This window comes from Polypterus senegalus, chromosome 3, assembly GCF_016835505.1.
Source record: "Polypterus senegalus isolate Bchr_013 chromosome 3, ASM1683550v1, whole genome shotgun sequence".
NCBI classification, from domain to species: domain Eukaryota; kingdom Metazoa; phylum Chordata; class Cladistia; order Polypteriformes; family Polypteridae; genus Polypterus; species Polypterus senegalus.
Genome location: NC_053156.1, coordinates 96218227 through 97371659, shown reverse-complemented (window position 1 = coordinate 97371659; position 1153433 = coordinate 96218227). Strand labels below are relative to the sequence as shown.

General features: G+C 38.9%; 4 protein-coding genes across 14 annotated transcripts in view; all 4 read left to right on the top strand.

Annotated features, from left to right (window-relative positions):
- The window catches only part of man1a1 (mannosidase, alpha, class 1A, member 1), a 458739-nt gene extending 347687 nt beyond the window's left edge, over positions 1–111052 (top strand). Inside the window, exons 7-12 of the mRNA XM_039747655.1 lie at positions 4402–4495; positions 43948–44063; positions 80846–81065; positions 86503–86675; positions 90247–90362; positions 108768–111052. Coding sequence (XP_039603589.1) covers positions 4402–4495; positions 43948–44063; positions 80846–81065; positions 86503–86675; positions 90247–90362; positions 108768–108876 — 828 coding nt within the window. The 3' untranslated portion in view covers positions 108877–111052. The remainder of the gene's footprint in view (positions 1–4401; positions 4496–43947; positions 44064–80845; positions 81066–86502; positions 86676–90246; positions 90363–108767) is intronic.
- A 49827-nt stretch (positions 111053–160879) lies between these two features.
- LOC120526804 (probable ribosome biogenesis protein RLP24) lies at positions 160880–161641 on the top strand. Its single transcript, XM_039749947.1, has one exon. It carries the CDS (start codon positions 160925–160927, stop codon positions 161414–161416), a length of 492 nt encoding a protein of 163 aa, XP_039605881.1. The 5' UTR covers positions 160880–160924; the 3' UTR covers positions 161417–161641.
- A 233280-nt stretch (positions 161642–394921) lies between these two features.
- fam184ab (family with sequence similarity 184 member Ab) lies at positions 394922–1046180 on the top strand. 6 transcript variants are annotated; one of them, XM_039747649.1, is made up of 19 exons: positions 394922–395694; positions 676312–677166; positions 730125–730260; positions 763419–763600; positions 793360–793545; positions 820795–820917; positions 824804–824965; positions 845079–845200; positions 886875–887025; positions 895707–895748; positions 898943–899155; positions 906347–906500; positions 908462–908589; positions 936900–937084; positions 937498–937644; positions 974500–974617; positions 992780–992884; positions 993549–993754; positions 1045523–1046180. In XM_039747649.1, exons 1-19 carry the CDS (start codon positions 395518–395520, stop codon positions 1045590–1045592), a joined length of 3462 nt encoding a protein of 1153 aa, XP_039603583.1. In that variant the 5' UTR covers positions 394922–395517; the 3' UTR covers positions 1045593–1046180. The 6 variants fall into 6 exon arrangements, with proteins under 6 accessions (XP_039603583.1, XP_039603585.1, XP_039603587.1 ...); XM_039747648.1 differs by lacking the exon at positions 1045523–1046180 and adding an exon at positions 1043142–1043798 and having other exon boundaries at positions 394923–395694; XM_039747651.1 differs by lacking the exons at positions 993549–993754; positions 1045523–1046180 and adding an exon at positions 1043142–1043798.
- Positions 1046181–1070411: 24231 nt separating this feature from the next.
- mcm9 (minichromosome maintenance 9 homologous recombination repair factor) lies at positions 1070412–1137521 on the top strand. Of its 6 annotated transcripts, none has more exons than XM_039747643.1 (14): positions 1070412–1070584; positions 1082171–1082277; positions 1084795–1085111; positions 1109064–1109380; positions 1111897–1111978; positions 1115381–1115581; positions 1122019–1122144; positions 1125186–1125305; positions 1126158–1126332; positions 1131032–1131234; positions 1131512–1131715; positions 1133175–1133257; positions 1134303–1134448; positions 1135922–1137521. In XM_039747643.1, exons 2-14 carry the CDS (start codon positions 1082246–1082248, stop codon positions 1137330–1137332), a joined length of 3417 nt encoding a protein of 1138 aa, XP_039603577.1. In that variant the 5' UTR covers positions 1070412–1070584; positions 1082171–1082245; the 3' UTR covers positions 1137333–1137521. The 6 variants fall into 6 exon arrangements, with proteins under 6 accessions (XP_039603577.1, XP_039603576.1, XP_039603580.1 ...); XM_039747642.1 differs by lacking the exon at positions 1070412–1070584 and adding an exon at positions 1070787–1070930; XM_039747645.1 differs by lacking the exon at positions 1070412–1070584 and adding an exon at positions 1071653–1071683.
- The last annotated feature ends 15912 nt before the right edge of the window (positions 1137522–1153433 follow it).

Sequence of the window (1153433 nt, the reverse complement as noted above, 5' to 3'; positions counted from 1 at the left end):
AAGATATTTCAGATTTCATTCTTAATCCAAATTATGTGGGAAAAAAATTAAGAAACGGTGTTGTGAGAAGTAAATACCACAACTTTTCCTTCATTTTATTTACATATCAGGTTATAACTAATATTTACCTAGCCCCTAAGCAAGTCCTAAGGTTAGATAATTCTTATGTGCTTTTATGTGCTGTTTTTTTTTCTTTAAAAAATGTGTCATTATGCAGAAGCCATGTATGAGAAAGTAAGTTCACTCTATGAGTCTAGCTTATAAAACAGTGTTTAGCAGCATTACCTTGAAGTAAATTTTTATGATTTGGTCATATTTTAGCTGTCAGACAGATGGCTTCCAATTATCCTCTAGTACAGCAGTTCTCAAATGGACCACTTTTTAGCGCTACTACCATATAATAGTATAATATAAAAGGGAATGAAGGCTAGACTGAGAGAGGGGCATTATCATTTTTTAGTTGCAAAAACCCTAAATCAACAGCTCTCTGTAGTTGTTTCTGATGGTTGCTTATAGTAATGTATTATGTTTGGTTTAATTGGCTCAAAAATTTCACTTTGTCCACAACTTCCTAAATAATATTTTTTTTATGAGAACTGCATTGCAAACCTAAGTCATGCTTCAGTGTTCTTTTGGGAGTCAAATGGATTTTTCCCATGTATCCTTTAGTGAAAGCCATAGTTGTTCAGTTTTTTCTAATAGTAGTTGTCATATACTATAACATTTATCCAGAGTTTATTATTAAAACTTCACAAGTAAAATGTTGATAAATGTCTGTCTATCTGTCTATCTTGAAAAAGAACATTGATTCAGTAATGTTAATCAAGTGTATTTTGAGAGAGTATGGCTCAATACTTTGTGCAGATTCCAATGATTGTATAAAAAGTGCAACAGGGTTCCTATCTTGTCTTTAATTTCCTCTGCTATCCTAAGCTATGTGCTTAGCTATTTAAATAAAACCATTCCAAAGACTCTTCAAGGCCTGAATTATGTCTGTAAATAGAATCCCCTGGTCATGACTGAGGAAGTTTTGTTACCATGACCTGTTAAGGCAGAAAATATTTTTTGGTCTAGTGATATGCTCGGTTGCTTCTTATTTTCAAAACTGGTTTATCCCTTGGCATAACTATAAATGTGTTTTAACAATTATTTTCTAAATTAATGTAAATTAACTTATTGATCATTTATTTTTTTAATAGGAGGTTAGAAGTATATATTCATGCTTCATACTAAAAGTCCCATTCCAAGGCCAGTAGGTGTTGTGTTTTAAATTTTTTATTTTTCACATCAGTATGCATGTCATGCTCGTTTCTTTCCTTGCTAAGATCTTCACCTTCTCATGCAAGGAATAAAAAGAATAATTGCTTGTCCACCCTGTTGTTACCACCAGCAATCACCAGTTTAGTGCAAAAGTAAGCCTTGACACTTGTGATTAAACAGCTTTTTACAAGGTAACACTAATCCAGAAGCAAAACATGTCTTTCACTGGTTAAGCTACCTTTTAATTATAATGGGTCAGAAATGTGAATACCTTTGATGTGAAAATAAAATTGAAAATGTTTAGTGTCTGTAGTTTTTATGAACCCTTTTTTATGAACCCTTATGAACCCTTTTTGACTAGATGGAAGTTGCTAGGCGTTGAGTAATGTGCTACTGTAGCTAATAAGATCAATACACAAACTTATTCCAATACTGTAGAATTTATCTATTTGCTCCTTCTGTCTTTCTTCAGTTCTAGTTTAATTTCAGCAAATGGGACAATGTGTAAACGTACCTAGTAGTTATATAAATGAAAACTTTGTTTAACTAAGCAGCATGTTCCCCACTCTGCAGCAAGGGTCTTTGTACTTCCATCCATCAATTCATTATCAAACCCGCTATATCCTATAACTACAGGGTCACGGGGGTCTGCTGGAGCCAATCCCAGCCAACACAGGGCGCAAGGCAGGAACAAATCCCGTGCAGGGCGCCAGCCCACCACAGGGCACACACACACACACACACACCCCCCAAACCCAAACTAGGGACAATTTAGGATTACCAGTGCACTGAACCTGGATGTCTTTGGACTGTGGGAGGAAACCGGAGCACATGGAGGAAACCCACACAGACATCGGGAGAACATGCAAACTCCACACAGGGAGGACTCGGGAAGCGAACCCAGGTCTCCTTACTGTGAGGCAGCAGCACTACCACTGCGCCACCGTGCTGCCCGTCTTTGTACTTAATAGCGTTATTTTACATTTTCTGAATGTGCCCCAGATATCATGTTTTCCAAAGTTTCACCATAGCAACAGTCCACATATGTTCACCTTTCTGTCTGTCCACTTTTGTCTCATCTTTGATCTTTTGAGGTTTATTGTGTATTCTATATGTGTTCTATAGTATATGCACTCTACTTTGTACTAGTGAGGTTAAGCAATGAGTCAAAATTTTGTGAGCTTTGTTCTTGGACATATCAGTGTTGGAGTTTTAGTGATATAAAATAACTGCTTGTTTATCTCAATTTTGAGAAAAAAGTATAACCTAAGTTTTCACATTTCTATCAAAGTAAAGTTGTAACTGCTCCATTCTTGAATATAGTTGTCATATCCTGGGTGTGAAAAGTTGTTCATATGAAGAAAAGGAATGAAATGAAAAAGGAATCTTATCCGGTCAGGTGGGGAGCATGCTCTGGTACTGCGGGATAGTCCCATCCTCTGGAAATGACCATCTATCTGCCACAGCCAGGTGTTAACGTGGGTGGTCCCTTGGCCTAGTCCTGCCACATGGGTCCTCAACAATGAGGATCTTATGAGCCAGATCTCCTTCGGGGAATCGTGTCAAATGGCTGTAGTGCCGTAACTGACACTCACACAATACAGGTAATGTGCCTCATTCGGGATACCGTGAGCAACCAATCATTCAACACAAAGTCAAGCCAGCGGTACCCAAGGATTCTCCAAAAAGACACAGTAACAAAGGAGTCCAGTCTTCGTCTCAGGTCACTGGATAGTGTACATGTCTCGCGACCATATAGCAAGACAGGAAGTACCAGGACTCTAAAGACCTTCGTCCTTTTGCATAGATATCAGGAGCACCACAAACCCCTTTCCAGCGACCTCATGATCCTTCATACTCTCCCAATCCGTCTACTGACTTCATAGGAAGGGTCACCAGAGACATGAATGTCACTGCCTAGGTAAGTAAATCTCTCAACAAGGTCAACACTCTCTCCGCAGACAGACACACTGCTGTTGGCTGTGCCCAGGAGGTCATTAAAGGCCTGGATCATGGTTTTTATCCAGGATGCTCGCAAGCCCAGACACTCAGACTCCTCACTCAGTCCCTCAAGAGCCCCGATCAGAGCCTCCATTGACTCAGTCCTGAGTATGATGTTAAAGTGCATCCGGCCCTCCAACTTACAGGGAAATCAGGGTTTGGTGGCAGGATTGGGAAGTCCAGCCACTATAAAAAAAAAAAAACTTCATGCAGCTCTGAGACAACAGATGAGACTCCTTTCTGCTCTCCGTGGAAGTAGCTTTGCAGCAGCCTTCTATAGGGAGTTTTGCTCTTTTCTGTATCAGCATCCCATATGAAGGCAGCTTGCATTATGAAAGGGATGGGGGAAAGCCCTCAGAAGTCAAAACTGTCAGAGAGCCAGTGGGGTCAGGCCTGTCAGGGATCAGAACTGGTGTGGTGCTGAAGCATCGGCTACTGCACAGCAGCACTTGGGTCCCAATTTGAGCCCATCCAGGTAGGCGTGTGGAACGTCTTGTCTCTCTGGCATGAAAGTATACTTGCTTAAAAATTATTTTTTTTTTAAATATGAAAGGACAAACACTTTTTTGGCATCTGTTAACTCTCCCAGCTTCCCAGCAATTGGGTACACAAAAACATTGTAAGTGATGAGGGAGATGTCTTTATAGATATATATATATATATATATATATATATATATATATATATATACAGTATATACAGTATAATTATATACTGTGTATATATATATATATATATATATATATATATATATATATATATAATTTATAGATATAGCTTCATATAACACAAATTTTAAGTCAAATCAATGCACCCTAGGAGGTTTATGGAAAAAATTGACTTTACAAATGCTAATTTATTCTTGGAAGCTAACAATATTGTGTTTATTGTGAACATTCAAGCAAGATGCCCTTGTAAATAGTGGTGTACTTTGTTTTACATTAAATTCTCCCAATATAATGAGACACGTTCTTGATGATACATTTATTTCACATTCAGTTATAATATTATTATTTTTTAAAGTATTTTTATATTGTATTTTCCAAATTACTTTTGACTTTGTTCTTTTTATTGATTTGGTTGACTTTGAATGCCAAATACTTGCTTATTGATTGTCTCTGGCTGTTCCTTTTTTTGTAGGTCATGAATATCCGAAAGGTTTTGAACCGACTGGATAAACCACAGGGCCTTTATCCAAACTATTTAAATCCAAACAGTGGACAATGGGGACAGCGTAAGTAAATACTGATTATTTATCCAGATACTTTTCCTCTAGGAACAAATAAACGTCTGTCTGTCTCACTGCCTGCCTATCATTAAAACCTTGTTAACACTTGCATCCAAAATCAATTAAGTAAAAAAAAATAAAATATGAATTCCTCATTTTTCTCCAAAATTAGGATTTTTATACATGAACACTATAGGAGTTAAAATGTATGCATTACACATTTACAGATAATGTTTTTTATCTGAAAATCTGTTGTTTTGTTGAAATTTTTAATGTGCTTTTTATTAAACATTATAAGGCATTAAACTCTTAAAAATAGATGCAGAATTTTTAGGATAAAATGTGATAATTATATGCTTTTACAACAAAAGATGCTGAATTAGACCTTAAATGGCTGTTAAACAACAAGGTGGTTAATGTATTATTACACTGTTAAACACAAATGCAAAATTTTTTCTTTAGATGTCTTCTTTCCAAATAACAGAACAACAAGATGAATACTATTTCATCAATAGGAAAGTGTGATAGGAATTAGTTAATAGGATAGAGGATTTAATAGAGTTTTTTTGTTTGCCATAATATAAATTGTGTATAATGTCTGTACTATTAAACACATACATAGCTATACAGAGAAAATATTTTTAATTCAAGAGTTTTGCTCTTTTCTGTATCAAGTTACACCAGAATTTAAAGCTTTTAAGAACAAATCTGCCAAACATTTCTTCTTTAGCCTTTACTCAATACTTGCAACAGACATTAAAGTGTTAGATTGACTATTGCTAATGCAAGAAATTAATCAAATGCTAAAGTCTTCAATTGTTTCATTATATTATATTTAATTAAAATTATTGCAAAAAACAAACTGCACATTTTTCCTTATTTCTCTGAAGAAACTGAATTACACAAGAAAGTATATCTCTATATAAAATCCAATGTCTGTCCTTCTGTATGTCAGTCCAATTTTTATGAGAGAACTACTTAACGGATTTAGATCAGGTTTTTTTTTTCTATAATTTGTTTGAACATTCTCATCGCACTGAGTATCATAGTTTGCTTGAAGGAGCAATTTATTTGTGCTAATCTGAGACAGAGGCTTCAGGCCGAGGAGAGGGAGAGACGGGACCACAGGAGTAGGGAGCCAGGAAGGGCCATCCTCACTCACACGCCATCCTCCGCTCAAGTTGGTCTACCTGTCACCACGTTTTGGAGCGTACCTTGCCTCCGCTTAGCTAATGATACCTGTTTGTTTATTGATTTTTAAGTCCTATTTCACTACTACACAGGTGGAGCCAGGGGGGGCAGCTAGTCACTAATAAAGACTAGAGTGCTGTATTTCTCAGTTCACAAATATTAATTAAAATTACTGCATGCTTATGTATAGTGCATAGGTTAAATAGTTCACTTCTGAAAGTACTACATGACGAGGTGCAGTTTTTTGATCACTAGGCATTATTCACTCTAAGATGAAAAGAGAAATCAGTTAATTATGTTTATTTTTTACAATAATTACATTTTATTTTAAACTTTTTTGCAAAATGTGTAGGTAAATGATTTATAGTTGATGTCTAAAACATATTAAAAAATAACAATTGCTGTCTATTTTATCTACATTATATGCAACAAAAGAGCCATAATGTGGTGCCTGCACTGCTTCTGAATCAACTTAGTCAGATACCAATAGTGGACTGGCAATGAACAGTAAAAAAGTGAAATTGCAGGTGTGTAGGGTTAATTCTAGGAAAACATCTGATAAAAGTGAAAGAATAGTGGCTAATCATTTTCATAATATGTCTATGTATTTCATGATAAGTTTTTTCATAAATTATGTGTAATTTTGTCCCATGTGTGCCAGTATGAGAAATATAGGAAATATCAATGCAGTTAGTATGCGATTTAAAACGTTAGAATATACGATGTGCCTGCATAAAGTAAATCGCTGGGAACTTCTGGAATAGGCAACATCAGAGGTTGGTTGAAGTAGACAAGTACAGTATATTATATGAAAGTGTCCTGAATCATATAGGTTTTTTTTTTTTGTTTTTTTTTTTGGATGTTGTGTCTGCTGTTTATGGTAGAGGTTCTAAATCAATTAGGCATCAAGCACTTCAAAACAAAGACTGGAACAAATAGTGAATGGAAAAGTGTTAATAGCATCCAGTCATGATGTCTGCATTGCAATAATATTTTAGATAAACATCTTGCAGATGTGTTGAAATATGAAAAGCCAAATATGAAAATAGTCATTTTAAATACTTTTTCTTTTGTCTTTATTCACATTTTGAGGCTGGTTTGGCTTTACTTGTAGTAATGGTTTAAGCATGGTCTTTTTAAACCCCCAAGTTGTCTGCTTCAGCACCCACATCAGGATCACTACCTGCTTGAGCAGGATACATTGCCTTTGCTGCAGCTGTATAAAATGTTAACAGTTGTTCTGTATTCTAATTCTGTAAGTCTTAGAAAACGATGTCAGACAGATATACTTGTATATATTAATTAATAACAGGTAGATGAATCACTCTGAAATCTGGATATCCTGAAGATAATTTGATTTAATTTTCATATCCTGATTCAGAAACATCAGACAGGAAATTTGGGTCACACACATGTCATTAACCCCAAATGTTTAGAAGATGTATTGTTTATCATGTCAAGTCCCTACAAATGTGCTGTTCTTTCGATTCAAACCTAATACCACTTCTAGTGGTTCCAGATCCATAACAGACCCTTTCCCATATGAAATGGCAACTAAGCTGGAATGTTGCAAAATGGAGGAAAAAGATTAAATCTCTGGTCACTACACAGATAACAACACTTAGCTAATGATGAAGAAGTTAACTTGCTACATGCTGTCACAATTTTAATAAGTTGAGAAGCATTAGAAGTGATCAGCAATAAGAGATGGTTAAAGCCATATGCATTTAAAATAAGTGATATCACTATTATTTACAGTGGTCTGGGGCCTTTTGACAAGATCTGGTGTACGGTAACCTTGAGTACCACACCTTGAAAAAATAATTTTTTGCTATTTAGATTCAAACTATTATTAAAATGAGACCAAATCCTGCTGGACTGAGCATAAGTTTAGCTCATGGCCAAATAAATAAAAGTAAAGTCATGGTGAAAATATTAAATTAAACCGATTGTTTTATGGTTGCTGGCATGGCCTGCAAAAGCAATGTTTTCAGCTATGCCCTTTGACTTTGTAGTGAATTTTGTCATCTTCCACAGGCTAGACAGATAAACGTAAAGAACAAACATACATACTTTATTTGCCCCAAGGGTAAAGGTAGCTTTGACAGAAGCTCAAGGTGTAAATAAATTTATAATTCACAACAACTAGCCTCTTCAAACAGATATGAATTACTAAAAGGTAAAAAAAAAAAAAGCTTATGACTTGGATAATTGCGATAATTATAAAAGAGCAGCCACAGTGAGGCATTATAAAGGTGTGCTACTGTGGGTAAGAAGCAACTCCAAAACTTGACGCACTTCTGCTAAGTAATTCATTGCTTGCAAGTACTGCTTGTGTGCCATAGAGAAGGTGTGCAGCATTACTCATAATGGCCAACAGTTTTGTCATCATTTTCTTTTCTGCTACTTCCCCCCAAGTGGGTCGAAAGTGTATCCCATAACTGAGCCTGCCTTCTTAATCAGCTTGTTCATTTGGTAGACTTTCCCTCTTGAAGTAATGTTCACAACCCAGCTTGCTGCCTTGTAGAAAATCACACTGACCATCACTGAGTTGTAGATCATGTAAAGGATGACACTACCCATGATAAAGGAATGCAGTCTTCTAAGAATAAAGACTCCTTTCTGCAATTTCTTAAAGAGTTCATCTGCATTATTTGACAAGTCCAGCCAGTTACTAATGTAGGCCTCTCAAGTGTCTGTACCAGTACATCAACCAGGCATTAACTCCCTGAATAATGACAAAATGTAGAGGCTAGTTGGTAGGTGAAAGTCAATAACCAGATTATTGATTTTCTTGTTGTTGAGTAGCAGGCAGTTATTTTTTCATCAACTAAGAAAATCTTTCACCTAATTCCTTTACTTTGTTTCACACACCTTGTCAATATGCTTTTACCTGCACATAATGAGTAGATAAGCTGCCTCTTGCACAAAACTTGATGTTTTTGTTTGATAGATACTGTACATGTGTTTTGGGGGTATTTATAATCCTGACAAAATCTAATTTCTGCAATTTTGCTCTTACCAAGTTCTCTAAAAGTCATGCCCATAGTTTTCCAAACTGTGTCCCAAGTACCCAAGTCTAAACACAAGGCAGGAAAATCTCAGCACTTTCCAGAAAAGAGGATACTCTTACCAATTTGAATAAAATAAATGTGAAGTCTTGATTACTCGTTACCACAGTCCAATATCCTCAAGGCCTCAAACTAGCCTGATGCAGAGGTAATGTGAGATTGGCCAAATTACGTACTTCTGCGGAACAGATTAAACCATTGTTGTCAAGTATTTCCAATGCACTTTGTGTCAACACAAAAAATAAAGGCATATACTGTACTTTAACACTAGAATTACCAAAGCCTATGAAAAAACTCATAATCCCGGCCCACCTTAAATCCCTTCACACCTCTCCATCAGCATCTTTTGTGTTGAAAATGTGTCGATCAAGACAAGCAGCCTACTATCCCATCACCCCACTCATCGCCGCAGTTCAGTTCACAAAGAAGGGTCTTAGTGCTCAGTGTTATGTTGGAGTTAATTGCCTGGAGTTGTATAGGGTAAATAATATTTCGTCATTTGGAATACATTCATTTCATGTGTGTTCCTTGTCTACAACAATCCATGTAAAGACATTGTTAACCAGCTTCAGTTTGTGCTTCAGTGTTCCTGTTAAAGAATTCAGTGGAAAATGACAAGTGGAAAGTTCCCTGAGTAACCACATAAACTTAAATCCCTCCTGTTCAGCAGAAAAGCAATAAACCAGACAAGACTCCTAGAACCTGATAGAAATCTGCGCACCTGTCCTTTTAATAATATAAATCCTGTATTTTACTATAAGTCACTCCTTTATGGGGGGAAACAGACAAACCAGAATGCACTGATGGTAGATATATTCCAGGAATTGGAGAACCATAAATTTATTAGTAATGTAGTAGTACTTTCAAGCAGTGTGTCACACAGGATCCAAGGATAAAACAGGCTTATCTAATTTGGTTTAACCAATACCTTTTTGCTATTGCAGTATTTTTTATTTCAACACATAGTCAATACACTAAGGGCACTCATCCAGATATTGATTTATTTACTTGGCGTGTTTTGTGGCATTTATAATATAATAAGTTACATGTTTCCTCAGGATGCTATAGGACAGATGCTAGTGAGTGCTAGGGATATCTGAACCTCCATGGAAAGACAAGTTAAGTCACAAAGTGTTTGCAGGGGGTTGGAACACCTTCTGGTTGATGGGAAGCAGCATATGCTCCTAGGTAATGAGAAATTTAATATAATTAATGTTTTTGAAATATCATTTCCTCTTTTGCACCAGTATACTTATATAGCCGACATGATATATGATTTTCCATTAAAAAAAGAATAGTTAAAAGTTGTGTTTAATGTGTATTTTTATTAAAGGGGGTTTTCTTCTGCTGTAGTTATGAATCTAACAGTAGAGGTCATTACTGATAAGTAAACCACTTTAAACATTATTTTTACTTTGAAGAAATGAGCTGTGTTTACATCCTTTCTGGCGCCAAATGTGTTGTTCAGAATCAGATACTGCAAGAACTTCAGAGGCTATTTTCTTCCCATCTTTTTAAAACTACTCAGATAAGGTCATTCATTAGCTTAGAATATGCTTGTTAAAATATGGAAAATCTTTCATTGGTTTTCAAAATATTCTTCTTTGCTTGCTGTTTTTTGTTGTAGTTTTAAAGTTAACGTTTTATAAATATTTGACAATAAAAACTAGGAAGGCTGGTGTGGTTTAATCCCTTGAAAGTCATTCAGAGGATCAGGAGGCATCCAGTGGCAATAAGTAAAATGTTCAAAATTTACAAAACAAAGCCCACTGAGGGAAAATAAACCCTACCTGTAATATGTACTGGTTGTTCCTGAAGGACCATTACCAGGGTCAAGAGTATATGAGAAACATGAAGCTTAAATGGAAAACTGTGGTGCTTCCACACAATGCTATAGTGGAGATGACCTAGCAGGTTCTGGACATGTCTGACTCTCTATCAAACAGAAAAGTGAATTCATAAAGAATTGGAACACCATCTGACTGATAGATACCAGCACATGTTCACAGGGAAGGGAAAGTAAGACCATGTTTCCCTTTAAAGGTGGAGGTTGATAAGTGCCCATTTATAAACCTCCAGATCATAGGTGAGTGGACCATGTTTCCATTTTTACATAAGGCAGTCCTGAGGGCTCCTTAGATATTCAGACCTTTAAGGTGTTTTGTGGGACATGGGATGTTGAGCTATATGTATATCATAGGTTATTACAGCGAGTTATAGCCTAGCATCCCTGTAGCATACTGTTTGTAGGGTCACCCAAACCCCAGAAGTGATTCAGGGGGTTAAGGCTGCCTCAAGTCTAAAACAATGTTGCTTGTGGATTTGGGTTTAGAGATTAGCTAAAAACTTGTGGGCAGAAGGAAGAGCATTGGGTCTTAATCAGAGAGGGAGAAAGGAAATAAGCTGAAAACTCAGAAAGAGGAAGCTGAGCCAGCCTTCCGGACACAATGAAGTTCAAGACCCTTCGAAGTAGCCCCTCAGAGGGAACATGTTTTTTTTATTATTTTCATTATATTGTAATAGGGCTGCAATGATTAGTCGATGTAATCGACGATGTCGACTACAAAAAATCGTCAACATGGATTTTTTATTGTCGACGCGTCATAAACAGAACCTTCCATAGAGGCTCCAGTCACAAAGAACCACATTGTTTTTTGTAACTGCAATGCACTACATGAACGTCTGGGGGCAGTATCATTTGTTATTGTTTGCCAAGAATGCACACAGTCCTACCAATGCAAGCATCCTGGAGCTGTGATGCCGCTGCCGTCTCTCGAGAGGTAAATTTTAGCGAGTAAAGTTAGGTCACGTGCTAACGTTGATGTTTGTACTATAAGGTACATCAAGGTTTTGACAATGATAGTTAAACCTTAAATCGACACATACTTGGGGTTTAATGCACCCCTGGATGGCAAAAACTTTTTAGCTGCACTTTTTAAGTAAACGTCACAATTCACAAAGAAAATGTGAAATTTTAATGGAACACATTTTTTTCCATGCAAAGAGCATCACAATTACTGCAACACTGATCATTTTACACACTGCAAATGAACTGTAAAAACTATTAAAAAAAAAAAAAAACTACTGCAACAATCTATTATCTATAATTAAACATGTTCAAGGTGCAACTGACACATTTACTTTTTAAACAAAATAGATAACTTTAGTATTTTTTCTGCACAAAAAAAATCCCATTATGATTTAAAGATCAGTCTTCATGCAGTCATGCCCTCTACTAGACCCAACAACAGAGGGTGTCTTCATTTAGAGTAAAATTGCCTTCTATTTTATTATAAATGTATGACAGCTTTATGACGAAAATAGCACTTTGCCTGTTACATACAGTATTTGTTTTGAATGTTGATGTGTGGGAAGATAAAGTAAAAATACATTTGTCACTGCTGATAAATTAATTTCAAATAAATTAGTTCTTTCCTTACTGTTCAATGTAAGTGTAAATGTTTCAGCTGTTGTATTGAATAAATCCTATTTGTAGTGAAAATATATTACTGTTCCTAACAATTTTATGTATCTAGTTTTTAAAAAATGCATATAAGAATACTATTGCAAGGTTCTTTTTATATTAATGTAACAAAGACTTATTGTGACGAAATCTAAACATGTCATATTGTGTCACTGTACAGTCCAGTATCATTGTTTAGCATTAAGAAAAGACAAACAAGCCCCATATTTAGTTGAGATTTTACCAACAAGCTCTAGTTATTCTTATATTTGGCTGTTTGCCTTCTGTTGTCTGTTCTGCTTTTGACAAAACCAACAATACAAACTACTGCCTAAAGGCTCTTTGAATGCATCCCGTTTTCCTCATTCGTATTTTGCAACACCTAGCAAAACACATTTTCATTATTAGTGATTGCTTTTGTGGAAATCACAGACTTTTTATAAAAAAAGAGTTGGAAGCACATTAGTGATGATGAGTTCAGCTCCAGGATTTATTGCATTTTCTCTGTGAAATAATTTGTAGTAGCTCTGTTCAGTAAATGGTGATATATTCAGTAGATTTAGACTGCTTAGTTGGTAATTTTTTTAATTCAGTGAAGCATATTTTTTTGAATATGGATAATCTGATTTTAACCCAGTCTTCTGCATTTATGTATCAGGCAGTAGAGCTTACTGTTGTGCCACCTTTCAGATTAGATGTTACATACAATTTATGAATACTTGAGATCATTGCATGGATTATGTGTTTCAGTAGTAATGAGTGAGGATGTATTAACTTTGACCATGGTTATTCTTGCTCAGATTATCCATCAGTTAATTTTTTGCATGTGTCTTTGCTGATTTAAAAAAAAATCATTGATTATTATTAATTCACAAATATTTTCAGAACTTTGATTAGTGATTTGAATTGTTTGTACTTTGCTTTTAAAATGGTATATGCTCCATTTGAACAAATGTGATTCTTATATGAAAGAAGATTGTATGTACAGTATGTGCAAAATGTACCGACCATTTCTAGTCATGCATGTGAATGATGCATTAGTAACATGAAAACATATTTACCTAATTCACAGTATTACTCCTTTTTAGACAAATAACTTAGACAGATCTTTTTGGGTTCTGGAAAAGTATGTAGTGGAGGGAAGACCTTGCATTAAATGTTAAGGGTGGTTTGCTTTGTTTAGTATAAAAGGAATAAAATGTGAAATCCTCACAACTGAAAATGTTACTTTTGGCCCTATCCATTAGAATAGAGTTGTAAGCTCACTGCTTCTTGAGGCACAATTATGTTACAATCGTAAACAATAATTGAAAACCTGAAGATAAAAAAAAATAAATTGTGGATTATGTCTGTCAGCTGTGAAATGGTTACAAAGTAATCTGTAGTTTGCGTTGGCTTCAATATACTATAAAATTGTCAGTATTGTTAAGCTCAGGTTTGCCAGGATACATTTCATGATCATTTGTAGTGCTTGAACGGTGTTCTATGATGAAAGGAATCAAACATAGAATTTCTTTGCACACACTGGTCCCATTGTGTCAGGCAGAAAGGTAACATTGCATTCTGCATTTAGAACCTTATGCCTTCAGTCAATCAGGGTGATGGTGGTGTACTAGTTTAGGGATGCCAAAAGATTCTTTAGAACAGTATTGGGTAATGTGAACTAAAACTGAAATTACCTTGAGTTATGCAGCAGTACAATAACCCAAAACAGTTAAGCATATATAGAACAGAATGGCTACAGGAAAGGAAATTTTAGATTGTACCACTGAGATGTTATGGAATGAATTGTGTACTATATGCAGTCCACAGTATTTTGATAAGATCATAGGTATTTACCGGAAGGGCCTGTTTTATTTATGTCTGTTAAAGTTGATATTGCCATGTACAAGGAGACTTTGACAGTGAATTTAACTATTGCTTCATTCAGGATTGGATCCTGTCTTCTACCAAAATGCTTCCAGGATTGTGTTTTGCTTCCCTGCGATACTGACCTGGATATGCAGCTTATAAATTAGATGCTACAAAATGAATGTGCTATCTGTTCATTCATTTATTCACTCATCTAATACTTAGATTAGGCTGAATATTTGATAGCATTCGTTTTGAAAAATATGTAATACTACAAAAAATAAGACACTGTGATTACTTTTATACAGAAATGTTACGCAAGACTGACCAAGAATTATTTTTAAAGAATAACCCATCTGCCCATTTTTTCGGCCTTCCATCAGGTATCTAAGTTTTGCATCACTTTATTTTGTGCCTTTCATTCTGAAGAAAAACTTGTCTTTTTGCTGTCCACAGCTCATCAGTTTTTACCATTAAATGATATTTTCTGTTCACAAGTGAATAAAACGCAGTTTCACTTTCTCAGTATACCTTTTTCCTCTCCTCATATGTGGTTTTCATGAACTACTTGAGATTCCTCCTTTATTTCAAAGATTTGCAACTAAGGTTAATAGCCAGTTCAATTTACCCCAGACTATGATGCTCCTGAAATGGTTTGCTGCAGATTTAGTTTCTGTATTCCTGTATTGAAATGAGTAGGTATAAAATGAGTGGACGAGCTTTTAGTAGTTAAAATAAAATGTCAAGATAAAAAATATACATTTAGAGTTGAGATACATTCAGGGACTTCATTATCTGTTTTAAAAATTGGAGCTCTTTAAGTTGAGTTTATTTTCTTCATAATAGACAGAGATATCACTTTTGCTTATTAAATATATTTGCATTTAAAAATAACAGTAGTAACACAGTAGAATATAAAAATGGTGTTATGTTTTGTGATAATAAATATGAGTAGCAATTTACAATATCATGTAGTTAAAAATCAAGCCCAAATATGTTAGTGGTGACAGACATAGCTTTCACATCAAACCAAGTGAAAAATTAGATTCATGAACCTCCTGTTCTTAATTGTCTATGGCTAATTATAGTTCATATTTATACACATAAAAAGAAACATCTGATGTAGAGTTAAAATCTACAGCATGCAGGACACGTAAAAAGTAAAATATACAAGCTGAAATAACCTCTCTCAAGGTAAATTTAAAACTTTATCAGGAATTGAGGTAGCATGGAATGTTTTTCTTTTTGAACACGAACAAGAGAGTATTTGAAAATGCAAAAATGTATATAAAGAGCCATGGTCAATTAAAGATATCTCAACAAAACGGAACTTTACCAGCAAATGTCCTTGAAAAATAAGTGTGATTAATTTAAAGTAAATCACTCTACTGGGAAACCGAGTTGTTTCATATGGAGAGACACTGAGAAGATAATAAGTGCTTTTGAATTTTATGCAAAGACCTCATAAAAATTATACCCCTCTTTCATGTCTTGCTTATTTGTCTGATATTCAAACGACGGACCATATCTAAATAAAACCAAAAAAATTGTTGGATTATGCAACAGGTACAATTATAGAAGGATTCTTGTAATTTAATTTTCTTTTTGAACTACTTAACTGTAAAAGAAGGGAAATGGAGCAAGGGCACAACAACTCTTCTGCAGAGGACAATCAACCTAAAAGACTGCTAATGTGCAGTGGTTAGTACTCATACCACACAAATATAATGTGCTACTCCCAGTATGCAGAGTTTGCACATTCTATCCATGGCTGTGTTGTTTTTTTTTTCAGAGAGATATACAAAGAAAAGTAAAGCTCATGAAGGGCATTTTTAAGTTGATTATCTATTCCAAATTGGTGCACTGTGAGTGAGTTTGGTTGTGTGTATGCACTTGAGGGTGCCCTGTGATGGACTGGTGCCCTGTCCAGGGATGGTACTTGAATTTGCACATTGCTGCCAGGATAAGCTCCAGCATTCTTCTTCTTATTATTATTATTATTATTATTATCCATCCATTATCCAACCCGCTATATCCTAACTGCAGGGTCACGGAGGGTCTGCTGGAGCCAATCCCAGCCAACACAGGGCACAAGGCAGGAAACAAACCCAGGGCAGGGTGCCAGCCCACCGTAAGGCATGCACACACATACACACCAAGCACACACTAGGGACAATTTAGGATCGCCAGTACACCTAGCCAGCATGTCTTTGAACTGTGGGAGGAAACTGGAGTACCCAGTACTCGTGATTCATTTATTTGTGGTACTGATTTTTTTAACAGCAAAAACAAATGCATTAAAGATAATGTCATTATCCAAAGAGAAAAAAATTATAAGCAGTAATATCAGCAGTTATACCAAGAGGTGTAATATGTAGAACTTAAACTGAAATGAGTCTAGAAGGAAATTCTATCCCCAATTTACTTTCTGATGTATAGTTTTTATTAAGCATTCTAAATAAAGCAAGCAGTGGCAACACAGAGCATGCAAAACACCTCACACTTCCTAGGTAAAAGTATCCTATCAGCTATACAATGGTAGCAAATTCTGACAAGAGAGTCAAACTTAGAGAATAATAATAAAAGGGTAAACATTAAAAATAATCAGTCTGACCTTCAGTTTTTTTTCAGCTATTAGATGGCTGTATCCTGAAAAGGTATGGATTGCTAAAATGTATTATGAACTGAAGCGGAGAATGTTATTAAGTAATTTTAATTAAAAAAATAAGATTATTGCAGGCTGTTTTTCCAAAATAGCTGTAGTGCAAATGCACATAGATTTGGGTAAAATTCTGGATTAGGGATTAAAGATGTGTTCAGATTTAAGTGAATTAATTAAGTGTAACTAAGGAAGAAATGCATCCTTGCATAAGTTTTCCATTAAGGTCTATGACAGATGGTAATCTAAAATGACTTTTTTCAGATTTTGAGCATTATACTGTATTTATGTTCGAGAACTTTCATTGTACAGCTCTGGTTATCTGTATTTTCTTTTACTTCATGTAAATCCCATTTTTCTAATTCACATTCATTGCAGGGATCTGCAAAAGCTGGCTTATAACATGCTGTTTTCCCTTCTAATTTAGTTCTAGAGTACTGTCAGTTTGTAAAAGTGATTTGTATTGTTTTACTGCCGAGTTTCCAGATGGCAGTAGACAACATGCGCTGGCTGTGCAACTATTGGTTTATTGAGGAATTTTGTAAATTACCCATTACATGTAATGGAACTGTAAAACAAAAGCTGGCCTATCTGTCAGGCAGCACATGCTATTTTTGTAAATGGATTTCTGGGGATTTAATCACTGTAAAATTGTTGTCTTATGTTCCTTAACTGTTTAAGGGAACATGAAAGGTTTTAAATTATAATACTGATTTTTCAAGTTTTCTCACCTTTTTTTTAATATATAAACAAGCACTAATGATCCTTATATTACCCCCATGTTTGTCTTTTCATTATCAGGACTGGATAAACTGTTGTTTTAATGTCAGTACTTAACAGTAATCATTTCATTCAAGAGTTTGTTGTATACTTTTGGAATGAACAAAAAATGTTCTCTTCTCTTATTCTACACATCATTGCAGTATTTCTTGAGAACACCATTATAGTATTTTAGAATGTACCAATTGCCTGAAATGTATTTGCCATAGAACTAATAGGAGCATTTTTAAGCAGTTGTCATCATTTTATATTCACAGTGCAAAACTGCACAAAAACTGGACTACGGTGTAGTTTTCTTTCAATTTTTCATCAGTTTACTTCACCATGGTAAAATGTTATATAAAACCAAACTTGTTGCCATTTTGTGTTCTTTTAATTCATAACTTAGTTCTTGAGTAGTGGGTTCTTGGTTATTCTGGAAATGACAGAAGGCAATCATAATGCCAGAAAGGAATAAGTATGGAGCAGAATTTTGACTTTTATACAATTTTACATCTATTGGATGCAGTTGGCAAAATAAGAGTAAGGTCTATTGTTTTGTTTTGAACATTCTGAACAGATAGAAAGGGATACTTACAAAGAGGGAGAGTCTCTGAGATGGTTCACAGTGGAGACACATTGCTTGGTAATACACCTTGTTAACTTCAGCAACTGGATTTCAGTGAATTCTTTTATTGAAAGCCTTATTTAATGTGATGCGCATTTGAAAAGTACAATACCTGGTTTGTTTGCATTTTATATTCCTTTAAATTATGTGCATAAATTTTATTAACAAATTTTTAAGTGATTTTCACCAATACAAATAACTGGTGGAAGCTGAAATCGAAACATTCTTACTGCTCCCAGTTCTTACACTCTTTTAAATTGTTTTATACTTTGAAAATTCTTCTTCAACTTTTCTTTACTACTTCTCATCTTTATTTTAAATTATTAATTTTAAAAAAAAATCATTGTTGTTGCTGGTAAGTAATATAGGATCAAGCATTGTTCATGGGTAAGTCCAAAAAAGGTTTGTTTTAAAAACGTTTAGTGAAAATTCAAATCAAACAGTCCACGTTAGAATAGTGAAAAGTTTTTATACACATAGAATAAAGGGCAAAACTTCAATTGTTTCTGTACCTAAGGATGAGTTATTTCTCTATGCATTACTTTGCATTCAGTATGTCGTAAACATACAGCTCTGCACATACAACTGAGCACATTAAGGCACAGTTTGAAACCGTGTGCCTTCTGCCTTACCTACAGCAAGCTAGGTCACTAACTGAGACTAATCTGTAATCAGAGGGACAAGAAATAGGTAAAATATTCAATTCAATTATAAGAACCTCCCATCTACTATGCACTAATTTATAGGCAAACATTTAATAGAAATAAAATACTTCTATCAACTTAACATGACCTAAATAACTGACAAATGGCTCTTAGAATCATGAAAACAGACATTACAGATTAAAGAAAAAATTACCCTTTCTGTAGGTTTAGCTGTAACATGTGATCCATCATTCCATTTGGTTTGACAGCTACAGCTAAGTTGATATTTTTTTCCTGTTGCTTTCCACCAGTCAGTTATTTCTCATGTTATGGCTGGTTTTCATGTACTGAAACTAAGCATTTTTATATTTAGATTCAAATGCAAGCATTCCCATTTCTAGGCATAGTAATTTGAGTCTGACTGCCCCAAATCATCATTACAGAAGTGCATAATAAATTACTGTGTTAAAAGTAAATTTAGATCTTGCACACTATGATATTATATCACTTTAATTTTTATTTTATTCTTTGACTTATGCATTCAGTTCACAAAAAAGTTTTGATGGAGCCCACAATGAGAACTGCACTTGAGTGAGATTAATCTCCAAGCTTCTAATTCAACTGTGGGACTCATCATGAAATCCGTTTGTAGCCAGTTTTAATTTAAGATTAAATACCGTAGTCTTTCATGCCTTATTCTGAATATATTTATTTTTCTAATTACAAATAAATGTGTTGACATGTTTTCATTATTGTGAAAAAAAATTCAGTATCAAGCAAATGTAATAAATCTATAGACTTGAAATCTGATGAACAATCTGAAGGAATTTACTGTATAATATTTACACTGTTTAGCAGGACTTAAAAGGCTCATCAATTTAACCATTTCACAGCAGTAGCAATGAGTCCCCTGGGTATTTTCAAGAAGACAATATGACTTTTTTTTTCCTCCAATTTTTGAACCTCCTAAAAACACAGAGATACAACATAATAAAATTCAGCTTCAAAGTGAATACTTACTGGGACTCCAAGGGAAGAAACATTTTTCATAACTAAACTTCTGTTTGAGTTGATTTTTTGCTTATCACTCTAGAATCACTATGTCTTAACAAGTGATAATTGTTTTGTCAGTAATACAGACTCACGACATTTGTCAGTTCTTTATTCTAATACTAGCTGAAATACCCAGCGTTGCCCGGAAGGAAAATAGATTGTTTTTTTTTTTAATTGTTTAAGAAAAACATAATTAAAAACACAACTTTAAAAATAAATTAACAAACAATTAAGACCCACTAATGTACTTGTTATGTGGTCTTGTATGTATGTTATCATCCAGTTGATGCTCGGAACTGGCTAACTTTATTTAATATGAAAAGCAACTGGGGCGTGGTGGTGTTTAAACATAAAAAATGCTGGCATTCGCCTGCTTTATACTAACTGTGTAAGCCTGTGCTGTTAAAAGCACGGGATCCTAGAAAGTATTGAAATCGTCAGAACTACTCTGGGCATCTCTCTTCTAGGAGGTTTTGTGTTGCGGACGTGCTCGCATCGTTTGTGCATTAGCAGCTAAGCGACTGTCTTTCTTAGGAGGTTTCCTTTTGCCGGTGTGCTGGCCTTGCTTGCATATCCTCGGAGCTGGAACCCTCACCCCGACTCTGCATCTCACTTTCGGGCCAGACAGACACATACACTTGCATATATAGAACTCTATTTAATTTCAAAAGCGACAGAGGCACGGTGGTGCTCAAACATAAAGAATGCTGGCAGGCACCTACTGTTCGACCTCTGGTGGTTGTTCGCAGTGTCAACTGGATGATAACATACAGAAGGGGGTGGGTTAGAGCTGATTTCATCCTACAGTATTTTTAGTCAACCAATGAGAAACATGTGTACCAAGTTTCATGAAAATCGTTCTAGCCGTTCGGATGTGATGCTGGAACATACATACATACACACATTGACTTTTATATATATATACTGCTCAAAAGAATTAAAGGAACACTTTTTAATCAGAGTATAAGAGTATAGCATAAAGTCAATGAAACTTATGGGATATTAATCTGGTCAGTTAAGTAGCAGAGAGGGGTTGTTAATCAGTTTCAGCTTCTGTGGTATTAATGAAATTAACAACAGATGCACTAGAGGGGCAACAATGAGATGACCCCCAAAACAGGAATGGTTTAACAGGTGGAGGCCACTGACATTTTTCCCTCCTCATCTTTTCTGACTGTTTCTTCACTAGTTGTGCATTTGGCTACAGTCAGTGTCACTACTGGTAGCATGAGGCGATACCTGGACCCTACAGAGGTTGCACAGGTAGTCCAACTTCTCCAGGATGGCACATCAATACGTGTCATTGCCAGAAGGTTTGCTGTGTCTCCCTGCACGGTCTCAAGGGCATGGAGGAGATTCTAGGAGACAAGCAGTTACTCTAGGAGAGCTGAAGAGGGCCATAGAAGGTCCATAACCCATTAGCAGGACCAGTATCTGCTCCCTTGTGCAAGGAGGAACAGGATGAGCACTGCTAGAGCCCTACAAAATGACCTCCAGCAGGCCACTGGTGTGAATGTCTCTGACCAAACAACCAGAAAGACTTCATGAGGGTGACCCAAGGGCCCCATGTCCTCTAATGGGCCCTGAGCTCACTGCCCAGCAGCATGCAGCTCGATTGGCATTCGCCATAGAATACCAGAATTGGCAGATGCACCACTGGTGCCCTGTGCTTTTTACAGATGAGAGCAGGTTCACCCTGAGCACGTGACAGAAGTGAAAGGGTCTGGAGAAGCCATGGAGAACATTATGCTGCCTGTAACATCATTCAGCATGAGCAGTTTGGTGGTGGGTTAATGATTGACTGGGGAGGCATATCCATGGAGGGTCACACAGACCGCTACAGGCTTGACAAAGGCACCTTGGCTGCCATTAGGTATCAGGATGAAATCCTTGGACCCATTGTCAGACCCTATGCTGGTACAGTGGCTCCTGGTGCACGACGATTCCTGGCCTCATGTGGTGAGAGTATGCAGGCAGTTCCTGGAGGATGAAGGAATTGATACCATTGACTGGCCACCACACTTTCCTGACCTAAATCCAATAGAACACCTCTGGGACATTATGTTTTGGTCCATCCAATGCCACCAGGTTGCACCTCAGACTGTCCAGGAGCTCAGTGATGCCCTGGTCCAGATCTGGGAGGAGATCCCCCACAACACCATCTGTCATCTCATTAGAAGCATGCACCGATGTTGTCAGGCATGTATACAAGAACACAGGGGCCATACAAAGTGCTGTGTACAATTTTGAGTTGCTGCGATTAAATTTTGGCAAAATGGACTAGCCTGCCACATAATTTTTTCACTCTGATTTTTGGGGCGTCTTTGAATTCAGGGCTCTGTAGGTTGATCATTTTCATTTCCATCAAACGATGTGGCATCCTTTCGTTCCTAACACATTACCCAGTCTATATCAGTATAGATATCCAGGAGGATTTCTTTTTCCCATTGAGATCTGATGTGTTTTCAAAGTGTACCTTTAATTTTTTTGAGCAGTTTATATATATATATACAGTATATAGTAACCTGAAGTCTATACAATTAAAATCTTAGCACTTGACAGATCAGTAATGCTGCATTTGGCCAGATACTAATTACTGTCATAAGGAAGACATTTTTACAGATAGGATCATGAGCCTATAATGTTGCCAGTTTTAAGATTCAGACTACAGAATACAATCACACTTGGCAGTGATCTCATCAAACCTTCTTCTAAAGCAAGGAATCTTGATGTCATTTTTGACTCCTCCTTTTCTTATTCTGCCCACATAAACCACATTAAGCAACTTTCCTACTTTCACCTCCATAATATCCCGTGTTTGCTCATTCCTCTCCTTTTGTAATACTGAGAAACTTGTCCATGCTTTTATTACATCTCTCAATTATTGTAACTCTCTACTGGCACATGACACTTCTAATCTTATGTACTGTATATCACAGCTGTAATTGATTCAAACCTCTGCTGCAGGAGTCCTAACACTGACCAGCAACAGCAAGCACATAACACCCATCGTGCTTTGCCTCCACTGGTTCCCTGTGTCCTACAGAACTGAATATAAAATTCTATTATTAATCTACAAAGCTTTAAATGGCCTTGCATCAGACTAAATCAGTGACCTTCTTCATCACTATGCTCCTGTTCACCCACTAAGGTCCTCTGATTCTGGCAATCCTGTTGTGCCCCTTACTAACCTGCACACTATAAAGAAAAGTGAGAAGGCAAGGATAAAGGCAAATGAGAAACTGAGACAGGAGTTGCAACAGGCAAATGAAAGGCTGCGACTGGAGCTGCAACAGGCAAATGAAAGGCTGCAACTGGAGCTGCGACAGGTGCTGGGTAAAATTGAAGAGCACATTCAGGAAAACTCGGTTAAACTGAGCACACTTACTGATTAACTGGAGGATCTCAAGGAGACATTCACGACTTGGAGTGAAATAGTCGAAAATTTAGCTGCCATTGCCAAAGAAAAAGCAGTAAATGTCAGCTCCGAATGCAAAAAGCTCAGAGACAGACTGGCTGCTTTGGAAAATAGAAGCCGAAGGAATAATGTCAGAATTGAAGGTCTCCCAGAGAATCGAGAAAGTCCAAACCCAGTGAAATTCGCAGCTGAACTTTTTTCTAAAATAATCGGGGAGGACTTTAGATAGATAGATAGATAGATAGATAGATACTTTATTAATCCCAAGGGGAAATTCACATAATCCAGCAGCAGTATACTGATACAAAAAACAATATTAAATTAAATAGTAATAAAAATGCATGTAAAAGCAAAATATATATATTGCAAAATACCCGCGCTTCGCAGCGATGTTGTGTGTTAAAGAAGTTATGAAAAAGAAAAGGAAACATTTTAAAAATAATGTGACATGATTGTTAAAGTAATTGTTTTGTGTATTTGGCGCAGCGCCACAAAGTTGTTTTCATCTGCATCAGAAAATGTACCTACGCCTGACACGCCTCCTTTTACTGTTTTCTCACAGCTTGGATTGCTGCTGTCATAATGGGTTTGAGTCTACACATATATATATATATAATATATATATACATATAACATGTATACATACATATATATATAACATACATATATACATACATATATATATATACACATACATATATACATACTGTACATATATATACACATAAATATCTTCATATCTATATACATATCTACATATACACATATATATATATACATACCTATCTACATCATATATATACACACACATACATACACACACACACACAAATTATATATGTGTGTGTGTGTATGTATATGTTTGTGTGTATATATATATATACAATGTAGATAGGTGTGTGTGTGTGTGTATGTATATATATATATACATATATACAAACCGGATTCCAAAAAAGTTGGGACACTATACAAATCGTGAATAAAAACTGAATGCAATGATGTGGAGGTGCCAACTTCTAATATTTTATTCAGAATAGAACATAAATCACAGAACAAAAGTTTAAACTGACAAAATGTATCATTTTAAGGGAAAAATATGTTGATTCAGAATTTCATGGTGTCAACAAATCCCAAAAAAGTTGGGACAAGGCCATTTTCACCACTGTGTGGCACCTCCCCTTCTTCTTACAACACTCAACAGACGTCTGGGGACCGAGGAGACCAGTTTCTCAAGTTTAGAAATAGGAATGCTCTCCCATTCTTGTCTAATACAGGCCTCTAACTGTTCAATCGTCTTGGGCCTTCTTTGTCGCACCTTCCTCTTTATGATGCGCCAAATGTTCTTTATAGGTGAAAGATCTGGACTGCAGACTGGCCATTTCAGTACCCGGATCCTTCTCCTACGCAGCCATGATGTTGTGATTGATGCAGAATGTGGTCTGGCATTTTCTTGTTGAAAAATGCAGGGTCTTCCCTGAAAGAGATGACGTCTGGATGGGAGCATATGTTGTTCTAGAACCTGAATATATTTTTCTGCATTGATGGTGCCTTTCTAGACATCCAAGCTGCCCATGCCACACGCACTCATGCAACCCCATACCATCAGAGATGCAGGCTTCTGAACTGAGCGTTGATAACAACTTGGGTTGTCCTTGTCCTCTTTGGTCCGGATGACATGGCATCCCAGATTTCCAAAAAGAACTTGAATCGTGACTCGTCTGACCACAGAACAGTCTTCCATTTTGCCACACTCCATTTTAAATGATCCCTGGCCCAGTGAAAACACCTGAGCTTGTGGATCTTGCTTAGAAATGGCTTCTTCTTTGCACTGTAGAGTTTCAGCTGGCAACGGCGGATGGCACGGTGGATTGTGTTCACTGACAATGGTTTCTGGAAGTATTCCTGAGCCCATTCTGTGATTTCCTTTACAGTAGCATTCCTGGTTGTGGTGCAGTGTCGTTTAAGGGCCCGGAGATCACGGGCATCTAGTATAGTTTTACGGCCTTGACCCTTACACACAGAGATTGTTCCAGATTCTCTGAATCTTCGGATGATGTTATGCACAGTTGATGATGATAGATGCAAAGTCTTTGCAATTTTTTGCTGGGTAACACCTTTCTGATATTGCTCCACTATCTTTCTGCAACATTGTGGGAATTGGTGATCCTCTACCCATCTTGGCTTCTGAAAGACACTGCCACTCTGAGAAGCTCTTTTTATACCCAATCATGTTGCCAATTGACCTAATTAGTGTTAATTGGTCTTCTAGCTCTTCGTTATGCTCAGATTTACTTTTTCCAGCCTCTTATTGCTACTTGTCCCAACTTTTTTGGGATTTGTTGACACCATGAAATTTTGAATCAACATATTTTTCCTTTAAAATGATACATTTACTCGGATTAAACGTTTGATCTGTCATCTACGTTCTATTACAAATAAAATATTGACATTTGCCATCTCCACATCATTGCATTCAGTTTTTATTCTCAATTTGTTTAGTGTACCAACTTTTTTGGAATCCGGTTTGTGTATATATATATATATATATATATATATATATATATATATATATATATATATATATATATATATATATACACACATACACAAAGGTATATATATGTATGTGTCTATATGTGTGTGTATAGCTTTGGTCACTGAGCGCAAGGGAAAAATAATAAAATGTAGGAGTGGCTGCGTGTAAACTACATTTTAAAGACGGTGTAACAGAACAGGTAAGGGCTCATTTATACTTCACGCTCAGAACGCGTACGCGCCGCATCATGCTGCCACGCGCTCCCAGCGCTCATTTCACAGCTGAGCAGGTCCTCAGAAATTAACGCTGACGCGCATGCGCGAAGTTGCAGTACCAGCAAAAAGTCGGAGGGCGCAGTGTGCTAAAAGTCGGAACGTGACGTCAGGGTCTCTGTTTACTATCTACATGTGACAGCAAGCCTCTATGGAGATCCTTCGGGATCGATGTGCGCACTTTGCTGTTTGGTGAATGGCTCAAATACAGCGCACTACATTATGTAGCCGATGTGAAGTTGCAAATAAAAAAAGAGACGGCACAAAAGACTTTTAAAATGTATCGTGTCATTTATATATGTCTTTTTTATTTTTTAATTTTTGCAACTTAACAGCAACATAATGTATAGCGTTTTATTTGAGCCACTGAGAAAAAAATAAAGGACACGGTGAAAACGTGTATTTTGTGATTAAAGTGGAAATTTCGGCTTTAATCTTGAAATGTCCACTTTAACCTCGTAGTTTACTTTATCATTAAAGCAGATGGTCGTAAACGTCATCCCAGTTTTATCGCTACGAGCTTCTTGAACCTGACAACAGGTAAAGTAAAACAATAAAAAATAGATGGCACAAAAGATGGTATGTGAGACTTTTAAAATGTATCGTGTCATTACGATCGGGAATATGCGACGCTTGAATATAAAAGCACCACGAATGCATCTGTATGTCGGCATTTTGCTTCAGCAGCGGAAAGCAGCAATAGATCGCCAAACAGAACAAATTAAATGTATGATATTCCAACTCTCTGCACATTTAGAATCTTTAGATTTATACTTGATATCACTTTCATGATGAAATGCATTAAAATGTGTATGTCACATTTTACATATAATTTTGTTTAAATAATGAATACTGTTAATAAATACACACATGGTGGGTGTCACGGTGGCGGAGCGATAGCACTGCTGTCTCGCAGGGAGTTATGTTGCTGGTATTTCCTGCTTGTATTCCACACTGTGCTCCGGTTTCCTTCCAAAGATATGCAGATTTGGGGATTTGGTGCTGCTAAAATGACGTATATGTGTGCTTGTATTCACCTTGTGATGAGCTGAGGCCTCGTCAAGGGACTGTTTCTCACTCGTGCCCAATGCTTCCTGGAATGGACACATTCATCCCTGGATTTATGGATTTAATCAGTAAACATCCTTTTCAGAGATATTGCGGTAAGGTGTTATTGGAATTTAATAGGTGTTTTAGGCAATTCACAACACAGAGAAGCCGAACATGGTCTCACCGCGATAATATCTCACACTGCCACCTGGTGGATTCCTCCAGATTTACGTAAAGTACGCGCGCAAGTATAAACACTACAACGCTTGCGTAGCAGGAGCGTCCGCTGCAGCATGCGTCGCGTCGCATGAAGTATAACTCCGGCCTTAGTAGTACTAACAGCAGCTAAAATGTATATGGATCATCTCTCGGTAGTTGATCCCTTTTGAAAGGCGCTTACGCGACGGCTGTGGTATAGAAATGACATTTTCTATGTGAACGTCCAAATTTCTGCCTCTGGTAGTGTGCCTTACCAACATTACCAGCAATTAAAGAAAATTAGTTTTGTGTCCTCTGCAGTGTTAAGAGAGAAAGGCTTCGGTTTGGGATAAAAGGAAAAAAGGTGTAAAGGAAGGAAACTTGCCTTTTTGTTTTATATAGTGTAGAGAGACGTCTTCACTGACGATATGAGCGCCTTTTGGGGACCGTCGCGGTGGGTCTCATGTAGACTGGTGAGATGTCCCTGCCATTAACCGGCCGGGATGGCAATGTTGGTCCTCCACTCCTGTGCGTGTCTTCCGCGACCTCATAATCGTATACGTGCAAAGAAAGTGCGAAGTGCCTTAATATTAGTTTATCGCGGTCTAGAAATGGGATCCCGTGTTTGAGTTGTCTGGGCTATAGCTCAGGGGAAGGAGGAAAAAATTAAAAGTGTTTACTTTCACTTAAGGCAGAAGCGCAGTCAGCGTCTCAAAGGCCGACACAGCTACGCGCGCCGGCTGCCCGACTTTTATAGTATTTTTGCAGTGCAGGAAACGCCACTTTTTGCAGACACGTTCACGTGATCAAAAGTCTCCATGCTCTTTAGAGGTCTTGCTTGTTCTCTGCGTACTGCATTCATAGTCAGTTCACATGAGCTGCTCGGAGTACATGCATCGAAGCTTCTGAGCTGTGCCTGTGCTATCTCGTGCGATCTCGCACTGTCCACGGCTTTATTTAATGTTAGCTAAGACCCGGCACTTAAAAGTTTCTCTCTCAGTTTCGCTGAGTTTGTGTCAAACACCACCCTGACCATCTCATCTTCGTCTGAATATTTAGTGACAGAGTGTTTCTATTGGATTGCCGCTGAGAGACGGCCTTATATGGGCAGGCACTCAATTACGTGGGAGGCATGATGATGCGAGACGCAACTCCGTCTCACACGGCGACCGAGCTACCCGCTATGGCCGTATACTGTATACGAAAGTAGGTTCCAGTTATGACCGTTATGCGAAATGAAACCTGCCTAACTTTTGTAAGTAAGCTGTAAGGAATGAGCCTGCCAAATTTCAGCCTAAAACCTACACGGGAAGTTGGAGAATTAGTGATAAGTCAGTCAGTCAGTCAGTCAGGGCTTTGCCTTTTATTAGTATGGATACACTAAGATTGCTGAAGATTATATATATTTTAAGTGCACAATTTTTTAGACTATATTGGTAATAGATATCTCTATTTTTATCCCTAAAACGCCACTGCGTGGGGGCTTGTTTTGCTTTGGACGTGCTCTGTCTCTGGGTATGTCAGAGGACCGGGACTGTGTGAAGTGGGTTCTAGCCTCACGTGGGGAGGCAAAAAGGAAGGGTAGGGGGTTAAGGGGGGGAGAGAAAGAGAGCAAGTTTGATCTATACCTAATCGTAATCTTTATAACTACCATTGTAATAATAAGCTGCATGGCAATAACTCTAGGGGAAATAGGAAATTAAGGCCGAAGCTGTCTCACTTCCAGTTAAGACTATAAAATGACATCAAAAACTCAGAATCAGTGTCTCCATGATGGGACAGTTAACTTTGTGAGCTGGAATGTTAAAGGCCTGAATCACGAATTAAAGAGAAAGAAAGTACTTTCTCACCTAACAGGTCTAAATGCTAAAATAGTATTTTTACAGGAGACCCACTTACTAAGCAAGGATCAGTGTCGGCTGCAAAAAGCCTGGACTGGCCAAATGTTCCATTCTAGTTTTACAAAGAAAACTAGAGGTGTGGGAATTCTCATACATAGAACAGTACCATTTGTAGCATCAGATGTAGTATTGGATCCTGAAGGGAGATATGTAATGGTCATGGGAGACTTATCTAACTGTAAAATGATTTTGATAAATGTTTATGCACCTAATGTTGATGATAAGGAATTTATACAAAATTTATTTGCATCCATTCCCAATCTGAACACTCATAAAATTATAATGGCTGGGGACTTTAATTGTGTTTAAATCCACTTTTAGATAGGACTTCTCCACAGGGGAACGCATCTAACACGCAAAGATAATTACAAAGTTTATAACTGATCACAACTTATCAGACCCTGGAGGTTTTAAACCCAAATTCAAGAACATATTCTTTCTACTCACCAGTACATCATTGCTACTCAAGGATTGATTACTTCTTTATAGACAATAACTTCTTGCCTATGATTAAATCTTGCAACATGCTATTGTTATTTCTGACCATGCACCTATGATCTTGGAGCTAAAATTACTAAGCCCCATACACTCACCCCAGATGGCTCAACGCTTCTATTAGCTGACAGAATTGTACAGAATTTATATCCAAACAAATCAAATTCTTTCTAGAGACAAATACATCCCCCAGGATCTCTGCAGGAATACTCTGGGAAACTCTTAAGGCCTTCTTAAGAGGACAGATTATCTCATATCTTTCCCACAGAAATAAATTAGAAGCCAAGAAAGTAGCAGAGATAAAAAGCGAAATTACTAAAATAGATGAAGAACATGCCAGACTACCAAGCAGACTCTACATAGGAAAAGGCAGGCTCTACATTCAGAATTAAACCTCTTGACAACTAAAGAAACTGAACAACTAATTTATAAATCCAGACATCATTACTATGAACATGGAGAGAAAGCTAATAAGCTTTTAGCTCAACAAATTCACAAGCAAGAAGTGCATAGCGCAATCTCAGTAATCACCAACTAACGGAGATAAAATCGAACACAAAAATATAATGCACACTTTCAGAGACTACTATAAATCCCTATATACTACTGAGTTTAAAGAAGACAATACACAATCTAATGCATTTCTGGATACATTACAGATACCACAAATAGACACTTTTAGTGTGGAGGAACTTGATAAACCTCTGGCATTATCAGAATTACTAGATGCTATAAAGTCACTCCAAGGTGGAAAGCAGCAGGCCCTGATGGCTACCCTGCAGAATTTTACAAGAAATTCTCTGCTCAGCTAGCTCCCCTCCTATTAGCAACATTTACAGAAGCCAGAGATAACCAAACTCTTCCTCAAACTTTTCGCCAAGCACTAATCACCTTTTTCCAAAACAAAATAAGGACTTATTACAATGTGCATCATACAGACCAATTTCACTTCTGAATAATGACGTTAAAATACTCTCTAAAATCATAGCTAGAAGGATGGAGAAAGTGCTCCCCTCTGTAATATCACAAGATCAAACTGGATTTATTAGGGGCCGACACTTATCCTCAAATCTTCGACACCTGTTTAATGTAATATACTCACCAACTAAATCAAACACCCCAGAAATATTATTATCATTGGATGCAGAAAAAGCATTTGACATGATTGAATGGAAATACCTTTTACTACATTGGAGAAGTTTGGGTTTGGCCCGAACATTTGTGCATGGATTAAATTACTGTATACTAACCCAGAAGCTTCAGTTTGCATCAACAACATTTGCTCAGACTACTTTAAACTAGAACGTGGCACTAGACAAGGATGCCCCTTGTCACTGCTATTGTTTGCAATTGCCATTGAACCACTGGCAATACATTGTCGAAATACTGATCAGATAAAGGGAATTAGCAGAGAAGGACTGGAACAGAAAATTTCATTATATGCAGATGATATGGTACTGTATATATCGGACCCAGAAAATTCTGTGCCTGCAGTCTTAACAGCACTCACAGAATTTCAAAAGATCTCTGGTCTCAGAATTAATCTGAAAAAAAGTGTACTCTTTCCAGTGAATTCTCAAGCATATAATATTAGATCAAATACTCAGTTAGAGGATCCGTACAGACTTTTTTCAAAACATGGCAGGATCTAATCAGTTATATTTTAAAATAAGCTCATAAAGCACAGCGAATTTATTAATTTAGGTGTGTTTACAAGCCTTAAATTTCACGCCGTTTGCCTTGCGCTCTCTCTCTCTCAGGGGTGGGGATAGATTTGTCCTTAACTCAATTTTTCTTTTTGTAAAAACTTGATTGATTTGTATGGATTGCAATAAAATGAATAAAAAAAAATTAAATAAATAAGAATGTATTATTATAAAAGCTACCTTTATATTTATTGTAGTTGGGTGCTTCCTATCATTCACTTTTTTGAAGCAGATGGCGCTATGTCTACCCAATATGATGTAACCTCATTTTGCACTCTGTGGGATTCTTTTCCAGCAGCAAACATCAGTAATGTGTGATCGGCTTCCTAAGAAGATTCTCACTGAAATACCCTAAACTGATCCCGATCCAACTAGCAGCAGGATTTGAAATCCACTAATGAATCTCATTACTGTACTATGATATCAGTACCATCAGGGAACCCTTGTATCTGTCTTATTTTAATTGAATGCCTTTTTTATATTTCACCATTACTGGTTGTTACTGGGGAAAATGAGCATTATCCACCCATGCCTCCTGAGGTCTTTGTAGCATTGTTATTGATACACTACTTAGTTATCAATTTGCTCTTGCCATATGTTTTTCCAAGCATCACAAGGCAAGGGAAAACCTTTGAAGTCTGTATTTGAATATCAAGCTGTATTCATGTCTACTGTAGTGACCTTCATTGTTTATTTAAAGACAGTACAGCTTTAATTTTTTAGCAGATTTCTTGCATGTTTTAATGTATTTCTTCATTTGAAAGGGTGGTGGAACTTTTTCATTTTTATTGAATTTCATGTAATTTATTCTTATTGCTAATTTATTTGGTTGTGTTGAGGAAGGTCATTCATTATCTGTTGTCCACTGTGGAGTTCTTAGGGTGGTTTGATAAATGATTTCTTCTTTGTTAAAGTATTCCCTGAAGTTGTTGGGTGCACTTTGAGTCTTCCCTGTGTGCAGAAGTAAGTGTACCTTTCCGTTTACCAAAGCAGAAGCACTTCCTATTGTAGTTGAATGTTTCCTGTAGTCCCTCATATCTGCATTAAGGAATAGTTGCTTGTTCAATTTCAAGGCCATATCACATTACATGACTTTTCCTGTGATTTTCAGTCTCTGACTTCATTTACATAATCTTAGAGTCGAAGGCAGTCCCGTAGTCTGACATACCCAGTGAATCAATACAACCAGTCTGCTTGCTTGGGAGTTGACAACTAATGAGCCTCGTCAATAAAGAACAATGCATGTAATGCAGCTAAAATGAAAACGAGCATTCTCTGGCCAATGTTGCGTGTTTTACATATCACAAAAAATGGAAAAAAGGAAGTGACTGCCACAGAACTTGCCATACCTGTAAACCCTTTGCAAAGGTACCAAAACGTTTGCAACCATTTACATTTTGTTTTTATTGATAATTATTATTTCTATATATATATATATTTTAATGTTTTCATGACAAAAATTCAGAATACTTTGCCATTTCTGTAAATTAGGTAAATCACAACAATATGAGCTAGCATTGGAGGCACCCATGGGTAGGCATAGTTGGGGTCCCCCTTGGAAAAGGTCATGATTTTGGTGTTTACAGTTACATTTTTTGTGGGTTAATATATATACACAGTATATTTTACATAGTGCTATCTGAATAGTTTAAAATATATTTTTAATAACATCAGTAATAAATAAATAACAAACACAAAAAGTTTTCAGTTAAAAAAGTAGTTCCTCTGAATAAATAAAGAATAATTTGAATATGACCCTTACAGTTGAGCAAATATAATATATGGTACTATGTATATGGTAATATATGGAACTTATTCTACTTTGAGGTACATAAACGGCCATTGTGTTGTTGTTTATAGCCCAATGACAGGCTTTTCTGTTTCATGGGAAATGCTTACTTGCATTTTCAAATTGTCATGTAGGAACTTTTATTGCTAAGGTGTTATTACGCCTTATCATGGTGGAGGGGTTTGCGTGTCCCAATGATCCTAGGAGTTATGTTGTCCGGGGCTTTATGCCCCTGGTAGGGCCACCCAAGGCAAACTGGTCCTAGGTGAGGGATGAGACAAAGAGCAGTTCAATAAACCTCCGATGAAGAATAAAACTTGGACGACGTTTTCCCTTGCCGGACGCTGGTCACGGGCCCCCTCTGGAGCCAGGCCTGGAGGTGGGGCTCGATGGCGAGCGCCTGGTGGCCAGGTCTGCACCCATGGGGCTCGGCCTGGGCACAGCCCGAAGAGGTAACGTGGGTCCTCCTCCCCATGGGCTCACCACCTATGGGAGGGGCCAAGGAGGTTGGGTGCAGTGTGAGTTGGGTGGTGGCGAGGCGGGACCTTGGCGGTCTGATCCTCAGCTACAGAAACTGGCTCTTGGGACGTGGAATGTCACCTCTCTGAAGGGAAGGAGCCTGAGCTAGTGCGCGAGGTCGAGAGGTTCCGGCTAGATATAGTCGGACTCACCTCGACGCACAGCTTGGACTCTGGAACCAATCTCCTTGAGAGGGGCTGGACTCTCTACCACTCTGGAGTTGCCCCGGTGAGAGGCGCCGAGCAGGTGTGGGCATACTTATTGCCCCCACTGGAGCCTGTGCATTGGGGTTTACCCCGTGGGCGAGAGGGTGGCCTCCCTCCGCCGGGTGGGGAAGGGTCCTGACTGTTGTTTGTGCGTATGCGCGAACAGCAGTTTGGAGTATCCACCCTTTTTGGAGTCTCTAGAGGGTTGCTAGAGGGCATACCTTCTGGGGATTCCCTCGTTTTGCTGGGAGACTTCAATGCTCACGTGGGCAATGACAGTGAGACCTGGAAGGGCGTGATTGGGAGGAATGGCCCCCCCGATCTGAACCCGAGCGGTGTTTTGTTATTGGACTTCTGTGCTCGTCATGGATTGTCCATAACGAACACCATGTTCAAGCATAAGGGTGTTCATATGTGCACTTGGCACCAGGACACCCTAGGCCTCAGGTCGATGATCGACTTTGTGGTCGTGTCGTCGGACTTGCGCCATATGTCTTGGACACTCGGGTGAAGAGAGGGGCGGAGCTGTCAACTGATCACCACCTGGTGGTGAGTTGGCTTCGATGGTGGTAGGCCCAAAACGTGTTGTGAGGGTCTGCTGGGAACGGCTGGCAGAGTCCCCTGTCAGAAGTAGCTTCAACTCCCACCTCCGCAGAACTTCAACCACGCCCCGAGGGAGGTGGGGACATTGAGTCGAATGGGCCATGTTCCGTGCCTCTATTGTTGAGGCGGCTGACGGAGCTGTGGCCGCAAGGTGGTCGGTGCCTGTCGGGCGGCAATCCCGAACCCGTTGGTGGACACCGCGTGAGGGATGCCGTCAAGCTGAAGAAGGAGTCCTATAGGACTTTTTTGTCCTGTGGGTCTCTGGAGGCAGCTGATAGGTACCGGCAGGCCAAGCGGAACGCGGCTTCGGTTGTTGCTGAGGCAAAACTCGGGCATGGGAGGAGTTTGAGAGGCCATGGAGAGCGACTTTTGGACGGCTTCGAGGAGATTCTGGTCCACCGTCCGGCGTCTCAGGAGGGGGAAGCAGTGCAGTGTCAACACCGTATATGGTGGGGATGGTGCGCTGCTGACCTCAATTCGGGACGTTGTGGGTCGGTGGGAGGAGTACTTCGAAGACCTCCTCAATCCCACTAACATGCCTTCCAATGAGGAAGCAGAGCCTGGGGACTCTGAGGTGGGCTCTCCCATCTCTGGGACTGAAGTCACCGAGGTGGTCAAAAACTCCTTGGTGGCAGGGCCCGGGGTGGATGAGATCGCCGAGTTCCTTAAGGCTCTGGATGTTGTAGGACTGTCTTGGTTGACACGTCTCTGCAACATCGCATGGACATCGGGACAGTGCCTCTGGATTGGCAGACGGGGTGGTGGTCCCCCTCTTTAAAAAGGGGGACCGGAGGGTGTGTTCCAACTATAGAGGGATCACACTCCTCAGCCTCCCTGAAAAAGTCTATTCGGGGTTCTGGAGAGGAGGGTCCGCCGGATAGTGAACCTCGGATTCAGGAGGAACAGTGTGGTTTTCGTCCTGGTCGGGGAACAGTGGACCAGCTCTTCACCCTTAGCAGAGTCCTGGAGGGTGCATGGGAGTTTGCCCGACCGGTCTACATGTGTTTTGTGGACTTGGAAAAGGCATTCGACCGTGTCCCTCGGGAATCCTGTGGGGGGTGCTCCGGGAGTATGGGGTACCGGACCCCCTGATAAGAGCTGTTCGGTCTCTGTACAACCGTGTCAGAGCTTGGTCCGCATTGCGGCAGTAAGTCGAGCCCGTTTCCAGTGAGAGTTGGACTCCGCCAGGGCTGCCCTTTGTCACCGATTCTGTTCATAACTTTTATGGACAGAATTTCTAAGCGCAGCCAGGGTGTTGAAGGGGTCCGTTTGGTGGACTCAGGATTGGGTCACTGCTTTTGCAGATGATGTTGTCCTGTTTGCTTCATCAGGCCGTGATCTTCAGCTCTCTGGATCGGTTCGCAGCTGAGTGTGAAGCGGCTGGGATGAGAATCAGCACCTCCAAATCCGAGAGCATGGTCCTCAGCCGAAAAGGGTGGAGTGCCCTCTCAGGGTTGGGGAGAGATCCTGCCCCAAGTGGAGGAGTTCAAGTATCTCGGGTCTTGTTCACGAGTGAGGGAAGAATGGAGCGTGAGATCGACAGGCGGATCGGTGCGGCATCCGCAGTGATGCAGGCTCTGCATCGGTCTGTCGTGGTGAAGAAGGAGCTGAGCCGTAAGGCAAAGCTCTCAATTTACCAGTCGATCTACGCACCTACCCTCACCTATGGTCATGAGCTATGGGTAGTGACCGAAAGAACGAGATCGCGAATACAAGCGGCTGAAATGAGTTTCCTCCACAGGGTGTCTGGGCTTTCCCTTAAAGATAGGGTGAGAAGCTCAGTCATCCGGGAGGGGCTCAGAGTAGAGCCGCTGCTCCTCCGCATCGAGAGGAGTCAGATGAGGTGGCTCAGGCATCTGATCAGGATGCCTCCTGGGCCTCCCTGGTGAGGTGTTCCGGCACGCCCAACCGGAGGAGGCCCCGGGAAGACCCAGGACACGCTGGAGGGACTATGTCTCCGGCTGGCCTGGGAACGCCTTTGGGATTCTCCCGAAGAGCTGGAAGAAGTGGCCGGGAGAGGGAAGTCTGGGCCTCTGCTTAAGCTGCTGCCCCCGCGACCCGACCTCGGATAAGCGGAAGAGGATGGATGGATGGATGTTATTACATGAATTCCATAATTTTATCTGTCACAAAGCATTTTAAAATTTTAGCCATGATGATGCACATTAAACAAGTAACAGAACTAATTGCAGCTGAATATTCAATAGGCATTCTTTGTAAGTGAGTAGGTTTGCAAACCCGACTTTTACTTTTTAAACTGTGACTTTAATTAAACCAGTTTTTGGTGCACATATGGTATGGACAAATTGTGTCTGCTAATGGCACATCATATTGATTTGTATTTATTTATTTAAAGAACTTCTGTAAATAGCCAAATTCCCCCCTAGGGGCAAAATAAAGTTATATCAATCTGTCTAGCTAAGGGGAAGTAAGCTAAGCTGCCAGTTTAATAAGATACCCTGGATATGAATCGCATTGTCTTTTTTCCCCCCAAATACACATCATGTACAAAAAATATATTCCCACAAGGCCAATAAAATAAAGTTACAATGTTATTATTTTAAAAATGAATAGCTGTAAATTATTCATAGATAAAATGTGACACCTATGACCTTTGGCGTTGTTGAAGGGGAGCTTCCAAATACTTTAGCCCCTGATTATCCTCCTGTTCTGCTTTCTGACTGATGACTGCAAGAACACTTGGGAACCATTCACACCCCTCTGCTCTGTGACTGTGTGAAAACCCATGGCAGAAATCCGCTCTTTAAATATGTGAAACAGCATAGTGAAAAATGCAGACACACCCTCAAACCCAAAACTGTCTTTCTGTGTGTGAGACTCTATAAAGAAAAAGCTCTTTGACACTGTAACAAAACCAATGGGGGAAACCCCCCAAGCACTCTTTGACTGGATTCCCCACCACACCTCAGCCCTGCTTTCCCATCTGACATAATTGTATGACTAAATTATCAGGAGGGGGCTAAAGCAAGCAATGTCACTGCCTACAACTTATAATTGTACAGCTGTAGGTTTTGAACTGCCTGAATGAAACTGAATACCATGGCATAGCTTAGTTTGTCTCTCTATTTGACCACCAAGCTAGAATGCAGTTTAAATACCTGCAAGCCAATATAAAGCAAAAAAAAAATGTTGACAGTCCTTATTGAAAAGTATATAATATTTGATATAAAATTTCACTACATGAATTTAGAAACATTCTTGGTTTTTAATTTTTTTGTGCCAGCAGCAGTGGCAGAAAATTTTGCAGTGGGAGCCAGCTACTAAATTTTCTAATTAAAGGAAACACGAACAGAAAACTGAACAGCATACTTTATAACTTGCAAATTTCCTTTTCATATCATTAACTGAATTCTAGTGGTAGACAAAAAAGAGGAATAAATGAAATAGAATAATGTTAGTTTATTATTTATAGAAATTTTCATTTTCATAAAGTGGTATTTGTTTCAGCTAATGTTAATGTGAATGGCTTATTCTGTTAGAAGAATTTCATATTTATTAAAGATTCACAATGCATCAACTGTTCAAATAAGTTTTGGCTAGTAAAACATTAAAAATACAAAATCACAGATGTTTTTATAGTGGTAGGTGCATGACGCATTAAAAAAGTTAGAAAGTTAATATTGTAATGTTAATAATGTTGAATCTGTACAAAATAAATCACAGTGACAAAGTAATAGCTATTGTTAAAATATGTGGTCCTCGACTTTCACCTGGAGACAATTTTAGATAAAAGTGCAAACAATAAAATTTATGTTCTGAATTTGTGGTGAATTCAACAAATATTACTCTGTGTATATAGTAGTTCTGAGTATTGTATTAAGTAAAAGTTCTAAACTAAACCATTGAATAAAAACATCATTCTGAGCCATTTTAAATGTGGTCAAAATCACCACCTGTTGAAATCTAATCCAAGCCCCTTCACTGTACTGCTGCAATCCACAATCCATAAGAGAAAGATTAATATTTCTCAAAAAATAAATTAAGCAATTTACAAGAGAGCTGATGAACACATAGCAAGATTGCTTTTACAGTGATTAACTAATCACTACCAGTGACAACACAGCAAATATAAATATATATCTATTGAAGAAATGCACACAAAGTAGATTCAAAGAAACTATTTACAATAAAATTTGGCAAGAAAGCTCTAAAACAAATCAAACATTAAGCACCATTACATGCCTTTAGGTGTAGACCTCACAGAAGGCCACGTTTCAAGAAATTCTTAAATGTGTTTGTGGAACATTAATAAACACTTCTTGTTCATGCTTACAAAAGTTACACAGATATCTGTGCCTTGGTGCAACACAGTGAATGTAGTGTTGTTTTTGCAGCTTCTTGTATAGTCCTGGGGACAAAGCTGATGTTCTCTGGGATTTCAGTCTGTACTAGAAGATAATAAACCCTTCCTGTTTTATGCTGTACAAGCTGGATGTGGGCTTCGGCACAAAATACAACACAAAGACTCCCTAGAAGTTTTACTATACTCATGAACTTGGAGAAGTGTCGGCTAACTCTTAATAATTGCAGAGTACAGAGGAAGTGGACCCACCTGTGCTTGGTGCCCCATTGGCTTTTGTAATAAGAGATTGGCAATACCATATCTTAGCCATATCGCAGGTTTATCAGTCCTACTAATCTTTGTCTCAAGATTATACATCCGGATAGACAATGTATTTAGTAAAAACTTCAAGCCTTGAAGTTTGTTGCTGAGGTCTTTCACTTGCACATTGTTGAACTGTGCCATTTGTTTACTTTCAATGTTATGACTCTTCATCTGTATCATTAGCATGAAATCGTTCTTGCGCAGTGGCATTTGCTGCACGCAGGTCTTTCATAGTGAGAAGTGAGGTACATGAAAGCGGCAAAAAATTTAAAAGAGCATGCATGCGCCATCTAGTGGCTGTGGTTGAGCACGAGCAGAGCAGACTATTGCATACACACACAGGTCTTTCGTTTATACAGTGTATATCTAATGTTAATCCTCAGTTTTTCCATAAATGATATATTCTATTGTTGTTGTAATCTATTGTTGGTATTTGTCCCTGGAAGTACAGTATGTGCCAAAACTGACTCACTTTTGCAAAATAAATATATAAATTTGGTTAATTATTGGTTAATGTATTTATATGTGCCTAGCTTTGCTTACCATACAATGCCTGTAGTTTTTATTGGTCAAAAACATCCCAAAATGTTTGTTTTCGTTTAAAAGTTGCTTTTCTTTCATTATTTCTTTTATAATTTTTGAAATTATTAAATAAGAAAATTTTTATAACCTGCAAATACTTTTATGTGTATGTAAAGTAATTATCTTCCTTCACTTGAAGAACATATTGATTTTCAAGCTGTGAAACATAACCTCTTTTATAACATAGTAAATGACACTGCAAATTCTCGTTGTTTGTGTTTGCTGTAGTCTGATAAACCTGATAAATTTGCTTTTGCACACTAATTATACAAGTTGTCATTTTCTAACCTGCTTAATCCAAACCATGGTAATTTTAGTAGCCAGAGCCTATCCCAGCTAGTATAGGGCACAAGGCAGGAACAAACCCTGCAGAGGGTGCCAGATATTTTTTAGTTTGTATACTAAGTATATACTATTTATAAGTCATAATCCATCTTAGTGTTAAGAACTTTGTAATTTCATGTAAGATAATGATTATTAAAAATTAATTGACAACATCAAATAGAACAGAAAGTAGAAACAAAAATTAGATAAGTGTATATGTGTATTAAATTTTTAAGAAAGTGCAAACTGGAGCACAGCCCTTTTCTTAAGTGTAACATCAACTATGGGTGAATTTATATTCTAAAAATTCATTTGTAATATAGCACATTGTTTCATTTTTTTGTATATTTTGTATATAGTGCATTTGTCTTTTTGGTGTAAGTTTTTTCTTCTTCTTTTTCTACTTGATGACCTTAGATGATTAACTTACTCCATTGCAATTTTTCTTTTAATGCCAGTGTGTTGCGTGATTAGTTTTAACCTGTCCCCAGCACCTCCTCCATCATAGGTCACATATAGTTTTTGATTCTGATATGTTTACTCGTAAATTAATGCAGAGTGACAGTGACTTCCGATCCACAAGTAGATATTTCAATAACTTTCCATTTTATTTTCTTTACATGTTTTATGTTTTGTTAAAACTTGTGCTTTTAAATTATTGCAAAAAGCTTTTAAGTCACATAAACATCTTTTTTAAGGAAGCAACAGGTTTCCTCAAGGGTTAGGAATTGCAGTAATTAAATTACTGTCCAAAGCTAAGGTAAAATTGTTGATATTGTCACTTTCATGCATTTTGCCAGCTTGAGCAATCCATAAAACCATCTGTGGTTCCTTCCTTCTAAAACTAAACACAGTGTTTTTCGAAGCAGCATAATTATACTTAAAGAACCGCTAGCCAAACAACGTGTTGGTGGCAAGTACAGCTTTTCTGTAACTAATACTTTGTGTAATTAGATGCTATGGCATAGATGAAGCTACTGAAAATGGTAGATCTTGTAATTCCAGGACTAAAATTATCAGCCAAAATGTGTAAATTTAGCAGTGGTGCACATGTGCAAATGCAGTACAGTGCACTTTTTCAGTAATTGTTATTTTACTACTAGTTAAATACGCATATATTCAAACATTCCATTTTCTGCTGTACAGGTGGTTTCTTTATATAAGTAATTTCACTTCTTATAATGTCACTAGTTACTTTGAGGAGCTTCACAAGCAGCACTTATGAAGTGGTAGATCCTCTAAATGATATGTCAGGTGTTTTTGATTAGTCACAATTATCTGAAGTTTTAAACTGTTTACTGTTGTATGTGTATGGTTTCCTTAATGTGTAGCCTTCCGTAAAATGGCATAAATTAAATATTTAGCCTCAGTACTACATTGCATCGTTTTGAGCTTTGGGAGAAGTTTTTGGCTTTTAAGTGAGAAAATATTGCTCCCTGTACTTCCAAATATGCTTCAGGCAAATGCTTTCACCTCATTGTAGCTTTACAGTTTTTTAGACCTGGGTGCTTAAGAGAATTATGTTTTTGATATTAATAAATTAGGAACATGTTCCTAATTTGAACACATGAAGAAAAATTTATGTAAAATGTTACACAGCTTGCAAAAATTCAACTCTGTCAGCGAGTGAATGTACAACTACAGAAAAATATGAGTATGTGAAAACGACTCAGCTCTTTTTCATCTTACTATAATCAGTCAGAAGAAAGACTCATCAAAAAGTTGCATTTACTGTTCATTGAAATTACTGAGAATTGTACATTGAGCAATTAGCACTCCTGACTGTGGTACATTAACACGTCAGAGAAAAACTTAAATGATTAAAAAATGGATTGATGCATCAAAATGCAAGGCATTTTAGTGCTGTGGATTTTTAACTTGAGATGTCTAAGGGAATTTCTTCTTTTCTGTGTCTTTTTTTTTCATTTGTACTGTATATCAAACACTAGATTTGATATTATTTCACTGACCACAGTGTGTTGGTCTGGAAAACGATTACATGCATACATGTACTGTTCCTTCATTTTCTTGCTTTTACAGATCAGTTTCATTGGAGCTAAAGCTCCATCATTATCATTGCAAGCAGAATGGAAATATTGCCCATGATGGATACTGTTCCATCAAAGGGTGCATTTATATTTTCAGTTTTATTTATATACTATGAAGGCTTGGTTATACAATATCTTTTTATGATATAACATTCTTGTTTGTTTTAATGTATTTAAGTCTTTATCATTTAACAGTTAATTTAGCAGTTCACTTATTCATTTTAGTATTTTCAGAATTAACTGCAGGCTAAACTTTAATCTTTTTCTTTTCCAACCATGTTTTTACTGCCATGTTGAAGTCTACAGACTTTGCAGTCTGACCAGCGTTTAGAGCAGATGGAGACATTGACTAGTTTTGAGATTCTCTTGTTGTCTGTCTGTGCTGCTTCAGCTGTTACAGTAATTTCCATTTAATCAGGCTGCTTACTGAGTATTACAAAAAATCTTTTAAAGTCAAAAATATACACAGATGTGAGTATACATGTTAGATTCCAGTCCACTTTTAAAAACGTGCTTAATCATGTTCAAATTTAATACACACAAGGATGAAAAGTGTAATTGATGTCTTTCTTTGATTTTTTTTTTTTTAATTTATATACACTTTTGTCCTTTTAATCTCTTCTGCTTTTCGAAAGTGAGCATACCCAGAATTAAAAAAAAAAAAAACTTACAGCAATTTCTTCCTTCCGTTTTAATTTTGAGAACAAAACAAAGTGACAGGGAGAAAGGTCTGGTGAATATGGGGGTGCAATGTAATTGTTTTAAAAAAAAAAATAAAAACTTTGATTGACAGTGCAGTATATGTAGGTGTGCTGCCATGGTGCAAAATGCAGTTTTGGGTGCACCGTTTCTCCAAACCTTTTTTTTTTTTTATATATGATTTTCCATAGACACATCAGCACTTTAATGTAATGTCACTTATTAACAGTCTGTCCATGGACACCAAGCTGTTTACAAACAAGTCTGTCACTGTCAGAAAACTGAATCATCTTTTTCTCTTGGAGAAAAAAATAATTATAGAATAAACTAGCAGAAATATACACTAAATTAATTAGGCATAGAGCCACTTGGCAGATTGGTTAACCAGACTTTTAGGCAACCATAACTAGTTCCATATTCAAAAACTGTTTCAGTTAATCACTTGGGTTCAACCTGCACATTATGTCATTGATTATTAGCACCTTTTTGTTATATTTGCTTAATCAGGCACTGCATATACAGTATGCCTACAACATTCTCACATTTTCTAGCTGGAAAGTGGCCTATTACTGTGTTAGTTTCATTCTCTTAAGGATTTTCAAATATCCTTTTTTTAACACTTCACTTTTTGAAAAAATAATGTTTGGAACTCTAAAATATGCTATTTCCTATTGGCACTCTAATCCAGAAGACATAGTCATCTAAGAGAAATATTTTTATGACTGTAATACACCTAAAACTCTTGCACAGACTGTAAATGGGAGAGTCACATCTTGCAACTACTTGACAAGCAAGGTTTCTGACCACTTAATGTTTTTGAGTTTTGCCCAAACTGTGGTTAAGATTTTTTTTCTTATTGACTAATGGATTTTACAGTGTCTTTGTGTATCTGTTCTACACAGTGTTTTGAGGATTGTTGTTGTCTGATATGTTTGTCATTTTATTGTAATCCAAATTATTTTTTAATCAATAAGTTTATCATCTTTACCCTTCTCAATATGCTTATGTCCACTATCAGTATGCAAGTAGTCTTCAAACTGGGGACTCATAACTAGGCCTATTACTTCCAAAGGTCCAGTAAGCTAGCTACCCTAAGAAACTGCATTTTCCTAACTAAATTAGTAATTGCAAAATTACTAACCTGTTAAATTTTCATTGTGTTACAGATCATGTATCCGTTGGAGGCCTAGGAGACAGTTTTTATGAATATTTGCTTAAGGCATGGCTAATGTCAGACAAGAAAGACGAAGAAGGCAAAAAAATGTATTATGATTCCATTCAGGTAAATACAATGACCAAGTATTTTTCCATAAACACATTAATAATAAGTAACATAAATGAATGTGATACCTATATGGGGTCATATTTTGTAGTGACTTCTGTTTAATGGCTGCTCCAATTGACTAACTGTTGGGCATCGAGGCAAGGGAGCTATTATGGGTTTATTACCAAATATGAAGTCAGTGGGTAGTGTAGAGATCATAAATAAAGGCTAGAGTGTAGTGTGGTTATGGTCTGCAACAATACAAGCTCTTCTGCTCCTCTAGGCAAAATTGTTCCATACCCCATTAGTTTGCAGGATCGGTGCCAGTAACACATACAGTACAAGCCATATGTAATCCAGTATCTTCCCTTTCATACACAGAGAAAATATTGTAGTGCTACGGCACTCCCACGTTCATCACTTTACAACACACAACATATGCAGCTTGAGATCTGCTAGGTGCTGAGTCTATAGTAATTGATTAATAAACCCATCTGCATTAATGCAAATCCCATGGTACTGCACCTTCTCTCATTCCCTGTCATGTTTGTCAATAGATATAAAACTGGGCATCTGTGGGGAAAGCAATCACTCAAAAAACTGACTGGCAATGTACTTAAACAATGTGCTGTGGAAATTATAGCCAGTCCTTTAACACTGTTCTATGTCATTGTCCTTCTGGTAGCATTCAAAATTTCCTCGTCTTTTAGAAAAACTACTGGGCCATCTCTGTTTTGTAAGAAAACACAAAAGAGGCTATTACCACTCTCCACAGAAGCAGAACCCTCTATATCTGCTGCTGCTTGCACCAAAGCAAAGTTCCTAGTAGACTCAGTGACTTGATTATGATGGCAAATTGTCTTTCTTGGTAAATGAGTCTGTGACAATGTATTTTAAAAGTAAGCATCTGTGTTTTTAGAGTACCTGCTGTTTTAACGGCTTCCCCTGTGTGCATTCGTACCCTTTGTTTTAATATGCTGCGCTTCTTGGTCAATCAACAATTTCTCACCCCAGAAGTAGAACATCCAAGTAAATATTTTTATATAAAAAGGTGATTGTGCTAATTACTACAGGCTAGTACGAGTAATACACACTAGAGGCAAATTAAATATATACAATTTTGTGAAAACTTAGTAAGAGATATATATTCAGCATGAATTTATTCTCTGAGCCTTCTCAAATTCAAGAAGGATAACAGGGTAAAAGACAATTGCAAGATCCACCATCAGTTACCCTTTGCAGTGACAATTATGTTACTGTGTTATGTAACAAATAACATTAAGCCCATAGACTAAGCAACCACTATTTCACTTTTAAAAATAAACAACAAAAACAAACATATATAAAAGTCACTATGAATTCAGCAACAGAAAACACAAAACTAGAGTTGTAAATGCATTAGAATTATATTACTTAAGTATGAAGAGACTGCTGCATTTTTTAGGCTGTCTCGATAGTCCATTTTTGTTCAGTATTCTTCCTAATTGACATATAATGAGTCCACATAGTTTTTTGGGACATTGCTATTCACATGTATTTCTTAATAATTATTAGTTTAAAAAGGGTTTTTTCCAAGGCCACTGCCACTGTTAGTGATATCTTTTATGTATTCTCAGTGTTAGGAAACATTTCTTGGAAGTTCCAAGGTTGTTTCTGAAGGAACTCTTTTGCATCAGATTGTGGAGTAATTCTAAGAGAACTGTGAGAATTTCCTTTTTTTAGTACCTTGGTTAGTATCACACAATATTTAATTCCCTATAATTTATATTTTCACCACAGCAAAGAAAAATCAAGTCTTTCCCAGTATTACTGCACAGCTAGTAGTACATTTTTCAGGACCAAACTCATTGTCACTCACGTAAACAACTCAATCCCCGATTCTCTCATCCACCGGTAACAAACATCAACTGTATTGCATTCATATAAGGAATCTTCTCACTGCTACCTACGTCCTCTCCTTTGGGGTTACTGAAGAGCAAGAGAGAGGCTTTTTTAATAAAGAAGTGCATAACCTAGCTATACATACACATCTAAGCTCTGGCTCATTTTCCATTAATGAAGTTAGTTTTCACCCATCCTAAGCCAGTTTCCACTGCTGAAGTATAGTTGTCTCAGACCGTCACACACATGCCCATCATTTTATTTATTCTATAAGGTAATGTAATGGTCTCGGTTGGCTCCATATCCTTTGGCAGCTTGAACCCAGAGCTGTCAAAAACATAACCAAGGATGAGCTGGGCAAATGAGAACTCGCACAGTCAAAAGGTAGGTGTAAAGTACATTAGTGTTTTTATTTGGAAAGCAAAAAGAAGTCAACATCATGTGCATTATAGTGCAGTGTTCCTGCTTCTGCTAAATAAACAAATAAATAATCCAAAAAACCAGTGCCTGTCCATGAGCTAAACATCAATTCATAATTAATTCATGACTAAACCCAGAACAAAACCATACAGTAATCAGATACTTTTTGCTGTCTCACTCTCTCTGTCTCTCTTTGAGCCTAGCACATATTCCATTCATTGTCTCCCAGTTCACCACACAGTCTTCTCAGCTGGCAGAGACATCAGCAGCTGTGGTTCCCACATCTTTCTCTTGTGCCGACTGCCTCATTCAGCATCTGTCAGAACACTGTTAGCTGGCTGGGCCCTCTGTCTTCCACTACACACCACTCAGTGTCTTTGGGATCCCTAGGAGGACACCACCATTGTCCTCCACTACTCCAAACGTAATCAGCAGGAGAAATTTTGGGAATGCTGTTTCTCTCACTATCCACTATCACAGACCACCTGCCTTCTCAAACCAGCTCAGACATCTGATACTGCTTTCTCACGCATAATTCTTTTCCTGTTCTGCTTCTCCCTATTTCCCTTTGCAGGGTCTTTTTTTTTTAAGCTGCCTGTAGGTGCAGGTGCTATAAACATCACCTGTGAGGCATGCAGAAACCACTTGAATGACCCACTCAAATCTGTATGTGAATGCATAATCAGCCAAGCAGCCCAATCAACCCCAGAGCAGCTTGTGCACATTTCCACATGCACCTGTGACCACCTGGAGCTTGCATACCTCGTATTATTTATTTAACTTTAAAAATGCACGGAGCCATGATCCTCTCTCATCAAAAATAGGAGACTGTGATTTACAAAGCCAATGCTAATAGTTTAATCTGCTTAAAAATAAGTATTCCCTTAAGGACAAACTCAGCACATGAATTACATTGTTTTAGCTTCAGTATTTTAATGGTATGCTGTAGGGTTATGACAAATGTGTTCTGAGACATTTTAGGCAGGGAAGACAAGTTTGAGGTAAGATGCTCTAGTTATTTAATCAAAGTAAGACTCAAGGTAGGGTAGGTATATTCATCTAAGCATGGTGACAAAGGTTAGACACGTTGCATGTCAATTAGCACATGCAAGTAACAATTTCACTATACTTTGTACATGTGGCAGTAATGACCATATTAATCTTTAATGAAAGTTAAGGTAAATTGCCGAGTTGTTTGCTGAGAGCAGAAGGGTTAATGTAGTTTGATGGAAGTTATGTAACGTGTAGTAACGGTTAGCAAAGAATTGTATTTCTAAGGTTAATGGAAATTAGTTGAAAATGAATGTACAGTAACAGTATAAAAGGTGTTCTTATGCAATTGATTATTTTGATATGAAAGGACTTTTATAAAAGTATAAAATGTTTAGCACAGCCTTTTGGAATTTGACTCTCACCCATGTTTGCCTAGACAAAAGACATCCCCTGCTGACCGTGCCTAAGAAAATGCCTTTCGCTCCTCTGAAGATGAACTTGCAGTTGCTGCGAAAGCCACTGACTAATTGTAAAAAAAATGTAATATTCTGTTTGCTTCCGTCACCTGTTTGTAAATAGAGTAGAAAGCCACACTTCTTAGCAAGTTAAATATACCCTTTATATTTAGCACCATGTTTCCTTATCTTAATATCTCTGACATGGTTGCTGAGGAAGGGTAAAAGAATACATTCTCAGAGAGCATGCATCCCATGTGTGTAAAATGGAACTACTATTAATCAATTAGCCTACCCATGTCTTGCCTAAAGCAATGTGTTTTTGCTTCAAATAAAAGCAAAGCCTATCGGATGGAATATCCAGTCAGATTGAATCCCAATCCAGTTTTTCTTTTTCTATATGATTCTTATGAGCCATGTTATTCATACGTTTGGGATAACTAGTCTCTTTTGACAAACACATGTGGAAACTTAGTGGCTATCCCAAAAATGAGTTTACCATACAGTGCTGCTTTCACTAGTCCATCTATAAAACTAATTACATTTAGAAAAGATAATATGTTGCCAACAGCATCCCTGAGCACAACATTTTTTTTGTCCACAACTTCCAGTAATTGGCAAAATATTGGTTTGTTAAGAGTAGATGTTATTTACTTCTGCCTTGAATAAAAAAGGTCTAAGCTTGTAATGTCAGTAGCAGTAAAGATTAAACTATCAAGGTGTGATTGAGATGGCTGAATTAAAAGTAATCAGATGGACTGTCCATGTTACTTTTCAAAATCTGCTAACTTTGCTTGAGGATAATTACACTTGCCTAGAGCAATTTTTCACCATTGTGTCTTAAAAGAAAAGCATGCAATGATGCATTGTTCCTGAAAGGGAAAAAACATTTGCACTGATTAAATTTCTGCTACATGTTTCTCATTACCATTAGTTCTTCCAGCAGAGGATGTTGCCACTTTAGATAATGGCCTTTTCTGAGTAAAGACCTCTCTTACTGAGATCCACTCTTAGAAAATTACTTTGCTTATCATTGGTTGCTTATCGTTCTAAGGGTACAATATATTTAAGTTTCAAGAATGTAACTGAATTGCAAATAAAAAATGCACCAGTCAATGCTTTAGATGAGTGGTTTTAAATCATTTTGTTTCATGTACATCTTGAATTCATTTGGGCTACACAACTGGTATAAGTGCTGGTTTGACATACACCAAGTACGCTCGAAGAACATGACTGTTCAGCTGTAAATTTACTAAAGGGGCTTTATGGTATGTATAAAAAAGAAAAGCTTATTACCAACAGTACTAAAACTGTACTGGTTTAAAAAAAAAAAAAGAAAAAGTGCCTCTCACTCATTCGAGAAGCCATCCCTTTTAAGGAGGGATTCCCAAAAATATATGCCCACCTGTTTACTCTGTGAAAATCGTCTTGGTGGAGTTCCTTAGATCATGCTGTGCCCTTTTCTCCATCCTCCATGCTGGAAAATGCAGTATTATTCCTAAGGCTGTGTATTACACACTAATGTAATATATAATTATACTCCCAATGAGTCCGATGTTAGAGGGAAAAATGCAAAATGGCAGCTCTATGTGTATTTAAAGTTAAGTTCTATAGTGACCTTGCTTTACACTAGAATTACCACAAGCCTACGAAAAACTTTGTAGATCCGTCCCACCTTAAATCACTTCTTAAAATCATTCACAGCTCTCCACCAGCGTCTTTTGTCATCTAAATGCGCTGATAAAATCAGGCTGCAAGCAGCCGGCTATTCCATCCCCCCACCGACTTAGAACGTGCACAAACTTCTCCCAGCTCATGCCTTGATTGATTTTCTGTTTTAGAGTGGAAATAATAGATCCTTATTTGGAACATACGCATTTCATGTGTGTTTCGTTTCTACAGTAATCTGTGTAAACACATTTATAAAACAGAATCATTTTTCATATTTTAGTAGTAAATGACAAAATGTAGACATAAATTATATAATGTATGAAGCATGAAGTCAAGATATCAAAGAAACACTTTCACAAAAGGTACAAATATAACAGAACAAATGCGCTTTTATTCTAAAGTGTAACTGCAGAAAAAAAAAAGCCGCCTTATCAGGCCATTCTGACGCATGTTCTCTACAACTGGCACGGTGGCGTAATGGTATCAGTTGCCGACTGGGAATCTAAAGGTCATGAGTTCGATCCCTCATGACTCCGTTTTGAGAAGTGAACTGATCTTATTCTTACTATTTTAGAATAAAAACATACATTTGATTTCAGTCTGTAACAGCCGGTGTAATTTATGATACTTGTAAAGGTTAGCTTTGTGTTTTTTTATTCACTTTTCATTCTGTCAGTCGCGTTCAGGATCCTTCCCTAAGCCCCATATCTGACACTGCTGTTTGCACATAAAGACGCGCTATAGCTCTGCAGTGTATCACGATACATTCTCTTACCAATGCTAGCGAGTGAAGTGTCTGCATGCACTTTTTGTGGCATTACACGTGTATTTTTTGAGAATGTCCATGCCAAATAAATAACATTCGAGCTATAGCGTGTCTTTATGTGATCCAAATAAATAACATTCGAGCTATAGAGCGCCTTTATGTGAAAAATTGGATCACATAAAGATGCGCTATAGCTCGAATGTTATTTATTTGGAGATGCACTATAGTGCGAATGTTATTTATTTGGCACGGACATGCTCAAAAAATACATGTGTAATGCCACAAAAAGTGCATGCATACACTTCATTTTGCTACCATTGGTAAGAGAATGTATTGTGATACACTGCAGATCTAGCGTCGGAGCAAGAATGCACATCGCACTTTTGCCATCGCTGTACTTTGTATATGTATATGGGAAGCTCTGCATTTTACATGTGCCTTTACACTGTAGGAAGTGAGTAAATAAATAAAGGTAACTAAAGGTAAATGAAGAACTGAAGCTTGTTGATGCTGCATCATCTTTTCTTTTTCCATCGCCTTTTCCTGTAAGAAGCGTTGTACACACTTCACTCTGTGCTGTGGTTTCTATTACACACCTGAAAGAAAGAGACAATATATGTGAAAACATCATCGCACAAATGCAATATTATTTGAAAACGAACCGCGTCAGATCGGGTTTTAATTTATGCTGGCGCTATTACTTAGAGTCAGATCAGGAGCTTATTCAGTGCACGCAAGAACATGCAGGTGGGCAGTTGCTGTGTGCTACATACAACATGCTGGCTGTGATCAACGCACATTTGAAAAAAAGCTTGTGATAGTACAAGCAACCGGCCACCTGCGTGCTCCTGCCACACTGAATAAGCTCACGCCTTCTGGTGCACAATGTCAGCGCAGCAGCGGAATAAAAAGAAGGAGACAAATGCATGTGACATTTTGAAGAAATCATTTTATGACCTGAATAGTAGCAATCAGAAAACATTGTTGCACTAATGCAATATTATTTGAAAACGAACATTGACAGATCAGCTGTAAAAGTATGGCATTTCTAAATGTTTGCTTTTTTTCAGTCTGATTCTCTCAATCAGACTGTATATTTGTCTCTTATTCAGTGCGCTTACTCAGTGCACGCAAGAATATGCAGGTGGCCAGATGCTGTGTGGTACAACATGCTGGCGGTGATCAACACACATTTTAAAAAAAGAAAGGGACAAATATATGTGACGTTTTGAAGAAATCATTTTATGACACGATTTACCTTTATTTATTTACTTCCTAAAGCCTAAAGTCACAAGTAGTGTGCAGAGGGCATGCTCAAAAATGTGTGTAATGCCACAAAAAGGGCCTGCTGACACTTTAGTATGCAAGCAATGGTATGTGCATTCTTGCTCCGATGTAGAAGGGAGCTGAGTTTACCTCTGTTACAGCCCGCCTATGTGAAAACAGTAGTGTCAGATGCGGGGGTGGGGTGTGTTTGAGCTCGTGAATGCGGCTGAGATAATAAAACTGACTAAAAAAAAAAAAACAAACAAAGCTAACCTTTACAAGTATCATAAATTACACCGGCTGTTACAGACTGAAATCAAATGTATGTTTTTATTCTAAAATAGTAAGACTAAGAGCAGTTTACTTCTTAAAATGGAGTGGTGCAGGATCGAACTTGCGACCTTTTGATTCCCAGTCAGCAGTTGATTCCATTACGCCACGGAGGCAGTCATAATGAACATCTGTCAATGTCGCATGTTAAGGCGGCTTTTTGTTTCTGCAGTTATATTTTTGAATAAAAACGCAATTGTTGTGTTAGATTTGTACCTTTTATGAAAGTGTTTCTTTGATATTTGGACTTCAGGCTTCATACATTATATAGTTTATGCCTACATTTTGTCATCTACTACTAGAATATAAAAAACGTTTCTGTTTTAACAATGTGTTTACACAGATTACTGTAGAAACGGAACAGATATGAAATGTGTGTTCCAAACAATGATCTATTATTTCCACTCTAAAACTCCACTACACTCCCAGACAATCAATCAAGGCATGAGCTGGGAGAAGTTTGTGCACATTCTATGTTGGTGGGGGGATGGAATAGTTGACTGCTTGCAGCCTGAGTTTATCAGCACATTTAAAGGACAAAGGACGCTGACGGAGAAGTGTGAAGGGATTTAAGAAGCGATTTAAGGTGGGACGGATCTACAAGTTTTTTCGTAGGCTCTGGTAATTCTAGTGTTAAACTCCTGGTTCATGTGAGAAGAAGTTATCTCATAAAAATAAACAAATTAGTTAATTTTCTCTATGGTTCAAGAAGTACAGAACACTAAACATTTTATGTATTTAGTTATATAGATAAATACTGCGTGCCGTGGTGCTTGCCCATGCTAAGTTTCCAGTGGATTCTTCATTCTTTACATTGCTCTTTTATGCAGCTTACTATACTTAGGAGAACCACTTTGTGTTGCCACACTAGTTAAAATTCTTATGCAACTTTGGCAGGCTTGTTGTTTTAATATGCTCCCCTGTAGCTTACAATTCACATGATGGAATGCCAGCTCATACTTTTAGAGACTTTTCCCCAGGCTGGTGCAACTTGTCAGTCCCTAGCAACCACTTCCATCTACTTGCAGCTGTGCACAAACTACTTGAAACAGCAGAGTGGTCCTCATTTCCGCTGTTGTCATTTTACTTTGTGTTGTTATTGGTAGGTGCAGTACATTTTTATTTCTTAGTTATTTTTTTTTTATTTTGCAAAATAAAGCTATTTTTAATATAAATTAATTAGATCGGTTGACTCAAATAATTCTTTTAAAGATAAACTTAAAATCTCATTTATTCAGGAAAGCATTTAATTTAGCCTGACATCCTGACCCTTCTTTCAGTTTACCTTGCGGTCCAGGTACTCAGGATGATTTTCATTTGTATCACAAATTATGTTATTTGTTCAGGGTTTTCTTGTAGCAGTTGTATTATTCATTTTATTGTGATTTATTGCCTGTTCTTCTCATTCAAAGCTTTGCGTTTCCTGTATTTATGTGGTCTTTTATGCTGATATTATTTTGTATCCAATGCTATTTATTTGATCTTTTTTCTTATTTTTCCCAGTTCTTCATTCTGAAATTCTGAGCATGGAAAAGGTGCTATTTAAATGTATTATCATTACTTCAGTTGATTAAAATGGTCCTTATGAAAAGAAAAATCACAATAGAATTTGCCAGTGTAAACCTTTAAAATTGGGGCAACAGAAGCACCTAAACTGTATTCAGTCTGAAAAGTATAAAAGTATACACACATAGATAATAACATGATATTTGCCATAACTGTGATAATTTTAATTTGTTTCGTGATATTAACGTCTACCCCTAGTGCAGGGTGCCGAGTGGATTCTTGTCTTTACATCCATCTTTTAGGAGCTCATTTTTCTGTAAAGGGCGGCTCACTGTTGCTGCAGTAGTTTGAATTCTGATGTGACTTTTAAGGCCTGCGTTTTTTTATAGGCTCCCCTGCAGCTAGCTCTGATGCGGCACATTTGCATGACAGAATGCCAGCTCATACTGCCTGTGGCTCATCCCCAGGCAGAAGCAACTTGTCAATACTACTACAATTGTCTCCTCCATCAACTGCATACTTTTCAAAAAGCCTACTGCTATAGCCATATGCTAGACAGTTTTCTGAACTAGTTTTTTGGCACTTAGGTGGGTTTTCATTTTCAATTCTCAGTATTGTTTTTAAGAGTTGTGAAGCTGTTGCATCCTGATTCTGGCTTATTAACACTAAAACTCCTGAAGCCTATGAAAAAACTTGTAATCCCAGCCCATCTTAAATCCCTTTGCACCTCTCCATCAGTGTCTTTTTTTTTTTGTGTGTGTGTGTCGATCAGCGCAAGCAGCCTGCTGTCCAATCCCCTGCCTTGGTGGAACTCAACTCGGGCAAAAACTTCTCCCAGCTCAAGCCAAGGCTCCTTATCTGCATGTGAAGTTCTTGGAGTTGTATAGGGTAAACAATACAGTGTTTCATTATTTGGAATACATGCATTTCATTTGTGTTCTGTGTCTACAAAGATCTGGGTAAGTGTAGGATGAAAGGAAATGAGAGAAATGCAAGACATGCTGAACACATACCTAAAGCAGAAACTTTTTCCATGTTATACTAATAATGACATGGAGTGTATAATGTGTGTAGACTTTAGTCCAAATATTAAATAAACACATGGCTTTTTTCAAGAATATAACCAAAGAAGAAAAAAAAGCATTCAATTTGCATGTGGCTGTGAATGAGTTAAAAACTCAAGCTCAAATGTCAGACAACAGGGAGTTTACATGTATTCTTGAATAGTGCAGAGATAAGAACTGCTGCCTTATAACCCGAAAGTCCTAGGTTCAAGACCGAGTGCTCCACTTTTTCAGTAGTGAGCTGCTATTGTTATTATTATTATTATTATTATTATTATTATTTCTACAATATAATGAAAACATACATTTGATTTAAGCCTGTAACAACTGGTGTAAATTTTGGCTACTTGTATAAGTTAGCGCTTTTTTATTATTCATTTTTATTCTCTCAGTGACGTTCACGTGGTACAACGAACTTGCCTCCCCTGAGTTGATGGCATTTATCTCCATTCTTTTCACAAGAGCAGCACTGTGGCTGATGCCTGCTCAGAACTATTTTGTCATACCGGCAATCAAAGTTGCGATGTCACGTGACCACTATCAGACTGGACAAAGGCAGGACTGTAGCAACAGACAGCTTCTTCATAATAATTATAATAGCAGCTCACTACTGAAAATGTGGAGTGCTTGGTCTCAAACCCGGGACCTTTGGGTTATAAGGCAGCAGTTCTTACCTCTGCACCATTCAGGAATACTTGTAAACTCCCTGTCGATTGGCAGAGAGGATTTGGCAGAGGGGAGCAAACTGCCATCAACAGGACAGTAGTCCATCTTTGGGCCCATTCATGCATATTTTTCCCAAAATAGCTGGGCCAGTTTAGATTTGCTAGTCAACCTATCTTGTATGTGATATATGAGTGATACAGATTATTAAATATATCAAAAATACCCATTTGACACCCTGGTTGTGTCTTTATTTCAAGTTATGTTTTCTGTTAGTCTTTCAAAAGGAAAGTACAGTAAATGATTATTAAATTTTTTTTTTTTCATCTGATACTGACACTTTGATATGTGATATGGCTGAAGAAAACCTCACTTTAAGTGTTTCTCAGACACTAAGTGAGTTTGTCTTACACAGCAGCTTTTGTCTATATGCTATGCAAGTGCCATGGAAAACACTCAAATTTAATAATTCAAGCAGTAATCATGTTTGTTTTCTTTAAATTATAATGTAAACCTGCAGCATTTTAAACCCTACCAGTGAATCATATTTTACCCTTAAACATTAAAGATACAGACAGCATGTTAACAGAAAAGAAGAGAATAACTATTCAGAAAGAACCATCCAAGCATGTAAAAAGTAAGAAGCCTAACAGACACTGAGCCAAAAAACATGAAGAAAATTAGTGAGGTGAAAGGGACATGCAGTGTTATTGTTTAATGTTGCTCCCAGAATTTAAAAGTTAAGCTATCAGTCGGATACCTTTATATGAGAGAAAAATAAATGAGTAATACAGAAATGTAACATGCTCATCTTAGAAAACATATTTTATTATTTTGTAATGGATTACTATACATATAAAAAGAGTTCAGAATCCACTTACATGTTAGTGTTGAGGAATTTACTTCAAATACAGTAGTTAACACCTAAATAATATACAGTACCACACTGAACTGTTGTATTTGTATTACTTGCTTATTCACAATATATAAAATGATAATCAAGTAAGATAGTAAAAACAGGTATGGTAAGTAAAGTCATGAGGACACTAAGTATTCCTAATCACCTGACAAAGTTGTGGTATACCTTCTTAGTCATCTACTGTCATTGTTTTAATTAAGAGTACAAAGTAGAACTACCTTACTTGGAAACTTCCATTTTCCTTACCTGAAATACATATCTTACCACAACATTTCTGATTTACTTACCTAAAAAATATGAGATGAGCATAAGGGTACAGCCATGGCTGCCATCTGGCACTTTTGACCTTGAGTTCATTAAATTGTGCTTGAGGTAGGGATTTGTTTGCATATGGGAGTTATATGGTTTAGATGTGTGTGGTAATCTGTCTGCTAGGCATTACCAGTTTAAATGAAAGTTGACTTTCACATAGTAAAAAGAAAAAGCACTTACCTGTTTTAATTGTCAGACTGTGGGGGTGCGTTTCCACCAGGATGTTAACTTTGCCTTCAGCAGTTAAGCATGATTCAGTGCTTTCGGCAGGTCAGGCCAGATGGAGGACGCTGCGTGTACCCTGTCATAAAGACGAGTGTCTCCCTAGCCCCTGCTGTGGATAAAGAGAAAAGTGCAGGTCATTTTAGTTTAATTAATTTTGTGCATGTAAGTGTTAGTCTTAGAAGGGTTCAGAGAACGTACCTGTTTGTCCAAAGGGAGCGCGTCAGGATGCACTCAGACTAGCACTGCTGCTAGCCTGTTTAATACCTGCCTTGCAAGGGTTGAGTGTAGCACCTATGCAGAATGCACCTGCGTCAGTCGCAATTGACATGAGGGAGCAGCATGTCACAGGATTGACTGTAAGATTTGTTCCTGCCTCTATGGGTGGTCTTTAGACTCAATGCTGTGGATATTGTGGTGGTATAGTGATTTCTTTTAGTATACCAACCAGCGGCTTGTGCCTTACTTGTATATATTCTATTCTAGATATCTCCTAGTTATTGTATTGTTTTGGTGGAGGTATTTTGTAGATTTGGGGTTTGCGGTGCACTTTTTGTTGCATATACACTGTATTTTCTTCTTGTGAATATTTTTGAAATTGTTTGGACTTCGTTGTGTGTAGTTTCTTCCTAATTGTTTTTTTTTTTTCTCTTTAGGAAGACTACCATTTTGTGTATATACATTTTTGTCTTCATGTTTCACTTTAGGGCTAGCAAATTCACTATAAATATTATTCATATTTTTGATTGTGACATTTTTGTGTTTTTGCGCACCTGTAAATAAAATACACTTTTGTTTGTGGAAAATAACACTTTTTGTGTCTGTGTCTCCATATCTGATATCCACTGTGTAGTCTGGTGCCAACCTTGTCACTTCATGGGGTGTCACATTTGGTAATGATGTGATTGTTCAAAATCATGTAACTGCTAGCCATTTCTAAACCAAGCCCCATTGTCATAAAGGTGAGTTTCACCTCCTCCCCTTTTACTAAGTCAACAAACTATTTTGTTTATTTTTTCCTGATATTCAGGGAGAGATTGTTATCATGGCACCACATTACCATGTCCTTCACTTCTTACATTTAGACTGTCCTAGCATTCCTGGTAGTCAGGCCTGCTAGTGAAGAGCAAGTCCTACAGAGTTTAAGAGTTCTGTGAAATCACGGAAATGTTCGAAAACTTCACTGAACTCTACAAAATGTACTGAAGTTTTAAGTGGATTATAAAGGTGAAATTGGGATTGGGATTGAAATCAGTAATGCTAGAGTATTGATGACAGCAATAATCTTACAATAGACCTGAGTGGTAGTTCTACATAGGACTGATGCAGCTCTGTGATGTCACGTTGGCCTCACAAAGAATCGTGAGGTGCTGGGGACAAAAATGTTTACCTAGCTGGCCCAGGTTGAATTTACAGGAAATAAAGTGACAGATTAACACAGGATATTGCTTTGAAAAACACTTTGGGAAAGTTTGCAAATTAACAGTAGTTATCAGCTTAAAGATAAAATTAAGATACAGTACAATCCAGTCACACCGATAATATAGCAAGGTGCTGAACACACAGTTCAGGCAGGCTTTTGTGTTCTGGGTCAACATACAGGCAACATTGCTGCCCTAGGTATTTCTGAAAGTGTGCAGAGTAAAAAGAATTACATTATTTGTGGGCCCCTTAAAGTGATGCATAAATGACATTTGGTCTAGGGCTGTCAGAATAAACATCATTATTTGAATATAGTTCTAATCTATTTGAAAAAAAATGTTATTCAATGGCAAATGCTGACATTCATTTGTAAAAAAACAACCCTTTTTATTTAAATAACTTTAATAACACTAATTTCAGCATTGTGTTACTCCAGACACACTATGCTGCATTACTTCTGTATTCTGCATGTTTTGCATATCACTTTCATGATCAGAGTTGTAGAATTGAGGTCGTGTCCAGCCATTAGATTTTATCAAGTTAACTGAAGCACACTCGTTTTATGAAATAGAATTATGAAATGTATTGATAAACACAAGGATTATAAAACCTCAAATCAGAAAAAGTTGCATTTGTATGTAAAATGCAAATTAAAAAAAATGCAGCAATACTTAAATTTACTTGAACTTTTATTTCATTGCAGACAGTATGAACTGTATTTCATGTTTTGTCTGTTCAGCACACATCCATTCCTGCATTTCAGGCATGTGACACATTACAAAAATAATTGGGACAGGGTCAAATCATTAATGAGGTAAACTAAATAAATAACAATACAATTTCAAACAGGTGATGTCAATAGGTTATTGAAATCATGATTGGGTACAAAAGCAGTAAAGGCTGAGGAACAAAGATGTTCAGAGGATGTCCAGTTGGTCAACAAATGCTTGAGAAAATTATTGAAATGTTTAAAAACAATGTTCCTCAAAGAAAGATTGGAAGGAATATGGATACTTCTTCCTTTAGAGTACGCAATATCATTAAACAATTCAAGGAATCTAGAGAAATTTCAGTGCATAAATGGCAATCGCGCAAGCCTAAGCTGAAATCACCCATGATCTCTGATCCCTCAGACAGTGCTGAATTAAGTACCATTACTCTTCAATGGCTGATACTACCACATGGCCAAGGTATTACTTTGGCAAACATTTTTCAACCACTATAATATGGAGTTACATTTACAAATGCCACCTAAAACTTTACTATGTAAAACAATATTCTGCACATATTACAAAGGCATGGCTGCAGAACAAGATGGTAGAGATAATGGACTGGCCTGCCTGCGGCCCTGACCAGTCCCCAATAGAGAATGTGTGGAGAATTTTGAAGCGAAAAATCCAAAGATGACGATGATCCTGTACTATTGCACACCTTAAGATGTGAAGAATGGGACAGAAATAACATCTGAAATACTTCATCACTTGGTATACTTCGTGCCAAAACATCTTTTAAGTGTTCTGACAGGAATAGCGACATTAAAAAGTGATGACACTTTACAATCCCAAATTTTTTAGTAGTATGTTGCAGGCCTGAAATGTAGGAATGGATATATATTAAGAAATGAAATGAAGTTTACTAGAAAAAACATTAAATAAAAGTAAATTTAAGAATCAGTCAGTCATCGTTCAACCCGCTATATCCTAACGCAGGGTCACGGGGGTCTGCTAGAGCCAATCCCAGCCAGCACAGGGTTTTAGAAATATGATGACTACATATACAATCACTGGCCACTTTGTTAGGTACACCTATTCAACTGCTTGTTAACACAAATATCTAATCAGCCAATGAAACGGCTGCAACTCAATGCATTTAGGCATGTAGACATTATCAAGGCAACCAGCATCAGAATGGAGAAGAAAGGTGATTTAAGTGACTTTGAACATGTTGGTTGTTCGTTCCAGTATTTCAGAAAGTTGATCTACTGGGAAGATATCTAATGAGTGGGTATTCTCTGGGCGAAAATGCCTTGTTGATGTCAGAGGAGAGTGGCCAGACAGGTCTGAGCTGATAGAAAGGCAACAGTAACTCAAATAATCACTCATTACAACTGAGGTATGCAGAAGAACATCTCTGAACGCACAACATGTTGAACCTTGAAGCAAATGGTCTACAGCAGCAGGAGACCACACTGAGTGTCACTTCTGTTATTTAAGAACAGGCAACCGAGGCTACAGTTTGCACAGGCTCACCAAAATTTGACAACAGAAGTTTGGAAAAATGTTGCCTGGCCTGATGAGTCTCGATTTATGCTGTGTCATCTGGATGGTGGGGTCAGAATTTGGCATCAACAACATTGAAGTATGGATCCTGCCTTCGATCAATGGTACAGTCTAGTTTTGGTGATGGTGTAATGGTTGTGGGGGATATGTTTTGGCACACTTTTGGCCCCTTAGTACCAATTGATTGAGTATTGCTTAAATGCCAGCCTACTTTAGTATTGTTACTGACCACGTCCATCCCTTTTTGACCGCAGTGTACCTATTTTCTGATGGCTGTTCATGTCACAAAGCTAAAATCATCTCAAACTGGTTTCTTGAACATGACAATGAGTTCATTTTACTCAGATGGCCTCCACAGTTACCAGCTCTCAATCCTATAAGGCACCTTTGGCATGTGATGGAATGAGAGATTCACATCATGAATGTGCAACTAACAAATCTGCAGCAACTTCATGTTGCAATCATGTCAATGTGGACCGAAATCCCTGAGGAATGTTTCCAGCACCTTGTTGAATCTATGCCACAAAGAATTACAGCAGATCTGAAGGCAAAAGGGGATCCAACCCGGTACTAGAAAGGTGTACTTAATAAAGTGTCCGGTAATTGTATATCGATGTCCAGTATACTGAAGTATTAGAACATTGTGTATCTGTAGTAACGAAGCTGAATTTGGAATGAGGTAAATAAAGGACCATTCTTTTACAATAGAATGTCAGCTTTTCCCAACAAATAAGATTTTTTTATATGGATTTGAATTATGTTCAAGTAGTGATACTTAGTCAGACAGCCCTAGTTGAGCTCCTTGCTGTGTACTCTGTGACTTCATAGGAAAAGCACTTCTCTTTCTGACTCAATAGTTTAGACCCTGAAGTTCCTTTCTTGAAATAATTCTGTTTTCTCAGTCTTCCCGGATAAGGCTCTATCATTTAATCACAATTTGTCCTACAGCATTTTAGTAATTTTCAGTTGCTGGCTTGTATCTTCATTTGTAAAATGGATAGATTTTTCTAGCACACTACTGTACTTTTTGTTTGTAATAACCACAGATTTTAATAATGATTTTAATAATATTAAAAATAATGAGGCTTACAAATGCACGTTAAAACATCTATGTAGCAGTGCTTAGAACTTTTAAACTACATTCGAATATTAACTTGTTTTTAATGTAAACATTCAAACCCTAATGTTTGCATAACTCAAACAGAGTTGTTGATCAAACAGAAACAACAAAGATACTTGTGTTAGTGGGTGCCACTTCTCAAAGCACTTCATTACATTTGGGCAACAGTTTTTGGGTAGGTCATCTTGTTTTTCTTTGGCACAGCGATATTATTAATTTTGTTATACAATTGAAATGGTGAAAGGGTAGAGAAAAATGTGAAGACAGCAGCCAGCACTTCAGTCCAGACTGTCAGCTTAAAGTAGCTCTCTTGTCAGCCACAGTGATGAAGAACAAGGTGACTGGTTTGCCAAATCTGTGTTTGAAACTTAAAATATTTTTAAAATGTTTGTTTACCAGGGAGAGTTCTATGGGTGGCAGTAGTCACTACTGTACAACATTCTGATTTGTGTCATTGCAAGTAAATCTCCCTGGCAGTTGTGCTCTTGAACTGCTGTATAACAAATGCCTCCACTAGAATACTCATCTCTGCAATATGAAAAAGTCTGTTATAATTAATTGATTTTCCACAAATGATGACTATAATCATCTTGGCTTTGTGCTAAGTAGACCTGTCATGTCATTTTCTAACCCACTTAATTCAGACTAGGCTTGTGAGAAGTGCTGGAGCCTATTCTAGCTAGCCTAAGGGCACAAGGTCATCACATGGCGAACGCACACTAGGGCCAATTCACAAAACCTGCATGTCTTTGGACTGTGGGAGGAAACCAATGTAGACACAGGGAGAACATGTAAACTCCATACAGGGATGACTAGGCATGCAAACTCAGGTCTCCTTACTGCAAGGCAGCAGTGCTTCCAATACCCCACCGTGTTGCGCTATAAGTAGACATGAAGACAGTAATGCTAGGTAAAGTAAGCTGTCAGAGTATCTCCCCCTTGTGCAAACTGGATTTCATGTTATGGAAAGCAGATACTTATTCTATATTTCTCACTACTGCAGCATAGTGTATCATTTTGTAATTCATTCCCATGAATCATCTTGAAAGAGAACTGTCATCATGTCTTGCAAATATTCATTTGGTCAACTTTTTCAAAAAGAATGAAGGAATGATATTTATTTATTTACCAGACTAAAGAGTCAATTAGACCATTCTTCTCTTCTTTTATTTACTTGACTTTTTTTGTTCTTCTATCCAACTTTCCCATTTGTTAATGAAAATCTTAAAGCAATTTAGATGTTTTGTAACAGAGACTAGAAAGTAATCACAGTGGGATTAGAAATAATCCCTCGAGATGTGCTACACCAGCCTAATCTATATGAAAAGATCCTATTGCTTATATATAAAAAGTGGTGGCGTATGATTAAAAGTACTGTATTCATTTTATAGTGAGGTATTGCAGTGTTTTCAATCACTCTTTTCAAGTTTAGGGTAACATGAGGAATTAGTTTACGTGTGATCTATTTGGATATTACTGCTAATATTGTGGACATCTTATGTAATTTTTGTAAGGTTCTTGAATGACAAGCTATGAAGATAATTATCATGACTTTTTACTACAGCTGTACAGTGAAGATGTACTGCACAGAGGGGACTATAAATCTCAGCTCAGAGGCTACATAGAAAGCAATGAGCAGTTGTTCAAAATAACTATTGTTATAAAAGAAGACATCTATCATACTGTGTTTTTTCCTTACGTTTATTATCACTTAGTGAGTTTCAACATATAAATCCTGTCAACCAGAAGTTACTATGTATGGAGGCTTCACTAAAAGGCTGATTTTATTTCATTATTGAATAGTTTAAATGTGTAGTGTAGTGTGCAGAGATTATTACTTGTAAAGTTTTCAAAAGTATGTCATCTCTGCATTCCTCAAACTTCACAGCAATGGGTTATGTTCTATGGCTAGCTCACCATTTTCTTTCTGGTTAGCTCAATAATTGCTAGGTGGCACGATTCAAACCACATATTTACATTATTCTTTGTTTTACTGCAATAAGCAAATGATTGTATTGTGTCATTAACCAATATCTTAGTTTTCAAATGAGCCTATAGGTAATGTATTCCCTGAACATCTAAGATTTTTTTTCATTTATTCTGTTTGTTTCTTTCATTTTGCTTGAAGCATAATTCCTAGATCACATTCCCAAGTTAGATCAGGTTTTAAATAGCTTTCTGATATAACTGACAAGCCTGTCCGCTTTACCATACAGTCTTTAGCCTGCCTTACTATGTAGAAATTAATTGAACATTCCGTATAACAGACTGTGAAATATGAGACCTTTAGAAGCAAAATTACCCATTTATATAAGATAGCTGATAATGATTTTAGTAAGTTTTTAGGCAGTATGAAAGAAACTGTCTGTGATCCTGCTGCAAAATGTACATGCAAACTTTAACCCAGTACTACTGAAGTAGACACCAATTATTTATGACCCTGAACTAGATGTGCACAACAGAAAATACACAGCATGTATCTTCTTAAAGTTGTGTTACAGATCTTTGAATGGGATTCACTATGAACACACATCAAAAGGATGTTTATTTGATTTTTCACTGTTCAATTGTTCCTTAAAAGCTAACCTGTTATTTAATTCATCAAGTTGGAAAAAAAATGTAGTGTGTTTCTTTCTTTCTTGTATATCTTCATTTTTTACCAGGAATTTAAATACACAGCTAATTCAGTATGTGCAGGTATGTGACTCACATATTTATTCCTAGTTTGAGACCTTCCCTCCTTCTTCTTATCACTAGAACTTGATTTATATGTGTTTACATTCTTGTGGTGCTAACTAAAATATATTACTACCTGTATGTTTGATAACTGGGGAATACCAATATTATGTTTTATTTTAATTTGACAGTTGTCATCATCATTATATGTACCATGAAAAGGCTTGCATGTGTAAAGCACTGCTCACAAAATATCTGACTTGCTAAGTAATTTGCGCACATATAATTTTTGGCCTCAATCATGGGTATAAAACTCAAGGCCCATTACAGATCCATCTCTTGGACCTTTATAAAGCGACCTGCTTCATTATTATTCAAAACTTGTCATAAATGAACTGCAATGACTGTTAGTTTTCTCAAAGATCCCCATTAATATACATTTCATATAGAGATTGTATCCATATATAATTTTGTCAAATTACATTTAAACCTGGCATTAAATTACATCTCCAGTGTCCAGCACACCACACCTACTATTCCTATAGTCAGAATGGAACCTGGCAGTTGGTTTTGACCCAGTAGGAAAAGTGAAAAGAAGATGACATGCCACACAAAACATTTGTGTTTAACAAAAATGCCAAGATGTGACAGTCTTTCGCAGGAGATAGTGCATCAACTTCATGCTAACTGCTATAGCCACTGTGCTCACTTTTTAAAGTCGCACAGGTGCCAGGACTGGCTGCTTTACCACAGCTCCCACATCCTTCTTTTGCATTTTCTGCTGACTTGATTGTTGTCTCTGGATAAAAAAAACACATTCTTAGTCCTTTTATATGTATATAATATCTGTCTTTGTTTTGTTATATATTTGTAATTAATGTAGATCACTTTTCAAAGATCCGTTTTCACTGTGACATAAGAGTGTTTTTCTGTTTATCAATTTCAATCAAATCCATTGTGATTCAATACTGTATAACAATAAAATGTGAGCACTTCCAAGAGGTGAATACTTTTTGTAGGCACGGTATATATAATGTATACATACTGTTCATACTTTGTAGTATGTATATATGTGAGTATGTGTGTGTATATCTAAATAACCCTCTCCCTGTATCTTTTGGGCATGGAGCCCACATACCAGTATCCATATTCTGGGAGAGTTCTCTTTCTTTTTGTGAGAATTATTGATTTGTAAGAGAGGTGAAGTTTTAGATCATAGTTTGTGTCTTTTAACCACTTAAACCAATTTGTCAAGGTTACCTTTGCTGTTAACACAAGGCTACTGACATCTTAGGTCTATGGCTCACTGAGGCACACATGATCCTCCTTCTTCTTGCCCAGGAGAGCTTGCTCTTCCCATCTTTGCATATGTCCTTTGCAGCTCAAATGGATGATGGGTAAATACATTTGTATTCAAATGCATTCTGCTCTAGTGTTGCAAGTATTATAAGCAGCACATTATAACCTTATGTTTTCTTATGGTCTCTAACTTCCATTGGTGCTCAAGAGGTATATGGTATACCAGGTCCACAACTTATCAATAGGTGGCCAATTTTAAATAAATAATCGGGCCCCAAGAAGGTGCAGAAACCAAACAGGTGTGTCAGTGCGTTTCGCTGTCAGGTTAATTGGGGAAATGGCGGGAAAGTGCTGGTGCGAGTGAGCAAGAGAGGTGACACAGGTAGCCGTGAAGAGAGCCCTCATGGGAGCATGTGGCCTACACTCAGGGTCTGCTGAAGTGACTCACTCTGGCTGAGCTGTTGAGGGAGCCTGAGTAATGCAGTGCTGGATGGTGTGACTCACTGCTTAAGTTGGGTAGGCAGTGGGAGTTGGCGTGGCTCTGATCGGGAGCCCTTTTGGAACCATAGACAGTAGGGACCTGAACCTGGGTTCGGATTGGGAGCCATGGGACAACAAGGACCTGCACCCGTGGAAGAAGGTTAGCTGCGCCTGTTGGTTTGACGTCTCTCCATGCTGCAAGACATCCATTTTAAAAGGGAAGCAACAGGGACTGTGATTTTAAGTAGAATACTCCTACCTAGGATTTCAACCTTGTTTTAACAGATTTTGTTTTTTTTTAACTTCCACTATCACTGACTTTTTATGGATTATTTATTTATAATGGATGGATCACTGCACTGTTTTATTTGGGCACTTTGTTTTGTTGGTTTTTAATAAAAGCACTAATCACTTTCACACCTACCCTTTGCTGCTGCATGTGTGCCCTTATCTACTGGGCTTATCCCTTGGGTACATTATCAGCAGTGGTGGGTCCAAGAGCTCAGCAGTGTGGAGCAACCACGCCATCACAAGATAGTTAAACAATATGTATTTGAAAATAGCTGTGATAAATATAAAGGGATTTAAAATTGATTTGTATCATCCCTATAGCCTTAGTTAGAAAGCCTAGTATAATTTCAAGATGACAGCTTTGAATAATTTGTTAGCAGGTGCTGTAATATTTGTTAGCAACAAAATAACACCCTCAGGCTGTGCCATTTGTAAGGGGGCAGGCAGGGCCTAAGGCAAATTAGACACTGCTAGTACTAGTTGGCATGTCACATTCTTTGATTATGGGAGTATAATAAACAATTTATATAATCAGAAGTGCACAGCTGCCACCGGCATCACTGATGCCATGAAATCAAAGCCCAGCACTGTCCAATCGAGAGGACCCATATCATTTGTCTATGCTATCCATAAGCTTCTGCCCTGCAGGAGGAAAGTGAGCATTTTCATTTAGTTCTAATTACTATAATCAAACTAGCAAATTGATTGCAAATTTGTCTGAGGGTCAGGTCAAGATCACAGTTTATATAAAGTACATATAAATAATATGTAAAAAACACATTGATACACCATGTTTCAAACTCAGTTTTCCTATAGCAAGGTGATTAGGCTGTTCTGCTATGATTCTCTAGCTTTATACAACCCATTTTGTATTTGCATTTAGTGCTTTTACACTCAATATGTAAGGCTTTACATTTATTTACATTACATTTATCCAGCACATACAATATGTGCCCATTTATAAATTTTATTGAGGTACTCGTGTTGTGAATTTCCTAACTTTATATTGTGTATATTCAACTAGATTTATATCATCAGTGATTTCTATCTTCATTATTCTTCATCATGTTTTTTTTGTGTGTGTGCAATGATGCAGATTACAAAAAAGCAATTATTCATTTTTTTTTTGTAATTTGAATTGCATTTAATATTTCTTTAAATTACCAGCTGACACCAGCATGTTAAACAGTATCAGCTGCTACAGGACCCCACTTTGGAAGATGTTCTTTGCTCTGTAACCCTTTATTCTCTTTACTCAAGCTAATTCCCTGAATCCTGTCCTCTTGTGGTCAAGTAACTAGACTGTCTGGTTAACCTTATCAAATGGTTTTTGAAGCCTGTAATAAATAATGTCATGTGCCCCTTATTTATCAACTAGATTTACTGACTTCATAAAAAACTTTGCTACCCTAGTGACGCATAACCTTTAGTGTCTGAACTAGCCAATATCACAAATGTCCTGCATAGCTGATTCACATCTTGTGTTTTTTAATTGACTCGATTCATTTGCTTGTAATGAAAAAGTTAGCAAGGATAGTTTGGCCATCTTTCTTTTTGTAAATGGACATTATTTCTCCTTCCACTTTGCAGGAATTTACCCAATATGTGGCAATTTCTGAGAAATCAATGTTAAGTACTTATTTTATTTAATCACTAGCTTCTCTGGGCATCCTTGATACATGTTGTCAGACTTACTGTAAGTGATTTATTTATTTTTATACAGCATTTTGTGTTTTGTAATCTGCATTGCATTTAATACTTCCTTAAAATTACCAGCTGACACTTGCATGTTACTGATCTCTTCACAAGTGACACCTTCAAAAAATTCTAGAATATTTACTGTTTTCTGTAAATTTAATTTCACTGCTGGCCTTAAATAGTGACAAGTCCATTTCAGATTGTGTTTTATGTGATTAGTAATGTTTTTCTGTATGTTTGTTTTGACATTCCTAATTTTATGTTTAATTGGTGCTTAAAACTCCAAAGACAAGGGTTTAAATCCTTTAAAGCCTTTGGTGTGGAATAGTTTCATCTTGTGTATCCCTTTTCCCAAGGTTCTTTGGTTTCATATTCCAAAGACATGCAGGTGAGGTCGATTTGGCCCTAAGAAAGTAAGTGTGGATTTGTAGAAATAAGTCCTTTGCAATGTGCACTATATGACCAAAAGTATGAGGACACCCCTTCAAGTTATTGAGTTCAGGTGTTTCAGTTGCCCCCATTGGTAATAAGTGCATACATCTCCATTGATAGATTGGGTCAAACTGAAGAGCTCAGTGACTTTAAATGTGGCACTGTCATAGAATGCCACCTTTGGCACAGGTCAGTATGTGAAATTTCTGCACTGCTGGATCTGTCTCACCCACTGTAAGTGATCTTATTGGGATGTGGGAGCATCTAGAAGCAACAACAAAAAATCTCCTACCCTTTGTTGCATCACTCACAACAGAGTTCCAAACTGTGGAAGCAACATCAGCACAAGAACTGTGCACAAGTAGCTTCATGAAATGGGTTTCTATGACAGAGCAGCTGCATGTAAGCCTAAAATTGTATGCAATGCCAGGCTTTGACTGGACTGGTGTAAAGCTTCTTGCTATTGGATTCTGCAGTAGTGGAAATGTGTTCTCTAGAATAATGAATCACACTTCAGTATCTTGTACTGTGATAAACGAATGCCTGGAGAATGCTACCTTCTGGTGGAGGAGAATAAGGATCTGGGGTTGTCTTTCAGTGTTTGGGCTAGATATCTTGGTTTCGGTGAAGGGTACACTTAATGCTACAGCATACAAAGACATTTTAGACAATTGTGCACTTCTGACTCTGTAGCAACAGTTTCAGGAAGACCCTATTCTGTTCCAGCTTGACTGTGCCCCTTTGTTCAAATCCAGTTTATTAAGATATGATTTGACAAGTTTGGAGTGGAGGAAATCAAGTGGAGTGTATACATCCCTGACCTCGACCCAGCTGATCACCTTTGTAATAAACTGGAGCGCCAATTGTGATACCTGACCTCATAAGTGCAGTTTTGGCTGAATAGGCACAAATTCTTGGAGACTCACTACAAAATCAAAAGCTGTTCCTGGAGAGTGGAGACTGTTATAGCCGTAACAGGGTTTTGGGGGTAGAGGGCAGCTCTTTATTGTTTAACACTGATGCAATTTTCTGATATGGCTTATACAACTGGCATTTCTTGGGTCATTTCTTATATTATTTTTCATTCATAGAGGACTTTTGTTTGTTCACAGTACCTTTTGCTTCAATATTTCCTACTTTAAAAGTTTTTAGAGTCTGTTCTGCCAGCTTAGAGAAAAATATGTATATATGGGACATCAGTTCATGTCAGGAGAATACTTTAAAAAAACATTGTCATGCCATCTTGTTTGAACTTCTGCCTCCTAGAACTTGATCACTGATGATGAATTGTTATTCGTATATAATGACCCACATTCAAAAGTATAAGAAACTGCACAGATCTCGGGGAGTCTGTAAGCACACTCCAGAAAATCTAGCAACAGTCGGGTGGTGTCCGTATTCAGCTAAGTCAGTCCATAAGGTGGAACTGTAGGAATGCATATAGTTTTTGGCTGCTAGTTATTCTAGTATAGTCATTCAGACTGACAGTAGAATTCAGCATGAAAACTTGTACCATTAATGACCAATGACCTGGTAATGGTGATCAGCGGATAGGCAACTGAAAAGGCTGCATTAGTCACGTATGTAGGTTATTGCAAATGTAACATACAGTACAGTATATGCACTAATTTTACATAATCTAATAAAGTATGAAACTAGTGAAAAACAGTAGCTGTTCAGACCTGTTGTTGAAATGACAACCAGTCAGGATTCTAGACAGACAGCACGCATCACCCTTGATTTTCGGCCCCCTTTGCAGTAAGACAACCAGTCAGTACTGTAGGTGAATGATGTATTTATGATTGACACTTTTTAAGTTGCTAATCAATAGTTTGCAGTCTTTTTTGAATTTAAAAGTTATCAGAAAGACATTAAGATTTTATAAGTGAGTTAAATGGTAAAGTGATAGCCAGCTTGTGTCACAATAAATATGATCCTACTAAGGTCTGGTTAATGCTTATCACCTCCAGTCCCTCAGCTGGTGAAGAATCCCAACTCTTGTGTTTACAGCGTTACATTTAAAGTCTGATGGAGGAATTCAAAAGACACAAAACATGTTTTAATGAGCTCTATAGAAATAGTGAATTTAAGGGATCTGGACAAAAAGTTAAATCACAGATAAAATAACATTTGAAGAGAACTGATTTGTCAGGGTTGCTTGTTTAATATATCGACGAAATTTGCAAACCTGATAATCAGTAGAACTCATTTGGTTGTGTTTGTGTGTTTAGAGAGAAATGCTTTTAAGAGTAATTTTACCTGATTTAAATTTAAAATTTTCCTTTTTTCATGTTAAAGTCTTTGACCCCAGTCAGATTTGTTTTGTAAATTGCTGACTCTTTTTCTGTCTGTGTTATAAGACTCCAACAGTTGCCTGTTTGTTTCCTACTGTTTTCATAGAATAAAGATTTCATTAAAGGATGTGCCTCACTTAACACACTTTTAAAATAAGTGCCACTCTAAATAGGTTAGTAGGTTTCATGGCAAAGATAACATTGGAGATTAACCTACTCTCTATTAGGCTTATAAAACTCACAGCTCAAAATCAGACCTTAAAGTTATTAATTGTATGGTATATTTCAGTAACTTGATCCAAATGCATTGACCTTGCATTTAAAATCTTAGTTTTTACAGCAAAAATGTACAATATAAAAGAAGTAGATAAAAATATGCATTTAAATAATTTTTTATATACAGTATGTGTAAAGATATGATTATACATTTACAACAACATATTTTCTCTAATCCCCAGAAGGGTAAGTAAATTCTAAAACTTCCATGTCTATCAAGTATTTTTAATGGAATGTAGCTTGTAATATCCGCTACAGAGATTTGACCTTCTGACAAGATATCACCAAAGGCAAAATTGCCACCAAGACAGTATTTCAAATGACGCCTCACTCAGCAAACCGCAGTCAGTCTCAATGAGAACTTATCATGCCAGCGCAGGCAAATGAGGATCACTAGAGCACAGTTAATTCTCTAAATACAGTATAAGGTGTGCTTAGGATTAACTTACAGTGGGAGAGTGAGAAGTGAATTGCTGCTCTGGGACAAAGCCTGTCACATTCTTCAAGGATACCAGGAGGCCGATAATCCAGCATAAACTAAAGGTGTGGATCTTTGTGACTTTCAGGAGGCCAGCGTATTATGATGGGCTTTGTGGGACTCATCAAGTTCATTATGGGTTGACCTACTCTCACACATTATGCTTAAAACACACACACACACACACACACAGAGACCCTATCTACTTACGTGCTGATTATGAGTGATGCCTGCACAACTTATAGCTACTCATTACTCTACATAGGGGCTTACTAGCTTTGGCATGAAAAGTCACTAAAGCCTCATATTCCTTGGTCTCCAAGAATAACTTAAGCATGTGGAGGTTGATGCACCTTGTTTAATGCCACTTGCCAAAGAATGATGCATTACTCACATCCATGCTGCTCTCTGCTAGAGGACTCCCCACTCTGCCTGCTAATCACGTGAAAAAGAAAGTGTCAATCTGTCCACAACAAATTTGCTGTATTTACTGTATTATTTCTATCACTCATGGTATACAACGTATAGAAATTTAAAAGCCAAGCAGTATTTACTGTATTAAAATGGAATAATAGCAAATTAACTAAACAAAGTAAAAATAAGCCGATACTAGAGCTATCATATAGAACATCGCTATTCTTATATAATTCAAATTTATTTTTAAAAGGACTTATTCAAAGGCAATAGCTGACATTCAATTGTAAAAATACGATTGTTTGTTTTACCCTCACCAGTTTTGGGATTGAGTTACTCCAGACACGGTGTGCACAGTGGCAGTATTTTTTAGATCTGTTTTTGCATTTCACTTTCAAAATCAGCCATTTCATAGTATTGAATGGTTAGCTTGTTATCTCTATTAGTAAAATTTACAGCTAGACCCCTTTACAATGTAGGTTTGTTTTTTTTTTTCTACCTAACCCCACAAGTGTACATGGTGCTGTTTTTCTAAGTGCATTTACTGGTGCACTGAAATTATCGTTTTGAATCTGATTCTGTCCCATTCACTCTTAAAACTGAGATCCCTGACTGTTGTTTAATGTTAAGACATTCTCATAGATAGATAGATAGATACAGTGGGTACGGAAAGTATTCAGACCCCCTTCAATTTTTCACTCTTTGTTATATTGCAGCCATTTGCTAAAATCATTTAAATTAATTTTTTCCCTCATTAATGTACACACAGCACCCCATATTAACAGACAAAAAAAAGAATTTTTGAAATTGTTGCATATTTATTAAAAAAGAAAAACTGAAATACCACATGGTCCTATGTATTCAGACCCTTTGCTCAGTATTTAGTAGAAGCACCCTTTTGAGCTAATACAGCCATGAGTCTTCTTGGGAAAGATGCAACAAGTTTTTCACACCTGGATTTGAGGATCCTCTCTAGTTCTGTCAGGTTGGATGGTAAACATTGGTGGACAGCCATTTTTAGGTCTCTCCGGAGATGCTCAATTGGGTTTAAGTCAGGGCTCTGGCTGGGCCAAGTACAGGGATATCCTGGACAAAAACCTTCTCCAAAGTGCTAAGGACCTCAGACTGGGCCGAAGGTTTACCTTCCAACAAGACAATGACCCTAAGCACACAGCTAAAATAACGAAGGAGTGGCTTCACAACAACTCTGTGACTGTTCTTGAATGGCCCAGCCAGAGCCCTGACTTAAACCTATCTTGACTTAAAACCTTATCCTGACTTAAACCCTGACTTAAACTTATTTTGTCTTGAGTGCTTGTGTGTTATCTCTAATTTCCGTGGGAGAGGGTGGGATTTATTCCTGTCTAGAGCTTGGGTTATAGACATCATTCTTTACTAAATTTATTATGTGAATTATAACATAAAATAGTAAAATAAACAAAATACATAGGATTAAAATAATGCCTCACAGCATTGTTCTGTATGGAACATCTGTGAGTAAATCTCCAAAGTTTAAATATTGTTCATTCCAGCTCCTCTGAGTACAACTTAAGTAGTCTACTGTGGTCTTTCATGCTAACATTATCTTCCATATACGATCTGTTATTGCTTAGATTTTAAGGAGCTTCCCTTCTGCCTTCATGTAACATAAATGTCTAACAGACCAGGTCATCTAATCACAGCCATCCTGCCCCAAAAAGTGCAAAACTATAAAGGCCAGTATTCTTTAGTGTAGTAGGATGAGGTAAAGCAAGAGATTGCATCAAAAACATTACCAAAATTACTTACTTTTAAAGCAATACTTTCTAAACAGGAGGTTACAGGCACTAACATGGAATGTCACTTTGAAGGTAAAAGTCTCAAAGTGTTCCCACCTTATCTCTGGTGCACAGTGTTCATTTCATATCTACCCTGAGCTACATCATGATATTCCCGAGATTGAAATGCATATGCACATACAAGATGAAATTGCTAAATGAGGCTGAGCCCATCCAAACCCAGCCCAGGAGAATGGTGTGCAGACATTCAATTTAGAGTCTTGTAGAGAAGCAACATGGAGCAGGTCAAATAATCAGTATAGCTTGGCAAAAAGGAAATTAGTAGATTAAAGTGACTCTGAAAACAAAAGAAAAAGCATCATTGCTAATTTAATTTCCTTTACAGTAGTATAAAATTTAACAGCCTTCTTTGACATTTAATTATGCTATAAAATGAAGTTATTGAGGTATCTGTGTAATTGATCGATCTAAATAAATTTCCAATTTGACAGTGAAAAAACCTACACATCTAAATTGCTAATACATTTAAAAAATAAAATGAATGATTTCTTAAGTATTCACTCCTTTGCCTTTAACACTCCTGGTTTTGGATTTACATAACACAACATTCTTAACCTGCTCAATCCAGGAATCAGCCCTCCACGTGGTGCCAGTTACACTCACACACACCTGTTTATCAATTTACAGTTTTTGGAAATTACATATTTAATTGAGTATAATCTACCTGTGTGAATAACTCATTTTATTAATTTAGAGTACACAAACTTGCATCTGTGAATGCTGTGAGTGGCCTGTAATTTTGGAGAAGATTAAACTTCTCACAGAATAAAATACTTAATATACTGTAGATGATAACTCTTACACTGTATTGCATTTTAAAAAATAACTAGCCTAAAGTTTATACTTTTTGTTTTTCATTTAGTTTTTTGCCTGTTTTTTTTTTAACTCTTAAAAGATCATGAAACATCAGCTAATCATATTGTTAGTTCAAAAATTGGAACATTTATTCTTAAACATTCCTTGTGCATAGTAAAAACTAATATCTCCTAATTGTTATTCAGTGATAAGAATTGTCAATCAGCAGCAATACCATCAATAGAAATAAGACTTCTTTTATAGAGATTAAATTGTTTTTTCTTTTTTTTTTTTTTTTGTCTTGTGCGATTCAGCTTAAAGAAGACATGAGACCACTTTTGAGGATTATTTATTTAATCACAAATTTCAGCTTTCATTTAATTATTAATTATGCAATGAAAAAGTATTATGTGTCTGTGGTGGCCTGGCAGCCTGCTCAGGGTCATGTTTTAAAATCGGTGCTATCTGTGACCCTATACTAGGAAAACTGATTTCAGGAAATGAAACAGAAAAGATTCATGAATTCTGTATTATTTTTGTAATTAAAACAGCACATATCTTCATTTTTGTATCTGAACCAATTAAAATTAATTCAGCATCTCCTGTAAATTGCATGGAGCTGTTCAGTGAAATTTTGAAACAGTTCACTAAATAAGTGTGTAAATATGTTAAAACCATGGTCTACATATTCACATTTTAATCTCCTGTATCCCTTTGGAGAAGTCTTATTTGAGTGAAATTTTTGTTTTCTCTTCTGTAATACCAAAGTCATTACTTTGCTGTAATTGTTTATTGTGTTATATGTTAGGTAGATTGCCCAGAGGGGACTGGGCGGTCTCATGGTCTGGAATCCCTGCAGATTTTATTTTTTCTCCAGCCGTCTGGAGTTTTTTTTTGTTTTTTCTGTCCACCCTGGCCATTGGACCTTACTTATTCTATGTTAATTAATGTTGACTTATTTTATTTTCTTACTGTGTCTTTTTTATTTTTCTATTCTTCATTTTGTAAAGCACTTTGAGCTACATTTTTTGTATGGAAATGTGCTATATAAATAAATGTTGTTGTAATCTGAGCAATACAACAACAGCAGCATTGGGGAGCTTAATGTTCTCCAAGCCCAGATTAGTTATCATTTTTCAAATAAACTTTTAATTTGATGCAAATATTAACTAGCAAGTATTTTTTCAGTAATGTATATTGTTATGGCAGTATTTTTAAAAAGTATATGAATATTCAAATTTAGCTATAATCCAATTTTTTTTATTTCATCCATTTAACTAAAACTCCCATTTTAGAGTTTTGGTGGGTAACTTAGGAAGTCAACTATGCATTGAAGACCACTCTGTTTCAGAGTACAATAATGCACACTCACACTGGGCTATTTTAAAGTCAACAGCAAACCTTATTGCATAATGTTCAATTGCTGGATCAAACCAGAGTTCCAGTGTAAATTCATGCAGACAACGAAAAAGCATCCAAAGTAAACACAGAAGACCGGGTTGCTACCTCCTGACCTGGGCTTGTCTGTGCTTTATGTAGTACCACAACTTACTGTGCCTTTGTTTTATTGGCTTTTTTAAATTTATGTTTGTGTGGCAAAAATTATAATAAGTCATGGATAGAATGCTTGAATAATTAAATACGCACAGTGTAAAAAAAGATTGCTATTTATAATAACCACATGGAGATATATTAGACTTGATTACATCTCAGCTAGGCTTGTAGTCCAAAGGAAAGTAATAACTAGATGATTTAGAATCGATATAAGATGTATTGATTTCACCAAATCTGTACATTTTTATTTGGTACTCAGTTAATGAATCATCAGCTATAAAATTTACAAAAAAACTAATTTCTCCAAACGAGTTATTTGTTGTTTAACTGGAATTTATTTACTATCTAGTCATCACTACTTATTGAAATAGACCACTGGGTTTAAATTGGACCACAAGCAAGTCGTTCAATTTGTTCTTCAATTATTGGCAAAAATGAACAGTTGATGTGTGGATTTTTATTCTAAAGCACTTTGAGCATAGAATTGGTGGTTTTATACAAAAATATGTAACTATAAGGTATTAAAGTCTGTGAAATCCGAACATCTTGGGAAGTTTAAAAACTTCACGATCTTGGGGACTTTGAAATTACAAGATAGGATATCAGTCAGCTGTATATGTGTAATTATTATTAAAATAAATTGCAAATAACACACAGTTGCAAGTTGTATGCAATTAATATTAGACTACTATAACAACTCACTTTGATATTTGTTGCATGTTGTGTGCAGCGAAGTGCTCTCCAGTAACAGTATGAAGCCATCACAAATAAATGGACGCCTAGAAACAAGACATCTACAGCATAAGGATTAACCACTGATTTTTTTTTAAAAAGTATCATCTGAGCTTTTGCTGAGCAAATCAATGTTTCATACTCTAAGACATTAACCAAAAGGCCCTCAAAGCATCATACCTGGTTAGTTTTTGAGTGGCAAAATCTGGTAAGCCTCATAACATAGCTGAGAAATTAATAATTCAGTCTGATGCAAACATGGCTGATTTAATGTTTGGAGAAAATACGATAAGAGCAATACAAATGGTGCCATTATCAAACATTACAGTCTTGCGACACATCAATGACATGGCAGATGACGTTCTAGCACAGTTAGTGCAGAACATTTAGAACAGTGATTATTTTGCTTCAGTAAGAAATGAGTCTACTGACACAGAGAACTTGCCCCGACTCCTTTTATATATCCAGTACTGTTATGAAGGTACAATTAAAGAGGATTTTCTGTTTTGCCAGCTTTGCCCAACTCAAATACAGAAGATATTTTAGATAAGCTTGACACCTTTGTTAATGTGTATGGACCTACCTGGGGCAAATGTGTTTGTATTTATACTAATTGTATGAAATCCAGTTCTGGAAGCCACAGTTGTGCAGTAACTCGTATTTGGGTAAGTTACTCCTGATGCAACTTAGACCCTCTATAGCATACACAGAGAGGCACTCGCTATAAAGCACATGCTGGCTTGTCTAAGAGGTGTTGAACTTTAATTAATTTTATTTTATTTTATTAAAGCAATGCCACTGAATTTTAGAATATTTTCAGCTATGTACAACAAAGTGGGAAGTGATTATGTAAGTTTGCTACTTCACACTGAAGTGTTATTTCAAATTACGAGAGCAGGTTAAGTTACTCCTTTATGATCTTCCATTCCTCCTTTCATACATAACACCCATTGACTCTCACAGTTTAACTGCTAATATGTTTAATGTGGATGGTAACTTTGGTTTTTATGTGTCAATGTCTAAAGGAGAACAATGCGCAGGTTTTTCCTTCACTGAACAAATTATTATCTGCCTTCCAACTTGACCTGGTGTACTGTGTCAAACAAGACATCAATGAGCATCTCACACATTTGGGTGTACAGTTTCTCGAGTACATTCCTGCAATTGATGCTGCACAATATTGGATTTGCACTCCTTTCAACTGTTCCACCAAGGGCCCCACTCTTCATCTCCCACCAAGTCAGCAAGAGAACTTTATTGAGATTTCCACAACTGGTGTCTTAAAAGAATGCATATCAACACAAACCACTAGCCAAGGTTTGGGTAATATCTAGAGCATTCAAACATAGTTGTTTGGTTCTTACAGCCATTCCCAATCACTGCCTCTGTGAGAGTACTTACACCACTAAAATCAAAGTACAGACATATTGTGCACAGTCTATTGAGAACAGCTTAAGACTAAAAACTGTCATGAATTTCACCAAAACCTACAGAAGCTGTCTCCAAGAAGCAAGCTCACCCATCACATTAATGGTGAGTAAAATAAAATATTAAAAAAAAAAGTAAAGATCTGTATACTGCGTACCAATCATTGGTAGTAGTATGAATAAGGCATTCATAATGCAGTACAAGGAAGCTATGAAGCTGAAAAGGGATACCAAGCCTGGAAAAGTTTGGGAACAAATGTTATATACCCCCCATACTTGCACTATATTTATTACTTGGAGTAATTTAGATTTATCATTTAAAATGCACATCACTGGGATGTAGTTAGAAAACCCACACACTCTACTCAGACAGAAACCCAGCATTCTGGACCTATGAGGTAGCAGTGGTAACCAATCTTAATATATTTTTGTAATTATTTTCATACACTATAATACACTGTTTTGCCTTTATCTAACACAAACTTAAATCTTTGATTTTAATAGTAATACATCATTGACTGCACTGAACAAACTGCTTTTGGCAATTTATTTCTTTTACCTGCAATAGCTCAAGAACATGAGGTAGGTAGAGCTGATGACATCCACTTTTTTATTTAAGCAGCACTTAACACTGCTAAGTTACTCCATGATTAAAAAAAAGAAAAATTAGATCTTTTTTATTGAAATTACAATCTCTACATCAATATGCATATTCTGCCTCAAGTATTCATCTAATAGGGTTGTGTAAAAACCATAGTTCAATTCTAAAGCGCACTTCGTTTGTCATCAATGTATCTTTTCACATCTGTTCAGTACATTACAGAAACTATAAAGCTATCCAAGATTGAAAGAGATGTTAAAAATACACCTGTCAGAGCTTTACTTTCAATTGTATACATTTCTAAAAAATGTTAGTAATTAATTGCTGATTGAATTCATAAAACATATTTCATAAGAAATATCCCCCATGCCCTAAACTACTTGGAGTTTGTGTTAATCACCAAATGTATTGCTGCAAAAAATATATATGTGCAAATAATTAAATAAATATAAATCCATCCATCCATTATCCAACCTGCTATATCCTAACTAGAGAGTCACGGGGGGTCTGCTGGAGCCAATCCCAGCCAACACAGGGCACAAGGCAAGAAACAAAGCCCGGGCAGGGTGCCAGCAACCGCAGGACACACACACACACACACAAACCAAGCACACACTAGGGACAATTTAGGATCGTGAGTGCACCTAACCTGCATGTCCGTGGACTGTGGGAGGAAACCAGAGTACCTGGAGGAAACCCACACAGACACGAGGGAGAACATGCAAACTCCACGCAGGGTGGACCCGGCAAACGAATCCAGGTCTCCTAACTGCGATGCAGCAGCAGCGCTACCACTGCACCACCGTGCCGCCCTAAATACACTAAATACAAATCATTTAAGTAAATTCTGTTCCTCAAGGACAGATGCCCTTAATGGACAGTGTATGTAAAATCCCCCGATGTGAGACGGAATACATGCAGAGATAAGTATGATTATTTGTTTTCTCTTCCTCATTTGCATTCAAAGCACAGGCAATTTCCACAATTCAGTGAAGATTGTTTTGGCCATATTTGTTCAGTGTTTTTTTTTGTGAAATTTAAATTGTAGTCAGAGTACAGTTTTTAATTTTCAAAGAGAATATCATGGTAGCTAGCATTAATTAATCCAGCTAGTTACCAGATTTAGAGCTTTAGCTGTAAATACTATACATTTCCATCCATTCATCCATATTTCAGCAGCATCACATTCAGTGATGGGTACGCATACACAGGCAAGAAAGGAGTATGCAATAAGAGCACTAGAGTCATTCTGTGCTTATATAAATTATGGTAAATGAAAAGGATTAATCACCATAATTCACTCAATATATAATATAGCATAGAATACATTCATTGTGGCCTTTAAGCCATTCTTTGATATTACATAATTACGTTTAAACCATACTATAGGTCACATGAACTTTTTCAATTCATAATATATTCAGATAACATAGCCTGTCACTATTATGACATTTACACAATTTATTAAATTTCAGTTTGTCTCTAACACATACATTTCCTGTACTTCAAAACAGTTCCTTAAAACTAAATGTCTGTACATACATTTTGCAGTTCACCCAGATGGCAGGTTCCCTTGTGTTGTGGTATGTTATGTACTTTGTTTTAAGATGGTTGTGTTACTTTGCTATTTATTGCAGTTTGATTTCAAAGCATTAATGATTTCAAGATTCCTTAACTTTTATATAGTGCCTTTCTTTGGTGAACACCGTCGCAAAGCACAACTGCAGAGACGCAGCTGTCGTCATGTATATTTTGGAGCTGGAGCACAAACCTTAAGTGACTTGCTTGGGGTCACACAGTAGGCTGAGGAGAGAATTGACCCAATAAAATCATTGTATTTTAGAGTCCAGTTTAAGGTGCAGTTCATGTGTCCACTTCCATGCCAACATAGGGATTTCTAGATTCTTTCAGTATGAAAATAACATTAAATTAAATAATTTTGCCTTGAAAGGGATGTTTTCGTCATCGTCATGGCCAAAATTAACTTCCTTTTATGTGTTACATTTTCTCTTTTTGTACATTACCTGTCTTTTAAACTCTTGTCATTTTATATCAAAATGTAAAACTCATTTTTATATTGATATGGATAGATGAATGGATCTTTAGTAATCTTTGCCAATTCTCTTTGAATGTTTTGACTGTTTAGTAATACTTTTTGGAGATTTACATAGAAAATATTTTCACTTTCAATACAAAGAATCACAATGACTGTAATCTGTTCTACAGGCTATTGAAACACATCTCATCAGAAAATCAAGTGGTGGCCTCACATACATCGCAGAATGGAAAGGAGGCTTACTGGAGCACAAAATGGGTCACTTGACATGTTTTGCTGGAGGCATGTTTGCTCTTGGGGCTGATGGTGCACCAGATGATAAGACTGGACACCAAATGGAACTAGCTGCTGAAATTGCTCGCACCTGCCATGAGTCATATACACGGACCAGTAAGTGCAAGTCCACAGTTTTTCAATTCAAATATCCTCTGCTTTTATAATTGCCTGTTTGAATGATCATTGTCCAAACGTTAAATCTCTAGTTATTGTGGAGCATATTAAGAAGACGGAAACTATGCCTAATCATGGGTTATCTATAAACATTTTGTTCTGCCAAAGATTTTTTTATTTGTATATACAGCAATGCCGTGAGTGCATCTGAATATTGTAACATTTTAAAGATTTTTGCAGTTCCATCAGGATGTAATAAAAGAAGCATATACTGTATTTCTGTATTCAATACATTGCCATGTTATCAACTAGAATTGCTAAAATACATTTTCTGATGAAGCACTTAAAAAAAGTAAGCCTTTATAAAGCAGGACTGTTTCAAATTAATCTATAGTACCTCTTTAAAAGTTAAAATAAAAAAACAGGAAATGTCTTTACTAAAGCTGTAGCCTTATGTAATGTAACCTCCTTTATCCAGCCATCCATTTACTGAAAACTCCAATAACCCATTACTTTAGGGCCACACAAAAAGCCTGAACCTATCCCCCTGATGTCTTTGACAGGTCCATTGCACATTTGTGCTCACTCATACCAGGCCTGTTTAGAGTTGACAGCTAACATTTGTGAAACCTCGAAGTCTAAATATCTGTATAAAGTATAGTGACTTACAAAATATGTGGATGTTTTGAAAGTTTACTCTATTACCTGTAAAAATGAAACTTTCATGTTTTATATCAGTATGCCTTTTTATTGTAAATGCACATATTTAGTAAGGAAAAGCTTTAACGATAAAATTACTTATTTATTAGTTATCCAAGTCAGAAATTGGTCTTGGTTTTGCACATATGAACAAATTTGGCCCGTCTGTGCATCATCAAACGACTATTATATTTCCTAGACTAAAAGCTAATCTTTTTAAACAAATACTTATTTTGTTGTTCTTTTTGTATTTTTTAAATTATAAATATAATAGTGATTTGACTTTAAATTGTTCAGCTAAGTACATGTAGCACTAGACTCTTAATATTATACATATTATTCATTCATCTGTTTCTTCACTTGCACTTGTTGATATTCCTTACTTCGTTTAAATATCCATTATCAGACCAATATGATCCATTTAATCTCTACAGGGGTCACTATCTATCAAGGCCACATTGGGTAATAGGCAGAAGCTAATACATTTCAGGGTATAGTCATTCACACCAAGCTGGTCATCAGTTATTGTTCCTTGCAAACCTATAGATTTAATACCATTTATGGATTTTATTTTTTTTTTTGCCTTCTTACAAATTTACTACCATATATAAATATTATGCAGTAAGGGAAAGAATTACCAGGAATCCCACTTAGGTGACAGTATGATAATGTTTTAATTTATGTTTCAATATGTTAAGTATTTGTTTCAGTTCAGTTCTGCGGTATTTTGTAATAATTTATCTTATACTTTTATATGAAGTTATATTTGAAATAGTTTCCCTGTAAATAAAAATGTTTCTATTACACTTAACAAGAAAAACCCTTGACTCATTCCATCCGACTTAAACCTTTTTAATTGATGAAATGTATTTCAAGATTTTCTCCCCTGTAAAACAATAAATTCCTAGTTGGTAGTACATACCATACATCATTATATACAGTAATCTGATTCATCTCTAGGTGAATCCCTGTGAGATGAGCTATTATGTTTATACCAGAGTTGTCAGCCAGTTTTAAAACATTCAGTTTTGTATTTTAAATATTGTTTGAACATATACAGACATGTAAAGTTCTTGAGAGTACATATTGGTGCATTGTTATGAGGTATATATAGGCCATTTAACTTCTGTTTTCTCAGAAAGTTATTAAATTTTCATGCACACACAAAACATTTTGAACACTGTTCAGTTCTTTTATGCTGATAAAAAAAAATCCTTACTGATTGGCCATGGAGGAAAAAAAATCCTTAACAATTTCAGACTGCAGTCACTTTTCTGCAGAGCATACTTCGGTTAAATAAGGCATCTGTCAAAAATATCTATTGCATACAACACACAACTAATTAAAATGCATCAGATGTTCAGTTTTTATGGAAGAGAAATGGAAGTTAAGTGGATTCCTTTATGCCAGTAGACCAATTTGATCTTTTTCTGCTCTCTGTCTGTTTACCTTGAAGAAAAAAATGTACAGCCACCTTTCTAAATTCTGCAATCACCATGCCTGCAGCAGGCCCATTATCAATGCCCATCTAAATGGTGCTTGTCAAGTAATCCTTATGTTGCTGGCTTTGTTTTCAACCTCTTGTTTTTAATTGCACTTCCAATTAAATAGATTGCTCACTTTCTGATGTTGCCCACTTTTTATTTCACACAAACAAATTTTGCACACATTAAACTATGTCCATTTTTCTCAGTTTACTTCTTCCCTGTCAAAACTGATGGCACATTTTTTTGCTTGTTTGCTTTTTTCTTTTCGGTCTGATACTACACGTATGGATAATTTCCCAGCTCTGTCAGATGAGTATCAAAAATTTACTTGAGAGTTTAAAGCAGTTCTATGTGATGATTTCCTCGATTCAGTAAATAACTAGTGGCTGAAAAAACAAATAAATGTGGCTGTGCTTGCCCTGTACGTGTGTGCATGTGTTCATATATACTGTAAAATATGCATCTATCCTTTAATTTTCAGAAGCTGCATTCTAGATTTAGAGGGTTCAAACCACTGTATGGCCTGGAAAAAGGAAAACATTTTCTTTAACATTTTAAGGTTTAATATATTTATAGATTTTCATTTTCACCTTCTGCCTATCACCAAATTACAGAATAAATTTGCTATTTTAAAAGTTAGCATGTAACAAATTCCCATTATCCATTCAAGTAAAAAAGCTAGTATTCAGTGTCATTAAGAGAAAATATAACTGCAATCTTAAATCATCTTTATTAACAGGGTAAAAATTTGGGAGGCTATTCCACACATGTACAATTACAAATTCTGTGAATTCTAACAAGTTAAAAATATTCCTGCTTATCAGGAAGGGCTACAAAGCATTGCCACATAAAATGAATCCATTATTATTATGAAATCCATTATTCCTTTGCAAGAAAATAAATCTACAAATGCCCTGCTCTCGATGTGAAAGGAATGCTAGTCTGTCGAACTTCTCCAAGTAAAATGTAACAGAATGGCTTTAGATTTATTGGCAGAACTTCCAAACACTGTGCTCTGCATCACAAATAAAATCATTTGTCTATAACACACAACCTTATTTTAAGTTATATGATGTCCCAGGACCTGGCCACCTTGCTGACATGTTTTAGTTCCATGAATTCCACAATATACGAGGGTGTGCTAGAGGAACATATGAGACCATCTGTATGAAACCATGTAGACGTCAGCTATTTTCTGACTGATTAATCAGAATGTCCATGTGTTACTGGCCACACACCCACTGTAAGCCAATTTAGAGCCACCAAAATGTCACCAAATGTACATCTTTGTCAAATAGAAAAAAGCTACATTACCTAGAAAAGACTCATATAGGCAGAGAGAGAATGTACAGAATCCCTACAGACAATAGACTACACTAAGCATCCAACAATGGACCCTTTTTTAAAGTTTTCGAAGTACACATTTTCATGTATAAACATTTTTAACAACTTACACGAGAAAAAATGTGATTAGTAGTGTCATAAAAATATTTTATGCTAAGGGTTTAGTGAATATTGCTGGCATCTACCTTTCAAACCATTTATGATGCTAGCAGGAGGTTCAAATGCACTGACGTTAAAGAACACAAGGGCACTCACAATGCTACAATCATTAAGTGAATCCTTATTTTATATAGTGCAGAAAAGTGGATGAATAGCCTGGTATAATCCTGATTTGGAAAACTGTTACAGAAGATTAAGAATCAAGTTGACTGAATATCTAAGAGGGAAGAATTGAGTCTTTAAGAGATTTCTGAATGAAGCCACCAATGCAACTTCACAGATAGTCCCAGGGAGAGTGTCCCAGAGAGTAAGAGCCACAAAGGTGAATGAGCAAAATATGTCTTTAGAATTGTGGGAAGACCTGCACCTGTGGATCTACAGAGTTAATAAGATCCAAAATTAAAAGTAAAGATTATGCGCCAGCATACAGTCAGTGTAGTTGAACTAGATGAACTGGGTATTGCTCTATAATTTATAAGAACTGTACCTACAACATTTTGAACTTTTTGTAGTTGGTTGACGTATGAATTGACGTAAGAAGTAGGAAAAGCATGTAAAATTGCAGTAATCTCATGATAAAGGCATAACAGCAGTGGGGAGAAAGGGTCTGATTACAGTAGTGTTGCACTTATGGTAAGAAGATATATTGATGGCTACAGGAAAGCGGTTTTCAAAACTCAGAAAGTTGTTAAAATAAAAAGTGGCAGGAATTGAGGTCCATTGAAAAAAAATTAAGATTTTTCATTTGAACTTTAGATAATGCAAAAAGTACTTTAATTTTGCATGATTGCAGGTTTAGGTAGTTAGTAAACATTCATGTGCGTATGTTGGTTAGATTGAGAAGGAGCTTGTCTAAGTCTATTGTGAAAGCCAGTACTACTACTACTGGATATCGTTGGTAAAGAAATGAAATATCTCACCCTGCTGGGGAATCTGGCAGCCCAGAGACAAAATATAGATATTAAGCAGAAGTAAACCAAGCAGCTAGCTGTCTATGATTCTAATTGTTTATTCTGCTCTGCAACAAAAGAGTGATGCTTGTAAATTACATTTTTAAAAAGTGTTATTGTTTGTATTCCAAACGTTTATTTTAATTTTCAAAGATGGTTTCCAAGTTTGTTTCTCCTCTTATTACAATGAATGGATGTGAAAAGGTGGTTTTTCAAAATCTCAACTGTCTAAGCTCCCTTTAAACTTATGAATCACAGCACAATTGTGTTTGTACTAGATTCTATTATTTGCCATCATCTACGGATGCCAAGACATTTTGTATTACTTTAAGAGGTTAAGTAAAGCTGTGGTTGTAATATGTTGAAATAAGTTTCTTTCATTACTTGCTTAACATTCAGTATTTAAAACACCTAACAGATGAAGATTGCATAAAAGCGCAAAAGATGCTAAAATATACAGCTTCATATAAAAGGCAACTATCTCATTAGTGATTGGCTGATTAGAAAATACAGTGCTGCTCTGTTGTACAACCAATGAAACATCAGCATTAGAATTGTTAGAAAATAAGGTGTATATTAAGCATTCCCAGGTCAATAAAAGCAAAAATTAGAAACAAGAAATTTGAACACTAATGGTAAGGATATTCATTATTCATAAATCTAAAATGAAAGTCAGCAGCATTAGTGAGAAGCACTGTTTTATTATATCACTCACGTGTCTTTGGGGGTGTCCTGTGCTATCTAATCTATCTGTATTGTTTAAGGAAATCTCACTGCTTTTCTTATGTTACACTTTAGATCTAAAGCTGGGTCCTGAAGCTTTCAGATTTGATGGTGGTGTAGAAGCCATTGCAACAAGACAAAATGAGAAATACTTCATTCTGCGGCCAGAGGTTATTGAGACTTACATGTACATGTGGAGATATACACATGACCCCAAATATCGGCAGTGGGGCTGGGAGGCACTACAGGTGAGTGGCAGCCAGTGGAAATCCTGATGTGCCAACTATAAGGCAGCAGAAGAGCATGCCACATGTTCCATTCAAACTTTTTATCTTTTAATTTTTGTTTCTTCTTTGGAGTGAAGTGAGACTTGTATATTCTTGAACAATTAGAAGAGAAAATTTAGTAATAGGCAAAAACTTTTACATAAACTTTTTTTGCCCTCAGATTATATTATGTCTAAAAGACTTATGTAAATTCTGCTTCCTTGAATTTTCAGTTCCTTAAAGGTGGAATATGTCTATAGTTATGGATGACTGCACATTTGCCCCCTGTGCAAGTGTATATATTAGTAGGCCCTTCGATGGCCAGGCACCTTGTCTGAGGATGTTCCTGTTTTGTGCGCAGTGCTGACAGAATTGGCTCCCACACACCACAATCCTGAATTGGATTAGGCAGTTTAGAGCATATAATGTCATTGCCTGAAGGGTAGAACCCCCGCTTGTTCTAAGCTCACTTTTTCTTTACTTTTATCATGCATCTCTTCAGACCATATATTCTGTTCCTTGCATAAAATATAATTTCCGGCTATCTTTCCTTGGAATGCAGTTTGTTACTGTGACTGATTCTGTAGAGTGCCATTTGGCTGCTCACTAACTTATTAATGCACAGTAGTTTCCGGAGCTTTTGATGGTATTTATTTAGGTACTTTTATATAAAAATAGCTTTATGAGGCAGTGGCAGGAACACTGTACTACTTGTACTTTTCATTCATAAATAATGTCATAAAGTGATGCAAGTGCACAGTCATGTGAAATCCTAAAAGTGTAGTATGAAGTTAGTGATAGGTATTGTGAAGTGACCTAAATAACCTGAAGAAAAAATATCTGTAGTGTTTGAGACACTGCACCTGAAATGCCAGGTAAACAGTACAATGATTATAAGGACTTCAAAAATACAACATGAATTCATTCTGTGAGTTGACCAAACACTTTATTGAATTGATGTGAACAGATAAATGCAATGGATTTATAAAAGTCTGCAACAAAAATAAGAATGTAGAGGATCTGAGTTCTGTGTGAAATCTGCTTGCAGGCTCTAAAGTTCTAATGAGAGATGGGTGCTTGAAGAATATTGTGTTCTGAGGCCAACTACATTATAGAAAACCAGAAAAAAAAGTTGTTTTTTTTGTGTTGATTGTGATGAGTGATGCTTGTTCCACTGGAATGAGCATCACAAGCAAGTCAGTTAGCACTTTTGCTAGGCTCATTTACCTTGTGTATTTAAGCCAGGCAGGATGCAGAAGAAGTGTTATTGGGAATTAGATACTTTAAAAAATCAAAAAAGGAAAAAAAAAGTTGAATATAGCATTCTGAGCGTAGCAGTCAATATGTTTTACGTTTTAAAGTCAAGTTATACCTATAGGAAAATACATATTTAATCAATAAAAGAACACAGGGAGGAGACAATTATAATTGTGTAAAATAATTGATGTTATGAATTAAATACATTTGACACACATCAGTTTGAACCTTAAAACAAGTAAACACTAACAAATTGTCTACTTGTGATAAATATATTTTATCATTTGTGATAATACTTTTGGGTGTGTGCAACTTTCATATTATTTTAACCAGAAAACCAAATAGTCATAGGACTCTTTCTTTTCTGTTGGTTAGGATGTGATGCAGTAGTTTATTTTAGAGCACTTTCAGTGAAGTGCGATAATACTGACATCTCATTTGTTAATTATTTCTAGATTACATATTAACTTATAAGTAAGTCTTTATTGTCCTATTACTAATTTTAAACTGTATGTAAGGGTTAAAGACTAGAAAATAGCATTTACTATATAGTTACAGTGGTGTGAAAAACTATTTGCCCCCTTCCTGATTTCTTATTCTTTTGCATGTTTGCCACACAAAATGTTTCTGATCATCAAACACATTTAACCATTAGTCAAATATAACACAAGTAAACACAAAATGCATTTTTTAAATGATGGTTTTTATTATTTAGGGAGAAAAAATCCAAACCTACATGGCCCTGTGTGAAAAAGTAATTGCCCCTTGTTAAAAATAACCTAACTGTGGTGTATCACACCTGAGTTCAATTTCCGTAGCCACCCCCAGGCCTGATTACTGCCACACCTGTTTCAATCAAGAAATCATTTAAATAGGAGCTGCCTGACACAGAGAAGTAGACCAAAAGCACCTCAAAAGCTAGACATCATGCCAAGATCCAAAGAAATTCAGGAACAAATGAGAACAGAAGTAACTGAGATCTATCAGTCTGGTAAAGGTTATAAAGCCATTTCTAAAGCTTTGGGACTCCAGTGAACCACAGTGAGAGCCATTATCCAGAAATGGCAAAAACATAGAACAGTGGTGAACCTTCCCAGGAGTGGCCGGCCGACCAAAATTACCCCAAGAGTGCAGAGACGACTCATCCGAGAGGTCACAAAAGACCCCAGGACAACGTCTAAAGAACTGTAGGCCTCACTTGCCTCAATTAAGGTCAGTGTTCACAACTCCACCATAAGAAAGAGACTGGGCAAAAACGGCCTGCATGGCAGATTTCCAAGACGCAAACCACTGTTAAGCAAAAAGAACATTAGGACTCGTCACAATTTTGCTAAGAAACATCTCAATGATTGCCAAGACTTTTGGGAAAATACCTTGTGGACTGATGAGACAAAAGTTTAACTTTTTGGAAGGCAAATGTCCCGTTACATCTGGCGTTAAAGGAACATAGCATTTCAGAAAAAGAACATCATACCAAAAGTAAAATATGGTGGTGGTAGTGTGATGGTCTGGGGTTGTTTTGCTGCTTCAGGACCTGGAAGACTTGCTGTGATAGATGGAACCATGAATTCTACTGTCTACCAAAAATCCTGAAGGAGAATGTCCGGCCATCTGTTCGTCAACTCAAGCTGAAGCGATCTTGGGTGCTGCAACAGGACAATGACCCAAAACACACCAGCAAATCCACCTCTGAATGGCTGATGAAAACAAAATGAAGACATTGGAGTCGCCTAGTCAAAGTCCTGACCTGAATCCAATTGAGGTGCTATGGCATGACCTTAAAAAGGCGGTTCATGCTAGAAAACCCTCAAATAAAGCTGAATTACAACAATTCTGCAAAGATGAGTGGGCCAAAATTCCTCCAGAGCGCTGTAAAAGACTCATTGCAAGTTATCACAAACACTTGATTGCAGTTATTGCTGCTAAGGGTGGCCCAACCAGTTATTAGGTTCAGGCGGCAATTACTTTCTCACACAGGGCCATGTAGGTTTGGATTTTTTTTTCTCCCTAAATAATAAAAACCATCATTTAAAAACTGCATTTTGTGTTTACTTGTGTTATATTTGACTGATGGTTAAATGTGTTTGATGATCAGAAACATTTTGTGTGACAAACATGCAAAAGAATAAGAAATCAGGAAGGGGGCAAATAGTTTTTCACACCACTGTATGTTTAAGATAACACATTAAAATTTACCTTGCTTTTATTTATTATTTAAAGAGCATTTATCAGAATAATAACACAATTGTCTGTCAAGCTTTTTTCCAAGTTTCATTCAATTTTCCTGTCAACACAGGCACTGGAGCAACACTGCAGAGTCGAAGGAGGATATAGTGGAATTAGAGATGTTTACGCAAGCCACCCAAACCTTGATGATGTGCAGCAGAGCTTCTTTCTAGCAGAGACACTCAAGTAAGTAGTCAAAGTCAACAAATACTAAGACTGTTGTTTCATGGTTTCATTGTCTTTGCTTTTTTCTGCATTCATACATTACCCATTATCCATGATAACAGATGAGTAATGCAACTATGTCCACTAAATAATAGTAGTGTGCGCTTCTTTCATTCTTCCCAATGAATAATACATTAATGAGTAGCAAGCCCTACAATACTGCAAAAATGAAAATGAGTTTTATACCAAACTTTACTGTGTACAGTTTCTGAGAGGCCAGCTCAAACAGGCCTCAGATGTATTAGTTGCCTGTTCAATTTTGTAAATTTAACAAGGATGAGCAACTCCTATAGACCTCATGGAAACGTAAGAACTACAGTATATCTTTCATAACTATATAGCCTATAAAATATCCTCAAAAATTAGTTCTTCCATAATCAGACCTGTGGCTATGGACATTCAGGATTTTGGGGTTGTTGCTTTTCTGCTGTCACTTTAGATCCCACAAACTTCATTCCTTCTAGAGACAGAGTTGGTTTATGGGCATGGCAGTTTAAGAATCCAGCAATGACATATTGGATTCTTCATTCTTGAAGTGTAGACATTATCAGTTCAATTTACAGCTGCAACTAAATAAAAAGCTGAAATAGTATCATAGAGTAGAAACTTCAAAGATTTATCTCACAAGGTATGACAAAAACAAGAACATTTTCTGTCCAGTGATGTACTCCAGTATTTGATAAGGTAAGTGTATTTAACCACCACTAAAACCTATCATAGGTTTTTTTACATTTTATTGACACTTGGGATGCATCATTTATTATTTGTGGTGTGGACATACTTCTTTTTGCATTCAAAGAAAAAGTCAATTCTTCATAACTAATGATTCAATAAAAGTTTAAGTGGGCTGCATCAGGAGTGGGCAGGAGGAGGAGTATAGGAACCTAATCAAGAAATTTGTTAAATGGTGCGACTCAAACCACCTACAACTGAACACCAGCAAAACCAAGGAGCTGGTGGTGGATTTTAGGAGACCCAGGCTCCTCCCGGACCCTGTGATTATCAAAGGTGACTGTGTGCAGAGGGTGCAGAACTATAAATACCTGGACTGCCAATACTGATGCTCTGTGCAAGAGAAGACAGAGCCGACTATACTTCCTTAGAAGGCTGGCATCCTTCAACATCTGCAGTAAGATGCTGTAGATGTTCTATCAGAGGGTTGTGGCAAGCGCCCTCTTCTACGCGGTGGTGTGCTGGGGTGGCAGCATAAAGAAGTGGGACACCTCACGCCTGGACAAACTGGTGAGGAACGCAGGCTCTATTGTAGGCACGTAGCCGAACAGTTTGACATCTGTGGCGGAGCGACGGGCATTTGGCAAACTCCTGTACACTGCATCCGCCGAACAATATCTATCTATCTATCTATCTCTTTACTGTAGCAAAGAACTACAAATCAGTTTTTAACAATGCATTCATCTTCTTAAGTTGAAAATTGTACACATTTGGCAGTTTTGCTTCACTATGTTAAATAAGGTCCATTCCCAATATAAACAACCTTTCTGTAATATCTGCCACAATGGTTCTAGCTTCATGCTATGGAACTCTTCCTTAAGGAACGCTTTTTAGGAATTAAACAAAAATGGAAAGTTCAAAGTATAGGCTAATATTATAGTAAAGCCTGTTTCAGTACACTAAAGACTTGAAGCAAGACTCTCAGAGCTTACCACAGAGTGTCATAAGAATTTAAAAGTAAAAGCTTTTGAGTCGTCTACCAAAATCTTTGACTTGAATCCTCTTTGTAGAAATTATTTTCAACTTCTGTATACATTTGTATTTCCTAGACAACTTCTAGACAGATGCCTATCTGACAAGACAAAATATTCTTAAATGTTGAAATTCAGGCAGAAAACCTGTGGCATAAAATGCTTTTACAAAAAGAAAATGTGTAGAATTTTCATTAACAGTTCATTAACATTTTGAAATGTACTGGGTTTATATAGTACTATAAGAAAGCCTAGACACAATTTTTTGAAATATCTCTACATTTTAAAATGTTACCCTCATTTCAGCACTATTAATGCACAAATCAATTCCAAAAAAAGGTGGCTCAATTTGAAAAAAAATGTTAATAAAAATAGAAAGCAGTGATTTTTTTAAATCTTGTTTGAAATGTATTTATGTAACTTTTTTTCCCCTTTTCTAGTAAATACATACCCAATTTGAATTTTGAAAAACCTTTTTAAAAAGTTAGGTCAAGAGTAACATAAGATTATGAACACTGCTGAATGTTCTTGAATTGATATAAAAGTAGTGTTCACCAAAGGGGCTCTGTTATCTTCAATCAAGGACTGGTTATGGTTCACTAGCTTGTGAAAACTGCATTATTGAAAAATATAACAGTGTAAAGACAATGTTTCTCAACTTATAATTATTACTAGTTTAGGATTTTCATATTATGGTTAATAATATTATTAATGTATACTGGGAAATCAAGAGAAATGCCTGTGATCTTAAATTCTTCACACAATATTACAGAAAATCCAATATACTGTTGTGGTGGGTTTAACCACATGGACCCAGGAATACATTAGAAAACTGTTGTCCGTAAACATTGTTTGCAGTTGCATGTTTAAATGTTAAGATTGAACATATCTAACAAGTGAACGTTCAACAGTTCACCCCATAGTTGGCTAATAAAATCCACTAATAATCCAAGTTTATGTTATATGTGCCATGTTTAGGCAGTGCATTGGTGTTTTTTCAAGAACAAAGAAGAAAAGATTTAATTTTAAAAAATGCATATATAAATTATGTAGTGACATTAAATCACTGCAGTATATAAAAATAGGCAATGTGTAGTGTAACAAACTATGAAACTTGATATTTCGGTTGTTAAAGAAGAGTGTCCTCGGTCAGAGGTCCTGTAAATAACTGGAAATTATTTTGACACTAGGTACACCTTCATATTACTTTCATATCTGTTCCGAGTTGTCAGCAGAGGTTACTTGACACATTAAGTTCAGTTTTAGCTTTATAAATTGATTTAACCTTGTTTTATGTTGGTAGAGTAATATATATATATATATTGCTCTACTTTCCCCTATTGTATTATTAATACAGTATGTAGCCTTAGAATGCCTAATCCCACAGACTTACCACTGTTTATAAGGTGTTATTCTATATAACTTATCCCCACCGTCCCTTCTATATCTATAACCTCATGCAATTTGATGTAGTAAAAAGACAAGCAGGAGTTAAGTAATATTTATAAATAATAACAGTATGCAAAGTACATTTGAATATTGGCAACCATACAACCTGATAAAATGGTGATGTGTAACTCAGGTGGCACACAGACTTGTAGTTACTTAAAATGTCTCTAGTTAAGGCATCATTGGTGCTCAGCTTTCTTCAGAACAGGCCTCAAGCCTGTTTCAATATGGCTGAAGCTGTGCTCTTCATTGTGCTGTTCTTGTCAGTTCATGGTGTGATGGTCTTCATCAGTTGTTAACTAGAGAAAGATACTTCTACATCATTACAGGTTAGCAAGAGAGAGAATGTGAGGTTAAGCATGTACATTTATAAATGTTCTACTCACCAAACTGGTTTAAGACACATCCTCTCCCAACTCTGTCGTAAAATTCAAAAAGACTCAGTCGAAAGGAGGGGGGTAAACACTAAATTACATTGCTTTCCCTAAATTATAAATAAAGATGTACAAAATATTTATCAAGTTAAATGCAAAATCTCACATCACAACAAACCTCCTCAGATGATTAAGTATACATTACCTACACTGGCTGAAAGCAGATGCAGACATGCACAGCAGCACTTCTAACATGTAATGTGTATTCAAAGGCCAGTGGAGTGCAGCCCCGTTTATTCTAAACAACCTAATCCCAAAAAATAAAACCTTTGGTTTGACAAGCATAGAAATCCACTCAAGGTTTAATGAGTTGAGTGCTGGGTAGAAGAAGAGACGGAGCTATCACTCAACAAAGAAAAAAGGATAGGAAAGATAGAAAAAAGGCAAGGAGAAGAAGAGGAGAAGTGATATTTTCCATTCCCACCTGTACCTACTCCTAATATGAATAGCTTATTGCCTGATTCTTCCTTGAGGCATCAGTATCTGTATGGAAGGCAGAGTTTAGGATTTTCACTGAAAATGTTTTATCCTAAGGAAAATAACAAGGATGATGGAAGTGGCACAAAAAGCCATATAAAAGACATAGTCTGTCTTTATACCATATACAATAATTAGACATCAAAAAACATATCATCTAAAAATACTTTTAGCACTTATAGTCAGAAAATTCTGTACATTTCTTCCTAATTTGCAAGAAATAAACAATGTAAAATACTGATGTTATGTTTATAGAATCTACATGCTATTTTCTCTATATGACTGACAATTTTTAATCACTTCAGCACAAACAAATCAAATACTCCCATGATGCCAGACCCAAGTCTAGATTACAGCACATCTTTTTTTGTAACTCTCAAATGATTAGTGTCCCTGAGTCATGGCTGACAGAGTGAAACTTATGAATTGCTCAAGATCAACTTCTAAAATAAAAATAAATTATATTTCTCACTACAACATTTTGTTCAAAACAAAATAGCACTGAAAAAGACACAGATGCCATTGTGTTTTAACTGAGAACTGTTTTGGAATTTATGAAAGATGCAGTATGCATCACTACTGAATGGTTCTATATGCATAAATTAATTAAAAGTTAATAGCTATTTGTTTATTTAAGAAAATATAACATGTTTTTGCTGCTTGGTAGACTTCTGTTTACTGTTCTGTAAACTAAAGTAACCTACTAGTAAGCACTGCAAAAGTCTTGTCCTTTCTGCAACTATAAAAGGGATGCTGTCATTACCAGCACATATAATGCCTTACAAGACAGTTGGAGCACTTAACAGGATGAAAGCAAGCCATGTTTCAAACCTTGAAAAAATTAAAGGTAAATTTGCAATTTGGTGGACGTATGATACTTAGTTACTGAATAGCACATTCTGGATGGTGTTCAATAATGTTTTAGTCACCATGCATTTTGTAGTTATCTATACTAATAAAAGGCAAAGCCCTCACTGACTGACTCGCTCACTCACTCACTCATCACCACTAATTCTCCAACTTCCCGTGTAGGTAGAAGGCTGAAATTTGGCGGGCTCATTCCTTACAGCTTACTTACAAAAGTTAATCAGGTTTCATTTCAAAATTCTACGCATAACGGTCATAACTGGAACCTACTTGCATACATATATACGGCCATAGCCTGCAGCTCGGTCGCTGTGTGAGGCGGAGTTGCGTCCCGCATCATCACGCCTCCCACGTAATTAAGTGCCTGCCCATATAAGGCCGTCCGTCAGCAGCAATAGACACGCTGCCGCTAAATATTCGCAGGTGAAGGACTGTGCTTATGCAAACAAAGCACAAACTTGGCGAAAGTGCGAGAGAAACTTTTAAGTGCCGGGTCTTAGCTAACATTAAATAAAGCCGTGGACATCACAAGCATAGCTGAGAACCTTCAATGCATGTACTCCGAGTGGCTCACATGAACTGACTGTGAACGCAGTACACAGAGAACAAGCAAGAGCTCCAAAGAGCGCTGAACAAAAAACGCATCACACAATTGAGAAGGCAGCAAAAGAATATGAAGCAAGTGACGCATACAAGCATATTCATAAGTGCAGCTACTGCGGAAACAAAGCACACGATGGAAAAAGTCAATGGCCAGCTAAAGGAAGACTGTGTAAAAAATGTGGTAAATTGAACCAATTCGCTATAGTTTGCAGGACTGAGAAAGGTAAACCCGTGCATGCAGTGTGTGATGTCTCAGATAAAGAGGAAAACGAGCTGTTTATTGATGCAGTAAGAAAGGAACAACCATCTGAAGCTGAACAAGCCTTTGAGGACATATCAATAGGAAAGCACGGTGTAAAACTTAAGTTTAAATTAAGTTCATAGACACGCTGCCGCTGGCGTTTGTCATGCCTAAGATGAATATGATATTCGCGAGATACAAGTTTAGTGAGAGGACGCAGGGTATAAACGAGACTTTTGATCACTTTGTAACAGAGTTAAAATTGCTGGTGAAGGACTGTGCTTATGCAAAAGAAGATGAGATGGTCAGGTATATAATAGTGTTTGGCACAAACTCAGCAAAAGTGCAAGAGAAACTTTTATGTGCTGGGTCTGAGCTAACATTAAATAAAGCCGTGGACATCGCAAGATCACACGAGATAGCACAAGCACAGCTGAGAACCTTCGATGCATGTACTCCGAGCGGCTCACGTGATCTGACTTTGAACGCAGAACGCAGACAGCACGCAAGAGCTCCAAAGAGCGCTGAACAAAAGACACATTACACAATTGAGACAGCAGCAAAAGAATATGAAGCGAGTGACGCATACAAGCATATTCATGTGCAGCTACTGCGGAAAGAAAGCACACGGGGGAAAAAGTCAATGTGGTAAAGAAACGGAAAGAATATCTTATTTATAAATGGCGCAAATATATTCACATGTACTTAACCTATATTACACATATAAATTAGACACCCAGACACATACAATCCCCACACGTTCCCCAGTCCTTTATCTGAACTTTTGATTTATATAAAGGAGAGTTGGGATCCGAGAGGCTGTGTTTGTGGAGGGATTGAGATTAAGGCGGGTGGGGGAGTCACGTCATCATCTCCCCTCCCATTCACCTCATTTCATTCACTTCATTTCGCTCCGAGCTGAGCTCCGCAGCTAATGCGGTCTTGCGGAAACAACTTTGTGATGCTGTCACCAAATACTCACAAAAAATCCACAAGTTAATAGACACGCTGTCACTAGAGTTTCTCCACACTCTGAATCCTCCAGGCACTCCTGAGCATAATCTAATTTTGAAGGTTGGGGCACCAATAATGTTACTGGAAAACACAGCCACTGAAACTTTGTAACAGCACGAGACTTCAGATCACATGTCTGCAAAAGAACCTAATTGAGGCAACTATTTTTACTGGCAGTTGCTCAGGGGAGACAGTTTTTATTCCTCGCATCCCTGTTATACCCTCTGATCTCCCATTTCAATTCAAATGCCTCCAATTTCCAGTAAGGCTCTGCTTCGCAATGACAATTAATAAGTCTCAGGGACAGACCCTACAAAAGGTTGCCATTGATTTGAGGCAAGATTTCTTTTTACATGGCCAACTATACATTGCATGCTCAAGAATAAGCTAGCACAGCTTGGTCATATTACAACCACAGTGCCGAACTGACAACGTCGTATACAAAGAGATCCTTAACAAATAATTATTGGTATATTTTCCCTCAGTTTAAAAAGGTTTACTTTTCTTCTTAATAAAAATTTAAAAGCAGTACTTCACCGCTGCAAAGCGTGAGTATTTTGCTAGTCTATACTAATAAACGGCAAAGTCCTCACTGACTGACTCATCACTGATTATGGTTATAATTATCAGGTTTCATGTCGAAATTCTACGCGTAGCGGTCATAACGGTCGACAACATCCGCAATGTTAAACTTTCATATTTATGGCCCCATCTTCACGAAATTTGGTAGGCAGCTTCCCTGCGCTAACCGAAACCGATGTACATACTTAATTCAGTGGTATGACGCCACTGTCGGCCGCCATATTGAACTTTCCAATGGTCTTTATTACCTATGGGCCCATCTTCAAGAAATTTGGTACGCGGGTTCCCATCGCTAACTGAATCCTACTTGCGTACATATATACATCCTTAGCCTGCAGCTCGGGCGCCATGTGAGGCGGCGTTGGGACCTCCATCCCCATGCCTCCCACGTTGTTGGCTACCTGCCTATATAAGGCCGTCTGTCGCTCCGGTCTCTCCATTCCCTTCCTTGCTTTGCCAAGGTATTCACGTCTCCCTGCTTATAACTGTAGCCTTTTTATTTAATCCACGGCTTCTCTGCTGTTTTATTGTTTGTTTATTACAATTATAGTTATTGTGTAGGTATTTTAGACTTACTTTACATTGTTCAGGTACCCATTTCCTTTATCGTTCCAACCATACCCCCATTAGCATGTCTATCGAGGTGATCACCATCGATCAAAGAACTGTCACTTACCGAGTGGTTTCCATGCCTGGAGATGGCGCCTGCCTTTTCCATTCTCTTTGTTACATATTGCACGGCCATATCAGGCTCACTCTTCATATCCGGAGGAACATTGTGTCTTATGTATTGAATGACTGGGACAGGTTCAAGGTGTGGGCTGTGGACAGGAGATAATTATACTACACAGGAGCACTATAAGAATGAAATTCTTAAGCCCTTCACCTATGTTTCTGCATGTGAGTTGATGGCTGCCGCTGAATTGTTCGCTTGTCTCTTTCAAGTGTAACGAAATGACCAAATATTTTACACCTTTGTACAACCGCCAATGCCTCTTAAACATCTTAGATTCACAGGCGATGATTTGAGTAGTGGACACTTTGATGTTTATGAATGTTTAAACTCTCAAAAGCTGGATGTGATTTTATCGCTGAAACCGGTTGTATGCTTACAACGCTTGACAGATGCCGAATGTCACTTCAACACAACAAGTCCAGCATTTACTAACGTAATTGAAACAAACCATGAAATTCAAACCAATTATGACAGCAGCAATTCAAGCTGTGAGATTTGAGGCAGGATTGCTTTTCACAAGGCCAACTGTACGTTGCATGCTCAAGAGTAAGCTCAGCGCACAGCTTGGTCATATTACAACCGGAGGGCCAAACTGACAATGTGGCATACAAAGAGATCCTTAACAAATAATTATTGGTATATTTTCTCTCAGTTTAAAAAGGTTTACTTTTCTTCTTAATAAAAATTTTAAGGCAGTACTTTGCCGCTGCGAAGCGCAGGTATTTTGCTAGTATGTAATATTACGTATTAAGCAAGCTTATTATTTTGCACAATGTCACAGTTTCCCCACCATTTCCAGAATAATATTGAGAGCAAAAGGCACATGGCAATAACAATATGTATTGAAAAAATCAATCATTCTACCATTGAGGGGTTATTTGACAAATAGCACAGCTCCTTTCTGGAGCAATCTGATAATTAAAGTCTTCTGTATTTTTTTTTATTTTTATTAAAGTAATAAGTATTAAGTTATTTTTTTATTAGGCTTCATCTTTAAACATGATTTTTAACTCTCAGAAAGAGATACATTTCAGACTAATACAGTGATGAGGATAATATATTTAAAATAGGCTCATAAAAATGCTACATTGAAGCGTGAAGCTTGATTTTTTGAAGAATGGTTTGTACTAGTTCACCTAATAAATACTTAGTGCCCCTTTAATGATATTAGTTTTATGGGGTTTTTTTCTTATTCCTGAGGATAATAGAAGTTGCTTTTTTGAATGCCTTCTCTCCTTTTTGAATGAATTGTTAATTTCATGAGGCAGTAAGTGCTCTGGTATGTGGAGTATATGCCAGCTGCATAAAATAATAAAGTGTCAGGCTTTCACCTTTTCTGTCAACAAATGTGATTTACAAAGCCTTTAATTTTTTTCCTAAAACTTAGTTGGAATACTGCTGTCCTTTATTATTTTATGCAAATTTTCTAAGCTACTGAGCAGAAAATGATAACTTTTCATGTTGTCTATAAGTTTGATTGAAATAGTACGTTAACCCCAAGACAATATGTGTGGTCTTTAACGTATCTATTCAGTCTTCATTTCCTCAATTATCATAGATAACGGTGATGTGATTTAGCAAATGATAATGATACATATTTTTGCAATAAGATATTCAAATAAAAATGTTTTCTATTGTCCAGTAGCAATAAAACCAGTACACCACTAACTTCAAAGATAGTGTTGCCCCCTTTACCATGTATAACCTCTTGCAGGCATTTCTTATCATTTTCTGTCAGTCTTCTGTATCATCTTGAGGTAATTTCTTGTAGTTCTGCAATTCGATGATGTTTGAGGTACTGCTCACATCAAATCCTCCTACAACATTTTTGTGGGATAAAGCCATTCCGTCTATTTCATCTTTCTGAGACATTGTTTATGAATTTGCTTGTGTGTTTTGGGGCACTGTCGTCTTAACAGGTTCTCTTGCAGGTCAGCTTCAACTTTTCGAAAAGTGGTGTCACGTTCTCCTTTTTGTGATCTCTGGCACAGTGTAATATGGTTAACTCTGTTATGGCAAGCTGGCTAAATTCTAAGGCATAAAACCATAATATTTTCACAACCATGTTTTACAATTGATATGAGGTTATTTTGATCAAATTTGTTTTTGACCAATTATGATGTCTAGCTTTGCATACAATTAGATCTTCCATTGTCTCCTAGGTGCATTACTCTAATAGTTATATTTCACGCCTAAGCATTGTTTAAGAAACTTCGGCTATATATCTGTGTTCTTGTGAAGAGAGGTGTCTTCCTTTTGTGCAGCCTCATGGTGTTATCCTGGGGTTCTTGGAAGCCTCCCACAGTATCTTTCAGTCAGCTCCTTTGCCAAGTTTTGGTGGGCTGACCTTGCTGGGGTAAATCGTCAGTGCATTGAAATAATCTCAAATTGTAAATAATCTTTTGGACAAATGAGTTCATATCTCCAAATTCTCTGATGGCTTTAAAAGCACTTCTTGTACTCGTAGGCATCAACAATCTTTCTTCCTAGGACTTCAGAGAGCTATTTTAGGTTTTATAATGATGTGGCTACACATGTTGATTGCTAAGATAAATCACACCACAGGTCTCTGATGTTTACATATGATCTATTCATTTCCATTTTTTGTGTAAGTGCACCAGATTCTCCTCCTTAATTTAATTAATCAGGTTTTAAAATGTTACATTATAATTCGCAACATTCTGAATTTGCCCCAAACATTATGTGATTTTTTTTTTTTAACTATTCATGTTTTACATGCATAACAACAGCTGTAACAATGCAGTAAAAAATTACACAAAATTCATGTTTGTATGATATTCTTTATTATAATGTAGCTTGCAGCTCATACCCTCTTGTCTGCAGTTTACCAAATTTTCTTTTTCCTCTCATAGTTTTAAAAAGCACCATCAATACAAAACCTGCTTTGTAAGTCTGAAATGGTACTAATTGGCAAAATCAGAAATTCTTCATCAAAGAAAGTAAAATAATTTAGCAGAAATTTGTTGGAAATTAAGAATCCCTCTTGGATGTGTCTGTGCGATGACTCACCCAAAACAACAAGTGTTGTTTATACGAACATCCTACACACAGACTAGATAACTGCATTAATGGATCTGAACAGAGAATCGTTTAAGTGCTTGCTTAAAGAAACAAAAAACAAACCCTGTAACATTATAGTCAATGAGGAGACATTCAGTCAAATATTAAGCTTATGGACTTGAGGTTTTAGCAAGTTCCAAGAAGATGAGCAGTCTTTTCATTCTGGAGTCTTTCATATGAAGATGGCTTTGAGTGCTACGTTTGAGGAATTTTTGCCTAGTGATAATGTAGTACATTCATTTAATACTGTATGTGTGCCACTTGAGCACCACTACTTGATAAAATAACTTACAAAGTACATTGAATACTTACTTGAATGTTATGTCAGTTTTAGAATTCACAGGAGATAAATTAATCTGCATCTATAGACTAAACTGCCAGGAATCCTCTGTAAGCGAACACTTGCTTTTCAAAAGTATACATGATCTCTGATGGCAGAGAAGCCCGAAATATGCTTGTAAGTCACATGTTTTGGTTTTCTTCTCTCCTCTTCCACTGTTATATTTTGCCCCCATTTCATTTGTGGACCTCTTTTGTGGATTCCAAAAAAGTTGGGACACTAAACAAATTGTGAATAAAAACTGAATGCAATGATGTGGAGATGGCAAATGTCAATATTTTATTTGTAATAGAATGTAGATGACAGATCAAACGTTTAATCCGAGTGAATGTATCATTTTAAAGGAAAAATATGTTGATTCAAAATTTCACGGTGTCAACAAATCCCAAAAAAGTTGGGACAAGTAGCAATAAGAGGCTGGAAAAAGTAAATTTGAGCATAACGAAGTGCTGGAAGACCAATTAACACTAATTAGGTCAATTGGCAACATGATTGGGTATAAAAAGAGCTTCTCAGAGTGGCAGTGTCTCTCAGAAGCCAAGATGGGTAGAGGATCACCAATTCCCACAATGTTCCGCAGAAAGATAGTGGAGCAATATCAGAAAGGTGTTACCCAGCGAAAAATTGCAAAGACTTTGCATCTATCATCATCAACTGTGCATAACATCATCCGAAGATTCAGAGAATCTGGAACAATCTCTGTGCGTAAGGGTCAAGGCCGTAAAACTATACTGGATGCCCGTGATCTCCGGGCCCTTAAACGACACTGCACCACAAACAGGAATGCTACTGTAAAGGAAATTACAGAATGGGCTCAGGAATACTTCCAGAAACCATTGTCAGTGAACACAATCCATCGTGCCATCCGCTGTTGCCAGCTGAAACTCTACAGTGCAAAGAAGAAGCCATTTCTAAGCAAGATCCACAAGCTCAGGCGTTTTCACTGGGCCAGGGATCATTTAAAATGGAGTGTGGCAAAATGGAAGACTGTTCTGTGGTCAGACGAGTCACGATTCGAAGTTCTTTTTGGAAATCTGGGACGCCATGTCATCCGGACCAAAGAGGACAAGGACAACCCAAGTTGTAATCAACGCTCAGTTCAGAAGCCTGCATCTCTGATGGTATGGGGTTGCATGAGTGCGTGTGGCATGGGCAGCTTGCATGTCTGGAAAGGCACCATCAATGCAGAAAAATATATTCAGGTTCTAGAACAACATATGCTTCCATCCAGACGTCATCTCTTTAAGGGAAGACCCTGCATTTTTCAACAAGATAATGCCAGACCACATTCTGCATTAATCACAACATCATGGCTGCGTAGGAGAAGGATCCGGGTACTGAAATGGCCAGTCTGCAGTCCAGATCTTTCACCTATAGAGAACATTTGGCGCATCATAAAGAGGAAGGTGCGACAAAGAAGGCCCAAGACGATTGAACAGTTAGCGGCCTGTATTAGACAAGAATGGGAGAGCATTCCTATTTCTAAACTTGAGAAACTGGTCTCCTCGGTACCCAGACGTCTGTTGAGTGTTGTAAGAAGAAGGGGAGATGCCACACAGTGGTGAAAATGGCCTTGTCCCAACTTTTTTGGGATTTGTTGAAATTCTGAATCAACACATTTTTCCCTTAAAATTATACATTTTCTCAGTTTAAACTTTTGTTCCGTGATTTATGTTCTATTCTGAATAAAATATTAGAAGTTGGCACCTCCACATCATTGCATTCAGTTTTTATTCACGATTTGTATAGTGTCCCAACTTTTTTGAAATCCGGTTTGTAGATAACATTATATTCCCAATCCCACGTAATCCTTTTTAGAGTCTTGCAGGATTTAAGCTCATTCTCGATACATAGAGTATAAGGCAGTAAAGAAGACTGGTCAGTGCACCAAACACAGGTTTATAATGTATATAGACCAAATGCCTAACAAGATATATATTAGTTAATCTGTCTTAGTATAGTGCCATCAGCAGTATGAACCATCACAAAGTTCTTCACATAATAAACAGAGTTAATTACATTACTCAAAGTGAGCATTCAGTGAAAACAAAAACACAGCACTAGCCCCTGCTAGATTTCAGAAGTTTTAGGAAGTGTACGTGACATATTGTAGATGTCAGGTGTCAGAAGGGAGCAGTTTAAAAAAAAACACAACTGTAGTTTAACACTGTAAGGAAACTACTGTATATTGAAACTGTGAGGTTGCCATATGCAGCAATGAAGAAAAACCAATCCAGGCAAAAAGGATCCATGTCAGCAGTCTGTAAAGCCTTATCATGATGCCAACAACTACATTATATCCGGAGCTCAACCAGAGCAGAAGCCCAGTCCTGAATAAATCGAAGAGATAATCCAGCAATTAGGTAACACTTTGTAATCCAAGATTAAATTGATATATAGTCAAATTAGGTAGTTTTCGGTTCCATATAAAAAAGAACAATTAAAAAATGATACAAACTATACTAGAGAGCAGCGGCAGTTAGACGCACCAGCGGTCACTACTTGTGCTGCCCATATCTGGACCTTTTTTTTTATTTTATATTTTGAATCTTAATTCAATTTTTTTCCTCAAATGTTTTGTATTTTAACAAAAAAAATATAGCAAATGTTGCCTATCCAAGCTCTTTTTGTTTATGAAAACAGCTGATATCTCAAACTGGACAGCAAGCAGTTTTGAAATATCTACAAACACATTTGAATTATATATTTCATTGTATTTTAGATATGTTCAAATCATTTTCAGATATTTTTAATAACTTCCTCTATTTAAAATTTATCTTACAATGTATTCAGATATCTTAAGATCAAATTTGAAACATTTTGGAATACATTTTAAGAGATCTTACTGTACATCTCCTTTTCTTCATAGTTCTCTTTTCCACTTGAAAATATGTTTTCTAATATATATAGTGATTTGGTTTAGTGCATAGTCTCTGAAATATTCTTAAATAAGTAAAATATGTGACTAGTTGTTTTTACAAAAAAGATACTTTAATATGCAGCATTTATTATGAGTCCAGTCTTTAATTACCTGCACTTTAAAATCATGTTTTAACTATGCCCGTATCACAGTAAAATGTGTCTCATTTAAATAAGTGGTTTATTAAGGAGATTTTATTTTTAAAGTCAACACTTTTATTATCTGAAATAGCTGAGACAATGTTATATCTTGTAACAGCTTAAAGTGTCATACTAATATATGCAGTACATGGACAAAGCGAAAGAGAACAGAATCCACCATAATATTAAAAAAAAACTGCAGAGCCAAGGTTAGTCAGGTTGCTTTTTCAAGGAACAATTGAATTAAATGCTGGCTGCCATTTCAGTTGTAAAAAGATCATGCAGATCACCACTTAAGTATCTGCTTTTGTGCTTTATATTACATAAACAATTCTTATAATGCTTAAGAACATGAAGATCTATTGTTTTAATTTAAAATGAAATATTTGAATGAAAGTAGGCAAGTTATGTTCTCACAAATTACAGATTAGGATAATCACAAAGCAAAATAGAGCAATTAAAAATTAAGTAACAAACGAATCCTTCATACAAGTTCATAAAACTATAGTTCAGATAGGGGCAGCTGACAACAGAGAAGAGGAAAGGAAAACTCCAGTCGGCTGCATTCTAGGAGAAAAAAATAAATTCACAATTATCATCATTTCTGCATATAAAATGTATGCAACAATTATACATTAAATTGAAATAGTGCAATCTTTTTATTTTAAGCAAATGAAGATTAAGAGATGACATGAGGATTGTTCGAAATGAGTTTATTCGATCCCTACTATTACTTTGAAATGACAGCAAGAACACTGGGACACTGGTAAAAACTTACTAAGGGTAACTTTTAAATGCATGTTTCAAAGTTTTCTTTACACAAAGAACCATATATGGGATAAATTACCAAGCAGTTGAGTAGAGAAAAGGACTTTGGGTACCTTCAGAATTCAATTAAGAAATTAAGTGAATGGGATTGATGAGGTTTGTTTATCTGAATTCTCATCTAAATAGTTGTGATCATCAATAGATGCCATAAATGGAGTCAGTTTTCATTTATTTAACCTCGGGTTACTTGCATAAGTGTTTTTCATAGTTTGGCATCCTGTACTGCCACCTGAAGGTTTGCTGGAGAAGGACCAGAATTTTCTGAAAAGAAAAGGAGTTAATGTTTAAAAAGATACTTTATTCTACAAAAATGCTTTATTCCTTTCTATACTCTTACTCTCACCACATCATGTTATTACAAACCTTGATCAAGCTTCTGAGGAGATCCTGTGACGCACATGTTTATCCTGTTTGCGTGAATTATGAGGTTACATCTTGATGGAAAGTTTGATTTTGTTTAAAATATCATCAGGTTTCTCTTTTTAATGTACAGTGGTACCTTGAGATACGAGTTTAATTTGTTCCGTGACCGAGCTTGTAAGTCAAAATGCTTGTATCTCAAATCAATTTTCCCCATTGAAATTAATTGAAATGAGATTAATTCGTGCCAGCCCCCAAAAAACTACCCCAATTTTTTGTTAAATGTTTTCAAAATAAGACAAAATGTATAATGAACAAATATTGCATACAAACAAAATTAAACCTAATACATAAAACAGAATCTAAAGAAATAAACAGATTTTGGCGAAGCCGATTAGCGTATTGTAATGTTTTTTCTTTCACTTCACTTTTGCTTAACTTAATTTTCTTCTTCACTAGTTTTTTTTCTTTTTGCCACACTTTTGTCACTTTCATTCTCAAGGCGTTTCAATAGAAAACCTGTCCAAGGAGCTTTGTTTGGTCCTTCACTTTAGAATGTTTCTGAAATTAGCTAGGCAAGTGTCATTAAACAGCACCGCTGCACGATCAGTTGTAAATTTTTCAGGGTGTTTCTTTTCAATAAAATGAAGTGTTATGCAAGTGTCATTAAAAAGCGCCGCCACACGATCAGTAGTAACTTTTTCAGGGTTTCTTTTCAATAAAGTCAAGTGTTAGGCAAGTGTCATTACATAGCGCCGCTGCACGACCAGTTGTAACTTTTTCAGGGTGTTTCTTTTCCTTAAAGTTCGAAACATTTTCCCACATTGCAAACACTTCCTTTATCTCACTTTAAGAGACAACCTCTTCCGCGATAGCAATCTCCTGCAGACCTTCCATATGTTGCCGCATCTGTAGATCCGGCAACTCCTCTGTCGTCAGTTCCTTGGAATGTGCGGCGACAAGCTCTTTGATGGCTCGTATTTACAATTTTGGCTCGTAACTCAAGGCAAAAAATCAACCTAGTGACGGCTCGAATCTCAAAAAACTTGTATATTGGGGCACACGTATCTCAAGGTACCACTGTATTTGGATTGCTTGATCCAAGTTTGATTTTGCAGGTTTGGCGAAATATTTTTTTTTTAAGTGCTCCCACTAGTGTGGTACAATACAACATTAACTGCTGAAATATGATAATACCTTATTTATACTATAACAAATAAAAACACGTATCTGTTCAAAATAAGTATGCAACTATAAAGTATTATAGTCCACGTTAAGTGTCTTTGTAAAGTTTTTAATCCATGTGTGGGAGTGCACGAAGAAAAAGTTAACACAAGCACAGGGAAAACATGCAAACGGTAGAGGCAGTGATCAGACCTAAGGTTCAAAACCAAGACTTTCATCATAAATGTATCTTTTTTTCATAAAGTTTTGATTTGTATTGGTCTTTTGCTATGGGGTAGTAACATTATTTAAAATATTTAGCTGTGTGACAGGCGACCGGGTCCCATGCCCAGCTGGGACGCCCCTGCTACATATGTTCCGGGGGAGCAACCATGGGCAGCTCAATACCTTCCCTGGGACACTTGGTGGCAGCCTCCCTGGCTGACGGTGATTCCCCAACCTCCCGCATGGCTCCATGGTAGATGGAGTCCTCCATAGCCTGGTTGGGAGCTGGATGGGCGGCTAGGGGGTGCTGCGTGGATTCCACAGCCTGGCTGGACAAGTCTTCAGCCCCACCTGGAAGTGTTCCAGGTTCTATAAAAGGGGCCAGCCACCACCACTCAGTGGCCAGAGTCAGGAGGAACAGGACGAGGTTGCCTGGGAGGAGTGGTGGTGCCAGAAGGGCATGTTACATTGTGTGTTTTGTGCTTAACTTTGTGCTTATGGGACTGTGTATTGCCTGTGGGGTTCATGGGGAAGACGTGCCCCATAGGTGAAGAAAATAAAAGTTTTGTGCCATTTTACATGTGCCTCTGGAGTGAGTCTGTGCTGGGTTGGGTGCTATACAGCGTCCTTATCACAGCTGTTAAAATAAGACATGTGCAGGTATGTTTGTGCAGAAAAAATATAAAAGTAAAATAGGTAAAAGGTAATTAATTCAGTTTAAATTTGACAGTAATAGATCAATTGCAAGGAGAGTTGGGTCTGCAGTGCCCTTGATGAGCAAAAAATATCCTAATGATCCATCTCATTTTTTAGCAAAGCTTTGAGTCAGTTCAAAATGACAGATGATCCATTTTTAACCAATTATAGTTTGAACATCTTAGAAATGCAGTTCTGAAAGTGTTAGGTTCATGTTACTGAAATCATAGAGAAAGCATGAGAGTTACGTTTTTGAAGAACTCGGTGTTCAGCTGTTGTTGCAAACAGATGACGCATGAAGTATCCTATGGTATAAGAGATCTAATGACTATGGCACAGATCTAAACGTGGGGGCTATCACCAGGTTGTGAACTGCATGGTATTGGCAATCAGTTACTCTTTATCTGCAGAGTCCTTGATCAAATGTACTAGCAACTTTTTTTCCCTGCCTGTTTGTCATTAATCACTAAAAGAAACTGAATGTTCACTTTGTTTGCTCTTTGCAGGTACCTGTATTTGCTGTTTTCTGACGACGACTCGCTCCCTTTTGAGCACTGGGTTTTCAATACAGAAGCACATCCGCTGCCAGTCATCAAGAAAAGAACTGATAAATAGGTGAAGACATTGCAGTTAGATGGCTGATCCCTCCGAAGCTTGTGGCAACTCTGTTCTTGCAGATGACCAACTTCTCCACACACTGTTGTCATTTCTATTTTGTTTTCATCCAGCAATATTTAGAACTGCCTATCAGGTCCATTTAAACATGGGGAAAAAAAACTGTTTAAATGACCAGTCCATCGATCGGTTAATAAGGAATCAATAAATAGTACTGTCAGGAAAAAAATGGTTATTTAAAATACAATATTCTGGTTAAATATATAATATTTGGGAATCATATTTTACTATTATTTATCTAAAACAAAAATGCTTTCAGCAATTATGTGCATGTTCCCTTTTTGTAAAGTATGTCTTATCTGCAGAGAGACAGCAAGATTCTTTCCTCCTCCATGAGGAGACGGAGGCCGCTTTCAGCTGTAATTTTTGCTCTGTTGCATAAAAGCCATATTGAATTTGATAAAGAGAGCTTTATTATTCACAAAGAAATTTGTGGGAAGGGAAGTGGCGCTAATTTATGTTATGGTTTAAGACGATCATCAAAGTCTCTAAAATTGTGTCTTTGTGACACGTTTTCTTCATGCGGGTTTCTGTTTTTTTTGTTTTGTTTTTTTTTTTTGTCTGTTTTCAAAGCGGATCAACATTGCTGAATTAGACCCAGTGCTGACATTTTAAGCATACATTTTAAAGTAATGACCCTTTGGTCAGACTGGTGCACTTTGCTCCCTTAGGCCTGTGTTTTTGAGTGGAGACGCTCTCATGCACATTTAATCGGAAGCCAGGATGGTCCAACAGTGCCCTCTGCTGGACCAAGAGAACAGTGACATTGTTTCCTAGTGGGTCTCTTCTGCAAGCTAAAGAGTATCACTATTATGGTAAAGCCAAAATCTGAGTAAAAATAACTTAAAAATAATTTGATTCTGTTGATGCTATGATTTTAAGGGTTATTAAATTTGTGGCTTTACAAACCTAATTATTTTGATGTTTGTTTTTTTTTTTTGGATGGCGCCTTGGAATTGTTTTTGAAGTATTTTCACAATGGACATTTACGTGGCATTCTTTTGGAAAAGGAGCAAGACAACAGTAAGGGGTAAATTATGTATCAGGAAGTACACATATTCAGATTTATGCCTTCCAACTTTTTTGTAATTTTTGTCATTTATTGTGTGTAATCAAAAAAGCACAATTTTTTTGCTTAGTAATAAAAAAGCTCCATGAAGCCTGAAGCCAATCAAGTTCATGTGAAAGAAGCACAAGTAGCAAAACTGAACATTACACGCAGCAGCATCTGTTTTACACTGGATTGTTAGTCATTACACATAGCCATGTTTACTGTGTGCACGTACATGTGGGTAATGCCTGTTCTGATGCATGGGCCCATTGTGGCAGTTTGACACCCTCTTCAGCCCTTTTCACTTGATTGTTAAAGGGGGACACATAGGATGCAGTTTGCCATTTACTGAAGACAGGCAGTCGGACAGTTACTGTATGTAGTAGTATCGCTTAAATGTCGTCATTTGATTGCTATATGTTGTCCTCCTTGGTGACCCTCTGAAGTCCACCGAATGATCTAGTGAAAATGTGGCTTGGACACCAGTGAACGTTCAGGCTTAGTTTGATATGCCTTTTACTGTTTTACACTTATAGATTTTGCTATGTTGCAGTGTTTTCTTTGTGAAGTTGTTAATTACGTGTAGTCCATTACCTCCCCATGACAGTATGTTGATTATTCTATTCTGTTTTGTGGAAAAATAATGAAAGGATGTGGGATGAATATGTTATTGGTCTGCATACTCTGGAAAAATGAATGTGTAAATTTTTTTTCTATTACTTTTATCTTTGAAATTTTTGTTTGCTAATTGTTTCATAAATTATTTTGGGTAATCCCAGTGTTGTAAAGGGAGAGGAATTTGTACCACATGTTCAGACTTACAGTTTCTGTGCTCAGTAACGTTTGCTGTTTGTAATTTTTAAAAGAAAAAAACAACACCTTATGTGAGCATAGAATTTGCACATGAACATGACGTGACTTGTCTTTGAGACCCCTGCTCGTGTCACATTGCTCACGTAGAAGTTTAGTCAGTATGTGATCTCCATACTCTAGATTGTGTGTTTAAACTGGATTACTACATATCAGCTAACTGCTCAATAATACCTGGACGAGTGAGAGCCTGCAGTCTGCTAAAATGAGCCAACGGTATGTTTTGAGTTGCAAATCCTACCTTATGTATCTGTAATAACCATGATGCCATCACATGTTCTTCTTGCTAAATGTAAAAAAGATGAAAGTACATGAGTGCTGAATAATCATTCCTTTGCACAAATCATTTTTGTCTTCATTTATATGCAATTAGTTATTGGTGATTTTTTTTTTTATGTTAATGTTCATGTAAATATTCCATTTTGGCAAGCAATGCCTTTTCACCTTTTTAAAGTAAATATAAAACATAATGGAATATATATATATATATATAAAATTAAACTGCAATTTTTTAATAATTATATTTGTAACATTTCTCTATTGTGAATAAAATCTTTTAATAAATTTTCTGTTGCAAATTTTGTTTTACAAGAGTCTTTTTGACTTTTTTTCATTACAGAATATTTTTTAACTCATCGGATAATTAAGAGTTTGTCTTACTGCATGAACAAGTTGGAGGTAAAGATGTTTTTAGAATGACACAATTGAGAAAAGAAAGAAAGACTAGGATTGTTTAGAACAAGCTAGAAAATGAAACATCAAACAGGTGGGTTTCTGTATCAGTGATCCTTATACCTTCCATTATCAAAATGCATTTTTATTTACCACCATTTGTGAAAAGCCCTGCCCTAGATATGAAGGTTATACAGAAGTTACATAAGCAAAAACCAGTCAGTGTATGGAGATCAGTCAAAATGCAATAAGTAAATACACAAACAAATAAATGTATTGTGAAATGTGCTAATCTATCTCCTATATTATAAGACACTTAAGTCAGGGTGCCCAGTGCCTTGGAGCAATCAGATTGGTCAGTTTGGCTTTGGGGATGAGATGAAAGAGGAAGTGTAAGGGGCATATGCACGCGGAGGAGTAAAGGTGCATGAGGCATGCAGAGAGAATCCCCTTCAAAGATAGCAAGTATAAAAGCGATAGGATGTGAGAAAGCCTCCCTAAAAATACTGACAAGAGTCTGAGAAGCCGACTTTACGATAACACACTCGAGAGAGGGAGTGCCAGTGAAGAGATATTCACACAAACACAGATACAGAGGAAAGTAGGTAAAAAGTAGGGAAAGACTATTTTTAAATTATTCTTCAACAGGTATCATGGCAAATAAATAAATTACAACACAATATTTTATGAGCATAAACTATTAAATGTGCCACTTAATATTTTTGTTACTTATTCCTTTACACATTTCCTTTCATTATTTCTTCATTTGTTTATATTAGTAACATTGCACGCAACATTGAATACAAACCAGTCATTTTTACCCAACATAGTTGAAAGGGTGGGCTCTAGCGAGTACTCTGCTTTGAGTGTTGAATTGTCACGGGAGGGGATATAAAACCTCAGCCACCAAGGGCCACATTTACAGCAGATACTTCAGATGCAGAACCCTAATAATGAATTTTTGAATTAAAGCAGCTTCTTCAAGTAGGAATTCTGAGCAACGTTTCCTTGTACTCATCTCCAGAGTGAGCACATGCAATCACAACCTTGAATACCAGCAGTTCACCAATCAGAACACAGTCCACCCTGTCAACTGTGACAAGCTTCATTAGATTGCACAGTTCATGTTACTGTGTTATTAAAGTAAATAAATGACAAAATAAGTAAATTCATAAAGAAATGAGCAAAAAAATTACATTTAATTATTTATGCTTCCCTCCTCAAATGCACTCAGAAAATAATGACTTACTCAAAAAGAACCAAACTTTCCTGTTATTTGAAGAGCTTTACCATAAATGTTTGTTTAAAATTCTCTCCAGTCTAAATGCACACAGCCATCTTGGCCATTAGCTCTGAGGAGATTGTGGGTCCTCATGCAGTGGTAGCTTTTACTATGTGTCTCCCTCTGAATGTTCAGGAAAAGGATGGATGCCAAAGGTTTGGGATGTGGAAAAAATACACAGAAGGTGCCCATTGTTAAATAAACTGAGAAAATCTGAAAAGATGTTATTGAAGAACCTTCACCAAGTTACAGCACAACTACAAAAGTTGTGTTTTTAATTTGCTAAATCCATTCTTGATGGATTTGATCTGAGCTGTGTAACCTCCAGCTAGCATTGCTGGCAAGCTCATTCATTTGTTCCATATAACAGCAGCCAATTACGAGTTAAAAATGGTGTCGCACACGTGCACCTTGGTGACAGGTTAAAGGCTCTGGTGGTGGTAATTCAATGCCAGTCCACAAGGTGGCAGTGTATGCTAATGCCTGTTCTCTTCCTCCCACCACAGTCCGGATGATTGGGCCTGACCACCTCTGACGTCACTTCCAGTGACTGTCCTCCTTGACCCACCTCTTTCCTGCCTGGCCTGCACATAACAGGAAGTTTGTGCCATCTGTGCTTTTAGACTCATGTCCTGACAGACATCCTTTTTTTTTTTTTCCTGAAAAGCCTTTAAACTTTGTCTTTATGGTGTACAGGGTCGCGGTGTCGTCCCAAATCTTTTTCATTTGTCTTTTCTGTTTTTACAATGGTACACATCGTTTTGATTTGCTTTTTTGTCTTTTCAAATCGCAGTTCTTGTGGATTGCTGTTAGCAGATGAATTAAATGTCTTGTGCTGTAGTTGGTCAGACTTTGTGGTGTCTGCACTGTCATTTGTGGTGGGCACATTCACTACCAATTGAGGAATCACTCAGAAGTTGAATGTGGAGATAGGCTCACTGTACACAGACACACACATCTATGTAAAATGTGGGTGTCACTACATTTAGTCACCTTTGTGTTGTGTCTAACTACAAGTAGATATAATAATTGGATGGTATTCTGATGAATTTTGCATTATTTTAACAAAACATGAGATATTTTTAAGTAGAGCAAGCATCTTGGAATAAGAGATGTCTGAACCCTCCAGGACAGTCACCCTATCGAGTGTCATGTTACAGTCTAGTGGCTGCCTTCATTGCACTGTCCTACTTGTTTGGATGACTTAAAAGGCACTTGAGCGAGTCATTTCTGCCTCTGACCCAAAGGGGTACACGTTAACTAATTTCATTGTGTACCTTGTCACAAGAACGAGACATGGACAGATAAAGAGTTGGGGCAGCCACCCGTATATTGTGGTATCCTGGCTGCAAAGTCGTTTTTCTTGTAGAAATACAGAGCACTGAAGTGCATACAACCGAGTCCAAAACAAGACTGAGGAAACAAAGGAAAGGGGGCAGGTTTTAAAGGGGGAGACAGGAAGTGAGGTCGTATGGATCTGGCACGTGGTCTTCCACCATTGGCTCGTAGCCGGAGGTGACATCAGAGGGACTGGAGCTGGTGTGGCCGAGTTCCATTGGCTCAGTCCCGGAAGTGATGTCAGGAGATCCAGGTGAAATCCCCGGGATGGTCTACAGGCAAGGAGAAAAGAGTCAGTGCACTCTGCCACACCCCGGCATGCCTCCGAACTGCCTTCACTCAAGCCCTTTAGCTGCCTCCCATGCGCACGTGTGTGACAAGGCCCCCCCCTTAGCCCAGACCCGATGGGTCGGGCGACCCTAACCGAGAGGTCGTGAACCCGAGAAAGGGCATCAGCGTTGGCGTGGAGAGCGCCCCGCGATGAAGCGAAAACTTGTACGGCTGCAGGTCAAGAAACCACCGGGGGACCCGCGGATTCGACTCCTTGTGGAGGGCCATCCACTGTAGGGTGCATGGTCCGTGACAAGGGTGAATTCCGCCCAACAGGTAGTACCTCAGCTGAGTAATCGCCCATTTAATCGCCAGAGCCTCCCTCTCCACCGCAGCATACCTGGTCTCCCCGTCCAACAGTTTCCGCTCAGGAACATGATGGGGTGCTCCACACCATCGACGCTTTGGCTCAGCACGGCGCCCAGGCCTGTGTCCGAAGCGTCCGTCTGGAGGATGAAAGGCAAAGAAAAGTTAGGTGCCATCAAAACAGGTGTGGACGTAAGGGCCTGCTTTAAGTCACCAAATGCAGCCTGTTTTTCAGTCCATACCACAATGTTCGGGCCCTCTTCTTTGTTAAATCAGTCAAGGGCCGCTCTCCAAAACCGAGGTACAAACCGGCGGTAGTACCCGCTAAGCCGAAAGGCTTGGACCTGCCGCTTGGTTCATGGACGGGCCATTTCAGAATGGCATCAATTTTGGAGCACTGTGGCCTTACGGTACCCGACCCACCAGGTAGCCTAAATATTTGGCCTCGCTTAATCCAAGAAGCATTTCTGGGATTAATCCGAGCCCGCCTCACCAAGTGTCCGTAATACCGCTTGGACATGCTGTAGGTGTTCCTTCCATGTGCTGGAATAGATGACCACGCCATCCAGGTAGGCAGCACTGTATGAGTTATGAGGCAAGCACTTTGTCCACCAGACGCTGAAAGGTTGCTGGAGCCCCGTAACCCAAATGGAAGGACACGATACTGCCAGTGTCCGCTAGGGGTACTAAACGCGTTTTTACCTTCGGAGTCCGTTAAAGGAACCTGCCAGTACCCTTTCGTCATGTCAAGTGTGGTCAGGTATTGAGCCTGTCCAAGCCTCTCGAGGAGGTCGCCCACGCGTGGCATTGGATAAGCATCAAATTGGGAGACTTGATTGCCGACGGAAGTCATTGCAGAACCTCCAACTTCCGCCAGGCTTACCGACGAGCACAATGGGGCTGGACCAGGGACTATAACTTTCCTCAATCACACCTAGCTCCAGCATGCGCTTGATCTCAAGCTCCACTTCAGCCTTTTTTGCCTCGGGAAGACGATACGGGCGTTCTCGGACAACAACCCCGGGCTCTGTCACGATGTTGTGCTCAATCAGAGAGGTCCTTCCAGGGTTCTCACTGACTACCTCCCGAACGGTCCGGATAACTGTTTCCAGCTCCTGCCGCTGTCTGGGACTTAAGTCCGTGCCGGTTAAGGTCGTGTGTGTGGCGAAGAGTGAGCGGGCTGGCCGGAGGAGGGATCGGGTCCCTGTCCTTCCACGGTTTCAGCAGGTTCACATGATAAACCCGCTCCTTTGGCCGACGCATTGGGTTGACTCACCAAATAGTCGACCAGTCCCTTCCTCTCCTTAACTTCAGAGGGGCCCTGCCAGTGGGCAAGCAATTTAGAGTGGGAGGTAGGCACTAGGACCATGACCCGATCTCCTGGGCGGAACTCCCAAGAGACGTGCCGGTTGTAGTACCGGCCTGTGCTGCTTGAGCCTCCTCCATGTGACTTTTAAGGACAGGCGAATCTTTCCAAATCTATCGCAGAACGCGCGATATACTCCAGTATGTTTGTGGAGGGAAGAGCCTCTTCTTCCCAGCCTTCTTTCAAAATATCTAATATGCCCCGAGGTTGTCGCCCGTACAGTAGTTCAAAAGGGGAGAACCCCGTGGAGGCTTGTGGGACTTCCCGATAGGCAAAAAGGACGAGGGGGAGGAGCTGATCCCAGTTCCTTCCATCCTCGCTGACCACCTTACGCAGCATTTGCTTGAGAGTTTGATTAAACCTCTCTACTAATCCGTCGGTTTGAGGATGATACACCGAGGTCTTTAAATGCTTTATTTTCAGTAATCTGGCAGTCTCCTTGAACGTTTCCGAGGTGAAGGGGGTCCCCTGGTCTGTCAAGACTTCTTTGGGGATCCCCACGCGCCAATACCCCTAGTAATTCCCGTGCGATGGCTTTAGAGGTAGCTGAGCGCAACGGAACAGCTTCGGGGTATCGTGTAGCGTAATCCACGAGGACTAAAATGTACTTGTGTCCTCGGGCTGAGGGCTCCAGGGTCCCACCAGGTCGACCCGATTCTGTGGAAGGGAACGCCAATCAGTGGAATAGGAACAGAGGAGCACGTCCCTCCTAGGAATTTGTCGCAGTTGACACTCCGGGCAGGAAGCGCAAAAGCGCTAACCTCCTCATTAATTCCTGGCCAGTAGAAACGGAGCTTGATCCGCTCCAGAGTTTTTTCGGTGCCCAGGTGGCCACCTAGGAGGTGGGCGTGTGCTAGCTCGCAGACCTGCCGCCGGAAGGTACGCGGCACCAGCAGCAGCCTCGTCTCCTGCCCGTCATGCATTGCTACACGGTAAAGGAGGTCATTATCTAGCACAAAGTAGGGGCCCTGTGGCATCGACTGATTAGTGCGCTGGCCATTGACAAGGACCACTGCATTTTTTACAAACTTCAGGGAGTCATCATTCCATTGCTCCCTTCTAAAAGAAGCCGGCGCTTTTAAATTGGAACCGCAACACGGAGAGAGGGTCAGCGCCACCTCAATGGGCGTGGTTTCTTCCGCCCGCCCGCGCTGGTGGATGACGTGTTAGCCCGCGACGCCCGGAGTTGCCACGCCAGTCAGGGCGACGCTTCGCTCTCTCTGCCGGCTGATTACACGGCGTGGAGGCAGCTTGAGACGGGTTATCTCCGCCCATAACGAGGCCCAAATTAACCCCGGAGTGGTATGTGTCTCACCGCTTTTGATTTTAGACCAGTCCGCCCTAGTATCACCGGGTGTGGAGGATCAGGTAGGACGCTACGGTGAGTTTCTGAACTGACCCTCCGTAACTGATGACACATGCGGCGGACCTGTACCAGCGGATGTCTCCGTGGACACAGGTTATACCGGTCTTAAATTTTAGCCACTGTTGCGGTTGCACAAAGCGGCGGGCAACAATGGAAATGTTGCTGCCGGAGTCGAACAAACCTGTGGTCTTGTGTCCGTTGACGATCACCACGCCAGTATGTGGGACCGCCAACGGATTAGCGAGAGCACACCAACCCTCCTCGCCTCCACCTGCATTCCTCCTTGCCCCAAGCGGTTTGCGCCCGCGGCACCGGACGCCGCACGAGCTCCGGATTGTACAGGGAGGGGCTAGGTCTTGGAACGCACCCGCTGGTTTGACATGAGGACGGTTCTGCTCCCCCAGAGTGTGAGGCCGCCCTCTGCGTCTCCATAAGCTCTATGAGCTCAGACATGTTCTTAAACTGCTCGCCCCAAACCGCTGGGTGAAGCCACGGGGAAGCGCTTCCAGGAGCAGATAGCAAGCTACCTGCTCTATTATTTGGTAGGGCGTGTTTTCAAATGGCCGTAGCCAATGCCCTACCATTGCCCATAAGGACCAGGCTTGTTGTTGGTCGGCCGCTCAGGGTCCAACCTCCATTTTTATTTTATTCACCTGCCAGTCTGGGGCACCCCTAGGTGGTAAATGGGGCTTTGGTTTCGCAGGGAGGCAGGCACTCTCCCCCAGAGAGCATACTGAGTCCCTTTTGCCTCCCCCCTCCAGGGCAGCCCAATTCTGTGAGCCCCACCCGCACACTCCCTGGCCTCTCCAGATGGCCTAGTTATGAGTGCTGGGAGCGGAGCCCGCACCGGGTCACGCCGGACCGCGGGGCACCCTCCCGCCTGAAGACTCGCCCCGCACGCTCCCACCTGGGTATATTGCAGGTCCTGTCCCCTTCTCTTCTGGGACTTCTCCATCCTGCCGGCTACGCCACTGTCACAAGAACGAGACATGGACAGATAAAGAGTTGGGGCAGCCACCCGTATATTGTGGTATCCTGGCTGCAAAGTCGTTTTCTTGTAGAAATACAGAGCACTGAAGTGCATACAACCGAGTCCAAAACAAGACTGAGGAAACAAAGGAAAGGGGGCAGGTTTTAAAGGGGGAGACAGGAAGTGAGGTCGTATGGATCTGGCACGTGGTCTTCCACCATTGGCTCGTAGCCGGAGGTGACATCAGAGGGACTGGAGCTGGTGTGGCCGAGTTCCATTGGCTCAGTCCCGGAAGTGATGTCAGGAGATCCAGGTGAAATCCCCCGGGGATGGTCTACAGGCAAGGAGAAAAGAGTCAGTGCACTCTGCCACACCCCGGCATGCCTCCGAACTGCCTTCACTCAAGCCCTTTAGCTGCCTCCCATGCGCACGTGTGTGACAACCTGTACAATGACCGTGCCATTATGATTATCATTAAATAAAACACTGTGCATGGGAATTAGAACTTCTGCTGCAGCCTAAAATCAGACATACTGATGTGCCTTACACAAAAAAAGGACACCCTTAAGTAGACACGCATTTATAGATTTGGAAAGGAAACATCAAATATTAGGAAAACATTTCACAAAGACTCCATTATGCCCATGGGCTCTGGAATAACTGAGAAGTTACCTTTTAAGTTGTGGCAGGCCTGCTCCAGACCTAAAATCTGAAGTTTCTGGTGAGTACAGCCCCTCTCACTTAGTCCAAGTGTTCTTCGCCACTCATTTCCCTTTCCCTATAGAGCATTTCATGTATTTTCTAAGTCAGAGTTATTTTTTCTCGCCTTACACCTAATGCCTCAGTGGTACACTTAAGTGCCCTGCAGTGGCCGTGAGAAAACACAGAATCCTGGCTGCACAGGACTTTTCTCGAGAAACTTAATGCTGCCCAGTTTCGGTGGTTGGATGCACACTACAGTAGAGGAGGCCAGGTTGTGCCATGGTGTTGTCCTCGGTTGCTTTCATTTGCACGCTCTGATGAGTCCAGACTTAACTGTATGTCTCTCACAGTCCAGGAACCCTGGGAGGAAGTTTGCATGATACTGTATATAGCAAACTTTTAAATTTGATACATCATCTTTAGCAAGATTAATACGTGAATTTTGACATTGTGAGTAGAGGCAGCTTCTTTATTTATTAATTCACCAAGTGCTGTATTTTCAAAAGGATAAATCTCTAGCATTACTCGCCATGCATCATTTTTATTGAAACGAATCTAGAAAGGATGCCCATGCAATCACAAGGTTAAGGCCATAACTATATATATATTTTTTTATGTAGCCATTTTCGGATGCTCAACAAATGGTAGCTCATGAGTCCAGCACGTGGCGTTTCATTTTAAACAGTGAATTTCATATAACTGGTACCAGCTTAAGTATTTCATATAAACCAGCGTGTTACTGCAGTCTCTCCACCCAGCAGACGTTCTGAGTTTTGTTTCCTTTGGCGTTTTTTAGGTTGTGGTACATAGAGACTCGTGTTAAAATGTGACTAAATAGCACCCGTCATTTACCATGTCCTTGCAAAAGAAAGGATAACTCATTAGTTACATTGTCTAAATGTCAGCAGAATGACTTTTGACACCCTTCTGATTATAAAAATACAGTCTGGTGTAATAGAGAAGGTCAAGGGACACACATGCCAGCTGTGTTGGTCAGTTGGTCTTGAGGCCATAATGAAAGGACAGGGGGAGCCTGTCTCCTGGCACCTGGTGTTCCTCCAGTACGCTGGGTGGCAAAATGTCTCTGGTATGGCTCCCATTTGGACAGCCAGTGGGCCATCTGGGAATTGGAGTTCTGAATGAACTAAAGGCAACGCAACTTCAGAAAAATAAGGTGGTGACGTATCTCGTACTCAGGGCATTGAATCACTTCTGTAAACCTTCACTGTTTTAATCTTTTTGATAAATAAAACACAATGGCGTCTTTTGTAGCCCGCTAAATACAGACCTGTCTTATAGCGTGAATGAGTAATTAATGGTCATTATGTCACAGACCCACTGCACTATGGGGTTAAAATCTCAAACGAATGCATAAATGTTTATGTGCAGTGCTGCATCTGTTTCATGAGACACTTTTTTGCTAAGCATCATCACTACTGAAAACAAAATGGTTCCAAATTACGCACAATTCTTGTCATTTTGTGACTTAAATGCTTAAAAAGTGTTGGGTGATTTAGGTTTGACATTAATGATACTTCTCAGTTTTTATGAAGCACGCTGCAAATAGAAAGCAAAGATATTCACACTTTTAAAGAGCCGTTAGTGACCAAACTCCTCAAAACACATTTAACACGGTTGAATGTGATGAAAGTACCAGTGATTTGCCAAGAACGGGAGATTTACAAAACAGCACAGGTTCAGAAAAGGGAGGTCGTGTTTTATTAATCTGCTGGAATTCTATGAGGAAGCAACAAAAGGATACGATCAAAGTGCAGCATATGATATTATTTATCTTGACTTTCAAAAAGCATTTGATAAGGTGCAACATGACATGTTGGGCATCAAATTAAAAGAACTGGGAGTTCAGGGTGTTGTGCGTAGATGAGTGCAGAATTGGCTCAGACACAGGAAGCAGATTGTAATGGTGCGAGGAACCTCATCAGAACTGGCCGATGTTAAGAGTGGTGTGTTCCACAGGGGTCAGTGCTAGGGCCGCTGCTATTTTAATATATATAAATGATTTAGATAGGAATATAAGTAACAAGCTGGTTAAATTTGCAGATGATGCCAAGATAGGTGGATTAGCAGATAATATGGAATCCGTTAAATCATTGCAGAAGGACTTGTACAGAATACAGGCTTGGCTAGATGAAATATAATGTCAGTAAATATAAAGTATTACACATAGGATGTAAAAATGTTAGGTTTGAATACACAATGGGAGGTCTGAAAATCAAAAGTACACCTTATGAGAAGGATTTAGGAGTCATAGTGGACTCTAAGCTATCAACTTCCCAACAGTGTTCAGAAGCCATTAAGAAGGCTAACAGAATGTTAGGTTATATAGCACGATCTGTGGAGTACAAGTCCAAGGAGGTTATGCTCAACCTTTATAATGCACTGGTGAGGCCTCATCTTGAGTACTGTGTGCAGTTTTGGTCTCCAAGCTAAAAAAAGGACATAGCAGCGCTAGAAAAGGTCCAGAGAAGAGTGACTAGGCTGATTCCAGGGCTACAGGGATTGAATTATAAGGAAAGATTAAAAGAGCTGAGCCTTTACAGTTTAAGCAAAAGATGATTAAGAGCAGACATGATTGAAGTGTTTAAAATTATGAAGGGAATTAGTACAATGGATCGAGACTTTTATTTTAAAATGAGTTCATCAAGAACACGGAGACACAGAAACTTGTTAAAGGTTAATTTCACACAAACATTAGGACATTTTTCTTTATACAGAGAGCCATAGACACTAGGAATAAGCTACCAAGTACAGACAGTAAGACTTTAGGGACTTTCAAAACTCGACTTGGAAGAATTAAGTGGCTAGGATTGGCGAGCTTGTTGGGCTAAATGACCGGTTCTCATGATTAAGCTATTAATACCTACTGCATATTATTATTCTTAATATTTGCTCCTGTCAAGGTTTTTTTTTTTTTTAGCAATGTCTAAAGGAATATGTGAAGCTTTTACAAAGGTTTGGCCAACACCTGAAACCTCCTTGCACATCTGCTGAACTCCAAGAAGAACGTGCATTTGCGTTTTGCCTGTCTACAGCTCTTGTGAGTATTTATTTCTTTTCAGTTCTGTCTTTTACACAGCAGATGACTTTACACCCCCTAAACATCTGCCACGTATATTCTTTCTGTTACGTGATTAGATGCACTTTGTTAAAACAGCCCAGCATGAGTGACAGCTAGCATCCCATCCAGGTTTGGTTCCTGCCTTGCGTCAGAGGTTGAGGGAAAATCAGCTTTAACTCCCCACGTCCTTAACCTTTTCCATTTTACAACCTGGAAGGATGAATGCTGTCATTCTGAATTGTAATGAATTCTTTTACCCTGAATTTCATTTTTTTAATGTTGGTTTAACTTGGCTTTCTTTAATATAAAACTGTATTTCCCTTCATCACATCCTTGATATCCTCCAGAGTATTTCTGAATTTCTCTTTCAATTTTAATTTAAATGATGACAAGCCGACAGAGACTTGTAAGGTGTAGAGATGCACTTTGCAAGTAATTTCTTTCTTGAATTTCATTCAGTGCTGTGTCAGTTGAGGGCTGGATGCGATTGTAAAAATAGATGGATCGTGTATTACCATTAAAGCTGGAATGGCAATAGAAAAAAGCAGAAGGCAAAGCCGTGTTCTGTGAGTGGACGTTTTGATGGAATTCTCTCTGTCGCGCTCGCTCTCATGCGGAAGGCAGACATCACTTATCAAATCTCCATTCCGCAGTCAGCAAGTATTCTCTTTTGAAGCCTTGAGTTCATTTCATTTCGGTGTAAGGGATGCCTGCAGCAAGAACTGACTGCCAATCAGGACTGGGTGCTGGGCGTGAGCAGCAGGCCCCTTGTATCGCTGGCACTTGCTTCAAGTAACAATGCCCGCTCCGCACTGAGTGGCGTCATCTTGTGTGAGCTATCCAGTGATTAAGGAGGACTGGTGGGGCTTGAGCTTGGGGCGCCTCTGACAAGGCCTCGATAGCTGTGCCAACAAATGATTTCTGAATAATTAAATGTAATAAAATAAAATCCGCTCCATTTATCATCTTTACTACTAAAATGAAGGCTTTACTTCTTTGCAAGCAATGCTGCCAGGATAGTCTCTGGCCCCCCTGTAAAGAATTTAGCTTTGAGAGTGCCATGCTATGCCACTAAGGCTTTCTTTGTCATGTCCTCACTTTACTTCAGCCCTCTTTCAAGAAGAATTAAATATCAAATTTGGACTGAACATTTTCTGTAAATGAAATGAAATAAAAACACTGTAGTGAAGCTGTGGCTGCAAAGTGTGTAATAAGCCATCATTGATCAGATTTGTTTTGTCTTTTTCAATATTCCTGCATTGACGTGAATGCCACCCATTCATATCACAAAGCTAGAGTGGCACTGCCATCCGGTTACTCGCCGTTTCAGCCTTCGTGTCACATATCACTGCCATGATGGCCCTGCTTCTACTCACAACTCATTGCCACAACAGAACTGGACTCTCTTATGTTATATTCTGCTCATATTTTCCTTTTTTTGAGCTGGTGCCTAAGCTTAGCAGTTAATTTAATTTTGTGTTAGACTATTAAGTGCTTTGGCTTCCCTGGGCCTTTTACTTCCCAACCCACTAGAAGGTGCTGCATTTCCATATTTCTCCAGTAGATGCTGCTTTACAAACACCTACAGTGAGCAGGAATGAGAAACAGTGTGTCTTTATATTCAATAACCAAATGATTGCGTACTTTTAAGGGCCAAAGCAGATCCATGTGGAGATCCACCGTACAATTCAGTACTCTTTGAGAAAAGATGTAAAACATGAAGGCATCCCGAGTGGCGAGCCATCCATCTGCTGCTGTTGCTTGCACTGATAGTGGCCAGTGATCTCCTAGTTTAGTGAGAGGTGCCAGAATGTTATACTTTTAGAATTATCTCTTCAACGTCAGAAACAAGCTAGGTCAGACAAGCTTAGGTATTTCGTCTGCTCTTCTAGTTTTAGTAAAGACAATGAGAACAGAATTCGCAAGAAGTAAATAAAAAATCTCCTTCTGTTTGATAATGTAATGTTGACATATTTACTGATACCAGATATCGATGTTGTTTTCATGTCACGTCTGTTCACACACTATCTGATGTGCCAAAGTAATGTAGTCAATATGCAACAAATCATTTTTTATATTTCACAATTGGAAGCAAAACTTAACAGTAAAATTCAGCAAGATGTAAGATTTTGTGAAGCAACTCCATGCCCACCTCTCTTTTGTATGAGATGCCAAACCGAGTGTCCCAATTCTTCTTTGATGCTCGGGTACACGGCGTCTAAATGGATGTGACATTCCGGGTACCCACAGCCCTGTTCTTGGGACATCGATAGTCATGACTGGGACGGACTGGTGCAGTGCGGACACAAAAAAAAAAACCAAAAAGAGCCTTGTGTGATTTACTCAGACCAATCAGCGTCCAATAAAGAGTGCAGTGTAATCATTAAATAAATAAGCTGTGGTAAAAACAAGTGCTCTTTTTGGGGGAGATCAACGCAATAAATCCAAAAAATATGCTTAAAATTCAAGAATAAAATCATAACGTTAAAATCCCGTCTTTTCTGTACTTTTCCTAGTGCATCTCTCTCTATCCTGTTTCTCCCACTCACCCGCGGGGTCTTCTCAGCCAGGCCAGTTTTGTTGTTGTTGTTGTTGCAGTCAACTATTAAGCAACAGGTAACCATCACAAATGCCCAACTCCTTCATCCCACCACCTTCTCTTGGCATCCGTAGGCAAAGCCACCGGTCACTCCTGCTCCCTTTGTGCTCAACAGGTGCAGCCTACCCCCAGTGCATCATTCTTCCTGACCAAAACACCTGCTCGCTTTCCCATACTTGCTCTGTGTTTCTCCTCAAACGTCCTTCACTTTCTCGATCCTTTCTTGAATTCTGCTCTGCCCTACTCAGACTCTTTATACCCTTGTGGGTACAGCGGCTTTGCTTAACGACATGTGGCCTCTCAAAGAGGACAACAGCTGATCATTGTGTTTGCACTTGAATACGCAATCAGCCAGTTTTCCCAGCGTACACCCCACCTGGGTTCTCACCTGCATGCACCCACAACCGTCAAGTCTGCTTTTATTAAAAAAAAAAAGTCCACAGACGCCTAACTTACTTCACCACAACAGAATACAGAACACAGTGGTCTCACACAACAGAGAACTGTGGGTATTAAAACAGGTCACATTTTGGACTGCAGTGTGGCCTACACTTGATTTTAACCAAGTTAATTATGCTACATTTCCATGTCAGTACAACAACTGAAGGGAAAAGTTAGAAAATATTTAGACTAGAATTGAGGCTAAGCCCCAGTTGGCTTACTGGGGTAAAGCAAAGGTGCAGATTAGCGTCTTATTGGGTAGTTTATGGTATGGTGTGAGAAGATCATTGCTGGCAAGCAAGGAACAAGAAAAATGCTCAACGAGCACATTTTATAGAATAACCACAGCTGTAAAATTGCTGATTCATATCGCTCACTAAAGTGATAAAAGTATTCACCAGTTCATGAATGGAAATGCAGTTTAGGTTGGCAAAAGGGCTTTTCATCCATACCTTCGTTTTCTCATAGAAGACTTCTTTCTAACCTGAGCAATACGCCAGCAAAGTTTATGCAAAATCTGTTCAGGTCAAAAAGGAAAAAAAAGGAGCCTATAAGCACAGCCAGGCTGTCCTGTTAGCTATGACCATCCAGTGAAGTCAGATTGACTGCCCGGCAGCAGAACAGTTAACTTGCACACTGTGTAGCGGTGCCACATACGGGATTTCATTTGTTTATAAGTAAGTCCTGTTTGTTGTTACTCACTGACTAAACAGAGGTGGGTTAGGTTTCTTTCATTTGAGAAAGATAAGTCTAGTTCAAGTTCAAAGTTTATTGTCTTGTGCACAGTAAGGAAACACATTTCCCTGTACAATGGAATTCTTTCTTTGCTGTCCACACCAAATGACAAAACCAACATATAAAGATAAGCATAAATAATAAGTAGCAGACAGATAATAAGTAATAGAGGTAGCATAAAGTATAAAAACAGAATAGAAGTAAATAGAATGAGGTGAACCATGGTTATAAACTCCAGTCAGTTATTTAGGAGTCTAATGGCCTTGCGAAAGAAAGAGTTCTTTAGCCTGGAAGTCCTGCATTTCATACTTCTATACCTCCTGCCTGAGGGTAGAAGTGTGAATAGTTTGTGTTGGGGGTGTGTGGGTCCCTGGTGGGGTTCCTGAGGATCAAGGCAGTCCTCCTGCGGACACTGCAGTTGAAGATGCTCTGCAGAGAGGGCAGTGGGGTCCTGGTGATCTTCACAGCAGTCTTTACCACTCGCTGCAGGCTTTTGTGGTCCATGGCAGTAGTGTTTCCGTACCACACGGTGATGCAGCTGGTCAAGATGCTCTCAACAATACAGCTGTAAAAATTATGCTGAGGATCAACGTGCCAATAGTGTAAGTGTAGTAAAGGTAATTACAGTTTGTTTGTCCTTCTCCACTTTAAGACCATCTGTAAGTACACCAAACAGCTGTTAGTGGATTAGGAGGGATTGTGACACCAAGGCTGCCTGAAAGGCATTTAAAGATTTTTGTCCAGAATGATGTTCATTTGGTACAAGACCAAAACATGTGGCCTATTGAGGCTGGAGCTCAATTGCAACATTCACAGGTTAGATCTTGCCCTGAGAACATTTTGAACAATTTCAAACGAAATAGATGTGCTTGATAAAAGATTTTAAACTGAATAATTGAATGTTTTGCGCACATGGAGCTAGAGTGAATTCTGTGCATGGCTGCCTTCCAGTCCATTTCTGAAATGGGACATTCGGGGTGGAGAAGGATTTTGCATGGCCACAGAGCCATCTTAACAGTAATATAGGCCACCGGGCAAAGTAGTGCATTGGGGCCCCAGAAATCTACATTAGCATACGAAACATCATGGGCCCCCAGCCAGTGCCTTAAGCGTTAAGACGGCCCTGCACAGCCACCAGATTTAGGAACAGTGGTGAGTTCTTTTTAACCCAATCCAGTCCACCGATGCTTTTTGTGAAGACCATTTATCTTCTGGACTCTGGTGCTAGAACTGTGTTCTCTCTCCATGTTCCGGGAAGCACTTTACTAAAGGGAAGTATTGCGCCACATCTTTCCATCTGTTAACTGGTAAAGACGTAGACATTTTCTAGGACTGTAAATATCGTCTGAGGGTTTGTACTTTAGTTATCACCTTTCTTTGTCATGTTTGTAATTAGTATAGTAAATATGGAGTATATATATTTGTTGCTGAATATACTTAATCTATTTGGACATTTTTTTCTTGTGTGTTGTTAATATTCATGTCAGGGCTTGGGTGATGGCCCAATTCTATCTGTCCTTTATTTTAAAAGCATAGCTTGCTTTATCGCTTCGCAGATCTGGTGGTAACCTCCACACTCTCGGGGGATCACCAAACCTGTAAAATACTGAACTGTGCTAAAATACAAAAAGCAAATTCATTGTATCCAAGATAATGTGGACCCATGAAAGACGACAACTGGAACAGCATACAAGGAAAAGTCATTGGGAAATGCACTAAATAAAAAGAAACAATCTAAAAGAGGGCAACCTTAGCAGGGCCCACAGTAGGAAAATACAGAGTCTGAAAAGAGAGAGAAAAAGGGGAGAATAGCAAGGGCCCAGGCAAATAGATTTAATAAAGCAAAAAGCATCTCATATTTTAACAGTTGATTAGAGAACATGAAATGAAAGGACATCATAATTTAAGGGGGATGCTGCCTGTGGTAAATCAACAAGATAAACTACAGGAAAAAGATGATGTAGCAGAAACCAAAATGCTAATGGCTTTTGAACAAGAAAAGCAACAGAACACCTGGGAATAGCAAGAGGAATGCTAAGAGGACGGCAGGTGCTGACCGGATTACAAAAGCTCTGGATGGCCTGTGTGATAAAACTGAGCACGCAGTGGAGCTGACGGGAAGTGTTCTTGTAATTAGACCAGAATACAAAACGAGGCTAGGGCAGGGGAGGGCTGGACGCGGTTTCAAGCCTGTGACAGGAGATACAAATGCAGGGTCTGCTGATTTGATGGAAATCATTGTATGCCTCATATTTAGAACATTTCCTCTCTCTCTCAAAAGTAGAAAATGTCATTCTTAAGTCCTGTCTGTAGGATTCACAACCAAGTCCAAAAATATTTTGATGGATGATCCAGTTATCAAGGCATGTTTGGGCACATCACTGGCTTAGATGGGAGCAGAGAGGAGGAATCTTTGGATGCAAGAGACAACACTTGTGGTCATGGCAGAGCAGACGGAAGGCCCCTGTGATATCCCGTGTAGTGGGAAGTAGCCCCAGCCTACACTCTGGACATCTGATAGTTCATGAACCGAACGGGATCAATGGAGAGAAGAGACACAGACAAAAATTGAAGGGTGAATGGTGCAAGTTTATTTACAAGAGTGCTGTACACAAAAAAAATGCAGTAGTGTCAGGTGGGCTTTGAGACACAGTCCTTTAACCCTGACACTTCAAAAAGAAAATAAAAACAAACAAAAAGGAAAAATATGGTGTATTTACAAAAACAGTGCACTCCTACAAAAACTACATACACACGTTCCAATAATGAAGGTTGTCTTCTCTTATCCCGAGTTCAAGACGTTCCTCCAGCAGGAAAGAAAAATGCACAAAAACAAGTGTGCGTATATACAAAAATAAAACAATTGCACCAAACCCAAAATCAAAAACTATCCCAGCACCAAATAAGTATATATACCACCACCAAAAATAATCACTAGGAGATATATAACTCTATATACAAAAAGAATATATACAAAAGCCGCCAAAATTACAACTGCTCCTATAACTCAGCCGTGCTTATTCCTACCTCGGTCTTAGGTCCACTGACGACCCCTGTTGGCCGGTAACTCTTTAAATATAACCGGCAAGATTGTCCAGCCAATCTGCCAACACGTCTACCTCATGCACCTATCCCGGTAGACGGTAGCGCATTCACGCCACACGCCCCGAGCAACTATGTAGTTAAAACCAAACTCCTGCGGGTCACGCGCGCGTATAAGTCCTCCGGGAAAGCCAACGGCTATGCTGAGCCCAAGCACGACCGTGGTTGACTCACCAGTAAGTAAAATCATTTCTCTAACATTATGGGATCCCCATCTCTGACTCAATCAATCAAATGCCGGCTTTCTTTTAGGCGCGCCGCACTTTAAACCGCCTGCACTAGGCAGGCTGCGAGGACACCGGAGTGTAAAAATGAACACATGCGGCGGAGCCCGTACTGGCCATTATACCGGCCCCACGTTTGTCCAACACCCCACGCCTCACAGCGCTCACCCGCTAGACGGCCCCGCGTTCCCGTGACAGCGCCCTGAACACACCAACGGTAAGTGCACTTTCTTATAGCGATATACATGCTGCTACTTACTTAAATTTGGTAAGACGCGACCCGCGCATTACCACAGCTCCCAGCCGGCGGTAAGAACTAAACCAGCATAAAGGAGTTAGGGATGGCTGTGCTTGATGGCACGTAAGAGAAACCGAAATTAAGTTAATGCTAATAGCGCTTAAACCCTACTTTTTTAGAATGGTTGAGGTAATGGGGACAGTAGAAAGGCTAAAAAACCTCCACAGACTCAGAGAAAGCAGCACATGGTCTTAGACTGGAAGAGCAGAGGTCGGGTCACCCCTTTAAGAAGAATAAGCAGTAGGAGAGCTCGCTTGGAGAAGTGAAAGGCTACTAAAGGCACAAGGGTCCAGTAAATGGATTTCTAGCCTGGTGTATCCTATTTTGACCATGGAGGTGTTTCAGGGTGTAGATAGAAGTGACTCCCAGATAGTGGCTAAAGCCACCTCAAGCTGAGCAGTCCATGGTTTCCAGAAGATAAGTTAAGGCAAGGACTGAAACATTCTTTGTCATCCTTCATTTTGACCTCTCTATACACTGGAACCGTGTGGCACAATCTTAGTCTCAGTTCTTAATAAAGAGTGGCTTTGCTATTGGCAACTAAGCTTGGATTTTACTGCCGGGCAATGTAGATGCTACAACCACAGACTTAACAAAAGTAAATCCAATTGTCAACACAACATACAAAGTAGCACTTGGACAAAGCCAGCCACCATAGTCAAGATAATGTCCTTTGACTTTGAAGTTCAAGGCTTTAGATCTTGATGCCCCTACATTCTTCTGGATCATGGACTACCTAACCAACAGAGAGCAGTTTTTGAGGATAAGGGACTGTGTGTCAGAAATAGTGATGTGTAATACTGAAGCACCTCAGGGAACTGTCCTGTCTCCCTTCCTGTTCATCCTCTACACAACAGATTTCCAGCACTTGCCATTTATAGAAGTTTTCAGCTCCACGGCATGCTCAGTTTCATCCATAATAATGGAGGTGAGTCAGAGTACAGAAAGGTTGTGGAGCACTATGTCTTGAGGTACAAGGACAACAACTTGCAACTCAACATCAGCAAGACAAAAGAGCTGGTGGTGGACTTCAGGCGCTCCAAGTAGCCTCTGAGACCAGTCACTGTCCACTGGGAGGATGTGGAAGTGGTGCAGAGGTACAAGTACCTGGTGGTACATATAAAGAACAAACTGAACTGGTCTTCCAAAACAGTGGAGCAGTACAAGAAGGGCTAGATCAGACTGTACTTGCTAAGGAGACTCAGGTCTTTTTATGTGTGAGCAAGCTGCTGGGAATGTTCTACCAGTCTATAGTAGCCAGTGTGGTATTTTACACTGCAGTCTCCAGGGGAAGCAACCTGAGCTCAAAAGAAGCACAATTCCTGAACAAACTTAACCGGAAAGCCTAGTCCATCACTGGGTGAATCCTGGAAACACTTGAAGTGGTTGTAGAAAAGAAGATGGTGGTAAAATTGGATGCCATCATGAAAAATTCTCTCTAGATAGCACTGTCTTAGAGCACTTTTAGCCACAGGCACATTCCACCATGATGTGCTAAGAAGCTGTTCTGGGGGTCTTTTCTGCCCACTGCTACCAGGCAATTCAATACTTCCACCTGATGTACTTGCTACGTTTTTTTAACATTTCTACACCATATGCATCTATTGATTTATTTATGTATTTATCAGTCAAATGAGTGACTGTATTATTTGTCCTTTGAGTTTGTGTCCTTGTTTTTTTTTTTGCATCTGCTGCTGTATGCATATAAATATTCCCCTGGGAATTAATAAAGTTTATCTAATCTATTCTAATGACACCATCACCACGTTATTTACAGCAGTCGGGAATGAGAGAGTACAAGAACAGAAATGTATAACACAATTTGGCAATGCAGAAATGCACTCAGGCTCAGTAATACATGCAATAAATGTTTATAAAGAAACCCTAGTTTAGTTTGAATGGGGTGTTTAAAGGTCCTGATGTGAAGCAGACAATTTAACTGGAGTGATGAAAAGACCTGGTCCAAGTGGGTGAATTCTTCAGGGAGCAGCTTGGGAGTGCAGATTAAGCCTATTCTGAGAAACTGGCTAAGAGACGAACACATTTCGTACATTTTGAACCATACTGTGATGGCCAACTGGAAGTCCTCTGAAGAAGCTCCTAGTTTGCCTATATACAGTACCTATGAATCTATACACTCACCTACTATCATAAGCTGTAACCGAATGAAAGAAGATTGTGGGTAATAGTGACAGTAATTGAGTTTTCCTGAAGGATTGCTTCACTTATCTCATGCAATGAAGTATGACGTTTAGTAATCCAAGAGGGCCGTAGAGTGGAGCTACTGTTGCTCCTGTTTGAAAGGAACCATTTGATTTATTTAATAAGAATGGCCAACATCTCTTACCTGACCATAGCAGTTCCCCAGGATAAAGTGGAATGGGGATGGTACGAAAAGAAGATAAGAACAAAGTTAAGACTAAGAAAGCAAAAAGAAATGTGAGCCTCCACTAGTCAGGAGGACTGCTTGTGCATGAGGTGTATTCCTCAAATGTCGGCACGTCCTTGTTGTTAAAATACTCCTTGTATCCCCTGCAATTGATCATCCCCATGGTCAAGACTATAATGAAATTAGGCTAGTGACCTCACCGTGACACTGGCCACCACAAAAGCCAACATCTCAGAGTAACAACTTAAAGGCTGCTCTTTGAATGACACCCCAATAAAGTGGGGCAGTGGATTGGCATGGTGGCACACTGTAGGTCAGCTATGATGTCCCCAACTGCCTTTGGGGCTGAAATGAACCAGGACAAGTGAGGAGACCGGCAAGACTTTTTAGTCAAAAATGTGCAGAGGTTTATTATTATATTACTTATTAAAGTGTCCAGAAGTGCCATTGTGCATGTACATTACACAGGCCAAGTTTTTTTTCCTTCCAAAAGTTTTGATTCCTGAAAATGTTTTACTGATTATGATAGCTAAACACAAATATAATTTCAAATTGGCTCTAGCATATAGGAATTTGCATAAACATGAAATAAACTTATTGAATGTGAAATGTGTGTGGTGCAAATGAGGGAGAGTAGGACCAAAGAAAAGTTAGGGTGCCAACCGAGCCACCCTTTTTTCTGCCAAAGCCCAAAACAATGAACAAAATGAGAGTGAAGTGGTGCAAAAGAAATAACGCATAACATGATCATCTCTTTCTCGAGTGGGTCTGGGTTGGGGAGATCCATCATGTGGGACCGAGGAGCCCTCGAGTTTATATTGTCCTGACCAGAAGAGGTGTGGTTTAGTTGAAAGGGGGCGTGGACGGGTTGCACTCACTGGGCGGCTTCTCATAGCTACAGAGGAGAATAGAGACGGCATTGTTAGCACTGGCTGTCCCTCCTGCCCCAGCAGAGTATTGCATAGGTTGTGTGAGCCTGGGAGGTGATCCTCAGGCCTCCATGCGTGACTCAGGTTTGATTATTTTGACACATTGCATCTCCTCAACACCCAGATATTTAAAGCTGTTCATCTTCTCAACTGCGATCCTGTTTTGAAGTTGAGGGAGGTGTAAGACCACTGCTGTCTTCTACTGAAGTCCACCACCAGCTCCTTGGTTTTGCTGACATTCAGTTGAAAACTGTTCTCCTGACACCATGATAATAATATTTTAGCAAAGAAATGCACACTTTTTGCATATTTCAATCATTCAACTGGACAGTGGACATATGGATTGTACAACACGAGAATTTTTTCTTTTTTGCACATCGGTGCTGTTGACTGGCATTGGTGGTGACCATCATTTTTAATTTTTTCTCTCTTTCTGCATGAAGACATGAGATTGAAAATGTTCTTGGCCTTTACTACAAACCACGAGGAGTAACTGACGTTTAAACCAAGTACTGATTTTGGGTAGAGTACAGTAATCAGTAATACAGTATATCGTGCTTCGACTTTCGTGGCTTCACTCTATCGTGGATTTTATATGTAAGCATATCTAAATATATAACTTGGATTTTCCGCTGCTTTGCGGGTTTCTGCGGACAATTGGTCTTTTTACTTCTGGTACATGCTTCCTCAGTTGGTTTGCCCAGTTGATTTCATACAAGGGACGCTATTGGCGGATGGCTGAGAAGCTACCCAATCACAGCACACAGTTAAGTTCCTGTGTGCTGATTGACTCAGTGACGGAGCGCCGAATTCGATTCCGCTGCGTTAACCAGGAAGTCTCGTCTCGCTCATTCACCATCAACATGTTTCGCTGTGTAAAGAGTTAACTTTTGTGCTCTTTTGTGTTTATCTTTGTGCGTAGTCAAGCCCTTCGTTATGGCTCCAAAACGATCTCCTCCTGCTGCTGCTTCAGGGACCGTGCCCAAGCACCAACAGAAGATGCTAACGATTGCCGAAAAGGTAAAAGTTTTGGATATGTTGAAGGAAGGGAACAGCTACACCGCTGCAGGACGCCATTACGGCACCAATGAGTCCATGATTCTTTTTATTTAAAAAGGAAGAAAATCATATAAGATCTACGGCCGCAGTGTCCTTCTAACCAGGGTGCAAAACAAGTTGTAAGTGGATGTAATAAGGCAGTAGTCTGGATGGAATCTGCTTTAGGGATTTGGATTGAAGACTGCTGGAAGAAGAACAACGGTGGTGCTAGACAGTCGCCTGAAGAGGCTCCTTTAAATGAGCTGTAATGCTCTCCTTTGTTGTGCAGTAAAATTAAATTCATCGTTATCGGACAAGTCATCGTGTCATTGTTGGTGAGCAACTATAATTAATTTTCTACATACGGTACTTATTATATGTACATATAGTATGTTTAGTGTCGCTGTACACACATTTTACTGTATAAATTTTTCTTGCATTGTACGTATTTATTGCTGGTGGCCTGTCTATCGTAATGGCTGTAACATATGTAATATTGGAGACGCTCAATATCTTTAAAATAATATTTAGATTTTACTGTATATAAACAATGTGTTTACATACATAATTTCAATGAATCTTACCTAATATCTAAGAGAATACAAAGGGTTTATGCTGTATAACTGTGTGGGAAATGTTTATAAGAGTGTGGGAGAGTTTACAAGGGCTTCAAATATATAAAAATAACCATATGAACATACGGTTTTTACTTTGCAGATTTTCACCTTTCACCGATCAAGGAGGGATCACTGCATTCCATTGAGTACATTAGAAGTTGCATAGGTGGCATTAAATACGGTCTGCACTGGATCCTTTATCTCACCGTACGTTTTCCTGGCTATTACTCAAATGCTTTTATTTGATCATCTGTACAAAGCTTGAATACAACTTACTGTGAAGGGTGCTTTAAAAAATTCAAACAAATGGATGCTTTTTGTTCCTTTCATAAATCCAACATTAGCCGTAAATGCAGGTCTGTCCTACATTCAAATTCTGGAATGGCTAAGCTCCATTATTTGTTGTTGTTGTTTTTATTTTTTTTAACCAAGAGCCATTGCTCTTCAAATCCAGTGTGAGGCTGCCATATTTTACAGCAAAGTGGATTCCTCAGTGGGTGGCACAGCGGTTAGCCCGCCACCTCCCGGCCTCAGGAGGCACATCTCGGTAAAGTCCCATTCTGTAAGACGTTGCATGCCCTTCTGATGTCCATGTGGCACCAGGAGCTCTGCTTTCCTCACATGTAATTAAAGTGTGGAGTGTGCGGTGAGTGACTGGCATGCCTTATCAGGGTTGATGGCTTCTATACTTAATGTATAATTAAAATAAGCAGGTTAACAAAATGGACAGATTTACAGTTTCTTTCACATTAAAAAGATGGCAGTGTTTCATTCAAAGTGACGAGCACTGTGACCAAAATATTGTTTTTCAAAAGATGTGTTTTAGAGGAAAAAAAAAAAAAAATTCCAATTTTTGGATCATTTTCTTTTTGCTGTAGGGAGTTGTGGTGCAGTTTCAGTACGATTGATTGTTTAATAATCTGAACTCCAAAGTTCCAAGGGAAACGTGCTGAGAATGTCAGAAAAGTGAAAAAGAGCGAGGCAGCCTTCAAACGCAGGTTTTGTGCTTCCACTTGTTGCATGTCTTCTACAGGAAACATGAGCTCTTTTAATTTCATACATTTTTTGCATTTCATCATTTAGCTGTCAGCATTTAGCAAACTGATGTTTAATGCATGTGGGCTTCATTGAGGATTTCTCATTGTCTTTGACTTCTCTGGAGAGATGCAGGCTGCTAAGGCATAGCTTATTCACTCAATAAATTGCAGGCAGGATCCATGCAAAAAAAAAAAAGATTTGCCATTCCTACCCTCATCAAGCTGACAGCTGATATTCAGTCGACATCTTTTTAGGGGAAATGTACGCTCTGTTCTTTAAACTGTCGATTGTGTGCGTACAAGGGAGGGAGTATAGAAGGGTCTGAGTGCCCTTTCACGTTAACAATCTGCTGAAGAAAACCAAAAACTGGAGGAGACTCACAGGGGGGCAGCCGAGTTTATGTGGAAAAAGTTAAGGGAAGGCCTGAGAGGTTAACATTTGATCCAGGGTTTGCATGCTTTGGGTTGAATTGGCTTGGATGCACGGTGTCAACTGTGGACCTTCTATAGACAGGTGTGAGATTTCTTAATCGTGTGCAATCAGACTTATGTGGCCGTAAGTCTACGTCACTATTACTTGCCCAGAGAGTTTGGACACGTTATTGTTGTTATTATTTACATCCCTCCTCGGGCGGACATGGAAGATAGCAGGTGACATCATCCACGCCACTGTTGCTAAACTACAAACGCAGCACCTCGAGGAGCTTGTGCTAATCTCTGGAGACTTTAACCATGTGACGCTGGACACAACATTACCTGCCTTCTCCCAGTATGTGGATTGTAACACCCAGGGAAATAGGATTATTGACCTATTGTATGCAAACATTAAGGAGTCATACAGCGCCACCCCGCCGCCTGCACTTGGGAAAGCAGATCATAACCTGGTTGTGCTTCAGCCTCACTACAAACCAAGAGTGAGGGAACTACCTACAACCACACGCTCATTCAGAAAGTGGTCCCATGAGGCAGTGCAGGCTCTGAGAGACTGCTTTGGAACTACGGACTGGGATATCCTGCAGGGATCACATAGTGAGAACATTGAGGAGGTTGTTGACTGCACTACTGACTACATCAACTTCTGTATGGACATTGTAGTTCCAGTATGAACAGTACGCTGCTATGCTAACAACAAGCCATGGATTACAAGTGGCATCAAGGGCCTTTTGAACCAGAAGAAAAGGGCTTTTAAAGATGGTGATCAGCATGAGCTCAAGCACGTGGGGAAGGAACTCCGAGTCCAGCTCAGGGCAGCGAAGGAGCATTACAGGAGAAAGCTGGAGCAGAAGTTGCAGAATAACAGCAGGAAGGAAGTGTGGGATGGGATGAAGATCATCACTAGCTGCAGCTCGAACTGGGGTGCCACCATCAAGAGAGACATGGAGAGAGCAAACCAAATGAACAACTTCTTTAACAGGTTTGACCACCCTAACCCACTCTCACCTCTGAGTACTGCACCCTCCACCCATCCTTCTGCTGATACCAGCATAGGAGAGAGTTTCCCCCCACCCACAATTACAGCAGCCCAGGTAAGCAGAGAGCTGAGGAGACTTCTGCCAGCAAAGCAGTGGGTGCAGATGGAGTATCGCCACGACTGCTGAAGGCCTGTACATTGGAGCTGGGGAGTCCTCAACAGCGCATCTTGAACCTGAGCCTGGAACAGGGGAGAGTCCCAAGGCTTTGGAAAACATCTTGTATCACCCCAGTCCCAAAGGTATCATGTCCTAGTGAGCTGAATGACTTCCGGCCTGACGCTCTGACATCACATGTGATGAAGACCATGGAGCGGCTGCTACTTCGCCACCTGAGGCCACAGGTCCACCTCACGCCCTCGACCCTCTGCAGTTTGCATACCAGGAGAAGGTGGGAGCGGAGGATGCCATCATCTATATGCTGCACCGATCCCTCTCCCACTTGGACAGAGGCAGTGGTGCTGTAAGAATTATGTTTCTGGACTTCTCTAGTGCCTTCAACACCATCCAACCTTTGCTCCTTAGGGACAAGTTGGCAGAGATGAGAGTAGATTCATACCTGGTGGCATGGATCGTGGACTATCTTGCAGACAGACCTCAGTATGTGCGTCTCGGGAACTGCAGGTCTGACATTGTGGTCAGCAACACAGGATCGGCGCAGGGTACTATGCTTTCTCCGGTCCTGTTCAGCCTATATACATCAGACTTCCAATACAACTCGGAGTCCTACCACGTACAAAAGTTCGCTGACGACACTGCTATCGTGGTCTGCATCAGGAGTGAGCAGGAGGAGGAGTACAAGAAGCTAATCAATGACTTTGTTAAATGGTGCAACTCAAAACACCTACAGCTGAACACCAGCAAAACCAAGGAGCTGGTGGTGGATTTTAAGAGGACCAGGCCCCTCATGGACCCCGTGATCATCAGAGGTGACTGTGTCCAGAGGGTGAAGACCTATAAATACCTGGGAGTGCAGCTAGATGATAAATTGGACTGGACTGCCAATATTGATGCTCTGTGCAAGCGAAGACAGAGCCGACTATACTTCCTTAGAAGACTGGCATCCTTCAACATCTGCAATAAGATGCTGCAGATGTTCTACCAGACGGTTGTGGCGAGTGTTCTCTTCTTCGTGGTGGTGTGCTGGGAAGACAGCATAAAGAAGGACACCTCACGCCTGGACAAACTGGTGAGGAAGGCTGGCTCTATTATAGGCACAGAGCTGAACAGTTTGACATTTGTGGCAGAGAGATGGGTGCTGAGCAGGCTTCTGTCAATCATGGAGAATCCACTGCATTAAACTGAACAGTATCATCTCCAGACAGAGGAGCAGCTTCAGTGACAGACTGCTGTCACTGTCCTGCTTCACTGACAGACAGAGGAGATCGTTTCTCCCCCACACTATGCGACTCTTCAATTCCACCCTGGGGGTAAACGTTAACATTATACAAAGTTATTGTCTGTTTTACCTGCATTTTTATCACTCTTTAATTTAATATTTTTTTTATCCGTATGCTGCTGCTGGAGTATGTGAATTTCCCCTTGGGATTAATAAAGTATCTATCTATCGATCGATCGATCGAATTGACCACAGTGGACTCCAAAAAAGGTATAGAGCCAGTGGCAATAGGTATAGAGAAATGACGGCAATAGAATGGGTCAGGTTTCATGTGTCACAGCTCAGGGTCTGAATGCTTGTGTCAGTGGGATATTATTAATAAATCTACCAAAGGGTATGAAGTATTACTTGATGTGGAGAAAAAAATGAACGTAAATGATTTGAGTATAAGGCTGTGACATAATAAAAACGTAAAAAAGTGATGGGATCTGAATCCTAAAGGGCAAGTTTGAATTTTAGTTTTTAGTTTAATGGTAATCATCAGGTTTCAGCAACATGACAGTTACTAAATGTGTGACGTTTATTGTGTTCTGAAAATATTAATTAAAGCGTATCTATAAATATTAGAAGAGGTTCTTTCTTTATTTTCTTCTTCTTTATTTTTATTTTTTTCATTTTACTACAGAAAAAAGTCAGGTCTTAGTAAAAAATAACCCTCTTTCTCAAAATGTCTGTGAATAGAACTATACGTAAATCCTGACAGCCTCAGGTGAAGGATTATTTATAATCCTCAGTTTGTTAATCAATTAAAAGCCCTCGGGGACGGCCTCATGTTCACAGAGATGCTTAGTGAAGGTGACGCCGGCTCAACTCGCTCACAGGGCACAAAAATCTGCCTTCACAGCTGACCAGCTTGCTTCATTACGGCTGGGGTCCCTGCTGTCAAGGCACGGTGACAAATTCAACCTGTGCCGCAGGCTGCCATCCTCTCTGATAAGTCCGGGGTCAATTAGGGACTCCGAAATTGGATGAATATTGATTCACCTTCTCATCTGGGGGGTCTGGACTGACGCCTTACACAGCAGCAGCCTTCTTCCCTAGCTTTTAGATTTGTTGGGCTGGATCTGAACGGACGAAGCTCTCAGTCGGCAAACTGTGAGGAATGTAAAGTGCAACTGCCCTGCAGGCCCCATCTTACCTTCAGAAGACCAACAGCAAAGCACATTCCTAAATTCCAACACTTTTCTTTTCCCTAATTAAGATAATTAAATACTGGCAGCTGCATGACAGCTACCCTGGATAAACCTGGAAAATGGCCACTATGGCAGTGAGGAAGATGATGATGACGTGGTACGATAGAATGTATATATACTGTACATTGCATTTCTATAATGATTTCAGTGTATAATTGGCACCTAAAGGGCTCAGCAGCATAACATCACAATGTCACACCCACGTAATCCAATTCAGGGTCACTGGGCTGGTGGCCTAGTCCAACAGCTTCATGTGCAAGGTAGAAACTGTCTTTGCCTGGGGTACCAAGTCCATCGCAGTGCCCACTCACACAACCACACTCACCATTGCTTAGAAAACACACACATCTTTAGGATGTGAGAGGAAAACCAGAGTACAGACAGAAAAAAATCCACACAGATAGAGGGTGAACGGGAGGACCCCACACAAACAGTGACCTGTGAGGACTCCATGAGGCGGCAGCAGCACTATAGAGAATCATTCATTCATTCATTCATTCACGCCTTTCAGACATTTTGGATGCTGGACTCCTAACTGTGGCACAAGCTCTGCTGCCAACGTTTCAGTCTCATAGTGTCTCTCCCGAGGCGCCGTCTGTCCCAATGTTCAAACTGACACCTCTCGTATGCTAGCCTTGACACAACCATTCCACCGTCTAACTCGCTTTTAAAAGCACTAAAACTTCAGAAATAGAACTTTATTTCATAGTCAGTTTATTGCCTTGGTTCTGTCTGTTGTCACCAGCCGTCTGTTATGTTTCAGTCTGCACAACTCCACTGGCTGGGGTTCAAAGTGTCAGTTCTTGTTCGTCTTTCATTATTTTATGCAATTTATACCTTGTGGAAAGCATACTCCCAGACACAGACAGACCGACACCAGAATGTCCAAAACACACTTCTTTTATTTTAAATCTTTCTGCACCACAATGTCCTCAAGCACCAACTCTCTCCACTGTCGTCGTCGTTGTCTTCTTTCTCTTTCTCTTTTCCTCTCTTTTGACCTCCTCTCTCCTCCTCACAAGCTTCGTCTCCTTCCTCCCAACTCTGGCTCGTCTACTGGAAGGAGGCAGCCCCTTTTATTATGACCCGGATGAGCCCCAGGTGCTCCCCCTGACGTCACCTCCTGGTGTGGCAGAAGTGTCAGGAAAGCACCTGGAAGCGTTCCGGGTCTTCTTGGAATTACCTGGTGTGGCGGAAGTGCTGCCATCCAGGATTCCCTAACTGTCCGGGCGCCCCCTGGCGGAGGCCATCTCCTCTCACGACTGTCCCAGTTTCGTCCTTGTGGCCCCCAAATAGACCCAGGCGGCTTGTCCAACTCGGGGACTGTCGAGGCATCCCGGCCGGGCAGTGTTCCCGCTCATCTGTGACAACCTATTAATGTTTATTTCATTTATTATGCACATCTTTCTAATTGGATGTTGGAAAAGAGGGAAGGGCTTTAGTCATGTCCCTTGTGCTTTATGGGTGGTACCACAAGGGGTGGGGCCACCTTCCCATCACTGTCAGGAAAGCCCCTCCACCCTATTTTAGGCAAGGCCTTTCCATGATTCCTCGCGGCTCATTGAAAACGCTAGGGGTGGAGAGATATTGTGAGTTTGCTGTGCTTGTTATTGCTTTTCGATTTTCTGGTATTCTGAACCCCTTCTCTATTTTTGATTTTGTTTCTTTAGATTTCACATTTGGGCTGAGTTGATTGATATTTTTTGAACCTCTTTTCTGTTTTCAACCTCCATTTTTTAATTCTGTTTTGGATCTTTGCTTACTGTGTACCGCCTTGCCTTTATCCGGCATCTTCTTTATGCTTTTCAGCATTTTGGGGCTTGCATAGCCTTTTGGTAAAAATAAAAGCCTTAAAAAAGAAGTGCCTAGGTGGAGTTACTTCACATACTACCTGACAATCAATGGCAGCTATTCAACGATTGTTTGGAAGGCGTGTCATTTCACGCAACAGTGACATTCCATGGCCTTCGAGATCCCCAGATCTCACTGTTTGTGATTTTTTTTCTGTGGGGACATCTTAAAAGCCAAGTGTACCTCACAAGTCCTGTAACCACTGCTGAACTAAAAAGGAGGATTGCAGTGGAAATCACTGACATTCCTCTTGACATGGAGAATTTCCACAACAGGCTGTCAGAATGTGTATGGAGAAATGGACAACACTTTCATGATTACCATCATTAATTGCATATCCTGCTCAATACAATTCATCATTAAATGTATTTTGTAATGTGTTTATTTGTGCATTGAGCGTCAATTGAAAATTTCCTGTGCCACCCCTGTACTGCTGTCTTTGATAGCGACTCACAGCATGCCTCCTATGCCTTTAATCTCAATCCCTTCTGCCCGGCACTTCCTCTTTTGATCGCATTACCCAAGCCATACTGACCAACCAAACCAAAGCCAAACTGATGAATCAAACTGCTCGGAGGGACCAGGCACACACACAAACGCACACACACACACCTGGACTGTAGGTTGTATTTGCTTTGTAAAGGACCTTGTGACAATGCCTGCTGTGAATGGTGCCCTTGAAAATGTTGATTTACACACTCATTTTTAATATTGATGGATGAGCACAGACTTTTCCTCTTGCTTTTTTCATGCATTTTCATCTTGAAAGTAGGATGCTGTCTGTGTTGGAGGTTCCCCACCATCCATACATGGTGCAAGTTCTGGTCACCCATCAGGTAGGGTCAGTCATTGAAACATGCAGACAAATGAGACGACCTACTAACTTCTTTACATATACATTTTGGCTGAATGTTTTTTTTTTCTTTTTTGCACAGTGAATTATCTCTTTTGTGATGAGTCAAGCATTGCTGTAGAGTGAGCAGTGAGTGGGAAGAGAAGAACACGGTTAGAAAGCTGATGCCATGTCATTTCTCGCACTCTACAAATAGTGCAGATTAATATTCCTTCTCAAATGTAAATTCTTTTCAATTTTGGAAGGGAAAAATCAGAAATTCTTATATACAGAGAATGACACATCTGTGAAGACCTGACTTATGCACCATGGATCTTTTGGGAGTTTTCACCTAAAAAAAAAAGTCGGAATATATCTCTCCACTAATGGAGTTTCTCCGGAGTGGGGTACAAAGTGTTCGGCGTATTTCAGTGGCTACACAACAGCAGCTGGGCCCACTGAGTAGTGAATGTCCACAAGGACTTGAATGCATGGAAGGCTGTATGCTGATAGACTGGCCCCATGTCACAGGCATTAGCGCCAGTACCCCACAGCTTTAATGCACTCAGCAGAGTTTGCAAGTCCTCCTCTTGTCTGTGGGGGGCTGTGGTGGAGAGAAGAAAACTGGTAATATCTAATGTTATACGTATTTTTGTAAAATTGTCTTTATACATTTAGGTTTCTGTTAAAGCCAGTCCATTTATCCGATTAACACTAGAATCCCTGAAGCCTACGAAAACACTCGTGTAATTCCTTCCCACCTTAAATCCCTTTGCACCTCTACCATCAGAGTCTTTGTTTTGTAAATGTGTCAATCAGCACAAGCAGCTAGCAGACTCCCATCACATCATCTCCCCCACCCCAGACCCCCCACACACCACTGGAGCTCATCTCGGGCAAAAACCTCTCATCACAAAGACCAGCATAAAACATAATCATAAACAGAACTTTGCACGATACCTTTCAAGCTCAGCATTCCTTGCTCATTATCGTCTGAGTTCACCTCTGTTATAGCACATCTTTATTTGAAAACAGCAGTGTCAGATCGGGGCGAGCGTGAACACAAGTGAGAGAATAAAACTAAATTAAAAAAAAAAAAAAACTAACCTTTACAAGCACCATAAATTTACACCACCTGTTGCAGACTCAAATCAAATGTATGTTTTTATTGTATAATAGTATCAATAAGAGCAGCTCACTATTCAAAAAGCTAATTCTGAGAAGCAGCTAGGATCAAACCCGTGACCTCTTGATTAAGAGTCAGTAGTTCTTATCGCTGTACTACCAAATCGGCTGTGTCAATTATCTACCCTAAACCAGTTTCTTTTTCTTCGGTTATATTCTTGCATAAAAGCACACTTGTTTTGTTATACGTGTACTTTTTGTTGAAAGTGTTTATTTGATATTTGGACTCAGTCTTCACCCATTATACACTTCATGTCCAAATTTTGTCATTAGTACTAAAACATGAAAAACGTTTCTGTTTTAGGTATTTGTTCAACATTTCTTGCATTTCTAAACTTAAATAGATTATTGTAGACACGGAACACACATGAAATTCATGTGTTCCGAATAACGATATATTATTTACCTTATACAACTCCAGGCACATCACACCGAGATAAACAAGGCTTGAGCTGGGAGAGCTTTTTGCTCAAGATGAGCTCCGGCAGTGTTGGGGGATGAGACGGCATTCTGCTTGCTGCTTGTGCTGATCAACACATTTACAAAACAAAAGACGCTATGGTAGAGGTGTGAAGGGATTTAAGGTGGGCCAGGATTATGAGATTTTATTGTAGGCTTCAGGGATTCCAGTGTTATAGGGTTTTATATGCAAAGCACCAGTTGACTTGCCAGTTAGCCTGGGGGAATACAGGTGGGCTGAGAAGAAAGGGTAATCTGGCTGGGAAGGAATGGGCCTGAGGTATGCTGAAACAGGATTCGTCCTGCACTATGATGTCCCATTGGTCCTGTAGGTACATCTAGGAATCTGGGCAAAGATAAAGACAAAGTTGACAAAGAAACACTCCCCCTCTCTCTCAGCTGCCATATTCAGCTTGGCCATGCTGTTTGTTTAAGCCATCCCATCCATGGGTCATGCCGGGCCATGGAGAACCAGAGACTAATCAAGACATTTAGAGAGAAAAGTCACATGGTAGCTTAAGCAAGATGAACTGATGATTACCCAGGTATGGCGTATTGCTGCACCTACCACATGATAAAACAGCTCGGGATCTTGGTTGGCAATCCCCAAGGCTGGTGTTACATGGGCGTCCACTTCGCCTGATCTAGCCGCTCAGTTCCTCAACAATGAGGATCCTGTGAGGCGGATCACCCTTGAGGAATTGCGACACGTGGCACAATTTTTTTTTTATTTTTATTTTATTTTGCCAAAACTCATTTGAACTCTTCTTATATTTTGGGCATATTATCTATAATGCATAAAGAAATGTGTACCTTTTTCTCATCCCTCTTCTCATTGCCTGGTGCAGCGATATAAAAGGTAAAATAACGTGACGGCTACAGGAGAGATCTGGGGACATTATGTTGAGGTCTACATAATAAAGCGTATCAAGGAGAGCATAGGGTCACCCTAGGAGCCTAACACAAAAAAACAGTGGCACTCCAGTTCTCTTTGTACATCCCAAAACTGTGTGTGAGACAGTAAATGCCTCATCTTCAGTGAGTGCGTTTGTGTGTGTGTACTCCATTCTGGGCTGGTTTACACTCAGTGTTCAGAGATGCTTGCTTTTGCCCAATAAGCCCATCACTATAGCAGAAGACAAGCTAATTAAATTTTTTATTTGCTGCCTGTTAGTTCAGGTAGACTGATGTACTTCAGAACAAGACGTTGCTTCGCTATTTGAAATATCTTTCTGCTTTATCTTATCCTGCTACATTATGACAAATATATTGTGAGATTTGTCAGGTAAGGATGACAGAAGTTTCAAGGTAAGACAGTTTTATACTCACTACGTGTTGCATGTTGCTTGGCATATTCAAGTAAAGATTTCTCTGAACTCGCAAGGATAATAAATCCATAAACAAGTTAGCAGTCAGATCCTGTGCTGGCTCAGTGGAGCTCTCTGTTTAGCTCAGTAGTAGAACCTTCTGCTTGTATTTCAGTGTCCTGAGTTCACATTCGAGCCATGTCATCTCTGCCACTAGAAGAGACAGTGACACCCTCAGTGACTCCTCAGCCGAGACGCTCCTCCTGATGAAATTGAATACTTTGTGAAATGTGTGTTTGTAAATAACTTATTAGTACACAGATCTTAAAATACACTGCTACCACGACCCTCAGCTACTTAGAAGAATAATGAATAGATGGAAGGATGAATGACTTTGTTCTCACTGGCATCCCACCCAGGACTGGTTTCTCGATGTTGCACAACTAGACACCCCTGCACTGATAAGAGGGGTACCAAAAAGAAATGGACTGACACAGGGACCTCCTAATTTTACTGGACTTTAAACACCATGGCCGTCAGTTCCATCCCAACCTCTGACTCTCTGTGTGACAAAAACCCAGAGGTTGTTAATAAGCCAATGCACTCAAGAGTTGTTGTGTGCTGGAGGTTTAATATTGCTGTGTCTTTGTAATTGTCAGTACTACATAAAATAACCTATTTTATGAAAGAGTCCTATGATTTAACATTATTTATAATAACTTACATACCTGTATATGTTAAAACTGCAGGATAACACATATACAGTATTAACTGTTAACCTAAGATACTGACTATGTAAGTAAGCATTGCACTGCTGGCTCATGGTGTCATGATTTGGTATGATTTTGGGCCCTCAAAGGCTGCCAATTCTTTTTCTGTCATTAGGTCGGTTTTCAGTGTTGCTAGGGGTGTGGCCTCTGAGGTCAGGACCCATGTGTAATCAACACAATGGGATAAAAGAACGCCTATGGGTGCAAATTCTTCTCTGCTCTGTGGATATCAAATCTCCGAAATAAAAAAAGTTTATATTTGTACACTTTTCTCGTGTGCACTTTCGGTGTAGACCCCCTTGCTCTCTCTTCTATTTGGCTTTGGTTTTGTTTGGCTTCATATTTTTGCTTTATTTGGTATGCACATGTCCCAGTTTTAGCTCAATGGTTTAACTGCCAGTTTGCTGAGAAACATATGGATTGAGCATCTTTAGTTGGAATCTAGGAGTTGGTGCTGTCCCCTTTCGAGTCTGCCTGTTCTCCCTGCAACTGTATGGCTTTTCTCCGGAGCCGTCAGATCTCTTCTCACAGCCCTAACTAACTGATGAGTCCAGATTGGCTGTGTGCGAGTGACTGGGCCTGTGATGGACTGGCACCCCATCCTGGGCCTCACCTTGTGAACCAGAATTAGATCAGGTGGGACTGAGAAGGTAATGTTATGTTGTTATATGTAAATTGTGAAAATGAATGCATTTTTTTGTATTGAAATGTATTTTTAATATAGTTTCTCAGTATATTCATATTGTGGATAGGAAAGCCTTGTTGAAATGTCAGCTTTTGTTAATGCAAAGGTTAAAACTTTGACAAATTATGTCAGGAGTTTTCAACCTTGACGAAGATCCTGAAACTAATAAGTGAAATGGTTCATTCCAGCTAGAGGATGATATGGTTTAAAATATGTAACACATTTAGTATTCTCAATACAAAACTGTCTCGAGCACAACAGAGGACAGACATGAGCTCCTTGGGTCAAGTGTAACACTTAAATTCCCGTCATGGGACACATATGGGGTTAACTTTTTACTTTCTCATATTCGAAGTACAGGGAAAGTACTGTAATCAACCAAAGATTCAATGTCGAGATTTTGATGAAGCTCTACGTTTTAGACCTCCCTGACTTTCTCGTAAAGGAAGTACAGGGAAAGTATTGGAGTCCTCCAAATATTCAGTTTCGAGATTTTGATGAATCTTGATGTTTTAGACTTTCCTGAGTCTGAAAATACCAATTTTGGAATTATGTCTGTGTGTCTATCTGTATGTGTGTGTGTAAACATGATAACTTGAGTACACTTTCATTTAGGTCAACCAAATTTTGCATACAAGATTTCCATTAACTTTTGGGCTATTTCCATTAACTGGAAGTGGTACTTTAAGATATGGAAGAAGATGATCCGCTGTGGCAACCCCTAACGGGAGCAGCCGAAAGAAGAAGAAGGTAGTGGTATTTTACCTTTTATTCATGAAGCTGCAGAATCCGATTTATTCAACTTTACTTTTATAATAATTGGTAATATATTATTAATTTGATTTGTTATTGATGGTTCTTTAATGTACATAATATAAAAATAGAATCATTGTCTTGCGGTTTTTACTCCTCAAATTTCCATCCCCATATCTGAGTATTCGAGAAAGTCTAGAGGAGACCACTCCCGATTTTTTATCATAATCTTAAACCAGGATAGATATTTAATTGAAATTCAAAACAGAGCTCAGTAAATCTGACACCCGAGATGTGTCGCATTTGCTTGCATGTTTTGACAGTTCATTGACATATAACACACAAAAAATAAAATAATAAAAGTTTATTCCCTCGTATAGAAAGACAAAAAGTAGGCTCTCCAAGGTGTACTGATTAAAAGGTATTATTCATTTTATTTGAAGTATATTTAAAAGAAATCTATTAAAAAGTAATTTAATTTTGTAAGGTATCAACTGACTGTTTAACTTGTTTTTCTGCAGCATGTTTCATTTCCTTATGGGCTTGGCTCTCCAAAACTCTAAATTGAATCAAACATTTAAATAAGATCAAGAATTGAAGGAGCTCAGAGGAAGTACAGAAGAAAGAGCAGAGCAAACTATTCCTCACTTCAGGTGGGTTGTAACATCCATCCATCATCCAACCCGCTATATCCTAACTATAGGGTCACAGGGGTCTGCTGGAGCCAATCCCAGCCAACACACGGCACAAGGCAGGAAACAAACCCCGGGCAGGGTGCCAGCCCACCACAAGGCACACACACACACACACCAAGCACACATTAGGGACAATTTAGAATCACCAATGCACCTAACCTGCATGTCTTTGGACTGTGGGAGGAAGCTAGCGTACCCGGAGGAAACCCATGCAGACACAGGGAGAACATGCAAACTCCAAGCCAAGCAGGAAGGACCCGGGAATCGAACCCAGGTCTCCTAACTGCGAGGCAGCAGCGCTACCCACTGTGCCACCGTGCCACTCAAGGGTTGTAACATCTGTCAGGAAAAATATCCAGTAAAGAAAGAAATGGCTTGAATCACCTTTCAAAAATAAAGCCCAAAAATGGACATCTTTGTTACGTCAAGCTTGAAGGAATTATACAAGGGCACTAAAATGGTCGCTAAGGATCTAACAGATGATAAATTAATTTACATATCATTTAACTTATTTCAGTTTAAACCAATCAGCATCCAGGTAAATGGTATATCCTAATGCCATTCCTATATTTTAATGTTATTTAAAGCACCCAAAATACCTAACATGTTAAAATCTTTGACACATACGTGTCCTTAAGGAGAAACTTCTTATTTAAAAAATAATATATATTCACTTGTAATCCTATTGTCATTCCTATGGTTATTTGTTCAGGGCACAATGCACACAGAATATCTTTGGTTTCACGCACCCAGAACACTCCGAAATTCACACAGAAATAATAAAATGCACGCACAGGGATAGATTTGTGTCTTCTTTTTCTGCTTTACGTCCTTCACACGTTTGGTAGATCTGGGATGGCCAGTGGGAGTTTCTACGCTGTGCTCTGCTGGGCTGGTAACATCCCTTCCAAAGAAGCCCACTAGGTCAGCGTTCGTCCTGTACTAACCACTTCCCTGCTGTTTCTTAGTGCTGCCTAACTAAATTAGCTTGAAAAAAAAACATGGAGAACCCAAGAACAAATAAAGACAACTGACTACAGTGACAAGATGAACAGAAGAGTGAGGATGTAATAAGACCCCTTTTTTAAAAACTAGAGTGACGAAAAGGACACAAATAGTAACGTCAACGACAATGCTAGTGAGACACGTGAGGGTACTGATGGCATTAGTGACAACTGTGCAGGCCACTTAGGTTGCTGTTTTATCAGCTCAGGTCTTTTTTTTGTTATGCAACCGCTCTACACAAGACTGAGCTTCACTCGGCCCTCTCTTGCTCCTCGCTACTTCCTAAATCCACAGTGATTCATGTCCAGTAGGTAAACTCCAGAACATGTATTTGTAGGGACAGGCTGTTGATTTAAGTGATTTTGACTTTAAGGAATGTTGTGCTGATCGTGTGTTTCATTATATTGTGTTTTCCTTATTGCAATGTAATCTTTAAGATGAATAACACCCAATGGAATAAACCAAATTTTTTAGTCCCCAGTGACACAAGAGGGTTCAGACAGACGGGTGCCAAGTTTATAAATCCAGTGTTAAACACTGCTGCTGCCAACCTGTTGTCCTCTATGCTCAAAGTAGAGCGTAGAAAATACGTCTGGTGATTTAGTGTGTATAAATCAAGCGACTACGAGACGGAGCAATATAAAGAAGCATATGCATTCAGCAGTGTAGTTTACAGAATGATTTATTATGTCATAACCTTCAAATTGATGTAAATTACTTTTCACCTACATTATCTTACAGGAAAATAAGTTGCAGTCAATAAATGAATGTCCTCATAATTCCCAGCTATAACTGATATTTAGTTCCTGCACTTTTTATTATCTGTACAGTGTGGCAAGGAAAAGAAGAAGGAAGAAAAATAAAGAAGCCTTCAAAAGCTGGAGGAACGAGAGAATGAATTGCAGACAAGTCCTAGGGATGGAACCCTGAGTGTGTGAGAGCTGAAAAGCAACACATGCCCACCCAGGGTGCAATGCATACAATGGCAACAAACAGAGAAGAGCTCGAGAAAACCTCCAAAAAAAAATACGCACAGACAAGAAATGGCAGCCTCCGGACAAAAGGAAGCATGTTTCAATAGCTGACATCTTGTCTTTGTACTATTTTCAATTTAATGTAGGGTTTACAACATTTTGTTGTCTCGTGTCCATATAATGGACAGTTAAAGAGCTCAGTTTATTGTAATCCTCCTCCGGGAAGCCAGAGGGCACTGTTGACCAATGCCTTTTCTCTTATTCTCTCTGCAGACCTAAAGATTGACAACCATGACACCTCTGACACCACTTCTGGTTTCTGCCTGCCTGGCCCCGCCTCTTCCTGCCAAGAACCTTTAACACTGGAAGCAACACCATCATAGTCAGTTTATCTTGGAGACTTGTATCGTCACGACATTTCTTTTTCTTTATCAATGCGCTACACCTTACCTTGTATTTGAATGTTAGCCTTTATGGAGCCCCAAAGATTTATCATTTCATTTTTGTCTTTTTATTACACTATTTTAATATACATTTTACACAGCATCCCAACTTTTTCGGAAATGGGGTTACAAAAAAAAGTCTTTGGGCGATAAAATGAAGGGCCTGCATTTGTCCTTTCATCTTTGGTGCAGCCTAAGCAGTTAAATGAGGAACACCCCCATGAAACCAAGGGCTCAACCATCCCCCCCAGTGTCCCTAACTAACAAGGGGAGACGGAGGACTATAAAGGCATCTGGAGACATAATCCTTCAACTTTTGCATCCTACCAAAGCAGTTAAACTCCCCCATGATTACACTTTTACCAATGTTCAACCAGACAATTTGGCTGCTGACAGCTCAAGAACTGAAGAGGATTTCAGGCCTTGTACAGGCCTTTAAGCCTTTATTGGGAGTGGAGTTTTAAAATCAAATAGCTTTACATTGAAGGCCACCAAAGGCCCACCCCCAAGATAAAATTAAAAGAATTAAGCAAAAGTGTATAAGATGCTTCTTCTTCTTTTCCCTCTTCTATATGGTATCAATATGTTTGATCTGTTACTCCTCCACATCGAGAGGAGTCAGATGAGGTGGCTCGGGCATCTGATCAGGATGCCTCCTAGACGCCTCCCTGGTGAGGTGTTCCAGGCACGTCTAATCGGGAGGAAGCCCCGGGGAAGACCCAGGACATGCTGGAGGGACTATGTCTCCTGGCTAGCCTGGGAGCGCCTTGGGATTCTCCCAGAAGAGCTAGAAGAAGTGGCCGGGGAGAGGGAAGTCTGGGCCTTTCAGCTCAAGCTGCTGCCCCCGCAACCCGACCTCGGATAAGCGGAAGAGGATGGAGGGATGGATGGATGTTTGATCTGCCCTTTCCTTAGAGCTCGGTCCTGCACCTCCTCCCCAGTCGGACCTTTTTTCCATTAAATCTTTTACTCTGTCCATCCATGTCCACTTTGGCCTCGCTCACCTTCTCTTCCTCTGTATGTCTATTACAATCACTCTTTTGCCCACCTATTCATTGCCTCTCCTCACCTCACATTTGTAACACTTCACCTTGCTTTCCTCCTCAGTTAGTATGATTTGAGTAACAATGACTTTCTCCGACATGTTGAATTTAACAGCCTTTTTGATCAAATTTATATTAAGAACGGAGTATAAAGTGACCAAGGGTAGTTTTTTTAATGGTGTTTGATGGAATGATGACTCCCTTTCGTGCTCCCTCCACCCAAAGCCCTTTGTAAAAGGTAAAAGGCACAGAAACCAAAGTAGTAAAGGGAGTGCAACACAAAATGGAGGACCAGAGCCCACCGGAGTTAAAGACACACCGTATCTTGGTAGTGCTCAATGGTGGCACCTGATAACGAGTGACACTGAGGGTATGAGTAGTGCAAGATGGGGAAAATTCAATTTCCATAAGAAATTGTCAGATTCAGGTGATTTGTAGCAAGAGGCTAGTGGCTTTGTTTTCGCTAAAGCGCCTTATTGTCATGATTCTTGGGTATTTAGAATTAATAACATGTATTTTTATTAACAGTCTTGATTTCATTGCTTTGACATTCTGTGTTTGGCAGGCACTGCCATTTTGTGTTTGGACCCATGGTGGCCATTTTGTTTACTGTTGCCGTGGATGTTGCCAATCATGTGGCTTAGGTAGTCATGTGACATATTCTTTCAGCACCTCATAGTAGACAATGGTGCAGTACTGCCTGCATCCTGCTTTTGTGATATTCAAAACAAATCTCTGCTTGCATTTAGTTTGGCTTGGTAGTGACTTTTGGCTTAGCACTCTTGATTTCCATTTCGTTCATTTTGGTTTTCATAATGTTCTCGCTTGCTTTGCTAGTAACAAACCTCTGCCAGTCTCTTTTTGAGATTCATTTGCTTAAAATGCCAAAAACACTGTAGTCACACCCTCTGTCTGTCATCCTGCTCATCCATCTGTCCACATAAAACAACTGAGCTCCTAGTGAACCGATTTTGAAATTTGGGACATTTATTCCTCCAAGAAATGTGTTGGGAAAGCCGAGCTCTCATTTAGTTATCTTGAATAGAATGCACTTCACACATTTTTGAAATATCAAAATCTCCCATTGAAAATCTTAAAGCAGGGAAACCTTCACTTACAGGTTAGTATACTACTAATTTACTTTGATAGGGGAAACCTCATCTGGTATATTTGGTATATTTTCCTCTTTTATTTATCTGACAGATGCTTCTGACAGCAAAACGGATCCCCGATATTAGTGAGTCAAATGCTGGGAAACCCCGTCCACAAGCCTCTCGGACACCAGCTTGCTTCATCTGCTGCTTGAGGTGAGAGAACCATAAAAGTAAAGAAAGCAAAAAAAAGTCGTAGAAATGAAAGTAAGAAGAAAGGAATTGTGTGTCACTCTGTAAATGGAGATTAAACCAATCTGTACTCAGTATTGACATTACACTTTAAACAACTTCGCTACTGCACATTATAATGATCCAGTATTTCTGTGACACTGTAATGTACAAGCAAAGCTCCAAATTTCCTTGCCACCCTGGTCCGAAGCAAAAAAAAAAAAATAGGCTTGAGACTTCAACAGAGATTTTTAACTCTTCATCAGGTACTTCTTTCAAAAATGTTATGTTTTAAGGACGTCAAACTAAAGGTAATCACAGACTCTCCACAACCAACAACTAGCATTAGCACATCACATCTCATGAAAAAGAATTTACTGCCTACGAGAGCTATTGAGCCACCACAAGCCTATTTGTGCCACTTTTTTAACAACATGACATTGTAAAGTGCTCTTAAAAAGCGTGTCTTTAATGGTGTCTACAAAGACATGTAATTGTGATGTGATAACTAACTCTTTGATGAAGTAGTTAAAAATGTAAAACAGTCCAGGGGGCTCAAATCCCAGCCTGGTCACCATTTGTGGGGGGATTGCCTGTTCTCCCGATGACTGCAGGTATCCTGGCTTCCAAAAAGCCAAATGAGTGTTCACAGAGAAGTGAAAAATGAGGCTTTAGGAAGGAGAGAAGGCTGGTGTCATGTTTCAGCTAGGGATCCGATTCGTTTTAGGTCTCTTTTAATTCTCATTTATGTGGTTTATTCCTGGCATGCGTCATGTCCCATGTGCATTGTGGGTGATCCCCCAAGAGGCAGGGCCACCTGCCAATCAGTGCCAAGAATTTCCCTCCATCCCATAAATCCAGAGGGTTGCCCACAGTTCCTGACGGTTTATTGTGAATGCACCTTCTGCTTTTTCCTGTGCTTTTGTGAATTATTGGATTTTTTAACTTGCCTTCTCTAGATTCACGTATTGGGACCTTGAGCGCCTGGATTGCCTTTTGTTTTACGCAACTCCATTTTGCCTTTTGTGCTCTACAGCACTTGCTTTTGTTTTAGGCATTTTATTTTAGAAAGTTATGTGTTTGCCCTTATTACTAGCTGGGTTTGACAGTTGTCTCCTCTAGTGGGCATTTTTTTGGGAACCTCTTAAGTCATGACAGCTTATGTCAGAGACTAGTAAGAATGGTTTAAGTAACGACGTTTAATCAATGTTGGGGAAATAATAAATAACAGCCAAGATCACCATTGTAATATTTTCAAGATGGGCATCATTTATTATAAGAAGCCTGAGGGAGCCCCATCATGTGCACAGCTCACTTCATGAAGACAAGTCTGTCAAAATATGGGAGCGCTGTTGATTATCAAAGGTACGACAGAGGAAGCCAAGATGAGAGTCGGAAGGGAGGACTGCAGCTGCTGTTGTCTATGCTAGCTAAGGTGAGGCAGGAGAATGGAAGTTGCGCTGGGCTCAGATATCAGTTGAAAGAAGAGTTAGGACTCGATGACTGTGTTGTTTGTATTAGTTTTATCTTCAGGTTATTTGAATTTGAACTCATGGATTTTTCACCTGATTTTATGGATTATTTATTTATGGAAGAACTTTTGCACTGCACTTTGGAAATGTCATTGTTCGGTTTTTCATAGGCCTGGGAAAGTTAACACATTAATTTTTGAAATTAATGTGGCCTGTTTAATGCGTTAAAAAAATATTGTCACCTCCAGGGCAGGCAACGAGGCAAACGCCTCAGGCAGTGCTTTGGTCAAGGCAGCATTTTCGATAAACATTACAAAACAGTGATACAAAAAAGTTAACTGGGTACCTAAAGAATTACATACACATCCAGTGCAGTATTTATATACTACCGTTAAAAAAAAGGTTTAACATTTCGTATTATGCCATTCACAACAATACGGCACATGTCAATATGTAGCACTGGCGTTCATCTTCTTGACACTGACATAGGTGCAGTGGCATGGAAAAGTCCTGGTGCAGTAGAGAAAGGTTACAAAGGTAAAAATTTCACTTTTTTATTTATTTTTTTTATTTCACATTTCTGTAAGAAGATTGAATCAATCTCATATCATATACACGTTAAATAAGTTATCTTTGAGTTGCACTAAAATCAAAACAGGTCTCTAGTGCCTCTGAGTTTAACTTGCAATTCAAACTTGCTGACAGTGCTTACTATCCTAATAAAATTACAAAATTCTGTGAAATGGAAGTGTATTGATTACACTTAGTACACTTAGTACCAATCTGAGGAGCATGTCTTTGTCAGGTAAGGATCCAGGGGCACCACACTGTTATTTCCACGGCACACACTTGATAGATAGATAGATAGATAGATAGATAGATAGATAGTGTGAACGCAGCCCGGACACAGACAGGCAGACATGTTGTATATCACCACTACACGTTTATTTTACAGAACTATACAATATTTACAAGTGTACACACGAACCCCAAACACAGTCCTGGCCACACAATGCCTTTCTTCGGGCCACCTCCACTCTCTCTTCTCTTGCCTTGTCCTCCAGCCACTGAATGAAGGGAGGCAGCCCCTTATATAGGAACCTGGATGGGCTCCAGCTGCTTCCCGGCATTCCTCCGCAGACACGCCCCAGTGTGGCGGAAGTGCCGGCAGCGCACCCGGAAGCCCTCCGGGTGTCCCCTGTCTTCTTTCCCCCAGCACTTCCTGGTGTGGCGGAAGTGCTGGGCTCCAGGTTTCTTCAGGCACCGGGGCGCCGCCTGGCGGTTGCCACGGGCCCCTACAGGGTTGGGCTTCCAAGCCCTCTACCCATGTCCCCCAATACAACCAGGGCGGTCGCCCCCTCGCGGTCTGGAGGAGGTACAAGCCCTCCTCCGGTCCTCCTGGGCGTCCCGGTTAGACTCCACCCACAGCTGCATGCGACAATAAATAGATACTTTATTAATCCCAAGGGGAAATCACATACTCCAGCAGCAGCATACTGATAAAGAACAATATTAAATTAAAGAGTGATAAAAATGCAGGTAAAAAAGACAATAACTTTGTATAATGTTAACGTTTACCCCTCAGGGGAATTGAAGAGTCGCAAAGTGTGGGGAGGAACGATCTCCTCAATCTGTCAGTGGAGCAGGACAGTGACAGCAGTCTGTCGCTGAAGCTGCTCCTCTGTCTGGAGATGATACTGTTCAGTGGATGCAGTGGATTCTCCATGATTGACAGGAGCCTGCTCAGTGCCCGTCGCTCTTTTGTATTAGTTCATTTTTTTTTATTGATTATCAGGTCGTTGATAGTGATGAACAATTGCAGATAGTATTTGAGGAGTTTTAACATGAGTTTTAATGTATGCCCATTTAAGAGATGCTTATTCTTTCAATTAAATTAGTCTTCAGCAGTGCATTCAAAGTCTACGGTCGTTTCGATCGTTTTTTCCTTTGACACCTCTGTCTCTCATATGCTATGCCTATTTGAGAATTGGCCACATTTTCTTTTTACCTTCTTTTCAATTTGCCTGTCAGGAAGGCACTCAAATTCAGGTTGTACTTGCTCAAGTAGTATTTTGTTAAAAGTTCAGGTTTAAGGTTATTGTTTAAGTTTTAAATCATGTGATTAATTTTTTTTTTTATTCCTTTTTTACTGATTCTACTTTAAATTTGTGATTCAGTCTGTATTTACTTGATTGATTTATTTATTCATTTTATAATTACCTTTTAATGTTAGATGCAATTAATCACAGTTAATTATATGCATTTATACGATTAATTAGTTGGTTTTTTTTTTATTGATCCTTAACAGAGACTTTCATAAAAGCACTTGATCTCTTTGAAGCCACCCTTTGCTGACTGTGTATGTCCTCATTTACTTGGCTTATCCTCAGGTAAGTTATCAGCAGTTCCAGGTTCAAAAGGCTCCCAGAAGCACCCAGGAACAGTGGAGCTGACCTGGACCGTCACACTTACATATAATACTACAGTTAATAAGTTAAAATGTCCCATATGATCTCACCATAAATGTGCCGGAAAAGACATGGGTACAGAATGTCTTAGCTGCACAAGACAGGCTCAGTCAAAAACACTCACAAATTCAAACAGAAATCTCCCGCTGACACTCCCATATCCCAGGTTTGTTCGGTGCATGTTAGTGTGCCCTGTGATGGACTGGCTTCTCGTCTAGGACTGATGCTGTAGTGCCCGCATAAACTTTGTAAGATAATAAGAGGGGCTTATAAAAGTTAATGGGCTTATTGGATATCAGTTTTGTCTTGCACAACCTTCAGTCAGAATATGCTCCAGCACTGCGAATTGGATATTATACAGTATTGAGCATGTGTTATTTAAAGAGTTCAAATACAGCATGGCAGAACACTGTTCCATCTGTACGTCAGCTTAATTGTCAGTGGAGAATGAAACAAAACAAAGCCATCCTTCCATCTATCCATCCACCCACTCATTTTTCAGGCAGCTGTAAGAAAAGACTTTTAAAAAAACACTTACATTTTCTCTCTCTCTTCTACTTTCTATCTTTAAAACTGGCTGCTGACACATTAAAACAAGACAATGGGAGTATTTTTCTTAAAGTTAAATTGAATCTGTCAATTAACATATTGTAAATTGCTAGGAAATAAGTGCATTCACAGAAAGAATAAAATAAGCGGGTAACAATTTGAAGCTCTTTTCCTAGAGGGTCACATAGAAGCCCGTGGACTCTAATGCACCACAACAAACAGCCCGAGTTGAACTCTCATGTCCCCTTCTGCAATAAATAATGCCGGTATACGTTAATTAGCAGGACGTTTTAGAGGGTTTTTCAACAGAGCCTCACTAAAACTACTGAACAGAAACGCGCAACTGTGTTTTTCTTAGTCTTTCAATATAACAGAGTCCATTCAGATATTAAATACATCCGTAAATACGTTGCACATCAGAGTTCCTATGCAGCTTATTCCTCCAACATGACAGTTGAAACCCAAGGCCAAAGTGAACAAAAATAGCACACTTCATGGCAGTCCTGCTGCGTCAGATCATCCGTGCCAGACCTACACACTGTAAACACAGAAATATTCCAAGACATTTTCAGTTTCTGAAATGAACACGCTTTCCAGTTTATAGAGATACAGAGTACTTCCATCAGCTATTAAACCTTTAGTTTGCAACTCTTCACTCCACAGACTACACCTCCAAGAAATGACGGCCCTGCAGCCCTCCACTAGAATCTGTTTGGCCAATTAAGAGTAATGGCTCAAATTGTGAACACAGGAGATATCTAAAGCAAATGAGGGTGCATGGGGATTCCCACTACTTCTGGTGAAGTTTAGGTACAAGAAGACTACCCGCCAACATTAGAAAGCAAGTTGGCTGAAGTAGAGGATCACAAAGCACAATCTTTCATCCAACCACATGATTCATCTCCCAATGGCCTGTTTTAGGAGGTGTAGGCCTAGGTCTGAGCCTCACTCTGGAGAAGTTACCAGTCAACACTATTTTGCTTTTATCCATCCTCAACCTTCTGTACCGTTGGGCCACCTTATGTGTAGTTCACAGATTTCTAAAGGCCCTACCTGAAAACATGAATAGTGGTAGTTCACTTAATGAATACAGACACAGATGACAGTCTCAGCCCCTTTTCTGGTGGAACAGTGGAATGGAGAGCATAGATTTGAATCTTTCTTGCCAAGCCATCAGCCTAAAGAGAGAGGGTAGCGATTTCAGTTGTTCGCACATCTGTTGATAACAGACCTCCGACATCGCTTGGCATGGATCATTTCTACCAAGGCACCCACACTCAGTGCTGGAGGTAGCACTCTGGTCTGGCATGAAACTCAGCCAGTTCATTGAATTAGCCTGTTGTCTCAAAGACCAATCAAGTCTCACTTTGTGGGAAGGTTTGCTGCTGCAAGGAGGCCTGAGATCAGCCAGCAGATTTTTTCTAAACAGTTCAGGCATCAAAGCAATGGACATGTTTCTTGGTCTGCTGCCTAGCACCTATCCAGAATTCTGGACATGAAAGTTTTCTACTTTTGCTGGCCAATGGGCAGCCAACAATACCTTCTCACTTAGGTCTAAACCAAAAACCAATTGAGAGAAGAGTTTTAGAAGAGCTTGGTGGTCTTGTTATTCTGTGCCTGGGAGCATGTGCTACCTTCTCTTGAGGTCCCCACTAGGCCTCACTTCAGAAGGAGAATCAGACCCCCTTTTGTAGCTCCCGGTTCCTTCTAGTGCTCTACCTGGTTGCTTTTTTTCTCTGCTACCCTGGTGCATCTGTCAATTTCTATACCATTGAGCTATTAGCACACATGTTGGGCACACCAGCTCCTACAGGTGCCCCTCTTCTTGCACAGAAATGACAAAATGCCTGTTTTGCTGTCCTTCTCTGGCTTTGTTGTGTACTGTTGCTGCCCTGTGCTCTGCTTTTCTCCCTAAAATCCCCTTTGCTCAGTGAGTAGCTCGTCTCAGTGCTCTGACTGCAAAAGCTTTATGTGGCTCAAGTTTAAATTAAGCCATATATCATTATTTCGGGAGTAATTTAATCATCTGGCACCTTAGGTAAGTAAGAACAATGTATCATTATCAATATGCCCTGTGGCAGCTTGGCATACCAGAGACCGTTATACTTATATGACGGATAAAACCATTCCTCCAAAGAAATAAAAAAGGTTATTATAGTATGAGCCTTAATAAAGAACAGAATAAATGATGAAAGACAGTTTTCATTTAGCTAATATGTACAGCATTTGTAGGCAAAAAAAAGTACAAATCTTATAAGTGCCACTGTGCCCAGTCTAGATACTACATACGGTGGTGAACTAGGTGTCCCAAAGACACTTTCAAAAATGTCCACTAGAGTCGGGTATCAATCTCCAGTTGGTAATACGGGCAAACACAGGATCTTTAAAAATAAAAGGAATATTTCTCAAAAAGCATACAATAGCAATTCCAAAAGCAACCAAGTCCCAAAACTGAATCTAAGTAAATTTAGAAAACAGTGCAAACAAAGATGAGAATCCAGAAAAAAATATCACAAAAAAACACAGAACAACACTCACCAAATCTCTAGCACATTGGAAATAAATTGGCCGAAACTGTGGGTGGCCATCTGGGTTTATAGGGCAGATGGCGGTTCTTGGCAGTGATTGGCAAGTGGCTACCCACATAACACATGGAACATACCACAGGCAACGAAAATACAGCAGAAAATAAACATAATAACATTAATATAAATAAATGGCTCAATGATGAACAATTAGGACACCACACATGAATTTGTACCCCAGTCAGGGAAGGAACTGTGGCTGAAATATATATAAATTTTACATATTATGTATATAGCCACACACACATGCCTGGGAGGCAGCAGCAGGGCTTGCCAACTTGTAATTCCACTCAAAGTTAAGGGTTGGCGCTGTCTTAAAACACCTTTCTTCTCTTTCCCATTGCAGGTGAGAAAAGCTACATACCAAGGGCACATGACCCCTTCCACTTATTTGCCTTCATAATTGGCATCACGGCAAACTTTCTTCAGTCTAATCGTATACCAGCACTTTACAGGAAGTGTGCCCCAAGCCTTTATCTTTGTTTTGTGCTTCATTTACACTATCTACATCTCAACAGAGAGAGAGAGATTGGACTTTAGGGTTTATTATATGATAATTCCACCCCAAGTCAGGAGGTGGCACTGTAACTTACTGCCTCTACTTACCCTCAGATCAGAAGATTGACAGCATGAGGACTCCTAATGTCACTTCCGGTCCTGGTGACCTTGAACACGCCCCTTCCTGTAGGGCAATCTTAAATAGGTCGTCACCAGCATAACTCCTCAGTCTCGATTTGGAATTGCACGGGCTTGTTTCGATGGGGATTTAAAGAGCACATTTGATAATAATGCGTATTGATAAGTGCTATTTTTGTTCCGGCCCAATTTATCCCGGCCATGGGATGATGTTCGTTCGCAACGATTGTAAGATATTCAGATTTTGCAAATCAAAATGTCACAAGAACTTTAAGAAGAAGCGCAATCCAAGAAAGGTCAGATGGACAAAGGCTTTCCGTAAATCAGCAGGCAAAGAATTAACAGTAGATAATTCACTCGAATTTGAGAAACGCAGAAATGTGCCTGTCAAATACCAGAGGGAATTGTGGAATAAGACAGTAATTGCAATGAAGAAAGTTGAAGAAATCAAGCGGAAGCGGCAAGCTAGGTTCATTATGAACAGGCTAAAGAAAGGAAAGCAGCTGGAGAAAGAAGAGGACATCATAGAAGTCAAAAAGAACATTCATCTTATCAGGGCTCCACATGCAGGAAAAGCAAAACAGCTGGAAGACAAAATGGTGCAGAAATTACAAGAAGATGTGGATATGGGAGAAGAATCTTAGCCGTGGAAGCATTTTACACTTTTTTGGAGGATTTGGTTATTGTGAGGATTGTGGTACAGGATTTCATAGTTGTCATTTATTTGTGCAACTTATTTTTCAGAGAACCATTATTTGTTAGATTAGTTTGCGACATTCCTTTTCATTTATTTAAAGGGAAAAGTACCTTTCTAACATGATTTGGAGTTGGCTTGCAATCTATATTAATAAACACATTTATATTTTTTAAAAAAAAAAGGTATTGCATCTAAAGAGACGTCACCAGACAGCGCTCTCCGTTATTATTTTTGCCAACCTTATTTTTCAACTTTATTATATGGAGTTGACAATTCGGTGCTCCAACCATTCATCTTGTCTGCCTTTTTGTATTTACAATATATATACTTTGTCACGCACAAGCACATAGGGAGCAGCTTAAGGACCCAATGCGCACTGCAAAAAGTCATGCCAGGGGACAACGACGGGGTACTAGCCTCTCTTTCTTTATTCCCTCAGAAAATATGAAGCACCGTCGCCGTGACTTTACCTGGACACCTAAGGAAACCAGCCACTTCCGGGCCCCTTTCTACCCTCTGGTCCCTTCCTGATAATGTAATTTTCCCATCCACCACCACGATTTTCCCATCATCTCATCGCTTCATTTCCGGTCCCCCGCTTATAAATTGTCCGTCTGCCAACCATCATGTGTCTGTTGTATTTTGATGCTATTTTTTGCTTTACATACTTGGCCAAAAACCCCAAACCTTTACGATTGTCGTTTTTTACAACGTATATTTTTTTAGGTTGCTTTAGGGACTGGGGGGCTGCAGAACACCATGCGGTTTCTTGCGACTTACCAATAACCTCTGAAAAGGCAACTATTGCAGAAACTTGTGTGCCATCTACTGGGTTTTCAGACCGGATGGAAATTCATACCATATTTAAAAAGCTTATGACCAATTAGTTCATATTTTAAAAGTTTTGCTGTGAAACTCTGTTGTCCCTACCTGCTTCAGAAGAATGATTACCCATGTGACCAAAGAAACAAAACTGGACTGTCTGAAAGACTACCGACCAGTGGCCATCACTTCAATCATGATGAAAGGCATTGAGAGAATGCTGTGGAAACACATTAAAAGCATGCATATCACCAGAGGCCATCTTCAGAGGATGGCATATCCCTTACTCTTTATACCATCCTGGCACATCTAGATTATACAAACTGCAATGCCTGAGTCCTGTTTATAGATTACAGCTCAGCATTTGACAGTGTTGTACCATCAAAGCTGACCACTAAAGTCCATTTAGGACTGTTGTAAAATGAGATGGAACTTATTAGGAGATATAACACAAGACAGAGACGTAATGAGGGACAGACTGAAGTCGCAACCAAAACATTGTCAGATTAAGCAAACAAAACATGAGGGCAGACCAAGAACTGAAGAAACTAAAAGAAGAGTTCAAATACCAGAACAACGCCTATCACTTGTCCTGCCTGAGTTTTAAACAATTATTGTAGTGTTTTTTGTAAAGTTTATCCACTGAGAGATAGGGCCTCATGGCACTGCTACAGCATTTATAATGGCAGTTCTGCTGACATTATAGTCGTGTCTCAAATGTTAATGGTCTAGGCATTTGCAAAAACAAATGAAAAAATAAATACAAAAGTTTTGCGAAACTAAAAAGTGAATGCTACTTTGTAAATAAATAAGATTGACCCCAAAAGATGAATAATTAACACTGTTATCACAAGGGCTCAGTGCCATCCTTTGCAGTTTGATTTTCAGACTTGCTAGCCAAAACAGACCACAGCATGTGCAGACTGGCAGCACCACATCCTCCATGCTGACCCTCAACACAGGCACTTGACAGCTCAGTATGCTGAGCCCCCTTCTGACTTTATGGTCAGACACCATTCCAACTCCATCTTTAATTTTCCTGATGGCAGCACAATCATAGGCCCACTCACCAACAGTGATATTTGTGGGCTGAGGTGTCTCTCCCACTTGCCCACCCCACAGGTCTCACACACACAGCTTGCTTCTCTTTTCTCTCTCTAATGATTTTTTTTCCCTACCTCAGTCACATCCCCCCTCTAATTCCGGACTCCAAGTAGCTCTGGTTTGGTACTGTCTCCGGAAGGTATTTCAGTGGCATGAATGAGTGAGTGGCGGGGAGAGTATGAGCATTTCTGTTAGGATCTCATTTTTGTTGTTCAGTCTTTCTAATTTTTCTCTTTTCTATAGTTATACCATACTTTCTTGTTTGGTCTTTCTTTACAGTTTTTTGTATTTTGTCTTTTTTTCCTTAGCCTCCATCCATCCGTTATCCAACCCGCTATATCCTAACTACAGGGTCACGGGGGTCTGCTGGAGCCAATCCCAGACAACACAGGGCACAAGGTAGGAAACAAACCCCAGGCAGGGCGCCAGCCCACCGCAGTTTCCTTAGCCTTTTCTTCATTATTATGTGCATTTGTATTAGGAGCTGAGGCATTAGCGTCCACCTGCTCTTGTTTGGGTGTCCTTTTTTCCTGTAACATCATTGTCATGGTCAAAATTTTTTTAAATGTGTTAGTGTTCTACATGGCACATCCTTACGGTCCTTTCAGGGTTTTTCAAGACAAAGAATCTAATTTTGAAGTCAGTTGATTGTCTTATGGCTTACTTTTTGTGTTGTGAATTATTTTGCGCCATCTTTGCCGCTATTTTGTTTTCATACTGACAGTGCCATTTGTTTCTCCTGTCATTAGGTCAGCAATTAGAGGTGTGTCCTCGAAGGTCATCCTTTTGAGCCCTTGTGGATACCAAACCTAATTTTTCTAAAATAAGTTAACACTGAAACCTGTAACTCAATAGTCTTCTTTTTCTTTGGTGCTGACCCTTGTTATTATTACTTTCTTCAACTTCATGTTTTGCCTGTCGTTTCCATTCTTTCGTGTGATTTCTCGATCTCTTGCTTTTGACCCCTTTTTCCTTCTGGCTCCTTCTGGTTGCTACACCTCACTAGCCTAACTGTCATTGTCTTTTCTACCATACAGTATATATTTGGATCTTTTGGTTTTGGAATTTTATTTTTATCTTTTTTTCTGGCTTTGATTTTCAGATTTTGACCTTAATTTGAATTGCCTTCTGCTAATTTAGTGTTTAGATCTGTTATTTTGTTTTCTTGTATTTATGCTTTGTTTCTGGACATTGTGTGATAATCTTGAATTTTTTAAGTTTTCAGTTTGCTTTGGGACTTTCACATATTTAAGTCAAATTAAATTTAAATTTAAAGTTTTCATTTAATCGAGCCTGGGGGTTTGTGGATTTTAGAATTAAAATCATAACATTTTCCCACAGTAATCCCATTTCGGGTTGACTTCTTCCTTGCATCCAATGCTGACAGCTCCGTGTGACTGTGTGGTGGAAGAATCAATCTGAGATAATCCATCACTCTATCTTTCCTTTTAATTTTTGTGATCAACTGACCCCATGCCAAGATATGGGGGGGAGCACTCAAATCCAGTAAAAACAGAGACATCAGCTGCCATGCAGGTTTTTAAGTTGCACACAGAGACAGAACAACGAGACATGGGGAGGACACACAAGCTCCATGGAGTTCAGAGGCTGCTAAGTTAACCCTGGTCCCTGGATGTTTGAGGCCATAGTGGACATTGTGCTACCCAACTACTCCGTCATCAGTTAATTTTCTATGACTGGCTAGTTATAACATAGAAGTGGAAGTGAAAATATTTTGAATGCATGACTGTTGCAGGGGTCTCCTGGGTTGAGATATTCAACAGCATCTGAAGGGTGGTGGGGAGCTGCCAACAATATTCTGTCACTTTTTAAAATACGTAAGAGCTCAGGCCTATAATTCAGACATGCCTCAATGACAGGTTGAGCTCTAGAGAAAACATGGTTACTACTTGGCTGCCATCAGTTCATCTCTCTGCTTTGACGGATGTACGCAGTTAGATTCCACTGATAGTCGTAATCTTTCCGCAATGAGGACTCACCTGTCACCCTCAAGACACCTCGGCGCTTGTGTGCCAGTACCTTGCCTTCTCTGGTATTCTGCTTCATCAACAATTTTTCTTTGCTGCTCACTTTACTCTTTTATTAGAGTGATGGGATTTTTCAGACTATGGGGACTTCCTGCTCTTGTCACCTTTGAAGTAATAAACCTTGATTCATCCTAATTAGTCACAAGAGAAATCCCCAAACTCTCATTGATTGCAGCAATGCACGCTTTTCTTCATCCACAATGTGTGATTGACTGTTACAGCCACCATCTCCTGGCACTAATATATCACATCTGCTTCTGGCCAGGCAGCGCAACAAAATGCACATCATGTCTAAACAGAAACAATCCACAACGAACAGTGCCCAATTTTTCAACTCTTAATCATAGGGCATCACAATTAATATGAGCGGGCAAAGCAGAATACACGTCGAATAAACCAGCTTTGAACAGGGCATTCATTTTACACTTGTACGGAGGGCAGCAAAGACGCCAGAAGTAGAGGTGATGTATTAGAGCCAGGAGTTACACAGGGCATCTGACAATATGCTTGTATTGCTCATTCTGAGTACCGTATCCTAATAATATTTTATCTGGACCCCATGTTTGTTTATGTCAATTCAGTGTCATCAATATTCCAGAAGAAAGCAGCCCTGGATTGAACACCAGTCACAGTGCCCACTCACATATAAACCCACCTACGCAGGCACTAACAATTTAACACTAGAATCCCTGAAGCCTACGAAAAAACTTGTAATCCTGGGCCACCTTAAATTCCTTTGCACCTCTCCATTAGCGTCTTTTGTTTTGTAAATGTGTCGTTCAGCACAAGCAGCTTGCTGTCCCATGCCTCCCACCGCCGGAGCTCATCTCGGGCAAAAAGTTCTCCAAGCCCAACTCTTCTTTATCTGCGTATGAGGTCCTTGAGTTGCATAGGGTAAATAATATATCGGTATTTGGAGCACATGCATTTCATCTGTGTTCCTTGTCTACAATGATCGGATGACATGAAATGCGAGAAACACAAGAAATATTAAACAAATCCCTAAAATAGAAACTATTTTCATGTTATAGTACTAACGACAAAATTTTGACATGGAATGTATAACGTGTAAAGACTGAAGTCCAAATAACAAATAAACACTTTCATAAACAAAACAGTAATGTACACCTTTGTGAAGTATACAACGGAAACTAGAGGACCTGAGGAAACAGGACAACACATGGACAACAGCTAAGCACAGGATTCGAACTGAAGATGGTGGAGCTGCTACCTACTGTGGCACTGTGTGCTTAAGCCGAGCAGGTGAAATTAACAGATGATTCCAAATTGGCAAGGCAAAGTACAGGTGATTGTGCCCTGTGATGGACTGGCATCTCCTCAAGGGTTGGTTTTGGAGCCTTCCTTGACAACAGTGCCACCTTGCAATCCTATAATGGAGAAAACTGGTTTAGAAAATAGAGTGATTGATGGATCATTTGCTTTCCCCAATATACACAGCATCAAATAAGAAGTTTATCTTTGCAAACAAATCTAATAATCTATTTTAAAGTAATATTCATCCATCCACCCATTTAATTTTCTGGGTTGCTTAATCCAGTTTAGACTTTCTGGGGGAGTTGTAACCTGTCCCAGCTGGATCAAGGCAGCAGCCAAATCTGCAAATACATCTTAAGGCCCACTCTCTCAATCACACCCACACACACCCCTTCAGTGGGCCTGCAGAGAGTTGTTAATCAACCTGTCAACTAACAAAGGTTGGCTTATTAGAGTCCTGATGCCCTGGTTTTATTTGCTGTGAGGTGAATATGCCAAGGCAACAGCCGTCTGCCCAATGTACAACAAATGGGAGATAAACGACTTGGCTAACCAGTTGTTTCTGATCAACTGGTGAGTTTCACGGTAGCTCCCTCTCATGGGCGATTTCAACTTTTCCATGCAACTCCCCAAGCAGAGAATTTTTCTTCCCCTTTGCCTCTCTGTCACAATTAATCAGTCAGGGTATACTATAGCTCTACAAGCTGGCATGGGCAGCATGACATTTTCGGAGTTTCATCAATCACATTTTACATTGTGCAATAAGCTTGCCATGAGAAATCCTGAAATAGAGGAGAATGTTTTGCAGAGAAGTACATCTGAGCTGTGTTCGATTCTGCTGTTTTCACGCATCTACAATGTAATTAATGTTTTTGTGGCCTAATGATAGTTGTAGTCTCAAGATGGGCATGGTATGTATGTTAATTGCAGGACTCCCTGCCAGATCATTAGAAGTGTCTAACCGTTATCATGTCCTGGCGGAGCTGGACGGTGACTCTGATAATTCTGAGGTGGTAGGCAGGGTTGAGGAGCCCCAACGGGCCACCTCAAAACCAGTTCCCAAAAAGAGAGAGGTAGTGATAGTTGGGGACTCAATCATTAGGGGGATTGAAGCGCAGGTGTGCTCCAGAGAGAGAGTCTCGTACGGTGTGTTGCCTTCCGGGAGCACAGGTGGGAGACCTCCCTAGAAGGGTGGATAGGCTCTTGGCCAGAGTGGGGGTGGATCCAGTTGTCATTGTCCACGTTGGAACAAATGACATACATAAGGGTAGTCTGTCAGTTCTGCGATCCAAATTCAAAGAGTTAGGTACCAAGCTGAGGAGCAGAACTGACAAGGTAGTCTTCTCCGAAGTTCTGCCTGTGCCACGCGCCAGTCCAGGTAAGATTGAGGAGATTAGAAGGCTTAACGCGTGGCTCAAATCTTGGTGCAGGGTAGAAGGGTATAGGTTTATGGGGCATTGGGACTCCTTTTGGAACAGATGGGACCTGTTCCGCCGTGACGGGTTACATCTGAACCGGAGGGGCACCAATGTATTGGGGAGGCGTATGTGTAGGCTAGTCGAGGATTGTTTAAACTAGGGAATGGGGGGGCAGGGAGTTTAGGACAGGCCAGATTTAGATCTATACATGGAAGAACAAACAATGGTGTAGAAATAAAAATGCATAGTAATGTAAATTTTAAGCAAACACGTAAAGATAGAAGGATTAACACATTAAAAATAGCTTGCCTTAATGCTAGAAGTATCAAAAATAAGGTAAGTGAGTTGGAGTTGTATGTAGCAGAGCACAATTATGATATTATAGCAATAACGGAAACCTGGCTAAATAACAAAGATGGGGATGAGTGTAACATAGAGGGATACACATTTTTAGGAAGGATAGACAGAACAGAAAAGGAGGTGGGGTTGCTGTTTATGCCAAACAGGAATTAAATGTAAGTCATCTTCAGTTGGATGATGAGCCCCATCTTAGTGAGGACATGTGGCTTCGCCTGGAAAATATTAGGGAAAAGGTCTCATTTTAGGAGTGTGTTATAGACCACCCAATTCAGACAGTAATTTCAACACACATCTTTTAGTAATATCAAAAGGCAAGTTTACAGGGGATATTATAGTCATGGGGACTTTAATTATCCAAATATTAACTGGGATAACCTTACAGATGGAGGAGCACAAGAGCAGGAGTTTTAGAAGTAATCAGCGACTGTTTTTAACACAGCATGTTAAAGCACCAACAAGGGGTGAAGCCTATCTGGATTTAGTATTCTGTAATAATCAGGATAGAATTGAGGGTGTAGAGGTGATTGAACCACTAGGGTCAAGTGACCATAATGTAATACAATTCTCAGTATTTTGTAAGAGTACAGATGCAAAGACTAAAATTGTTAAGTTGAACTTTAGTAGGGCTAATTTTGAGCAGATGCGACAAAGTCTAAGTAGGATAGACTGGGATAAGCTTTTAAATGTGGAGACAGTCGAGGAGCAGTGGAACAGGTTTAAAAATGTTTTACATGTAATGCAGGACAGATACATACCTAAATTTGGAAGTAATAGGAAACTAAAAAAATCTCCACGATGGATTAATAAAGATTTAAAAAGAAGTTGCAAAGGAAAAACTGCTGTATAAGGCATATAAGACTAATGACTGCAAAGAGAACCGTAGCGTATGAGAAAATGAGGGCAACCATTAAGAAGGATATCAGAGAGGCTAAAAGACAGTTGGAGAGGAATATAGCAGATAAGGCGAAAGAAGACCCCAAGAGATTCTTTCAGTATTTTAGTAGTAAAAGAACAGTTAAGGAGGAGGTCAAGTTCATCAGGAATAGTAAAGGGAATTAAAAGATACAGACAATGAAATAGCAGATGCCCTAAACTTACATTTTTCTGAGGTGTTTACAAGTGAGCAAGTGGATAACCTGCCAGAGGTAAACACAACTACTAAGGAGGTACTGAGGGATTTGGAAATTGTAGAGGGAGAAGTGCTGCTCAGATTAAATAAGATGAAATCAAACAAATCACCAGGCCCAGATAATATTTATCCTCGTGTTCTTAAGGAGGCTAGTGAGTACATATATAAACCCTTGACACATATTTTTAGGAAGTCACTGTGCACTGGAGAGATTCCAAAGGACTGGAAAATGGCAAATATCATCCCATTATATAAAAAGGGTGACAGGGCAGATCCAAGCAACTATAGGCCAGTAAGCTTAACAAGCATCACAGGAAAATTAATGGAAGGAATTATTAAGGATAAGATTGAGCAACACATGACAAGGACAGGAGTTATTCTGAACAGTCAGCATGGGTTCAGAAGGGGGAGGTCGTGTTTTACTAACATGTTGGAATTCTATGAGGAGGCAACAAAAGGATACGATCAAAGTGGAGCTTATGATATTATTTATCTGGACTTTCAGAAAGCATTTGATAAGGTGCCACATGAGAGGTTGGGCATCAAGTTAAAAGAAGTGGGAGTTCAGGGTGATGTTTTTAGATGGGTGCAGAATTGGCTCAGACACAGGAAGCAGAGGGTGATGGTGCGAGGAACCTCATCAGAACTGGCGATGTTAAGAGTGGTGTTCCACAGGGGTCAGTGCTAGGGCGCTGCTATTTTTAATATATATAAATGATTTAGATAGGAATATAAGTAACAAGCTGGTTAAGTTTGCAGATGATACCAAGATAGGTGGATTAGCAGATAATTTGGAATCCGTTATATCATTACAGAAGGACTTGGATAGCATACAGGCTTGGGCAGATTTGTGGCAGATGAAATTTAATGTCAGTAAATGTAAAGTATTACACATAGGAAGTAAAAATATTAGGTTTGAATACACAATGGGCGGTCGAAAAATCGAGAGTACACCTTATGAGAAGGATTTAGGAGTCATAGTGGACTCCAAGCTATCAACTTCCAAACAGTGTTCAGAAGCCATTAAGAAGGCTAACAGAATGTTAGGTTATATAGCACGATCTGTGGAGTACAAGTCCAAGGAGGTTATGCTCAACCTTTATAATGCACTGGTGAGGCCTCATCTTGAGTACTGTGTGCAGTTTTGGTCTCCAGGCTACAAAAAGGACATAGCAGCACTAGAAAAGGTCCAGAGAAGAGCGACTAGGCTGATTCCAGGTCTACAGGGGTTGAATTATGAGGAAAGATTAAAAGAGCTGAGCCTTTACAGTTTAAGCAAAAGAAGATTAAGAGGTGACATGATTGAAGTGTTTAAAATTATGAAGGGAATTAGTACAGTGGATCGAGACTTGTATTTTAAAATGAGCTCATCAAGAACACGGGGACACAGTTGGAAACTTGTTAAGGGTAAATTTCGCACAAACATTAGGAAGTTTTTCTTTACACAAAGAACGATAGACACTTGGAATAAGTTACCAAGTAGTGTGGTAGACAGTAAGACGTTAGGGACTTTCAAAACTCGACTTGATGTTTTCTTGGAGGAAGCAAGTGGATAGGACTGGCGAGCTTTGTTGGGCTGAATGGCCTGTTCTCGTCTAGATTGTTCTAATTCTAATTCTAATTCTAATCATTGGGTCAAGAAGGATGGCTTCCAACCCACACCTGACATTGCCACGCACTTTAAAGATTTCTCCTCATTTCAATCGCAACTCCACTTTCCAGGCCCAATTTGTATCATTGTAGGGCAGCAGGGAGCCAAAGCCTGTCCTGGTGACACTAGGCACAAAGCAGGAACTCATCTAGTAATGAGAAATATTTAAGCTGCTTTCTTTGAGTTCTGCTGATTCACTGCAAAGTTCATGTTCATTTCGATCATATCTATCTATCTATCTATCACCTTTCATATCTATCTATCTATCTATCTATCTATCTGTCTGTCTGTCTGTCTGTCTGTCTGTCTGTCTGTCTGTCTGTCTGTCTGTCTGTCTATCTATCTAGTGAAAGAGGACAGTGAGGAGGGCCCCTCTCCCAGCTTCCTACTCCTGACATCACACTTCCTCCTCCCCTCAGCCCGTAGCCTCTGTCTTGGATTAGCAGAATTTTATCGCTCCTACAAACAATGATTCTTAGCGCGATGAGAGAAGTCCCAAAATCAACCGAAATGTTCAAGCAAATTATAGAAAAAACCGGATCTAAATCTGTTACGTAGTTCTTTCGTCAAAAGTGGACATACAGACAGACATTGGATTTTATATCTATAGAGATTTAGATTCTTTGTTGAGTGTTCAGTCAGCTGAATCACTGTTCATATTCCTCTGTAGTGAGGCCATTTTCACCTTCTTTATAGCATACTGCACTTCAGTGGATGCTCTGTGGTAGGCTGCCACCCACTGTAACCACTGCAGGAGTGATCTTAACAGTTACTTAAAAGACAATCCCCTAACAGTGGAAACAAAGAAAATAAGATTATATGGTGTGGGGATTGTATTGCTAATACTATAATATGGGATTTTTGTTGCACAGATATGGGGTCTGCAGTGGAAAAAAATCTGGAAGAGAAATGTCTTGTATGCTTAAATGATGGCAGCTGTACAAGAGTAAATCTAAATATTAATACTGTTTCAGCTATAGACCTTACACTGGTGTCTGAAGATCCAGCACGAGGATGTGAATGGGAAGTGAAGAACAGTAAGAAACAGGGGTATTGCTAGCTTTAGCACTTACTAGGGGCTTACAAATCTTCATGCAGTTGACAAGCATTTTCAGAAAACAGAAAGCGAGGAAGAAGGACTGAGCCCTCAAAGATCAAGCCCTGGAAACACCACCACCAAAAAACGACACCACTGCTAAGAAGTGCTCATTTATCTGTTTTTTCTACAAAAGAAATAGAACTGCATTGAGGAAAAAGTGTTCATATGTCTACATGAAGTTTAAAAAAATGGAAATTATTTGTAGACTTCTATGAAAGCAGATTTAAGATAATTTGGTTTTGGGTGTTATTGACAATATTATGTACAATGAACACAACATGATAGGTAAAGTAGCAATTAACAAATCGAAGGGTGTCAGTAGAAGAAAAGTAACTTGTTAGTAGTAAATGAGTGCAAAAGAGCTGTGACGGAGCAAAATGAGGCTTTTCGAAAAGTAAGGCAGTGTCATTCCTAGTCATCTTTTTACAGTATACTAGGAAAGAGCAGAAGCAATAGTAAGAAAAGAAATGAGAAGGGCAAAGACAATATATTGGAGAACATGCTGTCATATTATTGGGAAAGAGATTCAGGCAAAGGAACGATGGGGTGGGATACAGAAAAATGAGTGGGTGTTTGGGTGTGTAGGTAGGTGGGAAGGAAGGAAGGAAGAAATATTTATCCCCAGGGGAAAAATTTGGCTTTTTACAGAAACTCTTTAATTAAATAAATACATATACTGTGTGGAAGTTGACCCGGACACAGACAGGCAGACACATTCATGTCACCCACAAACACGTTTTATTTACAATATTTACAACAATTGGTCACTCAAACCCAGTCCAAATAGTGCACACAAACCCCAAAGTCACAGTCCTGACCACAATGCCTTTCTTCCGGCTGCCTCCACAGCTCTCCTGAGCTTCGTCCTTCCTCCTTCCGACTCCAGCCTTGAATGAAGGGAGACGGCCCCTTTTATACATGACCCGGATGAGCTCCAGGTGCTTCCGACACTCCAACGTTGGCCAGGCCCCAGCGTGGCGGAAGTGTCAGCTGTTCTCCCGGCAGCTCTCCGGGTTTCTTCCAAAGTCTTCCCCCCAGCACTTCCTGGTGTGGCGGAAGTGCTGGGGTAACAGGTCCCCAAGGCATTGGGGCGTCTCCTGACGGTGACCACGGGCCCCTACAGGGTGGAGCTTCCATGCCATGTACCCGTGGCCCCCAGAGCAACCATGAAGGTGACCCCCACGTGATCCAGGGTGGGCGCAGACCCACATCCGGTCCCTCATGACGCTCCGGCCGGGTCATGGCCCCTGGCATCCCTGACAACTGGTAGATAGATAAATAAGTATACACACTCACACTATAGTCTGAACACACAGCAGAATGACTAAAAATAAGAACAAAGAAAAGAAAGAAAACTTCTGACATGGCAGTCCCAGTACCAGTCCCAGTATGCAGACATATTGCTGTTGGTATAAAGGAGCCCCAGTAGCGTTTCTTCACTCACTTCTGCTGAATGATTCATTGGCTGATAGTCCTCAGTGTTTGTGTGTCACAGAGAAATTATGTGCAGCATTGTTCATAATGGCACTCAGTTTTGTTTTAATTCCATCCTTTCCTACGAATGGGCCCCATAAATGAGTGGATTAGTCTTTAAATAAAAACAGTGCCACTCTGTGGGTGCGGGTGCAGCTGTGGAGCTTGTTTGCCATGATGTGTCCAGTGTGGAGGAGCACAAACAGCTAAATCGAAGAGCTGTTCCACACACTGGACAGCGATATGGATGCCACACTCACAGGAGTATAAAAGAGCCTGAGGGTAGAAAGTGAGAGGAAAAGAGCATAAAGTAATCCAAGGAAGAGACAAGAAGAAAAAGAGCAGAACTGCGTTGGGAGCCCATGCAAAGAGAAAGTGGTGAAGTGGTCAGTGGAAAAACCGCAGTTGAGCTGCTTTAGAGTTGCTCCTGGGGTGGACAGAATCGCTCCTTCTGCTGCATCGTAGTAGTGACCAGGGCTCCTAGGGGTCCTACAGACGCTGATGGCAGCATAGGGAAGGCAGAGCTGGGATCAGTTGAGGAGGGGCACCTCGGGATCCAGTAGAAGACATCATGTTGGGAAGATGGAATAGCGCACAGTGCGCAAGTTACATATCTTTTTAATTAACTGAGATCTTTGAGACAGGAGACATTTACCATAAAAAAGTTTTTTACGACAGTCTTGTCAATGTACTGTATCTAAGTGTAAATTTGAGTTTTTGAAAAGCATTGGAGTGTTTGATATTATCTGAGTTTTGAAAGGTAAGAAAACTTCTTGAGTGTTTGCTTCACACTCCAGTAATGCACATTATGTTCGACAGTGTCAGGAATCTAGACCACCATGGCCCACTAGTGAAAGCCTTGACCTAAGAACCGGATTGGGCCAGAGATGGACTGCAGAGACTCAAATAAACAAATCCTAAGATTGGCTTGTGATGATTTAACTGTCAACTTGAGAAATCAAAAATTTAGTAATGTTCTGAAAACTGAGGGTTTTCATGTCAGGTAAAGGCCACAGTTCTTTGTGAACTAAAGTACAATGAACTGAACTTTTGAACTTTTATATTTTTGAGTAACAGACTGAAGGGAAGTGGCACACCACCTCAGAAAGGGAAGTCCAGCGTGGGACAAAAATGAATCAATGAATGGGATGGGCACAAAATATTTCTTATATGAGCAGAATACGATTTGTGGATCTGCATCTGTGTCATCACTGCTAAGCTGCTGTAAGAATATGTTTGTATTATTTACATTTTGCATTCAGTCTAATTTTGTATTTTATTCATGTGGTTTAATAAATACGTTCAACACTTTTAATACTAATTGGGTCTAGATGCTTATGTCATTCTGGGTTCAGGTGGTGGGGGTGTCAGCTTAGGGGTTACATTGAAGGGCTAAGCAGGATTAGGGATGTTACATAGGTGTCTGTGAGACAAATGGCCTGCGACAGGTAACCCCACATGTCAAAGCCTCAAAACAAGACATCTGAAACTTAAGGGGGAACCTTAAAGAGCCCTGTGTACACTATTGCTTCCACATCTCTAATCCCTTAGCTAGAGAAAGAGAGATAGATAACCTGGGTATGCCTACAGGACTGCTTCTGGGCAACTGCTAACTGCCAGTAACAATTAGTAAAAGAAGATGAAGGTTCTCCATCCATCCATCCATCCATTGTCTAACCCGCTGAATCCGAATAGGGTCACGGGGGTCTGCTGGAGCCAATCCCAGCCAACTCAGGGCACAAGGCAGGAAACAATCCTGGGCAGGGTGCCAACCCACCGCAGGACACACACAAACACACCCACACACCAAGCACACACTAGGGCCAATTTAGAATCACCAATCCACCTAACCTGCCTGTCTTTGGATTGTGGGAGGAAACCCACGCAGACACGGGGAGAACATGCAAACTCCACGCAGGGAGTCCATTACAACGTTAAAAAATTTGCCTTGTGAGTATCATCTTTGGGAGTTTTTGGACTTCTTGGTTTTTCAATCTTCTTGATTGCATTTCGCGGATTTTGATTAATAGCTCTCTGACTGCTTTGATGGACTGGCATCCTGTCCAGTGGTTGTTCCTGCCTTGTGCCTAATGCTTGCTGGGATTGACTCCAGCTTCCTCACAACCCTGCTCAGGATAGGATGGGTTTAGACAAAAGATGGATGGACGTTTTCTGACTCTTTTTTTTTGCTCTGGGTTATCCTTTTAGGTGTACCCTTTTCTATTTCATTTGGAATTTTGAAATTATGTTTTGTTTACAAAAATTAAACAGTTTGGTTTATTTTTGCTTTGGTGGGCTTGCACCCTGCCTGGGGTTTGTTCCTGCCTTGCATCCTGTGTTGGCTGGGATTGGCTCCAGCAGACCGCCCTGACCCTGTAGTTAGGATATAGCAGGTTGGATAATGGATGGATGAATTATTTTTGGACAATTTCCTCTAATTATTTTGAATATTACTTGGAGATTATTAAGGATTGCTGGACTTTTCCCTTTTTGTGTCTTATAGTTTTGGGAAAGTCCTATCTAGAGAAGATATAACATAAGAACATAAGAAATTTGACATATAAGAGGAGACTATTTAGTTAATCAACCCCATTTGTTTAGCTAATAGCTAAGCTGTCCCAATATCTCATCCAGATTCTTCTTAAATGTTGTCAAAGTTTCTGCTTCAGCTACATGTCTCAGTAGTTTGTTCCAGAGTCTCACGACTCTTTGCATAAAGAAGTGCTTCCTAGCTTCAGTTTTAAATGCACTTCAACCTTAATTTCCACTGATGTCCCCAAGTATGTAATTTACCTTTAAACTAAAAGAATGTTCCTGGATCTGTTGCTGGCCTCAGAGAAGCCTGGGGTTAGATTTGACACATTTTGGCATTGAGTTTGGGGCCTGCAGGTAGATAGCCTGAAACTCCATTTCAGAGGTTTAAGAATCATTTTGCATTTGTGTATATCTTGTTGTATTGTAAAGGCAGGAAAATCATATCCCAGAGCATTTGAGTCGATGCTGAAATGCAGGGGAGGGTAACATCTAGGAGGAATTTGCTAATCCTCCATATCGTCGTGAATTTATTTGGGAACATAAACCTTGTGGAGGTATTTTTTGACATCCTCATGGAAGGTAAGTTCTTATGTCACTCCTGTTGAAGCACTTTTAAATAAATGTTTTATTTTTTTAAATTGTATTTTCCTTCTAGAATATTCCATCCATCCATCCTTTTCCGCTTATCTGGGGTCGGGTCGCGGGGGCAGCAGCTTAAGCAGAGAGGCCCAGACTTCCCTCTCCCCGGCCACTTCTTCCAGCTCTTCTGGGATAATCCCAAGGCGTTCCCAGGCCAGCCGGGAGACATAGTCCCTCCAGCGTGTCCTGGGTCTTTCCCGGGGCCTCCTCCCGGTTGGACGTGCCTGGAAAACCTCACCAGGGAGGCGTCCATGAGGCATCCTGATCAGACGCCCGAGCCACCTCATCTGACTCCTCTCGATGTGGAGGAGCAGCGGCTCTACTCTGAGCCCCTCCCGGATGACTGAGCTTCTCACCCTATCTTTAAGGGAAAGCCCAGACACCCTGCGGAGGAAACTCATTTCAGCCGCTTGTATTCGCGATCTCGTTCTTTCGGTCACTACCCATAGCTCATGATCATAGGTGAGGGTAGGAGCGTAGATCGACTGGTAAATTGACCGACCGATGCAGAGCCCGCATCACTGTGGACACCGCACCGATCCGCCTGTTGATCTCACGCTCCATTCTTCCCTCACTCGTGAACAAGACCCCGAGATACTTGAACTCCTCCACTTGGGGCAGGATCTCACTCCCAACCCTGAGAGGGCACTCCACTCTTTTCCGGCTGAGGACCATGCTCTCAGATTTGGAGGTGCTGATTCTCATCCCAGCCACTTCACACTTAGCTGCGAACCGATCCAGAGAGAGATGAAGATCACGGCCTGATGAAGCAATTCCTTCTAGAATATTGATTTTCAATTTTAAATCTATTTTAACATGTAATTCACTGCTGCTTGCTAGAATCCGATTTGCACGTGGTAGCTCCAGGCCCCCTCTTGTCTGTTTTCAAGGCTTACACCGGTGTCTGTCTTACGTGAGTCAATTTCGAAATCATCTTTCTTTGAGAAGATCTGGCATGGATCAGTAAGCAGAGCCCTGCTGCCCCACGTGATCGATTAGTCTTGGTGTACTTATCGGCTTGCGATTTTCTCTTCAAGATACTTCGTGGCCTTGACGTACCTGCTTTATCACGGCCACAAGAGCCTTCCAGATTATTTACTCTGCTTCGTTTACCTTGTTTGTTTTAACTGTGTCTTCAGGGCAAATCACTGGGTTATTTAAAAATGGTTCATTTGCAGACAAAGTGTAAAGGGAGTAAGGGTAATGGGTGCACTGATTGTGCTTTTATTGCATTTTAATAGCTTGTTTAATTCTTGTTAATTCAAGTGAGAAATAACCATCCGTCATTGATTTTGAATGTTTTGTACCATGGGCTTTGTTGGTGAATTATTTATTTATTTTGTGAAATAAATATGTGTAATTTGGGGCCTCATTACTGATCTCTTACATTTTTTATTACTTAGTGAGATGCAGTTGAGGCAGATCAACTGTTATAAACATTTGAAATCCTTGCTAATTGCAGGAGTAGCTTTTTACTCTGAGATGTTTTTTGGTTGCACTTGCCAGCCCTTTTTTCATTTCACTTAACAGACTGCATGCCATTTTATATGCCACTTTCTCCTTTAGTTCACTTTTCAGTCTGTCGCTCTTCGTTTTCCAACATACATTACTGAGCCCCGGATGTTGCCCTGGGCCAGCCTTGGGAATTCTTAAATGTGGATCGGGACTAAGATTAGAATTTTTAACTTGCCTTAGGGCCATAAAACCAAAGTCTGACTCATGTTTTGAATTTGTTTGTGGTTAACATCATCACAAAGCATTTTTCTTAAAGTGGCCTCTTACTATATTTCTGATAATAATACATTTTATTTGATTTATTTGTAGGCGCCTTTCTAAACACTCAAGGATACCGAACAATAGATAAAACACAGATTATTAACAAAAGTAAAATACAAAAGTTAAAATCAGACAGAGCAATTGTAATCAAAGAGAAAAAGCAGCCTTAAACAAATGAGTTTTAAGTTTTGATTTGAATAGTGAAAATGATTCAATATTTCTAAGCTCAGGTGGTAGTGAGTTCCAAAGCTGTGTCTATACCTACTGTATGTCTTTTTCTCTGATGTCTACCAGTAGGCCAAAGTGGGCCATTGTTATGGCCACAAATGAATCGGGGCTTCGAAATAGAGATAAATGCAAAGGAGAAACAAACGCCTAAGCTCTTGGGATCAGTAAGGGGTGCTATTTGGGCATTTTGAGCCCAGAGTTAAGCCAAGATGTCCAAAATATTCATTAAGAAGGCCTTTTGTAAACAATTAAAACACAAAGGGAGCTATAAACAAAGGGGAATTTCACAAAAACAAACTCCAACATAAGACCCTGTAGCCTCCATCGGTCTACCCCTATGGTCTTTGGGCTTCTACCTCTCGGTGGGGTGGCTTGCCCTTCCTTCATTGTCATGAGCACAGCAGTCCATCTCTCTCATTCTTTGTCTCCGTCTCTAGAACTCTGCTACCACATCCTCCCGCCAGCTGAGCGTTTTTATTTATAGGTATAAAATCCATGATGTAAATATGTAAAAAATACACATTAGATTTAACAAACAGTACATCAGAGCAATTTCAAATCCACTAACATAAACGGACAGTAACAATATAATTCCATTTATATCTAAGATATGGGCAGTTGACAGCAGAGGTGAGCAAAGTATAAACTCGAGTCAGCAGCATCGCTGAGGAAAAAAACCTCTGGGGTGTCCAGGGTGGGTTGTACCAGACACGGCCATGGGCACTAAGACTGACTGGTGTTGGCTGCTGCTAAAACTGGCAGTCAGGCAGTCTACTTTGCATACTGTGTACTGTACTGGTGTACTGAATAGTCCTGCCTCATTCACAATTTACCACGGGCATCCCAAACCGATTTTATTCTAGGCCACCTAATAAGTGGCTACCCACTTTTTCCCTGTTCAACTCCATATTGAACTGTTATGGAAAGTACTCTGTAAATAAGGAAGAGTCCTGAGTGGAGCCATGGCATGTGAACAGCATGACTGGTTAGTCTAGAGAACAGCTCCTTTTATCATTTAGGTGCATAACATTTAAACATATTTTAATTTATTGCAATCAGCACACAGATAAATGGTATATTCTAGTAACAGCCTACAGTAGTGGTCAAAAGTTTTGGCAGTGACACAGATGTTGTGTTTTTGCAAAATTTGCAGCTTCAGTTTTTGTGGTAGCAATTTGCATTGTTTTTATATTACCGTGCACAGTGTTAATTCATTGCAAAGAGCTTTATTAGTATAAAAAGGTAACTATCACAAAAAAACATTTTCTCTTATTTTGGCCCTGACACAAAATGATCAGCTAAAAGTCTCCAGCAAGCACCAGAGCCGTCTCCTCAATGCTCAGTATTGGCAGCAGGCGGATGTGAGTGCCTTTTGGACAACAGCCTTGTTTTAAGAAGGGCAGCAAAGAAGCCACTTCTTCCAAACATCAGGGACAGGCTGCAATTCTGCAGGAATGGACAGCAGAAGACTGGTGCAAAGATTTGTTTTCAGATGAATCCTCCTTCCGACTGTTTAGGACATCTGGAAAATGAATTATCCCATGAAGAGAACTGTGAATGCTACCATGAGTCGTGCCGACAGTGAATTATCCTGACACAATCCATGTGGGGGGTTGCTTCTCATCCAAGGGCGTGGGCCCATTCAAAATTCTGCCCAAGAACAAGAATGGTATCAAAACGTCCTCCAAGAACAACGTTTTCCAACAATTCAGGCGCATTTTGGCGATGGTCTGTGTATTCTCCTGCATGATGGAGCACCACAAGGCAAAAGTGATAATGAAGTGGCTCAGAGATCATAACATTGAAAGTTTGGACCCGTGGCCAGGAAAACTCCCCAGAACTTAATCCCAATGTGGTCAATTCTCCAAAAGCAGGCGAACAAGCAGAAGCCCACAACTTGTGATCAACTCCAAGCACTAAAAAGGCACAAATGGATCACGTCAGGATTAGCCAGGATTTGGCCGAGAAGCTGATATCCAGCATGCCAGAGTGAAGTTATTAAGTAGATGGGTCAACACTGTAAATATTGACTCTTTACATAAATTTGATGTATTTGTCAATAAAAGCGTTTGAAATTTACGAAATGTTTATCATTTTTCTTCAGTATATCATAGAAACATGTAAAAACAATGCTGAAGCAGCAAGGTTGGCAAAACACAACATCTGTGTCACTGCCAAAACTTTTGGCCACTTCTGTATATGTCAGGGGTAGCCTTCACTGATCCAGGAGAGCCACAGTGGTTACAGGTTTATTTTAATTGGTGACTAGTTGTTGCTACTAATTAATTGAATTTATTTGCTATTTAAAATTCAGAGCCTTGTATGCCATGAAGTATTATGTAAAGTCCCAAATTAGTTAAATATATTAAGAGTCCTGGATAGATATCTGGTTCATAGAAATAGGACTTCTTATATAGAAACTATTATCAGAGAATTCAATATAAAGTTAAAAGTAATAAATGACCTCATTTTCTAATTGAATTGAAATGCGCTGGTACAAATGAAGTCAGGATGTCCTAGTTAAACAGGCAGGCAGTTTCAAGTACATCCCACATGGCCCGTAACATTTCAATGACAAGAATGGCTGATTCTCTGGACTCACTAGCTCGTGTCATTTGAACGTAACTTCATGACATGTGACACGGAAGAGAAAAGCAGAAATCACGACTGCTAGGCTGTCTTGAGACCGTATGTGCTTAAGTGTTTATGTATACTTCATGTCTTAGCAGCTCTCGTCACTGCTTAATGAATGCACAATACACAGCAGCACAGAGCTTGTTGTACACATCTGGGCTGCACAAACTCACTGGGTGCAAAATCATTGGAATTCACGGCACACTCAAGTAACGATGCTTCTTAAAGGGAGTTGGAATTTCCAGATTTGGAACTTAAGTTAAGGCAGCTCATAAGTCAAAGAAATATTATGAAAATAAGAATTACTTGAAAACATAAGGCTTCTAAGCTAAGAATGTACACTTTTCCATCCATTCTCCAAACCGTTGAATCCGAACACAGGGTCACGGGGGGTCTGCTGGAGCCAATCCCAGCCAACACAGGGCAGGAACCAATCCCGGGCAGGGTGCCAACCCACCGCAGATGTACTGTACACTTTTAAAAATGCATTATTTAAAATAGATTTAAAAAATACTTCAAAATCAATGAATCACTCCTATCTTTACACAGTGATCTTCTGAATATGGCACCAGAAGCTTTTCAGTGACATTAGAGTGTGAAAGTAAAAAGCAGATGAGCATAGTAAAATAATAAAATGAAAACACCAATACAAGTCAAAAAAGACCACCATATTGATAAGATTCCACAAAGAACTTGACGCAGGTATCATCAGATTGATTCAAAACTGCACAGGGAAAAAACAGCAACAAACGTGAACCTACAAAAGATTCAGCCCAGTACATTATTATAGGTCAGAGAGTTAACACACAAGGGCTAGAAAGCAAGAGCTAGGTCTCTGCCTTCATTCAAATCTAATGAACTCTCATGCCCACATAGAATCTGATGGCAATTCATTTTTGCCATCTCATTAGCCATACAATTTTTTAAACTTTGAGAGAACACAGAGTTTTGTGGCCATATATGACAAAAGAAGTGTTTATTTCAAACAGCTCTGGCATATGGCTATTCGAATTAGCCTTAAAATCCAAAAAAGATAATGTTTAAAATATTCCATTAGGCTGTGGAAGTGGCTGCTGTTGATGATTTCAAACTTTTTGCTGTCACGTCTCTCCTCCACTGTAGGTCGACAGAACGCACATGGCCTCAAACCAAAAGAATGAGAACTGTCCGGACACAATTAGTAGCTTAGAAAACCCCACTTGTATTTGTGATCGCACGGAAGAATGGAAGCTGGCATTTGCAAGCCCATCTAGTATAACCGTTCAGGGAAGACAACTCTTAAATCCTTCAACAGAATGACTTAAGGGAGTAGAGAGGAGTGCAGTACAACTACAAACTTTAAAAAGAACTTGTAGCTGTACGAGAAGTCAGACTCCTACAGTTTGTTTTACATTCTACGAGATAACACAGAACATGCACATCATTCTGTTTTAAGAATCGGGACACTGGATATACGTATCGTATATGTCTTTGTTTTTGGATACTTCATCCTCCATTCCCTCCCCTACATACAGCAAGTCCGTTTCCCTTTTCATGTGTGCCTTATGGGATTTTCCTTTTCAGATTATGTCCCGGGAGTCAGACAACTATTGGAATACTTTGGCCCAGTATGGCACCGTCTAGAGTGTTAAAAGGGAAAGGACAGAGTTCCCATTTGTAGGACTCTGTTTGTTTTTGTTAATTACCATGACCGTAGTGATTTGGATTTTTTTCCTTTTTTAACATTTGACAAGGACATGAATAAATCAAATCTTGGTGAGAAAATAGCTAAAGGTTAATGCTAATTAACAAAATTGTGTGACAATTTATAACAAGCATACTCAAAGAACATTATATATACAAATCTGCCAATGAAACTTTCAACTAACAGTACATTTTTAGAGGTGCTCAATCCTACCAATATTAACACCATCCATCCATCCATCCATTATCCACCCACTATATCCCAACTACAGGGTCACGGGGGTCTGCTGGAGCCAATCCCAGCCAACACAGGGCGCAAGGCAGGGAACAAACCCTGGGCAGGGCGCCAGCCCACCGCAGGGCACAAACACACAAACCCCGGGCAGGGCGCCAGCCCACCGCAGGGTACAAACACACAAAACCACACACCAAGCACACACTAAATTCACATTAAAAAGGCAGCGTTCTACATTATTTGTGAATTAAGTGCTTTCTGTTCTTTGCGGTTACAAGACTGACATCAAAGCAGCCATATTGCCCTAGCACTTGCTTGTCATTGCCTGGCGACAGTAATTACTTCTATATCACCTGTGATGAGCCTTCCTTCTATTATTTCATGAGCCTACGAGCCTGTAGTCGGTGCTCTATCGCAGGCCATTTTTCGACTGACCTTTAGCCCTTTCTCTTTACTTTCCAACTTCTGGAGGCCTAGGGTCCGATCATTAGATGAGTAGGCACACCAACGTATTGAACAGGATTCAGTTATAATCCATACTGTATGGATATGTTTTAAAGGTGAATTAGCTTTCAGTTTGCTTCTGGAATAATTCCACAAGATTCCAGTCTTGGTTAAATATAAAGAATGTCATATTAGCAAATTGAAACGTCTCATGCACCCACTATGCTAACATCAAAGCCAAAAAAAATGTAAATGACATCATTTTGATCCCACAAGAACTGAAATTTGATCACTCTCTACATTAAAGTGCATTTGCTTTTATTAATCTCAAGTTTCCATTTATTTTAATTCATCTTAGTATTTCACTATGTCATTATATAATTTTAACCAACTGTTAATGATCAAATGAAAAGATGCATTTTTGTGGCTCCATTTTCAATATTTTGCCCTAATCGATCAGAAATACCAGTCTCTACTACATATCCATCCATCCATTATCCAACCCACTGAATCCAAGCACAGGGTCACGGGGGTCTGCTGGAGCCAATCCCAGCCAACACAGGGCACAAGGCAGGAACCAATCCCGGGCAGGGTGCCAACAACAACAACAACAACAACATTTATTTATATAGCACATTTTCATACAAAAAAAATGTAGCTCAAAGTGCTTTACATAATGAAGAATAGAAAAATAAGAGACACAGTAAGAAAATAAAATAAGTCAACATTAATTAACATAGAATAAGAGTAAGGTCCAATGGCCAGGGGGGACAGAAAAAACAAAAAACTCCAGACGGCCTGGAGAAAAAAAATAAAATCTGCAGGGATAAGCTTGGCTCGAGGGCTGACTTTCAATAGATCGCAGCGAGGGAGCTGCTCTGCTACGTACGACACCCCGACCCAGAATCAGGTCGTCTACGAATGATTTAGCACCGGGTTCCCCACGAACGTGCGGTGCGAAAGAGGAAGAGGGAGCGGCTACTCATCCGGGCCGCTCCCCGGCCCCGTCTCGAATGGCCCTCCGCGCCGGTCCGCCCCCACGGGGAGGGCGGCCTCCGGCTATCCCTGGCCCACCGAGGCTCCGCGGCGCTAGGGTATCGTCACGTTTAGGAGGGATTCTGACTTAGAGGCGTTTAGTCATAATCCCGCAGATGGTAGCTTCGCACCATTGGCTCCTCAGCCAAGCACATGCCAACCCACCGAAGTCTACTACATATCAGGAAGTTAAAAATGTAACCATTACAAAGGTGTTACAACATGTTCAGATGCTGCCCTGCGACAGACTGGCGCCCCTTCCAGCATTGCCTTTTGCTTTACATCCAACGCTGCAGAGATAGGCTTTAGAACCCCAAGACCCTGCACTGGACTACTGGGGTAAAAAATAAAAAATGGATAGGTTGACATTTAGACAAATGTAACTTCTTCCAGTTCTGATACAAGATTATATCATTTGAAAAACACCATAAAAATGGTTATATACTGTACAAATCAGAACTGTAATACAACAAGCATGTTTACTTTTACGTATCTTTTTCCATTAAAATCCATAATCCCAAATAACACGCTTGCAAAATTCTAGTTTATCAGCCTTTCACAATTAAACCTGATACAAATAAAATAAAAAAGATCAACATGTAAACATCAAAATCTTCAGCAAACAAGTGCCCAGACTAGGATGGGTCTCGTACTCTCCAGATCAGGTCCCATTTGACTATGCTGAGTCATTTGCAATGAAACATATCCAATCCAAATACCACAGAGACATGTGGAGCTCTTTCACAAAATTGCTGCAGGGGATGAACAAATGCCTGGAAGGCGTGCATGGAGGAGAGTGTTACTCACAACAGAGCTTACTGTGAAGTCGACAACCTGCAGATACAATAATTGCACTGATGAGGTATTTTCCATCATTATTTTAATGGCAACAGTCGTTGCTAAAACCATTATGTGTGCTATATTCTAAATTAGTATCTCATGTGAGATGATAGAACTAAACCTTTTTATGGTAAAATATATGTCAATTTTTATTTGTTGAATGGAAAGTTGATTATTTCTGTTATATTTTTGTACAATGATGCTTTATTTACCAGTAGTGCTTGTTGACGATTAGGTGAGAGTCAAATATGCTTGAAGCGCCTCTATGTCTTGTGACTTTTCACAGAGTGAATGTAGAGGTGGTTCACTCCTACAAGTACTTGGGGGTCCACATTAATGACAGGCTGGACTGGTCTCAAAAACACAAAGGAACTGTATATACTGTAGATAATGTGCTCCTTAGGAGACTTTGTTCCTTTAATGTGGGTATTGACATTCTTCACATCTTTTATAAATCTGTGGTGGTCAGTGCGATTTTCTGTGGAGTCTTGGGCTGGGCTGGTAACATCACTTCAGCAGAGGCCCACCAAATTAACAAGCTGATTAAAAGGGCAGGTTCAGTTATTTGACACACTTTGGTCCCCCTATTGGTCATAGCAAAGGAGAGAATTACAATACAACTGAGTGCCATTCTGAACAATGCTGCACATCATCTCTCTGACACACTAACACTGAGGACTTTCAGCCAACAAATTATTCAGCAGAAGTGTGTGAAGAAACGCAACTTGGGCTCCTTTATACCAACAGCAGTACGTTTACATAATGCCTCTGTGACAGTCAAGTAAGACGTTTTCTTTCTTTTTAATGTTCTTCTTTTATAGTCATTCCGGTGTATTTATTTAGTTATTGACTTACTTATCTACCTATTTATGTATTCATTTATTTAAAAAGCAAAATATCCACCTGGGGACAAATATATTTCTATCTAATCTAATATATCTGCAGTGGGCTGGCGCCCTGCCCGGGGTTTGTTTCCTGCCTTGCGCCCTGTGTTGGCTGGGATTGGCTCCAGCAGACCCCCGTGAACCTGTAGTTAGGATTAGCGGGTTGGATAATGGATGGATGGATAATCGAATATATACAACACCAAATTTTTCACAATGTAAAACCATTCAAATATATGAACATACAATCTTGCATTGAAGTCCAAATGGACAAACTTCAGTCCATTGAAGTAAAGTGTGAAGGCCTGAATGACCTCTTTCACGATCAAGCTTGTGTTCTTAGCCATTTTGTGACTGCTGACATATTGCACAAAAACTACAGTGAACTGATTTTTACTGGAGATTTGCTCAGATGGGCTCAGTGGGCTGAGGTTGAACTGTGAACTGCTTATCTACACATGTGAACCTCTACTCACATACGTCTCATTTCCAAGGGACTCTGTATTATACTTTGATGCATTATACGGTATATGCATTCATGGGCAGATTTATGGCTGACCAAGTTGGGGCTATTCATACTTACAGCCGAGGGCCATAGGAAAAGAATAGAATAAGAATGTTCCAGAAATTGCCCTTTAAGATTTGTTTGATTGGCACTACTCCTTGCGGCCAATTCTTGTGTATTCGCCCAACACCACCTTCTTAACACTGATGTTTCTCAACCTTTATAGTCCTACACCCCAGTTTTGCCTTTTTCAATTTATTGCTGACCCACTAGCAGCAAATGCAAACTGTCCCCTGAACAGGACTGCTGATCAGTTTGGCAACCCACTCGCAAACCAACAACAGCACCCACGGCCCACCTAGTAGATGAGAAACACCAGCTTAGGTGATTTGCAGAGACCCACCAGCGACGCAATCTAGTGGTTAAGAAATACTTGCTCTACACAGACCCACGGTGTGGTCAAATGTACTGACAGATAAAGTATGCACAGCAGTGACCCTCGCCAGACTCACAGAGCCTCAGTTGCAATGGCCTATACGCTTCGTGACTGATGTATGGCCAAATGGCTGCTCCCCAATGGAGACTCATGTCATTGCATGACTATTTACACATGTTTTGATCTCAGTGAATAACTCAAATTCTAACCTGCGATTATAATATAAGTTTATACTTCAAAGGCCAGCTGTGATGAACCCATGCTTAGGGAATGGGATACAGAGCAGACAAGCACTTCTGACAAGGTGAGGTTTTTAAAATGATTCAAACTTTTTGTTCAAGCTGTTCATCATCACTGCAGTGCCTGGGGTTTGTTTCCTGCCTTGCGCCCTGTGTTGGTTGGGATTGGCTCCAGCAGACCCCCGTGACCCTGTAGTTAAGATATAGCGTGTTGGATAATGGGTGGATGGATGGATGTTCATCATCAGAGAAGCCAGCCAAGTCTCTGAGGTTAACAAAAAGAAAAGAGCTCATCCATCTGGATGTTACCCACGCCTTCCATGTACCAAATCAAGACCACCCCCCTAAAGATGTTCGCACTCCCTTTCTACCATGTAGTGTACCAATTATGGACACCTCTCATCAGCTTTCATACCCTTCTTGAAGATGGAAAGCTTTTAGGCTTTGAGATAAGGATGTTCTTTAATTAGGGATTTTCACTGAGACTTTTCCTATTATTCACTTATTTTTTTCCTGCTATTAATTATTCAATTTGCTAATAAATGTACCTCCAATACTTTGTCTACGCATTTTGAGTAATTAAGGAAATAAAATAAATGCAGGTCCCCTTCTCTGAGTAGATTGTCAACTTCATCCCCGAGAGTTAGAGAGCTGAGGAAGGACGCCTCCAATAGTGAACAGCAAGGGGAGGAGAAACATACAGTTGTTAAGTGACAGTAAAGGAAAAGGCGGCCTAGCCTCCATTGTCCGTTTAATTCTAGAAGTGTGCTGGGCTGTGCAGATATCGCTCTTGGTTTTGTTCTGATATATTTTATTAATCCCTAAGGGGAAATTGTCTTTTCTTGTGATCTTTGGGGATCAGAGCAAAGGGTCAGCCATTCAGGGTCAGGGTACAGCACAACTGGAGCAATTTTCAGGTTAAGGTCTTTGCTCAAGGACCCAACTGGAGTAAGTAACAGGATTTGAACTGGCAACCTTCCACATACAGTACCTTAGTGTGTATGGTAAGTGAGTGTGTTTGTCTATAGTTTAGGCTGAGTGGGAGTAGGCCAACCAACAACTAGCCAAGATAAACCCCATGACAATACACAGTCTAATAAATGTTTTGTTTAGCATCAAGAATAAAAAGTTTGCAAGTGGATATTAGAGTTCACAACCAGTTAGTTCAAATTACAAATTATAACTAAGCATGAAAAAAGTGGATTTTCATTGTCTACATTAGTGTTTCTCAAATCTGTGGCTCGCTGGCTGGCAGACATGGGTCATCACCTTAAGTTTAAAAAAATAATATAATTAATCCAAATATCAATTAGATGTTTTAGGAGGTTACTGATTGAAAAGATACCAATACTGCGCTCAGTCTGTATACTGAAGAACCGAACTGATTGACATAAGTGCACTGCACACTTCAATAAGAAAGCCAACGGACATGGGCACATTTTTCAAATGTCCCGTCACATCACCTACTCCAATCTCTTCCAATTCCGTATCACCCTCACAAAATTCATCCCAAAAACCTGAACCAAGTAGCAATGTTGAAAGAACGTACAACCCCAATTCACCGTGAAGCGTGGCGTGTAACAGCCGTTATCTGCAGGGTGGGGCTACCAAGTGAAAGCAGAAAGCCATCCAAACTGTAAAGATATTTGGAAACAAAGCTTGCTATATACAGAAGTAAATGATTCAACTTTTTTTAAATGAAAATCTTGAGGCTTCACAAAAAACATTTTAGTGTGTTTGTACAAAATGCCAGCAGGAACCCCAGCCATCATGTCACTGCACATCAAATTGCCAAATGTAAGAAAACTAACACGATACAGAAGAGCTCGTCTCATCTTTTGCAATAGATGAGTGCACCAAAATTCTGCCCGAAAACAAAGAGATTCCTCGGTGCACTCTCTTCAGATTTCAACACACCTACCCAAATTACCAGTTAGAAAGACAAATGGAAACCTAGTTTGATTCAGTATTAAATGCCAGTGTGTCGTGATTTTCCCAGATGAGAACTGTAGGCATTTCATCTGTTATGTACACTGTTTTTAAATGTTGAATATGTATTTACTGTTATTCGTTATTGTGTGCCATTCAGGGGAGAATACTGGCTAGTTTACATTAAAATTAATGCAAAAATAGTCATCACTGATATACAAAAACTACTGAGAACTACTGCCTACACCATCCTGTCAGACAGTGACGCAATTCAATGGAATGACTAAAGCTGTACACTTAGGTCATTCCATCCATTATCCAACCCAGTATATTCTAACTACAGGGTCACGGGGCTCTGCTGGAGCCAATCCCAGCCAACACAGGGTGCAAGGCAGGAAACAAACCCCGGGCAGGGCGCCAGCCCACCTCAGACTCAGGTCTTTTGTGTGTCCATTTCAAGGTAGGAATTAGACTGTAGGTGGGAACTGAGGTACGTAACTGATGCTAGACATGAGCTCTTCCCAGTTACAATGACGTCAAAGGAGAGAAGGATTAGTGTTTGAATACAGTGAAAGGTTTCACAAACTATTCTATACTCTACTTTTATCTTGTTGTCAGGTCACCATAGCGGTAAAGCAACTTCAAACTTGAATATAAACTCCTACCACAGACCAATGTCTCTTATGAATAGCAATAACAACAACAATGGTTTTGGAAAGTGTTTCCTGACTCAATCTGATGACATCCCTCACAACAACAGTGTCAGAAATGGATATACCCGTGGATTTAAACAGCAGGGAATATTCCACTCTTAACATGTTAGTTATGATACAACATCATCACCATAGAGCTGAAGACAATGAAGGGCAACGTAGGCTCATCTTCCTCTAGGGTGATCAAGCTAGTGGAGTGTCTGGCCCAAGGCAGAGCTATTAAGGGCTCAGGTTTGATCCCAGGTTACAAGGGCTAAAGGGAAACCTAACGATAGTTGCAGCATTAATAGGCAGATCTGCAAAGTTAGGTTACGCAAGAACAACCCAGAAGTAACCTGCAAAATAAATCTGTTTCATTTTATCATTTTTCTCAGACATTCAGTAAATTCAAATGTTGAAACAGAGTGCGTGAAATGAGGAAAGAAATTCCGTAAACAAAAAAGTAATAAAGTGAGTGAGTGAGTACACAAGCACATACTTAAGAATTATTTAGTAAGATGCTGAACAAATGTCCTGTTTTTCCTGGGATAGTCCCTCATTTCTCCCATTGTGTCCCATTTTATCCTAAGTGTTCCAGAATGGAACAAAATGTCCTGTTTGTCCCAGAATTGATAGCCGGTCAAAATGCGAAGGGTGGCAGCTCTTTGATTTAATGTACATTTTTACAAAGCACATAAAACTCCATGGAGTAATGCTTCTCGATTTAAATTGTGCCATTCAGCACACTCGCTGGAAAAGTGAATGGTGTCCCGTTTTGGAGCCACGATTATTCGGTCAGCCTATGTAGTCATCATCATTTTTTGACAGGAATGAAGAACACAAGACTTCTTCTGCAGTGTTTGAAAAAAATGGCATGTTGTTGGATCATTTCACATGACCACATGGTGTTTTTAGTGTACTGAAAACACAATGAAAGTAGCATTTTTTCATAATAATAAAAATTTCTTCGGATGCAAAGAGAACTGTAGTTTCTATTATTTGGTTGCATTAGACTTGAACTTAATGTCTGATTCTTCACACCCTGCTGAGCAGATTGTTGTCACTCTGACAGTTGACTTCATCCCTCGGTTTATTTTCTTCTTTGGCTCCTATTTTATTAACTCTTGGAGTTTTGCACCATTCCTGGTTTTATTAAAATCTTTGTTTTTGTTTTTTTTATTCCAGTTAAACAATTATGTTATGTTCTGTATGGTATCCTATTAAAAAGAGCTTTAAAAAGCTGGCTGTGTCTTCATTCATGAAGTAATAAATTTCATGCATTTCATTTTGGTCAGGAAAATTAAAAGGTCTGGAGTCAAATGAAGTTCGTACTCGTATGGCTTATGTCCTTTGTTATCTGTCTACATCAAGAGCTCATTGGTCGTACTTTTGATGGGTGGTCTGAGGCTCAAAGCTGGTTTTTCTATGCTGACCAAAGAATGGCCAACCTCAAGCCCCTTAAATATGGCAGAGTGACAACCAAATGTGTCAAACCTCAGCTGTTTCACCTCCATTCTGTTTTAAATGTTTAAAAACCTGAAATTAAACCAGACCTCAAAGAAGCCGCCAGCTTGGTCCTGGGTTGGTTTTTCCTTTTTTCCAATACTACCAGCATAGGCCTTAAACTGGAAGACACAGGCTTGACTGGGGGGAGATGGACAGGTAATCTGCTAAAGAGTCATCAAACTCACTTTGCAGCACTGTAGTGGAGGTCCTTTTCAGTAATCTGTCTTCGCTTTTGAAGGGCCATTGTTCAAAAACATTAGAAATCAGGAGGTCTTTCAAACAGGGTTGCAGATATTTGTAATTAGCCTTTATGTTACTTATTTCACTTGCTGCTTCACAGGTTCAATTCCGAGTGTATGCTGTGCTATTTCTGTTGTTGTGCCTGAAGTATACAGTAATCCCTCGCTATATCGCGCTTCGACTTTCACGGCTTCACTCTATCGCGGATTTTAAGTGTAAGCACATCTAAATATATATCACGGATTTTTCGCTGGTTCGCGGATTTCTGCGGACAATGGGTCTTTTAATTTATGGTACACGCTTCCTCAGTTTGTTTGCCCAGTTGATTTCATACAAGGGACGCTATTGGCGGATGGCTTAGAAGCTACCCAATCAGAGCACGTATTACGTATTAAATAAAACTCCTGAATGATATACGATGTGCTTCCAGATCGGTGCTTGATTGTTTGCTTTTCTCTGTCTCTCTCACTCTCTGTGCCTGACGGAGGGGGTGTGAGCAGAGGGGCTGTTTGTTTAGAAGATACGGAGGCTACTCTAAAAAATGCTAAAAGACTACCTTCACATTGCTCCTTTCTTTGCGGCTGCTTTATCGCGGTGCTCATACTTAAAAGCCCAACAGCACGTATTGATTTTTTGATTGTTTGCTTTTCTGTCACGCTCTCTCTATCTTTCTGACATTCTCTGCTCCTGACACGCATTCTTTAAAGAGGAAGATATATTTGCATTCTTTTAATTGTGAGAAAGAACTGTCATCTCTGTCTTGTCATGGAGCACAGTTTAAACTTTTGACTAAAGGGTGTTATTTCATGTCTAGAGGGCTCTAATAATGTTAACAGTGTGGGAGAGTTTCTAAGGGCTTAAAATATATAAAAATAACCATACAAACATATGGTTTCTACTTCGCGGATTTTCATCCGCGATCGAGGAGGGATTACTGTATATACAGAGAATGAAATACCAGGAGATGAATATGTCAAAAGGAATGAGCAGTGGTTTACAATGAAAAAGCAAAGGCCAGTCATAAAAACTCAATACACAAAGAAGAAAATTAGAAAAATGTCTTCTTAGTAGTACATTTTTACTGCCTTCTACGCTAAACAAGAGAGATTTGAGAGCAAAAAAATCAAGACAAAGTAAGGACACTAAGCTATGTGCACCATCAACTTGGGAACCACTTGGAAGCCCAGGTCCCACTGCAGAGGATTCTGCCACCTCTTTCATTTCCTAACGCTGTGTATGACTGTCATTTGTACTTGAAGTGTATGACCTATGATGAAAATGACTAGTTGGCCTGTGCAATGTACTTCACAGTCAGCAGATGTCACAGCAATTCTTTTCCTGTCAGCCATGCTGTGTGTTTGCACTGCTGTTCTTCTTCTGTCAGCTGTGCCACTGCTTGTCATGAGAAGGACTCGACTACGTGGTGGAGATAGTCTGCGCCACCAATTCTTTGGTAATGTAGGGTTTTCTTTTGAGCGCAGAGTGTATGACTTACATGAAAATGATCAGTCGGTCTGTGCAATGTGCTTCACTGTCAATAGATATCGCTGTTTTTTTTCCTGTCAACAATGTGGCCAAAAAAGCCGGCACCTCCATTTCGTGGGTCGCAAATTTTTTCTATATATACAGTCAAAGTAAAAAGTATGTGAACCCCTAGGAATCATCTATGTTTATGTCTAATTCCCATATAAAACATGGTCGTATCTTCATGTCAGTCCCAATAATGAACAAACACAGTCTCCTATAACTAAAGATACACCAATTTTTCACCATATTGAATAAATCATTCAAACTGTAAAATGGAAGGTTGGAAAAAGTAAGTGAACCCTAAGGTAATGACATTTTAAAAAGCTCACTGCAGTCAGAATTTAGCACACCTGGAGTCCATTTAATGAAACGAGTTCAGAGGTGTGGCCTAGAATTACTCTGATTGATAAAAAACACTAAAGTTTGAGTTTGAGCTTTTGACAAGAAGCATATCCAGATGGGAATCATGCCTCGCACAAAAGAGCTGTCTGAAGAGCTACGATCGAGAATTGTTCATCTACATAAGGCTGGAAAGGGTTTACAAAGTCATCTCAAAGATTTGAGATATTCATCAGTCTACTGTTAGGCAAGTTGTCTATAAATGGAGACAATTTGGTATTGTGGCTGCTCTGCCTAGAAGTGGGTGCCCTGCCAAGATGACCCCAAGAGCACAATGCAAAGTCAGCAATAAAGTAAAGAAGAACCCTAGAGTGACAGCAAAGAACTTGACGAAGTCATTAGAACTGGCTAACATCTCTGTTAATGAGTCAGCTATACTCAAAATATTGAACAAGAAAGGAGTCCATGGCAGGACACCAAGAAGGAAGTGACTGCTGTCAAAAAAGAACATTGCTGAACGCCTGAAGTTTGCGAAAGAGTCATTGGACATTCCACAACGGTACTGGGAAAATGTTTTGTGGAGTTAATGAAACCAAAATTGAACTATTTGGGAGGAACAAGCAGAATTTCATTTGGCGTAAAAAGGGCACTGCATATCAACATCAAGTCATCATCCCTACAAGTAAAGTATGGTGGAGGGAACATCAGGATTTGGGCCTGCTTTGCTGCATCAGGGCCTGGACAGCTTGCCATCATTAAGGGGAAAATGAATTCACAAGTTTATCCTGGAGAATCTGTTGATAATGTGAGGGTGCCTGTCTGTCAACTTAAGCTCAGAAGAGGCAGGGTGATGCAACAGGACAATGACCCCAAACATCGCAGAAAATCCACAGCACAATGGCTTCAGAAGAACAAACTCCGCCTTTTGGAGTGGTCCAGTCAAGCCCAGATCTCAATCCTATTGAGATGCTGTGGAATGACTTGAAGAGAGAGAGCCATACACAGAGGACAACCAAAGAATATGGAAGAGTTAAGGCAGTTCTGCAGGGAAGAATGGGCTAAAATTCCCCCCAGCACGATGTGCAGGTCTGATCTGTAGTTACAGGAAGAGCCTGGTTGAGGTCATTGCTGCCAAAGGAGGGTCAACCAGTTATTAAATTCCAAGGTTCACTTACTTTTTCCACTACCACCGTGAACGTTGAATGTGTTTGTAAAATAAAACCATGAAAGACTAGAATTGTTTGTGTGTCATTGGCTTAAGCTCATTGCGTATATCAGCACCTGTGACTTAGGTGAAGATCAGATCACTTTTTATAACCAATTCAAGCAGTAAACCAGATCACTCCAAAGGGTTCGCATACTTTTTACTTTGACTGTATATTGTCACGGGCGGCTGGATGCCATACCCAGCCGGGACGCCTAGAAGGACTGGGAGAGGGATTATACCTCCCCCAGGCCATGAGAGGACAGCCACCCTGGTTGCTACAGAGGTCAGGGGAACCGAGCTGGGAAGCTCAACCCTATAGGGGCCCATGAAGTGCCGGCGGAGGTTCATTAAGGGGCACCTGGAGCATATCTGGGGGAGCATAAAAAGGGCCGCCTTCCAACAGTCGAGGAGCAGGAGTCAGGAGGAAGCAGACAGGACTTCGGAAAGTGGAGAGAAGGCGGCCTGAAGAGGACCGATGAGAGGCCCAAGGAAAGGGTGTTCGGTGCTGGAGCACTGCGTTCTGTGCGGGACTGTGTTAGACCTTGTAAATAAAACGTGTGTGGTGGACTTAAGAACGGTGTCTGTCTGTCTGTGGTCGGCTGGCTCTCACAATATATATAGAGAGAGATATAGATGGTACCCAAAAATAACAGGAATTGGAAAATAATTGTTTTAATTTTTTAGTTTTATTTCCTGAAACTTTAGTCTCCTTCAAAGTACTCTCCACGTAAATGAATGCATTTGTCCTAACGGTTTTCCCACTGGTAGAAACATTCTTGAAATTGCGGAAGTGGAACGTTGTCCAATGTCTGCAGCGATTTTTCTTTGACTTCCTCTACAGTACAAACACGCTTTCTTTTGAATTCTTTTTTCATATGCGGGAACAACAAAAAGTCGCATGGAGGAAAATCAAGTGACATCTCCCCTCATTTGAAATATGAAAACCACTCGTAGACCTGTGTTTTACTTAAAGCTCCCTCCTTAAAAGCAGTTTCAAGCATCACTCCAGTTTCAGTAGCAGTTTTCTCTAAAAGAAAACAAAATTTCACACAGACTCGCTGTTCATTGTGATGGGTGATCATAAAGAACAGCGAGTCTGCGTTAAATTTTGATTTCTCTTAGAGGAAATCTCACTTGGTCTTGCTCCGACACACACACACACACACATTTATACATATATACACACAGTACACACACACTTTATTATATATATTTTATATATATAGTAAGTACGCTAGGGGTCGCTATCGCCCCTTAAACCCAACAGACAGATACACAGGACAAAGGGCACTTGACGAGGGGCACTCAGAAGTATTTTAACATTTTTCTTCTTTAAATAGTACATCCTTATCACCACAACCACCATAACACAATCAAATAACCAATAAATCAATGCAATTCTCTCCTTCACACCTCCCAGCAAGCTCCGTCTTCTACCTCCAAGCTCCGGCTTGCTTGCTGGGTTCCTGTCAGTCCTTTAAGTAGTCCTTCACCCAGAAGTGCTTCTGTCTTTCCGACCATGTGACTGGCTAGCACTTCCAGGTCTAATGAAGAACTGGCTTTTTCCTCAGCCAGGAAGTACTTCAGGCTTCTGTCCTCGTGACTACCTCATACTTCCAGGCTATAGGTCCTTCGACAGCTGTCCCTGGCAGCAACCAACAGGGCTGAGAAACCGAACTCTAAGTCCCAGGATGCCCTGCGGGAATCTAGGGCACCGCTAAACTCCAGGGGAGTTGCCATCTAGCATTTTGGGTGAGGCAGTGTCGGCAAGTAGCTGCCTTCCCCCATCCTTACATTTCAGGGGCACCCCGGCCGGGTAGAGCTGCCAGCTGTCCATCACTACATCTATATACCGTATACAGTATGTAGAGAGAGAGAGAGATGCATGTATACAGACAGATAGATAGATAGATAAACAGGAACCAATGACAACTTATGTATCATAGCTAGCAATAGATGATGTAGCTATAAATAATAAGGCTTCCAGCATAAAAAAGAAATACAAAATGGTGACAACCCTAACAATAAAGCTTCTTCTTTTGGATAGGCACATCTGCATGTTTGTATCTGCTCTAATACTTGTCTATATCACATAAATTATGTGGTCACACATAACTAAATAACTGGCACCCTGTCCAAGATTGGTTCCTGCCTTGCACCTGATGCTACCGGGAAGGCTCTGAGTGGATTTGGTACATGATAGTCACAAAACAACATACCCTCATCTGTGTCAGTAGACTGGCACTACCATGGAGACCATGGACCTAAATGAGGAGCCAATGAATGAAGGAATCCTTGAAAAACATATTTATCAATGATGGCATTTGATGGTTTATACTGTATGTCTGTGTTAAAGCAGAACTACAGTTGATGCCAGATAGATGTTCAATCTTCTGTTAGGATCTAACTCAGCAAGGTTTATTCACGTCAATTTCATTTACAAAATCCATCTTTTGGCCGATATTAATGAGGGTGAACACAGAAGAATCAGAATGTATACAATACAGGCAAGCTGGACTGATGCTAGCAACATGAAAGTATAGCAACTTAAAGCACCATTTCAAGCTTTCATTCACATTATCAGCTAAACTAATTCTGCGTTTACGCAAAGATTAAAGTTTGATTTTGACTTTGTTTCATCTCATGAATGGGGTGCCTGATATGTGAGACAAATAAAATCAGCAGTACAGGAGTGAGTTGAAGCAACACGATAAGCAAGCGGCGGAATGAAAGGAGAACCGCAATTGAGGTGTATGAAACAGCAGGTTTTGTCCATTTCTGATTTTTGTTATTCTCATCTAATAAAATAAGTTTTTCCTTTGTTTTACAAGTTTTACTGAACTTTTAGAATTTTTCAGAAAACTGCTTTTTAAAAGTGTTTGTGGCCAATTATTAGAAATAAAGAAGTACAGCATAAATATTTGATGTCATCTGCATTTGTAATTGCCGTTCTTTATTGAAGTAATAATTGGACTTTTTACAACATTAAAAACTGTTCTCGCTGTGCTTATCTTTAGAGAGTCTGAAAGAGCAGATGTGATCATTAGCATCTCCTCAAGTACGGGAGCAGAGGATGAGGCTGAGCAGCACTGCCATCTTGCTGACACGCAGGAGATGAGCAGTAAGATGTGACTGAGTGATGGCAATATCAGTGGGGGAAAATGGACAAAAGCAGGGGGTGGTTTATTTGTTCAGCTTTAAATTTATATCACCTGTCAACTGATAGTACATCCGATTGTGTGCTGCGCGCCCTAAAATAATCTGCTGTCTTGTGCCTTATTACTGCTCAGTTGTCTGCCGTGCTCCGTACTGCACTTGCGTGATGTTACAATGAGCACCCCAGGCATTAAAAGATTTTGGAACTGATCAGCGGTGTAAAGCACTCGAAATCTGGTCAGGGGACAATTGTTTAGTTTTAAATATTTTTATTTTACCACACACATATAATTTATACTATATACCCATTGTTACTCTTCTTCTTATTTTTAATGGCAGTTGTAGTGTTAGTGATATCCATTACTTTTTGTATTATTACTATTGACAGTAGCACGAGTAGTAGTATTTTAGTAGTATTAGTATTTTATGACAATTAATTCTTAGCAGTACTAGTAATAGTTATTGTAGTATTAGTTGTAATAATATAAGTGATTAGTACTAGTAATAATATTCATAGTCTACATAACATGACATACAATTTTTAAATCTGATGCAGCAATGGATACAATGCAGGAAGTAACTCTTGACAGGGGACTTCACTCGTTTGCAGAGATGGTACCTGGGCAGAATAACCTGTGCTAGACAGAAGAGAAGAGCGGTCCAGAGGAATGAATATACGAGGCAAACAGGGGATATTAACTCTTTGAGGGATGAATATTTTTCCCAAAAGACAGTTTCTGAAAAGCGATGGTTTCACACAGAAATCATCATAAAACATCTATTACTTCATGCTGTGGCTGCCAATTTGCGTGGCTGTGGCAGCAGCAGCAATGATCACGGTCGCAGAGCATTGTAATCTGGTTTCTACCTCTTATTATTGTTAAGTGGCAGTCCTCCCTGGTGAACATTGTCAGTACCACAATTAACTGGGGACCAGTCAGCTTGAAGCTGGAACCTCACATTCGTTTTCGATCACTTGTATCAAAATCGGAGTCCGACAAGTCAAAGTCCAGTTCAGAGAGAACAGGCAAAACGTCGCCCGTGGAGTATTTTGCTTTACACAATTGCTTTGATCTCTCACCAGATGTCAGTCCCATTTTTGCTGTTGTTTGTGCCTTGCTATTCATGCAAGCCCAGGAAATCTCGGTCAAACCAATGAATCTAACTTTCCTTTTAGCAATGAGAGTCCAACTAAAACATAATAGTTGGTTTTGTTACAGTTGACAGTCGATTACCATCGTCAACTCTTCCTTTTGACAAAAGTCGACATCAGCCCTGAAAGAGTTAAAAATGAAATGTTGGATAGGCACTTAGAAACATTTATTCAAAAAGCAGAAACTGGGGGACCCTCCCTAATCACAAGGAGAAAAGTGAACAGGGCATTTTAAGGACACAAGTGACAGATGGGATCAGCTGCTAAATGCACTACATAAAGCCTATGAGAGGTGAGGTACAGGTAATGTACGAATTTAATTGCATATTTAGATAATTTGAGTTTGTAGAGGATGCCAAGGTACTGTTAACAATAGCTTTTTATGACATGGATGCAGAGAGAGCAGAGTTCACACAGCCTGATTGAAAATAAGGGTAGATGTCTAGCAGACACCTTTCACAGACTTGCACATAGAGATGATACTGGCTTAAAGTTTGGTAATAATAAGTAAGAAAAGTGATAAAGAGTGTGTGGTGCTCCTGATATCTATGCAAAAGGACGAAGGTGCTTCCTGTCTTGCTATATAGTTGTGAGACATGGACGCTATCCAGTGACCTGAGATGAAGACTGGACTCCTTTTGGTACTGCGTCTCTTTGGAGAATCCTTGAGTACTGCTGGTTTGACTTTGTGTCGAATGAGGCACACTATCGACATTGTGAGGGAGCCTCACTTACAGTACTATGGCCAAGTGGCACATTGGCACGCGGGTGATTATGTTATATGCATTGGCGATCCTAAATTGCCCCTAGTGTGTGCTTTGTGTGTAGGTGAGTGTGTGTGTGCCCTGCGGTGGGCTGGCACCCTGCCCAGGGTTTTGTTCCTGTTTTGCGCCCTGTGCTTGCTGGGATTGACTCCAGCAGACCCCGGTGACCCTGTGATAGGATATAGCGGGTTGCAAAATGACTGACTGACTGACTTTACAGCATCCTCATTGTTGTGGACCCGAGTGGCTGGACCATGCCAAGTAGATGCCCACGTAACACCTGGCTGCGGCAGATAAAGGGTAATTTCTGGAGGGTGGGACTGGACCGTGTGTCTGCCTAGGGGGTTGCCAACTGGGATCCTGAGCTGTTCCGTCGTGTGGTAACACGCTGTACCAGTGCATGCTCCCCAACCTAACCTGATGGACCAATGGAATTCTCCATTTTGATGCCTTGATACTGAACATTTCTTGTTCCTGCTGAGTAGTGGCAGAACTTACTACACACATTCAAACAGGTCAATTTATAGTTAACCTGACAACTTTGGGAAGTGGCAGAGAACTGGAGTGCTTAGAGCAAATCTCATACAGACATGGAAGGAGCACACAAAGTCCGCACATATAATGACTAAGCAGGAATTTAAATATACAGTGTTATTGTATGTTAATGGAAAGGGTTTGAGGCTTTTAACTATAAGTAATGGTCTTTTTATTTATCTTCCCATAAATCTACCAATAAAAGCTCTCATTTCTGCCATTCAGTCTGCCAGCGCCTACAGACAAAACACTCTCCAAGAATATTAATAGGATCCTGAGGGTGAACACCTGAATGTCAGCAATATGTCCCCAGATTTTCAATTTAGCATTGGCATCCGGCCTAAATAAGGCATAGTCAGAGCTCTAAAGATTAAATCCTCTGTGCTTTATGAGGGAGAAAAAAGAGCAGTGAGGGATGAGGAGGAGAGAGAAAACCCAGTGAGAAATGATCACATTTTGAAATTCCTACGCAGACAGTGTGGGGTCGCTTCTGCACGGAGATAGTGTGCCACTGCAGAGCAGCACAAAGCGTAGTTAATTTAGGCATTGCCAAATATATATCAACGTGCTCATGATAGCTGCGTCTTATGAACAACTATTCATCCATCTGTTACCTTCTTTGTTCCGTTCAGCGTTGTAGGGAGCCTCAGCCTACTCAGGAAGCATTAAGTACAAGGCAGGAACTGACAATGGATGGGGTGAAAGGACATCACAGGTCTCTGGCACACACACACGCACATAAACTTATACCGGACCAAACCAGAATTGCCTATTAGTTGGATGGTCAAGAGCAACCGTAAAGTTGAAATAAAGGCGAAGATAATGGAGGGTGCACTTCTGAGATCTGTGATCGCAGGCCAGGGGGAAGGTTAGAACAAACATCCCCATGATTTTTAGAATGACTGGCAGTGTACTTCCTGCCTTGTGCCACACCCAGCCATCTAATGACAGCAGAAAGATGCATGGCCATGTTACCCAATGTCTGGTGTTTGTTTTCTATTTTGTTTTCTCTTTTCTGTACCAATCATTCTCAGTTCTTACAGTGGACTTTCTCTATATTTTAGCAAAGCAAAAGTGTTATTCACCAGCAACCCAAGCAGAACAAATCTGTAAAAGGCGTTCATCTCAGTCTTTCAGTGGCTCTCCAAGCCTTCTTTTTTATAATCTCTTCAGAGGTTTAGCAGGAAGCAGCAGCTCCTAAATGGGGTGTTCTGCAGGAAGAGAGACGTGACAATGGGCCCGGCCGTCGCGACTCACTCATGTTATCCATTTGACACAAGAAGTACATTTAGCAGCACTGTGGCTGAAGTCAGCTGTAACTAAGCCTACATCACAAATGGTTTTGTATCTTTTTTTTGATGATAGTGGATAAAAGTACAGAGGAGAGTAACTGCTTTGTACATGAGAGTCATTTGAGAGATTGAGCTGAACTGCAGCAGACTGCAGCCCACCAGATAACAGTGTCAAGGTCAAGTTGAAGATGAAGCTGCCTGTTATATTTAGTTCAGCCTGTGCCTTCAGGGCTATGCTGCTTTGGAAGATAGTTGGCTTTACCTATCTCCTATCAGGGAAATTTGGACAAAATCAATTTGCTTCTTTCTAGTATCCCATACAAGATTGGGGCACTGCCAGGATATGCGGAGACGCTTGCAACCGCATGGAATATTAATGGACAGACAGATAGACGTACAGATGGTTTAGTTCTGATTGGCATGCCTTCCAGAGATGCTACCTTAATGCATGGATGACTGGATGGGTAAACCAGACTAAGAGTTCATGACTGTCTGACCCTGAACAAGACGCTTAAACTGTCTGTCTGCCGTTTTTAGAAAATCCACATACTCCAGGGTTTGTTTGTGCTGCAAGTGTGATTAATGCCAGTGCTTTGTATTTGTCAAGCACTTTTGGGCAGAGTTGGCCTTATATAAAGTAATGGCTGTTAGATGTTCACAAGTTGTACACATTTTCAGAATGCAAAGTAAAACAGATAAAATCTATTAAGGTACCAACTAATTAAAGAAATGTCACAATGCTGCCAACACCCTGGGTGTAAATTCTGCTACTGTGTGCTCGTTCACCCGGCTACTCCAGTTCTCTTTTCACATATCCGAAGTGTGTGTGTGTGTGTGTGTGTGTGTGTGTGTGTGTGTGTGTGTGTGTGTGCGTGCGTGGTGTGTTAGCATATCTGCTCATTCAAACTTAGCCCAGACTAAATGTGGCTGTGTGCCGGAATGGAGCTCTCCATGTTTGCTCCTGCCTCACAAATGAAGACTTGGATTAAACAGGTTTGAAAATGTTCTATTACTTACCAAAAAAAATATGGACAGTTTCCTGCAGTACTAAATACGTATGCTCATAATATGGGTTTTATTTTGGAATTAATTATTTTTGTGTCATTATGTAAACTGTTTTCTTTTCAATTGTTCACCATTGTTTTCTGTTCCTGTGGTCGTGTGCTTGCTTGGGATGTCAGGTGATATCATTAGTCCGACAATGTAGAAAATGGCAGCAAGAAGCATTCATCGTCTGGGTATTGATGTTTACTGACCAATTTTCCAAGTGTTTCAAGTTTTGAACTAAAGCTATGATTTAAGAACAGTCCTTACCGACTATGATTTCATTTTGTATTCCAGTTTAGACAAAAGATAGCACTGATTTCTCAGGTTTTCAACTTTAGTATATTCTTGGCTTTGTTTCTTTCTTCTAACCTGTCTATCATTGTCCTTGTGGTCTGCACCTAATGCGTCATGGCAGTACAACCAAGAGATGGAATCATCCATCCATCCATTCATCCATTATCCAACCCACTATAGCCTAACTACAGTGTCACGGGGGTCTGCTAGAGCCAATCCCAGCCAACAAAGGGTGCAAAGCAGGAAACAAACCCCGGGCAGGGTGCCAATCTTAGAAACCAAACCCAAAACAAAGAAAGCATGTGCAATTTTTTTTTATTATGCTCAATCTTGGACCACCTGGGAATGCACAACATTGACCAAACAAAACTTAACAAGGTGGCAGTGTCGATGTAAATTAAAAAAAAAACAGTTTGTAAAAATAGAAATATAATGCACATTATTTATAACCAAGTCAAAAGTATGGCAGAGAGTAGGCCTTTAGGGACCCTAATATCTAAACAAGATCTTATTTTGGACAGTCTAGATTGGGGTCTCTAACTCCAGTCCTAGAGAGCTACTGTGGCGGCTGCAGGTTTTCATTCTAACTCTTCTTAATTAGTGACCAGTTTTCGCTGCTAATTAACTATTTCCCTTCGTTTTAATTGACTTTTCTTGAGACTCTGACCGCTGAATTCATTCTTTTTTTCCTTAAATGTCACCTAAACATAAATTTGATGTGAAGTGAGCCAATAGATTACCAACTAAGCTGGGGCCTCAAACTCCAACCAACTTCACTTCATTCAGTTTCTTAACTTGAAGCCAATTCTCATTGCTAATTAAACCCGTTATTTAATTCCATGGCACTCATTCTGCCATGGCAGGCATTTCCAAAACTGTTGATTTTCTTTTTTAAGAGAGCTGTCAAAATGTTTTGTGCACCTGAGCAGATCAACGTTACTCAGGCCTTCACAGTTTATTATTTTTAGTTATCGTGTGATGGACGCAGGTTATTTATCTGTTGGTACATTTTGTGTCTTAATATTGTTTGGTTGCTAATTAAGGTAAAATGAAATAATTAAGGGGCCGGAGTCTTAAGTTGTGCATCAATTAAAATTAAGGCAAAGAGTTAATTAGCAGCAAAATCTGCTCACTAATTAAGAAAAGGGTTAGAATGAAAACCTGCAGCCACAGTAGCTCTCCAGGACTGGAGTTGGAGACCCCTGATCTAGATGAATAGGATGGACAAGCTTGATGGGTTGAATGGCCTGTTCTTGTCGTGGCAAAAAATTGTCACCAAAAGGCTTTTGCCTGAAATGAAGGCTATTAGGACTCGGGATAGGCAAACAGAGTTTATGGCTTTATTGCAACAAAACAATAACACAGACTCATTTCTGCCAAATCAGATTGAGCCCCGAACACTTCAGAACTCAAAACTTATATAGTCATTTCTTATCACTTCGACCTCGCTCAGATTAGCTCATTTGCGTTTTTTTCTGACTCCCTTCTGCACCTGTCCAGCCGATACCTCGAGTTCTCATGGGAATCATTATTATCTCTTGACTTCCCCCTGCAGCTGGCATTTTTACTGTCTATTGTCCATCTTTAGTTTCTGTTTTGCTTATTATGATTGGCCTAGGCTGAGCAGATGTTCTCTTCTTCCATTTTTGGGCATTCTCTTATCCTTTCCACTTTCTTGGTTTTCAAGCTATTTCATATTTGGTGGCTGAACTAAGCTTTAATTAAAAAGAAATATGGCACGTACCTTTATTTAATCATTTGCTTGGCATGCCTGACTTGCCTTAATTTCTGTACTAAGGTTAACGCTAATATATTTTTCTATATTTATTTATGCTAGTGTATTTTTTATTCTTCATACATTACATCATCTTGACCTTGTTAGTAACAATGCCTTTTGCTGTCTCTGCTGATTCACTATTCCAGCTGGCTTCCCCCATGCCTACCAGGACCATTTATCTGTATTATGTCATTGGTATCGTTCCTTTAGCTTCCTAACCTTCGAACAACAGGTGTCCATGTTCCCCCTTCTTCTGTCCTCAATAGTTTCTGTGCGTCATTCTCTTTCTATTCTGTTCTTCCTTTCCCAAATTGGTAATTCTGCTTCAAGCCTAACTAAAAAATGCAATATGACTAATATTTTTTATTTAACTATTTGCTTGACTTATCTTATTTGCTTAATATGTCTATTTTATGCTAAATCTAATGTTTCAGAAGCTCTTCCATATTCTCATCACAATTGTTCTGATATTTAAAAAAACAAATTAAAAATCGGAATTAAATTCTACATGGGACTAAACCTTTAATTACACCACAAATGTGTTTCTAAATTTGAAATTAAAAATGAAATAAAACCTGTTTTCAGTTATAACAGTTTTGATTATTCTTTTTTCTTATTTTAACTTGTTGTCAATACAGATACAATTATATGTCATTTTGTGTATATTTTAAGTAGCAAATGCCACAGTTTTGATGCTTGCTTGTCATGTGACAAGTCTTGTGACATGTGACTACACCACACCTCACCGATTTAAGATGGTGGCACACAGTATTCTGTATCCAAGCTTTGGATTTGCTTCAATTACAATTTTTGTTTTTTTATGGGTGATTAATAGAGCAGTAGGATCAAAAAAGGCAGGTGCAAGGGAAACAAAAAAGTGACACAAACTGCCTGTCTGTTAAACTAGGACATCATGACTTCATTTGTACCGTTACATTTTAGATTATAAAATGATTTCATATATAACATTCAACTTTGCGCCTTGTTCTATGATAACACTTTACATACGAGATATTCTGTTTCTTATACCTTAGATTCCTTTAGTCTGCCGTGATGCTTTGAAGGTGGTACATGGGGGCACCACCTCTAGGTGCCAATGAAGAATGGCCATGTTTGAACATCACACATAACAAAGGCTCAAGAACTGATTTAGTATTTTCTGCAGCACTTAAATGAACAGTTAAAACTGTGAACCTGGAGATCAAAGGGAAGGTAACAAAAGTATAGTCAATAAAGTCTATAAAGGGTGGTCAGCCAATCAAACTAAAAACTTACAAGACTCAAACAAAACCCCAAGAGTCATCAGGAAATAATGGGTGAGGACACTACTGAAAAGGTCAAAAAGACAATGAGAAAATAAATTGCAATGCAAATTTTTGTAGTCTATTTAAATACATTGATGTCAGCTGAGATGCATCTATACTAATAAAAGGCAAAGCCCTCACTGACTCACTGACTCATCACTAATTCTCCAACTTCCCGTGTAGGTAGAAGGCTGAAATTTGGCAGGCTTATTCCTTACAGCTTACTTACAAAAGTTAAGCAGGTTTCATTTAGAAATTCTACACGTAACGGTCGATAACGGTCAGCAAAGTCCGCCATGTTGAACTTTCTTATCATGGCCCTATCTTCACGAAATTTGGTAGGTGGCTTCCCTGCGCTAACCAAAACTGATGTACGTACTTATTTCGGTGGCATGACGCCACTGTCGGCCGCCATATTGAATTTTCCAAACGTCACTAATTCTCCAACTTCCCGTGTAGGTAGAAGGCTGAAACTTGGCAGGCTCATTCCTTACAGCTTTCTTACAAATGTTAAACGGGTTTCATTTCGAAATTCTATGCATAACGGTCATAACGGTCAACAACGTCCGCCATGTTGAACTTTCTTATCATGGCCCTATCTTCACGAAATTTGGTAGGCGGCTTCCCTGTGCTAACCGAAATCGATGTATGTACTTATTTCGATGGTATGATGCCATTGTCAGCCGCCATATTGAACTTTCCAACGTCACTAATTCTCCAAATTCCCGTGTAGGTAGAAGGCTGAAATTTGATACTTATTTCGGTGGTATGATGCCACTGTCGGCCGCCATATTGAACTTTTCCACAGTCTTTGTTACTTATGGACCCATCTTCAAGAAATTTGGTACGCGGGTTCCCAACGCTAACTGAATCCTACTTACATACATATATATGTCCATAGCCTGCAGCTTGGTCACCGTGTGAGGCGGCGTTGGGTCCCCCATTCCAACGCCTCCCACATTGTTGGCTGCCTGCCTATATAAGGCCGTCCGTCGCTCCAGTCTCTACATTCCCTTCCTTGCTTCGCCACGGGATTCACGTCTCCCTGCTGATAACTGTAGCCTTTTTATTTAATCCACGGCTTCTCTGTTGTTTTATTGTTCATTTATTACGATTATAGTTATTGTGTAGGTATTTTAGACTTACTTTACATTGTTCAGGTACCCATTTCCTTTATCATTCCAACCGTACCTGCATTAACATGTCTATCGAGGTGATCACCATTGATCAAAGAACTGTCACTTACCGAGTGGTTTCCATTCCCAGAGATGGCACCTACCTTTTCCATTCTGTTTGTTACATATTGCACGGCCATATCAGGCTCACTCTTGATATCCGGAGGAACATTGTGTCTTATGTATTGAATGACTGGGACAGGTTCAAAGTGTGGACTGATGACAGTACAGGAGATAATTATACTACACAGGAGCACTATAAGAGTGAAATGCTTAAGCCCTTCACCTATGGATCTGCATGTGAGTTGATGGCTGCCGCTGAATAGTTCGGTTGTCGCTTTCAAGTGTACCAAAATGGCCAAATATTTTACACCTTTGGCAACCGCCAATGCATCTTAAACATCTTAGATTCACAGGTGACGATTTCAGTAGTGGACACTTCGATGTTTATGAATGTTTAAACTCTCAAAAGCTGGATGTGAAGTTATCGATGAAACCGGTTTACTTACAATGCTTGACAGATGCCGAATGTCTCTTCAACACATGTCCTACAAATGCTGTCGTAATTGAAACAAACCATGAAACTCAAACCGATTATGACAGCAGCAATTGAAGCTGTAAGATTTGAAACAAGATTACTGTTCACATGGCTAACTGTACGTTGCATGCTCAAGAGTAAGCTCAGCGCACAGCTTGGTCATATTACAACCGGAGGGCCGAACTCACAATGTGGTATACAAAGAGATCCTTAACAAATAATTATTGGTATATTTTCCCTCAGTTTAAAAAGGTTTAATTTTCTTCTTAATAAAAATTTTAAGGCAGTTCTTCGCCGCTGCGAAGCGCGGGTATTTTACTATATATATATATAGATATACAATAGATATAGTATGTGTGTGTGTGTGTATGTATGTACAGTATGTATGTGTATATATATATATAGAGAGAGATATAGATATACTGTAGATATTGATATATATATAGATATTAGATATATATATAGATATATATACTGTATATACAATGTGTGTGTGTATGTATGTATGTGTATATATATATATATATATATATATATATATACAGTATATGACAGCAACACTCATAACAGTTACAAAACAACTACATTGATGATCATGTTACGTTATTTTCAAAATGTTTCCTTTTCTTTTTCATTACTTCTTTAACACACTACTTCTCCGCTGCGAAGCGCAGGTATTTTGCTAGTGTTTTATATGAGGCAGCTGATGAGCAGAACAACAGTAAAAAAAGTGAAAAAAGTGGTGGTGTTCTGGAAATTCAAAATGATTTGCAATAAATATGAAAATGAATTCTGAATAGAACAAATATATGAATACATATAATAAAATTAAAAAAAAACAAACTTATGGCATTGTACTTTTTGACTGGACTATGAGGAACCAGTTCTGTTTTTGACATTCACGTTGTCACTATTTCTCCAGGTTTTCTGGCTAAGATTTTACATCTCCTGGGTCAAGTTCTCTAAGGTTTTTATCATCAGACACCAGAAACTTTTAATCCTCTTAGTATGCACTACAGATAACAGCTCAAAATATAGAAATGTCCAAGGAAACGTAGAAGGTACTATGAGGAGATGTCCCAGTATTCTTCAGGGAGTTCTTTCACATTCTCAATACTGAGTCAGCAGGGGTCAGTGTTGGCTCCAAACAATGTCATGACTTACACCCAATGTTCTTAGATATGTTTTAACTCCCAGCAATTGTGTAAACAGGCTTACAGAGTTGATGGACTGGTAGGTGCTTCATAATAAATGCTCTTAAAAAATTCAACTAAAATACCCGCAGCAAGAAATGGCCCATAGTGGCACTCCATTTGTAGTATCCTACCAGCATAGCGTAAACTTGTCAAAACTGATGGGGTTATTTTTTCTAACATACTACTGTACATCTCATTAAAGAAACCCACAACAATATTAACACCATCAATTACAAAATAACATTAGAGCAGATTTTAAATAAGTAAATAACACAGTTGTCAGGAACCAACAAAACAAGCAGTACACTTCAGCTATACAGCTTTCAATAATGATCCCACAGGTTTCTCAATACCATTTCGAGGACATAACAGTACAAGATGGTCTTCCAAATATATAAACATAAAATATGAAGCAAAATTTTAACAGGGAACAGAATATGAACAAATGTTCAAACAGAAATAACCAATTACGTCTTTGGCGAAAATGTTTCAGAATTTGCTTTCCTTCTTTAGAGTCAGGTAGACAAACATCTTTTAAAGACAATAAATAATGTAACCAAATTTTTGACATTTATCTACAAAATGTAAATTATGGTACATAAGTTTCCTGAGTAATCAAAGTAGCAAAACAATAATTCAACACATTGTGTTACCTTCAGTCCTAAACTGCCTAATAAGAATTTTGGCTTTGGTACTATGTATTCACAATCCTCACTTAAGATCAGTTAAATAGCTTAAGGCATGTAAGGCCTTTAATACCAATTAAGGTAATAATATTCCAATTGAACCAAATTAAAACAGCCAGTGACAACTCAAACAAAAATCTCCTGTCCAGATTGCTTTATCAAATCCCAATTAGCTTCAATAGGAAAAATTAAACAATGGATAGTGGCATAGTAATGTTGTTCAGCTGTTTCCATTTCATTAAACTCATTAGCACTTATGATAAGGGGGCCTCAAGCACTTCTTGTTCCCCTTAGACTTCTTGTTTACTGAGTATCTTTTGGGCGATTCACACACTTGCCATATTTTTCTATTTTTCTCTCCTCAATCTGGCCACCAACCATTCCGCCATTGCTCAGCTTACCTCGCAGCTCACTTTATTCTGAGGAGAAGTGCCCTTCAGACCTCATCCCATGGATTGTTTTCCACACAGTTAAACACTGGAATCTGTGTACTGGGTCAACAGTAGTCTAAAAGGGCAAATGGCGACATCTCTTTGATGGTAGGCTTACATCGGTAATATTTGGCTCCTGTCAGCCTTCAACAACCTCACTTTCTGTCTGTTGCCCTGAGACGTTTGTCTATGAGGGCACCACTCACAGTGTCAGCACATACTGCCCACGACACGACACTAGCACCTCCTGTGCGACCACACTTGGATGGTGTAGGAGGTGGAGTGGTTTCTCTCTCTCTCTGTTTCAGGAAAGTCCCTGGTAGGAAGATCCCTAGTAATGTGCCATCTTGATGGTATCTTTTCTTTTGACAATCCTTTGTCAGGAAAGTAGCACCTGACCATGCATTACAAAATTAAATATATATTTAATGATATTAATGATAAATAGATAGATAGATTATACTTTAATTATGGTTATACAAATTAGGTGAACGTTGGAAAGTAAACCGATAACTTTAAAAGTATTATATTTTCATTTACATGTATTCATTTTGCAGACATTAAATGAGTTATATTCATGCATTCCTAAACATCTCAATCCTTACACAACAACTCCTTATTTATACTCTTTTAGCCTTTCATAATGATAACATAATTCTTTGTATAATACACTCCTATTAATTGCCTTTAAGTTTCTGGACAGTATTTCTGTGAAATATAAGATTACATCTGAAGAATAAGAGACTCAAATATACCATCCAATCAGCAGCTATGTAATTTTGATCCATCAAAGGCAGAGAGTGTATCCAAGCCAACAGTCATATGGTTATTGACCATCTTCTGCCACTGTAGGGCCCTCTGGTGGTCCATGGTGAACCTGAGCCATGTTGCTCTTAGTGGGACCAATTCTGTAAGAGAGTTCACTTTCTTTAGAGGTTAACATGGGCTCACAAAGCCTAGTGCTACTTCCTTGTGGACTGGAGGAGCGGAATCAAACTCCATGTTGTCACCCTTACAGGAGTGTCCAACTACAATCCTGAAAGGCTACCTTAGCTGCAGGTTTTCATTCTAACCCTTCTCTTAATTAGTGACCAGTTTTTGCTGCTAGTTAACTTCTATTGTCTTGACTTTAATTAACTTGCTACTTAAGACTCAGACCCTTCAATGGTTTCCATCCATCCATTATCCAACCCGCTATTTCCTAACACAGGGTCACGGGGGTCTGCTGGATCCAATCCCAGCTAACACAGGGCGCATGGCAGGAAGAAATCCCAGGCAGGGTGCCAGCCCTCTGCAGGGCACACGCATACACACACCCACACACCAAGTACCCACTTAGGACAATTTAAGATCGCCAGTGCACCTAACCTGCATGTCTTTGGACTGTGGGAGGAAACCGGAGCACCAGGAGGAAACCCACGCAGACACAAGGAGAACATGCAAACTCCACGCAGGGAAGCGAACCCGGGTCTCCAAACTGCGAGATAGCAGTGCAACCACCGTGCCGCCCTCAGTTATTTCTTTTTTCCTTAATTAGCAGCCAAACAATAATGACATATTAAACAATCTAACTAACATATGGCCAGCTAACCTGTGTCCATCATAGAAAATCTGAAAATAAAGAAATGATAAAGCTCTTAGTAATGTCGGTTTGCTCAGGTCCGCAAAATATTTTAAATGTGTTCTTAGAAAACAGAAAATCTGGTGTGGCAGAATGGGAGTAGGGACAGCAACAAGCCATGGGATTAAATAAACAGTTTGATTAACAAGAAGAATCGGTTTCTGATTAAGAAGATGGTTGGAGTAAAACTGGTTAGAGTTTGAGACCCCAACTTAGCATGTCATCTGCTGGCTCAGATCACATCTCATTTTTACTTGGGTGCCTTGTAAGGCAAAAAGAAGTAATTCATAGGACCAAGTCTTAAAACACAAGACAATTAAAATGAAGAGAAATGAAGTCAATTAACAGCTGAAATGGGTCACTGATGGAGAAAGTGGCAGGAAGGAAAACCAGCAGCTACTACGCCCCTCCAGGATCAGATCTGGCCACCCCTGCCCTATAAGAATAAGTATAGTGGCACTTGTTTACTGCCCCTTAGTGATCACTGTTTGCCCCTACCGATGAACGGTGAAGTTGGTCTTTCTCTGTGGGCTTTGGTAGATCTTTCTCGCCCTCCGGTGCCAATTTAAACCCTGACAGCTCCTTGCTAAGTAGAGAACCTCTTTACTTGCCAATGCAGGAAATGTTATGTAGTATGTAAAGTGTGTTTTTCTTCAAGCAGAGCTTTTTTCACATTTTCTAATCTTTATTAATTTAAAAAAGTGGTATGGCTTAGATTGTAATCCTCTGTGTGCCCCAACTCCAGAGTTATTGGCTCTCATTTATTAAACAATCAAAGGCACAGCAGTAAAGCTGGGCACCAGCCAAGACTGGCCTTAGTGAATTCAATAGCTGTTTTCAGCAATTACATTTCTTAATGAATCTTTCCAGTTAATAATTTCACACCATCGAAACAGTCAACCCCATGCATACCATTTTTTATTCCTGATAAAATTAAAAGTGTTTTCTTAATGTTAATATCAGCAATAATGACACATGCCATTATGTAGGAATCAAATATGAAAAGTCTTTTGTCTTCAGCGCCTAGCGAGTGGGCTGAGGACACCGTCGTCTTATTTCTGAACTGCTTAAGCTTTTGATGCTGCCTTTTCTTCTACAAGAGCACTTCTCTGTAATTGACTCCCACTCACACTGCTGACTTTAGTAAATAAAGCTCATTCGTTTCTGATACGATGATGTGACAGAGGATTTGTCAAGCCACCAAAGTCAATAATAGTTGGCACGCTGGATTCTGACTTCTTCTATTAGCTCCACACATGTGCTCTAAGTTGTGCACTCTGTAATGCCAACCTTGATAAAATGCTTCTTGCCCGAGATTCACTTTGGCATTGCAGCTACTGACTCTCTGTAATGGATTTTCAAATGCCAGCACTCAAGATGCTTGGCAGCCATGTACAGCATTAATTGCTCTTTGCTGCCAAGTAAGAGTATGGCACATTACTGAATAGCTGACAGCTTCAGGGGCTTTCCTGATGAAACTGATGCACATCATTTATGATTTGCAAAGGGTGATTCATACCTTTGATTTAGCAGAAAAGAAATAACGGGCTAAGGAATAGGGTGGCATGGCGGCACAGTGGTTAGCAGTGCACTCTTATCGCTCAATGAAACTCAAAATCATCAGAGTTTATGTTTTTGCATGTGTGATTTTTATCCTCTGAATACTCTGATTTTTCTTGACATATGCTGTAGGTTTTAAATTGACCTGACTTGAGTAGGTCTGTGAGTAAACTAGTGGCCAAAAGTCTCAGAACACCCCCATTGTTCCAGTTTATACTGAAAATTAAGCAGTTGAAGTCCAATGATTCACCTGAAATGGTATAAAGAAAATCATAAAAAAATGTAGCTTACCAAAAACTGAAAAATAATTTAATATTCATAATTATGCAGGTTCAGTAAACAAGTAATGGGTTAACAACTTATAACTCTTCTGCGGCAATGGAAGTGAATTACGCCTTGAAAGTTCATTCAAACAATTCCTACAGGTGACCCAACTTTTGATGATTACTTACAAACCCTTTGTGTGTATAAAATGGAGTTCACTGTGTTTTCTTTTGCTATCATAAGGGCGAGAAAAAGGCAGTTTAAAAAGGAGGACAGGCAGACCATTACACACCTTTTAAAGTGTAGGTCTTTTGTTGAGAAAAATTGCAAAGAAAGCCAAGATGTCAGTGAGTTCAGTTTCCTACACCATGAAAAGGAACTTGAAAATTGGAGTGTCAAGGGGTTGGGGCTCAGCCACCTAATGTCCACGATATGCATTTTATTGTGAACACAAGGGGGCACCAGAGCGCCCCAAACCACAGACACAGATTAAGAATCAAATAGAATAAAATTAAGGATATTTATTTACTCCAAAGCACTTTCCAGAAATCATCCAGTCAGTCAGTCATAATTCAACCCGCCATATCCTAACACAGGGTCACGGGGGTCTGCTGGAGCCAATCCCAGCCAACACAGGGCACAAGGCAGGAAACAAACCCCGGGCAGGGCGCCAGCCCACTGCAGGACAGAAATCAGCCAAAATACACAATGACTATACAATTCTTCCTCCTTTCTCCTCCAGTTGAGTGTTGCCCGCTCCCTTCTGACTCTGACTCATTGATGTGACGCCCTTTTAGGCTGAACCCGGGAATGAGTCTGATGCTATACTGTGTCTCCCTGGAAGCACTTCCAAGCTGTAAAGAAGGTAGGAAGGTCTCCCCTGATAGCCCCCTCTGTCAACACCCAGGGACCCTGACAGGGCTCCACTTCCTGACTCCAACTCCCAAGCACCCCTGTGGATGTCCTGACTGGGCTGCCACACAAGGACCACTGCCACCTGCCATATGGGGGAATGGAACTTTTCCCAAGTTCTCACTTCTGCTGGTACACCCATTATTTTATACTGGCTGGGCACAATGTTATCGTTTCGTCCGGCTAGCTAATCCATCCTTCGTTCCACTCGGCCTCCCATCCTGGTAATAAACCATGCTCCTCCTCCTGGCTGGGATGAATGTTCTTATCCTATATATATGAACCTCATGTGGGGACCAGTTTCATAAGTGCACAACAAAAGGGACTGAATGTGGTACAATAACTTTTTTCCAAATCTATGGTTTTAACCTCGAGGAACTCACCCTGAAGGAAGACCAGAGACATCACTTCTACTTTGCTTCTAACTCTTCGTCTTCTGGCGCCATCATTTGAAAAGTAAGAAAACAGAAAGTCTGCCTCAGTCACTTGACCAGCACATAGGATGACACACTGGTGCCATCCATCTTTCCAAGAGTTTTTTTTTTCTATTGTGCCTATGCCAATTAAATTGAGTTTTCGTTTTATGACTCCTGCCCTTTCTGAGTTTCTTGTTTATAAAATGATGCCTGAAGCTTTCTTTCTTGTTAGTTTTCTTCCTTTTTAGTCTTTTTCATTGAAGACTTTTTTGTTTGTCTGCGGTGGGTTGGCACCCTGCCCAGGATTAGATCCTGCCTTGTGCCCTGTGTTGGCTGGGATTGGCTCCAGCAGACCCCCGTGACCCTGTGTTCGGATTCAGCGGGTTAGACAATGGATGGATGGACTTTTTTGTTTGTCATAATATAGTGTCACACACGTGCACTTAGGAGGCAGTCAGCAAGCTCTAAAGTGAGTGAGATGAATGTTTGATTTATGGTACTAACACCTCTCTCTCTCTTTTCATCAGACCAAAAGAAGAAAAATAATTCCACGTACTCCCCACACAAACTTCTGGATTCCCAAGATGGCCGCCCAACATCACTTCCACCTCCGATCTCCCACTGATGACATCACTTTCGGTCTCCAGTCCGGTCTCTGGTCTTAAATGTTCACATTGTGACATCGCCATTTGAAAGCATTGCCAATGTATAATACTATTGTCTGGGGTGGGTGTGTGGAAAGTTTGAGAGATATTTGACTTTTAGGAGTGAATAGCTGCTCTGCTCATGTACTGCAGAAAGCAACTACACTGGGTGATGGAAGGGGTGGTTTGTGGGCATTTTAGCACAGGAGGTAGTAGTTTTGTTGTCTCAAAGACTGTTGCAACTCAGCACACGTAGCGGTATTCAGCGATGTTAGGTGATTCGTTACAAGTTCATTGAAAATTGCTACAAATCACAATGCCGTATTAGCATAAAAAAGATCTGCCTCATCATAAAATGGATTTGAATAAACAATCTACCAAACAGTAAACTAGAAGTTACTAATTACTTTTACTCATTTAAACATGGTGTCCTCAGTTGTTCTTTTTCTACCATTGGCATCTGTTAATAAAAAAAAAACTATCATACTTTGTTGAGTTTCTTCGTGGCTTGGCTATAGCACATATTTTGCCTTTCCCATCATGCCTGCAAACGATATGACAATGTACGATGTGTACGCAAGAGAACAATGGCACTGGCTTTTAAAAAACATGTAAGGCACTGCTTTGATATACTGTATAGTGTAATCCATTTTATTATCTTGTGCACACATACACCTAACATATATACTCACATGTAAGTCGGTTCTTGAAACCCGAAAAATCGATCATAAAATCAGACCCCGACTTATACGCCCGTTCAAAAATGCAACACTTTTTTTACATCTTCTTGCCTCCTCCAATCTCACATCAGTTTCTCACACATTGAATTTTGTTGCAGCAGCGCAGTTACCAATTTCTTTCGCTGCTTCAACGACGTTTAATTTAAAACCAGTTTCATATTTTCTTCTGATCGAACGCTCCATCGTGGTTAAGGGATGCTCTTATGAATAAGGTGTATGAGGGTGTGAGATACAAAAAACACAAATCAACATAAACGTCGCTTCAGAATAGTTCAGGTATTACCGTGTGGTCATGTAGGCACAATACATAGAAAAAACAGGGAGCGTCCTCCGTGGTTATTGTCTCACGTGAGCGTTAGCATATCATAATCTTTTGGACTAATAGCGTGAGTTTTCCGCATTTGACTTATACGAATGACATTATAAAATACCAGAAATTATACAGTAAAATCAAGCCCTGACGTATCCACCAGAGAACTTATCCGCGAGTATATACGGTACACATTTGCCCAGCAGTGCTTGAGGTGGAATCAAATTACCGACAGCTCCTCCTCCCAATTTCTTATTACTTTTAAACAACAACCTAGGGGGCTCCCCCTTGGACACTACAGGTTGCAGTGCATGTCTGTATTAGTACAGTATATGATATTGAAGATGGGTGAGTCCTCCTGAATCTACAAGTGCTACAATATAGCTCTTGAAGCATTGCTGGTAAGACCAAATAAGCACTACCACACTTCCATTTTCCTTGTCTGGTGCCTAAATTTTACTGTGTAGGTTATTTAAAATATAAAACCACAAGGATAAACTCAAATTGCCCCTCCACCCTGCTCAGCATAGGCAGGTTAGGAAAACGCATGGTGAATGAAAGAATATTGTAAGTAGGCTGGCAAGTTCCATTAACCTGGAGATCAGTCACCCACTGTTTGAGTTGACATTCCATCACGCAGATGAGTGACATCAGGGAATCTATAAAAGGAGCAAACCTGCCAAAGTAGCAAATGCTTTCCAACTTTTGTGGCCATGCTGAGTGGTCGTTTACGGGATAGTGAGGTACCTAAAACATCGAGAAACCATGGACGCTCAGAGTCGGCAAGCACTGCAGCAGCGTGTTGCACAACTATACCAGCGCTCATCCTACCCAATCTTTGTGTGTAACACACTGAACAGGCTGCCTTCCCTCAGCTACAGCATACCCCTGCTAAACTCTCTTAGCACAGGAATCTCACACCTCTCCTGCTGTAAATGCACGTGCCTGACAGCTTTCTTGAGTGGCACACAAGATTAATTAAAATAAAAAAGTGATGGCTGCAGTTTCGCACGTTGAGGAAATGTATGCGAATGTGTGCAGCCAATCAATGGCATTTTTTTTATGTCAACGATATGTCCAGTTAATTGACAATGGATGGTATCGCTGACCTTTGACTTACCCTCATGCATAAGTCTAGACTTTTCCATGAGTGGTCCCTAAGACAGACTGGAGCTGTTCCCTGGGCTCCTTCCTCATTAGTGACAAGTACTGCCATAATAGGCTGTGGTCCTAACTGTAACCCCCAATTGGATTAAGTGGGTTTGAGAATATACTAGTTACCAATCATTCCTGACTGAAGCCACCCAAACCTAACACGTGTCCCACCAACCTCACCTCTCACTGTCTGAATGAACTTGTGCTTTGGATGCATTTCATGCCACAATCAAAACGAATTCCTGAAAACTTCTGGCAAGAAATTGTTGCAGTTTTTACAAATTCATCTTTTAAGCAGTAGGACTTCAAACATCCATCTATCCATCCATCCATCCATCCATTATCCAACCCGTTATATCCTAACTACAGGGTCATGGGGGCTGCTGGAGCCAATCCCAGCCAACACAGGGTGCAAGGCAGGAAACAAACCCCAGCCAGGGTGCCAGCCCACCGCAGGGACTTCAAACATTCCAGCGGTAAATGCTTGGGATAAAAAGTATTTTTTTTCTGATATACTAAAATCTTTACAAAAGCAAGCCATAAAATGTTTTTTTTTGAGTCATAATGAGCACCTAGGGCATTGCAGGCTGATCTCTCTATACATCCATCCATTCATCCATATGTCCATCCATTTATGTTCACATGCAATTATGTTTTTTATGTCATGTCATTGTTCAAGACACTACAAACAGAAACACAATGGGCATGAAAGGGTTCCATAGTACATCCCACAACTCATTAGTAAGAAATACAATAAGAAAATGAAATTAGTGCTCACCACAAGTTGATTAAAGTACACCTGGACTTCTGTGAAGAAACATTAAAAGCTGCCTTCCATTTAAGAATTTTGCATCTGCACTCAAGCATGATACTGGTCGTGTCATGGTTTGAGGTAACTATGCTGAATCTAGAACTGAACAACTTCCCATCATTTTAGAAACCATAATGTGTAGCTTTAATGAATTCTTCATTAAAGCTGAAGCTTTGATGAGTCATGAAAATGAGAAAATCATTAAAATAGACAAGTGAGTCTATGCAAGAAAATTAAATGTCATCTAGTTAAAAGTCTGGACAGATACCATTAAGTTCATGTAGTCCTGCAACAAATAGTGAGTCCAGATTTCTCCACATCGCTGCAAGAAACTCTCCAACACAGAAAATACACTGTCAAAAATGTCAGTAAATGTAACGGTAAAAATACTGTCAATGGTGAAAGTAAAATACCTTTTCTCAAAAAGCCAAGTTCTGTAAAATCAATATTTTTCAACCTTCAAGATATGCTGCATACCATTTACTGATACCTTACAGTTACAGTGATGCTGCTAATTTTATAGCGAAGGTAAACAACTGTCAACTGTAAAACGGTAAAGCGCTCTTTCAGTAACGCTGACGTTAAGATATTTGCATAAGGACACGCCCCCTTTTCCCATATGAACCACATACCTGAGCACAGTAGGGAAAAAAACTTAAACAAAGTTAGCAGACTTATTTTTCCCTGCGTGCTGAAGGTTTTTTGAGGTTATGGAAGCTGATTTATGGTGGGTTGTATTCAATAAGCTGACACACCTGAAGGACACCATACACCACAAAAGCAAACTTTACTTCTCTATCAGGCAATGCGCCAGAACTTCCTTTAACATTGGATTCTTTTCAATACATAGAATTAAATGATTCATATTTGCATGGATTTCAGGTTATGGGTAAACATTCACTTCTATTGGAATGTGTTGTAAAAAAAAATATATATATATTGTTACCTTATTTTTCATGGTAAAATTCTAGAAACTAAAGTTGCCAGTTTTTTATTGTAAATACTGTATAACTTTTTTTTTTAAAGTGTACTGCAGACCTAAAAATATTGTCGACTTCTTTTTTTACAGTAAAATTATTTTTTACAGTGTATGACATTAATTTCCTCTAAAAATGGTATAAGCAGTTTGTTAGTCCAAGAGAGCAATTACATTTCATATATTGTGTTTGATATTGCTTAACCATTAAAAATACAAGACATAGGCATCATAATTGTATGTTTGTTCATTTTATCTACTATTAGGGTTTATTTATTGAACTCCTAATGTTCACTGTGAAAACGTTTTCAGTTATTAGTCTCACATATATGCATCATATTCATGTATGTGTGTGTGAGGTGTGTGTACAGCTCATCTCTTATGATTCTTTAAAGCTCAAAGCTGTTTCTGTTCATTGTCACAAATCAGTATAAGGTGATCAGCTTGGGTATACAACATTTTCCTCCTCATTTCATGTTTTCCTTAATGTTGCCTTTTTCCCCATTCCCTAAATTTGTTTCCCCATTTGTCTCTCTTGATCCATCCTGAAGCTCTTTCTGTGGTTTCTGTGATGGTTTCTGATTGCTCTCCTTTTTCGACCCCTGTCATGCCTAGCAGAGTGCAGGATCTACAGACTGAGTGTCTGGCAAAACCCCTACAACCCACGTCCAGTGGTAGGCAACAAACTTGCCTTCTTGTCTATGACAATTCTCCAGAAGGTCCTTGTACTTTGCATACTTCCTCTCATATGACTCCTCCATATGATCCTCCCGGAGCACAGTGAGTTCTATGATTACTAGTTGTTTCATGACTTCTGACAGCACAACTATGTCTAGTCATTGCGATGTTATTGCGATGTGTGCCAGGAACTTAAGTTGTTTATTTAAGTCTACCATTATCTGCCAGTCTTGCAGAAAATGAAGTAGGCCTACCTGTGATTTGGATTGTAAATGGAGCTGTTCACCTGCCCTAGCAGCTGGTCATGTAGCAACTGTATCTCTGGGCTTTTGGGCAGCTGCTGAGGATGTGCCCTAATGACCCCCTTCTGAAAAATATGGGACAAGTCGGTATCTCACACTTGCCCCAGGTTTGAAGATTTGCTGGACTTGATAAGACATTATATGCTGCCTGGATCAGGAATTTTATGTTCTGGGATTCTGCCCACCAGATACCAGACCGGGTGACCTTCTGCTCCAATGCACTCTTCCACCTTGTCCAGGCCCACTGTTTCTCATCCCTACCATTCTACTCATGCGTGAATTCTCCACGCCTGCTCTCCCTTCCTCCTGAATGAGCTGTTGTCTTTCTTTGCCTTCAGTCTCCTCATACTGAGGCCTTGAGGAACTGCCCAGCCCTGCACGCCCAGCTGCCAATGTTACCCTATGCCTCAACTGAGTCTCAATTAAATTCTAGTTCTTTGTGGGTCTTCCATTTCCTGATGGTCTTGCCCTCTGTGCCTGCTTTTGAAACCTTGGGATCTGTGAAGTTCTTGTACTTCAGTACTTCCCTTGTGCAAGAGACAATGAACTAACTCCTCAGAGATGAAACTGAGTGGCAGCTACAGCATGTTATTCCTCTCATAAAAGGCTACATAGCTCAGACAGCATGGTAGTGGTAACTATCCACACAGGAAACTTCTGATCCTCCACTCCAAAGTTTCAATTATGAATGGCACCCCACCAAAAGAGGCCACACGATTCAGGACAGGAGGCCATGCTGATGTATCCGGGCTTTAAATCTAACCGACTTCTCCAACTTTGTCAGCCAGGCCTCGAGTTCCCTAATGGTTGTCTTGATAGCAGTTGTGTCTTTGAGACTACAGTCAAAGTGTTTTGCTAGGCTCTTGACTGGCTCCTCAGTGACTGATGGAATTGTAATGCCATCTAAGACAAAGAGAAACTTATCCATAACTCTTCTTCAGGACGTGACAAGAGGACTTGGTTGGCCTGAAGCTCATCCTTGCATATTTCAGGGCCCTTCACGATCCACCTGCAGACACATTTCTCTTGATATGACATATTTAGTGTAAGACCTGTGAATCCTTCGTATTAGCAAGTAATTTTACCATCATGTCTATTTGCCATACTGCACAGAGATGAATAGCCCATCTAGTGATGTTTTATAAGTGAACACAAGAACCTTTTGTTAACGTCTTGTTACATAGTTACAGCTGTTACACAGTTGTGAGTAAATGAGCAATAGATGATTTTGTGCAGCATGTAAATCGTGTGTTACCACTATATTTAATTTAACAATTTTTTTTTTTGTTGCACTTTGTGTTTTGGGGAGGAATATTGTGATTTTGGCTCATTCCACTTAAAACAAGGCTCACTATAAAGTCTTTTCAGAAATGAAGAAACATACCAGTTATTCTTCCTGGTTGAATGACACCACACACTCATTGGCTAAAGACAATGTGCTAGAGACTAGACAGAAAACCTGTAAAATTAAATTCAGAGTTCTTCCTCAGTACTTGAAAAGCTGGAACTTAAAATTACAAGCATAACCTTCTGTTGCCCTACTGCAGCAATTAAAAGCTACAAAAAGCTAATGAAAAACATTTGAATGTGACTAGTAACACTATTTGCCAACTTATAAGTTTATGGACTGATTTAAAAATGACAGTATAAAGTAATTAACCGCATTCTTAAAAGTAAATGTGAGCAAGACTCAGGAGCCAGAGGCATTTCCATAGGCACTCTGCCCAGTGTGGCGTTTGCCTTTTAACAGCTGCCATCATGTTTAAGGTGACTGCTGTGTTCGATGCTAAGAGAAGCTAAGCAGACTTTCATTCTCTAATTAACAACTTATTTGCAGACTTATTAGTTCTACAGTCCCTTTTGACACATCTTCATTTCTCTATTTCTCTCCAGAATAAAAAACTACTTAGAGCCAACATGGATGGCAGGCATATATCATTACTCTACAGAGTTACAGATGCTCATGACCCTTCACCTCCTTACTACAGTACAGTAAATCAGTAGCTATGATCAGCAGTATGCCGAATAAATCTGAAATTTGAATTACCTCTGTGGCAGAATGGAAGTACTTCAATCAGGAGCTCACAGTTTCCTAACTATGTATTGATTACCACTGAGACAATCATTATAACAGAAATAAAAAGAACAATTTCTAGCATCAAACTAGGTCAGAGTTGTGAGGACAACTGTCATTTATAAGTCAGCCGAAACTGTTAACAAATGCTGAGGGAATTCAAGCGGATGTTAGTTGCTTGTCCAATTTCAGATAGCACATCCGGGCCTTAGAGCCTGAAGCTTAGCATTATCTTGGCAGGAGTCTTGTGGGAGCCAATTGAATAGGACAGAATTAGATTAAGTTACGTTCAATGGTGCAGCACTACAATTTGTGTTCATTGTTATGAATCTAAGTCTTCTGGTACTCATGAACAGTTTAATGGTGACATAAAGAAGGGTCAAATCCTAATAAGTAGCCCTGTTCTCAGCAGTAAGGTTTCTTTCACATCTGTGATAAGTGTGTGTGGTGCTCATGGATCTACATTTAGAGATGATCACCCATATAGATGTTCCACTGTCATCAGCCATAGGAGAAGTGTCAAGATAGATGGCATAGTATGTGGGTTTAGTTTCTAGATTGATAGCCTTCTATTTACAGGTTGGAAATTTTGGACATATTAACATGGATTTCCTTAGGAGACCTGAGATTTTTTGGCAGGGCCCAAAGATTGTAAACTTTCACACTGCTAGTGTGTTGGCCACTTGTATTAATCTGATTTTTACCTCGTATGGTTTACTGTCTGTTTGTGTCTCCCTATAACCACCACAAGAATGAAGCAGGTCTGAGAAATAAAGGGTGCTGGCTCCCAAGGCAGTTCCATGTTTAGAATGGGCTGGAGACCAGCTGTTGACTAGATACGAAAGGAGACAATCCATACTTTACTGAAGGAAACTTCAATTGTGCAAATGTAGATAAGTAGCTACTAGGGGACATTGTACCTCAAAGACTTAACAACAGAGTTCCTGTAAGCATAATGAACCATTAAAGGGTGATGCATCATTTCACTTTAGAAACTTTCCTGGATGTATCCTGATTACTTTGAGTACACTAAGGCAGCACAGAAACTACAGGGCTGGCAGAAACCTTAAAAAGCTAGCAGAAATCGCTTAGAGGTAACACAGGGAGCCTCACATGGTACAGATGGAACTCTTTGCCCTTACATGAGTGTATATGGTGTGGGCCCAGCAGGGTAGGAAGACCTACTGGAGAATTTTAGAGTTTAGAGTCTGGTGGTGAGTTTAGGGCAAAGCAATTAAGAAAGTGGTAATGCAACCAGTGACTGAGATCAGAGCGCGAGAGTGCTTGGCAGTATGTCAGAGAATGTGTTTCATACTTTGGGTACTGTATCTGACCAGTGAGCAAGTTACAGAGTCAACTAAACTTGTAGACTTGTATATTATCCTGTTAGTAGCCTTCTTGTTCAAAGCATCAGCAGGTTACAACCCTCTTGAAATGCTGCTGCCAGAACGTTGACCTAAGCAAAATGTTGAACCATTATAATCCATCAATATACTCATCCACGCTGGCTTCCTAACAAATATTGCTTAAATTTCAGAATCTTATCTCTGTTTAAAAAAAGTGTTTGGCTGAATATTCAAAAGTAGTCTACACCAGTGTGCGACAACCTTTCAGTGGTGTCGTGCCGAACCTATGTTACAATGTTATTCCGCGTGCTGACATAATTTTACCAATTTTGTTATATAAAGTATCAAAATTGGTCTAGTTATAATGGGCTTCAAAAGTATATACTTTTGAAGCCCATTATAACCGGATCTTAAATTATTGGTCATTCAATATTTTAAAATACATAGGATCATATGTGAAAAGAATGTTTTGTCAATTTTTTTATAACTACTTTTGGTGGCTTTATGTTTGGTTCCAATTATTTGACTAAAATAAGAAGTTTCTTTCTTAAAGCCAGAAACAGCCCTTTTTATAGCTTCATCCTCATCAGAGTATTCAAATATGGAATGATGTTTAGTTTGATAATGTCTTTGTACATTTGACATACGACACACGACACTTTCAGAGCATAATGCACACACAGCACAATTCTTTTGTTGTACAAATCCATATTCATTCATCAAAGAGTCTCTTGAAAAGTGTGAACATCATGTTTTTGTCTTTAATTAGTGTGAACACTACGGGTCGTTGTTGCCCCGTTAGACCCAACAGACAGATGCTGACACCGGGTAAAAGCACTAAGAAGTATTCTTTTTATTATTTTTTCCCTCTGTAGTGCCTCCAAAGCACCCTAGCCACAGCAAATACAAATAAATCAAAACAGAAGCACAATACTCCTCTCCTCCCAGCAGCTTTGTCACACTCCCTCCCAACTCCGGCTCACCTGCTGGGTTCCCGTCCGTCCTTTAAATAGTCTTTGACCCGGAAGTGCTTCTGTCCTTCTGTCCATGTGATTCATCAGCACTTCCGGGTCAGATGGAGACTTGTATTTCATTCAGCCCGGAAGTACTTCTGTCCTTCCGTCCCCATAACTTAGGAGTACTTCCAGGCTATATTGGAAATGGAAATCCCCGTCCCTCCCTGCTGCATCCCCTGGCGGCACCCACGGTACCCAGCAGGACAGTGAAGCTGAACTCCACCTCCCATAGTGCCCTGCGGGAATCTGGGGCACCGCTAAGCTGCAGGGAAGTCGCCGTTTAGCGTTCTGGGGGTTTCGTCCGGGTTGAGCTGCCATCACATTAGTAATTTTAGGGCAGTATACTACTTAATAATAATGATGTTTGTTTTAACATACCACGGCCTGCACTGAACACATGTTTTCCCTTTACATATGAGTCGCATGCACAAAATGTAGGTGGGAACATGGTGCGCGAACGCATGCCCTGTACTTAAAATATATTTTTTTACTATATTTCAAATCATTTGAGTGCCATTGAAAATCGTTTCATGTGCTGTAGGTTGCTGACCCCTGGTCTACACTATTTACACAACATAAAGCTGCCAGACTACTGAGATCCTCTGTTGCTAGCTTCCTTACATATTGCTTGGCCAACTGTCATTCAGCTTTGTGGCTCCCGTTTTCTCAAACTCCTTTCCTAGGCCTGCTCCAGGGTCTTCATCTCACTCACAATTACAGTAAGAGAAGACTCAGATGTTCATTTGGCTTTTGAATTGCTGTCATCTATGAGTTTCAGGATCACTGCTGTTTTGTGTGAGCTGGCTGTCAGTCCTTTAGTGGTCTACTATCCTTGAATTTACTATTTTCTGTCATTTTGTGCCCATTTCTGTAGTTTTATTTTGCATTGCTCCTTTGTGTCACTTTCCTGCCAACAGATATCATGTCTAGTGATGAGTGAACTCCACAGTGCTTGCTTCTCCTCAATTGCGTAGAAATCAGGGAAGTGTTTGCGAATATCGCTGAACTCGGTGAAATGCATTGAAGTCAATGGGGAAGGGCTAACTAAATGAGATTTGACTGGATTATAATGGTGCAATCATCTCTAAAATGTCCCTAAGGGCTAGGGAAACGTTTGTCAACTATCCTAGACCAATTATTGTGGCCAAAAAGGTAACCTGAGCTGAGCAGTAGAAGTGTTAACCTCTGCACCACCATGCCCTTGTGATATCAAAGAAGAAAGAACACAGTCAGAGTCGCACAATCATATATCTCGTGTGAAATGATGAGACTCGAGGTTTGGGGCAGCTACCCGTACAATTTCCCTGGCTGCAATAGGTTTGAATATAAAGACATATGTCTTTGATGGAGTCCAAAACAAGACTGAAGATTGTTGGAAAAATTGCAGCTTTAAATGCCAAAATCGGAGGTGACGTATTGGGCCCAGAAGTGACATGCTTCTAGCTCTGGAACTGGAAGTCGCATCTTCAGGGTTGAATCAGATAAGTTTTCCCGTTTTTTGTCTACAGAGACAACAGAAGAAGGTTTAGCGCACCCCGCACACCCCCTGGCCTGGCATGGAATTACCTTCATTTGGTCCATACAGCTCCCTCCTATTCGCACATGTGTGACACTCATCAAAACAAAGTGAAAATGCCAAAATCGTAGTCAAAAGTCAGAAAAAAATACATAGGTTTTTTAAAGGCAGAAAATTCAAAGTGACATGTCATGATTGAAGTCAATGGCTCTGCGCTGAAGGCTCTCCAAACTATCTGCGTTGCTGCATTGTACTTTTTCTTCTATCAAAAAGATTGAAACATCTTGTAAATAGTAATAAATCTTTTGTTATTATTATTATTATTATTTTATAGTCGCCTGGTTTTTTTGTCTGGATAATTATGCATGCATAGAGCACATGCCTCCTTCTCTTATACTGATGTGGAATTCGAAGATCAACCTGCACATTTGGCGACAAGCAGAGATAACTTGTTACTTACTGTGTTTCAGTAAAAATAAAATTTTGAGAACCTGCATTATTTACTTATTTGTTCTACCACTAAGTCACACAGAGTCCGTAATGCAAATGATCAGCATTATATACCCAGTGGACGGTCCCATTCAATGATGGCTGTTTCAGCTCTGAGGGATTTTGCAAAGCATTAAGGGGCAATGGGGAAAATGTTCTCCTAAACCAGTCGATTTATCAGTAAATAATTCAACACACAAGGGCAAATGTCCATCCATCCATCCATCCATTATCCAACCCGCTATATCCTAACTACAGGGTCACGGGGGTCTGCTGGAGCCAATCCCAGCCAACACAGGGCGCAAGGCAGGAAACAAACCCCAGGCAGGGCACCAGCCCACCGCAGAGGGCAAATGTGAATGCAGCAAATTTGCTACAAATAAGGATTTGGTGAAATTCGCTGATCAACACTAATCATGTCATGTTTCTATGAAAGATCCAGTAAGCTGTTTTCTTTTCTCTCTGTTGTTCTTTCTTTTGCCTCATCTGCCCACATCTTCACTGGCTCTGCTGATGATGTCTGCCACTTAAGTGCATTGCAAGAGAATGCTGGACAATCCAATCATACGGTGTGTTGATTTATAATTGGTGGGTGCAGACCTGTTGAAGGATAAATTGCTTTATGTTTGTGTCTTTCCTTGTCATTTTTCAGCTTTTTTATTAAATATTCACCCTGCTTCTCTGCCTTAACCAAGACTCTGTATGTAATGATATTCAGGCTATAAATGTATCAAAAAACAGCTATTTTAAATCATCGTATGTGTTAGGTGATTATACAACAGGATTGTTGCAAACTGTATTTCTTCAAAACATTAGCCTGCAGCCATTATAATTAACTTGATGCAATCATTGTGAGCAGTAATTTGTTATTGACAGTGTAAGAGACGGCCGGCAGCTCAACCCAGCCAGGACACTCCTGAGATGGAAGGATGAAGAAGGCAGCTACTTGTGGACACTGCCTCTCCCAAAACGCTGGATGGCAGCTCCCTTGGGGTGTAGCGGTAACCCTGATTCCCACAGGGCATCCTGAGACTTGGAGTTCAGCTTCTCAGCCCTGTTGGGTGACGTGGGTGCCATCAGTGGGTGTTGTGAAAGGACCTGGGGAGTCATGCATCCCTTATAACCGAAAATACTAGGAAGTCACAAGGACGGAAGCCCCGAGTACTTCCTGGCTGATTAAAGAACTTTAATTCACCGTCTGACCCAGAAGTGCTGGCAAGTCAAGTGGACGGAAGAGCAGAAGCACTTCTGGGTCAAGGACTATTTAACACTAGAATTACCAGAGCCTACGAAAAAACTCGTAATTCCGTCCCACCTTAAATCGCTTCTTAAAATCGTTCACAGCTCTCCACCAGCGTCTTTTGTCATCTAAATGTGCTGATAAAAATCAGGCTGCAAGCAGCCGGCTATTCCATCCCCCCACCGACTTAGAACGTGCACAAACTTCTCCCAGCTCATGCCTTGATTGATTATCTGGGAGTGAAATGGAGTTTTAGAGTGGAAAGAATAGATCATTATTTGGAATACACGCATTTCACGTGTGTTCCGTTTCTACAGTAATCCGTGTAAACACATTTTAAAACAGAAACGTTTTTCATATTGTAGTAGTAAATAACAAAATGTAAGCATAAACTATATAATGTATGAAGCCTGAAGTCCAAATATCAAACACTTCCAAAAAAGGTACACATATAATAGAACAGGTATACTTTTATTCAAAAATATAACTGCAGAAAAAAGCTACCTTAGCATGCCACATTTACACATGCTTACTACACGATAGCATAATGGTATCAGCAACGGACTAGTATCCAAAAGGTCATGAGTTCGATCCCACATGGTTCAGTTTTGAGAAGTAAACTGCTCTTATTCTTACTATTTTAGAATAAAAAACGCATTTGATTTCAGTGTGTAACAGCCAATGTAATTTATGATACTTGTAAAGGTTAGGTTTTTTTTATTCACTTTTCATACTCTCAGTCGTGTTCAGGATCATTCCCTACCCCCATCTGAGAATGCTGTTTTCACATAAAGATGCTCTACAGCTCTGCAGCGTACTTGTGACTGCATTCTCGTACCAATGCTTGCGAACTGAAGTGCCTGCGTGCACTTTTGTGGCATTACACGTCTATTTTTTTGAGCATGCCCGTGTCGCTCAAACACAGGAACATATGTTGGTGTACAAGAATAAAAAACAAATGCACTTTTATTCTAGACTATAAGTGAGGAAAAAATAAAGCAAGTTACAGTAGGCGGTTGATACGACAGCTTGCGTGGTGCAATACTAAGAACTGCTGATTTCCGATCCGTGCTATATAAAATCATCACATTCAAATATTAACAATTTCCACACACCCTTCCTACATTCACGACATGTGTACTTGTTGCAGTGTACACAGCTCTCTGTGCTATGGTTCCTATTACACTGAATGAGCACCTGACATTGTACTTTCTTCCCTATATAAATAACATTCGAGTATAGCGCTCCAAATAAATCACATTTGAGTTATAGCGCTTCTTTATGTGAAAACAGCATTGCCAGATTGATGATGGGGGGGAATCGTGAACGCGACTGAGAGAATGGAACTGAATAAAAAAAAAAGACTGAAATCAAATGTATGTTTTTATTCTAAAATAGTTAAGTACATGCAATATTATTTGAAAACGAACAGCGTCAGATCGGGTTTGAATATGCGCCCTATCTGACGCTGTTCGTTTTCAAATAATATTGCATGTACTGTGCGTTGAAACTGCTGCACTGAATAAGCTGACGCCTTCTGTAATAGCGTTAGCGTGTATTCAAACTCGATCTGACGCTGTTCGTTTTCAAATAATATTGCATTAGTGCGATGATGTTTTTACATATATTGTCTCTTTCATTCATCTTGCGGTTTGTAATCAGTGACCGCGTTTTTCCCCGATCTTGCCAGTTCGCACATGTTGCTGTATGGTGCTGTTTCTTTTGTACTCCAGGACATGCAGAGGACAGAATAGTACAGAGCAGTAAGTTCAGCTATATGCAATCAGACAGACAAACAGGCAGAGAAGGCACTAGATATATAAATAAACAGGGAAGGCACTGTATAATAGATATAAAAAAAACAGCTAAGGGGATAAATATATAGATAGGTAGGAAGGAAAGGCACTATATGATAGGCAGACAGGGAAGCTACTATATAATAATAAAATTACTGTTATTACTATGTAGATAGACAGGGAGTTCAGCGTCAGCGTGTATTCAAACCCGATCTGACGCTGTTCGTTTTCAAATAATATTGCATGTACTTAACTATTTTAGAATAAAAAACATACGATCCCCCAAATCTGACAATGCTGTTTTCAAATAAAGACGCGCTATAACTCAAATGTGATTTATTTGGAGACGCGCTATACTCGAATGTGATTTATATAGGGAAGAAAGTACAATGTCAGGTGCTCATTCAGTGTAATAGGAACCATAGCACAGAGAGATGTGTACACTGCAACTAGTACACATGTCGTGAATGTAGGAAGGGTGTGTGGAAATTGTTAATATTTGAATGTGATGATTTTATATAGCACGGATCGGAAATCAGCAGTTCTTAGCATTGCACCACGCAAGCTGTCGTATCAACCGCCTACTGTAACTTGCTTTATTTTTTTCTTCACTTATAGTCTAGAATAAAAGTGCATTTGTTTTTTATTCTTGTACACCAACATATGTTTCTGTGTTTGAGCGACACGGGCATGCTCAAAAATAGACGTGTAATGCCACGAAAAGTGCACGCAGGCACTTCAGTTCGCAAGCATTGATACGAGAATGCCAATGTCACAAGTTCGCTGCAGAGCTATAGAGCATCTTTATGTGAAAAGATCATTCTCAGATGGGGGGTAGGGAAGGATCCTGAACACGACTGAGACTGAGAATGAAAAGTGAATAAAAAAAACCAAACTAACCTTTACAAGTATCATAAATTACATTGGCTGTTACACACTGAAATCAAATGCGTGTTTTTATTCTAAAATAGTAAGAATAAGAGCAGTTTACTTCTCAAAACTGAACCATGTGGGATCGAACTCATGACCTTTTGGATACTAGTCCGTTGCTGATACCATTATGCTATCGTGTAGTAAGTATGTGTAAATGTGGCATGCTAAGGTAGCTTTTTTCTGCAGTTATATTTTTGAATAAAAGCATACTTGTTCTATTATATGTGTACCTTTTTGGAAGTGTTTGATATTTGGACTTCAGGCTTCATACATTATATAGTTTATGCTTACATTTTGTCATTTACTACTACAATATGAAAATTTTTTTAAAAATGTGTTTACACGGATTACTGTAGAAACGGAACACACGTGAAATGCGTGTATTCCAAATAATGATCTATTCTTTCCACTCTAAAACTCCATTTCACTCCCTGATAATCAATCAAGGCATGAGCTGGGAGAAGTTTGTGCACGTTCTAAGTCGGTGGGGGGATGGAATAGCCGGCTGCTTGCAGCCTGATTTTTATCAGCACATTTAGATGACAAAAGACGCTGGTGGAAAGCTGTGAACGATTTTAAGAAGCGATTTAAGGTGGGACGGAATTACGAGTTTTTTCGTAGGCTCTGGTAATTCTAGTGTTAAATGACTGCTGAAGCGAGCCAAAGTTGGGTGGAGATGGACAAAACTTGCTGGGAAGTGTGGAGGAGAGAATTGTGTTTATAATTATTGTGATTTGTGATGTACTTGCATGTTTAATGTGGCTGTGGTGCTTTGAGGGCACTATTTGAAGAAGAAACTAAATAAATATCTTCTTGGTGCTTTTAACTGGTGTCCTAAGTGCCTGTCTGTAGGGTTTAAAGGGGAAACAGTGCCACCTAGCGTCCACAACAGTTTAGTTTTGAGTGTTTGGATTTTAACCACCTTATGTGAAGCTCCTGACCTTTCCTGGAAATGCCATTTTCATTTAATGTTATCACTTCCTTTTCAAAACAAAAAAAAGATAAAGATGAAAACTTAGTGGGAGCACACTTCCAGTTTTTAAGACTTGATGAAGTAATGCTCCAAGGTCAATGCTGGCTAACAAACTGAGAGATTATAGAAATGGCCACAAATGAGAATAATTTATCCCTTGGTGCCTATAAAGCAACAATGAGAAGTGTCACTCATGCAAGTAGGAGGAACACCTTCCCAGCTGATCACAGGTACACAATACCATTCTCTTTGCTCTCCTTTGCAGCAATTAACCCTGCCTCTTCTGGCAGAAGAGCTATAAAAATCCTACACCTCCAAATGTCAGCATCTCATCTGGACCCGGATGTTGTAAAAGACGGAGTTCCCCATGACTGACCTGCTCTCAAGAGCCACCAATTTTGAAGAGATAAGAAGGCTGCATTATTCCTATTTCTGTTTTGTACCCTCGCTCACCTATTTTAATTTATGACAGTTTGGAATTAAAAGTGGCAACAATGCTGGCACCCCAGTTCTTTTTGGGACTGTATCCTGTATTCATTCATCTGTCCACAGAAGCTACAAGAACACCAAGGCACACACATCAGAAACTTAGTTCAACTCCATCAACTTACCAGTATTCTTGGTTGTTTATTGTTAGTTTTTGTATAAGTTATGGATTTTTCAAATGTTCATTTTTTTCCCTGTGCTTAAACCTCATTAAAAAGTGTTTACAGCAGAGCGGTTAAGTAAGGCTATAGCGTGAACTCTTGCAAGGTTAGTTTTCTCTGTTCAAGGTTTTCTCAGTGTTATTCAATGTTTTTTACATTTAGTTTACTATTATGCTGTGCATTCTATGGTATAATTAACTATCCATCCATCCATTTTCCAACCCTCTGAATCCGAACACAGGGTCACGGGGGTCTGCTGGAGCCAATCCCAGCGAACACAGGGCACAAGGCAGGAACCAATCCTGGGCAGGGTGCCAACCCACCGCAGATAATTAACTATTTTTGTGCTTAACAATCTTTAAAAAATATATTTACATACAACTCGTATGGTCTGGAACGGATTAATTGTATTTACATACAAACCTATGGGGGAAATTACTTTAAGGTAAAACTGTACATTGTGGTACCCCGGCCGGGACACCCAGACCGCAAGGGGGCGTCTGCCCTGCTTATGTTGGGGGCCTCGGGTGAAGGGCTTGGAAGCCCAGCCCTGTAGGGACCCCTGGCCACCGCCAGGTGGCGCCCCAGTGCCTGAATATCCCGGGAGCCCAACACTGTGAGTGCGCGAACATTGTAAATATTGTAAATAAATGGGTGTGTTGGGTGAGAAACCGTTGTCCATCTGTCTGTGTCCAGGCCAACGTCCACAACGTGCTTTTTGATCAAAACCAAAGTCTTTTTTGCATTTTCTTTTGTCCAATGGACATTATACAGGGACGGTCCCCAAATCTTTTCTTTTTGTGGAATTATTACATGTATTAAATGGAGAAAGATGGGTAAGAGCACTACCTGGAAAAGAAAATCCTCATGGTGTTCACACTACAAAATAAAAAATGTAATTGTGCTTTCATTTTAATTAATACTTTCAGGAAGTATTAAACTATAAACCTGAAGTTTGAAATTTTAAGCAATATCAATAAGTCAAAATATGTCCCTGAGAATGTCACTTTGCCTTTTTGTGTGCTGGTTGAGGAAGCAATTATGCATATAAGTATTTATTATCCAAAAAACAGTCATACTTGAAAATATATGGTGCACTGTAACCTTGTGCTGTGTTTAGCACATCCAAAATTGAATGAAACAGTAGTCCTTTGCTTCATTAGTGTTATTATTGCACATGCTTAGATGTACATCCACCTCAATGTTCATTTCTGTACTGAAAATGATGACAATTAGATGAGTTGAGCTAAAAAACTGCTCTTCTAATTTCTGATCAACATCCATCTACAATCCCTTTATATGTTACGACTGTACAGAATGGTAGCAACTAAATATCCCCCCATCCATCCATTTTCCAACCCGCTGTAACCGAACACAGGGTCATGGGGGTCTGCTGGAGCCAATCCCAGCCAACACAGGGCACAAGGCAGGAACCAATCCTGGGCAGGGTGCCAACCCACCGCAGGACAGCAACTAAATATTTTAATTGGTAAATCGCATGTACCAACAATATCTTTAAATAAACAAAATTGTGACGTGATAAAAGAGTGAGCCTAGAGTAAGCTTTAATAGTTCAGGAATTTAACAATGAAACATTCGAGTCAACAGAGCGACTGCTTTGAATTTAGCTGGCCTGACTCGCACAGCTGTGGGCTACAATTTCCATATTTTTAAATGACAAAATAGTTTCAATTTCTTCCAACCTGACACACTGAAAAATAAGTGATGCAGACCTGCATCATCCAAACCCCCCTTGTCTGCCCCCAATTTCTATACAATTTTAAACTCTTCCCACTCTTTATAAAATTAAAAAGCCTTGCAGGTGTATTTTTAATTTAATCAGAAGCAGTACGACAACCAATAGTGACAATTATTTGCAGCGGGTTAGGCTGAATGGAATTAAGGTCTCACTTATTATTTGATCAAATATGCATGAAAATGTATACTGTATAATTCAGGCACACGAATGGAGAGATCTTTTAAAAGAAGGAGGGGTGAAGTGAATGGGACTGATTTCAGCACACAAACTGCCACCCTAGTATCACACACACCAGACTAACACAAATGTGGGGATCTGTGGACAGTACCACTTGTCACTTTTAATGCTTGTGTTCAGTGAGCACCTGCACCTCTCCATTCTTCTGCATGTACAGTAGGTCCGTTTTTCCGAGATCCAGCTGCAGACAAATCATTTTCATATGAGCCTGGATAAGGACTGAGAAAGTGTGAGAAATGCCACTTTGCTGGACAGCAGTGGCCTTCTGTCTGGGTTGAATGGGCAGCCAATAATATGAGGATCAGGTTCAGAACTTAAATACTAGTGTGGTGATTTTGAGGTTGTAAGGTGTGCTGTTTTCACATTTGCATTTGTTTTTTGATATTTTGTACATGTTGACATTATAAAGGCTTCATTTCTGTTGTTACTTTGTGCATATTAAACAAGTAGGAATATTATCTTCCTGCTTGTTTATAATGGGGAGCACAATTATGATCAAATAACTAATTGATGATTATTGTATTTAAAATTATAGTTGCAATTATTCATGTCATTGAAAAGCAGAGAAAGAAATCTGCACTTTGTCTTGCCAGCTGCACACACCGTATTCTGCATACATACAGTGCAGTGGAATCTCCATTTTAACAGCTAACCACTTAGAAAACTGTGAATGCGAAATTGTTAAATAGTGGACTAGTTGAAAAATAGCCTACAGCACAATACTAGCATGTCAACTGGAAGAATCCCGACCCATCTTTCATAAACCAGTGGGTAACGAAGTTCTTAATTATTTAAAATTAGAAAAAATCTAATTCTTACTTAGAAGATCTATCTAAAACTTTTTTTTTTTTTAATAATGCAAGACCAGATCAAATAAACAGAATACATATTCATTTAGAGAAAAAAAGGATGTCTTCCCATTTTTTAATTTTAATTTTAATTAATTTTTTTCCCTATGCTTTTGGCTCTCCTCTTGTTCTCTTAGGTGGGGTTGAATTCTGTTTTGTAAGGTTTTGAAGTTATTTGTTGTATACATTCTGTAACTTTTATTAGCTTGATTGTATACTATGGTACTTTCTGGAAATTAAATTGCTAATTAAAAAAAGAACATTTTGTGTTTAATATTTTCTTTTATAGTTTTTAAAAAAAGATACAGTACACTTATCTTTCTATATAATACGCTACCGTGGCTTTTCATTTGTCTGTCCAGGATTTTAAATCACCTCTAGCTTGCAAACCTTTTGACGTATTGACCTGATATTTGGTACACAAATACTATGTGACTCTACTATCCACTTTCGGGGTGATGATTCCTCTTTTTGTTTTTATTTTTATTTTATTGTAGAATCAACTCTTGGCAGCAGGGCTGCTGTGTGACACATGTGTACGGGTGCCGTTCTCATTCCCTACCACCTTCACCGTCACTTCCCCTACCTCTTCATAGCTTAAATCTTTCTTGAGGCAGATTGAAGACTTAAGTGCCAGCTTAAGTGAAAAATTAAGGAAAACGTACTAAGTAATTGCAACACAAACACTGACTTAATCAGTTTTAATGTGAAAAGATGCCGACGAATGAAGTGAAGAAGCGGGCTGCTAGGGTGGAGAGAACAAGAGCTACTCAGGAAGCAGCAAGTGCATCAGCCTCTGAGCAAATGAATGCTAAATGTACAGAGAAAAAATATGAAAACTATGGATGCTCAAGTCAAGTGTATTCACTGCACGTTATTGTGCTGTGCGCCATTGTTATACTACATTTTTCTTTAATATTAGTGGCACTGTCTCTATGATGGATTTATTCACATGTGTATGTTAAATTTGGCACACAGGGGCTCAGCAGTTAGAATTGCTAGCCAAGCATTGGATTAGATAGCCAAAGACAACTGGAGGATTGTATAGTCAGCTTAAACACAGGATAGTGTATTTCTGTCCTCTGTCAGCACAAAATCTTCATTCCTTATTGGAAAAATGAGAACCGGCATGTAAGCACTATGATATTTCTGTATTTTGTGGAGGAGGAATTCAGCCCTTGTTTGGAGACAGAAAGGACCAGTAAGTTGAAGAAGAACAGTATAAAAGGCTTGGACAGCAGCCAGACCCTTCGAGGCTGTGTCGACAAAGTTTCGAAAAACCTCCCAGCGTGGGGACGAGAAATGGCAGCCTGTGTTGATCCAGAGTCCCACCTGGATAAAAAGTCTGCCCATTTGCCTCCCGTCTGTAACCGCATTGACCGTCAGTAAATGTAAGCTAAAAGATATTTTTTCTCATGTGATTCTTGTACCGCCGTAATCACGATGGGAGGGATATCGCCTTTTATGGTATATTACTATATTGTTAGTTACTTAATATGCCGCAATTTCAAAAGAACACATTTCCAAGAGAGCTAATGCCTCTTCAGGAAACATAATTGGCGTAGTCGGCAGGATTGTGGCTACATTAATAACTATTCCAAGAGAGCTAATGCCTCTTCAGGAAACAGCCATTAGTAGTTTAAAAATATTTTGACATTGTTTTTGTAATATGGTAAATAGAGCAAATTACTGATATTCAAATTATTACAAAATAACTAGCTACGTATGGTCTTCAGGACAAAAAACAACCCAAAGACTCCCTAGTAGTCTTACTATATTGGTGAACTTGCAGAGGCCTCAGCCAAGTGGGCAGGGACAGGTTGTGTAGTCGAGTACAGCTGTGACACAAATCGAGTGGGACACGCTGGAAGCTGCCTCAGGCAAACATATGGTAGCTCGTTGAGTGAACGTACAACATGCATTTACCACAAAACTGAGTTTCTCTGCTTGGGCTAAATGATAAGTGAGATGCATGCAAGCACAGAAAAACTTGCATGCATACGCCATCTTGCCAAGCGAAAGTCACACTCGTATAAGCTTCTGCATCTTCCATAGAATTCATACCAACACCCGTGGCCATGGTTGAGTGTGAGCAGAGCGGACTGCTCCAAACACTCACACACGTCTATCATAGAGAGAACTTACTGTAGGTGCATGCAAGTGCTGAAAAAATTAAAAAGTGCCTGCATGCGCCATCTAGTGGCTGTCGTTGAGTATGAGTAGAACAGACTGCTCCATACACACACAGACAGCTCTTTCATTTATATATGCCTAAAATTTAAGCCTAATTCAAATATTCCCTCTATTTTAAACAAATGCTATTTCTGAAAAACTGGCCATAGTCCACACTTCCCATGTAAAAATGACAAATATGTGAACATCTGAAACATAAGATTGTGAAATTGGGGTTTTGCAGTACAGTATCAAGAATACAAAAATTGAATGAATATATAATAATCAAAGTCAGTCAGTCATTTTCTAACCTGCTTAGTTCTGCACAGGGTGGCATCTCGGGGCATTTGAGCTTTTCCCAGCTAGCATAGGGCACAAGGCAGAAACAAACTGTGGACAGGGCGTCAGTTCATAACAGGCTGTAAAAATCAAAGTACATAATAAAATCCGAAACAGCATTAATATAAACACAACTTGATAGGTCTGTTGCACCAGTATTTGAATGCAATAAATGTAACAACATTAATATATAGCGAGCTCAAGACGTACCACATTGTGACAAGCTGCTGCCAAAGCTCTGGTGTCTGCTCCAGATTCAGTCTTTGAGCAGTTGTGTTCCAGTTCTTGTGTAACGTATTTATAATGAAATTAAAGATGCAGCATCTGCTTTTTAGCATAAACTCCCATCAATATAATGAACTATTATTTTCATGCATGCTTCCATAGTTTTCCTTAAGCACAAATCAGTTATGGTTGCATAAAGTGCCACTTGTTTCAGATCCATTTTAATTGCTGTAGAATATCTGACATAAAGTAATGGTAACATAATTTCGTGAAAATAATTACAGGAGGTGGAGACTTATCTCTCACTCTGGGTATTCGCTGTGCGCAGTTTTAATCACAGCCTTGTCTTTTGATAAATAAAATGCAATGGCTTCTTTTGTAGCCCACTGGATACAGACATGCCATAGCGTGAACAGGTAAAGAATTGTTATTGTCTCGCAGACCCATTGCACTATGGGGTTGAATTTTTTAAATGGTTGTAGAAGTGTTTGCGTATGCTTTCACGGAATACTTTTTTGACAAACATGATCACTATTGGAAACAAAATGGTTCCTCATTATGAATAATTCTCATAATTTTGTTACTTAAATGGCTAAAAAGTGTCAGGTGATCTAGGTTCAATATTAATGATATTTTTCAGACTTCATGAAAGCTGTTGCAAACAGAAAGCAGAGATATTCACACCTTTAAAAAGATGCTGATTTTGACCAATGGAGTATATCGAGGCAACTGTAATCTTTACATTTCATTTTGAGAAAATTTTATTTTTAATTTCCCACCTCATCCTTTGTGACCATGATTGTCTTTCTGGTTACGTCATAGGATGCGACAGTATAAGTATGGCGGTCATTTCAACATGTCAAATACTTCAACTAGGTACAATTTTATTAAAAAAACAACTTATAGTGTTAGTTAGCTTTCAAACAAGTAGGCCCTGGCGTCAGGTTTCATTCATTTATTGAACTCCTTTCTGCCTTCAACGTTTCTTCTTGTGTTGCCCTCGTGTTTTGTTTATCTGATTGTTTTGCCTCTTTCAGTACTGACCTGTTTGATCCTTTTTAAACATTTCTAAGCTCACATCTTCATCTCCTGGTTGTGTTTCCCCTTCTTACAATAGTCCTTGGATGTGTAGTCTAACAGCAGTCCTGATTAATATACAATTAATTGTGTAGTCCTAGTTCATAGCATTTTTGTCATTGTTCTACATAAGTCCTTTTGAGCTTCTTTTCTTTTTGCTTCTATAATAGTAAACAATTGTACAAAAGTGCAAAGCTGTAGTTGTTGCAAAAGAGGCTTCTACAAAGTACCAAAAAAAGGGTCTAAATATTTATATGAATGACAGAATGCTATTTTTGAGCTTTAATAAATTAAACCTTTCTGAAAACACGTTCTCACTTTGTTATTATGTGTTATTGAGTGTAGATAGATAGATAGATAGATAGATAGATAGATAGATAGATAGATAGATAGATAGATAGATAGATAGATAGATAGATAGATAGATAGATAGATAGAACAATATTAAATTAAAGAGTAATAAAAATGCATGTAAAAACAGACAATAACTTTGAGTAATGTTAGCATTTACTCCCCCGGGTAGAATTGAAGAGTTGCATAGTGACAGGAGTTTGCTTAGTGCCCGTCGCTCTGCCACAGATGTTAAACTGTCCAACTTTACTCCTACAATAGAGCCTGCCTTCTTAACAAGTTTGTCCAGGCGTGAGGCGTCTTTCATCTTTATGCTGCCTCCCCAGCACACTACCGCGTAGAAGTTGGCACTTGCAACAACCGTCTGGTAGAACATCTGCAGCATCTAATTGCAGATGTAGAAGGACGCCAACCTTCTAAGAAAGTATAGTCTGCTCTGAGCTTTCTTACATAGAGCATCAGTATTGGCAGTCCAGTCCAATTTGTCATCTAGCTGCACTTCCAGATATTTATAGGTCTGCACCGTCTGCACACAGTCTCCTCTGATGATCACAGGGTCCATGAGGGGCCTGGGCCTCCTAAAATCCACCACCAGCTCCTTGGTCTTGCTGGTGTTCAGGTGTAAGTGGTTTGAGTCTCACCATTTAACAAAGTCTTTGATTAGCTTCCTGTATTCCTCCTCCTGCCCACTCCTGATGCAGCCCACAATAGCAGTGTCATCAGCGAACTTTTGCATGTGGCAGGACTCCGAGTCATATTGGAAGTCTGATGTATATACTGTAGATTGAACAGGACCGGAGAAGGTAAAGTCCCCTGCGGCGCCCCTGTGTTGCTGACCACAATGTCAGACCTGCAGTTCCCAAGACGCACATATTGAGGTCTGTCTGTAAGATAGTCCACGATCCATGCCACCAGGTGTGAGTCTACTCCCATCTCAGTCATCTTGTCTCTAAGGAGCAGAGGTTGAATGGTGTTGAAGGTGCTAGAGAAGTCCAAAAACATAATTCTTACAGCACCACTGCCTCTGACCAAGTGGGAGAGGGATCGGTGTAGCATATAGATGATGGCATCCTCCGCTCCCACCTTCTCCTGGTATGCGAACTGCAGAGGGTCGAGGGCGTGGCGGACCTGTGACCTCAGGTGGTGAAGCAGCAGCCGCTCCATGGTCTTCATCAGATGTGACGTCAGAGCAACAGGCCGGAAGTCATTCAGCTCACTAGGACGTAATATCTTTGGGACTGGGGTGATACAAGATGTTTTCCAAAGCCTTGGGACTCTCCCCTGTTCCAGGCTCAGGTTCAAGATGCGCTGTAGAGGACTCCCCAGTTCCAACGCACAGGCCTTCAGCAGTCGTGGTGATACACCATCTGGACCCGCTGCTTTGCTGGCACGAAGTCTCCTCAGTTCTCTGCTCATCTGTGCTGCTGTAATTGTGGGTGGGGATGTCTCACCTATGCTGGTATCAGCAGAAGGAAGGTTGGAGGATGCAGTACTCCGAGGTGAGAGTAGATTAGGGTGATCAAACCTATTAAAGAAGTTGTTCATTTGGTTTGCTCTCTCCAGATCTGTCTCGATGGTGGCACCCGCTTCGAGCTGAAGCCAGTGATAATCTTCATCCCATCCCACACTTCCTTCATGCTGTTGTTCTGCAACTTCTGCTCCAGCTTTCTCCTGTACAGCTCTTCTGCACTGCTGGACTCAGAGTTCCTTCTGCATGTGCTTGAGCTCATGCCGATCACCGCCTTTAAAAGCCCTTTTCTTCTGATTCAAAAGGCATTTGATGTCACTTGTAATCCATGGCTTGTTGTTAGCATAGCAGCGTACTGTTCTTACTGGAACTACAATGTCCATACAGAAGTTGATGTAATCAGTTGTGCATTCAACAGAGTTTCAATGTTCTCAAATAAATGTAAATAATAATAAATGTATCCATATAAATTAAATCTGCAACACAATAAAGAGTGCAGAAAGTGAAAGAATCTGAATGGAATGGTATGGTATGTTGAAATGTAATCAGGATATTTTAAAATGTATTTCAGGTATTTTCATATTGACTCACATTTTTGGCATCTCCAATTCTTTTCATGATAAGTTAAATTTAGGTCTCTGATCTATTTCAATATTATTCAAAGACAAATACATTGCCTGTAAAGACACTAACTTAATTTCAAGATATTTGAATATCATTTTCAGATCTGAAAACGGTATGCAATGGGGTACACAGTACCAGTATCTTTTTGTTGTACAATAGTAATAATAAATAAACTTCTTAATAAATTTGCCACTAGATGTCACTTTTCTGCAAATTAATGTGTAACATTGCCATTTCCGATTTCTTTTATTTAGGTTGGTACTATTGGTTCACTCTCGTTTTCGAAATATCTTCCATCGTCGATATAGATCAGGGGTCAGCCAACTGTGGCCCGGCCTGCAGGCTACTCGTAGAAGTGTCACATATTCAGGCCATCGTGAGGTTCTCTAAGCAAGATGCTGCTGCAGTTGGCAGTTGCAGGCATAGCAGCCGGCAAGTTTGCTGTCCTGCACACACGCAACCGAGCCCCCTGCACTTCAACAACCGGTGCTGCTTAAAGAAAAAAAGTGCACCCGTTCTGGTTGGCACCCCTCTTTTTATCTCCAATTCCCCCATCTCAGCATCCCAATTATTGCTTTGCATTGAGTGCGGGCAGAGTGAAACTCTCTGTGCTCACCCCGCCACAGTGCTCTGAGCAGCCCTTACTTGCACAACTCTTTCCAGCTACACATAAGGCACCCTGCTTTGTGGAGGTAGATGCTTACAATGTTAACAATCTATGCAGAAGCAAACAGTTTTATGTTTTTGACCAGAACAATGTCAAACCAAAATGCCTTTGCTTTAAAACTAGTCTCTTATCAGTGTTTGCATTAAAAGCTATTAAGATCAGTGCTCAATGTTATGTAATTAAGCCATTTCTTGTTGCAATCATTTCAAAAGCTAAAGTGTGACATTAACACACGTGTTAATGACAATTATATCGATTCTTGCCTATGAACTCACGCCTAGACTTTATGCAGCCTGCTATATGAGTCATTATTGAAAATTCGGCCACCCACCAAAAAAAGTTTGCTGACACCTGATATAGATCAATTCTGAATGATGGTCAAAGGGAAATACTCTAAATGTCTTTCCGTTTTCTTTTCTTTATGTTGCCACTTTTGGTTCAATTCCGCCTCGGAAATATATTCACTTTCATTTCCACTTTGTAGCAGCAACCAGCTTAGTGCACGTGCCATGTGAGTTGTTTTTAATCACAAAGTAATCTACCAGTTTTCTGTGATGAATATAATGAGTAGTAATTTTGTGAGAAAACGCGAAGATGCAGAATCATCATCTGTTCCTGCAAAAAATCAAGAAAGTGAAACCAACATTTCCAGTACTGGTAGCATAGATAAAGTGGAACACAGTTCTGGTAATGATGGGCCTGATTGTTGGACAGAAACTCAGAAAAATTATTTCTTCCAGAGGACTGAGTGGATTTACACAAAGGATAAAATGTTAGGTTAACACACACCTTAAACACCATTGCTATATCACCAACTGAATGTGAAAGAGGATTTTCTCAGATGAATCTGATAGTCACCCCTTCGAGATGAATGCAAACAACCCCTGAAATGATGTTCCTGAAAATCTTAAGTTCAACCCAGATAGATATGTGGACCTATGGCTGTTGCGAGGACATCACTCTGCAGTAGATACTAAGAGCAAGCAGCAATCAAGAGAAGCAGAAGGAAGAAAAGTTGAAAGTATGGAAGTTCCTGTAAAATGCCATTTATCGAAAGTTCATGTGACTACCCCCACCTTTTTTCTTAGAATGAAAGCACTTTATATGAACAATTCAATTCAAGAGATCTCAAATACTTTTTCCGAAATCTTACAATAGCCTCCTGTCTGTTTTCATGTATTTGAAATGAATTTCAAGATAACTCAACTGCATTTCAAAATATTTTTCAATATGAAGGAAGTCCCTTTGAAAGAGCAGAACATTTTACAGGAAGTGTTTTTAAGAGGAAGGCCTAAGCGAAGGTTTATGGATGTGATGAGAGAGGACATGCAGGTGATGGTGTAACAGAACAAGATGCAGAGGACAGAAAGATATGGAAGAAGATGATCCGCTGTGGCAACCCCTAACGGGAGCAACCAAAAGAAGAAGAAGAAGTTTTTAAGATACCTCAAAATAAATTTCAGATACTTAGAAATGTATGCAAGGTCAATTTGAGATATCTTGCAATTCTTTTGAGACATCTTGAAGAAAATGTTGCAGATATGTATCTTAAAATGTAAACAATTATATTTTTGAGATAACTGAGATTTTTTGGTATCTTAAAAAATGAAGTGCATTTTTGGAGTTCTGAAATTCATTTTAAGATATTTCTAAATGTTAATTCGGCCCAAAACAACATACAAAGTGAGAATAATGTAGTAATTAGAATACTAAATCATTTGCATAAGTAAAGGGTCAAAGCTCCAAAATATGTCACAAAAAAGTCCCTAAAAATGTCACGATATCTTAAAATAACTTTTATTCAATTTTCAGATACCTTAAAATAATGTCCTGTGCACTTGGAAATATCTCAAAAAGACTTCCTGTAAAAACGTCGATTTTTTAATAGGACGACATGTAATTTGAGAAACTTTTGCATTGCACAACATCTTATTTCAAAATATCGTAGTTGAAAAGCAAATTCAGCATGCCAGCGGTGACATTTCTGTTCCCATCCATTGCTGAAACATGGATGATGATTTTTGTAGCCACACAGAGCAGCAGTGGGAGCCGAGATTTGCAAGAATCCATTTTTTGCGACGCTCTGCTACTAATTCACTCTGCCCATCTGTTCGGCCTTAAGGTCAACAATAACTCACTTGTGGCATTCTTTGGGTCACTGTGGAACAGATGCAGGAAAAACACTTGGCTGACTTTCCGTGATGTGCTTACAGCTGCATTCCCTCAGAGTTTTATTAGAATGCTCGTTCCTCCACTCCCCCACACCATTGTTGCTTTCCCACCCGGTAAATAATAAATAAACAAAGGAACAAAGCTTTAATCTGAAATAACAGACGTTGATCACAAGCACAATTTCCATCTGTTAGTTTCATTTAAGAAAATCGTAGGTGGAGAGTAAGTGTGTCCTGCTGAGGACTGGCACCTCATTGAGAGTTAATTCCTGCCTTGCAGCCATTGCTTCCAGGATAGGCTTTGAGCCTGGATTGGGATTGGAGTAAGATGGTCCTCAAAAGTGAAAAGCTCCTGCATAGCAGTTAGATGAAAACTCTTAAATGAAAACCATTATAATGAGAATAGTTCTGCCTGCTGTTAGACATTTCACAGTTACAGTATTTTTACCTTCTGCCTCTCAAAGGACATTGTGTCAAGCAGGGCATGTTAGCTCCATAGATGGGTCAGATTCAGAGTCTAGTGTGGAAAGATTAGTACACCTGCAGTGCCACTTCAAAGCCACAATAGTGCCAAAATGTTTACAATAACAACACAAATAATACGTTTATACTCATCTTGTATTAATGAATATTTTAGCAGACACATCCACAGTGAAGCTCTCTCAAGAGTAGCTCGATAAAAGTCGACAAAGATGAATGCAGCAGTTAGCTGAGGTGCTGTTTCCTGCAGAGGCATTAGCTCTCTTGGAAATGTGTTCTTTTAATATTGTGGCTTATTAAATAATTAAACAATATCATAATATACCAGAAAAGGCGATATCCCTCCCATAGTGATTACGGCGGTACAAGAATCACATGAGACAAAATATCTTTTAGCTTACATTTACTGACGTTTTACGCAGTTACAGACGGGAGGCATATGGACAGACTTTATCCAGGTGGGAATCTGGATCAACACAGTCAGCCATTTTTTCCGTCCCTACGCTGGGAGGGTTTCCAACACCTATTGTTGGCACAGCCTCAAGGGTCTGGCCACTGTCCAGACCTTTTATATGGTTCTTGCTTCATTTGCTGGTCTTCTCGTTTCCAAACAAGGGCTGAATTCCTCTCCCACAAAATACAGAAATATCATAGTGCTTACATGTCGATTCTCATTCTCCCAAGAAGGAAAGAAGGTTTGTGCTGATAGAGGACAGAAATACCTAACCTGTGTTTAAGCTGACTATACAAGCCTCCAGTTGTCTTTGGCTATCTAATCCAATGCTTGGTCAGCAATTCTAACTGCTGAGCCTCTGTGTGCCACAGTTAACATGCACATGTGAATAAAACTCATAACAGTATTGTCCAGATACAGTGACATAAAGAAAAATGTAGTATTACAAGCCACCCTTTGTCACTGGATCTGTGACAAAAAACAATATTTGAAAGTCATATCCACAAAACAAAAGGTACTTGATCCCCATCACAGTGTCAATATTTCAAGTCATTTTGGACATGTGAGATGTAGTATCACTATAGCTTCTGTACCATTCATCTAAAACCAGCGTAAACATGGACAAACAGTTACATTTAACATGCTGTTATCAAGTAGTGATATCTCATCAATGGTGTTAGTGGAGATTTTTGCCCTGTTATTTCTTACATAGTCTGTGTTGTGTCTACATATTACTGAATTCATGCAGTGGGTGTCATAGCATCAGATTATATTACAATCCTATATAGCATCTTGATGGATTACACTATTCTTTGGCACTTCTATCATTTCTAGCTTCAATATGTTGCTAGATGTGCCCACCCTTTGATGTCTGATCCCTTTATGAGTTACAATAGTTGTAACATAACTCAGATGCTATTCTAGCTTCATTGCTATGATTATTAATTGTTCTTAACTAGTATTATTGCATAATTGTTCATTCACTATCTGTTATCCTCCCCAACTTCACTATCAGATGTTCTATTCCAAGTTACCAATTTACAAGTTCACATCATTGATAAATCATGCATATCCTCATACCTTTGAGCCCTTCTTATAATAGTTTCAAGTATATTCCTAGACTTGCTATATATATGCCTTGTCCAACTCAGTGGTTTGTTAACAAAGTCTCTTTCTTGGTGGCTTTGCAGATTGGTAACTTTGCAGATCCGTCTGAACAAAGTGTGACTGCTTCAAGGCACTAAAGTTTGTTGTTACTGGAACAGAAAGTAAACAGTCCTTTTATCATTAGGGAGCTCATAAGATGAACACATGGTGACTGTCCCTTTTAGCAGAGGTGCACTTCCCTCTAGCTTGCACTGTATTCAGTGGTCATTCATGGGAGCCTTCAACAGCTGTCACATCACCTCAGTGGCCACAGCCTGTCCCTGCCACAGTCCATAAAACTTGTCTTAGTTCATGGCATCAAATCTGAGTAGCTGGACTTGCAATCTTTCTTTAGTTCTTTACTCCGTTCCCTCTGGAAAGCAAGTGTTTCTTCACCAGCTATTCTCAGGTATGTGCAACAGATTAAAAGTCATTAGCGCAGTACAGTCTCTGTAAATCTTCGTTTGTATATACACCACCTGTTACTTCATTCATAAAACTTTACCACTGAATGGAGAGGCTTTAACCACTAAATTTAATGGCTAAACTTAATTAAGCTACTTGCGATGCTAAACTAGCGAAGGGTGGAAGGTAGAGCAAATACATAACATAAAGCAATTATTTCCCAATCATATGTATCATACAAATGCAGCATTATAAATGACAATTCTAGACCCGCAGTTCAGTCTCATAAAATAACAGCAAGAAATAGAGTAATACATTTAAACTATGCTAGTGACAATGTTTCTTACACAAAATTAACACATTGCCTCAGTTATCCAAGTGTCTTAACTTATAACAGGATGTTATATACAATGGTTCTAATGTATAACTGAATAATCCATTTTGCTATGTGCATTATCACTGAGCATTAACCTAATACATTGATGCAATAACAACTCTTCCTAAAATTAATCACTTACAGAGACAAATCAATAAATGTATTTCAATTCTAATACAGTCTGTAATTACTGAAGTGATAATAATAATAATCATTTGTCATACATCAAAATATGTAAACCCTCTATACTGTTCTTTCAAAGAATGAAATCAGTCTAGTGTTCATTTGTTTGCATATTGTCATTAAAACATTTAATACTTGCACTAAATCAGCATGCAAGAAAATTATTCTAATAGCTGCTATTCATTAATTTATGATTGATAAATATTCACTATCCTACGATTAGATTATTTCTAATTGCTATGCCCAAACTTGCTATTAAGCTATTTTTTTTGCAACTTGTATAAAAACATAGTTTGTTTTCCATCCGTTGGTCACTGGATTTGCTGAATCTGGAGAACAAGAACATCTATAGATTTTAAATGCAACTTTTATGCTTATAACACTTTTCATGAAATTCAGATTTGAAAATTCTTCTCTTTAACTGACCATGTTACAAGCTATTCTGAGATTCGTCGAGGTCAATAAGTCATGGCGTTATTTAAACTCTGCATCTGTTTGCAGGCTTCAAAACACAGACCAGGCACAGATTGTGTTATCAATCACCAGTCATGATCACTATTGATATTCACATGTATTACATTTAACTTTGAATATTATTATATGGGACGTCTCCCATTTCTACAGTTTAACATTCTTAGTCAGCTGACGAACATAGAAAGACAGACGTACAAATGACATAAACACGCATCTGCCACCCCAGACTCTGAATAAAAATAATTTATTCGTCTTTTATTTTCTTTTCTAGATTCTAAACTCTGCTTCATGTCCAAGTAGAATTACTTAGCTAAAGCAGAAATTCGTTCACTAGAGAACAGACAATCAACCTTCACTCGTTTCAGTCATTTCTACACACAGTAGTTGGCAATTGCTTCATTCTTTCACATATATTCACATACTCACGTTCTCTTTACAACAATACTTCATTCACAGAATAAAGTTCTCGATTTCTAGCACACGTGCTATAAACTCACTCGAGGTTGTGCTTTTTTGTTTATCTATAGGGTTTCACCATGCAACATACTTAAGCACGTCTTTTCCTTCATGCTTATTATTAATCAAACAACATCTCAGGCCGCAAGCTGATATTACTGAAAATATTAGGAATGCTTCTTACCTCAGTTTCATACGCTATTTTCCAGATCATGGAATTTTCGTGGCGAACATACGACTCAGCGTCAAACGAGGGTAACGTATTACCCGTGGCGATCCGTAAATTCTGCGACAACAAGAAAATCCACGCGCGAGGAAATCACGCAGCACAATTCCACAACAAGAAAGTGTTCCCAGAAAAGTTATGCGGTCACAAAGAATATTCTGACTTAACAAGGAAAACATACATGCTTGAACCTTTATCTCATATCACCGGGCAAGTGTGCTAACCACTGCGCCACCATACATTCCCTTAAGAGTTCCCAAAATACATAACCTCCATTCATGCACAATCGGGCACATGCTACATATCCGTGAGAACTTGTCTCCCTTATTATTTAGTATTATTAAAGAGTATTTTTCCTTTAAACTTGATCAGGGTTTAAAAGAAAAAATGTTTTGCACGTTTATAAGTTTTAAACAAAAGTGGAGACATTCTTTTTGATTTGCTTTAAACCAATTGTTCTTATTGTAAGTTTTAACCCCAAATGTATTTAATCTTTTTCCACTTTGTTGTTCGAGCTCTTTTGCATTTTAGCTATATGTGTACACCGTTTTACAAATTCTTTTTAAACATTAGCTTATAAAGTATGTTCGTTATTTAAGCTATATTTAAAAGGTAATTTAATTATTTCTGTGTGTTTAAACACACGGCAATTTCTTAAAAGTACCAAAATAGGTGGGGTTTTGCCAAAACCTTTAACCTTTACCCTTGTAGGTAGACTGATAGAAACAGCTGGCGTCTTTTAGACTGCTTGTAACACGTGGACGAAGCTTGTATTTTTGCATCGAGCTGCTTGGATGCCATTAAAGATTTCTACAAATTATTTTAGCGATCGTGATTGAGACGTTATGGATTCTATCGCTGTTGCTTTGATTTCATCTTTAAGTTTTTTCAGCTCCGCTGAATTACCACGCAAACGGCAAGGTGAGTGCAATGCCTGCATGTCTTGTCTGCCTGCCGCAACTAATATACAATAACGCGCCGTTCTTTATAGCCTTCAATATTGTTTTCTAAAGGCTAGCGATGTAATTTATTGTAAATACGTGTTTCCCAACACGGCATTTACTTTTCTAGGTAGATTTTGGGCTTCGACGGCCATTAATTAATCTGTGCTGCCCCTGTGAGTGCCGTTTCATTTTACTGGACAGCCAGTCTCGTGCCATCAGTTTCAATCTTGTTGTATTCCATTTATTTTGTCCAATTTTAGTCCCACTTATACGTTAAACTTAAAAGTCCAACCTTAAAGTTCACTCTCATACCGTAGGTAGCAGACGCTACGATTCGCCGACAGATGTCGGGCTTTCTTTCCAGCCTCATGCACTGTGCCGAGTTTGACAAGTCCGCCTCTTGTCTTTTGATGGGATAAATTAATCAGGCCAGGCATGTTAAGGCAGTTTTTAATTCTCGGCCGGAGTCCATGACCGTCGCGCAACCAATCGAAATATATATATCAAATATTATTACCGAGCCTCCCATTCATCAGTGTAAGCATATGTTTAATATATATATAAAATATTATAATTAATATATAATAATATAATTATTAATGTAGCCACAATCCTGCCGACTACGCCATTATGTTTCCTGCAGAGGCATTAGCTCTCTTGGAAATGTGTTCTTTTAATATTGTGGCTTATTAAATAATTAAACAATATCATAATATACCAGAAAAGGCGATATCCCTCCCATAGTGATTACGGTACAAGAATCACATGAGACAAAATATCTTTTAGCTTACATTTACTGACGTTTTACGCAGTTACAGACGGGGAGGCATATGGACAGACTTTATCCAGGTGGGAATCTGGATCAACACAGTCAGCCATTTTTTCCGTCCCTACGCTGGGAGGGTTTCCAACACCTATTGTTGGCACAGCCTCAAGGGTCTGGCCACTGTCCAGACCTTTTATATGGTTCTTGCTTCATTTGCTGGTCTTCTCGTTTCCAAACAAGGGCTGAATTCCTCTCCCACAAAATACAGAAATATCATAGTGCTTACATGTCGATTCTCATTCTCCCAAGAAGGAAAGAAGGTTTGTGCTGATAGAGGACAGAAATACCCTAACCTGTGTTTAAGCTGACTATACAAGCCTCCAGTTGTCTTTGGCTATCTAATCCAATGCTTGGTCAGCAATTCTAACTGCTGAGCCTCTGTGTGCCACAGTTAACATGCACATGTGAATAAAACTCATAACAGTATTGTCCAGATACAGTGACATAAAGAAAAATGTAGTATTACAGGTGCTCCAGCTGTTATCTTCTCCAAATGCTGTCAGAGCTGGCAGATGTGTGTAGAATTAAATGTTATGGAAGGCCACAACTGCAAAGTCCCAGGGTGCAGTAGATCAGCAGATATGGTGCTCCAAATTGTCTGGGGTCCAGCAATTGTGGGATTTTAATATGTGTGTGTGTGAGTCAATTCTTTTTACACTTTAGTGTAATATTATTTTGGTACATTACAGCAGTGTCAAACTAGAGCTTTCACCACCCATTTTCTAGAAATCTCTGCAGAGCAAAGGACTTTGAATGTTTCTCGCAGATTGATATAACACAATAATGAAAACAAAAGGCAATCAATACATAATAAAAAGGAAAAGCAGACACTGGAACAAAGTAATAATAGTAATAAGCAGAAATAAAAATATACTATACATTGTACATGAGTTCAATGCTTACAGGCCACAGTGATGAAATGAAAATTACTGACTTTCACTGCTACCTTTGACAGAAGGGGCTCAGTTTCAAACACGTGCAAAATATTTCCTGAACACATAACAGTACAATTTGCCAAGTGAATATTGACTCTACAGTGTCATATTTAGTGTCCAAGAAAAAATTATGCGCCTCATATTTAACACAAGATAATCATTACAGTTGTGCTTGAAAGTTTGTATATTTCTGCATAAAAATGACCTAATACATCATCAGATTTTCACTCAAGTCCTAAAAGTAGATAAAGAGAAGCCAGTTAAACAAATGAGACAAAAATATTATGCTTGGTCATTTCTATTCATATTCATGCAGAAATATAGAAAATTCTAAAGGGTTCACAAACTTTCAAGAACAACTGTAGTTCTGCTACCACAAGGGTCAATGTTTCAGTTTTGCACCTGGTTGTTTTCTCTTTGTGTCTTTGTGCATGTTCTGTGTGTGTGTGTTTCCCGACAAACCTAAACTGGATAACGCAGATCCAAGAATGTTATGTCACAAGAGATGGTCATTTAAACTCAACCACCCAGAATTGCACTTGGTAGGATTAGAAAATGGGTAGCTGAAGTACATTATACTTCCAGTCCAGGGGCCTCATTTATAACGCCGTGTGTAGAACTCGCACTATAACATGGCGTAAGCACAAAAGCCGAAATGTGCTTACACACAGAAAAATCCAGATGCAGGAATCTGTGCGCATCTAACTTGCACGTTCTTCCGCTACATAAATCCCGATCAGCGTGAATAGTAACGCTCGTGCACGTGCTTTATGTAACGTCCCAACTCCTCCCAGAATTACGCCTCTTTGAATATGCAAATCAATATAAATCGCCCTTAAGCTCAGCCTTCTGTGAAAAGACAATGAGAAAAGCACGGGGGAAAATATAAGAATTTCAGCGAATACCAAGTGGGGGCAAAGGAAAAACACTATTTGTTCAAATAAACCGTGGTATAATCAACAAAATGAAGTTGATCGAGTGACATAGCGTGTTGGAGAAACTTGAAAGCTCACATTCACAAAATCGCACAGTGCCGGAAATAAAAAAGAAGTCACATATCAAAGTCGCCGTGAAAAGGCGAGTTGTAGCCCACTGTCTGAGTGTCATATGAAAGCTTATTAGGGTACAGAGAAAAAAAAGGCACACAGTGGGGGAAAAAGCACGAAAAGTCAACTTCAATCTCGACATTTCCACTTTAATCACGTAGTTTATTTTGTCATTAAAATAGAACATCATAAACTTCATCTTAAAATCGTTTAATTAACCAGTTTCTCAAATCACATCGTAATTAAAGTAGCACGTTAAATGCTTTGTTTTGTATTTGATCTTCTATGTGCTCTATGTGTGTGAATCACTACTTGCTTTTAAACCGCTCTCTTCCTCCAACTGGACACAGAATCCATGACATTCGTGATATTACAGCTCTCTGAATAACTAAAATACTGAGATGTATACGTGATATCATTTTTATGATGATAGGAGTTACAGTAAAGCACGTTATTAAACATGGGTTTCATTTCGATGAAATAATTTATTGCAGCAGTACTCAGGGCGGCTCTAGGCTTGTGGTGGCACTGGGCAGAGGAAGAATCGGTGGCTCCTTCATCCGTCAATGTCAGTAAGGCAGCTTATGCACGGTGGATGGCCACGTCCGTTGCAAACACTGCATAGCCGCCTTGTGCTCATGACACAAGCATTTAACTTTTGCCGAAATTTGTCGCATGCTTTTAGCTGTGTTGTTATTTTCTCTTTCTGTGTTATATTCAGTATATATTGGCGTAGCCGCCACTGCAGTCCTTGCTTTTCTTTCCCCAAGTAACCGATCGCCACACAATCAGCTCTGTAATAGAAGTTAAACCATCTGTAAGCTTAGCGCCGATTCTTCAAAACGTTTAAGGAACATTGAAATATCTTCGTAGTACATGTTTAATTATTCTATCCTTAACGACACTCCCAGTGAAGAATATAGATTATTTAAATGAAGTTAAAGTTTTATCTGTATAATTTAACAAACATATTTTGCTGCATTTCACCTTAAAAATGATATTGTCATCATATGTAAATACGCTTTATAAAGTGGCTCAGGTTGTGCGATATTATAATTAGTGCAAGTTTACAGTGGGGTGATTGTACTTATAAGTACAAACAGTTCTACAAGGAGCAATTGATTGAGTGCATTTAAAGTTCTTGGGATGAAACTGTTTCTGAACCGCGAGGTCTGTACAGGAAAGGCTTTAAAACATTTTGCAGTGGCTGAGACAGCGTGTCCATGAAACTGTATACTGATAATTCTGTTTTCGATCAGCTGCTGCTGTGATTCATACTCAGATACAGTGATATAAATACTCCGCGTGGTGCAGTGAGCGTAATATGAAAAAAGATGATCCGCTGTGGCAACTCCTAACGGGAGGAGCTGAAAGAAGAAGAAGAAGAAGAAGAAGAAGGAGAAGTGAGAGTAACAATACTAAAGCAGTTATGGTATTTGGAATACTATGGCTGTTCCCTGGACCATTATATTGTTACAAGTTAATTACAATCAGATGCGTTACACTAATAAACAATATGCGATTAGTTTCAGTGTATTTATAAAGCCGCGTCAGGAAAATAATGAGTAACCACACAGGAACAGTACCATTGCTTTGACGCTGGGTGCCGCCAGTCTGCAAAACCGAGCGGAGAACTTGCGTACGACAAGGCATGATGAAGTACCGTGGAAAAGTGCGTGGCTTTACGCCAAGTATAGGTTTTATACATCGCGATTTGAATGTGGAAAAGTTCTTACACAACATTTCTGTGCGTACGCACTGTTTATACATGAGGCCCCAGGTGATTCCAAATGCATCCCAGTCACTCTGTGTTGGAAGAAACATGCTTACAAAATGAATGGATGGCTGGATAATAAGGTATACTGCTTGCTTCTCTCACTAACCCCTCCCCCCTCCGCCAGCACTATGCGCTGTTGTGAAGTGTTGGGCACCTAAAAGACGTGCAGTCGCTCCACCGAAACCGCTCTTAAATGGTGATACAATGAGAAACACATACATTTTTTTAACTACTCTTTGCTTGATCAGCTCCTGCTTTGCTGCTGCTGCCATGCCGTGTGATTTGTACTTCACTTGCCTATCCCCAACACACCAGCGCTACACGCCGTTGTGAAGGGGGAGGCTGAACGCACACCAAGGAGACGCGGTCATTCCCCCGAAACCCCTCTTAAACGGTTATACATTTTCCAACTTCCATTATCTCTAACCTGCTCTGCATGTGGATCACGGGCCTTGCTTCCAAAGGTTGTAAGCATGACGTGACTTGTCCGTCTCACAAGAAGTGAAAGTGTCTCTCTGTCTCTCTTCAAAAGGTCTCTCTGCAAAAGATCACATCTCATTGCCAGAAGTGTCTCGTCGCAAGATTTTTTTATTTAATAGAGAGATGATTACATTTTTTATTTTATTTCAGCCATTAGCACACAGTTGTGTTTATGTTAGAAGAGCAACTTCTGAGTTGATTCTGTATGTTTCCCCATGTTATTGTGGATTTTCTCAAGAAGTCCAAAACCAAGCCATCGTGTTTACTGATATTGTTAAATTGTTTCTGATTGAAAGTGTAAATAAGTCCTGTGGTAGGCTCTGTGGTAAAGCATGTTTTGGGGTCTGTGGCAGTGTCCCCACACTCTGTGGGTGTGTGTAGTCATTGCAGCCTTGGGTTTTTAGTGGAGAGACTGGACTGATCACACTTGCATATGAATGTGTGATCAGCCAATGACCTCATTGACGCTCTGCAGGTTGTAATGAAGTCACGTGTACCCATGGATGATATTACAGTAAAAGCCTGAGTAGAAATGAAAGAGATGAACAATAATTGAGGAAGATGGAGGAGAAGTAAGAGAAGGTAATCTTTTGGGAGCCAGTGCAGGTTGAAGGTTACCGAAGTGTTCGAGGAAGTCTTGTGGAGGAGCATGTGAGAGGTGCTCCTATTTTGGATTGGATTGGTCCTGCTCTCTACTGATCAGTAGGAGAAATCCAGTAACCTGAGGAGAGCCTAGGGATCCTGTGGAAACCTAGGAAGGCAGATGAAAGATGCATTACCCAGCAGGAGCTGACGGAAAGGTGGCTGGGACGGGAGTCATTTGGGGGCTGTTGTTGCTGGATTCTCTCTTCTGCCGATTATACCTGAGAGCTGGGTATGTGGAGCGAAAGGGGAGGGAAATATGAGTGAGAGAAAGGAGAGTAGCACTGGGAAGGGTATTTTTAAAGACCAATTGTGCTTTGATTTTCCCCTTGATTTTGGCAGAATAATTATAATCATTATTTATTGGATTTTTTGATACATTTCAGTCGGGTTTTAGAACAAATCACAGCACAGAAACTGCAGTAAAGTAGTAAATGATTTGCGGGTGAATGCAGACAGAGGCCATTTATCTATTCTCATCCTCTTAGATCTGAGTGCTACATTTGACACCATTTGATCATAATATTCTTAGAAATCGCCTTAGTCAATGGGTGGGCCTCTCTGGCAGTGTCTTAAATTGGTTTGAATCCTACCTGACAGGGAGAAAATTCTTTGTTAGTTGTGGTAATTACAACTCAAAGACACATGATATCCAATATGGTGTTGCACAAGGCTCTATCCTGGGTCCGCTGCTCTTTTCAATCTACATGCTTCCATTAGGTCAGATTATCTCGGGGCACAACGTGAGCTACCACAGCTATGCTGATGGCACACAGCTGTACTTATCAATAGCACCTGATGACCCCGATTCTCTTAAATCACTAACACAATGTCTCACTTGTATCTCAGAATGGATGAATAGTAACTTTCTCAAGTTAAATAAAGAGACAACTGAAATCTTAGTGATTGGCAATAATGGATACAATGAGGCTGTTAGAAATAAACTGGATACATTAGAATTAAAAGTCAAGACGGAGGTAAAAAGCTTAGGGGTAATTGTTGACCGTAATCTGAATTTTAAAGCACATATTAATCAGATCACTAGGACAGCATTTTTTTACTTAAGAAACATAGCTAAAGTTAGACCGCTTATATCACTGAAAGATGCTGAGAAATTAGTGCATGCGTTTATTTTAAGTCGACTAGATTACTGTAACGCACTCCTCTCAGGACTACCCAAAAAAGACATCAATCGTTTGCAACGAGTGCAGAGTGCAGCTGCTATAATCCTAACTAGAAAAAGAAAATCTGAGCACATCTCTCCAGTTTTGATGTCACTACACTGGTTACCTGTGTCATTTAGGATTGACTTTAAAAATCTGCTTATGGTTTATAAAGCCTTAAATAATCTCGCTCCATCTTATATATCGGAATGTCTGACACCTTATATTCCAAATTGTAACCTCAGATTCTCAAATGAGTGTCTCCTTAGAATTCCAAGGACAAAACTTAAAAGAAGTGGTGAGGCGGCCTTCTGCTGCTATGCACCTAAAATCTGGAATAGCCTGCCAATAGGAATTCACGAGGCTGATACGGTAGAGCACTTTAAAACACTGCTGAAAACACATTACTTTAACATGGCCTTTTAATAACTTCATTTTAACTTAATCCTGGTACTCTGTATGTTCAATTCATCATAATAACTATTCATGGTGGCTCTAAAATCCGTACTGACTCCTACTCTCTCTTCAATTTTTTTTCCGGTTTCTTTGTGGTGGCGGCCTGCACCACCACCACCTACTCAAAGCATCATGATGCTCCAACAATGATGGACGGATTAAAAGGCAGAAGTCTACGTGACCATCATCATCAAGTCCTTCCGTGAGAACTCTAAATCCAAAGAGGACTGTTTCATGTATGTTAGGTAGAATGCCCAGAGGGGACTGGGCAGTCTAATGGTCTGGAATCCCTACAGATTTTATTTTTTCTCCAGCCATCTGGAGTTTTTTTTTGTTTTTTCTGTCCACCCTGGCCATCGGACCTTACTCTTATTCTATCTTAATTAATGTTGACTTATTTTATTTTCTTACTGTGTCTTTTATTTTTCTATTCTTCATTATGTAAAGCACTTTGAGCTACTTTTTGTATGAAAATGTGCTATATAAATAAATGTTGTTGTTGTTGATTTTACCTTCTTCATGAATGTACTGGGTTTTTATTGTATCATTTATTTATCAAGATCTTGCACTGCATTATATGTACTGTGTGATGGACAGCCAGAGAAGGAAAAGATGGGGGAACGCAGCTTTTCTAGGACACTGCCTTCCCCAAGATGGTAGATACCAGCTCCCCTGGACTGCAGCGGTGTCCCAGGTTCCCTCAAGGCAGTATGGGACATGGAGTTCAGAAACAAAGCCCTGCTGGGTACCATTGGTGCTGCCAGGGGATGCTATGGGAAGATGGTGGGAGTCTAAGTGCTCACCTTGCCCGGAAATACTAGCAGATCAAGTGGGCAGAAACCCAGAAGTACTTTTCGGGCTGACAAGAAAACTAAAATTCTCCACCAGACCCAGAAGTTCTGGCAAGTCACGAGGATGGAAGAAAGGAAGCACTTCCGGGTCAAGGGTTATATAAAGAACTGATGGAGACCCAGTATGGGAGCCTGAGTCGGGAGGAGGTGGATAATGTTTGCTGAGAGGTGTGGAGGAGAAAACTATTAGGAATTATTAGTGCTTTATTGTTGTGTTTATTGCAGCTGTGGTGCTTCGGATGCACTATACAAAGAAGAAATTAAAAACTTTCTTTGTACTTTTAACCTGTGCCCAGCATCTGTCTGTTGGGAAAAAGGTGAGCAACAGTGCCACCTAGTGACCATTCATTTACAACTGTTTGGACACTGTACATAAAAGCACAAAGTACATTTTCCACCTACCACTCTTATTATGTTTCCTCATTGTCCCAGTCCTTCTCACTTTCATGATTATCGATGTCCCAAGTTCAAGGGGGAGTGTGCCAGCTGAGGACAACCTGGGCATCACATGCTCCACAGCTACCAGGATAGGCTCTGAATTGCTGCTGGTGCTTCTCCTTCCCATCTGTTGTTTTTCACTTGCTTTAGCTAGAGAGCATCTCTGGTACTGTTTACGCTGCAGGCCTTTGTTTCATTTGAATGAGGGTGTCACCCAGAGGCGACTATTAATTACAAAGATACTTCGATAACAGACAGCGGTCGGCTCATGAGCATATTGTGACAGTCAGTGGAGAGCCAGCGTGGTGGGCCAGTTGTGGTAAGATGTTAAAGCAAGTCATCTGATGACCTGGAGCAGGCAGCATCAGACGCTACTCATGGCAAGTGGGATTTAATTAGCAGTGCTGTAGATACTAGAAAATGAGCAATATCCTCTAGTTAAAAACAGGACTTTTAATGGATGCTTTCCTTTATTTTGCTATCAATAAGAAGTATATAATTTCCTAAACTTAGAGAGTATGTTTCTCTATTCAACCCTTTTCCAAACCCACTCTCTAATTTTTAGTGTTCAATTTTGAAATATATATTGTAGTACTGTATATCACTGACACTCACAATTTGCTCAAATATTTAACATGCAAGCAGCCTCCATAATGAAAAAATGAGTGTTCATTTGTTCTTCTTCAGATGTAATAATGGAGGTTCACACTGCACTTAAACAATCACCTATTCTTTTTTCTAATTTGCATTTCTTACTCTTCAGAACAACATTCTTCTGAATGTTCTTTAGAAAGGGCCACTGGACCCAGAACTACTATTAAAGAATTAAGTAATGGCTAACATGCCAGGCTACATCCTCCATTAATGCTCAGAGAGTCCTTTGATTCATGTAGACTGATGCGATAAGACGCTATACATCTGTGAAAAGAGTTTGAAAGTCTGCATGTGTACAGTATATCCTGCCATGTCTGGCATCCAGTCCAGGGATGATCCTACAGTGCTCCAAATCCTTTTGGTGTAAGTTTTGGCCCATAGGCCTCTAAATAGCTGAGGTAGGTTCTGGAAGTGATGGTTGGCCTAAACTGGTACTGTAGGGATGATAATGGAGTTTAAATCTTTACTTAAACAGAGTCACAGAATTGATGGTTTTATTTACACATGAAGCTCCTGTCAGGGATGCCAGGGGCCATGACCCGGCTGGGACGCCAGGAGGGACCGGAAGAGGGTCAGAGCCCTGCCTGGATCACGTGGGGTTTGCCTTCCGGGTTGCTTTGGGGGCCACGGGTCAAGGGCATGGAAGCCTTTCCCTGCAGGGGCCCGTGGTCACCGCCAGGAGGCACCCCAGTGCCTTGGGGACCTGTTACCCCAGCACTTCCGCCACACCAGGAAGTGCTGGGGGGAAGATTTATGACGGCGCCCGGAGAGCAGCCAGGAGGACAGCCGGCACTTCCGCCACGCTGGGGCGTGGCCAGAAGAGGATTGCCGGGAACACCTGGGGCTCATCCGGGTCCTCTATAAAAGGGGCCGTCTCCATTCATTCGAGGCTAGAGTCGGGTGGAAGGAGGACGAAGCAGAAGAGAGTGGAGGCGGCCCGAAGAAAGGCATTGTGGCCAGGACTTTGTATTTGGGGTTTGTGCACATGACTGGGTCTGTGTGACCATTGAACTGGGTCTTTGTGACCATAATTATTCTTGTAAATATTGTAAATAAACGTGTGGTGGTTGAAGAACAACATGTCCGCCTGTCTGTGTCCGGGTCAAGTTCACACTCCATACATCAAATAAAACCTTTTTTTTTCCCTCTGATGTTATGACAGAGCACTCTGTTTGAACTCCTCAAAAATACAGGGAGCTCAGGAAACAGATTGGGACTTGAACACAGGGCCCTGTGAGGTGGCAACATAAACTGCTTCACGATCCTGAGTACAAATGAACCTCTGTAAAACTGGCAGGGCTCTTCTAAATATCAGCAGTTTCCAGAGCAGCCCCAGCAAAGATGTTGGATATTAGATGCGACAGCATCTCTGCATCATCTACCAGATCTGACTGTTCTCTGCTTAAATCCCAGGCCCCATATATTTTGTTTTTGGGGCCTGAAGTTGGTCATTTAAAAGAGTAATGGCCAAGCCAAATTGGCCCATTCCCTGATTTCATCTCATCCATTGTGGAAAGCATACCCACAGATACAGACAGACAGACAGCAGAATGTCCAAAACACACTCCTTTATTTCTTTCGAGCAACACAATGCCTTTCTCCAACAAGTCTCTTTCATTCTCTTTCTCTTTATCTTTCTCTTCTTCTTCTTCTGACCTCCACTCCCCTCCTCCCAACTCCGGTTCGTCTACTGGAGGGAGGCAGCCCCTTTTATCATGACCCGGATGAGCCCCAGGTACTCCACCTGATGACACTTCCTGGTGTGGCGGAAGTGTCAGGAGAGCACCTGGAAGCACTCTGGGTGCCCCCTGGGATTACTTCCGGCAGCACTTCCTGGTGTGGTGGAAGTGCTGCCATCCAGGATTCCCTAACCGTCCGGGCGCCACATTGCAGTGGCCATGTCCTCCCATAGGGGTGAGTGTCCCAGATCCGTTCCCGTGGCCTCCAAGCCGGGCGGCTGCCCTCTCGTGGCCCAGGGGAGGTATCATCCATCTCGAGGACCGTCCAAGTGTCCCGGCTGGGTAGAGTCCCCAGTCATCTGGTACGCCAGGCATGTCTGTGAAAAAGAGTACCTCTAAATTAGGGCACTAATGTGACTCTCCTAGGGTCTCCAAGCACTCCATAGGGCTCCTAATGACACTGGCTGAGCCGAGCCGCCTCTCTAACCTGATACATCGAAGAAGTTTGGTTTTTGGTATCACAGGGAGTAGATACTGCTTATTTTGTACTATATATAACACCAAGCATTTGATAAGATGGCACATGAGAGGTTGGGCATCAAACTAAAAGAAGTGGGAGTTCAGGTTGTTGCAGATGGGTGCAAAGTTGGCTCAGACACAGGAAGCAGACGGATATGGAGCAAGAAATCTTTATCAGAATTGGCTAACGTTACAAGTGGTGTTCCACAGGGGTCAGTGCTAGGGCCGCTGCTCTTTTTAATATATATTAATGATTTTGATAGCAATATAAGTAACAAGCTGGTTATGTGGATGATGGCATGGTTTGGGATTTTTACTGTAGTTAATAAGTTTGGTAATAATGTGTAAGCAACTGAGAAAAACTGTATTTGCCACATAAAACTCGACTCCAAAGTGAAGCATTTTTTATAATTTCTAGAAAATACTTGGCTTTGTCTTCCATTTTAAAATGGAGGTGGTGGGGCTAGGGATTGTGAAAAGCAAAGCCTTAAAACTTATCAAAAACATCCACTCCGAAGCAGGAAAAGATTCATTTTATGAAGCATTTCTTTAGCATCTCAAAGGCATGCTTGTGCTAACAAAAGTAGATTCAAAGTAATACGTTTTATCACACATTCTTGGCACCATTTTCTTGAGACAATGATGCAGTTATTGTTCACTTGTCAACTTGCAGAGGCTGTCATGGGTGAGATTTTGACTTTTACCTTGGATGGGGATCAGATTTCTGTAGTTTCATGTTCCATTATTATCATATGTTTGTCCCTGCAGTTCTATTTCTTCAACAGTTGTTTTTTACCATGGCTTGTAGCAAATGATGCTCTGCACAAAGGATTTGTTTACTGCCTGCTAGAGCGGCAGAGCTGTTAGTATTCCCTGAAATCATCTGAGTGTTGTATGAGTCTGCCATGATTCACAACATGTACCAGCGCCGGTGGCACATGCATAGACAAATCATATTATTTTCTTGTACCATATGTACTCAAATCATAATTTTTATAGGCAGTGCTGGCAAATGTATCACATAACAACAGATGATTCAAATCATATGATGACTTTTCTTTCCCAACTATGCCTACTTTTCTCTTGTGTTGTTATTTTACATAGCCTATGGAGTAAGAGTCATGCCAAGTGGCAGTGTGATGCATGCTTGTGAAGGGTGTATGTAAGGTTAATATTAAAACTCAGACAAGTGTTTGCTTAGTTTGAACAGAATAGATGTTTCACGTAGTTACTCAGATTACAGTATAACCTTTTACCACCTTTAACATAACATGTAACAGAACATTCTTAGTTATATCAGTTATAACAGAGTATTAATTATTATAATTATATTATTTAATTTATTATTTAATTATAATTAAATATTATTATAACTAAGAGTATTCATGATCTAGTTAGGATATAGTGTCGCTCTGTTAGAAGCCAGTGTTACTTTCATTAACAAAAACTAAAATGAAATATGTCGTTAACAAAAAATAACTACACTCTTGATTTTCCTGCAGCACTTCCTGGTGTGGCAGAAGTGCTGGAGTCCATGGCTCCAGGACTATCCTGGTGCCCCAGGGCAGTGGTCACAGGCCCCCACAGGGTTGAGCTTTCAAGCTCTGTTCCCATGGCCCCAACACCCACCGGGGCGGCTGCCTTCTTGTGTTCCGGGGGATGTTCTGCTCCTCTCCCGGTCCTTCCACTCTCCGGACGTTCCGACTGGGTCTGAAACCCAGATGTCCTCCGCAAAGGCTGGTGGACTTTCTTTATATAAGGAGCCACTTCATTCTATTCACGGAGCCAGAGTCGGGAGAAAGGGAGACTAAGCTTGCTGGGAGGAGTGGAGGCAGGAGGAGAGTGAGAGAGAGAAAAAGAAAGAGAAGAAGAGAGAAGGCACAGAAGGAGAGTGTGTGAGAGAGAGAGAGAGAAAGAGTAGAAGAGAGAAGGCAAAGGCAAAGTACTGTATTTGTTTTATTTTTGGTGCTTGCTGTACTGTGCTGATCAGGTAGGAAATGAGTGAAAGCATTTCACACAAAAAATTAAAAATGTGTGTGCTGGACTTACTCCTCCATCTGTCTGTGTCAGGTTAGGTAAGCTGTATGCCCCTGTAGGCCACTCTATATACGTTGTCAAATGTGTGAGTAGGAGGCAGCTGAAGGGCTTGGAGAAATATGGTAATACATCTGCCCCATGCACTAACGCTCTTTCTGAGTTACCTGCAGACCTTTCCCTTGGAATCCCACCAGGATCCACTGTCTTGACTCAAGACATGCCACTTCCGGTCCCGGCCCCGAGGACGACATCACTTTCCCCAGACTTCCTATAAAGACTCACTCCTTTCCCCTGGAATTCAGTTCTGCTTTGGACTCTGTCTTGTAAACTTGACTTACATTCAAACTTTTACTTTTTGCAGCCTGGAAACAGATTATATGGGTGGCTGCCCCAAACCTTTGCAATGTCTCATGTCTCTTCTTGTCACAACGTATATAGGTATTAGTATACAGTATGTATATGTGCATATATGCTTCTCCAAAAAATTAAGAGAACACTTAATCATCACAGTCTAATACCAAGTCAATTAAGCTTCAGGGATATCACTCTGTCCAGTTAGGAAGCAAACAGGTGCACTGGAGAGTCAACAGCAAGGCAAAAGGGAATGGTTTTGGAGGTGGTAGCCACAGACAATTGCTCTCTCCTTATCCTTCCTGACTTATTTTTCTCTAGTTTTGCATTACTGGTAGCATGAGGCGGTACCTGCAGACAATTCAGGTTGCGCAGGTTGTCCAGCTCTTCCAGGATGGCAGGAAGTTTTGCTCTATCTCCAGGAGACGAGCTGCCACCACATGAGGAGAGATGGACAGAGCCATAGAAGTGAATCAACCTGGCAGCAGGACCGGTATCTGTTCCTTTGTGCAAGGAGGAACAGGAGGAGCACTGACAAAGCCCAACAAAATGACCTCCAGCTAGCTACTGTGTCATGTTTATGACCACACTGTCAGAAACAGACTCCAGGAGGTTGGCATGAGGGCCAGGAAAAAAAAATCATCATGGTTTGAATCATCCTCTTGTGGTAATTGTGCTCAGAGTCCATCACCATGCAGCTTGATTGGCATTCGCCAAAGAATTCCACAATCGGCAGCTTCGCCACTGATGCCTAGTTTTCTTCTTCACAGATGACAGTAGGTTCACACTAAGCACACGTGACAGATGTGAAAGGGTCTTGAGATGTCACGGTGAATATTATGTAGCCTGCAACATCATGCAGCATGACCGGCTGGGTGGTGGGTCAGTGATGGTCTAGGGAGACTTATCCTTGGAAGGTCACAGAGACCTCCATGTACTAGGCAATGGTACCCTGACTGCCCTTAAGTATCGGGATGAAATCCTTGGACCCATTGTCAGACCCTGTGTTGGTACAGTGGGACCTGAGTTCCTCCTGGTGCAGGACAATGCCCAGCCTCATGTGGCCAGAGTGTGTAGGCAGTTCCTGGATGACAAAGGCATTAATGCCATTGAATTGCCCACACGTTGCCCAGATCTGAATCCACCTGAGAACCTTTGGGATGCTACATAGCGGTGCATCTGACGCTGCCAAGTATTGCCATAGATTGTCCAGGAGCTTAGTGATCCCCTGATCCAGGTCTGGGAGGAGATCTCCCAGGACACCATCCAACATCTCATCAGGAGGTTGCATAATTGTTTTTGGGAGTGCATACAAGCACGTGAGGGCCATACACACTACTGAGTTTCATTATGGGCTAGCATGATGAAATTCAAGCAAGCTGGATTAGCATGTGAGTTCAATTTCTTATTTTGATATTCAGTGTGATGTTGAATCCAACACTCAATGGGATTGTGATTCTGGTTTCCATTGACCATCATTACTAATTACATAGTATTACTCAATAAAGATTTTCTACTTGAATATTTTAATCATCAAGATCTGATGGGCGATTTAAGTGTTCCCTTAATTTTTCTGAGCAGTTATATTGTAGTATTCACAAAAGTTCAGGGTGGTTGTTGAAGTAATTATAGTTCAGGGTGTAGCAGCTGGAGGCACCGTGCCACTGTAAGGGTATAATTTACATGCTCTACTGTGTAGGAGGAGGTGGAATGGGGTAATGAGTTGAGATGAAACAGCTGTATATAATGTTTTGAGTTAAGTTCAGTAAAGTTCGGTAATATTTTGCCTGCATCAAGAACACATTGCCTGGTGTGTTTTCTTCCCAAGCAGGGCGCTACAAGGGTCATTTGTACTGGTGATGCACTGATCCTGGTTGCCATATGCAACAGAAGTGAGGGTTAGTTGATCGCTCATAGGCTTGGTGTGTGGATGCACGCTAACAGCGCTCTATACTCTGAGCCAGAGCAATAACCTGTTAAGCAGCATCTATTTCAGCAATTTCAATGTATTCCTGAATACTTCTGGATGCTTAGCAGTTAATTATTAAAGGATTCCTGACAGATATCGTTGTTGTGGACCAGTTTTTGTACACGACAATATCCCTATTACTGAATATCGTGCAGTCGTAAATTTAGTTAAGAATGAGCATTAATTTGTGCGCATGTACAAGTATCCCTTGCTGGTGGTATCTGAACCTGTTGATTTCATTGGTCCCTTTACCCATCAATCAATTTTCCCTTTTAAAACTGAGAGCGAATACCAAAGGCACATCATTGTCAATGACTTATTCTGTAAATTTCATTGGCCATAGCCAACCATAAGTCACAGATACCCCACTAACAGGGAATGGAATGCACTTTTTACTAAACTTAAATGAATAGGTGTTTAAATTAAACCGTGCCACAGGTTACTTTGAAGGATATAACCAAATAGTTTGAAAATTAGAGCCATGGAGGATTTGTCAAGATAGCCACCCCACGCTTCAAATTCAGTCAGTGTTTAAAATGGAAAAAAGTGTTACCTTTGTACGTCAAAAAGGTAGGAATTTCAGGTATTTAAACTTAATCCCCACTGATAGTGCTTGTTTATTGATGGTACCTTTTCAGTGACAGATTAAGCAGAAGCGTAGCAAGCAGTCAGTGTTATGAACCAAGCCGATGTCATTTTTACTTTTAATCAGATTATTAGTACTGATATTTCAACGTGAGTAGGCGCAGTGTCTCAGAACACATTCCTGTCATACTATCATGATGAACGTCTCTATGTTAAATGGTTCTTTGATAGCAAATGGAGGGGCTGCAGTGATCTTAATATTCTTAGAACGAAGCAGTATTGGAAACTTTTTAACAGGGGATCTCCGTCAGAGTGTCAGAGATCTAACAAACGAATAGCCATTGAATGGTCAATGTCCCTCCAGTATATGGCTGTAAAACTGATCATGAAACCCACTCTTATCGAATTCATTGTTCCTTATGCTATTGTTGAGTTTGACTATAACATCAACATTTATATTTCTGCTAAGCATATAACAATTGTGTTATTTGTTCAAGGCCTTCTTTTTTCCTGCTTGTTTCTTAATCTAATTCAAAATTTTGACATTCAAATATTTGTTTAATATTAGTTTATATCCTGTGTTATTAATGTCACTTGTGATTTCATTTCTGTTGTATTCCTTTGACAATTTATGCAGTGCTTTGAACATGCTACATACATAAATGGCATTATTATTATGATTACGCAATGTCATGAGTTCAGGTTTGATTGCTAGCCTAGTCATGAAGTTTACATGTTCTCTTTATGTGTATGTGGACTGACTATGCATACCTACAAATATTATTTTACAGCTGGAAATTAGAAGTGTGTCATTAAGCACTCTCATTTGCTATAATAGGTTTATTTCTTCATGTGTTTTTAAATGACATCCTCCCAGTATGAGGTTACAAGGAGCTCCCCAGATTCTGAATGTTGCATATTAAGTGAATAATCTGAGATATTGCGATAACAGATGTTCTGCATTCCATTTAAATTGTATGCTGGTAGAACTTCAGGATATACTGTAAAATTAAAAAAAAACTTTAATCTCTGTACCTGCTTTTATTATTATTAACACAGTTTAAGTAGTGAATTTGACAATACTATATTTACACGTGTACCACGCACACATTTTTTCCCGAAAATTAGCATTAGAAAATCAGGCACGTGTAATACACGAGGAAATGTGATTATGTAATGTTTACTTCTTCATCATACACGGGGCAAAACGATTTTCGCTATTTTCTGTGTAAAAATTACGGTTCACTTTTTTTTTAAAAAAAAAAGCAAAGTAATAATTCTCTGGAAAAAAATACACTCTCAAAGATTGAATATGGGTAGATGACATATAGTCTGCAACAGGAGATATCAAAAGTAAATCTAAAATAAGAATATACTAGCTCAGTGGTTCCCAAACTCGATCCTGGGGACCCACTGTGGCTGCAGGTTTTTGTTTCAACCAAATTCTGTTTTTTATTGGACTCTTAGCCTAATTAAGTGAGTTACTAGTTCCCAGTTTCTGTATTTTTGAGTCAATCTAGATATTACAAACTAAGTTTGGTACATTTTTATTAAAATGTAATAAGCAGTTATATGCGGAATATATATATATATATTGTTACAAGAATGACAAAAAGACATTGAAAAGGTTTGGGGCAGCCACCCATATAATATTTCCTGGGTACAAAAATGATTAGCACAAACAGACATGATCACACAACTGAGTCCAAAACAGAACTGATATACTGGAAGCAAGATGGTGGCTTTAAAGGCCAATAAAGGAAATGATGTCATCAGGTCCGGAACCAGAAGTGACATCATTGGCTGTCCCAAAAACAGGCGGGATTTCCCGAGAATGGTATGCAAGGGATTGAGAGAGAGAATTACTACACTTCGCCACCCCCTGGCCAAGCATAGAATTACATCTATTCAAGCCCTTTAGTTGTCTCCTATACACGCGTGTATGACAAAATATATATAACCAAGATTCAGCCAGCTCTCTTGCACTTTTAGTACTGGCCTTAAATCTTACTTGTACATTGCCCCAGTTAAATGTATGTCCTGTTGATTTAGTATGCATATAGATCAGTGATTCCTTTCTTCTGACGGCATTGCGATGTTCTTGTATACGTGTTGTGATTCTTTTTGAAGTTTGTCCTATGTATACCACTGGGCAAGAACTGCATGGAATGCTGTACACTGCGTTGAGTGTTTCTGCTGTCGATTTTTGTTTGTGTGTTTGTGTGCTATTCTGACACCTGACTTGGCCAGGATGCGCCACCTTGTGGTGATAAGGGAGTGAGTGCCAGGTGTGGTGGGGGTTCTGATTTAAGTCAATTGTTTGCTGAGTTTTTTGGTGTCTTCTGTGTAGGCTTCAATTAATTAATGTTTTTCAGTATCCGTTTGAAGTGAAAAGATGGAAGAAATAATGTCATTCATTTTTGTTTCCTTCGTATTACAATGGGTGTGGACTCTTCTGAATAGAGTTTTAACACAGCTCTGTTTATGAGATACCGGGTGGTTGCTGATGAAGTGTAATATCTTGTCTGAGTAACAATCTTTACGCTAAACACTAGCAGTCAGGGTGGCGTCATTATTTCTTTCGATGTAGATGACCAGGAAGCTGAGGTGTCGGTTAATTTCGTTTTCCATTGTGAATTAGATTGCAGGGAATATTGTGTTGATGTGGTTGTAGAATTCATTCAGCTGATCATTTTTTAGTATGACAAATGTGTCATCTATGTAGCGTATCCAAATTTTGGGTGTAAACTGGGATAGAGCCACGTTTTCAAATCGCTGCTTTACCAGTTTCGCTAGAAGTCCTGATAACGGCGATCCCATTGGCATGCCTTCTTTCGGAGTGTAGTATTTGCCGTTGAAATGAAAGTGAGTTTTTTGGCAAAGTGATATTAGGTGCATTATGTCTTTAATGGACAGTTTGGTTCTTGTCTCTATGGTGGGGTCGCTTTCCAGTCTCATTAATAGCGTTTCAGTGGCCAGATGAATCGGTATCTTGGTGTATAGCGACACAACGTCAAACGAGACCATGATCTTGTCCTCGCCAATGTATACTTCTTTCAAGCGCTGTATGTATATATATATATATATATATATATATATATATATATATATATATATATACTGTATATATATATATATATATACTGTATGTATATATATATATATATACATTAGAACCTCGGTTTACGACCATAATTCGTTCCAAAACTCTGGTCGTAAACCGATTTGGTCGTGAACCGAAGCAATTTTCCCCATAGGATTGTATAGGTATAGTTAATTAAACCATAGAATGCACAGAGTAATAGTAAACTAAATGTAAAAACATTGAATAACACTGAGAAGACCTTGAACAACAGAGAAAACTAACACTGCAATAGTTTGCGCTATAGTGCTACCAACCACTGGCTAAAAGCACTTTTTTTAATGAGTTTTAAGCACAGGGAAAAAAATGAACATTTGAAAAAATCCGTAATTTAATAAACCACCAAGAAAAATAACATTGCAACAATGCACGCTACAAACAGATCACTGGAAACAGAAGTGAAAACAAAATCAAGCCCAGTGCATTCTTTAACTGCCTTCCTACCTTAATGCGTGAAGCTCTCTCGCGCTGCCTGTGTGTCTGCATCTCGGGCTGGCACTGTGTGTGTGTCTGTGTATGTGTGTGTCTGCATCTCGGGCTTGCACTGTGTGTGTGTCTGTGTGTGTGTGTGTGTGTCGTGCTCTCTCTCGTGCTGCCTGTGTGTGTGCGTGTGTGTGTGTGTGTGTGTCGCGTTCTATCTCTCTTGCTCGCTCGCTGCACAGGAAATGCACAGGGAAAGACTGAACATGTACAAACTGAAAGAGAATTTGGCTTGTTCGTATACCAAGTGTGTAGTCGTGACTGTAGTCACTGCTCAAAATCCACTAAGGCATTCATGCAGAGGAACAAGTACAACGTTCTGGAATGGCCAACTCAGTCCCCAGACCTGAATATAATTGAAAATCTGTGGTGTGAGTTAAAGAGAGCTGTCCATACTCGGAAGCCATCAAACCTGAATGAACTAGAGATGTTTTGTAAAGAGGAATGGTCCAAAATACCTTCAACCACAATCCAGACTCTCATTGGAACCTACAGGAAGCGTTTAGAGGCTGTAATTTCTGCAAAAGCCGGATCTACTAAATATTGATTTCATTTCTTTTTTGTGGTGCCCAAATTTATGCACCTGCCTGATTTTGTTTGACCAATTATTGCAAATGGATTTCTGTAAATCCAATAAACTTCATTTTACTTCTCAAATATCACTGTGTGTGTCTCCTATATGATATATTTAACTGACATTTTTTATCGTAACAACCAACGATTTATACAGGAAAATAAATAATAAATGACTATTAACAAGGTTGCCCAAACTTTTGCATCCCACTGTATATATCTATCTATCTATATAATCCATATATCTAGATCTATCTATGTATATATCTATATATATATCTATATATGTATATCTATATCTATCTATCTATCTATCTATCTATCTATCTATCTATCTATCTATCTATATATATCTCCTTTGGGGTGCGAGCAGCAGTTGCTGGGGGTGCCAGAATCCATTGAGGAAGAAAAATTAAAAACATTATTTGTACAAAATCTTAATTTATCTATCCATTCCTAAATAATTAAATGGGCAGGCTATTTCATATCAGTGCAATACGCTGCTTGTTAAAACAGATGACTCCTAATCTTACGTGCACTTAGTGCTGCGTGGGTATTATGAACTATCGTATTTGTTCAAGTTCTATTTAAATTTTAAATATAAGTAATTTTTATTTGGTAGACAGAAATATGTTTAGTAGGAATGAAAGTTAAATTTAGTCATCATTGCATAAATTTTTCTTCACCAGAGAAATTTAAAGACTAAATCCAACTTCCATTCCTACCAAAGATATTTCTGGCAACTAAATAGAACCTACTTATATCCAAATTCGAGCTATTGAGCTGTCGCCTGCCTGCCTGAATAAGTCACCCTTGCTTTGCTCTTACTTTTTTACCATTTATTTAAACATGGGTAGTTGCGGAAAAATTATAACATGGAAGGAGGATTACACTGAGTATGGCTTTATATAAACAATTATTGATGGCGAATAAAGTATCTATTATTCATAAAGCTTCAATTGGTGTTTTTCTGCGTTAACCTCATATTTTTTCATACTTCTTCCCAAACCAAGGGGGTGCGAGGGTAAAATGAATTGGGAAGCGCTGATATATATATATTGAATATATTGAAATAGTTTTACTATCAAATAATGCAAACAGTACATGGCACGTGCTTCACCCTAATTCTGGGCTCATCAAATAGTACACAGTCACTGCACCCCCTCTCGGGAATCGAACCTCAGACGTCAGCGCTAAAGGCAAAGCCTCTCATGTTGCGCTAGGGTGTGTGGTTCGTTTATTTGACAGTATGTAGATCGGGGTGTGTATATTATAATATATATATATATATATATATATATATATATATATTACTTTTGAGAATGCAACATATAGTTTTGTCCAGGAGGAAAGCAATGTTGCCTCAAATCAATGGCAACCTTTTGTAGGGTGTGTCCCTGAGACTTATTAATTGTCATCGCGAAGCAGAGCCTTACTGGAAATTTGAGGCACTTCAATTGAAATGGGAGATCAGAGGGTATAACGGTGATGCCAGGAATACATTCAGAGTGTGGCGCTCTGCTGTTTTTTTGTGTAGCTGCCTTCACACAGCCTCTCTGCTGCTTTATAAACGAACGCAATATAAAGCCATCACGTGTCAAATGTGTAATGCATTTTTTGAACAGGTTTCATGCATGGAAGTGATCACTCGTACTGCGTTCAGTAAGTTTTAACGTTATGGAGCACATGCATCGAAGCTTCTCAGCTGTGCTTGTGCTAAGAAAAGGAAACATTTTAAAAATAACGTAACACGATTGTCAATGTAACCTTTTGTAAGTAGTGCCTGGAGGATTCAGTGTGGAGAAACTCTAGAGACAGCGTGTGTATTAACTTGTGGATTTTTCTGTGAGTATTTGGTGGCAGCATCACAAAGTTGGTTCCTCAAGACGGCGTTAGCTGCAGAGCTCAGCTCACAGCGAAATGAGGTGAATGGGAGGGGAGATGATGACGTGACTCCCCCACCCGCCTTAACTGTCAATCCCCCACAAATACAGTTTCTCGGATTTTGCATAAGCACAGCCCTTGACCTGCAATTTTAACTTAGTTACAAAGTGATGAAAACTCTCGTTTATATCCTGCGTCCTCTCATTAAACTTGTATCCCGCATTACCCGTGGGCATGACAAACGCCAGCGGCAGCCTGTCTATGAACTTAATTTTAAACTTTAGGTTTACACCGTGCTTTGTTTCCGAAGTAGCAGCGCTCATGAATATGGTTGTATATGTCAGTCACTCGCTTCTTATTGTTTCGCTGCCTTCTCAATTGTGGGTTGCGTGATGATGTCAGACGAAACTCCACCCCCCACGGCTTTCGAGCTCAACTCCATTACAGTATATGGAGAAAAATAGCTTCCAGTTATGACCATTACGCGTAGAATTTCAGCCTTCCACCCACACAGGAAGTTGGAGAATTAGTGATGAGTCAGTGAGTGAGTGAGTCAGTGAGGTCTTTGCCTTTTATTAGTATAGATATATATATATACACACACACATTTTTTTATTATTTTTTTAAGTCGTTAACAGCATTTTCAACCTAATTTTCATTCTGTTTTTCCAGGTGTTCTGGTTATTTAATTGATTATTTACTAATTAGCAGGTCTGACACTGAAGTCATTGCTGTTTTCGTCATCCCAGTTATCTGCTGTGTTGGTTGTTAATTGTCACTATTAGGGATAAATGAAGGGAGAAAACTACACAGGAACATGGAAAATAATAGGAAAGCAACAAAAGAGAGTTATTTCTACTTATTTATTTTATCAAGATGCTGATCAATATGGATGCATTCAGTAAGTATTAATGCTTGCCCGCAAAACCTCTGCTTTAAAATATAAGGGGTAGACTAGTGATTTTTAAAAACTAAAATTAAATAAAAATGCTCCACTTTAGAATACAGTTTCACGTAACAAATTAATATATATCATGATTGTGACCAAATAACTTTGAATTGAAAAATACAAAACGTATCCTTTAATGGCTTAAATGATTACAAATGTTCAGTTTAACTGAGAAACATTGAACACAAATTATGTATTCTAATCAACTTTTCATTATTCATATCAGATATTCATTTTTGTAAATTATTACAATCCATTTACTTGGGAAATGAAATGCTCTTGCCATAGTTATGCACTTGTCTTTTGTTTTTAAAGCTGTCTAGTTAAAAGGCACCTGCAATGGTGTCTCTTGCTCACAAGATGGCACTCTTGATTCAACCAAAGCACTCTGTAGCCTCACTTGCTTGTCGGGTTGTTTTCATTTTAGTAAACACTATTAAGAGGCCTGCTCCTGCTGCTTTGTCAGTGTAGTTGGTGTGTCCATCTGAATTAAAGGAAAAGTATTGTTCATCCCTGACTGCCAAATATTTTATGAACGTTCTTGCCAACCTCCCCGGCAACTACAATAGTATAAAAGCACACTGTTAGAGTAGTCAGGCCTGCTTGTAATGAAGACTGACTACTAATAACAACTATAAGAAGGATAGGAAACAAATCAAATTTATATATTCTAGAAACATATCACAAAAAATACGAAATCTTTATATATAGTATTTATTTATTTATTTGTATATATTTTATATAAAAAGCAAAAGGGGACAGGGGGGCGCTGTGCCAATGCCCTATCCAGACGTTTATCAAGACCTTATTGGGACAGTGCCTCCACCTGTGGCCAACTGTGTGGCACTTGTAAGTGCCACTCCCCACCTTGTGTCCGTGCCCCCTGGACATGAAAACTTTGTGGAAACCCTCGCCCTGCCTTATGCTTATCTGAGGTTGGGCCGTCCCTCCGCGTCCAAGAAGTGCAGTCCTCCTTCACATGTGAGCCCATGAGCAGTGTTCGGAGACCTGGCCTCTTTCTGGGTCTTTTTTTTAATCTGGGGTGCAGTGACAGTCTATGGTGTATGGAAAGACCTCGTGCTGTCTGCAACCCTGTGGACCTGAAGGTGACCATCGCCGGCTTCAAGGGTGGGGTGCCCTGGACGCCAACACAGACAAGCCAGCACCTTATGCGCACCTTGGCTCTTTCCGGCCCTACTGGACAATCCGGTCATTGTCCCCACGTCCACTGTTGGACCTCTGGCTACTCACTTTCCCACACTTTTAAGTTCAGGAGGCAATTTGCTCAGATGTTCATTTTTTTTCATGGTACATGAACCACTCATCTGTACTGCTGACTCTGTGTGGTTAGAGAGTCCCTCGCCAAGCTTCTTCAGATATTCCTGCATCATCGCCAGGGGCACTTCAGCCATTCTCTTCAGCCTTTCCACTGCTTGCATCAATAGCCTGTTTGCCTTCAACAGAGACTGTACAGGCTGGAGAACTTTCTCCCACTCCCGTACAGTCAACAACAGATCAGTTAATTCAGCCGGCGGTGGACTCGGATTTTGCCCGTCCTTACCTGCCAGCTGAGGGTGTTTCACACAGCCTGTGCTCACATTTAAAAACCATAAATGAGAATTGCACTTCAGTCTTGATGGTATGATGGTTAGTGCTGCTCACTCACAGATCCAGAATCCTGGGTTTGAACCTCCTAGAATATCCCTGTTAAGGTTGTATTCTGGTTTTTCTCACACATTGGCAAAGTTCTTCAGGTTAGTTTAATTGATGATTGCAAATTTGCCTTGTTATGAATCTGAGAGTCTTTGTAATGAACTGATGGCTTTTCTCAGCCTTGTGCCCAGGGCTTCCATAAAGGGCTGTGGCCCCTGGAATTAGATGTATGAAAAGATTATGTAGTGTTTGAGTCTAATTTTTACTTCATTCCAGGCATCTTATTACAAATAAAGATTTGTAACACAATGCAAACATGTTTAACTTCCCAGGCACTTCAGTTCATTTTTTGTTTTATGACAGCATTGTAAGTAAAGCCAACTCAAATCCTTTTATAAAAAATGTTTCCTTCACCACACGAGGGCACTCCAAAATAGCAGATATTTCTTATATTGGCAGTTCTGGTGTTTTCAAGTGATTTCAAATTTAAGATGTGTTTAGGTTTTGAAATAACACTTGGAGTGCAACTTATGAGTCAAATGATAAATTCCATGTCAGATTATTAATCGACTTTATAGCAATACAATGATTATACAATTTTGTTATTTGCTACTCTTTACCTGTGTAGCTTATTACTTCTGTAATGTCACACACAGCTATTAATAATAATGAGAATGTTGCAGTAAAAGTAAATAGGAATATTTAAATGCTTTTTTCTTCTTTTTCCAAGCTGTAGGGATGATGGAGCCTAGCCTTCCAGCATACACCCTGGTGAGACATAGTCCATCACAGGCTACAGGTACAGGAACATACACTGCAACAATAAAGTCACCATAACCAGGCATGAAACCATGGGGTCAATGACAGGAGTCCCTGTGTCTCTAACCACTTTACCACACTATGTAATGTAACAGAAAACAGATGTCAAACATTGTCGACAGGCTCACTTCATATGACTTGCACTCTTAAGTGACCAGCGACTTGACAAGCAGGCTGCAATTGATAAGACTGGATAATAAATTTAATTTAGTGAATCAAGTAGCGTGAGCAATTGTTCAAACAAGTGGTTCAAATCTCCATCAATGTCTGCCATTTGGAGCACAGTGAAGAGTGACTCGATGTCATATTACATAATTCTTAAGTAAAAACCCAAAATTAATTTCCAAATAATTAAAATCAATAGCCACTCAGCATAACCATAACATCCTTAAGCCCAATCTCTCAGAGGTATAGCACGAGCCTGAGCCCATCCCAGCATGAATCCACCATCAATCACAAGCCTCACTGCACACAATTTGGAATTGCCAATTAAACTAACCAGCATGCCTTTGAGGGGGAAATCCAGGTGGGCATGGTAAGAATGTGCAAACTCCATACAAACCTCTCAGTCAGAATCTGTGAGGTGTCCACACAGTCAGAATTAACAGTTTGGTCAAATATTTGACACAATAGTTGTAATAAAATTGTAATCAATGAACCAATGAATCAGTCTTTTGATTTCATTTGGTCCCTTTTAAGGTCACAAGAGGAGCGCAGACCTGAAGATCTCCACTGACCCATATTTTAACTGAAATGCTGAGCTGCATCACCAAAGAGAACTGCTTCTGTTTCAGACAGTAAGTGGCCATAATGTCTTTTGCAAAGAAGTGCAATCACATTCCCGTGGGTGCTACTGTGACCCTGGCTATTTCTCATGTCAGCGAGGAGTCATGTCTACGGCATGAACGTAAGAAACTCATTTATACTTGGGCAGCTTTAATCTCTTCTGGTGCCCTTTGCTGACAAAATAAAAAGGTGCATTCAAGTGCAGCGCATATCACGAGGCTGTCATCTATAGGAACAATGGGTGAAACATCTGACGCAGTTGGGAGAAAGCCTATAAAAAGTACTAAGACGAACACATCATTTAACACCAACAAGTTGGCTTTCAAACAACTTTGTTGTCCTTAGATTCTCATCCCATAATGCAATTGACTTGTGTAAAGTTTTTACAGGTTTTACAGTTTGCTACAGAGGCATTGTGGGATGTGTAGGGGGCAGCTTTTCTCAATCTGAAAACCAGAACATGTGAAGAAGTAAACACAGTTTTGTAGTGTGGCCACTCACTTACCGTATATACTCGAATATAAGCGAAGTTTTTCAGCACCCAAAATGTGCTGAAAAATATCACCCTCGGCTTATATTCGAGTCAGGTCCTGCTGCCCCCGCCAACCCGCACATGTTCAGTCACTCCCTGTGCATTTCCTGTGCAGAGAGAGAGAGAGATAGAGAGGGCTTGTTACATAAGGCCGAGAAGGCAGTTAAAGAATGCACTGGGCTTGTTTTTAAAGATACAGATTCAAGCATTGTTTTAACCTCGTGGTATTTAATTCTTTTCTATTCTAACTTTTTCTATTGGATTTTAACCTCCACTTCACTTCTGTTTACAGCGATCGGTTTGTAGTGTGCATTGTTGCAATGTTACTTTTCTTGGTGGTTTATTAAATTACGGATTTTTCAAATGTTCATTTTTTCCCCTGTGCTTAAAACTCATTAAAAAAAAGTGTTTTTAGCGAGCGGTTCGTAGCGCTAAAGCGTGAACTTTTGCAGTGTTAGTTTTCTCAATTGTTCAATGTTTTTACATTTAGTTTACTATTACGATGTGCGTTTTATGGTGTAATTAACTATATTTGTGCTTAAAAATCTTTAAAAAAATATATTTACATGCAGTTCATACGGCCTGGAATGGATTAATTGTATTTACATACAGTCCATTGGGGGAAATTACTTCTGGTCACGACCAAATCGGGTTATGACAGAGCCGGCCTTAGGGTGAAGCGAACAAAGCGATCGCTTCGGGCCCACAGCACCCAAGGTTTTTTTTTTTTCCTGTGATGCGACGCTGCTGCGGAGGGCCCAATGGAGCAACAGACTCCCCTTATGGGTCCCTCGGTATCAGTTTGCTTCGGGCCTGAAATTGTCTAGGGCCGGCTCTGGTTACGACCAGAGTTTTGGAATGAATTACGGTCATGACCCGAGGTTCCACTGTACCTGGTTTGGTCTACAGGCGGTAGAAGAACTGCTGCGGGCTCTGTGTGGTGCTGTGCAGCCTCTGTGAGACTCATTCCAGCTGTGTGCTCAGTTAATGAGCTGATGCCTCAATTAATGTACGGTAATTTTATTGGTATTTATTTTGATTATTGAAACTTACCAGTAGCTGCTGCATTTCCCACCCTAGGCTTATACTCGAGTCAATAAGTTTGTCCAGTTTTTGTAGGTAAAATTAGGTACCTTGGCTTATATTTGGGTTGGCTTATACGCGAGTATATACAGTACTTGCACTGTACATCATTTCAGGCCAGGATATGTGTGGTTCCCTGAATGAAATTATAAATCAAATAGAAGTTCATGACTTAGACAAACAAGAAAACTAAAGCAGTGTCAACTGAGAAGAACAACCTGACCAACACAAAGACACCAGACTATGAAGAAATATCAGTGCTGAGTTCATCTGCGTCTGTTCACTGTGGAGAGTTGGGGCCTAACTTGGGCAGCAACAAGCCTAGTCATATTGTTACCAAACACCATGATATGAAACTTTAATGCCAGGAGAAAATGTACTTGAATGTTTCAGTTCTACACAAAAGATATCTCAGCTGAAAACTGAAATGGAGGTGGCATCTCTGTGATGTCCTGCACAAACACATGATCTGCCTCTGGTTTTTAGATTTAGGTGGACTTTCTCTGTTTATACATAGATCACATTTTCCTCTTTTCACTTTTTTTGTGCATTGTATCATAATTTTTTCCATTATTGATTCACTGACTAGAGGAAGAAATACATCCACTTGGACGGTAACATCATCCGTGAGAAAGCGCGGAAAGTTTTCTACAGGAGACAATGAGAAGGTACCAAAGAACCACATCCAGGACAGCACCAGAGCCTGGAGATTTTCAAGCCAGTAAGGGATGGTTTGATTATTTTCAGAAGCGATTTACAAGGGGTGATTGAAGCATGGGATCCCTATATGGTTCGGGCTTTCACAGTTAATGATGCCATTGATGCTGCCATTCAGACATATAAAATGCTCCTCTCCACCATGAAGAAACAGCGACAGCAATTTCTCATCACAATGTTCCTGAAACCTATAAAGAAAAGCCAGCATGAAACCCCACCAGAAGAAGAACCGTCCAAAGATATGACTTCTCCTGAAGCGCCTGAAGAAGAGGTGCCACCTGAGGAGTTTTAAATCCTCTGCATCGTACTACACATCTTCTTCATCATCAAGATCATTCATCATTGGTGAGTACCCGTACATTTTACTGTATTTTAATTAAATGAAGTTATTATGTATTTACTCTGCTTATAACAAAGAAAACGACAGCACATACCAAAGAAAACACGCTTGCCTGAATTATAGTACATATAGCGGTAACATCTGTATTTTACATTCTAGCACCGTGGGAGACATAGCAGTACAGTACTGTACAGTATACGGGTTTACCTTTACATTCAGTTTTTAGGTAATGTATTAAGGTAATTTTTTTAGGTAATGTATTAATATATTAAGCTGAGTTTGCAACAAAAATAAAGTGCTTTGGGGGCATACTGTATGTAGGGTTTAAAGTATAAAAATAGGCATTTAAAAGGCATTTTTTAACCACATCCAAAGTCACAGTTTTTCACAATTCATGGGTGCTATAGGAACGTAACCCCCGCAAATTTTGGGGGTGTACTGTACTGATATATACATTAGCTGTCCACCCGCAGCTTCACCCACATAGCAGTGAAACAGGGCAAACTTTAAAAGTCAATTAAAAAAATGTAATTCTGGCCAAGCGGGAGGTAGGTATGCTCTAATGTCAAACGTTAGCACTCTATCTGATCGTGTTCTGAAGGCAGAGCGTTCCCCGCATAGGGAGAAAAGCATGGGACTACGATATCTCAGTCAATCAGCAGCTACCCTCTAAAGCATATGTAGCTCTGATCTCTCTCTCAAAAATATCAAATGTTACTCCCCTAATAATCTCTAGATGATAATGTCTGTTGTACAATCAAAGGTACTGCTAGCTAAGCAGAGGCAAGGAATGCTCTTAACACATGGCGAGACCAAACAGAAAGGAGGCTGGCGTGTGAGTGAGGAGGGCCCCCCTACCCGGCTCCCAACTCTTGAGGTCCCGCTTCCCCCTCCCCTCGACCTGCAGCCTCTCTCAGATTCTCACAAATAAATTGCTGCCGCAAGCGATCTATGATACTTAGTGCGATGAGAGAAACAGACACAATCAGACACTGAGACAAACATCCCAAAAACACACTCTTTTATTTTGTTGTTTTCTGCAGACAGCACAGTGCCCCCTTGCCATAGCGCAGCACTTCCTGGTGTGGGGGAAGTGCTGCAGTCCAGGGCTCCGGGATTATCCATGTGCCCCCTGGCAGTAGCCATGGCCCCCAACAGGGCTGAGCTTCCAAGCTCCAAGTTTGTGGCCCTGATACAATCCAGGAGGGGCTGCCCTCTTGCGTCCCAGGGGAGATATTGCCCTTCTAATGGTCCTCCCCTTCTCCAGGTATCCTGGTGGGGCAAGGTTCCCGGTCATCTATCACAAATATATATATTATAAGAGAGTGGATGCTAGGTGGCACTGTTGCCCCTTATTTACCAAGCAGAAAGAAGCTTTAGATACAGGTTAAATCACCAAGAAGTTGTTTAATTTTCTTCTTCTTTCTTCTACAGTGCCCAAAGCACCTCTACCACAATAAACAGGCAACAAATGCACTAAACATTCTCAATAATAATAATACAATAATCAACAACAATTCTCTCCTCTACATCTCCCAGCAAGTTCTGTCCTACTCCTCCCAACTTCTGCTCACTTGCAGGGTCTCCAACAGTCCTCAGATAGAGAATTTATTTTTCTGTCCCGGCGACTTTAGAGTATTTCTGGGCTATGTGTACAGTAGGGACTCCCCAGTCTCCCTGCAGCATCTCCTGGTGGCACCCATGGCATCCAGCAGGGAAGTTGCGAACTAGCATCCTGGGAGAGGCAGTGTTGTGAATGGCTGGAGACAAAACAAAGATTTGTATATTTGCCCCGTATATCGTAGGCAAATAGTCAATAGCAACTGATACCGGTCTTTTCTGCAAAATAACAAAAGACAAATGAGTATTGTAAACAGGTTGGCTTTATACAGAAATGGCAGGAAATGAAAATGATGGCATTGGTATGAAAAGGAAGTGAGGTCATTAGGATGGGACGGTAGTGAGGTCATCTGCAAAGGAAGGGAAGTGATGAGTTTTGGCTTTCGTGGTTCTGAAAGAGGAAAGAGTAAAGGCATTAATGCTCATTACCAACCCTTTTCCTGGTGACTTTTACACCCCGTTTTGGACCCTTTGGCTCTCCCCTAAGCATGCGTGTGACAATGTATGTATGTGTGAGCGTATAGATGTGTGTGTGTGTGTGTGTGTATATATATACTGTATATACTGTATATACCTCCCCTGGGCCACGAGAAGGCAGCCACCCTTGTCTGCATGGTGGCCACAGGACCAGAGCATAGAAGCTCAACCCAGCTAATGGACCCAAGGCATGGGCTGGCATTCTGGCTGGGTTGGTTCAAGGATCCTTAACTAGCCAGTTTAACAGGACAACGGGGGAGACTAATCACATGGACTATTTGCTCTGCCGATACAGTTGGTGTCAGTCTTTCTGGGCTACTGTGCCTGCATGGACACCTGCAGGGCAGTCTGGGAATTGCAGTTCCATTGGACAGCCCTGTTGTGGTCCATAGCTGCTGCCACACGGAGCTGCAGCCACAGACTGTCCCTACTTTAAAGAACATCCATCTGACCCGGAAGTGCTCCCAGTGTGCAATGCAGCGGTACCAGAATTACTCACGGGTCCGGCATAAAAGAAGCAGTGTTTCCTGCATGAGAGTCAAAGTCGGGAGGAGAGTGGATGAGACTACATGGGAGAAGGAGATGAAAAGATTTTATATGTGTGGAAGGAGACCAGAAGATTTTGTGTTGTAGTATTGTGGAAAGGATTTGGAGGAATTGTAAAGTTAAAAAAAATAATAATCTTCTGTGTTATCCCACTATTCTGTTGTTGTGTTGGGTCGCTGTTAATCACCCCAACCCCCCAGCCCTGAAATGGTCACAATACATATACATATATTGTTACACGTGTGCATCCAAAAAACTGCCAGGCCTTGTATTCTTAATTCTCTTGTAGGAGACTCCATCACAATAAGACCAGGAGTGTCACACAGACACTAAGCACTCTTCTGTTTCAACCTCTAGGAAGGAGTAACATCAAGAGCAAGACCTCTGACGTGATAGGGACAGCTGAAGGGCTCTGGAGATGGCAATTCCTCTCCAAACCAGGGGGTTGCTCAATGTCTTTTCTTCTTTTCCTTCTGACATCTGTACCACCTGTGACGTGACATCTGTTGTGTGTCCTTCTGGACCCATCTCTTCCAACCTGCATCCTATTTAACCAGCTCTTATATCACCTCACCTCAGTATTGTCTTGGACTCCAGTCTGACACGACCTAAAACATATTTTGTGTACACTTTTTGTTGCATTCGACTTTATACAGGGATCACATATGACCCCCAACCCTTTGTGGCCCATCTCATTCTTACTACATACTGTGTACATTAGATATTTGTATATGTAACACATGAGCTTTGAGAGTGTCTAACAGGTTTTTGTAGTGGGGAAAAATAGGGGGAAGACTAAGATTGTGACACAGGCACTAACCACTCTTCTGTTTCCATCTCTAGAATGGAGTGAAATCTGGAGGAAGATCTAAGACGTCACGTTCAGCAGAATGACTGAGGCTCTGTCTCTTCCTTCCTCTCTGACATATTAGTGAGAACTTCACCATTTAAGCTGCCATTCAGTGTGAACCTATCTACCAAAAGGGATGGATCTTTAAGACAGCTATGCTAAACCTGGTAATTTTTGCCTATTTTTTTCTGTGATTATGATACTTTTGCATCCTGTTTGCTAACATTTCTTTTTCTAGACATTAAATGGGGCATCTTAAGGGATCCCATCTCCTCACAGGAATGTAGGTCTCCATGATCAACCCAAAACCGAAATGACTTCACAGCAAATGACTTGCTGAAATATCAGAGGGGTTTACTCATTAACTAAATAAACCCTACACTTATCTTTTCGTCAGCAATGGGCTTATTGATTTTTTTCTAGCGTGGTGTGTATGCTTGCTGATACGTACTATATGGACACCTCTAACATACCATTAAACCCTGTGTGACACCCTCCTTTTCAGATGTGCCATATTACTGACTTAGTCACTCTTTTTGTTGACCCGATTACTCAGCTTCTTTCTTTATCTTCCACCCTTTCACTTCTAGCTACTCCATCCATGTCATTTCTCCTCACCTTATGGTCTCCTTCACATCGACTTCTCGCATGCCCTCTCCCTCTCTTTTCATTGAAACTTCCCTTTCTTCTTGCATCTATTACATGTCCCTAAATATGCAGCACCCTGTTCAGGGAAGTTGCTTGCCTAAATTAAATGCAAATCTTAAATGCCAGATAGCTACCAGAAAAGATTGGGTCACCTCTTCATGTCCTGCTCTAACGTATTTTGCAAACAAACATTCTAAAACGAACATTATTTAAAACGTTTTCTATTGAGCTTCCAAAAAAAGTGATGCATGTAAGCAAAAGGAGCATTAACTATAAATACAAGATGGGGAACACAATTTTACATGAATCAACCTCTGAAGAAGATGCAGGTGTTTATGTAGAATCAACATTCTCATCAGGTAAACAATTTTTAGAAGCAATTAAAATGCAAATAAAATTTTAGGTTATATTGTAAAAACAGTTTAATATAAATCAGGAGGCGTTATGCTTAGCCTACATAATGCACTAGTCAGGCCACATGTGGAGTTATCTTCACACTACAAAATAGACCAACCAAGTACATCCCAGGACTAAAGGACATGTCTTACTCTGATAGGTTCAGGGAATCAAATCTGTTCATTCTTGAGAAGAGAGGGCTGAGTGGGGACCTTATCCATGGATTACCAGTATCGATGCCATGTGCTTGAGGTGTCGACTCTCAGGTGGCATTTAGAGGCATGTTTGAGCACCTGGCAGCAACACTCTTTACTATGTATTCTCCAGGTACATTCATCTAGCTTTAATAGGAACAGAGACTTCCACACCTTCCCATAAAACCGAAGGACTTCATTCATGCATGTCACCCCTGAGCATGGCCTTTTTTTTTAAATTGGACTCCCATGCCCCCAGGGGGATTCGGAGAAACCCAGAAATGTCTGTTATGGGCTACACTGCCATATAATATATATGCGTAACTCCCTGCTTGGGTGTCACCACATTTTGTTTGACCACTGAGTATTTTGTCCAAAGGAAAAATGCTCAACACATAGCAGATGGTGTGCATGAAAGTCAACTTCCAAATGTAAACTTACATCCAGGGAAATGATGAGTTAAATTGTATTCTTTTTGCAAAAGTTACTTTTCCTTCAGGCTCTCTCAGTAGCACATTTGGATCTTGTTACATTTTGTGCCGGGGATTTCTTATTTTAATTCCCAATACGTCCAGGCCCTTCATGTAACATTCATTTTCCACTTTCAGCATATTTTTTGAGTTTAATGGCACATAATGGGTTTCCAGATTTTACAAAATACAAAGCCAACTGGAGGTTCAAAGTGAATTACGTAAGCAGATAAACACCCTGCATCTAATTGTCATTAAATAAAATACAATCTGTAAACAAGTTTTAATTTGCTTATAACTATAAAAAAGTGTTCAGAAAAAGTGCTGCCAAGGGAGATTTTTTTTCCCAGCCTGAAGCATATAAATGCATGAACCAACTGTGCCTGTACCCAGTTTAAACTGAATAATTTAACAGCCAACCGATTTATGTTTTATTAGAAATGTCACAAGAAACCACAGCTTGAAACTCACCAAAGTGCGCTGTCTTGAAGACATTCTATCTATCTATCTATCTATCTATCTATCTATCTATCTATCTATCTATCTATCTATCTATCTATCTATCTATCTATCTATCTATCTATCTATCTATCTATCACCTTCATGACTGCTTTTAAGGATTTAATGTCTGTATTCTCATTCCATTCTTTGGTAACAGTATCTCTATTACTTATTATATAAAGCAGTCTCAGTCATTCATGCTCTTTGCAGCACTGTTTCATTTACTGTTTATTTTGAAAGGTATTGTTATTTGCCATGTGATAGTTCATTTGACAAATGGTGCTATAGAAAATAAATACTGACAAGCAAGACGAGAAGAATACTGATTGGAACACCAACTAGTAGGGTTTTTAATCACATCCATAGGTCTTTGATTAAACCGGAACTTCATTGGTAAAAAAGAAACAAGAAATCCAAATTTAAATGGTTTGTGAATTTGTGAGCTATGTTTATGAGCACATACAGCAACTTAAACCAACTCTCTGTTTGTAATAGACACATTTCTCACCTGACCTGAGCTACATTTTATTACAAAATATACAAGGTTGTGGAATTAAAAGCTTCAGACTTCAAATTAAGAGCTTCAGACTTCAACTCTGGCTTTAGAAAACTTAATGCGTACAACTTCAATATTGACTCCAAGTTCATTATATTCAAATTTTCTACACATAGCTTAAGTTAGAGACATTACTATTCTAACTGGTTGGTAATTATTAAATTCATAGTATTGGAATTACATTCTCAGCCTCATCTCACACACTATATGACCAATGAGAGTGCTAGCAAAGGATGATGTAAATCTGCACTGGGAACTTATGATATTTGGAGTTGGTACTCATAAGTTGTGAGTGTGGGGTCTTTTCCCTATATGTGAGTAATAACTGGCAGTCAAGCGGCGTCAACAGTACTTGCAGCAAATGTGATTTTGTTAATAAATGTAAGTTCATAAACAAGCACCTTTGTCAAGACAGCAGTGAAAGTACAATAAGCGAAATATCATGTAGGGGGACCCTAATATATTCACGTAATTCACTGGGATTACCTTGGTAGGAATAAAGCTAGAGATGTACTGTAATTGAGTGAGTCTTCAGTCGGGATTTAAAAGCTGAGACTTCAGGGGCGTCTCTTATAGTAGCAGGCAGACCATTCATTCCACAGCTTCATGGCACCATAACTAAAAGCTCAGTCTCCCACTTTTATTTTATTAATCCTTGGAAGCATAAGCAGGCCACCATCATGAGATCCTAATGTGCACTCTGGTTTGTAAGTAATACGTTCAGATAAGTAAGCAGAGCCTTGGCTGTTTAAGGCTTCATATGTTAAAAGGAGGATTTTGAAATCAGCCCTAAACTTAACCAGAAGCCAGTGTAAGGACTAGAGAACTAAATGTTCAATGTGGTTGTGCTTGATAGTTCTTTAAATGATTCTTGCAGCAACATTTTGAAGTAACTGAAAGATGTATAAATAACAATTAGAACTGCCAATGAGCACTGCATTGGAGTAGTCAATCCTACCAGAAATAAATGCATGAATTAATTTCAAACATATTTAGAAAACCTCTTAATTTTCCAACATTTTTTTGCAAGTATATCTTCATGGTTGAGATGTCCTTCTTAAAAGATCATCACAATATCTAACATTCTCACATGTGATAATCCAATTTAGGTTTGAGAGTGACACTGGGCACAAGGCAGGAATTAGGCCTGGACAGGGCAGTGGTCCACTTGCACACTCAGCATCACTACACCAATTTAGAAACAAAAGAATCTACGAACTGCATTCAAATACAGATGGACATTATGCTGGATCAGTTGAGCAGCAATGCTAATCATAGAATCTTTAAAAGAAAAGCACATCATAACTGTTACATGCTGATAAGAAAATTAAATGGAGATTTACTGGTACATTTTCATTCCAGGCTTTTTTTCATTTATTGAAAAGCATGAAAAAAATTATAAAATACAAGCACCTTAATCGAACAAATCAATGCCTCCATTTTATATAAAGGATATTTTATTTTTATCAGCCTAAGACTTTAGAGGCTTTTAATGTAGCCCTAGCTCCATAAACTATGCCAGTGTGGGCAATGACAAGTTCAATCCTGAAGAGCTACAGAGGTTTAAAGTACTCATGCCAGCCAATCTGACTGCCAGAAGCTAAGTGACACCGTCGATGAGTCTCATACTCAATAAGACATCTTGCCTTGTGTATATTTTGTTTTTTGTCTCTGATTTATCTTTAGCACATTTTTGGTTAGCTGTTGAAATGACTGCTCAATTTTTGTCTCCACAGTTTACGTTGCACCATATCTTGTCTAAAAGGTTCCTAGAAAGCAGTGAATGTCTGATGAGCACTGGCTGGCCTGAATGGTGAATTATTCATTTCTACCTGACATTTATACTGGCATTCATTTACCAGAAGTAACCTGGCTTAGTGATCTGGATGAAATCAAGCAAATATAGACCATTGTTGTCAATAACACTACAAATGTCCGTAGAGTGCTGAAATGCACATTCTTAAATGACCCTTCGGGGATGCATGTGATATTAGTGAATAATGAACAAGCCAACAGTTATGCTTTTCTGATTTGCCACTGGACTTGGGAGTTTTTTAAAGAGAGCATACCCACTGTCACCCAAGAGCCCTGGAAAACAGATCACTCTTTTTCATTTTGCACACTTTAGGGTTTGTTTAGACAAAGTCATCAGTCATACTTCTAGGTAAAGTAAATGTAAAGTATTACATGTAGGAAGTAAAAATGTGAGGTTTGAATACACAATGGGCGGTCGGAAAATTGAGACTACACTTTATGAGAAGGATTTAGGAGTCATAGTGGACTCGAAGCCTAACAGAATGTTAAACTATATAGCACAATGTACAGAGTTATAAGTTCAAGGAGGTTCTGCTCAAGCTTTATAATGCACTGTTGAGGCCTCATCTGGAGTACTGTGTGCAGTTTTGGTCTCCAGGCTACGAAAAGGACATAGCAGCGCTAGAAAAAGTCCAAAGAAGAGCGACTAGGCTGATTCCAGGGCTACAGGGTGGAATTATGAGGAAAGATGAAAAGAGTTGAGCCTTTTTAGTTTAAGCAAAAGAATATGAAGAGAATAAATTATTAAAAGTGTTTAAAATTATGAAGAGAATTAGTACAGTGAATCGAGAAAAATTAGTTCTCGAAAATGGGGACACTGCTGGAAACTTGTTAACAGTACATTTTGCACAAACATTAACACTTGGAATAAGCTACCAAGTAGTGTGGTAGACAGTAAAATTTTAGGGACTTTCAAAAACTCAACTTGATGTCATGTTAGAAGAATTAGGTGCGGGACTAACGAGCTTTGTTGTGTGGAATTGTCTGTTCTTGTGTAAATTGTTCAGATGTTCTAATGCTCCTATAACCTAGGCATATTGCATTGTTGTCCCAGTTTGTTCAGATACTTCTGTTAGTGTAGTTACTAAATGCTACACAGATTTGGATGCAGCAGACCTGCCCAACCCATGGGCATCAGCAGTGGTCTGTGATAATCCATCAACAGCTTACATTTGAAACATTGTTGTGAGCAGCAAGGTTGGACTAAGGGCAAAATTTATGAAGGCCCCCTCTTGCCAACTCCTTCAACATCCAAACCGTTTAGGATCATCATTTCACCACTTGGGAGTCTATATTTCTCTATTATTATATCGTTGCTTAGATGGCCGAAGGCAGTGGTTTTCAAGTTCAGTCCTGAGGGATGAAGAAAAGGAAAAAACACCTAGACAGAAATGCATGCTGGCAAAGGAGAACTTAGGAAAATGACATCACCAATATGTTTACTGAGAGGTTTTATTTTTTCAGGCTGAAAATTCCACTTTCGTTCTATTGTCAAAATGGAAGATTTCAGCTGTCTATATGTGAGCTACCTTTATTTTAGCATCATATGCCCGCATGTTTCATTAGTATACTATAACATTGCTTATTTGCATAAAAGAGCTGTGCAGACCTTTGGGCTGAGTGCTAAAGGATGACATCACAGATAATAAGAATATAATGCTGACAATGTTCACACTCCTGGTGGGATGAAGAGTATGCTCAGTAATTTTCTCTCTGTGTGGGACCCAATTCCTTTCTGTCTTTGTATTTACTTTGCCTTGCTAGGGATATGGAGTACTAAAGGAACTTGGTTGCTTAGTCTCCATCCAAACTGCTTTTTTTTTTATTATATTTTTGTGCAACTTGCATATTTTATATGCGTTTAATACATTTTTGTATATGGTATTAGTAGGTGTTACAGCTGAGGTATACTGGAGCACTGGAGAATAATAGTAGTAATAATATTAATTTTTCTGTAGAGTTTGAGTCAAATAATAATCAGACACCAGTAATAATCCATTATCATATTATGTTGTCTTGTCATACTATGTTGGTTTGATTAGTGTATAATAGTGCACTATAAGCCGATTTATGAAAAATAACCCCCAGCTTACTGTAAATATGAAGTGGTCCTTACAGCTGTTCACTTGGGGATTTAACACAGCTAACTGGAAAAAAAATTACATGGTACATACAGAAAAATACATTGATAAATATTCTGTCAGTCCTTATTCATTCCTTCCATCTCCTGGTCTTTTCTCTTTCTCTTTGTTCTTCTAAACACCTGCTCCTTACCCAGTGAATTATAACACATGAAATGGCTTCCCATTTTTCCATTTTCTTTGTATATTTTCCTTCCATCTTTGTCTATTGAACATGCTTTTTATTTCACTTTTCTGTCTTTTTTGGCAGCTTAATAGCTCTTCAGCTTTTTTGCCAGAAAAGTCACTCCCAGTACTGTCATTAAATGTTATTAGGGTTTCTGTAAGGCTGCAAAGTTAGAAACAACTTCATTATCTGAGAGGCCTCTAAAGTACAGTATAGGATTAGCAAGGTCTGTCTACATCTTACTCAAGTGATACTGACTTTAGTATAAGTTGTGGAATTTCTACTTCTTGCAGAGGAAGGTCATGTACCGTGAGTACTTTATTAATCACTCATTCGTTATTTTTTACATTTTCAAATAAGAATAGAGATGTTATACATTTTTGAAGTATTTCATAAAATAATTTAAAACGGTGATGTCTGAAACTTATCGGAACTTCCAGTCTAATACATACATCAAGCTCAAGCTGTGTCGCACACTACTATTCATTGGGCCATTGCTGATGTTTCATTTCATGTCTTCAGGCGGCAATCATAATACAGTAGAGTCCCAACAACAGCATTTATTTATATAGCACATTTTCATACAAACAATGTAGATCAAAGTGCTTTACATGATGAAGAAAGAGAAAAAACACAAAATAAATAATTAAAATTAGGGAACACTAATTAACATAGAATAAAAGTAATGTCTGATGGCCAGGGAGGACAGAAAAAACAAAACAAAACAAAAAACAAAAAAAAACTCCAGACTGCTGGGCAAAAAAAAAATAAAATCTGCATGGGTTCCAGGCCATGAGACCACCAAGCCCCCTCTAGGCATTCTACCTAACATAAATGACCCCAATCAGTTCCAGTTTAAAAAAAAAATCAAAACCAAAACATTGAAATTATTCAGCCTTAGTTCTGAAAGTCAATTTAAACCCTTTTTCTGTCTTAACTATTATGTATTACTCATCTGTTCTCTATGCTGCCACCAATGAAGAAGCAGCCCCTTGGCCTAAGTGTGGAGCAGAGAAGCTCATCCAGCAAGGTTCAAGTCATCTGTTCACATTCAATTTCCCCCAAACATCTAAAATATGATTTAACTAATCTTCTTCAGGAGTGAGGTGATTTATTAGCGGTGCTGCTTTCACTATTAATCAGTATAAATGTGAATACATTTTCCAAATTCCTTTGACTATTTCGACAAATCATCTATTTTTTTCCAAACATTTCATAATTCATTTTTCATAGGAACAAAAGGACTTATCTTAAAATCTACTGTTTTGTGCTTTCATGGATTTAACTTAACATCTAATTGAACCAGCAGGCATTGTTAATTTTAGGAGAACGAATTTGCAGTTTTGTCTTAATGTGTATTGACATCTAATATTAACAATAACATACCAAGTATCAAACCTGGTTACAATTTTACAGATATGTGCTCTACAATGTATTTCTTTAAGAAAAACAAATAAACATTTCCAGGATAATCTAAGAAATTTTAAACATATTTGGTTAATGCTGCTTCTAATCCCCAGTAGACAGCAGTGCCAACAAAAAAGAAATGCAAATCCACTGGAGGTTGTGGTTTAATCTGAATAATGCTAGCAAGCCTCCGCTGGATATGGAAGGATTGTTCTGGTATTACTGAGATTAATGTGCAATCGTGGAAGCACAAAAGCATCAGGGTATACATTTTTCTGAGTCCCGTTCCCATGTTGCTAACCAGGGCTTTTGTAATTAGTTGTTTATAACATATGGCAAAATATACCGCTTTAGGATTCATCATTCAAATAAAAAACGCAAGAAGGATAAAAAAACCTTAAATTTATGATCCATGCTCCCTGCGCACAGTTCCTAGGAGAAATGCAGCAACAACATTCAAGTCATTGTGATTTATTGGGCTGAAACTTCTGTAGTGTGTCTTTATCTGAACATTTTATTTCCGGAATAGTAATAGGTTTTTTGGACTTTGTGTTTGTATTTCTACCATATATGTCAGATGTGATACAACACCTCATTGTGTATTGTGTTCAACTACTTCTACTTTTGTGCTGATAATGCATCAAAATTATTGCTTCATCACATGTATGCCATTGTTTTTTCAGCAAGGCTAAGTAAAGTTTTCAGGTATTAAAAAAGACAGAAAAAAACTAAGGCAAGTACAAAAAGCTACATTTATCTTCATTCTCTCTTACGTCTGGAGGCACTGATACACAGAGTTTGGCTACAGTTTCAGTCATAGCCCTGGAAAGCCAGCATTTTTCACCATTTCACAGCCCAAGTTGCAGTTGTAGTTGTTACTTGCCGCTAGATGCGGTTTAAACAACTGCTCAATGCTACTGCTCATAACCTGACCTTAATTTTAGCCATTTCTAGGTGCCTAAGCAGTTTCATTCATTCATTCATTCATTTCTGTATCTGTTTTAACTTTCACTTGTTACTGGATGTGTATTTGTCTTTTAATTGGTGCACAGTTAGCCATTTTCCAAACTGCATCTAACTTAAATGGTCCAGTTTCAATAAACGTTCAGAACCGCTCACAGCTTATGTTACCTCACTTTAAAGAAGCTATGATGTTGTTTTCTTTTACAACAACTGTATACTGACATATTTGGTTCTGGTTGTAGTAAGACAGAAAACATAATATAATACAATACAATCTACATTTTGTATAGCATTCTTCACTGAGTACAGGTACACAGCTCTGGTAACAATTCCTCCAAAAAAAAAATACGTAGTGTATTTTTTGCTAATTACTAAACACAGAACTTGTCCACATTTAAAGTACAGATTTATTAAAAGACACAGAGAGCAAGGTAGAAACTGTTTAAACATAAATGGAGTCATATCTGTCCATTAATTAATTGTTAAGCAATTAATGGACAGTTGACAATGGAGAAGATTACAATTTATAAAAGTGAAAGTTAAAAACCAAGTCACAGCCCTGGAAACCTTGGTCAAATGGCTGTTGACCACTCCTGGCTTTTCTATAGTGGAGACTGTGCTAGCCATCCAAGCTGATGAGAGAATCTTTCCATCTGATGATTTCAATGCTTCTTTATCTGAGATGACTTTTCCATTCACAGTAGCCTGGCAGTAGAGAAGAGAAGAAGAGACGGGTTAGTAATTGTTTAAAAATATTGTGATATTTAGGTTTCTGGTACAAATGACTAACAAACAGAAATATAGCATGTACAATTAATCAGCATCTCTAGTCAGGGTATGCTAGATTAAAGTAACCAGTCTTCACACTATATTGAAAAGCTGAGACTGAAGGGGCATATCTTATCCACAGCTCTGGGGCCTTGAAAATCTCACCTTCCCACTGTTATTTTATTAATCCTTTGTCACACATGCACACTTAGGAGGCAGTCAACAAGCCTGGAGGTGAGTGAAATATCGTGAGACAAGGGGTTGATACACGGTAATAACGCCTCTCTCTCTCATCAGAAGAAAAAAGAAATATAAAATAACTTCGGTACTTCTGGGTTCCCAAGATGGCGACCGATCGTCACATCCTCCTCTGACTCTCAAAGACATTGTCAGTTCTAGTGCCCTCATCACATCACCTCTGGTTCCACCCCGATGACATCACTTCTGACTCCACATCACTTCCGTCTGACAGCCATGACGTCATCTCCTGCCAACTCACTTCACTTTTTTCCTGTATAAAAACGTTATCCTTTCCCATGTACTTTGTCAATTGCTATACAGTATTTTGATCCCAATTTCTGGTCTTTTTATTGTCCTTTGGACATATGGGGACGGTCCTCAACTCTTTTTTTGTTGTGTTGGAGTCATATATTTCATTACACCTTGAAATCTTAAGCAGGTTGGTATCTTGAGATCTCAATGTACGCTCTGGTTTGTAGACTGACAGTCTTATAACAGATTATAACATTTTTCAAGCCACTAATTCAGGGACTTACATTGCCAGAGTATATTGTGGGAAATTTAGAGGCAAGATAGGAACACACTGTGAAAAATAGTCACAATCCACTTATACACATACCTATATCAGACCAATTTAGAGTGAACAGTTAACCTAATATGCACTTATTTTGGGTTTGGCAATGTGATATCGTATTACTAGCCACGGTACTTGTTGAAGACAGCAAATATTTTTTTAATCATTTTATTACCTACCTCTTGTACCTTCAGCACTTTTCCTCTGCATTTGCATGTGTAAATGTCTCTTAACCGATGCTCTGTCTGTTGAATGCATTCTTGTAAAGCTTGTTTCTCAGACTCTGTCATTATTTCTGAGGTGCCTTTCTCACCTACTGTTCTGCTTTATACTTGCCACTTTTGAAGACAGCCCTGTCTCAGCATGTCCCCTGACTCCGGAAAACTGGAGAGCTGAATTTGAGAGTAAACCTGGAAAAGCGGTAAAAGGCCAAAACAAAAGAAAATAAAAGTAAACTATAGCAACCATAACCCAGAGAAAGAGAGAGAGAAAACTCTTCAAAAATGTCTGTTTTTGTAAAAAGGCATTCACTTTCTCCCTCCCTACTTGCCCAAACAACCTGTCTTACTTTAACATCCCTGCTGCCAGGTGCACTAGCGTTTCACAGTTAACCAAAACACATTGAAAGTATGTACAGAAATGGTTACTGGACCATTATCACTACAATAAAAACAAATAAAACTCAATGTTATTTTCCGTAGAACTTGAAGCCAACAAAACAAATCCACCTTAGTAAAAAGATGTTTTTGTGTGTTTCTCTGCTTAGTCCAGTTGCTATGTTTCTGTCATTCCTATATATGGAGCATCACAATCATTTTTTAGTAATAAAATGCATTGCATTTGTCATTTCAATAGATTGTGCATCACAAACACTGCTTTTACAAATTCTATACCAAAATGCATATTCCAGAGACCTATACATTGTATGGTGCACTTCAAACATGAACTCTGAGGTCTACGTTGATTATTTAGATTTCAACCCAACCAGCCATACTCTCTTGTCATACATACTTAATTATTCCACCATTTAATTTCTTCTGGCTTTGTTCCTCTCACTTCCTCATTCCTCTCTTGGATAAAAATCAGTTGACAGCTCAGCAGCCTAAATGTTGCACTTCTAACTTTCATTTTTATTTCTCTATTTTGGAGATATCCTGTTAAAGTATAGCAGACTTAAACCTGAAACTCACTCATCCTTTCATCTGTGTTTGTGGCTGCCCAGGTGTCATGCTAGCTTTCAGTTTAAAACATGCAATGCTCTTCATGTGCTTAGTATTGCTTTTCCCATAATTTCAGATTTTGCTTTAAAATAAGGTGGCATATTCAGGATTTTCACCCATATCCTTGAGAATTTTGGTTCAGGCAAAAGTACAGTGCCCCCAGCCTTGTGCATGTTTACATTTTAGTGAACCAAGACTCTGCTGCCTACAAGCATTAATCATCTGATGTTTCTTAAGGGAAGACTCTTTTACAGTTTGTGAACTGCATTATCAGAAATGAACAATGACTTACTAGCAGGCCTGTCAAACTCGTAAGAGTCAGGCAGTGAAATATGATTGTGGGCAGCCTAGAGTTTTGCCCTTTTTGATCAAGTCAAACCTGGCAGATGCATACACTGTGAACAGGGAAATAAAATTATCTAACTGAATACAGAAATCTCCTTTATATATTATGCCATATATAAGTAAAATGCAATTGTTATAAGCAGGCATCCACCCCATGACGCATTTGAGATTTTCACTGTATTTATTTTAATATACTTTATTAATCCTCAAGAGGAAATTGTTTTTCACATGATCTTTAGGGGTCAGAGTGCAGGGTCAGCCATTGTACAGCAACCCTGGAGCAATTTTCACGTTAAGGGCCTGTCTTAAGGGCCCAAAGGAGTAGGATTCCTTCCGGCAGTAACAGGATTAGAAGAGGCAACCTTTCAGATACTAGCGTAGATCCTTAGCCTGAGCCACCACTCCACCCTTTTAAATTCTTAATTAATGAAGCCACATTCATATGTCGCCCTGTGGTGGGCTGGCGTCCTGCCCAGGGTTTGTTTCCTGCCTTGCGCCCTGTGTTGGCTGGGATTGGCTCCAGCAGACCCCTGTGACCCTGTAGTTAGGATATAGCGGGTTGTATAATGGATGGATGGACATTCATTCATGGGGTGGCACAGTGGTTAGTGCTGTTTCTTCACAGATCTGGCGTACTGGGTTCAAAACATGTGCAGGTGTTGTTTGTGTGAGTGATCCCGGCAGTGGTCCAGCTATTGTGTGCCCAGTGCTAGATTTTGTGGGTCTCAGAATGTTACGTTTTGTTGCATACACATGTATTGGTCTTGGCAGGTGTTTGCATCTTTATATAGTAAATAGAGGTGGGAAGCATGGATATGCAGTGATTACTGTTCCAATAAACAGAATAAACACTGACTGTGTATAGCTTGCACATTCACCCCATGCTGACGTCACACCTCAAGGAAGTATATGCTAGGTTGATTCATGTGAATGTGTGCATGAGTGTGCTATATCAGGGCCTGGCACTCTCTGTAGGGTATCCTAGCCTTGCCCCAAATGCTGGTGGTATAGATTCCAGAATCGTCATGACCCAGAAATGGATTAATCAGGTATGAATTGGCAGATAGCTTTGTGGACTGAGATTTAATTATAATTGGTTGGCATCTACTTTGCTGCTCTGTTGGTTGAGTTTGCTATCAATGACTCAGCTTCTCACCCTCTGGAAATGACCATCATATCTACCACAGCTAGGTATTGCGTGACCTGGTCCAGCTGCTCTGGTCCTCAGCAATGAGGATCCTGTGAGCCAGATCATCCTCAGGGAATTGTGCCACATGGCCATTGTGCTGTAACTGATGCTCCCTAACAAAGAAGGTAAAGTGCCTCATTCCGGATTCTGTTAGCTATCGCTTATTCAATATAAAGTCAAACCAGCAATACAAAAGGATTCTTCAAAGAGACACAGCACTGAAGGAGTCCAGTCTTTGTCTCAGGTAACTGGATAGCTTCCATGTCTCAGAACCATATAGCAAGATAGGGAACACCAGGACTCTAAAGACTTTTGCAGAGATATCAGGAGCGTCACACACCCCTTTTCAGCATCTTCCCACCCAACCCTGTCAGTGCCAGTGGTCACACTGAAGTTACCCATGACCAGAGGAGTGTCACCTCGCAGGCAACCAGGCAACCACCGTTGCAAATAAAATGTCTTCCTCACCGGGACATTACTCACCGTGGTCAGAGCATACAGTGAGACAACAGACAAGGTACCCAGAGAGTGCCCTAATCTGAGTTTCATAATATGCTCGTTGAAAGGAGTGACATCGGACAGCATTGGAAGGAACCAATCCGCCACAGCAACAGCTACTCCCTGAGTATGTCTGCCATTAGAGTGCCCAGACAAATAAATGGTGTAGCCACTTACAGTCCCAGGTCTGCGCACCTCAGAGAGTGTGGAGTCTGCGAATCTCCTCCAACAGCAGAGGAAAATGATCATCATGCCAGAGAGACAAGACATTCCATGCACCTACCTGGATGGGCCACCTTAAATTGGGAATCAAGTGCTGCCGTGCAATGGATGACATCTCAGCACCACACCAGTTCCAATCCCCAATAGGCCTGACCTCACTGGCTCTCCATTGGTTTCGACTCTTCCAGGGATGAGGCTTCTGAGGGCTTTCCCCCATCCCTTTCATATTGCAAGTAGCTTTCCTGTAAGTGGCTGCAGCATAGCTACTCCCACAGGGAGCAGAAAGGAGTCTTGTCTGCTCTTTTGGAGCTGCATGAAGTTTTTTACAGTAGCTGGATTATTATTATTATCCATAATAAATAATCCATTAATAACAAGGCTAAAATTCCACAGCAGGAAACCTTTCTTAAAATCACAGTCCCTGGTGCATCCGTTTAATATCGATGTCTTTTCTTTTCCCACACACTGGGCCTTGCAGTAGAGGAGACACCCAACTGATAGGCATGGCCAACATTCATTTCCTGGCCCATGTCCCAGCTGTCCATGGGCTCCCAGCAGGGCTCCCAAACTAAGCCTCACATCACTCCTTCTTTCTCCCATTGTCTCTCCACAGACTTAAGCGAAAGTGAGCTCCAGGTCACTCCAGCTATACAAGCCACTCAGCTGGAGTGGCCCTCTTCAACCCCTGATTGTCAGACTCTTGCTCCCCTAGGGGCTTTTCTCCCAGCTGTGTGCCTCCTCTCTTCTGCACCGGCTCTCTCCTGTTTCTGCCTTTCTCGCCATCCTTAACCCCTGCCTTTTCTTTTCTTATTTACCCTCTTCCTGCCGTGCAGGCTCCTCTTATACTCAGCCTGTCTAATTAGGCGCAGGTGTGATGCATCACTCTCTCTGAGGCAATAATGAGGCACCTGACTGATGTCTGCATTCACACCTGCATATGCAATCAGCCAGGCACCCCAACTGTCCTTGGAATGAAGTGCGTTCTTGCACACCAGCACCCAATTGGAGCCTTCACTTCCCGGGGTAGGATTATTTATTTAAAATCTGCACAGTGCCATGGACTCCTTTCATGCTAAGAGCTTCAAGTTCCACATTAATGAGGACATTTTCACCTTAGATTCTCCCTCTTTACTAATAACATAAATTCTATTAATAATAATTATTTCCATGCTTTCTTCTAACTTTCATCTGCTTCACATTGTAACAGATCTACTGAAATTTCTGCAAATATCATAATTTCTGAATCTCACACCCAATGACTTGAAAATTCAGTCCAACATACTGTATATACTCACGTATACGCCGGGTCTTGAAACCCGAAAAATCGATCATAAAATCAAAACCTGACTTAAACAAATGTTGTTGCCTCCAATCTCGCTTCAGTTTCTCAAACACATCAAATTTTGTTGCAGCAGGGCACTTACCATTTTCTTTTGCAACTTCAATGACTTTTAATTTAAAACAAGTTTCATATTTTCTTCTGATTGCGTGCTCCATTGTAGATAAGGGATGCTCTTACGATAAAGGTGTATGAGGGTGTGAGATATAAAAAACACAAATCTGTGCAAACGTTGCTTCGGAATAGTTCAGATATTACCGTGTGGTCATGTAGGCACAATGCATAGAAAAAAAGGCAGTGTGCTCCGTGGTGACTCTGTCTGATGGGTGTTAACATATCATAATCTCTTGGACCAATAGCATGAGTTTTCCACATTCGACTTATACGACCGACACTATAAAATTCCAGAAATTATACAGTGAAATCAAGCCCCGACTTATCTATGGGAGAACTTATCCGCGAGTATATATGGTAACTTGTGAAGACCGCCGTTGATTCAGTTGTAATATTAATTTACTTATCCACAATGTCTGCAGTCTCCTACTAGTATATCACTGTACCACCAGCGATCAATCTGTTGCATCATCCTTTTCCTTCACCCTCAGTGATCTGAGGTGGGGTCTCCAGTCTGTTTCCGTTAAGCTTCTCCATGCCATTTTTTCATTCCCAATCCACTGTCCCTCTCTCTGATACCATCTGTCATTCCACTTGTTTAAGCTGTGCATCTTGTTCTTGTTGTAATATAGCCTAATGTGGTGTTGTTATTAGGTCAAATGACCAGTCATTTATGAGAAATTTAACTCAGGCCTCAAGGCTTGTGCTTAAGTTCATGGCCTTGAATTTTTGAAGGGCTAGAACCATGGCATACTGGTTAGTACCACTGCCTTAGAAATCCAGAATATTGGATGTAAAAACTGTTCTGGTCAAAATATGTGTGGACTTTGCTAATTCTCCTCAAGTTGATTTCCTCTACATCACAAAGTGGTATCTATAAAATGGTTCCAGCGATAGTAAGAGGGTCTTTTGTGATGGACTAGTACCCTGTCCAGATTTGTTTCTGCCTTCTGCAGTGCTGCTGGAGTAAAGGCTGCCCATCCCCAACCCTGAATTTAGATTGAAGAAATGAATAGATGAGTAAATTGTAAGCATAAGGTTTCATAGTTAAAAAGGTGCACACGTGATTCTGCAGCATCTCCTATTTATCATTCATCTTTGGTCCATCTTGTTTTGTGTGGTAATCTTTTAAAGAGGTTTTAAAGTCATTTAAAAAAAAAACAATCAAAAGCCTTTTAGTAGATCAGGGACCCTGAAACTCATAAACATTCCATCGGTTCACATACTGGTGAGCACTGGCAGCAAGTTCAGAAATGCTGTGATGAGTCCTGGCATCCAGAGAACACTTAACTGTGCCCAGTACTTTAAAGGCGAACGGTGAAGATCATGGTTGTAATTTGGAAAGTGGTTGTAGCCTGGAGCCTTCAGTAAGCACACACAGTTGGGAGGTTTGTGACACAACAGTTTGGCCTTAATGAAGAATGGGGTGACACTGATTGCATCTTGTGTCATTGTGTTTAATGCTACCTACTCCCCTGGGGCCTCATGTATAAACGGTGCGTACGCACAGAAATGTTGCGTAAGAACTTTTCCACATTCAAATCGCGATGTATAAAACCTACACTTGGCGTAAAGCCACGCACTTTTCCATGGTACCTCATACCTTGTCGTACGCAAGTTCTCCGCTCGGTTTTGCAGACTGGCGGCACCCAGCGTCAAAGCAATGCTACTGTTCCTGTGTGGTTACTCCTTATTTTCCTGACGCGGCTTTATAAATACACTGAAACTAACTGCATATTGGTTATTAGTGTAACACATCTGATTGCAATTAACTTGTAACAATATAATGGTCCAGGGAATAGCCATAGTATTCCAGATACCATAACTGGTTTAGCGTTGTTACTCACACTGCACCTTCTTCTTCTTCTTTCAGCTCCTCCCGTTAGGAGTTGCCACAGCGGATCATCTTTTTCCATATTACTCTCACTGCACGACTCAGAGTATTTATATCACTGTATCTGAGTGTGAATCACAGCAGCAGCTGATCGGAAAGAGAATTATCGGTATACAGCTTCAAGGACATGCTGTCTCAGCCACGGCAAAATGTTTCAAAGCCTTTCCTGACCTCGCGGTTCAGAAACAGTTTCATCCCAAGAACTATAAACGCACTCAATCAATTGCACCCTGTAGAACTGTTTGTACTTATAAGTACAATCACTTCACTGTAAACTTACACTACAGTTATAATATCGCACAACCTGAGCCACTTTATAAAGCGCGTATTTACATATGATGACGATATCATTTTTAAGGTGAAATGCAGCAAAATATGTTTATTATATTATACAGATAAAACTTTAACTTCATTTAAATAATCTATATTCTTCACTGGGACTGGCGTGAAGGATAGAATAATTAAACATGTACTACGAAGATATTTCAATGTTCTTAAACGTTTTGAAGAATCGGCTAAGCTTACAGATGACTTAACTTCTATTACAGAGCTGATTGTGTGGTGATTGGGTATTTGGGGAAAGAAAAGCAAGGACTGCAGTGGCAGCTACGCCAATATATATTGAATATAAAACAGAAAGAGAAAATAACAACACAGCTAAAAACGCAGCGACACATTTTGGCAAAAGTTAAATGCTTGTGTCATGAGCAAGCGGCTAAGCAGTGACTACAACAGACGTGGCCATTCACTGCATAAGCTACCTTACTGACATTGGTGGGCGAAGGAGCCACCGATTCTTCCTCTGCCCAGTGCCACCATAAGCCTAGAGCGCCCCTGAGTACTGCTGCAATAAATTATTTCATCAAGTGAAACACATGTTTAATAACGTGCTTTAACTCCTATCATCATAAAAATGATATCACGTATACATCTCAGTATTTTAGTTATTCAGAGAGCTGTAATATCACGAATGTAATGGACTCTGTGTCCAGTTGGAGGAAGAGAGCCGGTTTAAGAAGCAAGTAGTGATTCACACACATAGAGCACATAGAAGATCAAATACAAAACAAAGCATTTAACGTGCTACTTTAATTACGATGGGATTTGAGAAACTGGTTAATTAAACGATTTTAAGATGAAGTTTATGATGTTCTACTTTAATGACAAAATAAACTACGTGATTAAAGTGGAAATGTCGAGATTGAAGTTGACATTTCGTGCTTTTTCCCCACTGTGTGCCTTTTTTCTCTGTACCCTAATAAGCTTTCATATGACACTCAGACAGTGGGCTACAACTCGCCTTTTCACAGCGACTTTGATATGTGACTTCTTTTTTATTTCCAACACTGTGCGATTTTGTGAACATGAGCTTTCAAGTTTCTCCAACATGCTATGTCACTCGATCAACTTCCTTTTGTTGATTATACCACGGTTTATTTGAACAAATAGTATGTTTTTCCTTTGCCTCCACTTGGTATTCGCTGAAATTCTTATATTTTCCCCGTGCTTTTCCCATTGTCTTTTCACAGAAGGCTGAGCTTAAGGACGATTTATATTGATTTGCATATTCAAAGAGGTGTAATTCTGGGAGGATTTGGGGCGTTACATAATGCGCTGCACGAGCGTTAGTTTTCACGCTGATCGGGATTTATGTAGCGGAAGAACGTGCAAGTTGGAGTACGCACAGATTCCTGCATCTGGATTTTTCTGTGTGTAAGCACATTTCGGCTTTTGTGCTTACGCCATGTTATAGTGCGAGTTCTACGCACGGCGTTATACATGAGGCCCCAGCTCTCAGGGACCTTGGATTGGATGAAGAAGGCTCAGAAAATGATTAAAATTTTCTTAGGAAAGACAACTAAAAGCTTCACCTAAAGGTTATGTAGATAAGATGTTATTGTTCTATATTTGTAGTGGCAAGGTGCCACTGTCTGACAGCTTCCTGGTGCTGAGTTTGATAACCAGTTGGATAAGTCACTGTGTGCACTTTGTATATCAGCCCCGGTTTCTGCATGAATTTTCTCCAGATATCCCAATGTCACATGCATTTAACGGGATACACTAAATTCATGCAGAATGAGTGGGTATACCAGGTAATGCAGTGGAATTCAGATTGGGTACTGCCATGTGCCTAGCACTCAATGATGATTTAATAGAGTAAGTATTTTTCAAAAAATCGGTGTGTGTATTTCCAACATGAAATTGGTCATTGTATTAAAAACATGTAAAATAAGGAGACAGTGTTTCTCTGTAAATATTTCATTATTTGTTTTGGGATGTAGAAGGGTTTACATGACCTCCAGACTGTAAATAAAGGCAATCGTTGAGGGGTCAGCATTCAAAACAATCAGTCATTGTCCAACCTGCTATATCCTAACACAAGGTCACGGGGGTCTGCTGGAGCCAATCCCAGCCAACACATGGCAGGAACAAATCCTGGGCAGGGCGCCAGCCCACCACAGGGCACACACACACACACACAATAGGGACAATTTAGAATTGCCAATGCACCTAACCTGCATGTCTTTGGACTGTGGGATGAAACCGGAGCACCTGGAGAAAACCCACGCAAACACGGGGAGAACATGCAAACTCCATGCTGGGAGAACCAGTGAAGCGAACCCGGGTCTTCTAACTGTGAGGCAGCAGCGCTACCACTACGCCACCGTGCCGCCTGCATTCAAAACATCCTTGTCTAAATTGTTATTATACCCATAAGTTAAAGAACTCTTACTGTAGTGCTTAGTTTGGGCAACACACACCACAATGGGGTTCTGTGCAATTGGATCAGAGGCATGTTTTATTGAAATAATCACTAAAAGGGACTGAAGGTGACAGATGAACATGGCTTATATACATTCCAAGCAGCTTTCACCAGGCTCTGGAAGTTTAGAGCTGCAAATGATCAGCACTTGTAAACCATAGCAGGTGGAAGATTTGTTGGATAAATCGAATGCACATAATGAGATCTGGGGTGATGGTAAGCAAACATCTGTTTATTCTAATGCAGTAGTTCCCATTTGCAGCAAGAAGCTATTTCAAATGTGGAAAGGATTGCGTCTGCCTTCTAGGAAAGAGTTTGTCAAAGTTCTTCATGAATTCTGCATCAAAATGAATATGGATCTATTGATCTGCTTTGTAATTACCCTTTGGGGCTGATTTATATATAATTATAATTTTGCAGATGTTTGATCTAAATATAGCACTCGTGCACATCTATGGCTTTGCTTCCTAGTAGGCAGAGATAACTAGCTGCTTTCAAACCTCCTGACATTCGACATTTTTATAATTTATAGGGAAAGAGCTAAAATGAGGGAATTAGAATGTGTCACATCAGATTAGCTGAGAAGTAAAGTGATTTAATGCCTAGCATACATTGCCTTCATTGGTATTTTTTCTTTTTTATTTTTGTAACACCCTAGACATTAATAAACAGAGATATATGAATAGTTTTTGCATAAAACAAATTAAATATTTTTGTTGGGACCAAAAACATAAGAAGTAGCCTGTTGGAAATGTTATTGGTGGTTCAAAAGGAAATGTAGCTGATATACAATGAATTCAGAATTGTTAAGATCCCTTTACTTTCTGCACACTTTATTGTGTTGTTGTTTTGATTTAAATAGGTACATTTGAAAATTTTTTCCATCAATCTACACTTAATCATTCACAATTACAAAATGAAAACATGTTTTCAGAAAGTTTTGCAAATTTATTAGAAATCAAAAACTGAAATCATTTAAGTTTTGAGACTCTTAATTCATTATATTGTAGAAGCCTCTTTGGCAACTTTATGTGTGTATATATATATATAAATATATATATATATATATATATATATATATATATATATATAAACTGCTCAAAAAATTAAAGGAACACTTTGAAAACACATCAGATCTCAATGGGAAAAAGAAATCCTCCAGGATATCTATACTGATATAGACTGGGTAATGTGTTAGGAACGAAAGGATGCCACATCGTTTGATGGAAATGAAAATGATCAACCTACAGAGCCCTCAATTCAAAGACGCCCCAAAAATCAGAGTGAAAAAATTATGTGGCAGGCTAGTCCAATTTGCCAAAATTTAATTGCAGCAACTCAAAATTGTACGCAGCACTTTGAATGGCCCCTGTGTTCTTGTATACATGCCTGACAACATCGGTGCATGCTTCTAATGAGATGACAGATGGTGTTGTGGGGGATCTCCTCCCAGATCTGGACCAGGGCATCACTGAGCTCCTGGACAGTCTGAGGTGCAACCTGGTGGCATTGGATGGACCAAAACATAATGTCCCAGAGGTGTTCTATTGGATTTAGGTCAGGAAAGTGTGGTGGCCAGTCAATGGTATCAATTCCTTCATCCTCCAGGAACTGCCTGCATACTCTCACCACATGAGGCCGGAATTGTCGTGCACCAGGAGCCACTGTACCAGCATAGGGTCTGACAATGGGTCCAAGGATTTCATCCTGATACCTAATGGCAGCCAAGGTGCCTTTGTCAAGCCTGTAGCGGTCTGTGTGACCCTCCATGGATATGCCTCCCCAGACAATCATTAACCCACCACCAAACTGCTCATGCTGAATGATGTTACAGGCAGCATAATGTTCTCCATGGCTTCTCCAGACCCTTTCACTTCTGTCACGTGCTCAGGGTGAACCTGCTCTCATCTGTAAAGCACAGGGCACCAGTGGTGCATCTGCCAATTCTGGTATTCTATGGCGAATGCCAATCGAGCTGCATGCTGCTGGGCAGTGAGCTCAGGGCCCATTAGAGGACATGGGGCCCTTGGGTCACCCTCATGAAGTCTTTCTGGTTGTTTGGTCAGAGACATTCACACCAGTGGCCTGCTGGAGGTCATTTTGTAGGGCTCTGGCAGTGCTCATCCTGTTCCTCCTTGCCCAAAGGAGCAGATACTGGTCCTGCTGATGGGTTATGGACCTTCTATGGCCCTCTCCAGCTCTCCTAGAGTAACTGCTTGTCTCCTAGAATCTCCTCCATGCCCTTGAGACTGTGCAGGAGACACAGCAAACCTTCTGGCAATGACATGTATTGATGTGCCATCCTGGAGAAGTTGGACTACCTGTGCAACCTCTGTAGGGTCCAGGTATCACCTCATGCTACCAGTAGTGACACTGACTGTAGCCAAATGCAAAACTAGTGAAGAAACAGTCAGAAAAGATGAGGAGGGAAAATGTCAGTGGCCTCCACCTGTTAAACCATTCCTGTTTTGGGGTCATCTCATTGTTGCCCCTCTAGTGCATCTGTTGTTAATTTCATTAACACCACAGCAGCTGAAACTGATTAACAACCCCTCTGCTACTTAACTGACCAGATTAATATCCCATAAGTTTCATTGACTTTATGCTATACTCTGATTAAAAAGTGTTCCTTTAATTCTTTTGAGCAGTATATATATATATATATATATATATATATATATATATATATATATATATATATATATATATATATATATATATATATCCACCATCCATTTTCAAACTTGCTGAATCCAAACACAGGGTCATGGGGGTCTGCTGGAGCCAATCCCAGCCAACACAGGAATCCAGTCCAAACACACCCACACACCCTTGGGCCAATTTAGAATCGCCAGTCCACCTAACCTGCATGTCTTTGGACTGTGGGAGGAAACCGGAGCGCCCAGAGGAAGCCCTTGCAGACACGGGGAGAACATGTAACCTCCACGCAGGGAGGACCCGAGAAGCGAACATATATATATACACTCACCTAAAGGATTATTAGGAACACCTGTTCAATTTCTCATTAATGCAATTATCTAATCAACCAATCACATGGCAGTTTCTTCAATGCATTTAGGAGTGTGGTCCTGGTAAAGGCAAACTCCTGAACTCCAAACTGAATGTCAGAATGGGAAAGAAAGGTGATTTAAGCAATTTTGAGCGTGGCATGGTTGTTGGTGCCAGACGGGCTGGTCTGAGTATTTCACAATCTGCTCAGTTACTGGGATTTTCACGCACAACCATTTCTAGGGTTTACAAAGAATGGTGTGAAAAGGGAAAAACATCCAGTATGCAGCAGTCCTGTGGGCGAAAATGCCTTGTTGATGCTAGAGGTCAGAGGAGAATGGGCCAACTGATTCAAGCTGATAGAAGACCAACTTTGACTGAAATAACCACTCGTTACAACCGAGGTATGCAGCAAAGCATTTGTGAAGCCACAACACACTCAACCTTGAGGCGGATGGGCTACAACAGCAGAAGACCCCACCGGGTTCCATTCATCTCCAGTACAAATAGGAAAAAGAGGCCACAATTTGCACGAGCTCACCAAAATTGGACAGTTGAAGACTAGAAAAATGTTGCCTGGTCTGATGAGTCTCGATTTCTGTTGAGACATTCAAATGGTAGAGTCAGAATTTGGCGTAAACAGAATGAGAACATGGATCCATCATGCCTTGTTACCACTGTGCAGGCTGGTGGTAGTGGTGTAATGGTGTGGGGGATGTTTTCTTGGCACACTTTAGGCCCCTTAGTGCCAATTGGGCATCGTTTAAATGCCACAGGCTACCTGAGCATTGTTTCTGACCATGTCCATCCCTTCATGACCACCATGTACCCATCCTCTGATGGCTACTTCCAGCAGGATAATGCACCATGTCACAAAGCTCGAATCATTTCAAATTGGTTTCTTGAACATGACAATGAGTTCACTGTACTAAAATGGCCCCACAGTTACCAGATCTCAACCCAATAGAGCATCTTTGGGATGTGGTGGAACGGGAGCTTCGTGCCCTGGATGTGCATCCCACAAATCTCCATCAACTGCAAGATGATATCCTATCAATATGGGCCAACATTTCTAAAGAATGCTTTCAGCACCTTGTTGAATAAATGCCACGTAGAATTAAGGCAGTTCTGAAGGCGAAAGGGGGTCAAACACCGTATTAGTATGGTGTTCCTAATAATCCTTTAGGTGAGTGTATATATGTATATATAATTCACTACTGTGACTGTTTGTTTGTCTGTCCAGGATTTTAAATCACCTGTAGCTCGCAAACCGTTTGACCTATTGACCTGAAATTTGGTTCACACATACTACGTGACGTCTACTATCCACTTTCAGGGTGATGTTTGAGCTCCCCTACAACTTTATACTTTAAATCATTTTTGAGGCAGATTGAAGACTTAAGTGCCAGCTTAAGTGAAAAATTAAAGAAAACGTATTTAGTAATGCAAAACAAACACTGACTTAATCATTTCTAACGTGAAAAGATGCCAACGAAAGAAGACAAGAAGCGGGCTGCTACAGTGGAGAAAAGAAGAGCTTGATTAGCATCCAGCAGCACTTCTGGATGTGGCGGAAGTGATGCATGCCGATTCAGCTCCTCTTCTGACAGCACTTTCTATTGTGGCAGAAGTGCTATCGACCACCATTCTGGAGCTGTCCAGGCGCCCCCTGGCGATGGCCACGTCCTCCCACAGGGTTGAGCATCCTGGCTCCGTGGCCCCCATGCAAACCAGGAAGGCTGCCCTCTTATGTTCCAGGAAAAATATTGCCCCTCTCCTGGTCCTTCCTGGTCTCCCAGACATCGGTAATACTATATCATAGAAAAAAAATTAAAGGTTATTTCTATGCTGTGAAGTATAGAAGGATAAAGACACAATATTTTTACTGTATATGCTTCATCAGGTGGGCCAAAATGTTGTAATAATAGTAATAATAATACATTTTATTTATATAGCACCTTTCCCATGCTCAAGGCACTTCACAGAGTTTAAGAAAGAATGGGAGAGTATACAGTATATAGCATTGTACTAAACCAAATAAAAAAATAAAGAAGAGTAAGATAGTACATTCAGAGAAAATCTTAACAGACAACATAATTGATGGTCTAGCACACACATACAGGTTACATGAGCATCTTGACAGAGAGGTAAACTCAGAGAAGGGTAGAGTCAGGCAGAGCTAAAAGCCTTCCTGAACAGATGTGTTTTGAGTTATTTTTTAAAAGAATTCATGGAGTCAGATGACCTGATTCATTTCGGTAGGTCATTCCAGAGTCTGGGCGCTATACAGCTGAAGGCCCTGTCACCCATGGAGTGTAGATTAGTGTGGGGTACAACAAGATTGCCAGAATCAGAGGACCTTAGTGGGCGGACAGGCACATAGTGAAGGAGGAGGTCACTGATGTAGTTTGGTGCAAGGTTGTTGTGTCTTTAACCCTTTCTTTTCAGCCTGGAAGGAACCTTTAATGTTTTTTCCTTTGCAGATGCATGCTGTTACAGCCCTACACTAACTATCTACTTTTTTTTTTACTTTCAACTTTATTTTTAATAGTGTTAACAATTTATAATGTTATATTTTTATTTTTCTGATCCACCAGTATAAAAGTCATCAACACAATCCTTTCATTGTCCAAGGTTATGCATTGAGTTGTGGTGTGCGATATACTAGTATTGCTACATTTAGTGTTGAGAATTTGATGCCAGATTATTCATATTATACACTCCAGTCTGATTTTGGCCTGCTTTGTGATGGTGGAAGGAACACTTTCAGGAGCTCCTGAATACAATGGACATGCCCACTGTTAAGGGGGTTTAGTCAGAAGCTGATGGGGGATTAATGCTCATTTCCCTGGGGGAGGTCACAGAGGTAGTTAAGCAACTCAGTGTCAAGGTCCTTGGGAAGGATGAGATCCACCCAGAAATGCTGAAGGCTCTGGACATTGTTTCACTGGTGCATGGTTGTTGGGAGCAGTGCCCCTATAGTGGCAGACAAGGGTGGTGGTCCCTATTTTTTATAAAAGTGGACAGGAGGATGTGCTTCAACTATTGGGTGATCATACTCCTCAGCCTCCTTGGGAAAAGCTTACACCAGGTTACTAGAAAGGAGAATCCACCCAGTTGGCTTGGCCATGGAACAGTGGACCACCTCTTTACCTTCCTATTATGGATGGGGCATGATAGTATGCCCAACTAGTCTACATGTTTTTGTGGGCTTAGAGAAGGAATATGACTTTGTTCTTCGAGGGACTCTGTGGAAGGTGCTGGGAGAGTGCAGGGTTCCAGGGCCCTTAATAAGGGCAATTCGATTTGTGTATAATAAAAGTAAGAGCTGTGTCTGCATACTTGGAAAACTATCAGCCCCATTCTCAGTGGGTGCAGGACTCTACCAGGGATGTGTTTTGTCTCCAATCCTGTTTGTGATTTTCATTTACAGGATATCAAGGCATCATTGGGGAGGGGAGGGTGTCCAGTTTGTTGGCCTTAGAATCATGTCACTGGTTTTTGCAGATGACGTGGTCCTATTGGCTTCATCAGGTCATCAAGCTGTAAACTCCAGCACGCATTGGAATGGCTTGCGATCGAATGTGAAGCATCAGGAATGAGGATCAGCACCTCACAATCTGAGACCATAGTGCTCAGTAGAAAAAAGATAGACACTCCTCTCAGAATCAGAGGCGAGTTATTGTCTCAAGTGTAGGTCTTGTTCACGAGTGAGGGGAAAGGGATAATGAGATCAGCTGACAGATAGAGGCAGTGAGTGCCGTTATGTGGTCGCTATACTGATCCGCAGTGCTGAAGAAGGAGCTGAGCCAGAAGGCAAAGCTTCGATTTACCAGTCAGTCTATGTCCCTATTGTCACTTATGGTCATAAGCTTTGGGTAACGAACAAAAGGTCAAGTTTATAGGTATAAACGGCTGCAATGAGCTTTTTCCACAGAGTGGCTGAGCTCTCCCTGTAAGAAGCACAGACATCTGCAAGAGGCGAGAAGTAGAACACTGGCCCTCTGTATTGAGAGAAGCCAACTGAGGTGGTTCGAGCACTGAATACATATGCCTTTCAGTGAAGGTTATATGGGTACAATCAGCTGGAGGAGACCCTGGGATAGTGCAAGGACTCACTGGGAGGATTATATCTCTCGCAGTCTTGTGGATGTCTTGGGATTCCACAGTAGGAGTTGTGTCTAGGGAATGGGACATAAGGGCCACACTGCTAAGACTGTTGCATCTGTAATTCATTCCTGGATAAGTGGTGGAAAATGAAGAAAAGAATGAAAAGGAAAAATTTTTTCTCACTGCTATAGTTTTTTATGTATCTGGGCTGGGAGCCTTCTGTGGAGCTGCAAGGCTAAGATTTTCCTTTTTCTTGAAGTTTTGATGTAGCATGGGATTTACTTTAAAGATGCTAACAGCTTTCCTCATATTTATATAGAAAAGTGGATGTGATAATACTTCAAAGAAGGTGACCTCACAAAGTCAACAATGTAAGACACTCAAATTCCCAAAAGTTAAGTGAATTTGAAACTGCTGCCAAATCAAAGGCAAGAAGAAATTATTGAAACTTATTTTTCCCCTCCATTAGAATGGTGTGAGCCTAACACGCACAATCCAAAGATTACAAAGAGCAAATTATTGTTTGTCCTGATGCAATATTCAGCTAATGGAGATGCCAGTGCTTTTCTCCTCTATCTTTAACAACTTTTTGACAGGACACTTTAACATAGTGTTATCTCTGCAGGATTTGTTTAGCTTTTGGGAAAAATGCAAACAAGCGATAGAAAAAAATAATGCTCTTATAATAAAGGTGGCCATTATTTATTAAAGGCAATGACTGGCTCCAGTCCCCAAAGAGCTTTTCTAATTGTGTCTAAAATGAGGGATATTGATCTCAGTCTGGTTTATCCAGTGAAAGAGGAATGCAGTGACCTTTAGATGATGCCAGAGTAGTCCCTAGATCTCCATAATTTTAGTTTTACAACATTTGAAGACAGGAGCAGCATCCATGTAAACAGAAAATATTGGATATGCCTTCTCTCAGCAGCAGAACTCTCAGCTGTTCTCATCTAACAGTTATCAGTGATTATGTATCCCCAATGGCAGCCATATGTCTGGTATCAGCAGCAGTGAGATTCCATTAAATAAAGGTTGGACATCTTCACAGTTTCACATGCCAGGCCTGAAATGTACTCTGCAGTATTATTTCACTGACCATGTCTTTTTCTTTTTGCTACTAGGCCAAATATCTTTAGAATCTCCCTTTGCATTCTATGTTACACTGGCATCCTAGCATCCATGGAGTTTTCCAGCAGCTGAATTACCATTCCTTCACATTATGCACATCTGCTTTTCCATTTTAAACAGGCAGCTTTTAATATCTCTGTAAAAATAAAACTTGGGGGTGGGGATGCTGTATTTACTTAGTTTAAAATTAATTGGATCAATTTATTTTTGAAATAAACTTCCATAATCTTGGGTTTTAATTTTGACTTCAGTGGAATCTGCATTTTTTACTCTTATCTGTTTGGGTATGCCTCATTTTTTTTTCTTCCACATCCCAAAAATGTGTGTGTTAATTTGGTTGGCCTTTTTGAATTAGCCCAGTGTGGGTGTAGGAGTGTGATGTCCTGCAACGTATTGGCCCCTAGGCCAGGGCTGGTTTCTGTCTTATGTGCACCACCAAGAAAGATTAGCTTCCCTATGGCCCTGGACTGAAAGTCCAAACACAGTCCAGTAAAACAGGTGCAGATGAAGATGTGTGGAGTGAAAACCCCTGTGAGCAGCCCTCTGAATGAAATGTAAAGTTTTGTCCTACCAGGTTCCAGTTGTTGCGTGAAGATTTGGCATGACTGGGAGTGCTCCCCAGACAAAGACATTTCCAGCCATGATGAAATCGCACAGACAAGCAGACACTGGGCAAACACATACATCCAGGTAGAAACACTAATCCACAATGGTTGTATTTAGAGTGTGAAGCATTGAAACAAATAAACAGTTAATCATACTCCACTTGGCATCTTTTTAGCTCTTTTTTAAAGTGAGCACCTAATTATCTTTTCCCAGGAACTCCTGCTTTGAACCTACCCAATGGTGTAATACTACATGGGATGCTGGAAGTTGTAGGCCATTTAAGTAGCACTGCTGCAGGCTTACAGCTAATATATATTGTGAAAGCTGGCCCGGACACACACAGAGGGACAACATATTGTTCATCACCACACACTGTTTATTTACAATATCTACAAGTTTTCCTCACATGCAACCCCAGTGCCTCTTGCACCGATTCCCCCAAAGTCCAGGGCTCACAGTCTTTGTGCCTTTCCTCTGGCCGCCTCCTGTCCTCTCTCTAGCTCTGCCAACTACCTCCCGACATCCACCAATGACTGGAGGGAGGCGGCCCCTCTTATAGGAACCCGGATGGGCTCCAGCTGCTTCCCGGCAATTCGACTTGGCCACACCCCTGTGTGGCAGAAGTGCCGGCTGCACACCCGGAAGCCGTCCGGGTGTCCCCTGTCGTCTTCCCCCCGGCACTTCCTGGTGTGGCGGAAGTGCCGGGCTCCCAGAAAAAATAGGCACTGGGGCGCCGCCTGGCGGTGACCACGGGCCCCTACAGGGTAGGGCTTCCATGCCCTGTACCCGTGGCCCCCAAAGCAACCTGGAAGGCAACCCCCACGTGACCCAGGGTGGGTGCAGACCCACATCCGGTCCTTCCTGTCGTCCCGGCCGGGTCATGGCCCCTGGCATCCCTGACAATATATATACGTTTATATAAGAGAGAATCTTTCACAAATACAGCATTGCAGTATCAAATGGTCACGTGTGTTATTTTTTTGAATGAAAAGTGAAAGTGACCTGGGGTCTCATGCATAATGCCATGTGTAGAATTCACACTATAACATGGCGTAAGCACAAAAATCAGAAATGTGGTTACGCACAAAAACATCCAGATGCATAAATCTGTGTGAACACCAACTTCCATGTTCTTCCACTACATAAATCCCAGTCAGCGTGAAAAGTAACGCACCTGCATGCGCCTGCTGTTCCGCCCAATCTCCTCCCAGAATTACGCCTCTTTGAAAATACAAATCAATATAAATATCCCTTAAGCTCAGCGTTCTGTAAAAAAGGCAATGGCAAAAGCACAAGGGGAATTAGAAGAAGTTCAGTGAATACCAAGTGGAGGCAAGAAAAAACGTACTATTTGTTGGTTTAAATAGTGGTATAAACAACAAAAGGAAGTTGATCAAGTGACATAGAGTGTCGGAGAAACTCGAAAGCTCAAGTTCACAAAGTTGCACAGTGCCCGAAATAAAAAAGAAGTTGTCAGATATCAAAGTCGCCGTGAAAAGGCGAGTCGTAGCCCACCGGCTGAGTTTCATATGAAAGCTTATTAGGGTACAGAGAAAAAAAAATAGGCACACAGTGGGGAAAAAAGCATGAAATGTCAACTTTAATCTTGAAATTTCCACTTTAATCACGTAGTTTATTTTGTCATTAAAGTAGAACATCATAAACTTCATCTTAAAATTGTTTAATTTACTAGTTTCTCAAATCCTATCATAACTAAAGTAGCACGTTAAATGCTTTGCGGGCGGCACGGTGGCGCAGTGGTAGCGCTGCTGCCTCGCAGTTAGGAGACCTGGGTTCGCTTCCCGGGTCCTCCCTGCGTGGAGTTTGCATGTTCTCCCGTGTCTGCGTGGGTTTCCTCTGGGCACTCCGGTTTCCTCCCACAATCCAAAGACATGCAGGTTAGGTGGATTGGCGATTCTGAATTGGCCCTAGTGTGTGGGTGTGTTTGTGCGTGTCCTGTGGTGGGTTGGCACCCTGCTCAGGATTGGTTCCTGGGATTGGCTCCAGCAGACCCCCGTGACCCTGTATTCGGATTCAGCGGGTTAGAAAATGGATGGATGGATGCTTTGCTTTGTATTTAATCTTCTATGTGTGTGAATCACTACGTGTTTCCAGGCTTTCTCTTCCTCCGACAGGACACAGAATCCATTACACTGGTAATATTGCAGCTCTCTGAATAATTAAAATGCTGAGATGTATACTTGATATCATTTTCATGATGATAGGAGTTAAAGCATGTTATTAAACATGGGATCACGGTGGCACAGTGATTTTGCACGACCTTCGATGAAATAATTTGTTGCAGCAGTACTGTCTCTTTCAAGCATACTAACCCCCAATTCCTGTCCTTACTTTTCTTTCTCCAAATACCCAATCGCCACACAATCAGCTCTGTAATAAACATTAAGCCATCTGTAAGCTAAGAACGCCGATTCTTCAAAATTTTTAAGGAACATTGAAATATCTTTGTAGTACATGTTAAATTATTCTATCCTTCCAGTGTCACGCCAGTCCCAGCAAGCATACAGCGCAAGGCAGGAACAATCCGTGAACGGAGCACCAGATCCTTGCTAGCGCAGCGACACTGTGTCCTCACATGTTTAATTATTAACAATATAGATTATTTAAATGAAGTTAAAAGTTTTATCTGTATAATATAATAAACATATTTTGCTGCATTTCATCTTAAAAATGATATTGTCATAATATGTAAATATGCGCTTTATAAAGTGGCTCAGGTTGTGCGATATTATAACTGTAGTGCAAGTTTACAGTGAAGTAATTGTACTTATAAGTTCTAACAGGAGCAGCTGAAAAAAGAAAAAGAAGGTGCATTGAGAGTAACAACCCTAAAGCAGCTATTGTATTTAGAATAGTTTGACCATTCCCTGGACCATTATATTGTTACAGGTTAATTACAATCAGATGCCTTAAACTAATAAACAATATGCAGTTAATTTCAGTGTATTTATAAAGCAGCATCAGGCATGTGGACCTAAAAAAGAAAGGCAAACCACACTGGAACAGTAGCACTGATTTGAAACTGGGTGCCGCCAGTCTGCAAAACCGAACGCAGAACTTGTGTACACCAGGGTGAGCAACCGTGGAAATGTATGTGTCTTTACGCCAAGTTTAAGTTTTATACATCGCGATTTGAACATGGAAACAGGCTTACGCAATATTTTTGCGCGTACGCATCATTGGTCATGATGGTCAGTGGCAAACAGAGATTCATAGCTGGGTGTTAAAGTGGCAGCTTTAGGGTTTATAGTCCAGCACTTTAGCACTTGTGCAATACTGTAAATACTGTTTTGACTAATAAAAAACTGGCAGCCAGGTGGCCCAGAGGATAGCACTGCTGTCTCAATGCTTTGGGGAGTCTAGATTCAAATTTCTGTCTTGTGACAGGCATGTCCTTTCCGTCTCTGTATGGACTTTTGTTGCGCAACATTCCCAATATTCCAAAGATATACACATTAAGTTGATTCCATCTGCCCCCATTTTATGAACTCCTTTTAATGCTTTCTAGATTTCATTGGGTCCAGAGTCTACTAGGATAATGTTTGACACAAAGATTAAACCAACCCTGATTGGTCTGATTTTTAGGTTAATTGGCAGTTCTCAGTTTAAATGGTATGATTGAAATTGGTGTGGGTATGAACTGATGATCTGTGCAAGGTTAGGTCCTGTCTTCTACCTGGTACTGTCAGCATAGTTTCGGTCCAAAACCAACACACACACACCTCTGACTTGGGTCACATTTACATTTATTTGCTTAGCAGATGCTCTTAGCCAACGCGACTTATAAAGGAGATCAACATAACTTAGTGACAACTGTTTAGGGACGGGTTTAAACAAGTGTGTCAGGAGAAGTTAACAAAGTGAATCACCATAAGTGAAGATGTATAAAGCTAGCATAAGAAACAAATGATCAGTTTAGCAATATGACAGATATCAAGAAAGCAAAAACGTTCCTTAACAAACTGCAGAGTTTTTAATTGTTTCTTAAATAGACTGAGGGAGCCAGCCATTTGAATGGCGGTGGGCAGCTTATTCCACTGACTGGAAGCTAAATACTGTATAAAAGGAATCTGGAATGAGATTTGATTCCACGCAGTCGTGGCGTCACAAGATGTTGTTCATTAACAGACCTGAGTGGACAAGGAGCATAAAACCTCACCAGTGCCCCCATATACACAGGTGCTGACTCATTGACTACTCTGTAGGCAAGCATCAAGGATTTGAACTTAATGTGTGCTGCTGCAGGGATCCAATGAAGTGACCTGAAGAGAGGAAGTGACATGCACCCATCTTGGCTGGTTCAACATAAAGTGGGTCGCTGCATTTTGGACCACCTGTAGTGGCTTGATGGCACATCTGGGTCCATTTTAGACCACTTGCAGTAGCTTGATGTGACAAGTGAGTCTACATGCTAGTAGTGAGTTGCTGTAATCCAGACATGGAAAGACTAATGCCTGGACAAGAAGTTGTGTTTCATGTACAATCAGGTAAGGTCTGATTTTGCAGATGTTATTCATAGCGAATCTGCATGAAAGAGAGACAGTTAAAATGATAGGTGTTCATCAATTACAACCCCATATTGCTTTGTAAGGTGTTAATGACAATGAGGCAAGTTGTTTTGAGATGGTGAGTTGAACAGACTGACTGGCTGAGATGACAAGAGACTCCTTTTTGTCATGTTGAGCTGTTAAGGTTGATACTTTATCCAGGTTAAAATTGTAATAATTCATGCAGACACTCCAACCAATACCATGTTGTCCACAGGAAAGAACAACAGGTAGCGATTAGGTGGGTTTTGATTTTAGTCCAGCAAGACATTTCCCATCAAATGGCTACTTCTAAAGTGGGGCTGATGTTAAGAGGCTTACTGAGCCTCAGAAGGTAGTTTATTGACTTCTGTTAGAATTATTGCTTGTCCTTGTCATTTACGCTAAGCCATTTTGTGGTCACATTGATTATAGTAGGTGATCTAATCAATTATTTCTCAAAAGGCTGAGTTATAGTTTGTGAGCTGTTGACCTCACGATGCTGCATGTTCATCTGCTACTTGAACAAATATTGTGAGGATACTTGTACACATATTTCTCAGTAGTAAAATACCTTGTTGTAAAAAGTCAGACATTAATAAAAGCAATAAGAGTGTAGAGCAGAATAAAAGTGGCAGCTTCTTCATTTCAACATGATGACAAGGAACCAGGATGCATGTCCAAAAAAATCCAATTTTGCAAAAGGGTTCTATAAAATGTTCTTTCCTCCCAGAGTGATGCAATCACTGAAAGCTTTTAGAAGCCTAGTGCTCAAATTATCTGCAATGGGCACTAATGCATCCTTTTAACTGCTTTTATCTTGAATAAACTCACAGAGAAACACTTTCCACTCAAACTCAATTTAAATTTTATTAAGATTTTCCATTTTAAATATTTGGATGTCCTAATTAATAATTTTTCCAATTATGGAGATTTGGGCAACAGAGCATCTCTTTGAGCTTTGCTGTCGCGGGCTTGTTACTTTTTCATCCATTGAATGATGTGCATGTCATACTGTCTGACACCATTTCTAGTTTTCTTGTAAGTCTCTTGTTCTTTTTTTAAATGTACTTTCAATTTTTTTAATTGTGTAAAGTTTTTCACTACAAGAAACAAAATACTGTAACTTCAATCTGAAGTTTTGATGGCTCCTATTTCCATGGCTTTGTACAGTTTATGAAAATTTACTTTCCTAATTCTGACTTCTTTTAATGGAGAAATGTTGTGATCGTTTGTAACTGAAGTTACAGTATATTTGCTGTATTTTTGCTGCATGCTTGTAGGCTGTGCATGTGCTTTTGCACATTATTTGTTTCGAGGCCACTTTCAAGTTTTAGTGTTCATGTCTGTTTGATTCTCTTTTGCCGTTTCCTTTTTAATTCTGTAGTGGTGTGTTCTGCACTGATATATAGACTTCCTTTAATGCAGAAATATCTTCTTGTAATCTGGAGATTGTACAAACTCTCACAGCTGGGTCTCACATGTACTGTACATCATAAGAATTAAATCTAATTTATCTATAGGGTATGAGATAAAATCTAAAATCTTTTTGCTGTTTTATTGGCACCTCATGGTTATAGAATTCTAAACTCTGACTAATATGTTGTAATAAAACATCCTTTGATGCTTACCTACAATCTTAAAAATCATGATTCTTTAATGGCATTATATGGTTCTTTACTGGGTTGTGTGGTTTCTCATAGAGCCATTGCTTGACAAAGAATCATTTCACTCAGAATGTTTTTTTGCATATGAAATTGGTTCTTTATGCTTTGAAAAACTTCCTAATATGAAAAAATAGAAAAAATCAAAAACAAGACATACTGAGATTAAAAAAGAATCACTCCCCAAAGTCGTTGTTGTTGAACCATCTTTTGCTTTAATGGCAGCCTTGAGTCTATTGGGATACTTCTCTATCAGCTTTGCACATCTAGATTGAGCAATATTTGCCCACTGTTCTTTACAGTTCTGTTCAAGATCGGTCAAATTGAATGGTACACGTTGGTGGACTGCTATCTTCAAATCTTTCCACAGATTTTCAGTGAGATTTAGGTCTGGGCTCTGACTGGGCCACACAAGGACATTCACTTTTTTCTCCTTCAGCCACTGTGTGGTCAATTTTGCTGTGTGCTTCAGGTCGTTGTCGTGTTGAAAGGTGAACATTGTGCCCATCTTCAACTTTCTGGCAGAGGGTAGCAGGTTTTCCTCAAGAATTTGAAGATATTTTGCCCCTTCTACCCTAACGAGAGCCCTAAGCACTGCGGCAGAGCAACAGCAAAACAACAGGATGCTGCCACCTCCATGCTTTACTGTAGGTATGGTGTGTTATGGATGGTGAGCTGCATTGGATTTCCACCAGGTGTACTGTTTGGTATTGAGGCCAAATAGTTTGATTTTGGTCTCATCTGACCATAAGACCTTTTTCCACTTGGCATCAGAATCTTCAAGGTGCATTCTCAAATGAGCCTTAATGTGGCCTTTCTTGAGAAGTGGCTTTTTCCTTGCAGCCCACCTGAACAAGCTACAATTATGGAGTGCTTGTAAAATTGTTGTCACATGCACACAATGACCACTTTTTGACATAAAATCCTGTAACTCATTGGCCTTTTGGTAGCCCCTCTTACCAGTTTCAATTTTGCTCTTCCATCCAGTTTGGAGAGACGGCCGGATCCAGGGAGGGTCCTAGTAGTACCAAACTTCTTTATTATGGACTACTGTGCTCCTTGGGATTGATAAAGCCTTTGAGATCCGTTTGTATCCATCTCCTGCCTCATATCTGTCCACAACTATGTCCCTGAGATCTTTTGAAAGTGGCTTGCCACCCAGAGTCAGTTGTTTGCTGCCAGCTGCACTACCAAGGATGGAAATACTCCAGGAACAGCTGTTTTTATGCTTCACTAATCACACTGATTACAATTGATCACAGGTAGAAGCCAGTAACCATGGTCTGCAATGGAAATGATGGTTACTTACACGTGATTGAGTTTACAGATATTGTTTAGGAAGGGAGTGATCCTTTATTAATCTCAGTATGTATTGTTTTTATTTTTTAACATTCTTCTGTAGTATAGCTGTGATATCTTTCACTTGGATGTTATAGATTGCATTGTGTAAGTAAAGCAGGAAAATAATATTAGATTGGTGTCTTCATTTAAGGCTGTAAAGCAAAACAAATGGGAATATTTTGAAGGGGATGATTCTTTCCTATACCCACTGTACTCATGGTTATTTACTGTATCTTGTTACAGATCTAAATAAATAAAGGTTCTTTCTAGAACGTTCATGTGAATATGTCTTTTGGGAACCAAAAATGGTTCCTTTATGGCATCACTCTGAAGAACCACTCTGGCATCTTTATTTTTTAGAGTGTATGGCACTTGTCAGTAATATACTAGGGTTCTTAGGAGTTTTGGGTCTGTCTGTGTTATATGTTCTTGCCCTGGTGATCCTCCAGAGGTTATCAAGCCTTAACTTGTGTCTTAGCATCAGCAGCTTCTTAGTGATCTACTGTCTTAATCCCGTGTTATCTAGATGGTGTCTGTGCAGCACCTGTGTGGTTGTATATGGCCTTTCTCTTCCTCTTGCCAGTAATGCCAAGTGCAGTATAGACCATGCAGAGTGTGTGTTCTACAAAGCCTCTGCATCCTACCTCCATTGGCAGACCCTCGAGCCCTCCAGCCTTGTCTCTGAGAGTCACTAACCCGACTTCTCTCTCTTCTGCTTGAAGATCTCCTCCATGCACTCATTCCAAGGCATGGTATGTTTCAGTACAACAACAGCTCTTGCTTATTCTGACATAATTATATCAGCTCTAAGCATGATCTGTACATCAGCCATGGCTTTTTTATTATTTTGTTTGGATTACTGTATCTTCAGTTGTGATGAAGGTTAAAGGCAGCTTTATGAGTTATCAAATTGTTAACATCCATAAGCAAATTCCAAAGCTAGCTTATCCCAGAGCAGATGTTCGGCACAACAATAAAAGTAACAATAATTAGTTAAAAAAAAGTTAGACACAATATTTTAATAATAAAATATTAAAGCCAATTTTATTAGTAAAAGGTAACACACCCAAAGTACAGTCATGTACACACAAAAACGCTCTTGTACTGGGACAACTTATAGATTCCAGTTAAGTGGCATTATGTTTCTGGTTTGTGGAGAGATCATACAAACTTCACATGGAAAAATCTACTGCAACCTTTAATACACATCCACATAATAACTTAAAAAAGGCGATTCATCTTTCTACATAAAGCTTGTTCAAAATAAAGGAAAAAATGCAACTGAAGTTATGCAAACAAATAGTGAATACATTAAATATAGTTGTCAAAGACCATAATTTGTGTTTTCTTTCTGTGAATACATTTTTAATTTAATGCATGCACCATCACAAGATACGTTACAGACCAATCAAGATTTAAATACTGTGTCAAGTAAAATCATAACAATGCAAACCAAACTAAGCAGCAAATGCAAATAAAAACAAGATAAGACACCATAGATACGTTAGATACCATGAGGAGGCATAGCCTGTACCTGTAACAGCTGGTAAAGCTTTATTAAATAATACGAGTTACAATATAAAGATGCAAAAATGGCAAAAGAAAAACAAAATTCACTTTTGCACAATGCTTAGATCAGGGGTGTCAAACTCCAGGCCTGGAGGGCCGCAGTGGCTGCTGGTTTTCATTCAGACCTTTTTCATAATAAGTGATCAGTTTTCACTGCTAGTTAACTTCTTTTCTTTAGCCCTGTTTTTATGGATTCAGTCCCCTGAATTGATTTTTTTCTTCATTAAATGATAGCCAAACAGAAATGAGATGTGAAACGAGCCAACAGATTATCAATTGAACTGGGGATTCAAACTCCTACCAAGTTCACTCCAACCAGTTTCTTAATGAGAAGCTGATTCTTGCTGTTAATTGAACCCATCATTTAATTCCATGGCTTGTTGCTGCTCACATTCTGCCACAGCAGACATTTCCAAAACTTTTGATTTTCTGTTTTACTCAGACTTTCACCTTTCTTTATTTTCAGATATTGTGTGATGGGAACAGTTTAGCTGTGGCTGCTTGTTTTGTGTCTCGTTATTGTTTGGCTGCTAATTAAGGACAAAGAAACATCCAATAACGGGTCTGAGTCACGTCAATTAAAACAAAGGCAAAAGAAGTTAATTAGCAACAAAAACTGATCATTAATTAAGGAGGTGGTTAGAATGAAAACCTGCACCAGGACCAGAGTTAGACACCCCTGGCTTAGATGATAAAGATATTGTGTCAACATAAACCCCTAAATTATTCTCAGAGGTTGCTTCCTGTGTGACAGTCTCTCCCATCTTATATTTATAATTGATTCTGCTTTTGCCCACATGTAGAAGTTTGCACTTTTCGACATTAAACTGCGTTTTCCAAGTGTTCGCCCAGTTTTAAAGAATGTCCATGCCTTTTAGAATTCCTTTTGCTGCCTCCTTAGTGTCTGCCATTCCAAATTTAGTATCATCTTTGAATTTCACAAGTTTACTAACTGCATTGGAATCAATGCCATTAATATTAATTAGAAACAATTAATGGTCCAAAGTAAGACCCCTGTGGGACTGATGACCTCAGTCCATGTGAAGCATTCTCTTCTGTCAGATAAACAGCTTGAGATCCAGTTTTGCAGGATGCCTACATCTTCTGGTGCCAGAATGAATATTTTGGTATGGGACTGCATCAGAGGCTTCTTGAAAGTCTAAGTACACTATGTTGTGCACTTTGTTTTTGAAACTACACCACTTTATCCTGTTCTTAAAAATCTAAAAGATTGATATGGCAAGATCTTCCTCTCATAAACAGAACAAAAAAGTAAGATTGTACCAAGGAATTAAGTCTTAAACACTTACTTAAGAACACTAACCCAAACACCAAAGCAAAATTGCTAGTCAAAATTCATTGCTCAGGCAAAGATTTACGTACACTCGAGGACTAAAAATTTGTAGACAATATGAGTACTACTCCACCATCTTTGAATAGTCTTTGGAATCAGATATCATGTGCTGCTGACTCTACACTCACACGACTTTAATGCTGCATTGTTGCTAACTGCAAAAACAGCTGCTGTCTTCACAAGAAAAATAAAATGGCATTGAGTGCAATCAAAACATTTTCACAGCAATAAAACAGAGATCAAAATAACAACATAAAGCAGAATGTAATTCAACTCAATTTAAAAAGGTAAACACAAGTTTCTTTGATTTATATATATTATTATTATTTGTATCTTCACCATGCCAGTATTTTGTAGTCATTTTCTTCATAGGCTTCGCCACTTTGCATGCTGATTTCATGAGTGCCACCATATTAATATTGATTACAATGTTCAAGTGATATGTAACACATAGCATCATCACCCAGTTATTTGAAAAGATGGAGGCCCATGCAGTCAGGTGTCTAAGCTTTGGACTAAGACAACATAAAGCAATGAAAATTAGGATGGAAAGGGAAAGGATATTAGCCAGTTTTAGGAACTTTTCTTTTGTTTTTTGTTTTTTTAATTTAATAGGAAGAGTAGTAAAAACGTGGCAGAGAGCGAACTTGTTTCATTGCAACAATTAGTCAGATGTAGCAGAGATCATACAAAGAAAGACTGATCAGCAAAATAATCAAAAGGACTGATCAAAACCTCTGATCACTAAAAGATAAAAAGTCCAAAAACAAAGCCTAAAACTATAAATTGACTTATTAGAGAAATTAGCCTTTTCTAGCAGATGAGTCTTTACTTACCATAAGGTGAGAGAACATGGTGGTACATTGGTTTGAGCTAATTCTTCACAGCTCCAATGACCAGGGCTTGTTTAGCAACCATATCACTTTCAGGGTAAAATGCGCACATTCTACCTTTCTAAGTGGGATTTCTTGCAACACCGCTGTCTTCTCCACATTTTAAAGTGCATGTTAAGTTTATAGATAATGCGTGTGAGGGAGTACAGGTGTGTATCTGTATATCCTGCCATAGACAGACATCTTGTTTAGTGTTGTTTCCTGCTTTGCATCTGTTGGTGTCAGAAAGTTTTCCAGACTTTATGAGCCTAAATCAAATTCATCTAATAAAAGTACAAAATGAATGAGACATGAACTCACCTTCATGAAGCTAATCCATTTCCTTGGCTCCGAGATATCCATGACCAGAAGGACTCCAAGCAACAATGAGGACATGCTTTCATATACTTATCTATAAAAGGGCTGTGAGTGTTATTCTAGAGGATGCAACTGAGGTGACATTCTCCTTGCAGAGAGGGGATGACTCAATTTATGACGATGACTGCAAAAATTGCTTTTACAATTATGAGAGACAAAGGAAGCCCTAAAATGTAATGTGGTTTTCGTGTAAGGGACAAGTCATTTCAGAACTGTGTTAAATCTTAAGTTAATCACACCCAAACTGAGCGAGATAAACTTCGTGGGGGCTACATATGAAAAATCATCAGAAATCTCTAACGAAAGCATCCATTGAATACTTCAAATATCGATTAAAAAGTAATTGTTAATTTAAATATACCTCCATTACAAATAAAAACCAAAAGATGCCTTTTTTAAGGTCTTGCTACTTAAAGTAAATGAGTAATAGATACACTTCTTCAGTACCTAAACCAAAGTGTTACCAATATAAAGTATTATAGAGGAAGGCAAATGTGCAATGACCTCATTCCGTTTTCTGGATCTGTAAAGGGCACAACAGAGGAACTAAGCCAGGACAGGATTCAAACCCAAACCCATGACCTGTGGAGTTACTTCACCAATAGTGCTCTAGCATGCCATACTTTTTTTGTTACATCCTTAATACCATTCACTCAACTCAACATAACTGACTTCAGGGTTGCAATGGGAAAGAACATGTCTGAGTAAATTCTTAAATACTGATCCGTATGCGTTGGTTTACGGTACACATTAACTTTCAAATGTCCCCCATTGATGATGGAAATTTCACAATCTAAGAAAGCTAGCCTGTCATGTTTTATGTCCTCCCTGGTGAACTGGATGTGTTTGTCCACTGAGTTGATGTGGTCAGTGAATTGTGGTACCTCCTGAGATTTGATTTTCACCCAGGTGTCGTCCACACACCTGAACCAATGGCTTGGTGGTGTTCCAGGATAGGATAATAGCTCCTTCTTTTCCACTTCTTCCATATACAGATTGGCCACAATAGGTGAAACTGAGGAACCCATGGAGCATCCATGTTTCTGCCTGAAGTACTGGCCTTTGTATATGAAATATGTGGATTGAAGACACAGTTCCAAGAGCAAACACACTTGGTTGGTGTTGAGAGTGGTCCTTTTTCTGAGTGTGGCGTCATCCTGTAATCTCTTATGGACCACCTTCACTGCTTCCGTAACTGGAATGCAAGTTAATAGAGATGTAACATCATACGAGACCATAGTGTCATCTGCCTCCATAATGACATCTCTCACCTTCTCCAGAAAATCCAAAGTGTTCTGAATATGGTGTTTTGAGCTGCCAACCAACAGGTTGAGGACAGCGGGCAGGAACTTTGAGATGTTATATGTAACAGAATTGATCATGCAGACAATGGGTCTTAACGGTGCATCCTGCTTATGTATCTTCAGTAAACCATACAGACTTGGTGTAGCTTCCCCTGGGTGTAATCTGTGGTATGAGTTCCGGTCAATAGCGTTGTCATGCAATAACTGTTTGAGACAATCTATCACTTTTTTCCTGTAATCACTACCTGGATCTCGTTTTAGGAGTTCGTAAGCGTTGTTGTCACTAAGCAGAGACAAAATTTTCTCATGATAGTCCATCTGGTTTAGAACTACTGTGTACCTCCCCTTGTCTGCAGGAAGGATGAAAGAACTATGTCCAGATGAACAGAATCAACTTTCTAGAATTTCCTTATCTGGATTATTGAGCATGCATCAAGGCATGTCTGAGTAAAACCTGACAAAAGACAAAAAACAGCTCCTTACTGGGGTGCTAATATATCACAGGCCACACTCAGGCATAGGGTAAGCATTCAGCTTAAAGGGCTGGGTCCCAGCTTGTAAGCCTCTTTTAATGCATGTTGGAAAAAAAAATAATGAAAAAATGTTCTGGCTGTATTGCAGTCTTCAAAGGATCAATGCACTCAAAGACTTATGGGGTCCAAAGACTGAAACTGACATTTTGCTGGCTGGCTGACCAGTGCTTTTATATTGGTGATGAGGCGATTCCCACTTTCTCTGAGAAGCCAGTTAAGAGTCTAGGGCATTGATACAGTGAATCGCTTAAGGACAGGGACCAGATAGAACTGGTCAGGAAGGATGCTATCTGTGGCCTGGAGACCATCGACAAAACTTCTTTCCCTGGCAAATCAAAGCTCTGGTGCTTGCAGTTTGGCTTCCTTCCACTTCTCATGTGGCTGCTAACCCTGTATGAGGTTGCAGTCGCGAAGGTGGAAGAGCTGGAGCGGCTGCTTAGCTCTTACATGAAGAAGTGGCTGTGGTATCCCAGCAGGCCTTAGCAGCATTGGGCTCAATGGCAAAGGCATACTAGAACTACCCATCTCCAGTCTCACAGAGGAGTACAAGTGCACCAAGGTGAGGCTAGAGATGATGCTAAAAGAGTCAGCCATCCTGTTGTGGCCCAAGTTGCCCCAAATTTAGATACCGGTAGGAGGTGGTCACCAGCAGAAAGCTTGCAAAGGCAGCACTCATGCACAGGGACATTTAGGGTCAGGTCCAGCAAGGAAGGGGTGGTCTTGGACTTGAGGCCAGTACACAATCCTGAAACAAGGCCACGCTGTCTCAGAGGCGCAGACTTGTGGTGCAGGAGATTCGCCAGCAGGAGGAGACAACACGGCAAAGGCCGTTCCACAAGTTAAGCAAGGTCTATGTCTAAGAAGGGAGGGATTAGAGAAGAGGAACCTCTCTTGGAAAGATCTGTGGGAGATGGAGGCATTTAGAGCAAGCTTCACCATCAAGGCTGCCTATGATGTCCTGCCGTCTCCAAAAAATCTAAGCCATTGGCATGGAGCAGATCCCACATGCTCGCTTTGCCCGTCACCAGCAACATTAAAACACATCTTGGTGGGTGCCAAACCGGCCTCTCTCAAGGCTGCTATACCTGGTGGCACAACCAGGTTCTACAGTGCTTGGCAGGAATGCTGGAGAAACAACGAGCAAGTGTTAACACCCTCCCTCCCCCTTTATTCCATCGACCTACAATAACATTTGTCCAGGAAGGAGAGGGTTGAGACGGACATTCCAGGACCAGACTCCAGGCAGCTGGGTGGTGCTTGAGATTGGAAGTTGTTGGTGGACCTAAGTCAAAAACTCTGCTTCCCAGCTGAGACTGCATCAACCAACCTTAGACATGCCCTTGTGCTATAGCTGGAATCACTCCAGCTCATCTATATCATTGAGCTAACTGTACCATGGGAGGATGCAGTGGAGGAGGCCTATGGGCGTAAAAAGCTGAGATACACCAATCTCACAACTGATGTGCAACAACGTGGCTGGAAAGCTAAGGTCCAACCAGTCGAGGTAGGCTATAGAGGGTTTATTGCCACCTCAACATCAAGGCTACTCCCGGATTCGGGAATGTGGGGACCGGCTGTGGTGTTAAGGGTCCACAGCTCACTGAGCACAGGCCATTTTTAATAAATAATCGATGTGCTCGCGGCTTAGCGAGGGGACGTTGGGCCATAGTGGGCCGCGGGACGATCCGTAGGGTGTGGGCGTTTCTCACCTAGTGCACAGGTGAGGAACTGCCCACATTCATGATTGTCCCGTGGCTAATGCTGCAGCTGCTGTGGCCCTCGTCATTTTAAAAAGAAGCGCGAGTCGGTTTTAGGGGGGTGTAAAAAGGAGATGAGGAAAGAGGACGGAGGTTACAGGGAGCGAGGAAGCATGTGGTGCAAGAGAGACGGACAGGCGGTGTGTGCGTCTGGTGAGCGCGCGATCGAGCGCTCGTGGGCAGCTGTATGGAAGCTGGGTGTTAGGCCAAACACCTAGACGTTTGAGTTGAGGTTGCTCCCGCTGAGTGAGCAGGTAGCGGGAGTGCCTAGAGGAAAGCGACGAGCCGCAGAAGGCCGTGGAAAGGCAGCGGAAGTCGGGAGGCTTGGTGGTGGAGTCCCCAATGTGAGCGTCCTGGCTATTGGGGTAGTCAAGTCTCGGGGACTGGGATGAGTGCCAGACCGAAGCCAGGGATCGGGAGGTCTCCAGTCTCGGGTGTGTTGTAGGAGGGCAGCTGCAGAGAGCGTCTTGCCTGCTGCTTGGCCCAAACGGGATTAGCAGGTGAGACGCTAACAGAAGAGCACCGGATTTGTTGTTGGTTTTTAAGACTGCTTCCTAAAAGAAGATTTTAACCTCTCGTTTTTAAGGATGTGTTTGTTTTTCTATTTATTGATTTTTAACCTCCACGTGTTCTTTTTATGGATTATTTATTTAATGAACATTGAAACTGCACTATTTATTTGAACACTGTTTTTGTTTTGATGGATAGTTTTAAATAAAAGCACTTTTGCACTTTCTACCTTCCCCTTGCTCAGTAATTTGCCTCCATTGACTAGCTCACTCGGTTTCATTATCGACGGTGTGAGGTTCGAGTGCTTCCAATAGCAATGGGAGTGTGGAGCCAGAACCCACATCGTCACACTGGCTCACCGGCAGGCATTGAAGGACCTCTCCAGAGTTACTGAAAAGGACAGTCAGTGGCTCTAGCACAAGAGGCAAGAGGAAGAACTCCAGCTGGGCCTCTGCTGGGTAGATGGCATCTTGGGGATTAGCCTGGGACACTGGGATTCACTGCTGAACCCTCTGGAAATGCTGTGGGCCTATCACCGAAATGTTGAGGAAGGGGGACGCCCACTTGATAACCCAGAAAGGCACCATCACTCATTTGACAATTCCACAGAATCTAAGATGAAGGTCTCATGTATGCAATTAGGGATGAAAACACCTAGTCCTATGAAACAGAACTTGGGAGGGCCTCATCAATTCTAGGAAAGTTAGTGAAAGACAGGTAAGTGCTTGTGTTACACTCATTCTGTTCTCTCCATACATTCTTATATCAGTCCTCATAAGATACTCACCAAGTTCATGTGCTTGAAAAAGAGGTAGTATTCGGTATGTACTAAGTGCTTAAAGTGTAAACTGCTTTTTAAGAACTTCTGTTTTTGTGTTAAAATAGCTGTATGACTTATTAGCCGTAAGATGACTTATGCTACAAAGAGGATCTACTCCTTAAGAAGTAAACAAGCTCACAATATAAGGAGCTGTTTGGAGGCTGTAAGGGGGGCTTCTCTTCGGCTTGCAAGCAGAGAACTCACCTGTTGCTAATAAAAATTACTGAGTGATTGATGAAGCTCATGTCTTCCTCGGTTTATTCTTCCACCGTTTTTGGCACCCAAACAGGAATGAGTGGCGGCTGAATGCTCTGAATCTGAGTCCAAGAGAGGGATTCATGCAGGACCAGAAAATTAGTTATGAATGGTGAGACCAACTCCGGAAAAGGTCAGGACTGGCTCGTCCCCAGAAAAGGGCTGGAAGGCGTGAGCCTCAGGCCCCATTTCGACAAGAAGAAACCGAGAGAAGTTGTTATTGCAGACAGGAGGTAAGGCTAACTGGTGAGTAACAGGGGACCGATTCGATGGTGCGAACAGTGTTGCACTTGCAACGTCTGGTCATATCCTAAACTCAACGGGTCATGTGAGAGGTTGACTGTTTCATCAGCAGTAACCAGCAGCAAATATTTGCTTGACTGTCAGTCAGCTATCAAAACAGGTCTCTCTCAGTGGAATGGGCTGAGGGAAGGAAGCAGTGAGTAGGGGGGCTACTTACAATACCTGATAAGTAAGAGAAGCAGGGCACACTTCGGAATAGATTGACAAGTGAAACTCGGAAAATAAAAGGCAAGGTGCTGGAAAGAAAAGTGTAATTGAGAAAGCAGATCGGGTGCTGTACTGGACAGTGGGACTAATGATTGGCAATGAGGGGTCGAAAGGTCCATCTAAGAAAGGCCAGGCACAGTCTCTGTTAGGAGGATTATTTTTGGGAGACCTTAGTGTAGCAAATGGGAAGATCACCCCGAAAATATATACTGTAGAGCAGAAGACTGGAGTAGATTTTAAAACTGAATGCAAAAAATGGAATAAGTAAAGTAATGGCCGATGGCCCGTAGAAGGTTCAGGAGATTTAAATGAAATACAAGAAGTAAGGAAAATATTATGTAGTAATACGCAAAGATGGCGTTCGAGTGGTCCGTACTGAATGGACATGTTTGATAAATGGGAATCAGTTATAAGAGACAGGGCACTGGAAGCAATGCAGAAGAGTAATGGGGGACTGACCAGTCAGGTGAATGTGATGGAGGAAAAAGTTATTCCCAGTAATGAAAAAAACTGCCACTACTCCTAAGGCAGGAAAAGGCAAAAATAAAGTAAAAGAGACCGTGAAGACCCCCCAAAAAAAGACTGTATCCTTATTTAGCTGATATCCCACCACTAACCTCGCCTAATCCCCCATGACCACACCAATTACTCCCTTTAGTGTCTCTTTCTACACCGCTTCACTCGCATTCATAGTTGGATGTGAGAGAAATCCAGGGAGATGATTTTTATGATGAGCAATATTAAAGGGAGACCAAAGAGGAGGACCCTGATAACTAAGATGATGACAGTGATGATGTTAATGCAGCAACATGGAAAGTTTTTTGGTCTGGAGCAACTTGGGGTGGTGCCCCCAGGTACACCCCAGGAAAAGGGAAAAAGGCGAAAGGTCTAGTGATGCAAGCTCCATTAATAGAAGTCCCAAATCACCGTTATGACCCGAACCAACCACTGTCAGAGCAGAATCGCACAGCCATGAGGGTTCACAGAACCTGGGATCTTCAGGAACTAAGGGAGATGGTCCAAGAACTTCCAAACCCTAGGGAAGTCGGGGAAGAGGGGACTACCAGTCTACTGTGAGTCACAATCCAGCTCAGAATTTCGACAAGTCATATATATGTTATGCGTGCGGAGAGCCAAGACATTTCAGACAAAACTTCCCTCTCAAGACTGCCCCACCTCCACCTCCACTAGAGGCTCCTTGCCCCCCTGCTCCCAGCCAGAATGAAAACTGGCAACCCTAGGAATTAATGGGGATGGAGGAGAACCCATTAGGTCAGTTCTCCCTCCTTACTCGGCACCATGAATAAGACCCAATGATTACACTGTTAGTGTCAGGACAAATGACTCGATTCCTGGTGGACGCTGGGGCTATGTGCTCCACTTTACAAATGGTGCCAGGGATCCCCACCTCAAATGAAACAGTAACTGTGTTAATAACTTCTGGACAACCTCATGCCCTTCATGTGTCTTCGCTATTGCCAGTACAAGCTGATTTTATTTCTCCAGTTATAAATCATCATTTCCTCCTAAGCCTGTTGTGCCCAGTCAATCTACTTGGCCGTGATTTATTGGCCCGATTGGCTGTAAACATTACCATTTCTCACAAGGGCTTTGAGCTCACTTCCTCTTTGATGGCTCTTCAGTCATTAAGCCAACCTTTATTTGCTATTGTACATTCTTGCTCAACAGTCCAGCATATGACAGGTCATATGTTAACCCTTGAAAGTATGGGGGATATGTAATTTTTATTCCACAAGAGAAACTGAAAAAAACTGTGTGGAGTTCGCCCCCAATTACAGAGATGAGTGAGTTTTGGCATTGGCAGAGATCTGGCTCAATGGAAACAGTTCGGATGACTACTTGATGATTGATGGATTTGGCGCACCAATTTGTTTGAAAAGAGACTCAGCCATCAAATCCACACTGGAGTTGTCTACCTTTGTATAAATATAAAATGATGGTGGTTAGGAAAAAACTGTGAATGAAAAATGTAACACTTCTGTCTGTCTCTCTGTGCCCCATTTATCTGCCAAGATAATTTACACTGATTTTCCTCATGATCATGTATATTCACCCGAGGGCCGTTAACACCATCTCCAGTGTGATACAGAGGCTTGAATTGATGTTTTCTGACTCTCCAAACTTTATTTTGGGAGACTTTAACCGGTGTGCACTGAACAAAACACTTTGCAGTTTTTACTAATATGTCACTTGCCCAGCTCATCACAACTGACTGCTAGATAAGTGTTATAGGAACATCAAAGGTGCTTATGAATCAAAAGCAAAACTGCTACTGGGTACATCAGATCATTATTGTGTCCAGCTTATTCCAATCTATAAATCCATCTTTAAGAGAGGATCCTTTCGAGTACTTACATGGCTGTTTTAAATGCATTGACTAGTCAGTGTTGGAAAAATCCTGTGCTGACACTAACAAACTGACAGACACTGTTAGCTGTTACATACAGTTTTGCAAGGACTCCATACTGCTCATGAAATCAGTCAAAATATAGCCTAACAACAGAGTGTGGATGATCAGTGATCTGAAAGAACCGATAACCCAAAAAATAGGGCATTTCAACATGGAACATTAAGCGAACAGAAGGAATTACAGAAGGAGGTGAAACGTGAAATAAAGCAGGCAAAGCTGAAGTATGACCGTTTGAGAATGAACTGTAGACTGATAACTAGGGCTCATTATGGAATGGCACAAAGACGATAGCCAGCATTTATATAACAAGCAATAATCGAGTTGAACTGGCAGGGGTCAAATCTGACTTTTAGTTGGCACAAAACTTATGAGTTCTATTCAAGATTTGAAACACAGGATTTTGCATCAGAAGTAAGTCAGCAAAATAACCAACTGAGGACTGGAGCCAGATGTCAGCCCTTCTTTGACTAGAATTATGTCACAAAGGTCCTTAAATAAGTAAATATCAATAAAAGCTTGGGTCCAAACAGAATAAGTGGCCGTCTGCTTCACTACTAAGCAGAGGACCTCTCTCCAACATTCCAATTCATATATGAAATGTCCATGGATTTACAGCAAGTGCCCTGCCTATGGAAACAAGCGAATGTTATTCCATTGGCAAAAACTCCACACCCCAATGCATTAAGTGAATCTGACCAGTGGCATTAACGTCTCATATCATGAAATCCATTGACACGTTATTTTAAAACAGGTTCTCCTGGAGCCCTACCAGTTTGCATACGGAGCAAAGAGGGATGTGGAGGATGCCACAGCAACACTTTTGAATTTATTGTATGACTACTTGGAAGGATCAAAAAAACATGCAAGATTGCTGTTTGTACACAAAGTGAGTGTCAGTGTCTCTTTCTCTGATAGCCTAAATACATCTCAGGCATTGACAAGGTTGTTTCTCTTATCACCACTTTTGTTTATCCTGCACACAATTGACTGCAGGAGTTCACACAAGAGTTGAAACATCCTGAAATTTGTAGATGACTCTTTCATTGTGAGTCTTTTACAAAATAAGGAATGTAGAGAAAATCCAAACAAAATGACATCTTTTATTTTAAGGGCTTGAGTTGCCTCGAAAGCTTGCATATTGTAATCTTTTTAGTTAGCCAATAAAACATGTCATTTTGCTTGGCTTTTCTCTACACTCATAATGGCTAACACGGTACAACACCCTAGTACTACAAGATAAGGAAGACAGCCATGGACCTGTTGTTCATGTGTTTATGCAATGGTGTGATCACTCTAATTTATGACTTAATATTTCTAAGAGAAAATATATGGTTGTAGATTTCTCCAACATCTACTGTCTCTACTTCAATTAAAGTGGAGACAGTTGAGATAGTAGACAATACAAATATCTGGGAACAATCCTTGATAACAAACCAAACTTTCATCTTAACACACCACAAATCTGTAAAAAAAGATCAGTCACAACTTTTCTTTCTTTGGAAACTCAACTGTTTTAAAATGGACAAAACCGTAATGACACTTTCTTATAAGTATTTATTGAATCAACTGTTACAGTTGCTTTTGTCTGTAGGTTTGGCATACTCAGCAATAAGAATATAAACCATCTTAATAACATTATAAAAATTAGCAGTAAAATTAATGGTTCACAGCAAACCTCTATCACTGAAATGCATTGCAAACAGGCTAGAAAGAAACCCATCTCAATTCTGTTAGACAGTAACCATCCTCATTGCTCTAAATTCCAGCTATTGCTATTTAGCTGCAGATTTGGGTTTTCAAAGGTGGTAAGGGGGGAGAGTTAGCAGATATGATGGAGAGAGGGAAGGTTGATATGTTGTGCATGCAAGAGGCAAAATGGAAGGGAAGTCAGGCCAGGTGGATTGGAGGTGGATTCAAATTGTTCTATCATGGTGTGGATGGGAGGAGAAATGGAGTAGGGGTTATTCTGAAGGAACAGTATGTCAAGAGTGTTTTGGAGGTGAAAAGAGTGTCTGGAGGAAACTGGAGGTGTGATGATGAATGTTGTTAGTGCATATGCCCCGTAAGTTGGGTGTGCAATGGGTGAGAAACAAGATTTTTGGAGAGAGTTGGATGAAGTGATGAACAGTGTACCCAAGGGACAGAAAGTGGTGATTGGAGCAGATTTCAATGGACATGTTGGTGAAGGGAACAAAGGAGACAAGGAGGTGATGGGTAGGTATGGTGTTAAGGAGAGGAATGAAGAAGGTCAGAGGATAGTGGATTTTGCCAAAAGGATGGACATGGCTGTGGTGAATACGTATTTTAAGAAGAGGGAGGAACATAGGGTTACATACAGGAGTGGAGGAAGATGCACACAAGTAGATTACATCCTATGCAGAAGAGTTGATCTGAAGGAGATTGAAGACTGCAAAGTGGTGGCAGGGAAAAGTGTAGTTAAGCAGCATAGGATGGTGGTCTGTAGGATGACATTGGAGATCAAGAAGATCTAAGGATCAAATGGTGGAATTTGAAAAAGGAAGACTGCAAGGTTGAGTTTAGGGAGAAGGTGAGACAGGCACTGGGTGGTAGTGAAGAATTACCAGACAGTTGGGAAACAAGAGCAGATGTAGTAAGGGTGACAGGAAGAAAGGTGCTTGGCGTGACATCTGGACAGAGGAAAGAGGAAAAGGAAACCTGGTGGTCGAATGGGGAAATACAGGTGAATATACAGAGGAAGAGGATGGCAAAGAAGAAGTAGGATAGTCAGAGAGATGCAGAAAGTAGACAAGAGTACAAGGAGATAAGGCACAAGGAGAAGAGAGAGGTGGTGAAGGCTAAAGAAAAGGTGTATGATGAGTTTTATGAGAGGTTGGACACTAAGGAGGGAGAAAAGGACCTGTACCGATTGGCTAGACAGAGGGACCGAGCTGGGAAAGATATGCAGCAGGTTAAGGTAATAAAGGATAAAGATGGAAACAAGGAGAGTATGTCGAGCAGATGGAAAGAGTACTTTGAGAGGCTTATGAATGAAGAGAACGAGAGAGAGAAGAGTTTGGATGATGTGGAGATAGTGAATCAGGAAGTGCAACGGATTACCAAGGAGGAAGTAAGGACAGCTATAAAGAGGATGAAGAATGGAAAAGCCGTTGGTCCAGATGACATACATGTGGAAGCATGAAGGTGTTTAGGAGAAATGGCAGTGGAGTTTTTAACCAGATTGTTTAATGGAATCTTGGAAAGTAAGAGGATGCCTGAGGAGTCGACAAGAAGTGTACTGGTGCCGATATTTAAGAATAAGGGGGATGTTCAGGACTATAGTAACTACGGGGGGATAAAATTGATGAGCCACAGCATGAAGTTATGGGAAAGAGTAGTGGAAGCTAGGTTAAGAAGTGAGGTAATGATTAGTGAGCAGCAGTATGGTTTCATGCCAAGAAAGAGCACCACAGATGCAATGTTTGCTCTGAGGATGTTGATGGAGAATTTTAGAGAAGGCCAGAAGGAGTTGCATTGCGTCTTTGTGGACCTGGAGAAAGCACATGACAGGGTGCCTCGAGAGGAGTTGTGGTATTGTATGAGGAAGTCGGGAGTGGCAGAGAAGTACGTAAGAGTTGTACAGGATATGTGTGAGGGAAGTGTGACAGTGGTGAGGTCTGCAGATGGAGTGACTGATGCATTCAAGGTGGAGGTGGGATTACATCAGGGATCTTATTTGCAATGGTGATGGACAGGTTGACAGATGAGATTACACAGGAGTCCTCGTGGACTATGATGTTTGCTGATGACATTGTGATCTGTAGTGATAGTAGGGAGCAGGTTGAGGAGACCTTGGATGGAGATATGCTCTAGTGAGGAGAGGAATGAAGGTCAGTAGGAACAAGACAGAATACATGTCTGTAAATGAGAGGGAGGTCAGTGGAATGGTGAGGACGCAGGGAGTAGAGTTGGCGAAGGTGGATGAGTTCAAATACTTGGGATCAACAGTACAGAGTAATGGGGATTGTGGAAGAGAGGTGAAAAAGAGCGTGCAGAGTGGAATGGGTGGAGAAGAGTGTCAGGAGTGATTTCTGACAGACGGATATCAGAGAGAGTGAAAGGGAAGGTCTACAGGACGGTAGTGAGACCAGCTATGTTATATGGGTTGGAGACGGTGGCACTGACCAGAAAGCAGGAGACAGAGCTGGAGGTGGCAGAGTTAAAGATGCTAAGATTTGCATTGGAAAACAAGGATGGATAGGATTACAAATGAGTACATTAGAGGATCGGCTCCAGTTATATGGTTGGGAGACAAAGTCAGAGAGGTGAGATTGCGTTGGTTTGGACATGTGCAGAGAGGAGATGCTGAGTATATTGAGAGAAGGATGCTATGGGTAGAGCTGCCAGGGAAGAGGAAAAGAGGAAGGCCTACGAAAAGGTTTATGGATGTGGTGAGAGAGGGCATGCAGGTGATGGGTATAGCAGAACAAGATGCAGAGGACAGAAAGATATGGAAGAAGATAATCCACTGTGGCGACCCCTAATGGGAGCAGCCAAAAGAAGAAGAAGATTTAGGTTTCCAAAGGTAAAGAGCAACAGATTTAAGTTTTCTTTTATTCCTAGAGCTACAGTGGCGCTTGAAAGTTTCTGAACCCTTTAGAATTTTCTATATTTCTGCATAAATATGACCTAAAACATCATCAGATTTTCACTCAAGTCCTAAAAGTAGATAAAGAGAAACCAGTTAAACAATGAGACAAAAATATTATACTTGGTCATTTATTTATTGAGGAAAATGATCGAATATTACATATTTGTGAGTGGCAAAAGTATGTGAACCTCTAGGATTAGCAGTTAGTTTGAAGGTTTGAAGGTGAAATTAGAGTCAGGTGTTTTCAATCAATGGGATGACAATCAGGTATGATTGGGCACCCTGTGTTATTTAAAAAACAGGGATCTATCAAAGTCTGCTCTTCACATTTCCTGCTGTAAACAAATTTCCATCTGGGATAATAAAGTCTACCTAAACCTAAATCTAAATACAAACTTATTCACTCACACTAGGCCTATTCAGAATGGCCAGAGCACCTAACCTGCATGTCTTGGAAATGTGAAAAATGAGCTGAGTACTCAACTAAAACTCATTCAGACACAGGTTAGAGTAAGTTGCGGACACAGAATGACAAGAAATCAAACCCAGGTCAACAGAAATGTAATTGACTATATCTAAAGCATTACTCTGGTGTTCTGTCAGATTTAATGATGTGTTTGCATCCTTAGGTCCTTAACATTTCTAAGCCTTGGGCACAGTCTTTCGAGCATTTATTAAATGAGACACTTCAAGTGTTTGAGTGTCACAGGCAGTTCGGTTCTCATCCTGCTAGCCTCTGCTAATATAGTAGTCATGATTGATCAACACTGAAGCACCGTGAAAGGTTATGATGACCTTATGGTTTTTCTTCACCCACTAAATGATGACTAGAAGCCCAGAAATCTTTCCAAGGAAGGGTTTAATTAATCCATTCAAAAGACAACGAACTGTCAAAAGCAAAATTATAGCTACCTCAAGGCTGTGGAACTTACTTCTTTTAGCTGAGAAAGCCCTGTCAGTATTAGGAAAGCAATGAAACTTCTCATCTATCTCTCTTTCACACCTGTTTTTCATCTCTCTTGTCTTTTTTTTATTGTTAGTAGACCTTGGCCTGCAACGCCTTCCTAAATTCAGATTTTTTAGTGCTTTTTATCTCCTAATGCAAAATTTGTGGAGTGAAGGGCCTATTTTTATTTTTGGCCGCAAGGACATGAGTCCGGATCTCACTCACTCCTCTTTTAACCCACTCTCTTCTACATCAGGGACCATATGTTGCTATTCAAGCAAGAGTACTAACTTTTCACTGTCCTCACATTTAAGTGGGCAACTTGGTCACAGTTTCAACAGAAGGACTTTTTACAATGCAGTAGTCACAAAAAAAAACATACACAGACCATGTTGCTGAGGCAACCAACGTTTTTAATGCAATTGAGAGACTAAAACAAATGTCAGGAGATAAAGTAAAAATTGTGTCACACACATGCGCTTAGGAGGCAGTCAACAAGCCCAGTGAGTGATATATTGTCCGATGGGGAGTTGAATTGTGGTACTGATGTCTCTCTCTCTACCTTTACAGAACCAAAGAGGACAAAAAATAACGCACAATCACCATCAACAATAGCAATACTCGAAAAGGGCTCCGCCACAACAACTCCTTCAGATTCATTATCACTTCCGTCTCCTACTTTCCGGTCCCTCGGCGATGATGTCACTTTCCGGCCAATACCGATGATGTCACTTCCGGTCTAGTAATAATTACGTCACGTCCGACAATTCCGATGACATAACTTCCGGCCCTGCCATAATGATGTCACGTCCGGTCTCGGCTAACTTCCTGCCACATCATTTCCTTCAGCCATTTTGTCCTCTGTATAAAAACAAGCCTCAAACCATGGTTGAGGTCGAATGTTTGAAGCATTTTTTTCATTGCAATTTGACCAATTTGGATACCTGAGATTATATGGAGCAAAACACCAAACCTTTGCAACGTGTTATCAACATTTATTACAATTGTTAACAGGGTCAGCTGTCATTCTGAAAAAAAGGAGATGTACTTTACTTGCTTTACTTATCTGTTCCCATGGATAGATATAATTATATGTATTGTAAAATTAGCTGCTAGTGAGCTAATTACGACCATTCCAAAAAAAAAACAATGTAGATAAAGAAATAAACCAAAACAAGGGCTGTATAAAATGTATTCAGAAAATAATTGGAAACAGCAAGCAAAATGCACTGAAACACATAAATAACACACATAACATTCTCAAACTTTCTTAATCCAGTTTCTAAAGAATGCAGTTCAAGTTAGTCAGAAATTTAAAAATGGTTGTTGTGAATGTAAGTGTGTATACTGTGAACAGATTCTTTCAAAAATAAACTTTTGTTCCTGTTTTTTTTTTTTTGTTTTGGTTGAATTCATTTTTTCACTCTTACTTTTGTCATTTGTTTGTGACATTATCATATGTCACTATTCAGGAACAAGTTGATAAGATGCCATATCATTGGGGATCATGGCATAACACGGGTGTAGTCATATGGTGATGTGGCCATCATTCTTTGTTTTCAAATAGCACATTGCTTTCTTTAGTTGTTTTTTTGAAAGATTTTTAATTTTGACATTAGCTTTATTTTTGTCTAGTATTTTGATTGGTGGACAGATTTCAGCGCTTTTGATAATGATCCTATCCTGACTTTGACTAGTTGCCCTTTGAATTAAATTAGTTAAGCAGGAATACACTACAAAGGACTGCAGTGGCAGATTTACTATATAATTACCAGAATAAGTTATCTTTCTTACATCAACATGCTAATAGTTTTAGCTAACATGCTTATATATATATATACATATATACATATATTGCCACGCACGAGCGCATGGGGAGCAGTTTAAGGACTCAGACCACATCGTGACAACCCATGCCGAGGGACAGAGGTGGCGCACTAACCTTTCTCTTCTTATCTCATCAGCCAGAACGAGGACTTGCCACTGTAAGAAAGCCTGGGGTAAACAAAAAGAAGCCATACTTCCGGGTTCCCGTCTTCCCTCCAATCACAAGATGATGACGTTGTTATCCCAGCATACATCTCAGTTTTCCCAGAATCCCTGATTCAATTTCCTGTCCCTCTGTATAAATGTTCCCCCGTTTGCTTTATAGTTTGTCTGATGTGACCATTTGCCTTGTATTGTGGAGACTGTACTCAATTCATGTTTCAGTAAACCCCAAAAGTTTATACTGTGTGACTTTGTTTCTTCACTATATATATATATATATATATATATATATATATATATATATATATATGGACTCCTGTCAGGAAGAGGTGGGTCCAGGCAGGTGAACACCAGAAGTGACATCAGAGATGTTGTGGTCGTCAATCTTCAAGTCTGCAGAGAGAGGAAGAGAAAAACATCAATCAACAGCTCCCTCTGGCGATCTGGTGGAAAATTACAATTATCCGAGCCATTAAGCTGTCCCCCAATTGCACGTATGTGACTCTATATAGGCTATAGAGTATATACAGTTAGGTCCATAAGTATTTGGGCAGTGATACAATTTTCATAATTTTATCTCTGTGCGCCACCACCAGTGGATCTGAAATGAAGCAATCTGGATGTGATTGAACTGTAGACTTCTAGTTTTAATTTAAGGCATTTAACAAAAACATTGTATGAGCCATTTATATACATTATCCCCCTGTTTTCAGGGGCTCAAAAGTATTTGGACAAACTAACATAATCATGAATATATGATAATTTTCAACACTTAGTTGAAAGTCCTTTCCAGTCAACGACTGGTCTCTAACCTTCTCCAAGTGCTGGGTTTCCACCCTAGTGATGCTTTGCCAGGCCTTTGTTGCGCTGTCTTCAGTTGCTGCTTGTTCGTTGGATGTCCAGTGAAATGCATGTCATATTGGGTTGAGGTCAGTTGGTTGACTTGGCCAGTGAAGAATATTCCACTTCTTTGCCTTGAAAAGAAGTTGGTTTGTTGTCACAATTTGTTTTCACTCATTGTCCATCTGTACCAGGTGAAGGTGAAGCTCATATACACACGCGTGACAGCTGCAAAAACACATCTGATCAATGGAGGCCCCACCACAAAACTTACAGTACTTAAAGGATCTGCTGCTAACATCTTAGTGCCAAATACCACAGGACACCTTCAGAGGTCTTGTGGTGTCCATACCTCAATGGGTCAGAGCTGCTTTGGCACCCTGGGGAGGCAAATGCAAAATTAAGCAGGTTGTTTTAATATAATATATATACACATTATTTCATATTTAATATAATTTTAATATGTATATATATGTGTGTGCTAATATTTGTACATCTGTTCTTTAAACAAAAAAGCAGGCTCTTAAATGCTGCCACAAAAATGCACAGATGTCTTTGACTGTGTATGCAATATTCAAATTTGATCAGTGCTGATTCCAAAAAAAAAAGTCTTTGCTTGAAATATCCCAATATAGCATTCGTGACATCAAATAAATTCTGTACTTCATTACAAAATTGTGCATAAACTGATATAATGCAGGGCTTGCAGGACTCCACTAACTTGACTGATATAATTACCACTGAAAACAAAAGCTTTCCCTAAAGAAATCAGCAAGGAGTCACATCAGTTTACAGAAGTCTTTCATCACTCCAGAGAAGTGATAATGGGCTTGGGTCAGCAGCTACCTGCAATTCAATAATAAAGCCTCCATCACACTTAGAATTCCTGCAGTGTCCAGCAGGTAGAGAAAAAATTCAAATTATGAGTAAACTTCGATTTTAAACTGAAAAAAGGTGTCTGTATATAAATAAAGTACTTTAGAGTAGTTGAGCCTTATGATTTATTTACAGTATACATCTGAAATAACATGCTTGGTATTGTTCTCTTTTATTTTTGTACAAATAAAGACAATTAATTGTGACATCTCTTTCAGCTAACAGATTGAAAGGACATTATCATGGACCTTTTATCTGTGACAATAAACAAAAAATAAATTTCCATTTTCCAAAATCACTAATTCCATTACTAGGTTGTTGGGTGGCAGAGCTTATCCCAGTATCATTGGGCATAAACCAGGAATGCACCCTGGACATTATGCATGTCCATCATAGGTTCTAGTCAGCAAAAGCAGACAAGTTTTGATTTGACACTTAATTTAAAACCACAAACCTTTAGGATGTAAGAAGTCAGAAGACAACCAAAAGGGAATCCACACCTGGCCAGGAACGAAATGTGGCACTAATCACTGTGCCGCTCTAGCCCTCAATATTTATTTCATAAAGTGATTTTCTTTCCGCCCTGCCCAGGTTTTGTTTCCTGCCTTGTGCCCTGTGTTGGCTGGGATTGGCTCCAGCAGACCACCGTGACCCTGTATTCGGATTCAGCGGGTTAGAAAATGGATGGATGGATGGATAGATTTTCTTTCCATAATTTGGAACCATAGAATCTTAAAATGCACCTCAAGTCATCAAAATAATGTTAAGTTAAGTGAAGTGGCCATCTCAGTAATAGGGGAGCCCACAGTTCTTGTTGGTGCTCATTCCAAGACCTTATTAATAAATAACTGCTGTGATAATTAATATGATTTGAAGTTTTTAATTACATTATTCTGTTTACCCTTCAGCTGAAATACATTCAGTGTCATATTTTAAAATACTTTCTGTGGAGGCAATACTGTTACAGATCTCTGAGACAAAATTTGCTGTTGCTGTGTAACCAACAAGCCTGTCAGTCTGCTGATGTTGACTCCAAATCATCTGATTAAAAATGACAGGATATTACTGGACTAGCAACAAACCAAATTAACTAAGGTGATGGAATGGTGGACTCTTATTCATTGTTTCCTTATGTTGTTGATGCTGGGGCGCGTAAGGACTGAGTTTTTGGATATTTAAGTGCATTTGTTATTATTGGTGTTATCTGTCAGCCATACTGTTTTGTTTCTTTGGTAGTTATGCTTAATCATGGAGATTGAATACTTAGGTAGTGTGTTGATGTGCCTGCCTTCTAAAACCAGAACCACAGACTTCCAACACACTACTACAAATATTTTACTCTCAGACAACACATTTGCGCGCCCTTTTATTTTCATTTCAGACTTGAAAACAATCTAAGGTCAACTCCTAATTCAAAAGATTTTTAATTTCCCAGGACACAAATGCTTTCATAAGATTTTCCTTCTTTTTATCCCTTCCAAATTCAAAAGAACTCAGTTTTTAATTTTTTTTTCCTAAACTAGAGCTTTTCCTCAAAGAAATGCTGCATGAACTCAGATTATTTCCCACTAGACACTAAATTGTTCTTTATTCTTTTCCTTTTATAAACTCTGGTATTTTCCTTTATTTTTTTGTTTCTTTTATAGCAAAATATTTCAGTGATTTTAAGAATTATATCACACTAAATAAATTGCAGGTTAGTAAACATACAACATTACATTCTGTTCAAAGCAGTTTAAATGTGCCCTCCTCTCCCAGACAGAGAAAGAACACTTTGAAAGATCCGAAAGGTTCGTAACAGCATTAATAAAAAGCTGCCATATTCCTAAGAATATTCGTGTGATCAGTTGTTTATGATCATTTATCAAAAATAAAAAAATGAAACCATAAACAGTTGTAAGCCACTAGGGGGCGTACTGCCACCCTAACCCCTAGACACAGACAGGCAGGACACAGCTTCAACTCACCACCCGTGTTTATTTACAGTTTGTACACATATTATCAACACCACAATATACCAATATACAGTCCATTTCCTTCATTGCTGCCTTCACTCTTCCACAGGCATTGTCCACTTTTTCCTCCCAACTCTGGCCCCTCAATGGAGTGGATCCTCTTATTCAGGTCCTGGGAGTGTTCCAGGTGGCTCATCACTATTACCTAGAATCACTCTCAGGTGCGCTGGAGGTCCTCTATGGGGCTCTGCAGCTCCCCCTGGTGGCCCCCACAGAACCCAACAGGGCTTCACCAAACTCCAGTTCCCATGGTACCACAGCTGCCCAGGAGGGCTGCCCTCTAGTGTCCCAGAGGAGGAATTGCCTCATCAATGGTCCTTCCACCCTGCTGGCATTCGGGCCAGGTAGTGGCTGTGGCCGTCCATCACACAGTACAGTATGGTACAAATGTAACAACTTTCTACACCCATGGTATTCACCTACAGTGAAGATTCCAATCACCTTATTTAACTGATCCTCATTTTTTATTGTTGCTTTTTTATTGCAAGAAGATTACAATACAAACAGAGGAGAACCTGGATGCAATTTCTTTTTATATTATTGATAAAACAGTTTAATTAAGGAGTAAGGATATAACTGAAAGCCTGCCCACCCAATTATGGAGTACCAAGGTAAAAGAAACAAAGAAAGAAAAAGGAAGGTTTGAAATTAAATGGTGCCAGTGTTTGCTTTCAGAAAGCTTTTCACTATCTATCTCATGGAAACATTTCAAGACATCTCATGGAAGCATTGTTAATCCTGGCCGAGGTTACCTCTAAATTAATTCATTCATAAAATCTGATGAACACATTATCTGGAGACTTCCATCAAAAAGCAATACGAAGTATGCAAGCAACATTACCTAGTAAAATAATCTGCTTTTGGAGGTTGTCAGTTGCTAGTGCTGATAAGGAGTGCAGGAAAGATTATGATTAATTATATTAGAGAGTTAGTCTTGGCAATAGGCTTCCAAAAGGACAGTACCGGAGGGCAAAACCGGATGTCAAAGTCAGATCATGAAGCCAGTCCATGATGAAAAGAATGCCTTTATCAACATATACGTGGAGCCACTCATTACATGGAAAGATATGACTGACTTACAGTTGCTAATAACATTTCTTAAATACTTGTCAGTTACAGAAGCATGTGAATAGTGTCAAATCTCATGTTCTTGTTAGTTACTAATGAACAAGACCCTATGAATCTGGATTCTGCTATACCAGATTGTCATGGTTTTCTTATCAATGCTTGTCCTTGTGTTAGAGTAGCATAGCAGCAGGACTGGGTCACAGATCAAGAGGCTTGAATTAAAATGTTTTCTAAGAGTAAGGAGGGCAGAAGCACAAAGTTAACAAGGAAACAAGTCATTCATAATAATCAATATGTAATCAATTTGTTAAAATCTTACTTATCAGTAATAGTCAACTGCTACACAGAACATATACAAACAGATCTGCGTTTGTCCATTGGAATAAAGATGGCAAGTATGATCAGTGAGGGAATGTGTTAATCAGCAAGCCTAACATCCAGATCATTCCGAAGGTAGTAGTAATTTGAGGGGCCAGGAGATCATTTTTCTTTTTGTTTTTTAAGTCAGTCATTGGTTGATTCATACTCATGTTATGTTCTTAGTAAAGCTGAAATAAGCACTGTATAAGTTAATTTAATAACAGGCAAATTTTGGAGCATTCAAGCCTCGTGTGTCACTGCTGTAAACTGGGAAAAGGAACTGAAAAACAGGGTTTCTGGCCCTGGAGCTTTGCATGACTGAAGGAAAAGTCCCACTATGTCATCCCCACCACGGTTCAAAGACAGGCAAGAAAGGTAACATTTGGGACAACTTCATATAAAATCTTTTTCATTAAGTAATATATGACCTATGTAAGCACTGAAGTTGTGTATACTGGTAGACAGGATTTTTTGAACACAGATTCACTTTTTAAATATAGTATTCCAGTAGTAATAGTGACAAGTATTTAAGGTACAGAGACAAATCCATACAGGAAGAATCAATAACCATTGAATATGGAAAGGAAACTAGCCCTTTCCTTTGGAGAAAATGAAATAGAAAAAACACGAAACAGGGGATGAACAGTTAGTGATGAATTAAGTGTTATGCCACATGATTGTTGGACAGATTGTAATTGCAGGAAAATGAAAAAGGAGGTAAATGAGATATTATAAAAATGTTGCATCTCATGGAACATGTGCAATCCAGCACCCACATATCGCTCAGTTTATCAATACGTCTTTTTGACCAGTAGACACAGATATAACTGACCTCTGACCAACAGAAATGAGTTGTGATAAATTAGAGTAAAAGAATTGTATTTCCATGTATATTGGGATGTTTTGAAATGAAAAAAGGAGTTTAGGAAGAATATTCATCTTAACAGTGTTAATTCTTCCAGCTAGAGTGAGATGAAGAGTTGACCATCTATGCAAGTCTTTTTTAATTTTTTCCATGCAGACGGCGAAATTTTGTTGATATAGAGCTTTATGTTTACTTGTAATGTTTACCCCTAGGTATTTAAACTGTTCTGCAATGATAAAAGGTAGGGTATCTAATCTAATATTATATGCTTGAGAGTTCACTGGAAAGAGTACACTTTTATTCAGATTAATTCTGAGACCAGAGATCTTTTGAAATTCTGTGAGTGCTGCTAAGACTGCAGGCACAGAATTTTCTGGGTCTGGTATATACAGTACCATATCATCTGCATATAATGAGATTTTCTGTTCCAGTCCTTCTCTGCTAATCCCCTTTATCTGATCAGTATTTCAACAATGAATTGCCAGTGGTTCAATGGCAATCGCAAACAGCAGCAGTGACAAGGGGCATCCTTGTCTAGTACCACATTCTAGTTTAAAGTAGTCTGAGCAATTGTTGTTGATGCAAACTGAAGCTTCTGGGTTAGTATACAGTAATTTAATCCATGCACAAATGTTTGGTCCAAACCCAAACTTCTCCAATGTAGTAAAAAGGTATTTCCATTCAATCATGTCAATGCTTTTCTGCATCCAATGATAATAATATTTCTGGGGTGTTTGATTTAGTTGGTGAGTATATTACATTAAACAGGCGTCGAAGATTTGAAGATAAGTGTCGGCCCCTAATAAATCCAGTTTGGTCTTGTGATATTACTGAGGGGCGCACTTTCTCCATCGTTCTGGCTAAGATTTTAGAGAGTATTTTAACGTCGTTATTCAGAAGTGAAATTGGTCTGTATGATGCACATTGTAATAACTGTAAATGTTGCTAATAGGAGGGGAGCTAGCTGAGCGGAGAATTTCTTGTAAAATTCTGCAGGGTAGCCATCAGGGCCTGCTGCTTTCCCGCCTTGGAGTGACTTTATAGCATCTAGCAATTCTGATAACGCCAGAGGTTTATCAAGTTCCTCCAAACTAGAAGTGTCTATTTGTGGTATCTGTAATGTATCCAGAAATGCATTAGATGGTGTATTGTCTTCCTTAAACTCAGTAGTATATAGGGATTTATAGTAGTCTCTGAATGTGTGCATTATATTTTTGTGTTCGACAATTTTATCTCCGTTCGTGTTAGTGATTACCGAAATTGCATTACGCACTTCTTGCTTGTGAATTTGTTGAGCTAAAAGCTTATTAGCTTTCTCCCCATGTTCATAGTAATGATGTCTGGATTTGTAGATTAGTTGTTCAGTTTCTTTAGTTGTCAAGAGGTTTAATTCCGAATGTAGAGCCTGCCTTCTCCTATGTAGAATCTCGCTTGGTAGTCTGGCGTGTTCTTCATCTATTTTAATAATTTTGCTTTTTATCTCTGCTACTTTCTTGGCCTCAGATTTATTTCTGTGGGAAAGATATGAGATAAACTGTCCTCTTAAGAAGTCCTTAAGAGTTTCCCAGAGTATTCCTGCAGAGATCTCGGGGGATGTATTTGTCTCTAGAAAGAATTTGATTTTTTTGGATATAAATTCAGTACAATTCAAGTACGCCATCTGCGGGGTGAGTGTATGGGGCTTAGTAATTTTAGCTCCAAGATCATAGGTGCATGGTCAGAAATAACAATATCATCGTATTTGAAAGATTTAATCTTAGGCAAGAAGTTATTGTCTATAAAGAAGTAATTAGTCCTTGAGTAGCAATGATGTACTGGTGAATAGAAAGAATATGTTCTTGAATTTGGGTTTAAAAACCTCCAGGGGTCTGATAAGTTGTGATCAGTTATAAACTTTGTAATTATCTTTGCGGTGTTAGATGCCGTTCCCCCTGTGGAGGAAGTCCTATCTAAAAGTGGATTTAGAACACAATTAAAGTCCCCAGCCATTATAACTTCATGAGTGTTCAGATTGGGAATGGATGCAAATAAATTTTGTATAAATTCCTTATCATCAACATTAGGTGCATAAACATTTATCAAAATCATTTTACAGTTAGATAAGTCTCCCATGACCATTACATATCTCCCTTCATGATCCAATACTACATCTGATGCTACAAGTGGTACAGTTCTATGTATGAGAATTCCCACACCTCTAGTCATTATTTAGGCAATTAGATTCAACAATAACCTCATTTATTTGGAATTCAAAACATCCACGCATCAAAAGAGCGACCCTACAAAGACAAAAGGCAGAAGGCAGCATGGCTCTACCTAACTTCCAGTTTTATTACTGGGCAGCAAATATACAGGCGATAAGAACCTGGATACAAATAAAAGAACATACACAGGCTTGGACCGCAATAGAAGTAAAATCCTGCAGTACTTCTTTGTATTCCTTGCTCTGTGCTCCAATAAACACACGCTATCGGCAATATACAAATAACCCAATTGTGCTCCACTCACTTAGAATCTGGAACCAATGTAGAAAGCATTTTAAGACGGAGAAGCTTCTATCTGTGGCACCTCTGCAAGAGAACCACCTCTTTCAACCTTCACAAACATATGCAGTTTTTAATATCTGGAAAAAATTTGGAATTAACTTGCTTAGAGATCTTTATATAGACAACATCTTTGCATCATATGAACAATTACATTCCAAATTTAACATTCCAGCTACACATTTCTTTCACTATCTTCAAATCAGAAACTTTGTTAAACAGAACCTTCCAGATTTTCCTCATCTTGCACCCTCATCCACGCGGAAAAATATTGCTCAATTTCAAGGAGTTAGACTCCATCTCTACAATATATAAAATCATTTTACAATCCCTCCCTTTCAAAGATCCAAGAGGACACTGGGAAAAAGATCTCTCAATTAATATATCAGAAAAGGAGTGGAAAGTAGCAATGCAGAGAATTCACTCAAGCTCCATATGCGCAAAGCATACAATTATACAAATTAAAATTATATATCGAGCACATCTGTCTCGACTAAAACTCTCCAAAATGTTTCCAGGACATGATCCAACCTGCGAACGTTGCAACCAAGTCCCAGCCTCACAAGGTCACATGTTCTGGGCCTGCACCAAATTTAACATTATTCTGGACAAAAATTTTTAATTACCTTTCAGACAGCCTTGGACTCACAATCCCTCCTAACCCATTAACAGCTGTGCTTGGTGTTCTTCCAGAGGGGCTTAAAGTGGAGAAAGACAAACAAATTGTGATTGCATTCACTACACTTTTGGCATGCAGACTTATTCTGATAAACTGGAAGAACCCAAACTCTCCTCTTTTAAGTCAGTGGAAAACCGACGTGTTATATTATTGGAAGTTGGAAAAAATAAAATACTCAGTTAGAGGATCCGTACAGACTTTTTTCAAAACATGGCAGGATCTAATCAGTAATATTTTAAAATAAGTTTATAAAGCACAGAGAATTTATTAATTTAGGTATGTTTACAAGCCTTAAATTTAACGCCGTTAAATATGAGGTTAACACAGAAAAACAGATCACCAATTCAAGCTTTATGAATAATCGATTCGCCATCCATAATTGTTTTGGTAAAGCCATCCTCCTTCCATTTTATAAGTTTTCCGCCACTAGCCATGATTAAATGAACGGTAAAAAAGTAAGAGCGAAGCGAGGGTGACTTATTTTGGCAGGCATATATATGACAGCAACACTCATGACAATGTCAATCATGTTACGTCATTATTAAAAGGTTTCCTTTTCTTTTTCATTACTTCTTTAACACACTACTTCTCCGCTGCGAGGCGCGGGTATTTTGCTATATATATAATATATGATTTACCTCCAAAGAGCGCTGAGACGTTTGATATCATGAACGTGTGTACAAAAGGGGTCTCCTGCCCAGCAAAAGTCGAGCAGCCAGCGCGCGTGCATAGCTGTGCCGGCCTTTGAGACGCTGACTGCGCTTCTGCCTTAAGTCAAAGTAAGTTTCTTCCTCCCCCTGCGCTATAGCCCAGACAAGTGCAAACACGGGACCCCTTTTCTACACCACGGCAAAATAATATTAAGGCGATTCACACTTTCTTTTGCACGTATACGATTATGAGGTCCTCAACTCGGATTATGAAGCTACGCACAGGAGTGCAGGACTGACAGTGCCATCACAGCCGATTAATGGCGGGGACGTCTCACCAGTCTACACAAGACCCACTGCGACTGTCCCCAAAAGGAGATCATAACGTCAGCGAACACCTCTCTCTATACTATATAAAAGAAAAAGGCAACTTTCCTTTCTTTACACCTTTTTTCCTTTTATCCCAAACCAAAGCCTTTCTCTCTTAACATTGCAAAGGACACAAAAATAATTTTCTTTAATTGCCGGTAAGGCACATTACCAGAGGCACACATTTGAACGTTCACATAGAAAATGTAATTTCTATACCACAGCCGTCGTGTAGCGCCTTTCAAAAGTGATCTACTACCGAGAGATGATCCATATACATTTTAGCTGCTGTTAGTTACTTACCTGTTGTGTTACACAGTCTTTAAAATGTAGTTTACCCGCAACCACTCCAGTAGTGCTCAATGTACCTGTACTTCTTAAAACGTTAATGTTTTACTGTTTAATAACTTATAGACTATATTTTATTATTTTTCCCTTGCACTCAGTGACCAAAGCTATACACACACATATAGACACATACAAACATACACACAAGTATATGTATGTGTATATATATGTGTGTATGTATGTGTATATATATATATATATATACACACACACACATACATACATACATACACACATATATATAATTTGTGTGTGTGTATGTATGTATGTGTGTGTATATATGATGTAGATAGGTATGTATATATATATGTGTGTATGTATGTATGTGTGTGTGTGTGTGTGTGTGTGTGTGTGTGTATATGACAGCAGCAATCCAAGCTGTGAGAAAACAGTAAAAAGGAGGCGTGTCAGATGTCATGGTACATTTTCTGATGCAGCTAGACGAAAATAACTTTGTGACGCTGCCACCAAATACACAAAACAATTACTTTGACAATCATGTTAAATTATTTTTAAAATGTTTCCTTTTCTTTTTCATAACTTCTTTAACACATGACATCGCTAAGCTGCTATTTTGCTATATATATATATCACAGTGACACTCATAACAGTGACAAAACAATTACATTGACAATCATGTTACGTTATTTTCAAAATGTTTCCTTTTCGTTCTCTTTCCTTCTTTAACACACTACTTCTCCGCTGCCAAGCGCGGGTATTTTGCTATATATATATATATATAGATAGATAGATAGATAGAGATATATATATATATATATAGATAGATATGAGAACAGCATATATATATATATAGATAGATAGATAGATAGATAGATAGATAGATAGATAGACTGAGATATATATATATAGATAGATATGAGAACAACACTCATATCAATGACAAAACAATTACATTAACAATCATGTTACGTTATTTTTAAAATTTTTCCTTTTCTTTTTCGTACCTTCTTTAACACTACTACACACTGCGCGGGTATTCTGCTAGTCTATACTAATAAAAGGCAAAGCCCTCACTCACTCACTCACTCACTGACTCATCACTAATTCTCCAACTTCCCGTGTAGGTGGAAGGCTGAAATTTGGCAGGCTCATTCCTTACAGCTTCCTTACAAAAGTTGGGCCGGTTTCATTTTGAAATTCTATGCGTAATGGTCATAACTGTAAGCTATTTTTCTCCATATACTGTAATGGAGTTGAGCTCAAAAGCCGTGGGGGGCGGAGTTTCATGTGACATCATCACACCTCCCACGTAATCACGTGAACTGACTGTCAACACAGTACGTAGAAAACCAGGAAGAGCTCCAAAAAGCGCTGAAGAGAACATGCATTATATAATTGAGAAGGCAGCGAAACAATAAGAAGCGAGCGAGTGACATATACAACCATATTCATGAGTGCTGTTACTTCGGAAACAAAGCACGGTGTAAACCTAAAGTTTAAATTAAGTTCATAGACAGGCTGCTGCTGGCGTTTGTTATGCCCACGGGTAATGCGGGATACAAGTTTAATGAGAGGACGCAGGATATAAACGAGAGTTTTGATCACTTTGTAACTAAGTTAAAATTGCACGTGAAAGGCTGTGCTTATGCAAATTCCGAGAGACTGTGTTTGTGGGGGATTGACAGTTAAGGCGGGTGGGGGAGTCACGTCATCATCTCCACTCCCATTTACCTCATTTCGCTCTGAGCTGAGCTCCACAGCTAACGCTGTGTTACGGAACCGACTTTGTGACGCTGCCACCAAATACTCACAGAAAAATCCACAAGTTAATACACACGCTGTCTCTAGAGATTCTCCACACTGAATCCTCCAGGCACTACTTACAAAAGGTTACACTGACAATCGTATTACGTTATTTTTAAAATGTTTCCTTTTCTTAGCACAAGTACAGCTGAGAAACTTCGATGCATGTGCTCCATAACGCGTTAAAAATCACGCATTTAATCACACTTTGCATTACAAACAAAGGGGAACTTCTGTCAATGCATGATTTCCTGGTACACCGTTTATATTGATCAGCGCTTCCCGATTCATTTTACCCTCGCACCCCTTTGGTTTGAGAAGAAGTATGAAAAAATATGAGGTTAACACAGAAAAACAGATCACCAATTGAAGCTTTATGAATAATCGATTCGCCATCAATAATTGTTTTGGTAAAGCCATACTCAGTGTAATCCTCCTTCCATTTTATAATTTTTCCGCCACTAGCCATGATTAAATGAACAGTAAAAAAGTAAGAGCGAAGCGAGGGTGACTTATTCAGGCAGGCAGGCGACAGCTCAATAGCTCGAATTTGGATATAAGTAGGTTCTATTTAGTCGACAGAAATATCTTTGTTAGGAATGGAAGTTGAATTTAGTCTTTAAATTTCTATGGTAAAAAAAAAGTTATGCAATGATGACTAAATTTAACTATATAAAGTCAAAACTTGATTATATAAAGTCACTGGCGGTATATATAAAGTCAAAACTTGTTTCTGAATATATAAAGTCAAAACTTGAATATATAAAGTCAGCGTCGGAATATATAAAGTAAACGTTGGAATATATAAAGTCAAAACTTCAATATATAAAGTCAGCGTCGGAATATACAAAGTTAGTGCTGGAATGTCCATCCATTTCCCAACCCGTTGAATCCAACCACAGGGTCACGGGGGTCTGCTGGAGCCAATCCCAGCCAACACTGGGCGCAAGGCAGGAACCAATCCTGGGCAGGGCACATGCATCATTTTCAAAATATTAACCGTTTTTTTTTTTTTATTTATTTTTCTGAATACGTTTTTGTTAACTTAGTTCAGTCCAGAGTCGTTTCAATCAATAGATTTTGACTTTCACTTTATATACTCAGGAGTGAGTTTATATATTCCGATGTTGACTTTATATAATTAGGAATGACTTTATAAATTCCGACGCTGACTTTATATATTCAGGTTTTGACTTTATACATTCCAGCACTGACTTTATATATTCCAGCGATGACTTTATATATTCAACTTTTGACTTTATATATTCAGAAACAAGTTTGACTTTATATATACCAACGCTGACTTTATATATTCAAGTTTTGACTTTATATATTCTGACAGTGACTTTATATATTCAAGTTTTGACTTTTTATATATTCAGGAATGACTTTATATATTCACAAAATCAATGTATTTGCCTGTTTGGCACCCTATAGTATATGTGTGTGTGTATATATGTACACGTATATATATATATATATATTTGCCAGTAACACTCATGACAATGACAAAACAATTACATTGTCAATCATGTTACGTTATTATTTAAATGCTGCCAAGTGTGGTATTTTGCTATATATACATATATATATATATATATATATATATATAGATATGACAACAACACTCATATCAATGACAAAACAATTACATTAACAATCACGTTATGTTATTTTTTTAATTTTTCCTTTTCCTTTTCATAACTTCTTTAACACACTACTTCTCCGCTGCGAAGCGCGGGTATTCTGCTAGTAAAATTAATAAAAAAACATAAATAAAATAATAAAAAATAAAGAATTGTATTTCCAGTTACAGTCAATCTTTTTTAATTCAGTAAACTAAACATTAAAAAGTGAGAAGAAAGTGGAAAATATATCAACAAGATATTCAATGCCAGGCACTCAGTGACAATTCAGACAGAGAATTAGACTGCGGCTTGACTTGAAAATACACCAAGATTTCATTTTGTTGTTTTTTCTTTAATACTATTTGTAAAGACCTTTCAAAACAACTCTTTTTGCAACTGCGCTTCCATCTTTGACAACTGTTATTTCAGCTTCAGCATTTGGTCTCAAGGCATGTCACAAACTGTGGTGTGTGGTGCAGTTTAAAAGACAGTGTTTCTTTAGAGCCTTGCACTATGCCCATTTGTTTATAGCAGATACAATGGGAGAGGAAATCATCTCTAGTCAAATCTGCTTGAAACTTTTCATCTCCTACTGATTCAGCTTATTATTCTCAGACAGCATCTGCCAAAAATAATTGTTAATCTTTTCCAAGTTAAGAACACATAAACTTGCCTTTGGAGAAGCGCGGTTGCTAACAGCCCCTTCTGCTGTATTTTGCTTGCAGCCAAGAGGATGAAGCCCATTGACACTGCTTAGCCCGGATGGTCCCACCAGAAATTGGCATTTACTTGAGAACCTGAGACCAGTGGTCAAGGAGCTCCCTGAAAAAAACATATTTATTAGGCCTAAGAAAGGAGATACCAGAGGATGACTAACGACTACACTTTTAATTTTAATATTTTTCTTTATTTTTTCCTTTGACAAATGAAATTAACAGGATACCAGCTGGTCCCCAACACTTTGTTATATCCCTCTTGTCTATTCTTCTGTAACACCATGCACAAAGGAAAAACAGAAAGTTGAAAATGTAATCCGTAAGAACTCCTTATCCTGTGTATGTCTTGTAATTTAATACAAAAGATAACATGATAAAGCTTACGTTGCCATTTAATACCAGTGTTTTCATTTGGTGATAGAACATACATTTCTTACTTCATTACTTCTGCCAGACAGTATGATCTATTAAGTCTTCTGGTAAGTGTATTTCTTCACCTGGTTGGGTTTACAGACAATACATGAAAAATTGCATATGAAGGCATGGAGTCAAGTCAGGGATAGAGTCCATCTTCTGGGTTAGTGATATACAGGGTATAGCTAAGGAGAGAAACAAACACATAATATTTTGTCACCCATTATTGTGCTTATACTGTTTTGGAGCCTTTACATGCAGAAGAAAGATTATACTTTTAACACTCTAGAATTGTAATGTTATGTGAATGGAGTGTTATGAGTGCTAATCTTGCCATTTTCCTTTAAAATAACTGATGCAGCTGACAATTTATTGTAACATCAGTTCTTAAGAAGATTCTTTCTATTTCTGTCTTAAAGAAACTGTGTCATATTTTTTACGTTCACTGCCAGCTTTCTGCCTGTGTCATTACTGAATGTTTCTCATGCTCCAGTGCACTCCTCTATGTGTTTGTCATGCCTCAAATTGTGTCTCTTAGCATTCATTTTACATTCCACTCCCTCTTCTTTACCAGTGGCATTCTTCTCATTAATCATTTTCCCACGTGGTCGTTCGTCCCACAACCATGACAGACTTTTGTCTTGTACAAGCATTTGTAAAATGTTTTACTTGTAGAAAATTTACCTTCAGGGGTCTACTAAGCTGCTACGATTCTTGCACTACAGTTTCCATGGAAATGTCAACTTCAAGTGCTCTTTTTTAAGTGAATGCAGCAGTGGTCAGTGATCGTCACTTTTATATTTCTACATCCTGTAATTAAATGAAATAATTTTACAATTACCCATCTGTGCTTGAAGGTTTCAGTAAGCTCAAAAACTTTTTAATACAATCAGATAAAGTGTCTGGCTTAATATTTCCTTTTAAGAAGAAAATTGGCTATAATGCTTTTTTTATATAGAGTAAATGGATCTTGTTATTTTTCATATTCTGAAAGGAGCTAGTGAGCAAAGTTTGAGCATACAACTACTGTGAATTTAATGTAAACTAAGCTGTGTTAATCAGGTTTACCTAGGAAATTTCCCAAGACAGTGGGCCTTGGTTAAATTGTCATTGGTTCATTAGATGTATCAAAAGTACTATGTAACTAATTGAGTACATTTTTCTGTATACATTATTTATGTATGTATGTATTTATTTATTTATTATACCAGTGGCTAATATTATTAGTTCACTGGAGCTCCTTACTCTGTAATACACTAGATACAATTATCCATGAGTGAAACATTCCTGCTTTTCCTTGTGACTTGGCGTTTATTGATAGCAATTGTAAAAGACATTTTTTTTTACAGGAAACTGTATTCTTTTGAGTTGAAACAGGCTATTATTCATAATAATGTGAATTTTGGTTAAAAATATAATTTTCTGCTGTAGCACATTCTGTAAAAATAAAAATGATAGTTTCAATCAGATTTCAATATAATACTTGGATCTGTAGTCTTGTACGGTTACAAAGTTTTGGAGGGTTTAGATCAAAAGCAATATAAACAGAATTACAGTCTCCTTTTACTAATTACATACAGCATTGACATTTACAGTGTGCACATTTACATGATGCATGCAAAGAACTGAATGTTTTAATACAGGTGCATGATTGTAACAAAACTAATAATTGACAATTATTGCCTTTGATATTATAAGTGCAATTATTAATTTCAATAATCAGCACAATGAAAATGCATGTTGTCTTGCCATATCTTGTATTCTCTTTACACACAGTATAATACAACTATCACTGTGCAGGGAACCACTTAAAAATGAATGTGAATTTGTTAAATGCTGGATTAGTTGAAAAATGTAGTATTTTAAAATATTTCTTTAGTATTCATTACAATAAAGATACAGCACACTTATAGAGTATGTATCACTGATTTTTAATGCAGTAAATACAGTAAATTGCTGAAATGCAATTGTTTACTTAATAAAATTTAAGTTAAATACTAACATTACTCCTTTTTCTAAAATTAATATTCCTTTTGAAAAAACAGCTATCACCATCACTCACCATTCAAAAATGTAAAATGTGGGAAAACTTTTAATCGTGGGAATGATAACTTAATAACTGCTATATTAAGAAAACAAATGTTGTATTTGTATGTAAAAATTAAAGTACATCATAAAATCCTAAATGACAATAACATAAGATTAAGAAGTTAATTAAACACAGCCTGACAGTTCTAGTTTACTGGTATATAAAAGCATTAAATGTCACATTTAATATTCTAAAATTCCACTGGGCAGCCATCTGAGCATGCAGCTTTCCCACTTTGGAGTGTGTTTCTGGCGTCCAATAATTCAAAAAGTATCATAGGTTTATCAAGTTGTTTCATACTAAGAATATCTAGCTGTAGTAGATGTAAGCACCAGAGTAGAGCGTGTTTGGTGATGACAATAGAGTCATACTTAGAAGATTTGATAGTGGACAGGAGATTATTATTAATGAGGATATAATCAATTCTTGAGTAACTATAATGAACTGGCAAGAAAAAGAAATTGAATTTGGATATAAAAATGCCCATGGGTCTAATAGATTGTGGTCCACAATGAGTACTGAAATTATGTTTGCAGTTTTCGATGTTATAGTTGCTATAGACAAGGCCCTATACAAGTCTGAATTTAAAACACAAATAAATTCTTTAGCCATTGTAATTTTATAAATATTCATGTTTGGAACCAAGGCAAATTACATTTTGCATAAATTCTCTATCATCCACATTAGGTGCATACATGTGTACCAGAATTACTTTAGATTTACATAAATTCCCAAACACTATGACATAACACTGTTCAGTATCAGATGCTATATCTGTTGCCAAAAATGGATTAAAATTCCCACACCTTTGGTTTTCTTATGATAGCTGGAATTAAAGATTTGGTCCTTACTTATTAGGTGAGTCTACTGTAAAAATACTTCTTCTTCTTCTTTGTTCTTTTCATCTTTTCACACTTCTATGTGGGGTTGCTGTGCATGATCAATCTTCATCAAACAGCTTGGTCCTGCACCTCCTTTACAGTCATAACTTGTTCCTTCAGATCTTCTTTTACTTTATCCATTCACCTCTGCTTTAGCTTTCCTCACTTTTTCTTCCCCTGTACTTCCATTCCCATCACTCTTTTGCCCACATATTCATTGTCTCTTCTCACCACATGTCCATACCACTTCAACCTACTTTCCTGTACTTTCGTAGATACCCCACCCCCACACATACACACTTTTCTTGTAACTCCACACGTCTATCACAACATTCTCATTTCTGCCACATCTAACTTCTTATCTTGTACCCTCTTTTACTGCTTATATCTCAGCTTCATGCATTATTGTTGGTCTTACCACTGTTCTAAAAACATTACATTTACTACCTTGACTTTAAGCATGTGAGATGGAAGGATACTTTTTTATCTTTAGGTCACAATTGAGACCTTTGACATTCCAGTTTAAAAAGTACACATCTAGACTCTTTTATATGAGGCCAGTTTACAATTATTTTTATATCCTAATCAAATTCCTTAAGCCTTGTACCTCCTCTTGATTATTTATACATATATATGGTGAATATCAAAAGTATACAAACCCTTCTTAAAATTTCAGATTTTGTTGATGCAACGCCTGAAAACAATACTAATTTTATAGGATCTTTTCTTTTTTTAATAAGATGTGGTAACCAATAATTTGTTTGTTAAGTTCATTTTAGCAGTATAACTCAAAATAATAAAAAAAAAAAACGGTAATGTCCCAGTTGCTCAGTATCTGCACTGAACTTTATAAATTTTGACTTTTTATTAACCAGAAGACATTTCAGTTGATGTTGCCTGATCTCACTGTATTACTTTTAACACAATATAGACTCATAGTTACATTCATCCATTAACATTCTTTCTTAATTTCTTATAATGTAGCACTGCATATTGAAGATATTGAACCCTCTAGAGCATCAGCTGTCATGTTTTTTTTATTTCTCGTTTATCTTTCCTGCCATTCTACCTTTTTCATTTCAAATATAACTACAATAGACATCACAGCGCTGAATCTGTATATACTTTACCTTATATACTGTACTCCTTCTGAAATTAAAATGTGATTTAAAACTTCCAAAAGTATCATTCCTTTAATGGAATTAAGCAAATACCTCTTGAAGTGGTATGTCTTTCCATGCATTTATTTGATTTTGATTGGTGTGTTGCAGTCGTGCTAAGCCTCAACAGCAAGTTATGCTATCATGGGATTCTCCCTGCTCCTTATTAACAGAGAAAGCAAATATCTGTTGTGCTTAAGTTGTCCATAAGTTTAATTATTGTCTGTTGTTATATAGAGCATTGTTTAACACATACACAATGCATCATTAGCAAGTTGCAACATTATCTGAATCCATATTTGAGAAGAACAAAATAACACAAATCAATTAATTTGTTTATTGCCTGTTGTCAACTTTCAGGTTTGCCATAAGTTTCATTGCTTTATTAATGTTTTCCCAATTATTTGTAGTAAACATTTTACCTAATTTTGATTCACCCAATTACATTTAACTGCTTGCAGGTAACACACAATTTTTAGACATTTATTGGGGTGTAAAGGCTCATTAGTCCACATCTTATTAATTTCTGACAGTTTTTTTTTTCTTCAAAAATATCACTCCTCCAGAAACATTTATGCAGCAGTTGGAAATGCTTATATTTGATTTTCTACAAGCTGTGTCTCTTTAGTCACAGCTAAAAACCAATACAGGATTTTTCACTACATTACCTTGCTTAGAAATCAATTTTCTGATCTCCTAGGATGTCATTTGCAAATGCAACTTTTTAATAGTCTTATATTTTGCAAGCAAAAAGTAAAAATGTAGATGGTTATCTCCAGGATTAATTTAAAGTCAGTCTGATGAAAAACAAATTAGCTTTGCTTTTTAAACTTTGGTTGTATTTTGAACAAGGTTAAATAAATTACAGATAAAATGACTAAAATGTCATTTAATATAATACAATCTTGTTTATAGTGATGATATTTATATTCTTTATCTAGTAGTTTAGACTCAACAAAACAGTGGTTCTCAAGTTCAGCCCTGGAGGGACCCTGTGGCTGCAGGTTTTCATCTCAACTACTTTCTTCGTTTAATTGGATTCTTACATTAATTAAGCAAGTTGTTTCTTCACAAGTTGTGTGTGTGTGTACCTCTGTCAATGTGTTTGTTTGCTTTTTCAACCCAGAAATTACAAACTGGTTATATTAAATTGTTACTGAATAAGTAGGAATTTAGATGCATAAGAATTCTTTTTTGCTTTCCAGTATTTTGTTCTTTTTAATTTTTTGGTTACTTATGCTATTGAGTACTAATAAGCACACAAGTGGTAACACAAAAAATGTTGTCTTTTAGCAGTTAGTGTCTCTTGCCCTGGGTTCTGTTTCAGAACACAAGATTAATATGAAATCATGTTAAAGTAAGTTAGGAATGATGGAAATTGGGCTAATTCCATCCAGTAAACCTGGATTAAGCCAAACCTTCATTTCTGGAACATATTATGCCATAATTATGTGATCCATGAGGCCAAAGATGTGATTATTCACTAATCCTGCTTTTTGGAATGGAATCAATATTTCCTTGTTCCAGAAAGAAAGATTTGAATAAATCTGTCTAATTTATTGGGGTAACCAATGCTCTGAAGCTAACCTGCAAAGAGCAATTTAACGTGGAGGACCAGTCGCAATAATTAAAGAGCAGAGCATCCAGTCATAAGATCAAAAGTCATAAATGTCCTGTCAGAAATGTGGATCTCAGTTGCATTATTTAAGAAGCAGGAAAAGCAGACAAAATGTGAAAATCTCATCTCCTTCCTGAACAAGCAATCACACAGAAGCAAAACTGTCCATAAAGTTATCAGACCGTAATCAACAACAACAACAACATTTATTTATATAGCACATTTTCATACAAACAGCAGCTCAAAGTGCTTTACATAATAAAGAATAGAAAAATAAAAGACACACAATAAGAAAAGAAAATAAGTCAACATTAATTAACATAAAATAAGAGTAAGGTCCACTGGCCAGGGTGAGCAGAAAAAACAAAAAAAACTCCACAGACGGCTGGAGAAAAAAATAAAATCTGTAGGGATTCCAGACCATGAGACCGCCCAGTCCCCTCTGGGCATTCTACCTAACATACATGAAACAGTCCTCTTTGGATTTAGGGTTCTCACGGAAGGACTTGATGATGATGGTCACGTAGACTTCTGCCTTTTAATCCATCCATCATTGTTGGAGCATCGTGATGCTTTGAGTAGGTGGAGGTGGCGCAGGCCGCCTCCACAAAGAAACAGGAAAAAGAAACAGAAGAGAGAGTAGGGGTCAGTACGGATTTTAGCGCCACCATGAATACTTATTATGATGAATTGAACATACCGAGTATCAAGATTAAGTTAAATTGAAGTTATAAAAAGGCCATGTTAAAGTAATATGTTTTCAGCAGTGTTTTAAAGTGCTCCACTGTATTAGCCTGGCGAATTCCTATTGGCAGGCTATTCCAGATTTTAGGTGCATAGCAGCAGAAGGCCGCCTCACCACTTCTTTTTAGTTTAGCTTTTGGAATTGTAAGGAGACACTCATTTGAGGATCTAAGGTTACGATTTGTAATATAAGGTGTCAGACATTTCAATATATAAGATGGAGCGAGATTATTTAAGGCGTTATAAACCATAAGCAGAATTTTAAAGTAAATTCTGAAAGACACAGGTAACCAGTGTAGTGACATCAAAACTGGAGAAATGTGTTCGGGTTTTCTTTTCCTAGTTAGGATTCTAGCAGCTGCATTCTGCACTCGTTGCAAATGATTTATGTCTTTTAAGGGTAGTCCTGACAGGAGTGCGTTACAGTGATCAGACATAGTGACAAATCCAAGGAAGACTCTACATGAATGTTATTGTTCTACATTTGAAACATTAAAATATATAAGTAGTGTTGATCAGTAAAAGTTTCCAAATAGTTTCTCACATATTTTTCCCAGCATCCCATGATGCTTTGAGAGGCCTGTGTGACATCACAGAGTTGTAGTAGCTACGTGTAAAACTTTCATGCATGCCCACTGTAAAATTGTGTGGATCTGCTTCACTCATGAACCATATACTGTACTCTAATTGGATTTGCCATTTTCATTAACAAAATTACAATATTTTCATTTGAGGGCACATTAGCTGACCATAATGATGGCTACCTTCTCAGTATATAGCACTGATCCCTGTGGATGTGTTGCATGGCTTATTTGCATGTATAATTACTCATGTGCCCAGCTACAATCTCAAAACAAGCCTTAAAGGAGCTCTCCCCTTGTCAGAAAACAGAGGAGATGCTGTTTAACAATAATAATGAAAGATTTACTAGTATTTATAAGATGCTTCTTTTTCTTGATGGAGGAAAAAAGTATGAAACACCTGCACAGATACATAAAAACAGAAAAGATGCTCCCGCTGCACCCATAGCTGCAAAAACAAAGGAATGAACCAGTTCAGCCCTGCAGCTACAATACACAGCCAATGAGTGCCCCAAGGTCTGGACTATGTGAGCACAGTGATCTACAGTATATTGTTTTGGTAACACTTTAGTTTAGGCACTGCAAAAATGCATCTGTTTGAATCTTCATAACACTTGCAAAACAACAGTAAAGTGTTTATTCATATCTGAAATGTGGCCTACTAACAAAACTTCACTTTGGAGTGGTCTGAGGTGGTGTAACTGAGACACATTTATCTTGCTATTACATATTTAGTATAAGACTTGTGAATCCTTCATATTAACAAGTAATTTTACCCTCATATCAACATGCCACACTGTGCAGTATTGAATAGCCCATCTACTGATGCTTTAGAAGTGTTATGAAGACCAAAAGATGCCTTTGTTAAGGTCTTGTTACATAAGAGTAAATGAGTAATACATCCATTTCTGCAGTACGTAAACTAAAGTGTTACTATTTTTATTCATTTATTTATTGCTAGTTTGAGGCCATTTGCAGTATTTTGTTTGTGGTATTTGTTTTACTGTTTGAGGCAGGGTGCTAATGGTTACCACAGCTCAGGTCACAATTTTAGCCACAATAGTTGGTTTAGTATAGTTGGCAGATGCTCCCCTAGTCTAAAAAACTAGTTCAGTTCCTCTTTCCCCATTAATTTCTATACATTACGCAGAGTTCAGCTAAGTTTCTGAACATTTCTGTGATTTTGCCAAACTCATGGGTTAGCTCATCACCATATATGAACAACCGTCTAAAACATGGCATGTTCAATGTCACATATCATCACAATTTATCTCATAATAATGTATATCATGGGCCATTCCTTTGAAGCGGCATCTGCTTACACACACACATGCACATTCCTGGGCTTTCTTCCCAAGACAAAAAATAATATACAGTAAACCTTCAAAGAGGACTTCCACAAAGTTGGGAGCATGGCAATAAAAGTTTAACAATTGCAACAGTTTTGAGCAATAATATACTGTATTTCCTGTCCACATTCATCCCCTCTGCTAAGTCCCTTGCCTTTTAAAGAAATGCCTCTGAAGATTATATGGAGCAATTCTATTGCCTGTAACTAGCATTTTGTAAATGTAGTGAACTGCATAATTCATCTTATGTTGGAATTTGCCTAATTACTTTTTAAAATGCAGTGTGCACCCAATGAAGAGAGTGAGAGAGGTTAGGAGCACCAATGATACAGTGCAGTGCCGCACCCACCACATGACAAACCAACTGAGAACCCCAGGTTAGGACCCGAGTGCAGCCATGCAACGGGTGACACCTCAGCACCACACTAGTTCAGATGGAATTGAATCAGTGTGAGGTTTTTTTATAGTGGCTGGAATGCCAATTCTGCCACCGACCCCCAGGTTTTTCCCTGTAGGTTGGAGGGCCTACCTAAAGGGCTGGATACCGATTAACATCATACCCAGGACGGACCCAATGAAACAGCATTTTAAAATCAAGATTTATTAATGTACTAACTCATCAATATTTCTGAAATTTACCTTATATATGTAAACTTCTAAGCCTAAAAGTGCAACGGTGACGTTTTTATGTCATGTTTTTGTCACGCTTTAAATCAGGCTTATTTTAAAACCTATATATATATGTTTGATATCATTCTATTCAGAATTTATCAAACTTTAATGTGTTGTTGTTAGATTTTCAGATTCTTGTTCCATTTTTAAATTATAAACTAGAAAATATCAAGAACTCTTGTCCCGTGAGATGAGAATTTGTGCCAAGAGATTTAACCACACCCAAGGCTGGAAATAAAAGACAAAGAGCAGGACAGCTGCTGTACAGGCTTTTAAATGTTTGAAGTGCCATGCGAGATGCAGATCACGTGGCACAGCAGCAGCAATCCAGCAGCCGATCAATCTAAAAGGACGTAAAAAAAATCTGTATTTGTTTCCCATTGTATCAGTGTTTAAGAGGGGGTTTCGGAGGAGCAACTTCATCTCCTTGGGGTGCGTTCAGCCCCCACTCTTCACAATGCAAGCGGCTGGAGCATAGCGCAGGCCAGGGGGTTGGTAACCGAAGCGAGCAGGGGGGATCCCCCTTGTCTAATATACAATCCCTTAGTAATGACATTATAAAGAACAGTACAAACAGAATTAAATATGTGGGGACCGAAGACTAGCCTTTCAACAGTGGACTCAGAAAGTACTTAGACCCCTTCACTTTCTACCCATTTTATTGTGTTGTAGATTTCATCTTAAATGGATAAATTTGCCATTTGTGCCCATTAATCTAATCTCAATAGCCCATAATGACAAAATGAAAACATGTTTTCAGGTAGATTTATTAAAATTCAAAAACTGAAATCTGTCATTCAGTTCAACCCTAAGCAGTGACCAAGCTGGGATTTGAACTCTGTATCTTAGACTGAAACAGGTTAAAAAAAAGAAGATTGACAAATAATATTCGTTGAGTAAATAAAGAACAGAACTAGAAATGTAAACAAACTATTTTTAATTGTGTAAAACATGAGATTTAGCATGACTGATTTTATATTCATACAAAAATGTAATAAATAAATAAATAAATAATACATTTTAAAATGGGAAATATTTTTCTGAATTGTTCTGTTATAAATGTCACTTTAGGGCCACTAATTCCTTGTCTTAAAATCAATTATCTGAACAATGGAGAACAAATTCAAATGAAAAAGAACTTAAAAAGTTCTTAATGATGAAATTGTTTTCTTATTACTTTGTATAATCCCTGATCAAAATTATGAAAGGGACTAAAGGTTTACCACAAGTAATGATTCATATTTTACTTGCTGTTCAGAGTCATGGGGCCAAAGCCTTAAGGAACTAATCCTAGATGGGCTGCAAGGTAATATATATCTTCTTTGTTGTTTAAACAAACATCAGGGCTGACAGCCATGTTATGTATTAGCATAGTGGCGCCATAACTGAAATAATTTGAGAACACAATAATAGTAAGCAGCATGTACTCACCCATGTGAATCATGCTGCACCTTCTTATGGACATAAATTGACACATTTTCTGCCTTCATCCTCTCATTAGTGGGTCTGAGGTCTCTGGCTGTGAAAGCAGTCTTCCCTGTCTCTGTTAGTAAGTGTTTTATGCAATTTGTATTCATAAGGTTAATTTGTGAAAACTGCACTTCACTTCTGCAAAGCTAATGTGTGCTTTGAAAATCTACAACAGGTAAGGAAGCTTGGCTTTTTGATTTATGAGGGTAAATGTTAAAAAATCAGCTGATATTACTGACTTAATTGACAAATTTATCTTAAATGGTTTGAATTTACATTCCACAAGCTTCATTTACAATGTGACTGTCGCTCACAAGTTCAGAAAAGTAAACATAAAGACACACAATCCTCCCTGACCTTGAATTACTTGTAAATCATGGTTCAGTTTTTTTTTTTTTTACCATGTAGACCTAAACGAGCTTCCTGATACATTTTTTATTTTTCATTTATATAAAACTGCAGTCCAGCATACTGGACAATGAACTGAGTGCCCTCCGTTTGATTTAAATACCTTTTATGTATGTGAAAGTACTGTTTGTGGCTCTTTGAGAATGCTTTCATCTTCTACATCAAAGTCAAGAAATGTGGTTTTTATGTTAACAAAACCATTGGGTAAATGACTTACAAGATGAGAGTTGTAGCCATTTCACATAATAATATCTGAATAATTGTACCTGTAAAGTTTGTTAAACTGTACAGCCACAAATAACACTTTGGTCAAGCAAGCAAATAAGAGTTTTATGGTTCCCATGCAGAAGCAGGGAGCACATGCAAACTGTTGGACACTTGAGCAATGCCCTTAAGGTCAAAATTGCACCAGGGCTGCTGTACAATGGCTGACCGTGCACTCTGACTGCCAAAGGTCATATGAAAATCCCTTCTGGAATTATCAAAGTACAGTGGAACCTCGGTTTGCGAGCATAAATCGTTCCGGAAACGTGCTTGCAGTCCAAAGCACTCGTATATCAAAGTGAATTTCCCATAAGAAATAATGGAAACTCAGATGATTTGTTCCACAACCCAAAACTATTCATATAAAAATGACTAGCAAAATACCCGCGCTTCGCAGCGGAGAAGTAGTGTGTTAAAGAAGCAATGAAAAAGAAAAGGAAACATTTTGAAAATAACGTAACATGATTGTCAATGTAATTGTTTTGTCACTGTTGTGAGTGATGAGTATTGCTGTCATATATATTTACACACACACACAAACATATATATATACATATATATACATATACATACACACTACATATATACACACACAGCTATTTCGTATCAGTGCAATACGCTGCTTGTTAAAACGGATGACTCCCGCTCTTACGTGCAAGTCTGCGTGGATATTATGAACTATCGTATTTGTTCAAGTTCTATTTAAATTTTAAATAGAAGGAATTTTTATTTAGTCGACAGAAATATCTTTGGTAGGAATGGTAAAAACAGACAGGAATATTATTCGTGAATAAATCAACTCAAACCTTAAACAACTTATAATATTTTGCTCTCCATAAAAATATATCCTGTCTAAATTATACAAGTTAGAAATAAAGTAAACATTAAAAGAACAAACATTCAAATTTCTTTACTCTCATGTAATTTTATATAAAAAATAAACTTAGATTTTAAATATCCCAAAAGATTTTGCTCTCCATAAAAATATATCCTGTCAAAATTATACAAATTCAAATATGAACATGCTGCATAACAAAACCTGGAAATATAAATAAAATGTGTTCCTTTCAGCAATAACAAATCAAATCATTCAGTTGTCTTTGCTCATATGTCATTTTAGAGCTGGACGCCTGGCATCTTTTTTGGCACAAGTTCGTTTCTGTTTGGTGTGAGGTTCTGTGTTGTGGAGATTCTCAGGATGGATTGCAGGTGCTCATCAGTGAGGCGACTCCTGTGTGCTGTTTTGTTAGTCTTTATCACTGAGAAGAGCTTCTCACACAGATATGTGCTACCAAACATGCACAAGGTTCGAGCCGCATGTAGACGGACTTTTTTTGTTCTTCAAAGTCACCAAAGCGCCGTGTAAACTCAGTGCGCTCAGTTTATCAGCAAAGTGCGTATTTGGGAACACCGTAGTGACGACTTGGTTTAACATTACTTGGCAACAGGGAAAGTGGGGCAAGTTGCACTGGTGCATTTGTGTCTCCCATAAAAGCAGCTTCACTTGAAATCACTTTGTGATTGTGCACGGTAAAACGTCCGCTGAAGTGTCAGATTCTTATTTAATTCTTCTGCTTTCTGTATCTTCTGCATTGCATTCAGGTCTTTCAGGTTACCCTGATGTTTTGTGTCATAGTGCCGTCTTAGATTAAATTCTGTAATTACAGCCACATTAGCTCCACAAATGAGACACACGGGTTCAGTAAACATATACTCAGCCTCCCATCGGTTTTTAAAGGCTCTATTTTCAGAATCAACTTTTCTCTTCAGCATCGTGTGAGCTAGCTTCGCAATAACTTGCAGCATCATAAGCTAGACTTGATTAACGCGTAAGTGTTCGCAAGGCAGCTGAAGCGCTGCATTATGGGATCTGTAGTTTATTGTGTTACCAGCGCTTCATATACCCGGCCATTAATAACAATAATACAGTATATAAAATGATCTCGGGGCGGATATAATTACGCCGGGCGGATGTGGCCCGCTGCCCTTGAGTTTGACACATATGGACTAAATAGAACTTGAAAATATATATTTTTTTAAATGTGATCGCAATTCAGATAGAGTTGACGCGCACTACAGCCTGCATGCCTCAATAAGTCATCCTCCCCTCGCTCTTACTTTTTTACCGTTCATCTAATGAATACACTGAGTATGGCTTTACCAAAACAATCATTGATGGCGAATAAAGTATCCATTATTCGAGTATGTAGATCGGGATATATATATATATATATATATATATACCCGTGTATCGCAGCGGAGAAGTAGTGTGTTAAAAAGCTAGAAAAAGAAAAGGGAACATTTTAAAAATAACGTAACATGACTGTCAATATACAGTATTTGTTTTTTTGTGAGTGTTGCTGTCATCAAGGATTTGATTATCATTATTTCTTTCAATCAGGTTCATATTTGTAGGATGTGTTGTGTTCAAGTTACATTCCGTGTTTGTCAATCGTTGTAAAGATGACAGGTTTCATTCATCGATTCGTTTCTTACTGCATCAATAAACAGCTCGTCTTCTTCTTTATCTGAGACCTGACACACTGCATGCACGGGTTTTTTACACTGTCTTCCTTTAGCGGACATTGACTTTTTCCACCGTGTGCTTTGTTTCCGCAGTAGCTGGATTTATGAATATGCTTGTATGTATCAGGCGCTTCATATTTTTGCTGCCTTTTCAATTGTGTAATTCGGTTTTGTTCAGCTCTTTGGAACTGTTGCTTTTATCTGTGCACGCGTCAGTTCACGTGAGCAGCTCGGTGTACATGCATCGAAGGTTCCCAGCTGTGCTGGTGCCATCTCGTGCTATGTCCATGGCTGTATTTAATGTTACCTTAGTCCTGGCACTTAAAACTTTCTCTCGCAGTTTCGCTGAGTTTGTACCAAACACCACCCTGACCATCTCATCTTCCTCTGCATAAGCACAGTCCTTCACCCGTGAATATTTAGTGGGAGTTTGCTATTGGATTGCCGCTGACGGACGGCCTTATATGGGCAGGCACTAAATTACAAACGCCAGCGCAGCCTGTCTATGAACTTAATTTAAAGTGTAGGTTTACATCGTGCTTTGTTTCCGAAGTAGCAGAACTCATGAAGTATGGTTGTATATGTCACTCGCCGCTTCTTATTGTTTAGCTGCCTTCTCAATTATATAATGCATGTTTTCTTCAGCGCTTTTTGGAGGTCTTCCTGGTTTTCTATGTACTGCGTGATTACGTGAAGGCGTGATGATGTCACACGAAACTCCGCCCCCACGGCATTCAAGCTCATCTCCATTACAGTAAATGGAGAAAAACAGCTTCCAGTTATGACCATTACGCGTAGAATTTCGATATAAAACCTGCCCAACTTTTGTAAGGAAGCTGTAAGGAATGAACCTGCCAAATTTCAGCCTTCCACCCACACGGGAAGTTGGAGAATTAGTGATGAGTCAGTGAGTGAGTGAGTGAGGGCTTTGCCTTTTATTAGTATAGATTAATACAACATCTAAAGTAAAAATACATAAAACAAATTAACCTGCTCTTTATCTTTGAAAAGAATCATGGCTGATGTGTGTGAGTTTATAAACTCTTGTGGGATTCCACTCAATGTGACGACACGCGGAAGAACATCCCAAAATAATCGCTGTCTCCCAGCTCTGTAGCAGTTCATCGTAAAAGCGAATTCGAAAAGATCGCTGACATGCTATAAGCTCCTGCCATCGATGGGTGATACAAGGAACAAGGAACATTATAAATGCACAGGGCACAGTACTGCTTGTCCATGACCCTAACTGACTGCTGTGTCTGTGTATTGGAGTGTGGCAGATCCCGCTACAATAAATAACCGCACTATTGCTGTTTCAAGCTGAATAAAGCTGGTGTTGTTAAAGTACTGAGACTCAGCTTTGTGTTTTGGGGCACAAGATGGGGACTCGCACGTCACAGCGCACACGCATACACATACACACACACACACACACAGAGTCACAATGCTTTAGTAAACAGTATACGCTCGTACAGATGTTGACTATATGAGTGAGGCACACAGACTCAGAGAATAGGAGACGATTGCCCACGAGAGAGAGAGAGAGAGAGAGAGAGACACACATACACACGCTCCCGTGAGAGAGAGAGACACACACACACACGCACGCGAGTAGAACCATCAGCCTAGTTGTGATCACATGACACTCAGCAGACAAAGCGTATCCATACTACTCTTATTGCAAGACCTCGCTCGTTTGTCAAGTCAAAATTTATTAAAAATTTTAGCTTGTCTTGCAAAACACTCGTAAACGAAGTTACTTGCAAACCAAGGTTCCACTGTATATATAAAAAAAACACTCAACATAGATGAGGACAAACTGGGAACTAAACTTTTTTCCCTTTAGTTATGAAGTATCAGTTCAAATGCTCCACCACTGTAAAGACTGCCACAAAAATTGTTATATGATAATGACGCAATAACACATTTAACAGGAACAGGACAATTGGCTAACATAACTTATTTATTTCTAGGAAAACATTAATATGTACAAATGTACAGCAAAGGCTTAGTGGCAACAAACAAAAGCAAAATGAGCTTAGGATGACACTGTTCTGACTGCTTCACAGTTGTTTGCCTAAAAAGGATGTTTGGTGGATATGCAATCGTCTCTGCACAGATTAACAAGCTAATGACTATGGTGGGACTGTTATTTAACTGAACAGGTCCAAATCTGGGATCAGCTGTAATGTCAGATTTTCAGTGTGGGAAATGCTGTTAAGAATAGTCAAAGGCTGAAACAATGCCAAAGAGTGTGAACATGAACTAGATACAGTGACATAGATAAATAGATTGATTAGGCTCTATATGATAGATAGATAGATAGATAGATAGATAGATAGATAGATAGATAGATAGATAGATAGATAGATAGATAGATAGATAGATAGATAGAACTCTATTTGTCTCCATGGTGAAATTTGCCTTTTTTACAGAAACTTAATAAATAAATATTATAACTATATTATGACAAGCAACAAACAGCTCTGAAATTTATATCACAATAACTAAAAAGAAAGAAAACCTCTGACTTGGCAGTCGCAGTCCCAGTGAGTACGAATTGCTGTTTGTATAAAGGAGACCCACTAGTATTTCTTGACACACTTCTGCTGAGTAATTTGTTGGCTGAAAGTCCTCAGTGTTAGTGTGTCAGAGAAAGGATGGGCAGCATTGTATATATTGGCACTCAGCTTTGTTTTAATTCTGTCCTTTGCTACACCCCTCAAGTGGATCCAGAGTGCATCCCATAAGTGAGCCTGACCTTGTTACTTCAGTGGGACTCTCTTGAAGAGATATTACTGGCCTAGTACACCACAGCGTAGAAAATCACACTGACCATCACAGAGTTATCGCAGATGTGAAGGATGTCACTTTCCACATTAATGGAGCACAGTCTCCTAAAGAAGAAGAGCCTGTCCTTTCTTCTATAGTTCCTCTGTGCTCTGAGACCAGTCCAAGCTGTCATTAATGTGGACCCCCAAGTACTTGTAGGACTACACCACCTCTCCTTGAATAGTGACTGGACGTAGAGACTCTTTAATGTGGCAAAAGGTGATACCTATTTCCTCCTACAATATACCCTGTAAGTGCAGAATCATCTAATAATTGCTGCAAGTTACATGACCTGATGTTATATTGATAGTTTTGGGTGTACAGAGTGAAGAGAAAATGAGGCAGGACTGTTTCTTGTTTTGCTCCAGTGTTGCTCACATCCATATCAGAGATTTCTCCTTACCCCTTAACAGAGAAGACTGGATAGTGTTGATGGCAGTAGAGAATTAAAAAAAATATAATCCTCCCAAAGCTGTCAGCTTTGTCCAGATGAGAATAAGCCTTGTGGAGCAAATACATAATTGCATCCTCTACTTCAATATTTGTCCATTAGGCAAACTGCAGTGGGTCCAGGTGGTCTACCACAAGAAGACTCATATAGTCCAAAACCAGTCCAGAACCAATGTGAGAAATAAGTGCCACTGGTCTGTAGTCATTAGGTGAAGAGGCAAAAAATTAAGTTAGACTAGATTATTAAATTAGATAGATATAAATATACAACACCAAATAAATACATAGATACTATATATGCCATGCATTTAATTTTCCTTACATTTGATTTGCATAGAAATAGCAGACTTCCAGTGCAGTCATTTCACCTTTAGAGGCATATTTATTAAATTACCTGAAAAGCCATTCACTACTTTTATATTAAAATATTAGAACAATTTTGACATGAATAGCAAATTCAGGCCAATGAGGTTTACCAGTCTTATTCAAATGTATTCTCCAAAATAACATTGAGTCAAGATTTGAAGGTCTCAAAAGTTCTGCTGTCTACCAAATGACCTGGAAATTTATTCCATAATTCTATGGATATTAAAATTAAGTAATAAGCTTTCATAACTAGAAAAAAAGATTTATTGACTTTTTTTTGATTAAGCAGTTCCTTGGATGTCATTCATGCTCATTAAAAAAAAGCAATCTCAAACATGTATTTTTAAAAATAACATACCGTGTAGTTAATACTTATATATGTATTAGTCTGGTAAAGTGGGTCTTTCTCTGGTAGAATATTGTTATTGTAATTAGCTAAATTGACGTTTATTTATCCTGTAAATTTTTTATATTGGGCTGTTATGGTGGAAAGTAGATGGCCCAGCACAGAGTTTACTTTATAATGCCCAGGGTGGGGTGGGCAGCCAGTTGGCCGAGGTCTCCAGGATTGTGACTCTGTCTGACTTTGACTTCTTCTGTTATAATTAATCATGGATCCCCAGAGATTTACTTTCTTAAGGGGTGTTGCTGACTGTAGTTTTTGCTTTTTTGCTTCCTCTTCCACTTTGTCACCTGGCCATATTTCACCAATTAATTAATGGATAGATTATGCTGGGCACCATTTACTGTAAATTAATCAAATTCAATCTACTGTACTTTGTTTTCTTATCTGTCTAAATGAGAAGTCAAGCAAAATGACACCTTTTATTGGCTAACTGAACAGATTATAATTTGCAACCTTTCAAACCAGCTTGGGCTCCCAATTTGCCTGAATAAAGGGCCTGAGTTGCCTTGAGAGCTTACATATTGTAATCTTTTTAGTTAGCCTATAAAATGTGTCTTTCCACTTGACTTCTCATTGTATCCATAGTGGTTAACACAGTACAACACCATGCTACTACTGTCTTTCTAAATAAATAAGTCTTTATGTGTACCCATTATGTAATTAGTAATTTGTAAATTAGTATCTATCTACCTGTGAACGTGTCACAGTGCTCTTCATCCAGACTCAGTGAAGAGTGCTATACAAAAATAAACTGAATTGATTAGAGTTGTGGTGGTGAAGTGGTTAGTGTTGCTGCCTCACAGAATCATCATCCAGACTCAAATCCCATGTCCAGTTTTTTCCACATTTTTCACATGTCGGTACGGGTTTTCCACCCAGAACCTCAGAGACTCAAATACCTTAAATGGCAATTCTAAATTGAACATGGCTGTGTGTGAGTGAATTCTGTAATGAACCGCCCAGGGCTGCTCCTGGCATTGCAGCCCTGAAATGGAATAAGCAAACTTGACCATATGTTATTTTGCATTGAACTCCGAGATTGCAATATTGATTACTAGCTGTACAACCCATCTAAGATGAGTTGACTAGACATCAGCATTAATGTTTGCAGTGCACCATGCATTACATATGTCTCACTGTTGTGTACCATTTGATATGTGATTCATAAAAGTAGTGTTAACGTTTGTGAGGTGCCATCTGTTGGAATGACAAATGCAATGCATTTTATTACTAAAAATTTTTGCGATACCCCATCTTTTGAAATGACAGAGGCAGAGCAACTGGACAGACACACAATCACATATCTCTTTATTAAGGTAAAACAGATATTATACCTTTACTGTGCAATGTACGAAAAAACAAAGTGAAACCAGGTTAGACACATAGGGGAATTATTGTCTTTATTTACAGTCATAATCTTACCGGAAAAAATTACATCTTCAAGATTAACAATGATGCTATGTAATCATGTGTTTATACAAGGGAGGAGCAAAGGTTATCTTCACGATGAAAAGTAAATATAAGGACCGTTATAAACACATGGAGAAGTGCCATCTTCAGATGATTTGAAAAATGAGGAAATAATAGGAGATCTAAAGATAAATATAGCAGAGGGAGAGCTAATGGGTATGACAGAAAATTGCAGTATAAAGAAATGTTGCCAAAAAAAATTTAGTCCTGACAGAAGGTGATTGTCAAATGTACAGAGTACAGTGAAATTCTAAAATTCTTTCTTGCACATCTGACCTATATGTAAAATGTTACCACTGTCTTGAGGCAATGACCTTCCATTACCAAAAATTAACCTAGAAAGGGGTGAACTGGTAAGTCTGAATTGCCCAGTGTGAGAGGGCCTTTTGTTAAGCTCGTTTCAGCTCTTCACCCAGTTCTGCAGAGATTGGCTCCGGACCCCTTGTAGCCCTCATTTGGATTCATTGGTATAATACTAAATCTGGATATCACTCATGTGGTTTGTTTATCTGCTAAGATTAATCACATTATGTAGGATCTCTTGATATAGGAACCCAGAATTGCTCACGTAAACTCTTTTGTGATGCAAGAACATGTTTTCACAAGTTCTCTAAACTGTTCAAATGTCTGTGCTTGCCTTGAAGGTGTAAACCAAGTGTGAACATTTCCCTCACTTGCTGCAAAAGCAAGACTGTTGTGTTTATGACTTTCGACCTGCACTTGCAAGCCCTTTCTACTTTTGATTATGAAGATTAGTTGTATTGTAAGAATATCGCTATTCATTTTTAAGTTAAGCATTTACAGTTTTGATTGAAGAGAACAAAAATAATAATAATATTTTTTATTTATGTAGCGCCTTTCATACACTCAAGGACACTTTACAATTCAATAAACACATTAATAAGGCAGTAGAAATTACATACACGAAAATTAATAATACTCATTGAAGAGATGTATTTTTAGCAGGAGTTTGAAATTAATAATAGATTTTTCCTTGCAAAGGCTATCACACTGAAAACTGTGCCACCCAAAGTTACTAACCTGTATTTAGGCACAATATGTAAGTTAATGTCCAACGATCTTAATGCACGATCAGGAGTATAAGGAAGCAGCAGCTCAGACAGTTAATGAGGGTCTAAACCAGGGGTGTCCAACTCTGGTCCTGGTGAGGTGCAGTGGCTGCAGATTTTCATTCTAACCATCTTCTTAATTAGTGAGCCATTTTTGCTGCTGATTAACTTGTTTTGCCTTAGTTTTAATTGACGTGACTCAGACCCCATTAATTTTTTCTTTTATCTTAATGAGCAGTCAAACAATAATGAGATGCAAAACAAGCCACCACATGGACCAGCTAACCTGAAAATAAAGAAAGGTGAAGGTCACGTTGGTCTGCTCAGGTCACCAAAATGTTGGTGGTCTTAGGAAAAACAGAAAATCAACAGTCTGCTGTGGCAGTATAAGAGCAGCAACTAGTCATGATATATTCAATAATGGCTTTAATTAACAGCAAGAATTGGCTTCTCATTAAGAAACCGGTTGGAGTGAAATTGGCTGAAGTTTGACGTTCCAAATTAGCTGGTCAGCTGTTGGCTCGTTTCACATCTCATTTCTGTTTGGCTGCCATTTAATGAAGAAATGAATCAATTCAGAGGACTGAATCCTTAAAAACAGGGCTAATAAAATGAAGGGAAAATGAGTTAATTAGCAGTGAACACTACTCACTGATTAGGAAAAGAGTTAGAAGGAAAACCTGCAGCCCACCAGGACCAGAATTGGGTACCCCTGGTCTAAACCATGAAGTGCTTTAAAGGTGAGAAGAATAATTTTATATTTGATTCTTGAAGAAACTGGTAACCAGTGCAAATCATAGAGGACAGCAGTGATGTGAGTGGATTTTTAGTGTGTGTAAGTAGACGAGCAGCAGAATTCTGAATATATTGTTATCTATTGATATATTTAGTCGGGAGGCCATAAAACTGCTCTTAAAGCGTGAATGAGTGTTTCAGTATCTTTCACACTGAGGAAAATGGGGGCTCTCCTTGGCTTGCTTGTGAAAAGTTTAGATGTCATCTAGAAATCTTTCATTTTTAAAACAATATTTTGTCAGATTATGATAATAAATTACATTTACACTCAATTTCATGTACTTCTATATATTAATTAACATTTTATTTAATTCAATATATTCCTATTAAATGTACTTCCACTTGAAAGCCCAACAGGCCATATAGTAAGTAAAAGTATGGTATGAATAAAAGAAGTAAAGCATAAACAAAAACAATATTTTGAAACATATCACAAACAAAGAAACATAATGTGATACACTATATGGCCAAAATTATGTGGACACTCCCCCACTTTATTAATTTCTGGTGTTTCAGACACACTCATTGATAACAGGTTTATAAGCACATAGTCGTTCAATCCTCATTGACAAACATGGGCAGTAGAATGTGACATACTAAAGAGCTAAGTGACTTTAAATGTGGTACTGTCAGGATGTGAAATTTCTGCTCTACTAGAACTGCCTTGGTCAACTGCAAGTGCTATAGAAACAACAACACCTCAACCTTGAAGTGGTAGACCATGCAAATTCACAGAGCAAGGCTGCCAATTACTGAAGTATATAGCACTTAAAAATGGCCTATTCTCTGTTGCAACTCTCGCAGCTGAGTTCCAACATACCCTTGGAAGCAATATCAGCACAAGAACAGTGCATTGGGAGCATCATGGAATGGGTTTCCATGGCCAAGCACCTGCATACAAGCCTAAGATCATTATGCACAATGTTGAACATTGGCTGAGGTGGTGTAAAGCATGTTGCCATTGGACTCTGGAGTGATGGATGACACTTCACTATCTGTTACATTGTTGGTTTAATATGAGTCTTGGTGAATGACAGGAGAATGCTGCCTTCCATAGTGCATAGTTCCTTCTGTAAAGTTTGGTGGAGGAGGGAGGGATAACAGTCAGGGGCTATTTTTCAGGTTTTGGGGTTGGCCCCTTGGATCCAGTAAAGGGTACTGTTAATGCCACAACTTACAAAGACATTTTAGACAATTGTGTGCTTCCAACTTCATGGCAACAGATTGGGGAAGCCCTTTTGTGTTCCAGCATGACTATGCTTGTGTGCACCAAGCCAGGTCCATAAAGACATGGTTTATGAGTTTTGTATGGAGGAACTTGAGTGGCTTGCACAATGCAATGACATTGACCCTACTAAACACCTTTGGGTCTTGTTGTCCAACATCAGTACCTGATCTCACAAATGCTGTTTTGGCTCCATTGGCACAAATTCCCACAGATACTTCAAAATCTTCTGCAAAGCCTTCCAAGAAGGGTGGGCTCGGGATTTAAAATCCATATTAATGCCCATGATTTTGGAATAGGATGTTCAACAAGGTTATATACTGTAGTTGTGATGTTCAGGTATACACAAACTTTTGGTCATATAGTGTACATACAAAAATGTACCTAGATATATAAGGAGTTTCAAAAATAAGAGTAAAAGCATTTGTTTTGCATGGTCAGCTATTTGAACTTCAGAAACACTTAACATAAGGGAATCACTTTCCATGTGAGCTGCTTTATATTTGACTGTTCGTTTTTCATTTTCTCAAGTGTGGTTTTGTTTATGTTATAAAAGTCAAATAGTCCTTGAACAGTTGGGGTTACACATGGGAACTTCCCTGTTTAATTCATGTTTGGCAAAAGATGGTGTTTCTCAAATTGTTCAGAACATATAGTTGATCCCATCAACATGCTTTCATGAGGTTTTGTCTGACAAGTGATGGCAACTTCATGTTTCTCTGCTGTTTTAAAGTTGGCCATAGAAATGGAGTGGGCGATTAGGCCAAAACAACATTTTATGCAACCTCTTTTAAATTCTGTGCCATACTAGCTGTGAATGTTATCGACACTGGAAACTGAAAAGTCTGAAGAAAAGGATATCACTAAAATCCCTGGATGGTTAACTTAGCATGGCAGATGCCGCAATAGACATGAAGAAAATGAGGTATTCCACTTTTATTCATTCATAACATTTTGAATCCACAGCAGTGAATAAATAAATAAATAAATAAAAGATTATGCACTAGAGCAACAACAGCACAACCAGAAGGAGGTTGGTTGGAGTTTTTCATCCTAATAATAAATACAGAGCTGTAAAGCCATTTGTCATATTAGGCGATGCCTTTATGGTTTATAACCATTTTAACTTAAGGCTCTATTGCCTGCTGTAATTCTGTGTTTTCTGTAGATTACAAGACAACCCACATTTTTCAGGTGCTAAGTACACTCTAATTTATGAGCATTAACAAGTTCAGTAAAAGGCAGATAAACCATTCACAGCTTTATGGATAAGAAGGAGGATTTGGAAATTGGTCCCAAACTTGATAAGAAACCACTGATGAGACTTAGGAACAAGAGTAGCCAGTGTTAAATGTGTATAAAACAGAGTGTGTTCAGAACTTACAAAATGCTTGCTATTTTATAATTGCGAGTTTATCAAAGATAATCTTAAATACAAATATTCAAGGAGTGGACTTGTCCAAATAAAAACCATGTGGACATTCAGAAAGCTTGCATGTTTCGGTGACTTGGCTGTAAAACTATGTGGGATTTGGGCACCATAACTGAATCGTATTGATTTGTATATTTAACCTGGGAGAAAATAGAAATACCTCTGCTACTGGATTTTTACATTTATCAGAAAAATGTGATTGACGTTGACAATGCTGTTTTTGTATTCCTGTAACTGCAAATCTTGTAGGCCTGCCAGCCTTTGGTTTGATATTAGAAAGCTAAAGTCATGTCGAAACTTAACTAATTTTAAGGAAAGCTTATCTGTATGGGATTGTGTATTCTGTAATAAGCCCTTGTTTCAGCAATTGCAAAAATCACTTAGGTCAGTGTTAGGCTAGAGTGTTCCAGTAAATGGGTCGAAGTAATATCTTGCGATCTACTAAATTAATTAGGGGAAGTTAGCTTTTGTTTTTTAATTTCAACACATTTTATTATAAAATACTTGATGTTCAATCAATTGGAATTGCTGTCATGACTGCCATAGAGTCTGATGCTCTTCTCCAATAAGCCTGTTCATTGATCAAGTCGACTTTATCTTTTCTCCTTCACACCATCCACCAAAAAATGCTGACAGTCCAACCTAATTATGACCCTTTTTAATAAATTTCTCTCATTAATTTTGAAAAAGACAGCACTGCAGTCTGCAAGTTTAGTATACAGTGCATCCGGAAAGTATTCACAGCTCATCACTTTTTCCACATTTTGTTATGTTACAGCCTTAATCCAAAATGGATTAAATTCATTTTTCTCCTCAGAATTCTACACACAACACCCCATAATGACAACGTGAAAAAAGTTTACTTGAGGTTTTTGCAAATTTATTAAAAATAAAAAAACTGAGAATCACATCTACATAAGTATTCACAGCCTTTACTCAATACTTTGTCGATGCACCTTTGGCAGCAATTACAGCCTCAAGTCTTTTTGAATATGACGCCACAAGCTTGGCCAGTTTCGCCCATTCCTCTTTGCAGCACCTCTCAAGCTCCATTAGGTTGGATGGGAAGCATGGTGCACAGCCATTTTAAGATCTCTCCAGAGATGTTCAATCGGATTCAAGTCTGAGCTCTGGCTGGGCCACTCAAGGACATTCACAGAATTGTCCTGAAGCCACTCCTTTGTGTGCTTAGGGTTGTTGTCCTGCTGAAAGATGAAGCGTCGCCCCAGTCTGAGGTCAAGAGCGCTGTGGAGCAGGTTTTCATCCAGGATGTCTCTGTACATTGCTGCAGTCATCTTTTCCTTTATCCTGACTAGTCTCCCAGTTCCTGCCATTGAAAAATATCCCCACAGCATGATGCTGCCACCACCATGCTTCACTGTAGGGATGGTATTAGCCTGGTGATGAGCGGTGCCTGGTTTCCTCCAAACGTGACGCCTGGCATTCACACCATCAGACCAGAGAATTTTGTTTCTCATGGACTGAGAGTCCTTCAGGTGCCTTTTGGCAAACTCCAGGCAGGCTGCCTTGTGCCTTTTACTAACGAGTGGCTTCCGTCTGGCCACTCTACCATACAGGCCTGATTGGTGGATTGCTGCAGAGATGGTTGTCCTTCTGGAAGGTTCTCCTCTCTCCACAGAGGACCTCTGTAGCTCTGACAGAGTGACCATCGGGTTCTTGGTCACCTCCCTGACTAAGGCCCTTCTCCCCTGATCGCTCAGTTTAGATGGCCGGCCAGCTCTAGGAAGAGTCCTGGTGGTTTCGAACTTCTTCCACTTACGGATGTTGTTCTCCTAGTGTGCTCATTGGGACCTTCAAAGCAGCAGAAATTTTTCTGTAACCTTCCCCAGATTTGTGCCTTGAGACAATTCCTTTGACTTCATGCTTGGTTTGTGCTCTAACATGAACTGTCAATTGTGGGACCTTATATAGACAGGTGTGTGCCTTTCCAAATCATGTCCAATCAACTGAATTTACCACAGGTGGACTGCAATTAAGCTGCAGAAACATCTCAAGGATGATCGGAGAAACAGGATGCACCTAACCTCAATTTTGAGCATCATGGCAAAGGCTGTGAATACTTATGTACATGTGATTTCTCAGTTTTTTTATTTTTAATAAATTTGCAGAAATCTCAAGTGAACTTTTTTTATGTTGTCATTATGGGGTGTTGTGTGTAGAATTCTGAGGAAAAAAATGAATTTAATCCATTTTGGAATAAGGCTGTAACATAACAAAATGTGGAAAAAGTGATGCGCTGTGAATACTTTCCAGATGCACTGTAAATCTGGCGTCTCCTTCATTTTATGATGTTAATGTGTACATTATTGCTATCAGTTTCAATGAAAGGCAGAGATCTCCGTGATTGTACACCTTTCCAGGACTGTTTCATGCAGGTGGTGATAGCATTGATTTTGTTACCTTTTACACTATAAACAACTCTGTCAGAAAAGTGGTTCTTTATATTTCTTTAGTCAGCACATTATGATCAACAACTCAGTTTTTACCAAAACAAAAGTTATAGGATTTGGTAAATCGCAAGTATAGTAATTACTGCTCAATAAGATTCTCTTACTCCAGGATGCCCTTACTTTTATCAATTTCCTAAGTTTCACTTTCAAAGCCTTTAGTCTCTGCTTCCATCAGTCCCAACCTAGTCACAAGAGTTACTGTCTTGTTTATTTTTGAATCTGTCCATCAGAGTTACAACCCTGTTCTTTTCCTATGAAATACTTTTTCCTTTTCTACATGGTGGTTGTCTAAGCTTCAGGTGATTATTATTTATGAATTGAATTCACCAGCATTCTACTCGTTCGTTATTTTTAGCAGGGACTGTTGATCTGTCCCTCAGTACAAACACATTCCGTTATCAAAACTGATTTGGCATAATGTTACTGAGTGTGTCGTGTAACAGACAATTATCCCATTCAGAGTCACCCACTATGGCAATTTCCAACAATCCTACACTTTCAGAAATGTGCTCAGAAAAGGGACAGATGAATAAAAGGGTACAGCAGCCAAAACTTTCCTCTATAACAATCTTCTTGTAATAAATTTGAAAAAAAAGTCAAAATTGCATAACATCTGAGATTCACCACCTGCACTGGCTTTCTATTAGATAATCCATCCATCCTTCCATTATCCAACCTGCTATAACCTAACTACAGGGTCATGGGGGTCTGCTGGAGCCAATCCCAGCCAGCAAGGCAGGAAACAAACCTCGGGCAGAGCACCAGCCCACCGCAGCAAAAAACAAATAGATAAACAAATAAAAAAAAAATCTATAAAACTCTACTATAGTACAAATATTGTATATAAAAACGTACATAGTAGGTTAAGTATTTATGTTGTATACCCTAAATAAATTAGTGCAGCTATCACTTTTTTGGCACCAGGCTTCCAAAGCCTTGCTGCACAACTATCTTGAAATGTTCAGTAAATTACATGGCTCCCTGGGGTTCTCCAACAAAAAATCTTTTGAAGTTTCATGAATTTCAGTAGATTCCTCAAAGTTAAATAGACACCTTTTCACTCTAGCTTCTGGAAGTGTTCTTGTAGCATGCATTCTTTGAAATTGATTCTACTGTGTTTTAATACGTTACGGCTTCAGTTTATTGCTCTCTAGTTTGTAGCTTTGATGGCTGGTGTTTCTCCATGTCCTCTAAATGTTTGTTAATTCAATGCTGAGTTCTACTTTCAACTTAAGTTATAATTTTAGCAAAAGAAGTATGTAAAATGTAGGCCTTCTGTTGGTTTAGCAAGGGATTTTCTTCTGCCATCTTTAATTGTTAACTGTGATAAGCTTTTTGCCGATTTGGATTTTCCAGTTAATTAGACTCGGCTTGTAACTCTAACAATTATGCAAATCATTTTCTGCACATCCCATCCAGGGTTGGTTGATAGCCTTCGGCCTCTTCCAAACCTGAATTGGATTAAGCAAGTCAGAGAATATTATGTTATTTTCTCAGAAATCCAGTTCACCACTTTTTTAGTTTCCATATAAACATGTGGGCTTAGCTATAGTACTACTGAAAACTAAGGATTTACCTTTTTGCCCATATTATATCTATTTGGCCTTTTTGCAGCTATCACACACAGATAAATAACACTACAGCCTATATCTCCATGTACTTTTTCTTTGCAATAGTCAATGTGAATTCCTGCATTGTGAGTTGCCAGATACATTAAAGTTCAGCAAGTGTGCTGTATGTGGCAGATAAGCTTTCTCTTCAGTGGTTGTATAAGACTCTGACTTCATTAAGGAACCTATTTTATCACTTTATTGCTGATTATGACAAAAGATAGTTCAAGTGATCACTACTTCTGGAATTAAGAAAAAATAAATTTTACACACTTGTCAAAACAGGGCAATGATGTGAACAAGAAACAAGTGATAAACATTTAGCTGTCAGATGGATTATTATTTGGCAGGCAAAGCCTGAATGAAGACAACTGCTGAGGCGTTGAGTGGTGTGGCTGCTGCTCATTTCCAGATGAGAGCAGCATACAAGCAAGATGGGCATCTCAATGGGCTATGTTAATCTACAGCCCTCTTAACACAAAAGATCGATACTTTTTGTTGTTTTAAAAATAATTTCAAAGAAGTGTATTTTACAGCACAAAGGTAAGATTGGTTTTGACATATTTTATAGTTTAATCCATTAGTGAATTAAAGTTTCAGTCAGGGTCCATGCCAGTTCATCTCATCCATTAATCTGGTAATTTTTAAACCTTATTTTTAAAGTATGGGGTGATAAGAAACTCCATACTACAAGAAAATTTGCACAAAAAAGTCTCGGGTCCCTTATTCCTCTCGATGCAGAATTCAGCATTTGTTATTTATCTACTTCACTTATACTAACCTGTCATCAAGGAAATCTTCAGCATTTAAAAAATGCATTATAAGGATTTTTCTGCTTCAAGTCTGCTTTCTTGTCTGTACATAAAGTATGAAGAAAACGCTGGCTTATATTTTATCTGTGTATCACCAGAGTAGCTTACTTTTGGCATTCAAAGCCTAATGCCAGATAGCACTTGACATGAAGAACACAATGTTGAATTATGTATCATATGAATTATAGTTTTACATTAAAATATATCTTATTTTCTTTCAGTGAGAAAACGGGGATGATGCAGAAATATCTTTGCAGTGAATACGGTATAAAATCCAAGTGCTATATGGTTTTAAGCTTGTATTTCTTACTGAATACTTAATATTACAACTCTCTTTAATATTTTTCTCACATACTGTATATGTAACAAGGCTCAAATGAAATGAAACAATTACAAATTGCAATTCATTGTTAAAAGCAAAAAATACAACTAATGAGTGAAAAATAAATAAAGTAAAAGTAAGAAACTACCCTTAGTTCCACTGGCTAAGAGTTTACTTTCACATTCCTGAATTAAACCCAGAAAAAATGATTTGGCGTGGGAGCATCGGTGCATGTGTGCTAACAGCAAGGCAGAGAGAGTACCTAAGGTTTGACCCTCTTAAATGCACAGTTTGAAGTCTTAGCCTTTATTCAGGTCTGTATTCAATATTAAAATCTATTACTGTATTAGACCTAGGATTTGAGTAAATTTTTGACCTGAAAAAGTTTCCCCACTAAAGTTTGTGTTTTTTTTTGGTCACGGCACATCACTAGGTTAACCCCTGCCTGTTAAGTACCCTTTAAGCTACTGGTTTTCCTTTCAACCAAATTTATCTATCAGAGGCAGACTGCTGCAGTTAATTGTACTCCTGGGTAATTCATTGGCATCATTTCACGTTTAGTCTGGAAGGGATGCACTTTAAAGCATCTTCTGAATGTAGCAAGTTATTTATTATATTTGTTTAGTCATTCATTTTTATACCAAATATTTCATTTACATGCGGTGGGCTGGCACTCTGCCCTGGGTTTGTTCCTGCGGTGTGGCCTGTGTTGGCTGGGATTGGCTCCAGCAGACCCCAGTGACCCTGTGTTAGGATATAGCAGGTTGGATAATGGATGGATGAATATTTCATTTACACAGATGAATTACATTCTCTCACAAAAATAAAATGCACCATAAAAAAATGGGCATGAAAACTGAAATGGGAGATCAGAATTTCCTGCCATGCAGATGATTAGAGGTGCATGTCTGTTTTGCTCATGACTATCATTTAATGTCCATGTATTCTGCTCATCATAACAAAGTCATTATCAGATCAAAATCACTAAGTATGTCTTGATAACGTCTTTGTCAGTTATATAAACAATCAAGTGAACCCAACAGTGGACAAATCACTAAGTTTTATGCAGTTGGGTGATTAGCATCAGTGTACAGTATTACCACTCTGGATGTGGCAAGAGAAACATGTTGTAGAACATGTCCACGGAGTACAGCATGTGTCAACAGCTTGTAGATGTGGGGCTACATTTACAGTATACAGTACTCTCTGCCAGCCTCAAGAGTATGTAGACTGACGTCCAGCTTTAGAATGTTCAAAGAAATGGACTAGCGTTGGGTAATCTTAAGTGAAAAAACACACCAGATTCTGACATGGAAACAGTGTGATAGCTGCTCACCTCTGCTACATGCTATGGAATATGGAAAACTATGATGATACATTTAGCAGATCCTGCATGACTTTTGTTATGATTCATAGCCACTTGTACTGCCATGTATTGAATATTTACAACAAGCATGTGATCCCTGTTCCAGATCATATTGTGGTTTTAAAATGATTTCTTACTGAAATGCCACTTATTCTTTACCATCTGTCATGCAAATTTAAACACTGCTTTTGAGTACAATTATTTTTTTGTGACAAAGTACAGTAAGTAGTTTTATAAAACTGCGATCAACCTTCTATTTTTCTCTTATTTATTTATTTACTAACCATATGCGCCCAGCTACGTTGCGTGTTAAAGTTGTCTGTGAAGGGCTCCCTGTTTTAACGTGACTGCCAGTCGTGAACTCGGCCCTTTGTCGCACAGCATTATCATTTTTTATAAGGAAAACAAAATTACAAAAGAAAACCCTTGGACATTGATTCGATAGGAACGGCCTACTCGGAATCACTGTCCGAATCGTAATTATGTGGTGGTGTAGGAGCATTTCTGTTTCTGTCCGCTCACAGTCCGTTTCGTTTTCAGGACGCTGTCGTTTCCTCTCACGATGTCTTCTCAACCTTTCTCCAATTTCGCAGGTTGCTTTTGGCAATCCAAAGAGTAAGGCAATATACACGGAGCAATGCTTCTAATTCATTCGCGGACAAACAAAGATCAAGACCCAAATGAAGATTATATATAGAGATTTATTCATTCAGCCACCTATAAAGCATCAGTTAGACAAGTTAGGCAATTGACAGTCAGGCAATGCTTTGGGAAAAATCACGTAATTTCTGGGAAAGTATTGGGAGCCAGAATATTCATGTGCCACATAATAGACTCCTTCCTGAACAAGCAGTGCTTAAATTATGTTGATCTGTTCCTACTGGGTTATGAGTGATCTACACAGTGATCACCCATGTGCTTTTTAATGTACCACTAGCTGCACCCCAAAAGAACGAATCTGAGAAAATATGTTGGTGTACAATACTGGTGATGTGTAGTGGCTACGTTTAGGCCAACAATACTTTTTTTTAGAGAAACAACACTTTATAAAGGATTCACTTCCAAAATGGCAGAGGAGATTTATAGAGAACAGTCTAGTGCTGCTTCAGACAGACAGTTTGTGAAGGGTAAGTGATCAAGTAAAGTTCAGAAAATACTCTCCCACATGAAATACACAACACTAGGAATTCTTCCACTACCGGAAGATCACAATTTGCAAAATTTAAATATTTGTCTGTTTTGAAGCTATTATTGCTTAGCTTTTAATAATAAGAAAAATTGACTATTCAACCATATTAAAATGTTCTATAAGTCAGTCCTTTTCCAACCCACTATATCCTAACACAGGGTCATGCTGGAGCCAATCCCAGCCTGCACAGGGCAGGAACAAACCCTGGGCAAGGCGCCAGCCTACCACAGGGCAAACACACACACTAGGGACAATTTAGGATCGCCAATGCACCTAACCGGCATGTCTTTGGACTATGGGAGGAAACCCATGCAGACATAGGGAGAACATGCAAACTCCATGCAGGGAGGACCCGAGAAGCGAACCCAGGTCTCCTTACTGCGAGGCAGCAGCGCCATCCTGTTCTATAAGAAAAGAAGCTATTTTTTCTTTTATATTTTATTTTTTCCAAAAATACTAATTACAAAAAAAAAAATTATGACAAACATAAATTTACATGAAAGGAAATTAAGGCATTTAATTGCCCATTCATTCAGACATACAATCAACCCATATGTCACAGAAACAATTAAGATTTGTAATCATAAACCACACTAAAACCTCATCCTCACCTCAGAAGCTAGTCTTAACTACTCTCTAATTATCAGAGCTGCATACTGAATCTAACCCACATCTAAAAGGCCACTCAGTTAATAGAAATTTGGCCTTGATCAAAGTATATTGAATGCAATACAAAAAAAAAATTCATTAATGAATAAAAATAATATACAAGGGTCATGGCAAAGGAATGAGCATGTAAATTTCATGACTTAACAAATAAATTAAAAGAAAAATACTATATGAAAGTGAAATGTACACACCTATTTAATATATCCCCACAAATTCCCCATCCTGATTGGGTCATCTTTGTCTGAGTGTGTCCTTGCAGTAGAGTTTCTTTCCACTGATGTTTCTCCAGTTCATGTGGTGATTATCTCTGATGAGCTTGAAGATGTTTTACCGCGGCTCTCAGTAGAAGGAGTTTGCAAGTGACTACTATGGTGATGATGGGCAATGTCTGTCTTCCTGTGTTTCAAGTGTTTAATTCAGTTGACACTGCTAGTATCCATGCGTCTGATTCCGTATGCACATACAGTATGGATATCAGCTGGAGGAACTGCCTTTTTTTTATAGCAAATTTTATGACTATACTTTGACAAAACAATGTTTCTGTCAGACATTCTTGTACTGAACTATGCACAGATACTGAAAGAGTTATTTAAATACTAGCACTTTATTTACATATTATTCAGAAGAGAGACAAATGCCAAGATATAGTTTGAAATAATGCATTAGAGATTACTGGAATTAAATCTTAGATTTAAATTTAAACTACTCAAGGCAACAATTTTCATGTGTAAACAAAAGTTGAAAAATATGCCCCAAATTGATTCTACGTATAATTAATTTTATTGTTGACCACCTTTCTATGACACCTGCGGCCTCATTTATAAAGCCTGCATACACACAAAATGAAGCTCTAATTGTGCTTGTGCAACTTCCCATGTAACTGTCAGGATTTATAAAAGAAACCCCAACTGGGGAACGTGAGTATGTTTATGGTGACTAATGTGTAGGGAAATTGAGGGAAACCATCTAAATGATGACTTTCATGCATAATAATTAATATCATCGAGCTGTTATCATAATGTCCATTGACATGACTAACATTAAAGCTCAAATGTGATGAATATGATGCACAGACTGTATTTTAATTCCCTTTTAAAAGTACCAATGCTGTGGAATTTCACTAAAGAAGTTTTTGTTTTTTGTCAGTTTAGACTACCTGATGTAGCTTTTCAGGGAATTGACCAACAAGTCAGGAATATCACAGCCAAGTTTCTCTTTGTAATTCCAGCTGGGCTGGAAGCCAATAATTGACCGATGAAGTGCTGCATCCAGTTTTCTTATGGCGTGGATGCATATACATGTAAAATAACATGGGACCAGCATAAAAAGGCAAATTGCATGGAAATGCGCATACACCAGGTTTTCTAAATCTGATTCTGCGTTTTCTTGTTTGTGGCCGTGCATGTATTTTGACAATCAAAATCATGTAAAGCTTTATAAATGAGGAGGCCCCAACTCTGCACTGTGTACTGTACCTACAGTATCTATTGGTTTATGTATAATTGTACTTACAGTTTGTGACTATTTTTGTCAGCTCTTATGTTATTTATTGTATTTATTTATCTTCTGCTACTCTTCTTATATATTGTATTTTTTTATACATCACTACAATTGTGGCACAAGAATTTCACCATGCTCTCTAAGTGTATGTGACAATAAAGATCTTTAATTTTATACTCACCGAGTTACCCAGTGATGCCTGGGCAACAAAGTGGAAATGTAAAAAGCCAATTACAAACTGTATTTTACAATCTTTATTACCCTTTCATACCATTGCATTTAGTACATAACTATTTTTAGTATTGGAAAGAATCTTTGTACATAATATTCTTGGTTTTTCCTCCTGTTGCAAAGAACCACTAATTGCAATAAAAATACGACTTGAAGCTGTGACAAAACAGTAAGACTGCTGTTTGATTAAACAAGCAGTTAAATGTAAATGTCAAGAATCAAGCCCAGATATCTTGCTTAAAATAATAATAATAATAATACAGTTTATTTATATAGCACCTTTTCCATGCTCAAGGCACTTACAGAATATAAGAAAGAACGGCAGGGTATACAGTATATAGCATTGTACAAACCAAATAAATAAATAAATAAAGAAGATTAAGACAGTAAATTCAGAGAAAGCCTAACAGACAACATAATTGATGGTCTAGCACAGACACATACAGGATACACGAGCATCTTGACAGAGAGGTAAACTGACAGAAGGGTAATAAAGTCAAGTACAGCTAAAAAGCCTTCCTGAACAGATGAGTTTTGAGTTGTTTTTTAAAGGAATTCATTGAGTCATCTGATCTAATTAATTTTGGTAGGTCATTCCAGAGTTTGGGCGCTATACAGCTGAAGGCCCTGTCACCCATGGAGTGAAGATTAGTGTGGGGCACAAGATTGCCAGAATCAGAGGACCTTACTGGGCGGGCAGGCACATAGTGATGGAGAAGGTCACTGATGTAGTTTGGCGCAAGGTTATTTAAGGCTTTGTAGGTTATTAGTAGGATTTTATATTCGATTTTGTAAGACACAGGATGGGTGTTATGCTCGCTGCTGCTGGTTTGAGTAAGGACTCTTGCAGCTGAGTTTTGAAAAGGGAAACATGTTATATCACACCACTGTCACAACTAGTGCAGCTCTCTTTCTATCATTTACCTGGATATTTATGAGATTTTAATTAATAACAGATGTGGATTATGCAATACAATTAATTTAAGTTTTTTTTTTTTATTGATGTTTTAATTTTGTTTTCTATTCTTCAGCACTGGCATCCGCTAGCCAACACTGAAGCCTGCTGTATCATAAACTTTGTGATCTCCATTACCCATTAAAACATTAGAGAAACATTTGTTAGCCATCACTACACACAGCATGTGGTAAGTAACAGGTATCATCCTCTTTAATAAAACCTTTGTGTGCGTCCAGTGTCCGTGTGTGTGTCTTCTGGTGAAGTGCGCATGCGCGGGGCCACAGCACGTGTTCAGTCTCTTCTTGTGCATTCCCTGTGCAGAGAGATGCACACACACAGGCGCGCGAGTCACGCACACACACAGGCGCGCGAGTCACGCACACACACACACAGGCGCGCAGTGTCCGTGTGTGTGTCTTCTGGAGAAGTGCATGCTGGGCCACACAGCACGTGTTCAGTCTCTTCCTGTGCATTCCCTGTGCAGAGAGAGACAGACACACACACACGCGAGTCACACACAGGCGCGCGTGAGTCTCACACACACGCACACGCGAGACAAACAGGCACGCGTGACAGACACACAGGCGAGAGACAGACAGACAGACAGACACACAGACACAGAGGCGTGCGCTTAAGAGACACACGCGAGAGACACACACAAAGGCGCATAAGAGAGACACACACACAGGCCCGCGCGTGCATTGTTGCAATGTTACTTTTCTTGGTTGTTTATTAAATTAAAGATTTTTCAAATGTTAATTTTTTCCCCTGTGCTTAAAACTCATTAAAAAAAGTTTTTAGCGAGCGGGTCATAAGGCTATAGCGCAAATTCTTGCAGTGTTAGTTTTCTCTGTTGTTCAAGGTTTTCTTAGTGTTAGTCAATATTTTTACATTTAGTTTACTATTACGTTGTGCTTTCTATGGTATAGTTAACTATATTTGTGCTTAAAAACTTAAAAAAATATATATTTACATACAGTTCATACGGTCTGGAACGGATTATGGTCGTGAACCGAGGTTCCACTGTATTACTGTCAGACAAAATTACAGGCATTTCACAGAAATACAAACCAGTATTACTGAGAGAGAAAATTAAAGGCACACAATACAGTGACACATATTACAGCCACATACAAGGTCCCTTGCCATTTAATATAGACTGTTCATACAAATGTTTATGCACTACTGTTCTAGCGCCCGTTATTTTAACGGGCTTAATGTCTAGTATAATATAATTTTGTGGTAGAGTATTCCTTTAAAACGACACAAGCAATTTGTAAGCATGATCGTATTAAAATCAAGCACTCTGGCATACTGCAACCTAAGAATGTCTTTACAACTCCAGGTACGAGTGTTTGCAGACTGATAATATGTTTCTCTATTATAAAAGGAAATCTTTGGATGAGACTTTCTTGGAGATAATTTCAAGTCCCACGAGACGTTTGGCTTTAAACTTTAAGTCGGAGATTTGTAGATCATCTAATTTGTGTTTCCATCAGGTAAAAGTAGTGTTTCTTCCCAATGAAGAGGCCTATCCGCGAGAATTAAAAGATTTGTTGTTTGGTGAAAGTGAAATCCACATACGCGAGCGACAGAGACGCAAAGTGGTTGGCATGTAGCGCAGGTCGGGGAGTTGGTGAGCGAAGTAAAGTAATCCAAAAGAATCCAAGACACAAAGTAAAGTAATCCAGAAGTAGGTCAATAAGCAAGAAACCTTGGGTGAAATTGCTCATCAATTTTGGCTGCTTGGTGTTCCTGCTCGGGCTGCCACTCCATTTACTACCATCTTGATTGGCCAAATTTAATTTCCATATGCCTCGTACAAACAATTCACCATCAGCAAAAGAAGAAAGCCTAATATCCTAAAAATAGACATTGTGAGAAGGTACCATTAAAACAAAGTTTTGTTTTGGTTTTTTTTATAACTAAAAGTGAATATTGTTCAACGTGTTTAGCCAGTACATGAAAGATTAATCATTTATTGTGAAAACATCATGGTACTGGTCTGCATGTATCTTATACAGTAATAATGGATATTTTTTGTAGCACAGAAATTACAAACTAGACTTAAATACAGTCAAATGACATTTTAAATATGAAACAAGAAATTTTAGTAATTGGCTAACGCTCCTACACAATAATTCACAAAGAGCTATAAAATGTACCAGTGTGTGTGTGTGTGTGTGTGTGTCTGTTTGTTATGTACCATCAATTAGTATTCTTAGTTTTTCTATGAACACTGTTGCGATATTTGAAATCTATTACTAAAAAAATCGATAAGCAATGGTCAATACAGTAGTTCCATGTAAATATCACTTTAGTGATGTCATAGGAAATCAGACAACAAAAGATTTTACAATATAATACAATTGTACTGTGCAGTAACATACAATAAAGTACATTAACTTATATAATACGTATTATGTACATAAATAAATGTAAAGTAAAAAGAATAGGAAATGAAGTGAATCCTTCAAACTAAACACATTGGGTCAAATGAAGTACACAAAATGGATAAACTGATTGATACAATGGTGGCTTAATATCTCTGTGAATGTTGACCTTTACAGATCTAGGAGTGTGTGTTCATTTCTTTCTTTTCCTTGTCCAGCATATCCTCTGATAGGGTAAACAGTCAGCTATCTTAACATATAAATTTATTTGAGTGTGTAAGTGCCTGTGAGCATTCCTCTGTGTGTGTACATGAATATTTAAATAAATTATGTAAAATTATTCGGGCAAAAACTTTGCAAATCAGGTCAGGTCCCGTGATTAAATTGAGCAGATTTCAAAGCTCCTGGTTATATTAAATAGCTTTTGAAGGATATGGGGGTAAGTGTTGGACCAAAAACAGCAGACCTGAAGCCAATATCAAGTGCAACACAATGCAATTTGTCTGAAGAAAAATTAGTGAATTTATTTTTAAGTTATTGACAGAGGACAGGAAGATATTGAAAAAAATGATCTGCTGTGGCAACCCCTAATGGGAGCAGCCGAAGGGAGAAGAACTTGTATGCAGCAGGTCTGGGTGATCAGGTTGGATATCTCGGAAATTGTTTGTTGTAAACTTTTGTATCTTTGATGAGATATAGTTATCCCGGAGTTGTACCAAATGCAAAAAACGCACAACTTTCAAATGAAAAATGTACTTTAAGATGTGAAAATATCAATTTGCCACAAACACCATTCAACTTTTCTTTATGTTTTGAACAACACAGAATCAGAATCTAATCTTAAACTTGATAGTTAATTTTTAACCGCATCACCAAACTTTAATTTACATGGAAGTAAAAAGATTTAAGTGGGACAAACTTAGTAAAGGATAACATAAAAAATCAAAATATGGGTGGCACGGTGGCGCAGTGGTAGCACTGCTGCCTTGCAATTAGGAGGCCCTGGTTTGCTTCCCAGGTCCTCCCTGCGTGGAGTTTGCATGTTCTCCCCGTGTCTGCGTGAGTTTCCTCCGGGCACTCCGGTTTCCTCCCACAGTCCAAAGACATGCAGGCTTGGTGGTTTGGCGATTCTAAATTGGCCCTAGTGTGTGGGTGTGTTTAAAAAAAATCAAAATATTCCTGCATCATGACCTCAGTATTAGAATAATACTGTATTGTGAGATCACTGGCAAGTTCTGTTTCTAGCCTAATGCATCTTCTAGGATCGAACATGAGACATGTTTTTTAAACAGAAAATCTTCACCAGGCCTTGCACTAGACTACCTTCTGCATCAATGGACTGCAGTCTGCCAGCTCCACTAAAGATGGGACTTGTGTCACATACCCAACTGACATATCTTTCTTTGGTGATAGACCCTTCAGGTTTTATTGGCTCTAAAATGGAATGCATAATACAATTAAATCTGCAAATGTCCTTTGTACATTTAAAATACAACATAAAACCCATAATTTTAGAAGGAAATTAACGTGTGGTAACAACTTTGACCTCTTCCAATACCCAATATTAATTTTACTAACCAGGCCCTTATTCTGTTACTCAATGGGTAGAACTTTTGAGTTTTCTAACAATTGACAGAATAGTACTGCCTCACAATTCCACAGTTGTAATCCTTGGTGGTGAGCTGTGTGTAAAGTCTGTATGTTCTCCCTAAATCAGTGTGGATGCTGATCCCAAATCCCAGAGATATGCATGGTACATAATGGTGACTCGAAATTAACCTGGTGCATCCCCTGGGGTTGGCTCTTGCATTATACCATTACATCCAGCGTAAATTCAGGACTAGAGAGCATGAACTATAATATGGTAACCATGGAATTTTTTGTGTTGTGTATTTTTACGCACAATTATTCTATTTGGCTGAACCGTAGTTTATTTATGTATGTACTGTATTTGCCAACCAGACGTCTACTCTTAGTTGGTATATAGTACAGTTCTGTTTACTTTGAACGTCGCATTTCTACTTTTATTCGATTCTGAATATGCACCAAGCGCACTGTCAATTTAAATGGCAACTGTACAGTATATAAGTAAACTATATTGTGATATATTTTCTCACTCTCCGGAAAAAATAACATTCCCGGAACAGTACAAGGTTTTCATTCATCTGCGCGGAGAATATCCTTTTAGCTATTCATCCTGCGAGTATCGCTGAAGGTTGAACTCCATGCGCATAATACGCCAGTACAGAAAATGAGTGCGCTACATGAAAAAGTAACAAAGTTTCAATTTCTGTCTTTGAAAATTCTTGCATATATGTAAAATAATGTTGTGCCATTTGTTATGGTTTTTATATCAGCGTGGTAAGATACTTGAGCAAGTGCTCGGTCTTAGATTATTCTGACGCGGTACAATCTAGGCACTTTTTAAAATTTTCATTTCTGGATTGTCACTTTTTCAAAGATAATCAATTCCAGTTAATAAATGCACATATATGAGAAGTCTGGGACACCTTGAAGAAGAGGCGCGCACGCTCAGGTGTTTTGCTGCTTCCTGATGCCGACTGCCTGTATGCCCAAGTAGTCGCGCAGGTGCTTCGCTTCCAAAACAGCACTCCGACGGGAGCGGAAGTGACGTCACTGACATTAAAGAATGTAAACTGTTGGAGTGATCCATGGCAACAGCGGAGTCTTGAGCAGTGCAGCGAACTGACAGTCTCTCGTTCACACAGTTCTTTCACCGAAACGGCTCATTCAGTTTTCTCTGAAAACGCGTCTTCTCCTTCGCCTCTCACCAAAGGCTAGTCCACGATTTTCGAGGACTTTGAGCAGAGAAGTGGCTGAGAAGAGTTATTAACAGAGTAAGTCAGAGTACTGAGGAATGCGAAGAGCTCTCGTTAGTGAAACGGCTGAGACACACAGATCACTGCACCTCCACCACCATCAGCTGTTGTAGCGCCGATGCTCCGTGCGCTGTATTTTGCCGGGTGATGGAAAGCACACCACTGCTCTTTGACATTGCAAGGCTTCTTTTCCTGATGTATGCTGGCGTAAGACTAAATACATTGATCACCACATCGATCTTCAAATAGATCGATGTACACCGATGCTCTTTGTATGTGAGAACTTTACCTGCAGCGTTAGCGAAGACAGTCAGCAGAGGAAGCATCCACGCTGCTGCCAACCGCCGGTTCGCCCAGGTGTCTTGGTGGAGGGCAGCCGCATTTACGCATACTTTATTTCCTAATAAAAAAATAACACGCTTCTGTAAATCCCGTGAAGATGGCGACTGGGACGGGTTGGCAGCAGTATTACAGCACGGCCAGCGGCTCTTCCACAGGAGCGGGGAAATATAATTCCGGAGCCACATCTGCCATGTCTTTCCAACCGGCATTGAGCTTGGAGTACAGCCAAGATCTGCACCTCAAAATGAGCAAGAAGATCGCGCAGCTGACCAAGGTATGCTGAGCGAGCAGACGCGGTGACTACCTGTGCTTGTGTGTAGCTGCGGCTGCTATGAACGGAGCGTGGGTGAGCTGCCCGGGTGATGCGTTGCTGACACCCGCTTGGCTCGGGGCACCGCTGTCACTCGCTGACGAGCTGGTTTCGTTTATTAAGTTGATTTATATTTCCTGCTATTTTTGATCTTGTTTGATTTGAAGATGTCACAGTTCAGTGTACAGGAAGACAAAAGGTTTGAAAGTTGGAAAGAAGAGTATGAATAGTTTATTTTGTATTGTTATGTAGTTGTTTTCTGTAAGGAGAATACGAACGTAATCATTCTAATATTTAATCTTTCAAACTACATCGCATTAAAGCAAATCCTATTATTTAAGAGCCGAGTCAAGTTGTGCGTAGTGCTGCACTGGACGGGTTTCTTGACTTTGAAGTGGATGGAGCAGGCTGACAGTTTTAGGTTCGTTTTTATGTTAATACAGCTGAACCTTAGTGTATATCTCTGTGTGTTTGCGTCTATCAGTGAACAGCAATGTCTTGTAAAATCAATGAACAGTGCATAATAAAATACAGATTTATTAATTTCGGGAAGGTCTGAATTTAAACATGTGAGCTCTTGCCTAGTTATTATTTTCGGCTACATCCTGCCACACAATGGACTAACACAACATATATGAAAAAAAGACTGCAAATTTCTTCCCAAGATTATAGAAAATTGGGAGTTAGTGTTTCTTATTTTAACGGAAAAGGTGCAACTCCATAATTGATTTTTGCTGAACGGTGGACCACCTCAATTTCTATCCTATTATTTTTGTATTTGTTAATTCATAAAGCATACTGTTTTTACTGTTCCATGCAATACAATGCAGTGTAATATAAGCTATAAGAAAAATGTGTTAATAACAATTAATCGTGGTTGGTAAAAAAAAACTTTCATGTTTTTAGTACTAAATCTTAATTTTGGATTAAAAAGAAAAAACATAGGAAGCACAGTCTTTAGAAAGTTCTCAGCCAAACATACAAAGGGGGTTGGAGGGGTGGGTGATGATCTATAACAAACTACCAAGTCATTAAAATAGAAGCACAAACCCAGACAACTTTAAAAATATCTCCATTAGATAGTGAAACAACCTAGCTAACTTCTAAACAGGGAATCTCAATAGACTGAATATTTTTCTACTAATTTGTAAAATTTCCATCGTAATTATTTTTACTGTAGGACATACTTAACTGGTTTGGATTTTCTTAGCCTTCTTTATTTTATATTACAGTATATGCACTGAAGATTGTGGCTGAGGTTATTAATTTTTTTAATTGTGGGTTCTAACACTTTTTAAGAAAAATCTCATAAACTGATGCTGACCACTGGCAGTGTATCTTTATAAATCAAGGATTCTGCAAACATAAACTTGAGCTGCTGTTGAGAAGTAGTGCTGTCTTGGCCAATGGGCTTTCGAGTGATCAGGATAAATAGAATTTAATGTCTCCTATATTTCTGTTCAAGACGTTGATGTATAGGTGTTAGACATATGGAATAGTTAAAGTATATGTGTAAGGACTAAGAAATTTTTCTAAATGGTTCATAATATGGTACCATATGATTAGAAGATGCACATTTCTTCAGTGAGCATACAGAATGCCAACTGCTTTGGAAATGTTTACATTTACAGGAAAATTCCTTGCCTTACATTTACAGGAAAATTCCTTGCCATAATTTTTAATCTGAAAGTAATGGTAAGAAGATTTCAAAGTGATAAAGCTTATAAGAAACTGCCTCAGGTAGAAGAATTATTTTAATGATAAATTAGCACCCTCCTAGATCATGGGTTACTTGACGCAGAGGTCAACTTTTGGAAGATGAGTTGTTGAATAGTTTAATGTCTGTCAGATTAGCCTTATCGCAGTGTGATGTTATATACACTATTTACAACTAAACTCAGTGAATATGTGGTTATAATTGTACATCACACTTCTACAGGGAGGGGCAGCATGGTGGCGCAGTGGTAGCACTGCTGCCTCACAGTAAGGAGACCACAGTTTGCATTCCAGCTCCTCCCTGCATGGAGTTTGCATGTTGTCCCTGTATCTGCATGGGTTTCCTCCGGGTGCCTAGGTTTCCTCTCACAGTCCAAAGATATGCAAGCTAGGTAGATTGGCCCTAGTGTGTGGTTAGGTGTGTGTGCATGTGTGTTCACTCTGTGATGGACTGGTGCCCTGTCTAGATTTTGCTCATGCCTTGTGCCCTATGCTGGCCCCAGCACACCAGGACAAAGCGGGTTAGAAAATGACTGACTGATAACTTCTACAAGGATCTTTCCAGTCACCAAATATACCGTAACTGCTTGTAGTGTAAGGTAGAAGAAAATTATTATTTATCTATTTCTTGACCATGTAGAATCTTCCACTCCCCGAGATAAGTAATGAAGAAACTGAGTTTAGAAAAGAGGTAATTAATGAACAATCTGACTTATAGTATCTGCTGTAAATATTATTACCATTACCTATGTTATTTATATAGAAACACTAGGGGGCTTTGCTCGCCAACCCCTCTACCCTCCATCCCCCTCTCCAAGAGCTATGCGCTGTTGTGAAGAGGGGGGCTGAACGCACCTCAAGGAGATGCAGCCACTCCTCCGAAACTCCTATTAAACGGTGATACAATGGGAAACAAATTTTTTATTTTTTTTAACCTCCTCTTTGCTTGATCAGCTGCTAGCTTGCTGCTTCTGCCATGCTGCGTGATCTGCACTTTGCTTGCCTACCCCTTCTCCCCCTCCCCCACCAGCTCTATGCATTGTTGTGAAGAGGGGGGCTGAACAGACCCCATGGAGACGTGTTCGCTTCTTCGAAATCCTTCTTTAACGGTGGAATCAAATAACAGTTATTTTTTTTTTTTGTAACCTCCTTTTTGCTCGATCAGCTGCTTGCTTGCCAGTACTTCCTGTGCGACATGATCTTCATTTTGTGTGGCGCTTGGAATGTTTTAGAGTCACTGCCTTGTCTCTGTTCTCCCCCAGACATCCTCAAACACAATTCAATCTCTTTTCACTATTTCACCGATTAATATTTTCCGTTTGCGCTAATGCGATCTTTACTCTACGACTACGCACCGTTGTGAAGAGGGGGGCTGAACGCACTCCAAGGAGCCACAGTTGCTCCTCCGAAACCTCTCTTAAATGGTGATACAATGGGGAAACAAAAGAGTTGTTTTTAACCTCCTCTTTGCTTGATCAGCTGCTAGCTTGCTGCTTCTGCCATGCTGCGTGATCTGCACTTTGCTTGCCTACCCCTTCTCCCCCTCCCCCACCAGCTCTATGCATTGTTGTGAAGAGGGGGGCTGAACAGACCCCATGGAGACGTGTTCGCTTCTTCGAAATCCTTCTTTAACGGTGGAATCAAATAACAGTTATTTTTTTTTTTTGTAACCTCCTTTTTGCTCGATCAGCTGCTTGCTTGCCAGTACTTCCTGTGCGACATGATCTTCATTTTGTGTGGCGCTTGGAATGTTTTAGAGTCACTGCCTTGTCTCTGTTCTCCCCCAGACATCCTCAAACACAATTCAATCTCTTTTCACTATTTCACCGATTAATATTTTCCGTTTGCGCTAATGCGATCTTTACTCTACGACTACGCACCGTTGTGAAGAGGGGGGCTGAACGCACTCCAAGGAGCCACAGTTGCTCCTCCGAAACCTCTCTTAAATGGTGATACAATGGGGAAACAAAAGAGTTGTTTTTTTTACCTCCTCTTTGCTCGATCAGATGCTGGCTTGCTGCTGCTCCCATACCGCGTGATCTGCATTTAGCCAGCAGTCAAACCATTGTGCTAAGGCAGCAGTTCTAACTAAGCAGTGGGCCTTGTTTCTGGTATGGTTGTTATAATTTTTATTATTAGATGGAATATTGATGTGGGTGTGTATGTGAGACTGCCTCATGAAGAACAGGCACCCTGCCCTGGCTCAGTTTATGTCTTAGTACTAAGTTCCATCTGACCGGACTCTAAATTACTGGATAATGTGTGTTCAATAATAGATTCACACATGGACTATTGTTAGACAAACTTTATGAGGACAGCAGTCTTCTAGCTATTCTGGATTTGAAGATTAATTTAAAGTCAAATAGCTTTTGCAGCTTGAATCTCATGGACATACTATATATGAGTCAAAGACTAAAGTCATACTAAACCCATTTCTGTCAATTTTAGAAGTATCTGGTAGTGTAACATCCGATTCTTTCAGGCTTTGTGTGCTTTGCATGTCTGCAAGTGACAGCGGCAGATAAGTCACTAAGCTTCTTCCTTCCATTGAAGGAAAACATTTCAGCTTCTGTCATCAGACATGGCATTCCTATCATTTTTTGTCCATGCATTTGGATACTCTGCCTGTTAAGAAAAATCAGGTGACTGAATTGCTAACCTTTCAAGGTAAATGAAGATCTTGTGTCATATTTGTTCTTTTTAGAGGTACTATTTAAACTTGTGTGTTTCTATAAGTTTTTATAGAATACATTTTAAAAATGTTAGGCATGACTCCAAAAAAATGATATGCTTAAAGGGTTTTTGGAGTCTTATGCTATTAAGGATCCAAATTTAAAGAAAGCATTTACCATCTGGATGCTGATGAATTCTTATATCGGTTCCATGGGTTTAATAATTCTGTGGTAGAATGTACTGTCTTATCTTTGAGTAGCATGCTTAATTATTTGCTCACATTATTTTTTTGAGGATGGCGGTGGGGGTTTGCAGGTTTATGAGCCCTCCATATTCAGCAGCTGACTCATTCAGTTGCATCAACACTGAGATGTTGTGAATCTAGATATTATAGAAGGTATGACACCACAGAGTGCAAAGAAACTTGAAGAATGAATGTGAGAATAAGCCCAGATGTTCTTTTTTTATATTGTGTGTTTTTTGTTTTTTTTACTCTGAAACTCTCTTTAAGCCCTTAATATGTGAAGCAGTAACTGAATTTAGGGTCGCAAGATAATGGAGTCGAGCCTAGCAGCACTGAATACAAGGCGAGGAACAACTCCAGACAGGACATCAGCCCACCACAGTGCATGCATCCTTAATCTCACACTGGAGCCATTTCAGAGTTGTTTATTAACCTGATCTGCATGTCTTTGGGGATTTAAAAGAAAAACCTTTCATACCAGGAGAAAACAAAATGGTGCAGGCACAAGTAGAGTATGCAATCCTCTTACAGGCTGTGGGATTTAAACTCATGTTGTGGGGTCTATGACACAGCAGAGTCAACTACTGCAACAGCTCCAACCCCATTGGTTAACACATATTATAAGATAGTTTATGTACTTTTCAATGGACCAGTCTCATATTCAGGGCTAGTCTCCATCTTGTGTCTGATCCTGCAAAGCTCCTATGACCCTCAACTAGATTATTTGAGGTCAATAATAAATAAATTGGTATTTGTCTGTGAGTCAATGGCAGTGATTGTAGAGGTACTTGCTGTTTATCGTCTTTGCAGTTTTTAATCATGTGCCAATATTTGTCAACCCAAATACGGGATGAACAAATTCCAGTTGTTTTACCGATGTGGCTGATTACAGCATGTTGGAGTTGTGCTTCACATTGGTCTGACACAATTCTCTGGTTTGAATCCTGCCCTGTCCACTCACTTTGTAAAGTTTGGAAGTTATGTCTGTGAAGGTTTTCTTCCTCTCGTATCCCAAAGATATCAGATTTATTGATGACCCGGACAAGCCCCATATAGGTGAATGTGATTGAGTGTGTGTGTGAATGTGTCCTGCTGACCTGATGTTGCTGGGATATGCTCTGCAATAATACGCCAATTTGCCTTTTATATGGTACTAGCCGATGCCCGCTGTATCATACGGCGGTGTAGGAATAGGAACAGAAAACGGTGAGAAAGGAATTCAGAAATCAAGAAGAAAGAAATACTTCTTGAAAGACACAGTTGTGAATAGGTGTTTTGCGGGAGACGACAGGTAATGAGTCAAAAGATCTAATCTCAGAAAGAGCTTGGATTTCAGCTTCACCACCATAAACTCCAGATGTTGCCATGTATTGATAGTACTCCTGACTTGTTGTGATAACTCGACTTGCGTTGGAAAGAACAACAGGAAGAACGTCTCCAAATCTGTCCCAATATGATGCAACGAAATCTACTGCTGTATGTCGTAGTGAGAGTGCCTTGCCTTCGTCAACCGTTTGTGTCTAGAAATAACCCACTGATAGGAACAGGCAGTTGCTGGATCCCGGAATACAGATGACGTTGTACAAAAACCCGTCGACAGAGAAGATACTGTCGTTCATTTTATAACAAAGGCTTAGGAAACAACCGTCGCAGTATAACGAAAATAGCAAGGAGTGAAACTAATGCCAATGGTCGAAAGAGTACCTACCTGTAGCAGTCTACGGAAAAGACTCCCAGGTGCAGACATGGCAGAAGTGAAAGGTCACGTGGTCAGGCCAGGTATCCATAGACATATATAGATAGACGCTGCATTCACTGTGTTGCCTAGTCGACACGATATGTCAATGTGTCTGCCCTATTGCGACTATTTAAACTAATACAGGTAGACGTGGAAACCGGGTTTTTTGATAAAAAAAAAAAATAACGTTTAAAACAATATCGCTTACATACAACAGATTTTGGCAAATTGTTTACATGCAATTATTTATATCCATTTATACACTAATAATGTCAATTATTAAATAATTATTATTAAATAATTCCTCCCATATACAGTAAGTAACATTTCTCGGACTGCCTTCTTCCGTCTCCGAAACATTTCTAGACTTCATCCTGTTCTTACGCAACATAATACTGAAGTTTTGGTTAATGCCCAAGTCACCTCACATATTACTGTAATGCTATTCTATTTGGCATCCCACAAAAACGTATCCATCACTTACAACTTCTTCAAAATTCTGCTGCCAGGATAATAACCTGTTCTAAATCCACTGAACATATTACACCTATTATCTCTCAACGTCACTGGTTCCCTGTTAACTACAGAATACAATGCAAAATACTGCTCTGAACATTTAAAGCTCTCAACAAACTCCCTGTTCTCCTCCAGACTGACACTCCCTCTCACTCACTCAGATCCTCATCTGCAGCTCTACTTTCTGTACCACACATCAGACTTTGTTCTATGGGAGCTCGAGCGTCTCTCATAGTGCTCGTCAACTTTCCTCTCATATACGTCGGCTCGATTCTTCTTCTAATTCATTCGCGGACAAAGATCAAGATCCAAATGAAGATTATATATAGAGATAAATGGATGAATTGGTGCAGATTCCTTGGCTTTTAGGAAAAGATGGTGTTATTAAATGTCAGTGTCACATGTCCAGTCTATATTTCTCTTATGACAATTCACTATAAGTAAAAGCTTTCTGTATAAGTCATCTAATAACACTAATTTTCCAATATAGTGCTAGTGTAGGCTAAATGATATGGGTGTTTTTTTAGTTTTATGTTTTCAGGTCATTATTGTCACATCTTCAGAGTACAGTGAAAGTCCTACTTGCATGTGCTAATCTTGAGCACCTCTAACCCCTTACTTAACAAAATTAATAAAGTGAAACAAATATTAAAAAAAGAAAAGGAAATAATATCTTTGGCATTATATGGGCAGACTGGAATAACCAAAATAAAGTACAGTTTGATTGTGTTATCCACCTTATACAAACTGAGCTGTTATACAATCATTCCACCTTTTAGATTTATGAAGGTGTTATTAGTCCTTAGTGTGTTTTAATATGAAATTAGGATAGTTTTTGGAGCAAGCTCCAAACACTCCACACCTCCACCTCTCTTTTGGGAATTTACCTGTAATACCTGATTCAGAGACTTCCTCCAGGCAGTGGTTAGCCCCATAGCAACTTTTGGCTTTAACAGTATGAAAATGGCCGTACAAAAAAAAACACACGAATGGTGGCTTAGAGCCTTGATGGTCATGTGGATGAGATTGCCAATTTGTTTATAAATATTTGTTACTTCCTGTTGTGCATATTGACTTCTTCTCTTGAGTAAAGCTTCAGCCTTCATTCTTTATATAAAGAGTGCAGTCACCAAGAACCACTTTTAAAAGAGACAAAGGGGTCACTGAGAATCTGAGGGCAGACTCATGTTCTACTCACTCCTCATGCTCAGAAGATTGTAAAGGGTCTAGACGAGTATAGCACACTCTGGAGTCATTATTTTCTTAAAAACAAAAGTGGAAGTATTGATACGCTTAATTTTTATATTGTCTTTCTTTAGTAGTAGTAGTATCATTGGGACCTGTGCAGAATACAATGAACACATATCAAGGTGCATTGCAAGCACTTAGCTATAATATAACTGTTTACATATATTTTACAGTTGTAGCACAGGCAGGTTATGTTCAGGGTCATACAGTCATTGGTGACGATTAAATCAACATCTTTATGGTTTGCAGTCCTGTGTCTCACCTACTAAGCTGCAATACCTGCTAATGCACTGAATTTTTATAACTGTCAGGAAACGAAATAGTGCAGTAGATGAGGTTCATCAAAATAATAACTAAGTCAGGGACGTACTTGCTTAATCCATGTCATAGTTGTGTTGAGTCCAAAGCCTATCCCAGCTGAAGTGAACAAGAGGTAAGAAATAGCACTGGGTGGGGTTTCAGTTCACTACAGGGCCTACTCACACACATTGGTACCATTTTGGAGTTGCTGATTAACGTAACCTGCATGTTTTTAATAAAAATAAAAAATAAAATTTATATAGATCTTTTCTATCTACTCAAAGCTCTTTATGTAGACAGTGAGGAAACTACCTCAAGCACCATTAATGTGTAGCATCCACCTGGATGATGCAATAGTAGCCATTCATGCACCAGTATGCTCACTACATATTAGCCATTCGGTGGTGAGGGGGTAAGAGAGATAGTTAGCCAATAAGGTGCAGGGGATGACTGAGAGCCAGAATGACCAGGCCAAGGTGGTCAATTAGACAATGCATTGGGAAACAGCCTAATCCTTTCAAAACATACTCGGGAATCTTTTATGACCAAAGAGAGTCAAAATCTTGGATTTACATCTCATCTGAAAAATGGCTATGTGGAATTAACACAAGTGCTCTGAGGAAACTCAAAGGACAAGGGAAGGACATGCTAACTCCACAAATGGAGGGGATTTTAATCCAGGACATTGGATCTGTGAAGTAGCAATGCTAACCACTTAGCTACAATGCCCCTTGTAGATCATACATGCAATTAATAAATATAATAGTTGAAGTAGTGAAAAAAATAAACTAAAAAATAATTGACTCATATATTTTGTTTTGGTAACACATTTGCTATAAATGTGTGTCATGAATTCTGAATTTTGTGTTTGTTGTAAATGTCTTGTCTGGATTTACTGTTAAAGTAAATTGTTGCTTTTTTATGTCTGAAATATTGTAGTCATAAAATGCATTTTCTCTGAAGCTTCATAAAAACGGGTATAAATGACAGCACTTTCTTATTTATGGTAGCACATATGTTTGTTCTTTGTTTCTGATGATGTCTTCTTTGAATGCAAACTTAATATATTACTTATTGAATAGGATACCCATCTGTTAACTGTCATTCTTGAGAAATGGATACAGGGATAATGGTATATCCATCTGTGTGTTTTTGAACTTGTTTCCCTGTTTCCAGAGTTGCAGGGAGTTAGAGTCACAGTTATTAAATAGTTTAGAATGCTAATTGAAATGGACTTCTTCGTAATGTTAAAGCAAGGAACAGGCTGTCACAAAGAAATTATGCAAAGCCCAGATAGATGAATATTTGCTATGCTGGGCAATGAACTCAGGATCTCAGGATTGCAAGGCAGCCGAAGGAGCTAGTGCACCACCACAGTGCCCAGGATATATTCCATATTCTAAAATTAATATTCTTAATTTTGTTTAAGACATATTACCAGCATAAAGGGATGAGTATAATGAAATCTACAGCATTTCTTGTTTATTTGCACCCTAATAATGATAAGCAACCTTTTTCTCACTTAGACATTCCATTTTTCAAGAGAGGTTAAACTATCTTGAACTGTCTTTGCTTAGTTTGCAGGATTTTCTCATGTCTCTTTGGGGTTTTCTCTATGTTTAAAGAGGTGCATATGAGGTGAAGTGCCCTACTTTGACCTGATTCCAACTTTGTGTTCATTATGGTCTTTGTGATTTTGAGCTGGATTAAGGAAGACAATAGTGGATGTACCGATGAATGGACAATTCTTCTTGTTAGTGACCAGCTCACATTGCATTTTGGACATATTTTCAATTACTATGAATCTTTTTGCTCCTGCTTCTGTGCAAGGTGTGTACTTTTAGCACTGTGAGGCAAATTTAAGAGAAACAGCCATTTGAATGGAAAAGAACTGAAATTATACTGAAAGCCAAATCTAGAATTTTATCCTTAAATTCTAAAATTGTTTTGACACTTATTTTTAGGCAGTCTGTTCCAACCTTATTCCAATGTAGGATAAAGCCTATAGCAATAACAGGCATAAGGCACTAATTACTACAAGATGGAATGTCTGTCCATCACAGAGCACACTCACACAGACTTCCAGTCTTACTCAATCATTTTGTCAAGTTAATGATAGTAATTAGCATGGAACAATTGTCTAACAGACATGAGAAGAAAACCATGAAAAAACTTGTGAGTTTATGTAAACTTCAGAAAATCAGTGACCTGGATATAATTCACAATTCAAGATGTGAGAAACGCCATGCAGTTTTGTTCAGTTGTACAATATTTTTACAGTACTTTCTGCACTGTTAGAACCTGGAATCTATTCACCCATTCACGCATCTATCCATTTTCTTTGTCTAATGGATCTTTGTTCTGTTCAGTGCTGGTTCCAGTGCCCAACTTAGAATCCCTAAATTGTAACCTCAATATCTGAACAAAATGGTATTCAAATCATATATGTTAGTCTACGGTTTATTTATAGCAATCAGGCTACTTTCTGACACTTATTCATCTAAATGAACCTTCTCACTGTGAAGGCCATGTGAAAAGACTGTAAACCACTACTGCTATACCATTCAATTTTCTTTTTATTTCTATTCCTGTCCTTTTGACTCCACTACTTTTTGCCTGTGGCAGTCATTCCCTTCCTTTCTCTTTCAGTATTCTTCAGTCTCACAGTCCCTCTCTCATTCAATACATTTTTGTTTTTGCTGTTATGAATATTTGGCTTGCAGAACTTTAAAAAAAGGCTATAGCTTCTAATCTAGGCCTCAGGATTTGAGTGTTTTTGCAAGTAGACGCGTAACTGGAATAAGGAAAGTAAATCGATTAAGGCAGAAACCAGGTTTTTGCAATATCTGTGTTTACTTCTGGAGGTCTCCTTTGACAAAACAATCTGACTTGTGGAAGTGTTAAACATTGCCATTAGCCACTATGAATCTGAAAACAAGAACGAAAAGCAGTTTTGTAACATCTTCAATACATTAAAGCAAACTCCTGACTCTTCCCGTCCTGATAATCACTTTAAGACGTACAACAAACTTCATAAATGTTGTCTGTGCTCCATACACCTTGTGTTTCTTTTGCTTTTCCATACAGAATACGGAACAAACTTATTGTCTGTACAGTCTCAACTAATTACATTCAATTATTATGCAAATAGTAATCATTAGTGACATTGTTTTCACTAGATTACTTGATACGCTTTCTGGTTTCATTACAAAAGTAGTGAAAAGCACTTGGTCAGCAAATAATGAAAAGAAGAGTTCTGACATTTTATACCACTTTTATTGATCCAAGAAATGAGATGGATTTTTACCACAAATATAGGGCCACTTTTAATGCTTCAGAGATGGGGAACCCCAGTCTGGATCTCTGATAGACTCACAAGAGCTTCATCTGAAATGGCAATTTTACATCATTTGGCATCAAGATAATAAATATTGACATGCCTGTTCATAGCTGCCATAAAATCTGATTTAATATCGGGCCACACAAATGGCTAAACCTGGAATTCTATGCATACACTGCACATTTTCACATATAACCTGCTTATATGGAAAATGAATCTTACCTGTTCTGAGAAGATGCTATTTTGAGTACCTTCCATTCACAATTTTTTCTGTTTTCTGACTGTTTTAGCAGATTCCTCCTGAGACACTGCCGGTTGTTTTTCTTGATCCAAGCCATACTGTTATCAACAGTAAAGTGGCACAGTATGAGAGAGTAGCAGAAAGAGTTTCAAGAGCTGAGTCCCAAAACATTCAACAATGTTCTGGTAAAAGCGTTCTTAGAAATTGGGTGGGTGTTGTGGTTGGTTTATTGTTTTAAACATTCATCTACTAGAGCTTTCACTTTTAATATTTAATATGTTAGTAAGGTCTCCCAGTTGTCTTCTGCCATAATAGTCAGGTCTTTAGTTCTCATTGAACCACAAAATGATGAAATTAATGGTGGGATAACAGAGTGGCAGGGACCTTCATTTGGAGGCCACAAGCTACAAATCAAAGCAGTAAGTGTTCAGCACTGCAATGTGTGGTCACCATTTTAAACTGCTTCATCCTTTTTTGCAAATGTGGCATGTTAATTTAGCTTTTAGATTTCCATGTGCAATTCTTGGAGACAAGAGCAAAACCATGTTTTAGTTCCGTTTGCATATTATTCATCCATTCTTCCATTAATGTGGTAAAAGACTACATCTTGGTCAGGATAACCGGTGTTACAATACTACATTGTTATTGCTATTTATAATTTATAGTGTTGTAAAAATATTCCGAAACATTTTAAGAGAAATCTTAATTAGAATATGTGTGCCTTAATTTTTGTTTTGCTGGATTCACCTAATTTCATTTGTAGGCAGGGCTGTAATACTGGAGTGTATGGTTTAAATTGTATTTTCCATGTAATCTGCACTTTCATTGCACATTGATGTCTTTAATTTGGACAAATTCAAGCAGCTAAATCAATAAACACAATAAATGGGATGTCTGAAAGTAGAATTAAAAATACTAAAGGAGGCAGGTGCAGGGCTCCCAGACTAAGCAATATTTTTAATTCATATATTTAAAAGCGTTAGAAAGCTATTGATGGTTTTGTTTAGTTAAAATGTTAATGTACTGCTGAGCAGTGCCTTTGTTAATGACCACAGGCACAATAAATGTATTGTTTTGAATCTCCTTCTATGTGCTTGATTGCTGAGAATCTTTTTAACAATGTGCTTTAGCTTGCAGAAATGATTTTTGTGACTGGTTATTATGAGATTAATACTGGAGTAGCATCTATTTAAAAAAAAAAAAAAAGATATAGTCCCAGATAATAAGACCGATTATTTTAGGAAAGTAGTAGAAAAAAAGCCTGTAATCTGCTGATTTGGGGTGCAATGCAGGCTGGAACTTCAAGAGGGCAGTACTGAATCAGCATCTCGTGTTTAGTTCTTCTTACCGGTCATTTGTAAACCTTTATACTGCCATGTGCAAAAGTTTGCTGACGACACTGCTATCGTGGGCTGCATCAGGAGTGGGTAGGAGGAGAGTATAGGAAGCTAATCAAAGACTTTGTTAAATACACCTGAACACCAGCAAAACCAAGGAACTGGTGGTAGATTTTAGGAGGCCCAGTTCCCTCCTGGACCCCGTGATTATCAGAGGCGACTGTGTGCAGAGGGTACAGACCTATAAATACCTGGGAGAGCAGCTGGATGATAAATTGGACTGGACTGCCAATACTGATGCTCTGTGTAAAAAAAGGTCAGAGCCGACTATACTTCCTTAGAAGGCTGGCGTCTTTCAACATCTGCAATAAGATGCTGCAGATGTTCTATCAGACGGTTGTGGTGAGTGCCCTCTTCTATGCGGTGGTGTGCTGGGGAGGCAGCATAAAGAGGGACGCCTCACACCTGGACAAACTTGTGAGGAAGGCAGGCTCTATTGTAGGAATGAAGCTGGACAGTTTAACATCTGTGGCAGAGCGGCGGGCTGAGTAAGCTCCTGTTAATCATGGAGAATCCACTGCATCCACTGAACAGTGTCATCTCCAGGCAGAGGAGTAGCTTCAGTGACAGACTGGTGTCACTGTTCTGCCCCACTGACAGACTGAGGAGATCATTCCTCCCCCACACTATTAGACTCTTGAATTCCACCCGGGGAGGTAAATGTTAACATTATTCAAAGTTATTGTCTGTTTTTACCTGCATTTTTATTTCTCTTTAATTTAATATTGTTTTTTGTATCAGTATGCTGCTGCAGGATTATGTGAATTTCCCCTTGGAGATTAATAAAGTATCTATCTATCTATCTATCTATCTATCTATCTATCTATCTATCTATCTATCTATCTATCTATCTATCTATCTATTCAATTGAATTCATTCAGATGAATTGAATTCATTCTCATTAACTGGACATTAAATTTTGAGTCCAGCACACTACTACTACTTCTACTACTACTGTTACTACTATACAGTAGTATGAAATAAAAAAAATTCCATCATGACTTGGTTAACATTGTTGTGCTTTAACAATGGAACTTCCGTAGAGATACAGTGAATGAAATTGAATAGCGTCAAAACACTGTCTTAAGTGGCCATATTACATTAATAACAATAATAATACTATATTATTATTATTGCTGTAGTTCAATAATCATTAATAATTTATGTGATGTATGTATTATGCTAATGTTAGGTTAGCTTAGGTTATGTTACATCAGATCAGGTGTTTACTTGATGCATCATTTTGCCGTAAGTGGCACAAAGGCGCTTCCATGCTTGCTACTGACACAGAATGTAGCAATGCAGAGGCAGCATCTTGTTTTCAAAGTCAGTGTGCCGAAACTTATATCAGACATAGAAGCACACCCCTGTCCCATTAATGTAGGTCTACTCACTTAACAACAAAATCGACTGGTTTGAACCATATACGGTCATCAAGCGAGACACGACTGTAGTGTCATACATTGCAGGACATTACTAATTTAATGTTGTTGTGTTGTAGAGGGGACTGGGTTGTCTCTTGGTCTGGTATCCCTACAGATTTTATTTTTTTTTCTCCAGCCTCTGGAGTTTTTTTTTTGTTTTTTCTGTCCACCCTGGCCATCGGACCTTACTTATTCTATGTTAATTAATGTTGACTTATTTTTATTTTTTATTGTGTCTTCTATTTTTCTATTCTTCATTTTGTAAAGCACTTTGAGCTACATTTTTTTTTGTATGAAAATGTGCTGTATAAATAAATGTTGTTGTTGTTAATTTTATTGTATTCTACTTTGGTTTTCCCATGGGTTGCCGCCAATTATTGTTTTTATGAGAATGGCCATCTTTTCTGTTATTGGCCACTACTACAACATGATGGTGGTAATGTTGCCATTGTGCCACTGTGTAAGATGGTGGTGCACGGTTCACATTGCCCAGGTTTTTTGTGTCTCTTTTTGTTATTAGGGCTCCTTCCTGTTACTTATGATTTAGATTTTTGGTCTCTTGATTTTCACTTTTTGACTTTCTGAAGTAGTTTCCTGCTTCTTGGTTTTTATTATTTTAATATTTCAATCCCATGCTTGTCTTTTTGGCTTCTCTTTTGGCTCATTTTCTCACAATCATTTTTTCAACTTCCCTTTTAAGGACAAAGACTTTTTTAAAATCTTGGCAACAGATAAATAAATTATGAATACAAATTAAAAATGCTCCAAAGAATAACGTCCAGAAGGGCCTTGCAAAGAAAGCCAATAAGGTTAAACAAGGTTGAGTAAGCACAAAGCTCCCTAAGCTCACTGCCTCTCCTCCCTTCGATTGTTTCTAATTCACTAATAAATTAGAGGTGTTCACAAAAAAACACTCTTCTTAGTTTCCATAAGGCACTCCCTTCAATGATAAACTGCTGGGTTTCACTGACCAGTCCCTTGAAATGCATTTGAGAGTTCATTCCGTGCTTGTTGATGTAGCTATGCCAGCCATGCTACACCCTTGTTCCAACAGAATCTCACCATTTTCAAACATCATGCATGAACATGAGGCCATACTGTGTGCTGCTACTACTGCAGCTCTCTACTCTTTGGGGCACTTCTCTGCAAATTTGGCGGCAAACTTACACACTTCCAGATCCATTGACAGTGGACTACTGCCAGGATGCCAATCTCGTATTTGCAAGCACATGTCTGTTTCTAGGCCACTGGACAGGATGCTTGCTTCAGGACAAACTGCTTGCAAAGCACTTCTGAATGCCTTCATGGAGTCAGTTTCTTTGAGGAGCATTGCACTGCACCCACATTATTTCTGAGGAAAGATAAATACACTTTTCAATATTTATAAAGTGTTTGAGTTATAGACCGTTAAATATGTGTAAGCTGTATGAAAGCCATTAACCCTGTATCACCCTTTCACAAAATACAGAGAAAATGTTGAATAAAGGTTCCTTTTCATAGCTAACCTGCACTATTGTTTAATTATGAACCCCTAGATAGCTAGGGGTTCAATAGCAATAGCAAAAAGCATTGGTGATAATGGAAACCCTTGTCTGGTTCTATGCTCTAATTTACATAGTCTGATTTTATATTATTTGTACAGACCAAGGTGTTTGGAATAGCATGAAATATTTTAATCTATGCAGATATGAATTGGGGTCAAATTCAGATTTGTGTAACATGGTAAATAGATATTCCCATTTAATTCTATTTCTGCATCCAAAAACAGTAAAATCTTTGGAGATTTGTAAGGGAGTTAAAAAAAAAAAGTGCACAAGATTAGATATTAATAATCTGTCTTGAATACAGCCATCTTGCTATATTTAAGACTGAAGCATTTTCTCTGTTCTTTAACTTAAAATGTTTTCTAAACTTGACAATCTTGATGTGGTTCTGTAGGAACTACAGAAACCTGATAATATATTCACAATATTAAAATGTCCTCTGTCCTAGTTCTGTATATGGTGGTCTGAAGAAATAACTAAAGTATGTGCATCATGTTGAAGAAAGTAACTGTTAGGAACTGTTGTATGTTAGTTTACTCTGATAATGGTGAACACTACCTCTTTGTCATAGTTGGATCTCTTACTGGACAGACACAAAAACAAAAATATTATGTTATTGATTAATGGAAGTGGGGGCATGAATCAATGAGGAGTTTTTTAAAAATCTTATTATGTGACATTACAGTAACACATTTATTTGACAGAGAACCATTTATAACGGAACTGATAAACTAGCAATTGGTGGAGAGGATGACGTTTATGCAGCCATCTTCAGTACCATTTGGTCATATTGTAAAAGCTTCACATACCTTATTTTTTTGTGACACATTAATTATGAAAATTTGGGGAGGTTACATTTATTTGTTTGTTAATTGAGCTCTGTAAAGGAACTATTTTTGAAAATTGCCAAACTAAAAAATATAAAATCCAAACCCCCAAATGCAGCAGAATTTAAACCAAATCAATCAGATTACGTGTGAAAGCCACTAATAGGTTAAGGAAGGTTGCTTGCATTGCCCCCTTCCCCAGCCCTAGCCACTGCTTACAGGATTACAGCAGGATTCATTCTGAAATCATAATATTTCAAGATCCAGCTGCAATGAATTGTAAGTTCAAATTAGTGTGTAAATATAAACATTTTTAGTCAAAGTGAATTAAATGTGTTAGCCACTTAAGTAGACAGATGTTTGACAAATTGAGTTTGGCTCAGCAGATCATCAGTGTTTATCCTTAGCCAATGAGCCAGATTTCCTCCTATAAAATATTTACTTATAAATTTCTGGTCCTACCCAACCTTTATCTTGTATTATGCATAAAGTGCAATTTCATCAATATTTTATTATAACTCTTAATAAAATACACAATTTTAAAACATAGATAATAATTTCTGTGAGTGATACCAGACTTCACAGTATTCTTATTAATTAATTGATTGTTTGATTAAATTCCATACTGATTTTTTTTTTTACATTTTTAAATTTTTACTTTTTCATAGAAAAAAATTCTAATACTGTGAAAATGTACGTGTATATTTACTAGTTCAACCTGGGTATCTTTGTAAGCCAAATACAGTTTTATATTTCTTCATTTATATTACACCAAATGTAATAATGTACTGCTTGAAATCTTTTTCAGAAGTAATATTGTGTAGTTCACTGACACCAAATATTACCTTTTGCACCCTGAACTAGTGCTTGTGCAGTTAGCTGTTGATAATTGTTGGTTGAAGCCATGAGTTTGTTCTACTAAAATGTCTGATAAAAAAGTGAGTCTAAAATCAAAGCTAAATGTAACTTCTAAGAAAACCAGCCAGACGCCATGAGTGTGAAAAAGTTAATTTTACAGTTTTCAGATTTTCAAAATACTGCTCTGTCATCACAGCTGCACATCTCACATGAAGTTAATGTGAGGTGATACAGTACCTTCCTGAATAACTGGTAGACACTGCTGTAATTTTACTGACTCCTATTTCCAAGTGAAAAACTGAGAAATTTGGAATATTTCTGATTCAGAAATGCAAATCATGTATGCATTGACAACAAGGTTAGCAAACAATAGCTAAAATTAACAGTTTCAAGTTGATTAACACTTCTTAACTGAAGAAACATGATCTCTTCTGCAGAAACATGCTTTGCTAATTTGCAAGTTATTCTACTGCTAAGTTTAGACGATTTTTTATGACAAAATGCAAAGTAAGGAGAGAATGTTGGGAGAGCAAGAAATATAAAACCAATTACAAATTAGGGGTAAGGTTACAAAATATTTTCAATTTATGAGGACTTCCCGTGCCCAGTTTTGATCCTAAAGTCAGTGTGTTCCTGACAGAAGGCAGCCTTGAAACCTTTCCCAAAATTCAGTACAGTATTAGGTAATCTCTGAAGTCATTTCTGGTGTCAGTAGTGAATCTATAAAGTCTTTGGGTCACCTTGCCACAACATAGCCCCTGAAGACTTTGTACTGCCAAAGTTTGCCCTGCTATTAAAGGTATAGACCAGCATGATAGCTTTTGGGCTGCCTAATCTCAGTATTAGGAAGCAGGACCTGTCCAAATAGAGATATCCCTTGCTGCCATCTGCAGACTCTGAGAAATTTTGTGGTCTTCCATCAGTCCCCTGGATATTCCATATTTTCAACTATGACCTGTTTCAAATGTGAGCCTTGTGCTTTTCCTGATGACCTAGAAGTCTACCAGTGATAATCTTCATGGCTGATCTCATGCTTTGATACCCCCAGAGAAGTTGCTACTGGGACACTTAATGTGTAGTACTCACAGGGCTTTTTGCTTCCAGGTAGATTATTTGTCTCACATTGCCATGAAGAGGAGTTCTCTGCTTGCCAGTGTTGGTTTCTTTCTCTTTGTGTAAGGCTCTGCTCTACTCCCATGGTGATACATTACACTTCTATTTAGTAGTTGTAAAATAGATTTCTTACTTAGAAATGTAAGCAGTGTATTTGGCATATAAATCTCAAACATTTCAATGGAAAGCTATTTATTAATTATTTTTCTATAATGTTCAGCATGAAATTTTAAACGAGGGAGTATAATAGTGAAACGCAAAGAATTATTCCATATTTGCCACCCAAGCATGTGAATATAAATTTCAGTGAATGCAGAATTACTATTCAAACTGAATTTGCATGTATTTTAAACACTTAAGATTAAACATCATTGGTCCTAAAGAGGAGTTGTAATAATCATGTCACCACCAGCAGTGCCCTTGTGCTTGTCAGGTCATTTGCAGATATGAGTGTACCTAAACATTACTAAAATTTGTGAAAGTTACTCAGAGAAACAAATCAGGATGTCCTCATTCTTCTGGGGTGTTCCCACTTTGCTTATATCTGTCTGTCCTGCTTTGCATTTCTGTTTCTTTATGTTAATTGTCCATAATAAATTTGTTTATATAAATGGCCTGTTCTTGTTATAATTGTTCTGAAATCCACATTTTTAGTAAATCTAGTAACTTATTAAAGCAGTTGTGAAGATTGATTAAAGAGTAGTCAATGAGTCAGCTTCCATGTACTGTTCGTCTATATAGAGGCACTCATGAGGTACTGTGCTCCTTCTTGCCAACTTAGGTCTGCTAGTGAACAGCGTCTGGTGATGCCACCTTTCCATGGGATCAAATCTCAATTCAGACTGTTTTCATGTGTAGCACCTAGCAAGTGGATCAAGCTGCCCACCTCAGTCAGAAGTGCTAACTTCCTAGGAGTCCCAAGACATACAAGTCCCAAAAAGATGTAAAAGCACTTCGAATAATGCCCATTAGAGGGGGATATAGTGCTAAACCCTGACCAGATAAATGGACAAACACAAAATCTTTATAACTATAAAAAGATGTATTCCTTACAAAAAATCTTCCAATCAGTATGAAGCTCTGTGGGGAACAAAGGCAAAATTGGAATTGTCTAAAACAATAAGGCATTCCAAAGCAAGCAAGATCCCAATACAGATATGAAAGCGTGGTTAAAAGAAAAATATCCAAGTAATAAAAAGCACAAGTAATGGCATAATCACAGTAACACTCGCCAGCTCCCTACTGCATTTGAATTGAACCACTAGGAACTATAGGAGACCCTCCGAATGTACAGTATCGGCTGGAGGGCAGTTCCTGGTGGCAATTGGCTGGTGGTTCTGCATCATGGGGATGGATCCACAAAACACATGAAGCATAACACAGGCATTGGCAACAAAGGATTTAATAAAATAAGTAAAATTAACATAGATAAATGATTCAGATATGCAGAAAAAGGACATAAAACATAGATTTGAACCCCAGGCAGAGTTCACGACACTTAATGTGTTTCACATGTTTGAAGACTCTCTCCTGTTCTGTGAATATCTATCTAATTGATAATGGCTTTCATAGGTTCTTGTACCTAGAGAAAGATTAGCCAGTCTGGCATTGTTCTGTCTTTAGTTATGATGGTCCATTTTGTAACACAGTCCTGCAGTACTTGTTCCTAAGCAGTCTTCAGACTGATGTTTGCTCATTTTGTAAGATGCTTTGGATAAAAGAATCTGTGAAGTGAATAAATCTAAAAGCATTTTTGAATTCTGCAGTACAAATTAAAATGGGGATGAAAAGAATCTTTATATTTTCAATAGCCTGACACCTTCTCATGTGTTGGTTCCTGTCTTGCACCTGCTGCCCATGACCCTTGCATATGATTAACTAGGTTCAGGAAATGTGCTGGCGAAATAGAAGAATAAGCAAATTTACTTTGAACCAACTTCCATCTGTGCTGCAGTGTTCTTGTTAAAGGACTGATACTAAAGTAACAAGTGGCACCTGCATACTCCCTTTACAATTCTAAACATGCCAGCTTTGACAGCTGATCTAATATGGCACATTTTTGGGGTCTGGGAGAAAAACTGAATCACAAAGAAACAGGAGTAACTGGTAAACTTTGCACAGGATTTGACCCAAAGACTCTGGACTTGTAAGACGTCATTGGTAACCACTGAGTCGTTTTGCTATCCATCAGACCAACCCAAAACTCCATTTATGCTAAAACATCTTAATAAAAGCAAACCTAAGGTGCTTGCCAGTTTTAAGTATTATTATTGTCTCACATTAGATGTTTTCCCCTTCCCTGTAAAGCTGACACAAACTACAACAGTCTTATTCGGACCTCCTACAGAACAGCCTGCTACTTTGAGTTGAATGTAGTGGACTTGACATTGGGTGCATGAGTGAACTTGGTTGATCAGGACTGTACAATATAATTCTATCTGTGTTAATCCTAAACTGTTGTCATGTAGAAATCGTGGAGACTACTGTGTAAGTCTGAATTTGAAATTTTTGTACTGGAAAGTAAATGAATAACATAACGTAAGTAACATTTTCAAACCCACTTAATCCAATTTAAGTGTGTGGGTGGCAAACTAAATTAGTGATTCATAATATTTTTACACTTGATTTTATAGTCACACATTGAGGACACTCGTCTCCTCCCTGCTGAAAAAGACATTCTTTCTGCACATATTGCATTTTGTGGTCCTCTTTTTTTTTAATTTGTGTATATCTGTTATATTTCACATACTGTTAGGAATGCATATTAATGCCTTTAAACAAAGTCAGGTCTCAGGTGGGAGCCTGCTGTGAGCCTCTTTGTTACTATGTTAAAAATGCAAAATCAGCCCTTAGGGTTTGTTACATCAAGCTCAAGTGACTCCTTGTCTATTGGTTGTAACGTGAACGCGAAGCATAATAGCTGAGAATTCACAGGAAACCCTCTAACCCAAAGTGTGCTTTTACACAGAAAATGGATTGGTGCTTCAGGTGAATTTACATGAGGGATACAATACTCCAAGCATTGGATGTTACCTGAAAATCTTTAACAAGGAAATTATAGGATTCTGTAAGAAAGAATAATGGATGCAAGAGCATCAGGGTTAGGCACCAGATCAATTATGAGACTCCAAAGAAGCTGACAGGGTGGGTGCATGCAGCAATTCCCAGGACTCTATGTGGCATGTTGTGCTTAAGCCTCTTTCTATCAAGATTTTGAGGCCAAGAAGCAAATTCCAAATGTAACAACATCTCCTGGCAGCTAGAAGACACACCACCCCTGAAAGCATCTTATGAGACGATTTTGTACCTCCAAAAGATTGTGTAGCAGAGACGATGACTAGGCAATGTCACTTTAGGGCAACTAAAGGGCTCAGCGGTACAGAGACACTAAGAGGTCTTTGAGGAGGTTAACTCGAAGCTACCTCATAGTCAAGTGGCTGATTGTGTCTGGTGTTGGGAGGAGATTCTGTGGACAGGCTCATCTGGTGGGATAAAGAAAGTCCAGAGAGAGGAAGAGAGGGAAAGAGAGACAAATGGAGTTAGAAATAAGCTGTAGCAAAGGGACTTCTTGGTGTCTACCTCATCTTCCAGGCAGGATTCAATGGCCTCTTAGGCAGGGACAGATATGGAATTGGTTTGTTTTATACTATGTATATTAGGATCCTAACGCCTCCTTTGTCTTAACTTAGTTAATGTTGTTTAGTCAGTTTTTTTTTGTTTTGTCCTCAGGTGTGCTTTTTTTGGTGCAAAAGACCGTTAGAAGGACGTCAACATAATACAGGAACATTTCTCTGTTACTAGTCAACCTAACCTGCACATCTTGGGAGTATTTAGAAAAAGCCCACATGAACAGATTCAGACTCTATAGAGATATGCTTGTCGATATTTACCCCTAGATACTCCCATGGTAGCTCATAACAACAACATTTGAGTCTGGGGTGTGGGTTTGAGTAGAATGGGAGAAAAAAATTATTCCAGCAGTTTACTTCTTCTATTGGGTGCTCAAAGGATTTTAACCTGGGCAGTGTATTTTCATCCTGTGGCTGTTTCTTTTCTATTACATGTCCAACAAAACAGTTTGTGCAGACCTTTGGCCTTTGATAACGCTTGTAATAAACTGATAGCATGAAGACCATGTTTCTCATTTTAAACTATAACACAGACTTTTGTTGTACAAAGAGAAATCCTAGTTATGGGCAATGCCTTTAACAATATTATTATCAGATCAGTTTGCAAGCTTTATTAAAAGTTGCATCTTATTCCCATGCTAAACAGTGTACATAATGCCTAAGGGATGGGATCTACCAGAGTACTACCGGGAAACTAGGCATCAGATAATGGATTTTTAATGTGTAACAACAGATATTATACCAAAAATCACACAGTAACAGGCAGTACTGAGTGCACAAAACTATAAATGGAAACTAGTAAAAGATCTTGCTAGGCTGTGCCTTAAGATATATTTCTTTTGGCACTCAGAAGTAGATGTTTCTTGTAGAAAAAGAAAATGTATTTTATTAATAGTTTATAATATGCTGAAATTGTTACAAAACACATTAGCCGGCATACAATAAGTAATAAATCAGGTAAAGCATTACATTTTTATGGGAGGGGTTTTAAATACTTTATCTTGGTTTGTCAGGAGATACACACTTGCCCACTTTTATATTTATTTATATATTAGAGTTATATACTGTGTATATCAAAGTGTACATCGTTGAAATTTCAACTTTTGTTGGTGTAAAGGCTGAAATCAAGAGAAATTATTTAGGACCTTTATCTCCTTCAATAAGATCTTGTGAGCATCAATATTTAACTGAGAAACAAGTGGATAATTAAAAAAAAAAAAATGAAAAAAACAAAATAAAAAAAGATAAATATTCAGTGCCTTGGCTGCACATGTGTGCACATCTTTTATGTAACTAGGGGGCTTGGCCCCCTGCTCGCTTTGCTCGCCAACCTCTGTGTTTGGTTTTCCGGATACGCACTTTTAATATTTTTTTTTCTTTGCATTGTTGCTATTTCATTAGTTTTACTTTAATTTCAGAACTTCTGTAAAAACAATATTTGGAATCTTTCGAGTCCCAAAATGCTGAATCTTTTAAATGAGGTCAGTGAGGCATGCGTTTAATGACTTTGTACCATAATTCATGATAAGTTTCTCTGTTTGGAATTTAAGCACAGACAAAGCGATCTTCATCATCAGCAGTTAAGAATTTTTTTTGCAAAGTAACCAATAAATGCATGTGAGGTAAACCACATTTTTAAAATTCTCTGACTTAAACTTCAAAGCCTTACAATATTTACATACTTCTGACATATCACCTGTGTCCATATATTCGATCTCTATTCGCCTTTTCGTTATTTCTCCGAGTAATTTCTCTTTGTTTGCGCTAATGCAATGTTTACTTTCTTTTTTTGACACAGTCGTTTTTTTCTGCTTTCATATTCTGTATCTTGCTCTGCATGTGTTTCACATCTACGTTTTTTTTTTGAATTCCAGTTTTCATTATCTCTAACCTGCTCAGCATGTGTTTGGCTCCCTTGTTTTTTAACCTCTTTATGATGTTTCCTATATTTCCTATACTTCCTAATGATGGTCTGTGCAGTGTTGTCAGTTTTTTTACTAACCCTATCCAGATCAGTGCCCTTCAGCAATATGATCCTTCAGATGTTTTGTTAGCTTCCTATGAACAATGGTTTACGTTCCACTAAGTAGTCGAAAAGCCTTAAGGAAAATTCCATGGGAACATCTAATTTTCATTAGGAATGTAACTCGTTAGATCTGTACACAGTTACAGCCTCATTTATTAAGGGAGTGTACACTCACTCAACCAAGGCATTGAAAGTACATATTTTTAATTATTTTTCTTAAAAATTAACCATTCGTTTATAAATTAAGTATCGCTGGTTATAAACCCTTATTAAAGGTGGAAAGAATTGGGGCATGATTTGTCTTCTTTACAACCTAAATAAAAGCAAAAGGTAAAATTTTAGAAAGGGTGATATCCACTGTATCAGTTTTCTTGCTTGCAAATGGATGCCATACCTCAGATAAAGAGTTTTGGCCCCTAAGTCTTCAGAGGTGACTTCTTATGGAGCCCAGCTATTAGTATATTAAGTTGAGAGGCTGGCCTGAGACATTAGCAGAAGTTCCTTCCTTCCTAACACTTGCAGAGCTTTATGGTTGTACTGAACTGTAAGGGGCACTTATTTTGAAGAACTGAAATTAAGAGTTGAGGTAAACAAGCCAGGGTCATGACAGGGAGTTAAAGAGTCCGATAACACACCATAAGACACAAAACAGTAATCATGAACAAGACATGGAGTCAGAGGGTCAGAAACTGAAAGTTGACATAACCAGACTCAAGACACAAGACCAAATACATACTAAAACATAAAAAAGGAATTCATAAGATGAGATTCTTTTAACAAACAATTATGCTAGGGTATTAGGTTGAATCCACAAACTTGGACAATCAGGAAGTGAATAACATTGATCTTTATACCTTTGAACTGGTACACTTCCAGTTGACCTAGCCTCGCAATTTCTTAGCAGCCATTAGCAAAAAGTACCAAAATGGGGGCATGTATAAGAACCAAGAAAAATGGTACAGCAAGAGAATGCAAATAATTACCAAGATAAGGTAAAACTTGTTAAAACTCTCCAAACCTCCCTAAATGATGTATGAATTATTTTTACAGCCTCAGGAACCATTTAGAAGATTTAAAGAAAAAAGTCACATTATAAGAATGGTGAGATGTTCATTTCATGAAGTTGGAACTACAAAGGCAGAACTCGTGTTGTATCTTGCAGTTCGATACAAAGCAATGACAACAGGTAGTCTGGGGTGTTGTTACGTTTCTATTTCTAGGTCACTATTAGAATTTAGAAGATAAACGTAGAGAGGATGATAGGAAGTATGTTCATTGTATTTGGTCCAGCTTGGGATTCCAGTAGCAGTATTTTAAACTTGGTGTAATCTCTGAAGACTTTGTGCAATTAGAAAGTAAAATGTAAGGAATCTGGGCAACCGGTAACAAAGAATTGTGTGCGTAATTTACCATTTTGGAACAGGAAAGTATGGTGGGAGATTGGCAGTGTTTTTTAGATAAAAGAACACAATTTTGATTAAAGCAGAGGTTTAGTATTTAAAGTTCAGAATGCTAATGGGTTTGACTAAAAGCCATCTGACAGAGAACAGTGGGATAAATTTGCAGAAGGTGAAATTTAGCTTTAACGAGTCTGGCTTCTTTAGTTGAGCTTATGATCCCAGAAGAAGCAGTTCCGGTTCACTAGTGTCCAAGTGTAGAGTGTCATCTATGCAGCTGCAGTGCTATTATTTAGATGGGCAGGGAGCTAATGTATGGTCTTGGTCTTTCTGTTAATCATTATTTGGTAAAGCTGTATTTCCTTAACATATCTGTGGTGCATGAGGTCATGCTGTAACATGTACTATAGATATTATGCTGAACTGAATCCAGCACCAAACCTTTAAAGATGCTGCACTGAGCCAAATTCAACTCCAAAGCCAACTGACAGCAAATTCAAGCACATCACATTCCTGTTAAGTCCAACATAGGTTTATAGAAAAGAGAGTGGGCACAAAAAGGATGTTGAAACCCGAGGAGAATTAAGGATTATACCATGAAGAACAGAATGGTACATGTTGTTTAGTCAAGCCCTAGCTAGAGCTGTAATACTTTACTTTATCTTACATCCTGTTTTCTTCTTTATCTGTAAGCTGCATTATTTCATCTCTTGTGTGGTGCCAGGTGTGGCTTATGAGCCAGGAAGTTGTCACATGTATGAATTAAGGCAATGTTCTAAACCTATGGTATGTTAATATTATGAACCTCAACAACTTACTGAAAACCCTCACGTTTTCTCTTTTGTGAGAAAAAAACTGAGATTTTAAAATGTATCTCACATCACTCTTTGTTCAAACAGATTGTAATATATCATGTTATCCCTTGTGTCATAAGTTCCCATTGCCTTGAGTCAACACTATAATTATGTTTGACTTGTACCTGATTGCAGTTTTCAAAGTCATTGTCAAAAGATGACCATGCATGAAAACTCAATCTATTTTTTTTTTCTCAGTAACTCAGGAACTGTGTTAGCTTACTCATTTGAATGGAACTCATCTATTGTAATCAGTAAGTAAACCATAAGAAGAAAAATGGAGCACAAGCAGGCATCAGGTCATTTTATGGCTATGTACAGCGTGGGAGCTGTTAGCTAAGGGTTCTAGAAATTTCATCAACATATGCTGTTTACCGCACAAGTCTTATAGTAATTGCTACTTTGAAATATTTTGTTGATTTTACTGCTCGTCAATGCATGAAATAATCTAATCACTTGATTGACATTTTATTTTCAAAGCAAAAACGGGAACTTTGTGCTCTTTACTGCTTGTTTGTATTCAATTAGTATTTAAATGTTCTCTGATGTAACAAATGGTACACCCAACAGGTCAGTGGAATATTTACTGGTGTAAAGGCAAACCATTCCCTGTTGTTAAACAGGTCAGGCTACATCTCAAACTATTAATTAAAACCATGTGGGTCTAAAATACAAGGATTTTCAGATGTGAATTCAGAGACAGAGTAGACAGGGAGTTCCATTAAAAGATAAGTTTGGTATTTTTCAAGTCAGTTATTCTTTCGCAATCTTGGTATATATTAGTCTGCCACATGAAAGTGTATTCTAAAGTTTGATATATGTTTGTCATTCCAAGATGCAGATCAATACTTGGCTTCAAAATTGCACATACAAAGGGACCCCGGTACCCTTTGATTCCGTTATAAAATGCAAAAGTGGGCTCCTTATTTTTAAATTTTAAAAAAATGTGCTTCATTTTAGAATTCAGTTTCATGTTGCTAACTAATGTATACTGTACCTTGATTTTGAGGAAATACCGTTGACTTGTAAAATACCACACTTGACCTTTAAGTAGGAGTATCACAAGATAAATGAGCTCTCCATTGTGCAACATGAAACTCTGCATTTGGAGTTTTTGGAATGTATGTGGTAAGAGTTTTGAAGAAGCTTTCAAATTAGCTGGAAACTAGTGTCATTAAAGAAGTTGAGACATCTTTATATAAAGAGAAGGGAATCTTGTACAACTACACCATTCAGAGCAAAGCATTTTCTCATTGACATAATGAATGCTGTGTTAATTTTATTGATGGCTACAGGTGCAGTCCAACAATATAATAATCAGAGTCCATTCCAAGCAGTAATTAGAAACTGTATAACTCATTTATAGAATTTTTGTGAAGTTATAATACTTTGGGGAAAAAAAAAAAAGGATTTTAAGTAATCTCTCAACAAGGACAATTTTTATGCAATGTGATACACAATAACATCATTTCAAATTTATACCATTCAAGAACTAATCATTATTTTATTTATAGCAGGTTTCATCTTTGAATCCCTGGTAATTAAAGTAATTCAGTGCTGCCTAACTTGGCGGTCAAGTGCCAAAGAAAGATCCAGGCTTAGTGGCAAAGCAAATTCTTAAAAGGATATTAATGTTAAGCACTTGTCAGTTGTGATAATCTATGATTTTATATATTAACGTATAAATTAGTAAGCACAGGCAACAAATACAAATAAATATATAACACTATCTATCCATTGATCGATTTTCTACATTCACTTATCCAGAGCAGAGTCACAGGGAAGAAGGAGCCTGTTCTATGAAGCACCAGGTTGTAAGGTAAGAACATTCCTTGGATAGGGTGCCAGCCCATTGCAAGGTGAACACACACATCAGGGGCCACATTAGCATCATCAGTCCACCTAATCTGCATGTCTTTGGACTGGGGTTGGAAACTGGAAAACCCAGAGGAAACTCACATGGACACTGGGAGAACATGCAAACTCTATTCAGGGAGCACCTGGGTTTCCATGTTACAAGGCAGCAGCACTAACACTGCACCACTGTGCCGCCTTATACAACAGAGTCTAGTAAAAGATAAATCTCAGGATTAAGCACGCCGAATTTAAAAGAAAGAAAAAGGAACAACCAGACAGGCACTCTGCTTCTCTCTCAGATTAATAAATGAATCCTGCTTCCTGCTGCCTCTGAAAATTGTTTTGTACATAAATGGTAAATGCAGTGTCTTTCCAATAAAGAGTCAACCTTAGCTACATATGTTTTCTCTTTTCAAATAATAATAACAAGGTTTCTATCTGAATCTGAATATTCCTTTTTTCGCCATTCTGAATATTTTGAGAGCACTTACCTCAGGCCACTTCGCCACAAACATCACCTTTTCCATCCTATGAATCCACCAGTTGTAAAACTGCTTGTGACAAGGTAAGATGCATCACGCTACTCCAAAAGTTATAACCTGCTTATTTTTGGCATGTATGTATGCTCTAATTTTATATGCAGTATTAGGTATACTGTTTATTCACCTTGCTGTTATGTCTTTAAATGTTTAGATTATGGCCAAAGCCCTCTAAAAGGCATAGAGTGAAAGTTGCAAATGTGTAATCCAACCAGCAATTGCGTAATGTGTTTAGGATGATTTGCAAATGGGTAAAGTAAAAGTCAAAATGGAACACTTAAACATATATACAGTAATACAGTGTATATATATATATATATATATATAAAATTTGATCCAAAAATCACAAAGACCCACTGAGAAACCTGATAAAAGTGTGTCATTTGCTTAAGTTGCTTTTGTAGTTCCTGAACGAAGATTAATATATATGGTAAGATTCATGAAGTACTATCTCTGTGTATTAAACTATTTACTAAAGGTCATTTTTACTTAATTTTTTGCTGTCTAAATATGCCAATTTTAAACATATGTGTATATGTACTTGTGCATAAAAATATAAAGAATTCTTGGATGAATCCACACCCTATACATTAGCCATTTTTCTCATATTGTTGTGACCAGTCGAGAAATGTTTTGAGCACAGCAAAGAGATACAAGCATATATTCTATTGTAAGGAAAGGAGGAGTCAATAATCAGACAGGGGTATAGGACATTGCACTAAAAGTTTTGTAAGTACTTTTTGTCTTTAGCTTCGGTGTTCGTTTTGATTGCTGAATTACAGTCTTTGTTTGTTTACTTTTAGGTTTGCCTTTAAGACTAACCTTTCTTGACTCCATTGCACATATTTGTGTTCTTGTTTGTTGATTTTTGATTAATAAACCTTTAAGTATAAAGGAACTTTTGTTTGTCAGGGGCCAGGGGTTTTTGATGTCTCCCTTCTGAGATTTAGTGGCCTTTACCTCTGTTTGAGCCTGGGTATCCCAAAATACCTACTTTTCGAATATGGGCTAAGGATTTTTTGATTTGAGCCCTCACATCTTTTTTCACTGAAGCCCTATTTTGAGTTTTTGAGGGCACTGTAATTTGTAGCAGTCATCAAATAGCAATAAGCTAATAACTTTCAGAAAAGAAACAAAATAAATTAAACAGATAGCAAACTTGTTCTTGATACCTGTACCTTTATGCTCTAAACATTATATATAAAGTTCTTGAATATAACATTTTGCAAAAATAATCACTCAAATATATAGATAACACAAAATTGTTATGTACAGTATATGTTACATTTGTGACTGAATTTCAACCAGAATTGATTAGCACTGATTAGTGCAAGTGTTGCTAATGTGTTTTGTTTCGCAAACAGGCCATTGTGTCGAGTTTTACAGGGCTACTGATTTTACTGCCAGTCATTGTTCCCTTGTCTGAGGTTGCACTCCACTTCACATGATGATACACATTTTTTTATTCTTTATTTAAATTGTTTTCCATTTGTCATAGATTGACAGCACAATCCTGGAAATAAATTGGAATGTCCTGTGCAAATTTTGTTTTAAAATGCTAAGTTTCCTTTAAACTACACCTGCTTTTAGCACAAAAACTTCTGACATGCTAACAGCTGCCCGGGCTTTGTAATTAGCCTAGCTGTCTACAATTTCCAGTGCTCAGTTTTGAAGCTTTGCAGACTGAAGAACTCAAGATTCCTTTTGTAAACTATCTTGTTCTTCACTTCTTTACCTAATCTGTAATAATAATTTTAATTTATTAGTTACTTCTTTGTTGTTCCTAGTATTGTCATCAACTTGCTAAGTCTACAGTCACCTCCCTTAATTGTAATGGATGGCATGCAGGGACTGGCATATCTGCCAGGATGAACTCCGTTTCCTTACCAGGCCAGGAGGCCCTGGTGGCTAGTAGGCAAAAAGATTGTTTGAGTGTTCCATACTTTAGCCAGGAGGCTGACAGAAGATGCCAGTACTGAAGTGGGTATGCTGGTGTCCTGGCTGGGATGAGGCAAGGAGTATTACCTGGCCGGGAGGCCAGTGTTATGGAAGAAAAGGGGGAGATGTCCTGTCAGGGTTACATTAGAACAGTCTAGACGAGAGCAGGCCATTCAGCCCAACAAAGTTAACCAGTCCTATCCACCCACTTATTTCTTCCAAAAAACATCAAGTCGAGTTTTGAAAGTTCCTAAAGTCTTACTTTCTACCACACTACTTGGTAGCTTATTCCAAGTGTCTATCGTTGTTTGTGTAAAGAAAAACTTCATAATGTTTGTGCGAAATTTACCCTTATCAAGTTTCCAACAGTGTCCCTGTGTTCTTGATAAACTCATTTTAAAATAACAGTCTTGATCGACTGTACTTATACCATTCATAATTTTAAACACTTCAGTCATGTCACCTCTTAATCTTCTTTAGCTTAAACTGAAAAGGCTCAGCTCTTTTAATCTTTCCTCATAATTCAACCCCTGTAGCCCTGGAATCAGCCTAGTTGCTCTTCTCTGGTTTGGTGGCAGCATCCCTGTGCAACACTACCAGTACAGACACCTCAATACATGCTTGGAAGCTGGAGTCTCATGGGGCAGCCTTATTGGGTTTCATGGGTGATGCCAGGGTATACAGGTCACACAGTGCACCACATTAATTCTGAAGTGTGCACAGTAGCCATAATTAATATACTTTACCGAACTCTGTGTATGTGACAATGATGACCCTATAAACCTATAATTCATTTGAACGCATGTTAGGAGTGTTATACTACAGAGCAGTGATCTTCAAACTCAGTCATGAGGACCCGATGTGGCTGCAGGTTGTTACGTCACATCAGCGAGTCATATTCCCTGTAATTGATCTAATTTCATTAGCTGGCCTTTTTTTCTATTATTTTACATTTGGAAAGCATAACAATGTGATTTCTATATATCTTATATATAAACATCTATGCGTAGAAGTGTGTGTGTCTGTCTGTCCGGCCCGGAAGTGAGAGGTGGAGTCGGGGTAAACTTTCTTAGCTGCTAATAACACAAGCGGAGGCAGCACGTCAGCAAAATGAAACCTCATTGGTTAAGACAAAGTCACTTAACATCGGCAAAACGGTAATACTTTTACTCCCACCGCTAATGCAGAAGCGATGTGAGCACAAATTCTCCTAGGAGAGAGATGCCCAGACCTGACCTCTCTACATTTCAGTTTTTTTCTGACGATTTTAATAGTTTCTAGGACCCCAGGCTTTTTACAGCATGGACTTAAACAACTAGTATTAGATATTTAGAAATGTTTTTGTTATATCTTTAAATCCTTGACTCTCTTTTGTTTTTTTTCCTATGAAATTACCTTTATACTGTGTGGTTTGCTTCCTTCATTATATTGTTATAATGACAATTAATGAGCTGTGGGAGACACCCAGGAAAACCGCACTGAATGCTGAAACTACTTCAACGTCAGACCCACTATGGTGCAAATTAGTAAGTAATGGATTAAATAAACAGAACATCTGAAAATCATGATGATGATGATGATGAAAATCTTAAAAAAAAAACAAGCTAAAAACAGTGAATTATCTCCACATATCATAACATAAATGCTTAGTATGTTCTAATTAAAATGTATCCAAATTAGTTTTGTAATTTCTGCATTGTACCAAAACATAGAAACTGGGAAATAACAGCTTACTTAATTAGGATAGGAGTCCACTTAAAAATGAAGTTAGAAGAAAAACCTACAGCTATATAGAGAAAAGTAAAACCTCTACAGATGTGAACAGACTGGAGTGCTAACTGAAAAGGCGATGGCTTATCATTTGGGCCTTGCCCATTCTCTAAACCTGGGTGAACCCCTTTACATTGCATGTGCCACGTCACGGAGTGTGGGCTCTGGTATTTTAGTGTTAAATATCACTGGGGTGAAGATAAAATTAAATGCTTATACAGTATTGCAGAAGCAAAACCTAGTGACAGTACTGAGCTATCGTACTTTTAACCTGAGAGTATTGTATGTGTCAAGAGTTTAGTAAAGTCTGTGGTCAACAGGAGGAAGTTCAAAAAGTTGCTTTTGGCTACTTGTATATAATGCTCTCAGGGAGGCCAACTAAACTTAATGTACGAAGAGCAACGGGAGTGCATCCAAACTAGAAAGTGGAAAGACCCTTAGGGTTACAGTATGTGTGATTCAGAAGTGGAAAATGTATCTTTATGGAGAGAGAAAAAAAAATAAAATGGGTCCTTCCATCATATGAAAAGAAACAGCATTTGTTTGTGTGTGTCTGGTAGATCAACTACAATTTTATTTGCTGCCATTGCTCTTTCTACAGCCCCCCCTTACTTTGATCATACAGTGCTCAGGTGTACATGACATTTATTTAGTCACTTTCTGTCTGACCTTTTGTTGTGAAGGTCTGGCAAAGCTGCTGCTATACTGTAGCAAAACACTGTTCCATTTTCTTCCCTTCAAGTGTAATTATAAATAATTGTGGGTGACATGGGTGGCACAGCATATTGTGATGCAGGTCTTCAGTTCATTTCTGAACTCCGCGGTCTGTGAACTGTATTGCCATGCCTATCGGTTCTATCACTTATAATTTATGGTATATAATGTTACAGGGAGCAGCAGGGAGGTATAGATGTTAGCATTGCTGTCCAACAGCTTCGGGTATCAGGGTCCAGTTCCTAGTCTTCAGTTCATATCTGTGTAGGACTTACAGATATACTCTTCCAAATTTCAAAAGTATGCAGTTAGGTTGATTGCAGATATGTGTGAGTGTGTGTGTGTGTGCTGCGTGTGTGTGTGTGTTTAGATGTGTGAATGTCTCTGGCAATTGACTCAGAAGAGCCCTCACTCCGATCCCTAATTAAACAGAGTACATAAGATAAGTGGATGGGTTAAGGAGTAGGTGAGTGTTTGTGAGAGTACCTTGCATATGACCAAGGGGCCATTCCCGGACTTGTTCAAGTCTTGAGCCTGCTCCTGCTATAATTGTCTGCTTGAGTTTTGTAATGTAAAATTGTGTATCTCAAAAATCAAACTGTGTTCTGGGCAAATTGTTACAGTGAAAGTAAAAAGTATGCAATCCTGTGTAAGTTTTCATTTTTTATTGTTATGCAACATTGAACCACAGTAGATTCAATTGGGCCTTTTTGACAATGATTGACAAAAAAAGATCCCATAATGTCAAAGTGAAAATGTGCCTCTGCAAAATGATCTAAATGAATTACAAATGTAAAGCAAAAGTCATGGATTGGATACAAGAAAATATTCCTTAGAGTCAATCATTAAGAAATGGAAAGAGTATGGCACAGTTGTAAATCCGCATAGAGCAGACCATCCACAGAAAATAACTTCGTGATCATACAAGAAGAAGATTAGTGAGGGAGACTACCAAGAGACCTATGAGAACTCTAGAGGTGTTACAAGCTACAGAGCTAAGATTAGAAAGACCTATGCAGTCAAGTGCTGCCCGAGTGATTTACTAGTTGCAGCGTTATGGGAGAGTAGCAAAAAGAAAGTCACAGTTTAAAGTTTGCCACAAGGCATATAGATGACTCTGAAGTCACCTAGAAGGAGGTTTTATTGTCTGATGAGACCAAAATTGTGCTTTTTGGCCATCCGACTAAACTCTGGTTTTGAACACTGCACATGTTAAAAAACACACCATTGCAGCCATGAAGCATAATGGTGGCAGCATCATACTGTGGAGGTGGTTCTGTGCAGCAGGCCCTGGAAGGCTTGTGAGGTGGGAGGGTAACATGAATGCAGCGACGTACAGGGAATTCCTGGAAGAAAACCTGATGCAGTCTACAAGAAACCTGACACTTTGGGAGAAGATTTGTTTTCTAATAAGGCAATGACCCCAAACATAAAGCAAAAGCTACACAGAAATGGTCATGTGGAGTGGAGGAGTCAAATTCCAGATCTCAGTCCAATTGACTTAACTTAAATGGACTTAAAAAAGGCTGCACACTCATGATCCCCACTCATGCAACCTGGCAGAGCTAGAGCAGTTTTGTACAGAAGAATGGGAATAAAATGACAATGTCTAGATGTACTTAACTGATTCAGAGAGAGACCTCTGCACACAAACTCATGGCTGTCACGGCAGCCAAAGGTGCATCGGTTACTTTAAAGTACTGAATACTTTTGTAATCAACTATTTTGTGTTTTAGATTTGTAATTAGTTTAGACTGCTTTGGAGAGATCTACTTTCACTTTGACAATTAAGAGTCTTTTTCTGTTGATCAAAAAAGACAAATTGAAAGTTGTATGACAATAAAATGTAAAAACTTTCAAAGGAGTGAATACTTTCTATTGGCATTGTACTTTGCATTATATATCATTTAACATTCTATAAGTATGAACTTGCCCTGCGGTGGGCTAGCGCCCTGCCTAGGGTTTGTTTCCTGCCTTGCGCCCTGTGTTGGCTGGGATTGGCTCCAGTAGACCCCCGTGACCCTGTAGTTAGGATATAGTGGGTTGGATGATGGATGGATGGATCAGTATGAACTTCATTACAAATAGTCTCTTCTTTGGACAAATGTACTGTATATGTCCAAAATTTAAAATGCCAGCTAATTTATTACTAGTGTGATATCTTAGATACTTGAGGGAGTAACTTGCATCACTAATTTTACAAAACCTTGTAAAATGCTAATCAGAGTCATCGTTAAAACCTCATTCTTAAGTTAAAGCCAAAAAAAAATTGTCAAGAATAATCCTGAAGTACTAAACGCTCTACAGGCTGTTATTCAGGTGTCTTTTGCTGCTTTGTGAATTTCCATTCCTGTGTGCTCAAACATGCAGTGTTGTGCTAGGCCATCCTGATGATATTTGCACTCACTTCATTTTACTTGCAATTTCTATGTATATTGATGATTTTGGTAGACTATCACAGCTCTGAACCTTGAAGTAATGTGAAGAGTTAAAGGTAATTTTATTTGCTATTGTTTTTATTAATGACAAATGCATGCAATTTAAGAATGCAGTTGAAGTTAAAAATAAAATGTTGTTAGTATTTCCAGTGATTTTTAAAGAACTAGAAGGTATTGACTAGATTATGTGCAATACGATGGTAAAGCACTGAATAAATGATCATGCGTTAAAATTCATTGATAAATGAACAAGCATTGCTGATGTGGGAAATAACACATAACGTATGAATTCTCTCCACAAGTATGTAGTGTGGAAAACACAGACACAGTGCTGACTGAGATGCAAGTGGATTAAAATAATAAGTAAAGTCTTCTTAAAATACTTTGTGTGGCAGTTTCAGTTGTAACTAAGCCTTATGGGATAATATAAATGAAAGGAATGAAATGATCAGGCATTCAGGCATTCTTCTCCAACTATGAATACAAGATGTAAAAACCATCCTGCTTTTCACACAGTTTCATGAAGCCCACTGTTCATTGGACAGCATTGGACAGCAGGAACCAGTCCTAAAAGTATCCAGGTTAGCATGGAGCAACCTCACACTCCCTGGAACCAATCCTAAATAAGGTGGCACACACACAAGCTCTAACACAGAGAACATTAGAGCAATCTTTATGAGAACAGGCCATTCAGCCCAATAAAACTTTGCCAGTCCTATCCACTGTGGAATAAACAGAGAGAACAACTGTGAAGAGTTGGGGTATACCACCACGGTAACCTTGTATACTTGAAAATAAGTTGAAAATAAACAGCAAATTAGGTCTTTACTGACAGAGATCATGAAATACATAGTACACAAATGGTGGTTAAATAGATGGGAAAGGGGTGGGGTTTAAAGGAACCACAGCCTGCGGAGGGAATAAAGGGGAAAGTAACAGATGACAGTGCCAATCCCTGGTCTGATGAACAATTACAGATATTCAAGCCCTTAAGCTGCACACATGTGTGACACAACTTAATTATTCCAAAGTAACATCAAGTCGAGTTTTGAAAATCCCTTAAAATCTTACTGTCTACCACACTACTTGGTAGCTTATTCCAAGTATCTATGGTTCTCTGTGTAAAGAAAAACTTCCTAATGTTTGTGCCCATAACAAGTTTCCAACTGTGTCCCTGTGTTCTTGATGAACTCATTTTAAAATAATAGTTTTGATCCACTGTACTAATTCCCTTTATAATTTTAAATATAAAATTTTAAATTTAACTTTTAAATATATATATATATATATATATATATATATATGTATATATATGTGTATATATATATATATATATATATATATATATATATATATATGTATGTATATGTATATATATGTGTATATATATGTATGTATGTATGTATGTATGTGTATATATATATATATATATATATATACAGTACAGGCCAAAAGTTTGGACACACCTCCTCATTCAATGTGTTTTCTTTATTTTCATGACCATTTAAATTGGTAGATTCTCACTGAAGGCATCAAAACTATGAATGAACACATGTGGAGTTATGTACTTAACAAAAAAGGTGAAATAACTGAAAACATGTTTTATATTCTAGTTTCTTCAAAATAGCCACCCTTTGCTCTGATTACTGCTTTGCACACTATTGGCATTCTCTCGATGAGCTTCAACAGGTAGTCACCTGAAATGGTTTTCACTTCACAGGTGTGCCTTATCAGGGTTATTTAGTGGAATTTCTTGCTTTATCAATGGGGTTGGGACCAGCAGTTGTGTTGTGCAGAAGTCAGGTTAGTTGGACGATCATTGATTTTTCAACAGGACAATGACCCTAAACACACCTCCAGGCTGTGTAAGGGCTATTTGACCAAGAAGGAGAGTGATGGAGTGCTGTAAATGGTCATGAAAATAAAGAAAACACATTGAATGAGGAGGTGTGTCCAAACTTTTGGCCTGTACTGTATATACTGTGTGTATTATATATATATTTATATACAGTATATATTTATATTAAAATAGATGCCCTAGCACTGACCACTCTTAACATCAGCCCATATTTTGATAATATTCCTCTGCCTGAGCCAATTTTGCACCCATTTATGCACAAAACCCTGAACCCCCACTAGAGTTGCTCATTAATCTAACCTGCATGTCTTTGGAATCTAAGAGGATGACTAGTAGTCATTCTGGGAAGATGCATACATTGCATCTGAGTGAGATTTGAACTCGGTTTTATGAAACATCAGTGTTGACCAACAGTGCAAATTTGCTTTCCAGTGCTATAGAAATCTTCACACATGCTCTATGGCAACCTTTTGTTCTTCCTCCTGGTGATCATAGTCATTACTAATCTCTTGTCACATCCTTGATCCCACTTGTTGTATTTCGGGATCTAGAATAAGACGTTGTTCCAGCATTGCTGCTGTATTTAAGGCAGGGAACAACACTGGACAGGATGCCAGTCTATTGCATCATATACACTCACCCAAACTGGGGCCAGTTTATATTCACCAGTCAACCTGAACCTGCATATCTTTAAAAGTATGGGCAGGAAAATGGATTACCTGGTGCAATTCAACACACTCAAAAAGTGAACATGCCAAGACCACACAGATAATGACCGGACACAAGAATTAAACCTACTATGCTGTATTTGTCAGGCAGCGGTGCTAACCACTATGCCATCCATTAAAATTCCCCATTTAGGATTAAACTAATTCATTTGTATGCTGCATTTCCTTCTTGAGTGCTAGTAAGAAAATATTTCAAATGGGTGATCCAATTAAATGTATTTTCTGTGTTTTTTTATTTAACACATTTATATGCTTGCTGTCTTCAGATGCCTGCTCATTAATTTAGTTAATTTGTTCTCTGCAAGCAGTATCACATTCAAGAGGCTGCAACTACAGTAAATAAATTAGACAAATAAGAAAATGAAGGTTAGCAGTCTCAAAGCCATAATTAAGAGTTTCTTTGAAGTTTATTCATTTTAAACATAACTTAATATTTTGGTCATAATAATCACAAGAGATGTATGGCTTCAAGTTGCAACTCTATAGAATAAAAGACGAAGGAGACCGATTGCCGTGAAGGACTGAATGGCTTTAATCTGACAAGCATCCCAAAATAGCATCAGAATTATGGTGTCGGATGTCACATCACACTTTTTCATACTCTAATCCTTGCTCTCTCTTTTTTGACTCATTTTGACTCATCTTGTGTTTGCTGAATTTCTTAAAATTTGGCTTGCTTCTGGGGATGTCTCTACTAACCTAGTGAGCATCTTATACTTTGTTGTAGACTTAATCTGTGATGCAGTGTGTGTTCTGCTCAGTGTGTTTGATGGTTTTAATCTGTAGAGAGGGAAAGAGATACATATAGGTGCACTGGGTGTTGGGTCTATATTAGCAGCAGGCCATTTAGGTTTCTTTTTGCCTTTTTTGGTCAAACATGCATAGGAAATCTTGCTGTTCATTAACTGATTTATAGAAAAACAGATTTCTTCAATAATAACAATTTAATATATTACAGTGTTGTTACCTTAGAAATTAAAGCAGAATTCTTTCATACATAGTACTCTTTTGACATACTGTGACATGGAGCACTTCAGCGGGCCAACAACATTCAGAAAAATAATATCAAAATAAAGTTCTATATCAGAATTATAGGCTTATTATTCAAAATAAAGCCTCCTGTGATGGGCTGGTGCCCTATCCAGGGTTTGTTTCTGACTTGCGCACATTGTTAACTGGGATAGGTGACCCTGGTCTGGATTAAGCAGGTTAGAAAATGACATGACATTACAAACCTGTCCCAACTTCTCTAGGCCTCACTTCACAGACCATTTAGCCCCTTTCTTTCCAGGTGTAACTGACCCATTTACTTGCTATCTGTAGTGATGGCCAGTGAGGCAGAAAGAGGACGGTTTCCACTGCACATTTTGACACAATTGGATATACAGTGTAGAGTAGAAGTCAAGAGTTTTCTTCTGCCTTGGGTAAGGGAGAGTTCCTTTTGTCCAAGCTGGGCATGAAAGTACTTTCTGACTCAAGAGGCCAAAGGTTCATGTTCAACCACTCTATGTAAGACAGAGAGACAGAGGGGGAAAGAGAACTGAGTGATCTAAAATACAGTATATTGCCACCAGCACCCAAACCAAAGGCCCTGCTGTCTCTTGAAATTATAACCAACTACCAGTTTGAGCCCTTGTCCAACTACGCCCAATCCAAAGTTTAGTGAGCCACATGCATAGACTGACGTTTAACTCTCACCCCGGGAACATTTCCAGGAGAATCTTAGAACAAGTGCTGAAGTCAGGAACACCCTCATCAAGTCTTGAGATCTGCCCTGTGGAACTGCATATAGATCTGGTTATCCCCAAGTCTTTCTGCATTCCTGAGCCTCAGCATTCAGTAATGTTTAGTATTTCTGGCATTGATCTATTTTAATTAACACATCACAGGGCTGCACCCTTCCCGTTGCAGTAGAAGGCATTCAAGTGTCTTTACCTTAGAAATTAAAGTAGAATTCTTTCTTACACAGTACTCTTTTGAAATAGTGTGATATGGAGCACTTCAGTGGGAATTAAACAGATACCAAGAAGAATATGTACAGTTGTTCTTCCAGAGTGCTATAGTACAGAAGACTGACCAGGAGCTAGGAATATCTGACTGGGAGCGAGACCAGGGAGTCTCACAAGAAACCTTTTTGTACACACGTAACAGCACATAGTCACTACCTGGAAAAGCTGGGCTCAGGTTGCTTGTTCAGGTAATTGGTAATAGTGGAATGAGAGGACATCAGTACTTTGCCATCTCTCAGTTAGAGTGCAGCACATGGGTGATCCCTTAAGCAAATGAGCTGTCTGTGAGACCTGCTGTAGGTCTTCAAGGGGTACTGAAGGCACAGGGACACATGAGATCACTAGATGAAGTTTTGTAACAGAAATGGGACTGTCCTGAACCTTGGAATCAATTCCAGTGCTTTACCAGAAATGATACTGACAAGTGGTTAAAAATCTTCATGAGGCATAATGCCTTTCAGTCTGTAACTGGGCTTTGCAGTTGGAAGTTGTTTCTGAGATGCTACAACCACAATATCTGGTTCCAACAAGTCATATCATAGAGAAGTGAGTGGTATGGCAAAAAATCCATATCACAGTTTAATTGAAAATTCTGATGATTTTAGTAGATAACCTTTATTGTTGTGCTACACACTCTAGCAAGGAGTATTTTATGATCAGGAAAAAAGAAGTAGTCAAAAACTTAAAAAAAATAGTTGAAACTGTGAAGTCAGTTAATATGATAACCAAAGGCAAAATGAGAGGCGAGAATCAAATTCACAACTAAGCACAAGTCAATGGCAGAAAACCTATTTAAAAAGAGTTTAGAAAAGAGTCAGAAAGGACATTTGAAGAAGTGGTTTGCTATCTACGAATTTGGATAGGAAATGCTTCTTTCTATGAACTTTTTTACCTGTTGCATCATCAATAAAGTGTCACCACCTCTGAGGACCCACCCCTAACAATGAGGACAGCCATCCTAATGACGGAGAAGATGAAATAGTGGCATGCAAAACTGCAGTGAAAATGGCCCAAATAAAATTGCAAAACTAAAGTAAACATAATTAGAAAAAAGTGATTACAGTTTAAGATTCCAGGCCCATGAAAACCCCTCAAAAATGTAAGAACACCAAATTTGTGCAAAATGAAGACACAGTAAATTTCTGAAACAGACATTCCTAACAAGTATAATGTATTTGTACTGTGTATACTATTCTGCATGGCACAGTGGTAACGCTGCTGCCTCGCAGTTAGGAGACCTGGGTTCGCTTCCTGGGTCTTTCCTGCGTGGAGTTTGCATATTCTCCTCGTATCTGAGTGGATTTCCTCCGGGTGCTCCGATTTCCTCCCACAGTCCAAAGACATGCTGGTTAGGTGTATTGGCGATTCAACATTGTCCCTAGTGTGTGTGTGTGTGTGTCATGCGGTGGGCTGGCACCCTGCCTGGGATTTGTTCCCTGCCTTGTGCCCTGTGTTGGCTGGGATTGGCTCCAGCAGACCCCTGTGACGCTGTGTTAGATATAGCAGGTTGGATAATGGAAGGATGGATATACAGTACTATTCTGACTGTAGTGTACCTTTTTAAGCACATAGACTCGCCACACATTTGTCAAAATGCTTACTAATGCTTTGCTGTTCAAATAAATTTGATTGCAGGTATTCACCTCAATTGAGCTGGTAAAAGTACAGCTTCTCTTGCTCACTCTGCTTCTGTCAAGCAAACATAGCACAAGACATGTTTTCTTCCCGATTAATCTTCCTGAATGAATTGACACAACAATTAGGCTGAAGCACACTGCATTCTGGGTAAGATTCTTAAAAGGGTTATACTCATTTATGACTTATAGTTCACATACAAGACTACGTGCAAAGACTTTTTATTATTATTGTGACACTAATACACCAATGAAAAGTCACATCTCCTCTTTTCTTTTGCACACATATATTTACACATGTTGTGTTCACTGGTTTTCCATATATTTTTAACATATTGATAAAATGGATTTTTTTAATCGATACCAGAAAAGTAATTTCATTCAGTATATCACCCACAACTAATCCCCTGGTCAAAGAACAGTGCCTTATCTAATTGATAACCAATTAGTTTCTTTTATTGCAGTAAAGCAACAAAATGGAATCGTTTTTGAAAACATTGTATATGTGGCAGGCATTACATATGGTTGTTTTCAGGGTTACAGAGGCCAATAGCTGGTAATATCTTCTGTTTCTTTTGGGGTGGTCTCTAACACCTGTCAAGTGATAACAGTGACACATGATTAGCTACAGAATATAACTGGAAGGAATAGTGCAGGGGGCTAGAATAGGATATGAATAATAAGTTACAGTATGTTTAAAAAACCTGAACCGTCCCAGCTTCCTGCGTGTGAATATGTGACAGGTGTCATAACTGCCAAAGGCACCCCATGACATCTGCTTGCCTACAAAGGCTCAAGGATAATTGCCAGAGGGACATGACATCTTTGCTGTGTAGTGTTATATGATTGTTTTCATGGAAACAGCAGTAGACATTGCGTCTGCCCGTTGTGTTTCAGTGTGTGAAATGCATCCCGCTGGCTCACACACTTTTTGAAAAGCACTAGAGTCATTGCTATAGCCTCAGAGCCATACAAGAAAAATATAAGAAAAATGCTTTAAACATCCAGGCAATTGTGTGGCTCTTTTCCCTGGGAATGCTTGATTAAAAGTATTGAGGTGCTTGTGGATTTCAGAGTGGAAAAGTATTTAATGATTTTTGCAAAACATGCTTTCTTAATGTCACAGGGGCATTCAACTCATTTCCTAAAAGACTGCTATATCTGTAGGTTTTCATTCAAGCATCACACATAGGAAGCTGTTTTTGTCTTCAACTGAAAAGTTTTGTCTAATTAGACTTTTCATTTACTGTTTCTTTGAGATAATTATATGATGTAGTATACCTGTGAGTTTTCTAATTTGAGTACTTTTTTGTTCATGCTCAAACAGGGGACTATATACAGTCTCTTGAGGATGATCAGACAAAAAACTGCTTCCTGCCTAAATAATTCTGAATAATGATATTCTAAATTGTTATGAAGCCATAAAACTATCCATACTTGTATAAAATGAGTTTAAAACTTTTTGTTTTGAAGGTTGAAACCTTCTTGTTCTGAAGATCAAAATTACTTAGGAGAGCTAAAAACAGGCTACTGAGTATCTCACCTTAAATAGATAGATAGTCCTATCTATCTATCTATCTATCTATGGTGAGAAAACTGAAAGGTAATTTTCATGCTCACTAGGTCTTCATTAGAATCTTAAAGGTGGATCTTAGCCTCTAATTACTATCTTGGTACAATTAACAGAATCTTGGAATTTTCACCAGAAATTCAGATGGACACTCAGGGCCGGTTTCCCATACGGGGATTAAGCCTAGTCGTAGACTAAATGTCATTTTAAACCTGGATTTATTGAAGTAGCTTTCTCACACATGGATTACAATAGTCTCAGACTTGCACTAGTCTTGACTTAAACAATTGGATTTCTAGAAGTAGAATTAGACCTAATCCAGATCTAAATTAAGTCTTAAATTAAACCTGGTCAGAAGCAGGTTTAACCTCAGATTAAAAACTGCTTGCCTCAAGGCTCACGTCCACAGTAGCAAAAAATGGATTACCTTGACTATTTCAATGACAGTAAGAGACCACCACCAAGACCAGAAAGAAGGTTGCTAAAAGACAGGAGCAACCCACTAAATGATTTTGATGATTTACATTTTCTTGACCGTTTCCGTATGTCAAAGGAAAATGCAACAGAAATAATTGGTTTGCTGCAGCCCAAGCTTACAGGTGACTTAGTCAGAGGCACCCCTATTTCTCCTTCCTTACAAATATTAATTACCTTAAGGTTTTTGGCATGTGGAACCTACCATCGGGAAACTGGGGATTTGTGTGGTGTAGGTGAATCAACAGTGTGCAAAATAGTACACAAAGTCTGCAGTGCTATATGTGAACTGAAAAAGGATTTCATCAAGTTCCCAAATGCTGCTGAACAGGCCACCTGCAAGGTAGATTTCTATGAATATGGGAACTTCCCTGGAGTCATTGGTTGTATCGATGGCTGCCACATTCCCATCAAGTGTCCCTCTACAGCAGATGCTGAGGAATTAAGAAATCGTAAAAAACTGGTTTTCAATAAATGTACAAGGAGTGTGCACTCCCACTATGCAGTTCTCCAATATTGTTGCACGCTGGAAAGGTTCAACTCATGACTCAAGGATTTTCCACAACTCCTCTTTATATACTCAGTTTGAAGCAAGACAACACTCTGGAATTCTACTTGGTGACAGTGGGTATGCGCAGACAAACTTCTTGTTCACCCCTTATCCCCATCCAGTCAGACCAGAGCAACAGCGCTATAACCAAGCTCACATTCTCACCACAGGGCTAATAGAGCACATGTTTGGTGTATGGAAGAATCGTTTCCAGTGTCTCCGAAATACACTGCGGTTTGAACCTAGGAGGTGCTGCATTGTTATTATTGCAACAGCAGTGCTTCATAATTTTCTTAAACGGTGCGGCTGCCTAGACCCTGATATTGAAGATGATGATGACCAACATGTCCCCATCCCTGAGCTAGCCAATGACAGAAATGGACTTGCTAACAGAGATGCTTTTGCTTTGCAGCACTTCTCATAAATGTGCCTTGAATGATACATAAATGATTGGCATAGACAGGTAAAAATTTCAGGAAATTTTTTATTTAACTGAGGTTTGGTTCCAAAGACAATTGACACTGCTGCTGCTTCATCTCTCTCTCTTTCATAGACAACTCAAGATGAAGAATTTTCATTTTGACTTCATGTTCTTCTTTTAAATATTTTAATTTACATTCATGGAACTCTATGGCAAGTTTCTCATGAATGGTCATCCTTTTCCCTCTTGACCTGCTGCCTGGATTAGAGACTGCTGGATGCTGACTAATGCTACCGCAGGAGACTGGATGCTGCTGCATGTTGGTGCTGGCTGCTGATGGATTCATTTGAGCCTCTTGACTGTTCCCTGCGCCCCCCAAGTCCTGGGTGAAGATCAGGTCATCTTTGTATGGAAGAAAAATCTAGTATTACATTTGACTTCAACAATAAAGGTCATTACGTCATTTTTGTTACAAGACATGACTTGCATTTAATTACTGTATGTTGGATGGGATAACACATGTTACTGTAAATGAGACATGTCCTATCAAATGAGTCTTTGAAAGATTCCTCACCTGAACTGTCCAAATGGTCATCATCTGGAATACCTTCCAGGGGTTGCTGACTTTCAATAATCCCAGCCAACAAGTCCCCCAACTCCTCTGTGTCTGGTGGAACTGGAAGTCCCCCACCTGTCTTGAAACGCTCTTGACGCGTAGCAGCAGTTGTTTTTTTCAGGTTTATTTTTATGTTTTTCCACAGGACCTTTACAAGATAATATACACTCTGAAGTTGGAGTTCTACATAATATTGTTTTCTTTTTACATTTCATTGATGAAAACATTTATAATTTACTGATTTGTAAGAATGGGGCAACAATAAATCATACCTGAACTTGGAGTGTCCATTTGGTTACTTTTTCATTTGAGTTGAATTCATTCAATATGGAAATCCATGCTTTCTTCTTCTTGTTTTCTGTACCTGAATCATGCTGTTTGTTTTCAATTACAGGATAGTTTGATACAATTTGTTTAAAAAGGGTCTTCTCAAATTCACTGAAGTTTTTTGAGCGTTTTCTTTTGTCTTTATCCATTTTTTGGTTAAGTGTAATGACTCCTGTTCCACACACTCCTTAAGACTAATGAATTACAAGTATTCCATACCAGGTTTTTATAGCAACCTCTCCTTAGCCACATGTGCATGCCATTAATCTAATCGGGTTTCCAAAAGATGATCTCACTTGTCCTTGATTACCTTAATCTGAGACTCTGTAGTCTAGAACTAGTTAATTCAAACTTAAGCAACATCTCAGAAAGTCAGTTGTTTAGTGTGGATTAATTTAAGTAGAATTAGCCTAGTCCTGGTTTATTTTAAGCCCTTAACGGGAAACTGGGCCTCAAAGTTTAGTTAGTCTGTCTTTGGCTGAGCTCACCATTCCAGATTTACTTACTTGGCATTCAGTTTTTTTCTTCCAAAGGTCATCCAGCCACAAGTAAAAGTGAACCTAGATATATCATCCTGAATGTGATCATTTGCAGCTTATGTTTTGTTCTTTTTGATAATATGTACATAATTTTTTTTAATTGGTTTTGTTTATTTCATTCTATTTGATGCATTGTCGATGAGGTCAATCTGTTTTTTCATTTCTTTTTATTTCTGGAGATGCTTATCCATTGTCGCATGGTCACTTCTCATAAGTCCATTGCTGATGTTTTAGATGCCTTTTTATTTAAGAGTAAAGGATCTCAAAAACTAACCATTCAAACTTTATGTTAAAAGCAAACAACCTACTTTCTGATTTCAAAAGAATTAAAGTGGATTGTCTAGGTTAGTACTTTTGATATTAATTCTTTGCTTCCTTGACTATGATTTCTAGTTTTGTCTGATCAACTGACCCTTGTTTGTCTCATCATTCTGATTTCAGTGTTTTTGTTATTACCTTTACCACTGGAGAAAGAAAATCAATAGAACTACCAGTAACATGCTGTTTTTGCATGAAAAGATGTTCTTGTTTATCACAGTTGTGAAAAAGGGATTTCATAGTGCGCACCAGACAGCAGCAGGACACAGAGAATAACTAAAGGCCACAATACCAAATGGGCAAATGTTCAAAGCATGTAAAAATGTTTTAGATTGAGACCAGAAAAAATAGGGCGTGACGATTGTTGAAAGGGAATGATAAAAATGGAGATAAAAACAAAGGAAAAATCAAGAAGGCTTTAAAGTCTTCAAACAAGGAATAACTTGACAAAAGATTACTCATATACTATAAAGAGACTGCTTGATTGTGATTGGAATTAGACTCATATAACTGAGTAATTATTGTTGCTAGAAAATGATAAGCAGATGGCATAACTGAGATAAGGGATTGACATGAGGCCTACTTAAGAAGAAGTTTTATTGTATACATCGAGGAAAAAGCTGCCAATTTGTATTTAAATCTGAGCCTCTAACAACATTTAAAAAGCAGAAAAGCTTTGTAGATTTAATGATCTTCTGTTGTTTATAAACTGTCTTTTGTTCTTATCCAAATGAGGCAAAAAATGTTTATTCAAGAAAATGAGTGATGCTGATTGTTTATTAAATAGAGAGTTAAATCTGCAGAAAATGTCTGTGACAAGGACCACTGGTGTCATGATATATGAAATGATCACACATTTTTTATATAAGATGACAACAAAGTAGGCCTGACATTCAAGCTCATGGATATTTTTTGAAACAAATGACTTATTTAGAGATTTAAATAAAGGGAAATACCATTAAGTTGCCAGAGCATCTAGGTCTCATTTTTGATGTTCACTACAACTCGATTGACTATTGAGCTATTAGGTATTTCTCAATAGATTGCAGACAAAAACAAAGCATTGCAACATAATTTACTATAATCGAAAGTTTAATTCTGAAGCTTGAAAACCGGCTTAAGAAACATTCTTAAGGCCGTTAGCCTTACAAAAGGAACTGCAGCTGATTATGTCTTTTAATTGCCCACTTGATTATGGAGTTGTAATGTTAGAGCCTTGGAAGAGCTAAAATTATTTAGGATAGAGGGGAATCAAAAGCAAAGAAAGCCAATCTACTCATGAAGGGTTCCTGTTTGAACTGAAATGAATACAGTGGTATAACAGAGTACCCTTAAACCAAGTGAAATACTGTCTACTGTATGGATAAAAGGGTATCAGGGAAATATTCAGAACACAAGTATGTACTAATAAAGTTATCTCGAACTTCAGAGTCAGTTAAACCAGGGCATCTTTATGGTTTATCTCAGTGAATATCATTAATAATTTTTTTGAAAAAGTTTAATTGCTAAATTCCTTCTTCCCAACCCAAACAGAAGGTGAGTGTATTAAGGTTTTATCTTCTTTTTGTACCAACATATACCCTGCCTCTTATGTTTGATTACAACTTGTCTCGTGAGGCCAGATGTGATTCTCAAATGAGAATACATGTCTGGGGACAACTCATTAAATCATTTGTAGTGAATAGCAGCACAATCCTCACAGGGCTTCTTCCCGAAAACATTCCTCCATTTCTTGCATTTTAAACAACCAGGGTTTCAGGCAGAGCGCAAATAAAACTGAATAGAAGACTTGATGCTTAGAGAAAATAAAAACTTAAAATTGCTGTTATCATTTCATTAGCTCAGTAGCATAAGACACCTGAAGCTTATTGATTAGTTTGTACGTTGCAATGAGCACAGCAACAGAAGAGACACACACAAGTAGACCACTGTGACTTCTTGGCTTCACGTGTTTTGAGAAGTGTCTCTGTCTGCTATGGTTTCTTTTGACTAGTCTTTTCATTTGACTATTGCATCACCATATGACATAACAACAGGAAACAGAGTTTAGATAAGTGTTGTGGTCAGTGAAAATACTATGTGGTAAAACACTGTGGCTATATTCTGAAAGGGCATGCTTGCATTTCCAATTAGTCGGTAATGTTAACTTACTTTAGTTATTTGTCTAGATGTGCAATCAAACGGTCGGTATTGTGCAGCCCTGTCTGTACTTTATTAGCATCTTTAGGCACATTTGTTGAATTGGGTGTTTTGAGAACTGTGCTGAAATCTGCATCTCATGTGGCCCTTGGTTATCAACTATATTATCAGCAGTCCTATACACATCCTTTTGACGGCGTGTAACAAATGGTCTACTTTGAATGCATATTTTGCAATTCATATTTTCACAAACATATCTGCCATTTCTTTAAACCTTACATCGAATCCAACACTGTCATTCCAACTGAACAACTAACAGCACGAACAGCACTACCTGCGACAACATATTCACTTTTACCACTAGATCATGACAGTATGATTACAGTCTACTTGTTTCCACCCTGTTTTAAGCAAAACTCACTCATGATTGTCTCTGGATGTATATATTATACTAGCTGAAATACTTGGGAGGAACATAAAGTGTTTTTTTTTTATTGTTTGAGAAAAATATAATAAAAAAATAACTTTAAAAATAAATTAACAAACAATGAAGACTCACCAATGTGCTTGTCTTGTGGTCTTGTATGTGTGTTGTCATCCAGTTGACGCTCTGAACTGGCCAACTCAAAAGCAACAGGGGCTCAAACATAAAGAGTGCTGGCAGTCACCTCCAGTTCGCCCTCTGGTGGTCGTTCCGTGTGTCAACTGAATGATAACATGCATACAAAACCAAGATCACTCCCCACCCTACCCAGAAGGGAGTGGGTTAGGGTTGTTTTCATCCTACAGTATTTTTAGTTGACCAATGAGAAACATGTGTATCAAGTTTCATGAAAATCAACATACATTGACTTTTATATATTTATATATATATATATATATATATATATAATATATAATATATATATATTAAGGTGATCATCCGTCCCCATTTTCCGGGGAGAGTCCCCTTTTTCGGACAACTGTCCCCACTCATAAACATATCCCCGTTTTAAGATTTCGTCCCCGGTTTCAGCTGGTTCACTTTTTTGAATGTATCTCATCACCACAATAATTAGAATTCAGCGCGCATGCACAGCGTTTTGACGGAGGTTTTGACCATATCCTGCAACTTTGGCGAGAAATCACATGATAAGCTTTCGCTTTGTACTCTGTAGTGTTTAGAGTCCCTACTCGTGATCTGTAGATTCTACGCTCCTCCACAAATACGATGTCCCCGGTTTGGCCCAAAAAAATTCTGGTCACTTTAATATATATATAGATGTCTGGCTCTAGCGAGAATAAATTATAACTAGATTATTTATATTGCACACCCCATTTTCCTCCCTCGTTCTTTGTAATTTTGAAGCCTGAGAAACTATTTCATCATATGTATTAAATTAGAGGTCAGAGGCAAGTTTCTAAAGTTTGTTTTCTCTTTTTTTTGTTCTAAATGTATTGATTTGATTCTGGAAATCAAATGTCCTTTCTTGGCATCCCACATATTTTTCAGTCCGAGATTTTGTGCTGATCGGCAAAACCAACAGTAATAAATGGCAAAGACCAGGGCATGGAAAATAACAAAGATTAATGAATGAGAGTAGGCAGAGGTCTTGGGAGCCAATAGATTGAGTACCAGATCCAAAATATAATCAGTGAGAACGCCCTTAAAGTCAAAGCAAATGCTCAAGAGAGTCATTAACTCTAATTCAGTAGTTGAAATAAGCACCATAAAGTCTTTTTAGAGAACATAAACAATCTTAGACATCCAGGATGCACACAATACTGACTTTTATACCATCATGTCCTTTAATGATGTCAGACATAACTCCTGGTTGTGCTGCTTAGCAGTGGCATAGCATCCAGTCAACAAATGTTTTAACATAACACGTTTGAAGAGTGCCATTCATTTTTAACAATGTTAAATATGCATAAAAAATTACAGAGCAAGAAATAGCAGAAAAAAATTTAATCCGAAACATAGATCCTCACAAGAACCAGTAATCCAGAAAGAATTGAGCATCCTTTAAAACTAGGACAAAACCTGAAAAATGCAGTTCATAATATAGATAAGAGCATGGTGCTAGATGTAGGCAAAAATAATATTGATTACACAGTAAATACATGCTAGTGACTCAGATCATATCATTGTCACCCTAAAGGAAATTCAAAACAACTAAAAAGGCAAAAAACATACTAAGTTAGATTGTCAAAGCTGTCAAATGTACAATTGATCATGGGTTTAATTCATCAAGGTGCTAGTGTATTGTGTGCATTTTTGTGTGCATGCTACAAAAAATTCTTTGCCATTTTAAAGACTGTAAAAAAAGAGCAACGGAGTGGAACTGTGAATGCTAGGACATGTCCTGCTCTGAGAAGTTAAGGGAATTAAATCTCTTTAGTCTTCAGCAGAGATGGCTGCTCAAGGAGTTAATCCAGATGTTCAAAATCCTCAAAGGCATTGATAAAGTTAATCCAGCAGAATGCTTTCAGTTAACTAGTGAATCACAATGTCAAGGGCACTGCTAGAAATTAAGGGGAAGTGCAGTCAAGCAGAAAGCAGGCAGCACTTCTTCACTCAAAGGGAAACAAGAAGAAATCTACCGAGCATTTTTAAAAAGTACGTAGAAGAGACAGTGTAACAACTTGGGTATTAACTAATCAAATGAGCACAGTAGAGTAAATGTTCTCTCAATTGCCAGACATCTTATGTAGATTCGATAGCAACATTTTTAATAAACAAATGCAAACAGACAAGAAGCAAGGATGAAGACCAGTCACGACTTTTGGCTTTGCCTGCCTAGTCATTGTTTCTTGAATAAAGTCATTACAAAATACATTGGTTACTCTATCCTTCTTCACATATGCTTGTTTAGTTTTCATTTGGTTACCAACCCACTCTCAAATCCTACATTTATTCTAATTGTTTTTACAATTACAAATGAAACAATTCCCTTTGTTGTGAGCAGATAAAAAAGACACCTTAAAACACAGATCTTATTTAATAGAATGGGAAAACCTTAAATTGCAAGACAAAAGGGTAGTCAAAAAACAAACAGAAACAAAAACTAGAAAAGAATAAATAAAGATTGCATGTCTTAGGCAAAACTTGGGGGTCAAAAAGAAACTTACTCACATGGAGATTTGTTTGTTTTTAATCCAAAATTTAATGTTTATGCAGCAATGTCTTAAATAGCCACAGTAATAGTGATGTCAGACTAAATGCCACTACAAGTCTTGTTCATGTGAACAGAGTTCTGCAGTTAAAACCAAGATGACGCTTTAATTATTCCACCAAAAGATCAATAAAAATGAATAATGCTAATTTTTAAACAAAAGTGATATGCCAAAATTGCTCCATACTACAATAAACTCTGAAATCATAGCACCCTTTAAATACAGTAGGACATTGAAGAACACATTAAATAATGAAAAATATGTAATATATTGCTATGAATAGAATGATGATCTCTATTAACAAGACAACATACAATGAAAAAGATTGGGCCTCTCTTATCTATCTTTAAGTTTAAATTGATTCAGTCGTTTGTACTAGTGTATAATATATAACCGGTTATTTTGATTTACAAAGGGAGGGAGAAGATAGAGAGATAAAAAAGAAATAAGTGACGTGATTGAAGAAATTGAAAAAAAAAACCAGGAAAGAAAAAAAAAGAAGACATGAAAATTAAAAGAAAAAGGATATGCACTTAAATGACACTTTATGTTACTAAATGGTAAAGTTAATTTTTTCCTTTTTTACTTTGCACCTTCCCTCACCATAACTTATCATCTATGGGGGAGGAGTGACTTGTCAAAAATTTCATTCTTCGGTTTTTGATGGATCTCGACGTTTTAGGTTCCCCTGATACCGAAAATACCGATATCTCGATGATGGGTGTGTGTCTGTGTGTGTTTGTGCGTGTGTGGGTTAGTGTGTCACAGTTTCTTGAGGATGGTGTAGAGCTAAAACGGCTGGACAGAAAACTACCAAACTTGTAATGATGTGGCAATGTACTGATTAGTTTTTGAGCGAAATCGTGCAAGAGAAAGAGGCACTCGAGAGGAACCCTCAAATACCGTACTTCTGTAATTAATTCTGAATTCTTCTCGTCAATTGCTGTCGTAATGACCGGTTTTATGATCAGAAAGATCAGCATCAGTGCAGTAAATAATTACTGAAATGTTATAGAATAGTTTGGGTAACTTGGTTCCTAGGGCACAAAGCCTACTGACACTCGCATCCAAATTTTTTCTTGTTCTTTTCTGTTATTTATAGGAGCAGTTCTAGTAAGTTTGCATATAAATCATGATTAAGTGAAACCATTCCATGGCATATATAGTTAATTTTTAATATGGTGTTCTGTGATTATATTGCAAGTTTTTCATCTAAAACCTAATATTTGTCTGATGTCCTCCAGGCAAAAAGTTGTGTAATGGGTTAAGGAGGAAATTGGGAAGAAGAATAAGAGTAAGGGATTGGCAGAACAGATGCCATCTGTCAGATGGGGATGAGAAAGAAGAGAATGGAAGGGAAAGTACTGAAAAATGGAGTGGGGCATTGAAAAAACGTTGACGGGAGACAGTTCCTAACTATAAACAGAAGAGAAATAAAAATGTACACATAAAAACTGTACCCCAGAAAGCACTGTAGTAGTAGGGAAAACATGAGGTGCTCAATAGATTCATAGAATTTGTATTATTTGGGAAGCTCATTTTATTTTGAATTTTGGCTTTGAATATTACACTGTGGCTTTTTTGTGGCTGTTTCCATTTTAAAAACATGTTCTCATGATGTACCCATGTATGTCATTAAGGGGCAGGTCCTGGCAGTCATGCTTTGTTGTCATCTTAGCTAATGTATATAAGCTGGTGCAGCGTAGCTTGCTATTTTCTAAGATTGTGGATAAATGCTTAAAGAATTTTTCTTAGTTTGTGAATTTTGGTTAACAGTTCAATTTCTCTACATCTGCCTTTCAATTTTGATTTTTGACAATTTCCTGGTTTTGACTATGGCTGTTTTTGACCAACAAGTACATCTCCAGGTCTGCTTTCATTTGTTCTAGTGGCCTGGCTAATATTATTTATTCTGACAGAGCACATGCTTTGACACTCATTTTACAGTCAAGTGTGGTAATAATTTGTGAATTTTGGACAAGACAACTGGATATAATAAATACACTTCTTTGGGTGATTTCTGTATTGTAATGATAAAGGTAATGATAAAAATATTTTGCATAATCCAATAACTATTTACCCTTCTTTGTTCATTCATTTGTTCCTTCCTTCATTATTTCTTACCTTCGTGATCATGCTGTAAGTCATATATTGAGGTAAATTAGATGTTTTTTCTTTTGTTTGCATTGTTTAAAACTAAATATGTGCAAGTCTACTCTTGTGCTATTATGACAGACCGGGTTAACTCCATACTCCTTAGTTCTTCCAGCTCAACTTCAACCCGCAACCACTAATAATCATAGACTGAGCCGGACAAATGAGGACACATACATTCAGGAACATGTTGGTGGAAAAAGTGTACAGTGCTATTATTTAAAAGCAAACAGTGGTCAACAGTGCAGTGCAATGTCTTCACACAATAAATAAATAATCTAATAAAATCAAGTGAATGTGGAGGTTAAAAATACAATTAATTTTAACCTTTTTCTATGGAATATATTTAAGGGCAAACATCCTCTTATAAAAATGAAGAGCCTCTGTACTTCCTTCTAAAACCGATGTGTCCCTGGCTTACCCTTTTCGGATTCCACAGCACAAGGAGACGTCCACCAGCAGGCGCAGTCAATCCTTTAATCCAGCTTGGCCGCTGTTGCCAGTCTATCAGCATTCACAAGGTGCCACGCCAAGCTTTGCTCTTTGTGCCCTCTATGACTGCAGTCTGTCTGGCTTCCATAGGAGCCTCCAGAGCACTTGGTTGCTCCTGCTCCAAAAATGCTCAGTAGGAGCGGCCGCTTTGCCCCTTTCCTTGAGCGCCTGGCCAGATGCTCCTCACCTGGGGCTCACTTTTCCGTCCACCCGCTTTCTTTCACATATTGTACCAACTCATTCATTTCTGCCCATCTTCCCATTCCATTAACCTCTGTCTTGCTGTTTCTGTTCTTCCTTTGTGTCTCCCTGTACTCCTCTCTGCCATGCCTGAATGGGTGCCGGTGTGGTACTCTGCTTCCTTCGAGGTATGAATGAAATAACTGAGTGCGCGATCCACCAAGCCCCCCAATTAACCCTGAAACAATGTGTGCTTGTGCACACCTGATCGGACCCTGCACATCCAGGGACCTGATTTATTTATTTAAAAATTGCACTTTGCCACAGACCTCTCATCACAGGTAGGTCTTTGTAGGGATCCTATTGACAAAGTGCTGAGTAATACTGATTTCTAGTCATACTGAGGACACAGATTTCTGGTACCTAATAATGAAAGGTGTTTTTTCACAAGCAAAAACTTTTTATCAATGCTGTAAAGTTTATGAAAACAATTCTTTTCTTTATAGAAAATAGTAAGTGGACATTCAAGTAAAATATTAACAATGTTCAGTAAACACAGATTTTTGCTTCAATTTCAAGTATACCAAAGTCAGTATTCTCAATGAAGCCCTAAACTGGAAACACAAGTTTGCGTCCTCTGCAGCCTTAAGAAGAAGTAAACTGTCCCTTAACGTATTTTATTTCTATAACTGAACTGTTATTCAGTAGTGAAGAATATGAAATTCAAATAGAAATAGAGGGAAACATTTTGTACTAATATGAGCAACAATTACACATTTGATAGATTTGCTTGATTTTTGTGGGGGTTGGGATGGAGGATTGCATCTGCTACTTGGAAGAAACCTTGATACGTCTTACCAGTATCTTAAATTAGACTGGTCTCTTAGCAATTATTCTGCTAACGTATTGCTACTTTTTACTGTACAGTAGAGTGTATTGGCAGGTACCTAAATTGACTAACCAAAGGAAGGACTTCACAAAATGAATCTAATTTACTGACTGCACATTTATAAGGCACAGTGAAAGTGAGGGTGGGTGTTTTGGACTGTGAAATTATCTGGTGATGAATAACTGGATCCAATAATCTCATGTGTGGTCAATGATGCAGCTTCATTTCCAAGTGTTATTGTGCCATCACTCATTTAATTTGTAAAATTCTTTACAGTGATTTGACATTACATCTAGGATATACTTTTGCTGTGAGTACTGCGTTTGCCTTGGGTTTGGGCAAAGAAATGCTATGTTTTTGGGGAAACAAAATGTACTTCCCCTGGTGAGTGGTAGAAGACAGGTCATATGGAGTCCTTCTGCTAGATCTAGTATGAGTACTGCTGCTATATGCCTTCTTATTTGCCTGGTCCGGTTGCAGGGGCCAGTTGCTGTCATGTAATGTCCTTTCGCTCCACTACAAAAGGTGGTACTTTCAAAATTTGAAAAAGAATCAACAAAATTTGGCTCGCAAATTCAGTTCTAATTAGGGATATGTCTGTGTTATTTTGGATTAAAACTTTTTTTCCTTGTCTTTTTGAGTTTGATATCTGATTTTTTTTTTTTGTTTGTTTTTGATAACTTATGTTTCTTGACCTTTCACCATCAACGTTCTGCATGTTTATCCACTCTGATTTTACTCGGCCCTTTTCAAACAATCTCTAATTTCCCATGAGCTCCTCTCACCATTTGGGATGTGCATATTTCTAACTGCTCATGATATCATTGAGAATTACCATACCCTAAGGATTTTGGATATTCATTCATGACACAAAAAGAGAGAGAAAAGAGAGCTCTGTGCCATGCCTTGGAAACAGAAAAACAGTGAGCAATGATAACTGGAGGAGTTGTCATTCACACATTTTAAGCTAAGGAAGAGAGACAAGGGTAAATAATTTCAGGGCTTATTTACTTATTTAAAGCTGTAAAAAGCCTAATGTAGTCTTTCTTATTCCCTTAGTTTACATGGAGGTCCAAGAGGAGAGGGGTTGCTTTGACTTGAGCTTGGCTTTCATGCCTTCTCAATTCATTATATTTAATCGTTATTTTTCAATCTTCACATTTGTGGTGGTCCGGTTTGGCACCAGCTGTCCGATACAACTTACAACCGAAACCACTGATAACATGACATGGGATGAGCTGTGCAATGAAGACACACACAGTCGAAGAGTAAGGTGCAAAATGCATTTCTGCTTTTATGCCCAAACAACCAATATTATTCTAAACAAAAGTGCAGTGCAGATCTTTATAATAAATAAAGTCAATAAAAAATCCAAGAAACAAATTGTCTTCAGTGGAGGTTATAAATCCATCAATAAATAATCCAATAAATAAGCTAAAAAGCCAAGGTTAAAACACAGTCAGGATCTTCTGTTTCTAAACCAATACTGAGCTTAAGTGCCTCCATCTCAACCACGTCTCTACTGCTCACCTAACTAGGTCTACAAAGCCAGCAGAGATGCCCACCAAACTGGGGTGTGCCCCTGCCACCTCATTTGATCTCTGCCGAACGCTCCATGCCTGGTTCATCGTCCCTTGACGAGAGTGGGAGCCAACTTGGAGCAGTTGGTGCGCTGCGTGTTTGCCCTTCCTGAGGCTGTGCGCAGCCACTTGCCTCCAAACTTTTGTACCCAATCTGCCTCAGTCCTCTTTGTGGTTCTTTGTGTTCTCTTCCCTCAATCCTTTCCTTTAACTTCTGTCTTTCTTTCTTGTTCCTTTTTCCCTCTCTCTCTTTCTTGATGAGGGTCTCTTTTATACTTCCATGGCTGTGATGTCCTAATTATGACCTAAGGAGAGTCAATGAGGAAATTGTAACCAACCTTGCCCTCACGTGCAAGTGCGATCAGCCCAAATCCTCTCATTAATGTCCCAGGGCCGCAAAAACACATACACACACGGGGCCCAAACCACACCGTTTTCATTTAAAAATCATGCATCACCACAAACTCAAATGTTTCTTACCACAGCAAATTCTTACATTGTTTTTTAGTATTGAGTCTTTTCTCCATTGCATCTTGTTTTACCCATGGACCTGCTTGTATTTTCCCTCCACATCTCTGATTTCTTGAGACATTTTTTGAGGGTGTAGCTCACAAGCTGTAAAACTGTAAATATCCCCTCATTGCTCTCCACCCCCCCTTATCATATGACAAAATCAAAGACATGAGTTTTATGCATATAGGATTGTTACTGTTTTGCTTATTGATATTGGCATTCTGTGCATAATCTGGTAGATCTGATTTATATATTCATGTCAACTATGCAGTTCATGTGGGCTATAACAATATATTTGTTTTGATGAATTTTACAATTCTTGATAAATGAGGCCAAAGAAAACTAGCAGTTTACTACAGGTATTAGGTAAATGAATATGAATTTGAATGGTATATTTTATTCATAAAATGTGTCAACACAAGTAATATAAAAATACCAGTAACAGCGTACTGCACAATAATGTGCAGTGAATACACATGACTTGAGCATTCATAGTTTTCATACTCTTTCTTTGTACATTTTGCATTCATTTTCTCAGAGGATGATGTTCTTGCTCCTTCCAGAGCAGCTCTTCTTTTCTCCACCTTAGCAGCCCACTTCTTTTCACATTAAAACTGATGAAGTCAGTCTTTGTGTTGCAATTACTTAGTATGTTTACTTAATTTTTCACTGAAGCTGGCACTTAAGTCTTCAATCTGCCTCAAGAATGATTTAAGATATGAAGAGGTAAGGGAAGTGATGGTGAAGGGGGTTGGGATGAGAACGGCGTCCGTACGCATGTGCTGCAAGGCTGCCCTGCTGGCCGCTGCCGAAAGTTGATCCTAAAATAAAAGGTCAATCATCACCCCAAGAGCAGATAGTAGACATCACATAGTATATGTGTACCAAATTTCAGGTCAATAGGTCTAATGGTTTGCGAGCTACAAGTGATTTTAAATCCTGGACAGACAAACAAACAGCCATGGTAGGGTATTACAGTATATACAAAAATAACAAATTTTCTAACATACTAATAAATGGGTTAATTGCATGATGTTAACTTTGTTTTACAAAAAGTATATCATTTTTAAAAAGTAAACAATAATTTGCTTAAAGTGCTTTGTTATAAAAATACAAATCCCTGAAATTCAAAACTGTTTTTTATCTTGACTTCAATTTTGTGAACTTAGAAAATAATTCTTTCTAGACCTAACTCACTCACCTCTGATAAAGTTGCTGAGAATTATATAAATCATAATGACACACACACACACTATTATTGCCTACAACTGGGCGTTTTGTCTTTCTAAAACGACACCTTTACAAGGTTGTTATTGCAGATAAGGAAGACCGTAGTCTGAGTGAAGGCTGTTATACTCATTAATCATGGTGCTGAGGAGTATTGGTGTGTCGCGTGTTGACCAGCACATACAAGTAAAAATTTCCTGTGTGGAGTTTGCATGTTTCTTCATGTATTTGCGGGTACCTCGAAGCACTCTGGTTTCCTAGTTTACTGTTTGTGTTCCGCATATATTTTAAATTGTTGCCTGTCACTAACCTGGCAGGCTTAGATTAAGCGAATGTAGGTGTGCATGTGAATATGCCTTACAGTGGGCTGGCACACCATTCAGCATTCCTGCATTGCACCTGATTCTGTCTAAATAAGGTGGGGTTCGCTTCTTTCTTGTAATCGAAACAGGTTAAGGAAATGGATAGATGCATATGTTACTAACATTTATATGGGCATTGATACGCTTCTGTGCAAGTCAGTGATTGGTTTCAATATTATTTAAGGCATCTAAGTCCATTGCAGAACATTATTCATTGGTACACAACACACTAAACTGGACCAGTAAAGAAGCACCTGTTATCCTGACCTGGTCCACACTTCTTTTGGGTATGGAAAGTGAATCCGAGTATCAACAGAAGAAAAAACTGTATAGACATAACGTGAAAATTCATACCTGACACAGACCGTGCCCACCTTGGGAATTCATACATGGTCTCCTGGAGTTGTGAGACCACACTTAATCACTGTGTCGCCACACATCCGATTGTGTTTATTACCAATATATTGTTAATGCTGTGAAAGATATTACATTAATGAACCCTCACATGGCTCCCTTGTGGAGCTGTTTACTCTGCACATAGTGTCAAATTGAGAAAAACGTGATACTGGCAAAATACATTATGTCATTTACTATATAATTCCCTTTGTAAAAAGAGTTTTGTATTGTGCTGAATATTATTATTATTATTATTATTATTACTATTTATCTCTTATTTTGCATACACCGTTATCTAAGGTTACTTACAAAAACGAATCACCATACATGTGAGTTAATTGAAAGTACAAAATTTGCAAGTAACTGAGGACAAAGTGTATAGTCAGACACATCTAATCTATTATTAGAACAGGTGCAGTGCCTTTTTTTTCAAATTTTATTGTCTTAAACTCTAAACTTACAATAAGTTAAAGTAATAATTTTTCCTGCTAATCTACAAAACAGTGGACATCATAATAATAACTTTCAAGAGTTTGCTAAAAAATTTAAAAAGTATTCCTACCCTTTGTAAGTATAAGTTGAACTTTTGTGTATTACCTTAACTGATTAGCGTATTTATTGGTCTCTAACTATGTAGGAGATTGCTGCATCAGCTGTTCTCAGTTGGTTTATGTGGGTAAAGTCCCCCTTTTCTTATTATGGTCCTACAGTATGCTAGAGATTTCCCACACATTGGGTCAAAATAAAAACAAAAGAACAAGTCAGGAGTATAATTGTAGAGAAGAACAAGCTTGGGGAAGGCTACAAGGTCATCTCAGAGGCACTGAATACGTCTCAGAGCTCAGTTCAGTCCATCATATGGAAGTGGAAAAATGTGAAATTACAGCGATACTGCCTGCCTAAACACAGACAAAAATGTAACTTGCTAAAGAAGCTGCTGTGATGCCAGTTGCCAGCCAGACTAAGTTGTAGAAGTCAGTGACTGTGATTGGAGAGGATGTTCGTGGCTTAATAACCCCCAAGGCCATTTATGGAAGAGAGTCCTGGAGAAAGCTCTGGCTGATTTTAAAAAATGCCCTTGCCTGCAAAGAATTTCAAACTGTCATTTGGAAGATACTACAAAGATATGGTAGAAAGTCATGCAGTCAGACGGAAATGGAACTTTTTTTGGCTGAAACACTAAGTGGTATGTATGGTATAAATCTAATACTGCACATCAGCCAGTTAACACCATCCCCACTGTAAAATGTGGTGGTAGCAGGTTCATATTTTGTGGGGATGCAATCTGGTCAGGACTGATTGGAAGATGAACGCTGCACAACACAGACATGTCCTGCTCTCCAATGGTGGAAGGAAGCTTGTCTTTCAATAGGACAATGATCCAAGTCACACTGCCAGAGCAACTATGGAGTGACCTGAAATGAAGAACCAGAAATTTTAAAGTGGCCCAGATAGAGTCCTGATCTCTACCCCGTCCAACATCTGTGGTGAGACCTGAAAATTAAAACCACTGCTGTTCGCCAACTAACCTAGCACAGCTTGAGCAGTTTTGGAAGGAGTAGTGTTCAAAGTTTACTCTATCACATTGTGCAAGATGAATAAGACTTACCCAAAAAGACTACTCTCTGAGAGGTGGTTTAATAAAGTACAAGGAGTGGTGAATACCGTATATACTGTACTTGCGTTTAAGTTCTCCTGCGGATAAGTCGGGGCTTGATTTTACTGTATAATTTGCGGTATTTTATAATGTCAGTCGTATAAGTCGAATGCAGAAAACTCGTGCTATTGGTCCAAGAGATTATGATATGCTAACGCCCACCTGAGAGAGTAACCACGGAGCACACTGCCTGTTTTTTCTATGTATTGTGCCTATGTGACCACACGGTAACACCCGAACTATTCCGAAGCAACGTTTGCACTGTTTTGTGTCTTTTTTGTATCTCACATACACCTTTATCGTAAGAGCATCCCTTATCTACGATGGAGCGTTCGATCAGAAGAAAGTATGAAGCTTTTTTAAAATTAAAAGTCATTGAAGTAGCGAAAGAAATTGGTAACTGCGCTGTTACAACAAAATTCGATGTGTCTGAGAAACTGGTGTGAGATTAGAGGAAGCAAGAAGATGTAAAAAAAAAGTATTTTTGAACGGGCATATAAACTGGGGTCTGATTTTATGATGATTTTACTTGTAGATTATAGACCATTCAACTCCAGTCCAGCATTGCTTGATGGTAAATGTTGTCATTATATAGGGTGGCCCACGAAAAACTGTCACCTGCCTTGTTTCCTTGTTGTCTGACCCCTGGAAACCACTTTTGTGGTGGCAGATGGTATGACTTGCCATACTTCCCACATATCTATGGCTACTATTCGAGTGCATTTTTCTGACTAAAGGATTATTAGCAAGGATTTTTGGCCACCATGATCACTTGACTTAACGTTTCTTGTGGGGTCATTTGAAGGGCTGTGTATATAAGACAAATCCATGGACTGTAAATGAAGTGAAGTTGAACATTGAAATTGCGATATAGAGAATCGATTTCATGACGTTGCAAAAAGTGTACATGAACATGGTGAAATGGGCACAGAGGTGTATTGATGCACAAGGAGATCACTTTCAATTTTCTCCTCACCACGTAATGCAGTCATCTTGGTGGAGGCAGGTCACTTTTTCATGGGCCACCCAGTGCATCTAGATATTCAAGAGGAGCACAAAGGTTTGGAGATCATAAGTAGTTTCGAATTGAAGGAGAACTTAATCCACACCATAAGGTGGAGTGGTCTTGCATTTGTAATCCTGTTTTAATGCTTGGGTACATTTTGGGGGAAATTATATGAAGGGAATTAAGGCACATGAATCAGTAAATTATCTGGTGGAAGAATCTGCTTACCTTACAAATTCAGTTTTTGTTTTGCTTTTTATTCTATTTTATTTTTTACTCTGTTAACTAGTCAAATGCCTGTAGAACAGTGGATTAATGCAGGATGGAACTCACTTGCATTTGTGCTTTTTACTTGCTTACTTAATTATTTGATGAACATGCAGTAGCATACAGCTGATACAAACTGGTTAATTATTCAACACTTTACAAATGTGCTTGTACATGAAGGATGTGTCAAGAGACTTCAAGGGCTTGCTGTGCTAATGGATACAGTGGGCTTGCTTTGACAATGCCGAGGAATGACATAATAAATAGTGTGAAGTTATTTAATTAAAATGTGAAATCAATTCCATTTTTGGGTAATGCCTGAATAGTCTTTAAACATGTACTCTGAAGTTATTCTCATCAAATATCCTGATGTTTGATACAGTGCTCTGACCCCTCAACCTGACCTGTGCTCTGTTTATTCCTGGTCATGTGAGACGTTCAAAGCCTGACTGATCTGTCTTGGAGACATCATCCTTTTCTGGTATATACTGCTTTAGAGTTCCCAGGTAGATGATATGCGGCAGTAACCTGAAGTGTGAGCTGAAGCATTTTCAGAGGTTAACGTTAAATGGTGAGCTTTGTTTAAAATAGTTAAAGTGGGACCAAGAAAAAAATGTGGAAATAGTATAATAAATTTTACAAATGGAAAATGTGTACTCCATTCATGTTACATATCTTTTTCTTTGCTTTAGTAGCATGTTATGTTACATTTTGATGAAGGCAGTGTGTAAATTGTTAATCTGGACATTTTGTTCTTGTTATTCAAACACTTTATGAAGTTGAGAAAGCCCTTGGTTAGCTTCCAGACAGCCTGCCCCAGATACAAACCAGACATAAGGAGAGCAGCAAGTCTGAAACTACAGTGGAAACACAGGTGAGGATCAGAGTAACAGGGATGAAGAAACATCATGAGCCACCTGTCACAGGACATTCAGTTATACTTTTAACTTCACAAGCCAGAAGTAATCCTGTGTTGAGCTCAGAGACCACTTTGTGTCAGTGGACCATTGAGCTTAGTCAGGTGAGGTAAGTCATAGAAAGGATTGACATAGCAGGGCACAATGGTTTGGAGAGAAACTTGGACGCGAGTGGGAAAGTGGCCTGGCACAGCAGTTGGTGGAACCATCTCTCAAAACCATTTCAGCAAATGGTCATTTTGAATACATCTCTGCAAATTCTGCAGTATGTGGTGGAGGAAGATTTTCCCATTTGTCCTCACAAAATTGCTTAACCTGCACCATGTTAGTTGGGGAGTGGTGTTGGTCTCATCACATTAAAGTCAGAACTCTGACTGGACCACTCAAGAGCATCAATTTTCATTATTTCAAGACATTGTGTTGTTGCTTTGGCAATGTTATTTGTGTCTCTTTCCTGTTGAAAGACAAACTTTTTCCCGACTTTAAGATTTCTGGCAGGGGGCATCAGGTTTGACACCAGAATTTGATTGACCTGTGAAGATGGTTTTAATGACTTATGAATATCAATAACTGAATGAGTTGGGTACCTGGTTGCATGTGTTCTCTGATGGTATGTCATTCTCCCTTCTTGGCTCAATGTTTTATGGAAAACAATTTTTAGAATGATAATCATCTCTGTTGTCCAATAAACTTTAATGCTGTAATTTGAGAGGCCAGCTGCCCTGTTAAACCCTTCATTGTAAAGTGTATCTAATCTAATCTAATAAAGGAAGTAAACACACTTTCAGTGTTTCTTCCTTCTCTATTGAAATTGATGAAGGAAAAGCGTTCAACGTATTTTGTAAATTAATTGATACCAGTGCTGACTATAATAGGGGTGCCCAAGAGTTTAAATGATTCCATTTTACTGATAATGGTGCCATTTATAATCACAGGTTTGGGTGTCTCCTGAAATCTACATCCACTTGCACTGTTTTCCTAGTGCTAGGCTTTAAATAATTGAGGATACAATGAAATAGCAAGCAGATCCACCTCAGCAGTGTTAACATACAGACTATGGACTGTTAGATACAGTTTTTCATGTAGCTTGAAAAGATGAGTAGAAACCAAATATACCCTGAAGGTGACTCCATATTCATGTTTGGGGTATTTGAATGATGCTTCCTGTCCTGCCTAATATGGTGTGTGTTGCTCAAAATGTAAAAGACACAGATGCATGTGTATAGGGCACTAAAGCACTCTGCCACAGTGCCACCATTTTCGTAACACAGATGATGCAGTATACTGTATATTGGGACATGGGTAGAGGATAGAAGTGAATTAATGAGGATTTTAAAAGTTAACCTTAAAACCACTGAGTGACCTTATTAGAACAAGAAGTAATCACTGTAGATGGGTGCAACAATGACAGACTCAAAACAGATCATTTTTGGGACGAGAGTCGACTTCCCTTTTATTTGTCCAAGGATGGGAGAAATGAAATAGCTTGAAAAATAGTGCATCTTCACACTTATCCCATAACGGGAGCTTCCAAGATGCTTTTCAGGCGGTGTGGCTTTTAGGGAGCTCTGTCCTGTGGTTTGCTTAGGCTAAAAGTGACGCCTTCCTTCTGGGGCACCTGGGTTTTATATTGGCAGGACCGGATGTGACGGAGTGATTTGCCCTCAGTAGACGGGTTCTCGCTACTGTGAGGGAAAAGGAAGAAGACAGTGTTAGCCTCCCTTCACATTCTGGTGGGTTATTACATACCTCATCAGAGCCAGTGAGGGAGTCCTCCGACACACATGTGTGACACCACTTATACAGTAAGTTTTAAAGGCACTATTTGTAGTTGCTTAATCTGTAACAGTGTACTATTTTTCTGAGCTAAGAGAAGATATATAGTAATAATAATGTTTTAAAATAAATTTGCTGTATACTGACAGCTTCTGAGGTGATAAGCAGTTACCACTCTTTGTATACAAATTGAACTTGGTTTAGAAGACGATGGGTAGCACAAATGAGATGCTGAGAATCCTGTAATCATTATACTTTCAGAGAATAAAATAATTATCCAGCCATTGTAACAGAATAAGATGCTTGCTCGCACCCTTGCACCCTCAGACACCACGTCAGACACTAGGTAAAAGTCCAATAATGATATTTATTATATCAATGATGTGCACAAAGCACCCTCCACTCCCAAATACTCCAATAATAATAATAATAACAATAATAATAATCCTCCACTCTCCCAGACGCTTAGCCACCCTGCCTCCCAACTCAGCTCATCGTCTGGGAGCTCCCACAGTCCTTTTATATTCCCTGACCCGAGGTGTTCCTTCCCAACAGTCCACAAGTCCTTATTCCTTCCGGGTCAGGGTAAATAATGTTTTTCTCACCCCGAAGTCCGTCGCTCTTCCTATGACAAACTTCCGGGTCATAGGGCATGAAGAACTCTTGGTCCTCCCTGCAGCTCCCTCTCGTGGCCCCATGGCATCCAGCAGGGCGGTGCATAAAAACTACATGGTCCATAATGCCCTGCTGGTCTTCTGGGGACCTCCATGCTGCAAGGAGGGCTCCACCTGGCGGCTTGGGGTATGGGCGGGTACATGGCCGCCATATCTTACAGTATTCCCCCAGCGGCAATTATAAAGATTCGGAGCGCCTGCCCCGAGAGGGAAGTCTTCCTCCAAGAGGACGCCATCCGGGCTCTGACTGCGTTGCCCCTGTCCTCGAGCAAACCTTGGGGACGGTGTACCTCCTGTCTCTCCGGGACATTGGCGCCACTCGTGACCCGTCGCTGGCAATTGTAGCACCGACGAGTCCTCCTGGTTGGCTCTTTCCCGAGACCTGAAACATCTCGGGAACTCGGTCAGCTCCACCCTTTCCCCGCCAAGGAGGGTTTTCTGGCCGCCTCGCTCTCCGCCCTTTTTCCCACCTTGTCAGGAGACCCCTTCTTTATTCTAAGGATCTCCAGTTTACTCTGGGGCTTGTCCACAGTTTGGGTCTCTATTAGTGAAAGAGAGCCCTTTTACTGTCTGCACGCCCTTTGATTTATAAACCACATGGGTCGGGTCTTTAGGATCGAATCGCTCCAAGAGACAGCACCAACCAGCTGCTCTGGCTCGATCGGTCCTTCCCCGCCGCCCGTAAGCGCTTTCGCCTCTCTTGTAGGGCACACATCCATTTGGCACCCGCTATGGATTAAAAGCGGGCCCGGATCACACTGCGTCCCTATTACATTATATACGGTACCGACATTACCTGTCTGTACCGCCAAATCACATAACACGGGAGGCTCTCGGTCTAATCGCCGCAGGTACTCACGCACTCTTCTTAAAGGCGCCGCCGCTCCCAGATCTCCAACGATCTTCTTAATCGCCTCTAAAGTCTGCAAAATACTCCGCACGGGCTCGATTAATTTTTCGAGTTCCCACGTCAAAATAATTAGTTAATTCGGCCGGGGTTTGGCTTACTTCCTGGTTTGCCATACCGTCCGGCCGGGAGCCAATGAACTCGCCCGCTGTCGGCACGTGTTCTGACGGGTTCCGCACGGGTTTCTGGGAATTGGAGTTCTCTACAGACGAGGACCGGGCCGCCATCTTTGGTTGACTGCGACCTGCCTTTATTAATTTGTCGGCAGATCGACCAGCCATTTCCGCCCTCCTTACCTTCTTTTGGGTTGAGCAGTGCCGCTCATCACCCCTTTCTCCTTCGGAAAAAATCAAGTCCGTCTTTTCTTGGGCGAAGTCATAAACAGCTGGACACGGACCTTCTCCTTCCCATAATCTTCCGGGGGGGTCCGTGTCCTTTGCCGGCACCCGTAATGCGGAAGTCTTTTCGTTGTCCGTCTGCCCGCACAAAAGCGCCACACTGTCTTCGGGAGATTCTCCTGCATCCCGCAGAACTTCCGGATGATCTTTTCCGAGGTATGTGCATGGTACAAAATGCGTAATTTTAAATAAATTATCTACGTTTGCAGCACATACCTCGTTGTAGGTTTCTTCGTCCGGAGTCCTCTCCCGATCCGTAGTCGCCCTGTCGCTCATCCCGAGTGTCGGCCATGACGAACATGGAACTTCCGCTGGTGCTGTTGCCCTGTTTTGTCTTCTTTTTTCCCATTATAGACTTGAAAAAAGGTGAGGTTTCTGGCGATTTTCCTGTGTGTGTTGTGACGCTGTCTTCCCGGGGTATTCTGTCCACAGTAAAATTTTTCCAGGTCCTCTGCCAAACTGACGGCCAGAGAATCCTGCCGCGCTACGCCAACTGTAACAGAATAAGATGCTTGCTCGCACCCTTGCACCCTCAGACACCACGTCAGACACTAGGTAAAAGTCCAATAATGATATTTATTATATCAATGATGTGCACAAAGCACCCTCCACTCCCAAATACTCCAATAATAATAATAATAACAATAATAATAATCCTCCACTCTCCCAGACGCTTAGCCACCCTGCCTCCCAACTCAGCTCATCGTCTGGGAGCTCCCACAGTCCTTTTATATTCCCTGACCCGGAGGTGTTCCTTCCCAACAGTCCACAAGTCCTTATTCCTTCCGGGTCAGGGTAAATAATGTTTTTTCTCACCCCGGAAGTCCGTCGCTCTTCCTATGACGAACTTCCGGGTCATAGGGCATGAAGAACTCTTGGTCCTCCCTGCAGCTCCCTCTCGTGGCCCCATGGCATCCAGCAGGGCGGTGCATAAAACTACATGGTCCATAATGCCCTGCTGGTCTTCTGGGGACCTCCATGCTGCAAGGAGGGCTCCACCTGGCGGCTTGGGGTATGGGCGGGTACATGGCGCCATATCTTACACCATCTATTGATTTTCCAAACAACTAATCTGGTTCATGATCCCAGAGAAACCGGTGTCTTTTCTGGTAAAACTGGATGCAGAGTAGGAATCAACCACAGATGGGGTGTTCACTTATACAGTGCCAATTTAAAGATTCCATACTAATACTTTAAAAGAGAGTGGAGCCATGTGTGGAGACAGCAAATAATTAAAGAGATCCGTAAACACAGGTGTTGGCACTTCGGCATGGTGTTCTAGTGTGGAGGATGAGACATCATCTGGGCCAGCTGTTTAATGACTGTTCTGTTTCTAGAAGAGCAGACACACCCTATGCTCACTAATGCAGAAGAGGGGGAGGATGAATGGAAGTATAAGTGGGAGAGGTCAGGAGGCAGAGAAATGTCTACATAGTCCGGGCCAGGTCTTGGAGTGCCTTTGAAAGCAGACAAAGAACAATCAAATGGAGACGGATTGGCTGGGATTTACATTTCCATTTGGTGATTTTTTTTGGCCTTTCCACACTGAGGAAGTACTGTCCTTGTGTTTGGATTTGACAGCTTTAACTGGCCAGTTTGGGTAATATTGTGGTGGTAACATTTTAAATTAGGTACTTCCTATAATGCACCTTTTAGTTATTGCACCACTTTTCTGGTGTTTCGTGTTATTAAGACCAAAAGGAGCCTCTAGTATTGACTTGTTTCATTACAGTATAATGTAACTAATAGATGCATTACAGGCAGTAATTTAAAGTGTTACCTTTGGAATTTGTATAGTCGCAATTTTATTTACTCTGTTTGCTTTGTTGAACAGTGTGCCTTTTTCAAATCTGTGTTTGTTTTTTTATTATATTTAATAATGGTTTTAAGTGTGGCACAATTTTATTCACTGAAACTAATACGAGATGTTGCCAAATGTGTGTACTCCTCACTAGTAGCACATCTCAGAGTGATGAGTCCAGGGTCAGTCTCTACACAGACCCGCTGCTCTACCATTTGTTTTGTTTATAAACTGTTGGGATGCGCTCTGACTCTCTGTGAGTAAAGGTTGAGTAAATGAATAAAGAGATGGGTTTATTTCTCATTTAAATGATAAATAAGAAAGAATAGACCAAAAAAAAATGATGGCTTAATTTGAATTGCCCATGGGACAGTGGAATAGCATGGCAAGCGTCTGACATAGCTGTCTAACCGGGGCTTTCTGTCATATTATAACCACACTAGGGGGTTCCCCCCCTGCTCGCTTCGCTCGCCAGCCACTTCGCGTCTCTGCAGCTCAAGTTGTGAAGCGGGGGACTGAACGTACTCCAAGGAGACGCGGTCATTAAAATCATTAGTTAACATAATGCACATACTGTGGGGGTGGTTGAAGAAGAATAAAAAAACAGAGAAGAACCCATGTAGACATGGGTGCTAATAAATCTGTGTTTAAAAATTGTCTACATTAAAAGCTACCATTATGAAAATTTGATCAGCTAGCCTCCGGCTTGCTGTAGTTGTTAGTGTGGCTGCTCCTTCACAGCTTCAGGGTTCAAATACCAGCTTAGATACTGTCTATGAGGTGTTTGCACACTTTCCTCATGTCTTTGTGGGTTTTGCTGTAGACTCTGTTGTTTTTTTCATTAAGATGTGTCTAAGGTTGATTGGCAAGTCAAAACTGGCACTGAAAAAGTGTGCACCCTGTCCACTACCTTGTGCCTTATCCTGTTAGCATTGGCTGTGGACCTCATCACACTAAAATGAATGTGTTCAGTAATCTGACCAAAATGGTTCAATGTTATACCAATACTAGGGTAATGCTGTTGTTTTTCATATGCACAAGAAGAGGAAAAATAAGGCATTCAAGCAGTAGTGGTTCACAAAGTGCATGGTTGGAAGAAGCTTTAACTGTTGTGTCACTTGCTAAATTTTTGAAATGGTTGAGTGAAATTCTGCTGTTTGATATTATAGTTTAAAATATCAATTCATAGTTTATAATGTAGAGCCGATGAAGCAATTCCTTTTGTGGGACTGTTTAAGCATTTGCCAGAAACATAACCTGCACCCTGTAACCTTTCCTGTTATGTTCTCAAGCGATCAGGAGGAATTGGGGACAGAGTCATGAGTTTGTACTTAATATATTTTTGTATGTTGTATGCTGCTTCTTTAATTTAAAATTTTCTGTCATCAGAAATGGAAAATGCCAGGTCTCTTGGCAATATGTGAAGTGCAAGAATATATGAGACTAAGTAGGAGACAGTACGGTGCATGTAAAGGAAAAGAGGCTCCCAAAGCTCAGAGGTGCTCCAAAGAAGAGGGAAGCGGAGGACATGAGTGAGCATAAGGTGCCATTGCCTGAAATGAGTTTTCATGTATTATGCAATTTTATCTTAAAGTATATCTACCAATGTAGTATTTTTAATATTGTATAGCTCATCATATGATCAGTGTGCCTACTAGAAAATTTCTTTCATTTGCCTTCAGTTCTAATCTAGCAGGCCACTGATTTCTTGAAATGCGTTTCCATTTTGAAGTTCATTAATCCATCATTATTGCATCTTCTGGGTCTTGGAGGGATGGGATCTATTCTGACAGCAGGTGACAGACAAGGAATCGCCCAGACAGGACACCAGTCTATCAAAGGGTCCACTGACTGTATACTGGGCTACTTCTAGTTGAATTAATGGGTTGTCAGGCTTCAACATTAATAAACTGTCATTCCTGGCTCAGCTGGTGTAAGACTGGACAACTGGTGGCCAGTACCAGAATTTCTTTCTGGTCTGCAGTTTTACCTTTTCTTTCTGCACTGTTATTTTACAGGCCCAGTGGCCTGTACCCTTCTAGATAACATTGTTTTATACTACATATATTTTCATTTATAAATACATCTATACATATATACTTTATATTCAGTTTTCAAGAAGAAGCTTACATTGTAAGATGCTCAGTAAAATCACCAGACTTCTTATAGTGTAACCGTTAAAAGTGTAACTATGGAAACACTGGAATATATGAAAACATTGCATATATACAGTACACACATAAAATAGGCATTAATTAAATGAACACTGGCGGCACGGTGACGCAGTGGTAGTGCTGCTGCCTCGCAGCTAGGAGACCCGGGTTCGCTTCCCGGGTCCATCCTGCATAGAGTTTGCATGTTCTCCCCGTGTCTGCGTGGGTTTCTTCTGGGTACTCCGGTTTCCTCCCACAGTCCAAAGACATGGTTAGGTGCATTGGTGATTCAAAATTATCCCTAGTGTGTGCTAGGTGTGTGTGTGTGTGCCCTGCCCGGGGTTTGTTTCCTGCCTTGCGCCCTGTGTTGGCTGGGATTGGCTCCAGCAGACCCCCGTGACCCTATAATTAGGCTATAGCGGGGTGGATAATGAATGAATAAATGAACACTGATGATTTTGCTGTGTAATTGTAACTCAGTTTTGAACTAACAATGTTATATTTTTTTACATGATCACTAGGGATTTGCGCCAGTAATCGGAACGTTGCCGGTTCGAATCCTGTAAACTCTAGAATTGACTGTACTCCATTGGGACCCTGAGCAAGGCCCTTACCCTGCAATTGCTTTGTTCTGGGTGTAATGTTAATGTGCATCCAGCCCTGCAAGCAGGTCCTCCAACCTGCAGGGAAAACATGGAGTTTGATGGCAGGATTGGCACTCCAGTCACCATAAAAAGCCTCACACTGTTACAGTGTGGTGCTGAGGTGTCACCTGGTGCACGACTACACTTAGGTCCCAATTTGGGTGGTTTGTCATGTGGTGGGTGCAGCAACGCGTTGTATCAGCGTATGCTCCGAACCCCTCTCTAGCTCTCCTCTACATGATCACATCTTCCTCATATTAGGCCAATGTAAAGTCACTAGCTGACCTAAATGCACGTTATTGGGAAGAAGGAGGAAACTGCAGCAAAACCCCATGAGACTTGTGGTGATGTTCTTAATCATGGAGACTAGGCAGATAATTGCACCTGATCTCTGGCAGTTTGAGACAGCAACACTAACTACTGCACTGCAGTGTTGCCCTTAAATGAAAAATAAAAATCAATAGCTCCAAATTATCTCAAAGCTATGCCTAAATTCTGCAAGATTTACTTTAACTAATAGCCCTGCACAAGAAAATAAACAATAAAATAAGTTTTGAAAAAGGGGGTGATGCCTGGAGGGGCCAGTATTAAACACTTTTATGTGAAAAGAACAGCAGTAAGAACCATTGTTCTTAGTAGAACAACATTAAATTAAATTAAAGAATTTAACTCTTGGGACGATATAAAAAAAATAAAGTTTTGTTTTTCATCAGTTATGTAGCTTAAATTAATCTTTGATAAACTACACACTTTTTCCCTCTGATTATTTTTAAGTTTGTGACGTTTGGATGACAGTCATCATATTTTGGTTACATGTAAAATGCTTATTAAAAAGGTGCAGCTGTTGCTGAATAGATGATTGGGGCTACATTTTGTGAAAGACTTTTGCCATGTAAAGACATTCATTCTTCTGCTGTATGCACTCGCTTTTTTTTTTCTTTCTAACAATATTCTGTACAATATTCCAAGTGCCTTCACCAATGGCCGCTAGTCCAAGCCCCATCTGGTCAGCAGCAGGAGGCCTGAGAAGGAGAGCCCCTTCCTCCCAGTGCTGTCTTGTTTAATGACTGGTGCAATCAGTTGTGTATGCTTGACAGGTGGCCATTCTGTCCAAATTTCTTTTTATAATTATAAAACACAGCTAGATAACAGAACAAGACGGAAGATGACTTGCAGCCAGGTTTGGCTTAAAGGGGACTGGGCAGTAAATTAAAAATGTTACTCTGTTTTTTTTTTTATTAACATTGGACAGCAGTTAACAATTAGAAATGACAGTGCCCTTGTGCGGTACCCACCACCCACTCCTTCCACCCTGGTGGACTGAAAATGAAGACGTTAACAAAATAATATTTTAAGTAATTTTCAATCAATTTTGGAAAATGGCCGAATTTTGTTATAAGGTAATGTTAAACAGATTTACAGTTAAATTTCTCAAAAAGACACTTCTTCTGAACAAGTGTAATTTAATTGATAACTCACTGTTTTAGTACTAATTATGAGAGAAAACACAAAAAAAGTATTTCTCACAGAGTAAATTAATAACAACAGAGAAATTTAAAATGAAATAAGGTTACATATAAATATAACATACTGTAGAATTCACAAACCTTGTTAATCGATTTCTGAGTTTCTAGGGAGCCAGCATCAGATGTAGTTGGCAACAAGAGCATGAATCTGTGAACCCTTCTTGCCTTATGTCACTGGTAATGGCTGGTGATAGTAGAGTAACGACGTGTGGAATGTTTTAATAGAACATATTAGGACAGATTAATAATACCTGTTGAGAGACATCTGAGTGCCGCAATCTACCTAAGCAATTATGCCTCACTATGCATAATTAAGGTGGGCCAAAAAACCTAACATATTTAAATACTCCATGGGGCTAGTTTTATTCTTTATCATATTTATAGCAAACATGAAATTGTAATAATAATAAACAACAATCAGAGTCCACTCCATTTGGCAGCTTTTATGTCATCTGAACGGAATAGCAGACAACTATTCCACACTTGAAGGTCTACAACATTATCACTCTCTTTAATGAAGTTGGAAAACTTTTGTGAGGGTTTGTGACCAGTTAAAAGAATAAACTATTTCTGTTCCTCATCCTTTGTAAGTATGCCTTGTACTTTTCAATGCCACTTATTCCTCTTTTAGCTTTTGTCATTCATTACCATCATGCAAGCCGACCATTCACAAATTTGTTGAAGATTGGATCATCTGTCTACTGTACTGCTAGTTTCCTGAGAAATGAATATAACCATTCGTTACCTTTTTCCATAAGGACATCAAAGAAAGATGAGATCCTCCAGCTTAAGATATCGAGGAATGTCTGGTAATGGTGGCCACTGCAGGCTTTGCATCATCTTTTTGTCTGTTACTTATGAAGCTCTGTCGTCAAAAAGAGCTACAGTAAAATGGAAACTCCTAATTGCTACTAGAATGTTCTTAAATCTACTGCTTAATACTAGAATGAAATTTCCACTTATGACTATAAAGTTCTGTGAAGTCTACCTTAGTACTCTGCTTCATTTTTGTTTCATTTTTTATTGTTTACTAATCACTTACCTTAATCACTTAATCCCCTGGCTGCGGCAGATAGATGGACATCTCCGAGGGGTGGGACTGGACGGTGTGTCTAACTATGTACATTTATTCATCCATGGTGGCTACTTTATTCTATTTGATTCATGATTTATTTTGTTGTTTTGTTTAGTTATTTAATCTTAAGCTAATTTATAGTAGGTTTTTATTTAAGCGCTCATTCCATAGGGTTTGTTTCCAAGTCAAGTCAAATGGCAGTATCGCAGCATACAGTGGTATGGAATAATGTTCCCCAGGACCACGGTGCAACATATACATACATAAACAAAGGACAAGTGCAAGACAGATAAAAAAAAAAAAAAAAACTATACTATAAAAAGATAAATAAATAATTGGTAAGTGAATGAATAGTCCACCCATCCATTATCCAACCTGCTATATCCTAACACAGGGTCACGGGGGGTCTGCTTGAGCCAATCCCAGCCAACACAGGGCTCAAGGCAGGAAACAAACCCTGGGCAGGGCACCAGCCCATCACAGGGCACACACATACACACCCACGCACCAAGCACACATTAGGGGCAATTTACGATCACTAATGCACCAAACCTGCATGTCTTTGGACTGTGGGGGGAAACCAGAGTACCCGGAGGAAACCCACACAAACACGGGGAGAACATGCAAACTCCACGCAGGGAGAACCCGGGAAGCATAACCAAGGACTCCTTACTGCGAGGCAGCAGCGCTACCACTGCACCACTGTGCTGCCCCTGAATGAATAGTGATAATTTAAACAACAGCTAATAATAAAAAAACAGCTGTAATAACAAGTGAAAGAAATGTAAAACATATAAATAAGTTACTAGGAGCAGATCTGAGGCCAGGGGCACAGCTCAGAGTTGACATTCTGGATAGCCAGGGGGTAGAAAGCTGTTGCAGAACCTGGCAGAACTGTTTTAGATACTACACTACTTTCTGCTAGGTGAAAGTGAGACCAAGAGAACATGGGAATTGGTCCTTTACAATGCTATAGGCCAGTGTTTCTCAACCTTCTTGGTGTTGCCGCCCATTTTTTCCCATGTCAGTATCTTTGTGACCCACTCCTACTGTTATGGTGTATAAAATCTGTACATTTTGGTTTCCATTATATTTTGTTCAAGACAAGACAACAGATGAACTAAGACAAATTAAAGCAGGTTTTCTTCCCTTACACCTTACTTTTGTTCATAGCTTAGTGCTAATTTGGTTTATTGCCTGGGAAAGGATGCTGAGCTGGTACCTCAGGCTATTGATCACTTTATGGATGGACATCTGGAACAACAAAGTTTAGTTTATAGCCTGGGACTGCTACCTCAAAGTACATCAAAGGTTTTGTTGTGTGGGAAAACGGACAGTGAATTAATTCATCAATCATTTGGACAGCCAGCCAATCAGGTGCATGTGTTGTGAAACCAAGGCTTGACATTTCATAATAAATATGCCTTGGTTTTGGAAAGAAGGAGAGAAGCAAAAGGAGAAGAAAGAGAAGCAAAGGGAGAAGAAGAAAGAAGAAGAGGAACGGACGAAGACGGCCCTGGTCGTCAGAAAGGCATCATGAACATCGATTGCTAAATCAAACGCCTCCCTGGGACATTCATCCTTGTCATCTGTAACTTTTTCGTAAGCTTTTTCTAAAGACTATGTATATTCAGACTTTCCTATCACTACCTATTTTCTAGTATTCTTTGTTCTTGTGGTATTATTATTCTTGTAATAAATACCATGCTGCTTTTAACTTTCAGTGCTTTGTCTTAATGTCTAGAGTGATTGAAGTAATAAGTTAGATTTCTTTGAGCACCTGGTGACAGCCGGATTTTTGCCATTATTTCTGTGCTGCGAGGTTTATATGGCTGAGAGTGAAGAGCGCTATACTCAACAGAAGGGACAGATACGATAAAGAAGGTATTCTTGGCTGATGAATGGCCTATAGTCAAGAGTGCCGAGTCTTTGTATGTTTAAATGTATTCTTGTAGACCAAAAGTAATATTTAGGTCTGAGATATCACTAAAACATCGTATTGTTGTTCGTGCCGAAAATAAGTAAGTCTCTTGAAGTGCTGAATGACAGGCTGTTATTCCTATAGCACTGGTGTGGTTTAAAGTGCTAAGGGTTAATCAGCGTGTGTGTGTCATTCATGGAGCACTGTTGTGGTTAGGGTCTGTGTGTGTGTGTGTTCATCTTAAAGTGCAACAGTAGACCAACCCGATAACGAACTTGACGAGAACCCTTACCCTTGAGGAAACAGGTAAAAGGGAAAGTGGAGGGAAATACCACGATAATACACCTACCAAGTACCATTATAAACAATAGCAACTTGGAACCCACTGGCAGCACATTGAGAAACACTGCTGTGGGCTTTACAGATGCAACACATTATATAAATGTCTTTAATGTAGGGCAGAGAAGTCCCAAAGATCTTTTCTGCTGTGTGCACTCTCCGTTTTAGATACTGCAGTTCCCAAACCAGGCAGTGATGCAGCTGGTCAGAATGCTCTCAATGGTAACTCTGAAGAATGTTAATAAGCCTGTTCATGCCAAGAGTCCTAATTCCCCTAACATACCCCTCCTCCAAGCTCCATTGTTACAGTACTCTTATAATGCAGTAGTAATAAATGTTGATAGATTTTTAACAGGAAAGTGTTTTTTCGGCGTGTTATAGTTTTTGCAAATTGGGACACTGAGTTACAGCTGAATCTGGAAGTAACTCAAAAATGTTTTTACGTCTGTTTTACCCTAAACTGGAAACAGGCCATACATTTAAAATTTCTTTCAGCTTGATCTTTGCAGAGAGTCTCTTCATAATCAAATAATTCCAGAGAGCTATTTTTGGATAATAATACTAATGAAATGGTAATGTAGCACAGTGGAATGTCCAATAACTTTGATAGCCTTTCCACTTGATTCATAAAGTGCAACACAGGAATTTAATTTACTTTTTTATATTTTCACACAGCTGAACAGTCATAATCATGTCCTAGAAATGAAAAAAAAAATATTACTGCACAAGAGAAGCACTCATTAAATGAAACCTTTTTTTAGGTTTGAGCTAAGTTAGTACCATGTATGCAGAACTTTCTTGTAGAAATGCTGGATTGTTTCATGTTTGACTTCCTGAGGCTTGATGAGTGGAGTGGAGCAGAGCGGTTCATTGGCCATAAGAAATATGTTTTCCTTAATGGTTTAAATGTCATTAACAATAACGGATAATGGCTATGGTTTTGAAATTTGGATTAAACTTTTGACGTGTGTATGCCAGATTAAAGACCTAACATAACAGTTCTCTAGTCTGCTTCATAAATGAAGTAAAGGAAAATAAAGTAAAAGAGAGCTCTCTGATGGTTTTCACAAAGGAAAATCTGCAAAATTTGAAATGTCTATCATGGCTAAATTAGCACTTTAACAAACTACATAATGAAGCAGAGTGTTTTATTAACACCACAAATTAGCTTCTAATTATGACAATGGTTGGGGTGAAGGATTTCACTGTTTGTGGCCCTGAAGGATTTCAATTTGAGACCACTGCTGCAAAATATGTCAGAGTCAGTTATTTATTTTATTCATCTTGAGTTATAATTGTCTGTGGATGTCTTCGTGTATGTATGATGTCTGTTGTATTCACTACAAAAATGTGTTTCTATATTAATAGTAAATGAAAAAACTCTGTATTGTGTGCTATGCTTTGTAGTATGCAGTAAAAAGGTTTCACACAAATATTCTTTTCTTAGGAGTTTGTCTCATTTTAATTATAATAAACTTCATGTAGAGTTGCCAGTTCTTTATGTACTGAAAAATTAATTTATAATATTCACTTGCATTTTTTCTCACATCATCTGACCTAGACATTTATCAATAATCATCACATTATATTTTTTCAGAATAAACACTTTGACTGTAGTTTTTAATGTTATTTAGTACTAGCCAACCCGCGGCGTAGCATATCCCGCATAATCAGGCCGCTGTTTAAATGATTTTTAAGCACAGAGGAAAAAATAAACATTTGAAAAATCCGTAATTTAATAAACCACCAAGAAAAGTAACATTGCAACAATGCACGCTACGAACCAACATACAATTGTCCGTGACTGAAAACCGGAGGAGCACCGTTGCGCCTTCTCCTTCCAAAGCGAAGGACGGGTTGAACGGCGCTCGCTCAGTACGCACTGCCCGCTTATGTGCCTACCCCAACTCCCTACCTGAGTCGCTTTCGTCTGTGTACAGTCCACACGCACCTGTGAGTCACGTTGACTGTTAATTTTCCAAACACCGCCTCAGTCGGTTTCCACGTTGATTTTTCATTGTTCTTTGCGGTTCCGGCTGCTTTTTTATATATAATCCACCAAGTCACCCGACCATTGGGGGTTTACAAAGGGTAGGGACGTAATCAGTGCGAGCGTATGACCCGCACGTACTGGGAATTTCGCTCGTGGGGAACAATTGCAAGCCACGGTCTCCATCACGAATGGGGTTCAACGGCTTACGCACGCTCCCGCGCCGGTAGAGACACGCTGATCCATTCAGTGTAGCGCTGCAGTACCGGACATACAAGTGCATCACAGACCTGTTAATGCTCAATCTTACGTGGCTGAAAGCCACTTGTCCGTCTAAGAATTTGGACGCCTACCGCTGTTGGGTCGTGTAACTATTTGGCAGGTGGGAGTCTCGTTCGTTTTCGGAAATAACCAGCCAAATCGCTCCACCAACTAAGAACTGCCATGCACCAGCACCCACAGAATCGAGAAAGAGCTATCAATCTGTCAATCCTGTCCGTGTCCGGGCCGGGTGAGGTTTCCTGTGTTGAGTCAAATGAAGCGAAAGGCTTCACACCTGGTGGTGCCCTTCCGTCAATTCCTTTAAGTTTCAGCTTTGTAACCATACTCCTCCCTGAACCCAAAGTCTTTGGTTACCCGGTTGGCTGCCCTGTTGCAGGGCCTGCATTGGTGAAGCAGGTGAGACGGTAATGAAACAGAGGCACAGGGCTTATTGGTTTTTAAAGACTGCTTCCTTCATTGGGTTTTAACCAATGCACGGAACGAAACAACACACAATCGTCCGTGTGGCGCGGAGGGTGGAACGGGAGGAGAGGAGAAGGACATCCACTCCGCTCCCTCCGTCATGCTAGTCCGCTGATTTCTCGTTCAGTATGCACTGCCTGCTCATTTGCCCACCTTCAACTCGTCACTCGAGTCGTTGTCTTCTTTGTACAGTCCAGATGCACCTGTGACTCACGTACACTTTTCATTGCTCTGTGCGGTTTTGGCTGCCTTTCTATATATAATCCACCAAGACACCCGACCACGGTAGTAGCGAGGTGGGAGGGGGGTGTGTACAAAGTGCAGGAGCATCTAAGAAGACGCATGTTTGTCGCGGATGCGAATTGCTGTACGTAGCGTGTAAAACAGTTTGCCAGGGTGCACGCGTCGCGTCGTAATCAAAACTCGTTTTTTAAAGACTGCTTACTTTATTGTGTTTTAACCTCAGTTGTAAAGGAATGTTTTAAGGATCCCATGGGATACCCCTCAGAAACCGTTTTACATGCTGCATATGGCGATTCACCTCCGCGAGAAACATGCCTCTATTAACAGTCAGCGTGGGTCGGAGCTGCATGTTGCCTCTACGACAGGCGAATATAAATGACGCCATTTTTCTGTGTCGCGCCGGAGTTGGTGGGCGGGGCTCTGCAAGTTGTCGTATCCAATGGTCTTGGAGTTGGTGGGCATGGCTCCTTCCTGCGTGCGCCATAGGTGTCTAACTTGTCGGCGGCTTAGTGAATCCATGCCCCTTCCGGCGTGCTTTCCATGGTCGTCTTGCCTTAGTGAATTATATATATAGATTTACTTTCCTTTTCCTACATATTTAATCATATATAAATAGATGTTTTCTCAAAGCAGCTTACATTCCCTATCTATCTATCTATCTATCTATCTATCTATCTATCTATCTATCTATCTATCTATCTATCTATCTATCTATCTATCTATCTATCTATCTATCTATCTATCTATCTATCTATCTATCTATCTATTGTAATAAACTTAAGTTTAATGTTTGCATCACATTGTAAGTTAAGGGAACCTGCTCTTAATATTTATACTGCAAAAGGAAAAAAAAACAGTGTGGAGTTGCTTTGGCATTTCCTTGTGAACCACATGCAGCGTCCTCCATCTATTTCAGCTCTTGCTGTACAGATTGAATAATACCTCTCAATAGCCGGTGTTTCAAAATATTTGGGATGGTGGTCTTCTTATTGGACTGTTGATAAGGTTGGTGGACTACCTACATACAACTGTACATGTGTCAGTTTAAGGGACAGATATCTTCAATGTTAGTACTTGACTGTATGGAATTCTTTGACAGTTATATGTTACATCCTTTTACCCCACTTGATACATCCATTATTATTTAGTGTCAAGCTTTCATTATGCTCTCATGTCATCCATCTGTTTACTCCAGTATGGGTGACAGGGCCAAGATAGGGAAATTTCACAATTCATCATGTCTTATAATAGTTTGTGCAAGTGTATTAAATGATAAAATTAACAAATAACTGAACTGCATAAACTCAGGTATGAGCATCTGCTTGACACCTATTTCTGCCATGATAAAAATCAACTTCTTTCCATTCAGCTCTGTGCTCTTGCCTTCTTTGGGGCATTTACCATTTTACATTCATTGCATTTTTTCATATACAGTACCTTTTTGCTATAAATGTTTCTAAATAGCACTTCAAGAGTGCAGTTTCACAAAACACACATTTTTTACATCTAGGAAATGATGCTATATTTCAAAAAGTATTTTTTCTTATACTGTTGAACTCAAGTTATCTTGTTGAAATAACAGGCAATAATAAAATCTAACACAAGGCAAGTTTTTTTTTTTTTTAATTTCTATTAGAATTTAAGAAAATTACCTGTGAGAGAATACCAGTGGGATCACAGGCTCATCCACATTTGCTGTTGTCCATTAGTTCCAGTACACTGAGAACAAGAGCAGGTAAATGGCAAAAATCTCACTCCAGCTGTTTGCCTGGTATGGAAAACCATCATTTTCTGTACACTGTTGCACTCCATTGAATGGCTTGCTAGTTCCCCAGAGGTCAGATGCAGTAACAAAGGAATATGATTGACTTCCTAGAAAACGTTAAAAAACCTGATACTTCAACATTTTATGGTTAATACTTCCCCAGTGGATGAAAAACATTTCTTTCCCCATTATGCTTAGAAGGCAGTAAGTCAGAATTTAGTTTGACAGAAAAATTAATGCATGCTAAGTGAACCGAGTCTGCCTTTTACTGACTTCTCAAGTCAAGAACAATTTTTTCACCTGACCGACAGTAATTCAGAAAATACTCTTATATATCCAGGAGTAGGAAGCATGGTTTATATGCATGAGTGCATATGTCTCATTTCAGAGACTAATGATGAAGATGTGACCAATATTTCTTAGAATGTCAAGTTCCTTTCAAAATTGTGGGAAAGTTTGTGACATTCTACAGCCCCAGACCCCCATTTATGTATTAATTAATTTTGATATTTGCATATTAATATAAGACCTTTTCATGTTCAAATTTTATCAAAATATATAATGAGTATTTTGTAATTCTTACTAATTCTTACTCCCACTTATTTTCACATCTGCAAGAAATGCAACATTCTGTCAAATCTGCTTAATCCAAATCAGAGATGGAAAAGCCAATCCCAGAAACACTGGATACCCGTCTATCCCAGGGCTTACTTACACGTGCTTGTTGAAAGAGAGTCAGTTCAGAATTTCCAGTTCACGTCACGCAGACGTCTTTAGGATGTGGGAGGAAAATCCATTCTGACACTGGAGAAATGAGGATAGTTCACACAGACAGCTTGCAGACATGGAATTCAAATCCCGGTTTTTGGATCTGTGAGGTAACAGGTCTACCCACTCAGCTAACCTGCCAACTCTATGAAATGGAAAAATGTAAAGGGAACTGCAGTCCATTTGCCATAAGATATACAGCATAGATAAAAACAATATGATATACAGCAGCGGTGCATTGGCACAGTACTTTCATGCTGCTTGGCATAAGAGTGCCCAGGGTTCGCTTCCCAAAGCACTTTGTCTTGCCAAATTTCCCCCTGGGGGCACATAAAGTTTTGTCATACTGAACAGTGTACAACATTGTAAAGTACAGCAGGCAAACACACCTGTGCAAGCTCATCCTATATCACAACTGTTTATTATCACCTTTCTACACTCACTGTTTCCCTCACATTGAATGTCCATTTAAAATTGTAAAGGACAAATTGATTGTTGGACCACTAAATATTTAAAGAGTGGATTCACTTTAATGAGACGACTGGACGTTGCAAAAACTTAGACAAAGCAGGTAAAAGGTAAGATAGCTGTCTGTAAAATGGTATAGCAAAAATAACAAATGAAGACATTGATAAAGAAACAAATGGAATTAAAGGCGATCTGAATGTGGTATACAGGTTTTCTCATTGTGAGGTAACAAAATAAAGGGAAAAATGAAAGTAGGAAAACTTGATTGAATGACGGAGCCCTGGAGAATCTTCAAAGCATTATATAATAAGTCTTCATTGACTCTTAAAATTGCTTTTGTTTGATTGTCATGTAGTTGCTGGCAGATACCACAAGTAGGTAAGGGAAAAAAGTCACTAGGAGTATTTAAGGGTGAGGCATGGCAATATTATATGAAGTGTAATTGAAGTGCTTTTTGTTTCTTTTTTGAGCCCTGTGTACTAAGGTTTCAATATGTAGTACCATCTGTCTAACCGTGAAAGTCAAGACCAGTTACCATCCAACATGGCTGTCATTGTATTGTTTGGAGTAGGTGTTATGAATGCTTCACAAGTGAAATAGTTCTACTGTATATTGAGTCCAAATTGTGTTATCAGTGATCCATAATTAATGGAATCTGAAGTTGTTAAAGTTGTCGACTGTTGCCTAATCCTTCTCTTTTAACATCCCATGTATAATATGAGTTCTCTTGTCTCTGCGACGATCATGACCAGGGTGCTGTAGCCACTCTCATTCTACCTGGTCTGAACGTTTCTGCTGATGAGCCCATTTACCATGGTTTCATAAACTTATGTGACAAAGGCCTTGGTCCTCCCATGGTCACACACTTTGGTGTGGTTTTGTGGCCCATCTTTATTTCCCTTGGTCTTCCCATTTTAAATGTTCTTACATAAAGATGGAAATGTAGTAACACAGACTTTTAAGTCTACATTTTAGGGTGTACTCCCACTAGACATGTTTGTTCCGTACCATGCCCAAGCACGTTTGTCCCCCCTCCCTACTCCACCCCTGGCCTGCACTCACACTGCAGTAACATTCTGGGCCCAGGCACACTTTCGTCATGACCATGCAGCTTCACGTAAAGCCAAAACAAGATCCGAACACGGAGCGATAGCATGCGTGTCAAAATGATTTTACTTATTTTGTGGTTGTTTTGGAGTTGTGTAGAGCAGGATAATGCTCTACTGTCTTTTGCTGTTTATCGTACTGCACTTACAAGAAGATTTTTACGGACACAAATGATGTTAATGAAGGAATTTGCAGCTTTTCTTGCCAACTACAATTCATGTCCATCTGTAATGTGAGAATAAAAACCTGTTTTTTTAAACTCAAATAGTTTTGAATGAAATAAGAATTGTACTATCTGACTTGTTGCTTCATTGATATCATGTCTGTTTTCAAGCACGTTTAGCGATCACACTGTTCCCGAATGCTACTGAACCGTGCTCGAGCCTACCTCTTCCAAGTGCGCCAATGCACGGTGCGGTTGGTCTGGCACATAGCAATCACACAAGTCAAACTAACTGGACTTTGTGGGGTTACATGCAGACAAACGTGCTTGGGCATGGAACAAATTGCCTTAAAGCGAGTTTAGTCAGAACACAGGGCTACAATCAATAAATAATATCCACACATTGATTTACCTCTTGTCAGTGTGTAAAGGCAGTGAGCTGATGCTATCCACTGACCATTTCATTTGTTATACAGTTGGAATGGATCATTTAAGTCAGAAACAGAGCTGTCAGTATCAGCCAAGTTTAATGTTACTACCTGTAAGATACGTCATTACAACTGAAGTGAGTACAAGTGGTAATTCCAGAATGTTACTTTGGTTTTCTTAGATAACAACACTATGGCGGAGCTCCTAGCCGTCAGCTTCATTACAGTGTTTTCAGGTTCTAGCTTGGTGAGTGGCAATGCAGAGTTTGCACTTTTTGTTTCTGCATGTGTTTTTCATAGAAATCCAAAAGTTATATAGATTACGTAAAAGTGTAAATTTAGTATTGCCCAAGTCAAACCTATTTTTTCACAATTTGACATACATGTGTTAATTTGGACAAATACTTTAATCTAAATTGTTTTTTGTTTGAAAAATTATGACTTTAATTTTTACCTTACACTAGAATAGTTTATAATGGTCAGAGTTGTAGTAAATATATTTAATGGATTAAGGGATCATGGATTGAAAGCAGCATGCAAATATGACTTCTTAAATGCATCTTATTTAACTTTGATTTATATGGTGTTATATGGTGTTCTTGCACTCACACAAGTAATGTGAGAGACTTAGGAAAACAAGTAATACTTATTACCGTTTATGTAACAAGACCTTAACAAAGGCTTCTCTGGGTCTTTATAACACTTATAAAACATCAGTAGATGGGCTATTCATCTCTGTGCAGTGTGGCCTATTGACATGATGATAAAATGAGTTGATAATATGAAAGATTCATGGGTCTTATACTAAATGTAATTTCAACAACAACAATAATTATTTATAAGTACATTTTCATACAAATGATTTAGCTCAAAGTGCTTTACAGGGTGAAGACAGAAAAAAGACAAACTGTAAAAAATAATTAGGCAATACTAATAAATATAGAGTAAAAGTAAGGCTTAATGGCCAGGAAGGACAGAAAAAACAAAACAAAATTCCGGACAGAGAGAAAAAAAATAAAATCTGCAGGGGTTCCTAGGCCACAAGACCACCCAGCCCCCTCTAGGCATTCTACCTAACATAATTGATCTCAATCAGTCCTCATTGTATTTAGGCTTCACATGGAAGAACTTGATGATGATGGTCATTTGGACCTCTGGCCTTCAATCCATCAGTGTAGGGACATCACTTTGGTTTGATTAGGTGGTGCTGGCGCAGATCGCCACCACAGAAAACCGTAAAAAGAACAGTAGAGAAAGCAGGGGTTAGTACGGATTTCAGAATACCAGAGTTAAACTAAATTGAAGCTATGAGAAAGCCAAGTTAAAATAATGAGTTTTTGCCAATTTTTTGAAGTACTCCACTGTATTAGCCTGGCAAATTCCTATCGAATTCCTATTCCAGATTTTAGGTGCATAACCGCAGAAGGCTGCCTTACCACTTTTTTAAGTTTAGCTCTTGGAATTACAAGCAGACACTTATTTGAAGATCTAAGGGTATGATTTGGGGTGTAAGATGAAAGGCATTCTGAGATATGGGATGGAGCAAGATTTTTTAAGGCTTTGTAAACCATAAGCAGTATTTTAAAGTCAATTCTAAATGACACATGTAACCAGTGTAGTGACATCAAAACCGGAGAGCTGGTTTTCTTTTCCTAGTTAATATTCTAGCAGCTGCATTCTTCACTAGTTGCAATCAAGAGAAATGTGCCCCACTTAAGCCACCGTAGACCACTCCAACGTGAAGTTTTATTAGTATGTCACATTGCAGAAATGAATAAACAATTTACTGATGATTTGTAAGTGTTATGAAGACCCAAACAAATGGTTAACGATTTGTTGCATAGTAGTAAATGAGTAATAGATGCATTTTTGCAGTACTTAAACTAAAGCATTACTGAAAAAGAAAGTGCCCACCCATCCACACAGCACTGAACCTACTGTTTGTACTTTGGAGGTGTGGGAGGATGGTGCTTTTCCTGGTGACACTTTCTTGGTGCAAATCAGGAAGCAACGCTGGGTAGAAGTGGTCTAGTCAGTCTACATTGGTGAGTTGCCACCACACACACACAGCCACCCATTCCCACCAAGTAGAAGAAAGCATGTGGAGAATGTGAAAACACTTACAGAGACAATGACCAGGACGGGATTCAAATATACTAAAACAATGCAAAAATTTACAAGGACATATATCTTCTTGCTTTGCAGACCTTTTAATGAAATCGAATAAAGGATGTGCTTGTCATTAAAACAAATTGTCTTATAGTGCTGCAGGATGATGAAGAGCCAGTTTTTACAATTTGACTGGAATTGTGGCACATCTCTTACTTAATTTATAATGAATGACTTCTCCTTCTTTTCATTATCCAGAGCACTTAGCCTGGATGTGCATAAGAATATTTAATTGATAAAAACACAGCTTATTTTAAAATATAGTGTATCACATTTTAAGATGTTCAGACCATCTCAAGTCATTTTCTTTTTTTTTCCAATATAAACCTTTTTTTCTATTTCACCCAGGTTCCAGCTAATTCTGTTGTTTTTTTCAATAATGTCAGACATGTTTGCGTAGCAGCTTCTCCAATTTAGAAACTCTGTCTTACTCAGACAGAAGAAAATATACTTTACCTTACATGCGAATATGAAACAATATAATAAGTGTTCAAATCATGTCTTCTATGCTGCCAATATATAATATATTATATTATAATTTGTAAACAGTTGTACATGTGTTGGGATTTTTTAGACAATCATGGTTAAAAGCATGCACAATATATGCACAATAATAATAATAATCAATAAACACTTGCCCCTAGCTACACAGAACTGAATTTTTATTATTAGCATTTTTATTCTACTTTCTACTGAAAACTGTGGTGGCAACTCACCAAGATGACTGACTGACCAGACCACTTTTTCTCCAGTAACTTCCTCGACCAGCTAATTGTGGGGAACTCCTAGGTGATCCTGGACCAGTAAAAAGAATGTCATTCCCACAATTTGTCCTGGGTCTGTCCCTCCTCTGTCTTCTCCTAATGTCTGGAACATCATGTATGTGGCATCCTAAATGCAAGCCCAAAGTACCTCATCTAGCATGTTTTGGATAAAAATATTCAAACAAACTCCCTGTGGCCAAGACTGTTTTAATTTGGATAGAGTAAATCATTATATTTTGTTATTTTTCAGGTAAAGAAGACTGAAGTTTCTCAAGATAACTTCTTATACTTGTTAATTGTAGTGCCAGAGAGTTGTGACGTGTTGTACGTGGATTAGCACATGCAAATAAGTACTTCACAGTTCTTTGAACCCTTACATTAATGATACTATAAATCTGCAGCTGCCCTCAATCCTTCTTTTTCGCCCATATTGCCAAGCTAATCATTCTATGGTTATGGTTATGCAAAGAAAGTCTAGCAGCCTTGTACAGAAGTCCTGTTTCAGCTGTTTCTGCTCAAGATCTTATCCTTTCTGTCACCAACCAAATTCATGACCATAGGTGAGAATAAGAACATAGATTGTCTTATTGTCTTATGAGTAAAAAGCTTCTAAGGACCTAGGTCACATATTAAACACCATGGTCAGGCTATACAATGTTTCTGCTACATTGACATTAGTAAATCTCATAGTGATCTTTACATGCACTCATGAACAACACTTTCAAATTCTTAAACTGTTTTTTTTGGGCAGTGCATGCAGCAGCCTTGGAACTATGAAGCACCACTGTTCAATGTGATACCCTTGGGTATAATATGATAAGCTTTTTTTAAAGTCTACAAAGCACATGAAGACAGGACTGACAAACCTTTGACTCAAGTATTTGCACAAATTCAAAGGGTTGCTCCACTCTTCCACAACCAGAATAAAATCCACATTGCCTTCCCTGGTTGATCAATTGGACAGAGTCTCAGTTTCCATACCCCAGTGTAGGCTTTCCTATGAAGGCTAAGCAGTGTGTTTCCTCAGTTACTAGAACATAGCTTCTTGCATGCCTTTTAGAAAATTTGATGACCACCCAGCCTTTATTCATCCATCCATCCATCCATTTTCCAACCCGCTGAATCCAAACACAGGGTCACGGGGGTCTGCTGGAGCCATTTCCAGACAACAGAGGGCACAAGGCAGGAACCAATCCTGGGCAGGGTGCCAACCCACCACAGGACACACACAAACCAAGCACACACTAGGGCCAATTTAGAATCGCCAATCCACCTAACCTGCATGTCTTTGGACTGTGGGAGGAAACCGGAGCGGCCGGAGGAAACCCACGCAGACACGGGGAGAACATGCAAACTCCACGCAGGGAGGACTTCCATAATTTATTTCTGATCATAAATAATATCAAATAAAAATTTCAAGATCAGTACAAGTCCTGCATGTTTTGTTTTTTTTTTTATTATGGAGTTTTGTGTCCAAATATTGCCCACTAAGTTTAGCTTGGCATTGTTCAACTTAACACTTTAATTTTATTACTTCTCTGAGGAGAATTAAGCATGTCGTTTTCTCAGTCCACAGCCCTTCATCTAATACTAGCTTTGTTACCTGGCATCATCCGGGTACTTTTCTAAGACAGTGGGCCTCGATTATAGTGCCATTGGCTAATCGGATGTATCAGAAGTACTATGTAACTTATTAGGTGTGTGTGTTTTTTTTGTATACAATATGTGTGTCTTTTTTTTAACCAGGGGCTAATATTATTAGTTCACTTGAGAACTGTACAGAAAAGAAGAAGAAACAGCATCCCCAGCAGCTTTGGAAAAAATTGTGCTTCAATCTATTCAATTGTACTGTAGCTCCATCGGTGAATTTGTGGTGTGTTTCTTTTTCTTTTTTGCTTTTGTCTTTTATTTTTTTACTGCAAGAAGAGCTTAATGCTGAGGTAATACTATATGCAGGTGGACAACAGTATTGGCTTTTTCAGAAATGCAAGACTATGCAATGATTAAAAAATATGTGCAATTATTTAATCTCCAGTTTTTGCAGCGTGGAGTGCACACAGTAAAATGAATTGCACTTGTGGCCAATTGCTTCACCCTACCACTGCCCTAAAGCCCAAAACTTGCACCATAGATTATGTCAAATATAACTTCAGTTATAGTGATAATTAAAATTTCCTTTTTAGAAACGTTATGTTTCACATACAAGTTTGCAATAGTAAAAACAGTTACTTAGGTTTGAGAATTTTACATTTTTTTAATATCCCGTTGGTGTTTCATGGATATAAAGGAAGCTTGCTCCTCCTGGCCCATAGATTTCTCAGAAAAGGTTCTAGATTAAAATAACCAGGGGGAAAAGTGTCTTTTGTAAATGTAACATGGTTAAACACAATCCAAGATGAGACAAAAAATTTATTTTAAGATTAAACGCCATAATCCAGTGAGACAATGAAATTGTTAATCCAAAGTGGGTGAGAACAAAATGCACAGCAATTGCTATTTTTGGTGACATGCCGATTTTGTTGATGGTCTCAAATAAACGTTATAAGCGCTAATCAAATCGTCTGGCACAGCACACTGGCTGATGGGAATTGTAGTCCTAGGTTCAGCATTGCCACAAGGTTGTAGACAAGATGACTGTGTGTTGGGGGTTATATGTATTAATTAACTTTCTTACTGGATCTGTTGGACCACCACCATGCCCCATAAAAGCTACAAAGAATTTGTGCATTGTTTACACCACAACTTATGGAGTAACAAGAAACCTGCAGAATATGGGGTACATGCAGTTGTTTAATTCAACTTCAAGCACTGCTTGTACCCAAGGATGCAATTTCTTCCACTACATCTCTCTGTTTCATTCCAACCTGCACTGAGAGCCATAGCACCTACCATGCACTGTGAGCTTGCTAACCATGTCTTCTTTGAGCTTCACTGAACTTTCGCTCTTCCACTTCACTTCTGCTAGCAGTTTTTAGCTGCCTTAACTGTTATGTCCCATTTCTCTGTGTAATCACTTGTCAGAACTGAGGCAAAATGGGAATACAGTGTTATAAATGTCCCACTCGCTACAGTATTATGAACGACAATATTGACAAATAAATTTTTTTCTTTTTTCTATAACATCGCTGAATTTCAGTCAAATGAGCCAAAGCATTTTTGAGATTTTGGGGTATTTAGTTTTTCTATTTGGGGGTATACCCCTAAATATTAATATTTCTAAATATCCTTTATTAGCAGATACCTACTGCCTTAGATGTACAATATATTGATATTACTGTATATACTGTAGGCCAGATTTTAGTTGAGGTTGTGAAAAAAAATCCAGTGTTGAAAATTAGCATAACAGAGAAAATCAGGAGGAAGGTAAAGGCTTTTTAAAGGCACAGGACTTGAATGTATGCATTGCATGATGTTTTTGTGTTTAATCATGTGGGGCATTGTTGAATGTTTCTTCAAAATAAGATTTATTTTGTCTTGTCTGTAAGAACTGTGCAGTTTAAAAATCAATTTCACGGATGATAGGGAGAATCTCAATAAATGATGTTGAATTAAAATTTTCAGGAAAACTACTAAACATGACATTTGGAAAATTGTTCTTGTTGAAACAGTGTGTAATTTCCATATTTATTCAATGCATACAGAGATTTTCTGGGCCACATTGGTCTTAAAATGTTTTAATCGGGTTTCAATGCTGAATTAATTAACCATGATCTTCAACCCAATACAGCGGTTTGTCATGCTGTCATTTTCCTCCAAGTCTTAAAAACTAATAATAATTATTTACATTTTTATAGAGCTTTTCTCACTACTCTAAGTGCTGTCCATGCACGGTGGTCCCGGGACATGAACTCGTGTATGGTGTTCACACAAACAAACGGTAAAGGCAGTGTATTTCTGTATTATTAATGGTGAAATTAATCTGATCTCTAGTCACGTTATACAGATAAAACATCATTTTAATATCTGCTGACTAATACTGTCTCAGTGATTAGGTTTTACTGAGCTTTATTTTCAGGCTAATGGATCTCATTTACATCTACTGTGTAAAAATCTCTTTTAGTTAACTGAATTATCACTTTGTTGTTCCAGTCCTCGAGTGACACCCTTCTCTTCACAGTCCTGGGATTTAAGAGCCTTTCTTGATATTAAGAAGGTGAATGTAGTCTCAGACTTTGAATTGCATGTATTGAGGCATTAAAGAAAGTGACATTCACTAGATCTCGCTTAGATTTCTCTGACCTCTCTTTTCTACACCCAAACTGTGCCACACTTTAGTGTTTTTTAGCTTGCATTAAAATGTGTTAGTGTGGTATAATTTACCAAATGCATTTTAATCCTGCTACAGTATTTCATCACAATTTGCATTATGTTTTCTATAGTTTATCAGTTGGATTTAGTAGGTCAGACAATGTGTGAATGAAAGGATAATTTGTAAATTCTTGTAACATTTTAACTCATTTTGTTTTGATTTCTAACCTGGTAGTTCAGTTACTGTCAGATTTCTTTTCTGCACAGTCCTTGGGTTGGTCTCCACAATGTCTGTGTTATTTCCGTTTGTGTGAGATGGCCAGCAGCTCAGCCTGTCTGGGACGCCCCTGAAATGGAAGGATGGGGGAAGGCAGCTACTTGTGGACATTGCCTTCCCCAAAATGCTAGATGGCAATTCCGCTGAAGTATAGCAGGGCATCCTAGGACTTGGAGTTTGGTTTCTTAGCCCTGTTGGGTGCCGTGGGTTCCGCCAGGGGGTGCTGTGAAGGACCTGGGGAGTCATGCTTCCCTTATAGCCTGGAAGTACTAGGACGTCACGAGGACGGAAGCCCTGAAATGCTTCCGGGCTGATTAAAGAACTTGAGTTCTCCATCAGACCCGGAACTGCTGGCAAGTCACATGGGAGGAAGAGCAGAAGCACTTCTGGCTCAAGGATTATTTTAAGGTCTGCTGAAGACACAGCAAGCGAGCCAGAATCGGCTGGAGGTGGATGAAGTTTGCTGGGAGGTGTGGTGGAGATTTAGAGAGAGAATTGTGTTTATTAGTTGACTAGCAAAATACCCGCGCTTCACAGCGGTGAAATACTGCCTTAAAATTTTTATTAAGAAGAAAAGTAAACCTTTTTAAACTGAGGGGAAATATACCAATAATTATTTGTTAAGGATCTCTTTGTATACCACATTGTGAGTTCGGCCCTCCGGTTGTAACATGACCAAGCTGTGCGCTGAGCTTACTCTTGAGCATGCAACGTACAGTTGGCCATGTGAACAGTAATCTTGTTTCAAATCTCACAGCTTGGATTGCAGCTGTCATAATCTGTTTGAGTTTCATGGTTTGTTTCAATTACGACAGTATTTGTAGGACTTGTGTTGAAGAGACATTCAGCATCTGTCAAGCGTTGTAAGTAAACCGGTTTCATCGATAACTTCACATCCAGCTTTTGAGAGTTTAAACATTCTTAAACATCAAAGTGACCACTACTGAAATCGTCACCTGTGAATCTAAGATGTTTAAGAGGCATTGGCGGTTGTCAAAAGGTGTAAAATATTTGGCCATTTCAGTACACTTGAAAGCGACAACCAAACAATTCAGCGGCAGCCATCAACTCACATGCAGATGCATAGGTGAAGGGCTTAAGCATTTCACTCTTCTAGTGCTCCTGTGTAGTATAATTATCTCCTGTACCGTCATCAGTCCACACATTGAACCTGTCCCAGTCATTCAATACATTAGACACAATGTTCCTCCGGATATCAAGAGTGAGCTTGATATGGCTGTGCAATATGTAACAAACAGAATGGAAAAGGTAGGTGCCATCTCCGGGCATGGAAACCACTCGGTAAGTGACAGTTCTTTGATTGATGGTGATCACCTCTATAGACATGTTAATGGGGGTATGGTTGGAATGATAAAGGAAATGGGTGCCTGAACAATGTAAAGTAAGTCTAAAATACCTACACAATAACTATAATCATAATAAACTAACAATAAAACAGCGGAGAAGCTGTGGATTAAATAAAAAGGCTGTAGTTATCAGCAGGGAGATGTGAATCCCTTGGCAAAGCAAAGAAGGGAATGTAGAGACTGGAGCGACGGACGGCCTTATATAGGCAGGCAGCCAACAACGTGGGAGGCGTTGGGATGGGGGACCCAATGCCGCCTCACACGGTGACCGAGCTGCAGGCTATGGACGTATATATGTACGTAAGTAGGATTCAGTTAGCGTTGGGAACCGCGTACCAAATTTCTTGAAGATGGGCCCATAAGTAACAAAGACCGTTGAAAAGTTCAATATGGCAGCCGACAGTGGCATCATACCACCGAAATAAGTACCAAATTTCAGCCTTCTACCTACACTGGAAGTTGGAGAATTAGTGATGTTGGAAAGTTCAATATGGCAGCCAACAGTGGCGTCATACCACCGAAATAAGTACGTACATCGATTTTGGTTAGCGCAGGGAAGCCACCTACCAAATTTCGTGAAGATGGGGCCATAAATAAGAAAGTTCAACATGGCGGACGTTGTTGACCGTTATCGACCGTTACGCGTAGAATTTTGAAATGAAACCTGCTTAACTTTTGTAAGCAAGCTGTAAGGAATGAGCCTGCCAAATTTCAGCCTTCTACCTACACGGTAAGTTGGAGAGTTAGTGATGCTGGAAAGTTCAATATGGCGACTGACAGTGGCGTAATACCACTGAAATAAGTATGTACATCAGTTTTGGTTAGCGCAGGAAAGCCACCTACAAAATTTCGTGAAGATGGGGCCATAAATAAGAAAGTTCAACATTGCAAACGTTGTCAACCGTTATGACCGTTATGCGTAGAATTTTGAAATGAAACCTGCTTAACTTTTGTAAGCAAGCTGTAAGGAATGAGCCTGCCAAATTTCAGCCTTCTACCTACACGGGAAGTTGGAGAATTAGTGACGTTGGAAAGTTCAATATGGCGGCTGACAGTGGCATAATACCACCGGAATAAGTACGTACATTGGTTTCGGTTAGCGCAGGGAAGCCGCCTACCAAATTTCGTGAAGATGGGGTCAGCCTTCTACCTACACGGGAAGTTGGAAAATTAGTAACGTTGGAAAGTTCAGTATGGCGCCCGACAGTGGCGTCATACCATCGAAATAAGTACGTACATCGGTTTCGGTTAGCGCAGGGACGCCGCCTACCAAATTTCGTGAGGATGGGGCCATAAATAAGAAAGTTCAACATGGCGGACGTTGTCGACCGTTATCGACCGTTATGACCGTTACGTGTAGAATTTTGAAATGAAACCTGCTTAACTTGTAAGTAAGCTGTAAGGAATAAGCCTGCCAAATTTCAGCCTTCTACCTACACGGGAAATTGGAGAATTAGTGAAGAGTGAGTGAGTGAGTGAGTGAGTGAGTGAGTCAGTGAGGGCTTTGCCTTTTATTAGTATAGATTACTTGCCTGTGTATTGGTGGCTGTGGTGCTTAGGGGCACTGTACAAGAAGAAGAAAGAATTGAAATACTTCTTGTTGCTTTTACCTGGTGTCCTGAGTGTCATCTGTCTGTTGGGTTTAAAGTGGCAACAGTGACCCCTAGCGTCCACACCTTTAAATACTCTTATTTCATGTTACATTAAGTTAAATGGTGACCTTTAGTGGTCCCATATGAGAGAGCGCGGGTGTGCGTCAGTATTGTCTGGGATGGACTGAAACCTAATCCAGGGTCAGTTGTAAACAGGGTGATGCTGATAGGTTAATTTTTGACCCCCATTTTCCTGAATTTGACAGGTCGTTCAGGAAGTGGATGAATATTAATAATTCACTACGTTTACCTAACTGATGTTTTAATAGGACATACCATCATATAAAATGTTTGATGCCCAATAATGACTGGTCAGCTTCAGTAGTTGGCTAAGTATAAATCTATGGCAACACCAATCTAAGTGATCCCTTTTCTAGAATACAACAAAAATGGGCACATTTTTGGATGAATGTTTACAGTAAAGTTTCTCGTTGTGAAACTTGAACAGGAAGCTCAATAATGGACCACCCAGTAAAATCTGAAAACATGAGATGAGCAGAAATCCTTTCCCAAGTAAAACAAAGCTGGAATTTACTGCTTGTCCTAACTCGTGGCTCCCCCTCCTGCTATTTACTTATCACAAAAATTTTCTTTTACATCACTGAACACTTTGTGGATTATACTACTATTTTATTTATGTGTGTATTTTTGCCCTAATATATTAAAGACATGCTCAAGCTTAAATTAACATTCTTTTTTGTTTGCTATATTTTTCATGATTTACTTTAGAAGATGTGCCATGTATCTTAAATAAAAAAGTTCCAGAACTTTTTTTGTGCATTAACATTCCAAAGCAAAAAGGACATTGTAGTATGTAGGTCACCAAGAGTATGACAACACATAGCTGGAGGCATGGTAGTGGGATGCATGTTTCTTTAATGAGTGAGAAAAGGTTTGAGGAAAGGCAAACATCATCAAAGCCGAGCTGGCGTGCAGTGCATCATTTAGATTTGGTACTTCTTCCTAAGGAGATTATTTTAGTCATTTCTCAATAAAATAGTTCATTATATAATGTAATTCAGTAAATGTTTCAGTAAAATTTTAAATGGATTCAATTTTATTTGTACGCCTGTTTTTTTTCTTTTTGAATTCTGGTGCATACGCACACAAATTCACGTGAGGACTCATAACAGCGCCAACAAATTATTCAGTAGCTAAACCACTGCTCCAGTCAGACATACATTCTTATTTTTTAATAAGGAATTAAGATTTATTTACAGACCTCTGTTGAGAGTATGCTTTTTCATTTTTCAATGTTTTCCTTTGAAAAAAAGGAGACCACATCCATTTACCTGGCACCTTTATTTGCCTCAGTTAACACAAAACCGACTCGCATGGGAAAGACAAGGAACTCCAGTTCAAGGCAGTGTATACATAAAGAGCTGTTTATTTTTTTATGTCTGTTTTTAAAGTTTTATTATTTTAATTTATGTACTACATTTTTTTCTGATAGCATGCAAAAAATACTGTAAATGTAATCTAAGCTTTCTGTGCTTACAAATTCACTTAAATGTAATATTGAAAACTAAAGAAACTGTGCAAGGGATGAAGATTAAGCAAAAAATGTGAGCACTGCATTACCTACATCTTACTGAATAAAATTAGAAATTAATTCTACATGAGTAAAGAGCAGAAGATGGAGTAAAGAAGAAAAAAAATAATTTTGACATGCTGCTGCTCACAAAGGCTTCAAACAGAAGATGACATTGTGGGTCAAATACAAGTGTTTTATTTCGAGGCATGTTCAGCCATGCATAATTAGCTTCTTGCTTTCCTCGGGGTAGGTCTTGAAAAACCAAAAAAAAAAAATTGCCATTGATAATCAGTATAAAATCAGCCATGCATGGCATCCTCACACTATTCTCACTTCAGGCCTTCATAAAAGGCCTACTTGAATAAATGATCCATCCATTTTTATAATCCACTCATGCAGTTCATGGTCGCAGAGAGTCAGCAGACCTGTGTGTATCATCCTCACAGGACCCCCCAGGTCCACTGCAGGGTCATCTCATGCATGCTTCCACACTCACACCAGACTCAATACGGAATCACCGTTTCCTGATATTCAGACTCGGCATATGAATATATGAATAGTAGACATGAATACATACTAAAATACAAATTGTTCTCAGTTGTCCCTGTAATAATAATGATAATAGTATCTGTACACATTTTTGACCTAAAATGAAACTATGGGTTTTGTTAAAACTGAAACCAGGCAGAAAATGTCTGGTGTGCCACTTTTGACTCCTAGACTGAAACTAAATTGTAGTTGGTCTATACGTGGAGGTTTAGGGGACTCTTTTTGCTGAAATCTGGCAAATTAAAACCTACCTCTTATACTTTGTTGGATAAACACTATTAGATTAAAATGTCTGTCTTGTAGACATACAATTCGGGGTCTTCTAGGTTTTATATGGTCAAACTCCAATCATTTTGCCTGATTAAAACTGGAAACTAAAAGGCAAGTAAGTCAACAGTAAGTTAGTTTGAAATAAACAAGGCCAGTATGACCTAGGGGGGGATGCACTCTAGGGCAGTCTGTTACCTCAAGTGAATGCCAAATGAAATTAAAATGTGTAAAAGAGTGTCTGTGAGGGTTCTCAGTCATTCAGGTCATGGTGTATATACCTGTATTAGGCAGAAACAACTGTATTCTTGAAGACATCTTACCACTCATCTGAGTGGCTTCTTCTGTTCAATACAGCTCATCTGTGCAGCTCACTTACTACTACAATATATAAAAAGGACATTTTATTAAAGAATAATTAACACAAAAAAAGAAGGAAACAACATAAAAATAGACCAGCAGTTAAAAAAAGTGCCTAACTAATAGAGGGTCCAGCAGTGTGCCTAATTCACTTACTCACCAATACCAATGACAAAACCCCCTTTACCACCTTCTGTGACTTTTATGTGATAATCTTACGTCACACCCAACTGCCAGTCAACCCTTAGCCTGCGACTCCTAAGTGCGAGCTCAGGCACCAAAAACGATTAAGAAGCTCTGGTGGCTTTTCTACTAGAACTCCCCCAGTGGGCTTAGATATCCCTTTATTTAGCACCTTTCTCATGCTCAAAATACTTAAAGAAATGCTCCACACAAAAGTGATATTTGAATTTTAACCTATATGCTTTATAATGATTGTTGAGAAAAATCTTAATAATGTCTTCATGCAGAACAAGAGAAAATACCTTCTCATACAACGGAACTCAACATTCACCAATGCTGGACAACAGCAAACGGTTTGAAGACATCCATGGAATAAAGAAAAAAATTCTTGCATTACTCATGTCATATAATCCACATTTCTATTATCCAGTCGAAATCTGAAAATGTTCAAAAAATAGGCATTTTTTGCTAAAATATTAACATTTACTTTCAGAAAAAGCAGCATGGGATGTTAACAGTATATAATGCGTTCCCACAATTCTGTGCTTTTGAATTGAAGAGATAGATACTGAGCAATGAATGAGTGAGAGTGTGGGGTTGTTAATTCAGACATTTATTTGCGTGTGTGCGCACGTTCCTTCCTCACTTATGAGAACATTTTCTGGAAGCGGTTTATTTAAAAAGATTTTAGTAAAAATAATGTTTGGGATGTCGAGAGCAAATGAATGGATGCAATGTGTGTTTTTTTTTTTTTTTTGGATGGGCGTTTTGATATTGTTTTCTATTGTCTTGCATTGGTCACCTACTGTGGCCATTGAATCATAAACCTTCTTAATCATTTTTTTTCTTAGAACATCAGGAAGATTTAGATAAGAACAGGCCATTCGGCTCAACAAAGCTTGCCAGTCCCATCAACTTAATTCTAACACTGTAACATCAAGTCGAATTTTGAAAGTCCCTAAAGGCCTACTATCTACCACACTACTTGGCAGCTTATTCCTAGTGTCTATTGTTCTCTGTGTGAAGAAAAACTTCCTAATGTTTGTGAGAAATTCACCCTTAACAAGTCACCAACTGTGTCCCTGTGTTCTTGATTAACTCATTTTAAAATAACCATCTCAATCCACTGTATTTATACTTTACTAGCTGTGTAAGCCCATGCTGTAAAAAGCCCGGGTTCCAAGAGACTATTGAAATTGTCAGAAAAAACATTGAAATGCAGAGTCAACGGTTTCGTTTTGCAGACATGCTCACCCCCTGTCAGCGGCTTAGCGAGTTTCTCTCGCGTTTGTCTTTCCCCAGTGGTTTCGCTTTGATGATGGAGTCGCTTTCTTTCAGTTCCATGCTGTAGCCTCGTACTTCTTTCTTCTTCCAGCTTGTTACCTTGGGGCTGCCATGCCATCTCTGAGTTTCATGCTGAAGTCTCGCACTTCCAGGCTGGACAGACAGACACATCTTATATATAAGATATACATTATATAATTTTAAACACTACAATCATGTCCCCTCTTAATCTCCTTTTGCTTAAACTGAAAAGGCTCAGCTCTTTTACTCTTTATTCATAGTTCATCCCCTGTAGCATAATTCATCAGCAGGAAACCATATGGGGCACTTGAATTGTTTCTGACTTTTTCCATATTTATGTATAAAATGTGAGTTTGCTAAAATATATATAATGTGGCAGATGCCTGGGGGGCGACCCGAACAGGACACCCTGGAGGACCGGAAGAGGACGTACACCCACCTCAGACCATGTGAGGGCGACCACCCTGGTTGCTATGGGGACCACGGGTGCAGAGCTTTGAAGCGCAACCCTGTAGGGGCCCGTGGTCACTGCCAGGGGGCACCCCAATGCCTTGGGGACCCTGGACCTCAGCACTTCAGCCACACCCGGAAGTGCTGGGGGGAAGAAGAGCAGGGACACCCGGAGTGCTTCCAGGGATGCAGCCAGCACGTCTGCCACGCTGGGGCGTGTCATGGGAGATTGCCGGAGCACACCTGGAGCATATCCGGGTGCTTATAAAAGGGGCTGCCTCCCTTCAGACAGGGGCTGGAGTCGGGAGTGAGGAAGACAAGGTCTGGGAGGTGGCGAGGAGGCGGCCTGAAGAGAAGTGAAGGCATTTGTGTTGTGGCCAGGACTTTGGGGATTTTGAGGTGCACAATTGTAAATATGTATAATAAACGTGTTGTGGGTGAAGCCAACGTGTCCGCCTGTCTGTGTCCGGGCCAGCTATCACAATAAGGAATAATACCTGGGAAGTTTACTTTTCATATTTTAGTCTACCATAAGGCCAATTATACCTCCATCTCTTAAAATTAAGGTGCCAAGTTCAAAACTCAAAGTAGAAAAGATTTTTTTAACTAAAAAGAAAGGTTAGTGTACCTGGCACAAACATTTATATAAATAGATAGATAGATAGTATTTATTAATCCCAAGGGGTAATTCACATACTCCGGCAGCAGCATACTTACAAAGAACAATATTAAATTAAAGAGTGATAACAATGAAAGTATAACAGACAGACAATAATTTTGTATAATATTAACGTTTACCCCCCAAGTAGAACTGAAGAGTTGCATAGTGTGGGGGAGGAATAATTTCCTCAGTCTGTCAGTGGAGCAGGACAGTGACAGCAGTTTGTCAGTGAAGCTGCTCCTCTGCCTGGAGATGATCCTGTTCAGTGGATGCAGTGGATTTTCCATTATTGTCAGGAGCCTGCTCAGTGCCCGTCGCTCTGCCACGGATGTCAAACTGTCCAGCTACGTGTCTACATTAGAGCCTGCCTTTGTCACCAGTTTGTCCAGGTGTGAGGCGCCCTTCTTCTTTATGCTGCTTCCCCAGCACACCACCGCGTAGAAGAGGGCACTCGCCACAACCGTCTGATAGAACATCTGCAGCATCTTATTGCAGATGTTGAAGGATACCTGCCTTCTAAGGAAGTATTGTCGGCTCTGTCCTTTCTTACACAGAGCATCAGTATTGGCAGTCCAGTCCAATTTATCATCCAGCTGCACTCCCAGATATTTAAAGGTCTGCACCCTCTGCACACAGTCTCGTCTGATGATCACGAGGTACATGAGGGGCCTGGGCCTCCTAAAATCCACCACCAGCTCCTTGGTCTTGCTGGTGTTCAGGTTTAAGTGGTTTGAGTCGCACCATTTAACAAAGTCCTTGATTAGGTTCCTATACTCCTCCTCCTGCCCACTCCTGATGCAGCCCACAATAGCAGTGTCGTCAATAAACTTTTGCATGTGGCAGGACTCCAAGTTGTATTGGAAGTCTAATGTGTGTGTATGTGTGTGTGTTTATTATATATATATATATATATATATACTCAGCAAAAAGAAACGTCCTCTGACTTTCAACTGTTTTTACTTTCAGTAAACTTAATGTGTAAATATTTGTATGAACAGTAAAAGAGTCAACACCATAAGACATAAACTAAAAATGTTTCACAATGTGTCCCTGAATGAAGGGAGGCTCAAAATCAAAAGTACCAGTCAGTATCTGGTGTGGCCACCAGCTGCTATGAGTACTGCAGTGCATCTCCTCCTCATGAACTGGACCAGATTTGTCAGTTCTTGCTGTGAGATGTTACCCCACTCTTCCACCAAGGCACCTGCAAGTTTCTGGACATTTCTGGGGGGAATGGCCCTAGCCATCGATCCAAATCGATCCCGCTCCAGGGTACAGGCCTCGTGTAACGCTCATTCCTTCGACGATAAACACGAATCCGTCCATCACCCCTGGTGAGACAAAACCGTGACTCATCAGTGAAGAGCACTTTTTGCCACTCCTGTCTGGTCCAGCGAAGGTGGGTTTGTGCCCAGAGGCGGCGTTGTTGCTGGTGATGTCTGGTAAGGACCTGCCTTACAACAGGCCTACAAGCCCTCAGTCCAGCCTCTCTCAGCCTATTGCGGACAGTCTGAGCACTGATGGAGGGATTGTGTGTTCCTGGTGTGACTCGGGCAGTTGTTGTGGCCATCCTGTACCTGTCACGCAGGTGTGATATTCGGATGTACCGATCCTGTGCAGGTGTTGTTACACGTGGTCTTCCACTGCGAGGATGATCAGCTGTCCTTCCTATCTCCCTGTAGTGCTGTCTCTGGCGTCTCACAATGCGGACATGGCAATTTATTGCCCTAGCCACATCACTAGTCCTCATGCCTCCCTGCAGCATGCCTAATGTACGTTCACGCAGATGAGCAGGGACCCTGGGCATCTTTCTTTGGGTGTTTTTCACAGTCGGTAGACAAGTCTCTTTAGTGTCCTGCGTTTTTAGAACTGTGACCTTAAATGCCTACTTTCTGTAAGCTGTTAAGGTCTTAACGACCATTCCACAGGTGCATGTTAATTAATTGATTATGGTTAATTGAACATGCATGGAAAACATTGTTTAAACCCTTTACAATGAAGATCTGTAAAGTTATTTGGATTTTTAAAACATTATTGTTGAAATACACAGTCCTGAAAAAGGAAAGTTTCTTTTTTTGCTGAGTTAATTATATATATATATATTTAGAAATTTTGGTAATTTAAAAAGGCATAAAAACAACTCAGCTACTACATTTGATTTAAAAACTCTCTTTACAAACTCAAAATGTATAAAATCAAATTCCTAAATGTGTGCACTAACTATTGTCTACTTCTGAGTGGCGGTTTGGCTGTTGTTGATATCGAGTTGAAATACTTTAAAAGCATAGAGCTGAATAATTGGAATTCACTCAAAATGTAGTCATCTTTTAAAGCAAATGAGAACAAGTTGCCTACAAGCTTTTATAAGATTCTGTCTGTTCATTCTCAAGTTATAGTTTTGACAAAACGTTTAGTCCAAATGTCTTTCCAAAAATGCTGAAAACATGTCCTCAGGATACAAAAACATTTCTTCCGTTGAAAACTTGAAGTCCATTTTTTTCATGAAAACAATACTTCCTCCGTGAATGGAATATGTAGAAGGCAAAAAAAAAAAAATTCTTCTTTACACAGCTGGCATCTAAGCAAGGTGCTATTCATGTCCAAATCTCACGTTCTTTTAAGAAGCCAACAAAGCAGCTGATGAAATGACAGATTGCCTCTCATTTGTGCTGTCATGTATTTGGTTGGGAGTATTTCATGTGTAAAGAAATTTTCATCCTGCAACTCCAGGGTTAGAATTGATTAACTTGATATTGTCACTCAGCCATTGACCTTTAATGCATGGGTCAGCGATGTACAAAAAAAAAAAATGCAAGCTGTGATCTTTGCTGAGTAAATAGTCTTGGAAGGAGAAAGAGACTGCTGCCTCTGTTGCAGTCAGCAGCAGGTTATGTGTTTGGGTGGCCTTCATTGATTTTTGGTAGGTGAAGCTTTACAAACACAGGCTTTATTTACTGTAAGCCCGACCATTTAAAAAGTAGTTCCTGTGTTCTGCCTGTGGGTATGTTTTTACCAGACCAGTGTACACCTTTGGGTTTTTAACTATACAGTAGAACACTACTGCATAGGCGTTAGCTTAGGCACAGTTTCCCAGGTATACATACTGTATATGATGTTGGCATCCATCCCTGATTAATCTTATACCCATACCTCTCTGCAACACTCTGGGATGCCAGCTACAGTCTGCTCCATGCACCATGGCCTCCCTTAAGGAATATTTGCAGTATTTTTAGATGGATGTGCCGATAGCGATAACAGTTAGCGATACTGTACTTGTGCAAATCTCTTCCACTCTTTGTAGCCCCTTGTGTCATCAACCATTTGGGCATTTTCAGTTGCCAATGCACTCCTCCTCCTCCTCCTCTGGCATTGTACCTGGCCAGAGAAGTACCTGGCATTGTACTGGTATAAAAAAAAATGGAAAAACTGTTTCAACATGGTTAAACACAACCCAAAATGAGATAAAAAGAGATATTCTTAAACAAAGCTATAATCTACCAAAAAAATAAAATTGTTATCCAAAATAGTTGAGGAGTACCGTTGGTCTTTAATGAGGTCATACTTTGGCTGCTACAAAACTGTATGTTTGCTGAAGGCATCCTCCCATCTGCCCCTGTGTACTTCTGCTACCTGATGGAAAATGTATGTTCCTGTGTTGGTACTAGTTTTAGGGTCAGCACCACACACCATTATAACTCATCTCCCAGATATGATATGTATCCTGTATTTTGAGTTGGACCAATGGCAATACTCATGCAAAATTTGTGAAAATCTGTTCAGCCTTTTCACACCATTATCGATCAGATAAACAAATATCTAAAACAGCTTAAGATTCTTTTTATATAAATTACAAAAATATTATGTGTGCTCCAACATTTTTATTAATTCTAAAATATTTCCACATATAGAAGTGGGGTTTGTGATAGAACATTCATCAAGACAAGAAATCAGGATGGGCCACCAGTCAGTCCCATCACGGAACACACTAATGCACACATCTGCACTCAACAGAGAGTCAGTCTTTTGCCCACTTTACCTAAAGATCTGCTGTGTGTCAGCAGCACTAATCTTTGCAGCACCATGCCGTGGCATTTTAACGTTGAGAATTGTTGAATGTAGCCATTTGTTCAACAATATCACTACCTTCATGTAAAGTTTTGTATCTTATTGCTTCCAAAATAATGAATTCTTCCACAGACTGTCATAATAGTCAAAGAGAAACATGGTTCCAGGTTATTTCTCAGTAACCTTGCTTTTTAAAAGACCACCCTTAAGGTCCTGAATCAGCCCATTGTTGCTGTTTTTAAATATATACAACACTCTGAGTATAGCACTTGTCAACCTTCATGAGTTTCCAGCGAGTGCTGGAACTGAAATGCTTTTGTTTTCTTTTTAGACTGTTGAATGTTGGCACTGTGCCCACACCTAGTTGTGCTTCATGAAGGTTTGATGAGAATGTGGGCAGTCATATGCCTTAATATTATGAGAAGAAATTGATTTGTTTGTTGTTCCTGTGCTGAAAAGCTAAGAATGTACTTGTAAATTAATCTGCATTTTCAAACTGTGTGTGTGGAGGATAAGCTATAAACTCTACTTTTCTTGTATGTGCCTTTAATGTTATGATATCAGTTTATTGAACAATTTTTCCCCTAATATACTAGCAGATTATTAGGACTATAAAATGACCCAGTGCATATCCGCTTTTGGTCTAGAACCTCACTTTGGAGTCTGTTCGGGTTTTTCTTCTTGGTCCTGATAAATTGCATTTTGGGTTTTTTGTAAAATGGCCTTGCATGGATGAATTTGGATGTCTGTCCTGCCCTTGTCCAAGGTTCGTTGCTGCCTTGCCTTTAGTGGTGCTGGGTTAAGCTCTGGCCCTGATGAACCTGAAGACCTGAATAGGTGGTTGCTAAAAAATTACTTTGGTTCACCTAATGGTTTTTTTAACAGAACAAGATGTTTACTATACTGTACACATGAAAATGTTTGGCAACAAACAAGGATTATAAATAGATGTGACAACAGAGCAAGAGGTGTTCTATGAAATACTGAACTGTTCTTTCAGTTATTGACACTTTTATAAACAGAGCAGCAAACCCGAGAGTGTCACTTACTTACCGGAAATCAGTTTTGTTCTGGTGGTTTCCATAGTCAGACATTTTCATTGTGCCCATCCGTTCCACTATACCAGGCCGTTTCCAGGATCTCTCAGCTTCTGTTTCTTTTTTTTTTTCCCCTCCAGCTACTCTGCTTTCAGTCATACATCATATAGACGTACAGGTTAGGGTTAGCTGAAAATTCTCAATCACTCCTTTGTGCTCAAGTGGGATCTGCAGTAGACTTGCTGTTCCATTCAACAACAACAACAAGATTTATTTATATAGCATGTTTTCATACAGTTTCAATGTTCTTCAGTCTCGGTCGTGGAGGGCCACAGTGGTGTTGCATGGACCAAAGCAGATTAGAACTTTTTTTCTCAAGTGCTTCAATGGAATTGATAAATACACCAGTTAGAAATGGGACCAACCTAACTAGAGAAGTATGCATCCATCCATCCATTATCCATCCCTCTATATCCTAACTACAGGGTCACGGTGGTCTGCTGGAGCCAATAGAGAGGTATTCGTTTCTTGATTAAGAAATACCTAACAAGACAGCGGCAGTCTACTACTATCAAGATGTAGAAGTAAAAACATATTTCATCAACAGCAGAAACTAGCTTCTAATGTGGAGACTTTTAACTGCTGCATCCCTCCAGGACCGAGATTGGAGAAATCCGTCCAAGTGTTTATTTTGTTTGACTCTAGATTTTGAACTTTAATAAGTACTGCATACTTTTATTCCCACTTGACATGTTTCTAAAGTTACTTATCCTGTTCTGCAGACTAGTCAAGGTTTCTGTGGCTTGGTGTGCCATTATGCTGTCCTTCAAGCTGGCTTTTCCTTTTCTTGTAGGGGCCATTGTAAGCTGGATCAAAAGTATGTAATACTTATTGAATCAACATGCAGAGTCTCCCCTATAGATTAGAAGTCAAAATCTCAACATTTGGAGCCAGGCTGACACTGCTAGCTAAAAAGGCCAAATTCCTGACTCTGATTCTTCATTTCTCTCCTGTCTGCTGCCTTCTTGTCTTTCTTGATGCCCACACTTGACCCTAATTATGAAATGACATTTACAGAGTCTAATTATAACACTAGGAACACATTGGTGGAACCTTTTCAGGCTACTATGAGAACAATCTTGGTCTTCCTCTGCACGTCCGTACACTTTTTTTTCAATTACCGGAAAGCAGTTATTATCAGATTAATTTATGCCTTTATTAAAAAAAATCTTGTCTTTCCACATTTCTTTGCCTAACCAACAAGGTCAGTTAAAAATTAAAACTATACAATGCTCAGTTTCAAGCCAAAGTCCCATTGAAAACATACCTCAATTGGAGTTGTTAGACAGTCACTTGCAGCTCCATGAGTTGTCCCTGAAATTTTTTTCCCTTTTCACTCTTAACTGCCATTCATTATTCTGCAAGGTGACTTCAAAATTCTGGCTTTAAACCCTGTAAGTCTGAAAAATCTTTATTTTAAAATTTTTAACCAAAGTCTATCTTTGAGAAAGGATTATCAAACTATTTTGTCCTTTTCCTCCATGTAATTGAATTTCTTTTTTGCCGGCTTAAATAGAAAACCAAAAGTTTAAATGGCCTAATTTGCTTACTTTACCACTCTGCATGAATATCCATCCATCCATCCATTTTCTAACCCGCTGAATCCGAATACAGGGTCACGGGGGTCTGCTGGAGCCAATCCCAGCCAACACAGGGCACAAGGCAGGAACCAATCCTGGGCAGGGTGAAAACCCACCACAGGACACACACAAACACACCCACACACCAAGCACACACTAGGGCCAATTTAGAGTCGCCAATCCACCTAACCTGCATGTCTTTGGATTGTGGGAGGCAAACCGAGCTGCCGGAGGAAACCCACGCAGACACAGGGAGAACATGCAAACTCCACGCAGGGAGGACCCGGAAGCGAACCCGGTCTCCTAACTCGAGGCAGCAGCGCTACCACTGCGCCACCGTGCGCCCTATTTTCCTTACCTTTCTCTGTAAACTGTGAGAATTGCATCAAGGTAACCGAGACACACTCATTTTAATTAACAGAATAATACAAGTTATTGATAAACACAAGGATTATAGAAATATGATAACTGCATATACTGTATATAGCAACATAGAAGACCGGATGCAAATCAGATGAGACAGACAAACATATAACACAGTGAGTCTGACTGTTTACTGACTATTTAGAGTAATCTTGTTTATGTTGGCACAGATAAACAGTTTTATGATATCAAGGCTTCAAGGATGTTGTGTGGAGTTTTAGTGCTCTGGGTTCAAGTGGAGAACTGTGCTTGCATTGGAGTGAACTCTTTCTGTTTGCTATGTGGTCCATTGTTCGTGGTATATTGTGTTGTTGCCTTCCTCAGCTCGCTCTTACACTCTTTGCTGTATCGTCTGCAACTTCACAGGGAAAAGTATTACTCTTTCTGGCACGTGTGTAGGTGCTGAGCATCCCTTTTTGAAGTAATGACTGCTTCTCAGACTTCTCTGACTGGGCTTAGTCTCTATCACAGAGCTTGGCTTGGCAAAGTGGTTATTAGAGAGAGTTCAGGGCAACAAGTTCAAGACTTGAAGGCTTCCATGGCAAAGAAACTTTGTGAGCTCTTTGATCTACAGTGAGAGGATGAGACCTCAAAGAGAGCTTACAAACACACTGGATTGTCAGCTTTCATTCTGCCAAAAAAGAAATGTATTGTCTACTGTTTGGCTCCTCAAAGAGAACAGATCCTCGGTCTTCAGCCCCCTAAAAAAAAAAACAAACAGAAGAGATGAATGCAGCTAGTCTTGAAGGACGGTGTAACCACTTGGGATTGCTTCAGTGTCACTTCCTTTTATGGATCCAGTGCCTGCTTATAGGAACATTACTTGGCCATCACATCAAGGCAGGTTCAGTTCATAGTCAAGCTTAAAATGAATGTCAATTTTGTGGACCTTTGTGTCTGAAGGAGTCTCTGCCAAGGTAGCTCAACTCTGATTTGCACCTTTGTTATCACATGAAGTACAGGACTGCCTAAAGTATTGGCACGAGCCTCAGTGTAGCCATTCACTCTGGAATGTAGGTGGTGGGGGAGGTGAGTGTACAACTGAGCTTCTGCATCCTTGTTAAATCTGCTGTCTTAACAGGCCTTGTGTGCCACTAAAAGCCTAGCAGAATGGACAGTGCCCACTTTGTCCTACAATTACATGATCCAGATCTTCCTAAGACGTTCATTGCTTTGTCTTTGAGAAATTAAAGTTTTAATATATATAAATATTGTTCTAGATATTAAACCAGAGGGTACTTTTTGACCATTTACCACTTTTATACTCTCATCCTTTTTCATATATTCTGTTAAAGTCATTTTTATTTACTTCAAAAACTGATGACTGTGCTCCATCTCTATTGAATGACATCTGCCAAATGTATTAGCGACATTGCGACAAACCTTGACTTAGTTTTAGGTTGTTTCTTTCAATCATGTATTCATTAGCCTTGAAGTTAATTGAGCCCCACCATATTCTGTCCTGCAAACCAATATCATTGAAGCTGTGACATTTCTGTATTACCCTTCATTTTCAATTGACTGTCTTGCTCATTATTCACTCTTTACTGTTTCTTTTAGTAATAGAATATAAATTTCTTTATAATATTGCAAACTACAAAAGACATTATAATAACCAAAGGTACATTAGTGCAAAAAAGATTTAATAACCATCACATTTGTTTAATTTTATTTTGTTTAAATGTTTATTGCATGTTCATCTCTGCCACACATTTGTTAAAGATGGCGTTGTGAGTTTAATTCTTTCAATAAGTGAGTAATCACTTGGTAGCATGCTTTATTACTTTGTCTTAATTTTATTTAATTTTTAAATCTTCACGGTGTGCCCAATTTGACTAATTATACATACTACATTTTGAAAAGTATTTTAAAAGTGTAGCTAATGATTGCAACATGGGGTCACTGATGATAACATGAGTGAATGTATGAAAGCAAAGGCAAAGGTTATGTGGGACCTGGAACCTCGGTATAGTTCATGCTGATATTTTAGTGCAGGGTTTTGACTTTTATTAAGTAGTCTGTTTCATTAGTTGTTCAGTGCAGTGCTTTGAAATGGTACCCACTTTGAAAATAGCTATATATATATATATATATATATATATATATATATATATATATATATATAGATAGATAGATAGATAGAGAGAGATATATATATATATATATATATATATATATATATATATATATAGATAGATAGAGATATATATAGATATAAATGATATAGATATAAAATTATATATATATATACAGTATATAAATATAAAGTATTCGGAGTACCCCTTAGTGGACACAGGGCACAATAATACAAGACTCAAAATTGTTTGGAAAATGCAGTGGAGACTTACTTAATGACTCCGGTCTCCTGAGCCTACTGGCAGGGAGTGAACTTCATTTAAACTTGGTCTTGTTTGCCATTTCGATCTAATTCAATTAAACAATGAAATCACAGAATGCAGGCTCTCATTTGTTTTCGATTATCTAATGACAAAGTCAACCTCATGCTTATGGCTGCAGAGATGTGTTTATTCCTGAATTGTGTCCATTGGGCTTGTAGCAGCGTTATTGTACCCGTGATTTTGCAAATTATTTTTTCTTGCTATGTTTTTGAGCACTTGTGTTTGTTTATTTGAGTCTAGTTTATATTAGGCAGGCGCTTAGGGACAGGTATGTGAAGCTAGGCTTTGTAGATTCAACCATAAATAGGGTCTTCCATAATTTAGGTCATTTGTAGACTAGCATAAGGGCTATAATGGCTTTTTACAGTATATGCTATTTGCTTGTTAGTGCCCCATCAATGTAGAAACGGCTTTTTCTGTAACATGCTTGCTGTTTGTGATAATTGGCAGCCCCATTGTACTTAAACTGGTGTACAGTGGTGCATCCTAGTTGCAAATTTAGGTTTTTCTTGCCCTTTGCATTTTTTGACCACTTTAATGCCTTGTCATCCTGTGGCAATTAATTACTAGCATGACACCTCCACACAATACTTGTATTGACTAATTTAAAGAAGTGGTATCTTCTGAAAGATGTAGTTTCATCTCTTTTACTCTGTAGATTTTGGGATTAACTTAGTTGATTATAATGTTAAGGATAATACAGGTCTTGAAAAATAGCTACATCCATGGATGGATGCTTGCATTCAATTAAAAAAAACATTATCCTTGAAGGATGATATCTAGTCCTTGACTGCAACTATATTGTGCCTTTAATTAGAGAAAAAGTCCACCATCAGCATCTCCACCATCAGCATCAGTATCATCAGACGCGGCCATGTTTTGTCGATTTCATTTCAACTCACACTTTTACTTTATTATTTAGATGTATCTAAAGATATGTATAAAGGCTAGAAAATATGATTAAATGAACCATTTTATCTACAGTGTTCAAAGTATGTGTATAGTATTATGCTAATTTTCCAAACCTGTAAAGCCCAGTAGGCAACATGCAATATCATTCTAATAACTAATAAGTTAAATGATATATGTAAAAAAGTACACAAGCAGTGCTTTCATAATAAATAATAAAACCCAGTTCTGCAGATTGTAGTCTATACAAAAATAAAGACTGCCCAATCATCACCATGAAGTTTGTACCCTACAGAAATACCCCAATTGATTGGCTGCCATTCAGTATCGGAACGATTGTCACTAAAATAAAAAAAAACTCGATTTGCGATCTGTAAATTGCCTGATCACAAAAAACAATCTTTTCAGTCCCACATTTTCTAAGCTTAATGGTAATTTAGTTGCAGTGCTCCTTTATGCAAGGAATTACATTAGTTGAGTTAGCATGTGTCTTTTTTTTTCTTTTGCAGCAAACTTCCTGCAGTGTAAACAAAGAGCAGCAAGTGAAAGATTGTTTTATCAGTGAACTAGAGGTGATTGGACATTTAGCCCTCTGCATTACAGAAAGATTAATAAAAAAAAAAGTAATCAGAGAAGTCATCCTGCGCAACTAGACAAATGGCAAGAAAAGAAACTTTAAGGAATGCTGACTTTCATTTTATTCTTTATTTAAAATGTAGCAGCTTACACTTTTAATTGGATAAAGAAAAGATAAAGATGAATTTGAAATTGCTCTTAGTAAACAGTAGGCTTTTTTTTTTTTTAGAGATTTGTATTCTGTTTATTATTTGTGTCATATAGCACACATTTTGGTAAGTACTGCATAATTAAAATGGTAATCCATATTTATAATTACAAGAATTATGAATGTCTAGTTGATAAACTGAAGAAAAAAACACACCTGTATAAATATAGTAATTGAACATTTTAACAGCAAAACACTGTAGTGCAATTAACAATTTAAAATTATTAAAACATATAAATGCATATATATTTACACTTGAGCAGCATTTAGAATATCAATATTAATTAATTGATTGTGTGAGAATATATATATATATATACTGTATATATACAGTATACTGTGTATATTAATATATTTTTGTTGTTATTAGAAAAATGGTGAATATATAGGTACTTTACAAAAAAAATAACCAATAGGATACCTTGTAATTATGAGAAGCATTTGATTTTTTTAATGCTGTATGTATTATGGATAAATATTGTGCATATTTTATTACTTAAAGTATGTATTTTAAAGAAATGTTAGTTATTTTAGCATTTTATGGTCACTGAACAATAAGCTTACAGAATTTCATCTTGTTAATAAAAAATGAACAGTTAACAGCTGTGGCCTATAGTTTAATTATAAAAATACACTTTAATATAGGACATAAGGTTCTGAGTGTCAGTTTATGCTGCCACATTTTTCTTGCCATAACGGTATGCATGACTTGCAAATGACCTGAAACCCAATTATATAGCAGATTGTGATTTTCTTTATCGTTCCTAAGTAGTGCTCATGAAATGTCCAAAGTACTCCTCCTTTGATGGCATGAATCACAGTGTTGTTCTCATTCTTGCAATACTGTAGTAAACTCTTTCTGTTATGTATGTGATGCTCACAGCTGTGACATTGTATATGTTGCAAATAATTTGTTCTTACATATGTTGAGGAAGTTACAATGTGCTGCTTGTTGTTCTTCATCAGTGCTTACATTGTGAATATCACACTTGACACTGAGCTGAAGGCACTGCTGTTCTTCTTGTTCAGCAGTCTGTGCTGTAGCTCAAAGGCTTTATATTCAAGTTGAGTTCTCGCTTCGGTATGTGCGGCAGTGTCCCACCATCTGATCATTTTTTATTTGTCCTCGGTGAAATGGCTCCCATTTTTGGCTTGACGAGTAGAGGTCACAGATAATCATGTTTTTCATGGCATAACAATGTGTAGTTGACACGTCTGATTGACCTGTGTGGTGTTCATCATTGCCAGAAGATGTTGCTGATGTTCGTTTCCTGTGAGTTCGTTTCTTGTTAGCTTAGGTGTGTTGCTGTGCTGTTTGCCATGTGAAGGGCCCTACACTCAAATACGTGGCTAAAGTAGCCCACATTTCCAATCCATGAGCCATATTACGGGTATCATGGCATGAGCTCTAGTTTAAGACCAAGATTAAGGAACAAGGCCCAGTGGTTCACAAATTTTTGCGTCACAGACGACCCCTAACACCCATGCACTACTAGTTTGTAATCACTAGTTCACTATCATGAACGTATTTGGTGATGTGTGGAAATTCATACAGATGTGGGATTAACTTGCTAATGCAGATGACATCCTGAAGAAAGATTCAAAACTACTGCTCCACTGTGTCACCCAATTCAGGATACATTTATATTAAAAATTGAAAAGCTGTATAAAATTTTAACTCCAATGTAAACTACTATAGAGTTAAAAAAAAAAACAATTTACTGAGAAAAAATAAATTTTGTATCAATCTATACTAATAAAAGGCAAAGCACTCACTCACTCACTCACTCACTCATCACTAATTCTCCAAGTTCCGTGTGGGTAGAAAGCTGAAATTTGGCAGGCTCATTCCTTACAGCTTACTTACAAAAGTTGGGCAGGTTTCATTTCGAAATTCTATGCGTAATGGTCATAACTAGAAACTATTTTTCTCCATTTACTGTAATGGAGTTGAACTTGAAAGTCGTGGGGGGCAGAGTTTCGTGTGACATCATCACGCCTCCCACATAATCACGCAGTACGTAGAAAACCAGGAAGAGCTCCAAAAACCGCTGAAGAAAACATACATTATATAATTAAGAAGGCAGCGAAACAATTAGAAGCGAGCGAGTGACATATAAAACCATATTCAGCGGCTCACGTGAACTGACACAGTGCTTAGACAAAAAGCAACAGTTCCAAAGAGTGCTGAACAAAAACTGAATTATGCTGCTACGCTCAAATAGACAAACTACACGCCGTGGCTTCGCCTCTAGCGCCGGGTGCCAAGGTTCGATTCCTGAGAGGGGATGCACTGAGTATGTATGCGCGCTTCCCGATACATTTTAGCCTCGCATCCCCTTGGTTTGAGACGTATGAAAAAATATGCGGTTAACGCAGAAAGACAGATCACCAATTGAACCTTTATGAATAATGGATACTTTATTCGCCATCAATGATTGTTTTGGTAAAGCCATACTCAGTGTATTCATTAGATGAACGGTAAAAAAGTAAGAGCGAGGGGAGGGTAACTTATTGAGGCACGCAGGCAAAACCACAATAGCACGCGGGCTCGATGTACTGTAGAGCGCGTCAACTCAATCTGAATTGCGCGATCACATTTGAAAAATATATCTTTTCAAGTTCTATTTAGTCCATATGTGTCAAACTCAAGGCCCGAGGCCACATCCGCCCGGCGTAATTATATCCGCCCGAGATCATTTTATATATTATTGTTATTAATGGCCGGGGATATGAAGCGCTGGTAACACAATAAACTACAGATCCCATAATGCAGCGCTTCAGCTGCCTTGCGAACACTTACGCGTTAATCAAGTCTAGCTTATGATGCTGCAAGTTATTGCGAAGCTAGCCCACATGATGCCAAGAGAAAAGGTGATTCTGAACATAGAGCCTTTAAAAACCAATGGGAGGCTGAGTATATGTTTACTGACATTGCCGGTAAACCCGTGTGTCTCATTTGTGGAGCTAATGTGGCTGTAATTACAGAATTTAATCTAAGACGGCACTATGAGACAAAACATCAAGATAACCTGAAAGACCTGAATGCAATGCACAAGATACAGAAAGCAGAAGAGTTAAAGAAGAATCTGACACTTCAGCAGACGTTTTACCGTGCAAAATCACAAAGTGATTTCAAGTGAAGCTACTTTTATGGGAGACACAAATTCACCAGTGCAACTTGCCCCACTTTCCCTGTTGCCAAGTAATGTTGAACCAAGTCGGCACTACGGTGTTCCCATTTTGCTGATAAACTGAGCGCACTGAGTTCGCACGGCGCTTTGGTGACTTTGAAGAACAAAAAAAGAATTTTGAGTTGTTTCGCAACCCATTTGCCGTCGATGTGGAAACTGCACCTGTGCAGATTCAGATGGAGGTGATTGAGCTGCAGTGTAATGGCACACTGAAGGCAAAGTACGATACTGCAGGGCCCGCACAGTTTATTCACTCCATTCCCAAAATGCTCCAGCTCCGTCTACATGTGGCTCGAACCTTGTGCATGTTTGGTAGCACATATCTGTGTGAGAAGCTCTTCTCAGTCATGAAGACTAACAAAACAGCACACAGGAGTCGCCTCACTGATGAGCACCTGCAGTCCATCCTGAGAATCTCCACAACACAGAACCTCACACCAAACATAAACGAACTTCTTGCCAAAAAAAGATGCCAGGCATCCAGCTCTGATAAAATGACATATGAGCAAAGACAACTGAATGATTTGATTTGTTATTGCTGAAAAGAACAAATTTTATTTATATTTCCAGGTTTTGTTATGCACCATGTTCATATTTGAATTTGTATAATTTTGACAGGATATATTTTTATGGAGAGCAAAATCTTTTGGGATATTTAAAATTTAAGTTTATTTTTATATAAAATTACATAAGAGTAAAGAAATTTGAATGTTTGTTCTTTTAACGCTTACTTTATTTCTAACTTGTATAATTTAGACAGGATATATTTTTATGGAGAGCAAAATATTATAGTTATATAGTTATTTAAGGTTTGAGTTGATTTATTCCGGAATAATATTCTGTCAACTAAATAAAAATTCCTTCTATTTAAAATTTAAATAGAACTTGAACATATCGATAGTTGTGTGTGTGTGTATGTGTATATGTATATATGTAGATATGTATGTATATATATGTTTATATATACGTGTGTGTATATATATATATATATATGTATTTGTGTGTATATATGTGTGTGTATGTATATGTATGTTGTGTATGTATATATATATGTGGATGTATGTGTATATATGTATGGATATGTATATATATATATATGTTTATATGTGTGTGTGTGTGTATGTGTATATATATATATATGTGTGTATATACAGTATATATATACATTGACAATCATGTTACTTTATTTTCAAAATGTTTCCTTTTCTTTACATTGCTTCTTTAACACACTACTTCTCCACTGCTAAGCTGGTATTTTGCTAGATATATATATATATATATATATATATATATATATATATATATATATATAAAAACTGTGTATATATGTATATATATGTCTATATTTGTACATGTGTATATGTATATTTGTATGTATATATATGTTTATATATGTGTGTGTCTGTGTGTGTGTATATATATATACATACATATATATATATATATATATATATGCCAGCAACACTCATGACAATGACAAAACAATTACAATGTCAATCATGTTGCTATTATTAAAATGTTTCCTTTTCTTTTTACTTCTCGCTGCCAAGCACGGTATTTTGCTATATATATATATATATATATATATATATATATATATATATATATATATAGATATATATATATATACATATATATAGATATATAGATAGATATGACAACAACACTCATAATCAATGACAAAGCAATTACATTAACAATCAAGTTACGTTATTTTTTAAATTTTTCCTTTTCTTTTTCATAACTTCTTTAACACACTACTTCTCTGCTGTGAAGCGCGGGTATTCTGCTAGTTATAAGATAAATGAGATAAGTGATGAGTTTAGGGCTGATCTTTAGAGGCCGACTTGAAAGACCCAAGGAAGCACAAAGAAAGTATTTGTAACACTGTCATGTTGTATTTTGAAATGCACACCTACTGTTTGAGAAGCGATGATGTTATGCCAGGCTGTAGAAATCCGGTGGTCTTTTACATGTCATTTTAAGGGGCTTTGATTGAATAAAAAGACAAAATATGAGCTGTAAAATGCACATTAAGCATTGACCTTTGAAAAATCAATTTTGGATTGATGTCTGTTTTAGCTTTACACAGTTGGGTGCAAAATACACATAAAATCAGCATCAATGTATAGAATACTACTTGTGAATTGTGTGACAGCCTTAACATTTTTTGTGAACATTACTGATTATTTTTAAAATATTTTTAAAATAATACACAATGAGACTGAATGAGTAATTGTGCTAGTCATTTTATTTAAATTGTGTCACATTTGTACCTGTATTTGTATTTTTTTTTTTTTTTTTTTTTTTTTTTTGAATTGTCCATGTTAATCTTTAAAACATTATGCTATGAATGTGATTGACAACTATAGTCTATTGGCACTCAGATTGATTACCAAAGCACATAAAATGTCACACATAATGCACAGTATTTCATGTAGTTAAATTGGTCTTTTCTGGAGCACATGCAGACCTCAAGCGAATTGTTCCAGGGTTTGCTAAGTACCACACCAAGACCACCCTTTCCAACGGTTTTCAGTACGGTTGAATTTCTTCCACACTAGAGTGTTACTGGCATGTTCACATCTACCTAAACGAAGCCGCTAGAGTTTGAAAAAACTGATCCAAATGAACTAGGCGTGAAAGCACCTTTTTTAAGTCAATTAGAAAGATTTGAAGATTGTGAAATGTTGTTCATGATGATTCTGTGTTCAAGCTAATTGAGAAGAGGTATATTATAACTCTTAAAACAGCATTATTAACATATATATATAAACTGCTCAAAAAATTAAAGGAACACTTTGAAAACACATCAGATCTCAATGGGAAAAAGAAATCCTCCTGGATATATATACTGATATAGACTGGCTAATGTGTTAGGAACGAAAGGATGCCACATCGTTTGATGGAAATGAAAATGATCAACCTACAGAGCCCTGAATTGAAAGACGCCCAAAAATCAGAGTGAAAAAATTATGTGGCAGGCTAGTACATTTTGCCAAAATTTAATTGCAGCAACTCAGAATTGTACGCAGCACTTTGCATGGCCCCTGTGTTCTTGTATACATGCCTGACAACATCGGTGCATGCTTCTAAGCATGCCTGAGGTGTTCTATTGGATTTAGGTCAGGAAAGTGTGGTGGCCAGTCAATGGTATCAATTCCTTCATCCTCCAGGAACTGCCTGCATACTCTCACCACATGAGGCCAGGAATTGTCATGCACCAGGAGCCACTGTACCAGCATAGGGTCTGACAATGGGTCCAAGGATTTCATCCTGATACCTAATGGCAGCCAAGGTGCCTTTGTCAAGCCTGTAGCGGTCTGCGTGACCCTCCATGGATATGCCTCCCCAGACAATCATTAACCCACCACCAAACTGCTCATGCTGAATGATGTTACAGGCAGCATAATGTTCTCCATGGCTTCTCCCGACCCCTTTCACTTTTGTCACGTGCTCAAGGTGAACCTGCTCTCATCTGTAAAAGCACAGGGCACCAGTGGTGCATCTGCCAATTCTGGTATTCTATTGCGAATGCCAATCGAGCTGCATGCTGCTGGGCAGTGAGCTCAGGGCCCATTAGAGAACATGGGGCCCTTGGGTCACCTTCATGAAGTCTTTCTGGTTGTTTGGTCAGAGACATTCACACCAGTGGCCTGCTGGAGGTCATTTTGTAGGGCTCTGGCAGTGCTCATCCTGTTCCTCCTTGCCCAAAGGAGCAGATACTGGTCCTGCTGATGGGTTATGGACCTTCTATGGCCCTCTCCAGCTCTCCTAGAGTAACTGCTTGTCTCCTAGAATCTCCTCCATGCCCTTGAGACTGTGCATGGAGACACAGCAAACCTTCTGGCAATGACACGTATTGATGTGCCATCCTGGAGAAGTTGGACTACCTGTGCAACCTCTGTAGGGTCCAGGTATCGCCTCATGCTACCAGTAGTGACACTGACTGTAGCCAAATGCAAAACTAGTGAAGAAACAGTCAGAAAAGATGAGGAGGGAAAAATGTCAGTGGCCTCCACCTGTTAAACCATTCCTGTTTTGGGGGTCTTCTCATTGTTGCCCTCTAGTGCATCTGTTGTTAATTTCATTAACACCACAGCAGCTGAAACTGATTAACAACCCCTCTGCTACTTATGGGATATTAATCCGGTCACTTAAGTTTCATTGACTTTATGCTATACTCTGATTAAAAATACAGATAGGAATGTATTGTGGCCCCGCCGGGCTGGAGCCCGCCGGGACGCCAGGAGGACATGAGGAGGGCTTGTGCCTCCTCCAGACCGCGAGGGGTCCGTCCTGGTTCTATTGGGAGCCACGGGTCGAGGGCATGGAAGCCCTACGCTGTAGGGGCCGTGGTTGCCGCCAGGCGGCGCCGATGCCGGTTGATCCCATGCAGTCGCCGGCCGGAGCTGGAGCCCGCCGGACGCTTTGGAGGACGAGAGGAGGGCTTGTGCCTCCTCCACACCGCGAGGGGCGTCCGTCCTGGTTCTGTTGGGGCCACGGGTTGAGGGCATGGAAACCCTTCCCTGTAGGGGCCCGTGGTCACCGCTAGGCGGCGCCCGATGCCGGTTTATCCCGACGGTCCGCGGCTGGGGCTGGAGCCCGGCCGGGACGCTTGAGGACAAGAGGAGGGCGAGTGCCTCCTCCAGACAGAGTGGGGCGTCCGTCCTGGTTACGCAGGGGCCTCGGGTACAGGGCATGGAAGCCCAGCCCTGTAGGGACCCGTGGCCACCGCAGGCGGCGCCCTGTGCCTAATTATCCCGGGAGCCCGGCACTTCCGCCACACCAGGAAGTGCCGGGGAAGACTTTATGTGGCGCCGGAGAGCTGCCAGGAAGGCAGCCAGCACTTCCGCCACGCTGGGCGTGGCCAAGGAACAGATGCCGGAAACACCTGGGGCTCATCCGGGAGCCTTATTTAGGCCGCCTCCCTCCAGTCAGTGGTGGAAGTCGGGAGGAAGCAGACGGAACTGGAGAGAGAGGACGGAGGCGGCCAGGAAGGCACAAAAGACTGTGGGCCTGGACTTGGGGAGATCGGTGCGAGAAGGCACTGGGGGTGCACGTGAGCACAAACTTTGTAAATAAGACTGTAAATAAATGGTGTGTGGTGACAATATGATGTCCGTCTGTCTGTGCCGGGGCCAGCGTTCACAGTATATATGTATATATATATATATATGTATGTATATGTAGATGTATGTATATATATATATATATATATGTATGTATATGTATATATATATATATGTATATGTATGTATATGTATATATATATGTATATGTATATATATATATATGTATATGTATATATATATATATATATATATATATATATATATATGTATATATGTATATGTATATGTATATATATGTATATATGTATATATATGTATATGTGTGTGTGTGTGTATATATATATAAATAAAATAATGCAAAAAATAATGCATCTGTGGGCTCTCTTAAAATGCCCATACAATAGGGCAGATCTCTTCTTGCCTGTTAGATTATTTGAAACTTTAAGGCCCTTGAAGTTCAAAACTTTGCTAACTGCAGTCATTCTGTTTAACCTAGAAAATATAGAATTCCCTGTAGTGTAGACTGTAAATATTATTTAAGTTTGGGAAGGCAAAGTTTAGATAAACCATTCAAAGCTTTGCAAATAAAAAGAAAAGAGACTGATGTGAAAACTAAACAAAATGCCAAGGAAAAGTAGAAATGAATTAATTTGGTTGTACTTCCCAGTTCTTACCAAGGTCCTAATTTCTGAATTAACTGTGGGCTGGCAGAAATTGCCCAGCTTAACAAGATATTTCTTGATCGTTTAATAAACTATCAGCAGGACTTCTTACATTGACAATTTTCAATGCACAGAACTCCATTTTTCTTTAGTACATTTGCTTTAAAGAGTATGTACAGTACCAAATGCAGCATTTTGTACTTAAAGGCATGCATAGAAAATATCTGCTTTTATAGTGTGCAGTTCTGTTTTTATAATTAAAATATACAAATAGAATATTTAGAAGAGACATAATAATGGACATAAAATAATTGTCAAAAATGAGACTCTACCGTATACAGAGGATTTAGTCTTGGGGTTCCTTTACTTTTGTAATGGTAATTCCATCATAGATGGTCATTTCTGGAGGATGTGACTGAACAGCGTGTCTGCCTGGGGGGTTGTCAACCAGGATCTCAAACTGTTTTGTTGTGTGGTGGATACAGCAACACGCTGTACCAGTGCATGCTCTCCAACTGGACCTGAACCTGACCTGACTGCACATTTGCTGAGACACTGCTTTGTTTATTCATTTGGAATAAACTGCACTTTGCACACTTGCACAAATCTTGCTTGCTGAGTGTCCTCATTGCACTAGTCTATCTCAGCTTCATGACTATTAATGTCTGGGAACAGGTGATGCCAAGACTGCGGGCACCTCAGGGCATCACACATTTACGTAAAATAACATCCAGTAAGAAGAATTAAAACAGCATGATGAATGCTTGATGATGGCAATGCAGCGGAAATGATGTGTCTCTTACCTTTCCTTTTCATCGTGAAAATAATCTTTAACCTTTTATTTCCTTTCTTTGAAATTCAGTACAAAAAAAGAAAGAGAAAGGCAAAATTCTAGTCTTTAACAACAGTTTTTATAAGCCTCTGGAATTTAAAATTGTTTGGAAGAAAGAAAGTCAGAATCCCTGTTGGCGAAGTGATCATAAAAGCTAGTGTTGATGATTATACTTCATTTTAACAGTGATTCGAGTCTGGCAGTACTGATGTCATACTCCTTCGAAATCTAATCAGAAATGATGTTAGTGCCAAGCTCCCTCACAGGATTTAGTGGAATCTCAAATAATGAGACTAACTTAATAGCAAACATAGTTATTTCCATTAGACTTAAAAAGACAGGTTTAAGCTTACTTTTTGCACGCTAAGAAATTATCCTAATTTAAGAATGCATGTAAGTTGAAGAACTCAGATAGTTTAAAAATGTAATGAGTGAAGATTTAACCCACGTCATAAACAGCACCTATGTTCTGGGCAGATTCAGTTGCATTAAATTCAGACCTTGTCTTTTACCAGTTGTCAGTCTTGCAATTTGCTGAGTTGCCAATATCTGAAAGAATTTTGTAAGAAGTCCTGTGTTGCTCTCATTTGCTCATTACTTCAGTAAATCAGTTATTAAATGACATGCAGTAATCGAGGGACCGTGATTCACTATAATTGATAAAAACAGAGAAAATCATCTGAATACAATTGAATTACCTCTTCTAATGGCAACTATGCAGAAAATCATTTGTATATATTTTTTCTATGTTCTTATATTTTTTTATACATACAGTATGTATTCTTATATGTATTGCTATTATTGGGATAATAGATCTTCACCAGCTTCTCCCAAAAATTGCACAGGCTCTAAAAAGTGATAAGTACAGTAGTTTTTCTGTAACTCTTTCACAGTCCATAAGGTGCTTTACTCCATTCTTGCTGTTTTTCTTATCTTGGGACTAAAACCTGGAACAATATCTTTGTTAGCCAGAGAGGTTTCAGGTAAATTCATTACTCACTTGCTTCTCTCCAGCAGATCTGTTTAATAAATAAATGTACAGTACAGTATATCTAACCCCTTGCATAGTGACTTCAAAACAATTATTTAAAGTAAATCCATAACACAACTAAGTAACTGGTCTTAATCCAGTATGTCCTACTGTAGATTCAAAAGTTGGAGCACAGTCTTTAGATTTCACTTATTGAAAACAATTAGAGAGTATGGCATGAACGAAGCAAGAACAGTATTTAACAGTCCATTCCAATTCTTTCGCCTTTGTAGCAAAATGCTATGGTCAACAGTTTCAAAAGCTGCACTTCATTTTTTCATTCATAATGAATGTGGCGTTTTTAACATTAAAGGAAATAGGGTTACCGCAGGTAAGGTTTAGGCCAGATCAGTGTAGTACAAACGACAAAAGACAAAATGAAATTATGTTTTAGAAGTTAGGATTCAACTTAAAAGATGACAGTTTCATGTAATTCTTTAGATATGGCAAATTTGGGAATGGACTGAGCATTAAGGACAGATAACTCTAGGTATAATTAATAAAGGCCTAATAGTGGCCAGGGAATCGGGAACAATGCCTGATTAATATGTAACGATATATTAATGTTGAACTTGCTTTACTTTATTTTCATAGCAATGTCATTAGTATGAAATTTGATTGGGCGATGCTTACACATATTAAAACATCTCTAAATCCTGAAAATGAATTATTACAATTGTCAAACCTAAAATTTTCTTTAGAGTTGAAGCAGTATTTGGCTTTGCTTTGTCCATTCATCCATTCTGTTGTCAAACATATTTAATTCATTTCAAGGTTGTAAGAGCGGGAGACAATTTCAGCTGTATCAGATGAAAAGCAAGACTTTTTAATCCAGTGTGGACTCTGTACACTCTGTCCTTATCTTTAACCTTTGCACCTTTTTGCTTCCTAAATATGGTGGACAGGTTGTAGGAGCACTCAAGACCCTCACAAAGTGTTGGCTGCCAGCTGGGTCACCCCCTTTATTCATTGCACAAATAAACAGGCACAAAGTGTCACTGAAATAGACATAACTTCCCTCTATGGCTAAATGAGGATAGGATGGCATCTTCAGTCCTTATCAGAGGATCGGGTCCAAGTAAAATGGCAACATTTGAGGGTGTCTACTTTTTATACCAGTCCTGCCAGAAGGTGTGTGACCAGTTGCCCTTAGGGTTTTTTCTCTGGGCTGAGGAAGAGCACCCCCTCTTACCACGGTGGGGAATTACATGCCTAGGATGAGTCCTTGAGGTGTCCTTGAGATGCGTATGCGTGACAATAAATAAGTCATAAATCATTTGTTGATGCTAAATTGGCCTAATATGAGCCTGGATACTGTATATGCATAAATATGTTTTGTGATTAAATGGTGTGCTGTGAAGCATAATTCACAACAAAATTCTGTACTACTTTATCTAAAGTAAAAACATTCTAAGCCTTAAAATATTTTTGGGCTTCACACTCAAACTATTAGGCTAAGTTAGTCTTGACAGAAAAATATGCAGGCTGGATTAGAATTTGTATGTGGCTTTACTACATGATGATCAGAGGATTGTTCTGCCCATGCACTGATTTAAAATACACTTGTATACAGTTATGTCAGTTCATGGCTAATACAGTTAATGAGGCCTGCTGGTTTCTTAAGGTCTGCTCAGGATGTCTGAGAAGTGAAAGAGGATTCTGAAAAATACTTGAGGACTTCTTCTTTAATGCTGTTTGTGTTATTTTAGCACCACCCTGTATTTTCCTCTTTAATCATCAAGCCTTATAAACTCAAACGTGAAAATATATGCAACAGGCTTTAAAGTCATCAAAATGTTGGGAACGTTCAGAAATCGGGCAACTAAGCAGAAATGCAAACTAAAAATAAACATCTCTTGATGTCAATTGATGCCAGAAAGTAAGTAAGCTGGAGAAGTGTTATGCATTATACATGGGCATGATCATTTCTTCCATCTAATGAGATTTGACTGCATTTTTTTCAGGCACAAATATTATCATAGTTATACAGACCAACTGTGAAATTTTAAACCTGTTAAGTGTATTTTAAATTAATGTACTGTATAGCATATGCAACTGATATAGGTAATTTCCTTATACGGTATTGTACTTTAATTTTTTTACCCGGGGTGACCTACGAATAGGACCATAACCTGAATAAATATGTAAGAATTTAATGGACAAATGTCCTTCTTTGAACTTACTTTTTATACAATAGATTGCTTAACATCTGCACCCCCATAGTAGCTTAACACTGTTTTTAGAAACAATTGCAAGGCAAGCACATTTTACAGCTACTCAAAATAACTTAAGAATAGCTCTTTTCAAGATTTAAAGTTGATTAATTTCACACAATTGGCTTTTCTTATCTCATTTATCCGGTTAATACTGTAGTATGTGTTTTAGTTATCACTCATAATTTACCAACATTCATAATATAAGCATGCATTGCAAAACAAAAATTGAATATAACTCTTATAATACAGAGTACAGCTAGTATAAATATGTATACATATACAGTACATAAAGTATGCAGTGTAAACTGTATATATACAGTATATATTGTAATAGATTAAGATGCTTCTCGCACCCTTGTACCCTTGTATTATACGTCAGACACCAGGTAAAATCCAATGATGATATTTATTATAATAATAAAGTGCACAAAGCACGCTCCTCTCCACAATTCACAATAACAATAAACCAATCCTCCACTCCCAGACGCTTAGCCACCCTGCCTCCCAACTCAGCTCATCGTCTGGGAGCTCCCACAGTCCTTTTATATTCCCTGACCCGGAGGTGTTCCTTCCCAACAGTCCACAAGTCCTTATTCCTTCCGGGTCAGGGCAAATAATGTTTTTTCTCACCCCGGAAGCCCGTCGCTCTTCCTATGACGAACTTCCGGGTCATAGGGCATGAAGAACTCTTCGGTCCTCCCTGCAGCTCCCTCTCGTGGCCCCCATGGCATCCAGCAGGGCGGTGCATAAAAACTACATGGTCCATAATGCCCTGCTGGTCTTCTGGGGACCTCCATGCTGCAAGGAGGGCTCCACCTGGCGGCTTGGGGGTATTGGCCGGGGGACATGGCCAGCCATATCTTACAATTATATATATATATATATATATACATATACACACACTGTATAGGAAAAATTACGTGGGGGGAGGTGTGGGGGGCTAAGTCAGTGTGATTGGGGAAGGTATTGGTTGTAAAGTTTTATTTATTATGAACATGTTCATCTTAAATTTGTATATGCTGGATTTATGTCCAAGTGTCTGTTGATGGCGTTCTCCAGGGGTGCCCACACTTTTTCAGCTTGCGAGCTACTTTTAAAATGACCAGGTCGAAATGATCTACCTACATTAAAAATTATATATATATATACACTCACCTAAAGGATTATTAGGAACACCATACTAATACGGTGTTTGACCCCCTTTCGCCTTCAGAACTGCCTTAATTCTACGTGGCATTGATTCAACAAGGTGCTGAAAGCATTCTTTAGAAATGTTGGCCCATATTGATAGGATAGCATCTTGCAGTTGATGGAGATTTGTGGGATGCACATCCAGGGCACGAAGCTCCCATTCCACCACATCCCATTGGCTCTATTGGGTTGAGATCTGGTGACTGTGGGGCCATTTTAGTACAGTGAACTCATTGTCATGTTCAAGAAACCAATCTGAAATGATTCGAGCTTTGTGACATGGTGCATTATCCTGCTGGAAGTAGCCATCAGAGGATGGGTACATGGTGGTCATGAAGGGATGGACATGGTCAGAAATAATGTTCAGGTAGCCCGTGGCATTTAAACGATGCCCAGTTGGCACTAAGGGGCCTAAAGTGTGCCAGGAAAACATCCCCCACACCATTACACCACCACCACCAGCCTACACAATGGTAACAAGGCATGATGGATCCATGTTCTCATTCTGTTTACGCCAAATTCTGACTCTACCATTTGAATGTCTCAACAGAAATCGAGACTCATCAGACCAGGCAACATTTTTCCAGTCTTCAACTGTCCAATTTTGGTGAGCTTGTGCAAATTGTAGCCTCTTTTTCCTATTTGTAGTGGAGATGAGTGGTACCCGGTGGGGTCTTCTGCTGTTGTAGCCCATCCGCCTCAAGGTTGTGCATTTTGTGGCTTCACAAATGCTTTGCTGCATACCTCGGTTGTAACGAGTGGTTATTTCAGTCAAAGTTGCTCTTCTATCAGCTTGAATCAGTCGGCCCATTCTCCTCTGACCTCTAGCATCAACAAGGCATTTTCGCCCACAGGACCGCCACATACTGGATGTTTTTCCCTTTTCACACCATTCTTTGTAAACCCTAGAAATGGTTGTGCGTGAAAATCCCAGTAACTGAGCAGATTGTGAAATACTCAGACCGGCCCATCTGGCACCAACAACCATGCAACGCTCAAAATTGCTTAAATCACCTTTCTTTCCCATTCTGACATTCAGTTTGGAGTTCAGGAGATTGTCTTGACCAGGACCACACCCCTAAATGCATTGAAGCAACTGCCATGTGATTGGTTGATTAGATAATTGCATTAATGAGAAATTGAACAGGTGTTCCTAATAATCCTTTAGGTGAGTGTATATTGTGAACTTGAACCCGGACACAGGCAGACAGACATCATTGGTTCCACCACACACTTGTTTATTTACAATATTTACAATTAAAGTCACGTGCACAAACCACAGTGCCTCTTGCACCGATTCCCCCAACTGTCCAGGCCCCACAAGTCCAATGCCTTTCTCCGGCCCCTTAAATGGGAACCCGGATGGGCTCCAGCTGTTTCCCGGCAATCAGTCCTAGCCACACCCCAGTGTGGTAGAAGTGCCGGCTGTGCACCCGGAAGCGGTCCGGGTGTCCCCTGTCGTCTTCCCCCCAGCACTTCCTAACGTGGCGGAAGTGCTGGGCTCCAGGGTTCCTCAGGCACCTGGGCCCCCAATATAACCAGGGCGATCGCCCCCTCACGGTCTGGAGGAGGCACAAGCCCTCCTCTGGTCCTCCTGGGCGTCGGCCGTGGACCACACAGGATATTCCGGCACCGGGGCGCCGCCTGGCGGTGGCCACAGGTCCCAACAGGGCTGGGCTTCCAAGCCCTGTACCCGAGGCCCCCAACATAACCAGGACGGACGCCCCCTCGCGGTCTGGAGGAGGCACCCGGCCGGGGACCACTATATATATATATATATATATATATATATATATATATATATATATATAATATGAGTATACTTTATACCTAAAATATATGTTGTCGTACCTTGCAAAACTGAATAACCTTTATGGCACAATAACAATTCAATACATTTATGGACACTACAGTATTTGGATTCAATAATCTTCATGTGGGAAAAGGCTGACTCGCATAAATAAGTAGAGCCGAATAATGCAGTCAACGAGCTTTTGAATTGAGACAAGTGAAAAATGACGGCTGTCCAATTAACTGCGATTTTAGTTCCCTGTCCTTTCTCTTTCTCAAATCGCTTTTCGGAAGGAAGTCAGTTTCGTAGTTTTTATGAACAGTTCGAAAGTGCCTTTCCACATTTTCCTTCTTTGGAATAGCAATGATAGATTGACAGATCAGACAAACGCACTTCAATTGTGACATTGTGAAAGAAAAAAATCCTCTTCTAATTCCACATAAAGCCCATACCATAATTTTTTTGAATGCAACGCGATCTACCTGCACTACCTTTGCGATCATACCGGTTGATCGCAATAGACGCATTGGGCACCGCTGGCGTTCTCATTTCATAGCCAAGATTCGGCCAGCTCTCTGACATTTTTAGTACTGGCCTTAAATCTTACTTGTACATTGTCCCAGTTAAATGTATGTCCTGTAGATTTATTATGCGTATAGATCAGTGATTGTGAGTCCTTTCTTCTGACGGCGTTGCGATGTTCCTGTATATGTGTTGCAATAGACACTTGGACATAAATCCAGCATATGCAAACTTAAGGAGAACATGTTCATAATAAATAAAACTTTGCAACCAATACCCCCCCTCCTAATCACACTGACTTAGCCCCCCCAACCTCCTTAAACGTCATTTTTTCTATATATTGCCTTTGATTCTTGTAAGTCTAAACATTATCCTCTGATGAAGGTCCCTTGCAGGGGCTGAAAGCTGGGTGCCAACCCACCACAGGACATACACAAACACACCCACACACCAAGGCCAACTTAGAATCTCCAATCCACCTAACCTGCATGTCTTTGGACTGTGGGAGGAAACCGGAGCGCCTGGAGGAAACCCACGCAGGCACGGGGAGAACATGCAAACTCCACGCAGGGAGGACTTCCATAATTATTTCTGATCATAAGCGAATCCGGGTCTCCTACCTGCGAGGCAGCAGCACTACCACTGCGCCACCGTGCCGCCGTATATATATATACTGTATATTATATTATATATAGACAGTTGACACCAAACAAAAGGTGGAGTGAGCTTTTATGGGTTTGTGACAGGAAGTTTTACAGACAGAGGAAATGGGGATGATGTGGATGGTAACTGCTGTCCGATGTCATCAAAGGTATTCAGAAGTGAGGACACCGGAGAGAAACCAAAAGTGACGTCAGCATGGGAGGACGGGGGAATTTAGAAGACGGGCTGGGTGTGGAAGTGAAGTCATCTGTAGGTGCTGGGATGGTGTTTATTGGCATGAAACTCATGACATGGGTTTTTGGTGTTCAGATTTTCTGGTGAGAAAGGAATTAAGACTTTGTCTTATATCCTCATCTCGCTTTCTTTCCCGCTCAGTCGAGCCCGTTGGTTGACTCCTAATCGCACGTGTGTGACAATGCTTTATGTATGTATGATTATACAGTATATAGGTTGGGGTGCTAAAACTGGCCTTTACTTTATTTGACTGTGACCAAAATAATTACAAGTTTCTAAAGTTCGTTGGCTTAATGTCTATGTATCTGGCAATAGATGAAAGTCTATGTGGATTCCAACAGGTTCCAACTCATCATCCATCATTGAATTTCAAATGTTACAGAATGATACCTTCAGAGGATTTATTCTTTCCTCATCAATTTTGTACCATGTGTGATAGTCAAGAGATGTATTGCAGAATTCTGTCCTCAGAGGACATCTCTTGAAATTGACTTGAGGTCTTGCTGGCCTTCAACATTGATGACAAATGAAAATTGTGGAGTGACTCATAATTGAGAATAGAAGCACTGCAGTGCATGAGATAGCTGAAACTACAGGGATTTGTTTTGAGTCATTTCTTCATAAACATTTAAACCTGAGGAAGGTTTGTGCATGCCCAGAATGTTGACTTCTGAACTGAAACAGCATTACATGTCGTGAGCCAAGGAGTATCAAATGATCATTAATTCAGACAATTTAAGAAGTGCTTCATAATTAAGATGGAATTCGGATATATCACTGTGACACAGTTGAAATGTGGGCGCATGGCAACACCAGAGTTGCAAGATGCAAGACAGTGCTGGCAAGATCATGTGCACAATTTTTATGGTGTTTAGGGTGTAGGCCAAATTGATTATATGTCTTAAAAGGTCTACATAATTGATCAGTATTATGAAACATGTTATCCTAATTTGCTTTGGAATATGTGGCACTCACTAAGGGAAATACAGCAAGGAAAGGTGTTGACCATCCCCTTCTGTTTCATGACCATGAGCCTGCTCACACTGCACCATTTGCAGAGGCTGCACCATGAAACTGTGGAATCAAAGACATGTTAAGCCAACCTGATTCTCCTCATGATGACCCCCTGTTTCCCAAGTATGCAGAAGATGAAGATGTTAAATCAGCTACAGAATAATGGTGACGCAAGCAATACAAAAAGTACTTGACTGGCACAAAGAATCAACAAGTGTAATAGTATTCATTAGTTATATTATGTTGAAAATAAAACTTGGTTTTCCTGGAGTTTCTCTTCATAGGCCAGGCTCAACACTTTTATATCATAGCATATGTCTTATAGTACACTTAGTTATCCCAATGCCTCCAGCATGTTCCACCATAAAATTAAAATCTTCATCTATGGTTTCTTTTACAGGATGCATGCATTGAAACTTAAATATTGTTGTCAAATCATGCATGTAACAAGATACCAATTCCATTACCAAAATTACAAGCTATCGTGTTTGCTTCTGTCATGTTACGCAAAATATTTCTTCACTAGAAATGAAATTCAAATAATGCAAAATATTTAAGTGTTTTAGAAAAAGAGGACTTTGACATCTTTGAATGGAGTATGAATGGAAAAAGGAAAATCATTTGCTGTGTGTAAACATTGATAGAACACAATAAGTTTGACCCCCAAGAGTAGTAAAACTTCTCCTTAGACGTTATTTCCTCCTTTCTGTAGACAATTCATATATACAGGGGCTAGAACCCTGATGATTTATACAACACACAACGTACACATTAAAAAATGAAATCCTGTTGGCCCTGTGGACCTCACTGAAATCAGGCTTTTGTCAATTTTTGTCAAAGTGGCTTGCCCTCTTGCTTTCTAAAATAACCTGAAGAATGCTGCCTGATACCTCCAGAATTAAGCAATTGCTTTTTCTTTCTGCAGTATCTAGCCCTATTAGACTCCTGCCTCGGACAAATCACACTTATTAATCCCTCAGGTAATGCTCACTTTTTTAGAGTATTATTCCTTATATTTTCCTTTTTTTATCTTACTGTTGAATGATAGGTAGAATTTACTGTAACTGTGTAAGGCTCCGATATGTTACCTTCAGATGGCCCCAGTTGTCATCGCACCCCAAATAGTAAGCACATGTTAGTTTTAATTTATTATCTAAAATATTTAACACTGTTGGCTATTATTCCTAGAACCATAAGATAAAGGAGAATATGTCTCCCTGATTTCAACCTTCCAGCATTCTTCCCTTATGTCAAGTTGTCATCTTGATAAATGCTTTGGCAGCAGCTACTTATAATTTGGTTTATACCATATAGTAGAATCCTTACTAAAATTAATTTACGCTAATATTCAATAGCTCAAATGTCTACTATTTCCTGTAAGAAGCATGAAAAATACTCCCAACTTTCGTTTAAACCCCCCGGCTAAAAACCACACTTAAATGTCTGTCGATGGTTACAATTGCATTAACCACTGATTGCATTGTTCTAGGTGGCAGAGTGGCACAGAGGTTAGTGCTTCTGTCACATGAATTCAACATTCTAGGTTGCAATCCTGTATCTGGTGGTTTTCTGTGTGGAGTCTGAATTTACTGTATGTATGCATGGCTTTTCCTCACAGATATTCCATTTTTTCTAAAAAAAATCCCAGAGACATTTGTGTTAGGTTAATTGGAAAATGTCTCTGTGTTTTTTCCCAGTTGATACTAGGGTTTGTCAGGCACCCAGCATCTGTTGGTGAAGAAAGATTCACTGATCTTGACTTTGCCAATGATACTGTGATCCTCACTGACACAACAGAGGCTCTGATTGGTGCTTTTGAGAGACTGAGAGAGGAGTCTGAGTGTCAGAGCTTATGAGCATCCTGAATAAAAACCAGGATCCAGACCTTTACTGACCTGTTGGGCACCGCCATCAGTAGTTTGTCTGTTTGTGGAGAAAATGTCGAACTAATTGAGAGGTTTACTTACCTTAGCTGCGACATTTATGTCTCTGGTGATTCTTCCTATGAAGTCATGAGGTTACTGGGAAAGAGTGTATGGTGCTCCCAATATCACTGCAAAAGGATAAAGGTCCAAGTCTTCAGAGTCCTGGGGCCTCATGCATAACACCGTGCGTAGAACTTGCACTATAACATGACGTAAGCACAAAGGCCGAAATGCGCTTAAATAAAGAAAAATCCAGATGCAGGAATCTGTGCGTACTCCAACTTCCACTTTCTTCCGCTACATAAATCCCGGTCAGCGTGAAAAGTAACGCTAGTGTACGCGTGTGCTGTCCCGCCCCAATTCTTCCCAGAATTACGCCTCTTTGAATATGCAAATCAATATAAATAGCCCTTAAGCTCAGCGTTCTGTGAAAAGACAATGGGAAAATATAAGAATTTCAGCGAATACCAAGTGAAGGCAAAGGAAAAATATACTATTTGTTGGTTTAAACAGTGGTATAATCAACAAAAGGAAATTGATCAAGTGACATAGCGTGTTGGAGAATCTCGAAAGCTCATGTTCACAAAGTCGCACATTGCCCGAAATAAAAAAGAAGTCACATATCAAAGTCACTGTGAAAAGGAGAGTCGTAGCCCACCGTCTGAGTGTCATATGAAAGCTTATTAGGGTACAGAGAAAAATAGGCATACAGTGGGGAAAAAAGCATGAAATGTTAACTTTAATCTCGAAATTTCCACTTTAATCACATAGTTTATTTTGTCATTAAAGTAGAACATCATAAACTTCATCTTAAAATCGTTTAATTTACTAGTTTCCCAAATCCTATTGTAACTAAAGTAGCACGTTAAATGCTTTGTTTTGTATGTGTTCCTTTATGTGCTCTATGTGTGTGAATCACTACGTGCTTCCATTCTTTCTCTTTCTCCGACAGGACACAGAATCCATTACATTCGTGATATTACAGCTCTCTGATTAATTAAAATACTGTGATGTATACATGATATCATTTTCATGATGAGTGGAATGAAAGCATGTTATTAAACATGGGACTACGATGGCGCAGTGATTGTTCATGTCTCACACAAGATGCTGCTGCGCCATGCGCGACCTTTGATGAAATAATTTATTGTAGCAGTACTGTCTCTTTCAATCATACTAACCTGCAATTCCTGTCCTTACTTTTCTTTCTCCAAATACCCAATCGCCACACAATCAGCTCTGTAATAGACGTTAAGCCATCTGTAAGCTTACAACGACGATTCTTCAAAACTTTTAAGGAACATTGAAATATCTTTATAGTACGTGTTTAATTATTCTATCTGTCTATCTTTCCAGTGTCATGCCAGCCTCAGCAAATATACAGCGCAAGGTAGGAACAATACGTGAACTTGCGCTGCGGCACCATGTCCTCACATGTTTAATTATTAACAATAAATAATTTAAATATTAAATTAATTTAAAGTTTTATCTGTATAATTTAATCAAAATATTTTGCTGCATTTCATCTTAAAAATGATATTGTCATCATATGTAAATACGCACTTTATAAAGTGGCGCAGGTTGTGCAATATTATAACTGTAGTGCAAGTTTACAGTGGGGTAATTGTACTTATAAGTACTGTAGATCCCGTTATATAAGCCGAGAATTTCGTCCTAGATTTTTGGCTTGGAGTTTGGGGGTCGGTTTATACAACGAGTATTGTTTCAGATTCAAGATTTCCAGCGCAATGCCTGTTTTGCCGATGAATACGGAAGTAAATAATGACGAAACCACAGAGCCATCTTTCAGATGAAGAAGTAACTTTGCATGCCGGTACTTTAAATTAAATAAAGAATTTATTTAAAAAAGTGTTTTAGTTGTTGATTTTATTAATAAAATTTATAAATTATAGGGAAGTTTAAAATAAAAATTTTTGTTTTGATTTACGACCAACATCTTGCGTTACGACCTGGATGCGGTCACGTGTATCCGCTTGCGCAATTGTAAACAAACAACCGAGAGCGTTAGTAGCGTCAGTCGGAGCCCAGATACATGTGTTTATGGATGTAATTTCGGTCATTGCAGTGATTTACCTATATATATAATTCATTAAGACCATGCATGCAACACACATAATTGCTAAGGAAGGACGAGAAGGTAAACGAAGATGGAAATTGTGTGGAAATATGAGAGTGCTGTTTGTGTGACCGATCTCGCTAATATGTACAGCATGTCGAAATCCACCATCTCGACAATTTTACAAAGAAAAGATTTGCATAAGGAGGCTCCTTCTAAACAATAACCACCTTCCGTTTCATTCTCCGCCTCCTCCCTTCCTGCAGCCCAAAGATGTCCAATTAAATGGTGAGTACAGTATGAAATTGTTGTTTCTTGAATAGAATGCCTTTTATTGTCATTATACACATCTACAATGAGATTAAAAACAGCTCCTTCAGTGCAGAAAAAAAGTTCTGTATAAGGCTTGTATGGTTGTTTTTTTAGCCTTAGCATAATGCCGGATCTGCGGCCCCGCTTCTGCTTTCTTTCCCTCCTCCGTCTGTGTCGTCTCCTAGACCCGACAACAATCCATGGAGAGCCCGCTGGTCTCGCTATGTTGTCTGGAATGTTGTGCGTGTGATGAAAAGCATTTGAAACAGATGTCTGGCTCTGGACAACAATGTCTATAAGGTTCTGACGGGTGTAGCGGATGTTCGCCAAACTGATCGTGCACAAACAAGGAAAAAAAAAAAGTACAAAAACAACAAAAAAGTGCACTGAAAAGGAGAGCCCTGAGCTGCTGCGACCATGCGCGCAGCCATGCTCCTAGCTTAATCTAGCCTACTTCTGGTAGGCTAGGCACTTTTTATAACTTTTTGGTTAGTACATTAGAAAAATGATTGGTGTTTTGGTAAATTATGCACATTATACAACCCTTTTTTATTATGAAAAGGTTAAGTAAGTGTTGCAGTGGGAGGTTCGGAAGACATTATGGGTTAGCCTTTGCGAACGAATTAAGTTCGTAAGTCAAGGGTCCACTGTATTGCTTATTTAAGTTAATCAAATTTATAATGAGTCTCCGGAAATCCACCCGCCGATGTACCATATTTGTGTATATAGTTTCAACACAAAGGTTTCATTTTACCAAACTTCTCTGCAATCACTTCCTGGTTTCCATCAAAAATGCCGGCAGTCTCAAATTCTCGCCGATAAACATGATAAATATACCTGAAGAGATACTTTTAAGGAAATTTAGAAAATTTTGCTTGGAGAAGGGGGTCGGCTTAAATACCGGTCATCGGCAAATACATGTAATTTAGTAGGTAGAGAAGGGGGTCGGCTAATATACCGAGTCAGCTTATATTCCGGGATCTACGGTACAAACAGTTCTACAAGGAGCAATTGATTGAGTGCGTTTATAGTTCTTGGGATGAAACTGTTTCTGAACCGCGAGGTCTGTACAGGAAAGGCTTTGAAACGTTTTGCCGTGGCGGAGGCAGCCTGTACTTGATACTCTATACCGATAATTCTCTTTCCGATCAGCTGCTACTGTGATTCCCCACTCAGATACAGTGATAAAAATACTCTGAGTGGTGCAGTGAGAGTAATTTGGAAAAAGATGATCCGCTGTTGCAACCCTTAAAGGAAGCAGCTGAAAGAAGAAAAAGAAGAAGAAGATGTTACTGTGAGAGTAACAATGTTAAAGCAGTTATGGTATTTGGAATACTATGGGTATGGGCCATTATATTGTTACAAGTTAATTACAATCAGATGTATTACACTAATAAACAATAAGCGGTTAGTTTCAGTGTATTTATAAAGCTGCATCAGGAAAATAAAGAGTAACCACACAGGAACAGTAGCACTAGTTTGATGCTGGGTGCCGCCAGTCTGTAAAACTGAGCGGAGAACTTGCATACGACAGGGTATGAGCTACTGTGGAAAAGTGCGTGGCTTTACGCCAAGTGTAGGTTTTTCACATCGCAATTTGAACGTGGAAATGCTCTTACGCAACATTTCTGTGCGTATGCACTGTTTATACATGAGGCCCCTAGTGTTTCCTGTCTTGCTATATGGTTGTAAGTCATGGAATCTATCCAGTGACCTGAAACAAAGACAGGACTCCCTCTGTACTGTGTCTCTTTAGAGAATCCTTGGGTACCGCTGGTTTGACTTTGTGTTGAATGAGTGATTGCTCATGGAGTCTGGAATAAGGCATATTACTGCATTATGAGGGAGCATTGGTTAAGGCAGTACTGTAAAGTGGCACGATTCCCAGAGGATGGTCCAGCTCACAAGATCCTCATTGCTGAGGACCCAAGCTGCTGGAACAGACCAAGGGGACACCCACGTAATACTTGCCTGCGACAGATAGATGGTCATTTCCGGAGGGTGGGACTGGACCCGTGTCTGCCTGGGGGGTTGCCAACCATGATCCCGAGCTGTTTTGTCGTGTGGTGAATGTGACAACGCGCTGTTCTAGAGCATGCTCCCTAACGTGACCTAACCTGCTCTGAAAGTGTACTGATGTGGGACTGTGCCTGAATGGGTCCTGAGATTAATTATTTTATATTACACGAGCACATAGAGTGCAGCTTAAGGACCCGTTGTGCAACGCGACAAGTCGTGGCAGGGGAAAATGGCGAGGTACTAACCTCTCTCTTTCTATTTTCTCAGAAAAGACAAAGCACCGCCGCCATAATCTCGCCCAGATAACTCAAAGAACCGCAAAACACTTCCAGGTCCCTTTCTACCCTCTGGTCCGCATTTGATGACGTCAGCTACCCATCCATCACCACAGGTTTCCCAGCATCCCACTGTTTGATTTCCGGTCCGTCCCCATAAATTGTCCGTCTACCTGCCCTTGTGTGTCTGATGATTTTGTTGAAATTATTTGACCTTGATTTACAATATATGGGGCCTATAAAACCCCAAATCTTTATGCGCTTGTTGTCTGTTTATTACAAGTGATTAAGCACTTTGTCCTCGGTAAGTTTTTGTTCTATGCCCAGTGCTGCAAGGGATAGATACAGCTGACTCTCCACATCCCTGAATTAGATTAATGAGTTTGAAAATGTTATGCCATATTCTGATATGATATCCTTTGAGATTAATAAAGTATTTTGATTTTGTCTTATTCCCCAAAGGTATCTATCCATCTGGCTATCCTTGCTAGATCAATACGAGTAATGCAGTAATGCTTTCCTGATTCTGGTCTAAGCTAAGGTGCCATATTGAGTGTAATATTTACGTGTCATCTAGAGATCATATGCTTATCACAATTCAGTCATAAAATTACCCTTGGGGAATATCCATTAGGTCAAATATCCACCATTTCAAACAAAATAGAAGGAAAACTCAGATAAACTATGCATTTACAATTATCAAGGCCTATACACACATCACTCTGTGATGTACCTGAGATGAAATAAGTAAGGCATCATTTATTCACTGTAAGCAATTGTGTTTCCTGTCTATCCATCAGAAATTCCTATTGATTGTTTGGAAAGCTCAAATCACCCATGGATTTCAGTATTAATTAAACAAGACACTGTTGTTTGAAGAATTTAGTAGCCTGTCAGAAACTTCAGATGACTAAATCTGTCGATGTCCTCCTTACTAACCTAATCTATTGCAATTATTTCATTCCCTCTTTCATTTTTGAGTTTTTAAACTTGGAGTGTCATGGCTCCTTCTCTTTTTTCCTTTCATTTCTTAAGGAGGTTTAGCCACCAAGATGGTAGATCTATCAATCATTTTTTCTTAAGGTTCTATATCTGCAAAGAAATTATGCATTATGTTTTAAATCATAATGCACTTGTTGTGAAAATATGAACAGTTATTTATGTGTAACAATTATGCTTTATCATCTCACATCCTGATATCACATTACATTAACTGTTATTGCCATAGTTATATAATTGTATAAAAATATATATTTATATAGTGAAGGGTGCCTTGGGCATGTGTACCACCAGAATAGGGAAAAGTCATCCATACTAATAAAAGGCAAAGCCCTCACTGACTGACTGACTCACTCACTCATCACTAATTCTCCAACTTCCCGTGTAGGTAGAAGGCTGAAATTTGGCAGGCTCATTCCTTACAGCTTACATACAAAAATTAAGCAGGTTTCATTTTGAAATTCTATGCGTAATGGTCATAACAGGAACCTACTTACGTACATACATACGGCCATAGCCTGCCGCTCAGTCGCCGTGTGAGGCGGAGTTGCGTCCCGCATCATCACGCCTCCCACGTAATTGAGTGCCTGCCCATATAAGGCCGTCCTTCAAGAGCAATCCAATAGACACGCTGCTGCTAAATATTCGCGGGTGAAGGACTGTGCTTATGTAAACGAAGATGAGATGGTCAGGGATAGACTAGTGTTTGGCACAAACTCAGTGCGAGAGAAACTTTTAAGTGCCGGGTCTTAGCTAACATTAAATAAAGCCGTGGACATTGCAAGATCGCACGAGATAGCACAAGCACAGCTGAGAACCTTCAATGCATGTACTCCAAGCGGCTCACGTGAACTGACTGTGAACACATATACCGGGAATGCTAAACATCTTAGATTCATCTTAGAGTACCGATTTGGTTAGTGATCACTTCGATGAATGAAACCTGTTATCTTTACAATGGTTGACAACGAAGATGAGATGGTCAGGGATATTACGTTATTTTAAAAATGTTTCCTTTTCTTTTTCATAACTTCTTTAACACACTACTTCTCCGCTGCGAAGCGCGAGTATTTTGCTAGTGCTGAATATATCCAAAAGGTAGAACCACACTGGCAGCTATGTACGTTATACAGCAGTAGGCAACATTTCTAGCACAAGATGGAGAGAATGGGAATGGCAAGGTTTTGTAATATTCCCTGAGCAGGCTAGACGGAAAACAACTTAGTAAGTGCAAGAGGTGCCTGACCTGATGTTGGGATCACATATATGGAGGGTTGGAAGAAAGTCAGAACACCTTCTGATTGATGGAGGCAGCATATGGTCCCATGTATGGAGTGCTGAGATAGTGCAGTCCTTTTTAAAATTGGGACTAAGAGGAGGCCAGTTATGAACCTTTAGCCTGTTTGGAGACCCAGCCTATTGGGGGAAATGAAGTGCAGCAAGTGTACTTTAGAGCATAAGCCCAAATTGTATAAGTTACCGTTAAGAAAGCAGAGTTACAACAATAGTTGAGGGTCTTGTGGTAATGTAGAGGTGTCCACTACTTCCTGAACAATCCAACTCCCTGGTCTTGAGTCTCATGCCCTGTCATTATATGTGTGAAGTTTGAATGTGCTCTATTTATGTGTTTTCTCTATCATTTACACTTTCATCCCAAATACCCAAAGACATGTGTTGCAAATCCTGGGGTGGGGGTCCTGTGATGGACTTGCTCATTTATCTTGGATTGGTTCCTCTTTTGCACTACATGGTGGGGGATGTTCTCTCTCCCTGTGTCCCTGAATTAGATGAAGTGGGTTTCTTTTTACACTATATGGCCAAATGTATGTGGACACCCTTCCATGTCATTGTTCAGGTATTTCAGCTGCACCCATTGTTACCAGGTGTATAAAATGAAGAACATAGCCCTGCAATCGTCATTAACGGTAGAATATGTCGTACTGAAGGGTTCAGTGGCTTTAAATGTTGTACTATCCTAGGATGCCACCTTTGCCACAAGCCAGTATATGAAGTTTTTGGTCTGCTGGATCTGCCTTGGTCAAATGTTCTATTCTTGTGAAGTCGAAGCATGGAGGACCAACAACAGCTCAGCCTCAAAGTGGTAGGCAACACAAACTCACAGAGCGAGGATACAGAGTGCTAAAGTATGTATCACGTAAAACAGCCTATCCTCTGATGCATCACTCCCAACAGAGTTCCTTTGTAAGCAACATCAGCAGAAGAACTGTGCATTAGGAGCTTCATGAAGTGGGTTTCCATGGCAAAGCAGCTGCACATAAGCCTAAGATCACTGTGTGCAATGCCAAGAGTTGTCTGGAATGGTGTGAAGCACACTGCCTTAGACTCTGGAGTAGTACTGTAGAAATGTATTCTCCAGGGTGATGAATCATACTTTAACTTCACTATCTGAAAGTGTGATGGACAATTCTGAGTTGCAAGATGCTAGGAGAATGCTCTCTTCCAGACTGAATAGTGCCCACTGGTGCTGTGTTTCAGGTTTTGGGCTAGGCCCCTTGGTTCAAGTGAGTGGTACTGTTAATGCTGCATCATACAAAGACATTTTAGACAATTGTGAACCTCCAACTTTGCGTCAATAGTTTGAGGAAACTCCTTTTCTGTTCCTGCATGACTGTGTCCCTGTGCATGAAACCAGGTCCATAAAGACATAGTTTGAGGAGTTTTGTGTGGAGGAACTTGAATGGCCTACAAACAGCCCTGACCTTAATCCTAGTGAGTATCTTTGGGATAAACTAGCCAAGTCTTCTCATCCAACATCAGTACCTGACCCCACAAATTTTCTTTTGGCTGAATGGGCAGAAATTCACACAGACTCACTCAAAAGTCTTGTGCAAATCGTTCCCTAAATAGAAGAGGCTGTTATTGCCGGGGCACTCCATATTAATTCCCATGGTTTTGGAATGGGGTGTCCAACAAGTTTATATATGTGTGATGGTCGGGAGTTGACAACATATTAGTCACATAGTGTAGAAAGATAGAAAGTACTTTGTTTGCCTCAACAGAATATTTAACTTTTACAGAAGCTTAAGAAATATAGGAATATTATAACTAGCAACAACCCTTCTCGACTGAACACAAAATTTACAAAAAAGAAATGTTATGATAAAAATTACAACTTCTGAAAGCTAATGACTGCAGAGATGGTAGGAGCTGGTAGAGGCCGACAGGTCTTGCCATCTATTCCAGTAAGTAGGGCCATCGCAACCCTAAAAGTAGTTCAGAGGCTTGGCTGAAAGTGCCACCAACTGATGGAGTCTGGAGCTGGGACGAGGGTGCAGAGCAAAAACTGAAATTGAAGGGAGAAGAGGCAAGGGATGAGGGAGAAAGAAAGAGAGAGAGAGATTGGATTAGGAATACAGTATTTCTGTTAAGGTGATCCTGCTATGTGAACGGGGTTCAGTACCCATTAAGGCAGGCCCACAGAGTTTGCAGGTAGTTATGTTCATTTATACTTTGTATGTTCCCTTGCTTATCCATGTTTGTGTGCTTTATTTTTCTGGCTGTCATGATAGCATCCTCCTTTTCATGTTTGTGTGTCCTTGCTGATGCTTTGTATTTTATTCTTCTTTGTTCAGTAAAAAGCATTAGGTTGGCATTCACCTGAAGGTAGCCATTAAAGTTAGACAGCGTGTGTGCCTCTCTCTTTGCCAAGCTTAATTAACACCTACCCAGAGTTTAAAGTTCCGATTCCTGGGTGTGTGACGAACCCTCAGGAAAACACAAAAGCACTACACATTTTTTTCATGTACATATGTGAATCTAAAAACTAAAATTTAAATTATCAATCAATTAAAGCTCTCCCTGTGCAAAGTAAACCCCTGGGCTCTCTGTATTCAGAGTGTGCCATCTCATCTCGGCAGGTCAGTGCTGACATTTACATTTCTCTTTCACAATAACCTTTTTGGGTTTATTTCCTTTGTTCAATAAGCAATATTATTTTTTAAAGGGTTTTATTTTCACACATTAAACATGCTTTTTACTATGCCTTTGAATTGCCCTGCTGAGTCAACATAATGAACATGCTTCACGGAGAAATGAAATGTACAATTTAATTCATTTCATGGGAGCAAGACTTTTAAGTGTCCTGTTGTTATTTTATTCCAACTAGTGAGCCACACAGCTCTGATTTGAATGAATGTTATTACTGTTATTATTGTTATTATCTTTTCGATTCCAATAGCCAAGGTTTTGACAGGCTGTGGTTTTAAGCAGATTACGGGTGGAAGTATTACAGTAGCTGTAAATCATGAGGTAACTAAATTAGTTGAATCAAAGTTTGTATTTGCTGGTTTGACTCAAATTTGCTATATTTGTACATCCATTAGTTTGTTTTCCTGAACTGGTGTGTTCACATCTAGTTTTGTACTATTTAGGGAAAAAGGCACCCACACAGTCACCCACACTTATAGTCAACTAAAATGTGCATTACTTGGAAATGAGAGGAAACCTGCTTAGTTGTGCAGTGAATGTACCCCCTTTTCAGGTACAGGGACTGGCCACAGGTTCAAACCCTGGTTGTTAAGACTTTAGGGACTTTCAATAAGACTTTAGGGATTTTCAAAACTGTTTTTTTGGAAGAAATTATTGGATAGGACTGGCGAGCTTTGTTGGGATGAATGGCCTGTTCTCGTCTAGATTGTTCTAATGTTCTAATGTTGTGATGCAGGGAGGCACACTGCAGTGTGCTTACCAATGGAAAAGCCTTTTTTCAGAATTTGATAAATGTTAAATTTAATTGTAATGTTAAATAATGGACCACCAAGAAGGAGTTAAATGAGACATGATGATGTAAAATATAAAATCTAATGGCCAAGTGATGAAGGCAAGGCACTGAGCACCAGATCTCGAATGCAAATTTAATCATTTCAACTGACTCTTGCAGCCCTGAGAAACTCACCCAATTATTTATTAACATATCCAAGTTTTATTAAAACTGAATCCGTGATGCTGTAATTTTGGAGTTGTACTTGATAACACACTACCAATGTATTTTTTTTTTATTCACTGTGTGTGATAAGCCAAGTTCGTTGGCTGCTGAAATAAAGAAAATTGTAGAAACAGTCGCTCAGCTTATCACAGACATGGGAAAAAATGTTAGAAATTGTTTTTATTCACCTGTTTTAGTGCCTCTTTACAGATTAACACGGCAGCGGCACAAAGCTTCACCATAGCTTTGAGTGCCAGGATGCTCAAAGGGCTGCCTGGATGTCTGCAGAAGCTCCGAGAGCAAGCCGAGGGGCTTGAACTAGCCGATGCCGAATCACGCTTCTGAAGCCGTCGTTCAAACGCACTCACAAGTTCAAGTGACCGAGTGCTAAGGGCGCTCTCGTAACCGCAGCAGGAGAAAAGGTGAAAGTGCTAGATTGAAATCCAGGTGAACTGGTTGGAAGGATAGAGAGCACAGTTTCAGAATAGCTGGCAAAGGGAATTCACACGTATGGCAAAGAATGGAAATGAAAGTGTATAGAAGTACACAACACTCACCTAAGAGAGGATGAACGGGTAGGCATCGGGTAGTACGCGCTCAATGTTTAAATAGGGTGGACTGCACCAGAGTAAATGTTGACGTACGGTGCACATCCCTACGTCATGGTTTATTGGAAGTCCGTGGATAATGTAAAGGCAGATTGGATAGACACAAGGTCTTAAGGTATAAAACTAGGGTCTGAACGCCAGGGGTCGTCAGTGTGTACAGGTAGATCTGTGCTACTGATGTGCTTAGCTGAGTAGTAGAGATGCGTACCATCCTTTGTGTTTATAGTAGGTGCAAAGATCACATTAGTACAAACAAACAGAAAATATTACTCGGTGAATTAACGGAAAAGTGAAAAGAGATTGCATAGTGTTTGAGGTCAAAAGGACAGGTGCTGTGCAGGCTTTTAAACGTTCAAAGCACCGCCTGAAATGCCGATTGCGCGGAACAGATCCAGCAAGCAAGCTAGCAGCAAGCCAACAGCTGATCGAGCAAAGAGGAGGTAAAAAAAAAAAAAAACAAGAGGAGCGAGTGTGTCATCTTGGTGTGCATTCAGCCACACTCTTCACAACGGCGTGTGGTGCTGGTGGGAGGAAGGGGTATGCGAGCGAAGTTCAGATCATACTGCATGGAAGCAGCAGCAAGCCAGCATCTGATCAAGCAAAGAGGAATTAAAATAAATGTATTTGTTTCCCATTGTATCAACATTTAAGAGGGGTTTCGGAGGAGCGGCCACATGTCCTTGGGGTGCATTTAGTCTCCCTCTTCACAATGGCGCGTAGTTATAATCATAAAAATTTGATCATAAAAATGTAATTTTGACTGAGACGTTATGTACTCATTTCATTAAAGACACTTCCACTTCGTGCCTACTTGCCTTTAATGAAGCCTTTACAGAGTTATCCAAGTTTTATGTGAAGTTTCTCCTCAATGAGACAGTAATGTATTTTAAAACATGGAGGAATCCACATCTGTATGATTTTTGAAGATTAATGTGTAAAACATGACGATCAGATTTATTGAGTTTGATTACTTTGCTGCTGGCCTACTTGTCATATCTCATTGTACTCACTTAAATTTGCTTATGTGTGTATTCACTCGAAAGTTGTTTTCCTGTCAATTGACTTTAACGTGTTAGTGTTTATCACAGCTCAACTTCACTTCAATGGTTGTATTTACCTGTTATCATTTTTACCAACAATCCCAATTTTTTCCAAGTGATTTCATCATGTGGATGTCAGATATCCTTAGATCTGGTATTCATCAGTTACTGTATACCTGATGGGGTTGCGTATTCTCACACCTCAGCATCTCGAACTGGTTCTTCTCTTTCAGGGAGCATTTCCAACAGTCCTGTGTTCAACAAAGTGTTTTTAACAAAACAGATCAACTGCCCTTCCTTTTACAGTGTCTTTTAACCGTTATCATAATTGTCCGTTTTTCTTTTGCCATTTTCCTTCTGACCAGTTGCTACTCTTTGCTTCTTCAAAGTTCTCCTGAGTTTCCTGTCTTTGTTTTATTGTCATAGTGAGACCTCTCTGCAGATACAGTAGCCACGCTGGTTTCCATGGCAACTCAAAGGCTAAATCTCCTGATAACCACATACCACTAATTACTTTCGCCTACCTGTTACTAAATTTACGTTTGTCGGATGAACAATCTTCTCCACAGTCTGCAGGTAAAAGCTTCCACACTTTCAGAGGAGTATTTTTGACAATTTTATCTAATTCCAGGGTTTGTTGTGAATGATTATGTATCATTATAGTTTAATTAAATGTCAGAGCAAATATGATTTGAAAATTTGCTTCTCAAAGTAAAAAACAATTTCTGCTAATTAAATGACATCTCTTTCCATTGAACCTAAAATAAATCTGGAAGACATGCTATGCAAAAAGAAATTACTCCTATGTATGCTAAAACTTGATTTCTAATTACCAGTGGGGAGTTTTAGAGTTTGGCCCAGGACATTGCTAAGTTAAAAGAGAAAGCCATGTTTCAAATGCCTGCTATAAGTTTACTGGTCTAGTTGTGGAATGTTCCAGAATTTAAGCACAAGAGGGGCAAAGTCAGGTTAACAGTTTGTTGGACGGTTTCCCTTATGTGCTGCAATTTTTCACCATTTCTTGGTTAACCCATTCAAGAGTCCACCTCCTAGAAGTCTAATTTTCCCACTCTGTTTGCAATTCCCAACTAAGAAAACGATAATTTACTGTTATATGTTTTGCTTCATTGTCAATTTTTTATGTGTTTTACTTCCTTGTCAGGCTGTCTGAGAGTTAATCCACCTGTGAACATAGTTTTTTAATAAGCTCTCTTTTGCTGCCTTATACTGAAGTGTCAGATTGGCAAACATGCATAAATAGATGTTTTGCGGTTTGACAGATTGGAGTCTCCAGGGCCTCCTCCACTGGTACAGCTCTGAATATCATCAGATGAAGGAATGTCATCAGTGGAGAGACACATCCCAGTCAGTACTAATGATGAAAACTAGCTGCTTTAGTTTCTTGAATGACTCAAAGCACTTGGCGGAGAAGACTGGATGCTTTGAATCCTTGCAAGTTGTATCTCGATTATTATCAAAGCCACTACCTAATATTTGACGGAGATGCCTTGTTACTTCAGGTTACAGGGCTTACAACATCAATATCATGTTTTTTTTGGCCCCACTAACTCATCTAAATTACCACTAACCATTTCAAGGTAAAATGCATCCTCATCTGCTAACATTTTGTTACATTTTGTTTTTCTAGTTGCCTTTTTAGCACATTGTACATTTTATAACTATTGTCTAGGTGGATGAATTTAAATACTTGGGATCAACAATTCAGAGTAACAGGGATTGTGGAAGAGGGGTGAAGAAGAGCGTGCTGGCAGGGTGGAATGGGTGGAGAAGAGTGTCAGCTAATTTGTGATAGATGGGTATCAGTAAGAGTGAAAGGCAAGGTGTACAGGACAGTAGTGAGACCTGCTATGTTATATGGGTTGGACAGTGGCACTGACCAGAAAGCAGGAGACAGAGCTGGAGGTGGCAGAGTTAAAGATGCTAAGATTTACTCTGGGTGTGACGAGGATGGACAGGATTAAAAATAAGTACATTAGAGGGTCAGCTCAAGTTGGACGGTTGGGAGACAAAATCAAAGAGGCGAGATTGTGTTGGTTTGGACATGTGCAGAGGAGAGATGCTGAGTATATTGGGAAAAGGATGGTAAGGATAGAGCTGCCAGGCAAGAGGAAAAGAGGATGGCCTAAGAGAAGGTTTATGGATTTGCTGAGAGAGGATATGCAGGTGATGGGTGTGACAGAGCAATATGCAGAATACAGGTTGATATGGAAGAAGATGATCCGCTGTGGCATTCCCTAACGGGAGCAGCCGAAAGAAGAAGTACATTTAATAAGTACTGCCTCAAAGTTAAGGATTAGTGACAATCAAAGATGCATAAAAGAAAATAAAGGCCTTCAATCAATCAAATGTGCCTGTCTGGCTAGAAAGACTGCCTCCTGGCTAACCTAAAGTTTTTACAAAAAAAAAAAATAAATAAAATCCACATCTTTATCCATTTTCAAAGTCATCCATTATAGTTCTAATTATGCTTTATTTCGATAGCAATGCTGCAAAAAGTTGACCCAGATTAGACCAGAGCATCATGGTCTGCAACCATCCTTTTGTAATCAAGAACTAGCCAGGTATCATCTGCTGAGGAGATCGGGCTGCTGTTTTAGAGAAAGCAAATTGTGAGGTTATTGATGTAGCAAGAGACTAATGCTAATGAAAGTGTGTGAACATGCCGGGGATTGATAGGTAACTTTAATATCACTCTGAGGTCAGAGAAGTATGAAATCTCCTGACAGAACCCTATGCATGGTAAAAGGGCTATATTTGGAATTGGTGGAACAGTGCGTTGTATGTGTCCATATTGCTGTGGCTTTTTATGTTCTAAAATGACCACCACAGAATAAAACAGCAATAATCACAAAGGTTTTCTACAGTACACTACTGAACAAATAATTCAGATGTGGGAGGATAAAGTCACCTTTCACATAAATTATATGTATATGTTTTATGATGCCAGATTTGATGAATGAGTTTGATGGACTGACCGGTCACATCCTATCTTGTCTGCCATATCATCTTATGGTTTTTTTGGTATTTAAAAGTAAAAAAAGTGTGATTTCAATAAATGTATTATTGTGTACCAAAAAGCTATGATACTGGAAATTGTCTCTGTAGAAATTTGGTAGAGGCTACATTTGAAAATAAAAATGTGCAAATGTTAAGTATCATGGAAATTAATAATAAAGACAAACCACTTTATTTTTCTACACTTCAATGTCATTCCATTTTCATGCATTTATGATGATATATATATATATATATATATATATATATATATATATATATATATATATATATATATATATCTGTATATCCACAGTTGGTCTTCTGCCTAATTCTAGTGTGATATGCTGTGGCCTCATGACTGGATTAAACAGATTATATAATAGAATTATGGATGGAGAAGAATAAAACAAAATAAAGACTTAACATTGCAAAAGTAATGGGGATCAGAACAAGACTGTATTGAATCAAGAATGCATGCTATTAAAAATCAGAGAATCATTGTGATGCTTTGGCCTCAGGTGCACTAATGACTATGAAAGCCATAAGTGGGTTTAGAAAAATGATTTCTGAAAGCAAAAAAGTCAACTAACTTTGTGATTCAGGGGAACTCTTCTCATTTCTGCTTCACTGCCTCCTGGCAGGTTGTGATCGGTTTGATTATCAATCGGACAGAAGTTGATAAGGGCATGGCATAGAATCATCCCTGAAGATGGAGCGTGAGATCGACAGGCGGATCGGTGCGGCATCCGCAGTGATGCGGGCTCTGCATCGGTCTGTCGTGGTGAAAAAGGAGCTGAGCCGTAAGGCAAGGCTCTCAATTTACCAGTCGATCTACGCTCCTACCCTCACCTATGGTCATGAGCTATGGGTAGTGACCGAAAGAACGAGATCGCGAATACAAGCGGCTGAAATGAGTTTCCTCCGCAGGGTGTCTGGGCTTTCCCTTAAAGATAGGGTGAGAAGCTCGGTCATCCGGGAGGGGCTCAGAGTAGAGCCGCTGCTCCTCCGCATTGAGAGGAGTCAGATGAGGTGGCTCAGGCATCTGATCAGGATGCCCCCTGGACGCCTCCTTGGTGAGGTGTTCCAGGCACATCCATCCGGGAGGAGGCCCCGGGGAAGACCCAGGACACGCTGGAGGGGCTATGTCTCCCAGCTGGCCTGGGAACGCCTTGGGATTCTCCCGGATGAGCTAGAAAAAGTGGCCAGAGAGAGGGAAGTGTGGGCCTCTCTGCTCAAGCTCCTGCCCCGTGACCTGACCTCGGATAAGTGGAAGAGGATGGATGGATGGATGGATGGGATCATCCAGAAACAGGCAGAGTTCAGTAATAAGTGAATTGGGGCAACCTTTTGCATACAACTAAAATGTTTACCAGTTTAAGATGCCAAAAGCATTGTGAGATTCAAAATTCTAAAAGGTAACATAAGTCATGTTTTTATATTCATGTCATTTAAAAAAAAATAACTGTAAATGGATGTTTCCCTTAACAACCAGACGTTTTCTGCAATGATTTTATGCAACATTTTTATGTCACATTTTTTGTCAAGCTTTAAATTGGGCTTATTTTAAAACCTACATTTATATGTTTTGTATCATTCTTTTTAGAATTTAGTGAACGTTAATGTGATGTTGTTAGATTTTCAGATTCTTATTCTGTTTTTAAATTATAAACTAAAATATCAAGAACTCACATCCCGCGAGACAAGACTTTGTGCCAAGAGATTTAACCACCCCCGGGGCCGGAAATAAAAGACAGAGTAGATGACAAAGTCTGCTGCTGTACAGGCTTTTAAATGTTTGAAGCGTTGCACGAGTTGCAGATCATGCGGCACGGCAGCAGCAGCAAGCCAGCAGCTGATCAAGCAAATAGGAGGTAAAAAAAAAAAAAAACTGTTTTTGCTTTCCATCGTATCAACGTTTAAGAGGGGGTTTCAGAGGAGTGACCGCATATCCTTGGGGTGCGTTCAGCCCACCTCTTCACAATGCAAGTGGCTGGCGCATAGCGCAGGCCACGGGAGTTGCTGAGCAAAGCGATATAACCCCTAGTTATATCTATAAAATCCAAGATAGCATTTTAAAAGTATAAGAAAATTTGTAATTTATAGGTTTTACTTCACAGTTATATACTGTACATCCAGTTGAAGCAGTAGGTTTGCATGAATAATCAGTACCAGTTAAAAAATAAAAAAACAAACCTTGGCAGATGTTATACTTGGAACTGGAAATAAGATTAAAAAGAATCAGATATGGATTACTAGATTACAGTAAGAATAAAAACAATAAGAATTAATTTGCTTTAATCCTTTCAGCCTGATGAAATATTCTCTTTGTAGTTTGCAAAGGGTTCTGACCCACGAGGCATGTGTCCTGACATTAAAAGCCATCTTTTTATTGGGCAGGCTTCATTTTAATGAAGGTCAAGGTGAAGGAAGATTACGGCAAATCTAGTTTTAGATCAGCGCTTGCAGAGATTAGCGTTTTCTTTCTGCTAAGTGCAGTTAGTTTGTATTGATTAGATTGGGGTTATGGCAGAAAGAAAATGACTGGGAAGCCTCTTCTGGATCTCTGTTAAGTGATGCTAGCATTTATAGCTTTTGCATGGTATGATTATCAGACGTGCTGCTTGGTTTTTTGTGGCTTTGACATTAAAAGAAAAAAATTAATTAAAATAAAAACTTGGTAAAAGATTTAAGTGTTTCAGAACACAACTAAGAGTCGCCAGTTGATCAACTACAAGAATGATAGATCTTAGGTAGTTTATTTTAGCTCACCTTTCAAAGGTCATGTGATCAATCCGGTCAATAGACAATGCAAGCTGACCCATCCTCAGTATGTATTATGTCCTTAGAAGAGTTCACAGCGTGCCTTGTAAAGCTTTCTGATTCTGGCGTCGCCTGAAGGATCGCCTTCTATCACACACTCAGTTCTGTGAAGATGAGCTCTGTCTAATAAATATATAATGGAAAAACCAGGCTCGGGAAGTGGGTGCATGCATGTCATCAAAGAATCTCAAAATCTTCAAAACAACTGTAAAATTTAACAAAAAAAACCCATCAAGCCTCTACTCAGCTAAATTGCAGTACATAGCACTTAGAATGAGCATGTTTGTCTTAAGTGTCAGTCCCGTAATTATGGCAGACAATGTTGGTCATCTGAAGCCAACTTTGTACCTCTTACAGACTTCATGTGGCAGAAGCATATTGATTATGTGGTGCTCATACTGTTAAAATGGCCGCTGATGTAATTCTGCTAATTTATACTCATCCAGAGTGACCTATAAATGAATACTTGTTGATTTCTAGAGTTACATTTTGGGTCACACAGTGAGTTGTTGTTACAGATTGTGTCTTACAGTCTAACATGTTAGCCACTTGGCCTCTGTTTATTTTTTCCCATAAATTTACAGACCATGTTTTGTCTCCATTTATTCAGTGAATGTATCTGCCCTTGCCAGTTTGATGTACCCACTTGTTTTTGTTTTTTGTCCTAATATTGTATGCTATGTGTTATGGACTGATTTATTTGGACCCATTTTTTCAGTACAAGGTGAAAAGGGAACCAGAGCAATGGGAGCAAGACAAGAACCATTCCTGGAAGCGACACTAAACACAATGGGCTATTTTAGAATTTCATATCAACTTAAAAGCAAGTCTTTAAACTACAAGATCCCACTACAAACTAAAACAATTTCTGCAGGTAACACTGATAGGTAGCAACCCTCTGTTTAATTTTGAGTTTCATATTGTTTGACATGTATTGTAAATGATGCTGATATATTTTATTAACCCCGAGGATTGATAAAAAAAAAAAGTTTTTTTACATGACCTTTACAGGTCATAGCACAGAGTAGGATCCCTTCTGGCAGTAATGGCATTTGAACCGACAAACTTCCAGATACCAGTGCAGATCCTTAGCCTCAGAGCCATTACGCGAAACCTACCCAGGGGCCACTATATAGGAACTCATTGAAAATAAGATTTAAACCTTTATGTCTGTGACAATTAGGGCACATTGCAGAGCCCCCAAACCCCTGATTTAATTACATAAACACAGTCTCAAGTGCAAATAAGGATACTATTGTCAGCAATACTTTAAGTGCCTTTCAACTGCTCAGTCTAAGGCAGCATAACATACTGCAACTTCTTCCCTTCTTCTTCCACACCTCCCCAATAAGAATCATCCACCTCTTCTCAACTCCAATTTAAAATCGAGGTAAGGTGAAGCGGCTCCTTTTATACTGGGAGTACTTTTGGTGCTGCAGTATTGAATGATGTAAACACATCCCTGTCATGTGAAAGCTTCTCAAAGTAGGGAAGTCTTTTTCTGACAGTGCTCCCTGGTGGCCCCCAAGTAATCTAACAGGGCTGCGTACCTGAACTACAAATCCCATGTGGCCCTTTGTGTGGCCAAACTGGAGGCACTCCCAAGAAACACTGCTATCTGTCCCACTGTGGGAATGACTGCCCTCTTGATGCTGTCTCTCCTAGTGCATCCATTATATTTTCTTTATGACTTTATGAAAGGTAAAAGACACCACTCTGGCTGGGATGTGCATCCACCTGCATTATCCTACTACAAATGCGCATCATGCAGATTAGTCATGATGCAGGTCCATGTGTTATGACATTTACATGTCTTACAAGAAAAGACAACTTATATGCATACTTTAATTTCTTGAACTAAGGCACTGCTGTAATTTATGTATCAGAATGTCAAAGGCGGGTGAATGATGGTGCAGTGAATGCTACTGCTGCCTCATGGCTATGGAAACATTGGGCTTTGGCTTGATTGCCGTCTGTGTTTAATTATTGTACGTTTTCTTCCACGGCACTTTTCCGTTTCCTTGCACATGTTGTTCAGTAACCCCTAAATGGCCTGTTTTAAGTGTTTGTGTTACAATGAACTGGCATTCTGTTTCAGGTATTTTTCCTGTCATAATAAGCTCTCAATGGCCCTGTGGTGGAATAAATTAGTTTGGAAACTGTAGTGCAGCAAGATGATGAAGTGCTTAGCACTGCTGCCTCACAGCTCCAGACCCAGTGATGGACCTACATTTTTCGGGGCCTGAAGCTTGAACTGCTATAGGGACCCCTTCATAATCAGCAGCAAGTCTGGGTAATCAGTTGGGTGGTTCCACATCAAATCACCACAAATGTTTAAAATGTTTAACCACTACAGTACATGATAAGGGTTTTAAAAACCCCTTCTTATATAGTTGAGACCCAAAATTTTTAAGCAATGTGGACTAAAGCCGCTTCTGAGGCTCCTTTGGAGTTAGGGGCACTAAAGCTTACACTTCATTAGTTCCATAATAGATCTGCCCCTGTCCGGACCCCTAGGTTTGAATTCCAGTCTTCATATTTTCCCTTTGTCTGTGTGGGTTTTTCTCCTGTAGTCTGCTTCCCCCCCTATTCCAACAACATGCATGTGTTAGACTGATTGGCTAATATAACTTAGCCTTTTATCTGGTTAGTTTCTGCCTTGCTCCTGGCGGTGCAAGAATAGGTTTTGGCTCCTGTAACCTTGGGCTGGATTTAGCAAGGTCTATAATGGATGGATTAATGGATAAATAGTAAATTCTCTGGCTTGCATCTTGCATTTTTGGTGGCATGTCACTGCTTTTGAACATTTACTTACCTTCAGTACAATTATTATTAATATTTTCAGCTCACATCAAAGCTCGGTTTTATTTTTGTTTTCTATTTTGTAAAAACGTGTATTTCTTCCATTTCTGTTAATTGAAGCAAGGCTTTCTTGAACAACAACATAAATGCATCTGCTGCCACAATAACTTCCACTCTTTAAAATTAGTCAGACCTTCGTGATCCCCCTTGTTTCTAGAAAGAAGGGGAAATACATTTGTACAGGCAGCATGGTGAGCATTACTGTTTATTTTTTGTTCAAAGACATATTTGCGTATTGTTAGGAAAAATCTAGCCTTTAAATTGAATTACAAATGTGAATTGAAATATTCACAGGCTTTAGTGTACTGTGGAGAGACAACTCAAAAATGCTACTTGTGATCTTTGAGCTGTTCTAATCACTGTCTTTGAAAGTAAAGCACCACTGGCTGAATGGATGCCACCTATTTATTTCTGTGGCAGAGGCCATTCGACAGTCTGATTGCACATCTGGAAAGGCTAAAGTCTTTACTCCGGAGAGGATTTTATGATGGTATTCTTACAGTCTCAAACATTCTGACAGGAAATGTCCCATTTGTGCTCAGATTCTCCAGTCATCTTCTCATCCTCCCCGCTGACAATTGGTGCAGCTGTAATTAAAGAAAAGCAGATGGGTCTAAATAATGAATGTTACAATATAAATTATTTGATGAGCAAAGGCTTCGTTCTTCATCTAATAGAAAATCATACTGTGTCATGCTGAATTTTTCATTTTTGGTGGGACAGTATGTGTGGCCTAGGGACAAGCCAGCTTCAAGTGCTAATTAGCAAATTGTGACAAAACATAAATATGAAGTATATTTACACATCTTTGAGAATGATTTGTCTTGAATGCCTTTCACATCTGACATCTGACATAACCAATGAGATGAATTACAGGCTCAAAGGCAATAGAGAAGTCATGGAGTTCAAATGTAAGTGAAAACACAAGCAGGGTTGAAACCAGAAAGTGTGAGCAATCCTGTGGCTAAACCCAAAATGTTAATTGGAAATCAAAGTCAAACCGTGAAAGTCACGTACCTAAAAATCTAGTAGCAAGGCACAAGTGAGAGTTTTAGTTTAACGTCCGCAAACCTGGACATTAAGGCCCCAGTGGCACCAACTTAAATAGCTTCATGCCAATGATGTCATGTAACACAACTTCCCGTGGCATGTCTTTATCAATGGATACCTGTGTCTTAGTAACGAATACACAAAATGGCATTGTGGTAAATCCAAAATATGATGGTAAAAAATAAATTAACAAGACCAAAACCAAAATGAAAGTGAAAATCGGGGCCAGAAAAAAAAATGAATACATTAAAAACAAAATATATTAAACCCAGGAAAAACTTACAAAAGTGTGACAAATATAAGGTGTATGTAAGGTATATAGTGTCATGAAAATAATCTCTCCTTACATGCAGGTAAGACCAAAGAGATGATTATTGATCCTAAGAGGAGGAGGAAGGAGCAGCACATATACAGTGGTGTGAAAAACTATTTGCCCCCTTCCTGATTTCTTATTCTTTTGCATGTTTGTCACACAAAATGTTTATGATCATCAAACACATTTAACTATTAGTCAAATATAACACAAGTAAACACAAAATGCAGTTTTTAAATGATGGTTTTATTATTTAGGAGAAAAAATCCAAACCTACATGGCCCTGTGTGAAAAAGTAATTGCCCCCTGAACCTAATAACTGGTTGGGCCACCCTTAGCAGCAATAACTGCAATCAAGCGTTTGCGATAACTTGCAATGAGCCTGTTACAGCGCTCTGGAGGAATTTTGGCCCACTCATCTTCGCAGAATTGTTGTAATTCAGCTTTATTTGAGGGTTTTCTAGCATGAACCGCCTTTTTAAGGTCATGCCATAGCATCTCAATTGGATTCAGGTCAGGACTTTGACTAGGCCACTCCAGAAGTCTTCATTTTGTTTTTCTTCAGCCATTCAGAGGTGGATTTGCTGGTGTGTTTTGGGTCATTGTCCTGTTGCAGCACCCAAGATCGCTTCAGCTTGAGTTGACAAACAGATGGCCGGACATTCTCCTTCAGGATTTTTGGTAGACAGTAGAATTCATGGTTCCATCTATCACAGCAAGCCTTCCAGGTCCTGAAGCAGCAAAACAACCCCAGACCATCACACTACCACCACCATATTTTACTGTTGGTATGATGTTCTTTTTCTGAAATGCTGTGTTCCTTTTACGCCAGATGTAACGAGACATTTGCCTTCCAAAAAGTTCAACTTTTGTCTCATCAGTCCACAAGGTATTTTCCCAAAAGTCTTGGCAATCATTGAGATGTTTCTTAGCAAAACTGAGACGAGCCCTGATGTTCTTTTTGCTTAACAGTGGTTTGTGTCTTGGAAATCTGCCATGCAGGCCGTTTTTGCCCAGTCTCTTTCTTATGGTGGAGTCGTGAACACTGACCTTAATTGAGGCAACAGTTCTTTAGACATTGTCCTGGGGTCTTTTGTGACCTCTCGGATGAGTCGTCTCTGCGCTCTTGGGGTAATTTTGGTCGGCCGGCCACTCCTGGGAAGGTTCACCACTGTTCCATGTTTTTGCCATTTGTGGATAATGGCTCTCACTGTGGTTCGCTGGAGTCTCAAAGCTTTAGAAATGGCTTTATAACCTTTACCAGACTGATAGATCTCAATTACTTCTGTTCTCATTTGTTCCTGAATTTCTTTGGATCTTGGCATGATGTCTAGCTTTTGAGGTGCTTTTGGTCTACTTCTCTGTGTCAGGCAGCTCCTATTGAAGTGATTTCTTGATTGAAACAGGTGTGGCAGTAATCAGGCCTGGGGGTGGCTACGGAAATTGAACTCAGGTGTGATACACCACAGTTAGGTTATTTTTGAACAAGGGGGCAATTACTTTTCACACAGGGCCATGTAGATTTGGATTTTTTTTCTCCCTAAATAATAAAACCATCATTTAAAAACTGCATTTTGTGTTTACTTGTGTTATATTTGACTAATGGTTAAATGTGTTTGATGATCAGAAACATTTTGTGTGACAAACATGCAAAAGAATAAGAAATCAGGAAGGGGGCAAATAGTTTTTCACACCACTGTGTATATATATATATCCAATATATATCGGTGAGACAGAGGTGGAGTGGGTGAAAACCTTTAAATTCCTTGGAACTTACATCAGTGAGGACCTCACCTGGTCCCACAACACTCGCCAGCTTCTAAAGAAATCACAGCAGAGACTGCATTTCTTGAGAAGGCTGAGGAAATTTGCCATATCAACCAAAATCCTTAGCAACTTTTACAGATGTACAGTGGAGAGTATTATTACTAGTTAAGTCACAGTGTGGTATGGAAGCTGCTCTGCACAGGACAGGACTGCACAGTTCTTCCCTAGAACAGTCTTCCCATCACTCCAGGATATTTATACTACCAGGGTCATCAGGGGGGCCCACAACATAGTATCTTCACACTTCTGCCGTCAGGGAGACGCTACAGGAGTGCGAAATCGTGGACAACAAGACTCACAAATAGCTTCTACCCACAGACCATCAGACTCATGAATAATACATTCATCACTGCTTCCTCCACTTTCCATCAGTTCCATTGATTGTTACCCAGTCTGTAGCATGAGGCACAGAGTACTTTATTTCTTGTATTTTTTTTTCTGGTTATTTTATGATTTGTGCCTAATTATTACTTTAGGTTAACTTCTATCTAATTTATTGTTTGGTGTAGGGGAGACTGGCAAAGTAAGAATTTAATTGCATGGTTTGAACCATTGCGTTTTTTTACTGTGCATATGACAATAAACTTGAATCTCTTGAATTTAAAGTATAATGGTGGAATGATGGATATATCAAGCAATAAAAGTAATCAGTAAGCAGTGATCATTACATCACTAGGATTTTGCTTTAAATGGCTTTATCATTATATTTTCACCCGTTTTTGGTATTTTTACACATTCACATATAAATGTTATCTTACATTTATATATCCATATATGATTATTGTAATAGTAGGGCACCCTAGTAGTAGGCCTCCACACCAAAAATAACATCAAGTGGCACAAATAAACTATAAAATAACATTTTCGTTACAAACAGGATCTATGAGGTAGAACAGCATAACATTCAAGTCAACAGCTATGAAAGATCAAACTTTGTAGCCTTCTTGGGACTGACTAAACAAATTTAAAACCTGTGCCTAGGAGGTTGGGTGGTTTATTCACTTATCGACTATTCCAGTCGACCAAATAGCACTGCCCTTCTTGTTTCATGCCTCTCACTTTCTCTCTAGACCCTCAACCTCCTCTTAATTGTGTATTTGTCCCACTTTCTTTCCAGCTCCATACTTTGAGATCCTATAGCTGTGAAGTGGTTTTAAATCTCATCCAAGGTCAGGGAGATGTTTAATTAGCTTCAGATACACAAGGCTTGGGCTCCCTCTAGTGGCTCCTGGTTTCCCTGCACCCTCTAAGCCTTCACGTTTCCTTAAAGGGTCGGGGCTGGAAAAGACAGAAGCTCACCTGCCTCCGGCTCTGTCAAAGGGGCAGCACAAGTCTCTCATTTTCCCAGGAGGTATTTTCAAATGATGGTATTTCCTTCATGGTCCCAGTTTTTTTTTAAGGAGAGGACTTCAGATCCCTACCAGTAGCAGGGTCATCTGATTCTCAGCACACTGAAAAAACATCATAAGCTTCCATGAAGGCCACAATTTATTTGTTGTTATGCTGGTGTCATTTTTTAATGTTCTTCCTAGGTATGCATCAAAAATGCAGGCTATGTAACAGTTACAAGAAGTTAGAAAATGTACACATGGCGTAGCATTTAGGAGCGTTCAGGGACTTGGTTAATTGATTTGAAAATTGAAACATTTAAAATTTTTATATACTTCATCAAAGAATCAGTTATCAGATTTTTTGTTTCCAAGTTTGTTTTGTATTGAGTCAAAAATAGCAGCAATAATAGAATTTAATAACACCATCCAAGTATTTGTAGACTATATTAAATACTGTACTTTCTTTTTAACAGTACCTTACAATATGAAGTAGTGAAAAATGGAGCCTAAATAAGTTTTGGTGAGTCAATAGCTCAAGTGACTTAAAAATGACATTGGTCAATGTCCTGTTGTTAGGTGTTGGTTATAGTGGGTTTGTGACTAACTGAAGTTCAGATTTCATAAACATAACATTTTTGAAAGAAGCACCTGATGGAGAGTTAAAATCTTTGTTGTTAATTGCTTAAAATCATGATGGAGAATAGGTCATGTCAGAGAAACGCTAAATCATTGTGTTTAGATAATGCAGCCGTGAGGTTTTTTAGTGTAATGTAAACACTGAATGCACGTTTCTTTACACTGTGCCTAAATAATTTCTTTCCTCTTACATTTGTTTTAAGATAAATTACTTTTATTTAAATTTTATTATTTTTACAGTTAACTTTCCTCCAGCAGCAGGAGAAGTGAGCTGGTGTAGAAGTGGTGCCTGTCTCTCCTGGCGTGTAACTAACTTGTGTTAACAATCTGTTTTGCTGTCAGGTATAACTGGTGAACTAGCAAAAGAGGAAACTTTACAAAATGCACAAGTTGAAGTGACCTCTCTCAAGGTAAATTTTAAATAGTAAAGTAATCCGAAGTTGCACAGAATGTTTTTCATTTTTAACACCGAAGAGTCTGTAAATCAATGGGAGGTTTTAAAAACTCAGACCTTTGTAGAGTACTATATTTGAGACATCCCAATGAAAATGGAACTGCTCCAACAAAAGTAAGTCAACTAAATAAAAAAAAAATCTGGAGCTGAGCTGTTTCATTCAGACATTCAGATTACTGTACAGTAGGTGCCTTTTGTGCTGTATGCAAAGACAATTACAAATACTAATTTTTAGGTGGAGTATTTCTTTAAACCTTCCCTACACCATTGTAGTAGCAGTTTAGCTATACAACAAAGCTATTTTCATTTGCAGTAAAACAGAAATAACAGATTTTTAGCCATTCTAGTTACGAGTCAATTACACATTTAAATGGTGTACATCGTAGATAAAATGCTTATTATGCTGATTTTTATAAACAGTGTTTTGAATATGGTGATATAATAACCAGCTTCAGTCTAATGGTAGCCTTTGGGCCTTTTCTTCTAATAAAGCCATTTGGGGCCAGTTGGAAACGCCTTTTTATGTGCAACCTGTGGTGGGGGTGTAATGGGAGGGGCAAGCAAACCAAGGCAGAGAGGGGGAGAGAGAGACAGAGAGGTGGTACGTAAGAAGCACTCTTACACACAGAGGCTTAACTAGTTGTTGAGGCTACAGAAGTTCGCCTTTGGTGCAGCTGCTAACAAAAGCTGTTTTTTTTTAATCCCAAAACTCTAAATTCAAGTTTTCCTAGTGCCGTCCCTGGAAGGAGATTGGGGGGTCGTTCTGAGCAAACTCCTCAGCAGAAACAGAGATTGCGCCTGATTGTTTCAGACTCTCATGGTTTTTTACGTTGGATTGGCTGTCTACATCTTAGCAGGTGTTTGTTTCAAGATGTTATTTCAGCATTAAAAATGACACTAAATGCTCCTTTCATTTAGTGTGCAACATTTTTTTCCCTTCTGTAACTGGTTTAAAGTAATAGGAAGATATGGAAACGAATGATCTGCTGTGGTGACCCCTAATGAGAACAGCCGAAAGATGAAGAAGAAGTAGTTTTGTATGGAAGGATTAGGCTGTTAACGGTGGTGTCACTGGCAAAAAATTTGCTCATGGTGGATACTCATCCTTTGTCTTTCTCTAGTCGTCTTCTCTGAGATGGCAGAGGTGTGACACTGGAATCTGAGCTGCTGAGTTAAAGGAGAACTCCATCAACCAGTTGCAGGCTTGGCCCTTTAGCTTGTGATGTTGTTTTCATCAACAGCAACTCTCTTGCTTTCTCAGCCTGGCCATACATGCTGCCAGTTAAAAGTGACTATGAAAAAAAAAAAATTTTTATAGGGAGTGTGTTTCTCCAGTGTTCATGCAGATTTTGTCCCATGGAGGCTCTCTGCATGGAGTTTACTTCTCGTGTCCATATGGGTTTCCTCGTGGTTGTCTGATTTCCACCCACAGTCCAAAGACATTCAGGTTAGGTGAGTTGATGTTACTAAAATGGTCCTAATGTGTGTGTGTGTGTGTGTGTTCAGTGCGGACTGGCATCCTGTCAAGGGTTTGTCCCTGCCTTGAGCCTGATACTTGCTGGGATAGGCTCCAGCCTCCCCATGACAAGCAAAAGGATAAGCAGCTTTGGAAAATGGAAGAATGAATGGATGGACAGATTTGAATTGATCTGGTAACTTCTGTATCACCACATGGTACAACCGGCATCCCATCTAGTGCTGGATCCTGCTTTGCTCCCCCTTTTTTCCTTCCTGCAACCTTTGATGATAACTTGTGGCAAAATTAAAATGTTTTTAAATACTAGAAACAGAAAAAATGATTATACTTGTCAGCAATGTTAAAAAATCCTGGCAGTGTAGCCTGCTGGTACAAGGAGTGGATTTAATTATCACTTCTTACCTTGTGTTTCTGAGCCAGCCTGCTCTGTCACTATAAAATAAACTTTTGATGGATTGTTAATGTGGATCACTATGAAAGGTGCTATATAAAGAGTCTGAGGTGTGCAGGGAATTTCAGTGATTTGCTTTCCATCAAAAAGCGCTGCATGTCCATTGCTAAATAATGTAGGAGGTATGAAACAAGGCCAAATGCTAGTTAAGAAAGGTTCTTGTGGACGGAGACATCTCAGAAAATAAGCACGTCGCATTTAATTCTCGCAAAGCTGGGCATAAACTTTTTTTGCTTTATCACAATATCTAAATCCCAAGAATTTTTTTTATATAACCCTGCCGTGAATGCGTCACTTGAATTTTTATTGCCTGCTTTAATGAATGTATGATATATCTTTAATTTTCTGCCTTTTATTTTTAGATCTTTGTTCTTGTCATGCCCATATTAATACACTAAATTGTGCAAGGATTTTGGTGAAGGTGTCTTTGTAATTATTATATATCTTCTAACGTTTTTTTAAGAAACCTGAGCTGTTGTACTGTATATTAAAGAAGAAATAGCTTATTTGCAAAGTCTGGCTGAGCCATAGCCTTTCTATTTTGAAAACATAGGCTGTCGTTGACAGGACATCTTTATCATGCCTGCAGTTTTCTATCTTTATATTACAATAGTAATGAAAAATATAACCTCGCCATTGGAAAAAAAGATTGGCGTAGCAGCCTAACCAGTAATAGCAAGGCTGCAATTGAATCTCAATGTAAGAAAGGAAAACACAAAATGATGTCTTCATGCATGACAGGGGCTCAGCAAATTGCCTGAGCAAACCCCGTTTTTTAAACATTTGTTCCAGTGTTGTCCCCCAACTGGTTATATTGATCTCTTTTGTAAGTTGCTTTGGATAAAAGTACCTGTTAAGGGAATAAATGTAAATGTAACCTGTTGCTTCATGTTCTTCAGCCAGTTATGCCCCAGTTGACCTATTGCACTCTGAATCCCTTCTTCTTGTAGTCTGATGATTAACCTCTCCTAGATTAGAACATAAAGCAAGTGAGAGGTTAAGATGGATAATACACAGTAATACACCCCACTGGTATCAGATATTTGTCTTACTCTTTAATATAATTCTGGCTCATCAATAAAATGGAAACAGTATTTGTTAAAAATATTGTGGTGAGGCAGAGTTCATACATGTTGAACCTTTGTGAGTGTGTTTGTAAGAATCAACTGTATGTTATAAGATTGATACATTTACGGGGGAGATATTGTGTACTCGGTGCCAGGCCATTGCAGGCCACATGTACACCCCTTCACTTGACCAACTTAGAGTTTAGCCAGCTTCATACTGCGAGAATTGGCACAACTTTTATTTGCAGAGTATGTCAAATTTAATGACTACAGTTGCTGAGGTTGCCAACTAGTTCCTGCATTGTGCCTGATGTTGTCGGCATGGTCTTCAGCAACCCCCAGCATCTCATAGCTCTATAACCATCTGCACAAGAAAAAATAGATGGATAGATTAATTTGTTAATTTTATATATTTAAGTAAAACAGCATTGCCTGAGATGACAATAAATGATGTTACATGGCAGAGGATACTAATTTATTGGTTTTTTTTTTGTTTTTGTGCTCAGATTTTCATTGAAGTTTAGCAAGAAAAGATATAGGATTTACAGAAATGAATATTCAATAATAAAGCCCAAAAATATCAACAAGGGAAAGGTAAAACAAAATAATGACAATAAGAACATAACCCACCCACCCTTATGACAGTCCAAAGTGGTTGGGCTGGAAACTCTCTACTCTGACAATGCCTGGACACACCAAGAAGAGCAGAGCGACCCAGACAGTGAGTTACAGTGGGGATCAAAGGACATCCGTCTCTGGATTAACTGCACTCTAGAAATGACATTTAGCAATATCAGGACCTGGAAGACCCTTTCCTCCTTGCTGATGACATTTTTGAAAAATTAAGGCTGAGTAGAAATGCTTTCTAGATGGTAAAAGGTAGAGGATCAAATGATTTAGGTTAAAATTAACTTGGTGGCCCGTGTACCCAGAAAGAATAAGCTCTGCTTGAGTGGAGAGAGACATGTAGAGGAGAGATTCAATAGAAGATACATCTGGGAATAAAAAGGGATGGCAATTAAAGGGGTTGTGGACGGAAATTTGGAAGCAGAAGACCAAAATGCAAAACCAGAACAGATTTAAGAATGTGTTGGGGACTTTTGCCCAATAGAAAATACACTTGAAAATTTTGAAGGTTGGGGTGTCTCCAGCTCATTTCTTTTTTTTTTTTTTTAGAGTATGTGACATGTTTACAGCACTGAGGCAAAAACATCATTTGATGAATTATTTTTTAGTTTGGGCATATATGAACTGACACAATATTTAAGATATACAGTATACTGTAAAAGCACAACAAAATATGTTTCAAGCCCTTCTGCCACAAGCTGTTTAACAAAAAAGTCAAGACAGAATAATATAAGCCCTGCCAAGAAAATCTGAAAATTCATGTCAAGAGAAGCAAAGTCTTTTGTTCGAAGGGAGATTAGAAACTGCCCATGTGTGCGCTTTGTACCCTCTTTTCCACTAAAACCTTCTTAAGAGAAGTTTTTTTTAAACGCCGCACTAACAGTTACAGTGCGCATGTTGCTAGGCAACTGCAGAACTTCCCTCAATTACAGCACTCATAAACCAAATGAAAAAAATCATTCTCTAAAATTCCTTCAGAAGGCTTGAAACAAAGACATAAGTGGAAATGCAGCTCATTTTGAACTCATACATCTGGCCATCACTTTCATTGCTCCACTTTCATGTACTTTACCTGGACGCTGGGCTTATATTGAGAAATAACAGCCTAATCACTGATGTTAGCAGTTTATTATTTTGATTTTGAAGTGTTTTGAAGCAATCATGGCGAATGAACACAGTGACCTAGAAAATGCCTGGCAACTGTCCAGACAGATGACTGCATCATTCAGAGCAATATAAATATTAAAATGAGATGTGCACATTTGGGTATGTAATCTAGGAACACCGAGTACTTCAAAAGCATTATAATGCAGCAGGGCTGTATTAGTGGAAACTGGGCTACAGAACTCTCACCCTACTTCTGACACCAGTTTCAAAATTAACGGCAAGACGCACAAAGTTTTATGTTTCAAATCAGTACATTTCCATCATTATTTGGGAAACTGCATATAAATCTTCAGTATTTTTGGATTACTAGCATCCCGTCCAAGGTGGCCAACTTTGGTACATCTTCTGCTTCCAAGATGCATTAATTAGGCCCAGATATGGGATAAATGTACACTCATTGGCCACTTTAATAGGTATGGCTGCTCTTTAACGCTCATATTCTGCTCCTGCAAACAGCCAATCATGTGGCTGCATCTCAAGTTATGCAGCATGCAGGCATGGCCAAGAGGATTAGCTGTTGCTAGATCAAAATTTTAGAATGGCCAAGACGTGTGACTTTCACTTATTGTTCCTGGCCCTGACCATTCTATCGTGGGTCCAACTAAAGAGATGATGCGACCGGAAGCCTGTCTTCATTCTGACCCAGCTTTCATGGAGAATTTTACCTATGAGAAGCAAGACACTATTGAAAATCCCATGCTTGGACCATCTGTCCCTTCTTTTTGTTTTGTTTAGCACCCTATTGGGGCTAAAGTCTGCTGCTTATTAAATGGGGACAAACTAACATCCCAAACCTCTAAAGCCATGTCTCAATTGTCACCCCTCTACAGATGTAAAGGAAGAGGATTTACAACACTTGCTTGTATGTTTCAAATTTTCCCTGAAAAGAAGTTAAAGTTGCAGAATTACACAAACTAAAACTCAATGCATTCCAGGAACACAAAATGCTCATCCGCCCATGGAGAAAATGCTAGAAAGATGGGATACTGAGGAGCACAGCAAGCAAGCAAACATACATGAACAAATTTGACTGTACATTTAAGGTATAACAAGGGGACTTAAAGAGGAGAATCTTTTAGCGTATCAAAAATGTAACAGGTAGCCAGTGGACATGTTGAAGTGTAGGACTATACAGTATTGTATAGATAAGAACTTTGACAGCTGAATTCTGCAAATCATGTAGTCTCCTAAATCCTTGGGGTGAAACACCAAATTTAATTGTATGGTGATAGTCTAAGCAAGATGTAACAAAATCACAAATGAGTCTCAGCAGCACAGTGTGTCAGAAAGCAGAGGATCCTGGGTATGTTGTTTAAATGAAAGATGTCTTAATGATGTCCTTGGTGTGAAATTTAAAAGGAAGAGTGCAGTATGTAACATCAAGGTTTTCTAAAAATATGTTGTATCAAAGCCTGGAATAGGGACAATAAGATTAGCAAGAGTGAAAACTCAAAACATTCACCACTGCATCATGGATGTCTGGCTATGGTTTTAAATTTTCATCCACCCTGAGGAGGTTTGGAGCAGCAATAAAATGTCCATACTCACTTATGTAAGCATATAGAAAGACCAAAAATACTCAAATAACAGCTTCTTATAGCAGTGGTATGAACAGCATCCACAACTCATCAAAATCAAAAACCAAAAACTAGAAACACGATTGTTAGCAGAGTTTTAAAGGGAGCTACTATGAGTTAGTAATCAAAGGACATGCTGTCGCCACTGAAAGTGCACACTGAACTGGTTTTTGGTTTTTGTTCTCTAATCTCAGACGCTGCAATGCACATGATGTTAGGTTATAAATTTTAGTATCAGTTACGTGGTGCATTGTGACATTCCAAGAGTGACAACGCAACTACACAATGTCAAAGTTTACAAAATGGCAATGTAGCCAGTTACAAAAATATAACAATAATAATATTCTGTTTCATTGTACAGTAGTTCAATTATTAATTGAAAACACCCATGTATTAATATTCTCTATGTGTGGAGTGTCAAAGAAATCATAATAGAATAGCAAAACAAAATTAACAAGATGTCTCTTATCATCCCATCACAACATGAAATGTTTTCAAAGTAATAAAACAAAGTGCAAAACACTGAATATTCAGGGAAAATCAGCTCCATAATGTTTAGTGTCAAATGCTAAAACAGTGACAGTTTTTACTACTTCAGTCATTAAGACCAGCCAGATTTACTGAGTTATTGATTTTATTTTGACATATTCCTTATAAGTTGGTCATTTCAAAGTTATCTTTTGTATTTTTTTATTAGTATTACTGTCCACTATCTTACTTAAACATTTTTAAATCTGACTTGTCGTAACCTTCCTGCCCTTCCATACCTTAATTTAGATAGTCGCCGACTAACCTATTCATATGCCTTCCCAATTAAAATCCATTTAAAACTCCCACCATCCTAATGGTACAGGAACGAAAACCGAAATGCTGGCCTTTTCTCCTGCCCCGACGACTGAGCCATGCTTTAAACCTAGCGCTTTTCACAGGTATTTGCTCCAGCACAACTTCCTGTGGAGATGAAAGCTAACAAAAGGGCTAAAGAGAATTACGAATGCTGGACTTCGGCAGACGTGCAAGACTTTAATTCCCCAGAATATACCGTATTAGTGTGCCCAGGCAGAAATATATTGTTTGACCTTTGGAGGGAAAATAAATCATTATTTAATGAATTAAATCAATAAGTTATTTCTAACTGCAAAAAGGACAGTTTGTGAGAAACTACCCGTGTGTGTTTATTTTTTAATCAGTTTCTTCTCTTGTTAGTTTGTGTAACTGGCTTGGCTTTTAATCACAGAGTTAAAATTGTTTTCTGCTCTGTTTTAAGTAGCAACAGTCAGTTGGCTGGAACAACTTCCTCCCTCATATCCAGCACTAGTAAAAATAAGCTGAAAGTCATTGAACCCTTTAATGACTCTTCACGACAGGGACGATGACATTACAGGGCTTCTTGTAAAAGACTCAGAGGCTGCTTAAGTGCTGTAGAACTCCATTCTGTTGATACTTCGTAAAGTGCTGACATCACTTCTGTTAATTCAAGGTTTAAAGCTGATGTCAGTAATGTGTTATTGTCTGTTGTTACTCAGACTGTATTTAACGTGCACTGCTTGAATTAGATATCAGAAGTCAAGCATTTTTTAACTTTGATCATAATTCCTACACCATGTGTCATTATTTTTTTCCAAGTGTTCTTGGAAATTATGAAATTAAATCCATTGGTTTGCTCAAATAATAAAGGATGACTACTAATGACGTGATGTAGAACAGACTAAATAAAGCTATATTTTTAACACAGTTAAATAACATTGTACTATGTAAACTTTAAACTCTATACCAATGATGCTGTCCTTGGAGTACCCAACAAAGAAATGAATTATTATAGTAAAGCATACATCTCAGTTTTTAATCTATGCATTTATCAAATACAAGACATTATACCCACTAGCCCAAAGGCATCATACATGAAGAAGGAAACTACCTATGATGGGACGCTGTTCCACTGCAGAGATTGAAAACGCACACATCCTCATTCACTCGTGCCAGGCCAATTAAGAAACTTATTCTGCACATCTGTGGGATTTGGAAGAAAACTAGAATACCTGGAGAAGAGCAACACAGGAACAAGCAGAATTTGTAAACTGCACAAGGACAGTGATGAGGCCTGGAATAAATCCTGGATCTGTGAGTTAGAAGCCTTAACTGCTTTACCACAGTGTTGTCCACAACAAGAATTTTGAAGATTTTTTTTTTTTTTTTAATGAAATGTATGTGTACATACTGGATTTACTAATATAGTCCATCCTTCTTTTATATAGGTGTAGGCCCTTATAACAATGAGTGGAACTAACCGTAGATGGAGTGCCAGTCTCTATCACAAGGCACACTCACACACAAATCCACACTATTCCCCGACTGGACCAGTTTTGGGTCACAACTGTCACTGGACACACAAGTATAGTATAGTTACAGTAAAATGTAAAATAACATACAATAACATGGAGGTCATAGAAATTGACTGTACATAGACTTACAGTGTATTATGTATATCTTATATATAAACATCTACTTCTGGAAGTGTGTGTGTCTGTCCAGCCCAGAAGTGCAAGGCTACAGCATGAAACTCAAAGAGCCGGCAAGGCGACCCCAAGTCAATGAGCTAGAAGAAGAAAGAAGGACAAGGCTACAGCGTGAAGCTGAAAGAAAGTGACTCTGTCACTAAACTGAAACCGCCGAGGAAAGACAAACGAAAGAGAAACTCGCTTAGCCGTTGATAAACAAGGGAGATGAGCACGTCTATAAAACGAAACTGCCGACTCTACATTTCAATTTTTTTTCTGACGATTTCAATAGTTTCTAGGAGACTGGGCTTTATACAGCACAGGCTTAGATTGCTAGTATTGTATCATTTCCTCTTATGATTTTGAGCTCTCGTGTAAGGACAATCAGTTATTTATGTTTTTTGAGAGGTGCACCGTTCCTGTCAAAACTACTTATAAATTTCTGTGTTCAAGTAGAATTTCTGTCTTTGTGCTGAAATTAAGTTAATAGCGAATTCCTATCTCTGTCTGGAGAAATATCTACAGGGAAAGCATTTCTTGGCTTAATTTAAAGGTAGTGATGTAACATGTTTGTTGTTTCAGTGTTTTTATACTAAAGATGCCCAATTAAAATACAACTTTATATTAAATAACAATTTGTTTAATGAGGCATTCCATTCAGCACTAAAGAATATTAGAATGTAGCTGTTTCTAGAACAATAGGCTCTGATTGCTTATAGTGTGACAGCACTAATTTACTAATCCCAAGTTTACTGTTCAGCAGGTGACACCTCAAGTCTCCCTGCACTCAGTTTTAGGATCAGCAGATGTTTACAAGATTGTTGCAACCATAAGAAAGATCTGTGGTTATTTTCAGACTTCAGTCATGTCCTGAAGCAAAAGCTTTTTTGCAGATGGCATATACTATCTCCGTTTAAATCAGTGCTATAGCGCATATATTTTTTTGTTTCTGTTGGTGCAAATGGAAGCTTGAAATGATCACATTGTTTTTGATCACAAAAACGGTTCATTTCTCCAGTGCTGGTCATTCATAGCATCCATTTCAAAAGTGTGACAGGATCCTAAAGGTAACCAAATTTGAAAATGGTTGATTTGGTGGAATTGAAGGCTTGTGAGCTGTTTTGTCAAATGTCTATAACTGTACTAGCCAGCTCGCATTACTAAGAAACACATTTGTGCAAATTTCTGATTCCTGAATTAATTTCTTGCTACCATGCTGCACTCTAATATCTTAGCTTAAGGTAAACCATAAAAGCTACGATAACTTGTCAGTGTCTGTCCTGCTGTCGAAGCTAAGCAGCTTTTAGTGGCAGCCATTCATTTTCTCAAACAATTGCTTTTATCAACAGAGAATAAAGAAGTGCATTCTGAAAATGACATTCTTTTACTTAATCTGTAACAATCCTTTCTTTGTTTCATCCGTGCTGCCTTGATGTATTGTCCTTTTCAGTTCCTTTGTCTCTATCCACTGTCATAAAGCGTGCAGTGAATTGTTTGGTTACTCTTGTGTTAATTGCCTTAAAAGTACTTTTTCATAGTTTTTAACATGAAATCCCTTGTAGAAAATAAAGAATGATTGATATTATAACTAAATAGATTTACAGAGGTACAGTTCTCTTGTATACAGAAATTCTGTTTAAAGGTAACAGTAGGCATAAGCAACTTGTTTCTTATCTATCTATCTATCTATCTATCTACAGTGGTGTGAAAAACTATTTGCCCCCTTCCTGATTTCTTATTCTTTTGCATGTTTGTCACACAAAATGTTTCTGATCATCAAAAACATTTAACCATTAGTCAAATATAACACAAGTAAGCACATAATGCAGTTTTTAAATGATGGTTTTTATTATTTAGGGAGAAACAAAATCCAAACCTACATGGCCCTGTGTGAAAAAGTAATTGCCCCCTGAACATAATAACTGGTTGGGCCACTCTTAGCAGCAATAACTGCAATCAAGCGTTTGCGAAAACTTGCAATGAGTCTTATACAGCACTCTGGAGGAATTTTGGCCCACTCATCTTTGCAGAATTGTTGTAATTCAGCTTTATTTGAGGGTTTTCTAGCATGAACCGCCTTTTTAAGGTCATGCCATAGCATCTCAATTGGATTCAGGTCAGGACTTTGACTAGGCCACTCCAAAGTCTTCATTTTGTTTTTCTTCAGCCATTCAGAGGTGGATTTGCTGGTGTGTTTTGGGTCATTGTCCTGTTGCAGCACCCAAGATCGCTTCAGCTTGAGTTGACGAACAGATGGCCGGACATTCTCCTTCAGGATTTTTTGGTAGACAGTAGAATTCATGGTTCCATCTATCACAGCAAGCCTTCCAGGTACTGAAGCAGCAAAACAACCCCAGACCATCACACTACCACCACCATATTTTACTGTTGGTATGATGTTCTTTTTCTGAAATGCTGTGTTCCTTTAACGCCAGATGTAACGGGACATTTGCCTTCCAAAAAGTTCAACTTTTGTCTCATCAGTTCACAAGGTATGTTCCCAAAAGTCTTGGCAATCATTGAGATGTTTGTTAGCAAAATTGAGACGAGCCCTAATGTTCTTTTTGCTTAACAGTGGTTTGCGTCTTGGAAATCTGCCATGCAGGCAGTTTTTGCCCAGTCTCTTTCTTATGGTGGAGTCGTGAACACTGACCTTAACTGAGGCAAGTGAGGCCTGCAGTTCTTTAGACGTTGTCCTGGGGTCTTTGTGACCTCTCGGATGAGTCGTCTCTGCGCTCTTGGGGTAATTTTGGTCGGCCGGCCACTCCTGGAAAGGTTCACCACTGTTCCATGTTTTTGCCATTTGTGGATAATGGCTCTCACTGTGGTTCGCTGGAGTCCCAAAGCTTTAGAAATGGCTTTATAACCTTTACCAGACTGATAGATCTCAATTACTTCTGTTCTCATTTGTTCCTGAATGTCTTTGGATCTTGGCATGATGTCTAGCTTTTGAGGTGCTTTTGGTCTACTTCTCTGTGTCAGGCAGCTCCTATTTAAGTGATTTCTTGATTGAAACAGATGTGGCAGTAATCATGCCTGGGGGTGGCTACGGAAATTGAACTCAGGTGTGATACACAACAGTTAGGTTATTTTTTTAACAAGGGGGCAATTACTTTTTCACACAGGGCCATGTAGGTTTGGATTTTTTTTCTCCCTAAATAATAAAAACCATCATTTAAAAAATGCATTTTGTGTTTACTTGTTTTATATTTGACTAATGGTTAAATGTGTTTGATGATCAGAAACATTTTGTGTGACAAACATGCAAAAGAATAAGAAATCAGGAAGGGGGCAAATAGATAGATAGATAGATACAGTGGTGTGAAAAACTATCTATCTATCTATCTATCTATCTATCTATCTATCTATCTATCTATCTATCTATCTGTCCGTCTGGAAACGTAGTCTCAGAGGACTGAAATTTTAATGTTGCCCAAAAAATCCAAATATTAGCATACATTTTTATTTTTCCCTTTTAGCTTTTATAGTTCCCCCTTGTGTCTAATTATTTTTTCTCCTTCACAGAGCTGTAACGTCCTTCTCCTCAACACATAAACCAGAGTGTGACCCTTGGCAAGTTATTTAACCTGCCTATGTTTAAGTTGTGTTTCCTCCCACAATCCAAAGACATGCAGGTTAGGTGGATTGGCGATTCTAAATTGGCCCTAGTGTGTGCTTGGTGTGTGGGTGTGTTTGTGTGTGTCCTGCGGTGGGTTGGCACCCTGCCCAGGATTGGTTCCTGCCTTGTGCCCTGTGTTGGCTGGGACTGGCTCCGGCAGACCCCCGTGACCCTGTATTCGGATTCAGCGGGTTAGAAAATGGATGGATGGATGGATGTTTAAGTTGTAAAATTGCAGACCTTAGAAGGAAGTTCAAACATTGTTTTCTATTTAGTATACAAAAGCATGGTTTAATTTGTTTCAGTTTGTACAGCAGTTAACTGGTGTCCATGTCCGTTATGTTCAAGGACTTCCATCCATTTACTTGCTGAACCTGTTTAATCCAATTTCAGCGTTTGATGACCCATTGCTTATCTGAATAATCCATGAGTACAAAGAGAAGGTGGAACACAATCACAGGCAGGGATGTACTGTCTTGTTTATCCATACAAGCTCTATATTCTGGCAGGCAATGTGGCCTGCTGGGTAAGGCCTAATACCTTCAACTGCCAGTTGCCAGTTCAATGCCCAGTACTATATCTAGATTGTAACCATTAGCTCACTTACAATATCTTCAGATTGCTAATAAAACACCCCATGGAAGTTCAACATCCTAAATATTACATCTTTAACCTTTTGTGATAGTATAGCTTGGGCCTCATCCCTGGCTCAAGTGCATTGAATATTCTCCCATTATTTATTCATTTCATTATCTTTTGTTACTCTGAATTTGAAATTCTCCTTTAACTTCTTGAAAAGCACATTTAACTACACATGTTGTATGAAAATCTGGTACATAAATACATGTTGCTGTTGAAAATTATTTTGTAAATTGTGCTGTTAAATATGTTTATGCTTTCTGTAGTGATCAACTGACTTGAAGAGGCCAAAGTGATGTGAGGCCTCCAAAATGGCCAGGAGAACAAGCCGGAACCTCCACCGGTCTGTCCAATCAATCAATCAATCAATCAACATTTATTTATATAGCACATATTCATACAAAAAAATGTAGCTCAAAGTGCTTTACAAAATGAATAGAAAAATAGAAGACACAATAAAAAATAAACATAAGTCAACATTAATTAACATAGAATAAGAGTGAGGTCCGATGGCCAGGGTGGACAGAAAAAACAAAAAAAACTCCAAAGGCTGGAGAAAAAATAAAATCTGTAGGGGTTCCAGACCAAGAGACCACCCAGTCCCCTCTGGGCAATCTACCTAACATAAATCAAACAGTCCTCTTTGTATTTAGCGTTTTCATCGAAGGACCTGATGATGATGGTCACGTAAACTTCTGGCTTTCAGTCCATCAATGTTGGTGCATCATGATGCTTTGAGTAGGTGGTGGTGGCGCAGGCCGCCACCACAAAGAAACCGGAAAAAGAAACAGAAGAGAGAGTAGGGGTCAGTACGGATTTTAGAGCCACCATGAATAGTTATTATGAAGAATTGTCCAGATGGGATGTACACAAAAGGAGCCTGTGCATCACCAACACTGGGTGGATTTGGCATACACAAGAGCTAAAATGTGTTTCTAAATCAAAGTTCAAACATCCATCCATCCATTGTCTAACCCGCTGAATCCGAATACAGGGTCACGGGGGTCTGCTGGAGCCAATCCCAGCCAACACAGGGCACAAGGCAGGAACCAATCCAGGGCAGGGTGCCAACCCACTGCAGGACACACACAAACACACCCACGGGCCAATTTAGAATCGTCAATCCACCTAACCTGCATGTCTTTGGATTGTGGGAGGAAACCGGAGTGCCCGGAGGAAACCCACGCAGACACGGGGAGAACATGCAAACTCCACGCAGGGAGGACCCGGGAAGCGAACCCGGGTCTCCTAACTGCGAGGCAGCAGCGCTACCACTGCGCCACCGTGCCGCCCAAGTTCAAACATATATTCCTAAATGTCCCAATATATCAAAAGCTGAAAAAGTGATAATCATAAACTTTTGGCCTGAAGATGAAAAGCTCAGATGAAGGATCTTTATAAATAAAAGATTTATTTAAAAAATGCTCTGTACAATAAAGAAAGCTCAAAGAGCAGAAACTCACAAAAGATGTTGCCTAAAAAATGGCAATCCAATAATATATACAATCTGAATAAAGTGGCCCAAAATTAGAGATAGAAAGTTGAAAATAAGCAAAACACAAGCAAAATTACCAATAACAAGCGCATACAATGTGCCACATTTAACTGCCTGTCTCCTCAACTTTTATAGTGCAGGGGGCAGTCCCTAGAGACAGATGGATAGATGGCCCCTCCTCTTGGGGAACCACCCACTAAACACAAAGCTGTTCGTAGAACAGGTTCTCAGACATAGCAACTAAATAATAAACAATAAACAAATCTGACAAAAATACATTATAATTTAAAAAAAAAACATGGGTACGTTGTGCTCTGCAATGGTGATGGCATCACAGCAGACTGTCACTATCATTTTCATTAGGATGATTAGCCTCAAAACAATTAGCCTCTAAACTAAAAAAACATAAGGAGGACTTTAAACATAAGCTAGGAGGAACCCTGGCTTAAACATAACACTCTGTTTTTGTTTGTGCTTCAGTTTTTTAAATTTGTTTTATTATTAGTGTACTTTGCATTGTGCCTTGCACATTGTATATTGAGCCCTGGGTTGACGAGTCACTCGGGTGCTTCAGCAATGGGACTGGCCACATCCCGATTTCAGAGTCTAGCAGGCCATTTGCTGGCTATTGAGGCATTACACCTACTCAGGTTTCTTTAGCGCTTCTTGGAACCCCTGTTTTGTAAGTTCTTGTTTTTGCTATTTTGGTTTTGATGTTTTACTCACCTTTTAAGTTTTTACTTTTATGGTTTTAGATTTGTTTTTTTGTTTTTTGATTTGCCTGTTAGGCTAACGTTTGGCTTACTTTTTTTTTCCTTTTGCTCTTGTTTTGTTTAAGATTTTTTTCATTTCAGTAAACTCTTTAACTATGAGGAACTCTGTTTTGTTATTTTGGGACAAAGGTTTTGTATAACTCCCCTGTCCTTTTTGAATTCTTCAGCCTTGCTTTTAGCCTGTGTAAACTTAAGTATACAGCTTTCTTCTTGGGTTTGGGGCCAAATTAATTTTGTGTCTAGTCCTCTTTGATGTTTTGAAGCCTCATTTTCAAAATATTCAGTTTTTTTTTAGTTTTTATTTTCTCAATTTTTAAAATAATTTTATTTCCTGTTCTATTATAAGCTGATGCTGCCTTTCTTTCTTTCATTTGTGTGATGCGTGTGAGGCAGAAGCTTTATATGAATAATTACAATTTTGGGGTCTGCACATTAGCCTCTAGCCCTCAATGAGCTGTATTGTTCAGGTGGTTTATTGGGAACAACATTAAATACATGAAGTCAAAATCATCATTACAGCCAAACTATCAAGTTTATAGATTGTGTAGTGGGGATTCTTATATTTTTTAGGAGTGGCAGTGCTTTGTGGAGACTCAACAAATATGGTAACAAAACAGCTTGGGATGTAAAACTCTAATTAAATGTGTACCATATGTTGCTAGAAATGAAGAATAATTAAAAGTCAATATATTCCTATGGTCTGTATGTCGTAATTGCTTTATACACATATATAGTTGACTCACATACATGCCTATAGAAATAATATAATTTAATATAATATAATTTACAATCTGATTCACAACTTAACAGAAGAATGTTGCCTTGACTCAGTGCATAAAGCCAAAATTGCATATAAATGTGTCACCATATAAACTATATTGTGATAATCAACAGGTGTCTATGTTTTCTTTTTTATTGTTTCTCCTAATCATACTTTTTTTCTTTATCTTTATTGTGATTGTGTAATTGAGTCACTCATGTACCTATACTACTGGATGTCAGATGACATCTGAAGTACATGTGTCCTTTTCTTTTTCACATGCTCCTTGAAGAGCTCAGGCATTGTTTGCATTTGAAACTCTCACTCCCTCAGTATGTTTAAGAAGTGTTTGAAGACTCTCTTCTTTGGTGAATCTGTCTAAGTGATATTAGCCATTGGTTTTTGTAAATCTAGGAACTGTAACTTGTTTCTATTTTATGCTTCACTTCAATTTTGTACACTAAGCAAATAAATATACTGTAAATGAATCAATGACAGTGAGAATATACACAAATGTACAGTACACAGTTCTGTAAGATATCATTTGACTATTCTCTGCTTCCAGTGTTGTGGATATCAAGTTTCAAATTCAGCTCAATTCAGTTTAGTGTTCTTTTCTGAGTCCAGGATAAGAGTGCTGTAACAAGTTTACAGGCATTACAGGCTTTATAAACTACATAGCTTAAGATTAATATCATTTAAAAGGGTTTACAAGCACTAACATCTTCAAGAAGTGATAATAATGATAGATGACCCAATGATATACTGTATATGCTAGCTGTAACGTATTTTGAGCTTTTAAATTGCCTTTCATAAAGTTGCCAGTCTAATATAAATAATAATAATAATTCAAATAACAATGTATCTTGTTTTTCTAAGGATAGAAGCTTACATCCAGTAAGGCCACAGCTTAGAAAGCTCGACTACAGACCCCAAATCAGGAATTTCTGTGATGTTTAAAGACAATAGCAACACAGCAAATCTAGTGCTGTTGCAGTTTTATTGTAAAAACAAATATATTTAATTTAAAATGCCTATGAACACATTTCATACATTGAAGCCTTGAATCACAAAAGAGATGTTCTAAAACAGAAATCTGCAGATGAAAATGTAATGCAGTTTTCATTATGACATACAGAATACAAAATGCAGGGCGAAAAAGAATGGAAACCAACCAACCACGTTATCCTGCACAAGTCTTTATCTTTGCAAAACAATAAGACTGATTTTTTTTTCCTGCAGTGGGATTTTTAATTATCATTTTAATGCATGAATAGGATGGACCACAAATTAAATCTAATTAGAACGAAGCTGACTATTTTCCTTTTATTATTCTTTTTACTGTTTACATATAAACTCAATTACTCTCATTAGTACAAATATTTACAGAATGTAAACTAAACTGTAAGAACTAAAAACCTGAGGTTTTGTATAAGCTACCTCACAAGTGCTAAGTTTAAATTGGTTGTTTTATTGATTTTTGTTTTACAAACTAGGGAGCTTTACCCCCTGCTCACTTTGCTCGCCAACCCCCTGGCCTGCGCTATGTGCCAGCCACTTCACATCTCTGCCGCTCACATATGTGGATTTCACTTTCACCAAACAACAAATCTTTTAATTTTCGCGGATACGCCTCTTCATTGGGAAGAAACACTACTTTTCCTTGATGGCAACATGAATTAGACGATCTACAAGTCTCCAACTTAAAGTTTAAATCTATATAATCTAATATATTCAATCTCTTTTTACTGTTCCATTATTTCACCGAGTAATAATTTCCGTTTGTTTGCACTAATGCTATCTTTACTATCATTTTTTTGAGACTTTCGAATTTTTTCATTATCGCTAACCTGCTCATTTTTAAACCTCTTTACAACATTCTACTTTGTCATCTACTCTTTGTCTTTTATTTCAGCCCGGGAGTGTTAAATCACTTGTGAAAAAAATGGAATGAATCTTGAAAACAGTTACAAAAGACAGAATGTGGATTGACTTGATTTAACTAACTAACTTCACACTCCACTTTAGTGGCCAAATGACTTTCACATCTGTCTGATTTATAGTGCCTTGCTCTCTTCCTTTCTCATCCTGCATAACATATTATGATGATGATGGCTTGACATTGCTGAGTCTGTTATTATTTAGGGTTTTCTGAGCATTCCAAGTCTGTTTTATGCATGTATTTTCTTTATCTCCTTTCGTTTTGAAGTTGTGTTCATTTTATTACTATTTCATGAATGCAGCGATATTGTTTACACTTCCTTGGGCTGTTGCTTCCATGTGATTTCAAGTCTTTATGATTTTATATCATGGGATATTTCCTATTTAAGAAGGCAATAATGTCCAAATTTCTCAAAACCTTTCCAGAGAGTTGAAATCTCAACAGGAAGACATTACTTTGCGTGTTATTTAGACTATGAGTTCTGGATTGTGTTTGGGGTCTGGTTATTTAATGTATTTATGACTGGCATTCATTATTATTATTATTATTATTATTATTATTATTACACTTTATTTTAACTCTCTCATCTCTTGCTCTGTTATTCCTATTTTGCCCTAATGGCCTGCCTTTTTTCATTACTCACAGTGCAGTCCACAATAACAATGTAAAAACTACAGGCTTAATCAAGTCTATTTTTGTCAAGCTGAAAGCTAATGTTTGCACCAGAGGTATTCAAAGTCTAAGTAATGTTCTTAAATTTTTGTGGATCTGATAAACTCCTGCAGTTTGAGATACTGCATGATCCACCTGGTATAACAGTTAAAATTGAGGACTGTGTGTTGTCAAAATATTGAGCAGGAAAGATACTTTGACATAAGATCACCTACGACATTATACTTTGCTACTACTTTCTGACTATTGGATTGTGTTTTAGTTTATTGTTTGAATTTGCTTGCAGACAGCTTGAAATTTTCATATGAACTTCCAAATTCTGTTTCCACCAGTATGTTGAAAAACACATTTGAGAGTCTAGAAAGAAATTTAATGCAAGAGATTCAGGCCAAACATTGATCCTATTGGAGAATGGCGTAATTGTAAGAATGTGACGACATTATGGTATATTACAAAAGTGACAAGAGTGTGGGGGGAGAGTGTCAGTGAGTGTGTGTCAAAATAGCTTTCTTAGTAAACTGCTTCCAAAAAGCAAAGACAGGAAAAAAAAGGAATATCAAAATATAATGCAACAACTGCAGATATGCTGTTTGACAAAAAGAGGTATAGAGATTGGAATATAATCACTGAGTTACAGTTGCCAGGGTCAAAATTCCATATTTGACCTAACATCATCTTGAGGGTATGATTTATTTCAAATATTATTTGTTAACATTGTAGTGGCCTCTAACAGGGAATACTGAGGAGAGGATAAGTGATTCAGACTATGTTGCCATGCAGTAAATGTAATGCTATAATTATTTTAGCTGAAAATTGAGAACAAAGAAATTGCATATATTGAATATATGTTCTGTATATACTTTTTGGTGTATCTTTTGTTGATATTGTCTTATGGTGAACTATTCTGAGGAGACATGCAAGTAGGGTTTTCATTACATGACAATAAACTTGAACTTAAAAATAAAATCCACCAATCCATTTATCCAGTGTTTTTACAATTCAATTTGAAGAGCCAGAACCTCTCAATGGTAATAAAGTAGCACCGTTTATTACTAGCAAGGTGTACCCAATAAACTGGCACTGGCCACTTTATTAGGTGCACCTTGCTAGTACCTTGTTAGACCCCTTTGCCTTCAAAACTGCCATAATTCTTCATGGCACAGATTCAAGAAGGTGTTGGAAACATTCCTCAGGGATTTTGGTCATAAAGAGATCGACGTGGTCAGCAACAATACTCAGGTAGGCTGTGGTGTTTAAACGATGCTCATTTGGTAGTAAGGGGCTCAAAGTGTACCAAGAAAATATCCCCCACAATATAACACACCACCACTTGCCTGAACCGTTGATACAAAGTAGGATGGATCCTTGCTTTCATTTTGTTAATGGCAATCTTTGGACCCCACTATCCAAATGTCGTAGAAGAAATTCAGGCCAGGCAATGTTTTTCCAATCTTCTGTTGTTCAATTTTGGTGAGCCTGTACGAATTGTAGGCTCAGTTGCCTGTTCTTAGCTGACAGGAGTGGCTCCAGATGTGGTCTTCTGCTGCTGTAGCCCATCTGCTTCAAGGTTTGACGTGTTGTGCATTTAGAGATGCTCTTCTGCATACCTTGGTTGTAAAGAATGGTTATTAGAGTTACTGTTGCCTTTCTATCAGCTCGAACCAGTGGTATCAACGAGGCATTTTCACCCAGAGTATTGGCATTCACTGGATATTTTCTTTTTTTTGGACCATTATGTAAACCCCTTGTGCATGAAAATTGCAGTAGATCAGCAATTTCTGAAATACTTAGACCAGCCTGTCTGGCACCAACAACTACTGTATACCACATTCAAAGTTATACAAATCACCTTTCTTCCCCATTCTGATGCTCTGTTTGAACTTCAGCAGGTTGTCTTGACAATGTCTACATGCCTAAATGCATTGAGTTACTGCCATGGCTGATTAGATATTTGTGTTGACAAGTGTACCTAATAAAGTGGCTGGTGAGTGTATTTTTTTATATACAATTTCAGTTATAATTTCATTTTTAAATTTCCAGAAGGTGTTCAGGAATTTACTATACTAGTAGGTAAGGTATTTCTTGCAAGCCTTTTGAAGGAGCCTGTCTCCATTTGGCACATTTGCTCAAAATCCTTTCAAATGTCGTGATGTTGGGAGCAGGCTGTATATTGTAACCAGGCAGTAGCTGAAGGATATCATCATATGGCCTTTGCTGAGCTACAGATGTGGACAAATTTCTTGGCAATCTTACAGCTCATTGAAAAGTTCTATATGTCTCTTGATAAATGATTAAATGAAAAGCATTTGTCCCATGTATACCTGCATGCTATTGATATGTTATTGAGTAAAGCAAAGCAAGTGTGAAAAGAGATCAATTCTAAAATGGCCTGGATACATTTGTTTGTACACTTACAAAAGATAATAAATAATTGGATTAGAGAGATTTTTCAGACTAGTTGTTTTCTTTCATTAGTATTTCATATGTCTTCAATCAGTTTTTCAGCCTGTTTGGTATCATCGTGTGTCTCACACTAAACATGGACCAGAGAAAGCAAAGGAAATAGTTGTCTGAGGAGATCATAAAGAAAATCATAAACGAGCATGTTGAATACAAAGGCAATGAGACTATTTCCAAGCAGCATGATGATGTTCCTGGGACAACATCTGCAAATATTATTAAGACGTTTAAGGTTCATAGAACTGTATGTAGCCTCCCTGGACACAACCACAAGAGGAAAATCGACCCCAGAATGGTAGACAAAAAGCCAAAGACAGCTTCCAAAGAGATTCAAGACTCCAAGGTCAAGGTGCATCGGTGTCTGATCGCACATGACAATAGGCTAAATGATAGAAGACACAGGAGTACTCCACTGTCAATAGAAAAACATAAAAAAGCCAAACTGGAATTTGCTAAAATCCATATTGACAAGCCACAATGCTTCTGGGAGAATGTCCTTTGGACAACTGAGACACAACTGAAGCTTTTTGGTTAATCAAATCAGTTCTATGTCCACAGGCAAAAAATGAAGCTTTGAAAGAAAAGAACACCATACCTACTATGAATCATGGAGGAGGTTATTTTTTGATGATGCTTTACCTTGAGTCTGTGCAGGGAAGAATGAAATCTCAAGATTATCAAGATGTCCTGGAGCCATACTACTGCCCAGTATCAAAAAGTTCTGTCTCAGTCGCAGGTCAGAGATCCTTCAACATGATAATGACCCAATACACTCAGCTAAAAGCACCCAAGAATGACTAAGAACAAAATTTGGACTATTTAAATCCTATGGAACATCTAAGGAAAGAACTGAAACATGCTTTCTGGAGCAGGCCCCCTTTAAACCTGGCACAGCCAGAACAGTTTGCACAGGAAGAGTGGGCAACACTACATGTTGACGGGTGCAGAAGTCTTCTTGAGAGCTGTAGGAATCACTTGTTTGCAGTGATTGCCTCTAAAGGTTATGCAACAAAATGTTAGGTTAAGGGTCCTATCATTTTTGTCCATGCCATTTTCATTTATGTTATTATTTGAAATATATTGTTGAATCAAAACTCTAAAGCAAAGGCTTTTTTTTGTTAAATTCAAAACAAACAATGATGGTGCCAATTATTTTTGTCATTTTCAAACAGTTTCAAGTTATTTCAGAGATAATTGCAGGTTCTTCATTTTTCGTGGAGGGGTACCAACAAGTTTGTCTGTTTTTCAGAAGTAAGTATTGTCGGTGTACATGTAAAACAAGGCTAATAATTTACGTATTTCCGGTATTAACTTGTCCACCATTTAAAAAAGGGCCTTTTGATGTTGAAGAGCGATAAAATATAGGACAGTGCTCGTCTCAAGGGATTGGAGGGTGTTTTATTCCTGGTCACCTTCTTTACCAGAGGATCATACATCCAAATTGCCTGAGGTCCTTCCCTGGGCTCCAAGGGAACATACTGGCATATATCACCCCAGCCAGACCTCCTCTTGTAGTGTTCTTGATGTTTTGAATCTTATAGTTTTTGGAAATGTGCACAGTGTTAAACTATTGACTTGAACTCTGTCTGAGCTCAGCACATACATGTGTTCATTTTAAAATGCAAAAGAAACACTCCAACAGATTGTGTTATTTGCAGATTTCTATGTGGCGTCATCACAACCTAACTGATTCTCTTAGGCAAGCAAGGTAGCCAAGGCTGATTGCTCAAAGGAAGACAGTTTCTGTCAGTTTTCAAAGCAATGCCAGAAAGTAGGCTATGTATATAGCTGGCTGCTGAACATCCGGAACAAAATGTCAGATGAGCACATTGAGCAGAGCCTCCTGCTGGGTTACCAAACCAAAAAAAAAAAATCTCTGTCCTTTAGATTATTTTTTATTATCTGTCTATACTGGTTTGAGGCCTGACTGCACTGCTGTTTGTCTTTATAAAGTTATGCTAACAAGGCATGCTCTGTTTTAATGATGCCCTGTTTTATAGAGCAGGCTTACGCTCATGCAGTGCTTTGTTTTTTATTGACTATAAAAATGAGTGAGAAGAGCATACAGATTTGATCTCGATCCTATGCACTGCTGTCATCCTATGCTGGAATGATATGCTGCAATTGATGTGCAGCCTTGCTTTATATTTGTGTTCACTGCATATTCTTCTTAATGCCTGATAATCTTTTATACTTGCTTTGCTTAAGGCACAGTTTAAATAAATGAATATACTTTCATTGATAATACTGTTTAATCTAAATTTCTGGCATAAGAGCAAATTACTTCTGAAGGAACCGCTATGCATTACTGATTTTGTGTCTTCCTTTGAGTAACACCACTAATTATAATTTCAGTCAGCTTGTCATTCCTAACTGTGAGATCATGGTCACAACTGCCACACAACACAATCACAATATGACTTAAGAGCTCGAGGATGACCATTTGAATTTCACCGTGTAGGATTCAAGGCATGTGTAGTACAGAAGAAGGTTAAGCTAAATTCAAAGACAAAAAAATACATTGGTTTAAACAAGTAAAAAAATGGGCAATTTACATTTTTCTTTATTGGACCTGTGAATCACTGCAACTTTAATAAACCTGTCATACTAGTTCTCTTTGCCTCAGCAAGTCTTCAAATAAATTATTTAAAATAAATTTTAAAAATCTAAGTCAAGTTTATTTTCCCAAAGCAGGGACTGAAAGTAAATAATTGAATAATAATCTTAAATAACGCCAAAATGTTCTATAAATTTACCTCTATAATAGCCTCTAATGGCTGTGCAGCATTGTGTCTGCATTATCTTGCCCTCTGCCATGGCTGTGCTCTCCTTGTTTTTAGCTATTCCAGTGAAGCAAGCTCTGACAGTACCCGCTTTTGGGCATTTCTTTATGCCACCAGATCTTCCTCCTCAGTGTTTTCTCTTTTTCCAACTGATTTTTCTCTCCTAACACCAGATGACGTCCTTGATTCGTACTCTAAAGTTGCACAGTCAAGGCAGATTGCAAGCTTTAAAATTGAACTCCAACATGTCCCACCTATGTTTGGTCTATCAGGGGTAGATTTTTAGTGCTAAAACCCATCAGTTAGCTATCTATGATCAAAGACCTTGGAGGAGTCCTTTTACTTTGCAGCATTAAAATATCCACCAACAATCATACATTTCTAAAGACTGTTGTCTTCAGTTGTGGGTCAGCTCTTCTCTGATCCATCACACCGCACCCATTCTCTTACCTTACCTTCCTCCTGGTAGATAGCTTTGGTCCTCCACACTTAGGACTGCCAGATTCTGCGACTGTCAATTGTGAGGTGCATTATTGCTGGACATTGTAATATTTCCACCAACATTTTGTTTTTGCTGACACTTCATGTTGCTTGGTTATGTTTGCATTACAAAATATGGCAGCACTAATGAGCAAGTTCCTGATTCTTAAGATTGAAGAACGTCCAAACTTCCATGAAAGTCATTCACTTTTTTCAAATATTTCATTGTGAAACACCCTTCTTTTGTAACATCTCATTTTGTTGTGTTTAATAAGTTATTTCACTTTCTTTTTAATTTTTTAACATTAAGCCTTTAAAGTTGCAATGTTTTGAAAGGCTTCTTGCTTGTTACTTTGTCTCCAAACATTGGCCAATCTGATTAAATTAAAAACAGTTTGTGATTCTAAGTATGTCATGCTCTTTCCGAAATGACATTTTCAACCTCCAAATCAAATCTTTTTAAAAATACATTAAAGTGTATAATTTTGAAACTTTGGGGTCTTAGAAGTGGAGATTAGGAAAATAGAGCTTTTCGTAAAGGCCTGTTAAGTGATTGTCATGTGATCAGTTTTCTTGCGATTATGTCCATGCTTCAGCTTGCGGAATGGGGTGTACCTAAAACTGGGCAGGGTCAAACGTTTAAGTCCACCTTTAATTCATAGATATCACACGTTTTGGTCCTGCCAAACTACACACTCGACTGGAAAGAGGTGACCAACACACAAGTGATAAAAATTGGACATTTATGTAACTTGGCTTACTCGACAGTCATCATTATTTGAGTAAGATGACATCTCCCACAATTTAATCTTAACTGTAGTGTGTATCACCCTTATAGTCGCTGTAGCCTTACAACTGTTACTACCAGTGGACAGAATGGGGCATGGCGCCCGTGGATTATGGGCAGAGTTAAACATTTAACTGAACCCATGTTTAGTTAATCCCCATTCTACAGGCTGCAGCAAGGGGCAGTTTTGTGGTAATGCGCTTTGCAGCCTCATCTTTACTGTGAGGACGGTCATTTCCTAACTTCTCTGCATCATCTGACATGTGCAATACTGCGATTTCTCAAAAGCGGGTTGTGAGTTCTTGTCTTTGGGTTGCAAGTTGCCATCTTTGGGTCATACGCTCAGCTAAAGCTCAGCTACTAATCGAGCTCGTCTCACCAAGAGGGAGCTCTTTCCCCTGCTTACGTTTTACTTTTTTTTCCAATATGTAAGCTGGTTCGTTTATGATGAAGGAAACCCCAATGGGGTCGTCAATGAACATAAACGGGTAAAACTGGGTCCCAAAGTCCTTAAAGGTTGACAACCACTGTACCACACTTGAAAAACTCAGATAATCATCTTGGCAGTACATCCAATATATATTTTTCAAGATTTTTGAAACCTTCTATTCATTTGTAAGATTGAAGCAGTACTTCATTTTATGTCCAGATAAGAAGTCAGCTCTGTTTTTCCTTGTTCTGTGGGCATTTCAATTTACTTTGCCTTTGCTCCAGGAGTGAAATTGCTCTTAGGTGATAAACCACATTTTCCCAATAAGAAAAATATGTCTTTTTGTCATAGATGACAAATGTTTACAGAATAATTTGAAGTTCGTATGAGTACGACAAACCAACTCGAGATCCAGATTAGGACCCGAGTGCAGCCATGCAACGGGTGATACCTGAGCACCACACTGGTTCAGATGGAGTGGAACAGTGTAAGGTTTTTTATAGTGGCTGGAGTGCCAATTCTGCCACCAACCCCCAGGTTTTTCCCTGCAGGTTGAAGGGCTTACATGCAGGGATGGATGCAGATTAGCGTCATACCCAGGACGGAGCAATTGCAGGTTAAAGGCCTTGCTCAATGGCCCAACAGAGCAGTGTCCCTTTTTGGCATAAAAGGTAAGAAATGTAGGTTGCTGACAGAGACTTGACTATTGTCCTTCTCACTTCTGAAACAAAGCAGCAAGTTATGAATTATTCTTGCTCATCCCCATAAAACTGATTAACCCAACTACATATTTCAATGTGGCGTACCACATAGAATTAAAAAAGTACAAAACATACAATAAAAACCTTAAAATACTTAAAAATCCTGTTGAGGAGAAGTGCTACACTGGTATGGACCATCACATGAATTGTGCCTAGAAATTATTTAGATTTTTTTTATTGGCAGGCATCACAACTGCAGATAGGTGGTGTGGTCTTATGGTTCATGATGGCTTGGATTTCCTGCCACATGTGCTGTGTGTCTCCGATGTCCTAAAAGTAGCTATGAATTTTCTTGACATACTTTCGCTTAGCTGCTTTGATGCACCAGTGTAGCTGACCTGAGGGCTACATTTCCACCTGGTCTAAAGGCAGCAGTGCACGCACCTCCAGTGTCACCCATGGTTTCTGATTTGCTCATGTACTGATGGTCTTTGAGACAATCTACAGTATTCACTTTTTAATGTAGCCAGTGGCTGATGATGCATACTCTTCTGGTTTGATCTGACAGCCATCAGTGATAGCTTCTTTAAACATGTCCCAGTCTATGCTGTCTGAAGCAGCTCTCTCTGGCCACACCCTGAGAATTGGTTTTGTCCATTTAAACAGTGTTCTGTATGCAGGCAGTAGCAGATTGGAAACATGATTAGAAAACTGTGACATGTGCTGGGTACAGCTATTTAGACATTGCAAGAGTTTCCAAACACCAGGACCAGTATGTTCTCTCCACTGGCTGGAAAGTTTACATGTTCATAAAAGTTGGGGAGATTAGTCTTCAGATTCACATGATTAAAATCTCCAGCCACAATAGTAAGACCACTGAGTCGTGCGGTTTACAGATCAGGAAAGGTTCTGTAAAGTACACTCTTTAGGATTAATTCTCGTAAGGATGTAGATAGCCAGAATAGCAGTAGCACTGAACTCCTATGGCAAACAAAAATGGTACTACTTTACAGTTGCATATTTTGCTATCAATATGTGCATGAATTAAAAAATAAAAACCTCAGACTAGTGATTCACACTTTCATCACGTTAACATTGACATTGTTTAATAAAATATACCTTAATTAGCACTGGAAACTCAACCTCCACATTCTTTGACTCACCAAGTTCAAGTACACAAGATTTTGGGTCATAGTATGTTAATTTTCATTACAGTTGCAGTATGTATGAAAGCATTCATTACAAAACTAATAAAACCGCATAAAATTTTTGCACTGGAGTACTAAGTAGAAGCAGAAAATGGTGTGGAAGAAGACTTTCTCTAGCAGCCACTCAAATACTCATGGAGTAGAGGGATTCAAGACATGCAGCACTGAATGACAAAGGGCAGGCATATTGACTTACCCTGATGAGTGAAGTAAACCCAACAACCCCTTTAACCTCTCTGCCTTTACATTCCGCATAGCATAACCACTATATAATTTAAGTTTATTAGTATTTGTACTCTCAGAGTAATATTAGCCTCTCTAGTATAGCTATCTTATGGATCCTCATGAAGAGTCGTCACATTCTCTCCATTATTATGTGGGATTTTTCTCCCTGTAATCTGTTTTCCCTCATATATCCAGAAAAGTTATGCATAACATAACATTTTCAAACCTTCTTAATCCATTTCAAAGTCCCAAAGGGCCCGAGCTTATCCCAAAAGCAGGAAACAGTTCTGGACAGGCCACCAATCCATTGAAGGACTTACTCACACTGGCCTAATTTAGAGCCTGCAAATAATCTAACTTGCACATGTTTGGGGATTTGGGAGGAACATCTCTGCAGAAATGGAGAGAATGTGTAGCCTTCACATGGAGAACATTGGAATATCAATCCCAGAATTCTGGAGCTGTGAAGCAGCAATGCAAACCACTGTGCCGCCACATTTCTCTAAAGATGTGCATGTTAGGTTATTCATGGATTGTAAATCATAATCCCCCCTCCCACCGGATAAGTTCAAGTGTGGGTGAATGCAAGGTGGGGGAATTGTCAAAAACTGTGACTCTACCCAGAGTTGTTTGTGGCAGGAAAAGCTCTGACATCTGTGGCCCTGAACTGGATTAAGCAGATCTAAGAATTGTATGTTATCTTTAATAGAAACAGCAATTTTGGCAAATTAATAAATAAAAATGGAGATCTGCTTATCAGTATAGGTACTGTATTATTATCTTTTCTTTTATGTTCTGTTCAAGGTATTACATGCATGTCGTCATGCTAGATTCATATGAGGAAGCCTGTTATACAACAGTGGATTGACGGCTTTAACCAATGTGTAAATGAAGGAATGTCTTTATTTTGTTTTGTATTTTCATAGAGTACTGAGATGCCTTGGCTTGTCTATTGCAATAGCAGCAACTGTTCATATATTATGTAATAAGCCATACATTTCTATGCCACAATATGCTCATGTATGCAATCTTAGGTCCACTTTGTTTCACTCCAGAGTGCGCCACATACAATAAATTAATGCCAGTACAGTCCACTCCTACTGGAATTAGCTTCAAAGCAACATAAGAGCTGAATAGCATGAATAGCACTCCTTAACTGTTTATAGTGCATCAGTCCACCTCAAGGCCAAATTGCTTTCTGTTTTGTTTCTAATATAGTGACACTTTTATAAAACCAGTTATATTTAATGTTGTTTGTTTAACAAAAGTAATTATCAGATTTCCTATCGCTTCAAACCCCTTGGTCTGTTGGGCTCCTGCCTTGGTAATTTAAGGCGCATGTTGTCAGTTCCTTGTCAAAACAAAAATTCTCCTGGATGACATGAGCTTGTCAAAGCCGTGCTGTGAAATGCTCAGCTTGCAGTATGACAGAGATCTCATACTATCAGCCATGTTTCTGCCTGGCTGTCTGAAGTCTTGCAGTTTTCTAGGTGTCTTGTTCATTAGGCTTTAACAGCTCCCTCTGTCAGAGTTATGTCTCGTCTGCAATCTTATTTGGGCAGACAAAAATGTGCAGTTCACCTTGTTCGTGCAATCTTTTAGCAGTTTGTTTTTTTTATTCCTTTTTTTAGGAGGTGGTAATAAGCTGTAGTGGAAAATGTGTCTGCCTGAAATGCTCTACAAGGGACACTTTTATGCCTATGGACAATCTACCATGTACCGTCTGTCTTAATCATGGGATATACTTAACACTATGTGACGTGTGAGCTTGTGGGAGATGCTGCTATACAAGCAGTGTTCTGTCTATACTTGCCCATGTACTTTAAGCAAATCTGCCACCAGGTGGCAGTGCACGAAATCATCCTGGTGAGAAAACAACGTCTGGTTTCACTGTGTTGTGAGTTGAGGGAAGAGAGATGTTAAAAAATAAAAATTCTTTTCATTCTGATGCTGTTGCAAAGGTGCAAGAATTAAAAGACGGCAACAGCGAGACAGAAGATGGTATGTGAGACCTTATGTGTTGCGTAATTATAATAGGGAGTATGTGATGCTTCTATTGCCTATGGGAGAACTGGTTGAAAAAAAGCATCATGAAGACATTCACGTTTCAGCATTTAAGTTTGATGATTTGCTTCATCACATCGCACCATTCATCAAACATAAAAGTACACAGGATGATCCTGTTGGAGCTGCAAGCCTGCTGTTACTTGTTGACGCTGATGTCACGTACCAAAACACACACGCCAGCCCATGAACACGCGTCGTGTTAATTTCTGATGATGTGCTGAGAAGATGCATCAAAAGAATACTGGGAACGTGTGGCAGCCATGATGCGTGCATGTAAGCGTTTTGAGCGTGAAGTTTAAACCGCTACAGGATTTTGTTTTAATGGGACTCTTAACTAGAAGCTACTTCTTTTTACTATAAGAACACATTTTTAATTTGATTTGTAGTCTCAGACTATACTGCTAGAAGTTTCTACCAACAAGTTTATACTTCCAGCCAAATGCTTTGTAGAATGAAATAGAATAGTACTCATAAATCCCTTAGTTTTTTTTTTGTTTGGTTTTTAATATTTTATTTAAACATCTTCATTATAACAAAAATATACATGAGCAAGTTCTACCAAGTTACCAATTTCTTCACACCACTAAATTCAATCTTTAAACTGAATGGGTTGGACTTGTTCCGTAGGAAAAAACCTTGGACAAGATGACAGTCCACCACAAGGTACAGTCCCTCACAAAATGGACTACAATTACCCATACCAGACCAGTCTTAAGATACCAGTAATGCTAACCCACACGTGATGGCTGCATGGGAATGATTTTTATAATGCTGCTTCTTCTACTTTCAGAAGGTTTTATCCCATTCCCACATACCTCCATACTAATTCATGCCCCCAAAAGTTACCTTTACGTGAATTTTTAATGATCTGATCATGATCAGAGAGCAGTTCACCTTATTAAATGCACTTGTGATCAGGACACTCAGAACACATTTGAAGATCTTCAGATACAGATAGTGACCACGTTTATCACAAATGTAAATGTGAATGCATTCTCTTTCCACATGCAATAACAATGTAAACAGAATCTGTCTTAAAATTTGCACAAGGGAGGTGACATCAGACCTCGGTCCTGACACAATTTCAACTTAGGTGATGCATTTAAAATGCTACAAAAGCCTGTTATTGGTAAGTGTAGAGGGGGGGCCACAAAGATTCTCGTCCATTCCTTAAGCTCAGGTTGGAGAGCTGTGCATGGTTGATGTTTTTTTAAGACCACTCCAACTTTCTTTTTGCTCCTGCCCATTCTTGCAAGGTAACAATTTCAGTCCTTTCTGTCACTGCCTGCAGCATTAAAGTTGTGCTTTGCCACAAAGTACAGAGTGTTGTCACCACCACAGACGTGTTTGCTTCTGATTCTGTGACCTTTGGGATGTTGAAAAACCCTGTGCAGATACATGGAATACAGAGTAATTCCACACAGGCGGTGCAATGGATGACAATAAAACCTTATCCTGGACCTGTGTCCCTGCATAGGCTGCTGCCCCTGCGACCCGACCTTGGATAAGGGTGGATAATGAATGGATGGATTGATAGACCTGTGAAGATTACAATATGCAAGCTTTCAAGGCAATTCAGGCCCCTTCTTCAGGCAAGAGTACAAAGTAAAACTGGACATTTCAGAGGTTTCAGATAAGGAGCTCAAACAAGTAATCTAATTAAACAAGAAATTCAATTAACAATTGGGTCTAACTTAGAATTAAGTAATTGGTCACAATAAAGACCATCAGCAAAACCAAAGAGCTGGTTATTGACTTTCACCACACCAAAGAACCTCTATGTCCAGTCACTATTCATGGAGTGGATGTAGAGGTAGTTCACTCCTACAAATATTTGGGGGTCCACATTAATGACAGGTTGGACTGGCCTCAGAAAACAGAGGAATGATATAAGATAGGGCAGAGCAAGCTTTTTTTTTCTTAGGAGACTGTGTTCATTTAATGTGGGTAATGATATCCTTCACATCTTCTACAACTCTGTGATGGCCGATGCAATTTTCTATGCTGTAGTGCTGAGCTGGTAACATCACTTCAAGAGAGGCCCAACAAATCAACAAGCTAATTAAATGGGCAAGCTCAGTTTTATGACACTCTCTGGATGCACTGTAGGTTGTAGCATAGGAGAGTGTTAAAATAAAACTGAGTGCCATTATGAACAATGCTGCACATTCTTTTACTGAAACACTGCTTACTTTCAGCCAGCAAATTATTCCCGAGAAGTGCATCAAGAAACACTACTGGGACTCCTTTATACCCACAGCAATATGTCTGCATAATGCCTCACTATGACTATGACAGCCATTTTGTTACATTTCTATCTTAATCATTACATGAATGCTATTACCTTCTAATACACCCTTCCACCCTTTGTGGTCCTGAATTATATAAAGTGCATTTGAGAATGTGCAAGTGTATGCTATTACATTTTTGCTTCTTAGGTGGTGGCGGTGGCACAGTGGTGATCACAGCTGCTAGATCACTCTGGATGGAGCCTGTACATTCTCCGTGTGCCTTTGTGGATGTTTTTGCTACATGCCAGAGACATACAGGGTTGGCTAACTGGTAACTGTACCAGTATGAGTACATGTAGGTGTGTATGAGTGATGAAATAACCTGTATCCAGGGTTGGTTGTAGACTATGCCCATATAAGCATCTATCCTAGCGTATCTCTACCTTCATCTGAGGAGTAAGATATTTTTATCTAAATGAAGGAAATACGCCACACATTATGTTACATCCAAACATATGCTCCACTTAGCCTGGACTCATGTGGCTGTAGTGTTTGACGGCTGCACAGCACTAAGGAGCCTTTGTTTGGATTCAGAAACCACTTTGTGAAGCAAGGGCAAAATTGTACTCTGATTGACATGATGCTTTGATGCACTATTGACATTTTTAATCCCCTTTATCTCTTTGGCATGTTTCTATGCAGTGTCATGTTTATCCCTTTCACAGTGGCCTATTGTTAAAGAACAGGGTCCTGTTGAACTGGAGCATGGCTCAAGTGCAATTAGAACAAGGCAAGAACTATTTCATATTCATATGTACCAGAGTGGACCCATTTACAGTCAACATTCAATTTACAACATAAGTTGTGGTGAGAGGACCACCATCATGAGAATGTGCGGAGTCCTCCGAGAAGACACCCCATTGCATCACAGGGTATATGTAACCTTGGATGGTCTCTTAATGCATGTTATCTGATTGTTACTTGTGACATACTGTCCATGGCATTGCTCAAGAGTCTCAATATTTCTTCAGTGTTTTACTAGTATAGTATATACACTTGCAGTGTTTTATAATATTTCAATGTGAATTAAGCCTATATAAAAAAGAGGTTCAAAAATACAATCTCACTGACTGTCTTCTGGCACATAAAGGGAATGGCATTATGAAGTGTCCTTGTAAAACCCAAGACGACTTACACATTTGAATTCAAAACTCGTGCATGTGTCTCAACCGATTGAACAAAGACATTTCAGCAAACATTAACACCAAACTCGTTTTTTAATGCCTTTTTTTGAAATACTATAAATCCCTTATGTAAAACTGAACATAACTTCTGCCTCATATTATCTGTATACAATATTAATCTACACTCTGGAGAGTTTCCTCCAGGATTGCACTCAGTCTGGTCCATGTATTCTGATTTCTGCTTGACAAAACCTTTCAGTCGCATTTTTGGTGTGTATTGTCATCTGAAGTCAGCTACATAGTAAGTGAAAACATTTTATTTGATACTCCAATGGATAGCAGCACCCAAGGTTTAAGCATCCTATAGAAAATAAAAATGGAGTAGATTCCACAAAATAGAAGAAAACAAAGTTCGGAAATTCTTACAAGACTGAATGAGCAAGCAAATGTGGATGGGGTCTATTGAGTAGTTACTGAAAAACAACGTAAATGATCCTGGATGTGGGAGATAGATGGTGTCTTCATATGAGGAAAAAAGATAATAATGTGGAAGCATAATCTCATTTAGGTCCCTGTGTAAGATCTAAGAGACCATTGAATCTCACACAGACATGAGGAGCAGATGAAATCTGTGCACACCAAAATGAGAATTTGAACCTGAAGTAGAGGCGGCAGAGCAAACTAGCACACCACTGTGCCAGTTCATCATATTAACGTGGCAAAATATAAAATAATATTTTGCTTATTTCTTATTAAAAAAAGTATCTACATGTTCTTAGCATGTTTTGTATATTAGGAGGCTGTAACTATTGTGAGATATGCTGGAGAGAGTCTAATTGTTAGCCCCCCAGGCAGATGATGGTATTAAAGATAATAATAACTACTGTGAAGATCAGCCCGGACCCAGACAGACACTGAGACCCTCAAGTCCCAAAAGCACAAACGTTTATTTTCTTTGCTGCCTTTCCCAGCACACAATGCACAAAACAGCAACAATAAGCTCACAGTCTTTTCTTCTCTTTTCCTTCCTTTTTGTTTTTTTTTCTGCTGCCTCCACGCCTCTCTCACAAGCTCTGTTCTCTTCCTCCTGACTCCGGCTCCCAAGTGGTGTCTGCTGACCCCTTATACAGTATAAGGCACCTGGATGTGCTGCTCTCCAGGGCTCAGCAGCAGTTGTAGAGCCCCCCGGCGGCGCCCACAGATCCCAACAGAGCCACACCAAACTCCAACTCCCTTGAAGCCCTGTGGGAGTCAGAGGCACTGCTGCAACCCTGTGGGGCTGCCATCTAGCATCCCAGGTTAGGCAATGTTCTGGCCACATCTCCTCACCTGCTCCTTTCAGTGTGGAAGCATCCTGGCCAGGCAAAGACCCCGGCTGTCCACGATGCTACATTACTAAATTTTGCCAATTCAAGTCACTTGAAGTATTGCCATACTAACTTTAGTTTACTTTGAAAATAATTATAATTTCTTCTTAAGTTAACCTCTTATGTATGTTTAAAAATTATGAGACACAGAGCATTAATCGGGCAATCACAACCAAACTCTAAGGAAAAATCAAAAAAAGTAAACTATGCATGTTCGTCCATTTTATTCTATTTTATTAAAAAAAATCAGGCAAGCATTATTGTCTAGTGGATAAAGATCTGGAGTTTTAACTCAAAGTTGCTGATGCAAATCCCGCAGTGATTTAGTGATTACCATGAAACTCATCTTTGTTTAGGAACTTGAATTCTCTGAATTGCGACTCACAAAACTTAGTTCTAAGAAGACCCAGTAATCTAATACCTCGAGTCCAGGAGTAGACCTCCACAGTGCACCTTTAGAAGCAGAAAAAAGCGCTGCTGGGGAAGAAGGCACACTGTTGACTTCTGAGATGAAGAGCTGTTACATTACCTTTACAGGACAGCAGAACAAAATCAATTTATGTTAACATCTTCTGAATTTGATAAAAAAAAATGATTTGTAACTAATGAATTCTAAGCCTTGTCTGCAACCAATGGTTTGGAGAAACAAGAAACTTGTGAAGAGAAGTGATAAAATGGATTTAGGGAAAAGAAGAAAAAGGAAAACAGGGTGCAAGGCCAGTGTTAAGCAAGATAAGAGGAGACAGCGATTCAGCCCTCTGCTGACATGCAGAGCTAACATGTGAACACTTCCACATCACTTCTAGCCCTCAGCTAACATCTGAAGCCTTGTCTTCACCAGCTGTGCCTCTGAGGTTCCTGTCTGCCCTAGTGCATTTTTAATGTAACCTGTATGTACAATACACAAATAAACGTTCTCTAACACTGGTAGTAAAAAAGTATTGTAGAGATTGAAGCACATTTTGTAGTCATTCCCATTTCATCAATTAATTTAACTGTTAAAAGATACAATCTGCTTAAGACATTAACAATGAAAATACTGCAATGATAATTTTCTTGGAAAATAGTTTATTTTTACCTTTTGGGTGTAAGAAAATGTGCTGTGTTATCCTTACATGAAAGAACCTTTAGGAGTAAATTGTTATACTTAGGAGTCACTTGCTTCTATAGCCTGTTATCAGTAAGGACATCACTTGGGATATATTTATATTAACTTTTTTTAGGGATAATTTTTTTTCCTTTTGTCCCAGGGCTGAATATTTTTGCAAAAAAAAAGTTTTCCATAAAGCACACAAAGCAATGATTACACACATGTATCAACATAAAATACTTATTTATGATAAATGTCACTCTGTTTTATGTTCCTTGAGCTTCTACAATATGTAAATTCACATACGTATTACATACTGTACCTGTTTGTCTCATCATTCATAAGATAAAAAAGGCACTTTCTGTAGAAAAACAGCTTGAAGTAGTTGAGTGGCTGGGTTATCTGTAGTATCCACTAGCACGCCGTGTTGTTTGATTGATAGATAGATAGATACTTTATTAATCCCAAGGGGAAATTCACATACTCTAGCAGCAGTATACTGATACAAAGAAACAATATTAAATTAAATAGTGATAAAAATGCAGGTATAACAGACAATGACTTTGTATAATGTTAACGTTTACCCCCCGGGTGGAATTAAAGAGTTGCATAGTGTGGGGGAGGAACAATCTCCTCAGTCTTTCAGTGGAGCAGGACAGTGACAGCAGTCTGTCGCTGAATCTGCTCCTCTGTCTGGAGATGATCCTGTTCAGTGGATGCAGTGGATTCTCCATGATTGACAGGAGCCTACTCAGCACCCATCACTCTGTCCTCCTAAAATCCACCACCAGCTCCTTGGTTTTGTTGGTGTTCAGTTGTAGGTGGTTTGAGTTGCACAAAGTCCAGTAGCTAGCTTGCCTATCAGAGATCTATGTCTGTGTAATCCTCCCAAGGTGACCATTGACATAGATATGTCAGCTACACAAACCTGTTCAGCACTACGATCAGCTGGGAATTGTTTTCGATTTCCAGATCAGATCAGAATTGGAGTTTAGCTAAGTATCTGTGTAGTCCTTCATGACAAACTTTGCCTTAGCTGAGGAACGATCAGCTTATGCAAGTACCTGACAGTCGTTTTTGTCCTCCAGATCACTTGAATCAAAACTGGAGTTCAATAAATCAAGAGTTAAATTCAGCAATAATACACAATAAATAATTTACATGGCATATTTTGCTCTGTGCATTTTCCCCAATATCGATGCCATTCTGAACGTTGTTTATGCTATTCACGCACACATAGGGTTTCAACATCAAGTCAACGAGTCTAACAGTCCTTCTAGCAAAGAGGGTCCACCTTGTTATCAATGTTTACAGCCTTTATTGCCCTGTGCCCCTTGATATCTGCATTCAACCCCTTCTGTCAACAAAAGTCGACATCTGCCTTAAAACAGTTGACAACAACATCATTTATTTCTATAGAACATTTTCTCTCAAAGCTTTCAGGAGCCATTCCACTGATGGAGCTGGGTTTAGTATGTATTTTCACAAAGTTAATAAGATTTACCAGGAACGTTTATTGGGTTCCTCTAATCCCACCCTTGAAGATTACCACACACAGATACACACACACATATTGTGATCCTACCCAGACAAAGTCTCAAATGGAACCAAATGCCAGTCACTGTGTAGGATTCTGTACATAGGGACTAACTATCAAAAGCACTAATAAACCTGTGGGTGTCATCGCGACTCTTTTGGTTATATGCCACTTACTAATCAAACTATGTCCGCTTTTACTGCTGTTGTTCTAATTATTGAGAAATTAACTCAATAGACTTGATAGGCCATCTGATCAAGAAATTGGCAATTTTGCCCAAACTTGACACCCTCTTATTATGTCAATCATTCTAGATGAAAGACAAAGTATAGACAATATAAAATCAATTTGGTATTTTTTAACATATAACAATAAAAACAGATGAAAATATAATAGAAAATAGCAAACTCTGGATATAAACAGATTAGGAAAGCTTACTGAAAACAGAAGTGTCAAAGGGTGGATGCTGTCCTGTGTGACTTTTAGTTTAGCAGTTGGTGTTCTTCATAGGTTACGTTTTCTGACATCCACATCAGATGGTCTCACGTCTCCTGATTTCTCTGTTGCTTCTTATGTAGCTTTTCCTTCATTTTTATCCCTCAGGTAAGCCGTGTTTATGTTAAAATGCATACAAGGTTTTGAGACCTGTGAAATTTCACACATTTGATTGGCAGTCTTCTCCTGATGAAAAATTACTTTGATCATGTGGTTTATCTTTAAGCATCTCCACACTCCTTCCTTTCTCAAACTGTAAATTAATTTTGTAATTCCTAGTCCTACAGTGTCCATTCTTTCCCAGGTTATAAATTAATCACTGCAAAATATGTTCTGTGGCAGGTTCTGTACTTGTTTCCCATTCTCAGGTCATAAAGTAACTGAACAAATGCATGCATTACTGGTACAATTTAGAAAGAATTTGCAAGAAAGCTTGCAATGCCTGTAATTAAAGTCCTGTAAATTAAGTTTATTTGAGCAAAATAATATAAACAGGCTGCAGTTCAGAAACTGAACCTTTTCCCCAGAAGGACTGACAATCAATTTTCATTTATAATTTTAGAAACCTTTGACTGTCTCTCAAGTTAGACAGCTTTGTTGTATTTAGTTATACGACTTTATAGTATTTCACAATGGCCTGTTAATTTAGTTTTCCTCCATTTCCTCTCAGCCTTCCAACAAATGCTTGGATTTTCTATGGCATTTTAATAGTCAAATATTTCTTAACAGTTTTTTTGAGTGCTACTATTTTTAGCCATAGATGCATTTTCTTTAAATAAAATGCAGTAATGTTCAGATATGTCAGTGTCCAGGACCTACATCACATCAATTTTTACTTCTTTTTGAGATAACTAATTTAACATACTGTATGTTCGCTCTTGTGTTGTTGGCTGGTGGACATGCTGACAGAGATCAGTTGGTTGATAAATTCTCTTGCTTTGAGGTCATACATGGTTATCTGCATGAAAATTGAAATTACTTAGTATTAGGAACCTATCACAATTAGTTATTATTATAGATAATAAATGAGAAGCCATCAATGAAAACACATATTTTGAAGGCTGGTAAATGGCCAGTATGAGAGAGTGCAATACTCCTTAAATAGTTATAGCAACATACTCAAAAGACATTAAAGTATAAAAATGAATATTTTTACAGCTTAAATGGCTTGACAAAATACTCACAAAACCATCTCTTTCCTTGATGTACAGAGTGAGCAAAATTGTAATGCAGAGGTGCTGCTTCAATGATACCATTTTAGGCTGAACATTTGAACTAATCTATGATCTGTTATTGTAGTGTGCTATCCTGGCAGTTCCATCTTTTCAGAGCTAGTGCAGACAGCTGGACTACAAGTGGAACAATGTGGTGCCAGGACAGAGCACAGCCACATATGCAAATTTAGGTAGATAAATTAAAAGAGATGAACCAATTAGGATTGCTGATTTGGTCAAAAATGAGTTCAACATGCAAATGAGCTTCCAAAAGTTGTAGTGGTTGGAATTATCCAGGGAAGGTCATAGAAAAGAGATGTTGAGCCACTGATGGTATTCTGTTGGGAAGCAAGTGGGCCAGAAAACTGCCCGATCAGAGTGGCAGTGGAAGGTACTTAAACAAGCTACATTAGGGTCACAACACCAGATGGTAGACAGGTCATCCCCTTCAGCCAGTATCAGTTGGGGTGCATAAATAGTTCCCTTTTAAGGGGTCTTGTTTTTGTTCGCTTTGACATAAAATAAACAATCAAAGAGCTATTGTTTGAACCTTCCTCCTGATAATGACATTTCTTCCTAAATATAAGTGGGTCACTACAATAGAGTAAATATAGTGTACTTCCTTAGGTGAAGCTGCCATACATTTCTTATAATACAAATTCATGGCTAATAATATTCATAAAGCTTGGTAGTTGGAAGGACTATATTACCTTTGAGATGTTTTCAGAGAGGATGCTGGCACAAAATCTTTTTCAGATGCTAGCCATCACACTTACGAAGAATCGTAATCTCTCCCAGTTGTCCATTAATCTGATGTCTTGCCTCTCTTAGAAGACTCTCATCCAGGTGTTCAGAAGCAAGAGTCAGCTGTAGGCTTTCTCTGATCTTCTCAACATTGGCAAGGGTCTAGAAACATTGCTTCTTAGAGCAGTGGTCTGCTCCTTCATGGCTTGAACAAATGATAAGATGTTTGTCTGTCTGTCTTCAGAACTTCCATCTGGTGACATCAAATATTTTTTACACTGGAGTGCAGTGCTGTCATCCCAGAGGTGCTGTTCATGTTCTTCTCAAATTCCATTGGAGTTCTCCTTTTAATATCATGAACTCGTGTTTATTATGACTACTAATACATGTAAATAAATACATTTTAAGCTGATTTTGAATCTGCACCCAGAATGAATCTTAGTATTTTCTGTTTGTCTGAATAGAGAGTTATTTTTTAGAATTTTGGGTATAACTGGGTATAATCTGTATGTATATTTCATTTTAATACATAGGATATTAAAGATCATTTAATTTTTTTCCTGAAAGGAACAACATAATGAGATGTTTGTTTGATTTTTGCTGTGCTGTTAGGTTATGACAAACATTTTGAGATTTTTGAAATAAGGAAGACAGAATTTTTGAGGTAAGGGTATTCTATTTACTAAGCATTAGCATGCGCAAGTAAGAATTATACTGTGCTCTGTACTCTTGATAATAATGACCCTATAAACCTATAACTCCCAAAAATTGATTATTCTCAGTTAATCTCTTGGCTCGGTTATCATTCCATGGAAGTTGCAATGCTTGATCAGCACATGATTAGAAAGCCCACAATGTTGTGTAAGTTATCGGCACTTTGCCTATCCGTCTCCATTTCACAGCAGGACATAGCTCCCGTGTGTATGCTGGTGAGATAATCCTGAGTCTGTAATAGGGTTACTCGGTAAAATGATACTGGAAAAGTGCTGAAAAATCCAGATTTTAAAATGGCAAGTTACAAGCATTTTGGGATTTCTAGTACCAGAACCAAATATCAGCTTTCCCACGTCACTTGCTATTACAGATCTTGAAAAGCATCTGTTTCGCTGACTTCATGAAGTAAAACCACCTAAACAACACGATTAGGGCTTCACAGCTATCAAAGGTGAAGTGGTACGTTATGTGCCGTGATGGTGTGTCGCACCTTGGAAGCCGCAGTAAGCCAGGAAGGTTTTGGAATTATCTGTTTGTGCCTTTGGAACTCTTTAGGTGCTGGTACTGAGGTCTGAAAGCTTGGTGTTAATACTGAAGTCAAAATTTTAGTACAACTCCAACACTAGTCTGCAGAACCACTGATTTAATTTTAGCTTTTTACTTGGAAATTGTTCAGTTAACAATTTCTGAAAGTTATGAGTGCAAGCTTATTAGTAGTGGCTAGTTGAATCTTAAGTTTTTTTTTACATTTTTTTTTTATGGTACCAGTGCCTTTAAATGGAATGTGGTAACCTGGCTCTAAGTTTGTCTGTGTGTTAGCAGCTGAAATCCTTTTCCTTCAGTCACACTGATTGTTAATGTATCTTGTTCTACTGCTGTTCTACAGTTGTACACCCCTTTTGACCACTGCACATTGTAGTTATTCCATGGTGTTGTGGCTGATATTATAGGATGCTGCAGTCTGAGCTAACAAGCAAGATGCTTGTTTTCTGTGTTCCCTTGCATTGTAGGTGTGCTGTTTTTGTATTTCATTATTGTATCACACTGTTAGCATCAAACTTCCCTTTTTTAGTTCACAATACTCCCACGCCAAGCATCAGTTTCTCCGAAGGAGAATATTCCGCTTCTAGATGTTAAACAAATATACCTATTGAATTAAGCAATTTAACTTGCAGAAAGTCTTATTAGGCCTTACAATCCATTTTCCCTGTGCAATTTTGGACTAAGTGTATATTCAATATGATTAAGTAGTTTAGACTCATAATGTATGTTAATCAAGTAACAATTTTCAACAGCTGGATTGTACAGCAAGTATGTGTTACTAACCCGGGGATTCATAATTTGTTCCATATTAGCGAGTGCATGAGTGTATCCTAACCTGGGCTAGCTTCTGGGTTGTGTCCAGTGCTGTTGGTACGGCATCCAACATCTGCCATCTTTAACTGGACTAAATTCGCCCCAAGATAGCACTCGCAAGAGAAAGACTGGGAGAGAATAAATAGGGCGACATATACATTGGTGACTGCATCGGTGTCCGCATTACAGAGTATCCACAAGACGAGAGTCCTCTAGGTCACCCTTCAGACAGACAGACAGGCTGTTTTACCTTGAAAGGAGCATGTAATACCTGCCCGTAATGCAAAATAGTACGTAACACAGCACTTTCTATGGATTCCTGGCTCTCCAACGTAGGCAAAGAGGCCCTGGAGAAGTGACAGGTGGCCTCCAAATTGCTGTGTGACAGTAAAGAGAATCCTCTTAGGACAGGTGTCAGAGAGCTTGCCCTCCTTGTCTTCTTGGTATTATTCTGTGTTTAGGAGGTGTATTTAAAACATTCATGCATTTGTTTTATAAACCTGCCTTTTCTAACAGAAGGATGCAGAACCCTGAAATGTTCTAAATGAAAATGTGATGCACAGTATTGCATCATTTATTCAGGACGTGCATAACCATTTTGCTAATGTTTATTAGGTAGTCTGAGAAACTAATCTTGTTTTTATCCTGAATATATTCATTTTACAATTGAGTGTTTTTTTTTTATTTGGAAAGTGTAGCAAAACAGGGAACAAATACAAAGAAAATGAAACTGTCAACAGTAAAAGGTTGTAGTCTCACTACAGAAATAATTGGTTTCCCTGCAGTCATTTTCCAGTATTATTGCATTTCTTATCACCGAAACACTAATTATGATACCAAAGCCTACCAAAGTCGTCCATTCATTCATCATTTCATCAAAACGAACAAAACAAAAAGCTTACAAAGCTTGTGTTTTTTGCTTGCTTGTTTTTCAGCATTGTATTTCTGTTTAGCCACTGTACAGCATAATCCTAACATACCTAACAAATACATCTTTTCCTTTTATTTTAATTTGAAAGCGCAGGTTACTTTAAAATATCTTCAGTATAATACAAATTTCTTATGATAATGTCTTCTTTTATGCTCCATTTTGCAATTATATTTACCTACAAAATATAAATATACTTTACTTCCATGACAAAATAATTTGCTTTCAGTTTAATGCAATTAAAACGTTAATACAAACACAGTGTAAGGATAATGTTAATAAATTGTTCCCCAATAGCCTATAATAAATCAATTTAACAAAACGGATAAGACATACTGAACAAATTGGTGCAAGACACTCTTGAGACCAAAATGTTACATGAATGCACCTCACTCTGGTGTTTAAGTGCTGTTATGAAACCTGGCAGGCCAGAGTTGTTAAGAAGCAGAAGGTTGGTGGAGTACATGGACCAGATAAGGTCACTGATGGCTTTAGGTCACAGAGAGCTGGTCCAAGAGTTGTCTTGAAATATTACTTCTTGCCAGCAGATATTTTCCTGCCACCCTGACAGTTTCTCGAGAGTGTTTCATGCAATACTCAAGGATTTCTCCATGGCCTTTGATCATAATGTTAACTCACTGACGTATTTCAGTGCAGAAAATATATTTTTTTTTTGGTTTCTGTTGTCATACATCGCAACAGAGGAGGCTGTTCTCAGACCGCAATGATCAAACCAGCTTAAAAAAAATGACCGTAATTTTTCATCTTGCTTCACTGTTACCAGTTAAGTGGATACTTCATGGTGAAAGAGTCTGGTATTTCATTAGGTTTCAGCTGGTTTCAGGATCTTTCCATCAGAAAGCGGTCTAGTAAGTGACTTTGGCATTGAAAAGATAATTGCTGCCATTTTTTAAATGTGAAATTGTCTTACCTGATCCTGCACGGAACTGGCAGTAAGAGGCACTGAATAGAGATGAAGCCGTTGCATAATACAGTCGAGTGGAGATGATATAAAGCTTCCCTGATTAAAATGTTAAGCTCAGTATGGTTGATATGAGCTGACAAGCTATGAAGGGCTTTTTTTCCCCCGTTGTATGAGGAATATGAGCAATAATTGTAATGTGGCAAATAATCACAGGAATGTATTAAAAAGGGGAAGAATTAATTTTGTTGCTGCTCTTAATCATTACATAGGGGTGCAGCCCAGTTCAATTTGTTGAAATGTCGGTTACAGCACTCTTTCCCTCATCCTAATTGGTGTCTACTGTATGAGGTGTTGTCTGGTTTTACTTTTATTCCTCCGTGTCTCAGTGCCTCTTCACAGTTGGAAATAGGTAACCGAAGCTATGTAGCCATAAATCAATTTGTTTTATGACTTCATAAATCCTCCGCTGAGAACCCAATTTAGAGTTGGCCATTTGGGAGCCTGTTAAACAGATCTTGTAAAAGTATGCCAGTGGGATCTCTTCTCTTTTTATAGAAGTTTCTTTTTTGGGGGGGGTTGAGGTGCTAAAGTGAACAAATTCTAAATTCTAGCAGATTGTTTTTATATTACTTTGACAGAATGTAGCAAAAAAAAAAAAACATGCATTGACTCATGATTCTGAGTAAATGGACCCCAGCTTGTATTTATATTTACCTTTATTCTCTTAGTAGACACCTTTATCCAAAGCGACTTGCAAAAACATGTCGACATAATCGAGTAAACATCAGTCTGAGGGATCGTTTAGGAATTTTAGTTCAAGGTTACAACATTGATCATCACAATTGAAGAGCTCAGAACAAAATGCAAGATAATTATACTTCCTGGGTTACAAAGACCTAACAAAGCCATTATTAGTTAGATTGGAATTCACTTAAACACATCGTCAGAATTTCGAATGGAGGTGGGCAGCTCATTCCACCAGCTAGGAACTACACATGAAAAGAATCTAGATTAAGATTTTTGTGGCATCACCTGACAACAATCCTTAGCAGACCTAAGTGGGCGACAAGGAGTACAGGACCTCCTAAAGGTCTCCATATGTATACGTGTTGACCTGTTGACTACTCTGTACGCAGGCATCAAGGATTTGTAGTGGGTAGAAATCAAATTACCGTATATACTTGCCTATAAGTCAGGTCTTGAAACCTGAAAAATCGATCATAAAATCAGACCCCGACTTATACACCTGTTCAAAAATGCAACACTTAATTTTTTTTTTTTTTTTTTAACATCATCTTGTTTCCTCCAATCTAACACCAGTTTCTCAGACACATCGAATTTGGTTGTAGCAGCGCAGTTACCAATTTCTTTTGCCACTTGAATGACTTTTAATTTAAAACCAGCGTCATGTTTTCTTCAGATCGAACACTCCATTGTAGATAAAGGATGCTGTTACGATAAAGGTGTATGAGGGAGTGAGATACAAAAAACACAAAACCGTGCAAACGTCACTTCAGAATAGTTCAGGTATTACCGTGTGGTCACTTAGGAACAATACATAGACAAAAAAGGCAGTGTGCTCCGTGGTTACTCTGTCAGATGGGTGTTAGCATATCATAATCTCTTGGGCCAGTAGTGTGAGTTTTCTGCATTCGACTTATATGACCAACATTATAAAATACCAGAAATTATATGATAAAATCAAGCCCTGACTTATCCACGGGAGAACTTAAACGTGAGTACATACGGTAGGTAAACAACTTTTAATCTTTCCTCACACGCCTGATCTGTTAAACAGAGGACAACCTAACATACCACTTGTTAGCCATCAGACTGCCCCATCTCCAAGATATATTCAAAGCAAGCTATCTTGAGAGACTCTGTTTGCCGTAGTTTATATTTAGCTTTCTGAAAACTTGAACACAGAAATATATTAATATTTGGGTAAAATGTGATCTTCTCTAAGTGAGGCAAGTTTATTTTCTGCTGGTGAATTTATTTTTTTGCTTGTTTTAGGAGTAGAATTGCCATGTGGGTTATGTGATTCTCTGTAATAAACATGTACGTTAAGCCCACTTTATTTTACTAACTTTCACCCTGCTTCAGTGTAGAGCACAGAATAATTCAAACAGATGCAGTCTACTGTTTATTCTTAAAGGTTAAGGTGGCAGAGTGGCTCTTCAGAGCAATGCCATAGTGGAACCATTTTTGGTTCCCAAAAGATCCATCAGCATGAAAGTTCCAGAAAGTATCTTTATTTATTTAGACCTGTAACAGGCTCCATACAGTAAATAACCATGAACAGATGGTAAGAGATTTGTAAAATACTAGTGGGTTCTGAATTTAAAAAGTGCCACAAGCTAATTTCTTGCTTTCTTCATCTGTTAGTGTCCAGTTAGGCAGCCTACCATACATTCAAGATTTCAGGGTTTTTTTTTCTACATAAGAGGAATTTTTCAAAGCACAAAGAACCCACTTCATATGCAAAGATCCCTTCCCAGATTGAAATGGTGCTTTGTGAAGCAATGGTTCTATGAGAAACCATACAACCCAGTAAAGATACATAAAATGCCATTAAAGGCCCATTATTTCTAAGATTGTTGGACGAATTTCATACATAGGACCACAGGCTCATCTAGCATTTTAAAATCCATGGCCTCACATTTACGCCTCTCATACTCATATCCATTTATTTGTGTTGATAAGAAATATACTGTATATGCCACAGTCATTCCCAAGACTTTTTTCCTCACTTTCTTCCTGAACCTTATAACCAGCTAATCTTTGATGACTTGTTAGTTTTTTTCAGATGCATACACCGTTAACTTTCCCTATAAGGCCTTATTTCACTTTGTCTCTGTCTCACTTTTCTTATATTATTTCCCCCCATTTTGTTTCCTCTAATCACTCATATTTTTGGTTTCTTAGTTCCACTCCAGCAACAGGCAAAACTCCTTTTATTTTCGCACATGGATTGGCGATTGAATTAGAATCCTTGCATGTTCCCATCAGTGCCTGCTACTGTATTTTCTGCATGTGTATTGGGTTGATAAGATGTTCTAGTTGGCCCCATTGTGGATTGATGTGCATTAATATGCTCATTATGGACTGGTACCCTGTTCTCAGATGGTTCCCGCCTTGTGTATGTATGGGTCTGCCTTCAGTAGATGGCTGCAAGCATATTTAAAAGTAGTCTTAATTATTGATAAGTTTTCCCCTCTATCCACGTCATTTATTATAGTTAGCTTGCTTTTTGCTGGGAATTCTTTACAGATTAATTCGGTTTTTAAAATGTTTTGTCTTACAATAATCATGCAATTCATTTCATCAAGCTCTCAGTCTGGCGTTTCTTTTATTGCAGATCTTGTCACACTTCCAACTCTGAGCTTTGGTTCTGTGAATTTGTTTTTCTGTTTGCTTTCATATTTTTTCAGAAGATGGAAATAAAAGTATTCATATGCTGGCCATGTTCTTTTTTTCCTCAAGTTGCCTTTTTAACACTTTTATGGAGAAACCACAACCCAGCTGAAGATGACCAGAATTACTAAAGTGCTGGATATATGATGCAGGGAAGAACTACATTTACATTTGCTTATTTGACTGACACCTTTATTCAAGTGACTTACAACATTTGAGATACAATTGGTTACATTTCTTTTGGTTTTTCCAGTTGGATCACAGGCAGGTCAAGTGACTTGTTCATGGTCACATAGCGTCAGTAGTGGGATTTGAACAGACAACCTCACGGTTTGAAGCCTAAAGCCTTAATCACTACACCACACTTTTGACAGTTTACTAAATGACAGCTGTCACCATTAAGAGCACTCCCCAGAAGGTAGAACCTCCTCCCCAAGAATTTTGTGGAGCAATGAAAGGAGCTTAGAGAACCGACAGAGGTCATTGTGGTTGAGGACATGGAGGTTCAAGTTAGCGAATTTGGTAGTCCTTGAGGATAATCACAAAGGGAAGGTTTTGTTGTCATTATTATTATTATAAAACACTAGCAAAATACCCGCGCTTTACAGCGGAGAAGTAGTGTGTTAAACACGTTATGAAAAAGAAAAGGAAACATTTTCAAAATAATGTAACATGATTGTCATTGTAATTGTCGTAGGCTTATTTTAGTATGGAGAGTGAATTTGATGACTGTAAAGAGTTTAATTTATGATTGTAAATGTGTATGAGAAGTGCACATTTTTAGGATGTAAGGATCTCTTTGTAAATGACGTTTGCAGTTCTGCCCTCAGGCTGTAAAATGACCAAGCTGTCTGCTAAGCTTACTCTTGAGCATACAATGTACAGTTGGCCATGTGAGAAGCAAACTTGTGTCATGTCAATGCCAACCTTTTTTAGAGTCTGGCCCTGTGAGTTATTTATTTTCATAGCGAAGCAGACCCTTACTGGAAATTGGAGGCGTTTGAATTGGTGCGGACAGTGGCTGTGGAAAAAGGAAGAGGACAGGGGATGGCCCTTATGCGCCTCTGCTGTGAAATAAATCGTCTGTTAACGGAAATAAGGAATGAAACCGCCAAAAGGAGAGGTCTGTTACAAAAGTTCCTTACGGTATAATGGTGAGAACCACAAAAAAGATGTTATTTTTGGAAGTTTGTTACGGGGCATGGCATGAAATGAAACATACTTAACATTTGTAATTACAGTGTAAAGGATGAGCATGGGAAATTTGGGATTCCTACGTATATTGGAAGTCACAGAAATTGTGAGGAGGGGTTTCCCCCCATCTATATACAGTTTAGGGGTACACCCATTTCCCCCCCTTGGGTGTTGCAATAGGACATGAAACATACCTAACTTTTGCAAATACACTGGAAGGAATGAGCATGAGAAATTTCAGCTTCCCACCTATATGGAAAGTGGGAGAATTAGTGATGAGTCAGTGAGGGCTTTGCCTTTTATATGTATAGATTTGACTAGGAATCCTACAGATTCTTTAGTAGCTATTACGTTTTGATGGTCAGAACCTTATGGAGTATATGAGTTGTTTCAAACATGGTGATCTTCTGCACCTGAGGAGCACTCACTTTGCTGGGCAGTTCATGGAGATATATCTATACTAATAAAAGGCAAAGCCCTCACTCACTCACTCACTCACTGACTCACTCACTGACTCACTCACTGACTCATCACTAATTCTCCAACTTCCCGTGTGGGTGGAAGGCTGAAATTTGGCAGGTTCATTCCTTACAGCTTCCTTACAAAAGTTGGGCAGGTTTTATATCGAAATTCTACGCGTAATGGTCATAGCTGGAAGCAGTTTTTCTCCATTTACTGTAATGGAGATGAACTTCAACGCCGTGGGGGCGGAGTTTCGTGTGACATCATCACGCCTCCCACATAATCACGCAGTACATAGAAAACCAGGAAGACCTCAAAAAAGCGCTTAAGAAAACATGCATTATATAATTGAGAAGGCAGCGAAACAATAAGAAGCGAGTGAGTGACATATACAACCATATTCATGAGTTCTGCTACTGAAACAAAGCACGATGTAAACCTACACTTTAAATTAAGTTCATAGACAGGCTGCGCTGGCGTTTGTAATTTAGTGCCTGCCCATATAAGGCCGTCCGTCAGCGGCAATCCAATAGCAAACTGCCACGGGTAAATATTCACGGGTGAAGGACTGTGCTTATGGAGAGGAAGATGAGATGGTCAGGGTGGTGTTTGACACAAACTCAGCGAAACTGCGAGAGAAAGTTTTAAGTGCCAGGACTAAGGTAACATTAAATAAAGCTATGGACATAGCACGAGATGGCACCAGCACAGCTGGGAACCTTCGATGCATGTACACCGAGTGGCTCACGTGAACTGACGAGTGCACAGATAAAAGCAACAGTTCCAAAGAGCGCTGAACAAAACCAATTACACAATTGAAAAGGCAGCAAAAATATGAAGCGTCTGATAAGCATATTCATAAATGCAGCTACTGTGGAAACAAAGCACACGTTGGAAAAAGTCAATGTCCCGCTAAAGGAAGACAGTGTAAAAAAAACCCGTGCATGCAGTGTGTCAGGTCTCAGATAAAGAAGAAGACGAGCTGTTTATTGATGCAGTAAGAAACGAATCGATGAATGAAACCTGTCATCTTTACAACGATTGACAAACACGGAATGTAACTTGAACACAACACATCCTACAAATACGAACCTGATTGAAAGAAATAATGATAATCAAATCCTTGATGACAGCAACACTCAGTAACACTCACAAAACAAATACTGTATATTGACAGTCATGTTACGTTATTTTTAAAATGTTCCCTTTTCTTTTCTACCTTTTTAACACACTACTTCTCCGCGATACGCGGTATATATATATGTATATATATATATATCCCGCTCTACATACTCGAATAATGGATACTTTATTCGCCATCAATGATTGTTTTGGTAAAGCCATACTCAGTGTATTCATTAGATGAACGGTAAAAAGTAAGAGCGAGGGAGGATGACTCATTGAGGCATGCAGGCTGTAGGCGTCAACTCTATCTGAATTGCGATCACATTTGAAAAATATATCTTTTCAAGTTCTATTTAGTCCATATGTGTCAAACTCAAGGGGCGGGCCACATCCGCCCGGCGTAATTATATCCGCCCCGAGATCATTTTATATACTGTATTATTGTTATTAAAGCCCGGTATATGAAGCGCTGGTAACACAATAAACTACAGATCCCATAATGCAGCGCTTCAGCTAAAGTCTACCTTATGATGCTGCAAGTTATTGCGGCTAGAGTTATTGCGCACTGAGTTTGCACGGCGCTTTGGTGACTTTGAAGAACAAAAAAAGTCCGTCTACATGCGGCTCGAACCTTGTGCATGTTTGGTAGCACATATCTGTGTGAGAAGCTCTTCTCAGTGATAAAGACTAACAAAACAGCACACAGGAGTCGCCTCACTGATGAGCACCTGCAATCCATCCTGAGAATCTCCACAACACAGAACCTCACACCAAACAGAAACGAACTTGTGGCCAAAAAGATGCCAGGCGTCCAGCTCTAAAATGACATATGAGCAAAGACAACTGAATGATTTGATTTGTTATTGCACGTAAGAGCGGAGTCAACGTTTTAACAAACAGCGTATTGCACTGATACGAAATAGCTGTGTGTGTACTGTATATATGTAGATATGTATGTATATGTATATATATGTTTATACTGTATATGTTTGTGTATATATGTATATATATATATATATATATATATATATATATATATGTATTTGTGTTTATATATGTGTGTGTATTTATGTATATGTGTGTATATATGTGTGTGTATATATGTAGATATATATGTATGTATATATGTGTATATGTATAGATATGACAACAACACTCATCACTCACAACAGTGACAAAACAATTACATTGACAATCAGGTTACGTTATTTTCAAAATGTTTCCTTTTCTTTTCATTGCTTCTTTAACACACTACTTCTCCGCTGTAAGCGCGGGTATTTTGCTAGTCTATACTAATAAAAGGCAAAGCCCTCACTGACTGACTGACTGACTGACTCACTGACTCATCACTAATTCTCCAAGTTCCCGTGTGGGTAGAAGGCTGAAATTTGGCAGGGTCATTCCTTAAAGCTTCCTTACAAAAGTTGGGCAGGTTTCATTTCGAAATTCTACGCATAACTGGAAGGTATTTTTCTCCATTTACTGTAATGGAGTTGAGCTCGAAAGCTGTGGGGGCGGAGTTTTGTGTGACATCATCACGCCCCCCATGTAATCACGTGAACTGACTGTCAACGCAGTGCGTAGAAAACCAGGAAGACCTCCAAAAAGCACTGAAGAGAAGATGCATTATATAATTGAGAAGGCAGCGAAACAGTAAGAAGCGAGTGAGTGACATATACTACCATATTCATGAGAGCTGCTACTTCGGAAAGAAAGCAAGGTGTAAACCTAAACTTTAAATTAAGTTCATAGACAGGCTGCCGTAATGCGGGATACAAGTTTAATGAGAGGACGCAGGATATAAACAAGAGTTTTGATCACTTTGTAACTAAGTTAAAGTTGCAGGTGAAGGGGTGTGCTTATGCAAATTCACACTTTCTTGTGCATGTATACGATTATGAGGTCGTCAACTCGGATTATGAAGACACGCACACGAGTGAAGGACTGACAGTGCCATCACAGCTGATTAATGGCAGGGAAGTCTCACCAGTCTACACAAGACCTACCGCGACTGTCCCCAAAAGGTGATTATATCATCAGCGAACACATCTCTCTATACTATATAAAAGAGAAAGGCAACTTTCCTTTCTTTACACCTTTTTTCCTTTTATCCCAAACTAAAGCCTTTCTCTCCTAACGCTGCAGAGGACACAAAACTAATTTTCTTTAATTGCTGGTAATGACGGTAAGGCACATTACCAGAGGCAGAAATTTGAACGTTCACATAGAAAATGTAATTTCTATACCACAGCCGTCGTGTAGCGCCTTTCAAAAGGGATCTACTACCGAGAGATGATCCATATACATTTTAGCTGCTGTTAGTTACTTACCTGTTGTGTTACACAGTCTTTAAAATGTAGTTTACCCGCAACCACTCCAGTAGTGCTCAATGTACCTGTACTTCTTAAAACGTTAATGTTTTACTGTTTAATAACTTATAGACTATATTTTATTATTTTTCCCTTGCACTCAGTGACCAAAGCTATACACACACATATAGACACATACATATATGTACACATATATATACCTGTGTGTATGTTTGTATGTATGTGTGTGTGTATATATATATATATATATATATATATATATACACACACACATACACACACACACACCTATCTACATTATATATATATATATACACACACACACACACATACATACATACATACATACACACACACACACACACACACACACACACATATATATATAATTTGTGTGTGTGTATGTATGTATGTGTGTGTATATATGATGTAGATAGGTATGTATATATATATATATATAAATATATATGTGTGTATATATATATATGTGTATATATGTATGTATATGTAGATATGTATATAGATATGTACACTGTGTGCACAATTATTAGGCAAGTTGTATTTTTGAGGATTAATTTTAATATGGAACAAACACAGTGCTATCAGTCAATCCAAAATGTTAATAAACCTGAAACCTGAATGTTTCACAACGGAAATGTGAGTGTGAACATCATCAGGGGAATACATATGTGCACAATTATTAGGCAACTATTAGTGTGCAGATTTATTATGCAACTAAAGGAAAAATGCAAATTTTCCCATCTCACTTGTTTATTTTCATCTGTTATAGTGAGAATAATAAACAAACACCTCAAAATTTACAAATAAACATCTCTGACATTTAAAAAAATCAATCAATCAATCAATGACCAATATAGCCACCCTTCTTTCCAATAACAGTCATAAGCCTTTCTATTCATGGAGTATGTCAGTTTCTTGATCTGTTGACGATCAGCTTTTGTGGAGCAGTGACTACAGCCTCCCAGACACTCTTCAGAGAAGTGTATTGTTTTTCTCCCCCGTAAATCTAGCGTTTAAGAAGTGCCCACAAGTTCTCGATAGGGTTTAGGTCAGATGAGGAAGGGGGGTCATGTCATTATTCCTTCATCTTTAAGGCCTTTACTGGCTGGCCACGCAGTGGAGAACTTCGATGCAAGTGATGGAGCATTGTCCTGCATAAAAATCATGGTCTTTTTCCTGTATCACTGTTTGAAGAAAGTGTCTTGAAAAACTGGCAGTAGGTTTGGGAGTTGATTTTGAGTTCATCTTCAATGCAAAAGGTCCAACTAGCTCATCTTTAAAAATACCAGCTCATACCAGTACCCCACCTCCACGTTGGAGTGGAGCTCTGTGCCCATTACTGATCCACAGGTCCATCCATCTGGTCCATCAAGAGTCACTCTCATCTCATCGGTCCATAAAACCTTTGAAAAAAATCTGTCTTCAGATATTTCTTGGCCCAGTTTTGACATTTCAACTTATGTTTCTTGTTCAGTGGTGGTTGGGTTTCAGCCCTCCTTACCTTGGCCATGTCTTTGAGCACTGAACACCTTGTACTTCTGGGCACTCCAGGTAGGTTGCAGCTCTGGAATATGAAAGTACTGGAGGATAATGCGTTCCTGGTAGCTTCACGTTTGATTCTTCTCAAATCTTTGGCAGCTAATTTGCGTCTTTTGTTCTCAACACGTTTCTTGCGACCCTGTTGACTATTTGAAACAAAATGTTTGATGGTTCTGTGATCACACACCAATATCTTAGCAATTCCAAAAGTGCTGCATCCCTCTGAAAGACTTTTACAATTTTTGACTTTTCAGAGTCAGTTAAATCTCTTTTTGGCCAGTTTTGCCCGAGGAAAACTAGCTGCCTAATAATTCTGCACACCTTGATATAGGGTGTTGATCTCCTTAGGCCACACCCTCCCTCATTACACAAATACACATCACCTGACGTGCTTAAATCCAATAAGCATTCAAGTTAATACAGCTTGGAGTTGGAATATACGCATAAAAATGATGATATGGTCAAAATACTCACTTGCCTAATAATTGTGCACACAGTGTATATATGTATATAGATATGAAGATATGTATGTGTATATATATGTATATATATACTGCTCAAAAGAATTAAAGGAACACTTTTTAATCAGAGTATATAAAGTCAATGAAACCTATGGGATATTAATCTGGTCAGTTAAGTAGCAGAGGGGGTTGTTAATCAGATTCAGCTGCTGTGGTGTTAATGAAATTAACAACAGATGCACTAGAGGGGCAACAATGAGATGACCCCCAAAACAGGAATGGTTTAACAGGTGGAGGCCAGTGACATTTTTCCCTCCTCATCTTTTCTGACTGTTTCTTCACTAGTTTTGCATTTGGCTACAGTCAGTGTCACTACTGGTAGCATGAGGCGATACCTGGACCCTACAGAGGTTGCACAGGTAGTCCAACTTCTCCAGGATGGCACATCAATACGTGTCATTGCCAGAAGGTTTGCTGTGTCTCCATGCACAGTCTCAAGGGCATGGAGGAGATTCTAGGAGACAAGCAGTTACTCTAGGAGAGCTGGAGAGGGCCATAGAAGGTCCATAACCCATCAGCAGGACCAATATCTGCTCCTTTGGGCAAGGAGGAACAGGATGAGCACTGCCAGAGCCCTACAAAATGACCTCCAGCAGGCCACTGGTGTGAATGTCTCTGGCCAAACAACCAGAAAGACTTCATGAGGGTGACCCAAGGGCCCCATGTCCTCTAATGGGCCCTGAGCTCACTGCCCAGCAGCATGCAGCTCGATTGGCATTCACCATAGAATACCAAAATTGGCAGATGCACCACTGGTGCCCTGTGCTTTTACAGATGAGAGCTGGTTCACCCTGAGCATGTGACAGAAGTGAAAGAGTCTGGAGAAGCCATGGAGAACATTATGCTGCCTGTAACATCATTCAGCATGAGCAGTTTGGTGGTGGGTTAATGATTGTCTGGGGAGGCATATCCATGGAGGGTCACACAGACCGCTACAGGCTTGACAAAGGCACCTTGGCTGCCATTAGGTATCAGGATGAAATCCTTGGACCCATTGTCAGACCCTATGCTGGTACAGTGGCTCCTGGTGCACGACAATTCCTGGCCTCATGTGGTGAGAGTATGCAGGCAGTTCCTGGAGGATGAAGGAATTGATACCATTGACTGGCCACCACACTTTCCTGACCTAAATCCAATAGAACACCTCTGGGACATTATGTTTTGGTCCATCCAATGCTACCAGGTTGCACCTCAGACTGTCCAGGAGCTCAGTGCTGCCCTGGTCCAGATCTGGGAGGAGATCCCCCACAACACCATCTGTCATCTCATTAGAAGCATGCACCGATGTTGTCAGGCATGTATACAAGAACACAGGGGCCATACAAAGTGCTGCGTACAATTTTGAGTTGCTGCAATTACATTTTGGCAAAATGGACTAGCCTGCCACATAACTTTTTCACTCTGATTTTTGGGGCGTCTTTGAATTCAGGGCTCTGTAGGTTGATCATTTTCATTTCCATCAAACGATGTGGCATCCTTTCGTTCCTAACACATTACCCAGTCTATATCAGTATAGATATCCAAGAGGATTTCTTTTTCCCATTGAGATCTGATGTGTTTTCAAAGTGTTCCTTTAATTTTTTTGAGCAGTTTATATATGTAGACTCAAACCGATTATGACAGCAGCAATCCAAGCTGTGAGAAAACAGTAAAAAGGAGGCGTGTCAGACGTCGTGGTACATTTTCTGATGCAGCTAGATGAAAACAACTTTGTGACGCTGCCGCCAAATACACAAAACAATTACTTTCACAATCATGTTACATTATTTTTAAAATGTTTCCTTTTCTTTTTAATAACTTCTTTAACACACGACATCGCTGCGAATCGCGGGTATTTTGCAATATATATATATCACAGCGACACTCATAACAGTGACAAAACAATTACATTGACAATCATGTTACGTTATTTTCAAAATGTTTCTTTTTGTTTCTCTTTCCTTCTTTAACACACTACTTCTCCGCTGCCAAGCGCGGGTATTTTGCTATATATATATAGATAGATAGATATAGATATGAGAACAACACTCATATCAATAACAAAACAATTACATTAATAATCATGTTACGTTATTTTTAAAATTTTTCCTTTTCTTTTTCATACCTTCTTTAACACACTACTTCTCCGCTGCGAAGCGCGGGTATTCTGCTAGTTTAAAAGTATTTAAGTACAACTGGAATTACACAAGAATTTGTGCTCCAGATGCACACCATATTTATCTCAAGGTCGTTGTGTTTGCTTAGGTTTTTGGCTTCTTTGTGAGAGACATTTGCATGATCTGGAATGCCTACATTGATGATTAAGCAGTGTCTCTTGCACCGTACATGAAGTGTGATGTCTGCCTGATTTACTCTGATGGTACTGATGGTGCTTTCAGCTGATTTGAATTTGACAATGATCTTTTACATCTCGATGGCCGCTTGTACCAGCGTTCAGGCATTGGCAGTCCTCACTCTCGAGCAGTGACCCATGTAAGTAGGTAGCTGTCCAGCTGGACAGATGTGTGTATTTTTTCAATGCTAGCACTGAGCACCTAGCTGTGATCTGGCTGACATGCTTCTCTTGTTGTTGGCACAATCTACCCTTGTTGTCAGTTTCTATCTTGAGGATATACTTTTGATGATAGCACCTATTCAGTACCTGTTCTTGAGCTGCTGTGGGAAGACTTTCTGTCTGCCTTTTGAGCCCAGAGCTTCGCAGCCTTGCAAAGAACAGTTTTCAACAGAGGTTTATTAAATTTATTATTATTAGTAGTAATGTTATTGTTATCATCCTGCCTGCAGTCTGTATAGAGTTTTAACTTATAAAAATGACTTGTAGCTTTCACGTGTTTGAGTTTGTGATTTAAATGAGGCAGCCTTAAAACTTCATGGTGGTTTGTTTAATAACATGAATTGAAACCAAATAAGATCTTGAAAAAAAAAAAAAATGGGCCAAAACATAAAGCATCAACCTAATTTCATACTGACGGTGATTAGCCTACTTTTAATACAGCAGACTGAAGCCAGCTCTAGATGCCTGTGTGCTGCTACTTATCGGGCATAGGCATATCGGAAGAATAACATCTTATCTCTCTCAACCCAAAATAATGTTAAATGACTCCATACGTACATTAAAAAGTGATGTTTATGAATTAAACATACAAATGAAGAATGGTTATAAAAGAAAAAGACAAATAACAAAATAAAGTGTAACTCTTCCACCAGCTGCCTTATGATTATTCCCCAATAATTTATTCTCCACCAAACATATCTCTATCTCTTCCTTTATTTCCCGATGCTAGCCTTTCTTCATGTTGTCAGTAAATTTTCTCTTCCTTTTCCATCTTTACACTACATTGTCCTTTACACCACATCCCAGGTCACCCATGTTCCTTCTTTTTTCCATATGCTTAGCGGCCTTTAAAGGCCTATTGGCAGTAGACTCCCCCCTGTTCTAGTTGGATATCCACTGCCATCTGTCATTCTGCAGGAATTTTATTGTCTTCCTGCCATTCCTCCAGTGTCTCCTTCCTCCTTCGTTTCCTTTACAAGATATCAATAGTACATGTAGTGTTTACTTTTTACCTAAGATTAAATATACAAGATGGGAGAACATCTAACAGGTGGACTGATTGAGGAAAAAATAGATGGCCCATCTTAAATACAACCTGGCAAAGTGTTTTATATGGTAGAAATTATTTATTTATTTAGTAGAGGCTTTTACCCAAGGCAACTTATAAAGCAAGATACAGTACATTAGAAGGTGCCATTTTAAAAGGTAACAGAGAACGAGATGAGAAACCAAGCAAGCGGAAGTAATACCACTGTATAATTATATTTGCCACCAGACCAAGACTCTGTAATAGTACAATAGCAGCTGTCCTGCTGAAGATAAACTAAGCAGTTCCAAAATAATTAATGAAAACTGTGTTTTCAAAATAGGTCTAAACTTGAGCAAATTGGGTGTAGCTTGAATAGTCAAAGGGAGGTCATTCAGCAACTTTGGAGCAACAATGGAGAAGCATTTTCCAGTCTTTGTGCACCTGGCAAGAGGAGACTTCTTGAAGGGACATATGGCGAGACCAAACACTGGAGTACTGAGCAGAAGAACCATTCTGAGAACTGCAGGTCAAGACAGGAGTTGTGAACTGGATTCTTCCTTCCATGAAGAGGCCAAAGCAGAGGAGTAGTAGGAATGAAATGAGGAATAGAGGCCACCATTTCAGCAGCTGCATTCTAGACAAACTAAAGATGAATAACAGTTGAAGGAAGCTCTGCCAGGAGAACACAACAATTTGAAAAATTCTGTTGTGTTCTGACAGTTTTGCTGCTTTTGGGCATGGCTTGTGCCTGATGCTATGCAGAAACCATCCAGGCCTCCACAACCCCAAAATGGATTTAGTGAGCATGAAAATGAAAAATGATGTACTTTTAGAATGTTTTGTTTGACTAAGATTTTTAAATTATGCTTGAAAAGGGTAAGCACCCTCTTCTTAGTTTTTTCTCTCCTATGTAATATTACTACATGTATAGGGAGTAGCAAGTAGCAAGTAATTAATAACAGTAATCAACAATTAATGAGCCAGGCAAGTTAACACAGGAATGAAACAGAACTAATTTGTGATGCACTGATGCATGACAAGAAGAGGAATAATATTTCATGGACAATGCAACTTGCTATACTGCTTTTAAAGAAGTTATTACTCGTTCATGTTGTGGAAAAATTTTATCTCCCCTTCTTTCCCACTCTAACATATACTTTAGGGTTACTTTATGATTACAACATTGGTGTGAAAAGCTGAGGTATCTATAGATTTTTTCCAGAATGAAATATTAAACAAATCTCTGCATACAATCATTTTAAAAAAATTACTCAAGTTTAAATACTGCACAGTACGCTGAACAAATTGTAAAGAATGAAATTCAGATTCTCAGATAAATTAATTAATTCAACCAAAAATGCTGGAAAAATGTTCCAGGCATCTTTTCTACAGTTTAACCACTGTACCAGTGGTACCTCAATATTCTGTGGTCACTCATTCCCAAAAAGAGACGTATTTGACTGACATTTCAGGCTTATCTCTGTCGCCAAGGCTCATGTTGGGCTCATCAGTCTTGTTCCACATTAGTGGCCTATTAATCCTTGACAGTTCCCTTTCTGACGAAACACATTTCCACACTAGAAAAACTGAAAAACAAGTCTTTGATAATTCAAAAAAAAAAAAAAGATATGCATATATTATGTTGCTGCCTCTTTTGGGGTTGGGCCCTCTATCACGACCACCTCCATGGCCTTGAACTGGATTAAGCAGGTTTGATAATGAATAGAAAGATACACACACACACACACACACACATATATACACATAGGGTGAGTTGAAATTATGTTAACACTAATGGTACTGCTATATATATACTTATATACAATTTGAGCAGGCAGTTTATGTGCCACATACTGTATGGTACATGTGTTCAAACTGGTCACTAATTAAGAAGAAGGTTAGAATGAAAACCTGCAGCAACTGCAGCCCTCCAGGACTGGAGTTCGACACCCCTGCTCTTGACAGTTTTAGTTTGGAGGGGACATAAATGGCATAGATGTAAAATGTCCTGTGTTAATTCTGTCACCCACTACAGAAAATCATTTTTATTTTAATGAAACAGATATACTTTCCAGGTGAAGCTAAAGCCTTCTTCGAATTGCCTAGACTGGGTGATCATCCTTTTAGGTTTAGTGCTGGGTTTGAACTGGTTTAGAGCAGAGAAAGAGGGCTACAGTACATGGTGCTGTGATCTCATCATAATCTCATCTTTCTATTTGAGATTTTTATAGTTGGCATCATAGAAACTGCAGTCAATAGCACAAAGAACTGTACGAGTTTTAATTTTTATAATATGTGGCTCTGAGTACGTATGATTATGCAGCTTCATATATCAGGGTGCAAATGGCTTATCTTGACTACTGACATGCATGTATTACTCTAGGACAGTGGTCTCAAATTCCGGTCCTGGAGGGCCACAGTGGCTGCAGGTTTTCATTCTAACCTTTTTCTTCATTGTTGGCCAGTTTTTGCTGCTAATTAACTCCTTTTCCTTTCATTTTAATTGACTTGTTTTTTAGGAATTGTTGCTCTAAATTGTTTAATTTTTTTCCTTAAATGGCACCCAAACAGAAATGAAATGTAAAATGAGTGAGCCAGCAGAAGACCAACTAAGTCAGGGCCTCAAACTCCAACCAATTTCACTCCAAATAGTTGCTTAATTAGGCACCGATTCTTGTTGTCAATTAAACATGTTCTTTAATTCCATGGCTTGTTGCTGTTCTCATTGTGCAATAGCATACATTTCCAAAATTGTTGATTTTCTATTTTCTAAGAACACTGTTAAAATGTTTTGTGGACCTGAGCAGATCAGCATTCCTGAGACTTTCGTCTTTCTTTATTTTCAGGTATTGTATGATTGACACAGTTTGCTGGTCATGTCCTGGCTCGTTTTATATCTTGTTATTGTTTGGCTGCTAATTCAGGAAAAAGAAAGGTGTCTGAGTCTTCAAGTGTAGGTCAATTAAAATGAGTTCAAAAGAAGTTAATCAGCAAGAACAGGTCACTAATTAAGAAAAGGGTTAGAATGAAAACCTGCAGCCACTGTGGCCCTACAGGACAGAAGTTTGAGACCACTGCTCTAGAAAGACTTTTAGTACGACTAGTTGACCTATGCTAAGTTAGCTTGTGTTTTAAGTTTCTTCCAAAGGCTGTGGAAAAGGTTTATTTTATATGAGATCTGTGTATATTGGAGTTGAGTTATACTAGTCACAGATACTCAAAGTTGCTCTACTGAACTGTAACGCAGACTCACGGCACTTGTTTTTTTTTATTCCATCCAATCTCTTCATATTATAGTATATGCAGGCACAGTAGATTGTTAGCAAACAGCAAAGGTGTTAAAAACTGATCAGGATTTGTGCAAGTTTTCGAGGAACTGGAAGAGAAACACAATTCAAAATTATTGATGGTTTGTTATCCAAAAAAAACAAGGGGGCTACACTGTAAGCGAAGTCAAGACTAAAATTGCCAGGAGTCAGTATCAAAACACTGGACAAGAATGTCACCAGACCTAAAACTCCAAGACAATGAACCAAATTGAGAAGTGGAAGCTACAAGTTGATACTGGGAATAACTAACACTATGAGTTCCAGACTAACACTCGTTTTAAGTTAAAATCCGTAATCTTGGACAGCAAGCAGAAACACTGTAGTGCACAGTTTTATAGCAGAACCTTTGAGACATCATGTGCAGTGCCTCGTGGGAGTCTTTTCTTAGCATAGGTGCTGCAGGGGTCCAAGCAGCTCATTACTCTAAAATGGTGATATGATGGAAATGAAATTGAAAAATAAAAATATGAATATCGTTCTCAAACTAAATAATTAATGCAAAAGGCATATATGGCCATGTTCTTTAAAAGCAATGCTTAAAAAACATTTATAAAAATGAATAGAAAAAAGTGTGTCTAATACACAAAAGGTATTTTTTATTGAGTTGTCTGAGGTTTAATGATTCTTAAAATGTCTAGAGGTGCTGAAAGTTTCTTTTGAATGGCTAGACATTGTGTTTTAAAGTCAAGACAGGGATCAGTAAAACATCAATGCTCAGCAACACCAGTCAGCTTACAAAAACTTGTATTTAATAAAAAGATTTGATCAGTACCAGCCACTAATTCACTCTGATATAATGTGATGGTGTGATCAATGGAGTTCTTTGCCACTGGGTTTTGTGTAAAGGGTTTATTTGGCTCATCTCAGGTGAATACTTTCAGATATTTACGGATGCTTGTCACTACTACAGTTAGCAGCCAAATGAGCAAATCCTATAGCTGTTAGTGAAGCGCGATTAACTCATAATGATTTATATATACATCTTTGGAGTTCATTATGGCTCTCGGTTTTAAATCAGTACAAAACAGAAATTTGGTTTAAACTGAATAAGTCATATAAGTTGTGTGAGACTGAAGCAGTGCTTTCCTGACTTTGACTATAAGGATCTTTTTGATACAGGACTTTACTCATTATGCAGTACATTCCTATTAGTAACACAAATTTGTGCTATCTCATGTACTTTTAAAATGTATTTCCACCCTCTTCCAAAAATCATCTGTCTCCATCCTTAATTGATTAAAACTGTTCATAGAGAGGAAAAAATAGATTTAGCTATTTAATTTAATCATATTTAGCTTATATACCTGCGGTGGGTTGGCACCCGGCCCGGGATTGGTTCCTGCCTTGTGCCCTGTGTTGGCTGGGATTGGCTCCAGCAGACCCCCGTGAACCTGTGTTCAGATTCAGCAGGTTGGAAAATGGATGTTTGAATGGATAGCTTATATACTGTACAGGGCTTGTCCCTTATGGGAGGCAGTACTCCAGATTTCCAGAGCACTTAGTTGAATATGCAGGTTACAAAATGGACAGGTGCCTAGGTAACTTGCAGTTTTGAAAGGCTATAACTCAACTGACACAGACGACACGCACCAGACAGGCTTGAACATCTGAATATCTGTAGAAAGTACAGAGTGCAAGGCATCTATGATCTTGATGTGTATCCTGCAGCTCTAATCACCATTCTTATTAAAATCCCTTTGGCATGCAAGACAGCTTGAATGCTCCAATACAGAGACATTCATTTACTATAAATTGGCAATGGAATGTGACTACATTGTTAAAGTAATTATCTACAAATTGCTACAAGCACACACACACACACAGAAAATGAATTTACTATAGATTATCAATTATTATCATTTTGTTTTTAAGCTAAACAGCATTGAGGAAAACATCCACAGACCCCCGTGTGCCATCCCGTGGCAATGGCAGCCATTTTGTACTGGTACGCTTACCACACATTAGTTATTTGGTGGTGAAGGGGTGATAGAGATAGCTAATTAGAGGTGAGGGATGATTAGGGGGGCTACAATAACCAGACCATGATGGGCAGCTTAGCCAGGGCATTGGGAAACACCTTACTGTTTACAAAAGATGCTAAGGTACCTATTATGAGCACAGAGAGTCGAGATTGTGGTTCTACATCGTATCCAAAGGATGGCACAAATTTTACAGAACAATGTCCCTGTCACTGCAGTGGATCATTGGGGTCCACACTCAGACCACAGGGTAAGCACCCCCTGCTGGGCTTACCAACACCTCTTTTAGCAGCCACCCAATCCTTTCCTAGGTGGTCTCTGATCCAAGTACTGGTCGGGCCCAAACATACTTAGCTTCAGGTGGATGACCTGTTCTGAAGTGCAGGTGGTACGGCTGCTGGAAGAAGCAAAGCCAGAAGTAGTGGAATACAAACACAGAATGCTGCACTTTACAGTATTGTGTTTCAGAGTCCTAGAAACTATGATAGATAGTGAGATGAAGCAGGCATCAACCAGAATCGCAGCATGGCTGTCATTCAGAACTGAGATTAGAGACAAGGTACCTTATAGACTGCATCACCCTTTTTATAGTGTATAGTAAGAGATTCTTAATTATTCAACATACTGTAACTTTCATGCTGTAAAACTCAAAAAGTAATAAAAAAAAACACCTTAGACATTTTAAGGCCTCTATTACACTTACAAGAAAACTAATTGCTGATGTCTGCCTAAACAGATAGACTAGCTCTGCTGAAATGCATTGCCATGAATCACATGCTCAGCAAGACCAGGCTTTGATTGAGTATAATAAGCAAGCTGGGACGTTCCACTGGAAATTGGATATGCCAGATTTGTCCTAGATTTTTTAAATAGATTTCACAGAGTTTATCTCCAAATGGGGATTATGGTTTAGAAATATTATTGAAAAAATAAAAAACTTTCACTCATTTTCATTGACGTTACTAGTGGAAAGGAAAGAAGATTGTAAAGGTATGATGGGAAATCACTAAAGAACAGAACTTGAAATCACAAGATTTCAGTAGGTGAAAACGCCATTTGATCTCTCTGTGCCACTTCAGTCTTGTAAGTTATCGATCCATTCATCTGTTCATTTTCACCTGTTTTTTTTTTTTTCCAGTATGCAAGCAGTGTTGTGAATCTTATTTTTCAAATGTATTCTAGGGTTTGCATGCATTTCTTTTGAAATTGTATTCATTTTTTTATGTCTGTGTATCATTTTGTCTATGACACCATTTCATCACAATTTTTAAGGTTCTTTCTCACCACTTTGGTATTTTGGGTGTTTGTTGTGGCCACAGCCATATTGTTTAGACCAGGCGTGCCCACACTTTTTCGGCATGCGAGCTACTTTTAAAATCACCAGGTCGAAATGATCCATCTACAAATAATATATATATACAGTATATACTGAGTATACTTTATACATAAAATATATGTTGTCGTACCTTGCATAACTGAATATCCCTTATGGCACAATAACAATTCAATACATTTATGGTCAGTACAGTATTTGGATTTAATAATCTTCATGTGGGAAAAGGATGACTCGCATAAATAAGTAGAGCCAAATAATGCAGTCAAGAAGGTAGCACATTTCCTCATTTTTGGGTACTTTTCCTCTGTAAGTTCCAAAACTGTCCAAGAGCCCCAGACTTCAGCTGAATGCCATCCTGTAGTGTCAAATTATCATCCTCCACTGTAGAGGAGTTTTAGGTGAAACAGTGTTGCAATTTTTGATGCGGGTGAATCACCCTCAACATCTTCCCCAAATGGATAGCACTTAAATGTAGCGATTGGCTCAAGTAAAGCTGAGTCTTGAAACCGTCTGTCAAAGTCTGACAGAGAATCTTCAATCTGCTCTGTGTAGCGTATGCTGTCAAATTGCGCACAAGCCTTCCATTGCGTCTCCAGCTCTGACGCAAGGTTTTGGATGTTCCCCAAATCAAGGAGCTGCAGCTTTGAGGACAGATGTTGCATTTTTCATTTGAAAGCATTAACTGAGCTAATCATTTTGACCATGGTTTTCCCTTTTCCTTGCAGCTATAAATTAAGCTCATTCAACATGTTGGTCAGATCGGGGAAAAAAGTGCCAAGTCTAGCGGCCATTGATCTTTATTAAGTTGCTTGCATTCTGTATGTTTAATGACAAGGAGAAACTCCTTTTTCTCCAGCCAGGGGACTTGAAATCTAAGAAGGAATTTCTCCCTAGCCATCTGCCTCAATGAAGGCCTCTTTTATCTTCTTTCCATCTTGGAAGGACTTCTTATGCTTAGTGATCAAGTGACTCACCCGGAACGATGCTTTGTTGTGTCTGCCTTTGCTTTTGAATTCAGCCGAGTGAAAAATGATTAACTGTGATTTTAGTTCCCTCTCCTTTCTCTTTCTCAGATCGCTTTTTGGAAGGAAGTCATTTTTGTAGTTTTTATGAACAGTTCGAAAGTGCCTTTCCACATTTTCCTTCTTTGGAATAGCAATGATAGATTGACAGATTAGACAAACTCACTTCGATTGTGACATTGTGAGAAAAAAAATCATCTTCCAATTCACATCCAGCTCATACCCTAAACACAATTTTTTTTAAAATCCCTTCTTTAAGCGATATAAATTGGAAGGCTAACTTGATCACTTAGATAGCTGGAGTTTTGCAGTAGCTCACACGTTTGATCGTACGTACGGGATGACCAGTGTGTTGGAAGACAAGAGTTCTCAGACTGGCCGCCCTCTATGTCAATCAAGTGGCAAATGCCATAGGGTGGATATATGATAGACTAACATTTAAAAAAATGTTCTTTTTAATGCAGTGCAATCTACCTGCACTACCTTTCTGATCTACCGGTCAATCGCGATCGATGTATTGGATACCCCTGGTTTAGACTATTAGCCTAACTGCTACCACGTGATCAAAGTCACTAGGATGCACAACGTCATTGTGCAGCAACTATTTAAGATGGTAGTGCCATGTTTATTTATTCTAGCTTTTGGATTAATTATAAAAATGCATTTGCTGTTTTCTTTTTTTCTTTGAGTAGGGACTATTATTAATAATTATTATTTCTTATTAGCTTGGTTTCTGAACCTTGTTCTGACCCCATTTACTATAGTCAGATGGTATGATAGGATCTTTTGGTTTTAACCCTCTGCTAGTTTTGTGATGATGAGTTTTCCTTACCCTTAAATGTAACTTTTTAATCTCTTTTCTTTTTTCACAATTTCTCTTGATTCCTGGATCCTAGGGTCTATTTTTGTTAGCGCCAAGAACAAGGCGGATGACTACACTGTTACCGAAGACACTTAGGCACACATCATTCACAGCAGGCCAGAACTGGGGTGCCAATTAATCTACTCGTATGTCTTTTGGGCTTTCCATAATCCAGCATGAATACACAACCTCCACCCTAATTATGCCAGCAGCAACACTATCTCTCTACCTTAAATGATGCTGACCTTGGTTTTGGACAATTGAAATGGGGAGTTGTCTGTTATTTGTTTTGTGTGACTTGACTATAATCTCTTTATTTTGTCATTTGCTGAACATGTGTTTTATTAATTGACTGAGATTTTTTTCTTCTCATTGCAAAGTTGATGACGTGTTGCTTTTTGGTTTTAAATATATGTACATTTCCATTTAAAAACATAACAAAATACCTATGTGTACCACCATAAACTGGGACAAAAAGTACGAAAGTCCAATTCTACGAAAAGTGAACACCTAACTCAGGCATGAAGAAGGGAACATAAAGAACCAAAGCCAATAAACTGAAGCCAAAGCCCAGCCATCTCACTATGTCAGGTGGTGTGACTCTCTTATTTATGAAGACCTACAGCCTCTCAGCTCCCATTCTCTCTTTAGTGTCTCACTAGTCTCTGGCCACACAACCCGCCATGTTGCCAATGTGTTACTTTTGAATTTGTTATTCATTTTAATTTACATTTGTTATTATGTACACAGTAATCCCTCGCTATATCGCGCTTTGACTTTTGCGGCTTCACTCTATCGCGGATTTTAAATGTAAGCATATCTAAATATATATCACTGATTTTTCGCTGGTTCGCGGGTTTCTGCGGACAATGGGTCTTTTAATTTATGGTACATGCTTCCTCAGTTTGTTTGCCCAGTTGATTTCATACAAGGGACGCTATTGGCGGATGGCTTAGAAGCTACCCAATCAGAGCATGTATTACATATTAACTAAAACTCCTCAATGCTATAAGATATGCTTCCCGCGCGGTGCTCGATTGTTTGCTTTTCTCTCTCTTTTACCCTCTCTGACATTCTCTCTGATTGATGGAGGGGCTGTTTGCACCGAGGCTGTTTGCACAGAGGCTGTTTGCCTAGAGGATGCGGACCCTCCTCTACAAAATGCCGCCTTATCGCGGTGCTTCGTCATACTTAAAAGCACGTATTGATTTTTTGATTGTTTGCTTTTATCTCGCTCTCTCTCTCTGACATTCTCTGCTCCTGACGGCGCTCCTTTGAAGAGAAGATATATTTGCATTCTTTTAATTGAACTGTCATTTCTGTCTTGTCATGGAGCACAGTTTAAACTTTTGACTAAAGGGTGTTATTTCTTGTCTAGAGAGCTCTAATAATGTTAACAGTGCGAGTTTATAAGGGCTTAAAATATATAAAAATAACCATACAAACATATGGTTTCTACTTCACGGATTTTCATCTATCACGGGGGTTCTGGAACGCAACCCCCGCGATCGAGGAGGGATTACTGTATTGCTATTCTGGTTACATCATTCATGTCAGCGTTTTATGTACTTTGTTTTCATGTGGCTGCTGCCATTTTGAATCTTTTGAATACAATGGGGCTATTGCTACATTCCATTTGAAGTGTAAGTTGAAGTTTCTAAGTTCCTTATTGGAATTTTCATCTGGAATGCCCCCTTAAGTCGAGGCTGGTCTATCAAGCCTGAGTTTGTCTGACTTCAGATTATGATGTTAATGCAAAATGGAGATTAGTTACAGCTGTAGTCATATACTGTTTATTAGCACTTCTGTCTATTTGTGTCTCATTAAACCAGTCGTACACACAGTACTGTCCAACTGCTCTCTGTGGACATGTTGCTGTGGTGTTCGGATACACAAACTACTGCATAATGTGTTGCTATCAACTGCTGTTTATTCAGGTGGAGCAAGTACAAGAAAGTTTTCCCGTGTGTATCCATATTGTTTTTCCAAATGTTTTGCTGGAACATGATCGACCTGATTGTGATGTCATTCCCAGCTCCAACATCCAACTTCTGAGGTAAATGGAATGCAGCATATATGGTTGCAGGCCATGTGACCCATGGGTCATGAGATTCATGACATCAAAGCAGCCATGATACAAAAGGTGATAACTCACATCTCTTTTTGTCCAAATTTTTATTTCAAAAAGTAAGACTTTATGAGTGATTAGTGTTGAAGTTGTTACATTTATGGTAAAATCCTGCTTTTGATTTTTTTCTTGTTATAAATATGACTTTGGTTTTGCCCTTAAAGGTTGCCGATGACCCTCTGTGACCATGAGCAAGTCACTTGACCTGCCTGTGCTCCAATTGGCAAACCAAAAAAATATAACCAATTGTATCATAAATGCTGTAAGTCGCCTTGGGTATACTCGTCAGCCAAATAAGTAAATCTTAAATGTTATTTAACAAATCTCTTTGTAATGTTCTTAACTCACAACAACAATTCTTTTATTTAGCCCTTAGGAACTGCTGCCACAGACCTCTGTTACACTTTCTTAATAAGTCTCTTCAATATAGCATGTTGTCCATGACACCTGCCAGTTGGGCAATTGCCCTATCTCACCTCTAAGCTCAAGGGGCTACTGGTAGAGAACAGCCTAGAAATTCCACCTTGGGCCTGTTTTATGGGGTGAGCCCCAACCTACCTCAGGAGTTAGAAGTACTTGAGATTCCTGAGCATGCCACACCAGAGTCCCGGGTATTAGTGTGTCCCAGAGTCCTGGTTTAATGGCATTTGGTAGCTCCTGGGCTTCCTTCCTTCAGTAATGTAGGACCAGGACTACTATGCTCAGCAGGAATGCCATTGCTGTCACCTACAGTATTACTCTGGGGTGTTTTCATTTTCTTCTGTTCCTTCTGCCAGTCTCTTTCTGTCTGTTTCTTTCTTCGGCAGTTACTTTTTAAGTAAATGTGTCATGAGATGGGAGATTTCAAACACCAACACTGCGTGGAGCTCTGAAGTTACCAGTGAATTACAGATTCTATGGGTCCGTCACAGTCATAAACCTTGAATATTCTTTTTCTACTTCTTGCCAGCTGGGCAACATATCGCTATAAAAAGAGCGTTATAAAAGGAAGATTGATTAAGTCTTTGTATCATCAGACATTAGCTTTATTTCAAGAATGTAATTTTACATCTGTATCTTTTTCTGCTATTTAAAGTTTACACATTTTTAGTTTAAATCTTATTTTTACACATTTTTCTATTTCAAGACAATCATCTATTTTATTTTAGAATTACTTCCAAGGAAACTGACTGAATATTTGCATTTTTCCTTAACCATAAGAGTACTTATTTATTCTTTCATTGTCCACCACTTATAGTGCATCCGGAAAGTATTCACAGCGCATCACTTTTTCCACATTTTGTTATGTTACAGCCTTATTCCAAAATGGATTAAATTCATTTTTTCCTCCGAATTCTACACACAACACCCCGTAATGACAACGTGAAAAAAGTTTGAGGTTTTTGCAAATTTATTAAAAATAAAAAAACTGAGAAATCCCATGTACAATAAGTATTCACAGCCTTGGCTCAATACTCCGTCAATTCACTTTTGGCAGCAATTACAGCCTCAAGTCTTTTTGAATATGGTGCTACAAGCTTGGCATGCCTATCCTTGGCCAGTTTCACTCATTCCTCTTTGCAGCACCTCTCAAGCTCCATCAGGTTGGATGGGAAGCGTCGGTGCACAGCCATTTTAAGATCTCTCCAGAGATGTTTAATCGGATTCAAGTCTGGGCTCTGGCTGGGCCAGTCAAGGACATTCACAGAGTTGTACTGAAGCCACTCCTTTGATATCTTGGCTGTGTGCTTAGGGTCATTGTCCTGCTAAAAGATGAACCATCACCCCAGTCTGAGGTCAAGAGAGCTCTGGAGTAGGTTTTCATCCAGGATGTCTCTGTACATTGCTGCAGTCATCTTTCCCTTTTTCCTGACTAGTACTCTAGTTTCTGCCGCTGAAAAACATCCACACTTAATGATGCTGCCACCACCATGCTTCACTGTAGGAATGGTGATGAGCGGTACCTAGTTTCTTCCAAATGTGACGCCTGGCATTTACACCAAAGAGTTCAATCTTTGTCTCATCAGACCAGAGAATTTTGTTTCTCATGGTCTGAGAGTCCTTCAGGTGCCTTTTGGCAAACTCCAGGCGGGCTGTCATGTGCCTTTTACTAAGGAGTGGCTTCCGTCTCGCCACTCTACCATACAGACCTGATTGGTGGATTGCTGCAGAGATGGTTGTCCTTCTGGAAGGTTCTCCTCTCTCCACAGAGGACCTCTGGAGCTCTGACAGAATGACCATCGGGTTCTTGGTCACCTCCCTGACTAAGGCCCTTCTCCCCTGATCACTCAGTTTAGATGGCCGGCCAGCTATAGGAAGAGTCCTGGTGGTTTCGAACTTCTTCCACTTACAGATGATGGAGGCCACTGTGCTCATTGGGACCTTCAAAGCAGCAGAAATTTTTCTGTAACCTTCCCCAGATTTGTGCCTCGAGACAATCCTCGCTTTGAGCTACATTTTTTGTATGAATATGTGCTATATAAATAAATGTTGATTGATTGATTGAATCCTGTCTCGGAGGTCTGCAGACAATTCCTTTGACTTCATGCTTGGTTTGTGCTCTGACATGAACTGTCAACTGTGGGACCTTATATAGACAGGTGTGTGCCTTTCCAAATCATGTCCAATCAACTGAATTTACCACAGGTGGACTCCAATTAAACTGCAGAAACATCTCAAGGATGATCAGGGGAAACGGGATGCACCTGAGCTCAATTTTGAGCTTCATGGCAAAGGCTTTGAATACTTATGTACATGTGCTTTCTCAATTTTTTTTATTTTTAATAAATCTGCAAAAACCTCAAGTAAACTTTTTTCACATTGTCATTATGGGGTGTTGTGTGTAGAATTCTGAGGAAAGAAATGAATTTAATCCATTTTGGAATAAGGCTGTAACATAACAAAATGTGGAAAAAGTGATGCGCTGTGAATACTTTCCGGATGAACTGTATGCAAGACCAGGCTGCAGGGACAACAGTCTTAGCAGTTAGACCCACATGTCCCTTTCCCCAGCCACACTTGCCAACTCATATTGTGTAATCCCAAGCCATGTGGGAGTTATAATCCTCCTAGCAAGCCCTTGGTCTTCTCCGGGGTCTCCTCTCAGCTGGTCGTGCCCATAAAATCTCCACATGAAGGCATCCAGAAGGCATCCGTATCAGATGCTCAAACCACCTCAGTTGACTCTTCTTAATGCAGAGGGTTGGTGGCCCTACTCTGAGGCTCTGCAGGATGTCTGCGCTTCTCACCCTGTCCCTAATGGAGAGCCCTGCTACCCTGCAGAGAAAGCTCATTACAGCCGCTTGTACCTGCAATCTCATTCTTTCCGTCATTACCCAAATCTCATGAGCTAAACGAAGGATAGGGACATAGATCCATCCATCCATTATCCAACCTGCTATATCCTAACTACAGAGTCACGGAGGTCTGCTGGATCGATTGGTAAACTGAGAGCTTCACCTTCTGACACAGCTTCTTCTTCCCCATTACAGATTGGTATAGCAACCACATAACTGTGTTCGCTGCACCAATCTGTCTGTCGACCTCGAGGTACTTAAACTTCTCCACTTGAGACAATAACTCAGCTCCCACTCGGAGAGGAAAGTCCACCTTTTTCCTTTTGAGGACCACAGCCTCAGATTTGAAAGTGCTTATCCTCATCCAAATGAAAAGGATTTTATATTCCAGGATATTATGAAAGCTTCATTTATTAAGCAGGCAATGCTCTTTGCTGAATATGCTAATTTGACTCCAGGGTTGTGGCCTACTTTCCTGTAGACAGATCATCTTCAACAGAACAAGAACATCAAGCATTCACGTGTTTACCTTTTTCATTGTACAAGTACTTGTGAACCTACAGTTTAAAAGTTTAACTGTCAAGGCTTCTGTTGACCTAATAATCTATCCTCAATTTCACAAGCTTCTTACTGAGACCCTCATGCTGTTGTAAAATGTTCTACTGAAAAACATGCATACCTTTTTATTCTGCTTTTTGAGTTCCACATCAATGACAATGCCTGCCACTGAAAGGACATCTCTCTAATGAAGGCCATTTGGGATATTCGGACACAGTACCAGTGATGATTTCAGATTTAAAGTTGTTTGGGAGAGGTTTCAAGGATAGCTCTTTAACCAGACCAAGCTCCGTAGGTCATCATGACTCACTGAATGTCTTTTAACTTAATGGCTGTATTAAGCCAGTGCAAATTAGCTTAAATATTAGAAACTCTTTCCACCATGAAATCTAATACTTAAATTGCCAAGTTACTCAAATGTACAGTATGGATTAATTCTACATGATTATGTTACCTTCTGTATCAAGCATTGTGTACATTAGCCCTCCAGGATACTATTAATGGCCTTTCGAACATCTGGAAATGGACACCACATGACACAACACAAGGTGCCATGAAGTTTAAGAAACAATGCTGCTTAAACAACTCACACTCTTCTCATTGCTCTTCCCGTTGGTTTGTCAGCATATGGCTGCTGAAGACTTCATTTGCAGCACTTGTTCAAAAGTAAGTTTGGCACTCTTTTAGTCTGTCTCACATAACTGAAGCCCACCATTAGCTAGAGCCATCTTATCTTCAGTAAAGTTTCACGAATCTGCCAAATTTAGGCTGATTGGGGCCCAACGCTTGAGGATTAACCCACAAACCTAACCTCCTCCTGCCACTGGTATACCTCAGCAAAACTTTTAATCATGTTGGAAAATTGACATATATGAATTAGTCAGACATAAATAAATAGCAGAACTGAATACAGGATTTGTGAATTTGAATAACTAAATTGATATTGTGCTAAAGCATGTTTTATTTAAGCAAATGTTTATTTATCCGTCATCAAAAGTATTTTAATCCACACAAGATTTTATTAAAAAATGTAAATTCTATTTTTTAGCTGCTTGTTTGAAGCAATTTGGTTCTCCCTTCTTCCTATAAAGCTGTTATGCTATGTTATCCGCATGTCCATCTGTGCACCTAATGGTTCAAAATGTACTGTAATTAACCAATTTCAATTTTTTCTTTTTGTGCTAGACAAGATGTCATTTTATTTATGTTCACTGAATATGGCAACATTTTTCCCTAATCCATGGCCAGTGGAAATCCATGGAAAGTCACAAACAAATATTTTGGACATGCTCTCACTTCTTACTTCTGACTGGTTTCCTTGAACAGAGAGAAGCCAATTTTATTTAGCATGTCTTATGAAAAAGGAAAAATTATGATTACAATACAAGGATAATTCCGGCACATAATTCACGCAGTGTGTTTTATCAGTTTCTGTTCCCAACCTTTATTTCCTGTAATTGGCATAAAAGCATAGTTGTCTATTTTTTGTGTTTGACTGCCATACAGTGTATATAAAGCATATAAAACATAATGCCATAAATGCTCTAAACTTTCTTTCACAATATTATTGTGCATCACTAAAGTTTAGAACGAATTCCCACAAGTATTGTTGAAGAAATTATATCCAAGAAAGGGTTTTGTCACCAACTCCCCAGTTAAACTGGCACTTAAAATTTCCAAGTAATGCAATGTGCCTGAGAAGCCCTCCTACCTCCTAAATCCGACGTCACATTACGCAACTTCTAGTCGTGGGGTGTGTCAGACTTACTGACTGCTGAGTGACGACTTTCCAGCACATGTGTCCTAACCCCTTTTCCTGACAGCCAATGCCGTGCTGCCTGATGGAGTCGATGCTGTATGAAGGGTTAACAGGTACAGAAAGTTCAACTTCAATCTCATCCCCTTTTTCTGTTTTACATTCTGTTGTGATGTGTGTCAAAGAAAAAAACAACAGGCTGAATAATTTCACTGACAGAAATAAGGATTTATTTCTTATTTATTTCGGTGGCATTGATCAGAAAGCAGGAGACAGAGCTGGAGGTGGCAGAGTTAAAGATGCTAAGATTTGCATTTGGTGTGATGACGATGGATAGGATTAGAAATGAGTACATTAGAGGGTCAGCTCAAGTTGGACGGTTGGGAGAGGTGAGATTGAGCTGGTTTGGGCATGTGTGGAGGAGAGATGCTGGGTATATTGGAAGAAGGATGCTAAGGATAGAGCTGCCAGAGAAGAGGAGAAGAGGAAAAGAGGAACGCCTAAGCGAAGAGAAGAAATAGGGATTAATTTGTAATTCTACAAGCAGAACTGAGACATTTGGAACAGAACTTAAGGTGTGCCTAACGTGTCCGGGTCTTAATTCAGACAATAAGGATTTTTATAGGTTTTATAGGCCTTCTATATTCACCAGTTCATGTCATTGATAATGTGTTCCCATTAATGGTTATTTACACATAGTCAGTTTTAAGAGTGAAAACAAGCAAATTTAATTCTATTCTTGCTGAATCATCCTTTCTTGCATTATTAAGCATTACTCTTTACAGGTGTTGTGCAATTTATTATCTGATATTGACTGCTGCCTCAAAGGTCAACGCCTTCAGTCTGCTTAATCTAACAGAGAATGATTTTATACAGAAATAATACAGAAATGCCTTTACAATATTTAGCAACTTTAAGATTATGCTTTTCAACACTTCCACATATGCAAACCACAAAACATCAGGCGAATAAGCCTCTTTTCTATTTATAAGGTCCAAAACACCCTTATTCCTTAAACCACGTCGCTGCATTATACACATTGTACTACTGGATAAGCATTCATTGGCTGTAACTCTCATGCACACAAGCAGGCCCCTACGACTAGAGACAAATCAGACCTGTTTGATTGTGTTGGAGGGAACTGCAGAATAGTGGGAGTGAGTCATAGGGTATGTCAGACAATGTGACCGACCTTCATGGGAATGCCTCTAATTCGCAAAGGTTATATAAATGAAGGCTATGGTTGAAAAGCGCCGGATGTAATAAGTGTATAAGTTTAATATGTCACTGTGCACTATCTAAATATATTTTATAAATCTGTCTTTTTCTACTCACGTGCATAGTTGACACAAAGCCAGATTTAGTACACATATAAGAACTGCTAGGCAAGCATTTTAAGACGAGAAAAGTTAGGCACAACTGCGAAATGGGCAGTCAGACTGATGACCATTGTATACTATTTCTTTGTTTCAAACTCAGCATGAAATTGTATCCTCTTTGCCTTCTTAGGAATGCCATGATTCACCTTAGTGGGTATCTGCACATGAAGAAAGTGTATAAAGCCTAGGAACATTACCTGGCACATCTTTGAAGCCGACGGACGGATGGGAAATAACGTCATCCGATCCGGAAAATCCTTCCACTGCAAGGCAAAAATGGCAGACTCTACACAATGAGCCCCCACTCCCGAACTGGGTTCTTGCCATGGCTTCCTTCATCTGTTATGCAGTGTAAGCCATCATTAAAGAAAGCTAAGTTATTTCTCCTATGTGATTTTACCACTGTATCACTAAGGCACAGGTATTGCCTTTTTATATTATATCTGTATACGTTTGGATTATGTAACACGCCACAATTACAAAAGAACTCATTTCAACAAGTTAGCTGGCGCTCCCTGCTGGATACACCGGAAAGATCGTCAAATAAGACCCGGGGCCTCATGTATAACGGGGTGCGTAGAATTTGCACTATAACATGGCGTAAGCACAAAAGCCGAAATGTGCTTACGCACAGAAAAGTCCAGATGCAGGAATCTGTGCGTACTCCAACTTCCGCGTTCTTCCGCTACATAAATTCCAATCAGCGTGAAAAGTAACGCTCGTGCATGCGCTTTATGTAACGCCCCAACTCCTCCCAGAATTACGCCTCTTTGAATATGCAAATCAATATAAATCACCCTTAAGCGCAGCCTTGTGTGAAAAGACAATTGGAAAAGCACGGGGGAAAATATAAGAATTTCAGCAAATACCAAGTGGAGGCAAAGGAAAAACATACTATTAGTTTAATTAAACTGTGGTATAATCAACAAAAGGAAGTTGATCGAGTGACATAACGTTTTGGAGAAACTTGAAAGCTCACGTCCACAAAATCAGACAGTGCCGGAAATAAAAAAGAAGTCACATATCAAAGTCGCCGTGAAAAGCCGAGTTGTAGCCCACTGTCTGAGTGTCATATGAAAGCTTATTAGGGTACAGAGAAAAAAAAGGCACACAGTGTAGAAAAAGCACGAAATGTCAACTTCAATCTCAAAATTTCCACTTTAATCACGTAGTTTATTTTGTCATTAAAATAGAACATCATAAACTTCATCTTAAAATCGTTTAATTAACCAGTTTCTCAAATCACATCGTAATTAAAGTAGCACGTTAAATGCTTTGTTTTGTATGTGATCTTCTATGTGCTCTATGTGTGTGAATCACTACTTGCTTCTTAAACCGGCTCTCTTCCTCCAACTGGACACAGAATCCATTACATTCATGATATTACAGCTCTCTGAATAACTAAAATACTGAGATGTATACGTGATATCATTTTCATGATGATAGTTAAAGCATGTTATTAAACATGGGTTTCACAGCGCAGTGATTGTGTGCGACCTTCAATGAAATTATTTGTTGCAGCAGTACTCAATGGCGGCTCCATGTCCAATAAAGAAAGTCCAATGTCAATATGGTATCTTATGCACGGTGGATGGCCACATCCGTTGTGGACACTGCATAGCCACCTCGTGCTCATGACACAAGCGTTTAACTTTTGTCGAAATTCACCGCTGCATTTTTAGCTGTGCCGTTATTTTCTCTTTCTGTTTTATATTCAATATATATTGGCATGACCGCCCCTGCAGTCCTTGCTTTTCTTTCTCCAAGTAACCGATCGCCACACAATCAGCTCTGTAATAGACGTTAAGCCATCTGTAAGCTTAGAGCGCCGATTCTTCAAAACGTTTAAGGAACATTGAAATATCTTCGTAGTACATGCTTAATTATTCTATCCTTCATGCCAGTCCCAGTGAAGAATATAGCCTAGATTATTTAAGTGAAGTTAAAGTTTTATCTGTATAATATAATAAACATATTTTGCTGCATTTCATCTTAAAAATGATATCGTCATCATATGTAAATACGCGCTTTATAAAGTGGTGCAGGTTGTGTTATATTATAACTGTAGTGCAAGTTTACAGTGAGGCAATTGTACTTATAAGTACAAACAGTTCTACAAGGTGCAATTAATTGAGTGTGTTTATAGTTCTTGGGATGAAACTGTTTCTGAACCGCGAGGTCCGTACAGGAAAGGCTTTGAAACATTTTGCCGTGGCTGAGACACCGTGTTCTTGAAGCTGTATACCGATAATTCTCTTTTCGATCAGCTGCTGCTGTGATTCACACTCAGATACAGTTAAATAAATACTCCGAGTGCTGGAGCGAGAGTAATATGGAAAAAGATGATCCGCTGTGGCAACTCCTAACGGGAGCAGCTGGAAGAAGAAGAAGGTGCAGTTAGAGTAACAACGCTAAAGCAGTTATGGTATTTGGAATACTATGGCTGTTCCCTGGACCATTATACTGTTACAAGTTAATTACAATCAGATGTATTACACTAATAAACAATATGCGGTTAGTTTCAGTGTATTTATAAAGCCGTGTCAGGAAAATAAAGAGTAACAACACAAGAACAGTAGCACTGCTTTGACGCTGGGTGCCGCCAGTCTGCAAGACCGAGCGGAGAACATGCGTACGACAAGATATGAGGTACTGTGGAAAAGTGCGTGGATTTACGCCAAGTGTAGGTTTTATACATCGCGATTTGAACATGGAAAAGTTCATACGCAACATTTCTGTGCGTATGCACCGTTTATACATGGTCTCAAGACTGCTAAGCCTGGACATTAAGAGCTAATATAATTCAACATATCCTTAGGCATCTAAGAATTAAAAAGATTTTATAGGACAAATCTCTCCAGGCCCTTGATATGTGCACCTACTTGTCATCTACTGCAGTTTAGCCTTCTAAGTCTATGAAATGTGCTCTTTCTGTGACAAGCTCAGGAAATAATTCTACTTTTCTAATATTCAGTTTTGTTTCCAGTTATTTTTCTTAATAATAATTAATGATTTTCACCTAAATATGCTGCTTACAAGATCTTAATAAAGGAAATAAAGCTCTGATATAATTTGCGTTGACTTTAGCCTTTAGCTGAAATTTCAATAAGGGCCTGTAGACTTTTTAATATCCATTGTATATCCAGAAAGTGCTACTGTGCACAATAGAGCCTGATTTATTTTTCCACATATGGTTGATGACTTTGCCCAAGGCAACCTATAACATTATGAAAAATGTTTGGTTGCAATTCTTACACTTGAGAAAAAGGTGGCTTTAGTGACAAAAACATGGGGTAACTGGAAAGCAAAAGATAAGAGGGAGTCACACTCAAGAGCATAAATAGGTTCAGAAATGGCACAGAATATCGCACATATGGCATCAAGCCATTCCGCAAAAGATCAGGAAAAAAATTAAGATGTTCCATTTAGAATATTAATCATTCTAAATAGTAGATGCAACATGGGAAGTGACATCCTCTACAACTCTGTGATGGCTAGTGTGACTTTCTAAGCTGTGGTGTGCTGGGCTGGTACAGTAACTTCACTTAAAAAGAGGCCTACCGAATCAGCAAGCTAATTAAAAGGGCAAGTTCAGTTATAGGAAGCTCTCTGGACCTCTTTGAGGTCGTAGTAAAGAACAGAATTAAAATAAAACTGAGTGCAATTATTAGCAATGCTCTCTCTGAGACACTAATACTGATATCTTTCAGCCAATGAATTATTCAGCAGAAATGTGTCAAGAAACACTACTGGGGTGCCTTTATACCAATAGCAATACATCTGCATAGTGCCTCACTGGGACTGGGACTGCCAAGTCAGAAATTTCTTTCTTTTGAGTTTTCTTGATTTATAGTGTGCATGTTCGAACCAACATAAGTTTGTAGGCATGGTAATTTTTTTTTTTTTTTATTTATTTACATATCTACCTATTTATGTATGTATATATATAGACCTGCTGTAAGAAGCCAAATTTCCCCCCAGGGACGAATCCATTTCTATCTAACTACACATGTTATACTGTATTTAGTGGCTTCTCCAAAAAATATTCAAATTCTCAAATGTCCTCTGTGTTTCAACTGTCATTTAATTGCCAATACCTGACATATTAAGTCATTTTATGTACATCATCAGCCGGTTACAGTCAATTCAAGAAAAGGCTGATATTAAATATATCCATATATCCAGAGCATCAAACAGAATCTCAGTATTCAGTGCATACATTTCAGGATAGGGATATATTTATACTTTTATCAATGTTCAAAATGGCGCCACCTTAAAGAGTTTTACTTACCTATTGCTATATATGCATCTTTCTAACCTGAACCTGTGCTGACACAAGCCTTGCATCTGACACAATCCCAAACCAATGCAGTGATATACGTTCAAGGGACCAGTAGACAAATTCCTAACAAATGCAGTGATTTGGGAAAAAAACATGCAAATTTCACATAGGCAGGATTCAAACCCAGTCTTCTGGTACCTTGAGGCAACAGGACATAAGTGCCTGTATTCTTTTCAGGTATTCATTGAAGGCTTATTGAACAGAATAAAATGCCTTTGGAATAGACCATTCATTCAGTTTTCAAAGCCATTTAAGTAAATGATTGCTTATGGTGTGCGAAGTCAAGACAAGTCCAAGCCTGGGAGGGATTCCAGTCACAGGAAACACATACTCCCTTATACTTCCATAATTGAAAGCAATCCATAAAGCAAACCGGAGTAGGTAGATAGATAGACAGATACTGTAGATAGATACTTTATTGATCCTGATGGAAATTCCAGAGTACGTAGGAAGAATATTAATATTTAACAAAGTAATTGGCTGGGCCTGACTGGTGCATGGGCCTATGAAGCAGCGCCCTAACTATTGTGCCACCATCTACTTCCCTTGTGTATAGTGCTACATTTATTTAAGTAAAACAGACATTCTTTTAAGCAAGTAACTTGTTTTAACTCAATTAAAACTTAAACATCTTCAGTAGTACTTTACTATTCTACTCAAAGCAAGAATTCTTGTGAGCAAATTTGGACATGTTAAATGGACACTAGTCTCCGTGGGTGACCTCAGGTCAGTATGATTCTAAATTCACAATTTGAATAGAAAGTGGCACACGCATCAAATCATTCTCTGATGTCCTAATACTAACTTCATGTAAATCCAAGACGTGCAAACGTTTGTTGTAGCCCCCATAATTTCTAAACATGGAATAGTCCCAAAATGAGTGTGACAAAGACTTACTAGCGTAGCTAAAGGGATAGAGACAGGCAGTATGCATGTGTGCTCTTACAGATGCTGTCACAGCAGGTTGGCATGTTTTGGAAAAGATTTTTTAGAATTCAATTTCAGCTAATATACCAACCACACAGTCATTTTCAACCCCACTTAATGCAGTTTTGGGATCCAGGGAGAGGAGTTACTACACTGTATAACTGTATGAACCGATTATAATTGCATTTTCTCCAAAGGCAGTGGGGTCCTTGCAGCACCGGTGCTGGCATTTTGGTAAGCATTTGCACATTATTTTTAATATTTTGCTTCAGAATGAGGTAGGGTTTTTCAAAAGGTGGCATGAAACTTTCAAGTGATTTTTTAGTTCATTTAATTCTCCTTTAGCTTTCTTCAAATTCATTAAATATTTAAAACTATTAAAGCAGTTCACTCAGCGCCTAGCTAATTCACTTTGTTTTTTATCTCTGAGGTTAGCAGATGTTCTATATATAAGGTACCAGAATATCCTATCCATATTAAGAAGCTCGCCTGTGTCTGATTTTTATGCATTACCATCAAGCTTTATTACCAAACCCACAGTCATTGGCCTTTATGCTGCACTGCAGTGATATATGCAGTTTTTTGTAATGTCAGCACTCTGTTGCAATGTACCTAAATAATTTTAACTTGGGCAAAGGAGATCGCATACAAGAGCAGAAGCATACTGCTATAGCCATCTCCTCAGCAGTACAAAATCATGAAGTGCCATTGTAACCAACCTTCTTGTGCATTTTTAAACAATTTGTTTTTGCACAGAATTAACTCCCTCACATAAAGGAGTTTTGTAACAGTAGACACTGACATTTTGTCTGTTTTTCATGTATGGCCTATAGATATATAGTGTATATAAAAACTGTAATTTACAGGTGCTTAGCTGGCAGGGATTGCTATGGAGAATTGTTACAAGACAATTAAAAAGCCAGCAAATAAATTTTGTGGAATAAGACAGCAAGGAAAGAGGAGAGTGTGACACTTGTAAACAAGAGAGAAATGCTTGACACACCAGATTAGTGAGATAAGTGTCCCAGAACTGAAACCCGAGGGGCATAAAAGCAACAACAACAACAACAACAACATTTATTTATATAGCACATTTTCATACAAAAAAGTAGCTCAAAGTGCTTTACATAATGAAGAAAAATAAAAGACAAAATAAGAAACTAAAATAAGACAACATTAGTTAACATAGAAAAAGAGTAAGGTCCGATGGCCAGGGAGGACAGAAAAAACAAACAAAAAAAAAAAACTCCAGACGGCTGGAGAAAAAAATAAAATCTGCAAGGGTCCCAGGCCACGAGACCGCCCAGTCCCCTCTGGGCATTCTACCTAAGTAAGAGAGAGAAAAAAAGAGAGGGGGGCAGCTTGCAGTGCTTCCCTGGAACACTAGAAGGCAGGCTAGACAGCAAATGGCATGGGTGGCACTGCCTCTTCTTACTGACAAGACATGAAGCACTGGCAAGAAGCAACAGAATTCTCACCAACAGGTCGCGCCATATGTTCCCTGGTCATGAATGCTGGCATAGTGTCACATATTTAAGGGTAGGTCAGGGGTGTTCAGTATTCCTTCCCTCCGCAGCTAGTGGACAGCATTGTTGTACCTTCAAGAAATTGAGCAGCTTGATAGCTGCCTTTAATATAAGCCCTTTAAGGGATAAACAGAACATGGGCATACAGGGACACTGCAAGTCAGCCAAAGGAGTTTAATGGAGGTTTAGCCCTTAGCCTTTTACTGTAAGTCCACCTTCATTCCAGTAGTGATCTGAGGGTTTGTATGTATTTACAAAAGAAAAATAATTGCCAAAACAGCATGAGTAAATCTTTAAACATCCACAAAACCCCACCAGCTTGCAACATTCACACGTCTTTAATTGTAATTTTAGACCACTAGCAATCACAATGGTCACAGCCATTTTGTTTGTGGCATCATGGCTTGTGATGTCTGAATATGGAAACTGTATAAGACAGCCTGGCAATGTTAGCACCCAAGATTTGGATACATTTCTAAAAAAAGTTAAAAACAGCAACTTGAGTTCACTTGTAGTTATTTTAGGGAAAGGATTTTAGATAGATAGAACCTTTGCTTTGATATTGTACCTTCTGAATCTTGATTAACATTTTGAACTAAATGATTAATTGTTTGACATCTTTTCTGACATCTCATTCTTTGGATCATGGCAATAAGTAGGGGTAGGAAAGTACAGTAGATCGACTTGTAAATCAAGAACTTTGCCTTTTGGCTCGGCTCCTTCTTCACCATTACAGATCAGTATAGCAACTGCATTGCTGTGCTCACCTCCCTAATCCGTCTGTCAACCTCACCATCTCTATGCCCATCACTCCTGAACAAGACCTCAAGTTGCTTAAACTCCTCCACTTGAGGCAGTACCTCAGCTCCCACTCAGAGAGGAAAGTCCATCTTTTTCCTACTTAGCACTGCGGCTCTAGATTTGGAAGTGCTGATCCCCATCTGCCGCTTCACACTCGGACACAAACCATCCAAATATGTGCTGGAGTTCAGAGCCTCATGAAGCCAACAGGACCACGTCATCTGCAAAGAGCAGTGACCCAATTCTAAGGCCACCAAACTGGACGCACACCCCTCCCCAGCTGCACCTTGATATCCTGTCCATGAAAATCACAAACGGGACAGGAGACAAAGCACCTTTTGTTTGCTAACAATCAATCTTTGGATTGTCCCTTTGGGTCAGCTTTCATTTCCTGGTCCATTTGCAGTCTTTCAGGATTGCTATGCATTCATTCAACTTACAACATTATTGACAAGTATGAACATTTTTTATAGTTTAAAAGAGGAAGGCCTAAGGGAAGGTTTGTGAATGTGGTGAGAGAAGACGTGCAGGTGATAGGTGTAACAGAGCAAGATGCAGAAGACAGGGAGATATGGAACAAGATGATTCGCTCTGGCAAACCCTAACGGGAGCAGCCGAAAGAAGAAGAATAATTAATCTAATTCTACCCAAAAGTCAGAGAATTATTTTATTATTTTTTAAATCTTGTTGTCTTCACACAATAACCCCATTCAGTATACTGTAGTTCACAGCCACTAGAGACAAGAGAGTTTATCCATTAAGTGCTGGATGCAATGCTGGAACCAACCCTGGACACCAGTCCATCAGAGTGTCCACTCAACCAGTCACTCTTACTGGTTCAGTTCTAAAAGCGGCAATTAACCTACAGTAAAGTGCACATTTTCAAATATGAGAGGAAAACCCAGGGAACATGTAAAGACCACTCATACAATGACCAAGTGGGAGGTTTGAAGAGTGACAGACGCAGTGTTACAGTTGTTTGGTTTTTTAAAAAAAGACATAGTCTTATTATGTGGATCTGCTTTCATTTTGAACTCAAAATTTTTATCATGTTTGCTCCTTCACCACTTTCTGTTTCATTTTTAGTAACGGGCACCACATTCTGTGCATTGTTCCTAGCTTTTTGTTGATCCTGTTGTTCTCATTTGTCTGCTGGAAGCTGCGATATGTGATGTCATTGAGCTGCTGCTATTTAACATGGAGTTACACAACCGTCCAACTTTCTGGTTAAATCTCAAATGATTTTTACAATGTTAGTTAGATTTTTCTGATATTTGAAAGGCTAACAACAATTTTTGGGTTCTGTATTGGGCTTTGGCATTTTAAATTACTGCTGTTTTGATTTTGATTTCAGCCCATTTGAGACTGTGATTCTCTCTTAACGCCAGGTCCCAATCCAAGGGTTTTTCATTTTGCCAGCTCTTTAGCATTAGCAAATCACACAAATAACAAACAGAACATATAATAAAGAAATGGTATTTTAGAGAGAGTTACAGACCTTGGAATACTGCTTTTTAGCTTTTAAGAGCATACTTCTTTTCTCTATCTGCACAGTGATGGTACATTAAGTATTTGTGGTTGAATGCATAGTATATTATAGAAAAGCAATGCATTGGAAAAGAGTTGACAATCTTGACCTCAGGATGTTGCAGACACACTTCGGTTTATCTAGCCATTCATTTGTTTTCAGACTCCTCTTAATGCGTTTCTGGGTTGCAGCTAGCTTATACTTAACTCTCTACTCGAAGTACAAGACAGGAACTGGCCAAGGATAGGTGCCTGGGCTGTTAGTTGGCATGCTGGCACATATATCCTCATTCACTCATTTGACGATAGATCTTCGATAGATAGAACTTCTAGGGTGGGGGTTGAATTCTGGTTTGTTAAGTTTAACCTGATTGTATGTAATGTTGTTTTCTTTATTGTATTAGTTAGAGTTGATCATAATAAAATAAATAAAATAAAAAAAAAAAATAGGTAGAACTTTATTTGTGCCCAGTGGGACATTTGGCCAGTTTTATTTCATGTTACAGTACATAGAATAGTTTACTTGCATATCCCATAGACTAGTGACAGTAGAACACAGTAGATGTCAACAATTGACATCTAGTGGAGCACTCTACATTAAAAGCAAAATCAGATCATATGTACAAGAAACAGTCATTAAGTTGCCAGTATGAGTTTGTGTTGAGGAGCCTTATGATCTGTGGATACAGACAAGTACACTGAAGCTTTTGGTGTGGGTACCAATGGTTCTGTGCTGTTTGCCTGAATGAAAAAGTGAGAAAAATAACTATATAGGATGTCCAATGTCTTTTATAAAACTGTATGCCTTTCTAAGGCAGTGTGTGATATACTATAGTAGGTCCTGAACAGAAGGCAGCTGTGTGCCAGTGATATACTTTGTAGACCTTTAACACCTTCTGGGGCCACCAACATCAGACTGTGCAAAAGTTCCTTCTGTTTGTAAATGTATGTGGGGCCTAAGGTGCCAACAGGCAGCATGTAGTGCTGGCCTTGGTCCCGTTAAGAAAAGTCATGGCTATATACCCATGACATTATTGTGAATGATTGCATACACACGACATTGGCAGTGTTAGCTGAGAGAAGCAATTGGCTGAGCTTAGAAGTGACAGAAGAGTAATTGTGGTAGTGAGTGAATTTTTCTTTAGTGTAAAGAGGGCATTTTGGGTAGACATTTGAGAAGACCTAAAGTAATTGCTGTGTCAAACTCAACAGCTCGATATTTCTTTCTAAGGAAATTCCACTCAATTGGAAAGCTGCTGCTTACTGATTCAGAGGCCTCAGGTGTGTAGCGAGTCTGTCTGTGTAGGGGTGTGAAAAGGATAGTTGCCTGGCCCTGAGTAATTTCTCATCGCTGACATTGGGATGCTCATCCAGAATTGCTCATGAGAGGTTCAAGTGTAGTGCGGTGACAGTAAGGCTACCTGACAGAGAGCCAGCCACTACATAATATGATCTCTTCACATTTGTAGAAGTCAGAAACCTGCTTGTTCAGTTGGAGGGAAGGAGTTCCCTTTAGTTCAACCGGATAAGTTGGCTCCGAACATGTGGTCAGCCACTGCGTGTGAGGACATGAAAATGTAAGGGATGGGATGCTGAGTGACAATATTATAGAAACAAGACAATATACAGGAAGCTGTACCACTTGAGGGCAGCACGGTGGTGCAGTGATAGCGCTGCTGCCTCACAGTTAGGAGACCCAGGTTCGCTTCCCGGGTCCTCTCTGCGTGGAGTTTGCATGTTCTCCCCGTGTCTATGTGAGTTTCCTCCCACAGTCCAAAGACATGTAGGTTAGGTGGACTGGCGATTCTAAATTGTCCCTAATGTGTGCTTGGTGTGTGGGTGTGTTTTGCGTGTGTCCTGCGGTGGGTTGGCACCCTGCCTGGGATTGGTTCCTGCCTTGCGCCCTGTGTTGGCTGGATTGGCTCCAGCAGACCCCCATGACCCAGTATTCGGATTTAACGGGTTGGAAAATGGATGGATGTACCACTTGGCCAAAAGAAAATAATAAACTCACACAGGTTTAGGGCTGTATTTTAAGTATACTGCAGTACAAAAAAAAAAATCTGCATTTTCTGTCAATATTTGTTTTATGCCATAATTTATGTAGATATTATGGTTGTGGATTATCTTCAGTGCTGCTCAATTTTGCAAAAATGTAACATTTGGGGTACATGCATGTCACGTTACAAACATTAATGACATTTGTTTGAGAGAATACTGCTCACTTACAGGTTTTAGAGAAAGTAAAGTAGACCATCACTGCCTACTATATGCGGCATGGCACATGGACATGTCTGTCCTAAGTAAATGCATTCTGCCATGGTGGTCAGTTGAAACAAGTTGACGCATTGAAGATCAAATGTATGATCTTAGTGGGCTGTAACCCTTCATCTTCACCTTAACAACCATCATTCCTCTAATAATATTAATCCATACGTACCATCCTGGTTCATGAATACATCAAGAATATTGGTTGAAGTGGAAAAAAAAGGAGAAGCGGTACTCTCTGTTTTTCAGTTTCTTCAGCTAAAAGTCAGGGTGGAGGTTCTACCCAAGTTCATATAAAGGTTTTGAGATGGATATATTTAATGCTTGCAGACCAATGTTTGGCTGTCACATACCACTATGTTATACACATAATAGTACCAAGAGGTTGTGACTGGATTACTTAAAACACACGTGGACATTCTTGAGGTGTACCAAACAGCAAATCATAAAACTGCCAAAATGGAGTAATGGTGAGTACACTTGAAGCACTGATGAAGAACCAGTTTTATTGTTTTATTCCTTATTCCAGATACTGACCGAAAAAAAAAAACAACCTATGTGCACATCTTGGCATTTATATTATTCTTGATGTTAGATTAATCTGCACTTGTAGTGTACCATCTACTGTATACCCATAAAAACAAGATATGATACCAAGTAGGTGGGTGTCTTTTGCTGAGAACGACAAGTACTTTTGATTATTTGCAGTTGAGGAAAGCTCATGGCAATTGATGTCAGACCTGGCCCTTTGACTTTGGGAGTTGTTGAGGGTGTTATCACAGATACAACAGTTCCAAGTGCACTTGCCATCCAAGCTTCATCTTAGCAGAGATTATTCAGTCTTGTTTATGCCAAATCCATCAACTAACCACATTCTTACAATACAAGGGTTACTAGCTGTCTATCAATTGCTTATATTTGCCTATTACTATTGCTCTTTAGGGTTGGTGCTGTTTTTCCAAGTTTATTCTGTAACAAACTTATTTTATTAACAGTCCGTCAGATTCAAATTAAGAGTCTCAACCAACGTGCAACTCTAAAACACCAGTCAGCCCAGCACCTCACACCTCACCAGATCAGCTTTATATCTTAATATTCAAACCAACTAATTGAGAACAGAATGTGTAAAAATTATGGCTTTTCTAATGTAGAGCTGTAATAACTACGGCTTTACTTGTGTTTCACACTACACTTAAAAGATTAATGACCGAGTCTCAACACATGTGCCTGATGCATCTTTAGCATGTTATTGGAGTAGAGCACAGGCAGTTTTATTACAGATTTTTACATTTGGAGCACAAGTAAATTATATGGCACTTACGGGGTCACAGCAATAAGAATTCAGCCTACAACATTGTAGTTTAAACATCTTTTATCAAAAGAACAAATAAAATGTAATTACACTGAAATGGTATGAATAGGTAAACTAGGAAATATTTAATAAGTCTTTGTAAAACTTTTTAGCTAGGGTTTAAATTAGAATAGAACCACTGACTGGAACTTCTTCATTTAATTTGCATTTGCAAATTAGATTTATATTTTCTGCTCGCTCTTCTGGATTATAATCAGTGCCAAAAAATAATTATTATGTAATTTCCCGCTGTCTTACATTTTATAGAGGAGAGTTTTCAATGTTAATCCTTTTGAATGGTTAAGTCACTGATTGAAGAAAGTATTGACCTTTCTTTCTTTTTTCCTCTATGCTACTCTTCAGTGTTAAGCACCCTCTCTTTCCATCCATTGTTGATGAAACCCACTTAATGCATTACGGAGTTGAGAGACCGTAGACCGTACATAGCCTGACAAACAAGAAAGGAACAAGTAGATAGATAGATAGATGCAATACAAAATATAAGATAGATAGATAGATAGAATAGGCACTATATAATAGATAGATAGAATAGGCACTAAATAATAAATAATATGATAGATAGATAGATAGATAGATAGAGGCAATACAAAATATGGTAGATAGAATAGGCATTATACAGTATAATAGATAGATAGATAGAATAGGCACTATATAATATATATTTCTGGGACAGCTCATTGTACAGCCTGATGGCCGAGCCTATGATTTTTTTTTCTTTCCAAAGGGACATTGGCCTCAGTGTGTGCTTTTGGAGCAACACAGAATTAGTGGAGAGCAGCATCAATGTGTAACATGTTGGTGGGTTACTGGTGCAATGTTTGTGCAGCCTACAGGCATAATGTCTCTACAGCAACAATATTTATTTGTATAGCACATTTTGTACGTGAATATGGCCCAAAGAATTTTGCAATATTAATAGGTAAATTGAGAAAAGATAAAAGCTAAAGATCAGTTATTTGTAACAATGGAGATTCATAATGTCCAGCTTAATTAGAAACTATGGTCAGGTGGCCAGGGTGGAGTGGAACATCAAAAATCCAGTTGGTGGGATGTTGAATAAAATAAACCTGTGAGGTTTCGAGGCCAAAGACTACCCAGCCTCTTCTGGACATTCTACAGTCTATAATTGTGACACCATAACAGGATACTTTTATGGAGTTCTCATCCCAGCATCTCAGTTACAATAGACTAGGGGGAAGTGGAGAATCCAAAAAAAACAAAACAGAAAAGTAATGATATAAAACAGCAAAGTGTTTGAAATGTTCATCTGTACTGGCCTGGAGTATATCTAACAGTAAAGTATTGCAGATTTTAGTGCATTGAAACAGAAAACCACCTCAACTGTTCTTTTATGTTTTACTTTTGAAATACTGAACAAGCTAGTGTTAGAGGATCTAAGATTACAATTAGGAATGTAGGAGAGCAAGCAGTGCAAAATACAAGAAGGTGCTAGATTGTTTAGAGCCTTATATACAACTAAAATACCTTTAAAGTCAATCCTAAAGGACACTGGTAGCCAGTGTAATGATGTTGAGAATAATAAGGGGCCCAAAATAGACCTGTGTGGGGCATCTCTGAGATATAATCGCAACAACTGAATATTCTTCATGTAAAGTGAGAGTGAAACCAACTCAAGGCACTGCCAGAAAGTCCAACCCACTGTCTAAGGTGGTCAGCGCTCTGTCAGTGCTCAGGCCTAACAGAACAAGAACTGATATATTATTTGTATTAGCATTAAACCATAAGTCATTTACTACGTTAGCCAATGCACTTTTGTACTTTGATTTAGTATGAAGGCTGATACTTATCCACAATAGGATTTTTTATTCAAGTAGTCATTTAATTGTAGATAAGCTACTTTTTCTAGAATTTTACTTTAAAAAGGCAGGTTACAGTATTGAAATTGTCCAAGACAGAAATGTCAAGATTATTTTTTCTCGTGTATGGCTTAACTGCAGCAGTTTTTTAGAAAATGAGGGAAAATCCCCGTGTCCAATTAACTCTGTTGAATTTCCTGTCAATTGAAGAATGAGAGACATCTTTAAAAACGCCTGCAGAGACTCAATCAAGGACACATTTGGATGGTGTTAACTGAGTAATTATTCTATGTAGATCAGTTAGGTTAATTTTTGTGTTCGCCGGTAACCTTGTTCACTGAATCTTTTCCTGGAAATTCACTGTGCAGTCAGCTTAGACGAACATTTGTTTCCAAGCTCCCTGTGGTGCTTTGAGAGGCCAGCGTTACATCACAGAGCTGTAGCAGCCACACGCAGAACTTTCATGCATGACTACTATAAGATCGTTGACGATGGAAGAAGAAGTGTCTGAACAGAGATACATGGGAAACAAAAAAGACCTTCCTATTGTGCCCTGAGCTGTGACTTTAAGCAGTAGAACTAGCCAGTCTCTCGTCATTGCTTCATGGCACAGACAATGTGTGCCCCGTGAATGGAAATTGTGATCGGAGTGGTCTGTGTTTTCTTTACTTATTGCTAACTTGTGATTGTTGTATTTTATTTGTGGTATTTCGTTCTGCTTGTATCTTTTGTTGTTAATGGGACATGGTTAGTAGTGCTACCTCACAGCTCAAATTACATGTTTGGACACAATAATCAGTCCAGCATAGTTGGGAAAACTTTTCCTTAACCCTCAGGGATTGTTAAAATTTTTGATTTTGGATTTTGAGTACATTTACTTTGTTAATCATTGAGAGGAAATTGTCTTTTCAAATGACCTTTGGGGGTCAGAGCACAGAGTCAGCCATTGGACAGCACCTATGGAGCAATTTTTAGGTTAAGGGCCTTGCTCAAGGGAGCCAACAGAGTAAGATTCCTTCTGGCAATAACGAGATCCAGATACCACTGCAGATCCTGAGCCACATTGCCTTTATATTAGCCATTCCACCATTATAATCCACTCAAAACTAGTCAAAGTCTGCAAAGATTTCTGCGATTTCGACAAAGCAACTTGAATTCAACAGGGTTTGCTCATCAGTATTCAGGAGCTGCAAAGTCGGCCACTAAAACTGACAACTTCAGAAATTATGTAGCTCTTTGTATTAGAGCAAATACGAGAGTAACACAGATTATTTATAACATTAGAAAAGAATGAGGCAGCTGTGTCATCCAAAAAACGCCTCTTAAAAATGTGCTTGGCTTTAGTCCTAGTTAGTCGCATTGTTACATTTAAGAAAGTACAGTAATGATTGGATATACTAATATATAAAGTCTGAGTCACAACAATTCTAAGCCCACATGGGGTGACCCGGTCTAATTTGTGGCACCCCATTATGTGTCTAACCTTCTTTTTATTTTACTTCCAGCGTGGGAAAAACCTTTACACATATTATCCTTTTAATAAAAATTGATATCTTTTTTAAGTGACTAGAAATTGTAAATTGTGATCAATATGCAAAACCCTGTGGATTGAATTAAAGTGTCCTGGGGGAGAGTTGTAGATTTCATTTCCAGTGAGGTCTTCACGGTGAGCACATGGCAGTGGCATGTAAAAATGTGCATTGTCTTTATCATTTTTAGAATTCCTGGCAGCCTCCGTGTAAGCCTTGATGAAAATAAGAAGCCATTATGCATAATAAACCTCAACAAAAGGGCGGTTTAAAAAGTACCACAAAGTAAAACAGTTGACAGTATTTTTTTTTTCCACTGAAGTAAATGCATAATATCTTAATGGATAAATAGCAGACGAATGCTTGGTTGTTTAATGGCAACCTGGCAATTATTATAGGATGTTCTTTTCCCTGAGGTGCTGTTATCTGCATCTAGCAGAAAACAGAACAAAAGATTTTGAAACGGACTGAAAAAAAATAGCTGGAGGTTTAGTGCTGGCACAGCAACATAGAGCAGCACTCAGGTACCTAAAACCGATTCACAGTTCTGATAATAAAAAGGAATGCAAATCAGAATTACACAGCATGCTTTGCTTATTTTTCTCAATATGTGAACTTCTTTTACAGTCCCCTCACACTTTTCATGGACAAGTGCGATTTGGAGGTACAACGGGAGGCAGAACAAAACAATGCCGAAACCTTTTTTGCTGCATGATATCCAGGAGCTAAAAAAGACCAAGATTATGCAAGCATGTCATTACTGTCATGGAGCGCACTAAAAGCTACTATTAGGGAGCCTGCTGCTGTAATGTTTAAAATATCCCTAATTGGTCTGTTAATTGCCATGCACTAAAGGGTTAATTAGAGTCAACTTGAGCCCAGGGGGAGACATACCGTTTAAAAAAAAAAATGCACAAAGAAAGGCAGAAGGCATCAACAAACTGGCGAGAAACCTGGAAAGTGGCTCGGGGCAGTTGGCTGGCAGCCAGTGAGAGTTCATCCTCCGAGTGAGGGCCGGGTGTCGGCGTGAACACCCAAGAAGAAAGCTGTATAGATTAAGACCCGGAAAAGGCAATTAAAAGAAGAATAAAGTATGGATGAAGAGGGGGCTAGCTGATGAACGCCTGCAGTCAGAAGATAAATAACAAAGGTAATGTATTCACCAAGCATTTCTGCCGTCACGGACTGCACTCCTTATTATTTAATAGATATTTTGAATTACAGGGTAATAGCTGTGTGGTGCATTGGGTGGTGCTGCTGCATCACCGTGCCAGGGGTATAACTGCAAATGCCAACTTGGTTACTGTCTGTCTGTGCTGACTTTGCATGTTCTACCCATGATGTTGTGGATTTTCAGTGGGTACTTCAGCTTCCTGACACATCTCAAAGATGAGCCTGACCTACATAAATTAACATCACCTTATTTACTTTTACATGTTTATATATTTATCCATCCATCCATCCATCCATTATCCAACCCGCTATATCCTAACTACGGGGTCATAGGGGTCTGCTGGAACCAATCCCAGCCAACACCGGGAGCAAGCCAGGAAACAGACCCCGGGCAGGGCGCCAGCTCACCGCATATATATTTATCTGATGTTTTCAGTTACAAAAAAAAAACCTTACAATTTGTAAGAGTGCAGCAGAACATTAGGAATGGCAAGTTGTGCGACATTCTCAGAGCAGCACAGTGGTACAGACTGAACTGGCTACATTTGCTTTCATAACTCATTACCTTAACATGAGAATTACCAAAGCTTATGAAAAAACTCATAAATCCGACCCACCTTAAATCCACTCGCACCTTTCCATCAGTGTCTTTTGTCTTGTAAATGTGTTGATAAGCCCAAACAGCAAGCAGCCTGCTATCCCATCCTCCTACCACTGCTGAAACTGCAAAAACCTCTCCCAGCTCAAGCTTTGTTTATCAGGGAGTCAGGTACCTAGAGCTGTATAGGCTAAAAAATACACCGTTTGTGAAAGTGCTTATTTGATATTTGGACTTCACACATTATACACTTCATGTCAAAATTTTGTCGTTTGTACTAAAACATGGAAAAAGTTTCTCTGGCGCCACCACCACCTGCTCAAAGCATCATGAAGCTTCAACATTGATGGACTAAAAGCCAGAAGCCTACATGACCATCATCATCAAGTTCTTCCGTGTGAACCCTAAATCCAAAGAGGACTGTTTCATTTATGTTAGGTAGGATGCCCAGAGGGGACTGGGCGGTCTCATGGTCTGGAATCCCTGCAGATTTTATTTTTTTCTCCAGCCGTCTGGAGTTTTTTTTGTTTTGTTTTTTCTGTCTTCTCTGGCCATCGGACCTCACTCTTATTCTATGTTAATTAATGTTGACTTATTTTTCTTACTGTGTTTTTTTTCTATTCTTCATTATGTAAAGCACTTTGAGCTACATTTTTTGTATGAAAATGGGCTATATAAATAATTGTTGTTGTTATAGACACAGAACACACATGAAATGCACATGTTCCAACTAGCTATATATTTGATAGCCTATACAGCTCTACCTGACTCCCTGATAAACAAGGTTTCAGTTGGGAGAGGTTTTTGTAGTTTCTGCAGTGGTGGGGGAGATGGTATAGCAGGCAGCTTGCTCCTTGGACTTATAGACACTATTACAAGAGAAAAGATGCTGGCGGAGAGGTGCGAGTAGATTTAAGGTGGGCTGGGTTTACAAGTTTTTTCATAAGCTTTGGTAATTCTAGTCTTAAGCTATAGAGTAAGAGAAAAACATGAGCAGTGTGAGTCGGGTATAAAGGTGTGTTTGAGTGGCCTTGAGAGGCAGAAGAATTAGTCCACTTGTGCGCAGCACACAAATCCAGCAGACCCATGAGACAGGAATCCCTGGATTAAAATAGCATGCAGCACAGAGTTGAATCTTCTAGAATTTCCAGTGTCATCAATAACAATCCAACAATCCAACACCTCTATGTTATATAATGCAGTGAAGTTGGAGATGGTTTGCATGTGTTGTTTTATGAGCTTTGGACATAATAAAAAGGAAGCTGGCATGATGGCTTAATGGTTAGTGGTGCTGCTTCTTTGTTTTTTACCCTTAGCCCAGTCTCTGGCTCTGTGACATTTACACATTCTTCTCTACTCTGTTCTTTTTTTCTGACTGCTTTATTTTACCTCCAACGTCCCAAAGATATGCTGGTTTGGTTGTGTTATCTCCAGCTGGCCCAACATGAATGAGTGTGTGAGTGAGCGTGTCTTGTAGTGGACTCTTTTCCCATCCATGGCTAGCTTCTGCCATGAGACGGACGCTAAATGCAAAAGGCTCCAGCACTCCCTGTGACCTTGAAATTTTAGCAGTGGATGAACGAATAGCACAAATAGAAAATATTGCCTCTAAAACAGGGATGTCCAACTCCGATCCTAGAGGACCACATTGGCTGCAGATTTTCCTTCTTGGCACTTTCTTAATAAGTGGCCCATTTCTATTGTTAATTGACTTCATTTCCCTTCATTTTCATTGCTTTGCTTTTTTAAAGTCTCAGTCCTCTGAATTTTCCCTAAATGACAGGTAACCACAAATATGTTCTGAAGCAAATTAACAACAACAGTTTATTTCTTGCATAGCACTATATCACACAAAGAATGCCTGATAGGGCTTTAACAGGCCCTTGTGTTTTGACAGACAACCTTGACTTCTTAAGAAGAGAAGGAAAAAACTCCCTCCAGGAAAAGAATCTTGTAGGAAGAAATAGGAAAACTGTAGGAAAAATGGAAGAAATATTGGGAAGGGAAATTCAACGGGAGACCCCTATTTAGGTAGTTTAGGCATGCAATGGGTGTCAAAAATGAGGCGATACAACACAGAAAACAGAACAGAAGTAATCCTCTTCAGAGATCTAGATGGCCAATCTGTCTTGGCCACCTCAGAAATACAACATAATGGTACAAATGACTTGGTTCTTGAGCAACACCCCTCACCAAATGTAGGCTCAGAGCACTGTAACAACACTCAAGGCAAAATGCAAGAATAATTATACAGTACCAGTCACTAAATACAGAACTATCACATTTAAGGCTACAGATTTATTAAAATGCAACAAAAACAAAGAAGAACTAACAGCTAAGCTAAGGTTAGTTGGTTAGGTGTTGGCTTATTTTGGATCAAATATTGTTTGGCTGTTAACTAAAGAAAAAAAGTCCAAGTCTTAAATAGTATAACAGTTAAAATGAATACAAAAGAAGTTAGCAGAAAAAACTGGTCACTAATTTAAAAAATGATTAGAATGAAAACCTGTAGCCACTGTAGCCCTTCAGGATCAGAGTTGAACACCCCTGCTATAAAAGACAAGGCAACAACTTTCTAGTATACAACTTGAGCAATCTATAATCCATGTAAGTAAAGAAAATGTACATTTTGAATTGATAGGTGAATCATATGAGTAAAACTGAACATTTTACTAAATACAGCACCCAGACGGAGTCTTGCCTCGCTTACACAGACACAGCAATCTGGTCCTGAGGCTGTCAGGTGTTTGTATAGAGCAGAAGGAGGTGTGGCCAGCAGCAGGGTGAGAGGCGGAGTAAAGAGTAGTCATGTGATCCTGCTTTAATGTGTCCTGCCTTTCCCTATTCTGTAACACCTTGTAATTTATGGTGGATTTTAAACATGAGTAGTAAGTAAAAACTTTTCGTACCGATGTTAAGTTTCCGTTTAAATTGAACATTTAATTAAGATGTTATACTTTTTAGTTATCAAGTTGCTATTTTAAAGTAAGTTTTTGATGTTTCTATGACTTTCAAATGCATCCCTTTTGATAATTTTGAAAAACCTTTGTAAACATTCTGAAGTTAAAACTACCAGTCGTCAAATTAAGTAATTTTATGAAATTAACCATGCATCATTTGAACTGCAGAAAATGAAATAGAAATGTATACCAGCAGTGAATTCTTCATTTCTTCAGCATTTTCTTAAGGATGATAGTTTTTGTGCAGTTTTACTTGATGAAAGCCCACTTTCCATACATGAAGAAACATTTCAGATTGAAAGAAACAGTATCTGATAAGCCAGCCATTAAGTGGAGCCTTGCCTTGGGCAACCGAGAAAATGACCTATAGATTTGTATTTGTATACATATATACAGTATATGAGTTGTATTTGGTTTCTTTATGTGTGGAGATAAATGAGAAGAGGCTGACATGCAAGTTGTGTTACAGTTTTAGGTCTGTAAGCCAAGTGCTTGATTAAGGAGGAGTAGATAAATGTATTACGTTACCAGTGGACTGTTTTAGACAGTCTTGTAATTCAAAGCGTGAGTCTGCTTTCTTTCATAAACTAGCATTTAGTTTTATAAATAATATCTTGATGATACAATACTTTTGCTACTGTCTTATTAAGGAGAAAACAATTCATCTGATTTGTGACCAACTTTATAAATGAGGGTCAGTCTGTTTTGAGTCAAGTAAAATTTTGTGGAAAGTTGCAAACAAACTCAAACAAAAATTTGGATCATTTGGTGGTTTCATCACCTGGCAGACGTAGACTGGTTCAGCAGTTTGTGGTTCTGTAGGTGACAATCTTTCATACTTCAGTGTTGGGCATTTAGAGAGATTATTTTTTAGGTGACCTATCCATTTGTTTGCGTAAAACCTCTGTGTCAGTTATTGTTTATGAGGAAATGTTACTTGTATTGTAAAAAAATAGAAAAGAAATTTAGAGACACAATGTTTTGGCTGTATAGCCTTTATTAGTCTGTCTTCTTTTCATGGTCTTACTGAAAGACCAACACCCACAGTGATGGGACATGCATGTTTACAACAGATTTGTAATTTATTTATTCTTTCATTTTCTAAACCACTTCTTTCAATACAAGGCGACAGAAATATAAAACATTATGCTGGCATCATTGGACACAAAGCAGGAGCCATTCCAGACAATAATTTGTGCTCAGTTACAAGCACACTCATTCCCAAAAATAAAATTAACAGTGAACACATCTGGAGAATGTTTATACAGACGCAGGTAAATGTGTAAGCTCCACATCTATGTTGAGCTGGGTTTCTAATATTAATTATATCTCTCCTTTATATAAAAAAAATTCTGCGATGAGATGAGACTTTTGGAAGATTTTGTCAAGTCCCGCGAATCAAGACTTTGGTCATGAGATGTTTTCAAGTCATGCCCTCCTCTCAACCATATTCAACCACGCACAAGGTCCTCTCACCTCTCATTTGTGTGAATGCTTTTGACGGACGCAGTTGTTGCTCTCTCAGCTCTTATAAATTTTAACGTTTTCCTCACTTTAAGTTCCCAATTAAAGAAGACTTATTATGCCCAAATCTTATTGAAGAATTTCATCACGGAGGATTATCAACAGAAAAAATGAGTACATGGGCAATCCTAGCACCAAGAAACAAAAGTCAAATGAATTACTGCTAATGGAAGATGAAACCATTAACTTAAAATATCCCGAGGAATATCTACAATATAACCATTAACACCATTTGGTCTTCCTCTGCACAAATTACTTTAGAAAGAAAGATGTATTCAAGAAAGGTAATGTAGTACGTCTTCAGGGGATAACATTAGACAAAAAAGGAGATTTTGGTATGCCATTCATATTAAAAGGTTAACAGTATCCCGTTAGAATAGCTTTTGCAAAGACAATTTACAAATCTTGAGCCAAACATTCGAAAAAGTCGCTTTATTTAATAGAGAGAAAGAAATGAAATTCAGTCACGGGCAGTTATACGTAGCTTTGTCATGATGAAAGTCCAAACACAGAATCATAATTCAATGCGATATTGATGAAAATTTAATTCAAAAAATTGTTTTTACTGAGGTTTTACAGTAAAAGTGTAAATTTAAAAAGTTCTTGCGAGTTAATTTCAAAGCGAAAGAGAAGGAAATCGTTTTATGCAACGAAAAACTCGTAACACAACATGAAACATAATTTACTTTCAAATTATTACATTTTACTATTTTTTAATATGGTTAATTACACGCTGTAATGTAAAATAGTTAGTAAATTGTACATCCGCATTCCCATATGCAAGCTGCAGAACTGCAAAGAGGCTAGCACGTAGCACAGGCACAGGGGTTGGCGAGCGAAGCGAGCAGGGGGAAAAGCCCCCTAGTATTAAATATACATACCTGTATATATATATTGTTTAACTGCAGTGGCAGAGCTAGCACAAGGGCAAGGGACCATAAATATGACAAAAAGCAAAAGTCTGTTTAATAACATTCTGGTACATCCTAATAGAAAGCCTCATATAAATAATATATAGTTCAAAATGCAGTTTTTGAAATTTAAATAGAGTACATGCTGATCACGTCACCATAGGGCTGTTCCCCACATGAAATCCTGCTAGAAAATGGTCAAGCATGGGTCAGGCATGATGGAGAGCACAAAACAACAGAAAGAGTTTTTTTTTACTTCAACCGTGGTTCTGTTCACATACTTTTTTTCTTCAAGCCATCTGACAACTACACCTGGCCAAAGCTGCAATGGCAAAGTGCATAATGAAGAGCAAAGTGACAAGGTGGTGAGAGATCGGTCATTTGATGCAAAAAGTGGCCATGCAAATGACACAAAAAACAGGGTGTTGGATGCACATGGAAACTGTACTAAGAAGAGATAGATGAACGTGCAACATATGATGAAAATTATACGTAGTGTCAGTAGCCCATCACAATTTACAAGTGCTGACAATGCTAACATTACACCTTCTTTCAGGCTTAACACTCAACAAAGCAACTGCACCCATTTGTGCAAGTTCCATAATTGGACACTAACCCATGATGACATAACAGCTGTTATCCGTCATGTGCTAAATCCTTGGAATTTGTGTGCATTCTGTGTATGGTGTGCATTGAGATTGAGTGTTTTAAGCTGCTTTACTTGGGCCCATAAATGGACTTATCCCCCCAGTTTAAAAGTCTTAAAAATATGGGGGTCTAGGATCATCATGTTAACCTCCTGAAATCCTGACAGCTAAAACCTTGTGCCTTCTTTGAAAATATGTTTTAAAAACATACTACAGTGTCCATCACTGGGTTTGTGAGAAACCAGCGTAGCAGCCAGCAGACACCTCCTCTCCTGCAGGGTGGGTTTAGATGCTTCGGTGACCATGGCAGGAAAGCAGGCTGCCTCCTACAAAAAGCTTGAGACAGAGTCAAGCAATGGAGCAGAGACTTTCATAGGAAACAAATAACTAGGTGTCCCATGCCGCCATTACTAATTATCTTGGTCTTAGTTAAGTGTGAAGATTGCCTTTTATTGTCATTGTGGATAGTGTTGGCCAGTGCCAATTCTGTAATAACAACAATGTTCATGTTGCAGGAGAAAAGGATATCGTTAGCCGTGTCTTGTTCCCAGTTCTAGTTTGCTATTTTAGAGACACATGTCATGGCCTGTATCAAGTAGAAAGGTGAGTACAGTAACGATCACGCTCTTAGCTTACAGTGTTGCTGTTTTTATTATTCAATAAACAGACCCATTACTGGACTGAACCGTTATTCATTGTGTGTCTTCATCACGGGGCTCATTACAACATAATCAAATGTGACTTCAGAAAAACTTAATTGTTTCAGTGTTTTATTTTAGGTTTTTTGTTCTCAAAAGGGATTTTATTCACCTTCCTTGCACCTATATAATTAGACCCAGTCTGTGGGAGAGTAGATAATTGATTCAAGGCATACTGCACTCGTATCTTAATCTACATAATAAGATAGACATTCTAGCATTGCACAAATGGCATCTAAGTGCACGTTTGTCATGATAAATGGATGTTCTGCATAATGCTAGTCAGCAGTACAAGGTGTTGTGGCTTTTGTTTGCAGATTACATATGAATGTATGATGTACTTTGTCTACCTAAGATAGGCGTATACTAAGAGCCATCTCCATAGCTTATTTATTGTATATTCCACAGTAAGAATTCAGTGTTTAACTGTCACTGGAGCACTAACAGGAGACACTGATTGCCACTGCTCACCTTTGTAACATTTTCTATACAAAGCTGCCATTGTAAAGAACACTCTTCCATTGATAGCCTTCATTTGAGGAAATGCAGGGGATGCTTGTTATATTTAGCTGAGCTAACAGATGGCTACTAGAGGAAGACTCCAGTTCCATCAATGGCTTGTTTCTCATGTTCAATGCATCTTTTGCCATTTTAAATTAAAGAACCTTTCTGTTAAAACATAAGCTTATGTGTGAAACATTCAACTGGTGCCATGTCTAGGGTTTAGTTCGTGTTTCGCTCTCAGTGCTTCCAGGATTGGCTCCATCTCCCTTTCTCTGTGCTGGATTAAGCAGGGTCAGTAATTAATGGATGTAATTAATGGAATACTTCAAGGTGATAATCACTAATTCAGAGGTTTGCAGTGCAGTATTATATGGTTCAGAAGTATGTGTGTTGAGATGGGAAGAAAGCTATTTCTGAGTTAATAAGATGTGTTTTGATGTGAGGCTATATAAGAACACGAAAAGAATTAAGTAGTAAGGCCACAGTACAAAATAATATTTTTTTTGCCAATAGTAGGTGAAACCTGCTAAAGACAAAAAGAAGAAATTGCTTCAATACCTTGTTAGACGAGAAAGTTCAGTGAGAAAAGTAATTGAGGAAAGAACGTAGAACTACAAGGTAGCCAGAACGGTGGTGTTGTTTATTGTAAAAGGAGACCAATGTGGCCTTATATGTGATATCCTAACTTGCCTTTGGTCAAGGCATTAATGATTATGCTGAGGAAAGGATGAAGGCAGATCCTCTTACTGTATTTCCCTTCCTGAAGGAACAAATTGATTAGCTCATACGTCAGACCTTAAACCATTCTGCCTTCATTCATTGAGTGCAAACCAATGGCATGGCAGTTTAGCAGGTTTTCGGTGATTATCTCTACCTCTTTTTGTCATTAGCACTGTACTCAGTGTAATTAACTGAGCACATTATGCAGCCCCTATAAATTCTGAGCGGTCAATTACCACAGTCAGGAATCAAACCAAACACTACAACTGAATAAATCCTGTTGGCTTCGACATTCAGCAGTTTTGTCTTGAGATATGAAATCTGCACTCTCTAATTGCTGGGGGCGGCAATTAAGAATGTGATAATGTACAACATAAACTTCAATTATAATGACAGCAACAAAATGGAGCAGCAAAAAATTGTATTAACCTAGGGAAATTGGTAATATTCGTAGATCCTTCATTCTATAAATTCAAATAATCAAAATGCTGAGAATGCATCTCTATAGTGAGGGCTCACAAACATGGCTATATGTACAAAAGGTATGCAATTTCTCAAGTAATACTTTTTATTTATTACTGTGCCCTTCTGAAGAACAATTTCCTGTGTGTTTTTGCAGTTATAGTTAAGTATTTTAAGGCAAAGCATAAAATTATACCTGACTGCTAAGAGTTTGTGACAAAATGCAGTAGAAAGGACACTAGGAATGTCAACAGTACATAAATCTGCAGAAGTCAAGCTCAGCAAAATTTTCCTCAAACACAATTACTGTACATCCTGTATTACAGCAGTAGTTCATTCTGTGCATTTCTTCTCCTTGTTTACCTGTCTGAAGTTTTGTGCCAGCCAGACACCTTATGCTTGATGACACAACCACATAGTCCTATTCAGACAGAAGCATGGAGGGTCATCATTATAGCTATTCTGTTTTTTTTGTATGCTATCGTTACTGTTTAAAGTTTTCATTAACATGGAGAAAGAATGAAATATTTTTAAATGTTCATTTTTAAATAAACATTTGGCGGACGATCACATCCGAACAGTTGTACAGTGCATTGTTTTGAAGCCAAGACTTTGTATTTAATTTGTTGTTTATTGTATTTCAAGGCAAGTGAGGTAGGAGGCAGATTTTTAAACATGATCTCTAATAGCAGTCTTGTATTATAGCAGGTGGTGAAATGTGCCCTGGGTGAATCAAGTCTTTCAAAGATGTCAGTCTGACAGTATTTCAAATGATTTCACATTCCCTTTGTGACATTTCCTTGCATAGATTAGTATCTTTACCCAATCTTATTGTCTCGTCTGTGTGAAATCATTTCGAATAAATGATGAAATGCATCATTTAGCAGAGGCTGTATTCAAACTTCTTTGGTAAATTGCACCTGAAGATCATTTTCTCTCAATTTCATCGTATGGCTCCACTTTCAAACACTATTACTTTTTTTTTTAATTAAAATGTCTAATATGTTTATGTTATTACTAAATAGCTTAACACTCCATTGTCTTGTTGTGCATCTTGGTATTACAAAATTAAATTAAAAGGAAATATTAGAGTGTAACATTGTAATCATGCTTAAAAAGTATTTTGTTTCTTGATTAAAAATTTACACACGCAGGTGAGCCACTTACATTAACTCCCTAAACTCTTAAATATTTTTTGACCATCATTAATGTTGTCCTGGGAGTAACACTTGCCTGGACCAAAAATTTAGAAGGTTCCCAAAAATAGACCAAAATAGTGTTTTTATAACCAGCAAAGCAACATTTTAAAAGATGAAGAAAGCTAAATCCTCACAATCCTGTAAAACTTTAAACTAATGGTCAGTTAGATGAGGATTGCAGGAATCATCGGGTAGAGGGGTCCTTTCATCGGATTGGCTGGCCCAGCACTGTCTCAGCTGGGGAATGGCCAGCAGGGGGAGGCAGCTTGATGGCCGAGGTCTCCAGGACTCTGAACAAATCCAAGTCATGTTATATCATCTACTGTTGAATTTGGCTCTGTACTTTGTGAAGAAAACACAGACACACAGATTAAGGGTTGGAGATTTCATCCCTGTATACCGTAAACCACAGTAAAAGGTTGAGAGAGTTCTTAGTAACGGTCAGGTTTGTACAATGTACAATTAACAAAGAATGGTGGTGACACGGACAAATTTATGAGATGGGGAGCGGAAGTAGGAATGCTGAGAGGATGATATGGAGGATCTTTGGATGGTGGTAATGTCATCTGTAAGCGACCGGAGGAGAATTCATATTACGGAAGCGGCTCGGATGTCTGCACGAGGCTTTTGAGACCAATTCAAGGTGCCGTGGGTTTTTGTTGTTAGTCTTTCCTGTTAAAATAAAGAGAGAGGTGTTAACACGTTGTCTTAGTCCCCCGTCTTGTGGTTTCGCGCGGCTCGTCAGGTCCTTTAGCTGACCCCATTCGCTGTTGAGTGACAACTTGTAATATTTCTATTGCACTATTATATTGTATTAATGATTACTTGTGTCCTGTTCTGTTCTGTTCTGTGTATTGTATTATATGTATGTAAGGGTTGAAAACACTTAGAAATTCTAAATTCCTCCCTATATTCTCATCCATTGTTTGCTTTGTTCTTTCACTCTACTGTTTTCTTTAGTAGTATTTTCTACTTCAGAGATGCATTATGCAACCTTCTGAGACACTTATTGGATTCTGATGCCCAAGGGATGTTGAGAGAAAAGGTGAAGAAGCCTGTCAATGTTAGGGCTGTTATTTATCAGTTTGTTACTCTTTTGTAATCATGTTTTGGTGTAATGTGCATTGAGATTTGTTTGTTTTTGGTGTTGTGATATTAAATAAATATGAATCACGGTATTATAGGTGCAAGGTACACATGTAATGCCATATGACAGGCCTCCCTAAGCAAGGTCCTTTTTTTATCCAGTAGTGTCATTCATTACAACAACTCACATTACTCAGAAACTGTGATGCATGACTTGTTAAGAAACAGGCATATCATGTGACGGTGGTTAAAAAGAAGGTCAGGAGTAAAACGACAACAAAAAGAATCATCAAAGGCCAGGCAGGAAACGATAATAGGAATTTAGGGATTGTGTATTACAACCAAAAACCTCTAGACAAAAATCACTGTAAAAAATAAAATGCAGAAGGTCTCACCATGATTTATGTTGTAAATGGCAAATGAGTTGGACAGGCATCCGGACCAGAGGAGGGGATGGTTCCTTAACCGGAAGGAAGGCTCCTAGCAGGCAGACAAGCATCCCGGCCATGGGAGAGAAAGGTTCCAGACCCAGAAGGGATGAACGGATGGCCCACCAAAGGAAGAAGATGTCACTGGGGACTCTTCTTTCCTCCAGAACCCTCGGTCACAGCAGCCCTGGATATCAGTGCCCAGTACAGAACCAGTAGGGCATGCCGGGAGTTTTAGTCTGGCAGCAAAGCCATGCTGGGGTCCATGGATGCTGCAATGGGGCCTATGAGGAGATGCGCTCCCCAATTCATGGAACTTCCGTATGATCTGGAAGTACTTCCATCGGGCAGTGGCCCTGCCACCAACCCAGGGTCCTCAATAAAAGGGACCGCATTCCCTTATCCAGGCGAATCGGAGCTGGGAGCACAGAAAGCAACATTCAGCTGGAGGAGGGTATTATGTTGGCTAGAGTAGAGATATTGTGGAGTTAATTGTGGAAGAGAGAGTTAACTTTGTGCTTGGTAACTTTTGGAGGTTTTTTGGTTAATAAACCATCCTTTATTTGAACCTGGGACTGCCTTTGTGTGATCATGTTTGGGGTTTGGGACTTACTGATGCCCCGGTTCCATCAAACTGTAAAAATCTAAAACTGGAGAAAAGATTAAAATATCATAAATGTATTGTAATCCACACACCCAGAATATTTTAATAAAAATTATTCACGAATGCCTGGAAAACCACAGGAGCATTAGCTAAACTATATGCCATTATGAGATACTCTTAGTGGCCATATATAGTATTAAATGCAATTTTCCATCCATATATAGTATTAAGTGCAATTTTCCATTCATTGACTGCGTGCTCCGATGATCCTGTAACTTGATTAATTAATGATACCATTAGAGTGAGATTGCACAACTCTCCTTTCTGTAGTATTAATATATCCTTATTTCATCACATTATGTGACCACTGGTCAGATTTGCTTACACTTGCAAGAATAGTATTTTTTGTGAACTGGAGTGATGCTTGTCTGCCTAATTCCAGCACTGAACACAGCGGCGTTCCACAAACGCAAAGTTTAAACTTACCATTCTCAAGTTCAAATCCGAGGACCTCCATAGCTTCAGGTGTTCATCCTGACCAACTCCTGTCTTCTTTAAACAAGCTACTGTTTATGGGTTTCTGCCTTTATTTAGCAATCCAGTTTGCTGAATTTGTGCTGGAATGTAAGAACACATGTTAATGTGTGTTGCATTGGGTTGAATTAGTGGTTTTCTTTAGCTTTTTAATATTTTAATCATTTTAAGCCATAACTAAATAATAGCCAACAAATGAATATGAAATTAAAGTAACCTCTTTCCTTTAGAATCCAGTCTCATTTTCACCTGTTTGTATGTCCTACTTTCTCATTAATTGTCAGTACGCGGGTTCAAATCAGAGAGAAAACCCCACAGGAAAAGATCAAGTAAAAAATAAAATGTATTTTAAACAGATTTCTAAATTTCTTCTGAATGCATCATCTTAGATATTTTTTTCTGAATTTAAAATAAGAGTAGAAAAAGGGCCAGCTCATTAAACAATTAGATACATTGGAATAAGAATTACTCATTGAATTGTGAAGCAGCTACAGTGGCACCCCAGGACTGAACATGAGAATCACTGCTTTATTATATTCACATTTTTATCCCATTTTATTCCTGTTACTATTGTAGTAAATCCAAATTTGCTTGTAGAAATACATTTATAGAAATAATTTCTCACGTCTGGTTCTTCTGAAACCTGCTTAGTCTTATACAGGGTTGTGGGCTGGCTGGATCCTATCTTGTCTGCGCAAGGTACAAAGCAGCAAGTAGCCTTCACTCATATACACACTCGTGGAAAGGCAAGTTGTAATCAGTGACTAACTTCACTTGATTTGGGAGGTAGGAATGAAACCTGGAGTGCCCGGAGCAAAATCCATTCAGACACAGGGAGAACATGCAAATTTCTCATAGACAACATCCAGGACAACCCAGCACTGCCCCCCATGACACTGTGCTGCCCTAACAGTAGTTTATCTCTATAAATAAATACATGTTTGAATATCTCTATATATAAATACATGTTTGAATGTAGTGTAGACTATGGAGTAAAAGTGTCATTTCATAGAAACTTGAATCATACATTATATTAATAATTAAATGGTAAACCTTTTCAATATGAAGGGTTTTGTTAGCTGTCACATATCTAAAGAAGCTCATTTTATCATAACAAGACACATTATTTCATTACTTAATACATGAAAGGGTTAAATACATGTTTTTAGCTAGGGTACTAGTAACAAAGAAATGAAATCTTCAGTAGTGCGGAAATCGTTTTTTCTTATCCTCCAGATACTACAAGCTGTGGGTCCATTACCTGCCAAATGTAGCTTTAACCCACAAATGTAGACAGTACAATTTCTATAATGAAGGCTTAATGCAGGCAGGCTGCATATCTGGCTCACATTTCATGTGTTAGTAATTAAGAATATACAGTTTATGCTGTATTAATAAGCATATGCGGCAGTTTAAGGATGTGATCTGGAAATTTCTGTCACACTTTAACTCTTTGATTTTTTTTTTTAACATTGTAATTAAAATTTCAAAGCGAGAGTCTAATGTTGTTAGATGTTAACCAATATTTTTAATTGGATTGGCTCAGTTGTAGATTTTGTTTTTTTTATGATCTAAATCATTCATTCGAAAGAAAATCTGCAATGTTAAAAAAAAAGTATGGGAAAAGATCTTACTAGAATTTCTATCTATCTATCTATCTATCTATCTATCTATCTATCTATCTATCTATCTATCAATTCATTTGCATTGACATTTACATGTACAGTATTTGCTTGGCAGATACTTTTATCCAAAAGCTTACAAAAGAGGTAAACATAGTCGAATAACATTAGGCTAGGACCTGTTTGTTCAGCAAATGTAGTAGGACAGGTAACAAAAGTCGATGTGATATCTAATAATTTGCAATCATAAATTATAATCAATAAAGCAATTAAACTTAACCAACGAAGGTGGGCAGCCTGTTCCACCAACTAGAAACTACACTGGAAAAGAGTCTGAATTGAGACTTGATACCACACAGAGGTGGCATCACCAGACGCTGTTCACTGGCAGATCTGAGTGGGTGAGAAAGAGCATAGCACCTCACCAGTGTCTTCATATACTCAGGTGCTGACCCATTGACTACTCTGTAGGCAAGCATCAGAGATTTGAACTTGATATGTGCTTCTACAGGGAGCCAATGCAGTGACCTGAACAGAGAAGTGACATGTGCCCATCTTGAATGGTTAAATACAAGATGGGCCACTGCAGTCTGGGTCAGTGGCTTGGTAGCACATGCAGGTACTCAGCTAGAAGCAAGTTGTAGTAGTCCAGATGTGACAAGACCAGAGCCTTTGCTGCATACTCTGTCAGATGAGACCTGATCTTGTGGATGTTGTATAGTATGAACCTGCATGAATGAAAAACAGTAGAAATGTGGTCAGAGAAAAATAGCAACTCATCAATCCACTACCCCAAGGTTGTGTGCTGACCGGGCAGGTGTTAGCAACATTAAGCCAAGCTTTACAGAAACGGAGAACTGAGAAGATTAGCTGGCCAGGATCATAGGAAGCTCGGTTTTTGCCTTTTGAACTGTAGATGGAGGTCCTTCATCCACTATCTGACAAGTCTTAATGTTCATTTAACAATTGTTAATTAATACTAAAGAGTGTCCTTCAAATGAAATTAAAAACACTTTTTTTCATTTTGCACTGCTTGCAATTATTGTACATATAAATATCTATAGAAAACAAGAGTAGACAATTTGGAATCCCATAAGACATTTGTTGTCTATTTATTGAGAATACTATGGGTGGGTCTTTGTAAATCATATTGGCATCATTGATGTTTACAATCTGTAACCTTTCATGAAATGGATGCCTGAATTGCTTCAGCAGGATTTTCAAAGCTGTCAAGGAATTTTTCCTCACAAAATTCCAAAAATATGAATACTTGTGGACTGATCTGCAGAAATTAATTTGGTGTTTATTGAAACCCCTGAACGGATTCTGTTGCATTGGCATCCTGTGTTCTGGTGTAATTTTCAGTTAAGATTTTTTTCATTACTCACATACAATTACAGTAAATGATAAACAAAGTAAAATAATAATTAAATACCATGGTCATACTTCACAGATGCTTTACTCACTCCTTGCTTGTGGCAAACAGTACAGGGACATTGGCATTCACACCATTAGATTCAGGGACGATTTCCACCCACAGGTCATGAGGTTGCTATAAAGTCAAGCATAAAAAACAGAGTGTAAAAAATAATATTGCAAATATATACATGAATAGATGTACATTGTATAAATTGAGTATGGCATATGAGTGCATATGTATATATATATATGTGTGTGTGTGCATATACAGTATATGTGTGTATATATATATATATATATATATATCTATACTAATAAAAGGCAAAGCCCTCACTCACTCACTCACTCACTGACTCACTCACTCACTGACTCATCACTAATTCTCCAACTTCCCGTGTGGGTGGAAGGCTGAAATTTGGCAGGTTCATTCCTTACAGCTTCCTTACAAAAGTTGGGCAGGTTTTATATCGAAATTCTACGCGTAATGGTCATAACTGGAAGCAGTTTTTCTCCGTTTACTGTAATGGAGATGAACTTCAACGCCGTGGGGGCGGAGTTTCGTGTGACATCATCACGCCTCCCACGTAATCACGCAGTACATAGAAAACCAGGAAGACCTAAAAAAAGCGATGAAGAAAACATGCATTATATAATTGAGAAGGCAGCGAAACAATAAGAAGCGAGCGAGTGACATATACAACCATATTCATGACTTCTGCTACTTCGGAAACAAAGCATGATGTAAACCTACACTTTAAATTAAGTTCATAGACAGGCTGCCGCTGGCGTTTGTAATTTAGTGCCTGCCCATATAAGGCCGTCCGTCAGCGGCAATCCAATAGCAAACTCCCACTAAATATTCACGGGTTAAGGACTGTGTTTATGGAGAGGAAGATGAGATGGTCAGGGTGGTGTTTGGTACAAACTCAGCGAAACTGCGAGAGAAAGTTTTAAGTGCCAGGACTAAGGTAACATTAAATACAGCCATGGACATAGCACGAGATGGCACCAGCACAGCTGGGAAACTTCGATGCATGTACACCGCGCGGCTCACGTGAACTGACGCAGTGCACAGATAAAAGCAACAGTTCCAAAGAGCTGAACAAAAACCGAATTACACAATTGAAAAGGCAGCAAAAAATATGAAGCGTTTGATACATACAAGCATATTCATAAATCCAGCTACTGCGGAAACAAAGCACACGTTGGAAAAAGTCAATGTCCCGCTAAAGGAAGACAGTGTAAAAAACCCGTGCATGCAGTGTGTCAGGTCTCAGATAAAGAAGAAGACGAGCTGTTTATTGATGCAGTAAGAAACGAATCGATGAATGAAACCTGTCATCTTTACAACGATTGACAAACACGGAATGTAACTTGAACACAACACATCCTACAAATACGAACCTGTTTGAAAGAAATAATGATAATCAAATCCTTGATGACAGCAACACTCAGTAACACTCACAAAACAAATACTGTATATTGACAGTCATGTTACGTTATTTTTAAATGTTCCCTTTTCTTTTTCATAGCTTTTTTAACACACTACTTCTCCGCTGCGATACGCGGGTATATATATATATATATATATGTATATATATAACCCGATCTACATACTCGAATAATGGATACTTTATTCGCCATCAATGATTGTTTTGGTAAAGCCATACTCAGTGTATTCATTAGATGAGCGGTAAAAAGTAAGGGCAAGGGAGGATGACTTATTGAGGCATGCAGGCTGTAGTGCTTGGCGTCAACTCTATCTGAATTTGCGATCACATTTGAAAAATATATCTTTTCAAGTTCTATTTAGTCCATATGTGTCAAACTCAAGGGCGCGGGCCACATCCGACCAGTGTAATTATATCCGCCCGAGATCATTTTATATACTGTATTATTGTTATTAAAGCCCGGGTATATGAAGCGCTGGTAACACAATAAACTACAGATCCCATAATGCAGCGCTTCAGCTGCCTTGCCGAAAACTTACCGAGTTAATCAAGTTATTGCGAAGCTAGCTCACATGATGCTGAAGAGAAAAGTTGATTCTGAAAATAGAGCCTTTAAAAACCGATGGGAGGCTGAGTATATGTTTACTAAACCCGTGTGTCTCATTTGTGGAGCTAATGTGGCTGTAATTACAGAATTTAATCTAAGACGGCACTATGAGACAAAACATCAGGTTAACCTGAATAATGCAGAAGATACAGAAAGCAGCATAATTAAATAAGAATCTGACACTTCAGCGGACGTTTTAACCCGTGCACAATCACAAAGTGATTTCAAGTGAAGCTGCTTTTATGGGAGACACAAATGCACCAGTGCACCTTGCCTCACTTTCCCTGTTGCCAAGTAATGTTAAACCAAGTCGTCACTACGGTGTTCCCAAATACGCACTTTGCTGATAAACTGGCGCACTGAGTTTGCACGGCGCTTTGGTGACTTCGAAGAACAAAAAAAGTCCGTCTACATGCGGCTCGAACCTTGTGCATGTTTGGTAGCACATATCTGTGTGAGAAGCTCTTCTCAGTGATAAAGACTAACAAAACAGCACACAGGAGTCGCCTCACTGATGAGCACCTGCAATCCATCCTGAGAATCTCCACAACACAGAACCTCACACCAAACAGAAACGAACTTGTGGCCAAAAAAAGATGCCAGGCGTCCAGCTCTAAAATGACATATGAGCAAAGAAAACTGAATGATTTGATTTGTTATTGCTGAAAGGAACACATTTTATTTATATTTCCAGGTTTTGTTATGCAGCATGTTCATATTTGAATTTGTATAATTTTGACAGGATATATTTTTATGGAGAGCAAAATCTTTTGGGATATTTAAAATCTAAGTTTATTTTTATATAAAATTACATGAGAGTAAAGAAATTTGAATGTTTGTTCTTTTAACGTTTACTTTATTTCTAACTTGTATAATTTAGACAGGATAAATTTTTATGGAGAGCAAAATATTATAAGTTGTTTAAGGTTTGAGTTGATTTATTCATGAATAATATTCCTGTCTGTTTTTACCATTCCTACCAAACATATTTCTGTCGACTAAATAAAAATTCCTTCTATTTAAAATTTAAATAGAACTTGAACAAATCGATAGTTCATAATATCCACGCAGACTTGCACGTAAGGCGGGAGTTATCCGTTTTAACAAGCAGCGTATTGCACTGATCTGAAATAGCTGTGTGTGTATATATGTAGATATGTATGTATATGTATATATATGTTTATATATGTGTGTGTGTATGTATGTATATATATATATGTATATATATGTGTATATGTATAGATATGTATATATATATATATATGTTTATGTGTGTGTGTGTAAATATATATATATATATGACAACAACACTCATCACTCACAACAGTGACAAAACAATTACATTGACAATCATGTTACGTTATTTTCAAAATGTTTCCTTTTCTTTTTCATTGCTTCTTTAACACACTACTTCTCCGCTGCGGCTGGTATTTTTTAGTATATATATATATATATATATATATATATTGTCAGGGATGATGCCAGGAGCGACGACCTGGCCGGGACACCTTCAGGGACTGGAAGAGGACATGCGCCCACCTTGGATCACGTGGGGGCCGCCACCCTGGTTGCTTTGGGGGCTACGGGTTGAGGGCTTGGAAGCCCAGCCCTGTAGGGGCCCATGGCCACCGCCAAGGGGCACCCTAAAGCCTTGGGAACCCTCGATCTCAGCACTTCCACCACACCAGGAAGTGCTGGGGGGAAGAGAAGCAGGGACACCCGGAATGCTTCTGGGAGTACAGCCGGCACTTACGCCACACGGAGCTGTGTCGGCGGGTGATTGCCGGGGAGCACCTGGAGCACATCCGGGTGAAGATAAAAGGGGCCGCCTCCCTTCATTCGAGGCTGGAGTCGGGTGAAAGTAGGACAAAGCAGGAGAAGCAAGAGTGGCGGCCCGAAGAAAGAAAGGTATAGTGTGTGGTCAGGACTTTGGGGGTTTGTGTGTGCACTTAATAACTTGTAAATAGACTTGTAAATAAACGTGTGGTGGTGGAAAACAACATGTCTGCTTGTCTGTGCCCAGGTTACATTCACTATATATATATATATATATATAGTGGTATATATATATAGGGTGGCACAGTGGCGCAGTGGTAGCATTGCTGCCTTGTAGTTAGGAGACCCGGGTTCACATCCCGTGTCCTCCCTGCGTGGAGTTTGCATGTTCTCCCCGTGTCTGTGTGGGTTTCCTCCCACAGTCCAAAGACATGCAGGTTAGGTGCATTGGTGATTCTAAATTGTCCCTAGTGTGTGCTTGGTGTGTGTGTGTGTGTGTGCCCTGCGGTGGGCTGGCGCCCTGCCCAGGTTTGTTTCCTGCCTTACACCCTGTGTTGGCTGGGATTGGCTCCAGCAGACCCCCATGACCCTGTAGTTAGGATATAACGGGTTGGCTAATGGATGGTTGGATGGATGGATGAATATATATATATATATATATATATATATATATATATATATATATATATATATATATATATATATATATTCTGTATATATACTATGTAAAAAGGAGCAGAACGCAACTCACTTATCAGCAGGACTTTACATGCATATAGAAGTGAGCTCAGAGTATTTGTGCACAAGACCCCAGTGGATGGAGAGTCTGACAGTCTTTCATTGAGTCTCAGTGGCTTATATAGCACTGCAGTACTGATCACTCAGTCATTTTTCTTGACATTCTTGTAACTCTCATCTTCTCAGGTTTTTGTGTTTAATTGTGTGGTCTCTTTTTTATCATGTTTTCGTGCTGGGTCTCCCTTTGTTGTTATCTTAATCTCATTGGATACATTCTTCTACAGTTAACTGCACATTGTGTTTCAAACAACTGGCAGATCCAGTGTATTGCTGCAATCTTTACCATACAGTAGCTTAAAAGTAATTATTGAGTCCCTCGAATACTGCATTATTTATTAAATACATTTCTACTTTGTGTGTGGTATAAGGTTTGGGAATTATTGTGCTTGAAATAAAAAACTCTTGGAAAAACTCATATAAATAACATTTTTAACATAAATAATGCACACATTTCTCTTTCATTAAAGCAAGCATTTCTGATACTCTTTCTAAACATGGCTAATGTAACAGTGCAGAAGATAGTACTGCTGCTTCACAGTCTTGCTGTGTTAAAGGTCCACAAAACGAATGTAAGTCACAGCCAAGTCACTGTCTGTGTGGTCCTTTTATTTGTCCAACTTACTTTTCCAAGGTCAACCTTACTTTCTCTTCATATACACACATGTGCAATTTAGGGTATATAGTACTGTAAACTGGCCTGTTGTGAGTGCATGAGTGTGTCCTGTGATGGACTGGCATCCTGAAGGTTTCTACATTAAACCTGATACTACTGGTATAGACATAGGTCTCCTTATGACATTTAGTTGAAAGAAATGTGTTAAGCAAAGTCGGATTTAAGTTAAATCCATTTATTAATCTATCTCATTTGTTTTGAATCTTCTTCTTGCCTGCTGGGTCAACTAATCGGTCCTTGATTTACTCTGTTTTTCCAGTTACCTTAAACAGGGCTTCTCTAATGTCTTTCTTCACATGACTGATATCAGGATATGATCACATATCTCATAGTGCAGGATATTCATATTTCTGAAAGCTAATTCTTGAGTCAAGATACCTTTAATCAAATATGTTCAGTTTTTAGCTCTAATAAACTTTTAATTCCATTGCCTCCTCAGATATTGTTGACACTTCAAGGTCAACAAGCCATGCGTTGTACAGAAGGTAACAGCTCACTCCTCCGAGGTGTTTCCAGAAATAATAATAGAAGTTAATATTACAGTGTGAACAAAACGCTATGTCATGATACATCATGACCACCTAATTGCTCAAAGGTTTTACTGTGTTGGTTATTTGTCCTGTGTAAGACCATGACATCCCCATGCAAAGATTATTTTTCTTCAAAAAATGCCTTATTCACCGTGTCAACGCCTTGCTGCAAGCAGTCATTGAGTGCTGTGTCTTAGGACTTGTTCCGCTTGTGAAGCTCTTCACTGTCAGCCTTGCAATACAAAGTGAAAATCTATCTCTTCTTTATTTTCAAAGTATAAATCATTGGCTGTAATCTGTCAAACAGTTTCATTGGTTTCTTCATAGCCTTTTCATTTCTCTTTCCATTTTACTGCACTGAGAAGGACATGCTTATCAGTGCTAATGCAAAGAAAGTGAAAGTGCATTCAATATCTTAATCAGAATGGTCTTCATATAAAAGGCAGAGAGAATCTTATCTTCAGTGTGCCAAGTCATTGATGGGCCCGGGTGACATTTTGTGACAAATTGGGACCCATCAGGCCTGTTGGACAGGCTGGACTTTTTAAATTTGTAAATGTGCATACCTGTGGGTTCTTAAATTCTTAGGGATGAAATTACCTGGTTGGTTTGTGTTTAAATTGTTTGATGCTCATTTTCAAAAGGAAATGTTATAACATGTTTCACAAAGCCCCGAATGCCAAATTGATGGCATTTATTTTAAATGTTTCATTAGTGGCTTCCTCATAAGCATGCCTATGATATCTGTGATACAGTTGTCTCATATAAACAACAGAGTCTTAGCCAGTCTACCATATTTCTTTTAGTTTGAATAAAGAAGGGGACCACAATCCTTTCAATCAGAAAAAATAGAATGAAAATTATTGTAAATTATTGTAAGCTTAGCATATTAGGAAAAATGTTTCTGTTAGATTAGTATAGCTTGATTAGGTGGCTACAATGATTTTAACCTCAAGTAAGTTTAAACATAGGCTGATTCCTAAGTGGTATAATATTTTTATTGTATTATATTATAGGCAGGCATTTTTGGCACAGTGGTTAAGACTTTGGACTCATATGGTTCATATCCCACCACTGACACTGTGTGACCCTGTGTCACTTACTTTGACTTCACCTGCCTGTGCTCCAAATGGAAAAAAATGTAACCAATTGTATCTCAGATGTGTTAAGTCGCTTCGGATAAAGGTGTTGGCCAAATAAATAAATGTAAATATTTACTGTATTTTCTCATCCACTGTTAAGAAGCACTCCTGCATGTTATTATAATAACAACCACAAAAAAAAGTATTATATTGCATAGTCACGACTAAATTATTCCAAAGAATTGGATTATTCAGGTGGGACAATAGATGGATAAGAAAAGTTTAATTATTGAACCTGGCATTTGTCATAGTATTAATAAATTCTGCTGGCATAAAAAAAAAATCTCATTCTTTGGCATCATTTGTCATTTTAATCTGCAGTCTGAAATGCCCTGCCGGTGCTGGCACTTCACTGTTGACACACAACCTTGGGCCAGCAGAGAGGCTCCATTAATGAGCGCCGTGCTTTGTCATCACTATGCACTGGCTGCGTTTTGCCACTTCAGTTGCTGATTGCTTGAGCTTTAATTGTTCACTAAATGAATTGTGATGAAGCATTCTTTCCTGATTCATACTCCCAACCCTAATGCAAAATTAATATTCTTCATGCAATTTAGCCTGTCTGCTTGTATATTTTATGTTGAAAAAGTCAATAAAATGACAAAGTCCCATCAAGAGGTACTTGACTGGGGAGAAGAGGCTGTTGAATTTACTGGATGATCTCTGTAGATGCTGGTATTTCGTTCAGCTAACTTTCTCTGAATTTATCTCAAAACCCAAACAGACAATGTGAAAAAAGCTCTTTATATTTAAGGGTGAAGTTGCCGTGCAGATAGAAAGATTCATGTTGTAGTAAAAATCACTGGGCCCTTTGATGAACTGGTGATATACTGGTTGAATTCTGTATTGAAATGTATGCAGCATAATGGCATAGCAGGTAGCACTTTGATATGAGACAGTCTGATTCTCTGTGGAGTTTCTGTATACAGTACTTCCTGTGGCTTTCTTTTCACAGTCCAAGCACAAGAACTCAAGACACTGCGCAGTCTTGTCCTTTAGTATACCCTGCAAGGCTCACTACTGATGGCATAGGTTGTACTTCCCAAGAGCAGCTTTTGAAATACATGGAAGGACATACTAATGTCTCTGTAATGTTAAACATAACAGTGACTTCAGGGATCCTTGTTCAGTTTCATGCTTGTCTATTATGCGTGTCATATTTTTGCATTACCCTAGTGCCACCATGAGATTCCGCCAGGTACAGCAATTTCTATTTAATATTCCTAAAGATGTGATGATTAGGTAGATATAGCCTATATGTATCTATAAATTGCTTCAGTGGGATTATGGTTGTATAAGTGTGCCTAATTGAACAGTCCTCCTGTCCTGACTTTCATCTGATGTCAGATTAAGCTCTGGTCTCCTATAACTCTGAAATAGAAAAAGCAGCTTCTCTTTATAAATGGATAGATGGATGTATAGATAAATGTGTTCTAGTAAAGCTAATAATTCATTATGGAGCTCCCTAATACATTGGATAACACAACTCTTTCTCAGTTTTGTCTACACTGGTATATTTAAAATAATTTTGTACTATTATTGTGTTTACATAAAAGTGTTACTGTCATTTTGTTTAGATTCATCTTTACCATGTAGTTTCACATAGAAATTCTGAAGTTCTTGTAACCTGCTGTAATTAATAGCTTGGCAGGCATTCTCAAACAGAGTAAAACTCTTGAAGCCATGCTGTTCAGGGATCAAACCTGCATACAGTACACTACATTAATGGCACCGTGCTGCCTACATTTTGTAAATTAGTCATTTTCATCTGTAAAATCGAGCAGCTTTTAAGCCTGCAACTCTCAAATCATGCACCACAACTGGACACACTTGAGAATGCGGGCTTGTCTGTTTCGTTCAAAGATGATTTAATCATTTCCACTCCATGGGCAATTAGTGCGATCGGTTCGGGCTTTATTTGTAATGGCAGTCAAGTAATGAGCGTAATGCTAAGCACTGCAGATGTGCAACATCTGCTTTGCCATTTAAACAGGTGTACATGTGCAGCCTAATTGGGTTAACAAACATTTTCAGGCTTTACTTTTTAGCATTTAGAAGCATAATGAAAAATGCAACATGGAAAACCAAAGCTTACTTTCAGCTAGTAAAATCTGTGCTTTAACTTCTGAAATGAAAAAAAAAGATTTTTTTTAATCAAAACAAAATATGAGGAGAAAAACTATATATAAATGGAGCGAGAAAACTCAAACTATGTCTATAAAAGGGTAACTGTACTGTGCGATTTATGGTGTCACATTATGTGCAACCCCTCACCAACAGTCTAACAGTTGCACTCATCCACTCTGTATGTCAGCGTTAACTGTTGCAGGAGGTGATTAAGCTGAACATATCTTGATTTAGACACCTCTAGCTCTGGAGGGAGAATTATTAACAAGTATTTCAAAAGTAGCAAACACAACACTTAAAGCTAATAATATTTTAACATGAGGGTGAGCCATTTCATTGTTTTTGTAACTCATGTCATTTCCTAACCCGCTTAATCCAAACCAGGGTCATGGGGGTGCTAGAGCCTATCCCAGCTAGCCTAGGGCACAAGGCAGGAACAAACCCTGGACAGGGACCATGTTTTTGTAAGTGTCTACTAAATTAAATTATTTCATTTTTTCTATTATATATCTGAAATGGAAAAAGAAAGTTTTGCAAGCTTTCTGATGAAAATGAATTATATAAAGGGAAGGTGATATCTATAATGTGAGCACATGTTACTGTGTGCATTTGTCACAGTGCACATTTTTCAGTTTTAGTTGTGCCAGATCAGGTACCTACTAAGACTATTTGAAGGGTTTTTCATTTTCTAAATATTTGCTAGAAATGCTTATGAGCATTAATATCAGAACTTTTGATTTTCGTTGGTATAAATATGTTTGCCTAAGTGACAATAATTAATTTCCATCCATCCATCATCCAACCCACTATATACTAACTAGTGCCATGGGTTGTCTGCTGGAGCCAATCCCAGCCAACACAGGGTGCAAGGCAGGAAATAAACCCCAGGCAGGGCGCCAGCCCACCACAAGGCACACACACACACACACACACACACACACCCCAAGCGCACACTAGGGACAATTTAGAATTGCCAATGCACCTAACCTGCATGTCTTTGGACTGTTGGAGGAAACGGGAGTACCCGGAAGAAACCAATGCAGACACGGGGAGGACATGCAAACTCCACACAGGGAGGACCCAGGAGGCGAACCCGGTTCTCCTTACTGCGAGGCAGAAGCGCTTCCCACTGCGCCACTGTGACATCCATAATGAATTTTTAATTTTAAAATTAGGTTTTTAATTAAGTATTTTAATATTTAGTAGTTTCTTATGTAATGCATACCCTTTGGCACACAGGTGCCTTGATCTACATAAATTAAAAATGACCTTTCCCGTCTGCATTGCCATTGATGTGTTCTGTGTTTGCTGGCATGATTTTCTTTAAACTTACAGATTATCAGTATAAGAACAATAGACATGATTATGGTTATTTATATGTCTGTAAAACCCTGCTTTTAGTGTGCATAAGCATTGTTATCAATCAGTAAATCCTGAGAATGGACCTACTGTTCTGTCTTTATGAGAATGGTAAGACGTAATGGTGCTCTTTCCTGCACTGGTTGCAGATTGTGTGTAGCCTCAGCCTCTTGCAGCAATAGTTTTCACAGGGGATTATGCATACATAAAAATTAAAGTACTAAAATTGGGATATCAAAACTAAATCAAAATATCCATCCATTTGTTTCCTCTCTTTTAAATCATCATTCAGAGCTGGAGCCTTCTACTGCAGCATGGAGCACAAGACAGATAGTAATAGTGATTGTTTAAATGGCTCTAGGGTTTCCCAAGGTTACTTTCCCAGTGCAGTACCCAGTGGCCTGTCAAGATGGTAGAGGTGGGTTGTGGGATATTGTCTTGATGCCTGCTTATGTCACTTAGGCTATGGGATAGACCTGCCTTCATGGGATGATAATCCATCACAAGGTCCACTTATTCACAATAGGCCAAATGAGTTACTAGTGCCCCTAGTATACAAGTTTTTGAAATGGTGGAGGAATCTAAAATAATCTATGATTACCTGTAGACAATGTGCAAACAAAGTTAGGTTTTAGCACTACCTCACTTCAATACCATACCATACCATTTCAGATCATGATTTCTATACATTCATTTATACCAAAGTAAGGTGCAGGAAATTGAAGCCTACTTCAATGGCAGCAGTGGACTTAAGACAAGAACTAACTCTGTGTTGTGTGGTGGTTCATTCCACTTTTGAACCCTGAAGCAGTGGAAATATATTCTCTGAAGTGATGAATAACACTTCAGTATCCGATAGCCTGATCGATGAATATGGGTTTGGTGGATGCGAGGAGAATGCTACCTTCTTGACTGCAAAGTGCCTACTGTAAACTTTGGTGGCGGAGGGTTAACCCTCTGAGACCATTTTTCAGAGTTTGGGCAAGCCTCTTACTGTGAAGGGTACTGTTAATGATATAGCATTCAAAGACATTTTAGACAGTTGTGCTCTTCCATCTTTGTGGCATTAGTTTGTGGAAGGCCCTTTTCTGTTCCAGCATGACAGTGCCCCGTGCCCAAAACCAGATCCTATAATTTGACAAGTTGGGTGTGGACAGACTCAAGTGGCCTACACAGATCTTTGACCTCAACCCTACTGAACCCTACCTTTGGGGTGAATTAAAACGCTGATTGTGAGCCATGTCTTCTCATCCAATATCATTGCCTGACCTCAGAAATACTCCAGAATCCTGTGACAAGCCTTCCTAGAAGAGTAGAGGCTGAAAGGCGGTGGGTCAACTCCATATTAATGTCTATGGTTTTAGAATGGGATGTTCAACAAGCACAGGCTGGGTGTCCACAAATATTTCGCCATATAGTGCACATAGTTTTGAGTCACAGGAAGCTAACGCTTATCCCAGAAGCATCATGCTCAAAGCAGAACTCAGCCCTAAATGGTATGCTACTTCTAAATCACAATATCCATTTACCCATTACTCAACTTACCTCATGCAGTTTAAGGCCATGATGGGTTGAGCCTTTGCTGGCAGCATCAGGTGTAATGCGGGATCCAGTGCTGAATGTTGTGCCTGTCCATCTCAAGCTCTAAATCACCATATGTTAAATTGAATGTGGCCAAACAATAGCACTGAGAAAATCATTCAATATAATAAAGAGCAAATGCATTCAGGTAGAAAAGACAATAAAGCTATACACTGCACTGTCCGATTAGGTCAGCGTTACAGAGACAGAAACGTGTGCTCTCCACTGACTGTGCCATTTGTTACATCAGAAATCCACCAGGCGCATCCAAAGGATCAGACTTCAGACAGCAGCAGTTTGTTTTTAATTATCTGCTTCTAAAAAAAAAAGCAGATTATTACAAAGTAATAAGTTAACGGTTGTTTTTGTTACATTTGTGCTTTTTCATTAGAAGTATATTTGGTATAATAAATTGACTTAATTCAAGAGTGATTTTAAATTTTTTTATGTTCTTTTCAGATATTTATGCCATCTGCATAAACCCACTGCAGTATTTCAGGGTTTTTTGTTTAACTGTAGACTGATAATTTAGATGAGATCTGAAAAGTTTTTTTTTTCTGCTGACTCACTTGTTTTTTCCTCAGATGCTCAGACGTTTACAGCGTAACAATTAATTGACATTTATTTCTTGTTCATTCCCTAGGTGATCTATGCACTTAACACAAGAAATGACGAGCATGAAGCAGCCATTCAAACTTTGAAAGAGGCCCATGAGGAAGAGGTACAGCAGATTTTATCAGAGACCAGAGAGAAAATCCTGCAATATAAAAGTAAGATCAGTGATGAGGTGGATCTCAGGCGGCGCATCCAGTCCCTTGAAGAGTCCATAGAGTTGCACGAACGCATGAAACGGCAAGCTCTAACCGAGTTTGAGACCTACCGGCAGCGAGTAGAAGACATGCAGCTGTGCACTGAGGCCCAGCACACCCAGCGAGTGGTCACCATGTCTAGGGAGGTGGAAGAGATGCGTCGCAGCTTTGAAGAGAAGCTGCGTTCTTTTAGCCAAATCCACGCCCAGTCTGAGCAAGACAAGAGGGTAGCCGTGGAAGAATTACGTGTCACACACCAACAAGAAATTCAGGATATGCTACGGAGTCACCAAACCCAGAATGCCAGCTTCAATAAAGACCAAGAAAAGCTTAGTCTGTTCCACAAAGCTGAGGTGGATGCTCTGAACGAAAGAGTAGAGGAGCTGAAAATTGAGAAAAAGAAGCTGGTGGAGGAGTACGAAGCCAAGTTGAGTAAAGCCCAAGTCTTCTATGAACGGGAACTGGAAGCCATGAAGAGGACGCAGCAGCTAACAGCAGAAAACCTGCTTGCCTGGAAGAAAACAGAGGCTGAGCTGAGGAAAGAGTTTCAATCTCAAGAGGCAGCGTTGCAGAAAACATTGGGCAAACTCCGGACAGAATTACAGAAAGTTCAGGAAGAAGCTCTTGAGTTCAAGGAGAAATCCCAGAAGCTGCAGACATCCCTCAACACAGCGGAAACCAGCATCAAGGTAAACTGCAAGTAATAATCTCTGTTTTGACAGGGGCATTTTTCATATATACATCCATCATAACATCTATTAAGGCCAAATAGTTTATTTACTTGTTATTGGTAAAAAAAGATGCACTTTAATTAACTTTATCTCCTCCTCCCACTTCCCATAGCTGTTCTGAAATGTTCTGAAATTGAAGTCATAGCTGTCCTTTTATCTCATTATGTCAATTAAGCATGGGTCCTGACCTCAGAGGCCAGATTCCCGACAATGCTGGAAGTGAACCAAAAGATGAAAATGAACATGTCATTCGTGGGCCTAAAATCATACCAAATCAATTGCTGTTATAACCTTTACAAATATATGCTACTCCTGAAATGATCCTCAAAAAATCGAGCCTCTATATGATTTTTTTTCCTGTAAGTCATTTGAAGGCTTTCATCAGAAAATATCAACTTTTTTCAAATTTTAAGAGCTACTGGAGATAAAAGATCTAACATGGCACCATAAGATTTCACTGCATTAGCCAAGTGTTAACTTTTAACATTTTGGAAATTATTTTTTATTGACTATTCATGTGCTTAGTTGGCACTTACCTAATGCCTCTCATGTTTTCTTGTTCCACTGCAGTTGTTTGAGATTGCGCCTGCTGCGAGGCTTGTGTGCCTGCTGTCAGCACTGTGTTTTAGATTCTTTCCTGTCTAATTGATTTAGTTATTATATGAGTTTTTTTATCCATTTCTGTGGCGTTTGGAATAATTTTATTACTGTTACATTACAATCACTCACAGCAGAACCATCTTGGATGAGTTTCTTCTTTGGTTGTTGCCATTTTGTGAGGATTTCATGTTGCTACAGCCATGTTGTTTGTACCAACTACACGTATTGTTAATCACATGTTCAGACATTGTTATGATGTTTGGCATTATTATTATTATGCCTACATAAGACGGAGATGGTAGTGTTGTAACATACTGTATACCTACAAAATGAATCAAAGAACTGTTTTCTTATGTTCTTATGGATGAATCACATACTTGCAGACATCAGTGGAAAATAAGGGGAGGTGTATTTAGGACTGAAGCCAGGAAGTACATCATTACTCAAAGAGTTATGAGAATCTGGAACAAACTACTGTAACATGTAGTTGAAACTGAAACCAATGTGGATAAGACATTGGGACAGCTTAGCTATCAGCTAAACAAACAAGCTTGATGAACTAAATAGTCTCCTTTCGTTTGTCAAATTTCTGATGTTCTCATGTCCTTAAACAGCTGTAATGTTAGAAGAAACCTAAAGAGGCTCTTAAGAAAATTAGGAGTTTGAACCTTTGCTTTTCCATTTTGGTTTCATTCTTAGCTTATGTTCTGGTTTTGTCATTAAGGTAATTTAAGACTTTCTGGTTTTTAGACCCTATCTTGTTTCTCTGCTTAAAGAAAATCCACTTCACTGTGTTACTTTTGCAATTTTTGCAGTGTCCGATGTGCTAGTCACAGCAGTCCACTTTCATTCATGTTAATCCGCAATGCTTGCTGGTAATGCTCACAGCCTACATAAGCGGTGTTTAATGTTTCAAAGACGTTTATTATTATTAAAAGAGTTTCCAGATTTTTTCCTGACGATTTTCTACAGCTTCCTTATGACCGTCTTTACAGTGTGTTTCTAAATGTTTCATTCCTTCATGCTTGTACACCATGCAGGTCTTTTGCTTTTCTTGTTTTAAGTATGTCCGGTTTAGTCTTTTTCTTATTAAATTGAATTTGTTTTACTTTTTTTTTTTTTTATTTTATTAATTTTATTACAATCAATACATAGCAATCAAGTTTTTAAAAAAAAAGAATTATGCTAAGAACAGATCGATCCCCACCCTTGAGAGAGAGAGCAAGCCAAACGGTGTAAAATTTAAGGCTTTTAAAAATACCTAAATCAACAAATTCTCTGTGCTTTATAAACATTTCAAAATATTACTGATTAGATCCTGCCATGTTTTGAAAAAGTCTGCACAGATCCTCTAACTGAGTATTTGATTTTTCCAATTTTAAATAATATAACACATCAGTTTCCCACTGACTTAAAAGAGGAGAGTTTGGGTTCTTCCAGTTTATCAGAATAAGTCTGCGTGCCAACAGTGTAGTGAATGCAATCACAATTTGTTTGTCTTTCTCCACTTTAAGACCCTCTGGAAGAACCCCAAACACAGCTGTTAATGGGTTAGGAGGGATTGTGAGTCCAAGACTGTCTGAGAGGTAATTAAAATTTTTGTCCAGAATAATGTTAATTTGGTGCAGGCCCAGAACATGTGACCTAGTGAGGCTGGGGCTTTTGCAGCGTTCACAGGTTGGATCATGCCCTGGAAACATTTTGAGAGTTTTAGTGAGACAGATGTGCTCGATATATAATTTTGAGTTGTATAATTGTATGCTTTGCATATGGAGCTTGAGTGAATTCTCTGCATTGCTACTTTCCACTCCTTTTCTGATATATTAATTGAGAGGTCATTTTCCCAGTGTCCTCTTGGATCTTTGAAAGGAAGGGATTGTAAAAGGATTTTATATATTGTAGAGATGGAGTCTAACTCCTTGAAATTGAGCAATAATTTTTCCAGCGTGGATGAGGGTGCAAGATGAGGAAAATCTGGAAGGTTCTGTTTAACAAAGTTCCTGATTTGAAGATAGTGAAAGAAATTTGTAGCTGGAATGTTAAATTTGGAATGTAATTGTTCATAGGATGCAAAGGCGTTGTCTATATAAAGATCTCTAAGCAAGTTAATTCCAAATTTTTCCAGATATTAAAACTGCATATGTTTGTGAGGGTTGAAAGAGGTGGTTCTTTTGCAGGGTGCCACAGAAAGAAGCTTCTCCGTCTTAAAATGCTTTCTACATTGGTTCCAGATTCTAAGTGAGTGGAGCACAATTGGGTTATTAGTGTATTGCCGATAGCGTGTGTTTATTGGAGCACAAAGCAAGGAATACAAAGAAGTACTGCAGGATTTTACTTCTATTGCGGTCCATGCCTGTGTATGTTCTTCTATTTGTGTCCAGGTTCTTATCGACTGTATATTTGCGCCCAGTAATAAAACTGGAAGTTAGGTAGAGCCATGCCGCCTTCTGCCTTTTGTCTTTGTAGGGTCGCTCTTTTGATGCGTGGATGTTTAGAATTCCAAATAAATGAGGTTATTGTTGAATCTAATTGCTTAAAAACGATTTATTAATGTATATTGGTATGTTTTGAAATAAAAAGGAGCTTAGGAAGAATATTCATCTTAACAGTGTTAATTCTTCCAGCTAGTGTGAGATGAAGGGTTGACCATCTATGCAAGTCTTGTTTAATTTTTTCCATGCAGGCGACGAAATTTTGTTGATAAAGAGCTTTATGTTTACTTGTGATGTTTACCCGAGGTATTTAAACTGTTCTGCAATGATAAAAGGAAGGGTGTCTAATCTAATATTATATGCTTGCGAATTCACGGAAAGAGTACACTTTTATTCAGATTAATTCTGAGACCAGAGAGCTTTTGAAATTCTGTGAGTGCTGCTAAGACTGCAGGCACAGAATTTTCTGGGTCCGATATATACAGTACCATGTCATCTGCATATAATGAGATTTTCTGTTCCAGTCCTTCTCTGCTAATCCCCTTTATCTGATCAGTATTTCGACAATGTATTGCCAGTGGTTCAATGGCAATTGCAAACAGCAGTGGTGACAAAGGGCATCCTTGTCTTGTGCCACGTTCTAGTTTAAAGTAGTCTGAGCAAATGTTATTGATGCAAACTGAAGCTTCTGGGTTAGTATACAGTAATTTAATCCATGCACAAATGTTGGGCCAAACCCAAACTTCTCCAAAATAGTAAAAGGTATTTCCATTCAATCATGTCGAATGCTTTTCTGCATCCAATGATAATAATATTTCTGGGGTGTTTGATTTAGTTGGTGAGTATATTACATTAAACAGGCGTCGAAGATTTGAAGATAAGTGTCGGCCCCTAATAAATCCAGTTTGGTCTTGTGATATTACTGAGGGAGCACTTTCTCCATCCTTCTAGCTATGATTTTAGAGAGTATTTTAACGTCGTTATTCAGAAGTGAAATTGGTCTGTATGATGCACATTGTAATAAGTCCTTATTTTGTTTTGGAAGACAGTGATTAGTGCTTGGCGAAAGGTTTGTGGAAGAGATTGGTTATCTCTGGCTTCTGTAAATGTTGCTAATAGGAGGGAGCTAGCTGAGCGGAGAATTTCTTGTAAAACTCTGCAGGGTAGCCGTCAGGGCCTGCTGCTTTTCCACCTTGGAGTGACTTTATAGCATCCAGTAATTCTGATAATGACAGAGGTTTATCGAGCTCCTCCACACTAATAGCGTCAATTTGTGGTATCTGTAATTTATCCAGAAATGCATTAGATTGTATATTGTCTTCTTTAAACTCAGTAGTATATAGGGATTTATAGTAGTCTCTAAAAGTGTACATTATATTTTTGTGTTCGATGATTTTATCTCCGTTCGTGTTAGTAATTACGAGATTGCGTTGCTACATCTTGCTTGTGAATTTGTTGCGCTAAAAGCTTATTAGCTTTCTCTCCATGTTCATAATAATGATGTCTGGATTTGTAAATTAGTTGTTCGGTTTCTTTAGTTGTCAAGAGGTTTAATTCTGAATGTAGAGCCTGCCTCCTCTTATGTAGAGTCTCGCTTGGTAGTCTGGCATGTTCTTCATCTATTTTAGTAATTTCGCTTTTTATCTCTGCTACTTTCTTCGCTTCGGATTTATTTCTGTGGGAAAGATATGAGATAATCTGTCCTCTTAAGAAGGCCTTAAGAGTTTCCCAGAGTATTCCTGCAGAGATCTCAGGGGATGTATTTGTCTCTAGAAAGAATTCAATTTGTTTGGATATAAATTCAGTACAATTCTCGTCAGCTAATAGAAGCGGATTGAGACGCCATCTGGGGTGAGTGTATGGGGCTTAGTAATTTCAGCTCCAAGATCATCGGAGCATGGTCTGAAATAACAATAGCATCGTATTTACAAGATTTAATCTTAGGCAAGAAGTTATTATCTATAAAGAAGTAATCAATCCTTGAGTAGCAATGATGTACTGGTGAGTAGAAAGAATATGTTCTTGAATTTGGGTTTAAAAACCTCCAGGGATCTGATAAGTTGTGATCAGTTATAAACTTTGTAATTATCTTTGCGGTGTTAGTTGCCGTTCCCCCTGTGGAGGAAGTCTTATCTAAAAGTGGATTTAGAACACAATTAAAGTCCCCAGCCATTATAAGTTTATGAGTGTTCAGATTGGGAATGGATGCAAATAAATTTTGTATAAATTCCTTATCATCAACATTAGGTGCATAAACATTTATCAAAATCATTTTACAGTTAGATAAGTCTCCCATGACCATCACATATCTCCCTTCAGGATCCAATACTACATCTGATGCTACAAATGGTACTGTTCTATGTATGAGAATTCCCACCCCTCTAGTTTTCTTTGTAAAACTAGAATGGAACATTTGGCCAGTCCAGTCTTTTGCAGCGGAACTGATCCTTACTTAGTAAGTGGGTTTCCTGTAAAAATACTATTTTAGCATTTAGACCTGTTAGGTGAGAAAGTACTTTCTTTCTCTTTAATTCGTGATTCAGGCCTTTAACATTCCAGCTTACGAAGTTAACTGTCCCATCATGGAGACACTGATTCTGAGTTTTTGGTGTCATATTATAGTCTTAACTGGAAGTGAAATAGTTTAGGTCTTAATTTCCTATTCCCCCAAGAGTTGTTGCCATGCAGCTTATTATTACGTTGATAGTTATAATTATAAAGATTGAGATGATAGATTAGATATAGATCAAGCCTGCTCTCTTTCTCTTCCCCTTAACCCCCCACCCTCCCTTTTTGCCTCCCCAGGTGAGGCTAAAACCCACTTCATGCAGTCCCAGTCCTCTGACATACCCAGAGACAGAGCACGTCCAAAGCACATCAAGCCCCCATGCAGTGGCGCTTTAAGGTTAAAAGATAGAGATATCTGTTACCAATATAGTCTTTAAAAGAGGAAAAAGAAAAAAAAAAAAAGAATTTTGCACTTAATATATATACATATATATATATACATATATATATACATATATATATATATATATATATATACACATACATACATACATATACATATAATCTTCATCAATTTTAGTGCATTAAGATGATATCCCCAGATAATAAACCCAGGTGATGGTGTTAAAGATGTGTCCAAAACAAGCATAACAAGTCTTAATGCAGTAATAGCAATAACAGCAAACCAAGGGTATGATATTGAACAGTCTCATTTAGGGTACACATGAAATAATTAGAAAAGAAAAAAGAGGAGGAAAACGTAATTAAGCACAATAAAACAAAAACATTTAGCCCTAGTAATACTAAGTAATGATAAGTAATAAGTAAGTAATAATAATATAAGAATATGAGAATATATGCTGATAAAAACCCGTATTTTAAAAACAAATAGATCAGACAGTAGATTATTAATCCTAGCTTTATCATTTACCGCCATGACTCACAATTATGTATCAGAATAGTCCCGTAGCCGCTGTTTAATATTATAGAAGGCGGCGCGTTTAATAGCTGTTGCTGGAGAGAAGTCCGGGAAGACGCGAATGTGGCAGTCTTCATATATAATATCTTCCTTTTTTTTCCTGAGGAGTTCCATCACCTCTAACTTAAATGATAATCGTTCAAAACGAACTATAAAAGATCTTGGTCGGGTCTGGCGGTGTTTGATCAGCGTGCTGTAAGCGCTGCTATCTCAGATTCTGCTTTAAAGTCGCCCGATTATTTTAGAAAAAGTTCAGTTCGAATTTCACGGGTTTAAACTTTCTCGATTCTCCGGCAGGCCTTCAATTCTGACATTATACCTTCTATTCCCATCTTCTAAAGCAGCCAGTCTGTCTCCAAGTTTTTCTCCGAGTTTTTTACATTCCGAACTGACATTTACTGCTCTTTCCTCGGCACAGGCAGCTAGATGTTCGGCTATTTCGATCCGATTCGTGAATGTCTCACTAAGATGCTCCAATCGATCAGCAAGCGTGCTCAGTTTAACTGAGTTTTTCTCAATGCGCTCTTCGATTTTACCCAGCACCTGTCGAAGTTCTAGTTGTACCTCTTGGCGCAGCCTTTCATTTGCCTGTTGGATTTCCTGTTTTAATTCCTGTTTCAGTCTCTCAAGTGCCTTTGCCGTTGCTTTCTCATTAGCCTTCTCGCTTTTCTTTATATCTTGCCTGAGCTCAGCGAGCAACACTTTCAGTTCAGATAGCTGAAATGTGCCTTCTTGTGCCGTAGATGAAGCAGCAGACTCTGCTGAAGCCGGTGTCCCCGCTGCTCCAGTCCCGCGTAATTGCGTAACTGAAGCCGCGGACCTCCCGGCCTTTTCCAGTTTCAGGTAATCCTCTCCAATCGGCGAGCTATCCACATCTGCACTCACGATCGCACCTTCGCTCCCCTTTTCGCTCTCAGCCGGCGACAATGTAGCGGACCGTGGTCCAGAGGAGTCTGTACTTTCGCCCATCTGATCCAGGTCTGTCTCTGACAGGCCGTATCTCGAGCTAGGGCTTGCTGATCGCAGCTTGGATGTAGCTTTAGTCTTCGATTCTTTCGTTCTTTCCTTCTTGTTGGCCATGTTTATATGTGTTTACATATACTGTAGCGGTCCCTCTCGGGTCGAATAAATACAGGATATCTCAGAACAATGAGCAAATAATATGAAAAATAGCACCACTGCTAGCGGAGCTCCACTTCAGACGTCCATCTCCCGCATCGGACGAGACCAATCCTTTGTTTTACTTTTTAAATGCATATCTGTGTTCATTGCTTATGCATAGTTTTTGTGAAAGAAAAAATTTAAATTCCTACTTTCTGAAAAATGGAAATTATAGGTTGACATTTGACAATGAAATGTTTATAAAAGATCCCAAAAAAACTTCATGTCAGAATGAATTTTCCTGTCATTCTCTGTTGACTTTTGGCCACAACAAAAATTGTCATTTTTTTATGAAATTGGCAAGTGGGTATATACCATTTTGTGGTACAACTCTTCATTTCACAAGACCAGTGACTCCCAAAACTTTTTAAACATGGTTACCCTGACAACAGAAATCAATTCAAGACTCCCCTTTATGACCCAGTGCTGTTTAATGAATATTTATTTTACGTGTTGTTTTGTCGTGTAGGGTCTTACGATGACCCTATTTTCCTGTTTTATACTCTTAATAGTGTAGATCCTTTTAAAGTGTATAAAATCTCATATACTTACCACTCTCTGATCAGGTTCTTTAGCACTTCCTTCACCCTTCTGCTCTTTATCTATAACCTCTGACAATTAGACAGAGTAAAGAAATAGGCAGGAGTTAACTGACATATTTAATTACGTATCTATACTAATAAAAGGCAAAGCCCTCACTGACTCACTCACTCACTCATTCACTCATCACTAATTCTCCAACTTCCCGTGTAGGTAGAAGGCTGAAATTTGGCAGGCTCATTCCTTACAGCTTACTTACAAAAGTTAGGCAGGTTTCGGAATTCTATGCGTAACGGTCATAACTGGAACCTACTTTCGTCCATATACTGTATACAGCCATAGCCTGCAGCTCGGTCGCCGTGTGAGGCGGAGTTGCGTCTCGCATCATCACGCGTCGCACGTAATTGAGTGCCTGCCCATATAAGGTAAATATTCAATTAAATAAATAAAGCAAGATCACACAAGATATTCGCGAGATACAAGTTTAATGAGAAGATGCAGGGTATAAAGCCTCGATGCTAAAGACCTGGCGAAGTCATGGAGAACATGGAAGGACGAGTTCACATTATACACAAAACTTGCAATGCTGGAGGCAGAGGAAAACACTAAGGTCAGATTATTCCGTTATCTTATTGGAGAGAGCGGCAGAGAATTGTGTCAGGTGCTGACCGGTGATGTAAGACCTGATGAGTTAAACATGAGCTTGAGTGGTGGGCCGTTGGGGCCTGCAAGGCCTTCTCTGCTGGCCTAAAAAATATCTGAATCACAAACTGATGTTAATTATATTTTGTTCATGAATACTTATTAAATAATTCCAAATAGTCTGTCCTTTTTCCTTTCATTGCTTTTCCGATGGTTGTGCTGCTTCCAGACATGTATTTTTGTATTAAAGCATTTAACCAATCACATTTCAGCCATCATTTGTTGCCAGGCAGAGAGGCCTTCACAGTCCATTCTGCAGGCCCTCTAACACAGAATAAATGTCGATTAAACTGTTGCTTCAACCAATCAGATTTTGAGTTGATGTCAGTAGGGCCCTCTAGCAGGTGTACGGCAATGTCACCGTATTCAGACCCATTGATTGGATAGAAGTCGATATGAGGAACTCTACGAGGCCACTGAACGCACCACAGGCGCTCCGAGCACAAGATCGTCGCGCGCACTTCCACCAACTCCATGGCAGGATTCTGGACAATATTATTTGCCAGACACAGACCAGATTTCACGACCACGAAAACCTGATGTTTGTCACGCTCCTCGTCCCCCAGAAGTTTCAGGAATACAAGAAAAATTTCCCGCATGCAGCCTTCTCCAGTTTAATACAAGAACCGCGGAGCAGTTTTTGATCTGTCTCGGCTAAAAACAGAACTGACTGTAATGTATGCCATGGATGATTTTGCAGGAAAATCTCCCACTGATCTCCTTGACTTCCTGCATCAGAAAAATCTGAATGAGAGCATGGGGCAGCTGTTCACATTGGTATATTTGGCAGTGACCATTCCCGTGTACACTGCTTCTGTCGAGTGGACATTTTCAGCTCTAAAGCGAATTAAAATACGACAGGGCAGGTTCGACTTTCAGCATTAGCTTCAATGGCGATAGAAAGGGACTTTTTGATGGAACTGAAGCACACGGATAATCTGTACGACAGAGTAATTGAACTGTTTTTGAGGAAAGAGAGGAGGATGGATTTTGTTTACAAATAATCCGAATTTTTGGTGAGTAAAATGTTGTGATTTTCCTAAATAATATTGCAAGTTTATGAGTTATTATTGATGTTTTTTATGTGTGTCTTGGCTGTTGCTGCAGTAGAAGGAACTTGTTCACCCCTGGGTTGTCTATTCAATAAAGGCATTTATTGTGGCTACAGGAGTTATCTATCTGCTATGCAGCGGCTCTTTATACTGTATTTCTGCATATTAAGATGGTTTTTATAACCATAAATTAGTTTTTGAGGGGCGGGTTGATTCAGACGGCGCACTACTGAAGGCCTAGGTGTGAAATGCGCGGTCCGCCACTGGACCAGATGATACGTAAATTTGATGAACATTACAACCCGAAAATGAACGAAACTGTAGAGAGGTTCAGATTATACTTCTCCCAGTGCGTCTCTCTAAATCCTCCATGCGGGAACATTATCATAAGGCTTAACAATCTTATTGTTACACCTTCTACGTGCACCGAACTGTCCTTATTACGAAGTCTTCCTTGCTTTACCGCTGGCTGCTTCTTTCTATTCACCTTTCTAGCTCTTTATTTAAACAGTTTTCCTTCTCACTTTTCCTCTCCGCTGTTTTCTCCCTTTTTGTTCAAAATACGCGCCTCCTTGCCTTTTTACAGTCAGCTCCCCTTACGTCACATCATGGTACGTTTAGCACAAGTTAATACCGGGAATGCCTGTTAAACATCTTACATTCACGAGTAGCGATTTGTGTCGTGAAAACTTCGATGAATGAAACCTGTTATCTTTACAACGGTTGACACACCAGGAATATAACTTCATAACAACACGTCCTCCAAATACGAACCTGATTGAAAGAAATAATGATAATCAAATCCTTGATGACAGCAACACTCATAACAGTGACAAAACAATTACATTGACAATCAGGTTATGTTATTTTTAAAATGTTTCCTTTTCTTTTTCATAACTTCTTTAACACACTACTTCTCCGATGTGAAGCGTGGGTATTTTGCTAGTTATTGATAAATGCCCGGAAATATTAAAAAGCAGAATACTATGTGAATATTGGGAAACCATACTCTCACAGTCTAAGTAGCAGTGCATCTTGTGTTCATAGGCGACTCTCGGCTAATCTTCAGTCTAGCTTACCACATGGCCTTTGGATGAGTTTTGAAACAGGCCACATGCCTGTCTGGATATGGCTGCTGAGGTAGAGTTGTCTTCATTATGGTCTCCTCTTCATGGCCAGATGGTCAGTCAGCGAGGTAAAGGCAAGGTGACCAACTTTATACCATTCTTACCCCAAAATACAAACCAGTGGAGTGTTATAGTACAGAGTGGCTTCCAATTCAAAACCAATCATAAACCGCCATACTTTAGACTAATAGAATCAATTTACCAGTCCTTTCCTTACCAGTTACCAATGAAAGTGCTCAGGAACAACTCATTCCCCAGTTGCTTTCTTTAGTCAGTTTATGGCGTTCCTGTGGTGGATGGCGTATAGGCTCAAAGCCCAAACACAGTCATCCTTGCCAAGCTGGTCTGATGCTCCATTCCCCTAAAACTTGGGGGGGTTGGTTAGGCAAACATCAAAGCAACAAAGTAAAAATGCCTCCTGAAATACTACCTAATATTTAATTTGCCTTGTTTTGCCTACAAATAAAGATATACCTCTAATTAGAAATGGCCATTATATTATGTTAAAAAGTGAAAGAATGTCAAAAAACTTGGATGACAACATTAACTAAAAACTGTATTAGTATTTTCTTTAAGCTTTCAACATTACACCGTGTTTTTCCAGCAATAACCATGTTGCCGTTCTATCTATTCATGCATTCAAGCAAAGCTACAGTGTTGGTAGGCCTACTCACAAGTCACTCACTGTGTTCATCTGTATAGGTCTGTATTTTGTTCTTAGTGATGCAGAAAATCCCACCTCACACAGATACGATGTAGCAGAGGGTAAAAGAATACCCACCACGCTCTGTCTTTTCACCTTTCCATAATTCACACAGAGTCTGAGACATGAACTGGAGTCAGATGTCAGTGTCGGTTAGGCAGGAGCCTATTATTCTAAAATATTTGTCAGTCATTATCCTATTTGGAACATATTTTCAAAAGAGCAAATCTTCACTGAACAGTTTTATATCAAAATTATGAATATAAGCAATCAGCAAGCACTCTTTACTGCTGTCAGTCCCCTTGTCCACCTGCAGAGTGAAGTGTTTGCCTTTTATTTTGCTAATGAGCTGCTCCTTCAGATCATTTCATAGCCCACTTGTACATCTTGAAACAGTGCTATTAGTTTTAGTTTTTGATGCTTATCTCAGTATTTTGCATGACTGGCTCAATGTTACATAAAAGTGGATAGCTGAGAATTATTTTCAACTAAATAATGATAAAACTGTAATTTTAATTTGTTTTTCCATGTCAAATTTTATCCCAAATGTTGTAGCTCCATTAGGCTTTCTTTCCATGTCAAATGCATAACAGTCTTGCTTCTTCCACCTCAGGAGTCTAGCCAAAATCAGGCAGATTTGGAGATGACAGTGCAACCATTTGTCTTCTTGTCTTGATTACTCTATCTCTCTGTTCACGTGCTTAAATTTGCCCTCACTGGATCGCCTACACCTGGTCCAGGAGGCTGTTGTACGGCTCCTGACTAGGTCATCTAAAAGATCTCACATCACACCAAGGTTATTATAGTTTTGCCTTTTTATATTAGTTTTTATTTCTATATTTTTTCTGACTTTACTTGGAAATTCAGTTTAGTTTTAGTTTTCCTTAATTGTGTATTTTTAGTTTTAGTTTAGTTTTTATTTTACAAATATATTTCTATTTTATTTTTATATAAATTAGTTTTAGTAATTATAGTATGGATAAAGAGCTACAGTACTATGGAGTTTAGTTTTTGTGTCACAAAAAGACAGAACTGTACACTTAACGGATTTGGATATAATATGAGTTTAATGTTAGTGGAAGCTTACTACGCTACATGACACAGTTTACTATTTGGTTTTGTTTTTGTCTGATACAAAGCATAATCAAAGCCATGTACTGAATATAAACAATTTTACACAATTTTATAATTTTTTTCTATGTCATTTGTGCTGAACAAATCTGCGCTGACTTTTGGCACTTTTTTCTTTTTCTTTTATTGTCCATAATGGGTCAATTTGTAATGAACTTTAGGTGAATTTTAAGATGTGAGGGTTTTTTACTCTAAATACTACAGCACACAACATATCCTGCTCCAATGACAATGTGCTTATGATGAATGCCTTCAATATTTAATTCAAAACTCTCAAAAACTGGGCTTTGTTATTTTCTACCAGCCATATTGGTCTCTGATCCCATCTCAGGCACACACAATTTATAGACAGAATTTGCACCTGCAGGCCTGGAAAGATGTAAAAAAATAAGAAAAGAGATTCTACTGTGTTCTGACAGGCATCACCATGAAAATTAAAGGGGTTAAGGAAGAACAGGACTCTTAGGCTTGAATGAGTGTGCAGACCCCACCTAGCTGTATTGAAGGAAACAAAGAAAAACGAGCATGTAGTGTGAAGGTTAAGGGCAGTGAGACTTTCATAGCCCACCATAAGAACAGTAAACCCTTAATGAGCAGAGCAAGAGTAGGTGATAGGTGTACGGAGGGGCACAAAATAACAGAGACAGCATCTGAGATTAAGAACAATATATACATTATCTAAACCTGTTTATCCAGAGAAGGATAACAGAAACCTGGAGCCTACCCAAGCAGGTTTGGATGTAAGGCAGAAAAAATCCCTGGTATGCAATAGGTATGATATGGCTGATGTTAAGAACAAAAAGAATATGATGATTTCAACTATCTGTTTTGAGAGAGAGAGAAAAACATTGAAAAAATGGGGACAGATATTTTAAAACATAATTCTTGTACTGGATTATTTTTACAATATCAGGTATTTTGAGCGGTGAATATAAACTAAAAAAGATAAATTAATTAATATAGAATAAATACAAAAACACATTAGTATGTTTAGCTTTTCATCACAGACTCTCTTCGCCTACCTACCTGTAATTCAGTAGAGACATTGGCAACTCAGGAATTTTACAGGGTTTGTATCGCTTCGTTATTAAACGACATTTTTAAAGCAAAAGTGATTGGTCAGCAACAATATGCTGATCTTGTATGATGACCTTGTCAGTCTCTCGATCAACGCCGTTTTATTTCCAAAAATCGGGAGTGGTCTCCCCTAGACTTTCTCGTGTACTCAGATATGGGGATGGATATTTGAGGAGTAAACCACAAGATGGGGATTATATTATGTACATTAAAGAACCATCAACAACAAATCAAATGAAATGAATAATATTTTGAACAATTATTATAAAAGTAAACTTGAATAAATCGTATGTGTTCAGGTAAAGTACCACTTCCGGTTAATGGATTTGGCCCAAAAGTTAATACAGATCTACAATTCTGGTGTAACAACCACATACCAAATTTCATCCATCTATCTAGTTGCGTTTTTGAGATATCGTGTTTATACACACGCAAACACACACATGCATAATTCCAAATAATGGTATTTTCGGACTCGGGGAGTTCTAAAACGTCAAGACTCATCAAAATGTCGAGGTCGAAGTTTATTCATGATTAGTATACTTTCTCTATACTTTGTATACTTTGAGTGCAAAGTGGCAGGTGAATTACTGTCAACAAAAAGCAGGTACTTGAGAAATAAACTGAAACGTTACTCACTCGGGATTTTTCTGCCCATACGGTAACGTTTTTGTTGAGCAGCACATTCCGATTTCAGGCGTTTGAATTGCATCTTGATCTACAACAAGTGGAAAGAAAGGCGGCGCGTAAAACGCTTTCTATTCCCCAGGCTTTACATACGTATTCAACACTCTCTGTCACTGCAAATGCTGTGTGAACAACCAGCCTCCTTCACCAGCCGCCATTCACTGGATGAATACGTGCGGGCTGTTCGTGATGGATGCCTTTCAGTTTTAGAGTTTCAAGTTATAAGGGTTAAAAACTAACAGCAAGAAAATTAATTCAAAAACGAAAACTAAAATTATGTTTAGTAAATTATTATTTTATTTCATTTTCTCTTTCCAGCTATTTTAATAGTTTCATTTAGTTTTAGTTTTTCATTTCAGTTTTGTTAATTATTTTATTTCAGTTTACGAAAATGTTTTTTTGATAATAGTTTCAGTTTTGATTTTAGTTTTCATTAACTATAATAACCTTGCATCACACCCATCCTGATTTCTTTGCACTGGCTTCCCATGAAATTCAGAGCTCATTTTGAAATCTTGGCTTTCACTTTTAGAGCCCTTCATGGTCAAACTTCTACCTGAGCTACTGCAGCCACATACCACCTACAGGTCTTGGTAGTCTTCTGATCAGGGTTTGTTAGCCATCACCAGACTTAAGACTAATGCAGATTGTGCATGTGAGGTTGGGGCCTCTAAATTGTGGAAGTCTTTTTGTGTAGACACGAGATCAGTGGACACTGTGGATATTTTTAAAAGGAAGTTTAACAGCCATTTATTCAAGTTCGCTTTTGTCTAATTTTACTCTGGGTGTCTGTGTTTTTTATCCTGATTCAAATTTGTTTATGCTCGCATTTGTAACATTGTTGTTTTTTACTGTGTATGTCTTTGCATTTTTTCCTGGTCTTAATTTGTTCACACTTGCTTTTGTGGATTATCAAGTTTTATTGTGTATGTCTATGCATTTTGTTCCTGGTTTTAATTTATTACCTCGCTTTTGTGTGAGTTTCTGTGCTGACTATTTGTAAATCACTTTCTAACATTTGTTCTTGAAAAGTGCTACATGGATAAAATGTATTTGCCTACTTACTAATCATAGATGACACCATATCAGTTGCAGCAGGAAGTATTAAATCCTCCACTGTTGTATTTTTTTTTTATTTGCCATACACTATGTGAGCTGTGCTATTCACAAATGTGACTTAAAATCTTTGTGTTTCCTCTGGAAAAAAATGTAGTGGCTTGTCTACAAAGCTATTGAGATGCAAAGTTTCCAAGGGTCTTCTTAATTTGTTGTGCTTCATACTATTATGTGCCAGTGTTTTCAGACACAAGATAGACAGGGTTCTCTCCTCCTCGCCCACTATAGAACTCATATATCCAAGTGTCATATTTTCTACTCATCAGCTTTCCACCTATGCCTGACTCAACTGTCTGTGTTGTTACCTTGTCTGCTTTTTTATCTCTGTAAAATATTTATTAATGCTTTTTTCTTCCTTACTGGCCTTTGTCAGACATCACATATCTTTTCCATTTAATTTTGTCGGTATGTCTAAACTATGACTCACGATTTAGCATCCTATGCTGTAGTATGAAAACTGAAATGTGGCCAATAAACAATACCTCAACACATCATAGAGCGCTTTCATTTCTATGGTAGGAAACAATAATAAATATTTCCCCTTACACCACCTTCACTCTTTCAACCTGTGGAAAAATCAAACCAAGTCGACTGACAAGTTAATACATGCAATTAAAAAGAGCAGAGAGAGGAGGAGGAAATGGCACCGCCAAGCTTGTGAGGTGAAGTGACCATGATGCTAGATTGAAATATCAAAACAAAAATAATGTGTACAGTACAAGAATGTGACGATTTTCAGGGTGTTGTGAAGGGTCAGTTAAAAGTGTCGAGGTATACAATGTTGTAAACTAAATACTGTACAGTTTTACTGGCCACTGACCACTGGTTAGTGCCACATCGCATGTTCAACCTCATTGCATACATTAAATTCAAATTGGTAACAGAGGTGCAAAGAAGATTTTGTGTTAAGTTTAACATTCCCCAACAAGGAAAAATTCCTTTTTGTATTGCTGTTGTAAAGTGTTCCGATAAATTTCAATCTACTAATAGTGGGAAGGTGTGTTTGTTGGACTTTTGAGAACCATAACAACAACAGAAAATATCAATGAAGGCATTATATAATATTATATGACTTGGATATTCTAAACAATTTTGCAAAAATGTTTAAAATAATGTATTGTATTTAACACTAGAATTACCAAAGCCTACGAAAAAATGTGTAAATCCGTCCCACCTTAAATCCCTTCACACTTCTCCGTCAGCATCTTTTGTCTTGTAAATGTGTTGATAAGCAGCAAGCAGCCTGCTATCACATCCCCCCACCGCCGTACAAAGTTTTCTCAGCTCAAGTCTGTTTGCCTGCGTGTCAGTTGCATAGAGTTGTATAGAGTGAGAAGTCAAGCAAAATGACACCTTTTATAAATACTATTTTGTTATTTGGAACACATGCATTTCATGTGTGTTCTGTGTCTACGACAATCTATGTAAACACATCATTAAAATAGAAATGTTTCTCATGTTTTAGTAATAACTAGCAAAATACCCGCGCTTCGCAGCGGAGAAGTAGTGTGTTAAAGAAGCAATGAAAAAGAAAAGTAAACATTTTGAAAATAACGTAACATGATTGTCAATGTAATTGTTTTGTCACTGTTGTGAGTGATGAGTGTTGTTGTCATATATATATATATATATATATATATATTTACACACACACACATAAATATATATATATATATACATATCTATACATATACACATATATACATACATATATATATATCTACATACACACACACATATATAAACATATATATACATATACATACATATCTACATATATACACACACAGCTATTTCAGATTAATGCAATACGCTGCTTGTTAAAACGGATGACTCCCGCTCTTACGTGTGGATATTATGAACTATCGTATTTGTTCAAGTTCTATTTAAATTTTAAATAGAAGGAATTTTTATTTAGTCGACAGAAATATCTTTGTTAGGAATGGTAAAAACAGACAGGAATATTATTCGTGAATAAATCAACTCAAACCTTAAACAACTTATAATATTTTGCTCTCCATAAAAATATATCCTGTCTAAATTATACAAGTTAGAAATAAAGTAAACGTTAAAAGAACAAACATTCAAATTTCTTTACTCTTATGTAATTTTATATAAAAATAAACTTAGATTTTAAATATCCCAAAAGATTTTGCTCTCCATAAAAATATATCCTGTCAAAATTATACAAATTCAAATATGAACATGCTGCATAACAAAACCTGGAAATATAAATAAAATGTGTTCCTTTCAGCAATAACAAATCAAATCATTCAGTTGTCTTTGCTCATATGTCATTTTAGAGCTGGACGCCTGGCATCTTTTTTTGGCCACAGGTTCGTTTCTGTTTGCTGTGAGGTTCTGTGTTGTGGAGATTCTCAGGATGGATTGAAGGTGCTCATCAGTGAGGCGACTCCTGTGTGCTGTTTTGTTAGTCTTTATCACTGAGAAGAGCTTCTCACACAGATATGTGCTACCAAACATGCACAAGGTTGAGCCGCATGTAGACGGACTTTTTGTTCTTCAAAGTCACCAAAGCGCGTGCAAACTCAGTGCGAGTCGCGCTCAGTTTATCAGCAAAGTGCGTATTTGGGAACACCGTAGTGACGACTTGGTTTAACATTACTTGGCAACAGGGAAAGTGGGACAAGTTGCACTGGTGCATTTGTGTCTCCCATAAAAGCAGCTTCACTTGAAATCATTTTGTGATTGTGCACGGGTTAAAACGTCCGCTGAAGTGTCAGATTCTTATTTAATTATGCTGCTTTCTGTATCTTCTGCATTGCATTCAGGTTACCCTGAAGTTTTGTCTCATAGTGCCGTCTTAGATTAAATTCTGTAATTACAGCCACATTAGCTCCACAAATGAGACACACGGGTTCAGTAAACATATACTCAGCCTCCCATCGGTTTTAAAGGCTCTATTTTCAGAATCAACTTTTCTCTTCCATCGTGTGAGCTAGCTTCGCAATAACTTGCAGCATCATAAGGTAGACTTGATTAACGCGGTAAGTGTTCGGCAAGGCAGCTGAAGCTCTGCATTATGGGATCTGTAGTTTATTGTGTTACCAGCGCTTCATATACCCGGCTTTAATAACAATAATACAGTATATAAAATGATCTCGCGGGCGGATATAATTACGCGGGCGGATGTGGCCACGGCCCTTGAGTTTGACACATATGGACTAAATAGAACTTGAAAAGATATATTTTTTCAAATGTGATCGCGCAATTCAAATAGAGTTGACGCGCACTACAGCCTGCATGCTCAATAAGTCATCCTCCCCTCGCTCTTACTTTTTTACCGTTCATCTAATGAATACACTGAGTATGGCTTTACCAAAACAATCATTGATGGCGAATAAAGTATCCATTATTCGAGTATGTAGATCGGGATATATATATACATATATATATATACCCGCGTATCGCACTGAGAAGTAGTGTGTTAAAAAGCTAGAAAAGAAAAGGGAACATTTTAAAAATAACGTAACATGACTGTCAATATACAGTATTTGTTTTGTGAGTGTTACTGAGTGTTGCTGTCATCAAGGATTTGATTATCATTATTTCTTTCAATCAGGTTCGTATTTGTAGGATGTGAGTGTTCAAGTTACATTCCGTGTTTGTCAATCGTTGTAAAGATGACAGGTTTCATTCATCGATTCGTTTCTTACTGCATCAATAAACAGCTCGTCTTCTTCTTTATCTGAGACCTGACACACTGCATGCACGGGTTTTTTTTACAGTCTTCCTTTAGCGGGACATTGACTTTTTCCAACGTGTGCTTTGTTTCCGCAGTAGTTGGATTAATGAATATGCTTGTATGTATCAGACGCTTCATATTTTTGCTGCCTTTTCAATTGTGTAATTCGGTTTTTGTTCAGCGCTCTTTGGAACTGTTGCTTTTTATCTGTGCACTGCGTCAGTTCACGTGAGCCACTCGGTGTACATGCATCGAAGGTTCCCAGCTGTGCTGGTGCCATCTCGTGCTATGTCCATAGCTGTATTTAATGTTACCTTAGTCCTGGCACTTAAAACTTTCTCTCGCAGTTTCGCTGAGTTTGTGTCAAACACCACCCTGACCATCTCATCTTCCTCTCCATAAGCACAGTCCTTCACCTGTGAATATTTACCCGTGGCAGTTTGCTATTGGATTGCCGCTGACGGACGGCCTTATATGGGCAGGCACTAAATTACAAACGCCAGCGGCAGCCTGTCTATGAACTTAATTTAAAGTGTAGGTTTACATCGTGCTTTGTTTCAGTAGCAGAACTCATGAATATGGTTGTATATGTCACTCGCTTCGCTTCTTATTGTTTCGCTGCCTTCTCAATAATATAATGCATGTTTTCTTCAGCTTTTTGAGGTCTTCCTGGTTTTCTATGTACTGCGTGATTACGTGGGAGGCGTGATGATGTCACACGAAACTCCACCCCCATGGCGTTCAAGCTCATCTCCATTACAGTAAATGGAGAAAAACTGCTTCCAGTTATGACCATTACGCGTAGAATTTCGATATAAAACCTGCCCAACTTTTGTAAGGAAGCTGTAAGGAATGAACCTGCCAAATTTCAGCCTTCCACCCACACGGGAAGTTGGAGAATTAGTGATAAGTCAGTGAGTGAGTGAGTGAGTGAGTGAGTGAGTGAGTGAGTGAGGGCTTTGCCTTTTATTAGTATAGATTGACAAAATGTAGACATGAAGCATATAATTTGTGAATCCTAAAGTCCAAATATGAAATAAGCACTTTCACAAAAGTGTTTCTTTATCTCTTAAATTTTTTTTTACACTAATCTCCTTTAAAACCAGACAAAAGGAGGCATTATGACTTATATTAAAGTGTATTTTTATAATTAAACTCTAGACTACAGGTGTTATCTGTTCATTTTTTATTAAAATGAAATTCTGTAGGCTTATTGCTCAGTGACTCTACAATACTAAAATAAATAAAATTTCCTCAAATCAAATGTATGTTTTTATTATATAAAAATAATAATAATAACACCTCACTACTCAAAACGGTAAAAGTGTGGAGAACCCAGGTTTGAATTCACAACCTCTTGATTATGAGATAGCAGTTCTTACCTCTGCACAATCCAAGCGGACATGTTTGCTTTGTGTTGATTGATATTTGGGTTTTGGTTTTTACACATTGACAGCAACATGTAAATATAATAATTTATTTTTCTTCGGTTATATTCTTGAATAAAAGCGCACTTATTTTGTTATAACTTTTGTAAAAAGTGTTTGTTTGATATTTGAACTTCAGTCTTCACACATTATACACTCCACATCAGCATTTTGTCATTATTATTATAATATGAAAAAAGTTTCTATTTTAGTTATGTGTTCAACATTTCCTGCCTTGCATTTCCTGATATCCTACATTTACATAGATCATTGTAGACACAGAACACACATGAAATGTAAGTATTCCAAATAACGATATGTTATTTACCCTATGCAATTCCAGACAGCCTCACTCCCTGATAAACAGACATCAGCTAAGAGAATTTTGCATCTCACTTCAGATGCATCGGTGGGGGATAGCAGGCTGCCTGCTGCTTGTGCTGATTGACACATTTGTAAAACAAAGATGCTGATGAGGAAGTGCAAAGGAAATTAAGATGGCCTGGCTATACAAATATTTTCGTAGGCTTCATGGACTGATGAAGCCAATGTCACAATAAATGACTTCTAGCAAGAAGGGAAGTCTAACTTGACAGCTGAAGTTGCTGATCTTGTCAAATTACATAATTGCCTAACAACTTTCTAGTACAGTTTCATATTTCCAAAGTACTGACTGCTTAGCCCCTTTTCTGACAGACAATAGTGTGCTGCCTGATGGAGCCACTGGTCATGCAGACTCTTTACAGGTACAACAAGTTCAGCCACAATCTCTGCCCATATTTGTCTTTTTTTTCCATTTTGTTGTGATTCACAAGGCACGTGACATCAGGCAGCAAGTTTCTCATCTGTTTAGAAAGTCCAAAACACCTGAGTTCCTTATTCCTTGTCACTGCTTTATATGCACTTCCAAGTGAGTGCTCATTGGTTGTGAGCTTTCATATTTCATTCAAGATCAGACCTGTTTGATTTTTTGGGGTGAGTCACAGACTGGTTGGCCATAGTATGTAAAACTATATGACAAGCGGTCACACTGGATCATGCTGAGACTGTCTCAAGACTCTCCAGGATTATGATATCTATCATATGTAAGTGTGAATTGTTTAGTATTTTGTATGTTGTTTTATTTGTTTTTTTTTTATTTAATTTTATTTCTTCTTTGCTTGTGACTGTTTCTTTGACATCTTGTAAAGCACCTTGAGTTACAACCTTTTTATGAAAATGTGCTTTAAAAATAAATGCTGTTGTTCTGCAGCTGGAAATTGTTGGAAAAATCACATAATGTAACATGACCTTAGGTCAGTGAAATGTATGGCTTTGAACAGAGCCACAACATTGTTTCTCCTTTGATTTGTCCTTTATGTTGTACATAAGAACATATTTTGACTTCTTTGGTGTCTATTTGAGGTTCCAGGGGAGTGTCAAGAATGGGCTTCAAACATTCTTTATTAATATGAGTTTACAAAATTTATCACATGTTGTTCAGAGGTTGCCAAATCTTGGGGAGGCATGTTTTTCTAAATACCTGTTGATTTCACATAAAAATAAAATTCTAGCAACACATTTGCAATAATGCACAGCTTAGTAATCACAGTTTCACATAGCCATCTATTGCTGGAAAACCAATCTCCTAGCAAAGCCTCTTTTATGCTAAATTCATATATACAGGTGTCTGAACAGTTGTTCTCTCAGATCGAATGCACTGTTTACCACATGCAGTAAACTCTCAGAGATTCTGACAAGAGTACGCCACCATGGCATGTCTCTTTTTAAAGAAGCCATTAAAATCTGCTGGAAATACAAAGCACTATCAATTCACATTATGTGAAAGGGTTGTTTTTTTTAAGAAAAATAGGAGCATCAAAGAGACCTGAAAGAACAGATAGTGATTTCTAAGTCACTACATTCAGTCATTCATTTTCTGAGCCCGCTTGTTCCAATGCAGGGTTATGATGCAGATAGATCCTACCTGTGGTATCATGGAAAATATATTGATTTTCGTACTGACCCCTGAGTCTTTGTTTTTTTTGCTAGGAGGGAACACATATCTCTCTATTATGTAAAAAAAAATCTTAGGACGAGACGAGACTTCAGAGAAATGAGACAAAACTTTGTGCCAAGAGATGTAACCACGCCCGGGGCCGGAAAAAGACGAAGAGTAAATGATAAAGTAGAACGTCGTAAAGAATTCAAAAACATTGGCATGATACACATGCAGAGCAGGTTAGTGGTATTGCAAGTAGGAAAATTCAGAAGTCTCAAAAAAATGATAGTAAAGATTACCTTAGCACAAACAAATGGAAATTATTACTCGGTGAAATAATGGAACAGCGAAAAGAGATTGAATATATTGTTCAGATTTAACCTTTAAGTCAGAGACTTGTAGATCTTCTAATTTGTGTTGCCAGGAGGGGACAGTTCCGTCTCTCAATTAAAAGAATAGAAAATCTTCCTCTTCATAGAGGCGTGCCTCGGGAACAGGACCCCCAACAGGAGCAGGGAATGTCTGGGGGAGAAGAGAGACAAGGCAGTGAGACAAAAGGACAGCTGCTGTACAGGTTTTTAAATGTTTGAAGCGCCACACAAGATGCAGATCACATGGCATGGCAGCAGCAGCAAGCCAGCAGCTGATCGAGCAAAGAGGAGGTAAAAAACAATATTTGTTTCCCATTGTATCATCGTTTAAGAGGGTGTTTCGAAGGAGCGACCACGTCTCCTTGGGGTGCGTTCAGCCCCCCTTTTCACAATGCGAGCGGCAGAGACGTGAAGTGGCTCGCAGAGCAGAGGGTGAAGCCTTCTAGTTGATTGTAGCATGCAGTATATAGGAGCGTTGATTGTTTAGCTGTATTATCTGTCCTGTGAATCTGTATTCTTGTTTTTTATATTTTTGCTGTTATATGCATTTAAATGGGATTAATAAAATTTAGCTAATCTAATCTAATATATTCTAAACTGTAGTAATATATAAATTGATTACCTAGACTCCAGAATTGTCAACCATAGTGTGGCCAGTAGGCGTTAGCCAATAAGGTACATGCTTACCTATGCTGCTGTTTCACCAAAGACTACACTATGTACAGACTAATTATTAAAGATGTGTGTTTGAGTTTCTGTTTATCAGACTTAAGGATTGCCCGGCGGAGCGTGCCCATTAGACTAGACAGATGGGTCCTCAGTCAGTAAGGTACATCATTACACATGTACTGCCGCTTCACCCAAAACTGCACAATATGCATACTCCATTGAAAACATGTTCTTGCACCTCTACTGACCTGGAATTCATAATGAGCTGTTAACCTCCTTAGCTTTACATTTCTTGAAAAAAGCATTTAAAAAGTGTTGCATTTTTTTGGCTTGAAAAATTAAATTTTTATTAAATCTGATCTTTCCACTATAACACATGCAAAACACTAAAAGTACAAAGTCAGAAGTCTACAAAATATAATAATGATACAAATAATAATATTAATAATGCTAATACCGTATATACTGTCAAAATGTGTTGTTTGTGTGGTATATCTTGAAGTGCGGTGAAATTCACAATCCAACCTCACAGTTAGGACAATAGTTATGTAATTCCTTGTGAATTTTCTTTCCACACTGATCAGCTTTGGAACAGCACACTGCACATGTGCAATTGACTTTCGGATTCATCAGAATCATTTTTGATTTCACTGTCCATTTCAGTGTCACTGCCTGAGAAAAGATTCACTTCATCATCACTGCTCATATCACTGTCAAGAGCTTGCAACACCCGGGCTGCTGAAGAATGTTTCTTACAAGACTCCATTATGAGGCTAGTAGAAGACATGTCTGCACTGTTGCCCAAGTAACACTCGGCACTAACGCTGTTGGCACTTTTACAGCCCGAGTAATCTTCGCTTCTAACGCTTATGTGAGATGCATCTATAGAGTTGCCCAAGTGACATAACTCTTTTAGCACTGTTTTTATAGCCCGAGTGATGCTCGGGTCTAATGCTGAGGAGGTTAATTCTGAAGGGAGAAACCACAGGCAGAACAGCAGTGCAGGCAAACTGTTTGTCTATTCAACGTGATCTAGTTTAATAAAAGTGTAATATCATCAGCAGAAGTATATATAGAAGTACTGTTTTAAGAATTCAATTTGGATTCTTGCAGCTGCAGCAGTTTTAAGATGGTGTTCAATCCAGGTGGCACATTTCTTAGTTACACGTCCCCTTCAGAGGCAGACTAACAGCAGCTTATGTCATTCTCAAAGAAGACTCCTCTCCGTTTTATTATCTAATTTATATTCACAATCTATTAGGCATGCCAATCCTGTGAGTGCTGGGTCATGCCTGCTTGTTATCCTTATTCAGAATTAAACTTGAAAAACACTCAGTAAGTAAGTAATATACAAATACACTGTTCAAACGATCAGACCTTTTGTCAAAATACAGTGAGAGCACACAGTCAATTCATAAGCTTTAACCTTATCAAATAAGAATGCTAAAATAGTCTGTTAAACCTTAGTCAAGCAATTCCATTAATACCTGTTCAGCATTTCACATTATAAAATATAGGCCATGTAATTCCTCAAGCAGGTTTACCTCCATCATCAGAATGGCACAGTTTAGTTCTCAATTCAGAAATCTTTTTAAGTTCCAAAAGTTTCTTCCTCATATCATTTTAACAGCCACACTTAGCACAAGGTAGGAGCCAAATCTAAACAGGACACCAGTCCACTGCTTCAGACACTCAGCCCCTGTGCTGCTTTGGGATGTGAGAAGAATCTAAGTACCCCAAGAAAAATCATTAGGAAGTCGAGCCAAGTCCTTCCAGACAGACCCAAAGCCAGATTTGAAACCAGGTTTATCAAGCCCAGAGGCAACTGTGTTTAGGATTAAGCACCAAAGTCTAAAGGAGGCTGCTTTTCATGTGTGCATTTTGACTCTAAATATGTGGAGAAGCAAAAAATGAACAAAAACCCATTAATCCATACTGCTTTTCAGTAAGTCATGCACCTTATATGGTAAATGTGTATACCGAGTATCTGTGCAATGATGGGAAGAAAGCTGTACATATTACTATTAAACAAGCTGCACTAATTACTAAATAGAATAAGCAAATTTTTAGGAGGCTTGCATACAGACTTAGGCCCCATAGCTGCATTTACTAGAAGGTATTGCTGTGGACCCATCACTTTTTTGGGGGATGGGGAAGTGGTTGTTATACAACCTTGAAGAAAAGAATTAGGAAAAGAACGTATGATGGTCATATCTCCACTTTCAAATACTCACATATCATCAATAGCAACGCTTGGAGATACTGTACACAGTGGTCACTTTGTGGTACATCTGCCTAACAAAGAACTGATCCTTTTGAACTTCAGAGTTTGCCATGGAGATGTAGGCGTTGGGTGGATGCAGTTTCAGATTAGCTGACGGTGGCTTTCTTCTGTAAATATCTTCTTCCATCACATCCCACAGCTCCTCATTTGAACTGGGATCTGGTGAAAAGAGTGCCACTACATTCACTATCATGTTTCTTGAACTATTTTTGATCTCTCTCTAGTTTCTGGCATTGTCCTGTTGAAAATATGGGCTGTATACACATTCAACCCATTGGTAATTCCCTTACATCTTTTGATGGTATTATCTGCACATATGATGTTGTTGATGAATTTTACAGGAAAGACAGATGGGCTTAATAAAGAGGGCACTTTTGTTCTGATTGCCTCTTTAATATTAAAATGAATTTTGTTTCACAGCCAAAACAAAGAGTCACTTTAGGCCAAAACAGAATGATTTCACAAATCAGTTTTCCCTCAGAGTAGTGCAGGCAATGAGCATGGATTTCTTTGATTCTGGCTGGTATTTTCTTTAGCTTATGGCAGGTTGATTCAGTCACAGCTTTCTGCAGACTTTTTAGTGGCCATATTCTGCTGGATTTTCATGATGATGGATTTCAGTTTCCCTTTGTTTCACATTGGTTCTTTGTAGCCCCCTTAAGGCTTTTTTTATCACAGTCACCCATAGGAATTTTCACTATTCAAGGTTTTTTGTCACTGCTGTTGTCAAGATTCTTTTTATGGCCCCTTGGCAGACTTTTCCTCACAGGATTATTTTTACTGCTTTTGGCTGCCTTAGCACTATGCTGCATTGTATCCAATACAGGTGTTTTCTGCCAGGAAAAGAAATTTTGTTCAGTATTGTCCCTATTCTCTCCTTACATTTTTCCACTTCTTTTATTTGAATTTTGTGGTTGGCAGGAGGACCAATTCTCAATAAGAATGTATGGCCTTCTTAGCTTTCAGTTACATGATGATTGTTATACTCTCTCTGGTAGTTTAATGGCAATTTTCTGGGATCATTACAGTATGCAACAATGACCTTAATCTAAATCCAAGTCACAGTTGCACATGATCATTATTAATATAGTTAAAATCTAATCAGATTGGCACTGTAGCTACTGCTTGTGCCCCACAGCTATAGAGACCACGTTTTGAGTCTTAGGCCTGTTTGGTGTTCATGTGGCGTCTAAAATTTGCTTCTCATCTTTGCAGATTTTTTCTCCAAATGATGTAGTTATTCTGTTACATCCCAAAGACATGCATATTACGCTATTCTAAATTTCTAAATTGACCCATATGGTAGGTGTAGTGGAGATTAAAAAGTGTGAGTTTTTTTTAGTTTATTAAATAAGATTTATAATATTTAATTATAGTGATTTATTCAGATAAGCTATAGTTTTTAACTAAATAAACTGTGTTACCAACTCTACATATAGGGGTGGCCAACTCGGACCCTGGACAGCCAAAGTGGCTGCAGATTTTTGTTCCAACTCATTTGTTTAATTAGAGGCAAATTCTCAGCAATAACAGATCTTATTTTATTTCATGGCTTGTTAGTATTTTAACTCTACCATGTCACTTTATTCTTAAATTATAGATTTTCTTTTTACTTTCTAATGATCACATGTATCATCCATGTGATTTGAGGCCTAAAACAGACGAGTCCTTTTCAGTTCTTCACTTTCACTTCAGTTTCCTTCTGAGTACTTAATTAAACCAAATTGTGAATGAAGAATACACACTGCTGGAAATGGAGAAAAGCCAGATTGCTGTTGCCAATAAGGAGCAGTTAAAACAATAAATACAGCTGTTTAAGACTAAAATAAGCAATTAAGGGTTCAAAATTTTAACAAGGAAGACAACTAAAATGAAGCAGAAAAATGTTACTTGAGCACTAAGTGCTTCTTCATCAATTAATCATTTGTCATGAAGCAATTGGGTTGGAATAAAAACCTAAGGCCACTGCGGCCCTCCAGGACTGACATTGCTCAGCCCTGATTTAAAGGGTTTGAGTCTTTAATAGCAAATAAATTAAATGAAGTTAATTAGTAGCAAAAACTAGTCGCTAATTAGGAAACTAGTTAGGATTAAAACCTGGAGCCACTGTGGCGCTCCAGGATCGGAGTTGGCCAGCCCTGCTATACTGTATATTTTAGAACTCAAAAAGAAAAAATAGTATTATTTTTAATTGTGGGCATTTAACTAGAAATTTAGCAGAAGGCACAGGACAAGGAATATTGACAAGCAGACAGTTAGGTCTCTTCTGCCCCTCTGCCCACACCACATGTTTTACATAAGTAGTTATGCAGCTAAACACTCCTTCAACAAACACCTAAGGCAGTGGTTGTGTTCAGGCATTTAAAGAAAGTGCAACAAACAATACCTATCAGAATGTGTCAACGTAACATACATTCTCCATTAAAAATGCCTTTAAATTTAATACAAACTACTTTGTTACTACTTTCTTATGAAATGGCATAAATTAAATCAAATTACAAAACAGATCTTTAGCGCAAAGACATCTTGCTGCATCATAGTCAAACGCACAAGAATAGGCCTCAACATTCATATATTTTTTTTTTACATTCACACTAAATATTTGCAAAACTGTAAAAGGAACAAGTAAAACTCAAACAATGAATATACTAATAAAAGAAACAAAATACGTACAGATTATTCATTTACAAGGGCAAATAAACAGTGGATGGAAATGGATGTCCACTACCTGCTTCTCCATGTGCTGCTTGCTTCAAAATGGAGTCTTGATAACAACATTAAAAGAATACTAAATGTAGTCCCAAGAGGTCCCCTAAGAACAGATTTTAATAGAAGACAAAACAAGGGCAATGATTATATCATACTGTGACATAATGTGCATGAATGTACCCTACAGTGGACTAGGTGTTGTGTCCAATGATGCCTAAAGAAGCTTTGGCCCTCCATCAACCTGAACTGGTTTAAGTGGATTAAACAGCAAAAAGATGGAAAAAAATTTGGATATGAGCATCAGTATGTTTTGTGCCCTAGAAACCTAGTTACCCAAGCTATTCTATAACATTTTAGTAATTATTTACCGCTCTGATGCTGATCTTTCTGATCATAAAATAGGTTATTATGATAGCAATTGCCAAGAAGAATTCATAATAATTGCAGGATTACGGTATCTGGCGTTTTCCTCTAGAGTGCCTCTTTCTCTTCCACGATTTGGCTCAAAAACTAATCACCACATCATCATCTTATAACAGGCTTAAGTTTCGAGTTTGGTATTTTTCTCTCCAGCCGTTATAGCTTAAGACCGTCCACAAGAAACTGTGACACTCAGACACACACCCATCATCAAGTTTAAGATGTTTTTGGTATCAGGGGACTTTAAAACATCGACATCTGTGGAAAACTGGATATCAAAATTTTTGACGAATCTAAAGTTTTCACTACTCATAGACAACAGGTTATGGTGGAGGAAGACGCAAAGCCAAAATGTGGGTTTTTCCATTTTATTCAGGAGTCCACAAGTGAAATGCCTTGGGTTACTTCATCCATCAAAAATTTAGCATTCTTCTTCCCATCCAAGGATTTCATCCTCTTCCAGGACTTAATATATACATATCACACTGGAGACATAATGTTTCTGTATGTTCCACATCAGTCATCTAATCTCTCAACACCTCTTTGTACTTTTTTGAACAAACAATAAAAACATTGAGTAAGGTGCATTTGTCTATCTAAATATCTACAATATATTTTATACTGTAAATTCCTTGAATATTTCTGTATTATAGGATAAAATGAGCAATTTCTTTTTATCAATTTAAAACAAATTAATTATACTCAAAAAAGAGATCCTCTATAAATTTCCAGTATTTTGGTATAATTGAGTCTAGTGTCTTATTTCAAATGATTTCTTTTCTTCTAAATTTAACAGTATCAGATTTTAATTGAACAGCCTCTGGTCATTTAGTGAAAACATTTAAATTGCACAACCCACTAATCAAGAGTGTATTTACTGTATAAAGATGTGGTGAAGGTATTTGGAAGTTCTAGGGTGGCTAAGGCCGGGTTTATACTTCACGTGATGCGACGCAATGTATGCTGCAGCAGACACTCCTGAAATGCAAGCGTTTTCCTGTTTTTACTTGCACGCATACTTTTCGTAAAACTGGAGATATCCACCAGGTGGTAGTGTGAGATATTATCACAGTGAGAACAGGTTCGGCTTTGGTGGGTTGTGAATTGCCTGGAACATCCATTAAATTCCGATGACACCTTGCCGCAATATCTCTGAAAAGGATGTTTAATGGTTCGCACAGTGAATACAAGCACTCGCATACTGTACAATCGCGTGATTTAATGTCACCAAATCTGCATATCTTTGGAAGGAAACTGGAGCCCGCTGTGGAAACCCAGCAGGAAAACATGTAAACTCCAGGCAGGGAATACCAGTGATGTGACTCCCTGCGAGACAGCAGTGCTGCCGTTCTGCCACTGTGTCACCCCCGTGTGTGTAATTATTAACAGTATTCATTATTTAAATGAAATTAACGATTTATCTGTAAAATGTAACATACATACTTTGATGCATTCCATCATGAAAGTGATATCAAGTATAAATCTAAAGATTCTAACTTTGCAGAGAATTGGAATATCATACATTTAATGTGTTCTGTGTGGTGATCTATTGCTGCTTGCCACTACTGTCAGGTCAGTAGGAAGTCCCAGAAGCTCGTAGCAATTGAAAACTGGGATGACGTTTACAACGGTCTGCTTTAATGATCAAGTAAACTACGAGGTTAAAGTGGACATTTCGAGATTAAAGCCGAAATTTCCACTTTAATCACAAAATACACCTTTTCACTGTGTCCTTAATTTTTTTTCTCATTGGCTCAAATACAGCGCTGTACATTAGGTTGCTGTTGTGAAGTTACAAAAAAAAAAAAAAGATGGCACAAAAGATTTTTAAAATGTATCGTGTCATTACGATGGGGAATATGCGACGCTTGAATATAAAAGCACCACGAATACATCTGTATGTCGGCATTTGGCTTCACCATATCGAACCATTCATCAAACATCGAAGCGCACACATCCATCCTGTAGGATTTGCATAGAGACTTTCTGTCACATGTAGATAGTAAAGAGAGACTCTGACGTCACGTTCCGACTTTTATCACACTGTGACCCCCACCCCCCCCAATCCCCCCCAACCTTGACTAACTGGTACTGCAACTCGCGCACGCGACACGTTAATTTCTGAGGACCAGTACAGATGACACATCAAATGAACACTGGGAATGTGTGGCAGCCATGATACGGGCGCGTACATGTTCTGAACGAGCCCTTAGGTGAGCTGTTGTGCAACTTTTATGGGTCCAAAAGATGAAGACCAGGCTCATGCTGTTCATTTTAGGACACCATTATGTTTCCTCTGCAGTCATCAGACATTACCAAATGTTGTATGTGAGCTTTCGCATTATTACATCCATGACACCCACTCAGTTTTATTTTGTTTTTAAATTTTGTGTCTCCACCTATTGTCACTGTTCATATAACAAACTGTTTTGTAAGAAGTATTGCAGGAAATGCCTTCACTGTATCAATAAAACTTATTCCAGGATAGTTCATTTGACCGAGTATTGACTTATATATTTACATCTATAACACAGCAAAATACAAAACCTTACAGCATTTACATTTATCAGCATATATTTTAGATGGAACAAGTATGAAAATCTCAATGGTTAAATATGACCAAAATCATGTTAGTTTAAAGTCCTGTTAAAATAATAATTAGAAAATGGTTGACTGACAATAAAGGGGAGGAAGATTTGTTCAGCCTCATAAGCTGAGGTGCAGAGGAATGACAGAGAGGATGGACCAGGAAATGAAATATAATTTGAAAAAAAAGCAAGGCATGGGTCAAATCCACAAACTTAATCTTTCACCAGAACCATATCGTAAATCAAAAACCAAAGTCAGGAAAACTGATGCGTAGATTTTATGGCAATAATCACTACCCAAGACTTTCAGAAAGTACCCACAAACCTGGACAACTAATATCATGCAGTGGTGGTTTAAATAGCATTGTGTCTCTGACATCAAATGATGGACCTTCTTAGGGGCTGGAGTGTGTACAGCCTAGCGATAGACACCTGCATCTTAAAATGAAGCTACAAATTGATGATGCATATAATGAAAACACAATTTCATCATAAAACAGCAATACATTGAATTAAGTTTTCAAGCAAAACAGGGAAACAAAAAATCAAAACCAGAAAGTGCTCAAAATCTTATTACAGGAGAAGTTATGATTTTGCTGGCCTATGCCAAATGGTACTTCTCTCCCTCCTAGTCGTTATGCAATATCACAAGCTGAAGGCCACCGCTGTATAAAATAATAATCTAAAATATGACATTCTGGTTTTGCAGCAGTAAAAGATGAATTCTTTTTGAATCACATTTTGCAATCAAAAAAGAATAATAATGAATACATTTCTGATGAGAGTGGTTTAATATATGAGCAGATTTTTGACAACAGTTTCAGGTAATTGGTTGGACTTAAAATCAAATTAAGTTTCTGCAAATGATTCTAAATTAGGGCTACTGTGAGAAGGAAGTAAGCTGAGTGCTGACAAATGGTGTTCTGTAAAGGCAATGACTGATGGTTTAAGAAGTGACAAATGATTCTAGTTCAATAATCAAATGATCTTAATCCAGTTCAGGGGTACTGGGGTGAAGATTGATTGTGATGTTGTCCTAAGATGTACATTATACAGGCTCTCCCTTTTTGTTAAGAGTCATTTCAAGCACTTCTTCCACTTTTGAACCTGTTATAATGTTAGTATCAAAATGTTAATTGTACAATTAAATGTATTATTTCTTTTACTTTCTCTCTCTTCAAATACATGGTGGTTTTAGAAATCATGACTTAAGATACAGTATGTACGTAATATATGCTGGTTGTCTACAAGATGAATATGTATTTCTGATGTATATAATGACAGTAATTACATATTTTATTTAATGAGTTCTTTTCCAAGTTAAATCCGTAGCCTGGCCCTAAACTTAATCCTTTTCAAAAGAGCAACAGATTTACAAAAGGATGGATCCAGTAATATGAAAACATGAATTTTGTTTGATTTTTTTTTTATAAAACTTTCACATATGCAATCCTTTACCCTTCAAACATAGTCTTATCTTCTAGAGTACTAGTGTGTATTCTGTACAGGCTGGAAGGCACTGATTTCTAACACTGTTGTCTTGAAGAGAGTCCTATAGGAAGACATTTTAAGGACAGCTATTTGACGTATTGTAATTTATTTTTTGTGAGGAATTCTAGATGGATTTTCACAATCTGTCTGTCTATTCTGTGTTTTTTTTTTTTTTTTACCGAAAGAATCTGATTCCAGTACTAGTTTCTACCGTGTGTTTAGAGAGAAAGTTGTACATTTTTAGCATCGTCCCATGACGCCACTTGTATTGTTCACGAGCATTGTCATTTGGCTGAGGTTTCATTGGCTGCTATGACAAATTACCCACCACCACCTGGGAGTGTACGACTTGTGCCATCATCAACACGACCATATGATGGTCTTGAATCATCCAAGTACTGGATAAAAATTCTTTTTGGTTATTGAACATTTTTTTGATTAAAGTTCTAAACTTCACGACCGCTAGATTTAATATTTTCTTTACAACTTTGACTTGATGATTTTATCAAAATATTCTCACTGTATCACACTGAGACAGAACACATATAGCTAGTGTGGACTAAGCCCCAGACACAGACAGGCAGACAAGTTGTTAAGCACCACCACACGTTTATTTACAAGTCCAACTATTTACAAAGTGCACCAAAACCCCAAACTCCCCGAAAGTCCAGGCCTCTCACACTCTCTACCTTTCTCTTCAGACCGCCTCCACTCCTCTCCTTCAAGCTCTTGTCCTCTCCTCACCCGACTTCAGCCTTGAATGAAGGGAGTCAGCCCCTTTTATAACCACCCGGATGTGCTCCGGGTGTCTTCCGGTAACCTTCTGCCGACACGTCCCTTTGTGGTAGAAGCACCGGCTGCGTACCCGGAAGCACTCCGGGTGTCCCAGATCCTCTTCCCCCCAGCACTTCGGGGTGTGGCAGAAGTGCTGAAGTCCAGGGCTCTCTAGGCATTGGTGCGCCCCCTGGCGGTGACCACAGGCCCCTACAGGGTGCAAGTCCTCCTCCGGTCCTCCTGGGCATCCTGGCTGCGTAGCAGCCCCAGGCACTCGCCACACTATACATTTTATTCATCCTCAGGGAAGATCTAAAGTTAATTGTAACTGGAGGATCTGGTGGTACTGCAGACCAGAGATAGGATCATTCAGGGTTTTATCGAATTAAAGGAAATATGCCATGACAAAGACTCTGTACGTTGCTTTGCCAATGTGATATATAATATTCCAGTATAAAGCAGTATTGCTTGTGTGTCTTTAGTAAGGCCAGTAAAGGGTCAATAGCTGTACGGAAAACAAGAGTGACTAGCTGAAGTTGTAGGCAGGACAGGACGTGACAGCAAAATGGGAAGTAAACTCAACTAAGGCTCAGAATGCACAAATCTTGTCAGATGGACAGGTGTTGATAAGAGCTCAACTGGTGAGAAGAAGAGAGGAAGGATGTAGTAAGAAAGGTATAAGAGCCATTATCCTGCCTTCATGTGCTACTATGAGACAAAGTAGTACATTTCATTTTAAAACCCTTCAAAGTGGTAGCACCCAGTGGGACAATTCAAGGAAAACATGCAATAATATACTGTAATTAAACAAGTAATAACCAAAAAATATATTGTTACATTATATTTGACTGAATGTGGTACATCTTAATTTGTTTCATTTTCTTTGTTATCTAAACAAAAGCTAATCCTTACTTGTTTTTTTTGTGGAAACCAAGTAACACATCCACAATGACCTTACTCTTCTTCTATAAACACTGTCCTGAAATTCACATTAACAAAAAAATGGGAAGGTGAGCCATCATAAGTGGCATCTTTGAAAACTTACATAGCACTGGAACGCGGCATTAGAGGAGAGTCGTTGTGCTAGTACTGTGCTGGGCAGGTGGGTCAGCCTGTCCACTAGGTAGACAAGCGGCTAGCCTGTGTAGTTAGGTCCAGAGTACAGCTGGGTTTTTGTGTTTCCCTTTGCTGGTTATGTGCTTTCTTTTTCCTCTTTTGCTGCATAATCTCCCTTTATATGTGTGCTGTAATAAACATTTATTTTTGAATATTTATGCTGCTGTGGTATCAGTCTGGGTTCAGGACATGACTTATTAGTGCCCCCTATTGTCCACATTACTGTAAAAAAGAATTTTCAGCAGTGTATAAATTGCTTAGCATGGGATTTACATATAAAGAGGACTAATAGTATGGGAAGTTGTATTTTTATATAGTGTTTAATTTATTCATTTTCATCTATTTAGGTCTAATTTGCTTTGCAAATGTATTTTAATTAGTGTGCTATAGCTAGTTAAGCAGATTCTCAGAGTAAAACATTCTGCCGTCTGAATGAAAAATTACATATTAACAAGGTTATTTTACTGTGGAGATTTTTATAGGGGAATTTTTTTAAGAAAATAAAATAAGGAAATTTTCACTTTTCGGCATTAGGATCTGGGATAGACGCGATCTTAATGTGTGTTACTAGAGTGAACCTTGAAAACATCATTGGCATATGAGTGGAATAGTCCCACCAGGATAGTCCCACTCTATCTAAAGTAAGGTGCTTTCCAATAAAAGAATGCACAGGAGTGGCTCCAGCCCACAACCGAGAACTGGATTTAGCAGTTTCAGTAATGGGTGTAATGCAAATTGTTCGAAATTCAGAAAGAAATCTGAAATAATACTAATAAACATTTTGAAAGTCCTTTGAGTATAAATGTGTTTTTCGAAGTTGCATACTCAATTGCAATAATGAAATAAGCAATTCAGATTTCTACCAATAAAAGGCAACCTAAATATAGAGCTCCAGGAAGTAAAAATAATATATCAAGTGCATTAGAATAAAATAGTGTATTGCTGCTAAAATCAATTCTGTGCATCGGTGTGTTTATTGTCCTGTTCATCCACTAATGAAATGTATTTGGTTAGCAGTACCTGACTCTAAGTACCTTCTTAATTCATATGGAAAAGGATGAGGAGTGTATTTACAGTATCATACATGGCCTGTGTATGTTGAATTACCTTTTTGTTAAATTAATAATGACAAATTAAAATCTATTATGCCTTGTCTATCTATCTATCTATCTATCTATCTATCTATCTATCTATCTATCTATCTATCTATCTATCTATCTCTCTGTATAGTATGTACTGTATCTGTAGATTCAACAGTGTTTCGGATTTGTGTACAGTTCCCAGTTTTAGTCCAAGATGAATATTTAATGCAGTCAGACAAAAGTTCAACGTTGTTGTCCTGATTATCATGATTTTTTCTTCTCTGGGCAAAAAATGTCAACCTATTTAAGGTCTGAGAGCTTGAGAAATAAATATACGAATGGTTACAAATAATAGAAGTTATATTTCTTTACATTCCACAGAATACCCATGGGCCAGTTGCTTGATCAGAGGATATAGCCTGTGACCTTTTTTACACACCTTAGGGGAGCTCACAGAAAATATGGTCTGACTGGGTTTCATATGTGGAATAAAGAAATTCAATTTTAGTTTGCAAGGCCTGCTGAAAATAAGACTAAGAATAAAGTGTGACAGGACTTATAATATATTTCAAATATGTATTGTTGTACTTTCCAGCTACCACATACAGTATGTTGACCAATGTTAAATACAAAGGCTGTTAAGCTTTAATGTATGGAAATGTAGTGTATGCAGGGCTTGTCATAATTAGATACTTGTCAAATCCCCAAAAGAGTCTTCTGACATTTTTCACAGCTACATACATTATGCTAATTTTAGAATCCAATATTAGTTTTCTAGCGTAATTGCCAGGTTCATGACCCTATTAAGGAAGATGTACCATTTTGTTTGATTTGAAAGTAATATTTAATCCTGAAGTTTGCATAATAATGATTTTGCTTTGGACTATCAGTTAAACGATAATTCCAATACATTGCCATGTCGGAAATGTCTGATTTTTATAGTCAGTGCTCAGCAAAATGTCCAACACAGTACAATAAATTAATAAAAATTGAGATGTTTTAAATGAAAAAGCTAATGCTGATTGCAGTAACGAAGAAAAAATACAGTAACTTAGTGTGAAAATAGGAAGTTTAATATTATGCAAGACAACTGCATCTGTAGGCTTTACTATTTTCTAGTGGGATTTCAAAGTCAGCTGCTAATGCTGTGTAAAGCCATTGCTATTGCATGCTTCTGAAACAATGTAATTCATTGGATAAAATTTAATGTGGATGAAATCCAATTAAAGTTAATAATAGTAATATACAATATATAGTAGGATGCAACATTTTGTATCTTTTCTTTATATTTTAATCATGTGATTTTAGGACATTTAGGAATTTTCAATCTATCAAACATAACCAGTTAATAGCCATGCGTTTCCCAGTATCACAAGAGAGAGCTGTGTCCACCCTTACAACATTGAACACAAGACAAGATAACAACCCAAAATGTGGTGCAGGTTCACCACAGGGCACATTAATGCACAGATCTGCACTCACTCATAAGAGGCCACTTTAGGGATGCGAGAGGAAAACTCATGTGGACATAAGAGAGTTAATGTCTGCACCAGGATTTGAACCAGTAACTCTGGAGAGGGCAGCACTAACTGCTGTACCTCACTCTATTGCATCCAGTTATTTTTAAATAAGTAGCCACGGTAGAATAGAATAATTGCAAAAATATTTGCTTTCTCTTGTCCTACCTTCAGTGCCTTTCCTCTGTATTTGCGTATATGAATGTCTCTTAACCAGCATTCCCGTCTCGAGTGTGTTCCTTCTAAGCCTCTGCCATTATTTTTCAGGCACTTTTCTCACCTCCTGTCCGATTTTGTACTTGTAGTCTTTGAAAGTGCATGTCATATATGACCTTACCTCTCCTTATGCATCTCACGCTCGCACTTCCTCTTTTGTTATGTCACCAAAGCCAGACTGTCCAATCTGATTGCTCAGAGGGGTTCAACACACAGGCCTTAGTTTTTTAGAATATAGTAGATGGATGGATGACACCATGTGTCAAAAGTGCATCTTAAATTCACTTTTTGGCTTTCACCCTTTCCCTGGAAGCCCTTCTTTACTCCAGTGAGAAGGATCTTTTAGAATTTAGAAAGTATGGATGAGATTCTATTACATTCCCTTCTGCTCAATTCTTTTAGCTAGGTGGAGACGGATATTTTCTTCAAAAGCTCTTTACTTTATAACCTCAAAGGATGTCTTGTAATGTGGTTCCCAGAACGGCAGATAATATTAAAAAGGTGGTCTCAGTGGAACAGTAGCACTTTTAATTGGCTCAGTGCATTGTCTGGATAATGAGAACATTACGTCAACATAAACCCCTTTATCCTTTTTGGAAACTGCTTCTTGTAGCTCATCTCATATTCATAATTAGTATCCTTGTGTGTAGGTCTTTTCAGTTATATATTTAAGTGGGAATAGCTGTGTTTTACATTATGTATATTTCTATTTGCCATACTTAAACATTGGTTTCAGTTGAACTTGTAATATTTCTTCTGTTGTTTGAACTTGAGATTATTTCAGTTCATTTTGGAACAAAGTAAAGTTAAGAATCTTTTGAAAAAGAGGTTTAGTGGCATCACCAGGTCCAAATTGCCTTATTTTTCCATTCCATAGGGGTCGGAATCATGAGTTCCTAAGTTCAACTCCCAGAAGGACACAACCTGCGACCAACCTTTGTCATACCTGGAAATGCAATTGATCTCTACAGTGTTCTATTTATTATTATTGAACTGTCTGACACCTTTATCTAAGGCATCTTAAAAAGACCAAGTTAAAGTAAAATTAAAATACTCACAAGTTACAGTAAGTGACTTACTTAGAGTCACACAGTGAGTCAGCAGTGGCAATTGCAACCTTAGGAATTAACGTGCAGTGCAGTGACCCAAGTGACAGAAAGAGAAAAGAGGCAGAACAAGTGGGGAGGAACAACTTGGGTAGCAGTAAATGGTTTGTGGCATCTGAATGACTAAGTGATCCGATTCTCTGAACTCCTCACCCCAACTTGTACAAGCAGGTCACACGTCCACATTTGGCCGGACCAAAAAAGGTAACAGAGTCAAGTTGTCCACAAGGCTAGTTTGAGTCTTTTTCATACTTACAACAAACACACGAAATTTGTATGAAAATAAACAACATTTAGAGGTGACGCCATTTGGTAGTTGTGAATGTCAACTGAACTGAACAGCAGACAGCTGTTCCACACTTGTAAGTCTACAACATTAGGTATTAGCTTTAATAAAGATGAAAAATGGTTTGCGACCAGTCACAGAATACAACTGTTTCAGCTGCACCGTTCACTACTGTCATGCGTGCCACAGTTCACAAAATTCATTGAAGTTTGGATCATCTGTCCACTGTTCTGGTGGTTTCTTGAGACTGTGACCATTCTTTGCCTTTTTCTTTGAGGACATCTGAGAAGGATGTTTCTTCTTTCTGTTGAAGACATTGAGGAATGTTTGGTAATGATGGCTGCTGCAGGCCTTGGACCATCTTTTCCTTTGTTTCTGTTGAGACTGTAATCAAAGAGGGATGAAATAGAAACTTGTACTTTTTGCTTGAATTTTCATGAAACTCCAACTTAATACTAGAAAGTTCTGGATACTTCCATTATTACTAATGGAAGGGACTCCTCCTTAGTACAAGAGTGTTCTCTGCTTTATTTTTATTTTTTTTATTTCTTTGCTAGTCGCTTAGCCAATTAAAAACCCCACGCGAGAGTACCCACGTAGTAACAATACAAGTAAAATATTCAAAATGGAGTGGCCTCTAAATGTTTCAGAATTTCACAGGTAAGCAAGCTATCCATAATGGACAAAAGACTTGTGGAGAAATGATTCTTTGCATTGGTTTGTAGACCACACTAGTCAACATATTTGGCTTTGTTATGACACACCTAACTTAGAATATAACAAACAGGTCTGAGGCTTCTTTTATTCTGCTTTTGTTTTTTTGGATAGGTAACAGAACTGAGTCTTAGTGAAACAGGACTTTTATGGAGTTTGTAATAATATTAAGAAGAAACATGTAGCTCAATGAAATAAATAAATGAATCATTGAGTCGATGATCTTGAATTTTTCAGGGGATGGAAGCAAATCACTCAACTCACTTTGGTGAACACACACTTGCATATGTTTTTAGTCTTCATGCTTGACTTGATTCTCTATTACTTTGAGAAAATCACGTTGAAATGTATACCCTTGCATTTCTATTGCCTCTTGGTTTCAGGCTAGAGGTCAAATCTGTCATGTATCAATCAATTTCGTGGACAGGGGCTTGTAGAAAAATAAGTTCTGGATTCTTTAAAAAAAATTCTGAAATGAAGGCTAAATTGCTTACAAAGCTCACTCATATACAAAACAGAACTCATGTTTTTTGCTTACTGATTTGATGGTCTTTTTCCTCTTCTTTCGGCTGCTCCCGTTAGGGATTGCCACAGAGGATCATTTTCTTTCATATCTTTCTGTCCTCTGAATCTTGTTCTGTTACACCCATCACTTGCATGTCTTCGCTCACGACATCCATAAACCTTCGCTTAGGCCTTCCTCTTTTCCTCTTTACCTCTTCCCTGGCAGCTCTATCCTTAGCATCCTTTTCCCAATATACTCAGCATCTCTCCTCTGCACATGTCCAAACCAACACAATCTCACCTCTCTGATTTTGTTTCCTAACCATCCAACTTGAGCTGACCCTCATACTCGTTTTTAATCCTATCCATCCTCGTCACATCCAATGCAAATCTTAGCATCTTTAACTCTGCCACCTCCAGCTCTGTCTCCTGCTTTCTGGTCAGTGCCACCGTCTCCTACATACAAAACAGAACTCATGGTTTATTGCTTGCTGATTTGATGGTCTTAGATTATAATGTCACTTTTTGAAGCTTCAGAATAAAATTTAATGTCACCCATGCAAAGGCCATCATTCTGGTTCCTGTTGTTGTTCAAGCGTTCATTCTAATTTCTCGAATTTTTCTGCCACCTTTAAGTCAAAACTCAAAATCGACCCGGAAACTGAAGCATACATTAAGCATTAACATTAAGAAACGTTTGTATTTGGCAGCCCTTGTGGAATGTTTTACATTAGATGGCCACTACATTTTGGATTAAGAGATTTACAGTCACTGCTTTTCTGGTAAGATAGACATGATATATTTATTAGGAAATGCATATCATATGCCTAAATGTCATGAGATATATTTATAATATATCCTGTCAGAATGAGAAAATACAGTATGAGTCAGTAGTCCCTTGTCACTGAAGTGTGTTTACAGGCTGTTTTCACTTATTATTATTGTAAATATTTTTTTTCTATTTTCAAGCAAACCCCTTTTGTTAAAAAATATATATAGTACAGCTTGACAATTTTTGAAATTGATATGAAAATAATTGCAGTGATTCTGGGTGATGTTATTTTTTTTTACTCAATTTTCAACGGAACCCGCTCAAGTCCGTTCACTGCTTGCTTCCCATCCTACACATTAAAGGCTGTGGAGGCATTCTATACCACGTTAGAATGAGAGAAAAAATTCTACTCCATAAGGCGAGGTGGCAGTTGGCTTTCGTAATTTAAAATTTGATGTGCAACTACTGGCCTTTGCCAGTTCAGCAAGACACGATGATTTGCATCTGTGACTCTAAATTAAAACTTTCAGTTGCAAACAAGAAGAAGGATGGAGACATCCTGGTGATTTTTAATTCCGTTTAATCATAGGACTTAAACTCTGTCAGTTAGAGTTGCTGAATATTGACAATTTAAAACAGTCAGTCAGAGATTTGAACAGAAACTTGGGTAAAAATTGCAGCATAACACCACCCATATTCAAAGTTCCATAGATGCAAAATACATTGTTCTAAAAAACCCGTTAAAAACGTTAATTCAGTTTAAGCTGCAGTGTTATACATAACCAAAGTTGAGTTGTAGACAAACTTTATAACATGCATGATATCCTACATCTGGTGGGCTTTGTGAAATGGCGGACAGCACAGTACTATAAAAAATCATTGCTGTCCCTGAGCTCCTCATACAGGCAAAGAAATTTGAACATCTTCATTTCTAGAACTTAAAAGACCACATGAAGACCTAATCCAAGCCTTGAAAATCTGCAAGGTCATTGGTGAACTGGACTCAGCAAAATTTGTTTCAGTTATATATGAACTTGTGTAGACAAGTGGAAATGAAGGTAATCATTTACTTGAAAGAATTCTGCTAGATCAACATTGACGAATAAAGTTAGGTCGTCATGCAGGCTTCTTTTTTCAGGACTAAAGACAAAATAACTCCTTTAGCCCAGCAGAGTAGGACATGTCCTGGCCATTTTTAACAGCTTCTTTGTCTTTTTATACGGTGGCGACCAGCACTCCACATAGTATTCAAGGTGTGAGCTCCCCAGCACTTGAAGTAGTCTGTGCATAATCCATCCATCCATCCATTTTCCAACCTGCTTAATCCAAACACAGGGTCACGGGGGTCTGCTGGAGCCAATCCTAGCCAACACAGGGCTCAAGGCAGGAAACAAACCTGGGCAGGGCGCCAACCCACCGCAGGGGACACACACACACACACACACACACCAAGCACACACTTGGGCCAATTTAGAACCACCAATCCACCTAACCTGCATCTGTGCCTAATATGTCTTGAAATAATGTATGTTCAACACTTTTTATAATATAAGTTGACTTGTTTTGTCTGTTTAATTGCTCCTGCCTCAATAATCAGAATGTTGCATCAACTAAACACCTGACTTTTTTATAGGCTGCAATCATAGGTTTATGATATTCATTTTGCCAGCATGTAGCAAGTCGTACTAAACTGCATTTTTAGGTGTTCATCCAGTTTTGTGAATTTCACAAGTTTACTTATTAAGTTAGAGACACTATCTTTAATATAAATTAAAAAGAATAATAGTCCAATAACAAACCTCTGAGTGACTCCACTGATGGCCACACTCTGTCATGCTGCCACATCTGACTGACAGACTAATTATAATGCAGCATCCAGGAGAGGAAACGTAAGTCAGTGTTGTGTGTAGCACTAGGAAGGTCAAACAGAATGAATGCAAATAACCAGGAGAGGAAATGTTAAACAAGCCAGACAGTCAACACCAAGAGTCAAGCCCACCATTTATCTCATCAAAATTGTAAACCAAGAATTAAAAATAAGAAACACAAGTCAAGGTGAATAGAGGTGGATCCGTAATGTCAGGATTCAAAGTATTAATGATATCATAAAATGCCACTTCTGGAATAAGCTCCCTAGCAATGCAACATCGTGTCTGGGCAATGGAGTGTCAGAATGACGATGTCCAAGGAACAGACATAAAGTAACATAAAATCAATTTACTTATCTATAGTTCAAATAAAAAGAAGAGGGACAGAAACCCAGCCTACTAAAACCAGAAGACAAGAACATAAAAGAAGCAAAACAAAGACAGACATGGATTGTTTGGGCTGAAGAGTGACAACAACAGATTAAGGTGATCTGACGCAAACACCATTTCCACCTACTGTGTGTGCTGATTATTATAAAGAATTATTCAAAGTTCAGACTCACTCAGCCTCGTCTGTACTTAACTAAAACAGAGCTCTCCCATTCTAAGGATATATACTGTATGTTTGGTCAAATAGAAACTCCAGATTGGCCTTGTGTTTGTATGGATGAGTATGTTCTTTGATGAATTGTTGTCAAAGGCAGGGTTGGTTTTTTCATTTATTTTATTTTTTTGTTTAATGAAGTCAAATTGGCACTGGCTTCCCACACACTATATCTCCAGACTCTGCCCATTATTAATTATGTTCTGTTCAATTTGAAAATTCATTACAAGCTTAATGAAATTACACTGGCAAAGAATACATGCTTCCATTCCCAGATATTTCTTAGGTTAACTGATTACTGGTAATTGTAAAAAGACTAACATTTATAACCTCAACTCTGAACTGAATAAGTGAATTACACGATGGATGAACATTGAAAATAAAGAATTTTCATTTTGAGGGTTTTAGAGACCAAAGAATTATGTACGGTCATTTATTTTTTATATCAGTAAGTTTTTTCTTACGTCAAAAATGAATTCCTTTCTCCCACAGAGTCATTTTGTTTATTCATGCTCCACCATTTTGAATTGCTTTGTATATAATGTGTCGAGGAACATCAACAGGATGGAATAATCACAAGGTGAAAGATATAAAAGTCAACATCATGCACAAGTTTGTGGATACCACACAAATGCCTAGTGTTATTTTCTTCGTATCTCATATTGATTTCTGATTACAAACTCTTTTCCACCACTTTGATCACAATCTTTGATTTGCGTTTTGGCTTAGTTTGTATGTGAATTCCTGGTTTTGACTTTCTTGTTTTGAATCTGTACTACAATTATTGTTTCATGCTTTGATTTACACTCACGTGGCTCTGACCTTAGCTAGTTTTATATACACCACTAGGCTGACCCGCCTTTTAAGTTGACCACTTCGTAAGGCAATTCAATATGTTGATCAATTTGATATTTTATACAAACTCATTAATTTGGTTATATTGCATTTGAGCGGTATTACTTTAATACTCATAGTTTCTGTTATTTTTTGATGAAATCTAAACTTTTTTTCTATATTGAGGTCGCCCTTTTGAACCCCCCTGATATTTACTACGCGGTGAGACATTTATACTCCATCAACATTAATTTTGTCTATTTTTCCAGCGCATCTCGCACAAAAGCAAGGGAACGATGGGAGTACCAGAACTCTGCTCACATCATGTCGCTTCGTACCGCAATCTGCAAGTAGTAATTCTGTGATAAGCGGAATACCGCTACGCTTTCCACTCACGGGACGGAAGGACAAACCCGACCGCTTTTATATAGTAAGAAAGAAGAAGAAGATATCGCACAGTCTGGAGTAGAAAATCATCTTTTAACTGGAAAAACGAAACTACATATCCCATCGTGCATTGCAAAATGGACAGGGTGTGTGTGAAACTCCGCGCCTGCGTAGCACTCACGGGACGGAAGGACAATCTCGGCCACTTTTATATAGAAGGATGACTGTCTCCTGATTCCATTTCTTTTTTCTAACTGCTGCTATCCGTGCAATAATCAATGTACTGTTAAAACCTGCACACAAAAGCAAACATAAATTATTTGATACAGATATTGATTAAAAAAGACACATAAATGGCCAGTCCTTCCACTAAATGACTAGTCAGAAATCTTTCAACACAGGAACAGCCTACTGTTTCTCCAACATCTGATAACTAGATGAGATGGCATTCTGACTGGAATTTGATTGAGAGAGAACATTCAATCCACTCCATCAGACATGGAGATAAACTCAAGGGGGAAGACCAAGTCATTAAAATTATCTCCATATGTGACATACAAGCCCTTGGGTAAACTGTCCTCTTAGCATAGATGAATTTGGGAATATTGAACCGTTTGAGCTCAATAATTTCTTGTCATACCATCTCCATTTCTAACTACTAGTTGTTCTTCAAAACTATTAATTCAAACAAAAAAGCGTGAAGGCATGTCTGGGTAAGGTCAGAGGTTTATGTCAAAGGTATTTTTAAAACAACAGAATATTAATATAACATGAGAATTGTACAAAATAAAATCAACCAAACACCCAATTTTTCAGTATAACAATTACAGTATCTAAAGTTTAGGTACTTGAATTGTTTGGATGGTACTGTATAATGTAGTATATTTCAAGACAGGCAGCTCAGGTCAGATGAAGATTGTAATTTGCCCCAGTGTCTGTCTGGATAAGACTGCATCTGAGTATGATAAACAGACATTCTTTCAAGTTAGTATAAATTGGAATCTGGAGTCACTCCCATGAGCCTCCTACAGTGGTTGGTACCAAGTGAATGGCAACACCCTGTGAAGGATGGCCGGCCATTTATCCCAGCCAATACACCCAAGCCGCCAGGTGGAGCCCTCCTTGCAGCATGGAGGTTCCCAGAAGACCAGCAGGGCATCATGGACAATGGAGTTTTTATGCAAAGCCCTGCTGGATGCCGTGGGGGCCACAGGAGGGAGCTGCAGGGAGGACCGAGGGCTTCTTCGTGCCCTGTGACCCGGAGGTTCATCATAGGAATAGCGACGGACTTCCGGGTTGAAGAAAAGGACTATTTACCCTGACCCGGAAGGAATAAGGACTTGTGGACTGTTGGGCAGAAACACCTCCGGGTCAGGGAGTATAAAAGGACTATGGGAACTCCCAGACAATGAGCTGAGCTGGGTGGAAGGGTGGCAATGCGTCTGGGAGCTGGAGGATTGGTTTATTGATAATTATTGTGATTTATATGAGTATTGTGGTAGAGAGTGTGCTTTGTACACTGTGGCGACAAAATAAAGTCAACTTGAGGACTTTTACCTGGTGTCTGGAGTCGTGGACAGGGGTTCAAGGGAGCGAGAGCGCCCCCTATCGTTCACAACCCTTATAATGTCCATTTATCTTCTCCTGACTGAAAGCAGAGGTGTCAGAGGTATGGTTATTGGTCTTCTCCCAGCTCTTTGTCTTCGTTTCTAGGGGCAAATGAAAAGCATACGAAGAGGCTGTGCCTCATCTAATTCCTCCCTAAATCAGTCCCATAAAAGTCACACAAAAGCCTCTTGTATGATTGACTATCTATCTATCTATCTATCTATCTATCTATCTATCTATCTATCTATCTATCTATCTATCTATCTATCTATCTATCTATCTATCTGTCTGTAGTTTTAGCACCATTACTAGCACTATTGACATTAATATTTGTTGACTTTTTTACTGTCTTTTTCCATTGTAATGGCATTGCTGCTTTATTTAACATATTAAATTTCACTATCCCAGAATTTGCTTGAACAACTCTTCATCCTTGAGACATTTCCAGAAGGGCTGATAAGCAAATTTAAATTTGCTGATCTAAGGATAATAAAAAATCTGAATTTGCTATAAAACTCCCTATTACGGCCAAGATGGGAACTGACTTATCCAAAGGGGGTAGCGTATTAGTACCAAAGGACTAAGAGATGAAAGCATAACCTTTAGGTACCATTGAATAGAATTGTCAGGGGGCAAAGCTAAGTCAGAGCAACAAAGAAATGTTAAATAAGAAAAGCTGACCACAATCCCATATCAACATGCAAAATGTCAAATGAAATGTTACAACAGTTTTTTTACTGTCACTATAAAAACTGTATGCCTGTTCATGAGACCCGATTGATGCAGATTACTCTTCCTGATTTATAGTTACTTGGGTCAACCCAATCACACTTTTCATATAATGGGATGATATTTGCTATCTTCTGATCCTTAGGAATTTCCACATTGTGCAATGATTTTTTTTTTGGTTAAATGTTGTTTGACTTTATCTTGTTTAATCTAAAGGCTTTGTCACATTATGCAACATTTCCTGTGATCTTCAGTCATAGTCTTCATTTCTACTGTATACTCTTAATGAGTCAGAGGTTGCATGCTACTGTAACAACTCATTCCAATTAGTCTACGGCTGACTTAAGTAAAATGAAATGGGTTTAATTTTGTCTTTAGTCATGGGATTGGGCTCTGTATGCATGACAGCTGACAACCAATGAATGCTCACCCAGAATTACAGAACAAAGGCAAGTATTTTGGATTTCACAAACACAGCAAAACTGATGTCTTGTGTTATAGGTGCTGTGACAGAATCGAAGGGCAGAGAGTGCTCTTAACTCGCCATAATTGTTAAATCTTCATACAGCACAGGCTCTGTCAGGTAGAACACTATTGGCTGTCAGAAAAACAGGAGATGGGCAGGAAGAGGTGTGTTGGTTGGGCTGCACCCAGAATTGATGTCAATAGATGGGAGGTCTGTGTTAGAAACAGAAGTGGAGCCTGCAGAGGAACCATAAGTTGGGTTAAGTTGGTTTTTCTTCTGAGGAACTTTAGAGGAAGAAGAAAAGGTGTTAGTGTGTACTGCTAACCTTTGATCCAGCATAACAACACATTTGCGGACATGTGTAATTTTATATATCTATATATATGTGTAAGCCCGTGCTGTATAAAAAAATTGAAATGTAGAGATGTCAGGTAATTGAAAGGAACTACTCTGGGCATCTCTCTCCTAGAAGGTTTTGTTTTGCCAAAGTGCTCGCAACTCTTGTGTATTAGCGGCTAAGTGAGTGTCTCTTTCTTCTGAGGTTTCGTTTTGCTGACGTGCTCGCCTCGCTTGTGTACAGTATTAGCAGCAGGAGGAAAAGTAAAGGGTTTACTGTTTTGCCGGTGTGAAGGCCTCGCTTGTGTATTAGCGGCTAAGCGAGTTTCTGTTTCTTTGGAGGTGGAGTCCTTACTCCGACTCCACCTCTCACTTCCGGGCCAGACATATAGACATACTTCCACGCGTAGACATTATATATACAGTATATACTTACACAAATATATACATATACACTCAGACTGTTTTTTATTTTACAGTATTTGTTTTTACGTTTGAATGTTCAATATCCTTACAATTTATGGATTGAAACTTGAAACTAAATCTACTTGAACTTGAATCTACGGATGTGAGTGCCATTTGCCCTGTACTGTTTGCCAGAAAGAAGAAGTAGGAAAAGTGGCTGTGGTCTTAAACTATCCTGTTTCTCTTTTTTAGGCAGTGAGTGATTTACTCCTGGGTCCTTGTAATGTACTCTGCCACCTTCACCACACTCTGTAGTGCTTTATAAATTTGAGAAGAGTTAGGAAAGTGCATCAGCCTCCCTACCTGATGGTCAGAGTTTGGGCCTTGTGTCATGTCTAGAGTGGTTTGTTGTTTGTGTAAGACTTTCAATATCTGTACCCATCTGTGGTGTTATTTTGTTATAGTAAGTCCTTTTGTTTATTATTTTTGGTTTATTAGGGTTAAGGACCTGCTCACAACACCACCTTCTGTCTACAAAGATTATTTTGATGCTGAAAAATGAAATCAGAAACAAAATCTTTCAGTTGTTTTGCCTCTAATAAATAGCCAATATGTTGAGTGCTAATTTTCTTTTTATTTAATGTTCTCCTTTTGTTTGAAAGGCAGTCTGTTCAGAATCAAGCAGGCGTATAGGGGGGGTTTTCAAAGAGTGAACACTCAGTGGAAGTGGCCAAATGTGAACCTGGGATATACTGCATATTGTACAATTCTGACTGCAGAGGCTCCGTTGTTTAGATAAGGTAATAAGTGTAGACAGGTACTCCCAAGGATATCATTTCAAAGCTTTGTGGTGAGCGGCAAGGTCATGAAGATAAATTAAAACTGATTTTTACTTGTATTAATGAATTACTTAAGGGAATTAGAAGTTTTCATAGTTCATTGAAACCATGGCAAATTCAGAATGAGTCATTTCTGAATAAACTCTTGATATTGAACACAACAGCACAAGCAGATGCTTTCTTGGAATTCATTTCAGAAACTTTGCTAGTGAAAAGTTTGCTTTCAGCATTAATAAGCCGTGTCTCATTCAGAATTTTGGCTTCCTATATATTTAAGAGAAGGGAAATGACCAGAACCACAAGTCAGAATATTCACATTCATCTAGTGGATGTGCAGTAGATAAGACCCTGGACTTTAACCCCCAAGGGTGTCAATTCACAGCGTGACGTTGAGTAAGTCACTTAACCTGCCTACGCTCCAACTGTAAAAACTACTTGTTAACAGTTGTTATCCCATCTTATAATACACCTTGGATAAAGGTGTCAGTCTAATATATTATAGTAATAATAATAATCCTGAAATCTGTATTTATTTAATCCATTTTGTTAATCATTATGATCATTCAGATGAAGAACACCCACACTTTCAACTGTAGAGGAAATTCTTTATATAACAATTTTTGTCTATTAAGCTTTTAAGTTATATTGCCTTTTGTCTACCTATTCTCAGTAAGATGAGGTTATCTTTAGTATGCATCCCCTAGCTAGCCCCTCACCTTCAGCATGAAGTATCAGGTATCTTTCTATGTAATCTAATACAGGATAATCTGATGTCCCATATATGGACCTGTTTGTAATAGATTTAACATGTTATCAGATATATTGTCTTGTATATTCATACTCTATAAAGCCTTTGTCTACAAAATAAGCGTCAGCATAAACTGATTAGTAATACGAGAGTAACCTGCTTCTACTGTTATGCTCCAAAGGAATCTTTGTTAATTAAATTTCTTATACTTAAGTATAGTAAGTCTGAAGAATCTTTTTATGTAAGTTGAACCTGGGTCAAGAGATTTTCCCTTCACAACACCTTTTCACTACAATTGTCATTATTACTTTTTTTTGTAGGAGACACTTGCCTGTTTACCATTCTAATGCAAGTAAGGGGTATGAATCCCCTCCTTATGCACTAACTCTTAGGGTCAACATAGAAAAGTCTTTTTTAGGCTTTACACAAGGAATGCACCAGATTTTTAGCCACTGAATATATTCAGCTAAAAATAGCAAACAAGAGGCACATTTGGAGTTAAAATACTGAATGTTTTGGACAAATATGTGACTCTATTCCCATTGTTCTTCTGCACTGGCTATGAATGACACTTTCAAATGGCCACACCCTGTTTTAGGGAACGACCAGTATGCCTTACTGCATTGCATTGTGGGGTGTCTTTAGAGGATTGTACTGGTCTGTTTACAATGAGCAATACAAGCAGTAGTGACATATAGTCAGAAACCTCAGTGTTTTTACTGAAACAAAAGTGAAAAATGAAGAGAGATTGTGAAGGGATCACACCAGGATAAAATTAAAATGCAAAGTGGCTCAGTTTAAACAAATTGAGGTTGATAAACAATGTTGGTCCAATGGATTAAGTGCAATACCTTTGAGCAAGTTTAAAAGTTAGAAATCACTAAGTACGTACATAAACAGTTTATTAATGGCTGGGTGCACAAGCTTCATATTTACAGTACAAGCCAGGAGAATGTAAAAACTCAGACATTCTAGCCAAGTCAAGTTGGCCAAGCAGCTAGTGGTCCTTCATCCACCCCCTGGTTTAAGCTGAGTTTTGTATTTATCAGCAAGAAGGTAAAGTGTAATTGATGGATGGGCATATATACTGTAAGTCATCATTTATTATTTGTAAAACTATATTTTGTTACTCTTCCCTGTGCTCCTACTCTGGATTAGCATTTATAGTAAATGGATGAATAAATGGATATCTACTATATAATAAAACATTAAGGTCTGTGGGTTCAGTCCCTCTAAGAAATCTGATTGGTCAGTTTGGCTTTGGTGACATGACAAAAGAAGAGGTGCGAGAGACACACAAGAAGGTATATGAGGCATGCTGAGAGAGTAGTTGTCTTTAAAGACGGAAATTATAAAACTGGACAGAAGGTGAGAACGGTGCACTAAAAATAATGAGAGTCAGACAAGCAGGCTTTATTTGAATGAACTCAAGAGATGGAGCGCCAGTTAAGAGACGTTCATACATGCAACTGTGGAGAGGCACTAAAGGTACACACAAACAGGGCAGGAGATACCAAATATTTTAAAATTATTCTGTTACCTATCTTGGACAATGATATATATATTGTCACCAGACGGGGGCACTCCAGCTGCCCAAATCCGACACAAGCAGACACCAGGCACAAGTTTCAGCACATAGCAGACGTTTATTTACACGGGGAACAATTTTCTGTCATTCTCCTTAACAGCAGAGTACACTATAGCACAATTAGCACATTTTTCTTCTTTCTTCTTCTTCTTCTTCCTTCTCTCTCTGTCTTCCTATCTCAGTTACCTCCACTCCTCCCCTGGCAAGCGTTGTCCTCACCCTCCCGACTCTGGCTCTTGGAGTAGTGGCAGCTGGCTCCTTTTATTCTGTGCTTGGGAGTGCTCCAGGTGGTTTGTTAGCCGGGTCCGGAATCACTCCCAGGTGTGAAGCAATTATTTTAACAAATGCTATTAAGTGTTTCAAATGATTACTTTTTATAATTACATAGTGATGTATCTGATAATCTACTCACGGAAACTCAAATGCAGATACAGTGAGCCAAAGCCTCATCGGGTAAGTGGTAGGAGTCAGTCCATCACTGTCGCACTTGCACTCAACCCACTGGGCTAACGTAGGATCAACATTCTCCCTCATACCCCATACAGAATTTGCTCCAGCCTCAACCTTGATGCTGCTGGCATAGGCTACAGTCTTCCATGACCTTAAATTGGATGGACAGTATTAACTCATCTCAGGAATGTGGGATGGAAATCAGAGTGCTGGGAGGAAAATTCAGTTGACATTGTGAGAATGTGCAAACTCCACACATACGTACATAACTGGAGTTCAAACCCTACAAATTTAAGCCTAGTCCTCTGAACTATCTGCAGATATGTGCTTAATACAAATCTTTAATTTCTCTACACATTTCCTAATTAACATCTTTAATTTGTATATGTTTTTACATATTAAACTCTCTTAATCAAGAAGAACTTGTGCCGTAAATGATAAAAAAAACAAGTTGTGATGTGATCAAATTTTTTTTCTTTTTTTGATGTTTTATTTTTTTTTCCTAGGGGCTTCAAAAACAGCTGGATGAAGCAAATCAGGATGCAGAAATTTTGCTGATTAGGCAGAAGGAGACAGAGTGTGAGTTGGAAGCTACTCGAGACAGAGTCCAGCAGCAGGCCACGGAGATTCTCCTAAAAGCCAGTAGGGATTTTTGTTTTTTTTACTCCTACAGATTTGGTAGTTATATATTTCCAAAATTTAGAACCATGCCTATTCATTTAAAATGCTGTCCTGGATTCACAGTTTCAAGCCATGGCCGGCTGTATTAAGCCAACATTGCACAAATCTTTACTGTTTTAATGTGTCTGTCTCTGCAAGCAGGCCTATAAAGTGAGAGCAGTTTTTAAAGTGAAATGATCCTTTACTTGTAACTCAGTACTTTTTTTTGTAAAAATAGTTATCAGCTCAATAAAAACAAGTGAGCAGCATCCTGTAGGGATTCAATGGCTCCACACCCCTTCTACTATCTTATGTGCTTTGCACCCTTGGATATAATTAGCGCTCTGTCTGCTCTATTGACTTTTGCATTTTTCGTGGTGAATATGCTCTGTTCACCAGTGACCTTATTTAGTTGAATATTTTCCTGGAAATTTGCTGTACAGCTGGTTTAGGTGAATATTTTTTCCAAGAGCCCCATGATGCTTTGAGAAGCCAGCATGACATCACAGAGCTGTAGCAGCCACATTCAGATCCTTCACACATGTTTACTGAAAAATTGTTGCCAACTTGGCCAATTCTCAGTTGCAAGCATATAAGGAAATAAAAAGCTATTTCCTTGACAGTGATATTTTCCTCGTCTCTAACCATACTCATTTCACCAAGGGGAAACCCTAGTCTTCAATTTGCAGTTGTTTCAGCTCAAAGCCCAAACTCTTCAATTGCTAATTGGTGAGTTGTCAGTGAACTTAAAGAGGTAAAAATGGGTCTCAAAGCAACAAAGGTTGGGAAACACTGCCAGTTTACACCCCAGGTGTGTATAAAATAAATAAACAAAAATCTTGCAGTATATTCTTTTAATTGGTACATTAGCTGACCTGAATAAGAATATTATGAGTACTACCACCAGATATATAACTTGTATATAACTTCCTTCTGCATCACCGCATGGCTTATTATGCACACAAATTAGCCATGTGCTCACCCCAAAACAAGCCTTAAAGGAGCCCTCCCACTCCCCACCCCTCAACAGAAAACACAGGACATGCTTTGAAATAATAAAAGCAAAAGATTTATTACTATTTATAAATCTTTTCTTCTTTCTTGATGAAAGTATCTGCACAGATAAATTGGAAACGAAACTGATCATTTTAGGTGTGTCCAGGATTACCTCAAAGAATGGAACAAGCCAGTCCCACGCTGCTGATGCCAATGTGTGCTCTAAAAGTGGCACTCTGTACGTGCAATGCGTTATGTTATTTTTGTCTTGCGTTTTTGGCAATGAATTGCATTTTGTTTTTGGTATTCACTCTGTCTGGGCGGCACAGTGGCACAGTGGGTAGCGCTGTTGCCTCGCAGTTAGGAGACCTGGGTTTGCTTCCCAGGTCCTCCCTGCATTGAGTTTGCATGTTCTCCCCATGTCTGTGTGGGTTTCCTCCGGGTTCTCTGGTTTCCTCCCACAGTCCAAAGACATGCAGGTTAGGTGGATTGGCGATCCTATATTGGCCCTAGTGTGTGGGTGTGTGTGTGTGCCCTGTGGTGGGCTGACCCCCTGCCTAGGGTTTGTTTCCTGCCTTGTGCCCTGTGTTGGCTGGGATTGGCTCTGTAGTTAGGATATAGCAGGTTGGATAATGGATGGATGGATATCCGCTCTGTCTGCATCTTTTGTTGTTTGAGGTACAGTGGTTAGAACTGCAGCCTCACAGCGCAGGTCACATGTTTGACCACAATAATTGGTCCAGTATAGTTTGCAGATGATTCCCTACCCCTCAGACACATTTTAAAGACTGTTGTACCATTATAATCCACTCAAAATAAGTTCAGGTCCTCTTTCCCCTGTCATGGAGTTCAGTGAAATTCGCAAACATTTTCATAATTTAGCCAAACTCATGACAATGCCAACTCCATGGGGTTCGCTTATCATTATTCAGGACATGCAGTACTGTGCAACCGCCACTAGAGCTGTCGATTGGCTGATTTAAAGAAAAGCAAACATGCCATTTGTCTTTTAAAATTGAGAGCTGGTATTGAAACAAATGCCAGGATGTGTATATATTGGGACTGTCAAATTAGCCAAAAATAAATAATACTAAAATTAAATAAATCCTAGACGCCTCCCTGGTGAGGTGTTCCGGGCACGTCTAACCGGCAGGAGGCCCCAGGGAAGACCCAGGACACACTGGAGGGACTGTATCTCTTGGCTGGCCTGGGAACGCCTCGGGATTCCTCCAGAAGAGCTAGTAGAAGTGGCCAGGGAGAGGGAAGTCTGGGCATCTCTGCTTAAGCTGCTACCCCGGCAACCCAATCTTAGATAAGCAGAGAGAATGGATGGATGGATAAATATATAAATAAAGTTAGACTAATAAGTCTTGGCATTACACATATGGTTGTACATGCTTTTTTATGCTCAAGTATTATGGTAATGCCCATGGTTGTGGCCACAGCAAAAAAAAAAAAACAGCAGAAAAAAAAAACTTTATTTTGCTATATGCAATTTCTTGTATTAGGAATTTCATGGTTTTTGCATATCCCTTGGGGCCAGAGAGCAGGGTCAGCTACTGTACAGTGCCCCTGGAGCAATTGCAGGTTAAGGGTCTAATCTTTTCCATTAACACAGCTAAGAAAAGAGAATAACAAGAGAAATAAAAGAGCTGACAGGTGGACTTGTCTTATTATATTGAAGGTGCCCAATGGGCATTGGCAGGGTACCATTTATATTGCAGCATTCAGAATAAAAATCCAGACAGCATCTGTGAATTCACCCAGAAAAGCAAAACGGTGTGAAGTCTTAGTCCACACAATCTGTCTCCTTTTTTCCCCCCTTTAAATATACATATATATGATGTTTACTGATATGTATATTCTGTTGGGCATATGCCCAAGATTTGATAGCTAATTTTACAAATGTAAAACATCCAGTCTCATGTTATAAAATCATGGTGCCAGAGAGTTGTGATTTGCTGGATGCTGGCCAGATGTACAAGTAAAAACGTATCTCTCTCTTTCTATCGCTATTTATATATATACTGCTCAAAAGAATTAAAGGAACACTGTTTAATCAGAGTATAGCATAAAGTCAATGAAACTTATGGGATATTAATCTGGTCAGTTAAGTAGCAGAGGGGGTTGTTAATCAGTTTCAGCTGCTGTGGTGTTATTGAAATTAACAACAGATGCACTAGAGGGGCAACAATGAGATGACCCCCAAAACAGGAATGGTTTAACAGGTGGAGGCCACTGACATTTTTCCCTCCTCATCTTTTCTGACTGTTTCTTCACTAGTTTTGCATTTGGCTACAGTCAGTGTCACTACTGGTAGCATGAGGCGATACCTGGACCCTACAGAGGTTGCACAGGTAGTCCAACTTCTCCAGGATGGCACATCAATACGTGTCATTGCCAGAAGGTTTGCTGTGTCTCCCTGCACAGTCTCAAGGGCATGGAGGAGATTCTAGGAGACAAGCAGTTACTCTAGGAGAGCTGGAGAGGGCCATAGAAGGTCCATAACCCATCAGCAGGACCAGTATCTGGTCCTTTGGGCAAGGAGGAACAGGATGAGCACTGCCAGAGCCCTACAAAATGACCTCCAGCAGGCCACTGGTGTGAATGTCACTGACCAAACAACCAGAAAGACTTCATGAGGGTGACCCAAGGGCCCCATGTCCTCTAATGGGCCCTGAGCTCACTGCCCAGCAGCATGCAGCTCGATTGGCATTTGCCATAGAATACCAGAATTGGCAGATGCACCACTGGTGCCCTGTGCTTTTTACAGATGAGAGCAGGTTCACCCTGAGCACGTGACAGAAGTGAAAGGGTCTGGAGAAGCCATGGAGAACATTATGCTGCCTGTAACATCATTCAGCATTCACAGTTTGGTGGTGGGTTAATGATTGTCTGGGGAGGCATATCCATGGAGGGTCACACAGACCGCTACAGGCTTGACAAAGGCAACTTGGCTGCCATTAGGTATCAGGATGAAATCCTTGGACCCATTGTCAGACCCTATGCTGGTACAGTGGCTCCTGGTGCAAGACAATTCCTGGCCTCATGTGGTGAGAGTATGCAGGCAGTTCCTGGAGGATGAAGGAATTGATACCATTGACTGGCCACCACACTTTCCTGACCTAAATCCAATAGAACACCTCTGGCACATTATGTTTTGGTCCATCCAGTGCCACCAGGTTGCACCTCAGACTGTCCAGGAGCTCAGTGATGCCCTGGTCCAGATCTGGGAGGAGATCCCCACAACACCATCTGTCATCTCATTAGAAGCATGCACCGATGTTGTCAGGCATGTATACAAGAACACAGGGGCCATACAAAGTGCTGCGTACAATTTTGAGTTGCTGCAATTAAATTTTGGCAAAATGGACTAGCCTGCCACATAATTTTTTCACTCTGATTTTTGGGGCATCTTTGAATTCAGGGCTCTGTAGGTTGATCATTTTCATTTCCATCAAATGATGTGGCATCCTTTTGTTCCTAACACATTACTCAGTCTATATCAGTATAGATATCCCGGAGGATTTCTTTTTCCCATTGAGATCTGATGTGTTTTCAAAGTGTTCCTTTAATTTTTTTGAGCAGTTTATATATATATATACACACAGTATATATATACAGTATATATATATATAATATATATATATAGAAAATATATATATATAGTAAATATGTGGATGCTTGGTGGCGCTATTGCGCACCTTTTTCCCAAGTGACAGTATGCAGTACACAGGGTAAAATCACCCAGAAGCTGATTTTTAATTATTTTCTTTAATAAACTGCCCCAAAGCACCTCCACCACCATGAACAATAAATCAATAACAATATCTCAATCCTTCTCTCCACTCCGCAGCTCTGTCAAACTCCCTCCAACTCCGGCTCAGTCTGCTGGGTTTCCCACAGTCCTTTTTATAATCCTTGACCCAGAAGTGCTTCTGTCCTTCAGTCCATGTGCTTCCATAGCACTTCCGGGTCAGATGAAAACTCTTCTTTTTCTTCAGCCCGGAAGTACTTCAGTTCTTCTGTCCCCCTGAGTTGGAAGTACCTCCGGGCTATAATAGAAACAGAAGTCTCCGTGTCTCCCTGCAGCGTCCCCTGGCGGCACCCACAATACCCAGCAGGGCTGTGAAGCCAAACTCCATTTTCCATTATTCCCTGCGGGAATCCGGGGCAACTCTAGGCTATATACTGTATATATTGTGGAAAGGGACCTGGACACAGACAGGCGGACATCGTTTAGTACCCAACACACACGTTTATTTACACGAAATATTTACAGTTTGTTCTGTGCATAACCCAGTGCCTCCAGCACCGATCCCCCAAAGTCCAGGCCTCACAGTCACCAAATGCCTTTCTGGCCGCCTCCAGTCCTCTCTCCAACTCTGTCCTTCTTCCACCCGACTTCCGCTCTCGACTGTTGGGAGGCAGCCCCTTTTATCACACCCTGGATGGGCTCCAGCTGCTTCCCGGCATGTGGCGGAAGTGCCGACTGCACACACGGAAGCTCTCCGGGTGTCCCCATTCTTCTTACCCCCAGCACTTCTTGGTGTGGTGGAAGTGCTGGGCTCCAGGGTTCTTCAGGCACCGGGGCGCCACCTGGCGGTGGCCACATGCCCCTACAGGGTTGGGCTTCCGAGCCCCCTACCCGAGGCCACCAACATAACCAGGGCGGTCGCCCCCTCGTGGTTGGGAGGAGGCACCAGCCCTCCTCTGGTCCTCTTGGGCGTCCCGGCTGGGCTCCACCCCCAGCCACCTGTGACAATATATATATATATATCGAGAGAGAGAGAGACTCTTTCATAATCAGTGTTATTTATTTACCTGGTGCATTTCAGATTCCTTAGTTAAAGAAGCACACACTGTGACAAGGGTGACAAACAGTAGGGGTCCTTTCAGCCCATCAGGCTTGATTGGTTAGTCAATAGTCATGGTGTCCCAACAGCTCATCCAGACACTTTTTAAAAGTTGTCTGGTTTCCTCTTTGATATCATTTGGACTAAGTATACTTTACAGGAAAGAAATTCTTTATTGAAGCAATAACAAGATCATCAGTGCCTACAAATTATCTCTTTCCTGATACCTCCCAGCAGCTGCTGAACTGGGAGGAGTTGTTAATTGCTTCATTTAGTATGGTAATGAGGTAATTATTCAATAAAGAAACATGGCCAGAATAAAAATCAGCATACATTGTGGCTTTCCTTTTGTTCTTTCCCAGTCTACTTTAGGTACATTACTAACATTATGTGATAAAGTGCTAAAATGCATGGGCAAATGGAAATGCAGCCCAACTCAGAAGACCACAGGCATATTGTACTTTGTTACAGTTTATTTTAGGGATCCTACAATCAGGCTTTTTTTCTTAAGGACACTATGAATATTACTACAGTGAGCCAATTCCAATACTAATTCAGATTTCTTTTCTTTATCCTTTTAGTTCTTTTTACACTAAGCTCCTGCATAACTAGTCACGTAGAAGCCTTATGATATATATTAAAGTATTAACCTTGGTACTTTTACAGTAAATGCAGACTACAAGTTTTTATTGACAAAATAAAATTTGGTAGACATTATTCAGTGACCATAAAAATAATAAAATAAATAAAATTCTTTTTTTTGTCGTTTTTAATTAAAGCACAAAGTGAAATGGTGTGACCTCATTAAAGCAGCTCCTCTTTTAATTTTTTCACATACACATGCCTTTCTTTCCTTAAACTACAAGATCAGCTAGGCAGCACATAACATCTGCAATTCCTTTCCATGCACAGAATGACTCCTCAGATTCCTTTTTCTCAGTTTATTGATAAGTACAAAGCTGGAGTAAAGTGAAATTCTTACTTGTGTGTGATAATCACCACTCCTCAGTGACAATATGATGTTGCCTCCTGAATTTTACATAAGATGTCAGATGATGACGTTGTTCAGACCATCACATCTACTATAAGCTTGTCAGTTGCATGTATTTCACAGCCATATTTTATATAAAAATAACAGCAAAATAATGTTCCTCTCACCAATGATTTACAATTACAGTAATTGTTTAGGAATTTCAGGTTCTCTGCTATTGCTATCATGACCACTGTTCTTGCTTCATCCTGTACTCATTTGTATTTTCCATTTCTGTTTAGAAATTACTTACTCTGCCACTTAGAAAACAAAGCCACATGTATTTCCTGTATTTTTATCTAAAGTCCTCGTTTGTCTTGCCCATCTTCCTTCTAAATACCAGTGCCAAGGAGTTTTAAAAGCACTTGCTATTCACCTAGAAAATGTTCTGCCCTGTATCATTTTGCATGTCCTGACAGATTTTGCCAAGGACAGACATATATTTTCTGTCTGTGCCCTGTTTGATGTGAAATATGCCTCATCATTGTCATTGCTCCCAGGGGTCCTTGTGTCTCTCTAAAAAGGCATTTGTTGAAGGGGAGCTAGTACTAGGGCTTAGCATCCTGGTTCAAATTCCCAGGCTAGGCATTGTCTGTGTGAGATGTGTGGTTTTCCGCTTGCATCTACAAGGCATACATGATAGATTAAACTCTGAACTGGTCCTGTGTGTGTGAGTGGACTGACATTGCATATGGAGATGTTTCATGTCTTGGGCTTGATGAAACCCTGATGGGCTCCAGCCTCTGTGGCTATAAACTGAATTAATTGGTTTGGATAGATGTATTGACAATGGATGGAAGAACTGAAATGGTTATCTTTCTTTTTGCCCAGGCATGGTGGCATTGTGATTTATGTATTAGTTTTAAGTTTATGTATGTATATTTTGTGATTTAAGTTTGCTGGAGACTGTAAGTCTTCATTAATACACAAAGCAGGAGGGTCACAAGCATATAAAGCAATTCAGTTAAAGGCTTGGAAAACAAACCAAAGAACATTGTTAATTAACAATAACTTAAAAGTAAAAAGGAACAGAGAGTATATTCTTATTGAAGTTTGCCTTTATTGTCTGTTCTGTTGAGGCTTAATGGAATGATGTCTGGTGAAATACCTTAAATTACCATGCTCAAATCAAACAGACTGAATGCAGCCTTGTGATTTAAAAGGCTAACAAACAAAACAAATTAGAGATCATTTATAAAACCAAAGCTCACACATTAAGGTACTTAATTGTTGCTTTAATGAATCTGAAATTAATTTTGAAGTGATTCATGCCATTAGTTGCGAGACATTAAAATAAAACAAAATCTAATGTTGAAAACCCTGACAAAGAGTTTTTTTTCTGCATAACCCAAGTTGTCAATATCATTAATGCTATAGCATGCAAAATTTAGAATAGGTCTAAAGCTTAATTCTATTTATGAATTTGTAAGGATAAATAAACAATATCCATATCCGACACTTTACTCTTGGCTCTTTGCTAACTCCATACAGGTAGTGTAAAATCAGTCTGAGGAGGTACAAATATTCCTCCGTACTCTTACCAGTCTCTTTTGGTAATGCATCGAAGGTTGGCAGCCATAATGTATAAACAGCAAAACAAATAACAATGCCCAATTGACTGAAGTAATTAAGTGTAGGAGACTGAAGACAAGTCGGCTGCTACTGATTTTGCACCAGTGATTCCATGATTTCCTTCAAAATGGTTGGGAATTTCGAACAACACTAAAGAGCAAACACCAAACACTCCATTTTCAGACATTTTTTTCTAAATAAAAACAAAGCCACAGTGAGATAAAGATCAAACCTTTTTTCACCTGGCAATGTAAAGTGACAGTAGTTGGTAACATGAAAAAAATACCTCAAATAAAAAATGTAGACTTCCAAAATTTCTACAACCTCTGTGTGAAACGTTTATTTTAAAAATGAAGTTTTAGGATCACTTTTTTAAAAAACAACATCATGGTGAGTCTACTAGAGTGATCCTGTTCTCCCCTTTATACGCTTTATTACGTAGACCTTACCAGAATGCCCTCAAATCTCATACTTTTACCACATTGTCAGGATTAACTGCTGCTGTAGTCCAATACGTATCCCTTCTTTTTACATCCAGGCAATTAGACAGAGTACCAGAACAGCCAGGAAAACAAACTTACTCATATATTATACATAATATGTTTTAATCTGCAAATATTCTAACTCATGCCATAAACAAAAGCAAATAGAATGTGACTTTGTAAACCGTACAACCTGATAGTGCTAGATGTGTAATTTCAGGTGGTGCATAAATTTGTAGAGGCACTCGATTCTTGTCATAGCCAGCTCATTGTCTGAATATGGCTGCCAAGAGAGGTGGTCTTCTCAAGATTGGAAATGGCAGAGAGAGACAGAGCATGCCTTTGCAAGCCTCTTCTTACTGCCACTCTGTACCCCCTGACTTACTAATGGAGTAGCTCGGCCACAACTCCCCCAGTTTGGGTTTGTCAGCATTTTCTTCAATTTCGAAGCATTGGACAAATGCAGGTTCAAACAAGCAAGAAAGAAAAGGTAGTTAAGTAGTAAACTGGCCCAGATAGTGCTCTTCTTCTTAGTAAAGCTTTGAGAGTAGCAACAACTGTCTTATGTAGCTTCTTTGTACTTTAAAATGAGATGGTTAGACACATATAAACATCTATATTGCTAGACAATAATAATTAAAAATAATTTCAACCTATATGATATGATATTATTCTCCATTACACTTGGAAACACAAATGTTTCTCTGAACGGGTCATTTCAGAATTGTACCGAGTACCAAATTGGATTATAATTGGTTAATCTGTCCATGGGATATGCATGCTGCAGGTACATACATACACATACAAATGGCCATGCCCATACATACAGACTTAAGACCAGTAATGTTCAAATAAAGGAAAACATGCAATCCCCTCAAAAATGTCAACCATGTAGCAGCACCTTATGCTATAGAGAAAGTAAAATGAGCACTAATACAGAAGTGTCATCTCACGACAGACACGACCGTGCTGGATATGATGACAAACATGATACAGATTTTCACTTTTGTAAAGAGAGGTCACTGAAAATGTGTTTTTAAACACTGTCCTAAATTAAAATTTAAGTTAATAGTCAAAGGTGATTATAAGATATGGACTAGCAATTTGTATATGTGTATAAACATAAAAATGATGGTAATTTACGTGTCTGAATAGCCATCATGAAATTATTGATACACTTCCATTAATGATAAGTTGACTTTGCAAACACCAAGCACAGCAAATAACTCATTTTAATAGATGTATGTACAGTATTGTGTTTAGAGGAGAGAGAACAAATTATAGGAAGAAGCAAAGATGACAAAAACAAATGAGCTTTTGGTAAAACACAGAGCGCTGAAGAGATCCATAAAAAAAAGTTGTTTTTTTTTAATAGAGGTAAACATAATTGAGAGAAAACAGAAATAACCTAAAAATAGGTAGGCAGTGTGACACAGTGATTAAGACCTTGGACTTCAAACCCTGAGGTTGTGGGTTCAGGCCCCGGTACTGAAACTGTGTGACCATGAGCAAGTCACATTGCCATGCTCTGCTCCAATTGTAAAAACAAAAGAAATGTAATATATTGTTTCTGAAATGTTTTAAGTCACCTTGGAGAACAGTTTCAGCCAAATACGTTAATAATAAAATAACCCCTGCAATACCCATCTAGACGGCAGAGGAAGAGATAGGTTTAATTAGAGGTAATCACTCAGTGATAATGTAATATCCAAAAACGCGGCAATGGTTTATCATGATTAATTAATTTAGGGCTGCATTAACAAATACCTTGTAGACTGTAACTTTTGAGCAGTTCCGTATAATGCAAAATTATGATTTTTCTAATTTTAAGTAAAATAGACAAGTGAAGTGAATAGCATTAATTATCTATTTACAATGGCAACTGTCAAGGGTTAGGATACATTAAGCAGAAAGTGAGCAGTCAGCTGTTGAAGGTGATGTGTTGGAAGGAGGAAAAATGGTCAAGAGTAAGGATCCAAGCGACTTTGACAAGGGCCCGATTGTGATGGCTGGATGACTGGGTCAGAGCATCTCGAAAACAGCAGGTCTTATGGAGTGTTCCTGGTATGCAGTTGTTAGTACCTACCGAAAGTGGTCCAACAAAGGACAACCTGTCAACCGGCAACAGGGTCATAGGCACTCGATCCTCATTGATGCACGTGGGGAACAAAGACTAGTCTGTCTGGTCCGATCCAACAGAACAGATATTGTAGCACAAATGGATGAAAAAAAAATGCTGGCCATGAGAGAAAAGTGTTTACACACAGTGCATTGCAGCTTGTTGTGCATGGTGCTGCAATAGCCGCACACCAGTCACAGTGCCAATGCTGACTCCTATTCACCATGTAAAGCACTTACAATGGGTCTGTGAGCATCAGAGGGGACTGGGCGGTCTCATGGTCTGGAATCCCTACAGATTTTATTTTTTCTCCAGCCATCTGGAGTTTTTGTTTTTCTGTCCCCTGGCCATTGAACCTTACTCTTATTCGATGTTAATTAATGTTGATTTATTTTGTTTTATAATTGTGTCTTTCATTTTTCTATTCTTTAATATGTAAAGCACTTTGAGCTACTGTTTGTATGAAAATGTGCTATATAAATAAATGTTTTGTTGTTGTTGTTGTATCAGAAGTGGACCATGGAGGAATCACATTTTCTTTTCGATCATGTAGATGGCAGGGTGTATATACGTAGTTTACCTGGAGAAGAGATGGCAATAGGATGTATTATGAGAAAAAGGCAAGCCGGCAGAAGCAGTATGATATTCTGGGAAGTGTTCTGCCTGGAAACCATAAGTCCTGGCATTCATGTGGATGTTACTTTGACATGTACCATCTGCCTAATGATTGTTGCAGACAACATATATCCCTTCATTGCAAAGGCAGTGGCCTCTTTCAGCAGGATAATGTGGTCTCCCACACTGCACAAATTGTTCAAGAATGGATTGACTTGACCTCCACATTCCTCAAATCTCAATCCACTTGAACATCTGTGGGATGTGCCAGCAAAAATAAGTCCAATCCATGGAGGCCCCACCTTGCACCTTAAATGATGTTTTGGTAACATCTTGGTGCCAGATACTGTATCACTTCATTTCTTTTTGATTTCTTCCATAAGCTAATAATCAATACATTCACAACCTAATAATAGAACTCCAAGGCAGTTATTTTCCATTTTAGATGTATAAATCTTTGAAGAAATATTATTTTTCATCTATGACCTTGTTACATTCTAAAACAACAAAGTTATAACTGTTGTGAGAAGAAGAGACAAGAGACATGGTAAGGTTTGGGGCAGCCACACGTTTAATTCGGTATTCTGGCTGCAAAAGTAAATGATTCATAATTGAGTCAAGTTTACACAACAGAGTCCAAAACAGAACTGCCTTCCAGGGAAAAGGTGTGAGGCTTTATAGGAAGTTTGGGGGAAGTGATGTCATCCTCGGGGCGGAAGTGATGTCGTCCTCGGGGCCGGGGCCGGAAGTGATGTCGTCCTCGGGCCCGGGACCGGAAGTGATGTGTCCTGAGTCGAGGTGGTGGCTCATGGTGGGATTTCTCGGGAAAGGCCCACAAGGAACTTAGAAAGAGCGTCAGTGTACCCCGCCCCCCCTGGACAGATGTATTATCATTCATCTCTAAGCCCTTCAGCTGCCTCCTATGCACACGTGTGTGACACTGTCTTTGTTTTTTTTTTAACATAATGGTTTGTTTTGGAGTGAAGTGAAAATGTAAACAAGGTCAAGATTTTCAGTTTAATAGTTTAAGTCTTCTAGCTATTATGAGATTGATACAAGTCAATAATATCTTGTTAAAGTGCTCATCTTCGTGATAAAGTTACTTTTGAGTTGGTCTTTAAACTTTTATGTCATTATGACTCCTAGATAATTAAATTGTTGTGAGACACAGTTAAAGAGAATCAATGAAATTTTATATACTCTCAGAAAATAACATGCTTTTTTTTTAATTAGTAAGCATGGAAGACATGATTATGAATGACTAATATAAAGCACCATGTCAGTTGTGCAAAGAGATGTTTTGTTGTTCAAGCTGTTCCTTTATAATTCCCTGAATATTTATGTAAGCAGACAACAAGAGTTATAAATGGATAATACCACTGTCAGGGATGCCAGGGGCCATGACCCGGCGGGGCGCCAGGAGGGACGGAAGAGGGTCAGAGCCCTGCCTGGATCCGCGTGGGGTTTGCCTTCGGGTTGCTTTGGGGGCCACGGGTCGAGGGCATGGAAGCCCTTCCTGTAGGGGCCCGTGGTCACCGCCAGGAGGCCCAATGCCTTGGGACTTGTTTCCCCAGCACTCCCGCCACACCAGGAAGTGCTGGGGAAGATTATGACGGCGCCGGAGAGCAGCGGGAGGACAGCCGGCACTTCCGCCACACTTGGGCGTGGCCAGAAGATTGCCGGGAACACCTGGGGCTCATCCGGGTCCTCCATAAACGGGGCCGTCTCCCTTCATTGAGGGCTGGAGTCGGGTGGAAGTAGGGCGAAGCAAGAGGAGTGTGGAGGCGGCCCGAGAAAGGCATTGTGGCCAGGAGTTTGAGGACTATTTGGGGTTTGTGCACGTGACTGGGTCTTTGTGACCATTATTTGGGGTCTTGGTGACCTATTATTGTAAATATTCTGTAAATAAGCGTGTGGTGGTTTTACAACAACATGTCCGCCTGTCTGTGCCGGGTGCGTTCACATCTGGCGTAGCGGCAGGATGCTCCGCCTGTTTCAAGGCGGAGACCTGATCAAAAATATTGTTGTGGGCGGCCCGGTGCAGCAGGGAACCCCACCCGCACGCCGCGGGTGCTGCGTGCACACAGCCCAGCGGTAAGGAACCCCACGGACCGCCAGGGGTCCGCAGGAAGGCCATGTATCCCTGATGCGGGCAGGGGCGTGCCTACAACGAGTGCAGCGGTCTCCTACAAGCAGGCCGTTGCTGAAGGCGCCGGGACCGCATGGTGTCAAGAAAGGCCACGCCGAGGAAGTGTCCTCGGTTTGACAAGTCGGGAAGGTGAGTTCCCTGCCTAGCGGCAGCCGGCCCATGGGGACCGGGCGTGTTTTCTCTTTTGCAGGCAGGGACCTCCCGGATCCACGTCGGTGGCAGGCGCATGCTGGTCTGCGGGGCTCCGGCAGCGTGGTGGCAGCCGCGAGGGCTGTGGAGGAGGAGACGCTGCAGCTCGAAAGGCGCTGGCAACAGCAGGGCTGCCGGCAGGCACGCCGCCACCGCAGAAGGGGAGGCAAGATGGCGCGGACCAGAAGTCCCTCCCCTGACAGGCCGCGATTGGGCGGTGTGTCTTGCGGGCCCGCCGATGACTGCAGAGGCGGGACCAAGGAATGTCCATCACGGGCAGGGGAGACCCGATTGGGCGGAGGAGAAGGCCCACAGGAAGTGGCGGCGCTGGAGGCTGACAGAAAGGTAGGCTCAGCGCCGCTTCACTTCCGTCTTTGCCGGCTGCTTTGGCGGAGCTGGGGTGTCCCTTCAGCCCACGGGCAGCGGATGTTGCAGGTGCTTTGTAACCTCCGGGCTGAGGTGCTGGAACTGGAGAGGAAGGCGTCGCGCGCTGAGACTGTTTCGATCACCAACGGACGGGCGCTGACGCTGGAATCTCCAGCCGGAGGTTACAGCGAGACGGTGAGTACAGCCGACTCCGTAAAGCATACGGGAGGGTCTGCTGAAAAAGGCTGTGATGACAACGATCAGTTCGAGTAAGCAGCCCTCCGACAGGAGTGCGGCGCCGCTGGCTGTATCTTGGGCGAGGGGAGTCCGTGAGGGCGCTGAATGGACCGGGCTGCTAAGTGCCCGGGTCCTAGCGCCCGCCCGAGTGGCTGCGGTCTTCGCCGCACTATAGGGGCGCAGACGGACAGAGGCGCCTTTTATTCCATAAGGAGTCTCAAACCGTCATGGCGTCCCAGAGTGAACGGAGGAATAAAGGGCTGGGTGCCGATTCCTCCGATATGAAGGGGCGCAGACGGGACAGGGGCTCGCGTTGGTTATCTGAGTCGCACACCGTCAAAGGCGTCCGAGAGGAAGGGAGGATTAAGCGGCTGGGTGCGCTTCCTCCAATATGGTGAGGCAGCGTTGCTGGGTGCACGCGACGGCTGGCTGCCCTCTGGGAGAGCAGAGGGAATCCCTGAGGCGGCGGAGAGAGAGCAGGCGGTGCCGACGGCTCCATCATTGAGAGGGACACGGAAGCCGCGGAGAGGGTGCCGATCAGGCAAGTGCGGGCGATTGGAGGCGCTGCCCGTGCGTGGCACGAGCTGGGTGCTTTGGCAGCGGTTCTGCCCCTGTGTTCTCTTTGTAGGGGCGGACCCGGCGAGCTGAAGGAGCCCCGTGGCGGAGCAGCCCTCTGATGTCGGGCCGTCTGCGGAATAATCTCTCTGCTGGTGCGCGGTGCGCTCACAGCTGGCGGAGCCTACAGGGAGCAGTGGCTCGGAACAAAGGGGCGTGGAGGCCTCGGAGGGGGTGCCGATCGAGGAGGCCCGGGGTGCCGGTAAAAGGGGGGAGCACAACCTGTGCGAGGCACAGGGATGCACCAAGGGCTGGTGCTCGGATTGTGTCTCCGCCCCTGTCCCTGCTAGGAGTGCGGGGCCGGACCCGGCTATCCTCGGTGGGGCCCGTTTGGGCTCTGCTGCCCTCGCGACGGGTCGCTCTTGCCCACGAAAGTGGTCTTCGCTGGCTGTGGGGCACTGTCAGGGATGCCAGGGGCCATGACCCGCCGGGACGCCAGGAGGGACGGAAGAGGGTCAGAGCCCTGCCTGGATCACGTGGGGTTTGCCTTCCGGGTTGCTTTGGGGGCCACGGGTCGAGGGCATGGAAGCCCTTCCCTGTAGGGGCCCGTGGTCACCGCCAGGAGGCCCCAATGCCTTGGGACTTGTTTCCCCAGCACTCCCGCCACACCAGGAAGTGCTGGGGAAGATTTATGGCGCCGGAGAGCAGCGGGAGGACAGCCGGCACTTCCGCCACACTTGGGCGTGGCCAGAAGATTGCCGGGAACACCTGGGGCTCATCCGGGTCATCCATAAAGGGCCGTCTCCCTTCATTGAGGGCTGGAGTCGGGTGGAAGTAGGGACGAAGCAAGAGGAGTGTGGAGGCGGCCCAAGAAAGGCATTGTGGCCAGGAGTTTGAGGACTATTTGGGGTTTGTGCACGTGACTGGGTCTTTGTGACCATTATTTGGGGGTCTTGGTGACCTATTATTGTAAATATTCTGTAAATAAACGTGTGGTGGTTTTACAACAACATGTCCGCCTGTCTGTGCCCGGGTGCCGTTCACACCACCTAGAATCAGTGACGCCCCTCTCTAGTTCTACATTCTAGAATTCTAAAATGAACCAAATGTTTTAGGCTAAAGTGTAAGAGTTTAGTCTCAACTTTGGGTTTAAACACACTGCACAAAGCACTGAAAATGCAACCCCATTTAATAGATTTTTCTTACATTTGAAAACAACAAGACCTCAGGAAGCTCCGTTCCTACTGGGGTTCGTATTATGCTAAGCATACATTGAGGATGTGATAGTACTAGTGATTGTCCAGCTTTAAAAAATCCAACTTAATCTTGCAAGATCATGTAAGGAAGTGCTGTCTCTCTTCTGTTTATGACAGCTTTTCCACCAGTCTTCTCATCTATGCCTCCTAAAGCTATAAATTAATAGCTATAAGATGCAGAGCCTTAATTTTTATTTTATATTTAATTGTTTTGTGAAAAAAAAGAATACTTTTTTTATGAAGTAATTAGAAAGAGTTTCACTTCCTTGGCATTATAATAAGTAAAGCAGTGGTTCCAACAACATTGTTCATTTCTGTGATAGCATTTTAATAGCTTTTTGGTAGTGTTTCATAGATAGATAGATAATACATTACTTGTTCCCATGGGGAAATTTAAATTTTACAGAAGCTCCAAAAAATTAACTAAAACAAATATGATAAAAAGAAACTACAGCAAAAAAACAAAAATAAAAACGCACAAAAGCTAGTGGTTTGGATAAAAAAGATGAGGTCAGACCTGCTTGGATTATGCCACAGGTTTATATTTAAAGACATTAATATATGGATAGAGGAGAGTCCATGAAAGGGACAAGCCTAATAGGTCGTGATTCCTTTTTTGAAGTCACCAGCATTCAGAATGATTCATCAGAAAGATGCTGGTACAGAGTGAATCTTTTCTGTTGCTGAGTCAGCCAGGATGATGTAACTTACCTTTCCCGGCAATAAAATGGACAAATGTAGTCCACAGTTCAGTACCTGGATCACACATTTAATTTTAAATATACAGTGCTGTGCTCCCTTTTTTATCACTGTACTTTCAAAAAAATCTCCATTCCTGCTCCTTCTTTTTCTACTCAGTCTGATCAAACCCATCCAGCATTAAAATAGTGTTTGAAATAAGAGGTGTATGCCAGTTCTCTGCAGTACCCAAATATCAAAGTACTTGAGCTTGCCATAACTCTCAATGGGATATAACAGTTCAAACGGCTTGTATGAAAACAATAGAATATTTCTTCTTATATGAACTCAGCCCAGGTCTGAATCCTTTCGACCTTACTTTAGTCTTCACTGTGGATCTTCGCCTTTTCCATCTCCAGACGAGCTTGTAGCTTTTTGTCCTTGTTCTGGATATTTGCCCTTTTGCACAATTTCATTTAAGGACAAGCAGCTCTTTCGACAGGGCATAATAGTGGGCTTTTTAGGCGGCGGTGATCACAGTTCTACCAGATGAATACGGGAATGTTCAATACATTCCACCTTACATTTTTTAGAGTCTTTTATATTCTCTGATGTTATAGACATAGGCAGCCATCAGATATTTTACATTCAACCATGTGACATTTCTCAAGTTTGCAGCTTGTCTGAGAAAGGCAGTTGAGGCAAACTGGTGCAAAGGTCTGCATTGACAGCAGCATCTCTTCAGTTTAGTTTAATAATTAATTCAAAAATGTATCGTAACAAGCCGGAGGCCAAATCTTAACATTGCTAATTAATAACAGTAGATAATTACATTTAAACCATTAATAATAACTGCAAATAAATTTTAAAAAGAGAAAAGAAGAGAAAGAGAGCTTCTGTAAAGGATGCTGCATGGCGTGGCACCCAGCATGTTCTACATGTTCCAAAGAAGAATCGTGGGTGTCCGTGGGTGTCGGGTATTACTTGCTTCATTTCATTATGTGATCAATAAACCATTTTTTTTTTTTACAAATCTAAGCTGAAGGAATGAAAGAAGTGAGAAATCAGGGTTATGTACGAAAAGCAAATATAAAGAAGAAGGAAGAAGTGATGAACAGTTACTTGGTCATTTAATCCAGGACAAATGTGTGAACTGAGTTTAAGAATGAGCTTGACTTCTTCAGTTTTTCTTTGGACTCTGTCTATAAAGTCCTATAAAAGACCCCACAAACAGGAAAATCAGTGTGACTGTGATCAAGAGATTTGAAATGTTCTGTAAAAAAGATTGACATTTAAAATGTGTATCCAATAAAACTTATTTAAATGTGGCTTTATAATTCCACAGAAGACTGCTGACATACAGTTCTGACAATAACTACATTTGTCAATATCAGGGCACTAATGTTACACAAGCAAACCCTGCTGAAAAGTGTTCATATCTCACATAGAACAAGACAAATTTGAACACTGCAAGAAAAATAGCAAGCAATTACACCTGTAGTTTCTATTACAGAAAATTCTTGTTGTCCTACCATATGCAAGTAAAAACAAAGAACAAACCCTAAAGTGCAAGGCATATGCCTTTCCACTTTTCATTTGATTACATAGATTTGTGCACACATCGAATTCAAAGAGATTCACGTCAGCTGCCTCTTCTACTTAAAAAGGAGCTCAGAACCATGTCTGCTGTATCCAACTGCACAGAGAACTGTCTTCTTTCCTGACAACAAAAGAGCAGAAGCAATCCAAATGAAATTCTGAAATAGGCCATTCCTGGAAATGATGTGCAATGATAATACAATGGTTTGGTTGTTCATAATACAGAGTAACATGACTTTGCCTGGATAAATTCCAAATTTCCACTTCACTTGCGAATATTGACACTGTAAGGTATATTTGAAAATACACGATGTTCAAACATTAAAGTGACAAACCAACATTAGATTGTAGTGCACTTTAATATTTGATTATCATATGCATAAACCTTCAAAATGCATTTCCCAAGTTCAAGATCAAGTTCATTGTCGTATGTGCAGCATGCAGTAAAATTCTAACATGCCCATCTGGCTCGGTATTAATAATCGTTACATGAATACACAGTATGATCACTGCATTCCTCACCAGGAAAAGTGGTTTGAGAAGATATGATGAGATTAGATGCGTCTCATGATTAATGTATGATTAGGGTGATTAATTATATATTTATAAATTAGCCGTACATTCTGCTTTTCTGAGCTCAGCACTGATACACTTTTACAGCACAGAGAAAAATGGCATAGCATTTTGTAACAAAAATTTCCTAATTTTCGTATTTAGGTATTCATAAGGGAAGTGCTCTTCTTCCCTGTAACATTTTGAAAGCCAAAATGAATCCAAATGCTTGACTTAAACATGGACAGAGCATTTTATCACAGAATATTTGCAGCCATGTTAATATTAGTGGTTGATAAAACAATTAAATTAATATTTTGCATAGGCAATTCAATGCATCATCTAGGGAATTGTAGGAGCAATGCATTTTGTTCTATAAATGTATTTTTGATTTTATATATGCCCTACCAGAATGGATTAAAAAAAAACCACAATATAACATTGTCAGACTTGCATAAGCCAAATCATTCTGTCCTGGGGGCCTTGGGCACAAAGCAGGAGCCAGCCCTGGTGGGCCACACTTACTGTACTTGGGTCCAATCCTGAGGTGCCAGTTGACCAGTTTTATAATGTCTTTTGAGCCTTGTGATGAAGAGCCATGCATACAGTACAAAAATCAAATGTGCAAACCTCACAGAGAAATCAACCAGATAAGGGATTTAAAAGTAGCAACACTATGCACCATACTGCCTTTCCAGAATAGATTAAAAAAGCATATTTATAAAATTGGAAAAGTACAATAAAATTTTAATTCTTGTCCTCAATGTATTGATGTTGTATTGCTTTGAGTACAAATTACAGTACTACAATGTATCAGTTTATTCCTGCACCTTTAGTGCTGACTTGTGGATGGGACGTAATGTTACAAATTGCATTCAAGTGACACTTCAGTGTCAAAAGGTATTTGAATATCAACTACTGTACATAAAAATGTGCTACATCTTTAGGATCTCTATCTTACACTTTGTATACCACAATGAAATTATTATCCATAAACTGCTTGAGTATAAGTATTAATTTTAAAGAAAAACAGTTGATGTTGTGAAGAGATTTTATTTACTCAGCCGGCTAATGCTTTCCATCCATTATTATGGTCAGTACTCATTGTGCCAGAGCAACTTATGAATACTGTGACTGACTTAGTGTAATTAATTTGCATAAAACTCATCTTTCTATATGATACCCTACAATGGCTGTTCGTTTGTCTGTCCAGGATTTTAAATCATCTGTAGCTCACAAATCATTAGAACTAGTGCCCTGAAATTTGGTACACATATACTACGTGACATCTACTAGCCGCTTTCAGTTGATGATTGGCCCCAAGGTTATTCCTGTGTTTATTTTTATTTTATTTTAGTGTAGAATCAACTCTTGGTAGCAGCCAATAGGACGGCCGTGCGGCGCATGTGTACGGGTGCCGTTCTCATTCCCTAACACCTTCACCGTCACTTCCCCTACCTCTTCATATTTTAAATCTTTCTTGAGGCAGATTGAAGACTTAAGTGCCAGCTTAAGTGAAAAATTAAGGAAAACGTACTAAGTATTTGCAACACAAACACTGACTTAATCAGTTCTAACGTAAAAAGATGCTATTGAAAGAAGAGAAGAAGCGGGCTGCTAGGGTGGAGAAAAGAAGAGCTGCTCAGGAAGCAGCAAGTGCATCAACCTCTGAGCAAAGGAATGCTAAACGTACAGAGAAAGAGTATGAAAACTATGAATGGTCAAGTCAAGTGTATTCACTGCATGTTATCGTGCAGTGCGCTGTTACTGGTTTTGATATTATTTTGAGATCTGTTTTGCAAACATTTATGTAACAGCATTCTTAGAGCCAAACCAGATGAACCCAGGTAACACTAATATCTTGAAACTAAGACCATATTCACTTTATTCCTTCAGGAGTATTCATTACGAACAGCTTTATCTCCATCTTTATTGTCAAATCCTGTCCAGAATCACATGGGGCTGGAACATCTACAGGCAACATTAGGGCACAATGCATAACTCAGCCCTGGACTGAACAGCATCCACTTGCACTGAAGCCCATAACGGGTTCAGTTAGACATTACAAGTTAACCTAACACATGGGATACACTACGCAACACATAGGATGCTGTATTCACGAGGCAGCAATGCTGACCATTGCAGCACTCTATAAGAAACAGGTCAGGTCAGGTTGGGGAACATGCACTGGTGCAGCACGTTGATGCACCCACCACACAACCAAACAGCTTGTGATCCTTGTTGGCAACACCCCCAGACAGACATCCATTCCATTCCCACCATCCAGAAATGACCCTTTATCTGCGTCAGCCAGGGTTACGTGGGCATCCCCTGGCCTGGTCCAGCTGTTCGGGTCCTCAAAAGTGATGATCCTGCGAATCGGATCACTCTCGGGGAATTGTGCCATATGGCCATAGTGCCGTAACTGACGCTCCCTTACAATGCACGTAATGTGCCTCATTCAGGACTCCATGAGAAACCACTCATTCAACGCAAAGTCAAACCAGCGGTACCCAAGGATTCTCCAAAGAGACACACTACCAAAGCACCAGGAATCTAAAGACCTAGAATCTAATGGGGAGCACCACACACACCTTTCCAGCAACCTCATGAACCCCCAATGCTCTCCCAGTCTGTCTACTGACTCTATAGGAAGAGTCACCAGAGAAATGAATGTCACTGAAGAGGTAGGTAAACCGCTTGACAAAGCTGACACTCTCTCTGCTGACAGACACAGTGCTGATGGCTGTGCCCAAGAGGTCATTAAAGGCCTGGATCTTGGTTTTTATCAAGGACACTCGCAAGCCCAGACACTTAGACTCCTTGCTCAGTCTCTCACGAGCCCCAATCAAGAGCTTCCAGATCACAGCAAGATCAGTGATTATTTCTTCACCAACAGACGCTCTCAGAAGCAAAGATTGCTCACAATGCCACGAGGACAGCCTTACCACCAGAGTGAAGAAGTTCACCTTGGATACCACAGATCCCTTCAGCATTCCCTACCCTCAGCTGGTTCACCACCTGTGCAATCTCAGTGAGACTGGGTGGTTCACAGCTAATTAGAGGATCAGCCTCAAGAACCGTGGACCCAGTAATGTCCAACATCCTAGCTGGTGGATCAGCTTTAAACAGCTGCTCAAATTAGCTAGCCCAGTGGGTTACAACTGCTGTGTCATCCATAAGAACTGTTACATCAGCTGCCCTGACTGCACTCTCCCAGGAATAGATTCAGATGTGCGTAATGCTTTGATTCCTCTGTAAGCAGGACGTGATCACTAGACCATAGATGGTGTGTCACTTGTTCACATATTCCTCTAACAAATGCCTCAAATGCCTCCTTATCTGCCCTCAGAGCCCTAGCAGCTGTCCTCCTCAGTTCCTGGTACAGACCAGAGTTGCCATAAAGCTGTGTGCTGTGACTCTTCTCCATGATATCTACAGTGCCCTGCAAGATGAAACACCTCCTACTGGGAACACCAACACAACCCTCACCAACCTTCAGGGTCTTGTCACAGAAGGTCTCCCATCACCTTCGGATCAACAGTCTGACCAAGTCTGTAAGTTCTTCACACAAACTCTTGCAGACTCTTTACAAACAGCCTGATCTTGGAGTCTGGCCAGGTCCATCCTCAATTTACTAGTAGGTGGTAGCCTACTGGACCTAAGCTTGATCTTCAGAGTAGCAACAACAAGTCTGTGGTCAGAATTCACAAACTGGGCACTTCTGTAGACCCTGCAGTTTTCTAAAAGCCTCCATCGTCTGCCCACAAAGATGTGATTGATCTCCTTCACCGCACCACCAGTATTGGAGTACGAAGTCCAATGCGTCTCAGAGTGCTGGAACCAGGATCCAGTGATTTACAGCCCCTGACCTTTTGCAAAGTCAAGGAGCATGGAGTGAGTTTCACCATGGTCTCCAGACCCTTGGGGACCGACACAATCATCATAGCCAGCCCCATCAGTCCCAGTGGTCGCATTGAAGTCTCCAATGACCAGAGGAATGTCACCTCATGTGCACCCATCAATCACCGAGCGAAGTTGCGAATAAAATATCTCGTTCACCGAGAGATCACTCACTGCGGTCAGAGCATATACGAAGACAATAGACAAGGCACACAGAGAGTGCCCTAATCTCACTATCATTATGTGCTCATTGAAAGGAGTGACATTGGACACAATTGGAAGGAGCTGATCCAACAGAGTGACCACACCAATAAAAAAGGTGTAGCCACCTACAGAGATCTGGCCAGTCTCAGGTCTGCACACTTTAGAGAGTGCTGTCATTGAAAGGAGGAGTTTACGAACCTTCTCTATCGGCAGTGGAACAGGATTCAAAATCATGAGAAACAGATGAGTCAAAATCCAAAGTTGGAAAGAAAGGAATGGTAACAGTAGGTTGTTCTTGAGAGAAGTGTTATATATATATCTCAACAATCAATGGGAGACCCCAAGACCCATAAAAGTACCTGCTCAATCTGTCCATTCTGTAATGTGTGTGCACTTGTGATAGTTCAAATGAAAAACATAATATTTTAACTCCCATTTTACTGTTGTTTTCTCAGGTTTGGCTGGCATAAGGGACCCCCTAACACAATATGTTCATGTTCACTCTTGCCAGACTCATTTCTCCCTCTGCAAGACTCTTCAGTGAAAGCCATTTGTTGTACATATCATGTTTTTGGCACAACATCTTAAACTCTTAAGAAAAGGAACTCATTGTTTTCCTGGATCAGTTTGATAATAACAGCTGATACAAAATATAGCAACCAGAAAGTATCTCTTTCTTCACTAGCATAGCTAATATGTGAGGGGGAAAACCAAGAGCAGAAGGCACATTGTTCATCTTACATAATAAAGCCTGAAAGAAAACCTTTTAAAAGTTAATTGTCAGACATTGCTGAAGCAGTATTCTCTTTACGTAATGGAATTCAGTGCTTTTAAGAAAAATGTGCATGGCCAAGCAGCTTGGAAAATGGGCACCATTTTCATTTTGACATGCTAAACAGAATGGTGTGCAAACTTTCCATCGATTACACAATTGATTGTGTTCTACAATTAGCATGTGTTATATCTGAATAATTTGCTAATTTGTTCAATCTGTTCTGTTAGATTTTTGTCTTTAAGTTTAATTAAGAGCTCTAAGCTGTGCTGTGTAGAAGGATGTAATTTAAAAATACATTATATTGAGTTTTATTTGTTTATCCTAATAAATAACCACATTTGGCATGTAATGCTTTTTGAATATTTGAATTTTATGCTTTCTTACATACTAATTCTATTATGAATCAAATGGCTGACTTTCGTTTTTTGCATTTAGCACCAAACTTTTCTCATTTCTCATTGCGATCATACAAAAGGGTGTTTGAGGACAATGTGAGGACATCTGTCAAAAAAAATGAGGCTCTACCAAAAGTGGACCATGCTACATGACAGTTACCCCTCCCTAACATATCAATAAATCCACCAAAGAATAGCTGAAATAAAATACATTTGGGTTCCAGGAATGACCAAATTAAAGCCCAAATCTGAATCCCATTGAGATGCTGTGATGGGAATTTAAATGGAGCGTGCACATAGGACACCCTTCAGACATTGCACAGCTGAAAGAATTCTGCATGGATTAGTGTTCTCCCAGTCGATGTCAGAGTCTGTGAGACAGTTATAGGGAACACCTACTTGAGGGGGCAATACCAGCTATTGGAGATATATTCAGGGAAGCCCCAAGATGATGCTATTGTAAACTGGGGACAGGTGGTGTCTTAATCCATTTCCTTTGTTTAGTGATGGCTGTTCTTTCCTCACTTAAACTCTCTTGTTCAGACTTCTTTCAAACCAGCAGTCGTCTCTGTTTTATGTGAGTGAAGACTGCTGAATTCTGTACTGACATTTTTGCTCACTTGTGTTGCACCATATGTTTAGCCAGGGACTGCTTTGTTTCCCAAATGTACAGTTCACTGCAATCTTCCTGACACTGTACTGTGTAAAATCCTTACATGAAAATGCATCTTTGAGGTGGAATACCTTTTTCCCTTAGTGTGCTGTAAGGCTTGAAGGCCCCCAGGATTTGGCGATATGTGAAAGATCTTCTTAACTTTTCTGGCACACTACTTACATAAGAACACAAGAAATTTGACATTCGAAAGGAGACTATTTAGTTAATCAAACCCGTTTGTTTAGCTAATAGCTAGCCTCTCCCAATATCTCATCCAGATTTTTCTTAAATGTTATCAAGGTTTCTGCCTTATCAACTACAACAACATCATTTATTTATATAGCACATTTTCATACAAAAAAAATGTAGCTCAAAGTGCTTTACAAAATGAAGAATAAAAAAATAGAAGACACAATAAAAATAAAATAAGTCAACATTAATTAACATAGAATAAGTAAGGTCCGAAGGCCAGGGTGGACAGAAAAAACAAAAAAACTCCAGACGGCTGGAGAAAAAAAAATAAAATCTGCAGTGATTCCAGACCAAGAGACCACCCAGTCCCCTCTGGGCAATCTACCTAACATAAGTCAAATAGTCCTCTTTATATTTAGAGTTCTCATGGAAGGACCTGATGATGATGGTCACGTAGACTTCTGTCTTTCAGTCCATCAATGTTGGTGCATCATGATGCTTTGAGTAGGTGGTGGTGGCGCAGGTCGCCACCACAAAGAAACCGGAAAAAGAAACAGAAGAGAGAGTAGGGGTCAGTACGGATTTTAGAGCCACCATGAATAATTATTATGATGAATTGAACATACAGAGTATCAGTATTAAATTAAAGTGAAGTTATGAGAAGGCCATGTTAAAGTAATGTGTTTTCAGCAGTTTTTTAAAGTGCTCCACTGTATTGGCCTGGCGAATTCCTATTAGCAAGCTATTCCAGATTTTAGGTGCATAACAGCAGAAGGCCGCCTCACCACTTCTTTTAAGTTTAGCTTTTGGAATTATAAGGAGACACTCATTTGAAGATCTAAGGTTACGATTTGGAATATAAGGTGTCAGATATTCCATATATAAGATGGAGCGAGATTATTTAAGGCTTTATAAACCATAAGCAGAATTTTAAAGTCAATCCTGAATGACACAGGTAACCAGTGTAGTGACATCAAAACTGGAGAAATGTGTTGGATTTTCTTTTCCTAGTTAGGATTCTAGCAGCTGCATTCTGCACTCGTTGCAAGTGATTTATGTCTTTTTGGGTAGTCCTGAGAGGAGTGTGTTACAGTAATCTAGTCTACTGAAAACAAAAGCGTGAATTAATTTCTCAGCATCTTTCAATGATATAAGAGGTCTAACTTTGCTATGTTTCTTAAGTGAAAAAATGCTGTCCTAGTGGTCTGATGAATATGTGATTTAAAATTCAGATTACAGTCAACAGTTACCCCTAAGTTTTTACTCCGTCTTAACTTTTAATCCTAATGCATCAAGTTTATTTCTGATAACCTCATTGAATCCATTATTGCCAATTACTAAAATTTCAGTTTTCTCTTTATTTAGTTTGAGAAAATTACTATTCATCCATTCAGAAATACCAGTAAGACATTGTGTTAGTGTATCGAAGAGTCGGAGTCATCAGGTGCTATTGATAAGTACAGCTGTGTGTCATCAGCATAGCTGTGGTAGCTCACGTTGTAACCTGAGATAATCTGACCTAACGGAAGCATGTAGATTGAGAAGAGCAGCGGACCCAGGATAGAGCCTTGTGGAACACCATATCGGATATCATGTGTCTTTGAGATGTAATTACCACAACTAACAAAGAATTTTCTCCCTGCCAGGTAGGATTCAAACCAATTTAAGACACTGCCAGAGAGGCCCACCCATTGACTAAGGCGATTTCTAAGAATATTGTGATCAATGGTGTCAAATGCAGCACTCAGATCTAAGAGGATGAGAACAGATAAATGGCCTCTGTCTGCATTTACCCGCAAGTCATTTACTACTTTAACGAGTGCAGTTTCTGTGCTGTGATTTGTTCTGAAACCTGACTGAAATTTATCAAGAATAGCATGTTTATTGAGGTGGTCATTTAACTGCATAATGACTGCCTTCTCTAGAATTTTACTTAAGAAGGGCAGGTTAGAGATGGGTCTAAAATTTTCAAAGCAGAGGGGTCAAGATTATTTTTCTTGAGCAGGGGTTTAACTACAGCAGTCTTAAGACAGTCTGGGAAGACCCCGTATCTAATGACAATTTACTATGTCAAGAATATTGTCAATTAGCACGCCTGATACTTCTTTGAAAAAACTTGTTGGTATTGGGTCAAGGACGCAGGTGGAGGGTTTCAGTTGAGATATTATACTATGTAATTCAGGTAAATCTATCCTGGTGAAAGCATTTAATTTGTTTATAATGGAGTACCGGGGCTTTGGAGGTTCTGCAGTGTTGGGGAGATATACTATGTTATCTCTAATATCATTAATTTTTTGATTGAAAAATACAGCAATGTTCTCACAGGTTTCACTGGAAGTATTCTGGGGGCATTCCTTTGTGTTACCTGGGTTTAAAAGACGATCAATTGTTGAAAATAAGACTCTGGGATTACTAGCATTGTTATTTATAATCTTAGAGAAATAGCAGCGCCTCTCAAGACGGACTGTGTTATTGTATTCTGTTATTTTAACCTTCAATATCTCATAGTGGATAGTTAGTTTAGTTTTCCTCCATTTACGCTCAGCTCTATGACATGTTCTTTTTAAATCAGACACTCTTTGGGTCTTCCATGGAATAACAATGCTAGAAGATTTTTTAACTGTCTTTTCAGGTGCAACTATGTCAACAGCAGCTCTTACTTTAGAATTAAATCTTTCCACCTTACTATTTACATTATCCTCGCTATTATAGTTGGCACTATAAACGGACTGATTGCTTAGAATGTTTGTAAGTTTTAAAGCAGCTGATGAGTCAAAGAAGCGTTTTTTAACAATATGCTTCTCATGAATGTTTTCTATCATTATTTCTATATTAAATAGTAGAAGGAAATGGTCTGATAGACCGATATCAATGACCTGCTTTATATCAACTTTTAGTCCTTTAGTAATCACTAAGTCTAACGTATGACCTGCTTTATGTGTAGGTTGATTAACGAGCTGCCTCAAATCAAAATCAAAAACTACATGTCTCGGTAAGTAGTTCCAGAGTCCCACAATTCTTTCTTTATGTAAAGAAATGCATCTTGGCTTCAGTCTTAAATTCACATCCCTTTAATTTCTATTGATGTCGAGTATGTGATTAACATAATGCGGGTGAACATTACAGTGCATGGTGTGTCAGAAAAGTTAAGAATTTTCACACATGACCACATCCCAGTTGCCTTCAACCCTTACAGCATACTGGAAACACTAAGTGTCCAAAGATTAGCAGCAAAGCTTTACTGCTTCTCACCTCCAGTCCTCATGTCATGGTGAAAAATGTTCTAATGTTCAGAAGCAGAAATTAGGTTAACAGGACTGATGAGTTTGTTGTTCTCTGAATATTTTGAATGTTGTAATGGAAACTCCTACATTACTGGGTTTCTGGTGTGCAGTGACTATTATACCATCCCTGGGGTTGACATTGGGTTCATATCAGGACTGCCCTGTATAATCGTAGACCTGCCCAGTCAAAGTGTCCATTACCGACTGTTGGATCTGATTTGCATGTGAGCTACAATACAACATGGAAAGATTTATTAATCCTATGGGCAGTTTGTGAAACCCTAAACATCTAGGATTTGCTCGTTTTTGAGGTGGTGAAAAATGTTTTCTATCAACCATAGATCTGACACTGAAAGTGAGTGTATTTATTTAATACGTTTGTGTTGGTTTCCTTGTTCTTCTGTTAATTTAGTTATCTTTGGTTTCCGTTCTCATTTTCTTTCTCCTGTGACAATAACAAAGGTCAGGCCAGTGCTGTGTAACAGCACGTCAGTGGCTCTCATGGGTTATGTAAGACATTTTCATTTGCGTACATGGAAAATTTATTCAAATGATTCCCACCTCTGTAGGCCATTTCTTTCATAATGTCGGAACATAATAGAATACATCATATGCTCTTCTGATACTTAGACTCTTCACATTATATTTAATTTTTGTAATCTGCAGAAAGATTATTTTTTCATTCAATTATTTTAATTGAATTTTGGGACACTGAATTTTTTTATCTGGCCTTGTTATACCTGACATGCCATTTTTATGTCCTTCCTCAGAGCAAAGGCACTCCAGAACAAACACTGAGAATGTTGGCTCGTAGGAGTTAAAGTCTTCAGGATATTTTTCAGTTCCAGTACGTAATAGTCCAATTAGTAACAAAACCGTTGTTTGCTCATGGCTTGTTCTGCCAGCACCTGCTGCTCTCTGACCTTTCTGGACGATTACTCTGGTTTTCAGGGCATGCTCCTTGTAACTGCATTTGAATGCATTGAGTGATTGTAGGCAATGCATAAGAAATCAACTCCTAATAGCACACACCTACCTCCTAGTACCTTTTTCCATAAAAATCAAACAAGTTCTGCATTTCCAATGATTGTGTCGCTCTGGTTTTCTCCCACAGTCCAAAGACATGCAGATTAGGTACATTGGTGATCCTAAATTGTGTTTGGTGTGTGTGCGTATACCCTGTGGTGGGCTGGTGCCCTGCCCGGGGTTTGTTCTTGTCTTGCGCCATGTGCTGGCTGGTATTAGCTCCAATAGACCCCATGACCCTGTGTTGGGATATAGTTGGTTGGAAGATGACTGACTGACTGACTGAAGTAACTGACTCAATATTATGCCATCATACAACCCTTGAGGCGTTTTCTACTTTCTTTATCATTACAGTATTTGCATAATTATTATTAAAGAGGATATCTCTGCTCTGGTCACTGTCATCAATTACCATTCAGTCATTATACAATTAAAGCCTTGTCTAGTATCATAAAGGTCTTTGCTAAGCTATTTATGTTATATTAAAAAAACATATATAGCAGAGTTGAGCACTTATGAAAGATTCTGGAGTGGCTCCGGAGACAACACTTTCTGCACAATAATCAAAACACTAGATGAATGAGTTTGCTATGGAAGTATGCTGTGACATTCAAACATGTGCCTGCCCTAGGTGGTCTAGTGCCTTATTAAGACCATTTCCATTGGTTTTCTTGCTATTGCTATAGATGGTGAAGGTAAGCCTAGACAGAGCTAGTGAATGACATGTTCTTCAACAGATTGATCCCCTTTTGCCTCCAACATTGCTGGTTTCTGTTTGCTGGAAGTGGCCAGCAAACCTTCTTTCCATCCTTTACTTCACCAGCATGTATGTATCATTCAGCATCTATGAGAACATCAATGCTGAATATTGCATACAAACATTTCTTCCAGGATTGTCATTCCCAGCTGGTCTAGCTGTGCCACACAATGGAATCATTGCAAGCAAAGTGCCTTACAGCTTTTTGTGGTCCTTCCAGGCTTTCCTCTTCACCCTCTACACAATAGACTTCCAGCACAATACCAGCGTTTGCCATCTACAGAACTTTTGAAATGACTTGTTTATCATAGGCTACATTATTAATGGAGATGAATTAGAGTACAGGAAAGTCGAGGAGTACTCCGTCTTGTGATGCAGGGACAGGAAGACAAAAGAACTGGTGGTGGACTTCCGACGTGCCAACATGCCTATCTATCTATCTATCTATCTATCTATCTATCTATCTATCTATCTATCTATCTATCTATCTATCTATCTATCTATCTATCTATCTATCTATCCATCCATCCATCCATCCTTCCAGAGAAAACATGGCTTTTACAGCTCAATCAATAAATAAATAAATATTATTATATTATGCTGAAAGTCCTCAGTGTTAGTGTATCAGAAAGATGTGCAGCATTGTTCATAATGACACTCAGTTTAGCTTTCATTCTGTCCTTCACTAGTACTTCCAGGCAGTCGAGAATGCATCCCATGTTCAAGTTTGCCTGGACCCCCCAAGTACTAGTAGCTATGCACCGCCTCCACATCCACTCCCCGTATAGTAACCGGACATAGAGGCTCTTTGGTGTGGTGAAAGTCAATAACTATTTCCTTGGTTTTGTTGATGTTAAGGTGATGCTGGTACTTGTCATGTATTATTTTAAGAAAGCAGCTGACTGAGGACCTGTAATCATTTCAAGCAGTAATAGCCATTTACAACATTAGTAATAATTTGACTGTATTTTTATTTCAATGTAATCATACCTTGATAAAAAAAAGCATCAATTTCTATCAAAAACGTGACCATTTCTGAGCAATTCAAAATATTTCAATGCTAATGTATACCTATACAGTTTGTTCAATATATTGTATATTGTTGGCAGCATCTTAAAAATATTCCAAAGACAGGTCAAATTCCCCAAGTTTTATGGTGAACCAAATGCTATCCATCATCTTTACAGACCTATGGCACTGACTATGCATTTTCTTCTGCTGTTACAATCAAAGCAAATGCATATCCAGCTTTTCTAAGTTGTTTTATGTTTAGTTTATGGTTGTGATAAAAGCAGCACACTCACTTAATTCAGGAGGGTGCCAGTTTATTTGAACGGAGCTCCTTTTACAGCAACTCTTTCCCTATTGATTTTAGTCAATGAGCACATGAAACGTTTCCTCTTTCCTTAAGAAATATGGCACATGCCGCATTACTGTAAAGTTCAGCTTAGATAATGTCAAGTTATTTAGACTGATGTTTTCGAAGGCTAATAAATCAAAGATTCAATAGAGCAACTGTGAAGCTTGTGGAATTTAATCAGATTCTCAAATGTTATGCTCACAGCTCTTTGAGTTCTTTATGCAGAGGTTTCCACCACTCTATGTACAATAAATCTTAAAGATTTGCACAGTATTTATTTTTTCTGACTTGTACTTAAGGAATAATGTTTTACTCCTCTTGCTCCACCTATAACACCTACAAGACACATTTTGTCTCTATATGGAAATCAGGAGTTAGTTGGATAAGGTGAAAAAAGTCACCTGACAGTGCAGTGATTTATTGTGAATCTTGATGCAGCAGACAAGCACTAAGGTGAAAGTCATAACTTAATTAGGTAGAATGACAATCAGAAAGTATTCACAAACCTAGAGGCAAGTTCAAAGATCATAAGCACAGAAAGTAAACTCTCACAGGATGACGTATGGAAACTTCAGCTTTAAAAAGTTTTTAAAATACACTTGGTTGCAGAATGGCAGAACCATTCTGAAAAGGTTCAAGGGGTTGAATAGCAGTGGCAAAATTAAAAATGCAAAGAAAATCATCACATAATAATGTTAAAAATTTGGACATGAGCATCAGTAGGCTTTGTGCCATAGGAACCAAGTTACCCAAACTATTGCATAATATTGCAGTAATTATTTACTGCTCTGATGCTGATCTTTCTGATTATAAAATAGGTCATTACAATAGCAATTGATTGGAAGAATTCGTAATTATTTGTAGAATTACGGTATTTGAGGGTTTCTCTAGAGTGCCTCTTTCTCTTGCATGATTTGGCTCAAAAACTAATCAGCACAACGTCATCTCATAACAGGCTTAAGTTTCGAGTTTGGTATTTTTCCGTCCAGCCATTTTAGATCTAGACCGTCTTCAAGAAACTGTGACAGCCAGACACACACACACCCATTGTCGAGATATTGATGTTTTCGGTATCAGGGGACACTAAAACATCAAGATCTGTTGAAAACCGAAGTTTGAAATTTTTCACAAATCTAAAGCTTTTGCTTCTACCCCAAAGATGATAGGTTATGGTGATGGAGGCCACATAGCAAAAATTGTTAAAAACCTTTAACAAAAAAAAATGTCTCTTCTTATTTTGTGACTATAGTATGTCACTTATTTGCCTAATTAGAAAGTCATTTGAAATCATTATTGAGTTGATGGTTGTTTATTTTGCTTTCTGCTTTCTTCCAACAGGTCACATCGGTACTCTTCAAGCTACACAGATGACTCATGAAGCTGCCATAAGGGACCTGGAGTCTGAGAAGTCACGGTTAAAAGATAAGGTGGTTCGACTGGAGGAGGAGAGAAGCTTGCTGCAAACCAAACTGCAAAATATCGATGAACGGCAAAAGCAACAAATTCTCTCACTGGAGAAGGTACAGTAATTACAGACATAATATAACCTGCATGCATGATAACTTTCTTATTTCTGGGTCATATTGGGATTAGAGGTAATCCTGTCAGAAACGGGCACAATGAACCAATTTCAGATAAGGCGCCAATCCAACATAGGGGGTCATCATTACACACTCACATGAAGCCAACTGAGAATCAGCAACTAACTTAACAAACACATCTTTGGAATACAGGATGGGTGGGGACCATTGTACCTGATGGGGCCAATTTACAGTTGTCAGTTATTCTAACATGCTCATCATTATGATTGTTTTATCTTGATAGAGTAATATATATTGCTCTACTGTCCCCTATTGTATTATTAATATGTAGCCTTAGAATACCTAATCTCACAGATTTACCACTGTATATAACTAATCCCCACCTTCCCTTCTATATCTATAACCTCAGGCAATTAGATGTAGTAAAACGACAAGCAGGAGTTAAGTTACACATAAAATAATGTATTACTGATAATATTTATAAATAATAACAAAATGCAAAGTACATTTGAATATTGGCAACCATACAACCTGATAAAATGGCGATGTGTAATTCAGGTGGCACACAGACTTGCAGTTACTTAAAATGTCTCTAGTTAAGGCATCGTTGGTGCTCAGCTTTCAGCCACATGTCTGTTCAATATGGCTGCTGAGCTGTGCTCTTCATTGTGTTGTCTTCATCATCACAGGTTAGCAAGAGAAATGCTTCTTCATAATATGTGGGTCAGAGAGAGAGATGCTTCTTCATCATATGTGGGTCAGAGAGAGAATGTGGTTGAGCAAGCAAATTTATAGGTTTTCTGTCCAACTCCCTACAGCGAATAGGATATCATGGTACTTGAAGGCCTCTGAGACAAGCCAATTCCAAACAGCCATACCTCAGACCAATGGGTGAAATAGAACATCTTATCTCCTGCCCCCCCAAGACCATATATTACACTAACCTGGCTTTGTGTGGGGGATGGGGGAAAAGACTTTAGCAAAGAAATGCTCATCAAACTGGTTTAAGACACATCCCCCAAATCCTGTCGTAAAATTACAAAGAAAAGTCGTAAACATGGGGGGGATAAACAAGAATGCCTCTCACCAAGGTACCACTAAATTACATTGGTTTGCCTAAATTATAAATAAAGACATACAAAATATTTATCAAGTTATATGTAAAATCTCACATCACAACAATGATGTTGGAGGAAAACCATAGTACCTAATAAAAAACAACCCACACATGAACTGCATCTAACCTCAAGACACTGGGCCAGTAAAATGAGAGCAGTAACCATTATAGTGCTTGATACTGTTTAAGAGTGAATTTTTCTTGCCCCGTTGTCTGTAATTCTTGATAAAGATTTCAACTACATTTTCAAAGGTGTGCTATTGTTAAGTGTGCAGATAGAAAATCTGCAAAAACTCACACAACTGTCATGCGTAGAGCTTTTTACGTCCAAAATCAGCAGATATTATTCTTTAATGTGAGTATGCTCGTGTTTTTTTTTTTTTTTTGCATAAAATGGAGATTGTATTTTGAATATGAATATTTCATGTACCTTCATGAAATATTCTGCTCTGCGTTAGCCACTCTACATCTCCAGTATCGTGATGGAGATGTAATGTGCCCATGTGTGACATCCAGAAGCCACTCGTTTTTCAAGTGTCATGGCTGTGTGCTAGAGCAGTGGTTTCCAAACTCAGACTTGGCGGACTCCAATAGCTGTTGTCTTTTGCTCCAATCCATTTCTGTTTCTATATTAAACGAGTCCTTAACCCTTTGTTGTGTTCTTTCTCTATTTCCCATCCTACTTTGCTTTCATTTTATAAGAAGTTAACAATTACCCATTCGTTTTTCTTAACCTGCATAATTAAGGCAGGGTCACAGGGAAGCTGGAGTCAATCCCAGCAAGCATAGGGCACAAGGCAGGAACAATCCCTGGTCAGGGCTCCAGTTTTAAGAATTATTTATGTTTTATTATAAGAGACAAATACATTTCTTGATATCTTGCTGGTTAAAACTTTGCACTCTCATTTACTATAGCCATTTAATTTCCTGTGATCTTACAGGTGGAATTACAACGAAGTAAGTGCAGCTCTTTAATATTACAGTCGCCTGTATTTTTGTATATTGCACATTGTTAATTGTTAATATTTTAATACATTTAAAGATTACCTCTTCTAATTCAGTTTCCATAATTGTAGATTATCAAACCATTTCAAGGTAAATTAAAATAACAGCTTGCCTGCAGTGGATGGAGGCCCATATCAGGGCTGGTTCTCAGTATGCCTCAGATGCTGCTGGGTAGGCAAGACTGGATTAAGAGGGTTAGAGGTAGGATTTGTGGGGGTCTAAAAGAAAAACTCAGCACACAACATCAGGCAAATTTGGTCATGCTTGTTAAATTCTTACAAAAGTATATCTTCCTTATAATTTTTTAAATGGCACAGTTAAGATGTAATTAATAAAATAAAGCTAAGAGTGTAATTTAAAGCAGGGATAAGTTAAAATTAAAACCTGCAAACACAGTGCTTTCCCAGAGATCTGCTTCTGCCTATCCCCCAATTTCTATCAGGATATAGTGTCTATAGAAAATACTCACCCCTCTTGAAAGTTTTATTATTATACAATGTTGAATCGCATTGGATTTAATTTGGAGTTTTTGACACTGATCAACAGAAAATAACTCTTTAACGACAATGTTAAAGCACCTCTCCGCAATGTGGTTTCAATTAGTTACAATACACAAAGTAACTGATCACAGTATTTACTCCTTTCAAGTCATTATTTAGTAGATTTACCTTTGGCAGCCATGACAGCATTAACTGTGTGTGGACAGGTCTCTATCAGCTTTGCACATCTAGGCACTGCACATTTCCCCATTCTTCTTCACCAAACTGCTCAAGCTCTGCCAGGTTGCATTGGGATTGCAAGTGAGAAGTGTTTTATATGTTCAGCCTCAGATTCACAACTGGATTGAGTTTTGGACTCTGGCTTGTCCACTCCAGGTTGGTCATGCATGTGCAGCTTTGGTTTTATGTTGTGGCCGTTGTCTTGCTGGAAAACAGATCTTCTTCCTATATGCACCTTTTTGCAGACTGCATCAGACTTTCCTCCGGGATTTCTTTATATTTCTGCTGAATTCATCTTCCCCTCAACTCTCACAAGCGATCCAGAGCCTTTTCCAGAGAAGCATCCACAGAGAAGAATACACAGCGTAATGTTGCCACCACCATGCTTTAATGTGAAGATGGCATGTTTTTGATAATGTGCAGTTTTTGGCTTACTCCAAAAATGGCATTTAATCTGAGAGCCAAGACCCGAGTTTTGGTCTCAAAAGAACATAGAACCTTCTTCCAACTGACTTCAAACTCTCCATTGTACTGTACTTTCTGTCAAACTCTAGCTGAGGTGTCATGTGCAGTATTTTTAATACTGGATTTCTCTTTGCCAAACCCCATAAAGCTGCAATGTATGAGGCATCCGAGCGGCAGTTGTCGTCTATGCAGTCTCTCCAATCTCATCTGCTGTGACTTGTAACTCCTTCGGAGTTCTCACAGGTCTCTTGCTGGCCTCCCTCACTTATCTCCTTCTTAACATGATCACTCATTTTTTATGGATGGCCTACCCAATGCAGATTGACACCTTCCCAATTCTTAATGATTGATGTAAATGGACTCCAAGGAATATTTACTCCTGAATTGTGCTTTTCAATCACCTTTTTATGGAGTTGCTTGGGATGTTCTTTTGCCTTCATTGTTTAGCTAGGGCCACAATATTCACTCATCACAAGTTGGACAATCCAATTAAGGTGCATTTATACTATAATCAATTGAAACCCCTCAACTACAGGAAGGTGATCTCCATTTAACTAATGCTGTAACTTCTAAAACTAATTGGCTGCACCAGTGAGGATTTAGGTGTGTCATACTAAATGGGATGAGTACTTACAGTATGTTATTCATTATTTTTATGTTTTACTTTTATAATTAATTTAGATGACTTTTCAGAAATCTGTTTTCACTTTGACATCTTGGGGTCTTTTTCTGCTGGTCAATGCGAATAAAGCCAAATTAAATTCATTGATTCAATGATGTATAACAATAAAATGTGAAAGCTACCTTGACCCTAAAACAGAATGAAATACATTCCAACAATGGATTTTGTTTTCTTTATTTATAGGGAATCCCCTAGGTTCCTGTAGAATAAAACATTAGACAGGATTAATTTGTTTATGAGTACAAATACCCATCAGGACTCTGAACATCTCTAATAATAGTGCTTGTCTTCTTTTCAAAGTGAACAGATTTATGCCTTGTGCTGAATGCTTATGTATAAATTTGTGATTTTCTTTCCCATGAACGTTTACTATTTGAAGTGACCGGCAGCTTGTGACCATAGCTGTGCTGTGTGCCCACTTAATTATCAACTCAACTTGAAGATCTGTCCTGTCCTGCCCTTTTCCCTTTGAAACCATCCACTGTGAAACTTGGGCGCTCTCACACAGTCAGAATGTTGAAAACATTTATGAGGGCACATTTTGCCTCTAGGCAGGTTCAGAGCAAAAACACAGATGAATAATTAATCACAATTGTCCCTTAGCAATTCTCTCTGTAGTTTAAATTTTGTATTTTCTTGAATAATGCTAACCGCTTTAGAACCACAAACTGTAGCTCAGAGTTTTCATTTGTAATGTCCTGCGCTTCATTTCTCAAGTAAGGTTTCCTTTCAAGAATGCAGTAAAGGAGAATTAAAAGGCACAGGTTAACCAATAAACATTTATTTTACATAATACCTTCCTCTAATGAATGTCATACCAAAGATGATAACACATTGTAATTATTTATATATGGCTGTGAGGGAAGGTTTATGCAATGTCTTGAATTTTCTGAATTTCTGCCTGAAAGCCCCCTAAAATGTGATTTGATCTTCATCTTTGTCTACATAATGGATAAAATAAGTAAAACGCACAAAATTGTACGTTGTCATTTCTTTATTGAAAATATTCCAAATGTGTGTGCCCCCTTACTTATTTAAGGCTTCAGGGATTCTTTTTGGGATCCCCCCTATTTTTAACCTCCTAGACTGGAAAATGTTTTATTTTTTAGGCCATTTTCGGATATATACTGTATGTACATTTTTGGATATATTGTGCAGGAAATTTTACCCTTACTAGCCAAAGCCCTCCGTAGCATACGGCACTGTAAGAATAGGAATGGAAAATGGTGAGAAAGGAATTCAGTATAACAAAGGCTTAAGAAACCACCGTTGCAGTATAACGAAAATAGCAAGAAGCGAAACCAATACCAATGGTCGAGAGAGTACCTTCCTGTAGCAGTCTACGGAAAACATAGACATATATAGATAGACGCCCAGTCGACACGATAAGTCAGCGCGTCTGCCCTATTGAGAGTGGTAAAAGTGCCATTTAAACTAATACAGGTAGACGTGGAAACCGGGTTTTCTGATGAAAAAACAATAATGTTTTAAACAGTATCGTTTACATATAACAGATTTTGGCGAATCGCTTACATGCAATTATTTATATCCATTTATACACTAACAATGGCAACTATTATTATTATTATTAAAAAATTCCTCCCGTATAAGTAACATTTCTCAGACTGCTTTCTTCCATCTCCAAAACATTTCTAGACTTCGTCCTGTTCTTACGCAACACAGTACTCAAGTATTGGTTAACGCCCGAGTCACCTCATGTATAGATTAACTGTAATGGTATTCTATCTGTCATCCCACAAAAACGTATCCATAAACACAATTTATTCAAAATTCTGCTGCCAGGATAATAACCTGCTGTTCTAAATCCACTGAACATACTACACCTATTCTCTCTCAACTTCACCGACTTCCTGTTAACTACAGAATAAAATACTAAATACCGCTCTTAACATTTAAAGCTCTCCAAAACCTCACTGATCTCCTACAGACTGACACTCGTCTCGCTCACTCGGATTCTCATCTGCAGCTGTACTTTCTGTACCACACATCAAACTCTGTGCTATGGGAGCTCGAGCATCTCTCATAGTGCTCCTCAACTGGGAATTCTCTTCTCTCTCATGTACATCAGCTTGATTCAATAACACATTTTAAAACTACCCTCTAAACTTATCTTTTCAAACTGGCATACCAATTGTGAATTTTGCACTGTTACTGCCAGTTATCTTTGTTTGTTTGCTAATTATTGCTGTTTGATCGAGAGCGACTGTGGACGCAGAAGTAGGATTAGAGATGGTGGGCGGGGCTCTGTCGGGCGTATCCCATGGTCTTAGAGTTGGTGGCCGGGGCTCTCTGTCTTGCTTGACCTTAGTTAGAGTTGGCGGGCGTGGCTCTGTGAATTGACGATTGTGGCTCTCTGTCTTGCGTGCAGTGTAAAGTCAACGTGGCTCAGAGGTGCATGTGGACTTTTGCACAGACGAAAGCGACTGAGGCTGTGTTTGGTGAGTTGTTGCGTGCCTCGAGAGCGACAGTGGACTCGGGAGGAAGGTTACAGTTGGCGGCGTGGCTCTGTCGTGCGTATCCTATGAGGCGGTAGGAGGGTTAGAGTTGGTGGGCGGGGCTCTGTCGAGCTTATCCCATGGTCTTAGAGTTGGCGGGCGTGGCTCTGTCGAGCGTTTCCCATGGTCTTAGAGTTGGCGGGCAGGGCTCTGTCTTGCTTGCGCTTACTGTCTTGCGTGCCCTCAGTTTCTTGCTTGCACTCAGTGTCTTGCGTGCCCTTAGTGAATTATAAATATATATAGATGATAAAGAGTAAACCAATAAGCCCCTTCATCAAAAATGGTCAGAAAGATGTCAACTGATCCCAGAGGTTTATCCCCTTAATGGTACAGTATATGAGGGGTCAAAGTTACTCCTTTGAAAAAAATGGGATTGGTAATATAGGCATGTGGAGTTTTGTTTTATGATATTTCAAGTTTGCTTATTTTGAATGTGATATTTGTGATATTTAATTCTTTACCAGTGGTGCTAACCCTTTAACAGGCACTCCCAAAAGATTAAAAATGACAATTTCAAACATAAGCATTTGGGGTGTTGTTTTACAATATTTTAAAATAAGTGATTACAATTATGATGTTATTTTTAATTTTTGATCCTTCACTAGGGATCTAGCTCTCTATAGATCTATGTCAGGGGCTGAAAAATGACACATTTCTATTACAATTGAGAGTGTTTAGACTAAACATTTAAATTAAAGCACACATTTTAATATTTTATATATTTGACAAAATTGTTCCTGTTTATTATGTACAGTACTTCTCTATCATGAATTAAATCCTTACATTTCTTATGTGTGTAAAAGAATAAAGAGAAGATGTCCTTTAATAGGAAAAGTGAAGCACAGTAGTAGCTAGTTTTTTTGTTTTGTTTTTTTTTTATTAATTTTATTACAATCCATACAAAACAATCAAGTTTTTACAAAAAGAAGAATTGAGTTAAGAACAGATCGATCCCCACCCTGAGAGAGAGCAAGCCAAACGGCGTAAAATTTAAGGCTTGTAAACATACCTAAATTAATAAATTCTCTGTGCTTTATAAACTTATTTTAAAATATTACTGATTAGATCCTGCCATGTTTTGAAAAAATCTGTATGGATCCTCTAACTGAGTATTTGATTTTTTCCAATTTCAAATAATATAACACATCAGTTTCCCACTGACTTAAAAGAGGAGAGTTTGGGTTCTTCCAGTTTAGCAGAATAAGTCTGCGTGCCAACAGTGTAGTAAATGCAATCACAATTTGTTTGTCCTTCTCCACTTTAAACCCCTCTGGAAGAACCCCAAGTAGTAGCCAGTTTTGAGTGCAGAATTGATTCATCATCTTAGTTGCAAGTGTATTGCGCCTGTGTCTCCTTCCAGGTCAGGTGAGTGCAAGGATAAGAGAACAAGAGTTGGGGTGGAGGACATATCTGTGAGTTTACATAACAAAGATTGGATGGGGACCTCAAAACCCTTCCTTGATCCCAAATACTGCACTTTAAAACAAAACAGCCCTATCGATTCTGTATGTCCTTGAGCATTGTTACTAGTTAAAGTTCATTTAGATGGAATTTCAATGTTATTTTAAAATTTTGATGTCATATTAACTGATGTAATTTCTCTTATTTTCCTTTTCCCCTTATTTTCATCATACTTTTAAAAGGGGTTTTAAAATTTTGTAGTTAAAGCCTCATTGCGTGTTTGAAAATAATGTGATGTTTGGCCTGTTTAAATTAGGCCTGAACCATTTACAAAAGTACTTACTCTTCCCTTTTATGCTTTCGTAAGCATATCTCTAAGCTATTTATGTTTAAAATCAGCATCTTGGTTCTGATTGGCTAATACTCCTGTTTTAATAATAATTATAATTTGTTACATTTATATAGCACTTTTCTCACTACTCAAAGCACTACCACACAGGGAGGACCTGGGATGCGAACCCATGATCTGCTTACTTCAAGGCAGTAGCACTACCTCTGCGCCACCTTTGTAACATGTTATGTCTTTTCTAACCCACTTAATCCAGACCAGGGTCAGAGCTGGGGTGGTGAAGCCTATCCCAGCTAGCACAGGGTGCAAGGCAAGAACAAATCCTAGACCTAAGCACTTTGAGCTACATTGTTTGTATGAAAATGTGCTATATAAATAAATGTTGTTGTTAACAGGATCGTAGCCCATCGCAGGGTGAACAAACACACACACATCCTTACATACCAAACACATGTTATGGCCACGTTTGCATCACCAGTTGAGCTAACCTGCATGTCTTTGGACACTGGGAGGAAACTGGAGCACCTGGAGAAAAGCCACACAGACACAGGGAGAACATGCAAACTCCATGCAGGGAAGACCCGGGACAAATAAACCCTGTCTGTTTACTGCCACCAGTGTACCACCGTGCTGCCTACTTGTATAACATACTTCAGCTAAATAACAACAAATAATTTTGAGTTGTGAAATATTGACTTTGAAGCTTTTTCATGTTAGTTCTTCATTATTAGGCAAGCTGTCTGTTGGTGTATTTAGTTTAGTCAAGTTCTCACACGGCTTGCCTCCAGCCACACTCTAGCCTCTCGATTTACTTTGCTCGGCCATGAGTCCTTCATGGCAGTGATACGGTATAGTAGCTGTGTGACCTTAGTTCATGGGTTTTACCTCTCAGTTTTGCTTCTGTTTCATATTTCCAGCCTTTTGACTCTTGCTTATTACAATTCTGGGTAAGTATCTTGAAATATCATCTACTCCATGGATTGATTTTTTTAAGCTGAGGTCTTCTCTTCTTACACTCATTCTGTTTTTGACCTTGACTTCCTTATTTATGACTGTTGAGTTTATTAAGCGTGACACACTCTTTGGCTTTAACCTCTTGTTGGTCTCACCCCGTTGTGCATTGTTTTCCGTGTCTTCTCTGGATGTAAGGGTAAGTACAGAGAAGAAATGTGGAGGTGGAATTCGGTGACCGTGCAGCAGTTTGAGTGTCCGAATCTAGTTAAATAATATACTTCTTTGTTTTAGTTACTTTAAGCTGTTGCTTATTTTTATTATTATTTTTCTGACATTTTGTTTAACACTTTGCCTTATGTGCCACCATTTCATTTATTAATTTCCATGAGTGGAGCGGCATTGTTGAAAGCAACACCATTTGTGTCAGTGACACAATACGTGACACAATATGGTGGCACATACAGACTGGCATCCAAACTTTGTATCAAAATAAAGAAAATACTTGTAAATCATTCTTTTCAAGAACACTCAGAAAAAGTAGGGTTTTGTTTGGTACGAACTTAAAATTAAGACAACACATTGTGATTAGTGATTTGATTTTGGTGTCTGTTGATTCCTGTGAAAACAGCCTGAGCTTATTAACTGACCACTCATTTGGATGGCCTCTTTATCTTATGATACTTCCAGTGAACCAAGTCCATTTGAACGTATATTATTTCATACCAATATTACCGTACCAATGTTCACACAGTCTAAATGTAACATTCTGTTTATGTACTGTATAATTTGTAATAGCACAAATACATTCTGGATCACAATGTATTCAAACCCACATATTGTAAGTCTTCTAATGTATTGTTAAATTGGAATATTTGCTTTTTCTTAGCATGTGAACTGCAGTCTAACTGGATAACTAAACTGTTATATAAACAACACTAAAAATAGAATTTATTTAGGTGAAGGCAAGCTTAGTCATGTTTACATGCTCTGCATCTTACAAGAAAGGTTAAATTAATTTTAAAGAATCATGTCCCTGGGTATTACATCTGGAAATCAGTGTACATTAAACATGACAAACCTCTTTTGTAAGGATGTACATAACTGGAAGCAGATTAGACATCCAGTTTTATTTTGGCTGACAATGTGCCAAAGAACAGAAAAGGTCAACAACAACAACCTTTTTTTTTGCTACAGCGCAGGCAAGTATAGAGTTAATAATGGATATGTATTTTTATTATGCTCGAATGTGTACAGATCATCTTTTACATCTAAAATCGCTGCAAGCATCTCAGTAAATTAAGTAATCCTCATTCAGAGTCACTGTACCATGCATAATCGTTAGTTTGTGCAATACTACTAGAAAAAAAGAAAAAATGACCTGTATACAAAAATGTGTGTTCTGTTGTATACAGCATCACATTTTAGGAATCATGGGCATATATATCTTGTTATTTTACCAGGTTTTCTGCTGTACTTAACGTGAAGTTGATCGTTGATTTTACTAATGTAATGTCTCAGATATAAGCGCCTCAGGCGCTATATATAAGCAAACAGACAGGCCAGCAAAAATAAGAGAACCTGGTAAAAATATGTAAAAAAAAAAAAATGTAGACAATGCTACTCAGCCCAAAGCAGTTTGTCAATTCCTATTGCCTGTCGTACGCTTGAATCCCACGCCCAGTTGGTGTCTTGTATTGAGTAGACTTGAAAATGTTATTACATTCACCTCATATCACTAAAATAATGTTTGGATTTTCAGCTCAGTGAGGTGTTGATTCCATCTACTGCCATGAATGCAATAGGTAATGCTCTGTTTGTTTTCATGTATTTTGAAATACGTTTTTATTTTCATTGTTTTTATGTTATTGCTATTCGGATGATCATTTTGGCACATGTTTTTTAATGGGTGCTGACATTTTGTGTGGTTGTTTTCAGGGGGCTGCAGTTTTATGTAACTGCTCACTATGATGGTATAACTTTGATAATTAAATTATACTTAAGCTGTATTATCTGATTTTACTTATTTACTTTGAATTGTTTTGCAACATAGATGCTAAGAATTTCTCTTGGTGGTATATCCATACACATACGGAGGTGGATACAATTAAACAACCTATTTTGCCCCATTGGGCACGCAAGCCTTTTCTACGAAGCAAACTGCAAGAAAATGTGTCAGTTTGCTCTCCACATGGCTTCTGTGAAATGTAGCCTGTGGGCCTGATCTGATAAAATAATCAATCACAGACAGACTGAAACCTTGAGATGCTTCTTCGCTGCAACATCTAAACACTAGGTCAGTGATGGAGGGCCATAACTCAATGATGGGCAACATTGATGGACAAAACTTTATACTTTGTTAACCAAAAGGTTGGGCTTAGGTGCACCCAGGAAACCAATGGCAAAATGTATTCTCCTTCCTTTTAAAAATCATTACCAGCACCAAATCTTTGCTCTCTCTACATGCTCACTGCTGCCATCCTGGCCGTAACCTCTGCTTATGGCAGGAGTTGCCTATGGTGTGGCAGCAACAACTCCAAAGGGCAGCCTGGATTTGAAGAGAGGAAGACTTATTTGTATTGGAGTCAGATGAAGATGCCATTAGACCAAAGCTTGCTAAGGAAAAGCAAGTGCACAAGCAAGAGAGAGGCCATGCATAAAAAAACATGCATTCATCTTGCACCAGTAAATATAAATTTTACAATAGCAATTGAGGGCATTGTATGTAAAAACCTTGAACAGAAAACTGCACCATTGCCCACAACAAGAAGGTGCAACCAAGGTAAGAAAAGAAACAGACTCCTGAAAAAAGAAAGAAAAACACACTGAAGATCCTTCTATGTGTGCAGTAGAAAGCATCACCTACACCAAACCATAACTAAACCTACTTTAATTATTTGATTAATTTCCCCACGGGGACAAATAAGGTCTATTCTGAGAACCATTAATTGTAACTTAATAGTTAGGGTTAGCCAGCTAATGAATTATGGTATTGGCATCACTATTACCAAAAATTCACAACCTTTATGAAGGACAAGTTTTTAGCTCTTCTGTCTTTTCCTAAATCCAGTTGGAAATTCAGAGCAGCATCACACACACACATACACACCTGAAGCATACTGTGGGTGTAGTTAGTAAACCAGGATATGCTAGCTGTAAGCAAATGGTGTAGACAGTAGATATTTAATAACTAGCTAAAGAACTTATTCATATTGACCACATGAAAGATCAGAATTCATAAGTTATGAGCCTTTTTCTATAGAAGAGGAAAAGTTCAATTAAGTTATCAAAATTGTATAATCTGTATTGTGTGTTATTGTCTTTTGTTTATATAACTAGATATAAATACTTGCATATATCCATCTTCTATTATCCTTATGTTGTAAATAGATTGCATTATTTGGTTTACTGCAGCAAATGTGTCTGAGGAATTTGTTGACAAATGGTCTATCACCACATCCAAACCACACTAGAAAAAGTAAAAGTTATTTAATGTAGACTTTCACTGATTTATTCATTTATAAATTGTGCAGACCTCTAGTTTCTGGTGTCCTGGCTGGAATGTGAAACAAAGTTCAGTCACACAATACACAACATTTGTATGTGCTAGTACTGAAAAAATATATTGCACAAAACACAATTATATAAAACAATATAAAGTTAAAGTAAAGTAATGTAGAATTGCACTCCCACCAAGTAATTTATCAAGTAACCCTTTATAATATAAACAGAAAATGAAAACATAATTTAAAGTGGACAGAGGAGTTTAGAAATTGGGAAAAGACAGCTGAATCAAATATTTGTTCAAACATAGAGACTGCTGTAGGAAATAAACTTTTCCTTTGCCTAGCAGTTCATGCCTATAGTGACCAGTAATGTTTACCTGATAGTAATAACTGAAAGAGATGAGATGAGATGCCCGGTAAGTGTAATTGTTAATGACATTTATGGAGCACTTTATGACCCATGATGTATACAGGACCTCAGACAGGCCTGCGATCTTTTCTGCTGTAAACTTTTTAGGATAAGAAAAAGCATCCACTTCTGAGCTTTTTTGATAAGAGCAGGAATGTTTTCATCCCAGTCCAGACTGTGAGTGATAGTTCTGACTTGAAATTTAAATGATTCCTCCTTGTTGTCTTTGACATTATTTATAACTAGGGGAGTATCAGGTGAGGAATGTCTCTTAAAATCCACAGTCATTCCCACAGTCTTCAGGGAATTCAAGTTTGGATTGTTGAATCTGCACAAACTGGCCAGCAAATCCACCTCCCTCCTAGATGTCAACTCATCCCTGCCTGTTTCAGGCCAATTAGGGTTATGCCATCAGCAAATTTCAGCAGTCTATCAGATGGGTCACTGGAGATGCCGTCATTGGTGTAAAGTGAGAAAAGAGTGGGGACAGAATACAACCCTGAGGGGACCCTGTGCTCACAGTCAAAGTCCCTGACTGATGTTCGCTCATCTTCACAAATTTCTTAGAAAGTCAGAGATCTAGAGGCATGCAGCCTACAGTAGGCTACATTCATGCTGAGAAGTTTGCTATGGAGAAGCTCTGGTAGAATTGTATTAAATGCAGAAATTAAATTTACAAATAAGATGAATAGTCTAAATTCTGCAAGATTTAGTGGACAGTCATGTTTAGGGAATCCATTCCCGGACGGGTTTATCCATTTCCGGGAATTCGGGAATCCTGCATGTCATTCCCGGGAAGATACACTGCACGGGCATCTTACATGTGAACAGTTTTAGAACGACCAACACTTATTTTTAATAAAACTACTGCAGTATGTTGACACCAATAAAAGACTAACCTTATCTACAAGCAGTTCATGTTGTTATATAAGTACATGTATCTGGTTCAGGGGTGCCCAATGCGTTGATCGCGATTGACCAGTAAATCGCAAAGGTAGTGCAGGTAGATCGGGTTGCATTCAAAAAAATTTTTTTTTAAAAGTTAGTCTATCATATATCCTCCCTATGGCATTTGCCACTTGATTGACATACAGGGCAGCCAGTCTGAGATCTCCTTTCTTCTAACACACTGGTCATCCCGCATGCACGATCAAACGCGAGAGCTACTGCAAAACTCGGTTGTGATCTAGTTAGCCTTCCAATTTATATCGACTAAAGAAGGGATTTTTAAAAAATTGTTTGGGGAGGGTATGGGCTTTATGTGGAATTAGAAGAGGATTTTTATTCTCACAATGTCACAATTGAAGTGCGTTTGTCTGATCTGGCAATCTATCATTGCTATTCCAAAGAATGAAAATGTGGAAAGGCACTTTCGAACTGTTCATAAAAACTACGAAACTGACTTCCTTCCGAAAAGCAATCTGAGAAAGAGAAGAGATAGGTAACTAAAATCGCAGTTAATCGGACAGCTGTCATTTTTCACTCAGCTGAATTAAAAAGCTCCTTATATATACTTATATATATATTTTTTAATGTAGGTAGATCATTTCGACCTGGTTATTTTAAAAGTAGCTCGCAAGCCCAAAAACTTTAGTTGCGGTAATGAGCGTAGAAAGCATAATGTGTCCAACGTGCGGTCGTCCAGGCAAGAGCGCACTTCGTGCAGAGTACGCCAGCTACTGAGAAAGCATGCTTTGCCTCCACTGAAGTAGGCAGCACAGTCATCAGATACTGATACACTTGTTCTAAACAACGCCCACGCTTGCCGTTGCTGTGAAACACCGCCATTTCAGCTGTTACTGATGCATCCAGTTTCTTGTCATCATTCTGTGATGGCAAGTTTCTTGGCACAGATAATGCGGATGCAACAGATTGACGCATTGCAATTTTCAAGTTGCTGTTCAAAGCTGTTGTCTGACAGACATCAATGAAGTCTTCAGTTTTCAACTATAACTCTGTTATTTCTTGATCGATTTTTACACTTTTACACGCTATATATGCGAACTTGGCCGTTCCTGGTTTCCCGGGAATTACAGCAGTTTCATTCCTGGGAATGAAAAATGTCCAGGATTCCGGGCTCCCGTTTAGTCATGTTCACTGCATCCATAACTGACCTGTTGGCATGGTAAGAAAACTGTAGTGGGTCAAGTAGAGAACTGGTGACAGATCTGAGATGATAATAAACCAGACATTCCGATGACTGCATTATTACTGAGGTCTATGGCACATACCAGTAATCCTTGAGAATGTAAGTAGTTTACTATTTAGGCACAAGGATGATCATGGATTCTTTGAAACAGGCAGGGCCTTTGAATTGAGCCAAAGACAGAGTGACAATTAGTAAATGCATGTGCTATCTGATCAGAGCAGTGGTTTGCTGTGTATGGAGAAATTTTGTCTGGATCAGAAGCGTTACAACTAGCTGTCTCTGGAAGGGCAAATGGACATCATGTTCAGAAATACATAGGGTGAGGTGCAGGTGAACTATAGGAGAGATAAGTCAGGTGGTTTTAATAAAAACTGTTCAACTACCTAGGTAGGGAGGGGTTAGTTTGTGATAGGGGGTCTTCAATTTGTAATCAGTAATCATTTGTAAAGCACTCTAAACAGAGGAACAATCATTTGGGGAGAAATTATGTTCCACCTTGGCCTTATATCTGCTTTTAGTATCCTTGACAGCCATGTCCACTTGAAATTTAGCCTCTTTGTGAACAGCTTTGTTTCCACTTTCATAAGCTTTTCTTATTCAGATTTTTAGAAAACCATGGTTTGTCATTATTCTATTTGATAATATTTTGGTTGGAATTCAGAAAATAACTAGTACAAAAAGTAACTGTGTCTATATACTGATCTAATCTATCAGAGGCATCTCTACATACTTCCCAGAGAGTGAAGTCCAGTCCATCCTGTAGTCCTTACACAGTCTCACTGATCCACTTATGAACTGTTTGTATTTCTGGTTTAGCTGATATCAGTTTCTGTGTGTATGAAGGTACAAGAAATACCATGGTCTGAGTTGCCCAAAGGGGCCCATGGAATAGCATGGTAAGCACCAGAGATAGTGCTGCATCCAGAGTTTTCCCCTTTCTAGTTGCACATTTCACCAGCTGTTTGTATTTGGGAAGCTCAGATACCAAGTTGGAATTATTAAAATCACCCAGGAGAATAACTGCGGCATCCAGGTATGCATTCTTAGCAGCTAAGACAAAATCTAAAAGCTGAATTGCATTAGTGCTGTTTGATTGAGCCGGCACGTAGACTCCAATTTGAATGACAGATGTGAATTCTCTCAGCAGATAAAACGGTTTGCAATTAATTGTCAGAAATTCCACATGAGGTGCGCATCTCCTACCCAATATTTTTAGTACCTGTGCACCATGAATTGTTAAAAAAGAAACACATTCCGCCACTTGATTAGACACAAAATTCCGTACAGCTTGAACGTAAAACACTATTAAAGGATAAATCTGGCATTTTTCAATTCATAGTATATATTAATTTGCCAAGATAAATTACATTCTAAAGTAAAGCATTTTCTTATAAATTTAAAAAAATATCATACCTGGTTTTATGGTGCATAAGTGTAAATGTGAAAACAAAATCCTTAAAACTTCCTGAATATAGACATTTTGTTTTAGGAAGGGAAACAAGCTAAAGATTTTTGTGAGTCTGGCTATACACTTTACATCACTGCTTGTCTCTTTCCCTGTGGTAGTCCTTCAGACCTAGTGACATGTAGCTTATGCTTTTCACATTGAAGAATTGTCTACAGGGGTTGTTAATGACATTTTTAATGCTAATGCCCAGATGAATTACTTTCACTGTCCTATAGACAACCTGACAATAATCACTGAAAAAGTCGAGCTCATAAATCTCTCATAGTTCTTCACCACGTGTGAGGAAGAAGATCATAGACAAATGTGAAAACTGCTGGTGCTTTCCATAATTCAGTTCTGGACTGAGAAACACATCTGTACTGGGGCCTGATTATGGATATGTAGATATACCTGCAGGAAGGGACATGGGACAGCACCAGCAGCCGTGTTCTATAATGCTGTGACAATTAATAAAATTGCTATGAATCATAACTCAGAACTACATCTTTAACTACAAGTACAACTTCATCATAATATGGGCTTGAGTACATGTCTACCGAGAACAGTAAAAGTTACTAATAACTTTTACTTGCTCAAAAGCATTGTATTCAGTTGTTCTTTTATTACCATATCCTCGGCAAGAGGGACTCAGCATGCACTATAAAGTCCAATAATTGGTTTGTGATGCCTTTTTCGTTTCCTCAACATTTTTTTTTTCATTTACAGTCATAAAAGTTTGACGGCAGATAATTTTATAGGATTCTGACATCTCTGCCACTATATCAGGTACTTGGCACACTTGTCACATGCTTCAGGAAGCACAAAGATATTTTTATTTTAAGAGGAGTCAAGATTAAATCAAAGTAACCAAGAAAATATTATTTAAAATATTACATAGGTAGATGGTATGCAAGGGGTAAGGGGTATGCAAATTTGGCTCTCTCAACAGCAGTAAGTGCAAGGCAAGAAATAACTATATGATAGACAGTGTGGTCCCGACTCCCAGGAGGACCAGAGGATGGCTTGTGCCTCCTCCAGACCACGAGGGGGCGTCCGTCCTGGTTATGTTGGGGGCCACGAGTAGAGGGCTTGGAAGCCCAACCCTGTAGGGGCCCATGGCCACCGCCAGGCGGCGCCCAGGTGCCTGAGGAACCCTGGAGCCCAGCACTTCCGCCACACCAGGAAGTGCTGGGGGGAAGATGACAGGGGACACCCGGACGGCTTCCGGGTGCGCAGCCGGCACTTCCGCCACACTGGGGTGTGGTTAGGACTGATTGCCGGGAAGCAGCTGGAGCCCATCCGGGTTCCTATAAAAGGGGCCGCCTCCCTCCAGTCATTGGCAGAAGTCGGGTGGAAGAGGACGGAGCTGGAGTGAGGACTGGAGGCGGCCAGGAGAAAGAGAGGCACAGGACTGTGTGGCCTGGACATTGGGGAATCGGTGCTGGAGGCACTGGGGTTGTGAGTGCATGAAAATAATTTGTATATAGTTGTAAATAAACAGTGTGTTGGGTGGAACTATGTTGTCCATCTGTCTGTGTCCGGGCCAGCGTCCACAACAGATAGATAGATAGATAGATAGAATAGGGTCAATAATGTCACATGTGTAGAGTAGCGTGAAATCCTTACTCGCCTGTGATAATCAGCATGCGACACTTCACCAAACCCTGGCAAAGTCTTCTATGAATTTACACTAAGAATAATAAAGCCTCCAAAACACAACAAAGTGAAGTCATTTTATAAAGCAGATCTACAGTTTCTCCAGTTAGAATAAAGTAGTTTCAAACTGAAACAATCAGAGTAAAAAGTGTGATCATCACAAAAGTTTTGGATGTCATCTGTCTTGAAGATCTGACACGCGCTCACAGGCCCTGCCAATTTTTTTTAACATATACATCATGATGTTATCGAGTAGCGATGCAAAAACATCACACGTGTCTTAACATTGCAATGCAATGCGTCAGGAGGCATCATGTCATGGTGCCCATGACACAAACAAGAAAATGAAATAACAATAACAAATATATATACTGAAGAATCACAACAATGAGCAATACTTCCATTTTTCATCATTTTGCCTGCATTTTTATATTTAGCCTAAATGTCAGAACATAATTCAAGCAAAATTATAGCATGGCCGCTTTGTGTAGTGTACTGTGGAACGGATTTGACAGTTGAGACCTGGAAGGTAAATTCCACAAGCTTAATAATTGCTCTTTCTTTTCAAGTTACACATCCCATTCAGGTTGCTCAAGCCTTTTATTATTTCGCCTCTTTCTTCTCTCAGCATTTTTTACCATGTATTAGAAGAAGTAAATGTACAAAGAATGATCTTAAAATGCAGCATTCAGTAAAACAGTTGATGGATCTATAGTGTAAAGGATTGTTTCTTTCCTTGTATGTTAGTGTTTTAGCTTCCTGCAAATGGAGACCCTGAATATCAGTTGAAGTAAATAAAAGGCATTTTTGAGACATGCTGTGATCAGGTCCATGTAAGACATTTGCACAAGAACAAAAGCATTTCTCTTTACTCCTAGTTCCACAACTTTTTATTTGGGTGCAATTAACAATTAATTTCAATAAACTGTTATTCCACCCATAATGTGCCAATTTGTGATTACCTGATGTTTAACAATGGTGCTTGTGCATACAATACATGAATAAATTTAGCCTCCAAAAACTAATCTAAGTGCTTCAACCTTGATTTAATTCATCAACATTTTGAAGTGTCCATCCATGCACACTTCTGTCTGTTTCTAACCTGCTTTTCTTACACAGTGTCGTGAACTGTTGACATAGACATAGTGAAAAGAGTGAAAGGCTTCCAAAATCACCAACAAACCAGGCCAAGACTTTCACTGGCCTGCCTAAAGATAAGGCTTATCCAAAGAAGCCTGACCCCAAACTCCTCAGAGACACTTCAGCCTGCATAAACTCAAAATCAGGGGAGTGACTTTTACAGTTCAAAAAATACTTTAAATGCTCAAAATGCATAAAAATGATCTTCAAGAGAGAAGATAATCCATACAAGCTTCTGGCTTTTAAGGGCAAGGCCAATGAGGAATCTTCATAAATAATATATTAAATATATTAATATATATTAATATATTAATAAATATATTAAACCAAACAAGAACAAAATTAAGAAACAAGTGAAAATAATAAAGAAAGGCAACGCAAAAACAGAAATCACCCAAACAATTCTCTCAGGAATGAACGGCGCTCTCCAACTTTAATGAACCTCTGCTTGGACTATTTCTTCCATCTGAATATAAAGATGAAAGGTGGTCCCTGCAGGGGTGACATCAGCCTCGCCCTGCCTCTCGGGGTACCACCCACAAAACACAAGAAACGTAAGAAAACACATAATACATAAACAAACAATCTTAACAAAAGTTGCATAAACATATGAAAAAAAATGTAAAGCATGTATCAAGTTAGGTTTATGTGTATTGTATGTTTTTTTTTGTTGTTTTCAAAATTTAAAATATTTTAATGTACCATATTTTTGTGATTACTGCTGTTATTGTGTATTTTTACTATAATTATTTACTGTCCCTTTAAATTGAATGTACTCTATGTCCGTTCCTTTTGTCAGATTACAGTTTGAACATAGGTAGTCTTCTTCCAGCAAACCACTTTTGCCAATGTTTTTGCTGTTTTTCCTCTTTTTGTGCATCTTTTTGCTTTCTTGTGTTAAAGTCTTAATTCATGAAGATTTTCTTTTGAACTTGTCTTTTTTAAGCCAGAGTTTGATAGTAATACTTTCTCTCTTGAAGAGCATTTTGTATATTATGGAGCTATTTGAAATGTTTTGAACTTTTAAAGGCAGCTTCCCATTTCTGGGCCTGCTAGGCAAAATGCCTGCAGTTAGTAGTTTGGGCTGGCTGGCGAGTGTGAGGCCTTATCTGGGCAGGTCAGCAAAGGCACTGAGTTGCATTCTGAGCTTTTCCAAGACCTCACACCCGTTAGACTCCATTATTATTATTATTATTATTATTATTATTATTATTATTATTATTATTATTATTACTTAGTATTTGGCTGATGCCTTTAACCAAGGTGACTTACAACATTTGGCTACTTTCTGTTTTTTTTTTTGTTTTTTTTCCCAGTTGGAGCACAGGCAGGTGAAGTGATGGGGATTCAAGTTCAGAATTGTCATGAATTGTTCTGCTGGTGCCCATGTCAAATTTTCTCCAGTTTTCTCACACGTCCCAAATACAGTTGTGCTTGAAAGTTTGTGAACCCTTTAGAATTTTCTATATTTCTGCATAAATATGACCTAAAACATCATCACATTTTCACTCAAGTCCTAAAAGTAGATAAAGAAAAAACAGTTAAACAAATGAGACAAAAATATTACACTTGGTCATTTATTTATTGAGGACAATGATTGAATATTACATATTTGTGAGTGGCAAAAGTATTTGAACCTCTAGGATTAGCAGTTAGTTTGAAGGTGAAATTCGAGTCCGGTGTTTTCAGTAAATGGGATGACAATCAGGTGTGAGTGGGCACCCTGTGTTATTTAAAGGACAGGGATCTATCAAAGTCTGCCCTTCACAACACATGTTTGTGGAAGTGTATCATGTCACGAACAAAGGAGTTTCTGAGGACCTCAGAAAAAGAGTTGTTGGTGCTCATCAGGCTGGAAAAGGTTACAAAACCATCTCTAAAGAGTTTGGACTCCACCAATCCACAGTCAGACAAATTGTTTGCAAATGGAGGAAATTCAAGACCATTGTTAGCCTCCCCAGGAGTGGTCAACCAACAAAGATCACTCCAAGAGCAAGGTGTGTAATAGTCAGCGAGGTCACAAAGGACCCCAGGGTAACTTCTAAGCAACTGAAGGTCTCTCTCACATTGGCTAATGTTCATATTCATGAGTCCACCATCAGGAGAATACTGAACAACAATGGTGTGCATGGCAGGGTTGCAAGGAGAAAGCCACTGCTCTCCAAAAAAACATTGCTGCTCATCTGCAGTTTGCTAAAGATCACGTGGACAAACCAGAAGGCTATTGGAAGAATGTTTTGTGGACAGATTAGACCAAAATAGAACTTTTTGGTTTAAATGAAAAGCGTTATGTTTGGAGAAAGGAAAACACTGCATTCCAGCATAAGAACCTTATCCCATCTGTGAAACATGGTGTATCATAGTTCAGGTCTGTTTTGCTGCATCTGAGCCAGGACGGCTTGCCTTCATTGATGGAACAATGAATTCTGAATTATATCAGAGAATTCTAAAGGAAAATGTCAGGACATCTGTCCATGAACTGAATCTCAAGAGAAGGTGGGTCATGCAGCAAGAAAATGACCCTAAGCACACAAGTCATTCTACCAAAGAATGGTTAAAGAAGAATACGATTAATGTTTTGGAATGGCCAAGTCAAAGTCCTGACCTTAATCCAATTGAAATGTTGTGGAAGGACTTGAAGCGAGCAGTTAATGTGAGGAAACCCACCAATATCCCAGAGTTGAAGCTGTTCTGTACGGAAGAATGGGCTAAAATTCCTCCAAGCCGGTGTGCAGGAATGATCAAAAGTTACCGGAAACGTTTAGTTGCAGTTATTCCTGCAAAGGGGCGTCACACCAGATACTGAAAGTGAAGGTTCACATACTTTTCCACTCACGAATATGTAATATTCGATCATTTTCCTTAATAAATAACCAAGTATAATATTTTTGTCTCATTTGTTTAACTGGTTTCTCTTTATCTACTTTTAGGACTTGAGTGAAAATCTGATGATGTTTTAGGTAATATTTATGCAGAAATATAGAAAATTCTAAAGGGTTCACAAACTTTCAAGCACAACTGTATATGTAGAGTATGTTAACTGGTGTCTCTACATGCATTGGCACAGTGTGAATGAGTGAAGATGAGTATGTTATGACAGTCTGCTGTTCTTTCGAGGCCTGATTATTGTCGAGCTTGATGCAGCTTGAAATAGACTGTGTTTCACTGTGACTTCGTACTGAGAAAAGCAGGTTCAGAAAATGGCTGGCTCAGTAAACAGAGAGGCAATATAAAACTACTACTAGTTTAGCATTTTTAATTCATTTTTAATTTCTAACGTCCGCATTATACTAATACAACTAGTATTTGAGTGTCAGTGTTTTTCATTTGAAGATCCTTTAAACCAAACAAACTCAAAATTTGCTTTGGCCAAATCATATTTGTATCCTTAAAACAGAACAATATTATAGCACTGTTGCTGTTTGTTTGTCACACTTTAATGTTATGGCCAAGCCAAGCATTCTAAGTTTCTAGTTGAAACCCTTTATTACAGACACAGCATGGGAGATTTTGTTACATAACCTGTTTCTAAATTCATTCATTTTAAAGTTGTTGCCTGGCAGTGTCTGTCCTGCCCACCAGCCAGGGTGTTTTCTAGGGGGAGTTTGCACGGCCTCCCATTATTCTTATAGCTTTCCTCAGGGGATTCCAATAGCATGTCAGCCCACGGCCTAGTAGGTTAATGGGGTCTGTGAAGGTTAGCGACAGTGGGTTAGTGTCACTTCTGGTGTCCTGTCTAGGTCTGTTTCCTGACTTGTGTTTCTGAGTGTGGCCAAGACAAGGAAACTGCAAAAAAGAGATAGCTGCAACTTTCAGTTCAAAAGACACTAGAGTGGCTATTCTGGTGGCTGTTGTAAGGAATTTAACTTTATCAGGAGCAAATTGATTTATTCAGCTGCTTAATGGGGCTGTGCTTATGACCAGGGAGGACTCCTGCCTTGAACCTGATGCTGCAGTGATAGGCACAGCACTTTATTTTAATATGCAGATTCAGAAAATAATTGAATAATATTTATTTGTTTCAGTGAGAATAATTCTTAAATGTCTGAAAAAGCACAGGAAAGAATTTTCTGACATGGAATTGAAGATACTAGTGTCTGAAAGAGGCAGCTCACAAAAATAGCAACTATGGCACTTTGAGTACCACAAATCAGAACAAAGTTCTTAGTAACAAATTGTTTTCATCCAGGAGGAATGTAAAACTCACAAGTGTAATTTCTGAAGAAGAGTAAAGCAACTATTTTTTAGCCACTTATGCACAAGGTGTCCCACCAACAAGACACAGCCATATTTCAAATTTGCTTGTGTACATTGCAGTAAAGCCATAAGTCCAACAAAAGCATTATTGGTATTTTTATATATCCAAAGGTGTCTTCTTTCAGATAAATCACAAGTTTCCATGTTGCCAGCTCTCTTACATTATTAAAATTTGTAATGTGCACAGGTGTACCCCAAGGTGAACAACACGTCACAAGTGAGCTAGTCTGCTTTTATCAAAGGTCTCACTTCTCCTGAGGCACAAACAGTGAAAAGACTCATTATTAATGAATAGTGGAGTTTCAGCCCATTCTAATGATGTATAGTTATCTATGACGGGTTATTCCTATTACATGTCACATCTGTGTGTAAAAGACAAAAAAAACAAAAATACAGAAGATCTACAGTATGTAAGAAAAGGCAGAGCAGGCTCTTCTTCCTTTAATGCTGGAAGTGACATCCTTCACGTCTTTTACAACTCTGTGATGGTCAGTGGGATTTTCTATGCTGTGTTGTGCTGGGCTGGTAACTTCACTTCAGGAGTAGCCCAGCAAATCAACAAGCTGAATTAAAAGGCAAGTTCAGTTATGGGAAGCACTTGGGACCCCCTGGAGGTCGTAGTGAAGGACAGAATTAAAACAAAAATGTGTGCCATTATGAACAATGCTGCACATCCCCTCTTAGACACTCTAACACTTAGGACTTTCAGCCAACAAATTATTCATTAGACGTGTGTGAAGAAACGCAACTGGGTCTCCTTTATACCAACAGCATTACGTCTGCGTAATTCCTCACTGCGACTGTGACTGCCAAGTACCAAAAGTGTACCAAAGAGTGTGGGTATTTATTTATTTAATTACTTATCTACCTATTTATGTATTTATTTATTTAAAAAGCTTGTGTAAAAAAAGTAAAATTTCTCCATGGGGATAGATAAAGTAATGTCTATCTATCTATCTATCTATCTATCTATCTATCTATCTATCTATCTATCTATCTATCTATCTATCTATCTATCTATCTATCTATCTAATCTTCATTTGAATCTTGATCTTTGTTTGTCCGCGAATGAATTAGAAGAAGAAGCACTAGATGGCACTAGAGAGACAGCTAAAACATAAGCATTCCACTTAGAATCTCCTCCAGGCTTATACTACTGAAGACTGTAGTACTCCAGTCACACCTCAAAACACAGACATTCAAACTAAACAAATTGTTGTGCTTTAAATTAAGTAAAGAGATCTTCATTTAGATGTTGATCTTTGTTTGTCTGTGAATTCCATACATGCGTAGACCACCTTCCAGTTTAGTCAAGTCAAGTCAACTTTATTTATAAAGCACTTTACATACAACAGCCGCTGACCAAAGTGCTGTACATAAACTAAATAAATTTAAAACAAAACAAAATAATAACTCAATCAATAAAATACAATAATAATCAATTACAACGTAATAAAAACAACTAAACAGAGTTAAAACAAATAACATCAACTGCTCACACAGAATCAAACGGCAAACCAAAAAGATAAGAGCAGACTTAAAAATGGGCAGTGAGGAGGCCTGTCTAATGTAAATCGGCAGTGAATTCCAGAGCCTTGGAGCCACAACAGAAAAAGCCCTATCCCCCCTGAGCTTTTGCTGAATCCTAGGCACATCCAGAAACAGATGACCAGCTGATCTAAGTAAACGAAAAGGAGAGTGCATATGCAGCAGCTCAGCGAGGTAGGACGGAGCACGCCCAAGACTTAAAAACAATTAAAATAATCTTAAAATGAATTCTAAGCTGAACAGGCAGCCAGTGCAGTGAGGATAATACAGGTGTAATATGCTCATTTTTTCGCGTGCCAGTTAGAAGACGTGCAGCAGCATTTTGCACCAGCTGGAGCCGAGCCAGAGTAGACTGGCTAACACCAACATACAATGAATTACAATAGTCCAACCGAGATGTAATAAAGGCATGGATTACTGTTGTAAATTAATCTTTAGAAAGAATGTTTTTTATCTTTGCCAAACGTCTCAGCTGAAAAAAACAAGATTTCACCACCGCACTAATCTGACCATCCAGTCTAAAATCCTCGTCTATCCTAAAACCCAAATTTGTAATAACAGGCCTACCATATTATGCTAGGGGACCCAAATCCACAGGAGCAAAAGTAGAAATAGACCCACTGATACCTCCAGGACCAAACACTATAACCTCTGTCTTATTTTCATTAAAATTTAAAAAGTTCACTGCCATCCAAGCTTTCACCTCTTCTAGACACATAACTAAAGTTTGTATGGAATAAGCATCCTTACGTTTGAGGAGTACATTGACCTGAGTATCGTCTGCATAACAATGGAAAGCGATTTTATGCTTTCTAAAAATAGAGCCAAGAGGCAGGAGGTACAAAGAAAATAGCAAAGGACCAAGTATGGAGCCTTGCGGAACCCCACATGATAGTGAAGCCGAAGAAGAACTAAATTCATCTAGCCTCACTGAAAAAGTTCTTCTAGTCAAATGCGACTTAAACCACACTAAGGCAGTACCACGAATGCCCACACAATGCTCCAAACGTTTAGTACGTTGTTGTTACTCACAGATGTCAACAATGTGCCGGAATAACGAAAGGGGTGATGGACAGTGTTACGCTGGTTAGCTACTGAGGCCTGGTTAGATAATGAGATTGCTGAAGATAAAAAGTACGTGCCTGTGTAACATATGAATGAAAGAAAGACAGTGGGTAAAATTAATGACAACTTTAACAGCACATTCCGGAAATTATTATTGTTACGTTGTAGCCGACGAGTGCTGCGCGTCTCACAGTTGTACCGTGGCTCACATGCTCACATGTCAGTAAAGTGATCCATATTTATGCTTTAAAGAGCCTGGATACCTATGTGTCCCCCTTTTATAACCATTGCTCCGTGTATATTGCCTTACTCTTTGTATTGCCACAAAGCAGCCTGCGAAATTGGAGAAAGGTTGAGAAGACATCGTGAGAGGAAACGATAGCGTCGTGAAAACGAGATGGACTGTGAACGGACAGAAGCAGAAATGCTCCCACACCACCTCATAATTACGATTCGGAAAGTGATTCCGAGTGGGCCGTTCCTATCGAATCAAAATGTTCAAGGGTTTTCTTTTGTAATTTTGTTTCCCTTATAAAAAATCATAATGCTGTGCGACGAAGGGCCCAGTTCACGACTGGCAGCCACGTTTAAACAGGGAGCCCTTCACAGACAACTTTAACACGCGCAACGTAGTTGGGCGCACATGGCTAGTCTTTGTAATATTTTAAATAACATTTTCTTGGTTACTTTACCTTTAATCTTGGCTCCTTTTAAAAAAAATATCTTTGTGCTTCCTGAAGCATGTGACAAGTGTGCCAGGTATCTGATATAGTGGCAGAGATATCAGAATCCTATAAAATCATCTGCTGTCATCTGACATCTAAACTTGAAACTCTGATAGCTGACAGATCGGGGCATTAAAGAAACTTCATTCTAGGGTTGGTCATCATAAAATGTCTTGATTATGTACTGCATAATCCAGGTTTTTGAGAGAAATCCCCAAAGCACCATATTTTTTGTGTTCTAGTATAAACGAAGGTTTTTAATCATATAAATACTTTATTTAAAAATCTGAAGTGTTGTTCTTGCTACTCTTCTGCCATTTGTAGCTCCTTTATTACATAAGCAAAGTAATTAAGCAAAGTAATTTAATTTTGGGTATGTAATTTAGTGCACTAATGCCAAAAACCCCTTAGTGGATAAAGGATTACTATGACATACTGCATAAGACAAATGTGATTCAGTTCATGTAATGTATGCTGTGGATACTGAAGAAAATGTACAAGGCTATTAAGTAAACCATCAGATGCTGCTGACCTCAACACTCGGTTCATTTTATTTACATGGTATTGGAGAGACAGTATAGTAGAGGACAACTGTTTTATATCTTGCATCGCACAGAAAGAGTGTGAAAGGAAAGCATAAATAGCAGACTGCACATTGGCATCAAGATATAAAGAGATGTGAAAGAGGAACATTTTTTACATGCTGATCTGAAGTGTTACCCTCTAGGTTGGAGATTGCCAGAGGTATGAGTGCCACTGAGCTGGCAAAGAACAGGGAAAAGTTGTGCAGAAAAGCTCCAAATGTTCCTGTAGAAAATTCTTTGACAGCCTGGGTGGAAACAAATCCCCAAGTACACAAGGGAGCAGCAAGTTGGGCAGGGCTGACAGTAGAGGATAGTTGATCCACAATGTACTAAGAGTGAATAACCCTGTAACAGTGAGTGGGAGAAGGTGACAGGCCCTGGGACAGATGGCAAGAAGTCAACACAAGACATGCAGCCTGGATCTGCGATGGGAATCACATTACAATCCAAGAGACCCAAATTTTGAAGGGTTACTCAAGGGTCAAGAATGCAAGGTCTTTATAGGAACTTTCTTTCTGTTGTTCCTGTAGCTAAAGAAGGTGGTCACTGACAATTCAAGAGCTTGAACACGAGTAGAAACTGAGAAGGGATTTAAAGTCTTTCCAGGGCAACTAGATGAGCCTCACCTCCGAACATTGAAGCATTAACCACTACACAGCATATTCAATATTTGTGTTTGTTTCTTATCCCAGTGATTTAAGATAAAGTGTTGGGACACCTCAAAGGCAAACCCCATATAAATAATAAAAAAGAAACAACAAAATTGTTAGAGGTCTTTTCAGACAGGAGTCAAATTACAGACTGAATCAAAGTTGGCTGTGGAGTCCCTTAAGAGGAAGGAAGACCTGAAGGGGTACAGTCAGGAAACCATGACCTCGAAGTGGTATCACTGAGGCTGCTGGTCGTCTGATCTGTGGGAAAGAAAGGAGGAGAAGCATTAGGCAACAGTGCCAACCCTCAGCTCGGGGTGGAATTACCATTAGATGACCTTTCAAGTTGTCTCCCAAACACACATGTGTGACGATAGATAGAACTTTGGTCATTCTGCACTGGTCTTTGGCCTGGTCATTCAAACATATAGTATATGTTTTATGTGGATTTTAAAATACTGAAAGAGTAGTTAGAAAGTACAGTATAGACTCATGCACATTGATATTCCTTCTGTGTAGAGGTTTTAATCAACCAGAAACTGTGTTTATTCTCTGAGAGGACATCTACAATGTAAGGCTAACTTTCTCCAATGCATCATCAAACATTTCACACTGTAAATACTACACAGGTGCTAAGCTGCCAGTGCTACTTTGTCTTGGAAAGAACCAAAGAAAAATGACCACATTTTCTCTTTTTATTCATCTAAACCCTTCACAGTGCAGGTACTCTCATCGAAAATGTCCCATTTCTATTCTCTTTTCCTGTTTTATAAAGCAGTTTATGGCAATTTCAGCAGAGGGCAATCTGTTCCATCAAAACTTGATTGATTTATTTTATCTTGCAGCATCCGTTGTCTGTCAATGAAATTGAAGTTGGCCTAAAATTGCTTTTTTCTTTCTCAGTTTCTCACTCTGTATCAGTCAACACCTTTAGGCAGCACAACAATCCAGTCACTAAATGGAATGTTTAGTGTGTGTGAAGTTTACAATGACGTTAAACAGTTAATCAGCCATTAGGTTTTAAAACATCTCTCACAGTGAGCACTTTTGCAAAGTGCTTTAAAAGCTGATCTTGCCATTATACCAGATGATTTCACATACACTTTACAAGGATCAGGACAGAACCTGAAAGAAGATGAGGGCAACAGCAAATGAAGGATAAGAAAGCCAGTTACAAAGCGCAAAGGCAAAAGGTGCTTATCTTAATGATAGATTTGAATATTGAGACTCAAAACATATCTTTTTCATCAAAGTAGATTGATCTCGGTGACTCTGAACAATTGCATTTTACTTTTCACTGCTAACTACACACTAAATGATTTCCCATTGAATGTGTTCTCCTTTTGCCCCACACTTTTATAATTCATTATACTTAAATTCTTTCTTTCTTCATGCAGGCTTTGAAAGAGGAAAAGCAAATATACGAGAAGGAGATAATGAGCATCCGTGCCAAATATGAAGAAGAAGCAGCTCACTTTAAAGAAGCACAGGCAAGAGCTTTGGAAGAGCTGTCAAAAAAGCACAGAGCAACCCTGGAGTCTACACAAAGCACTGCTGAACGAGAAAAGAAACGGCTTCAGGCGGTATGTGCAGTGTTTACTGGAATTATCATGACTTGTGTTAATTCTTTCAGGTGTATTATGAGTGTTACGTTTTGGTTCATAAAAGACAAAAGGTATTATCATGTGTTCTGTATCATTCACCTACCAAAGAAATTTGTTAAAGTTAAATACTGGTTCACTCTAGAAAAACATAGGGTAAGGTTGTTCTGATAATAATGGTCTTTTAGTTGAACCTTTCTTCCGTATTAAGTTTTTCACCACCTTTACCAGGTACTAAATGGCACACGATTGTCAGAACCTGACTCTGCAGTTTGTTTAGTTGTTAGGTGGGTAAAGTATAAGTGGGGGCAGAATAACACCAGCCAGTTGCTTAGTCTTTGATCTCCATTTTGACATCTCAAACTTAGTCATGATTTTTTATCAAGTCAGATTGATACGGGTCAGAAGCTTGTTTTTCTTTCTTGATTTTTCTGCTTTTTAGAAAAATTTGTGTCTAACACATTAGGGTTTCGACCTCTTTGTTTCAGTCAGATTCCGACAATGATCCAAAAGTGCAGTAAATTTAATTTCATGGAGAGAGCTGTCTCATTAGTAAGGCGTCAGTCTAAATTCTTTGCTCGCTTGTTGCAGGCACCATAACATGTATATCACTTCTTACACCATACTCAAAATTTCAGTTTCTGTACACTGTTAACAGATTAAGTTTTTTAATTCATTGCCTGATAATTCAAGTGTGCATTCAATTTTGTCAGTTTACATTTTTGCTGATGGCTAGTTTATACGTTCTTATAGTAAAGTATGTACTGTAACCAGTACGGGGTGCCACTGAGCCCCAAACTCCAAGCACAATCCAACTTAGCATAACCACAGGTTCAAATAATGTCCATTTTATCACTCACAGACTTCAGCTGACACTTAAATACATAAAGATAAAGTTGTACAGAATTCTTCTCTCCTTCCATTTATTCCAAGAGCTTTAGACCTCTGACATCTAATGCTGACTCCCTGGGTAGTGGCTCCTTTCATTTTTGACCCCGGAGTACTTTGGGGCTTGACATGGTCCTTCTGAAGCACTTTCAGGTCAGACTGTAGTCCCATAAAGTAGGAACCTTATCATCCTTTAGCAACCCTTGGTGGCTGCCATGGAACCCAACATGGCCATACTGTGGCACTCCAACTCCCATCACGCCCTGTAGGAATCTGAGGGGGACCTAAAGCTCAGGGTTGCTTCCCCATAGTGTGTCAGGGAATACAGTATCCTCATTCTATTGTTTCTCCCAGTTCACCCAATGTACTGGTCTCCATGCTGGGTAAGGATTCCTATTCCCACCCCATTGGAAATCATGTCCTTTCATTCTCCTTTATTGTGATGTCCCATCCAATTAAGATGTTACCCTCTGGGTCACCTGTCTATCCCCTGTGGCACTCACAGTACATATGTTGAGTAGTACCTGATGAACAGTCACAAATGAAGATGAAAATAGTTTGTTATTGTCTAGAGTGCAGTGACTCTTCCATCCACATCTTTTTAGCTTTAAACATAATTTACGTTTTGAAATGAAATTTTAAGTTGTTATAAGCTTGTATTTATTCCTGACCTTAGGGCGTAAATCCAAACTGTGTGTCTCCTGCATATTTGTGTTCTAAAAGTTCAGATGAGTCTGACTACATCCCATCTGTTTCACTGAAATGCCTCAGAAGCCCATGACCCACTTTCCTGCATCAAGATACCAACCATATGTTTGATATTCTCGCACAAGGCTTTGGCAGACTTTCAAAACACCACATTGTCTTTTCAACTGCTAAGATTATAACCTAAATCTTTCATCTAGTCTAATAGAGTTCTTATCATATATTTATCAATATATATGACAGAAAATTATCTGTTGTTTCTGGTTCACCCATGTCCTAAAATGTCACTTTTGAAGCTCCAGTCAAATATAAGTCTAGTATTCAGTAATGTGAGGAATTGGCAGGATCCCACAAAGCAATATTATCCTAATACCTGAATTCCAGTAATATATGATTGTGATTTTTATGTGTTAAAATATTAAATATTGTTATTGAATATTACAGTGTATTCTTCACTTTTCATTTGACTAAAGTTAAATTTGAAATCATATCCCTGGAGGCAAAAGAGTGAATCTGTTACAGCTAATAAGAAAAACTCTAGACTGAGTTCATCGTTCTTAAATCTTTTTTAATTGTGGAAATGAACCTCAAGTATTTCAGCAGTGTCCACAGTAAGACTTTTCAGTGCATCATCTAAATATGACTGTGCTCAATCAGATATGACCACTATGTAATTTCGGAGTGATAGAACATGACAAGGAGGTAGAGGGAATGAGCAGGGGGTTGCAGACTTGTTATCTAGGTACAAATAAGAATCAGTAAACCTAAAGAAATTGTCAGCAAAACCAAACTCAAAGTGGAACAATGTAGGGTTCTTGGACTAACCTGTTTGTTTTTTTTTTTTGCACCTAACAATAATCTTCATTGCTTGTAAAATGAATGGATCTGATGCTTAGAATTCAGAAGTTGTGCCTTCTTATGGTCAGCAGTTATACCACCTGTACTTCAGTCCAGGTAATCCACCTGAAGCTAAGCATGCTTTAACCTGGCCAGTACTTGGATTGGGGACCATCTAGAAAAGCCTTGGGTTGCTGCTGGTAAAGGTGTTGGTGTGGCCATCAAAAGATGCTTACTGTGTGGTTTATGTGGGGATCCCAATACCTCAGATCATTGACAGGAATACTGTCCTAAAAAAATGGTGCCATCCTTCAGATAAAATGCCAAAGTCCTGACTCTGCGGTCATTAAAGATCCATGGACATCCTTCTAGAAGAGAAGGGTGTTTCCCTATGTTCTGGCTAAATTGCCCACTTTGGCCTGGACATTCAAATATATAGTATACATGTAAGTTTTATGTGGATTTTAAAATGCTCTAAAATTAGATAGATAGATGGAAAAAATTTTGTCCCAAGGTGGAAATTTTTCTTTGTGCCGAAGCTCAATAAATAAATAAATAAACTGGAATGAATTTGCAAATAACTAAATCTCAACTTTAAGATATTAATTAAATTCTAATAAATACAAAGATGCATTGAATAATTTTCATTTGTAATTACAGTAACTAGAACTTATGATAATTTTTGTACTTTCCAAAATCATGGTATGTATGGCAAACATCATTAAGAGGTCATTCTCTGTCTATTCTGGTGCCTAATGATATGGCTTTCCTTATACTAACCTAAGCCATCCCTTCACATCATTAATGGAAGCTAAGTTAGTGCCCGCAGGTTCAATCAATGTGATTCTATCACAGCAGGTACATAAAGGAGCACAAAGCCTAAAGATTAAGTCATGCTTAATCAGTGTGTCAAAGCTTGGCTCATGTCTGTTCAAACAAACTGTAGAAACAAAAATAATCCACATTTTGGCAGGCATTTCTGTAATTATAGGTAAATTACAGACAATATAAAAGATGCAGGTGACCAACTCCAATGTAAACAAACTATTGATGTCTATGAGGCACGTGAAGTCTGAGATTTTAAAACTTGCCTTATAATTTGAAGCAGTCCACAAAAATACATTAAAATTTATCCCCTGAGTATGGGTGTTGCAGTGAAGACTAAACGACGAAGTATTATTTCATAATCCAGATTAAACCAATGATCTTCCCCGATGGGAGAGTTCAAATATTCTACCCATGAAGCAGCCAGAGCTTCTTAGAGGTATCTACCGATGTTTATGGATTAGGTGTGATTTTGTTTCTTTTGCAAAACTGTTTGTTTTGAAGTTGCTACAATTCAATTTTTTTGATTACGGAGATCACCGTTTTGGGCACCCGCTGTAAGAAATTCATTCACACATTGCTGGGCATTGTCTTCCAGAAATTGTGTCAAGTGACGTTACTGCCATAATTGCATTTAAGTGGGCAGCATAGGTTGCACTTCTTGTCCAAGCTTATGGATGTGTTTAAATGTATTCAGAATGTTTATTATTAAGGTTTCCTGGCAAAAGACTTTGAGACTGTTTTTCTTACTTACTGGTTTTGACAAAAAGATAGGTTTGACTTATTGGTTTTGACTTAGCATGTTTCATATTCTGACCCGTTCATTAATATGCCCTTGTGGCCTAACACAGCACAATCTTGTCAATACACTAGGCAGCATACCCCAAAAGGCAATTCACAAAGCAGTTTCTCTCAGGTTGGTTGTGTGGCACATAGAGAATTAGATTTCATGCATTTTTGGCAGGAGTTTATGGGGTATAGAAGAAAGTTTTTTTTCGTTCATGCTAGGTGTGTGGAAAAAATCTAAACCTTAAGTTCAGCATCTAGTGCAAGTTTATTATACCTGCAGATATCGTCTGGGACACATTTGTGAACTTCTGCTTTCCAAATTAATGGAATTAAGTGAAGAAGCTTGATTGGGCAAGGATGAAGTTGTGTCTACACAGACATAATCAATATGTAGAACCTATGTATTTGTTTTTAAAATAATAGTTCAAACAGATTTGATCTTAAATTCTATAATTTGATGTCACATGAAAAATGACAAGCAAACTGGGATTTATAAAACTTGAAATTGACATAAAAACATTTCTATCAAATGTAAACTGAAAAGGATTTATACAAACATTTATTTGTTTAGATGCACCTCTAGACTGCTGCTCGATCGCTTTTTGTTCCTTGACAAGACAATTAGTCATGACAGTACAAAATTTATATGAAAGCAACAGCAAACAAATAATAAATAATTCAGTATTTATTCATTATCAGACGATGTCAAGAGTGTAAACCTTAAAGCCAAAAGAAAAAAATGGGCAATCAAAATAGGAATAACAACCGCAAGGAAAAAGTCTGAATTAGTATAAGCCGTCCTAATTTTGAGAACTATAATGATGTACTTCATGAGATAGCAGTACATGTTGTCACACAATGGTCAAAACATTTACTATCAACAGAAACCGCTATAGACTGCTTTATTTGCTTTTGTATCTTTTCATTAACTGTAATAACATCAGACTGTTTCTACTCAATGGGTTGCCATGTACATATGCCTAGGTAAAATGTAGCTATACAGTGGAACCTTGGTTTGCGAGCATAATTCATTCCGGAAACGTGCTCACAATCTAAAGCACTCGTATATCAAAGAAGCGAATTTCCCCATAAGAAATAATGGAAACTCAGATGATTTGTTCCACAACCCAAAACTATTCATATAAAAATGAATAATACAAAATATAAAGTTAAAATACATAAAACAAATTAACCTGCACTTTACCTTTAAAAAGAGTCATGGCTGGTGTGAGTGAGTTTCTAAACTCATGTGGGATTCCACCCAACCGGATGACACACGGAAGAGTGTCCCAAAGCAATCGCAGTCTCCCAGCGCTGTAGCAGTTCGCCGTATAAGCGCATCCAAAAAGATCGCAGACATGCTATAAGCGCCTGCCGTCGATGGGTGATACAAGGAAAATTATAAAGATCCCGCTACAATAAATAACAGCGCTGTTGCTGTTTCAAGCTGAATAAAGCTGGTGTTGTTAAAGTACTGAGACTCAGCTTCATGTTTTGGGGCGCAAGATGGGGACTTGCACTTCACAGCACACACGTGCGCGCGCACATATACACACACATACAGTCACAATGCTGTATTAAACAGTATACGCTTGTACGGATGTTGACTATATGAGTGAGGCACACATATTCAGACGGAGAATAGGAGACGATTGCCTTCAACAGAAGAGAGAGACACACTTGGCGCAAGTGAGAGAGATAAGGAGAGAGGGAGAGGAGCGAGATAAGGAGAGACACGCAAGAGAGATAAGGAGAGAGAGGGAGAGAGAAGAACCATCAGCTCAGTTGTGATCGCATGATGCTCAGCAGACAAAGTGTATCCATACTACTCGTATTGCAAGACATCGCTCGTTTACCAAGCCAAAATTTCTTAAAAAATTTTGCTCGTCTTGCAAAACACTCGTAAACCAAGTTACTCGTAAACCGAGGTTCCACTGTATACTATATATATTTTATTTTTATACACTAGTGAGCTTTGCCCCCTGCTCGCTTCACTCGCCAACCCTCGGGCCTGCCCTACACGGAAGCCACTTTTTGATTCTGCAGCTTGCGTATGGGGATGCGGATGTACAATTTAAACAGATTGTTATTTTCATGGGAATTGTTACATATTCATAATAGAACTATTTTACATTACAGCAAGTAATTAACCATATTAAAAAAATAGCAAAACTTAATAATTTGAAAGTAAATTATGTTTCATGTTGCGTTTGAGTTTTTTATTGCATTATACAATTTCGTTCTGTTTAGCTTTGAAATTAACACGCAAATATTTTTTAAACTTATTCTTTTACTGTAAAACTTCAGTAAAAAATAATTTTTTGAATTAACTTTTCGTCAATATTGCATTGAATTTTGATTCCGTGTTTGGGCCTACATCATGACAACCCAACGTATAACTGCCCATGAGAGAATTTATTTTCTTTCTCTCTAATGAATAAACCGAATTTTTCAAATATTTGTCTCTGTGATTTGTTAATTGTCTTTGCAAAATCTATTCTCACGGGAAACGGTTAACGTTTTAATACGAATGGCATATCAAGATCTCCTTTGTTGTCTAATGTTATCTGGGGAAGATGTACTACATTACCTTTCTTGGATACATCCTTCTTTCTAAAGTAATTTGTTAACGGTTGTAGATATTCTTTGGGATATTGTAAGATGATGTTTTCATCTTCCACACGATCACCACCAACTGTTTCAGCATAGTCTGTTGATATGCATTTTACCAATTTCCCATGTAACTGACGGACAATTTTCGCATTAATTCATTTGACATCATCGTTTCTCGGTGCTAGGATTGCCGTATGCGTGTCTGAATATGGTTAAGAGGAGGGCGTGACTTGAAACAATCTCATGTCAAAAGTCTCGTCTCGCAGGACTTGGAAAGATCTTCCAAAAAGTCTTGACTCGTCGCAGGATTTTTTTTATATAACAGAGAGATATTAATTAGATCTGGTTGTTCTTTTGTCAGCCTTTCTGTGTAAATATTTTAATTAGAAAACCTTTTCCTGATAATAGTGAAGGTTTGTTTTGCACTTTAGTGGTTAAATGTTGCTTTAAAAAACCTGGTTGATTTTGTATTTATTATACTTACAATATACAGAATATTAATTAATTATAATGTTCAAAGTAAATGGGGTACATCTTTGTTTTTGTTGATTAATCTGTGGAAAGTACCTTGAGTTACATGTAAATATAAAATAAGGTGCTATATAAAAGAAGTTATTATTACTATTATTATTATTATTACTACTATCTCTACATTGCTTTCTGTCATGTTACTTAGGAAGTTGTTTTAGATTAAACAACCATTTTTATGTAAATGGTCTGTAAGATAGACCTGTTTTTATTAAAGCAATTACGGTCCCAGAAAACAGTGACATCTGATTATTTTACCATTGGTCACAGCTCTTAATATCCCTGTGGGGCTGAATACGTGAGTATGCTTTGCAGTGAATTAGCACCCCATTCAGATTTGTTCCCTGCTATGTTCTTGACACTGTACTTCTCACGACCCTGAACTTCAAATGGTTTGAAAAATAAATCTGTGAAAGAAGGTTTTTTTATTTATTCTGAGGCATATGATCTTGCATATAACCCAGGAAAAAAGCTAAATGAATACATTTTTAGATGTACTAACATAGGAAGGTATGTATCTTTGTGTTAAGAAAATCTGAAAAGATTTCTCTTAGTTACCATGAATGAGGAATATAAGTCCTCACCCCAAAGCAGATAGACACCAAATGCTGAAAAAGAGTGAAGGAAATTGTCAGAACTGCCTTTCTGTCATACTTGCTGTTTCCTGCTGTTAATGACACTTGAGGCAGATGCAAAACAACATAAATGTTGTGACAGTCATTTTTAAATCCACCAGGTAATACCACAACAAAATCAGATTATCATAACAGCACTTGTCATAATAATCACATTAAAGTATGAATGAAAAGTTTAAAGTTATCAACAGTAAAGAGCACCTTTCTGAACAGCATAGCATATTGAAATTATGTCAAGATACTTAAACTTTCAGCAGTCCTACATACTATTGCACTGCCATGATAGCCGAATCACATATGAGATCTGAGTTCAAGTACTCATTCAAGCTTGAGCTTCTTCATAGATTGCTCTGTATTAGTTTACCAATCAACACAGCAAGATTTAATGGCATCTATACATGTATGCAAACTGGCCTAAACCAGAATTCCAGTGTCAGATAATTGCTAAAATATGATATGGCACTGCTGTGTCATGAGGGTTAAGTGGTGGGCTCACTCCCGGCACTTCTCCATGGATTTGTATGCTGTTGCTATGGTTTGCTTCTCTGGGTAACCCAATCTGCTTTCAAGGTCTAACGGTATGTTGTTAGTGTGAAAGGGCAGCCTAGATTGGACTAGTGTAGGTCTGTAAACCCCTCCAGTTGACTGACATCCCACTGAGTTTGGGTAGCCAATTACAGACAATACCACAAGGAGAGTTTCTCAAAATTTCCAGAAGAAAAAAGTGGCCATGGGCAGAGGAAGAATGCACAACTATTATTTCATGAGTAGTTTGTAGAATATTTACTAGGCAGTTCCCTGTAAAGTGTAAAATCAAGGAATTCTAAATAGGGGGAAAGTATAAAATAATGAAATACTCCCCAGCAGTTATGTTGGCTTACAGTGCCAATTAAAGCTTTGTGCATGAAATTATTTATCTTTATATTACAAAGTCATTCATCTAGGACTTGCCTTGTAAGTTATTCTTAGTAACTATGGAAATGCAAATATGGCGGTACATGGATAGCGAGTGTATGAAAAGCAAGAATATGGCAGGGCAGAGAATCAAAACTGAAATAAATACATTAAAGGCTCCCAGCCATGGGAGTAGCTGAACCTAAATATACAACAATTTGAACATTCAATGACTTTGTTCATGTGCTGTGGACCAGCAGTGCCTGAATCTAACAGAATTTATACGCAGCGATTGATTTCTATGGCTGGGTCAGGCAAGTCCTTATTAATTAACATTATGCTGGGGGTCTCCCGGTGTTACTGCCTAAGAAATGAAGATATTAAGGGAGTCCTGTGATAAGCAGGTTTTTTTATGACATTACACACCGGTACGTTGTACCAGCACCTCAGCTGCTTGTCGTGGCATCGACTATAGATTATGTGATTCTATAATCAAGTATGAGTCTTAATTGTATTCCAGTTCCATCAAGCGAGTGTGAATGTGGGTTTTCACAAATGAATCTAATTGTTACCCCATGGAGAACCTCATTACTGACAAGCATTGTCTCCACACTTCTCTTCATACGATTGGTTGGCCCTCCATTCACACGTTTCGATCCTGCGAAATATGTTAATTCATGGCTGTTACTAGGACAACGATCAGCCATTGACACTTCAAGCAAAGAATGAATTAGGAAGACTGCATTTGATGAAAACATCTTTAACTCTGCCACCTCCAGCTCTGTCTCCTGCTTTCTGGTCAGTGCCACCGTCTCCTACATACAAAACAGACCTCATGGTTTTTTGCTTGCTTCTCCACCGATTCCACCCTGCCTGCACGCTCTTTTTCATCTCTCTTCCACAATCCCCATTCCTCTGTACAGTTGATCCCAAGTATTTAAAATCATCCACCTTCGCCAACTCTACTCCCTGCATCCTCACCATTCCACTGACCTCCCTCTCATTTACACACATGTATTCTGTCTTGTTCCTACTGACCTTCATTCCTGTCCTCTCTAGAGCATATCTTCCACCTCTCCAGGGTCTCCTCAACCTGCTCCCTACTATCACTACATTCTTCATCCTCTTCATAGCTATACTTACTTCCTCCTTGCTAATCCGTTGCACTTCCTGATTCACTATCTTCACATCATCCAACCTCTTCTCTCTCTCGTTCTCTTCATTCATAAGCCTCTCAAAGTACTTTTTCCATCTGCTCAACACACTCTCCTTGCTTATAAGTATGTTTCCATCTTTATCCTTTATTACCCTAATCTGTTGCACATCTTTCCCAGCTCGGTCCCCCTGTCTAGCCAATCACTACAGGCCTTTTACTCCCTCTCCTCTCATACAACTCATCATACATTTTTTCTTTAGCCTTCACCACTTCTCTCTTCACCTTGCACCTTATCTCCTTGTTCTCTTGTCTACTTTGTGCATCTCTCTAACTATTCCACTTATTCTTTGCCATCCTCTTCCTCTGTATACTCTCCTGTACTCCCCTTTTCCATCACCAGGTTTCCTTTTCCTTCTTCCTCTGTCCAGATGTCACGCCAAGCACCCTTCTTGCTGTCACCCTAACTACATCTGCTGTAGTTTCCCAACTATCTGGTAATTCTTCACTACCACCCAGTGCCTGTCTCACCTTCTCCCTAAACTCAACCTTGCAGTCTTCCTTTTTCAACTTCCACCATTTGATCCTTGGCTCTGCCCTCACTCTCTTCCTCTTCTTGTTCTCCAATGTCATCCTACAGAACACCATCGAATGCTGCTAAACTACACTTTCCCCTGCCCCTCTCCTTCAGATTGACTCTTCTGCATAGGATGTAATCTACCTGTGTGCATCTTCCTCCACTCTTGTACGTTTTCACCACAGCCATGTCTCTCCTTTTGGCAAAATCCACTTTTCTCTGACCTTCTTCATTCCTCTCCTTGACACCATACCTACCCATCACCTCCTTGTCTCCTCTGTTCCCTTCACCAACATGTCCATTGAAATCCGCTCCAATCACCACTTTCTGTCCCTTTGGTACACTGTTCATCACTTCATCCAACTCACTCCATAAACCTACTTTTTCATCCATTGCATACCCAACTTGCAGGGCATATGCACTAACAACATTCATCATCACACCTCCAATTTCTAGCTTTAAAATCATTACTCCTTCTGACACTCTTTTCACCTCCAGAACACTCTTGACATACTGTTCCTTCAGAATAACCCTTACTCCATTCTCCTCCTATCCACACCATGATAGAACAATTTGAATCCACCTCCGATGCACCTGGCCTTACTCCCCTTCCATTTAGTTTTTTTGTACGCACAATGTGTCAACCTTCCTTCTCTCCATCATATTGTCTAATTCTCTCCCCTTATCAGTCATACTGCCAACATTCAAAGTTCCTACCCTCAGTTCCACTCTCTTTACCTTCTTCCTCTCCTCCTGTCTCTGGACAACAACAACAAACATTTATTTATATAGCACATTTTCATACAAACAGTAGCTCAAAGTGCTTTACATAATAAAAGAATAGAAAAATAAAAGACACAATAAGAAAAAAAAATAAATCAACATTAATTAACATCGAATAAGAGTAAGGTTCAATGGCCAGAGGGGACAGAAAAAAACTCCAGACGGCTGGAGAAAAAAATAAAATCTGTGGAGATTCCAGACCATGAGACCGCCCAGTCCCCTCTGGGCATTCTACCTAACATAAATGAAACAGTCCTCTTTGGATTTAGAGTTCTCACAGAAGGACTTGATGATGATGGTCATGTAGACTTCTGCCTTTTAATCCATCCATCATTGTTGGAGCATCATAAGCTTTGAGTAGGTGGAGGTGGCGCAGGCCACCACCACAAAGAAACCGGAAAAAGAAACAGAAAAAGAGAGTAGGGGTCAGTACGGATTTTAGAGCCACCATGAGTAATTATTATGAGGATATTGAACATACAGAGTATCAGGATTAAGTTAAATTGAAGTTATAAAAAGGCCATGTTAAAGTAATATGTTTTCAGCAGTGTTTTAAAGTGCTCTACTGTATTTGCCTGGCGAATTCCTATTGGCAGGCTATTCCAGATTTTAGGTGCATAACCGCAGAAGGCCGCCTCACCACTTCTTTTAAGTTTTGTTCTTGGAATTCTAAGGAGACACTCATTTGAGGATCTAAGGTTACGATTTGGAATATAAGGTGTCAGACATTCCGATATATAAGATGGGGCGAGATTATTTAAGGCTTTATAAACCAAGTCTCCCCCCTCTTCTTCTCCTTCTCCTCCTTATTCTTCTTCTTCTTCGGCCAACACTAGCCCAATTTCCGCCAGCACCCTGTTGACTAACAGTACTGGTGTTGGTTGTTGTTAACCCGGGGCTCGAACAATCCGGTATGGAAATTTTAATTGTTGTCTGCATATTGATTTGGCAAAATTTTACAACGGATGCCCTTCCTGACGTAACCCTCCCCATTTATCTAGGCTTGGGACTGGCACGAAGAAACACACTGGTTTGATTTCTGTGTCTGTAATTTTAAATTGTCAAGCACAATAATATGCAATACAGTATTGCTTTTTGTTGCTGTGATTTTAAATTAATCTATACCTTTCTAGTTTTGCATAATGTAATTAGTAACTTGTAAACATTTAGCCTGCAGGAGGACACCAACTCCCAAAATCCAACATAGCCAAATGTAAGGCACAAGTTTAGCAACACACACTGATTTTTATTCAGCTGTTGCAAACGCTTTCTGACCATTTCCCACCAATGCACAGTACAACGAGCACCTAGCACAAATGAAGCGGCACACAGAACGTCTCTTCTCTCTGTCTCCTTCTGCCTCCACTCCTCCTCCAGCAAGCTTTGTTTTCTCCCTCCCAAATCCGGCTCCCTGAATGAAGTGAGATGGTCCCTTTTATGCTGCATCCGGGAGAACTTCATGTGACCCGTCAGCATTATGCAGAAGTACTTCCAGTTGTGGTGGAAGGTTGATGTAATAGGGCTTTGTCGCTCCTGCAGCATTCCCTGGCAGTACACATAGAACTCAACAGGGTTGTGCCAAACACCAACTGCCATACAGCCCTGTGGGAACCCGAGGCACTGCTGCAACCCGGGGGGCTGCTGTCTAGCACTCTGGGGATGCCGTGAGTCTTGTATCAGAGGGTAAGTGAGAGGTACCTCATTGGCAGGGAGGAGAGAAGCCAGTGTCTTAGAGTGAAAGAGAGAGGAAGAAGCAGAAGGTGAGAAAGAATACTTGGGATAAAAAGGTAGGCATATGGGGAAGCCGCTACCTGGCAGCATCCGCCACAGGGAAGCCCAAAGTGTTATAGATATTTTGGCATTTTGTATTCTGTCACAAAAAATTAATAAGCCATTTTAATATGATCTGAGGCTCTATGGTGCCTTTATTCCTAGTGTAGAAAATTGTGGTGCTGTCCTTGTTATATGGTTTTAGCTTTACATGAAGTAGGCAAATTAAGAGAAAATTCCACTTTTACAATAGCTTCTCACCTATGTATAAGCATATGGACACAGGTAGGCCAGGTAAATTCTATACAGGCTGTGATCAAACTCCTGAAAGTGTGATTCAGCATTGCTGTGAAGCCACATATTGTCCATTAAGAGCACAGAAGAGAATAATTCTTGAAAACTGAAAAGAGTAAAGTGTGTTATGCACAAGTCTGCAAAAATATTATAAAAGACGCAACACAGAACCAAATATGATGTCTGTGCATTTGGCATCAAGTAAAAATAAGAAACCAATGAATCTTTGTTGTGCATGTCCTCATTTTTAGCATGGTAATAATGCTAAATAATAATAACAATAATGCTAAATAATGCTAATGCATAACATGGTAATAATGCTACTGAGGCAAGATGCTGAAATGGAAAATGTCTTAATTGTGGAGGATGCCATAAAGTATCTTATTGTTTTAACAATAATGCTGGATAACCTAGGATGGATCCTGCACCCCGACATGGACACCTGACGCCTACATTTACGGACGTTAATACTAAAGCTACCATTCTGTATTATCTGTTAGAATAGAACATCTGCTGCCTAATTACATGAGCCTACCTTCATTTACCGGCAAAGTAAATGACCGAAGTGATCTGCTTTCAGTTCAGAGTAACCCTGGAATTATACTCAGCAGCATTATTGATGATGATGATAATGCCATTAGTTCTGTTATTGAAAAACCTCTGAGCCTCCTTCATCATTTCAGGTTGTAGGAAATATATTCTTTGCACAGTAAAAGCTACTTTTTGATAATTGGATCAAGCTCTGTCTTTATTTTCTTGGTGGCTGTGTGACTTTGAAACATTTCAGCATTCATGGCAGAGGAAATCTGTTGCCAAGTGACAAACGTGGAACAATCTGGTCACTACATTGAGTAATTGTGTCTCCGTCTGTCTGCCATGCACTTCAGACAACAAGAACTCTCACCTTCTGTGACAAAGTTTTAAAGTGGCTGAGGAAGGAGTGCACTTGCAATGAACCTGCTTTATGGTCGTGTCCTCAGGTTTACAGCAAGAACCAGAACCGGATGGGAAGCATATCCGCAACAGAGCCGCATGAGCTAAACTTACTGCACATCTATAGGAATTTGGAGAAAAGCCTATGCAGAAAACACAATACATAGTGAGCAGGCTGGAATTCAAATCTAGTCCTCTGATGTTTTGGGACAAAAGTACTGTAATGCACTGTACTTTAGTCATGAAAGTCATACTTCAGATTTAATTTTGCTTCTGAAAGGTTGATACACTTTCTGGAACTACAGGGGATTTATAAAGTATCACGACCCTTCACTTTCTGCACACATTTTTGTGCTGTAGATTTCATTTTCAAAGGATAAATGTGCCATTTTTCCTCAACAATCTATACCAAACACACAAAATGTTAAAATGGAAACACACTTTCAGAAAGGGCTGCATATTTATCAAAAATCAAAAACTAAAATCTCTTCATTCAGATGTGTCTTTCTGAATTATGTACAGTCAATTCAATTTGCCACAGGTGGTCTCCAATCTAGTTCTATAGGGTGGTCCAGATCTAATTATATTATCTATTATAACGTATTAAGTTTATTACATCGAAAATCACCCGAAAAATCCCGGACCATTGAGAAGTGTATGACAACATGAAGAATTGTCTTTGCGCCGAAATGGAATCGTCCCCGCATAAATCAAAGTCATCCAGACGATCTGGATCTACATAATTAGATCTGGACCACCCTGTAGACACATCTCAATGATAATTTAAACACCCAAACCCGAACATGATTTGGAGTGCCACAGCAAAAGCTCTGAAAACTTATATTAATGAAGAATTACTGTATAGCTTTTTATTTTTCATACATTTGTACGCCTTTCTCAAAGCATGTTTTCACTTCTTCGTTATGGATTATTGAGTTTAGATTGATGGGTAAAAATGAAAATTTATCCATTTAAAATGAAGTCTACAACACTGTAAAGTGTGTGGAAAGTGAAAGGGTCTGAATATTTTTTGCATTCATTGTTACTTTCACACTGACAGCTATTATAGACCATGGAGTCGATGAAATAGAAGGCACTGGACATTGTTTTAGAGTTTCCCTCTCTGCTGTTCTCACGATTCCAGTTTTTTTCTGGCGATATGGTCATTAAGTCCCTCCCTCTCTTCTGTTTTTCTGCCATTTTTTCTGAGAGAAATGGAGAAATCCCTTATTTGCTTCAAGGTGAAGCAACCTCAAGAGGATAAAAGTTCTGATTTGGCAAATCCTTGGAATTCCTCTCGTTTATGGCTCCCTTATGATTAACAGACATTATATGCAAACAGTGTTAGTTGGTGTATATTCTTTGCAGTGTTTTTATCCTTTTTGTTGGATTTTTAACTTTTTTAAACACATCATGGGTCAGTCATAGTGTTATTCTCATAAATGTTTATTTTATTTTGCTTATATCATTGTGACACCATTTTGGTTGCTATTTTGTTTGGTCTCGGCCATGTTGTTATTAATGACCACACTGCATTACTAGTCACATGTCTGGATGTCGACGTGACACATGTGATGCCAACACACAAATATTTATACTATTTAAGATGGTGGCAAGCACACCTTGGCTTCCAAGCATTTAGACAAATATAACAACCAAATGAGATGTGATACATTTTTTTGTAGTTAGGTTACAGTAAGTGTTTTCAGTTATCATTAGGACTTTTTCCGCTGTTTTTCTAACTAAGATTTTTTTATATTTTTTTGCCTTAGTTGGCATTTTGTTTAAAGATTTCCTGGATTCTGAACCCTGCATAAAGTATTGACTGTATGTTTGTTTTTGTTTTGATTTGCCAGCTTTACAAAACTCAAAAAGGCTTCACATTATAATCTAGGTCTCATAACTCCTGTGAGGCTTAGAAACATGAAGTAAGCTACGAAAACCTGGCCACCAAACTCAAGAATCGGGCGTAAGGCCTGCACACACACATGAGAAACAGGCTGTCGCAGACAGCCAGAGGCCCTGCCTGGCTGGGACATTAATATTGTACCAGGGGAGAGACCAGCCCCATTGGGTTGCTGCGGCACCACGGATTCCTGCAGGGCACCCTGGGAGTTGTAGTGTGCTACAGTCCTGTTGGGTTCCATGGGTGCCACCTTGGCAGTGCTGTAGAGGCTGCTGAGCCCTACTATCTCAGGCTTCAACCTCACCTGGGAATACTTCTAGACCTCACTCCTGGAGCACTCGCAGGTACAGCTCAAAAGGGAGCCAGACTTGGGAGGTAGAGAGATGAAGCTTACCAGGAGGAGTGAAAGTGGAAGGGGAGAGAATGAGAGAGCAAGTGTACTGTGCTGCTTGTGGGAATGGTTTGGAAAGTGCTCCCACTTTAGATAAATGTGTGTGTTGTGCTGAAACATGCGCCTGGTGTCTGTCTATGTCAGATTTCGGCAGCTGGTGTGCCCCGAGCAGGCCACAATTCCAAAACATAAAGGAAGAAGGTAACCCCCTGCCTGAAACAACAAAATAAAGTTTCTTAATAACAATAGCAATAATTTATTTAAAAAGGCAACAAAGAATGAATTTTAAAAAATACAAATCCCAATATGAAATTATCCACATTGTCACATTAAGACACAGGAAACATCAAAGGTTTGGGGCAGCCACCGTATAATATCCCTGGCTGCAAAATGGGTATTTTTCCCATGAGTTGTGCATGGTACATACACTGTTCAAAACAGAACTGATTTAGGTTGAGTAAAATGGCAGTTTTAAAGGTCGTCACAGGAAATTACATCATCTGAACTGGAAGCGATGTCACCAGGACCAGAAGTGACTTCATCGATTCCGAAATGACGTCATCAAAAGTGCCAGCACCTACTGGGATTTCCTGAGGATAGTCTGCAGAGGTCAGAGAGAGCGAGAGTTAGTGCAGCTCGCCACCCCCTGGTCTAGCTTGGTATTACTATTATTTAAACCCTCTAGCTGCCTCGCAGGCATACGTGTGTGACAACATCCATTTCTAAAAATCAAAACCAAAGACAAGAGCAGATAATTCAAAAACCTGTTTGTGTCCACTGTCTCTGTGCTCTTTCTTCTTCCTATGTGCCTATGACTGTTTGAGCTCTGGCCCCAGTTTACCTCCTTATGTTAGACTCAGAGAGTCTTTGGACTCAAGGTATCCCCGACCAAACGCTGCAACTGACTCCTGAGTCAGTAGCAAAATTACTCTTGTAGGTCAGTAGGGGACACCAGCCTAGAGATTGTTTAAGACATCTCTGTTGTCACTGGGTCTAAGAGGCTGTACCTAGATGTGGTAAAGTGAGTTAGGGGTCTGTGATGGGTTTAATAAAAACAGTGCTTCTCAGACTTGGTGGGTGTGAATCCATGCAGGTACAAAGCGATGGGGAATTTGGATGATTGCTAACTCACATGTATACGGTTTTCTCATTGACATTCTGCTGATCATTAAGCAAAGCACCTGCATCCACAAAGGTAAAAGGACCTTGAGCAGGATAGTCATGGGAAAAAGAAAGGATAAAAAACATAGATTGTAGAAAGTCAATAGAGAAAGATTGGAGAGAACAAAGAGTGGAGATTGGGAGTGAAAGCTGATGCAGTGTAGGCTCCATGATAAGGGACAGAATGACACTGTAGAAGTGGGTTGCTCCTGTTGAGTATTTGAGGAGATGGAGTGGCCATTGGCTTTGTTGATCATCCTATATGCGCCAAGGGATGGTTGGTGGCACAATGGTGCTGGGCTTTGGGCATCCCAGTGGTGACCAGCTGAGGTGGCTGGGATGAAAGCCAATGAAGGGATTAATGCAAATGCCGGTGTTAGAAAACCCGATGGGTGAGTGAAGCAGTCAAGATAAAGAGAGACAGCTGCGCTGAGGCTCGCAGGAGAGAAGGCAAAGTCACTGATTTTGACTCTGGTTTTATTCTTGATTTTTTCAATTTGGATTTATTTATTTACTAGCCATGTGCGCCCAACTACGTTGCGCGTGTTAAAGTTGTCTATGAAGGGCTCCCTGTTTAAACGTGGCTGCCAGTCGTGAACTGGGCCCTTCATCGCACAGCATTATGATTTTTTATAAGGGAAACAAAATTACAAAAGAAAACCCTTGGACATTGATTTGATAGGAACGGCCTACTCGGCATCACTGTCTGAATCGTAATTATGTGGTGGTGTAGGAGTATTTCTGTTTCTGTCCGTTCACAGTCCATCTCATTTTCACGACCCTATCATTTCCTCTCACGAAGTCTTCTCAACCTTTCTCCAGTCTCGCAGGTTGCTTTGTGGCAATCTAAAGAGTAAGGCAATATACACGAAGCAATGGTTATAAAAGGGGGACACATAGGTATCCAGGCTCTTTAAAGCATAAATAGGGATCACTTCACTGACATGTGAGCAAGCCACGGTACAACTGTGAGACGTGCAGCCCTCGCCGGCTACAATGTAACAATAATAATGTCCGGAATGTGCTGTTACGTTATCATTCATTTTACCCACTGACTTTCTTTCACTCATATGTTACGTAGGCACGTACCTTTTATCTTCAGCAATCTCATTCTCTAACCAGGCCTCAGGAGCTAATAACCAGTGTAACACTGTCCTCCACCCCTTTCGTTATTCCGGCACATTGTTGACATCCGTGAGTAACAACAACGTACTAAACTGGAAGGTGGTCTACGCATGGGTGGAATTCGCGGACAATCAAAGATCATGATCTAAATGAAGACCTCTTTAGCACAACAATTTGTTTAGTTTGAATGTCTGTGTTTTGAGGTATGACTGGAGTACTACAGTCTTCAGTAGTATAAGCCTGGAGGAGATTCTTAATGCAATGCCTATGTTTTAGCTGTCTATCTACTGCCATCTAGTGGTTCTTCTTCTAATTCATTCGCGGACAAATAAAGATCAAGATCCAAATGAAGATTACATATAGAGATGGTCTGATTTTATCTCACACAAAAGAGCACTGTTTTTTTAATTATTTATTTACTTATAGAAGATGGACTGAACTGTACTATTTATTGGACACTGATTTGTCTGGAATAAAAATGAACTGAGCAATTATTTTGCACCAAATTGCTTGTTTGTGTTCTCATTGCACTAGACCATCCTTGTTTCGTGACCATTGAAAATGGCAATGCCAAGGTACCAAGCACCCTGGTTGTCACAGCACGGTAGCTCTGTCTGTCTCGCTGTGCTGGATCTCTCTAAGGTGGCCACCAGGCCCTTATCCTCACAGCCTGGAACTGTGATTTGTCTTATGTTGCCTTTTGAGCTTTCTCCAGCCCTCCATGGCTTCATCCTTCTTCTGTAATAAGGGTGTAGGATCCTTAGAACCAGATGGCAACATCTCCAGTTTTCTGCATTGTCGTCATTCTTCATTTTCCTCTTGGGTTCCACTGTTTTCTTGGCCTTTACAAGGCATCCTGTGCAAATACTGGGCCCTGTTTTATCCTTCCCCCTGCACTGGAATGATGACATGGATCTTGCCTACTCGAACTATTTTATTCATAGACCCTTGCTTGTCTCTACCTCTGTCTTGTGCCACCATTTCCTACCCATCTCCCCTTGTCCACTCATCACAATACATATGTTATTACAGTGTACCACCTAAAAGTGACTCTGACCCATGCGTAAAATAGCTGCTGCCAGAAATATACAAAACAATAATTCAGTTATGGATATGACAATATAACAAGCAAGCAAAGAAACAAAAATCATCAAATGTCCCATGGACTCTCTGCACACCTATATGTTGATCTTCTTTCAAAGAGACAGGCCAAACTTTTCTTGGCTCGACTGTCCAGTTCATTTCAAAGCTATAGGATGTTCCATGATTTAGATAGTTCTGCTGGATAGCCATTCCATTTCTGTGTGTCGATTCATTTAGTCTCAGACCAACAGTAGTTGAGTGGGATTGTTTTTAAAAAATGCAGACTCTCTTCTCTCTACTGAGTCCCTTTCTTGCCCCCATGCCTATTTGATCACCAACCTTCCTTGGGTAACTTTACACTGTACTACTACATTATTGACTTTATGCAAATTCTATTCTGTGTAAATTTAAATGTTTAGAATTAATTTGTGTTTGCACATTGCTGCCTGCTGATAACAGTAATCTTAAGGATTTAGGGCAAATGAATGATTTTATTTTTGAACGAAAAACAAGCTTTCTATTTGTGTATTAATTTAGGAAAGCATTGAAAAGTGATGTAAAGCTAATCTGACAGCTGCATGTGTTAAAAAGACAGGAATGATTTTTACTGTCATGACTTTTCTTTCTAATATTTTTAGAAAGAAACATTATAATAACCCACACAATCTTGATTGGACCATTTTGTTTTGTTTTTAATCTTTAGGTATTTCTGCCTATTTGAAATGCAGTTGCATCTGCACGGTGTTTATTCTTTCTTTTTGGCTTTTCATCACAGACTTGTAAACCTGCTCTGATGCCATTCCATTTTTCCCCCTTCAAAAGATCAGCTCAATACCCCATTAGGATCCACTTGTGATGAGCAGCTCAATTAGAGCCCTTGTCAAAGTTCACATCCTGCAAAGAAAATAATTGCATTTAATGGGACATTCAAAGCTTTTCAGTCATAAAACAATTTCTGTTTGGATTGTATTATGCAACAAAGCCGAGTTCTTTGATAATTGATTTAAAAACTAATTATCTAGAAAGACAGCAGAATAATTGTACATGATAAGAAGGCTTGTTATTTTCTGGCTGACATCAACTTCAAGATGCTGCTTCATGTACAGTATGTAACCACAATCCTAAATCGTCCTCCTGATTCAATTTCTAGTGTGATGTGTTGTGAAGATCTGCATACTATTTTAACATTTACCTAAAGGAACTACGGAGGTGACACACTTGGCAGTCCTTGCATACAGTACAAGCTGGAAATTAGAACATTAGAACACTCTAGATGAGAACAGGCCATTCAGCCCAACAAAACTCTCCAGTCCTATCCACTTATTTCTTCCAAGAAAACATCAAGTCGAGTTTTGAAAGTCTGTAACGTCTTACTGTCTACCACACTACTTGGTAGCTTATTCCAAGTGTCTATCATTCTTTGTGTAAAGAAAAACTTCCTAATGTTTGTGTGAAATTTACCCTTAACAAGTTTCCAACTGTGTCCCCGTGTTCTTGATGAACTCATTTTAAAATACAAGTCTTGATCCACAGTACTAATACCCTTCACAATTTTAAACACTTCAGTCATGTCACCTCTTAATCTCCTTTTGCTTAAACTGTAAAGGCTCAGCTCTTTTAGTCTTTCCTCATAATTCAACCCCTGTAGACCTGGAATCAGCCTAGTCGCTCTTCTCTGGACCTTTTCTGGTGCTGCTATGTCCTTTTTGTAGCCTGGAGACCAAAACTGCACACAGTACTCAAGATGAGGCCTCACCAGTGCATTATAAAGGTTGAGCATAACCTCCTTGGACTTGTACTCCACAGATCGTGCTATATAACCTAACATTCTGTTAGCCTTCTTAATGGCTTCTGAACACTGTTGGGAAGTTGATACCATAAAGTCCATTGTGACACCTAAATCCTCATAAGGTGTACTCTCGATTTTCTGACCACCCATTGTGTATTCAAACCTAACATTTTTACTTCCTATGTGTAATACTTTACAATTACTGACTTTAAATTTCATCTGCCACAAATCTGCCCAAGCCTCTATGCTATCCAAGTCCTTCAGCAATGATATAACGGATTCCAAATTATCTGCTAATTTGCCTATCTTGGTATCATCTGCAAACTTAACCAACTTGTTATTTATATTCCTATCTAAATCATTTATATATATTAAAAATAGCAGCGGCCCTAGCACTGACCCCTGTGGAGCACCACTCTTAACATTGGCCAGTTCTGATGAGGTTCCTCGCACCATCAATGATCAGTGATAGAGGACCTCCTGTATTGACCATTCAACCTAGATTTATATCAATGGGGGTCAAAATATTCAATAATTATTTGTTTGTTAAACAAAAAAATAATGTCAGCTTCAGTAATCAGGAGATGTTGTCACTATGGTGTCCGTTCTCTGACCTCAAGCTTTCTCTTAAGTAGTGGCTCAGTGAATCTTGACCAGTACCGTGTCACCTGTTATCTACTGAGTACATGACGTGTACCCAACCATGCTGCATGCTTTTCTCTTTAATACTGGTGTCCCTTCCTGTTGCTTATCCAGGCCAACTAACACACACACACACACATGGCATAACACCCCCTGGCAATGACCTTATTCTTGAATTAGCATGTCACCTTGCTTTGCCATTACCGATGTGTATTTCCCTTATTATACTAGCAACCTTTTGTTCCCTAGTCCTGTGCTACCTTTTCCTTACTGTCTGATTCTGACTAGGTCATCCAGTTTCTCTAGGAAGTTTATTTATAACATTTTCTATTTGTAGAATGTCCTAAAAATTCAAAGACTAATAAATTACAGACAAAAAAAATCAAACATCTAGCCTCACATACTGTACTAAATATCTGTATGTATCACAGACCTGCCCGGATTATGTCTCTTACATGTGTGGTGTCCTGTTTTCTGTGTTCGTTTAGAGATCCTCCCCAAAATTCATTAAGCATGCTTCAGTTTACATGAACGGTCCAGGATGGCTCCATGTTTGCTGCCACTATTGAACTGAAAACTGTCCACAATGTAACCGGGATGAGACAGACAAATGAGGACACAAAATATCAGCAAGGGTTGGCATAAAAGTGACAAGTGTTTTAATCCATCAAATCCAAAAAAGTTCAGTGTCCATCCATAAACAAATAATCCATAAAAATGTAGTGACATATGGAATAAAATAATTAATATAATAAATAATTAATAAATAAATATTCCCAAAAACAAGGTTAAAATCCTTCCAATTAACAACATGACCCCCAGTGTAAACTCTCTAAATTCTGGCATTTCTTCTCTTTATCCCTTCAAAGCCTTGAAACAAGAGGAGAAGCCCACCGTCAAGTATCACTTGTCCTTCGGCATCCACAGAGAAATACACTGAGCTACACACGTCTCCAACCACCAGTCCTTCAACATCTGCTAGAGTTGCCACATAACTGGCCGCTGCTACTCCCTAGCATTGCTCAACAGAAGCGCACTTTCTTTAGTCTCATTGAGTACTGGCTCCTTTCTCTGAGGCTCATTCCCAACCACCTGCCTCCAGTGCTCTCCTGATCTTGCCTCTCGCTCTCTCTTTCTTTAACCTCCATGCTTCCATTCCCACTTCATTTTCCCACTCTTTTTTTTTAACTGTGGCCAGGCGCAGCTTCTGCAATCACCGACTCTGAGGTGTGAACAAAGTGCTTGATTGACCTGCTTGACTGCACATGATTATGCAATCATCCAATCACCTGCATCAACCTCAGCGCGACCCATGCACGTTTTCACTTGTGCCTGCACCCGTCTAGAGCCTGCTCATTCTGAATCAATTTATTTCATGTAAAACGCTCAGCCCCAATGAACCACTCTCATCAAAATGTTATAGAATTTTTTGTTATTGCCCATTCTACTTTCATATCTTACTGTATTGTATATCATTGTTTTATAGGCTCAAATCATCCCGTGCTTTGTAATGAGTAGTCCACAGGAATTACAGGTAATAAAGGGATTCACAGGCCAAAGGATGACAAGAGAGGAAAGAAGGCCTTTGTAGTAACAAAATATACTGTCATTATTGTAGTCCAGAATGATGAACACCTCTTGAGGACAGTATGCCCCGACTGTATGTGTATGCCATGTTCACGAAAGACTGTAGACAGGGCACTTGAGAAGTAGAGAGTGAGGTGTGGGTGAAGATATATTGTTCCCCCAAGAACACAAGTAAAACACCAAAAAATCATTTCCCTCCTTATAGAAAAAGGTCAAGAAAGAAGGTTAACAAACTTCCAGCTTGCTGGTCAAAGCTGGTTCTGTATGCCTTTTCACTTGGTCCATAGTTTTTCATTGTCCTGCAGTACATGATTGTTTATTTTAATTAAAACTTAGTGAAAGGGTGTTCTTTGCTTTGGTAGTTGAGAAGTGAGAGTTCAGATCCTTCCGTGAGATCAGGTTTTAAATATGTATAAGCAGATCCAGTGGACAGCAGAATCATCTTATGGCTCGTTCTTTTGCTAGCTCTAGTTCTCTCTTTGTTTGTCTCTCTGTTGTGTTGACATATTTGGCTTTCTTGGCAAATGCTGGGTTTGGTAGATACCAAGAGGCCATTCTTCTGTTAGAATTGGTTGTTGATTATGATGATAATCAGAAAACAAGTAATAACACAATATAAAAAGCTTTACAACAGCTGTAGAAAGAGTATTCTATATTAAAGTAATGAGTCTTAAAGCCTTGATTTAAATTCCATGACAGTAGACATCTTTGTATTGTTAGGCTGATCATTTCAGCATGGTGAATTCCTACAAGGCTCTATCTCCATCTGGAGTCTGATGTATCATTTTAAATATAAAATCATCTGTTTTTTACAATCTCCATATTGCTATGAAGAATGTAATCACTAAACACTTCTGTAAGTTGAAAGGGGCAATGCCATTGCTCTTATCCATCAAAGGAGGATTTTGAAGTCGGCTCTATATTTAGTTGAAAGAAAATTAGAGTTTTAATACTAGTACTGCATGGCCTTGCTATGACTTCACTCTTTGTTTAGAAATTTAATTCAGACAGCACTTTTGCAATACACATGGCCCAAATAGGAGAGAGTAATAACACAGTAATAGAGCAGAACAGATTTTGATAACTTGTAGGCCTCAGGAGTTCATGGGTCAGTTAAGTTATTTGTTCACTGCATAGAACTGTTCAATATAGCGTACAGTGAGTTTTCTGTATGTGGAGACATGTTCTCATGGTTTAAAGAAAAAACAAAAGAAGGTGGCTATAGTAAGTGTATATGTTTAATATGTCACAGCTCTGTACAAATATGTTACAAATCTACTTTTCTTTCTACTCACATGCACAGCTCATACAAAGCCAGATTTAGCACAGGGGCTCATTATTTAGAACTGCTAGGAAAGCATTAGAAGACAAGACAGGAACAACTGTCAAATGGGCAACATGCACTATGTTTCGTCTGTCAGAGTCAGCATGAAATTGTATCCTGTTTTGCCTTGTTTTTTAATTGTATTATTCGCTTAAGTGAGGGCCTGCACATGAAGATAGGCTATAAAGCCTTGGAACATTGCCCACCTTTGAAGCCGACAGACGGATGGGAGATAATGTCATCCGATCCTGAAAATCCTTCCAACACAAAGACAATGGCAGACTCTATACATCAGGCCCCCACTCCTAAAGGTCTTGTCATGGCTTCCTTCATCTGTTATGCTGCATAATCCATCATTAAAGAAAGCTGTTATTTCTCCTATGAGATTTGTTACCGCCGTATCACTAAGGGGGGGTATCTCCTTTTAATATCATATCTATATAGTTTCTTGTTATATAACATGCCACAATTACAAAAGAACTTATTCCAACAAGGGAGCTAGCAACCCCTGATGGATACATTGGCCTACATGGAGACAAAATCCAATAGTACCACAAACTTTAATCATCCCTTATTACACCTTCTCTCCATTTGTTCACCATAAAGACAACACTGCACCTGAGCAAGATGTTCATCCGAAATGCTGGGTAAAGCAGTAAAATGTTACATTTGGCTCAGAATGGTAAACGGGAATACAGCATATATAATTTGTTGAACTTGCTTGGCCCACCTAAGAGACAAGGACTGCCAGTCGAATGGAGTGAGTGGACTGTCTTCTGTAGAAACACAGACAGCGCTTGTCAGACATCACCCACTAAAGAAAACATGAAAAAGATGTATCTTTATAATCTTAAAATGATTATATTATTTATGTTTTTGAGTATCTTTGATGATACCTACATTATTCGTCCTGCTGTTTTTTTTTTTTTTTTGAGGGGTCAGTGTTGAAAAACCAGGACTGGGAATAAGGTACGTTCATAAATGACAGCACAGCATCTAATTTCTTTTTTTCCTCGTATTCAATCACTAATGGATACCCATCCAAACAAATTCTAGCTCTGTCAATCTGACACTACCTTTTACATGTTTAAAAGACATTAAAAACAAAGCAGTCAATATTCTGGAGAAAGACGTTCAATGTTTAGACCTTAGTGCGCATCATCAAGAAACTGGAAGAATTTGAGCACTTTTGCAAAAAATTGGTATGTCACTTGTGCAACGCTGGTAGAATTTCTTCATACAATTCTAACAGTGGTTTGTTACACCTTCTCCAAGTATTGACAAAAGAGATTAATACTAAGGAGAATTGGGTATTTTTTTAAATAAGCAATTTAAAATATTGATAATTTATATTTATATGTTGACATTTTTAATTTTTTTGTGTTGCTCAGTTTGAAACATAACATTCTCCATCTTACTTTTTAAAGTTCAGAGTCTGTAGTGCCAACAGTACCAGATAAATACATTAATTCCATCTTGCTCGACCATCCATGTTAGAAAACATTTAATCCAATTGCAGATCACACGAAGAGCAAAGCCTATCTCGGCAGCATTGGGTGCAAGGCAGGAACTCACCAGAAGAAGGGTTTTAACAATTTCAATTGCCAATAAGCACAGAATATATTATAATCTGACCAGTTTTGTTGACTTAGTGTAATATCCTGCCTTAGTTTTTTTTTCTGTTTTCTGGTATAAATAGAGGCTTCTATAAATGGACTATAATGGATAGTCGTTTGTGTATGAGAAATGGAAAACTGTAAGGCCGTGATGAATTTTTTAATAAGAACACATTTAATAAACCAGCTAAATGCTCCCATGGCTCGGTTCATATCAGTTGTTTTTGTCATGAAAAACATGTCCACTTCAACCTAATAGACTCTTGTCCCAGCGGTAAAACCAAATTTAAAAATGCCTGCTTTTTAAGATAGCACGTTGGAACTTGAGCTTCCAGGGTACCCTGTGGGCCTTCTTCATTAATATTTTTGTAATGTAATTTCAGGAGATGGAACAGCAGCTTGAAAAAGAGAGGCTGTGTCTGGAAGAACAGAAAAATCAGCTCCGACAGCAGCTGGAAAACCTAAGGGAAGAGCTGACAGCCAAGCTGAGCACAGCCAATCAGGAGGCAAGTGTCTTCTCTCCAGAATTAATTTATTTCTAGGTGCACTGGGCAGGAGCTAATCAGTAATGACTTGTTATTTAATAAGCTTGTTGGTTTAGGCAGGAACTCACCTGAATCTAGTCCAGTACAGTACAGTTATAAAAATCGGAACCTTCTTCAGTTTCATATGACCTAGAATGAGCAGGGAATACTGGCTTTCACAGCATAAGTCTTATTCAGTGTGAACTGCTTGATTGATGACAGTTGCTGAATTGATAGGTTGTGGCAACCTAGATGGAATTTGACCTTGTTACTAGAACCTTATAACTGTGTCATCACCAGCAGCTATATATTCGCCACTGTCCCGTGACATATAATAACAATTACCATAGGGAATTCATCCAGACTAGATGCAACAGTTTTGAGGTACCCCTAACATCATTTTATACAAAGGTGTTGAAGACCAAATTCTACCTTGAAAGAGGATATGGTACAGAGATAGACCATTCTTGGGCAGAGATCAACAGACAGGTTGCAGGATATGAGAATGGACAAGCACAACAAAACATGATGGTTGAATATATTATATTGAAAATGAATAACAGATAGATAGATAGATAGATATTATTCATCCCCTCAGGGAAATTCAGGTGTCCAGTAGCTCAAGCACATCAGTATTTTTCATAATGTCCTGCTAAACAATGAAAACATGGTGTCATCACAAGGGCAGTAGAATAAGGGACTAGGAGATGTACAGTAAATACTGACAGTTGAATGGTCAAAACCAAAAGATCAAAAAAATCAAAGCACTGAACCCAAAACACTACACAAGAATTATTGTTTAAAGGTGGCATCAAGAGATCTTTAAATCAACAACATGTAAGTGTACGATTCCAGACTTTATATTGTTACAACAGTAGTGTCACTTGTCACTTATGAACTGTGTGAACACTTATAAACTAAATACAAGAAGTCCTCAAATTGGCAGCATCCATGGAAAAGAAAATGGCATTGAGGAAACACAAGAAAAGGATGTGAAAAATACTAACTTAGCCTAAACAAAACTAAAAGTAAAAACGAGGACAGAACAAGGGAATCCATTCCCAGACACGTTTATCCATTCCTGGGAATTTGGGAATCCCGTGTGTCATTCCCAGGAATCCCAGGCTCCTGGGGATGACACAGTGCACAGGCATCTCATATGTGAACAGTTTTAGAATGAGCAACACTTATTTTTAATAAAACTACTGCAATGTGTTGACACCAATAAAAGACTAACCTTAACTACAAGCATGCTGTCATATAAGTACAGTACATGTATCTAGTTAGTTGAGGTAATAACAGCGTAGAAAGCACAACATGTCAAGCGTGTGATCGTCTAGCCGAGAGCGCACCTTCGTGCAGAGTATGCCAGCCGCTGAGAAAGCACGCTGTGCCTCCACTGGAGGCGTCACAGTCATCAGATACTGATACACTTGTTCTAAACAATGCCCGCGCTTGCCGTTGCTCTGAAACACCACCATTTCAGCTTTTACTGATGCATCCAGTTTCTTGTCGTCATTCTGTGCTCAGTCTTAGTGGGAGCCAAGAGACTGCTGCTGGTCTGTTGTTGACTGAATTAATCGGCAACACACTACACCATGGGCCAAAAAACCATGCCACTTAATTATTTTCAACTATAACTCTGTTATTTCTTGATCGATTTTTACACTTTTACACGCTACATATGCAAGCTTGGCCGTTCCCGTTTACCCGGGAATTACAGCAGTTTCCCTAGACAGAACCAACTTCTATGCCTAACAAAAACTAAATGGTTAAAAACATGTAAAAACAAGAAAGGAAGGAGGGAAAAAAAGAAAACTAAACCATAATCATAACAAATAAAGGCTCACTCTATTGCCAGATATTGCCCTGAGCACCAGTCTTCTCTCCTCGTTTAAAATACTATGTGACTTTCATGGTTGGGTAATAAAGAGGATAGACTAGCTCTGAGGACAGACAGCGAATCGACTCTTGCAAAGCAGGACTGTCTCTATTGTAGAGAATAATATAGGAAGTACATTTGGTGGGACAAGGTTAGGGTTAGGAAAAAAAGTTTTAATGGCATGAATTGAGTAAAATATTTTTTATGTGCAAAGAATTGACTTGTTTTTGGCATAGTAATAGGATTTCAACTTCTGTGCAGCAAAAACGGGATTAATTAATTGTGGCAAAGGTGAAAACTGGTCTGTCCAAAAGGATGGAATATTGGTAGCTATGACCCAGGGATGACAGTGAAAGAATGGTTATGACTAAGGTCAGACAAAACTAATACGAAGATGAAAAGTCAAAGGAAATATTTCTATTTTTACAAGAATAAATAAAGCTCGGATACTGAATGTTGCATGCTGTTATCATGAACAGTTTTCTTGGAGTGACATCAAATGCTTTGCTAACAGTGATACATGTGACCAGAAATGAGATTGTCACTAACAACAGTAATAAGAAAAATGTTGCAGAGTATAAGCAAAAATTTCGAAAATACTCAGTAAGATTAAAATAAAATCATAAATAAACACGACCTGATAATACAAAATTAGGCAAATAAAAAAAAATCAAGTTTATGTAAATAATAAACTTCAAAATTTTGCTGAATTAATTGTAATACTTAATATACTGCAAATCTTTAAAGAAAATCACAGTAATATCATATTGTAACCCAAGTATCGTGATATCTTTTTGTGATCTTAACCTACAGTTATAAGCCATTCTTTGAGTGTGTGCTCGTCAATGACGGTCTTCTTGCCTGTACATTTCTGTGAAGAAGTTTTCTAGAAGTCTCTCCAGTTTTTTTTTCATTTTGTTTAGCTCAATATCCTGAAGAGGTTTGCATTGTTTACTAAGAAGGTATCCTGACTTTTTGTTAAAATTCATAAATAAAGCCGTGAAATGCGAAGGACACTGCAAGCATCCTCATAGCTAAATTATTTCTTGTGAGGTTTGCCTAAATTATTATCTGTTTAGAAAGAGAAGGGCAAACTAAATTGGAAAAGCAGGTCCCACACATCCATTACCATTTAATCCAACTTTGCACTGTAAGGAGAAAGCTAATTATTACAGTTGATTGTATCTAACACTACACAAAGATATTTAGATTAGCTTCATTTTTTTTGTCCCTTTGTGAAATTCCAGGAGTGATCGTCCTCCAGTATTCTATACAAATTGTAACCTCAAAACACACATATGCAATTGAAACCCATACTGTAAATACAAAGACAATGGAGTCTTTAAAGAAAAGAAAAACTGCAAAAAATGTCTATATGATCTTAAACTAATAACTTAATTTTTAAGTTATAAGGCAAGTCTTTTTCGTTCTGACCCTGGATTCTGTATTGTCTTGTTCTGTGCCTTACATTTAAAGTATATGCTGTCAGGAAAGTGGGAAAACGATTTCAACACCAATGAGTGTGTCCTGCGATGGACTGGTGCACAGTTCAGAGTTGGTTCCTGTCTTGTGCCTAATGCAGTCGAAATACACAAAAAAAGTGATTGTGCTTTTCACATGCTATGGGACTATAGTACAATATTACTAGTGCTGCTACCTCATAGCTCCACAATCATGGGTTTGAATCCTGGTCTCCCACATTTATGTGGATTTTTCTGTGTGAATTCTTATTCTCCTCTCACATCCCAAAGACCCATAAGTATGCCATCTGGGTTTACAAAAAGGATGATGCAAAAAAAAGTATAAGTTAAGAGTAGAACAGATGACCAGAACTAGTCCAGGATAAAGTCCAAAAATGGCGAAGCTATTATAACTCAGTATAACAGTTTTTATCCTCTTCCTATCTTTTCCATTTTCTTATAAGCTTTAAATACAATACATCCAAATCTAATTACGACTGTGCCTTGCTGTCTGAATTTTTCGCAGATAATTCGTCTCCAGCAGCTTGTCAAGAAGAGTGAACAGGGACTGGGATCTGCAGAAGGGCACATATCAAGTCTCAAGAAAGCACAAGAACAACTTTCTGAAGAACTCGACTCCACTCGAGAAAGACTGAGAGAAACCAGCGATCTGCTGACTACGTTGCAGGTACACATTAGTAGTCTGCTGATGGAAAAATGTTTATCTGGTGTTTTAAACACATCCATCATGAAGAACTGTATCAGATATGGTTTATTAATGTACACGTTAATGATGTTACAGAAATACTGTACATTAGTTAGTTGTTTAAAATCAATTTTGACTATACTCTTAAAACCTATAATTTTAAAACCAAACAATACAGTAAAATGCTCTGGAGATATTGTATAAACCAATAAGGGAGCAAACAAGCTCAGTTTAGTATCAAAATCACACGTAAGCTTGCCTTATCTTGTTCGCTGTCAGTAAACAGCATAATGCAGTATACACCACTTTACAGGTAAGAATTTAACACTTCTATGTTCATATTTTCTAGGTATTTGAAAATTCAGATAGATAGATAGATAGAACTGCAGAAGTCTTGTGACACTGTTCAGAATGTGCACAAACACGTAAAGAATCAAGAAAGGCAGGAAACACTGACACTGGTGTTTGTGGTGCAGAAACACTTCGTCACTTGGATTTTGACTGGAAAAAAAAATCATTACACTGTACCTACTAATGGTCATTTTCATCATTGCTATTTCCACACAGCATGAGAGATAGACAAGTCTGTAATTAGAGCATTCATGCAAGAGCTGTATATGTGTTTTTGGCTCCTGTTGCAGTCTCCAGGGATGCATTAAAAGAACAAAGAAATGACAATTGTCTCTTCAGTATGGCTGTTAGGTTAATGAAGATCGTCTTTTTGCAGAGATACAGCATGGAATAACTCACATCATAAATCTGAAGTAAACTGAGCTGAACAGGCACAGTTATACTATGTTTTTCAAAAATGTTTTTAGGGTATCCATTGGCACCACCTCAGGCATGGAACAATGCTACCGGCTTGCTTGTATGAAATAAGTGGTCGCTTATTTAAATCAAGAGAGTGTACAAACAGAAGCACAAAAAATAGCAGCCACTCACAGTCCTTACTAATGCCTGAATTTCTAAAATAACTCAAAGGGATCAAAGCCATCTTTTTCTCACATGTCCTGCCTTGTTAATTTGCCTTTAGTCTGCTTTTTTGTAAGCTTAAGAAAGGTGAGAAAAGGGACACTGGAAAATGATTTAAGAAAGGGAGGACTGTACATTTGTGACATCGTTAAATGTTGTTATTAACGTTCAGTTTATTTTTGTATAGTGCATGTCGCCGAGTACTGACTCAGTGCTCTTTCACTATACAGTGATAACGCATTAACACTAAATTGATGAACTATGCATCACTCACATACATGAACACACAGAATGGGTTAAAGACACAATTAACTGAGCAGTCTCATTTGATCAACATAAAACAATCATGACAATATGCTGTACGTCTATTAACTTTATAACTGGCACAGTATATGTGTGGAGAAGAGAAAAAACAAAAACTCCATTTGAGAGGATTACTACAATAAATGAAAATCTGTATGTTGTCCACGATGAGTTATAAGAGAGAGAGCCATGGGCAGAGTAACAGTTCTAGAACAGCATGGCACCGTAATCCTTCCGAGGAATTCTGCAGTATCACGCTGGACAGTGTAAGAAGAAGATTATATGCTTTTATCATTAAATCACTCTCAATGCCTGTGATGTCACATCCTCTGTGCAGGCGAAATACACTTGGGCACAGGACCGGCTCAACCATTTAGGCGAACTACATGGTTGTGTTTGGGGGGGAAATATGGGGGTTCTTTTTTTTTTTTTTAAACCGAATAGTCTCTTACTTAAAAACAGTCAGTACAAGTGTCTGATTCCCATTAATCTGACTATATTGTTTTATATTTTCACATTCAAGTAATGTTTGGTCTTAATGTCTTACAATGTACACTTGCCTATTATGGATGGACTTCCAAAACCGAGGATGTACTGTACTCAGCTTCTTAGAGGTTCTCTATTTGTGTAACATTTTGCATCCATATTTACTTTAGATGTAGGGTTCTAGTTTTAATTTATGCTCATGGGCACTGACATGTCTTTGACATGATGAATGAGGCAAAAATCATAAGCTACAATATAGTGGTTGGAGATAGATAGATAGATAGATACTTTATTAATCCCCAAGGGGAAATTCACAAAAAGTAGTAAAGTGTCCAGGAAGCGAGTCCACATAAAAGTAAGTGGTAGGAGTGATCAGAGAGACAGAGAAAAAGGTAGAAAGATAAAGAAGATAAAGTCATACACAGAGCTGCTGGAACAGCTGCCACTCATGGTGGCGCCTAACGGAAATAAAAAAACAAATGAAAACATGATACAGTGCATTGCAGCACCCACCACATGATGAACCACCTCAGGATCATAAATTAGGACCTGAGCATGGCTGTGCAACAGGAGACACCTCAACGCCACACTAGTTTGAATGGAATGAAGCTGGGTGAGTTTTTTTACAGTGGCTGGAGTGCCAATCCTGTCACCAAGTCCTGAGGTCTCCCTGTATGCTGGAGGACCTGCTTGCAGGGCTGGATTCAGGTTAACGTCATACCCAGGATGGAACAATTACAGGTTAAGGGCTTAACTCAAGGGCCCAACAGAGTGCAGTCACTTCTGGCATTTATGGGAATTGAATTGGCAACCTTCCTATTGCCAGTGAAGATCCCTAGCCTCAAAGCCACTACTCTACGTAATAATCATACAATAACAAGAACAATTAAAATGATAATAATAATCCTCCAGCTAGAATAGCATAAGACACATGGACATGGCTAAATAAAATGAAACAATTAAAATGGCAACAGGACTGCAGCTGCTAAAGGCCAATTTTATTCAAACTATAATCATTTCCCAAATGAGCCTATATTTAAACATGCGTTAAAACGTGGCAAATATTGTTGTTTGTTGTTCGCCACAATCTATGACATTAGCTTTTGGCATGCCATAAAAGTTTTCCAAACTCTGTCTGTCACTGGAAAAACTCTCTGAGGTCATACATTGATTGGATACTTATATTGTATTATTTACATACATTAGCGAGAATACAGAAAATCGAAATAATGTGCATAATGTTTTATAGGTTATCATTACACTTCAGTTTCATTACATTTTGTGACTGTATTAAGCTTGTCAGTTTATCTCAGTAATCTGAATGAAATATATATGTTTATGGCACTGCCTTGGAAAGATTATAACAAGATTGTCACCATCATCATAAGCTACTTGTTAGACTGGCACCATAAATAGACAGCTACAGGATATAGCTATAATGTAAGTGATAATTTGATTTTGTGATATATTTTTTATTCTTTAGAGAAATGTTAAATGCAAACAATAAAAAAATAAAGCCTGCAAAGCAGACTTGCCAGGTCAAGGGGGGAATCCCCTATTTTTGGGGAGAAATCAAAACCATGATGTGAAAAAATAGTTGGAAGAGCTTAACGGGTGGAAGTCTGGTGGGGAGGGGCAAACTGTGATTGCATACCTTGCACATTTTTCCCTCCCCAAAATGATCAATGAAAGCCAAATCATCAATATCCAACATTCTGAACATTGCAGCAGCCACTTGTCATTGCTCTGCCCGCTTATCTCGAAGCTCATGTATAATTTGTTAGGAGTCAGAGGGGTTTAGGATTGATGGTCATCTTACAGTGCAGCTGTATATGGAGTACAGAACAAGAGTTTATAGGTAATGTTAATGGTTTAAATGATTATATTTGCTTTTCTAAATGTTTTTGACATGTAAATGAAACTATGATTGGATATATTTTGGGATACAGACTATCCTGAGGCACTGAGATTTAAAATGAAACCATTTGTTTATATCTTACTACCAGACGCTGTCTTAACTTGTTTAGAGTGCTGTTTCTAATTGTTCTGTCAGAGCAATGGCAGATAAACTTTTAAGTATGACTGGAAGATGTACCTAGGAAAACAAAAAAGCAAAAGGAACCGAAAGCCATTTATTCACATAACATATTTCACTAGTTCAAAATGTATCTATACTCTCTGTTGTTTACATTATAAAAAGTTGTAAATAACAATTGTGACAGATGGCCGCGGTCCTTGCCTGTTCAGGATGCCCGTCTGAGGAGAGGACCGGGGGAGTGAACAGGTCAACAGCAGTACCTCCCCCAGAACATTAGAGAGTTGCCCCCCTGGTTTGCTTCAGAGCCAAGAGTTTGGGGGTTGGAAGCTCCACCCTGCTGGGGCCTGTGGCCACCGACAAAGGGGTGCCTGGACAGCTCAGGAGCCTTGGTGTGGCGGAAGTTCTACCAGAAGATGATCAGGGAGCACCTGGAGCACTTCTAAGAGCAGTATAAAAGAGGCCGCCTCATTCAGGGAGCCAGAGTCAGGAGGCAGAGGGCAAAGCTTGCGAGAGAAGACTGGAGGCAGCAGTAAAGAAAGAAACAAACAAACAAAGAAAGAAAGAAAGAAAGAAGAGAAAGGACTGAGCACTATGGGTTTGTGCATTGTGTTGGGCCGAGGACTGAGAAAAAATAATAAACGTGTGTGTTTTTGGGACTTCAGAGTCTGCATGTCTGTCTGTGTTCAGGCTGAACTTCCACACAATATATCAGATCACGACTTCTGGAACTAGACGAACAAAGAGCACTGCAGGTAGCCGTCTGCTACCCCTGCTGAACTATACTTTTGTTATCTTCTTCATGTTCTCTTTCTTTGTCCCAGCTGTAGATAGATGGAAAAAGGCTGAAAAAGACTGGTAGACTTAACAGACTCATTTAAAAATGCTTACAAGATCAAGATATTGTTACGGCCGACCCCTTACCCAGCCGGCAGCTACACAACCAAGACCTGTGGCCTGGATAAATTGCTGAGCTGAACCCTACTTATACCAAGCAGTACCTCTAACAAATACTATTTTACCTTCAATCAACGGTTAAACACAAGCACACAAAAGCAGATATGTAAAATAGGTGTATAAATATATTAAATGAAATAATAGCAAAAACAATAATGCAAATTATTATATATATTATTATTATATAATATATATCCCTCCACCAAAGCAGAAACGTGAAAACACCATATATACAATAACAAACCCTTCCTTGTCCCTGCAACGTATAACAAATACAAAACACAAATAACTATAATGAATGAATATTGAAATGACAATGAACGTGAACTTGAGTCCGGGTAAATTACTGTCCTGAATACGGATGACTGATCAAGAAAAAATGGATGCGTTTGAATCTCCCGAATAAATGGAACAATCTCACCGTGCTTCCTCGGCGTATGGTGGATAATGAAGTCCAACCCATGGTTTCTGGCGATGATTGAGCTGTAGTGAATCCGGCAGAATGAGAAACAAACTGGGTACAAGGCGTGATGTGAAAAGTAGCAGGAAATGATGATCTGTTGTCGTTGAATGAGAACTCCATCTTTCTCCTTCCTCCTTGTTTTCCTCTTTCCCTCCTGATCCTTCAAATAGTAATGAGCCGGATGTAACTAAATGTGAACAGGTGCTTTCCATCCCGGTGCTGCTGTCTCTCTCCCCCATCCATCCCCTCTGCACTTACAGGGACAACATTCACTGAAGTACACATTATGGACAGTAAACGGGACGATGGAAACAACACACACTCAGCACATACATCGAATATACTATTACTATGTAGCCCCGCTACAATATGCTAGAACTGTTTACAGATCTTTTCTCAAGTTAGAGCAATAGCAGGCCTTGTTAGCAGAGGCATAGCTAGGGTTTTCAGCGCCTGGGGACAACTGAAGTTTTTGCGCCCCCTCCAATTTGCCAAAACGCAATGGGGAAGGGAAAGAAAATTTTTAAAAATGTATTTAAAATAATAGTATTTTAAGAAAAAAATTTCATATAAGTCTCCGAAAATGATAACTCCGTCTCGTGTTTTTAAAAGCTAAATCCGTCATTAGTTTTTGTAAGAAAAAATTTGTTTTCCGCATTTAAAAATGATTGTAAAGAAAGTATATAGCAAATTATAAAGCAAAATAATTATATATTTGTAAAAACTGCATTACTTACAATTTATTCGTACAAAAATATGATGGGGAAACGTCTAGACTTTTGCAGCCATCTACTAGAATACTTCAGCACAGCCCAATCAATTTTCTATCAAACACATAAACACAAATCACTTGGCACACAGAAATGGCGTTTGCAGCAGCTTAGACAATGATACACTAATGCCTCATGTCAGTCGTGTGACCTGTTTAATAACGTCAAAAATGTTTCTGGGTGGGAGTCAAGCATGTTAGAGTAGTGGAGGGGATAAATTATTGTCTGTTTGATATATAGAACTAATACGTTTTTCGAAATCAAAAAGAGACAAAAAACATAGGAAAAAGATATCCTCATACTGATGGAGTGATGGACTCCATGTTTTTTATTTACTTTTTAGTGCATTTAAGAATGGAAAACATTTCATTCTAAAATTTCGTAACATCAATTTGGCGCCCCCTGGATGCTGCGCCCAGGGACAGATGTCCCCCCTTGCCCCCCATAGCTATGCCACTGCTTGTCAGTGTGTGTTTGCATTATGCACATTTTTCCATTTCCTATTTCCACAAAATGTGATTAACTGGTGAAACTAAATTGGTAGGTGGGTGAGAGTACCATGGCTGGCCTCTGTCTTGGGTCCAGTGTTGGCAATACAGAGCTTCCTGCTAAAAGTTTTTTCATAAAAGTCTGACTTATTTTAACTGTAGTAAACCTTGAGACTCGAAATGACATAACCCTAAAATGGAATGGCATTTCCAGTAAAGGATACAATTAACATTTTCTTTCACTGATTGTAGCAAGAGGGACTGAAGTGTTGTCATGTCTCACATCAGTCAAACAATTTTGAATTTCTCAAAAACCATTGGGAATTTCTATTAAAAAGGAAAGCGACTCCCACACGTCTCTGTAGGGAGGCCTGTAAAGACTCCGTTCTGCCCCTTGACCTGACCCATTCTCAAGCACTCACTTGATGCTGACTCTTAGTTTAAGAAATGTCAGTCTACAAGTACTTTATGTCAGAATTTGAAAAGTTCGTAGCTTGCAGAAGGTTGAAATCAACACCTGTCAACAACAGCCACTTTGGGCATGGTATGAAAAGCCAAATCATGTAAAAATCATAGAACAGAGTAACCCTTAAGGCACCTGTCTGATTGGACTCTAGTTACTTTTAAACCAAAAAAAGTTGCTAAAAGAATGAATGGGTGGCAATAAAACCCGAAAACTAAAGTGGACAGATTGGAACAAGAAAAGAAGGTCAATTTCATCTTCTTCAGGATTACAATGGCTTTTTTAAGGCTAAGTACCATTCTTTTTGAGTTCCCACTGTAACAGCCATTTGCTAGCGATTTAGAGTAAGTTGATAACAATATTTTCTTAGTTATGTTAAATGTTTGCCTATAAATTAGCGCATAGTATATTAGAGTTTCTTATAACCCCCACAAGCTGAGTTGAATTGTTATATTCTAACTATTTTTTGTCCCTCTAACTACAGATTAGTCTCAGTTAGTGACCTGCCTTGCCGTAAGTAAAGCATGCAGGGCACATGGTTTCAAACCGTGCCTTAACATGCTCAGTTATATGTGCAGCGCTACATGGCGAGAACGTACTGAATGTGAAGTAAAGCGTAGAGAAATAACTCATCACTAAGTGTAGAAAACAACTGAAGTTTAACAAGAAAAAGTTATGTTTAAAGAAGACACATTTTTTCCTTTCTTGCCTTTTGTTCTAGGTGTGTAACAACTTTTCTCTATTCTTGTGTGGACTGTTGGATTTGAATTTTCACTAAACCTTTTTTAAACAAATTGTTTTGGACTGAGAGATTTCTTTTGGTACACGTTTAACTCATGCTTAATCGTGGTTTACCTACCAGCAGCTACACCCACTCTCACTGGAGATCCCAATGATGTACACATCCATGTGAACTGTCAAAAAAAAATAAGACACCTTAGCCCACTAGCAACATCCCAAAAAACATCCAATATGGGTTAGAAATGGACTGGCCATATGTCTGGCCTAAAAAGAAACAAAGATTTGACATTAGAACATTGTGATGTGAACATGTCATTCAACCCAACAAGCTTATCTGTCCTATTCACCCACATTGTCTAAAATAACATCAAGTCAACATCTGAAGGTCCCTAAAGTCCTACACTGTACCATACTACTGGGTAATGCTTCGAAGGTTCTTTGCATGAAGAAATACTGTCTAACATTTTTGCAAAATCTGCCCATGACAAGTTTCCCTATGTTGTTGTTGTAGAATTTATTTTAAATTTACACCTGGAATTCAGTGTACTAATTCCTTTCATAGTTATAAAAACTTCAATCATGTCACCTCTTAATCTTCATTTGCTTAAACTCCTTCAATTTCTCCTCACAGCTCATACCTCCCCGTCCATGAATCAAAATAGTTGCTCTCCTCTGGACTTTCTCTAGTGCTGCTATGTCTTTTTTTGTAATATGGATATCAAAATTGTACACAGTACTCCAGGTCAAGTCTCATTAATATGTTATTTAGCTTAAATCTAACCTCCCTTGACCTGTACTCCACACATCATGATATAATATGTAACTTAACACCCTAACATTCACTTCTTATCCCTTTCGGCCCTGACATCCTATTACTAGAGCATACGTATATATGCAGCTGTTTTTGTAAAGCACAGCTACGTTTGCAGCCACTGGAACCGCACGTACCACTATTAGTGCAGACTGGAGGGACTGGCATACAGTCCGCGAGACACAGAAGTGAAAATGGATGCTTCCGGACTGTGTGGACCACTTTCAATTTTATTTCCTTAATAAGATTGAAGTATTTGGTAGCTGTTGTATAATAATAGTGATAATTTTTTTGATCTTTTCATTTTTGAGCTTCCTAGAAGGCAGAAAATCTCACAAAATCATTTTTCTCATAAAAACAGAAAATCCAGTGCCAAATGGGTTAATGTAGATGGTGATGAGTCCACTATGACTCCTAGGTTCTTTTTCTGTACTACACACAGCAACACAAGATTACAAGATAATCAAATAGAAGACAAATGAAAAAGAACTATTTAAATGTTGAGAATGGCCTTGAGATTTTTGACCTCTGGTCCAAATATAAAACTTGGTAGGTAGTGTGGCCTTTTTGATGTGTTTTTGATTTTTAACCTATACACAAAAAATGACATCATGATTTCAGTAAAGTGCACTGCGAATACACAATAGGTTCTGTATTTGAGTCACTGACTAGTATAGAAGAGCACTATGTGAAATAAATTATGTTTGTTAAAGACAGAAATCAATGCATATTACAATAAGTTGACATTAAAAACACAGGAGCAGACTTCCAAAATGTAAAGTAGCAATTGCAAGGTTTTCAGGCATGATCAGAACATTGTTATTTATGGAGCCTTACAGGGTGAGCTAGCGAATGATGGAGTTGGAGGAGTCGGAGCCAGAGCTGAGGCTGAATGGTTATGAAAAGTTTAAGCAATTTAAGGGTCTTAGTAAGGGGCACACACTGTAAGATAGAGGTAAGAACCTTCAGCCTTTTTGCTTTCCAGTCTAGTTCTTTCACTATTATGTCAGATGACTGGAATTTGGTGGCCAAGATATGAAGTGTCAGTTTCTATACCTGAGGTAATGTGCTACTCTTCAGTACCATCTTGGAAACTCTCACAAGGGAGGTGCAGCTCCATTTCCATGGCTTCCCAGTGTGGGCTTTATGTTCTGTTACGCCCCACATGAATGCTTATATACAGTGAATGTGAAAAAGAAGCGATGCAGTTGAATGTTGAGAGGGTCTCTGTGCATTGTGTAAAGATGTTTTTACATGCTTATAATTTTAAGTTTCCCCTGTGGAAATGGAAAGTGACTGTGATTATTAAAAATTCAAAGGAGTTTGATGTACAGTGCTGCTAAAGAATGGATCTCTTTTTTTATATCTTTTCTTGCATGCCTTTTGGGCTGTCATTACCAAGCATAATGGCACGGCCTTTAGTTTCTTAATTATCTAGTTTTGATTCTTTAATGTTGGTGTTGTTTTTCCCTGGATACTCCAGTTTTGCTTACATATCCCAAGCATGTGCATTTCAGGTTTACTGGTAACTGTAACATTGGTTCAGTGTTTGCTTACGTTTGCACAATGATAGACTGTAACTTGTGTCAATGCACCTGGCATTCATTCTGGCTCGTCTCTCCTGATCTAGACTTACTGGCATGGTATCTGAGCCCTCAAGATCTTGAAATGGATTAAGCAGGTTTGAATGAATGATTGAGCTTGTGATTTGATGGACAGATGAAGTTACTGAGGCAGAGAATTGGTTTGTGTGCTTGTTGAAATTTCATGGTTAAACTCTTATGTCCCTGAAAGTAATAAAGCAAAAGATAAATTAATAAAATAGCATTGCAGAATCATAAAAATCTATTTTGGACATGAATCATTTGCCAGCAGCAATATGTGAGCATTATGTATTAAAGAGGATGTTCACATACCCTGACATTTGGGCACAATGTAACATTTAGTAGGGACTATGTTAGACCCAGTTTTAGTGTGCATTGCACATGAAAAAATATGCACTTTAAGAAGTGTAGGTTAACTCAAACTTTCAACAGACCTCCAAATCATGCATGTGGCATTGGTTCCCAAGTTCATTGGACACAGGTTTTCGTCCCAACTAACTTTTGCTTTTAATTGGACTCCAGCCATAATTAAGCAAGATGTTAGATCCCACTTTGTTATAAATTATTTTTTTTTGTTGCATCAGTTGGGAGTCTGCATGCAGAAAATGATAAACATTTACAGAATACAGCAAGAATTTATATACAGGTAAAACTCTGTTACAACAAATATCTTTACAATGAAATTTTCATTACAACGAAGTATTTTTATGATCCCAACAGTTTCCCCATATGATGCGAGTCTATAGAAATCTTGTTACTATGAAGTGCATTCAGCAGATACTTTCATTACAACGAAGTGCACAAAAGACCTTGAAATGCCTGAATGAATCATCCACAGAGCAGCTAGTTCTGTGGCTGCAGCTCAGTTGTGCACAATGATCCCCCAAACAGAAACTTTGTAATTTTTTTATTCTTTCTTCGAACTTTCCTCGTACTTTGAGAAAATCTCAGATTGTAAACGTATGTGTACTGCTGCATTTGAAGACGTCAAAAAAGCAATTTTTATGTGGTTCAGTGATGCTCATTCAAGAAACATTCCTATTAATGCGGCACTCATTCAAAAAAATGTGAGGTTTGTAAACTCTTTTGGGACCTCCCCCAACTGGACAACACACCAAAGAGCGTCCCAAAGTCCGATCTCCGTGTCTATGGAAGGCTGTTTATCTATTGCCGGGGCAACAGCCAAGTTATGCTGCGTCTCTCCGCCAAAGCAAACAGAAAAGATATTGATGGGTGATATGCAAGGAACATTGTAAATGCAGGTAACAGGATTACTTCATCACTGATCTGGCCACGACCCTGCCTGACTACTGTGTCTGTGTATACCAGATTGGCAGATCACGCTACAATAAATAACTGTGCCGTTCCTGTTTCAAGCTGAATAAAGCTGGTTTTGCTAAAGTACTGAGACTCGGCCTCATGTTTTGGGGTGCAAGACAAGGAATTATAGCACAACCCCGATCTTTTATGATTTGCTTCTGTGCCGCTTTACTGCAGCGCTATGAGCCTGTTTTTGCCCAGCCCCGGCAACTGACAAACAATCTTCCACAGACGCTGCAATCGCGCTTCATGACGCACTTTAATGTGGTGTTCCCGTTGGGTGGGGAGTGGGGGGGATGGTCTCAAAAGAGTTCAGAAACCTCACAATATGAAGAAGAAAAAGAAAAGGATGATCCGACTTCTGACTGATAACTACGCTGCACATAACATGCTTCTACATTTAGATAATGTTCATGTTGAATTCCTCCCACCCAATTGTACGGCAGCACTTCAGCCATTGGATTTGGGCATCATTTGCACCCTGGAAAAATTCTCGTCAGCATAACTTGTAGGCAGGAGGAGATTAAAATTAACGTGAAAGAAGCTATTGAAATGATTGCAAACGCCTGGTGGCAAGTTAAAGAAAGCACTATAGTAACAAATACAGAATCTCATTGCAACGAAATTTTCATTACAACAAAATATTTTTTAGGTCCCTGGGAGTTTGTTGTAACGGAATTTTACCTGTATGTTTAATGGGTAAGAATTCATTTTTTGCTTTTTAATATTTTGTTCTTAAATTAACGCATTCTGTGCATAATATATGTCATCTATCCTGGTCCTCCCCTCTGCTTCAGTAGCCATTGTAAATCTACTGCATTGTTCACATCATTTTTCTCAATTTCTCAGTAATTTAAATTGTAATGACATTTTGTGTATGCCTATTCTTGCCATTTTGTGAATTTTATGAACCAAATGGATATGAAACAGTTGGCCTTGTCTTCTGTCATGGTGAACTCTAGCAATCTGCTTCTTATTGTCATGATCAGGGCTGAAATTTGGGGTCTTATAGGCTTTTTCTATAGTACATGTTAGTAGTGAGCCTCAAAATTATATAACGATATTTCATGGAAATGTACGATAATAATATTAGTGATGATATAGAAAGCAAGTACTGAACAACATTTTATTGTTGATTACAGCTTGCTGGCAGCAGCATTTATTAGTGCAAACATACTGAAGGGCAGTTTCCATTCAAATTTTCCAGTAAGCTGCTGTCATTGATGGCACACTACCTAATTCAAAGCGTGAATCAATTGTCACAATGTGCCAGCAGCAGCCGCATTAGAGGGCAATAGTAGTTACATAGCATACTGTAAGTCAAATGTAAGCACAAAGGTAGCCTAGATAATGTCTTCCCTGGAACTCTTAAGTAAAAGTTGTAAATGCTAGGGGTCGCTATCGCCCCTTAAACCCAACAGACAGATACACAGGAGACAGGGTAAACGCACTCAGAAGTATTTTAATATTTTTTTCTTTAAATAGTGCTTCCTAAGCACCACAACCACCATAACACAATCAAATAACCAATAAATCAATGCAATTCTCTCCTTCACACCTCCCAGCAGCTCTGTCTTCTACCTCCCAGGCTCGCTTGCTGGGTTCCCGCCAGTTCTTTAAATAGTCCTTGACCCAGAAGTGCTTCTGTCCTTCTGACCATGTGACTGGCTAGCACTTTTGGGTCTAATGAAGAACTGGCTGTTTCTTCAGCCCGGAAGTACTTTGGCGCTTCTAGATAGATAGATAGATTGATAGATAGATAGATAGATACTTTATTAATCCCAAGGGGAAATTCACATAATCCAGCAGCAGTATACTGATACAAAGAAACAATATTAAATTAAATAGTAATAAAAATGAAAAAAATTAAAATAAAATTAATGTTAGCATTTACTCCCCGGTGGAATTGAAGAGTCGCATAGTGTGGGGGAGGAACAATCTCCTCAGTTTGTCAGTGGAGCAGGACAGTGACAAAAGTCTGTCACTGAAGCTACTCCTCTGCCTGGAGATGACACTGTTAAGTGGATGCAGTGGATTATTCATGATTGACAGGAGTTTGCTTAGTGCCCGTCAACTTGTCCTTGTGACTACCTCGTACTTCCAGGCTATAGGGAAAGGATGACTCCCCAGGTCCTTTCAAAGTACCCCCTGGCGGCACCCAACAAGGCTGAGAAACTGAATTCCAAGTTCCAGGATGCATTGGAGGAATCCGAGGCACCACTACACTCCAGGGGAGCTGCCATCTAGTGGTTTGGGGGAGGCAGTGTTGGCAAGTAGCTGCCTTCCCCCATCCTTCCATATTCATGGGAGTCCCGAGCCGGGTTGAGCTACCAACTGTCCATCACAAGGTATAACAAAACTTTTTAACACTTTAGTTAACTAATAACAATAACTAAAGTAACGGAACTTTGTAACTCTTCAGGAACCTGCACAATATTGTCACCTAATAAGCCTGACCTCAGATGTTAAGTGCAAATGTAAACAAATAGCAGTAATCCAAGAAAACTTGCGGTAGAACATCTCTGGTGGAACTGTTGCATTGCATTTGATTTCTTTTGTAAACATGAAATGGATATAGCATGAAATGAGGTAAGTTAGAATGTCAGTGCTGAAACTGTACAAGTAAACATTTTTAAAAGTTAACTAGCCATCCTTATTGTCAAAATTTCACAATAAACTATTTACAAACATTTAGGCTAAAGTACCTCTCATTAATCTTTATTGGCCCACACACACACACACCCACACCTACTCGAACACACGCACACACAGTGATAAACAAATGGTGCATCCAATAAATCTAAAACAATTTTACAAATACACATAAAATACCCTCTTTTTGTACTCCTGACCAATACTTGGGTGTGTAGCATCAAAAAAAAAGAAACTGCCCCTTCACTCTCTTCCAAGTAAATAAGTAAAACACATTTTATATCCTCAAAATAAACATGAAGTGTTCAAAAATCTGAATGGCTCAAATGGAAGTGCTCAGAAATACCTTTAGAACTGTATTTCATTGCCGGAGGAAACCCAATGTTTTCTCTATCGTGACTCACAGATTATTGTTTCTTGTTTTATCGTTTATTATTGTCTTTTTCTCTCTTTTTTTTTTTTCTTTGCAATTGCAACCCAGTCCAAACGGCAACTCGCCGGCATTTTGCACATGCAAAATACATTTCACCAATTTGTGCAACCTTAGAAAAAAAAATGTTAGCTGATGGTGAGTAATAGCATAAAAATCATACGTTCATTTCAACATTTTGACCTTTAAACCCCATTTGTGCATTTAGGCCATTTCCATTGCATAAACAGAATATGGACCATCAGTCATCCAGTCACAACACAGATATTGTCAAGATACCAGGCACTTCTCAAACAGCTATTCAATTTTTTTTTAACTTTTTTTTTAAGTTTATTAAAATTAAACTAAATTTTGTTGCGGTATGCTTCATACATCACAGGTGACAATGTCTTTGAAAAATATTTTCTACCTGGGATGTTGTAGCTGGGGTTGAGCTTTTCAACCAGTTGCTTAAAGCCCTCCTTTTCGACTGGCATCATACCCTTAGCTAAACAATATATACCACATCAGTAATTCCCATCCACCATTTGCTCTTCCTGTCATATGGAATGCAACTAGCAAGTGCTCCAGTAATGCTCGGTTGAGTCATTTGTTCACTTTTTGGCCTCACATCACCAGTTGCTAGTATCTTTTCACGTGTCTTTCATAGCCCTGGTTGTACTAGACGGTGTGTTCTTGCTTCAAGTAGTAAAACTAGTTTGTTGTGTTTCCACCTTTAGCGGTAGCAGTTTTCTTGCATATTTTGCAAAGTATTGTGCTTTGTTTTTAGGTCTGACCTCTTGTAGCCAAACCACTTCCATGCTATTGAAGTAGCTCCCTTTTTAGGTACTACATTTTCATTGGAAGCTGACATACTGTTCTCGCTCTCAGACATGTAGTGTTGTTGTGCGCTATAGCGAACGTAAATGCATTGCGTCGCTATATTGTTGATATCGCAAGAGGACATATTTTTATCACCTAAAAATTTATACCGTTGTTATCGTGGACAATATGATATGGCACAGCCCTAGTAGACACCATTTTGTATAACCATTGTTAGGGCTCATTTATACTTCACGCGACGCGACGCATGCTGCAGCAGACGCTCCTGCTACGCAAGCGTTGTAGTGTTTATACTTGCGCGCGTTCTTTACGTAAATCTGGAGGAATCCACCAGGTGGCAGTGTGAGATATTATCGTGGTGAGAACATGTTCGGCTTCTCTGTGTTGTGAATTGCCTAGAACACCTATTAAATTCCGATAACATCTTACCGCAATATCTCTGAAAAGGATGTTTATTGATTAAATCCATAAATCCAGGGATGTATGTGTCCATTCCAGGAAGCATTGGGCACGAGTGAGAAACAGTCCCTTGACGAGGCCTCAGCTCATTGCAAGGTGAATACAAGCACACACATACACTAGCGTCATTTTAGCAGCACCAAATCCCCAAATCTGCATATCTTTGGAAGGAAACTGGAGCACAGTGTGGAATACCAGGAACATAACTCCCTCGAGACAGCAGTGCTATCGCTCCGCCACCGTGACGCCCCCATGTGTGTAATTATTCCCCCATGTGTGTATTTATTAACAGTATTCATTATTTAAACGAAATTATATGTAAAATGTAACATAAACATTTTAATGCATTTCATCATGAAAGTGATATCAAGTATAAATCTAAAGATTCTAAATGTGCAGAGAGTTGGAATATCATACATTTAATTTGTTCTGTTTGGCGATCTATTGCTGCTGAAGCAAAATGCCGACATACAGATGCATTCATGGTGCTTTTATATTCAAGCGTCGCATATTCCCGATCGTAATGACACGATACATTTTAAAAGTCTCACATACCATCTTTTGTGCCATCTATTTTTTATTGTTTTACTTTACCTGCTGTCAGGTCCAAGAAGCTCGTAGCGATTAAAAACTGGGATGACGTTTGCGACCGTCTGCTTTAATGATAAAGTAAACTACGAGGTTAAAGTGGAAATTTCGAGATTAAAGCTGAATTTCCACTTTAATCACAAAGTACACATTTTCACCGTGTCCTTTATTTTTTTCTCAGTGGCTCAAATATAACGCTATACATTATGTTGCTGTTGTTAAGTTGAAAAATTAAAAAGTAAAAAAGACATATATAAATGACACGATACATTTTAAAAGTCTCACATACCATCTTTTGTGCCGTCTCTTTTTTTATTTTTTTTTGCAACTTCACATCGACTACATAATGTATAGCGCTGTATTTGAGCCATTCATCAAACAGCAAAGTGCGCACATCGATCCCCGAAGGATCTCCATAGAGGCTTGCTCTCACATGTAGATAGTAAACAAAGACTCTGAAGTAACGTTCCGACTTTTAGCACACTGCGCCCCGACTTTTGCTGGTACTGCAACTCGCGCACGCGTCGCGTTAATTTCTGAGGACCTGCTCAGAGGACGCGTGAAATGAAAGGTCTGTAGTTGCACCAAGTTTTTTCTGATCTGTGCATATATCCTTTAAACTCAAATAGAAATTTTCTCTTTGTTGCTGCTTTTCAACTTCTTGCCTTAATTTTTGTTTATGATTGTTGTCTCTCGTGTGATTGTTGTCTCTCGTGTGGGTTTAGTCATTTAACAACTTAACCCAGTTCTCTTTTTCCTGCCAAACCAGAACAAAAGTTCAGATCAAAATAATTGACCCTGAGACACAGCATATTTTCAGAGATATGCGATTGGAAATGAAAGACTTGATGAAATAAGTAGGAGAGTTCTAGGCTTCTGTGAAAAAACTGGCGGGGACCATGAATTAGTTAACACTTGAGGTCACAACCCTGAAAAACACACTCCTAGAAACGCAAAATGCGACCCTAACGACGGTTATGCAAAATGGTGTCTACTATAGAAGGGTATAAAAATCAAGGACTCAGCTCTTATCAGGACACTTATTTCCTCTCCTCAAGGCTTATAATAAAACATGCTGGTCATTCTGTCTCCTGCAATGGCTTTTAGCTTGGTGATAGTAAAAAATAGGTTGATGTCAGTTTGTGAATAAATGGTTAGAGAGCTGAAGTCTGTCAGAAATATACATAACAGTTGCAGAGTTGTTAGGAATGACTCTAAAATGGCGCTGGAGCCCATTTTCAAGAAGGGTAGGTGGAAGTGACAGTTTCAGGAGGCTGTGAGGAGAAATCATCAAATTTGCACAGGGGAAAGAGAAAAGGCATTAAGTGACAGTGCCACCCCCTAACTTGTTTAATTACCAGTACATTAGACCTGACGTTGTCTCCCATGTGCATGTGTGTGATGCAGTTTTCAGTGCAAAGTTAATGGCATAGCAAGTCAATGAGATTTTCATTACATTTAAGTAGACTTCGAATAAAAGCATTTGGGAGAAAATTGTTATTAGTACAGCCAACAGATATGAAGATAGTTTGGTGTACCCACAGGGGAGTCTATTAGTCCAAACTGTTGACAGGCTGTTCATTTTATATGCAGTGAGTTTCGAAACAAGCAGCACAAGGTGTTGATGTCAGCTCAGATCACAGAATCTATGAGAAATTCACATTATTAATATTCACTACAAACACTCTTAAATATTTCACGGTGTTGTCTGCCACCAAGGAGTAGATTTCAGAATACGGAGTCAGTATATCTGCAATAAATGACTCTCAAGTCACTCATAATTGATTGTCCTTGCAAGGGTAACAAAATAAGGAAAACAAACTTCTATGAATTCACATGTGACAACAGACACTGTCAGATATTCTGATCAGGCCTTTTGTTTTGTTTTCATGAGAATCAGCACTCCTGAAGCTGAGCTCCATTAATCACTTTCTTGTTCATAATTTAGAGTGATCTGTGTTTTCAAAAATGTGTTCACTGATCTCTGATCATAAATTAATCACCCCATTCAGTCCCTTATGCAGATGTATTGTAAATAGTCCTTAGTTTAATTAGTCATGGACCAGAGCTGATTATCATATAATTGCTAAATAAAAGAATGCTATGGGTGAAGATTATACTTTAGTGAAATGCCCAAATTCACTTTTTTAAGCAGATAATTACAAGGTCCAGAAAAAGAATGGCCTCCATTATCAGAATACACTCTAGCTCCCTCTTGAGGTAGATTTAGCTAGTTCATATATCCTTCCCTGGAACCAGTTCCACACGGATGCTCAAGTCTGTTGTACAGGGACTTGATAAAGGTCAAATGCAATTAGTATTAGGTTCTATTCAAATACTACTGGTTTAGTATTTTTATGTAACCTATGCAGATCCTCCCGTAGTGCTTTACGTCATCTCTAAATGAATTACAATATCCCAAGCAGCACTAACATTTCCACAAATTGTAGCCTCTTTTTGCTTTATTGTGTGAATGTTCAATTCATCTTACCGACCTTACGGCCCATCTTTGGCAAGTGACATGCCACTGTTCAAAAGATCTGAAATGTTTATTTTCTCGTTTGGAGATAGTACTTAATGCTCACTCTTAGACTTTAAGCTTGCAGTTATTAAGACTTGCACTTTGTACAGACAGCTTTATGATACTACCAATTGAATGGTTTAGCAAGGTCCTCAGACCAGCACCAACATCCATATGAATGCCAGGACCCAAGGTTTCCTAGCAGAACTTTGCCCAGAGCAACACACTGGCTCTGTCTCGTCTTCTTTCCTTAGTGTATCCTCCTGTCAGCTCTTCCTCAGGTAAACAAAGTACATGCACCTGACTGTCCACTTGATCTAAAAGAAATTGTGATTCATCAGACTAGTCCACCTTTTTCCATTGCTCCTTGGTCCAGTCCTGATGCTCATGTGCCCATCGTGGGCGGTTTCGGTGTGGACAGGAGCCAGCATAAGCTGTGATGCACTCTGCGTCTTGACATCCTTTACTTTTGACCAGCTTTAGTTTTTTTCGCAATTTGTGCTACGGTAGCTCTTCTGTGGGATTGCACCAAATGGGCTAGCCTTCTCTTCCCACATGCATTGGTTGTCCTGTCGTGGACCACTTTTGGTAGGTACTGTCACTGCATACCAGAAACACCCCCACAAGATTTGCTGCTTTGGAGATGCTCTGACTTACTTATCTAGCCATCAAAATTTGTCCCTTGTCAAAGTCACTCAGACCCTTATGGTCGCCTATTTCTCATGCTTCCAACACATCACCTTCAAGAGCTGACGCTTCACTTGAAGGGGGTCATTGTAATGAGATAATCGATGTTATTCACTTCACCAGATCTGTGTATATACTGTATATACATATATTAGTGTATATGCAGTACATATATGAAATAATATTATTTCTTAAAAAGCTAAAATATGGGTTTAAAGTGTACTGAATACACAGACCAGAGTGACATGCTGAATATTATTGATCTTCACTGCTGATCTCCACTGCTGTTATTTTGGTCATGATAATCATTCTAGTATGTAATATAAATTCAATGGTCTAAGTCTTTTTGGTGGTTTTCATTCATTATGAGGGCTTGCCTGCCATGTGTTTTGATAGGACTCCCACCCCTTTAAAGCAGCACACTTGTACCTGTAGGTTTTCTCTCTCCATTTCACCAAATTCTGGTTGACAGTGACATTGAGCCTCTGTTAATCTTTAATCAAATTGTTTTAATTATCCATAGGGAGAGATGGATAAGCAAAGACAGAAGCACGAAAGCAGGATCATTACAATCAAAGAGGAAGAAAAAATGAAAATGGACAAGGTAGCATTGGAGTTGGAACTCAAATGGACAGAAACACTCAGGTAAGTTTTTCTTTTAAGATCCTAAATGAAAGGTTGGTGTGTATAAGCCATCCAAGGAAGTAATATAAATTAACTTCCAGTTCCTGAAATATTCTGGTGCAAAATTAAATCTAATGCTAATGACTGGTGTTGCTTCTTCACTGCTGTTTGCTGGCAAACTCATTTCTGGTTAGCACTTGGTGGGGAGCTCCATCCTTTGCTCACCATTTTGCCAGCTGTTTGCCCCTTACTTCTCCTATGTATATCAGTTATTATGCAATAAGGGGACACTCACGGGAAATAAGAGGAGGGATACTGCATGGTAAAATTGCTCTAGCTTAGTGTTATGTCTTTACAAAGCCCTCAAGTTAGGTGGTTAGAAAGGTAAGGTCTACAGAACGGTAGTGACCAGAAAGCAGGAGACAGAGCTGGAGGTGGCAGAGCTAAAGATGCTAAGATTTGCATTGCGTGCGACAAGAAGTGACAGGATTAGAAACGAGTACAAGGGTCAGATTGGACGGTTTGTAGACAAAATCAGAGAAGTGAGATTGCGCTGGTTTGGACATGTGCAGTGGAGAGATGCTGAGTATATTGGGAGAAGAATGTTAAGGATGGGTATGCCAGGTAAGAAGAAAAGAGGAAGGCCTAAGAAAAGGTTTATGGATGTGGTGAGAGAAGACATGCAGGTGATGGGTGTGACAGAGCAAGATGTAGAGGACAGGAAGATATGGAAGAAGATGATCCACTGTGGCAACTCCTAACGGGAGCAGCCAAAAGAAGAAGAAGAAGAAGAAAGACCTCCAGTTGAGCTCTCTTAGTCTTTTTCATGTTAACTGGATTTTGATTTCATCAAGTTTTGTACCTTTTGCCCATTGTTCCTGCTTTTGAATTTTCGGTTGCTTACCTGAATATTTGTCCTTCCATTCTATTGCCATTGGATTATAGATTTTGAAAAAACTTTTTTTGAATCTCTTTATCATGCTATTTCTTCTTTCTCTGTCATAATGTGCCTGCCATCTGGTGAACTCACCCACACTCACACAGAGCAGCTTCCTCCCCACAAAAGTCGCAACTGAGGGCCATGCACATCTGTAGAGATGTGGTGTAGCGACACACACCTGACAATTTTGAGTAATTCTTATCTTAGATCTCCATTGTTTAAATATACAGTCAGTGTATATAATATTAGCTGTTTTGTCCTGGGAAATTTCCTAAGACAGTGGACCTCAATTATAGTGACATTGCTTAATGGGATGTAACAGAAGTACTATGAAACTAAGTTGTTTTCTGTTTCTAGTGGCTGAAATTATTAGTTCTCTCAAATGTGCTACATGCAGTTACAAATGAGTAAAACATTCTTGCCATAGATAAATTCTTGCTTTTCCTAGTGATTTGGATTTTCTTGATGGACTTTACAAGAAAAGAATTTACATGAAAGTGTGCTCTTTTGAATTGAAATGGGTAATCAGTGGGAATAATGTGAATTTTGAGTATATATTATTATTATTATTATTAAATGTTTTTTTATGTTGTTCTATCAAGAATTTTGTTTTGTGCATTTTTGTATGTTCAAGCTTTTTTGCTATACCCATAGCCAGACAATAACGTTATACCACTAAATTGTGTTTTAATTTAAATTACAAACAGAAATGACATTTACAGGTTGCACATTTACAGTATATGGCCCATACAATGAACTGAACATTTTAAGCATTGTACAGAAAAGAACATGTGAAAAGAAATAACACTGTGAACTACATACAGTATGGTCTGTGGAAAGCATCTACAGTGTGGAGGCCCTGAAAGCGAAGCAGGGGTGTCTGGGGGGTTTGGTGGGGTTGGGTGGTGGTGTTGTTGTGGAAGAGATTGCAGCAAAACTCTGCATAAAAGGACACCACCTGTAATGACATTTGGTAATGCTATAAAGGTACTTCAAAGTTGATTCATTCAAAGCCACAAAATGTTAATAATCTTGATTGTTCATTAGCATCCGAGTCTAAAGCATGATCCTTCATTCTGTACTTCTCTCTTTCTCTCCATCCTCCCTGGCATGCACTTGGGTTTTGTTGTCGTCTTCGTTGAGCTTTGCCAGACTTTTCTCCTTTAACTTTGCCTTTGCATACAGCCTATTTTTGCATAAACTGCCTCTCCCCATTTTTATGTATGATTGCTTGGCAGTGCAGATGCAAAAATGGGAAGCAATGCATTAGAATGCCCCACTAGCTACGGTATTATTAATGACAAACATTGACATTATTGCTTTTATAGTGTATGAATATATAACAACATACTTATCACACAGCTGATGAAATGTTAATCTAATATAAGTCCATGTATGGAACATTAGATCATCCTGTATTAGGTTACATAGAGAGACACCTGATGGTCAAGGGCTAGCTAATCATTCAATCCTACTAGAGCGGTTAGACAAAATACAATATAACTGAAAAGCTTAATAGACTTAAAAATGTTACATAAAGGGTTTCTGCTACAGAACTCCAGAATTGTATACATTTTTATTATACACTGAACTGATGCACACTGAATCTTGACAAGCCAGCTAAAAATTCATTCTTTGCAAGGCTACAAGGAGTCTACCACTATGTGAAACTGAATTCAGAGACCAATTCTAGAGCCATAACCATAACTGGAAGTTCAGATTATTTTTCTTGTCAAATGAACAAAATGCTACAATGGTGTCACGTTAAGTTCTACTCTAAGGCACCAGTTAGCTCACTAGAAATGTGAATTAAAAACTTGCAAAAAATTGCGCAGTGATTTCCTACATAACTGACTGATTACCTTGGTTTCAGAAACTACACATACAGTAATTTGTATAGTGTTTTCAAATCCTCAATAGGATTGGTGATCACTTGCTCACCCACCAGTGACCAGAGCAGTCCTGGTTTTAGGCCTAAGAAGTCTACTATCGACCACATCTTGTCACTTAGGGTTCCCATGGAGCACAAATACAAATAGCATCAGAGTTTCTTCACAACCTTTGTCGATTTTTGCAAAATACTCAACTCAGTTGATCAAGCTGCCCTATGGAATATCCTGAGACTTCGGGGGATCCACCCAAAGTTGCTAGCTGGATGTCATGGCCGGTCTGTAAACTGGTACAGTGAGTGCAGTGCAGTGGAGGCAGAACCTCTGTGTTTTTCCCCGTTGATTCTGGGGTTCATCAGGGGTGTGTTCCTGCTTCTGCCTTGTTTAGTGCTGGCATGGGACTCGATGTTGGGCAAGGTCGTGAGGTCCTGCAGCTGTGGGGCATCTGTTGTTGAAAAAAGATTCACTGATCTTGACTTTGCCGACGATGTTGTGATCTTTGCAGAGTCAATGGAGGCTCTGATCAGGGCTCTCGAGAGACTGAGTGAGGAGTCTGAGTGTCTGGGCTTGTGAGTGTCCTGGATTTAAAAAAAAAAAACAAAACACCTAGGCCTTTAATGACCTCTTGAGCATAGCTGTCAGCAGTGTGTCTGAGTGTGTCTGCAGAGAGGGTGTTGACCGCATCGAGAGGTTTACCTACCTTGGCAGCAATATTCATGTCTCTGGTGACTCTTTGTATGAAATCAGTAGACAGATTGAGAGAGCATGGAGCTGTTTCGTCCTGTGGTGTGTGTGACAACACACTGTACCAATGCATGCTCCCCAACCTCACCTGACCTTCAATTTGTTGCACAATGAAAATAGCATCTTTCATAACAGTTGTAGAAGATAGTCCCCAGACACAGACAGAACAGACACCGTATGCTCAAAATGCACACATTTTTATTACTAATGATCCTGCACACAACACAATGCTCCAACACAGTATTCAGTCCTTCTCTCCATTTCGCCACCTCCACTCCTCTCTTCCCAAGCTTCATCCTCCTCGTCCCGACTCTGGCTCCTGAATGGAGTGAGGCAGCCTCCTTTATAGTGCACCCGGAAGTGCTCCAGGTGTCCCACGGTTAATCTCCGGCAGCACTTCCAGGTGTGGCGGAAGTGCTGTATGTCTAGACTCTGGAGCTGTCCAGGTGCCCCCTGGTGATGATCACGGACCCCCAGCGGGTTGATCTTCTGAGCTCCAAATCCGTGGCCCCAATGTAAACTCAGGAGGCTGCCCTCTTATGTCCCAGGGGAGGTACTCCTGGTAGTGCGCCCATTCCCCCAGTCTTCTCATATAAAGGGGGTCCCAGCTGGGCAGGATCCCCTGCCATCCATCACACTGTATATTATTTAGAAGCAGCAGGAGAGCATACTGTAAGTTCTTCAGTTTTACCCAAAGGGATGTCACTCCTCAATGAGTGTCTCCAGCCCAATTTGTAATATCCATACACATAGTTTTCAAGCTAAATTAAATTTCTTGATGCTGTAAAATAATGCTCATTTTTCTTTGGGACTGTATTGAAGTTGTCTTTATAAATAAATATTTTGAGTTTTTCTTTGAAAGATATCACCTTTTCCATTTTACCAAGTATTGACAGAATTTGTTTAACAGAGGGGATCCTCAGGGTGCAAATAGGACCTTTATAAATAAATATATTTTTTTATATTATTGTTTTCCTCCTTTATGTGAGTACAGTCTCTTGGTCTATAATTTCCAAAAAAAAAAGTATTGGCAGAGGAAAATGTTCAATATCCAGTCAATTGAAAATGCTGTAAGCATCATGTGTTGTAAAATGTTTGTGCATGGACGAATTAGATAATGCTGTAAAATGTTATTTGTTGTACATCTGCACAAAAAAGATGTGCATGTGTGATGGAAATCTAGCAGGGGATGCAGATTGGGCATCCACTGCCCTTTAATGCTAGCCACGTTCTCCATGGTGAGCTGTTGTCCATGCTGCATACTATAGATAGTTTCACATTACAGTATCATTACACATCATTGAAACCATAGCAACCAAACATACACTAAGCAATAAAATGTCATTAATTGTGCTCCAGATAAGAAATGACATAAAACATGCAGAGGCCGCTGGCTTTCCAACAACCAAGTAAAGCTCAGAAAGTGTAAAAAATTGTCTAGATGCACATATACTTTCATTTATTCATTCAGCCTCAGAACACAAACAAATACAATAACATTTTTAAAGGTCTTTAGGTATGTTGCAGCTTTGAGTCATCTTTGTCCTGCAAGCCTACTGCAGAAATCAAAAAAATAAATAGGTCACTGTTTCAAAGCTGTACGTGTAAATTACTATAATTAATACAAATGAAGCCTAAATATGTCTAGTGTTTGCATGTTGGAAGTCCAGCCTGCATTTTACGCCTGAAGTAAAGGTTATCAGAAATGCAAACAGACAATCTTTTTGCATTCAGTCTGGAATAAAATATCCTGAATCTATTTGCCAAAGAACACAGCGAGCCCATCTGTCTGAAAGCAACATTTAAAGAAGACAGCATGTCGGAATTATGTCAGTAAACAGAGAGAACCAAAAAAATAACAATGTTCCACTTCAGTTTGCAATAATTTTACATTGTTCCTATAAGCAAAAATGCAAATTATTTGCTGGAATTTTCTAATAAATCTGCTCTGTATAAACAGGGCATAATGAGGGTATGAATGAAAAGGTAATCAGGCAAAGGTGACCTTCCCATACCACCTACTGCATTCATTTTTTAAACCGTGCTAAAAATATAGGTTATATAGCACCTTTCATGTTGGTTTCTATCGCAAAATGCTTTCATGAAGAACACTTTTGTATCTTGCCAGTGGGCGCTTTATGTAACTTGGTTAGGGTTATCAAGAAGCTAAGAAGAAAGTAAAAATCATTCGAATTTTGTCAATCATTTGAAGTAGGTACACAAAAAAGAAATCCAAATTTCTATCTGTTCAAATCCTCAGTTTTTTCACATTTCTAAATTAATGATATAAAGCAGCATGAGATTACATTTACAGGTAGGTCTGAGGTTACTGATTTTGTGCCCTGAAACATGTTGATTTGTATGTAATCTGAAAAAATGTGTAATACTTTATTATTTTACAGAGAAATGTTTCAAACTAATAAATAAAATGATAGTGAAGCAGTGTTACTGTACATTAAATCACAAAGCTCAAGTTGTTTAAACTATGGGTGTGTACAGTATGTCGACCTTATGCTTAATCATCCCACAGTGTTTGACAAAGATACAGAACCTCACAGATCTTTTATATGACCTTTATCTTTCAACATTTTACCAATCATAGATTCTCTATAGTCTACATTTTCAGTGACTTGTGATTGTAGTCTCCAGTTTCTGCATGTTTTATGATGTCCATTTTTCTTCCATTGTTATTACCTTCCTTTTTTATTATCACTACCAGATACGTGTTCTGGAAGCATACTGATGGCATGAAAATCCACCCCTGATAGGCACCAACAGAATTTTGGTCACAGTTACTTGCAGCTGCCACCACTGCTGAGGTCTTAGACAGGGATACTGTTGGGTTTAAACCTCAACTTTGGGTTCAAACATCTATTGTACAATTCATGACTAACTCGGAAATCTGGTAACACTTCACCACTCAGATTCAGTCAGCTTGGCTATTACCCCAATAATTCACCTCCAGGTGTCTCTGTCATTCTGAACATGAGCGCTGTAGGACTTTAAAGTGAGTAGATGATACTCTATTGAGTTCTAAATCCACTGTATCTGAAAAGATTGAACATTTTTAATAGTGGTTATGCGTATTGTCACACACGTGCGAGTAGGAGGCAGCTAAAGGGCTCGAGTAATTGTAATAAAACATCCGACCGGGGGCGGCGGAATGCGCTGACTGTCTTTCTCAGTTCCGGCACCTCTGAAGACGTCACTTTCAAAGCCGGCGCCTTTGATGACGTCACTTCCAAAGCCGGCCCCTTTGATGACGTCAGGTCCTCTCAAGACCTTTAAAGCCTCCATCTTAGGCTACTATAGCAGTTCTGTTTTGGACTCTTATGATATGCACATTGATTGTTTGATAAAGGAAACCCTTTTGCAGCTGGGAAAAACAATATACGGGTGGCTGCCAAAACCTTCATAATGTCTTGGACTCGTTTTTATGACAGCATACATGTAAAAGAAATGTCAGAGAGAGACCACCCTTCAGAAAAGTCTGGTCCCAGTACCAGTACTGTGTGTAAAGAATAGTCTGAATGCAATGTTTTATCAGGCTTAAATACAAGCTCTATTTGCTTCTCTACAAGAGAAGTTACAAACTCGTTTCCATCACCAGGTTCAATCGTATTTGGATCAGTCTGATTCTTGTCTCCCTCATTACTAGCCTCAAACTTAGTCTTGAGGCTGAAGAGCTGACAAGCAGTTTTCTTGGCCTAAGATCAACAGAGATATGTGGGTTACCTTTCCACCAGGTACTCACCAAAGAACACCGCCCTGACTCTTGGAATGGTGTACCTGTTCCAGTTGAGCGCCATGTTATTTTTGGGATTGTTCCTTATCTTCACCATTCCTTAGACCAGTTCACTGCAGTATGATTAACTGTTTCTCTTATGGTTAACATCTCCAGACAACATAGTGCTAAGAAACATTTAGACACAAAAGACCCCCCTTATTCATTAGGAGGGACAAACATTTAAATATTATAAACTTTCATTAGATCACTAATATTAAATGGATCTTAAGGATTTGTGAATGGTCTCCTGATCACCACCTAAAGCACTGTCCATTATTTAGTGTGAATATGGAGACTGATGGAGATGCTTCATTTCTTAGTCTATGTGTATCAGCAAACTGAACAAGATGTAGTTTTGTGTTTTCTAGGAATTGCCATTTAGAGTAGTTTCAGTCAGTCAGTTTGTATTTTCTTTGTTTGTTAGTGACTTTTAAACGAAGGATGAAGGTTTACCTTTGGCCCCTGCATTGACTCTCTTCTTTTGACTGTCTGCTCCCATTAACTCTACTGTCTTACATCTGCTACTGTTTCACGCTGATTGCTTTGTTTCCACAGTACATTGTTCTCTAGTCTTGACGTCATATCCAAACACCCCCTAATGTATGTCAATACTGCACTATTATCTCTGCTAAGATTATTTTAAATTTGTATTCTTTTTGTGAAATTCATTCACATACAATGTTGTAACCATATTTTCTTTGTAAAGCGGTTTTAATGGTTCTATATAAAAATGATTGATCAGTTCATTTTTAGATTATTGTGTAGGGTGGCACAATGGTGAGCATTTCTGCCTCACAGCTCGATAGACCTGACTTTGAGTTCTGTTCTGCTCCTTATCTTTGTAAAGCTTCCAGATGTACTCTGTGTGTGTGTTAAAATTTTCTAATTTAAGTGACTGTAGTGTACTTGAATCTTATTCTTCGGCTGAAGGAATTGAACACATTTTCCTTGTAAAGAAAACAGTGGGTTCACAAACTGTGCGATTATTATAGCACTCTTCATGGAATTTCGCAATACAAAAAAAGTTTATTGGAAAATAGTTCTGGGAGCCAGAGTCTGGCAGATGAGGGTGAGGATTGTGAGAGCAGTGGAATAGAAGAAGAGAGTGGAAGAAACTGCAACTGTAATTGTTGTTGAACTGTAATTGTTGTTGCGGTGTGGGAAACTCTTCCTTATAAGAGTTTCACATAATTAAAAAGCCTTCATTCATTAAAGAACTTGTGTCCGAGTCTGTGTGATGGGAGTTTGGGGAGCTGCAGCACCTGCTAGGAACCACACCGGTTAAAGTGAGCATACATTAAATGTTGGAAGACGTTGTTCTGTCTTGAGTTAGTTCTTACGTTCTACCCAGTGCCTCAGGAAAATATTTCACATATGTTTCTATTCCTTTACACCAGGCTAGTTCAGAGACACCAGTTGATTTTGAGTAGCATGCATTATTTGGGGATGTGGAAAAAAGACAGGGAGAACATGCAAACTCCTGACAGTTAGTGAATAGGCTGGAACTTACCTTAGGTGGTTGGAGATGTGGGAAACAGTGCTAACCATCTTTTAAGTATTCTGCTTATTTATGTTGGGCCAAGTTATATTTCGGGACCAAGTTGCCTTTCTGATAGTTTTAAGTAAAAAAAAAGAAACAGTTAACACAAACATCTTTAAGTAACTGACAGACGATACTACACATATTTCAAGATCAAAAGCAAGTATATTACCTAACAGAGAGCACGTGTGTGTGGCAGACCATAAGCAGGTGCAAATGAACCGATTCCCTAGCAAGCATTGGGAGCATCAACAATGCAATGTTTGTGCAGTGTCGTTTTTTAAATTCTGCACTTGTTTCAAAAATTACATGAGAATGTAATGGCTAGAAAAACTGAACTTCATGTCAATAAAATACTCACCTTGCTGAGATTGGTGCCATATGTAGACGGAAGGGAAGAATTCAAAGGCTAGATATACTGCTGCTTCAAATTATTGAAGCCGACTCTGAAACAGGAAGGTAACAAAGTAACCCTGAAGTGTCACAGCAGAAACCTAGCTATTCAGTAATCATTTGGAGTGGGTCTGGTTTGGTGCCTAAGCAGACATTGCTGTATATGCTAATCCTATTAGCCTGCTTGGTTGTAAGCATGCATCTTGCCTGTTTTTTTTTTATTTTACTGTGTGTAGCCTGGTTGAACATTTTAAATAAAGTGTGTTTAAAATGTTTGTTGCACTGTATTTTAGAACCATGCATGAAGAGGAGATCCTGTCCTGCTAGTAGCTGTGTAATATTTAAAATTTGTATTTATTCACCCCGTTAAGTGACCACCCTGCCAGAATTGTTGGCAAGTAGGGGGTGGAAGCAGCGGAGGACATTTTGAGATTTGAGAGTACTGAGGATGTGTGAGAAGTTGAAGGAAAGGAGGGTGTGAGGTGAAGAAGAAAGAACATAGATGGAGTAACTACTAGTTAAAGGGTAGAAGACAAATAAAGAACTGAGTCAATAATGTGGCACTCCAGAAAGGAAAGTGTCACTTCACAGTTAATGCTGTGTTAGAGGCATCTAAAAGTCTGTGTCAGCAAATATACGCACCATGCCAGAAACACACAAAAGCATGTTGGTGACAGACGGTTAAGTATAGAGTTGAATTAGTGAGTGAGCTTATCTGAGATTCCTAGACTCAGACTGGGGGACCTGCTGTGGAGCCATTTCTGCATCAGATGTGTCGGAGAGACCTGCATCGCTGAAGCCTGGAGTCAGGCATGATTGCATTAGGCATCGGCTTATCCCAGATCGGAAGAAGCTGTTAAATGCACTTGCTATTGTTCATTTATTTTTCTTTGCTTGTGATATACTATGGAGGGGGCCACAACACACTCAACTGACAATACAGATCTACAACATTAGGTAAAAGACACTCTGTGTAAAAGGGTATACAGAAGACTCTGAGAGTTAATGTGTGTTTATTGGCGTGACTTGTATTTTTTTAAATATGTTTCTAAAGACTAATGTTACTGAAGTTTATGTAAACAGTTATATACTTTTTTCTTTGACTATGTGTTAGTTAAATAGTGTATCATTTGTGGCACTTGTAAGTACTCATTATATGTGTAGTTAACTGAGTAAAGTGAATGTTTGGTTCACACCTAATGGAGAGTAGTTTCTGTCATTTACCGTACATACTCGGGTTTAAGTTCTCCCACGGATAAGTCTGGTCTTGATTTCACCGTATAATTTCCGTTATTTATAAAGTCGGTCATATAAGTCAAATGCGGAAAACTCACACTATTGGTCCAAGAGATTATGATATGCTAACGCCCACCTGAGAGAGTAACCATGGAGCACACTGCCTGTTTTTTCTATACATTGTGCCTACGTGACCACACGGTAATACCCACACTATTCCAAAGCGACATTTGCACTGTTTTTTGTATCTCATACCCTCATACACCTTTATCGTAAGGGCATCTCTTATCTACGATGGAGCGTTCGATCAGAAGAAAATATGAGGCTTGTAATAAATTAAAGGTCATTGAAGTAGCGAAAGAAACTGGTTACTGCTCTGCTACAACAGAATTTAATGTGTCTGAGAAACTGGTGCGAGACTGGAGGAAGCAAGAAGATGTAAAAAAAAATGTAAGTGTCGCGTTTTTGAACAGGCGTATAAGTCGGGTCTGATTTTATAATTGATTTTTTGGGTTTCAAGACCAAACTTACAGTGCATCCGGAAAGTATTCACAGCGAATCACTTTTTCCACGTTTTGTTATGTTACAGCCTTATTCCAAAATGGATTAAATTCATTTTTTCCTCAGAATTCTACACACAACACCCCATAATGACAACGTGAAAAAAGTTTACTTGAGGTTTTTGCAAATTTATTGATAATAAAAAAACTGAGAACTCACATGTACATAAGTATTCACAGCCTTTGCTCAATACTTTGTCAATGAACCTTTGGCAGCAATTACAGCCTCAAGTCTTTTTGAATATGATGCCACAAGCTTGGCACACCTATCCTTGGCCAGTTTTGCCCATTTCTCTTTGCAGCACCTCTCAAGCTCCATCAGGTTGGATGGGAAGCGTCGGTGCACAGCCATTTTAAGATCTCTCCAGAGATGTTCAATCTGATTCAAGTCTGGGCTCTGGCTGGGCCACTCAAGGACATTCACAGAGTTGTCCTGAAGCCACTCTTTTGATATCTTGGCTGTGTGCTTAGGGTCGTTGTCCTGCTGAAAGATGAAGCGTCGCCCCAGTCTGAGGTTAAGAGTGTTCTGGATGTCCTGCTGAAAGATGAAGCGTCGCCCCAGTCTGAGGTTAAGAGTGTTCTGGAGCAGGTTTTCATCCAGAATGTCTCTGTACATTGCTGCAGTCATCTTTCCCTTTATCCTGAATAGTCTCCCAGTTCCTGCCGCTTAAAAACATCCCCACAGCATGATGCTGCCACCACCATGCTTCACTGTAGGGATGGTATTGGCCTGGTGATGAGCGGTGCCTGGTTTCCTGTTCCTGTTTCTCATGGTCTGAGAGTCCTTCAGGTGCCTTTTGGCAAACTCCAGGCGTGCTGCCATGTGCCTTTTACTAAGGAGTGGCTTCCATCTGGCCACTCTACCATACAGGCCTGATTGGTGGATTGCTGCAGAGGTGGTTGTCCTTCTGGAAGGTTCTCCTCTCTCCACAGAGGACCTCTGGAGCTCTGACAGAGTGAACATCGGGTTCTTGGTCACCTCCCTAACTAAGGCTCTTCTCCCCCGATCGCTCAGTTTAGATGGCCGGCCAGCTCTAGGAAGAGTCCTGGTGGTTTCGAACTTCTTCCACTTACGGATGATGAAGGCCACTGTGCTCATTGGGACTTTCAAAGCAGCAGAAATTTTTCTGTAACCTTCCCCTGATTTGTGCCTCAAGACAATCCTGTCTCGGAGGTCTGCAGACAATTCCTTTGACTTCATGCTTGGTTTGTGCTCTGACATGAACTGTCAGCTATGGGACCTTATATAGACAAGTGTGTGCCTTTCCAAATCATGTCCAATCAACTGAATTTACCACAGGTGGACTTCAATTAAGCTGCAGAAACATCTCAAGGATAATCAGGGGAAACAGGATGTACCTGAGCTCAATTTGGAGCTTCATGGCAAAGGCTGTGAATACTTACTGTATGTACATGTAATTTCTCAGTTTTTTTATTTTTAATAAATTTGCAAAAATCTCAAGTAAACTTTTTTCATGTTGTCATTATGGGGTGTTGTGTGTAGAATTCTGAAGAAAAAAATGAATTTAATCCATTTTGGAATAAGGCTGTAACATAACAAAATGTGGAAAAAGTGATACGCTGTGAATACTTTCCGGATGCACTGTATATGCAAGTATATACGGCATATTTTCTTTAAATTAAATCAGTGAATGAGAAGGGGATTGAGCACTGGATATACGTGTAGGAAAAAGGGCGAGATTTTATTTTAATGGAAATGGTACACTGCTACTTGGGGGTCTACATCAGTGACAGGCTAGACTGGCTTGTAACACTTTCTTCCTGAGGAGACGGCACCCCCTTAATGTTTTACAACTCTGTGATGGCCAGTGTGAGTTTCTACACTGTGATGTGCTCTTCTGGTATATCAGTAACATCACTTCAAGAGCGGTCCACAGAATTACCAAACTAATTAAAAAGGCAGGTTCAGCTTTACTTCAACCCACTGGAGGAAGTAGTGGAGGACAAAATAAAGACAAAACTGAGTTCAGTTATGAACAATACTGTACCAGCCAATGAATCATTCAGCAGAAATGTGTCAAGAAATGCTATTGGGGCTCCTTTATACCAACAGCAAAACACCTGCATAATGCCTCACTGGGACTGGGACTGACAAGTCAGAAGTTTTCTTACTTTTTAATTTTGTTCCTTTTTTAATCATTCTGGTAGGTGTTTGAGAGGGAGTTTGTTGTTTGTCATAATATCATAATTATTCATATCTTATCTATCTATCTATCTATCTATCTATCTATCTATCTATCTATCTATCTATCTATCTATCTATCACCACTTTGTGAAAATACATATTTTTCATGAAGGACTCTTATAATTAAAAAAAAGATTTGCAACATCTATCTATCTATCTATCTATCTATCTATCTATCTATCTATCTATCTATCTATCTATCTATCTATCTGTTCTATAGTGCCTATTCTATGTATCTGTCTAGTAGAGAAAAGGTGTATTCTGCCTGCAGTACTTCGTAGTCATATAATAGTGTTTACTGTTAGATGAGGGATATGGAGCCACAGCATTTGAGTTATTTGTCAGAGACACCTACAACATAATTAAGATCCCAGGGCTGGGCCCTTTTGAGTTACACAGTGCATGTTTAATGGAAATGAGGCCTGGGAGTTACATGTCCATATACTGTAGAGCTCAGAGTGAAACATACTGGCCTGTCACTTACAGTGTGGATTGAAAACCTCAGTACTGTAGCCCTTTTTCAGGATGTTGCCCTGAGCAAGTCTCTTGACCCAGCTGTGTTACTATTCTGTAAAGTGCTAAAGTGATTAGTCATGGAGTAGGATCCTGGTTGTTTTTATGGACTGTTCAAGTGCTGCTTTTACGGACTGTAAGGGCAACTTGGCTTTCCAGAGGACTAAATATTCCAGAATCAGAACTACAAATAATAGTCATGTAACTTAGAAGCATACAGCCTCTACTAATCAAGGTCAGTTGTCTTCAAAATTTTGGGATGATAAAAAGACAAATACAACCCCAATTCCGAAAAACTTGGAACACTATGGAAAATGCTAATAAAAACTAAAATGAGTGATTTGTAAACTTACTTTGACTTGTATTTAAACAAAAACAGTATACAGATAATGCATTTCTTGTGTTACTTAATCAACGGCATTGTTTTTTGAAGATATACAGTAATTCTGAAATTGATGCCTGCAACGTGTTCCAGAAAAGTTGGGATGGAGCAGTTTAGGACTAACAACAGAGCTAAAATAACAAAGTGACGTGGGACAGATGATGTTTACCAGGCGAGGCGATCATGTTATAGAATATAAAAAGGCCTAGTCATTCAAAAGGAAAGGTTTTGGATATTCCACCCTCTATGATGTACAATATAATTAAAGGGTTCAAGGAGTCCAGTCAGTTCTGGGTGTGTAAAGGGCAAAGCTGTAAACCACTTCTGAATGTGCATGATCTTCAATCCCTCAAACGTCATAGTCCTAAAAACCATCATGCATCTTTAATGAATCTAATGACATGGGCTTGGGAATACTTTGGTAAACCTTTGTCAGTCAAAACCATCTGCCATTGCATTCATAGATGCAAGTTAAGGCTTTACTATGCAAGCAGAAGCCATACATCAGCATTGTCTAAAAGTGCTGCTGATATCTCTGGGCTTGGTCTCATCTGAGATGGAATGTAGCACATTGGAATCGTGTTTTGTGGTCCAACAAATCAGCATTTCCAATATTTTTTGGAAAAAAAAACAGGCTTTGTGTTCTTCAGGCTAAAGAGGTAAGGGGCCATCCAAGCTGTTTTTAGCATCAGGTCCAACAGGGGTGTATCAGTGCCCATGGTATCTGTGAAGGCATCATAAATGCAGAAAGAGATGTACATATTTTGGAGCTACATATGATGCCATCCATATGCCATCTTTTCCAGGGACATCCCTGCATTTTCCAGCAGGACAATGCCAAACCACATTCTGCCTGAGGTCAAAAGTGCATGGCTACATTAGCAGATAGTGTTGGTGCTAGATTGGCATGTCTGCAGTCCTGATCTGACTCCAACTGAGAATGTGTGTTACATTATGAAGCTCAAAATACAACAAGTAAGGCCCAGTACAATTTGGCAGCTGCATAATGGATGAATGGGAGAAAATGTTCCATGCTAATCTTAACCAACTTATGTCTTCAGTGCCCAAACACTTCATAAGTATTATTAAAAGAAATGGTGTTGTTACACAATGGTAAACACTCAACAGTCCGAGCTTTTTTGCAGCGTGTTACAGACATGAGTGTGCTTCCAAAAAAAAAAACTAAACCTACATAGGAAACATCAAATAAGGTATTGTTGTAAAATGATCATTATAGTACAGGGTGAAAAGAATTTTTCAGGCACTAATTTTTGTTTTTATTAGTTGTCCCTACTTTTTTAGGAATGGGGGTTGTAAGGAATTAGGAGAGATCCAAAGATATCAGAGACAAAATGAAGCCTGAGAGAGAGAAGAGAGATTTCATATTAAAGAGAGAGAGATAAAGAGGCCAGGAAAGATGGAGCCAAGAAAAGAAGCTTTGGCATGGCTGAACTGAGCAGTGATTTGGTGTAGCCAACATGTACAGCATCTGGCTTGTATAGCGAATAGCAATGAAAGGTGCTGTAAAACTATTCAGTGCTCTTTCCAGTGCATCCCCTACTCTTTATCATGTCTGTATGAAATAATATTTTAAGGGAGTTTTAAGTTATGTGTGTAGTACAGAGTAGAATTTTGTTATTTAATTTTTTTCTTCCTCCACTTACATTTTCATTTATTATCTCCAGACATATTATACTGCCAACTGGTCAAGTTTATCGATGAAATTAGATTCCTCATTGGCTCGCTCTACTGCTTTATGGATATGTCAGCATAATGTCAGACTACTATCTACTTTGAGCCACATTATTCATACCAAACAAATTATTCTATCCCATGTCCATACATCCATCCATCCATTGTCAAACCTACTTGGTGTCAGAGGATTAGAGTACAAGGCAGGAATAACTCAGGAGGAGGCACCAGACCATTGCAAAGGACAGTCGTGCACACACCTATTTATACATGGGCAGTTTAGAACTTACAGTTAGTCTAAAATGCAACTCTTTGCTGAGAAAAAAAATGACACAGGCACAGGAAGATCATGCAAATTCAAGCCAGGGAATGGCCTATCCAGAATTTGAACCCAGGACTTCGTAGTCATGATGCTGCACCACTAGCCCTGTATCTATCTACACGATGCTCTGTTAGGCCTTGAATGTTACGAATCTAAGTATCCTGCGTTCTTCAACAATTCATTAAGGAATGATGGCATTATGCCTCTGTTATATGATGGTTTTTGCTGGAATTCCACCGTGGCTCCACCTTTTGTTCCTTTTTTCTTTTTTTTTGCCCTTTTCACTTTTGATTATCAACTTTTTAATTGTTAATTGTTTCCCTCTTTAAAATTAAATTTAAAGCCCAAGGCCACAGGGTCTTCAATTCTGACTCACACTTAGGTGTTAATGTTAATGCTAATCTAGCATAGTCACCAGAGGGCAAATAAACGAGACATTGTGCCCATTTCCAAGTGTCAAGCTCCTATGAGATTTTGTTCTTTTTGTTTTCTGGTCTCAGTCTTGGATAAAGTTAATCAGGTTTAGAGTTTTGATTGTCAGATTCCTTGTTCTTGGCATTTCTGTCTTTGGCCTTTAGATGTTATTTTATTATAGTTTCATAGTTTTTAATATATGCAATGGTTAATGAAACCGGTTAATGAAATGATCGATTTATCATCAGTGTTGCTTTTGGCAATGCCAGTAAGTAATGAGGCATTTTGATAAGGCTGGAGACTCCTGGCTAATAGACCTTTTATTAAGATAACTGAAGCACACAAGTTTAAAATATAAAAACAGATTAATAGAGTTTATGGATAAATACAGCAATTATAGAAACAGGCTAATTGTTTGTATATCGACTGAATATGAGACCGTCTATTAGAATTTTAGCGTGATGTCATAGTCTCGTAGCCCATGTTCTAATGCACAGCTTAGGAGTGGGAGAGCTAAACCATAATGCCGAGGCTGTGAATTGTTACGATAGTTAAAAGCTTGTAAAAACTAAACGTTCACCTCACATAGTCATTCATGAGCTTTCTATATGTAACTATTAAACCTGAAAAAATAGACATTTAGTTGACTGTTTACTAGCAAACTACAGTTCTAACTTATCTTGATGAAGGTGATGCAGTTTTTATGATTCAGAGCCTTTAAGGATGATGTCTAATGCTGAGTAGATTTAGGTGTCAAGCCTCAAAGTTCAAGTTGAAGTACTCTGCTTGTAGTGGAATGTAGTCCTCTGTCAGTGACCATATTTGCAACGTTGTCCATCTTAGCTCAATTTGAGTGTTAGGCACTTTGCTGTATCCTCTCCAAGTTTGGGCAAACATGACTTTTTCTAGCAGCAAAAATTGCCACAGAAATGTTCCTCACGATTGGATTCAGTCATTTTGAATCTTAAAACTAGTAATCACCTCAAGATAGTGACATATTCTAGATTGCCCAGCTCCAAGAGATCTAAAGAGTATAGCTTCCTTGCTCCAAATACAGTGAAGAGATTAATGGGCCCAGTTTTTGAGGGAAGCGTATTCTCTGCTGATTAAACCAGAACTCACTTTCATCAGAGCAAGCAAACTATCAGCTTGCAAGTACAGGCGTAAGATGAGTTTCCTTTTAGATGCCTTTTTATCTATATTTTAAAAGCTCTGAAATAAATTTCAGAAATTAAAGTGATCAAATGTTGGTACACTTGCCAAACAATTCAGCCACATAATTTCTGGAGTACAGGTTAAGGAAAAACAGATTGTGTCCTTCATATTTGTCAAGTGTGTTCTTTTAGCAAAGAAGGCCTTGTGTGTAACTGGAAAATGAGCAAAATGTGGCAATGGCCTCTTTTTCCAACACCAGTGTTAAGCTTGTTTATGCTTTTTCCCTTTTTGTTAATTTTTTGGGAGTTTGTTTCACATTTATTAATTAACTTATTTCTGAATTTCTTCTTGTTTTCATTGGTATTTTTCATTTTATTTTTTGAGTTTTACAATTGTATTCATAAATCATCCATCCATCCATTATCCAACCCGCTATATCCTAACTACAGGGTCATGGGGGTCTGCTGGAGCCAATCCAGGCCAACACAGGGTGCAAGGCAGGAAACAAACCCTGGGCAGGGCGCCAGCCCACTGCAGGGCAAACACACACACACACACATATCAAGCACACACTAGGGACAATTTAGAATCGCCAGTGCACTTAACCTGCATGTCTTTGGACTGTGGGAGGAAACCCACGCAGACACGGGGAGAATATGCAAACTCCACTCAAGGGAGGACCCGGGAAGCGAACCCAGGCAGCAGCGCTACCCACTGCGCCACCATGCTTCATGTTCATAAATGATTTATTGTCCAATTGCCTAACTTCAGGTGTTATTAAATAACAGTTGTAATGTTTTTTTTTGGCTGTTTTCATTCATTCATTCATTCACTTATTCTTTCATTTTCAACAGCTTATCCAAGACAGGATCGCGGACCCATACATCCCTTTCCCCAGCCACACTTGCCAACTCATACTGTGGGATCCCAATGCGCTTCCAGGCCATCTTGGAGATACTCCTAGTGAGCCCTGGGTCTTCCCTGGGGTCTTCTCCCAGCTGGTTGCACCTGTAAAATCTCCACAAGAAGGCACACAGGAGGAATCTGTATCAGATGCTCGAGCTACTTGAACTGGCTGCTTTTGATGCAGAGGGTCAGCAGCTCTACTCTGAGCCTTTCCCAGTTTTCTGTGCTTCTCACCCTATCTCCCTAAGTGAGAGAGAGCCCAGCCACCCTGTAGAAAAAGCTCATTTAGGCCCCTTGTTCTACCGATGACTTTTCATATTTTTGACTTTTTCCTGTGGGTGGTTCTCAGTAAAGTCCTTAGACTTTGTTTTTACCTGTGAACTATCCATCCATCCATCCATAATCCAACCCGGTATATCCTAATTACAGGGTCACGGGGGTCTGCTGGAGCCAATCCCAGCCAACACAGGGCGCAAGGCAGGAAATAAACCCTGGGTAGGGCACCAGACCACCACAAGACACACACATACGGCACAATTTAGGATCGCCAATGCACTTAACCTGCATGTCTTTGGATGTGGGTGGAAACCCACGCAGACACGGGGAGAACATGCAAACTCCACCCAGGAGGCGAACCCAGGTCCCCAGGTCTTCTAACTGTGAGGCAGCAGCGCTACCCACTGCACCACCGTGCCACCCAATTGTGAACTAAAACATAAAATTTATATATATATATATATAACCAAAAATAAAATTGAGTTGTCTATCTAATATTTATCTAATGTCATCCTTTGCCATACTTTTCAGACCTGTCAGTTAACAGTTCCATAGAATGTTGATTGCATTTTACTTTGTGCATCTATTTGTGAAATGATGTGAATTACAAAATCATGGGTCATTAACTAGAAAAAGCTTGCTTCTCTCTGAGACCGTTAAGTATTAGTCATTTGAGTTTTACCAGTTTTACATGGAGTACATTTACACTTTAATAGCTCAACTATTCACAGAAACCCGGCTTCAGAAATGCCATGTATACCTTATTTCGGTTAGAGAAACGGGGATATTGGTCTCAGAGAAACTGGGTTAACACACATAGATTTCTCTGTGATTTGTCTCCTGTTGTTTGGCCCTGTAAACCCTTAACCAGGCTGCAGTTAAGGATCTCATAGTCTGTTAATGTCTGTCACATTCTGTGACCTTCACATATGCTTTCAGCAGCCACAGATAGAAAATGGTGAAGCAAATAATCAGGCAATTTCATTATTCCTTCTCAAAGTTGAAATAATCTATTTCAATATTTCAGAACTCTCTAAATTTGTGTTAATAAACTGAACATACAATGCTCAGGTATTTTGTAATTCTTAAGTATATTAATTTATCTTGTTACTTGTCTTGTTATCATCCTTGTTTTTTATATTAAACCCAAGGGGGCAGAGCCCCTGATACTGCAGCTTTGGGTCTATATAAGGAGCAGTTGGTGCCTCAGATCTGTTGTTATACTTTAATCCTCATTGTCTCATTTGGCTCCACTTTGTGATTTTGCTTGAGGATTTTGTAAGTCTTAATTAATTGTATTATTGCATTAGTTGTTTGGATTGTTTGCTTTGTCATTTGATTTGTTTTTGGTTTTGTAATTTTGTTCACATCGGAGATATTTTGTTTGGAAGTCTTCATTAAACTTATTAAGTAATGAAGAATATTACTGTTACTTCTTTGGAGCCACAGGTTTTCTAGCAATTCTCCGCCCCACCTTGAGATTTATATGCCTTGGCTTTTTTAAGGGTGCAAGCCACAAACCTACTTTTCAGTTTCAATGCCAAGCTTATTTGGAGTTTTCAAGTTTATTTTTTAATTCAGATCTTTCTAAAGTTTATGGTGCCCAGTTTTATAACAGTTGCCCACTGTTCTCTCTTTTTTGCTATACTCACCCCCTCTCTAGAGAACTAGGGTGTACATAGTTTCCAGTGATTCTTGAATTCTTTTCTTGCTTCCTGGAAAATATTCTACAGAACTGGGATGGAGTCAGCTTACGTGTTTTTTTTTTTTTTTTGGTTTGTTTTCTGCAAGATGTTGGGATCATTCAGAATTAGTATATCCTTTTAGGAACCATCAAATGATAATTTTGAAAAGTTGCATGTTTCCTTTGCAAGTCTGAATCTGTAAAGACAGATGCAGTGTCTTGTTGTACTGTTGTTGTGATCCCACACTCTTTTAAAATTTTCTTATGGTTCTGGAATGCATATTTTTCTTACTGTTTTTTGCTAGTTAGGGTTTTTGTAATGTGTAGCATTTATTAATTTGTTTAGCTTGTGAAATCTTGTATTATTTGGGATCATTATCATTTTTGATTCTTGACCCGCTGCCATTTTTTTTTCTCTTTGGCGTTGCCATTTTGGATGTAATGGAACACATCATCACCTTTTGCGAACCTGGTTAATTTTGTGTAGGGTGAAGGGGAGTTGAAGTCAACAGTATTAGAATCAAATCAATTCACCTCAGGTCCCACTTTCAAACATACAGTAACAATGCACTCTCTTAGAACTAACACTAACCATTAAGGGCTCATTACACACTGTGCTTTTCTTGTGAAAATGACTTCCATGAAAATGTGTTCTGTGTTTTGGATGTTGTTTATTGTAGCTTTTAAGTGTATACTAAATGAGCTTCTTTACAGAACGTTTTGCTCCAATGGTTGGAGAGATCTCAGATGGGACATTTCCTTTTTTTTGTTTTAGTTTAATCAAAAAAGGTTTTGCTCAGAGCAAGCATTTATAGAGTTGCCTGTCTAATCTAATTAAGATGAACATTTTATTTTAATACTGCTGGAAATAACCCATTTGCTTTTCAGTGACAGCTCCTTAGAAAAGTGAGTATGTGCTGGAGAGAAACACAAGTGAAATCTCAGGAGGTAGCTCATTAATGTGTGAGTACAGGCAGTATTTTTGTCAGGAAAATGAAAACATAATATGTGCTTATGGCAAAAATCTATTTTCCTATTTTTACTCCGTATTTCTGGGCTGATGATAATGACAGAAATGAGTGTTGCCAAGACAGTTTTTTCTGGCTGTGCAATTACTAGAAATCAAACGGTCTCATCTGTCCAGCAATTGCAACAAATAGTAGGGTTAGATCACCTCTTACAATGAAAGCCTGAAGAAAAGCAGCTGATATCAGGATTCCTTTTTAAATGGATTTCCCTCTGTTCATTTTTAATGTTTTTTTATTAAATTTTAAAATCTTCCTTTTCCCATATTTAAAATTTCATTCAAAGTAACCTTTCAGAGCATATCATATTACAGATCTGTCCAGTGCCTCAGTAATAAAGCTCTTGTATTTCTCATACCTACCTACCTACCTACCTCAATACAGCAAGAGGAATTAGAAGTTTGTCAGAATTATAATTACACGAGGAAAGTGTTCAAACAATTGACATAACCAGAGTAGTAGTGATAAAGCATATTCATTTGAATAGATTTAAAAAGGAGTTGTTGTTCATAATGTGAATTTTGTTTTTTCCAGATTTAAATAAAACAGGCATAAAATTTCCATTGTGTTATGATATGGTATGCTGGCAGTATTCCTGGTGCCACAGGAGGGTAAAAGGGGCAGCACCCCCTCCTGCCCCCAAGCTGCCCAGCCTTTGCATTTTTAGGACAAACGATTTTGAACACGTTGTCTTACTTAACCAGAGCAGTAAAAACAGTTGTACTTTTTCATTGGTCAGAGATCTACAGTCTACGCCATTATGTTTGGGACAAAGACACGTTTTTCTTTGATTTAGTCCTGTACTGCACAGTTTAAAATTATAAATCATACAATTTAAACATGATTAAAGTGCACATTGCAGACTTCAATTTAATGTTATTTGTATACATTTCTGTCACATGTTTGTCACATTATGGATGGCGCTGTACACTATACCCTAAACAGTGTTAGGGGGTAGCACGTTAAAGTAACATGCAGCATGCAGTCACATTACTTTTTAAAGTAATGAATAACGTAATGCAATAATTATTGAAGCAAAGAATATCTGCATTATTTAAAAAAACAACAGATTTGTGTTATTGTGTTACCTTTTTTTAATGTTAAAAATAATTTTACATGCCTTCTGACCTTTGCTGCATTTGCTTGATATAAGGTGGGTGCAAAGGGTACTTAACACACAGGTGTTGAAAATAGCACATTTTTAATATTTTGGACATTGTAATTAATGCTACATTTTCTAAACGTTTTTGTTGGTTGCGGTGTACAGTCACAGATGGAGTTTTAAGGGAGAAAAAGGATGCTTGACCCCACTAATGAATGCACTAGTCAGAAGTTTCCAGACCCCTAAGGGTCTTCTACCAGTCCACAAGAAATGGAAGGATCTACTTTTTTGTTATATACTTTATGTTGTCAAACTGCACGTGTAAATTATATGCAGCTGGTCTGTATGCTAAAATGTTCAGAAACTGTAATACACTGTGCTGCTTTAAAGCATCATCACAAAGACACAGTCTTTACCTTTAGCTTATTTCATTTTTTAACGGTAACCCCAAGCATTGATGGATTAATCTCTCTTTTACATTGCTCTTTTAGGTAGTTCGCTTACCGTTGCCACACTAGTTGGAATTTTTATGTGACTTTGACAAGCTTGTCATTTTTTTGGCTCCTCTAAAACTGCCACTGAATTGGCATGTTTGCCTGTCAGAATGCCATGTCATACTATCCCTCAGGAACTCAAAACAGAACTTAAGGACAAAGCACAGTGGACTGGAAGGGGCAGGTCCAGCAGAGCAGAAACAGGAAATCACGTCAGCAGTAGACGAATCAGTCAGCTGGTCTGCAGAGGGAGAAAGAATTAGAGCACGGCGCCAACCCCTGACTCAGCGGCTAATCAGAGTTATTCGGGCCTGTAAGCTGTCTCCTATGCGCATATGCATGACAGTAGCAAATAATGTAACTAAATTATTTTTAAAAGTAGTGTTCCCAACACTGCCCCTAAAGGACATATCACATTAGACAACCATCAATTTTTAGTCATGGTTTGAACAGAAGTTATTAATCTATACTAATAAAAGGCAAAGCCCTCACTGACTCACTGACTGACTCACTCACTCACTCACTCACTCACTCACTTATCACTAATTCTCCAACTTCCCGTGTAGGTAGAAGGCTGAAATTTGGCAGGCTCATTCTTTACAGCTTACTTACAAAAGTTGGGCAGATTTAATTTCGAAATTCTACGCGTAATGGTCATAACTGGAAGCTATTTTTCTGCATACGCTGTAATGGAGTTCAGCTAGAAAGCCGTGGGGGGCGGAGTTTCTTGTGACATCATCACGCCTCCCACGTAATCACGTGAACTGACTGTCAACGCACTACGTAGAAAACCAGGAAGAGCTCCAAAACGCACTGAAGAAAACATGCAGTATATAATTGAGAAGGCAGCGAAACAATAAGAAGCGAGCGAGTGACATATACACTGAATCCTCCAGGCACTACTTACAAAAGATTACATTGACAATCTCACAGATGAGAAGATTCGATGCATGTGCTCCATAACGCATTAAAAAAAGGTTACATTGGAGAACTTGTGTCAATGCATGATTTCCTGGTACACCGATTACATTGATCAGCGCTTCCCAAAACCTGACGGTCATAACTAGAGCCTTCTTTCCTATACAGTACTGTATACGGTCATAGCGGGCAGCTCGCTCGCCGTGGGAGGCATGGCTGCTGAAGGAATGTGCTTAGCATATTCATAAGTAAGGCTGCTGCGCAACTCAGCACGCCTCGACAATCGCACAGATGAGAAGCTTCGATGCATGTGCTCATAACGCATTAAAAAAAATAATGCATTTAATCACAGTTTCAATTCCAAGCAAAGGGGAACTTGTGTCAATGCATGATTTCCTTGTACACCGATTACTTTGATCAGCGCTTCCCAAAACCTGAGTATATAAGCCCTCGATAGTCAAAACTTAAATATATAATGTCAGCGTCGGAATATATAAAGTCAGCGCTGGAATATATAAAGTCAAATCTTGAATATATAAAGTCAGCGTCGGAATATATTGTCACGCTTGGGTCACAGATTTGCACAGAGACACAGGAGATCGTAGAAACAAGAAGGATTTTTATTCACAGACTGCAAACACATCAGCTTAAACGTGCTCCATGACAAGTCAGAGATGACAGTTCCGCTAGGAGCAGAGAGAGAGACAGATAAAAGCAAGCAAACCATCAATTTTCAACTGACAGGCGCTGCACAAGGCTTTTAAGTTAGCTGAGTACCACGCGAGGTTTGCATTACGCGTTATAGTGCAAGTGAGAAAGTAAGGAGCAAGCGCTGGAATAAAATCCGCAAGTTAATACACACGCTGTCTCTACAGTTTCTCCACACTGAATCCTCCAGGCACTACTTACAAAAGGTTACATTGACAATCGCACAGATGAGAAGCTTCGATGCATGTGCTCCATAACGCATTAAAAAAAAATTATGCATTTAATCACAGTTTCAATTCCAAGCAAAGGGGAACTTGTGTCAATGCATGATTTCCTGGTACACCGATTACATTGATTAGCGCTTCCCAAAACCTCAGTATATAAAGACGGTCTTGGAATATTTCGGAATTTATAATGTAAGCGCTGGATAGTCAAAACTTTATGCAATGATGCCTACATTTAACTTACATTCCTACCAAAGACATTTCTATCGACTAAATAAAAATTCCTTCTATTTAAAATTTAAATAGAACTTGGAACAGATGTTCATAATATCCACGCAGACTTGCACGTGAGAGCGGGAGTCATCCGTTTTAAATAAATTAAGATTTTGTACAAATAATGTTTTTCATTTTTCTTCCTTGATGGATTCTGGCACCCCCAGCAACAGTTGCTCATATAGCAAAGTGTAAAATGTTATCTATAATTTTTTTTTTTTTTTGTTATGAACTTCCCCAAAACTGTTGATCCCTGTAAATAGTTTATAGTATAACAACACTATAATCTGTTGTAGCACGAGTGTTAATTAGCGTCACACCTCACAACCTGCGTGTACCCCTTTTTTGGCTCTAACGCTAGAAGCACGGTGGATGCTGTGGGGGTAAGTTCTGGTTTCTGTTTCTTTCCCGATATTTTTTTTTCATTTACTTTGTGTTAATAATTTATAATCGATTTAATTTATTACTTAATAGGCAGAGGAAAGAAGACGTGTATGTGACGCTCTATTTCTTTCTTTTTGTTTTGCAAAGATATGCTATATAAATATATATATATATTTTCTTTTCATTTGTTAAGAATAGATATGACAAGAACACTCATATTAATGACAAAACAATTACATTAACAATCATGTTATTTTTAAAATTTTTCCTTTTCTTTTTCATAACTTCTTTTACACACTACTTCTCCGCTGCGAAGCGCGGGTATTCTGCTAGTAAGATGATAAAATGTCAATTAAATATAAATTATTAACTAAAGAATCTGATTTAGTAGAGAGTATTGCTTACACTATTTAGTGGGACTGAAAGTAAGAGTAAAGTTTCACATGGACATTTACATTGATTCCATTTTAATGAAAATATCATGTTCTTCCACAGAAGCTCAGATGCCCCCTACGTATTTTTTTCCTGGCACAAGTCCTCGCTGTCAGTATAGTGTAAGTTATTCATGAAGCAGTGATGTCCTATCAGGTGTCACTCCAACTAAAGGGGTTAATGGATTAGATCTTTAGTGAAGATTTTATGCCAATAGAGTTTAGGCAGGGAACATCTCCATGATGACAGGTGCTGGAAAACATCTCTCACAAGCAGGCTTAGGGTTAGGCTTAGGGTTAGGGTGTGTGTATTGTAAGCTTTGGAGTTGAATTAGACCATGTTTTGCACACACTGAAGAATTCTATTTTATTCAAAGATCATTTTCTATTTATTCTCTTACAATACATTGGAAAGATTGTTCCGACTGTTATTATTTAGCAAGTGTAAGAATTTGTTAAAGTCTGGAATTAGGAAAATAATTGTTAATTTTTAAAAACAGTTTGTGAAAGTGCAAATTAGGCTCTATGTTACTATGTTGTGAATACCAGATTAGTATGGTGCTTTATTAGTTTCTATCCACTGACTGAATTCATTTGAAAGAATTTTCTTTAATAAACAGTGCCCTGCAAGCATAATGCTTGAGACGGGAACAGTCCCTGGACAGGACGCCAGTTCATCGCTACCACAGCTCCACTGTACTCCCACATGTTTAATACATGCTTTAATGCATTTCTTCATGAAAATGTTATCAAGTATACATTGTAGTATTCTAAAATGTTTAGAGAGCTGTAGTATCACGAATGTAATGTATTCTGTGTGGCGATCACTGCCTTGCATGCTCCAGTCGACGTAAGAGAAAGCCTGTCTAAGAAGAACGTAGCAATTGACGACTGGGACAGGGACACATATAATATGACGTATTTAACATACTACTTTAGTTATGAAAGGATTTGAGAAACTATAGTAAATTAGGCATCAATTTTAAGATGAAGTTTACAATGTTCTACTTTAATGACAAAATAAACTATGAGATTAAAGACATTTTGACTTTAATCTCAGCATAGATCTTTTTTATCTTCACTGTGTACCTATTTTTTTTTTTCTTGTCTGTGGCTCTAATACACTTCTGTATGTCACTAAGACACTTGCCTTTTCACATTGACTTTTTCAACTGACCACTTCTTTTTTTATTTTGAGCACTTATGTGCAACTTTCTGAACTTCAACTTTTGAGTACAACTCCATCAGCTACCTTCGGTTGGTCATACCACTACCTAAGCCACCAAGCTATACATTTTTCCTTGCCTCCACTTCACTGACCAGGACCTCCATTTTTTCTTTATAATACATGCTTTTACTATTGTCTTTTAACAAAACACTTACATTGATTTGCATATTCAAATATGCAAAATTCTGGGAGGAGGTCAGGGTGGGGCTGTAGTTGCATGCATGTACGTTACAATTCACATGGATTGGGATTTCTAAAGATGAAGTGCGTGGTACTTTGCTTACATTTCTGTTTTTGTCTGTACACCATTGTTTACTGTGAATTCTATGAGGTTCCTTGATCTTTCAGGGCTGCAATCTTGGAGCTGTGTTAAATAGCTTTAATTTGCTAAAGGAAGAAGCTTTTAGAAAGGGGTGGGAGGAACAGATATTATCTTGGGGAGCCAAAAATGCCCCCTTAGGTTATAGCAATGACTTGGTGTGTCATTTGTTTTGTTAGTAATGAATTTGCTCTGGTGGCAGCCATCTTGATTGCACGTCCTTACACAGAGATAATAAATGCAAATTCAGGCGTATAGATCTTAGCCAGTTGAACTTAAATACAAATTCTTGAAGAGACCATTTTAGCCTTGATCCCCTCACCCCTTCTCGGGACTGTTAGTTAACTCCTTTCTTCTTCTCATTCCTCTTGGATTCACTAAACACTGATGCATGTGGGTGTCAGTCTCAATTTATCATCTGAGGGTATACTGTAAATGTTTTAAGACTCTTAGAAAATACAAAATAAGTAAAGGCTGTGTCCACACAGAAAAAGGGTTAGAAAACAACGTTTAAATGGCACTAGATCAGGGACGCACTGCTGAAGTATTCTTTTCCCAAACCTTTTTTTAATCTTTCAGCAGGAAAATAATCTTTACCAATTTTTTTCGATTAATGTTCTTACCGTTCGGTCATTTACTATATGGGTCTTGGCAAGCAAGTGGGGAATCAATCACTTGTCAGGCTTCTGTCAATAGAGTTGCAGTTCAGTATCTTCCATGATTGTATCCATCCATCTTGTTTCTGTCACCTTCATCTTTGACTTGTTGTTTTAGAAGTTTTTTCTCATAATGTGACTATAATACTTTGCTTCATTCCTAAGATGCACTTGTTGGGCTAACTGGCCGGTGTAAATCAGACCTGTGTGTGTCAATGCATGAATGTGCCCTGCCATGGACTGGTGCCTCATTCTCAATTCCTGCCTTGTACTCAGTGCAGCCAGTATAAGAACCGACTCCTTTTGATCTTAAACTGGATTAAGTTGGTAGGGAAAATGAATTGACTTAATTGTAAGTGTGTAATCAGGTTTATTTTAATGTTATCCTGATATTAGCTATCCTCTGATCCAAGGAGTGCTCTCCACCATTTCAAAACAAAGATTTTCTTTCGTTTTGCTTTGTTGATTCATAATAATATGTTACCATCCTTGTTTTAACAAATCAGAGTTTGCATGCCAATACAAAATATCTCTCAGTTTTAATAGGATATCTTGATTTGACTTTTTTCCCTAGAAGGAATTGTCATTGTATTTTGTGACAGCGCAGTCTCCATCCCATCACTTTCTGACCTTACTGTTCAGTTAGTTGCTAACTAACAACTACTGTTTCTGCCTTGTGGCATGAAAGTTAGTGTCAGGTAGGGGTAACACTTGGACTTAAGCTTTTTCTTCTGCATGCTGATTTTGTAGATGTAACTTTTCTTTTGAAAGTTAAAAATCCCACACATTTCTGAAAATCTTTGAGTGAGATATCTGTCTTTTAATAAGGATGTCACAAGAGCCGACACTTCAGTACCAAGTTGATCCCAAAATTGTGAAAGCATAATGATACTATCTTTTTTACTGTATCGGTAGTACAGAATGAAAGTCGGAAATGTACTTCAGGTAGACTGATTACTTTATAAAGCACAATAATACATGAGAAAAATGTGTAAAAATTACATGTAGTAAAAATGGCTTAAAGTGGTAACAATACAGCAAAAATATATGTCAAAAAGAAAAGAGCAGAAGTCAGGTCTAGAAATGGTTTGTGTTTGAGACAGGAGATTTTCAGCATACATTAGCAGGAATTGTACTTATTATTTAAAAACAAAACATGCACACACATAGACTTTTGCCATTGCAACTGTGATTCAGTGTTGAATTATAATTTGTAAATTATTATTATTATTATTTGTTAAATGGTGCGACTCAAACCACTTACACCTTAACACCAGCAAGACCAAGGAGCTGGTGGTGGATTTTAGGAGGCCCAGGCCCCTCATGGACCCTGTGATCATCAGAGGTGGCTGTGTGCAGAGGGTGCAGACCTATAAATATCTGGGAGTGCAGCTGGATGACAAACTGGACTGGACTGCCAATACTGATACTCTATGTAAGAAAGCTCAGAGCAGACTATACTTTCTGAGAAGGTTGGCATCCTTCAACATCTGCAGTAAGATGCTGCAGATGTTCTACCAGACGGTTGTGGCGAGTGCCCTCTTCTACGCGGTGGTGTGCTGGGGTGGCAGCATAAAGATGAAAGACGCCTCACGCCTGGACAAACTTGTTAAGAAGGCAGGCTCCATTGTAGGATTAAAGTTGGACAGTTTAACATCTGTGGCAGAGAGACGGGCACTAAGCAAACTCCTGTCAATCATGAAGAATCCACTGCATCCACTTAACAGTGTCATCTCCAGACAGAGGAGTAGCTTCAGTGACAGACTTTTGTCACTGTCCTGCTCCACTGACAGACTGAGGAGATCGTTCCTCCCCAACACTATGCGACTCTTCAATTCCACCCGGGGGAGTAAATGCTAACATTAATTTTATTTTAATTTTTTTTCATTTTTATTACTATTTAATTTAATATTGTTTCTTTGTATCAGTATACTGCTGCTGGATTATGTGAGTTTCCCCTTGGGATTAATAAAGTATCTATCTATCTATCTATCTATCTATCTATCTATCTATCTATCTATCTAATGAAGTGTGAAAATTGCGAAACGGGTGAATACTTTATTTAAGTACTGTATATATTGTAGTTGATGCTGATTTACAGAAGGAACATCTTACAGTATATTAAAGTATATCCAACAGCCTTCCATTATAGTAGTATATTCAACAAGTAGCAGCAAATCTTACTCCATCTAACCAAACCTTTCCATCAACGAAGGCTCACAACTTCGAGTTTCCTTCATGAATTTCAGATCATGGGGCATCTCTCTTTCTCTCTCTCTCTCTGTGGCGAGATGAAAGACGCCTCACGCTTGGACAAACTTGTCAAGAAGGCAGGCTCTATTGTAGGAGTAAAGTACCGAGGAAGCAATTATCTCCAAATTTCTTTTTCTTCTCCATTCATCTCTATTGGCCTATCAAACTCATCAATTTAGGTATATTTACAAGCCTTAAGTTTTACCCCGTTGGCTGTGCTCTCTCTCTCAGGGGTGGGGGGGGACGGACTTTTTTTTTCAATCCTATTTTTTTGTAAAAATTGATCTATTTGTATGGAATGATTGCAATAAAATTAATAAAATTAAAAAAAAGAAAACAAACGCAGAGATTTGTCTCTGTTTTTGCATTTCATCCACACTAGTCCAGTGTATTCAACCCCCTGAAAACAAAGGTTTTTTAAAACGCTCTCCAGAGCTCGATACTTTCATAAACGCAGTGCCAGAGTTGTAATGCGGACATGCTAAAAGGAGTTTTCCTACAATACTCTAATTATGTACTAGGGCTCCTTTAATAGTTTCTGTCTTTTTTCATATGCTGTGAGCATGCTATCTTTAGTCCTGCATGTGCTGATAGATTTGAAATCACATAAAACACAAGGGAATCTGATTTTGGCGGGACTCTGAATTTCTCATTTCACAGTCCCTTTAATAATTTTCCACCCGATGCGCACATGGCCATTGTAGGTGAACGTTTAAACGCTTCACTTGTTAATAGAGTGGACGGAGATACTTTTGTATGAACGATGTGATAAATCTAGTGCGGATGGAGATCATTTCCGTCTAAAAATTCCGTTTTTAAATGAAAATGCGGTAGAGTAGTAGTAGCCAATTCTGGGCAGTCTAATCTGATGTCAAAATCCTTTCATCCCTGGATTTCCAGATGTCTTCCCCATGAGCAAGAAAACAGCTTGGGCGCAGAACAGTAGCACATAGTGGCACAGCAGAACACTAAGAAGAGAAGCTGAATAGAGGAGGGTTACTATTGGTTCGTAATTACTGGAATACTTCTATGTTTGTGCAAATGACTAACAGAGACATGCCATAAGTGGGTGTTTCTTTGTTTTCTTTTACTTTTTCTAATATTCCTCATGAGATTGTTAGTGTCTGGGTTGAATAGATATGTGATAAAATGCAACCTTAACAGAAAGCTTTCCTTTTTTTAATTTTGAGCTATTTTGTTTCACAATGGAGACATCTCTTCTCTCCACAATGGTATGTGAATGGAGTTGAAGGGTGCTATCCTTTTTTCGCTCCTATAATCATAGTTGAATTAAATCTGTATACAGCTCTAGGTCTTCTTTCATCCTTTTGAACAAAACTATTAGATTGGAAGCTTAACATCAGGACCTTAGCAGTGCTGCATACTAAGCAAATCTACTAATAAACCACAGAGGACTTTTTTCTCTGATGTATTTGCTGTAGTTTTCCTTTTTTAATATATAATAATGTTGCATTGATAATCTACATTAAAGGACCCTGTTTCTGTAAAAATGTAAAGTATGAAGTAGCTGTTTTAATAGGAAGAAATCTAATTGAAGTGTGGCTTGAAACCTCAAAATCCAGAACACAAAGTTAAGACTTCTTTGAGCAATATAGCTATACTACTACCATGTCACCTTGCCTCTGTTGTTTAAAATAAAGGATGAGAATCTCTAATGCAGCAACTCTTCAGATTTTCATTATTAGAAAATAAGCTAAAGAACCATAGCAAACTACTGAAAAAATAACCATCCTGTAAAAATTGCAAATCTTAATGCCTTAATTAGATAAATTCGTAGTTTGGGGTGAGTCCATTCATGTCATAAATGCACACTTTATCAGATTAATTATGGTGTTTGCTACAGTATCAGTTAGCAAGTTTATTTTTATACACAAATCCCCAAAGACCCGAGCCAGCTGGCCACCCAACCTTTCCCTGATAATCCCAAGGGTACAACTGGGACCTGGCATGCCACTGAGCAATGAGCATGTATAATAATACACTGTAAAAAATGAAATCTAAGCAAGTAAACAGATTTTATATCAAGCCATTAAATCTTGTTTTCATGAAAAAATTGGTATTTATGATGTTTAGCTTATTTTTAGAAATCATGTCATGAAAGTTTACCCCATTGGCTGATTGTTCACTTGCTTAGCTTTCTTTTTTGCAGTGCACGATGCGTCATGAGCATTCATTTTCTTTGGTTTTTGTTTATATTTTACACATGCGTGTTGTTATTGGTATTGGTACCCATGCTTCTTGGAAGTGACATGTTTCTTGTTTTGGCAGCTATTATTGTTGGAAGCACAGGTAAGTAAGCAGCACCTTCCACTTTAGCTTGACTCAAACTTAGCCATATAATAAGTAAGAGACGTGTATGAGTGCTGTGTTTTGACCTCATGTTCTTTCCAATTACAGCCTCATTTTAGGCGCTTTTAGTCTCTTTGACACCAGAAAAGGTTTGTCTTAACCTAATGACCTGTCTGATTCAGAATATTCTAAGGCAGGGCAACTTTTTGTCCTCGCAGCCTAAATGATGTAATATTGATCTATAGCAAGACTTTCTAAACTACTAATAGCAGGCCATTTGTTTAAATCATGTTTGATGTTCCATCGAAACTGTCTAGACAATGGGCAAAAACTGTGACGTTTGTGGTAATGGAGCAGATTAGATTGAACACTGAGATCAATCTGTAATGATGGTCCTTCTATAAAATTTGTCTATTATGCCTTGTAAAAAGGATGTGACAGTAGACGTAAAAAGGTTCGGGAATGGCCACCCCATATACAGTACTGAAAAACTGCAGAGCAAAAAAGAAACTACAGTTCAAAGCAGAAGTAAACTAACATGGTGAGTCTGTTCTGCATATATGGATGAAACAGGAAGAGGTAGGATCAGGGAGGCTGGAATAGGAGATGACATTTTCAGTGGGTTCTGCATGCCGGGTCCCGGATATGATGTAATCAATGGGTGGACTCAAGGTGCTGTCATTGGGAGGCACAGTCTTCACTTGGTCTGCAGAGGGACAAAAGGAGAAAGGATCAGATAACAACGCCAACTCCTGGTCCAACTGAGACATACCAATAATTAAGCACATAAACCATCTCCCATGCGCTCATGTGTGACAGCCTTTATTTAGTTTGGATTTCTAATTCGACTTCAAATTAACAATAGCATTGACACTGTATATACTGTAATCATTTAACATTGTGGAGCTCCTTGAGTTGGCCTACAAATAATTAGTTCACTGTACACCATTCATATTTTTCACTGAAATATTGTATGTTACAAGATTTAGTATTACTAGTATATGATATTCTTTTTTATTTAAATATTATTGGCATGCATTTGAAGACACTGCTGCAGGTTTGGAGTTCTCACTACCATAAAGTTGCCCCATGCTGCAGTATATTGTGAGGCCTTATTGTAATGCTTTCCTGCTTTGGGACTTTTTCTATATTTATCTGTCTGGTGGTAGCCAAAGTTTTGACAGAATTTTTTCAGTCAGCACCATAAAATGTTTCAATGCATTATAGCTGGGAGACTTCGACTTCTTTCTGCCAGCCTCTTTGTACATTCCCATTAATTTATGTGGCTGACATATTTCTTAGGCACTTTTGTCTGACCTAATTCAATTTAGACACTAAATTGCATCAAACTGGATTGATAATGGATGGATTTCAATGGTTGATGTTTAAGAGTGGGCAAGGAAGCCATTGGCCTTCAGTAAACTTCACGTGAGAGAGAATCACTGCATTTCACAATGTATTAGGCTACCAGCACTGGCGATAATAAAATGTCACTTGAATAATGTCATACAAAAAAACACCCAAAATGAAGATCTATCAACATATTGTCAAACAGTACAACAATCAAAGAGTAACATTAAAAGACAGTTCAGCTTCAGCATCAAATATTAACCCCAAAGCATAAATACAAGTGAATATTCTAAATTTCATTTACATATTTGGCTTACACCTTTATCCAAGGCAACTTGCAACATTTATGATACAATTGGGTACATTTCTTTTGGTTTTCGAGTTATAACATAACATTACAGAACATAAGCAGGTCAGGTGAGTTGCTCACGGTCACATAGTGTCAGTAGCAGGATTTGAACCCACAGCCTCAGAGTTTGAAGTCCAAAGTCTCAACCACTACAACACAATGCCTGAACTTCCAGTTTTTGTTCAGTCTGCAAAGTGCTAAATAGTATTGCACGTAAGTAATCAACACAATTCATAATAATGATGGCATCTACAGTGGTATGAAAAACTATTTGCCCCCTTCCTGATTTCTTATTCTTTTGCATGTTTGTCACACAAAATGTTTCTGATCATCAAACACATTTAACCATTAGTCAAATATAACACAAGTAAACACAAAATGCAGTTTTTAAATGATGGTTTTTATTATTTAGGGAGAAAAAAAAATCCAAACCTACATGGCCCTGTGTGAAAAAGTATTTGCCCCCTGAACCTAATAACTGGTTGGGCCACCCTTAGCAGCAATAACTGCAATCAAGCGTTTGCGATAACTTGCAATGAGTCTTTTACAGCGCTCTGGAGGAATTTTGACCCACTCATCTTTGCAGAATTGTTGTAATTCAGCTTTATTTGAGGGGTTTCTAGTATGAACCTCCTTTTTAAGGTCATGCCATAGCATCTCAATTGGATTCAGGTCAGGACTTTGACTAGGCCACTCCAAAGTCTTCATTTTGTTTTTCTTCAGCCATTCAGAGGTGGATTTGCTGGTGTGTTTTGGGTCATTGTCCTGTTGCAGCACCCAAGATCGCTTCAGCTTGAGTTGACAAACAGATGGCCGGACATTCTCCTTCAGGATTTTTGGTAGACAGTAGAATTCATGGTTCCATCTATCACAGCAAGCCTTCCAGGTCCTGAAGCAGCAAAACAACCCCAGACCATCACACTACCACCACCATATTTTACTGTTGGTATGATGTTCTTTTTCTGAAATGCTGTGTTCCTTGTACGCCAGATGTAACGGAACATTTGCCTTCCAAAAAGTTCAACTTTTGTCTCATCAGTCCACAAGTTATTTTCCCAAAAGTCTTGGCAATCATTGAGATGTTTCTTAGCAAAATTGAGACGAGGCCTAATGTTCTTTTTGCTTAACAGTGGTTTGCGTCTTGCAAATCTGCCATGAAGGCCGTTTTTCTTTCTTATGTGGGGTCGTGAGCACTGACCTTAATTGAGGCAAGTGAGGCCTGCAGTTCTTTAGACGTTGTCCTGGGGTCTTTTGTGACCTCTCGGACGAGTCGTCTCTGCGCTCTTGGGGTAATTTTGGTCGGCCGGCCACTCCTGGGAAGGTTCACCACTGTTCCATGTTTTTGCCATTTGTGGATAATGGCTCTCACTGTGGTTCACTGGAGTCCCAAAGCTTTAAAAATGGCTTTATAACCTTTACCTGACTGATAGATCTCAATTACTTCTGTTCTCATTTGTTCCTGAATTTCTTTGGATCTTGGAATGATGTCTAGCTTTTGAGGTGCTTTTGGTCTACTTCTCTGTGTCAGGCAGCTCCTATTTAAGTGATTTCTTGATTGAAACAGGTGTGGCAGTAATCAGGCCTGGGGGTGGCTACGGAAATTGAACTCAGGTGTGATACACCACAGTTAGGTTATTTTTAACAAGGGGCAATTACTTTTTCACACAGGGCCATGTAGGTTTTGATTTTTTCTCCTAAATAATAAAACCATCATTTAAAAACTGCATTTTGTGTTTACTTGTGTTATATTTGACTAATGGTTAAATGTGTTTGATGATCAGAAACATTTTGTGTGACAAACATGCAAAAGAATAAGAAATCAGGAAGGGGGCAAATAGTTTTTCACACCACTGTATTTCAAAATAGTAAGAGGTTCAAGTTCACACACCCTTTAGCTTGTATAACAAAAAAAAACAATCAATGGGTCCCTTAAAAAAGGCTCTAGCCTTCAAGTCCAAAAATGGAACTAAAAAGTTCACTCTCCACCTGCTCCTGAACAAAATTATGCTGAGAGGCCTGGTCAAACACCATAGAAAAGCACAAAACAAATTTCACATACTCCCAAAAGAAATATTTTTCTAGATGATATATTATGTTGAGCGTATCATGAAGAATTGGGGGAAAAAAAACAATCATGATGACTAATGTTAATGTTAACATTTTGACACTATTTTAAATTGCTAAAGTGAGTTTACTACTTATTTGATTTTTGCACAACACTGCTATCGGCTGGGGTATGGGGTGACAGTGCCCAACCTGCCCTTAAAGGAACTGAATAGCACTGGGGGATAACTCGAACATACTTCAAATGCAATGCCTCCATCTTTTCATTTTTCTCTTGTAACATTTTTGAGAAGACATACCATGGAAAACTGATTCACGTCACTCATACAATAAAAATCAGAAAGCAGGAGTCACAAGACTAAGAACGTATAGCACCTCACTAGTCAAGCACTTTATATGACAGATCTTGCACTTAAGGGTGTTGAGGTTAATATTTTTGCCCAGTGGTACTTGAAGCAGAAGTCCTTAGAGAAAGTCATAAAGTCTGTTAAACCAATTAGCTCATAGAAATAAATTATTAGCCATTCCTTTTTAGTTGCCTTCAGCCATTCCTTACATGGGTTTACTGTCTTTGATCACACACCTCACCACAGTCTCCACATGCTTTATAAATCTGGCCATGTCTCCATTGTGTTACTTGCCATTATCACAGTGCTACTGAATAGCCTGTCATTTTTAATGATGGAGCAGTGAGATGTTATAAAGAAGTGTCTGTATTTAAGTAGACTACCTGCCTAATGGCAGTGCTCAGTCGTTCTGTCCTTTGTGTCCAAATATCATGAAACTCTCAGTTTCCAAAGACTGCCTTCATTTAATGCTTTTTCATTCCTCTGATTGTTGCTTGTGTATTTTTGAGTATGCTATTGATTTTGCCAATTTGGTTTATATTTTATTTTATTTAAAAAACAAAACAAAGCACAGTTGCTTTTATTCTGTCTAGAATCAATTGTAAATCTTATTAGTGTTCTGTATATTTTATTTATTTATTTATTGGCTTCTGAATCTTTGTTCTTTTGTATTTTATATTTGTTTTCTGGTTGCATTGCTTGCCTTAAGGTAAGGTAATTTTTAGGGTTTATATTTTAACACTGTCATGTCTGACTAATCCTCTTATTTTAATGTTAGACAGTTTGTAGACATGTTTCACTTGCTCTGAGCCACTTGGTGTGTGGCATGCAAACAGATGTAAATTGAATGAAAAAAACACTGGGTCAAAATTTTGGTTTCCAAAGTAGTCTGTCTTCTCTGTATGGTCTGAAACAGCAACTATGCAAAATGTGTCCCTTATTGGTCAAAGGGTGTAGGATTGTACAGGGAACAGACATGCTAGCCTAGACTTTTAATTATTTTATTTTGGAAGAATAAGGTGGATAGAACTGGCAAGCTTTGTTGGGCTGAATGGCCTGTTCTCGTCTAGATTATTCTAATGTTCAGACACTCTAATATAGTCATACTAGCCAACCCGCGACATACCATACGCCGCATAATCAGGCCGATTTTTTAATGATTTTTAAGCACAGGGAGAAAATTAACATTTGAAAAATCTGTAATGTAATAAATCAGCAAGAAAAGCAACATTGTAACCATGCACGGAACGAATCAACACACAATCGTCCATGACTGAAAACTGGCGAACTGCCATCGCTCATGTGCCCACCTCTAACTCGTCACTTGAGTCATTGTCGTCTTTGCACAGTCCAGATGCACCTGTGACTCACGTAGACTTTCCGTGTTCCTGCAGGAGCATCTAAGAAGACGCATGTTTGTTGCGGATGCGAATTGCTGTATGTAGCGTGTAAAACAGTTTGCTATGGTGCACGCGGTCGTGCGTCGTAACAGAAAACTCAGTTTTTAAAGACTGCTTACTTCATTGTGTTTATAACGTCAGTTGTAAAGGATTGTTTTAAGGATCCCATGGGATACCCCTCGCAAACCTATTTTACACGCTGCATATGGCGATTCACCTCCGCGAGAAACATGCCTCTATGAACAGTCAAAATGGCCTCTACGACAGACGAATATAAATGACGCAGTTTTTTCTGTGTCGTCGCGTCTGAGTTGGTGGGTGTGGCTTTGCGAGTTGTCGTCGTATCCAATGGTCTTGGAGTTGGTGGCCGTGGCTCCTTCCAGCGTGCGCCATAGGTGTCTTACTTGTCGGCGGCTTAGTGAATCCACGCCCCTTCCAGCGTGCTTTCCATGGGTGTCTTGCCTTTCCATGGGTGTCTTGCCTTAGTGAATTATATATATAGATAATAGAGAGCCGGAATGCCCAGAGAGTGCAAGGACCGGGAGAGGAGCAGTAACTTTCCCCGGAACACGAGAGGGCAGTCACCCTGGTCGGTGTTGGGGCCACAGGAACAGAGCTTGGAAGCTCAACCCTGTGGGAGCCCGCGGTGCTAGAGTTGAGCAATAGTTGTGTTGTGCTGGTGGATTGAAGCCTGCACCAACTGCTGCAGCATTCTTCATTTTATTGCACTCTTGTTTTCTCTTGTGTTTTTGGGGAGTTTTCTACCAACATAATAGAAATTAGTAAAAGTTTGGGTGTCTGCTTTACCCTGCCTATGTCTATTTTGAATTTTATACTGTAGCTACATTGTATTTTTAATGATCATTTGTAGTGTTGCGGAGTTAACAGACACACAGAGCTGTCTACCTCCAGGCTTGCTGTCCAGCTTCATTCCAAATTATGTACTGAAGTAGCCAAGGGATATGCTGGAGAAGCTGAGTACAGTACATCCTCGGTTTTGGAAGTCCATCCATAATAGACAAGAGTACATCGTAAGACATTAAGACCAAATATTACTTGAATGTGAAAATAATATAAAACAATATAGTCAGATTAATGGGAATCAGACAGTTGTACTGACTCTGAGTGTTTTTAAGTCAGAGTCTGTTCTGTTAAAAAAAAGAACCCCCCCATATCCCCCAAACACAACCATGTAGTTTGCCTAAATGGTTGAGCCGGTCCTGTGCCCAAGTGTATTTTTCCTGCACAGAGGATGTGACATCATAGGCATTGAGAGTGATTTAATGATAAAAGCATATACTGTAATGTCCTTCTTACGCTGTCCAGCATGATACTGTAGAAATCCTCGGAAGGATTACGGTGCCATGCTGTTCTAGAACTGTTACTCTGCCCATGGCTCTCTCTCTTATAACTCACCGTGGACAACATACAGATTTTAATTTATTGTAGTAATCCTCTCAACTGGAGTTTTAGTTTTTTTCTCTCCTCCACACATATACCGTACCAGTTATAAAGTTAATAGATGTACAGCATATTGCCATAATCACGGTGGCGCAGTGGGTAGCGCTGATGCCTCACAGTTAGGAGACCCAGAATCGCTTTCCGGGTCCTCCCTGCGTGGAGTTTGCATGTTCTCCCCGTGTCTGCGTAGGTTTCCTCCAGGTGCTCCGGTTTCCTTCCACAGTCCAAAGACATGTGGGTTAGGTGAATTGACGATCCTAAATTGTCCCTAGTGTGTGCTTGGTGTGTGTGTGTGTGTGTGTGCGCTCTGCGGTGGGCTGGCGCCATGCCCAGGATTTGTTTCCTGCCTTGTGCCCTGTGTTGGCTGGGATTGGCTCCAGCAGACCCCCGTGACCCTGTGGTTGGATTCAACGGGCTGGAAAATGGATGGATGGTAATGGATGGATGGATATTGCCATGATTGTTTTATGTTGATTAAATGAGACTGCTCAGTTAATTGTGTCTTTAACCCATTCTGTGTGTTCATGTATGTGAGTGATGCATAGTTCATCAATTTAGGGTTAATGCGTTATCACTGTATAGTGAAAGAGCACTGAGTCAGTACTCGGCGACATGCACTATACAAAAATAAACTGATCGTTAATAACAACATTTAACGATGTCACAAATGTACTTTATTCTTAATCATTTTCCAGTGTCCCTTTTCTCACCTTTCTTAAGCTTACAAAAAAGCAGAATAAAAGGCTAATTAACAAGGCAGGACATGTTAGAAAAAGATGACTTTGATCACTTTGGGTTATTTTAGAAATTCAGGCATTAGTAAGGAGAGTCTGTGAGAGTCTGCTATTTTTTGTGCTTCTGTTTGTACACTCTCTTGATTTAAATAAGCGACCACTTATTTCATACAAGCAGGCCAGTAGCATTTGTCCATGCCTGAGGTGGTGCCAATGGATACCCTAAAAACATTTTTCAAAAACATAGTATAACTGTGCCTGTTCAGCTCAGTTTACTTCAGATTTATGATGTGAGAGTTATTCCATGCTGTATCTCTGCAAAAAGACCATCTTCATTAACCTAGCAACAGCCATACTGAAGAGACAATTGTCATTTCTTTGTTCTTTTAATGCATCAACAGGAGCCAAAAACACATATACAGCTCTTGCATGAATGCTCTAATTACAGACTTGTCTATCTCTGATGTTGTGTGGAAATAGCAATGATGAAAATGACCATTAGTACGTACAGTGTAATGATTTTTTTTTCAGTCAAAATCCAAGTGATGAAGTGTTTCTGCCCCACAAACACCAGTGTCAGTGTTTCCTGCCTTTCTTGATTCTTCACGTGTTTGTGCACATTCTGAACAGTGTCACAAGACTTCTATCTATCTATCTATCTATCTATCTATCTATCTATCTATCTATCTATCTATCTATCTATCTATCTATCTATCTATCTATCTATCTATCTATCTATCTATCTATCTATCTATCTATCTATCTATCTATCTATCTATCTATCTATCTATCGGTTCAGTATCACCACTTTGTGAAAATACATATTTTTCATGAAGGACTCTTATAATTAAAACAAATATTTGCAACAAATCATTTTTATGAGCTAACCAGAACATTAGAACCCAATAAGCTCATCAGTCCTGTTCACCTGATTTCTACATTAGAACATTTTTGGCAGTGAGGTAAGACAACTCCTTGACTGGCAGGAATTAAAAGTCATTACATAAAGTTATTTTTCTGTTTTAGGCAGGAGTGTAAAAAGTTACGTGAGGAGTTGAAGGAGGAACACGAGGAAGATAAGAAGTTGGCATTGAGTCAACTGACTCATCAAAAAGAACAAGAAATGAATGCAGCCAGGGAGAGCTGGCAGAAAAAAATGGAGGATCTTCTTGATCAGGTAAGTAGTACTCACTGTAGACTTGGAAGCATGTGTGCTTTCTTATACTTTTTACCAAGATAGTATTTTCATTTTGGAGTCATGGAAAGATTAAAATACACAGTAGTGCTGTGGTTTATAAGAATACTTTTGCTGTCATTGAGTTTGCATTATTTAATTATAAATAAGGTTATACTGCAGGACAAAATGGAAAGGTTGTTCATATGAATATATAATAAATGCCATCTGTGTGAGTAGTAATGCTTTAAAGTGCTAGCATTTATTTACAAGAACATCAAAAGTCTAACAAATGAGAGGAGGCCATTCAGTCCTTCAAACTCAGTTTGTTAACTGATGATAAAGTTGTCCCAATGTCTCTTCCAGCTACTTCTTAAAAATTAAGTTGTCAAGGTATCCAATTTAATTACATGATTTAATAATTTGCTCCAGTTTACAATAAACCTTTATGTGGAAAAATGATTCCTTCATTCCACATTGAATGCATTGTCCCTCAACGTCAGTTACTGCCCTTTAGTGCCTGACTATTTAACTGAGAGAATTGTTCTGGATTCATTCAGAATTTTTAAATCCAAGATTTAGCCCCCACAAAGCACTCTTCACTGAATATTAAAGAGGTTGAATTCTGTTGACCTCTCAGAGTAGGACAGGGCCTTTAATCCAGGGATGCACTTGGCTGCTCCCCTCTGCACAGGTCTAAGAGCTGCTATGTGTTTTTTTCCATGTGGTGACCAGACCTATACAGATCACTCTGGGAATGTTCTTACTAGCTTTTAACTGCTCATTTACAGTGATATAGGATTGTCACTTTTGTCTCGTATGATGAGTAGTTGTCTCAAGTAGGGTTTAAAATAATCCAACCTGTGGTCTAGCACTTGGTACTCACACGTGGGCACAATTTAATGTAATATGAGTTTGAGAAAAGGGCAATTCTGCAACACAAGCTTCAGGAAATACATGACCTTGCTATGTGATAATCTTGAAAAACCACAACCAAATTAATCAGAAAATGTTCAAATGTCTGTTATTATGTTATTTGACCACACATACTGCAACTATGGAATGATATGAATTATTATCAATTTGATATTATTATTTATCTTGAAACAAAGGCAATTAAAGCAATGCTACCACAAGGCATGAGATTCAGGGTTCACTATACAATATTTCCATAATATGAAATTTTCATAAAAGAAATGTATGTTTAGTGTTATTTATTATTAATCATGAACTAAAACAATGCAAAATAATTTCAAATCAGTACACAAGATTTAACCTTTGTTTTTCATGAGATGTATTACATGTTGATTAGCAAATGTAAGTACGGATTTTACTGCACTCTGTACATGTAATAATAAGGATCATATACTGCTCAAAACAAAATTAAAGGAACACTTTTTAATCAGAGTATAGCATGAGGTCAATGAAACTTCTGGAATATTGATCCGGTCCGTTGGGGGGGGTTGTTAATCAGTTTCAGCTGCTTTGGTGTTAATGAAATTAACAACAGGTGCACTAGAGGGGCAACAATGAGATGACCCCCAAAACAGAAATGGTTTAGCAGGTGAAATTTTCCCTCCTCATCTTTTCTAACTTTTTTTTTCACTGGTTTTACATTTTGCTACGGTCAGTGTCACAACTGGTAGCATGAGATGATACCTGGACCCTACAGATGTTGCACAGGTAGTCCAACTTCTCCAGGATGGCACATCAATATGTGCCATTGCCAGAAGGTTTGCTGTGTCTCCCAGCACAGTCTCAAGGGCATGGAGGAGATTCCAGGAGACAGGCAGTTACTCCAGGATAGCTGGACAGGACCATAGAAAGTCCTTAACCCATCAGCAGAACTGGTGTCTGCTCCTTTGGTCAAGGAGGAACAGGATGAGCACTGCCAGAGCCCTACAAAATGACCTCCAGCAGGCCAGTGATGTGAATATCTCTGACCAAACAATCAGAAACAGACTTCATGAGGGTGACCTGAGGGCCCGATGTCCTCTAGTGGGCCCTGTGCTCTCTGCCCGGTACCGTGGAGCTTGACTGGCATTTTTCATAAAATACAAAAATTGGCAGGTCCACCGCTGGCACCCTGTGCTTTTCACAGATGAGAGCAGGTTCTCCCTGAGCACATGTGACAGACATGAAAGGGTCAGTGGAAGCCTTGGAGAACGTTCAGCAGCAGATTGGTGGTGAGTCAGTCTGGGGACTCATATCCATGTAGGGACACACAGACCTCTACAGGCTATACAACGTCACCTTTACTGCTATTAGGTATTGGGATGAAATCATTGGACCCATTGTCAGACCCTATGCTGGTGCAGTGGGTCCTGGGTTCCTCCTAGTGCATGACAATGCACGGCCTCATGTGGCGAGAGTATGCAGGCAGTTCCTGGAGGATTAGGGAATTGATACCATTGACTGGCTCCCCCACTTGCCTGACCTAAATCCAATTGAACACCTCTGAGATATTATCTTTCGGTCTATCTGACGCCATCAGGTTGCATCTCAGACTGTCCAGGATCTCAGTGATGCGCTGATCCAGATCTGGGAGGAGATCCCCCAGGACGCCATCTGTCGTCTCATTAGGAGCATGCCCCGACGTTGTCAGGCATGCATACAACCATGTGAGGGCCATAAAAACTACTGTGTACGATTTTGAGTTGCTGTAATGAAATTTCGGCAAAATGGACTAGCCTTGCGCATCATTTTTTCCACTTTGATTTTTGGGTGTCTTTAAATTCAGCCCTGTGTTGGTTAATAATTTTCATTTCCATCAAGCGATGTGGCATTCTTTCATTCCTAACACGTTACCCAGTCCATATCAGTGTAGATATCTAGCAGGATTTTTTTTCCATTGAGATCTGATGTGTTTTCAAAATGTTCCTTTAAGTTGAGCAGTGTATAAACATATAATATAAAGTCACTGCAATGTTATACCACCCAAATTTAGCTTTTTGTTTTCTGATTTAACATCAAAGGTTTCTTCAACAAGAGCATTGCTTTTATTTCCTACTTGAATCTTTGATCTTTGAAGAACTTACTCTCTCACTGGGGATAGATATAGCAGGGGGAAACAAATAATTTGACCAGAAAATCAAACACTGGGAATCTCTGTCCACCATGCAGTTAAGAGCAATTCAAGATTCACAGCCATACAATTCCTCCTTGCTGTACTCTACTGTCATTTCTGAAGAAATATCAGTGAAAGTATCAGTGTCCACAACATTCATTGTTACATGCGCAGTTTGCGGAGGCTGCAGTAACTGGTCCCAATAGCATTTACGTATACGGTATATTATGAGAACTGTTCCAGTACAACAAGTTTATGTTTTGCTGGTCCCAATAAACTTGAAAACAAGCCTGTGGATGCAGTGGTGCATGCTCAATGAAAAAATGTTACAATTCATCCAAGGATGTGACTCACTAAAGTAAGTGTGCACATAAAACACTTAATCTGTGGTTAAGTACAGTGATGTCTGTGTTGTGTTCCCGACAGTCACATTATTATGCAGGCAGTAATGTAACGGTCCTGCCAAGGTACAGTCAGTTTGTCATGTTATACAGTAAGCTTAGTTCTAGTTTTTCAATCAGATTTTTAAATCCCCCACTTTTGACCAAGCACATTTGCATTTGACTTTGTATTCCATTTCTGTCATATGGTAATGTTGTACAATACACAATAGAAGGCAACATTTCATATTGGCAGTATTTTGTATCATGAAATTCCATACACCCAAATTTGGCCACATGTCTGGTTGCGACTGTGTTTTATCCTGTTCCTCACCATGATAAACAGTAGAAAGTTTGTCTATGAAGAGTTCTATACCTTATTGAAATCATATTTGCCAAAAAGTGACATATCTTACTATACAATTTGCTTTGATGTACTCTTTTGTTTCAAAATGTGATACGCATCACTTTCCTTTTAGTACAAACTGCTACATATAATTGGAGCCAATCAGCACCTTCCACATATAACAGTTGAGGTTTCACTGTTGGTGGCGTTGGCTCAGTGCTTTATTTATTTATTTACTTATTTTTAATACTTTTGCTCTGCAGGCACGTGCCTGTTGTCACTGTATTTGTTTGTGTCACCACAATGGTTTGTATCTGCCATGAGGTTTGTGTGCCGCAACATTTAAGGTGCAAAAGAAGGAGTTGTGATAGATGAGTTGTCAACTTTGACATGGTGTCGTTTACAACTTTGTTCATTATTAACAATTTATAAGCAATACTGAAACACAGGCACTATATAGGAAAGCACACTACATACTGAAATGCATTTGCCATATAGTGAAGCGCAAATACTGTATATTGAGATACACTGCATATGCATACTTTTAAGAGTGAATTTTTATTAGAGTTGGGTGTAAAAGACTTAGGATGTGCGTAAATTATATAATTTGCTACGTTCTGGCAATTAAGAAACTTCTACAAAATCAGGAGGTTATGAATTTTTTGTGCTGTATGCATTTCAGAGCAGCTCACTATAGGGTGGTCCAGATGTAATTATGCAATTTTTCATTAAGCTATCTTACTAAGTTTATTACATAGAAAATCACCCGAAAAATCCTGGACGATTGAGAAGTGTGCGAACTGACAACATGAAGAATCGTCTTTGCATCGAACTGGAGTCGTCCCCGCATAAATCAAAGTCATCCAGACGATCTGGATCTGCATAATTAGATCTGCACCACCCTGTACAGAGGGTCTGTGCTGTTGAGAATGATTTCTGTACTAAATGGCACCACCTTCAAGATCTTGTTGTGCAATGGCTTGATGACGTTTTTGTGACATTCTTTGCTGTATTTTTCTGAAGAGAATTTTGTTCTTTTTTTGTGCCAACTTGTCATTTGCTTTCTGATTCCCATGTGTTTTGGTTTTAAGTATGTTATTATTATTCTTTTTATCATTAATATGTTTTCATTTATCTTACTTTATTTATTTATTTTTTTGTTTATTACCCTTATTCGTTACTTATATTAAAATGTATGGGAAACTTAAGAATGGATATGTTGCACCAGTCAGGTGCCGCTAAGATTCACACCATCAATATGACGGTGATTTATTTATTTTTGTAGAGGAGATCCCAGGGATGCCCCCAGCCTTGGCTCGACCCGCCCACACTTAAAAACAGAGACAAAATAAAGCACGCTGGGAACTAAAGACAATTAAGAATATGATGAAATTAAATAATATAAATGAAAACAAATAATACCACCCTTGTACCACTACGACGATATTACATTAAACATATAAACACAAACACCACACAGCAAAGTCCATGGAATACCAAACCAGATGTAATGAGAGATTACGAGAGTAAGTTCAGAGATCTATATATTGAAAGGGAAGGAAAAAGCAGTCCTACTGGTAGACACTGTAGGGGTGAAGACGGATGGATGGTTCAGGAGCGCTCTTTTTCTTGCAGGGAAGCCATTGAATCCAAAATCAGTCCTCAGCACACAGGTAGACAAACGATCAAGACCCCAACAACAAATACAATCCAGGACACAGCAATTAAATATGATTTAATTAACAGAAGGCAGACCGACAGGTAAACGACACACAAAATACAACAAAAAACACCTTTCTTTTTTCCCTTTGGACACCTGCCCTCCTTTTAAACCCCTCTGACCACCTTTGACCCCAACAGCCCCTGCAGGGACTGCTGGGAAATGCAGTTTTAAAAGATAGTAGCACTGCCACAATGTGTTTTGTCAAAGCATTAGCTTTTTTGGTAGTAAAATGTTTTTATATAGATTAATTGCATTTTGTAAATTATACTACTAGTATTCTCCATTACTATAGTAAAAAATGTATTTTTCTCATTTTGGCTAAATGGAAATACAGTGCCTTCAGAAAGTACTCAGACCCCTTTACTTTTGACACATTTTGTTATGTTGCTGCATTCATTTAAATTATTTTTTGCCTTGTAAAACATCACTCAGTACCTGATAATAACAAAGAAATTGTTCTATATTTGTTGCAAATAAAATACTTAAGTATCACATTGACACAAGTATTCTGACCCTTTCCTCAGCACTTAGTTGAAGCTTATTTGGCAGCAATTATGGCCTTGAGGCTTCTTGGGTATGACCTGACAAGCGTCGCACACCTGGATTTTCAGCAATTCTCTAAGATCTCCACAATCTCCGTCACTTTAGATGGAGACCATCAGTGGACAGCTATTTTCAGATCACTCCAAAGATGTTCGATTGTGGGTTCAAGTGTGGCCTGTAGCTGGATCTTTCAAGAATATTTTCAGAGTTGTCCCTTGGTCACTCCTTTGTTGTCTTTGCTTTGTGCTTATGGTCATTGTCCTTTTGAAAGGTGAACCTTCAGCCCAACCTGACATTCTGAGTGCTCTGGAGCGGGCTTTTATAAAGGATATCTCTGTACTTTCCTCCAGTCAGGTTTCTTTTGAAGTCTCCCAACCCCTGCCACTTAAACACAACCCCACAATATGCTGTTGCCACCACCATGGTTCACCGTTGAAATGGTTTTCCACAAATGATGAGCAGTACCAGGTTTCCTCAAGATTCAACGCTTAGAATTGAGGCCAAACAATTCAATCTTGGTTTCATTAGCCCAAACAATCTTGTTTCATACAGTCTGAGAGTCCAGTCTAGGAGCCAATTTGCAAACTCCAAGAGGACTTTCATGTGTCACTCTGGCATAAAGCCCAGACAGGTATAGTAGATGTCTGCAGCTCAGCCAGAATGACCATCGGGTTATTGATCACTTCTCAAACCAAGTCTGCTATTGCTCAGTTTGGCTGGACAGCCAGCTCTAGGAAGAGTCATGATTATTCCAAACCTTTTCCATTAGGGAGTTATGGAGGCCACTGTGCTCTTGGGAACTTTCAAGGCTGTAGAATTTTATTTTGTTGCCTTTCTTGGATCTGTGACTTAGCACAATTCTACCTGTAAGCCCTGTAGGTAATTCTTTTCAAATCATAGATTGGTACACATTATCATCTTGGAACCTTCTAAAGACAGGTGTGTGCCTTTCTTAATCTTATCCAATCAATTCAATTGACCACTGATGGACTCCAAACAAGGTGTAAAAACATCTCAATAATGACCAATAGAGTGGGATGCAACCAGAGCTGGATTTCAAGTGTCATAGCAAAGAATCTGAATACTTTTATTTTATTTGTAATCAATTTGCAAACAATCTTAAAATCCTGTATTTGTTTTGTTATCCTGGATTAGTGAGTGTTTTTATGAGGAAAAAAATGAATTTACACAATTTCAGCCTAAGGTTACCACATAACAAAATGTGAAAAAGTGAAAGGGTATGTATTCTTTTTGAAGGCGCCACATAGGATTTTGCAATCAAACTTTTAATTTATTTACCAGATCTATTTATCCAAACAAGTGTCATGTCATTTCTGACCTGCTCAATCCATACCAGGGTCACAGGGGTAATGGAGCCTATCCCAGCTAGTATAGGTTGCAACGCAGGGACAAATCTTTGAGAGGGGCCTGTCCATCACAGGGCGTTCACGCACGCACGCCTACACACAGCAACACGCACACCCACACACACACAAACATACACACTGGGGCCAATATAGTGTCACATGGACAGTCTTTAAACAGACGGTGCAAAACATGGTAACTTCACGCAGAGAGGACCCAGGACGTGAACCCTGGTCTCCTTACTGTGAGGCAGCAGTGCTACCCCTGTGCCACCATGCTGTCCAAACTGTAAGTGTGAATGCAAATGCATTGTCAATGTCAACTTTATTTATATAGCACATTTAAAACAACATATGAATGCTGTGGCCAAAGTGCTTTACAATAATAGAATTAAAGAAAAACATACAATTAACATAAATAACATAAATAGAAATAAAATAAATGAACATTAATAAAATAAATAATAAATAGAAGTAATGTTACAAATGCAAGGGAAACAGGATAATAAAATCTGCTGTGCTTAACTTTCACTAGTGCTTACTGTTTCAGCCATAAATCTGCAGTATTAAATATTTTCCAGGTTGCAGTGTTGTGCTTCTCCAGTCCATATTTTAAAGAAACTAAAGCTGTCCTTCAAGCAGAGTTAGTTGAAATCTTTCCATTTTATGAGTTTGGTTTCTACTGGCAACTGGGCAGTGTAATGCATATAACATTGAATCAAATATACTGCACATGAACTTGTGTCCTCAAAATTGCAAACTGATATACGAGACTAAAAGAATAATTATTCAAAGCCCAAATGCTTGTGTAACGTTCTGTTAAATTCTTTTTATTTTGATGATGTTTACAAATGCTTCATCTTATTTTGCATTGCTACAAGGCCATTTTAAGATGTCTGTCTGGTTATTATTTAATGCTTGGTAAAATGACATCAGCCTTATTTTAGAATGTGTGTAAAGTTTAAACTTCTTCAAATAATCCTCAACTCTGTTTTCACATGCCCACTCTAGTGACGTTGAAGTCTGTGATCATTTTCATACTACGTTTTTGCCATAAATAAATGTAAGCAAAAAAGTCTCTCTGAATCCCACCTGTGTGTGTGTGTGTGTGTGTATTTCTGTAATTTTGTTTTCTCTTTATTTCATTAGCATACGTTATAATTAATATATTTGTATTTTACTCTCCCTTCTTTATCCCTTTTTCTTTTGCTCAGTTGATTTCTGAATGTTTCCCTTTATTCCTGTGATCTTTTCTTCATAGCGGCACTGTCTTGGTGAAGCATTACATAAATCAATCAGTAATGTAAGTGAAGTACACTTACACGTTTTTGCTTTGCTCCTGCTAACGTTTTATTCTTTATTTATTTTTTTTTTGTGTGTGCATTTGGCATGTTTACCTTTCATTGCAAAGTATTGTTTCTTCCTGCACTGGCTTGTGAAAACTGTGATAAACACGTGTCAAATTTGACTTAAAAAGTATTTATAACAAAAATTCAATTGATATTTATAATGTGCATATATTGTAACGGGTTCTTGCTGCACCTGCCACAGGCTTTCCCATGACTCCCCATTCTCCAGCCTCCCACCCAGCATGGGGGGGCTTTGACCTCTGTTGGCCAAGTGGACAGTGACATCAGTATACCGCAGGCGAACACTTTAACTCTGTTACAATATATATATATATATATATATATATATATATATATATATATATATATATATATATGTATGTATGTATGTATGTATGGTTTATTTATTTCTTTCTCTTTGGCCTTGTAATCTCTAAAGCTTCTGCGGTGTGTGTCCTCTGGTGTTAATTTTGTTTGAAGTCCTCAGTGCACTTTTTCTGGGTCTTGTTTGGAATGTGTCACTGTGTGTTTGGCTTTCAGCAACTAACCTGCCAAAGGGAGCTGTGTATGTTCAGTGAAATGTCAAATGTATCTAACAATAAAGTGTACTAGGCATGTTGTGTATATGATACTGCATAATATGATGCTGCATAAACAATTCGCTTCTTTACTAGTTAATAAATGGTAAGGCAGCAAATCTTGGTCATTGGAGTACGTATAATGATCTGCATTGAAAGGTAAAGCTGCTGTTCTTTTTAATAAGAATGAAAACCAAAGGCAGTATATAGTATTCTAAGTGAGTGTTTTACAAAAGGTATGAGAGATAACTCAAAAAGGCGACAGTAGGGTGACTAGCATATGCAAGTAAGAATTCCACTGTATTCTGTGTCCTGGATGATACTGAATTTATAAACCTAAACTATATGGCAAAAAGTTTGTGGACACTTGATCATCACACCTACAAGGAATTGATGGGCATTCCATTCCAAAATGAATATGGAGTTGGTCTCAATCCAACCCCACCCTGCTTTGCCTTCTTAACGTATAGGCATTGGCCATGGGCCCCAGGAGCATAAGGGCTCACGGTGCTTCTGATGCCTATGTATGTTTCTGTTTCGCTATCAAAACAGCTGCCCCAGTGCACTACTTTGTCCAGCGGCCTGTGATATTAGTAAGCCAGCCCTGGCTTTGTGGCTATAGGAGCCTTAATTTTTCTGGGAAAGCTTTCCACAAGATTTTGGAGCGAGTCTTTGAGAATTTGTGCTTATTCAGGCAAAAGAGCATTTGTGAGGTCAGGTACGGATGTTGGGAAAGAAGAACTGGGTCACAGTTGGCGGTAGAATTCATCCCAAAGTTGTTTAGTATGGTTAAAGTCCAGAATCTGTGAAGGCCAATTGAAATCCTAAACATTAAACACATCAAACTGTGTCTTTATAGACTTGGCTATGTGCATAGTGGCACAGTTATGGTGGAACAGAAATGGGCCTTCCTCAAACTGTTGCCACAAAATTGGAAGCACATAATTGTCTATAGTGTCTTTGTATGCAGTAGTATCACTGGAACGAAGGAGCCTGGACCAAACCCTGAAAAACAGCTCCAGGCTATTATACATCCTCTACCAAACTTTACAGAATGCACTATGCAGTCCAGAAAGTAGTGTTCTCCTGGCACCCAACTAACCCTGATTCATTCTTCCGACTGCCAGATAGTTAAGTATTATTCATGACTCCAGAAAACAAGTTTCCAGTACCCCACTGCTGATTCTAATAGCAACATTCTTTACACCATTCCAGCTGATGCTTGGCATTGTGATAATGGTCTTAGGCTTGTGTGCAACCATGGAAACAAACCCATTCCATGAAGTTCTTGTGCTGATGTTGCTTCCAGATATCATTTGGTACTCTGTTGTGAGTGATGTAACAGAGAATTTGCAATGTAAATGTTCTATGCGCTCGGCAGTCCCGCTCTGTGAGTTTGTGTTAGTCTACCACTTCATAGCTGAGCTGTTGTTGCTCCTAGAATCTTCCACTTCTCAATAATAGCACTCACAATTGAAAGGTGCAGATCTGATAGAAGAGAAATTTCATGTACTGACTTGTGTCAAAGCTGGCATCCTTTGACAGTGCCATGTTTTAAAATCACTGAGCTCTTCTGTATGATGCATTTGATGCATTGTACTGCCAATATTTATCAGTGGAGTTTGCATGGCTATGTGCTTCACTTTATACACTTGGTAGCAATAGGTGCAGTCGAAACACCTGAATTTAGTAATTTGGACGGGTGTCCACATACTTTTGGTCATATAGTATATAAACCAAGGTCATTGAAAAAAAGATCTCTGGGATTTCAATAATAATATATTTTATTTATATAGCACCTTCTCCATGCTCAAGGTGCTTAAATACCTTGAAATACAGACCCCAACTCTTTTATCATTTCCAGAGAGTTGGTAGAAAAGTTCAAATAGTTATGAAGACCTCCATATGTATAACATTCTTATGTTTATGTTGAGGACACTGAGCGTTCCAGACCTACTGAGCTATGTTTCTGCCACTATTTGGTCAATGTGGTTAAGCCTCTCACATGAGTAGTACGGGCCTTGTGCTTAGTCAGAATGTGCTCAATAAATAGTTTTGTTTATGTACCTCTTCACTATGCACAGAGTCATTATTTGAACATATGGTAGGTACAATGGACTTGGGCACAGCCGTGTGCACATCACATAGACATCTTTAGCAGCAAGGTTGTAACTTGCATCCTTCTATGTAGCTGAAAATGGTCCTTGTTACCCACTACCACACTGGTATGGCTCAGGAATTGTGAGGTTAAACATCAATGAGCGTTTACACATTGTCATACAAACCTCATTGTTTTCTGTCTTCAATATTCTTATAAATTAATAATTGAAATCCTGGAATTCTTTTTTTAATAAAACCTTATTTGTTTAACCTTTTTGTCTCTCAGAATGAAATTAAACAAAAGATGTGCTAAATTGGAGTTTGTGAGATTGAATTATAACTTGACACACAAAGATCAGGCACTGGCAGAAAATGTAAATGTCAGTTTTACTCTGAGTACGATTTACTACTGTTCGAGTGAAATCTTATGTTTTTGTTTTATTATTAAAGTTTTGTTTCTCCTGTCTTAGATCTCCTTACTGAAACAAAGTTTAGAGATGCAGCTTTCACAGTCCCAGAACTCCCTTCAGCAACTCCAAGCCCAGTTCAACCAGGAGAGGGAACATTTGAATCAACAGCTCCAAGAGATTCAGATGGAGCATCAACACAGGGAGAAATCCTTGGAGGAAGCTCATTGCATGGCCATGCATAATATGGAGGAAATCAGAGTACAGGAACTAAAGGTATTGTCCGCTTGTTCTTTCTTCTTGGGTTTTCCTTTCACACCCCTCACACGTAACACATTATGATGATGTATTCTAGGCACAGTGTGCATAAAAAAAGAGTACTGCGTAGTGAAATGGGGACTCATGCTCCCTGGGAAGGTGTTCTTTTAAGAAATGCAGCTCATAGTTTGAACCCCTTCAGCAACCGTGGTGGATATATAAAGACAAGAGAAATATGATACAGAAGATAGGATATATTTAACTTGCTTTAACATGTAGCATTCACTTCCAACATACATTGCAGTATAATCATTTATACATACAAATTTGGCAGCAGAAGAACCATTGGAACAGTGCAGTCATCATTCACTTATTCAGTGTGGGACACTGATGATTGTAGTTCCATTTCAGAGGAGGGCAAAAGGCATTCTTCTTGCAGACGGGCTCCTGGCTAGAGGCTTCCTGACAAAACTTAAAGACTCACACGTTTAGGAAATTCAGTGATCTATTTGTGACAAATACCAGGAATGGGTAACTACAAGCAGAGTCATTTGAATATACTAAATATGGACTCTGCTCTTCTGTGATATAGCAATATAACATTTTTTTCACTATCTGTGAACCATGCATCTGTTCAATCAGTTAAGGCCCCTGCCTGAAAGAACTGCCCTTGCTTTAGCTGCATATATGTATGCTAAACATAACCAGTCTCAAAAATCACAGTACCAAATACAGTAAAGCCTTGGATTGCGAGTAACTTGGTCTGCAAGTGTTTTGCAAGACGAGCAAACATTTTTAATAAATTTTAACTTTATAAACGAGTGAGAACTTGCAATACGAGTAGTACGTATACGTTTTGTCTGCCAAGCCTGACGTGATCACAGCTGAGCCAATGGTTCTTTTCTCTCTCTCGCTGCGGGATTGTGGGTAATCGTCTCCCATGCTCAGTCTCAGTCTGCATGCCTCACTCATATAGTCAACATCCGTACAAGCATATACTATTTACTATAGCATTGTGAGCACGTGTGTGTACGTAAAGAATTTCTTTGTGACCAAGTGTAGTGACTGTTCTTTAATAATGGTACTACATTAGGGAGATGTGGGAAAGAGTCCAAAATTTTGTAAAAAAAGCAGCACCCGAATAAGGCTGTAGCAGTGCGAGAGATGAATCTGTTTAACAACAATGCAATGTCGCATTTCCGCAAAATCCTCCAAAGGAAGCAAAAGCACCTGTCATTGGATAGGTCCCTTATTAAAGTCACAAAAAAAGAAAAAGATTTCAGTTAGCCAACAGATAGCAGTGATTCCATTAGTTAGAGTAAAAGTCGTCCTACACAATAATCCCCTCCTCCTCCTCCTCCTCCTCCTCGCCTCTCTCACACCAGCCATGATTCTTTTCAATGGTAAAATGCAGGTTCATTTGTTTTATGTATTTTTACTTTATATTTTGGATTAATCATTTTTATATGAATATTTTTGGGCTGTGGAACGAATCATCTGAATTTCCATTATTTCTTATGGGGAAATTCGCTTTAATATACGAGTGCTTTGGATTACAAGCACGCTTCTGGAACGAATTAAGTTTGCAAACCAAGGCACCACTATAACTATTTTTACATCAATTTACACCTTCACCAATGAATAAAATAAGACAACAATACATTAAATAATGTGAGTCGCTACTAGTTTAAAATTATTCTTACCATCACTAGCACAATACTTTTTACTATTCCATATGTCAAAGTCATTGATAGTGCATTCCAATGGAGGTTGTCAAAAATGGTGGGGTTTTTTTTCTAAGCCTTAATCCCTCTTCGATGTTTATTTGATTTTGTTTTTTGAAATTAAAAGGTTATTAATTTTTCAAAAGTCAAAGAAGAGTACAGTAAAGGCATAAAATGTGAACAAAGTGTTACCACAAATTTGGTAACTAACAGTTAACAATTAACAACCCTCAACAGAAAATACAAGCCCAGTTTGCATCAGGACACAAGGTGATTGATCTCAAGAGAGAGATGTATTATGTCGCCTGAATAGAAGGGATAAGGTAATAGCAGTTATGTCAAAAGCGAATACTCAAAGCGGCTAAGCTGAAACGCAGCACGGACTCACTCTGCCTGTTTGTTAATCCCAGCCATCCTCTTCCTGTTGTCTGCCTGCATAATGGACTTTTAAGCAACCACAAAGATGTTTTTGAATAAGTGGAACAAAAATGGTTTTATAGAATATTGAAGTATAGCTGTTGGAAACAAAATCCAGAGGGTTGAACCATAAGCAAAGTCAAAACAGGAATTTTCAAGAGTCATAACCAAAACTGCAAGAATGTCACCAGAACCAGAATGCCAAGACTATGAACAAAATGGAGAAATGGGAAGCTATGAGTCGTTAACCAGAGCACCCAGCACTATCAGTTCAAGAGTAACACTGTTCAACATTTAAAACAGCAATCTGAGTCTCAGACCCTAGTAGTGGACCCTTTGTAATGTGACATGTACTGTAGTACCTCTTTGGAATTATTCATTAGCAATCGTGCAGTGTGTTCTCACAAAAAATTTGAAACTCTGAGATGGCAGTGTGATACACTTTAAACGAAGTAACAAAAATATTAATATGTTTCTCAAAGTAAAGAATTCATGTTCCACCAACAAGACATTCACAAGAAATAAACAGAAATAATGTATCTAAGACAAAAAAATTTCAATGAGATGTCTGAGATTTACTGTTTCTAAACAACTTTAAGACTTCAGCCATAAGATCAGAGAGGATTAGTTATATTTTTAAGGAAATCAGTATTTCCATTTGGAGATGCCAGGAAAAAAGTAAGTTGAGAGATCTATATGAAGAAGGTCCATCGACGTTGCTCTCTGTTAATAAAGGAAACCAAGTCTGGAGTCTTCCATCAGGAACCAAGGATTAGTTTAGCAGACACTATCCCCAAGTCAAGCATCTTTTTTTAGCTGTTTTCACATAGAAATCATAAAGCACCTATTGTGATAAGTACGCCTGTACAGTATGTCTGTCCGTATGTTTCTCCACATTTAATAACTCAGCTCCATGTGAACCATTTTTTTTTGAAAAGTGGCATGCTTATTCCATAATAACATTTGTCAGGACAGTTCAAATTTCATTGAGATATCTTCAACAGATCATGCTGTACAAAGTTTTCACATTTCAAAATCTCCAGTTGAAAAGTATTGGCGAATTTGGAAACTCATCTCTTTTTAAACAGAGAAGTGTTCTTTGCGACTTCAACTACAAATTACAAACTACAAATAAACTACACTGGAGTGGCAGCTTAAATGACCGAATTGAATGAACGAATAATATCAACAGATTGTTTCTATAAAGAACTGACATTACCAGCTTGCAGCTAAATGGTGTTTGACGTAATTAATTACACGATAAAAGTGCAGCTGCCCTAACTGATATAAACATGAGACACATTTAGAAAGAGAACTGCAATTGATCTATGAGCAGAACATCAGAGCTGCTTGGCATGCAACAAGGACCACAATGGCCAATAATAGCAAGGACATGGCAGATGTGGTCTTTAGCTGGCTTGTCATCCCGGCCAGTAACCCCAGGCCACCAGATGGAGCCCACCTTGCAGTATGGAGGTGCCCCGAAGACCAGCAGGGAGTCATGGACTATGTAGTTTTTATACATGACCCTGCTGAATACCACAGGGGCCTCAAGAGGGAGCTGCAGGGAGGACCGAAGACTCATTTGTGCCCTATAACCTGGAAGTACATCAAAGGAAGAGCTATGTGCTTCTGGGGTGAGAAGAAGGACTCGTACCTGACCCGGAAGTGATAGAGAATCACGTGGACTGGGGATTGGGAACACTTCCGGGTCAGGGAGGATAAAAGGACCGTGGGAGCTCCCAGACGGCGAGCTGAGCTGGGTGGAAGGGTGGCAATGCGTCTGGGAGTCGGAGGATTGTTATTGTAGTAATTATTGTTTGGTTTATGAATATAGTGGAGGAGAGGGTGCTTTGTGCACTGTACTGTGACAATAAAGTCAATTATTGGACTTTTATTTGCTGTCTGACGTTTGATCGGAGGGTTCAAGGGAGTGATAGCGCCCCCTATCTGTCACACAGGATTACAATGTGCAGCATGCTGACTATAATATAGCAGTATAATGTAAGTGTGTTTACATTTTATCCACACTCGAAAAGCTAATTTTGCTTTTAATTTTAATTTTGTATCTTCAGACTGGAATTAAAATCCTTTAAGATAATTGTCAACTTTCATATTCCTGTTACACAAGAAATTAGTTCCTTTCCAAGTTCTTAATTATTTATATCATTTTAAGGTATTACTGAGTTTTAACTAATATTAATAGCGGGGAATACGGGGAAGTTATTTCAGTTCCTCTTCTTTCATTCGGTAATACTGATTTTGTGCTAGTATTGTTCATTTTGTACAGTATTAATAGTTATTTTTGATTTGCTAGATACTGGGTACTTCTCTATTGGATATACTTCCAAAAATGGTTATGTTTGAAGACAATTGAACTGCAGTTAGTCACAGACCATCCACACTAACACAAATCAATCAATTAATTGTGTGTCAGTTACATTGTAGACTGCGTAAAAAGCCTGCATGACATTGTTTGATGTGCACATGTAAATAAATAACCCACTTTGTTTTTGAAACTTTATTGTGTCCGTTCCTCCCTTTCTTACATTTGTCATTTCTAGTTCCAATCGAACCTGAACTACAAGACACCCAGTGTGTAGTCTGGCACCCTCTTTCTCATTACACAGGGTGTCACACTGTCACGTTGAATCCCTCCAGTTCCCTCAAAGCAAGAAAATGGATTGTTCTCATACATCACCTTTACTCACAGTCCCATTTTTTATATTTAAGCTCTCATGCAACCAGTTTATTTTATACACAAAAACTGTCTAAGACACAGGTGGGCAGATTCAGTCCTGGAGGGCCGCAGTGGTTGCAGGTTTTTGTTCCAACTCAGTTGCTTAATTAAAAACCAATCCTTGTCAATTATTTAATTTCATGGCTTGTTAGTGCTTTAACTCTGCCATGTCAAGTCATTCTCATATCCTAGATTTTGTTTTCCTTTCTAAGGATACCATCCAAATGATTTGAAGTCTAAAACAGATGAGTTATTCTCAATCCTTCACTTTTTTCCCTTCACTTTCCTTCCAAGTATTTAAATAAACCCGATAGTGCACGATAAACACACACAGGTGTAAATGGAAACAAGCTAAATGGAGAAATGCTGGTTTCTTTTGTCATTTGCATCTTATTGTTAATAAGGAGCAATTAAAAACCAAGAGTACAGCTGTTTAAGACTAAGATAAACAGTAAGGGTTCAAAATCTTAACGAGTGATACAACTAAAGTGAAGCAGAAGTGTTACATGAGCAATAAGTGTGTCTTATTAAGCAATTGGGTTGGAACAAAAACCTGTAGCCACTGCGGCCCTCCAGAACTGAATCTGCCCACCCCTGGTCTAAGAAATCTACCTAAATAAATTATAAGTAGGTTAGGACCTCCAGAACTTACTGTACATTTAGGAGGGCAGCATGACCATGGATCATATGTTACTTTCATTTGGTTAGGAGATATTTTAAATGCTTACTAACCCTCAATGGCCTCTGAGATCTAATAAGAATAAATATTCTGAATAGCATTCTTTATATTAAAACTTAGGAATTTTTAAAACTTTTCATCCAAATAAAGTTTTCCAGTCTTATTGTTTTGCACCTTCCCCCACCATAACTTATCGTTTATGGGGGAGAAGCAAAAGATTTCAATTTGTCAAAAATTTCGATCTCCAGTTTTCGATGGATCTTGACATTTTAGCATTCCCTGATACCAAAAACATTGATGTTTCGATGATGGGTGTGTGTGTCTTTCTGCCTGTGTGTGTGTGTGTGTGTGTCTCACAGTTTCTGGATGGAAAAATACCAAACAAAACTTAAGTCCTGGATGGAAAAATACCAAACAAAACTTAAGTCTGTTATGAGATGACAATGTGCTGATTAGTTTTTGAGCCAAAATGTGTAAGAGAAGGAGACACTCTAGAGCAGTGTTTCCCAACTTCGGTCCTGGAGACCCCTGTGGCTGTAAGTTTTGTTCCAACCAGATTCCTAATCAGTAACAACACCTGATAACTCTGATCTCATTTAATTAGTTGGTATTATTTTTCTTTTATTCTACATTCAGAAGAGCACAGCAGCATGATTTTTACATTTAGAAGACATTTAGAAATATTTCTGCTTTTGCTATAGATTTAAATGCTTAACTCTCTTTTGTTGATTTCATTATATTTTGCCCTTTCTCTGTGCAGTTTTTCCCCATCATTGTATCTTATTAATGACAATTAAAATGAGCAGAGCAGACACGCTGGCAAAAAGTAAATAATCAAAGGCTGCAAGTACTTTAGCATCAGACCCACTAATCAGTAAATAATAGGTTAATTAAACAATTAGAACACCTAGAAAAGTAAAATGAAAATATTGTTAAAAAGAAAAATTATATATTATTACCATATAACTGCTCGGTGCATTTTAATATATATATATTTGGGTTTTTTGCCAGACTTAGATTTCTAATGTCTATATTGTTCCCAAAACACAGAACTTGTGAAATAACACATCACTTAAATAGTCCAAGAGTCCAATTAAAACAGAAGCTGGTTGGAACAAAACCTGCAGCGACAGTGGGTCCTCAGGACCGAGTTTGGGAAACACTGCTCTAGAGGAATCCTCAGATACTGTAATTCTGCAATTAATTAAGAAATCTTCTTCTCAATTGCTGTCATAATAACCTATTTTATGATCAGAAAGGTCAGCATCAGAGCAGTGAATAATTACTGAAATGTTGTAGAATAGTTCAGGTAACTTGGTTCTTAGGGCGCAAAGCCTACTGATGCTCACGCTCAAATTTTGTTTTTAGTAGCTTTGAAAGTCTATGAAGTACCTCTCTCTGCCACCCTACTGTGTAAATTACTCTAGATGTTTATGGTTTTCTGTGCATCTTTATTATAATACCTCTTTTTCTGATGTACTATATATTAATGCATTCTAACACTCATTTTTTTCCATGTGTGGTTCTTAATTTCTTTGTCCAGTCCTTTCTAATAATGCTGATGGTGAAAGGAGCTATGTAAAATGAAGATGCTTTTGTATCTGGAATGAGAATTAATGTGCTGTTGATAATGCGTTTGTTTTTGGTAGGAGCTAGAGGAGCGACTGAGACAGCAACACTATGAGGAGCTTCAGTCCCTAAAAGATGCACATAGAATAACAATCGAGACACTGAGGCAGCAGACGGAGCAAGAGCTACAAACACTTCGCTTTGAACTTGAGGATGAAGGGAAGGCAATGCTTGGTAATCACTGATTACAGTTTTATATCCTCTCCTTCACCATCCAAATGAATGTCACTGTTATTACGTTAAACAAACTCCTGCTTAATTCACAAATCAAATTTTGATACTCATGTATTTGGTGCACCAAAGCAATTCCTTAAATATTTTATTCAGAATTGCTGGCCAGCTTTTACATGTGCCTTTTTTCACTAAAATTACGATGTAAGATGTCAGAATAACGTGGCTGCCACTGTTTTATTCCTTCTTTATCTTTGTTTGCGTTTTAGTTATGCAGTGCTTTAAACCAGCCTCGACAACAAAGGAATTAGAGTTTATTCCCTTTGAATTATTCTCTGATTCATTTTTGATGACATTTGAATAATAATAAAAGAATAAACATTCCAGGAGAAAACTAAATGTTAATTTTCAATTTGTGCTTAGAGACTAATATAACCAATCTTGTTCTAGCAAACAAATGGTTATAATATTTTTTTAAGGAAATATAATTTATATAGAGTGTGGCTTACTGTTGGCTGCTATGCTTATCACAAACTAGGCTGGTGATTTAATCCCTGCCATCAATACACCGTGTGAATGTGAGCAGCATACCTTGAACATCTCCAGCTCATTAAAAACAGTATTTAACTCACTGATGAGCCAAGACATTGTGAAGTGACTGATGTTGACTATCTCGTAACAGCAGCACATGTCAAGGTCTGGGATATACTGTATTTGATAGTAGGCTGACATTAGGTAGTCTCAATCAGCGGGTTGAAAGCAGATGTGAACAGGAGTAAAGAGCTTTGGTAAAAGCTAAATCATCATGGCTAGATGACTGAGTCAGAGTATTTCCAAAAAGGCAAGGCTTGTGGGGTGTTCGTGGCTAGCCATGGTGACCATCTACTAACAGTGGTGCGAGGTAGGAAAAGCCATGAATTGATGACCGGGTGTTTGTCAGCCAAGACTCATTGATGCAAGTGTTCAAAAAAGACTGTCCTGTCTGGTAGGAATCAACAAAAGGGCTACTGCCCCACAAATCATAAATCATTTTAATGCTGGTTATGGGAGTAATGTGTCGCAACACACAGTGCATTGAACCCAACTGTATATAGCAGTCCAGTCAGAGTGTCTATACTAACCCCTGTCCACTGTCAAAATGCCTACAATAGGCATATGAGCACTAGAACTGGACCTTGGATCGTTGGAAGGGGGTTACCTGGTTGGAAAAGTCCCATTTTCTGTTGCATCATCATCTTTTACCTGTGGAGGTGATAGCAATCAGCATGCACTGTGGCATGAAGACAAACCAGTAGAGATAGCATGATTCTTTAGTTCTGCTGGGAAACCCTGGGTCCAGGCATTTATGGGGATGTCAATATGATGTGTACCACCTACCTAAACATCATTGCAGACCTTACCTGATGGAAGGGTAATGTGCCCTGCCACACTGTAAAAATTGGTCAGAAATAGTTTGAAGAACATGATGAAGAGTTCAAGGTGTTGCTCTGGCCTTTGGAATGAGTTAAAATACCATATAAGTCTGATGTGGGGAGTTGATTTGTTCCGAACCTAGTTTTGTAAAACTTGACTTGCTTGTATGAAATGTTATTTGATTTTAATAAATTCAATAAAATGTTTAAAAAAATACCAAGTCTAATGCATCATGTAACTTACAAGAGTTTTAGAGGATCTTCTTATAATGTCCTGCTACCACAGGCAACCTTCAGAGATCTTTAAGAGTCCATGCCTCGGCAAGTCGGAGCTGGTGTGGTGGCACATTAGGCAGGTGGTCATAATGTTTTGGCTTATCAGCTCACAGTGTATTCAGTATGTCAACCAAATATATTATAAATGTAATAATATTACATGAATACAGTGATTATAATATATATGATAGTATTATTTTCTTATCCAAGACAAATCCATGCTTGAATTTTGTTATACGTTCTTTGTGATGACTTTTATCTTTCCATTTTCATCAGCCTCTTTACGCTCTGAGCTGAACCATTTGCATGCAACTGCAATTGAACATCTTCGACAGAGTCATCAGCAGGAAACGGCCGCTGCCAAGCTGGAACTGGAGAATGCGTTAGAACAGAGTAGGCAGCAGGTAAGAAGAAGAAAAAATTACTCCTTTGATATTCATAATTGAGGAAAATTAAGCTCCACAACCTTCTGCTGCTCTGGTTTAAAAATAGAACTGAATGTTGCCAGCAACACTGTGCTTTCCGAGCCAGTGATCACACTCTGTGTCTGAAGAGCTGTGAGGATCACCTTGTTTTATCCACATTAAGAAAGCAAACTGAATGTGAATCTTTTTTTCTTTTTAGGTTCATGTTTTTGGGGCTTTTTTTTTGCCCAGTAATCTGTGTGCACTCTGAGTTTTTTAATTCAGCTAAACTGAAACATTCTGTAGCCTGAATGCTCTATGATACAAATGCTGAAGAAGCTAATTTGAAAAATGTTTAACAAAAAGAGAATCCAACCCTCTTTTTGTATTATGAAAGTTAAATAATCTGATTTTCACCTCAATAGCCTTCTGCAAGTTTGAGTTTCTTGAATTAGATCCTGGTGTGAAATGCCAACACAAAGGGCAATCCCTTTAAAACAAGTGTGCCTTTCATCTTCAAAGTGGGGAGGCCTGGCAGTGTAGTGTTTAGTGCTGTTTCCTCACAGCTCTAGGAGGCTAGTTACTGGCTCTCTGTGACTATATGGGTACTTGCAGGATTGGACCACCTCTACATTCACTCCTTGAATAGTGACCAGACATAGAGGCTCTTTGGTGTGGTGAAACTCAATAACCAGTTCCTTGGTTTTGCTGATATTAAGATGCAGACAATTCTTTCTGCACAAAGTAACAAACGTCTCCACCTGACACCTACGCTGTGTTTCTTTCTCCTTATCAATATACCTCATAAGTGAAGAATCAGCTGAGAATTGGACTAGTGTTATATTTATAGCTTGAGGTGTACAGAGTGAAGAGAAAAGGAGACAGGACTGTTCCTTGTGGTGCTCCAGTGTTGCTCACATCCATAACAGAAGCACAGTCCTTGAGACTCACAAACTGAGGTCTGCCTGACAGATTGTCCATTATCCAGGACATTTTATGTATAGGTATTTGTATATTTTTTTACTTCTTGTTTAATATATTTATATAATGTATATACAGTATATATTCCTATATGATATTTCAATATGTTATAATTAGTATTTTTAGACTAACATTTTTAAAACAATATAAAGGATAGTGGTATTGTATTAGTATAGCGCAATGTGGCACTAGCCGTCCTTGACCCAAACAACTTTTGCTCATTTCACTCTTATATTAGTTCGCTGCTCTGAAAAGGACTGCTCACTAAAAGCTGGTGGCACATTACATAACTTCTCATCGGAGAGGATGTCAAACTTGATGACCAAAGTTGCTGATCTTGTCACTTAAGGATGTCAGATTACATAACTACGGATAAAGCACATAACACAAGAAATGATATGGCCCTGTGATAACTTTCCAGCACAGTTTCACATTTCTAAAATGTATTGTGTGCTCGCCACTTTTTTCTGACACCCAAGCCTCCTGACTGCATTGGAGCTAAACAAATACTTTCCAAATATATACGTTCAGCCTCCATTTCTGCCCTTTTTAATTTTTTTTTCCATTCACGATCCTCTGTTTTGTTGTAAGGTTCAATGCACCAATTTTCCTTATAGCTACAAAATATGCATTGTGCTTCGAGCTGAGTGCTCATTGGTTCCCAGCTCTTGCACACAGAGAGGTTGGCCCTACAACTTAAGACAGAACCTAACAGCAAGTTGCAGACTGGTTGGACTGAGTCACTGGGTATGCCAGACTGCATACCTGTCTATGACTTGCTAAAATTATGTGATTGAGCTCTGTGAGTGGAAATCACTGGAAAAATCGTGTAATGTGACAGGCAGTGCTTGAAGTGGAACCAAATTATTGGCGAAACTCTGTTTATGGTTACAGTAGCATTCGATCAAATACTTTTTCCCTGTGAAGATTCCTGAAGAGATGCTGGTACTCACTAATATGTTAGGAAAAGACGCTGGTACTCTATGTTGAAATTTAAAGAGGTGCTGATACTGTGTACTGCAGAGTATTGGCCCACTACAAGCACTGATGACAGGACCTTAGGCCACACTACAACGATGGCGAATGTGACTTTGGTGGGTTTGCCTTTCTATGATCTCTACCCACAGCTATTGCTGAAGCTGCTCGTCTGAGAACTGTCTGACAGCTAAGACTGCTCCCTCCTTAGCGCTGCTGCTTTTTCCCTGTCCTTCCTCCCCTTGTTGCTGCAAGAGTTGGCACTGTTACATTGTAAATATCTATGAAAATGAAGTGCTGCACTTTTAACATTTATTTAAATCTGCCATTTCACTGCACACAGTATCACAATTCACTTTAGTGACATACAGTAAATGCATACATACATAATACATAATTGTGTTTGTATTGTGCCCAGGTGCGAGAATGACTGCTAAGGGGGCAACAAGGAAATTTTGGAGTGGCAACCATGTCATCCTTTTTATTGTTTGGAAACAGAAAATTAAAACAAAAAATAAACAAAATACCACTCATTGGCATTTGTCCCTTCCATGGAGACATTTATTAGTAATCAGAGTTGTAGTCACTCTAGAGGAGCTCCATACGGCTGGTTGTTCTGGCCATTCTTCCGGCAGCCAGACTAGAAAGAGCAGGATTAAATGTTTTCACTAGGCAGCTTCTTTGCACTATGGGAAAAGGAGGACTTGACAGCATTAGTGGCAGTGCCCCCTCTCGTCTTGGCAGGTTAGTACATACCTTGACTGAGCCTGCAAAGAGGTCCTCTGATGTGCATGCGTGACAGTATATACGTTGATGTATGTTTAAAATTGATTAATCCATTTGACAGGCAGGCAGAGCTTCTAGCAGCAGTACTGCCCAAATCCAATGGCTGAAGCACTGCTGAGCAATTGTGTAGGAGAAATTCAACACGAACATTATCAAAGTGCGGAAGCATATTGTGGGCAGCACAGTTATCAATCAGGAGCAGAATCATCCTTTTCTTCTTCATATTGTGAGGTTTCTGAACTCTTCTGAAACCCTCCATCCACACCCAACGGGAACGACATGCTCAAGTGCGTCCCGAAGTGCGATTGCAGTGTCTGTGGAAGATTGTTTGTCTGTTGCTGGGGCAGGGCAAAAACAGGCTCATAGCGCTGCAGTTAAGCGACACAGAAGCAAATCATAAAAGATCGGGGTCACGCTATAAGTCCCTGTCTTGCACCCCAAAACACGAGGCATAGTCTCAGTATTTTAGCAAAACCAGCTTTATTCAGCTTGAAACAGGATTGGCGCGCTTATTTATTGCAGTGTGATCTGCCACTCTGCTATACACAGACACAGCAGTCAGGCAGGGTTGTGGCCAGGTTAGTGGCCAAGTAATACTGTTCCCTGCATTTACAGTGTTCCTTGCATAACTCATCAAGATCTTTTCTGTTTGTTTTGCTGGAGAGACACAGCATAGCTTTGAGATAAACAGTCTTCCACAGACGCGGCAATCGCACTTCGGGACACTCTTCGGCATGCTATCTAGTTGGGGGAGGTCCCAAGAGAGTTTACAAACCTCACATTTTCTTGAATGAGTGCCGCATTATTAATAGGAATGTTTCTTGAACGAGCAACACTGAACCACATAAAAACGGCTTGTTCGATGTCTTCAAATGCAGCAGTTCACATACATTTGTAACCCGATATTTTTCTTCTTTTTTTTGCTCGGTCTTTCAAGAAAGTTGAGAGTGTCGATGGAGAAATTCCGAATTCACTGACGTCTTTTTTCTTTTTGCCGCAATCGAGAGCTGCAAAAATGTAGTTTTTTTTCTAATATGAACTGTTACCATTTTTTCGTGTCGGCTGTTTCTATAGGAGGGTGACAATGAGTTAAATTCCAATTGATGTTTTTCAAATGTTGACGAGCAATAAGCAAAAGATATCACTGAAAACCACAGGAAACAAAAAAGGCAAAAAAAAAAAACAGTACAAGGAAAGTTTGAACAAAGAAAAAAAAATTACAACGTTTCTGTTTGGGGGATCGTTGTGCACAACTGAGCTGCAACCACAGAACTAACTGCTCTGTGGATGATTCATTCAGGCACTTCAAGGTGCTTTGTGCACTTTCTTGTAATGAAAGTATCTGCTGAATGTACTTCATAGTAACAAGATTTCTGACTCCTATGATATGGGGAAACTGTCGGGACCATAAAAATACTTTGTTGTAATGAAAATTTCGTTGTAAAGATATTCGTTGTAACAGAATTTTACCTGTAGTTGTATATTATTAACTTTCCTATTATATGTTGAAAAAAATGACACCTTTAGGGTACAGGTCAAATTGAACCATATAGTTTACATAAGGACAAAAACAGGCAGGAATCACATTACAACAGCAAAACTTGTAATATAGATTTTCAGAACATTTAGAATGATGGAATATAAGAACTTATGGAAGATACCATATAATTAACTACTATGTAATAAACATTTTTTCTTTCCCACAAACTGTGGCATTTTGGTTTAATTGATGTCATGTAAATACCTGTTTTGTATTTTGTTAGAATTTACTACTACTGTAGTTATGATTTCACCTTTACATTACTTCTTACATGATGAGCACAATGTAAGTGTGTGCTTTCTGCAGATAAATTGAATGCACTGTGCACACACATGGTGCTAGTTTTACAGTCATTTTAAAAAAGAGGGGCAGACCTGGTCTCTCTTTCGCATATTACCTTTACATGTACCCACTGGATCCATTTCTTTTTGATTACCTGTGGGTATGGAGAAACCTGCTTGTACTCCCATCACAACGGCTTCAGCTGCTGTCCTCTAGACCTTTGCAGTGATAAATGCTTTGCCAAGCTTCTCCGGCAATGTCCAATTTATCTTTATTGTACTGCTAGTTAATATCTAGTCCACTGGATATACACGTTGTAAGCAGACATGTCTAAAATATTTTAAAAAATAGTCTAATGGGCAGTCATGCGCTAGCAGCTGTGTGTAGCTGTAACTTTGTCCAGGTTGTCAAGCCCTCCTTTAGTAGAATTGTAGTTCAAGATTATTTCTTTCATTTGGCCATACATCTTTGTGCTTTGGGCTCATGATAAGAACTTTCTTATTTTACTTTGGGCAATATGAAGCAATCAGTGCATTTATATACAAATAGAGTCATAACTTAATAGGGGGGTTAAAAGAATCACCTTACTCATATTACACAAACAGCATAGACAAGAGGAATCCATTTCCCAGCACACACTGTGTATCAATAGTTGCTGCAGCTCAGTCTTTTGGGTTTATGAACATTATAACTTACCTGAAATTACACCAAGGAGCCTGTTTGGGTCCAGCTTTTCAGGTTGATGGGTTCCGTTAACAACAGAAGAAGCGGCTTATAAGGAGAAAATGAGATGTGGTGGGAACACTGAACAGCACAAGTACCAGTATAGTGGATAGAATGCCAATAGAATGCAGTAGGGTCTATTTATAGTTAATATTCCTGAAGTAGTTAACCCAGAGGCATAAAACAGAATAACAGTAGGAACCGATGGATATTGTGACAGAATATTCCTACTTTGATATGAGGCATCTAAGAGCAGTGGCAGATGACACGGACAGCTTGCCAGGGGTGGCATGGGATGTCTAATTCAAAAACAACAGTTAGGTTAGTTAAAGGGTGCACATTTCATAAAGTACATAGGGGAACGCCATTTATGTAACTGAAGGGCCATGCTCTCTGGACACCGAGGGGGACCAACCAAAGTAGTCGAAGTCTGATAATACTGTCTATGTGCCATTTATGAAGGCAATAGGGGCATGTACTTTATAAATTCTGTAGCATGTGCACAAAGACACACCATTTATGTTGCCAGGTGAACCTCCCAGTCATGCTGTTATAATAGTACTGACTTCCCACTATGAACACCAGGGCGTGCCATTCTCTAAGGCTGCAAATGGGATTCTGTCTAGGAGCTCCTTTGCACTGAGTGTATGTGCCATTTCTGTATGTTACAGTGGACAAGTAAACTGGATGTGACCTGGCCCGTGAAAGATGAGCTAAAGCAACACTCTGCAGGAAAAGCCAGGGCTGGTGCAGGGAATTGTGGAAAGACAGCCTCATTACTTCCAAAAGGATCCCCCGCCTCAGTCAGTAGCCCTGGTGGCCACGAGCAAATAACTCGAAACTCCTACCATTCAATAACGTGCTGAGACATTGGTGTCAGGAACTGAATAAGGGCGAGGGATCAACTGGACAGGAGGAAGAGTGGCCAGAGTGAGAAAGAGGAGAGCTTGTTGTTGGCATGGACATAGAAAATGAAGCAAGAGAAGATTTATCCAGTATAGGAAGGTCTAGAGAGGATTTACAGATTTTGTTTTCCATATGTTTACTTTGTACTGTAAATATCCATCTCACCCTATAGGAAACCCTTTCTTATAACTCTGGCCTTCTTGGTGTTCTTTCTGGGGTTTGAAACTAATCAAGATCAACCTTTGTATAAACATTTATGTCTAAAGGATTGTAGACCTTAATTTTATTCCAGCTGTTCACAAAAAGTAGGCCTCACCTAGCAATGTTTTTATATTATCATTATTTTTACCTTTTTAACTGTTTTTTTTTTTTTTAACCATAAAACTACTATATCTTTGAAAGGTATGCACCCAGTTTCTTCTTTTTTACCCACCTTAAAAAAATGACAGACTTCAGCTCATGTTTCACACACTCTGTCCTTTACTATGATGTGCCAAACTTCAAAACAAGTTGCATCCAAAAAGATAGAAGAAAGAAATTGCAGAGCTAAGAAGTAGGACATACAAATGAAAGAAAAATGTTTTTAAAAATAAGAATACAAGGCACTGATGGAGCTGAAGCCTTAGAAATCAAATCTTGACCCAGTTCAAGAAACACATGTTTCTTAATGCATTAGTGTCATGTCATGTCATGTCAGTGGAGTTTAACCCACTTCATCCAGACCAGAATCATGAGGGGTCTGAAGCCTAACCCAGCTAGCATAGGGTGCAAGGCTGGAGCAAACCCTGCAACGTGGCACCATTCCATTGCAGTAATAGTCGTGAACTCCTACAAAAAAACAAGAAATTACCTGACCTGTTTTGTTTGATTGTACACTTTACCAGACAGGGCAAGTTGCATTAGTTGACTTAAAACCAAGAAAATAATCTTTTAGATTACCTTATTGGTCACTATATAATTAACAATACAGAACTGACAGATCTGCGACCTCATAAGTTATTTGTTTATTGTAAACAAAGTATTTGCAGCAGGCATTTCACCATATCACATATAAATTAGCTGCACCAAACACCAACTGCTTATTTAGGAACCTACAAACAAATTGCTTGCGTGCAAAATGTTCATGTTCATCAAATACCTTTTTTTTTAATTATACACTATACCCATCATTCATTATTTAATGTGTACCATTTCTGATAGCACACCATCACAGAAACGGCAGCTTGGCTTTTACCAGTAAGCTCCCATCAACCACTGGTAAAAACTTGTGAGTATGACAATAAGAAGCAATTCACTTATTATTGAGACAACATTTAGTGGGACTGGAAAGTGCCTTAGGAGGAGCTGCATCAGGCCATCTATAGATGCACGTGTTTTAGCTCAAAAATCACACTGCATGCCTTTTTTTAGCAATTTGTCAGTCATGTTATTGATTTGTGGGAATTCATGGAATGTACCTGCACCCTCCAATCGTGAACCATGACATCCCCGACAACTCTGTCATAGCCACAGGTTTGATTTCTGTCTTTTCACAGTTGTTTGCTCCTCTGTGTGTGTGTGTGTGTGTGTGTGTGTGTGTGTGTGTGTGTGTGTGTGTGTGTGTGTGTGTGTGAATGTTGACAAAAAATGAGCACTGCGCTGAAAGTTCAATGCATCCAATGGAGATACAAGGAAAAAAGCAAAGTGGGTGTTCTCGACTGTGCAAACAGAACATATGCTCGTCTGTCCGATAGCTTGTGGTTTTTGCACCACAACAGAATTGAACAAGAAAAAAGGGGGGCCGGGACTGCAGCAGAGCTCCCCATACCTGGAACATAATAACCGGTGCCATCAGGCAAAATGTTAATTGGCAGTTAAAATGCCATGAGCTTGTGATACTTGGAGTTTGGATTTTCTCCAGTTGACTGCGTGAGTTTTCTTGCCATAACCCAAAGACTGATGTGTGTTAGGTTAATTCTAAATTTATTGTGTGTGAGTGTGTGTGAGAGTGTGCTAGCCCCCAGAAACCCTATCTTGGATTCAACAGCTTTACGGATTGTTATGTTGTATCGTGTTACATTATAGAAAGTCATACATTTTTTAAGTTGAAGACTTTATATTTAAATGTGGGTTAGCTTTAAAATCTACTATTCTTTTTTCACTTTTAATATTTGTATCCATTACTAGTGAAACACGTGCACCTCTGGTCCTCAACTAAAAGGCAATTAAAAGAGGTGCAGTCCACCATTGTAGTGATAAACTTATAATAATAATAAGTTTTATTTATGTAGCGCCTTTCATACAGTCAAGGACACTTTACAATTCAATACACACATTAACAAGACAGTAGAAATTGCATACACGAAAAAGAAAAGATGTGTTTTTAACAGAAGTTTGAAATTAATAATAGATTTTTCCTCACAAAGACTGAGAGGGAGAGAATTCCAAATTTTAGGGTCCATCACACTTCCCATAGTTATCTAACCTGTATTTAGGTACAGTGAGTAACTTAGCGTCTGATGATCTTAATGCACGGGCAGGAGTGTAAGGAAGCAGCAGCTCCGACAGATAATGAGGGGCTAACCCATGAAGGGCTTTAAAGGTGAGAAGAATAATTTTATATTTGATCCTTGAAGAAACTGGTAACAAATGTAAATCATAGAGGACAGGAGTGATGTGAGCTGATTTTTTAGTGTGTGTAAGTAGACGAGAAGCAGAATTCTGAACATATTGTAATCTATTGATATATTTAGTCGGGAGGCCATAAAACAAAGCATTGCAACTTGAACATAGACACTGCGTCCTGGGGGAATTATCATTAGAGGCTGTAATGGAAGGCTGAACTGTGTAGGCATTTGTTTAGTCCTCAAATAAAAAGGAATGTAAAAAGTACTCAAAGTCCTTGTAAGTATCAGTACAAAACAAAATAAGTATTTAAAAAAAGAAAAGAGCATAGAAAACCCAAAGACAACAAAATGCAAGAATGTGACGAAACATTAAACCAAAAGCTTGGGGTACTGTGTGTTATAATAGCCCTGGTCCTATGTAAAGGGATACCAGGGTACAGGATACCACCTATAGGAGCACTGATTAATGTTGTAAAGATGATTTAAAGTCAATTCATTGAAAATAAAAAACTGGCCAAAAGCTGGCAAACATTAAGCACTGAGTCGACATTGAATAAATGTCTAATAACCAAAAAAAGTTATTAATTACTTTTACTCACTGAAAAGTACCATCTTCGGTTGGTCTGTCGGACTTTGAGCTACATCCTGTGTATGAAAATGGGCTATAGAAATAAATGGTGGTGGTGGTCTGTTTCTATAAAAAAAGAGCATTTATGTGAGCTGCAAAAGAAACTGGGGTCTACTCTGTTCTGTCTTATACCTCCTGTGGAAGTGATAATGTCTTTTAGTATGCATGGCGCTGAACATCGAGAAAGCCATTTTGGCAACACAGTCTGGGAAATTAGCACCCCACAGTGAGGACAGAGCTGACCTAAGCTGCCTAACTACTGTTCATCTAACAAACGTTAATGTGGGGCTGTAATAGCAAGTGTTGTAATTGCCAGTAGTTATAAGTGGTGGAAGATCTGTTTGTATCCAGTGAGATATGTGAGTGTGTTTTTTGAGGTCATTCTGGACTACATCTTATGTTGGAATGTGTGGCAGCGGGGTTTTGTCTTATGGCCTGTCATTGGTCGGCAGTGAATCGTTTCCTGCTTGTAATTTGCTATTGTGCAGTGTTAGCAGCTGTTTGATTTCTTTATGGCATTGATTTTTTTGCACTTTTCTTTTGTGAGGAAGTGTGTCGACTGTACTTGATGGTCAGTAGATGGTGCTAGTTTTTTTTTCCTGCCATAGGTATGCTCACTTTGAGCAGTGAGTTTTACAGAGAACGTGTGTGATTGTGGCTGTTTAGACACACACAAACCATGGTCATTCTGTTGAGGATACTGTCACCTTGGTTGACAGCAGAAGGCAGTAAGGACTTGGGTCTGGTAAATAACATTTGGAGTCACATGAACATTGCTTGTGTAATGCAACTTGTCATCAGCTTCTGTCATCACATTTCATATCCTGTCCAGCATGTGGCCTGAAGGCATAAAGGAGCAGGTGCTGCACAAAACAAAGCAGTCCTGGTCACTGCCAAGATTAGTTGTCAAAGTTGGTTTTGTGTCTGACCTGCAGTGTCCTCGTTGGGCCATATGTGACATACCATTGAAGTAGGACAGTGTGCACTGTTCGCCTTACCTGTCAGGTGTGTGTGGGGCCATGTGAAGTAGCATGCCAGGGTACGTGTCCATGCAGGTCCAGCCTGTGAATGGTGGCATACTGCTGTGTCTCTGGCAGCCGTGAGAGGTACATGAAGCCCAATTTCAGTCCTGCCATCCCACTGTCACATGTCGTGTTGCATGTGTCATTGTATAAACTGTCGTTTGAGACCAATAGTTTTTGTGTCATGCACAAATAAACGTTACAATTTTATATAGAGAGATATTCGTATTTTTATTAATCTTACTATTTGTATCCTTAATCTAACATTAATGAGTCTCCTGAGAAATCTTGATGGGCTGCAGTACTTTTGCCAAGCTGTTGCCAGCTCTACCCAGATTGTAATGCCACCTTCTGTTTTGCCCTTACAGCTGGTTCAGGAAATGGATGGATGAACTTACCTAGCACTTCTCCTCTTAGCATAATCTATTGAGGAGAAAGGAGATTACTGCCCATCTGTTGTCTGGAATGGTGTTGCGCTTTTATCACTCAACCCTCACTTCCCTAATACAAATTTTATCTTCTGAATTTGTTTTTGAAGACATGTTGATTTTTGTTTAATTTTATTTAAGTGTAATAGATTATTGTAATCTTTGCTTTGTTTCACCAATTATATTTCCAATTCTTAAACCTCATTATTCAATTAGAGGGTCATTTGGTGTCTAAGCCTACCCTGCATGACACTACATGCCAGTCCATTGAAAAGCACAGAAAATTGTTTATAACATTATTGCAAGTATTTACTGTATAGGAAGGACAGTTTCTCAAAAATAACAGAGCAGGCCCATATCATAAATGGAATGAGAAGAAGCTCCCATTTTCCTCAACTAAGGTTACATTTTTGCTGTCCAGTTCATTTCATCAGGTAATCAAGCTTAAACTTTTAATGAGTTGGTAAAACTTTATATCATCTGGGATCTGCTTCTCCCTTCTACTGAAATAATGTGCAATAATTATATATTACTAGCTGTGCTATTAGTCTAAGATGGTTGAATATCTACAAATTCAACATAGACCTCAGCATTAATGTTTGCAGTACACCATGTAATGCATATATCTCTGTTATATCCTATTTGTCATGGGATTTGTAAAAAAGCAGTGTTAATATTTGTGATAAGCCATCTGTTGGAATGATAGAGATATAGCAACTAGACGGACACAGACAGACACACAGACACTTATCTTTTTATTAAGGCTGATTGTAAGAATTAAAAAAAAAAAAAAAAAAAAGCAGTGCCAATGATATCATAAGTAATTAAATTCTTTAAATACCCTGCACTGTTAGATTTTGTGTGATTGCGTGAAGGGCTGTGATACAATTTGCTTATTTGTAGCTGGAAATCCACAAAATGAGAAAATGAGTCATTTATCTTGAAATAGTTTTTTATTTCTAAACTTTCAACAACCTACCAAGTGTCATCTTCAGAGGCAAAATGATTAGACATACAGTAGTCAAAGGCAGTATATAGCAAATTAGGAAGGGGGTGCAAGGAGGGGGAATTAATAAGGTGGGATTCGGAGGGTGTTAGTCATAATGTCTTTTTTTATTATTTGGATGTTCTTCTTTTTAAGCCAGCATATGCTGGGTTAATGTCCAAATGTCTTTCAGTGGCATTCTCATTTGATAGCCACAATTTATGATTTCTAGCAACAAACTACTGTGTATATATATATATATATATATATATATATATATATATATATATATATATATATATATATATATATATATATATGTATATATATATATATATACAGTGGTGTGAAAAACTATTTGCTCCCTTCCTGATTTCTTATTCTTTTGCATGTTTGTCACACAAAATGTTTCTGATCATCAAACACATTTAACCATTAGTCAAATATAACACAAGTAAACACAAAATGCAGTTTTTAAATGATGGTTTTATTATTTAGGAGAAAAAAATCCAAACCTACATGGCCCTGTGTGAAAAAGTAATTGCCCCTGAACCTAATAACTGGTTGGGCCACCCTTAGCAGCAATAACTGCAATCAAGCGTTTGCGATAACTTGCAATGAGTCTCTTACAGCTCTGGAGGAATTTTGGCCCACTCATCTTTGCAGAATTGTTGTAATTCAGCTTTATTTGAGGGTTTTCTAGCATGAACCACCTTTTTAAGGTCATGCCATAGCATCTCAATTGGATTCAGGTCAGGACTTTGACTAGGCCACTCCAAAGTCTTCATTTTGTTTTTCTTCAGCCATTCAGAGGTGGATTTGCTGGTGTGTTTTGGGTTATTGTCCTGTTGCAGCACCCAAGATCGCTTCAGCTTGAGTTGACGAACAGATGGCGGACATTCTCCTTCAGGATTTTTGGTAGACAGTAGAATTCATGGTTCCATCTATCACAGCAAGCCTTCCAGGTCCTGAAGCAGCAAAACAACCCCAGACCATCACACTACCACCACCATATTTTACTGTTGGTATGATGTTCTTTTTCTGAAATGCTGAGTTCCTTTTACGCCAGATGTAACGGGACATTTGCCTTCCAAAAAGTTCAACTTTTGTCTCATCAGTCCACAAGGTATTTTCCCAAAAGTCTTGGCAATCATTGAGATGTTTCTTAGCAAAATTGAGACGAGCCCTAATGTTCTTTTTGCTTAACAGTGGTTTGCGTCTTGGAAATCTGCCATGCAGGCCGTTTTTGCCCAGTCTCTTTCTTATGGTGGAGTCGTGAACACTGACCTTAATTGAGGCAAGTGAGGCCTGCAGTTCTTTAGACGTTGTCTAAATATAGTAGACCTCTCGGATGAGTCGTCTCTGCGCTCTTGGGGTAATTTTGGGAAGGTTCACCACTGTTCCATGTTTTTGCCATTTGTGGATAATGGCTCTCACTGTGGTTCGCTGGAGTCCCAAAGCTTTAGAAATGGCTTTATAACCTTTACCAGACTGATAGATCTCAATTACTTCTGTACTCATTTGTTCCTGAATTTCTTTGGATCTTGGCATGATGTCTAGCTTTTCAGGTGCTTTTGGTCTACTTCTCTGTGTCAGGCAGCTCCTATTTAAGTGATTTCTTGATTGAAACTGGTGTGGCAGTAATCAGGCCTGGGGTGGCTACGGAAATTGAACTCAGGTGTGATACACCACAGTTAGGTTATTTTTTAACAAGGGGGCAATTACTTTTTCACACAGGGCCATGTAGGTTTGGATTTTTTTCTCCCTAAATAATAAAACCATCATTTAAAACTGCATTTTGTGTTTACTTGTGTTATATTTGACTAATGGTTAAATGTGTTTGATGATCAGAAACATTTTATGTGACAAACATGCAAAAGAATAAGAAATCAGGAAAGGGGCAAATAGTTTTTCACACCACTGTATATATATATATATATATAGTGCATCCGGAAAGTATTCACAGCGCATCACTTTTTCCACATTTTGTTATGTTACAGCCTTTACTTGAGGTTTTTGCAAATTTATTAAAAATAAAAAAATTAAGAAATCACATGTACATAAGTATTCACAGCCTTTGCCATGACACTCAAAATTGAGCTCAGGTGCATCCTGTTTCCCCTAAACATCCTTGAGATGTTTCTGCAGCTTAATTGGAGTCCACCTGTGGTAAATTCAGTTGATTGGACATGATTTGGAAAGGCACACACCTGTCTATATAAGGTCCCACAGTTGACAGTTCATGTCAGAGCACAAACCAAGCATGAAGTCAAAGGAATTGTCTGTAGACCTCCGAGACAAGATTGTCTCGAGGCACAAATCTGGGGAAGGTTACAGAAAAGTTTCTGCTGCTTTGAAGGTCCCAATGAGCACAGTGGCCTCCATCATCCGTAAGTGGAAGAAGTTCGAAACCACCAGGACTCTTCCTAGAGCTGGCCGGCCATCTAAACTGAGCGATCGGGGGAGAAGGGCCTTAGTCAGGGAGGTGACCAAGAACCTGATGGTCACTCTGTCAGAGCTCCAGAGGTCCTCTGTGGAGAGAGGAGACTCTTCCAGAAGGACAACCATCTCTGCAGCAATCCACCAATCAGGCCTGTATGGTAGAGTGGCCAGACGGAAGCCACTCCTTAGTAAAAGGCACATGGCAGCCCGCCTGGAGTTTGCCAAAAGGCACCTGAAGGACTCTCAGACCATGAGAAACAAAATTCTCTGGTCTGATGAGACAAAGATTGAACTCTTTGGTGTGAATTCCAGGCGTCACATTTGAAGGAAACCAGGCACCGCTCATCACCAGGCCAATACAATCGCTACAGTGAAGCATGGTAGTGGCAGCATCATGCTGTGGGGATGTTTTTCAGTGGCAGGAACTGGGAGACTAGTCAGGATAAAGGGAAAGATGACTGAAGCAATGTACAGAGACATCCTGGATGAAAACCTGCTGCAGAGCGCTCTTGACCTCAGCCTGGGGCGACGGTTCATCTTTCAGCAGGACAACGACCTTAAGCACACAGCCAAGATATCAAAGGAGTGGCTTCAGGACAACTCTGTGAATGTCCTTGAGTAGCCCAGCCAGAGCCCAGACTTGAATCCGATTGAACATCTCTGGAGAGATCTTAAAATGGCTGTGCACCGACGCTTCCCATCCAACCTGATGGAGCGTGAGAGGTGCTGCAAAGAGGAATGGGCGAAACTGGCCAAGGATAGGTGTGCCAAGCTTGTGGCATCAAATTCAAAAAGACTTGAGGCTGTAATTGCTGCCAAAGGTGCATCCACAAAGTATTGAGTAAAGGCTGTGAATACTTATCCATCCATCCATCCATCCATTTTCTAACCCGATGAATCCGAATACAGGGTCACGGGGGTCTGCTGGAGCCAATCCCAGCCAACACAGGGCACAAGACAGGAACCAATCCTGGGCAGGGTGCCAACCCACCGCAGGACACACACAAACACACCCACACACCAAGCACACACTAGGGCCAATTTAGAATCGCCAATCCACCTAACCTGCATGTCTTTGGATTGTGGGAGGAAACCGAGCGCCGGAGGAAACCCACGCAGACACGGGAGAACATGCAAACTCCACGCAGGGAGGACCCGGGAAGTGAACCCGGGTCTCCTAACTGCGAGGCAGCAGCGCTACCACTGCGCCACCGAGCCGCCCGTGAATACTTATGTATATGTGATTTCTCAGTTTTTTTTATTTTTAATAAATTTGCAAAAACCTCAAGTAAACTTTTTTCACATTGTCATTATGGGGTGTTGTGTGTAGAATTCTGAGGAAAAAAATGAATTTAATCCATTTTGGATTAAGGCTGTAACATAACAAAATGTGGAAAAAATGATGCGCTGTGAATACTTTCCGGATGCATTGTATGTACTATATATATATATATGTATATATATATATATATATATATATATATATATATATATATATATATATATATATATATATATATATATATATGTATATATTCATGGCATTCGTGGTCTGAATCACAATCTGATTTTATGGGTGGTTACCTACACTTGTGATTGGTCTGTAAGTCGGCAAACATCCACCATGGTGCCCTCTTTCAGTTGCGAGAAGCAGATCATAGAATGATTGAATAGTTTTACATGCTGTCAAATAAACAAACTACATGCCGTGGCACAATGTAAAGAGGCTTCGCCTCTGACGTCTGAGGTTCGATTCCCTGAGAGATGGTGCAGTGAGTGTGTACGCCTGATGAGCCCAGAATTAGGGCGAAACACATGTTGCGTATTCTTTGCATTATTTGACAGTAAAACTATTCAACCATTCTATGATCTGCTTCTCGCAACTGAAAGTGGGCACCGTGGCAGATGTTTGCCGACTTGCAGACCAACCACAAGCGTTACCTGGTAGGTAACCACCCATACAATCAGATTGTGATTCAACAACAACAACAACAACAACATTTATTTATATAGCACATTTTCATACAAAAAAATGTAGCTCAAAGTGCTTTACAAAATGAAGAATAGAAAAATAGAAGACACAATAAAAAATAAAAATAATTCAACATTAATTAACATAGAATAAGTAAGGTCCGATGGCCAGGGTGGACAGAAAAAACAAAACAAAAAAAAAAGACCACGAATGCCATGAATGTAATTACCCCGATCTACATGCTGTCAAATAAATGAATTACATGCCGTGGCGCAATGTAAAGAAGCTTTGCCTCTGACGCTGACGTCCGAGGTTCAATCCCTGAGAGGGGGTGCAGTGAGTGTGTATATATAGCAACCACCTGGGGGCGGCACTGAACCCCAATCCTTTGACATAATAATGCCTAACACAATTCTGGGTTTAAACAAAAGATACTTATTAAACCAAATAACCTTTCCAATAATCACCCGTGCAAAGAATCAATCAGCAATACCCAAATCAGTCGAATTCTTCCTCCTTCCCTCCTCCAAGAGTGTCACCCACTGCCTCTTGACTCTGACTGTCCAATGAGAGGCAGTGGGTTTCACCTGGCACTGTTTCCGGTGTCACCATATTGCCGGTCAGGAACACTTCCAGGTCATGTGGAAACCAGTATTGTCCTACCCTGACAGCACCCTCTGGCGGTACCAAAATACCGCGATAGGGCTGCACGTCCCCACTCCAGTTCCAATGCAACCTTGCTAGTGTCCTGATTTTTATTAGCCTCGAGAAACACTACGACTTTCCTTTTGAGGGTATAAACTGTTCGTGGAATCTACCTTCAGCCTGTCCATTCATTATAGACGGGTCCTAGCCGGGATGAGGATTGCAGTGCAATCAGGCTGGGTTGTGTCTCCAGTCCTGTGGTCTTTTCATTATGGCATCCAATCCGGGTAAGAACTCTATCCCTGTCCTGGTTGAGATGCCTGTCTGTCCTCTATGGCATTTACAATATATGTGTAAATTGTACTCTTTATTTGGCTTTGGCTACTTGATTTTAAAAGGTTATCTCATAGCCATTTGTTCGGCAGAACTAGGACCTGTTCAAAGAAATTGCATGGAAAGGGAAAGAAATTAAGTGAAAAACAAGTTTGTTACATTTCTGAAAAGTAATTCAATTTAATAATAAGTATACATTACTGATAAGCTTCCAAGGTCACCATAATAATTTCATGGAAGAATGATAACTGTTTGTTCCTAGGGAGCAAGATAAGTGAGTTTAAGACTCTTTTTCAACTTGCTGTTAATGCCTGAGTGAAATGCTACAGAATAACAGCAAGTGACAGATTTAGATGCTCGAGTCATTCTGACTCCCAGAGGAAAGAAAAGTATCCCAGGGCAAGGTCTGTTTAAGAACATGGCTCATGCAGTAGCAGGGAGAAACGTCATGTAATGTAACAAATGTGCCTACTAACCATACTTTAATGGAAATGTCATTGTAGTTCAGTTTCCCCATCCTCTATCCTTTCCTTTTTCACTTTTTGCTTTTGATTTGTTTTTTTTTTGTTGTTGTTTTTTTACATATTTTTATTACTCTTAGTTCATGTATTAAGCAGAGTTCTCTCTCTCTTAAAATATTTCTGAGATCCCTTGAGGTAGCTGTTGCCATCTCTTCCCAGAATGCAATGGCAGCCAATCTTAATGCCCTTACAGCTGGTCCTCCTTTCAGCAAGAGGTTGAGGGACAGAGTGGCACAGAGATGAGTCACACTTGGTGATTCCTTTCTGCCACTTGATACAATAAGGAGTTCCATTCAAAGGTGGAAACATAACTCACAGGACAGGAGCTATAAATAAGCAGGAAAGTCAAAGACACATATGTGGACACAATCAAATTAACTGGTTGAAATGACTAAAAGGAACGCTAACATGAAGCAGAAATGTTTGAACAGTCAAGTTGAAGGTCAGTATTTAAAACTGAATAATGATTAAAAAAAACACACTAGGCTGAGAAATAATCCAGAAATACCAAACAAAACTAAAGGTCATGAATACCAGGAGCACAACGCAGAACCGACAGACTTAGACATAATGCAGTCTGCACTCAGTGCCAGAGCTCTAACTGAGTGCCGAGGCTATATATATATATATATATATATATATATATATATATATATATATATATATATATATATATATATATATATATATACATATATATATATATATATTGTGGCCCCGCCCAGGAGGACGTGAGGAGGGCTTGTGCCTCCTCCAGACCGCGAGGGGGCGTCCGTCCTGGGTCTGTTGGGGGCCACGGGTTGAGGGCATGGAAGCCCTTCCCTGTAGGGGCCCGTGGTCACCGCCAGGCGGCGCTCCGATGCCGGTTTATCCCGTGCGGTTGCCGGTCGGGGCGGGAGCCCGGCCGGGACGCCTTGGAGGACCGGAGGAGGGCGAGTGCCTCCTCCAGAACGAGTGGGGCGTCCGTCCTGGTTAGATAGGGGCCTCGGGTACAGGGCTTTGAAGGCGGCGCCCGGTGCCTAATTATCCCGGGAGCCCGCACTTCCGCCACACCAGGAAGTGCCGGGGAAGACTTTGTGTGGCACCGGAGAGCTGCCAGAAAGACACCCGACACTTCCGCCACGCTGGGGCGTGGCTAAGGACAGAACACCTGGGGCTCATCCGGGAGCCTTATTTAGGGCCGCCTCCCAGTCATTGGTGGAAGTCGGAAGGAAGCAAACTGAGCTGGAGAGCGAGGACAGGAGGCGGCCAGGACAAAGGCACAGAGACTGTGGGCCCTGGACTTTGGGGGATTCAGTGCCAAGGGCGCTGGGGCTGTGAGTGCACGTGATTTGAACTTGTTATTGTACATAGTGTAAATAAAGTGTGTTGGGTGCAAAATATGATGTCCGTCTGTCTGTGCCGGGCCAGCTCACAATATATATATATATATATATATATATATATATATACATATATATATAGTAACAAAGGCGCTTTATTGCCCCGACCCAACACAGATGGACACTGAGGCATGTATGAAATAACTAAAGGTTTTTTATTTTTCTTCACCCGTGGGTGCATGTCTTCCCCGTGACCCACAGGCAATACACAGTCCAAAAGCACAACAAACCTCAATCAAACCACTCTTCCTTTACCGACACTCCTCCTCAAGCTTCATCTCCTTCCTCCCAACTCTGGCTCCTCGAGTGGTGGTGGCTGGGCCCTTTTATAGCCTACCCGGAAGCGTTCCAGGTGATTGTCCATCTGGTCCTAATTGCACTTCCGGGTGGGCCGAAGACTCGTCCAGCCGGGCTGTTGGAAGCAGACAGCCCCTCCTAGTGGTCACCCCGGGCCCCAACCAAGCTGTGGAGGACTCCATCTCCCATGGAGTCCTGCGGGTGGTTGGGGAATCAGCGTCGGCCAGGGAGGCTGCCACCAAGCGTCCCGGGGGGAGGTATTGGACTGCCCATGGTGGCTACCCCCAGAACATAATCAGCAGGGGTGTCCGTGCCGGGTTTGGGAGCCGGCTGTCCTTCACTCTATATATATATATATATATATACTCAGCAAAAAGAAACTTTCCTTTTTCCAGGACTGTGTATTTCAACAATAATGTTTTAAAAATCCAAATAACTTTACAGATCTTCATTGTAAAGGGTTTAAACAATGTTTTCCATGCATGTTCAATTAACCATAATCAATTAATTAACATGCACCTGTGGAATGGTCGTTAAGACCTTAACAGCTTACAGAAAGTAGGCATTTAAGGTCACAGTTCTAAAAACGCAGGACACTAAAGAGACTTGTCTACCGACTGTGAAAAACACCCAAAGAAAGATGCCCAGGGTCCCTGCTCATCTGCGTGAACGTGCATTAGGCATGCTGCAGGGAGGCATGAGGACTGCTGATGTGGCTAGGGCAATAAATTGCCATGTCCGCACTGTGAGACGCCTAAGACAGCGCTACAGGGAGACAGGAAGGACAGCTGATCATCCTCGCAGTGGAAAAGCCCGGATCTCAATCCCATTGAGCACGTCTGGGACCTGTTAGATCGCAGGGTGAGGGCTAGGGCCATTCCCCCCAGAAATGTCCAGGAACTTGCAGGTGCCTTGGTGGAAGAGTGGGGTAACATCTCACAGCAAGAACTGACAAATCTGGTCCAGTCCATGAGGAGGAGATGCACTGCAGTACTTCAAGCAGCTGGTGGCCACACCAGATAGTGACTGGTACTTTTGATTTTGAGCCTCCCTTCATTCAGGGACACATTGTGAAACATTTGTAGTTTATGTCTTATGGTGTTGACTCTTTTAGTGTTCATACAAATATTTACACATTAAGTTTACTGAAAGTAAAAACAGTCGAAAGTCAGAGGACGTTTCTTTTTTTGCTGTATATATCACAACACTGCTCCTTACCATAAGTTCTACAACTCAACTCAAATCAAGAGGCAGAACAGATGGAATGGTTTGGATGTGGTCACAATGGCAATATGCAAGGTGTTATTACCAGCACTTGTTTATATGTGTATTTTGTCTGTTTTTGGTGTTTTTGAGCATGGTGATTCTATTTCTGATCTGTGTGTGACTTAAAGGTTAATTTTCATTAACATCTTAGTTTTCTTTTCCTTCATCATCATACCGATTTCGTAACAGAAGCTACAATACAAATGTGTTGGCAATCACACTATACGTTATCATCTGGAGGATGCAACAAACTTTTGATTTTAATAGCAATGGTTGTCTTTCTTTCCAAACAGGTTCTAGCGTTTGGATTTTGTGTTCTAGTCATAACAACAACATAACACTTTTGATTCTGGTTACTTGTTCCTGCTTTGGCTTCTCTGGTGTTCTGACCCTAGCTTGTCATTTGACTTCATTTTTCATTTATCATTCATCTTCTGGGTGTTTTGGTGTTTATGATCATCCTTAACACTCTGCGTGCCATCACACTAGGGAGGTGTGAGTATGTGTGGACAAAGGCATGTAGTTAATGGTATAGCAGGTTATCAATTAGCAGCTTACTCTCTATGAGACAGACTGTAATACTGCCTCCTGTCTGGTCTGCATAAACAGACTGTGTGATGGGCTGGGGTGGTAATTAGTACTCCAGAATCCGCAGTCTGCAGTTTCTCAGCCGTGTTCACAGAGGTTTTCCTCAACATACTTTGGTATTCCTCCCTAATCTAATAGACATTCAGGTTAGGTTGGTGGTGACTCTAAACAGGCCCTGTATGAGTGAGTTTATCACTTAAAAGGTTTATTGGGTCATTATTGTCACGTGTACAGAGTGCAGTGAAATTCTTATTTACCCCTTGGCTAATGAGTAAGAGCAAACAAGAGCAAGGTACCTTCAATGTCAATGTACAGTACAATTGCTGTCTTCTATACCTGAAAAATGTCTGAATACATTTGTCAACTTTTGGTTAAAGTTGGTACCACCCCAAAATGTGTTCAGACAATTATTACAGAAAAATATTCTTACAGAAATGAGGTATAATCAGGGTATAAACATGTGTGTCCCAATTTAAATGAACTATTGTACAAATAGCCAGAATTGCCTGAAACCACAAAACATCAAAAAAACATTTAAGAACCCAGTGAGCAAATTCTTTCTCGGTTAAAAGCATGGCACACTGCTCTATTGGCAAACCCCTTGCTTTACTCTTTGTTATGAATTAGGAGTTCCAAGTCATGCAAGTCCCAAAAAGCACTTCCAATAATTCCCACTAGAGGGGGATATACTGCCAAGATAAGATGGCAAACACAAAATACTGTATTTATAAAAATAAAAAGGTTTATTTTTCACAAAATGCTCTGTCACACAGTGAAGCTCCGCAGAGCACAAAAGACATAAAGGATTTGCCTGAAACACACATAAACCCAAGTAAACAAGTTACTCAGTCATTTTCTAAACCACTTAATCCTGAACAGGGTCGCGAGGGGCACCTGAGCCTATCCCAGCTAGCATAGGGCACAAGTCAAGGAACAGACCCTTTACAGGGTGCCAGTCCATTGCAGGGCAAACACACACACACCCCAACCACACACTAGAGCCAATTTAGTATTGTCAATCCACCTTACCTGTATGTCTTTAAACCATCCATCCATTATCCAACCCGGTATATCCTAACTACAGGGTCACGGGGGTCTGCTGGAGCTAATCCCAGCCAACATAGGGCACAAGGCACCAGCCCACCACAGTGTCTTTGAACCGTGGGAGGAAAATGGAGCACACGCAGGGATCCCACACAGGCACGTGGAGAACATACAAACTCCACACAGGGAGGACCCGGGACACGAACCCAGGGCACGTTACTGTGAGGCAGCATCGCTACCAATGTGCCACCATGCCACCCAAGCAATCAAGTCCCAAAATGAAATACCAAGAATAGCTGAAATAGTTGAAAAGCAAAAGGTAAAAAAAAATCCAATGGATCATGAAAAGCACAAGGCCTAGAAAGATCACTGTAACACCCACCACTCCTAAGCGTGTTCAAAATGAACCACCAGGGTCTGTGGAGGACTCTTCCTCTTGAGATACCACCCACAAAACACATGGGACATAACACGGACAGCTTAAAGACAAGATGAAAAAACAACAGTGCACAAAAGCAAAATTTATATACATAAATGGCACAAAAATTACCAAAGAAGACATGAAACAAGACATGTTAGTAACCCTGGCTGAAACATGGCACTTTTTAAGTAATTAGAGAATATTCTAAATTCATAATATTGCCAAGGATCTAAATTGGTACCTGAAAAAGATTGTTGTAGAAGGACTACAACATGTAAAACTGGACAATAATAGAAAATTAGGAGTTCGAAACATTTGCCTTTATGTTCTAGTAGAATTTAGCTGTTTTTTTTTTTTTATCAGTGAAGGTCACCCAGCCTAGAATTGGTTCCCACCTCGCACCCAGCACAGTTTCTCGGTGACGTGGAAAATGGTTGGATAAATGTCTAAATGTTAGATGGTTTAAGTGGATAGTCTGTATCTGTAGTTTGATTTAGGTGCAATAATGGCAGTGAACGTAGTCTCAATGCACCTTAGCACAAGTGTCTGCAAGTATGATTAAATTTATACCCTATCAAACAAAAAGAAAAATGGCCCAAAAAATGGTAGATGACATTAGTGAGAAAGTAATCACTATAGTCACCACAACCCTTCCTAGAAAAAGCAGTTTGGGAAGATGAGATGAGACATCCTACATTGTAATTGTTTTAATTGAAATTCTCTCCAAAATATAATCATTACTTGGTTGTATGAGGTAACAAACTTTTCTTTTTGAGAAAACTTTGTCAGAACGGTTTACGTAGTGTCCACATCTATAAATAAATAACCAGAAGGTTACAAACACAAAGCCGGAATTTCATAAATGGCATCTTATAAAATCCCAAATTGTAAGTTTGGTATTTGAAATTGATTTTCATTTTGGTTTTAACCTTTTACCTCTTACTAGACAATAATTTTTGCCTGCATTTAATTTCTCCATCCACTGGTTGTTAACTGAGTTTTTGCCTTCTGATTTTTGCACCACTATCAGAATTCATTACACCCTTGTGACATACTATAAGAAAATCAAGCCAGTTTAATTTTGTCACAGCCAGTCACCAAGAGTTGTAGGGTTGGTTAACACTGGGGTGGTGTCACACTACACAACTAACAGTAAACAAACTGTTTAAAACTCACTTTGATTTTCTTACATAAATGAAGGCTATGAATAAAAACTGAAGAAAAGTCCTGAACTGTGATGCCAGCTTAAGCCATCTGCGCATCAAGCCATCAGCCAAATGTATTATAAAGGCCAAAATGTATGCCAAGCTTGGACACTTCGCAATCTAATCCAGTCCTAATTCATTTTTTACCTTCTAGTCGGAGCCACCAGCTCTGTTAGCGGAGCTTACATTTCAGAGCTCTTTCATGCATGCTTTCCATCAAGACAAAATGTTTAAAGTGAGTTGCCTGAGGGATGAGATTTATAGATTTCATATAATTTGGAATCAGTTCACTAATTAGTTTTGTTATGGTATTCTCTGAAGATATTAGAGTCTTTCACTTGTTTAAAATGAATCTTTGACGCTGCTTTAACATGTTATCTGTATAAAATATTGGCAGGAGTAAAGGAAGGCTTTTGCTGCTTTCATAAAATGCATCTGATGAACGGGACGGCTCAGTTTTTGACTCGTGACACAAATATAGATGGCATCTACACACTTGAATGGGTGCATTTCAAGAAACTCCTTTAGACCTTGTCTGTTTTGCACCAGTACCTTGTGAAAATTGCAGCACATGTAAGGTTATGCAGCCGATACAGTGATGTAGTGACTGATGACCTGTAACACTGTTCTGAAATCTTTATTACAAGGAGTAAAAAAAAATTTAAGGGATTAGAGCATGTGTAAAATGTACCTTTAATTTTACGTGTTCTGTATCATCAGTACAGCCAAGGAAAAGAAAAAAGCCTTCATTCTTATAAATGAACTGTGTAAGAGCTATTTGTGCAATAATATGTAACTGCCTGTATTATAGTGTAAGTATTAGTTGATTAATCTTGCCTTTATCTATTATAAGTAGGTGCTTCATTAATGTGCTCTGCTTCTAGCTTTTAATTCTGTACAGGGTCAGATGATTGCTGTTGAGCAGGACAACAGTTTTTTAACTGTTTTTTGTGGGGTTTAATTACATAGGTTTCAAGTAAAGGAAATGGCATTTTTGGAAATATGTTAGACCAATTTTAATAAGTTTATTATGTTCTTTAATTTACCTAAGTTTTGTAATAAAGTTAATTATAAATCGTATGGAAGAAATTACGAGCAATTTAACGCATCAGAATCTTCGGTCCTGCTCAAAGTGGCACTTAACAGGGAGTTGCTGCTATAGACTGGACTAAAGAAAGTACTGTATTAAACCCAATTTTACTGTATTAAACAGTTTATAGCATTTATGCATTAACATTTATCAAGTTTCTAAATATTATGATAGAATTAGTTTAATGAATTTTATTTTACTATCGATTAATGATTATCTGAATAGTTTCTAGCTTCATAGTAACACCCAGGTACACAAAATGGTTTAAAAAGTCTGACTCTTCAAGTGAAATGCAGTCGGTCCTCCACAGACAGTTAAGTAGCAGTTCCAAATATTACAAATCAGACCCGAGATTCTGACTTAAACTGAATGGCTCCTTGCTAGATATGCCTGCCTTTCCTGACTGCATCATTTGCGCAGACAATATTATTTCAAAAAGAAAGTCTGAAGTAGGTACAAGCAGGTTGTCTGTGTGTCAATGCTGTTCTGCTTTACACCAGTCACCTAGTCTTTGAGGATTGTTTCTTGTAGACAGACGGGGTTTCATCTAAAAGTATCAGTTCCTTAGTTTTTGTAGTGTTTAGGTGTAGAAATGACTCATCGCACAAGTTACCAAATCATCTATTCCAGATTTTGACTGGTTTCGTTCTCATTCAGGTGGCCTGAAATTACAAAAACATTAGCAAAGGTTAAGAGCCAAGGCAGGAGACAACCCTGGGTGTGCTACTTGGTGTAACTTATAAATTGCATGGCACACTCACTCGTACAGGATCAGCTTAGATACTTCAGTAAATCTAGTCTGCATGTCTTTGGAATATATATGGGAAGGTAGTCTTACGGGAGGGAAACAAATCACAAACATGGAAGCTTTTCATTCTTACTGACAGTGCTAAAGGTTTTATACCAATATTATTTTATGAAGTTAAACACTCCTGTCACTCAACCCGAGAGATTTTAGCAAACATCTTACAAGTTAGATACTCTTTTCAATTCTTTTGTAATATTGCCTGTTTGAAAAGTCAGTTAGATGAAGTCTTCACTTTTGCCTCTCAATGACATGTGCCATCGATTGATCCCCCAACCTCATAAACAGCCACCCCATAACCACCCCGGTCAAAGCTCTGTCATAGTCTTAAGATATTTAGGAGCTCTAGTTTTGGACTTATCTTCAGATGTAACTTTTAACAACTATTAGTTACATTTTGACATATGTAGTAACCTTCATAAAGTAAACATTCTTTTTCTTTTCAAACTCTGCATGCTACTGCCAAAATTAATATCATACCATCTTTATTTTTACACACACTAAGGCTATGCTTTCTCCTCCCTCTAGTTACTGGATTGAAGTCAGGTCACTGATCTCCAGGTTTTGGTAGAATGCTAAGAAACCTAACCTTAGGCACTAAACTCCAGTTCAAGACAGATGGAGTGTTGAGGCGTAACTTCCTGACCTAGAAGTCTACCATTGGTCTATTTCCCATCCACCTCTGTGTCTTTCTATACAATCTACCCTTGCTTCCCCACTCTGCTTAGAGTATTCCAAAGTCTAAAATCTTCAAATTGTCCTTCGGGGTATTCTTCAATAAGGGCGCGTAAATAAAGGCAAGCTTCAAAAGTGCGACCTCAATTGGGCGCAACGAATAAAGGCAAACGCAACAAAATTATTACAGAAAATTTATTAGATAAAGGCAATGATTGAACATATAAAAAGGTGAAAGCAAGAATATTAAAACATTCAATTAATTAATGCATGAACTTCTAAATAACTGTTTCTAAAGCTCTCTATATTTCGTTATTGTTTTCTGCTCTTACTCATTGTTGTGTTACACTTGTAGCTGTAGATTATGTGCAATGCCACATAGATAGATCGAAGATAGTTTTCTCCTTTCTGAATGTGTAGCCTTCGACTACAGGTAGATCTGCACCTTTGTTGCTCTTCACATAGTCCTGAGCCATTTGAACTAAATTATCCACGAATGCCTTTATTCGCCGCGCTCAATTGAGTTCGCCTTTTTGAAGCTCGCCTTTATTTACACGGGCCTTTATTCGCCGCACCCAATTGAGGTCGCCCTTTTGAAGCTCGCCTTTTTGTGCGCGCCCTTATTGAATAGAGCTGTTCTTTGGACCTAACTTGACATACACCATGTGTGTCTGACACAATGTTGAAAAGCTCCTTGCAATCTTTAAAGGATGGGATATTCTCATTCCTTTATTCCATGACCCAGCACTCTCAGGAGGTGGCCATCTCCATGTATGTTCCTAGTGACAGCATACAAAGAGTAGCATACATGACAATGTGTTCAGTGGCTCAGGACTCATGAAGTTCTGCTCTTCATGGGTTGTTTCAGTTTTTCCATTATGACTTTCCTCTTCTACCAACAACTCCAGTTATGTATTGTTTCGCTGACTACAGCTCTACCAGCACACCTGCTGTTTTCTCTATCTTTTTCTCTTATCTAAGAGAAATTATTACACTCTCCATTCATTACTATGTAAAGAATCTTACAAATTTCTCCCCTTTGATTTCACATTGTTTCAGAGGATATAACCCCTGTCTTCCCATTCTCATGGGATACTGTATAGCATTCCCCAATGCTAGGTCCCAGAATTCCCAGCTACCTATCCATCCAAGTCAGATGTTTACGTAGATTTACTCTACTCCACATAAGTACCATCAGCTGGGCCTCACCTCGATTCTCTTTGCTATTTATTCCCCTTTTATTCCACATTTGCTTGTTACATATTTTGAAGTATTCCACTATTACATCAAACTTTAGGCCTCTTTATACTACTGCTTAACCACCATCAATATTAACTATTCTGTATTGGTACTCTGGAAGCCACACCAATTATGGCTTTTCAGTTATTTTGGACAGTTGGTGGTCCTCCTTTTATAATTTAAATCAACCTGAATTCTTTACAACACCAATTAATGGAGTCTTAAGCAATTCAGTTGAAAGTTGGATTGCAACTGCCCAGTTGTTTCAGTCCCACTGTTACCCCTGGTACTGTTTTTTCTTACTGATGCTCTTTTTCATTTTGCTGGTGTGGTCTAATTGCGGTTCTGGGGACTGGGTTATCCCATAATATTTAACCATTAACTCAAATGATATGTTGGGGTTAGTTGGTGTGATTTGGGTGGTTATGCTTTTATGGTAGTTTCTTCTTATATTTCTTGTTGATATTCTGTTACCAGTTTAATACAAAATTAATCACAAAAACATACCGTCTTTGCTTTTCAGGAGAAGGAGCTGCTTGGCCGCATTGCTGAGCTGCAGAATGAAGTGAGACACAGAGAGCACCACATTGCAGAGCTGGATAAAGAGATCCACTCACTTCATGAGAATATCAGTACACTGACCAAGGAGCTCGAGCTCAAAGGCAAAGAGGTTCTGAAAATACGGAGTGAAGCCAACCAACAAATCAGGTACCTTGGCATTCTTGTGTCCTGTGTCCCGTGTCATATGTGTTTTTTAACTGTACTTGGGGTGTTCACTTCATTATTAAACTATTAATCATTCTTTACATGGATGAATAAAAATTCCTTCCAGTGTATTCATTTTTATATGATTAGGACAACAGTCAGATGGTCAATATGACATGGGAATGTACAGAGTCATAACTATATTACCGTGAAACAACCTGTAGAGTAATAAGCACTGTGTATAAGAATGTAATGTAATGTAATTTGAAGTAGTGCTTGAAAAGAGTCTGATGATTTAAAATATTTTATTGGCTATCACAAAGCCTCCATTAATGCCATAGATTTAGTTCTCTTAGTTGTAATGTATGCAACACTTTCAGAAGCTTTACTGAAGCCATCTTCCTCTTCCTTCATAGGGTCCATGAGCAGGAGCTGATGAAAAGACACGAGAGGGAGTTGACTGAAATGACTGCAGCCCATATCCGGGATACTCAGAATATGGTGTCTGACTTCAACAAGGCCCAGGAGCTCCTAAAAGACAAGATAGCAGCTCTGCAAATATTGTACGTAGCATTCATTTATTACGCTGGTTAATTGCATTGTTTCTTACAATAAGTTCCTTATGTGAATTTAGCTACAAAGGAACAGCAAAGTAGAAGGATCTCTGCAGTTAAATGAATTGGTTTAGAGGTGCTGCTAGGAGAAATCAAATTTGAAGGAACACAGTGAGAGACATTTTCTTTATTTAAACTAAACTGAATAATGAGACATCACAACAATTACTTTACAAATGTGGATCCACTTTTGGTGGTAAAACAATTTGAAATTACAGTACTGTAATTTACTTAAATCATTCTTAAGGCACTAAAACAACAAAAAACAGGAACTGTTTTTAAGACACAGATGGGATCCTAGAGTCAGATTTATAAAACGTACAAAGCTACAGTATGTGCACACATTTCAGGCTTCTTTCTTCACATACACAGCTTTCCATGCAAATCTCGTGATTAATAAAAGAGAAATTGACAGAGGAACATGCTATTTACAACAATTTGACCTTGATCAACTAAACCAGCTAAATGAAAACTCACGCATAATAATTCATATCCTCGAGCCATTACTATAATGTGTATTGTCATGACAAACATATTACACCTCAAAAGCGATAATTATGGCGTACAGATTTTATTTAAGTTCATTTTAAGAGGGGACGGCATGGTGGCGCAGTGGTAGCACTGCTGCCTGCAGTTAGGAGACCCAGGTTCGCTTCCCAGGTCCTCCCTACGTGGAGTTTGCATGTTCTCCTCGTGTCTGCGTGGGTTTCCACCGGGTGCTCCAGTTTCCTCCCACAGTCTAAAGACATGCAAGTTAGGTGCGTTGGCGATTCTAAATTGTCCCTAGTGTGTGGGTTGTGTGTGTGTGGGTGTGTGTGTGTGCACCCTGCGGTGGGCTGGTGACCTGCCCAGGGTTTGTTTCCTGCCTTTCGCCCTGTGTTTGCTGGGATTGGCTCCTGGCGGACCTCCGTGACCCTGTAGTTAGGATATAGCGGGTTGGGTAATGGATGGATTTTAAGAGGGCCAGTGCTACTTATTTGCACTGAAGCAAAAATGAAACTGCTTTTGTTAACCCTAAGCAGTTAAATTTCATTAACGCACAAGTCATCTGTGATGCCAAGAAGAGACTGACAAATGTTGTGGCTTGTTGGACTGAGTCAACCCATGATTTGTTTATTCTGAGGCAGAGTAGCTTTGCTGGACACTGTGGTGCTGTATGTGGTGGCTGAGTTGTTGGTAAAATAACTGGCGGTACCCTTAGTGTTTCATATGGCTTGTATTTTTAACTGTAACATCAATCACATCATTACATGTGTCAGGTGACAAGGGCTAACCGCTCAGACAAGGGTCCCTTACACCTTTCTCTGACCCCCACAATGCAGAGGAGAGGCACATGATCTTGAGTAGTTTTCAGTTACATCATGTCTATGCTCCATGTTCCAAATTTATAAATAACAGAAGCAATATCAGTGCTCACGTGACAGAAATAAACACCGTTTCAGTGTATATTAGGAGTAGGACACTGAATTTAAATGAGATATCAATAAACAGAAATGTCAGGTTCTCTCACTGATGATACTCGCTCTCACTAGAGTCACTTTCAGAAATAAAAATGACAAAATCAACCAAATTTGTTTAAAATCAATAAGCATCTAGCATTTCAGGATTACAGTAATTGTTATAAAATTTTACTTTAAGCACTTGATTCATGACAGAGAAAACAATATTTATTTATATAGCAATTTCCAATACAAAATATATTTCAAGGTCCTTCACAAATAGTAGAAAGTGTAAAATAGGACAAATGAATAATCAAATAAACCAGGGGGCCAGGGGCCAGAGGGAAAAGCAAAAAAAAAAAATTCAGGTACAGAAAAACCTCTGGGGTTCTACTAGCAAAAGCTTCACTGGGCATTCTGTCATATATTTAAAATCTAACATGGAAGAAAGAGAATGTCCGCTAGTGAATACCGACACACATACTGTACATAAAAATGCAGATATCATACAGAAAATTATGCTAAAGGATTTCTAGAATATGTAAATCTGTCAAAAACTCATTGTTCAAAATTTGATTTTAGTATATTACTTGAGTTTAGAAAGGAATACTCACAAAAGGTATAGTCACCAACTCACCTTACTTCACTTCAATCCACTAAGCATTAACATGTTCAGCTGGACACATCAGGCCACCATATCTTCAGCAACAGTCATTTACACTTGGGGGAAATCCTCAGACATTCCAAAGCCAGCAAAAATATATAAGGGGTGCTGCAAAAGTCCTTAGCCTTTCATGAAAGAAATATTAAAACAAAACCTTATTCCCCAGTGAAAGCTCATTTATTGTTGACTTCAACAAAGCATTCAAGCCTTTTCCTCATAGTCACCCTCAAGCTCAATGCACTTGCCATTTGTCAAAGCAAGCAGCAAAGTCACCTTGAGTTAAGCTCTCAAGTTTCTCATTCACCACATCAATGAATTCATCATATTCCTCTGAAACTTTTCCATGCAAAAGTTCTTTGATTTTTTGGGAACAACCTGAAATCACAAGGTCCTAAACTGGTTGAATAAGGAGGGGTTCAACCAGCTTGATGCCAAATTTCTCCAAAGTTTTCAGTAGTCAGCTTTGCAGTGTGAACCAGCGCATTGTCTTGATGGAAAAATGACTCTGTTCAGAATCAGGCTTGGGTGACCTCCACTTCTCTCAGTCTTCCCCCTCGTACCACTCGCCAACACTTCCTATGGCTAAGAATTTTTTGTAAAGAATAAACGTGATGTCCAAATTAATGTCATCTGAAATGAAGGTTAAAGACTTTTGTAACACCCCTCATATAATCCCTCAGGTATATCCCGAGTCTTCCCCTGAATCTTTTAATGTGAACCATGCTTGACAAATACTCTGTTTGACGTGCCCAGGCATCAGCGTATTGAGATATAAGTGGAACCTTGGTTTGCGAGTGTAATTCGTTCCGGAAACATGTTTGCAATCCAAAGCATTCATATATCAAAGTGAATTTCCCCATAAGAAATAATGGAAACTAGGATGATTCGTTCCACAACCCAAAACTATTCATATAAAAATGATTAATACAAAATATAAAGTAAAAATGCATATAACAAATTAACCTGCACTTTACCTTTAAAAAGAATTATGGCTGGTGTGAGTGAGTTTCTAAACTCTTGTGGGATTCCACCCAATAGGACGGCACACGGAAGAGCATCCCGAAGCAATTGCAGTCTCCCAGCGCTGTAGCAGTTCGCTGTAAAAGCGAATCCGAAAAGATCGCGGACATGCTATAAGTGCCTGCCGTTGATGGGTGATACAAGGAATGTTATAAATGCATAGGGCACAGTATTACTTGGCCACTAACCTGGGCATGACCCTGTCTGACTGCTATGTCTATGTATAGGAGAGTGGCAGATCCCGCTACAATAAATAACAGCAGTGTTACTGTTTCAAGCTGAATAAATCTGGTGTCGCTAAAGTACTGAGACTCAGCTTCGTGTTTTGGGGTGCAAGGCAGAGATACGTTACAACACACACACGTGGTCACAATGCTGTAGTAAACAGTATACGCTCGTACGGATGTTGACTATATGAGTGAGGCACGCCGACTGATGATTACCCACAATCCCGCAGCGAGAGAAAGAAGAACCATCAGCTCAGTTGTGATCACGTGACGCTCGGCAGACAAAGCATATATGGACTACAGTACTCGTATTGCATGACCTCGCTCGTTTATCAAGTTAAAATGTCTTAAAAATGTTTGCGCGTCTTGCAAAACGCTCGCAAACCAAGTTACTTGTAATCCAAGGTTCCACTGTATTTAATTCCTCCATCATATCCTGCTGCTGGAACTTCAACTGGCTGAATATGTCTGGTACTAATAATTTTGCTTCCTAATTACAAGGACTGAATGTTGTGCAGCAGTAACCCTGGAACCACATTATTCTTGTAATACATTCCTTAAGATACCATACTGTGATTTGTGATTGGCTTTTTGAAGCTCACCCAAAAATCAAAACTTTATTATATGACATAATTGAATCCTTTCCAATATATGTCTATCATGTAGGTAAGCCATACCAAATATTTATGTTAACACACTTCAGGAGATGTCAGTTCTCCTGTTACACTGTTGGAGATCTGACAGCCCGCTCATAAAAAAGTCTTTGTTAAACAATTTCTGTTAAATATACATTTATTGTAAATGGTCAAAAATGATGGTGAAGAATGCAGAAATATTATCAGCTGCCTTTATACACACTACAGCATATGTAGATAGCCCTTAGTTCAGTAAGTGCAAGACATGCAATATTGCTCTTAACAGAAGTTTTTGTGATAATCTTTCCTGCATAAAGACAGTGTAGCAAAAGTTGGTAGCATTATTAGATTAGATTAGGTTATATTAACTGTATTTGTCCCCATGGGAAAATTTAAACTTTACAAAATCTCCGGAAATACATATAGATAAATATTAAAATAAACAAACAACAAATCCTCCCAAACACATATAAGAATTTACTGGATTGGATAATGAAGAGCTGCTACTGTTAATACCAGGCTTGTACGTGGTAGTGAGATGGTGAGACCTGTGAAGATGTGAAGAGGTTTACATTTAAAGGCATTAACATCTCAATATAGCAGGTCCAGCTGGCTGTGCAGTAAAGCGGTGTTCACGGTGATTGTGCCGTTATGCGGAGTGGGAGGTGTCTGTATGGTAGTTTGCTGCAGTGACTCTGAGGTGTGAATTGAGGTGATCAGATAAGTGTGCAGGTACACACGGTTCAGTTGAATGCCTCATTAGCACTCAGGAGGCTGTAATCAGCGTCAGCACACCTGCATCTGTTGAAAGTGTATAAAGAAGCCCGAGAAGGACAAGAGAGAAATCGAGAATGGAACAGAACAAGAAGAGAACCAGGAGTGAAAAGGCAGTATCAGGTGTCTGAGCCAGTGTGAGGGAGAAGAGGCAGAGCAGTTGGTAGCCCAGCAGAGGAGCAAGAGCTTGGTGTACCAGCTGTTCCCCACCAAATAATTATAGAGGAGTAGGCTATGATGGTGGTGGAGCCCTCCTAGGGATCCAGAAGATGCTAGGATAGCGTAGTGGGAGATGGAGGGACTGCCAGCTCGGAGTGTTTTGGCAGATGCTGATGGAGGCAGTTGGGATGAGAGTCAGAAGTGGAGACCACAGCTACTGATGTCTCTGCCGGCTGCATGACTATTGTGGTGAGTTGGGTAGACAAGGAAAAAAGCCATGCTGTGCTCAGAAGGAGAGCTGGAGATAGAGCAGGAAGTACCTGATACAGTTGTGCTTGCAAGTTTGTGAACCCTTTTGAATTATCTATATTTCTGCATAAATATGACCTAAAACATCATCAGATTTTCACTCAGTTCCTAAAAGTAGATAAAGAGAAACCAGTTAAACAAATGAGACAAAAATATTATACTTGATCATTTATTTATTAAGGAAAATGATCGAATATTACATATTTGTGAGTGGCAAAAGTATGTGAACCTCTAGGATTAGCAGTTAGTTTGAAGGTGAAATTCAAGTCAGGTGTTTTCAATCAATGAGATGACAATCAGGTGTGAGTGGACACTGTGTGTTATTTAAAGAACAGGGATCTATCAAAGTCTGCCCTTCACAACACATGTTTGTGGAAGTGTATCATGTCACGAACAAAGGAGTTTCTGAGGACCTCAGAAAAAGAGTTGTTGATGCTCATCGGGCTGGAAAAGGTTACGTTACAAAATCATCTCTAAAGAGTTTGGACTCCACCAATCCACAGTCAGACAGATTATGTACAAATGGTGGAAATTCAAGACCATTGTTACCCTCCCCAGAAGTGGTCGACCAACAAAGATCACTCCAAGAGCAAGGCGTGTAATAGTCAGCGAGGTCACAAAGGACCCCAGGGTAACTTCTAAGCAACTGAAGGCCTCTCTCACATTGGCTAATGTTCATGTTTATGAGTCCACCATCAGGAGAACACTGAACAACAATGGTGTGCATGGCAGGGTTGCAAGGAGAAAGCCACTGCTCTCCAAAAAAACATTGCTGCTCATCTGCAGTTTGCTAAAGATCATATGGACAAACCAGAAGGCTATTGAAAGAATGTTTTGTGGACGGAAGAGACCAAAATAGAACTTTTTGGTTTAAATGAAAAGTGTTATGTGTGGAGAAAGGAAAACACTGCATTCCAGCATAAGAACCTTATCCCATCTGTGAAACATGGTGGTGGTAGTATCATAGTTCAGGCCTGTTTTGCTGCATCTGAGCCAGGATGGCTTGCCTTTATTGATGGAACAATGAATTCTGAATTATATCAGAGTATTCTAAAGGAAAATGTCAGGACATCTGTCCATGAACTGAAACTCAAAAGAAGGTGGGTCATGCAGCAAGACAACGACCCTAAGCACACAAGTCGTTCTACCAAAGAATGATTAAAGAATAAAGTTAATATTTTGGAATGGCCAAGTCAAAGTCCTGACCTTAATCCAATCGAAATGTTGTGGAAGGACCTGAAGCGAGCAGTTAATGTGAGGAAACCCACCAACATCCCAGAGTTGAAGCTGTTCTGTACGGAGGAATGGGCTAAAATTTCTCCAACCCAGTGTGCAGGAATGATCAAAAGTTACCGGAAACGTTTAGTTGCAGTTATTGCTGCAAAGGGAGGTCACACCAGATACTGAAAGCAAAGGTTCACATATTTTTGCCACTCACAAATATGTAATATTCGATCATTTTCCTCAATAAATAAATGACCAAGTATAATATTTTTGTCTCATTTGTTTAACTGGTTTCTTTTTATCTACTTTTAGGACTTGAGTGAAAATCTGATGATGTTTTAGGTCATATTTATGCAGAAATCTAGAAAATTCTAAATGGTTCACAAACTTTCAAGCACAACTGTATCTACCTGGTTTTATTCAGGTTTTATTGTTTGATTAATTCTTGAATTTTAATTCACAGACAGACACTGACTTTATGGATTATTTATTTATGTATTGGAAGAAGCACGCCGCTTTGGACACTTTTATTGTTTGGTTTGTAATTAAAGCACCGAAACACTTTTTACCTGCCTTTTGCTGGCCATGTGTGTCCTCATTTGGCCGTCTCATCCTTGGTTATATTATTGATGGTTCTGGGTTAAAGTGGCATCAAGGACCATCAAGCCAACCTGGATTATCACAGGCTGTGTCCACAAAAAGAACTTGCCATTAGATCCAAAGTAGCCTGGATGAAGACACCAGCCTTCAGAATGATTTCATCTTTAGAGTTGTCACAACAGAGTGAATCATTTCCATTGACAAGTTTAAAAATAAGCATCAACAGGATAATGCAACCCCTCTCCTAGTTGGCAACACGGAGGAATTCAAACTGCTTTTCAAAGTCTGGATCATACATTTGAGCTTAAATTGTAATGTGCTCATTTTTTCATATGTCTTATTCACATACAGTAAGTCTCCAGACCCCTTTTCACTGTGTCTGATCATATCAGATGTCACCTATCCAGCATTAAATAAAATCTGAAATAGGCCATTTAAGCCAGGTCTCCACAGTACCCAGAATGCCACAATACCTGAATTTGCCATAACTCACCATGAAATGTGAAAGTTTTTTCCATTTAAAAAGTGATTGAGGAGTTCTTTAAACTTAAAATGTGATTAAACTTAAAATGTGATCAAGGCTGGCTAGTTTTGGTTCCATATTTAATACTAGACAGCAGAAAATCCCGCAGAACATTCCATGTGGAAGATCTGAATTAGAATTTCAGTAGCAAGCTAATAAAGGAACGATTGGTAACGTTGGAACAACTTATATTTATCTTCACTCCAGATCTTGTCATCCTCAGGTGAACTGTTCCACTGATAAGGTGGTAGTGATTACAGTGCTACCAGCTGAGTATAAGAATATTTAACAGGTCCCACTTCACATTCCTCAAAGTCTTTTATATTCACTGATGTTGTGGACGTAAGGTAGCCTTCGGATTTTCAGTACTCACCACGTGAGATATCTCAAGTTCACAGCTCATCCAAAAGGCAATTGAGATGAGCCGAAGTTCAGGTCTGCAATGGCAGCAGTAGATTCTCAATTTAAAAATACATTAACATTAATAATTCATAACAAAAAAAAGTTTATCAAAGTAAAAAAATTAAAGAGAGAGCTTCTGTAAATAGGCTTTTATGTTCATTATGTCCATTGAAGTTCACGCAAAGATATATATTTACAATACAGTCATAGCAAATCAAAAACATACATTGCTCTTATACAAAGTTGAAGATGGTTGGAAAGAGATGCATTTCCTCTGTATAAGCTTAAATTCCACATGAACAATATAAACCAGTAAGTGTTGAATAAGTAAAACCTTGTATGACCTTGTTATTACAATTTTCTGTCTGTTGTTGTATGTTTTACTACCTGAAATAGCCAGCATTGCCCGGGAGGAAAATAGTGTTTTTCTTATTGAAAAAAATATAATTAAAAAAAACACAACTTTAAAAATAAATTAACAAACAATGACTCATGTGCTTGTCTTGAGGTCTTCCATGTATGTTATCATCCAGTTGATTCTCAGAACCAGACAACTGTATTTAATTTCAAAAGCAACAGGGGCACATGGTGCTCAGACATAAAGAACAAGCCAACCCGCAACGTACCATACGCCGCATATTCAGGCTGTTTTTTTTAATGATTTTTAAGCACAGGGAGAAAATTAACATTTGAAAAATCGGTAATGTAATAAATCAGCAAGAAAAGCAACATTGTAACAATGCACAGAACGAAGCAACACACAATCGTCCGTGCGGCGCTCAGGCGCGGAGGGTGGAACGGGAGGAGAGGAGAAGGTTGTCCACTCCGCTCCCTCCGTCATGCTAGTCTGCTGATTTCTCGTCCAGTATGCACTGCCTGCTCATGTGCCCACCTCCAACTCGTCACTCGAGTCGTTGTCGTCTTTGTACAGTCCAGATGCAGCTGTGACTCATTGCTCTGTGCGGTTTTGGCTGCCTCTCTATATATAATCAACCAAGACACCCGACCACGGTAGTAGCGAGGTGGGAGAGGGGTATGTACAAAGTGCAGGAGCATCTAAGAAGACGCATGTTTGTTGCGGATGCGAATTGCTGTATGTAGCATGTAAAACAGTTTGCTATGGTGCACGCGGTCGTGCGTCGTAACCGAAAACTCGTTTTTAAAGACTGCTTACTTCATTGTGTATACGACTGCAGGTGAATGAAAAGATGTAACCCTGGAGAGGGCAACATACAATACAGAGTTTTACACGCTGCATACAGTGATTTACATTCACAACAAATTGTTTTACACGCTGCATACAGCGATTCACATCCGCGACAAATATGAATGTTCTTAGATGGTACTGTCGCGTCCACCCATGCTCTCAAAGCATACACACTGCCTGGTCATGTGCCCGCTTGAAAGAGCAACTAACAGAGACCCGCCCACCAACTGTAAGACCATGGGATACCCCTCGCAAACTGCTCTACACGCCGCATACAGCGATTCACATCTACGACAAACAAACTGTTTTACACACTGCATACAGCGATTCACATCCGTGACATGATTTTTCTTAGATGGTCCTGTCACGTCCACCCTCGCACTCGAAGCATACACACTGCCTGGTCATGTGCCCGGTCGCAAGAGCAACTGACAGAGACCTGGCCACCAAGTCTAAGACCATGGGAAACTCCTCGGAAACTGTTTTACACGCTGCATACAACAATTCACATCCGCGACAAACAAACTGTTTTACACGCCGCATACAGCGATTTACACCCGTGACAAACATGCTTCTTCTTAGATAGTCCTGCCGCGTCCACTCTCGTTCTTGAAGCATACACACCACCTGGTCATGTGGTGCCTCTGTGTGAACCGGTCAGGCACAGAGAAGGTCAGCTGCTGAGAGAGCGTCTCGACTGTTGCAGGGCCTGCATTGGTGAAGCAGGTGAGATGGTAATGAAACAGAGGCACAGGGCTTATTGGTTTTTAAAGACTGCTTCCTTCATTGGGTTTTAACCTCAGTTTTAAAGGATTGTTTTAAGGATCCCATGGGATACCCCTCGCAAACTGTTTTACACGCTGCATATAGCGATTCACTTACGCGAGAAACATGCCTCTGTGAACAGTCAACGTGGCTCAGAGGTGCATGTGGACTTTACGACAGACAAACATAAATGACACTGTTTTTCCTGTGTTGTCGCGTCCAAGTTGGTGGGCGTGGTTCTGTGAGTTGTCATCGTATCCAATGGTCTTAGAGTTGGTGGGCGTGGTTCCTTCCTGCGTGCGCCATGGGCATCTTACTTGTCAGCGGCTTAGTGAATCCACGCCCCTTCCGGCGTGCTTTCCATGGGTGTCTTGCCTTAGTGAATTATATATATAGATGCTAGCCGTCACCTCCTGTTTGCCCTCTGGTGGTCATTCGGAGTGTCAGCTGGATGATAACATGCATACAAGACCACCGCAAGATCACCCTCCACCCTACCCAGAAGGGGTTGGGTTAGGCTTGATTTCACCCTAAAGTGTTTTTAGTCGACCAATAAGAAATGTTTACCAAGTTTCATGAAAACTGCTCCAGCCGTTCGGAAGTGATGCTGGAACATACACACATACAGTACATACATACTTTTATATATACTGTAGATATTAAAATTCACCACCTATCAATGTGCTACTGGATGGCAGACTACTGAAAATTGACAGTAATCATTTAAGGCTCCATGCCAGAAGTTTGTTTCCTGACTTGCTCCCTGTGTTGGCTGGGATTGGCTCCAGCAGACCCCCGTGACCCTGTAGTTAGGATATAGTGGGTTGGATAATGAATGGATGGATGTTAACTACTAGACAGAAAAACCTGCATCAGAACATTCCATGAGGGAGGTCTGAGTTAGAATGCAAGGGTAGTATTTTAAGTAGCAAGCTGATGCAGGAATGAATGGTAACTTTGGAACAAACTGCATCCAAAACCTTTATTCCAGAGGAAAGGTCAAAAACAAGCAAAACAGAGCTAAAATTAGTTAAGTAATCAAGAAGATCACAAAGTGAGCACCTCACCTCACTTCCTCTACTCACTTTCTTTCTTTATATAGTTTACTTTGCTTTCAAGGAGATTATAATAGCATGCCCTCCATCATTAATTGTGAAGAAACTGCAAAATGATAAGGAAGGCAAAAACTGGCCTTATTTTTACATAATTAACCACAGCAAGAGGGTTTAGTAAGACGTTGTTTGGAGGTCACTGGATATACCAGGGGCATCACACAAGCTTCTTGCAGGTCATGGCGTCTGTGGCTGTTCACTCAAATTAATTTTTTTTAGACACCAATACTTGCTGTTCACAAAACGTTACTCAATTTTATGGGTTTTTAATGTCCTCATTTTGCTTTGTCTGCAGTTTCTAACATTAATGGTCATTCTTTTCTGAGATCATTTTTTGTGCACTTGAGCAGATTTGTACTTCACAGTCCTTCACTTCCCCCCTCTTCTTTCTCTCAGAATATTTTATTGAAACAGATCTTATTTTATATTGAGTTAACTGACTAGCTGTTGAGTCCCAATTCACCTCTCACAGTTAATGACCACTTGAAAAACAAAAGAAAAAGCAATTTTTAAGATTAAAAAAAAAAAAAGCAACTAAAGGTTTTGAATCATAACAAGCATGTGAACTTACGCAAAGGCAAAAGGTCCATTCCATCAGCAGCAATAATTAGTTTACAATTTGTTGTCCATTAAAAATGTAGCATTTATTTAGCACAAGAATAATTTTGACAAGAACAGGCTATTCAGCCCATAATAGTTTGTCAGTCCTTATTGACTTAATACTAGTCAGGGTTTAGAAGTCTGCTGTGATTTTCAGCCTCTTTTGACTTGTGGACCAGCAGAAAACTAAGAAAATCATTGTAAACTTTGGAAAATATAATAAACTTATTTATTCTGTAACATATTTTGTTCAAACAGTGCCTGAACTAGAAATACGTAAGTGCCGGTGCTCTTTTTTGAACTTTAATTTCTTAGTAGAGTGGAGATTCTATCATCCAGATTTATATTATATTAGGGAGCGGGGATCCCCCATGGATGTTTCAAGCATCAAGGTTTTCTAAAAAAAATTGGAGGTGCAGAAATTCCTTTAAGTTTTAAGCATTCGGATCTAGTGATATACGATCGGAGGCCAGGTTTCCACCTTGGAGTTTCAAGTGTCCCTATACAATGTGATTGGAGAGCGGGATGGAAGGGGTGTTCCAACTTGGAGTTGTGTGTATCAAGACTGAATTTTCCATTCAAAATGTAATCTGAAAAGTGTTTTCAAAGGCTCAAAAACATGACCAGGAAATTCAATGATTTTCACAGACCAGCAAAAATAGTCAATGAAACAGTACTAGTCCATGAACCAGTTGTCAGGACACACTGGTCTACTCAACTACTTGATAACTAACTGGAGATGAGAGATCTGTTAGGGACAAGCAAAATGTAAGTGAAGGGGTATATCAGAAAACCAGCGGTAAGCAGAGAGAGTATAATTAACCAAAAGACAAAACTGTTGTTTGTGTCAAAGTTCAGGTCCTAATGCTAAAATCTTCTTGAAGGCACATTCTAGCTTCCTATAATATTCGAAGGAGAGAGCAAGGTTTGTTATTGTGCTTTGATTTTAACATAAGATGTGTGGATATGTATAGGGATTTGTAAGTCTTTAGTATGGACTCTGGGCTAACACCAAGTGTTATGATGCTTCCTGATCACATGACCTCCAGTAGACAACATTACTATACACAGTATTACCTCAGTCATCAGAAATTATCACAAAATAGCAGTGCCCACAGCAAACTATCCAAGATAATTACATGGTGATCTAATCAGATTCATAACAATTCCACCTATCTGTGGTTTGCTGCAAGTAGAAAAACATTCAGACATTAATGCAAAATGTACCCTTAACCCCTTACCCATAGTCATAGAATCAGTCTAGACACGCTGAGCTGAAAATTATCTGGTGCTTTTATTTGTTTTTGCGATATGGAGACCAAAGGTGATGAGGCCCGACTACAAATCAAGAATTCTCTCCCCAATTTGTCTTATACACATCATGCTTTGTATTATAACATCCTATTAGGTTTCTTAATTGCTCCTCCACACTGGTGGTGGACAGTGACAAGTACTACATGACTCCTTAGTTTTTCCTCTTAAAGTGTACATTCAAGTGTCTTACTCAACACTGCGTTATTCTATCTGATATTTTTATTTTCCACTTTTACTTTAATTAAACCTGCCACATGTCTCCATCAATCTGGATTCAGTCCCGAACAGTCTGTTGTGATTCTACTGACAGGGGAGCATCCATAACCCACAGTATGCTGTTACACTTACCTGCTAATCAGTACAAGAAGAAAAGTAACTTATATATAACCATTCATTTCAAACTCTTCAAATACACTTTACCTTAGAAATGCTTACAATCAGTTATCTGTGTAGAATTAAGCAGTACAAATGTTTGAGCATTATCTAAAATACTGTGTCCTAAAATGTAAAATAAACTGCTCCAAATTAATGAAGTGCATGTTGCGCACTGAGAATGTGGCACAATCCAAAGTGATGGCCTGTTTTATGTTATTTAAATATTTTTTGCCTGGCTGAAAGAATCATTTATACCCTGCTCTAGCTAACAACAGGGCTCAGAGATAAAAATAAACCTGGCCTGACGCAAGTGCTTTCTGAAAGCCAACTGCATTTTGCCAGTGAAACGGAGACCTTGATTTTTGCTATTTTCTTTGTTGAAGGATATGCCATTCAGAACAAAAACCATTCAAAAATTATGAACCTAGGTAGAAACTAAAGAATCCTTTATCATTCATTGCCAGTTCAAGACAATTTTTATGCAACTATTTTTATTTCTTTTATGAAAAGACATGTGTTGAGATTAGATGCTGCTAACGTTCTTTTAATAATTCTACGCTTTATTGTTAAGAAACAAAAAAAGAGACAAATTTAACTCTGAGTATTTAATTTAAAATAAAGCTCAATGTGTAATTAAGTAGATTCTTCATGCTATTGTAGTTTAATTCCTTTTGTTAGGCTTTTAGTATTTCACAGTGTAAAAGCTGACAGGTTATTATTAAAGCATAGATCAAAGAATTTAAAATATTTTCATATATACATTTTTTTTCTACTTTCAGACAATACTTTCCACTGCACTCAATAAGATAATGGAATAAAAGTAAAGTCTGCAGTGTTGACACAATCCACAGACGAGGCTACAAAAAGATTATCTTCTGTTTGTTGGGCAGTAAATGTCTCCATAAATCTGACTGCGATTGCAGTTGCCTTCTAATTGGCTTCCAATCAGATCCTTATTTACTGTAGGCTTCACACTTTGCTCTGTTTCTCTGTTGGAAAAATGAACACCATTCCCATAAGCAAGAAAAAAATCAATTTTTTTTAAGAATTCTCTGAACAATGATGTATATGAAGAAAAACTTACTTCAGTTCTTAGATCTTTGGGAAATAAATCTGAGATTAAAAATTCTGCACCACATGCAGTGCTTCATTGCCAAGTTCACAAGTTTATATTACTCCATTTGGGCTTTGCTTCTGCCATTTTTCAATTACTCATGCCTTCCCCGCCTTAACTGTTGATTTCTGGCTGTGCATTTCCCTCACCCTCCTGTATTTTTGTCAAGAAAGCTTTTTTGAAATTTGTGGATGATCAAAAGATTGCAGTGCAAGTGAGTATAAGGCATACTATTTGTCAAATATCCCAAGAATGGTCTCCTTCTATTTGTGTATTGCCAATGTGTTAGCAGAGAAGCCTTCTTTTTTACTTTCTTGAAGAACAAAACCAAAAAACTGTTAACAATTTAGAAACACCAGTATAAGGTGATTAAAATTTGTAAACTGTACAACTCAGCATCAGCAAAACTAAGCAAGTGGTTATTGCGTTTCAGCACACCAAAGAGCCTCTATGTCTGGTCACTATTCAAGTAGTAGATGTAAAGGTGGTCCACTCTTATGAGTACTAGGGGGTTCATATTAATGACAGGTTGGACTGGACTCAGAACACAGAAGAACTATTTAAGTGTATTATCGTAGTGTTTCCCTCTACTTACCCTTTACCAGTTTTCTCAAGGGTAAATGTTCTCGTCAAGTTCCAAAAGTGCTATAGGAATAACAGCCTGTCATTCAGCACTTCAAGAGACTTACTTATTTTTGGCACAAACAACATACGATGTTTTAGTGATATCTCAGACCTAAATATTACTTTTGATCTACAAGAATACATTTAAACATACAAAGACTCATCACTCTTGACTATAGGCCATTTATCAGCCAAGAAAACCTTCTTTATCGTATTGTCCCTAACTATTGAGTAGTGCCCTCACTCTCAGCCTTATAAACCTCGCAGCACAGAAATAATGGCAAAAATCCGGCTGTCACCAGGTGCTCAAAGAAATCTAACTTATTACTTCAATCACTCTAGACATTAAGACAAGCATACAACAATAATAATAATACCACTAGAACAAAGAATACTAGAAAATAGGTACTGATAGGAAAGTCTGAATATATATAGTCTTTAGAAAAATCTTACGAAAAAAGTTACAGATGACAAGGATGAATGTCCCAGGGAGGCGTTTGATTTAGCAATTGATGTTCATGATGCCGTTCTGACGACCAGTGCCGTCTTCGTCAGTTCTTCCTCTTCTTCTTCTTCTTCTCTTTGCTTCTCTTCTGTCTCAAAATTTGGCTGGCTGTCAAAATGATTGATGAATTAATTCACTGTCCATTTTCCCAAACAACAAAACCTTTGATGTACTCTGAGGTGTCAGTAGTTCTTCCTGTCCCAGGCTGTAAACCAAACTGTTGTTCCAGATGTCCATCCATAAAGTAATCAATAGCCTGAGGTATCAGCTCAGAATCCTTTCCCAGGCTGTAAACCAAATTAGCACTAAGCTATGAACAAGTGTTATAAAAGTAAGGTGTAAGGGAAGAAAACCTGCTTTAGTTTGTCTTAGTTCATCTGCTGTCTTGTCTTGAACAAAATATAATGGAAACCAAAATGTACAGATTTTATACACCATAACAATAAGAAAGGGCAGAACAGGCTCATCTTCCTTAGGAGACTGCGTTCTTTTTATGTTTTTATTTGCCTCACCTCTTCTTCCATCCCATTAGTATCATTTCAATGGCAAGTTTTACTTCAGAGGTTTAATTGAACATAAGCATTACTGTACCAAGTAATATATAAAATTCACTGACAATTCAAAATGGTGTACTATTTAAGAGTTTAATAAGCCAGAGTATCCATGAGAATTAACGATGTGGTAGTCATCCCCAAAATTTGTGGAGATTATGGTTATTAATGTGTGAGTAACCTGTTTGGCAAGATTAGCTTGTATATGGTAGATGGCTATTAGTCTCTGCACTGCTACTCAGGCTTTGCACAGGGTCTTCACCATTGTTGATAGATAAACAACAGCTGGAATCTATATGAAATAGCTGAGTCAGCTGAATGAAACACTATGTCTATTGTGATTGGTGTTAATTTTTTTCACACTTTTTGGGAGTTCTTGGTGACTAGTTTGGGGTTTCTGAGGTTAAAGAATTTGTTTAAGGCATTTATTTCATCCTATTTTGTTTCCTGACTTCTTGTAATTTTTTTATATCTTACCACACTGTCATTTTGTTTCTTTTGCATCGTCCATTACTGAAGCCACCTCCCTGAAGTCCTCATGAGTTTGCTTGTGTGACGCCATCGGCACAACTCCTCAAATAAGCAATTTATACGCCTTTCGGGTATCCATTTTTTGGATGAAACTAAAAGTCTTTAAAGTGCGCTGCTCTGTATTTTCATCCACAGTTTTCTGGTTTGTTTTTTGGTTTATGATTTTGATTATTGTATCATGTTTCTGGCTTGGTGAAAGATGGGTTAGAGTCCCTGGTTTGTCTCTTCTTGTTCCATCTTCTGATTTTAAAATAAAAATCATTCTGCTTCGACAGAATAGTGTCTTAATTAAGAGCTGGTGGCATTCACTGAGATTGCTGCAGAACTCCAAATTACAGGAGACAGCACCAGTAATGTTGTAAAGATGATTCATAGCTGATTTTAAATTGCTACAAATCGGCATTGTCATCAATGCCTAAAATTAGAAGCGTCTCATCATTAGTTGGCTAACTAAAAAGATTACAATATCCAAGCTTGCATATTGTAATCTTTTTACTTAGGCAAAAAGGTGTAATTTTGCTTGACTTCTCACTACACCCATAATGGCTAACACGGCATAACACCCTAGTACTACAAGCATCTCATCATAAAATTCTACTAACAAGAAGCAGTAAAAGTTAAATTGCTTTTATTCACTCAAAAACAGTCCCCAGTCATTCTGTTTCTCACATATTCTGAACAGGAACAACTCAGCATGCACTACAGAAAAAATCAAGCTTCCCTCTGTTTTATTGTGGCCTAGCTCTATCACATAATTTGCTTTTTTTAATCTCCTCAGTATTTTTCCTTATCATGCATGCACATGACATACTGAGAAAAGAGGATTGGTATTTTGAATTTAATAATGATTTGCAGGTGGACAATGGCTTTGTCTTTTTTTAGAATTTTAGAATTATTGCCACCTGTATAATAAGAACATTTATTTCAATAGCATGTTAATGCAATAGCACAAATAGCTTTACAAAATGTTAAAGAAAGTAAACAAGTAAAAAGCAAAATAATAAATCTACCATATAATAAAAAGCTCCTTTGTGTGTGAGGGTAAGTGTTCAGTAACCTTAGAGCAATTTGATTGGCTAGTCTGGCTTGGGTGACTCAGTGGTAGGGATGGTGACACAATACAATAGGGTTGTGAGGTTCAGTTCCTGTTGTTTTTGCAAAAAAAGAGCTAAACTGGAACATTTCAATGACAATAAAGCAAATAATGCACTGAGTGGCACTGAGACACTAAATACTAATGAGGAACAATTTAAGTCATCTGCAAAGGTGGAAAGTATTTGCAAAAATACGAATGATGTTTTCACAGTGTGTAATGAAGGGCCGTCTACTTTAGGTTGTAGTCAAAAAGCGGACTGGGAATGAACAAAATGCCTTGAATCGACAGAGTCTGAGAAGCAGGCTTTGTAAGAATGGGATCAAGTGAGAAAGCGCTGGGCAAAAGAGGAATGAGGATACCAAAGAAAGGCATTGGAGGGCAAGAAATATCAGCTGTTATTACGTTGATTCTGTTACCTGTCTTTGAAAGGGAACATGGCTAATTAGAAATAAATTAAGTATAAAAATTATTAAGTACATGAAATAACAAAAACAATCTGATTTTCCATTTCTATAGAGTTTCACAAAAATGCAGTTACACATTTAAAAAAACAACAATAGTTTTTAAAAGTTAAACTGTGGGGGCGAATAAAGGAACATTGCTCCCAAAGGGTTTGTCAAAACTGTACATCTCATTTGGACCTGTGAGATTCTCAGAAAAGTGTCTAGATTAAAATATATGGGGAAAAGTATGTTTTGGAAATGACTAAACACAACATAAGACAAGAGCAAAAGATTTCCTATTAGACAAAAGCTGTAATCTAGCAAACTAATTAAATTATTATCCAAAGTGCTTGGAGAAAAATGCTGAAGCTATGGTCTAAGAGGAGATTGGGCTTTTGATGGTAAAACTTAAACTTTGTGTGTGCTAACCTGCTCATTAGCCCCATCACAGTCCTTCTGCTTGTGCCTGATGGGATTTGTTGTCCCCCTGCCAGCACTGTAGTAAAACTGTAGTTGAGATGAAAATTGTAATGGCCAGCCCTGACACAGACAGACGTAGGACACAGGTTCTTTTTCCCTTGTGGGAAATGCCTTCCCCGTTCCCCACAAGTATGCCACACAGTTCCCAGCACAACACAATACTTTCCCTTCTCTTTTCTCTTTCTTTCTCCTTCACTCTCCCTCCGGCAAGCTTCTTCCTCCTCCTCCTCCCGACTCTGGCTCCTTTTATATTGCACCCGGAAGTGCTACAGGTGCTTGACGACCTATTTCTGACAGCACTTCCAGATGTGGTGGAAGAGCTGCTCTTTCAGGCTGAGCAGCAGCTACAGCACCACCTGGCATTGCCCATGGATCCCAACAGGGCTGCACCAAACTCCAACTCTCATGAAGCCCTGTGGGAGTCCTAGGCACAGCTGCAACCCAGGGGGGCTGTCATCTAGCACTCCGGGGAAGGTACTATCCTGACCAGGCTTGCTCCACCGGTCCATATAAGAGAGAGGCTTCACAGCTGGGCAAGGGCCCCGGCCATTGGCCAGAACATATAGAGTAAAAAGGGGTCTTTCTATATGCTAAACACATTTTTTTCCTGGGTTAATGTTGCAAATGTCAATATGCCGCTTTGGGATTCTTTTTTTTTTTGGAAGCAAAATTTAAGATTAGTTGCCAATGTAATTTTGCTGGAATTGCAAACTCATCGCTAATAGTAGTCAAAAAGTACCATGGGCTTGGACCCTGGCGCCCCCAAATAGCACAACAGTTTGTGTGTTAAGTGATTCACATATGGCACACATCCTTGGAAAAAGTCAAAAACTGGACCAGAAAAAAAAATGTCCAGGTGCCACTGTAATGTTTTCACACTGCCCAGGGGTACATGGGTACAGCAGATTTCTCATTGTTATACTTGATAAACTCAGGTATACTCTTCCAAACTCTGCCTCTACCTTCTTAAGTTGTGTTTTACTGCAATGGTGTTTAGTGAACTTGACCTGTGGTGTGAAAAGTGATTTGTTTAAACTCTGTATCTGAAAAGATGAAGAACATTTTCTTTCTACAACAACATTAATTTTATGACCCATTTTCATACAGAAGTGTAGCTTAAAGTGCTTTACAGACAATAGAAAAATTGCAATAGAAAGAAAAAAAGTCTCAAATAGTTATAGTGACAAATGTGATCAATTAAAAAATAATATGCTTAGGTGGCCAGGTAGGAGAGGAAAGTAAAAACCTAAGCCAGCACAGACAGTGAAGTAAATAAGCCTCTATGGATTCCAAATGACTGCCCGTCTCTCAAAGCATATTATGGAAATCAGTAACACTTTAGGTACTGCAAAAATGTATCTAATACTCATTTACTCTTACAGTATGTAACAAGATCTTAACAAAGGCTTCATTTGGCCGTCATAACACTTATAAAGCATTAGTAGATGGATTATTTATCTCTCTGCTATGTGGCCTATTGACATGATGGAGGATGAAGGATTCATGGGTCTTGTATTTAAATATGTGACATCAAGAGAAATGTGTCTCACTTAAGCCACCGTAGACCACCTCCAAGGTAAAGATTTGTTAGTAGGTCACATTGCAGAGATAACAACCTATGAGTGTTATGAAAACAAAAAGAAGCCTTTGTTAAAGTCTTGTTACAGAAGAGTAAATGAATAATGGACACATTTTTGCAGTACCTAAACTAAAGTGTTACCCAGTAATCTCCTTTAAGATTTGATGCATTAGGGGTCATCATATTTGCAGCATTCTTCACCTTGCGTAAACCAGGGGGTCACTGCAGCGTACTTTGGCCAGGTGTCAATGTCACAGAGTGTCACCACAGGATGACACAAAGAGAAAAGACAGAAGCAGTGATTGGTAGCTGGAAAAATTAAATATATATAATTAGAAATATCTAATAGTTGCACTCTATGAAAATAGCCTTGTCTGTCACTATGAATTAAATACAAAACTTTAAACTGAGCAATTACGCAAGATTCATTTTATTCTTATAAAATCAATGTGCTTTAATTAAATTATGAAATGGGTAAATTATAAAGGTGTATTTTTAGCAATGTTCTGATAGGTTCAGCAGTACTTTGTAACATATTTCTAATCATTGAAATATTCCAGATTTCTAATGCATAAAAGCTTTGCCCTTGCTCTGTTTAAATGTTATTTTTCTCTCAAAATGGAATTTGAAACCCTTCTTCATTCAGTATTATATTTAACTGTGAAAATACTGTCTTGTTATTGTCTTCAAAGCATGATAACATTGTTGTTAAAATTTTAATGATAATAGGAAAGCATATGATCCTCAAACTACCTTCAAGTGCTTGTATCATAGTAAATTGTTGAATTCTGATGTGCTGGGCCCTGCATAAGACTGGATGTGTGCAAATCCAAATAGAAACATTTGAAAAAGGTATCACAGACTTATATGATGCAGGTTTTATATAATTTTTTTGAAAGGGTTGGAAAAAATATTTTTATAGGATACAATAAGTGAGTTGTTTTATTTATAATTTAAAACTTCTTTTGCATTTAACAAGGATTAGTTAATAAAGAACAGATTTACAAAGGTAGTCTTACAGAGGAGGAAAAGGAGACATGTTGCACTGCCGCCCCCAATTAATTTTCTTTCTGCCACCAGTAATGACTCAGTAATGACTCTCTGACGGTGAAGGACCCTGAGCTAGTGCGCGAGGTTGAGAGGTTCCGGCTAGATATAGTCGGGCTCACCTCAACACACAGCTTGGACTCTGGAACCAATCTCCTTGAGAAGGGCTGGACTCTCTACCACTCTGGAGTTGCCCCTGGTGAGAGGCGCAGAGCGGGTGTGGGCATTTCCTCCCGACTTGGAGCCTGTTCATTGGGGTTTATCCTGGTGGACGAGAGGGTAGCCTCCCTCCACCTTCAGGTGGGGGAACAGGTCTTAACTGTTGTTTTCATGTATGCGCTGAACAGCAGTTTAGAGTACCCACCCTTTTTGGAGTCCCTGGAGGGGGGTGCAAGAGTGCATACCTTCTGGGGACTCCCTCGTTCTACTGGGAGACTTAAATGCTCACATGGGCAATGACAGTGAGAACTGGAAGGACGTGATTGGGAGGAATGCCCAAACCCCCCCCCCGATTTAAGCCAGAGTGGTGTTTTGTTATTGGACTTCTGTGCTCGTCATGGATTGTCCATAACGAACACCATGTTCAAGCATAGGGGTGTTCATATTTGCACTTGGCACCAGGTCACCCTAGGTCTCAGTTCAATGATCGACTTTGTGGTTGTGTCGTCGGACCTGTGGCCATATGTCTTGGACACTAAGGTGAAGAGAGGGGCGGAGCTGTCAACTGATCACCACCTGGTGGTGAGTAGGCTTCGATGGTGGAGGAGGATGCCAGTCAGGCCAGGTAGGCCAAAACGTGTTGTGAGGGTCTGCTGGGAACGTTTGGAAGAGTCTCCTGTCAGAAGTAGCTTCAACTCCTACCTACGGCAGAACTTTGACCACATCCCGAGGGAGGTGGGGGACATTGAGTCTGAATGGGCAATGTTCCGTGCCTCTATTGTTGAGGCAGCTGACCGGAGTTGTGGCCGTAAGGTGGTCGGTGCCTGTGGTGGTGGCAATCCCCGAACTCGTTGGTGGACACCGACGGTGAGGGATGCTGTCAAGCTGAAGAAGGAGTCCTACAGGACCTTTTTGTCCTGTAGTACTCTGGAGGCAGCTGAAAGTACCGGCAGGCCAAACGAAATGCGGCTTCGGTGGTTGCCGAGGCAAAAACATGGGCGTGGGAGTTTGGGGAGGCCATGGAGAATGACTTTCGGACGGCTTCAAGGAGATTCTGGTCCACCATCCGACGTCTCAGGAGGGGGAAGCAGTGCAGTGTCAACACTGTACATTGTGGGGATGGTGCGCTGCTGACCTCGACTCGGGACGCTAGGGTCGGTGGGGAGTACTGAAGACCTCCTCAATTCCACTAACATGCCTTCCAATGAGGAAGCAGAGCCTGGGGGCTCGGAGGTGGGCTCCCCCATCATTGGGACTGAGGTCACGGAAGTGGTTAAAAAACTCCTTGGTGGCAGGGCCCTGGGGGTGGATGAGATACTTCCGAAGTTCCTCAAGTCTGTGGATGTTGTAGGACTGTCTTGGTTGACATGCCTCTGCAGCATCGCATAGACATCAGGGACAGTGCCTCTGGATTGGCAGACCAGGGTGGTGGTCCCCCTCTTTAAGAAGGGGGACCGGAGGGTGTGTTCCAACTACAGAGGGATCACACTCCTCAGCCTCCCTGGAAAAGTCCATTCGGGGGTCGTGGAGAGGAGGGTCCATCAGAAAGTCGAACCATGGATTCAGGAGGAACAGTGTGGTTTTCATCCTGGTCGTGGAACAGTGGACCAGCTCTTCACCCTTAGCAGGGTCCTGGAGGGTGCATGGGAGTTTGCCCAACCAGTCTACATGTGTTTTGTGGACTTGGAAAAGGCGTTCGACCGTGTCCCTCAGGGAATCTTGTGGGGGGTACTCCAAGAGTATGGTGTACCGGATACCCTGATAAGTGTCAGAGCTTGGTCCGCATTGCCGGCAGTAAGTCAAACCCGTTTCCAGTGAGAGTTGGACTCCACCAGGGCTGCCCTTTGTCACCACTTCTGTTCATAACTTTTATGGACAGAATTTATAGGCGCAGCCAGGGTGTTGAAGGGGTCCGGTTTGGTGGACTCAGGATTGGGTCACTGCTTTTTGCCGATGATGTTGTCCTGTTTGCTTCATCAGGCAGTGATCTTCAACTCTCTGTGGATCGGTTCGCAGCTGAGTGTGAATCGGATGGGATGGGAATCAGCACCTCCAAATCCGAGACCATGGTCCTCAACCAGAAAAGGGTGGAGTGCCCTCTCAGGGTTGAGAGTGAGATCCTGCCCCAAATGGAGGAGTTCAAGTATCTCAGGGTCTTGTTCACAAGTGAGAGAAGAATGGAGCGTGAGATTGACAGGCAGATTGGTGCAGCGTCCGCTATGATGCGGGCTCTGCATCAGTCTGTTGTGGTGAAAAACGAGCTGAGCCAAAGGCAAAGCTCTCAATTTACCAGTCAATCTACGTTCCTACCCTCACCTATGGTCATGAGCTATGGCTAGTGACCGAAAGAACGAGATTGCGAATACACGCGGCCAAAATGAGTTTCCTCCGCAGGGTGTCTGGGCTTTCCCTTAAAGATAGGGTGAGAAACTCAGTCATCCGGGAGGGTCACAGAGTAGAGCTGCTGGTCCTCCGCATCAAGAGGAGCCAGATGAGGTGGCTTGGGCATCTGATCAGGATGCCTCCTGGACGCCTCCCTGGTGAGGTTTTCTGGGAACATCTAGCCGGGAGGAGGCCCTGGGGAAGACCTAGGACACGATGGAGGGACTGTATCTCTCGGCTGGCCTGGGAACGCCTCGGGATTCCACCGGAAGAGCTAGAAGAAGTGGCCTGGGAGAGGGAAGTCTGGGTATCTTTGCTCAAGCTGCTGCCCCCGCGACCTGACCTCGGATAAGCGGAAGAGGATGGGTGGATGGATGGAAAATAAGCACATGATGTAAAAATTTCATAAATATCATCAGTAATATTGCATTCTCAAGTCTGCTTAATTTCAGGTCATAGAAGCTGAGAGCCTATCCTGGCAGTACTAGCCACAAGACAAGGAGCAGCCCTGGAAGAGATGCTTGTCCATTGCAGGGCCCATTCATCCGTACATCCACATAGGGGTCAGTTTGTAATCACCAGTTAGCCCACCCTGGGTGTTTTCAGAGATATGGGTGAAAAACCAGAGTATCTGCAGGAAGACCCACACAAATATGGGGAGAACGTGCCAACTCCATTATCTGTTGTGACAAAACTGACGGACATGTGTGCAAATGGTCAGGGAACCAGCCAGGTGAAGCCTTGTTTAATGAGCACTGTCTCAACATAAAAGGAAACAAAAAGAGGTGTTGATGCACCTTAAAGGCACTTCATGTCTTAGCGAGGTTTTAAGCAATCAAGAATTCTCTCTTGAGGCATTCACAAATCCAAATTATGACCTGCAGCCGGCAGGATATCTGTTTACAGTAATCCCTCGCTATATCGCGCTTCGACTTTCGTGGCTTCACTCTTTCGCGGATTTTATATGTAAGCATATCTAAATATATAACGCAGATTTTTCGCTGCTTCGCAGGTTCTGCGGACAATGGGTCTTTAAGGAAAATGGCAAAGATTGGTTAAGTGTAGAATGACTGTAAATGATGAGTTGATAAGCAATAGGTGACCAAAACAAAAGAGTAAATCAAACTAAAAATTAGTAAACAGACAAAAAGTCAAAATGAGTATGAGTATTTATTTTTGTTTTTTTCTGTACAAGGAATGCATTTTTAATATTTCTTTATTCTTAGAAGTTATCATTATATAATGACGCCATTTTGCATTAATATGACCAGCGACATTTTTTGCACTATTGCTTTGCTGGCTACCATGACAATATTACTAGAAGAAACCAGGAGTGCGGCATAGTGTGTGATATCACCAGTGTGAAGGTCAGCTCACACATTCCTCAAGTTCCCGAGACTGGATAAGCTTTGTGTGGATTATCATTTCTTTAGTGTTTCTTTTCTTTTCTACGAAAATATTTCTGGCTTAATGACTTTGATTCTTGGTTAGTGTATTGAGATTTGACGAAAGATCTTGACTTGTCATAAAGGCATGCAAATTTATTAAAAATCAAAAATTAAAATCTCTCATTTCTGTAAGTGTTCAGACCCTTTGCTGTGGCATTTCAAATTGTGATCAGGTGTTTTCTTTAGTTGTCCTTGAGTTGAACTTGATTGAAGTCCACCTGTGGCAAATTGAACTGTTTGGATTTGAGTTTAGAAAGATCCCACAACACACACTGCACGTCAGAATGAAAACCAAGCCACAAAGTCCAAGAACCTCTTTGTAGTCCTCCACTATAAAATTATGGTGAAGCATAGATCAGGACAAGGGTATAAAACCATTTCTAAATATTCCCAGGAGTGCATTGGCCTTTATAATTGTGAAATGAAAGATGTTTTTAACCACCAGGATACTTAATAGAGTTGCCCGTCTGGCCAAACTGAATAACCTAGCAAGAAGGGCCTTGGTCATGGAAGAGACAAAGAACTCGATGGTCATTCTAACAAATCTACAGAAGTTCTCTCAGCAGCACTCCATCAATCAGGCGTTTATGGGAGAGTGGATAGACAGAAAGAAGCCTTCCTTGAGTTAATGACATGTGACAGCCTGTCTTTTCTCATTACAATTGCTTCTGTCTCCAAAACAAGTTGAGCAAACAGAGCCTAAAAAATATTTTTAAAAACTGAAAAAAATATTTGGTAACACGTTACTTTAGGTACTACAAAAATGCATTTATTGCTCATTAACTCTTATATAACTAGATATTAACAAAGGCTTCTTTTAGTCCTAATTATGGTTACAAGTTATCAGTAAAGTGATTATTCATCGCTATGCTGTACGACATTTGATATGTTGGTAAAATTACTTGTTAATATGAAGGATTCATAGGTCTTATACTTAAGTATTAATTATTAAGAAACATATGTTTCATTTAAGCTACCTCTGACCATTCCAACGTGACATTATTTTAGTAAGCCACATTGCACAGATGAGTAGCCATTTTACTGAAGCTTTGTAAGTGTCATTAGCACCAAAAGAAGCCTCTGTTAAGGTCTTGTTAAATAAGAGTAAATGCATAATAAATGCATTTTTGCAGTACCTAAAGTAAAGAGTTTCCAAATATTTTTCTCTTGGCAAATGAGTCTTTCCTTTTAGAAACAAACTGCAAGTGCCTTCTAAGCACACAGCTGACTCCTTACAAGATTTCCACCCTGATCACATGGTAACACCCTGATCATGTGATGCCAGCCACACTTTGCAGCAATATCATATCAATTCATTCCAAAATGACAATGTGTGATGGCAACAAAAACAATTTGAACCACTGCTAATCTTTCAATATTTCTAATTGATTACTATAAATTAAGTCATCTTTACTTTTTGTGTGTTATAGGGTTCAAAATGGGAGAAGGGTATCAGATCTGTTTAAGACTGGCACTGTATGCCTGACTGATACTTTATTTACTTACTGTAATACAATGCTGCAATCAGTAAAATATGGTTAAAGAAGCAACACTGCAGAAAGTGAATAATATATTCAAACTGATGGCATCATAATGCACAATTCTCTGTAAGTACCATAATATTCTTGTATAATTCTATGAATTTGATGCAGGTAATCACCTTCACTCAATTTAAAATGTTATCTGCTTATTTTCTTAAACTAATACAAATAAATAACATTCTAATACATGCGAAATATTCCTTTATAATGTTATATGTTAAACATAAATTCCTATAACCGACGCAATGTCTGCAGCTTTTTACTGAAGTTTCTTTATTGAGTGGCTAATTATTATATTAAACTAATCAATTTCTAGCACATTCCAGTTCAGACAGTGTTATTGTTTCTAACTTAATTAAATCTGTAAGCCTTACAGCTCTGCAGGAGTCATCCTGTCCACCACTGCTGCAAGACTTTTTTTAACAATACCGACAAGCTCATTCAAATGTAAAATTTATTTTATGGAAACACATGTGTTGGCAAAAACAATAAAAAATTTCATATTAAAAAACATGTAGTCCTTCTATCTCCCCAAAACAAACTTGCTTGCATGTTTGTTCTCCCATATTAATTGGACAGATTCTTCAGCTCAGTTAGAATGTTTGCCTGATTGCGTGAGCAGCCAGTGCTATGGTAAGTGTGCATTGGGGGGTATTTAATAATGAAAAGAAAAGAGACCACCAAATCCCTGTTCTGTGCAGGGGGTCAGATGTTTTGCTTCAGTCGTTCTGCTGCCTACTCATCTTCTGTTTCTCTTAGTTTGATTAGACCCACAATCAGAGAGGAAAATAGCCACAAGCTATAATAATAATAATAATGCATTTTATTTAGAGGGCACTTTACATTAGTAGTAAATCTCAAAGTGCTACATAAAAAGTTTAAACAAAGGCAAAGCAAGATAAAAACAGAGATAAAACAACAATAATTTTAGCATTCTTGTTAATATGCTTTCCTAAATTGAAAAGTCTTTAGCTGTTTTTTAAAAGAGCCCACAATCTGCTGTGTTCTCAGGCTCTCCGGTAGGGCATTTCAGAGCCGTGGAGCAGTGGCTGCAAAGGCTCCTTCACCCATTGTACAAAGTTTGGTCTTAGGCGGGCAAAGGCGGTTGGTATTTTAAAACGGAGGTTTCTTACAGTGGATTGTAGTATAAGGAGTTCCTTCAGGTATTGTGGAGCATTTCCATGGATAAACTGGTGAGTAAACAGAGTTTGTATTCCATACGGAGGTGAATAGGGAGCCAAAGAAGTGACTGAAGGATTGGTGAAATGTGTTCATATTTCCGCACCCTCATCAGGATTCTTGCAGCACTAATTTGAATTTGTTGGAGCTTTTGAAGGCTTTTGCTGGGGATCCTGATGAGGAGTGCATTACAATAATCCAGCCTGGATGAGATAAAGGCATGAACCAGCTTTTCCGCATCACTCCAAAGCAGTGCCAGAAAGTCCAATTATATAGTGAAGACGATGAAGAAGAACATTATGATCTACCGTGTATCAAATGCAGCTGTGAGGTCCAGGAGGATAAGGAGTGATGGATAGCTGAGGGAAAGGCAGGGCTTTTCAGAAATCCTTAGGTGAGAAGGCTGTTGCCATCTTCATACGGCAAGTGAAGAGCAGTATTAGGCATAGAGAGAAGGAGCCAGGACTGTACACACTGCTAGAAATGTCACAACAGACCACTCTCTGTATACAAGGCATCCTTCCAATTGAGAGACAATGCCGGTCAGTGTGTCCCAGAGGCAGTGCTAGTGCTAGGTTATTTGGCACCCTAGGCCAAGCTTATTAGTGTGCCAACCAACTGCCCAGTAACTTACATCCCAAAAACAAAACGTATTTTATATACCACCTTTTAAAAGTTACATCAGGATATGAGTATTTAACCCACTATTTGTTCCCTGAAAAAGGCTTTTTTTTTAATAACTCTGAAAATAAACATTATTTTTCAGGTTTTGGTAACTATTTTCTTTTTTTTTTTTACCTCCGGCAGTTTACCTCTTACCTTTGTACCTTTTCTGCTCATTTTCTGGAGTTGAACTGCTTAATGCAATAAAAAAAACTTGAAAAATGGGGGTGTTCTAAAACTCTTGAGTGGTTTTCATCACTCTGATAGGTAGCTTGTTGTCCTTTGAGGAACAGCTCACCTAGTCATACTAATTGGAGCGCCTGACTCTGGTAGGCCGGACGTTTTTTTTATAGGCTTCCTTGTAGCTGATGATGAAGGTGCAGTTTGATTTTGGAATATGAGTGACTCATCGGTGTTGCCCTCCCCGGGGTGATGCCACATGTCTGTGCTATTAAAATACATGTTTTAGAACTGGAGCATAAGTAAGCTGAATGACTTGCTTGGAGTCACACAGTAGGTCAGAGGCAGGGACAGTGCCAGTAAGCTTGTGACTTATAGTCCAATGTCTTAGCCTTCAGACCACACTGATCTGAATCATCATGCTGCCCTACTGATTCCAGTTTTTACAGTAATACAGTATTTTTATTCCAAAATCATTCTTGGAACAAATCATGTAATCAAGGATATTTCTTATAACCAAACAATTTTAATCCAACTCATGTTTCACCACTGAGCGCATCTACTAACTGTATCGTTGTGGAAATTTAACGTAATGTAGCTGATTTACAGTGCCCCACATGTTCAGTCTTATCTGCACTTGGACAGCTCCTTTAAGTCAAAAGATTTACTCTCTCGGCACAGGCAGACCAAACGGTTAAACTACTGTGCCAAACCTAAAGCAGGTCCATGCATACCATGCTACCTTTATTGGACATGTCCCCTCTTGGCTGATAACCCCTGTGGGAATATGGTAATCACCCACCCCAGGTGCTCTTATCCCTGTCCTTTGAGTATATTATAATGGAGATTCCAGTTTTTGTTATTTTGGCCCACCTACAGTGGGGGAAATAAGTATTTGATGCCCTGCTGAATTTGTAAGTTTGCTCACTTACAAAGAAATTTTTATGGTAGCTTCATTTTAAAGGAAAGAGACAGAAAATCAACCAAAATCCAGAAACAACACATTATGTAAAAGTTATAAATTGATTTGCATGTCATTGAGTGAAATAAGTATTTGATCCCATACAACCAAGCCAGAATTCTGGCTCCCACAGATTGGATGTGTGTCCATGTGGCAAAAAAATTACAATCAATCAATCAATAAACCAGTCATTTACAGATACCCTGATCTCAACTCAGTATGTATATAAAGTACACCTGTCCACAGAATCAATTTCTTTCATTCCAACCTCTTCACCACCATGGGCAAGACCAAAGAGCTGTCAAAGGGACAAGGCTGGAATTGGCTACAAGACCATCATCAAGAAGCTTGGTGAGAAAGTGACAGTTGTGGGTGCGATTATTCGGAAATGGAAAAAAGATAAAATGACCATCAATTGCCCTCAGTCTAGAGCTCTATCCAAGATCTTGCCTCATGGCGTGAGGATGATCATGAGAAAGATGAGGAATCAGCCCAAAACTACTTGTTAATGATCTGCACAAGCAGACCATATAGTTTATTTGGTTTGTTTTCAGAAATAAGCTACACCTGTAACAATCACCAGAGCCGGTCACTGCACTACTTTTTATTGGGCTTGTCCCCCCTCAGATGCTAATCCTTCTGGGAGTATGGCGATCACCCACAGTGTTCTTATCACTGTTCCTTGACTATATTATAATGGAAATTCCTATGTTACTTTGGTTCGCCAATGCTGTAGTTAACTATATTGTTAATTTGAGTGTTAGGTATCAAATTTATAGCACACCTCGTGGCCAGCTGCCTCAAGCTAAGAGACTTACTAGTTCAACACAACCAGACCAAATGGTTATCTTCAGACCTGAGCTACATCTGTAACAATCATCAAAGCAGGTGCTCGGTCACCATGTCTCTTCTCAGTTGCTAACCCATGTGGGTATTATGGCATTTACTTATTCCAGGTGCTCTTACCAATACACCCTGACCCAATCAATCTGTATAAAATCAGTGTTAGAATAAAGCAAAATGAACAAAAGTACATGAAAACCGATGGCAGCAAAGGTAGGAAATATATATGAAAATGCCCTTACAAGGTTAGAAATGTATTTGAAAGAGTCTTATTAAAAATACTTATATAGAAAATACAGGTGATGGAAGAGGAGTTTTTTTAGGTATTGGTGCAGAGTTGCTTTGGGTTTTCTTCAGTCCGCAGAGGTCCTTGCCAGTTTCTTTGGGTTCTTCTTTTGTTGTTCTCTTCTCTGCTCTCTTTGATCTGCTCAGCATGCATTCCAAACTTAAAGGTCTCACTTCATGTCAAATTAACAGTGATTAGAAGAAAAATCGATAAGTGCTTGTCTTTCTCAGGCAGTTTATCCATTCTGATCCTAATTAACCTTGACCTAATAAATAAAGTTAGCTTTGAGCATTCCAAAGGAAGTTTAGGTCAATATCTAGCAATATCTATAGCTTGTTTAATCCTGGAGGTATGTTTTGAGATCAAATCGTTTAAATAATGCCCTGCAGTTTTAGATTATAGTCCGAAAAGTTCAGGTGGCCCCGAGTGCTGGCTTGTTTAGCTCACACCGTTCCCATTTGGCTTCCTTGCAGTCCAAATTCCTATTGTATATATTGTTCAGTACTTGTAAGTGTTTAACAATTATTCTTCAAATAAATCACAAGATTTCTAAAAGAGTTGTACCACAATGCAAAATCTGACAAGACATCGTCTTATGCCACGTCTTTCAGTAAACTTGCACTATATTAACTACTAGCCAACCTGTGGCGTAGCATATGCCACATAAGTATTTATTGATGGGTGAACACTTCCTGAAAGACACAGTTGTCCAAATGGGGTGGGTTTGAGATGGAACTCTGGAGAGAGCAACATACAATTGTCCGTGACTGAAAACTGGTTTTGGCAGATACAGGCATATCTTTTTGAAAGTTTGGCCCTGTGCCTTATTAATTGTCATTGCAAAGGCCAATCTAACAGGAAATTGTCTGTGTGTAAAAGTAAAAGACAAATTTGAATCTGATGGGGTCTGGGAAATCCGGGGAATAAGGACAGTTTGTGAGGTAGCAGCTGCTGCAAAGTTCGAGAGCAACAGTTTCGTCAATGACATTTTTCAAGAAAAAATCGACAGATAGAAACAAACAGTTACCTGATGCAGGAATTTGTATAACATTGAAAGAAGTGTTGTTTCCATGAAATACATTTGAAGCGGTGGCCTTGGTAGGCAAATGAACAGTCAAGGTGGCTCACAGCTGCATGTGGACTGTAGCACACACCAAAGCGAGTGAGGATGTGTTTGGTGAGGTGTTGGGGGTGGGCACATGAGCAAGCAGTGCGCATGCCTGGAGAGCGAGGGTTAGAGATGGCGGGCGGGGCTCTGTCATTCGTATCCCATGGTCAGGCAACTTGGTCGATTATTTATAGAAAAGCAGCCAGAACCGAAAAGAGCAATGAAAAGTCAACGTGGCTCAGAGGTGCATGTGGACTGCAGCAGAGATCAAAGCGACTGAGGCGGTGTTTGGTGAGGTGTTGCGTGCGGGCACATGAGCAGTCAGTGTGCATGCCTCGAGAGCGAGGGTGGACGCAGGAGGAGGGTTAGAGTTGGCAGGCGGGGCTCTGTCATGCGTATCCCATGACGCAGGAGGAGGGTTAGAGTTGGCAGGCGGGGCTCTGTCATGCGTATCCCTATCCCATGGTCTCTGTCTTGCGTGCCATGGTCGACTTAGTGTATAGAAAAGCAGCCAGAACCGAAAAGAGCAATGAAAAGTCAACGTGGCTCAGAGGTGCATGTGGACTGCAGCAGAGACGAAAGCGACTGAGGCTGTGTTTGGTGAGGTGTTGCGTGCGGGCACATGAGCAGGCAATGCGCATGCCTCGAGAGCGAGGGTGGACGCAGGAGGAGGGTTAGAGGGCTCTGTCGTGTGTATCCCATGACGCGGGAGGAGGGTTAGAGTTGGCGGGTGGGCTCTGTTGTGCGTATCCCATAGTCTTAGAGTTGGTGGGCGGGGCTCTGTCGTGCATATCCCATGTTCTCTGTCTTGCATGCCATGGTCGGCTCTTAGTGAATTATATATATAGATTTGCAGGCAAACAAATTGTTTCTGCTAAGAGAGTCATTATTGCAATATCTGGTGTTTGCATTTTTTCTCTTATATTTTTTTTCCTCCTGACTAAATTCTTTTCAAAGGGGTGATTGCCTTGTCACTACTCATTATCTTGTTAAATACGTACATATTTTAACAAGTTCACCATCTTGAATTTACGGTGCACCACTAGCTTCCAACTGTTGTTGAGAAATCTGAGAGGTGTTATCATTTGCAAATCCATGCAATAAGCCCTAGCCAACCCTAAATTCAAGGAAGCCAATGTAGAAAAACTATGAAATAACCACAATTTGCTTTTTGATAGGAGATGACAAAATTAAAGGAAGTTCTCATTGCTGTTTTCTTTTCCAAAAAATGTCAGATGTCTTTTTGGACCAAAGCACCATTCACTCCACCAACATTTATATAAGTAGTTAGGTTTGTTGACAAGCCAGCCCACCGTGGGAATGTAGGGATACTGTGGTGGAATACACAGCCATTGAGGGATAACCTCCATAATAAGACTTCACCTCCATAATAATACATGCCAGGAAGTGCAGAGCAGGCCATGGTAAATTGGAATGTCAGGTGAATATGAGCTCTCTTCACATGGCATTCACTGCCCAGAAGGTGAAAAATAAGTTCATATATGGCAGTGTACTTAAACAGGATAAAAGAATAAGAATAGTAAATTAGTTCATCAGAGGTTTTCACATATTTAACCTATATAGTAGAATCTGTCTTGACACAAGAATAGAGATGAGGCAGGAAGACAATACTGTACAGGTTAAATCCCATTGTAGGGAATGCCAAAGTAATGACATTTTCAGAATAATGAATTCTTTTTTTTTGACGTGGACGAACATTCATACAACATCATGTTTAACGGATTTCGTTTTAACAAAATGTAAATTTCAGTATAATTAATTTCTTTTCTTTTTTACCAAAAGATCAAATTTACCAAGATAATAATGTGATTCAAAAAAATACTTAATGCTGCGCCAGTACTTTCACCGAGTCTCCGGAACCCTGTAAGAGGGTCTTTTTCTTGTTAGACAAAAAGAAAGTGACACTCTGTTGCAAATTTCTGGTCTCGGGAAGTTTCGATGAGAGTGTAGACATGACATCATACACATAGCCGAATTGCTTCACTGAGCGTCTGCGTCGGTACTTGTGTCATGTGTGGATACTGTACTGTTCCAGTTTCATAGTGCTTCTCAAATTTTTCTTTGTGATGAACAAAAAAAGTGAGAAACGGCATCAGTTTACACTGGGAAAAAAAGCAGTTACATGTAATATCTCATTTTCAGGTAAAATATTTTTGCAGTTTAAGAAGTGCTGTTTTTTTATACATGTATGGTTAAGCTTAAGTCACAGAGTTGCATGAGAGACAGGAAGGTGAGTCCAGGTTCCCAAGGAAAATACATGTACTTTATTACCGTATGTAGAAGGCAGTTGCAGTCTCAAGACTTCATTCAAAATAGGAGCTGTTACATCAGTACTCAAGCAAACGAGATAGGAACCGCAACATGGGGGCAATTGTCCTGCTTTAGCTCCCATCATCCAATTAGAAGAATGCCAGTGGCTCAGAATCACCATTTTGGCAAAGCAGGTCAAAGCCTGGTGTTAAATGTTCTAAACAAGCACATTATGTGTTAAGCCTGATCTTGCAGAGGACAACCAGTTGCTTTGCCCTTGGTTTACTGTTTACCAGATGCAGCAGAGCAGCTACAGAGTTGTCCTTGCGCTGCTGCAGTCAAAAATGGTGAATCGCCATTCGACCCTGGTCACAGTAGTACACATAATTTCTCCATATTCATCCATCCATCCATCCATTATCCAACCCGATATATCCTAACTACAGGGTCACGGGGGTCTGCTGGAGCCAATCCCAGCCAACACAAGGTGCAAGGCAGGAAACAAACCTTGGGCAGGATGCCAGCCCAACGCAGGGCTTTCACCATATTCATTATAACAAAATATTTTTGATCCCATGAATTTCATTACAATAATAAATTTAGACAAATAATTTATCATAATGTTCATTATATCACACTGCCCACAGTGACTATTTGTGTTTGCTAATATCTTCATTGTTTGGGCCCATGTTTGACTACTTTAACATGAGAAAACAAGGACCAAACTAAGCGTCCCACTGTATCTTAGAGTGCATTGAACAAAAGTCAGAACACCCAAGAACAAGTCTCTCAACCAAATTCTAAATCTTTGTTAAGTCAAGACCGTAATATCTTTAGCTAGCAAGCACCTCCAGCAGTCAAACCCATTCTGGAATGGTTTGAGATGTACACTTTTCATGTGTGCAGTTATGAACCTGTGTTGTTTCACTACATGCCTTTATTTTGCCGTTTAGTACGTTTTTGCATGTGTTTTGTGTTGTTTATAAATTTTTTTTTTTTTAATTCTGATGGCGATGTTACTACAGGTCCACATTTTAATGGTTTTCGTTAGGATCCCGGCTGATGTTGTTTATTGTTGTTTATTCATTGCTGGGAATGTGTTTGGAGTGATATCACTATTGGAAACATATTTAGGAGGGTGCCATATAATGCATGTTATCTGAAACAGCACACCTTGAAGCAAAGCTTAGCGCCAGTTAGGGGATTTTACTTTAGATTTGTTAAGGGACCTTTTGCTGAATTTATTTGAACTTCAGTTTTGGCTTTGTGGGTCTGGTTTGTTTAATCAGTTAAGATAATCTTCCAGTGCTTCAGACGCCTGCTTATTTAATATTAGATTTACTAGACGCACAGTATTTCAATGTAATTCTTGCCCAATTTTGGTGGCCTGATTAACTGTTTAAAATTTTTTATTTGTCCTATATTTTAAACATGACTCATTTCTCAGTTCATTGAGAGAGCAGTAAGCAAATCATCGTAGAAAGAGCAAATCCTTCAATACATCTGAAATCACCAATCATATCAATTCTATTCAAAACAGGCAATAGCTGACCAACCAGATATTCTGTATTTTGGAAGTGAAGCTCACAAGCTGGAAACTGTGCATTGTGACATCAAAGCACTAGGTTCACAGACGGTTTTCTTTAGCTATGTGCTTAATCTGTCAATCTGTTTGTTTTTGTTTAATGAAGAACTTCAGAGAGAATTAATATTTATGAAAAGAGGTGTATTTGGTTCGGAGGACAACAAACTAATTTGCCAAACGTGTCCGTATACGTGATAGACACAAGGATATTCTCAGCATATCAATACCAAAAACATAAAGACAACGAAAAGAGTAAATGTGCACAATAGACTAGGTCTTGAAGAAGTTACGATTTATGCAAGCAAAGGACTCTTCCCATATCATTCAAAAACATAAATAAAATATGAGTGGTTGTATAGGACTTTTTACCATTTTTCACAATTCTGTTTATAGTATACAAGTACAGCAGTACAGTACCTGATTATATGAGTGACTTTGAAAGCTGTATAGGTTTGGTTTTATTCTGTAGAGTTCTTGTGGGTATGAGCAGTGTAAACATGTTTGGATATAGCATTGTAAAACTGTGATACCCCAAGTCCCCGCTCCCCAATGATCCCCAGTTTCCCCAAAGATGCCATATATTTGTATTTGAAAATATCTATTTCGTGTTCTGCATTCACGGATTTCACATTCTGTGAGCACTTTTTGCCTTATAACATGTGCAGTCTAACTGACATAAGAAAAGACATGTCTCTCTTTTCATGGTTTTATATCCATTAAAAGCTCCTGTTTTATTTACAGAATTCTCTTGACTGTTCAGCGTGGTGAACTCTACATGCTCTTCAGCCCTAACCTTACAAAATTCAGAGAAAGAAGGAGTGACGGCATTCACTTCAAGCTGATTGACACTCTTTATCATTTGTTGCATCTTTTGAGCAGATTGGAAGGTGCAGAGGAAAAATTCAGAAACCGAGAGAGCAGGCCAGAAGATCTCCAGTTTATTGCTGAGCTGAAGGATATGGTGACCGAAAGGGAATCCCTCGTTAAGAAACTTATTGTAAGTGTTTTTTCATGGAGAACTTTGTGTGATCACATACTGTATGTTTCTTCATTTCTCTTTCATGCTTATAATATCTAATACTTTATTTCCTCATATTGTTCCTGGAACTGGTGTCCTACTTTTGGCTGGTTCCAGCCTTGTGCCCAGTGCTGCCATGCGAGTTAGTGGATAATGTGAACTGTGTAAATATTCTATAGTATTGTTCACTAATCAGAATACAAGTGACTTTAGTGGTCCTGAAAAATCAGAGCCGTAAGGTAAATTTCAATTAAAATATTTATTTGAAAGGTTGTACCGCCACCCCGGGAAAAGAACTAAACCCCAGGCCGCTCTACGATCAGAAATACCTAGCAAGTCTGAAATGAACCTCAGTACCAGGTGATGAAGTGTTTGGGGAAAAAAACACTTACTGCCCGAGGGCTTGGTCCGGCTGCCACTGCTGGCAACAAAATCAACAAAACTAATAAAATTACACACACAAACTCTTATGCTTAAAAAACTCAGTCATTTACATTTAAATGTACTTTTTTGGCTGACACCTTTATCCAAGGAGACTTACAACATGTATGATGCAATTGGTTACATTATTTTTGATTTCCCAAGCAAGCCTAAACACTTGTGTTGTATTCGGGCCACAGGACATAGTTTGCCCACCCAAGCTCTAAACAGCCACACTATATGAGTCTGACTGTGTTTGTATGCACTCTGTGGTGATTTGGAATCCAATTCTGATGTAAAACCCATCTGTCACATTCAGTTTTGGAAATGGATGCATAGATACTGTAATTAGAAAACTGCTTCCTGCTCCTTACAGTAATAATACAATAAAGGCAATACAATTAAAAATTTTACTTGTGGCTTTAGTAACCATCCATAGTTCAAGTAAGCTAGACAGTACAGTGCACAATAGAAGAGTGGGCTTTGAACCCAAAGGTCGCTGGTTCAGCGTCTGCTTCTGTCTTATACTGTTGGATCTTGCTTCAATTATAAAAAAGATAAAATTGATATACATTTTGTGGCAACAGGGGGACACTCAGTCACCCAATGAGGAAGAGCTCACACCTTATCTATTCTGTGACTCTTAAAGAAAAAACTATAGCTGTACAGAAAAAAGGGGAAATCTCTTTAAATTGAAATAATTCAGCCCACACAGTTTCATGTTAGAACTTTTTTGTAAGTTATTTCCAAAGCACAGGTCCCTTCTGTGATGCTGCTTTAAAATTTATTTTGTGCAGCATATACTTTGTTCACACAGCAGCGTTCCTTCTCAGTGATTCGCCTGAAGTGAACTGACTGTGATGCTTCCAGTCTCACCAGGTGGTCCTTGGGCTCTTTGGTCTCCAGCGTCCCTTCAGGGCTGATTCTGGCCTCTGGTCCTCAAGTGGGAAAAGAAAAGAAGATGCTTTGAAGCATCAGGAGGTCCTTCTTTATTTTGCTGGACTTTCTTTTGTATTCCTGTCTTGAAATCATGAGGAGGGGAGAACCATGGCAATATTTATAAAGATTCCTGATTTTGTAAGTCACCTTAGGAAAAACCATTGGCCAAAAAAATATAGTGGTAGTAATTAAAAAGTTTTTGAATTAATATGTAGATGTGGTGCAGGAGACACTGCATAAATTATTCACATATTTAGAGGCACAGCAGAAACATGTAGGTCTGATGAAAGTATTGAGGTGCCAGCCCAATTAAAGATTTTTTTAGATTTCATACTGTATCCCCAGCATTGCCAAAGAAGAATAACATTCCTAAATGAAAATCTTTGCTTTTTTAACAAATATGTTTTTCACATGCAGCATCAACAAAAAAGTAAACTGTCCATTCACCCCTCCATTCACTTTCAGACTCATCTAATTCAACCACTCCATTCAGAACATTGAAGCTTTTTAGTTTTGCATGCTGTTCTTTACTTTTCTCAGTTTTCCTTTGTACTATGGCCTTTCTGTTTGGATTCTATGTGTCTCAGGACATTCATCTAGCCATTATCAAATCCCATTTAATCCACCTCAGTGTCATGGGTTTTTCAGAACAAGCATTTTAAAAATACACCAGTGGTTGCCCGCCGACCGTTCTATTTTCTGGACTTGCCTATTCTAGTATATTGTTGAAGAGAGCCAAGACCTACACCACCAACACTGAGCGCATGGCAAGAATCAATTCTAGGCCAGAAATGAGTCCATCATGAGGCACACTCATTCTGAACCAGTTTAATGTCTCCAGATAATAAAACGTGTGTGAAGTAGAGTGGAGTACTCAGAGAAACATGGGCATGAGTTGGGGACCTAGCAAACAGTGAGCACAGGTTTCTACAGGCGGGAATTATCATGTTACCAATTAATCATATGTCCATTTATTCATCTACTGGCAAACTCACATAGTCCTGTTTAAGATCTTGGAGCAGAAGAGCCCATCCCAGCAGCACTGTATGCAAGAACCAGCCTTGGACAGGATGCCAGACCATCACAGGACATGGTCACACATAACGTAATTCACCTTATGTCTGAGACACCAGGGCATTTTGGGGAGGATGGGGGTGAACTGGAAAAGTAAAAATCCCATATGGACACAGGGGAAGCTCTGCAAACCCAACAGAGGTGGTGCTTGAATCCAGAGCCAGTATCTGAATCCACTATTCTGCAGGGGAATGCCACCCCATTAGGCATACAAGTCACAGTAACTCTTGCATTGTGGTTCAGCCATAAAAGAGGTAAAGAATCTGACATTGTGATGCAGCTACAATAATTTGGATCATAACATTAAAAAACTCAGGAGATGATCGTAGATTTCAGGAAACAGTCACCTGCTGACCTATCACTTGCTATAAATGGCTCAGCCATTGGGATGACAGAATCATTTAAGTTTCTGCGAACTGTGCTGTCACAAATCCTTAAGTGGGAAGATAACATCTCATGCATTATTAAGAAAGTCCATCAGAGATTGTTCTTTTTGTGTCAGCTGAGGAAATTCCTTCTCCTCTAAGTAATATTGGTCTGATTCTACACAGCCATCATCAAGTCCATTCTGACCTCATCTATAATTCTGTGGTTTGGTGCTGCCTCTGCTCAGGCTAAGGCCAATCTGCAACACATCATCAAAGCCTACGAAAGAATCATAGGCTGTAACTTACCACACACACACACACACACTGAAGTCCTATATGAGTCCAGGGTAAGGAAGAGGGCCGGAAACATCACTGCTGATCCAACTCATCCAGGGCATCACCTGTTCCATAGACTTCCCTCTGGCAAACGGCTTAATGCTGTGAAAGCTAAAACAACACGTCACCTAAACTGTTTTCTCGTATGTGCCGTTATGCTTACTAATCAGGTCTGAGAGATTCTACTCATTATCTATGTATACCTACACACTAGACTGTCTGGACATTTTAATCCTACTATCTGTTTATTTATTGCATTGCTCTTGCATGCTGCATCATATTTTATATTATATCTTTCTTTTGTATTCTATGTTGTCCTTGTATGTGGCACCAATACTATCAAGACAGATTCCTAGTACAGATTAATGTACCTGGCCAATAAAGTGAATTCTGATTCTGGTATTTTCTCAAAAGGGTACACCACTTGGTTTAGAAATATTTTATGAAACGTACCTTACAATATTACCATTAAGTGAAAAGTTATTATTTGGCATGGGCATCAGTATTCAGACTTATTCATCTTTATAATTGTTCATTTTATTACAGTTATTAGATTGTATCATTTTATCAGTGACATCTCTGTGCCTGTGTGGGAATTGTATTTTTACCTTTGCACCAGGCACACTTGTCAACCTTGTGTTGGTCACGCCTGACATCACAGTGTCAATTGTATTTAATATTAACATTTTCTCCAAGAACAAAGTTTGCTAATCCCATCCATGCAACGAGAAGTGAAGCAGAATGAACCCTTTTATTGGCTAACTGAATAAATTACAACATGCAAGCTTTCGAGGCAGCTCAGGCTTCTTCTTCAGGCAAGTACTTTACATCAGCTTCACTTCTCATTGCATCCATAATAGCTAACACGGTATATTACCCTACTTCTACAATTCCAACCATGCAATTTCTCCAAAATAACATCAAATCAAGTTTTGAAGACCCATAAAGTCCTAATGTCTTCCACACTACATGTGCATATGGTCCACTGCTTGAAGAAAAGCTTTCCAACATTTGTGTGAAACCCTTAAGAAGTGTCCCTGTGTACTAATTCTTTTTGTAGCTTTAAACTTAACTTAAAAACTTAAGTCATGCCACCTCTTAATCTTCACTTGCCAAAACTGAAAAGGATCAACTCCTTCAAACCTTCCAATGACCTTGGTGTCTGCAGCCCTGGAATCGCCTAGTTGCTCTTCTCTGGACCTTTTCTAGTGCTGCTATGTCCTTTTTGTAGCCTGGAGACCAAAACTGCACACAGTACTCCAGATGAGGCCTCACCAGTGCATTATAAAGCTTGAGCATAACCTCCTTGGACTTGTACTCCACACATCATGCTATATAACCTAACATTTTGATAGCCTTCTGTACACTATTTGGCTGTCCACTACGACTCCTAAATCATTCTCATAAAGGGTACTTTCAAATTTCAGGTCTCCCGTTGTGTATTCAAATCAAACATGTTTACTTCCAACGTGTAATACTACACATCTGCTTACAAAAAATTTCATTTGTCACATATCGGCCCAAGCCTATGTTCTGTCAGGGTCTCTGTAATGATTCAGCCAATTCTGCATTATCTGCTGTTCCATATGACTGAAAAAATCTCAAAAAAGAGAACAGTAATCACTTTTTACTTAACTTTAGTCAGGGTGAAATAATACTTAACATAAGAACTTGGTCCCATGGACTTCAATTTTATTTTTGGATTTTGTCATTTAGTTTTATGACTGCTGCCCTAGCTTTCGCCTGTCCCCAACATCATTTTTGCCTTCTATTTCAAAATGCTTATCTCCCTTTATGCATTTTAAAAACATCAGACTCCTGCCATAAAAGAGATCACAATATTATCTGCTTTTTCAACCAATTAGGACGTTGATAAAAGTATGCTGATCTATGTTGTGATGTAGCTTTGGATAAACTACCATTAACTGACACTCTGCAGTAGTCTGCCATGAGTCATTGCAATGAAAGCTCTTTATTTTCCAGAGTTCTGACTTTTTAATGAGATCTTGTGTAACCATAATAGCCTTATGCATGAGGGTAATATGCTAACGTATGCTGTATGCCTATTTTGAACGAGCTTATTCTAATACAGTACTAAGGTAAATGAAGCAAAACTGAGTTCCCTTTGTTTACCTGAGGTTAATGTACATGTTCTGAAATGCATTCAACCCAAGCAGTGTTCCATTAATCCTAAATTTGGTTCATGAATAAAGGAGTGTTACCATGGCCATGGAACATTTTACCTTTGTGTGAATGTGAGACATCGTTCTGAACAGTTATGGCTCACTACTTACACTCACAATATTTTATGAGAATAAAGCCATCTGTGGTGTACTGGTTTCTGGCCTGCATAACTGAAATGTGTTTCATTTCTATCTAAAGAGCCATTTGTTCCATTCTCAGCCTTCAGTCCGTTAGTCCATCCATTTTTAATACACATTATGCTGTGTAATTTCAACCAACAGGGTCATCAGCACCTTGTTTGTGTATCCTGCAGTGCTCAAACTCCTCCTGCACTCCATGTGGTACTCCAGTGTATGCTTGCTGCGGAGAGATTATAAAAAATAATAGTGATTTTTGGAGACTCCTGCTACTTGAATGTTTGTCATTATTCCTTAATTTAATTTCAGTAACATTGTGCATTAGCCAGTTCAGTTGCCCAAACAAATGAACTCCGCTTGTCCTGCTACTTTTGTCATATTCATTTTGTATTCACCAGGGAAACATTTTCAGCCCGATCTGCAAATTAAATGTGTGTCGGAAAGAAGAAAAATACAGTATCTATCCATCCATCCATCCATCCTCTTCCACTTCTCCGAGGTCGGGTCGCAGGGGCAGCAGCTTAAGCAGAGAGGCCCAGACTTCCCTCTCCCCGGCCACTTCTTCCAGCTCTTCCGGGAGAATCCCAAGGCGTTCCCAGGCCAGCCGGGAGATATAGTCTCTCCAGCGTGTCCTGGGTCTTCCCCGGGGCCTCCTCCCGGTTGGACGTGCCCGGAACACCTCACCAGGGAGGCGTCCAGGAGGCATCCTGATCAGATGCCCGAGCCACCTCCTCTGACTCCTCTCGATGCAGAGGAGCAGCAGCTCTACTCTGAGCCCCTCCCGGATGACTGAGCTTCTCACCCTATCCTTAAGGGAAAGCCCAGACACCCTGCGGAGGAAACTCATTTCAGCCGCTTTTATTCGCGATCTCATTCTTTCGGTCACTACCCATAGCTCATGACCATAGGTGAGGGTAGGAGCGTAGATCGACTGGTAAATTGAGAGCTTTGCCTTACGGCTCAGCTCCTTATTCACCACGACAGACCGATGCAGAGCCTGCATCACTGTGGATGCCGCACCGATCCGCCTGTCGATATTTATACAGTATCTAGTATTAATTTAATTCCTCAAAAAATACTTAGTCTCGCCTTAATGAAATGAACATTTTTAAAAATAATACAATCTAACATTATGAAATACTGAATTATTCTGCATGCACTAACTTGTTGAAATCTAGAATTGTTTGTCATTAAAATTTTCACTTTACAAATCTATAACCATGATTAACAGGCAGAAAGACAGTATGCTGAAAACTGATACCTGCACTCGATGAGTAGAACACTCACATTGTTCCATGGTGAGATCAAAGAGTTGGGGCAAAGGCTTACAGACAGGTGGCAGAAGGGCCAAAGTTGAGGAAGAGAATAGAGGATAGCACTCCATCACTCTACTACCATTTTAAAGTCTAATTATATTTTATGCTTCATATACAGTGTGAGTATTTATTAAATGGCGGCTCTAAGGCTAGGGATCTGCACTGGCAATCGGAAGGTTGCCGGTTCGAATCCTGTAAATGCCAAAAGGGTCTCTGCTCTGTTGGGCCCTTGAGCAAGACCCTTAACCTGCAATTGCTGAGCGCTTTGAGTGGTGAGAAAAGCGCTATATAAATGCAAAGATTTATTAAATGCAAATACGTCTACCTAATCTTACCGTACCATGCATTCAAAACTTATTTTGTCCAAAAACATTAAATATAGCAACAAAATTATATTAAAGATAATCATAAAATAATAAGGATACCTTTAAGAAAACTTTTCGTTACCATAAATTCAGTGTTCAGTAACACATTTTTTTTAGTCTCATCACTCACTTTTTTCAGTTCTGCTTGGAAGAATCTAAGAAGACTATAACTTTTGGATTATTTTTTTCACAACCCACTCCATCCCAATCAATCAGTGTGTTTTAACTACTGCCTTTCACAGAGCTCACCATCACAAAAACACTGCAACAACAAACAAAGTGAGATTCAAGATCATTTGGATGCATGACAGATTCATGAGAAATATATATCAGGGAGATTGTGTCTGACATTAAAATAAAGCTTGATATTCGACTATCAAGCTTGTAAAATGGTTCCGTCAATTGACACTGATAGAACTTGACAAAGATCGTGGAGCCACAAACCTACAGAAGCATTCTCTAAAGGCTGCAAATTTTGGAGTTGGTATTCTCAAAATGTCATCTCCTCACCTTGCATGTGAGGCAAGCTGAGGTTTTAGAAATTCAAAATCTTTTATATGTCAAAGTTAAATCACAAAGCCAGCCCAGGATGAGAAGAACACCTTTATTGACATAAGTGGAGTCACTCAGTACATGGAAAAATATGGCTGACTTACAGATAGTGGTAACACTTCTTAAATACACTTGTTAATTACAGAAGCGCATGATTAGTTTCATTTCTCATGTCCTTGCTAGTTACTGATAAATAGGACCCTTGGAGTTCAGATTCTACTGCACTATGTTGTACTGTTTGTTTTTTTTTTATTATCAATACTTCTTCTTGCAGAGAAGTAGCAGCAGGACTGGGTCACAGATCAATAGGCTTTAATAAAATGCTATCTAAGAGTGCTAAAGGCAAAAGCTAACAGTTAACAAGGAAAGAAGTCAATCAATATATAATCAATATGTGAAAATCATATGTATCAGTATAAATTAACGTTCACATATGTCACTAATGAACAGGAAGCCCAGAGGGGACTGGACGGTCTCATGGTCTGGAATCCCTACAGATTTTATTTTTTTCTCCAGCCGTCTGGAGTTTTTTTTCTGTCCCCCCTGGCCATTGGACCTTACTCTTATTCGATGTTAATTAATGTTGATTTATTTTGTTTTCTTATTGTGTCTTTTATTTTTCTATTCTTTATTATGTAAAGCACTTTGAGCTACTGTTTGTATGAAAATGTGCTATAGAAATAAATGTTGTTGTTGTTAGGCGCACCTGGAGGGTTGTAAGTTAATTTCATTTGAGAACTGTAGTCATAAACAAGCCTCTCTCAGTGTACAATTAAATTGCAGGCACTTGCAGACACTGTACGGTCCCATTCACACTATTACATTTTCCTTACAAAACCTCAGACATTTGTCTCCGTTTTCATCTTTCGTCCTCACTAGCCCTGCATTTTCAACCCACAAAAATGAAGACTTCTGAACATGCTCTTCAGAACCGGGCTCTGATTGGTTCATGCTTATTATGTGGCTTTTCCTTGATTGGATTCTACTCATTACAACATCTCATTCCCTGATTGGTCACCCTATGCGGAAGAAAACCATACTCCAGCATAGCGGGCATAGAAGAGTTGCTTACCTGTATGCATCTAAATTGCATTTTGGACCATATACATTCATAAAAAAGGAAAAATAATTTACCGGTCACTACACTTGTAAAAATAACATTGTAAATAACTCAGTTGACAGAGTCCTATCAGTGTTTTTACTTAAACTTGATGTGTTCAAGCAAAATTAATAACAAGGTGCTTAATGAAGTGGATGGGTATAGAATGCAGACAAGCTCACAAGAATGCAGGACAGAGGGATGAATGCACAATGCTGTAAAGCGAAGTTAGAGACATACAAGGGTATGCATTTATTTATTTTCTCTATTTATGTTAGTTTTACAAATGTTGTTAGATATAAGATATGCTCCAATCGCTCTGGACTGGTAATACTTAAACCTCTCTCAAATGGACATAGAATTGGTCACTCATTCTTTCAAGTGACACTTTAACATTTACAATGTGTGTTTTTTTAATGACAAGAGTATCATCTCTAATTCTGAAAACTGTTCCCTTATACACGGTCCCTTCATGAAGTTTTCTGCTGCGGTGTGCATGGCCAGTTTAGGAGGTCTACTTCATAAGCGTTATTAGATTTTTTTAGTGTATGGACAGATACTTTTATAAACAATGTGAAAACTCGAGTGCGGATGAAAGTCATTTTCATTTGAAAACTCCGTTTTAAATAAAAAGGTACAAGTGTAGATGTGGCCCACCATGCACACTGGAAAAAGTTAGAACTGACAGCTCTTTTCAACATGTCTTTGGACCTCTGGAAATTGGACGATCCCTGAAAATACTTTCAAATAACACTAAAGACCACAGATGAACTTAAATGAGTCTGAAATGTTGTAAGGTACACATAATAAAAATTGTGTTATTGTGCCATCTTCATTCTAATGATAAATGATTATAATTATAATGCATAGTGTAGGTATGTATTAGCGCATAGTAAAATGAACACTATATGATACATACGACTGGGAATGTGAAGTCTTAAGTTGTTATTTGGGCTTTATATTTGGGCAATGTGGATTTGAAATATAAAGGTCATTATGCTACAAAGTTGCAGAATGTCACATTTTATTTCTGGGTAGTGCTGCACGTATATGCCTTCATTTTTGAATTTTATCTCTTTGTGTTTTCCATTCTCATAAATACTAGGGCATTTAGTTTTTTTGTTCCTTGTTGTCTTTTGTTCTCCATGGCAATTCTGACAATTGCCTTCCTGCTGTCTCATATACTGTCGGTCAGGCATTAGCTATTGCATTGATTGTGCATTCATAAAGGAGATGTGAATGTGCAGTGTTGGATTTTGCCTTTGTTCTTCTCTTTAGTGTCTGCCTTTGGAGTCGGTAGGCCTAAGCAATCATGAAGACTAGAGAACACTCCATGACACAAAAGCCATTTGGATGCTGACAGAATTAATTCAGAACCATAGTACAGAAACGGGACTAACCGAAGTCAACAATTTGGTGCATACTGGAAAAAAAAGAAGCCACGTAGTATTCAACAGCGACAAGCCTGACTAAAGAAAACCTCAGCTGGTGACAGAAATATTGTCAAAATTGAGAAAAAAACTTTAAAATAACTCCACTTGAAGTAACCAGTAATCTCTGCTGTACATGAGTGGAAATATCTCTGCCTATTTTTTTTTTTTGGTCACAAAACTAATCAGGCCCTGGTGCAACATGCAAAACCCTCAACAGTAACTACAAAGGATGGATTAGAATTTATTAAAAGATTTACAGAGAGGTGTTCTGGAATGAACCGATGTGAAGGACTGTCTGATTGTCAAGAAGTTGCTACCAGTAAAACCTCCACCAGAGAGAAAGAGAGAGAGAGAAATCCATGTTGGTAGTCAAGATGTAGCTCTCCATGTCAGCATATGAAGGAATGGACCTCAATAAGAAGATAAGCCTTGACAGCATGAAGGGTGATTGAAAAGTAAGACTTTATAGAACAGGAGGAAGAGCTTCTGTTGGCCCTTAAAGAAGACGTTCTCCTAAGGACACTAAAAGGCCAGCAACATGGCATATAACAAGAATTGTGAGCCAACACAGCATATACCAAGAACCAGAGGGGAAAAAGTCTTATTGGTGGGAGAAAGGGTGGCCAGAAATGAGAGACAGAGAGGTGAGGAGTAGTGATGAGCGAAACAGGCAAGTTTTCATTTGTGTACAGTTTCATGAAACTGACACCAAAATTTGTTTCACAGGTAATTTTGAAATTGGAAAATGTGAAACACAATAAAAAGCCTTTTAGCATTTGGGTAGACAGTAAAGAATGTTGGTTCCTAAAGCCTCTTTCACACTTCTGTATTTACTGTAATTTTGTTTTCCTTCACCCGCATAACACATTTCTATGTACCACATCAGTAGAATCATTTCGTTTACATCACCAGAGCACACCATCCTGTACACTGTTGTGTTTTCTCCACAGCAAAATCTCACTACATGGAAAGCCGTCACTGCCAAACTCCAAACTCCACCCTCCTCCATGACAGGGAGATGCATGGGAATACTGATGCATGAAAATGCTTCTAGAAAGTAACTAAAAACTTTCTTGTTGTTGTGAACAGACAGACAGACAGACAGACAGACAGACAGACAGATAGATAGACAGACAGACAGATAGATAGATAGATAGATAGATAGATAGATAGATAGATAGATAGATAGATAGGGGAAATTCACATAATCCAGCAGCAGTATACAGATACAAAAAACAATATTAAATTAAAGAGTAATAAAAATGCATATAAAAACAGACAATAACTTTGAATAATGTTAGCATTTACTCCCCCGGGTGGAGTTGAAGAGTCGCATAGTGTAGGGGAGGAACGATCTCCTCATTCTGTCAGACAAATATTGCTGGAAAAGAAGCACAACTTATTTCACAATTTTTTTTTGAAGTGAAACGCAGTGTTTTGCTGTGAATTCAATATCACATAAATTATTTCGCTCATCACTACTGGGGAGTGAGAAGGGAGAGTGCTGTGATGCAGACTGGGTAATGGGCAAGTGGGAAAGCTCACCCAGCTGAACTGATAGACACAGGCTTTTTTGTCTGATATTTTCATTTTGGTACTTTTGTATTCTCCCTGTTGTCTGTATTATTTTATAATAAACAACTTGTTTTTCATATTTAAGACTCCTAAACATTTTTCTAAGTGTGGAGAGATGAAAGAATGGTGCTTTTCATTTACACTCTTAACAGGAGAAGCAACTGCATATGGCCTAATTCATACCATTGTATTTGTGAAAGATGGTGAAGGCAGTGTCAGGACTTGAAAATGCATGGTAGTCTCTCAAACGGGCTGAATCCAGCAAGCTGATAACCTAAAACAAGAAGATCATTTGAGTCAAGAGAATGGAAGAGTTTGGACCGGCTCAAATCTGATTTAACTCCAATCGAGCTTGCAGTCCATTTACTTAAAAAATAAACTCCCAGAAACAAATAGCCATTGAAAATGCCTGCACCCTTGCAGCAAAAACTCAGGAAAGCATCTGCAACGGACAAACTAAGAGTGTGATGAAGCTTAAATGTCCCAGGCTTGAAGCATTTACGGATTTGCATCAGAAAAGTAAGTTTATACTGCTTGAATTTACTTCAAGTTAAGTTTGTTGGAATACTAATACTCACTTGAAATGGGGGATGGTAATTTTTTAATAAAATAAAATATACATGTATAAAGCACCCAGAAGTAAAGAGTAAAGAATGACATTCTTGATTTCAAATCCAAATTGCTTGCATTTACAGCAAAAAATAACAATTTGGATTTCAATCTCCTAGAAACCATGGAGGGTATTGTTTGGACTGTACAGTATTTAAATATACATCATAATTCTCAATAGGAGAATTTGTCTTGAAGAAGCAATGAGTAGTTCAAAAAAGTTTTATGAATTTGTGCATATAGACACTCTGAACCAATTTTAAGTGGGATGTCTCTGTCAATTATAAATGGGAGGCAAGGCCGGTGTGTTAAATAATCCTCCACATATGGAACTTTATCAGATTGTATAAACTTGTGTGTTAGGGCACATCCTTCATAATACAATACTCCCAACAAAACAACATCCTCAAAACAAAATAATAAATAATTAGTTTTGGGAAAAAATGTAGAAAAAAATTAAAAGGGTTAGCCTTAAATCAATAAAATACACAAAGTAGCCATTAAAAACCAAAAATATATTAATTCTTCACTGCTTCTATTTCACCCAAATAGATATTTTTTATTGAGTTTTGCGATTGTGAAATTGAATGCTGAACAAAACAAAAACTGTTCAGCTTATCCCATCTCTAAATTTATCGATAGTTTCAATCTCTGTCCTACAAGCACCTTCCCATTTGAACTAAACACACTCACTGTAAACTTAAAAGACATTTGATAGACATCTTATTCATGACTGACACCTTAATAACATTCCAGAAATAAACAAAATTTTACAAAATGATGATCAATATATACACAATGCAGTGTGTGAAAATCAGAATAAAGATCAGTAATATTAGTTACTGACATATAGCTTTGAAATGGACATTGCGCCAGTACAAATTGGAAACTTTTAAAAGAAAATATTTCTTACAGTTTTTGAAGGCAGTATATAAATTAGGAACTTGTTATGTAAGTAACTCTTATGGTTCATACTTAACTCACATTTTTGGTATTATTTTGTAATGTTTAATCGCACTCACAATCACAGGTTACCTGTAATATGCCTTCAACATGAAAGGTACCAGCTAACCTCTCAGGTTCTTTTCTTAATGGGGAATAGGAAGAAATATCAACACCAGCTAAGCTTTTTCCTGTCTCACTGTCCATATTGTACTTTGCATATTCAACCCTAGGGTCCCCTATCATCAGGCTGCTTAACTAACTGAGGCGGTCTTTACTTCTATACCTTTACTTTGACCCACTTTACCACAAGTAGATACCTTTACAAGTGTCCTCATGTACTCCTAAAGGACAGAAGCTAGACAAGGAATGAACAATCTAGCTTCTCAGCTATGCTAATAGCTGATTATATGTACCTGTACTATATTAATATATATTGTTACTAGGGAGGCAAGCCCCCCTGGCGTCATCGGCGCCCAACCCCCCAGTTGCGTCCAGAATATTAGTAAAATCTGCAAATGTACAAAAGAAAAATTATTTATAAGAGGTTCGCCCCCTGCTCACTTCGCTTGCCAACCCTCCCAGCCTGCGCTACATGCCAGCCACTTCACATCTCTGCCGCTCGCATAACGCACCCCAAGGAGACATGGTCGCTCCTCCTAAACCCCCACTTAAACGGTGATACAATGGGAAACAAATAGTTTTTTTTATCTCTTCTTTGCTTGATCAGCTGCTGGCAGCTTGCTGCTGCTGCTCTTCATCTTTTATTTCCGGCCCCGGGCGTGGTTAAATCTCTTGGCACAAAGTCTCATCTCGCAGGATGTGAGTTCTTGATATTTTTTAGTTTATAATTTAAAAACGGAATAATAATCCAAAAATCAAACAGCATCAAATTAAAGTTCGATAAATTCTGAAAAGAATGATACCAAACATATATATGTAAGTTTTAAAATAAGGCCGATTTAAAGTGTGACAAAAAAGTCACATAAAAACGTTAGATAAAATTGTTGCACTTTTAGGCTTAGGATTTTATATACAGGTAAAATTCCACTACAACAAACTCCCAGGGACCTAAAAAATATTTCTTTGTAATGAAAATTTTGTTGTAATGAGATTCTGTATTTGTTACTATAGTGCTTTCTTCAACTTGTGGCCAGGCATTTGCAATCATTTCAATAGCTTCTTTTGCATTAATTTTAATCTCCTCCTGCCTACAAGTTATTCTGACAAGAATTTTTCTAAGCATTTCGTTGCCATAATACACTTTCAGGGTGCGAATGATGCCCAAATGCAATGGCTGAAGCACTGCTGTGCAAATGAGTGGGAGGAATTCAACGCGAACATTATCTAAATGTAGAAACATGTTGTGGGCAGCACAATTATCAATCAGGAGCCGAATCATCCTTTTCTTCTTCATATTGTGAGGTTTCTGAACTCTTTTAAGAGTCCCCCCCACTCCCCACCCAACAGGAACGACACGCTGAAGTGCGTCCCGAAGCACGATTACAGCGTTTCTGAAAGATTGATTGTCTGTTGCCGGGGCAGGGCAACATCAGGCTCACAGCATTGCAGTGAAGCGACACAAAAGCAAATCATAAAAGATTGAGGTCGTGCTATAACTCCCTGTCTTGCACCCCAAAACACAAGGCTTAGTCTCAGTACTTTAGCAAAACCAGCTTTATTCAACTTGAAACAGGAACGGCACACTTATTTATTGTAGCATGATCTGCCACTCTGCTATACACAGACACAGCAGTCAGGCAGGGTCGTGGCCAGATCAGTGACCAAGTAAACCTGTTATCTGCATTTACAACATACCTTGCATTACCCACCGATATCTTTTCTGTTTGCTTTGGCAGAGAGACGCAGCATAGCTTTGAGCCTGCTGTTGCCCCAGCAACAGATAAACATTCTTCCATTAACACGGAGATCAGACTTTGTAACACTTTTCGGCATGTCGTCTAGTTGGGAGAGATCCCAAGAGAGTTTACAAACCTCACATTTTCTTGAATGAGTGCCGCATTAATAGGAATGGTTCTTGAATGAGCATCACTGAACCACACAAAAACTGCTTTTTCGACATCTTCAAATGCAGCAGTTCACATACGTTTGCAACCCAAGATTTTTCTTCTTTTTTTGTTCGGCCTTTCAAGAAAGTTGACAGTGTCAATGGCGAAATTCTGAATTCACTGGCAATGTCTTTTTTCTTTTTGCCACAATCGAGTGCTGCAAAAATTAAGTTTGTTTTTTTTTTTTCTAATATGAACTGTTATCGTTTTTTCGTTTCTGCCGTTTCTATAGGAGGGGGACAATGAGTTAAATTCCAATGGATGTTTTTCAAATATTGACGAGCAATAAGCAAAAGGTATCACTGAAAACCGACCAGTATTAGGAGAGTTCGAAGAAAGAAAAATAAAATTACAATGTTTCTGTTTGGGGGATTTTTGTGCACAACTGAGCTGCGACCACAGAACTAACTGCTCTGTGGATGATTCATTCAGGCATTTCAAGGTCTTTTGTGCATTTCGTTGTAATGAAAGTATCTGCTGAATGTACTTCATAGTAACGAGATTTCTATAGACTTGCGTCATATGGGGAAACTGTCGGGACCATAAAAATACTTGTAATGAAAAGTTTGTTGTAAAGATATTCGTTGTAATGGAATTTTACCTGTATATTGAATAAATATTATATATACCTGTATTAGCACCAAAACCAATAGCAGTAAATATAAGCAATAGAAAGAATCATACAACCTTCGTGGGTTCATGCAGTCTTCATTTAGTCCAGGTAGCAACAGAAAGGATGCAGATGACACTTTCCCAGATGGTCCAGTTACAAATTAATTTTCAACCAAGAAATTAAAAGAAAAAGATTTCTGACAGAGGTAAAGTGTCCAGCAGGTGGAAAGCTCCATGAACGTGTCAATATTTTTTTCCTCAAACTGCAACTGAGCCAAGTTTCTTGCAAAATCTCTTTTTGAAAAATGTATAATAAAAAACAGCCACTCTCCCCCTTCCTACATGCCCAAATTGAACACCTCCCTTACTTGTTTTCCTCTTCGTTAGCTTAGAGTTTCTCAGAATACACGGAATGTTGCTGAATCATTATCACTAAGCTCCAGGTTATACTCCCATGGCAATCAAATGCCGTACTTTCTAACTAACCAAAATACTTGGAATCCTGCTTTATTTTTCTGCTTTCCCATAATGTACTGCACACCTTTTCTACTTGACAAGACCTTAAGGCTTAAGGCCTATTAGCTGTGATCTGTCAGCAGAAAAGGTTAACTACAATATCTCCAATGCCTTCTTGTATAAAAATGCCCCCCGACCAAAGTGCTGCCTAAAGCAGTCGGCTCGTCACCTCACCTCCTCCTATGTGCCAGCCCTGCCCCTGTGTGCCAATTAAAATCAATGGGGTGGGATGCTTATAGATGTTTGCCTGGTTCATGTCATCCTTCTTCATTGTTAGTGGCTTTGCCTTTACCAGTGAAGCCATACCTTTATCTCTTGCTGAAGGTACAGGCAGCCCTAAAAAACAACAGGAATTATCATTTGAATTCTTCCATCCATCCTCCATTTTAAACAGCTACTTATCCATGACAGGATTACACTTCGATTCTGGTTACTTAATGTTATTGCAGGATTACTCACCTAAACATCACACCCTTTTTTGAATAATTTAGGTTCCAATTACTCTGCCTTGTTTCATATTGTGTGTTGGCTTTAGACAGACAGAGCAGCCTCCTCTGGGGTCCTAGTTGCCTTTCCTCCCATTGTGTTGTGTCATCCACATTAAACTCTGCAGTGTTCTGTTTCACCAAAGTCACACCAAGTAGGTGGGATCACCCCTCCTTGGTATGACACCTCTCTTGTTTTTTTGTGGTCGCCTCAACCCCTGAGTTAATGCTATGCTTTATGAGCAGTAGTCTCCATATGTTACTGTGAGATTAGTGAATTGTATTGATGGCACTGTATGGAAAAGGAGCTTCCTCAGTTTAGATATGAATATTGAGACTATCTGTCCTTCTTTTCATCCATCAATCTACTGTCAAATCAACGTAATGCAATTCAGTGTAATAAGCATCAGATGCAGTACAAGATCCAACCCAGGATGGTATGCTCGTCCATCATATTTAACGCTTTGGCACACAGTGCCAAATTCCATCCATTTACCCATCCATCAATCAATCCTTCACTTTAAATCCTACTATGTCCAGCTTAGGGTGACAGACCAGGTAAACCTTTCTGAACAGTGTCAGATGCTATGCAGGAACAAACCCAGGACACAGTGACAGTCCATTATCAAATATGCTTAATCCAGTTCAGGGCCATACAAGGATTGAAGCTTATCCTGGCAGCATCTGGTACAATGAAGGAACCAACACAGGACGGGGTGCCAGTCCATCACATGGTACTCGGTCAAATGGGCTGATATCTAGCCATCCATCCATCAGTCCATTATCAAACACACTTAATCCCCACCATACAGGGATGAAGCCTATGCTGGCAGCATCTGGTGCAGTGAAGGAACCAACCCAGGATGGCATACCAGTCCATTACATGGCACACTCTCGCACACACCCACACACTGGGTCAACTTGAAATCACCACTATTCCTCCTCTCAAATGTGGCACTGCACAGCTTTCAAAATGTGCAAAGGTTGGTGTTTTCTTTTTATAATGTTTAACTTCTTCTCTGTTTTCATCACTTAACACACTTGTGTTAGAGGTAAAGTCATGGAATCACTCATGGAACTGATTTTGTTTCAACCTTTTGTTGTAAACAGGATGATAAGAAGTTCTATCAGCTGGAGCTGGTGAACAGGGAGACAAATTTTAACAAAGTGTTTAATGCGAGTCCCAATGTCGGTGTGATTAACCCACTGGTCAAGGTAAGTGGAACAGCAGGTTTAGCCTATAGGAAAGGCTTGTCCATTTTTGCCTGGGGAGACATTAAAACCACTTTAACTTTTAAAGTAGTGTGGTTAAATGAATCTGCCACCATTCCTAAATTGCCCTAAAAGTCAAATTATAACCTTAAAAAAATGAAATTCTAGGCCTCCAAGGTATTTTCAAGAGCAAATCTCCTTGATGGGAATGTTCTTGTCCCATAAGTGAAGCTGTTCCTGGCTGACTTTGCTTCATGGAGATTTGTGAGCAGAGAGGGATTAGAGTCTCCCATATCAATGTACATGCAGCCACCTTTACGATAAAAGTGGGGAGGGTCACACCCTGCATGAGGATGATGTTACATTGTACCTCTCCGTTTGTAAGCTGAGTTTCAAGGTGTTTTGTCCAGTGTAATTTGTGTTGTCTTTCTTCCTTCATTCAAGACCATTTGCTTTCCAAGCCATCAACAGTATAAATAGCCTAACAAGTTTTATTGTAATGCCATAAATGGAAATACAGACAGCAGAATAACTTTAATCTTAGGGTAGTCTTTTAATAGCAAAAAAAAAGAAAAAAACAAGATAAATTTCCATTTCTTTTTATTTATCAAATTGAGGATTAGTTTGTAGCGGCTGTCCCAATGCGTTTTTTGTTTCTTTTATGTAGCAAAAGAAAAAGAATGACAAATCTACAAACAGAGTCATCAGTGCTACAAATCTAAGTGCCCTGGAAGCTGCAGCAGCGGGGAGCGGGCCCCCTCAGCCTACCCGCCTAGAGCCAATTCCTAACTCCCCCATTCACGACCTTGAGTTCAACAGTAGCAAACCTCTACCCCAGCCAACACCACCGAAAGAGCCCAAGAAATTTCTGAGGTGAGCCACACCTCGTCATTAACTTTTAAGGGATATTCAGGAGGTCATAGTGATTCAGATATACTGTAGAGGTGCGAGAAAGGCGGTCCAGCCTCACCCTTGGCTGCCTTCATGGCTGCCTCTATACTTGACTAAGGCAATGGAGCCAATATTTGCAGTATCCCTTTTCTGAGAGAGAAAAGTGACCTTTTAAAAACCCTTTGTTTTTATAAAATTTGTATTTTATAACATTTGCCTTCTGGCATAAGGCTTTGTGTCAGTGTGATACTTTTATAATTATGTCCACTTCAGTTATTTGGACTGCAAAATTTTATAGCGGTAAAAGATGCCGTTTTGCAAGTTGTTTTTTTTAAAGAAATCAATCTGCAATATTATTTTGGATTATAGTAAAGCCAGGCATAAAGCCTTGAAGATGAAGATGTGCTATTTTCTATACGATGAATTTTCTATTGCAAATGTATTTTGTTCTTAATGATCAATCAATTACTTTCTAATACTTTGAAATGCATAAGTTGCAATCAGTTGCTTCTGACTGAGAACCATGCAGTGTGGCATTTTATCATGGGAGATCTTCATATCAATCAATAAAGGGATATTGCTTCTAGCACAGTCATGTATGAGTTAGCCATGTGCCAAGCCATACATGTACATTTCTAATGGCATTGGAATCCAAACAAGTGCACGTTGCAGCTGTCGGGGGCATGGCATGTGACCTGGCTGGATGCATGCGATTTGCTGAGATGAAAAATGCAATCAAAACAAAACAGCAAGCACCCCGCGCTGAATGAAGTATTTGGCTTCTACAAGGTTTATGATGATCGAAAGTTTTAATAAAAGAAGCATTATTAGATTAGTAGCACGCTGCACTTTGCAATGCATTCTTTTCATGTTCTTATTTAAAGTGTATTGTTTTGATTATGCTTTTCATTTACATTAACCTTTTGCATTTTTCTTTCCTGTGTTGTTTGAGTCTTTGTTTAAATTTGAACTTTTGAGTTTGCTGCTTTGTTAATTTTCTCTGCTTGGTTTAATGTGTTTTGTTGTATCCTGTTGTTTTGTGTGTGGGGGGTATTGCAGTATTTAACCAACTGGAATGCACTTTTTACTTCTAATAAACCTAATGTTTTTGTCTAACAGAATGACCTTTGTTTGTTTCATTTTTTATGTATGTTTGTGATGCCTTCATTTAATGCATGGCCATTGCAGCATGAGACATTTACAAATGTCGGTGGTCCTCCCAGCCAGTCTGCTCAGCATGCTTTCCAATGTGTTGTCATAATGAATCAACGAACGTTACGGCTCTGGCGCTGCCTCTTCATTGTCATGGGATGCTCTAACCAAAGCATCACCAGCAGGAATTGTGTTCAGTCTTCTGCGAGGTGACTTTCATGTCTGTTTTCAAAAATGGAGTTTTTGCCACAAAATTAAGCTATTTAATGACAATGTGAACATTTTCAGCAAAACCAAAACAAAATGAAAATGGCTTGCATTTGACACGATCAAAGGGTTATGGGTATACATGCTTTCTTCTTTTAAAAATGCTGGTGTATTATTGCACTAAATGATAAATAGTGAGAGAACTGATTGCTCTTAAATGTAGATGTTTACTAAGGCTTCCCAGATACAAAGAAGAGTACTGAGAAGATCCATTACAAATCTTCTGATGTCTTTTTTAGGAAACTGACTTGGTGAAAAACCATGAGCTATGCTGAAGTAACTCCTGTTTAGTTATAATTTAATGATTATAAACTAATAAACTGAACAACATACTAGTAAAAGAAATCACAAATTTAGACATAATTGTCTATTAAAAAATCTGTGCTTTTTTGTGATGATCCTTTTTGGTCAGTAAATCGTGAAAGACAATGTTGAGCAGATGAGAAACTCACACTTTTCTGACAGTAAGTAGTGGGAGTGAATGGTGGCTAATCAGATTATTATATATCATCAGATTAATAAAATTAATCAGATTATTATACAAATTTTACACTTTTGACTGGTAGTATATTTTATATATATATATATATATATATATATATATATAGTGACACATGAGTCGTTGTCTTGCACCCCAAAGATTAGGCTGAGTCTCAGTACTTTAGCAAATCCAGCTTTATTCAACTCAGAACAGGAACAGTAGGGTTATTTATTGTAGTGGGATCTACCATTCTACTAAACACAGACCCAGCAAACAGACAGGGTCAGGACCAGGTCAGTGGCCAAGTTAGAATGTTCCCTGCATTACCCATTGGGCGACCGGTGCTTTGCACATTGCAGCAGTCAACCTGAAGTTGTTTCTGTGGCACTGCGAATCTGCAGTTGTCTTGACGACAGACAAGCAACCATCAACAGATGGCGGCAGTTGCACTTCGGTGTGTCGTCCAGTTGGGGAGAGTCTCAAAAGAGTGCGTAAGTCTCACTGTATATATAATATAATATAATATACAGCATATGTGTGTGTGTGTATGTATTTACTGTATATATATATATATATATATATGTACCTGTGCCCATCTGCCAAGCTGTTTTGCCTGCCTAAGGTAAAGTCATCCCTGATGGAGGATCGCAGAAATCGTGGGAAAGAGGGTTCCTTTCATCGGATTAGTGCTATTTCAGCTGTGGAATGACCAAATGGGGGAGGCAGCTTGATGGATGAGGTCTTCAGGACTCTAAACAAATCCAAATCATATTATGTGATACCATCTACTGTTAAATTCTGCTACGTACTTGTAAAATTTTTATTTTTATACTGTATTGAGGGTTTGTTCTGTTCTGTGTATTGTATTGTATTGACCCCTTCTTTTTGACACCCACTGCACGCCCAACCTACCTGGAAAGGGGTCTCTTTTTGAACTGCCTTTCCTAAGGTTTCTTCCATTTTTTTCCCAACAAAGGTTTTTTTGGGAGTTTTTTCTTGTCTTCTTAGAGAGTCAAAGCTGGGGGGCTGTCAAGAGCCAGGGCCTGTTGAAGCCCATTGCGGCATTTCTTGTGTGATTTTGGGCTATACAAAAAATAAATTGTATATATATATATATATATATATATATATACACACACACACACGGGGGTCTAAACCTCCTGCTTGCTTTGCTCACCAACCCCCAGGGAAAGGCGCTGGGCACCCGCTATCTCATGGCTTGATCACTAAAAGGCTGTTGGGGCACCCCACTGTTAGAGAGAGCGATTGTATCTAAGGAAATGGTATGTAGAAGAGTATGTGGGGCACAGGAGGAACACAGTTTGCTCCTTAGTTACTATTGATAGTGTGAAAGAAAATTTAACTGCTTGCAAGCTACTAAAGGGTAAAAGCTGTTTTTGCTATAACGGCAGGTTATTCATACAGGCATCTGTCATAAGACAGGGTGCAGTAAGCTGACCCAGGACAATTTCTTTTTATGTAACTCATCCATTACACACAGGAAAGATGACTTTTTCTTCTTTAGGGCCCCTTTTGCAATGTACACAAAATAGAAACTTCACGCTCAGAACGTGTATGTGCCCGCATTATGGCTGCCATGCGTTCCCAGCTTTCATTTCACGCGTCCTCTGAACAGTTCCTCATAGAAATTAACGCGATGCGTGCACGAGTTGCAGTATCAGCAAAAAGTCGGGGGGCGCAGTGTGATAAAAGTCGGAACGTGACGTCAGAGTCTCTATTTACTATCTACATGTGACAGCAAGTCTCTATGGAGATCCTTCGGGGGTCAATGTGCGCACTTTGCTGTTTGATGAATGGTTCAAAGTGGTGAAGCAAAATGCCGACATACAGATGCATTTGTGGTGCTTTTATATTGAAGCGTTGCATATTCCCGATCGTAATGACACGATACATTTTAAAAGTCTCACATACCATTTGTGCCGTCTATTTTTTATTTTTTTACTTTACCTGCTGTCAGGTCCAAGAAGCTCATAGCGATTAAAAACTGGGATGCGTTCTGACGGTCTGCTTTAATAATAAAGTAAACTACGAGGTTAAAGTGGACATTTCGAGATTAAAGCCAAATTTCCACTTTAATCACAAAATACACGTTTTCACCGTGTCTCTTATTTTTTTCTCAGTGGCTCAAATACAGTGCTATACATTATGTTGCCGATGTGAAGTTGCAAAAAAAAAAAAATAATGGACGGCACAAAAGATGGTATGTGAGACTTTTAAAATGTATCGTGTCATTACGATTGGGAATATGCGACGCTTGAATATAAAAGCACCACGAATGCATCTGTATGTCGGCATTTTGCTTCACCACACCGAAGCATCCATCCCGTAGGATCGGCATATAGGCTTTCTGTCACATGTAGATAGTTCCCGAACGTAATGACACGATACATTTTAAAAGTCTTACATACCATCTTTTGTGTCGTCTTTTTTATTTTTTTATTTTTGCAACTTAACAACAGTAACATAATGTATAGCGTTATATTTGAGGACTAGGATTAAAGGACATGCTAAAAATGTGTATTTTGTGATTAAAGTGGAAATTTCGGCTTTAATCTCGAAATGTCCACTTTAACCTCGTAGTTTACTTTATTATTAAAGCAGACCGTCGTAAACGTCATCCCAGTTTTTAATCGCTATGAGCTTCTTGGACCTGACAGCAGTGGAAAGCAACAATAGATCACCACACAGAACAAATTAAATGTATGATATTCCAACTCTCTGCACATTTAGAATCTTTAGATTTATACTTGATATCACTTTCATGATGAAATGCATTAAAGTGTGTATGTTACATTTTACATATAATTTCATTTAAATAATGAATACTGTTAATTGCACACATGGGGGTGTCACGGTGGTGGAGCGATAGCACTGCTGTCTCGCAGGGAGTTATGTTGCTGGTATTTCCTGCTTGTATTCCACACTGTGCTCCGGTTTCCTTCCAAAGATATGCAGATTTGGGGATTTGGTGCCGCTAAAATGACGCTAGTGGATGCGAGTGCTTCTATTCACCTTGCGATGAGTTGAGGCCTCATCAAGGGACTGTTTCTCACTCGTGCCCAGTGCTTGCTGGAATGGACACATCCCTGGATTGATGGATTTAATCAATAAACATCCTTTTCAGAGATATTGCGGTAAGGTGTCATCAGAATTTAATAGGTGTTCTAGGCAATTCACAACATAGAGAAGCCGAACATGTTTTCACCGTGATAATATCTCGCACTGCCACCTGGTGGATTCCTCCAGATTTACTTAAAGTGTGCGTGCAAGTATAAACACTACAACGTAGCAGGAGCGTCCACTGCAGCATGCATCACGTTGCGTGAAGTATAACTCCGGCCTTAGCCGACGCACACAATGTAAGATGAAATGTTTAGATAAACATATTCTGCTTATTGATAAGTAAGGGGGAGGGGGAGGGAGAAAAATTATTAAAAGTCGAGTGACACAGAGGAACTTTACTCTTCTGCCTTGCAACGTGGAATTGATGTACTCATCTGTGACTGAATAAAGACTGATTGATTGAACTATTCCTGTCTTCCTCGGGGGGTTACTTCCACAATAGAAAATCAGTTACTTGACTATTTCACTACAACTGTCGATTTTAAATACCAATGAATAATAAAACATAGTAAAAAGCAAAAGTAAAAAAAAGGCAGAAGTAAAAAAGTAAAATGTAATGAAAAGTAAATAAAAAATTAAATAACGTTAATGCCTCATCAAAAACAATATTATGAATTACTTTATCTTCTAACTTACAGTACATTCCATAAACATTGTTTTTTTGCATTTCTGTTCTCATATTATTTGGGATATTTTTTTCTCTTTCCCGCTATCACACAGTTCTCTTTGTTCTTGATCTTTATTATAAGCAGCTCCTTTTTGATAATTTTTTTTTCAAAGTTTATTATCAAGTCTTTTTCTATCATGATCTAAAATTTGACATTCTTGAATAGGTGATTTGCTTTTCTTAGCAGCACTGAGAGTGAATGGAGAGAGGATGTACGCAGTAGGAGTAATGATTGGGCGAGCAGTGTGGAGGGGAGTGGTCAAGGCTGAATAACATGGACATGACGGAAAACATTTTTAATAAAATAGTCAAAAGTTTAAGAACACCTCAGGTTTTTCTGTTTCTATGGAAATGCATGCAGTTTAAAGTTTTATAAAATCAATGTATAGAACATATGAACAATAGCAAATAAAAAAATTAAGGAATCATTAAGTGTACAAAATTTAATTCATATTTTTGATTCATCAAAATAGCCACCTTTTTTGCTGATATCACAACCAAACTGTAGTAACCCTTTTGATTCAGAATGCCAGTCTGTCTGTGCAAGTCACCAGCTCTGCCTCACATTTCCTCCTCTATTTTTGACAGTTGGTGTCACACACTGAGGAACCATCCTATCACTGACATGACTGTGTACAAAAAATTTGCATGATGAATCAAAGATTTCAAATCTTGATTCAATTCTCACCATGTCAAACTTGCAGCACAAAGTGTCCTCTCCACAGCAGATACTGAGACTTGCTTTTTTGACCATTGTTAAGCCATCTTTGAAGCTGTTAGACTGATGACCCTCAGAAACTTGGGTTGTGGCTTCCTATCAGAGTCTATTCCAGTTTCCAATTGTCTTTGGATTGTGTAGGACACCGTACTCAATGATACTTAGATTTTTTTACCGAGATTATTTTACCGTACTCAATGATACTTAGATTTTTTTTTGCAATTTCTCTCAATAAAGGGCCTACACATCTGATCTGATCTGACCCTAATTTCTCATTTCATTTCTTAATTGCCGTTTTCTTGCCTTTATCACTGGAATTTACAACGTTTTACAGTGTAATATTGTCCAAGTAGCGTTTCAGAGGGTGTAATAACACAGTCTGTTCCAACTCTGCTTTAAGACAGGCAGAAGGTTTTTATGTAACCAACAGAAGTTGGGACACCCGCGCAAATTGTTTGTTTCAACTTGCAAGGCTTAATTTACTTTAATTGCTGCAGAACATCTGTAGGTTCTAACCTTCTTATATAATATGCTACCGTGGCTGTTCATTTGTCTGTCCAGGATATTAAATCGCCTGTAACTTGCAAACCGTTTCACCTATTGACCTGAAATTTGGTACACATTTACTACGTGACGTCTACTATCCGCTTTCGGGGTGATGATTTTTATGGCTCTTCTTATTTTTATTTTATTGTAGAATCAACCCTCGGCAGCACGCAGCAGGGCGGCCGAGCAGCACATGCATACGTGCATCGTTCTCATTCCCTACCACCTTCGTGGTCACTTCCTCTACCTCTTCATATCTTTAATCATTCTTGAGGCAGATTGTGGCGCATAAGTGAAAAATTAAGAAAAACGTACTAAGTAATTGCAACACAAAAACTAACTTAATCAGTTTTATTGCAAAAAGATGCCGACAAAAGAAGAGAAGCAGCGGGCCGCTAGGGTGGAGAAAAGAAGAGCTGCTCAGGAAGTAGCAAGCGCATCAACCTCTGAGCAAATGAATGATAAACGTACAGAGAAAGAGTATGACAACTAGGAATGCTTAAGTCAAGTGTATTCTGGCGTGACTAGTAAGATTATAATCAGATTAGGAAAGCATGCACGTTTGCGAATAGTTGGTGATTAGGATAGACAATCTTACTCTTTGTGTCAGCAAAGACTGAGAGTGAACAGTTGATCTTCAGAAAATCAAAAACCCTAATTTTCTGGATAAGAGGGAATGGTACACTGTCATTTGGTACATTACTGTCCATCGAGTGTGGGACTGAATGGTTAATGATAAAGAAAGGAAGCCGCACACTTTTTTGGGTGTAAAGAGTAAAAGCCAATGGTTAACAGTCAGGTAACCACACTGGTTTTAGACTTGAAGAGGAAAAATGAATGATATACGAAGAAATTACAAAACAGCACACGTTGTTACAGCAAAAAGTGCAATAATCATAGAAGATCAGATTAGAAAACTAAAAAGAGAGAGTTAATTCTAGAAATTGAGATTAGCAAACTGTACTCCTTTTAGCAGTAAAGCATGAAAGTGAATGACTGATGGCCAAAGTAGAAATCCATACACTTTTAGCTAGAAAAGAATTAAACATTAATAGTAGATAATCAGTATGGAGTCAGAGTGAATGATAAGCTATCGGAAAACTGCACTTGTTTTTGGTGGTAAAGAACAAAGATTGAATGGTCATAATTCTGATGCTAAAAATAATAGAATATACAAATAGAACTGTGTCTGAGCCTGGCATGTTTTTAAACAAAAAAGCACTGATTACAATTATGCAATTTTTCATCTATTTGACTTTGATCAATTACAAAATTGTTTAACAGTATAAAACAATGTTCTTTGAATTCCTCTGTTGCAACAAATGCATATCCAGGGTAATGTTTTTTTGTTTTTCAGTACAGAAAGTATATTATATAATTTAATGCTCTTTCAATCAAACACGGTTTATGGTTTTATTAAATCTCTTCTTATATTCACTGTTTTACAATTTGATAATACATTTTTTGTCAAAATCAATCCATTTAGGTTTAAGAAGGGGTAAGACATTTGTTACATAATACCCATGGAGTGAGTATGTGTAGGACTGTTGGAGGTTAGTAGATATGGTCTGATATAATGTTCACCATCCCAAGACTGGCATTTTTGATTTTAGTTGATTGCTTACATAGAAGACTGATCTCCTCTGTGTTGTTCAACAAACCTGAAATTCAAGGAATGTAATTTGTGAATACCCATTTAGGTAGGTAGGTATCACTCAATTGAGACAAAAATGCACTACGCATATGAGCTTCTCCCTATGCATGCAGTAAGCCTAATTTTTACAAACACATTTATTAATTAAAACCGTCTTTCAGAATCAGCATAGATGTGATTTGTTTGACTGGGTGTTATTACTAATTAAATAATATCTAGCTGTATTCACTTAATCTTGTTTGATATGGTACGTTTTTTACATATCTATTCACACTTCATGTTTTAGAGTGACTTGAAGTTTTGTTTTGTTGGCTGATGTATTAGTTTATTCAAGATTTCATTTTAAGCGAACACAGACAGACAGTTGGACAGATAGGTAGATAGAACCTCTTCACCTTCAGATTATTATCCTAACTTTTTATTAAAACACACAGGGACTTGTGTTCTTTTTCAAGCTGATTCTATCCTGCTGCTCTCTATGGTTTTGTTTTGTTTCCTGTGTTGCCGTATTATCACTGCGGTAGCTGCAAGGTGTACATCTCCATGACTCGATGCACCTGTACTGATGTGTGATGTTCTGTTGTTAACTTTTCTAATTTAAAGATTTGAGATGTGAAATGGTTGTTTGTCAGCTTTTTTGATCCTTGTGAGTTGCTTGATGTGATATTTTTGTGGTAACTATTATTCAGTTATAATTATTATTTAGAGTTTCTCCCATCCTCACAACACTTGAGAGATGAAGTAGGTCCTTGCGGGCTAAACTGTAGTGACTCCAGTAGATTGTCTGTTTTTCTAGGTACTGTACAGCAGTGGACGTGCTAGAAAGAGATCTCGCTACATTCTATTAGAGTTAGACACCTTAACAGATCAAAACCATTAATCACTTTGTTTTTCTTTTTGTAGGACTACAGGAAATTACATTGTTGTTGTTGTTGTTGTAAACTTATTATATTTTTCTGTTGTCTGTTTTGCTAGCTGCAAAGAACCTTGAGCTAAACTCTTGTATGAAAATGTGCTATATAAGTAAATATTGTTTTTGTTGTTATTTCCTCATTCTTACACTGCTGGATTATTAGAATGAAAGATCAATCCACCATTTTTGCTAAACTGAAGAACATATAATCAAATGAAAACATAAAAGAGATAAGAAACTAACAATATTTAGCACTGCCACAAAGTATTATGAAAACCTACTATAGTCATGTTTTTGGATTTTTCCCTGCCATACCATTTTTAGCTCCTTTTATTTTAAGATCTTTATTTGTAATGAAGTGTTACTTTTTCAAGAAGAAAAGAAACCATTTTAAACATGATCAAGGGGACTTACCGTATATACTCACGTATAAGTCGGGTCTTGAAACCCAAAAATCGATCATAAAATCAGACCCGACTTATACGCCCGTTCAAAAATGCAACCCTTAAATTTTTTTTACGTTTTCTTGCTTTCTCCAATCTCACATCAGTTTCTCAGACGCATAGAATTTTGTTGTAGCAGCACAGTTACCAATTTCTTTCGCTGCTTAAAACCAGCTTTATATTTTCTTCTGATCGAATACTCAATCGTAGATAAGGGAATTCCTTATGATAAAGGTGTATGAGGGTGTGAGATACAAAAAACACAAATCAGTGCAAACGTTGCTTCGGAATAGTTCAGGTATTACCGTGTGATCACGTAGGCACAATAAAAAGAGAGAGGTTAAGCGCATTGCCGCACCCACATAGAAAAAAAAGGAAGTGTGCTCCGTGGTTACCCTCTCAGGTGGGCGCTAGCATATTGTATCATAATCTCTTGGACCAATAGCATGAGTTTTCCACATTCGACTTATACGACCAACGTTATTAAATACCAGAAATGATACAGTAAAATCAAGCCCCAACTTATCTACGAGTATATATGGTATTATACCTGAAGAACAGCCTTGTTATTAAATTTGACAATGCTTTATTTTGTGCCACTTCTTTTACTTTTTTGGGTTACAAGGTATCTCACAAGATTCTAATAATGGATTTTGGCAAAAGTAGTGCTAAAATGGCTATACTGACATCATCTGTTAGATGGATACAACAGTTTATTGATTCATCAGCTATGTAGAAAATTCATTAATAGTGTTGACACAGTTATATGTGTGCCCCAAGATATGTCATTGGTCACCCCAGTACAAGTGTCCTTCAAAACTCTTAAAGGAAAGCTGATATATTTTATTGAACAGGTGAGAGTTGTCCAGCTGCAGACCTCCACAGCTCCTCGATTCAGTAGCTCCGCTGGACAGCCAATTGGATTGCAGGTTTCTGTCACTTGGTTTACTTGATTTGAGTCAGATAACCGTCCCACCAACCCTAATCTTAACCATAGTGTAATCAGCTGTTATCACGGTCGTTAATATAAAGCAACAGCCTCCTTAATGGAGTGGAGCTCTGGAGTTCTGCACATAGAGTCTAGTGGAATGAGTTGAAAAAATACTAAAGCTCATGCACTATCCCTTCAGTTTAGTTAACACAAACTCTGATATTGAACCCATACCCATTATTCCATCAAACCAGATAGTGGCACCAGCAAAGTTGAACTGGTGGCTCAGAGTGACTAACCCCACCAATAATGCATCTTACGCATGTATGTTTTGGTTTTTTTTTTTTACATTGTGGCTTATAAAAGAAGTCGAGGGAAAGGTTTCAAAATAGATCATCACAAGTCAGGAATTCAGAACAAAATACAAGCAAGTTACACTTCCTAGGTTACAAAAACCTAACACCTAATATCAGTTAGACAGAAATTCATCAAACAAAAGACTCTTCAAATGCTTCTTAAACATGTTGATGGAGTTAGCAGTTGGAAAAGAGATGGGCTGCTTGCTCCACCTGCCAGGGGCTACAGTACACATGAAAAGAGTGTGGATAGAGGTGGCATCATCAGACCTGAGTGGTTGAGAAGAAGCATAGCACCTCACGAGTATCTCCATATATACATGGCTGCTGACCCACTGACTGCTCTATAGGCAATCATCCAGGATTTGGATTTGAACTTAATATGTAGCACTACAGGAAGCCACTGTAGTGATTTGAAAAGAGCTTGTTATTCTAGAAATATGGCTCTTTTGTCACTAGGTGAATTGGTATGCAAATATTGAAAGAGCTTGTCAAGTGATATTTCAGGTAGCCCACTGTTGTCTGAGGGCATATTAAAAAGGTGAAAAAAAAATGTAAAATGTGAAACTGAACCAAAGCGCAAAATTAATTTGAGCACCCAGTGAGAATGTGCCTAGGTGCCTAACTTGAAAGAAGTGCCAAGTGTAGTAGACCCACAACACAATAGAGGGGCTCTATCTTGATGTTTTAGGAGTGCACAGCAGTTGTCCACGAGGTCCTTAATACTAGCACCTTGGCAGTCTAGACTGACAAACTTAGGCTGTTGGCACCACAGCCCCCACCAGGAGAAGCAGCTAAATACTACATGAGTGAGTCGATACAGAAGTGTATACTATAGAATGATGTTCAGTCTTATTCTTATTGAAATTTCATAACATGGCACAAGTAAGGAAAACATTTTGACCAGATGAAACCCAAAAAGATCATTTATCATGTCCAAAATGAGAGCTTCTGTCTTAAATTAAATTCATCTTGTACTACGTTTGTCATGGGCAGCATGGTGGCACAGTGGGTAGCACTACTGGCTCGCAGTAAGGAGACCCGCGTTCACTTCCCAGGTCCTCCCTGTGTGGAGTCTGCATGTTCTCCCCGTGTCTGCGTGGGTTTCCTTCGGGTGCTCCGGTTTCCTCCCACAGTCCAAAGACATGCAGGTTAGGTGCATTGGCGATTCTAAATTGTCCCTCGTGTGTGTGCGCGCCGTGTGGTGGGCTGGTGCCCTGCCCAGGGTTTGTTCCTGCCGTGCACCCTGTGTTGGCTGGGATTGGCTCCAGCAGACCCCCGTGACCCTGTAGTTAGGATATAGCGGGTTGGAAAATGACTGACTGACTACTTTTGTCACATTTCATTTTCACAGTAAAATGCCAATAGGAAACAAACAGGATTTGACTCCAAAATGATCAATTTTTCCTTTTTTCCCCAGTTTGCATGACAGATAGAAGTGTGGTGAACAGATGATGTGTCCTGAACAGAAAACAGCATTAGTCTCCTAAAATATCAAGACCTATTTGTTCCTTGCGAGCATTACACTAATGATGTTAAGAGTCAGGTGCCTATGATATGATACTCTGAATTATGAGTTATGAAAGTGCTTCTCCTATCCCCACAAGGTCAGTACCCTAGTGAATTCTTCTTATTTGGCCCCACTGTTGTCTAAAGAAAAGATGGACCAGCCTCAGCCTGGACGTACACTTGTCCTGACCCTCAAAAGTTGCACTCCCTTTCAATACCATCCATTATTTTGCTGGCTTACCTGCTAGTAAGTTGATTCACATGCCCTCGGCACTTAAACTCCTTCATATGGTTGGCAGGTAGCTCTGACCAGGAGTCACATGAAAAGGACCAATATAGACTTTGACAACACCTTCTGTCATGTCCACAAAAAAAATGAGCCACACAAAAAGCCTTTTGCAGGACTAATTTTTTTGGCAATCAATCATAAAGATAACGCAGAATCACAAATGATCAACACAGGCGTATCTTTCTAGGTGTTACTGAGGGATTCGTTCAATCTTTCATTTCTGCACGACATATCTTAATTTTATATTCCAAAAAGCATGCACTGTGTCAGGTGAGGCACACATAAGACACTTGGAGACACCAAAAATGTTTTTGCCACCTTCTTTTTCTGTCAACTTTTTTTTTTAAAGACTTAACATTGAATTTGTAGAGCTCTCCTGCTAGCCGCACCCAACTATAAATACTGACACTGCCGTGTTCCTCAAGAAATGTGTTATTCTGTATTCCACTTCTGTAACCCTTTCAAAGAAGTGATCACTCCAAAGAGAAATTGCCAGAGAGATTTAAAATACTGATTAATAAACTGCCATAGTTGTGAGGACTTCCTGGTAACTCTACTTGTTTCTACCAGTAAAGATATTTGAAGAGTCAAGTGCTTATGAAATTGTAAATTATGAGTTATGGAACTGCTTCTCCCAGCCCCTCAAGTACAATACCCTAGAGTGCAGGGATCTCCAACTCCAGTCCTGGAGAGCTACTGTGGCTGCAGGTTTTCATTCTAACCCTTTTCTTAATTAGTGACCAGATTTTGCTGCTAATTAATGCTTTGCCTTAATTTTAATTGATGCACAACTTAATATCCAGGCCCCTTAATTATTTCTTTTTTCCTTAATTAGCAACCAAACAATATTAAGACACCGAATGAACCAACAGATAAACAACAACCTGCGTCCATCACACAATAACTGAAAATAAAGAAAGGTGAAGACCTCATTAATGTTGATCTGCTCAGGTGCACAAAACATTTTGACAGCTCTCTTAAAAAAGAAAATCAACAGTTTTGTAAATGTCTGCCATGGCAGAATGAATGCCATGGACTTAAATAATGGGTTTAATTAGCAACGAGAACTGGCTTCAAATTAAGAAACTGAATGAAGGTTGGAGTTTGAGGCCCCAACTTAGTTGGTCATCTGTTGGCTCACTTCACATCAAATTTATGTTTAGGTGCCATTTAAGGAAAAACAGAATCAATTTAGTGGTCAGAGTCTCAGGAAAAGTCAATTAAAATAAAGGGAAATAGTTAATTAGCAGCAAAAACTGGTCACTAATTAAGAAAAGAGTTAGAATGAAAACCTGCAGCCACAGTAGCTGTCTAGGACTGGAGTTGGAGATCCCTGCCCCAGTGAATCTTCCTTATTTGGCGAAAAGAAAAAGACCAGCCCAGCACAACCCTCTTAGTCTCATTCTTGGTCCACAACAGAGGGGTTTGCCACTCTTCATTATCACCACACTAATATCTGGATCGATCTGTATTTCACCATTGTGGTGTTCCTTTCTCCATGACCCTTCTCAGTCCAGTTATTGCATGTACCACCCTGTTCATATGTGGTGTGTGCTGGGACTCTGGCCCAGTTTCTTCTCCTCCCATGTAAAGCATTCCCCTACAGCTGCTCTCTATTGATGTCACTAAGCAGCATTTGCATGTGGTCACATGATGGGTTCTCCTTCCCTTTATTTTTCACACTAATACTGTCCCTCTAGTCCAATTAAAGCACTTGGAGAATTTTCCAGAGGTAATAATGATTAAATGTTGCCTTGTTGTTTGCTTGTATTACCTGCCTGTATTTTGAACTTGCAATGCAAAGCAGGCCATCATCTTCTTCATTTCTCTATAACCATATCTCATCCTTCCCCCTCCACCATCTCTGTCTGGTTTAATGAATCTCCTCCATCTTTTGCAATGCTCCACCCATAACCCTCTCTCCCTCATATCCTGTCCCAAACAGCCTACCCACCTAAGCCTTTGACTCTCCATTCACCTTCTCCCAGTGATAGGTCTCGACCATCTCCCCCTCATCTCTATAGCTTCTCTAATTTTCTGACAGATCTTTACCAGTCCTGCCCCTCTCCTAACCTCTTCATCTCTCAGTCTATCCCTCGGTGACACCCACAGAGCCCACCTTAGAATTCTAATTTCAGTTCTTTCAGGTGTCCCTTTCTCTTTTTCTCCCTGTATATTGATGTTAAATCTACATTTTTACCTACATTTTCCTGGTTTTTCTTTTATCACGTGCCACTATTCTGCCTTTATTCTTGTCACCTATTTCTACTTCATAGCACTCTTCTTTGGGAAATAACTGACCTGACGTATTTCAATTTCAATCTGTAAGCCCACTCTATTTTGTTTTACAGCATCTCTTGTCTCAGCCACCTACTAAGGGTGCTACTTTCTAACATTTACTTTCAGTCCTTCATTTTCCAAGAACTTCCACCACTCAATCACCTTCTCCACAATTCTTCACCTGACTATTTCATAGCAGAGGATACCACTTCTAATGTCCTCACAAAGTACACCCACCACATGGACACAGAAGAAACAACAAGGAGATAACCCCAGTGTAGACCTACTTGCATATTCAAGATTTCTGTTTTTCCATATGCTGTTTACACTGTTGTTACCAATATTTTTGGATCAAGGGCTTAACTAAAGACTTTTACCTTATTGGGCCTTGTAGCTGCATGTCATGGGTCTTTACACTTTTCAAGGTCTTCTAGATCTGCATTGTCTTATTATCTCTTATTCCAAGCTTCATAAGTTGCTATCAGAAACTCAGGCAAAGCGGGTGCCATCCTCGGAATGGAAATAAAGTTAGACACTGCACATCCGTCATTTAAAAAGTTTCTATTTCTAAGAAAATGTAAGCACCTACTTCTATTATTGTTGGGATTCCCTGAATTTCTATCCTAGTGAGTTGCAAGTGCTGTGGCAGCAGGCAAACAGGGCAGTGGTGGGTTTGTTATCAGAATGGATCTGTCTGTCTGTGTACTCATGTGTGTTAGGTCATGTCACCATAGACTAATATTAGAGTTTTATCAGTGCTGCACAGCCTTCTGTGTCGTTAGTTACATAGTTTAGCCTTCAATCAGAGTGATGAGATTCTCCATGATACAGGAAGGGACGGAAAGTTGGAGGAAGACAGTAGCAGTTATTTGCTTATAATGATTCATATGTGGAATGCAGCCTGCTGCCTTTTCTGAATTTATGACGTGTGTCAGGCAGACCAGTGCATGAATGCTTGGAGAAGCATATGAATATTAACCCTTAGGGCACTTTTAAGTAATGAAGAGAAAATATGTTACATTATGGCATGGAAAAAATACAACATACACCATTTTCAACAGATGCCTTGTGGGTCAAAAGACAGTCCCAGCGGGCCATGGCTTGGATAGCTCTGAATTATACTCACAGACTGCCTGTAAAGATTATTATGTAATGATTTCTAATTTTAAGCAACGGATGAATATCATTCTTATCAAGAAGTACATCTGATTCCTTACCTTGAATCAAGAGAATCAGCATCTTTGAAACATGGGCAAAGAATAATAAAAGTGTAATAAAAATAATAAAAGGGAGAACCTGGCATAGGAAAAGTGGTAAATTACAAGAAAGAATCAGCCCAAAAGTTACACAAGACTAATAGCCTTTTAAAAAATGACACTTATGTTTAACTGTATGCATGCACCATCATAACATTTTTCACAGGCTAAATATTGTGTTTATTTGTCTGATTAAGTAAGTTTAGTGTTTTAATATGCCATAGCAGACCAGTGCCGCAGTGCCAAGTTGCCAAAAATGAGCTGCCAGTGTTGATCCAAGAAAAAAACAAAAAGATGATTTATAAGCCTCAGTTGGCAGTGTGGCAAAATACCCAGAAAGAAAGAGAGGGGCATAGATAGATATGAAAGGCACTAGATAGATAGATAGATAGATAGATAGATATGAAAGGCGATAGATAGATAGATAGATAGATAGATAGATAGATAGATAGATAGATAGATAGATAGATAGATATGAAAGGCACTAGATAGATAGATAGATAGATAGATAGAAAGCACCTCTTCACCTTCAGATTATTATCCTAACTTTTTATTAAAACACACAGGGACTTGTGTTCTTTTTCAAGCTGATTCTATCCTGCTGCTCTCTATGGTTTTGTTTTGTTTCCTGTGTTGCCGTATTATCACTGCGGTAGCTGCAAGGTGTACATCTCCATGACTCGATGCACCTGTACTGATGTGTGATGTTCTGTTGTTAACTTTTCTAATTTAAAGATTTGAGATGTGAAATGGTTGTTTGTCAGCTTTTTTGATCCTCACAACCCTTGAGAGTTGAAGTAGGTCCTTGCGGGCTAAACTGTAGTGACTCCAGTCGATTGTCTGTTTTTCTAGGTACTGTACAGCAGTGGACGTGCTAGAAAGAGATCTCGCTACATTCTATTAGAGTTAGACACCTTAACAGATCAAAACCATTATTTTTTTCTGTACCTTCTGATTTGTGACACACTACTTATGATTATGAGACAGACATACAGATAGATAGATAGATAGATAGATAGATAGATAGATAGATAGATAGATAGATAGATAGATTGATAGATTTGGCTTTTTACAGAAAGTGCACAGTATGTTGCTTTGTGATAACCCAACCAGAAAGATGCAAATCTGGTAAAACAGTTTGTTTAAGTTTCCTTCCTTCAGTGTCTTAGCTTTAAATATTTTTACTTTTTACTGCCTCTTTATTTCTGGATTAGCGAGACCGCTAGGAGATGTTCTGTTCTACTCTGTGTTTTTACATTTATTTAAGTGGTTAATTGTGGAGAAATGTGGAACCCTAAAAATGTATTCCAACACTTCATTTTTGCTATCTCTAGGTGATGATAAATGAAGGTGGAGGTGCTTAAGGAATTAAAGGCAACTCTGCAATGGATAAATAAGAATCTATAAAAAGACATTACAAAGGGAAAAAAACAGGCTTATGAACAAATGAGAGCAATGAATAAAAAGGACATTGGTGAAGCTTAAACACAGCTAGAGAGAAATATTGCGAAAAAGGCAAAAGCTGACCAAAGAGAATCCTTCATTATTTCAGTAGTAAAAGAACAGCCAAGGATTCAGTGAATTATTTTAGTAGCAGTATGTGTAAACTCAAATATACAGATAACGAAATAGCAAATGCTCAAAAATTCATATTTTTTGGTGTGAAGAAGTTGCCAGCAGTTACAGGGAGTAGTAAGATAGCATTCAGTGATTTAGAAAGTTGTGGAGGGAAAGAAGTGCTGTTTCATTTAAAAAGGGTGAAATCTACTTTGCTCCCAAAGTAGCAAAAATGCCTGACCTGTTCAAAATATATTTAATCAAATATGATTTCTGTTTAAATTTGACCCATTTTTCTTGGGTTTCTTAACTCGCAAGCTGTATTTGGTTGGTTTCTGTCCAAGCCTGTCCATGATACCCTAGCAATATTTGCTTACATATACTCCTTCCATCCTCACTCCCTGCTTAAACTGCAAAGCAACAGTCAAAACAAAGTCCACCCACCCATCTTCTAGACCTGCCATATCCCAAACAGGGTCATGGGGCGCCTGGAGCCCATCTCAGCAAGCATTGCGCAAGGGAAGAATAATATCTAGCCATCAGCCCTTTGCATGGTGGACACACACATACACATTAGGGGCCATTATTGCAATGCCAGTCCAACTAACCTGCCTGTCTTTTGGAGGAAACTGGAGCACCTAGAGGGAACCCACAGAGACACAGGGAGGACATCCAAACTCCACAAAAGTAGAACCCAGGAAGAGATCCCCAGCCTCCTCATTATTAGGCCATAGTGCTGCCACTGTGCCACGTGCCAACCCGATACAAAGTCTGTAACATTAATTGGCACTTAGTGAATAGACTCCCCAAATTTAAAGGACTACCATTCTTATAGGATAACTTATTGTAATTCATGGTTATGTGAGCCTATCCCAGCAGCACTGGGTACACGCCAGGAAGCAATCAACAATAACAACAGTTTATTTCTTGCATAGCTCAAAATCACATAAGGAATGACTCAATGGACTTTAACAGGCCGTGTTGTTTGATAGCGCCCACTCCACATTGAATCCTTAAAATGAGTCAAGGCTGCCAGTCCATCACAGGCCCAAATCATGAACCAATTAAACTGCACTTTAATCAGAATAGTCAGAGAAAAAACATGCAGACCTGTGGAGAACATGCAAGCTATACACAAACAACATCCAGACACAGGATTCAAACCCAAGAGGCTCAATCCACGAGGAAGCACTGCTACCCACTGCACCACCATGCCTTCCATCTGGCTTATAAAATAATTTTATGCCATCTCTTATGGTTGTGCTTCATATGTTAAGAACATTAACATGTTCACAGCCTTAGTTATTAGAAAATCAGTTTCTTTTTAGCTCATGCCACTTTGCACCACTAAAGTACTTTTTAATGAAGTTCACTATGAATGTTACTGTTTAACCCAAATATTGATTGTTAGCTTTGAAATCTGTCTGAAGTTCATCAGTCGGTACATCCCAGTATCAATTATTCAGCACATTCATTGCTCTTCGATCCAAAGTACAACAAACTCTGGACACTAACTGTATACTCAGTGAATTTAATTTGGCCGTGCTGCATAAAGAAAAGTTGTGCTGCCAGATCTGCCCATCTATTTTTGAGTTGTGCTGTGGCCACAAGGTAGAACAAATGAAAGCATTGGCCCATACTGGGATCATATGGCAATTCAAAGCATGCCACGTACAACATGCTTCCTCACACCAGGGCATCACCCATCAACTCAACAATGTGTAAAATCACAATCTGCTGAAAAGAAATAATGAATAATGTCAGTTAGAGATGGGAGTTTATAATAAACAGTCAGTTTGGTTTTTATCAAATCTGGGCAGATCACAGATCTCTTCAATCGGACCCATCAATTCCAGAAGAGGAGAATGATCTGCCTGTTGTGTAATAATAATAATAAAGTCAGGGAGTGGCATGGCAGCACAATGCTGTCTTATTTGTCCAGCATCTTGGGTTCAAAACCTGTGCTCTGTCATTGTATGTGAGGAGTTCTCATGTTCTGCCTGTTTCTGTATGGAAATAACCCTGTGGATTCCAGCTTTACACAAACACAAAGGCATATGTGCAGATAACTGGCAACTCTGAATGGGCATGGTGTTAGGTAATGCAGCTGTATTGGTGACTGTGACGGGCTGACACCACCAGGTGGTCCTAAGATAGGCTCTGGCTCTCCACTGCATTAATGATAAGCCAAATTAATACATGGGTGGGTAGACAGACGCATGACAGACCTGTGCTGCTTGAAACAGAATGAAGAAAAAAGGAAAACAAACGGAAGACTCATCTTGTAGAGCAAAGGGATCACAAGCTATAATGACTCCAAGAAAAAAACATAACGACTTTGCTTGCTAACCTCACACCTTGAAGACAGGGCATCCACTATTACAGTGCTCCGAATGATGAGTGTGGATTTCAAAGGTCAGTTGATTGGGTTGAGTGACAACCCTCACTGTTCAAACTGTGTGTCTGCAGGTAACATGCCACCGTGTCAAGAGATAAAACGCTCCACGCTTGCTGCAGCATGCGATTCATGGCTCAGGAAATTAAGTTAATAAGAATTCATTAGCGGCATTGCCCTCTTCATTTCCCGGTGGAAGGACTCTAATAGTGGAGAATGAATTCTGTTACACACAGTAAGCAGCAATTTGTCTTTTTATCTTGGGCACAAGTGAAAAACTTTTTGTTATTTTCTTACTAAATTCACAATTCTCTTTGGTATCTCTAGGGAGAAATATGAGGACCTGCTTTGCATTATGTACGGTAGCAAGTTTTAAAAGCAGATAGATAGATAGATAGATAGATAGCTTTCTATAAAAGAAAAAATATATATCTATTTATTTATTGTTTTTCTTTTGTTTTTCTTACTGAAAAATCCTCATGCATAGAGCCTCAGGTTTCTAATCAAGCTATAATATTTTCTTGCTGAAAGTCTAATGCACAAAACATAATGGTCATACAGATGATCCTTTCCAGTGGCTCCCTCTATGTCTGACCCAAAACAGGCAATTAATGGAGGAAAAAAAAAAATCTTTGATTTGATGGGCTGTGATGTAAAGGCTTACAGTTAAGGTCCATGTAGCTAAAAGGATTTTTTTTTTATTTGCTCTTTCGTATTGTCTTTTCTGACAAACTGACATAATTAGTAATCACAGACATACATTTTATGTCAAGCAAATAATAATTATAATGACCCTAAAGTTGTACCAAAATTCCCAGTGAAATTCAAAGATCAGAAATAAACGTAGGCACTAATTTGTGTCCATCATTATAACATAACAACCCCCTATCCTGTAAAGTGCCCCCTCCTCTTTCAGCCAATGCCCACCAAAAGGTCTCTGCAGGTTGCTACTCCATGGTGAAAAGCTCCCCGGTGAAAGGTCAGCACCAATCCAGTGAGACGATTTCTTTTTGACAGGACTCTTACTTGACCACTGTGAGCATGCTTACCTTTTGGAAGACTTGCATTCTGATAGTAGCAATGTTTGTGCCCTCCTTGTGGGGAAGCAAAAACGAAGCGTTCATAGTTTACAGCACTTGTCCGCATGACAATGAGGATTTTGACGATGAAGAGTGATGCCAGCCATGCGCTCGAACATTAGAAGGGACTCACTCACTTGAGCTCTGTTACACGTGAAAGCTGTTTTTGGGTAAGTGCTACTGTATGTTACACAACTAAATTAAATGTTTTAAAATTGGTAATGATTTTATATTGCTTTACAATAAGCATATGAAGATCCGTGATTACATATTCTTCTGGGGCTTCATGTATAATGTTGTGTGGTGAGTTCACACTAAAACATGGACAAAAGTGGAAATGTGTGTATGCACAAAAAAAATTTAGATGAGCACAACTGTGTGTAAGCGAACTTCCATGTACTTCAGCCCCATCAATCCCGTTCAACGTGAAGATAATGCACATGCACGTGCCTGCCGCCCTACCCCATCTCCTCCCAGAATTACACCTCTTTGAATATGCAAATCAATATAAATAGCTTGTTACGTTCCGGATTTTATGAAAAAACAATGGCAAAAGCAAGGGAAAAAACCTTAAGTGTATAGAAAGTGGAGGCAAGGAAAAACATGCCATTTGTTGACTTAAGCAGTGTCATAAACAACAAAAGGAAAGTGATGGGAGTGATACAGCATGGCAGAAACACTCAAAAGGTCAAGTTCAAAACTTGGACAGTGCCCGAAAAGGCTAGTCGTAGGCCACCATCAGAGTGTCATACAGAAGTGTATTAGGGCACAGTGAAAACAAAAAAAGGTTGAAATGGAGACTTTAATCTCAAACTTTCCACTTTAATCCCGTAGTTTATTTTGTCATTAAAGTAGAACGTTGTAAACTTCCATCTTAAAATTGATGTTTAACTTACTAGTTTCTCATCCTATCGTAACTAAGGTAGCATTGTTCCCCGACACAGTCATTAATCACTATGTACTTTTTAAATGGGCTTTCTCTTTCGTAGATACGGGCGCGCAGGCACAGATTGCCACACAGAATACATTACATTCATGATATTACAGCTGTCTGAACATTTTAGAATAGTAAGATGTATACTTGATATCATTTTCATGATGAAATGCATTAAAGCATGTATTAAACATGTGGGGGCATGGTGGTGCAGCAGTAGCAATGAGCTGGTGCCCCATCCAGGAATTGTTCCTGCATCACACAAGATACTTGCTGGGACACACACGACCCTGAATGGAGTAATTTAATGCAGCAGTATGGTCTCTGTCAAACATACCAACCACCCAATTCCTGTCCTTCATTTTCTTTCTCCACGTAACCAATTGCCACCCAATGAGCTCGGTAATAAATGTAAAGCCAGTTGTATGCTTAGAAAACACAGATTCTTCAAGACTTTTATGGAACATTAAAAAATCTTAGTTATGCATGTTTAATTATTCCTTCCATTAAGTGTTGTGTGAATCCCAGGAAGCACAAACCACAAGGCAGGAACAAGTTCAAATAGACAAGGCAAGGTGAAGTTCAAATAGACTGTGGCATGCCTGAGTGGAATCCATGCAGATGCTAGTGCCTTTCTTTAGGCAGCGTGTGCTATAAATGTCCTCCAGAGCTGAAAGCTATATCTCGATAAATCCTCTGCGCTCTTGACACAACCTGCTCTAGAGCTTTCCAATCTGCTGCTGTGCAGCTGTGATTCCACAAACACACATACAGTGAGTTAAAATTCTCTGAGAATTGCACATAGAGTAAGCACTCTAAAGTAGCTGTGGTATTTGGAATAGTTTATTCATTCTGTGCACCATTATATTGTAATACAGAATGATTACAATCAGGTGAATTAAATCTGTAAACGACATACCATTAATTTCGATATATTTGATAAATCCTGCGTCACTGATGCAAATCTGAAAAAAGGGAGACCACACAGTAACAGCAGCACTGCTTTGACGTTGGGTGCCGCCAGTTTGCAAATCCGAGAAGAGACGTGTATATGCAAGGGGGGAGTGCTGCCGTGAGAATGTGCGTAGCTTTACAATAAGTTTAGATTTTATGCACCACGATGTGAGCGTGGAAAACAGGCATGCACAATATTTTTGCACGTACACATCGTTTATACAGGAGGCCCCTGATGTTTTAGTGATTTCATTTAGACTTTAGACAGGTTGTTCACACAGTTCATAAGCATACAAACTTCCTTTCAGGTCACTCTAAAAATACTATCGTGTGTGTGTGTGCGTGCGTGCGTTATGTGTGTGAGTGCGTATGTGTGTGTGTGTGAGAGAGTGATAGTAGCTGGCCTGAACTGTAGCAAAGAGATGAAGACAGTGGAAGGTAGGTTGATGTTATCACTTTTCATTTTTTAAAGAATTTAACACAAGAGAAGCAGGGAAGTATCTTTAAAAGATAAGTGCAAAGTTCTTAGTGAATTAACAGAAAATAAGCTAACAGTATAATGCAATAAAGCCATTTCATTATTTATTACAAATAAATAATGTGCCCATGTTCAAAACACTTCCATGTGAGATTGAAATTGTAGCTTTTGTTTTGTATACGAAGGATCCTCTTCGAAAGAATGAATAAGTTGTCATTATTTTAATTTTTGGTTCTTTTCTTTATATTCACTCCTTTTAAGCAGTACAATTAGGCAGGTATCAGCACAAAAATAATTGGCTTTGCTATAAAATCCAAAACCTGACAACACCTAGAAAACAAAAAGATTTTATTAATTTTCTTTTTTTTTGTCTTAAATTGCATATATACTGTATAAAATCAATGTGTATGTATTTCAAGGTTTTAGACCATACTCTAATAAGTTCTTTCTATAAAAAAAAATGATGGTCATATATTTGTGCCAGATGATCAGTTCCTGAATGTTTGATCCAAAGTACTTTATTCAGGGGGAAAAGCTTTGATTTTTTTGCTATTATATGAACTCTTGCTGTTAATGTAGGTCTTGTAGGTCAATGTAACTTGATGGAGGTTCTTTTATTTGTTCCTATGTTTTTGTAAATGTATTAAATTAGCTATTTGTGCAGTTGAAGAGGGTATAGCATCTTTTCTGATAATCTGACATAATCAGCAATCATAAACATACATGAATATTGTGAATATCATAGTGGCCCTAAATTAACACCCACATTTCCAGTGAAATTAAAACCACAGAAACAAAAATGGTCACTAACTTGTGTCCAACATTAAAAGGCAACAAATCCTGTTCAGTAATGTGCCCATTCTCCCCTTTTGAGCCACTGCCCACCAAAATGTCTGTACACATCACTGCTGTGGTATGGCTTTGCACTCTTTTAGTAATACATGCATTTTCATCTTTTTATGCCTCTCTCCACTTACTCATATGGGGCCAATTCAGAGTCACAAATGAACCTAAGCTGCACATTTTTAGGATGTGGGAGGAATACTTGGAGAACATGCATAATCCACACGGGCAGTGACCAGGTCAGGATGAGAACCCGGCCTCCTGGAGCTGTGATGCTGTGAGACTCAGTGTTTGCTGCTGCACCATTATGCCACCTCATTAGATATAGTAATTTACAAAAACATTAGCTGGCTATTTATAGCTATTTCCTGGCACATCCACACCGCTCAGGGCATAGAAGATGTAGACAGAAATTATTTATCAGACAAATTCTAAAAAAATCTTAAATGTTAAAGAAGTTTTAAAATCTCTAATACATTTTTACTTTGTATAGGTATATACTCATTTGAGACAAAGGATTTGCCAGTGAAAATACTTGCGTACCTTGATCTGGTGATATTGAAATTTTAAGATGGATGTTGACCTCTAATTCAGCATTTCCTGCTTTCAACCGGAATACAAAGTTGGACTTCATTCTCTGAGCACACATTTCCCAGTACACTGTTACAGGGACACCATTATGAAAGCCGTGTGCACACATCAAGAACCAACCCTGGAATTGCAAAGTGCACTTCCACATACCTTTATATCCCATCCATCCATCCATCCATTTTCCAACCCGCTGAATCCGAATATCCCACTCACACCAGTTAACCTAACATGCAGGACTTGTTTTCTGCTAAAACACTTTGCTGTACCGTGTGGATTTTGACAGATTCTTGCAAGAAAACATTTGATTTTTGTTTTTTAGCTGGTGAGGGACAAAGCTTATCAGACTCCCATTTTGTAACTAAAATCAACAAACTTGTTAAACACGCATTCTTCCATAAACATAATTCCTGTGAGCTTCACTTAGAAGCACTGAGTACTCAATTTAGAGATCATCAAGCCAGTTGGCTCAGTTGTGCAGCTTTCTTCTTTTTAATGATTTCTGTTTCAAAGGGAGTAGTGCTGATCAGCAAAACTTGTCAAAGCTTAAGTAAGCATTTTTTTTTCCAAGCACCTCATGCTTTGTGAGGGTAACATGGCATCACAGAGCTGCAATAGTCATGTGCTGAACTTTCACACATGCCTACTGTTAGATCCTAGATGGGTATCGCTGCGTCGCAAGCACAAGAGGGGGGAAAAAAGTTATTCCCACTTCTGAGCTGCACAAAAACCATCCCTCCCAGCAAACTAGGGGTCCGTTAGGCCGGGTTTATACTTCGCACGACGCAGCGCATGCTGCAGCGGACTATCCTGCTGCGCAAGCGTTTTACTGTTTATACTTGCATACGTTACGGAAACCTGGAGGAATCCACCAGGTGGCAGTGCGAGATATTATCACTGGGAGAACAGGTTCGGCTTCTCTGTGTTGTGAATTGCCTGGAACAGCCATTAAATTCCGATGACACCTTACTGCAATATCTATGACAATGATGTTTATTGATTAAATTCATCAATCCAGGGATGTGTCCATTCCAGCAAACATTAGGCACGAGGCAGAAACAATCCCTAGACGAGGCCTCAGCTCCTCGCAAAGTGAATACAAGCACACACATACACTGGCGTCATTTTAGCAGCAGCAAATCCCCAAATCTGCATATCTTTGGAAGGACACCGGAGCATAGTATGTAATCCGGGCAGGGAATACCAGCGACGTGACTCCCTGCAAGACAGCAGTGCTACCGCTCCGACACCTTGTCACCCCCATGTTTGTAATTATTAACAGTATTCGATATTTAAACAAAATTAGGATTTATCTGTAAAATGTAACATACATACTTTAATGCATTTCATCATGAAAGTGATATCAAGTATAAATCTAAAGATTCTAAATGTGCAGAGAGTTGGAATATCATATATTTAATGTGTTCTGTGTGGTGATCTATTGCTGCTTGCCGCTGCTGTCAGGTCAGGAGGAAGTCCAAGAAGCTCGTAGCGATTAAAACCTGGGATGACATTTACGACGGTATGCTTTAATGATTAAGTAAACTACGAGGTTAAAGTGGACATTTTGAGATTAAAGCCGAAATTTCCACTTTAATCACAAAATACACGTTTTCACCATGTCCTTAATTGTTATTCTCTGTGGCTCAAATGCAGCACTGTACATTATGTTGCTGTTGTGAAGTTGCAAAATAAAAAGACGACACAAAAGATGGTATGTGAGACTTTTAAAAGGTATTGTGTCATTGTGATCAGGAATATGTGACACTTGAATATTAAAGCACCACAAATGCATCTGTATGTCGCCATTTTGCTTCACCACATCGAACCAGTGTGATAAAAGTCGGAACGTGACGTCAGAGTCTCTGTTTACTATCTACATGTGACAGAAAGCCTCTCTGCGGATCCTACGAGATCGGTGTGCGTGCTTCAATGTTTGAGGAATGGTTCAATGTGGTGAAGCAAAATGCCGACATACAGAGGCATTCATGGTGCTTTTATATTCAAGTGTCACATATTCCTGATCGTAACGACACGATTCATTTTAAAAGTCTCACATACCGTCTTATGTGCTGTCTTTTTTTCTGTGGCTTCCTCCTGACCAGACAGCAGCAGCAATAGATCACCACACAGAACACATTAAATATCTGATATTCCAACTCTCTGCACATTTAGAATCCTAAGATTTATACTTAATATCACTTTCATAATGAAACACATTAAAGTATGTATGTTACATTTTACAGATAAATTGTTAATTTCGTTTAAATACCGAATACTGTTAATAATTACATACATGGGGGTGACACGGTGTCGGAGCGGTAGCACTGCTGTCTTGCAGGGAGTCACGTCGCTGGTGTTGCCTGCCAGGAGTTTGCATGTTTTCCTGCTGGGTTTCCACACTGTGCTCCGGTTTCCTTCCAAAGATATGCAGATTTGGTGACGCTAAAATGACGCAAGCGTGTGTTTTTTGTGCTTGTATTCACCTTGCGATGAGCTGATGCCTCGTCCAGAGATTGTTTCTCACTCGTGGCCAATGCTAACTGGAATGGACACATCCCTGGATTAATGGATTTAATCAATAAACATCATTTTCAGAGATATTGCTGTAAGGTGTCATCAGAATTTAATGGGTGTTCCAGGCAATTCACAACACACTGAAGCCGAACATGTTCTCACCGTGATAATATCCTGCACTGCCACCTGGTGGATTCCTCCAGACTTACGTAAAGTACGCGCGCAAGTATGAACACTACAACCCTTGTGTGGAGCAGGAGCGTCTGCTGCAGCATGCCTCGTGTCGCATGAAGCATAAATCCGGGGACCACAGTGGCTGCAGGTTTTCATGCTAACCCTTTTCTTAATTAGTGACCAGTTTTTGCTGATAATTAACCTTTTGAATTAATTGTAATTGACTTGTTTTTTTTTAAGATTTGTTCCCCTGAATTTCATCATTCCTCTGAATTGCTTCATTTCTTTCCTTAAATGGCACCCAAATAGAAATGAAATTTAAAATGAGTGAGCCAACAGAAGACCAACTAAATCAGGGCCTCAAACTCCAAACCAATGTCACTCCAACCAGTTCCTTAATTAGGCTGTGATTCATGTCGTTAATTAAACCCGTTCTTTAATTCCATGGCTTTTTGCTGCTCTCATTGTACAATAGCAGACATTTCTGAAATTACTGATATTCTCTTTTCTAAGAACACTGTTAAAATGTTTTGAGGACCTGAGCAGATAAAAAAATTGCTGAGACCTTCACCTTTATTTTCAGATATTGTATGATGGACACAGTTTGCTGGTCATATTTTGGCTCATTCTGTATCTCATTATGGAAAAAGAAACAATATAGGGGTCTGAGTCTTCAAGAGCAAGTCAATTAAAATTAATTCAAAAGAAGTTAATTAGCAGCAAAAACAGGTCACTAATTAAGAAAAGGGTTAGCATGAAAACCAACAGGCATTGTGCAGGACCGGAGCTCGGGGCCCCTGCACCAAACCAAAGTGCTGCACGATATTTATTCCTGTTTCTAACAGCACTCCTTTCTTTCATTTCTGATTGTTTCAAACCCCCCAGGTTCTTTGATTGCCATATGTGAGTCATCAATGAGCTTAAAAAGGTAAAAATGGGTTCCAAACCCCTAAAACAAAACACAAGACGTAGCATGCAATAATATAAACATCAGATTTACTATTTACAAGGTGTTTCCTTATTCTTGATGGTAGAAAAACGTGTAAAGTATCTGCAAAAACACACAGAAAACAAAATAGACGTTCCACTGTACCTGAAGCTGTGACTTCAAACAAAGGAATGAGACAGCCCGACACCGTCACTTTGGGGCTAATGTGTGCCCCAAGATTGGTACTCTCTTAGCTCAATGACTTGTATTTTTATTTATTTATTGCTAGTCTGTGTATTTTATTTGTGGTATTCCATCCTTTGCATCTTTTGCTGTTTGAGGCATAGTGGTGCAGTGGTTAGCATTGCTCAGATCCTATATTTGACCACAATAATTGGTCCAGCACTGTTGGTAGACTTTTCCCTTGTGAACGCTGGCCCGGACACAGACAGACGGACATCGTAAGTTCACCCAACACACTTTTATTTACAATATTTACAATTATATTTTCAGTGCACTACCCAGTGCCTTCTGCACCGTTCCCCCAAAAGTCCAGGCCTCACAGTCCTTGTGCCGTTCTCCTTGCCGCCTCCAGTCCTCTCTCCAGCTCTGTCTACTACCGCCTGACATCCACCAATGACTGGAGGGAGGCGGCCCCTCTTATAGGAACCCGGATGGGCTCCAGCTGCTTCCCGGCAATCAGTCTTAGCCACACCCCAGTGTGGCGGAAGTGCCGGCTGCGCACCCGGAAGCCGTCCGGGTGTCCCCGGTCGTCTTCCCTTCCAAGCCCTCTACCCGTGGCCCCCAACATAACCAGGACAGATGCAAACTCGTGGTCTGGAGGAGGCACAAGCCCTCCTCTGGTCCTCCTGGGCGTCCCGGCCGGGGACCACACGGGATATTCCGGCACCGGGCGCCGCCTGGCGGTGGCCACGGGTCCCTACAGGGCTGGGCTTCCAAGCCCTGTACCCGAGGCCCCCAACATAACCAGGACGGACGCAAACTCGTGGTCTGGAGGAGGCACAAGCCCTCCTCTGGTCCTCCTGGGCATCACCACACCCTATCCTTCAGGGATACTTAAAAGACCATTTGACCATTATAATCCACTCAAAACTAGTTCAGTTCCTCCATCCCAATTGACTTCAAACACTTCCAGGGAGTTTCGTAAGTTCACGAACACTTTGGTGATTTAGTGGGGTTCTCTCATCACTATTTGGGAGAAATAAAGTACTTGTGTTTTCTGATTAGTGAGTCTGAGAAAATTAAGTTAAGGAGTCTGTACAACAAGCTTTAACATCAAAGAGCCTGACCAGGCCAAAGAACCGTTTGACTCTGACTCAAGCCGGACAGCTCATATTTTGCCTTTAACTAAATACATCTAAGGATCTGAAAGGTTTATTTAGCAGATATTAGACTTTCAGCCAGCATGGAGTTAACTATTGTTGTGCCTGTAAAAACAATTAATCTTTTATACCTGTATACACAGAGAAGCACTGTGGATTTTCTCATTTCTGAGTGTTCATAAGGAGCAGTCATATCTTAAAGATATGTGTGAAAGACCAAGATGGCCACATGGATGGGATAAGTGTTTTTAGTATGTGACACCAGCAGCTAACGATTCTTATGACATGACAATAATAATAATAATAATAATAATAAAAATAATAATAATAAGGAAAGTCCAAAGTTTGATATCTTGCTATAGCTGAGTATCCTCTGGTAATTGAACAGAATGAAAGCAGTTTGGAGGAATTATGGACAGAGAAGAAAGATTAAGAATTCAGGAGCAGTTTGTTTTTACATGGTTTCTAACGTGCAGTTAGCTAGATAATGGCTGAGGTGCATCCTGAAGCAAACTTAACAGATTCGTCAGGTTAAATATCACAATGTGTGGAGCACAAATTAAGGAAGGTTTGTATCCCTGTTCCATCCATCCATCCATCCACCCATCTATTTTCCTTAGTTAACACTTATCCAGATGCAAGGTTGCAGGTCATCTGAAGCCTGTCTGAGCAACATCTGGCACAAGGCAGGAACAAAATTTAGATAGTTGAACACCAATGAACATACACACACACACACCCTTGGGCCAATTTAGAAACATTAGTTCACCTAACCTGCATGTCTTTGGACTATGAGAGGACACCCACACAGACATGGGAAGAACATGATCCCAGCTGTCACTTTAAAATAAATTCTGTCTTCTTTGTTTTTGCAAAGAACTAGGTATAGGCATATGGAATAAATTACTAAGTAGTGTGGTGGACAGTAGAGCATTTAGGGACTTTCACACCCCGAATTGATGTTATTTTGGACAATCTGGGTGAATAGGATGGGCAGGCTTGTTGGGCTGAATGGCCTGTCATCACCACAATTGTTCTAATGTTTTAAGAATATGAAGATGACATTGCATTTACAGTTATGGCCGAAATTATCGGCACACCTGGAATTTTCCCAGAAAATTGTTGCAATTACCCAGAAAATTGTTGCAATTACAAATGTTTTGGTATACACATGTTTATTTCCTTTATGTGTATTGGAATAACACAAAAAACAGAGAAAAAAAGTCAAATCTGACATCATGTCACACAGAACTCCAAAAATGGGCCGGACAAAATTATTGGCACCTTTTCAAAATTGTAGGTAAATCATTTTATTTCAAGCATTTGATGCTCGTTTGAACTCACCTGTGGCAAAAAACAGGTGCTGGCAATATAGCAATCACACCTGAAGCCAGTTAAAATGGAGAAGAGTTGACTCAACCTTTCTGTTGTGTGTCTGAGTGTGCCACACTAAGCATGGAGAACAGAAAGAAGAGCAGAGAATTGTCTGAGGACTTGAGAACAAAGTTGTGGAAAAATATCAACAATCTCAAGGCTACAAGTCCATCTCCAGAGATCTTCATGTTCCTTTGTCCACTGTGCGCAACATAATCAAGAAGTTCACAACACATGGCAGAGTCGCTAATCTCCCTGGACATGGACGGAAGAGAAAAAGTGATAAAAGACTGCAACAAAGGATAGTCCAAATGGTGGATAAACAGCCCCAATCCACTTCAAAACATATTCAAGCTGTTCTGCAGACTCAGGGTGCAACAGTGTCAGCTCGAACTATCTGTTGACATCTGAACAAAATGAAATGCTATGGCAGGAGAGCCAGGAGGACCCCACTGCTGACACAGAAACATAAAAAAGCCAGACTGGAGTGTTCCAAAATGTACTTGAGGAAGCCAAAATCCTTCTGGGCGAACGTCTTGTGGACAGATGAGACAAGGTAGAGCCTTTTGATAAAGTTCATCATTCTACTGTTAACAGAAAACGGAATAAGGCCTATGAAGAAAAGAACACAGTACCTACAGTCAAACATGGTGGAGGTTCTAAGATGTTTTGGGGATGTTTTGCTGTCTCTGGCACTGGATGCCTTGACTGTGTGCAAGGCATCATGAAATCTGAAGACTACCAAAAGATATTGAGGTGCAATGTAGGGCCCAGTGTCAGAAAGTTGGGTCTGCATCAGAGGTCAGGGGTGTTCCAGCAGGACAATGACCCCAAACATACCTCTAACAGTACCCAAGAATGGTTGAAGACAAAGCGCTGGAGAGTTCGGAAGTGGCCAGCAATGAGTCCGGATCTAAGCTTGTTTGAACACTTATGGAGAGATCTCAAAATTGCTGTTGGGAGAAGGTGCCTTTCAAATCTGAGAGACCTTGAGCAGTTTGCAAAAGAAGATTGGTCGGAAATTCCAGTTGAGAGGTGTAACAAGCTTGTTGATGGTTATAGGAAGCGCTTGATTTCAGTTATTTTTTCCAAAGGGCATGCAATTGTGAATTTCCCCTTGGGATTAATAAAGTATCTATCTATCTATCAACCAAATATTAAGTTGAGGGTGCCAATAATTTTGTCCAGCACGGTTTTTGAGTTTTGTGTGAAATGATGTCAGATTTGGCTTTTTTTCTCTGTTTATTGTGTTGCTCCAATGCACATAAAGGAAATAAATATGTGTATACCAAAACATTTGCAATTGCAACAATTTTCTGGGAGAAATGGTGCATTTTCTGGGAAAATTCCAGGGATGCCGATAATTTCACCCATGAATGTATATAGTGCTTTACATAAACAGAGCTAAACCACTTCAATCACCTCCAGCATCCACCTGGATGATGCAACAGCAATTATTTTGCACCACACATTAGTTAATAGGTGGCGAAGGAGTGAGAGTGATGGTTAACCAATTGCAGACAGGGGATGAATTAGGGGGGCAGAATGACCTGGCCATGAGGGCAAATTAGCCAGGACATCAGAACACTTCCTACTCATTACAAAAAATGCCTAAGGATCTTTAATGACCACAGTAGGTCAGGACTTCAGTTTTACATCTCCTCTGAAGGACAGTGGCATTTTTACAGCACAGTGTCCCTCCCTGTCACTGCACCGGGTATTGGGATCCACACATAGACCACATAATTAGAATCCCTTGTTGGCATCATTAACACCTATTCCAGCAGCAACCCAAGCTTTTTTCTAGATGGTCTGCAATCCAAGTACTGCCCGGGTCTGAACGTGCTTAGCTTCAGGTAGATAACTTGTTCTAAGTGTAAGCAGTATGGCTGCTGTTTTAATGTAAACAAACAGCCAGACATCTTATTCCAAAGCATGGACCTCACAATCATATCTGTACCTGGCAACTAACAAGTATCCAGCCAAAATCACACTGGAGAAGCTTCAGAAGAAGACTGCAACTGCATTTGTCAAAGATTTTCAAATAGTTCAAATGCAGCTACCAGAAAGGCATTCTAGCAGTGGTATGACTAAGTGTTTTCATTTTCAAGATTTTACTAAAATTCCAAGCTAACAGTTCATACAAAAAATAAGGAAAAAGGTTAATACATGCAGAAGGAAAACCTCTAGTGTGTGGTAAGTATCTAGGTTACATTTCTTAAGTTTTGTACATGTTATCTCATTCACCACATTTATGCCCATAATGCCTATTTGTCTAACAGTTCATGTTTCTTTCTAGCTGTCTAATTTCAGTCTAATGGCTATTGTGTTGTCACATAGAGTTAACATTAAGAACATTACATTACTTTTAACCTATTCCATTATCTATGTTACATTATATTCAAGTTCAAAACTATGCAAACTAACTAAGGTAAATTTACCATTAACATTGATTTAAAAGATTTAACTCTTACAAGGACACTTAATGTCCTAGTTGGGTGCAGATGTCTCAAATTCAATCAAGAACCAGTCAAGAGAGTTGACGATTTGGGCTTACTGATGCTCCCTGTCTAACTTCACAAAGCTGAGTACAACGAACAGAAGTCCTCAAACCCCACCATGTAAAGCTTGTATGGGCAGATATTTAAAGCTCTGTTGACTACAAAAAACTATTATGAACTCTGAAATAAATTGGATAGGTTTTAAATTGTTATTCATATCAGTTTCGCAGTAAAACTATTCTGTCTCTTTAATTATTCAGTAATATAGTGCACATCATATTCTCAAACTCACTAAACTCTCTTCCAGGTTGCAGTTTATCCCACCAATAAACAGTTCCAAACAGAGTGTCAGGCCTTGACAGGGCCTACACCTGGCCTGTTTACAATTGTCAATAAACTTAACAGGCAGATCTTTCAGGATGTGGCATAGAACCCAAGGAGACATAAAACAAATGTGGATACTGTCTCCACATGGACGTGAGATTCAACACTAGGATGCTGGACCTGTAAGGCTACAGCACTGACCACAGTTGTTCAGTTTTTTACACCTAGTCTACCTTTATGAAGTGTGAGGAAGACCCGAGTGTCCAGAAAATTTTGAGAGACCAAGAGAGTAAAAAAAAAATCAGGCAGTCAGTGTCGTCTTCTTGGAAAAAAAAGCCTTCAGCTTGTATAAAATGTATGATATAAGCCATGCTAATTCTAGTGAATGCAATCATTTGCATAATAGCTTTTTCATCCTTTGCTGTGAAGCTTCCCGTTTGCTTTATTAATGACGGCACACATGACTTCAAGTCTGATGGCCTGTATCTCCTAATGTACCTGCAATAATTCAAACAATCACAGTTCTGCCTTTTGTGTGACTCATTGTGGCACTTATCCAATGATTTTCCCCCTAGCATTCCTTTTAATACATTTACTGCCTTCTCTAAGAAATAATTGATTACATTATCTTATATTTTATTCATAACACTTTTTTTTACATCCTGTTCACATTAAAATGTTGCCTTTCAAAGTATACAGCCTGAACTCGTATGCTTTTGCAGGAAGGAGAGTTTGAAGCAATTGTAACATTTCAATTGTCCCTAGTGACACACTTGTAGGTGTATTAAGATTAGATTTCTCGCTGAAGTATTTGCATAATATGTAGGTTGACATCAGAGCAAAGAATGTTTAGCTGCTAAGTAGCTAGCATTTAAATCCCAAATCGCTTCTAAAGTTTGTTTGGCTTAATAGCTCCCAGCTGGAATTCAGTGCCGCCGCCGACGTGAAACGCACTACTAAGGTAAGAGAATGCAACAAAGGAAGGAAAGAAGGAAGAAAACAGTGATGAGCAGAGGAGAACAAGAAAGAGTTTTTGTAATTCTTGCAGGTAAATCAGGGTGTCCTCCTCATTGTTTGGTTTTTCCTAGAGTCATCTTTGAGCGATAAAGATGGTTGTTATGGATCTCTACTTTGATCAGTTTATTTTGCAAGATAACTACGTCCAGGGTTTTGACATGAAAACATTGGTTTTGTGGATTCTAGAATGAATACTTTCCTATTTTTGAGTATATAGTATCATTTTTTGTTTATGTTTTCATTACATTTCTACAACACCATTCAGGGTTGCTGGGCAGTGTGGTCTTCTGTAGCACAATGCCTGACATCATCGTTGCGACACAAGCACTATTCTTTTCTATCTATCTGTGATTTGGATAAACCGAACTACAAACTCTTTTTCTTGGTTGTCCTTCTAGTATTTCTTGGTCTGGAATGATTACTTTTTCCTTCAGCAACATTCTTTGGTTTACGATCTGGTTTTGGCATTTTTGATTTTTGACTTTCGATTTCAATCCTTTTTCTGTCCCCTTACTACAATTCATTTCCCGGTCCTAATGTGTTCAGCTATCTTTTACACTGTGCAGTTTCCTGGATATACAGAGATAAGGACCAGTTAAAAGATGGTCCACCCTTCATCTCAGCTTAGCAGGTAGATGTAATACTGTGAAAATGAATATCCTCACAAAGCTGCTGTATCTATTCCAGAGTATCCCTATATACATAAACATATCATTATTTAAGAAATTAGACTCAAGTATAAAATCATTCATCTGGAATTCCAAACAGCCACATACAGTATTTAAAAGGTGACTCTACAGAGATCTAAAGCAAAAGGTGACATGGCATTTGCCTTACTTTCAGTGTTACTACTGGGAAACAAATATACACACAATAAAATCTTGGAAATCCACAGAAATTCATGAATTCAGACTAGCCTAGTTTGTTCTAAATCTTCTTTGTATGCCCTTCTCTTTGCTCCACTCAACACTAACTATTCCACTAATCCCATTGTCCATCAATTACTTACAATATGGATCCAATGCAGGGCACATTATCTGATATTCCTATACTCTCAAACCTACTCAGTGTTTAACCTATAGGATTAAGACGCTTAAAGATCTTTATATAACAATATATTTGAATCTTATGGACAACTACACCCCAAATTTAACTTTCCAGCTACACACTTTTTTCCTATATGTAAATTACAAATTCTGTTAAAAGAAACCTACTGAACCTCTGTCAATCCTAGAGGCGACACTGGTTAGTCTTGATGTAGGCTCAGAGAGCATTTCAACAGTATATAAAAACATATTTCAAATAATCTTCCCTTTATAGATCCAAGGGAATGGTGGGAAACAAGTGAAAACAAGTGAAGCTTAGCAGTACATAGAATACAGACCACTTCTATCTGTGTCAAGCATTCCATAATTTAACTAAGGGTCTTTCATCAATCACATTTACCTTCTTTAAATTTGTCCAAAATGTACCCCCAACAAGACCCAACCTGTGAGTGCTGTCGTCTGGCTCCAGCTTCAATAGGCCTCATGTTTTGGGAATGCACTAAATAAACATCATTTTGGACCAAAATCTATACATACTTCTCGGACAGCCTTGGTGTTACAATCACTCATAATCCATCAATGGCAGAATTTGGTGTACTCGTAGAGGACGTTAAAGTGCATAAGGATAAGCCTACACCACACTAATCGTATGCAGGCTTATCTTCAATCATTCAGTGGGTAAGCAGCATTGCATATCTCTCTATTATAAAAAAAAATTCTTGCAAAACGATGTGATCTTTGGAAAAGAGATGTTTTGAAGAGAGAGAGACACTTTCAAGTCCCGCGAGACAGATAAGTCATGTCATATTTACAACCTTTGGAAGCAAGTCCCGTGATACACATGCAGAGCAGGTTAGAGATAACAGAAGTAGGAAAATTCGAAAGTCTCAAACAAATGAGAGTAAAGATCGCATTAGGACAAACATATGGAAAATATTACTGGTGAAATAACGGAACAGCGAAAAGAGATCGCATAGTGTTTGAGGATGTCTGGGGGGCAAGAAGGTGCTGTACAGGCTTTTACACGATTGCAGTGCCACACGAAATGCAGATCATGCAGAACGGCAGGAGCAGTAAGCCATGCAGCTGAGCGAGCAAAGAGGAGGTAAAAAAACAACTATTATTTGTTTCACATTGTATCATCATTTAAGAGGGGTTTCGGAGGGGCGGCCGCATCTCATTGGGGTGTGTTCAGCCCCCCACTTCACAATGGCACATAGTGCTGGTGGGGGGGGAGGTTGTTGAGCGAAGTGAGCAGGTGTGAAGCCCCCTAATAATCTCAAACAATCAAATTCTCTCTTAGAGAATATGTCTAAAATGTTTTTTAAAGTATGGCACGAATATGTTAATAATATTTTATAATAAACATTCTGAGCCTGTGATTGACTTGCTTTATCATAAAAAAAGAGTTAAGAGTCACTGCCATACCAAGATGACATTGTGACAGTAGAGGGCGCTGTCACTCCTCAAACTCCACAGACAAACGTCCAAGACACCAAGAAATATTTTTAATTTCTTCTTTCTTTGATATTGTGCCATAGTGCACCACAATCAACCCCAATAAACAATAAATCAATAATCACAATAATTCAATATCTTTCCTTCTCTCCTCCCAGCAGCTCTGTCACACTCCCTCCCAACTCCGGCTCAGCTTGCTGGGTCTCGACCTGTCCTTTCAGTAGTCCTCGATCCGGAAGTGCTCCTGTCCTTCTGTCCATGTGATTTAATAGCACTTCCAGGTCAGATGAAAACTTGTATTTTTCTTCTTCCCGGATGTACTTCTGTATTTCCATTCCCGTGACTTGGGAATACTTCTGGGCTATAGGGAAAATAAAAATCCTCGCGTTTCCCTGCAGCGTCACACAGTGGCACCAGCAGTACCTAGCAGGGTTGTGAATCCAAACTCTATCTCCCATGATGCCCTGCGGGAATCCAGGGCACCTCTATGCTGTAGGGAAGACGCCATTTAGTGTCCTGGATATGTCGGCTGGGATGAGCTGTCGGCCGTCTATCACAACATAAAGCCTGCCCCCTGGGTAAGACTTTCTCAGAAAGGCATACACCTCGCCAGTTCTTCTCTGTTGGGAAGATTCAACCCTTGTATCCAGATTTATAAAAGAGAATACCTCTCAGATTGTGTTGAATGAGGTACTTTGTGGTCCACTGTGCACCCTCGTCAATAACTCATGAACTTAACAGTCATGTGAATGTATGATCAAATGTTTGGGTCTTTTCTGCATTCATGTATAAAATCTCATTAGACAAGCTCACTGACATTGTCAGTGTCATGAGCCTGTCCTGCCTACATCTTGTTGGAAAATGTTGTCTTCTGCTGTCCTTCACTCATGACCGTCACAACCTCACTTGACAATTATTTCTTCATTTACTCTGTGTAAACCATGCTACCCGGAGATGGAAAAAACAGCAGAAATGTGTTAATAACTGTGGAGTCACAGTCTACCTCCTTTAATTATGTTGTTATTGTCGTTAAAACAAACTGAAGCACAGGAAATGTTGACACCATGGTATCTTGCGCTTCCTCATCCTTCAGGATGTGGACTGTTATGTCAACTGGAGAAATAGAGATGGGCTTGTAGGCAGAGCATGGAGGACACTACTCCGTCTCTACTTGACTGGAGGCAGAAGCAAAGGATAGCTTTCATTTTGGACCCCTGGAAGGGACATGTTTTGCACAAATATGCAACATGTGGTTTGCCTTTATCATTTATTTTAAGGCTGATAGTGAATTAAGCCACCTGTGAATGTCACCTTGGAATAGTAAATATACACAATCTACTATGTAATAAAACTCTAAGGTCTGTGCATCCAGTCCATCAAAGTAATCTGATTGGCCAGTTTGGCTTTGTTGACGCAATGAATGAGGAAGCACAAGTGCGAGTAAAGGTATATGAGGTGCACTGAGAGACTCTAAGAAACGGACTTTACGGAAACATGCTCAAGGGAGTGACCACTGGTGAAGGAATGTTCAGACAAACACAAATATAGAAGAAAGGAAAATACAATTCAATAATAAATACAATACAGTAAGGACAATTACTGCCTTGGTAGTAAATACTAATCTAACACAAAAGATTTAAACAAAACTTTCTATTGTATCAATCCATCAGGTTAGTCACTGCTGAAATAGTTAAGTGGTTGGTGAGCACACTGGCAGGTGTTGCCTGAAGAAGAGGAGAAGAAAGTGACCACCTGAGATTTACCTATGGATCTGATTAAAATGAAATTAAGACAGCAGCTACCCAGCTCCTGGGTGCAGTTTAGACTACTAATGAAATTCCCCAGTTAATGTGTAACACCAAACTTGCCTCTCCTTACTGGTTTATTAGACAGCAGAAGGAAGCACCACGGAAAAAGACTTAAAATGTCCTCATTAAGTTAATTACTGTTATAATTTGGTCTGTTATTTGGACATTCTGGTCCTCAATGGGAACCTAAATCAGTGAGCAGAGCAGTTTTCTAGAGCACACTCTGAACCTGACCAGTGTCAGGAGAGCAATTGAAAATGTACTTTATTCTGAACAGCCAGACTTGGCAGATGTTTTATTACAAAGAACCTGTGCACTTTCTGCGGAATACTAAATACTATACTTCATTTAACATGCATAATCAATACAGTCATCACTGTTATGACTCCTTAATATGAGGCATGATATTCAAACTAAGAGCAATAAATGAGGAGGCCCAGAGTGGAAAGGTGGAACATCTGAAAAGGCCCTGTAATAAGGCCAGAACAAGTCTGAACTGCTGATCAATACAAAGTGATATCTAATAATGAGCTGAAAATGAAATCCACAGGAGGGCAAACAGGCTCTTCCTCGGCCTTGACCCTCCTGCAGATCTGTATTTCATTAAAAGAAGTCCTGCAAGAGCAATATGAGGACTATCATCCATCAGTTTTCTAACCTGATTACTTCAATGTAGGATCATGAGGGTCACTGCTTATCTCTACAACACCACATAAGGTAAAAACCAACCCTGGATGGGGTTCAAGTCCATGGGCCCCCTAACACACCATTATGTGGTACCAATATACAGTAACTTAAAACTACATTTTAAAGCAAAAACCAGATTGGCTATAGAGAGACAAAAGACACAGAAATTCACACAAGCTGCACACAGGCAAGAAAACAAACTAACCACTGTGCCATTCTGAAAACAAAGATTTGCTAGACACTCATTACAATTCTAAATGGTTAGTCAGAAGTCAACAAACTTAATCTTGGAGGTGGGTAGTCCAAAGCAAACATTCAAGAGGCTGGAGAAGCCTCCTTTGAAATGAGACAGAAGGAGCAGTGAAGGAGTGAAGGCAGCCCATCTTTATAGGTGGCCACTAGCAATGAGCCAAACAGGGAAGTTCTAATATGCAGAGTTTCATGAAACTGACACTAAAATAAGTTTTGCTGTCAAATTTGCAATTGCAAAACACAAAACTCACAAGAGTTTTTGGAAGTTTTTTTGGAGGTAGAAAACAAAGGGAATTGTCTCCTGAAGACTTGTTCACACTTGCTCACCTGTGTTTTTCCACAGCCGTATAAAGCAGTAATCACTTGCATACAAGTCAAATCAATTCATTTTATGCTTCTCATTAACATCACTGTGGAGGTGCAGTGCGTTTTTGAAAATGCTACATATTTTACATACAAAGACACATCAAATAGACTGAAACATGCTTAAACCTTCCTCCCACCCCCTGCTGGTATCTAGCAAGTGCACTTTCCTGTTACTTGATTCCTGCAGATGAGGCTTTGTATGTTTTGTGCGCTGTGAAACTTCAACTTTTATTTCTGTCTCTTGTGTATCTTTAGGATTGTGATCACCAAGATTGTCATCTTAATTAGCAAAGAGGATGTTGTCTAACCAGTAAAAACACAACACTTGTCTGATGGCGCGACAGATGGTCTACACATGACACTTGTTTCTTGTGTCAATGGATTTTGCTGGAAGGGAATCATCTTTTTTTCACAATTTATTTGGGAAGTAAAGCATTGAGGTTCATTGAAAATGTAACTTTTTGCAAATTGCTTCAGTTATCACTAAAAGCCACTAAATGCAGCAACTTCATTGAGGGGGGTGACCATAAAATCCCAAACTAGAAAAATGCAGAGTGGGGACAAAAAATCTGGACACAATAGTTGGGGAATAGATTATGAAGTGGGGCTGTATTACAGTACATGGTTTTCCGGCCCAGGGGCCTCATGTATAACGCCGTGCGTAGAATTTGCACTATAACATGGCGTAAGCACAAAAGCCGAAATGTGCTTACACACAGAAAAATCCAGATGCAGGAATCTGTGCGTACTCCAACTTCCACATTCTTCTGCTACATAAATCCCGATCAGCGTGAATAGTAACGCTCGTGCACGTGCTTTATGTAACGCCCCAACTCCTCCCAGAATTACGCCTCTTTGAATATGCAAATCAATATAAATCGCCCTTAAGCTCAGCCTTCTGTGAAAAGACAATGAGAAAAGCACGGGGGAAAATATAAGAATTTCAGCGAATACCAAGTGGAGGCAAAGGAAAAACATACTATTTGTTCAAATAAACCGTAGTATAATCAACAAAAGGAAGTTGATCGAGTGACATAGTGTGTTGGAGAAACTTGAAAGCTCACGTTCACAAAGTTGCACAGTGCCGGAAATAAAAAAGAAGTCACATATCAAAGTCGCTGTAAAAAGGCGAGTTGTAGCCCACTGTCTGAGTGTGATATGAAAGCTTATTAGGGTACAGAGAAAAAAAGGCACACAGTGGGAAAAAAGCACGAAATGTCAACTTCAATCTCGACATTTCCACTTTAATTACGTAGTTTATTTTGTCATTAAAATAGAACATCATAAACTTCATCCTAAAATCGTTTAATTAACCAGTTTCTCAAATCACATCGTAATTAAAGTATAGCACGTTAAATGCTTTGTTTTGTATTTGATCTTCTATGTGCTCTATATGTGTGAATCACTACGTGCGTCTTAAACTGGCTCTCTTCCTCTGACAGGACACAGAATCCATTACATTCATGATATAACAGCTCTCTGAATAACTAAAATACTGAGATGTATACGTGATATCATTTTCATGATGATAGTTAAAGCACGTTATTAAACATGGGTTTCACGGCACAGTGATTGTGTGCGACCTTCGATGAAATTATTTATTGCAGCAGTTCTCAGGGGTGGCTCTATGTCCAATAGAGAAAGTCCAGTGTCAATATGTTATCTTATGTACAGTGGATCGCCACACAATCAGCTCTGTAATAGACGTTAGGCCATCTGTAAGCTTAGAGCGCCGATTCTTCAAAACGTTTAAGGAACATTGAAATATCTTCGTAGTACATGTTTAATTATTCTATCCTTCATGCCAGTACCAGTGAAGAATATAGATTATGTAAATGAAGTTAAAGTTTTATCTGTATAATATAATAAACATATTTTGCTGCATTTCATCTTAAAAATGGTATCGTCATCATATGTAAATACGCGCTTTATAAAGTGGCGCAGGTTGTGCGATATTATAACTGTAGTGCAAGTTTACAGTGAGGTAATTGTACTTATAAGTACAAACAGTTCTACAAGAAGCACTTGTTTGAGTGCATTTAAAGTTCTTGGGATGAAACTTTTTCTGAACCGCGAGGTCCGTACAGGAAAGGCTTTGAAACGTTTTGCCGTGCTGAGACACCGTGTTCTTGAAGCTGTATACCGATAATTCTCTTTCCGATCAGCTGCTGCTGTGATTCACACTCAGATACAGTGATATAAATACTCCGAGTGGTGCAGTGAGAGTAATATGGAAAAAGATGATCCGCTGTGGCAACTCCTAACGGGAGCAGCTGAAAGAAGAAGAAGGTGCAGTTAGAGTAACAACGCTAAAGCAGTTATGGTATTTGGAATACTATGGCTGTTCCCTGGACCAGTTAATTACAATCAGATGCATTACACTAATAAACAATATGCGGTTAGTTTCGGTGTATTTATAAAGCCGCATCAGGAAAATAAGGAGTAACCACACGGGAACAGTAGCATTGCCTTGACGCTGGGCGCCGCCAGTTTGCAAAACCGAGCGGAGAACTTGCGTAACGAAGGTATGAGGTACCGTGGAAAAGTGCGTGGCTTTACGCCAAGTGTAGGTTTTATACATCGCGATTCGAACGTGGAAAAGTTTTTACGCAACATTTCTGTGCTTACGCACCGTTTATACATGAGGCCCCAGGACACGAGTTTGTCCATTAAGAAGGCTAACAGAATGTTAGGTTATATTGCATGATTTGTAGAGCACAAGTCCAAGGAGGTCACATTCAACCTTTATTATGCACTGGTGAGGCCTCATCTTGAGTACTGTGTGCAGTTTTGGTCTCCAGGCTACAAAACGGACATAGCAGTGCTAGAAAAGGTCCAGAGAAGAGCGACTAGGCTGATTCCAGGGCTACAGGGGTTGAATTATGAGGAAAGATTAAAAGAGCTGAACCTATACAGTTTAAGATAAAGAAGATTAAGAGGTGACATAAATTGAAGTGTTTAAAATTATGAAGGGAATTAGTACAGTGGATCGAGACTGTTATTTTAAAATGTGTTCATTAAGAACAAGGGGACACAGTGGGAAACTTGTTAAGGGTAAAGTTCGCCAAAACATTAGCAAGTTTTTCTTTACACAAAGAACAATAGACACTTGGAATAAGAAACCAAGTAGTGTGGTAGACAGTAAGACTTCAGCGACTTTCAAAATTAGACTTGATGTTATTTTAGATGAATTAAGTGGATAGGGCTGCCGAGCTTTGTCTTTGTCTAGATTACTCTAATATCCCAATGTATAAAGAGGTGGAGATAGTTTACTTACGACTGCTTCAGTGTTTTACCATCACTTCAAAAACCACGAGTTAGGCTGGTTGGCAATGCTAAATTGATGTAAATGTGTGCAAGAGTGTGCGCTTCTGCCATGCACCAAATGCTGAGATGATGGACATTAGCTACCCCATGACTCACAGCTAGATAAGCATGTTAAAAATGGATAGACAAGGAAGATGCAAGTCAAGTGATGAGCAAAGTTAAATAATGCTGATGGCGCTGATGTGCCTTTCTGTCATAGCTAGGCTAAGTGAATCTTAATCTAGTTCAGAGACAAGACTCTCCCAACATCAATGGGCCCAGGGTAAGAATATACCGAGTACTTAAATCACAATCAACAACAAAACATAACCTAGAAAATCAGGATGTTAGCACCAGCAGCCAAAAGCATTTAGCCACCTTCACAGATGCCAGTGAGCAACAGAACATCATGGACATTAGTCTGTCTGTGGCTATTTGAGCCATTTCAGGCTAGAACTCAGTTTCATTTGATTTTTTGCTGCCGTGCCAAATAGATTTCCATAATAGTGCCAAGGACATTTTATTTTGTCAATTTGTTAAGAGTTTCAGACAACATGCTTTTGAGGAGACAATATTTGTTTTAGCTGTCTCTATTTGAGAGGGAAATTTGAAGTAATATGAAAATGACATTATATATGAGAAAAATAATGATTTTGTATAGATTTTTTAAATAAACTGTATTTGTAGTGGAGTTGCTCTTGTTAGTCAATGTTCTGCCACAAGATTGTTTAAATCATGATATATAATACATGCTTGTGATTCTTGTGTGCAATTTACTTAATGTTGGCAACACTCAGCACACTATACCTTTCTAGTGTTTTTCGGCTGTAGCCTTTGTGAACAGTTTACGAGAAAGAACTAGTAGGAACAGTTGGAGCACCAGCTGGACTACCCCAACTCAATTGTTGGTGTTGCCAAAATAAAAAGAACAAAGTCAAAATAGTCTCAGCACCTCTGCACTTACAAATAGTCAAATAACATGTAAACTGGTCACCTCAAACAAGCATATCTACATGTTGTAGGGTGCTTCCTCTCCTTCACTAATCGGTCCCCAATCTTTGGAGATGGCCTCTTTTATAGTGCCTTGAGTAGCAAAGGCAGAGTCATCATTGAGCTGAAAGTGGGTCATAGGGCTCATTTATACTTCACGCTCAGAACGCGTACGCGCACACATCATGGCTGCCACCCATTCCCAGCGTTCATTTAACGCGTCCTCTGAGCAGGTCATCAGAAATTAACGTGATGCTGGCGCGCGTTGCAGTACCAGCAAAAAGTCGGGGGCGCAGTGTGATAAAAGTTGGAACGTGACGTCAGAGTCTCTATTTACTATCTACATGTGACAGAAAGCTTCTCTGCAGATCCTACGGGATCGATGTGTGCGCTTCGATTTTTGATAAATGCTTCGATGTGGTGAAGCAAAATGCCGACATACAAATGCATTCGTGGTGCTTTTATATTCAAGTGTCGCATATTCCCCACCGTAATGACACAATACATTTTAAAAGTCTCACATACCATCTTCTGTGCCGTCTTTTTATTCTGGGGCTTCCTCCTGACCTGACAGTAGCGGCCAGCAGCAATAGATCACCACACAGAACACATTAAATGTATGATATTCCAACTCTCTGCACATTTAGAATCGTTAGATTTATACTTGATATCACTTTCATGATGAAATGCATTAAAGTATGTATGTTACATTTTATAAATAAATCGCTAATTTAGTTTAAATAATGAATACTGTTAATAATTACACACATGGGCTGACACGGTGGCGGAGCGGTAGCACTGCTGTTTCGCAGGGAGTCACGTCGCTGGTGTTCCCTGCCTAGAATTTACATGTTTTCCTGCTGGTTTTCCACAGTGTGCTCCGTTTTCCTTCCAAAGATATGCAGATTTGGTGACACTAAAATGACGCCAGTGTATGTGTGCTTGTATTCACCTTGCAATGAGCTGATGCCCCATCCAGGGATTGTTTCTGCCTCGTGGCCAGTGCTTGCTGGAATGGATTCAAACCTGGATTGATGGATTTAATCATTAAACATCCTTTTCATAGATATTGTGGTAAGGTGTCATCAAAATTTAATGGGTGTTCCAGGCAATTCACAACACAGTGAAACTGAACCTGTTCTCACTGTGATAATATCTCACACTGCCACCTGGTGGATTCTTCCAGATTTACATAAAAGTACGTGTGCAAGTAATAACAGTAAAACGCTTGCGTAGCAGGAGCGTCCGCTGATGGATGCGTCACGTGAAGTATAAACCTGGCCATAGGCATCGTCCTGGGGCTGCCGGTCTAAACTGTGGGAGGGAAAGAAGAGATTGTTAGAGACAGTGCCCCCTTTCATCATGGGGTAGTGGGGCTTACCTTGCCAGAGCCAGTAAGGTGACCTCCAGGCGCACATTTATAAAACCTTCATTTACCTAATCTTAGTGGGTTGTGGATAGTCACAGCACACTCGCTTGACAAAAAGCCATATAGTGCGACATTCTCACTCAATTGAGAATGCGAAATCAAATCAGTTTGTTTCAAGTAATAGGGGCCTTCTCCGGAGTGTGGGAAAGCTGACCAATGAGCAGTGAGCGCCATAAGAACACAAGAAATAAGACAAACAAGAGGAAACCATTTAGTCCATCAATCTTGTTTGTTTAGCTAATAGCGAAGCTGTTACAGGCATCCAGATATTTCTTAAAAGTTGTCAAGTTTTCTACTTCAACTACATGCTTTGGTAGTTTGTTTTCAAATTCCCACAACTCTTTGCTTAAGGAAGTGCTTCCTGGCTTCAGTCTTAAATGCTTTCCCCCTTAATTTCTGCTGGTGTCCTTGAGTACCTGAAACACCATTAAGATGGCAGATAATTGCCTACAAAGGCCACAAATAGAGAGGAGTCCAGTCAAATCTTCAAGAAGCATAGAACAGAACCTTAGGGGCAGCAAAAATGTCTTTTCAAAACCTTATTTTCAGTCTGGTGTTTCCCATGGGATTAGCTCCCAAGTATGTTAACCCTGCCTGTAAGAAAGTTGAAGCTTTGTTAAGAATTCATGAGAGAGTTGTCTAATCTGTTGTCTTCAGCAAAACTAATTGTGTACAACGTTACCCACAAGGCAACGAGATCCGACAACTGCAGTCTTTAATTGTGACACATTCTTTGACTCAAAGTTGCGTGGACTGACGCTGATATACGATATCCTCCTGTGCCTTGTCTTTCTCTCCATTCCAACAAAATATAAACATAGCATTCTCTGATTTATTTTGTTAGTTATGTTTGGGTTTAGTTTTATTTTTAAAGTGTGATGCTATAACTAGAAGATAAAGAATACACGGGTGGGATTGGTGATGGACACCATTTGGGTTTGTTATTTCTTACAGATTTATCGATTTTTTGCTGTTACATATTGTTTAGTCCTTGACCACAGGTAAAGAAGATAAAGAGTACATTCCAACCAGTGTGCGCAGTTCCAAAGCTGGCTGACTTTGATATCTCCATGCATGTCAGGCACTCAGGTGGTCAGATTTGCTGAATCAGGCTGCTCACTGTTGGTCAGATGGATCATCCTGCTTCAAGGTAGATGAAGGAACATGGCTGCTGAGAATGATCTGCACCAATAAGCATCCTTTTCAGTGCTGGGGCCGCTGCTCTTTTTAATATACTGTACGTAAACAATCTGGACAAGAATATAGTCAATAAGATGGGTGACTTCAGAGATGATACCATACTAGGAGGAAAAGCAGACAAGATAAATCAGCTAAATTGTTGTAGAAGGATTTGCAAAGCCTTGTGCAGATTTGCGGCAGATGATATGTAATGTAAGTAAATTATTACATGTAGGAAATAAACATGTTAGATATTAATACACAATGGGAGACCTGAAACTTGAAACTAATCACTATGAGAAGGATCTAGGAGTCATTGGGCACTCATCACTATCTCCAGCAAGACAGTGTACTGAAGCGATCAAGAAGGCTAATAGGGTGTTAGGTTATATAGCATGTTGTGTACAGTATAAGGTAAGGGGGGGCATGCTTAAGCTGTATAATGAATTAGTGAGGCCTCAGCTTGAGTATTGTGTGCAATTTTTGTTCTCAGAGTACCCAAAAGAAAACCCATATAGACGCAGGGAAAATGTGCAGACTACACATCGACAATGACCGGCCAGTGCATAACCTAATTGATGAATCTGGATTGGTCCTATGACAGTGTGGTGGTGGTGGGTGTATAAGATGAAGTGGCCTCCTGGTCAGGGCTAATACCTCCATTAGCCTCCAGACTCAGGCCTGCTGTGACCTTGAAATGGGTAAAGAAGTTTTGAGAATGCTATGTTAAGTTAGGAACAAAGCAAATGCTGATTTACTAAGAATGGAGATGCCAGTAGAGCCAATCAGCTACTACATTTGGTTAATAGTCATGCAGTTATGATGTTTTTAAAAGACAATAGTAATTTCTTGAATCAGTTCATCCACTCAGTATTGAACAGTTAAAGTTCAGAGGAGCCACAATATAGTATCTTTAAGTACAAGGCAGGAAGTGATCCTGGACACGGTCCTAAGATGTTATGAGGCACACTCACATGCAAGGATTTTCTTTAAAGAAATGTAACTTCTATTATAAATGAATCATAAGTTTAATTGTTTGAAACAACACGAGTAGTGTCAGTGCCAAATTAACATTTTTGATGTGGTCCCTGGTATATCAGACATAAACAGGAAGAAAATGAGGTTGATCCCCACCCAGTTTGTGCTCTTCTAACCACTCTGCATAAACACCTCATAAAACCTTTTCTGCCTTCATTTTAATGGTAATTGCTGCTTTCTTGTCTGTTACATTTTCAGCCCTCCTGAGACAGAAGAGCTGCAAGAAGCCACACCAGATCCACAACGTCAAGAGTGGTTTGCCAGATATTTCACCTTCTGACCGTTGGACCCATTGGACGGACTGGTGTGCAGGACTTTTGAGAAGCATGCCATGATATCATCTGTATTTAGACACCTACAGCCACTATGATTTTAGGTTTATTAACTCACTGTGAATGGATTTCTTTGTTTGTACAGTGACAATATTTGTTTTGCATTACCTTTTATGCAATTTCTGACAAATTGTGCATACGCTGCTAAATATTATTTGTCTAATGATATTGTCTTTTATCCGTACCTTCTTTTAGGATGGCAAAGTATTCCGAGTTTGTTACAGCTGCATAAAAAATTTTGGTAGAACTAAATTGTTTGTATGGTTGTATGAACACAGAAATGATGATGTCTCACCAATTTTAAAATGAATTCCATATTTTATATTTATATAATATGTGTGTATGCTAATAAATTATAAATTGTGAGATTTAACCAAACGTTGGCCTGCCTCCTTTCTTTCATGACTAGAAGCTTCTTGTCACCAGCCAAAATTTAAAGCCTCTCTGTGAAAACGAGCATAGTGAAGACTGTTTCAAATTTGTGAAAATTCTGATACATTCCAAATAAAATTGCTTTTTTGTTCTATTTCTGTTATTTCTGCTTACAACATTTCACTGGGTAATGTGCATGTAGAGAAACACAACTACAATACTTCAAGGAATACTCCAGCCCAATTTTTTTTTTTAGTACCCAGTTTATGGTGATGACCGAGTAAAATTTTTTATGTCATGTTTCATACAGAGCGGAGATTTAAAAAAAAAAAATTAAATGGTAAACAACGTTGGGCAACGACAAATGATATCAAAACACCCTTAAGAGAATATCGTGGGTTACTCATGTTGCATAGTCCGCATGTCAGTTCATCCAGTTGTATGCTTATGACAGCCCAAACACTGGTATTTTTACAAAAATATTGTTACCTGATGTCCATAATCTTGGTGTCATTTTTGACAGTAACCTCTCTTTTCAGAAACAGATTAACTCTGCAGTAAAGAGTTGCTTTTTCCAGCTTCATCTTTCAACTAAGGTCAAACCTTTTTATTATCTCCTAGGAATCTTGAGAAAGCTACTCATGCTTTTATCTTTTCTTAGCTTGATTACTGCAACTCATTGTATTCCGGGATCAGCAAAGCCGTGATACGCCGGTTGCAGTTGATTTAGGATGCTGCTGCCTGTTTTTTGGTTGGGGCAAGAACGTTTGATTTGTTTCTCCAATATTAGCTTCTTTACACTGGCTGCCTGTTAGTTTCAGAATTGACTTTAACATTTTGTTGCTATTTTTACATCTTTACATGGATATGCTCCTGCCTATTTATCTGAATTGTGTGTTTTAAACCAGCCATCCAGAGAGCTTAGATCTACCGGTCAGTTGTCTCTTATGGTCCCTCACACTAAGTGTAAAACTAAGGGAGACAGGGCTTTTGCAGCCACGGCATCTTGTCTGTGGATTTCTTTACATTAAGGAGCCACCTTCAACTGAACTGTTTAAAATGAGATTGAAGACCCATTTCTATTCTCCAGCTTTCAGTGACCTCCACTGATCCCGATGGTTTTCCTACTCTTAGTCATCTTCTTTAACTCACTGCTGGCTTTATCTTGTTAAATTGTACTTTATTTCTATTTATTTTTGTTCACTGCATATTTTAATGTAAAGCACTTTGGCTACAGTATTACTGATGTTGTTTTAAATGAGCTATATAAATAAATTGACATTGACATTAATTAACTTCAGGAAAACTTTCTTGTGAAATAAAACATAACCTGCTCAGATGAAAGAGCAAAGTTCTGGCACTTTTTACACCACCTGCTCATCTTGAGTTAAAAACCCATCTCCCCTTTCATTCATTGGTCAATAGTTGGACCCACTATCAGCTTGTTCATTAGATAACCTTGGGTTTCATGTGATAGCAACAGTGCAAAGTTAACTGAAAGCTGTGCACAACTAAACATTCAAAAAACATCCTCAGGAAGAGAATATGCATCGGGCTTGTGCTTCTATGAGATGTTCCACAAGCTGATGGTCACTTCACACATTCAGTTTTACAACCCGCTAATTAATCTCGAGTTATTCCTCAAGAGGTGGGTCTAGAATTTAAATGCTCATTCATGTCTGGGCGCATTTTAGCTCGTGGGAATGTCTTCCAGAAGTGATTCATTTAATCAGGTTTTAGTAAAAATACATGTGTTTGGATGTAAGATTGGATTTAAGCAGCCCGAACAACTTGAGATTGTTTTAATGGACATTTTGATATTGTTTGGCATTGTCCACTACTGGCTACGTTATACACCTTTCCATGGACAATAAGCCCTCCTGAGACAGAAGAGTTACAAGAAGCCATACCAGATCCACAACGTCAAGAGTGGTTTGCCAGATAGTTCACCTTCTGACCGCTGGACCCATTGGAGAGACTGGTATGCAGAACTTTTGAGGAGCATGCCATGATATCATCTGTAACTCACTGTGAATGGATTTCTTTGTTTGTAAAGTGACAATATTTGTTTTGCATTACCTTTTATGCAATTTCTGAAAAATTGTGAATACACTGCTAAATATTATTTGTCTAAATATATTGTCTAATGGTAGGAGACTGCCACCAGGAGCCTTTTGCTCCCCCGGTCCAACAGATGGCAGCAACTCTCTTTTGGGTCTTCCATATACAATCCTGCGGGGCTTCATGGAAATTGAAGTTCCAATAGGTAGCCCTACAGAGTCTCACAGAAGCCACCAGAGGGAGCTCTTTAAGGGAGGTTCCATCTGACCCAGAAGTGCTTTCTGGATGCAGTGTGGTGGCACCAGTAGTACTCCCAGGTCTGGTTTAAAAAAAAAAGAAAGCCACCTTTCCTCACTCAGGGAGTCAGAGTCGGGTGGACAAGGATGTAGGTCACCTGGAGGAGAAGGAGAAAAAAGACAAAGTGGGGGAAGAACATTATTGTTTGGATTTTGTGCATTGTTCAAAGTTTGAGAGAAGCCTGTGAGAAGTATTTATGGAAAATAAAAATCTTTATTTGAACCCATGACCTGTTTTTGTGTTGGTGTCGCAACCTATTCTATCACAAACTTTATCTCTGCCCTTGAACGCAAGATTAAAAAATCCTTTCAGCCATCACAACAAACTACAGGGATAAGTAACATTTTAAAAAATATAATTTTTGGGCAGAGTAGTCCTTTGATAGCGAATTGTTACATTTAGAAATGAGTGTAAATGACATTAACCGCACAGTAAACCAGAGAGCAGCCTACGATGATTGCACAGTATTATGTGTGTTAACACTACTGAGATATGGCAGAAGGAGAGGAGGACAAAAACTACAGACAGAAGCCTTCATGGAGAAAATAAACTGCCAGGTGTCCAAGTCTTAACACATGCAGTTGAGAATTTGAGTATCATTGTCATTGTGGGGATTTTTATACATTGATGAGCTATGGATGGTAGGCTTGACATTTTGGTGGGCGAAAAACTTGACTCATTTTATTTTTAGCATACTTACTTTTAAAATATTGCTATCTGTAAGTTCATCCTCTTGTGGATGGTCAGCGCCCTTACCCAGCTGGGATACTTCCGTAATGTAAGGACTCGGGGGCAAAGTCTGCTCAGGGCATTATCTCCCCTGGACTGCCAAATGGCAGCCCTCCCTGGGTGGTTACAGTGCCACAAAATGGATTCCCACAAGGTCTGCTGGGAGTTGCAGTTTGGTGGCTCAGCCCTGTTGGGTGATTCCAGGGGGTGCTTTAGCCACTGCTGAGCCCTACTTGATCGAGCTCCCATCTCACCTTGAAATGTGCTTTCAGACAAACACTTATGAGACTACAGACATACTCCTGGGTGTAACATAAAAGGAGCCAGCTGCTGCTCTGGGAATCAGAGTCAGAAGGAAGAGGATGAAGCTTGCCAAGAGGATTGGAGGAGGCAGAGTGAGAGAAAGACAAAGAAAGAAAGAAGAGTACTTTCTACTGTGCTTTAGTGGTGGAAAACACTTGGCAGAAGAGTTTCCCACAAAATAAAAAGCTTGTGTGTTGCTGGACTTGTTCCAATGTCTGTCTGTATAGGGTTTGGGGAATTACAGCGGCCCCTTCAGGCCACAATGCATTACTTTAAAAACAAGCAACTGGCAAAACTTATAATAGGTAAAGCTGGATTGAACAAACTCATTTTGACAATTCTTGTGTTATATAGCAGGCAAAGATTTGCTTGTTCTTTTTTTTTAACATGACACAAATGCTGCACAACATGATAAAGGACACACAAGTTGGGTTAGCACTGTAAAAGAGACTCACAGCAGGGGTATTGTCAACTGAAACAAATTACTTGGTGTTTTAGTCTCGTCTTGAGTGGCGTGATGGAGGCTAGCAGGCAACTGCTCACCACTAGGATGAATCTGAACTGTGAAAACCTCCACAAGGAAGGATCAGGTAGACATGGCCATCAGGAACTTTACCTAAATGTTCAAATGGTCCAGTTTTTAGTTAAATCAAGTGGCACAGGTTTAGATGATGTTAAAGAAGTTGGACGTCGATAGGTCAAAACACAGTTACAAAAGAGAGTGACTGACATGTCCATGGGATTTTGTTAAAGTCATAGCCAATCACAAAACTATATTAGAATTTTGTAAACTAAGAGATTGCTCAAAAATGAAAATATCTTTCCTTCATTTTCTAATACAATTCTGGCACTTTCACACCATTTTTAAAAACATGACCATCTTGAAGTTACACATCATGTCGAACTTGTACACTACATGATTGTTAGGCATGTAATGCTACAAGCTACCCAAATCCCTTAAATGGTGGTGTACATGAAAAGTTAACACCCAAAATTGTAGTCTCATTGAAAAGAGAGTGCATAAAATGCGGTCAATGCAATAATGGTAAAATTAAAAATAAATAATAAAACAAAAGAAGGAACATGAATTGTATAATCCCACCACAGACAAATTAGAAACAACTGGTTCTGATTAGGTGGAACCCAGGAAAGCCAAAGGGTTATCTGAGAGAAATCAGGACCGGGAGCAGAAAAAGAGAAAAAGGTGTCTGCTGAGCAGTCAAGATTTAAAGTGACCTGGGGCCTCATGTATAACGCCATGCGTAGAACTCGCACTATAAATATGGCGTAAGCACAAAAGCCGAAATGTGCTTACACACAGAAAAATCCAGATGCAGGAATCTGTGCGTACTCTAACTTCCACGTTCTTCCGCTACATAAATCCCGATCAGCGTGAAAAGTAACGCTCATGCACGCGCTTTATGTAACGCCCCAACTCCTCCCAGAATTACGCCTCTTTGAATATGCAAATCAATATAAATCGCCCTTAAGCTCAGCCTTCTGTGAAAAGACAATGAGAAAAGCACGGGGGAAATATAAGAATTTCAGCGAATACCAAGTGGAGGCAAAGGAAAAACATGCTATTTGTTCAAATAAACCGTGGTATAATCAACAAAAGGAAGTTGATCGAGTGACTTAGTGTGTTGGAGAAACTTGAAAGCTCACGTTTACAAAATCGCACAGTGCCGGAAATAAAAAAGAAGTCACATATCAAAGTCGCCGTGAAAAGCCGAGTTGTAGCCCACTGTCTGAGTGTCATATGAAAGTTTATTAGGGTACAGAGAAAAAAGGCACACAGTGAGGAAAAAGCATGAAATGTCAACTTCGATCTCGACATTTCCACTTTAATCACATAGTTTATTTTGTCATTAAAGTAGAACATCATAAACTTCATCTTAAAATCGTTTAATTAACCAGTTTCTCAAATCACATCGTAATTAAAGTAGCACGTTAAATGCTTTGTTTTGTATTTGATCTTCTATGTGCCTGTGTGTGAATCACTACTTGCTTTTTAAACCGGCTCTCTTCCTCCAACTGGACACAGAGTCCATTACATTCGTGATATTACAGCTCTCTGAATAACTAAAATACTGAGATGTATACGTGATATCATTTTTATGATGATAGGAGTTCAAGCACGTTATTAAACATGGGTTTCACTTCGATGAAATAATTTATTGCAGCAGTACTCGAGGGCGGCTCTAGTCTTGTGGTAGCACTGGGCAGAGGAAGAATCGGTGGCTCCTTCGCCCACCAATGTCAGTAAAGTAGCTTATGCACAGTGGATGGCCTTGTCCGTTGCAGACACTGCATAGCCGCCTCGTGCTCATGACACAAGCATTTAACTTTTGCCGAAATTTGTCGTTGCGTTTTTAGCTGTGTTGTTATTTTCTCTTTCTGTGTTATATTCAATATATATTGGCGTAGCCGCCACTGCAGTCCTTGCTTTTCTTTCCCCAAGTAACCGATCGCCACATAATCAGCTCTGTAATAGACGTTAAGCCATCTGTAAGCTTAGCGCCGATTCTTCAAAACGTTTAAGGAACATTGAAATATCTTCGTAGTACATGTTTAATTATTCTATCCTTAACGACACTCCCAGTGAAGAATATAGATTATTTAAATGAAGTTAAAGTTTTATCTGTATAATTTAATAAACATATTTTGCTGCATTTCACCTTAAAAATGATATCGTCATCATATGTAAATATGCGCTTTATAAAGTGGCTCAGGTTGTGCGATATTATAACTGTAGTGCAAGTTTACAGTGGGGTGATTGTACTTATAAGTACAAACAGTTCTACAAGGAGCAATTGATTGAGTGCATTTAAAGTTCTTGGGATGAAACTGTTTTGAACCGCGAGGTCTGTACAGGAAAGGCTTTAAAACATTTTGCAGTGGCTGAGACAGCGTGTCTTGAAGCTGTATACCAATAATTCTTTTTCCGATCAGCTGCTGCTGTGATTCATACTCAGATACAGTGATATAAATAATATAAACTCTGAGTCGTGCAGTGAGAGTAATATGGAAAAAGATGATCCGCTGTGGCAACTCCTAACGGGAGGAGCTGAAAGAAGAAGAAGAAGAAGAAGAAGTGAGAGTAACAACACTAAAGTAGTTATGGTATTTGGAATACTATGGATCATTATATTGTTACGAGTTAATTACAATCAGATGCGTTACACTAATAAACAATATGTGGTTATTTTCAGTGTATTTATAAAGCCGCGTCAGGAAAATAATGAGTAACCACACAGGAACAGTAGCATTGCTTTGACGCTGGGTGCCGTCAGTCTGGAAAACCGAGCGGAGAACTTGCATACGACAAGGTATGAGGTACCGTGGAAAAGTGCGTGGCTTTACGCCAAGTGTAGGTTTTATACATCGCAATTTAAACGTGGAAAAGTTCTTGCGCAACATTTCTGTGCGTATGCACCGTTTATACATGAGGCCCCTGGAGAAGGATGTGAAAGTAGAAACGGCCCAAAACCAGAAGATCAAAGGCTTAAAAAGGAAGAGAAAAAATTGTACATCAAGGACAAAAGCAAAAGGTCAATACACAAAAGAAAGAAGCACACAGATTTTACCAGGCAGTGTTTATCTGCATTTATGATCGGGAAGGATTGCCATGGAAGACCTTTTATTCCGTTGTGTCGTAATGCCCAGGTCAGACCTCCAAAGACATAACAACCAATGCATGTAACAGTCACCTAAAATGGCAACTGAAATGACCCAAAAAATAATTTGCAATGTAAATGGACTACAATATCAAAATATATATATACCAGAAATTAATTTAGGAGCTCTAATAACACACAGAATTGAGTGCTGCGGAATCATGAAAATGAATGCATACTTGCTTGTAAAAAATTTAAAAAAAACTCCTAGCAGGAATAGCCAGAGAATCAATTAACAGAAAACCCTAAAATGTTAACCAAAAGTCAATGTCAGAAACAGACAAAATAACCTAGTTGTCGAATTTAATTTGTGTGGCTAACACACACCTGGATGGAAGTTTTGAATCTAAAAACCTGGACATCAAGACTAGCATGTCTCCATCTTATACAAGTGGGGAATAATGACACATGACCACCACATCACATGAACAGTCACTGGCATAGCAACAGTAAACAAAACATTCATAACCATGTTGGAGCTGTGGTGAGCCTCTGAACGACAGAAGACAAAAATGTCTTCAACAGAACAATAAATCATAACAACAATGCCAAAATTGAAAATAAAGGTAAAAAATGCACAAAAACAAAACAGTATTACAAAAAACTCTGAGGTATGTCACAGATCAGAAATTCATGGTCACAGAGACAGAAATTTGGAGCAAAATAAGACTATGCAAGAGTACAATAGATTAAGCAAAAAATGTGGTTTCTTTGATTTTTTTTCCATTAAACTGTCTTTCTTCAACTTCATTTCTGTTAATTGTTATTGTAATTGTTAGTTCTCTTCTTTTAGCCCCTTCCTTAAGTTTAGTTATTTTCCATGTATACCTTATTAGTTATGTGCTATGGACAGTAGGGGGCGCCAGAGATCGCCCCACCCCAGACAGAATCTCACAGACACAAGTCCCATTTAGATAAAACCAGTTTATTTACACAAGAAGCTCCAGAAGTGTATTAAACACAAATCCCACCCCACTGTCAGGTGAGCTTTGTCCGCTTCCACCCAACTCTGACTTGCCTGGATGAGGCTGAGGGGCTTCTTCTATCTCAAACCTGGAAGTACTTCAAGGTCAAACAAAAATCCCATAAAATAAAGATGAGAAATCCCTGCAGGACCCCCTAGTGTCCCCAACAGAACCCGACAAAGCTGTTCTAGGGGACTACAATATACTGAGTGCCTTGCGGGTATCCGCAGAGGTAAAATCACCCAAGGAAGCTGTCTCTTATTGCCTCGGGGGAGCCCGTTGTCCTGCCAAGTTGCCGTCCCATGTCCCTCCATCATACTGTTCTCCTGGCCATGTATTGTTCCTGGGTCCGATGATGCCAGGATGCCAGTATACAAACTCTGACATTGGCATCTTGGGCCCATCTTCTGTGTGACATCTTTGCCTGTTTCTTGAGGTGGTATAGGACTGGCCTACCATCCTCTTGATGAGCCATACTCCTCCTTGGCTGGGATGTCCACCCATGCATGTCGTCCATCACAGTACTTATGCTTTGTATTTGGGTAAATGACAAGACCCCCAAAATTAATTAATGGCCCTCCGGTACTACTATTAATCTGGCTGCCGTGCCTTAAGGCAACTTAAATCCCCTTGTAGTCTGTGTCTCACACTCTGAGCCTCGAATCTACTGGATGCAATAAGAATGAATACTAATATAAAAAAGGTCCATCATTTGTGATGACACTTCTACCCTGAGGAAAAATATGAATAAGGTATGATCTGATATTCACTTTAGGTGTTTCAATGCTACTTTTTGACTTATTATGTTTAACTGTATAGATGACTAGCAAAATACCCGTACTTCACAGCGGCGAAGTACTGCCTTAATTTTTTTTTTTTTTTGCTTTTTTCAGTTGGCCATGTAAAAAGCAATCTTGTCTCAAATCTCACAGCTTGGATGCTGCTCTCATAATCGGTTTGAGTTTCATGGTTTATTTCAAGTATGTTAGTATTTGCTGGACTTGTTGTGTTGACGTGACATTCGGCATCTGTCAAGCGTTGTAAGCAAACAACCGGTTTCATTGATAACTTCGCATCTAGCTTTTGAGAGTTTAAATATTCATAAACACCTGTGAGTCTAAGATGTTTAAGAGGCATTGGCGGTTGTCGAAAGGTGTAAAATATTTGGCCATTTCGGTACACTTGAAAGCGACAACCGAACAATTCAGTGGCAGCCATCAGCTCACATACAGAAACATAGGTGAAGGGCTTAAGCATTTCACTCTTATAGTGCTCCTGTGTAGTATAATTATCTCCAGTACCGTCATCAGTCCACACCTTGAACCTGTCCCAGTCATTCAATACATAAGACACAATGTTCCTCCGGATATCAAGAGTGAGTCTGATATGGCCGTGCAATATGTAACAAAGAGAATGGAAAAGGCAGGTGCCATCTCCTGGCATGGAAACCACTCGGTAAGTGACAGTTCTTTGATCAATAGTGATCACCTCGATAGACATGTTAATGGGGTACGGTTGGAATGATAAAGGAAATGGGTACCTGAGAAATGTAAAGTAAGTCTAAAATACCTACACAATAACTATAATCGTAATAAACGAACAATAAAACAGAGGAGAAACCGTGGATTAAATAAAAAGGCGGTAGTTATCAGCAGGGAGACGTGAATCCTGTGGTGAAGCAAGGAAGGGCATGTAGAGACCGGAGCGACGGACGGCCTTATATAGGCAGGCAGCCAACAACGTAGGAGGCGTTGGGATGGGGGACCCAACGCTGCCTCACACAGTGACCGAGCTGCAGGCTATGGACGTATATATGACAGATAAGGGTTTTCTCGCACCCTTGTACCCTCAGACCACACGTCAGACACCAGATAAAAAAATCCAATTATTATTTATTATAATAATAATGTGCACAAAGCACGCTCCTCTCCACAATTCTCAAATAAACAAACAATACTCAAATAACCACTCCTTCACTCCCAGACGCTTAGCCACCTTGCCTCCCAACTCAGCTCGTCCGTCTGGGATTTCCCACAGTCCTTTATAGTCCTTGACCCAGAAGTGTTTGTCCCTCAGTCCATGTGACTTTCTATCACTTCCGGGTCAGGTAAAAACTTCTCTTTTCTTCAACCTGGAAGTACGTCATTCCACCCGTTCACATGACAAGGACGCAATTCCAGGTTATAGGGCACATATGAGTCTACAAGCCTCGCTACAGCGACTCCTCGTGGTCCCCAAGGTATCCAGCAGGGCTGTGTATAAAAACTACAAAGTCCATGAGGCCTTGCTGGAACTCGGGGCACGTCCATGCTGTCGGGAGAGCGCCTCCTGGCGGCCTGGGGGTGAGGGCCGGCAACTCTTGCCGGACATCCATCACAGTACTTAAGTAGGATTCAGTTAGCGTTGGGAACCCGCATACCAAATTTCTTGAAGATGGGCCCATAAGTAACAAAGACTGTTGGAAAGTTCAATATGGCGGCCGACAGTGGCGTCACACCACTGAAATAAGTACGTACATTGGTTTTGGTTAGTGCAGGGAAGCCGCCTACCAAATTTCGTGAAGATGGGGCCATAAATAAGAAAGTTCAACATGGCGGACGTTGTCAACCGTTATGACTGTTACACGTAGAATTTCAAAATGAAACCTGCTTAACTTTTCTAAGTTGGCTGTAAGGAATAAGCCTGCCAAATTTCAGCCTTCTACCTACACGGGAAGTTGCAGAATTAGTGACATTGGAAAGTTCAATATGGCGACCGACAGTGGCGTCATACCACCAAAATAAGTACGTACATTGGTTTCGGTTAGCGCAGGGAAGCCACCTACCAAATTTCATGAAGATGGGGCCATAAATAAGAAAGTTCAACATGGCGGATGTTGTCGACCGTTATGACCGTTACGTGTAGAATTTTGAAATGAAACCTGCTTAACTTTTGTAAGTAAGCTGTAAGGAATAAGCCTGCCAAATTGCAGCCTTCTACCTACACGGGAAGTTGGAGAATTAGTGATGAGTCAGTCAGTGAGTGAGTGAGTGAGTGAGTCAGTCAGTGAGGGCTTTGCCTTTTATTAGTATAGATGATAGGCGTGGAACACCTCTTGGCATTAAGTGTGAGTTCAATGTTGTAACTGCAGTCTAGACATTTCTTTTTCAAAATAGGGTAATAAAAATATGACCATGGAGATTAAATCATTGCTTGAACCTACTGAGGTAAAAATGGCATTTACTTTTTTTTTGTAAAATTTCTAGACAAAAAATACAAACCTTTTTTTATTATCCAAATAAATATTTAAAATCTCAAGAATATTTTCTAATAACAATGTAGTAATCCACCTACCAAGCATTACCACTTTAAAGGGGAAAAAAAGTCCTAAGAATAGGGTACAGTCGAATAAAAAGTTAAAACACTTACCTGTTTAAATCGTTGAAGTGCGGGGTGCGCCTTCACGATCATTTTTAACTTTGGCTTCTGCAGGTTCACGCAGTGGGACGCCGGTGGCAGTTCAGAAGTGCTGCAGGACGATGCGCTTACACCGTCATAAAGGCGAGCATCTTTTTTGCCAACTGCCGTTAGCAAAGAGAAAGGTGAAGAACGTTTAGTTAAGTTAGTGCATGCATTAGTTTGAAAAGGGGATCCCAAAATAGAGCCCCAAGAAAAAATAATTTACTTTTGTGATGCGTAATCGGCTAGTCCGAGGGGAGCACGTGGGAATGCACTCAATTTTGCGCTCGTGCACGCGAGGCCGCTAGCCCTATTTAACACATGCCTTGCTAAGATTGTGAGGAGCACATGTGCAGAGGTCACCTGCGTCAGTCGCGATTGTTGTAAGGGAGCAGCGTGTTGCTATATTGGCTGAAGATTTCTTCCCCGAATATAGGAGGCACTTTCCTGTGTTTAGGGGTCGTCTTTAAACTCGTGGTGCGGTTGGTATAGGGAATTCATTTATTATCCAAACAGAGGCTTGTGCCTATATTTGTAAATATTTTTGTATATAAGTAAGTTATTGTTTTAGTGGAGGTGTCTTGTAGTTTGTGTTTGTGGTGCACTTTTTGTTTTTCTTGTATATACACCTTTTTTTTTTTTTTGATAAATATGTTTGTGGACTCTTTGGATTTTGGTGCGTGCAGTTTCTTCCCGATTGTTTTCTTTCTTTAGGAAGACTGCAGCTTTGTGTCTATGCATTTTTGTCTTTATTTCCCATTTTGGGACTTTCAAAATTCATTGTAATTATAATTCACTATTTTTGATTGGGACATTATTTTTCTTTTTGTGCACCATAAAGCGCACTTTTGTTTTTGAAAAATATCACCTTTTTGTGTCTGACTATTCTTAAGTCTGATCCCGGTCGGTTCCAAACCACAAGATGCTCTCTGTGTAGCCTGGTGCTAATCTTGCCACTACATGGGGTCTCACAATGAATGGTACTTGTGCAATATCTGAGAAGAAACAATTTACCAACCTTTTATAAATCTGCAAAAATAAATAAAGTGAAGGTAACTACAATTTCTTTCATACATTTCCCCCACAACAATAATTTATCATAATGAACATTAACTTGTGCATAGTCAAGTGTGTTAGTAATTTTGAATCAGTTCATTAGCTCGGCTGCCCCATTATACTGTAGTTTGCTGCATACCCACTAATGTGTGAGAGAACAATGATAAATCTATTATTAAAATAATATGGCAATGGTAATAAAGGTAAATATGGGATACTGATAAGGAATCAAAGACAATTTTTCACGTGGACAGGATATTCAGGAGTTTATGAGATGCATTATCTCAACCGGTTTCTTGCCCAAATGTGTGCTAATCCAGGAGGTGTAGACCTAATGAGGCAGTTGCTTATGCCATTATCTGAAATTAGGTTTAAATAACCAGGCAAATGCAGGATATTTAATGTTTTATATGTTTAACACCAACAGAAGAGATAAAAAATCTACCAAACTAATGCCAAGCCTGTCAGTTGATTTTTCACCACTAACTCACTATATATACCAAGCACATCATTTCACCTACTGTATGTGTGGACATATTTGTAGAAATATGTGGAGAGAAGACATTTAGTTTAGCGTGTGTCGCAGTTCACTCCTCCTCATCCATCTCCATTGTCATTTCCAAAGAAGGTGCACTTCTAATGCCTCAGAACTCATTCTGTTTTTGCAGTTGCAGACCAGATTTTCAAGCTTTTTCTCCACATTCTCTACACTTTCATGAGTTAAGATCCATGTAGATTTGGAATTTATTACAATTTGGTACACTTGTTGTTGTGATGTACTTAACATCATGATTTGTTTATATCCCTGCAGCATTTTTGTTTGTCACCATTTTATGGCTGAGGGACACATTGGTCAGTTGTTGGGGAACATTTCTAGAGGTCATAGTTTGTGATTTCACACATGTGGTGCTTCATATGCCAGATGCCTAGTACTACTTCTTCCAAGTTTATGGATAACACTTAGAACTCTCACTCTTGTGCTTGTGTTGGGCTGTTACTGTTGGTTCTCTTTTGACAATGACTCTAAATTACGTTTTGGATGTGACGTCTTGATTTGTTGATCTTCTGTTTTTTGACTTTAGGCCTGTTTTTTTGTTTATGATTTTGCCACCTGATCCATCCACCCATCCATCCATTTTCCAACCCGCTGGGGGTCACGGGAGTCTGCTGGAGCCAATCCCAGCCAACACAGGGCACAAGGCAGGAACCAAGCACACACAAGGGCCAATTTAGAATCTCCAATCCACCTAACCTGCATGTCTTTGGACTGTGGGAGAAAACCCACACAGACACGGGGAGAATATGCAAACTCCATGCAGGGAGGACCCGGGAAGTAAACCCCTGGTCTCCTAATTGCGAGGCAGCAGCGCTACCACTGCGCCACCGTGCCGCCCTGCCACCTGATCCTTAATCAAAATTCTCTTCTGCCAGCACACCCAAGAGGGTCAATGGAAGCTCAAGCATGAGAGGTCCACACAGTCAGGTCCATGATGGATGCAAGAGATCCACCTATTCTTGTCACATCTCCTAGGCAATAAAGTGAAGAAGGAAGTTCAGCTCACCAAAACATTTTAACGGTGTTCTTAAAAAAGCAGAAAATCAAAAGTTTTGGAAATGTTTGCTGTAGCAGAATGAGAGGAGCAACAGGCCTTGGAATTAAATAACCGGCTTAATTAACAGCAAGAATTGGCTTCTCATTAAGAAATTGGTTGGAGTTTGAAGACCTAATTTAGCCGGTCATCTGTTGACTCGTTTCACGTCTCATTTCTGTTTGGCTGCCATTTATTAAATTAACAAACCAATTCAGAGGACTGAATCCTTGAAAACAGGGCTACTAAAATGAAGGGAAAAGAAATTAATTAGCAGTGAAAACTGGTCACTGATAAGGAAAAGGGTTAGAATGAAAACCTGCTGCCACTGCGGCCCTCCAGGCTTGGAGTTTGACACCCCTGTTCTAGAAGAACTCTTAAAGACCATCAAGAGAAAAGTATTGAAGATAAAGATGCTGTATTTTAATTTCAATGGAATGGTGCAAGTGGGAGTTCCTTTTCTGGGTAGCACCACACCCTTGAACAGCCATACATTGTTAGTGTATTCCTTATGCTTAACACCTTCAGAAGGCCAGAATGGTCATACTTGAAATAAGGTCTATTGGTAACCAACTGACTGCTGAAGAATTTAGTCTTTTGACAGTTGTATTTCTAGTTCACAGAATGTCAGGATATAATCAGAGTATGCTTAATCATGCTAATGGGATAATTGTTCTTACAACAATAAAAACTGACCTACATTTCTTTATGGCTAAATCTGTAATGTGAAATTCATATTACACACTTTTCAACAAGTTATTAGACACAAACTATGTAATCAGTAGAGGAGAAAACTGATAACAGAAACCTCACTAATCAAGTCTAATTAGCAAATGTACAACAAAGTCCAGGCTTCTTATCAAGAATTAAATGGAATCTTTTATTTCTTGCCATTTATTGTTTTAGTTTTGTATGTGACGTCATTCAGTGCCATATGCTGCTGGGAGACAGTGCTACCAGTATGTGAAGTCATGGCAGCAATTTTTATAAGGGCATGCCACATACACCTCATTAGCTGGACTTTGTTGTATCAAATAAAAAACAATTCCATTTTGTTCAGTCTGGAGAAACAAATTTTCATTGAAATTTTTGGAAATTTAATTTTGTTTTTGAAACTTGATTTGACCAAGATGGTGTCATCCAATATTTGTAGCATTTCCGATTTTGATTTGTCCTGACTATTTTCTCTCTTTGACCTACTCATTTAGTAAGTCTTTTTCAGTCTTTTTATGATCATCTCAAGCAAGAATGCAACCCATCCTGTAACTCTGATTCTTTACTACTCCAGTTATTTGCTTACACACATTTGCTTAATAAAATATACTGGAAGTAAACTTACAGCCACTTTATTCTGTAGCCTCTGGAGACAATCGTAAATGACTCAGATCAACTTCTGAACCTCCTTCATATGTGAGAGATTAAATTGAGGAGGTTGATGAGAAAAAGACAATGGATAAAAAGAGAAAACATTATAATTGTTGGCACAAAAAGAAAACAATTCAGAAGAACAAAGAAAACTGATTTAGGAAAGGATGGTTATATGTACAGAGAGGATGTTTTATTAGGTATACCTGCTCTTGTCATATAGCTGGCTACATTTACATTAACATGTATTTTCTTAGCAGACACTTTTACCCAAAACAACTTACAAAAGGAGTTCAACATAGTCAAGAAAATGTCAGTCTGGGAGACTGTTTCGTAACACATGTCACAGAACGGATCACAATTGATGAGCTCAAAGTAAAATACATTCAAGTTACACTTTTTAGGTTACAAAAACCTAACAGCTCAGTTAGACAGAAATTCAACAAACACTGGAGATGTCAAATTCTTCTTCAACACATTGAGGGAGTTAAAATTTCAAATGGAAATGGGCAGCTCATTTCACCAGGTGAGATTTACATATGAGAATCTGGAGTTAAGATTTGATGCCATACAGAGGCGGCATCTTCAGATGTCTTTCATCAGTGGACAAGAAGGACCACAGGGCCCCAGAAGGTGTCTCAATATATATAGGTGCTGACTGGTTGACTACTCAGAAGGCAAGCATCAAGGATTTGAACTTAATATTTGCTGCTCTAGGGAACCAATGTAATTATCTATAAAGAGGAGTGACCCATGCTCACCTTGGCTGGTTGAACATCAGACGTGCTGCTGCAGTTTTGAAACATCTCCAGAGACTTGGTAACACATGTTGGTACTTCTGCCAGCGGAAAGTTGCAGTAGTCCAGACATGACAAGACCAAACACTGGCCCAGGAGTTGTGGTGCATACTAAGATACAGTCTGATCTAAAAGAGATTGTTGTAAAATGGTCAATGAAGGACACCTGATCATTAATCCCCACCACTATGTTATGTACAGACTTGACGGGTGTTAGTGATAATGAGCTGTGCTGAGCATAGATAGGACACTGAATGGATTGATGAGGTGCAATAACAAATGGGTCTTTGTCAGGTTGAGCTCTAGATGGTGTTCCTTCTTCCAGGATACATTGGATGTGAAGTCATGGCAGACATGCAGAAATTATAATTAACACTTGTGGTGGAGTGCCGGTGCCCTTGACTTTCTGGGAGACATCCAAAGTGGAAGGACTGAGGCAGAGAGTGTGCTCAGGGCATTATCACCCTAGATCACTAGATGGCAGCCCCCTGGGTTGCTAGGGCACTGCAGATTCCCACAGGGCATGCTGGAAATTAGTCTGGTTGCTCAGCCCTGTTGGGTCCCAGGGGTGCCGCCAGGGGGTGCTGCAGAGGCTGCAGAGCCCTGCTTCATCAAGCTCCCACATTACCCGGAAGTGCTTCCAGAGCAAGCCTACAGAACACTGGAAGTACTCCCAGCCAGTTGTCACTGATCCAACAGCCAGAGTTGGGAGGAAGGTAATGAAGCTTGCTGGAGGAGGAGTGGAGGCAGACAGAGACAGAGGGAAGAGACAAAGTATTTTGCTTCACTGTGTTTCATTATTGTTCTTATTAGACTGTGCGTTTGTGGGAAACTCTTAGGGAAGAGTTTACCATGGCCAAAAATAAACCTGTGTGCAGTGCTGAACTTGTGTCTGCATCTTGTGGTTTTGGGTTTGAGGAGTTGGTTCACCCCCTGTGGGACACACACTGTATAATCCTCAATCAGTAACAGCATTATACTGTAAATGCACACATATGATGTAGTGAGGTATATCATGTTAATGAGCAATTCAGATAGAGATATCATGAATATTGATGTCCTATTCAAAGGGCTGCCACCAAAAGAAAGCTAATCAATGGCTCTCCTAGCCTAAAGAATTGACCAAAGAGAACTGATGGAGGCTCAAAAGACTAGTGCAGAGAAAAACTTGGGCTACAGGAACCAAAAGTTAAATACACCTGTGGGACCCATAGAGGCCTACTGGCATGCAAATGTCAATGTCATTATGACTGACACCACTAGATTCAGGCATATCTTTTATCCACTGGTCTCATGTCTACTCAACAGCCAACTAGATGAATGTTGTTTGTATGTCCTGTACAATACAAGGTTATCTTTAGTGTATGACATTGTATTCACTGCTAATGTTTGTATTCGTTGTCTCTTGTTGGTAGGACAAAAAATGTGAAAATGAACTTGAACACCTGACAGAGAGAAAATAAAATGTTTTTTCAGTGGCCAAAGGAACACAAGGAATTTACACAGGACAGGCTGAAAAGCTTCCGCTGGTTTGATGAACTCTGTGATGTACTCTGGTCTCCTGCAAACATGCAGTAACAAAAGCTGATTTAGAAAAGGAATTAAGTGATTTTTCTCACTGTATTTATTTCATTCATATGATGTCCAAGGGCTATATTGTGTTGCAGTGTATAGTGGTGCTGTTTCTTGGACTGTGTGCTGCGTATAAATACCAGCATGGACATTACTATTGGACTTTGCACATTTTTCTCATGTCTGAATGGGTTTATGTCTAGCTATTCAAGTTTTCATCACCAAATCCCCAAAGACATAGGGGTTACCTGAAATTAGCCCACTGTGCATATTCACATTAGTGAGTCCTCTAATAAACTTAAACACTCTTCAGGGCTGGTGCCTGGCCTTGTATTCAATTATGTCAGAATAGTCACCCACCTCCTAAAACTCTGCAATGTATAAGTGGATTTGAGAATGTTATGTTGTGTCACATAATGATCAGATTATGGAACAGTCATTTCAGTCTTTCAAACATTTTACTTTAAATGTTATGTAACCATGACACTAGCTGGCTTACTGCAACTGCTTCTTCTTTAGCTTTTTAGCTTTAGCAATTTTATATAGTGACACTATTTTTAAGTAGATTTCTCCATACTCTGCGATCTTCATACTCATTCCCATTTAATCCTTTCTCCCTCACATCTTTACTTATTCAATCCAGCCATGTCTGCTTTGGTCTTCCCCTTCTTCTCCTTCCTTCAACATCCAATCTCATAACCCTCTTGCCAATGTAGTTGTCATCACTTCTCATAACATGCTGAGCTCAAAATGCATAAGAAAACATTAAGTAAGCCATCCTTATAATTTAACAAAGGCATAAACACTATGTTTCTTTGAAATTTGAGTTTATCTGCTGTGACTACTGTGTTTGGAAATGTTGAACTTTAAAAGCTTAAAGCTTGAACTTTGAATTTAATTCTTTCTTTGAAGGTCCTAAATTCATTTTGAACTTCTGGACAGTGGTTTGGCTGTTATTGGTATTGGTTTTAAATACTTTTAACTTGAAAAGCTCAAAGCTGAAATGCTGGAACAAAACCAACATTTAATTAAGACTTACAAGTGAAAGCTGTCTGCAAAATATCCAACGAAAAGTTTCATTCTAGTTATTCGTCCCACAAAGGTTTTACAACAAACACACAGACACAGATTTTTCCAAAAAATATGTTGTTCTAGAGTTGTCATGTGTATTGAAAATCCAAAGTCATGAAAAAAATACTTCCTAAGTACGTTAAATATGAAGAAACTAAAGAATAACTACAGTACTACATATAAATTGGACAAAAAAATCACATAAAGGATCTTCCTAAACAGCATAAAAACTAGCATGTTCCTTATGTAAGTTTCTGTTACCCACAACTGTGGGCCAAAATCAGAGCAGAAAAGCATGTCTTTAGGAAGTAATTTTCAACAGAAAATTAGCTCTTTCAAAAAAGCTAACACCCTGGTGCGTTAAGCATTCTTTGCGATAATCATTAAGTACAGACACCTTTCTCTGCCTCATGGAGACAAGCCTGAGCTGAGTCTTTGTCAGAGTTGTAATTTTCATTTGCATTGCCACACTCTTAATTCTGCATGCGTTACAATTAGTAGATCAGAACAAAAGATGGACAGTGCTAGTAAAATTTTAAGGGGCACTTGAAGTTCTTTGTGCTGTGTGCAGCTGATATGGCAGGGGCCATGGGGATCTCAATGCCTTACCATAAACGTGGGAGGTGTAGTCGAGGACATAAAATATATAATGAATTGAGATAACATACAATTACTCTCTTTCTTCAGCTTTCAGGGACACTTTTTATAGTCTTTAAAAATCTATCTGCAGCTCACACTCTTGCACTTGACAGCTTCTTCTTCCTGCAAGAGCAATTCAAGCTTAAGCGAATCTATCTTCATGAATATTAAGTAATTTGAGTTATATTTTTGCTGAAAGAAAATTGTCATTCACGTTTAAGGTCTTTAGCAGACTGAAACCCTCTTTAATTTCCCTATACTTTGCCCCTTCTATTTTACCCCTCATTTTCAAAATACTTCCAACTGCAACATCTGCTCCACATCTTAATGATTTCATCGTCATACTTGACAGTCACAAAGGTGCCGACAGGCTGATGAATTGTGTTGAGTTTGCACCAGATGGCGTGGTTATCATTTTGGATCTTAAAGGTTGAATTCTGTCTCATGTGACAACTATATCTTTCTTTGTGTTATTGCAGTATTTATTAATGATTACCTGTATATATATTTGCTTTAATAATACATTTCTTCTTGGCAGCTCTGTAGTATTTAGTAACTGTTTTGAGTAGTGTGGGATATTATTTGACTTGTCAAAGTTAAAGTCAAAGTGAACTTTATTGTCATCTCAACCATATACAAGTATACAGATAGACAAAATTGCGAAGCTCAGGGTTCACAGTGTAACAACATGATGTGCAAATAGTAAATTAAAAATAGAATAAAAATTTAAAATTAAAACACAAACAAGACAAGACATTGTGCAAATATAGGACAAAGAAGTAGCAGCAATATTGATGTGTAAGATATGTAATATAATAAATAAATGAATAATAAATAATAGATATAGATAATACAGAAATTATCAGTGTATGATAATAGTTGTTTAAGACATGTGTAAACAATGACAGATCAGAATGTTTCATAGCAGAAGGATATCAAGAGTGTCAAAATCCTTAAAGGTCAGTATGAGATTTTCAGTTTTTTTCTACATGCACACTCATCTTTGCAGGATAGTGGTTTTCATGTATAAAAGTTCTGTTTTTAGTGGTGGATGAGGCCGTGTGGAAGGTCCCAGGGGGCAGCCTGGTGTTAAGAAGTTTAACAGCTTGGGGGTAAAAACTCTCCTGCAGCCTGGCAGATTTGGCTTTGATGCTGCAGTATCTTCTCTTGGATGGCAGAAGTGTGAAAAGTCCATGTGAGGGGTGTAATGGGTCCTGTACAATCCTGCAGGCCTTGCGGACACTGCGTTTGTAAAATATGTCCAGTAGTGAAGGGAGAGGCACCCCAATAATGTTCTCTGCTGTCTTCACTATCCTTTGCAGGCGCTTGGTCGGATATGTTGCAGTTGCCATACCAGACAGTGATGCAGCTGGTCAGGACACTCTCTATGGTGCCTCTGTAGAACATGGTGAGGATGGAAGGGGGAAGACGTGCTTGCTTCAGCCGCCTCAGGAAGTGTAGTCTCTGCTGGGCTTTCTTGATTAATGATGAGGTGTTATGTGTCCACGTAAGTTCCTCAGTTAAGTGCACACCGAGGAACTTGGTACTCCTAACAATCTCCACATCTAAACCGTTGATGCTGAGCGGGATGTGGGCAGGACGTGATTTTCTGAAGTCCACGATTATCTCTTTTGTCTTGTCGACATTGAGAGATAGATTGTTGTCTTCACACCATGTGGACAGCCATTTCACCTCATCTCTGTATGCTCTTTCATCATCCCTGCTTATCAGTCCCAGCACCGCCGTATCATCCGCAAACTTGATGATGTGATTGGTGTTGTGCGTGGCTGTGCAGTTGGGAGTCAGCAGGGTGAAGAGCAGTGGACTAAGCACACAGCCCTGCGGTGCTCCAGTGCTCAGTGTGATGATGCTGGAAGTGTTGTGCCCATCTAAACTGAATGAGGCCTCTCTGTCAAGAAGTCCAGGATCCAATTGCAGAGGGTGGTGTTTAGGCCCAACCTGCTCAGTTTTACAACCAGCTTTGGAGGGATGATTGTGTTGAAGGCAGAGCTAAAGTCTATGAATAGCATCCTGACATATGTGTTTTTTATCCAGATGTGTCAGGTAGAGGTGAAGGGCAGAGCATATGGCATCCTCAGTTGACCTGTTTGAGCGGTATGCAAACTGATGAGGGTCAAGGGAGGCAGGGAAATTAGTCTTTGTGTGACATGACTAACCTTTCGAAGCACTTCATTATGATTGGTGTGAGTGCAACTGGTCGGTAGTCATTCAGGCATGTCACTGATGACTTCTTTGGCACTGGTATGATGGTGGTCGACTTGAAGCATGTTGGGACTGACGACTGGCTCAGAGATGTGTTGAAGATGTCTGTGAGGACACCAGCCAGTTGACTTGCACATTCTTTGAGCACAAGACCAGGTATGTTGTCAGGTCCTGCAGCCTTCCGTGGATTGACTCTGGATAGAGTCCTCCTCACATCTGTTATGGAGAGACAGAGTGCTTGGTCAGTGGAGGGAGGTGTTGCTTTTCTCGCAGGCTCTTTGTTCTGTGCCTCAAACCGTGCAAAGAAGTTGTTCAGCTCATCCAGAAGGGAGGCATCACCATCACTGCTGTGTGGATTGGGCTTGTAGTTTGTAATTGCCTGAACACCCTGCCACATACGACGTGTGTCTCTGGTGCTGGTGAATTTTTGTTGATCTTCTGGACGTATGCCCACTTAGCTCTCCTTATAGCACGAGACAGGTTGGCTCTGGTCACCCTGAGGGTGGCCTTGTCTCCAGATCTGAAGGCTGCATTTCTGATCTTGAGCAGCTTGTGCACTTCTCTTGTCATCCAGGGCTTTTGGTTGGCTCTTGTGGTAACATCCTTGGTAACAGTAACATCCTCTTTGCATTTGGGGATGTAGCCAGTCACAGAGTCTGTGTACTCCTCCAGATTGATGGTCACCATCCATAGCAGCCTCTCTGAAAATGTCCCAGTCTGTCAATTCGAAGCAGTCTTGGAGAGCTGAAACCACACCAACCTGCCACACTCTGATGCTCTTGCGGGCTGGTTTAGTGCACTTCAGCAGGGACTTGTATGCAGGAACCATAAAAACGCTGATATGATCTGAACAGCCCAGGTAAGGGTGGGGTAGCGCCTTGTGGGAGTTTTCGTCCATTATTAACTACTTGGGAATTGACACCAAACATTTTGTGAGCTTTGGGTTGCAATGGTGAAAGGATTTAATCTACTGTACTTGTTATTAAACTGTAGCAGCTATATTTAGGATGCTAAAGAATGTCCAGCCAGTTGGCATTTATCATCAGAACTGTGACTTTGTGAATTGTGATTGACTTTGGACCCCCAGAGGTTTTCTGTTTCCTCCTGTAATGCTATCACCTGGCGCTTTTGATTTCTCCCTCCATTTTTCAATTACAATATTAATGCACTTTACATTTTTCACATTCATTTATGTAATTATTCAGATATCCGTTTGCTGTGTATTTAACATAATTTGTGCTTTTTTGTATGAAAATGCTTTGTGGTTTAATAACTTTTTGTTAGTGCATATACAGTACTTGTAAATATGTGTAACCACAGTAATCTTGTAGTCAGCAAAGACTGCTTCTGAAAAATATTTTGAAATATTATGCTCCTAATAATATGACTGAGAATCAGTCAGTTATAGATGTGAGCATGCCTGATGGTACAAAGGAGTCTTCTATAACTAACAAATATGAATAGAAAGTGCAGCTTGCTGGATAAGTCACAGAGAATTAGAAAGGTTAACAGTTAAGAATATCATAATTTGCAGAAAATGATAAGTCACAAAAAATGTATTAATAATGACAATAAAGCAACAAAAAATAAAAGGAGGTTATTCTTATGACTCCATCTACTATCTGAACCCACTTGGATTTGCACTGATTTACATATATTCAGCCTAACTTAGTAATAATGGTAGAAATGAAGGAACCAGTCTTCATGTGGTGCCAGTCCAGCACCTACCACCCTAACAAATACTCCAGTTAGCATTCATACTGGGCCAATTTTGAGTCTCCCGATTCAACTAACATTCATGACTAGGATATGAAAAACAAAAAGAGTACATGGTGAAAACTTACATGGAAATGGAGAGACTGACCAACATCTACATAGATAGCAATCAGGCTACAAACTGATACCACTGTGTCACCATGCTGTCCATGAGACTCCTGACTACAAATGGGCACACTTTTAAACACAACTGCAAAGCATCAATTTGATCTTCCTCATCAACCCACTTTATCATCAATGCTGGTGTCCAGTGACTGTGGAGAATTTGTTGGTGAAGAAAAATTAACGGATCTTGACTTCATGGAGTCAATGGAGGCTCTGATTGGGGCTCTTGAGAGACTGAGCAAGGAATCTGATTGTCTGGGCTTGCAAGTGTCCTGGATAAAAACCAAGATACAGGCCTTTAATGACCTCTTGGGCACAGCTATCAGCAGTGTGTCTGTTTGTGGAGAGTGTCGACCTTGTTGAGAGGTTTATTTACCTTGCCAGTGACATTCATGTCTCTGGTGACTCTTCCTATGAAGTTAGTAGACAGATTGGGAGAGCATAGGGGGTCATGAGGTCACTAGAAAGGGGTGTGTGGTGCTCCTGATATCTATGCAAAAGGTCTAGGGTCCAAGTCTTTAGAGCCCTGGTGCTTCCTGTCTTGCTATATGGTTGTGAGACATGGACGTTACCCAGTGACCTGAGACGGACTGGACTCCTTTGGTACTGTGTCTCTTTGTAGAATCTTTGAGTACCACTGGTTTGACTTTGTGTGGAATGAGCGGTTGCTCATGGAGTCCTGAATGAGGCACATTACCTGCATTGTGAGGAAGTGTGGCACTGCGGCCATGTGGCGCGATTCCCCAAAGGTGATCCAGCTTGCAGGATCTTCATTGTTGAGGACCTGAGTGGCTCACCAGACCAAGGGGATGCCCACATAACACTTGGCTGCGGCAGATTAAGGTAATTTCTGGAGTGTGGGACTACACCATGTGTCTGCCTGGAGGGTTGCCATCCAGGATACTGACCTGTTTCATTGTGTGGTGGGTGCGATAACGTGCTGTGCCAGTGCATACTCCCCAACCTGACCTGACCTGACATCAACCCAAGCACCATGTGTTTGAACTGGGAAGAAACCCCACAAGAACACTAGAAGAACATACAAGCATCACATAAAATGTTCCTCCAGCTGGAAGGGATTAAACTAACTTCTGGGCAATTGCGCCAAATCAAAAATTTGAAGATCATAAAAATAAACATATGTCTTATACAAGTTAATAACCTTAAAATTTTAGACTGAGTCTAAAACCTTTAAAGAATTTGTGCCTGTGGGGCTATTACAAGAATTTATTTAAAACTGGGACTAGTCGGAGTCACAGATCATTAAAATGAACATTATTTTTATATTTTCAAATATCCTGTCTTTCTTTTTATTCTGTTGTTTGATAACTTCAATAGAAAAGAACACAATGTAGTGAAAATATCATTAAAGCATAAACATATAGCCAGGATTAGCTGCAGTGGAACTGGGTTTGACCTCAGCCCAAATATATGTTATAATAGTTTCAACTGCTTGACCATAGAAGTTATTATGATTCATGTACTTTTTTACCTATTCTCTCATTTAAACGTTTCAAGTAAAAGTGCAGATACAGTCATCTGCCTCGCCTCATTTGTCCAGAGTTCTAGGTTCAAATATCAGTGCTGTTTGATGTGTGGTTTGAGCATTTTCTCATAGAACGTGTGTTTTCTACTTAGGTACTCTTACATCCCACCAACATGAACAGTAAGTCAGTTTGCAGTTCTAACTGTAATATTTGTCAGTTAGTTTAAATGAGAGTGATGTGATGGTCTGGTGCTCCTTCCAGATTTGGGTCATCCTTTTGCATCCACTACTGTATAGGCAGAAACCTTCCCCCCAGTGTAACCTGCCTTTTAATACATGGGCTGAGAAAATTAATAAATATATAATTACAGCTTTGCAATACACAATACGTAAATCTGCAATAAGGGATTTGTGATGTTTCAAAAATCAAAACCACTGTACAGTAATTACAATAGTATCAAGTTAGCAAAAAAATCTGGCCTTTGATGCATTTATCAGATAATAATAAAAAATATGTTTTTAGAGGGTTTGCTTAAAATATGATTTCCCTTTTAATCAGTATAATTCTATTATCATGTCTGTTCTGTCCTCCGTGCTAAGGATGGTTGAAAATAAGCCTAGTTCTCTTACTACTTTTAATTATGAATTTTAATTTAATAGGACGTACTGTCTTAAGCCGACTGATTAATAACATCATTTTAATGATATATTGTGTTTAAGAAACTTAAAATTGAATAATGTTATACTGTATAACCCTCTAAAGTAATTATTAGAGAAGTATTTTTTAAAATCTGTGTTCATATAAGGGTTTAAAATTTTTAATAACAACAGTACTTTTGGTATTACTATACTCTAAAATTGCAAAAAACTACTTTCCTAGGGATCATTTGGATCATTTTATTAGACGTTATTCACTCTCAAATATCTAATATTGTAGGGTTTTCATTCCTGCCCTGTTTTAGTATGAGAATATTAACATTATCCGTCTAATGTGAAATTTGCGAAGAGGGACCGACACACAACATTTGAACCGTAGATTACAATGGATAACACTAATTCCTCAAGGCTCCAGAAATCTATATGTTTTAATTCACGGCTTGGCAGTTTTCCCACATTCCAAACACATACATATTAATTCTCGAAATGAGACTGGGTTGTCTCACGTACTGTGAATACGTTAGGTGACGGATTGGTGCCCAGTCCAAAACTGGGACTGTGTCACCTACCACCGACTTTATAGTCAACACGAAATTACCAACATAGACACAACGCGTCATAAACGTTAGACGTACTCTACTCCCGAAACGTTAACTGTTTAATTCCTCCCAGTTACAATGCAAATTAGTTTTTATAAATGCGGAATATATTATGGACGGATCATAACGGGCCTGGAAAAACGTCCTTCAAAGTCGACTTCAGCTAATCAGCTATCGAACGCCCACGCTCCGTTCTATTTACTCTTTTTCTATTTTTTGAAATGCCTTCTGGTAAAAGTAGTTTCAGAACATAAAACGGCGCCGTAGAGACACGTGATTTGCATCTCAACTCTGATTGGCTGATATCCCTTCCTGTAAGCGTAGTACCGCAATAACCTACACTTTAAGACACACACGGATTTTCATAAACGGTGCCTGATTGTACTTTATAAAAGATTAAAGTAAACGCCATGAGTCAGTGCCACATGTAACATTGTATTCCGTGTGGTTACACAAACCTTATAAACTATGTGTGTATACCACACCTCTTCTACTACGCAACGGTGAGGGTACCATATCATTTATATAATAGGTATGTCAGTTAATAGTTGTAGTGTAAATTTTAAAATAAATCTTATACAGCTTAAATTTAAATATTTGGCTTGATTTTTTGTTAATTTTAAAGTACTACATATAAAGTAAACGGTAGTATTCCTGTGTTTTTAAAATATTAATTATTTCATAGTTCATGTATCCCCTATTAGAAGTGCACTAGTGGAACTGCTGGCGGCAATTGCACAAAAATCATTTCGCGGCGGCAGATTTGCTTTTTCTTGGAAGTTTGAAGTGTTTTTGTTTTGTCTGTAAAAGTATGTTGTTGTGCACGTGTTTACATTTCGGAGCCCGGTCATTATTTTTCGAGGTTTTCTGTAGAAAAGGTAAGTTATGCTACCTTTTAAAGACAACCTGATTGAAACCGTGCAATTTTCGTTTTAACGCTCCTGTGTTCGTCGCGCTTCATTTTGTCGTCCGATTTCTAGAGCCACTCACCTAATGATTTCGGAACTGTGGGAACTGGTTGTAAGACCTGTGGGGCTCCAAAACATGAGACCAGTAACCAAACGCCCCACCGTGCGTCTGTGTTCATCTGGGTCGACCGCGTCCTTGGACCCACCCTCCACGCTGAACTTGTGTTTACAGCCCTCTATTATTTTGGATATTATTATTATTAATATTAGACTGGCGCCTTAGGACATAACGATTGGTTGCATTTTTTTTTCTTTTATCAGTTGGAACACAGACAGGTTAAGTGGCTTGTTCATGGTGGCATAGTGCCAGTGTCAGTAGCAGAGTTTGAACTCACAACCTTAGTGTTTTGTGTTCAAAGCCTTAATTTGTACCCCATATTAATAGTTAAATTATATGGTAAATATCATTTAGAATGTGATAAACATTGCCAGCTGGAAAGAGTGACTCTTGCCCTCTTTCACAGCTGCCCCAATTCATTAACTGTTTGCTTTTGTAAGTGCAGCTTAGAAGGGCGAGTCAGTTACGGAGCCGAAGCACATATCTTGCTTAAATCTTACTACAAAAATCTATTCCTTTGCAACGCAAAATGTTTAACAAATGGCACGGATACCAGACATCACCTTTGCTGATTTAGGCCTCCGAAGCACATCTTTCGCCTACAGGTTTATACTCTCACTGATTTTAATCACCGGCAATAAACTTAAAACTTGCAATATGACTTGGTTATGAAATGAACAATAACAAATATATAATTGGACTGTCAATGCTCACCTTCACAAATAATTGCCGTATTTTTGTTTTGATTTAGATCTTAAGTGTACTGAGTAATTTAGCCCAGTCGTCCATTTACTAACTTATTAATATTGAACTGTGCACCTCTGGTTCTGGGTGATTGTGATATTGGGTATGTTGGATTTATGTATAGCTCGCTTTCTCACTTTTATTATTTTTATTTTACTGCATATATTATGTATATTGTGTTTAAAGAATGTTGCTCAATGCAGTGCTCAGTCTACTGTTGGTTTTATGACATTTCAGTTTAACATCTGCCTAAAGAAAGGTTAGGGTATCCCAGTGGTAGAGTTTTGAACTAGCTTTGTGTTTTTCCTCCAGCTTCTGATTAACAATGTCATTCTTGCAATTGCTGAAACATACCTAATGGCTTATTTGTTTATTGTTTTCTTCTTTTTTCTGCCATGGTAAAAATCTTAATAGGGTGTATTCCTTTCACTGTATAGATGTTAGTTATTTTTATGAGCATGCATTTTTTTACTGCTGAGCTGTCCATGTCTTATCCCTACATTGATGGATTAAAGGCCAGAAATCCCCATAACCGTCATCATCAAATTCTTCCATGAGGACAGATTGAGGTCATTTATGTTAAGTAGAATGCCTAGATGGGGCTAGGCAATCTCATGGCCTGGAACCCCTGCAGATTTTTTTTTTTTTTCTCCATCCGTCTGGAGATTTTTGTTTTGTTTTTTCTGTCCTCCCTGGCCATCGGACCTTACTTTTATTCTATGTTAATTAATGTTCCTTAATTTTAATTCTTATTTATTTTTTCTCTTTCTTCATCACGTAAAGCACTTTGAGCTGCATTATTTGTATGAAAATGTGCTATATAAATAAATGTTATTTCATTCTCAGTACTTTGAATAGATTCTTAATAACAAGGCCACAAAGGAGTTGCTTATCCATAGTCAATTTATTAGCTGTTCGCTACAACTGTATCTACATCTTTTTGTAAATTTGATAGAAAAAAGAAATGCTGAAGCTCTCAGTCTTAATGGAGTAAGCTAGAATTAAACAAAAATATGGAGAATAAAGAGAATTGTCTGAATTCAGTAATAGGAAGACAGCAAATAATTTTCATGGAGACAAAACCACACAGTAGTGGAAATTTGTGTGCCTGCATACTAAGAGTTGAGGCCATCCTTCCATCCACCCAAATATATAAAAAGAGTTTCAGGGAGTCTCTGTTTGTCTCCTATTCACTGGGTGCCATGAAAGAATCTATGCTGGAGAGGGATCCATCCCAGCCCATCACATGCTAGGTAAATTAGGAGTTTAATTCGGAGCAGGATTTAACTTCAAGTTAGGAGGCTGACTTGAAAGAAAATTAGCACTTAACTGTGGAACTCAAACTAAGGCTGCCTACCCCAGTCTAAAGTCTGCCTTGCACAATGTCGTTCATAACAACATGCGTGCTATGGCATGTTTGTCCATCCATTGGCTAAGCTTTCAATTTTCATGGCAAAACATATATAAATCTATATATATAAAATTCTTTTCGCGTTTCAAACGGAAATTATGTATGACTACACAAAACAGAAATTACTTATGACCACAGAACATGTTATACATAAGTAATCACTTCATTTGTGGATGCCATTTTTATATTGTCTTTACGAATTATGATTTGTGTGAGAGTCACTTTACTGATTTTGAAAAGAAGTAAACGCAAACATGCCGATCTATCCTATAGAAGTGCGCCCCGCGTCGCCCTCCACTCTGGACTCCAGCACTGAGCCGTCCACCACCTGCCGCTTTCTGACAGAGTTTTATTTATTCACCCACATGACTGTCGCAGAAACTGCCACATTATAACTTTTTTTTTAATTGGCAGTACTTGATAGTAGAAGAGATGAGGAGAACAGCTTTGCGTCTTTCTACTTTTTAACTGTGCCGAGCTGTAAACAATGTGAAGACGACACCGCCTTCAGCGGCAAGGGGTCGTGAGAACAAAGTGTACCCTGGGAGGCGCGGAATGTCGAGCTGATCCGCCGGATCGAGAGCTTTGCAGTTTTGGGCAACGTCCTCTCTTCTCGCACTGTTCGTGACACTTCAAGTCCCCCTCGGCTCCTGGTAGAGTGGAAATCTTTCCGAATTAGTGTGATCTGCGCCATCAAAGCAAAACTCTCTTTGTAAATTGTGCTGCACGACTACTTACCTTAAGGTGAGTTCAGGTCACTAAAACCCCGCAACATTCAAGGTTGCTTTTGTAATTAATTCTTTTAAGACGATGGAGGGTTTACAGCTAAGAAGATGTACTGACCTCTTCATGTTAAGTTTTGGACTTGGAAATTATTTGGACTTTCTGCCTGTTAAGCACGGAAGGGCAGCGTCCACATTTCTCAGTACAGTTTTTCTCTTAAATCACAGGCACGTAGTGCAAGGTTGTCAGGCAGAAATTTGCATGGTCGCATAGCAAATGTAATTTCTATACCATAGCAGTCGTGTAGTGCCTTTCACAAGGGATCTGGTAACGAGAGATGATCCAAATACATTTAAGATTCTGTTAGTGCTACTTATCTGTTGTTTTATAGCACCTTTAAAATGTACGTTACCCGAAAGCACTCCAGTACTGCACAATGTATCTTTACTTCTTACATGTTAATGTTTTACTGTTTAATAATGTATATACTACATTTTATTTTTTTTCCCTTGCACTCAGTGAGCGAAACCACTGAGTAATCAGCTAGTTATTCAAAATTTAGCTATAGTCTAATTATTACCCCAATGACTTGAATTAATTGTATAAAGAATATACTGATTTGGCACTTTATTGGGTACACAGTGATAGTGTCATATGTGTAGACTACTTAATGCAGGTGGAAGGAGATAGCATGAATGTTTGTGGGGTAATTTATGGTGGGGGGTCAAATGGGAAAGATAAAAGGTTTAAGAAGTTATAAACATATGATTACCTTAAATTTATTAGTAAAGGCAACCTATTGAAGTATTTTAAATACACCAGTGTTTATAACATAGAAAAATCATGTCATTTGCTGTATTGTGGTCAGAAACAGAAATATACTGTTAATAAAAGGTGTGGTATAGCAGACATAAGGCAGAATAATGTTCTTTATCTTGCCATGGTATGCCAGCTGGTGATAAATCAATTCGGCCTCTGGAAGCAAAAAAAAAAAAAGGTGTTGTGGTTGTAGTGTATTAAATGTAGTTTTATCACCCGTCTGCTAGATGTTGAATCCTTGTAACTAATATGGCAACCTCAATCATGCGATTGCTGAATATTAAGTCATTCCTCATCACTTTGGGTAACTTGACAACAGAAAAAATACAATTAATTAATTAGTATCACTGTTCAAGTGCTAATAATCATTTGGCTCTCCATTATTTTTTGATTTGAAGTGAGTCCAAATTACTGTCCCTCTTTTTATACTTACCTGCCATTAACAAAAGAGCAATCTTTTTTTTTTTCCTTCAGTAAAGTTGTACCAAAATGCTACAACTGTGACAAAGGTGTGGCAGGCAGTGTGGTGAAGTGATTAAGGATTTGGACTTTAAACCCTGAGGTTCTTGGTTCAAATCCTGCTACTGACATTGTGTGACTGCAAGTCACTTGATCTGCTTGTATTCCAATTGGAAAACCAAATAACATTTAATCAATTGTTTCATAAATGACAAAAGACACCTCGGATAAAGGCGTCAGCTAAATAAGTAAATGTAAACAAAGGGCAGAAACTGTCCAGTCTGTACTTGTAAGGACATTTTCAAATGAACTTGACTTTAGGAGTTGATTGGTGCACCCATTTATAATTACTTACTTATTTGGCTGATGCCTTTATTCAAAGCAACTTTGAGATGTATTTGATTATTTTGTTTTGCCAGTTGGCGCACGTGCAGGTGAAGTAACTTGCATGTGATAACACAATGTTAGTAGGGGAATTTGAACCCACATCTTCAGGGGTTTAAGTCCAAAGCCTTAAACACTATGCCTCACTGCCTAACTTAGTACCAACAATGTGCTCAGGTTGTTTAATTTTTAAGTATTTTGTTGCATATACAGTATGTCCTTTACACCCCTACTAATTTTTAAAATTCATATTTTAATTGCTTCATTACATTTTACCAGTGTTCTGTGGTCTGAATGAAAAAAAATTTACACGAATAAGGGGTGTGTCACTCAAGTTAGCCAATTAACTGTATACTTGTACAGGCCTGTACCCTGTGCTTACAGGCCGTGCACATGTTTAATGTTTTATGAAGAGCAGATTTAGCTGACCCATCTGTGTAGTGTCTCCCGTTACATCTATCATTATTCTATATTTCAGTTAACTCCAAAGCAAAATGTTTTGTGTTTTTTTTTTTTATCTCCAAGGTTAGAGAGACTTTGGGTTACCTTTGAGAGATATCCAGCCGTGACTGAATTCTGCCTCTGATCTCTTGACTGTAGCACATTAAGAGGATTAATCCTGGTACATGTTGACTAGGTGATAATACAGTAATTATTTGAAGATATATTGTTTTCTAGTGTTAGAAATTCAGTGATGGCACAAAATTGACTTTGAAGTTTTTTGCATCCATGTTGACGTGGTTCTGAAACATAAATGTTCAAAATAACAGTCTAATCTGCAACAGTAAAAATTGAAAAGAAAATTAAAATAGCCACAAGAACACACATACAGTAGGTGGTGAATCTCTGGGTGATTCCAAACATTTGTCCATTTTAACCTTTTCTTCTTATTTTCTAGTTTCAGATGCAGCTTTTTATGTAAAAACTGTGCCTTTTAAGGCCAGCATTCTAGAGTCACTGGTATTTGGTGTGTATTTAAGGAAGCAGCTAACTGATGACCTGTAAGGTGTTTTTCTTAGACCGTGAACTGTTGATGTACTTGTTCTGTTGCACAGTTGTGCATCTGGTCCTTCTGTTTCATTTTCAATCCTGGCTAGATTCAGTTTGTCCATTTCTCTTAAAACACTAGTACAAATTTATTTATGAAATCTTAAGTTTCTTTACAAAATATCCTATTGAATAATCTTGCTTTGAGTCTAGAATTGAATTTTAAGAATGTCAGTATCTTGCAATCCACAGAGAGATTTACTCAATTTTTTGAACAGATTAACCAGTTGCAGCTTTGCACTACTAGCAAAATAATAAAGATTTCTCTAATAACCAATTAAAATTTAAACATGATTTATTTGAATGAGCTAAGAGTTTGCTATTAGGAGCAATGGCTGCTGAAAATGGGGCTTTGTAGTCATATGTACTGTAAATAAGTAATCAATCATTTCAAGCGCTGTAACATCTTAGCTATATTTTTAAAATAAATATAATGGTGCCTTGATTTAAAAAAAAAAAAAAATATATATATATATATATATATATATATATATATATATATATATATATATATATATATATATATATATATATATATATATACACACACACTCAGCAAAAAGAAACGTCCCTTTTCAGGACTGTGTATTTCAACAATAATGTTTTAAAATCCAAATAACTTTACAGATCTTCATTGTAAAGGGTTTAAACAATGTTTTCCATGCATGTTCAATTAACCATAATCAATTAATTAACATGCACCTGTGGAATGGTCGTTAAGACCTTAACAGCTTACAGAAAGTAGGCATTTAAGGTCACAGTTCTAAAAACGCAGGACACTAAAGAGACTTGTCTACTGACTGTGAAAAACACCCAAAGAAAGATGCCTAGGGTCCCTGCTCATCTGCGTGAACGTACATTAGGCATGCTGCAGGGAGGCATGAGGACTGCTGATGTGGCTAGGGCAATAAATTGCCATGTCCGCACTGTGAGACGCCTAAGACAGCGCTACAGGGAGACAGGAAGGACAGCTGATCATCCTCGCAGTGGAAGAGCCCGGATCTCAATCCCATTGAGCACATCTGGGACCTGTTGGATCGCAGGGTGAGAGCTAGGGCCATTCCCCAGAAATGTCCAGGAACTTGCAGGTGCCTTGGTGGAAGAGTGGGGTAACATCTCACAGCAAGAACTGACAAATCTGGTCCAGTCCATGAGGAGGAGATGCACTGCAGTACTTCAAGCAGCTGGTGGCCACTCCAGATACTGACTGGTACTTTTGATTTTGAGCCTCCCTTCATTCAGGGACACATTGTGAAACATTTTTAGTTTATGTCTTATGGTGTTGACTCTTTTAGTGTTCATACAAATATTTACACATTAAGTTTACTGAAAGTAAAAACAGTTGAAAGTCAGAGGACGTTTCTTTTTTTGCTGAGTATATATATATATTACTGTGTAAATTTTTGAGTGAGTCTAAACTTTTCAATGCTAGTATACACTATAAACCACAATTTTGGAAACTTACACTTCACCTATTATATACAGGAGATCATCTTTTTGGTTACTTTAAAAATCTGCATTGTAGAATACAGTATTCCTTTCAGTTATAGGCTTAAACTGTATTATTCACCCATCATAAATTAACAATGAGTTAACAGTGGTAACAGTCCTGTTTTCCCTATAATTACACAGATATTTAAGATGTACTTATTCTTGGAGAGAAGAAGCCTAATTAATTAGGTACTATATTGTATACTGTATATATTTTCATTTTTATCAATCTATTTTTAACTATTATGTTATTAATATAATGTCTAACAAATTGGCACAGTAGTTTGCACTGCTGCTTCTTGTGTCATGGGTTTGAATTCTACACCAAGTTGGCATTTGTACATTCTCCCCATATCTGTATAAAATTTTGTTCTGCGTTACGCACGATGTGTTTTATTTATTTATTTAGTACTTTAAAAACAACATCAAGGCTGACCAAAGTGATGTACAATAAAAAACCCAACATATCAGACACACAATAACTAAAGGTAAATGAAATAGAAACACATAAGAGCTAAAGAGATTCATAATAAAAAAAAGTATACAGATAGCCAACACATACTGGGTCAAAAGCCAGAGAGTAAAAGTGTGTTTTTAAATAAGATGTAAAGACAGCTAGTGAAGGAGCCTGCCTAATGTAAAATGGCAAATCACTGCAGAGTTTTGGGGCTGTAACTGAAAAAGCCCGATCACAGCTAATGGAACCCTTTCAGACTGGTTTCAGAATATTGTATAGCTGTGAACCTGCTATGCTTTGGGTAACTAATAATTTGCTTATGGCAGAAGACTCTACAAAAAAAAATATATACGTTCTGTTAAACCTTAGTGCAACATGTCTCATATTCGCTCAGTCCTCTCTTCTTCTAATTCTGAGAAACTTTTCTATGCCTTTAGTACATCCTGGCATTGTCTCCTGTAACTCCCTTCTTACATGTGTCCCTTCTAATCTGTTATCACAGCTGCAGTTGGTTCAAAACTCTTCTACAAGAGCACTTACACAGACATGTAACGCCCATCCTGCTCCACTTTCTCTGGCTCCTTATGTCTTACAGGATTGAATATAAAATTCTATTAATAATAACCTATAAAGCTTTAAATGCCTTTGCAATGGGCTACATCAGTAACTCCTGCCCACCAATAAGGTCCACTGATTCTGGTCATCTCATGGTGCCCCAAACTAATCTGCGCTTTATGGTGATAAGACCCTTCAGCTCTATAGTGCCCATACTTTGGAAAAACATCCCTAAATAAATTAGATCAGCTATCACAATTTTAAAAATCAACTTAAAACACATCCTTTCAGGAAGGAAGACATTCAACTTTACTCTAACCTTCTAACTCTTCTTTCAGCTTACCCTCTTTGTCAAGATCCAGATGTACTTTATTCTGGTTTACTGTCTCTTATTCTATTTCAGTGTCTTGCATATCCTTTATTTAATGTTTTATGAGGATATTATTTGTATCTAACATTGTATTGTATATGCCCTGATGTTCTTTCTGAATTTATTTTAAGTGCTTTGAGCATGGGAAAGGTGCAATATAAATAAAATGTAGTATTATTATTGTCAAAAAGTACCTCTCTTAAACACTTGTATTATAGTGAAAGGTTAACCAAAACAACTATCCATTTACATGACTTAATAATTTGAGTCCTAACGAATTGGTTCAAAATGGAACCAGACATGTCAATCCAAGCCTGTATTCATGGTGATGGTGTGAGGAAATATTGCCTCTGTGCAATATCTAGTCATGCTTGATACAATGAAGAAGAAATGCCACCATGTTTTGATGCAGAAACGTTTTCTTCAAGGCCAGACCTATAAATTAAGGAATAGTTTTAGAAAAAAAAAAATTATAATACGAACATAATAAAATACACCTACTGCATTTAGTAAATAATTCTAAGAACTTATCAGAAGGGTTAACACCTTTGGCCCCGTGGGATTGAATTGTTAAATGACGTAGTTATTCGTAGAAGAATTAGGAGTTGTTTAAATGAAATCCTGCACCTTTGATTGTTTAATCTCAGACGTTACATTTTCTACACAGTTGGTTGAACTTCTCTACTCAATAATCACTTCTTCGATTACTAACGACTTTTTGACTGATTAGTGGACAAATCAATGTGTTTGTGGGAGAAAATATTTTTAAGGTAGACCAGTTTGTTGGAAAATGGAGCATTATAATTGTTAATCATTGAATTACTTGGGTTAGAATTAGAGGCTTAAGTGTCTTTGAGAAGTTAATAGAATTGCATAATTAGTGGGATACTAATAAAATTGACCAAATTCTAGCAGACAGTAACAAAAATCATTTTTAGCTTGAAGCATATCTAACAGCTCATAAGCAGAAGAAAATAGATAGGAATATTAGGAATTATACACTGCTGATTCTGTCTAAAAATGGTTTGCAGGAATCTTTTCACATTCTGATTCTCTTTAGCACTTTATTTTCCTCTGTAGGTTTTTTTTCCTTTTAAATTTTTTTTCTATGAAGAATGTTTGTCATGCTTGAGACAGATTTTGTACAGATCCTAGGAAAATTTGAAAGTCATGAACATTTAACAAGCCAAAATATAGTACAGAAAACCCCTTAATATTCTAAAAATATGTAAATGGTACTTAAGACATTGAATATAAAAAGTTAAATTCTAATAATCACAAATGGGATTAAATGTTGAATATTGTGCCATCAAAACAACCGCATTTCACAATAATATCACGTTTAAAGATCTTGCACATTAATATCACTTTGTGTTGTGTAGCGTGTGCAAGTGATATGGGAGAACTGGTATGGATATGTGGCATTCTTCACATCAAATTATTAGTTTTTAGTTAGTTACATGGTAAGTAGCTAGTAATGTTAATTACACTGTGTATATTAGATGTGTCATTGTGATTTAGTGCGTTTAGTGTAGTCAAAATTACAGGAAGGTATGAGTTTAACTGGAAATGGTTGGGAAATGCTTGTAAATTGGCTTCAAGGAGACAAAATCAAATAAGCATCATTAGTGGGTTTGACACTGGGAATTTGAGAAGAGTCCTTTTTGAAAACCCATGTTAAAGGAAGTAAACATTGTGAACTGAGGAAGAGTAAGGAAGTCAGTAATTCTGTTATTTTTTTGGACCTTTTGTGGAGCTGTTATCACATATGACCGTTGCACTCGTGAGGTTTTGAAGTGCCTGTGAATTAGTTGTTAGTACCCCTAATGAGATTTCTAGTTGGGCTAATGATACTTCTGCTATATCGCCTTCTTCGTATTCATGTGTGACTAAAAAGTGAATGTCTGAAATGTGAAATCCTCTGGGTATTAAATGTTATGGACAAGCATTATTCATACCAGTCAGGCCAAAGACAGCCTTTTTCAGGAATTTTTCCTGATAGCGAGATCATAGAGAGTTGTACGGTATGTTGAATTTGAATGAGTTCTCTCTCACAAAGTATTTTAAAGCCTTTCTGCCGTAGGACAAAAGTGGTACTAAGGAAGAAACATTGACATTAAATGCACATGATCAGTTTAGTTTTCTATTACTGTAAGATTATTGCACATTTCGCAAAGTTTTTGAATATGATAGACATTGAAACAGAGTAGGCACAATGATTTGAAGATATTGTCCCCTTTTAGAGCAGTTAATTTAAAATGCCAGGTTATTCCTGTAAAGCTTGCTTCATAATGTTTTAACTTTTAAGAAGCTTTATATTTATTTCTACATAAATCTGTGCATTGTCTCATTATTAGACTTATCTAACCATCTTTTTAGTACATAACATTTGGCTGTGTAACAAAATGCACATTCTAGCCCACTGAGTATGTTTTAATAGTGACGTGTTATTTTCACCATCTTTCCTCATGTGTTCCATTTCCATTTGTTCTCTGTTGCTCCTGGTAGAATATTTATTGCCATTTGAGCTGTAATTGCACCTGTCTGATGAATGTCATGTTCTGAAGAATAATTCATAATATGCCTTATTATTCTTTTAAATGTACACTTTGAAATTGTATTATTCTTGTAGGGTCTAAGTAGGGAAAGATGTTAGAAAACGAAAACTGGACTGTATAAATGGCTAAAGAAAAATGATTGGTTTTTAATGATCCATACCATTACTCCAGGTTTAAGCTGGTAAGTAATACAGTATTATGAACATTGACTTTATAATATGCTCATGGAAAGTGATGGGCAATGTTAAAATTGCCATAACTTACTATTAAAAAGCTTTGCTTTAAGTACTTCGACTGTATGTATTACTGCAAGATATGGGTGAGGAAAAAATAAAGCAAATGTTTTAGTAAATGAGGGATTCAAATTGCATTTGATTCAGAAAGTATTTAGACCCCTTCTTTTTCTGCATATTTTATGGAGCTCTAGATTTAATTTTAAAAATATAAATTTGCAATTTTCACCCATTGATCTATTCTCAGTAACCTATAATAACAAAGTAAAACATGTTTTCAGAACATTTTGCAAATTTATTAAAAATCTAATACTGACATATATTCAAAACAAGTGTTTCTAGGCAGGTGTTGACTAGTAAGCAAGAATCTCATTGACTTTGAGGAAGAACTGATTATGTAGGTGTATCTGGCAGAAGCTTCAGTGCCAAAGTTTGCCCAGTATGCTGAAAATTAGATAACATGGGTGTAGTAGGAAATTTTATCACAAAAAGTCTTTCCGCCTTTACAGTGAGAGATCCTTTTGTTGAACTGTAGTTCGCAAGTAGTTTATTAAATTTAGATGCACTCATGGGGGGAGTAAGATGTAAAGAATGTAAGCAGTAATTAAAAACTATTCAGATCAAGTGAATTAGACTTCAAGAAGCAGGTATATACATGGTGGTGCACTTAAGAAAGTTTGAAGGCTTAAATGCTTTTTCCCCCCCAATATGAATGTTTTTGGTTTGCTTTCTCAAGGTGAGGGCACATTTTCCTTTTCATGGTTTAGGCTGCCCGAAGTGTCCGTGATTACAGAGTGATAACACAGTGTGTAAGATACTGTACATCTTCTAGATGCCCTGGGATGCATCTTCTGTGATGTTCCTGGGGTTATGAGGTGTTTTGGGTCTTTCAACATCAGGCACCCTCACCTAGATGAACCAGCCGGCATTGATCAAGCCCAGACTTGCGTCCCAGTAGCAGCCACCCACGGATTTGTCCTCTTAATCCAAAGCCACCTAGTGGCTTTCTCTGCAGCTTTACTCACGGATTTAAATGCAAAGAATTATTATTATTATTACTATTGGCCCTCCTCCTTGCCTCTCCTGTAATGCCCTGTTTATCCAAGTCAACATGCAGCTTTCAGTTGGGTGCCATAGGGAAGAGGCCCATTGTTGTTTTTGATTGTGGGCATGGTTTCTCTCCAGCTTTCACAAAGGACATCCTCATGATGTGATGGTCCTTGCTGGACCGGATATCAGAGACTATATTTTCGGCAACCACTCTGAGCACCTGGTTGTGGTGCCGGTGGCAGTGGCCTTCCCCAATGGCCTTTGGGCAGCTGCTGAGGAGGTGTTCTAAGCATCTTCTTGCAGAGGACAGGATGATGTCTCGCTTTTATCCCAGGCATGTAGGTTTGCTGGGCTAGGTAGGGCATTATACTGTAGATAGCCTCCACAAGGAACTGGACATGGTAGAAGTCTTCCTGCATGATGTCAGACCAGGTAATCCTGCATTGCAATACACTTTCCCACCTCATCCACACTCTGTGTTGTCTGAGCCCAACTGTCCTGCTCATCTGCTCTTCCTCCACACCTGCTCGAACCTCTTTCTGAATAAGATGGTGTTTCTTCCTGCCCTGGGTCTTGCCAGCCTAAACCTTTGTGAAGTATCCAACGCCCGCTTTGCAAACCAACGCTTTTTGTCTTAAGCATGATTGTACCACCTTCACTGCTTACTCTGCCCTCCATTTTCGCCCTCTCCTTACTTCAAAGATAGCTGATGACACTTTCTGGTCACTGGAATCCCTGTATTGTAGTGCTTCTCTCATTCTGTTTTCATATGTTTCTCTTCAGATAGTAATAGTTTTCCAGGATTGCAATATCCGCATCCAAAATGTACAAATGTTCAATGACAATTTTCTCAGCCAGATTGTGGGCAATTTAAACAATATATGGTCTTCACAGTTGCCAGATCTCAACCTGACTGAACACTTATAGGATATTCTAGAGCATTGATGCTGCCACTGTTATCAAAACAGTAAATACGAAAAATTCTTATGAAACAATGGTGGCGTAGTGTGTCCATGTACAGTTGATGATGGTTGTTGTTGAAGGCTCATTAAAACGTTTCTGGTGTTATTTGGTTACTTAAAACCTTAATGGAACAAATTACATGTGTGTTCTTTTATTTTGGTAGGTATTTCTAGATGTTTGTAATAATTTACTATAAATTTAGGTCAAGCTATTGTATCTGTTTTCAGAGTCTGAAACATTTTATAAAGTTGACTAAGAACGTGTTTGCCAAAAAAGCATTAAGAAAATGTAAAAAATGTTTTAGCTGGGTAACTCTGTTAAAGACTATTTCTCATTGGTATGAAACCCTTTAATAGCAGCAGAATTTACTTTTAGGATGATTTGTTCAATTATTTTAGACCATGCTGGCTGTGTATTTTACCTATGCTAATATTTTTTTAATATTTCTACAGGTTCATGATGGTTTTGAGTCCAGAACAAGTAGCCTTTATAGGCCAGGTGTTTGAATCCTTTGTTTTGGAATATCACAGGACTGACATAATTCAGATTTTAAAGGAAACCAATGAAGAAGCTCACTATTCTGTAGCCATCAATGCCATAACCCTGTTTGAGACAAACATGGAAGTGGCAGAATACTTTAACTCATTTCCAAATGATGTACTTTTAATATTCGATAGTGCTTTACAAAGAGCTGCCATGTTTGTAGTACAGTCTCTTTCAACACCTAAAGATCACAAAATGAAGCAAAATCTTCATACTAGAATTTCAGGTGAGTAATTGGTTTAAGTCGGTTTAAGAATTACTTTTTAATTGATATCTTGAAACACCATGGGATTGGGGACAGTATTTGAATTCTTTATCGGTAAATGTGATGCCTATGTTTTGGTTGTACATCTGTCTACTTATTTCCAAGTAATCATATGATCCATACTGTGCCACCATATTTTATACTGATGTATCTTTTATCCACTGTTCTTCCAAGCTTTTATGACTAGTGCACTATATGGTTGGTTACAGAAAAGTTGTATTCACACAATATTTTGTTGTTACTTTTTCTATAAGGTGATATCAGTTGGATCAGGAAAAGAAGATCTAAATAAACTAGTATGAATTTTTATTAAATCGGTTAAATTACTTTATTCAAATACTTTCAACCTCTATACAGTAGTGGTCGAAAGTTTTGAGAATGACACAAGTATTAAGTTTTTAAATATTATTGTCTGTTGTTTCTATGGTATACTGAAGTATAATTACAAGTATTTCATATGTTTCAAAGGCTTTTATTGACATCTACATTAAGTTTATGCAAAGAGTCAGTATTTGCAGTGTTGGCCCTTCTTTTTCAAGACCTCTGCATTTCACCCTGGCATGCTGTCAATCAACTTCTGGGCCAAATCCTGACTGATGGCAAGCCCATTCTTGCATAATCAGTGCTTGGAGTTTGTCAGAATTTGTGGGTTTTTGTTTGTCCACCCGCCTCTTGAGGATTGACCACAAGTTCTTGATCTGATTTAAGGTCTGGGGAGTTTCCTGGCCATGGAACTAAAATTTCGATGTTTTGTTTAATGAGCCAGTTAGTTATCACTTTTGGCTTATGACACGGTGCTCCATCATGCTGGAAAAGGCGTTTGTTCGTCACCAAACTGTTCTTGGATGGTTGGGAGAAGTTGCCCTTTGATGGCTGTCATACTTGGGGAATAGCTGTTGCTGTAGCAGATCGGCTCCTTCCGATGGTGTCCAATGTCACTCCTTTCAACGAGCATATTATGAGACCCCAATTACGGCACTCTGTGGGTGCCTTATCTGTTGTCTCAGTGTATGCTCCGACCATGGTGAGTGATGTCTCGGAGAGGGAGGCATTTTATTCACAACTTTGCATGGTTTTTAATGGTTGCCCACGAGGTGACACTTCTCTAGTCGTGGGTGACTTCAGTGCAGCCACTGGCACTGACAGGGCTGGCTATGAGGATTGTCTTGTTCTTCATGGGTCTGGTGACAGTTTTGAAAGTGGCTCCTTGTTCATTAACTTTGCAAAAGGTCAGGAGCTGCAAATCCCTGGATCCTGGTTTCAGTGCCCTGAGCCGCATCATTGGGCTTGGTATTTTAATACTGGTGGTGTGGTGAAGGAGATCGATCACATCCTCATGGGCAGACATGCAGGGTCTACAGAAGTGCCCAGTTTATGAATTCTGACCACAGACATGTTGTTGCTACTCTGAAGATCCAGCTTAGGTCCAGTAGGTTACCACCTACTAGGAAAATGAGACTGGACCTGGCCAGACTCCAAGATCAGGGTATTCTGACACGTTTGTGCATAGTTTGTGTGAGGAACTTACGGATTCGGGTGCAACTGCTGATCCTAAGGTGATGTGGGAGACCTTCCGTGACAAGACCCTGAAGATTGCTAATGGTTGTGTTGGTGTAACCGGTGTTCCCAGAAGGAGGTGTTCCATCTCGCAGGGCACTCTAAATATCATCGAGAGGCGTCTTGGCGCATAGCTTGATGGCAACACCAGTCTGTACCGGGAAATCAGAAGGATGGCTGTGAGGGCAGATAAGGAGGCGTTTGTTAGAGGAATCTGTGAGCAAGTGACACACCATCTATGGTCTAGTTACCCACATCCTGCTTACAGAGGATCGAAGGATTACACACATCTGAATCTGTTCCTCGGAGAGTTACACTCAGGGCGGCTGATAGAACGGTCCTTATGGATGACACTGCAGTTGTGACCTTCTGGGCTGCTACTTTGAGGAGCTGTTTAAAGCTGATACTCCGGCTAGGACATTGGATATCTCTAGGTCCACGGTTCTTGAGGCTGATCCTCCAATTATCTGTGAACTACCCAATCTCACTGAGATTGCACAGGTGGTGAACTAGCTGAGGGTTGGGAAGGCTGCAGGTGTCTGTAGTATCTGGGTGAACTTCTCCAGGTTGGAGGCAAGGTTGTCCTCCTGGCATTGTAAGCAGTCTTTGCTTGCATTTGGGAGACTGGTGTCACCCCAGCTGACTGAAATATGGGACTTGTACCTATCTGGAAGGGAAGGGTGATGGCATGGATTGCGGCAACTACAGGGGGATAACACTGCTCTCTGTGCTGGGTGAGGTCTTTGCTAGGGTCTTCCTCAGTAGGGTCTGTGATCACTTTCTCACCTACCGCATCCTGGCACTGACAACAACAACAACAATTTATTTATATAGCACATTTTCATACAAACAGTAGCTCAAAGTGCTTTACATAATAAAGAATAGAAAAATAAAAGACACAGTAAGAAAATAAAATAAGTCAACATTAATTAACATAGAATAAGACTAAGGTCCAATGGCCAGGGTGGACAGAAAAAACAAAAAAAAAACTCCAGACGGCTGGAGAAAAAAATAAAATCTGTAGGGATTCCAGACCATTAGACTGCCCAGTCCCCTCTGGGCATTCTATCTAACATACATGAAACAGTCCTCTTTGGATTTAGGGTTCTCACGGAAGGACTTGATGATGATGGTCACGTAGACTTCTGCCTTTTAATCCATCCATCATTGTTGGAGCATCATGATGCTTTGAGTAGGTGGAGGTGGCGCAGGCCACCACCACAAAAACTGGAAAAAGAAACCTAAGAGAGAGTAGGGGTCAGTACGGATTTTAGAGCCACCATGAATAGTTATTATAATGAATTGAACATAGAGTATCAGGATTAAGTTAAAGTGAAGTTATAAAAAGGCCATGTTAAAGTAATGTGTTTTCAGCAGTGTTTTAAAGTGCTCTACTGTATCAGCCTGGCGAATTCCTATTGGCAGGCTATTCCAGATTTTAGGTGCATAGCAGCAGAAGGCCGCCTCACCACTTTTTTTAAGCTTTGTTCTTGGAATTTTAAGGAGACACTCATTTGAGGATCTAAGGGTATGATTTGGAATATAAGGTGTCAGACATTCCTATATATAAGATGGGGCGAGATTATTTAAGGCTTTATAAACCATAAGCAGATTTTTAAAGTCAATCCTGAATGACACAGGTAACCAGTGTAGTGACATTAAAACTGGACAAATGTGTTCAGATTTTCTTTTCCTAGTTAGGATTCTAGCAGCTGCATTCTGCACTAGTTGCACACGATTTATGTCTTTTTTGGGTAGTCCTGAGAGGAGTGCGTTACAGTAATCTAGTCAACTGAAAACAGAGGTCTAACTTTAGCTATGTTTCTTAGGTGAAAAAATGCTGTCCTAGTGATCTGATGAATATGCGATTTAAAATTCAGATTACAGTCAACAGTTACCCCTAAGCTTTTTACCTCCGTCTTGACTTTTAATCCTAATGTATCCAGTTTATTTCAAATAGCCTCATTGTATCCATTATTGCCAATCACTAAGATTTCAGTTTTCTCTTTATTTAACTTGAGAAAGTTACTATTCATCCCATTCTGAGATACAAGTCAGACATTGTGTTAGTGAATCAAGAGAATCGGGGTCTTCAGGTGCTATTGATAAGTACAGCTGTGTGCCATCAGAATAGCTGTGGTAGCTCACGTTGTGCCCTGAGATAATCTGACCTAATCGAAGCATATAGATTGAGAAGAGCAGCGGACCCAGGATAGAGCCTTGTGGAACACCATATTGGATATCATGTGACATTGAGTTGTAATTACCACAACTAACAAAGAATTTTCTCCCTGTCAGGTAGGATTCACACCAATTTAAGACACTGCCAGAGAGGCCCACCCATTGACTAAGGTGATTTCTAAGAATATTATGATCAATGGTGTCAAATGCAGCACTCGGATCTAAGAGGATGAGAACAGATAAATGGCCTCTGTCTGCATTCACTCGCAAATCATTTACTACTTTAACGAGTGTAGTTTCTGTGCTGTGATTTGTTCTAAAACCCGACTGAAATTTATCAAAAATAGCATGTTTTTTTAGGTGATCATTTAACTGCATAATGGCTGCCTTCTCCAGAACTTTACTTAAGAAAGGCAGGTTAGAGATGGGTCTAAAATTTTCAAGAGCCGAGGGGTCAAGATTATGTTTAAGTAGCGGTTTAACTACAGCAGTCTTAAGATAGTCTGGGAAGACCCCCGTATCTAATGACGAATTTACTATGTCAAGAACATTATCAATTAGCACTCCCGATACTTCTTTGAAATAATTTGTTGGTATTGAATCAAGGACACAGGTGGAGGGTTTTAATTGAGATATTTTTTGTAAATCAGGTAAATCTGTCCTAGTGAAAGAGTTTAATTTGTTTATAACAGAATGCTGGGGTTTAGGAGGATCCTTAGTGTTGGAGGGATATACTATGTTATTTCTAATATCATAAATTTTTTGATTGAAAAATACAGCGATAGCCTCACAGGTTTTACTGGAAGTACTTAGGAGGCATTCCTTTGAGTTACCTGGGTTTAGTAGGCAATCAATTGTAGAAAATAAGACTCTGGGATTACTAGCATTGTTATTTATAATCTTAGAGAAAACTGAGGGTTCTCATGGAGCACAAATGCAAATATTGGACGATTTTCTTTGTATACTTTTGTCAATATTTGTAAAGCGTTCGACTCAGTTGATCGAGCTGCCCTGTGGGACATCCTGACACTTCATGGGATACCCTTAATGTTGCTGGATCTCATGGCCTGTACACTGGTGCTGTGAGTGCAGTACAGAGTTTTTCTCATTTGATTTTGAGGTTCATCAGGGGTGTGTTCTTGCTCCCACTCTGCTCAGTGCTTGCATGGATTGGGATTTGGGCAAGGTTGTGGGGCATCTGTTGGTGAAGAAAGATTTACTAATCTTGACTTTGCCGACGATGCTGTGATCTTCGCGGAGTCAATGGAGGCTCTGATCAGTGCTCTTGAGAGACTGAGTAAGGAGTCTGAGTGTCTGGGCTTGCAAGTGTCCTGGATAAAAGCCAAGATCAAAGGCCTTTAATGACCTCTTAGTCAAGGCCATTAACAGTGTGTCATGTCTGCGGAGAGAGTGTCGACCTTGTTGAGAAGTTTACTTACCTTGGCCGTGAGATTCATGTCTCTGGGGACTGTTCCAATGAAGTCAGTAGATGGATTGGGAGAGCATGGGGGGAGTCATGAGGTCACTGGAAAGGGGTGTGTGGTACTCCCGATATCAATGCAAAAGGACGAAGGTCGTAAGTCTTTAGAGTCTTGGTGCTTCCTGTCTTGCTATATGGTTGCGAGACATGGATGCTATCCAGTGACCTGAGATGAAGACTGGACTCCTTTTGGTACTGCGTCACTTCGGAGAATCTTTGAGTACTGCTGGTTTGACTTTGTGTCAAATGAGAGGTTGCTCATGAAGTCCCGAATGAGGCACTCTACCTGAGTCGTGAGGGAACATCAGTTACAGCACTACAGCCATGTGGCGCCATTCCCAGAGGGTGGTCCGGTTTGCACGATGCTCATTGTTGAGGACCCGAGTGGCTGGACCAGGGCAAGGGGACACCCATGTAACACCTGGCTGTGGCAGACCAGAGGAAGGTCATTTCTGGAGGGGTGGGACTGGACCGCCTGTGTGCCTGGGGTTTGCCAACCAGGATCCTGAGCTATTTTGTCGTGTGGTGGGTGCGGCAACCACCGGTGCATGCTCCCCAACATGACTTGACTTTTAAGAAATGTGTTTGCAATTTATAATGTTACAATATGTAGCATTATTCCTTATGGTTCCTATGAAAGAGTGAGTGATAGATTGGTGATCAGTTTTCTTTTCAATCTAACAGAGTCAGTAAAACATTCCTCTTTTCAGAACATTGGTGAAAAGTACTACTTTATTTTACTTTGTTTTTCTTCCTTTTTGAGCTGAAATAAAAGTACAATATTTTGTTATCCGCAAGAACACAAAGGATACATACAGTACATTTGATCCATTGCCATGTCGAAAATGTATTTTGCTCAAAGCCAATATTTAATCTTTTAATGTTTTAATTAATTTTCCATACCTTCTTATGTTTAATTTTAACTTGTGACTGCTGGATAGACAAAGCCACAGTATAGTCACAAGTCATCACAAGCAATCCTCCATGAGCTAACTAACAACTTCAGCACAAACCTTGAAATTATGTGAGACTGCTTAAAATTGTACTGAAAGGTTGCATATTCTCAGTTTTCTAAAATTAGAAATATGAAGATTGTAATGCCAGGCATTTAAACTCTCAGAATGGATCTAAATCTTAATTATAGATGAGTGCTTTTCAAATTTTCTCCTGCAGATCTGTAGTGACCATGTATTTTCATTTCTTTTTTGTGTATCATAATGTAATGTAATAATGTTCCAAGCATTTGTTTTAGACAGTGATAGATTAGGCTTATTTACCTTGCTTTTTAAAATAATGTTGCTTCCATATATATTGTGTATGCAGTATACTAATATATTGTGAAATAAACACAGGGACAAGAAAAAGGGTTTGGGGATCTAACAGATATACTTGAAAACAAGTAATTGCAATGAAAGGTCTTTACAGACATGAGTTCCAAACAGAACTGAGCAATACAAATATGTGTGACACTATATACAGTGTGTGTGTGTGTTTTTTTTTTTTATATATATACAGTATATATAAAATATATGTCTGTTGTTTGATTTAATTCAGTATTTCTATACAAATAAGGCTGTAAAACCTAAAAGGAAAAATACATTACAAATAAGAAAGCAACAAAAAATTTAGTATAAAGTCTTTAACCCTATTACAACCCTATTGCAAAAAATGTACATGATTTTTTGTTGACTTTCATGCTGCCTCACTTTTCCAAATACAGTATAAATGTGGAAAAGGGTGAGTGAAACCATAAAATCTGTTAAAATTAAGAAATGTCTCACAAATTTTAACAATGGTTAGAAAGAAAAACTGCAGTCATAGAGCTCTCCAGGACTAAGCATGAAAGAAATTTACTCATTATTTTAGTGTTCGTAACATTATTTTATATTTTCCGCAGATTTTGTTTTTTTTTTATGTTTTGGATATGCTTACCTTGTATGAGTAGCTTTACTTGCAAGTTAAGTAGATGAACAGTTCCACCTAGTGGCAGCTTTTAGGCACGCTATCTCTTTGACAACAGAATTTAAAATACCTAAGAAAACTAAAAATTTAATTTCTTTGCTGAATTTGAATTAAATGATTTGTTTCTTTATGTTACTACTTTTTGTTAGTTAGACAAAATTTGTTAATATAAAAAGATCAACTTGATGGGAATATTTTTCACTATTTTGAAAATGCATGAATATTAATCATGGATTATAAATAACTCAATTTATCCTGTATAATTTTGATTTTTTTTAAGCCAGTGCCACAAAAATGTAAAAGTCTTTGTTCACATAAACCATTTTCTTACAAAATTTAGTGAGTTTTTAATGTTTGTTTTTTTTAAATACTCTGCTCCATTTAATGGATGTTTTGTCAAGGCAGGAAGTAGCCATGTCAGCAATTAATTGCTCCAGTCACATCTTTTACCCTTGGTACGAATCTGAGCCTCAGTGTGCTGCCATTACTTACAAATACTTCCACTCCAGTAGGTGTATTCTCAATGAAGAATAAAATATTGCTTGATGCTCTTTCTAGAGTAGTCTGCTTTTATCAAGATTAAAAATGTACTTCTAATCATAGCTTTGCTTTCTCAGAGGCAGGTGGAGACTTTCAAGCACATTTGTTGCACTACTTCTGCCTATAGTAGGTGCTTTACCTGACACTTTCAGGTTTTCATGATTGCTTGCTTTACACTTTTAAATCCTTTCAGGGATATCTTTAAACTGATAATCTTTTAAGATAATCTTGGTTAACTATTCTGAATTAGTGCATTCTCTGTGTGATCTTCTGCACACTGCACTGTAGTTAGATGACACTTATGCTGTGTATGTGGGAGGTTCTGGTGACAATTAGAAGAACACCCTGCTTTTGCTTTGTGGCATGAATGTGTTGAGCTCTCGCTCATTGGCTTGCTCAGGACTGGCCTAGACACTCTGCCTGAAATTTATCAAGCTACCCAGGTACCCTCCTCAGTGGAGGAGCCTAGCTATGTGTTTTTTATGTTTATATTTTTTTGTCCTTTGGCTCAACTATTTGATGCATTACTGTTTCTCACCTGCTTTGTATACTTACAGGGAGATCTGAGATTTTAATTAACAAACACATCATTTTATGTCTGTGCCGGTGTGTCTATTTTTAGAGCTAAAGCAGATTATTGTAATATTAATGCATGTGCATGATTTTTAATTAACATTTTTAATCGCATTAAACAATTTCCAGTGTAATGGAAACTTGAGCCTTTAAAAAAATAATATATATTTAAGAGTTTATTGCATACAACAGTAATCTCTCCATAAACTATAACAATGGACAACATTTGACAAGATTTGTCAGATATTTTGAAATCTTGTCTTCAATGTAAACACAAAGAAATTAGCATGCCAACAAGCAAGTGATAAAGCAGCATAATTTTAACAAATGAGGAGTTTTTACTTGCATGTATATTATCATCTACTGACAATGAATATGATAACATATGTTAAATGCAAGAACCGATGATCTATACAAGGAAAAACTCAAGCAGTCGTCAGTTTGAGTGGCTGTTGAGTAGACTTCTGACCTCTGGTTTTGAATGGTAATGGACCTGGTTGCCAGAATAGATTAGATGGAAAACTAACAGTGTAGGAACGCTAACATTTTTAATTAATAATGTTTGCCTTTCTAAGGAAGTGTGTACAGTGAAAAAAAGAGCTTTCCCTGGGCAGTGTTTGGCAAAGGTGTTGAGCTTCTTTATCAGTTGTTCATTCAGGAAGGGGCAGGACATTTGTGTTAAATCTCATGATCTTGTTTACCACCTCTCTTAATAATAACCAAATACAGTGGTACCTTGGTATACATCCTCTTTGGAATAAGTTCAACATGGTATACATCCTGTTTGGATGCGAAAAGTTTTGCTTGGTATACGACCTTTGTTTGGAATACGACTCACGTGCTAGAACACCGCACGCTACCCTTGTTTACCTCTCTCGAGACAAAGCCACGACTGCCCACGAGCATCAGTACGCGCTATAACTCTCTGTGAATTTTCATGTGATTTTGTGTATTTTCGCGTAAATTTGAATTGATTGTTGAAAAGTATGAAGGTGACATGCGTATCTGGAACTTGGCTGATGCATACCGTGTGCCGAGAACGACGGTATCTACAATTGTGAAAAACAAAGACGTTTTTTAAAAGTAAAGTGAGGTTAAATTTTCATTTATTTCATCTAATTGCTTTTGTATTTATGTATTTTAGTATTAAGCAGTGTTTAAATTATTTTATACAACCCCATCAATGTATAATTTGCCAATAACAATAGGATTTTTTTTTTCATGGGAACAGATTAATCATTTTCCCTTTATTTCTTATGGGAAAAATTTGTTTGGTATACGTCCTGTTTGGTATAAGTCAAAGGATCTGGAACGGATTAAGGATGTATCCTGAGGTACCACTGTATACTTAAACTCCACTGTTGGTAGCTGTGTCTTTACAACCTCCTGAAGGCAAGCTGCTCTTTCAGTGCTGCTATTTCCAGTGTTGACATTTGCAGACTCAGGTTTGAATTGCTCATGTTGGGAGATCCACTCCATTAAATGTTACACAATCCTTTATTATCCTATTCATGACAATTGGAAAGAACAGAGGTACTATAGCCACATTGAATGGGCTAAACTAAATGGCAAGTATCCAAACATAACACTTGCCTTGTGAATTCAGGTACAAAATTACATGCATACATTTGTGACAACTTCCACAAGTTGAAGGCATATGGTTTTAAGTTATCTGTAAAACTACAACGCATATGCAAGCAGAAGTATTTATGTCTGTGACTCCTAAAATAGCAAGCATGATGAGTTGGTCCACCATTCCAAGGCTAGTGTAGAAACCACGTCACCCTGCATGTATCACATGCTGGTAAAAATGTTTGTTCCAATATCTGACTTAGAGTTTTACTGGGATCCTGTAATGTATGATCCCTTGACAACAGAAACACAGGTTAGTCTCTTTTTACAAATTGTACTACCATATCAATCTCCCATTGCCAGGGCACTGTCCCCATCCTCAGTGAAGTTTAGAAAAGATGTGTTAACGAAGAGACTCCTTTCATATCCATGTCATATCTTTCAATATTTCTGGTTTGCTCCTATTTTACTCTTGTATCCTTGTCACTTCAAACAACACAGTGACTTCACCCACAGAAATGTTCCCCCAGTGTGCTTTTTTATTGCCATCTCCTCCTGCTGTGTGGAATACAAACAAGAAGTCCACAAATCATGAAGTGCATGCTAACATGACCTTCATGAGACACCTGTCTATTGTGATAATCTCTGCATTAGCTTATGAGGACTTTAACCCCTACTGTGTAAACTACTATGTTTCTGCAATGTTTCCATCTACAAATACTGATGGAAGGTTTTCTTGGTTTTAGTGCATTGTTTACAGAGCTAGTTTTTCACCAACTTCTGAATAGCATGTGTCACAGGAGCACTCACAACAGGATAGTGTTGCACAATTCCCTCATATGTCACGTTGAAGGAGTCTATTTGAACATTATATATATATATATATATATATAAAATTGTGCTGTTCCAGTGATTATGGCAGATGTTTTCTTAAGCAAGCACACAGATAACAGAACTAACAAAACACACACTGGGACTTACCACTAACTTCACCTGACTATGTCTGCTGCTTGAGACGCCATATGTATGGGGCTACATTTTTATGCCCCACCTTGTAGAAGCCTGTTGCCCCAAAGGGTGTCCACAAAACGTGCCTTATAGTATTTGACGATATTCCCAGCCAAGGGTTGCACCCCACCCTTGACTGCAGATGGCCAGGGGATCATTGTGCCTCATGTTATTGAGTTCGCAAAACGTGCACAGAGGGCCTGCTTCACTTACCAGTCACATTTTGACTGCAACTCCTTGCTTTGGTTTCCACTTTTGATAGCTTGACCCTTCCAAGATACAGAAAAAGCTCTCAAGAAGGTATGAGGGGGATTTATCCTAAACTAATCTGACAGGTGCTCACATACATATTCCAGTCCATCATTGTTGACCCAAAGAGTCAAATTTATAAGCCAGCTAACGAATAACAGGAGTAATGGGAGGGCAGAGTGGTGTCTCTGAGGCTAGGGATCTGCACTGGTAATTGGAAGGTTGCCGGTACGAATCCCATAAACGCCAAAAGTGACTATACTTCGCTGGGCCCTTGAGCAAGGCCCTTAACCTGCAGTTGCTCTGCTCCATCTGGCTATGATGTCATCTTCATCCAGCCCAGCATGTAGGCCCTCCAACCTGCAGGGAAAAACCTGGGGATGGTGGCAGAATTGGCACTCGCCACCATAAAAAAAAAAAACTCACACTGTTCCATTTCATCTGAACTAGTGTGGTGCAGAGGTTTCACCCGTTACATGGCTGCACTCGGATTCTAATCTGGGATGCTGAGTTGGTTTGTTATGTGGTGGGTGCGGCAATGAACTGTATTAGCGCGTGCTCCTAACCTCCCTCTCTCTCTCTCTCTCTCTCTCTCTCTCTCTCTCTCTCTCTCTCTCTCTCTCTCTCTCTCTCTCTCTCACCAATAACTTAATTGAAAATATCTCTTTACTAAAGTGCTCAGAAAAAGCTTTCTCAAATCAGATCACATTATTACACAGTATTGTGGTAAAATGTAAATTCACAAGCAGTAGTTTATTTCAGTAAATGTTTGTTTTTAATGTTTATTTATAATGTTTATTATGTGTAATACTTGACTAGCACAGAAATCCAATAACAATTTCCTACTTGGATTCAGAACAAGCAGGTTCCTTCCAATCACCATTTCAGGTTTCATTATTTTATTTTGCATAGTGATGAGGGTGTAATTTTACATATAGTTTCTTTGTTAATCTGTAAACAGTATAGAGGAGAATTTCTCAACAGCTGCAACCACAAGGGTTTTTTGGCAAACTTTCTGGGGGATCACAACATGAATGTAAATAATTTTAAAATAATGACAAAAAAATGTAATCACTATCAATCAAGCTATAGCAGGTTGTCAAAGTTTTTATCTTTTTAAAATGGACATTATCAATATCCAAAATATTGTAGTATCTTGGCACCATGGCAACTGCGCGATAATTGGATCTGGCAAGTAAGGCAGAGAGCACAGTAGAGAGCTGCCAGTCAAGTAAATCAGGGCAACGTGCAAAAGGCACTGAAAGGAAAAAGGGCTGATGCAGTGATAAAATGAAATAAAAAGGAGGGGTTGGGCTGAGCTAGGTTTTCTTTGAAAGGCTGGTAGGTGGTGAGCACATCAACCACAATGAAATGGCATTAAGTGTGGGTGAGTTTTGTGCGTAGGGAAAAGAGCAGTGGTGCAAAAACCAGGTAGGTAAAAAATGGGTGGTAGCAGGATGACATGAGCCCAGTCTCCATGCAGAAGTCAGTAAGTATTGGAACAAGATATGAATCGGACAGAGAGGTCTGGACAGTAGTTCAGTACCTAAAGCATTCCTAGTAGCCAGAATTGTAAGGGGTTTATAATTGCATGTAAATACCAGTTCCCAATTCGTAGTTCCCAGTTAAGTTTCTTTTATTATTTCCTTGTATTCAGTTCTTTTGGCATTTCAACAGCTTTTGGCAGTTACTTCTTTGTTCTGCTGTGTTTTATTCCCATACTAATTACTGAGTTACATACAGTGGTGTGAAAAACAATTTGCCCCCTTCCTGATTTCTTATTCTTTTGCATGTTTGTCACACAAAATGTTTCTGATCATCAAACACATTTAACCATTAGTCAAATATAACACAAGTAAACACAAAATGCAGTTTTTAAATGACGGTTTTTATTATTTAGGGAGAAAAAAAAATCCAAACCTACATGGCCCTGTGTGAAAAAGTAATTGCCCCCTGAACCTAATAACTGGTTGGGCCACCCTTAGCAGCAATAACTGCAATCAAGCGTTTGCGATAACATGCAATGAGTCTTTTACAGCGCTCTGGAGGAATTTTGGCCCACTCATCTTTGCAGAATTGTTGTAATTCAGCTTTATTTGAGGGTTTTCTAGCATTACCGCCTTTTTAAGGTCATGCCATAGCATTTCAATTGGATTCAGGTCAGGACTTTGACTAGGCCACTCCAAAGTCTTCATTTTGTTTTTCTTCAGCCATTCAGAGGTGGATTTGCTGGTGTGTTTTGGATCATTGTCCTGTTGCAGCACCCAAGATCGCTTCAGCTTGAGTTGAGGAACAGATGGCCGGACATTCTCCTTCAGGATTTTTTGGCAGACAGTAGAATTCATGGTTCCATCTATCACAGCAAGCCTTCCAGGTCCTGAAGCAGCAAAACAACCCCAGACCATCACACTACCACCACCATATTTTACTGTTGGTATGATGTTCTTTTTCTGAAATGCTGTGTTCCTTTTACGCCAGGTGTAACGGGACATTTGCCTTCCAAAAAGTTCAACTGTTGTCTCATCAGTTCACAAGGTATTTTCCCAAAAGTCTTGGCAATCATTGAGATGTTTCTTAGCAAAATTGAGACGAGCCCTAATGTTCTTTTTGCTTAACAGTGGTTTGCGTCTTGGAAATCTGCCATGCAGGCGTTTTGCCCAGTCTCTTTCTTATGGTGGAGTCGTGAACACTGACCTTAATTGAGGCATGTGAGGCCTGCAGTTCTTTAGACGTTGTCCTGGGGTCTTTTGTGACCTCTCGGATGAGTCGTCTCTGCGCTCTTGGGGTAATTTTGGTGGCCGGCCACTCCTGGGAAGGTTCACCACTGTTCCATGTTTTTGCCATTTGTGAATAATGGCTCTCACTGTGGTTCGCTGGAGTCCCAAAGCTTTAGAAATGGCTTTATAACCTTTACCAGACTGATAGATCTCAATTACTTCTGTTCTCATTTGTTCCTGAATTTCTTTGGATCTTGGCATGATGTCTAGCTTTTGAGGTGCTTTTGGTCTACTTCTCTGTGTCAGGCAGCTCCTATTTAAGTGATTTCTTGATTGAAACAGGTGTGGCAGTAATCAGGCCTAGGGGTGGCTACGGAAATTGAACTCAGGTGTGATACACCACAGTTAGGTTATTTTTTAACAAGGGGGCAATTACTTTTTCACACAGGCCCATGTAGGTTTGGATTTTTTTTCTCCTAAATAATAAAAACCATCATTTAAAAACTGCATTTTGTGTTTACTTGTGTTATATTTGACTAATGGTTAAATGTGTTTGATGATCAGAAACATTTTGTGTGACAAACATGCAAAAGAATAAGAAATCAGGAAGGGAGCAAATAGTTTTTCACACCACTGTATAGCACACAATGACTGTCGGTTTTCTCAAAAACCACCTTTCATTCCATATATAGATATTGTCCAAATATAATTTAGCCAGATTACACTTGCATCTGCCATTAAAATGCATCTGTGGTATTTGCTGCTCTTAATCTAAACAAAACACTGCAGGTTAGTAGCCAAAGACTCCTTCGAATGTGAAATTTGCAAATACTTGGGGTGTGGTGGGCATTTCAAAGTTTTTGTAGAATAAACGTTTGAAATGTAGTACCTCTTTTTGGCTTACCCTGTACTATAAGTTTGAAGGCTGGGGACCCACATACGACAACAAAGAAAGGTAAGGTAAATAATGTAAAAGACTCAAGGGAGTTATTGGATTAATCCCAAATTAGTATGGCATCCTCCTAGGTGGCAGTCTTATTGATTATTCTTCTTCTTTCGGCTGCTCCCATTAGGGGTTGCCACAGTGGATCATCTTCTTCCATATCGTCCTGTCTTCTTCATCTTGCTTTGTTACACCCACCATCCGCATGTCCTCTCAGCACACCCATAAACCTCCTCTTAGGCCTTCCTCTTTTCCTCTTGCATGGCAGCTCTTTCATTAACATCCTTTTCCAAATATACCCAGCATCTCTCCTCTGCACATGTCCAAACCAATGCAATTTCGCCTCTCTGACTTTGTCTCCACAACTGTCCAACTTGAGCTGACTCTCTAATGTACTCATTTCTAATCCTGTCCATCTTCATCACACCCAATGCAAATATTAACATCTTTAACTCTGCCCCTTCCCGCGCCCTCCTGCTTTCTGGTAAGTGCCACCATCTCCAACCCGTATAACATAGCTGGTCTTACTACTGTCCTGTAGATCTTCCCTTTCACTCTTGCTGACACCCGTCTGTCACAAATCACTCCTGACACTCTTCCCCACCCATTCCACCCTGCCTGCACTCTTTTTCATCTCTCTTCCACAATCCCCATTACTCTGAAGTGTTGATCCCAAATATTTAAACTCCTCAGCCTTCACCAACTCTACTCCCTGCATCCTCACCATACCTCTGTTCTTCCTCTCATTCACACACATGTATTCTGTCTTGTTCCTACTGACCTTCATTCCTCTCCTCTCCAGAGCATATCTCCACCTCTCCAGGGTCTCCTCAACCTGCCTCTTACTCTCGCTACTGATCACAATGTCATCAGCAAACATTATAGTCCATGGGGACTCCTGTCTAATCTCGTCTGTCAACCATTGTAAGTAAGAAAGAGCTCAGAGCCGATTCCTGATGTAATCCCACCTCCATGTTCAATCCATCCATCACTCCTACTGCAGTTCTCACCACTGTCGCACTTCCCTCGTACCTATCCTGTACCATACTTCTCTGCCACTCCCGACTTCCTCATATAATACCACAACTCCTTTCGAGGCACGCTGTCATATGCTTTCTCCAGGTCCACAAAGATGCAATGCAACTCCTTCTGGGCTTCTCTATACTTCTCCATCAACACCCTCAGAGCAGACATTGCATCTGTGGTGCTCTTTCTTGGCATGAAACCATACTGCTGCTCACCTAGCTTCCACTACTCTTTCCCATAACTTCATGCTGTGGCTCATCAATTTTATCCCCCTGTAATTGCTACAGCTCAGTACATCCTACTTATTCTTAAAAATATGTACCAGTACACTTCTCCTCCGGCATCCTCTCACTTTTCAAAATTCCATTAAACAATCTGGTTAAAAACTCCACTGCCATCTCTCCTAAACACCTCCGTGCTTCCACAGGTATCATCTGCTCCAGTGGCTTTTCCATTCTTCATCCTTTTCATAGCTGTCCTTACTTCCTCCTTGCTAATCCATTTCATTTCCTGATTCACTATCTCCACATCATACAACCTTCTTTCTCTCTTCCTCTCATTCTCTTCATTCATCAGCCTCTCAAAGTATTCTTTCCATCTGCTCAACACATCCTCCTCAATTGTGAGAACGTTTCCATCTTTATCCTTTATCACCCTAACCTGCTGCACATCTTTCCCTGCTCAGTCCCTCTGTCTAGCCATTTGGTACAGGTCATTTTCTCCCTCCTTAGTGTCTAGCCTCTCATACAACTCATCATACACCTTTTCTTTAGCCTTTGCCACCTCTCTCTTCACCTTGCGCCTTATCTTCTTGTACTCTTGTCTACTTTCTGCATCTCCCTGACTATCCCACTTCTTCTTCGCCATCCTCTTCCTCTGTATATTCTCCTGTACTTCCCCATTCCACCACCAGGTTTCCTTTTTCTCCTTCCTCTGTCCAGATGTCACGCCAAGCACCCTTCTTGCTGTCACTCTTGCTACTTCTGCTACTGTTGCCAAGCTGTCTGGCAACTCTTCACTGCCACCCAGTGCCCGTCTTACCTCCTCCCTAAACTCAACCTTGTAGTCTTCCTTTTTCAACTTTTGATCCTTTGCTCTGCCTCCCTCTCCTCCTCTTCTTGATCTCCAACATCATCTTGCATACCACTATCCTATGCTGCCTAACTACACTTTCCCCTGCCACCACTTTGCAGTTTTTAATCTCCTTCAGATTGACTCTTCTGCATAGGATGTAATCTACCTGTGTGCATCTTCCTCGACTCTTGTACACCACCCTGTGTTCCTCCCTCTTCTTAAAATATGTGTTCACCACAACCATGCCCATCCTTTTTGCAAAATCCACTATCCTCTGACCTTCTTCATTGTTCTCCTTGACACCATACCTACCCATCACCTCCTCATCTCCTATGTTCCCTTCACCAACATGTCCATTGAAATCCGCTCCAATCACCACTTTCTGTCCCTTGGGTACACTGTCCATCACCTCATCCAACTCGCTCCAGAAATTTTCTTTCTCATCCATTGAACACCCAGCTTGTAGGGCATTTGCACTGACAACATTCATCATCAGACCTTCAGTTTCCAGATTCACAATCATTGCTCGAACACTCTTTTCACCTCCAAAACACTCTTGACATACTTCTCCTTTAGAATAATCCCTACTCTGTTTCTCCTCCCATCCACACCATGATAGAACAATTTGAATCCTCCGACGATCCACCTGGCCTTACTACCCTTCTGTTTAGTCTCTTGCATGCACAATATATCAACCTTCCTTCTCTCCATCATATCAGTTAACTCTCTTCCCTTACCAGTCATACTGCCAAAATTCAAAGTTCCTACCCTCAATTCCACCCGCTTTACCTTCCTCCTGTCCTTCTGCCTCCAGACATGTGTCTCCCCCCCAAATCCCCCTCTACTACTTTAGTCAACAGTAGCCCAATTTCCGCCAGCACCCTGTTGGCTAACAGTACTGGTGGTGGCCGTTTTTACCCTGGACCTTGGCCGATCCGGTATGGAAATTTGTAACGTCCGCATATTGATCTGGCAAATTTTTACACCGGATGCATTTCCTGATGTAACCCTCCCCATCTTTATAACACAGTTTTTTTTATAGTTTAATTGATGCACCTTTGTGTACCTGGGGGAAATATAGCTTTTTACAAAAGCTCTTTGCATAAATATATATTTATTTATATATTTTTATATATATATATTTATTTATATATTTTATATATATTTATATATTTATCGTGGTGGAGGGTTTGCGTGTCCCAATGATCCTAGGAGCTATGTTGTCCGGGGCTTTATGCCCCTGGTAGAACCACCAAGGCAAACTGGTCCTAGGTGAGGGATGAGACAAAGAGCGGTTCAACAAACCTCAATGAAGAAAAACTTTGGACAACGTTTTCCCTTGCCGACGCTGGTCACGGGCCCCCTCTGGAGCCAGGCCTGGAGGTGGGGCTCGATGGTGGCGCCTGGTGGCGGGCCTGCACCCATGGGGCTCGGCGGGCACAGCCGAAGAGGTAGCGTGGGTCCTCCTCCCCATGGGCTCACCACCTATGGGAGGGGCCAAGGAGGTTGGGTGCAGTGTGAGTTGGGTGGTGGCGAGGCGGGACCTTGGCGGTCTGATCCTCGGCTACAGAAACTGGCTCTTGGGACGTGGAATGTCACCTCTCTGAAGGGAAGGAGCCTGAGCTAGTGCGCGAGGTCGAGAGGTTCGGCTAGATATAGTCGGACTCACCTCGGCACAGCTTGGACTCTGGAACCAATCTCCTTGAGAGGGGCTGGACTCTCTACCACTCTGGAGTTGCCCGGTGAGAGCGCCGAGCAGGTGTGGGCATACTTATTGCCCCACTGGAGCCTGTGCATTGGGGTTTACCCGGTGGGCGAGAGGGTGGCCTCCCTCCGCCGGGTGGGGGAAGGGTCCTGACTGTTGTTTGTGCATATGCGAACAGCAGTTTGGAGTATCCACCCTTTTTGGAGTCTCTGGAGGGGTTGCTAGAGGGCATACCTTCTGGGGATTCCCTCGTTTTGCTGGGAGACTTCAATGCTCACGTGGGCAATGACAGTGAGACCTGGAAGGGTGATTGGGAGGAATGGCCCCGATCTGAACCCGAGGGTGTTTTGTTATTGGACTTCTGTGCTCGTCATGGATTGTCCATAACGAACACCATGTTCAAGCATAAGGGTGTTCATATGTGCACTTGGCACCAGGACACCCTAGGCCTCAGGTCGATGATCGACTTTGTGGTCGTGTCGCCGGACTTGCGGCCATATGTCTTGGACACTTTCGGGTGAAGAGAGGGGCGGAGCTGTCAACTGATCACCACCTGGTGGTGAGTTGGCCGATGGTGGGGAAGATGCGGTCAGACCTGGTAGGCCCAAGCGTGTTGTGAGGGTCTGCTGGGAGCGGCTGGCAGAGTCCCCTGTCAGAAGTAGCTTCAACTCCCACCTCCGGCAGAACTTCAACCCGCCCCGAGGGAGGTGGGGACATTGAGTCGAATGGGCCATGTTCCGTGCCTCTATTGTTGAGGCGGCTGACCGGAGCTGTGGCCGCAAGGTGGTGGTGCCTGTCGTGGCGGCAATCCCGAACCCGTTGGTGGACACCGGCGGTGAGGATGCCGTCAAGCTGAAGAAGGAGTCCTATAGGACTTTTTGTCCTGTGGGTCTCTGGAGGCAGCTGATAGGTACCGGCAGGCCAAGCGGAACGCGGCTTCGGTTGTTGCTGAGGCATGGGAGGAGTTTGGAGAGGCCATGGAGAACGACTTTCGGACGGCCGAGGAGATTCTGGTCCACCGTCCGGCGTCTCAGGAGGGAAGCAGTGCAGTGTCAACACCGTATATGGTGGGGATGGTGCGCTGCTGACCTCGACTTCGGGACGTTGTGGGTGGTGGGAGGAGTACTTGAAGACCTCCTCAATCCCACTAACATGCCTTCCAATGAGGAAGCAGAGCCTGGGGACTCTGAGGTGGGCTCTCCCATCTCTGAGACTGAAGTCACCGAGGTGGTCAAAAACTCCTTGGTGGCAGGGCCCGGGGTGGATGAGATCGCCGGAGTTCCTTAAGGCTCTGGATGTTGTAGGACTGTCTTGGTTGACACGTCTCTGCAACATCGCATGGACATCGGGACAGTGCCTCTGGATTGGCAGACCGGGGTGGTGGTCCCCTCTTTAAAAGGGGACGGAGGGTGTGTTCCAACTATAGAGGGATCACACTCCTCAGCCTCCCTGGAAAAGTCTATTCGGGGTTCTGGAGAGGAGGGTCCGTCGGATAGTGAACCTCGGATTCAGGAGGAACAGTGTGGTTTTAGTCCTGGTCGCGAACAGTGGACCAGCTCTTCACCCTTAGCAGAGTCCTGGAGGGTGCATGGGAGTTTGCCCGACCGGTCTACATGTGTTTTATGGACTTGGAAAAGGCATTCGACCGTGTCCCTCGGGAATCCTGTGGGGGTGCTCGGGAGTATGGGGTACGGACCCCTGATAAGAGCTGTTCGGTCTCTGTACAACGGTGTCAGAGCTTGGTCCGCATTGCCGGCAGTAAGTCGAGCCCGTTTCCAGTGAGAGTTGGACTCCGCCAGGGCTGCCCTTTGTCACCGATTCTGTTCATAACTTTTATGGACAGAATTTCTAGGCGCAACCAGGGTGTTGAAGGGGTCGGTTTGGTGGACTCAGGATTGGGTCACTGCTTTTGCAGATGATGTTGTCCTGTTTGCTTCATCAGGCCATGATCTTCAGCTCTCTCTGGATCGGTTCGCAGCTGAGTGTGAAGCGGCTGGGATGAGAATCAGCACCTCCAAATCCGAGCATGGTCCTCAGCGGAAAAGGGTGGAGTGCCCTCTCAGGGTTGGGGAGAGATCCTGCCCCAAGTGGAGGAGTTCAAGTATCTCGGGTCTTGTTCACGAGTGAGGGAAGAATGGAGCGTGAGATCGACAGGCGGATCGGTGCGGCATCCGCAGTGATGCGGGCTCTGCATCGGTCTGTCGTGGTGAAAAAGGAGCTGAGCCGTAAGGCAAAGCTCTCAATTTACCAGTCGATCTACGCTCCTACCCTCACCTATGGTCATGAGCTATGGGTAGTGACGAAAGAGCGAGATCGCGAATACAAGCGGCTGAAATGAGTTTCCTCCGCAGGGTGTCTGGGCTTTCCCTTAAAGATAGGGTGAGAAGCTCAGTCATCCGGGAGGGGCTCAGAGTAGAGCCGCTGCTCCTCCGCATCGAGAGGAGTCAGATGAGGTGGCTCGGGCATCTGATCAGGATGCCTCCTGGACGCCTCCCTGGTGAGGTGTTCCGGGCACGTCCAACCGGGAGGAGGCCCCGGGAAGACCCAGGACAGCTGGAGGGACTATGTCTCCCGGCTGGCCTGGGAGCATGGGATTCTCCCGGAAGAGCTGGAAGAAGTGGCGGGGAGAGGAAGTCTGGGCCTCTCTGCTTAAGCTGCTGCCCCCGCGACCCGACCTCGGATAAGCGGAAGAGGATGGATGGATATTTATATATTTTTATATATTTATATATATATATATAAATATATATATATAAAAATATATATATATATATATATATATATATATATATATATATATATATATATAATAGTGAGAGAGAAATAATACAAAAAAAAAATCTTGGGTTGAGACGTGATTTTCTCAGAGACATTTTAATGGCCCCTTAAGAACAGGACAGCTGCTGTACAGGCTTTTAAATGATTGACGCGCAACATGCAGATCATGCAGCACAGCACAAGCAGCAGCTGGCTTAAAGGACAGCTGCTGTACAGGCTTTTAAATGATCAACGCGCAGCACGACATGCACAAGCAGCAGCTGGCTTAAACGGGCAGTGCTACATGCAGATCATGCAGTAGCAGCAGCAAGCCTGCTGATCAAGTATAGAGGAGGTAAAAAAAATGTATGTGTTTCCCAGTGTATCACCATTTAAAGGGGGGTTTCAGAGGAGCGACTGCATCTCCTTAGAGTATGTTCAGCCCCCCTATTCAGAAGCAGAGACGCGAAGATGCAGGCGCTTAGCATGCCCCCTTAATAACTCATTCACTACAGCTTTATTACTGGCAAATATCAAGAAATAAAAAATGAATGAAATGAAGATAATCTCTTTAAATTGTACATCCGGTTAACCAAATCCAGGGGTGGGCGAGCAACACACACAGTGATCTGAACATCTTGAATAGGATAAGAGCAGTTGTTCTTAATTTTACAGCCATACACTGGAAGGACATTGACAATTCAATTGCTATTTGTTTGCTCTAACAGAGTGGCCTCATTTAGAGATGCATACTTCTGAAGTTTTTTTTCTTTTGTTTTTTCCGTTTTTTTTTTTTTTGCACGACATATGAAAGTTGTGTGGTATAGCAGGACCGTGGCTCTGAAAGAATTGCTTTTTCATTAAATAATCTGATAGTCATGTCAGTCTCCATGGGTGCACTCGCACAGCTGTGGGGAGTTGGAGTTGGGTGAAGTAATTGGAGTGCAATGCATCTGCACGTAAGGGTGCAATCTTTCTCAATTGCTACATCGGCTTCCTGTGGTGCTTGATTGAGACGCTGTGCTCACAGAGCCATATAACTACGGGCCAGCAAATAATGAGAGGGGAAAAATTAAACAAAGAGAGGCATTAAGAGTGATAGTGCAGCATGAAAGCACGAGCCAGCCCACCTAGGGTGAGTAGAAAGTCAGGGCTGTCTGAGGTCCCGTGATGGGATGAAGGATCGGTTCTCTAGGGACAAATTGTCCCCACTAATTTGTGCAATGGAGTGGGAGCAATCAAGGTGGTGTCATCTTCACGGATCCGAGGGACGGCTGTGTGTGAGCGAGAAGGATGACAAGAGGACAACAGTTTGTTTAATAAAAGCACTTGAACACTTTCCACCATCCTGTTCCCTGGAGTGTTTTGTCCCTATCTGCCACACTCATCCTGTTACGTTATCGATGGTGTCGGGTTCAAGATTCCTGAAATGATCAATGAAATTCACAGAATCTGGTGAAAGCAGCAAGGGGTACTTGTGCATGCACACGAATCAATGCTTTTCAGAGCCTGCTTTTCTCAGATTTACAGTAATTTAGTTGTAGTGTACCTTTATGTGGGGCATTACTGTAGTTCAGGAATTGCATATGTCATTTTGTTGTTGAATGTCTAGTAAACAGAGAGTAGACAAGCATGCTTTAGGGGAGAGTGACAGTAGGAATATTAACCTGTACAATAAAGAAAGTTGAGTAATAAAGTGAGACAAGGAGAATCTAAGGAGTTGTGATATGTATGGAAAAGAATGACAGTGTAAGAAATGAAAGCATGTCTTTGGCAGAAATTAAAGAGAATGAGTTCACACCTTTTATTTTTGTCCTGTAAAGAAAATGGACACTTCTTGTCCGAGTGTGGCCTGTGAGCGAGCTTGTGTTTAGAACAGCAGCTTACATTTTTAGTCAGAAAAAGAGAAGAGAGAAGAGTTTGCTGTTTAGTAAACAATGGACTCTTGAGCCTTTTAGCATTATATTTGAATTGTGGCTTGTAATTATGACAATGTTTTTTCCTTTACAGCATGTGTACTATGGAAGCTATTTTTATACATGTTTAGTTTAAAAAGGATTTTAAGGGGATTTTACTTTTTTTTATGTTTTATGATCACTGAACAGTAAGCCTACAGCATTTAATTTTGTCAATAAAAATGAACAGGTAACACCTGTGGTCTGCAGTTTAATTAGAAAAATACCACTTTACTATAGAACATAAGGTTTATACATTCATGGTTATGCAGGAGCTTACTGTAAACAAAAATAAAATTAAGTGATAAAGAAATCGGAATCAGCCAGTTCTAGTAACATAAACTCAGTGATAGGTAACAGCCCTAAAAATCCTGATCAGATCATCATTATTACCTTATTACCAATAGTTAATTGTGCTATTGTATGTTTTGGAAATAGTGCAGATTTATTTTTCTCTACTGTGTACTTCATAAATTTGACTCGGCTTCCTGTGTCTCGTATTTATGGCATAAAAATAATTTACTTTTTTCTTTTGTTCTTTAATTCCAACTATTTCTGACTACCTTTTATTAAGTCAAAAGTCTTTGTTTTCTGAATTTTTTTTTTTTTTTTAGGATTGCCTGTTTGTCCGGAATTGACTAGAGACAGCATTCCAACATCATGTGATGTTGGCCACTTTTTGTCTATTACTGCAACAGTCATAAGGACTAGCATGGTGAAAGTACTCGAGTTTGAGCGGGATTACATGTGTGCTAAGTGCAAGCAAATATTTCCTGTCAAAGCAAACATTGAGCAATATTTCAGTTTTGTGACACCATCATGCTGTCCAAATGAAGATGGTTGTAATTCATCTAAATTTACCTGCATGTCTACAAGTTCACTTGCATCTGGATGCAGCAAAGACTACCAAGAAATCAAAATACAAGAGCAGGTGAATAAAAATAATTACTTATGTACTGGAAAGCTGTCTATTTTAAATGCTTCTAGATCTTAATCATTTGTTCAACCACAGTATAACATCTCAATTTGGTGTTCTTTGATAATAAACAATTTTTAGTAACCCTTATCATTTTCTTAGAAAATAAATACAAGTACAACAGGCTGAACATTGATGCAGAAGATTGTGTGGGCTCAGCCTTAACAATCACTTTGTATTGTTTTTATTTTTATTTATTTTGGATCTGAAGTTGTACGTAACGTAAGTTACTTTTTGATTGTTTTAATCTGAATTCCTATGTAAATGTAGTAGTTTTTGTAATTTAAAAGTATGGACATTTAAGCTTTCTACTTTTTTTTATGCCATATCAAGGCACATTAGTTTTTTACAATTCAAAAGACATAGGCCCACACAAACCGCTGTCTGTAATTCCTTGTTAAAATCCCCAAATACAATAATTGGGTTTGGAGTTAAACAAATATCACCTTTATTTGTGTTTGGGAAGTGTTAGCATTAACATAGATCCATAGTCATACTCTCCTTTGCATCGGGGTCCCTGACCAGATGGTACGACTGTCTGGGGCCTTGGCTTAATTTTTGTAAACCCCTGCTATATCAAATTAAACAAAAACAACCCACTGCTTATTGTGATAAAAACGCAATGTCATTTCTGAGACAAAAAGTGTGTTGAAACAGAGTTTCTCTTCCAGCAGGTGGTGCTAAAGGGCTGCAGACTTCTTGAATGGCATCTCTATTTTGATAGATTGTTCATAAACTTGGTAGACCCCATGTGGCAACAGGTTTTTCTTTCATCCACCTTCTGTTTTTAGTTGGACTCCTAGCCTAATTAAGCAAGCTGTTATTTTCCTGTTTCTTTGCTCTGGGGTCAATCTAGAAATTGCAAGGCCGAGTTAGGTAATAATTTTTTATTCGAATGTACCAAGAATTTATGCATTTTAAGCATGGAGAATTTTGTATTTTTGTTTTCATTTTGTTTAAGATTTTCTTTATCATGTTGAGTTTAATTCTGCCTTTCCTTGTGTTCTGGCTATTTAATCCATTATTTACTAATAGACACATTAGCAAGACTGATGCAAAAATAGTTTTGAAATAGTTGACGGTGCAGGGTGTCATGCCTGCTTGTTGTTGTTTGTTATAATTGGATACACATAAGGAAGCAAATTAAATAGAAAATAGCCAAAATAATAGGAAAGCAGCAGGAAAAATATTGAGTATTTAAAGCAATGGGGGGGGGGCGATAAAAAATATTTTCAAATTACTTATTGTGTATTAATCACAATGATGTGCTTTTCTAAAAGAGAAAAAGTGGTCAGCTAATTAAATCAGATTAGAGGTTAAATAAGCCATTGGTTGTGAAACTGGTTGTATCCAAAACCTGCAGCCAAATAAGATCCCAAGGATTGAGTCCATTGTCCTTATAGTTTACAGTACACTGAAAACTATACCCTAGTTAATAAATAAAGAAAATAAATAATAGCAATACATATAAAATATGCAGCTGTGTTAGATTAAAAATATATATAAATATTTAATATAGGTATACAACAAGTATTAGGCAGTATAAAATAAAGTAACTGAGCTATGAAATGCTCATATTAGTTTTTTCTTTAAGTCATGGGTACACATACTAGCTCAAGCACTTCAATTGTGGAATTAACACATTCTCCCTGTTTTTGTTTGAGCTTACCCTTGTGAAAGGCGCTATATAGGTGCCCGACACAGACTGACAACAGAGGCATGTGAAAACTAAACAATAGGTTTATTTTTCTTGACCTGTGGGGCACGTCTTCCCCGTGTCCCACAGGCAGGGCACAGTCCCAAATGCACACCAAAAAAATATAAAGCAAAGCACCAAAACAAGAGACAATCTTCTTCTTCTTCTTCTTCTTCTTCACCACTCCTCCCGACTCTGGCTCTTTAGTGGTAGCTGCTGGCTTCTTATACAGCCCACCTGGAAGTGCTTCAGGTGATAATTAACCTAATTCAGTCAGTACTTCTGGGTGTTGCTGCTTTCCAGCTCACACAGGCTCATTAAGCCATGCAGCTCTCCCTAGCAGTGGCCACGGAGCCCAGCAGGCATGAGCTCCAGTGTAACATAATTGTGGCCCCGATACAACCCGGGGGGCTGCCACCAAGTGTTCCATTGGATGTAATGTGTACCCCATCACTGCTCCCTCGGATCCAGTGCCAAAGGGGCGTCCCGGCAGTCCACCACACCCTACATTAAAAGGCTGTATTTTAAGTAAAGTGGTGACCCTAACTTGCCAAGTGTGATTGATTGTGGATAGTAGGTTATGTGACTGGCACCCGACTTGTACACAGTGCTGCCAATACATGCACCCCAGCAATATGAATTTGGTGAAAGTTTTGGAATATGCATGAATGGAACTAGACGAGTACTTTTTTTTTTTTTTATAATGTTTTCAATTCTAGTGGAAGTGTAATAGTATATATAAAATACATTATTATTATTTTTTTTCTTTAAATAGGTGCAGAGACTTGCTGTGGGAAGTATTCCTCGATCTATGGTTGTGGTGCTGGAAGATGATTTGGTAGACAGCTGCAAATCTGGTAGTGATATTGTATTTGTTTGTAAAAGAATGAATGAGAAGTCAAGATTATGGTCACATTTCGTACTGGAAGTGGGGAAAAAGTGCCACCTCCCCAATCCCCCTTTCCCTGAGTGGTTAGCTTATAATAGTAATTTAAATATTACTATGGCAGAATGTTTTCTCTAATTCTAATTTATATTTGTAATTCAATTTGTTTATTTAAATATTGCATGTAGTGATTATATAGATTTGTTTTGCAGCCTCAGGTCTGAATATTAAGAATCCTGCATTCACTCATGTTTAAATGTGAAAGACTGTTTTGCAAAAAAAAAAAAGGTACCCATCCACCACTTGTGTCAGCAGTCTTTACTGATTTAATCTAAGTGATGATCAAAAACAATTAAAAAATACTTTTTGATTTGGTCATATTCGGTTTGAGTAGTAAGCTATTTAATTAACTTGGTACATATCACAAAAAATGACATGAATTCCTCTGAAAGAGGAAGCTTTTGCAGACATTAAAGAGCAATTAAATATTCCAATAACTTTCAACATGCTAAGAACATGATATTGTGAAAGTCTTGCTAACAAAGAAATCTAGCTTGCAACAGTGAAGTTCATTGGCATAGCTGTATTTGCAAACTAACTTGCATATCTTGTTTTTTATTTGCAAACATTTGGAGATCTAGTTTATACACATGCACTTTGGTCTGACCACACAATGGTCTGAATGACTGTAAAGCTAGGAAATTCAAAACATAAGAAATCTGACAAACTAGAGGAGACTTTAGTCCATCAAGCTCATCTGTTTAGCTAATAGCTAAGATGTCCCACTGTGTCTTCCAGATTCTTCTTAAAGGTTTTCTAGGTTTCTGCTTCAACTACATGTCTCAGAATCTCTGAAGTTTATTCCAGATCTTTAAAACACTTTGAGTAGAGGTGCTTCCTGGCTCCAGTTTTAAATGCACTTCCCCTTCATTTACACCGATGTCCTTGAATATGTGATTCACCATTAATTTGAAAGAATGTTGTTGGATCTACTTGGATCTACTAATGCCTTTGAGGATTTTAAATACCTAAATTAGGTTCCCACGCAGTCTCCTCTGCTCAAGACTAAACAGGTTTAATTTTCTGAATGTCTCAGAGTAGGACAGGTCCTTAAATCCTGGGATGCACTTGATTGCTCTCCTCTGCACATCTTCAAGTGCTGCTATGTCTTTCTTGTACTGTGGTGACCAGACTGCACACAGTACTCCAGATGAGCTCTTACAAGTGATTATATAGTTTGAGCATAATGTCCCTTGACTTACAGTATTTTTAACAGTTTTTATGATATAACCTAACATTTTATTTGCCTTATTAATTGCTTGTATGCATTGCTAAATTGAAGAAAATGTTGCATCAACATATACCCTAAATCCTTTTCAGACATTGCTTCCAATGTCAGTGTCTCACATCATGTATTTATAATTGATGTTCCTTTTGCCTATGTGTAGCACTTTGCAATTTTTTACATTAAACTGCATTTTCCAGGTGTTCACTCAGTTCTCAAGGTTGTCCAGGTCATTTTGAATTCTTTTTGCTTCCTTCTTAGTGTTTGCCATCCCTCCACTGTTAGTGTCATCTGTGAATTTGACAAGTTTACTAACTATACCAGAATTAATGTCATTAATATAAATTAAAAAGTACAGAGTACAATACAGAGGCTGTTTGGTGCAGCAAGAGGCAATAACCAGTTTGTTGGTTTTTGCTGATGTTAAGTTTCAGACCGTTCTGTTTGCATCAAGAAACAAACTTTTCCACCTGACTCCTATACTCTGTCTCATCCTGTTTATCAGTATACTTCAGAATCATCTGAGAATTTCTGCAAGTGACATGACCTGGCATTATATTTATAGTTTGTGGTATACAGATAAGATACAGGACTGTTCTTTGTGTTGCTCACATCAGTATCAGAAACATGGTTCTTAAGTCTCACAGTCTACAGTCTGCCTGACAGATTGTCCATTATCCAGGACATCATAGGTTTATTCACCTGCCTATCTCTGAGCTTGCCCTTTAACAGGGATGGCTGGATGATATTGAAGGCACTGAAAAAAACAAAAAACACAATCCTTGTAGTGCTGCCAGCTTTGTCCAGGTGAGAATAAGCCTTGTGGAGCAGATAGATAATTGTATCCTCTATTCCAATCTTTCTCCGTTAAACTGCAGTGAGTCAAGGTGGTCTACAACAAGAGGACTCGTATAGTCCAGGGCCAGTCTCTCAAAAGTCTTCATGATGTGGGATGTAAGTACCACTGGACTGTAGTCGTTAGATGACAAGGCACTTGCCTTCTTTAAAACAGAAACAATGCAGGGTGTTTTCCACAACAGATTTACAACGTGATGTGTAAGGAGGTAAACAGCATACAGTATGGAGTAATTATTGAGAAATCCAGAGGAGGGACGACAAAGAGACACATAAAGGTGTCAGTCCCAAATCCAATAAAAACTGTGCAATACCATCTAAATTTGTTTATACGTAGCATGATTAGCATCACATTATTTAAAATAGAATATTTACTGGATAACTGAAACCTATAATTCTAAAAATGATGACTTCTTGGATTACTGGCATTTTTTTTTCCTGGTAGCCATTTATAAAAGTAATTTTACTTTATCAAAGGAAACAATTACATTTCCTTTGCATTTATGGAAAAGTCATGTTTGTAAATTTTAATTTGTTTTTTAAATGTGAGGATTGTCTTTGCAGTTTGAAATTGACTTAATTATGTTTGATATCTTGTAGCCAGATGTTTGCACCCCATAATTTACTCTTTTGTGGAAAAGTCGTGGATATATTGTTCATAAAATAATTTGTGCGTTCATTTTTAAGTAGGAACCCCTCTCCCCAAAATACGCAAAATAACATGATACAAATTATCAATTGTACATGTTTTTTAGATCTAGATTTTTAAGGTGTACTTCCTGAATTGACCATGCACAAAAAACAGTAGAATGCAGTCTTTTGCACGTAAATATGGCACAATTAAATTGGCAGTATAATTAGGAATGTGTTCAGCTTGTCTAGTAAAACGTGATTTTTTCGGTTATTTTTTTCATTACATTCTGTATGTATGTTATTCTTTATTTAATTTTAATAAGAAGAAATTATACTGTTTAAGTGTGATTTCTAAGCCTTTAGGCCAGTTAATCAAATGCAAACAAATAACTTTTGCATTGTAGCAAGAGAAAATGAGTAGGGTGTTGGGTGTTTGTGATTTTATGTGTGGTAATTAAATCCAGCTAAATTACATGTTATTTTTTCGAATTTACCAAGTTAGTATTTTTTTGATTATTTTCATGTGGCATGTTAATTGGTATCTATTCTCTGTTTAATGCCATGACTATAAAATTGTGTTGTATTGGTTTAATGTTTCAGGTGATGATATTACTATTTTTGGTGTTGTAATGCAGAGGTGGAAGCCCTTAGTAAAGGACACTCGTTGCAATGTTGAAATATTTTTGAAGGCTAATTTTATTGAAGTAAACAATGATCAACCAACAGGAATGGTTATTAATGAAGATACCTGGAAAGAATATCGGGACTTTTGGAATAAATATAAATGTAATCCCTTGGCAGGTAAATTAAATGTGGAATTTATTTTCAGAATTTTTCTTTCAGCCTAATTACTCTGTTGAACATGTCTGCAAAGCTCTAAAATTAAAATCCTTTATAGAACCACACTACTTTGCTTAAGTTGTGCAAAAGTGTGAAATTAGTGTTTTCTCTGTTTTTTAATGTGAGTGGAAATGTCTTAGACAGGATACCACAAAACTGGGTAAGTTCTCACTAACATTCTCTATAGCTCAGTTTGCAAGAAATGCTAAATTTGAGCACTTTCAGCACTGTTTGCATTTTCTCTTTTCAGTTTTTACCTTACACGTTTTCCTTTTAACAGATAAAAAAACAGATTAAAACTCTTCATTTGGAACCAATTTTTAACTTTCCACTTTTTTGGTTTCTGCACATCTTGTACCTTTATTTGAATTTAAAACTGTTGATATGTCTGTTTCAATTAAAACTGACTCTCTTGTTCATAATTTGTGATGGTCCTTTTACGAATTTCGTCTTACTTGCTCACAGTTGTTTTATTGTGCTGTGTTATCTATTCTATTCTGTGTACTTAACTACCCAAGTTAAACTTGTACTTCTCATCTAAATTTTGTTACGGATTATTAATAGTACAATAGATAATAATTGATTTTTATGCTGAACTGAAGGTTTTTAATTAGATGCACAGAAGTATAGGAAAGTATTAATAATGCTAAATATTTTTTAGTTAAACCGTTAAAGTAAGGAGACACAATGCCATTACATGCACTATTTGCAGCTTAACTTGCAGTCAGATGGTGACATTAGTTTTTCTAATATTGCTTGATCCAATTTAGACCCTGCATTTTCTTGTTCAGTGCTGAGAAAAATGGAGCTGGTCTTTAAATGAGAGAATGGAGTTTAATCTGAGTTGATCTTGATTATCTTGACCTGATATAGTCTTTCTGTTGCAATAAAAATAAAAAGGTACAGTAGTTTAGTTATAAATATGTTTTAAATTAATGTACTTTGTTTTATTTGTAAAACTATTATCTTGAATATAGCACTAAAATACTTGAAAGGTGTTTTCAGAGACATACCCACACAAAGTGCAAGTAATGCTTTATCATTCTTTGTGATCTACGTAATGTTGCAATAATGCCAGCATAATACTACAAACAAGATTAGATATGTTACTTTTGCTCTCAGGAATATTACAAAATCTAATTAAGTTGCAAAAATATTTTTTTCAAATTATATATTGTTGTAAATGGATTAATGCATGATTGTCTGCTATTGTTGCATATTTCACAGTCCGTTGTTCTCATTTTTAAGACTTTAAGGCTACAACCTCTCCATTGCCAAATTCATTACAGATAGTATAATTAAGTAGTGAAACATTTACATTGTAAGGTGAGTTAATATAAATCTTGTTTGACACTTACATAAATCAGCACTCTATTTGATTACTCATTCCTTAATCAGCACTCTGGCTTTCTTTTTCTCCTTACCAGGAGAGCACTTGTTTCTGTTCCTGTCCTGACTTTAGTCTCATGTAACTGATTGCTTGAGGCTCTTACAAGCCTAGACCTGGCAGTACGTTTGGTGTCATTTTTGCTCAGTTGGGGAAGCATTTCCAGGTTATACTAAAAACCTAACTTGTACCCAAACTACATCTGTCTGGCTAAAGCAACAGGGTACTGCTGCTGCCAACTAATAGATAGGGAGTCTGAGAGTTTTAAAATGTATCCCCAAACTTCATTCCTTAATCTGGCATACCAGTCAGGTGTTGGTGTTCTATGTGGGATGCATACTGCACTGTAGTTCATTCTGCCGTCCAGCCACTATACACAAAGTTTATTTTTATTTTTATTAACCCTGCCAACAATTTTCAGAAAACTAATTAGCTTTATTGTGACTTCTGAAAAGGGAAAATTAAACTTGGGGTCAAAAAGCGTAAATAAAAAAGTTGAGAAACAAAAGGCAGAAGTTTCAAATGTGTATAAATAACACATACTGCCTTCAGAAAGTATTCAGTCCCATTTACTATTTACACATTTTATGTTGCAACCGTATGCTAAGTTTGTTTAAATTCATTTTTTCCCCTCATCAAGCAAATGAATGACTTCAGAATGACAAAGTGAAAACAAAATTTTAGAAATTTGTTTCAAGTTCATTGAAAATTAAAAACTGAAATCTCACATTAACAAAAGTATTCAGTCTCTTTGGTCAGTACTTACTTAAAGCAATTTTGGCAGTGATTATTATTTGGAGTTGTTTTGGACATGATGCATTAAGCTGTGCACATGCAAATTTGGGGATGTTTCAGTGATACAGTACTTCTCTGCAGAGCCTATGATGCTATTTCAGGCTAGATAGAGTGGACAGCTTTTTTTGAGCCTCTCTAGGGATGTTTGATTCTTTCATCACCACACATTTGTCAAAACCTTTAAAATCCTATTTACACTTTTTCCTTTTGGATTATTGAGTGTTGCTTGATGTGAGGATATAAATGAAACTATCTTAGCATAAGACTGCAACATAATGTGGAAAAAAGAAAAGGGGTCTGAACACTTCTGAAGGCACTGTAGTATGTTAGAATTCACACAATGGTTATTTAATAGTTTTTACAGCTTTATTGTTAGATACACAAGGTAATAAGCAACATTAATATAAAACAGTACGTGCTACATCACTTGATAAACAACAAAGCAAAATAGAAGGTTCAGTGGCTGCAAGCTTTTTTTTTTTAATTTCAGTAGCCAACAGTAATATGTAATGGTACTTTAATTGATGGCTGCTTTGAAGCTCAAGCAAACTTGAGACACTATGGATTTCACATTATAGCAGGAGACTGTCGCAGTGCCATTCTTGATAGAAGCAGTACATTTAATGGGAGTCCCAAGTGGGTCAGTAGAGGAAAGGAAAGTCACACTCGCATATGGAGAGGCACAGTACTGTCTCTCTCTACCTCTCTCTACCTGACAAACCCCCTTAGGTGTTAAGGGAAACTATGCCAAAAACTCTTCACAGGAGAGGGAGGATATGTTCTAAGCTAGCCATAAAAAAATGTTTAGCATTTATTTCAGTCTGCCACAAATCAGTAGTTAATAATGTTAAATTATGAATATAATTTCACAAAGTCATTCCTCAGCAGTGAACAATTTAAAAAGCTCAATAATGAATATTAATAGTTAAACTATGCAATTTGTCATCCAGCAGTTATTTTCAGGTTATGTCATTACTCCAAACTACCCACCACAATTCTGAATATGCAGATAGCCGTTTACTTCATGCAGGTGCCACTCTTTTCAATCTTACTTGACTTCCACTCTTCTGATTTTGTGCTGGGATGTGTACTTTCCCCAGAGACACCAGGCTAAATCTCCTAGCAGCTAATGGGACCCTCATACCCCTGAACATTCTGCTGCCTCTGTATTGTCTCATCCCAGGCCTCACACTCTCTTTAGGCAGAGGGACAGGAATCCCTGCCTGCTGCTTTTTTGCCCACCCTCTAGCATACTGGGATAGAATTACATTTCATAGCAGTTTGAAAAACAGTCCCTTTGTCTCTGTCTCTCATATAGTGGCCCTGTATCCCTGCACTGGCATATGCTGGACCTCTTAAACTACTTTTCGTGTTCCTCTCTTTATCCCTTTCTCCTTCTAGTGACCTACAGCAGGGGATTTGTATTGCCTTGTTTTATCTTTGTAATGTCCTTGCCTTTACCATCTCTTACAAGCTGGGAAACCTCCTACTCCTTTTAAGTATGACGATTTGGAACACATCTCCTGTTTTAACAGATCAGCTATCAGAGAGAGAAAGAAAGTTCACACTACAATGAGACTCTTTCTTAGCTTTTGGCAGAAGCTTCTAAAAATCTTGTAGCTACAATTAAACTGTCCATCTGAGAAATGTGCCCCACCAGCCAAAGTCCTAAATTAGGATTTTTGTTCTTCAAGGGTCAAAATGTAACTCATGTCTTTCCTTGAGCATTTAAAGAGTTTTTGTATTATTATTAATGGATGCTTGTGTGGGAATGATTATCTGTATTTAGTAAAGAACAAATACAATTAAATATTGTAAAGTACTGAGCGATGTACCTTATACAGTAGAACCCACATATTCATGGATTAGTATTTAATAGTTTCAGTTATCCAGGGTTTACTGTGGCCCAAAAATATTAAATGGAAAATTCCACAAATAAGTGATTCATATGTTTCAAATTGCACATCATTCTCAACAAATGTCACCACATTGGATACACAGCACCACATTCATAGCAAAAACCCAGTGCACGGTAGCAGCGTGCAGGATCATGCCTCTGGGTTTGACATCATTTTCACCACAATGACACAAGTATAATAATGTACAATGTATTATTGTTTAATGTGTGTAATGTTTTCTTGGCATAATATATCAGTTAAACTTTATCATAGGCATATACAAGTATGCATCCGCGGTAGGTCTTGAAACGTATATGGGGGAATTACAGTTGTGATATTTCTGAGCACTTCACAACCCACCCCAAACTGGGCTTCACAACCCCAACTGCACTGCGCACTGAAACAGGGTGGAATTGGTTGTCTGCTGCTAGTGCAACTACAAGTTCACTGGCCCACCATGTAACGTGTCTGTCGTCTGTTGGGGAACATTTAAAATTGGCTGCTGACCTTGCTGTGTGCTCACTTTCAGTCTCTTCTCTTGTGCAGGAAGGCTAACTTGTTGTTTTGATCTGAGAAGGGAGCAAATGTGGGACATCAACGTCATCATTGTCAGTGCTTAAATGCTGCATTTGTTTAAGTGATAGCTTCTTTTTGAATGAATGCTTTGAGAATGATTCTGTCTTCACAAGAACAAAGCTGATTTTTTTCGGAAACCTGGCTCACCTCCTTCTCTCTTGTGCAAGTCAGTGACCCACACATCACACTGTACATAGTCTTTCAGACTCTCATGTAATGTGACTTGTCATTGAGCTACCTTTTCGTCCATAGTTTATCATCTCTTTAACAGTCATTAAGGGACTTTTTCTAACTTTGATATATATAATGAAACCTTCAAAAACTGGTTTAGTCCATTTCAAAATCACAGTAGCCTCCTTAGTAACACTGGTCTCAAAGAAGAAACCACCCAGCATCCACTTGCACACACATCCACACTAGCACTTGACCAATTGAGTGGAGCAAGATTTACAATGAGTCACAGTATAGTAAACGGAGCACATATGAGTTTCATTGTAACAATGAATCTGAACTGAACAGATTATACTGCATTTAATTTTTAATAAAAAGACTGCATCTTTAAAAAAGCCAAACCGCCTGCACATTGCACTTTCTGTGGTATATCATGTGCATACACAATAAAAAAAAAAACCTAGAAAATAAAGGTGGAGTGTTCAACAGAGACAACTGAAGTGCCATAAATGAATTATTGAGTTTTTTTAATGCACGATAAGTCACACTTGCTAAGGGTTTAGTAATAAAAGAACTGAGGATATTTTTGAGTGAATAAACTCACTAATACTTACTAATTCCTATCAGTCCATAAATATATGGGTAGAACATGCAAACTCTGTTCAGACCCTGGCACTATGAGGCAGGAATGACCGCTTAGTGCTGCCATTCTGTCTGTGCTAAAGTATTTGTACTGAACTTGTTAAACTTCAACCTGATGGAACTAGGTGAATTGGCATTGCTAAATGACTTGGAAAAAATACCAAACTTACCTGTTTTTACCTGTTCGTGTTGCCATGTATTAAAATGCAAGTCAGTATACAATAGAAATTCTTAAGTAAATGTATATGCTATATTGAGAAAAATTTCAATTTTTCAGTGAATTAAATGTCCGAAAGTTTTAAATTAAGCAGGATTCTTATGCTAGGTCTGAATAAAACATCTAAAATATAAAGAATAAAACTGAAAGACAAAAAAAAATGGCCATAAACACTCTGTAAACCAGGGCTTTCATACACGACAAATGGCAATCAGTGGCTAATTTAACAAGTATGTTGGTTTTGGTGAGAGGCTTCATGAGAATGCCAGGAACACTGGACATATTAGGGCAGCTGTTTGTTTTTCTCAGCTGGTTGCATAAAGGCCAATTCATACTTTCCCATGTGAATGGACCCATACTTGTGTCATCATAATGACACCAATTTGTTGTTGCGTTGATTCTTAAAGTGAGCCTACAGTGGCTGCTTCATTTTATGATAACAAAAATGCTGAATGTCATGCAGGTAGCTTCCAATTCATAACCAGTTACTAATTTTTAACCACTGAAATGGGAAAACAATAGGCACATCTCAGAGTTTCCCTGGAATTGGAAAAAGGAGATTTTCCTGGCTAGAATTGCAGTATTTCTGTGTTTTAAGATAATTCATATTGTAAGGTGTATACTCGTTACAGCTAATTTGTAATGGTCTGTTTTACGTCAAAGCTATTGATTTCTCTTGAATGTAATTTGCTTCTTCATCTGTTTTTTAAAGGTCGAAATGAAATCCTAATGAGCTTGTGCCCCCAAGTGTTTGGAATGTATGTTGTCAAACTTGCAGTAGCAATGGTTCTTTCAGGTGGAGTACAAAGAAATGATGCTTCTGGGACAAAGGTAAGAGGTAAGTGTCTCTTTTTTGTTTTGCATTTTAGCTGCAATACTTGAAACTCATTTATTAGTTACTGTACTTTTCCTCTACCAACATTACTGCTGTCATGATGGAAATCTTGTACCACCAACAACACAGAAGCAAAGTTTTCTGCATTAAAACCTCAATTTCTTATTGTCACACTTTCAAAGTGGTCTATAAGCCATTATGCAAATTCTATTTTATATCTTCCCCTTATTTATTCAAGTGATTGAAATTGTATGTATGATTTAAAAACAATGTAATATACCAAATTAAAGGCTTGACATTTTCCTGCGAAAATGTCTCATTCTGTATACTATTAGTGTTAAAATACTGTATATACTCAGTATAAGTCATGTCTTGAAACCCAAAAAATCGATCATAAAATCAGGCCCCATCTTCTTGCTTCCTACAATGTCGCACCAATTTCTCAGACATATTGAATTTTGTTGCAGCAGCGCTGTTACCAATTTCTTTTGCCACGTCAACGACTTTTAATTTTAAACCAGCTTCAAACTTTCTTCTGATCGAACACTCCATTGTAGATAAGGGTTGTTTTTATGATAAAGGTGTATGAGGGTGTGAGATTCAAAAAACACAAAACGGTACAAACGTCACTTCAGCATAGTCACGTGGCACAACACATAGGAATAAAATGTTAGGGACCTATTTGTGCACAGAGAAGCATTCTTGCGTTTATGTTCTTGATTTTCTAAATTTAAGTTGTATTGGTTAAGACCAGAGGTGCTGCACCATTGAACCATTAACAGTGTACATAAGCTATTATTCCTTTTTTTATTTTTTTGTAAAGAGAGTTTTTTCAGGACATATTCAATATTAACGCAAACTTAAATTTATTTTCTTACAGAACGCAAATTGCATAAAATATTTAAAGTCCACAGGCGTCAATGACATTCTCTACCTAGCTATATGTCTCTGGTTTTTAGCATTTGGATCTATTGGATAATAGATCATTTTATTTTATATAAATGTTCTAATCTTTCAAACTCATTTTTCCGGATAAGGGTTGTGGTGTAAATAAATTGTCTGATTCTGATAACATCGTGATAAGCTGCTTATTTTATTCCCTTAGTAAATAATAAGTTAATAATAATGAAAACAAAAGAAAATGTACAACAAAGTGGGTATTGCACATTCTGTTAGATTTTTAGTGACACACAAGGCCTATAAAGATGGCAGATTTAACAGGGATACAGAAATACAGCTAAAAACAATCAAATCAGCATGGCTAAGAAAATGGCTTTAAATGCAGCTCTTAACATACCTGATAACATTTGTGACATTCATGTGTGACATTTTTGCAGAGGTTCCTTCAGACCAGAAGGGTCCAAATGTACACCCAAGTTAAAGCAAAGAGCTATAATTCAATTAATGATAACTTTGATGGACAAAATAACACACCTATGAGCAGTTCTTTAACTGGAAGGTACTTTAATCCAATCATCTTTTTTTAAAACAAGCTGCACATATCTCTGAACTTTCTACTTGCACTCACTTTTACACTCTCTGAAACCTAAAACCTGATAAGCTGCCCCTTCTTTGGGGAGCTGAAAGCTGACAATCTCTCTTCTTTTTGTACCTGAAACCTGAGATCCATTCGGCCAAGCACTGTGTCAGTGACTGAGCCCAGTCTGGGAAGCAGTCATTACTTTAGGAAGGGAACTTCAGCATCTAAACTCTTGTGCCAGAAAGAGTCATGTTTTTCTGTTACCTGGATGCTAATCTAAAAGACAGGAACCACCTATACTACTGAGAAAGGTATGGAGAATAAAATGGGATCCAGATTATTTAATTACTGGATTTGCCAAAAGCAAAATTAATACTTAATGAAGTATATTTCTCTTCCTCTTCCTACATTATTTTGCCGTTTTTTGAGGGTGGACAAGTTCAAAGTCCCTTCCTTATCTTCCCTACACCCAACATTATGTGTTTGACCTGTGTATGGCATGTGACCATAAGATTTCTGAAAATGGGCATTGGCTGAAATGTTGGGGATAGTTCAAGTTGATCTTATTTATGAACTTTAAAGATTTATAGACTGTTATATTTGTATTCATGAAATATATTTATGTGCATTGTGTTTAAATATGCATATGTAATCTTATACATTTTATTTCAGCACTTATATTTTTTCACAATGGATTATTATACCAAATCTTTTTACATTCATTAAATTCCCCTAATTAATTAGCTAAGTACTTTATTAAGTTATAAGTCACGAGAAGGTGCTTTGCATTTTGTAAAAACTGATTAATTATCGGTTAATGTTGCTTAATTTGTTGAAAGGTGTTATGAACTACTGCATATCTTCTTATGTAATATGCTACCGTGGCTGTTCGTTTGTCTGTTGAGGATTTTAAATCACTTGTAACTCGCAAACTGTTTGACTTATTGATCTGAAATTTGGTACACTTATACTACGTGACGTCTACTATCTACTTTCAGGGTGATGGTTGACCTCCAAGGTTATTCCTCTTTTTATTTTTATTTTATTTTATTGTACAATCAACTCTCGGCAGCTGCCAGCAGGGTGGCCGTGCAGAGCATGCATATGGGCACCGTTTTCATTCCCTACCACTTCCCCTACCTCTTCATATCTTAAATCATTCTTGAGGCAGATTGAAGACTTAACACTGACTTAATCAGTTTTAATGTGAAAGGTGCCGACGAAAGAAGAGAAGCAGTGGGCCGCTAGGATGGAGAAAAGAATAGCTGCTCAAGAAGCAGCAAGCACATCAACGTCTGAACAAACAAATGCTAAACATACAGAGATAGGGTCTGAAAACTATGAATGCTCAAGTCAAGTGTATTCACTGCAGGTTATAATGCATTGCACCGTTACTGGAACAGAATATTCAAAGGAAATGGAGCCTATGAGAAAATAAAATTACTAATGTCCGCCTGCAGCCCACATTTGCAAATTGTTCTTAGTCTCCTATTTTCAACATTAATATGATTATCCACTTAATGTTAAGTAACATATGATTAAATAGGTACATTTTAATTTCTAGGTGAGTCACACCTTTTACTAGTTGGTGATCCTGGGACTGGAAAGTCGCAGTTTTTGAAATATGCAGCAAAAATTACTCCACGATCTGTGCTTACGGCTGGGATTGGCTCCACAAGCGCAGGTATCTTGTTTACTAATGTATTCTAATTATTTTTTTGTTTACTTTTGTCTGTTATCTTTTTGGGAACCTTTATGCATCTGATGTGTTTTTAATATAATTTCATTTGAGTTCAGTCCAAGATTTTCATAATTACTGACATACCATTTTTTTCATAAGGAATTTTGTGTATTTAATGATCACATCAGAGATTAATTATGCACAGTACAGTAAAATTACTTTTAACTGTATCTTATAAAGCAGCAAAGCCAGCTTTGGAGAAAGAAAAATTGAGCAAATTGTTTTTAAAGATGTGTGTAAATATGGTTAAAGTAGTGGCATATTAAATCCAGATATTTCAAATGTCATATAGTAACTTTGAATGTTCATTTTTGTCTTTTTTGTATTGAGACAAAGCCAAATTCAAGAAGCGTAATGTTATCCTTCCTGTTTATCTATCCTGTTGTTAATCTGCTAGCAGGTTCCTAAGTTAGTCAGTAATGTAAGGTTTGGAAGCATAAACAGTCATTTAGGTATTGCGCATGTAATTTTGTATCTGATACCTGTAAATCAAATTTAAAATGCAAGTGTAAGATAATACAAATGACTGTTTTTATTTTCTTCAGTTTACTCTTCATGTACATAATTTATAAATTGCTTATGTGGTAAAAAAAAATCAGTATTGTTTGTTGAACCCATTGTGATGACTACATTGCATGAAGATAAAGCATCTTTTACCAGTTAGAGAATTTATATAGCTGAAAATAATAATTTTAGTTACTAGTGTTTTAATGTGTGAAAGATTTGTTTCTTATTAAGCCAACGAAGTGGAAATGGAGACATCTTGACATCTAATTTCATGCTTTATAATTGTAGGGTTGACTGTTGCTGCTGTGAAGGACTCTGGTGAATGGAACCTGGAAGCTGGTGCTCTGGTCCTGTCTGATGGAGGTTTGTGTTGCATTGATGAGTTCAACAGCATCAAAGCTCATGATAGAACATGTATTCATGAAGCAATGGAACAGCAGACCATCAGCATAGCCAAGGCCGGGTTAGTATATTCTATACCTGGCCCTGATAATGTAAATATTGGCATTTATGAGATAGCACATACAAAATAATTCTTTTGGATAGGTCAGTGATTGCTTATTAGAACATTTTTTAACTAATTGACTAAAGACTTTTTTTTGCGATTGAGACAGTATATTTTACTACTGGAAAATTAACTGCATAGGCTGGACAGTAGTAGGAGATAATGGGTTGATTAACAAAAAACAGACTATTCAAAGGATTGATCATAAAATGGATAAATATGAGTATTAATATCATGTGTTCAAATGTTTGTCTTGATATAAGAGGAAGATGAGTAAAAAGAAATTTCCGTTGAGGTTAACTTCTTTCTTGTCTGCCCCACAATCCTGCTCTGGACAAGTGTGTTGAGAAGATAGATAGATGGATGGATGTTAAATATTAAAGGGTTTATTCTTGACTTGGCTGGAGACTGTATCCATTATATGAGATGGGTATTCTGTGCTGATGAAATACTTGCAATTCTGAGTGCTTCATTGTAAAATCCCATTTGTTTGCTATACAGGATTGGAGTAATTATTAAAAGCAAAAAATTGAAGTTTTTAGTGTATCAGGGATAGAAAGAACTGTAGGGGAGATAACTGCAGGAGTTTATTAGTTTGTAATAAACCCAAGTTGAAAACCTCACTCGTTTAGTAACTTAGCTACTCTGACTTTGTCTTCAGTGTCACCTTATGTCCAGAGTTTTCTAAGTCACTTAAAATTGTTAGTTTCAGAAGTTTGTTTATGTAAAATATGATGTTTGCTTGAGTTATAGTAACAGCTAAAATCCTTTCCACCATTCTAAGACCTCCCGAATGTTCATTGACCTCCCGAATGTTCATTGAGCATTGCATTATAATAATAATACAACCAATCAAGGAAGCAATAAATAAATAAAACAAACAAAATGAATGAGTACATTCAGGGTGGGGGAATCATTAAATTGCCTGATAGCAGTGGGAAGAAAATACCCCCAGGGGCGCTTCTTAGCACATAGGGGTGGAATGAGCCTGTGGCTTAAAAGTGCTCCAAAAGAGTGCCTCCTGGACAAGATAGAGGGTATTTTTCATGATGACATCCAATTTTGTCACCATCCTCTTTTCTGAAACAGTTTCCCTTGTATCCAGGGTTCACCCAGTGATGGTCGAGGCTCTCCTAAAAAGTTTATCCAGGCATTGTACCTCTTTTGAACTCTAGTTGCTTCCCCAGGAGGCTCTATTGTTGAATAACACATTAGCTACTATGGACTGATAGAACATTTTCAGCAGCTAACTGCATACTTCAAAAGACCAGAGTGTTCTTACGAAGCACCTGAGTCTCATTAGGAGACTATATGGATGGGAGCATGTGCTGACCACCATACAACGAACCACCTGGATTGGGACCCAAGTGCAGTGGGTGACACGTTGGCACCACAATGGAAGAAGACAATATATACAAAAAATAATCATGCATTTGTCAGTAAAAGTGTAGAGTAACTTTACTGCCTGTGGATAAAATGTGTCCTTTAATGCAATGGAGTGCTAATACGTAGTTTTGTGCTGTTTACCCAAATGAAGGAGAGAGAAGAATGACTATACAGAATGGGTAAAGACCACCACCAGTTGCTCTTTACCGCAGAGTTAATAGTCTTTTTTTAAAGATTGCGGGACCACAGATTCTGTCAGCTAGATATTAAAAATGTCTTCAACAGCAGAATTGAACTGTATACTGAAATTCCATCTAGACTGGATGCCTTATAGACTTGTTTAAAAATCCTCCTTATGCAATCCACAGAAACATAAGAACTAATCGTGAGGTGCTGGAGGCAATTACACAGAAAACAGTTTTTTTCTTATGACCAACCAATATATTAAGCTAATCAGAGAGACAAATGTTGGTACAATTCAATTAGGCTTTGATTTGTGAACTGTAAACCTTTGTAGATATGTATATTTTATATACTTTATATTTTGTTAATATATATTTTATATTTACACCTTTACTACAATATTTATCCATCCATTCTCAATTCTTGCTTTGTCTAATTTGGGGTCTCCTGGAGCTTAGCTCAGAAGAATTGGGTACAAGATAGAAAACAGCCTTCAACAGAATATCAGCCTATTGCAGAGTACACTCGCATGCAAACCCACAAAACCTACACTGGGCCTGTTTTGAGTTGTCAGTTAACATATGTTTCCGATGGGAGTGTTAGCTCCGTGGAAATATGTTCTTTTATATTGCGGCGTTTTAATAAACCTTTATTTAAATAAGTATAAATTATAACAGCGATATCCCTCTTTTCGGCGATAGGCGGCGACAAAGTCACAGAAATGACAGAATATACTTAGCTTGTTTAATGCGGCTTACGTTGCTTTAAAATGACAGGGAAGACCAGTCACATTTCATTTTTAACCACGGGGATTTGGTCGTGTAGAAATGGCTTTTGTCTGTCACAACGGAGGTGGTCTTGGAGTCTATAGCTTCCACTCCCACAGGTCTTCAAAGCTTGGCAAGGTTCCAGCGTTCTTTTATATTGTGTCCACACGACCACATCCCCCAGTACAATGCCAAACAAGGTAGACAAACGTAGGTTAAGCAGCAGACAGTCAGATCATATAACACTTGGGCCTTTTAGGGCTGACAACAGCTGTTCTTGTCTATCTTTATGCTTTGCCTATCCCAACACTTCTGAAAGTTGACACCTTGTGCTAAAGCTGGCTCAGCTCTTCATGGCATGTTATACAGAAAAAGAATGAAAAATACATTTAAAGAGATCTAAAACAGATACAGTGACACAATTCTTAATATTATAACAACCTTAGTATAACAGACCACCCTTTGTCACTGGATCTGTGACAAAACAATCCCTGAGAATCTTATTCACAAAGCAAAAGGTACTCAGTCCCCCGTCACAGTGTAGATATTTCAAGTCATTTATGGACATGTAAGATGTAATAGCACTATAGCTTCTGTACCATTCATCTAAAACCAGCATAAACATGGACAAACAGTTACATTTAACATGCTGTTATCAAGTAGTGATCACTGTATCTCATCAATGGTGTTAGTGGAGATTTTTGCCATTATTTCTTACATAGTCTGTGTTGTGTCTACATATTACTGAATTCATGCAGTGGGTGTCATAGCATCAGATTATATTCGAATCCTGTATAGCATCTTGATGGATTACTACTCTTTGGCACTCCTATCATTTCTAGCTTCAATATGTTGCTAGATGTGCCCCACCCTTTGGTGTCTGATCCCTTTATGAGTTACAATAGTTGTAGCATAACTCAGATGCTATTCTAGCTTCATTGCTATAAATATTAATTGTTCTTAACTAGTATTATTGCATAATTGTTCATTCACTATCTGTTATCCTCCCCAACTTCACTATCAGATGTTCTATCCCAAGTTAACAATTTACAAGTTCACATCATTGATAAATCATGCATATCCTCATACCTTTGAGCCCTTCTTATAATAGTTTCAAGTATATTCCTAGGCTTGCTATATATATATATATATATATATATATATATATATATATATATATATATATATATATATATATATATATATATATATATATATATATATATATATATATATATATATATATATATATATATATATATATACCTTGTCCAACCCAGTGGTCTGTTAACAAAGTCTTTTTCTTGGTGGCTTTGCAGATCCGTCTGAACAAAGTGTGACTGTTTCAAGGCACTAAAGTTTGTTGTTACTGAAACAGAAAGTAAATGTCCTTTTGCCATTAGGGAGCTCATAAGCTGAACACATGGTGACTGTACCTTTTTAGCAGAGTTGCACTTAAACGCACAGAAATAATTAAATTGCCTTTTAAATATAGCTTAAGTAACAAACCTACGTTATAAGCTAATGTTTAAAAAGGATTTGTAAAACGGTGTACACATATAGCACTAAAATGCAAAAGAGCTCTAACAACAAAGCGGAAAAAGAATAAATACATTTGGGGATGAAACTTACAATGAGAAACATGCCTTTGTACCTTCTGGTAAGTACTGGCCAAACTTTGTTTTAAGAAGGGATTAATTGGATAAGTATGAAGTTAAAAACATGAGGCAGTTTCTCATAAAACAAAGAAAGATAATGATATGTTTAATTGGTTTAAAGCAAATCAAAATAGAATGTCTGCACTTCTGTTTAAATTTATAAACGTACGAAACATTTTTTCTTTTAAACCCTGATCAAGTTTAAAGGAAAAATGCTCTTTTAATAATACTAAATAAGGGAGACAAGTTCTCGCGAATGTGTAGCATGTGCCCGATTGTGCATGAATGGAGGTTATGTATTTTGGGAACTCTTAAGGGAATGTATGGTGGCGCAGTGGTTAGCACATTTGCCCGGTGATACGAGATAAAGGTTCAAGCATGTATGTTTTTCTTGTTAAGTAAGCATAACAACATAATGTATACATTTTGTAACGGGTGAAAAACTGGGGCACCCAGAATATACTCAGACATTGTGAGAATGTTGTGTACAGATACTGACATAGGATTCAGACTCAATTTCTTGAGTCTATAAGGTATATAGGTAAATAAGTTTTGAAAATTGGATGGATGTGTGTGCTTGTGTGTGTGTGTGCGTTTATCATAATTTTTTTTTTGCTGCTGAATGTAATTTGGATTGAAGATCATATCATTTTGTCCTTTTAGCATTGTCTGCAAACTTAGTACAAGGACATCTGTTTTAGCAGCAACCAACCCTAAAGGCCAGTATGACCCTGATATACCTGTCTCTGTGAATGTTGCCTTGGCTAGTCCACTACTAAGCCGCTTCGACCTGGTACTGGTTCTTTTGGACACAAAGAATGAAGAGTGGGACCGTATTATCTCATCTTTCATATTGGATAACAAAGGTAGACATTATCTACTTATGAGATTTCCTTATTAAAAAAAATGGTTTTTTTTCACATTTATTATGAATTATAGTTTGGCATGTACACTTTAAATGATTGTCTTGGGTGAAAGTGAAAATAATTTCATAATAAGAGAATTATTTGTAAAAACATGCCACATTCATTTTATAAATTAACCAATTCATTTTTACAATTTTTTAGTCTTCAATGATTATAAAATATCTTTCAGTGTCAAATTTGAATGTTTGAGTTCATGTTGACTTCTTTCACTCTGCAGGTGTTCCTAGCGAATCTAATAAATTTTGGAGTATGGAAAAGATGAAAACCTATTTCTGCCTTGTTAAGACTTTACAGCCCACAATGACAGATGAAGCAAGTGAAGTTTTAATTCGTTATTACCAGCTACAGCGACAGAGTGACAGCCGTAGTGCTGCCCGAACTACTGTTCGGATGTTGGAAAGCCTAGGACGCTTGGCTGAAGGTTGACGCATCATTTCCATTTCCTCTTTTACTTGAAGTCAAAGCAGTCAGAATTGTGCCATGCCAAAATATTCAAACCCTGAAAACATTTAGATACTGCTTTGAGAACAAAAAATATTTGCACATCTGTTTCACTCTATTTCTATTGCAGATATTCATGTTCAATAAGAAAAGTTTTAAGGTTAAAATTAGTTATTTGTCAACAGATATCAAAAACTGAAATATGCTACTTGCCTACATATTGGCTGTTCAGTCACCTACCTGTACTTTGGTAGGTTTGAGTTATCCCATGTAAAGAATTTACCACACCAAGGGGCATAATTGCCTTGCCTATGCACAACTACTGTAACTGTCATATTTACTGTATAAAATACTAAGCTCTTTAGGAATCACTAGTCACAAAATAAATCTCATGGAAATTAACATTCTAATGGCTAAACATAATAATTCTTTCTTAGAATGAGGATGCAGCAAGATAGATTAAAAAAAAAACAAAAAGGCTATTATTTTAAGCAAGTCGTTTAGACAAAAACACAGAGAACATTTACATTTTCTTATTTGGCTGATGCGATTATCCAGGGTAACATAACATTTATGATAAAATTGGTTAAATGTTTTTTTTTTTGGTTTTCAGATTGGAGCACAAGTAGGTCAAGTGACTTGCTACTGACACTATGTGACCATGAGCAGGATTTGAGTCCACAACCTCCGGGTTTGAGGTCCAAAGACGTAACCACTACATCACACTGCCCACATATAAAGTAGCTTGGAATTAGCTGTTTTAGTCAGGCCCAATAGTGTCTCTGCATCCTGTTGAGAATGTGTCTATGCTGTCAAAAAAATATTGTCCAGCTTCCAACACAATACATGTTTTAACAGTTGCTAATGTACAAAGTGGGGGATATACAAGACTACAACACTGCAGAATAAAGTGATAGTCCAGTACCAGCAACTACGGAAATTAACTTAATCCTGAGAATATTTCTTTCATGTATATTCCAATATTTCATTAGTTTGTTAATATCTAATATGGTAATCTACAAATGCAGAAATAAATTAAAGCTGTGTCAGATTATATTCTAATAAATGTTTGCATGTAAACTGAATCTTTTCTGATTTATAACCAACAAGTTGTACCATGGTATTTTATGGTAATGAATACTTATTCTTTAGGTTTTTTCATTCATTCATCATTCAGCTTCCTAAAGTGGTTACCCAGCGTATAAATTTTTTTTTTTTAACATTATAAAATATTGTAATTTTCGATATTTATTTTAGTCCTAAGTGGCAAGATCCATTGTTAAATATGGTTTTGTATCTTTTTTTTCTTTGCCAAAAGAGATTATGTCTTAACTATTTTGAAGTTGCCTTTTGGGAACTTCAAGAAATGGGAAAGCATTAAATTTTGTAATAAATAAAGAAACTACTTGATGCTGACACCATATTTTTGTACTTTGCAGCTCATGCTCGCTTGATGTTTAGGGAGACTGTACTTCTGGAAGATGCAATTACAGTTGTATCTGTAATGGAATGTTCTATGCAGGTACATTATAGTTCCTGTCGAAAATAACTAAAATATGCAAATATAAAAGGTAGCTGCCAAAAAACAATAGATTATACTTTGTTTAAATTGGTTGATAAATTCTGTAATTCAGTTATTGAATATGTAAAATCTGTACAGCTTCTTCAAGTGTGGCAATAGAGCAACCCTCTTATTTTTGAGTATGCAACTGCTCAAAAAAGTTAATTGAACATGTAATCATCAGTCTAATACAGTCTTCTACATGTATTTTGCATGTTGTGTTATTGTCTCATTATCAGTTAAGTCAGTTAAGTTTCAGGGATATAATTTCTTGTATAACAGAGGCATCAATGCCACTGACTGGCCTGCACGTCCCTCAGTTCTCCTTGTGTAACGGCTGTCTCCTGGAATCTCCTCCATGCATTCAAGACTGTGCTGGGAGACGCAGCAAACCTTCTTGTGATGGCACATATGAATGTGTCATCATGGAGGAGCTAGACTACCTGTGCAACCTGAATTGGCTGCATGTAACTCCTCATGCTACCAATAGTGACAAAAACACTAGCAAAACGAAAAATTGGAGAAGAATCTATCAGGAAGGTTAATGAAAGAACAATTGTCTGTGGCCAACACCTGCAAAATCATTTCCTTTTCGGGGTTTGTCTTGCTGTTTCCTCTCCAGTGTACCTTTTATCACTTTCATTTGGACCCAAGCAGGTGAAATTAAATCACAATCCCTTATGCTTCCTAAATATACAGATTGATAACACTGAAGCTTAATTGACTTGGTGTTAGACTGTGATGATTAAGTGCTCCCTTCATTTTTTGGCAGTTTATAAAAATGTGCTGAAAAGGAAAATATTTACTATGAATTGTTCTCTCTTAAGATTGCATTTTTAAAATCTGATATTATAGAGACATACTGTATTGTCAAGTATAACATTTTTATAACTAAGGCTTATTTTAATACTTGTAGGAATTTTTATGGAATGATTTCTTGCTGAATGATTAGGCTCATTACATCTGCTAAAAGTTTTGTGTGTGTTTTTTTTTTTTTGTTGTTTAGGGTGGTGCTCTCCTTGGCAGTGTGAATACCCTGCATACTTCATTCCCCGAAGATCCTCTTGAACAGTATAAAATGCAGTGTGAAATCCTTTTGGAAGGACTAGGGCTTCAAAAACTACTAGACAATGAACTTAAAAGGCTTAATCGGTAAGAATGTCAATAAAAAGCAAAAGCTGATATTGTGTTTCCCACCCTAGACAATGTAAATGACATTTTCTTTCTCTGTGCAGTCAAAAATTAAATTGTTGCTTACAATCACAATATAATTTTACTGTGTTCTCATATAAATATATGTAATACAAACAAAACTGTGCCATCAATTACTGCATAATAAACACATATAGTTCATATTCATAAATGCACATTGTTCATCCACCTGAATTGTAGTTAGTGAAAGGTCTACTCCAAAGTAACTTGTCTCCCTGTATTAGTTGCAGTACAAATTCTTTAGCTTGGTTTACTTGTGATCAGGGTCACCAGTAGATGTTTTGCTTTTTTTTACATTCCATTGTCAAGATTTTAATATACGTCAGAATATGTCAAGTTAGAATGTTATTTCTTAATCTGAGAGTTATAATTTAAGACAGGTCTAGTTTATATGTGGCAAGTTTATACCTTGGCAAGCATCAGTCAATCAGTATTTTAAATAGTGCTTTTTACAATGATCATAATTACAAAGTACTCTAGAAAGCAAAATGGAATATGCTGAAACACTGAGCCTATGACTGAACCCTTTAAAATCTTGTTATTAAATCACAATAAAGTAATAGGGGAATAAATGTAAGAGGTAGATACACACACACACAGCAATTGAAAATTTCAATACCAGAAAATACCATGTTCTTACCAGTTGCAATAGCATTATACAGTGTTTTAGTGTGTGATTTGTTTGTGCCCTTTTTTATGTTTTTACGTTAAGGCTTAACATAAATTAAATCGTTGTGTAAAAACTGAATGAATTCTGGTCCCTGATTGCACTATCCATTACATTTGCTTCTTATGATCGTGTGGAGGTGTAGTAAAGTACATAATTATTGCCTAAGAGTGCTCTGTCCATGTATTTACTAGTGTTAATTCCCTTCTAGAACTGATTCAAAAGCAGTCTGTCTTTATTGTCATCCAGTCCTAATTACCTCATTCATAAGATACTTTGTTAGTACTCAGGCTAAAGGAAAGTTATTTGCAACAATTCCTGAATTGAAGTCACTATGTACGAAAACATCCATGCCTGTGGACTGAGACAGAGGCGACCTGTAGAAAATAAACTGGTACATGAATCATTGGAACAGTCTTTTTTTTTTGTTTGTTTTTTTGATTTTATTTAAAATACTTCAAAAAATAATAATGTTTACCCCACAGTTAATCTGTGCCTGATATTTCAAAGTTTGTCCATGAGATATAACAGACATCCTATGGGAGAAGGCACAATGGCAAATGTGACATACTACCGGGATTATATCTATCAGCATGCTTGGGTGCACCTGGGAATTCCCAAGGTGGTGATAGTGTCCTGATCTGTTCAGCCCATCATCTTGATTTTGAGACATTTAGCAAGAAAAAGAGATGTAAAATGAGTGAATTAAATTTAATGTTAAAAATAAGTTATATATTTTTCTGCAGGTTACAGAATGGCACTCCAAAGAAACAGAAAACTTCATGTGGCAAGGCTACTGCTTCATCTAATCAAAGTCCGTCACCTGGAACATCAGTCCCATTAAAGTCTTTAAATTCTACAGACCCCGAAAGTGGTCTTGACTGGTTTAACTGCCTAGATAATGATGCTAAAGTGGATGTTGACAGGCAGTTATCGCCAGTACAGAAATTATCCCCATTACACTGTAATGGAAAACTGTCCACATTTCTACAAGAGAGCTGCAAGCATGATCATATAAGTAGGAACAGTTTAATAAGTGAAGAGACTGATTTACCTAATTTGGCTAGAAATTCTCTGAAGGAAAAACTGTTAAAGTGTACAACATCTGAAACCATTATTTCTAAACAACATAATTTTGATTTGAATGATGATCCATCACATTCAGTTGTAGTAGAAAAGGTATCTAAAAGCCTTAAAGCAAAGAGGCAGAAAAAAATTAAACACCTTTCTCCTGGTGATATAATTGAACCAAATAAGAATCCTGACAAATCTGTTATTTTGGATATGCCAGATGAAAACCTCAGTGAATCTGTTATCCTTCTTCCCACTGAGCAGGTGCCACTTCACAGCACCCCTCTAGCTACAAAAAGATCCAAAACCTTTTTTAAAAAAAGTAACCACATTCCAATGGATTCTAGTGGTGGGAGTAACAAAGTAGTTGGTGCCAATATTCCTGCTGACCTCAAAGAAAAATTAAAATCTTTCGTGTTTCAGCAAAAGGAGCGAGTAATTCATTTTGAAAATAATGACCCTTTGTCCATTCCAGCTTCTTTTGAGCATGAATATATTGAATTACCTGTGTTAGATACTGATCTGAAATTGAACCAGAATGACACTGAAAGTAGAAAGCTAAGGAAAAGTGTCACTAGTGAAAGGGAAAACCGAGCCACAAGAGCAACTGCTGAAAAAACAAAACAAAATGAGCAGTCAATAGATTGCGCTGGAAAGTTAACACAAAATAAGGAACATGAATTATCAAACAATGTGGGAAGTAGTAAACCCACAGAAAGTGGTGAGGTGAATGGACAGAATAACCCAGAAGACGGCTTTGGCAGGTCCAGGGTGGCAGCCACAACACTAGCCAAGTTGGCTAAATTTTCTTTCAGCTCATCTAATGAGGATGAGTCGCATAATAAGATCTCATCTACAGGACAGACTTCCCTAAATGTAGGAAATTCAGTAGGAAAGTGTCATATTGACAATCAAAATGAAACCCATTTGGAATTAACTGGAAATTCTCGAAAAAGGAAGTCCTTTGAAATTGCTTTACCAGAAGCAAAATACATAGTTTCAAAAATGAATTTGTTTTGCTCTTCAGAATATGATGACGACACAATGGATATTGATTGGGAAGAGGAAACAAGAAAAAAAAACTAAGATGTGATGAACATGCTTCTGTTTAAGAAAGCTATTAAACTTCATACTCTGAAAATTACAGATCTGCTGTTTTAGTATAGATGTGGCTATACCTAAAATCTACTGTGTATATAAAAGCACCTACTGTAGATTAACAAATAGTATGTACTGTGTTATACATAAATAAATATTGCATAGCAAGTAAAAATATATATAAATTAGAATTTTCATGTACTACTTATTTTCAGATTGAGTGCATGAAATACTGAGAAATATTGAGTTTTTTCCCCCCACTTTTACTGTTTTATAGAAGGTGAAGAATATGCTGATTTTTTAATTATTATGACAGACATCCAGTGTATTTTTTAAATGGTTCCAGAAATAAATTTTCAACAAGTAATTTTTGTCTTTGTTACAGGACATTTTTCCTCATCATGAAAAATTAAAGCTGTTTTAGTCAAAATTAAAATTAAGAAAATATATTCTTGACTACTCTTAGATGCTTTGGTAAACAAGTCTTCAATTACAATGACCAAGAAGTCTGTGTTTTCGGTATATTTCATGTATTTTGTATAATAATGAAGTATGGAACGTTTTGTTTAAAATAGAAACAATACCTATGCATGCTTGTGCATGCAAAAGAGAAATTAATTCATTCCAAGTGATGTTTTCACCATTTTACATTTTTTGTGTTCTTTCTTTTGTGAAAATATGCTCTTAAGCTAAAAAACAGAATGGACCAATACTTTATAAAATATGATAAGGTGTTCTGCGGTGGGCTGGCGCCCTGCCCAGGGTTTGTTTCCTGCCTTGCGCCCTGTGTTGGCTGGGATTGGCTCCAGCAGACCCCCGTGACCCTGTAGTTGGGATATAGCAGGTTGGATAATGGATGCATGATAAGGTGTTTTATTACTTGTGTTTTCAGTCAGTATAACAAGATTTAAAACTAGACATTTAGTAGAAACTTTTAGTGGTGGCCTGACAAAATAGTATTTTTTTTTTTTCTTACAGTCTATTAGTGTGCAGTCAGGGTAATCTTTTATATTGATACTTGAAGCATTCAACCCTTCCAAAATGTTCTAAACACACAATGCTGGTATTTACCTCGTATAATCTTTGGTTGCATTCGTTTTCGTTCTTCTTGAATTAGAGCTGGTTTTTTTTTTTTTGTTTGTTTTTTAGTCTAATCTATTGCATTAAAGTGGAGTGATACTGCAAATAAATATTGCTTACATGTATGTATGAATGTATGTAAGCCACATTTATACAAACAATATTTTTCCACAGGCAGATAAATATTAATAATCACTTTATTAGAATAAATCTGATAAAGAAGGGCATTTTTAAAGGGAGTATTAAGGCGGAATTAATCATGGCAGTTCAGCATTTTGGAAATGTGTGGAAATTTTATTGGTGTTTGTACAACAACAACATTTATTTATATAGCATATTTTCATACAAAAAAAATGTAGCTCAAAGTGCTTTACAAAATGGAGAATAGAAAAATAGAAGACACAGTAAAAAATAAAAATAAGTCAACATTAATTAACATAGAATAAAGCCAGGGTGGACAGAAAAAACAAAAAAAAAAAACTCCAGACGGCTGGAGAAAAAAAATAAAATCTGTAGGGATTCCAGACCATGAGACCGCCCAGTCCCCTCTGGCAATCTACCTAAAATAAATTAAACAGTCCTCTTTGGATTTAGGATTCTCATGGAAGGGCTTGATGATGATGGTCACGTAGACTTCTGGCTTTCAGTCCATCAATGTTGGAGCATCATGATATTTTGGGTATGTGGAGGTGGCGCACGCCCCCACCACCAAAGAAACCGGAAAAATAAACAGAAGAGAGAGTAGGGGGTCAGTACGGATTTTAGAGCCACTATGAATAGTTATTATAATGAATTGAACACACAGAGTATCAGGATTAATTTAAAGTGAAGTTAGGAGAAAGCCATGTTAAAGAAATGTGTGTTCAGCAGTTTTTTTAAAGTGCTACACTGTATCAGCCTGGCGAATTCCTATTGCCAGGCTATTCCAGATTTTAGGTGCATAACAGCAGAAGGCCGCCTCACCACTTCTTTTAAGCTTTGTTCTTGGAATTCTAAGGAGATACTCATTTGAGGATCTAAGGTTACGATTTGGAATATAGGGTGTCAGACATTTCTATATATAAGATGGAGCGAGATTATTTAAGGCTTTATAAACCATAAGCAGAATTTTAAAGTCAATCCTGAATGACACAGGTAACCAGTGTAGTGACATCAAAACTGAAGAAATGTGTTCGGATTTTCTTTTCCCAGTTAGAATTCTAGCAGCTGCATTCTGCATTCGTTGCAAGTGATTTATGTCTTTTTTGGGTAGTCCTGAGAGGAGTGCGTTACAGTAATCTTGTCTCCTGAAAACAAAAGCATGAATTAATTTCTCAGCATCTTTCAATGATATAAGAGGTCTAACTTTTGCAATGTTTCTTAAGTGGAAAAAAATGCTGTCCTAGTGGTCTGATGAATATGCAATTTAAAATTCAGATTACAGTCAACAGTTACCCCAAAGTTTTTTACTTCCATCTTAACTTTTAATTCTAATGCATCAAGTTTATTTCTGATAACCTCATTGAATCCATTATTGCCAGTTACTAAAATTTAAGTTTTACCTTTATTTAGTTTGAGAAAATTACTATTCATCCATTCAGAAATACCAGTAAGACATTGTGTTAGTGTATCAAAAGAGTCGGAGTCATCAGGTGCTATAGATAAGTACAGCTGTGTGTCATCAGCATAGCTGTGGTAACTCACGTTGTGCCCTGAGATAATCTGACCTAACGGAAGCATGTAGATTGAGAAGAGCAGCGGACCCAGGATAGAGCCTTGTGGAACACCATATCGGATATCATGTGTCTTTGAGATGTGATTACCACAACTAACAAAGAATTTTCCTTCTGCCAGGTAGGATTCAAACCAATTTAAGACACTGCCAGAGAGGCCCAACCATTGACTAAGGCGAATTCTAAGAATATTGTGATCAATGGTGTCAAATGCGGCACTCAGATCTAAGAGGATGAGAACAGATAAATGGCCTCTGTCTGCATTTACCTGCAAGTCATTTACTACTTTAACGAGTGCAGTTTCTGTGCTGTGATTTGTTCTGAAACCTGACTGAAATTTATCAAGAACTAGCAGAATACCCGCGCTTCGCAGCGGAGAAGTAGTGTGTTAAAGAAGTTATGAAAAAGAAAAGGGAACATTTTAAAAATAACGTAACTTGATTGTCAATATACAGTAATTGTTTTGTGAATGTTATTGAGTGTTGCTGTTATCAAGGATTTGATTATCATTATTTCTTTCAATCAGGCTCGTATTTGTAGGATGTGTTGTGTTCAAGTTACATTCCATGTTTGTCAATCGTTGTAAAGATAAGAGGTTTCATTCATCGATTGGTTTCTTACTGCATCAATAAACAGCTCGTCGTCTTCATCTGAGATGTGACACACTGCATGCACGGGTTTTTTTTTTACACTGTCTTCCTTTACCAGGACATTGACTTTTTCCACTGTGTGCTTTGTTTCCGCAGTAGCTGCACTTATGAATATGCTTGTATGTATCACACGCTTCATATTTTTTTGCTGCCTTCTCAATTGTGTAATTCGGTTTTTGTTCAGCACTCTTTGGAACTGTTGCTTTTTGTCTGTGCACTGCGTCAGTTCACGTGAGCCACTTGGTGTGCATGCATCGAAGGTTCCCAGCTGTGCTGGTGCCATCTCGTGTGATGTCCATGGCTGTATGTAATGTTAGTTAAGACCCGGCACTTAAAAGTTTCTCTCGCAGTTCCGCTGAGTTTGTGCCAAACACCACCCTGACCATCTCATCTTTCTCTGCATAAGCACAGTCCTTCACCCGTGAATATTTAGCGGCAGTGTTTCTATTGGATTGCCGCTGACGGACGGCCTTATATGGGCAGTCACTAAGTTACAAACGCCAGCGGCAGCCTGTCTATGAACTTAATTTAAACTTTAGGGTTACACCGTGCTTTGTTTCCGAAGTAGCAGCACTCATGAATATGGTTGTATATGTCAGTCGCTGGCTTCTTATTGTTTCGCTGCCTTCTCAATTATATAATGCATGTTTTCTTCAGCACTTTTTTGAGCTCTTCCTGGTTTTCTACGTACTGCGTTGACAGTCAGTTCACGTGATTACGTGGGAGGCGTGATGATGTCACATGAAACTCCGCCCCCCACGGCCATCCAGCTCAACTCCATTACAGTATATGGAGAAAAATAGCTTCCAGTTATGACCATTACGCGTAGAATTCCGAAATTAAACCTGCCCAACTTTTGTAAGTAAGCTGTAAGGAATGAGCCTGCCAAATTTCAGCCTTCTACCTACACGGGAACTTGGAGAATTAGTGATGAGTCAGTCAGTGAGTCAGTGAGGGCTTTGCCTTTTATTAGTATAGATAGCATGTTTATTGAGATGGTCATTTAACTGCATAATGACTGCCTTCTCTAGAATTTTACTTAAGAAGGGCAGGTTAGAGATGGGTCTAAAATTTTCAAAAGCAGAGGGGTCAAGATTATTTTTCTTGAGTAGGGGTTTAACTACAGCAGTCTCAAGACAGTCTGGGAAGACCCCCGTATCTAATGACGACTTAACTATGTCAAAAATATTGTCAATTAGCACGCCTGATACTTCTTTGAAAAACCTTGTTGGTATTGGGTCAAGGACGCAGGTGGAGGGTTTCAGTTGAGAGATTAGATAGATAGATACTTTATTAATCCCAAGGGGAAATTCACATAATCCAGCAGCAGTATACTGATACAAAGAAACAATATTAAATTAAATAGTAATAAAAATGATAAAAAATTAAAATAAAATTAATGTTCGCATTTACTCCCCCGTGTGGAATTGAAGAGTCATATTCTATGTAATTCAAGTAAATCTAACCTGGTGAAAGAATTTAATTTATTTATAACTGAGTACTGGGGTTTAGGAGGTTCTGCAGTGTTGGGGAGATATACTGTTATTTCTAATATCATTAATTTTTTGATTGTAGGCTAAACTAGATCATTTTTGTCATGATCATAGCTGTTGTGGTTATGTAAAGTATCATAAGCTGGCTCCCCATACAGGGTTGGTTTTCAGCAGGCACCCAGTGCTTCAGTTTAGATCTGAAAATGTAAGGTTTGATCTGTCATTCACCAAACAGTACACTCATCTTATACAGACCAAAGTCCATGTGTCACAAAATCAATGCTACTGTTCAATATAGTGAGTGCCATTTGAACTTTCCATTCATGTATACTACATTCAGTATTTCAAAAGGCCATCATGGTGGTCCTTGTCTTCACCTATTGTATTATTTTAAAAGATGACATGAGGTGCTATCTTTTGTATGAATAAAAGTTAATTGTCAGCACATTTATAATATACATTGAAAGACGGCAAAAAAAAACAACTGGAAGTTCAAATATAACATCTTCATAACAACCTAGTGTTTTTTTTTTTTACTATTTACTTTGTTGTCAATAGACTGACATGATATATAGGCCTTCAAAAGAATACAGCACTTTTCTGTACATCATTCATTATACTAATGCCAACAGCCCATAGGTGACAAAAAACATAGAAGAGCTTTAAAACGTTAAAACAATTGTAGCAAGAACAGCCCATTCAGCCCAACAAGCTTGTCCATCCTATTCGCATAGATTGTCCAAAATAACATCAAGTCAAGATCTGAAGTTCCCTAAAGTCCTACTCTCTTTGTTCAGAAGGCTTGGATTTGCAACTGTAGGTAGGCTGCAAAAGGAGGCCTAGTGCAAATGTCAAAATAAAAAGAAATACCTTTTGGCACCTGACATAGTAAAGAACAATAGACACTATTGTAGTATTAAGCTGCTGCAAACCAGAGAGATATTTAAACCAAATATGTATATTTATAAAAAAAAAAAAGAGAGAGTGAGACATCTGTGGCAGGATATTTGAATTGGAAATTTACATGAAGATGAAGAGATACTATCAAAGTCATGCAAGCACATTCACAATGCAGTAATAACATTATTTTATTGTTAGCGCTGAAAAGCTTCTGTAGTCCGGTCATTTGAATGGCAGTTCCTTAATTACTTGTACATTAAAGGATGCATGTGAAATGAGTAGATGTTAATTACAGGAACAATAGTTTTGTTTTGGGTTTTTTTATGTTTTTTTCAATGTTTATTTAGTAAATGCACAAAATTCATCTATGAAAACAGTCCCCCCTGTGGAAGCAGTCTGGATAAAATACCTTTTTATATCCGTTTTAAGTGATTTGTAATTTGAAAGTGTTTTAAAGTTTGTGAAAAAAGTTGGATGCCCTAGGATCTCCTCTTTGTGTTAAAGTTAAGAATATTATTGGTGTGATTTTAATGGCTATAAACATTAATAATATACAGCTTGTACAGTATGTTGTGTATCTTTAACAGAAAGAAAAGTTTGCCTCTGAAGCTAAAGAGTAACAATTTGGATATTACAAACTGCACTTTCAGTTTAAAGTCCTTTTCCCAGGTAATTTCCAACAGCTGGCTTATTTTGTTACTGTGTCATAGGGAGTCAGATCTTCTCTTACTGGTTTCAGATTCGGTACAAGGCAAGAACCAGAACGTTTTATATTTATCTATTTATTTGGCTGATGCAGTTATCCAAGGCGACTTGCAACATTTGAGAGATATAATCGTTTTTTTTTTTTTTTTACTGAAAATGGATATCACTGTATAGCTACAAGTAATTCAATGTAAATTATATTTTTGTAAACATGTTGATAAATATATTTGTGTCCACTAGGGAGCATTAGCTGCACAGATGATCCAGGTTCAGAGCTTGAAATCTCACTGTGGGACAAGTTATTCCGCTTATAGTGCTGCCTCAGAGCCACAACAACAAAACAACGATCACGACACAAACAAGACGTTTATACTTTGTATTCAAAAAAATCTGTCCATGAGCAAATCCATATTTGCTCTTCGCAGGAGAATTCTGATAAACTTCAAAAGAGATGGACACAGCAGTTAGCTAAGGTGCTCTGGCTGTTGCCGTCTCCAAATGCTGGAGAGTAAGGTTATGGTGAGCAGAAATTGTGTAGTCCCAAGGTTAAGAAGATTAACAGGTGTGGCGCTCCAGCATGTCTGGGCTCCAGTGGTGGTGTCTCAAAATGCCAGGGTGTGGTAATACTTTAAAAAAATTTACTTTGTTTTGCAAGAATTTCATAGCTAGGGTGACTGGTTTATTCCACAAAGAACTTTCTCAATATTTCTCCCTCCAGAGCTCAAGAAATACTTTGTCACAGCTTTATATGTCAAAAGAATGAAAACAAAAGGGAAACCATGCATAGTGGTAATAGTATTAAGCAGAAATAAAAATGTATATAAAGTTCATAATCGGAATATTTTTTCGATTAAAGCCAATTAAAGTGTGTGAAGAAATGCTACTGGGGCTCCTTCATATAAGCAGCAATACGTCTGCATAATGCCTCACTGTGGCTGGGACTGCCAGGTCAGAAGTTCTCTTTCTTTTAAGTTTACTTTCTTTTTAGTCATTCTGGTTTAGTTGATAGTGTTTTTGTGTATATATTTATTTAGTTATTTATTATTTAAAGAGCTTCAGTAAAAAGCATTTGGTGTTTGGACGTTATATCAAAGAGATTAAGTAAAATCTGCAACAATATTGAAGTTTCTTTAACTTTTATTAATCCAGAGTCTCCACTTGATATTGATGCCAAAAACGTAATGTTGTCACATTGATCAGAGACACACTTTTACTGATAAGTAGCCAGACACATACTTCAGCACTGCAGACGCCAAGTGAGATGCCGCAACATGGCCAGCTGTTAATGTACTCCTGTACTAAGAATTTTAAACACTACACTGGCTTTTACCAAGTTGTAAGAAATCTATACTGCTAAAACAATACAGGACTGAATACAACTGTGTTTTTAGTCTGAGTCCAGACGCTTCTTTCTTATCGGCTATTATAATAATAATACATACATACATAAAGTAGTTCTGATGAGTACATTCTGGTTTAATGTACCTGTCATTCACACCAGGGGTTTATCATTAAGAGACTCCATGCACCCTAAGAAAACAAGGGATGAAGCTAGGCAGATTTATTCCTGTCCTGTGATGTCTAAAACAATACAAACATACTCAGAAGTATTGGGGTGAGGCAAAGCTCATGCTGCCAACTCTCTAAATACAGAAAGACAATGATTAGAATTAGACAAGAGGGTCAGAGAGGCAGTAATGAAAACTTGCGTCTGAGTTTGCTTACTCTGCTCTAAACCTGGGATATAATTTGTTTTTGATGTGGAGGTCTTCCATGTTTTCCAAAGATAACTTAGTAATGTGTAAAAAACTCATTAAGCCAAGCCATCCAAGAATGATTGTAATAGGTAGGAAATGGGGGAGGATAGAGCTTTCAAAGAAAATGGCACAGTAAACCCATATTGCCCATGTGGGGAGCCCTGTCTTTATGGATTAGGATTAACAAAATATTATATAATCTCAAAATGAATAGTGACCACCTCCAGAAGACACGGCTGAATCCCCCCCTCACTGCTTTCAAATCTAATAATGGAAGTTGTTTCGCTTTTAGACTGCACTGTAGATTGTGAGTTTTACTAATGAGAGGAGACCATTCAGGAGTGCTGTCCTATCCAGCCTTGGTTTTGCCAGGATGTTTTGTTTGTGCTAAGAAAATTTCTAAGTGTGGACAACAAGTTAAGTTCAGTATAAAGACTACTGAATGTGACAAGGACATTGATGACTTGTGAAACACTCTGCCTTGTGTGTTGTATAGTAGTGCACCTGTGTTCTGAAAGTGAAGCCTAAAGGAAATAAAATTACAAATAAGTATAAAAGCACTCTATTCATATCCTTCACACATACACAAATTATAGATGTTCTTATGGCTCCTCATTAATTATTTATAAAGTACCTGCTTATAGTGATTGCTAAAAAAAAAACTGCTGTATAAAATTAAAATTGTCCTCTTTATTAAATGAAGACCCGTATACATAGTAAGAGTAACTAGATGCTTTCAAAAGCTTATACATATTATTCATATTGTGGCCTCACAACATGCAAATTTATCCACAGCAGCAGCTTCCTGGTGAGAAATCAGGCCGACAGAACAGAGCAGGAGGGAGAGAGTGCAGCCCAGGGGGATAGGAGGAAAGGAGGCCATCTGCTTCCATCTTGCAGTAAGGTATCGTCACACAGGTCCAGGTCAGAGCACCGCAGGGATTTGATTTATTATATTGCATTGTGCCTTTTGTTGGATTCCCTTTGTATGCTCTGGTTTGGTGGCAGAGAAACAGTGGATATAACCATACAGTATATCTCATTTTGGACTGGTTGCTGCCTTCTCCCCCATTGCTGTAAGCATTCAGAAATTGTATGGATGGGTTTTTTGTTTATATTTTTATTTTTTAAAAAGCATAATCCTTTTATTTACTTTCCTGCAGGCTTTGTCTTTTAAGACATAACATCTGTTTGGCCATTATATCACTAGGCCGACATGTTTTAAGATGTTTTTTCATTATTGCACGAAAAAGAAAGAAATGAATATCAATGACTTAAGAGTCACAGTAGTGGATACATTTGAAGGTTAAATGAAATAAAAAGTACAGATGGCCCAAGATATAACAGATGAGTTATATTTTCCACAATTTTACAATTTGATTTTGAAAGGTTGGTTGTTTTAATGGAATTTGAATACGGTGTTGTATTTTATTCTTGTAATATGGTCCAATAGCATTGGCTGAAGTTGAGATCCCACTGCAAACACCTTGTGTGATTCTGAATCAGTCAATAATTCAGCCTTAAAACAAGAATAAATATACTCTATATCTTAGTAAGAAATAAAGCCATAAAGAAGATAGAACCTTTCATAAACAACACATTTATATTCATGCTAAATCCTTAAGCAATAAGTGATGGATTTAATTTAAACTCGAAATATTCATGCTCTCACCACAATTTAAGTATTAATGTCGATGCTTGTATTCAAATAATGTCTTTATTATACTAATCCCCCAGGGCACCTGAGCCTTTCAGGTTACTTTTGGACAAATCACCTTCGGATTAGGAAGAATCCAGAGTGTCACGGTAAAGTCTGCCCTAGCTGGTTGCAGTGTCAGAGAGTGGCAGTGTGTTCCTAGTTGATTAGATTCACCATTAAGAATTTCACTGTACTCTAAATAAACTTAAACTGTTAAACTACAAATGCATCTAGATGCAATTGTATGTGCCTCTTTGATCTGTTGGCATACTTTTTTATAAACTAAAATTAGAAAGAAATAGGCTTGTTAATAAAGCCTAAATAAGTGCAAACTAGATCTACAGAAATGTTCTTGGAAAGCATAGTGGGGAAACTACTGCAAATCAATAAATTTTAACAAACCAAAATGGCACTCATAGGGCAGTGGAGGCTTCCAGAAAACAGTTTGAAGTTGTAAAAAGTAAAGTTAAACTTGAGCCAGCTGTGTTTTTTAATGTAGAAGGCAGTAGGAAACTTTTAACAATGGGACACGTGTGTTAGTAGGTTTAAATTATGACTAGTCTTTTTCAGAATTTGTGCTTGCTCTATGAACTAAATCTGAGGTAGAGTTCTGAAATCTACATCTCTCTATTATACAAAAAAAAAACTTGTGACGAGACGTGATTTTTTTGAAGAGAGACAGAGACACTTCAGAGAGACACTTTCATGTCCCGTGACACCGTCAAGTCACGTCTTACTGACATGCTTTGAAAGCAATTCATGCCCCACTTACAACAATTTTCAGACAAGAACACTGTCATCTAACCCCTCAGTTACATTATTAATACACAAGTAAAAGTCGAAGCTAATCGTCTCTTCTTTATTAAATTGAATCAAGCAAAACATAGAACGGAACATATGCAAGGTCCCATTGATCACGCTCAAGTCAAGTCAAGTTGGGGAGCATGCACTGGTACAGTGTGTTGCCGCACCCACTACACGATGAAACAACTCGGGATCCTGGTTTGCAACCCCCCAGGCAGATGCATGGTCCAGTCCCACCCTCTGGAAATGACCCTCTATCTGCCGCAGCCAAGTGTTATGTGGGCAACCCCTTAGCCTGGTCCAGCCACTCAGGTCCCCAACAATGAGGATTTTACGAGCTGGATCACCCTCAGGGAAACGCGTCACATGGCCGTAGTGCCGTAACTGACCCTCCCTCACAATGCAGGTAATGTGCCTCATTCAGGACTTCATGAGCAACCGCTCATTCGACACAAAGTCAAACCAATGGTACCCAATGATTTTCCGGAAAGACACAGTTCCAAATTGAATGCAGCCTTCGTCTCAGGTCACTGGATGGCATCCATGTCTCGCAACAATTTAGCAAAACAGTAAGCACCAGGACTCTAAAGACCTTCGTCCTTTTGCATAGATATTGGGAGCGCCACATACCCCTTTCCAGCAACCTCATGACCCCCCATGCTCTCCCAATCCAATTACTGACTTCACAGGAAGAGTCACCAGAGACATGAATGTCACTGCCGAGTTAAGTAAACCTCTCAACAAGGTCAACACTTTCTCCATAAACAGACACACTACTGTTGGCTGTGCCCAAGAGGTCATTAAAGGCCTGGATCTTGGTTCTTATCCAGGACACTTGCAAGCCCAGACACTCGGACTCCTCGCTGAGTCTCTCAAGTGGCCCAATCAGAGCCTCCATTGATTCCACAAAGATCACAGCATCATCAGCAAAGTCAAGATCTGTGAACCTTTTTTCACCATCAGATACCCCACAGCCATGGGACCCCATGACCTTGCCCAACACCCAGTCCATACAAGCATTGAACAGAGTAGGAGCAAGAACATACCCCTGACGAACCCCAGAATCAACTGGGAAAAAAGCAGAGGTCCTGCCTCCACTCTGCACAGCAGTCACAGTACCAGTGTACAGGCCGGCCATGATATCCAGCAACCTCACCATTAAAAAAAAAGCAAAAACCATAAACCTTTGCTTTCTTTCCTTAATCCGTTCTATAAGTATTTCTGGGCAATGCCATGTACATGGGCTATTGTAAATGTAAAATATATAAAGCTCAGTGTGTGTGTGTTTGTTCTTTATGTACTACAGTTTGCACACCATTGCAAGCTGCTGGTTGTGATGATCTGGCTCCCCGTCCAGGGCTGGTTTCTGTCCAGTCTCAACAAAATGTGGCACACATGTCCCACTTTGTCAGGAAGTGATGCCAGACTACATTGGAACCCTTGGGGGTTGTTTTTATAGCCGTGCCTATTCTGGTTTTACAGCCCTGAAATAAATACTGTATCTGCTTTGTCTCTGGGTGGGTACAACACCACTTAACACAAGTTAGATAGCTCTGCCTCAAAATGACTTACCCAGGCAATTTCTGGGTGCTGCTGCTGCTAGTGTGTATATGTACAGTATTTATATACTGTACAAAGTATTTGTCTTCATATATGTCATTAAAATCAAAATGTTATTTTTCCACTAGCACCAAGACCGCCAGATGGAGCACTGGTTTTTTTTCCAAAAGGTCCTTGACATTTTGTGGTTTCTTCCATGTATGTTTGTTACGGGAAAACTGTGGCATCATGACGAGTGATTAGCTTCTACCTGTGTCATCTTGCTAACTTCAGGTGAGTAGTCTGGACCGTTGCGATGGGTTTTGTTATTTAAAAGCTCACTTTAGTTGTTTGAACTGGCTTTGATTAACACAGTTTTCTCCCTTTTGGCGTGTGATAGTGTAAGTGCACTGGGCTGCAGGCGAGGCACCAGTAGCTTGGGGTGATGACAATTTTCAGTGTGACCTGAAAAATTGAATGGGATTAAAAAGAATGATGGAAGAAATGATAATAACTCTGTGGCATAACAGAACGGGGTGAGAAAAACTAAAATAAATGCCCCCCCAAAAACAAATAGTCTTTAGGATCATAGTCCTCTCCTTCATTGTGATGGTCTGGCTCACAACCCAGTGCTGGTTTCTGTCCTAAATGCATTGCTATTGTAATAGCCAGAGGCTCATGGCCCGGAATGGGTTTGAGAATATTACATCCATTACTTCTGTTTGGCATATTAAGTGTACAAGAATTTTCTTTACTGTTCTTGCCTATGATAAAAAAGATTCTAGCATTGTCGATGTTAGTAACAACATTAACTAATAAACTAAATCTTCACTCTTTCTGGGGGTGAGTGTGGAGGTGATCACCATCTCCAAGGCATCAGAGGCATCATGTCCATACAGATGGACATCTGCTAATTCCCCTAAATGTGTGCAGCTCTGACCTTTGTGTCAGGACCAGACTTTCATATGTCAACTTAGATACTTCACCACTGCTAAAACTTGCTGTGACTCGAGAAGGACATTTTACAAGATCGACTTCAAAGGACAGAGTAAGCATTAAAAGTTTCCCCTTCAATTGCACAGGAACTTTTTCATTTATATGGCGCTCAAACTTTGAAAAAAGTGTTGTGATGAGCAGAAAAAAAGAAATCCACAGCACTGAAATATACATGAGCCAGTAATCCTGATGTTCACCATGCCATCCATAAATTCAGTTTCTAATAAAGAATGAACAGCAGGAGAAGATTTAAGAATGGCTGATGTCTACAATCCTGAAGGAAATAAGCTAAAGGCTTTTTGAGCACCAAAGTATTACACAAAAGTGTATATTTGTAGAGGAATAGGGATGTAGACCATAAAGGCTGCCTTCATGATCATGTGGAAACATGATTTTAGATTGATGAACTTTGGATGTTGGCAGAAAGCTTTGTAAGATCAATAAAAGAGCTGACCAGAAATAGAAGAAATGAGAATTATGTAAATTTGGCCAACTGTTTAGCCTTGATTTACATGTACACCCCATAATACTTACCTATGTTACATTCACTAATCACTCATATCTCAAACTCACAAATCAAACGTGGATGAGGGTGGCAACCTTGGCTTCAAAACCTTAGCATGGGTCACAAGCTGGCTACTTCATGGTTACCCCTTAAAGGACTGCACAAATCTAATGGAACAAGCACAGCTCATTCCTGAACAGAACATGCAAGTGTGACAAAGGCGCTTTATTGCGCCTGACCCAACACAGATGGACACTGAGGCACGTATGAAACAACTGAAGGTTTTTTATTTTTCTTCACCCATGGGCGCCCATCTTCCCCGTGACCCACAGGCAATACACAGTCCAAAAGCACAACAAACCCCAATCAAAACACTGTTCCTTTACGGCCACTCGTCCTCAAGCTTCGTCTCCTTCCCAACTCTGGCTCCTCGAGTGGTAGTGGCTGGGCCCTTTTTATAGTGGTGGGGCTGAAGACTTGTCCAGCCGGGCTTTTGGAAGCAGACAGCCCAACCTAGCAGCCACCCCGGGCCCCAACCAAGCTGTGGAGGACTCCATCTCCCATGGAGCCCTGTGGGTGGCTGCGGAATCACCGTCGGCCAAGGAGGCTGCCACCAAGCATCCTGAAGGAGGTATTGGACTGGCCATGGTGGCTCCCCCGGAACATAAGCAGCAGGGGCGTCCCTGTCGGGCATGGGACCTGGCTGTCCTTCACACAAAATATAATCCCACAATGCCAGATCACTACCTTTATTAAAATTAAAGAAATTACAAATGATTTGAACAAGCACAGTGGGACATGTGATATAAAAGAAATGACAGGATTCAGTTAGGAAATATTCTAACTTTAATCATTACTTAAATTTATTTGCAGAGGCACTATATACTAAAAGTCAAAACTGGAAAAATGATGCAACCTGACTGATTCAGATCTGTGTCTGTGAAAACAATCTTTGCTTTAGAATAACCAGGAGAGATGCCAATGGAATTCAGCGTGTCCATTCTTCTTATCCATTATGTGGTAAAGTGGGTCCGCAGCTAAACACCCACTCGGTTTTTAAATAACTAATGGAATGGGCAGCTCGATCTCTGTGGATGTGGGGAAGGTTGGTGAGGTAATTGAGGTGAGATGCGGTCCGTCTCAATTGCTTTATTGGCTTTTTGCAGTGCACGATTGTGATGCTGCGCCCACAGAGGTATTTAAGAGGAATTTGGTAGGAGGAGAGTAAGAAAAAAAGAGAGAGAGAGAGAGAGTGCCATGAGAACAGCCTTGAGGAGAGAGGCAGGATGGGCCAGGCAGTGTGGGTGCGAGGCATCGCTGTTGTAGGCCTACAAGGGATCGGCACTCTAGGGTTGGATCTTCACCACTAATTGATTGTTGAGGATTGGGAATGGACGAGATGGTGTACTATCCCAGGGATCTGAGGTACTCCAGCGGCGCAAGAAGGAAAATAAGAAGACAACCGATCTCGAGCAGCCTGGCCGGCGTCACTTGAAGGTATCTAAGATAGGGGTCAGGTCATGAGGACTGCGGCTGCTTGTGTCTCCGCCAGCTGAGCGAGCAATGGGTGAGCCGGGGAGATGAGAATAGAATGGTGCTGGGCTCATCTGACAGAATATGAAAGACCCGATGGCTGTTAGTTTTAATCTTGTTTTAGTAATTTGTCACTGTTTTTATGGATTATTCATTTATTGAAGAGAGCACTGCACTTTTTTGAATGTTCCATTTTTTGATGGTTTTAATAAAAAGGACTATGCCCAGTTGGCATTTCACTGCCTTTCACTATCAATGTGGGCATCCACCAAGGATCGGCGCTCTAGCCCACACTCTTCAATTTATGTATGGACACGGCCACAGCAGACCTCCAGACATTCCACCCATGGAGACTTCTATACGCTAATGACGTTGCGCTCACAGATGAAACCTGACAGGCCCTTGAAAACCTCACACAGTGGTGGAAAATGAGACTTGAAGAAAATTACCTCCAATTGGACATCAAGGAAATGGAATACATGGAATGCAGCATGCAGACCAATGGCATTATCCATATTGATGGTCAGGAATTCCAGAAGGTCACAAAATTTAATTACCTTGGATCGCTCATCTGCACAGGCGGCGATATAGTGCCAGACGCCGAAGCCCAAACCAACGCAGCTTGGCTGAAATTGTTTCTGGGGTACTCTGTGATCGCAACATTCCAATCTACCTCAAAGCAAAGATCTATAAAGCAGTCGTCTGCCCAGTGGCAT

Bases quoted from the DNA above. Each gene is read 5' to 3' on its own strand.
- LOC120526804 (XM_039749947.1), top strand. From the start codon at position 160,925: ATGCGTATTGATAAGTGCTATTTTTGTTCCGGCCCAATTTATCCCGGC.
- fam184ab (XM_039747648.1), top strand. From the start codon at position 395,518: ATGGCGACTGGGACGGGTTGGCAGCAGTATTACAGCACGGCCAGCGGC. The intron at 793,546-820,794 runs GTATGTGCAGTG...ATGTAATTTCAG, and splicing joins AAAAGAAACGGCTTCAGGCG to GAGATGGAACAGCAGCTTGA. The intron at 845,201-886,874 runs GTAAGTTTTTCT...TTTCTGTTTTAG, and splicing joins AAATGGACAGAAACACTCAG to GCAGGAGTGTAAAAAGTTAC.
- mcm9 (XM_039747641.1), top strand. From the start codon at position 1,071,619: ATGGCACGGATACCAGACATCACCTTTGCTGATTTAGGCCTCCGAAGC. The intron at 1,111,979-1,115,380 runs GTAGTGATATTG...TTAATGTTTCAG, and splicing joins GGTAGACAGCTGCAAATCTG to GTGATGATATTACTATTTTT. The intron at 1,122,145-1,125,185 runs GTAAGTGTCTCT...TTTAATTTCTAG, and splicing joins TTCTGGGACAAAGGTAAGAG to GTGAGTCACACCTTTTACTA.